Genomic DNA, 824,203 nt, shown 5'->3' on the forward strand with positions numbered 1-824,203 from the left:
AGTAAATTGAGTTATAACTCTATTTTTTTCCAAATTTTCAAAAAATTAAATATAATCCAACCAAGTTGATTTAATTGGTGTCTATAGTTCATTTTGCCCCGCTAGCTCATGAAATTTGTTTGGTACTATGAAAAATATGGACACATAGTTTTTTTTCTTTTTAATTTAACGTTGAAATAATGTAATTGTTGAAATAATGTAATTGATAACGTGAATTTAATATTAGCACGATCATATAATTAATTTAAATAATATTATCGATTCAAAATTCAAAATTTTAATTTACATTAAAGACTTTAATAAGTTTGGTTGGGGTTTTTTTCTTTTGTCTAATATGCTTTGATGGAAAGGATTGAAAAGGAGGAGAATGACATTTGAAGAAGACAACCAAGTTGAGAAAACGTGGCCTATTAATCAAACTTTTCTGCCCGATTGGGACGGAGACCGAAAAAAAATGTTATTATCGTATTTAATTTTCAATGGAAATGACTACTTTATCCTATAGATTCATATATTATTTTAATTTCGCGCTTTTGTAATTTTAAATTTACACATTGCGTAACGACACAACCATAATAAAAAACCAGGTCACCAAAAAGGTGAATCGAACAATGAACCACTTCCCGCAGCCCTGCGCCCATTGCATTAACCTCCAAAGACAACACAACAAAGCTCCCCGCTTCTCCTTGCCACCGGCTACAACAAGCTCACCTCAATGCCCTTGCCCGTTGCAACATCTCGAGCTGCATCACACGACAAAGTCATCTACTACGAGTGAGATAACAATTAATGTCCACTCCTCCTCCTCCCATTATTTGTATATATTGTTTTGAATGTTTGATATTTCACTAGCGATGTCCAATAATTTTAAAAGTGGATAGATATTTAATTAATTATGATAAACTGTATAATTAATAAAACATTTATAACTTATTTGATCAATAACAAATGTTAATTTAATTACTACACATATATTTAATCAAATTTAAACTTTCAAGAATAAATGTCTTATCCTTAACTATAAGTGTTAGAACACATTTAATTAAAAAAAAAACCACTACATATTATTATTAATTAATTGAATATTTAAATGAACACATTTATTTTTCTAAGGTTTTAAAAAATCAAATTGACGTGTGTTTTAGTCCATAAATTCAGCCCTTCGTTTATTTTCCTTTACTAATTTTAATATCAATTCAAAATTGTTTAAAATATTTAAAATAATTATTTAAACGTTACAAAAAATATATATATATTCTAAAGTTAACATACTTAACCGAATAATTAAGTGATCTATTAAATATTTATTAGAAAACATACGAATCAATATCAAAATCATTACAGTAATTAAGAATTATTATTCTTACTTATTTTTCGTACATTTTAAAATTTCTACCATTTTTAATATTATCCACCTAAGCTAATGATAGTATTAGGTGAAAAGAGGGGGAAAGTTGACCTAATTGATTACTAATAGAAGATTTTATTTAAAATAATTATCAAATTATCTTTATTTTAAATAAGCCATTTTTCTTTTACCTATATTTACATTATAATAACCAATTAAAAAAAAAGTCTCAATCGTCACCTACTTTTTTCCGTCGGATAATTTCAAATCATTTTTCCATATAATTTATATAATATAAATTTTAAAAATAGTTTAAAAAATAGTTAATTTTTTTACCATATATCAAACTAATTGTTGAAGTCTTTTATTTATAGAAGAAAATTGAATATATATATATATATATATATATATATATATATATATTAATTATTTAGTATTTTTAAAAAATAAGGAGTAAATAATTTATATTAATTGGTGATCATAAATGGCACTCTCAATTGCTAAACACTTACCTTAGATTATGGGTCAACTTTCCTTCTCAAGACATACTTAAATAATAATAATAAAAAAAAAATATTTTTTTTTTCTTGTAAATTTCACTATTCTCTGCCTTCTAGAAGCTATTTGTTCTACATTTCAATTTCATAGACTATTTTTTTAAAAATTAATAGTCTTATAAAACAAATTAATAATAATAATAATAATAATAATGGGTTATAAATACTATATTATTAAGTAAATGGGCATTTTCCCTCTTTAAATCCCAACAATTTATTAAATTGAAATTCCCAACTCCCCTGAATTATTTTTTTTAAATAAGTATTTTCTTTAATTAAATAATTAATGGGATAGAAAAAATTCCAACTCCTAACTTCAATAATTAAGAATTTGATTAAAAAAATAATATTTAAGGTTGGGTTGTAGGGATATAAATAATATTTAATGAAAAAGAGATTATTTTTTAAAAATTGATATTTAATTAATTAAGGTAGACTGAAAAATAACGTCGTAGGCTATAGATTATTAATATTATTAATATATTGAGAAATTTAATACATCTAAACCTATTTTTTCAATTTAATTATAATTATTGATATATTACGACTTATAATCCATCGAGACTTTTTTTTTTCTTTGAAAATTAATTACCAAATTTATTACGTAATTTTTGATGTGTTGTTTTAAGCAAAAGGAATAAATATATTTTTTTTAAAAATATTTTCTAAAATTACTGTGATTTTTAATAAAAATTTAGGCAGGATTTAAAAATTATAAAAGCGCACCAAATAATTATTTTATTAATGATTTATAATAGTTAATTAATTGCGGGTGAATATTTAAATTTCATCATTTTACCTGCCTGCTTTTTGATGTCCTTTTCTGTCTTCAGCAACCCGCCTTTATATAAATGTGAAGAAGTAGCCTGTTTAACTCCTTCAATGGCTGCCATGGAAGCAGAAGAGACGGAGGAAGAAGGAGGGCGTTATTTCTTGGAGAAACTATCTTCTGCTCCAACTATGCAAGAAGATGGCGGTTTGGATCTCTGTCTAAGCTTCAGCAGCTACTCTATCGACGGACCTGCAGAAACTGCTGCGAGAGTTACCATGGAGTTTGGAGGAATGGGCGGAGATGGCGATGGCGGTGAGGAGGATGAGTTTGAATTTGTTTTGTTTCATAAGGTGGAGGAAGAAATGGTTTTGGACTGTCCGATTAGTCCTGTTTTTCCTATCTTCAATCACGACCTATTGGAGAAGAGTGATGGAACTGAGGTTAATGAATTGAAAAATGGAAGTGGTTCGACTGTTAGGATTTCTCTGGAGAAGCTTATACTTGACGATCGCGAGCGTGAACGTGACCTTGATCGTGATCTTCCGTCGTCTTCGTCGTCTGAAGCCGATGAATTGGACGGAATTCCACCGGGAACGTACTGCGTTTGGACGCCTAAGCCAGTGCAAGCAGCAGAACGCGGAAAATGCAAGAAGAGCAAGTCCACTGGATCAGGATGGTCGTCTTCAAGACGGTGGAGGCTCCGGAATTTACTTCCACGAAGCAACAGCGAAGGAGGAAAGAATCTGTTCGTCTTCTTAACACCGTCTTCGAAATCAGAATCGACGAGGAAGAAAGAAGAGAAATCAGAGAAATTAGGCAAAGATACAAAGGGAAAGAAGAGCTGTTCAGAAGCCAACGCCGTCGCCAGAAAAACGAACATCAAAAGAGGCTCCGTCGAGAAGGAATCATCGGCGCACGAATTATTTTACGTGAGAAGCCGAATGTCGAAGGAAGGAGATAAGAGACGATCATTCCTTCCGTACCGGCAAGACCTCGTCGGGTTTTGGGCTAATCTCAATACCGTGAGCAAAGCTCTACCTCCATTCTAAGCCGCTCAACAGGTTCTACTAAATTGAATTATTTAGATTAATTATTTTGTCAATTTTCATAATCGTAATCCTTAAAATATATCAATGAATTTTGATCTTAAAAGTATTGTTTGCTTGTGTGTGTACATATATACATATAAATTAGATAGTCGACGTTTGATCTATAATCTAGCGATTTCTTAGTTCTTCCATTAAAACTCCTTAAACTAATGAAGGTAGCATAATTTTCAAAGAATTCAGTTCTTCTTCACCAAGTGCCATTTCTTGACATACTTCTAATGCAGAATTCTAATAAACATTATAGACACTAGGAAGCAATTGAATGATGGATAAGTTCACAAAAGTGATTGGTGTTATTAAATAACATTTCTAGAACATTTCTTTTAGTAAATTCCAATGGTAGTTGGTGGGTAAAGCATGAACTATGAAGTAAGAAATAAGCCGGACTCTCCTGAAATCGAATACAAGTTTGATAGTCGTGAATTGAATTGGAAAGTTTATCTAACGTGACTCCTACAATTATGTGATTGTTGAATTGAATTGGAAAGTTTATCTAACGTGACTCCTACAATTATGTGATTGTCTCTCTTTAATCATTGAACTTGAATTCAAAAACCTAGAACACGAATATCTTTTTTAGAAAAAAAGGAAAAATCCTATACTTGAGAGTAGAAAACTTGAGAGTAGAAAACTGAGGGTCTCCAAATAGTAATTGGAGGGATCGAGATGGATTGAGGTGGCAGGAAAATTATAATATTAGAAAGAAATAGGTGGGGGAGAGATTGGACTTTGGAGAAAGGTGGGTACAAGTGGGAGTGATTTGATGCCACAATCTCCTCCAACGCCACACCTAATATCTCTCCATATTGGCTTCAGGGTTAAGAAAGCCGACACAAATCCACAAACTTATGTACTATCCAACAATACTCCCCTTATCCCACTACTAATTTTTGGGGAGAGGATTTTATTTTCAATGAAAAGAAAAGCGATGTAAAATATTTAGGGGAAAGTATTATTAAGTGAGGAAGGATCAGAGTGGCAGACAGAATGGACTATTTACAAACAGCTTATTAATATTGATTAATGTAATGTACACAAATAAAAAAACAATCCCCAAACTATTCTTGGCTCAAGATTCATCAGGCTTAGGCTCCAGAATAACTGGAATTTTCTCCATGTGATCGCCACGTAGCACCTCCACTGTCACCTGAGCGTCAAACAAATTGTTACCCATTATCAGCCTCTATTCTCATTCATCAAACATCCATTAAAACACATCCCTTCCTTAACATCACCACAAAATTTGAACTACTACAATTTTTTTATACCAATTTCAGGGACTAAGATTGAATACTTAAACAGAGTGAGGATTAAAATAAAAAAATTGAAAGTTTAGGAACGAAAATAGGGTTTGAAAGCCTAATTGAAAGGTTTGTGGCTATGTAATGTGACTAAAAGCCACATGCTATGCTACTGTTCAGAATCATGAGGGAATGTATCTTATGGTAATGGCTTCATCACATGGGGTCTTGCTGGCTTTTTCAGAACCTACAGCTTAGAAAATTTTCCATTGGTTCAAGTGGATGGAACCATTTAATATTTCACATAATGATACATAATTGTGTATTATAATATTTAGTCAACCAAATATTGGCAACACATGTGATTGATGATGCAATATAGAAGGATATTTTAACTTTTAAGATACTATAGATAAAGAAACTTTCAAAACTTTGGGAAGTTTAATTAACACTTCTCAAAGTAATTCACTAACTCGTTCAAATGACATGTTTGGAGTGATTTTGAAATGGTCAAAATCACTCTAAAATATACTTTTAATTCTTCAAAATCAAGTTTAATAGCATGAAAATTGTATTTTAATGTGTAAAATCAATTACTGTATAGATTTTTGAATGTTTAAAGACGTGTGCGAGTGATTTGAACGACTTCCAAACATGCCCTAAACCTCTCTCTAGTTCTTTGAACAGAAAAACATGACTAGCTAGTCCCTTCAGTTATTGAAAGTTGGCACCATGTGTGCCCACAAAAATTTCTATTGTTTGCATGGACCCATCATATCCTATCAAACCAGCCTCTTCGTTCACTTTATTATGGATCCACTCAAGCATGAACCCAAGTTTTGAATTATTTCCTAATAGTCATAACCTTAACATAAAAGCAGCATGAGGCCTCCTTTAATCAAAAGTTAAAGAGTTCAAACAAGCAAAAGTAAAGAGATCAAATAGGAAAGTTCAGAGTACCTTGTCACCAACTTTACATTGGTCGAGAATTCTATACAAATCGCTTCCATTCATGACCTTTTTCCCATCCACTGATGTTATTATGTCTCCCAATATAAGTCTACCATAAGCATCCCGCTTCGTCGATCGCAGGCCCTGCATATAATGTGTATCAATCAAAACTCCTTGAACTGAAGTATTGAGGTTGGTGGTGTTTTGGTATAAGAATAGGAATGCAAATAGAAAAGGAGAGGAAATCAATACAGCTTTCCCAGCAGGACCATTTGCAGGTGCATCTAAGACGAGCACTCCGCTTACGCCCAACTGTTCGACCGACTGATCGGGAGCAAACTTGATTCCTAAAATTGGTCTTGTCACCTTCCCAAATCGTACCAGCTGATCAACAATGCCGCTTACCTAATTTGACAGAATGTTGATGAATAGTTGAGTTCTAAGTTCAAACCAAGGGAATTTCAACAGCTTGTAAAATAGTCATATGTTTACTAACTGTGTCAACTGGGATTGAAAATCCAACACCTGAGGATGCCCCAGATGGAGAATAAATTGCTGTATTTATTCCGATAAGGTTCCCCGAACTATCGAGAAGTGGCCCTCCACTGTTTCCAGGATTAATGGCAGCATCTGTCTGTATGACATCTTGAATAGGCCTACCAGTAGCAGCAGAACTAATTTCTCTGCGAAGGCCACTGTCACGGGCAAGATGGATGCTAAGTATAACAGTTTCAAAGCTTGGAAATACATTATTAGCATATCTCATGTAGGCCAAGCCCATTATGCAATTGAGCGACCATGAAGAGAACAAACTTAAGGATTCATAAGGTAAATGATAAAACCCGTGGATTTCATACCTGATTACCCCGGTCGTAAGAGTATGATCCAGTCCAAACTGCACAGACAATAATCATTATATTTTAGATATCAAACGGGGAACATACGAGATAATAAGCTACGATGAGACTGGATTCAGGACTAAATGAAAAAGGTGATGACCATGTGGAAACTAATCCAGAACTTCAAGACCTGGGATGCAAAAATCTATCTTTTAGTTCACTTTTAACTAATTTTGTAGATAAAACTATTGCATACTTTTAGTGCTCTTTTTGACTAATTTTGTTGATGAAACTATTACATGTAAGGACAGGGAAGGAGGGTTGTGAGATCTCACGTCGGTTGGGGAGGAGAACGAAACATTTTTTATAAGGGTGTGGAAAACTCTCCCTAGTAGACGCGTTTCAAAAAATCTTGAAGGAAAGCCCAAAGAGGATAATATCGGCTAGCGGTTGGCTTGGGCTGTTACAGGTATGGTGCAATTAACACACAGTAATATTTTCTATTTGGAATCATTTTGAAAGGGAATGTTCTTTTCAGAGAAAGCTTCATCCTTGATTATTCATTTTTGTTTAAAGAAATCAATAGCGTGAGCTTGGATATACAAGATGAATGGATATGTCAATGTGAGCATACACCCAAAGGAGAAGGCAGTGAATAGAAAAACTTACAGGGTTTCCAATAGCAAACACTTTCTGACCAACAAGCAAATCTGCTGAGATACCAACAGGTATAGGTCTTAGTTTGTCTTTAGGTGCATCGATACTCAAGACAGCAACATCCTTGTCTTGGTCAAAACCAACAACTTTTGCATCGAATGTAGTTTGGTCAGCTAGAGTCACTCTGTACATAACTAAAACCAGTTTAAACGTGAATAATATAGAGCCACCACTAAGTCTTAAGTTTAAATTCAAATCCAATTTTTAGCTCATTACAAGTACAAAAGAACTTGATGGTACTTTGTTTGTGCTTTCCTGAGGCAAAGGAGTTTTGGAAATGCTCTTTAGTTGACTTATGGCCTCATATTTGATATCCTATGAGTTTTCTTGAAATCAAATGTGGTAAGGTTAGACAGTTGTCTCGTGACTCATATGAATACTCGAGGTGAGTGAAAGCTGCTCTTTAGTTGACTTAGGGCCTCAGATATTACTGATAACACTCTAATATCGTCTTCCTGAGGTTATATAAGGAAAAACTTAGAGTTATCATCTCCATCTTCAAGCCACTAGATCCTGCAATAGTGTCAGTTTAAACCATCTAATGTCTTTTATTCGCTTTTGGATTATGATGTCAAAGGCTTACATATAGAGACACTTCTTACAATATACATATCAAAGACACCAATCTCACAATAAAATACCACCAACACAAAATCACATACCGAATGTGGCTGCACATTTCGGAACTATCTAGTATCTTTTACCAACAACTGTAAACCATATAAATTCCACATCACTTCCGCATGTTAGAAATGAACTGCAACGAAATCTAGTTCGATGGAGTGTTCATAACTAACCTGAGATCAGAAGCACCACGAATTACATGATAATTGGTGACAACATGACCATCCTTATCCCACACAAATCCAGAACCTGACCCCTGTGGCACCTCCAACACGTCTAAAGTAAAAGCATCCTGCCTAAACCCATATCAAAATTACGTTTCAAAGCCACAATCGTACCAAAATTAGAGTCCAAATAAACGACCCAAATTATAATCAGAACTCATCGTGTAATAACCTTGCAGCGAGATTTGTGATGTAAACTACAGACGGAGTATTCTCCTGAAAAAGACGAACTGTAGCGAGCTCATCCGTCTGCAATTTTCTGGGCGTGGTGACAACGAAAGCAACCGCGGGATCAACATCTGTAAGAAAGAGAGAAAAGGACAACAGCGCTGAAGTGGAGAAGATTAGCAGCGACTCCCAAATTGAAGCGAAGGGGTTGGAGGGAGGGGGAAGCTTTGTGTGAGTGGTAGCTGAAATTTGAGTGTGGTTCTTGTTGTGGGGAAGAAGAGAGGAGATGGGGTATCGAAGATGGGAACTGGGGTTGGTGAAATTGTGAAGAGAAATGGATTTAGAGAGAAAGAAGGAAGTGGGTGTTCTGTTTGGAGGGCGAGAAGGTGGAGAGAAATGGGAGAAAGTAGAAGCGAGGGAAAATGCAGCAGCCATTACTTTTCCGTTTGGACAGTTGCCGCAAATTGGATCGCTGAATCCAATTCAACCAGTTTTATGATAATATTAATTTTTTAAAAATAAATTTGGTGTACGCATTTTTTATATCCACTGTGGTGCCTGCAATTGTGAACAAGACAGGCATATATATATATAAATAAATCATAATCTCTTCTTCTTTAGTTGGGATTTGCTCCATTGCCTGAGTAGCATAAGCAAAAGGTAATATTCTAAATTGGGGTGAAGTGTGTACCCATGACAACAATCATTTGGAAGTTCCTCAGGGATCAATTCAAGTGTCATTTGGATGTTCCTTAGGGATCGATTCAAGGGTTCCTTAAACGTAGAAAGCCTTCGACTAGTAGGCAATTGTGTTTTTCACATAATTTATTCGACTAGTAGGCAATTGTGTTTTTCACATAATTTATTGTTACTCATGCGAACATGCTTACTTCTAATATCTCCAAGTGATGTCACTAAAAACCTTTCTTGATTGACAGAACATCAATCTCCTGACGCTTCAAATTGTATCTGTTTCTAATAGCTTGTTTGTCAAGCTGGATGAAAGATCCCGTTCCAGAATCAAACGAAAAGCATTTGGAAAAAATTTCAGAACTTTTTAGTTTAGAATAACACATTTAGGCTATCCTGATGGCCAGAACCTTATGAACTCGACAAAATGCGAAGACAAAGCACATACGAGGAAAAAACAGATAACTGGCCATCACCTGACTGTCTAAAAATATCATTTTAATTCCTGACAACTACTTCCCACTCTACGCCTCTCCTTGTCAGTGGAAGACGCCAGAAGAGGGAAAGAATTAACATTTTTTTGAATTCCTACACTAGAGTTAATTCTAATCCAAAATTACAAGGGAACCATCTTCTGTTCTTCAGGATAAGAAGCCACGTTTGCTTGTGTCAGGTAGAAACTTGACAGGGGAAAAAGTTCACAAAATCTTGTCCAAGGGTCTTAATTCATTCGGAATGCCATCAAAATTTCCAGCATTTATATCCGACTGCAGCATCGGTCTCTTCCCAATTTTCCAAATCAAGCCCTCAGCCAGGTGTTCCTTGCTTGGTGTAAGCATCACAAAGTTTGGATCAGCTCTTTGATAACTGAAAACAGTGAAGTGAATCTACAGTTACTACAAGAGCTTGAATGATATGCCCCGTTTCAGCGAACAATTCAAAACTCAGTGACCAAATTAGCAGAACCAACCCAATATTTCATATTTCTAAATAAGAAAGTTTAATACTATGATATACGAAAAGAGTGGATCATAGTATGGAGAAATGCTAATTATATGCGGAGAAGACAAAAGAGAAATAAGGCTTTCATACAACCTGGCCTCTCTAAGATTTTCAACACGGATGCCAAATCCATATGCAGTTTTTCCAACTACACGATCCCTGATAGCTGCATAACAGTCCAAGTAATCATTTAAAACTTACATGATAATTTATAATTATGATCCACTATGGCATATAAAGGTTCGAGAGAAAGATGCAATTAGGCAATTCATCATTGGTAAAGAACTTACCAAATCATCCATAACAAACAGGAAAAGACCCTCAAGAGTACACATGAAAGCAATAAAAAGTTCCAAATTTAAACACTTGAAGACTGACAGACTCAAAAATTTGAATTATTTCTGTTCCCGAGTTGAAGGTGTCTTAGTAAATAGGGGAAGTTGTGTTCTTTCTGTAGCTACCTAATGGAGCTGTTTATCTAGAGATGTTGTAACTACTCACCCAGCGTCCATTTTTAACAATTGAGCTGCTTTTCAGTTAGCTGTTTGGATGTCGGATGTCTCATGCTTCGTGGGATCTTTTCTTCCCTTGTTACCCTTTTAACCGTATCTAAAAGAATGCAAAATTTAGAGTCCATTTCCACGTGCATCCCAATCCTGGATCTAATTCGCAGTGTCCTTACTAGGAATCAACTCCAGAAAGTTGAAAGCCCCCAAATGTCCTCAAAATTGTGCAGTTCATGCATGGAGAAATCTAGGTATAACTAAAACTTGTTGATGATAATTTAGATGTCCAGAGTTTCAGTCAATTTTGGGATGGTTGTATCAGAGTGTACCAGAATTTTGGCGATAAAATTAAGGTAGCACATAGTTATATTACAATCTCATAAAAATAAAAAATAAAAAAAAAACAAAAATAAAAAAAAACAGTTATATTACAAATGCGTAGGATAGGCATTTATCAGTGTGTAAAGTAGCACATGAAACACCTCAATAGGATACTGCGTAAATGTACGGACTATATCCATAAAGATACCTGAGATGCTGAAAGTAAATGAAGGTTTCCACCATGACTTGAATGCCATAGCAAGTGAGGAGCTAAGAGGGCCCACCTTCCCCTGTTGAGGGCAAAATATAGTTGTAGGACTTGGTTTTTTCCATGATGCATTAAAAAAAAAAAAAGTACAGATGCTTGTTATACCTTCAGTAAGAAATTTTTATTCGCTTGCCATGATGCTGCTATTTGAAAAGTGGAATCGGGAATATTATTTTCTGGTTTCACGTCATCAACTCTAAAACAAGGTAGATTATAATTTTATAAGAACATTAGAAACTACCAATTGGTCGTGTTCTAACTTATTACTCAAGAATGTATACCTAGTCTGCAACTCAAAGCCAAAGTCAATGTAATTTGTGATTCCGACAATTTCATTTTCTTCAAGGGGGTTCTTCACCTAATTGATTAGAGCAGCTGAAATTTTGTAAGGGATACAAGTAGAAGGATGCATTCTCAAGCCAACAAATGCAAGGCAGATATAATATACATCAAATCTCAGGTATGTATGTATGTATGTATGTATGTATGTATGTATGTGTGTGTGTGTGTGTATGTTCTACAATCTGAGGATGGTATAAGTCTAGTTAAAGGAGAAGGAATTCAGAAATAAATGATATCATCGATATGTTGCTGGGCAACCCTTTCTTATTTGCTCTCACAGGTCTGTATTTGGGCTTTTAATGACTCTTGGTCTTGGCCCCACCTTTACCGTGAAATCTCTCATGGATGATCTTATGGTTGTCTGTGATCCTACTTCGTGTAACTTTATGAGGTGATTTGAAAAGACGTTAATCCTAAGAAGATTAAAATCTTTCTTTGGGAGCTTAGACTTGGAACTGTTAATACAGCGGATTGACTTCAAAAGCGTCTGCTTCATCTCCATCTTTCTCCGTCGTGGTGTATTGTGTTCTTCTGATTCTAAGCACCCTGGACACCTTTTTGCACATTGTTACTTTCCTTCAAAATTTAGGTCTATCCTTTGCCCACCAGCATTTATGATATTTTTGCCTCCGTTTCTGGTAGATATCCCTTCCAAGGTGTGAAGAAAACCTTATGGTTTGCTATCAACAGGGTTTTCCTCTGAACCCTTTGGGGCGAGAGTAATGAAAGAACTTATACCCTTTCTCTACCTTGATAGTTTTATGGATTTAATTATCTTTCATGCTTTGTATTGGTGTAAATGTAAACACCCTTTTAAACATCTTTAATTTTTAATTGGAGAGCTTTTTTGTAATACATCTCTAGGTGTTGGGAGCTCTTGCTTTGTTTCTCTTCTCACAAAAAAATAATTGAGGAGGAATTCCTAGGATCTTTCTCAAAGGATTAATAGAAAAAGGAAAAAATAAAATAAAAAAAGGGACCTGCTGACTTTTACCCTAGGGTGCTTGAGTGCAGCAAGGTCTCTGAAGGGAATAGTAGATGGCTGGAAATGCCAACAAAATATGTGACACCTTCAAATGTCTGGGCTTTAGCAGATGGCCGGGATCAGATGGTATCTCTACTGAATTCTGCAGAAAGGAGGAATATGGTCAAATTTTGACCACTAGAAGATGCTCCAGGAATTTTTTTGGGAGCAAAACTGTAAATTCTTGTGTTAACAAAAACTAAATCTGTAGATTGATATCTTGTGGTTTTGGTGTTTAAATTTTGTATAGTCTTTTATTTTGGGGGTGGAGCCTTGTTAGGCTTGTTGTAAGAGTTTGGAAACTTGTACCCTTTCAAATATCAATGAAAAGATTGCATTCCTCAACAAAAGACAGAAACTACGTCTGTCATCTCTAAGAAGTCTAGACGTACAGAGTCAGTGATTACCCCATAAGCTTGAAAAAAGTGTTTAAAGTATCTTTAATCAAATTTGATAACTAATATCAGGTGTGGGCACGTAGCGAAGAGGGTGGCCACTGGCCATTAATGCTATTCTATTTTATCTCCAAAATTTACTCTAGATTTAGGCATTAAGGACGCAGGAAGGAAAAAAACTTAATATGTAAGAATTGTCACGTGTTTCTGTACATGTTGACTTCTTAGATATTACCTCTTCCGATCAATATTGACCACTATTTAGTACCTAGAGTCTAAAGTTAGCTGTATTAAAGTTAAAAGCATTGGAACATGCCAACCTAAGCATTGCATAGCTCAACTAGCTAAAGCTTTATATTATTGACCAAAAGGTAAAATGTTCAAAAAAGCAAATCCCTACACCACACGTTAGTCACTCAAAAAAAATATATACATAAAAAAATTAAGAAAAAGCATTAAAAGTGATCATGGCCAACCAAATCCAGAGTTCAAAAGAATAAATATGGCTGATAATGTAGACATCTAGAAAACTTAGAGCATTCAATCATTGAAATTCTATAGTTCTAGTATATGTAGTTTCAATTTACTTTTGGTGATAAAGTTCAACGGTTACACAATTATTTAGAAGCTAAACCGTATGTTTAATGTTTTTGGACGCAGGAAGAAGTTTGGCCCTCTAAAACTTTCCAAGTAATTGACAAAGAGGCAACTGCTAATACTGCATCTGCACGTTGACTATATTTACAATAGCAAAGAAAAGTATGCATGAATGGGAGAAAAGACTCATACCCTCCGTTGAACCACCACATGTTGATAGAATGAAGCAATGAACTGCAAAATGAAATCAGTACGCAACTTCTCAGTAGCTGCATTAATGAATATATAACATTTCAAGAGCCATATATTATCCTGTTCGAAGAATAAATTATTATAAAAGACATAACTACAATGGTTATTTGGCAAGAGTCCACCACTATGAAGTCAAACATTAAGATAGACCCACATCTCTTACAAATGCTTGCTTTCTCACAAAGATCTACTATTTCATTCCAATAAAATTTCCCAGATAACCGCCCATCTTCCTTTTCAACTTGTGGCCGAAGAGTAACTGCTCCTAATTCACTTTTGCATGTAAGCTTGAGAACCCATGGTGCTTTCGGCACTAAAAACAGAACCCTCCAACAGAATAAACTACACTGACAGAGATGAAAACGAATGATTGAGTTTTTTCGTGAACAAAACATAAGCACACACCAATTCAAACTCATTGCCAGTTGAACAACATCCACCTACTGACCACATCATACATCAGCCAAAAAAACAAGCAGCCTAATCTTGGAGCCTTCTTTTCTAGATTGTGTTCAAAGGGTAATGGTTTAAAAACTGACAACTTAAAGAACTCATATCATAACAACGTGTCTTGCATTCTCTTACCACCACTATTGGTAATCTGCTTTCCTTGTATCTTTTCTAACAGAAACTACTTTCACTTCTTATTCCACCAGAGATCTTTTTTAGAAACGAAGAAACAAATGTAAAATCCGTCCTATTTGAAACTGCAAATTGTTTAATGAAAATTGGCTCTTGCAGAACATGTTAGAGCTCACTGACAATTGCACTCTTCCAACATTTTAACCAAGACGCTACACTCAGAACAGTACACAAGCATCGCCCTCCAGTAGCTATCCTTCCAACCCCACAATATTTCTTTTCTTTTTTTTGGGAATTAGAAATGATATATTAATTTTTTTTAAGGAAGCCTCTCGACTATATTTTCAGTTCCGCTTGAATCTTGATTACCTCTTGCACACCAGCAGTGTGGCAAAAAAAAAAAGAAAGAAAAAAAAAAAAAGGGTTCCATGGCAAAAAAAGTGAAGTAAAAAGTTTTGAATTGAAGTACTCGTTATTCTTAATCAAAATTTCAAATATTGTAGCACTGTGATCAACTCCATTTAGATTAATTTATCTTATAGGCTCACATGGGGTAAGATGTCTATTCTGTTATTTCAGATAAACCAAAATCAAAGATTCAGACTCATGCAAGTTCGATACATTACACTATTTTTTTCACCATTTTTTTCACCGAAACACCAACTTTGTGTTCATTCCCAAATTCAAAACATAAATATGGTAAATCTTATAAACCAAATAACAAACTCTTACAGTCAAAGGACAGTAGTACATGCAATCAATAATTTAATTTATGCATAAACAAACCTGTGAATTTTTTGCAAGTTCAAGACCAAAATTGAAAGACGGGCTCAAAGGGCTCCCCGAACCCACATCATAGCCAATGGCACAACTCCAATTCATTAAATTTTTGAATGACCCACCATCTTTATTCCCATCTAAAAGAAACGAAAACAACAAGATCAATTATTTAACAAGAACCAGTTCAACTATTAATATAGACTTTTTGACAAACATTCAAAAACAAAAACAAGCGTTTCAAGAAGCTTGACAAAGAAAGGATGTTGATACCAGAAATTTTCTTAATTGTATATACATAATCTTTCCGTTATAAAAATTGTGGGGGGGGGGGGGGGGGGGGGGGGGGGGGGGGGGTGGGTGTGGTAGTCGAACTAGAGGAAAATTAATTATACAAAGAAGAAAGGATATTGATATTATAGATAGGGGCGAACCAGAAATTTTCTTAACTATATATATGATCTTTCCGTTATAAAATTTGGGTGGGGGGGAGTGGAACTAGAGGAAAACTATAAAATCATAATTATTATTATACATTTAATTTAAGACAAACTAGGGGCCACCCTAGAACCCCTTTCAATTCTAAAAAGTTTTGAGGGGGACTAGAGGAAAACTTTAAAATCAAATTATTTTATACCAATAGTTTTTTTATTTAAGACAAACAAGTAGGGGCAATTGCCCCTTCCTTCCTTGGCCCACCTTGACAAACAGAGGAATTAACTCTTGTATTTTTAACACGTGAGGTATGTAATGAAGAATATCATTGGTTGTTCTTGAAGATTTAGATGCTAGGCTGCTTCATATAGTTCATATTTGTGATCCCCTTGGTTTATTATATATAGGTAGTGGTCATGAAGTCTCTTCTCCTATGCTCATACAACTACAATATTCATATTGAAATCTCAAAACTGTCAGCATTTCATGATGTTTCCCTAGTAGAAGCTCTACACGTGAAATGACTATCTCATGATTTTCTCTCAAAACATAAATAAAGCTAAAATATGAGGGTCTTGTGTTGTCAAGGCATACTCTTCAGGATATTGGATTCGAAAGAAACTTTTGAAGATATCTAGGGATTATGTTGGCTAGTGGGACAATATCATTTTTCTGGTTCTTCTCGTTGTACTCATTCTAGTTCTTTTTTTTTTTTTTTTTTTTTTTTTTTTGTACCTATGGTCCTTTTTTTTAATAAACCAATTGGCATAACAAATCTCAAATGTAGGGAATGGAAACTAACATTTGTAAATGGCCTAATGCTAAATATTACTTACATTGTGGCTCAAACTGCACTCCAGTAGTTAGCCTCCCCATCTTGCTGACCAGCCATGCACTTTTAGGTAGTTCATCTTTCGCTGCAAAGCATTATGATGACAATACAGAGGTCTCTGACTCATTACTAGAAATTTGGAAAGTTAAAAACAATGATATGCATGAAATTACACTCAATATAGTAGCTCAATACATATATGCACAACAGAGCATCCAGAAAAGAATAAAGGAAGTGAGGAAGGATTTACAAGAATTTCCTTTCCTTTTATGAGGAGAACATTTTGATCCATATTAAAAGATAAATGCATGAACACTTTTTATATAGAGGGAAACAATTTATTTTTCTACAAGAATACTGAGTACTAAGGACAAATAATACCATTTGCACAAATCAAGACTAAGAACGAGTTTCTCAGTACCATTGTAGTACATTTTCTCTCCTTCCCTAAGGTTAGCATTCTATTTCCTAATCCACTCATTGCGATCAACAGGAAGTAAAGAAAGAACAGAATGGCTGGAGTGCGATCCTCTCGGGAGTAATCAATAAATAATAACAGAGATTTACGACCCAAAGGAGGGAACTTGTTCCCACCCTATCAATGCAGCCAAAAACAAATTAAATTTCCACTTACAGCCTTATCGACTTGAGGAGGGTTATACTTTTTTTTGGATACTGAGGACAAGAACAGGTAATAGTTATAGGTGCATATATGTGAGATAACTGCATTTGTTATGGTTGGAATATGAGAGATAACTGACACATATATTATCGGACCATACACCCACACCAACACGCTTATCAGAAGGTAACTCATTATTTACAGGAGAAAGGCATAAGTGTGACTCCAACTGACAGATTCCTTGAGCCATATCTGAGCCCCATTAGACCAAAGTCCTCAGAACATAATCTGCAGATAGTGAACCATGTCAACATATGCCTCGAGGATGTCCACAAAATAACTATAGGACACATTAGTCCCAAAAAAGTTGTACGATGTCATGTGCGTGTATATATAGATATTATAGTGTTGCAAACCTTTTCTTCCGTATGACTGGGAAAATACCAAAAGCTCCAATGCCATATTTGGGGTAGTATGCACATGATCTCAATTGTAAAACCCTGGAGCCATAAGCCAGCATATATAAATCACCATAATGAACAGGGATGCATCAATGTAACCAAGAATAAAATTTGAACTGGAAGGGGTATCTCTTACGGATCAGAGTTCGATACATAGAGGTCCATAAATGTATGGGGATCATCAATGCCACTGTCCAACAAAAAATCTTGTTCTCAAGAAGAAATCAGCAAGAGTCTAATAGGCTTCTGTGGGAAGTATAGGCATCACAGAAGATTACCTTTGCCATCGAAACAGTGCATTCCCTATGATCTCCTCAGGTTTATGATCGAGTGGACCTGATACCTAAATAGGTTAAGCAGAAACCACGATCTTTTCACATCCAATCTACTCAAATAACGTACATCTTTTTCACGAAGGGATAGTAAATTACGGAATTATATATTGAGCTTTTGAAATTTGGCAATGATAACTAATTTGTGAATAATCGTATAGCTTCCAAGGGATACAGTTGCGACTAAATCCACGTGAGGGTCATCAATGGGCTTAAGCATGATCACTGTGCTAAAATGCCTTGCCTCATCGAAATATTCCTCGAAAAGACATTTTAAAGCAAGCTTCCCGAACAGCAGATTATATGATGACTCCAACATCCTGCATGTAAATAAAATACGGTTTTTCACAGCATCCCCACTCAAGAAAAACACAACAGTCCGACAAATCAACAATACTCCCAGGCGCTGAAATTGAAATTATTCAGTATTCACACAGACAACGCACAAACCATGGAAACCATTAAATGTTAAGTAAGACCTCAAAAAAAAAAAAAAAAATGTCCAACATGCAGAACTCAGCTTCCCAGTCACATAAGTTGAAAAATGGTTATCTGCAGTCTTACTCTCAAGAAACGCCGTGGCATTGCGCATAAATGGTACGAACAGAAGAGAAGGTTAGAAAAAACGTACCTGGTACGAGCAGCAAGCGGAGGATAATCGAAGAGCGGCGGAACGAGAACCATAGGAGGCGGAGGCTCCTTGTTCAACCAATTTCCCATTGCGACTAGGAGTAACTGTAGAATAGAGAGAATTGGAAAGAGGATCAAACCGAAGAGAAGGACGCAGAACGAGGGAAAAGAACAGTGAAGATGAAGACGAAGAAGATGAGAGAAGATGAAGAAGACGGTTAGGGAAAGCGGGAGTTGTGAAATGTAGCCCGCGCATCTCTCCCGATGTGGAAGAAAGTGTCAAGCTTTGTAGCCCAGCGGAATCCAACTACGTGTCGCTCACTGTCCAAAGGTTCGTAAATACATTTCTTCCGTGTCATAAAAACAAATAATAATAATAATAAATAAATAAAATAAATATGGTACGAGCAATCTTGAAAATAAGATGACTAAAAAGTGAATAAAAGTTACACTTTATACCAACAATGTGTACCTTTTTTCTCGGTAGTTCCATTATAGGAACTTCATGTTGGGCGATCTCTTAAGAATTGCATGTGAGTGAGGGCGATCTCTTAAGAATTGCAAGCCTACCGCTAGCATATATTGTATGCTTCATTCCGTTACGTACTGCCGTCAGTCTCACGGTTTTAAAACGCGACCACCCAAGCTTACCACAAGCGGATATTGTCCGTTTTGGCCTGTTACGTATCGCCGTCAGTCTCACGATTTCAAAACATGTCTGTTAAGGAGAAGTTTCCAAATCCTTATAAAAAAATGTTTTATTCATGTCTCAAAACTGACGTGGGATCTCACAATCCACCCCTTGGGGCCCAACGTCCTCGCTGACACATTGTCCAATGATGACTTTGATATCATTTGTAACAGTGTAAGCCACCGCGAATAGATATTATCTGTTTTGGTCTGTTACGTCTCGCCGTCAGTCTCACGATTTTAAATCGTGTATGGTAGGGCTAGATTTTCACATTCTTACGAAATATTTCGTTCTCATCTCCAACGGAGGTAAGATCTAACACGATAATTGAGTCACTTTCAACAAAAATGGTATTGAATAATGAATATGCGGCTGGTAGCTTTAAGTAGTTCCTCACCAATGGCATTCTTCATTTGTTTATTTATATACCCCCAAATACTTGGATTGCTATTAGCCTCCAAATTCCCTTCTCATCGCTGTGGCTTACAAGCCTCCATGTCATCTCTCTTTTGTTTTTTTGTTTGTATTTTCTTTCTTTTTGATTTTGCAGCGAGGAAATCCATCGTATAATTTGAAGGTCGATTTGAAAATTCGAGCTCTTTATTGATTCTGATGGTCACTTTATGGAATCAGTAATAAATAAGTGGAAAGGAAGACGACAAGGAGCAAAAAGTTGAAGAAGAATATGGCGTTATGGAATTTGGATGTCTGCATTTAAGATCGATGTGGCTGCATGGGTGTGGCGCATCGGGCAGATAGCGGGCAAGTTTTCTGCGCCTCTGCTTCTTTTTCCATTCATTTGTCAACTCCATTGCTCCATTCACATACTTATTTTCTTGCCATTAATACCTGCAATTTCTCTATTCACTAGATTTTTGGATTCTCTCTGTTCTTGTTTTTCGTTGCGCTTCCTAGATTGACTCATCAGCAACATCAGAACCCAGATTGAGATTTAACCCTTGGTTTTGGTTAATCTGTTTGAAGTCCGTGAAGGCAAGAGAAGAACGGCTATTTCAGCTGTTTCTGATCGTTTTACTGTTTGATTGAACGTCTTCTTGCGGGTTTTTGCAGGTAATTTTCACAATTTCATTTGTGTTGTACGATATTCTACTCTGTTTTATCCATTAGAACCAAAGTCGAGGTTTCCATGTCCACCAGATTCATCTCTGTTTTTTACCTACGTCTAGTTTTTCCCGTTTGGACGGTGGATGTTGATTTTCTGGCCTTTGGAATTTTTGCACTCTCTCTTTCGTCCTTTTTCCTTTTTGCTAGTTTGCCCATTTTGAGGGTTCGAGATTATGATTGCTTGAATTGGGTCAGTTTCCGTATGAACTTCAAAGTAGAACGCGATGTTGCACGCAATGAAGGAGAGTGGGCAAATGACCGGTTGCTTATCACCGTCAGTCTTACGGTTCTAAAACGCGTCTACTAGGGAGAGGTTTCCGCATCCTTCTAAGGAACATTTTGTTTCCCTCTTCAACCGACGTGGGATCTCACAATCCAATCCACCTCTTTACTGAAATTACTGATGTATGACTTTCTCTTACTCCTCTTGACTGCAGAGCTGCAATGGCGATTTGTATACCTATTGGGAGCTGCAAACTGTTCTGCAGGGCGGTAGATTTGAGGTTGCAAGGTTGTAAAAGAGCCCAATGGGACGCTAGTATAGCTTTCAAAAGTTGCTTGCAGGATGCGTTTTCACGGTACTGGACATAGATTCCGAACGTAGACGAATCTAACCATCAAAACAAATTTTAGTTTACTGCATTCCTGCTTGGATCAAAGTACTTGGATATTTCACATTTCTAGAGATGATCCTCCAAATATGACGGGATTAGAGAGTGACTTCTCTTTATACCCCACTAAACTTCGACATAACACTGAAGAACTTTATAAGACAATCTTCTAGTTTTTGTTTGATACTCTTATTTTTATCTTGTATCTGGTTATGTTTGTTGAATAAAATCATAAATTGTTGCATTTGTAGTGTTAGAAGATGCTCAAGCACATCAATGTCTACAAATTGAGAACCATTTTGATTCTGTACTACTATGAAATGAATTTTGAGATATGTATTCATTTTCCTGTCTTCTAAGCAAAGAAAATATGTGATCAGATAGAATTATTTGTATGTATGAATGAAGAATTTATGATTTTATATGGGTAGCCGTTTAGAAGTCTCTCCCTTCTACTGTTTAACACCACAGACTTCATTTTATTCTTTGCACAATTATCCAGGTCATATGGGTTAAGAAAGTTCTCACATGTACGAAGAAGCAAGACTTCCTCACCTACAATTAATAAGAAATGGAGAACTCCGACGACAGTCACTTCGGCGTGCTTGAGTGGCGGTTCAACAAAGTATTTTGACTTTATTGTTATTGGTAGCGGAGTTGCTGGCCTTCGTTATGCTCTTGAAGTTGCAAAACATGGATCTGTAGCTGTGATCACCAAGGCTGAACCTCATGAGAGCAATACAAATTATGCTCAAGGAGGTGTTAGTGCTGTTCTTTGTCCTTCAGATTCTGTTGAAAGTCATGTGCAGGATACCATCGTCGCCGGGGCTCATCTGTGTGATGAGGAGACAGTTAGAGTATGTTTTCCAGCTTGCATATCATACCTTCACACTTTTTTTGAAAGTTCATTACCTTTTTTCTTTCTTTCTTTCTTTCTTCTGAAATTGCCTGTTTTCCTTAGGTTGTATGTACAGAAGGGCCTGACAGAATCAAAGAGTTGATTGCTATGGGTGCTTCATTTGACCATGGGGAAGATGGTAATTTGCATCTAGCAAGGGAAGGGGGACACTCTCATCGTAGGATTGTTCATGCCGCAGATATGACTGGAAGGGAAATCGAGCGGGCTCTTTTGGAGGCCGTTGTCAGGGATCCAAATATTTTTGTGTTTGAGCACCATTTTGCAATTGACTTACTTACTTCCGAGGTTTGCCTTTCCCCGTTTCTTTCAACAAAACTTTTGTTACCTTGTTTCTTCCGAGTTCATTGTACTTTGAGAAATTTAGACATCAGGTGAGATCCTATATCGGTTAGAGAGAGGAATGAAACATTCCTTATAAGGATGTAGAAACCTCTCTCTAGTAGACGCGTTTTAAAACCTTGAGGGTAACTCCTGAAGAGAAAGCCCAAAGAAGACAATACCTGCAAGCGGTAAGCTTGGGTTTGGGCTTGACTGTTAGACAGAGTAATATCAAAAAGTATAAACAAATGCTTAAATGCAGCAGTGTGAAATGATGTTGCTAATATTGCAGGATGGTTCTGACATAGTTTGTGTTGGTGTTGATACTTTGAATGCTGAAACATTGGAGGTGATATCTCGGTTCATCCCCATATCTGAACGCAGTTTTGAGTCTTAAAACAATTCACGTATTCTGCCCTTTAATTTCTTTCCTCTCGTGTACTTCCAGGTTACACGGTTTATTTCCAAGGTAACTTTACTTGCCTCAGGTGGAGCTGGACACATGTATCCATCAACAACGAATCCCCTGGTACTTTTCATTTCCATTCTACAATCTTCTCAACGAAACTAATTCATGTGGGTTACTATCTGTTAGGAATACTGGCAGGATAGAAGTTAGGAATTTTATTAGAATCGTAGGGATACAATTGTAGTTAGCCCAGAAATTGGTCAAAGATAGAGGAGTGGAGGAGATAGTGTTGGCCAATTGATCGGTAGTAGGTTATTGTACTTCTTGTAACTTGTATATTTTATCTTTCAATACCATTTTATTTGTTTGGTTCCAATCAGAATCTTACATGCAACCGTATCTTGTTTGGTGGATATATTTATTCTAATGTTAGTCGACATCGTCTTAAAGGTTGCCACTGGAGATGGAATTGCCATGTCTCATCGAGCTCAAGCTGTAATTTCCAACATGGAGTGAGTAACCGTCTCAGTCATTGTGATTTGTCTTATGCCTATTCTTTTGATTGCTGCCGACTTCGGTTGTTAAATGTAACAGCCCAAGCCCACCACTAGCAGATATTGTCCTCTTTGAGCTTTCCATTTCGAGTTTCCCCTCAAGGTTTTAAAATGCGTCTGCTAAGGAGAGGTTTCCACACCCTTGTAAAGAATGCTTCGTTCTCCTCTCCAACTGATGTGGGATCTCACAATCCACCCCCCTTCTAGGCCCAGCGTTCTCGCTAGCACTCGTTCCCTTCTCCAATCGATGTGAGACCCCCAATCCACCCCTTTGGGGCCCAACGTCCTTGCTGCTAGCACACTGCTTCATGTCCACCTCCTTTGAGGCTTAGCCTCCTCGCTCGGTGTCTGGCTCTGATACCATTTGGAATAGTCCAAGGCCATAGATAGTAGATATTGTCCTTTTTGGGTTTTTTACTTTCGGGCTTCCCCTCAAAGTTTTAAAACGCGTCTACTAGAGAGAATTTTCCACACCCCTATAAAAAATGTTTCGTTCCCTTCCCTAACCGACGTAGGATCTCACACTAAATAAGAATACGAAATACATTATCTTACATTTCTAGTATTTCTTTGACTTTTGAAGATGCGGTCGTACCTTTGTTCTTGTGATGTTGGTTAATTTTTAGTAATGTTTCCTTTCCTGGAGTATATTTGGGTAATGATTTAGGATGATAGGAGTCATGGTTATTAATAGATTTTATTATCTAATGCAGATTTGTGCAGTTCCACCCAACTGCCTTAGCTGATGAAGGCCTTCCAGTTAGACTAGACAAGCCAAGAGAAAATGCTTTTCTTATAACCGAAGCGGTTCGGGGTGATGGAGGTATCCTGTACAATTTAGGTATGGAAAGGTTTATGCCATCGTACGACGAGAGAGCCGAGCTCGCCCCGAGAGATGTGGTGGCTAGAAGCATAGATGACCAGCTGAAAAAGCGAAATGAGAAGTATGTACTACTAGATATTAGTCACAAGCCCAGGGAAAACATTCTCTCCCATTTCCCCAACATTTCTGCTGAGTGCCTCAAGCATGGTCTGGACATTACATGCCAGCCAATTCCAGTGGTTCCGGCTGCTCATTACATTTGTGGGGGAGTTCGTGCGGGGCTTCAGGGGGAGACCAACGTGCGGGGTCTGTATGTTGCAGGTGAGGTTGCCTGCACGGGTTTACACGGAGCCAACCGTCTAGCTAGCAACTCATTGCTCGAAGCTCTAGTTTTTGCACGAAGAGCAGTTGAGCCCTCTGTTGATCATATGAATAGCTCGAGTTTTGATTCTCGTATCTTGAATAAATGGGCTCGACCTTTCGTGCCCGTGTCCCTCGGAAACGATTTCATGAGCAGAATCATATCGATGACTAACGACATAAGGAAACAGTTACAACTAATCATGTGGAAGTATGTAGGAATTGTTCGGTCGACCACGAGGCTCGAGACTGCAGAGCAGAAGATCAGCAAGCTAGAAGCAACATGGGAAGAGTACTTGTTTCATCAAGGATGGGAACCAACCATGGTGGCTCTGGAGGTTTGCGAAATGAGGAACCTGTTTTGCTGCGCGAAGCTGGTCGTAAGCAGCGCCATCACTCGGCAAGAGAGCCGTGGGCTTCATTACACCATAGATTTTCCTCATCTTGAGGAGAGTAAGAGGCTTCCTACCATCATATTTCCTTGTTCACCCATCAAGAGTACATGGAGCTCAAGACAGCTTCACTGGCAGCCTGTGTAGTAGTAAGTAATGTCTCTGCTTGTGTCAAATCTAGTGCTAGCCTAAATATTTGTATTTACAGGACTGAGTTATAATTCTTGTGTAGTCTCATTAGCCTTAGGCTAAGTGCAGCATTTAAGAGAAAGGTTGGCGTTGATGGTAGTTTTTATTTTCATTCGATGTTTCCATGTATAAGGTTGTTTAGTATTAGCTGACTTAAGTTTAGTTGTGAATGGAGGTGCCCATGAACATTTTAGTATCGGAGACATGGTAAATAGTTCTAAATAGTAATTGAACTGTCGTTAGTAATAGTTCAAGGTCACTGTTAATAGATATTGTTTTATTTGACCCATTACGTATTGTCGTCAATCTCACAATTTTAAAACTCATCTTTCATACCTTTATAAGAATGTGGCATGAGATCTCACAATTCTCTTAGGAGTCGTCCTCGCTGGTGCATCGCTTGATGTCTCGCTATAATATTATTTATAACAATTCAAGCATCCCGTTAGTATATATTGTCCGCTTTGGTCCGTTACGATTTTAAAATGGGTAAAAAGTTTGAATCCAGCGAGTGGAGCTTGCCACGGACGGACGAATGTCTTCTTGGGAAGCACAATTTCTCTGCCATGATTGAAGATGAGAATCCCTGTCTCACAAAAATCCATGGATCTCTTATACAACATAGAACGACGCTCAAATTTCAACAACGCTTTTGGCCCACCGACTTGTCGGATACGCTCAATTTCCAATTTCAGCCGCTTTCACTTCCCATTACCTAAATGCCTATGAAACCAATGAAAATTTTGAGCAGTGAAAAAGCTCAGACGGGTTGCTTTCGCTTTGCTCTGTTGCAAAACCATGGACCCACCGAAGCTCCGCCGTGTATTGGTGCTTCTCTTCCTGGGTTTAGTGGGATGGCCGATGACGTCGGTTGGCGCCGCCGCTGGTGGCGGTGGCGATTCGGCGAGTTGTCGGTTTCCGGCTGTGTACAACTTCGGTGACTCGAACTCAGACACAGGAGGAATATCAGCTGCATTCGATGCGATTCAATCACCCAATGGCATGACCTTCTTTGGACATCCTTCTGGGAGGGCCTGCGATGGCCGTCTCATTATAGACTTCATGGGTAAGTTACCAAATTTTCTCATATCTCTCTGTTTGTGAAGATTATGCACAAATCACTATCTGGGTCTGTAAATTATTGCTTGAGCTCTTAAGATTAGTGATGGTTTAATCTTTGTTTAGATTGTTCAGACTTGAGGCCTTCCAGTATAATTAAGAAGTAAAACCATGCGAGTTTAGCTATAAATTGCATTATTAAGAGATGAAGTTTCCATGAAAATGGCTTACAATACAATTAGTATATCTAAGTATCTAACAGAGTGAACTCATCAATCAGGATTTTCTATATTTGGAAGGCTTTTTTGGGCTTTGAGTTCTTCATTTTCAGCTCTATCAACTGATATATCTGATTCTTTTGCAGCCGAGAAGCTGAAAGTTCCTTACCTGAGTGCATATCTGGATTCAGTAGGAACAAGCTTTAGGTATGGAGCTAATTTCGCAACCGGTGGTTCGTCGATTCGTCCCGGTGGTTACGGCCCTTTTCATCTTGCTGTCCAAGTCTCACAGTTCATCCAGTTCAAATCCCGCACCACCTATCTATACAATAGACTCCACTCCCACAGTCAGTTTCTCATTCATTACTCTATTCACATTACACTTATCAGAACAGAACAAAGCTTCAGCTTCTTGTTGTGTGAATTTTCTCATGTTATGTCTTTAACAATGGCTATTATGTTGGCTACTTGGAGATAGACAGCACAGCTATACCAATGGAAAGCAGTATCGCGAGGCCCCGGGAGTTTTCGAAGGCGCTATATATGTTCGATATTGCACAGAACGATCTCTTCCATGGCTTCCAATACTCATCTGAAGAACAAGTTAGAGCTTCCATTCCAGACATGATAAACACGTTCTCTGAAGCTGTGCAAGTATGCAATCTAAATCACTCACTCAACAAAATATACATAAAACAGATCCCACGTTGGTTGGAGAGGGGAACGAAGCATTCCTTATAAGGGTGTGGAAACTTCTCTCTAAATACGCGTTTTAAAATCGTGAGGCTGACTGTGATACGTAACGAGCCAAAGCAGACAATATTTGCTAGGGGTGGCCTTAGATTGTTACAAATGGTATCAGAGCCCGACACTGGGCGGTGTACCAATGAGGATGATGGGCCCCTAAGGAGGGTGGATTATGAGATCCCACGTCGGTTGGAGAGGGGAACGAAATATTTCTTATAAGGGTGTGGAAACCTCTCCCTGACAGATGCGTTTTAAAACCGTGAGACTGACAACGATACGTAACGGACAAAAACGGGCAATATCGGCTAGCAGTTGCCTTGGACTGTTACAAATGGTATCAGAGCTAGACACCGGGCGGTGTGCCAGCGAGGACGCTGGCCCCCAAGGGGGGTAGATTCTGAGATCCCACATCGGTTGGAGAGAAGAACGAAACATTTCTTATAAGGGTGTGGGAACCTCTTCCTAATAGACGCGTTTTAAAACCGTGAGACTGACGGCGATACGTAACGGACCAAAGGGGACAATAGCTACTAGCGGTGGCCTTAGGCCAAAAACTTAAAATGAAAACTCTAACGTTCTTCTTGGTGTATGTTTCAGCAAATATACAAGGAGGGGGCAAGGTATTTCTGGGTGCATAACACAGGTCCAGTTGGATGTCTACCTTTTACTATCTTGAATAACCAGAGGCCAAGTAACATAGACAGCATTGGGTGTGTCAAGAGTGCAAATGAAGTCGCTCAAGAACTCAACCGGCAGCTCAAGAATCTGCTGCTAAAGCTGAGGAAAGAGCTTCCTCTAGCTAGAATCACTCACGTAGACATGTATTCAGCCAAATATCTTCTCATTAGCAAGGCGAAAACTCTAGGTTGTTCTTCTTTTCTCAAAATTTGATGGGAAGAAAGTGGTAGCCGACTAACTTCAGTGTTGAAACTGGTGCAGGTTATGTTGATCCAGTGAACTATTGCTGTGGGAGCTTCCATGGCTTACATCTCAACTGTGGGAAGAAAGAAGCTGTGAATGGAACAGTCTACGAGAACAACGCTTGCAAGGATCCATCAAGGCATGTTAGCTGGGATGGCATACACTACTCTGAGGCTGCAAACTTGTGGGTTGCTAACCACATTTTGAATGGCTCATTTTCAGACCCACCATTGCCGATCGACAAAGCTTGTCGATCGTTACCAATACGATGAATTGAACCATTATAAGTCGATGAAAATGTACTCGTAACATAGTACTTCAAAATAAATGAACTACAATGAGTGCATAAATATGGAAGGATCGGCTGATTATGAGCAGAATCAACGTTCTTTTAAATCCAAATTCTTGGTGGAAGAACTTAATAAAAAATTTGTGTTGGATCAAAAGATTTATCAGAAATGAGAATAAAGCCAACGGCATCAATTACAATGCGAGTCCGAATTTCAATGTTCTTCACCTTTCGCTTGTGTACTGTTCTTGTCCTAATTAGCCTCTGTAAATTCCACTTCCAATCATTTCATTTCCCATTACCGAAATAGCTATGAATCGGGTCTGATTACTTCCATCTCCTCAACGATTGAAGAACTAAGCAGTGAAAATCATGGGGTTACTGAAGCTCCGCCGTCTTCTGGTGGTTCTGATTCTGGGTTTGTTAATTGGCGTTACCACAGCAGGTGGTGGTTCGGGAAAATGTGGATTTCCCGCCGTATACAACTTTGGCGACTCAAATTCAGACACAGGCGGAATATCGGCGGCATTCAATGCGATTCAACCACCCAACGGCGAAACCTTCTTCCGACGCCCTTCTGGAAGGGCTTGCGATGGCCGTCTCATTGTAGACTTTATAGGTAAGTTCCCCATTCTCGTATCTCTTTGTTTCTGAAGATTATGAACAAATTGCTAGCTTGAGTTCTGCTGTTTAGGGTTTAGAAACGCAAAAGGGGGATAGATTTTGACCATGAAAATGGCTTACAATTTAGCAGTTTTTTTAGTGAATCAAGCAATGATCATGATTTTCTTTTGGATTTGGAAGCCTTTTTGGCCATTGAGTTCGTCATTTTCATCTCTATCAACTGATGCATGAATTTTGTACAGCTGAGAAGCTGAAATTGCCTTACCTGAGTGCATATCTGGACTCATTAGGAACAAATTTTAGGCATGGATCTAATTTTGCAACAGGAGGTTCATCGATTTGTCCTGGTGGTTACAGCCCTTTTCATCTTGGCATTCAAGTATCACAGTTCATACAATTCAAATCCCGCACCACTGATCTGTTCAATCGACTCCACTCCAACAGTCAGTTTCTGATTCTTTACTCTTTACAATATTACACACCTCACGACAGAACAGAGCTTCATTTCTTCGATGTATGAATGTTCTTGGGGGGCCGGTTAGGAACCATGAATCTCCACAATGGTATGATATTGTCCACTTTGAGCATAAGCTCTCATGACTTTGCTTTGGGCTTCCTCAAAAGGCCTCGTACCAGTGGAGATGTATTCCTTACTTATAAACCCATTGATCATTCCCTAAAGCCTATAGAGCCCTCGAACAACCTCCCCTTTATCGGGCTCGACTCCTTCTCTGGAGTCCTTGAACAAAGTACACCCTTTGTTCGACCATTTACTCACTTTTGACTACACCTTCGAGGCTAATAATTCTTTGTTCGACATTTGAGGATTCTATATTGACATGGCTAAGTTTATGGCACGACTCTGATACCATGTTAGGAACCACGACTCTCCACAATGATATGATATTGTCCACTTTGAGCATAAGCTCTCATGGTTTTGTTTTTAGCTTCCTCAAAATGTCTCGTACCAATGGAAATGTATTCCTTACTTATAAACCCATGATGTTTCCCTAAATTTGCTAACATGGGACTCCCTCCCAACAATCCTCAATAGTGTCATTAATAATAACGGTAACGTTAGATACTTTGTGACAGACAGGACATCGATACCAATCAACCGTATAGCGAGGCCCCAGGAGTTTTCGAAGGCGCTATATACGTTCGACATTGGGCAGAACGATCTTGCCTACGGTTATCAACACTCATCAGAAGAACAAGTTAGAGCCTCCATTCCAGATATACTCAACACATTCTCTGAAGCTGTGCAAGTAGGAAACCTAAACCATTCACTCAACAATGCATACACTTAAAACGCTTAAATGAAAGCTCTAATGTTCTTTCTGGTGTATTGTTTCAGCAATTGTACAAGGAAGGGGCAAGGTATTTCTGGGTGCATAACACAGGTCCAATTGGATGTCTGCCTTACTCTATATTGTATAACAAAAGCCCCGATAATCGAGATAGCAACGGATGCGTGGAGAGCCAGAATGAAGTCTCTCGAGAATTTAATCGACAGCTGAAGAGTCGGCTGCTAAAGCTGGGGAAAAAGCTTCCTCTAGCTAGAATTATACACATAGACATGTATTCAGCCAAGTATCTGCTCATTACCGAAGCGAAAACTCAAGGTCGTTTCTTTTTTCTCGTTAATTATTCGAGTATTGATTAGAACGTAGACGGGTGACTAACTTTAGTATTATAATTGGTGGTAGGTTTTGTTAAGAATCCAGTGAAGTTTTGCTGTGGGAGTTACTATGGCTATCACATTGATTGTGGAAAAAGAGAAGTTGTGAATGGAACAGTTTATGGAAATCCTTGCAAAGATCCATCAAGGCATATTAGCTGGGATGGCATACACTACTCTGAGGCTGCAAACTTGTGGATTGCTAACCACATATTGAATGGCTCATTTTCAGACCCACCATTGCCAATTGACAAAGCTTGTCGAGCTCCTAGTTACGCATGATAATCACGGTTAGTTTGAGTATTAATTGTTGATTCTTCTAGAGTAAATGTGTAACAGCCCAAGTCCACCGCTAGCAGATATTGTCCTCTTTGGGCTTCCCCTCAAGGTTTTTAAAACGTGTCTGCTAGGGAGATATTTTCATATCCTTATAAAGAATGCTTCGTTCCCCTCTCCAACCGATGTGGGATCTCACAATCCACTCTCCTTCTGAGCCCAGCGTCCTCGCTGGCACTCGTTCCCCTCTCCAGTCGATGTGGGATCTCTCAATCCACCCCTCTTTAGGGACCAGAGTCCTCACGGGCACTCGTTTCTCTCTCCAAATGCTTCAAATTCAATCGAACTTGTGATTTGAGAGTTAGAGATTCTAGAGAAAGGAAAGAGTGAAACATTCCTTGTTCATTCAAAAGGATCAAAAAGTAAACTCAAAGCCATTTCATTGGTTAGCATTGAATTGGAAAGCATTAAAACCTTGAACAGATCAGAATAATATCATCAAGTCTTCATTCACCTTTTCTTTCTGGTATCTTCAAAGAACCTTCTCTGGTCCACACTTTTTCAGTCCAAAGAATCTCCCATTGACTGACCCCCACCTTTTCCCAAAGTCAAAACACTTCCTCCCATTATTTGCTAGAATCACTTTTATTCTGTAAGCCATATATGAATAATATAATGCTTATGGTTTCCTCTGTACTACGCATCTGATAATGTTCATAGTGAACCATTTCAACAACTTATTTAGTACTAGTTTTGATACTTAATTGTTTACTTTGTAGGAATCGAACACTTCGAGCGAAATGGAAACATCAAATGTATGATTGAGAAATATACGAGTATTATAGATACTCCTCTGCCACAACATCTCAACACTACAAATTTTCACATTAGCATTTGATTCTGTCGAAAATCACGCATGCACCTTTGGAATTTGGTCCGGTTGTATTAGAGATGGCAGAAGTTTATGAACACTATTCGGGCTATGAACTCGAGAATTATTGGTGTCCCCTAGAGAAGTTGGGTAGATAAACCAAGCTATCCATGTGTTTGTACTTATTAAAAACACTTCTTTTTAGGTACTTAAAAAGGCCATTTCAAACCTACCATCAAGTTTTTCCAACTCGACTAAGAAGTGAGAGGTTCGAATTCTTCCACCCCGCTTGCCCTCGGCTCGGCTCGCACCATGTTTGTGGTTGGAAAAGAAAACTTGTAAGTTCACTCACAGCCATGTTTGTCGCCATTCCTAGCTGAGAACAATATAATCTTATCCAAAAGGGAATCAGATTGGGCCTTTTAAAATTCTTGGATGCCAATTCTTGCATTTGTGTTGAAGGGTTACTGCCTTTTTATCTGTATATAATTTTGGTATCCCAACTTGCTCTTTGGGTGCGTTGCTTTTTGGCCATTTCGGTCAATAACGTAGTTGATGCCTTCATATCCTCATCACAAAGTTCGATAGAATCATCTAAGTACAAACCCATAACTCCAAATTTCATGCACGTCCATCTCAAAATCTCTTAAAATAGTTATATAAATCACTAACCGAGACTCTTCGTCTTTTTTTCTCCGATTGATTCTAAGAAAACAATTTACGAACAAAATAGAATTAAAAGGAAGACGGCTTTGTAGTTTTCAAATATTCTTACGCATAAAGATATCTCAACCCGTGTCAAACGCTCAAGCCACATATCTTGAAAAATCACGACCACTCAACATTGGAATGGCAAAAGATCGAATCATCGATCTTTGAAATGGTAAGTGATGTCAAATGAAGTCGTCTTCTCCTCACTCTGTGCACATGATAATATTCAAATAGAATCGATACAATTTATGAGTTGACCTTAGCTAATTCGAAATATTCTGGTTCTTCTTTATGGAGGACCCAAACTTTTATTGTTCTAGGCACCCAAAGTTACATTATTAGAATATACCTAGTTGTTGAACCTAAAAAGCCTCAAAGAACCCTAAATTTCTCTCTATAAAACAGCTTTGTTTGCACCCACTTTCTGGCATCAAAGTAAGAGTTTTTGTTTGATCAGACGATGGATCATTCAGCTGAGACATCTAGGTTTGATCTCCTTCTCCCTGTCTTTGTGTATTTGTTTGTGGCATTGTTTCTAAGTTTTTGACACTAAAAATGGTTGTGAAACAGGCACAAGTGCGCTGCTTGCTTCAGGCAATTCAACAAGATTGAGCATTTGGTTGATCATATGAGGACCTCTTTCCACTCACCTCATGAACCCACTTGTGCCGTTTGCAAGAAACACTGTCGTTCTCTTGATTCTCTTAGAGAACATCTCATTGGTATGTCGTCGTTTCTACCGATAAAGTCGTAAGCTTTTTGAAGTTCAATAAAAGTTCGTATATAAGATCTATAGTGAGATCCTACGTCGGTTGGAGAGGGGAACGAAACATTTCTTGTAAGGGTGTGGAAACCTCTCTCTAGCAGACGCGTTTTAAAACTGTGAAACTGACAGCGCTATGTAACGGGCCAAAGCGGACAATATCTGTAAGCAGTAGGCTTGGGTTGTTACAAATAGTATCACTGGGCGGTGTGCCAGCGAAGACGTTAGGCCCCCAAGGGGGATGGATTATGAGATCCCACATTGGTTGGAGAGGGAAACGAAACATTCTTGGTAAGAGTGTGGAAACCTATCCCTAGAAAACGTGTTTTAAAATTGTGAGGCTGACGACGATACGTAATAGATCAAAGCGAACAATATCTCCTAATAGTGGGCTTGAGCTGTTATAAATGGTATCAGAGTTAGACACCGGGCAATGTGCCAGCAAGGAAGCTGGCACCCAGAGAGGGTGGATTGTGAGATCCCACCTCGGTTGGAGAGGGAAACGAAGCATTCATCGTAAGGGTGTGGAAACCTCTCCCTGGTAGATGCATTTTAAAATCATGAGGCTGACAACAATACATAACGGGTCAAAACAGACAATATCTATTAGCGGTAGACTTGAACTGTTATATCGATACGATCATGTTGTTATCAGGGCCGCTGCCGAAGCAAGAATGCAAAAACGTCTTCGACATGCGAGGATGCAAGTTTTGCTTGGCCATCCTTGACAGTTCATACTCACAAAGGGTCCACCAAGAAAGATGCCAATTCTCGTGTGTTAATTCTGTATGAACCCTCAACTATCAGCTAATTAAACAGCATGAAAGTTAGTTCTTTACCTTCAAAATCTTGAATCTTCCATTCTTTTTTGGCTGTTTTGATCAGGGGCTTCTTGCTCGTTTGGCCAACTTGGGAATTCGCGATGGTTCAACCGCCATCGACGGTGGAAGAACTCGAGGCTCCGGTCCCGTGGCGTTAGCTTGCAAATATGTAGGTGGCGGCGATGGGTCGCTGGATGTCTGCGCCAAGGTCTGCCTTATTGATGAGAGTGAAAATCTCGTCTTCTATAGCCATGTCAAGCCCATAATTCCCGTTACAAATTATAGGTAAGTTATTTTTCGTGGCGAATCCTTTAAAATTTAGAGACCAAATAAACCTAAAATTTTAGAATTGGAGTATAAATTTTTTATAATTTAACCGCTTTGATATGTAAAAATAAAATTAGGTATGAAACGACGGGCATTCGTCCCGAACACCTTCGAGATGCAATGCCATTGAAGCAAGTTCAAAAGAAAATTCAAGATATCCTCTACAATGGAGGTGAGAAAGCTAGGGTTCTTGTGGGTCACTGTGTGGAAGACGATCTCAAACGTATACAAATCGGATATCCATCCATCATGATAAGGTAAATTCTTCAAACAAAAATTAAATTTATCGTGACCCATCAACTCAAAATTTTAAATTTCTTATCGAGATTTGAAGTTCTAACCTTATATCAACTTTTTTACGAAACCCTTTTAAGATCTTGACGAAGATTGCTTGGTTTCATGCACTGATCCACAGGGACATAGCAAATTATCCGCCATTGATGAAGACAAGCAAGCTTTGCAATTCACTCAAGTATCTAGCTCAAGTGTATCTTGGGCAAGTACCCTTTTCAATTCAAATTTCATTAAAAAACGAACACGATTTTTAAAAAATAACACACGAAATGATTATCGAGCAACGTTTATGTAATGAACGAATAATTGGTATTTGTTATTGTAGATTTGAGATTCAAAATGGAGTACAAGATCCTTATGAAGAATGTGTGGGTGGCATGAGATTGTACAAGAGAATGAGATCACAAGTTCATAGGATAGAGCATCATCCAATGGCTTCTGACCCACAAAACAAAAACAACTTTGCAGCTTGGAGGGAAAGTGAGCTTGAGAGGATGAGCCCAGAACAGATGTTGGAGATTTCTAGGTCTGATTATTACTGTTGGTGCATGGATTTGAGGATTTGAGAGCTTCTTCAATGGTGGAATTGATTTGAGATAATATTTATTTGGTGATGGGGTTTGTTTTTTCTTTTAATCAATCGGTTTGTATGACAAAATCATCTTGTTTGAAATAAACTTCAATTTATTTTGTTGTGGTTGTTGTAATATGAAGCTAGAGATTTGTTCTAACTTCGGTTCGGCCCGTTTCGTGCAATCGACATAGGAGCCAACTCGGCGTTAGTGGGTTCGTGCCGCTCTAGAGCCTCCGGGTGAAAGAACACAAGGACGCACCACCCAATAAAGTGTGGATGGAGAAAGCCTTCAACCCTTCTTTCTAAATGGGTGCCCCGAGTACCTCATCTTGTCGTTTCGTTGTTGTTCATTCTTGTTAGGTTTGAGTGTTCGGCGTTTTCTTTTTTGCACTCGCTCACACTTCGGTCTATTTCTTGCATCAAAATCGTAGTTAGTGTTTTATTGTAGTTAGAAGTTTCAGCCCTATGTCAAGGTCATGGTCAACGAGGGCGTGACGATAACATTTCCTTTTGTCACTAATGGAACAATAACCAAATTATACCAACAAAAATATACACGAAAAAACTTCTAAATCTCTGTGGTAAGAGGTCCATAAATGTAATTGGTTAAAGAGGGCAACGAAGCATTTCTTGTAAAAGTGTGAAAATCTCTCTATAACAAACACGTTTAAACAAATAAAACGTATTAGTGGTAGGTTTGGACGGTTATACCCTTTTGTTTTAGTTGACTTTGGAAGATACCTGTCATTGGCAGTGGGCCGCCAAATGGGCAACACAGAATCAATTCCCTTTGAATTCAAACTTTGTTGTATTCTTAGTATCTTCAAAGACAAACCCTTTTTGTGTAAAAGAATAATATGTCCGACCAATTCAATTCTTTCCCACGTTTCTCAAACTCAAACCCCATCACTATCACTATTCTCCTACCATGAGTGTTCTTGAAGCCACCACTGTTTCTCTGGACCCAAACGCTTCTAAGAAGTCGGGATGTTCGAAAAAAATGAATTCCAATTCGTAATCAAGTTCGATATTCGGGAAAACTCGTGGAAAGAAATGATCGTCTACACGAGGTCTCACACAACTAACTCCCTCAATCTTATCATTTTTCTACATGTTTTTAGTGAAATGCTTATTCGAAATCCTATTCAGCTTGAGCTGTGAAATCTCACAACGGTTGGAGAGGGTAACAAAGTATTCTTCAAGGAATATTCGGAATTTAAAAAATACTCCTACTCTATTCGTTTGGGATAGAAAGAGTTATTAAAAAAATGTATAAAAAATATCTTTTGAAACTCAAATGTTTCATTAATATCCCTAAAGCTTTTTTTAAAAAACTTAAAATAAAAAATATTTTTAGTTTAAAAATTACTCATAAATCTTGGGATGATTTTCGTCTATGTTAGTTTTAGGTTATTAAACAAATTACAAACTACCAGCATATTTTTTAAAAATTTTAAAAAGTTTTAAAATTAAAAATTTTAAAAGGTGGAAGGGTATTAATAATTTTTTTTTAAATTCAAAGATATTTTAAAAATAAATTACTACTAGTTTCTTTCCAAAATTAACCTTTTTTTAATTCAAATTTTATGTTTCAAAATTTATATTGAAATAAGCCATTAATTAAAAAAAAAAAAAAAAAAAAAAAAAACAGTGAACAATTAACTTTTTCAATTTTTTTTATAAAATAAAAAAATAAAATAAAAACTAGACCAAGAACAGTAAAATCCAGGAAAATCTGGCTCTAATGATCCCAAATCAATAATTGAGAAGAATAAGTCAAACAATAATTAAGAAGAATAAGTCAATAAAACTTGATGTGATCTCATTACTCTTGGGATTGTTATTTTACTATCTATTCTCGACACTTTTGACTCTAACTATACCACTACCACTAATTTAGGACACTTTTGACTCTAACTATACCACTACCACTAATTTAGGACACTTTTGACTCTAACTATACCACTACCACTAATTTAGGACACTTTTGACTCTAACTATACCACTACCACTAATTTAGGACACTTTTGACTCTAACTATACCACTACCACTAATTTAGGACACTTTTGACTCTAACTATACCACTACCACTAATTTAGGACACTTTTGACTCTAACTATACCACTACCACTAATTTAGAATTCAAGTCGATGGTTCAATAGATATCATCTTAAACGTTGATAGTTCGAGGTCGAGGTTAGCCGGGTGCAATGAGGCAGTTCAACACAACATTAACAAAACGGTGCATACTAGATCAACACTTTCATTCTTACATAAAACTATGGTGTCCTGTTCTTTTGACCAAATGACAAAAAGATACTTATTTCCATCTTCAAAGCAGCAATTCCACAATAATGTACATTATATCTAAGCAGATGCAGTGGACAAACAAACAAACACAACAAGGATTCTCCAGAACATAACACACAAAGCTACTTATGTAAAAAACTTGCCTCTAAGGGATGGGATAAACCACAATTTTCCCAGTAGCTCGGGAGGTTTCGAGATATGCGAACGCCTCGAGAGTGTCGGAGAATGGGAACGGAGATTTGGGGTCGATGATTGGTTTCACCTTCCCACTTTCCAGGTAAGGATTTAGTTTCTCCAACATGACAGCATCTGATGTGAGAAGGAAGAATGCATCTGGGAAACCTGCAACGGGTGCGGCTATGCTCACAAGATGCCCGCCTTCTTTCATTGCCTTAATGGCTTTATCAGCCTGGCCTGCAGTTTTTGAATCAAAAGCTTCAGTTTTGAACATATTCCTATTGGCAATCAGGTGCAGAATATATGAAGAAAATGATAGATCGAGGACGTTACCGACTGCGTCGTAGACGACATCGAATTTGTCAGGAAGGTCTTCAAAGTTTTCCTTTGTGTAATCAATAGGTTGATCAGCTCCCAAGCTTCTCAATAAGTCCTGTTTTGATGTGCTTGCAGTAGCAGCTATTTTTGATGCACCAAACACATTCTTTGCAAGCTGCCTCATACAAAAAAACACAAAAAACCAAGATCACATTAGCCAATAATGAAGAAAAACAAAACTCAGTAGACAAATTTTATGAGTGTGAACAAGAAAAACTGATCCAAATTCCAAATAATGAATGTAGCAGAGCCAATCTTGACCTGTATAACATGGGCACCGACTCCGCCAGCACCTCCCAAAACAATAATCGATTTACCAGCGGATAACCCAGCTCGTTCAAGACCTTCATAGGCAGTTTCCATGGCAAGGGGAAGGCTAGCAGCCTCTAAGAAACTCAGATTCTTTGGTTTTAGAGCCAAAACTTTGTCTTCTGTGGCTGTGTATTCAGCCAAAGTGCCAACGTTTTTAGGCTTATCCAGTGCTTTATGGTTTATATCTCCATAAACTTCATCTCCTACCTTGAATTTTTTCACCTCACTTCCCACCTTCACCACCACACCCGCAACATCATAGCCAGGAATTGACTGTAAAAAGAAATCAATTAAAGAAACACAAAAGGGTTAGAAGTCAAACTTCCCCCAAATCTCATGAGATTATAAGCTATTACACAAACACAGTCTTCAAGATCAGCTTCAAGAAACGCCTATTCTAATCCACAGATAAGCAATGACAGAAAAAGAGCTTAACCCAGAACTGATGATTTCATTTCATCGATGCAAAATTAATAACAGACCCAGAAAAGTTCAGATCAAAACAACGCTACCCAAGTACAATTAAATGCAAGAGAGAGAGAGAGAGAGAGAGAGCTGACCGGAGGCAAGTAGTTCAAAGCTTTCAAAGCGCCATGAATTCTCTTGTAATCAATGGGGTTCAAAGATGCAGCAACAACCTTGACAAGCACCTGATTTTCGTTGATTTCAGGAACAGGGTAATTGGTATCCAGTTTAAGAACATCGGCAGTGTTGCCGAATTCATGGTACACCCAAGCCTTCATGTGGGTGGGAACAGAAAGTGCCGCCATGGATGAACAAGGAAGAACAGATCCCAAGTGAGAGCGTTTGAATATCCTTGTCTTGGCTTTCTTATTGATATTCAGAAATCCCGAAGATATGGATAGCTTCCCATTCGGGACCCTCACACCATTATATTACCCATAATTCTGTGCACAAATCAAGCAAAAGCTTTGTAAAGGTTGTCCAAATCGAGTTACACGTGTCACTGTTCAAGAAATATCTTCCCAATTATTGAATCTGATTTAATTATTAAAATATATTTCGGTCTCGGTCTTGTCCAAGAAATATAATTTATATATCTAATCATTTCGTAACTTCAGTGTTAACACAAAAACATATCATTTATATATATTGAGTTAACTTCATTATTAAGTTAACTCCTTCCATTTTCAATTTTAATTTTCATGTTTAAATCTTTAAACTATAACAATAATAATCTTTATATTTCTATTTTTATGTGAATTTCGTGATATCATTCATACCAACATTAATTTTCATGAATATTACTCGAAAGATTTTGAATAAATCTCGTTTTAGCTACTCGAATCAAGTTCCTTATCATGAATCAAGTAAACTTCCACATATCTAATTTACTGCACATTGTTGGAATAAATTTCTTGTATATGCTCACTAGCATTGGTTTGTTGCTATGATCATGGATAGTTTGAGAAATAATACCTAAGCAGATTTACAGAGGGTATAACCAGAGATTATACAGCTCAAGGCAAAAGCTACAAATGCAACAATGGACAATCCCACAGACGTGATAGCCATATCTGGGAACTTGTCCTTTCCCCAATTGGATTGCCAATCATCAACTCTGGTGGCTGCCGAAGAAGAAGCTGATAGAAGAAGATATGCTACTATCTGCAACAGAAGAAGACTATCATCAATTTCCTTAAGCTTATCAGCAAAGATGGCGAAGCTCAAACACTAATGAAATGTAGTAATAGGTTCAACTGCAGTTAAACGTCTGCATCATGGCTCAGTTCTATCCATAAAGTTCAGGGTTTGCATATGAGCTAAGCTAAGGAGCAATGATACGGTCCAATAACATTCACTTCCATACGGTGACTCAGTTCTATCCATAGAGTTCAGAGTTTGCCTATGATCTAATATTCACGGCCACCGTGCCTGCAAATTTTGCTCAATTCTATCCATGAAGTTCCAGGTTTGCTTATGAGCCAAGAAGCACAGACACGACCCAATAACATTCACTTCCATACGGTGACTCAGTCTTATCCATAAAGTTCAAGGTTTGCCTACGACCTAACATTCACTGTCATACAGTGTCTGCAAATTCATGGCTCAATTCTATCCATAAAGTTTAGGGTTCGCCTATAAGCTAAGAAGCACAAACACGACCCAATAACATTCATTTCCATATAGTGACTCAGTTCTATCCATACAGTTCAAGGTTTCTATCCAAATGACCTTCTAGATTGAAGAGAATCGAACTTCCTACGTTGCAAATGGGATTTTACACCTCTCTGCCAGCCAACTTCAGAGAATATGGTAAAAGGTTTTCCTTTTTTCTTTTTTTCTTTTTTCTTTTCAGAATTTTAGAATATAAGGTTTGTGGTAATGTTAACTATGCCCAGAAGTTAATTTTTTAGATTCTTTGCTGCAAAATAAAGCCAGTTTCCTAACAAACTTTAAGAATAAAAAGGAAAGATAGAGGAAAGATGCGAGGGAAAGGTGGCAATACCGAAGAAAAGGTAACAAAAAGGATGGCCAAAAAGCTAAAGCAAATAAAAAGGAAAGTAACTAAACCAGACCAATCATATAGTTCTAAGTTATTAATATGCGATTTAAGAGGATTTAAGGTAGTAGAATTAGCTAACTCTCCATGAGAAAAGGGTTGCAGATTCTTCAGTAAGGAAAGGTATGAAAAGGCTTCTTTATGAACGACAAAAATTGCAGTAAGAGAACCATCTATCTATTGACTATTGAGCATTCTGCATCACCTTTTTATCTTCTGTGGTGTGGGACATATAAGATCATAATCGGTAAACAATAATGTGATCTGGACTAAAGTGTTGGCCTAATCTTCGCCGTCCAATATGTGCTCAGTGTGATGGGATTAGGTTGGGTATTGATATTATCATAGATCAAAGAATTAACAGATTGAAGCTTAGGAACTCAATTCCAGACCAGAAACTTGCCTGATCAATGAAGAAATCGAAGTATTGCTTGAAGTAATTACGGATCATGTGCTTCCCAGTGGAGAGAAAATATACAAGATCATAAGATTGAAGTGCAGAGTAAACAAACCCAATAACATTCACTGCCATACAGTACCTGCAAATTTGATGAAATTCCCAATTGAATCGATTCCATAAGGAGTTTGATTGAATACTAACAGTAACAGAGGGACTGTGACTTGAGCAATAGAAAGAATCCAACGATGTCCAATTCAATTGAAATTAAAGGCAGCTGTATATGAAATTTCAATAGGAAGAAGTGATTTCATTCAACGAACCTGAATTCCTTGTAACGATAGAACGAATCCAAAGCCCAGCCCTGATTCTTGTCAGAAGCCATAACCGAAAACGATGCCAAACAGAAGACGAATCCGACGATTCTAAACCCTAGCAAGATCTTCTTCCTCAATTCCTCCCTCTTTATTTTCTTCATCGACAAATTCGCCATCAGCTTCCGTCCTCGCCCAACCGCACCGCCATCGCCATCATTAGGCTCAACATCGCTAGCACTTCCCTCTTCCACTTTCCGTACTCCCTGTATTTCAGCGTCCACCTTAGTCACCACAATCGGCTCCGTCGGCTGTGCGCGGTTCGCCGCCACAGGTCTCGGAGACGGAGGATAAGCCGACGGTGGCAAGTCCTCAAGCCGCGTAATAGAGAGAGCGTCGTCAATGGAGGAGTTGCCATGAGTTTGACAGGTGTGATCGGAAAAGTCCGAGGAGTTGGACGGAGAGTGGAGTGGCGGCGAGGGATCTTTGTTGTCGGAGAGGGAATGGGGAGGTGAAGATTGAGCAGAGAGAGGGGGATGGGATTCGTCATCGTTTTCGTTTTCGTTTTCGTTTACTTCTGATTGGCTATGGCGGTGGAGCTGTTGCTGCTCCATGGTTTCTGCCAGTTCTTCCTTTTTCACTTCCGCTTCAGAGTTCGATGCGGCCATGGAGGCTGTACTTCCAGACTCTGAAAATTGAAAGAATATTTCTAGACCCACAGCTTCAACCAATCTCTGTAGTTTTCTACTTGGAGCTTAGATACTTGGTTTTGTTCTTCTTGCTTTCCAATTTTTCCACTCAAAAACAATGTATTTACATATTGCCCCAAAATTTTAAAATATTTACATAAACATTACACAAAATTGCAAAAACAACCACCCTCCAATTCAAAAATGTTAATTTTAATTTTAAAACTTCAATTAATAATATTGCTTTTAAAAGTTTATGAATATTTTTAAAATGCGTTTATTAAAATTTTGAAAAGTTTAAAGGTATTAATAAAAAATTTAAAAGTACGAGAGTATTTTTGAAATATTTTTATACGTTTAGTATTCTTCTTGAAACAAACCTATTATCAGTTTCTATCCAAGACCAACTAATATTTTTAAATTTTTAAAAAATTTAAAATTTGAAAGTGGAGAAGTATTTTTATTTTTTTATTAATTTAACATTTTAAAAATTATATATTAGACGTTATATGAATCAAGTCTCTACCTAGTCTAAAGAGTCAACCTCGCCAATTTTTTAGTTGTCCTAAAATTAAAATTTTAATATCAAAATTTAAAGAATAATTTAATATTTAAAGAATATATTAGTTAGTGAATATTCGATATTTTAGTAGTATATAGTTTTTTTTTTTTTTTTTTTTTTTTTGTCAGTATTAGTTAGTATCTTGTATCATATTTAGAGGTTGTGGATATGAATGAAGATAACATTCGATCTCGATTCTATTTCCCATTCTTAAATCTGTATTATTTGGATGAATAATAATATTTTAATATTTATTTACAATTTTGTGGCAGTAATTTTGAGATTAAAACTGATAATTCCTCTAAATCATATTTCACACATCACATAATATATTTTTATACGATGTCATTAATTTCACCCAATTCGCAAGCATTCCCAATGTCTCACACTCCCAAATACTTTCCGTATATATAATTATTTTAAATATACAACCAATAAAAAACTGACATCTTTTCTACATATATTGGGCGGTTGGATGGAGAGAGAAGTTCAAATTTGGCTGATTCACTGTCGTCGTCGTGTCGGTCCACCGGATGGACAAGTGGCAGCTGATTATTGGTCCTCCAATGAAATGGATTGAAGCTGGACCACTCTGAGCCGCCACAATTGTTTCATGATGGATGAGCCCAAACACAATTGGGCCTTAATTTGAGCCGCCACAATTTGTTTTTAAACTCGCCTAAATATATTCTTTAACTCTTTTAAAAAAATACATATAAAATTTTAAAATTAACTTAATGAATTATTGTCAATATAAGAACAAAACTAAACTGTTTATCCACACTTCTTACATTATTTTAAAATTTTTAATTTTTTTTTAAAAACGAGTATTTCTTAAATAAAAAATTAATGCTTGTAGGAGTATTATTGAATATTTTTTAAACAAAAATGCAAATTAATTTTTTTTTTTATTAATTTAGCTTTTACAAATTAATATCTATTGATTTAAAATTTATTTATTTATTTATATTATGGAGGGCATTTTTGAAAATTTGTCCTCCAAGTCTCGAACGGTTTATTAAAATCAGATTTTATTTATTATAATATCAAATTATTTCCATTTTGAACCCTTTACGAGTGTTTTTGTTAAATCCCATCCAAAATATGGAATCCAACGAACAAGCATCCAAATCAATATATGCTTTTTTTTTTTAGCACTACCAAATTAAATATTTAACAAATATATAATATAATATTTATTATACTTTTACCCATTTTTATAATTTATTTTACTAGTGGGACAAAAATATGTATTTTATTTTAAAGATGACATCAAATATTAAATAATAAATCTACTCGATATATATGTATTATTATTACGACGATACGTGAATAAATCAAATAAATTTAATTTTAAAATTAATAAAATCAAATATTTTAAAAGACTAATGATATATTAAATTTATGTTTTAGCGTGATAAAACGTTTTAAAAAATAGGTTATTTTTTTCAGTGAATAATAATAATAATAATAATAATTTTGATTAAAGTAGTTTTTGAGATGTCCCAAACCAAAGGTTTGTAATAACTTTTGCCTCCTCTTAAGGGCCAAATTAGTTTTAAATGAGCTCAATATAGTTGGATGGTGACTCAACTATGCACTTTAACGTGGGCTCACTTCCATCGCTCATTTTTTTTGAGGTGATCGGTGGCTCGATCATAAGAATTCTTTATATTGGGTGACCTCCTATAAATTTCCCTAGGATACATATGAGTCAAGACAAACCATGCTGAAAGGACCGTGTTGCAATAGAATATCAGGGTCATCAGGTGGCAAGTGGATTCTAAACCATGATTCCCATCCTGAGTGTCACCATGAAATATGGTTCGAACGGTCCTTTCAACATGACTTGGATATAGCAATGGATGATAAGGGAATTGATTCTTGAATTAATGTATCATATGTATGTTCCTTTTCTAGCATGGTTTGACTAGAAAAAAAATATTCTTCAGGATAAATATAGATAGTCATGTGATGTTTGAAGAAAGCTTTGGTCGACCATCTGAAAGACCGACATAACATCGCACTAGTTTGTAGTGTTTAACCACCCATATATTCGAACCTTAAGTTAGTATTATGCTTTTATTGGTATTTTTCCGAACTATGTCTCAGAACTTTTCTTAGTTCGGGTAGACTTCGATAACGCTTGACATTCACGCAACATGCTTTGGACTATGATTTAGACACGTGAAGTTTAGTGATTGAGCCGCACAACGAACTTGAATTTGTTCGCTCATGTTGAATATTATACACAAATTTTATGTTTTTGATATTCTTAAAACGTAGGGTTGAAAAATAAAGTTGAGATAGCTTTCTAACTGAATTAATATCATACGAATAACCTAAACTGATTAAACGACCCATTGTATTTATATTTACATAAGTTTTTTCCCGAACACTCTGAACCGTACATAAGTTTTTTTTTTTAATTTTTTTTAATATATATATATAGCGTAAAGGCTAAGAATTGTATAAATATCCAACGGCCAGTTATAAAAAAGATGCCCTTCTACTCTTCTCTTTAAATCTCCACAACGAAAGTGACTCTGGAATATTTTTATTTTAATGGTGGGAGACAATTAAATGACTTTAATTTATTTATTTTTTATTTTTTGGGTTTAATTTCATCCATTAAAAATAAAGGCTAAAAATATTAATTTAATTTTCTAAAATTTACACCATATTTTTCCAATCATAACATTCCAAGCCATAATGTTTATTAATAATGGTAATTAATAAATTTTGAGTGACAAATAATTTTGTTTTAGTCTTAAAATTAATTTTAGCGTTACATTAAATATAATTTTATAATATTTTAAATTAAGTTTTTTTTTTAATAAATAAAAAAAAAAGTTTACGTGTTGGCATCGACAAGTTGGGAGCCAAATGGAGACATTTATCTGGTATAAAGAAAGCAAGTATGGAAGAAGTCGAGCATAAGATCTTTATTGCGACCGACTAAATAATACTAAAATGAATTTTCACGTTAAGTTTATATTAGTATTTAAGAACCGAGATAAGAATCAAAATGATATCAAAATTAATTTTACATTAAATAAATAAATAAAATTATGCGTTTATCCATATATATATATTAGGCCATTTTAAAATCCTGCGGCACAATTTGGATGGGCAAAAGACTAATTCTGATCAGACGGTTCAGATCTAATCTGAGCAGTACCGGGCCCCACCACAAACCATTCTAAAAATGTCGTATTTATTTATTTATACAATATTCCCGGTTACAGAAAAGCTCTAAGAGCACAAGTGGATGTCGCTAAATAACAAGGGTAGTATAGTCTTTTCGTATCTTCGAGACTATAAAATGCTTTCCACACCCCGCTATCAATTTTACCCGCTGATAACAACTAGGGTTGCATAGTGCAGCGTTGAATCCCGTCCGCCGGGGACTCTTATTTCCCGGTCGCCGGAGTTTCTGTTTCCGATCAAGCTTGTATTCTTTCTTCTTCTTTTTTTCTTTCTAATTCTCTGTTTCTATTTAGCGTTCATTCTGTTCTTCGCTTTTAATCAGGTTTGTTTTTGTGTTTTTTTCTCAGAGGTTTTCGAGACTGACGAAGCGCTGGGTAATAACAGAGCTGGTCGTGTGATGGGGTTTTGTATTTCTCCATTGGGAACACCGGCTAGGTTACTGTGGAGCACCAGCTTCTTCCGCCACAAGCTCATGATTTTCTAATTTTCAGCCCTATCGCTGAAAATACCAAATTCCATCTCATTCGTTTCTCGTTTTAATAAAAGATTTCCCTCGATTTCGTGTCTCTGTGCCAATCTGCCGCCGCCGTAAATCGCCGGTGATCCCCTGCTCACGTTTCCCGTTTCAAATTGAAGAGAATAATTGATGATGTCGGACGGATTGATCTTCAACCGATCTCCAGGTCACGCCAACATGCTGTTTTTCGGGAGTGGCGATTCCATTCTTCGAGGTTATTTCATTTTAGTTCAGTTATGAGTTTTTAATTTCAGGGATCTTTAACTATATACAATTCCTTTAAACTGTAATTCTGCAAATGTTAGGATCATGTTTCACGAAGGGGATGGAGGAAAATTCGAAGCGACCCTTTTTCAGCTCTCCGGATGACCTGTTCGATGATGACTACTACGATGACCAGCCGCCTGAGAAGAAGCGCCGGCTAACTCAAGAGCAGGTATTTAAGCAACTCAATTCCGAAAATATCATGCAATTATTCCATTTTTTTGTTTCTTTTTTACTTAATGGGTGGGGATGGAATTGTGGAATCTGAAGTCTGAACTGGATGCTTATACTTATGGCATATTCCTTTGATTCAATGTGCTGTTGCTTTAATGCGACTACCTTTGAATCAATGCTGATCTCCTTGTTTAGTTCAGTGGTGAAAAAAAAATTAAGCATTATTCTCGGATTCTGAAACTTCAATCTCTCTAGATAAATTACTCGAGGAAAATTCCCATGGGCAATCGTTTATGTGGCTAATATTTGGCCTGTTTAGAATTACTTTATAAGTGCTTACAAGCTTTTTTAAGTGCAAAAAAATTGTGTTCTTCGTTTATGTGTCTAACATAGAGCTTTTATGCTTAGAGTTTTTAGAGGGATTGAGAAAGACTCTTTCGATGTTAGGTCTCTTGTGAGATTTAATGTCTCTCTTTGGACGTCGGTGACGAGTTTCTTTTGTAATTACTCGCTTGATGTTATTTTGCTTGATTGGAGGCCCTTGCTTTAGGGGGCTCCCTTTTGTGGGATTGTTTTCTTTTTTGTACGTCCGTGTATTCTTTCGTTTTTCTTAATGCAAGTTGGTCTTTTATTAAAAAGATTGCAATAAACGTGTTTTGAGCGCTTAAAAAGTCATTTCAAACAGACCCATAATTGGTACAATCCATCAAGTTCATCTTGAGATTATGGTTTTCTTCTGGTCTGTTTTCTGTTTCTTTTATTGTACTTATTTTTAATCCTCCATTGTTCTCATTTCTTAGTAACAAATGAGACTGACCATGGCCAATGATTAGGTGCATCTGCTGGAGATTAGCTTTGAGGCAGAAAACAAACTGGAGCCAGAGCGCAAGACTGAGCTAGCAAAGAAGCTGGGTCTGCAGCCAAGGCAAGTGGCTGTGTGGTTTCAAAACCGCCGAGCTCGATGGAAGACAAAGCAGCTTGAAAGGGACTATGATCTTCTCAAATCTTCATATGATTCCTTTTGTTCTAGCTACGACTTTATGGCCAAGGAGAATGAAAGACTCAAAGCCGAGGTATTTATGCTCCAAATCTATTATTAATATTTTTCATAAACCTTTGATATGGTATGATAATCCTTATAGATGCTGAAAGCTCAACATTTTTTGATATTTGCTTGCTTGGCTGTGTTTGATCTTGACATATCTTCTGCACATAAATTTAAGTAGATTCTTTGTAATCCTTTAGGATGGTGGTCCATGGACTGTTTATCTTAGTTTCTTAAGACGACTTGGTAACTTCTAGTTAATATTACAAGTTTCATCATCACATCTGGTCTAACAACGTCTTTTAACCTCGTGGTCCTATTATCGAATTGGACTTTTTGGGCTCCTCATCGAGTTAGTCTAGCATAGGTTCTGAACCCAAATTTCTGGGGGTCAAGAGAAGATATGGATTCTTTTCCCAGATATGATGGTAATCTTTCATAGGAAAAGGAATGGTGAAATTAGTTAAAGAGGGACTTGGTATTGTTACTGAGCCAGGGGTCTTATGCATTCTCAATTACTGAACTCAGGTAGCTTCTTTAACTGAGAAACTTCAAGCTAAAGAAGTGGTTGAATCATCGTTTCAAGCTAAGAAATCCGAGCCAATTCTGGAAGATCAACTCCTTGTTTCTGTTGTGCAACACAATATGAAGATTGATGACCATCATAGTTGCAGGAGCAATGGAAGCGCTGTGCTAGATGAGGATGGTCCTCAACTCTTAGACAGTGGGGATTCATACCTCCTGAGCAGTGACTATGATGGCTGTGTTTTGCCAGTTTTTGGAGTGAACTCGGAGGAGGAGGATGTGAGTGATGACGGTCAGGGCTACTTCTCGGATGTTTATACAGCAGCCGATCAGCAGACTCACGAGGCAGAGCCATTGACCTGGTGGGACTGGTCGTTGTAAATGCACGTTCGAATCATTTCGAAATTTAGTAGGATGGAACTACAATATAATGTTTACTGTATGATACTGATGAATAAATCTAATGCGAACATTACTTAGTGTATGGATAAAATTTAGACCTTGTACCGTTACATGGTTCTTCTGCGTTTATATGAATTCCCTTGGAAAGTTGGCCACCTTTAGGACTGGCAAAGGTGTGAGAACCATTCTAATTTTGAAACAAAATTTGGTTTAAGGTTGTGGAAGGTATTAGTGTAACACTCCAAAAAGATGTTGTCCGCTTTGGCCCATTACATATTCTCGTCAGCCTGCCCGTCCATTAGAAGAGATTTCTACACCCTTATAAGAAATGTTTCATTCCCCTCTCCAACCGATATGGGATCTCACAATCCACCTTCCTTGGGGGGCCAGTGTCCTCGCTGGTACATCGTCCAGTGTCTGACTCTGATATCATTTGTAACAACCAGACCTACCGCTAGCAGATATTGACAGCTTTGGCTCGTTACATATCACCCTTAGCCTCACGGTATTTAAAACATGTCTTCTAGGGAGAGGTTTCCACACTTTTATAAAAAATGTTTCGTTCTCCTCTCCAACCGACATGAAATCTCACGATTATATCAGTCCAAGCTATTGTTGTTCATTGCAAACCATGACCATTAGGCCAACTCAGACCAGTGTCAGAGTTATGCTCAAAACCATTTGGTTCTATTCATTTGGATTCAAGTTCCTTAGTCTCCAACCACTCCATTATGAGATCATCTAACCCCATAATTATACATCACTCCAACCACAATCCTACACAACCAGCTCAACCTATGAAAAAAAATAAAAACTTTTTAACTTTTTTGACCTTAAACTAACCAACCCATCTCCTAACACGCTGATAATTATTCCCAAAACAAACACCAACTCCCCCCTTCGAGTTTCTTTATTGCTATGTACTTTCATCAATGGAAGAAGCTAAACAACAATGGAGCTTATCGTATCCCTGATACTGATACTTCTGGGAATTGCCATTTTGGTGTTGATTAACGTGTGGATAGTTGGGAGAGCGTTGAGGGGAGGGTTTGAAAATGAAACGACGACTGTGGGAAGAAGCAGCAACAATAACGGGGAAGCAACAGGCTGCATGCGCAGAGATGACTTGGAGAAGCTTCCTTGCTTTCAATATATGGCTATGGAGGAACCAATGGGCAGCCCTGTGGATTGTGCAGTTTGCTTGGGGAAGTTCCAGATGGGCGAGAAGTGCAGGCTGTTGCCTATTTGCAAGCACAGCTTCCACGCTCAATGCGTGGATGAGTGGCTTTTGCTGACTCCTGCTTGCCCCATTTGTCGAACAAGCACTCTCAACTCTCTAAAAGGAGTTGATGGAGATGAAAGATCATGAACGATAACATTTCAATCATTCAGTGAGTCGAAAATCGAACCCTTCTAATGATAGTATCTACAACACTACTTGAGTTAGGTTTCCGTTAGTATCTAATCAGCACTTTATATGACTTAGTATCAAAACTTAACTAATCGTTCTACAAAAACACATTTTATTCTTTTGACGAAACGAAAACGAGGAAGAACACGTGTTATGTCGTAGAATCTCGTAGAATTAGTAAGGCTTAAAAATGTTAGAACATGATTGATTGAATTCATTGTATTTGAACTGATGCGTCCCTGTTTAAGGTTATATAATTGCTGTTTGTTAATGACTCTAATTCTTTCTTTGTTGGTGAAGAACAAAGAGAACTGCTGGTTTGTTCCTCTCCCCACCTGACCAATGAAGCAGGGAAGGCATTAAATGAGGGCTGCCATAGAAAGATGACAAAAGGGCTAGCTAGAAGTCACTGCTGGCCATGGTGGCTGTCTGGCTGGCTGCCTGGCTGCCTGGCTGCCTTCCAACCTCGAACTCATCAGCTCATCAGGAATAAGTACTCCAAAGCCAAAGAGTTAAGACGGAGACACAGCCAAGAAATACTGAGTGGGCAAACAGTGAACAGTGGTTTTGGTAATGGATCTTGATGTGAGTTGTTGTGACAGAGTGCCACTTCCTTCAACTCTTCTTCATTTCATTTCCTTTTCAACTATATGCCATCTTTGGGGTATTTTTGCCAACATATTTGAATATATACTTAACGCCTATAGAATTATGAGATAATCTAATTAATCCCCGTTATTTATTTCACGTTTTTAAGGTACAAAATCTAACTAACATAATCTTGTCATTTTGGAGACACGATTATGGTGTATGAAAATGCGAGATCTCACATCAGTTGGAGAGGAAAATAGAACATTACTTATAAAAGTGTAGAAACATTTTTCTAGTAGATGCGTTTTAAAATTGTGAAACTGAGTGAACTTGAGTTGCCCCAAGGCCCCATGAGAGTGAATTGGTATGAAAAAACATTTTTTAAAAAGGTGTAGAAACTTCTCCGTACACGCATTACTTCGGCCTAATATTAACATAATTTAATATTAAAAGTGCTATTACTTAGCTCCATTATGTTGATTTTTTTTTTTTTATAATGCTCGCTACTGTTACATGAATCTGAATTAATGGATGTATGAATCATTACCAAAGATATAGAATTAGGTATAGGAAATAAAATATTCGAAAAAAATAAATATTTAATAATATATAAACAAAAAAAACCTCCAAAAAATTTATATCCTAGTTATTTATGGAAATAGAGATTTAACTATGATAATTTATGTTTTATTATGCGATTTAAAATAATATAAGTATAAAATTAAATAGTAATAATAAAAATTCAGTAAATAACTAGCACGCACGGTTGAAAAAAAGACGTGTGATGTGGGACCCTATTCCCACCTCTATAATTTATTAAACGTCACATGTGCTTCTCATAATTTTCCATGACACTCAAATAGTGTTTTGACACTTCACAATTGTTTTAATTGTACTCGAGAGCGTTCGAGTCGGGCAGCTCGACTTGACTAATATCACGAAACAACTGTTTGATTTCATAATCTTTCGATTGTTATTTTGTATCTATCTTAACAGGTAGTGACTATTTTTCTTTAATTCCATCATTTTCGGGTTATTCAACTTCTACTTTGCCTTCTTAATGTTGGATGATGGAAGTCCCACATCGACTAATTTAGGGAATGATCATGGGTTTATAAGTGAGGAATACTAACTCCATTGGTATGAGGCCTTTTGGGGAAGCCCAAAGCCCAAAGCAAAGCCATGAGAGCTTATGCTCAAAGTGGACAATATCATACCATTGTGGAGAGTCGTGTTCGTCTAACATGGTATCAGAGCCATGCCCTAAACTTAGTCGTGCTTGGTAAATCCTCAAATATCGAACAAAGAACTCCTAAAGAAAAGGAGTCAAGCCCCTCCTCGAAGGCAGTCAAAAATGACTAAGACTCCAAAGGAGTCGAGCCTCGATTAAGGGGAGGCGCACTTTGTTCGAGGGGAGGTGTTGGATGATGGAAGTCCCACATCGGCTAATAGTATAAGTGGACAATATCATACCATTGTGGAGTGTTCGTCTAACACTTAAAAATTTTAAAATTATTGAATTTTGCTGTTCGGTCTCCTTTTCTCTTAAATGGTCAACCAATTGATGTTGACTTTTTCCCGATATGTTTGAAAGAGACATAAACCTAATTATATTCATAATCACGTTTATTTTTTTTTTCTTTTCTTCCTGATAATAATTTTATTTGTTTTTGTTTGGATAATGTTTTAATAACTTCACATATCGATTAAAAACGACGAAATTCACTTTATTTTGAATTTCTTTTAATTTTGTAATAAAATAATAAAAACCTAAATAAAAGAAAGGATTATCCAATGTATTTCTATCCTAATTTTGAAAGAAACAAGAAGCTCAAAGGAAATAAAAAACAAAGAGACAAGAAACAAAGAACATGACACTGTTTTACAGCTGACAACGTGGTATTACACAAGCGAGCACGTTTTACTCGTAAAACCAGATAAACTTAAATAAAGTCTAAATATGAGATCCCATTGGTCGAAGAGAAGAACAAAATATTCTTTATAAGGGTGTAAAAACCTCTCCTTAACGTACCCGTTTTAAAAACGTGAGGCTGATGGCAATAGCCAGACACCGGCAAGCCAACGAAGACGTTGGACCTCTAAAAAGAGTAGATTTTGAGATCTAACGTTAGAACCACTCTTTATAAGGATATAAAAACGTAGATGTTGTTACCATAATGAGCGTATAGAACAAGCTCAAGAATTAATGAGAAAGAAAACCGCCGTTTATGTAAAGAAGCATTGCTTTCGAACTTTCATTGCAAAGATCATTCAGCTTTGCGTGCATTTTCTCTTGTAGTGTTCCTCCATGCAACTGAGCAAAAGGGTTCCTTTCCTTCAAGTTCGTTCGTTTTTTGTTCTGAATTAAGCTCAATGGATCCGAGCTTGTTCTGGGTTCATCCTGAAAAGGTAATTTTGTTTGTAATTTCAGCTGATGGGTCTCTAAAAATCTGATGTTTTTAGGTTTTTTTGTATGTTACAGAGAGATTCATGGAGGGCAATCTTGACTTTAGCTTATCAAAGCTTGGGGGTTGTTTATGGGGATTTGAGCACTTCTCCTCTGTATGTGTATAAAAGCGCTTTTGCAGAGAACATTCAGAACTCTGAGACGAATGAGGAGGTTTATGGGGTTCTTTGCTTTGTGTTTTGGACTTTGACACTCATTCCATTACTTAAATATGTGTTCATAGTTCTTAGAGCTGATGATAATGGCGAAGGGGGAACTTTTGCTCTGTATTCATTGCTCTGCCGCCATGCCCGGTTGAGCTCCCTTCCAAATCATCAACTAGCGGATGAGGAGCTTTCTGCATATACAACAGACAGCCCTGAAACTCAAACCACTGCTAATTTTAGTTTTAGTTCTTGTCTGAAATCGACTTTGGAGAAATGTAAAGTTTTGCAGAGAATGTTGCTTGTTCTTGCCTTGATTGGGACTTGCATGGTTATTGGAGATGGAGTACTCTCTCCAGCAATTTCAGGTGGCTGTTCTTATTGTTCTTTTTTGGGATTTAAGAATGTTTAAGGATGTTTAAGGATGTTTTGATAATCACTACTTGAGTTGCAGTCTTTTCAGCTGTGTCTGGTCTTGAGTTATCCATGGCTAAGGAACATCACCAATGTAAGTTTCTCTAAGGAACATCTCTTTACCTTATGATGTTATTCTCTCGTTCTAACAATATCTGCTAGCGGTGGGCTTGTGCTGTTACAAATAGTATCAGAGTTAGACATTGAGTGGTATGCTAGCGAGGACGCTCAGCCCAAAAAGGGGTGGATTGTGAGATCCCACGTCGATTGGAGAGGAGAACTAAACATTCTTTATAAGGGTGTGGAAACCTCTCCCTAGCATACGCGTTTTAAAACGTTGAGCGGAAGCTCAAGAGGGAAAGTTCAAAGAGGACAATATCTGCTAGTGGTGGGCTTGAGTTGTTACAAATGGTATCATAACCAGACACTGGGCGGTACGTCATCGAGAATGCTGAGCCCCAAAGAGGGCTGGATTGATAGATTCCACATCGAATGAAAAGGGGAACTAAGCATTTTTTATAAGGGTGTGGAAATCTCTCTCTAGCAGACATGCTTTAAAACCTTGAGAGGAAGCCTAAAAGGGAAAGCTCAAATAGGACAATATCTGCTAGCGGTGGGCTTAGGTTGTTATACTCGTGTTTTTGTAATAATTTTATATTTCTCTTGCAGATATTGAAGTCCCTCTAGCATGTGGCATATTAGTGTTCTTATTTGCATTGCAACATTACGGTACGCATCAGGTCGGGTTCCTGTTCGCTCCCGTTGTAATTGTATGGCTTCTATGCATCAGTGCCATTGGTTTGTACAATATCTTCTATTGGAATCCCCTGGTTTACAAAGCACTCTCCCCATACTACATGTTTAAGTTCTTGAAAAAAACTAGAAAGCAAGGCTGGATGGCGTTGGGCGGGATCCTCTTGTGTGTAACAGGTGCAACGACGTTAGATCCGACCGCAATCGATTCCTTCCATGTGTTTTCTTTGTCTCTGATATGCCCTTTTCTGGTTTTTAGGCTCAGAAGCTATGTTTGCTGATCTTGGCCACTTCTCACAGTTTTCTATCAAGGTACTAATCTGAAGCAAAACAATCCTCTAAAGTTTTTCGGGTCATAAGCACGACGTTTACCGAATGCAATCTGAATGTAAAAACAATGTTTAACATTAATGCTGCAGCTTGCTTTCACTCTCGTGGTTTATCCGTCCTTAGTTCTTGCGTATATGGGACAAGCTGCTTATCTTTCTCAGCATCATGATCTCGACAACGACCATCGGATTGGATTCTATGTTTCTGTTCCTGGTACGTTGGTTGTGATAATAACTTTCTCTTTTCGAGAGTCAATTTGTGAGATCCCACGTCGGTTGGAGAGGGGAACGAAACATTCTTTATAAGGATGTGGAAACCTCTCCCTAGCAGACCCGGGAAAGTCCAAAGAGGACAATATCTGCAAGTGAAGTAATGTAAAGTGCTGGCTATGTTATGTTGCAGAGAAGGTAAGATGGCCGGTTCTTGCAATAGCAATACTTGCAGCAGTGGTGGGTAGTCAAGCGATCATCACCGGCACGTTTTCGATCATCAAACAGTGTTCTGCATTGGGTTGTTTTCCGAGGGTAAAGATCATTCATACGTCTTCGAAAATACATGGCCAGATTTACATTCCCTTAATCAACTGGATACTAATGATATTATGTTTGGCTGTTACCATTGGGTTTAGAGACACGAAACGACTCGGCAATGCAGCAGGTATTTGTTGATCAGGCATTTGGTTTCTGCTTATACTTTTTATCCGTCTCTCGAACTTAACGACGCACGCTATCTATTTGTTTATCATACAGGGTTGGCGGTTATAACCGTGATGCTCGTCTCGACATGTCTAATGTCACTAGTCGTTGTATTATGTTGGCGTAAAAGCGTGTTTCTGGCCATGGCCTTCTTGTTCTTCTTTGGCTCCATAGAAGCTCTCTACTTCTCTGCATCTCTTATTAAGTTTCTTGAAGGAGCTTGGGTTGCTATTGCTCTTTCACTGACCTTCCTTGTGGTTATGTCTGTTTGGCACTATGGCACGGTCAAGAAATATGAGGCTGATGTTGAAAACAAAGTCCCTATAAATTGGCTCCTCAGAATAGGACCCAAGATCGGGATAGTTCGGGTCCGAGGGATCGGCCTTGTACATACCGAACTCGTTTCCGGGATCCCTGCCATTTTCTCACATTTTGTCACCAACCTTCCAGCCTTTCACCAAATTCTAGTCTTCCTATGCATCAAATCTGTCACAGTGCCTCATGTGAGGCCTGAGGAAAGATTTCTAGTTGGTCGAGTTGGGCCAAAGGAGCATCGAATTTACCGTTGCATCGCACGGTATGGCTACCGTGACATGCACAAGGACGACTTGGAGTTCGAGAGAGATCTTTCCTGCAGCATTGCAGAATTCATACGGTCGGAGGGAACAGAATGCAACAGTTTTAGACACGAAGACTTGGACGACGATGAAAGAATGACAGTGATTGGAACTTCATCAACTCAACTAGACGGTGTACAAATGTGTGAAAACGAAGCGTACTCTTCACCGATCGTGGGCACTTCGGAGATACCAAAGTCGGAGAAGATGAGGAAAAGAGTACGATTCGTTGTCCCCGAGAGTCCGAAAATGGATATCGACACGAGAGGAGAGTTGGAAGAGTTGATGGAGGCAAGGGAGGCAGGAATGGCATTCATAATGGGGCATTCATATGTGAAGGCAAAGAAGGGATCAGGGTGGATGAAGAAGGTTGTGATTAATTATGGATATGATTTGTTGAGGAAAAATTCAAGAGGGCCATCTTATGCTTTGAGCATTCCTTTTGCTTCTACTCTTGAGGTTGGAATGGTTTACTATGTTTAAACAATTTCCGGTGTATTCACTCATTTGTGCCCGTTTATCAACTAAAAGTCTACCGCTAGCAGATATTATCTTTTTTGGGAGTTTTTAAAACGTGGCTACTAGAGAGAGGTTTCAACACCCTTACAAGGAATGCTTCGTTGCACTCTCCAACCGATATAGGATCTCACAATTCACCGTCTTTGGGGCCAGTGTCCTCGCTGGCATCGCCTAGTGTCTGACTCTAATACCATCTATGACAGCTTAAACTCACCACTAGCAGCTATTGTTCGTTTTAACCCGTTATGTATTACCATCAGCCTCACGGTTTTAAAAGTCGTCTACTAGGGAGATGTTTTCACACTACAAAGAATGTTTCAAAGCGGAAAATATCTGCTATCGGTGGACTTGAGTTGTTACATCAACCGAGCGTAACTTTATATCACATATCCTATACAATTTGGATCAATTGGGTCGGGTTTTTCATTGGATGCCATGAAATAGATGTTGAATCTTCCTAAATTTGAAAACTTTGTGGCAATAAAGAGTGCATTAAAGCTTCAATGACTACTCAATTCAATCTTTGATGTTAACACAAACTTGGTTTTGAAGCTTTGGGACAAAAGCATAGGGAATGTGATTCCCCTCTTACCGCCATAGCCTCTCTTTATGCAGTTTTCTACCCTCTTTTTGTTTTGGCTAGAATGGTAAATGCATACCATTTCTTATTTGTTACAAATCATTAACATTTCCCATTAAAATGGCAAAACAAATTTGAACTTATAATAAATGAAGTTATTTGGATGAGTTTACACGAAAACCAGGGAATAAAATTGGTATCTTTGTCACTGCTATCGGAGCATCCCATAGCCCTGGTGGGTGGCCTCATTACACAGCCTCCAGCCCTCTTTCGGCATTGGTTTTGGCTTTACTTTACTTTTTCTTACTCTTTTGACAGCTCTCTCTCGTCTATTGCGTCTTCTAAAACTACTAAACCTTCTTTGTTTCTTTCACTGTCATTCCTTCTCAGAAAAGAGTACCACTTAGTTCATACGTAGAGGGGAAAAGCGATCAACTTTATTTTTGGGTCTGTACTTGAGTGGCTCCTCAAAATGCGTAGCTTCAATCCCTTAAGTTTTTGAGGGTTTTGCTCCTCAATTTTCCTCATTTCGGCAATGGCCAGGATTTGGGTCGGTTTTGCTCTCGTTTTTGTTCTTCTTTTTGGTGGGGTTTCTTCCGCTTCAGCTACGCCTCCTGCAAGTAAGTTATCAGATTACGATGATGATGATGAAGAACAGGATTAAGAATGAGAAGGACCCATGTTGTTAATCTTATGATTTTTGCATTTTCCCTGTTTTAAATGGTGTCTATGTGCTTCATTCACTCAGCTTACGGCATTTCCACTTTTTGAGCAGAAATTGTTCGTGGGGTTCTTTCTAATGTGGTTTCTTCTCTTGTGAAGAGGTTATGGTCGATGAAATCCAGCGCCAAAACTGGTTTGGATCTTTCTTTCCTGCCTTGCGTTCTTCCATTTTTGCTGTAATTTCTTAACTGGGTTTTCTGCTTGATCTTCTCAGCTGTTTCCAGCCGTTCGATGATGAAATTTGAGAGTGGATATACTGTTGAGACGGTGTTCGATGGCAGTAAGCTGGGAATTGATCCATATTCGGTTGAGGTATCGCCTACTGGGGAGCTTTTGATCTTAGATGCTGAAAACAGCAACATCTATAAGATCTCTATGCCATTGTCTCGATGTAAGCAACTTTATGGGTTTACATTACATTTTCATGCATTTTTCTTGATAGAGCAATGTACTTTTGTTAGTTCTATCTGTTCTTGCCATTTCTAAGCTGGGACTTCTCAGATGGTAGCAGTTTTGGGCCTTTATTTGTTTCATTGCTGTATTTCTGCACCAAATCTCTTGAACTTAATATGTACTTCTGTTGTGAAAATTTGTGTATCTAAAGATTGGAGCCATTTGCTAAGAGATGTGGCATTCAATATTCATTATCTGGATGAAATTTGTAGTTAGCAGGCCTAAGCTGGTTTCGGGATCGGCCGAAGGATACTCGGGACATGTCGATGGTCATCCAAGAGAGGCAAGAATGAACCATCCAAAAGGGTTTACTTTGGATGCAAGAGGAAATGTGTACATTGCTGATACTATGAATATGGCTATCAGAAAGATTAGTGACACAGGTATTTCGACAAATAGTTTAGAAATCCCCTTTACAGGTACCTGAAATTTGATATCGAATTCGATTTTTGTGGCTGGATCCTTTCCTTGTTATATTCTGCTCAAAATTCAGCACGTCTATGTTTCTTGAATATTAACGCTTAGAATGTCCAAGACTCTATGTGTGAGATAACACATCGGTTGGAGAGGGGAACAAAGCATTCCTTATAAGGGTGTGGAAACCTCTTCCTACTAGATGCGTTCTAAAACCGTGAGTCTGATGGCGATACGTAACGGGACAAAGCGGACAATATCTGCTAGCGGTGGGCTTGAGTTGTTACAAATGGTATCAGAGCTAGACGTCGGGCGGTGTGCCAGTGCAGACGCTGGGCCCTCAAGGGGGGGTGGAGTGTGAGATCCCTCATCGGTTGGAGAGGGGAACAAAGCATTCTTTATAAGGGTGTGGAAATCTCTCCCTACTAGACGCGTTTTAAAACTATGAGTCTGATGACGTACGTAATAGGACAAAGTGGACAATATCTGCTAACAGTGGAATAGTGGGCTTGGGCTATTACAAATGGTATCAAAGCTAGACACCGGGCGGTGTGCCAAGGAGGACATTGGGGCCCCCCAAGGAGAGTGGATTGTGAGATCCCACCTCGGTTGGAGAGGGGAACAACGCATTTCTTATAAGGGTGTGGATACCTCTCCCTAAAAGACGCGTTTTAAAACCGTGAGTCTGACGGCAACACGTAGCGAGACAAAACAAACAATATCTACTAGCAGTGAAGCCCACTGTTACACTAAGCACATGAAACTTCTAGCCGTAGTTATTATCTTTAAGGTAAAAGCTGTTGTTTATGTGAGCTAATCATTATTAACTGCAGGGGTTACAACTATTGCTGGTGGAAGATGGAACCAAGGGAATGGTCATATTGATGGTCCAAGTGAAGATGCAAAGTTCTCAAATGATTTTGATGTCGTTTATGTGGGAAGTAGCTGCTCTCTTTTGGTTATAGACAGAGGAAACAGTGCAATTCGAGAGATTGAACTCAACTACGATGATTGCAATACCCAATATGCTGATAGTCTCAACTTGGGTACAACGAAACCCTATCATTCCTGCCATTTTCAGTACTCATTCTTAGCTAATAGACCCTTCATCTCTTCCATTTGTTCTTATCTGCAGGGGTTGTATTGCTGGTTGCTGCCGGCTTATTTGGTTACCTGCTTGCGTTGCTCCAACGTAGAGTGCAAGCTATGTTTTCTTCTCCACAGAAGGTAGCTCTTTCACAAACTTCATATATTTTTCTTTGTTTCAAATGCATAATTATGTTGTTTGAATATCTCGATTGTAACGAGAATGTTTCGTTCTTCTCCCCAACCGATGTGGGATCTCACAATCCACTCCCTTCAGGGCCTAGCGTCCTTGTTGGCACTCGTTCCCATCTCCAATCGATGTGGGACCCCTAGCGTCAGGTCCTTGTTGGCACACCGCCTCTATCCAAAACTTATTCTTCTTTTTCTTTTTTGGGTGGTAGGATCAGGACATAAGAAGTCATCAAATGATGAAAGCTACACCAGTTGCCCCATACCAAAGACCTCCTTTGAAGTCAGTGAGGCCCTCCTTGATTCCAAATGAAGATGAACCAGAGAAACTGGAGGAAGGCTTCTTCGGTTCGCTTGGGAGGCTATTTGTCAACAGCGGTTCATCTGTGGCCGATATCTTTGGCGGATTGTTATCTGGGTTTCGAAGGAAGCCTCTCAATAACCAGATCCATCAGCAGTTTCAACCAGTTAACAGACATCCAAATGCTTGGCCCTTGCAAGAAAGTTTTATGATTCCAGATGAAGACGAGCCACCATCCATCGAAGCGAAAACTCCGACAATAAAAAAAACATATCCATTTATGACACAAGACCTCGATCGATCACACCAGTTCAAGCCAAACAGGAGCTACTTTAATGGGTGGGATAGTGAATTCCATCAACAGCAACAACAGCAGCAGCAGATACAGCATAATCATCAACAGCAGCATCTACAACATCATCACCAACAGCAGCAGCATATACAACAACAACAACATCATCATCATCAACAGCAGCAGCATAATTACAATCGACAATATTCAGCTGGCCCAACAACCTACTATGAGAAGAGTTGTGAGACAAGCGAAATTGTGTTCGGTGCAGTTCAAGAGCAAGATGGACGTCGTGAAGCAATGGTCATCAAGGCTGTTGATTATGGAGATCCGAGATATAACCATCACAACATTCGAGCTCGATACAACTATACTGGTAACCCCAACTCTTATTGACAAGAAATAGAACATATATCAATACTTTCAGTTAGTAAATTGGGGAATATGTGGGGGGTAGACTTAGAAGTCAGGATATGCTTTGTTTGTTTATGCCAATGTCCAAACCATGTTGTTATGGGGAGGAATGCTTAGTCTTGATAGAGTTCATGCATAATCATATATGTTGTATGCACATCCTCAGGTTGAAATCAAAGATACTTATGCTTGTTAATGCTGTGTGAATACTGTTATATTAACTAAATGAGATAGCTATCATTGATAGATTGAGATTCCACGTGAGTTTGAGAGGGGAACGAAACATGAGGATGGAAACCTCTCCCTATTAGACGCGTTTCAAAATCGTGAGGTTGATGGCGATACGTAATGGGCCAAAACGGACAATATCTGCTAGCGGTAGATTTGGGCTGATACAAATGGTGTCAAAGCCAATCACCGGGCGGTGTGCCAGCGAGGACGCTGGGCTGGGCCCCTAAGGAGGGTGGATTGTGAGATCCCACATCGGTTGGAGAGGAGAACGAAACATTTCTTATAAAAGTGTGGAAACTTCTTTTTAGTAGACGCGTTTTAAAACTATGAGACTGATGATGATATGTAACAGGTTAAAGCAGACAATATTTACCCGCAACGACGGTATAACAGCCTCATGATTTTCAGTGCTATTAATAATTAGAAGCAAGACATGTAAAAAAGGTTTGATGGAGGTTCCAATATGAAAGTGGAGAAGCAAAAAGGTATTAAAAATGATGCCTTTTAAAGCTTTATGAATAAAGTTATGCAAGCTATAGGGACTAGGCCCAAGGATATGTGATAATATTCAAAAGTTATATATAATTTCTTCAATTATACGAACAAAGACTTAAATTTTGTAGGCCAAACTTGAAAACGAAGCTCAAAGATGGTCTTGACAATGAAATATGCAATAATAATGCATACAAATGCTCATTGATTTGTGTACGGGTATTCTACGTTCTTATCTCGTTTCCTAAATTTTTTAAGAATTATTTAATTTAGATCTCATTTAATAACTATTATGATCCGACTTTTGTTTTAATTGTATGTATACAATCATATTAATACGAGCATGATTTCAAGCTAAATAAGTTAGAGACATACATTAGGCAAAACGGATTCAGGACAGAAAAGTAGGACTAGAATATAAATATTGAAAGTTTAAGGATCAAAATAGCGAACTTGAAAGTTAAAAAGGGGCGAAAATGAAATTTAAACCTATAATTTAGATTTTAAATTTAATAATTTTTTAGTCTTAAAATCTTTCTAACAAAATTTAAAAATTTTGGTTTTCTTTTTGATGTTTCAATTTTAAAAATTTAAAGAGTTAATTTTCTATTAATTACAAAATTTAAATTTATATCTAACAAACTATTAATTTAAAAATGCGTTATATAAGCAAAAATAAAAGTTTAAAGATATTTTTGTACTACATGTTATACACGAAATTCAAAGTTCGAGAATTTTTTTTTTTTTTTTTTAAATATAAGACAGTTCAGAGATTAAATTTATAATTTAATTAAAAATAAATGAAAAATCGAATATAATTGAGTGACACGACTCCTTAAACACCTATCTATGGAACCAAACATAATATTAAATTAGGTCCCAATTAAAATGACTTTATAAATACGTAAAAAAATAAATATTTTAAGTGCAAAAATGAAATTTTAAAGTATTGAAAATTATTCCAACTAGACCCTTACGACTAAATTTAAAATGTTAAAAGTAACGGAAGAAGAAGAAAAAAAAAGACGGCCGATTTGGATAAAGAACCGAACCAAGCAAAAACCAAACCGGCAAACAAAACCGAATTTAGGACCTGTCAGCCAGTCAGTCAGATCAGACGATGGAGAGAGGCAACATGGAAGTTCGCCATATCAGACGCCGTCGCCAGGTGAGGAATTTCCGGAGTAGGGACCTTCCAACGACATTGACCCAAACCTCTGTATTGTTATCGTTACTTAATCCAACCAATTCACATTCGCAACCCCGAGTCCGAGTCCGTGTCCGTGTCCCGCCAACACGATTCCTTTATCCTCTGTTTCTATGGTCCAAACACTTCTTCACTTCACCCCCAATCACTCTCCCCTTCTCTCTTCCTTACCCGCCTCCGGTCGCTCCCCTCAGTTTCTCCGGCGTATTACCGCCCGTCTGGCTATCGAGAGGAATGGATTGATGAAAAGACGACGACCCTTTTCCCATTTATCTCTGTTCATGGTAATATAATTTATAATTGTGTTTTATGAATATTACTCTGCTGCATTTGTAATTGTGCTCCCTGATGCTCAGTTCATTGAATTTTTGGGGCTTGTGGATGTGCATTTGAGCTACACTGAATCCATACGATATTAGAAAACTTGGGGGCCAATTAATAACCATGTTAGAAGGTATAGACACATTCAAGTTTAAAAAGAACGTGTTAATCCTTTCTGTCATATAAACTAAACATGTTTGTGGATTTGATTGATGCTTTTGAAGGTAATGACACATTGATGCACTCGCAGACGGCGTATGAAGAGGCATTGAGTGTACTATCGTCGTTGATTGTCAACCGAAGACGATGTGATAAATCTGGGGACCGATTTGAGTTGATGTTTGAGTATGTGAAGGTATTACTTGAGCTAAACTTGAGACTTTGTTATTGTCAATGTACTTGGGATGATGATCATTAAGTTGAGTCAATATGATAGATGCTTGATTTAGAGGAGCCCATGCGGCGAATGAAGGTCATTCATGTGGCTGGCACCAAAGGCAAGGTACCTTGTCCTCAAGTTTGCTTAGAAATGTTTCATTGAGATAGCTAGAAAATGATGTTTTTCTTTATGTTGGGACTTGCATAGGGATCAACGTGCACCTTTACTGAATCCATATTGCGTAGTTGTGGCTTCCATACTGGCCTTTTCACTTCTCCTCACCTTATTGATATCCGAGAAAGATTTCGTTTGGATGGGTAACTATCTTACACACTACATAGTTTTGTTGTTCTTAGGTGGTGAAGTTGGTCACTCAGGTAGCTTTTGAGTCTGAAAAAGCTTCAGTTGAGAGCTGCAACAACTGCATCACACTAGCTCATTATATGTCTGTACCAACTGCTCTTATATGCAAAGTTTAAGCTCTTTGATTATATGATTTTATTCATGTGAGATCCCACATCGGTTGGAGAGGGGAACGAAACATTCTTTATAAGGATGTGGAAACCTCTCTCTAGTAGATGCGTTTTAAAACCGTGAGGCTGACAACGATACGTAACGGGCCAAAATGAGCTATATTTGTTAGTGGTGAGCTTGAGCTGTTACAAATGGTATCAGAGTTAGGTTCTGGACAGTGTGCCAATGAGGACGGGCCCTCAAGGGGGGTGGATTGTGAGTTCTCACATCGAATGGAGAGGGGAACAAAGCATCCCTTATGAGGGTATGGAAACCTCTCCCTAGTAGCGCGTTTTAAAACCGTGAGGTTGTCGATGATACACAACAGGCCAAAACGAATAATATTTGCTAGTGGTGAGCTTGGACAGTTACAAATGGCATCGGAGCCAGGTTTTAGGCAGTGTGCCAACGAGGACATTGGGCTCTCAAGGAGGGTAGATTGTGAGATCACACATCGGTTGGAAAGGGGAACGAAGCATTTTTTATAAGGGTGTGGAAACCTCTCCTTAGTAGACGCATTTTAGAACCGTGAGGCTAATAGCGATACATAAGGGGCCAAAATGGACAATATTTGCTAGCGGTGGGCTTGACTATTACAAGTCATTAATACTAATACTTTCTCTAATTTTTTGTTGCAGCGTCAATATTAGTGAAGAGAAGTTTTTAACCTATTTCTGGTGGTGTTATAATAAGCTAAAGGTATTTTACTTGTCAATCTGATTTATTATCTTATAGTAAGTCCAACGCTATAAAACAAACTAGAGCTTCGGAATGGAGATCGAATCTTTGTAGCTACACAAGAGGGCCTTGGTGGATTCTTCCCTAGCCTTTTCTGATTCTATACAATTTGATTTTGTGCAGGAAAAAACTAGTAAGGACATACCAATGCCTCACTTGTTTCGCTTCCTTGCATTACTTGCATTCAAAATCTTTTCAGATGAGCAGGTGGATGTAGCTATCTTGGAAGTTGGTTTAGGTGGAACTTTTGATGCTACCAATGTGGTATGCTCATTCTCTTTTGCCTTAAACTAATCTGTTCTTCATCAAGGTGTAGCCATTTCATAGATTCTAATGGTTCAGGTCCAGGAACCCCTTGTGTGTGGTATAGCTTCTCTGGGTTATGACCACATGGAAATTCTTGGTTAGCCTTCTCTTAACCTTCACCATTACAAATGATTGTCATGAAGTTCTTATACATTGCTGCTTTCTTCTTCATGTCTAAATAGGAAATACTCTTGCTGAGATAGCTTCAGAGAAAGCTGGTATCTTTAAGGTTTGCATCAAACGATTTCATCAAAGAATAGGCGTCTAGGAATAATGAGTTGTGATATCCCACATTGGTTGGGGAGGAGAACGGAACACCCTTTATAAGGGTGTGGAAACCTTTCTCTATCCGACGCGTTTTAAAGCCTTGAGGGGAAGCCCGAAAGGGAAAGTCCAAAGAGGACAATATCTGCTAGCGGTGGCTTGAGCTTGAGTCGTTATATGAGTTTAATGTTTGTTGTTGTCCTTTCACTTTGGTGCAGCGTGGGGCGCCAGCTTTTACTGTGTTTCAACCTGATGAAGCCATGCATGTGCTTAGAGATAAGGCTTCTCAATTGGATGTATGTGCAAAGCTCTTCCATTTTCTACTTCATGACTATGCGTTGTTCACACTGCCTTATATTTGCACGTCCCAGGTACAACTTAAGGTCGTGCCATCGTTGGATCCGGAGCTTCTACACGGTCGTAAACTCGAGCTTGAAGGCGAGCATCAGTATCTAAATGCTGGTCTTGCTATTGCCTTGTCCTCCACTTGGCTACACAGGGCTGGCCATTCCAAACTGTCATATATGGAACAGAGTGTAAGTTCTATGCATGAGATTTGTCGTGTATGTAGTCGGTCTTCCTTAACGTTATGTCGTGTTTTCTGATTCTTTTTATCAGAGGTCGTTGCCTGAGAAGTTCATAGAAGGGCTTACCAGTGCCAGCTTTGATGGACGAGCACAGATTGTTGCTGATAGATATATTGGTATTGAATCCCCTGAAGGTCTCGTTTTTTATTTGGATGGAGCTCATAGCCCTGAGAGCATGGAGGTTTGTGCTAGATGGTTTTCTGCTGCAATAAGACATAACCAGCGAGGGATGTTAAATCGTCAGTCGGAGGATAAGAGTACATCTGACAAAGATGAAGCAAGGAAGACATCTGTGCAGGTAGATTTCAACTTTTGTTCCACTTCTTTAACAGCTAGTTTTAGCACTCCTTTTTAGTTCTACCGTTTAACTTAGTATTGTTGGATACTATAGGTGCTACTATTCAATTGTATGTCGGCACGAGATCCACAGCTGCTTCTCCCGCCTCTGATCAAAACGTGTGCAAATAATGGTATGTATTTGTGAAATCCCACATTGGTTGGAGAGGGGAATGAAACATTCCTTATAAGGGTGTGGATACCTCTCCCTAGCAAACGCGTTTTAAAATCTTGAGGGGGCGCAAAGAGGACAATATTTGTTAGCGGTGGGCTTGGGCTGTTACAAATGGTATCAGAGCCAGACACCAGGCGGTATGTCAACGAGGACGTTGACCCCCAAGGGAGTGGATTGTGAAATCCTACATCGGTTGGAGAGGGGAACAAAGCATTCCTTATAAGTGTGTAGAAACCTCTCCCTAGCACACACGTTTTAAAACCTTGAGGGGAAGCTCGAAATGGGAAAGCCCAAAGAGGATAATATTTGCTAGCGGTAGGCTTGGGTGGTTACAAATGGTATCAGAGCCAAACACCGGGCGGTATGTCAGTGAAGACACTAGCCCCCAAGGGAGGTGGATTGTGAGATCCCACATCGGTTGGAGAGGGAAACGAAGCATTCCTTATAAGGGTGTGCAGATGCATTTTGGGACTGTTACAAATTATTGTCCTTTTTGGCTTCCCCTCGAGGTTTAAAACGTGTATGTTAGGGAGAAATTTCCACATTTTTACAAGAAATGTTTTGTTCCCCTCTTCAATCGACGTGAGATCTTACATTATCTATCAAACGGTTGGAACTGAAAAGTCTGGTGCTCTTAAGGGGTTCATACATAGTAATTCTGCTTATTTAACTCAGGTGTCCACTTCAAGAAAGCACTCTTTGTTCCAAATACATCAGTCTTCAACAAGGTTGGAAGCCATAGCTTAGCAGAAGCAAATGGGCAAGTCGACCTATCTTGGCAGTTTCATGTTCGAAGGGTATGGCAAAACACGATACAACGAGACAAAGGTATTGTCGGTTTATGGTCATGTTTTTTTTTTTCATGTTGGAACCTTTCTTATATACTTTGACATATCAGGAAGTGATTCTAAAGCAGAAGTGGTTGGTAAGAGTTGTGAGAATAGCACAGTGTTTTCCTCTCTCCCAATGGCTATTAAGTGGCTCCGGGACAGTGTGTCGCAGCAGAACAGGTCCATTCGACTTCAGGTAATTGTTCCATTTGTTCTCGTTTGATATCGATTTCTAAGAGGTTGACATATTACGCTAGATCGAAAATGTCATACATGTTTAGAACGACTTCGTAAGTACTTAAAAACCGTTCCACAAACACTTGGAGAGTCATCCCAAACGGACCCTTCTCTAGCAATGAGGTTAGATGCATGATCGAGTAATAAGGAAGTTTACAAGGTTTCTAATTTTCAGGTGCTTGTAACTGGTTCATTGCATCTTGTGGGAGATGTGTTGAAATTGATCAAGTGAAGCATGGGACGGTGGTCTTGAACAATCATCTTCTCAGATTTGCAGCCACAGCACCATTCTTGTTTTATATGTTTGAATTCAAATCCCCAACTTTCAGAACTGAGAAAAGAAATATATTATTAATATTTTAAGTAAACTAGAAAATAAAGTAACATGAAGCAGCTCAATTTTTAATTATTGCTGCAGACCGAACACAATTATTCCATCTGTTGGTAGTTGGCACCTTAAAAACAGCTAATGCTATATATATATATATATTCATTTAAAATACAAATTAAATAAATTTATGTTTATTTAGATCTTATAAATTTTATATAACTCGAGCGGGTAAAGATTCTCCTTTTAAACAAGGAATGAGGAAGAGATTTCTTCCTGTTAGATAAATAGAGTCGAGGACGAGAATTATATTTAGATCCTTGTCTATTTAAATGGAGTCGAGGACGAGAGACTCATTAACTTTTTTTTTTTTTTTTTTTTGGGTACTAATTATTTTAATTTATTTATATCATTCAATTTTTAATTTTATATATTATTTATTAAGGTAATTAAAATAATTTTATCAAAGAATAATAATTTAATAACATGAGTGAATTAACAATATAATTGAAAAATAAAATGTATATATTAAAAAAAAAAATCTTAATTCCTATTTTTTAAAAGAATAATAAAAAGAAAAAATTTCTAAAGAACTGACAGAGGAGGCATCCTCTTCCGTGTGCATCTCTACTTCAACTTTCCAATTTCAACCCTTCCAAATTGATTCTCTTTTACAACATCCAAACTAAATATAAAGGGTAAAAATGTAATTTCAGCACCCCAAGGACAAGCTGGAAGGGTCACAAAAGAAAAGCTTCTTCCAATCAACACAAAACAAGCAACAGACAGAAAAACAGAAAGGGAAAGTGGGTCACAAGCTATGAACAAAAAGCAAGAGGACATGGTCCACTCCTTCCCACATCTTACACAGATGATAATGCTCTACACACACCACTTTTGGAGCCTTCTCCTCCTCCTCTGCTTTCAAAGATTTTAACACAAAAGTGTGTGTTCGTAGTAATATCGATAAATAGATTTGAGAACGAATCGTACCAAGAAACGTACGAAGAAACGGCTAGCAGAGTTCATATCAGGTCCTCCAACTTTCTTCTAACCATGTTCATTGATCTTCCTATTCTACTAATCCTATGATCTTATCGTCCGAGACTCGAAAAACAGTTTAGAAGAAAAGGGGTTGATGATTTCTGGTTCCCATGGTAGCAGGAAGGACACTGTTGGATTATGGATACTAACGCTTTTGTATAATAATCAATAGCTCACAAGTTAGCATCCGCAGAATTTCAGAGATAAGAATCTAAATAGATACAACAAACATTGGTAAGGATGACTTTCAGCTCAAAAATGAGGAAATAACAGTTTTGAGGCCATTTTTATGATGGCCCTTGTGTTTGTTTCAACCATGGCAAGTCTGTATTTAGAGAAGAATCCATACCTATCGGCTGCGACGGCTCGGTAGAGCTCGAGTACTTCCCCTTTTTAGACCAAAGCCAAATCTTCGAAACAGAGTAACTCTCGCCTTTAGCTACACTATTAAGCTTCTTTCCATCCAAGTCTGCTTGGACTGGAGAGATGCTGTTTGAATCCGTCACCTTGCAGGGCTGCTTATTATCACCCTCTCCTCGAGCTTTAGACAATGCGATTCTGAGGTCGGCGTCTATAACGACATATTGATACGATCCCATCGAGTAACATCTCCTAGCATCCAAATTACTACTGCTGGTCTCTCCAACTTCGGTTGTCTCTACAGCTTCTACAGCATTCATCCTCCTGAATTTTCCTAGTCTAACTGGGAAAACCCCCTTTTCATTCACTACCTCTTGAATTTCCATTGTTTTCTGACAATTAGGTAACCTGTAATCTGCATTACCACCACATTCATCTTCTTCTCCTAGATCGTCGAAATCATACATCGGATTTTCAATCGAATAACCGGGATTAAAGAGGGTTCCACGACAAAGAGGACATGTCGAATTTGACAAGAGCCAAGTGTCTATACAATTGACATGGAAGGCATGGCTGCACATAGGAAGTAATCTGAGTTGATCCTTCTCAGAAAACTCACACAAACAAACAGCACAATCAAATGGCTCCTTGAGACCCACAATTTCTTTATACTGAAAAACAGGAAGTGCATCTATAAAAGCTTGATCTAAACCAGAATCATGGAGATGGAAGAGCTGCTGAAGCTGTCTCTGAAGTGCATCAGAAGGAGAAAGTTGTGGGTTTCTGTTGGATTGAGAGGAGGGTGAGGTAGATGGGTGCTTTATAAGGAATCTAACAAGAAGATGGAGCAAACCAGAGATGAAAAACAAAACAGCCAAAATAACTATGATAAACAGAACTGCTGGACTTATCCTCGTACCAGACGAGGTTGTAGATGGCACTGCTGGTGGGTTTGGTTCCTTATTGTAAATTCCATCAAAAGGGGTTGAAGAAGAAGTCATTACTGGAGGAGGGTAGCTCAAAAACGCATCGTTTTGAAAGATTTGATGCCGAATCCGAGCCATATTCAAATGGGGTTTCTCCAGAAACCACTTTTGACATTCCAAAATCAAAATACTCACAGAGATCGAACAAACCCCCACAACTTCGATACACAGATATAGCAAAAGTAGAAGCAATAGCAGCCAGAAGTGTCACAAACTACAGAACCGCCCTCTTTAATCGATAATAAAATGACAAATCGGTGATGGGGAAAGAAAAGAAAACATAAAATATTCAAAACTCACCGCTTAAGCAGATTTAAAGAAAAAGAAAATCAAATAGAATGATGAACTAGTTCAGAGCAAGAAAGGAAACCCTAGAACAGAGAAGATGGGTTATAGGGGGATAGATACCTTTCTCTTTCGTCTCATTTGGAGAGAACGGGAGAAGCCCAGAAGAGTGACAGAGACAAGAGTTGAGGGGGAAGGGGAAGGGGAAGGGGAAAGGGAAAGGGAAAGGAAGCGGTGGAGTGAGAACACGCGCGGGGAGTGCGCGTGGGAGAGTAATAGGTCAACCATAAGAGACAAAGTGCGGGCTTGAATTAGATTTAGAGTTATACACTAAATCTTTTGTTTTATACTATAAATTTTTAAATTTTAAATATACTCTTTTAATTTTTTTTAAATTTTGTGTGTAATGATATCTGTTAAATTTAAAATTGATGATATCATTATTAAAAATAAAATTTAAATTTATATATAATAAATTAATTATTTTGTTAGAACGAAGATAAAAATAATTAATGAGAACAAAAAGTTTATTGGCATTTATTTGAAGCTATTTATGAGATAAAATTGTCAACTGCTTTGGTTCAAGACTTTACTTGAAGTTTGGGTAAGTAATTGGTTCTTTCAAGGTTGCAACATGTGAATGGATTTTTTTTTTTTTTTTTTTTAATAAATATAAAATAAAATTGAGATCAACACATTTTCCACTAAATTTCCTTTTTGATATTTAATTATTTAAGAAACTTTTAAAAGTGCACCATAAATCTATGGAATTTTAATTTTGTATATAAATAATTACTGAAATATTCGACTTTTAAATTATATAAAAAGAATTTTTATTAATTAGCTTCTTTTAAAATAAATATATATATAAAAAAAAAAAAAAAGAAGAAATTTGAATGTCATCCTCCACAAGCAATCATGTGCTTTATTTAGGCCATTAGGCACTTTTAAGGGATATTATGATTTTCCTTTTGTGATTGCCTAACTGAAAATAAGTGGGAGGGAAAGTAAATTAATAGTTTATTATTATTATTATTATTATTATTATTATTTTGCTTTCTTTGAATGTAATTAAAAAATGTCATCAAAAGTTAAAGCCAAAAGTTTTTACTTTTTATTCCTTTTTTATAAAAAAAAAAAAAATAATAATAATAAAAAAGAAACAAAAAGTTATATATATTTTTTAATCAAAATTTTCATATATTTTACTTAATAAAACTATAATAAATCATGGTGGAAAGGGTTCCTAAATTTTCTTAGTGGATTGAAGGGTAAAATTGGAAAATCATTTAAAATGAGAGGGTAAAACAGGCACATAATGTTTTCCCTCCTTTTGCACCTACTATAAATACTATAAATAAAATATATAATTTAACTAATTGAGTGATACTTGAATGGACAATTAATCGAACTAATTTAATTTGAGAGAATAGAAATGATGGAAGTGTCTTGTTCATCCTCCTTGATTGAGTCAATCATGGCAACAACCTGGTCCATGTTGGGCCTTGCATGGGGAGAACTCTCAACGCATTTAACAGCGACCACTAACAAGTTCACCATCCTCTCTTCGCTTGCTGCTTCAGCCAACAAGGAGCTGTCCAAAACTTCTGCAGTCCATTCTTCTCTAAGAACAGTTCTAACCCAATCTGCCAAACAAATCCCTTTTTCATCTCTCGTTAGCTTCCCTGTGAGCAGCTCAAGGAGGATGAGCCCAAATCCATGAACATCTGATCTGAAGGAGGTGCTTTCATGGAGCCCATATTCACTTATGCACGCCTCCATGTTCCAGTTCATGAGTATGTTTGATGATTTCAAGTTGCCATGAGCTATTTCTTCTTGTTCTAACCCCTTGTGCATTTGTGCTAATGCCTTCGCTATTCTGCCTGCTATTTCAAGCCTGCTGATCCAGGGGAATGAGTTCTTGTTGTGGCTTGATGATCCTGAGATTTCAAATGAGAAATATGAGCGCTTTTGGGCTTTGTAATTGATGGACTATGATACCCGGATGAGTTTTGTGAGATCACACGTCAGTTGAAGAGGAGAACAAAACATTGTTTATAAGGGTCTGGAAACCTCCCTCTAGCATACGCGTTTTGAAAACCTTAAAGAGAAGCCCAAAGAGGACAAATTCTGCTAGCAGTGGGCTTGGGCAGTTTCAAATAGTTTCAAAGGGCTTGGGCAGTTTCAAATAGTTTCAAAGCCAAACACCGGCAACGTGCCAGCGAGGAGGGTGGACACGAGGCGGTGTGCCAACAAGGACGCTGGCCCCAAAGAAGGGTGGATTGGAGGGTCCCACATCGATTGGAGAAGGGAACGAGTGCCAGCAAGGACGCTAGGCCTCGAAGAGGGGTAGATTGTGAGATTCCGCATTGGTTGGAAAGGAGAACGAAGTCATTCTTTATAAGGATGTGGAAACCTCTCCCTAACAGACGCGTTTTAAAAACTCGAAAGGAAAAGCTATATGCTAGAGGTGGGCTTAGATGGTTACCACCAAAAAATGAATAATGAGCATATTAAAAGGGTTAGAAATCTTACCATGAAGAAGGCTGAATAGGCTTCCATTAGGCTGAAATTCATACACCAAAAGCTTCTCATGATCAGAACTATAGAAGGCAAGTGGTGGAAGCAAATTAGGATGCTTCACTCTATCAATCTTACACATTCTTTTCATAAACTCATCACTTGAAATGCCCCAATCCTTAATCCTCTTCACAGCAAACACCATCCCATAATCAAACATAACCTTATAAAGACTCCCATGGTTCCCTCTCCCAATCAGCTCAGCAGGAGCCTTAAGCAAGTCCTCAAACTTCAACCCATTCACCACTGGATTTGTAAGCACTATCAGAGATGATGACAACCCTCCACTCTCACTTGAAAGCATTGAAAACTCTGCCTTGCTTGTTTTGTATTCACTTGACAAAGAAACAGTACTGAACTTGCTGCTAATTCCATCATCATCTACTGCTGCAACTCTGTTGCTTGAATCCTCTTTTCTTACCTTTTTCCTCCTTTTACATATCATGAAAACTGCTATAAATGTTAAGAAAACACCTATCATTATGTATCCTGAGAATATCAAAATATGGTCTTTGTTGTTGTGCTTTGATTCTTCACCTCCTGGTTTGACTTCTTCTAGCTTGAGTGAGTGACATTTTGTTGGCAATGGATCTCCACAAAGCAGTGGATTTCCCATGAAGCTGTCTGAAGCAAAGTAGCTACCGCCGTCGGTCGGAATCGGACCGGAGAAATTGTTGAAGGAAACATTAAATCTCTCAAAGTTGGAGAATTCAAACTGGGGTATCTCTCCAGAGAACTTATTGTTCTCAGCAAGGAACATGGTGAGGCCTGAGATCCTGGACAAATCTGGCAAGTTCCCAGATAAGTTATTGTCTGAAAGTTCGAGTCTTTTAAGGTTGACTAACTTGGATAAAGAACTTGGTAGATTTCCATGGAATTTATTTCCTCTTACATGAAACCGTGTCAGCTGCTTGCAATTATCAATATCAGCTGGGATTTCTCCGGAGATGTTGTTGTAATTGAGGCTTAGAACAGTGAGGGAATTCAGTAGAGGCTTTGAGTTGCAGAGGAAGCTTGTTTGAAGAGTTCCTGAAAGATTCAAGCCGTCAAGAAACAGTTTCTTTACAGAAACATTTCTTCCATCACAGACCAAACCAAGCCATCTGTTCTTGCAAGGATCAGAAGAAATGTTCCATCCAAGATGCTGGTTGTGTTGGCCATTTTGGGGACTGAGTTTTGCAAGAAACTGAATCAGTGAGCTCTTTACAGAATCATCGACAGCATCAGCATTGGTAAAGATGAACAGAAATGAACAAACAAGAAACGCCCAGATGGAAATTTGATTCATTTTTTCAATGTTTGTGGGAAATCAACCTGGAGAAGTTAACAGAAGAAGGGTTTTAAAGAATGGCTAATAAACAAGAGAGGATAAAAGGTAAAGGGTGTGCATAGCAATGAAGCCATTGTTGGAGTTCTTTAAGCTCCAATTGGCTAATGATTTGCAATAAAACAATGAAGAAAATGCCATTTTTCTCATTGATAGCATATGAAAATTTGGAAGCCGGCATCTCCAGAGAAGTTAGTTGTTGTATTGTTATATATATCAGTAAATGGAAACTTTCTGATATAATGTTAAATCAAACTCATCCATTTTGTTGACCATTTGAAGTGCTTCTGATATCAGTTCTTGATCAGTGGTTGATATCAATCCAATATTTTGATCCCATAAAGAACATCACAAGAACATACATGAAACAACCCTTACAAGAAAAATCAAGCATAGTGACCCGTTGGACTCATTCTTGAGGCTATCGATATGATACCTTCGCTACAAGTTAGGATGAAAGTTAATCATACCATTGTAAAAATATGGGAGGTTCATTATCCTAACACAATGAACTTCTCAGGTTGGACCATAAACAGTTTCGGGTCCTTACAACTTCTTGGGGAGGGCTAGTGTGAGATCCCCCATCGGTTAGAGAGGGGAACGAAATATTCCTTATTAGGGTGTGGAAACCTCTCCCTAGTAGATACGTTTTAAACAACCGTGAGACTGATGGCGATACGTAACGAGTCAAAGTGGACATATCTATTAGCAGTGGGCTTGGCCTGTTACAAATGGTATTAGAGTCAGACATCAGACGGTGTGCCAGAGAGGACCCTGGGTCTCCAAGGGGATGGATTGTGAGATCTTACGTCGGTTGTAGAGAGGAACGAAACATTCCTTATAAAGGTGTGGAAACCTCTTCCTAGTAGACGCGGATAATATGTGATAACGGTGAGCTTGGACTATGGCAGTTAGACTAAAAAATAAAGAAATTTCTTTTGGCTTTTACAGAGTCTTTGAAATACTAAGGCCTGCTGATAGAGGTGCCAATCAAAGTGACTCAGATATGATGTTTTTGCCTGGTAATTTGAGAAAGAACAAAGCATATGAGACAAAGAGAAAAGTCCCAAAACAATGGGAATTGTTCTTTTATAGATATTTGGGCTCCAATGAAAACGAGATTTACAAAAATAGGATGATCTACCTAGTTCATCAATGAAGTTAGCACCTAGAGCACCAATAACCACATAGTCCACTGAGTTAGAGAGTTCAACGGATTCGTGCTAGTTAGACGTCGACCATGAAATCCATCACTATATCGAGTGATTACAAGCATTCACATCTCAATTAAATGAAATTGTGCACGATTCTCGAGAGATGTAACAAAATTTGGTGTAACTGAGTATGAATGATGTGTTGGATCATGCCTTTGTCTTAAATCTAAAAGGGGGTGATACAATTAAGTTGTTTCTTATTTTATACCTTTCCTTTCCCTTCAAGCATCAACAATGAAGACAAAATCTCAAACATCAATCATTTTTAGCCATCCATAAATGATACGTTTCTTGGAAACAACTGATATCAATAACCGATACAAATCAATACAAATCCCTCTTTTTCCTTGTTCTTTGTTAGAATCAGATCAGATCAGATCAGAATGTTGCAGATGATGGAGGCTGCCATGCCCTTCACTGCCATGATAATGGTGGAGAGCACAGATGTGATCATATCAACACTAATCAAAGCAGCCATGGCCAAAGGGATGAACAACTTGGTCTTCCTTGTCTATTCCAACGCTCTCGCCACCTTCCTTCTCCTTCCCTTTCTCCTCTTTTCTTCCAGGTTCTTCTTCTTCTAATCAAACCCATTACAGTTTTACTTCTTTCTATGAAGAACTCTGATGATCAAATGAAAAACTTGTGCAGAAACAATCTGGGTGCACCTCTATCTTTCTCTATGATCCTTGCCTTCTTTCTCCTTGGGCTTAATGGGTAACAAAAAGTTAAATTCTTTCAATAATTTAACCTTTTTCTGGCTCAAAAAGTTGAATAATTTTGTTATGAACAGGAGTGTGGGTGAGTTATTGGCAAACACAGGGATAAACTACAGCTCCCCTGTTCTTTTATCAGCAATGGCAAATCTCATCCCCATTTTCACCTTTCTTCTTGCTGTTATTTTCAGGTGGTAAGATTTAGAGTTACTCAGTTTACACCTCTCCTTATATTCATCAAGATCTTGCTTAGAAATTTGGTATTGGGTTCAGAATGGAGAGGCTTGATTTGAAGAGAAGCAGTGGGAAAGCCAAGTGTTTGGGTACCATTATAGCTGTGTCAGGAGCTTTCTTAATAACTCTGTATAAAGGGCCTGTGTTGATCATGTCCTCCTCCTCTCAGTCGGTGGGACAAGAAGCTGTAGCACTGTCACAGAAGCCAAACTGGGTGTTTGGTGGCTTTCTCTTTCTAATGGTTTGTTTTCTATCATCAACTTGGAAGATTGCTAAGGTAATTCATTCTCCATCTTTGTTCAGGATTGTTGGGTGGGGGTTTAGAAAGCCCAAAATAAAGTCACAAGAGCTTATGTTCAAAGTGGACAATATCATACCACTGTGAAGAGTCGTGATTTCTAACATGGTATCAGAGTCATGCCTTAACTTAGTCATGTCAATAGAATCCTTAAATGTCGAACAAAGAAGTTATGAGTCTCAAAAGTGTAGTCAAAAGTGACTCAATGGTCGAACAAATAGTGTACTTTGTTCCTTCGAGGGCTCCAGAGAAGGAGTTAAGCCTTAATTAAAGAGAGATTGTTTGAGGGCTACATAGACCTCAGGGGAGGCTCTATGGTGTACTTTGTTCGAGGGGAGGATAGTTGAGAATTATTGGGAGGGAGTCTCAAATTAGCTAATTTAGTAGAAGATCATGAGTTTATAAGTGAGGAATAATATCTCCATTGGTATGAGATCTTTTGGGGAAGCTTAAAAAGTCATAAGAACTTATGCTCAAAGGGACAATATCACCGTGGAGAGTCATGATTTCTAACAATTTTCACAATAATGTAATATTGTCGACTATTATGTTTTGTTCTGGATTTTGCAGACATGGTTTGTTAGCGTATACCCAAACAAAAATATCACAAGCGTGTTCTTCTTCACATTCTTTGTGACGGTCCAAACGGCAGCCTTTGCTGTCATCATCGAAACAAACCCAACTGTGTGGCAAGTCCGACCCGACATTGAAATGGTCACCATCGTATTCTCCGTAAGAAAACGACACCGACATAGAAACCCATAAACTAAACGAATTAAGTTCATAGTTAGTGATATAGGTAATGAATTAGTTTGGGTTGGCAAATGGCAGGCCATATTTGGGGGTATGGTTCGTACTGGCGTCCACACATGGTGCTTGCAAAGGAAGGGCCCAGTCTTTGTTGCAATGTTCAAGCCCCTAGGCATGGTCATCGCCGTCGCCTTGGCCGTCAGCTTTCTTCGTGAGTCGCTTTGTCTTGGCAGGTAAGCTGGCCAACCCCTGCATAGTCTCGTGCTTATAAAGCATTGATAAGGGGTGATTTCCTATTGGCACTTGGCAGTGTGATCGGATCGGTGGTGATTGGGTGTGGGTTTTATAGTGTGATATGGGGGCAGATCAAACAACTAAAATTGGACCTGGACTTACCACCTCCTTCTACTTCTGAATCACCATCTGCCTCCCTTTTGCACCACTCCTCCTCTCTACAACATACCCAAGACAACAATTTTGGAACCTCTCTAGTAGGGCGGGTTTGAATAGTTAATGTCTGTGTTTCGATGTTCAATACTTGGGCATTGGATTCATCTACCTCAAAACATGCTAGTACTAGATCAAATCTCTTAAACACATGTTCAATGTCGTGACACCTATGTAAAGGAGGAGGACGTTATACATAAATGAACTAAATGAACTAGGGTCACATCTGAATGAAAACGATTTTGAGGATAGAATGACTAAAAAAAGCTTAAAAGAAATGAAAGTTACTATCTATACTAACAATGTGCACTTTCTTTCACTCTTGAGAATGAAAATAGAACATACCGAAAAGAATTGTATTAGTTTAGTGAGAATAATATTTAACTCTAGAGTAAGAATAATACTTAAACTAACACTATACCAATTTTCAAATATTCCAAAGTGATCGAGTCAAAAGGAGGAGGAAGTCTTTACCCAACTTCCAAATCTTTTCTTTCAAGAAAGGTTACAAGAATATCTTAAAAGAATACGAGGGCAGCCTTAGTTATACAACTAATGGTACTAAGATCACAAGATATTGAGTAGCACGAACACCTAGTTTCATCGTTGAGCTTAAAAGCAAAAGGAAAAAGGGAAAGTAAAAGGAAAAGGAGCTGAAATCAAGAAAATATAGAAGAGTAAGAGCCACGCCAAGAATCTATAGCCTATTTGAATCACCTAAGAACATAAAAAACTAACAGTTCAGGTCCTTGTTGATGCACAACAAACAAATAATATAAGCATTTATAAATATTTCTCAAGAAATTAAACAGGGGATAAAAAGTAATTATACGATCTTAATCATAGAGGTAGCTTCAAATATGCTATTGGTATTAATATAATGCAAGGACGTTGACATAGTGTTTAGTGGTGGAAATAATAATAATGATTTTATTTATTTATATATATATTATATTATATTATATTAAAATACCCCCACTCGGCCACTGCCTTCGGAAGTCACGACTCTGTTTTTCTGAAGAACAGAGGAACCGAGTTTGAGGTCTGAACGCAAAGTGATGGCGGGAAGTGGAACATACCTGATGGAAGCGGCTCTACCGTTTCCGGCGATGATCGCCATGGAGTGTATCAACGTCGGACTCAACACTCTTTTCAAAGCCGCCACCGCCTCCGGCATGAGCCACCACGTGTTCGTCGTCTATTCTTACTCCCTCGCCGCGCTTCTCCTCCTCCCTTCTCCCTTCATCTCTCGCAGATCCAGGCGTCTACCACCCCTGAGTTTCTCTGTACTTTCCAAGATCGCGGTTCTCGGACTCATCGGGTACGCGATTTCGGTGACCTAATCGAATTTGAAGAGTTCATGAACTGAAATTATCGTTCTGATTTTGTTTCGATTTTGGCAGTTCTTCTTCGCAGATTATGGGATACACGGGAATCAATTACAGTTCTCCGACGCTTGCTTCCGCTATCAGCAACCTTGTTCCTGCTTTCACTTTCATCCTCGCCGTCATTTTCAGGTTCTTCGTCGCCTTCCTCTGTTTCTCTTGAAGGGTCGTTATAATAAGCCAGGGGCCATTTTGTTTTAATTACTTAATAATAATAATTTTAAATAAAAAAAAAAAACACTTTAAAAACTATTTTTGGAGATTTTAGAATTTTTATAAAAAATGGATAATAAAAATAGTGTTTATGTTATTATTTCTAATAATTAAAGCAATTCCACTTTTTCAACAATTGGGCCCATTTTGTTTATATCCTAAAATAAAGTTTGTATTTTTAAATATTTTTAAATATTTTTAAAAGTGACAATTAAGTTAATTAATTAAAAAAAATTAGTTTGATAGTTGATTAAAGGGATGTAATTATAATAATGAGTTTATAATAATATGGAATTAGGATGGAGAAGGTGGTATTGAAAAGACATAGCAGTCAAGCCAAAGTGATGGGCACCATAATATCCATAGCAGGTGCCTTTGTGGTCACTCTTTACAAGGGTCCAAGGATTATACTCTCTTCAGCGCCCACGGCTCTTTCACTTCACCATCCATTACCCTCTTCGCATTCTAATTGGGTCATTGGCAGCCTTCTCTTGACTGCTGAATACATCTTGGTTCCCCTTTGGTACATTGTTCAGGTAACTCTTCATGTTCTAACGTAACTGGAACGGGTTCACCACTAGTAGATATTATCTGTTTTAGCTTGTTATGTATCGTTGTTAGTTTCACAGTTTTAAAATGTTTCTATTAGAGAGTGGTTTTTACACTCTTATAATAAATGTTTTGTTTTTGTCTCCAACCAATGCATAGTCTCACAATCCACCCCCTTTGAGGGCTCAGCGTCCTCGCTGACCTACCGACCAGTGTCTGGCTCTGAAACAATTTATAACAGCTCATTACTAGTCGATATTGTCCACTTTGGTCTGTTATGGATCACCGTCAGTCTCACAATTTTTAAACGCGTTTGTTAGAGAAAGGTTTTAACACCTCTATAAAGAATGTTTCGTTCTCTTCTCCAACTGACGTGGGATCTCAGAGTAACCATCGTAACCTTGAAACTGTTGAACATTTTGACAGACGAGAATTATGAAGGAATACCCAGACGAGGCAACAGTGATCTTCTTCTACAACTTAACAGTGGCCTTCATAGCTGCAATTGTTGGGGTGGTTTTAGAGACAGATCCAAGCGCTTGGATTTTGAAGCAGCATACAGCATTGGCCTCTGTTTTATGCTCTGTAAGAATCAAGAAAAAGGCACTTAATAATACTCCTATCATCTGTCTTATGACTTACAAAAGCTGTTTTTTCTTAGGGACTTTTTGGATCATGCTTGAATAATACAGTTCATACATGGGCACTCCGCTTGAAAGGGCCAGTGTTCGTAGCGATGTTTAAGCCGTTGTCGATCGTCGTCGCCATCGTAATGGGTGTTCTATTTCTCGGCGATTCACTATATCTTGGAAGGTATGATCACAAAGAGAAATTAACCATAAGTTTCTTGCATCAGTTCTAACAGTTGAACTAACTTGAAGAAATTTGAAATTTGGTGTGTTTACAGTGTTGTTGGAGCATCCATAATATCCATAGGGTTTTATACTGTGATGTGGGGAAAAGCAAAGGAAGAAAGGGGTGCTGGAGAAGAAAAAGAAGAAGGCCATACCCATAATCTTAATGGTAACAAGGAATCACATGAAGATCAGAGAGTACCTCTTCTAGGAAGCTACAACACACACAGACACAGTGCAGACAATGTATAAATATCCAACTTTTATTCACCTTCCAAGCTATGGCTATGGCTAAGCATGGGAGGAAACTGTACAATTTGTAGCATGCCGTGGGTTAGTAATGAATGAAATATGAGATTTGAAATTTTAGCTAAAGATAGTACAATCTTACCGCTCGTAGATATTGTCTGCTTTTGCCCATTACGTATATGGCTACAGCTTCACACTCTTATAAGGAATACTTTTTAGAAGATTGACAAGGATCGAGAAGCATAACCTATGCAAACCTATGCAAAGAAACGAATATTTTGTTAGTGATATGAAAAATTTGAAAACAAATAAAAGTATAATTCAAAATTGAAAAAATTACTTTTTTTAAGTGTGTAGATGATAGGCCTTAAATTTTAACTTTTTCAAGTGGGGAAGAACAATTCGGTCTACCAAAGGGGTTCCAAGTTCAACGGTGGTTGGGTGTGGGTATTTTAAGCGGGCTGGCCGATGCCCCCTTCTCTCTCCCTCTGTCTTCCTCGTTTCGATCCACTCGGAGGACACCTAATCTGGTTCCACGCCTCTTAGCAAGTGGCTGTGCAGCTCCGAGACTCTCTTGCACGGCCTTTCCTTTCATCCCTCTTTCTATTTCCCACTTTTTACTTCACTTCACCGCTTTAGGTGTCTGCGTTCTTCCCATTTCTTGATCTTCCTTTCATCGCCATTCTTGGGCTCTTCTCTTTCTTGAAATTCGTATTTTCCATTTCTGTTTTACCTCTTCCTCGCATTCTTTTTGTAGGTTTTTGGGCATCTGGGTTCATCGATTTCTTCTGGGTTTTCTGTATTCGTCTGTTTTTGTGTGTTCTATCTCTAGGGTTTTGAATTTTTCATTTCAGATTGTTCTAATCTTTTCTTGTTCCCCGCTTTTCGTTCTCTTGTAATTTGAAATTTGAAATTGGTTTCTGGGTTTTGTTTATTTCGCCCTGTTTTTCACTATTTTACTTCGAGGATTTTGAGTTCTAAGGCGATGTCACAAGGCTTTGCGATCGAGCTCTATTTCGATCCGGCGCTTGAAAATCAAGTTCTCAAGGCTTGGAATGTACTGGCTCGCCGTCAAATTAGTACCCAACTCATTGAAATTGAATCACGCCCTCACATTACCCTCTTCTCCAGCCCTTTTCTTGAACCCACAAAAGTTGAATCCATCGTTAAAAATTTCGCTTCTAAACAGGAACCCTTGCCACTGTCCTTATCGTCAATTGGTAGCCTTCCCAGTGACAACAACGTTCTATTTCTTGGTCCAGCACCTTCGATTTCACTCCTCCAGTTCCAGTCCCAATTGTGCGAAGCAATGAGGAAAGAAGGAATTGAAATCGGAGAGGAATATCGTCCTGGCTCTTGGATTCCCCATTGCGCTGTTGCTCAGGAGGTGCCCAGGGCTCGAATGGCTGAGGCATTTTGTGTTCTAAGGGATTTGAAGCTACCAGTTTCCGGGTACGCAATTGATATTGGGTTGGTGGAATTTTCCCCTGTTCGGGAGCTGTTCTCTTTTGTTCTTGGTAACACTGTCGAAGCTTGAAGCTTTGACGCCAATATTGTGCTTTAATCTGATAGCTCTTCCCTATGAACTTGTATAACCTTCAATTGATTCTAGCTGTTTTAGAGGTCCCATTTAAACGCTAGAGCATTTCAAATAAGGATGCATTTTGTATTTTGTGTTATGAATTTCATCTTTTCTTTATTATCTTCATATTGAAGTTGAATCTTACCTGCTAGTGCATAAACACAGTTGATTTGATGATTAGTGAGTGAGGGGGAAAGCCTTATAGGTTGGTTCAATTGCTGAGATTCTGAATTTGTTGATTCTTTGAGATGATTCCTGTTTTCATAGTTCATATTGTAGATAACCCTTTAGGCCTTTCTCGTATAGTTTCTTTTGGGTAAACACTTTTACTTGTAAGTTGCTGTAGACATCATGAACCTTTTTATAGGTTGAGTACTAAACTGAGCAGCAAAGTCCTATTAAGCCTTTCTGCTGTTCATGTGACTCAAAAGGTATCCGAATATTTCAATCACCCTTGGCTTGTATTGAATTACGCCATCTTTGTGTAATGGCCCAAGTCCACCGCTAGCGGATATTGTCCTTTCTGAGCTTTCCCTTTCGGGATTTCTCTCAAGATTTTTAAAACGCATCTGCTAGGGACCCTTATAAAGAATGTTTCGTTCTCCTCCCCAACCGATGTGGGATCTCACAATTGACGTTGGCTTGTTACACTTTGATTCACAGGATTTCTCCATGGCCTACATTCTTGAGTTTCTCTTTGGTTGATATTGTTCTTCCCTCTGTTCATTTAGGTCAAGTTTTAGTCTTGGTGAAAGCATATGCTTTAGCTACCCTCATGTTCAATCTGTCTTTGAGGTGGTTGGACTTGATTGTTCTAGGTACGACTTGGATTTATTCCTCTATCCATCTGTTTCCTGAATTCTTTATAAACATACCCGTGAAGGCGTTTTCGAGGGATTAATATCAAAAGGTATACATGATAATGAAAATGTAACTCATTTTTATCATGCTACCTTAAAGTCAAGCTTCCAGAGAGAGATCTTTCTCAAAGTGATGTGATGTAGTGAGTAGTCAATCAAATCCCAGCTCTTGTTTTGATGAAAGCAATTCTTTAGAAATCGTTTTATCTTGTAGAAATCTAAACTTTAGTTCATCCAGGTCCTTTTCGTTTAAGAACCTTCTGTCTTTCTTGATACCTGCCAATTTCAGGTTTTAGTTTCATACAATTTGGTGTGTTTTCTGCCATAATGTTTACAAAGTTCAATGAACTTGTTTCTACTTCAACAAACATTCATACATATAACAATGCTGCATTTTGAGATTCAATCTCAACCCAACACAGTAAAACATATTGAAATGACTTCAGCAACTTCATATCAGACACTCTCAAATACAGTAAGTCTCATCAATTCTACTCATGATGACACGCAAACTCCAAAGGCAGACAAAGAAGAAACAGTAAGAAATTAAATGTTGCAATACAGAATGACAGTCAGATCATCAGGGAACTCAAACCATCTCTTTGAGAACCAAAAAAGAAACAAGACCAAGAAACTTGAGGAGCATTGGGTGGGAACATATGGCCTCAGCTGAATTGGAGCTATCGCCATAGCTCTGAGCTTCTGCTTCTGTAGCCATGGCAACAAGCAAGCAAGCAACCCAAATTAGACCCATACCCAAACATTTCTGAAGACCCATTTTCCTTCTTTTTCTTCTTCTTTATTCTATTGCTCGGGCTGAGATTGTCTCTTGATGTTGGTGTGTGGTGATGGTCTAATGGTGGGAATTTATAGAGGGAAAAGAAGGATCATTTGCCTGACAACTTCCTTGGAAGTGTCAAAATATGAACGAACAGAGAATCGTTTGTTTCTTTTTCAGATGGATCTAAATTTTGGTGTATAGAACGGCATATAGGAGCCAAATGGAGGATGATTCGGCATCCTCCATAGCCTCATACTTTGCAGGCCAGGTGATAATAACAAGGAATTTACAGTCCACAGGTTCTTCTAGTTATATGCATAAAATTACTAAGTAAAAATATGCTTTAAAATGTTCATGCATCTCAAATATATCTCGACTAAACTAGCTAGAAAATAGTATTATTAATAAAAATATCATTAAAGATTCCACGAATGAAAGAGAGAGTTATGCGACCAAGATCTTGTGGACTTCAACAAAAGACATAAATACAAAGTGGTCAATGCAAGCAGAAGGATGTTTCAAATTGGCACATCAAAAAGCTCCACGAACAGGCACTACTTTTAGTAACTTGGAAAGATCGTATGACTTGAAGTTTTTCCCATAACACAAGCTCAAATCCAAGGGTGTCTTTCCATCCTGAAATGCATGATTATGTCATGTTTACTGTCCGAGAACAAGAACTAAGAAATAGTTTAAAATAAAAACGTTTTAATATTTAACCTTACGTAACATGTCGTGTAAGGTTTCGGTTTCAAATTTGCTAAGTTGGAAACTTTTGATGAATATGTTTCAAAACTTACCTTGTTTCTTCTGTTCCTATCTGCTCCATTGACCAACAAAATCTTAGTTATATCTCTATTTCTACCTTGGATAGCAATGTGCAATGGCGTCCATCCATCCTATACAAGTATTCAAGGGAGAGTTATTATAACTTTGTAGCAAGAAAACTAAACAAGATGCTTCATTTTTTGTAGTTTTCTGAAGGAAAAAGCTCACAGAATCTGCAACATTGACATCCACATTGTATTTTATTAGTAGCTTCACAATTTGTTTTGCACCAACTTGAACAGCATAATGAAGCGGGGTAGCACCATTCTATGAAGAAAAAAATTACTTAAGTCATGGTGTTTCTGAAAGCACAGTCCTAGGAAATTAATTGGATAAGCAGCATAACTAAATAAACTTCTTACTTTGTCTTTGATATGAGGACTTGCACCTTTTCTTAGAAGATGACCAATGACAGCGTCCTTTCTGCCAATAATTGCCTTATGGAGAGCAGAAAAACCATCCTGATTCACCACATAAAGCCTTGACTAATAAGTTCACGTAAAGAATCTATGTTTTCAAACAATAAAATGTAGAAATTGAATTATATCGATAATATTCACCTCGTCGACAGAGTCAATGTCAAATCCACTTTCAAGTAGTCTGTCCATTGGAATAATCTGACTTGATAGCGCAAAAGTGTGAAGTGGATTCCATTTCGGCTGAACATGAAAGGTTGAAGAACTTTTTTTTGTCAAGCAGATAGCTTTAAATAGAAGTGTGAAGAAAAATAAAACAAGAAAGTTGCTGCCTTTTCAAAAGATAGATAAGAGGGAAAAAGGTATTTGAATATTTTCAAGCATTACAGTCGACAGTTTATCCACATTCAGAGTTGCATTCTGCTGTAGTATCGCTCGTTCTTCGGGTTCCAAAAGTTGTTCAATCTCTGCAATAATTAACAGTCCTTTGATCTTTACGAGATTCTGAGAAAGGGCAAAATCTTAGATATGTATCATTAAAAGATCACAAATAAAGGATCATTGGGCACCCTGTTGAGAAGGGGAGGCGTCATTCTTAACATGATATTAAAGTCATGCGCTTAACTTAGTCATACTAAAAGGATCCTCATATGTCGAACAAAAAAGTTGCTAGCCTCGAAGGTGTAGTAAAAAAGTGACTCAAGTGTCGAACAAATGGTGTACTTTATTCAAGGGCTCCAGAGAAAAGAGTCAAATCTCGCTTAAGGAGAGACTGTTCGAGGCTACATAGGTCTCAAGGGAGGCTCTCGGGTGTACTTTGTTCGAAGGGAGGATTGTTGAAGATTTGTTGGGAGGGAGTCTCACATTGGCTAATTAAGGAGATATCATGGTTTTATAAGTAAGGAATACATTTCAATTGGTATGAGTCCTTTTGGGGAAACCAAAAGCAAAGCCATGAGAACTTATGCTCAAAGTGGACAATATCATACTATTGTGGGGGTTCGTGGTTCCTAACAACCCCCACCCATAATCGGAAATTAGCTAACAGCAGAGTGACACTGTCCAGTCCTAGAGAAGAGAGGTGAAAGCCAATTAAAGAACTGGTGCTACCATATACTTTTTATTCTAGAATCAAACTGCTTATGGTTGTGCCTTCACAAAACAATGTATATTTTCAGCAAGTAAAATGGGCATGAACAAGAACAAGCAACCCACAAATGTCTTTACAAGAGAAACAAAAACAACGTCTATACAAGATAAACAAAAGAAAAATGAACCATCTGGTGTTTTGAACTACTCCCTGGATGCTCAAATTGTTATACGATTATGGTATCTTTCATATATGCACTTTTGATTTTATTTGCTCTACGTCACGCTTCTATTTACTTTAAAGGAACCGTTCTGTTTACTAAATCACAGCAAGAGATAGCCTGACTCTCTCAGTATAGGCTCAAATCTTTCTTGCCGTGACCACAGGCCTCACATAAGATTTTAAATGGAAGTGAAAATCTTAAAGATCAAAATGTGACTCACTGAAACTTAAAAGATTGAAGTAGATTTGTTCTTAAGTATCAACTATCAATGACTAAAAATCTACTTTTTCCCTTTCATCATTCAACATATTTTCAATATTCTTAATGAAAAAATTGCAAGAGAGAAACATATATGCAATGGCCAGAAGAGAAACAGATCAAAAAGTTAAAAGGAGGCCAGTAAAAACCTTTCCGAAGATCCTCCTCATACTTGTTTGCAGCAGGCTGATCAGTAGTAGAGACGGCCTGAACATCTCCTTCACCTTCCCAATCACTTTCAAAATTCAAGTCATACTCATCCACTTCTTCTTCTTCATCATCTTCCTCGTCAAAATCACTGCCGCTTCCATCATCTGGATCTTCCCAAGTTTCTTGGCGTGACGGCAAATGAGACACTCTGTTAAACTCTGTGGCAAAAGTTCTCATACTTGACCACTTCATTGAAAGAGATAATTGGAGCCTTGTTCTTCTAGGACCAACTACCTCCAAGCAGCTGGTGGTGCAACCCAACAATGGACCAGAAGCAGTAGCAACAACATAAACGGGAGAAACTTCAGAGGGAACAAAAGTTGATAAAGCCCACGACATTATCTGTTTCTTTTATATGGTAGCAACTGAAATAACAAACATCGAGCACCAAACAACAACATGGGCAATTAAACAAAGCTCAAGAGGCTTTAGAAGCAATAAAGAGTTAACTTAGACATTTCAACAAACAACTTATCGGCATGAGTTACGAATCATGATTCAACCATTAACTTGGTAGATAATAATCATGGAAAAAGAAACACGTTCACATGTCTCAAGTAAGAGAGTAATGTTTGCAGACCCAGAACCACAATCGACAAAAACTACAAATTTTGTTATCTTAGTTCTTCTCAGATACAAACATACATACCCAGAAACCACCGAATTACGTAGAAATTGTAGAAAGGAAACGAACCTGAATCGGGGAGAGAGAGCAAAATTGAAATTGTTAGAAAATTCTCCAATTATAAAGAACAACTTTTGACGCCTATACAGAATAATCGAAAACCCAGAGACGAGGAAGCCGAAGTAGCATCTTCCCAATTGGATATTGATGCCTGAAAGAGCACTATACTACCGGTTTTCAATTTATCTTAAAACAAAATTATTGTATTAATTTAAACTTTGACTTTATATTTGTCTCCTAAATTAGGGGGAAAATTAACCGGTTAATAAAAATACTTATCAAATTTAAAAAATAACATTAAAAAATTTAAAGATAATTAATGAAACATGATAGACAGTTTTTCGTCTATATATTAATAGTAAAGTTTTTTCGTCTATATATTAATTGTAAGATTTTTTTAAACAAGATTATATTGATTTAGTTGTAATTTTCAAGATAAATTTTGATAAACACAATTTCATCCATGTTTAGACATAATCCACCCAGTAAATTGTGTTAGACGAACACGACTCTCCACAATGGTATGATATTGTCCACTTTAAGCATAAGCTCTCATGACTTTGCTTTGAGTTTCACAAAAGGCCTCAATACCAATGGAGTTAACATTCCTCACTTATAAACCCATGATCATTCTCTAAATTAGTCGATGTGGGACTTCCATGATCCAACAAACTGCACTAATTACAAATTAAAATGTTTGAAAATGAAAAACAATTTTCATTTTCCAAAAAAAAAAAAAAAAAAAGAAGAAAAAGAACAAGAACAGGTATTAAATAACTTAGAATTGCCATTATTTGGTGTTTTGAAGCCCATATACTAACAATACTATACGTATCATTGTACAAATTTACTGAACAAAAAACCTCTAAACCATTTATATATCTAATCCATTTCAAAAACACAAAACAAAAAAAAAAACTTACTTATCAAATCCACTCCCAACACATTTTCAGTTCATTTGCTCACCAATCAAGTCCAAACCCACCACCAGGAACGACAACCCTTGGAACAGCAAGAAGTAGAAGTGAACTCCATGAGCTGACAGCAAGCTTCTGGCTGCTGCAGTGAGCAGCAGAAAGGCAAGAGCCAGCTCTTTTCTGTACACCTTGTTTCTCTTCTTCTTTGAAGCCATTTGCTTCTCTTGTTGGTTCAATCTACTCAACAACTCCAGCCCTGACTCTGAATGTCTCCTTAGAATCTTATCCTCGTTCGATGTTTTCGACTCTCGTTCGGCTAATGCTAGGAAGTCGGATTCTGATGATCGTCCTGTTTTCTTTGTCACGACCCATTCGTATGAGCTTCCGAGCTGGAATAGCCCCGAAATCATGGCGTTGAACTTTGTCACTGACATGGTGTTCTCAAACAAGAGATATGGGATCAAGAAAGGGAAGGATTTTGGGGATGGGAGAATGTTTAGTAAGGACATGAACACTGGGATGTAGCAGATTACCCACAGAGGCAACTCTGCTTCTGGAATGAACATTGTTAATGGAAGAATTATGCAGAACAAAGTGAATGAGTAAAAGGGAAGTATGAGTTTTCTTAAGAGGAAGAACAGGAATATCAAGTTCGTCTTCTTCCATATTGATATCTGCACAAATCCAAGCAATGTGTTCAAACTTTAAGCTCAACGAGTGGATCATGTGGCGTAGTGTTTGATGAGAGTTTTACCTTTGAAGTAATGATGGAAGGAAGGCATAATCTGAAGAGCTGCATAGGACCAGAATGCCAACGGTGTTGCTGTTTCTTGTAAGCTTCATATGATTCAGGCAATTCACAAAGCACCTTGACATCATTGAGGAAGATGAATTTCCATCCCTCCAAGTGTGCTCGAACTGCGATATCCATGTCCTCCACCGTCGTGCGCTCGAGCCAGCCACCGGATTCCTCAAGCGCTTTCGCTCTCCAAACGCCTGCTGTTCCATTGAATCCAAAGAAGTTGAGAAAAACCCCATTAACTTGCTGCTCAACTTCAAAGTGGAAGCACAAGTTGATGTTTTGGAGTCTGGTAAGCAAGTTTTCTTCTTTGTTAACAAACGCCCAACGAGCTTGGACAAGCCCCACCTCAGGATTTCCCTGTCATGTTCATAAAAACGTAAGCTAAGCTAAGCTCGGGATTTCCGTGTCATGTTCATAAAAACATCATCAGTACCTTGAAATGAGGGATTGTTAGCTTAAGGAAATCTGGGTTGGGCTGGAAATCTGCATCTAAAATAGCTATGAACTCATAATCTTTAACATAATCACAAGCCATGGCGGACTGAAGATTCCCAGCTTTGTACCCAGTTCGGATCAATCTATGTCGATAAACAATATTAGCACCCTTTTCATTCCATGATAGAACTTCTTCTTTGATCAAACGCTGAAGATTTCCATCGTCTGAATCATCAAGAACTTGAATCAAAATCCGATTCCTCGGCCAGTCAAGCTCACAAGCAGCAGCAATCGATTGCGCATAGACCTATTAAACGGAGTTTACAAATCAGAAGATTCATTGAGGAATAAAATCAAACACCTTGTGTCATATGAAATCAGGGGAGTACTGATTCGTTACCTCTCTCTCATTACACATTGGGATTTGAACAAGAACCAAAGGAAAATTCGAAGTATCTTCCAAATCATAAGCGTTATCTTGAATCGTGGGTTTGATTTTCTTGTATTTGATCCAAAAGCAGCCGAAGCAGAGAACAAGGCGATCGAGAGATTGGATCAAGAACAGAACAATGCAGAATTTGGAAAGCATGAGAACCATTGGCGCAATGTAATCAACACGAAACGAAAGCCACGAGACGTAAAACCATTGAATAATCCCATGAACTTCGAGCTCCAATGGCTGAATCATTCGCAGATTCCACTTTTTGAAATGAGCAACAACTTCGACGATCAAACCCGTAACTGAAATCGCAAGAAACGCCTTAATGAATCTATATAACTTACGGCTTTTGGAATCCTCTTCGTTAATATCCGCATGAGCAATGCGTTTCTTAACAGAAGCAAACACCGCCTTCATAGTCATCGCCATCCACGAGAAGAAAAACAGAGCTCTATGGGCTTTGAGAAGAAGAACCCACGTGAGCTGCTTGGGACTCGCAGCCTTCTGCTTCTCCGGAAGCAACAAGGAATCAGAGCCATTGATTTCCACTAAAGGGAAGCTGTTATGCTTCTCAATTGTAACAACAACAGAGCTCGGAGCCATCTGGGTATCGATCAAAACGAAGAACAGAGGCGAAAAGGAACAAATTAACAAACACCCAGATGGAAATTTGTGGGGAAATTTCAGTAGGAAGAAGATAGTGCCATTAAAACAGAAGAAATAGATCTCAATTTGCTCAAACGAACTGCTAATTTAAAGGAAGAAGAAGAAGAAGAAGAAGGTATTTTTTAATTTATTTATTGGTTGAAGAAATAATTTGGAAAGACAGACAGATCCTTCCTTGTTTGCTCCATGGCACAGTGATTCAGTTGAGTAGGGCCATTACAGTGACAGTCAGGCGTACTGGAAAAAAAAAAAAAAAAAAAAAAAAAAGGGGCAACAATATTAGAACACTTTTTTGAATGAACAAGAAAGGGTTGGATCCTGAGCGCAGCAAGTATGAATATGATATCTAGTTTCTTAACTTTAATGGGAATCTGATATCATAAACTAAATATTTCATTGCTCATGTTTAGCTGTGTGATCATGTATTTATTAAGACAGCTATGTCAGTTTTAATAAGCATCTAAATCATACTCTCATGTGCTCTAATATTATTCTTTTTTTTTTAATTGAAAACAAAATAAAAAACCAAAGTGTTTCTGTCCTTGTTCTTATTTGATTGAATTAAGTCCGAGTAATCACTAACCTTTACAATGATATAATATTGTCCAATGTGGGATTTTCTCCCAACAATTCTCTCATCTAACAAATTATACTGATGCCCTCGAATAGCAGTCTCTCCTTAGTCGAGGCTCGACTCTTTCTATGGACCATCGATCTTTGGAGTCGTAATATCGTGTTCGAAACTACGAACTTCCACAACAGTATGATATTGTCCAGTTCAAGCATAAGCTCTAATAGCTTTACTTTTGATTTTTTTAAAACGTGTCTACGTGTCTTCTGTAAAATTCTATTTTAGTTTTGTTTAATTATACATATTCAAACATTTATTATTTTAGTGAAAAAGAAAATGCGTTAATTTTAGCTTTTTAAGTAAATATTTAATCAATGGTATTTTTCATTTTAAGTAAAGTTTTTATTAAAGGGTATAAATTTTCATGTTAGGTCTGAACTGTATTATTTGTAATTTTAAAAAATATTATTTGTCATGTTTGACCTTAAGAATGCACTAAAAAAAATTAAAATAACAAGATAATTTGAAATCTTTTAAATCTTACAAAATTATTTTTCAATTAAAAAATTCAATTTTAAATTTAAAAATTAGAACGATAAAAATAATAACTAAATACATTTAAAAGCTTACATTTGGTACATTTTAATATTATTAATTTTAAAAATACACGACTAAAACTAAGTTTTCAATCATTAAATATATTTTATGTGTCGCAATTTCTTACCAATAAAATCATATTTAAAGACTTTGATTTTTGCTATTTCTAGAGAATAAATAAAAAGTTGCACTAAATTGGTTTAAAAATAAAAATCAGTATTTTGGCTTAATAGAATTAATTATTAAAACGAATTTTCCTTTTCTTTTTTGTTTTAAAATAAAAATAATTTTTTGATTGGCGGTGGAGGAAGGCCAATATTGGTATTTTGTAGGGTAGATTTTAGATATTATTTTAAAATTAAGTGGGTCATCAAACCAATAATGTTTTCTATTTTATTTTATTTTATTTTTAGATGCATCTATTTTTATAGCGGTTACTATGTTTAAGTTATTAATTTATAGATTTGACTAATTAATTATATAATTAAATTTACACTATGTTAATTAAGCTTAGTCAGCATCTAAGTTCTCTCTGTCTTCTAAAGTGAGGTCAAATAATTACCTATATTTTATATATCATAAATCTGATAATTAATTTAATAATAGTTATTCTTTTTCTTTTTCTTTTTAATAAAAAATATATTATTGCAGACACATGATAATATCACCGCCATAATTACAAGATTAACCTCCTAATCAATTTGCATGCATAAGCATATGGTATTATCATGCATGCCATGTTTAATCAAATCAGATCAAATCAAACATATGGGCGTTTGTCTTGGAATCTTTAATTTGATCTGATCTAATCTATGTTTATATATGGATTTGATTTTAAATACGAAGATTATCGATCATTTATTTGATTCAAATTGATACATTCAAAGAATTATGATGATTGTCAAGGCAACGTGCAGCTTCAGCTGTGATTATAGTTTGATTAGACACAATAACACGTCTAAAAGTCTTGTAAGCTTACGTCTGGCGCTCGTTGGCTTGAACTAGGTCCCATGATTCAGATGGATAACATTAATCGCGAACCAGTGCCTCCATGTAACAATCATGTATATCGAACGTAAACGTTAGAGCATATATTTAAGAAATATGTGGCATGTGGGGGCGGGGAAATGGATAACGTTGGGAGGGAGTTGGTTGGGTGAGAGGAGAAAAGTGGGGAAGGTGGCTAGGTGGGCGTGCAACCCAGCAACCAAGCAAGGGGATTAAGCATGGCAATGGGAGAGGAGGATATAGATGGCATAAAGCGACTTCTCCTGTTGGGCACATACTCAGATGGCCTCCTTCCTTAATTACTCACCCCATGTGCTACTAACCTCCTTAATCCAATCCCAATCCAAATCCCAATTATTACTTGTGGTATATCTCGACATTCGTGCCGACTCATATTACTTCAAATATAGATTAGACTAGATGTGGACTCGGTAGACTGTAGACTTATAAGTAACGGCTCAAACTTAATGTTCGTAGATATTGTCCGCTTTTGCTCGTTACGTATCGTCATCAGTCTCACAGTTTTAAAATGCATATGCTAGAGAGAAGTTTCCCCTCTCCAACAAAAGTGGGATCTCACAATCTTCCCCTTAGAGGCCTAGTGTTCTCGATGGCACACCGCCTCGTGTCTAGCTCTGATACCACATGTAACATTTCGAGCTCACCGCTAATAGATGTTGTCCATTTTTGTCCGTTATGTATCGTTGTTTTTTAAAACGTGTCTACCATGAAAAGGGTATAGTTCTACCCTAACCAGTGTCTCGCACCATCTAATAACTGACTCTGATACCATGTGTAACTGCTTAAGCCCACCACTAGCAGATATTGTCTGTTTTAGCCCTTGCATATATCTGCTAAGGTGAGGTTTCATACTCCTCTAAGAAATGTTTCACTCCCCCAACCAATGTGAGATCTCCAGTTAACGAACTATATTGAGATGAGTTAAAATTTGAGTCGTTATAATGTGTCATCTTCAACTAGTTGGAGTAGGACTCGAAAGTGAAGTCAAATTGTCTTCCACGAGATCATACCAGAAAGTGAGGTCAAATTTGAAGCTTTAAATAGTGAACAATAAAAATGTGGGTGTTCTAGCAGCGGAAGACATTATATAAAATTTTATTTATTAGAGAGCAACAAAATTTCTACTATAGTTATGAAGTTACTAAATTATTCGAGAGGTTAGTTAGATCGGTTCCACTCTAATAAATAATTGCATTTGTCTAAAACTAGATATATTTCCATCCTATCACACATTTTTAATATCATCCAACCGACTCTTTTAATAACCCAAATTAAATATAAATCTAATCATATCTCGTCTGTTCCTCCTGAATCTTATCCGATTGTAGTAAAACACATAAAACAAGATAAATATCAGTGTACCAGGTCTGACAAGGTACATGATTGTGTTTGCTCCTAGTAGATTTAACCTCGAGTATAAAATATCGAATGTTTTTTTTTTATTAACCAAGTATTTTCGGGCGTGAACTGGAGTAAATTTTGGATCGATAACGAGCGGTTTTTTAAAATAAAAGAATTATTTATTAATAAAAATAAAATTTAGAGAGAGGTGGTGGGGATGAGGTAGAAACATAGGCATTTAAGAGGTGTGCCCTCTCACCAGAAGACCACACCCTACCCTTTCTCAATTATCCCTTCCCTCTTCCTTGGATCCACCACTTTCTCTCTCTCTCTCTACCCTATAAATTTATAAAATTTTTTACTTTTTTTTTTTTCTAATATCAAATGTCCAGCTGGCAACCGAGTAATATAATATTATGAATTAAATATTATTTGTCTAAATTTAAATCATAAAAATAAGGTAAATAACTCGATCATACATTGAAAATGATATTTAACGAAAGATTAAATTATTGACTTTTAAAATAATAATTGATATTTTATGCGTTTTATAAAAAAAAAAAATTGGGCCTGGATGGTCTATGGGCTTTTTTAGACCTATACAAAAAATATTAATATATAATATTTTTTCAACTAGATCAATTTAAGCATAGCTCTTCTGTATAATATTATGACACATAATCGGACAACACACGAAGATGGCCTTCGAAAAACGCTCTTTGTGTGCCTTTGCATTTTAATGTTCATGAAAGCTGCCCCTTTTGTCACAACCCCATATAAAAAGCCATGCAAGATCTTCAGTTTCACAATCCATTCATAGCCTAACCAAGAACACAAGAAGAGCTTCTAAATGGCCTTTTCCAAGTCCAAGTTTCTCACTGTCTTTCTGCTCTTCTGCACCCTTCTTCACCTTGGCTTTGCCAATGTGCAAGTTATCGACGACGCCGTTGCTCAGAGCGAGGTTGTAGGCCAACGTCTGCCTTATGCACAGGACTGCTGCAATTATGGTCACTCGGGGAGCTGCGTCGGTTCACCGAACTGCTGTGGGAATGGAGGCGACTATGGCAACTCTTCTCCTCATTGTGTCCAAAATGGATGTGGGTGTGTGGAGAATCCAAGCAACAACTGTTGTGCTGGCTCGGTTGGCCATCCTTCTCCTCCGTCGTGCCAATGGCAGGGACCGAGCCCGTGCTGTGGCTGTGTGAGAACCAATGTCAAGGTCGAGGAACAGAATGAATCGGACTCCGTTCGTCCCAGCAGTGAATCAATGACTCCAATGCATTAAGGAACTTAAAACATGAAGCTCTTCATGACCAACATTACCATCTTAGTCAATAATATCAAAACTACTTGTGGCTTACAAATATAAAGCTTCATGATCTGAATTCATCTTTTAATATCAATACACAACTTTCTTTTATGAACATGTTACATATATGCTAACTTCCCTAAGTTCATGTTCGATATGAGTATCTCTTTCCTACAAACCTCTAACCTCGTATATTCTCGACACTTGATTTCGGTCGAATGTTATACCGTTGCTGCGCTGAGTGTGCTATCTTTTAACTGGCATAGAAAAGCTTCTCATAAAGTTTTCAACCTCCAGCTTCGGATCAACCGGTGAAGAAAGAGACGCAGAGGGTTGCAGAAGCGACGTTCTAGCTCTGCTTGGCCATTCATTAACAACAGGGTCGGATTGTTCTTGTACAGAAGTTGGCTGTAGCTCGATTGTCGTATAGTCAGTAGTAGTTTCGTATGTATCATCAATAAGCCGACGGTCATCATCCTCGATTGACATAACCGTGCTTGTTTCGGTGTGAATCGTGGTGTCATCGGTGAACATGCCAAGCCTTCTTTTCCTTCTTGCTGCCTTGCCCCATCCATGGATTGTTTCCCTTATTCTTTGTGGAATTAATGCAGCTTTATAGTTTGTTCCCATCTAAGAAAAGAAAAGGTTAATCCGAGTACTCGGAATACGAAGAGAAACTAGCTCGACCGTCGTGTCCGAAACTGTTACCTGAGTTACCAGAGCATACAAGGGCAAGGTGCTGTAGCTGCAAAGGAACTGCCCGGCGAATCTACAGAAAAACCGAATATCATACGCAACGAAAATAGCTCTTTATGCAAGCACGTAACGAGTAATAACTTCAATTTATGCATACCCCAAGATGAGTCTTGCATAGACAAGCATATGGTTCCTAATAAAGCAAGAATTATATCCAAATTGCCACTGTAAAGTAAAAAGAAAAAAAGGATTAGTAACAAGTAGTTCTAGCAGAGTTTTCTCCATCGGTATTTCTTATTTCGTGATCTTGTTAGTTCCGTTTCATTTTTCCTATTATTTCGTTGTAAATTGCAACGCGCATGCTGTAACAGCCCAAGCCCATTACTAGCAGATATTGTCCGCTTTGGTCTGTTACGCCATCAACCTCGGAGTTTTAAAACGTGTTTGTTAGGGATGTTAGGGAGAGGTTTCCACACCCTTGTAAGGAACGTTTTGTTCCCCTCTCCAACCGATGTGAGATCTCATAATCCACCCCCTTAGAGACCTCACGTCCTCGCTGGCACACCACTCGATGACTGGCTCTGATACTATTTGTAACAGTCCAAGCCCACCGCTAGTAGATATTGACCGCATCGGCCCGTTACATATCGCCATCAGTCTCACAATTTTAAAACGTGTTTGCTAAGGAGAGGTTTCCACACCCTTATAAAGAATGTTTCGTTCCCTTCTCCAACCGATGTGGGATCTCAGACAGTCAGTGTTCGATATCCATAGAAATTAAGTTGGTCATAATTATGAAAAGAGGAAAGTACCCAGAACCAGAAGAACGACGCCAACTCAAACGCATTCTGCAAGGAAGGTTAAATAAAAACGCTTCACCAAATCCGATATAAACAAAAAGGTCGATTTCCGATCATTCTAATGTAAATAATCAATATAGACCTGGAAAAGGATAAAGTGGATCAAGGACAAGAGAAGTTCAGGCTTCTTAAACCAGAAAAGATCATCTCTTGGCTTTAGCTTCGGACCCGAAAAAGAACCGGTTATACCAGCACTTTCCAATGCCAACGTTGCAATGACATGTTGCAGCTTCGTGCCCACAAGAAGAACAAGCTAAAAACAAGGTATCAACACGTATCGGGTTCAAACAAGATCGAAAAAAGCTGGTATAGAAAAATGATCTATTTAAACAAGCTAAGAAGTTGTTCTTGATGATGAGAGATGATGAAATTATAGTACGAGGAGTGAGATATAAAGGAGAGAGCGCACTCACAGCAATTGGAATGGATGCTATCCAGAAGTACAGATTAGATCCTGCAGTAATGCAAAGAAAGGATTGATGAACACAATGATATATTTCATGCAATTGGATCAAACCACCACTTCTCCAACAGAGAGTTTTACCTTTTACATCAAACAGCATGAAAGCAACGACGAATCCCCACAACGGAGCGCTGCATTAAAGAGGAGGTATCAGCGTGCGCATCTCCTATGGGGTCTAATATGCATGCATACATAGTAAAGTCGGAGAGGTTTCCACACCCTTATAAGAAATGTTTCGTACCCCTCTCCAACTAATATGAGATCTCACAATCTACCCCCCTTGGGAACCCAACGCCCTCACAAGCACACTGCCCGATCCTGGCTCTGATACCATTTGTAACGACCCAAGCCCACCGCGAGCAGATATTGTCCTCTTTGGGCCGTTAGGTATCGCCATCGGCCTCATAGTTTTAAAAATGTGTCTACTAGGGAGAGGTTTCCTCTCCAACCAACGTGAGATCTCAAAATAGCACTGTAACAACCCAAGTCCACCCCTAGCAGATATTGTCCACTTTGGGCTTGTTCCCTCAAGGTTTTTAAGGAGAGGTTTCCACGCCCATGTTTCGTTCCCCTCTCCAACCGAGGTAGGATCTCACAAATTCCAATGTTTTTAAAAAGGGGTCCACAGTATGCCTCGTATTCGAATACCTCCGTGTTGCAGACTGAATGCAGATATCTAATATCCCATTCAAACGGTATCGAAATTGAAATTTGTGGTCATTTCACCTACCTCACACCTACTATCCTTTGGAATTCTTCTTCCATGGAGCGAATCATGTAGCTGTGGAAATCATACGTCAAAGGGAGGTGGTGATTCTGCAACAAATAAGATCCAATAAAAAAAAACATGTTTTATTATTTCGGGTCATAAGAATACAGATTAAGTCCCTTAAAAAAAAAACATACACTATCAGCTGTAGATGAGCCACCTTAAATATTGTAGCTACGTTGGATTTTACTACGATTTATATTCTCGCATGAACAATTCGAACACGAATTCATGCATTGAAATAATGAAAATTTGTAACTATTGCACATGTCCTCCAGACTCAAACTAGAGATTTAGCAAAAGATTCTCAACATATAACAGCTTGAGAGTAGGCAACTAATGATAAAAATGCTAGCAAACCATATCGACGAACCATGATGAAGCCCTTGCGGAGTGTGAGGTAGTCAGCATGAACTACAGAATTCCCGAATTGTCGGAAGAAACATGTCTACAATTCATAAATTCGATTAGTTCAAAGCAGAAGATATGTCGAGGCAGAAGTAAAACTTTGAAAGGGTAAGAGGAAAGACTGCAATTTATTAGGAATACAGGGACTAAATCAAAATGAAAGTAAAATATGTGGAAGTTGAAAGCATACCACCCAGATTAGAAAGCTGTTCCGTGTTATAGGATGGGAAGTGTGATATCGAACAAAGGTCGATTGCCTCCGCAGTGTCATTTCTCTCGTGATATCTATGGCGGTATAGAACTAATTGTTAGCGTGAGAAATTTGTTTCTAATAAAAAAAGAAATCGTCAGCTCACTTGGAACCTTAAAAGAAAGCAAACGTCCTTCATACTACATACTCGATACAACACGAACTCAAGATATAGGGGGAAATAGTTGTTTCATGAATGATTCCAAACTCTTGAACAGTATTGAATCAACGAAGATCGACATGAATATTGCACTAAACTTACTAAAATCTTCAGTATCATAAACAAAACGGTACTCGAGAGGACGATATAAGGCTTAGTTTCGTTCTAGTTGTATATCTAACGCCAAACAGAAGATGATTACAATAATGCTGTGTTTCTAATCCCACAATATAACCATAGAGCTTACCATTTAGTGAATCATGTCTGTCCATATGGGCTTCATCTTCCCAAGCTCTCCATCTGTGAATCTGATTTATCATATATCAAACTATTACAACTCGTAACATTTGTGATTATTTTGAAATTTCTCATCAAATACCAATGTTCTACGTCGAGATAAAGTACCTTTACGATTGCCAGTAACATTGTTAAGCAGCTATAAGATACATGAGTTACTGCCATTATAAAGATAAAGCGATGCAATTGCTCGAGACCCTCATACGAAACGAACGGCTCATAACCCTGCACAACGAATATTTGAAAACTTCAATCAGCATTAGCTTGGAAGAAGAAAGAGTTGTTATTTAAGTCATGTGAACTCTATGACATGCCTCTTTGCAGGTTTTCTCATTCCCATTAAGCATCCGCCTAAACAAATGGGGTAATACCGAAACGGTGTATAGTTTCCGTTCTTCGGATGAACTGTCTTCTTTTTGTTCATCAATCTCGGCTTTGGTACATGGAGTAAAAGGGGTATTATAGAACCTTGATGGGATGCAGATATTTGATATTAAGCTTGATGTAGCTGTTAAAAGGAGAGAAATAAATCCAAGAAGCATCAACTCTGAAACCAGAAAATCAAATGCCTATGAGTTGAGACATAAGAAGAATGGATAGCAAAGCTCTTAATTATAAGCTAAGCACGTCTTGAGTGATTGAGTGAATGGCATAGCCATTTACCTTCTTTCATTTTCTCCACTGCCTCTAACAATGGCTTTCGGTTAGTCTTCCTCAACCACTGAGATTACAAAAGGAACAATCATGAACAAGTATGCGAGTGATGGCTATGAAAGATTCATATGGGTCAGTTATGATAGAACCATTAGGTGAAATGCTTACAGTGCTTAGCCGGTGAATGGACCTCTCCACGAGTAAGGAGACTACAACGAAAATGGTTAGCACAGAAGCAACAGACCAAGTGGGCGTCAAGGCCAAAGATCGCATCTCCTCTTCATTATCAGCCATCTCCCACAAGTTTCTGAGATGAACTTTCAGGTATGTTCCTCAAAGCTCCGGTTATACGCCGACCAGGGCAGTCTAAAAGACCTCAAACAAGCTCATCAATGGTCGCTGATCAAGAAACAAGAAGAAAATTGCAGACTGCTTAGTTTCTGAGGATAGCAAAATCATCCAAAATATGAACAGAAAAGGCTTGAGGACTGTATGATGCTTACTTTATGGAAGAGTTTTCAGGTCCCAATAAGCCATGAAAGCGACAATTGAAGAAGGGTGTGTACGAGTTTATCTTCTCTGATTTTCCCCAATTGATTAAGTCAAAAGTTTTCTTTCCTTTTCTCCTTTTTTGGGTCTGCTCTTTCTGGCTCTAAGAGTAGCTTCCGCTCAAAAACCAGCTGCGATGAACTGAATATGACCAATTGGGGGTACCCAACAACGAAATTGATCCAAAAAACAGAGTCCCAAGAGAACACACCAGAAACGTTCAATAAAGCTTCAAGGATTATAGGTCGATGCTTTCTTCATAATCTCCCAACCAAATTGACAAAAAAGGGGCAAATGAACGATTATGTCCAACAAACCCCTATGAGTATATGAAAACCCAGCTCACATTTCCCGAGAAACAAACAAAATCTTTGCTAAGAAGACACCTCGTTCAAATGCTTTCAACTTCACAAGTCACAGAAACGGAACAAATACAAACCCAAATCAAAATGGGGAGGCTAGCTCCAGTGAATTTAGAACACAAAAGCTAAAACCACGAGATTTGAATGGGTTTAAACACTAAAAAAAAACCCCACATGCACGAACACGCGGTTCTTGGACTTGTGAAAACCGCTGCCTGTGCATTAACTACTCAAAGAAATAGCGAGAACTTCGAGAAGAAACAATACGGTAATGAAGGCAGAGGGCAAATTAGGAATGACCCAGAAGAAAGAAATGCATGGAATCGCAGTATTTACATTTGGCTGAAAATTTAAAATGGTGGGTCACAACCCAACTGCACAAAGCAATGATCTGAGAAGCCAAGTGGGAAAGCAAGCAAGCAAAGAAGGAAGGAAAGAAGCAAGCAATCTACTAATGAATCGCTGAATTTGACAACGTTGCTTTTGTTTTGATTGTACCCTCCGACCTCCGCTGATTGGGGAACATGCCAAAAGGCCAAACCCAGTCATCGTCCATTCTTCAACCATTCAACCATTCCATACGCTAATTTTGTTCCTTCTTAAATTTTACTCTAAAATGGTACTCCAATGGCAGCATTCTTCCGGTCTCCTTTTTCTTTTTCTTTTTCTTTTTTAAGCGAATAATTACAACAAAAAAAAAAAAAAAAAAAAAAAAAGGAAATTTATTTATTTTAAAGCAACATTATTTGAACTATTGGGGCTCTACAGCATTTTTTTGTTAATGATATAATAGAATATTGTACATTAAAATATTATAAGAACTTTTTGTAAAATATTTATTTATTGTATGATTATATTTTTCTAAAATATGGTAGGTGAGGTGTTATTTTCTTTTTTTTTTCTTTTTGTAATTAAGCTTTAAATTTAATATATTGTCTTTTTTAATGTTATTTTTGTTACTCCTTTTTTAAATATAATTAGCATAATTTAAATTAGAAGTTGAAAGAAATTTTGGTTTGACCAATTATTAAAAATAATGTATATCATTTATTGTATTTTATTTTCATATAAGTCATGCCCATTTTGTCCCTACGCTTGCTCTATTCCGTTTACATAATTATATAAAAATAGAAAATTATACTGAAATCTCAATTAGGTTTTGGAAATATTTGTTAGAATAATTTAGATTTATAATATTGTTTGACGGTGAAAAAAAAGACAAAACATTTTATTGACATGATCCATTCCTTGGACTCAGAAAATTCTTTTATTTTATTTTTTTTTTCTTTTTAATAAATAAACAAGGACTATAAATTAACAATATATTAATTGTAATAACAAAAAATACGTTTCTTTAAGAAATTTATTATAAATTTATTTGAAAAAGTTGTTATAATTCCTCTGTTTCCATTAATTTTCCTATTAAAAAATCAACCTACAAACTTAGAGAAATTTTTTACAACGAGAATTTTTTTTTTGGTAATTGTTTTTTTTGGTAATTGTGTGTTTTTACATCGAGAATTCTTTGTCATATCCTCATACATCTATTATTATAAATATTGGTTACACTGGTTTATCAAAAACATGGAAAGTAAGGCATGAAGATAATAATAAAAATAATAATTGCCAAAAAAGGAGATTATTAAAGAAAACCTAAAAACGTGTCATTTCCTAGCTTTTTCTTCTCACCCAATGCAATTTAATGTCCAAATATTTATGACATCTTTATTATCTTTTACACCAGTAGCACTCGTATTTTCAATTTTTGGTAATTCTTTTTTCAATTAAAATTTTAGACAAATATCCTATTTCTTATTACACCGTTTATATATTTATTTATTTATAAAAGTGAAAGTCAACTTTAAAGTTCACTCGGTTTCTTCTTTTTTACTGAGTTTTGAAATCATTTCTTCACAATAAAGAAAATTCAATTATGATTTGAACTTTATTCATAAGGTTTTATATAATTCACCATAATGGTTTTAAATTGATTATGCATGCCCAACAATACCCTACAATAAAATAAGAACAATGATCGTACTCAAATAAGAACAATTTTGAAGTAGGGTTTCTAAAATCATACCCAAAACAACAATGATGATCATCGCACAGGACGAGGTTTGTAGACGTTATAAACGACAAACAAAAACGTTACAAACCACACCCTAGAAATCATCAGTTCGAGCCTGTTATGTACTTCCCAGAAACAAAGGAACGTTCTCAACAGAAATCTGCATTCATTCAGACTATTGAAATTTTGATAATTTAGAACCCTCCCTCCTAGTCACACTATTATTTCCCAATAATTGTTGCACAATTTAATACAAAACTAATTCGGGGGCCAAGAAATCCCCCCCTTTCCTCTCTCTATTATAAGCCATCCAATTTTTATGTCCCATCTGCAAAAATGAAAGAGAATTTTGGCCAATGGTTTTCTATAGTTGAGAACATTTATGAGACATTTCATTCAATAAAGGGAACGTGGTTTGGCACTTCCTATCATCTCTAATGTGTTGCAAAATATAGAAATGGTATTAATGACCTAAACGAAAATCTGTTAAAAAAGAAATGTAGAGTAGGGATGTTCTTACAGTACAGGGGTAACTTTTTTCAGCTTGCCCAACAGATACGGTCCTTAAATAATATCTGCTAAGAGAGAAGTATTGGCAAAAAGATAACACAACAGTGAATATACACAAGTAGACAGAAAATATCACCACATGATCTCAGCCTGCAGTTGGACGCTCGTCCTCCTCTACCACATCATCATCCTGGCCTTCAGATGTCCTTCCCTCAGTGTCTGAAGGAGCCTGTAACTCGTCCTCAGAGACAAGAATCTGGTCGTCGCATGACTCGCCATTCAGTTCATTATCACTGAACAGATCCCTTTGAACAGGCACACTTCTTTGCTGCTGAGATGATATCACATTTGCAATGGCTTTGAAAGCGGCTGCAGCTTGATTGCTATCAACACCCGAGTCATCATCAACACTATAGTTGGGTTCTTCTTCAGACTTATCTTCTACTCGAGGTGGTGGAACAAAGAACGGAAGTTTACCCCTCTGCCAGTCGTGGAGGACCATCTTTGCTACAGTTGTCAAGTCAGGCTCGCCACCCTGGATAGACGCCACTTGAAGCAGTTAGTTTTTCATGAAAATGATAACAAAACAAGTTGAACAAAATAGATAAATAATAACAACCACTTCCAAAATAAACAACATACCCTTAGGAGCTTGCCTGACAATTTGCATAGCTGAACTAAAAAGTCATTGTCGTCCACCCTTAACATGAAACAACAAATTAAAATTGTTCTTCAGCACAAATTTAAAGATGATAAAATAACAGAACTACGCTAACAGTTGAAGCAAACTATTAGGAAATAGATGAATGAGTAAAGATGATAAAATAAAGAGATTTTCATGATAGGAGTTGCAGCATAAAGTTTTCTCTCAACCAAAATGATAATACAGTTCAAATCAATTTTATCCTCACAAAACTTGATGAATAAGAGTAAGAACCAAAATACCGGTTATCTTAAATTGACTAAAAAGGACAATTTGAAAATGAAAAAACCACCAGAAAAAATAAATCAAATGATAACGGCCGCAAACCCTTATGCAAGAAAAAGATTAAAATGTATGGTCACTCACCAATTTTTGATCTTGTATGCTCTTTCAAGGTGTTCCTTCTTCACCCGCTTCAACACTTCTCCAATATGTTCAGATGGATCCTCCAAATTAGTAACTCGTACCTAACACAAAGTCCAAAATACCATATTAACAATGAATAATTTTAAATGTCAACATATTGGCAAGTGTAATTGAAAACTCGAGTGGTTTCAAAAGAAACCAGATGGCAATGCAAACGAAAATGAGAAAAAACATACCACGCCCTTCAGCACAACATCTGTTTCAGTGTCACTGTTTTGATAAACGACTCCTGGGCAATCAATCAGAAAAATCCTCTTTGTGAGGGTAATATATTGCCACACTTTAGTTTCCCCTGGAATAGGTGCGACTTTGCAAACCTAATAAAAAGGGTGAATTTATTTTAAAAAAAGAACCACAAGAGATTGATTATAGTGCCACAAGAATCGAATGTAAGGGGCTCACAATAGTATCACTACAACAAGCAACAGAAGAATCAAATGTGAGACAATAAATATTTTTTCCTAATTATTTTCCAAGTATTTCCATTGACATGAAGAGGAAGTCCAAGCAAAAAGTCCAGATTCTGCCACCACCCAATATCCAATCTAATATTCACGTGCCTTCTATAGGTTATCCCATTATTTTTAGCTCAGTCAACAATTGGCTGCACTGCAAATTGAAATTCGGCTAAACAAACAAACTCGGTGTCGGACTTGTTACTAGCTCTACCCCCTTTCAAACAATTATTTCCAGAAGTTTTCCCTCCAACACTACTGATAGATTCAGTACGTCTCTAATTGGGCAAACATGCGAATCAATTTGGTGGTCTATCACTCCTGTTATTCACCATACAAAACCTATCAGAAGATATTACTCTACAAAGCAAGCCACATGACTCATAGTATTCCTAGAAGAAATGCTACACCTAACATAGATCCAATAAAAACAGATATGATCTGAATAAGAAAGGTTCTCATAAATTTCAGCACATGAATAAGAATAGGTGCGACTTTGCAAACCTAATAAAAAGGGTGAATTTATTTTAAAAAAAGAACCACAAGAGATTGATTATAGTGCCACAAGAATCGAATGTAAGGGGCTCACTTTAGTATCACTACAACAAGCAACAGAAGAATAAAATGTGAGACAATAAATATTTTTTCCTAATTATTTTCCAAGTATTTCCATTGACATGAAGAGGAAGTCCAAGCAAAAAGTCCAGATTCTGCCACCACCCAATATCCAATCTAATATTCACGTGCCTTCTATAGGTTATCCCATTATTTTTAGCTCAGTCAACAATTGGCTGCACTGCAAATTGAAATTCGGCTAAACAAACAAACTCGGTGTCGGACTTGTTACTAGCTCTACCCCCCTTCAAACAATTATTTCCAGAAGTTTTCCCTCCAACACTACTGATAGATTCAGTACGTCTCTAATTGGGCAAACATGCGAATCAATTTGGTGGTCTATCACTCGTGTTATTCACCATACAAAACCTATCAGAAGATATTACTCTACAAAGCAAGCCACATGACTCATAGTATTCCTAGAAGAAATGCTACACCTAACATAGATCCAATAAAAACAGATATGATCTGAATAAGAAAGGTTCTCATAAATTTCAGCACATGAAGAACTACACCATCCAGATTTTGCCATGATTTTCTGAAAGCTTTTTACCATATAGGCCCTTTTGAACGCAAAATAATTACTGCAGTTTTATTATGAATCCAATTCAGACATACCAAATGAATGAACAAAAAATTAAACAACAATTTTTTTCACATTTATACAAAACATTGTTGGTATCAAGGAAGAATGAAACCTTACATTCTTAGTCCGTAGTGTGTTAATTACAGATGACTTTCCAACATTGGGATATCCAACAAATCCCACGGAGATAGCTTGCTTGTCACTTTTTAAGCGCGCAAATTGTCTCAGTACGGACAGGAGAGAACCCTAACAGCAACAAAAAAGAGTCTTAGAAACAAAGTTAAAGATGATGTTTATCCTATATTGCCAAAGACAATATATCAAATGATTCCCTTGCGGAGTTTCCTCATCGACCAATATGATCCAATCATAAAAGATGTCATTGAGCAACTAGATGGGTCATAAGGATGACATACATTTTACTATAAACAACCAATTCAGGCTCTTAGCTAGAAATTAATTATTAAAAAGTACTATGGGGTCCCCGATTTAATAACAATACCTTTCCAAAGGATTTGTTGATGCTTGCATGAAATGCTAGAGTAGGATATTCTTTTGATAGAACTCTAAGCCATCCCTTTGTTGCCCAAGCAGGAATCAAATCGCACTGAGAATACCATTCATTAACATGTCTCAATCAGCCTTCTAGAAATTATCAAAAAAAAATTCAGTGCTCTTTCAAATCAAAGATGAGGTGAAACCTTATTTAACAAAAGAACCACGTGTTTATGTTTGCAGTGCTCTTTCAAATGTCTCTCTAAATGGTAACATCTTGTTCCTTGGGGATCTCTTGCATCTAGAACCTGGGAAAATGACAAATACTCAGATGATGGATATACAATAAATGATGGAGGCTTGCAATGAGTTGTGGGAAAACAAACCACAATTTTGAAATGGAAAACCATAAAAAATCCAAAACATAAAATGTAATAATGGCGGCTGTGCAAACTATTTGAAGAGAACTTTTTTCCTAAATAAAATAGAAATAAGGTAAATAACATTTGGGAAGATACTAGCTTTTACATTTCATAAACTAATGGGGAAAAATATGAATGAGAAAAGAAAATCACATGTGAATACTATCATCAACAAAGGAAGAGATTAATTACTACAACGAACCTGGACAACAACATCTGATGAGTCGATTACTTTGTAGAGCTCGCCCCATATACGTTTACTTTGACCCTTCTCAAACATAGTATGTCGAACAAGGTCTCTAAAACCATCTTCTTCGCTACCCTCATTTGTAGCATTCTCAGCATACTTTTCATCAAAGTCATCTACAGAATAAAGAATATGCAATATAATAAACAGCACTATTGACATAAGAAGTGACAACAGCAAAATTCCAATAAGAAAAGAAAAACATTGCTTGAGAACAGCATCTTCAGATATGTCTAGTCACATAAAAAGAATAGCATCCGTTTTCTTTTCTATTCTTTCACAAGGTGCCAGGTACACACGTTCAAAATAAACAAACACTTGAAAGGAATACCACAGTTATTGATACTTGTTTATCAAAATTCGCAAGAGACAGATTCAAATATTTCATACCATGAGACTTGTCAGCTTTCTTAAGTAGTGACTCATAGTCAGCAGCCAAAAGCTTTGGTCGCTTTCTCTTCCCCTTTGGCCCAAAGGCATCTTGAAATGGTTCTGTATCGAGAAGATGGACTCTGGATTGCTTCAGAGATAAAAGTACCACATTAGCATATAAACGTTTTGAAACTTTTGTCCCTAGTTTACTATAGAACCACAATGAATGATTATCTTAGCATATGCAAGCATGTCATAGAACATTCAAAGCTTCATTTATACAAATCGGTGAGCTCCAGATGGGAAAGTGAGAGATAGCAACGAAAAAACGCTCCGACGGAAAGTGGATAAGCTTTCTTCATCTAAATCTTGAGCAAAACAACATGCAAAACAGCAGCTAATAACATTGACAACAGAGTACATCGAAGCTCAATATATAAATCTTATTTAAAACAGAAAATTAATGTACAAACACATCAAATCAACGAATTATAAAAAACAGGTCTCTACCTTCTGATGATCATTCAAGAGGGAAAGGGGCAGTTTCTTTTCCTTCAAAATCACATTGTAGCTACTTGACATCCGTTTTTGGAGTTCTTCACGAAAAAATTCAAGCTCTTTCTGGTTTACAACTCGAGTATTACCTATCAATTCAAGTTAATATACATCATCAAAATCTTATCAACATACTGCACGATAGCATTAATAATACAAGTTCGTAAAATAATGAACAAGGACAGAAATGTAGGCACGGTACCAACTCGAAAAATGATTGAATGTGGCCATGGTAACAGCCCCTAACCCAACGAAAAAGAAATGACAAACGAAACGTACCAAACCAGCGGCGATCAGGTTGAATCCGTGTGTCCGGTAATTCCTTTGATTGAAGCTCATGCTTCAACACCTTCCCTTTCCGATCACGCTTTGGCCTTGTATTATACATCTTGAGACGTCGCACAGTGGCAGCGCTACGCGCATTCTTATTCCCATCACTTCTGTTGGCGTCCAGGGAATGTTTTGGTTTCCCAGACACACTTACCTTCCTTTCTGTCTTCTTCGTCATCTTTAATTATAAATACTTTACTACAGAATATCAGTGCATACTAATCAGTAAGAAGAACGATGAATTGGGATGGGGAGGCAAGTAAGTTCTCTTTCAGAAAATTTCCGTTCCAAATAAGTCGAATTACGCAGAATTTTAAAATAAAAAATTGTTTCTAATTTCACAGAGTTTTTTTTTTTTTTTTAGATGTACGCCTACACCAATTTATACAAAAGCCTCCCACTAAACTCCATTCAATCAAACACAAACTCAAGTTTAGTTAAATATTTTTTAACACGTATTTTTCTGTTCTTTTAAAACTTAGAGCTATAATTTAAACCTTTTAAAGTAGCTTTTCGATTCATTTTAATCGCCAATCAAGTTGCACGTAATATTTATGTTTACATTTAGATAGACTGATTTTAGAAACCAACGTAAACCAACGACAGAAGAAAAAGAAGTAAAAACCTGATCTGAAAAACGCGCGGCGGCAGCGCGATATCAACGGCGGCGTGGGAGAAGCGAATGTGAAAGGGAGCGGCGTCGATTCGGCGGGAGAAAGCGGATAGCGACGAGCGGTGGGGAGCGGCAGTGCAAGGAGCAGTGGCCGAAAAAGAAATATTAGTGAGGGGTGGCTGAAGAATAAATAGGGTTTGGGGCAGGGTGCAGCGGCTGAAGAATAATTAGGGTTTGAGGGGCTGAACAATAGTTAGGGTTTGGGGGTTGGCGGAAGAATTTTAAATTAATAAAAATAACAATAAATAGGGTTTGGGGGAGGCTGAAGATTTTTAAATTAATAAAAATGACTATCTCTATTTTTTTTTATTTTTTTTTTTAATTCCCATAATATCTTACATTTTTTTAAAAATATACTTAAATATTAAAAATAAAAATAATAAATAAAAAAAAAAAAAAAAAAACTTGACTATATTTTTTTTAACTCCAACAGTATTTTATCGTTACTATAACATTTTAAAAATACTCGTAAACTTTTCAAAGTAACATTAAAATGTTTGAAGATAATTTATAAGGTGCTTGTAGACGATTTTCATCTAGATATTGACAGTAAGATATTTTTAATTGAAAGGTATTAGTGAAACTTGTTAGAGTTTAAAAGTATTTTTGAAACAAAGTACTAGCGTTTCTATCTAAAACTTTAGATAAATATAAATGGTGAAACTTCGAATCGACTGGAGTTAAAACCTAGGGATTCGAAAAGGGGTTTGGAATAAGACGAGGATGGATATTTATGAAGCACGTGTGGCTCTACGGACAAGCAATGATTTAGATTTGTTGGATGATGGAAGTCCCACATCGACTAATTTAGGGAATGATCCTGGGTTTATAAGTGAGGAATACTAACTCCGTTGGTATGAGGCCTTTTGGGGAAGCCCAAAGCAAAGCCATGAGAGCTTATGCTCAAAGTGGACAATATCATACCATTGTGGAGAGTCGTGTTCGTCTAACATGGTATCAGAGCCATGCCCTAAACTTAGTCGTGCCAATAAATTGGTAAATCCTCAAATCCTCAAATATCGAACAAAGAACTCCTAAAGAAAAGGAGCCAAGCCCCTCCTCGAAGGCAGTCAAAAATGACTAAGACTCCAAAGGAGTCGAGCCTCGATTAAGGGGAGGCGCACTTTGTTCGAGGGGAGGTGTTGGATGATGGAAGTCCCACATCGACTAATTTAGGGAATGATCATGGGTTTATAAGTGAGGAATACTAACTCCATTGGGATGAGGCCTTTTGGGGAAGCCCAAAGCAAAGCCATGAGAGCTTATGCTCAAAGTGGACAATATCATACCATTGTGGAGAGTCGTGTTCGTCTAACTTGGTATCAGAGCCATGCCCTAAACTTAGTCGTGCCAATAGATTGGTAAATCCTCAAAGTTCGAACAAAGAACTCCTAAAGAGAAGGAGCCAAGCCCCTCCTCGAAGGCAGTCAAAAATGACTAAGACTCCAAAGGAGTCGAGCCTCGATTAAGGGGAGGCGCACTTTGTTCGAGGGGAGGTGTTGGATGATGGAAGTCCCACATCGACTAATTTAGGGAATGATCCTGGGTTTATAAGTGAGGAATACTAACTCCGTTGGTATGAGGCCTTTTGGGGAAGCCCAAAGCAAAGCCATGAGAGCTTATGCTCAAAGTGGACAATATCATACCATTGTGGAGAGTCGTGTTCGTCTAACAAGCTTCATATGAACCGACGCAACGGTTCAATGCTTTCAACTTGGGCAATACAAAAGATGGATCATATTTAGAGATATTCACAAGGCAAAGGAGGCAGAGAAGCCTTCTCCATCCACATCCCGTGGCCTATTTCATTTCTCGTCCCCGTAAATTTTTTACTTCCAAAGAATTTGCCAAATCTCATTCTCTACAGTGATTTTCTCCCATCTATTATTCCTTAAAAATAATTATTTATTTTAAAATTTTAATTTTCAATATAGCTTTTACTAAAAAAAAAATTGTAAAAAAATCGTAATAAATGAATATATTTCTTAGGCTTAAATTTGAATGTTACTAGATAGTTTAAATATTACCATTTGAGTCTAAAAAATAACTATTTTTAAAAAAAATATATATGGCATGCATTGAAAATATATATGTATTTTTTGAAGGGAGGTATGAAATTGGGCTGGATGAATATGAGTAATATAATTTCTTGTCCAAACAAGTTTCAGACCATGGCTATTATAAGCCTTTGAGATCCAAGAACAGAACAATGGCTATGGCGTCAGAGTGATAGCGATTAGATGCAGATGCGACCCCTGTGACATGATCATTGAAATCGAAGGGAAGAAACGAATTCCTCTGTTTTGAAGATTGTAATGAATTTCACACTACACAAATACACAAATTTCACCATACAAAATTTGAGGTTGCTTCTTTAGAAGCCTTTTTATTTTGGCATCTTCACCGGAAAAAGGAGGAAAAGAAACAGAGGATGAAGAGGAAGAAGTGGAAAAACAGAGTTTTAAATCAAATCAAATCAAATCAAATCAAAAGGGCTTCGTTCCATAATATTCACAACCCAAATCAAAAAAAGGAAAAAAAAAAAAAAAAAAGGTTTACAAATTCAAACGGTTTCTGTTCAGAACTCCGACGAGTTCGCGGTGGATCTGTCCATTCCGGCACCGATTCGACACCGAGTTCGGCTGCCGAAACAACCCGAGTCGAGCAGTTCCTCCCAATTCACATCCTCAGCTTCCTCATCTCTGGCTTTCATATACTCCATGATTCTCTTCACCTTTTCTTTTGATCTCTCACTTCCATTTTTCTCTACCGCCATGAAAACCTCCATTGCTCCGGCGGTTTTTGCCAGACCCTTAAACCTCAAACCGCCGTAACTCAGTCCGAACAGGACTGCCACACAACTCTCCCGAGTCGACTCAGTGTCCAGCTCGTTCTCCCTCAACATCCCCACCAAGCACTCCACTGCACCGGAGTCCAACAACGCCGCCCGGCCCTCAAAACAAGCAGCTAAATTACACAATATCAGTAAAATACGGCCGGCCATATGGCCGGATTTCACCATCCCGAGAAAGACCGGCACCGACCCAAGTTTCACAAGCTTCGAACGGTTGCTCTGAACGTGCGATAAGTGATAAAGAGCAAGAGCCGAGTCGTGCCGTGTTTGCTCTGAATCGGATACCAACAGCCGTATCAATGGCGGCAGAGCACCCAAAACGCCGATCGCGGTTTTGTTGTCGTCTTCGAGAGCTAAGCTGAAAATGGCGCCGGCGGCATGTTCTTGAACCTCCGGTGAACCCCCTTTCAGAACATCGATCAAATTGGGGAGAATCCCCGACCTTACAATCTTAACCTTGTTCAAATTCTCTAAAGACAGATTTACAAGAGCTGCAACTGAATTCACCTGAACGCCAGTGTACCTCGAGACGATGAGAGATCGCAGAGAAGAGAGAATCAGATTAGAACAGAGATGAACCCTAGAATCCTCTCGAGTTCTTGTGATTTTTCTCAGCGCAGTCACAGCCTCTTCAATCTCAATAACCTGAGAGCTTTTCAGCTTCGCGATGATCTCTTCTTCCTCGGGCAAGTTCAGATCACTGATTATCTCGATGTCAGAGGAAGAAGACGAAGAACAACAACTCGGCCTTGTCGCGAGAGGAAGAGGCAGAGTTGGAACGGCGGCGCCTACAGATTCATCGGAGCTCGAGTGGAAATGAGAGGTCCGACGAGTGACTTCGGTGGCGGCGTGGTTGAATCGAACCACGGGATTCTCCGCAATCGCTTGAATCAATTCCTCATCGCTTTTGGTGTGGGCCGCCATGAATTGACGAACGAGCTTTTCAGCGGATGAGAAATCGAGGGGTTTGGGGGATTCAGAAGAGGAATTCTTACACCAATTGAGAATAGTGGATTTGAGAGCCAGATTCGGGATAACAGAGGAGAAATCCGGGTTGGAACCATCTAACAGAGTCGGCTTCAACCCTAAATCTTTACAAACCTGAACACAGGCGGCTTCGAAAGTGTGACCAGAGGAGACAATTACAGGATCCGCCATTAAAGACCCAGAAATGGGACAGAGCAATTCTTTAGGTATTTCCTTCGATTGGGGAGGTTTCGAAGGAAATGGCGAAGAAGAAGACCGATTGAAGATCCGCCATTTCCGTCGAGGACTACTGGTTATCTCTGAAACTGCAACCGGTGGAGAGTTCTTCTCCAAAACCCAGTTGTGTTTGATGTGTCTATGGATCATGAACTTCATCAAACCCTCCTGAAATTCCATTTTTGGATTGTGAGATTCAGATTTCAATCTCTGAAAAAGGAAGAAACCCCTTTTAACAATACAAAGAAGGTAGTTTCTATGCTCGTCAATCAAAGGACTGAATGAAATGTTCCTGAAGCTCCATGATTTGTGCAGTGAAACGAAGTCCGTGGTGAAAATCCGGTGTCCAGTGGACCAAGTCCGCGGAGGTATGAACAGGAGAGAGAGAGAGAGAGAGAGAGAGAGAGAGAGAGAGAGAGAGAGAGAGAAGAGAGAGAATTTGGGGTTTCAGAATATGAGCAGAATCGAGAAAAGAGTAAAGGTAAGCAAATCCGTAAGTGAAGAAGAAAATGTGAGTGTTTTGGGATAAAATAGAATATGCTAATTGTTTTGATTATCTAAGTGTGTCCCAATCAACAATGGCAGTCCACTCCCCATTGGCTAATTGCTTCATCAGTCTGCCATGGAAGAACCTCGCATTTAAGACCGATTTTTGTTTATCGTTTTATGTTCACATCATTTTATGAATAATTTCAACCATATGATTTTCTCTTTTCTGCAATTATCTTTCAAAAATTTGATTTTTTTTTCTTTACTCAACCACTCTCTTCCTGGGACTAACATGGGTGATTAAAAACAGGTCAGTCTTTTTAGAAATGTATTGTTTTCATTTTATGCTTTGAAATGACAAATTTGCCCTCTTTCCAAACACCCTAGTAAAAAAGTGTGCAATTGTACATCGATTACAGACCGAGATTTGATTTAAATACTAAGTTTAAAAAGAATAATATCTACCAAGATGAGCTTGAAATATAAATTTGATTTAGATTTTCATTATAGTAAGAAATTGAAATTTTAATTTTGTACTCATCAAGTACCATATTTATCATTGACCTCTTTAATATATTTTTTCAAAATTCATAAATCTACTACCAATACCGCTCAAACGTATGATTCTATTGCAGTTAAAATTAAATTTTAATAGAACAAATGAAATTTCAAATATAATTTTACTAAACAATTACTAGATACAAAACTAAGTGTTTATGAACTAAATTTAGAAAAACCAAAAAATGAGAGAGTTGCTACAAAGGTACCAATCTTAAACCAAAACATTTTGTCAAATCAGAATTATTTTAATTTAAGATGTATATGAAGAAAATGACCAAAATGACTAGGCATTTAAAAGCAATATAATTTAGAAAAAGAAAACAAAAATGATTGGATGGAGAGAAAATCACACCCAACTCATAGCCAATGCATTTTTTTTTTCTTCGATTTTGTAGTCGAAATCACAATGTAAAAGAAAAAGAAAAGAATTTGGTAAACATATTATATATCTATATCTATATATATATTTGGAATTAAATCCGTGAAGCAAAGAGAAAATGTTTGTGGGGGGTTTAGTGATGACGTGGCAATTTAAAATCTTAAAAATTTATAAATGAGACTCTTTTGCATGGAAACAGATGTAAAGGCTTAATTAATGTTTTCTAATTCGCCAAACTTTAATGCACAAAAGTGGTGAAAAGCTTATTAATATTCTCCATTTCTCCTTCCTTTCTTTTCTTTTATTATCTTATTATTCAATTATTTCTTTACTGGTTTTTGATATCATAAATTATTATTATTCTTCTTATTATTATTATTTTGAAATTGTGGACTGAAACAGGCTAACACAACTTTAGCTAAATTATTGGATCCTTAATTGTTAAGAGACTGTGAGGCAAACAATTGGGTGTGAGTTGATATTAAATGTGAGGTCTACCCTCCACAATCTCTCCCTTTCTTTTCCAAAAGTGGTTTCGATTCCAACTCCACCCCTTTTTCTTCTTCTTCCTCTTCCTTTCTTTGGGGTTTCAACCAAGGGCAAATTAGTAATAATCATCGAAAGCCTTTTCTTTTCTTTTTCGCAATTAATTCCCTTTATAAGGTTGTTTTACCTAAACATAGGGATTAGGTCTTACTAACTTTCTTCCCTAACATGGTTTGTTTTTGTTTACAATATAATATTATAGGTCTAGTAGATCCTTAAACTTTCAATTTTGCATCTAATAATATAATGCATTTTCAATTTTCGTCCGAACATTCTACCTAGAAGCTTAGAAGCCTTTTCATCTCCTAGGAACAATCTAGGTAATGAAAATTAAATGGAAACAAAATCAAAACTCATAGAAAACTAAACTATCATATTAGTGATACAATCTTCCAATGATATTAAGAAAATGATTGAAAAGTAGGTGACAGTCGATTCAAACTGTAAAGAGGAGATGAAGAACATTGCCCACACTACTCTAAAACACTTCCCCCTTCCCTAACCCTAATTTAATTTTCCAGATCTCAATTATGCTTTCAACTTTACAAAAGACATTCTTTTGTGCTTTACAAAGTGGCAAATTACTTTTTCTTTGGCTGTTTGCTAAGTTAAGTACTACGCAATTACCTTTTTCTTATTTTTTTCATTTTCTATTATTATATGAACCTACATAATTATTCATGGAAGGCATTCAATTACAATTTTTGCATGCTTTTTAAATAAATAAATAATAATTAGCAAACTTGTTTGAATTTTATGGGTGTGTGTGCTAATAATAAAGCCCTCTAAGCTAACTGCTAACATACATACCCCAAAGCGATCACATCAACTAAAGTCAAATAGTCTCTCTCAAAAAACAAAAAAAGTCAAATACAGTCTTTTTCTTTCTTTTTGGAAAAAGATGATTTTAACTAATATCTAAAATGAATGAACAAATTCGTCTTGTAAAGAACCATAAAGTTAAAATAAAATTTCAAATCAAATCTTAAAACCAACATATATCTCCACTAAATCCGGCAACAAAACCGATCTTAAACATGAGAGGGCAATTAACCATAAATTCAACTTTCACTATGATGCAAGATTAAACTAATGGGTAAAGGTTAGTACCTTTTTAACTGTTAGCTTCTCGTTCTGCTGAAAGCCAAAGACAATAGTCCACACGCTTCTCTCTTGTCCCTAAGCAATAAATAATACAAAACAAATTTGGCTTTATTCACAATAAAGATTTTCATGGAAGGCATGGGTGGAAAGTGTAAAAGTAAACAATTTAAAAGAAATTGACAGACTTTCTCAGAGGTCTCTATCATTGATGTCGAGGAATCTGATTCTCTAATTCCATTAAGGTCCAACATTGCTTTTTTGGAGATTTTGAAAGAATAAATACAAATCAAGTTCACATTAAGAGAGAGTGGGAGAGAAGTAGACCTTCACCAGCTACCCACGTTGCTTTGTTTTAGAAACCTCCTCCTCTGCTTTCTCCAGATGAGAGTAGAAGCATCCACGAAAGATCACCAGAAGCGTACGCTAAAACTCGTTGATCTTCTTGATCTCCTCCTATTCAGATGTGGATAACGCATGGATAGTAGGCCATTGATGCTAACAAGCAAAGATATACGAAGTACCTTTTTGACTTGCCAGTCTGATGGTATGACAGACACAATTCCCTTCTTCCAAAATGCTAAAGTAGCATGTGTAGCATGTGTAGCATCAGGAGCTTAATGATGATCATCTTCGTAGCCTGTTCTGCTTCCTGGAATGTAAGAGAACGCACAAAACACATGAAGTCTAAGCTCAAGGTTCAAGATTATCGATGATAATCATGGAGTGATGAGGTTCAATGTAATATTTATCATCCATTTGTGCTCATGAAATTCTCATCTAATGAGATCTGACACACGTTTACCCTAATGAATTGGGTATCCGTCGACTCCATTCTCAATTAGTAAATGGTTCAAAGTTTTATCCATGTATGCTAAGCACAGCATTGGTAAGGCAGAGAGGTCTATGCACTATACACAATTGATTTCACTACTTAATTTATCCTCAAATTGTTTATACATACGCCTAAAACAACATCCGAAGAAGGGCTTCAACTTATAAACGGAATAAGTTATCGAGCATAACACCAAATTTAGTAATTCAGTTCAATACATCCGTACACATTTTGGAAGACAGACATTAGAGCAGCAAAACCCTATGATCGTGTCATTGAGAGTGGTGGCGGCGGCTGCTTAGAACGGGGCAACATGGCGAGAAGAATCTTTTTCCTTGGTCCCTGTTAATTAAGAATCACAGGCCAGGGCTCAACATAAGTCTACGATGGATACAACAAACTTTTTTTAATAAGAAACTACGTTTTCATGGAGAGAATGAAATAATAAACCAGGTGTACAAAAAAAAACTAGCCCAAAAAAAGGAGTCCGACCGAAATAAAGATAACGACTCTTATCTAAATGAAAAAAACCAAACTCATAATTGCAAAAGGCCTAGTGACCGATGCCAAGAGGGTTTAAACTTAGCCGCCTTGCAAAATTCTTCACCCAAAATGGATACAAAGTAGTTTGCATGATATTGAAGTTCCAAGTAAAATCATTCAATAGACTAGTTAGCAAAGTGGCAACTACTACGTATACAGTACTTTTTATCAAATGATTTGATATTGCATATAACACATGCCGTAAGATACATTCTTCTTTAGCAATACTAATAATTTGATGAATGATGAATGCCACAGGTGAAGAACATATATATAACTCATAACTCCTGTGTATGAATCTAGCGACATAGGTAAGACCCTACAAATTATCACACTTAAGAAGCTCGTGGAACATTCAAAATTCCAATCCAGGACATTTTGATTAAATCCTAAGGTCACTCACTCGCAAGCCTAAACCTTTGTCAACTTGAACTTGATGGTATGACACTGTTTTCTAAACTAGCATGGTTCATCAAAATTCTAATTAGGCAAGTACACCATACAGGAGTGAACGTAAGTTTGCAAGCCAAGAATGTATTTCAATCATAGTTGAACAATCGTAGAAGGCCAGGGAAACGGAACTACCATGGGTATCCCCAACTCTTTAAGATCCCTGTCTCCCATCTGTCTCAAAGCTGTCATATCAATCTGCAAGATATAATTTACAAAAAGAACCTAGGTTTATATACAAGATTTAAGAGTTTATAGGCAATCGTCATCACAACTCAAAAAAGCCCCAAGGAACTTCATATATAACATTCACATGAAGAAAAAAAAAACAAAAAAGAAGTCTAATGGTTGTATCCTAAAGAATTTACATCTTAAAATGGGTTTTAATTTTCAGGAAAGTACATACATTCACCACCCTTAAAAAATGCTGAAAAATAACGCACAAGCTGAGATAACTTACTTCTTCTGCCTGAAAATGAATGACATATTTCCCCAAACCAAGCGAATTCAACAAGCCAGCAACAGAAAGAGTACCCTCTCCCTATACAACAATCATTAACGAGACTTAGCAAGAAAAGGCTCAACTTGATGTCTACGATGAGCTAATTTATAAGATTGTAAAATTTAATAACTTGAATTGGCACACTAAATTAGACCGATAAACTGAACAGCCAAAAAGCATACCATTGCGGAACTTCTCTGCATGCTGCCACTTATTGCTGTGAGATCCTTAACTGCCTTGCCAGACACAGGGAGGGTGGCTTTCATTTTCGCAGGTGCAGAGTCTACAGACCTATAACTATCAGCAACGCTGTTCCTAAAAAACCATTCATCTCTAGAACGATCAGCTTCCCTCATAGATGAGATCCTCCTAAACTCATCATTGTATCTAGGAGGTGAAAGCCCCATGGAGCTCTTCAGGATCCCATCTGGGGATCTAACTCTCATCCTGTCAACATATGATACAGTACTTTTCCTTTGTGAATGTTCTAGGTATAGATCATCGGCACTTTTTCTGTAATGTGTTTGCCTTATAAGATTACTCCCTCTAAATTCATGCCTACGATGTATTACATCTCCACTAGTTGAGGGCAGATAATTTTTTGATAATTGATGGTGTATTCCCACCCTTGAGTGTTCTTCGCCAAGACCAATTTTCTTGGATTGATTTTTGCGCATAAGTTTCAAGCGCAGATCATTTTGACCAACTCTGTAGACTTTATTCGAATAAGAACTGAAGTAACCACGAGATCACAGAAAACCAATACATGTAAAAAAAAAAAAAAAAAAAAAAAACAATAATACAAGTAGAGAACAGGCTTGTACCGTTTTTTCTTTGGCCACTTGAACCCCAATCAAAACCATCTCCACGTTGCCTGCAAAGAGAATACCCAACAAAGGCATGCAAAATTCAGAATACATATTCTAAAAACTATCTCAAAATTACAGTAAAAATGACCACATTTATACAGAATGAAAAATCATTAAGTCCTCGTTCAAATTGAAGTACGCCCAGAAGTATAAGAAGAACCAACTCGATACTCGATAAGAGCACAGAGAACGAAGAAGTTTAACTCGAACAATACAGACAAGCCGGAGAAATGGGGGTGGGAAGAAAAGAAAAGAAAAAAAACGCCTGGATTTCAATGCTGCTAACAATCAATAAAGAAAGAGAGAAAAAGAAAACAAACCGCTTATTCGTGGATGAGAACAAATCCTCTGCATTATCTGCTGATCTCTCAATATATCGTTTTCTTCTTGGCACTGGTCCAGAATCAATATTCGATTGAGCGAAGTCAGAACCTCCTCTCTTTACCATCTGCAAATGATTCAATCATACCAAAAATAAAATAAAATAACAACGCAGCGTTCAACAATCGTCGATAACATCATTCTCGTAAAAATATCGAAATCGAAAAGTCTCAGCTCTTTTTAATTTCTTAAATAACGCAAACCAGACACTAAGAAACAAACTAAATGAACTCGTCAGTAGGTGCATATGCATTGGATTACCTGACCAGAGCGCCCGAGAGTGATGGTGACTTGGGGCCTCGACATCTCCAGGAACGAAACCTGTGAAACAATTGAAGCCTCGACCTATCTAGGTAACACAAAATGGAATGAAACCCTAGAGTTAATGAACAATAATAATCAAACTGTAAGGAATTGGGAAAGAAATAAAGAAGAAGATGACGTGAGAGGTATCGTACGGCCACCACTCTGGGCTGCCCGCCTGCAATCAGGTTACCTACACGAATACACCACCGATTAAAGGTATAAATTTAGTCAATTTTATGATTTAGTTAATTAAAACCTAAAACTGACTTTATTTTACATTTCTCTATATGCTTATTTTACATTTTTGTAAATTCCAAAATTAAAATAATAATAATAATAATAATAATAAAAGGATAGTTTTTTTATAATTGCTCGTTCATAAATTTCATTCCAACTTTTAATATTTAAATTCAAAATAATTATTGCATATATTTACATGGGTGACTAAAATCATTTAATTTTTTTTTTAATTTAACGCGTAAAATCTGAACATATAATATTTTTATAAAGAATATGACATCTGCCAAGAGATTTTTACTTCTTGTGTTCGATTTTAGACCTTCATCTACATTGCTATTGAACGTCTTATCCATATTATTGTTTTATATCATATTTAAAAACAGAACATTATAAAAGATTCTCGACCGAGTGTACCTACAGCCCCACAAATTGAATATTCATCATTTTAGAAAGTGGGAAAAAAGTATCTCTTTCCTAGTTGAGTCGAACAGAGTGTGCCACAGCCCTACAAAACTGAATATTCATCATTTTAGAAAGCGGGAAAAAGGATCTCTAGGAAGCCTGATCCCTCAAAACTGCAGGCTTTCTTTTTGCAAGTGCTTTTTATACCAAGTATTCTACAATCGTCACGACTTACACGTTACGAATACCATGAAAAACTGTAACAAAAGGGGGATTTAGTATCTAATAATTTGTCAGAAGCAGATATGGCAGAACCATTCATTGTCTCATCAGCATATAAGGTTACTGTTATTACATACATAACTATACTTGTATATTTCCACCCGTTCAAGTCAAACCCCAATATGAATTACTAATGAACACAACTAGTGGAAATTAAGGGTTACATGTTTGCGGTTGTTGCCCTGATATCTTCCAAGGAGATTGCCTGCAGACAAGAGGAGTGAAAAGAAATCCAGGGACAGCAGAAAATAATTATTGATAACAGTTACTGTGGATGATTACAAATCCAGCGACCGCAAAGCATGCTTAACATTCGAGTTTCAGCGCTAAAAGAATTTGTGATCTATGCCAACTTCACATTTAAATGCGTTCCAAGGAGTAGAACGAACTAGGTAAGGTCGAAAGGATGAAACTTAAAAAATATTTGAATTCTGTAATGGTGATAATGTCTAGTAATAAACCACGCACCGTTTGATAATTTAAATCATACTTTCAGTAAGCAGTCATTCCATTGAGATTGCTTCCAAACATTATAAAAGTAGCAGGGTCAACCTATCAGATCAAGATTAATTGATAAGAATTACCTGATCAGTGCCTGCAAAGTCGTTCTCTGGAGTCAGGAAAAGCATGCAGTGACACTCTTTCCTGCCAAGAAAAACTTTATTTTCAGACCTCATGCGTCTGATATGGAATAACATGAGTAACATGACCTATTGTTTACATTTCCTTGCTTCCTGAAACCATTTTAATAGCCAAGGGCCTTGAACGTCAGCTCGCTACCACATTATTCTTCTGTTATTCGTATTAACAGCTACTCTAGGAGGAATGTTTTTATACGGTGCTAATGATTTAATAACTATCTTTGTAGCTCCAGAATGTTTCAGTTTATGCTCCTACCTATTATCTGGATATACCAAGAAAGATGTACGGTCTAATGAGGCTACTACGAAATATTTACTCATGGGTGGAGCAAGTTCTTCTATTCTGGTAGGGAAGAATAGCATCTTTCCTTAATCATATATAATATAAAACCCACCTTAAAACCTCCTTGCTAAAGTGAACAGCTTGGTTATGTGTAACTATAGAGTACTAATTTAATTTACCAGATTACCATGGGAGATAATTCTAAGTCACTTCATGAAAGTAAACCCCTACTCTTCATATGGGAATCTAGGTCTTTGCTTTCAAGTTCAAGAACCTAGAACTGTAAATCTTGTCACCGATCATCTTTAAAAAAATAAAAATAAAAATTAATAAAATGTGTTTCCCTAGTCTCTCAAGCTAATTACAATCTGTATGCTGACGCTCTCATTTTCTTTTTGTGAGATCCCACATCGGTTAGGGAGCAAAACGAAACATTATTTATAAGAGTGTTGAAACCTCTACCTAACAGAGGTGTTTTAAAAACCTTGAGGGAAAGTCCAAAGAGGACAATATCTGCTAGCGGTGGGCTTGAGCCGTAACACTTCTTTTCCTTTCTCTTTTTATAAGAATAGGACTTATCAAGCTGAATAATCTTAATGAAGAACATTGAGTTGGTCAATAAATCAAGTAAGAACAAAGTTTTATGAGTATAATGCAGAGAGGTTTGTCCATGATTTTACGAATTCCATCTAGGAAAAAGGAAATTTTCCTATGCTATGCTTCAACTTTTTTGCACATCAGTCCTTAATTATAAATGCATATTATACCTCTCTCTCATTGGAACACATGGACAGTTCCAAAAACCTTGTGCAACTTCAGCAGGTTTGTCATCATAATGCCTGAAAAAAAATCATCAAGCTATTTGAATTTACATTAAAGATAGTATGAACTACCATTAGTTCTAGAAAAGAATACAGGATTTCTACAAAAAGCACGAGAAACACTAACCGGCAAGGACAAAGTGGTGCACCCAATGTATCTTTGTGATCTGCTAGTCCCTGTTTAGATCTAACATGAGCTTCTCTAACACTAATTACAAATCAACGACATTCAATCAATTAATACAAGGCAGGGCTAAAGAGATAACAAATAAAAGAAATTCACAATTCCAAGGTAACATCCAACAATTTCATCTCATGATGAGACAACTATTCAACCAAATTCATGAGCAATATCTCACGTGTACCCATGAACACAAGGAAAATTAATACAAAGATCCATCAAGACAAGCCAGTAATCAACTTGCCATAATCAAACTAAAATCTACCGCTACAAACTTTATCAGCAATATCAAGAAAGTAACAAATTTTAATCAAGTTAACGTCCATCTGAGAGAGCACAATCATATCGAAATTTCTTTCCTTCGACTGCTTCACCAAATAATAAATTTCTGTTCATTTTGAGAACAATCAACTAGAGAACATAACAACTCATTACGTGTAATCAATGAGATGTTTCTACAAACATCAGCAGATAAACGCATGACTACAAAAGTATGGCAGAAAAATGAAAATTCTGTAAATAAACAATTGGATATTGATAAACTGAGAAAAGAACCTTGATTACAACCGCAGTGACCCCCTTGTCCACACAGAAATACGTTCCTGATTTACGAGCATACTGCTCCGAGAATTTCCTCATTATTTCGACCGACTTCTCGGACGGTTCCGCTGAAATAACAAATAAGAAAGAAATTCCATCCGCATTATCTTACAGTGCTCGACAAGAACAAGAACAAAAACTTCCTAGTGGCCGACGCAGCAAGCACAAATTGGCTCTAGAATCTCGAGATTTGAACACATCACTTCCATACATCAAAAAAACAAGATTTACAATCAGTTCCAAAACCGGGTAAAGTTTACCTTGAGCTCGCACGACATGTCGATGACGGGAGTGGCCGAGGGGGGAACCGGAGAGTGGAACGGCGATATTGAACGAGGAAGCTTGTGGAATCATGAGGACAAAGCCGCGAAAAACGAGGAAGAGAAGAAATCTGTAGAATCGGAGGAAGAAGAAGAATCTCTGGATTTGTATATAGTTTTTTCTGTAAAATAATATTGGAACGGGTTGTAATGGAAATTGATTTACAGAGATGTAAAAGATCGATAGAAGTGAGTTTTCTGGGGGATGCCATTGCCAGGTTCCCTCCACTCATCGCAAATATCAGCAAGCGATCTCTAGGAACCACTCGGTTGGGATTTGAGATGATTCAAGGCCATGGGCCCAGCTCAGATTCATGACAAACCCATCCTTATCAACATCGGCCCACTTACAATTTATAATTATCATTTTCCATATTAACCTTTATTAATAGATTAATTACCACTATTATCTGTTATATATCGTCGTCGACCTCACAATTTTTAAAACGAGTCTATTAGGGAGAAGTTTTCACACTCTTGAAATGAATGCTTTGTTCTCCTATCTACTCGACGTGAGACCTGACAATCCACCCTATTGGGAGCTCGCATCCTCGCTCACACATTACTCGGTGTCTAGCTCTAATGGCCCAAGCCCACCACGAGTAGACATTGTTTGTTTTGGCTCGTTACGTATCGTTATCAGTCTCATGGTTGTTAAAACACGTCTATTAGGGAGAGGTTTTCACACCTTTAAAAAAAATGTTTCGTTCCCCTATCCACCTAATATAGGAACTCGCACAAAGTGTGTAGAATGAGTAATTAATTAAAGAAATAAATGTGTTAATATCATAACACATTTATCAAACTTGTTACAAATTTATTTATAAATAATACATGATTGAAGACCCATCAGCAACTCTGGAATGTGGACAAACAAATGAACGAAACTTTATTCTTCCCATAAACAATGATTCTGTATAAACTTTTTACAGTTCAAACCCAGGAAGCTGATATGAACGGGGAAGATCAGAGTGTACAACAAATTCATTTCATGGATGTGAGCTCATCCCTGAAGATGTAAGAATGAAAAGCATCAGCAGACTGAACAGAATTCTTCTGATTAAGGACTAAATTTACAGAAACTGAAGTCTATTTAACTGAGTTTAGGATTGACAATCCTGGTGTTTTGATATTGATACTCACAATTTGAAATGTAGATATTGATCGACTGTAAGAGGCTTCGGCCCACCGAACCAATCGATCAAGAATATGTTCTCAATTACTAATTTGTAGAACCGAAAGTCGTGATCCTTAGGCCACTCTGTGATGAACATAGACAAGAAAAATAAATGTAATGTTGATGAACATGGAAGGAAATTATGGCTTGAGTTTACTTACTCTTCATCTCTGCATGCTTTGAGAACAAGGACGTTTTAGCAAACTCGACTTCTTTGGAATTAGGATCCACCTGCCTCAGCTGTAGGCCAAACAGTGATTTAAGTTATTCAAGATGAACAGAAGATAAAGTTGGAGAATGTGAATGTGAAACCAACAATTTTACCTTCCCGATCAACGTAATCTTCGCGCAAGTCGGGTTTTCGGGATCTATCTTGCCACAAGTGCCAATAGGGTACTCACTTAGCGTAAATGAAGCCCTCTCATCTGAGATTGCATATCTTGCAGTTGGGTCAAGAGTAGTTAAGTAGAAATATGGCGTGCCTCGACCTTTGCCCGGTGGCCCATCACTAAACGAAACCACATTCCTGCAGGAGCAAATATTCGCTTAATCTTTGTATATTCTTCTTTCCTACTGCTAAATACCTTTCTTAAGTTTAGCCCCATTGTAATCAACAGATAAGTGCTTCGAATGAGTCGCACACAGATATCAGAGGTCAGTGATTAGTTCTGAATGCAGGAGGACGAGATAATCGGCGCGAAACAATAGAAAGACGTAGCACAACAAGGATGTTCAGAATTCTAGATGTAAAGCTGAAGACATGTAACAGGATGATTGTAGAAGATTGTTTGCTTCTTACTCATTAAAGCAACCAACAACTGATCTATGCAATTTTAAAATCACAAAGAAACATGACATGAAAATGAATCTACATCGTATTGGAGAGGTGCATGAAGTAAAATGAAATGAACTTAGGTTCAAAGTGAACAATATCCTATCGTTTCTTAGTTGAAAAATGGTTTTGAAACTATTCTCATCAAGGCTCTCAAAATACATGGGATTGAGCAAATTGAAACCTGTTTGGATTGACTTTTTAAGTGCATAAAACTGTTTTAATCAATCCAAACATGCCATTAATATCAGAACAAATTCATTTCAAACATGCCATTAATATCAGATCATATTAATTTTGCTTACATCCATAGCTCAGAAAGATGTAAAAGATTCATAAAATTCCTAGAAAGCAGCTAAAAATCGAGGACAGCTTAATAGAATATGAAATGAGTAAGAGATGGTTACCCAAAAGGCGCTCCCCCGAAATCACTTGAGATGGTGCTGCAGAAAATAAACAAAAACAGTGAAAATTTTGAGCAAATTTAGACACTCCACAAGATTTCAAGACATCGACTAATAGAAAAACAACAACAATCACTCAAAAGCTAACAAAACGCTAAATTCCTCATTAAATCCAAACGTCCCTTGCAAATTTACAGCCGAAAAAACAAAGGTTCAGTCAATCAACTCGAATCAATTCGATTAAACAACAAAGAATGAACTAAATTGAATCAGATGCAAATTATACCTCAAGATTCCCCATGAATTCTGAGAAACCAACCAACGGGCAGTGGCCGCAGCATCATCCGGGTGGGGTTTAGAACTTAGAAGCAACCGACCCCGCACAAAAACCTGCAATCCAGCAAAAGAAGATGCCAAATACACAAAAAACAGATAGTAAAACAGACGATTGAAGATGCCACCGGCCATCTTCGGCTAGAAACCACAAGAATTCGGATTAACCGAGTATAGATTAGGAGTGATGAAGATGATGATCAATAATCCGAATACCAAACTGAATTTATACTCGAAACCCACTTCAACTGCAGAACTGGAGGGCCATTCACGAGTAGAACGAGTGCAGAAAGCTTATGGACTAAGTTGGACGGTTTGAGGAGAGATCCTGACTTGTCGGGCCGGGTACCGGATTTCACCCGCCCCTAGATTTGCACTATTCCAGCTGGCGTTTCCTAAAAGTTTTTACTCATAAATATATTTCACTAATTCTTGATTAATATTTTTTTTATAATAAAAGTAAATTTCATATCTATTTTTTAAACAAAATAGGAAGGGCTTTTTAAAATTTAAATGTATATTTAAAATATAATTAAAATTTTAATTTAATAAATTACTACAGGTCACTCTCCATATATGTGTTTTTAGAGTTTTTATTTTAAGTTAAAAAAATATTATTAGAAATTTTTAGAAGTTTAATTTAGGAATATTTTTATTAAATTAGCCAATTCTTTTCCTTTTTTTATTTTTTCTTCTGTCCTGAATTTCTTTTTCTTCTATTTATTTATTATTCGTTTCTAATTTAATTTTCCTCTCTATTTTCTGCTCTTTTCTTTTCGTTTCCTCTCTCTTAATTTCCTTCATTTCCATCTCCTAATTTATTTATTTTTCTTTCTAACTTATTTAATTCCCATTCATTTTCTGAATTTGTTCAAATTTTCTCCAGACCTATTTTAATTATTTAATTAACCTATAGTAATTTAATATTAATTTACCAAATGGGGTAATTTGTATTAATTTACATCTACTCATTTACTTGATACAGTGGTTCAAATCTCCAAGCATTAGAGTATCCATTTAACCTCAAAAAGGAAAAAAATAAAATAACCGTCAACTTAATTACCTATCCAAATTAGGGTTTATGATATTACTTTAAAATGGCCCCAAACTCGAACCCTTCTTCACAAATCACCTCGGCTTCTATTTTCCAAGCATCTTGAAGGTTGGATGAAAATTCCACGTCGGCTAATTTAGGGAATGATCGTGAGTTTATAATCCAGCAATACTATCTCCATTGGAATGAAGTATTTTGTGGAAGCTCAAAGTAAATTCATAAGAGCTTATGCTCAAAGTGGACAATATCATACTATTGTAGAGAGTCGTGTTCATTTAACATTTTGAAGGAAGCTGCAACAACAAGAAAGGAACCCATGGGGTCAAGGTGTACCTTCAACGCTACGGTTACTTAAGCAAAGACGAACCCAATTCTCATACGGACGCAATCGACGAGGCCTTGGAGGAGTCATCCATTAAATCATATGAGAAATTCTTCAAGCTGAACGTGAGCGGGGTTCTGGACAAGGAGACGCTAGATCAAATGTGGAAGCCGCGCTGTGGTGTAACAAGTCATGGCCGGTTGAGAAGAGGCACCTGACGTACGGATTCATCCACAATTACCCACCAGAGCAGGTGGGTCGAGTGATGCGAGGCTTTGAGACATGGGAAGCCAACACCCATTTTACATTCTCCCGGTCAGCGAGGGTCCAAACGGCTGACATACTGTCTAGCTTGGAGAAAGAGGCGTGGGGAAGGGGTGTTCCTTTTTTACGTTGTGACCTGGAGTCGGTGGCGTTGCATGAGATAGGACATGCTCTTGGGCTTGCCCGCTCTAACATTTGCCGTCATGTGGCCTCACATGGACTTTGGAGTCCAAAAGACCCACTTGCATGATGATGATCTTAATGCTAATGCTATTCGTGCTGTATACGGCCCATAAAATTATAAGTCCCGATGGACCAACAAGACTCTCACAATGGTATGATATTGTCTACTTTGACCATAAGGTTTCGTATCAATAAATATAATATTATTTGATTATAAACCTATGATCATTTTCTAAATTAACAAATTTTTTTGTAATTTCTTACACAGGAATTCAGAAAATACCTGATCAAATGACATTTTCTTTTGATCCAATTTTTTTTTCTTCTCCTTATCATTCAGGAAAGACAAAAAAAATTCAGGGTAGCAAACATTCTCGATAATTTCTCTTAGATTCGAATCCATAGCTGATGATAGAACTATAATAAATATTTTATGTTTCATACTCACACGAACCCATATCCTTGCTTTTCGATCCATCTCTAATTCTAGTCTTCCTCCCCAATAAGATATTATGGTGCCGGTATAAACCGAAATTTCGTTATGGTCCAATTCTGACCGATAATAGATACCGAAGCTTTGCAATATTTGACTGATCACAATTTTGTATAGTCCATTTACTATAGAAGTTCTAAGAAATTCATTAAAAAAATGTTTCCAATAAAAATTGTTTGTTTTTGTATATCCCTACCCGTTTTCCTAATTAATCCTGCAGATATATATGTGGGACTTTCATCCACCAACAGCCCATCACTTCTATTTCTGAGCCACAAATAAAAATGGAAATGGAAGTGATTATGATATTAATGGTATATATATACATATACATATATTTATTTAATTTTAAGTCTTTAAATTAATATTTAATATATAAAATTCAAAAAAAATAAAAATAAAATATTTATTTGATACAAATTTTAATAATACATTGAATAAAATATATTATTTCCATTTTGGGAAGATTATTTTACACATTTAGTACGTAAAAAATTGCTATTATGGTGGACTTTCTTTTTCATTTTCCTCTTTTTTCTTTCCTAATATTGTCTTTTAAATCACATGTAAATTAAATTAATTATGTCCTAAAATCTTTCCAATTAAATTAAATTAATTAATTCTCCGAATAATAATTTACTTTTATTATAATTGATTTTTTTAAGATTCCAAAATATTTGTTTCTATAAAAAAAAAAAAAATAAATAAAAAAAAAATAGAGTTTCCAAATAGCACACCTCTGGCCTTAGCTTTAAAACGGCGGCCCCAAACTCCAAAACCATATGCACAAATGGGTTTCAAATTATGTGTCCAACTCTTCCTATTACTTGCCTTCATCGCGCCACACTTGGCCTCGGCCCGTAATCTTCAGGGTAGCCGCAAGGGCGACAACAGGAAAGGCATCCATGGCGTCAAGGCTTACCTTCAACGCTACGGCTACTACGTGACCCAAAACGAAACCAATTCTCAAACAAATGCATTCGACGAGGCCTTGGAGGAATCAATTAAATCATACCAGAAATTCTTCAGGCTTAACGTGAGCGGGGCTTTGGACAAGGAGACGCTGGATCAAATGGCGAAGCCTCGATGTGGGGTGTCGGATAATTTCACGACGGCGGGTGGGAAGCTGGGTGGTTCTTATTATGCTTTCTTTCCAGGACGCCGCATTTGGGCGCCTGAAAAGAGGCATTTAACGTACGGATTTATCCACGATTACCCATCCAAGTATGTGCCTCAAGTGATGCGGGCTTTTGCCACATGGGAAGCCAACACCCATTTTACATTCTCCCAAGCTGTGGGAGGCCAAACGGCTGACATAGTTTTAAGCTTCGAGAGAAGGGATCATGGAGATGGGCATCCGTTCGATGGACTTGGGGGAGCATTGGCCCATTGTTTTGGGCCTATTGATGGGAGAGTCCACTTTGACGCCCAGGAGATTTGGGATTGGGGTATTCGTATATTACAGAATGACTTGGAGTCCGTGGCATTGCATGAGATTGGGCATGCCCTTGGGCTTGGCCATACCGACGTTCAAGATGCCGTCATGTGGCCTACCATGAACTTTGGGTCCAGGAAGACTCGCTTGCATGATGATGATATTAATGGTATTCATGCTCTATATGGAAATTAAAATTAGAGGAATTTATTAATTGTATTGGTTTTTTATGCTATGTTTTTTTTTTTTAATTCTATTTCACTAATATAAAATCATATTACTTTTTATTTAATGTCACATATTCATATAAAATAATTTGAATTAAGTTACTTGTAAAAGACAATAGCTGCTCAAGAAGTAGTGGTGTATAATGCGTTAATGCCTGCAATGTCATCGGCATGCAAACCCTTGGTAGCTCCTTCCATGATGGTTGGCCACATTATTGCTCCTTCGACCGAGCTGTGTTGTAGGCCGAGAAGGTGTCCGATCTCATGTAATGCGACTGTCTCCATGTCGAATGAATCGGGCACGGCGCCGATGGCCCATGGCTCAACGGCGTCGAAATGTAATCGCCCGTCTGTTGGGGAAAAGGCGTGGGCTATGACCCCTCCAACGCCGTCGAATGCTTCTCCATCTCCATGGTCGCCACTTTCAAAGCTTATTTTGATGTCGGCTGTTTCGTAGCTAGAAGCTTGGGAGAAGGTGAAGTGTGTGTTTGCAGCCCATGTCGTAAAAGCTCGACCCACCGGAGCTATCGCCTCTGTTGGGGTTCCCGGGAGGAATCCTGTAAAAATATACTCCAACTCCTTAATATTGAAATTACCAAATATTAGGAATCACGATCCTCTATAATGGTATGATATTATCTATTTTGAGCATAAGCTCTGGTGACTTCATACTAATGAAGATGTATTCTTTATTTATAAAATCCACGATCAACGCCTTAATTAACCGCCATGAACGATCATATAATTTTAAAATTCATATAAATAGAAGATTCGTCATACCATAAGTGAGGTGAGATTTGGAAGCTGGCCATTTAGGGTTTCCATCAAAGAAAGCAAAGTGAGAAACACCATGGAAACGACCACTGATTTTCCTATGTCGATTCACCATTTTCTTACCCGAATTCATCCTCGTCTTGCCATGGAAAACATCGGCAACCCCACATCGAGATTTCGACATAAGAGCTAGCGTCGAGGCATCGAGAGTCCCAGTAGCCTCAAGATTGTAATTGAGCTGGTAAGTTCGAATGCCAGACTCTAAAAGCTCGTCGAACTCATCATCGTATGTTTTAGAATGATTTTGAACATGATTCAAGTAGCCGAAGCGGTGGAGATACCGCTTCATTTGGTGGAGTCCTTCCACCGTGTCGCCTTTCTTACATCCATTGAGGTTGTTCAGAAACAGCAAACCATGGGAATGGGCAGGGTATTGGTGAGAGGATGATATTAAAGGGAAGAGAGTAATGAGAAGAAAAAGAGAGGAAGGGAAGAAAGACAAGGATTGAACTGCCATGGCCGACGGAGATAAGCGCTGTGATTGGGTTGGATTGGATTGGGTTGGAAAAGAAGGGTGTGGGGTACTTAAAGAACAAAGAATTAGGAGAGGTGACATAGGTCAAAACAAAGGTAGAATTTGTGATGCGTTGCAGTCAAGCGATGGCTTAAGAATGGGAAGGTGTAATAGTAAATAAACGTTTCAATTTTAGATTGGAATGGAAAAATGGCCTACTTTCACTCATTTCTCTCCCATTACCTCTTTATATATAATATACCATTAAATTCGCGTTAAAAAAATAAAAAAATACACTTACGGGCCGTACACGTATCAAAATTACTCATAAACTTTCAAAAATAACATTATTATAAAGTTCAGATAAAGTGGGTTTTTGTCTATATTGATTGTAAAAACTTTTTAAAACTTTTTTAAAAAATAAAAAAATACACTTGCCTACGTTAACATGTTTCAAAATTACTCATAAACTTTCAAAAGTAACGTTAAAAAGTTTAGAGATAATTTTTGAAGTGGGTTTTTGTCTATTGATCGTAATAAATTTTTTTAAACTTTTTTTTATATAGATAAAGAAGGTTAACATTACATTTAAAATATCAAGAATAATTGTTAAATGTAAGGAAAATTTTAAAAATTATATATATTTATTTATTTAAGTTCGAAAGTTTAGAGGTATTTTTTAAAATTAAATTATAAATGATAAAAATTTGGTAAATTTTGGACGTCGATATTTTCTTATGACTTGAAAAAACAATATTTGAGACTCCAAGTACAACTTGTTTGAACCGTTAAAAAAACTGTATAAACTGAAATTATTTGTTAGGCCTTTCTGTTGAAACTAATAAATTTCAAAGCAGTCATTGTGGACTTGGTCAAACCTAACCGTTTTAATATTAAATAAATAATAATTCATTTTCTGACGCAACTGTCTACTCAGCCAGCTCATTCTTCCTAATTTGTTAGTATTAATATTCTTTTAAATACTTATAATTAATTTAAAATTGTATGTTTCATATAATACGTGTATTGAATTAATTTATTATATTGTTATATTAATTAGTTACCATAAAGTAATATTATTACATTAAACATGAATTAAAAATAATGATTAATAACTAACAATAGTTTGAAGTGAAAATTAAAAGCCTTGGTACTCAAGAAGTAGCAATGTATAAAGCCTTGATGCCTGCAATATCATCGGCATGCAAACCCTTGGTAGCTCCTCTCATGATGGTTGGCCACATAATAGCCCCTTCGACCGAGCTATGATGAAGGCCGAGAAGGTGTCCGATCTCATGCAACGCCACCGTCTCGACATCGTAGGAATTAGGAACCGCCCCATCGGTCCAACGCTCGACCGCGTCAAAATGTAACCGCCCATCTGTAGGGGCAAAAGCATGGGCTAACACTCCTCCAACATTGTCAAAGGGAGAGCCATCTCCATGGTCACCCCTTTCAAAGCTTATTTTGATGTCAGCAGTTTTGTAGCTAGATGCTCGGGAGAAGCTGAAGTGAGTGTTCGCAGCCCATGTCGTAAAAGCTCGACCCACCGGATCTATCGCCCCCGACGGAGTTCCAGGGAGGAATCCTAAATAAATCATGATATTAGTATAGAAGATGATGTAAAATATAACTCAACTTTATATGAAAACTAAATTTACCATAAGTGAGGTGAGACTTGGAATTAGGCCATTTAAGGTTTCCTTTGAAGAAAGTAAAATGAGAAACTTCATGGAAATGACCACTTTTTCTATGTTGATTCACCATATTATTGCCTGATTTCATCCCACTCTTGCCATCGATGATATCCGCAACCCCGCATCGAGGTTTCGACATTTGAGCCAATGTCGTGGCGTCGAGAGCTCCGGTGGCCTTGAGATTGTAGTTGATTTGGTAAGTTTTAATGGCTGACTCCAAGAGCTCATCAAACTCATCATCATTAGATTTAGAATGAACATGAACATGATCATGATCATGATCTTCCAAGTAGCCAAAACGTTGAAGGTATTTCTTCATTTGGCCAATTCCTTCCACTTTATCCCCTTTCTTGCATCCATCAAGGTTGTTCATAAACACCAATCCATGAGAAGATGATCTTAAAGGGAAGAGGGAAACTAGAAGAACAACAGAGAAGGTGAAGATAAACGACAGTCCTTCACATGCCATTGCTCTCACTTAATCCGATGAAGGTTCCCAAAGATCTATGGCCTTTTTATACTAAAATTGGGTTGATTCAAAGTATTCCCAGAAAATGGATGAGTAAAAAAAGGGCCCAAAATTCTTAGGCGTACTATAGAAGCAATGGGTTCTTAGATTTTAGTATTACATTTCGTTGAAGTTTCTCAAAGAAAGCTTCAAATCTTCTGACTTTACCCAATTTGATTAACATAATTTTCAACTTGTTTGACCGTTGAGATAAAAATAGAGATATTTTTATTAATTTACCAAATTACAGATTAAAGATAAGACTTAAAGACTGTGGTTAAACTAGAGCTACCAGCTATTCTACAGTGCCACCAATTTGATTGAAACTCATACATACACACACACTAGTGGGATGTACTCTGCAAATTAACCAAAGCATAATAAGCTCCCTTTTCCCCAATACCCATCAACGACGAGTGATTCCCAGTCTCCACTACCTTCCCTTTATCCAAAACCGCAATCATGTCGCAATTCTGTATGGTGCTCAGCCTGTGCGCCACCACCACGCTCGTCCTCCCCACCATCACTCTCTCCAGCGCCTCCTGCACCAATTTCTCCGACTGCCCATCAAGCGCACTTGTCGCCTCATCCAGCAGCAGCACCGTCGGATTCTTCAGTATCGCTCTCGCTATTGCTATCCTCTGTTTTTGCCCTCCCGACAGCTGCAATCCCCTGTCTCCACACAACGTCTCGTACCCATCCTTCAATCCCGAGATGAAATCGTGTGCGTTCGCTGCCTTCGCCGCTTCGATTATCTCCGATTCGTCCGCCGTTTCTGAATATCCGTACACGATGTTGTCCCTTATTGTTCCGGCGAACAGCGTCGGCTCTTGGCTCACTAATGCGATGCGTTTTCTTAGCGTTCGGAGATGATACGATTTTAAATCTCGACCGTCGAGTTGGATCGTTCCTTTAATCGGGTCGTAGAATCGCTCCACTAGCCCGATTATGGTGGATTTTCCCGACCCACTTTGCCCAACCAACGCCGTGGATTTACCTGCCTCGATTTTGATTGAAAACCCGCGGAATATCATCGCCTCCGGTCGAGCAGGGTAAGAGAAATCCACTTTCGTGAATTCGATTCGGCCGGTTAATTTATCCGGTTTGTATCCTTCTGGGTTGTCCGGTTCGATTTTGGTCATCCGGTCCAAAACGTCGAAAACCGAACTGACGACGCCGAACCCTTTGGCTAGATCTGACGTCATGCTGCCAGCGTCGGCGATGACACGGCCGATGCTGACCAAAACCATGAAGGTTTGGAAGACACCTTTAGCAGTGGTTAGGCCTTGGGATATTAACTTGCTGCCGTACCAAAAGTTCAAAGCCCATGTACAAATGGTGAGGCTTTGGGAGCAGCCGAGTCCAATTCCGGCATACCATGATTGCTTAATGCCTTGTTGGGTTGGGCCTTCTTGCTCCTTCTCGAGCATTTTAAGGATGCGGTCTTGTGAAGAGAAGGCCGTGACGGTTCGGAGGTTGGAGACAGCCTCAGCGGCGAGCTTACTGCACTGTTCTTGGGATTTGGTGGCGTTTTTGGACATCTTCCGTAGGAGTACTTGTCTTGTGTAGTAGCAGCTAATTACTGCTGGTTGGGCTGCGATTACTACAAGCGCCAGCCTCCATGAAATTATAAGCCCCAATGTGAATGCTACGACTACTGCTGAAATGGTTTGCATAATTAGAGCCATTCTATCGCCCACTAGGGATCGAACCTGCCCAAAAAGGAGCTCCTGGTCATACTTCAATACAAATTCATTCCAAATAAATGGGTTTTGTAGCCGGCCCAAGGCCAACCCTACCCGATTTGGACTTTCCCTCTATGCTTCCGCTCAAGGTTTTAAAATGCATGCATATACTAGGGAGAGGTTTGAAAGAAAAGAAAGTTTGGTTTCCCTCTCTAACCAATGTAAGAACTCAAAATCCATCTCACTTGGGAGCCCATGGGAGCCCATTGTCCTTGCTGGCACACGACTTTGTGTTTGGCTTTGATACCATTTATAATAGCTCAAGCTCACAACCGAGTAGAAATTGTCCTCTTCGGACTTTCCTTTATGTGCTTCCCCTAAAGTTTTTAACATACTTTTACTAGGGAGAGATTTCCACATCTTTACAAGAAATGTTTCGTTCCCCCTTTCTAACGAATGTGGGAACTAAATCATCAGCGAAGGATTCTACCCATCGCTTAGTGGGGCTTAGCCAACAACACGTGCATTTCGAGGCCAAAAAGCCCCTATAACTGGTTGGCAATCAAGCGATGGGCCCATGCATCGCTTCTAGCCTGAATTCTAACTTAAAGGCGTTCGGTCATAATCCAGCGCACGGTAGACAATCATGCGAATCAACGGTTCCTCTTATACTAAGCTGAATTACTATTGCAACACTATCGTGAATAGGGTGAAACAGGTTTTTACCATGTTGGCATCTTGAGAGAGTCGGGAGCAAATTGCCCCGCTAGAATTCTCGTCCTGATCGAACCAGCCAACTTCAAAAGTAAGGATCTTGGAGAACATCATCTCTCGAATTCTTTTGGTGAGATATTCTCCCATGTAAGCGAAGTTGTAATGTTCACAAACGTTGACGAGGAAAGTGAACATAGCCAACCCAACAAACCCAAGCGCATAAGTCCTCGTCTTGGCTTTAATCTCCTCGTGACTTGTTAAAAAATACACGGAAACCACCGATCCCATCAAGAACGCGTACACAGGCTGCACAGCGCCGAACAGCATCGCTGAAATGCACCCCATTATAGCTTGCTTCCATTCCGGCAGATTCAAAGCCAGAAGTCTCCTAAACGATGGCTTTGGGAGTTTTTGTTTATTCTCGATAACGGTAGTTTCGTGAACTGGGTTTGACCCGACCGAGTTTACAGAGCTGGAGGGGCTAAGGAAGGAGAGGCGGCGGCTGCCAAAGCTTCTGGTTTTGTCGAGGTGCGGTATGGAAGATGCGGAAGGTTCGTTGGGGGATTGGTTCTGCGCCGCGGTTTGTTGAAGGTGGACGAGGGAGGCGTAAATGCCGGTTTGGTTTTGGATGAGGTCACTGTGAGACCCTGTTTCCATGACTCTGCCGTTTTGGATAACGGCGATGAGGTCGGCGTTGCGGATGGTGGAGAGTCGGTGGGCAATGACGATGGTGGTGCGGCCTATGGCGGCTTTGTCGAGTGCCTCTTGGACGACACGCTCTGATTCCGAGTCCAAGGCGCTGGTGGCTTCGTCCAAGAGCAGGATTCGTGGATGCTTGATTATGGCTCGAGCTATGGCGATCCTCTGCTTTTGGCCTCCCGACATTTGTACTCCTCTTTCCCCCACCTGTATTTCAACTTCAAATTATTACACTATAATAGCAAACAATTTGACATTTGTAAGCAACTGAATTCCCAAACAAAATACACTATAAAACTTCCTTAAAATCCATGATTAAGTTATGATTAAGTTAAAAGGAGACTACTACTAATATTAATTTACCTGGGTATCATATCCTTCCGGAAACAGAGAAATAAAATTATGAGCATTAGAAGCTTTGGCAGCCTCCACGATCTCATCCATGGTGGCATCCTCCTTTCCAAACAGAATATTCTCTTTAATGGAAGTGGCAAAAAGAGCAGGCTCTTGACTAACCAGACCCATTTGGGACCTCAGCCATTTCAATTGCAGCTTCTCAATCCCCACTCCGTCCATCAGAATGCTCCCTCCCAATGGGTCGTAAAATCTCTGCAGCAGAGAGATGACGGTGGACTTGCCGGAGCCGCTGCCACCGACGAGGGCAACGGTGCGACCGGCGGGAATTGTGATGGTCAGATCCTTCAGAATTATGGTCTCCGGGCGAGACGGGTACGCGAATTGGACGTTGTTGAATTGGACCTCGCCGGAGACATTTTCGAGGATTTGACCTTCCATGTCGGCGGAGTCGATTTTAGGGACTCTGTTTATGATCTCCATGATTCGCTCCCCCGCCGCAATTGCCTCGGAAAAGTATTGAACGTTGGAAAAACTCGTACCAACTGCCCTGTCATTTCGTTAATTTCCCATGCAAATATTAGTTTGTAACAACAAATTGACGAGAGAGAGAGAGAAATTTAGGGTTGAGTTCTTACAATCCGCCGACGGCAATGGTAACTCCAACGGCATAAACAGTCCCACCTTGAGCGCCATGGTACATAACCATTCGACTTCCATACCAAGCCATGAATGCCCAAATTGCAAACGAAACCCCATTACTTCCGATAGCCAAACCTTTAGAAAGTCCCTGTTTTAGGCCCAACTTCACCGAAGTTTCCAACGCCGACGAATAATCCGATTTAATCTTATCTTCTCCAGCGTAGGCATACACAGTTCTAATCGAAGAAACCGCCTGCTCTGCTACCATTCCGGCCTTTTTATACCCTTCCATGCTTTCTCTCGCGAAACCCATCAAGGTTTTGCCGTAAAGAAGACCAGGGATCAATAACAAGAGCACGAAAGGTAATCCCACCAACGCCTGCTGCCATAACATTATAAACCCGACAATGTAGCTTCCAAGAAATGTGGCCATGTTCATCAAAAAGTTCGGGATCTGGATAGATTCCCGACAACCCATGTCAAATAAGATAAAATTTTAACTAAATTATAAAAAAGTAAAAAGAAAGGTTTAACCTTTTCGCTCAAAACGTCTTGAATCACTAAGGTATCACTGGAAACAGAGGCGATAACTTCGGAGGTGCCGGTGACATGCATATCGAAATACCCAACATCTTGCCGGAGAACTGCTTTAAGATATCTCGCTCTCATCCTCGCCGTCTGTCGCTCGCCGGTTCTCGTCCAGCAATACCCTTCTGAAAAAAGTGAAACAGAGCAAAAACGTAAGTATATTCAGAGAGCCTCTGAGTTGAAACAATTCAAAGAATTCAAAGAACTCCAAACCCACCGAGAAAGCTAACCACAAAAGCCCCACAAGCAACGTACAAGAGAATCGCTGCATTCTGTCGCCAATCAAAGAACAATTTGATCAAAATAAATTAAAAAAGTAACAGAGTTTTGTGAGAAATGAATTGAAAGAAGGGTACTCTGTAGATGGTGTGAAGAAAAAGATGCATGTTGTGGCTGGAAGCGGAAATTTTAGAGGTATTGCCGATGCTGTTCATGAGGCGGCTACCGACTAGCAAAACCACAGGTCTGGTGAAGCCGTCGCCCAAAGCTCCGATGAACCCCAAAGTCATGAGCAATATGTCGACGGCGTCGGCGTGCATGAAAATCCCCTTTATACCCCCACTCCTCTTCTTCTTACTATTGCTTCTCTCCAAATTTCCATTTTTCTCCCCCATTTTTTATTTTCTCGGAATCCAAACAGAATTAAAAACTTTGGAAGTAGTAGTGGTTACGTGTGTTCTACCCCGCAAGGACCTGTTTATATAGCTGACTTCCACCTGAACTAACTTAATAAATTTTCATTTTCATGCTTTTAAATAACTTAATATTTCAACTTCTTTAATTTAAAATAGTTTAATTTATATAATAATTTAATCTCCAAAATTTTATTTTATTACAAATGTATTATATCTCTAATTAATTTATCTACCTCCTTATGCTAAGAGATTTCATTAAATTCCTTTATTTAGATTATTAATAAAATTTTACAAATGAATTTTTTTTTTAGGTTTACGTTTAGGGTTTAAAATTTTAAGTATCAAAATCAGCTTAAGCATAAAACATAATAGTTCGTATATTAATAAATGAAAAAAAATCTTATAGTTTATGTAATTATTAGTGAATTTTTTATAATAATGTTTATGTGAAATATTATCATTATTTATGTAGTTATGTTTTGTAACAAGATTCAAAGTATTATGGATGGGCAAAAAGTTCAGATTTGATACTATTTTTAGTGTTAAAATATTGGTTTACATGTATTTATTTATTTATTTATTAAAAATTTAATGCTTAAAATCGTATTTTTTGTTTCAGAAAAGGATTACAATTTTAACCATTTGAATTCTATTATGGTAAGTTAATAAAGAGGGTGAATTCTATTATGGTAAGTAAATAAAAATGTGTACAGTATGAAGATTACTTACTGTAAATATTCAAATAATCCAACAATAAATTATTACGATAATCGATGATTCATTAAAGCATAAAATAAAGTATTTTGTTTTCTTTAACAGTGGATACCATGTATAATATATGTTTTTAAAAAATATATATTATTTTATTTTTAATTTTAGAGTTTCAAATTTATCTAATTATTATTGGATTATATTTGAATATAGCTCAATAGTTATAGTATTAGTTACGTTAATTGTTAATTATTGTTAATACTCCTACATTATTATATTTTAGAGGTTAAAAAAAAAAAAAAATTGAGAGGTTTATATTGGAATTAAGCAAATGATTTTTTTTTTTTTTTTAATTTACATTTTTAAAATTATTAAACTTAGAAATATTTATTTCTATGTTGACTTAACTTGGGATTTGGTGATCCTACGTGGACATGTCTGGGAGAATAACGTGGAAAGATTTTCAAAGGAATCTTTGACCCGGATAAAAAAACAATTATAATATTAAAATAATAGAATACCATAATTTTATTAGTGTGTAAATTAAAATAGGAGATAAGAACAGAGAAGATTGGTGATCGTTTCCGATTCTTTTTATTAATTGAGTTTGAATTTTGTGCTTAGGGTGGTGTTTTTTATTTTTTCTTACGTTTGATTTTTGGTTAAAATTAAGAGCATTGAATAGATTTGGTTGGGTAGTAATTTAATTAGGTATAATTTTTGTTTTTAATAAAAGTAAAATAATATTTTATAAAATATCTATTTTATTTATTTATTTATTTTCAAAATTTTGCAATTCAATATTAATATATATTTTTAAAAATTATCTTAATCAATTTTAAGAGTGGTTAGAGAATAAATAATTATAAAATAGACGGCTGTTCGAAATTCTACTTTTTTATTAATATATATAACAATTACGAGTGACGGTGATATGAATGGTATTTGTATATATACACGTACGTATAATTAAATGATTTACTGAAATATAGTGCTAAAATTCTCTCTAAATTATTATTATGAGTAATTATTTATCTCGATAAAAACATAATATTGTCTATTAAATCCCATGAGAATTAAATTTAATATCGACCAATGGGTATGTTTCATCTTATTTTAATTATTTAATATTTAGTATTAAATTTTTTATGCCATATTATTTAATATTTAACATCCGTCAACTTAATTATGCATGCCAAATTTAAAACGAACAACTCTTCTTCACAAACCAATCCTTCCAATTTCATGGCAATGATTTTCAATTTCATTGCACCCAGCACCTAATTTGGCCTCGGTTCGTCATCTTCACCGCCACAAATGTAAGACTCGAAAATTTAAAATCTAATTTTTTTTAGGTCGAATTTTTAAGATTTTGTTGAGAGTCTTACATACCAAATTTGGAGATGAGGCAGTAGATAAACATGCTTAGTAATAATAGTTACAGACCAAATTTGGAGATGAGGCAGTATAGAAACTTAGAGGAGAACATTCTTGACTCTTAAATCATACAAAACCGTCAAGAAACGAGGAAAAATTCAAAAGTAAAGTTCTTGGATCTAGATTCTAGGATTTCCTTCAAATGTGTGAGATATGGTAAGAGTTAGAATTTGAAATTTGAGAATGTTAATCTAGAGAGGATTTTGCTCACGTCCTACGAAGGAGGTTGTAGTTGATTGGGATTGGAAATAGGAGTTTCGACATTTGTCTGGAGGTAGGTATTTATGTTTCTTGCCATCTTTGGATTAAGATAATTATCTCTATGGTTACAAATAAATTACAAAAAAAAAAAAAAAAAAAAAAAACCTACTCATGGATGGATATACATATCGTGAAGTAATCGTATTAATCCGATTTACGTAGAAAGAAATATAGAAATGCAAAGAAAATGAAAAAAGTAATCGTATTCTAGAAATCACAGAGGAAGACAACGACCCGGACACGTGTCAGGCGGAGAAGAGAGCTGCGCATCGCCGGAGAAGAAGGGCCACATGTCAAGCATCCATTGGATGAGGTCGGCGGCCCGCGACCCGATGACCCGCACACAACTCGAACCACCGACCCGACTTATCATTGCCACGCGTCAGCATAAAAGAATTCGAATTTCCAGCGCGTCCTTCCAATTTCGAACGATCGACCTCGACCTCGGTTGACCGTTCAGCGGGCGCCACGTGGCAATACCTCAGCGTGCATCATCCCTCCCTCATGCGCGTGCAGTCGCGTGAGGTGCTGTTTCTGTCTTCCCGATTTTTCTCCCGGTTCTAACTCTAACCCTATTTTTATATGAAATAGGACTTAAATGGGGAAAATCAGTATTTGTGGACACGCTATTGGTGTAGAAACGCTAAACAAAGAACACGCGTCAATCATGTAAGTCACCACACAGAACTTTAAGAAGAAATACTCGTAGGAGTCGTATAGTTATGCATGCATGCTACTTTAAATACCTTAGGTGGTAGCTTTCCATGATTGAATGTAGATAACTTGTTTGCTAAGAGTATAGATGTATTATGTGAAGTATTTTGAGAATTATTTGAGTGTTGCAATTATGTTTTAAGCTTCCGCTTTATATGTATATGTTTAATTCATGTTGGAAGGAAGACGGGAACTTGTGAACTCTGCGCTTCGGGAGCTTGATGGATGTTATCGTCCCGCTGAGCATGTATGTTTACTGTGCATGAATTATCTATGATGATGCTAAATGATACTTGTGTGCTTCCATGACCCACATTTATGATAAAGTCTAGGGATTCGTGGTTAGAGGACTAGTCACTCAGTATAGACCTAACATGTCTCCTAGGAGCCCATGAAACTAACACGACATACGAATTAGAGTTATAAACTACCACGACATGTCTCCTAGGAGCCTATTTTATTCTTTTTGTGATAAAATAGAGAGATTATTATTAATTTATCCATCTAATAATTAAAAAAAAAAAAAAAGATAGAGGGGTATAAGAGTTATAAGACTGGTTAAACTAGAGCTACCAATTATGCTCCAGTGCCACCAATTTGATTGAAATTCATACACACACACACTAATGGGATGTACTCTGCAAATTAACCAAAGCATAATAAGCTCCCTTTTCCCCGATCCCCATCAGCGACGAGTGATTCCCAGTCTCCACTACCTTCCCTTTATCCAAAACCGCAATCATGTCGCAATTCTGTATGGTGCTCAGCCTGTGCGCCACCACCACGCTCGTCCTCCCCACCATCACTCTCTCCAGCGCCTCCTGCACCAATTTCTCCGACTGCCCATCAAGCGCACTTGTCGCCTCATCCAGCAGCAGCACCGTCGGATTCTTCAGTATCGCTCTCGCTATTGCTATCCTCTGTTTTTGCCCTCCCGACAGCTGCAATCCCCTGTCTCCGCACAACGTCTCGTACCCATCCTTCAATCCCGAGATGAAATCGTGTGCGTTCGCTGCCTTCGCTGCTTCGATTATCTCCGATTCGTCCGCCGTTTCTGAATATCCGTACACGATGTTGTCCCTTATTGTTCCGGCGAACAGCGTCGGCTCTTGGCTCACTAATGCGATGCGTTTTCTTAGCGTTCGGAGATGATACGATTTTAAATCTCGACCGTCGAGTTGGATCGTTCCTTTAATCGGGTCGTAGAATCGCTCCACCAGCCCGATTATGGTGGATTTTCCCGACCCACTTTGCCCAACCAACGCCGTGGATTTACCTGCCTCGATTTTGATTGAAAACCCACGGAATATCATCGCCTCCGGTCGAGAAGGGTAAAAGAAATCCACATTCATGAATTCGATTCGGCCGGTTAATTTATCCGGTTTGTATCCATCTGGGTTGTCCGGTTCGATTTTGGTCATCCGGTCCAAAACGTCGAAAACCGAACTGACGACGCCGGACCCTTTGGCAAGATCTGACGTCATGCTGCCAGCGTCGGCGATGACACGGCCGGTGCTGACCAAAATGAGGAAGGTTTGGAAGAGACCTTTAGCAGTGGTTTCGCCTTTGGATATTAACTTGCTTCCGTACCAAAAGTTCAAAGCCAATGAGCAAGTGGTGATGCATTGGCAGCAGCCGAGTCCAATTCCGGCATACCATGATTTCTTAATGCCTTGTTGGGTTGGGACTTCTTGCGCCTTCTCGAGCATTTTAAGGATGTGGTCTTGTGAAGAGAAAGCCGTGACGGTTCGGAGGTTGGAGACAGCCTCAGCGGCGAGCTTACTGCACTGTTCTTGGGATTTGGTGGCGTTTTTGGACATCCTCCGTAGGAGTACTTGTCTTGTGTACAAGCTGGTAATTGTCATTGGTTGGACAGAGATTATTACAAACGCCAGCTTCCATGAAAGTATAAACCCCAATGTGAATGCTATCACTACTGCTGAAATGGTTTGCATAATTAGACCAATTCTATCGCCCACTAGGGATCGAACCTGCCCAAAAAAGAGCTCCTGGTCATACTTCAAAACAAATTCATTAAATAAATGGGTTTTTGTAACCGCCCAAAACTATCCCTACTCAATATTATTCTCTTTCAATTTTCTCTCTCGTGTTTTTTTAGAAGGTTTTAAAAGGAATGCTTGGTTCCCCTCTCTAACCAGTGTGGAACTCACAATCCATCTCATTTGGGCGCCTAGTGTTCTGGTTGGCACACCATTTGATATTATCCTATTTGGGCTTTACCTTGTGGGCTTCCCCTAAAGGTTTAAAACGCGTTTACTAAGGAGAGGTTTCCACATCCTTACCAGAAATGGTCTGTTCCTCCTTTCCAACCAACGCGAGAACTAAGTTGTCGACAAAGGATTCTACCCATTGCTTAGTGGGAATTACGTTACAAGGCAGCCCATGAGATTCATCCGTCACAAGGACTTAGCCAACAACACATGCCTTTGGGGACCAAAAAGCCCCTATTGCTGGTTGGCAATCGAGCGATGGGCCCATGCATCGTTTCTTAACCCGAATTCTAACTTAGACGTTCAGTCATAATCTAGTAGCCAATTATGTGAATCTAAGGGTTCCACCCGTACTAGGTTGAATTACTATTGATGAGTAGAGTAACAGGGTTTTACCAGGTTGGCATCTTGAGAGAGTCGGGTGCAAATTGCGCCACTAGAATTCTCGTCCTGATCGAACCAGCCAACTTCAAAAGTAAGGATCTTGGAGAGCATCATCTCTCGAATTCTCTTGGTGAGATATTCTCCCATGTAAGCGAAGTTGTAATGTTCGCAAACGTTGACGAGGAAAGTGAATATAGACAACCCAAAAAACCCAAGCGCATAAGTCCTCGTCTTGGCTTTAATCTCCTCGTGACTTGTTAAAAAATACACGGAAATCATCGACCCCATCAAGAACGAGTGCACAGGCTGCACAGCGCCGAACAGCATCGCGGAAATGCACCCCATTACAGCTTGCTTCCATTCCGGCAAGTTCAAAGCCAGAAGTCTCCTGAACGATGGCTTTGGGAGATTTTGTTTTTTCTCGATAACGGTGGTTTCGTGAACTGGGGTTGACCCGACCGAGTTTGTAGAGCTGGAGGGGCTAAGGAAGGACAGGCGGCGGCTGCCGTTGCTTCTGATTCTGGCCAGGTGGGGTATGGAGGGTTCGTTGGGGGATTGTTGCTGCGCGGCGGTTTGTTGAAGGTGGACGAGGGAGGCGTAAATGCCGGTTTGGTTTTGGATGAGGTCACTGTGAGACCCTGTTTCCATGACTCTGCCGTTTTGGATAACGGCGATGAGGTCGGCGTTGCGGATGGTGGAGAGTCGGTGGGCAATGACGATGGTGGTGCGGCCTATGGCGGCTTTGTCGAGTGCCTCTTGGACGACACGCTCTGATTCCGAGTCCAAGGCGCTGGTGGCTTCGTCCAAGAGCAGGATTCGTGGATGCTTGATTATGGCTCGAGCTATGGCGATCCTCTGCTTTTGGCCTCCCGACATTTGTACTCCTCTTTCCCCCACCTGTATTTCAACTTCAAATTATTACTATAATAGCAAACAATTTGACATTTGTACACTTTTGACATACTTCCTCCTTAACAATCTACAACAGTCTAGGGAAATTCTGTAATAGCCTTTCAAGGCTAGATTCCTTTTCTATAATCCAGGCTAGATTCCTTTTCTATAATCCTCGAACAAAGTAAGCAATTTGTTCGACATTTGAATTACTTTCCCAATTTTTTTTTTTTCTTTTGTTAGACATCTAAAGGATTGAATTTAAAAGGTACTTAATTTACCTGGGTATCATATCCATCAGGGAACAGAGAAATAAAATTATGAGCGTTAGAAGCTTTAGCAGCCTCGATGATCTCATCCATGGTGGCATCCTCCTTTCCAAAAAGAATATTCTCTTTAATGGAAGTGGCAAAAAGGGCAGGCTCTTGACTAACCAGACCCATTTGGGACCTCAGCCATTTCAATTGCAGCCTCTCAATCCCCACTCCGTCCATCAGAATGCTCCCTCCCAATGGGTCGTAAAATCTCTGCAGCAGAGAGATGACGGTTGACTTGCCGGAGCCGCTGCTACCGACAAGGGCAACGGTGCGACCGGCGGGAATTGTGATGGTCAGATCCTTCAGAATCATGGTCTCCGGGCGAGACGGGTACGCGAATTGGACGTTGCTGAATTGGACCTCGCCGGAGACATTTTCGAGGATTTGACCTTCCATGTCGTCGGAGTCGATTTTAGGGACTCTGTCTATGATCTCCATGATTCGCTCCCCCGCCTCAATTGCCTCGGAAAAGTATTGAATGTTGGAAAAACTTTTACCAACTGATCTGTCATTTCGTTAATTTCCCAAGCAAACATTAGTTTTTAACAACAAATTGAAGAGAAATAGACAATTAGGAGATGGGTTGAGTTCTTACAATCCGCCGACGGCAATGGCAGCTCCAATGGCAAAAATAGTCCCACCTTGAGCACCATGGTACATAACCATTCGACTTCCATACCAAGCCATGAATGCCCAAATTGCAAACGAAACTCCATTACTTCCGATGGCCAAACCTTTAGAAAGTCCCTGTTTTAGGCCCAACTTCACCGAAGTTTCCAACGCCGACGAATAATCCGATTTAATCTTATCTTCTCCAGCGTAGGCATACACAGTTCTAATCGAAGAAACCGCCTGCTCTGCTACCGTTCCGGCCTTCTTATACCCCTCCATGATTTCTCTCGCGAAACCCATCGAGGTTCTGCCGTAAAGAAGACCGGGGACCAATAACAAGAGCGCGAAAGGTAATCCCACTAACGTCTGCTGCCATAACAGTATAAACCCGACAATGTAGTTTCCAAGAAAATTTGCCATGTTCATCAAAAAGTTCGGTATCTGATAGATTCCCGAGAACCCATGTCAAATAATATAAAATTTTGACTAAATTATAAAAAAAAGAAAAAGAAAGCTTTAACCTTTTCGCTCAAAACGTCTTGAATCACTAAGGTATCACTGGAAACAGAGGTGATAACTTCGGTGGTGCCAGTGACATGCATATCGAAATACCCAACATCTTGCCGGAGAACTGCTTTAAGATATCTCGCTCTCATCCTCGCCGTCTGTCGCTCGCCGGTTCTCGTCCAGCAATACCCTTCTGAAAAAAGTAAAACAGAGCAAAAACGTAAGTACATTTAGAGCCTCTGAGTTGAAACAATTGAAAGAATTCAAACAGTTCCAAACCCACCGAGAAAGCAAACCACAAAAGTCGCACAAGCAATGCACAACAGAATCACTGCTTTCTGTCGTCAATCAAAGAACAATTTCATCAAAATAAATTTAAAAAGTAACAGAGTTCTGTAAGAAATGAATTGAAAGAAGAGTACTCTCTCGATGCTGTGAATAAAAACTTGCATCTCGGGGCTGGAAGCGGAAATTTTAGAGGTATTGCCGATGCTGTTCATGAGGCGGCTATTGACGAGCAAAACCACAGGTCTGGTGAAGCCGTCGCCCAAAGCTCCGATGAACCCCAAAGTCATGAGCAATATGTCGACGGCGTCGGCGTGCATGAAAATCCCCTTTATACCCCCACTCCTCTTCTTCTTACTATTGCTTCTCTCCAAAATTCCACTTTTCTCCCCCATTTTTTTATTTTCTCGGAATCCAAACAGAACCATCGCCGGGAAAATTCCCACAACGGAGCAGTCGGAGAAGTTGTGGTGGTTACGTGTGTTCGACCCCGCAAGGACCTGTTTATATAGCTGACTTCCACCTGATGTAACTTTCTTAAATTTTCATTTCCATGCTCTTAAATAACTTAATATTTCAACTTCTTTAATTTTCTTACTTCAATTTAAAATTGTTTAATTTAATTTCCAAAATTTAATTTTATTACAAACGTATTATATCTCTAATTAATTTATCTACCCCTCTAGTTTTAGAGATTTCATTTACTCCCAAAATTTGTATTAATTTATGTTATTAATATAATTTTACAAACCATTTTTTCTTAAGTTTAGGGTAAATGAAATTTTCTTAATTTATAGTTCATGTAATTATTAGTTAATTTTTTACAATAATGTTTATGAGAAATATTATTATTTTTTTCTATGTATTTAGATTCAAAGTATTATGGATTGGCAAAAAGTTCAGATTTTATGTTACTATTTTTAGCGTTAAAATATTGCTTTATATGTATTTATTTATTTATTTAAAAAAATAATGCTTAAAAGCGTAAGCAATGACGATTATAAATTTATTTTTGTTTTAGAAAAGGATTAGTTCGAATTCTATTATGGTAAGCTTACAATAAAAATTCAAATAATCCAAAAATAAGTTATTACGATAATCGATGGGCACTTATTCTAGTGCATAAAATAAAACATTTTGTTTTCTTAATAATTCACTCCACTAAACTTACCATTTTAAAAATATACATATTATGATTTCCAACTTATCTAATTATTATTGAATTATATTTGAATATAGCTCAATAATTAAGATATTAATTATCGTGTAAAACTTGGATAATTGTTAAGTCATCACTACCACTTTTAAAAGAATATAAATTTTTATTAAAATTATTAGACTTAGAAATATTTATTTCATTTTAAGTAAATATGTTTATTTAACCTGCGAGTTCGTGACCCTGTATGGACATGTCTTAATCACGACAAAATTTATATATATATATTTGAAATAATAGAATACCAAGTAAATTAATACAAAATAGATTGCTATGGTACATAACCATAGAGACTCATTTATTGGGACATTCTCCAATATAATTGCACAACGCACCTAAACCCCCACCCCATTTTAAATATAAATATATTTATATAAATAAACATATTTTTTTAAGTATTAAAATTTGAGTTTTTGTTGAATATTATTAGATTTAATAGGATGTTATTTTTTTTTAATAAAAATTATTTAAAAAAAAGAATTATTTATTAACAAATTACTATATATAAAAAAATTATTACTGGCTATTTGAATTTCTAAAAAAATAAATTGAAAATGTAGCAGAGATGTAAATTGAAATAGGAGATAAGAACAGTAATGTTCTCCATACACTTGTAGAAATCTCTACCTCTGGATATTAATTGAGTTTGAATTTTGTAGTTAGGGTGATGTTTGGTATTTTCTTACGTTTGTTTCTTTTCTAATTTTTTTATTTTTTATTATTTATTTTTTATTTTTTCATTTTATTTTCCTTTTCATTTCTTTCTCTTTATTGCTATTTCTTTTTTTCTTTATTCCTTTTCTCAACTCCTTAAATTCTCTCTAAATTTATTTTAAAACATGACTTTTTTTAAAATTAAATTAATTATCTCCTAAAAACTTCCAAATTTAATATCCATTATAGAAATGAGGTTTATTTTAAATATTTAATTAACCTATAACAATTTAATATTAATTTACCAAATGATTGTAGTTTATACCGAGGTTGTAACAGATTCTAATTATTTTAGAAGTTAAAAAGTTATAATCATTTTAACATATTTATTCCTAAAATCAGGAAGAAAAAAAAAAAACCGTCAACTTAATTATGCATGCCAAATATAAGACAACTGGCTCAAACTCGAACCCTTCTTCACAAATCAATCCTTCTAATTCCATGGCTGTTGCCGCTACTTCGCCTTTATTGTGACACAATATCTCTCACTCAAAAGTGTGAATAGATCTGAAAATATTATTACCGAAGAAAACAATACAAAGTTAAAAGAATGATAAAATAGAATTGAGATCAGGTTCAATATATTCACAACGTTTAAATAGGATACAAACTAATATATTCACAACGTTTAAATAGGATACAAACTACCGACTAATATCTACACATAAGTAAAATATTAACTAACTATGAGAATAAAATAAAATATACTACTAATAATCAAATGAAAAATATTAACTTATTTATGGGTATATATATATTCTATAACTAATATATTATCTAAATATTAAAATATTTTGACTAATTCAAATTAGCAATATGTCAAGAATGAGAAATAGAATTAGGATTGAAAGTATGATCTTCATGTTTACCACGTTTAAATAGCATACAAACTATCAACTAATACCTAAAGATAGAAAAAAAAATATATATTACTAACTCAATCTTGTAAATAAATAAAATATACTCTCAATCAAATCTATACTAACAACTCCCTAAATATCTCAATATATTCTAACTGATACAATAAGTTTCACTAAATTCTGACGCACCTATAAATAAAATAAATTTCACTAGATTTCAAATATCTTGATTAATTCACATCTATAATTAATATATTTTTAAAATATGAAGTACCAAAATCTTGACTAATTCACATCTATCATTAATATATTTTAAAAATATGAACCAATATCTAACTAATTCAAACTAGCCGAGAGTTGCACAAATTTTAACACATATTTGACGGCCAGGCACCTGACAAGTTTGGGGCTCAAGTGATGCGAGCTTTTGCGACTTGGGAGGCCAGCACCAATTTCACGTTCTCGCAGTCTGCGAGGGTCCAAACGGCTGACATGCAATTAAGGTTTGAGAGAGGGGAGCATGGAGATGTGCATCCCTTGGATGGATACGGGGGAATGTTGGCGCATTGTTTTGGGCCAATTGATGGGAGAATCCACTTCGACGCGGATCAGGAGTGGGATTGGGGTGTTCGTATACTACAGAATGACTTGGAGTCTGTGGCTTTGCATGAGATTGGACATGCCCTTGGGCTTGGCCACACCGACGTTCAAGGTGCCGTCATGTGGCCTATTATCAACTTTGGATTCACAAAGACCCACCTGCATCACCATCATATTAATGGTATTCGTGCTACATACGGAGATTAAAGTTGCACACATTACCTTTTAACCCATATTTAATATTCAATATGTATCCTATTTCACTCTTTATTAAGACAAATATAGTATTTATCTTTATTTACTTTTTTTTTATTATTATTATATGTAATTATCTTGTATCAATTTATTACTTTTTCTTTTTATTTCTCGATCTCTCCATTTAACCTGCACATATCTATATATTTACCTTCATTAAGCTTTATTTTATTCCCACAATGACGTGTAGATCGTCTCATGTATTATATTTTATTCTCATCTTTAGAGTACTTCTCTGAGTCAAATCTAATTTGAGTTTACTTTTTATTTTTATTTTTTTTTATCAATGATTATTCTTCATTCACTTGGCTTAAAATTTAAATATGATTTATTTGATATTTTTTTTTCCATTTTCAAAATTTGTAATAATTCATGTCTACTCTTTTTTTTAGATAAGATGGGGATATTTTTATTAATTTATTCATCTAATAATAATAATAATAATAATAAAATATATATATATAAGAGGGGTATAAGAGTTATAAGACTGGTTAAACTAGAGTGACAAGTTATTCTCCAGTGCCACCAATTTGATTGAAACTTACATACACACACGCTAATGGGATGTACTCTGCAAATTAACCAAAGCATAATAAGCTCCCTTTTCCCCAATACCCATCAACGACGAGTGATTCCCAGTCTCCACTACCTTCCCTTTATCCAAAACCGCAATCATGTCGCAATTCTGTATGGTGCTCAGCCTGTGCGCCACCACCACGCTCGTCCTCCCCACCATCACTCTCTCCAGCGCCTCCTGCACCAATTTCTCCGACTGCCCATCAAGCGCACTTGTCGCCTCATCCAGCAGCAGCACCGTCGGATTCTTCAGTATCGCTCTCGCTATTGCTATCCTCTGTTTTTGCCCTCCCGACAGCTGCAATCCCCTGTCTCCGCACAACGTCTCGTACCCATCCTTCAATCCCGAGATGAAATCGTGTGCGTTCGCTGCCTTCGCTGCTTCGATTATCTCCGATTCGTCCGCCGTTTCTGAATATCCGTACACGATGTTGTCCCTTATTGTTCCGGCGAACAGCGTCGGCTCTTGGCTCACTAATGCGATGCGTTTTCTTAGCGTTCGGAGATGATACGATTTTAAATCTCGACCGTCGAGTTGGATCGTTCCTTTAATCGGGTCGTAGAATCGCTCCACCAGCCCGATTATTGTGGATTTTCCCGACCCACTTTGCCCAACCAACGCCGTGGATTTACCTGCCTCGATTTTGATTGAAAACCCACGGAATATCATCGTCTCCGGTCGAGCAGGGTAAGCAAAATCCACTCTCTTGAATTCGATTCGGCCGGTTAATTTATCCGGTTTGTATCCATCTGGGTTGTCCGGTTCGATTTTGGTTAACCGGTCCAAAACGTCGAAAACCGAACTGACGACGCCGGACCCTTTGGCAAGATCTGACGTCATGCTGCCAGCGTCGGCGATGACACGGCCGGTGCTGACCAAAACCAGGAAGGTTTGGAAGAGACCTTTAGCAGTGGTTTCGCCTTTGGATATTAACTTGCTTCCGTACCAATAGTTCAAAGCCCATACACAAATGGTGAGGCCTTGGGAGCAGCCGAGTCCAATTCCGGCATACCATGATTTCTTAATGCCTTGTTGGGTTGGGACTTCTTGCGCCTTCTCGAGCATTTTAAGGATGTGGTCTTGTGAAGAGAAGGCCGTGACGGTTCGGAGGTTGGATACAGCCTCAGCGGCGAGCTTGCTGCACTGTTCTTGGGATTTGATGGCCTCTTTGGACATCTTCCGTAGGAGTACTTGTCTTGTGTACAAGCAGCTAATTAATACTGGTTGGGCTGCGATTATTACAAACGCCAGCTTCCATGAAAGTACAAACCCCAATGTGAATGCTACGACTACTGCTGAAATGGTTTGCATAATTAGAGCCATTCTATCGCCCACTAGGGATCGAACCTGCCCAAAAAGAAGCTCCTGGTCATACATCAATACAAATTCATTCCAAATAAATGGGTTTTGTAATGGCCCAAGGCCACCCTACTTTGAACTTTCTATTGCGTGCTTCCCTTTCCCTCGTGTGTTTCCCCTCAAAGTTTTAAAACGTGTACACTAGAGAGGTTTCCACGTCCTTACAAGGAATGCTTGGTTTCTGTCTCCAACCAATGTGAGAACTCACAATCAATCCCACTGCGCCTAGGGTTCTCGCTAGCACACACCATGGTGTGTGGCTTTGATACCATTTATAATAGTTCAAGCCCACTATTAGTAGATAGTGTTCTCTTTGGACTTTCTTCGTGCTTTCCCCTAAAGGTTTTAAACATCATTTACTAGGGATAGGTTTCCACATCCTTACAAGGAATGTTTCGTTCCCCTTTCCAACAAATTTGGGAACTAAGTCGTCGCGAAGGATTCTACCCATCGCTCAGTGGGAATTATGTTACAAGGCGGCCCTTGAGACTCATCCTTCACAAGGGCTTAGCCAACAACACGTGCCTTTGAAGGCCAAAAAGTCCCTACTGCTGGTTGACAATCAAACGATGGGTCCATGCGTCGCTTCTTGCCCATATTATAATTTATAGGCGTTTAGTCATAATCGAGCGCACGATAGCCAATTATGCGAATCAACGGTTGCTCTCGTACTAAGTTGAATTACTATTGATTAGTAGAGTATCGGATTTTTACCATGTTGGCATCTTGAGCAAGTCGGGAGCAAATTGCACCACTAGAATTCTCGTCCTGATCGAACCAGCCAACTTCAAAAGTAAGGATCTTGGAGAGCATCATCTCTCGAATTCTCTTGGTGAGATATTCTCCCATGTAAGCGAAGTTGTAATGTTCGCAAAGGTTGACGAGGAAAGTGAACATAGCCAACCCAACAAACCCAAGCGCATAAGTCCTCGTCTTGGCTTTAATCTCCTCGTGACTTGTTAAAAAATACATAGAAACCATCGACCCCATCAAGAACGCGTGCACAGGCTGCACAGCGCCGAACAGCATCGCCGAAATGCATCCCATTAGAGCTTGCTTCCATTCCGGCAGGTTCAAAGCCAGAAGTCTCCTAAACGATGGCTTTGGGAGTTTTTGTTTATTCTCGATAACGGTGGTTGAGCCGACCGAGTTTACAGAGCTGGAGGCGCTGAGGAAGGAGAGGCGGCGGCTGCTGTTGCTTCTGATTCTGGCCAGGTGGGGTACGGAAGATGCGGAGGGTTCGTTGGGGGATTCTTGCTGCGCGGCGGTTTGTTGAAGGTGGACGAGGGAGGCGTAATGGCCGGTTTGGTTTTGGATGAGGTCATTGTGAGACCCTGTTTCCATGACTTCGCCGTTTTGGATAACGGCGATGAGGTCGGCGTTGCGGACGGTGGTGAGTCGATGGGCAATGATGATGGTGGTGCGGCCGATGGCGGCTTTGTCGAGTGCCTCTTGGACGACACGCTCTGATTCCGAGTCCAAGGCGCTGGTGGCTTCGTCCAAGAGCAGGATTCGTGGACGCTTGATTATGGCTCGAGCTATGGCGATCCTCTGCTTTTGTCCTCCTGACATTTGCACTCCTCTTTCCCCCACCTGTTTTTCAACTTCAAATTATTATTAAAATAGCAAATGATTTGACGTTCCAACACTTTTATCCTACTTCTCTGGAGTCCTTAAATAAAGGAATACTTCTTTGTTCGACATCTAAAATTTCTATTGACATGATTATGTTAAAAGCCCATAATTTACCTGTGTGTCATATCCTTCCGGAAACAGAGAAATAAAATTATGAGCGTTAGAAGCTTTAGCAGCCTCGATGATCTCATCCATGGTGGCATCCTCCTTTCCAAAAAGAATATTCTCTTTAATGGAAGTGGCAAAAAGGGCAGGCTCTTGACTAACCAGACCCATTTGGGACCTCAGCCATTTCAATTGCAGCCTCTCAATCCCCACTCCGTCCATCAGAATGCTCCCTCCCAATGGGTCGTAAAATCTCTGCAGCAGAGAGATGACGGTGGACTTGCCGGAGCCGCTGCCACCGACGAGGGCAACGGTGCGACCGGCGGGAATTGTGATGGTCAGATCCTTCAGAATTATGGTCTCCGGGCGAGACGGGTACGCGAATTGGACGTTGTTGAATTGGACCTCGCCGGAGACATTTTCGAGGATTTGACCTTCCATGTCGTCGGAGTCGATTTTGGGGACTCTGTTTATGATCTCCATGATTCGCTCCCCCGCCGCAATTGCCTCGGAAAAGTATCGAACGTTGGAAAAACTAGTACCAACTGCCCTGTCATTTCGATAATTTCCCAAGCAAATATTAGTTGTTAACAACAAATTGACGAGAGAGAGACAATTAGGAGAAGGGTTGAGTTCTTACAATCCGCCGATGGCAATGGAGGCTCCAATGGCAAATACAGTCCCACCTTGAGCACCATGGTACATAACCATTCGACTTCCATACCAAGCCATGAATGCCCAAATTGCAAACGAAACTCCATTACTTCCGATGGCCAAACCTTTAGAAAGTCCCTGTTTTAGACCCAACTTCACCGAAGTTTCCAACGCCGACGAGTAATCCGATTTAATCTTATCTTCTCCAGCGTAGGCATACACAGTTCTAATCGAAGAAACCGCCTGCTCTGCTACCATTCCGGCCTTTTTATACCCTTCCATGCTTTCTCTCGCGAAACCCATCATGGTTTTGCCGTAAAGAAGACCGGGGATCAATAACAAGAGCGCGAAAGGTAATCCCACCAACGCCTGCTGCCATAACAGTATAAACCCGACAATGTAGCTTCCAAGAAATGTGGCCATGTTCATCAAAAAGTTTGGGATCTGGATAGATTCCCGACAACCCATGTCAAATAATATAAAATTTTGACTAAATTATGAAAAAGGAAAAAGAAAGGTTTAACCTTTTCGCTCAAAACGTCTTGAATCACTAAGGTATCACTGGAAACAGAGGCGATAACTTCGGAGGTGCCGGTGACATGCATATCGAAATACCCAACATCTTGCCGGAGAACTGCTTTAAGATATCTCGCTCTCATCCTCGCCGTCTGTCGCTCGCCGGTTCTCGTCCAGCAATACCCTTCTGAAAAAAGTAAAACAGAGTAAAAACGTAAGTATATTTAGAGCCACTGAGTTGAAACAATTCAAAGAATTCAAAGAATTCCAAACCCACCGAGAAAGCTAACCACAAAAGCCCCACAAGCAATGTACAGCATAGCCAGTGCATTCTGTCGCCAATCAAAGAACAATTTGATCAAAATAAATTAAAAAAGTAACAGAGTTTTGTGAGAAATGAATTGAAAGAAGAGTACTTTCTCGATGCTGTGAAGAAAAACATGCATGTTGTGGCTGGAAGCGGACATTTTAGAGGTATTGCCGATGCTGTTCATAAGGCGGCTAGAGACGAACAGAACCACAGGGCTGGTGAAGCCGTCGCCCAAAGCTCCGATGAACCCCAATGTCATCAGCAGTATGTCGACGGGGTCGGCGTGTATGAAAATCCCCTTTATACCCCCACTCCCCTTCTTCTTACTATTACTTCTCTCCAAATTTCCATTTTTCTCCCCCATTTTTTATTTTCTCGGAATCCAAACAGAACCACCGCCGGGAAAATTCCCACAACGGAGCAGTCGGAGAAGTTGTGGTGGTTACGTGTGAAAGACCCCGCAATGACCTGTTTATATAGCTGACTTCCACCTTAGATAACTTTCTTAAATTATCATTTTCATGCTTTTAAATAATTCCCTTTTTTAACTTCGATATTAACTTAGAAACACTATTAATATTTCAACTTCTTTATTTTTTTAATTTATATAATAATTTAATTTCCAAAATTTAATTTTATTACAAATGTATTATATCTCTAATTACTTTACCTACCTGTCTGTAAGAGATTTCATTAATTCTAATAATATTTTAAAAACTAAATTATTTGAAACTAACCGTATTTTTATTTCGATTAAATTTAAATATTCGTATTCCCAAAATTTGTATTAATTTGTTTTATTAATATAATTTTACAAACGATTTTTTTTTTTTTTTTTTAAGTTTAGGTTTAGGGTTTAAAATTTAAGTATCAAATCAGCTTAAGCATTTTTACGTACTTTGGTACATTATTAATTCAATTATAATAGTTCATATATTAATAAATGAAAAAAAAAATGAAATTTTCTTAATTTATATTTTATATAATTATTAGTGAATTTTTTATAATAATGTTTTAAGAAATATCTATTACTGTTTTCTGTGTATTTAAGTTTTGTGACAAGATTCAGAGTATTATGGATTGGCAAAAGTTTGACATATTTGATATTATTTTTAACGTTAAAATGTTATATATATATATATATATTAAAATTTTAATGCTTAAAAGCGTCAGCAGTGACGATTGTAAATTTACTTTGAATTCTATTATGGTAAGTTAATAAAAACATACATAGATTACTTGCGATAAAAATTCAAATAATCTAAAAATAAATTATTACGATAAGTGATGAGACTTATATTTTCTTAATAACTCACTCCAATCAGGTTACCATATGTAATAAATGTCTTTAAAAAATATATATTACTTTATTTTCAATAGCTACGGTATTAGTTATCGTTTTAAAAAAATTTCATAATTGATAAATACTCTTACCTTATTATATTTTATTTTATTCACTCCATACATAAAAGAAAAAGAAAATATTAACTGTGTAACGTACTTTAGATAAAAATAGAGGTAAAAAGAAAGGAGTTGAGATATTTATATTGAAATTAAGTAAGTAATTCCATTTTCACTTTTTGTTATATTTATTAAAATTATTAGCGTTGAAATATTTATTTCATTTTAAGTAAATAAATATTTCATTTTAAGTAAATATGTTAATTTAACTTGCGAGTTCGTGACCCTGTATGGACATGTCTTTAACGAGTAGAATTTGGGGAATGAACATCGAAAATCCTTTCGAGTATAATTCCACTAACTTCTTAACACTCATCTTATATAAATAAACATATTTTTCTTTTTACGTGTTTAAGAATATGTTTGATATTAAAATTTGAATTTCTATAAAATCACATTTATTTAGCTTATTGAATATTATTAGATTTAGTTGGACATTACATATTTTTTTAATAAAAATTATTTTAAGAAATAGAATTATCTATTAAAAAAATTACTATATATGAAATATTGAATGATTATCTCAATTCTAAAAAAAAAAATTAAAAATTAAAAATTGAACTAAATTAAAATAGGAGACAGAAACAGAAGAATAGATGATTATCCTCTTCACACGTGTAGACATTTCTAAGTCTATATTAATTGAGTTTGAATTTTTGTGCTTGGGGTGATGTTGAAATGAATAAGGTTTTTTCTTACTTTTGTTTTTTTGTTTTTTTGTTTTTTTTTTTTAATTTTTGTTTTTACTAAAAGTAAAATATTATTCCATAAAATATCTACTTTCTTTATTTATTTCCAAAAATTCAGCAACTTGATATTAATATATATTTCAAAAAATAACCTTAAAAATAGTTAAAATTATTTTTAAGAGATATGATTACGAAATTAACACAAATAAATAAATATAAATATATATATATATATATATTCGAGTTTGTTCCATTTTAAGGAAATTCATAAACGGATTTGATTCTGGTACTTAAATAAGTTCATGAACGAAACCAACATTATACGAGTTTAAGTTGCGTGGATCAAATTGTAAGTTGAATATAGATAAAAATGGAAACAAATCTGAATTTTGTCATTTTTTTATGACTTTATTTGATACAATAACATTAATGTAAATTATAAAGTTTTTGAAGAAAATAAAAAATCACGAATGATATGTATGAATATAACTTTTTTGATGCAAATTTTATATTAAGTTCCAAGGTCTCATTTTCCTTCATTTTCTTCAACTCCTGGAACCCAACGGTGGATGAAGAGAGAAGGAGAACCCAACAGATTATGCATTTAATATTTTAGATAAGTCAATGCACTTATACCCTACACGTGTCTATTTTATTCAACCTCTTTTTTTATATCAAAAAGTAAAATACACAAAATCAACTTATCAAATTATTCCTCTTTTATTTCTTTATTTATTTATTTTATTGATCTCCTTCAGAAACTCCAACTTTAACTTTTATTTTTTTACATGGAAATATTATTTCAACTTTATCAACATTACATCACATCATCGATACACAACAAATATAAGGCAGGTTATAATATCTTCATTTCCGACTGCAAAATCTGGTATGTACAGATCATTAATATTTGGTTTATTTACATTTATTATTTGTCTGAGGATTATTTAGGCAACATTTGCTACTATCAAAAAAGCGTCTTTTTGCTCTTATTATTCGAAATGGCTTCACTTTTAAGACGTTAGAATTGCTGGAGTCCCATGTTATTTAGTTAAAGAGAATGTCATGGGTATACACGTGAGGGGCACTATCTTGACTGGTATAAGGGTCAAAAGAACTTATGCTCAAAATGGATAATATCATACTAGTGTGGAAGTTCGCTGTTCCTAAAGGTCTTAAATAGTTGACTACTGCTCCATTTTGATATGTAAAAAAATAAACTAGACCCCCTATTTTAGAAGGTGAATTAGATAAGGGAACAGTCTTACGTGAATCTAAAAAGCTGATCACCAATGGATTGGATAGTCAGTTTAGACCCTTCGTTAGAATTTCGTTTTAAAATGGTTAACGTATAACACTTTCGTATGTAGATTACTTCATTAACTATTCTCATTTTTGAAAAGCAAACAAATATATTGTAATTTTTATTTATATAATTGTGTTTACGTTTGAAAAATTGTAATATATGCTTATTGGGCCTATTATTTATGGATCTTCATTTCATTGGGCCTAAGGCCCACACCATGTTTAGAGCCCACGTTGGCTTCCAGAAGCGAGAAGTCTCTCCTAGTTCTGGCTTTCTTATATACACCAAAAAGAACCGGAAACGGCCAATTGGTATCTTGATGACGTGGCAAGATCTGGATGGAGGTAGTGCTGGTGGACGAGTCAGCACGGAATTCTTAAGACGCTAATATCACCGTACGCCGAAACGGCGGCTCATTGCAGTCGAACTCCGATCGCCGTTCTCTCATTTCTGATCTCTCTCTCTCTCTCTCTCTCTCTCTCTCTCTCTCTCTCTCTCTCAATAGAAGTAATTCTCAGCGATTTATACTTCAACGTTGTTTTCCCGTTTCCAGTCGACGAAACCTAGGGATTCAACTGCCGATACCTGACTTTTTCGTGTGAATTTAATTTCAATTCGTTTTTAGGCGGTTATTAGGGTTGCCTTCTTCGCTACTGCACTAAATGGAGGACCTGCCTCTACCGTCAATTTTCGAACAAGCGAGGAAGATTCATAATGCTGCGACAGAGTCTGCGTCGGATCAGGTACTCTTTTGTACCTTCGTGTTCTTTCTAATACGTATTTTTTTTTCTTCGATGACCTCTGGATTTTGAAGGTTTTTGTTTCGTCTTTCGTTTTGGGAAATTTAGGATGTTGTGAGGAAAGGTTGTGATGCATTACGTAAGTGTGAGGACATGATTGGGAAGCTGGGCTTGTTCTCAGCTAATGAGACTAAGGAGGATATCAGCACCGGAAATCTTAAATATATTCTGGTAAGTCTTGATTTGATTTGTTTTTATCGTTTCTTTAAGCTGTAGAACCTACTTTTTTGAGTTTCAAAAGTTTTCTTGGATTTAGAAATCAATTTTAGAAAGTAGATAACAAAACAAAGAAATCTATAGCTTAAAGTAGTGTTTATAAGTTTAATCTTCAAAGATCAAAAACAAAAAATTACATGCTTAGCAAATACGGCTGATAAGGCTTTAATACTCGATCAAAAGAGTAGTTAGAAAGTAAAGGGAACAGGAGATCAAGCATCTGCTTAGCCTTTTGGCACTCCATTTTTCTCAAGTGATTTAGATCCAAAAGTTACAGTGCCAATTATTCGTAGAAGCCCAAATAGAAACCAAAAGAGCAATGTAATACCAAGCCTTCCTGACATCTCTTATGTACTCCATCTTCTCAAGTTTCCCAAAGAACTCACAAAATGGAGTTTGACCGCAATTATTTGTGTTTCAGTCCATTAGCCACCTTTCGTTGAAAGTGATCGATCTATTAGTTACATGTGGAAGCCAAACGGTAGAGAGCAAGCACCACATAAATTCCTAATGATAAAACAATTTATAAACAAGAAGTCTAGAATCTTGCCAGCATGTTTTCAGATAGAATTTTCGAAGAAAGAATAAAGAAAGATATACAACTCTTTGCCAATATATTTTCTCCACTGGTTATAATTTCATTACGCATAGTGTTCAGATATGAAATGGTTTTCCAAATAATTTATTTTTTATTGCCTCAAAATTTCTATCAGTTTCAGTTATTATGATTTGTAATTGATATTTTTTTGAAGTAGATAGTTTTTATGGCCTTTTCTGCAGTCACCAGAAAATCCAAATATTCTACCTATCTCTGATAGTTGTTCCCTGTAGGTGCCATTTTATCTTGCTGAGTTGACAGAGAAGATTGTGCAAGAAGACAGGATACCGATCCTTAAAGCTTCTCAGGCAAAATTAAAGGTGAGTGTTGCTACAATTTTACCTCAGTAATAATGGAAGTTTATAGTTCAGGGCAAAATGAATTATGTGCAATTGAATAATGAAATTTAATCTATTATCTCAAGGCTTCACTGTTAACTTGTTGAAATTTGAATTGGCATTTCTCTAGGAGTTCATATCATTTTGTGAAACTATGGAACTGGTGCCAAAAGAGGAACTTGAAACAATTACTGAAGGAAATTCACTTGCAGATAAAAGGGCTCGTAAAGTAAGTATACTCGCATCGATGAATGAAATCCACTTGCAGATATAACGGGGTGATCAAGTTTTGATGTCATGACACAGATTTTAAATTATTCATTTCTTGCATAGTATTAGATGTAATTTGTGGATGCTATTGCAGTTTCATTCTTGCACTTATTTTTTAAATTTTGTTTCTAGATTGCACGGTTCAAACGTCAAAAGGCTGCTGAATCTAAGTTGCTTGAGATAAAGGAGCGAAAAGAGCGCCGTGGTCGTTCAAGCAAAGCATCTGCATTGTCTGCTCCTATAGAGGCAGGAGAGGAGGATATGCTGGACGATGATGGAGAGGAAGAGCGTGAGGTTAGTTGTCTAGATTATATTAGCAGTAATATCACATTTCCCTTTGTTTTCTGTCACATTACCTGTTTTAAGCCATGAGATATTTCAAATTTGGTTAAACAAACTAATGGAAGTTGTAACAAAGAGCAAGACGATGTGGCCTCTCATCTGTTGTTCAAGATAGTTCATGTTTTCCCTAAAAATAAGAAGACAAATGAAACAAGACAGATGGTGATGTGGTTCATTTACCTTCTCAACCTTTGCTGCATCCTGATCATATCTCTTGAAAAATCCTTTCTGTTCTGTTATTCCACTATGTAAAGAAAGAAATTTGTCAAACTCAGTGAAACTTCAACATGTCTGTTAGTGAAAGAGGGATTTATTGAATGATTAATGAGAAGATTGATGAGAAGATTGAATTATGAAGAGCAAGAATGCTCCATATTTATACCGAGATAACAAAAGATATTCAGAAAATCTACCTAAAAATCTGCAGAAAATCTGGTAACAAACGAGTAAACAAATCAAAATAAAATCTAATCAAATCAAAACTAAATCAAATAAAAAACTAGATCTAACTCCTAACGGAGATTTAATTAGATACTAACTGACAGCATTCTAAACAAATACGTGATCTTTAACACTCCTCCTTGTTTAGATGCTGTGAACTCCAAGCTTTTTTCTGAACACCCATCTTGCTCCAATTATTTTTCCTGTTTAGAGGTCGATCAACCAACTCTCAGATTTTGTTTTTCTCGATCACTGAAAGCTCCTCCTTGGACAGGTGCATCATCAACCAAAGCATCTTGTCGTTCATCTTTAGACTCTTCTAACATGCCAATAAAGATGCCAACTTCTGACTTTTTGTCAAGCTTATCACGCTTGACCTGTGGAATGTAAATGAAGCAAAGACACCCAAATACTCTAACGAACTTTAAAGAAGGTTTGTAACCATACCAAACTTCAAATGGTGTCAGGTTCTTTACAACTTTTGTTGAAATTCGATTTTGCAAGCACATAATAGTGCTTGCTGCTTTTTCCCAAAAACGTTTTGGAAGATCCTTCTCATGAAGCATGCATCTCGTCATCTCCATTATGAATCTATTCCTCCTGACACTGACGCCATTCTGTTGAGGAGTGTATGGTGTTGTCAATTGATGTTCAATTCCAGCCTCTTCACAAAACCTATTAAAAGTTTCTGAAGTGTACTCTTTGCCATTATCTGATCTTACAGTCTGAATCAAGCATGCACCTTCATTCTCAACTCTGGCTTTGAATTTCCAAAATACACCCGCAACTTCTGACTTTTGCTTCAGCAAGAATATCCAACACATTCTTGTTAGATCATTAATAAAAGCAATGTAATAAAGATTACCATTTAGTGATGGTGTTCGCTGAGGACCACAAAGATCAGTATGAACCAGTTGCAGCTTTTTCGAGCCTCTCCATGCCTGTTTAGGAAAGGGTTGCCTATGTTGCTTCCCAAAGTTACAAGCACGGTAAGGAGACATGTCATCATCAATGTCAATGAGTTCTTCTACCAGCTTCTTTGACTGTATCTGAAGCAAACCTCGATGATGAAAGTGCCCAAGTCTTTTGTGCCAAGTCCCAGTGGCACCAGCTCTGGATATAAAGGCCGTCGGATTTAGAGCAAAGCTTTTTCCTTTCATTTTGACATTGAACAAGTCTTTGCCACTAGCATCTTTGATCAAGCACCGCTTATTCTCAAACAACACTTTATAACCTTTATTAAGTAACTGACCAACGCTCAAGAGATTTTGATCAATTTTAGGCACAAATAAAACATCTGGAATAAATTTTGTACCTTCATAGCTTGTTATAGCTACTGTGCCTTTTCCCTTGACTTCCAAGTGTTCACCATTGTCGATCCTCACTCTCTTATCTTCGGTGTCTCTTAATTCCTCAAAAGACTCCTTGTCATAAGTCATGTGATTTGTGCACCCACTGTCAATCAACCAGGTCTCGCTTGATTCTTTGCTTGAGGAAGAAGTGACCATAAACAATTGATCTTCTTCTTCTTCTTCTTGATCAACGACCTGTGCCTCTACTTCTTTCACCAGATCTTTGGCTTTGCAGATCACAGCTTCATGTCCAAGTTGATTGCATTTGGAGCAGAAGGCGTCAGGTCTTCTCCAACACTTGTATGGTGGATGACCTTTCTTCTCACAATGGCGGCAAGGTGGATAGGATTTTTTGAAACCTCCTCCTTTTGTCTTTTGATAATTGGCAGATGAATCTCCATACGTCAATTGATTTTTGAATTTTTTGTTGTTTTTATACCTGCGGCTATCTTGATGCCTAACAAGTAAGGCACCTTCAATCACCCCTTCTTGTCTCATAGACCTCCTTTGCTCTTGCGCTTGTAAAGCATTCAAGAGCTCTATAAGAGAAATCTTTGACAAGTCTTTGGTGTTCTCCAGAGTAGTAATGGTGGCTTCAAACTTCTCTAGAAGAGTGACTAGCAGCTTTTCAACGATCCTGGAATCATTTAATACAGAACCAAGCAATCTCACCTTGTTGGCGATGCTGAGAAGTCTGTCAGAATACTCTTTTACCGACTCTGACTCCTTCATCTTCTGCAACTCGAAATCCCTGATCAAATTCAGGACTTTCATTCCACGAATCCTCTCATCTCCTTCATATTCAGCCTTGAGATAATCCCAGATTTCTTTTGCTGTTTTGAGGGACATTATTCGCATGAAGATCATTTCAGTACAGCGGCAAATAGGCAAGCTTTTGCCTTTGATTTCCTTGTCTTCTTTTCCTTCTGTAATTTGATTTGTGCTACAGTAGGATTTGCTGGAAGCAGAGGGACCTCGTAATCCTCTTCTATTGCTTCCCAAAGATCCAAGGCCTCCAAATAAGTCTCCATACGAACTGTCCACATTTGATAATTGTCTCCATCGAAGACTGGTGGTGCAACAGCTGAAAAACTTGATTCTCCCATTTTGATCTCACAGATCCCTTAAGAAGATAGCTCTGATACCAATTGTTAGTGAAAGAGGGATTTATTGAATGATTAATGAGAAGATTGAATTATGAAGAGCAAGAATGCTCCATATTTATACAGAGATAACAAAAGATATTCAGAAAATCTACCTAAAAATCTACAGAAAATCTGGTAACAAACGAGTAAACAAATCAAAATAAAATCTAATCAAATCAAAACTAAATCAAATAAAAAACTAGATCTAACTCCTAACGGAGATTTAATTAGATACTAACTGACAGCATTCTAAACAAATACGTGATCTTTAACAATGTCTTACGCATGAAATATTCTTCACCCAGAGAGTGGTGCAGTTAGACTTTGGGCAGTGTTTGATTGGGGGTTGATATAATTTTGTATGTTTTCGTCAGACTTTCACTATGTTGCATTCGCTTTGCTGCAGGCTTGGCTTACAACCATCACTCTGGCAATCTGCAAGGTCAGTGACGCAGAATTATTTAACATCTTCAGGTTGTTACCCTCTAGTATTGTACTCAAATTTACACGGAATGCTATATATTCAGGCTTTTGATCTGCTAGAGATGCTGAAGAAGGAAGAAGAGATGCTCTCTTCCATTAAGGAAAAACAAGAAAAGGTTTGAAGCCATACTCCAAACTTCGTGGATGCATGTTCAAGGGGTGTCATGCATTGTTCTGTGCATTCATTCTATCGTTAATTGGTGATATGATGTGTCAAATTAATGTATTCTCTTCATGTTTCTATGGACTTGGGAATTAGAGTGGAGGAAAAAAAAAAGTTTTTGTCATGGAAGTGTTTGGCTAACTAGTCAGGCAGTTCATTTTCAGAGCTGCATAAAATACGTAGTTGAATTAGAGGTCTAAGAGCATTTGTTCTTTGCTATATATGTCAGGATGGGGACAAAAACTTCTCTAGAGAGATTCTTGATGATCGTATGAAAAGAGCAGAAGCTTGGCATCGTGATGGTGTTGTGAGAGCTCGATATTCGAAACCAGCGCCACCAATCACTTGTGCGACTTTTGCTCAGGATGTACTAGAAGGGAGAGCAAATGTCTCTCAAGCACATGAACACAAACATCAGCCTCTCATATTTGGACCAGCTAGCCTTGTAAATGGACCCCTTACGAGTGAGCGGGAGAGGTTGGCTGCCCAGGTTTTCCAACCTGGCTTTAGGTATGTATTTGGGCTTGTTTGTTATACAGTCAGTCTGATTAGGTTTACTATACTCGTACTTTGTCTACTGTTTAAGGAGGAAAATGTTGAGGTCTTCTTTCCTGTTGTGTTATATTTTGAGGAATAATAATCTAAATAGCCTCTGAAATTAAAGTTTGAAGTGTTGGGTAGGAAAATGAACATTGTGCAGTTGTAGGATATTGCATAGATTCCTTAATTTATGAGTTGAACTTTCCCTGGAAGGTTGCCAACCATGAGCATCGAGGAGGCTGGGCTGAAAGAGATGGAAATGATGAACAAATGGCAAGAGAGAACTGCGAAGTTCATAGAAGAAGCAAACTCTTCATGGCATAAGGACGATAATCGAAAGCCTGGACCCAGTGAGGGTGATGAAGACGAAGATGATGATGCTGCTCAGGAAAAGGCAAGGGCATGGGACGACTGGAAAGACGAAAATCCTCGTGGTGCAGGCAATAAGAAGCTAACTCCCTGTGGGTAGGACGAGCTGTTAACAGACATTTCGCTAAAGTTTGATGAATCCGGGATCTGATTATACACGGACATGTATCGGATGCCTTGTTTGTGTGAGGTTGAAAGTACAGCTTGTGTAGTTTGAGTGTTTCTTACTGTAGGTTGGATGATAATAACTCTTGTACAATGCTACCATTCGATCATGTTCAAGCAATTTACTACCAGGCATTTGGAATCCTATTATTTTAGAATCTGCCAGCCCAGATTGTACTATAATACCTAACTATTTTAACAGTAAGTTTGGTAACTAACTTTTATTTTTCATTTTTGGTGAATATGTTTGATACCTTTAACAACTCCACGGTTGATCTGCAGAATCAGATAAGTTCTTCATTCATTGCAAGGCTTCTTCCCATCATAGCTCATTCCTAAAATGCCCCTGAACCTAATGTTAGAATGACCTTTCTGCCCTTGAAGTTAATGTGATAATGACATGTGAATAGGTGAACTCTTAATGAACTAGCTCCAACACGAATGGGAGATGTTTTATTTTTCAAGATCAGGACAAATTTGTAACTGATGTGTTTGCAAGCAAGCAAGCTTAGATGATATCTTCGTTGACTAAAACCTAATTTCATGTTCTAATTGAAGGTTTGATGGATGCCCAAAACAGAGATTATTCCCATTATGAGGATGAACTCAACTCCATTGAATTGGCAGTTTCTGAGAATCATACACAATGCATAGAAAAGAAACAAAAATCAAGAAACCCAGAAAGATTACCAGCAAAGCAAAGTAAAATATACGAAGTTGAAGCTTGCATGAATCATACATGGTGTTTACAAACCCTGTTTTCCAGATGGCCATTTCTGCCAATGAAGGATTGAAACCCCATCAATTTCAGCTTTCAATGCACCGAAATCCTCTGCAAACCCAAAGCCATATGGCGAACAAAACCAGACATACGAACAAATCGATGGACAAAACAACCCATACATGTTTCCGCCATATTTGCTTAACTTTCTGACGCTCAATCATATGGGAACCATTCTTCTGCTTCAGCAATGAACTATCTCTACTACACAAACCATTATTATGGTCATTCAGATCCGCAGAATCAACCATTGCATACTTCCCTGCTTCTTCATTAGCATCCCCAACTACCTTCTTCTTCTTCTTCTTCTTCATTAGGCTGCTGGGATTCGAGAACTTCGAAATCAGCGGTATCTGCTTTCTTTTACTTGAATCCAAGCTTGACCTCTGAGCCTCCTTCAATACGCTGCACGACGTGTTGTTGAGACTCAACCCAAGGAGATGCCGGAAAGTCGAATCGAACTGCGATTGAAAGCAGTAGGAAGTGAAGTTCTCGAAACCCTTGAACGATTCGGTTTCGAGGAACTCCTCGAAAACACACCTTAATCCGTTTAAGAAACCACAAATCTCCGATTTGTAAAGGTCTTCATGGAAGATTCCGAAATAAACGAAGGGACCTTCGATCAAAAACATGTACACTCTCTTTCTCACAGTATGGGAGAAGATGGAGTGGTGAGGAGGGGCTTTCTCGATGCATCTGAAAGCCAAGTCATCGAGATTCAACTCTCTCGTGAATTCAGCAAGGATTACAGTTCCACTCGCAATGCAGGCATATAACACGAGATCTGGATTCGAAACCATTCACGGATTCCGAAGACAAAACACTAGCTCGATTCCTAAAGAACGGACTTCAGATTCTCAAAGTTGAATCCGATCAAACAGAAATTCCAATGTAATGAGATCACAGAATCATTTCTGCAAAATCAATCCCACAGTAGATTTGACGGATTCACCAAAATCAGGTACTCCACATCAACTCTCTCTCGTTTTCGGCACACACATTTCTCAAATTCCTTGAACAGAATCCAAATAGTTTCATCCTAATCCTTCATCGTTCTCGCCAATTAAATTGCTGAAGAGAAATACAAGAATCTGTTAGAGAACGAAATTTCTCTCTCTAGGGTTTGGATTTTCTGTTGCAAGATGAAGAAGAAGTGGAGGAGACTCTGGTGTGGGAAACTAGTAGGAAACCAACAGAAAAACGATTGCCAGCGTGGCATTCGCGTTAATAAATTGCTGATATTACGTAAAAGCCCCTCAAATTCTGTGGCTTCACTTTTCAGCCATCATCCATCTCTCTTGAAAGAGATAGAGATGAATTTTTAACAATTAGGTTAAATTATTAAATGGATCTATATTTAATATTTGGTCCTGAATTTCCAATTTATCTTATTTTATTTTTTCATATAATAAGTGTGAGTAAAATAAAAAATTATATGTTACGTTACAATATTGTTACTAAGAAAGAAGATACAGCTCCGCTCATGTAACAACACAATTCCACCATTAGTCGATATTGTCTACTTTGGCCTATTGCGTATCGACGTCAACCTCAGAGTTTTAAAACGGGTTTCTTAGGGAGATGTTTCCATACCCTTGTAATGAATGATTTGTTCTCTCTCCCACCAATGTGGAATCCTAGAACTCGTTATCACCATTTTAGGAAGATGAAGAAGACAATAGAAAGAAGGATGGGGAGGTGCTAAATTTATACTATAATGTAAGAATTAATATAAAGTTATGAGTAAATATTTAAAAGTCTGATTTTGGGGTAATTGAGAGTGTTAATATCTTGGGTTATACAAAAATGATAACATTATGCTTCAAAGATTACATTTTTGAACCTCTTGAAACTCAACAAACAGTCCTCATCTTCACCCTCCCAAAATCTTGGATAAAAGAATTTGGGTTTGGCTATGGCTATTGAGGATTGTAGCTCAATGGGGTGCGTCTGTTTCCCCCTCTTCTTGCGTCTGAAATCAATTGCTTCTTGAACATCACAATGAAAGCTTCCACTCTCTCATTCAATTCCTCTTTCGACAACCCAATTTCCTCTTCTTCTTCTTCTTCTTCTTCTTCTTCTTCTTCTGGGAGTTCTTCTTCTTCTTCTTCTTTTTCCCTCTCTTGATGTTTGATCTCAAGCTTTTCTACCTTCTCAGCCTCCTTGCACTCTCTGTTTTCGATCTTTTTCTGCTTTATTTTAGCATTGGCCTCTTGGGTTTGGCTTTCGCTGTAACTTATAGGACTTGAAGGACTTGAAGTGAAGAAAATTGCTACGAGGATGAGATTTAAGAGAAGGAACACCCAGATCCGCCATTGTTCGACCAAGAACAGAACCACAGCTCTCTTCAAACAAGCTGCCATTAACAATGCTGTTCCTGCTGATAACAGAGCCGTGCCTATAGAATCCTTATCTTCAACCTCTGCTTGCTTTGATTCTCTGTAACTTTCTTCTGCCCTCCACATATTTGATGATGCAAAAATCAGCTGGGTTTGAAGTTTGAAGTTGAACTCTCAAATTTGTGCTCTGTTTATATGGAGGGAAAGGAATTGAGTTTATTTTGTTGGGTTGTGGGGGGTGGGCCAACATTGTAAGCAGGCTTTAATGATAATCAAAGGGACAAGGTGCAGCTGCTGGGGAAGACAAGAAGACACAGATGCTAAAGCCTGCAATTTCCACTGCCACTGCCACTGCCTTTTTCTTTCCTTTTTCTCTTTTAGTTTGTATGTGAATTATGATTGCTCCAACTTAGGAATAGGATTGAAGTGTTGTTGTTGTGGGGGGCGGTGGTAGAACTGTTCAATGTTCATGGTGGGCTGGGACCTGGCGTGCGCTAATTCCTTGTCTTTCTAGGATATCTAGTTCATATGTTTTAGAATCCTACTTTTTAGTAGGAATAGAATTGTCTCTTTTCGCTTAATAAGGAGATGACTTTGAAAGTATCGGAAAATGAGTGTTTTAGGATTGAGTCTAAAAATTAGTGTTCAATCTTTCGGTTGTGATTGTTAGTCGTAGGTGGGTGGTTGTGTGAAGCTTAGCCTTCTTTTGAGTTAGAGATATGTCGGTGAAGGATTCGAGCCTCCCACCTCTTGATCAAAGTATGTACCTACTTTTACTTGAAATGAACATATCTCATCAATAATTGACATGTACTACTTGAACTAGTTAAATAGGCTCATAAATTTTAACTTTCATTTGAATCTTAGCAGATTCCAACCTTAGCGGATTCCAAGAACTAATTTGAAGATTTATTACATAACTAAATTAAATTTAGACATTTAATAATAAGAACCAATAGTCTTGGAAAGTGGTAATCTTACCTGCAAAAGATCTCATTTCTCTCTTTTTGGGTACTAAAAAGTCTTTACCTTTCATCAGTGAGAAAAGCAATGGAACGTCAGTGCTAAGTTGATGATGATAGAACAACAATTCAAAAAAGTAGAAATATAAACTCAAATGCATGCTTTTCTTCAAAACATGTTGTGTTACATAGATCATCACAAAATGACCCTACTTGTTTCATTTCACACCATCACCACATTGAAGCTCATAATTCTTCTGATATCTTTTGTCATTCATTTTTGTTTCTATAAATTAAACTAAATATTAGATACCCATAAACTATGCGAAGAAGGCACAAGCAAAACTGCACAGAACAATCTTTCTCTCTCTCTCTCGCTAATGAATCTGAACACTAACCTGTGGATTCTTTTTGGAAAAGTAAATTCTGAAGAGCTCCCAGGAGACCGACGTGCTTGATGCCCAATCATATCCAGGTTCTGATGGTGTTGAAGAACGAAAAGATATCACCATTATTACTGCCATCTTTCTCTAGACAAAGACACAAGCTGCCGGAGAAAAAGTAAAAAGTTTAGAAATTTGGAACGAAGTACTTAGATTTTGGCCAACCAAATGATGAGAATATATGGACATAAATTCATCAAGTGCCTAAGCGACTGGATCGCGGAAATTCCAAGCGACATAACCAACATTAGTCTTACTATAATTATAGTGGAAAATTAAATACTCCTGTTCAAGTAGCTTCAAACCTTCACATTGAGGTTTTCTAGTTGAATGTTAAAAACTCAACTCTAGAGGGGTGTTTAGGGTAGGGGTGTGGAGTTCTTGGTTTGGCTTTTGTGTTTGAAACTGTTAGGAATTACGAACCTCCACAATGGTATGATATTGTCTACTTTGAGTGTAAGCTCTCATGGCTTTACTTTTGATTTCTCCAAAAAGCCTCATACCAATGTAGATGTATTTCTTATTTATAAACCCATGATCGTCCCCTTAATTAGCCAACGTGGGACTCCCTCCCTACAATCCTCAACGTGGGACTCCCTCCTACTTTGCACATTCTAAAATAAATCATAGGAACTCATAACCCCGTGAACCAATTGCCTCTTACGAACAGTTTGAAGTCAAGTGATTGCTTTTACTTTTCCTGGTCGAATTTCATAGGCGAACGAGAGAATGAGAATGATTGACCTTGCTTAGCCAAAAAGCTGACTTGGGCTATTGCCAGAAGTTAATATTGAACTCATTTAAGGAGTCAGGTTTCGGTTCCTATAAGAACATGAATAGGAGTTTTTACCATTTAAAACACCCAAATATTGCAGGCTTTACGGGTTCTGTTCCCCATTCTAGATAAAGTCTCAACACCTTATAATCAGTTCATCACACGTTTAAAATTGCAAGGGAGAATATGAAATCAACCTGACGAGCAACTTGAGACAGCTGTCGACTCTCCCTCATTGATTCTTTGTTCAAGTCAGACCTCTCAAACTCGGACTCAAATTTGAGTTTCTCACGCAACCACCTTTTTGCATTGCTCTTTCCAGGAGAAATATTTTCATCAGAAATGCCCATGGCTTCCCTCTTGCGTTTGCTTTGTCTAGTACATCTGATCATCATTTTCTTGTCTGTTGATGTGAGTCCGGTATCCAAGCAGTTTAATTTCTTCATCTTCCTCTGATGCTTAGTTGTGTTGGAATGATCTTCACCATATTTCCCACTATTATTAACTTGATTAATGGAAGTCCTACATGGAGACAGTACAACAGACATATCGCAAGGATTGATTGGCTGATCAGGCAAGTGACCATTTAAAATCCCTCTTTTCATGTTTCCTTTTGGTTGACCTCCATTAGAATTTCTACTTGCATCTTTGTAATTATCAATTTTATGCTCCTTCGGCAAACATGAATTTTGTGTCACATTCCCACTATCAGCCATCAGAGATGGTTGATACTCACTTTTATCAGAACTCACGTCACCCTCTTTCAAATGTGGACCAGACGTCCTTCTCAATGTATGGATCTTTACAGATCTCTTCAACACAGCATCATGTACATTCTTCCGTATATCTGTCTTTCCAGTTCTGGTCGAGAGGCCTCTTTCCTCCTTGTCCCTTCTTTTTACTAAAGGTTCGTTTTCCTCAAGGACTTGGCTATCTTTTACATCAATACCTAAAGATAAACTATAATCCAGGAAATTCCTTTCTAGTGCATGAATTCTCTGGGGGCATCTCTTCCTAGATGATCTATGCTCCTTAGTTCTCACTACCGTGGAGGTAGAGTCAGAATCATGAGAATGGACAATGTCCACTTGAGAAACAGAAGATTGTTCGATAGACTTTGGCACACTCTTGGACATTGCTTGGGCTATCTGTTCCATCTTTGTGTTCTTCAAATTAGAAGACACTGCTTGCAGTTGTGATGAGGACGGACTGGAAGAATCCGGCTCAAGGGTAGACTGACTGGAGAAAGTATTGTCTTTCTTCTCCTTCTCCAACTGGGATTGCACCTCTTTCAACTGTATTCTAAGATCTGTTATCACATCCTCTGCCTCGTGAAATTGTGCTTCAAGTTCTTCAACTTTTTTCCTGTGGCATAATGATGCTATTTCTATTTCATGCGTCTGCAAATGAGAATGGTATAACCATTTGGATGAAATAAGAAAGAACAGTTGGAAGTGGCTACTGCAATAATGATGCAACATTTAATACAGAATTTTGCAAAGTAAAAAATGATAACTGCACTTTTATGAATTTTGTTTAAGCTTTCAAGTAAACTCTCAAGTGTTTAGGTAACCACGTCCTTACACACAATCAAAGTGGAAAATAACCATTGTATGATACGAGCAAGAAATGAAGACGAAGAAAATGTCATTGCATAGTAGAATTTTACAGTACCATTACAATGTAGAAAAGCATAGGTGGATAACAAACCATCAGAAACACATAATGATACAGTAAGCCTATCCAGAAGAGACATTGAGACAATTTACACAATCATTGAAATTTGAAAACAAATAAGAAGGAAGAAGACAAAGTGAAAATAAAAATTTTTAAAAGAAAAACTACCTTAGAATCGATCATGTTCTTCAAGCGAAGGAGCATCCTGTGCGCCTCGTCCTTGACAGAACAAAGATCCTGCTGGAGACAAAGAGCTTTGCGCTCGGATACCATTACGCGAGCCGCTGCCTCCTTCACCGTGTTCAGAATTATGTCAGCGTAAGCCTTTTTGAGAGCCACCATTTTCTGAAAACACTCAAAGAGATTCAAATAACAAAAAAATCCAATGCTTTCCGACGCTTCAAAAACTCGAAAATCAGGAATCAGAAACAAACAAAAAGAAATCAAATCAGTAGAGAAGTAAAGTTGGGCGTCTGTTGAAGGAATGACGAAGGTAATCAGATGGAGAAAATGCGGAACAAAATAGTACCTGGTGTTCGTCCTCCATGGCTGAGTAAATAAAAACTTCGATCTCGGATGGAGCAGAAGCGGAACAGAAAGATCAACGGAACTCAACTCAAACCTTCAGCTTCGAACTCTAACCTCTTCTCATTCCATGAAATTTCCTTGAAAATCAAGTTTGAATTTGCTTAGATTTGGGTTTGTTCTTTAGCTGATGGGGATGGTAGCTTGGGGCGCAATTCGGCGGGGGAGCGGTTTCTGTTACGATGAAGGAGGGCAAGAAAACGACGATATTCAGAACAGTGGGTTGTTTGAAACGACTGCGTTTTGAGAAAGTTCCCACGTAAGCCATTCAGATCCTTGTTTTCAAAGGCGCGCAAGAACGAAGGAACTTCGAGTGTGGGACCCACGAGGAAAATAATTATTATTTATTATTTATTATTTTCACAGCGCGGTCTCAACTTTTCCAATTTCAAATTTTGAAACACGGTCGCACATTCCATTTTTTAACCTCGTTCAATTTCAACGTGCAAATAGCTTTATTTTTCCTGTTAATTAACTATTTATTATTATCCACGTCAATTATCGTTAAATTATGTTTAAATTATATATATTAAATCAAAATTTTAATTTTTTAAAAAAGGTATTCCATAACACGTAAATTTAAAATTATTTTAATTAAAATATTTTAATCAGTTGAGTTATATTTATTGATAAATTTGGTAGGAAGAATTATATAACTATTAGTGGAATTAAATTTAAATTTTTATTAATTTATGGCAAAGTCTTATTTAACGTATTTTAAGTTGATTCAAAAAAATTTATAATTATTGATAATTTACAATATATATATATTTTTAAAAAAGTAATTATAAATTCATTACGCGTTAAAAAGTTTAATCCACAAGAAACTATTTAAACGTTAGGATGGTTTTAAAAGTAAGTACGAAGAGGAAAAAAAATCCCTTGAAATCATGACTGAATTGACAAACTAAAAAATAAAAAATTTCGAAACTATTCTAAAATATAGAGAGAAGAAAAAATTAGAATAAAATAAAATTGAAAAATTGTGAGATTAGTGGTGATATAAGCGTGTAATAGAAGTAGAATTAATGGGTCAACAAATCCATGATTAAGCACACCTTTTTCTCCACCACAAGCACCATAGGACTTTGGATAAAGACCGAAAGAATGCGATCTTTACATTTTTTTTAAAACAATAATAAAAAATTAAAATTAAAATTAAAATTTTCTATTAATATTTCTAGGGTTTAGTGCCTACATTAAACAAAAATATAATAATTATAAATTTTAAAACATCAGAATTAAATTGATAGTAATAATTTAACTAGCCTTCAGGTCAATTAATAAAGATAATCTATATTATATTAATAAATTTATAACACGTATAAGACAAGTTATAATTAACCTGTCATTTATTTCATATAGAAACAATAATAATAAATTTAGTGAATACTAAAAAGCCTCTTCAATAATTAATTACATAAGACAAGCGAATATGATTTAAAGTTTTTTTTTTTTTTTTTTGAATCCAAAGATTTATCATAAAGAAGTATATAATTTAAATAGAAAAAAGGAAAAAGTGTGGATGGTATTTATTGTGAATAATTTATGGAAATAAAATAAAATAAAATAAAATAAAATAAAATAAAGAGAATAAATTCTAGTAGGGTAAAACAAGGGGCAAGAAGGCAAAAGGATGGTGGGTGGGCCCCGACAAGCATAGCCCACTGGTCAAAATTCCCCAAATTGACCCATCTTAGTCAAACCGCCTCTAATCACTTCCATTTATTTAATTACACTTTTTTCAATTCTAGTTATTTTCCGTTTTCCTAAATTATATTGACTTAATCAATATTATACATATAATTAAAATTTTAGGGGGGGGGGGGGGGGGGGGCAAAGTTGTCATTTAATTATTTTTTAAAAAAAGGTTTTAGTTTTTTCTGTTGAAAATTTGTATTTATCTCCTTAGTAGAAAAAATAGGCTATTTTTGTTGTAGATTGAAGTCAATGCCTAAAAGTCAAACCTTTTCATTTATTTAGACAACTCCAGCTCAACTTCAACCTCTTTTTACTCTCTTTGTTAAAATAACCTTCTTTTTTATATAAATTTACCTTTTAGTCCTCTCTCTTAAAAAGTAATTAATAAAAGAAACAAAAAGAAAGTTCCCCCGATTAAATTAATAGTCCTCTCGGTCGGGAAATTACAGGAAAAGGAGAAGGGTTTTAGAGAGATGGAAATGGGAGAGAACCCGGATAGGGGTAGTTTGGTAAAATGGATGGGATTTTAATCTTTAAATTATTGGAGTTTGGAAAATTGTCTGAAGGAAAAAAGGAAAAGGGGAACCGGAAGGATTCATGTGAGGAGGGAGGAAAGGCCAAAAGGAGACGCTGGTTCCGGCTTTGGGAGCCTCAACAATCATTTCGGGAGGGGGGGCTCTGGTTTTTGTTTTACGCCATGAAGATCTCCAAGTTCTTCTTCACATGGCTGTCGCTGGATCGTCTTCTTTTTCTTCTTCTACTTTGTGCTTCTCCATCTTTTTGTGTAGTTCTAGAAGACGACATAAGGTGCCTTCGAGGGGTTAAGAATGCGCTTGTTGATCCACTCGGAAGGCTTAGTTCTTGGGATTTCAAGAACACATCTGTTGGCTATCTCTGCAACAAATTTGTCGGTCTCTCCTGCTGGAACGACCGTGAGAATCGCATTCTGAGTCTCGAGCTTAGAGATATGAAGCTTTCCGGTTCGATTTCTGAGGACTTGCAGTACTGTGTGAGTCTGCAGAAAATGGATCTGTCCGGGAATAGCTTTTCCGGTGCGATCCCGCCGCATATTTGTAAGTGGCTTCCGTATTTGGTTAGCATAGATTTGTCGAACAATCAATTTACCGGCCCTATTCCGGCTGATCTCGCCGGGTGTTCTTATCTGAATTCGTTGATTTTGTCTGATAATGGGCTTTCTGGTACAATACCAGTTGAGCTCACGAGTTTGGGTAGGCTTAACAAGTTTTCCGTTGCGAACAATCATCTCACTGGTACGATTCCCTCCTTTTTTGATAAATTTGGGAAGGAGGATTTTGATGGGAACAGTGACTTATGTGGAGGGCCTGTTGGATCGAGTTGTGGCGGATTGAGCAAGAAGAATCTTGCGATCATTATAGCTGCTGGTGTGTTTGGTGCCGCGGCTTCTCTGTTGTTAGGTTTTGGGTTGTGGTGGTGGTATCAATCTAGAATGAACATGAAGAAGAGAAGGGGATATCGGGATGGAATTAGTGGGGATTGGGCTGATAGATTGAGAGCCTATAAGCTTGTTCAAGTTTCCTTGTTTCAAAAGCCTCTTGTGAAAGTTAAATTGGCTGATTTGATGGCTGCTACTAACAATTTCAATTCTGAAAATATTATAGTTTCTTCTAGAACTGGGACTACTTATAGAGCTGTTCTTCCAGATGGCTCTGTGCTTGCTATAAAGCGGCTCAATACCTGCAAGCTCGGTGAGAAGCTGTTTCGAATGGAGATGAACCGGTTAGGATTGATAAGGCACCCGAATTTGACACCCCTTTTGGGGTTCTGTGTTGTGGAAGAGGAAAAGCTTTTGGTTTATAAGTATATGTCTAATGGTACTTTGTCCTCTTTGTTACATGGAAATGGTGAGATATTGGATTGGCCAACTAGGTTTAGGATCGGTTTGGGTGCGGCTAGGGGTCTTGCTTGGCTTCATCATGGATGCCAACCTCCATTCATGCATCAAAACATATGTTCTAGTGTAATTCTTGTGGATGAAGACTATGATGCTAGAATCATTGATTTTGGATTAGCAAGGTTGATGTCTTCAGATTCTCACGACAGTAGTTTTGTAAATGGAGATTTAGGGGAGCTTGGTTACATCGCTCCCGAATATCCGAGCACCATGGTTGCTTCTCTGAAGGGGGATGTTTATGGATTTGGGGTTGTGCTTTTGGAGTTGGTCACTGGCCAAAAACCTCTAGAAGTCACTAAAGCAGAGGAAGGCTATAAGGGTAACTTGGTGGATTGGGTTAATCAGCTAAGTATTTCGGGTCGAATTAAGGATGTTATTGATAAAGATCTTTGTGGGAAAGGGAACGATGAGGAAATCTTACAATTTATGAAAATTACAATGAACTGCGTTGTTTCTCGCCCCAAGGATAGGTGGTCTATGTATCAAGTTTATCAGTCAATGAAAACCATGGCTAAAGACTACAGTTTCCCTGACCCAGATGTTGAATTCCCACTTTTATTCGGCAAGGGAGATGAACTCATGTAGTTCCAGAAAAATATCTATGGATTGAAAACATTATATAGAGAACTCGGGATTTCTACATCTTCTGGTGAGTTCTCAATGGCCCTTAATGCTAATCGTGTTGATTCCCGTCATAAGAACTTGTTTCGACATTTGTTTCGAATGGCTGTATGTACAATAAACCCGAGTTAATCTGTAGGTTCTTGAATTCTGAAGTAATTTGTCTATTATCCTTGCTTTCAATGGAGCACTGCCAATGTAGAGATTCCATGCTTTCGAGTAAAACATTTAAACTATACCACGATGGCTTGTATGTATGCTTCATAAGCTTCATTATTGTTTCTTGCATTGAAATATGTAGGATAAACTTGTTAGGATGTATATCATCTGTGTCAAGGATCCATTGAAACATCAAAACTTGAAGTCTTCATTCTTGTAAGACCTACACAAATGCTGCCCTTTTTTTCTCTCACCCGGTTCTAATGTCTACTTGTTTTGATATCGACAACTCTTGAACCGAACGGTGCTTTCATATTCAGTTGCTTCTGTATCAATTTGTTTATGTAGAAGTGAAGAATGTCTGATTCTCATTCTGTCAATTGTGTTGATGAGTTTGGCATTTGACTTTGAAACTTAAAAAATTCTGAATCTGTTGTGTATGATGATCATTATTATTAATCTCTTGCACATTAAATGGTTATTTTCAACCCTACGTGCACTCACAAATGTTCTTTCTTTCTTCCATTTTTGTTTAAAAAGCTGGTCAAAGTCAACGCCAGGCACTTCTGAGTGTCTTTTTCAAGCCACACTTTTGAATCCTGAAATTTCTTAGTTAAGAATTTATCTGAAATACATGTCGTCTTGCTGCTCTGTATTTATCTCTTTGTTAGGAGAATTTTCTTTGTTTGTTTCTAGAAATTGGATTCATCGGTCTCAATCCTAAGACAGCAACTGCTGGCGAAGGCTCTTAAAGAATAACTCCCTACCCTCTCCTTATCAGTATCAGTCGAGTCATTCATCTCGAGCTACTAAGTCAAGGCTAGCCACTCTAGCAATTGAATACCTTCTAGACCCGGTCTTCTTTTTAATACCGTGTTTGAGAAATTGACCAGAGAGCCCATGGGTGTGTCTAAAGAAGGTGAGAGATGAAATGGCTGTTGCAAGGAGAAAAAGGGAAAAACAAATGAAGCTCCAAAATTGAATATGTTTTGATTTACTTTAATTTAACATTTGTTTTGAGTATTACTTACTTTGACCAATTCTTCCTTTATTTGTTTCTTTCTCAAATATAAAAAATTATGTACTTTTTTCTGCTTGCTTATCAAAAAATTTATCGTAAAAATTAATTTTTTTTTTTTTTTTTTTTTTTATAGAAAAAGTATTTTCTTCCTCTTTGGTGGGATCTCATTCTTTTTTTTTTTTTTTTTTTTTTTTTTTTTTTTTTTTTTTTCCTTAGAAAATATTCTTCCTTTCTACTTTATTTCATGCCAATGGGGTCCCAAATTTCTCTCTCTTTTTTTTTTTTTTTTTATTTTTTTTATTATTATTATAATAATTATTCTTCTTTCTATATTTTCTTTAATCACTTAAAAGATCTCCATCTTTTCCATCCCATAAATACTACTTTGACCAGCTTCAACCAAAAAAATAAAGGATCCTAAATTAATTTGGCCAAAACATTAACGACATGACATAACACACAAAATGACAAAAGAAAGTAGACAACCGAACACAAATAAGGGATAAATGTAAAATTGTTCAACAACATATACATTAATTGAAAAAAATAGACAACCGAACACAAATAAGGGATAAATGCAAAATTGTTCAACAACATATACATTAATTGAAATGATATACAGTAACCTAGCGTAGAAACTAAACTCCAACTACCCTAAACCCTAAATCTTAAATTCTAAACCCTAAACCCTAAACATATATCCTAAACTTTAACATAGAGTAGAGACTTGAACGTTTAACATTTTAGTTAAAATTAGTTAACGACACGGAATCTTGATTTAAACATATAACTTCCCGAATATATGCATAATAGCTTAATCAATTAAATTATGACCAAAAAAAAAAAAAAAAAAAAAAAAAACATGAAGATGTGGATGAAGTTGTCTTGTTGAACCAACGGTGACAGAATCCCGTCGCGGAGAGGAGCGCCCAGAACCTTTCTCGGGGGCTGCCCTTTGTTTTTTTCCCCTCTTTACCTTTTTCTTTTTCTTTTTCTTTTTTCGAAAATTTGATTTGATTTTTTTTTTTTTTTTTTTTTTTTTTTTTTTTTTTTTTTTTTTTGCATGTATCGGATAGGCACGATCAATATTCACGAATCTGTCTGAATTTTACACTCTCCCAAGCTTTTGAGTACAATTATCAAAGGTACAATCTTTACTCATGCTTTTCCATGTATTATCCATGTCATTAATTACATTCCAAATTTATTAAAATTTTAAACCATACGTTAAAGAGAATGAACATTAATTTATTTATCGAATTCATAGCTAAGATTTAGTCAGAATTCCGAGATAATGGATGATCAATTTATCGATTACCAGAATCAATCATTTTCTACTTTTTTAAGAATGTGACAATGGGGAGAAAAAAACAAAGAAAGATATCAATGGAAAATTCAAGTTATGCATGAACGACAAGGAACATTATAAAATCTTCAAATTCCGAGGAAAGAAACAAACACTTTGCATCTGAGATCAAATAAATGATGACTAGCAACAGCTGAGAATTTTCTGGGAAAGTTATTCAAAATCTCTTTCTTTTCTACTCCCAAGAACCCACTAAGAACAGTTGCCATGTCAGTGCTTTCAGGGACAAAAGTCTCAATGCAGGATCTATCCTTGATGGAGAGCAAAGATGAACATTTACAGGTAAAAGAAAAAAAATAACTGTTCATTTCTGATCTTTTTCTGCAGCTGATCCATCTCCAGGATTTGTTTAGGCTCGAATTGGTGGCTGTTTAGAGTTCCCTACTCCCCTGAATTCACATTTTGAGCAATATAATTCATTAGCCAATGATGTCATAGAGAGAGAGATTATCATGTCTGCAATGGTATTGTAGTGAAAAGAAACAAATATTATGTAACCCATCTATAATCTCAAAGCTTACGAACTAAAGCAGTCAAGATCTTGCCCCAATACCTTTAATAGCTCATAAAAATAAGAGAAAGAGTGATAAAAAAAAAAAAAAAAAAAAAGAACTTTTGTTCTTTTTTATTTTGAAAGAAAAAGTGTCTATCATCAACTTCAACAGATCTCAATTGAAATAGTTTCCTGCATTTCTTTTACCAACTAAAATTGCTACAGCCAAATAAAGAAAGAAAGAAGGAAAAAAATGCCAGCAAACTGCGTAGAGGCAGAGCAATACACTACTTTCAAATGACCAAATTCTGTTCCGTGCTATACAATTTGCAGTACAGAAGGAAACAAATAACGACATTTGGAAGTGATAAAAGCAATGGAGTAACAGTTCATAAATTTACTAATAGAAATAAAACTCAGTCCATTTTCTTTCCTCTAATTGAAGTTGGGCAGTCAACTTCAAACGCGTTAATTTGCCTTTTCTTTAGGGACAATTCTATGGTCAAACTTCTGTCCTCAAGATGATACCAGAAATGCAACATTAACAGCTAGGTTTCGACTCGGACTTGTTCTAAAAAAGTCGAGGCATTTCTTTGTAGAATTGTACAGAAAATCGTAAAACCCACCAAATTTACGTAGATAAAAGATTAAAAGACAGGAAAGGGGACAAGAATGGTACAAGACAATACTTGCAAAGAGCAGAAGAAAAGGAAAATAAGCAAAACATATCTGTAGTTATAGTGAGTTAGATCAAGTAGAATTGTGTACCTGTTATGGATTGGATCAGGTCCATTTGGTACTCTTCTCTTGCTGACAGAATAAAAATCAGAATGCCAATGAAAGACATGCTTCCCTCTTCCAATCATCTTCCACTGCACGTCTGTCGCTCTTCTGGATGCTGGGCTAGCATTATCAATCACTCCAATAAAAGAAAACCAGATGACACCAAGAAAGAGAAAAGCTCCAAACAGAGACTTTAAGAACCTACAGTTACTCACCATCACACCTAAATCCTTTTCCTTATCTCACAGCCTCCAACCGACCAACAAGGTCATCATCCATTCAGAACAGAAACACAGAAATGACTAAAATCAGACATTTCAGGGTATGGAAGGGAAGAGGGATAGCTATGGACTAAGAAAGAGGAAAGAAGAGAGATGGAAAGCTAATTGGGTTGGCTGAGGTCTTGGCGGGTTGTAAGGCTGTTTTGTTTGTATTTATAGACTGTATCAGTAAAACTGTACTTTGTGTTCGCGTGGGAAGAGAGAGAAGGAATCTGATTTAAACGCGGAAAAGTAGCTGTTCATGTCACTTTATATTGTGGAATAATGTGTCCAACAGCTCCTCTTCCATTGCCTTAGCTTCTACATTTTCCTATAGCTACAAAAGGGGAAATGGGGGCCCTAATATCTCATAAACTCTGATGAGCACTTAACAGTTAACAATATGCTTGTAAAAAAACGAGGCATAGCCAAATCTTCACAACTAGACTATGAAGAAGCTATGGTGTTAATCCCAATTAGTCCAAAAAAGGCTGTATAATTATCAGAGAAATGATTGCTAACCTGAAGGAAATCGAGGCAGTCGATTTTGGATGTCTGGCACTTCATCAGCACCCACAAAAATGATGAAGATTTTAAATCATTCCCAGGAAACCATTGCTATCAGAGAACAATGTAATAGGAAGAATACAATTTGTTTACATGTGGTGCTGTCCAAAGCCTACTGTACACAATATGAACTAAGCTTGATGGATACAGTCCCTGGCTCAAAGCAATAATTAAGGCAAAATCAAAGCCGTTCGACTGAGAAGCTAGTATCAGCTAGGCACCAAAGTAAATTCATGCCCATAAGAACCATTTCCCTTGTAATTTCATGAGTCAAGCAGCTCCGCATGTCTGATTAAGGTTTCTGATTACTCTAAATTGACAATAAATCATGTGAGAACGGGGCCCTTGGTTAGGACTCTTCGCCACGTTCACGGATGAAGATTAGAGCTTTGCAATCCACAGAATCCATCAAAAGGGTCCTGGAAAAAATTCACTAGCATGTGGCAAACAGACAAGAAGAAAATATGATAAAAGAAATTACAGACAACTGTAATTGAATCCCAAAAAATGAAGAGCAAAACTAACAGCAAATGAAAACTCGAGGCCTATAAATGAATAGAGTCCTGGCATGTTCTCAAGTATCTTCTTTCTCTAGGCATGGCATATTGAGTGTTATATATGCATTCATGTACACATATTTCGAACCCATTAAGTTATGACAAGAACATTCACAGTTAGAATTCTGTCCAAAATAAGCAGGTTGAGAAGGATTTGTCGATCCCAACAGCTTCCTACATCAATTCCCAATGTCTTTCCTCTATCATATCATACGTGAAATATCAGGCATAGTTTATCCACCACCCCTTCTAATTCTTCGCCTTCATGAGGTTATACTTTTCCATGATGTCCGTTTCACTCAGCATGGCTTTTCTGTTAAACTGCAACCTGCAAGAGCCAAACAGATATGTCCTGCGCCTATTGACCAACAGTGGAGACTTGAAAATCAACCCCACGTGTAGGATTCCAATTTTCCTTGCTATGCGAAGGCAAATAAAACCTAAGAACTTTTGCAAAATCAAATTAGATATGATAAGATTCCTATTGGTTGAGTAAAACAGAAGTTTGGAATAGATAAAGTAGCACAAGAATGACAAGGGTAAACTTGGAGATCAACAAGTCCATAAAATTCATGATTCTGAATAGGTATACTGGCACTTAAATGCTGGAATCAACCAAAGAAGTCGATGGTAATAGATATTTAGGTTCCAATACAATCTTCTACATGTTATACTTTCGCTTACTGTGGTAAAATATACTTGGCAACTGCTCAAGGACACTCATCAATTTAGACCCCAAAAAAGCGGTACATTCTCTGCCTTCTTTTCTTTAAGCACATCATGAAGCTTGGATATAAATTCTAGAGCTGGACAATGCGCAGGTGGCTGTAGATTACACATATCGGGAACCCTGTACTTGCAAGAGGCCAATAGAATCAAGAAAAGTAGTACCAACATCTGGATACTTCAGTTCCTAGTTACCAACAAAATGGAACGAAGGAAATACTTTAATGCATGCAGCTCTTCTAAGTTTTTTGATGAAAAAGCATGCAGCTCTTCTAAGTTGCTTTCCGACCACTTTGAGTTTAGGCTGTTAGCAAGAACAATGTCACCGGCTGATCTCACTCGGCAGTTTTAGCAACTTCATAAAGTAAACTTATTTTTTTCTTTTTTCCTTCTCAGCCCACTTGGGTCCATAAATCGCCAAGACTGTCCGACCAAACCGTCGCTTAGTAATCTGCAATTAGATACAATTATATTTGTAACTCAAAAGGGAAAGTCATTAAGAGTAAAAACCTAAATAATTCTCATCAAATGCAGATCCCATGTCCAGACATCATAAAATACAGCGAAAGCAACAGCAGAAATTTATAAGATATCGTACCCTTGATCTGTTCTTGTATATATATTTTCAAGTGTCTTGTTGAGAAATTACCCTTGGCGTTGGTTACAGACTGTACTTGACCCCCAATCACAAACAATATAATCTCCCAGGATCCATACCCATAGTTTCTCACTTTCCCTCAGGCTAGAGATATTGTATATTTATGTGAACAAATTTCAGCTGAAATACAATTTTATCCTATTTAACGATTTTATTCATTCATAACATTAAGAATGTTAAATACCTGCACGATTAAATTACCTGAATAAGGCATCCACACGAATCCAGCATGTCGGTCTTCAATGGATATTCAACAACCTAAATCACAAAGATTTGTGAGAGAAAGGAAGGTAAACCATATGTAAATAAATATCTTAAATAGGAACAAGAAAATACAACTTACGATGAAGGTATCTTCTCCAACTAAGGCTGACTTCGATAGTTGCTCCATGACTACCCCATAATCAACTTGTATGTACGGTGGGGTAACACTAATGTAATCAAATGGTCTATCATTACCTAGACAAGACTAATGTAATCAATGATTGGGTAGTTTTGAAAACATAAATTATAGAAGCTTATACATTCAAATGAACTACCATAAGAAATTGGTTCCAGTACCATTTATTCTTCTAATAAAAAAAAAGGAGAAATTTTGTTTGATTTTACTGATTATTCCTACCAAGGTGAGACATGCATAGATCATTTTCATTTTCATCTTCACTAAACTTCCTTAATTTGATGGCAAAGTTAATGCAAGTTTAATGACACCACAACAGATAAATTTCTTTAAGTGCTGCACATTTTGAGAGCAGTACGTGGATGGTATCTCCTGCAATAGTGCATTCTAAGCCTCAATCACGGTTTTATTTGCATATTAGAGTGCTGTAAAGAAGACTATTCAGGTACAACTCTTATGTATATAGAAGCTGTCAACCATTTATTTTTGTATATAGATATTTGGAAATCAAATAAAACTGATCCCCTTCAAACTTTGAATTTAGTTCAATTGTCGAGATGAATATCCCCTCCCACCCTTCTCCCTCTCCGGGCGAGTTATTGTTGCCGTTTAATCAGACACACCGGATTTAAAGGAAAAAACACTAAAATTATTGCATGTTCAGCATTCTCATCAGATAAAACTACGAAGCAAGCGGGCTTTAACTAGAATACATATGTGTCGTATGACTGATGTATTGAATACTTCACTTTCCGACTTTAGACATACCAAAAACTTGCTAGGCACTTAAACAAGAGTAACAATTATGTTCTCAAATACAATTCTCCTTTACTCTCCCTTAATCTCCCTTTTAATATATTAAATATGTCACGAATTAAAATAATTTTAACATGAGAAACAAAAGAAGCATAAAAAATTCAAAAGTTCAGAAACTAAATTTATAATTTTAAAAGTTCAAGAACTAGATAAACACAAGTCTCAAAGTTTAAACACTATATATGTAATTTAACATATAAAATATCAATATATAGAATATACGTCTAATTCAATCATTATATCTAAATCAAAACAATTTAATCTTAGTTTACTAAGCACCCAATTTGTTTTATCATGTTTAAAATTGATATTTAACAAACATGAAATTATTTCATGTTACACTTGATTTTGTCTCCCAATTGCCGACAATATTTTAAAAGCTACAACAATCCCAAACTAACCCTTAGTTTGTTAGAAACAACGTACCCCCATGTCCATGTTTGTGTCCATATTTCTTAGGATGAAACAAACAAGGAGAAAGCTAAAGTTTAGATAGGATACCAATAAGCTGCTCAGCCCGTTCTATAAAGTTCTCAACTGGAATTGTGTGAATGACTGAATCATCAAAAAACCCAGTAGATTCCAGATTCGGCCTTAAAACGTCAGAGACAACCCATGGATCCATCTCAACAAAATGCACCTGGAAGTTGAAGGAGAAGAAAATATATGAAGGAGAAAAAAAGAGAGATGTAGAGAAATGAATATTATGACATTGATTGTTTTGTCTATCAAGCAAATCCCTATCTAAACATAGTTCGAAAGCTGGCTTTATCAGTTAGTTATTTCTAAAAGTTGTGGAGAATGTTATCCCGAAGTATATTCTCAATTTATCTGGTACCTCAGAACATCCACGGCTCATAGCTTCAATACCAACTGATCCGGTACCACTATACAAGTCTAACCAACGACCAGGCCTTAAAGATGCTGGACAGCCACCAGCAGCCTGCATTATCAAATTACATTAGATCTTTTCTATGTGTCGATGGCTAGCAGCAACTTGACCTAGAAATATACGAACTCTGAATCATTTGATAAGTTAGCAGAATGATCTGGTAACGTGAAAGAAACTAGTATTTAAAATACAACTCCAACCTGCAAGATATCAAAAGCTGCACCTTTCACAACTTCCATCATTGGTCGTACATCCAAGCCTATTGGTGAGAGTAGCTTCATTCTCCGAGCACTTCCTCCAAGCACCTGAGGTAGCCAACATATTGATTGAGTTGTGTTTGACAGAAGAACAAGGAATCTTATGTGTGTACTTTCCATACATCAGTGGTACACGTGCTGTGTAGGCATTGGAGGATCCATGGGGATCATCAACGTGATAAATTTTAGCAACGGACGTAATGATCTTTCAGACTAAAATTAGTATTTTAGTTTTCAATGTGACAAATTGACCTATTGAAAATGATTAACTTGGTGTAGATGTGACTGGAATAAATCCAAATGAAATTCCATCAACTTACAGATTTAAACTAATATTATAGTTTTCAATTTGTGTAAATTGATAGTTAAGAGGGAATGCCTTTAATCCAAATAGAGCATTTGTTCATATCCACCCTGGTACGAAAAGTTATAAAACCAAAAGACCTCAAATATCAAATTACAAAAGCATTTCTCTCCCCTTTCACATCATTTCGAAATTTTGAAGGAGAAATCTCTATGGAAGAAAGAGATATCCCCTCTGAAGGATGTCTTCCCCACTTTGGAAGATATAAAGTGAAAATTAGCGCCAAGTTAGGCCAGCGAATGATTGTCACTTCTAAGGGTAGACTGAGTTGAATTATCTCAGCACAAAGCACCAAACAAAATGGAAAAAGGAACACAACTCGTACCTTAAGTAACTTATGGGTCTTCCGTTGAAATTTAGGATCCTGGCCTGAAATCTGCTTGTCTTTTCCCGATTTTCGCATTTCTCGTGCTCGCTGTAAGGAAAATTAACGATTACAAAGAAGAAAATTAAGCGTTGCCAAATATGCAAACACTCATTTCCGAAGCCAATATAGTGCAATTGCACAATTCCAACAGCAAATAATAATACAATGTCAGTCACTCATCTCCAAAATATTCATGCTTGAAAAGAAATGAAAGAGATCAACCATCAGAGAGAGGGAGAACCAACATTAGCAGAAGGTTCAGACAAAAACTCGTCAGGATCAAGTCCATACTGCGCCAATAACTTCTTCCTCCGCTCACTAACGGAATTCTCAGATTCTGAAACCAACATACAATTGAAAGTTCAATTACAGCAAAATAAAGGATACAACAAAATCGTTTTTCCATTTCTACAACAATTCACAACAAGAACTCACTGTACGAGCAAACGATAGTAGAAGACGACGGATGAGTGCTCGGTCTAGAACAGATATTGACGAGTGGAATATTCAGCGAAAACAAGCTACAATCTCGGTCTAGAACAGAGATGTTAGAACGGGCACCTAATGAAGAAAGAACCGGGAACGAAGAAACCGCCATCAACGAAGCTCTGCGCTAAACTTCGGATAGCTCTATAAAAATTAAGAGGGAAAATATCCATCGAATCTTTCTAAAACAAATGGGCCTGGCCCAAAAACATGGGCTCGAAGTTTTGGACAGCCCAACAAGTTAAATCCGGGCCATTACCACTGGTCCAATTAAGAGGGAAAATATCCATCGAATCTTTCTAAGACAAATGGGCCTGGCCCAAAAACATGGGCTCGAAGTTTTGGACAGCCCAACATGTTAAATCCGGGCCATTACCACTGGTTCAATTAAGAGGGAAAATATCCATCGAATCTTTCTAAACGAATGGGCCTGGCCCAAAGACATGGGCTCGAAGTTTTGGACAGCCCAACATGTTAAATCCGGGCCATTACTACTGGTTCCTCGAGCGGGAAGAATCCAAAAGAGAGCCGCAAAACTAATCACAAAAATGTTTAGCAAAAATAGGTAAATCAAACGTGATTATGGTTATGATTATAATTAATTAATCCTTAAGTTCATTAGTAATTATGTCAACTAATTTTATTAGAAAAAAACAAGGCAGCATTCAAACTTTAATAGAAAAGGATTATAATTAGAAGTAGAGTATTAAATAAACAGTTAAAAAGAAAATGAAAAACCACGTGTTCAAACAAATCCCGGTGAGGATATGATGACACGTGGCGTAGATTTACTTTGGGTTTGAGCAAATGTGGACCGTCGGATGACAGGCCGTGTGGGACCCAAGGAAGAGTAACGCAACCGTGAATGTGACTACTAATAATTGTGAACGAGTAAAGCGCTGGATTGGATTGCGTGTGCGATTCGTCGACATCGCTGAGCTCCGCTTCTGATTACGAATCCACACTAAACTCTGAAACTCATACCACCTGCATTGCGATTCTCTCGAGTTTCTCTGTCCGATCTGTGGATCTCAGCTCAGCGACGGGGAGGAGGAACCCGCCGACCACCGGAAAATGGGACTCTGCGGCTCGAAGCCGAAGGGTTGCGTCCGAGGAAAACTGGTTCCGTCGGGGAAGAGGAATCGGAGGCGGAGAAGAAGAAGTATCAAGCGGCGAATTTCCTCTCTGAAGCTTGATTCGCTTTCTACACCTAGTCGCCCTCATTCTACTCCTACATGTGCAGGTTTTTACATGCACTTTCCCTTTTCTCTAATCTTTTTTTCTTTTCTTTTCTTTTTTTATTTTCTTTGTCTTTTCCTTTACTTTTCTGATCTTGGATTCTTTAAAAGGCCGGCGATCAGATTTGGTGCATGTTCTTCAGAAGTCTGCCACGTATTAGCTACATTATGTGATAACAATAATAATTTCTTTTTCGGGAAGTTAATTGATTCGCATTGTTTTTCCTTTTTTCATGTTATTTGATCTAGCTAGAGGAAGTGTCGATGCGGCGTGGTTTGATTCTACTTCAGTTCTTGATTCGGAATTCGATGACGAGTTTTATAGCGTTCGTGATGGTAGGTCTGCGTATTTTTCTTCATCAATATCAATTTGATGATTACTGAACCGTAAAGATACGATAGATATTTCTATCTTTTTGTGTGTGGAGGGAGAGGAGTTGAGGAGGGGATTCATTGTTATAACTAGCCGCTGTCATGCTGTACCAAATTATTCAGGAAATCACTAATGTGATTGTAAATAAATGCAGATGTGTTGTCTTTAAATGGCTCTGAGTTCGCATCAAGATTAAGTGTTTCATCTCCAAAGCATCGAAACAATAAGGAACATAATGAAACTACTGCGACAATTCTTGCTAAGAGATCTAGTGATTGCAGAAATGATTTGACCCCCATTTTTGTAGATGAAGTTTCCACAGAGGGTGAAAATGGTAAAGGAGGTGAGGGGGCTGATTGGAATAACTGCGGCCTTCTTCCAAATACTTGTTTGCCATATCTGGCTGCTGCTGGACCCTCACTTGAAAAAAGGAGACAAATCAACCAAGGAACTCCAAATCTAAGGAGAAAAGCATCTTCAAAACTTTCATTTAAGTTAAAGGAAGGACACAATGATCCGACGATATGTGAGTGCTTCCTCTAATTTCTCAATTTTTCTTGTGCATTCCCAAATGTTTAATTGTATAATCATCAATTGTGAAATTTGAAACTGGGTGAAGCTTGTTTAAAACACGTCTTAATTTTTTGGGCCAGTTTCACCGAGGGCACCTTTACAAAAACCAATTGCTGGCACTTCAGTTCCACACTGTCCAGTAGGGAAGAGAATGCCCAATTGTTGGTCACCTATTGACCCCAGTGTTTTTAAAGTCCGAGGGAAGAACTATTTTAGGTGAGCCCATTACGTTGGAACTATTTCCTTGTCTTTTCCTTTTCCTTTGTTTTTTTTCCCTTTTCGTTTTTGCATTGTATTTGGGTATTTGTTTACTTTCAATCATGCACTTGCTTGTGATTTAATTATTCTTCGTTCAGTAGCTATCTTTTGTTCTGTGCTCTCGTTTTTTCTCGTTTGCAACTCTATGTAATGTTTGTTACCTTCAATCATACTTATTCACACTATCTTGTAATTTTTAGTTTAATAGTTGTCAGCTTACCCATGAATCTAAATTCATAACCAAATCCACTATTTTTTTTTCTTTACAGAGATAAGAAGAAAGAGTTTGCTCAAAATTGTGCTGCCTATTATCCCATTGGAGCTGATGTCTTCTTCTCTCAGAGAAAGATTGATCATATTGCCCGTTTTGTGGAACTTCCGGCCATAAATCCAGCTGGAGATGTCCCTTCTATTCTTGTAGTAAATGTTCAGGTGTCTATATTTTTTATTCCTTATCCTCGTTTGGTGTTTTGGTCTAAAACCTCCTCCATGCTAGAGAGTATTTCATTAGAAATTTACCAAGTACCTGATAGTTATTAAGAATTATAAAGGTTCAGTCCGTCGCTATATCTCATATCATGTATATGTGTTGCTAGTTTCTGTTTGTTAAACTCCTTGGACATGATGAGATTATACTGAGTTATTGGATGTATTTCATTGGTTCTAGGTACCACTGTACTCTGCTACAATCTTTCAAGGAGAAAATGACGGTGAAGGAATGAGTGTGGTTATGTACTTTAAGCTATCCGAGAGTTATTCAAAGGAACTTCCAAATTCTTTCCAAGAACATTTTACAGTAAGTTATCTCAAACTGCATGCCTGCAGTTTTCTCTTTTACATACTATTTCCTGGATCTTGTCCTATATATCTTTTCAGAGAAAATTTTATGTATCCAATCTTCATGATCTTGTATTGGAAAAATATTTTTGAAGAAATTATGTGACGTATTGGTCTTTTTTCCTTAACAGAAATTAATTAATGATGAAGTCGAAAGGGTTAGAGGTTTCCCTATGGATAACATTGTACCATTCAGGGAAAGATTGAAAATTATGGGCCGAGTGGAAAATGTGGAGGATCTTCATTTGAGTGCAGCTGAGAAAAAGCTTATGAATGCGTATAATGAAAAACCTGTCCTCTCACGACCTCAACACGAGTTTTACTTGGTAAGTATTGCTCTTGTTTATGAAGATGTTTGGTACATGGTTGGTGCTGCAATGTATGACTTACTGCTACATTTTTTCCTTTCTACAGCAGGAAAAAGAAAAACTAGGTTTTGAGCTAAGGTGGGGGAGGGTTTGTTTTCATAGTTGGCGCTAGTGCCATAGACACCTTTTAGCTTTATTGGTTAGCGTCATTACTAAATCGAACAATGAACTCTCATGGCAATATAAGTATGTCGCATATAACCTGAACTGCCAATACCTTCTTAATGCTAGATTATTAGCTTTTAGATGGATAAGAAAACTAAGGTCTTCCGTGCTTATCTTTGAAGAAAAGTAAGTTTGAAAAGAAAAAATATAATCTAATCTTTTCTTGGGAAGGAAAGTGGATATGGTGGTGCTTATCTTCTGAATCTTACGTGCCAATCTAATCTTGAACTTTTGAAACTTTTTCCCCCTTATTTGCTCGTTTTCTTTGTTTCTTATTGCGCTGACTTTAGTGTTTGTGAAGCTAAAAGCACGCAGGAATGTTTCAAATTTTGTATGAATTGGCTGCGAAAGTTCTCTTTTCTAATAGAAAGATATGGATCTAAACAATAATAATATTACTTTTGGGTTTTGATTGGAATAACTAAAGTTTCTTTCGGACACCTCTCATTGGTCAGTCATGATAATTTAATAGGAATTCCGCACTAAATTCTAGTCTTTCTTTACGCCGGATCTCTCTCATCCTACTTTTTTTCTAGGAAAGGTTCCGTCTTCCAACAAACAATGACTGGTCCCCATGTCAGATACGTTCATAACTCTTTACAGAATCACATTCTTGTTTCAAATCCTGCAGGGGGAGAAATACTTGGAAATCGATTTGGACATCCACAGATTTAGCTACATCTCAAGAAAAGGTTTTGAAAGTCTTAACGATAGACTGAAGCTATGTATCTTGGATTTTGGCTTGACAATTCAGGTAACTTTCTGAAGAAAGGATATGATTTCTTATTAGCTGCCTAAAATATTTGTTAATGTTGTATTCTAATATTCAAACAGGGAAACAAGGCAGAAGACTTGCCGGAACACATGTTATGTTGCATTCGGCTAAACGAAATCGACTACTCCAATTATCAGTCATTAGGCATTTAAGTGCATCAACCCTTTGTTGGTTTTGGATATGAAAACTCAGAAATAACCGCATTGCCGTTGAGTAAATAGAAGATTAGCGGGGTTCGTAGTAGTGTGCAACCCATTTTGGCATATAATGTATAATACTCTGCTATTTGTTTTGTAGATCTTGTACAACTATTCTTTCGTTCCTGGTAATTCTTTAAGGATAGATAATTCTTCTCTATACGGATTGGATGAATACCATAAAATGAAAGGTCGAAGCACCATATTCCTTATTTCTAGTGGATCAACAGATTTGGAAGCTGTGGGCAAATGGGATGAATTCAAATTTGGTGAATAAATACTGCCCGACAGAATTCAAGTCAAAAGTTACAGCAATAGCAACTGAAATTCCGAGCAAGTTGCCAAAAACATAAATGCATTCTTTTTCTCGTTCTTTTGCTTTTTGACTGTGATCTGCAAAGTCTATCCTCAAACATCAAGTTTTGATCATGGATTTAGATTCTGTTTGTTCTTCAAAGTATCCAATGTGGAGATTAATTTGGGGCTTTTTAACAAAATAGTTTATCTAGCTTAGATATTATAAATTATTTTACAAACAGGTTAATGTAAAATTTTGTTATATCAGTTATCAGTGATCGTTTATACAATGACATTTTAGTGACATATTTTGTTGGGTTGTGGTTAATTAGTCTTGGCTTGTGGTGGGCACGTTATTGAAGTGCGCTGAATTTGGTAAGAATGGTAAGCAATGGTTGCATCAGCCAAAATGTTTTTTGGGTCTTTGTGTTTAATAGAGATCCATGTGTTAGTGTCGTTGAGTTGGACACGTACTATATATAATAGGTGAAGTATGAAGATTTGAACCTTTGACTTTAAAAATGTACATATCAGTTACTATAAATTTATGCTCAATTCTATAATTTTTTTATATGTTTATGTAAGCCAAAGTTAGCATTAAATTAAAAGAACTATGGTGCTAGATGAAGATATAATTTTCCAAATTATTAAAGTTGTTTAATCACTAATGTGTTTTAAAATTAGGATGTTTTATCTTAATTATTTAATAATTTTATCTTTCCTAGTCAAATATCAAAAACAAAATAAGATTTAAAAAAAAAAATTATTTAGTTTTCAAAATTTAACCATAAATTTATAATAGTAACAATTTCTTGAAGATTGACTTAGAAGCTGATTTTACTTTAAGATCTCTAATCCAATTTAACTAAAAGACTCTTAAGCCCTCGTGACCATGCCTTGAGGGTAACACAAGTCGATACAATACAATAATTTCTTTTGTCCAATTTAATCATAGTGTTTCAATTTTATGTCTAATAAAACTATAAATTTTTTGAAATGTTAAACGAAAGAATCCTTTCTAAAATCCTAAAAGGTTATTTCATTTAAGAAGCGAAAAATATATCATTTGTAAAGTTCCAATAGCATCAAGAGAAAATTTTCTCATCAGAGTCTGGATTACCAAATGAAACACTTGGCTAATTGCTACTACAAGGTTTAATCAAAGATATGTAATATCCACTTGTATCGTATACCCAGTTACTGCCCGATGTTATATACATAACCATCAGAGAATCAACACTCAGCTCTGCAAAACGGGTGAGAGAGAGAGAGAGAGAGAGAGAGAGACGTGGACATATTCCTATAGGTTAAGTTTAACACGCTTTGCAACTCTTCCTACAGTATCCTACTGCACCTTCTGAACCCACCATATAAGTAGGGTTCTTTTGGCACTCACCCCTTTTTGCCCATGAAGGGCAATTTTTGTTCTCATCCACACAGTCCTGACTACTTATCCGAGTTGCCTTATCGAAGGATCTCACATGAATCCACTTGGTTGCAGACCATTTCTCGCCCTCGATCACAGGGCAACTACCGTGCAAGCTTCTTTTATCTGTTGTTGCATCGAGATGGAGGCTGAAGAACAGCAATGCATCACCCTTCTGCGCTTTAACTACAATTGAACAGGCATGTTGTAGAACCATAAGTGGCGTACAATATCAATCCCAGAAGCTAAGATACAAGGACAACAAAAATAGAAGCAACGAAAAAGTCAAGAAACAACAATTTCTGCTAACATTTCAAACTAATCGGACGAGCAATTTTTTTAAAAAACCAGGCTATAATGACGAATCAATGATGCAGTCATAACAAAGGGTCAAATCAAGTTGGCTCCCCATAAGATACTTAGCCGGCCACGAGTACCCTTTCTCAAAGACCAGAAAGGAAGATCATGTTCAAGAAAGATACTTTCAGGAAAGGTCTACCAATGATAGATAGACCATCCATGGCCTTTTCTAAATTGAAAATGTAACATAATACACTAATTGCTCGTGATATATACTCATAAAAATGAGTCGATAACAAATATCTACCTGCATAACCCTTTCGAGCACAATCAGACCAGCTGTCATCCTTTTCTTGAGATTCAAACTGCAGAAGACAACGTTGTCACAGTTGGCTACAAAAAGAAAATATAATTCTGTTTTTCTCGAAAAACAAAGGCATATTGAAGTGGCAGAGCCACTGCCATACCGCTGAATTTGGAAAGATGGTTTCTCCACCCTTTTCAACATTGGATAGATACATCAAGACTGTGGCTATTCGGTGGCCACCTAGCTCCTGATTCACCTTGTCGTGAAAAAAATCAAAATGTGGTTCATACTTTTGGCCATTTTCGTAGTGAAGAATTTGAATGGACTCTCCATTTTCTGATTTTAACAACGGAGTTTCAAGAAAGAAAGGTAAGTGATTGTAATAGCTTTATATCTGAATGACAAAAAAGTACATCAATGACAAGGAGCATATAACAAATATACCTACTGGAAGGAATGTCCATGCAGAAATCCTGGCCTCAATGCCAGCAACAATTTCATCCTTCAAAGCACAAAATAAAGTATATACATTATAATTAAGCTTCAAGGCGATTTGCAAGCATGATCCATGATTAAAGTATGAAAGTATTGATATGTAAAACGAGTCTACCAATCAACAGTAACTTTCTTCAATAACTGTTGGAAACATCATTTTCAATATCATTGATCAATATTATCACTAATAGAATCAACTTAAACTTTACTTGTCATCCATGTTTCTTTAAACTTGGTGGTAAAATTAGTAATGGGTCGTAACTTACCAACTAGCGGTGCATAGGCATTAAAACAACCATTCTATATTTAAGAATATAACAATTTGGCATAGCTCTTCTGGTCATTTCACTAGGTGTATAGACTTGAAACCTCAATATATCTTCTACTTATGTTTTATTCACGAAGGAAACCATGTTCTATAAAGACAAACAGAAACCAGGTCCTCGAACACTAGATTGTCACCCTACTACTCTTCTAGATTGAGATTTGCAGGTTCTGTCCATGATCGCGCCCCACTAAATCATATTTGAGGAAAAGTGGGGGGAAATAATTATCAAGATTAAGCACCCATTTCAAAGAAAGAAAAATGTCATTAACTTCAACATCGAACACCAACAGTATGGATAGGAGAGAGAGCAGATGGATCCTTCCTCATGATATATAAACGAAGGATATTGCTGACAACGCGTTAATGAGCAGGGATGCAGATAATTCTCCTCAAAACAATACCCCCAACACAGGGCATAGGTCAAACTACATTTGGGCAAACAAATTGGGTCATTTATATTCAGACATATATCTCTGTCTTAAACAGATATTACTCACAGTCAAATTATTTATACAAGTTCACAGTTTTCCTAAGAATTTTTTTTTTTTCTTAGAATGTTCATCCATACCAAGATACTGGATAATACATTCGTAATTTCATATATTGACATCTACAGTTATCCTTCTCATCTAATTCTACAAGGATCTGCCGTGATACCTCGATCTTTTACATAAGATAACATAGGTATCAATCTTTTACATAAGATAACATAAAAATAAGTACAAAAAGTCAGACATTATAAGGATCCAGGCGCTGTAATTTGCAAAGAATACTATAAATCTAAAAAGTCCAACACAAAAAGGATGATTCAAATAAACTGACGCACCTGGGCCTTCCGGAGGAACATGCCAGAACTCGTTCGAACTTCACTACTTACACTCTTACCAGACTCATTATCTGCTACCATTGACTTCTCTAATTTATCCTTGGCCTATTCCCGAAAATAAGAAAATCAAACAAAACCATAGAATTACCACATTATTGAAAAATCTAAATTAAAACAAACATACCGTTCCATAAGTCACTTACCAGATCGATTAGATGATCACATTCCTGATCAGTTAAAAATCCCTTATACAAAAATGCCCTGTAGATTTGCACTTTTCATAAGAATATAAACAAACACATCGCCAATTGAGTATAATATTAAAAACTAAACGAAGGAAATTGAGGTTTGAAAGTGTCAAGAAGGATTTGCTTTCCTTCTGAGAAAGTAAATGAACATCGCATTCGATCGCATAAGAGAGGAAGACAGAATACCTGGGTTGCCAGGAGAGCTGAGTGACTCGTGTTGGATCGAAAATGAGCCGTGGCGAATCCCTCTTCAATTCAAGCACAGATCCACTTCTGAAATTCGAAAACATTGAATCCAAAACCATACGTCAGAAGATTCGTGAAATAAAAAATGAAGAGCGAGAAGAACACGAAAAGGATCGTACAATTTCTTGTGCGTTTCCGGCAAGCGAGCGAAGCCAGTAGAGACGGACAGAAAGAAGAGAGAAAATGCGAGGAACCGCCGGGAATCCATAATCGTTTCTCCGGAATCAAATGGGAGAAAGGAAGAAGAAAAGATTCAACTCGAGGGTTCTTCCGTGTACGAGAAGGGAAAGAAAAATAAAATAAATTAATTGGATTTGAATTTATTACGAAAATTCAACTGTGAAGACAACCAATGAGAGATGAGAACCAGTGGGCTGTTTCTCGGAAGCCGTTTCAAACTCCGTATTTTCTAACCAAAATTTTACCATATTCAAATATTTAATATTTTAACCTACCATCGTTCAAAAATACCCCTAATTTTTACCTTTTATTTTAAAAATATTTAAAACATTTCAAAAAAATTTAATTTTTAATAAAAAAAATAATCACTCTTTTATTTTTAATAAAAAAAATTAATTTATTTTTATGTTAATGGACGAAAAAATCTATCAACACCTTATTTTCAAACTTTATAATGTTATTTTTATAAATTGATAATAAGTATATTTTCTGAATAATCTTATAAAAATTCTATTAGGGAAAGTTTTGAACATTTAAAAATATTTTAAAATATTTTTGGAAGTGAAAAGTATTCTTTCCATTTTTTTACTTTATTTTAAATTAAATTAAAAAATTAATTGCAAAGATTTAATTATCAATCTTTTGGGATTCACAGTTATTACAAAAATAAAAGTCAGATATCTCATTTAATATTATTCAGAAAAATATTTTTATTTTTCATTTTTTTAATAAAAATATATATTTAGTATTTTCATATTGTGGTTTGCATTAATTTGGATATGAATTTTCTACTAAAAAATATATATATTTGAATATGAGTTTAGCATGTGTAATAAAAAGTTTATTAAAAATAATTCTAAAACATCCATATAATCAGCTGATATTATAATATTTATTTACTCTTTATTCTTATTTTACCGACGAAAGATTTTAACTAATCTTCTTTAGCATATTTACTCTGTTCCTCGTTTTTCTGTATTTGCTCTGTTTTCACTCTCTCTTCTTCTTCTTCTTCTTTCAGCCCTTCTAGAGCTTCCATCAGATTCTCCAGGCAATCTCTAGGGTCACCAGAAACGGCCTTCGGCATCAAATGCTCCGCCACATCCGCCGGAGTTATTCTTGTTTTGCCGATGAGTTTCTCAATATTCGGAAACAGCGGATGTGATTCAATTTTCAGGTAATTCTTTGCCAGTACTTTGAACGCTTCAAATCCGCAGAACGACATTTCTATATGCTTGTCCATTCTGCCTTTCCGAATAAGCGCTGGATCAAGCTTTTCGATGTAGTTTGTCGTGAAGACGATCAGTCTTTCTCCTCCACATGCCGACCAGAGTCCGTCTATGAAGTTCAATAGCCCCGAAAGCGTCACCTCGCTAGGGTTTTTATCGTTAAGTTCTTTCATGATCATTCTTTTCATTGGATCCTTGTCTATCTCTGTTCGTCCTCTGTCGTTTTTGTTCGTTCTCTGGCCTGTTAGATCGAGGGAACAATCAATGTCTTCGATTACTACCACGGCTTTGCTTGAAATTTCGGTTAGTAATCGCCTCAATTCGATGTTGTTTCTGACGGAAGTTAATTCCAGGTCGTAAATGTCGTACCCTAAGAGATTCGCCATCGCCGCTATCATCGTTGATTTTCCAGTTCCTGGTGGACCGTACAGGAGGTATCCCCTTTTCCAAGCCCTACCGATTTCTTTGTAAAATTCCTCCGCCTGGCTGAACGCGATTAGGTCATCCATTATCTCCTTCTTCTTTTCTGGCTTCATCGCCAATGTCCGGAACGTTGCTGGATGTTCGAATACAACGTGGCTCCATTGGGCGTCTTGGTTCGTGAAAAGTTTCCGTTGCCTGTTCTTGACCTTAATCGCCTTCCCCTCTTTGAGTACATGGTTCAAATACTGACCGATGATGAAATCTCTGTGCCTTCTATGGAAAGTGAGCATAAAAAACCTTTTATCCTCTGTCGCTGGGTGGAATGAAATCGTCTGGGACTTGGAAATATTTCTCCCTGAAGACCACCATAGCTTTACCCCTTCGTATTGTTCTGCAATTTCTTCGTGGTCGTCCATGGTGAGCACCAGAGACTGGTTGTTCTTCATGGAATCAGCCTTGAGGCGTTTGGCTTGCGACGAGGAGTTTCTGGAGAGGTAATTTTGAATGGCGATGTAGGCTTCACTGCGGGTGAAACCTTCGCCGGTGAACTCATTGAAGGTGATTTGAACGAAGGGATAAAAGAAACTGACAAATCTATGAGAATATTTCTCGAAACAGGCACGAAGCTCAACTGGGAAATACTGCTGAAATAATGCCCAGACGAACACCAAACTGCCAATTATCGATCCAACACGGGTAAATAGTTCTGCAAATGTCATTTTTTTTCGATTTCTTCTTCTTCTTCTTCTTCCTCCTCCTCCTCCTAGGAAGTATCTCTTGTTCAAGCTTATAGAAAAAAGGGTTTTGGGTTGGTTTGGTCTGGCGTGGCATTATCTTGAAATTCAAAGCTAAAATAATGTTTGAAAAATATTTGCTCAATTTTCAAAGTTTCAGATTAGGGATCGACTTTAATTGAGGTTTGGCGATTTCGAAGGAGGCAGACAAACGAATTGAATGGTTTTCTTGCGGTATAAGCAATTGTATTGCGTCTGCTCTGCTTTACTCTTTGAATCTCAATTCAATTTTTACATTTTAATCTTTATGCAATTTGTTTCTTTCCTGCCTCTAGTTAGGAACCACTACAGTAGTATATCCACTTTGAACATAAAATTTTAATGACTTTACTTTTAATTTATCTAAAACATACCAATGTAGACGTATTACTTATTTATAAACTCATTATTATTTCATTAATTAGTCAATACAAGAGACTATAGAGCTTCTTCTAAGCCTTATGTAACCCTCGAACAATCTACCCTTAATTGAGGCTCGACTCTTAGAGTCCTCAAACAAAGTATCCACACTTGAATCACTTTTTGTTTTCTTACGATGGTACAATTAGTCGACCCACTTAACAAATATTTTCTTTTCTTATGAAAGGTATCTTTTCCTAATGCAATTTCATAAAGTTTGGGGGTCTGTGTCTGTGACCGAGACGGATCCATGAGAGTGAAAGGGGACACGTGCCCCATTATTTTCATTTTGTCAAATGAAATACATAGTTGGTGGGAAATATTTAATGAACATCATTTATTCCATCTCCACCGGGTGCTTCCAAAACCGTCTGCGGTAATGGTAATTTGTTGCTGCACATCTTGTGAACCAGTTGTTCTAAATCCCTCCACGACGACCCATTCTCCGCCATGGCTTTCTTCGCCATCGCTGAAATCTCCATTGCTCTCTTCCTCACCTCCTTCCCCTTCTCTCCCTCCATTAACTCTCTCACCAATCTCTGTAAGCCCTTCCCTTTCACAAACCCCTTCACCAACCCTTCACACTCCACTGTCCTCATCCCCGCTCTCAACTCCTCCACCACCATCCTCGCGTTCATGGCTTGATCCGCCACTAACGGAAAAGCAAGAACCGGCACTCCACAGCTCAAACTCTCCACCACTGAGTTCCAACCACAGTGACTCAAAAACCCTTTAACGCTCTCATGGTTTAACACCTCCCATTGATCCACCCATTCCCTCACCACAATCCCCCTCTCTTTCACCCTCTCTTCAAACCCATCTCCTATTTCCTTATCTTTTCTTGCCCACAAAAAGCTAACTCCGGATTCCTCCAACCCAATCTCTATCTCCTTCGTTTGTTCACTCGAAATCTCCGCCTGTGAACCGAACGCCACGTACAACACCGGCTCTCCTCGCCTCAGTTTTACCTCCAACCATTCGAGCCACGTGCCGGTTTTGTCTGGTTGCTGCGCTTGCAGTTTTTGGGTGGAAGTCTGGGCCAAACAAAGCGGTCCAATATTCCAAATCATACCCATTTCCCTGTTTCTTATGTAATCGCAGAACACAGTCTCCAGCTCATAAAAGCTATTCACGATCAACCCGTAGCTATTTGTTGCTGCGTGGACTGACTTCGTTATCACTTGAAAGTGGAGGCTCGTCCGACGGTCTGCGTGCCAGAAAACTTCATCGAGGTCATCGAGGACAAATTTCATCCATGGAAAATCGGTGACGGTAATCAGCTCGTCAGAGGACTTAACTCCATCAAAGAGTTTGTTTTGATATATGGATCCTAAGATAGCGCGGTTGAAATTTGACATACCGCTGAAGTTGATTCGGGGAATGCCGAATTTGGAAGCAGACTCGACAGTCCACCAGAGGAACATGTCGGAGATTAAGAAAGTGACCGGTTCTGGGAGGGATTGGAGCTGTTTTTCGAATTCGGGTTGCATCAGCTCTGTGGCGGCCCAAAGGTCAGGGAAGAGGGAGATTGAAGGGAGGGTGTCGGTGGATTCCACTCCGGCGGGGAGGCCGGGGACATTGTGGGGAAAAGAGAGGTTGATGATGGAGATGGAATCGGTGTCGGAGTCTGAGAGGAACTGGGTGATGAAGGGACGGTTGGCGGCGGTGGTGAAGAGGGTGACGGAGAGGTGGGGGAAGCGGCGGCGGAGGAGGTAGATGAGGTGAAGAAGAGGAACGGTGTGGCCTTTTGCCATGAATGGAAAGAAGAGAACATTGCCGTTAGACGGGAAAACTGACTCCATTAGAAAGCTCTTGGATATGAAATGCTCATCACAGTTATAAAGATAAATGACAAATATTCAATTTTTTTAAAATTTATTTTTTCCGAAAAAAAGTGATTTTTGAAATAGGAAAATAGGAATAGAAAAAAAAAAAAAAACTATAAAATAAATGAAAATTCATTACTTCATTTAAAATGTTTAAAATGAAAGTTTGAATAATAATTTTATTAATTTGATAACAAGTTTGAATGCGCACAACACTATTCTCCACATTACTGCTCTACTAATTTGTGTAATACAATACATACATTATTCTTTAAAATAAAATACTAATAAAATGTTTATAGTTTTAATCAATCGACCACGAAATTGTAATTACAGTAAAAAAAATTATTTTTTTGGGAGGAAAGATAAACTTTATTTAAATATTTGAAACTCATATAATTAACAAATTTTTTAAAACATGGTACTCGAAAATAACACAATAAAACAAATTATAATTATAAACTGATTTTAATTGGATGGATTTTTTTTGAGCAGACACCAAATCTTTTCTTTAATTGAGATTGAATAAAAAATATATTCTCTTAATCTATTATAAATTATGAGGTGAAATTGGTATTAGCATTGATTTTTTTGTTTTCTATTTTTAAATATAGGTTTGTTCAGACCAGTTGTTTTTAAAATTAAAAGATTTTTGTGGTGTAAATAGAATAAAAACAAAAATACAACGACTTTAATAACGTCGGCTGCTCTGCTTCCATCACTACTACCTACCGTTTAAAATATGAATTTATATATATTTTAAAAATAAAAATTTAAAATAATAATCTTGAATGGTAGGCATATATATATATTTTAAAAATAAAAATTTAAAATAATAAATATATATATATATATATATATATATATATATATTTAAATAAAAATTTAAAATAGATGGTAGAGTAGCACGTGATCATATTGTCCCATTGTAAAGGACAATTAAAAAAAGAAGTGGATCGTATTGTCTTGCAATTAAAAAAACGCTTAAAATAATAATAATAATTAACTATTATTATTACAAATCAAATCAATTCATCAATCTCCTGTATTGTCTTTTGCGAATAATATAATACAATACAATCTAACATACAAAATAATAATATATTATTTTACCTCTATCATAATTTTTTTTACCAGATCAGGCCAAATATTATATTTATTTTACTTACTATATTTATTTTTAATTAAGGTCTTTGATAGAACTCTTAACAAAATCAGTTGAAATTTAAATTAAATTGAAAAAAATTAAATCATAGAAATCAAAATATTAATCAAGCAATTATATAACACTTAATACAAACAAAATAAAAAATTTCGGAAGATTTAAAATATGAAGTAACTTAATCCTATCTAAAATAAAAAAAAACAATTAATAAATTGTCTGACTATTATTAATTTTTTTATTTTAAAAACTCACATGCTTATCTTAATTATTAATAAATTGTTTGACTGTTATATAATACTTTTGTTTTAAAAAAATTGAATGCTTGTTTCAATTATTTTAATTCAATTCAACTAATGCTTATTAATTTAATTCAAATTAGATAAAAATAACGAGGAGTACCAAAAAAATATAGGAAACGATATCACCATCAATCACAATGCTATACCTTTCCTTCGTCCATCGAGACCAACGAGGGACAATATAACCTACTATCCATCTTTCGACTTGATCTTAGGACCTGATTCACCTTCCGTGGACGAACCTTGCGGAGGAACCCTTCGGTTTTCGAGACATTGGATTCTCACCAATGTTTACATTACTCAAGCCGACATTCTCGCTTCCGCTTCGTCCACCACTACTCGTGCGGGTGCTTCCCTCTAAGGCAGAACACACTCACCTTTCGTGGACAAACCTTGTAGAGGAACCCTTAGGTTTTTTGACATTGTATTCTCACCAATGTTTATGTCGATGCATTTTTACATCCCACATCTTCAATAGATTGCTTAACCCCGTTCATCCCATCCAAAAGTTAGTTGTGTACAAAGAATTTGCCACGCAATTAGTGATTTCCCTATCTAAATAAAAAATAAATAAAACCCCTAAAAACAAATAAATAATAAGCTAATATTATATAAATAAGAGGATCATTCCAATCCACTTCTTGTGATTCACTATCACCATAATCACACATTTCAAAACATTGACGTTAGTGGGTGGAAATTTGGTCTGTTGCAAACATAATGTTAGGTGCTATAATCACAACTTTTTGTTGACCATGGTCTCATTTACACCCTCCAAAAGCATATTTGCGCCGCCAATACCACGCCAACTACAGGGCCATGTTTGCGTCCGTCAAAGCCAGACCAACGCCATGCCAAAAATCATATTTGCGTCTGACAACGCCATACCAAAAATCATATTTGCTTCCGCCAACTCCATGACAGAAGGACCTTGTTTGAGTCAGCCAATTCCATGACAAAAGACCTTAACTCCATGACAAAAGACCTTTGTTTGAGTCCGCCACCGCCATAACACCATCTTCGCGCCCGCCAATGCCATAACACCATCTTCGCGCCCGCTAATGCCATAACACTGTAAGACCATATTTGCGCCCGCCCGCAGCGCCAGCGTCAGAATACCATATTCGCGCTCGCCCGCCCGTCGCGACAGCGTCAAAATACCATATTTGCGCCCGCCCGTCGCGACAGCGTCAAAATACCATATTTGCACTCCGCCCGCCGCGCCAGCGTCAAAATACCATATTTGCGCCCGCCCACCGCGCCAGCGTCAACAGACCATATTTGCACCCGCCCGCCACACCAACATCAACCAACATCAAAAGACCATATTTGTGCCCGCCGGAAGAGCAAATGTGAAAAGATCATCGTTATCTCGATAAATACCCCCACTGTTCACATTTCCAAATAATAAATCACTCCCATCTATTGCTTTATTTACAAGTAATCTCCAATGGTATTGTTGTAGCTGGTGTTGCTGCTGTTGTGTGTAAATCGGATAAACCAAGTCGTTGCTCCCGAAATTCCCTTCCGCTATCCCAATGCTTGACCCTCTTAACAATGTTTTTTTATTTATTTATGAAATGCATCTTTTTTAAACCTCAATCCAATGTCATAAAGTTTGCGGGTCTGTATCGGTGACCGAGACGGATCCATGATGGAGTGAAAGGGAACACGTGCCCTCTTATTTTCATTTAGTCAAATGAAGTGCATAGTTGGTGGGAAATATTTAATGAACATCATTTATTACATCTCCACTGGGTGCTGCCAAACCCGTCTGCGGTAATGGTAATTTGTTGCTGCACATCTTGTGAACCAGTTGTTCTAAATCCCTCCACGACGACCCATTCTCCCCCATGGCTTTCTTCGCCATCGCTGAAATCTCCATTGCTCTCTTCCTCACCTCCTTCCCCTTCTCTCCCTCCATTAACTCTCTCACCAATCTCTGTAAGCCCTTCCCTTTCACAAACCCCTTCACCAACCCTCCACACTCCACTGTCCTCATCCCCGCTCTCAACTCCTCCACCACCATCCTCGCGTTCAAAGCTTGATCCGCCACTAATGGAAAAGCAAGAACCGGCACTCCACAGCTCAAACTCTCCACCACTGAGTTCCAACCACAGTGGCTCAAAAACCCTTTAACGCTCTCATGGTTTAACACCTCCCATTGATCCACCCATTCCCTCACCACAATCCCCCTCTCCTTCACCCTCTCTTCAAACCCATCTCCTATTTCCTCATCTTTTCTCGCCCACAAAAAGCTCACTCCAGATTCCTCCAACCCAATCTCTATCTCCTTCATTTGTTCACTCGAAATCTCCGCCTGTGAACCGAACGCCACGTACAACACCGGCTCTCCTCGCCTCAGTTTTGCCTCCAACCATTCGAGCCACGTGCCGGTTTTGTTTGGTTGCTGAGTTCGAAGTTTTTGGGTGGAAGTCTGGGCCAAACAGAGCGGTCCAATATTCCAAGTCATTTCCATTCCCCTGTCACTTGAATAATTGCAGAACGTCGGCTCCAGCTCATAAAAGCTATTCACAATCAACCCGTAGCTATTTGTTGCTGCGTGGATTGACTTCATTATCAATTGAAAAGGGAGACATGTCCGACGGTCTGCGTGCCAGAAATCTTCATCGAAATCATCGCGGACAAATTTCACCCATGGAAAATCGGTGACGGTGATCATCTCGTCAGAGGACTTAATTCCATCGAAGAGTTTGTTTTGATTAATGGATGATACGATAGCGCGGCTGAAATTTGACATACCGCTGAAGTTGATTCGGGGAATGCCGAATTTGGAAGTGGACTCGACAGTCCACCAGAGGAACATGTCGGAGATTAAGAAATTGACCGGATGAGGTAGGGATTGGAGCTGTTTTTCGAATTCGGGTTGCATCAGCTCTGTGGCGGCCCAAAGGTCAGGTAAGAGGGAGGTTGAAGGGAGGGTGTCGGTGGATTCCACTCCGGCGGGGAGGCCGGGTACATTTTGGGGAAAAGAGAGGTTGATGATGGAGATGGAATCGGTGTCGGAGTCCAAGAGGAACTGGGAGATGAAGGGACGGTTGGCGGCGGTGGTGAAGATGGTGACGGAGAGGTGGGGGAAGCGGCGGCGGAGGAGGTGGATGAGGTGAAGAAGAGGAATGGTGTGGCCTTTTGCCATGAATGGAAAGAAGACAGCATGACCTGTAGATTGGGAAACTGACTCCATAATCAATTTTAGGCTTGCTATGAAATGCGATGCTTCAGCTCATATAGAGGATGAACACAAATAACAACCAATATAATAATTGAATTTCTCTTCTCTTTTCTCAAAAATCAATTTATAATACAGACACTAAATCTTTTTTTCTTCGTTTTTTTTGTTTTTTTTTTCTTCGTTTTTTTTGTTGTTATTTTCGATATTTTTTTTCGTTTCTTGTTGTTTTTTTTAATCTCTTTCGTTTTTTCTTTTTGTTGTTTTTTTCAATCTCTTTTTTATTTTTATTTTTTTTAAATATTAATTTATTTTACCTATGAAATATTAATTTATTTTACCAAACCAAGCCGAAATTAAGTTTGCTGTATTTATTTTTAATTAAGAACTTTTAAACATTAAAACACGTAAATTTAATTCAAATTGAAAATATTAAATCATAAAAAAATGATATTAATAAAAAAATTATATAACATTTTTTCACAACAAAATCAAAATTTTCATGAAGATTAAAATTAATTTAATCCTATTTACAATAAAAAAAATTAATAAATTTGACTATTATATATTATTTTTGTTTTAAAAAAAATGCAATGCTTATTTCAATTATTAAAGTAGTATAAGAGCCTTAAAAATGTCCCAAAAAAATACAGGTTGAGACCGTGAGACCAACACAAGCACACTGTGGTGCAGATGGCGAGAAGCCACGCTACAGAACAGCCATGTGATGCAGTTGGCGAGAAGCACGCTGCATCAGCCATGTGACGCAGTTGCCGAGAAGCCACGCTGCATCAGAGCCATGTGATGCAGTTGCCGAGAAGCCACGCTGCATCAGCCATGATGCAGTTGCCGAGAAGCCACGCTACTTCAGAACAGCCATTTGATGCAGTTGGCGAGAAGCCACGCTACATCAGAACAGCCATAACACTGCGGTGCACACACACACTGATTTTGTACTATCATATTGCTAGATCAATCGCATCCCAATGCTCCAAATTCAGTGACACTTTCCGTCCTCAAATCGAATACACTTTGTGTCCTTGAACCGATAATCATCTTTTGGTTAATCTAGTCTCTTCCATCCTTGGGACCAACAAGGGGTAGTATAGGAATATTCACCTGTTGTCTATCGACTACGCCTTTCGACTTGACCTTAGGCCCTGACTCACCCTCTGTAAACGAACCTTGCGGAAGAACTGTTAAGTTTTCGGGGCATTGGATTCTCACCAATGTTTACATTACTCAGCCGACATTCTCGCTTCCACTTCGTCCATTACTGCTCGCATGGGTGCTTCCCAAGGCAGAACGCTCCCCTAACAATGCATTTTTACATCCCACAGCTAACCCTTAGCCTCGTTCATCCACATTCAGAAATCAGTTGGCTAGAATCCAATGTTTACATTACTCAGCCGACATTCTCGCGGGTGCTTCCCAAGGCAGAACGCTCCCCGAACAATGCATTTTTACATCCCACAGCTAGCCCTTAGCATCGTTCATCCACCTTCAGAAATCAATTGGCTAGAATCGCCACACCATAATCACACATTTAAAACAGTGATGTTAATGAGGTGCAAATTTGGTCTGTTACAAACATGGATGTTGGGTGTCTGAGCTGATTTTAAACTTTATCTGATGCCATCTCATGATACCATATTGTCCCATTTACACCCGCCAACCCAAAAGAGCATATTTGCGCCGCCAATGCCGCGTCCGCCAATGGCACGCCAACACCATGCCCAATTCCGCGTCCGCCAATGGCACGCCAAAACCATGCCCAATGCCGCGTCCGCCAATGGCGCGCCAACACCATGCCCAATGCCGCGTCCGCCAATGGCGCGCCAACACCATGCCCAATGCCGCGCCAACTACATGCCAAAAGATCAATTTGCTTCCACCAACGCCATGCCAAAAGATCAATTTGCTTCAGCCAACTCCATGCCAAAAGACCTTGTTCGAGTCCGCCACGGCCATAACACCATAACGCCAGCGTCAAAATACCATATTCGCGCCCGCCCGCCCGCCACGCCAGCATCAAAAGACCATATTTGCACCCGCCCGCCACGCCAACATCAACCAACATCAAAAGACCATATTTGTGCCCGCCGGAAAAGCAATGTCAAAAGACAATATGGTATTAGAATTTCCTGGTTATGTTATTTTTTCGTTTCCATTTGTATACTCAACGGATCTTCTTCTTCTTCCAAGTCAATCACTCTCAAACATATTGATATTCCAGAATAGAAAGAAGTTAAAAAAGAGAAAAGAAAGAGAGGTCGAATCACCTGATGAGGCTAAACAGGAAACTGGTGCACCAGCCGACTCACGCCACATATTGACACTGTTCACCAAACAAAATTAAAAAAACAAAAAAAAAAAAAAAAATTCAGAATTTAAAATTCAAAGTTCTTTGTTTTGTTATAACATAGTCATTGATATTATTAATTAAATAATGGCATGTTTAAAACTATGCCACGATTTCTTCTATACAAATAAACTGGAGAGAACAAAAAAAAGCTCAAGGGATTGCTCAACTCATCCCTCCTCTTATTTTTGATCACTGCTAATAAGCCATAAAGAATATGAAAGAATGAACCAAATCTAAAATTCTCTTACTTCTACAATTGATTGGGTTTACGTGTCTCCATCATCTTATTTGATATGACTTGTTAAACTAAAGCAAGCTGCAGCGTTCTTGAGATCGCTCCTAGAAACATACTCAGCTGATGCTTCCGACACATCTTTGAACGTCGATTCCGCACTGCATGCAAAGCCCCAAAAATCCATCAATTTTCTTCATAATTTCTCTCTATAAATATTCAATTTCATTTCTTTTGCTCAATTTCTCTCCACCCATTTTATAATTCTTCCAATTCTTCCCGTTTGTTTTCTCAAACTTTTTTTAAGTTCAATATAAAATATATTACATACCTAGAATCGCATGCTTCTTTAGACTCAATATATGATTGCCGATCATCGGCTATTGTGTCAAATGGAATTTCGTCATAATCATGAGAAATTTCCATCTCTTGTTGCAAAGGGTAACCTTGAACTGTTGTCGGTATCAAATTAGATTGCATCAGCATCGAATCAACGTTACTAATATTAATCCCATAATTATCATTGTAATGTTGTTGAATTCTCAAGTCCTTCAACATCAATCCATTATTATCATCGTTATCTAGATAAATACCCCCACTGTTCACATTTCCAAATAATAAATCATTCCCATCTGTTGCTTGATTTACAAGTAATCCCGAATTGTATTGTTGTAGTTGTTGTTGCTGTTGTTGCGTGTAAATCGGATAAACCATGTCGTTGCTCCCGAAATTCCCTTCGGCCATCCCAATGTTGGGTGGAATGAATTGATCTTTAAACATAGCTAGTCTAGTTCTTACTTGTCGAAGTTCTTCAGCTACCTGTTGTATTTGATAATGGAGCTGCCATAACACGCCGCAACAACCATGAACTGGGAATCTAGCACGCATGTTCGACTCGTAGATAATTGATGTCATCGTCTCGTCTTTCTGCGACGCGTGGACTTGTCTAAGGATTTTCATTATGTTGCAGACGCCAAAGAGGCGATGGGCGTTTTGAAACATCTTTGGTTGATCAGCTGGGAAATATGGCGCTAAGGCACAGTCTTTGGAGCAGCGGCGACGTTGGTATTTGCATGCAGCGCAGGCTTGGCTTGTGCCGCCTTTAATTGTCATAATCAGAGCCCAAACGATGGAAATAGACACTAATATTGTGGTGGGCTGCGCGGGTAATTTTGAGCTCATGAGTGGATGAGGGGGGCGTGTGGTAATGGCCAATGGGACAGTGCGATTTAGCGAAGAAAATGTTCCAGATCCAAATGACTTAGTAAAAACAGCTTTGAAGTTTCTCCGATTCATAAGGATGGCTGAATCAGATCTATATATGGCCCTTCTCTCAATTGTGTTGCTCCTCCTTTATCGGTCTTGATTTGAATGGCTAATCAAGATATTGACCCAACTGAAATTATACTATTTTTCTCTTCTATCAAAAATATTATAGATCTACAAATCTCTCTCTCTCTCTCTATGATCTAAATCTAAAATGTCAATGCCTTCAATCTCCACGTCTAACTATACTATGAATATTTTTAAAATATATGGTTCCAATTTGAATATTTATCACATTTGTAATTAAATCTCTTTCACTAACAAACCATGGACGGTGGTCGAACCTTCGTGTGCGTGGTCGCGGATATCATGGTCATGGTCATACTTATTCAACTGTGCGACGTCATGATCTTGACACGCTTACCTTTGAGAGGAACTCAAGTTTTATATACATTTTTCGTCGAGTTTTGTGGCTTTGTCGGACTTTAGTGAGTCTTCGTCAAATGACCCGAAGCATTGATTCTCTAGTCCCCATGCCATGTTATTTGTGGATATCATACCGGATAGTGGGTGCAAAATCTAACCTCTGGCAAGTGGGCATGAATGTGATACCAACATCCCTGTGACGCCAGGTAGACATGATTTTGGTGAATTGGGTAGTCTCCCTTCCAGCCGCCTATAAGAGTGAGAGGGTTATTTTATATTAAAATAATATCAGTTAAACCCTGAAAACATTTTTTTTTTTTTTTTTAACTTCCTTATTAACTGAATCTCCTAACCTAATTTTTAATCCTTTACCCCTTGATGAAAGATTCTAGGAAAAATATAAATTATCGTGATTTGTATCCAAAAATAAGTTCGAAATTGAAAAAATTGGATCAGAAAATTACGAAACATAATTTTATTGGATCAATACTTCCAAATTCTAGGAAAAATATAAATTATCGTGATTTGTATCCAAAAATAAGTTCGAAATTGAAAAAATTGGATCACAAAATTACGAAACATAATTTTATTGGATCAATACTTCCAATTGAAGGAATAAAGGATCCATTGGATAAAGGTAGAATTTTTTTTAATCGTAACTAAATCTTCAATTTTTCCTTTGATAAAGAAGATTGAAGCAAAACAAAATAGCTATTAAACAGTGACTTTCGTTTACTCGACCTAAGGATTATATTAAATAGAAATAGGGAACCAAATAAATAACTGGAAAGATTGTTATAATCTTCTCTTGTATAGGGATCATCTATAAAGCCGGTCCTTTTGAATGCATTCAGACGGAAAGGCTGCATTCAGACGGAAAGGCTGACATAGATGTTATCTATAAAGCGCATTCAGACGGAAAGGCTGACATGGCTGACATATTCTTTTGAATGCATTCAGACGGAAAGGCTGACATACAGACGGAAAGGCTGACATAGATGTTATCTATAAAGCGCATTCAGACGGAAAGGCTGACATAGATGTTATCTATAAAGCGGGTCCTTTTTATACATAGTTTAACATGAACTAATGATTGGATTGAGTTCGTTACAATATTATACTAATCGATCCAAAAAAAACCTGATAAGAATAATAATAATAATTATTATTATTAAATAATAGTTAATCACACAAAATTATAAATTGTTTTAAAAATTAGGAACAAACTTGTATAACATAAATTTATTATTTATTATTTTTTAATTAAAAAATTTATTATTTTATTTTATTTTGACACATCAAATATTAAATATATTAAAAATTAAAACATATAACGGAAAATTTGAAGGATTAAAATGATACACATGTATTTAAATATTTTATGATATTTAAATATAATATAATATTTTTAATTTTAATATGTTATTTAAAAATTTGACAACCTCTCCAATTCAATCAAACATATATATTTAAAATATTAAAACATAATATTCTAACATATTGAAACATATTCAACAATTTAGTTTATCCAAATTTTAATTATGATAGAATATGTGTTTAGATATTCTATTATATTTAAATAAAAAATATTTTTAATATATTATTTTAAATCTGATAAATATTCCTATTATAAATAGGGTGTTAGAAAAAAGTATGTCATATTTTATAAGAAAAATAACATAAAGTTATTTTGTTTTATTTTTTATTTTATTCGATCTTCTAATTCTTTCCAGCACGATAAATGTGTTTTTAATATCTTCTGTCTTCTAATTTTATTCCAGGCACGATAAATATGTTTTTAATATCTATTGTCGAGTTATGAATACTTTTAATATCTGTTATGAACTATACTTAAATTAATTTTATTTGGGTATAATTTTATCAGTTTAATTCTATTATTTTGTTTTCAAGACACGATAGATTTGTGTTTTTAATATTTTCATTAACAGTTAGAACATTTTTAAATTAATAAACATAATTTTGTATAGGGTTAAAGAGTTTTTTTTTTTTAATCCAAATTTTCAAATTTACCATTCAATTCTATTATTTTATTTTCAAGACACGGTAGATTTGTGTTTTCAATATTTTCATTACCAGTCCGAACATTTTTAAATTAATAAACATAATTTTGTATAGGGTTAGTTTTTTTTTTAATCTAAATTTTCAAATTTACGATGAAAATATTTAAATGTGAACGTTTATTTTAGTATTATTTTGTTTGACACTCAGATTTATCAAACTATTATTATTAATTTGTATTAAGACTCATAAGTTTGTGTAATTTGGCGGTAAAATTTGAAGTTTTTTTTGTGTGTTGTCTCTAATATTAATATTTGTTGTGTCCTATACATTTGTATTATACTCATTTTATCCTTTTATACGAAGTGCTGTGATGTCAACCTAATTTCTATCTCGTTCTTCAGAATCGAAATCGAATCTTCCACCATTACAGATGAATTTAACGAAAGCTGTAACCTCCATAGTTGCAGTACAGAAGGTGATTTGTTTTTGTCATTATCAATTTATTGATGGCTTTCTCAGAAACGAAACAAATTTAGTCGGTGTTTTGTGATGGATAGTTGAATGAAGAACTATTGGTAGTAGTAGGAGGCGGAGCGGCAGGTGTTTATGGAGCTATTAGAGCTAAAACCCTCGCCCCCAATCTCAATGTCATGGTTATTGAGAAAGGGAGGCCCCTTTCCAAGGTTCTGTTCTTTCACCCATTCTCGACGTCACGCCGTTGTAGTTTTTTTTTTTTACCCATCCCTGTTTTTTCTTGTTAGGTCAAAATTTCTGGAGGAGGCCGATGCAATGTGACGAATGGGCATTTTACCGATGCAAAGGTGTAGGGTTATCATCAATTAGTTCTTACTTATCCTGGATTGATTATTAAGAACATGGAATGCATACTATCTGTTTGATAATTATACTTCTTTTAGAGTTTGGCAGAGCATTACCCTAGAGGCCATAAAGAATTTAGGGGTCCTTTTTTCAATGTTCATGGTCCAATGGATACAATGTCCTGGTTTTCCAATCATGGAGTTCAACTAAAGGTTGTGTTTCAAAGCTGTTCATCTCTTGTTTCCTTATTGGCATATGTAAATAATTTGTGTTTAAATTTGGAATAGGTTGAGGATGATGGAAGGGTTTTTCCTGTTAGCAATTCTTCTGCTTCCATAATTGATTGTTTGATGGCTGAAGCAAAACGCACTGGAGGTTTGTTAATTGACTGTTCTGTTCTTAGCATTCAGTATTTGGTGGTTCGTTCGACTAATTTCCGCTATCCTTTTCTGAAACTCTAGTGCAGCCATGTAGTTTATGCAAATGCTTTTATGCTGAGTTTTGAATTATTCGATCAGTTTCGTTGCAGACTGGAAAGGTCGTTACAAGTGCATCGATTAGTAGTGGCGGGAAGTTCGCTTTGAAGATTCAAAAGCTTATGAATTCTGTTGAACATGTTGAAGCAAACTATTTACTGATTGCTAGTGGGAGTAGTCGGCAGGTAGCAATTGCTGTCTGGTTTTTGTGCTTGAATGTGTTAGGATTGGCTTGATTCTTTAGCTGGTTACTTTTATCTAGGGCTTTAGTCTTGCTGCTCAGCTTGGACATTCACTTGTAGACCCAGTGCCAAGCCTATTTACTTTCAAGATTGAAGATCCTCAACTGGCAGAGTTGTCTGGGGTTAGTTCAAATTTCGCTCTCTCGTATAGTGATCAGTTTCGTTTCGTACCACTTGCCTTCAATTTATGGTTTTTAGTGCTTTCTTTTTATTACTTTGCATGTCTCCTCTTGTCAAAGGCAAAACACCTTAGAGACATTGTGAGATCCCACGTCGGTTGAGGAGGAGAACAAAACACCGTTTATAAGGGTGTGTAAACCTCTCTTTAACAGAGGCGTTTTAAAAACCTTGAGAGGAAGCCCGAAAAGGGAAGCCCAAAGAGGACAGTATTTGCTAGCGGTGGGCCTGGATCGTTATAGACGTGCTATAATTTATAGGGACTGTAGCTAGTGCCATCGAACCTCCCTATCTCATGTTGACGTACATGCTTTTTTTCCCTTAGCGTTTTTAGCTAGACATTTGTTGTCTACTTTACAAATGTATTCTTCAAAAGGCAAAAACAAAAAACCAAATGGTGTTATCAAACAAGGTCTTTATTTTCATGTTCACAACCACACTATAAGGCTTTGCTCTCAATTGACTTTCTTTATCCTTTATCCCTTGTCTAGAAAGGGTACTAGCTCGAAAATAGAAGCACTCAAACGTGATCCCAAAATCCTTCAATGGATCGGTCCCTTAAATATGTCGTACTCTTCCCGTCTAGACATTTATCAAAAGGATCTCTTCTTTGTTCTATGATAGTCTTCTATAGACATAGCTTGTCTAGTATTCTAATTTTTATAGATTCATTCCATTACGTCCCTCTCCAGGCACTCTAGCCGCCTACCTACTCGTGCTCATAGCATTAGTCTCACTCAATCTGTCTCTCTCTTCTTCTTCTCCCTCTGCTTCAGGCGTGGGCAGAGCTTTTTATGTCTACCCTATTCGGTCTAGGTGACACCGCATTTACTTAGTCATCGAAGAAATACTACTAGAATGTTAGTAACATCATCGTCTGCTCATATCTTAGTTACATGCCAATTTCAGGTTTCATTCCCTAAGGTCAGAGCAAAGCTTAAGTTAGAAAACATACAACGACATCTTCCACAATATACACAGGCAAGTTCTTTTGTCTCATTTCGAAAAGAGAAGAGGCAGGCACGTTCTTCTTCATGCGGTGTATTAACGCACGAAATGCATGATGCATAATATTTTTTTTCATATTTAGGTTGGGCCTATGCTTGTCACACATTGGGGACTTAGTGGACCAGTAATTCTTCGTTTATCTGCTTGGGGAGCTCGTGACCTATTCACTTCAGATTATAAAGGTTTCTTAAATTCCTTACTTGAAGGTTATAGTTTTATTTTTGTCAGCTAATATTGTTTTATGTAGGCCTGCTCATTGTGGATTTTGCTCCTGATTTGCATTTGGAAGATGTCAAAACAATTCTTAGCCGGCACAAATCTCAGTTTATGGTATTCTTGAATCATATACCGTTCATGCAAGTTCCTACTAATTTTTGGTTCTTCATCCAGACATCATTTTCTGCTCATTTTGATGACTCTCCTTTCTCTCATGTATTGTATTACTTGACAATTCCCCTGTACTCTCAACACATTTGCAGAAACAAAAAGTGCACAGTTCATGTCCTTCAGAGTTTGGCCTTGTGAAAAGGTTTTGGAAATATTTATTGGATCGAGAGGTTTCGATGCTATTTCCCATCATTAAACGATTACGCTATAGTTTTGTAGTAGTTCCCCTTTCCAATTAGTTTTTCGTTTTCTCATGACCAGGAAATAAATGATGAGATCTTGTGGGCTTCCATCTCAAACAAATCATTAGCCTCCATTTCTTCTCTGCTGAAGCAATGCATATTTAAGGTCTTGGGGAAGGTACATGTGTTAGCTTTTCCATGTTCTAAAATGGTATATAGCTCTTCCTTCACAGATTTTATAAGCTCTCTCTTCATGAAGGGTCAATTTAAGGATGAATTTGTCACTGCTGGAGGCGTTCAGCTGTCAGAGGTTCTCTTCTATTCCTCTCTCAAAAACAGAACACGAAAAGGAAACACGTCTAACTCACAACTGTTTTTATTCGTTTGTCTCTCCTATCTAGATCTCACTTAAAACAATGGAAAGCAAAATTCATTCTCGCCTATTCTTCGCCGGGGAGGTAATTATAATGATACCTTAGAGTTACCATAGCAGAGACTTCATTAAGATTCTAATGTGTTGTGTTATAGGTGCTAAACGTGGATGGCGTAACGGGTGGTTTCAACTTTCAGGTAAAATGAAATGTAGCGTTTAAGAGCTAAGAAGTGTGTAAGATTTATTTATAAAGTTCATCCTTGCCTGTGTGTTATACCATTGTTCTTCTTTTGCAGAATGCTTGGTCCGGTGGTTACATCGCTGGAACTAGCATTGGTAAACTTGCAAATGGTGAGTTTCTAGGGAGGGATATAAGCAATTTGGCTTAAGCACCCTTGCGTGTAAACTTGTTGAACATTCTGTGTGGAAATTCTCTGTACAAACTCATCCTTCGCTCCTGTTGAAAAAAAAATTTGATCTTTTCTCTCGTTAACATGAGCATAACTCATTGTTAATTGAAATGTTATTTTTCCTTTGAGGTTGGAAGTTTGATTCCTAGCACACCACATTTATTGTACTAAAAAAAGATTCGACCTTTGCTTTTCATATAATTGAACTCATAAACCCTGCTACAGAAAATTGATCTATAAAGGATAATATATTGGTTGGTTCCATAAGAAATACATCAAGCAGCTTTCATAGAAATGGCACTGGAACGCCATGCTTCTTGTTAACAATGGCCATTGCCATATAGCGGGTGCCCATTCCGATGGGTGCCTCTTCATCAGGCCCCTCCCAGAAGGGTGCTTCACCATCACCTACTAAACGCCAGTATCCACTCCTCAGCGACTCCGCCTGCTCATCTGTGCAATTTTCCAGCAGTGCCTCAACTCGAAAGTTAATGCCAAGCGAACCCAAGAACTGAGACTGAGTCATTGGACCGTACACGCTGACATCTCCTGAAAGAGATAATAACAATCTGATTCTAATCCTTCCTTCAGAAGACATGGTTGTCAAAAATGGAAAAACAGAAATTAAAAACAACAAAGCTATGATCTTTTTACATCCCAGAAATGGAGCAATAATCTTTTTTAGGGAAGAGCACTGTAATAATTGAAAGAATGAGAGTGCAGCAGTGTAACGGCCAAGCCCACCACTAGCAGATATTGTTCTCTATGAACTTTCCCTTCAAGGTTTTTAGAACATGCCTCCTCGGGAGAAGTTTCCACGCCCTTATAAAGAACATGCCTCCTCGGGAGAAGTTTCCACACCCTTATAAAGAATGTTTCGTTATCCTCTCCAACCGATGTGAGACCTCACAAGCTGAAGTTAATAATCATGTCAAATTCGATAAGTCTATTATGATATGCTAAAGACGTGCACCTGAAACTTCCTCGGCAGCATGGCGTATTGAAGGAAAATCAACATATGCACTAAGATCAGCTGAGCCAGGATTGTCGAGGATGTCAACAAACTTGTGTTTTCGAATTGCCTGAAAAAGTCCATAATAGGGCACCAAAACAATTCAAGTTTATAACGCACTACTGTTTACGAGCAGCCACCATGGGTGTTTGCTTAGCAGTATAAGTTCATGACGGACAATAGCAATATTCCAAACCTGCAGACTATCTGAAACAACACCATTGAGGCCATAATCAATAATGAGAGCGCCGCCTCCATCAGAACTTATTCTCTCGGCAATAGTTTGGGTCAACTCCATTGCTTTGGGGCAAATCTCAATCTGATTAAGATTAGCGATCTCTTCACTTGAAGACCATTTGCAGCGCTTCATCAAATAGAGAGCTGCAGGTGTTGGTTGGGGAGACAGAACAAATTTAAACCTATATGATACAGATAAAAATTGTCAAATAAATTAGATTAGATTTGCAAATAGACCAATCAAGAAGCAAAATTACTAATCCTTACGTTGAATCTTCTGCTAAATCTACCATTTTTTCACTCCAGCCACGAGAAGCTCTCTAGAAAGATTGAGATATCAAGTTCAATATTAAATAAAAAAATGTGCCTACTTCAATGAAAATGAACAATTTACTAGCTAGTTTCCCAATTTTCCCCTTATAACCATACAATGTACGTTCATACCAAAACTGGGATGAAGGAAACGAACCTGAAATTGGTGTACAGGCAGGGCATCATAAAACTCATGAGCAATAAGGATTGTTGGCACTGGAAACGAGATTAGTAAACAGAACAAGGAGAAAAAGAAATGAGTATACTAACAAGTAAAAGAGCAAAACATAAGTGAGATGATGATGATATAAAGAAGAGAAATTCATTGGGTAAGAACGATGATGATGCCATGACACGGGGACCTACATATCCAAGAAGGTCGATTCTAGATATATATCGAGATGGTAAGAACGATGATGATGGTAAGAAAGAAGAGAAATTCATTAAATATGGGAACAAGTAAAGAAGATAGATACACACATCCTGAGGGGACCCGCTCCAATGTGGGATGCCATGACACGGGGGTTCCAGTTAATGAGCTAACACTGCTTTTTTCAACACCATCAGCTTTATTATCTTCATCTCTACATTTCAAGGTCGAGTGCTGAAGCTTCTGTAATGCTGGACTACACTCTACGAAGTGTACGTGTAACGAATCGGTGAAGTTCTTAAGTTTGGAAGCACCCTGAATTGACAAAGGTGTTTTACTGATTAAGGGAAATTAAATACAGGTCCCTTGTTTACTCTTACAAATGCAATAGAAATCAATTCTAAGAAGTATGATACTTACACGTAGCAGATCAGCCATCAGAGTTCCTCTTCCTGGACCCAATTCTACCAAATTCACCTTCTCCGGTCGTCCCATTTGCTCCCAAAGACACATGGCCCAGACACCAACCATCTGACCTTGGCAAAAAGTATTGAGAAAACATTCGTATGCAACAGAAAAACCTCCAAGAACTGTATATATACATACATTTCATTGTGTTTGACTCTGCAAGATTCAGTAATGGAACCTAAAAGTACTGATGAATTACCTCGCCAAACATCTGGCTGACTTCAGGAGATGTTATAAAATCACCTTCTGCCCCAAAAACATCACGATTAATATAAAACCCAGCTTTAGGATTTGTCAAAACCTCTTCCATATACTCAGCAATTGTAATTGGTCCTCCACGAAACTGCCATATTAACAATAAAGAATTTATGGCATGCAATGAAAGTGATTCAAATAAACTAGAATTCAGTGAGGCAAACTAAAAGACCACATCTAGAATTCAGGTGGTCTTAAATCACACTAAAATGGGAAATCATAAAACGTTGAACAGACACTATGATTTCCCTTGAAATTCAGCATCGATCAGATTAAGACACTCATCTTTCCAGGATTTAGAAATTACTCAAAGAAAGGCACCTCATAGTTGGCATGAAATCGAAGACAGAATTCAGAATAATTTCATAAAATGGAACCACGCAGGAACTTACAGAGGCAATTTTACAAACACCTCACCTACATTCAAAGCAGAAGAGGCACACACGAAACAAATGAAAGAAAAAGAAGAAACCAAACCTTGATAATGCCTTTGAGATGCTTGACAAGCTCAGAGTCCGAAGAAGGCTCGTGAGAGTGCGCTGCCATTAACCCACCCAAAAGACGGTCTCATTCATCTCGACATGTAAAAGCAAAACGTAATCAAATGAGATTGATAGAGGAGGTACCAGGTGGGTTACACAATCCAGATCGATCAATGGAAATTGTGGAGGCGGAGGGTTCAGAAGAGAAGGGTCGATTGAGGACGCCCTCATCCTCCAGGTGCTGAACGATATTACTGTCCGGGATCTGTGACGAAGAAGAAGAAGAAAAAAAGGAACTTTGACGATAAAAAGCAGTCGCGGGAGCGAAAATGGGTGTGGTAGAATAGTGGGCACCGGCTGGAAGGCGGCGCGCAAGAGCTCGCGACAGCAGGCGTCTTAGCATTGTGTAGCGCAACAGAGCGAGGAGTGGGCACAGGGGCTGCCGCTGTTATTTACCAAGTCTCTAACCCGTCTCACTCGTGGATTTGACTTCCGTGAAGGGGGATTATGGTTTCAACTGTAAGTTAAGTCATATATGAATTTATATTTCAAACTGCAGCTGTATTAATTTTATACCTTACATAGGTAATATTCCCCTCTGAATTACTCTTACTGTACCTTCGAGACTCACAATTTTTTTGTTTGACACGTGAAGTTTATATTAAGATGATTAAGTTAAGAGAAAACATAGTTATTGATACTATACCATATTAGAAATAAAAACGATTTAGTACGATATTTTTCACTTTCAATATGGTGGGCTAAAGTCAGTTTTACGAGATCCCACATCGGTTAGAAAGGATAACAAAATATTTCTTATGAAAGTGTGAAAACCTCTCCCTATTAGACGAGTTAAAAAATTGTGAGACTGACGACGATACGTAGCGGGCTCAAACGGACAATATGTATTAGTGGACTTGGACGGTTATAAACATGTCCACTGTATTGATGTTACTATACTGTTTTTGGTTTTACCAGGGTCCCAGGCTAAATGCTGTTGGGGCCTACAGATTGGGAAAAGAGCACCTTGTTTGGATGCTTTTTAGTTGGGCGGCAAGTCAGGGTTGGAACGGTCATCCGACATGCGGTTATAGGCAACACACCTTAGACAACCATGACCGTGACAGACCGTGAGCCCCGCGTTCAACATGTCAACATTAATCGGGATTTGCTCCATTGGGTTTTTGCTGTTTGATATGCTAAAGAACCTGATGAAATTGTCTCAAGGTGATCTCTTTAGGAACATTGTTAGCTTTTCTTCATTAAATAACATTCCTAGTCTCTTATCTTTTTTAAAGTTGCATTATCATCCTTTCTTTTCCTTTAACGATAACGACAGCTTACCAATATTGAACTCTAAAAAGAGTAGCAGAAATCCAACAGTCATCAATGGTTATGCACTAAAATAGGACCCAACTCCAACCCCTTTTTTGGGTGCACCAATGTTGCTGGATTTGTTTATATTACTGACATCCAAATCCAAAGGTTTGATCTAAACAATAGGCCAATGATTTTGCCAAAAGCATATGAAAACAGAAAACTATAGCTTCATTTGAGTCTAACAATCGGTTTTGTTTGTGGATGACAGGAAGAAAATTACATATTTTGAGATCCCACATCAGTTGGAGGGTAGAATGAAACATTCTAAGTGTGTAAACCTTTCTTTAGTAGACGTGTTTTAAAATCGTGAGGCTGACGACAGTATGTAATGAGATAAAGCCGACAATTCTTGCTACCAGTGAACTTGAACTATCACAGAAACTCCTAGGATGATGGGAACCGATTGAGACCTGAAAATCAATCTCAGAGGCTTGTTCTTTTTGGTCGTGACACTGGGACCCACCAAGTAAAAGATGAACTGAGCTAAAAAAATCACAGCAGGCATTAGATGTGAATAATATACTCGACCATTGCAGAGATAGAACAAAAAATGGCGAAAAGAAGCACCCATATGAACAGAGCATCATTTATGACCAATTAAATAAAATAGTAAAAGGAGGAGATGATTGATGTGTTTTATTATTATATGATATGATATGATATGGTTTTAAAGGAAAAATAAAATACATTATCTGTATAATGAGCTACAAAGCTACGTAATAATTGCGTATAGAGCATGTGGACGGCATCAGATAATGCAGCAAAAAAACTATAGTGCTTCCTAGTATATCACTATGAAATAGGTGGCAGTTTCTGAGTGGCAAATTTGAGACTCCAATACTTCCCAAATCATTTGTCTCTTTAAATAAGTACTTGATTTGATGAGGAATATCCAATACTTACTGTAACAATGGCTCTTTCTCTCTCTCTCCTCTCTATCTCTCTCTCTTGCCCGACCAACTGCCACTCATTGTCACGACCTGCCCGACCTGCCCGTTATTGGGACGCTTTCCCTCTTTCAGAAGCGGCCTCCTTTTCATACCCATTTCTCTATCTTTCCCCATCTTTGGCTCTTTTGACTAAGTTCCTTTAGTGAGCTTGGGTTATTTTCCTTTTCCCCTTCTGTTCTTCAGCAATTTGTTATGTGATCTCGATCCTGTTTTCCCCTGTTTTTGCTATTTTTATGATTTGGGTATCGGTCCGTGTGATTAATCGGTTGAAGTTCATCGTTAATGAGCTGTTTTTTTCATGTGGGGTTTCCATGAAAGGTAAGATATCTGGGTTGTGAGGCATTGAAATCTGTTTTTAAGAGATTTGGGGATATGGGTTTGGCACCAAATGACTCCAAAGTCGAGACATGGATTGAGGGCAAGTCAAGAATAGCAACCGAGAAGAAGAAGAAGAAGGAGAACGAGCCGGAGGAGGAGACCGGATGTTGGGTTAAGTTGAAGTTCATAGGGAGTTGCATTCCTTCTAGATCAAAGGTTGATACTTCTCTGAGTGGATCAAAGGTCGATAGCTTCATCAGCGCCACCAGCACCCATTGCGGTACACTTCTTCTTCCGATTTTTGTTGGTTTGATTTAGCATAATTGAAAACTATCCTCATCTTTTTAGCTTGTCTTAGTTTGTACTATCATAAATTTGGAGCATAGGAAGCTAATAGTCATGTTCATCTGGTGGATTAGGTTGAGAATTTTGGGTATATTTTCCTCTTTTGGATTTTCATGGGTTTGTAACATTTTTCTTCATAATGAAGTGTGTTCTTCTAATGGTTTGCAATTAGCAGACAGTAAATCTAGAGTTGACGAGAAAAGGGATAGCCTGGTTACTACATTGGGGTTATCAGCAACAACTGATAATGCTGAAAGTAGTTCCTCCACGCCCAAGTTTAGTGCTGAGCTGAAGGTTGCTTCTAGGCTTCGTAAGTTCACTTTCAACGAGCTTAAGTTAGCCACAAGGAATTTTCGACCTGAGAGCCTTCTGGGCGAGGGAGGTTTTGGCTGTGTTTTCAAAGGATGGATTGAGGAGAATGGGACTGCTCCTGCTAAACCTGGAACAGGGCTTACTGTTGCAGTCAAGACTCTTAACCATGATGGTCTACAAGGTCACAAGGAGTGGATGGTATGAGCACTCTTCACCTCTCTCTTGGGATATCCTTCTCTTTTCTTTGTTAGAATTTACTCTTTTTTCTGCTTCAGGCTGAAGTTAACTTCCTTGGTGACCTCAACCATTCTAATCTTGTAAGATTGATTGGTTGCTGCATTGAAGATGATCAAAGGTTATTAGTTTATGAGTTCATGCCTCGTGGGAGTTTGGAGAACCACCTCTTCAGAAGTATGTGGCTTAACTTTTTAACCATTTTACTTCTCTCTAGTCTTTACACATATTGGTCACTGCTTTTCTTTTTTTGATACTAAATCTGGACATGGATGCAAGCAAATTGAAGTCATTATGGTTCAACTCTGGAATCATAGTTTTGCCATCTTAGATGAATTGGGATTGGCTGTGATACTGAAATATGAACTTTGGTGCCATGTTTGGTTCTCTAGGATCTCAAATCAATGATAAGTTAGCACAATCAGTTGGTGTTTAAAATAGTTTTATATTTGAACATAGGAAAGAAGCATGCCAAACAAATAAGGAAGGTTACTGCTAGGCAAGGCTTAGAACATCACTATTTGAAGAGATGGTTCACAATATAGTTTTGAAAATTTTTCAACTGTCCGTTCATAAAGTTCGGCTTCTGAGGTCTTTTTGTTGTACTCTTTCTCCATTGTTTCTCATTACGACTGTTTTTCAATTGCTACCAATTTACTGGTTTTCTGTAAGCTTCTTAGTCTATAATTTCGCCTTCAGTACTTTTCTTATTAACAGGGGAAAATGGCTTATTTACTGGAACGGTCCAAGCCCACCACTAGCAGATATTGTTCTCTTTGGACTTTCTCTTTCGGGATTCCTCGCAAAGTTTTTAAAATGCGTCTTTTAGGAAGAGGTTTCCACACCCTTATAATGAATGCTTCGTTCTCCTCCCCTATCGATGTGGGATCTCACAATCAACCCTCCCTTCAAGGCCCAGCGTCCTTGCTGACACTTGTTCCCTTCTCCAATCAATGTGGGACCCCCTTTGGGGCCAGCGTCCTTACTAGCACACCGCCTTGTGTCCACCCCCTTCGGGGCTCAGCTTCTCGTTGGCACATCATCTAGTGTCTGGCTCTAATACCAACTATAACGGCCTAAGCCCACTGTCAGCTGATATTGTTCTTTGGGTTTTCCCTCAAGGTTTTTAAAACGCGTCTTTTAAGGAGCGGTTTCCATACCCTTATAAAGAATGTTTCGTCCTCCTCCCCAATCGATGTGGGATCTCACAATCCTCCCCCCTTTGGGGCTCAGCGTCCCTTGCTAGTACACCGCCTCGTGTCCACCCCCCTTCGGGACTCAACCTCCTCGTTGGCACATCGTTTGGTGTCTGGCTCTAATACCAATTGTAGCGGTCCAAACCCACCGCTAGCAAATATTGTCTTCTGTGAGCTTTTCCTTTCAGGCTTCCCTTCAAGGTTTTTAAAACACGTCTTCTAGGAGAGGCTTCCTCAACCTTATAAAGAATGTTTCGTTCTTCTCCCCAATCAATGTGGGATCTTACATTTATTCCAAAAATTATTCCTCCATTTAGAACGATAGAGGGTTTAAACTCACTACAATTATTCTAAGTACCTGGTTAATGAGACAACGCAATATTGGGCATACAATTTGGAGTCTCATTTCATGTCTGGTAGCCATATTCTTGAGTTTTGCTCTGTTTGAGCTTATTGAAATTAAGGGTTATATATACATAGATATATATGCGTGCATACACCACCCATTTTTATGTGTTAAACCATATTGTTCTCAATGCATGAAGTGATTGCAGGAATGTTAATATTTGTATACTTCATAATTTATTTCAGTTGTTTAATATTCGATGGTAATTACCATATTTTGCACAGAAGGGCCCTTGCCACTTCCTTGGTCCATGAGAATGAAAATTGCGCTTGGTGCTGCTAAAGGCCTTGCCTTTCTTCATGAAGAAGCTGAAAGACCAGTGATATATCGTGATTTTAAAACGTCTAATATTCTATTAGATGCGGTATGTGTACCAAATTATGTGTTTGTTCTTATCTTGTTATCCTCAATCCCATGCCTTTCATATAAAAGGTTGAAAATGTTGTTTCAGGATTACAACGCTAAACTCTCAGATTTTGGACTTGCAAAAGATGGTCCTGAGGGTGATAAAACTCATGTTTCAACTCGGGTTATGGGAACATATGGTTATGCAGCTCCAGAATATGTGATGACTGGTAGGTTTGACTTCAACCAAGTATTGGAGATTACTCTTGTTGGCATATAAATTCTAATATTCTTGATTTCCATAGGCCATTTGACATCAAAAAGCGATGTCTATAGCTTTGGAGTTGTCTTGCTTGAAATGCTAACGGGTCGAAGATCGATGGATAAGCATAGACCGAATGGGGAGCACAACCTTGTTGAATGGGCTAGACCCCTGCTTGGAGACAAGAGGAAGTTCTACCGGCTGATAGATCCCCGCCTCGAATGTCACTTTTCGATCAAAGGTGCACAAAAAGCTGCAGAGCTTGCAGCTCACTGCCTTAGTAGAGATCCTAAAGCCAGACCTGTGATGAGTGAAGTTGTTGAAACTTTAAAACCTTTGCCAAACCTCAAGGACATGGCGAGTTCTTCCTATTACTTCCAAACCATGCAAGCTGACCGTGCCAGGGCCAACCCGAATGCTAAAGGTGTTGTCCGCACGCAGTCGATGTTTGTGGCAAGGAATGGGCAACACATTAGAAGCTTATCAAGTCCAAATGGTCCTCAGGCTTCTCCATATAATTATCCTCATCACTCACCAAAACCTGACAGGAAACAACCTTAATAACCAACTCGAGAAAGTTAGTACCTTGAATCTAACACTTCTTTGTTAAAGCATATTCAAAGTTAATTAGCACATAGGATGGTTCAGCCTCTTGTCTATACAGTTGCTTTAAGTCCATATTAGAGCCTTGAAAAGACTTTTTCCTTTTGTCCATTTATTCTTTCCTTTTCGTTTTTAGGATGAAGTGAAAGGAAGGTTGATTTGGACTGTGTTTTTATGCCATTGATTGAGATATGAAGTGGAGAAAGTAGTAGATAAAGAAAATGAGAATGATGGTAGATTTGAAGAAGATTATTGTTTGTTATGAAGCTAATCTGTAAATCCTATTCGTTTGCTGTAGCTATCATCAATCAATTGTGTGTTTGTGATGTCGACTCGAAGGTGAAGTTCGATGTCGATTTCATACGTTGCAGTATGCTTCATTACTATATTCATGCAAATGAATCATTTGTTTGAAGTTTAGAATGGTGTTTTTGTGCATAGGGTGTGATATCTGGGTTTATAAGTAACAGTTTTGAGTTCCTTCTTTTGTTTTGGTTTTCACAAGACACGGTTCATTATTACAGAGAATCTGTAGGTTGTTGACCTGAAGAAACATGAGTTCATAGACATTTAAAAGTTCTCTGCTTTCTAGTCATACTTTTTAATCACAACCATTCATCTCTTTGACGTAGGGGAACCACATTTATTCTAAATATCAAATGGGGTCACTCTCTTAATATCTGCCTATTTTAACAAAGTATTGGAAATCAACAGATATCTTGCAAAAAAATTTCTTAAATGCGAACTTTTGTTGATTATCGTACATAAAAAAGAAGAGGCTTACACGATCTTGAGGGAGCATGTAGAAGATCCCACATTTATCTATCGCCGATCAAGACCGGTGGAATATATCTTCTGGGTATCTGGCCAATTGAGAAAACTCTTGCTGCAATAAATGATGTTTCGAAGTGGTTATCATTTTGGTCATCATTAGATACAAATCTACGAAATATTTTTGAATCTCTCTTTTATAAACTCATGATATCAAAGCTTGAGTTAAAATTATGTTAATCATACTAAATGATTATTCACATGGGAGGAATGATGAAAGAAAGATATATTAATGATATTGAGTAATTACTTTGGTAGTAGGAATAGGGAGAGAATTAAATAAGGCTCCTAGATCGACTGGCGACTGATCAGACCCTTCCCAAACAAGTATTAAAAAAGGTTGAAGAAAAAGAAACACCCTTCAAGCTTTCACGACCCTCTACAGAAGCAATAGCCTATAACAACTCACGAGCAAAAGCCAACACACAAATACATGCACAAAATCAAAGGTTTAATAATGGCAACTAATCAGTAAATGTCACACGGCTCACATTAAAATCAAGATATCTCAATTTATCTGATATTGTATCAATCAGCTATGCATACAATACATACAAGGGAAATGACAAATAAATAATGATAAACCGCACCACCCAAAGAGATGTCTCTAACTTAGACTAATCTATTCTACTAACAATCTCCCGACCTTGGCATCTTGCGATATGACGAGATGATTGAGTATGAGTTGCCAGGACAGATCATTCGGAGTTGCAAACCAATATGATTAGGCAAAACTGTGACAGCAGAATTGGAGGTCCCTAAAACTACATGTAGTGTACTCCTCACTCACTGAAATATTATTTAATAAACTTCCATTTGAAAATTGTAAACTTATGTCATGATTATCATTAACAACAAAGTGGAAATGAAATCCAAACGTGATTCATATGGATAAAAAAGAACCGTACCTGTAATAAGTATGGTTCATAAATTTACTCTGATTTTTTCCACCTATGAAACCTTCAGAATTTCATGAATTGCTTCCTGAGGAATATCAACAGATCCAACACGTTCATACATTTTTTCCCTTCCTTTTGTTTCTCCAACAGCTTCCTCTTCCGAGTAACATCTCCACCATACACTTTGCAAGAACATTTTTCCTCGCGGCCGAGATCCTAAAATCAACATAAATAATTCAGTCTAACAATGAAAATTGAAGGCAATCAGTGAGTAACTATAATTCCGTGTCAGGGCGAAAGAGTTCGACTACAAGGTTTTGGGCCACTCAAATATTGAATATGTAATAAAAATCCGAGTAAAAACCTTCTAGAGAAAATAAGTAAATAAAATAAGAACATTACGTTTCTCTTGCAATAATCTTAGATCCAATCGCAGCTTGTATTGTAATCTCAAACATTTGCTGCCTGTCAATGAACTTCTTCAGTTTTTCCACCAATTCGCGTCCGACCCTTTGTGCCTTCAAATTACGAAAACTGGCTGCCCATTCAATAGGCTGTCTAGTTTCACCAAGTCTGCTTGTTGATACCTGGTAATCGCACCCATCATCAATACATCAATATATGGATGATGCAATCATATTACCTATCCTTGAAAAACTCATCATATCAGCACAGCCATCTAAGAAGGGCCTATAATACTAATAATCATAATTGTTCACAATCTACATATACATCAGGTTTTCCACAGAACTGAGAATACATATTAGCTAGAGACATTGACCATGATTCAATGTTGAATAAGAAAACAATATGAAAAAAATTAACCATCTTTCATTAAGAACATGCAGAAAAAGACTAAAGGAGATTCGATAGCTAAGGTTTATAAATGGAAATAGAGAAGGCAATAGACTTACTCTGAATCCTCGTAATCGAATGATGCATATCCTGATGTTATACTCTTTAATTCATTGTAAAAGTCAACAATAATTCCCTTAAAGGTACGCGATAATTCATAAATGCCTTTGACTGCAGGATAAAACTTGAAAGAATTAATATTTACATGATTGGCCATTAAAAGCCACAAAAAAAAAAAAAAAAAAAAAAAAAAAAAAAAGGACAAAAGAAAAAAAGAAAACAAGATATTATGTTCTTGGTAAAATACAAGAATTCATGAATATTAACAGATTGGCACTAACAAACAAGAGGCACTCGAGGGTTCTAACTTCTAAGCTTTAAGAGGGAAAAAAAAAAACTTGTCAATGGAGACGGAAAGGAACCACACCTGCGTAGAGGACTCAATTATTATGGGTTCACATACATGAAAAATTAAGCTAATATAAATCCATTTTCGTAGCAAGAGGAAACAATTCAGCCAGTGGGAGCCGTACCTAAAATCAAGCCCTAATGCTGTACTAGTCTCCTTAGTTACAGAGACGCTGGCATCATTACATGCAAGTCTCTCTATTGCATGGTTGAGTGCATCAAAATCTGACCCGTCAGCTGGATATAGACCAGAGAAAACCCTGTGCTTTACAGGCTTAAAACCTACAAGAAGGACAAATGTCACTAAGAGGTAGCAAACGAAACAGACAAGCCATTGCAGACACCAAAGTAGCAAACGAAAATGAAGGATTTACAGGGAAGGGGTTCAATAGCACTTTTACTCTGATGAAGTGTATCCCCAATTCTTGCCTCTTTGGTAGAACGCATTCCACTCACAACATAACCCACTTGACTGGTAAGAAGGATCCCTGTACTGGTAAGTTCGGGATGCATGATCCCAACATCCAAGACTTCAAAAGCATGACCAGTGCCTACAGAAGAAATCTTATCCCCCTTCCGCAGCACACCATCAACAACAGCAACATGGCATATCACTCCCTTGTATTCATCATAGTACAAATCTAATAAAAACATTCGCAAAGGTAAAGACCTCTTTCCAGGAGGTGGAGGTATGTGCTCTATAATGGCAGGAAGGACATGCTCAAGACCTTGCCCTGTTTTGGCAGATGTCGACATAGCATGTGCAGAACATTGATTTCAGTTGAGCTTTAACACGATCAGGATCAGCAGTTGGCTGGTCAATTTTGTTAATAACCGGTAAAATTGCTAAATTAGATTCAAAAGCAAGATAAAAATTAGCCACTGTTTGGGCTTGAACACCTTGGGCCGCATCCACGATCAAAAGAGGACCCTGACAAGCTGCTAAGGATCTCGACACTTCATAGCTGAAATCAACATGGCCAGGCGTTCGCTAGTGTTGTCACCAACAAGATTATACTTGTGATACATGGTTGCAGTCTGAGCTTTAACAGTAATTCCCCTCTCCCTCTCCACCTAAATAATTGGGCTTCATCAAGCTTTTTTTAAAAAAAATGAAAAACCATTAAGGAAATCAGTTTTATAGCATAAGATGACAGAATAACTAAAGAATGTAAATTTTCCACCTAAGAAAAGAAAAAAAGATCCCATGCAGAGTTAAACAACGACTTCAATAATAGAACAAGATCAACAGGAAAACCTTCAAGCAATGCATACCTAATTTCTCAACAGATTCAGCGGAATCATGAAGAAAATTAGCAAATAACGACTTTGGCAAACTTAGTTTTCCTAGTTAATTTGACAATAGACTTACACAAACACAATTTCTTCGACAAAAGTTGGCGACCATACGAAAGTGTAAGAAAGTAATCATACTCCAATAAAAGTCGCTAAGCATGGCCAACGAACCTGCAACTTATCGAGGTATAGAGGCCGACCATGGCCTCGCTTAATAGTACCAGGGAGCTCCAAAAGTCGATCAGCCAATGTATACTTGCCGTGATCCACATGAGCGATTATAGAAAAGTTTCTAATCCGATCGGGAGGGAACTGCGTTAAAACGATACCAACTTCTTCGACGTTTTGCCTGCCGAGAAGGAGAGCAAAATGCTTTGCTCAAAGCGAAACGATGAGGACAAAGCCTAGAATTTACAATACAGCCTCCAAGAAAAGAGGAAGTTCGCCATAAGTGGAAGCATTTAGGTTTTACGTTCTGAGACGTTCTTCTCAGAAACCCCATCTTCGGAGTTTTGCAACGGTCGAACCCAAAGGTCCAGAACCAGAAGCGAAATACCGCGAAGTCGTTACATGGACGATGATAAAGGTCGAGATCGATAGTGTTACCGCCAACGACGTCGTATAAGGGTAGAGGGATTTAGGGCTTGAGGAATTGTTTGAGAGGCCCAATAGCTTGGTCCGGTTAAAACCACAGCGGCCCATTGGGCCCAATTCTTAAGTTGACTAATATCCCTAATCATGTGCTCCCAAATTAGTAATGCAATGGATTAACACAATTAAAAATAAACAATAATGGTGCTTCAATTATAATTACATTCCATATACTTTCCTTGATATTGTTGTAACCCTAGCCACAAACAAAGTAATCTTATTATTGTTGTAACTCTAATCAAGATATGACTCATTTATAAACGTGATGGTTTATCACCTAACCAGTTAGTTGTAACAGTCCAAGTCCACCATTGGTCAATATTCTTCATTTTGGCTCATTATATATTGTTGTATAACTTCGTACTTTAATACCATTTGTGACAATCCAAACCCACTCCTAGTAGTGACAATCCAAACTCACTGCTAGTAGATATTGTTAGCTTTGATCTGTTATACATCACCATCAGCCTCATGGTTTTAAAACACGTCTGTTAGGGAGAGGTTTTTACATCCTTATAAAAAATGTTTCATTCCATTCTCCAACCAATATGGGATCTCACATTAGCTATGATTTATAGGAGTGGGTCGTCACTAGTTTAATGAGGACAAATTTAATAATTGTAGGAGCGAATTGGAGTAGATAAGAGAATCTTAAAAAATAAAAAGAAAAGCCTTCATAGCTCATCCCACATGCAGAGAGCTGGAAAGCCAGTGAATAACCCACACACACACATACACATGTTCTCTCTTTCACTATTTTTTCTTTTTTCATCAGATCCAGCCCACCAAAATATATGGAACAATAAAACAAAATAAAAGAGTATCATTTAATTTAATTATAATCCCAATCATTAATTAATCCCACATTCCTAATAATAATAATAATAATAATAATAATAATAATAATAATACAACTCAGGTAATTCATTAAAAATTTGAACTGTTTTATATGAGAAAAGAAAAGTGTGTAATGAAGGATTAATTAAAATGGGAATTTTGATCCGAACCCCATGGCCAAAACCCAGCTGCTGCTGCCGCTGCTGCACTTTGTTGTTGTTCTTCAATACCATTGAACATTTGAGAGAAGCTTTCTTCTTGAATCACTTGAGGATGGTCAACCGTTGACCTGGATGACCCGCGTTGAATCAGCTGCGTTATGGCACCCGATCGGAACGCCGCCGATGGGAATAGGTCTTTGATTCCTGGTTCACAACATGCTCTTCCACCTTCCCCGCCGTTTATTGCTGCTTGTGTCTTTGAGATGTCCAGGTTGATGTCACAACTGTTGTCGCTGCTCCAACACCGTTCGTTTTCTTTCTTTAGGTTCATGGTGGCCCCGCCGCCCGCCACCTCGCCCGAGTCCTTGGTTTTTAACGCTAATAACTGCCGAAAAACAAAATCATTCCATTAATTAACGAACGTAGAACTTTTAAACAAATTTATGATGGAATTTTTAATTTTTAATTTTTTAAATAAAAACAATATTTAAAAACTATGAAATTATCTTTATTGTTATTATTATTATTATTTTTTTTTTACCTCTGCATGGAGTTTGGTGTTTTGAGCTTGGAGGACATCATTGTCAGCCTTAAGAGATTCAAAGTGTTTCTTCAAGACCTCATAATCTCTTTCCAGCTGCTTGGTCTTCCATCTGGCTCTTCTGTTCTGGAACCAAATAGCAACCTGTCTAGGCTGCAACCCCAAGGCTTTGGCCAGTTGAATCTTTCTCTCAGGCTCAAGCTTATTCCCCAGCTCAAAGCTCTTCTCCAAAGCCTTCACTTGCTCTAAATTGAGGCGCTTCTTCTTCTCTCCCAATGCCAATCCATCGTCCGATAGCCCCTCGTCGCCGTTCACTTCCTCGCATCCATTTTCGATGCCTGAAAACGACATCGATCTCTTCATCATCACCGGGACGACCCCATCTGCAAAACCGAACCAAAAAAAAAAACAATCAAAACCCGGTCGTGTAATTTGTATGGGAGCGGAGGAAGAAGAAGGAAGAGGAGGAGAGAAACCGTGGAAGTAGAGGTGAGGAGGGCAGGAGGGGATGGCGTTGAAGGAAGCGGAGGGAAGGTATTCGTGGTGATCGGCGGAGCGGGATTGGAAGAGGAAGCTATGGGAATGGTGAGGGGAAGCCATGGGGATGGAAATGCATGCTAGATCTCAATATTGGGTTTGGATTTGGATTGAGATCAAGGAGAGAGAGATGAGAAGAAATAGAAGGAGGATGAGATGAAAGAAGAAGAAAAGGGAAAGGGGTGAGGGAGTGGTGGTGTGGCTCTCACTCTCATGGTGAGAAGATAGATTTTTTGCAGAGAGAGAGAGAAGGGTAATGGATGGAAGAGGCAGAGGAGTCTGAAAGACAGCGAATTTTAGGTCGAGAAAGAAGAGAGAAGGTGTGTGAATTTGCTGTATATTTTTGTCATGGAAGGGCTGAGCTCACCCATCCCATGATATGGATCTCTCTTTCTCTCTCTCACTTCCCTCTCACATGTATACCACGTTATAGCTTCAAAGATCACATTTTTATTCATCTTTTCATCAACCAATCATCTCCATCTTCACGATTTTCTAACGTCTCTACTTGAGAAAGATTTTCACACCCATGTAAGAAATTATCTGTTCCACTCTTCAATCGATATGGGATCTCACAACTCTTCCACTTTAAGGGTCAGCGTCTTTGTTATCTCACCGTCCGGTATCTGGATCTGATACCCTTTGTAACAGTTCAAGCCACCGTTAGCAGATATTGTTCGCTTTAGTCCGTTACGTATTGTTGTTAGTCTCACAATTTTAAAACATCTCTACTGGAGAAAGATTTTCACACCCTTATAAGAAATGTTCCATTCCACTCTTCAATCAATATGGGATCTCACAGCCCTTCCGCTTTAAGGCTCAGCGTCTTTGTTATCACACCGCCCAGTATCTGGCTCTGATATCCTTTGTAACAGTTCAAGTCACCGCTCCACTTTAGCTTGTTATGTATCGTTGTCAGCCTCACGATTTTAAAACGTCTCTACTGGAGAAAATTTTCACACCCTTATAAAAAATGTTACATTCCACTCTTCAATTGATATGGAATCTCACAACCCTTCTGCTTTAAGGGTTGGCGTCTTCGTTATCACATCGCTTGGTATCTAACTCTGATACCCTTTGTAACATTTCAAGCCACCGCTAGAAAATATTGTCCGCTTTAGCCCGTTACGTATCGTTGTTTGCCTCATAATTTTAAAATGCATATGGCTAATGACAAAACATACCGAGCTAAAGCATACAACATCTGCTAGTGGTGAGTTTATGCTGTTACAAATAGTATTAGAGTTAATCTCGCACCATCCAGCATAGGGCTAGACCCTCTCCACAGTAGATAAATCTTAAAATTGTGAGACTGATATCGATACGTAACGGGTCAAAGCAAACAATATCTACTAGAGGTGGGTTTAGACGGTTACATGTCTACTTTAAGTATAATCTCTCAAAACCTTAATCTTTGTTTTTCCAAAATGTTTCTTATCAATGTAAATAGTATCCCTTACTTATATACTCATAATTATTGTTCTCTAATTCGTCAATACGAGACTCAAACAAATTACACTCAAATATGATTAATATGGGTAATCCAAATATCATGACATGATTAAACAAAGTTAATTTCAATTCATAACTCATCGAGCTAAGTTTAATTAGTAACGATCGAAGACATTAGAATTAATCACTGAGCCATCCAAACTCATTGGCTATAAAATCAAATACACTAAGAAAAAGATTGAAATAGTGAGCTATGCCTTTTAGGCTTTATGTTTAAACAAAAGAATGGAAAGAATATCAACATGGGAAGGATTAAAAAAATAGTTGGTGGGCAGCAAAGGGTCCAGGAAGAAACACATAAAATAATCAACTTTTTTTTTAAATTTTAAAAACAGCCCTTCCGATCTGACAAACGGTAGACATATCTATCCAATTTGCACACACCTCGAAGAACAAAGTGAAAACCGCCCGCCCAAACATTAAAAACTAACAACAAAATCATCATCATCGTCATCAAAAGCTAAAAGGCAAAGCGTTCTTGGTTTCAGTCATGAGGGGCCATCCCATTACGCAATGCCCTTAGTGTGCGACGAGGAAACTAGGGCTGGGCTACCCCCTTTAACTCTCTATCCTCGGGATCTCCAAACTCCTTTATATTACATCTAATTTATTAATATTATCATTTCTATATGCTTTGCATGTCTCTACTAATCCTATGTTTACATATTTTATTTGGGAACTAAGCTTTAAAGTCTGTGTTATTCCCTAATGATGGAATCTCTAGCTACCATGATTTGTATTAAAAAAATGATCTTTCCGGGTTGAGTACGAATATTAGAATGAAAATAATTAAATATTATTGTTGTCAACCTCCTGATTTTAAAACACGTCTGTGTTAGGGAGAGGTTTCTATCTCCCATGAATGTGGGATGTCATACTAGATTTGGGTCGAGTTTTGGTGGAGTTGGGAGACAGTTGAAGTGGAGTGTTTGTGGGAAATGGAGAGGGATGGGTCCTAAGAAAATGGCTTGTAGTGAAGCTGCTCACATGTGGGTTTCAGCAAGTTTTAGGGGATGCAATTGCATGTCCCTATGGAGTGAAAGCTGTGGATTTCTTCTTCTTCCCATGTGCTTTTGCCCTTCTCTTCACTACAACGTGCTTCTTCTATTCTCTAACAGTTGGAATAGTTTTTTATTACGGGACCTCCCTCTCCCTCTTTGCTTTCTTCTACCAAATTCAATTCATTTATGTCACGAAAATCGATCGTGACATATTGACATTCTATTCGATATTCCGTTGATATTAATTTCTTTCTTTCATAGTATTCTCTAATCTTATTATTCGCGAACAAACTGACTCGTAACCTATACATATGGGATTTGGATAACTTTCGTTATCCCAAAATAGAGAAACTATGGTATAATTCTCTGATGTTATGATTTTCGTTGTCTCCGTCATGAATTATTGTGACAAGACATTATTTGGTGCGAAGAAAAACATTGGGTTGGCTAAGAGTGGCAATGGCAGAAGGCATATGAATTGATTCATATATATAAGCTTTGACTTTATGCTCCCTTTTTTGTATACTTTATATGATGATTCAAAAACTTTATGATTAATTTCTTAAAAGCTTTGATGATTGATATATCTCAAATACATGCATGAAGCCCTTTGACCACATTGCTATTAATTTTTTTTTTTTAAATCTGGGCCTTTCTTGGGCCAAGCCTAAGCTACTATTTGGGCTATACATATACATAGGTACCCATCCGGGCCCATGAACATGACTCGTTGACGCAGGAGATATCACGACTATTGAACTATGCTCGTATTGATATCAACATTATTTGTATGCTTCTATTTGTTGTGGGAAGATAATTTAAATTCAAAATTCTATTTTCAACCTTTATTTATTTATTTATTTATTTTTAAAATCATTTTGACAAGATGATCGGAAGAAGAACAAAACATTCGTGATAAAAGTGTGAAAACCTATCCCTAATAGACACATTTTAAAATCTTGAGGGGAAACTCGGGAGGGAAAATCCAAAGCGGACATATCTGCTAGTGGTGGCCTTGAGCTCTTTCAATTGGTATTAAAGGTAGTCACAGGACAATGCAAGACACTGGTCGGTGTAGAGCTAGACTTTCTCCATAGTAGATGCGTTTTAAAACTGTGAGGTTGACAACGATATGTAAGGACAAAAGCGGACAATATATGCTAGTGGTGGACTTGGGCTCTTACAAATGATAGAAGAGGGTCCAACCCTACTTCGACTAGTGTGATCAGAGCTAGTCGTCAGACCGTGCATCTTTGGGTTCTTACAAATGGTAAGAGAGGGTCCAGTCCTATTTCAATTAGTGCGACTAGTGTCTCACTCCTTCTAACAACTAGTTCTAATAGGGTCCAAACATACTTCAACTAGTGTGACCAGAGCACAGGGTCTTAATCTTATTCCGACCAGTGCAACCAGTGTCTCGAACCATCTAACAACTGGCTCACCTATTTCGACTAGTGTGACCGGGCCAATCGTGGGACAGTGCGTCGTTGGGCTCTTACAAATGGTGAGAGAGGGTCGAGCCCTAAACCTAAAAATCTACATAAAAAGAAAAAGATTTGATTTGTAGAAATTTGTTCTTCATTTGACTGAGTTCATAGTCAATTGCGGAAAAGGAAAAGAAAAAGAAAAAAAGGTCGGCCGCCCCGTGACGTTGAACGCCGATTCCGACCCATAGAGCGTCGCTCTCGGTCACTAAGGTCGGAGGTGGTTGAGGATTAAGGGCAATATGGAATAACAAAGTGGCCCCTAAATTTAAATAAAAGCCCTCCTTTCTTTGACTTTGAACCCCCTTTTCCCATTAACATTCCTCAATTCAAGCCTGTAATTTCAGCCCATTCCTTGACATTTCTCAAAACCCTCCAAAAAAATATCACTTCCTTTTCTCCCCATTTTGTCCTCTTCTTCCTTTTCATTCCCATTTCTCTCCCAAATTCCTCTGTTTTGGTGTCTCCTCCTTTCTCTAATGGGTTGTGCTACCTCTAAGCAGAAGCGATGCCCCCACTGCCGGAACTCAATGACTCAAAGAAGCAACTCTCTTCATGCCCACCAATCTCTACCGCCGCGGCAACCCGACAGCCACCACGTCGTTGCCTTTTCCTCTTCCACTCTCGGTTCTCTCAAGCTCGAAAACATTCACTTCGACAACAAAATCTACACCGCCGTTGATGTTGATGAGCCTCTCTACCCCCAAAACAACGCAATTAAGAATGAGGCTTCCATGGGGCTAATTGAGGCCAAAACTTGGTCCAATATGATCAATGACAAAATTCTCAAAATTGCCCCTAAAACTCCGATCATGACGCCGCCCGGCGAGCCGGAGACCATTAATGTTTGGGAAGTCATGGAAGGCCTCGATGACAATAGTCCCTTCCGTCCGACATGTCGACCTCGAAGCTTCTCCTTCGATGTCAGTTCAAATCCGATATGTGTTTCCTTAGAACAGGGGAATTCAAATTTGAAGGAAATTAACGATACCTTCACTTCCTATAAACCATTCTGGCTTCAAGAAACGGGTAATAATCCTTTTTCCGTTTGAAATTCATCTCAATTCAAAGTATAAATCTTTTATTGATAACGTTCGCTTCACAATCTGGATTCCTCTGTTTCATTGTTGGGTTTCAGATTTGGACCCTGATATGATATCTTCGTTTAGGAAATCCTTAGAGGAGCTTCCGCAGGAGGAGGAGGAGGAGGAGGAGGAGGACCCATTTCATCTCCGGCCACCGGAGGACGAATCATCGGGTAAACACAAAGTTGTGGTGTACTTCACGAGCCTGAGAGGGATTCGAAAGACATACGAGGACTGTTGTGACGTGAGGATGATCTTGAGATCCATGGGAACTCGAGTGGACGAACGGGACGTGTCGATGGATTCAGGGTTCAAACAGGAGCTAAAGGAGCTACTCGGGGAAGGGTTCAACGGCGGCAGATTGCCGAGAGTGTTCGTGGGAGAAACGTACATTGGTGGGGCAGAGGAAATTAGGAGGCTGCACGAAGATGGGGAGCTGGAGAAGGTACTGGAAGGGTGCGAGAAAGTGGAGGAAGGCGGCGGCGGGGTAGGCGGAGAGAGTGGCGTCAGTGGAGGCGGTGGTGGGTGTTGTGAGGGTTGTGGGGAAGTGAGGTTTGTGCCATGTGAGAGGTGTTCTGGAAGCTGCAAAATTTACTACGAAGAAGGTGAAGAGGAGGAAGAAGAAGAGGGCGGATTCCAGCGGTGTCCTGATTGTAACGAAAATGGGTTAATTCGTTGTCCCATTTGTTGTTCTTAGTGTAATTCAAACAAATTTTGTTCTTTTTGGTTGTTGTACAGTGAAGAACAGATTTGGTTTGTTGTCTTGGGGAGAGTTGAGATTGGATGTAAAAATTTTCAGCTAATACGAAGAAAAAAACACCATTATTTATGCTCAAAATGCTGTTTTAATTCTGCTTATAACTCTAATGGACTTTTCTTTCTTTTTCTTTTTTCTATTGTACCGATCACAAACATTATTCGATAAACTGTTTTTATACAGGAGTTAGTGAGGTCAACAATCAACGGTCAACGGTCAACGGTCAACGGTCAACGGTCAACGGTCAACTCACATATTGGAGAGGTTGAGGAAGCTGACAGGAGAAGCTGAAAATTCCTCCAATTTGGTTTCTTTTGGATTTGATTTATTGTTTGGACTCGAAGACCAATTCTTGTTCGATATCGTCGTAATTAGGTTGCCCGTTATGTATTGCTGTCAACATCAAAGTTTTAAAACGCGTATGTTAATGAGAGGTTTTCAGACACTTATAAGAAATGTTTAATTCTCGTCTCTCGATGTGGGATCACAAAATTTTTGTAATAGCCCAAGCTCACAACTAACAAATATATTGTTAGCTTTGGGCTTTCTCTTTCGGATTTTCACTGAAAACGAGTAGGCTAAGAAGAGATTTCCATACCCTTATAATGAATGTTTCGTTTCCCTCTCTAATCGATATGAGATCTCACAATTCAGTCTCCTTCGAAGCCCAGCATCCTCGCTAACATTCTCATTCGAATGTGGTATCGGTTCATTCATATCATTCATTTATTCAAGTGTCACAATGAATCCTTTAACACATTTCTCATAATATAAAAAATAGTTTGACGAGTTCTTTAAAACAAGAATAATTGCAAAAGAGAGTGCTCCTTATGAAATTCTTTATTTGTTGTAGAATTAGAGTAGAGAGTAGTAGTTTTATAATGTCATATCATCATAAACTAAAATAATAGTAAATGATTTGTTGAGTTGGCATAGACATAGACTTTGGTAATAGACTATATACTATATTGTTGAATCTAATGCAAGGCCAAATATAAGAGCTTATGGAGTTCCACAAAGTTTTTGACATATTTGATTTGAATTATATTCAATTTTTCTTCAACTACTTCCATATTATATAAATCTATGATGATATAGATGGTTTCAAAGCTTTTGATTTGTGCTTAATAAGAATATGAACTTTGGAGAGAAACGAAGAAAATCGAAAGAACGAAAAGAATGAGAGATTCCTAGAAGATTTGATCGAAAGGGTATCGGGCAAATTACGGGTAAATTACGGGGAAGAAGCAAGTCAATTTCACAAAAAAGATGAAAAATTTAAAGACATTCTCAAAGTTAATCCATAACCCAGATATTGAAATGGAAACCTAAAACAAACCCATTAGCCAAAACAATCAAAAGGAGATAAACAAAAGTTAAGAAGCTATTGGAAACTTCTCTTGGCGTACCTGTTTGAAGCTCGGAGAGAAGAAGAGGGGAGAGGGGGCCGCTGACATTCTTTTGTTTTTGGTATCAGTTTGGTTGGTGATGGTACTATACTCAACTTTTGGACAAACCACAAAGGAGCGGTGAGATACTCCGATCGAAGAAGTGTGGTTTTGGATTAAACCCTTTTTATCTTCTTCTTGATTGCACTCATGGATAGTTTGGATGCATCTAGTAACAACTTAAGTCCATCGCTAGTAGATATTGTTTGCATTAATCCATTACGTATCACTGTCAGTCTCACGATTTTAAAACGCGTATACTAAGAAAATGTTTAGGGTTTAAGATTTAGGGTGTTGGATATCACACGCACCCCATTTTCCTCTCATCATGAGCTAGCACAAAGCATTTATACACCCAACTAACCACAAGCATAACATTTATGCACCCAACTAACCACAAGCTTGTTTATCAATGTCGTTTCTCGCATACCCATTTCAAATCATCTCCTCCCTTAATTTACAGACCAAGAATCTCACCAGAAATTTTGAGACGTTCTAGACAGGTACAAGATTAGACCTTTGAAGTTCAACTATTACTTCGATTGACCTATATAGATCAACTAGATTGATGGCTAACCGACTTCGGTTGCCTCGACCCACGATCAACCCTTATAGGTTGGGTCGGGTCGACTCACACATTTATTGTAGCTAATCCAAATGGGTCTACCAAACAATCATTGTGGTTGACCCACAAAGGTGGGTCACAACCTTATCTTTAGGGTTTGACACATGAATTGGACGTAAGGCTATTCCTTGTTATTCGTTTCTCCTTTAGGATCAATAGGGTTTAGGGTGTGGGGGCGATGTTACTAAGTCTCCATTCTCATGTGTTGAGTTCATCAGACAATCATCCATCAAACAAGTAAAGATTATCAAAGTTGAAACTTAAAACCTTCAAGATCATTACAACTTTAATATGGTGATATTAATTAGAACCGACATTGATTTGTTAATTCTTGCAATAATTTATCGTTTTCCCTCAACAAAAAGTAGAAAGCGATATAAGAGAATGAAATAAAGGTAGAGAAGGAGAGGGGCCATCACTCTCATTCGTGTTTTTTTTTTTTTTTTTTCAAACTTACTATTAAGTTTTGAAAATGACTTCACCATTCAATCTATATGCAAATTTTCTTTCTTTTTTTACTACTAAAACTTTGATTAATTTACTAAAGTGGTTTAAAAAGTTCATGTGTTCTTTCTTCGTTAAAAGAACTATACATTTAATTGTGTTATGGACCACAAACAAAGTAAGAAACAAAATGGGGGGACATGCATTTAATGTCCCTATAATTTGCAATCAAATGGTTCAAATTCAGACACTTTCACTCAATTCATCATGTGACACGACTATTGATTTTTATTTAAAAATTTTATGTTGGACCAATACATGAATAAACTAAGACTACATTCAAATGAAAGGAACTTTGTCGTTAAGTTTAAAACAACATGTGCTCCACCATTAAGAGACATCTTATCCATTTGTGTTGTGCTCGGGTTATATCTAATATTTACTATTTTTTTAATAGAAAAGTTGTCGGTATGAAATTAAATAGGTAAATAATTAGTAACTTGAACTTTATAATATATATATATATATAGAAAAAGTATGTTGATGAACAACCAAGCACATGCCTCGGTCTGTTAATCTAATTGCAAGTGGAAATGGGTCATAGTTGATTACACTTAAAAATGGGTCTAAATATTATTAACAAATCAAATGCTATTATGTGTTTCTTTTCTGACCTCTAAAAAGGTATTTATATATATATTAAATCATATCTATAAAATTAAATTCAAGACTTTTTTTTTAATTAATCACGATGTTGATTAATTTACCTAACTAATAATACTGCTTTTCAAAAGTGGATTTGACACTTAAACAAAAATCTACAAAATTCTTTTACTTAATCTATAATCGTTTTGAATATTATTTACAAATATAATAAGTTTTTAAATTTTGATCCGTTTAATCTCTAAATTTTGAAAAATGTTGAAGCGGGTTGTTTAATTAATACCTTCCCGACTCGGAATAACGTACCTCATCTCCACTTTGATATCGAACAACATGCCTCTCGTTGCTAGTTTTCTTATTATCTCAAGCGTTTGAATTATTTGTTTATTTCTTGCATGCATGTTGCTTCAACTCGTTCGTCTTCCTCGGCCGAGAGACCAAAAGCTTCAACATCACGTTATTATCTTGAGACTGACATGTGATATACAAAGGGTCATAACGGACAATATTTGCTAGTGATGAGCTTGAGCTATTATAATAACGAACGCTCGAACTGGGACGTGACTTATTACTATATAAAGCATTCTTGAGTTGATAGGGTTTAATGCAAGAAAACGTACAACACTTGCTGCCAACAAAATCTGATGGCTTCCCTTTTCCTCTCTTATTTCACAAAACCTCGCACACCCTAAGATGCCTCAACTTCCAACTGCAAAACTCTGTTCTTTTGTCCCCTCTTTTATTGTCTCCTCATAAAAAGATACCTATACATATTTACCTCATTTCCTTGTTCCATCAATCAATCTCCTTGTTAAATTTCTTAATTTTCACGGGTCATGATTCGAACCCTTGAATTTTTGCTACTTACACTTTTCAAACTTTTTACCCGACATGTCATTTTTGACTTAATTTTATATTTCAAAATATATAGGACTCGTTTCATAACCGTTGGGTCACGTGAAATTTATTAATCTCGATAAGATTGGTAGGGGCAGTGATATGTAAAAAAGTGTATGAAATAGAGATTAAGAAAGCAAAATAGTGATTTGGTATATGGTTGGTCGGAGCAAGAAGTTTATTGTGGATGCCTAAGTGTTGAATTTGATGGGTCATTTTCAACGACCGACAGCAACAAGATTTTGCAAAAAAGTTGAGTCACTTTCCAAATCAAATTGAGTAATTTTAATTTGGAAGCGTTCCATGCATGCAATGAAATCATAACGAATGTAGCAGATATTGTCTTCTTTAGACTTTTTCCTCAGACAACACGTTTACTAGGAAGAGATTTCTTTTCGACCAACGTCAGTTGAGTTGATAGCCATGAAAAACGCTCCATCATGCATGAAATTCAACGGCCAAAGTGGAAGTTCTTTGCTCATATATAGAAACAAAAAGTGAACACAACCCTTATGAGAAAGCCCCTTTTTTTTGGTATTCCTTTCTTTGTTTTCTGTCCTTTAATCAATTATAATAGCAGATGTGATGTTAAAGCTAAGAACTTTTGAGTTAATTGGGGTGCCCCATGAGAAGCTTACTTAGCTTGCTAAATTAGTCAATGGTCCCTGCAAATGCTGCATTTTTATAACCTAATTAGATATTCATTTTTTGGGTGTATTTTTATAATTAACTTGTGTTATACATTTTGGTTACATCCCTATATATATATAATAATAATAATAAAGGGACGTCTCTCTTTTCATGGAAAAATACACCCATTTTTTGATCTAAGCGACCAAAAACCTAGAAAAGGGAATATAAAAAGACCCATATAAATAACATAGTAACATCAAATCTGATATAAATAATAATATATATATATATATATATATATATATATATATATATATCAATACCAAACCCGACACGGTTGTTCTTGTTCTTGTTCTTGTTCTATTGCATAATTAAGCTCCTGATGATGGCTGCCTCTGCGCTATCGGAATCTATGGTAGATAAGAGCTGAGAGAGTCTTTCACTTAGGTCATCCACCTCCCTATGCAAGTTTCTAATGTAATTGCAGGTTTCATGGAGGACTTTTGAAGCTGATACCTGAAGAAATTAATAAACCTAATAATTAGCTTAATTTCATGTATATAATAAAGTCAAATCTTAAATTTAACAAAAAAAAAAACAAACACTTGGTAATTAGCTACTAATGTTGGTGTTAAATTGTTTAATTGAAATTGAGTAGACCAGCACATTAAAGCTTGGATTTTTGGTTTTGAAAAGAAAAATGTGCCCCCTCCCTGAGAAGAAATTTTGAGTATGTACCTTGTCGGGGCGGCGGTGGCGAATCTCGGGGACGAGTTGACGAAGCTTGGAGAGGAGGTCGATGATTTGGTCATCGCTGATTCTTGAAGCGCCTGAGTGCCTTGATCTTCTGGTGGACATGTTGGTGAGTGAGGTTGAAGGTTATGTGGAGTTGAAGATGGAGAGGCAGTTGGAGTAGGAAAGGTGTTGGGTTTGAAGGAAGGGAAGGGAAGTGATAAGAGGGTTATAAAGAGAAAGGACCACAAAGGAAAACACTTTGGGTAGTTGTTTTTATGTTCCCAAGTTGGGGATTCAACTCAAGTGGGCTTCCTCAAATATGTTTGCTTTTTGTGTTAAAAGTGGGCCTTCCTTGTACATCTCTCCTTCCACAACTCCATGTGATTCCCATTACAAAACCAACACACCCATCCCTCGTTCGGTTGGAGAGGAAAACGAATCATTCTTTATAAATCTATGGGAACCTCTCTTTAGTAGACGCGTTTAAATCGTGAAGCTAACGACGATACATAACGATGGATGCATTTGGGCGGTTACAATATTGTCTTCCTGAACAAGATCTAGTTTTTACATCTTCGAGAAATCATTTGAGAGGAATAGAGAACAATGTGATGGACAAAGACATGTGCAATTAATAAATTAAAAGAGCTCAAGATCCAAGAGGACAACGTTGAAATAATGTACTAGCGTTGTTATAATGCTACCGAGAAAACAACTTGAGGATTTGTAAGCAGCGCTCCGATAAAATAGGGTAATGCTTATTAGTATCTCAATGCTTGGATGAAAAGGAGCCATCGTTTTTTAATTACTTTTTAACATAGGACGTTGAAACGGTGTCGTTTGTGTCGTAATACCTTTGCAACTCCTTTAAATTAAACTATTTTGGTGTAATTTGAGGAAGGAAAATACGTGGAAATAAAGTAGAATATTTTATGAAAAAGAAAATTAAATAATGAGATAACAACATAGGGATACTTTTTGTATTGATACGTGACATGTCCTTCTTAAATTAAATTTAATAGAGAATCTAATTAATGAGGCTTAATTAAATTAATTAAATGCATAAATAACTTTTTTTTTTATTTTTTTTTTAATTAACGTCATAGAGAGAGAGAATTGTTGATGAGTGAGACAGAGAGATAGATTTGCAGAAGATTGTGTGAAAGGGCAATGTCACATGCAAGTTCCCAAGAGCAAACGACATGCCACGTGGCAGGGCTTAGATTCTAGTACTGTTTTTTTTTTTTTTATTTATTTATTTTAAGGGAAAGCATCCTCACGTGCCTCTCACCCTCCCCTTCTAATCTCTCTATTATTACTTTGTTGGTATGACTAAAACCTATTTTTATAATTTTGCCAACAACCACCAACTTGTTCACTTGTAGGGGCACCCACATTTTTCCCTCCACATTTCAACCATAAAAACCCTATCCTATTATGGGAGGACGCTGGGTCCTAAAGAAGGTGGATTGTGAGATCCCACATCGATTAGAGATGAGAACGAAGTATTCTTTATAAAGGTGTGGAAATCTCTGGGACGAACCCAATTTTCGAAATAGTTTACATCGGTTGGAGTTTTTGTAGGCTTTATCGGGTCGGGTTGTGATGGAAGAGATTTATTGTGAACAGAGACGAGACATGAGTGATGCAATTGGAGACTTAAAGGGTTTTGAATTAAGGAGAGTAAAGGAAAAGCAAGCAAACCATGCATGTTGTGTGGGACCAAATGGATGACTTATTTCATAACGTGTAAACCCTATTTTTATGTTGATGGTTCAGTAATCTCCTTATGAAACTAAATGAAAAGTAATAATTATTTAGTTAACTTGAAAATGGGTCCTCGTGGGTAAGCCATGCATGCGAATATCCAAAAATAATGAGTACCCTTTGGTTTGAAGGAAATTTATGGTTCAACTTGGAGTTAATTACTGAGTTTTTAAATTAACCATAATTACTTTTACCTTTTTTTACCCTAATCCCAACCTCCCTTTAATTTTGGTAGTGGGAAGAGGCATGATCCCCGACAAATCAATCTCCAAATTGCATTAATTTCCCTACGCTTTTTGTATGATTAATCATAATATTAAATCCATAAAATTAGTTAGTTTTTGGTTATGGAAATTAATATAACGAACCTTTCCGACATGCAAATTAATGATGTCTCAGCATGCACCTCTTTTATTTATTTCCACTCATTTCTTTTAACTATGGATAACCTAAATTAGTTTATGTCTTTAATATACATTTCTCCTATTTTTTAAAATCTTCTCAAACACATAAAATCAACAATCCCATGTTGTTGTCTTTGACCGAATCTTATACATCTCCATACAAAATCTTTCCTTTTGTTTTTTAGTGGGATCTAACTATAATAGTTTAAGCTCATCGTGAGCAACATTGTTCGTTTTGACTCGTATGGTTGTCAACCACACGAATTTAAAATGCACGGTGAGGAAGAGATTTTTACAGTCTTATAAGGAATATTCTGTTCTCTTCTCCAATCGAGGTGGGATCTCACCCTTGTTTCATTCAAACATGAGAATATCGAGATACAATGTAAATGGGTGTGGTCAATTCGATCAATTCAAGGAGTGTGGGGTAGGAGTAAAAGAAGATGTATTGGGAAATGATTAAACAAAGAAGGAAAAGAAAGAAGAAAAAGGAGGAAATCTTTTATGTTTGGTTGTTTTTGAGTTGAAAAGGAGGAGGAAATGTAGTGTAAAAGAGGGTTTAGGGTTTGAAGAATAATGATCAAATCACCGACGTTTGATTAATGGGATGGCCAAAGGAGTTGAACCCAAACCAAACAATAATAATTGAGAATGGTAAGGCTTCTTCCTCATTAGTGTTACCATTTTCTTTCAAGCCCTGAAATTAAGGCGTGCTTATGCTTAAACTTTACCCAATAACTTATGTTCTAAGCTTTTTGTAAACATTCTTCATGTAGCCTCGGCCTCCTCAAGAATTTGATTACCCTCGACCTTAATCGTTTATATAGTCTTAAAAAGTTACTATCTTTTTTAGTTTCATCTTTCGAATTAATTGAAACTCGAACCAACTTAAGATTTTGTTTCAAAAAAGCAATCTTTCCTTTTTATTTCTCATAAGGAGCCTCAATCTTTTTCTGAGGATTCTCTTCTACATTAATGGGGACGAGACATTGACTCATAGTTCTATCCTCACAATTTTGCTTTTTATTAGTGTAACTATTTGAAGTCATCAACGAGTTGTTTCTTAGTAAACATTAACAAAATGAAAGCGGAGAAGATTGATCCAAACCCCACGAACCCTTATCAACAAAATAATTAGTAGACTCTCTCGACAGATTCTGAAATTTCTAAGAACCCTAACCAATGGGTCATAGTACACATTAACCTAATTCACAATCACATGATATAGGCAATCAATAAACATACAATTTAATTCCCAACACAAAAATCAATGAAAGCTCCTCATCTAACACAAAAGCTTTGACTTTTTGGTCATATGGGTTGGGCCCAAAATATATATATATATATATTTGAGGCTGCTTTTATTTGTGAGCAGGCTAGCCCCTGGATTTTGAATAGACAAGTCATTAGAAATGGGTCTATCATGAGAAGAACAAGCTAACCAACACTGTTTTTCATCATGTCTAAATCAAACCATAAATTGTTTCAAACATTAGAGATATATGAGAAGAACACAACAAAAGAAAAGAAAAAAAAGGAAACTTGTATTGTATGATTAATTTGTCGGTTTTGATATGAGAGTTTGTGTGGTTTTTATGTCATGATGAGATTGTACGGCCTCATTTACTGCTGTTTTGTGTTGGAGAAAAGGAGAGATTGATGGGTTTCTTCGATGCGACTGATCCTTGTCTTTCAATCTTTTTCTAACATCCTTTGATTAGGGTTTTAAAGGATGATTATGTACGTCTTAAAGTTTCAATCTTTTTTTTACTATTTTGATGCAAAAAAAAAAATGAACCTTCAGGGATGTCGAGAGCAGTTTTGATATCATATTAGGAATGAGAAACAGAGGTGGGATTGAAAGTTCAAGAACCTTGTATAACATGATTTTAGAGTCGAAGAAAAGGAAGAACAGAAGAAAACATGATTTTAGAGTCGAAGAAAAGGAAGAACAGAAGAAAAGTGACAACAATTTATCTACGATAACTATGGCAGAAGCTTTGGGTGTGCGATTTGTAAGCTCAAATTCAAAGAGGGGCAGTGCCATGGCGCTCCTCTTTAGCATCTGTCTTAGGTTTGTACCGTGCCATGGCGCTTCGTGGTGTTCCTCCCTCAGGTAATTGATTGTAGCCATTGTGGAAGGGGCATTTCTTTTCGTTTATTATGGATTTTAGGTGGGCTTCCAATACGACTCTGCAATTTAACAATAGTGATCTTTGCTATTGACTAAAAATAAGAGCTGAACTTGACTCTTGGGTCACAATTCACCACATCTGAGTCGTCCGACACTGTCTTTGGAAACCATGGCTTAGGACCCTATTCGGGCCTCTTCGAGCCTGCCTTTGATGCTCATGATGACTCGTTGTCTCTAATATTGATTATGCCTTAGAATAGCTTTCATACACACTCTTCTTGGTGTATTGGATGATGCACTGTCGTCTTCAGTCTTGTCTATCTTGAATGCACATGAGCGCCACAACCTACTCTATTCTTAGTACAATTGTGCCATTCTCCTCATTTAAACAAGTCATCGTCTTGGATGAACTTCTTGGTGTGACAGAACAGCATCGTGACATATTGCACATGATATTAAACTAGGATAAATTAAATGGAAGTCTAAATTATTCAGAAAAGGGCAATTAATGGGTGAGGTTTAGTTAATTTAATGCTTTTTATACAATAAATTTAGTGTTACATGGTAACTTAATCTTCTTTGATAGTTAATGGAGTGTTTTTCTTACGATTATTGAACTAAAAAATAGAAATTCAATTAAAAATATATATTAGAATTAAAATTAAAAAAAATACGTGAATAGATATTAAATTGCGTACTAATAATTAAAAAGACGAAGAAAATGAGACTCACATCATAATAAAAAACAAGAATAATTTTGATTGCGGAAGAGAAGTGAGATCGAAACAAAGATTATAACGTTAATTCAAACTTGACATCATGAATCATAAGAGTTTGATAGAAATTTGAGTGTGTTGTGGGACATTGTTTTTCAGTATATAAATGAATGTGGGACACATTTGTGTTGAAGTGATAAGTTTGATTCAATTCTGAGCTTTTTACCTTTAAAAATAAATAAAGGCAATCTGATTTAAGTACCAAAAAGTGGCTCAAAGGCATGCCCTGCACACCCACTGCCCTTCTTCTTTTAGCTTTTTGGTGCACTTGAATCTTGATGATGATGTCAACTGCTGCTGATCGGGCCCTTCCAACACTTTCCTCACCTTACGCTTTAAGTCTCTAATATAATACCCATCACTCGGTTTTTGCAATCATTCACCCCATCGCTTTAAGATGGGTCTCTTTGTCGTAACAGCTCAAATCTACCACTAACAAATATCGTTCTTTTGGGCTTCCTCTTAAGATACCTCACGATTTTAAAACGCGTATGCTAGGGAGAAGTTTTTACACTCTTATAAGAAATGCTTCGTATTCATAGACAGACACCATTAGGATAAAGGGGCTCATGCAATGCACCATAATTTGCAATAATAATAAGATAGTTGCCTTTTCCCATTGGAAATGGAGCAGTCAACATGATATGGATTGATATCTACAACTAGAAAAAGAAAAGGAAAAGGAAGGATGAAAAAGGGAGAAAGGGGAAAAATAAATAAACATTATCTAAAATGGGACCCCAAATTTGGTTTAACAACCAACAACCCCATGTTGCTCCATTGGAAAATTTTGAGTCTCATATGTGTTGGTGTTGCAGCTGCAACAGCCTTGAGTAAGCTCCCTCGGGTCGGCTTAGCAGCTCGCTATGGCTGCCTTGCTCAACAATGCGTCCATCTTGGACCACGCCGATGCTGTCGACGCCCCTGATTGTCGACAGGCGATGTGCCACGACTACTGTGGTTCGACCCCTCATGAGCCTTTCGAGAGCCTCTTGCAGCACACACTCGGACTCAGCGTCGAGGGCACTGGTGGCCTCGTCGAGGAGGAGGATTGTGGGATCCTTGAGAACTGCCCTGGCAATAGCAATGCGTTGTTTTTGGCCACCAGATAGCTGAACGCCCCTTTCCCCCACTGGTGTCTTGTAGCCATCAGGCAGTCCACTTACAAAGCCATGCACATTGGCTGCTCTTGCTGCCTCTATTACTTCTGCCTCTGTTGCTCCATCTTTTCCATATGCAATGTTGTCAAAAATGCTGGCTGCAAACAGGGCTGGCTCTTGCTGTACCAACCCAATTTTTAGCCTCAAGGATTGCAAGTTCAGACGTCGAATGTCCTTCCCGTCGATCATGACTTTCCCGGCGATCGGATCGTAGAATCTCTCAATCAACGCAATCACAGAACTCTTCCCTGATCCACTTGCTCCAACCAATGCCTGGCTCTTACCAGCCCTGATCCTAAGATTAAAATCCTTGAACACCATGACATCAGGTCGAGACGGGTATGCGAAATCGACATGTCGAAGCTCAATTTCCCCACGAAGCGTCTCAACAACCTCCGCCTCAGGATCATCGGGGTCGATCATTGTCGGGCGACCGAGAATCGAGAAAACAGAACCAATTGATTCACCACCCCTAATGATCTCAGGAGCAAGACTAACAGTCTCCGCCACAGAATTTGCAGTAACAACCAACACAACAAAGACTTTAATCACTTTGGAGAATGTCGATCCGCCATTGCTGACCAAATGAACACCATACCATAAAACCAGAGCTTCAGACGCATACAGAGCGAGCTGCGAGATGCCAAAAAGAACACCCGCCGTTTGGCTCCGGCGGAGGCTCTGGTTCTGTGGGACACGAAGCTCATTGCGAAACAGAGAAAGGATCTTGTCTTGAGCATTGAAGGCAGCCACTGTTCTGATATTGCTCACACCTTCCCCTGCAATCATACTTGTCTTCGCATGAGCCTTTGCAGTATCCCCAGCAAATCCTTTCAAAGAAAGTTGCTGCATAATCAATAGCAAACTTCAAATTAACTTTAGCCTAATTCTAATCAAGCTCTGTTCTCAAAGATCAATTTAAAACATTTATAGATTACTGTATTAGGAGCATGCGCAAATTTAGAGTACTGTTCAACACAAGACAAATGGTCAGAGGTCAGTACTATAGTTTGAAAACGAACCCCATTTTTTGGAACCCCCTCCCCGATAGATTGAATCGCTTCAAGAGATATTACCAAAAGACGACAATGTATAATGAAGCTGTCAGTTGCAGAACTCTGCACCAAAAAACTATCCTATACCCTTTTTTTCTCTCTCTTTTATGGAAAAATGTGAAGAGATCAGTTTAAAAGCTTTGCAATGTATAAATGAAGATCACGGGGAGTGAGAATTTGGGTGCAGTTTTTCACATGGGGTATCCGCCAAAAAACAGAGAAAACAGGGAGAGCTCGGATTTCAAGGAACAGAGAGATGGTCAAAACTTGAAGCTTTGAATCAGAAACAAAGAACTGATATAAATACTGTTAAGATGCAGAAGAATCGGTGTATTGTAGTAACGCTAATCAAAGAAAAAAAAGTATTAAAAAACAGAGGAACCAAGAAAAAGTTAGGCATTGGGCTCGAAGCAAAAGAATACAAAACCCAGTTGCCTTTCAACTTGGGTGAGCAATTTTTGAATCTTGTTGGAATTTCGAAGAGCTTTCCTCGCTTGTTTGTCTTTGTCAAATTTTTTAAAAAGCAATGAACTTTCGGAGTTATTTCTTTAATGTTTAACACTGCAATTTTTTCAGAAGTTAGTGCAGAGCAGGGCTGCAGGGAGGCACTGGGATGAACCACGTGCAGAGCACAGAGATGGTAGGAGTTAAATATTTCAGGTTCTTTGTCGCGTAACAGAGAAGAGGACTTGGGATGCAGTGAAGTTATATTCCAAGGGCTGTAAAAAGCAAAGTCCAGAGAATCTGACCCATTTTTTAATGTGGGTTATTTTTAATATGCATTTGAAGTAAAAATGTAAAAATTAATGGAGTTTTGGAAGGTGGGTTTTGGTTTTTTTTTTTTACCTGAGCCATGTTGGCAAGAACCAGCAGAGGGAAGGCTGCAAGGATGAGCAGAGAAACTCTCCATTCAACAATGAATGCAACTATGAACGAAGTGAAGAGTGAAGTCATGTTTTGCAGAATCACTGATATTCTTTCAGCAATGGCGGATTTAACATCAGCTGCATCAGTGGCCAGTCTTGCTGCTACTAAACTCGAGTTGTGTTCTTCCTCATCGAACCATCCCACTTCTTCCCTCAATATCGCTGTATAAAAAACAGAGGATTTCTTAGTTTTTTGAAGTGGTTTTTATAAAAACTTGTGAAGTTTGAAGACTATTATTGCTTAATTATTACCTGCGAGCATCATTCTTCTGACTCTGGTAGTGAGATTTTCACCCATGATTGTAAAGAAATAATGCTGAATTAGATATGCCACCACTGCGTAAACCCCAATTCCAATGTAGATGAATACGAATTCCTTGATTTTCCTTTCCATGGCGGATGAGTTTTTGTAATAGAAGACCTCGATCATGTTACTCATCACAATGGCAAATGTTGGACTGATGAAACCAGAGAGAATAGACCCAACAGCGCCCATTATCAAATACGGCCATTCGGGGCCGTTGAGTTTAAGAAGACGAATGAAATAGCCATCTGGGGCTGGATTTTTCCGGTCAGTTTCGGCGTTTGAGACCATTTCGATTCTCCCGTCGGCGCCGGTGCTATATGAATAGCTCAAATTCCTGAGGCTGCCGGAGCGGAGGCTTAATGATTTTGTCGATAACGAATGGCTCAGCCGTGATGATCGTGTTCGACGGGTCGATGGGTTTGAGAATTCTCTGTTTCGAACCATTTCTTGGAATCGAATTAACGAGGAATAAGCACCGGATTTGGCGATTAGTTCTTCGTGGGTTCCTGTTTCGACGACCTGCCCCTGTTGTATTACTGCAATTGAATCGACGTTTCTTATGGTTGATAATCGATGTGCGACTACAACCGTTGTTCTTCCGACCATTAAACGGTCTAAAGCTTCTTGAACAATGCTTTCAGAGCCTGCATCGAGGGCGCTGGTGGCTTCATCGAGGAGAAGGATTTTGGGGTTCTTCAACATTGCTCTGGCTATGGCAATCCTCTGTTTTTGGCCGCCGGAGAGTTGTAATCCTCTTTCGCCGACCTGGGTATTGATTCAAGAGTTGTTATGTTGTGGAAAAGAACAAACTTGTATTGAAATTGAATCCCATTAAGGGATTGTACTAACTTGGGTGTCGTAGCCATTGGGGAGCAATGTGATGAAGCTATGAGCGTTGGCTGCAGCCGCGGCGGCTTCCACCTCCGCCGTCGTGGCATCGGGTTTGCCATAGAGAATGTTTTCGTATATGGTGGTTGCAAACAGAGCCGGTTCCTGATTCACTAAACCGATTTGATCACGTAGCCATTTCAATTGCAGCGTCTTAATGTCCACATTGTCCAGCAGAACATGCCCTGTTTTTTTAGCGAAAACAGAGGAAATCAGGACAATTCACAAGCTAGCCATGTAGTGTATTAGTTATATGCAATGGTCGTTAAAAACCTTGATTGGGATCGTAGAATCTTTCAATGAGAGAGACGACGGTGCTTTTCCCAGAACCGCTGCCACCAACGACGGCCACAGTCTTCCCGGCAGGGAAGAAAATGGAGAAATCCCTGAAGATCATCACGTCCGGTCTGGATGGGTAGCTAAAGGTGACATCTTTGAACTCAATATTGCCTTTAACTTCATCCAAACACTTCCCATCAAATGGGTCTTGAATGATCGAAGGCCTCTGTTTGATAATCTCCATCAATTTATACCCTGCTGCTTTTCCTTTACTGAATGCGCCCAAATTGGAAAATGACTGCCCCAAACTCCTATAGTATTACACAAAAAACATTCAAAAAAACAAAAACATCGACCTTGATATATAGTTAAATCACAGTGTTCTTAATTTTGATAGCCTTACATGCCACCAACGATGGCGGAGAATATAGCAGTGAAGGCTTTGCCGCCGTCGCTCTGGCCGTTTCGGATGAAGACTCCAGCATACCAGAAGACAAGTGCCCAAGACATACAAGCAATGCCATAGGTACAACCTAAGCCCAACCCCTTGGCCATTCCAGCTTTATATCCAATTTTCAACGTGTTATGAATCGCATCTGAATAGGAATTCAGGGCTTTGCTTTCCCCAACATAAGAGTAAACAGTTCGAACTTGAGCAATCGCCTGTTACGAACACGTTTATGAAACATATGATGTTATGTTCTTGGAAGTTTACAATAAAAAGTAATAACAAACATCATGATGACATGTTTGCTAAGAAAGTATAGCCTTTTCTGGAGAACAAAACAGAGCACAAAACAGGGCAAAAACAGAGCAGAGAAGGAGAAATTGACCTGTTCGGCAATTATGCCAGCATTGGCATAGGATTCCCGACTCTTGGAAGTGAGTCCAGTAAGAGTATAAGCATATAAACCACCAGCAAAAGCGATTCCTGGAATTACTGCTATACTCAGAAGTGCTAGTCGCCATGCTGACACAAAACCCACCACCAAACCAGCCAAGAACGTCGAGAGATAGTGAATGAAGTTCCCCACCTAAACAAAATCAAACCCAATTCATAGAAGAAGAAGAAGAAGACGAGGAAAGATCTGATTCATGGTTTAGATTCACTGTGTTAATGGCGGTAAAACCCCATCTGGCTAACGTGCGCATATTGCTTTAATTGATGATATAGCAACTACCCAGATGGAGATTTTGCAGAATGAAGTAACTACCTACTATTAGATTTTTCTCACATTTGGAAAGAAAAGGAATAAAAAGTTACCTTCTCACTGATAGCATCTTGAACAAGAAGAGTGTCTGTTGAGATGCTGAAAACAACATCCCCTGTTCTGGCATCAGTGTCAAAGAATCCAACGTCTTGTTTCAAAACAGCCTCTAAATACTTCTTTCTCAACGTGCTCACTTGCCTCTCCCCTGTGTACATCCAACATGCGATCTCTGTACAAAAGTATCAACAAATACCATCAATTTGGGGGTTTTTGGATTCAGAAACAAAGATAAAACGAAGGATTTAGCTTACTTACCGGCGTAGGATGAGACACAGACAATGAGACCCAAGTAGACAAAATACAGAGCATACTGCAAAACAGAGTAAAAAACAGAGTGAAAAACAGAGTGAAAAACAGAGTGCAAAACAGAGGAAAACAGTCGGATCTGAGATCTAAAGAAGATGAGAATGGTTGAAGAGAGAAATTGGGTAAATATATATGTTACCTTAGAGACTTCGGCTGTCATCTTGTGAAAATCGGATTGGTTTTTGCCGAAGCCATTAACCATTTGGCCGAAGAGGAGGAAGAAAACGGGCATGGAAGAGCCATGGACAATGGCGCCGAAAGTGCCGAGGATCATAAGAAAGCAGTCGTATTTGTCTGCAAAAGAGAAGAGCTGGAAGAAAGGAAGGGTGTGTTCCTTTTTCTTTTCAGGTTCGGGTAATGCCTTGGGCTCTGCAACTGGTTCCGCCATTGGAGGCCAAGAAAAGCCCACCAGAAAGGGAGATGAGGAGGAGGAGAAGAAGAAGAAGAAGAAGAAGAAGAAGAGAAAAGGGGGTGCGATGAATGGGTTAAAAAGAAGCCATTGGCAATGAGAAGAGGAAGAAGAAGGAGAAAGGGATTTTAGGCATTGAAGAGAGAGATGAGATAAGGAAAGGCTTTTAGTGTTTGAAGGAAGTGTCAACGTCGTAGGACTGAGCTTCCTTGTTTCGCCGGAGCAAAAAGGAAGCAACACAGAGAGAGAGAGAGAGAAAGCAGTGGTCAAAGGTGGAGAAGACGAGATTTGAAGGAACAACTGCGTGGGGAGAATGGATTCTTATAGAGAGAGAGAGAGAGAGAGAGATTGGGACATTTTCAAAAGTGATTCCTTTAACTACATATTTATTCTCAAATTTTGCAATTTGATCCCTCTATTCCTTAACAATTATTTTAGATGCCACTTAAAACCCACCAATTTCCACTTAATAATAATAATAATATTATTATTATTAAAAAAAAGGTATAAATCAATTTATTTAAAATTTTCCTATAATTTATGATGGGGCTTAGCTGTTACATAAATAGATATAATATTTCTAATATTTCTGGTTTTTTTATTATTATTATTTTTATTATTATTACGTCGTAAGCATCCCAAAGGAAAAATAAAATTTAAAAAGTTTATTATTATTATTATTATTATTATTATTATTATTATTATTTTCATTTTAGTTAATTTCGGAGTCCGGAGACAGAAAGTGAAATAAGAATGAAAGGTTTGTCCAGGTGGCAGTTTGTGAATGGTTGTGAATGGAGATTAACAGTACACGACAGTGACGTGAGCTTAGCTACACTACCTTAAATTGCATTCAAGCCCTTATTCTTTGAGACTATTACACAACCAACCGCAAACATGTTTCTTTTTTCCCTTTCTCGTCCCCAAATCATTAATCTCTTGACTTTTTAACCACACTTTTTTTTTTTTTTTTTTTTTTTTTTAACTATTTTCTTTCGTTGTTGCTTTTTCACCTAAAAATTCTCTTTTTTATTTGTTTTCACCCTTTTATTCTAAAACTTCCAATATTATATATATATATATATATATATATATATATATATATATATATTTATTTATTTATTTATTTATTTATTTATTGTTAGATTAACACGACTCTCTCCAATGTATGATATTATACACTTTGAGCATAAGCTCTCATGGTTTTGTTTTGGACTTCCCCAAAAGACTTTCTACCCATGAGAATGATCATGAGTTTATACTTCAAAAAATACTATCTTCATTAGTACGAAGCTTTTTGGAAAGTTCAAAGTAAACCCACGAAGGCTTATGCTCAAAATGAACAATATCATAACATTTGGAGAGTCGTGTCTATTATTATAGACACGACTCTCCAAATATCATGATATTGTCCATTTTGAGCATAACTTTTCAAAAAGCTTCGTACTAATGGGACAATATTTCTTTGAGTATAAACTCGTGATCATTTCCTAAATTAGTCAATTTTAAAATAATTTAGAGAAAATTAACTGTGGGGTAATTTTAAAATTTAGAAAATTAATTTTATTTTTACGTTTTTCTTTTTGGACAGTGCGAATGGGGTCTACAGTCAGTAAAGGACCGAGCTTTGAATGGAAGCTGCTCAGTGTTACAGAACATATATATATATATATATACATATATATATATATATATATATAAAAGATGATTAGATTAATAAATAGAATATAACATAAAAATGTCCACTCCACATGCTATTAAATAAATACTGATTATGTGTGAGAAAGAAAGTTTGATATAATTACATAAAAATATAGTGTATGGGTTGATTTAAATAGAGTCACAGTTGGAATTGATTTAAATTACTTTATTTATTTTTGTTGTTATTTAAAGGTACAAAGAAATAAATGTAGAGTAATGGAACTCAAAATGTATATACAAATTAAATAAAAAAGAAAAATAAAATAATTGGGCCTACCCTTTATAGAGCCCAATTATACATATAGTTGGGCCGCTAGGCCCAATTCAATCTAAATCTAATATGAATTATGTACAATGTATATGAAACAATAGACTATACTAAATAAAGTCAATAAAAAAAAAAAAAAATTGTATTACAAAAATGACATTTGATTGGAAATGTTGTCTTAATAATTGCAAAACGTATGTCGTTTCATATTCATTTTCAAATAGAAAAGATGTTTTTCATGTATAATTATTTATTCTTGTAATATAGTGTAACAGTCTAAGCTTATCACTAACACATGTTATGTGGGATAGAGATTTTCTCTGATGAGTTTTCTATCAAAGTTTTAATATGTGTTCACTGAATAGAGGTTTCCACCCTTTTGAGATGAATGTTTCGTTTTCCTCTTCAATTGACGTGAGATTTTATGTAATGATGGGAGTCTACGAAAACAAATTGGTAAATGTGAATTAGAAAAAGAAAAGGAAAATGATTTGAGCATGCGAATTTGGAGGGTATACACATAATTAAAACTAAAATTTGATGAGTTTTTGTGGTTGGAAATCACATCTCATTAGGATTTTTATAATTATTCCAAGTGTTCATAATTAAGAAAAGGGTTTGTGTTTGGAAAAGGTGAGATGAAAGAGCATAAGAAGACCCCAAGTGTAGTTGGTACAGTTATTTTAGAACTCACAAAGACCAAAATGCTTTTGGATGGATTTAAAATGAGAAGAGGATGGATTAGACAGCTTTGTATTCACTTTTGGAGACATAAACATCTGTTTTGGTTAACTAATTTAAACAATTCTTCATCGCTTTCTCACCATTCCATGTGCTCTGCTTCTTCCATTTTGGATTATAATTCTTGCTTCCATCCATCCCATATGCTATGCCATTTCCTAAACTTCATGCACCTTTCCACCTCCAATCAAACCTTACATGTAAGTAATTAGTTCATCGACCAAAACAACTCGAGTCTCGTAGAGTCTACGTGAGTCGATATTGTACATTCGTGCTATTGGTTCGTATTATTGAATTATTGTTCTTGTATATGAAGTATAAAATTGAAGCCTTCCTAGCAATTGTGATAATGATGAAAGAAGTGAGCCACATGATGATGATGATGCCACATGTGGGTGCCAATAGCTGTAAAATTGGAGGGAGCTAGCAAGATGCTGAATGACCAGAATCTCAAAACCTGGATTCTGGCTTGGACCACAATCTTTGTAAATTACTTTTTTTTTTCCTCGTTTATTTATTTGGATACGATGTTGATAGTTAAATGATCTCAATCGCACGTTAAAAAGACCCGTGTTAGTTTATGGAAATAGTCTTTACTTTTAGAAGTTATATCGTAGTCGTCAAATAGCAACTCTAGATTCTAAATTTTAGTTCAATGCGGGTAAGACATTACTATATTATATCATAATTATAATAATATGATAGTTTAATAGTGGTTAACACAACTCGATCATTACTAAATGTACGAGCGTTTGTACAACTAATATATGATGATTAGATTGCTATGAAAACCAGGAAGCTAAAAATGATTAGGCATCCCCATTTGAGCTCATAAGAACTTGAATATCATATTCATGTAAGCTCATATTAAGTAGTGTTTAATATATGACATAAAAGTTTCCTGAAAATCATGGATAAAGCAAAAACACATAAACTAATTAAGTAAAAAAAAAAAAAAAAAAACATGTCCTACTAATCCTAATTATGCTCCCTTGTAGACAGTCAAATTAAATAATTGTTTTTTCTTTTCCCTTTTGTGCTTTAATCACCTTTTGTTACTAAAATATGCTCAGCTTTGCGGCCATATTATCATCGTAAATTTACAGCCCATGTTCAAACCCCTTTTTAATCATCTTTTTTATTTTATTTTATTAAATAAATAAATGGAAGTCTTATAAATGTTTGAAAAATGTGGGGAATGAAAATAAATGCAAATACGTAGGCTGTCTTCTATTGATGGTTAGGGCAGGCTTAAGAACAAGCATAAGGGCCCAAAGTTGTGGGAAAGATGAGGCCCATATGTCATTTGCAGACCAAAATTAATGGAGATTTTCTTGGGACTCTTGTCCCATCAAACAATGCATGTGGATCATTTCTCAATGGACTGTGGGCCCAATACTTCTGTGATCCATATAAATTTTTCGTTTTTTTTTTTTTTTTTTTTTTTTTTTGATTAAGTAAGATAAGGCCATAAGAAAATTTACAAGGTTGTTTGGTTGATGTTTCTTCTGTCGCAACCATTTTGAAAGCAATGTTGGTAGACTGTACTATAGAAATTAATGTAAATATGATTTAACATGTTTGTACTCAGTTTCAAACATCTAAAAAAAAAAAAATTAAAGTAGGTTGATTTTCTTAGTACCATTATCATGTGTTGGTAATTAATCCCAAATTATGCATGATTAATGAGTGTTTAATAAAGATTATGATTAATGAGTATTTAATAAAGATTGTGGTTAGAGGTTCGAATCTTCGTCGAATTTTAAAAAAAAAAAAAAAGACTATAAACAAAAATAATAATAAATTACCCCACTAAATGATGGGCTTAGTTGGGGCATATAATATTATTTATATGCCCCAATTATTATTTTAAAAAGTCATCAAGAAAAAATAAAATCTACATAAAAAAATGTGCAACCAATCACAGCTTACCATTATCTTAGGTCGGTGGCCACTAGAAGTAAGAACCCCTTCTTCTCTCTGATCTCTAATCCCATTTGGCACTTATTGACCACTAGGCCAACTCATGAAAATGATGGGGCTGCATATTAAATGATACGGGGAGGCCAAAATAGCCTAGAAGGTAAAATAGCACATTGATGTATAAATATGACAACCATGCATTAATAAGTATCCCAGATTGGAAAATTTGATATCCTAGGTTAACAGGAACAATGGGGGAAAAAGGAGGGTGCCTAAGGGGGTGTGTCTAACAGGAACAAGGGGGAAAAAAGGAGGGTACCTAACGGGGTGTGTCTAACAAGGGTTGTCCTTTACGGTTCACTCTTCGCCATCATCATCGTCTTCATCTCCATTTTCCTACACATTAATCATCCAAAGTTCGATGATTACTCTTGAATTTTTAGCTCGGCTACATGTACGGGGCAGTTAAAGTAACAATACAGTTGCAGAACACTAGACTTGGACCATGTACTATATTTCAAAAACTTATATGCATGTATATATATGAATCTTATAATCAATTGTGTGAGAATGAATGGGTTTTAGTTAACTGGATGAAGGCTCGGGAATGATTGTCTAAAAGATGTATGCCGGGTGATTCAAGAATAGGAAGAAAGCAGAAGGCAGAACCCAAAATATCATCCATATATTTGAGTGCAACGGTGAAAGTAAAATTTAATCTTGTTTACCTCCTCCTCATCTTCTCCATCAGACTCCTCTTCATCTTCATCAATATCCTGAAAAGAAATCAGAAGAACCCTCATTTTTCTTGCTTGAAGGATTGGCATTCCAGACTCCGAAGTGGGGGAAGGAAACAAAAAACAAAGAACAACCGCGGCAACTGAGCTTGATGGGGGAGGGGGTATCTCCACAAGCAGAACAATTGAAAAAAAAAAGGGGGGGGGGGGGGGGGGGGGGGGGGGGGGGCTCAAAGAATAGGTAAAGTGATAACAAAGGAGATGGAGATTACGTTGTTGAAATATTTCAAAGGATTGGGCCACAGGTCCTCTTTAATTATCTCAGCTACCTGCATTTTAAGTCAAGAAACCCAGCACGTAAGTACAGCCCAAAGCATTGAGTTCTTACAAGAAGAGAAACTGAAACGAGTTATTATATCTAGCTTTGTTCTCCACAAGGTTGGCACAACTGTAATATCTAACTGGAGCAGCAATTCAAATGACTAGAAAGGGAAGTGCACTAGTTAACACTTAACAAGAGGACATGCTGGGCATTTATATAATTACAGGGCAGAAAAATGTTCAAACTTACTTCATCATGAAGCTCCATGATATCTTTTTGTTCGGTTTCACCAAACCAACTGAAGAAGCTGCATACATCAAAATTGATGTGCAATATAGGGAGTAAATATGCTGAATTTATGTCAAAACAAGAAACCATAAAGGTGGAGAAAGGTATTACTAACTTAACTTTTCTATTTGACAAAGAAAAATCATTGAGAATGAAGTCATTGTAATAGGGTAATAGCATAATGGTAACACATCACATCAGCACGTAATGGAAAATCAGAAGTTTCTTCCTTAAATACCTTTTAATATGCTAATTAAACTTTATGTTGAATACACGGATTTAGAAATTTTAAATGATATATTCTACACTACAGTTGACAGAAAACTACTCATTTATTATGGCTTTAAATAATTTTCTTTTGGAGCATTGCACCAGATTTTTGGCTCACTTTTGACAAGTAATGGGAGAGAAGGCCGAAACATGTCATTGGAAGAATCTACTGAGACAAAGATGGGATGTCAAGAATGTAGAGAAGGTAGGATGGACAACTATTCAGATCTAGAATAAATCGTACATAGACCGTTGTTGGAGTCGGCGGCTCTCTTAGAGTCCACTTATCATAGAGATGAAGCTTAATAGAATCCCTTCTAACATAGAATTGATGAAAGATAGATTATTAAATAATATAGATATAATATGAATAATACAAATAAAAACATATAAAACAATATAGATATAGAGTGAACCAACTCTATATCTAGAAATTTCTAGGCAAATATTAAATAAAAAACATATAAAACAAATAAATGGCACACCACCCTTTTCTCATCTTTCTGCTTAGCCCTGCGGTTGAGTGGGAGAGATTACTTTTTTAACATAATCGTAACTGTGGCTTATTAACCTTAAAAGAAAATCTTTCCCCCGCCATCTAGGAAGGAAAAGCATTAATACATGGGCTAGCTCATTTTACATCAGTGTTAAACGTTAAATCAATTTCAATCAAGGAAAGTTTTCATCCATTAATTAACTCATTATGAACTTAAAATAAGAAAAAAGTTGGTTAAAATATTTTGAGCTTTAAGACTGCAATAATTTCAAGCACGCTTTCACTCGAGAAACCAAGGTCATTGTCAAACTTTGAGGTTCTATGACTTTGTTTAAGATGGATGGAATCAAATGAGGGGTAAGGAAGCACCTGTCTTCGGCCAAGGGTCGCTTCTTCCCTTTCTTCTCACTGTTAACTCCATTTGATGCACCCTTCAAAAATTATCATTACTCATTAATCTGAACCAACTAACCACATAAATTATTATTTAGATAGAAATAACTGTTACCAAGCCATCTTTCCACAGGATTGTTGTTCCAGTAATTTTGATTGCTCCATCTTCAAAGAACGTATATGTCTTCTCTAGCTTTCTATCTTCAAAATAAGGATTCTCGTTGAAATTCTGTAATTTTAAGCAGTTTAGTGACATCATTATCACATTCTGCAATTGAGGGAAGATATGAATGATGCAAATGGACGGACACAGTATAAGTCAAACAGGTTAGCTGAAACTTACAAATATGATGGAATACCCCATCTTTACATCCTTCTGATCCTCCACTTCAAGAGAATATAAATGCCTAAAGATCTGCGCCAAGAATAAGAGACCAACAATTAAGAGAGTATATACTTGTTTGCAGTTGATTAATACAGAATCAAAAGTCTCATTGAATTAGGACTTCAAAATAAACTGAAGTATAAGAAACTTGCTGAAATATCCATTTTTAGATGAAAGCAACTAACCTTCTGATCTTCTTCGGACAAAAGATCACAAAGTGCAGGATGACTCAAGAACTGCATTAATCAAGCATTGGACATGTGAATCAAAGGGGGAAAGAAAAGTACACTTCACAAAGATAATATGTAAAATGTCAATAAATAAACAGAGAACTAACGGCAGTTAACCAGAAGTCCGGAATAGTTTTGATAATCTCATTCCGTTTCACATAAACAGGCCGCCTTATCTCATTATATTTCTGTTCAACTTCCAAAACTTTGTCACCTGCTTCTTCATTAACCTGTTGGATCCAAAGGTTCAAGGCTAAGTACAAGTCTATCTATCAAATATTGAATGATATATAAGATATTGCATTATTGCCATATAGATCAGGCATTGGCAGAACATAGCCATGGTGCATGTCTTGTACATATTGCCTATCAGTTCGAGATTTATACTCTTTTTTATTCACCTAGAAGGAGAACAAGAAATCATATCCTTTGATCCAACACTGGACCGCTTATAATCTTGAATTGGAAAGAACTTCTATACAAGTTGGGAATCATATCGATCATTAATAGTTATAAACCCACATGGAAATATTCTACCTAAAAGATAAAAAAAACGGAAAAAAGAAAAATCTAGCTATATTATTACCTAATAAGTGAAATAAAAAAGTATGCACACTAAACAACCTGATTATTTTGCAAAAGATGAAAGCAGGCAAAGAATATAAAAATAGAAGGAGAAAGAAAAGTATCCAAATTAAATGTTTTTTGTAAAACTATACTTAGAGTTGGACATATATGTAACGTTTTGATATGAAGCAACACTTCAGTAAGGTAAATGGAAGAAAGAAAAAAAAAAACATCAACAAGAAACGTGATGGGTTAGCTGAAACCTACAACTGGATATTGCAAACATTATACGACTTAAAAAATAAAGATGTGACAGTTAATATTAGAATATCAAGAGTCATTTCAGTAGCGGCCAACTTGAATGGAATTTTTCCATCCAAGATTTTTTTTTTTTTTTTTGAGAGAGGAAACACACTTCTCGTTGATGTAATGAAAAGTTAAATGCACGTTATAATTGCCTAGCATGAACTTATAGAAAATACTCCCCCAATTAGATAATCTTATAAATTTAATTACAATAAGGTAAGTAAACATTGACATATTCTCTGATGCACATTATGACAATATTTTCTTTTTTTGATAAGACATTATGACCCTATTTGCATGGCTTACAACTTAATGTTTTTACATGCATCTTCTCAATTTTAAAAAGCGTGAAACAAAGAAGAAGAGAAAGAGATATGATTGAAGTTTGAGAGAATTGAATTCAACCTCATAAATGCATAACAAAACAAGAAAAAGAAAAGCATGACCATTATAAAAAAGTAGAATCTGAAACAAGGTATAATGCTTGCAAAATAGCATCTACTTGAGTCGTAAGATTGCGGCATTTAATGGCAATAAGATATACTGTCCTTGTCTCCATTTCAGATCGCATATACAATGTGAATGTGGTAATATAATTATGACTTGCCTTCAAAAAATCAAAAGCAACATTTAAGAAGTGATCGATTATGGAGTTATTCAGCCTGATTCTTTGCAATTTTTGCAGAGTCCAGTCCTCCCCAACTGAATACAAGGAATTGAGGAAAGGCAGTGATATATAGCTCAGAGCATAGAAGTCGGAAGTACATTCAAACGGTTGAGAGAAGGTTGAAATAAAGTGGTAGTATAGCATGATATTCGAACCAAGACAGATCTTACCTTGAAATCCTAATAATAAAACAATTATTTTCCATCCAAAAAAAATTAGTTGTCCATGTAATTAGCATCCTTGATTGAAGAAAAATATCTAATTTCAGGATAAAGAGTGTTAAGAAATCATTGAAACGGTTCAAGTCTATCATAACCCTACACTTTTAGCACGGAGAAGTTAGGGTAAAATTTGACCAAATTATTCAAACCAGGATTGCCGCAATGTAACACAAGTATAATTCAGAATCAAAAGCCAAGAAAATTAGCCCTAATCACAAGTTACGCCTTCCAGTCAAGCCCTGGTCTAATACTGTTTGAATAACCAACTTACGCTCATCACACTAAATATGTAAGAAACAAGACCAGTTAAAGAAGCAAGATAAATTTGAAGGTAATTGAGCTAACATATCCATCAATCAAAACGACGTTGAAGTTCAGCAAGGTAAGCTACACAATTAAACAGCAGAAAACGCTAATATAGAGTGATACCGGAAAAATGTATGCACAGACTAAAGCCTATTCAAGGAAGACAAAAGTGAAAAGGGAGGTGACCTTCTCGAGTTCGTCTTGAACCTCCTGTAACTTCTCGATATAATGGACGAGCTCGACGTCAACGTGGTCAGCTTCGTCGTCCTCGACTTTGTCGGCAGGCTTGGATTTTTTACCCTTTTCGGCGACCATTTTAGAGGCGGAAACCTAGTTTCGTGAGGGGTACACCCGAAGTTGAAGAGAAACGACGAAAGAAAGAAAAACAGAGAGAGAGTGAGAGAGAATATGTTGGTGGCCAAAGAAAAAAAAAAACCGAAATCGGCCAATGAAGTGATAGTTTCAGATTGAAGACTGTTGCTCTGTATTTATATGGAGGTACGAGGGACGACTCTCTTTAGTTTTCCCTCGTATATTCTCCTCATCCTTTTATTTTGTTTTCTTTAAGCTTAGTTTCTTTTTTTTATTTTTTATTTATTTATATTTTGAGATGACCTGTATTAGACGATGAAAGTCCCACGTCTGCTGATTTTGATCATGGGTTTGTAATCAAGGGGTTGGACGATAAAAGTCCCACATCTGCTAATTTTGATCATGAGTTTGTAATCATGGGGTTGGACGATGAAAGTCCCCCATCTGCTAATTTCATGGGTTTGTAATCAAGGAGTTGAACAATGAAAGTCTCATATCTGCTAATTTCATGGGTTTGTAATTGGACGATGAAAGTTTCATGGGTTTGTAAGGAAGGGGATGGAAAACCCAAAACAAAGCTATTTGAAAAAACCCAAAACAAAGCCATGAGTAAGTTTATAATCAAGGAATACTTCCTCCATTGGCATGAGAGCTTATGCTCAAGGTGGACAATATCATTATCGGAGAGTCGTGATTCCTAACCGATTGATTGCCAAAAAAATTTTTATTATTATTTTTAAAAAACTGTTATTTAATAACTAAAATCTCATGTCACATTATATTATTAATATCAATTACAAACGTTAAACATTATTAACTCTTCGTCAGAATCTAAAAAGTAGATTTAGATTGGATTGTAACTCTACTGTTGGGTTGGTCGAGTGGGTTAGGCCAACCCAAACAAAAAAAAAAAAAAAAAAAAAAAAAACTAATATAATTCAATTTTTATTTATAGTTTGAGTTGAATAGTTCGAGTGGATAAGATTACAGTCGGCCAGAAGCCCAATTACTAATACCCTTCAAGAGCGTAGTAGTTAAGCAAGCTTACAGAAGCACATACTGACTCTTCTCGACTTAGGATCCATTGTGGGCTCAACAAAAGCTAACATCTCTTCCTTACCATTAAGGCATCAAGTTCAAAACTTGAGGCCACCCCATCAGAACTCACCAAGTTTCATATGCAACTCAGCTGAAACAGTTCCATTATCTCCCAGAAACTCGACAATTTTCACCAAAACCTTTGATTTCAACACAAAAGATCACTAATTTCACCTTAATCTTCTTCTTCTCCATTTGATTCCAAGTAGAATGTCGAAATGCTTAGCTCGTGTTCTTCACCGCGACGTTCTGCTACCGACTTTCTTCTAATATCAAAGCCAGCTCCAAACTTTGCCCTCCTCTCTTTACCTTTACTCACTCTACCCAATTGGATCAGTTGATGTACAATCTTGACTACGGTTGAAGATGGGATTGCAAAACCAACACCAACTGATGTTCCTACAATCACGATAGTGTAGAGTCATTTTAAATCACATTCTGAATGTTGTCGTCGAAGAGCAGGACGAGGTAATGTGAAAATCACAACTACCCTGTCGTTACAGCAAGGACGTAAGACGGTGAATTGGCACTTGGCAGGAGAAAGATGGACGTTACCTGTTCGACTGAAAATAGCAGTATTGATACCGATTAAATTGCCTTTTGAATCAAGTAGAGGACCTCCACTGTCAAAGATACAGGAAAAGGATATCTCCTTGATGTTAACATCAAATATATATGGTGATAAAGACAAGAGTTCCCTGATGGTATTCATTTTAGGATGAATCTTAGTCTAACCTATTCCCGGGATTGATAGCTGCATCCGTTTCGATTCCACCTCCGATGGTGACACCAGTCTGACTAAAAACGTCGCGATTTAATCCACTAATGACTCCAACTGTGAGAGTATGATCAAAACCAAAAGGATTTCCAATTGCCAAGCAGTGTTGCCCCACTTTAAGAGAAGATGACTGCCCCACCTTGATTGGCCTCAAAAGCTCGTTCAAGGTATCCACCTGCAAGGTCACAGAGATTATCTCAGATATGATTAGAATCAGTGATGTTTTGTTTGTTCTCTGGAATAACAATGGTAATCATGCATGCTTGATCATCAAATTCTTGCAAGATGAAAAGCCTTACCTTTAAAACGGCAAGATCCTTCGTGCGATCTGCACCAACGAGCTTGCCTTCAAAATTCTTCTGTATCCTATGCAAAGATTTAGAAAATTGAGGAAACAGATAGATGTTGTTTATCACAGTAGTACATTGGTCTAACTTCAAGCGTCCTCACCCATCGGATGCTAGGATATTAACTTGTGCTACAACCTGCCCAGCGCTCGGATTTCTTGCAAGGGCACTAGCAATTACTGTGCATTAGGTGAATACAAGGCTTGGCATTAGAAATGTAAGATGATCCTCACTGAAGCTATTCAATGTACAGTTGTTTCTAGTCGAATATGGTGACCATTTTACTCGGGCGCTAAAAGCACTCACCGTGATAATTCGTTACTATATGTCCCTGATCATCCCAGACTACTCCAGACCCATTTCCTCCAGGAATCTGCAAATAGGCATGGTAATGAATACAAAATGATGATCTTACATGAAGGTTATCAAAATAGGAACACAATAAACAGCTTGGGATATGCAATTCGTAACGTGTCAAAGTGTATAAAACAACATGAACCACAGTTTTATAGATGATTACCTCAACCATTCCAGTTACATTGAGTTGAGGACGCAAAGTCGCATCGAAAAGGTTGACAACAGAGTATGTATTTTTCTCAAACGACTCGACAACTCTATCCTGTCAACCGCATATTTCTCGTTCATACACCATGATAAATAATAACAACGCAACGAAGATCCAAAACAAATCAATTAGGAAGAAAGCATAAATAAGTATGCATTGAAGAGAAAAACACCTCTGCAGGGAACAAGGCTCCAGAAGGTGAAAAAGTGGAGGTTACTTCATCTATGGTTATAGAAGGCTCGCCCAAAGCTTGAGCTGTAAATACACTACACAACTTGGTTATAGATAAGTGATTTCTCTCAAGTGTAAGAAGGTATCAACATGTAACGGTCCAAACCCATCACAAGCAGATATTGTCCTCTTTGGGCTATCCCTTTCGAGCTTCCCCTCAAGGTTTTTAAAATGCATCTGGTAGGGAGAGGTTTCCACGCCCTTATAGAGAATGTTTTGTTCTCCTCCCTAATCAATGTGGGATCTCACGTAATAGGTATAAAGCTATAAAAGCTACTTAGTGTAAATTAACAATTATGCTTCTTAGAACCCTCTGAGCAGAAATTTGCACATTTGAAGTTAACCACAACATTTTATTTTCGCGTGAAAAAATGATAAATGTTAGCGTCGATCATCCACGACAACACAACAGGTTGAGACTAGTGTAGAAGAACTTGTTGAGAATTGTTGGGAGTGAGTCCCACACATTGGCTAATTTAGGGAATGATCATGGGTTTATAAGTAAAGAATACATCTCCATTGGTATGAGGCCTTTCGGGGAAGCCCAAAGCAAAGCCATGAGAGCTTATGCTCAAAGTGGACAATATCATACCAGTGTGGATTGTCGTGATTCCTAACAGAACCAAATGCAAGTTTATTGTGCAGAGATCATAAAGTAGTCAAACCTAGAAGGATAAGGCCACAAACTCAGAAACAAACTAGCAAATAACCTCCGCCGAGTTGTGAAAAGAAATTTGCTGCTCATTATAGAACAAAGATCTCCAGACTCATCACCGGCACTCCTGAACCAACAACCAACAACAAAACTCAGAACTAAAACACCTAAATGCATATCAATGGGTACACGATGAACAAAGATTTTGGGCAGATGATGCAGTAGCACAGAGTAAAAAGGAGAGAAAAAACAACCTTAGGATGGAAATGGATTGGGAATTGCTGGGATTTGAAGGAGAGCACACAGACGACACACCATCAAAGCACAGTTCTCGTCTTCCCAAGAAATGGGTCGAACTCCAAACACGAGATTCTACCATCATTCGCAGTTGGGGAGCATTGTATGCCAGAACTTGCATTTCTAACAGATTAAAGAGCAAATGGGTATGGACTTTAGCGATAATAGATGCAGATGAAGGGGTTTTTTGAGATACACTGAGTATATTCTTTATATTTCTTCTTCGTCCATGGAAGCTATGGAACTGTGAAGCTTAGATGCTCCATAACCAACCACCAAAGCTCAACCAATTCTTCAAGAATGGTAGCTTGTTAGCACAAAAGCATCATCCAAATTTACTTCATTCCAAATCTGTACAAGCAATTGGGCAAATGTGTACTGGTTTTACTAAACAAACCCTGTTGCCATTTTGCTTCGAATCCACCATGCACTCCTTTCTCTTCATTATGTTTTGTTCACTCTCTCTCTCTCTCTCTCTCTCGATTTACCCCTAAAATCTCAACCGTCAATTTGAAACGTACATCGTCCGTTGGATCTAGGGCTTCAAAAGTTTAAAACTTTACACTATATAAACAACTCCCTCTCCTGGATTTCTGCCGCTACTGCCTCGATTTTTCTTATAGACGCGTAGACACCCGAAATCAAGGGTAATTGAAGATGGTTCAGCGACTTACTTACCGTAAGCGCCACAGCTACGCCACCAAATCCAATCAGCACCACGTTGTCAAGACTCCCGGTACCTTTTTTTTGTTCTGAATCAGTGTAATTCCTGCTCTTATGAGCCGTTTTTTCCCTTCAATTTCGTGACCATTTTGGGTGTTGTGCTGATGCGTTCTAGGTGGAAAGTTGATCTATCAAACCACCAAGAAGAGGGCCAGCGGTCCCAAATGTCCCGTTACCGGGAAGAGAATCCAAGGGGTATGTGATTTTATGCCTTTGATTCAAAGTTTTTCAGTTTTTGGGGTGTTTATAATTGCATTTGGGGATCGTCATTCTTCCTGAAGCTGACATTGCGTCGCCCTGATAGCTAACTCTCAGTCTCTAGAACATATAATTGTGGCAATCAATTGTCATAGCTGAAAGAAAATGTAATTGTATTGTATTTTAGTTGTAATGTTTTGTTTGAACAGATTCCGCACTTGAGGCCTGCTGAATACAAGAGGTCTAGACTGGCTAGGAACCGAAGAACTGTAAACCGGGCATATGGTGGAGTGTTGTCAGGAAGTGCTGTCAGAGAGAGGTATGTGCTTCATTGAATCAGCCCTGATGTTTTTGGTTTCCTTTGGGTTTTCTACCAAATTTAAGGAGTAATTCAACAATGGTTGCAGGATCATGCGGGCTTTTCTGGTAGAAGAGCAGAAGATTGTGAAAAAGGTATTGAAAATCCAAAAGGCAAAGGAAAAGTTAGCTGCCAAGAGTTCAAAATGAGTATTTTTGGCTTGAATTTGCGAATTTTAGTGTTGATAGTGATTAGATGTTTCTGGGTTCTTCCTTAAATGGGTCATTGTTGACAAATCAATCCCCCAAGTGTCCTGTTTTGTGATATCACCGTAACCTACTATGTCACAATTTCAGACCCTTTCTAGAGATTTTTGTATCATTACATTGCTGAATCTAATACCATCTTGCTTGCTCAATCTTATACCATCTTGATCGATGGATGAATGCGGATTTCAGGAAACAATGTTCTTGGGATGTTCTTCAGTATGAACTGGAAATTGACATGATATTAACAATCTTGAATTACTACAAGAAAGCCACTAATTAGTTTTTTATTTGTTGATATCATTAATTAGTGGCTTTCTTGTAGATGGTTTAGCCCAAAATTCTTCAAAATTGTTTCTTATTTTCACTAATATAAGAAATGGAAATTGACATGATATTAATAATAACTATATGAAGGACTCAAAATTATAATTTATTTTACTCAAAAAATTATTGTTAAGAATTATTTACATAATTAATTTTTACAATTTTCATGAAGAAAAAACAAATTTCTTTTATCATTTTTAGAATAAATTTAAATGGTAAAAGGATAAAATAATAATTTTCAAAATTTAGAGACATTTTGTCGAATTTAAATGGAATTATAATTTAAGATATAAAGATGTAAAAAAAAAAAAAGATGTTAAAATTTATTGAATGTACTTTAGATGCTTTATATTATTATACCTAGTCTTCTTCAAACAATCACCCCAAATAAAAAAACAAAAAGGTGAATGTCAAGAATGGGATTCGAACCCATGCCCTTTCGGACCAGTACCTGAAACTGGCGCCTTAGACCAACTCGGCCATCTTGACTTGTTGTAATGAAATTTCAAATAAAAGTATTTTAATGTTAAACTCAGATTAAGTTGTGTGAATTATTTTACTTAAAAACGATCGATATTTGCAGTATAAGTGATATGAACCAAAGACAACAAACATGGTAAATAAGATTAGTGAAGGTATCAAATTAGAGACCGACATGACGATATCGCAACATATAGCAATGCTCTGATTTCGGGAAATTTAGAGACAATGGTCCTACCTCTATTATATATTCCATGGTGAAAAAGGGTTAAGAAAAAGAAAAAAAAGTGCTTCAAACTTAAAAATTCTTATGCCACCGTCAATCAACACCCAATTTCCTGATTTGAAGTTGGCATTTGGTTTAGATCCCCACCTCTCCATAGCCTCATTACTCACTTGTTTTGTATTCAAATATCTTATCAAAGATTCTGTGGTTACCAAATGGGAGATCACCATTTGGCTTAAACACTCCCATATGTCCTTATCACCCGTAACTTTAACTTCATTTACTTGTATCAAATCTTATACTCCATTGTATGTTCATATGAATAAAGCAAAGTACCACACAAACGTCTTTGTTGCTATATTCGACAATTACATCATTAGGGTTTCGACAATAATTTTGATCAATATTAACGGGTCAAGAAGGATAGCAAGTTTTAAGTCCTTTGAAGCGAACGGTAACAAAGCCTCTACCGATGTAGAGGGGTTGATTATGTGAGAATCCATGTTGGTTGGAGAGGGAACGAAGCTCCTAGTAGACACGTTTTAAAAACTTGGAAGGAAAAGCGTATACTAAGTAGCATGATTGTAACAGCATAAAGAAAATGTCAGATGGTAGATTTGACCCTTTTCTTAATCATGAATATGCATGATATAACCTATTATTCTTTGGACCATCTCTTCACATATAGGGTGTTATTAGCTTCCCATCAACCAAAGTCACTTCACTAAAGATTAAAATCAAAATCTATGCTTATAACTTAAGTCATCTCCATCCATCTTCCAAAATCTATCATATATTTTAGAACAATAATGCAAAGTTTGAGCAAATTCAAAGCAAAAATGAAGTGATTGAAGTATTTGGATGTAGCAAACCTAACTAGCAACCCAATTCCATGCAAAACCCATATCAAATATCAAATATCTTGCAAGGGTGGTCACATATTTGCCTTTGGAATTGACATCTACCCTCTCATTGACATACAACGTATACCTAAGGTTGGTTCCTCCTAGGTACCTCCAAAACCTCTTAGCCTAACTTTGAGCACTTCACATGGCCCATTTGGCTAACCACTTAAATATCTATTTTTTGCTTTTACATACCATCGAACGATGATCGTTAACCATCGTTCGTTCGCTTAATTTTGATTAAATCACGCTAAACCGATAAGACGATGAGCTAAAAGCATCACCAAACAACAAAAAGATGGCAACTACTTCCCTTCAATAGTGGGTTTAATTAGCTTTAATCAACTTTTAAGTACATTGTTAAAGAAACTTTCCACTTTAACAACCAACATGATTGAATGTGTGGGCCTTAAGCATTGAATCCTTACTAATATTTGCATACAAATTGTATGTAAATCAAAATATAATCTCTTATGATTCAAGGGTTTTGGAAATTTCATCAAATTTGATGCCATAAAGATTTTAGGTATATTGCTTCCAAACTCCCAAAAGATTAATACACTCAAAATCACACATAATTCAAAAGAAATATGATGGAAAAACATTACACGAACACAACACAACACACATAATTTTGTTTATTCAGCACCCTCAAAACAAAAACATCTCGTCGTCCTCGTCCTCGTCCTCGTCGCAGTATGTGCAATCTCTTAAGTTTCGTTTGAGGGAGACGACGAGCAATCACTGACTACCTCCGTTCCAACTTGCCTTCTATGGAAACTCCGGTGACAACCGCAGGCAGCGCAAGTCAGTGCAGAAGTCGTACCTTCGTCGCCGCTTGCCATGAATTCTCGACACCCATCGACGGCGTAGCCTCCGACAGTCGCAGCGTGGTTCTTTTGGCACTCCCCATATCTAACACTCCTTACTGTGAAAGAGGAAGCCTCAGTGTCTCTCGAGGGTTCTTCTGATCTTCTGAGCACAACTTGACGCTTTCTCATTTTCTGAGTTTCTTTTTAGCTTGATCTTGTTTTACACCAAGAAAGCTCCAATTTTTGGTAATGGGTTTGAAGAAAAATGAATTGGGAGAGATCACAAATTGAGTTTGCTTAAATAGAGTGAAAAATAGACTTTATCACATGTCGTTTTCTCATCTCTTAATTATATATTATAGAGATTAAATCATAATCATTCTCTTATCTTTATTAATCATAACCATTAGTATAATGTGGAAAAAAAAAAAAAAAAAAAAACTACTCGATTTGGTCAAGAACAGCTGCTTTTAATCGCGAGGAGACATGTTTTTTCTTTCAAATCTTCTCTTTTTTTTAAAAAAAAAAAAATTATTAATTAACAAGAACTATGAACAGAGCCCAGATTTGTCTTTGGAAATAGGGTGATTTACAACTCACCAGAAGGCAAAAGGAAAAAGAAGCAATAATTCATAAGTAAATAAGGCAAAATTTAAAGATGTTATGAATAGTTTTTGTTTCCACGTAGCTGCTTGATTGGTTTAATATAGAATTGAACAGCTATGGGATAAGTTGGGTTTTGAACCTAATTTGTTTCCACCTAGCTCCATTCCATCTGATGTCCCACGTTGGTTGGAGAAGAGAACAATCTCTCCGTAGCAAACATGTTTTACGTAACGGGTTAAAGTAGACAATATCGATTAGTGATGGGCTTGGACTGCATTTCATTTACATAATCGTCTACTCTAATTATTTTAGGGAGCGAACGTACATGAAGTTTGTTGCTTGCCCAATGGCTATCGATATCAAATTTTGGGGTATATGGTTTAGTAAATGAATTGTTTTAGGCGTAAAAGAAATATGCATAGGAAGATGAGAAAGTGGTAAACCCCACCGACCAAACCAATTATCATGTCATGGCCCCTTGTGTTTCTTAAAGCTTATTAGCTGCTGATACACACATTACCAAGATGTGAAACCACTACAAAAATACCCCCAAAACGAAAATGTTTCCATCTACTCCTAGGCATCTACATTTTCCAAGATCACACGTGACATACAGTATATAACCTTTTGAGATGGGAATGAGAGTTATATATACCCGAGTCAAATAAATGAGAGATACATGAATAAATAGAGATCACATCCTAATGAGAGCAATTTTAAAAATATAATAGTCAATAAAGGCTTAAAAATAGAAAGTTACTATTAGACTCGTGTTGTTACGTGGAGTACAGAGGCCAGTACCGTGAAATTAGTTTGGGCCTGATGGGCTATGAGATAAGGGTATTGGGCCATTTTTTGCTATCTCGGTCAGGCCCAATTTGTTTCAAAGAAATATAGGAAAATAAAAAATAATATTATGATATTTTTATGATGCGGAAGGATAAAGTGTAAAGGGAGTGGTAAATAAGGCAGATGCCTGAAAATGCTAAAGACAGAGAAGTTAGGTCCACAACATTTATCCAATTTGTATGCTCCAAATAATAATAATAATAATAATAAATAAATAAATAAATATGTATATATATAATAAAAAATTAAATAAAAAAAAAGTGGGTAAAACATTAATTCCCAATTATTTCCAACACCCAACTTTTTAAATTCAAGTTTGACGAAGGAAGGAAATAAAAAAGGTAACTTTTTTTATTCATGGTAACTTAAAATTACATTTTTGGGATAATTATTCAAACGACGTCGCTTGGGGCCTATGGTTTTTGTATAAATCTACCCTTCAATAATTTTTTAAATCATTTTCAATTAAATTATTCAATAATGTTTCAATAATAATTCAATTCAATTCAACAATAAAATTAACACATTATATTTGAAAAATTATAGAGTATTATACAAAATTTAAAATTTAATCGATATTAGAATCCAATGAAAATAGAGTAACGAATTCACTAATTTTAATATGTATAAAAAATGATAATTATTAAGGAGTTGAGCTATTTTTTTCAATATAATAGTTGAAATTGACAACTTAAATTATTATTCATAGTTGGCATCTAATAAGTTGTAAGGTTCAAATTTTAAATCATAGATTAAGTGTCCATTTTGCTATAGTGTATGTTATGCGACAGAAAAGACAGCTAAACTAAGTGGCACACAGTATATTTACCTTATTAAGCAACACTTTTTATTACTGCTCACACAAGCTAATTTCAACCCACTCATTATTCATTATCATAAACTTTTAATTAACAATTAAGTTCATGGGTTATGCTGGTTTCGATATCTTTCCTTTAAAAGGATAGTCGAGTTTCGATATCTTTCATTATAATCACGATTAAATCTAGAAACATTATTCTAATCAGTTTCTTAAATTAATAAGAAGTACAACCAATGATTGAAAATATACGAACCCCATTTAATTAAATTATAATTGTGATTTAATTTCATATGGAATTTGGAAATGTGCAGAAAATCTAAGGTTGAGGCAAGATTCTACTTTCTGCTGCTTTCTCGGAGACAGAAGATAAGGGGATAATCTTTTGGTCTGTTTGATGAGACGTTAGATTCATGAAATTTCAACAAGAAATTAGATTAGATTAGAGATTAAGGGAAAGAAATGAAGGAATTAAATAAGTAATTAATAATGATTGATGATTAATGCTCTGTTTCTACTCGGGTGCTCACAATTCAACGCTAAATTCAGAGGAAATGAAGAAGAAAAAAAGGAGTAGAGCTATGTAGGTTGGATTTGAGTATCAGGGGATGATGCAATTTTATTATTAATTACTTGGGAGAGTAGGGAGTAGTAGAGATCAAGAAGAAGAAGATGACCCATTTGATCCAATATGCATATGGAAGCCGCCGTCTGGTTCGTCTTCATCGTCGTTGTTGTTGATATTGACGACGGCGGTGGTGGTGGTTGTGGTGGGTGTGGGGGTGGTGTCATTGGAATCAGTTTTTTTGCCCATGGTGTTCTTGTTGTTATGCATCCATACTTTAAGAACCCCTCTTTCAACTCCAATTTGATTGCAAAAATTTCGGACCAAATCCTCGTCTCGCTTTTGCATTTTCCATCCCACTTGTTCTGCAAAATGGAGCATTTTTTCCTTCTGTTCGTTGCTGAATTTCGTCCTGAATCGTTTCCGAGCGTTTAAATTTTTCGCGCGTCCGATTTCCGGTGGACGAGCCGACAACCCGGCGGAAAGCGCTAGTAACATATGCGGCGCTGATGGGTAGTACGACGACGAGATCGGCGGCGGAGATGCCGAATTCGGACTCCGCATCCCGGGCGGTGGTGGGTGATGACGATGGTGGGGTTGATACTCGATGACATGAGTGGTTGCTGTATTGATTGGTAAAGTAGAGATCGGATCCTCTGGGTCACGGCGGTGGAAATTCCGGTGGCAGCCGCATGCGGCGCAGTTGAGCGAAGTGGGATCAATGGAAGAGGCAGATGGGGAAGGCATAAATTCCCCACATCCGTCCAACGCGTGAGCTCCTAAACTGGCGGCGTGGTTTTTGAGACATTCTTTGTAAGAAACAACGAGGGTGGGTTGATGAGCGTGGTTGTGGCGCTTGAGAAGGCCGTTGGTGAAAGGCAGCGACTTGGCTGAAGAGGACGGCGGGAAGCGTGTCGGAGTGTCGGAGTCTGGGTCGGGAGATTTGGTGGTATTAGCCGTGGTTGTAGTAGTGATGGGAGGTAGGGCTAAATCCATGGCTCTTTGAAAAGCACAAACCTCTCTAAACATGGAGAATTAAAGAAGGAGAACTTCAAATAAAAAACAGACAACATTAAGGTTTCTGTAAAAATTAAGAAACAGAGTAAGAAAGAAGAAGAAGAAGAAGAAGAAGGGAATTAGCGAAAGAGTGTTGATAATAGGAATCGGAGTTTTTGTGGATGTGCTTTGTTAACCCACTTCTTCAATTTTAACCATGGTTATAATCTGTGGTTAAGTTGGGTGGACCCACTTGCATGTGTAATAAATATACCTCAATACAACTAGGAAGTAATGTTTTTTTTTTTTTTTTTTTTCCTTTACTTTGTCTGTGGTGGTTAAATTTTTTGTTAAATTTTAATTTAATTTTAGTTTTTGATATTGCCAGCCACTCTCTCTAGCTTGCGTAATGACGAAGTTGGTGTTAGAGTCCGTAGACACTTCCACATCTTTATAAGGAAAATTTTGTTCCTCTCTTCAATCGATATGGGATCTCACAATACGCCCCTCTTAGAGCTAGTAGACACTTCTATGCTCTTATAAGAAATATTTCGTTTCCCTCTTAATTCACCCCTCTTGAGGCCTTAGTGTCCAAAGTCAGTGCCCAACTCTGATAACAAACGGTAATAACCCACCTTTTGAGATTTCGAACTGCAAGTTGTTACCTACTGATGTGTAATATCAAGCCAACCACTAATAAATATTATATCTTTTGGTCTATTACGTTCGCCGTCAATCTCATAATTTTTAAAACGCATATGCTAGAGAGAAGTTTCCACACCCTTATAAAGAATACTTCGTTCCCCTCTCCATCTGTCCGCCACGGGGCGTAGTTAGGTTGAGCTATGAAAAACTCTAGAACTCTCTATCTAAATAGTTTACCGAACCTATCAACCTAAAGCTCTAATTACATATATAATTTGGTTGCTTTTCTTTTCCCATCTCAAATGAGATTTTAAAATTCACACGCATTCATTTCATTTCTCTAATGTCAATTTCATAAGATATGACAAAGATTTGATGTCGAGAAAAGATGGTTTCAAAACATGGTATAAAACTACGTATACTTCAATTTCGTCAAATATGTATATGATTCATGGAAAGGTTTTGGAACGGGTAGCCCTAATAAATGACCTTAGATGATTTGAATGTGTAGGGTACATAGATGTAACATCAATTTTGGTAGATTTTTTTTTGGAATTTGAGTGGGACCAATTTGGGAAAATGGTTTATGGGGACAAGTAATGGCACCAAAAACCCTTTCATTCCCATAATTCTAGGGCATGGGACCCCCTTTCATGTGGTCCTATCATCCTATCATAATAATTTAATTACTATACTTTTTTTTTTTAATTTCTATCAAAATAATTATAATCGAAATTAATAAATATTTGGGCCACAATTTTTTACCTGAAGTTAAAAAAAAGTGAATTTTAATATCATATTTATGACAAGGGGGTCAGTTATCGTACAGCTTCCGAGGTTTCCAGTTGCCGGTGGGCCCTCCCCTGCCCCTCCTTTTTTTTGTAACTTCAACATGGGCTTGATTATCCAGGCCCATTTAAGCCCATTTGCTCTTCTAATAATTGGCCCAATAACCATATGATGCTTCCGTTTGAAGCCCAACCCAAATTGATGGGAACATTAGGCAATCAATATTCACACGTAAGCCCTAATTTATGTATACTCACAAAAGAAGACGATAAAACCGTTGCTAATGAAAACAAAACGAATACCCATCTCGCCTCTTTTTTAGTTATGTGGGATTCTTCTTTTAACTCCCAATTTTTAGTTAATATTATTTAGCAGTGTTACTTGTCCACGTATCACAGTTTTAAAACATATCTGTTGGGGATAGATTTTCACAAATAATGTTTTGTTTACATCCATATCTCAAGTTATTTATTGAACTATGCTCACGTTGAAAATCATGATCAATTCATACAAGCAAACAATAATCTCAACTAGTTTACAAAATTTTCGTAAATTTAAACATTATTATGTCTAGATTTTAATAGCAAATAGATAAAGGGGACGAAATTATTATGGTATTTTCCGATATATATCTCAATAATTCTTACAATATTCGCATTTGTTATAATAAATTCTGAGACTTATCCATTTGACACGAACTATAAATAATAGAATACAACGTTTTCGAGATATTAACGCATCATACTAGAAGATAAGTTGATGGCAAACGAGAACACTTTCTTCCTTCTACTAACCATTTTGATTTTGAATGTTTTGAAAGGATATGCTTTGAATGGCATAGCTTTCGTGGAATCAAACGATAGTTTAAATGAGTTGGAAGAGATGAAAGCGGTTCCATTTGATTATTATCAACTCGTACTGCAATGGCAACCAGCAACGTGCAGCAATCTCACCTGTCTAAAACCATGGTCGTCGAGGTTCAGCATCAACGGCCTCTGGGCTGGCAGCTATTCTGGTAGCATTGGACGGTGCAATGGCAGCGAATTTCTCCAACAAAACGTATGAATTTATTCACTCTTGTGATTATTGTTAGGTATCACGACTCTCCACAATAGTATGGTATTTCTTACTTATAAACTAGCACTACAGAGCCCTTGAACAGCCTCCCCTTAATCGAGACTCACAACTTCTTTATTGACATGACTAAGTTAAGGGTATAGCTTTGATAGAATGTTATGAATTATAACTCTACACAATGGTATGATATTTCTTACTTATAAACTAGCACTATAAAGTCTCATAGAAGGCCTGTAAAGCCCTCGAACAGCCTCCCCTTAGTCGAGACTCACAATTTCTTTGTTCGACATTTGAAGATTCTATTGACATGATAAGTTAAAAGCATAGGTTTCATACCATGTTAGGAATCACGAACTCTTCACAATGATATGATGTTATCCATTTTGAACATAAGCTCTCATTTGTTTTGGACGATAGATTTCAAGCATAAGAAGAGAGCTAGACGAGGATTGGCCAAGCCTGGTGGTCATAGGCTCAAACCCAGCAGTATGGGGCGACGAGTGGGATTTACACGGAACCTGCTTGGAGACCCCGACCTTCCAAATCTCAGACTATTTCCGGTTAGCTCTGTACCTTTTCTGGAGGAGCGACGTGCTGCAGGCGCTTGAGAAATATGGGATGGAACCCGTGGATGGGCGGCGATATCTAGCACCGGACTTTGAATCTGTCCTCAACGTAAGCTTTGGGAAGCCTGCTCTGCTCTGCAGCCGCAACGTGAAGTATAATCTTCAGTATCAGCTGGCGGAAGTGGCTCTGTGCTTCGACAAGTGTCTTCGCCACATCAACTGCCCTTCCCAGTATTCTGCTGCCAATGGCTGTCCCCGAAATCAATTTATCCTCTGGGTAAAAAACTGATCTTTAATGCATCAGGATTAGCTAAGCAACTCTAATAAATGGAAAAAGGGATGTGTGTTGTGTTTACGTCTCTTAAATTAAGCTTTCTAAGTCCTCGGGTGATTCTCCAAATAGTTGATGTGAGATTCCATGTCGGTGGGAGAAAAGAACAAAGCATTTCTTATAATTTCTTATAAGGGTCTGACAATTGTACTCGATAAAAGCAGATAATATTTGTTAGTAGTGGGCTTGAGAGGTTACAAATGACATGTGCCAATGAAGATGTTGCCCCTTAAGAGATGAATTGTGAGATTCTGGTGAATTTTAAGATTCTACATCGATGGAGTAGATTGATGTGAGATTCCATGTTGCCCGGAGAAAAGAACAAAGCATTTCTGATGAGTTCTTATAAGGGTGTGAAAATCTCTCCCTAATAGACGTCATAATTATGAGACGGATGGTTATATGTAATGAACAAAAGCAGACCAAGGGTATCAGAGCCAGATACCGGATAGTGTGCCAACGAGAACATTAGACCCTCAAATAGTGGATTGTGAGATCCCACATCGATTGAAGAGGAAAACGAAACATTTCTTATAAGGATGTGAAAACCTCTCCATAGTAAACACGTTGTAAAACTGTGAAGATATGATAATAAGTAACGAGCCAAAACGGACAATATTTGCTTGAAGTTAACGGCTATACATAACGGGCTAAAAAAGACAATATACGTTCAAAGATATCTAGGCTTCGACCAGTAGAGATATAGAAGCAGTCGTGTTGTGATGGGTTGAAGGAATGTCGGTGAACTCGGAGAGAATAGTTCTAAATTCATCTCCGGTGATGGTTTCTTTCTCTAACAAAACATCCACCAATTTATCTATGGCCTCTCGATTGTTTCTAATGTGGGTTTTTGCAATTTCGTATGCCCTTTCTATTATATGTCGTATGGATGAATCTATGTCTTCTGCTAACTTCTCCGACATGGAGTTTCGAGCCAGCATTCTCATCACCACATCACTGCTCTGTGTTGCTGGATCTATCAATGCCCATGGCCCTATCTCTGACATCCCAAATACCGTCACCATCTGCATTCATTTCTACTTTACTAATCAACTCGATCTAGATGAACACAAAGGATAGAAGCATGATTACCTGTCTAGCGATTTGGGTGACCTGCAGCAGATCTCCGGCAGCACCGGTGGTGATCTCCGGCTCCCCAAAGATCACATCCTCCGCCGCTCTGCCACCAAGCCCACCAACAATTCGAGCAAATAATTCCTTCTTCGAAACCAGAGATGGGTCTTCTCCGGGCAAGAACCATGTCAGTCCTCTCGCTTGTCCTCTCGGAATCAGTGTCACTTTCTGCACTCGATCATGACCCTCCGTCAAGCTCCTGTTCGATTGCCAAACCCACATTTCAAAAATATATACAAAAAGGTTGAATCATCATAGTCTCTGTTTTCTGCAACTTACGCGCACACGGCGTGCCCAATTTCATGGTAAGCCACGACAATTTTGCTCTTCCCATCTGTCATTTTGGTTCCTTCCATGCCGGCAACAATTCTGTCGATGGAATCGTCGATTTCTCGCACTGTGATTTGTTCTTTGCCTCTTCTTCCTGCTAGAATTGCAGCTTCGTTCATTAGGTTAGCCAAATCGGCGCCGCTGAAGCCTGGCGTCCTCATTGCAATGATGCTGAGTAATATGTTGCTGTCCAGTTTCTTGTTTTTGCTGTGAACCTTCAGGATTTCTTCTCTCCCTCTCACGTCAGGTAATCCCACTGTAACCTTTATCCAAATCGTTAACACTATCAAGATCCATTATCCTATCAATTATAAACAAGAACAAGAACTTGAACAGAGGAATTAGCTTACTTGTCTATCGAACCTCCCTGGCCGGCGCAAAGCAGAGTCGAGAATTTCAGGGCGGTTGGTGGCGGCGATGACGATCACACCACTATTACCGGTAAAACCATCCATTTCAGTGAGCAATTGATTCAGTGTCTGCTCTCTTTCGTCGTTTCCTCCACCAATGCCTGTGCCTCTCTGTCTCCCAACAGCATCTATCTCATCAATGAAAACTAAGCACGGGGAATTGGCTTTTGCTTTGTTGAATAAATCTCTCACTCTTGAAGCCCCAACCCCAACGAACATCTCTATGAACTCAGAACCAGAGAGAGAGAAGAAAGGAACTCCAGCTTCCCCTGCAATGGCTTTAGCCAACAAGGTCTTCCCAGTTCCTGGCGGCCCAATTAAGAGAACCCCTTTTGGTATTCTTGCTCCAACAGCTGAAAACTTCTCGGGGATCTTCAAAAACTCCACAATTTCTTGGAAATCTTGCTTCGCTTCATCAATCCCAGCTACATCATCAAATGTCACTCCCGTGTTGGGTTCCATCTGGAATTTGGCCTTACTCCTTCCAAGTCCAAATGGCAAGTTGGGTCCTCCAGGAGAGTTTGAAGAAGATGATCGAAGCAGCAAGGAACCAAGCAACAACAATGGAAAGGCCAAATTTCCCAACAAGTCAAGAATTGCAAGCCCCCAATTGACCTGCATAGGATAAGCTGCAAAATCCACATTCTTAAGCTCCATCTTCCTTATCAACTCTTTTGGCAGCCCAGGCAGCTGAATCTTAACCCTCTGAATCTTGTCCAACACAGGATTATAAATCTCAGCTATGGCGACCGTACCGTTCTCAAGAATATCAACCTTCTTCACTCCACCTTCATCCAAATATTGCAAGAATCTTGAGTACGACAAACGACTGGAAGTGGATTCAATAGGACTCTCTGGCTCTGCTCTTGCCGAAACAGAGACATCGAGAAAACCGTCTGCTAGAAGAGTGAGACCAGTGGATGTCAATAGATTTCTCTTACTGATTTTAATGTCTAGAGGAATTATAGGACATGGGTCTTCTTTGTTAGCTGTTTTGGAGTGGTGGGTCTTCCTTGAATGGTCATGAAACTTGCAAACAGGAGAGAGAGATGGAAACAAACAGATAGCAGAAGACATATTTTCAAGAGAAGAACCAGCAATGGCTTAAACGCCCTGTTCTGTAATTGTGGAATGATTAGTTAAAAGGTGTTTAAATAGAGGAATTAGCAGTTTCCAGAACAATGAATTTGGGGTTTGAGAAGCAGCAGATTAAAAAGCTTGAATTTTCCATCTGATTCATGAAGGATCTGGAAATGGCTGCGTGAGTGTTGGTAGGTTGTGAAGAGACAAAGATGAACCCTCGAGAGTTTTGTTGTCAAATCTGTATGAGCCAGCGCCACACACGTGCTGCTATCATCGATCTCCTACTGTTCCTTGTTTTGTTTTCTTCTTTGTATCTCATTTTAGTCGTTATCGTTCAATCCTCTACATTTGACGATTCTCTTCAAACCAACACCATCTTGACTGTTGCTGCTGCTCCTGCTACTGCCCCTGCTCATCTCCAATTCCATTCTTGGAAAAGTGACAAAAATTTTAAGAACCCTACAGCTTACCTCACAATGCATGGAATTAGATGGCATTGAATTAACCCATTAAAGTCAGTCTTCAAATTCGTTGGAGATGGATACACTTACTAATCAACTTTAAGCATTCAATTCTCAATTAGTAAAAACTAAAGCTATTGATTCCTCAAATTATAGTATAAACCTACCCTTTGGAGTGTAATTCAATTGAAAAAAAGTGAGGTAGGGTCAAGGACAAGAAATATAATCTATTCTCGACCCTAAGGGAGAAAAATCTTTTTTCACTCTCTCATTCTCCATTTAGAAGGGAATTCTTCGGCGGATCTCGATAGGACTATCTGCCCATTAAATTGAACCAACTGTATATTAGGTCATTAAGTCCTCAGAGGTTGGTTTCCTTTGCACATAATAAGAGGTTTTGCCTCTAGATTTTTGAGTATCCAAGTGAAGTTTCATCCCAATTGTCCAACTCCAATGTTGATTCTCTTTCTCATCTTCCAGCTTCTTGGTAGAACCGTAACATGTCAAGACGACATTGCATCATATAACTCTTCACAGGTAATTATTGAGTATTGAAACTAAATTGTTTATACTTTCCATTCAGAGTTGATGAAATTGACATCCCCTTTTGTTTACCTATCCAGCCGGTCTCAGAAGGCAGTGGAAACTCTGACTTCTTTTACCTTGTTCAACAGGTAATCAAATTTTGTTTGTTCCCATTTGGTAATCTCACGATCTCTCTTCTAATTTCTGGCTATTTGATGGTAAGCATCAGTGGCAGATTTCTCTATGCAATTTGAAGCCTTGTAAAAAACCAGCAACACCCACTTTCAGCATTTATGGCTTCTGGCCTGCTTGTTCTTCTGGGATGCCCAATTGCAAAACTAGAACCACTTTTGACCCTTCAAAGGTACTTTTCTGTAGAGATATAGAGAGGGTTTGATTATTCATATGGATTATATGATGTATTGTTTTGTAAATGGGTTTTTACAGATGTCGGATCTGAAAAATGAGTTAGATAAAGAATGGCCATCTCTTGAGGAGGAGGAGAATGAGAAGATATGGAAGAAAGAATGGGAAAGGCATGGAATTTGTTCTGAACCATTGCTCACTCAGCATGCTTTCTTTGAAACTGCACTCAAGCTTAAGCAAACTTATGATCTCTTCAATATCCTAGCAAACAGAGGTGTGTGTTTCCAAACAAAAAAAGTAATGATACTAACTTGGAGAAGGCAATGCTGATGAATGGTTGTTTGTGATGCAGCGATATTTCCATTTGGAGAGGTGTATGGGTTAGAGAACATAAGTGATGCCATTAAAGCTGCGACGGGGCACACTCCACAAGTGGAATGCAAGTCATATAAACGCATCCCTCTGCTCTCCAACATCTTCCTTTGCTTCCAATACACTGCAACATCTTCCATTCATATTGTGGACTGCCCCCTCGTAACAAGATGCAAATTCCAAGCCGTCCTTTTCCCTTATGATATTTTTGGTCCATCTTACAACTTCAAATCTACTACTTTAAGCAATCCCCACTAGTTTTCTGTTTCCCCTATGAACTTTTTGGTGTTTACACTAACTTTTTGGTGTTTCCCCTATGAACTTTTTGGTGTTTACACTAACTTTTTGGTGTTTCCCCTATGAACTATTGAAATTACAAGCTCGTTTCTTCTATCTGGGTTTATGAATTTAGTTTGCTGCCAAATCACAAACTCATCCGTTTAAAAATGCTGTACCACAACAAAAAATAAAGATATAACCACATTATAGAACATACTACCTGTAAAAATCATTAGAGCTAAATCGGAGATGATCATGTGAATGACGCTTTCCTTTCTTGATCCAATCCTAAGACTGAACATGTCGAGAAAAGCCCAGCAAAACCTTTTGACAGACAACCTTCAATAGCACAAGGACCTTTGCAGCCTACTGCACCGTTAGGTCGAACCATATCTGTGTTCGCATCTGCAGTGCATGACGGTAAGTTTACCTCCAAGTTCACTGGCCTGCAACCCATGAATCTACTTTTCTTGACGCTCGTAACAGGAATTAATTCCATGGAGCCGGTTCTAGGGTCACTCAGAGACATAATGCCGTCCACTTGCATGTCCTCGGGTAATTTCCTCTTCAAACCAGGGAAAGACTTCAATCCTGACATAATCCAAACCAGTAAAACACGGCTTATATATCATTCTGCATGCCATGGAAGTCCAGTATGTAAAACAGTACTTTTTTTTTTTTTGACAGTTGAACGTAGTCTATACCAGGAAGAGAATCTTCAAAGACACCAGACTGTGATTCTGAGTCTCCACAAGTACAATATAACTTTGAAATTTTATTAGATCCTGACCGCCTGCATAACAAGTGTTAGTACAAGGCTTCAGTGATAAAAACGACAGTCTTAAAATGATATATAGGACAGAATTATTTAACCACATGCAACTTCAAACTCATCGCATGTGTAAGAATCTCCACATACGAACCTGTACATGTGCTCGACGAAGTCATCAATTAGGACAGGCCAAGCACCTGATTGAAGAACGCAACTGAGTAACTCCAGACATTACAGTAAAAAAAGAGAAATATTGTGCTTATTTAAAAGCATACCCAACATTCCAAAAGACTAAGGGGGTAGTCTTAAGGCTCTTTCTTCAAGAGAAGTGAGGCATAATCCTCAAGTTAATTAGAAATTTTTTAATGAATTCAGAAAATATAGAACTGTGCAATTATTAAACACGATGATAATACCAAGCCACAAAACCTCAAAACCCTTTTTAGGCGTTAAGCCTATAGTTGAGGTAACAAAATAATAATACCAAGCCACCATAACAACATGATGAGATCAATTAATATTCACATTCTCATGATATTTCAAGCATCCACAGAAGAACCAAAACAGAAGGTTAAACATGAAAGTGAAGCATTAAAATTTTCTTATATAAATAGACAACATACTTTTTCTTGTGATAGAATTCAATTATACTGAAAAAACTTCAACAGCTATAAGGAGGCGGATTGCTTGACGTACTCCCAAGTCTTAACATTTTTAATTCAAATAATATCCACGAAAATACTTCCATTAAGAATTATTTTTTAAAAAAAAAAGTACAAATACCTTCCGGGTCATACCCTTCCAGATTTTCATGTACACAACAGCTGAAAGCCAAGACTTGCAGCCAAGTATCCTCAGATATATTGTGTCGCTGATTGTTCTATGGAACTTAAATAGATCAGAACCCTGGAGATAAGTTGCACTACATCGCAATTCTATTTCATGGAACGAATTGAAGAATAAAACCACAAAAATAACTTAAATTCATAAACCGAGATAGAAGAAATCAGATAGATTAAAAGCTTAGGTATAAAAATTCCCAAATTTTCCCAATTTCATCTACTTCAAAAATTGAGACAAATGCATACATTTTTGTAAAACACATATGAACGTGTATCCAAACATGTCTGCAGAGGGCAATTACATAGGAAAGTTCATTCATGGGTATTTAGCATATACGTAAGTTTCATAATTGTTGGGCCCCATAAACCCAAGTCGATGAAAATAGTTTCAGGTAGAAATTCAGGTTTCCTGATTATTATCATTCTGCTTAAATAACCAAACGAAAGAGGAGGGGAAAAGGGTACCTCAACAAAAGAAAAATACCTCATTTGAACAAGATATTTCTGTAGGTTGTATCACTGTGTCCTTGAGTTCTAAAATAAAAAGAAAAGAAAGAGAAGGGGAAAAAGGATACCTCAACAAAGTCACACCATTGATTAAGTAACCGAAATCTCCCATCCAAAACTAATCTCCATGCTCTAACTGCCCTACTAACAGCTGTAATTCAAATAAAATAAAAAACTAAATAACTTGTCGGAATGTAAGAGAAACTTTGACTTACGTAGTGCACATTTCATGTTATCTATGTTGGGAAACCAAAACATATCTTTTATATCCAAGTCAAAAGAAGGAATCTTACTGATATTCTTTTGACCATTTTCACGGCTCACAAAAAAAACAAACTCGTAAAAGCGTGAAAATTCAGAGAAGTCTACCTACAAAATAAAATTGTCATATTCAAAGCACAAAGTAAAAATATTGCCACCAGCTAATAGCAAAAGCTTGCCAAATTGAAGGAAACCAGAGAATAGTATGAAACCAGGAAAACTGTTAGGAAGGAAGAGTTTACCATCAAGTTTGGATGTGACATCACCTTCGCTAGTTCATCAACAATTGAGTTCCTGCCAATGTAATAAATGCTTTTCAGATAACCGAGGTTAGTATAAGAAAAACTTTTGTACTGTAATCAACAGCTATTTCTTGTGATCAGCTTCAGAAGTACAAAAATGACTTAGGATGGCCTCCGTTATCAAGATGTAAATTTGGCACCTGTGTAGTTGTTTTTCTCCATGTAACATTTCTTTTTATTCAACTGCCAGAAAATACTAGACCCAGAACTAAAGAAATCAAACTAGCAAGCATCCATGTCTATTAAAAAATACCTTGGTTTGATAATTGAGTTGATAAATTATCTTAGTTCATACATCTGTCGGTTAAAATATGTTTGGAAAATATCTTCTTTGAAAGGACAAAAAATATTGATTTGTAACTCTGCGTATCCGAGAATACCATGGTCCATTTGACACAAAGTGCATCTGAAAAAACAACTCGAGGGCTATAGTACAGGTTTGAAGGGATATACCCCATCTGCAGCGATGATTTCACATAAAGGAAGAGTTCTGCAAGAGCCTGCTTTGAACTTTTAGCTATTTGTGATTCAACATGTCCAGAGTCTTCATTCCCATGATAAAGGCCATTTTGAGATCGAATATCTATAAACAAGTTTGTAAACAAGTTAAGACTCGCTTATATTGCTAATTTGAGTTCCTAACGTAATGCACATCAGACTAGAGTTCAATTAATTCATAGTCCAACCAATGAGGGGGGTTTCAAATATCAGAACCGTGATCTTTTTTCCATGACAACTAATAGGTAATACATTCAAACAAAAATAGGAAGCCAGTCACAAGAAACCCATGCACATGATAACCATTTATTCATATTACATTCATACGAACAAGTGATAAGCATATATAAGTAGCATGATTCTAAACGATCAAGAGCCAAAACATGATACTATTTTACTTCCTTTCAATAGAGTTTAGTGTTTCCACTCAGCTCCACCAACCCCACATTTTCTCGGCTCCTTTTATTCTGGTTTTCTGTCATCTAGAAAAGCGAAACTATTTATTTCTTAGTAAAGTATAACAACAATATTACTATTATCAATCTGGAATGATTAAGTAAAACTCAAACTTCTCCTCCTAAAGGGCTGCAATTCAGACTGAAATCATAAAACAATAATTACTAATTCCTTCTTTGGATCCCTTCTCGAAGTTTGCGCCATCCTTGTGCAAGGGCCACACATATCCTCTATACATTGTTCCAATTTTATCAAATGTTCACAAAGTGACAAAATAATGAGTAATTCTTGGATTATTCTTCCGACAACCTACGAGTAATAACAGTGCTCATTTGTTCTCTAAGGAATCGGACTAACCAGAACAGAAAATTGAAATTAACACTCATGCATCATACTCGCCAAGAGAATCACCATAAACTGAATCCTTTACATTCTTTATCATCCAAACTATTAATGCAGGTTCCAAAAAATAAAGGCACCTAGACTTCTTCGGACTAAATACGTCATAACATCTTAAGCATCCAAAATCAGTGAGCAAATAACCATCTTCTAAAAGATAAACAAAAACATCCAAATCTTTGACATACCTATATCTTCTAAGCTAACATACATCAGCAAGCAGACGCAGACAAAGATTTCTATTAAAGACACACACACACATACCGAAAATCCTCAAAATATTGAAGCAGATATCCATCCAAGGGCAGAAATATTAAGATTCTAAAGGCATAACGAAACAAATTGTGGATAGAAAAAGGCATCGGAGAAGATTCAAGAGAAATGAACTGAATCGAGAATTCTGAGGAGGAGCAGAAAGGTGTTACCACAGTATTGACGATAAATCTGGACGATATCGAAGCGATTCATATGCAAGAAATCCACAACGGAAGTCATGGAAGTTAGATTGTTGGGGAGCAAGGAGCAGAAGAAGAATCCTCCAGACCCCAACTCAACAACAGAGAAGGAAGCTCTCTCGATACTCTTTCTTCCCTCCTTCGCCTTCAGCTCTGGTTTTGGTTCTGTCTCGGCTTTTTACTGGCTTTTCTCCTTCTTTTTTCTTTTTTTTTTTTTTTTTCAATTTTTTAATCCTAAATTTCATAGTCAAATTTTAAATTCATTTTGTTCATTAACCAAAATCAATTTATAATTTATATATATAAAAAAAACTAAAATCAAATTTCTGGAAATTGAAAATAATTATCAACTCCAAATAATTCAATAAATAACAAGTGGACGAATGAATCCATCAATCAATTATCAACTAAAATGGAAAATAATTTTTTTTTTTAAAAAAAGGAAAATACAGTGTGTGTGTGTGTATATATATATTAATAAGCGTAGAGAATAAAGCGTAGACTTCCCGTGTTTGCCAACGGTGTCATAATGGGACCGACTTCAGAGCCGTCCGGTGGTGGCCCGTCAAGTCGGTCACCGTGCCTACGTACGCCCTGACCTGATCGTCATATCAGCAAACTATTATCTTCCAGAATCTTCTCATCTCTCTTCGCCATGGCCGCCTTCTTTCTTCTTTCATATATTACTCCCTTTCGTCTCTGACTCTGCTGTTTCTTCCCATCTTTCTAGTTTCTCTCATACCCACCATGTCCGATTCCGACTCTTCTTCCTCTCCTCCGCCGTCGCTGCCCCCGCCTCGCAGCCTCTCTATGCTTCTCCCCTTTCTGCTTGGCCTTGCCCGAACCACCCCTGGATCGCACCTCAACCAGATCGTCGTTCTCGATCATGCTGCCCGAACGGTCGTCGTTTTTGAAGGTCATGTTCTTGAGTCTTTTCTCCGCGACTTGTCGGAGAAATCCGGGCCGTTGCCTGCATCTAAGGCTTCGATCGATGCGATGCCGAGAGTCGGGATTACGGAATTGGGGATGGATTGTGCGATTTGCTTGGACGGATTTGAAGTCGGGGCGGAGGCGAGAGAGATGCCTTGCAAACATCTGTATCATTCGGATTGTATTGAGAAATGGTTGAGGGTTCGTGGAACGTGTCCGATTTGTCGGTTCACGATGCCGGTGGACGATCAGGAAGGGAAGAAGGACGATGATGAAGATATGGAAGGAGACGAAGGCCGAGTGGTTGTAGTGAATCTATGGGTTAACGACGGTGAACCAATGGATGTAGAATCGGTGGAATCGGGCTTGGGGCATGGATCGGGGGACTCCGATTCGGAATCTCACGATGAAATTACGGTCGAAGTTGACGCCTCATCAACGCAAGAACAAGATCCGAGTTCTGAAGATTCTTCGTCATTTTCATTTTCGTCCTTTTTCAACTAGTTTTTGATTCCATAGGTTTTTTTTCTGGAAGTGTCATTGTTTTATTATTTGCTGCACAACCTCGGCTTCAAATGTGCAAATCGGGACAGTGATGATTTTTTTTTTTTTTTGTTTCTTCTGGGATTTGGCAAGTTCTGAAGTTGTAAATAATGAATCAATTCATGAAAAGTTTGATTGGTACGAAAATCCCTCTTCTTCTCTGTTCTTTCAGATAAGCCAGGTTCAAATTTCAGGGCACCCATTGATATTAAAATTCTAGCAGTTATCTGGACCTTCCTATAGAGAAATTGTAGAAAAGTTGAAGAACACAATGTAAGTTTCGGACGAGTACGCCATGGATTCATTTCATTATAACCCCTTGAAAAAGAAAGGTAATCATGTCTATTGAATGGAAGAGACATTACCCGTTCCTACAAAAATAAACGAAAAAACAAAAGAAAGCGACAGAGATTTACCAGCATCACCATTAGTCTCCAAAAGTGCAACTCCCGTCTCTGAAACGATGGAATCTGCTAGCATCTCTGATCACAATTTCACGTTTGGTTATCTTAGCAATCAGCTTGATCGCAGAATCGCAGTCACCACAAACGCGATGGCTCTGCACAATCTGCAATGACGTTTGCTCTGAAGTACAATTAGAATACTCGTTCCACATCATGATGAACAGCCCAAACGCCTCTTCGTAATTTCCAGAGTCCACATACCTGGAAACTATGGTATTCCACAAAGCCGCATCCCTTTCGAGCATTTCATTGAACAGTCTACAGGCATCAACCATCATCCGGCACTTCACATGCATAAGTACAATCCTGTTCCTCATGTATTGATCGGGTTCAAATCCATTGTCAATCATGTAATTACACAACCTCCTCACCCCCTCTTACAGATTACAAGCCAAAAAAACGCATTAATTCGTGTCGAACGTGCTATTACCAACATCATAACCGTCCTCTAGCTCAAAAATATCAAAGATCTCAAGTGCATCTCGGTATCTCTTACATAAAACCAGGTTCTGTCCGGATCGACTTCCGAAGGTTTTAGGTTCGGGTTGTGGCCGTAGCCCTAGTTCAAACGAAAAGTGAATTACGTAATTTTCTTGTACTAGAAAGAAAAGATCTCTTCCTGAAAAGCTCGCAATCTAAGAAACGCAGGGAGAAGTACGATATGGAGCTACATTGAAGCCGATCATAAACATAGTTTTGATAGCGGGAGAGAGGAAGTTCCATGCTCATAAGTTGAAAGAGGTTCGTCGAATCTAGAATGGCGGAGGTTGGGGAAGTTACCTCGAGAGATTAGGAAGCTGACGAATCTCCTGAAATTGGATGAATTACAAAGACCGGAAGGAGAAAACGCGGTTGATTCAAAGGATGAAACTGCATTCTAAAGCGAGCACACCATCGAGTACTCCGCCCAGGGCCACTCTGCTGGTTGATACTTCAGCTTCTTCTCAACAGCGAACCCGGGCTTTTACGTCTTGCTTTTATAGCTAAAGATCATCTCATCACTCAGGCTAACTTGATAATTATCTATTGTTTCTCGAAAATAATTACTTTTAAAAGTTTCAATAACATTCATTTTGTAGTTGGATTCAATCATTACCCGATTAAACTCAAATGTCAAGGTGCACGTATAACTCTCGGGAGGGAAGTCAAGGAAGGAGTTCAGTTCAGTAACAAACTACTCGAAATGCAACGAACCAACTTTCTTTCGAAGATGCTACAAGAATGACCTATAATCCTGCATACAAATGTTTCGATCTCATTAAAATGCATTCTGGTGTTGTATCTGGGCATCAAATTTCTTCCCTTTTCGTCCGTTCTTCCCTATAAGACATGGAAGGGAGGATGCCTGATTCCCTTTCAGTTACACCAGCCCAGATTGCAGCAGTTCTAAAACCTAAGTTGGATGCACATCAGTCCAGAGTTTTCACAGAACATAGACCCATATGGAGTTTGCCAGCCATTTAATATGAGCTTTGATCGTAGAGAAGCAATATGCTGCAGTATCTTCGGTGCATCATCAAATCTACATTTATAAACAGCTTCTTGTGAACTAATATGTAGAAAGTGATGGGCAGAAAATCCAGATAGGAGGGTAATAGAGATGGAGGCATGGCATATTGATCAAAGCTTCTCTCAAGACGGGCATGAATGACCTGAGTTTCAGTTCTTAGAAAAGTGAAGAGAATAAGAGAATTTTAGTACATGAAACATGGATTCTACCGATCCACTGCTAGCAGATATTGTCCTCTTTGGGCTTTCCCTTTCGGGCTTCCCCTCAAGGCTCGTCTGCTTGGGAAAGGTTTCCACACCCTTACCAATGTGGGACATCACAACGTAGAAAGGAAAGCATATAGGTTCGAGATAAAAGACTCATCAGGACTTGCAAGCTCAGAAAGTAAAAGAAGAACACTACCTGCTCTTTACTATGATTAGGATGGTTGGTATCAGCAGCAGCAGCAGAAATGCTATATCTACAACTGTTAACATAGCTTGTCTTCACCCTTGTAACAATGACTACACCATACCTTTCAGAAAGCCTAATAAAGAAATACTATCAAACAAAGCCATGTCGTCTTAGGGATATCGAAACGAGACGAGCAGACACTGATGCAACAGACCACGAGTTATGAAACAAGCCAGGTACTAATATTTTGCAAGTTAACAATCAAAGTAATCCATCAAGGACTCTAAATCTAGAGGAGAGGCCTGATCTTCTTCCATTTGCAAGTTAACAATCACACATAGCCACACAATACTCGAATCGTCTGATAATACTACCGTGATCACCAACATGCATATGTTTCAACTAGAAGTGTAATTCATGAGTATGAACATAAAAAAAAAGACAAAACAAATGGATTGAAGAAGTAAATAGCAGCAGGACATATGGAAATAAGAGAGCACATCGAGATGATGCAACAAGGATTGTATATTCCCTACTTGAAAACTGTATATGTTCCTTACACCTGTCTGCCATGAGCTTATTTAGAGACATTGAACGTTCTTAATCTTTTTCCACAAGAATAAGAAAATTCTTCTCTGCATACTGAGTAAACCTGTAATGATATCCTATCTATAAGCTTTAAACAATATTGATTATTAATACTACTATTTCTTGATCTTCTTCAGCTGCTTCCTAGGCCCAGGAACTTCCAACCTACCAACAGAACAGCCACATCTTGCTCGAAATATGAGCACTGCCCTTCCATTAGGAGGTGCCATCTTCTTAAGTTCAGCTTCTAACTCGCGGTGATGATCACGGGGCAATTCAAAAAGCCCCTTCTTCAAGCCATTTTTAACCAATGGAGTAGAGTTCTTCACGAACTCCTCCGTCTCCAATTGGATGTCGAATTCAGCCGCCTTTCGAAGCCCCTTGCAATAGGGATTTCCACATTTCCTGCTCGTGCATATTAAAACAACCCAAGCAGCTAATAAAGCACAGAAAATCCCAAGTCCAATGGATCCATAAATCCAAGGAGCACGAGAGACTTCATCTCCCATTAAATACAGAATCGCACCGAAAATCTCGAGGGATTCAACAATAAGAAGCTTCATATAAGGGAATAACAAAAACCCACAAGCACCAACGACAGCAATCAAAATCACAATATCGATGACGGCCGATCGAGACCGATGACAAACGGGAAATTTCGAACAAGTCGATGAGGGAGTCATCTTCTTGTTCCTGGATTTGAAACTCGAATCGGCTAAATTCACTGAACTCGCCATAATGGTTGGTTGGTCAACGGACTTGCAGACCGAGATCGAGTATGGGAAATAGACCATCTCAAACCAAATTCCAATCAAACAGCGATTGAAACTACCCGATTCAATCAAACACAGATCATCTCCAGCAATCAATCAGACCCCGATATCAGATCGAACAACTCAGGGGGGAAATCCAAATCGAAAAGAGGGTATTACCAAAAAAAAAAAAAAAAAAAAACCCAGAAATTTGTCGGCGCCTAAACCAATCCAACTCCTCAATCGAATCGAAAGCGCGATTAAACCCAAAAAAACAAAGGAGCTAATGGGGGCAGAACAGATTAAAACCAAAGAAACGGAGGCACAAAATGAAGAAGCGAAGAGTGGAGAGAGCGTGATTTGGAGGTTCGAAGCCACATCTCTGAAGGAAAACGAACAAGAAAATGAAAAAGAAAGAAAAAAAAAGGTTGAAAATTTTGGGAAATGGCAATGGGGAAAGTCAGAGGATGAAGGAAAGCTTGCAAGGAGGGCTACTCCCTTCAGCTTATGGGCTTTGGATTTCTCCTTTCATGATGTGGGAATGATTTGGTGGGCCACTCCATGGGCCTTGGCCCACCTCTTTTTCCTTTACGTCCATAATTAATTAGTTAAATAATATTCTAATTTAAAGGATTATTATAATCTCACATATAATTAATTATTATCTAGATTCTTTTTTATCCATGATATTTTCAGATTCATTTCATGTTTTTATGAATTTCAGTGTTTTCCAAATTGATTCCAAAGTGTAATCCATGCACAAAAGACTTTCAGCTAATACACTGCAAAATGCCCCTCTAACAGTCTATTCCATTATTGATAATACGGATAATATCGATAATATCGTATCGTGATTTTATTTTTCAAGCGTTTTAAATCTTATCTCTTATGTTTACTTTTACAAAACAGGGATTTTTTTCATAAATATATAAAATATTGTGGGTGCAATGTACCTCCCCATGAATATATATGGTAATAGAAAAAAGTTGCATGGTACGTTATAATTGGACGTTATAAATAGGGTTTGATATGAAGTGTGAAGGACCAAGCAGTTTCATTGTGTTATCGAACTCAATCCATTTCAAGAAATGGGTAGCTCTACACCTATGTCAGTGCTCCTCCTTTCATGCTTTCTCCTACTCGTGCTGTCTCCTGGTACTCTTCTTTCTTGTTTTCTCACATTCTTCTCATATTTTCATGCCATCTTATTGACTTACTAACCTTTGTTGGACATGTTTGAAGCATATGGAGCAAAATCGATGGGAAAAGGCGTGAAAGATGCAGGCTTGTTCGGTTCACTAAAGGTAGATGAGTTGAGAGTTATGGTTGGATTTTGTGTGAAGTGTGTTTGATTATTATGTTATTTTTTGTAGGACGAGAAATCGAGAAAGATGGTTGATGTAACAGACTATCGACCCACCGGACCTAATATTCCTGGAGGACCTCACTACGCGAATGTAAACCATGCAATGAGCTTTACATTCAGCAAAGTTTTTGTTGGATTTTGTGTGAAGTGTGTTTGATTATTATGTTATTTTTTGTAGGTCGAGAAATCAAGAAAGATGGTTGACGTAAACGACTATCCACCAACAGGACCTAATATTCCTAGAGGACCTCACTACTCAAATGTAAACCATGCAATGAGCTTTACATTGAGCAGAGTTTTGGTTGGATTTTGTGTGAAGTGTGTTTGATTCTTATGTTATTTTTTGTAGGACGAGAAATTAAGAAAGATGGTTGACGTAAACGACTATCCACCAACAGGACCTAATATTCCTGGAGGACCTCACTACTCAAATGTAAACCATGCAATGAGCTTTACATTGAGCAGAGTTTTGGTTGGATTTTGTGTGAAGTGTGTTTGATTCTCATGTTATTTTTTGTAGGACGAGAAATCAAGAAAGATGGTTGACGTAAACGACTATCGACCAACAGGACCTAATATTCCTGGAGGACCTCACTACTCAAATGTAAACCATGCAATGAGCTTTACATTGAGCAGAGTTTTGGTTGGATTTTGTGTGAAGTGTGTTTGATTCTCATGTTATTTTTTGTAGGACGAGAAATCAAGAAAGATGGTTGACGTAAACGACTATCGACCAACAGGACCTAATATTCCTGGAGGACCTCACTACTCAAATGTAAACCATGCAATGAGCTTTACATTGAGCAGAGTTTTGGTTGGATTTTGTGTGAAGTGTGTTTGATTCTCATGTTATTTTTTGTAGGACGAGAAATCAAGAAAGATGGTTGACGTAAACGACTATCGACCAACAGGACCTAATATTCCTGGAGGACCTCACTACTCAAATGTAAACCATGCAATGAGCTTTACATTGAGCAGAGTTTTGGTTGGATTTTGTGTGAAGTGTGTTTGATTCTCATGTTATTTTTTGTAGGACGAGAAATCAAGAAAGATGGTTGACGTAAACGACTATCGACCAACAGGACCTAATATTCCTGGAGGACCTCACTACTCAAATGTAAACCATGCAATGAGCTTTACATTGAGCAGAGTTTTGGTTGGATTTTGTGTGAAGTGTGTTTGATTCTCATGTTATTTTTTGTAGGACGAGAAATCAAGAAAGATGGTTGACGTAAACGACTATCGACCAACAGGACCTAATATTCCTGGAGGACCTCACTACTCAAATGTAAACCATGCAATGAGCTTTACATTGAGCAGAGTTTTGGTTGGATTTTGTGTGAAGTGTGTTTGATTCTCATGTTATTTTTTGTAGGACGAGAAATCAAGAAAGATGGTTGACGTAAACGACTATCGACCAACAGGACCTAATATTCCTGGAGGACCTCACTACTCAAATGTAAACCATGCAATGAGCTTTACATTGAGCAGAGTTTTGGTTGGATTTTGTGTGAAGTGTGTTTGATTCTTGTGTTATTTTTTGTAGGACGAGAAATCAAGAAAGATGGTTGACGTAAACGACTATCGACCAACAGGACCTAATATTCCTGGAGGACCTCACTACTCAAATGTAAACCATGCAATGAGCTTTACATTGAGCAGAGTTTTGGTTGGATTTTGTGTGAAGTGTGTTTGATTCTTATGTTATTTTTTGTAGGACGAGAAATCAAGAAAGATGGTTGACGTAAACGACTATCGACCAACAGGACCTAATATTCCTGGAGGACCTCACTACTCAAATGTAAACCATGCAATGAGCTTTACAGTGAGCAGAGGTTTTGGTTGGATTTTGTGTGAAGTGTGTTTGATTCTTATGTTATTTTTTGTAGGACGAGAAATCAAGAAAGATGGTTGACGTAAACGACTATCGACCAACAGGACCTAATATTCCTGGAGGACCTCACTACTCAAATGTAAACCATGCAATGAGCTTTACAGTGAGCAGAGTTTTGGTTGGATTTTGTGTGAAGTGTGTTTGATTCTTGTGTTATTTTTTGTAGGACGAGAAATCAAGAAAGATGGTTGACGTAAACGACTATCCACCAACAGGACCTAATATTCCTGGAGGACCTCACTACTCAAATGTAAACCATGCAATGAGCTTTACAGTGAGCAGAGTTTTGGTTGGATTTTGTGTGAAGTGTGTTTGATTCTTGTGTTATTTTTTGTAGGACGAGAAATCAAGAAAGATGGTTGACGTAAACGACTATCCACCAACAGGACCTAATATTCCTGGAGGACCTCACTACTCAAATGTAAACCATGCAATGAGCTTTACAGTGAGCAGAGTTTTGGTTGGATTTTGTGTGAAGTGTGTTTGATTCTTATGTTATTTTTTGTAGGACGAGAAATCAAGAAAGATGGTTGACGTAAACGACTATCGACCAACAGGACCTAATATTCCTGGAGGACCTCACTACTCAAATGTAAACCATGCAATGAGCTTTACATTGAGCAGAGTTTTGGTTGGATTTTGTGTGAAGTGTGTTTGATTCTTATGTTATTTTTTGTAGGACGAGAAATCAAGAAAGATGGTTGACGTAAACGACTATCGACCAACAGGACCTAATATTCCTGGAGGACCTCACTACTCAAATGTAAACCATGCAATGAGCTTTACAGTGAGCAGAGTTTTGGTTGGATTTTGTGTGAAGTGTGTTTGATTCTTATGTTATTTTTTGTAGGACGAGAAATCAAGAAAGATGGTTGACGTAAACGACTATCGACCAACAGGACCTAATATTCCTGGAGGACCTCACTACTCAAATGTAAACCATGCAATGAGCTTTACATTGAGCAGAGTTTTGGTTGGATTTTGTGTGAAGTGTGTTTGATTCTTATGTTATTTTTTGTAGGACGAGAAATCAAGAAAGATGGTTGACGTAAACGACTATCGACCAACAGGACCTAATATTCCTGGAGGACCTCACTACTCAAATGTAAACCATGCAATGAGCTTTACATTGAGCAGAGTTTTGGTTGGATTTTGTGTGAAGTGTGTTTGATTCTTATGTTATTTTTTGTAGGACGAGAAATCAAGAAAGATGGTTGACGTAAACGACTATCGACCAACAGGACCTAATATTCCTGGAGGACCTCACTACTCAAATGTAAACCATGCAATGAGCTTTACATTGAGCAGAGTTTTGGTTGGATTTTGTGTGAAGTGTGTTTGATTCTTATGTTATTTTTTGTAGGACGAGAAATCAAGAAAGATGGTTGACGTAAACGACTATCCACCAACAGGACCTAATATTCCTGGAGGACCTCACTACTCAAATGTAAACCATGCAATGAGCTTTACATTGAGCAGAGTTTTGGTTGGATTTTGTGTGAAGTGTGTTTGATTCTTATGTTATTTTTTGTAGGACGAGAAATCAAGAAAGATGGTTGACGTAAACGACTATCGACCAACAGGACCTAATATTCCTGGAGGACCTCACTACTCAAATGTAAACCATGCAATGAGCTTTACATTGAGCAGAGTTTTGGTTGGATTTTGTGTGAAGTGTGTTTGATTCTTATGTTATTTTTTGTAGGACGAGAAATCAAGAAAGATGGTTGACGTAAACGACTATCCACCAACAGGACCTAATATTCCAGGAGGACCTCACTACTCAAATGTAAACCATGCAATGAGCTTTACATTGAGCAGAGTTTTGGTTGGATTTTGTGTGAAGTGTGTTTGATTCTTATGTTATTTTTTGTAGGACGAGAAATCAAGAAAGATGGTTGACGTAAACGACTATCGACCAACAGGACCTAATATTCCTGGAGGACCTCACTACTCATATGTAAACCATGCAATGAGCTTTACATTGAGCAGAGTTTTGGTTGGATTTTGTGTGAAGTGTGTTTGATTCTTATGTTATTTTTTGTAGGACGAGAAATCAAGAAAGATGGTTGACGTAAACGACTATCCACCAACAGGACCTAATATTCCAGGAGGACCTCACTACTCAAATGTAAACCATGCAATGAGCTTTACATTGAGCAGAGTTTTGGTTGGATTTTGTGTGAAGTGTGTTTGATTCTTATGTTATTTTTTGTAGGACGAGAAATCAAGAAAGATGGTTGACGTAAACGACTATCGACCAACAGGACCTAATATTCCTGGAGGACCTCACTACTCAAATGTAAACCATGCAATGAGCTTTACATTGAGCAGAGTTTTGGTTGGATTTTGTGTGAAGTGTGTTTGATTCTTATGTTATTTTTTGTAGGACGAGAAATCAAGAAAGATGGTTGACGTAAACGACTATCGACCAACAGGACCTAATATTCCTGGAGGACCTCACTACTCAAATGTAAACCATGCAATGAGCTTTACAGTGAGCAGAGTTTTGGTTGGATTTTGTGTGAAGTGTGTTTGATTCTTATGTTATTTTTTGTAGGACGAGAAATCAAGAAAGATGGTTGACGTAAACGACTATCGACCAACAGGACCTAATATTCCTGGAGGACCTCACTACTCAAATGTAAACCATGCAATGAGCTTTACATTGAGCAGAGTTTTGGTTGGATTTTGTGTGAAGTGTGTTTGATTCTCATGTTATTTTTTGTAGGACGAGAAATCAAGAAAGATGGTTGACGTAAACGACTATCGACCAACAGGACCTAATATTCCTGGAGGACCTCACTACTCAAATGTAAACCATGCAATGAGCTTTACAGTGAGCAGAGTTTTGGTTGGATTTTGTGTGAAGTGTGCTTGATTCTTATGTTATTTTTTGTAGGACGAGAAATTAAGAAAGATGGTTGACGTAAACGAATATCTACCATTTGGACCTAGTATTCCTGAAGGAGTTCACTACTCAAATGTAAACCATGTAATGAGCTTTACAGTGAGCAGAGTTTTGGTTGTTTTTTGTGTGAAGTGTGTTTGATTCTTATGTTATTTTGTGTAGGACGAGAAGTCAAGAAAGATGGTTGACGTAAACGACTATAGACCAACCGGGCCTAATATTCCTGGAGGACCTCACTCTATTAAAGTGTAATCCATGTAATAGCAGAACAACGCATTATAAGTGTTGTTCTATCTTTATGTTCAAGTATAATAATTCATGCACGCGCATGGACTTTAATTTTAATCCTTATTTAAGTACTCATTAAGCTTTTCAACTAGTTTTTAATTACTCTCCTCTATATACATTAGATTAGATTAGTATAATTAATTTATTATTTAATATAATTTCGCCGCGAATTTAGGTGCAATTAGAAGAAGATTATAATTAAAAATATTATAAAAAAATTAATTGGTTGACCACTTTGCCCAACGTAATTACCAAATCCCTCGTCCCATCACCAGAGGAGTTTGGTCTCTTCAACGTTTCAATGGACGGCAATACAAACCCATAATGGTTCGTTGGTCAACCAACTTGCAGACCGGGATCGAGTTTGGGAAATATATCATCTCAAACCAAATTCCAATCCAACCGCGGTTAAACTACCCGGTTCAATCAAACACAGATCATATTCTACTAGTCATATTAGACCATTTCTTTAGGGTTAAAATGGTTAGCTTAGATCATTAATTTAATCATGTCTATTTCTTTAATGGGTTGTCTTGTTTTTATAGTGCAATTAATTTCAGAGTTTTATTACCTCCATTATTAATTATTAATTAATTAATTAATTAATATTATAATTTAAAGGATTATTATAATGTTAAGACGTGATTTGATGTAATTAATAATTATTTATAACACATTCAGATTCATTTCATGTTTCCATGAATATACGTGTTTTCCGACCACATTCCAAGTGTAATCCATGCGGGGAGGACTTCAACTGATACAATGCAAAATGCCTCGACTTTCTCATTAACTCTACCAATTTATGTATACCTTATCCAAACCTTCTTCCAACATTCTAGTTCTTTAGATCACTATGAATATTTGAATTTCACTCTTTAAAAAAAATGCTATTTTCAATTTTAATATAAATAAGAGTTAATATAATGGATAATATCGTATTGTCGTGGAGATAGATTATGCGATTATAACCCATTCTCTCGACGCGTTATAACTGCTCATGAATATATGTGATAATACCAACAAACAAAGTTGCATGGTCGGACATTATAAATTGGGTATGATCTGCACTTGGAAGGCTCACAAAAATGGGTACCTCTAGAGCTCTGTCAATGCTTCTCCTTTCATGCTTTCTTGTTCTCTTGCTGTCTTCTGGTACTCTGTTTTCTCTCATTCTTCTCATGTTTTCATGTCATCTTATTCACTTACTAACCTTTGTTGGACATGTTTGAAGCAAAAGGCGAAGAAGTGATGGGAATAGGCGTCAAAGATGCAGGCTCGTTTGGTCCGATAAAGGTAAATGAGTTCAGAGTTTTGGTTGGATTTTGTGTCGAGTGTGTTTGATTGTTATGTTGTTTTTGTTTTGTGTAGGTTGGAAAGTCAAGAAAGTTGGTTGTTGACGTAAAGGACTATCCAAGTACTGGAGCTAATATTCCTGGAGGACCTCCCTTACACGCCACTTTTCCATGAACTCGAACTTGTCGTTTCGTGGAGGGATCCTACTTTCGCTGTTTATAACTACTATAACTCTCTTAAGCCCCTCTCTTTCCTTCTATGGAATGAGTTGAAATGTATGTTCTAAGTGTTGTTGTCTCTATGTGTCTAAATATAATAATAATCTATGCGTGTGCATGGACCTTAACTTAAGCTTTTCGACTCATACTATAATTAATTATTATTTAATATAAATTGGTCGCGAATTTAGTGGAAAGGAGACGAGAACGAAGAATATAATTAAAAATGTAATAAAAAGTGAATTGGTTAACCACTTTGTCCATCGTAATTACTAAATCCCGCGTTCTATCGCCAGAAGAGTTTGGTCTCTGCAACGTTTCAATGGAACAAAAGAAGAGAGCAAAGTCGACTTCTGTATCTCATCCTTAACATGGTATCAGAGCAAGAGAAGAGGAAGAACGGAAGTGAACGAGATTGGAATAGAGAACTTCGGATGAATTGAAATTAATATATCATCATTTTAAGCCCACATCTCAAAAATTTTAATTTTTAGTATCTATCACAATTGTACCTGATTCACCAAGAACATATTCATTATCAAGATGTTTGTGGCGAGCAATCAATATTCCGTCACCAACAAGTAGCCTCATAATCTCAATCTGGGTCTTGAATTGCTTAATCATTCTCCTAAACTGAGAATTGTGGTTGACAAACTGTTCTCGATCGTCCAACATCAAGACTACGTTATAAACATCTTCAAATTTCTCACCAAAGCTCAAAGGTGGCATGCTCAAGATGTTCGTATTTTTTTTCACATCTTTACACGATTCAGTGATGGAATAATTAGACAATGAGCAAGCTCTAAAGTTAAAAGATCTCTCTCCACTATCACTAACAACGATCTTTGGCACATGCCCCTATTAGAAGAACATGTCGACCTATTTTCACTTCCAACGGCTTCTACTTGATCGTAAACAAGATCTTCACAAACACAACATAAGACTATTAGCTAAAGTGATGAGATATCCTTGTTCGGGTTATCCTCTAAAGCTTCTTTAAAGGAATCAAGAACTCCATTGTATGCTCGTAATCAAGCAGCATGGCATATAACAACCAATTCAGTTAGCCGTTAATTTTTGAGTTTGTTATTTTTTTTCTTTCCTAAATTCATTAATTTGTAACGCTATGGGCTTCGGATTTCTCCTTTCATGATGTGGGAATGATTTGGTGGGACGCTCTATGCGCCTTGGCCCACCTCTTTTTTCTTTACCTCCATTATTAATTAATTAATTAATTAATATTCTAATTTAAAGGATTATTATAATCTTAAGACATGTAATAATTAATTATTATTCATGATATATGAAGCCTCGTACAGATATATTTAAAAGATATTTTGTAAAGATATGTTATTTATAAATATATTTAGAAGATATTTTGTAAGGATGAGACAAAAATACACAGTAGATATTTGGTAAAGATTTGACAGGAAGATATATTTGTTAGATTATATGAGCTAGATTTAGTAAATTAAAACCATATGTATACCAGTAGTGCTGTACTTTCTCACATTTTCTGTACATGCTTCAAGTCATCAACATAAAACTTTTAGTCAATATACTTTCTTTGTATTTTTTTTTTTCGTTCTTTGTGTTTGTGTTCATCTTGATCGAGTGTGTGTCATTGAGTGATCTTAACAATTGGTATCAAAGCTAACAACTGATATCAATTCTAACAATTTGATCGTTACGTGAATTTCTATGTTTTCCAAATTGATTCCAAGTGTAATCCATGCAGAGAAGACTTACCACTAATACACTACAAAATGCCCTTCTAACATTCTACTTCTTTAAATCACTATAATTCATATTCATTTATCTTATTTATAAAATAAATATAAAGAAGTTATATAATTTCTTTTATTTATACGTGTAAAACTTATATCGTACTATTGTTGGAATAGGTTATGTGATTTTATAGTGATTTTATTCTTCAAGCTTAGCCGACGCATGGTTTTAAATCTTATCTACTCCGTTTACTTTTACAAATTATATTTGGTAATTTTACACGGATTCTTTTACATAAATATATAAAATATTGTGGGTGCACTGTACCTCCCCATGAATATATATGGTAATAGAAAGAAAGTTGCATGGTATGTTACGAGAGGACGTTATAAATAGGGTTTGATATGAAGTGTGAAGGACCAAACAGTTCCATTGTGTTATTAAACTCAACACATTTGGATAATCCTCTCCACGAAATGAGTAGCTCTACACCTCTGTCAGTGCTCCTCCTTTCATGCTTTCTCCTACTCGTGCTGTCTCCGGGTAATCTTCTTCCTTGTTTTCTCACATTCTTCTCATATTTTCATGTCATCTTATTGACTTACTAACCTTTGTTGGACATGTTTGAAGCATATGGAGCAGAATCGATGGGAATAGGCGTGAAAGATGCAGGCTTGTTCGGTTCACTAAAGGTAGATGAATTCAGAGTTATGGTTGGATTTTGTGTGAAGTGTGTTTGATTATTATGTTATTTTTTGTAGGACGAGAAATCAAGAAAGATGGTTGACGTAAACGACTATCGACCAACAGGACCTAATATTCCTGGAGGACCTCACTACTCAAATGTAAACCATGCAATGAGCTTTACAGTGAGCAAAGGTTTTGGTTGGATTTTGTGTGAATGTGTTTGATTCTTATGTTATTTTTTGTAGGACGAGAAATCAAGAAATATGGTTGACGTAAACGACTATAGACCAACAGGACCTAATATTCCTGGAGGACCTCACTACGCGAATGTAAACCATGCAATGACCTTTACAGTGAGCAGAGTTTTGGTTGGATTTTGTGTGAAGTGTGTTTGATTATTATGTTATTTTTTGTAGGACGAGAAGTCAAGGAAGATGGTTGACGTAAACGACTATAGACCAACAGGACCTAATATTCCTGGAGGACCTCACTACGCGAATGTAAACCATGCAATGACCTTTACAGTGAGCAGAGTTTTGGTTGGATTTTGTGTGAAGTGTGTTTGATTCTTATGTTATTTTTTGTAGGACGAGAAATCAAGAAAGATGGTTGACGTAAACGACTATAGACCAACAGGACCTAATATTCCTGGAGGACCTCACTACGCGAATGTAAACCATGCAATGACCTTTACAGTGAGCAGAGTTTTGGTTGGATTTTGTGTGAAGTGTGTTTGATTCTTATGTTATTTTTTGTAGGACGAGAAATCAAGAAAGATGGTTGACGTAAACGACTATAGACCAACAGGACCTAATATTCCTGGAGGACCTCACTACGCGAATGTAAACCATGCAATGAGCTTTACAGTGAGCAGAGTTTTGGTTGGATTTTGTGTGAAGTGTGTTTGATTATTATGTTATTTTTTGTAGGACGAGAAGTCAAGGAAGATGGTTGATGTAAACGACTATAGACCAACAGGACCTAATATTCCTGGAGGACCTCACTACGCGAATGTAAACCATGCAATGAGCTTTACAGTGAGCAGAGTTTTGGTTGGATTTTGTGTGAAGTGTGTTTGATTCTTATGTTATTTTTTGTAGGACGAGAAATCAAGAAAGATGGTTGACGTAAACGACTATCCACCAACAGGACCTAATATTCCTGGAGGACCTCACTACTCAAATGTAAACCATGCAATGAGCTTTACAGTGAGCAGAGTTTTGGTTGGATTTTGTGTGAAGTGTGCTTGATTCTTATGTTATTTTTTGTAGGACGAGAAATTAAGAAAGATGGTTGACGTAAACGAATATCTACCATTTGGACCTAGTATTCCTGAAGGAGTTCACTACTCAAATGTAAACCATGTAATGAGCTTTACAGAACAGAGTTTTGGTTGGATTTTGTGTGAAGTGTGTTTGATTCTTATGTTATTTTGTGTAGGACGAGAAGTCAAGAAAGATGGTTGACGTAAACGACTATAGACCAACCGGACCTAATATTCCTGGAGGACCTCACTCTATTAAAGTGTAATCCATGTAATAGCAGAACAACGCATTATAAGTGTTGTTCTATCTTTATGTTCAAGTATAATAATTCATGCACGCGCATGGACTTTAATTTTAATCCTTATTTAAGTACTCATTAAGCTTTTCAACTAGTTTTTAATTACTCTCCTCTATATACATTACATTAGATTAGTATAATTAATTTATTATTTAATATAATTTCGCCGCGAATTTAGGTGCAATTAGAAGAAGATTATAATTAAAAATATTATAAAAAACTTAATTGGTTGACCACTTTGCCCAACGTAATTACCAAATCCCTCGTCCCATCACCATAGGAGTTTGGTCTCTGCAACGTTTCAATGGACGGCAATACAAACCCATAATGGTTCGTTGGTCAACCAACTTGCAGACCGGGATCGAGTTTGGGAAATAGATCATCTCAAACCAAATTCCAATCCAACCGCGGTTAAACTACCCGGTTCAATCAAACACAGATCATATTCTACCGGTCATATTAGACCATTTCTTTAGGGTTAAAATGGTTAGCTTAGACCATTAATTAAATCATGTCTATTTCTTTAACGGGTTGTCTTGTTTTTATAGTGCAATTAATTTCAGAGTTTTATTACCTCCATTATTAATTAATTAATTAATTAATATTATAATTTAAAGGATTATTATAATGTTAAGACGTGATTTGATGTAATTAATAATTATTTATAACACATTCAGATTCATTTCATGTTTCCATGAATATACGTGTTTTCCGACCACATTCCAAGTGTAATCCATGCGGGGAGGACTTCAACTGATACAATGCAAAATGCCTCGACTTTCTCATTAACTCTACCAATTTATGTATACCTTATCCAAACCTTCTTCCAACATTCTAGTTCTTTAGATCACTATGAATATTTGAATTTCACTCTTTAAAAAAAATGCTATTTTCAATTTTAATATAAATAAGAGTTAATATAATGGATAATATCGTATTGTCGTGGAGATAGATTATGCGATTATAACCCATTCTCTCGACGCGTTATAACTGCTCATGAATATATGTGATAATACCAACAAACAAAGTTGCATGGTCGGACATTATAAATTGGGTATGATCTGCACTTGGAAGGCTCACAAAAATGGGTACCTCTAGAGCTCTGTCAATGCTTCTCCTTTCATGCTTTCTTGTTCTCTTGCTGTCTTCTGGTACTCTGTTTTCTCTCATTCTTCTCATGTTTTCATGTCATCTTATTCACTTACTAACCTTTGTTGGACATGTTTGAAGCAAAAGGCGAAGAAGTGATGGGAATAGGCGTCAAAGATGCAGGCTCGTTTGGTCCGATAAAGGTAAATGAGTTCAGAGTTTTGGTTGGATTTTGTGTCGAGTGTGTTTGATTGTTATGTTGTTTTTGTTTTGTGTAGGTTGGAAAGTCAAGAAAGTTGGTTGTTGACGTAAAGGACTATCCAAGTACTGGAGCTAATATTCCTGGAGGACCTCCCTTACACGCCACTTTTCCATGAACTCGAACTTGTCGTTTCGTGGAGGGATCCTACTTTCGCTGTTTATAACTACTATAACTCTCTTAAGCCCCTCTCTTTCCTTCTATGGAATGAGTTGAAATGTATGTTCTAAGTGTTGTTGTCTCTATGTGTCTAAATATAATAATAATCTATGCGTGTGCATGGACCTTAACTTAAGCTTTTCGACTCATACTATAATTATTTATTATTTAATATAAATTGGTCGCGAATTTAGTGGAAAGAAGGAGACGAGGACGAAGAATATAATTAAAAATGTAATAAAGAGTGAATTGATTAACCACTTTGTCCAATGTAATTACTAAATCCCGCGTTCTATCGCCAGAAGAGTTTGGTCTCTGCAACGTTTCAATGGAACAAAAGAAGAGAGCAAAGTCGACTTCTGTATCTCATCCTTAACATGGTATCAGAGCAAGAGAAGAGGAAGAACGGAAGTGAACGAGATTGGAATAGAGAACTTCGGATGAATTGAAATTAATATATCATCATTTTAAGCCCACATCTCAAAAATTTTAATTTTTAGTATCTATCACAATTGTACCTGATTCACCAAGAACATATTCATTATCAAGATGTTTGTGGCGAGCAATCAATATTCCGTCACCAACAAGTAGCCTCATAATCTCAATCTGGGTCTTGAATTGCTTAATCATTCTCCTAAACTGAGAATTGTGGTTGACAAACTGTTCTCGATCGTCCAACATCAAGACTACGTTATAAACATCTTCAAATTTCTCACCAAAGCTCAAAGGTGGCATGCTCAAGATGTTCGTATTTTTTTTCACATCTTTACACGATTCAGTGATGGAATAATTAGACAATGAGCAAGCTCTAAAGTTAAAAGATCTCTCTCCACTATCACTAACAACGATCTTTGGCACATGCCCCTATTAGAAGAACAAGTCGACCTATTTTCACTTCCAACGGCTTCTACTTGATCGTAAACAAGATCTTCACAAACACAACATAAAACTATTAGCTAAAGTGATGAGATATCCTTGTTCGGGTTATCCTCTAAAGCTTCTTTAAAGGAATCAAGAACTCCATTGTATGCTCGTAATCAAGCAGCATGGCATATAACAACCAATTCAGTTAGCCGTTAATTTTTGAGTTTGTTATTTTTTTTCTTTGCTAAATTCATTAATTTGTAACGCTATGGGCTTCGGATTTCTCCTTTCATGATGTGGGAATGATTTGGTGGGACGCTCTATGGGCCTTGGCCCACCTCTTTTTTCTTTACCTCCATTATTAATTAATTAATTAATTAATATTCTAATTTAAAGGATTATTATAATCTTAAGACATGTGATAATTCATTATTATTCATGATATATGAAGCCTCGTACAGATATATTTAAAAGATATTTTGTAAAGATATGTTATTTATAAATATATTTAGAAGATATTTTGTAAGGATGAGACAAAAATACACAGTAGATATTTGGTAAAGATTTGACAAGTAAGATATATTTGTTAGATTATATGAGCTAGATTTAGTAAATTAAAACCATATGTATACCAGTAGTGCTGTACTTTCTCACATTTTCTGTACATGCTTCAAGTCATCAACATAAAACTTTTAGTCAATATACTTTCTTTGTATTTTTTTTTTTCGTTCTTTGTGTTTGTGTTCATCTTGATCGAGTGTGTGTCATTGAGTGATCTTAACAATTGGTATCAAAGCTAACAACTGATATCAATTCTAACAATTTGATCGTTACGTGAATTTCTATGTTTTCCAAATTGATTCCAAGTGTAATCCATGCAGAGAAGACTTACCACTAATACACTACAAAATGCCCTTCTAACATTCTACTTCTTTAAATCACTATAATTCATATTCATTTATCTTATTTATAAAATAAATATAAAGAAGTTATATAATTTCTTTTATTTATACGTGTAAAACTTATATCGTACTATTGTTGGAATAGGTTATGTGATTTTATTCTTCAAGCTTAGCCGACGCATGGTTTTAAATCTTATCTACTCCGTTTACTTTTACAAATTATATTTGGTAATTTTACACGGATTCTTTTACATAAATATATAAAATATTGTGGGTGCACTGTACCTCCCCATGAATATATATGGTAATAGAAAGAAAGTTGCATGGTATGTTACGAGAGGACGTTATAAATAGGGTTTGATATGAAGTGTGAAGGACCAAACAGTTCCATTGTGTTATTAAACTCAACACATTTGGATAATCCTCTCCACGAAATGAGTAGCTCTACACCTCTGTCAGTGCTCCTCCTTTCATGCTTTCTCCTACTCGTGCTGTCTCCGGGTAATCTTCTTCCTTGTTTTCTCACATTCTTCTCATATTTTCATGTCATCTTATTGACTTACTAACCTTTGTTGGACATGTTTGAAGCATATGGAGCAGAATCGATGGGAATAGGCGTGAAAGATGCAGGCTTGTTCGGTTCACTAAAGGTAGATGAATTCAGAGTTATGGTTGGATTTTGTGTGAAGTGTGTTTGATTATTATGTTATTTTTTGTAGGACGAGAAATCAAGAAAGATGGTTGACGTAAACGACTATCGACCAACAGGACCTAATATTCCTGGAGGACCTCACTACTCAAATGTAAACCATGCAATGAGCTTTACAGTGAGCAAAGGTTTTGGTTGGATTTTGTGTGAATGTGTTTGATTCTTATGTTATTTTTTGTAGGACGAGAAATCAAGAAATATGGTTGACGTAAACGACTATAGACCAACAGGACCTAATATTCCTGGAGGACCTCACTACGCGAATGTAAACCATGCAATGACCTTTACAGTGAGCAGAGTTTTGGTTGGATTTTGTGTGAAGTGTGTTTGATTATTATGTTATTTTTTGTAGGACGAGAAGTCAAGGAAGATGGTTGACGTAAACGACTATAGACCAACAGGACCTAATATTCCTGGAGGACCTCACTACGCGAATGTAAACCATGCAATGACCTTTACAGTGAGCAGAGTTTTGGTTGGATTTTGTGTGAAGTGTGTTTGATTCTTATGTTATTTTTTGTAGGACGAGAAATCAAGAAAGATGGTTGACGTAAACGACTATAGACCAACAGGACCTAATATTCCTGGAGGACCTCACTACGCGAATGTAAACCATGCAATGACCTTTACAGTGAGCAGAGTTTTGGTTGGATTTTGTGTGAAGTGTGTTTGATTCTTATGTTATTTTTTGTAGGACGAGAAATCAAGAAAGATGGTTGACGTAAACGACTATAGACCAACAGGACCTAATATTCCTGGAGGACCTCACTACGCGAATGTAAACCATGCAATGAGCTTTACAGTGAGCAGAGTTTTGGTTGGATTTTGTGTGAAGTGTGTTTGATTATTATGTTATTTTTTGTAGGACGAGAAGTCAAGGAAGATGGTTGATGTAAACGACTATAGACCAACAGGACCTAATATTCCTGGAGGACCTCACTACGCGAATGTAAACCATGCAATGAGCTTTACAGTGAGCAGAGTTTTGGTTGGATTTTGTGTGAAGTGTGTTTGATTCTTATGTTATTTTGTGTAGGACGAGAAGTCAAGAAAGATAGTTGACGTAAACGACTATAGACCAACCGGACCTAATATTCCTGGAGGACCTCACTTTATTAAAGTGTAATCCATGTAATAGCTGAACAACCCATTATAATTGTTGTTCCATCTTTATGTTCAAGTATAATAATTTATGCACGCATGGACTTTAATTTTAATCCTTATTTAAGTACTCATTAAGCGTTTCAACTAATTTTTAATTACTCTCCTCTGTATACATTACATTAGATTAGTATAATTAATTTATTATTTAATATAATTTCGCCGGGAATTTAAGTGCAATTAGAAGAAGATTATAATTAAAAATATTATAAAAAAATTAATTTGTTGACCACTTTGCCCAACGTAATTACCAAATCCCTTGTCCCATCACCAGCGGAGTTTGGTCTCTGCAACGTTTCAATGGACGGCAATACAAACCCATAATGGTTGGTTGGTCAACCGACTTGCAGACCGAGATCAAGTATGGGAAATAGACCATCTCAAACCAAATTCCAATCCAACCGCGGTTAAACTACCCGGTTCAATCAAACACAGATCATATTCTTTTTTTACTGAGTTGTTTTTGTTGGACGATGAAAGTCCCAGATAATTTAGAGAATGATCATGAGTTTATAATTAATAATAGTCTCTCTATTAAGAAGCCGAAAACAAAGTCATGATTGCTTATATTCAAAGTGGACAAAATCAAAGAACTAATGGGTGCAAAAAATGTATCGAGAAACAAATTAAACCCAAAGAACCGACACACAAAATCAAGAATCAAATAGAAGGGTGGGCTTTGAATGATTTGGTGGGTCACTCCATGGGCCTTGGCCCACCTCTCTCCATTATTAATTAATTAATTAATATTCTAATTTAAAGGATTATTATAATCTTAATTCATGTAATTAATTATTATTAATGATGTTTTCAGATTCATTTAATCGTTTCATAAATTTCTGTGTTTTTCAAATTGATTCCAAGTGTAATCCATGCAGAGAAGACTACAATTAATGCAGAGAAGACTACAATTAATACACTGCAAAATGCCTATCCAACATTCTAGTTGTTTGGATCACTAAAAATAACAAATATGTCATTTTAACTACCTTATATGGATAAATTTAAAATAAATTGAGTTTCTTATTATATAATCCATATTCATTTATATTCTTTATATTGAACAAAGTATCTAAAGTATTGATAATATCGAATTATCGTTGAAATAGGTTATGCGATTATCAATTATTAATTTTCAAGCGCCTAGCCAATGCATGTAATAGTTTACAGGGATTTTATTTTCATAAATATATAAAATATTGTGGGTGCAATGTACCTCCCCATGAATATATATGGTAATAGAAAACAAGTTGCACGGTACGTTATAATTGGACGTTATAAATAGGGTTTGATATGAAGTGTGAAGGACCAAGCAGTTTCATTGTGTTATCGAACTCAATCCATTTCAAGAAATGGGTAGCAATACACCTATGTCAGTGCTCCTCCTTTCATGCTTTCTCCTACTCGTGCTGTCTCCTGGTAATCTTCGTCCTTGTTTCCTCACATTCTTCTCGTATGTTCATGCCATCTTATTGACTTACTAACCTTTGTTGGACATGTTTGAAGCATATGGCGCAGAAGCGATGGGAATAGGCGTGAAAGATGCAAGCTTGTTTGGTTCACTAAAGGTAAATGAGTGCAGAGTTAAGGTTGGATTTCGTGTGAAGTGTGTTTGATTATATTATGTTTTTTTTTGTAGGAAGAGAAATCAAGAAAGATGGTTGACGTAACAGACTACCGACCACCGGGAGCTAACATTCCTGGAGGACCTCACTTCTCAAATGTAATCCATGCAATGAGCTTAACAGTGACCAGAGTTTTGGTTAGATTTTGTGTGAAGTGTGCTTGATTATTATGTTATTTTTTTTGTAGGATGAGAAATCAAGAAAGATGGTTGACGTAACAGACTACCGACCACCAGGAGCTAACATTCCTGGAGGACCTCACTTCTCAAATGTAATCCATGCAATGAGCTTAATAGTGAGCAGAGTGTTGGTTGGATTTTGTGTGAAGTGTGTTTAATTATTATGTTATTTTTTGTAGGACGAGAAATCAAGAAAGATGGTTGACGTAACAGACTACCGACCACCGGGAGCTAACATTCCTGGAGGACCTCACTTCGCAAATGTAATCCATGCAATGAGCTTAACAATGAGAAGAGTTTTTGTTGGATTTTGTGTGAAGTGTGCTTGATTATTATGTTATTTTTTGTAGGACGAGAAATCAAGTAAGATTGTTGACGTAAACGACTATCTACCAATGGGACCTAGTATTCCTGAAGGACTTCACTACTCAAATGTAAACCATGCAATGATCTTTACATTGAGGTGAGTTTTGGTTGGATTTTGTGTGAAGTGTGTTTGATTATTATGTTATTTTTTTGTAGGAAGAGAAATCAAGAAAGATGATTGACGTAGCAGACTACCGACCACCAGGAGCTAACATTCCTGGAGGACCTCACTTCGCAAATGTAATCCATGCAATGAGCTTAACAGTGACCAGAGTTTTGGTTAGATTTTGTGTAAAGTGTGCTTGATTATTATGTTATTTTTTTGTAGGACGAGAAATCAAAAAAGATGGTTGACGTAACAGACTACCGACCACCAGGAGCTAACATTCCTGGAGGACCTCACTTCGCAAATGTAATCCATGCAATGAGCTTAACAGTGACCAGAGTTTTGGTTAGATTTTGTGTAAAGTGTGCTTGATTATTATGTTATTTTTTTGTAGGACGAGAAATCAAGAAAGATGGTTGACGTAACAGACTATCGACCACCAGGAGCTAACATTCCAGGAGGACCTCACTTCTCAAATGTAATCCATGCAATGAGCTTAATAGTGAGCAGAGTGTTGGTTGGATTTTGTGTGAAGTGTGCTTGATTATTATGTTATTTTTTTGTAGGACGAGAAATCAAGAAAGATGGTTGACGTAGCAGACTACCGCCCACCCGGAGCTAACATTCCTGGAGGACCTCACTTCTCAAATGTAATCCATGCAATGAGCTTAATAGTGAGCAGAGTGTTGGTTGGATTTTGTGTGAAGTGTGTTTAATTATTATGTTATTTTTTGTAGGACGAGAAATCAAGAAAGATGGTTGACGTAGCAGACTACCGCCCACCCGGAGCTAACATTCCTGGAGGACCTCACTCTATTAAAGTGTAGTCCATGTAATATGGTGAACACAGTGTACTCTAAGTATAAGTACTGTAATGAGTTGAACACAGTGTACTCTAAGTATAAGAGTAGTGTATGTAATGAGTTGAACACTGTGTACTCTAAGTATAAGTGCTATGTAATGAGTTGAACACCGTGTACTCTAAGTTTAAGTGTAGTCCATCTAAGTTTAAGTGGAGTCCATGTAATGAGCTGGAACACAGTAAGTATTGTTCTCGTATAAATTATAAACCATGCACTAGCATGGACCTTGAACTTTAAAACTCTCTCCTTATTCAACTATTTATTAAGCTTTTGGACTTATAGTATAATTAATTTGTTATTTAATATAATTTGGCCGCCAATTTAGTGGAAAGAAGAAGAAGACAAAGAATATAATTAAAAATGTAATAAAAAAATGAATTGGTTGACCATTTTGTCCAACATAATTACCAAATCCACACACAATTTCCCAGAAAGGCCGCAATTATGAAACGAACCTTCCTGGTTGCAACGGCCTCACCATTGATTCAACATTTCTGTAATTAAATTTAACGTCTTTTTGACTTTATACCAAACCCCAATTCCTCTGTTTCCTTGATCGTTCAAACCATTACGCGCAAACAGGGCTTCAAATACCCCACGCATCCGATTGAACCCCTCATTCAATCACCGGAGGAGTTTGGTCTCTGCAACGTTTCGATGGACGGCAACACAATCCAAGCAAACCCCTCTTTCCGATTCCTTATAATGATCGACTGCTTTCGTTTTCAGAAACTGGGCTCTTGGCTCTACGCCTTCGCTACCGGAAAACGAAAGCAGTGGAGTTTACCGGCTTCTGAAACGGCTAAATCGGAACAGAGGAAAGAGGGCGGCGAGAGGGTTAGCAGAGAGGAAATGAAATGGGTGATGGGGGAATTGGGGCTTTCGTGGGAGGAAGAGACGGAGGAATCGCTTCCTGTTGTTGGGTCGATGGAAGATATGTGTAATATTTTCGATCAAACGGCGGCGAGTGCGGCGGAGGTGAAGGAAGCTTTCGATGTGTTTGATGTTAATAGCGATGGGTTCATCGACGGTGATGAGTTGCAGAGAGTGCTATGCGTTTTGGGGTTCAAAGAAGGAGAGGCGATTCAGAATTGCAGGAGGATGATTAACAAGTTTGATGAGGACAACGATGGCAGAATTGATTTTCAGGAATTTGTTAAATTAATGGAGTCTGCTGTTTATTAATTAATTTATTTATTTAATTTCTCATAGTGGTCGAAATTCAAGCCTTTTGCCCCTTCGTGTTCTTGTTTTCTGGGCGTAAATGGCTTTGAAATTTTGGCCCATCCTATTTATCTCTGTAATTTTTATATATATTCCAATTACTTTGTTCCTTATACCAACTCTTATAATAAGTGTCGGTGCTTCCAATTTTTCATAAATATATATATATACACGTTAGACGAACACCATTCTCCAACATGATTTGTCTTAAGCTCTCCTGACTTTACTTTGTTCTTCACCAAGAGGCAGCCAAAAAGCCTCCTACCAATGGAGAGAGTATTTTTTGTTTATAAAAACAAGATCATTCCTACAACAGGCCCTTCCCCAAAAGGCTTCTCCATTTAAATTAGCCAATGTGAGATTTTCATCATCCAACACCTCCTCTTAATTGAGGCTCAACTCTTCTGGAGTCTTTTGTTCGACATTTGAGGATTTACCAATCTATTGGCACGACTAAGTTTAGGGCATGACTCTGATACCATGTTAGGCGAACACGACTCTCCATGGTATGATATTGTCTACTTTGAGTATAAGTTTTAGTGACTTTACTTTATTATCATTTGTTTATAGTGGAACTTTCCTCCTCCAACAAAAAAAAGAAAAAAAAGAAATATATATATAGAAATGAAGTAAAGGAAGAACAGAGGAACAAAATATTATTATTCATTTTAATTATTTAATTATATATATATAGAGAGAAATATATATTGTTTTATATTATAATTCAGCAGCCAAACAAACAAACCCTTCAACCCCATCAACTGAACAGCTACAAAACCAAAAAGGGGAATCTTTTTAAATCATAAAACCCTTTTTGGAATTTGGGGGATTGGAATATTCTTGATTCTGTTTTAATTTATTATTTTTTTTTTTTATTTTTTTTTTTTTTCTCTCTCGCTCGCTCGCTTGGTAGATATCAGCATATGCATGTATACGTAAAAAGGTTGAATTAATAGCGGAACTGTGCGCCCACGTATGTCTGTCCGAAGGACCAGCCGGAGGGAGCCACGTTGTAGGACAGCACTTGTCGCCCGTCGCTGGCTGTCACCAGAAAGGAGAGACTCTGTCCGTTCAGATAAGAGTTGGACTGCCAATTTTGGCCCCAATTTCTCGACATGGGTTGCCATCGGGTCCTCGAGCCCTTAATCGCTACTGAATGTATATCTCCAGCACCCCCCACGTTGGTCACTAGTACCAAATTGAAATATGAATGGCCGTTGATTGTAAATCTTATCCCCCCACTTCTTCTGCACCTTACCCTGCAAAATTCACGTTTATAATTAAAATTTTGAAGTAATCTTTATGAGTTACACCACAGGAGTACCTGCGGTAAGCCACGGGGACAATTCCGGCACGATATTGGGCAATGTGTTGGAAGATAGGCTGAGACAGGTCGAAATGGTGGTTGGGAGGGTCGCACCAGCCGCCAGGAGGGCAGAAGTTAGTGGCAGTGACAACAATAGTGCCTGGAATACACCACTGTGGGTCGTTGACACAGCGCAGCTCAAAGCAAGCGCCACAGCTAAGGCCATTGTCAAATAGCGCCGTGCTTAGCGCTGCAGTGTTGGTTCCATACCCTTGGCTGTATAAATTTCCATACCCACAAGCCCCCCCTGTTACCACAACAACAACAAACAAACAACATTAGTAAACCATTGAATTCTTACTAATTGGCATCATTAATCATAAGCCAAAACAAACCCATTGTCCCAGATGCATCACTGCCACCATAGAAAGTGGCGTGCGCGTTGATCCAACCCCCATAATCGCCATTAACACACGACACCATCCAAGAAACACCCACTAAGAGGATTATGATCCCCAATGAAGCCATTCAGTGCCACAAATTTATTTTCAAAAACAGAGTCAGATGGAATTGGTTTGAGGAAATGAAGAAAACAAGAGGGACTTAAAAGGGTAATAAATAGAGGGCATGGACATGGACGTCATGGTCAAGTTAGTACACACCGTTTGTAACATTATATAGATCTAATGGACGTTATTGAGATTTCAAACGTCGAGACGACCACACCATAATTAACCAATTGAGTTATATTCAAGACCCGATTGAAAAAACGGAGTCCAGATGGGAAAGGTGGGGTTTGATTAGGGAAGGGTGAAAGAGAGATGAGTGATGGGGTAGAGGCACATGGACTATGTTCTACCATTTGACGTGCATTATTATTAAATGCCTCTTTCCCTTATTTATTACACGCCCATAGCTGTTTCCCCCCTTCTATTAACGCCTCTTTTTCGACATTTTATAGACACGTCTTTCTTAAGGCCCCATTTCCTTAACACAAATTCAAACCAATATTTATTAAACTCCAATCAACAGAATCAAAATCTTATTTTTTTCGATCTTCATCCTAAGAAATTATCAAAAATTAAAATCAGAAATCTAGTCATCTTGTTCCCAAAATCGTATCTATCGTAATTACCATAATACCCCTCTCGGACTAATTAAATTTTATGATTCATACTAGAAATATATGGACCATTTATGTTCCTAGTCGGTCGATGGATACTGAATTTTCCTCGGATCTAAAATAAAAAATAATTTTTAAAATTTAAAATTAGTTAAAATCTAAAAAAAACTAAGCAAGCTTGAATTTAAAAAGAATAATAATAAATTATTTATCTTGCAATTTAAGCATAAATTAAAGGCATTCTGTCCAGATGCCGGTGGATTAGGATATTAGGTGAAATGTAGTTTTATGTAGCATATAAAAAAATTAAATATATATATATATATATTATTTGTATAAATCGGATAATGACAATTCATATCATAAATATCCCAAATTGATCAACTTAATAGGGGAAATTGATGCAGATGTTTAATCCAAATCACTTTACCAAAATACCCTTTCAATTTATAAATAACCCCAAATGAAGGAAAAATAGTCATTACACAAAGTTGAGGTAAATAAATAAATTGAGCTTATTTATTGCACACACACACAGGAGGTTAGATATGTCATTTTAGTTTCTTTTTCGTAATATGTACTTTTTTTTTATATATATAAAAAAAAAGAATTTAAATAGAATTGTAAAAGAAATCCAAAAGCATTACTCAAACAGGTACTTTCTCTGTTCCCTTGTTTTTTGTTTTAATTAATGTTGTAATTATAAACAAGGTGTCGGTGCTCTTTTTTTTTTTTTTTTTTTTTTTTTTTTGTTTGTTATTATTATATAAAAATAAAATATAATTTCTACTATATTATTAAGTAGTTATATATTTTGTTGGTCACATGTCATCGCAAATTACAAAATTTAACTTTATAGTCCATCCTTTATAATAATATAAAATAGTATTAATATAATCGATTATTTCATCAAAATGCGACATTTTTTTTATTGTTTTTAAGCTATTTTTATATTTATTTTTTTAAAACCTGTAACTAATTTTAACCATTTTAATTATTAATTAGCAATTAAGTTAATAAAGCATTTGAAGTGGACTCACTATTTTTATATTCCTTAAATAAAATTTTGACTTTTAAACCATTACCAAAAAAAAAATGGTTTTTATATTTTAAATTTAATTCAGGAGTCAAATGTTTAATATAAAAACATAAAAATGAAAAAACTAGTATAATCTTAATAATGCTAAAAACAAAAAACAAAACAAAATAATAAAAAATTATATTTACAATAATAAATTTATATTTCATTTGTGATATGTATCGTACTGTGCTCGAACCCAAGTTGGGTGGGGGACTCACCCACTTGCATAACCAACCGTGACCAAATTTGAAAACCTACCCAATAGACTTCCATAAATTTTTAAAAAATTGTTTTCTTTTTATTTATTTATTGTTATTATTATTATTATTTTGTGGTAAGGCTGCAATAAAATCATAATTTTGGGGTGAAAATCAAATTTAAATATATTTGGAACATTTTTTTTTTTTTTTAAGAATTAATTTATAAATGATAAATTAATGTGAGTGGTTGAGAAACCATGAAGGTCCTCCCAATTTAATGGAACCATATAGCTGTTTGTTGGTACTCTTTTGTTTTATTATTTTTGGTATGTTTTCCAAACTGATCAAACACCTTTACAAAATTCAATTTAATTCTCCATATTGCCTTCATGAATTCATTTACAACAAATTATTAACTATATAATAAAACTTTAATTATTTGTTTTCATGTTTGAAATGTGACGAATGTTCGTCACCCGTCCCATTTTCAATTCTATAATAATCTTTTTCTAAATCATTTTTAAAAAAAATAAATTTAGATGAAAGCATTATAATTTTTTTTTTACATTCATTTAAATAGAAAAATAAAAATTCGTAAGATATGTTTATTAATTAATCTTTATGGCAATATTATCGTATATTGTAAATATTTAAAATCTTCGAATCCTCACCCACCATCATAAATAGATGGTTGTCACCTACCTCATTAAAAATTATGATGGGTTTACTCGGAATCAAATTGGCGTTTGAAAACCATGAACAACTCATTAATTAAAAGTATAATTTGTCTTTTGTTTTTAATTTTAATAACGCAGTAGTACAAATGTCCATTTGATTAGGTTGTAGTCCTACATGGACCCGCTCTAAATAGGGTGAACGGTGAAAATTTTTCATTTAAATGTGACAATAAAAATACAATGAACCTTTAAATGGTAAAATTAAAATAAATATATTAAAAATACAATATAAGATCCATATATATATATAATTATTCCTGATTAATGTTTTTATTTTAGTACATTAATTCATTAATTAGCCTTTAAAGGATGATTAGTACTTAAAAGATATCCAATGATGTTTATTAAAACTATAGATGTTATATGTCTCTTTGATTATTTATTTATTTATTTTTAAATCAAGATTGGACCATTCTATTAATTTTAATAATTGAAAACTGGATGCCAACTAGACTGTTTAAACAATCAAATTAATCAAAATATTATTGATTTACAACTTTTTAAGATATAAATTAATCAAAACTTTCATATAGTTCCATTTAATTATGTGTATATATATATATATATATATATATATATATATATATATATATATATATATATATATATATATATATATATGGTACAAAATTAATAAAAGTTCAAAGAAGAATAGCAATTAAATATATTTTTTATTAAAATTATTTAATGGTTAATTTATACTTTAATTAAAATTAGGGTTTTATATTCTTATTTTTATTAAAATACAGGTAGATTAGCTAAAATTAGTTGCGAAAGAAAATCAATTCCAAATATTTTCGTGGCAAAGTGCAATTTAGCGAAAGTAAAATCAAAACCCTAGACTCCGTCACAGAAAGCAAGTCCCGAGAATCAACGATCGTTCCTAAAACGCTCGATTGCGCGCAATCGGTCTTCGCCTCCCATTGCCCTCGTTTTTCTTCATTATCTGACAATTTTCAGGTTGATTCGTTATCTTTAGCTTGTAAATTTCATAATTTCTACGTCTTTCCTGTTCCGGATTTTGGATTCTGTTTTCGGTACCGATTGTTTCATTCGTTGTTGCTCAATTCTGCGATCCTTTTGCGTTATGGTTGTATTCATTGTCTCGCTGTAATTACGCGGCACTGATGGTGCGGACGAATCGAGATCTAAACTCGTTTTCTTATATCCTGTTGCAGTTGGTTAGTTTTACTTTTTCCTAAATTGTTTTCCTGCTTTTCGCTAATTAAACAAGAGAACTGCTCGGGAACAAAGTTTCTTATAGACGTCGAAAGAAGGCTAGAAATTGTCGTTCCTGCAGAAAGAAAACGAATTTCTGTCATGAAAGTGGCGACCTACAATCTTGCGTAATTCCTTGAATATATTGTTTCCTATTTCCTAGAGTTTTGTTACAACCAGCCGTCTTGTTGTGCAGTATGGGGTTAACATTTAATACCGGTTTATGATATAAACCTAGTATTAACTAATATATTTATGCTATAACTGGTTCTCTTTTCTTATTATTGGCCTGAAACTTGAGTTTTTTGAGATTTTTACTGAGCAAGCTGCTTCCTTAGATGTGTATTATTACTGATATTGGACCATTTTCTTGTGGTGTGTTTTACGCACATGTGATGTGTAGCATATATGTTCAAATTATGATTTAGCTGGGATATGTTATGGCTGTTTGTGTTCTCTGTTGTCTTTTAATTTCTGGTTTACTCATGACTTTAATACTTTTTATTTTCCCCTTCCGTTTTTTTATGTGTGTAGACAGATATAACCAGTTTTTAAGTTCATGGCTGGTCAGAGGAATAGTTACGGAAAACGTAATCGTTCTCAGTCCGATTATTCTGAAAATGGAGGGAACAAAAGAAGAAGTCACGGTGAGGACCGGGACCAGTTTATCATAGATCCAGAAGATACTGTTTACCGGTATTTGTGCCCTGTTAAAAAGATTGGAAGTGTTATTGGAAGGGGAGGTGAGATAGTGAAGCAGTTAAGGATAGATACTAAATCAAAGATTAGAATTGGAGAAACAGTGCCTGGATCTGATGAGCGTGTCATAACAATCTACAGCGCAAGCAATGAGGCTAATGCTTTGGAAGAAAGTAGTGACTATAGTTCTCCAGCTCAGCAGGCTTTGTTCAAAGTCCACCATAGAGTTGTGGCCGATGACCTAATGGGCGAGGAATCTGAAGTAGGAAGTCACCAGGTTACAGCTAGACTTCTTGTACCCTCTGATCAAATTGGTTGTATTATTGGGAAAGGTGGGCAGATTGTCCAGAATATTCGCACTGAGACTGGGGCCCTGATTCGCATTCTTAAGGATGATCATTTACCCCGTTGTGCTCTGAGTTCTGATGAACTTGTGCAGGTAAGTGGATGGCTTTCACTAAATTTTATTGTTTGCATTTCTGAGTTTTTTTAAGTTCATGTTTTTTTTTTCTGTTGTAGCATTTTAATTTAGTTGTGTTTCAGATATCTGGTGAACCCCCGATTGTGGAGAAAGCCTTATACCAGATTGCATCTCGACTGCATGAAAATCCTTCACGATCTCAGCATCTACTTGCTTCTGCCATACCTGGTGTATATCCTTCTGGTGGTTCGCTTGTGGCTTCTACACATGGTGCTCCAATTATGGGTTTAGCTCCTTTGGTCAGTCCATATGGAGGTTATAAAGGGGACAGTGGTAATTGGTCCAGGTCTTTATATTCAGCTCCAAGGGAAGAATTATCTTCAAAAGAATTTTCTCTTCGATTGATATGTCCAACCGAAAACATTGGAGGTGTCATTGGCAAAGGTGGAGCTGTAATCAATCAGATTAGACAGGAGACTAAGGCTGCCATAAAAGTTGATAGTTCAGCTACTGAAGAAGATGATTGTTTGATAAATATATCATCAAAGGAGGTCTAATCTAAGCTTTTATAACTTTGTCTATTGTTGGCTGTGGATCATACTTCTGACAGTTTTACTGTATACTGTTTCAGTTCTTTGAAGATTCATATTCTCCCACGCTGGAAGCTGCATTGCGCTTGCAACCAAGGTGCAGTGAGAAAGTAGAAAGAGATTCTGGAATTATTTCATTCACAACCCGTCTGCTTGTGCCTACCTCACGAATTGGTTGCCTAATTGGTAAAGGTGGAGCTATCATTACCGAGTTGAGAAGGCTCACCAAAGCTAATATTCGAATACTGTCAAAGGAAAACCTCCCCAAGGTTGCCTTGGAAGATGATGAAATGGTGCAGGTAGTGGCTGTTAATTGATTTATATTAATTTTCCTGTTATGATGAACTCTCCCTTGTATTCCGTATTGCTTGTGTTTGCGTTCGGTTAATTGTATTGTTTTTCTGATTAGATATCCGGGGATCTTGATGTTGCCAAGGAGGCTCTTGTTCATATAGTGACCAGGTTGAGAGCCAACCTTTTTGATAGAGAAGGTGCTCTCTCAGCTGTTCTGCCTGTTCTGCCGTATCTTCCTCTATCAGCTGATGGTTCAGAAAGTCTATATGATGGTAGAGAAGGCAAAAGACATGGGCGTGGGCATTCTTATTCTAGTAGTTATGGGGGTTTCACGGATTTGGCTGCTGGTGATGGTTATGGAAGTTACAGTGGCTCACAGGTACGTATATTAACCTTGACATGTCTAATTTTAGAGATGGTGAAAATGTATCCTTCTGCTTTTAGAAGGCTAATTTGCAGATAAGGTTTTGAAATTATTTCAGTTGTGCACCTTTAAGCGAAGATTTTTTTTCTTTTTTTCTTTTTTTTTTTTCTCGCCATGATCATTTACCTACAATTGATCCAAATTTAATGCCGAGATTTCTAATTTGCAACTGAAGCCAAGCTTTTCCTTTGTAGATTGGTGGTGGTGGTAGTGCTTATGGGGCCTATGGAAGCTTTTCCATGGGACGAAGTGGTAGTTCAGGGTAAATTATTCTTTTCTTCTTCATTTAGTGGTGTTAATCTTGAAAGGAAGAATGGTTGACTTTGCTCAGTCGATGCACTCATTTGTTATTTGGTCAAATTAGATGTACGTAGGTTTTGTTCCTGTATTCTTTTTTTTTTTTTTTTTTTCAGAAATCTTGTAAATCTTTCTAAATGAAATGAATTGGCTTGAAGTAGCTAATGTGTAGGTGGAGTAACTCCCCCTCCAAAAACAAAAAAAAGGGGTAGTAATCATGTGTTCACTTTTTCTTCAGGGTTTCTGGACATGGCAATGTTTCTCGGAGGAGAAACTATTCCTAGATTTTGGTGGTCATTATTTACAGGTATGCTATTTCGTCTCCCTTGGGGCAGGATTAAAGAGAGAAAATACGGAAGAAAAGATAACTTTTACCTGTTTAGAACATTCGCCAACACACCACTGACAATTGATAGTTTGATAAAAATAAGCTATCCGGTCTCCCTCTGCTCAAAATTCTGATACAGTTATTTTCCCCTTGCCTTTCCCTTCCCATTAAAACAGCTGAGATTTATGAAGCCTGAGGCCAGCCTACTGCCTTAACCTGAAGACCAGATGAACCAGTGTTTGACATATTCATGGCCCACCTTGATGCTACCTTTAGATGGACCATGCCTGAAGATCTTGTCGCTCTTAATTTTAACTCATCCACATACCAAGATGACCTTGCATAAGATCTTGAGCTCCTAATAACCTACTAGCCGAAATGCCTTGGTTTTTTGTTGTTTTTCCTTCTCAAAGATTGAACTATGAAACCGTGTTGACTTCCAGAGTTTTCGTTTTGTGTGGTTTACTGCTATAAGATTTGATTAGAACTCATGATGTGCACTCATTATCTCCTCAAAATTCTGTTTATTTTTTCCTTTTTACCCTCGAGTGCACCCTATTCTGCATCGTCTCCTAAATGTGCTGGGATTAAATGTCGCACTCTGCTCTCTTGCAACCCCAATGGACATTCATTTTTATGGCGCTAAAACATTCCTACTTTAGACTCTAATTTCTGAAAAAGAAAAAGGTTTGTTATCAAGCCTCAGGTTGGAACCTTTAGTGAGCTTAATAAGAAAAACCCTCAATGTTTCGGGTCTTGGCCTTGGGGTGGGTGCGGGTGCCTTCGGGTTTGTGAGAGTGGGTCATCGGAAATATTGAGTTATCAAAAAAGAATATGGTTTGAGCAGGTAAGAAAACAAAAGGAAAGGGGTCAGTTTGATTTCTTATTCTTTTTGCTATATTCATTAAACACTGAATCTGGAAATAATATGTGCTTAAATATGAATGCTGTTTTAGTTTATTAACCAGTAAGTGAAGAGGCAATATTAAGGCCAGCCAGCCAGTGGCCATTCTATACTTGACAGGGCAAGCTTGGTCCGCTATAGTTTGAAAATGCATTGGTTTGTTCATTGTTTATAGTGGTCAGGCAAGTTTTTGTAGAACTCATAATGCCTTGCAGGTTTTTTTGTTTCTTATATTATTTTGGATTTACAGTATTTTATCTTTAAAAGGATTTTTTTCTGTTAACATAGCTATGAGGTCAAGCCGAAACATCTGTGCCAGGTTACTGGTACTGTTGGTACCTCAAAAAAGTACACCCTTCCTCTGTGCAAGGATATAACATTTTCTGACCCTAGAGATGGCCTGTGCTCTGAGTCTCTGGTCCTTGCATGGAAACTTGGCAGCTGGAAGTAATATTATTAGCTGTTGCTGAATGCAACTGGAGTTTTATACTCTTTTTGACCTTGGAAGGTTTTAGAAAATGAATGTTTTAGGTAAACTGCTCGTACAGATTGTTAATGTTTGGAACGAAACCGAGTTCTTCGAGCTGTGAAGAGTTGTCTTCAAATCAAATGGTTGCTTCATTTTGGGGCCTCTTAACCTGTGGCCTGACCACAAACAATTCGAAGGTTAGTTTGGAGCTGATGGCAAGAATAGAGCAGGCTTGGACGAGAAGATTGAATTGATAGTTGAGGTAAATGGGGGAATGTTTGTATTTTTGTATTTAAATTTTATACAAACTCTCGTAATTCTATTCTTTAAATCCATTTTAATGTAGAAAATTGTGTGGCAGTTTCTGATGTGTATATGGCCGTGAAATCTATGTTTTTAAAAGCGAAGAAAATAAGTTAGCTCACCCTAGTTCAGTTGGACGTTATATTTTTATTTTCTGTATGGTTGCAGCCTAATAATGAATAAAATAAAAGCCTCTAGAATTCAGAACTTAATCTACCTGTATCAAAGCAAGTGCTCCTACTCCCACTTGGGCATTTCAAAAAGCCCTAGTTGGATAACTTAGTTGGGTTTGTTGGCTGTTTTTTACGTTCTTATAAACTTTGAACGGTGCTGGTCTTATTATATGCATTTTTTTTGAATTGTTCTGGTCTTATTATATGTTTTTCTTTGAATTGTTCGTTCATTTTATTGTAGTTTATTTTTCAATTTAATATTTGAAACCCAAACTTCATGATCTTCCCAACCCCAACAATGGTTTGAGGGAACCTTAATTTATAAGTGATTGGGAGAGAAGGAATTTTTTTTAAAAAAACAAATATTAATATGAACTTCAAATTATTACTGTGTTACTACGTGCTAATGAGACCTTATTCTATAGAATAGTTTACTTTAGATATAGAGTTGCATTATTATACACCTACAAACAAGTTTTATTCAAAGATATAATTCTTAGAAGTAAATTGATTATTTGCGATTTATTTGCGATTTATTTGCATTGATAATTGAGTTAAAAGTTTGTTTTATCTTGTAGTTGCATGAACAATTAATTTATGATAAAAAAAACTATAAATTAAACTAGCAAGAGGAGATGTCACTTATTCAATCCTCGATTTTATTATGTTTTCCGGTTCCTAATTGGTAAGTCCCAAAAATCAAACTTTAAAAAATTGCATAATAATAAAATAAAATAACAGATAAAAAGTTAAAAGGGCAGTTATGTTTAATTTAATTTCTATATATGTATATTAATAAGTTTGTTGCACTCGTTTCTTTAATTTAATTAAATATCTTTACGAATCTAATGTCATTTTTTTAACACAGTGTCCGTACACCAGGATTATAAAAAGTATTTTTTTGGAAGTGTGAGAATTAAATATTTCATTTTAAAATATTTTCATCAACATTTTTGAAAATTTTAATTTTATTTCTAATATATTTGAATCCATTAATCATGATATATTAAATTTTAAAAAAATAATTTAATGTAAAGACTAAAACAAATGTTTACAAAAATTTAGGGAGGATGTAATATTTAAAATATAAGCATTAAAATAGAATTGGTGTAAAAATTTCAAAGTTTTATTATATATATATTGATTCTGAACTCAATTATTGCTCATCGTCATTGTGCATGTGACCAAACTTCACAACTAAATGGCCGCACATGCTATATATATATATATATATATATATATATATATATATATATATTCCAATAATTTCATTAATATCGTTTTTCATTGTATATATAATTTGATGGACGTAATCGAATGAAAACAGTATGATTCTTGAGAAAAGATTAGTACAAAATATAACTTCTGTTTTTCGTGGCTCAATCATATGTTCAAAATTCACGGGATGAAATGTTAATAGGTCCTCCTATTATTTTTAAAAGTAAAATAAGAAAAAAAAAAGTCAACTTCTAATGAAAATCATTAAATACAAAATTACAACTTTATTTAATAAATTAAATAACAACTAACCCCATGACTTTGATGGCCTTAAATTCACCTCTTCACCTACTAATCAATCCCATAAAAAAAAAAACATAAAATAAAACATAAGATCGTGTTAAGTGTGATGATCATATCGTTTTGATCAATACCATTATTATCGTAAAGTTGATGATGTAGCTAATAACTCACTGAGTCACACTAATCTAATGAAAAAGTCAACACTATCGTATTTTAGATTAATATACTCAATTAATATCCTTAGCCTACCCACAATTATTATTATCAATCAATAGTTTTGGTCTTAATGGTTAGTATTAACATTGCTTGAACTTAATATCGATGGTAAATTTCTAAGCCCTCGACTTAGTTCTCACAAGCTCAACTATTGTTTTTTCCTTAGCGTGGTTGGCAACGAGTCGCCAAGTCGGGTTGTGACCGACTCGGGCATGTGGCTTGGGCATTAATATATGGGTTCATTACAATTTTAATAGGTTTATATCCTATTCTTTGTTGGGTAAAATTAAAGATAGAATCCATATGCTGACGCTGATGATGACGACAATTTACAATATTTATAAAAAATAAAAAAAAAAATGGAGGAAAGATGTGTTTGGCAGCAGGTATAAATAAAGGCATGTTTTTTGTTCAACCTCTGGATTCCAATAATATCCCCAAATTCATGTGTGTGTGTGTGTTCATATGAATTCAATAATGGACGAGCAGATAGAACTGCCGCCGGGTTTCCGATTCCATCCGACCGACGAGGAGCTCATCACCCACTACCTCTCCCCCAAGGTCCTCAACACCAACTTCACCGCCGTAGCCATCGGGGAGGCCGATTTGAACAAATCAGAGCCCTGGGACTTGCCTGGTATCTCATCACTTATACTCATCTCAATCCTAATTCACTCAACTTACAGTCTTTTATGTTATTAGGGAGAGCCAAAATGGGGGAAAAGGAGTGGTACTTCTTCTGCGTCAAGGACAGGAAGTACCCCACTGGGCTGCGGACGAACAGAGCTACGGATTCTGGGTATTGGAAGGCCACTGGCAAAGATAAAGAGATTTTCAGAGCAAAAAGAATTGTGGGTATGAAGAAAACTTTGGTTTTTTACACTGGAAGAGCCCCAAAAGGCCATAAATCTAATTGGGTTATGCACGAGTATCGTTTAGCACCAAAATTCCCCCTTTCTAAGGTTCTTTTCTTTCTCTCTGTTTCGCTCTGTTTCGCTCTGTTTCTCTCTGTTTTGCTCTGTTTCTCTCTGTTTTTATGAGTTTATTCCTTCACAGAACGAATGGGTTATCTGCCGAATCTTCAACAAAAGCTCCGGGGAGAAACCACCACAGAGCTCCACCGCTCTGCCGCCGCTAATGGAGTATTCCCATTCCCAAACGCCTTACTCCGCCGTGGAACGTCCACCACGCGTGACCTGCTTCTCCAATACATCCGACAGGGCTTACAATTTCAACCCTACACCGCCGGCGTTCCATTTCCCCAACCCTTCGCCGCCATCTGTTTGGATGCCCGGAAACAGCGTTGTGAGAATGTTGGTTGAGAATCAAACGGCAAGTGAGTTGATGAATCCAAAAGTGGAGATTACAGGTTTTGGGCGCGGAATTGGAACGATGGAGGAAGATCATCATAACCCATCATCGCCTTCTGGTGATCCAATTGACCTTGAAAGTCTCTGGAATTATTGATGTCTCCTTCTTGATCATTAAAATGATTGGGAGAATTTAAATTTGAGTTCATATACATTATGATATATGATCATAGCAAAAAACCTATTTTGTTTTGTTTTGAAGGGGTCTAATAGTCATGTGATTCCAAATATACTTGTATATCCAAATCTCAATAATCGAAAGAAATGTCGTAGATGACCTAAATTTAGATGTACTATGATGCAACAACGTCTTAATTTAATGCACCAACCTTTTGTTTCTGTTTCAGTATCGACCCCTCGAACAATCTCCCCTTAATTGAGGCTCGTCTTATTTTCTGGAGCTCTTGACCAAAGTACACCATTTATTCAACAGAATGACATATCTTTGATGTCATGTTAGTAACCACGGACCTCCTTAATAATATGATATAATCCACTTTAAGCATAAACTCTCGTGACATCATTTTATTTATGAATTTATGATGTTCTTAATTAGTTAACGTAAGTCTACTCCGAATTTATTAATTATGATAAAAATCTACCATAAAGGTAAGTGTAAGAATTTTTCTTACAAAGGGTACAATTTGTTTTTCACCCTAATAGGTAGATTTTGAAGTTGCTCGACTCTAGGTTTGATTTTTTTTTTTTTTTAAACTTTGACCTTTGAAGTAATTTTGACACGGTACCATACAACTAGAACGGAACTAAACTCGAATATGGAGATTCGTTCACGATATACATCTTTGATTATTTATTATTATAAACATCATTCGGTCATAAAACCATATTCATTTCAGTTTTGATTTTGATTCCCGAATTTTTCGTAAGCATCCTCTTTAATTGTTAAACTCCTACTTTCTTAAGCACAATACTTTTATAATAGCTTTGAGATACGACATTTGGACGATAAACAATGTTAGAATAACTTTTAAGTTGTTAGGTACGAAACGACTTTATAAATCTCACCAAAAGTTACATAAAGTTTAATAAAAATTAGAATTTTGAAAGTTGATTACAAACTAAAAAAAATAAAATTAAAGGATAAAAGGAAAAATATAAAAGTCAAAGAATCTACGTATTTAAATCTCTTAATAAATAATTCATTTCATATTTAACATATTAAAGTAATCCTTACAACTTGATCTTGATTAAGGTATCAAAATATTTTCGACAAAAAATAACGTATTTCTACTTGTTGGATGATGAAAGTCCCACATCGGCTAATTTAGGGAATGATCATGAGTTTATAATCAAGAAATACCATTTCCATTGTTACGAGACCTCTTGGAGAAGACTAAAGCAAATCCATGAGAGTTTTATGCTCAAAGTGAACAATATCATACCATTGTAGAGAATCGTGTTCATCTATCACTACTAAATATAAATTTGGATTTATTAATTAAAAAAAAAAAAGATTTTTGTAGGGATGGAGATGGATATCTTTCAATTACTTGCGTATGAGATTAATATTTTTCCTATGAGAGTTTTAAAATTTTAAAATTAGAATATAATTTATTAAAAATTAGAAAAATGGAAAAATCAAATAAATATCTGCCTCAGCCTAACGATTATTCCCCATTTTTGTCATCACTCAAAACAAACATTTGGTTGGTGATGCTACCATCTCACCACAATTTTTTTTTTCTATAATAATAATAATAATAATAAAAAAAAAAGAGAATGTATTCCTTCCCAAATTTTTATCACGTTAATTTAAATCCTAAAAATTAAATATTCGTTTGTACTTAGTCAAGGGCGCGGTCAAATTTTGTATAGTTTATTAGTCGAATTTTAGGTTACTTATTTGAATTTAAAGTTTAACTTGATAAAATAAAAAAAAAATACATAAATACTTAATTTTAAGAAATAAAAGTTGAAAGGTACCAAAATTTATACCAATTAAAGTAGGTATTGAGTTATTAAAAATATATGGAGGAAATGACCATAACCACCCTACGGAATGTTGTTAATTACCAATTAATCCCTACATAAATGTCCTCCACTATATATGTATATATATATTTGATAATTTAGGAGAAGGTATTTATCGTGTAGCCATTTTAAATAATTATTATCATTTAGCGTTTATTTGCCATTGACTTTATTATTTTTTTTTTCTACTTTTAAAAAAATTATTACGATTAATGATTTGATTATACCGAAAATAAATTAAATAAATAAGATTAAATAACCTATAAATCTATAAATGGTTAGGTCCTAAAATGTTTAGTTACGTTAAATTTATTAATTTGCCCAATTGAAATAAGTGGGAAAATCAAAAGAGTAATATTTTCGGAAAATAATATTAATTAATTAATAATCTTTTTTTTAATTATTCTGTTTCTATTATTTACTATTTTTTCACTCATACGTGTGAGAATGTAAATTAACAAAACTGTAAGGACTCTTTTGCAATTTTGGTAATTATAAAAAGTCATTATATTTTATAAGATTTGTTTTTAATAATTATTTGGGCTATTTGGTTGGGCCCGTTTAAATACTTTTATGGGCCGAAATTCTCAGATTTAATTTCATTTCGATTTTCAACTGTTTTGGTGCGCCATAGAGGGCAGCCCGTAGAACTCGTTGCGATCGGCTGGGCGGAAAAAGGGTAATCAAGAAACCCTATCCTTGAAGTAAAGTTGATTTTATCAAATTTTTAAGTTTTTTATTCTTTGCTAATTGATTTGGATTAAGATCGTAGATTCTGGTAATGTCTTACAATTGATATTTTCTGATTCGAAATTCGTGATATCATTGATGGAAGATCTTGAATTTGAAATTTGGAAGATGATTTTGGCTATTGTTGTATTACTTGGTAGATTACCGATGCTAGGGTTCCTCCGAGAATTACAGATGAGTTTGGTCAATCGATATCCTCTTTGTTGTTATAATCGTATCTTATTCACATGGACCAATGGTTGTACAGCACAATTGCTTATCTGCTTGTGCGATGAATCTCAAAACATTTATGCTGATGGCTTGAGTTCACTGTAGCTTAAATTAAGAAGTTTTGTGTGGATGTAAGAGATCAAACAGCCTGTCAAAAGCATTCAAGCTTTGACAATGACAATGTTGCAGAGTATATCAGCAACTAGGACAGAAATAAATGAAAGGATAGGCAAAGAAAATATCCAATACCCAAAATGTGCCTTTATGTACCAGAATATTCATCTATCTGTTACTCGCTTGTAAATCTCAATTTAAGTAACATTTAATGACTAACCTATCTCATATCTATGAATTCTTATTATCTGCGCTGGTTAACTTCTTACTAAGTTCAGCTATTTACATCAGCAGCCTTAAATGTTGATTTACACATCTAATGCTGGCGTTGATTTGTTTGGTTAGTTGTGTGGATGGAGAAGAGGAGGGAAGTAGCTGAACTCGAGGCAGCGACTTCAAATTCTAAAATTCTAAGCTGTTATACAACTCAGTATGCAAGGTCAGGGAAACCAGAGGTTGAGGATCTTACACCTTTATTTTCTTGTTTCTTTATTGTGCCTTTGATCTGTCTCTTTTATTTCTAAGAGAAATTGCATGTGTGGACTTGTATACTTTTTTTATAAATGTTATGGTATACATTTATTAGGGTATTTACTCTATGTTGGACCATATTCAAAGCTAAAGTTGGCAGTGATGAAATGGTAGTAAATTAGGTGTCCCCACGGTCTTGTCCACAATATGAATGCCGGATCTGTGAAGCTCTGCTTCTCACACCTCATAAACAAAGCATTTAAGCTAATCAAAAAGGACTTTTTTTTCCCTTTCTCTAATGGATCCCCACCCTCTTCTGTTGTCCCTAATCGTTCTTGATCCACCTTCACAAGCTCGGAGTCCATAATCCATAAATTACTTCCTGATTCAGAAGGCTATGAAAGTAACCTTTACCACACTATTGTAAGAAACTTATAGAAAGAAGCGTCCCAGGTCTCATTTTTCCATTGAAGTGCTTGCCGGATCTGGATTGCTGATGACGGTAGGTGGAACTATAGGGATACTTGGGGGATGTATTTCCCGAAACCCCTAAAGAACTAGAGCCCCTTTTTACCATTTTCTTAATGTGGAGAATATAGAATGGATGATTCAAGCTAAGTTCTGAAAGTAGAGCATAGTTGAGGCCACTATTAGATGAATAAGGATCCGTAAGTTGTATTGAATGTGTACTTATTTAGCTGCCAAACGTGGGGTTTGGACTCATTAGCAAGGTCAAGTTTTGAGGTGCATGCTTCTTCCATTACTCACTCATTTATTTTTGCAGTTACAATTTGAGAACAAGTAGGACACAAACAAGCTATGGCAGTGAAAGGATTATAAAGTTGGACATAAAATGACCATTGTACCCTCCTTTTCTTTTACTCATATTCATTTAATACTTGCAAGGGAAACAGAGTAAAACTCTGACTTTCTTGTCGCCTTAACCTATTGCCTTGTCTTGAGTTAATTAGTTGCAGCAACGTTAGGACACAATAAGGGTTATTATCTTTGAAGTGATTAATGTGAAGCAAAATCCTTGTTGAAGGATTATTTTATTAGGACTCTTGAAATTTCATTTTCTTTCTTGAAACGCTTCCAGTGCTTCATACAGTCAATTCTTTGTCTGCTGCGTTTTAAGTATATTATTAAATTCACGTCAATCATTAATGATTTGTATGTAATATGGAGATTATAATGGACAATGCAGTGTTTTGAAGGCTAAGAATTCTTCCATGAATGTCCAATTGTTAATGGAAGCTTGGAAAGGATGTCTCATGTCAATGGGTATCTGCAGTCGATACATTATCTAGTCACAATGGTCGGTATCTGTTATTTCAAACAATCATTAATAGCATCTCATCAAGTTAGCTTCAAATCTTTGCTTACTTACATGTTTCCAGCAAACAGGTATATCTCCCATGTCAAAGCCGAGTTGAAGCAAAGGGTGTTCTTCGAAGTTGAGCACATTTGGAAATAGGTCAGTTCATTGAAATTATTGCGTAATAATTGTTGTCAATAAACAGATTAGCCTTGTAGAATTTTGAATGAACTACTTTCCAAAAGGCGTCGTTAGCTGCATCACAAGTGTTGTAGAGGTTGAGTTTCATGTGTTAAAAGAAGCTGCTTGAATTATAGTTTTATGTAACTTTTACGTACAAATATAGTATAAAAATTGTTGAATACCGACTGTTAATATGATAATAATTTTTAATTATATAAAATGTTATAAAAATGAAGGATTTATCTGATTTTTTTTTCTTCAAAAAAACTATATTTATAGAAATCCCTCTCTTATGAAATCCCAATCAAATTTATTGTTTAATGAGCTTGCTAGCTAGTAGGGTGGGAAAATGAAGTCCACATTAATTGAGTCTTACTCAATAATTATTAAAAGAGCATATTATTGAATAGGATTCAATTATTATTGAAAATTATTAAATTTGAAGTCTTTGTGTTCGTAAGTATTTTTTTTTTTTAATAAATCTATTAACAATTTCTCTTAAAAAAATTAATAAATTATTGTTGATATAATATGGAACGAACTTATTTGCCTTCAACCTACTACGTCATTCAATATAAAGGCAGTATTTGATTAAAAGTTAGGTTAAGTATACAAAATCGAGATATTATTAAAAGAAGTTATGATGAGGGTAAAGGAATTACATGAAGATATAAACCTTAAAAATGTGATATACAAAATAGGAACAAAATTATAGATTTAGGCAGCTTTTTATGTTAATGAATAAATGTTGAGAGATTGATTAGGAAATAGAGAATGCATGGATGGCTCTTAATAACCACAAAAATAAAGAATTAAATTTTCTTTCTTATCTTTGTGTGCATTTAATTCTCTCCCCATTTATGCCACTCGCCATCTCTTCATTTACAAACCACACTCCTCTTTTCTCACTCTTTTATCTCTCTTCTTCAAACCCCTTCAATCTTAAAGCTCTCATCTCCATTTTTCTCCACTCAAAATAATCCCTTTGCCCACTGCCTTCACACAGACTGCTGCAAATGGGAAGGTCGCCTTGCTGTGACAAAGTGGGGTTGAAGAAAGGGCCATGGACACCTGAAGAAGACCAAAAGCTTTTGGATTATATTAAAGAACATGGCCATGGAAGCTGGCGTGCCTTGCCTTCTAAAGCTGGTCTAAATTTTGTTGTTTTTGTTTGGTTTTTCCTCACGGTTTCTTAACTTTTCTTGTGTAATGTGCTAATGATTTTGAAGGGTTTGGAATTTTGTGTTGGTGGATGTGATTGTAGGGCTCCAGAGATGTGGCAAGAGCTGTAGACTGCGATGGATTAATTATCTTCGACCTGACATTAAGAGAGGCAAGTTCAGTTTGCAAGAAGAACAGACCGTTATTCAACTCCATGCTCTTTTAGGGAACAGGTACTGTTTCTTTCGAGTTTCTCTCCTTGGGGCTTTGTAGTTCTCTTTTTGAACTGGAAAAGACAAAACCTTTTAGATTTTCCAGTTCCGTTCAACCGAAAAGCTTGAATTTTTTTGGATGAGGTGCACAGATTTTCATGGTGTGATTAACATTAGGAGTCTTCTGACACGTGAAATTTTCTCAACACAACACGACCAGCAAATTTCTGCACGAACACGAAATGGGGTCTGAAGATTTGTCTTCAAAACCCTCATTTTAGTAGTCAGACAGACAAAACAAAAAAGCTCTTGTCAAAGTGTTGGCAAGTTCTATGATGTTATTATTATCTAGTTTGTTTGTTTCTTGAAACCCTCGTTGTTGTTCCTTGTTTGTCTGGTTCTTAGGTGGTCGGCCATTGCCACTCACTTGCCCAAGAGAACTGATAATGAGATAAAAAATTATTGGAATACACATCTTAAGAAAAGATTGGCTAAAATGGGAATTGACCCAGTAACCCACAAGCCCAAGAATGACGCTTTGCTCACCGGTGATGGCCAGTCAAAAAGTGTAGCTAATTTAAGTCACATAGCTCAGTGGGAAAGTGCTCGGCTTGAAGCTGAGGCAAGGCTTGTGAGAGAATCAAGGCTACGTAGTAATGCACATTCTTCACTACAACAACTTGCAAATCCTCCTTGTTTTGCAGCTTCTTCATCTTCTACTTCCACCTCAGCTCCGCTTTTGAGCAAATCGGAGCCGCCCGCAATGGCTTCCCGATCGCTTGATGCGTTAAAGGCTTGGAACAATGGTGCGTGTTTTAAACTATCAATGAATCCAAAAGCTTAAGTTGATGGATTATGATATATTTAACCTTTTCTAAATATCGTCGCAGGGTGGTCTAGATCCACCGAAGGAAACGGTGGCATCCTGGGCCGTGGAACTGGTGGCGACCTTGAATCTCCTACCTCGACGTTGACTTTCTCGGAGAATGTACCGCCGATTATGGTGAGAGGCGGGGGCGGGGAGAATTCAGTAGCCATGATTGAGTTTGTGGGAAGCTCAAGCTCCTGTGATCAGGGTGGAATAATGAGGGAAAGAGAGTGGAAGGAAGAGGGAATTGGAAATCCAAGCGAATTACCAGAATACAAAGAGGGTTTTGAGAATTCAATGTCGTTTACATCTCATGAAATGACATTGTCGATTGAAGCAACATGGACAGCTGAATCATTGAGAACAAGTGATAATGGCATTGCTGAAGAAGGCTTCACTAATCTTCTTCTAAACAACACAGATGAAAGAAGTCAATCTGATGGAGGTGGAGATGAGTCCGAAAATGGAAGTGGGAGTGGAACAGATTATTATGAAGATAACAAGAATTACTGGAATAGCATTCTTAATTTGGTCAATTCTTCTCCCTCTGATTCTTCAATGTTCTAAAATAAGGGTTCCAATTTATGTGTGAGGCTCAACATCCAATTTAGCAGCGAGTTTCAATAGGGAAAAATGGTGGAATTGAAGGGACCAAACTCTTTGCAGATTCTAGTTGCTTCCATAAGTGTCAAACTCGTAAACCTGTAATAAATTGATTGAAAATGCTTCAGAGTTTCTCCAACTATGTCGGTCCTTCAACCGCCATACTTAAATGTGCTTCTGTACAATTGGGCTAAAGCTTGTTATATAAATCATCACAAGTAACCTTTTGTTTTTGTTTTAAATTTATTACATCCATCATCATCATTATTATTAAAAGTTACAAATTACATTTATTTCCACCTTATAATGAGACCTCACATGGCTCCTCTGCAACCAGCTGCACATATTAAATTCAGTAAATACAAGCATGGAAGCCTGTGGAACTAAATATTCAGAACTTGTATTATCTTCTGAGTAGAGGAACTTCGTTTATTTATCTTCCAAACAAAAAATCCATCCCCTGAATTGGGTTTCATTTGATTTCTCTATTGAATAACAAATGCTCAAAAATTAGAGCTTCTGAGGAACAATGTGGTTTGTTCTTATTCTAGAGCTGAAGTGACCTTTCCTGAACCAAAATAATGGTTTGAAGTCAGGCTGCATATAGCTTATTTACATAGAGGGCCACAAAATCAGACAATGAGCACCAAAGGTTCCCGTGTAAGAAGGGAAAGCACTTGCCTTTCATACAAGGATATATGCCATCGCATGTAGAGTTTATGCGAGAAGGAACTACAGCCACATGTTCATCTCTTCCTCAAACCATGCCTTAATACTGGAAACTTGTAACATCTGACCTCACCAGACAGCAACTTAATAGCAGCTCATCCTTTTCAACATGTCTCTTTCAGAGTGTTAAATCCAAGCAATATATTAATTGAGAAAAGATAATATATGGTAAGCCATAGATGGAAATTGAGAAAAAAATGGAAGAGAAGGTAAATGAAATATAGATAAACAACTTCCATCTATACACTAATTATAGAGACAATTTAAAGAGTTTTTTACAGTAAGGTACTAACTATTTTTTTTCATACACAAACAATAAAGGTACTTTTGAATTTTTTTGAAGTTTCAAAAGTATTTCTTAAACAAACAACAAATGATTTACATTCATGGCGTTGCAACTGGACAGTAGTCAGATCAATCTCTCCGTGTAAGCTTTTAAGTTTTGAAACTTAAATACTAGGTGCTCACATTTCCTCCCACCCAACTATTCTGCCCCCTAAACGAGGGGAACTTGGTTAAAGGCAGATGACATCTTGTCCCCAGGATGGCATTAATATCATTTAGAAAGTATGTCTTTACAGGCACCAGAAATATGTTATTGATTCAGCTGCAAAGCGGATGCCATATTTGATGTGTGCACGGTTATACAAGGCCCAGGATATTCAATAACATAGAGCCACGAGGCTCTCATGCAAAGTTATTGACAGACTTCTGTCGAAACAAATTTTACTAGAAGAGACAGAACATGATAAAACGCTACCGATTTCTTCAAAGACAAAATTTTTGTATATCCGGAAGAAATCAAATTTGTGGTAATTAATATCTATATGATAATTGGTGCATACAGTAAGAAAAGAAACTATGACCCACAAGAAGCATAAGCCATCTTAAGCAACACTTGACAGAAGACCCCTTGAGCTGCAATCCTAAAAACACTAATTATAAGCCGTCGAGCTACCAGATATCAAAACAACATGCAGAAATCTTAATCATTGGATGATATATTTAATGCCATTTGTGAATGTAAGGGCATTACAGGCAGCAAATACATTTAAAAGCTTAAGCTGCAAAGCGGATCCCTTGTATTGTAGCACATCGAAAATAGGCACCAAAAAGACAGTTATCATCAAGGAGCCTCAGTACCAGTGCTAAGAAGTTAAATGGCAACAAATATATCATTGTTCTTTCCAATGCATGCACGCAAAACAAATTTTCAGAAACTTTTTTTGGTGCAGAAATCCCCAAATTTCATCACAAAAGAGATCCTCTACCTAAAAGCAAACATTCATACATAAAATTCTATGCTTCACGATCTTAACACAGATCTATTTTTACAGAATCTGTAGAAAATGACTACGAGAGAAAAGAAATCCGATATCAACTCCAGCATATACCGAAAACAGGGGTTCAACACAACACAAAGGATTGTAAACCCAACAGGTTTCGCGGTTTAAATCAACCAACCAATTTTTTTATTAAAAAAAAAAAAACATGAAACAAATTCATATGGTTCATCCCTTTCCAAGCAAACAAAGAAAGGAAACGGAAATGACAGAATCAGAAAGCTCGAAACTTCCGACATTTACACTCGGCATGAAGATTGACTGTGCATACTAGAGATGCACGAAACATTGACGAAATTTAGGTATAGAATGAACCTTGTTTCTACTAAGCATGCATAAACCCCTCAGCCACTGGATCTCGAGCGATGCTGCTAGAACATTGGCACTGGCATTTAAATACAGCGGTCTGTGAAATTAGGGCATTGCAGGGGAACTTCCCGCTCAACCCTAATCAAAAGAAGATCAACCGCGCATAAATCGACGGTGGTGATGAAATGTTTAGTAAAGACGGCAATATAATTTTGTAATTTTAAAAATGGCAAATATCAAATTCATATTCACTAAAATCGCAAATTAATAATAGTATTTATTTAAATCTTTTGCAAATAATTTGCATTATTTTCATTTGATTGCATTTGAAATACTCTAAATAATTTTTTTTTCTTCTAAAAATCCAACAAAAATTAGAAAAATAGAAAAGACTAACCAATATTTTGCACGGTTTGGCGACTCTAATACCATTTGTAATAGTCCAAACTCATCAATGATATTATCCGTTTGGTTTGATAACTGACGGCTCTAATACCATTTGTAATAGTCCAAACTCATTATTGATATTATTCGTTTAGGCTCATTACATATTAGATAAGAACATGATACCATAAGATCCAATGACAAGTTGAATCATTAGATTAAGAACAAGAACATGAGAGCATAAGATCCAATGACAAAATACATTAATGGATTCTGACAAAGACGTTGGCACAACAAGCAATTTTATTCGATCTTCCATCTTTTTGTTCTCCATCCACTTTCGATTATTCCCGATTCCATCTTGCCCCACCGATTTCCCCTCTAATTCACTCTAAACCAGCGCTAATTCAATAACCCTTTCTCATTCCTCCTTAATTTTGCATTGCTCCCCATCTTCAACCCCGATCTTTCGAGCTTCCGGCTATGAAATTTGGGAAGGAATTCAAGACCCATCTGGAACAGACGCTCCCCGAGTGGAGGGACAAATTTCTCTGTTACAAACCCCTCAAGAAGCTTCTCAAACACTACCCCAATCTCCCCGCCGACCATTCGCCTAATTTTCTTCTTCCTCCTCTACAACACCCTGTTTCCTTTGACGATCCCACCGATACTACGCCCTTGGAATCCAATCGCGCCCGCTGTGAGACTGGAGCTGGTTCTTTGGCGGACCTTCAGGATTGGTTCGTTCGGATTCTCAATGACGAGCTTGAGAAGTTGAATGATTTTTACGTTGATAAAGAGGAAGAGTTTGTCATTCGGTTTCAGGTTCTTTTTTTGCTTTTGCTGCTCCTTTTTTGTTTTTGTTTGGGGGATTCTTCTTGGATTTCTGTGTTGGTTTTATGAATACATTTATGGAATCTGTGTATCTAATTTGGGTTTACTGTGCTATTACTTTTGTCGCGGGGCATTTGACCTTTTGAATAATCTTGAGTACTATGGAAGACGGTATTAAAAGCTGTGTCATATGACAATTTGATGAACATTAAGTTGGTACGTACTGACTGATGATTAAACAAGACACTGGAAGAGGCTGGAAGGGTTTTGTTTGATCTTCAATGAGAGGCAGGTTGAAATGTTGTATGTCATCAAGGTTTGTCATATGTCTCTGAGGCTGGATTGGTTTGGTGGTCATTAGTGTGGGTAGATCCCACTTAGTAAGATCCTACAAGATCCTTGACAAGCAATTGTTGCAGGGTGTGCTATGAGATGTTTCTCTCGAACGAACTACGCCTTAGAGCCTTTCCTGAGCCCTATGGAGCCCTCGAGCAGCCTACCTACAAAGTACATCCATATGAGATGTTTCTCTCGAACGAACTACGCCTTAGAGCCTCCCCTAAGCCCTATGGAGCCCTCGAGCAGCCTACCTACAAAGTACATTATTTGTTTGACACTTGAGTACAACAGTTACCAACTCCAAGCCCAAAAGGATGCACTCTGCTCATCATTTCTTCATTTATCATTCTGCCCAGGAAATTAAAGTGGAATGGTTAAGATTATCAAAAGAAAATATTTGGATAGATATTCATTTGCTGTAATGTGTGCAGGGAAGGATAGCATTCATCATTGTATTTGAATCTAAATTGTTGCTTTCAGAAACATCATAGTGGAACAATGTTGTTTCTGTTTTCTGATCAAATATTAATATTTGAAAACCATTTCCGGAAGAAAGATCCTACTGAGATTAGCAAACAAGTTATGTATCTAAGTTTGAAACTATGTTCTTTTGAAGCCAAAATGGTACAGAGTAGCTCTTGATTACATTTTTACTATGCTATATTTCGTGTCTAGATCAGAAAGGTTTCCAGCAGTTGTAGCTGTATAACGATACTCGAGTTCAATTGGCGCAGGAGCTGAAGCAAAGAATTGATCATGTCAAGGAAAAGAGCAGCAGGGGAGGTGTTTTCACATCAGAGAATGAATTCAGTGAAGAAATGATGAACATTCGCAAGGACTTCGTTGCCATTCATGGAGGAATGGTGCTTCTCAAAAACTATAGCTCCCTAAATTTTGCAGGTAAACCAATACATCAATCAATGTCTTTGGTTCATGTTATAGCTGTGGCACAAGCATTTTTACTGATTGTTTTCAAATTTGGCTTCAAAGGGCTAATAAAAATTCTCAAGAAGTATGATAAACGAACGGGTGAACTGTTGCGTCTGCCTTACATGCAACTTGTAGTGCGTCAACCTTTCTTTACAACAGAACTTCTCACAAGCCTGGTTCATCAATGTGAGGCAAATCTAGAGCTACTCTTCCCATTGGAAGAAGAAGTGGTTGAATCTACACCGGCCTTGCGAGTTGACCCGAACCCAATACTCGATAACTCGAGAATTGTTACTGCTAAGACGCCTTCAGATCTTGGGGAGGAAAGTGAGGATTTATATAGAAGCATTGTTGCTGCAATGACAGCCATTAGTGGCCTAAAGAAAGAAAGCTCCACCAATAATCCTTTGTCATTTTCGTCTCTCTTTAAGAGTCAGGATGATGAGAGTACTGGTGCTGTGACTGATGAGAACTCTCCTTCAAACTCTTTGGCTTCTTTGCCTAAAGGTGATGAAGATGATGACTAGTTTTGTTCTTCCCTCTCTGTGTAACTGAGTTTTCATCGCTTTTTCTTGTCAAGAAGTTCATCTTTCAACTCTGTACAGTCAAGTGTATAGAATTATGTACAATCTGGTAGCGGAATTAAGTTTTGTTCCATGAATGTGTGAAGAATTGACAAGCTATTTTGTCATCTGATGATGATATGAACTTGAATTATCAAATCAAATCGACCTGAGGTCAGTTCGCCTCTTGAAGTGCCTAGGTGAGCGTCTTCAATCAGGCGCCGCAACAATGCGCAGTGTCACAATTGCACCCCCTCGAGATGTTTACAAGCAATTGTGCGACACTCACTCTCAGCACCGAGTGAGTCAGCCAACTCGAAATTGCATCGCCTACTGCTTGGCGATGAATGCTCAAACTTCTGACCCCGTTTGAGAAGAAAGTTTTTAGAAAAAGGGAGTAGAGAGATTTTCGAAAGAGAGTTTGAATGCAAGATTGAAAGAAAGGTTGAAAATCAATGTTATAGGCTATAAACGAGAAAGACAACACAACAGCTTCGATAGCATACAACTCCTAGTAGGGAAAGGTTGAAAATCAATGTTATAGGCTAGAAGCGAGAAAGACAACACAACAGCTTCGATAGCATATAACTCCAAGTAGGGAAAGGTTGAAAATCAATGTTATAGGCTATAAGCGAGAAAGACAACACAACAGCTTCGATAGCATACAACTCCTAGTAGGGAAAGGTTGAAAATCAATGTTATAGGCTAGAAGCGAGAAAGACAACACAACAGCTTCGATAGCATATAACTCCTAGTAGGAAGAATTGACAAACTAGTCGCATCCCCCTATTTTGAGGTATTTTAGGTCTATCAAGCGTAACATGATTTTGTTAAAACGTTACACTTTGGAAATACAAAAAAGGAACTATACATCATGAAAGCGATAAAAGAAAGCAATAAGGGGATATAATGCAAGGGGTTTGGCATGTAACGAACATGCAGCCATAGACAACACATCTCGGACAAGCATGACCGTGTGACACGCAGCGCCCAACCTTCTTATACCCACCAAACTAACCCTATGCAAAAGGTCCACATAAATACATGCCATGCAGAGATTCCTTTTTTGGTATTATGGCATGTTCTTGACACTTTTCATTGGCTCCCTTTGTGTCACCTTGGGGTGGCTTTGAAAACACTGCTCCATTTGTATGGAAGAAATAGTATCTTTATACCTCTTTTTTTTTCTTCCTTTTTTACAGATTCTCATGCTAGACTAACCCTATTCCTCTCTCAATATTATGAGACAACAATTTAGTTCTACATTTGTACTAAAATACAAAGAAAACCAAGCCAAGCCATGTATAAGAATGAAAAAATGAGTCAAGACAGTATCTTTTTGATCTTCATAACCGGGTTCTCATCGCACCATCTCGTCGTAATCGAAAGGAAGTGGAACAGAATCGAATGCCCTGTATTTCCCCACATTGTTTAGGTGCTCATTTTCCAACCTGATCAGTAAAAAATCCAGAAGTCTTTTAATTATCACGAGTAATGCAGAAGCTAGTTGAACTTGATCATGGAGTTCTATAATCAGCCATTTTGTTGCACAAAACTTAGTTCTATAATGTTTAAATACCCCTTTCAAGAGAATATCCATTCCCTGCCTGAAATGATTCAAGGAACGAAGAACATACCTGAAGAAATTCCAGATTCCTCGTCGAATAATCTCCAACACGGCGACGATCGCAATTAAGGCTTGCCTATGGATGAATGGAGCTTCTCTAAAGCCTAATACGGATTGCATCCAAGCAAGTCGTAGCAAGATATTCAGTACCTGCAATCCAGATTCCAAACATAATTTTCAGCTAAGATGCATCATAGTTTCCTATTCCAAGCTGATTTTCAAAGAAGAACAGATCCAAAACAACCAGTAGTGTTCTTACAATTGCTGCAAAGTAAACACTTTTGTTGGATATCACTAGTTTGTCTCTCAACCATGGATTTTTCGAGTTTCGTCGTAGAAGACCCCAATCGCATACTATATCCCAGTACGTGCCTGAAATTGTTGCAATAACAGAACTAACAGCAGCCAAGGTTCTCCAAGTCATCCCCATATTCAAATCATTGCCAGTTCTCATAGCAACTGCAATGACCGTTGAGAAGTACTTCAGTCCATTAAACACATGCATCACATCTTTCTCTTCGATCAAGCGCCGGAGGCACTGCAAGCATTAAACAACCTTAGCCCTGATGATTTGATACCATGGGAACATGGGGAAAATATCTGTTAAACCAGTTGATTACCTGAAGAGTACGGATCCAATATGGAATAATTGCAACAACAAAGTAAAAGGCTTCAAAAACTTTGTTCTCTTTGCATGTATTCGATCTTCGTATAAAGTCGCCCCACCCGTAGTAACAGATATAGAATTCTAAACTTCTGAAGGCTTGCACCTGATGAGATATTGCAACTGTATTAGTCTTGATGTGTTAAGTTTACCAGGAGAATGAACATACAGAAATCTTAAAGAAGGTTAATGTGAAACCTGGCTGGTAAGCTGATCTGCCAAGAAAAAGTCTTCCAGTGTAACCTGAAACAAAATGAAGATTTGAATTCACTTTTTCGTTCAAAAGTAGAAATACATATTTGTGAAACTTCTCTTCCCATGAGTACCTTGTAGAACGGTGTACAGACCAGATGAAATGCACTACGAATTAGGAAGAAGCGGCTGGAACGGAATATGATATCAAAAGGACAAAATATTATAAGAAGAAGAACCTGCAAAATGAGTTCTGCTTAGATATGGCTTTTACTCTTACTACAATGGTAAGAGCCTATGCCCACCGCTAGAAAATATTGTCTTCTTTGAACTTTCCCTTAAGGTTTTAACATGCGTTTTCTAGGGAGAGGTTTTCACACACTTATAAGGAATGTTTTGTTCCCCTCTCCAATCGATGTGGGATCTCACAATCTGAGAGGTTTCCACACCCTTATAAGAAATGTTTCGTTCCCCTCTCCAACCGATGTGGGATCTCACAATCCACCCGCCTTGGGGTCCCAGCATCCTCGCTAGCACACCGCTCGGTGACTGGCTCTAATACCATTTGTAACAGCCCAAGTTCGTTGACACACTGCCTGGTAACTGGCTCTGATACTATTTGTAACAGTCCAAGCCCACCGCTAGTAGATATTGTCCTCTTTGGGCTTTCCCTCAAGGTTTTAAAACGCGTTTGCTAGGGAGAGGTTTCGACACCCTTATAAGGAATGTTTTGTTCCCCTCTCCAACCGACATGAGATCTCACAATAGCTAGAGCATGAAGAGAGAAATATTTGAGACAATGCATTACACAATGACCGATGGAGCTTACAGTGAGTAGAGCTAGAGGAATTGACTCGGTTATAGCTTCAAATCTTTTGGTTTTCAGGTCCACCTCCATGTCCAAATGTGAGAGAACACAAGCCAATGTGAGCACAGCAAGACCTGTACTAAGAAAAAAGACCTCCCGGTGACTCAACTCTGTCCCTTGCTTGAAGCCAAACATAAATGAGTAATTGACACGGTAACGCCTCCAAAAGTATATATTTCCAGAGTACATCATCAGGTGCAAGATGATGAATCCAAAAAGGCTGAAAAAGTAAGCATAAATATCAACATCAAAATGGTACTCAAAAAGTAAAATGCCTCAAAACATCAAAGTCGCTATCTAAAATTACCTATACAGAGGAAATATGTTATCCATGTACTGGCTGCGCCCTGTGCTCTCAAAGATATTTCTTAGGTGTATCACTACAATAATGGCCGCTACAAGTGCCATGGCACAGCCGAAGAAAACCCCTGCAGATATTTAAATCAAATTTGAGTGTATAAGACATTGCAAGAAAAACCCTTTTGCTCTAACAAGTGTTATTACCAGAGAAAAACGTAATTCCATGTTTTTCCCTTCTGATTTTTCTTCTCAGAATGTCCATCCCTTTTCTTCGGTTTCCATTTGCAAAGTGCTTAATGAAAACAGCCTCCACTCTTTCTATGAGCCTTGTGACCTGCAGCAGTACAGAAACATTTTGAAGAAGAAATACTTTCAGGTGAGAGTTGGCTAAATATACCACCATCAAATTTCAGGAATTGTAACAGACCTCCATAGTGCTGCCAAGAGGAGATTTATCCACCATTTCTAAGTAGACCTTCGACGCTCGACGTGACGTTATCTGTATTGACAAAACCCGTGATTCAGAATTACTTGAAGGAAAAAGATAATCCATTTCAAGTAAATAGACTGGAAGCTGTGGAGACCTTACCTTATCATACTTCTTCACGATCTTCGAAACAGCCAATATGTTTAAGAAGCTGTAGATACATTAGAAGTAAAGCTGTTAATATTTTGACAAATTCAACAATTGAAGAAACATAATCTTCACTATGATAATCAAGACACATGTATTGCTATTACCTGTAACCTTTTAGAACTTGAAGCTTTTGGTAGAATTCAATCAAGGCCCGAGTCATCACTTCTTCTGACTTCCTCAACTCCGTTTTCTTATATGATAACCCAGCTTTGGAACTCGCAACCATGTATTTCAAGGTTGATACTGGTGTTTCAGGAGCGATATTAATCCTTACATGGGGTAACAAGTCTAATGAAGCTGGCCTGTGTTCTTGAATGGTTTGAGTTGTTCCCCTACTCCCCTTCCTGCTGTAACTGTTGCCCTCTTTTGCTTCCATCTCCTCCTCTACCGTCTCAACTTCCTGAGTTATTTCGAAGCGCGACCGTCCTTCTAAAACACAATTTAGACAGTAAGAAACCAAATCAAATTCACAAAACCATTGCACTTATAACTAAAGATCTCTTTTCCAACTTACCTGTACTTCTTCCATTGATGGAATTCACAGTTGAGGAGGCTGCAGTTCCTGCTAGATCGACAGGTTCATCGACATCATTGGAAGCAACATCTGGTTTCTCCACCTTAATCCTTAGAGCAACCAAAATATCCATCTGTTTGCTCAATTCCTCAGCCTCCACCGTCAGCTCCCCCACTTTCTTCTTGTAAAACCTCACCACTTTATTGAACTCAGCATCAAGTTCCCTAAAGAATAGCACCTCATTTCCACCTCCTTGGTCAGATGACATAAAGAACATGCTCTGATAGCTCTCTTCAGAACCATTATGAACTATGTTTGTGATGATTGCATCATCCTGCTTCCTTGGAGAATTCCTCTGCGTTGTAAGCCCACTGAAAGCTCTATACAATGACATCTTTCTCTTTAGCTTTCCTGAGGCATCCGGAGCTTTTGGCTGCCTAGATATGCTTACTTCTTTCAAAATTGCTTTCAGATTATTGTAATCCAAGTACGCCTCTTGCCATTCCGGCACCATTTGGGACAAAAACTCCTTCCCGAACTTCATCTAAGAAGGGTGGCTTTACAGGATGAGTTGCCAATTGGTTATTCGAAATGCATTCCCATACATACATATATATATTCGGTGGGCATTTGACAATTATTTTAGACCTGTCATTCCATTTTTTTTCTTAGATCATCTTTAATAAATAAAGGGGTTTACCCTTTGACTTCGTCGGAATCATCAGCGCGCAGAAGCTTCAGTGGCTTTCGTTTTCAGCAAGAAATGGAGAATACTTTTCATGTTGGGTTCTTCTCTCCAGATTCGTTCATCCACTGAGTCTCGAACGCCGGCTGCAGAAGAGGAAAAACAGTGAAAAATGAGTAACTGGGATCGATTTGAGAGGAGGATGTCCCACATTATCACCATGGGAACAACTTGCTTCTCTCCGCGTAGAGATAAGGATCGCTTGACTAGTAGCATCAAGCAGTACAATATGCCGTTCAGCCGCGATTCGTCGATGGCGATGCTTTCCACAAACAATGTCCCTTCGGAAATTATTGCATGTACGTAATATCACGCGCCATAAATAATAATAATAATTAGGTCATTTCTTTTTACTTTTTTTTCTTTAGAATTTTGCTTTTAATTCCAAATTTTTAATCTCATTATGATATAATAAACAATACAATAATGTAAAATTTTCTTTATATTATATGTCATTATGAGCATATGTCATAGCTCATATAGATTAGGGTTTTGGACACTTTTTTTTTTTTTATTTTTAATTTCTCCAAATTTCACGTAAAAAACGACATTTGAATATCGTTATTTTTTTAGTTTAGTAATTACAAAAGTGAAAATTTTAATTATAGATTATTAGGATAATAATTAATATTTTATCTACTGAATTATCATAACATATAATAGTATTAAATTAAAATATCATTTTAGATAAATCAATATGATTATTCTTATATTTATAGAATTTTTTAAAATTTTTGATTAAAATAGAACTCGGAACAAAAGAAATTTTAAAAGTTAAAAAAAGTAGTAATGAATATAATATGAGATATTTTTTTCTCTCTTTTATAAAATTTGTATTTAATCAGACTGTTACGTTCGTTGTAATGTACTGTTTCTTAATTACGGTTCGAAAAATTTACGTGTTTTTTATAATCATGGTAAAATAATGTAAAATTATTGGCTAATTTTTAAAATAATTAGTGAATGGTTGGTTTGAGAAGCTAAACAAATAATGGGAGTATAGGTGGTGATGGGAAATGGCGTATTATTTATGGTGGTTAATTATGACGTCAATATACATTGCACTTAGGCCATTTTTACTTGGAGTTAATTTTGACTTCCACAAATCATCTCATATATAATGCATACATAATTAATAATCATAATATAACTCTCTCATGAACGACACGTAATCACCAATAATTTATATTCTATTTATTGTATTATAAAAAAAAATATTTTTTTTATAAATATGGACGTCAGCCACTGCACTGGGTAGAGATTTAACCATCTCATCTTTTAAATCTATAAACCAAGGTCGGGTGCATTATTTATTTTTAATTTTTTTCTGTTATTAATAGAGTTGATTTTGTTTACAACTTACGAGTATTTGGCAAGAGTTGGTTAAGTAAAAAGAAAAGTCGTAATGGAATTCGAGATATTAATGACCAAAGAAAATTAAAATATGCGACTCGGGAAAAAAAACGAGATACGGTTCGTTATCATTATTGAAAAATATAACTTGGACGGGCCAAAGTCATACAGCTGTATGTTTATGACTTTATATGGAGGACATTCAGCAAGAAAAAACAAACTCTTAAAAAAAAAATAAAAAAAAAATTAGCTTAATGAACTTTTATTTAGTTGAATTTTGTATGAAATGAATAATGTGACACCCGGGAAGAGAATTATAAAAGTCCAACCATATAATATGAATAATGTCACGTGCATGTCACCGTATCATGAATCTTGGAATATGGAGTATAATATATAAATTAACATGTTTATTTATTTATTTATGATTATTATTATTATTATAATGCATTAAATTATGTTTATTTATTATAAGATTATTTCTTTCACTGTAATCGTCTTACTCATAGCCGAGTTCTCATTTTGTTGTTGTTGTCGTCGAATTCGAAAGGTAATGGCACAGAGTTGAATGCTCTGAACTTCCCCACATTGTTCAGGTGTTCATTCTCCATCCTGATGAACACAAAATCAAGTTTCGTTAGTTGATTTCTTTTTCACTGACGTTGTTCATGCAGCTTTACAATCGGACAAACCTGAAGAAATTCCAGATTCCTCGTCGAATGATTTCCAGCACGGCGACAATGGCGATCAAGGCTTGTCTGTGGATAAATGGAGCTTCTCTGAAACCTAATACTGATTGCATCCAAGCGAGTCTCAGCAAGATATTCAGTCCCTGCAACCAAGATTCGGAAGATTGTCATTATCGGCTAAAACATGCCATGGAAAGCTAGGTTTTCAAGAATTTGCGGTATGTTCTTACAATTGCTACATAGTAAACATTTTTGTTGGATATCAATAGTTTGTCTCTCAACCATGGATTTTTCGAGTTTCGTTGGAGAAGTCCCCAATCTTGAACTATGTCCCAATATGTGCCTGAAATTGTTGCAATACCAGAACTAATTGCCGCTAGAATTCTCCAAATCATCCCCATATTCAAATCATGACCTGTTCTCATTGCAATTGCAACGATTGTTGAGAAGTATTTCAGTCCATTAAATACATGTTCTACATCTTTCTCTTCCACCAACCGTCGAAGGCACTGTAAGCATTCAACAGCTTTATCTCTGATGAGTTCATACAATATTGAGGAAGACATATGTAGTTTGCTGTGCAAAACACTAGCCAGATTACCTGAAGAGTACGAATCCAGTATGGAATAATTGCAACAACAAAGTAAAAAGCTTCGAAAATTCTGCTCTCGAAGCACTTATTTGATCTTCGTATGAAATCCCCCCACCCATAGTAGCAGACGTAGAATTGTAAACTTCTGAACGCTTGAACCTGATGTGAAATTGTATCTGGTTTAGCTTTGGTGTATGAACTTTGAACGATTTCAGTCATCTAGATGATAGACATCGAAGTTCTTCCGGAGAATAGAAGATATTGAAGTTTAAAGAGGCTTGATATCAAACCTGGCTAGTGAGCTGGTCTGCCAAGAAAAAGTCTTGGAGGCTAACCTGAAGACAATATATAGATTTAAGTTATGTGTTTGACAATAGATATACATTTTTGTAAACCTTCTCTTGCTCCAAGTACCTTGTATAAAGGAGCACAGACCAAATGAAATGCGCTTCGAACGAGGAAGAAGCGGCTGGGACGAAATAGGATGTCGAAAGGACAGAATATTAAGAAAAGAAGGGCCTGCAGAATGATTGAGTTCAGCCATGGATGATGAAGACAAATATTTGAGACATGAACTTCTTACAATGAGTAGAGCCAAAGGGACTGATTCAGTTATGGCCGCAAAGGTTCGGGTTCTGGGGTCTGCTTCCATGTCCAAATTGGAGAGGATGCAAGCCATTGTGATCACAGCAAGACCTGAACTAAGAAAAAAGACCTCCCAGTAACCCAACTCCGTCCCTTGCTTGAAGCCAAACATAAGGGTGTAGTTTACATGGTAACGCCTCCAAAAGTATAGATTTGCAGAGTATATCAGCATGTGCAAGACAATGAATCCAAAAAGGCTGAAAAAGGAAACATTGGTATCAACAATCGAGCAGCCATGTTCTTTGGAGCTTCAAAGTAAGTTTCTTGAATTACCTATAGAGAGGAAATATGTTATCCATGTACTGCCCACGCCCTTGACTCTTGAAGATGTTTCTTAGGTGTATGACTAGAATGATGGCCACTACAAGTGCAAGCGAGCAGCCAAAGAAAAAACCTGCAGATATCCAATTCATGTTTAAGAGCACAAGACATTAGCTTTGAAGTGTAAAATCTCATATCGGTTGGAGAGGGGAACGAAACATTTCTATTAGGGCGTGGAAATTTCTCCTTAACAGACGCGTTTTTAAAAACCGTGAAGTTGACGACAATACCTAACGGGCCAAAGTGGACGATATCTATCAGCGGTGGGCTTGGGCTGTTACAAATGGTATCGGAGTCAGGTAATGAGCGGTGTGCCAACGAGGACGCTGGCCCCCAAAGGGGTGGATTGTGAGACACATTGGTTGGAGAGAGGAACGAAGTATTTCTATAAGGGTGTGGAAACCTCTTCCTAACAGATGCGTTTTTAAAAATCGTGAGGTTGACAACGATACGTAATGGGCTAAAACGGACAATATCTATTAGCGGTGGGCTTGGGCTGTTACATAAAGCAACCAGTCTTCTTACCGGAGAAAAAGGTAATTCCTTGTCTTTCCCTTTTGATTTTTCTTTTCAAAATGTCCATCCCTCTTCTACGGTTTCCATCTGCAAAGTGCTTAATGAAAACAGCCTCCACCCTTTCTATGAGCCCTGTAACCTGTTGTTGTACAGAAACACTTTTAAAAAAGAAAGGACTTTAAACCACAATTCTGTCTCAGGAATCGTTGCAGACCTCAAGAATGCTGCCAAGAGGAGATTTTTCCACCATTTCGAGGTAGGCCTTCGACGCTTTACGTGATGTAATCTGCAAGGATAAAATCATAATTACTGAAGGAAAAAGATTATGTTCTTCAAATATAAACATTGGTGGCTGTTGAGACCTTATCATATTTCTTCATGATCTTCGAAACGGCCAGTTTATTCAACAAACTGCAGATTCATAAGGAACAACTCCATTTATAGTTCTGCAAATTCAACAGTGAAGTAACATATGTTCAGTATGATATCAATATTCATGCATTACCTGTAGCCTTTTAGAACTCGAAGCTTTTGGTAGAATTCAATGAAGGCACGCTTCATCAGTTCTTCTGCCTTCCTCAACTCTGTCTTGTTATAAGACAACTGAGATTTGGAACTCATGACCATACATTTTAATGTCGATATTGGCGTTTCGGGCTGGACATTAATCCGTACTTGGGACAACAACTCTAACTTGAGTTTTTGAATGGTAGGATGAGCTATTCCTCCACTGGCCTTCCTGCCGTTACTTTTTGCTTCTCTAGTTTCCATCTCAACTTCTTGGGTTACCTCCAAGCTTGACCGTTCTACAAATACGTTCATCTTTGTTACTGGTATTTATCGAACACAAAATCGAAAGTTCAAGAATCTATTCAACGATGACTTACTTGCAGTTCTGGGAAAAGTGGACTTAGCAGTAGAAGTAGAAGCTGAGGATGTACTACTACCTGTAAGACTGACACTCTCATTAAAATCTTCAAGAGCAATATCTGGCTTCTCTACCTTAATCCGCAGCGCAATCAAGATATCTATCTGCTTGCTCAACTCCTCAGCCTCCCCCATCAGCTCCGCCACTTCCTTCTTGTAAAACCCCACCACTTTATTAAACTCATCATCAAGTCTCCTGAAGAACTCCACCTGATGTTCATCGCTTTGCTCCGACGATGAAGCGAACAGCATGCTCTGGTAACACTCTTCAGACCCTGTATGAATTATGTTTGTATGTATAGCATCCTCCTGCATCTGTTGAGAGCGTCTCGGTCCTGCTAGCCCGCTGAAAGCTCTGTACAGAGAGACCCTTCTCTTCAAGTTGCGCGTTGCCCCATCGGATGCCTCTGGCTGTCTTGCCCGGCTGACTTCTTTCAACACTGTTTTCAGATGGATGTAATCCAGGTATGCCTCTTGCCATTCCGGCACCATTTGAGACATAAATTCCTTCCCAAACTTCATCTTTGCTCTCTGAAATTCTCTGCATTGATGCTTTTGGTTTTGTCAAGGTGGGAAGATTTGGATTTGACATGAGGATGTCCTACATGATTACTGCGCAAACATCTGGACCTGCACTGATTTGGCAGGGTCAACCACGACACTGCTGTTGTTTAAAGAAAAGTTTTTCATTAATTCCTTGCCTGTTCTTTGATCAAATAATATCAAAATTTGCTGTCCACCAAAAACTGGGAAGAGATCAAACTGAAAAATCAACCACAATGGGCCACTGCTTTAAATTCTCCACAACCGGATGATCAGGACTTCACTATTACATGGGAGAATTTTCTTACTTAAAAATCTTTTTAAGTAAGTTGCGTGTTTGAGAGTGATAGTATGAAAATTAAGTTCATAAGTGTGAAATTAAATATTAAAATTGTAGTAATTTTATTTTTTGTTTTTCTTATCTATAAATTCATGATTTTTTTTTTCTGCCTATAATCCCATCAACATAAATTTATTAAATAATATTAAAAAGTTAATGGCAAAAAAATTTAAACATGAATTAAAATTTTATAAATAATTAAATGTTTGAATTGCAATAGATAAATCTTAATTTTAAAAATTTTGTAACTTATTATAAACTTTTTAAACATTCTCAAATATTGTTTACTTAAAAGAAAACTTTTATACTTAATTAAATATAATAAGATATATAGTAATAATTTATTTAAAAATAATAATTTAATTCCTAAATTTTAATATATACATTTTTAATGAGGTTTAATTAAATAGGTAGATTAATGAACTACTACTTAGTTACTAAATATATGTTTTTTTATGGGTGTGATTGGGATGACGTGTCAGTTTACTCGCTAGAGACGGGTTTGAAAAGAAACTGAACACCGTGGTTCCTTAGCGTTCGCCATGGCCAAATCGCCAGCAGATCTTTGCGTTTCTCTTTGAATTTGATGTTCTCTTCAGATTACGTTCTATCCAGTCTGAACTTTATATTCCAATCACTTAACCTTGTTAGAGCTTACAGGCTACCCCCGCCGGAGATCAATCATGCCGAAATGGAGTTTCTTGGTTTCGGTTCTTTTGGGGCTGATGTCCACCGTTGCTGTTTCGATGCGGTTCGAGCTTCAATCGGGCGGCACCAAATGCATTTCGGATGACATTAAAACCAATGCCATGACGGTCGGCAAGTATTCGGTGATTAGTCCCAACGAAGATGTTCCTATCCCCGATTCTAGCAAACTCACTGTCAGGGTATTCGTTCTTCCTTTTCCGATTCAATGCTTAATTTCTGTTTCTGTTTACGCTTTTTTATGCATTGCCCTACGTTTATGTTTCATTCTCCCTGTATTATATGGAAACCTGGCTACTTTTATCCAGAAATTATATGGTGGGACTGTCTCATGATCATCTTTATTCTATTTTCTCGCATTTGTGTTTTCAAATCGGTATCTCTTTTCCGGAATTCTGTGTTTTTTGTTGATTATGGAATTTGTTTAGATGATTAATATGTGGTAATGGAGGTTCTTATTAGGTCAGTTCGCCTCATGGCAACACGTATCATAATGCGGATAATGTGGATTCTGGAAATTTCGCGTTCACTGCAGCCGAGTCTGGTGATTATACTGCTTGTTTTTGGGCTCCGGAACAAAAACCCCCAGGTTCAGTTACTGTTGAATTTGATTGGAGGTCCGGTGTTTCTTCTAAGGATTGGTCCAAGGTTGCTAAGAAAGGGCAGATTGAAGTACGTCCTGAAATTTCTCATTTTATTTCTGGCTTGCTCATTTTTTGGTGTTCTTCCTAATTATGCTTTCTGTATGCAAAGATTTGTGACCACATAATGAGCAAAACTTCGTCACAATGTCCTTAAAACAACTCATCCTGCATGATATTATGTCATTCCTTGAGTAATTTTGTTGGAATTTGATTGGATATACATTCAGTTGCGTATTTTGAGAACTTGCACTAGAATGAAAAGAATTGTATGACAGGTTTTGTCTCCTTTTGCTTCCTTACAATATTCTTACTTAAAACAATTATGTTTTCTGCAAAACTCTCCTTTTTCTTGTGAAGAACATACAATTATGGATCAAGCAAAAGGAGACCTACCAAAAGATAGTGTCAATGATATCATTTGCACAACCAAGTGAAGAACTTGTAACTTCTTTGGATATTCAATTTCTAGAGTTTGGCCAAAAAAATTGGGACTTTAGAAAGTGAGAGGAGATGAAGCGTGAAATGGAAAAAGAAAAAGAAAAAGAGAGATATAAAGAGAAGAAAATGCTGCAACCAAAACATTAGAGAAATAGAAGATCCAAATCCTTTGATTCTGAAGAGTAGCGCTAAGGACCACTCTTTTAGGAATCACGAATCTCCACAATGGTATAATATTATCCACTTTGAGCATAAGCTCTCATGGCTTTGCTTTTGATTTTTCCAAAATGCCTTATTCCAATGGAGATAGTATTTCTCACTTATAAACTCATGATCATTCTCCACTGCTGGACCATCATTTAAATACCTTTGAAGCTTCAATTGAAGGCGACCCTTCAAGCAAAAAATACCAAGAAGCCATAAAATAGTGTGAAGGAATCCAAAGGCCAGAACTTCTTATCTAGATGTAGATCTATTCACTTTGTAAATTGCATTTGCATCTCATTATTTCTGTCGGTATTTCTTAAATCACATTTCACGAACATTATTTATCATTGTGTTTTCTCGGTCATGATATGTTAAGAGGTCCATTTATGATGCGATTCTGTTTTGAACTCTACTTTAGTTGAATGTAGAGGATGTTCTATTGTTTTTGTTTGATAGAAGAATCTGTAAGGTGGTGGTCTGATGAAATAGTTCATCATCTCTTATGCTAGATAATGGAATACGAGTTGAAGAAGTTGTACGACACTGTAATCTCTATACATGATGAGATGTTTTATCTCCGTGAAAGGTACACTACAATGAATTTGAGTTCATATCTAAGTTTTCTTGAAGACATATCAGTTCATTGGCCTTATGATCTTCGTGGGCTCTGTATTTTGTAGATTCATCACATCCCCAAGTAGTTGATTATGTGATGATTGATTCTCTGTTATCGTTTGTGTTTATGTTTCTGGGTTTCTTGTGTTTATGTTTCTGGGTTTCAGAGAGGAGGAGATGCAGCAACTGAACAGATCAACAAACGCAAAAATGGCCACCTTTAGTATCCTATCACTTGGAGTTTGCTTGTCTGTCGCTGGTTTACAGTTATGGCATCTCAGGGCATTCTTTGAACGCAAGAAGTTGCTCTGATTCTTCTCCCTCCCATTTAATAAACTCTCTCTCCCTCTCTCTGTTTTCTGATATATATTTTCTTAATTTTCTTTTAGTCTATTTTTCTTTTAATTCTTTTAATTCTTTTTTGCTATACTGAGCTATTGTGAGTTATGAAGAACATGATTCTTTTTCAATAATGTGGTGTTATTTTCTCACTTTTTAATAGATGAATTTATCTTATGAATCATAATAAACAATGCATCAATAAATTTAGTTTGAAAATGTATGCGTTGACTAATTCAGCTACAGATTCTGAAAAATATTTTCCAGAACGTTTAAAGAAAATATAATTACAAGCTTTACAGCACAATGAGGAAGAACACGATGCCATGGATCCGATTCCTAATCTTATGTTTACATTTTTCGAGAAATAAAATTCCCTTTATTTATTTTTAATTTTTTTTTTTTTTTTTTTTTTTTTTTTTTTTTTTTTTTTTTGTTTAACCGAAGATTCCGTCTAGTTGGCCGCCTTGCCGCCTCAATCGAAAGAAATATAGATAAATCAGGTGTACCCATGAAATTTAATGGCTCCGATGCAAAATTGGAGGAGTTTGCTTGTCTTTCCACTTTATAAATACAATTGATTTGGTCTTCATTTTCATCCCGCTTCCCAACATCCAGAAGGCGCGAGCTTCGAGACTGCGTTTCATGGCGGCCCCGCCCAGGGTGCTCACGGTGGCGCAAGATGGCTGTGCGGATTTCCGTACGGTTCAGGAAGCCATAGACGCGGTTCCATTCAGCAATACTTGCCGGACTGTGATCCGTGTGTCTCCTGGGATCTACAGGCAGCCTCTCTATGTGCCTAAGACCAAGAATTTCATCACCTTCGCGGGTTTGAACCCTGAGACTACCGTTCTCACTTGGGACAATACCGCCACCAAAATCAGCCACCACCAAGTCGGTTTCTGATACGATTTTATCATTTGATTTCTGGGTTTGCGTTTAATTTGAAGAATGATGTTCATGTGTTTCTCAATCTCTGTCTCTGGCCAGGCTTCTCGTGTCATTGGAACTGGGACTTTTGGTTGCGGGAGTACCATTGTGGAAGGGGAGGATTTCATTGCTGAGAATATCACATTTGAGAACTCTTCCCCTCAGGTACCCTTTTACTTTTACGACCTCTTTGATCATCTTATCTTGGATTGACCTAAGAGTTAAAACCCCTTTTTAGTTCATAGTTTGAGGTTGATTTTGAAATTGTAGAATGAGGATCTGTGTTTTTCTGATGAACTTCCTTAGCGTTTTGAAGTTGCTATTGTTTGTTTAGATACGTTGTGGGTTGTTTGTTTTGGACAGGGTGCTGGGCAAGCCGTGGCTATCAGAGTTACAGCAGATCGTTGTGCCTTTTACAATTGCAGGTTTCTCGGCTGGCAGGTATTCACAATCCTCTAATTCAGTTCGTTAGTGGGCAGTAAGTTCTAGAGGTCAAACAATATTTCTGGAAAATCCCTACCGTTTTTTTTCCTTCACCCCTCCATAAATCTGAATGGAAAAGGCCTTTTCCTTTCAGAACTTGTGGGTTGTTTGCGTGGATATTCAAGACACCATAATTATGGAAGTGCTTCGGTAAGAGTTAACTCCCAAGCTACTAAAGAGTGTCATCTTTAGATCCCACATTGTTGGAGAGGGGAACGAAACATTCCTTATAGTGTGGAAACCTTTCTAACAAATGCGTTTAGAAAACCTTGAGAAAACCTGAAATAAAGCAAAATGTGCTAGCATTTGGTATCAAGGAGGCTGAGCCCGAGGGGGTGGACACGAGGCAGCATGACAGCAAGGACACTTGGAGGGGTGAATTGCCATCTAGAACACAAGGACACTCTTAGCAGCTATATATAGTGTCCAACATATAGGGAAGTTGGCTCAATTGGTGAATTGCCATCTAGGACACAAGGACACTCTTAGCAGCTATATATAGTGTCCAACATATAGGGAAGTTGGCTCAATTGCTAACAAGCTTTCTTTGCTTTTGCAATCTGTAATACTGTTAGGATCTACAGTTTGATGTTGTTGTCGACATCCAATGGCTCTATCCTTTGGCTAGTTCAATCAGCCAACGATCACAGTAAATGGTTTTTCTGCACTTCTACAGCCTGCTATTGTTTCTTCTTCTATCATATTTTTGGATAATTTGATGCAGGATACTCTGTACCTACATTATGGAAAACAGTACTTGAAGGATTGCTATATCGAAGGAAGTGTGGACTTCATATTTGGCAACAGCACTGCTCTGTTGGAGCGTTGCCATATCCACTGCAAGTCGCATGGCTTTATTACTGCACAGAGCAGGAAATCCTCTCAAGAGACCACAGGTTATGTATTCTTGAGGTGTGTGATCACGGGCAGTGCCGGGACTTCGTACGTTCATCTCGGACGACCATGGGGACCGTTTGCAAGGGTGGTCTTTGCTTACACATATATGGATGCATGTATCAAACCAGCAGGCTGGGACAACTGGGGAAAAACTGAAAACGAGAGAACTGCTTGTTTTTATGAGTACAAGTACGTCGTTGTGTTTCATCGACATTGATTATATGATGAATGGGAACATTACCAAATGTGTAGATTACCTGATAGGGGAATTGTGTTTTTCGGTACAGGTGTTTTGGGCCAGGGAGTTGCTCGATGAGAAGGGTGTGTTGGGCAAGAGAATTAGTAGATGAAGAAGCTGATGAGTTCATTCTGCATCAATTTATCGATCCCGACGTCGAGAGGCCTTGGCTATGCCGGAGGATGGCATTGAGGATACCCTTTTCTGCTTAAGAATGGCCGAGTGTTACAAAGGTTTGGAAGTAATCCACCAGTTGAAAAGTAGTGTCTAAATGTTGAACATTCATATCCTTCTTGTAGCCTCAGATTGTGAATTTTGGCCATGTATTGACCTCTTTTTCATATTACTGTCCTATCTTTATATATATTTTTTCAGACATTATATTTTAATCTCAGTGTTAAAAGGGTTTCACATCTGGTGTGTTTAGTTTTTCAATATTTAGCTTGAATTTTGAAAGTAGATTAAAAAAAAAAAGAAAAAAAAGGAAAAACCCACCTAAAAGGAGGAGTACAGGATGAACTAAGACCAAGACCGCATCTAAATGAGAACCGAGAATAAGATAGTTAAGAAAGGCTTAAGATAATTTAACGTTACTATCTATACCATAAGATAGTTAAGAAAGGCTTAAGATAATTTAAAGTTACTATCTATACCATAACTTCCTTTTCGGTGGTTCGATCATGGTTGAACCTACTTTATTTGATGCAATTCTAGGTTGGGTTACTTGATCATGGTTGAACCTACTTTATTTGAAGCAATTCTAGGTTGGGTTACTTTATTTGGAGCAATTCTGGGTTGAGTGGCGTACTTTATTTGAAGCAATTCTATGTTGGGGGGCGTGCTTTATTTGAAGCAATTCTATGTTAGGTATTTGAAGCAATTCTATATTAGGTATTTGAAGCAATTCTATGTTGGTTGGTGGCCTCCCATAAATTTTTCTAGAATGTATATGAGTGAGGAAACCATGCTAGATTTGGTGGCCTCCCATAAATTTTTCTAGAATGTATGCGAGTTGGTCTATGAAGATAATCTTCACTCTTAAGAAGCAATGATATAAATGGGTTCTTCACTCTTAAGAAGGAATGATATAATATAAATGAGTTGAATCGCAATGATATAAATGCAATGATATACAACTCAGATACAACTAACTCTAGTGGAGGCATAAGCTTAAATTTACCTTTTCAGATTGAAGGAAATATTCTTCCTTAGTAGTATTCTTTTTAGTAGTGAACAATATGTATATTTTTTTTTAGAGGAATTTATAGATAGAAATTAAAGGAAAAAGGAAAATGAAATCCATTTTTCTCTTCATGAAGGTTTGGTAGATGACACTCAACAATAAGATCCAACTAATAAGCCAAAAAGGTAGAAAACCATTTGAGCAAGTAAACAAATGATCAAGGATTCTCAATTTAAGCTCTCAAAGTAAACAAATTCGATACCCCATAGGACATTACACAGTGTATACAAAGCGTTGGGCAAACCTTACATCATTAATATTGTTTTTGAACACTTGCCAATCTTACAGAAGACTAAGATGCAGGCAACAAAGAATTAACCATAACATAATTCACGTGCAAACTCACAATAGACAAAGAAAAATACATAGAACATTAACTCATGTTCCAACAACACTCAAAGTTGACAAACCCAAATGAAGAGGGGGATGATAACCTTGCTATTTAGAAAGTTTGAAGTACAGTATCATGATGATGGCCAAGACAAGAACAACAATTATGGATGTAACAATCCATTTGTTCTTGTTCATCCTTCTTGACATGTTGGTTAATATTCTCTTACTCTTGCCAATATTGTCATCCACTCCGTGAAGCTGCAAAAGGTGGAATTTTCAAATAAAAACTACAGGCGTAGACACCTCCAAAAGCAATACAATTATAGAAGAAACATTTGACTAGAGAGATTGAAGGGTTTGATAGAGGCAGCCGTGAATAGCTGATTAATAATTATCAAAGCAACAGTATGACGGAACTATCACAATGCTCCTACGGCATTATTTACTCCTATATGATGACCCAGATAACATGAAAAGTAAAATCCCATACCGTATTGTGAGCATGTAAGAGAGACTGACGCTGTGAGTGCAAATCTTGGAGAATTGAAACTCCAAGTTCTTCTGTTTCTAGCATGGTTCTTCGACTTTCCTTAATTCTATCACTTGACTTACCTAGCCTCTCTGTTGTGGTCATTAATCTCGTTCTTTGGTCAGCCGATGCCTATAGGAAATGGCAACCAGGCATGAGTCATAGCTAATACACAATTACAAAGGATAAGAGACCATACTCCAGCACTTATAATAGACCTTCAATTCAAAAGATTTAGATGATTCTCTGGCAATGGCAGTGATGGAGAAAATAGGTTATTTCAAATCAAACTATATGGGACAACGACAATCCAAAACAATTAGAGAACCAGTGGATACAGACATACCGTCAGTGTATCAGCCATTCCTGATTCCAGCAACTCATCTCTGGTGGCTGCATTTAAGTTTCCAGATTCGATGCGTTTAACTTCACTTTTCAAATTGTTGAGGTCAGATTTGTACTCTCTTAATTTAGCTAGAAGGATAGCCTTAACATTAGGCGGCAAACTTCTGGCCTCAAGATCCATTTTCCGAATCTAGAAGTCATGAAGTATATAACATTAACATTGCATGATAAAATTTGAAGGCATTTTTCTCAACAATGACAAGTCAACTAGGTACCAGAGCTTCTGCTTCATCAATTCCAGACTTTACTTCAGAAACCCTTTGCTTCTTTTGCTCTACAGGTATGATATATTCATGTAGCAAAGCAAATACATCAGTCTAATTTTTCTCTAATACTAAACAAAATAACATAAAAAGAAGCTTCGATTTATAAGCACTGAATTATAATTCATGGTTGCTAAGAAAAGATTATGGAGAATCTAAAGCTAGATTCTTGGAATGAACCACTTCATCTCCTCACAGTAAGAGTACCCTTCATTGTAGTATCAAATAATCTACAAGGGGGGCTCCACACAATTAGCTCATCAATGACAGAGACAGAGATTTCTAAGCAGCTGTAACATAAAACAATCTTTGTCCAAGAAGATATTTACGCTTGATACGCACTTTTTTTCCCCCAAAAAGAAAGCACATGAAAGTTATCGCTTTTCCATAAGTTTTGGAAGGGCTGAACAGGGGGCCATCACAACAGGGAATGGATTTATAATATTACTTTTATGGTCTAGAATAGAACCAACCATATGTTTGATTTGTCCACAATAATCATATTGAAACTCATCTACTGAAAAATATTTTACGTGTAAAATTAGTTCGCATCCTACAATAGTCCTGAAATTCTCCTAAATCAATGATCATAAATTGAATGTAAATAATAGTCATCGCACAAAAAGATTTAAGAAAATTAGGTTAGATAGTGCTTATGGGATATCATACATACTATTATCAAAGAACCTTGAGAGATTTTGGGTTTCTTCCTACTCTGAATGAGAGATATGCAAATCGAAGATTAGCCATTAAACAAAAGATTCTTTACTTCCATTATAAAAATAACGATCATTAACGTGTAATGAAAATGCACCCTACGAAGTGGGCTCTTTTACATCTTCTTTCAGAACTTTTTCCCAATTCAAGAATGAACAAAGGAATCATAAAGAGTGAGGGATTATCATAGTAGTAGAGCTTACGATTGATCCAGATTTTAACAATTTGTACAAGTGCCTTTTCCTATCTAAGCCAATGAAAAGTAATTCGCTCATTAATTAAGAAGACCACATTAAAATTTCACCAAGTTTTGACCTCAAAATCGGTTATAATTCAACATCGCAATTACGCAAAGCAACAAACAAATATCTAACAGAAAATTTTCAGTTTAAGTTTCGGGTGGAACCTGAAAAAAGAACCACAAATGGAAACCAAAATTCACAAATCAGAAGGTGGAAATACCTCCATTTAGGGCACTAGCCGAAGTGCACTTTCTTGAAAGGTTCGCCGAGAGCTCGCAGTATTGGCGTTCATACCCTTCAAATACCTCACTCATCGTGCCCAAACCTTCAAAATCAAATCGGCCAAATCAGCGAATCAGCAATCACTCGCATAACAGATCGAAGCCAATCAAACAAGATTCCTCGTAACAATTTGGCAGAAAAAGATGAAACCGAGACTTCAATTTTATTATATGAAGAAAAGCATTCCGATCAACATGTACGGCCCCAAATTCTGGAAAAGACTCTGAGAATTAGAGATCAATCGATAGCTTACCCAATTTGATCAGAGATGGCGAAGCCCAAAGGAGAGAATCGTAGAACGAGAAAATCGGTGGCCAAGCGAAGAGGAATACCTGCGGACGCCCGCCACAAGGCACCAAGCTTTGGTGTTGACAAACGAAGGCTTGCTTCGATGGCCAACGGCGTCTCGAGTAATTAGGAGTTTAGCCACTCAAGTATATAATTGATTCATCTCTAATTTTATTATTTATTATTTATTATTATAATTAACCACCCTATAAATTGTTTCTATTTAATCCTTAAATTTTAATAGATTAAAAAACGTCCAAACTTTACAAATATATAATATATCTCCCAAACTTTTGCATTTGCATTCAATAAAATATTTTAAAATTATTAATCCTAATTTTACGTCTAATACATCCACAAGAACCGAGTAATTATAAAATAAAAAATTTAGGAGTACATTTTAAAGTGTCTGAGATTAAATAAGTATAAAGTTAATTTTGAAAAACTAGACTTATAATTTAACCTTATCATTATTGAATTTGATAAAAAGGTTATATATTTTTATCATACATTTTTATTATAACAGTCTCGATAGTCAAATGTCTACTAAAAAAAAGTTTCTACACTCTTTATAAGTAGAATTCTTGTTTGTATTTGGACACAACAATAATTACGGTTCCAGTCAAAGTTTTTGAGCATCCAATTAGTGAGTTAAATCTTGCATTAAACCAATGTTTATCGAAGTTAACGTGTACGCGAATGCTCGCTTCCTTACTTCAATCCGAGGATCCTCGATATGTTGATCCTCTATCAACTCGTGATATTCTTTCAGTATGTTCTTGGTTAAAGTGATATATATCTTCCAAGCAACAAAGTTAGGGCTATCGAGTTGAGTTTCTTTACACATTGCAGCTTTGTTGGGATCTTGGACGGTGGTCGGGTCCACTTCGAGAATGACTGTAATTATAGTCTATATATCATATAACCTAATTAACTAAGCAAAGATGACATCGCATTGGGAAGAAGGTAAGATAGAGATTCCATAAGCTGTGCAATAACAAGAAGCATTCACAAAAGCTGCAGCAGCTGCAACTAAAGATTCATGTAGTAGTCCTTTGTCATGAAACAATGTTTTCTTCTACACAATGTAATCCATACAACTTCAAATCCTACATAAAAACCTTGATCCACACAGTTAATCATGGATAAATCTCACTCGAAGTGTGTGCAAGAGCATTAAGTTTTTTACTTTAGCTACAGGACTTGTCAAGTAAATGAGCTAAAGCTACATCATTAATCGTTTTTCTAACCCTAAACAGCCTATGAAAGAGGAACAAGAGATGAATACATTACAAACTCAAGAGACGTGATTCTGTACAAACCATTTTCTTACTTTATATGATAGTTTTACGTTGAAAGAGAGATGAGACAAGCATACACCACCGCGATATGAACACCTAGTAATCGGGAATCGATGCGAAGCGATATCCATTAGCACCCCTCCATGCATAATATGCAATCCTAGTCTCATAAAAGCCTGCATCAACAAAGCAAAAGAGGCTTAGATTATCCAACTTCTGGGACAGGATGAGTCAACAGTAATTCTGCTGATGTCCTATTCAATAATAACAAAACTTTGATTTACACTCCGTTGTAGATTTCTTAATACATTCATTGTGTAAAGGAAAAGAAGAAAATAAGTAAGATTCAAAATTCTAAGAACATTAAGTTTGATAGCACAAAACTATGAACTAATACTCAACGTGAAAAGTGGTTCACATATGAGAAGTCTATTGGTACAAACTTGCTTTGTGGAGATTTAATAAACTTTCAAGCTTCCTATTAAAGAAACACTGACAATTTCTTGGTAAAATCTTCTCCCACCATTGACAGTGCCAATGGAAGTGTATTAATTCCTTTGGCAGGAATTGCCCTGTTTCTATTTTCACTCATTATTCTACATGATCATGACACCATTGGATTGCATCTTCTTATTTGACAGTTGAACAAACCAAACTATCGCTATCTACAGGTCAATGAAGAGGCATATACACCGAAGTCGTATCGAATAATTTTAGACACGAACGAAAGCCAAATGAGTACACACTTCGCATACAATGTAAATCAACGATGAAGAAATGTATTCAAGAAAATATGAAACAGAAAATTTGATGAATACCTGGGAGGAAGGTGAGAAACCCCAACGCTAAAAGACCATAAGCTTGTGATTTCTCTCCTGCCATATGACCAGTCAATACGAAGTACGAAAGAAAGAGAAGAAATGATCCAAGAAATAACAGGAATATAGCAAGAGCGATGGATTTCCACGGGATCTTGTCAAAAGCTTTTGGAGTATAGTAAAAGCGAGGGTCAAATTGATTTCCATCTAAATCGATATCGTTATCATCAGTAGAAAGGGAGCTGTAACGAACATTCCGTCTCGAAGCCATGACAGGAAATATCAAGAATGCAGTCTTCAAAATTCAACACAATGGAGCCACCTTTGAAATCAAGAATCAAATACATTAAGAAGATATCAAGAGGAGGATGAAAATTACACCTACATTATGGAGTGTTACTAAATTTTCTTTCTTAGAACTCATGTAAAACAACAGGATCATTAAAACCAACTATACTTCTACCATTTACTCAAGAACATAAATCAAACTAAAGTTTTTACTAAAACCTCAAGATGTCAACTCACCAAATAGAAAAAACACTACAAATCCAAGAAGTGAAAGAACTCTAAGCTTATACATATAAAATCAAACAACATGTCTTTTTACAAAGATTCAACCAAATGAAAGAATAAAACTAGCCACCGAAGTCTAAACAAAATAACAAAAAAAAAAACCCAACTGAATTACCTCCCCTAATCAAACTTAACTAATTTCTACTTGAAATAACCAGAAATTCAAATGAGAATCTTTCAACTCCATTAATGAGAAAGAGAAGAGATCTGAGTTGACAGATGGGCTACAATCTCCTTCTTTACCCCCTTGTTTTCTTTTATTTCTCTTCCAAGAGAAGAATAATGTTAACAACTTCAATCCTACGCAACTAATTTCAACGCAGCAAACAAAAAGAACATACATAAAAATTTAAAATCTAACAAACTTCCATATAATCAGCGATTGAAGCCATTAAAAGTGTCCATTGAATTCCACAATCCAGACAAAAAAATAGGAGAATCTACCTGGAACAAAAAATAGAATCAGACACAACAGAAGAAGATGATGCAGAATGGATCGTAAAATCTCAGAAACTCCGTCAAGTAGAAGATTCTTAAAATCTCACCGGAAGCTGAAGGTCCAGAAAGTCGTCGTCGTCGTCGCGTCCTTGATTCAATAGCGAAGGAGATGTGTTTGACAAAATAAAAATGAAATAAAATAAAATAAAAAACGGTGGAGATTGACTGCCTTCTGGATATTGGACTTCGAGTTGGGCCAGGCTTTCTAGAATCATTGGGCCAGGCCTTCTAGAATCATCGGGCCTTCAAAATTTGGTACATTTTTTTATTTTTATTTTTTATTTTAACTTTCTGCAAATATTAGGTTTCTATTCTTACAAACATTTTAAATATCACATTAATTTAGCTGTGAAATTGTAATTTTATTAAAATTTAAACGAAATTTGGGATCTTTTGTCCTATAAAATTTAAAATTAAATCAAACCAATTAATTTGGTTAAAATATGTTATTGGTATAAAAAAATTTAATTGCAATTAAATGGATAATCAAGCCATTATTGGAAAGACTGATTATTAGATTTAGTGCATCCATGAATAAAATATTAATTAAATTCTCTAAACCCTAGAAATTGATTAATTTAAAAATAAAATATTAATTAAATTCTCTAAACCCTAGAAATTGATTAATTTAAATACACCAATGGTTGTTTGCAAAGCGTTTCAATTTCCTAGGAAGTTTCATTGAATATGCTAAAACTATTTAATTATTATAATTATAATTTGGTGAAAGAATATAGTTTTATTTGCATCATCTCTTTCTTTTTTATATTCTCTCTGTTTGTTCAATGCATCTTTAATTTAAGCGAGGAAGCGCTCATAAATATCTCGAACGAAAACCCTAAGTCACGTAAGACAAAAAAAAGAAAAAAAAAATCATCAGACCGAACGATCTAACAAATCACATGGAGGGGCACAAGGTGGTATCATAGACACAAAACGTTACGCTCCTTGGAATGTGATAGATAACAACACACCAAGTTACTCACTGAACCTTTCCCCACACGCGATTGGTTGCACTAAAATGACAAAATTAATCAAGCTTCTCGTGTGTCGGCTAATTAAAAGGTTTGTCATGAGAGTATACACTCAAAGTAGACGATATTATGTCATTATAAATAATTATTTTATTTATTAATTTATTTAAAAGGAAATAAAAAAGAGAGGAGAGGAATACAGCTATATTGAAGTTGGATATTTGGCTTATTTTGATAATGAAGCATTACCGTATCTTTTATTTCACTCTATTTTTGTTTGTTTATTATTATTATTATTATATTTTTGGGTTTGTTGGGCCATTCCCCATATAATGTGTTTCATTTGAACCAATTTTAAATAATAATATACATTAAAATAAATAAACAAAAACTCAAAATAATAACAGATAAAAAATTATTAAAATAAAAAATTATTGAAGATTTTTTTTTCATTTATATTAGAAATAGTTTTGATTTAGAATATAAATTAATAAATATAAATACAAGACAGCCAACCATATTAAATACCATCCTATTTTTATTTATTTTTTAAAATACTCTAATTAAGACCTTAATCCCTGGTAGATATGATATCAAATAGTGACTTTAGAAAATTAATAATTGCATTAATAACTATTTATTATTAATTATTCAATAATTCGGTATAACAGCATGGTTATAATTAATTAAGAATTCAATTAAAAACCTACTTTTGTGCCAAACAAATCTATAATTAATATTTATTTTTTAAAAAATGTGAAAATTTTAAATTTAAATATTTAGAAATATGATAAATAATAAAAAATACAGGGCGCGAAGGACTGAAAAATTAATTCCATGGGAGACGAGTTGTGAAGCTGGAAGAGACGACAGCGAACCCTTCTTTCTCTGTCTGATTCTGTGCCTAAGAATTCAGAGACAAAAAAACGAACCTAAATTGGAGGAGAAAGAAAATGCGAAGACGAACAATTAGAAACTTCTCAATCCCTTTTATTATGCGTCTCACGTTCTATTGTATTTAACTCTTATCTCTCTCCGTTTCTTTCTTTTCCTTATTCGTTTCTTTCTCTGTTGACGATTCTGTTTCATAATTTCTAGGAAGAATCGTCATCTGGGTATTTTATTGCACCTCGATCCGGGTTCTTTTCGCATTCACCCACCAACCCTCTCCCTTCCTCTCTGTCTTTCTTTTTGTTTCTGGATAGCAGAGAAAGGGAGCTAAATCCACCGAGATCTCGCCGGCATCGAGGAATCGTTTTTGGAATTTTATCTCTCTGACCCTTTATCAGTTCTGGTTTGTTCCTGCATTTTCTTTATGTTTTGTTCAAATGCCCTTTGTTCGTCGAATGTTCTTGTTCATGTTTTTCATCGTTCTGTTTCGTTTAAGTGCTGAATCAATAGTTTTTTGGTTTTGTTGTTAATCGCTGTCATCATCGTCAGAAGCAGTAAAACACAATTGGGTTTTGTTTTCTTCTGTGGAATGACTCTGTTTTTTCTGACTTTTCTGTAGTTTTTACTCATGAAACATCATGCCCTTCAATTCTTTTAAGTGGACCCTCTGACCTTCTCTCTTAAAATTCCTTTTCTATTTCTTTGTTCTTTTGTTTTTGGGCTCTCTCTTTCGAGAAGGAAAGCAATGTGGAAACTTCAAAGTTCTCTGATTATTCAACTTTTCCACCCAGCTGCTAGAATTTGTATGCGTGTTCTTTTCTTTTTTCATGTACATTAGGAAATTTCTTCTTCTCAACCAGTTTATGCACATTTAATGATTTGAATCTGTCTTGCATCCTTGTGTTCTTTTGGAGATATAACTTCTGGGTTGTGAGCAACTCTTCACGTTCATGACAGAATCCAACATATGCAATAAAATTGTAGAGTCCATTGCAGTCAGAGACCTGAGTTATCTGATTGTTTATTTCCAGGTATTTTATGAGGTGAATTGAACTTGTTGCGATCCTTTTTCTGTATTGGAACCATTGCTCCTTTTGTTGCTTAGAAGGCTATCATGGGAGGCTGTGTATCAACACACTCAGAAAAGATCAGAAGTCGGAAGAATGTGCATCATCAGTTTAGAAAATATGGTAGAAAGATTACCAATACTATCCCCAAAGCTATCATAAAAAGAAAGAGCAATGCTGGAAATAGGGTCATTGATTATGCTGTCAGTGAGTTTGTTCATATGGATCTTGAGAGTGGTGCAACCACTACTTGTAGAAGATCAGAAGTTTCTAATTCAACATTCCACCTCACTCAGCTGCAATGGCTCCACAGCCAGTATGATGCAAGCGGTATGCCCCCTCCATTGTATTCTGTCGTTGAGGTCCCTGATAGGATCTCATTAATGCATCTAACAAGTGATTGATATTTGATCTATAGTTTCTTTTGAACTGTTGTTTGCTCTGTTCTTGAACTATCCAGCATTTTGATCTCTTGGATATAAAGAGCCAAGAAATTTAACTGTGCAGTATATCAATCAACAAATATTCTCTGTTTATGCTTCATTTTCTTGATCATATGGTCTAAAATGAAGCCCATGTTTGACTCGCTATTGTTTTGTCTAAAGTCAAATACAGACAATTTATCTCAAACACTTGAGGAACAATGTTAATAGAATTTTCAAATGTTGTGTTTCAGCAAGTGGCCAAGATGAAGCTTGGTTTGACTCTGTCAGTGTTCTGGAGTCCGACTCAGACGATGAATTCAGTAGTTTGCATGGAGGTAATACGAACTAGTGTATCAGAATCCTTTGGCTACTGAAAATATTTTACAACCACTCGAAGTCTTGTGTGTTTAAATGGGCTGGTTAGATCTTATTTTTAAGCAGACTCAGTTTTGAGTATTGATTGTTTGGTCTTTTGTTCTTTGCAGATGGTTTTCCATCTGTGGGAAACGCAATCGGGAACATCTCGAGTGGCCAAGTGGTTCAATACGAAAGATCGTCACGCTTTCTGGAAAATAAGTGCAAATATGAAGAATACCATGAAAGCTATCTGAAAATAGAGGGGGGAAAACCAGAAAGTATCAAGAACAAGGATGAATATGGATTTGGTCTGATGAGTAGCCAAGGTAATGAAATTTCCAGCAAGAAGAGTTCGATGTTAGATCATTCTTATGGCAGCTTGACGGGTCTAAAAGACGACTGGCATTGTTCCGTAGAGAAGAATCAAGAGACTATTATTAAGTCTGCCTTTCCACATATGATTCCTTCTATAAGTTTCAATGAGAAGATTCTGAATCCTCAGGCTTCTCAGGGACACAAAAAGCAGTCGGCCGTTTTCAGGCTTTCGTTTAAGAGACGCTCATGTGATGGAGAAGAAACCATAGAAAGATGTAAGTTTAAGAAATTACATATCAAATATTACATGATCAACATGCCCTACAGTTGAAGACCTCGTGCATACGTTTCTTCACACGAGGTTTGTAATTACAACGTGTCTAATTTTCGTTATGCAACAGGCCAATCAAAGAAGTATCTATACCATCCAAGAGCTGGACATATACCATGTTTTTCAGGAGAGAAACCACCCCCAGGAAGCTGGTCCGAAATTCCGCCCTCAACGTTCAAACTCCGTGGTGAAAGCTACTTCAAGTATGCAATTCTTTTTACTCGATATCAACCTCGACCATGCCTGGATTTTGTCTGTGCTTATTTATTTGTTATTTACATGTAGAGATAAGAAGAAATACCCTGCTCCAAACATCAGTCCTTATGTTCCAATTGGCGTTGATTTATATATGTGTTCCAAGAAAATCAATCACATTGCTCAACACCTGGATCTCCCTTTGGTAAAATCTGATGCAAAGGTGCCTCCACTACTCATATTAAACATTCAGGTAACGTTTCTGTGGGTTAGTTCTTGGTTCCATTCTTCTATTGCTTCTTTAGGCATTTAAAAGTCTTGTTTTGTTGCAGTTGCCTACTTATCCAGCTGCAATGTTCTTGGGTGATAGTGATGGGGAAGGAATGAGTCTTGTTTTGTATTTCAAAGTTTCTGAGAAGTTTGATGAGGAGATATCTCTTCATTATCAGGAAAGTATCAAGGTACTCACCAAATGCAATTTAGTATGCTTTGAGCTTTTCAATCTTCATAATCTTAGTGTGCTCCCCATTCAACATGGGTTTCCAATATATCTGTTAGTGAAATAGGGATTGATTGAATGATTGATGAGAAGATTGAATTATGAAGAGCAAGAATGCTCCATATTTATACAGAGAATACCAAAGATATTCAGAAAATCTACCTAAAAATCTGGAGAAAATCTGGTAACAAACCAGTAAACAAATCAAAATAAAATCTAATCAAATCAAAACTAAATCAAATAAAAAACTAGATCTAACTCCTAACTGAGATTTAATTAGATACTAACTGACAGCAATCTAAACAAATACATGATCTTTAACAATATCTTACAGCACAAATACATGATCTTTAACAATATCTTACAGCACAGATGTTCTTTGCTTATTCTACAGAAATTGGTTGATGATGAGATGGAAAAAACCAAAGGATTTACGAAAGATTCTACTGTTCCATTCAGGGAAAGGCTAAAGATTATGGCAGGGGTGGTTAATCCAGAGGATCTCCATTTGAGCTCCACTGAACGGAAGCTCGTTAGTGCTTATAACGAAAAACCTGTCCTTTCACGCCCTCAACATAATTTTTACAAGGTATATATTTAGAAACATTAGATCAAATGACCTTTGAATTTTCGGATTCCGTTTAAGAGTTAGAACAATGGATGAAGAAACCTTTAGTGTTCAAGTTTTGATCGTTCCATTCGTTTATTTGATAGAGGTCACATGTGTCGGTTTACTTGAGTGTTGTGAGATCCCAAACAAAGCATTCCTTATAAGAATGTGGAAACCTCTCCCTAGTGGATGTGTTTTAAAACCTTGAGGGGAAGCCCGAAAGGGAAAGCCCGAAGAGGACAATATCTGCTAGCGGTGGGGTTGGGCTGTTACAAATGGTATCAGAGCCAGACACCGGGCAGTGTGCCAGCAAGGACGCTGGATTGTGAGATCCCACATTGGTTGGAGAGAAGAATGAAGCATTCCTTATAAGGTGTGGAAACCTCTTCCTAGCATACGCGTTTTAAAACCTTTAGGGAAGCTTAGAAGGGAAAGTCAAAGAAGACAATATCTACTAGCGGTGGGCTTCTACAATTCATATTGCTGTTGGATTAGGATAAAAGAAAGGAAAGGGGAGAATGTAGTGCTTAACTTCCATATTTCTTATAGGTTACATAGAAGCATTTCTGACTTCAACCACTCTTCCACACTTGCAGGGCCAAGATTACTTCGAGATTGATCTAGACATTCATCGTTTCAGCTACATATCGAGAAAGGGACTTGAATCATTTCGAGAACGTTTAAAAAATGGAATACTTGATCTCGGTCTAACCATCCAGGTATATATTTGGCACCATTGCACTCTTTCTTCTTTCTGTTTTAGTTATCCTTTACCTTAGATACAAATATGCGGTTCATGTAAAAATGGGGCGCTTGGGTAAGTTTAGAAGCCATAAATGTTCATTTGGTGAGTCAAAGTGTTATTGTGAGATCCCACATCGGTTAGAGTGGAGAACGAAACATTTTTATAAGGGTGTGAAAACTTCTCCGTAGTAATGCGTTTTAAAATCGTGAGGTTGATGACAATACGTAATAGGTCAAAGTTGACAATATTTGCTAGCGGTAGACTTGGGTTGTTACAGATCTATGTTATCTCTGGAATCTTCTCTTCAAATCGAAAACAATTGCAGACTAGCAGTAGTATGTTCTTAAACGCTCTTCTTCTGTTAACAGGCACAAAAACCAGAAGAATTGCCAGAGAAAGTTCTGTGTTGTGTGAGGCTGAACAAGATTGATTTTATGGATCATGGACAGATACCCACATTAGTGACGACCCGTGAAGAAGACTGATACCGAGTGACCGACCCTATGGTACATTCCTCGATTTGGTACGACATGTCGTGACTCGAGCAGCTTAACGAAAGTAGCAGCCAGACAACGTGGTCCTACTATAATATAATCCAAAAAATCCTTCATTTTTTGTCCAACGAATCACTCTTCTTTCCAGCTCAGAGCTTCTACCTACCAACAAAGAAGCAAGCCTTCACTGGCAATGTCTCAATGCCCTGTTCCAAGCTTACAACCATTGGTTTGTATATGTTTATTTCGTCGTCATAGTAACAAAAGCCCACGAATCTGAGCGCCATGTTCATATGCGCATGGAGCTCAACTCGTTGAGGCATTAACAACCTTTCTCAAGTTCATGTGAATTTGTGCTTTTTTATCTTTTTTTTTTTTTTTTAATATAATTCAGATAAAAAGAATAAGAAAAATAATGGTAAAGTCCATCTACTATACATATTTGTGAATTTTTTTATTAACCTTCGTGTTTCGTGAGGATTGAATAGAGATTTTATGCATAAAATTCGAAGTTCAGATTTCGTACGAACATTAATTTTAATTAGATAATTTTTGTATCAATTTTTGGAGATGGAGGCAGATGATAAATATTATTTTGTAATTATGAATATAAAATATATTAAATATTTTAGATTTATATATTTACATAATTAATATTTATATTTGGATGTGTTCATGAATCAAGATTTTGTTATACCAATTTTGTATTTGAAAAATAAAATTAAGTAATTACGTATAAAATATTAAATAGCTTTCATAATTGTTTAATGTTTTTTTTTCATTAATATACAATTATATTTTAAATAATTTTAATTATTGATAATTAAAATAAGGATAATTAATTTAAAAATAGTTATGTATGATTAATTAATATTAATTAAGTTATATTTTTACTATTTATCTCCAATTACAATAATTCTACCTATTATATATTATAGAATAAATGTGGAATGAGTTTTAAAGTTTTTTTAAATATAAAAGAAAAATCGGGACGAGGACTAATAAGTAAATTAGAGAAAAGGTAAAGGGCAGAAATGGAATTTTGCGGATTAGGGTTTTTGGAGGTTGCCAATAAATGAAGAAGACGAAGATGGCTCAGAAGAAAGAAGCCCGAGGCCGAGCGCTTCCCTCTTGAGTTAGGGGTGGCGTGGTATTCCACAGGGAGAGGTTTTTGAAATTGTGGCGCACTCTCAGTGCGTTGGGCTTACATTATCACCTTCTGGTGGGGGCTTCCATGGCCGCTTTGCTGCCCTAGCTTTCGCAGTCAAAGCGAGGGGTTTCGCCCTACATTCAATTCATTTGCTTTGGATTTTTCTTTTCTTTTTCGAACTTCATTCTTACAGATTTCGCCCTACATTCAATTCATTCGCTTTCCTGATTCATCTGAGACGTAACTTGGATTTTTTTAGATATATGCATTTCCAAATTTGATTGCTTCTTTCTCTGTAAAATGTATATTTGTTTTTAATAGGCGGCGGAGAAGAATAAATTTGAATTGTTATTATATATGTATATGTTTTCGGGTTTCATTCAAAGGATACGAAGGATGCAGGGAAGTTAAAATCACGTTTTCGAAAATTGATCAATTGCATCCGCCGGTATTTTCATTGAACTTGTTTGAATATCTCAAATAAATGTATGTATACTTGTAGAAGCTTCTTCTTTCCTGCTTCCTCGCGCTTGTTTTTGGTGTCGGGTTGCAAAACACCAATCTGGGCTCCGTGTGGACGCAGCTTTTGGAACTGCTGCTGCTAAGAATGGTTTTTATGTACGTCTATCATCTGACTATTGCACCGGATAATGCACGAATCATTCATCTGGAAACAAGAACAGAAGCTTTTTCAATTGTTGATTGGTAAGACAGATGAAAATAATAGTTCTTTGTAGAGGGTTGGAATCAGTATTCCCCCTAATTACCTCTTTCGAACCTGGATTTTCGAGCCACTCGTCGGATGTGGCTTTCATTTATTTGCAGGACTTCATCTATTCTATGGGGTTGTGTTGACAGAGGTCCTGGGATTTCAACGTGTGATTTCGTATCATCGCTGTCCTGTTCATTTACCGGATTGGTTGTGGCGTTTGGTTGTTGTTCCGGATAGAGTTCATTGGACATATCCAAGATTAATGGGTATGCTTCGGATGCTTCAAAAGGCTCGGTGAAATCATATTTTCTCCTTTGCTGCTTTCGAATATCATTATCCTGCGCGCTTGAATTGGCTGGAATGTCCGCATGGCCAATCTGTTTTTTTGTTGATTCTAAGGTAAAATTTGCAAAAGATGGATCCAGAGCACTTATTTGGCTCTTAAGACCATCTGATATTGTAGACGTAGCTTCCTCTTTTCGCTTCTTTACCCAAGCAAAGCCACTAGATGATGAGACGGGTATTGGGGCTGTGAATGCGCTATCTCCTCTTTGAGGTGCAGTCGCGGCCTGGGAAGTCATTGATGTTGCATCATATAGTGGCTTCTGCGGCTCTCTCTGGAAAACGTCGCCTTGTTCATTGGAAATATTGGCAGAATTACTGCCATTGTTCCGTCGAGAAGGTTGACTGTTTTCTTCTGCTTCCTGGGAGGAAAAATCTCCACAAACGTTGGAAAGGGAGGGAGTAATGTAAGAATTTAAAGTAATGTGGGAAGGGAGGAATGGTAAGGAAGGAGAAACCTCTTTTATTGGTACTTTATGGCTGTTGAATTCTGGGACATTTCTTCGGACTTTTTTAGGCCTTTGTGTTGCCCCTGTTTCTTTTGCTTTTGCATTAGCTCGCATCCTGCAAGTTTCCATAGGTATAGTTCTTCAGAACATATTGAAGATACTGGATTTTGGAGTCAAGTTAGTGAGACAGAGTGAAAGCTTCACCTTAGCGCATCTTCACGATTTTTGGCATCCATTTCTTTGTTCGGAGGATACTTGGGCAATGTCGATGGATCGCAAGCGAATGGCTTCGTTTTGAAATACTGGAAAGGAAGACGAACATAAGTCATTGTTTTAAACTGTGACAGGACACTGATATTTGTATGGTTGAATGTGAATGCAGGGGCAAGAGGTTACCTCAGACATGAGAGCAGATGAGGCGGTACCCCGCTTAGGAGGGTCGATGGCGAGAAGAGTTTCCAATAGGCTCACTGCGGATGGTGCAAAATCTTTGCACTTTTCGTTAAGGGAACTTTCATATGGATGTTGGGGTCTAAACATAGCTGCATGAGGGAGCTTTGTTTTTTTCCAGAACTCTTCAGGTGGAGAGCCGCAAAGTTTGAATATTTTGTGCAATTGTTCAACCTGTTTTGTAGTAGAGTTCCATTCATGTCAGATCAACAACAAACACTGAGCAACATCCAAAAAGACCAAGCCATCCATTACCTCTGTTCTTCCTTTAAGAAGGGGTTTCCCCAGGTGCAATTCTGCAAAGACACATCCTATGCTCCAAAGGTCCACCGTTAATCCATAATCTGTCGAACCCATCAGAAGCTCGGGAGGTCGATACCATAATGTCACCACTCGACTTGTTAGTGATTGCTTGTTTCTAGAGGTAATGATATTTGCCAATCCAAAATCTGCCAACTTTAGAATTCCTTCATTGTTTACCAAAATATTGGATGCTTTAATGTCCCTATGCATTATACCCCGAAGGTGGCAATGCTCAATTGCAGATAGAAGCTGTCTCATGTAACACTTTACCTGAAAAGAAAAAGCCCCAAGGGAAGATGAAATGGGAACGTTATTTCTTTTCTTATTAGAGCAAATGCTATTGCTAGTGCAAGTAAATCAGTAGACCAAATACCAACCTGTGCCTCACTGAACTCGATATCGGGACAAGACACTAACCCTGCAAGATCATGTTCCATGTATTCGAATACAAGGTAAATGCTGCTAGACATTTTGGAAGTAATCAGGCCTTCTAATTGCATGATGTTTGGGTGATCAAGCCTGCGTAAAATCATGATTTCTCTTGCCATGAACCTAATGCTCTCCGGTTGAAAATTATCGAAACGAACCTTCTTCAACGCAACCATCCTTCCTGTCTCAACTTCTCGAGCTCGGAACACGCTGCTGTATGTACCTTGTCCAATCTAATTCAAAAACAAACTCTTGATCTTTTCTGGGTACTTTGGAGTGAATGCAAAGAAGAACATGTAGAACATACAAGAAGATGCATTAAACAGATCATTGCATCGTGGTCGGTTAAACCGAGACCTCCGAAACATAGGAAGAACAGAATTTGAATATTCGTATGCTCATTGTATAGACAGAATCATAAATGATGATGTATCATTTTGGTGTCCGCATCAATGGTAGGACTTTTGAGGCAAAATTATAAATGACCCTCTTTAGCATTTTTAAATCCATCGTCGTACGAAATCATGATAGATTTGTTTCAATTATAAATGAGACAAACAAAGAGGAGCGACAAAAATGAAGAATGCTAACCTTTTCCAACTTCTCGAAGGAATCAGCTCGGAGAGGCACCCATCCCTGAATGGCCTCGCCGGCGGCACTACTGAGCCAGGAGGGCCAGCCGGCGGCAACCTGCTCGGCTTCGACGTAGCGTTGAGATGGCCCTGATCTGAGAGTACCCTTCTCCCCTTGGGAACTCCCTTTCTTGGATTTTTTGAGGTCTCGACCTCGATCCTCCGGTTTCTCCTCCCCTTTCTTCTCATGTTCGAGCGTCGTCACGGAATGAGTTTTGGACGAACGATCCATGGTCGCAGCAGAGCCATTCTTGGTGGTGGCGGTGGCGGTTGTGGTGGGGCGGTGGTTGTGAATGGGAGACGCCGCCGCCTTAGCTACCTGCTTGGAGCTAATGCAACCCATGAACCTCCAAATCCCGACAGCATCGATCAGAGGAGCGACACAAAGGCGATCGACCCCGATCGGGAAATGGGCTGAGCAAGGGAGGGAGGGGAAGTGGACCCCTACAGCGAAGAGCTGAAAAGGGTCTGCATTATCTGGGGGCGGAAGAAAAGAAGAAGGGAAAATGGCTTGAACCCATAAGAATTGGAAGCCATTTTTGGGTTAAGTTGTTGGCACTCCAATGACCCTGTGTTCCTCCTCTGGGACTGCGTTATGTGCGGAAGAATTGACGAAATAGTCTGTGTTGTTTTTGTGGGAAACGGCCCGAAAGCAGTGGAAGAGAGAAAGAGAAACATTCGTGGCTCCTAACTGCCTGCTTCTTCCCCTTGTTTCCTTTCACAAAACCGTTTTGAATTCCGGGTTTTCTTTCTATTTTCTGTTGCTTTCCCTTTGCCTTAGCCTTATTTCACTCACTCCGCCATTACAGCTCTGCACTCTCTCTTTTCCTTTCTTCCTTCTCTCCTTCTACTTCTTTCACTCATTCTTTTAACCATCTTCTTCACTTTCTAATTCTTTTCTCATTGGATTTCACCTTTTTCCTAATCAAACCTGTAACTTGAGTGGTTATCATATCAACTCATGTCGGACAACCATCTCAATCATTGTTTCAACCAAATTAAACATACTTAGGATTGCATACACTACACAACCATTCATAACATCTCTACATGTATCCTTGTCTCCTCACATCATATTGGATCCAAAATTGTTTCGACCAAAAAAACAACTATGGTCTCTCAAGTCATTAAATTTTAAAACGTCCAAGTTGGTTCACAACAAGCAAACTCACGGTAAAATATCCAAAATAGAACTGTAACCGTCCAAGTCCATGCTAGCATATATTGTCCTCTTGGGCTTTCCCTTTTGAACTTCTTTTCAATATTTTTAAAACACGGATTCTAGAGAGAGGTTTACATGCTCTTCTAGAAGAAGGTTTGGTTGAATAACACTTTTTTTCCAAACCCAACTATTATGTGATGATGAAACATCATAAAGGTAGAAGCAAAATGCCAAAAAGGGTCCACTTCAAATCCAACCTTTTCATTGTTTTTCACAACCAAATGCAGAGAAGTACATAGCAACTTCCCAATGAAACTATATCCACAGCCCATCTTGAACCAAACAATATAAAGATTCTCAACTTTATACACACAACTACAATTTGTACAGTTCATATTTTGGTATAAACTGATGAACAACAACAAAACAATGAAATTTTACAGTACATAACAATGTCTAGTTTGAATTTTGCAAGTCACACTACACAGCAGGCTTCTAAAATTACAGAGAAGGTTACCCCACTTCCTGTACCTTGTCGGATGCTGTTTAGGCCCTTCAACTCAACTGCAGCGATGAAATGGCCTCAGGAAGCAGAGAGACACAAGTAATAACATTATTTGCGATCATAATATCAGTATGACTGACCTCCCTGCATCTCCTTTGGCATCAGGATTAGAGGAACATTAGGCAAATGGAGCTCTTTTGCCTCATACACATACACTTGAAATCAACTACTGACCTTCTGTTCCCATGGAAGGTATTGTTGTAGCACTTTACACGGTGATTTTCTCTTCTTTAAGCCGCAAAACGGCAGGTCTCTGCTCAGTACTTCCAAATTCCAACTCTTTGAGTAATGGATGTTTCTGAGCTACAACTTTATGTGGTTTGATCTGGTGCACGGTATTGTTGACTGTGTGGTGGCTGCTGTTTCTAGCTGCAGGAACATCATGGTTATGTTTCCCTTCGTATGTAGTTACGACAGCCTTCGAGTCCGTTGAAGACCTCTCGACATGCTTTCGAACGTTGCACCCAGCACTAGTGCATTTGTAGTAGCTCCTGTTCACAGGTTATAAGAAGTGATCAAAACCCCAAATCAAATGTCGATCCTAAATTCTATCTATCTTAGCAACAAAATCACTCAGGGAGAGTTAAAATCAACTGGAAAGTTCTTATCATTCCGTGGTATACTGCACTTTCGAGGACACAGGACTATATAAAATCCGAACATTTCCATTATCAACTGTTACGTTGAGCATTTCCGTTATCAAATTGACAACAAAGTATCTCTCCGACGTACAAACTCAGTGCATGTTACTGAAGTCAACTTGTAACAGTCCAAACCCACTGCTAGTAAATATTGTTCTCTTTGGGATTTCCCTTCAAGAGCTTCCCCTCAAGGTTTTTAAACGCGTATGTTAGGGAGATGTTTCCACACCCTTATAAGGAATGTTTCAAACCCCTCTCCAACCAATGTGGGATCTCACAATCCATTCTCCTCGGAGGTCCAGCGTCCTCGTTGGCACACCGTTCAGTGTCTGGTTCTGATACAGATATTGTCCTCTATGGGTTTTCCCTCAAGATTTTAAAACGCGTCTACTAGGGAGAGGTTTCCACACCCTTATAAGAAATGTTTCGTTCCTCTCTCCAATCGATATGAGATCTCACACAACTGCAGATCATACCAGTAGATTAAAAAAAGAGAAGTCATAGGAAAACGATGTCCCAGGGATCATCTTATGAGTTATGACCTTCAAGAACATCATGTACAAATCTTGAAAGTTAAGAAAGAAAAGAAAGCAAGCTTATCATAGGGAATGATAATGATTTCCAGGGTAACGATATGACAAGGCGTAAGCTTACGCTTGCAGATACCGCTGAGGTACTACGGATAATCCGAAAAAATACTAGGACAAACAGAATTTGAAGCAACTACCTCGGATTAGGATTTCCTTTAACCACTTTCTGCCCATACTTGCGCCACCTATAACCATCATCTAACAGGTCAACCTCACTTCTTGTTTGAACAATGATTTTTGGTTCTGTGAGTGTCTTATGAGACAAGGCAGCACCAGATGTCCCTGCTTCAATGTTCCTGCACTCATGAACAAAAGCCACAAAAGGCTCAGTTTTTCCTTGTTTTTTTATCCCAATAGCCAAAGCAAGATAGATACACAGTAAAATAATACACATACTGCCTCTTTGGATTTGGCTCATCTTCATCTCTGTCATCCGTTATCTCTGTATCGCCTTGTTCTTCACTGTCACTAGACCCTACTTGCACATTTTCACTCGACTTGTTCAAAATTCCCGCTTGATTTTGCAAACCACATTCGAGCTTCGTCAAAGAATTTGTACATCCAGTCGGTTCGCTATTATCTCGAGCGCGTTTGTTGGCTGGAGGACGTTCATGGTTGTGCTGGCCTTTGTAAATAATTTCAGTAATTTGTCCACCAGGTGAGCGTTCGATCTTCTTCTTTACAGGGCAATTCAAATGAGTGCATTTGTAATAGCTTCGTGGATATTCACTGCCCTTAACCAACTTCTGTCCATATTTACGCCAGTTATAGCCATCATCTGCAGGTTTATCAGACGCAGCATGTGGAGGAGGAGGTTGATATTTTCTATCAGGATGAGAGACTTCTGTTGATTCTGGAACGAGACTTTTCGTATCGGACGTGGAGGGTAATATTAACTGCAGAGATGCTTCATCAAGAGTAAACGATGGATCGCGTATCAACGGTTCGGTTGAAGCTGGTATTGAGGAATGTTGATATTCAGCTTGCTGCATATGCATATGAGAGTGCGCCAATGCCGCTTGAGCAGTCACCTGAGCCAATGCCTGCTGGTGCGACATCCCGAACGGACTCTACGAAGAATTTAATCAACAAATCAATTGGAAGTTTGATGAATACATAAACATAACCTTGAAAGAACAAATATTAAACAAACATAAACTTCAAGTTTCCATAGATAACGTTTGTTTTGTTCAAACTCTCAAATGCTATCCAAACATGTTCAACATCACCAAGTTTTGCTGCAAATTTAGGCAATTTCATTTATACAACCAGATTTCACCATCAAAATCATGAACAGATAAAAGAAAGTTCTCAACTCAAGACCTAAAAATCAACACAAAAAATTTCAACGCAGAAGAAAAGGAAATCTGAGAGCAGCAGAACACAAGAAGCCATCCATGAATCAAATGGGTAGTTCCAGTTTTACCTGGGGAGGATAAAACCCCGGCGAATTAAGCAACCCAGAAGGGCTAAGCCCCGGCGGGACCGAGAACAAAGGAGACCGAGCCACGACTAAATTCATCGGTTTCGATTGCTTCAACTCAAATTCCGATTCCGAATTGGGCGTGGACCCAGTTCCCAAAAACCCCATAGCTATCGGAGAGGCCATGGCTCCGGCGAGAAGCTGGGAGAAAGACGGCGAGTCAACGGCAGCGTCGGCGAAGAAACTGGAGACGAGAGTCATAGGGCCAGGGCTAAGCCCAGTGGGGCCGCCAGCAAAAAAGGCCTCCATGGAAGGACGTGGTGGCGGAGTGATAGTCGGGCGGGGTGGAGGTCTGGCAGAGTGGTCGTCCTTGTTCTTAGCCATTGATGAAGCTGTGCTTGTGTTCCTTTTTTGGTTCAGCTCCTCCTCAGTCTCTGAATTTCTCTGTTTCTTACAAAAGTGCTCCCAATTTGGGGATTTGAGGTTTGGGAACATTTGTTGCCATCTTTATCTCAAACCCCCACCCAGCTGACCTCTGTTTATTACTTAATTCTTACCTTCTTAAAATATTTTTACTCGTTGTACACCTACTTTGACTTTGTTGGGATCCATCACTTTACTTTTCTTCTTCCTCGACACCCACGATCCACCGCTAGCAGATATTGTCCCATTCTTTAGACTTTTCCTTTCGGGTTTTCCTTTAAAGCTTTAAAACATGTCTGCCCTCCTCTTTGGACTTTTCCTTTCGGGCTTTCCCTCAAGGCTTTAAAACACGTCTACTAGGGGACCCCCTTTGTGGCTCAGCGTCCTTACTTGCACACCGCCTCGTGTCTACCCCTTTTCGGGGACCCCCTTTGAGGCCCAGCGTCCTCGCTGCACTCATTCCTTTCTCGAAGAAATGTGGGACCACCACCAAATCCACCCCTTTGAGGCTCAGTGTCCTTACTAGCACACCGCCTCGTATCTACCCCAATAGCGAGAAGGCTGACATATCGTCTGGCGTCTGGCTCTGATACCATTTGTAACACTCCAGATCCACCGCTAACAAATATTATCCTCTTTGGGCTTTCTCTCTCGGGCTTTCCCTCAAGACTTTAAAACACGACTGCTGAGAGAAGGTTTCCGCACCCTATAAAAAGTGATTTGTTCTCCACCCCAACTAACATAGGACATCACATTTCTAGTGTATTTGAGCGTACACTATGAATTTGGATTACGACACATAGACATGTGAATTCACCTGCGGGACTACGTGTCGTGTACGTTAGCAAAGACATTTAAATTTAAATATAAAATGATAAAAAAAAAAAAAAAAAAAAAAAGTGGGTCCCAGTTTCCAAAAACAACCTGATGCTTCCGTACTCCAAAATGAAACCTTATTTGACTTTTCTTCTTCTTTTGCCCTAATCTTTCTCGCCTACAATTTTACCCTTTTAAATAGATGAAATTACAAAAATATTTCAATTTTTTTATTTAATATTCATCAATTATTAATAAATAATTACATGGTTAAGAAAAAATAACACGTGTACACTACGTGGGCTCAACTATGAGCCAAGCTGGCAATTTTTTACGTGACATAATGAATTGTCTAATAATAAAATTTAAGACATTCAAGAGAATAAAATCTATAACAATCTGTCCACGTGGAAATTTGTGAAATACTCTTAATTAATTAATATATTTATAAAATAATTTATGCATCTATAAACAAACAAACATTCATAGAATTATAAGAAAACTTCAAACTTCATCTATTATTAAGCTTTTTAAGCATTGAGTCTGAAGATTAACTGCAAATCAATCTAATCTTCTCAACAAGTATTGAACTTGAACTTCCTTTGTTAATGGCATGATCCATTCTCCATACAGTTCAGCAACCAAACTGGGTTCTATTTTGTAAACTGGAGCAGCATGTGTTTCCTCTATGTTTACAGGAACCTCTTGCCCGAATGTTTTCGCTTTCGTTTCGACTCTCCTTTTTACCGCCTCCTCGACGATCGGGAATGTCAGCATCTCCATTAGTTTCTCTTTGTCCTTCAAAACTCAGCACCGTAATTATGTAGAACGAGGCAAATTACACGCAAGAATCAAGCATTGGTGTATTGTAATAGAAGAAACATTACTTGCTTCCTTATTGCAGCTTCGTACGCATCGGGCGATTCTCGAAACTTTGCTTCTGCTACGAACTTTCCATAATGGATTCTCTTTGATAGAGCCTGTAATGATTGGAACATACGACATGGGAAACTTGGTCGTGTTAATGTAGATGGGATTGCTCATGATTGTCTAATGATCATAGAAAGTCAGTGTGCATGGTTGAGATAGTCATGGATGCAGACCTGCAAGCAAATGGTGTCACAAACAGCAGTAGATCCATAATTGCTATCATCTCCTTCCTTGACTAATCTTGGTATCAGATCCCTGAAGTACATGCTCCATACTTTGCTGTTTATATTAATGGAATCCGCCGGAGGATGTAGTACCTATTTTCCATCAAAATCGGTGACAAACTACGTTATTCGTTACACTATTCACTCATACACACAAGAAAGCACGACGGATCGATTGGTAGGACGAGATATTTGGCTTGGATAGATGATAGTTCATAGAAACATCATATACTTGAACCATCCACCTAGTTTTCTAGTTCCAAGAATGAAGTTCTAGTTGTCGTGAGATCCCAACGAAGCATTCTTTATAAGGGTGTGCAAAACCTCTCCCTAACATACGCGTTTTAAAAACCTTGAGGATAAGCTCAAAGAGAACAATATATGTTAGCGGTGGGCTTAGGCTGTTACAACTGTTTTAGCTCGAGGGATGTTGGAAATGATGTTCTAAACACATTTTTAAGGACTTGAGAAGTCATGGAGGTTAATACTCACCTGTGGATACTGAAGCGGAGGCAACAATGGAGCAGGTAGGTCGTTGGGGAAGAAAGGATGTTCATCAGGGCTCTTGTATCTTCCCACCTAATGAGCAAAAAATGTTTCCATAACACATAAAACATTAACCTTAACTCTTTTTGTTCATCCTTTTAGAATGTTGAAGTACCTGGGCATGCAGCTTTTCAGTTTCCATGACCAAGAACTCCACTAAAGAGCCACTGAAGCCATCCATGGAGAAAGCATTGGGGTCATAGGTATCTCCATTATAACAGTACTGAGCTCTCCCTAAAAGACTAAAGATAATGCTGTCCTCCTGAGAGATTAACGAGTGTCTTATTGCCTCTAGGGTCAAGTTCTCACTGATGTCCACCCTTGATTTTGGTGATGGTCTACGATATCATAAACAAACCCTCTAAATTTGCAGCTTATTCTACCAGAAACAGACAGAAACATGCTTGAATTCTAGCAACAAACACCATGTTTTCATATGCAATGAACACAACAGCAATTTGGAAAGGATCTAATCACAGAAACTGATCTACCTCTATAATCTACCATCAAACTCAAAAGTTCACTATGTAGAATCTAATGGAGTTGAAAGAAAGTGTATACAGAGGCGCATCAGTTGAAATGAAATAATTATAATCAAGAACATTGTAAAATCAGAGTTCACCCAGTAAAGCCATAAGGAAAGCAAATGAAAAGAGAGGTAAAACGAAGAAGAGTAAGATACCCAACAGACGCCACAGAGGCTTGAACAGAACGAAGGGCAGCTCCATGAGGCAAACTCAAATGGAGAGGCAAAACCCCACGATTCTTCCCACCATAGGAGGCAAAAACGCAGGTGGGTGTGGAGAGCTTGGAGAGACGAGCCGCAGAGGTTGCAGGGAAGGAAGTAAAAAGCAGCTTGGCCTCCATTTTAGAGGGAAACAGAAAATGAAAAGGGAATCTAGAGAGGGAGAGAAGGAAGAAGAAGGGGTTTATTAAGGGAGGGGAAATGGAAGTGGGAGGTGAGAAGGAAGGGCATGAAAAAGGTATGGAGGAATGCGGTTTGTTGATGGTGGTGCGGAGGGAGGAAGTGGGGTCAGTGGGTGATGCAGGATTCCATGGCCAAGCCAAGAGCCGCCATTGGTCAAGTAAGTCCTCCAATTTTGATGATCGTTTACCTTCACCAAACTCGCTGTACTGGTACCTACCACCACCACCGAGCTCTAATTTTCCAGGCCTGGGTTGTTGTTGGATTAGACTTGCACCCCATGAATTCAACTGTTTATTTATTTATTTTTTTATTTTTTTAAATCCACGTGGCCTCTATTATTCTCGAAATTAATTGGATTTAAAATTCATAAATAAATATAATGAAAATTTTTATTTATGAATAAAAATATAAATAAATGAAGAAATATATGATTTTGATTTTTAAAATATGTTTTTTTTTTTTAGTATTGAAATAAACCCATGTTTTATTAAATTTAAAAAATAAGAGACTGAAACTGTTATTACACAAGTTTTTATTAATGGCATAATGGGAAGAAAAAAAGAATTTTATTTTATTTATTTTATTTTATTTTTCTGAATTTAACGGTAATCTGTTAGAATTTATAATTAAGTTGCATCCAAAAATATATTTATTAAATATTATTAACAAACAACTAATTGGTGGTTGAAAATTTGTTTTTATTTAATATAATTGGATGGTATCGAGAAAATTTAAGCTACTCATTCAGAAAATGTGACTTATCCTATCAAATTAAAAGGAGTGACTTGGCTATCAAAAGGCCACGTCACTAAAGGTTTGGCCAATCCACAAGCCTTAAAATGAGTGACTTGGCATGCTGAGATATAGCCACGTGTCGTCATGTCATCCAATTGCACCATTAGCATAGAGGAATCTGGATCTGGTTGGGCCTGATGGGTACTGTGGGTAGGAGAAGGGCCCATTGAAAGATGCAATTAAAGCTTGTTATTGGGCTGTGGCTGCTTGTAGTCCATCTGTAATTGGGTTTGATGTGGGCCTCTGGGCCCTTTACTTCTCCATCATATTAAATGGGAGGGTGGGTAATATAAAAATTGGGAAAATAAAATTTTATAGATAATTTAGACTTATAATCGAGCCTTGAATCACTTTTGAAATAAAATGATTTATAGAACACGAGCATGAAACTGTGGATAAAACACCTCGACAAACATGATCGAAACATCTAACACGCAACCACAATCAATATGGTTTAGACAAGCATAACCGTGATACACTATGTTAGAAAAGTGAGATGTTTGGGCCGTGTGTGAGAACGGACATCTTTTGTCCTCTTGAAGGCTGATACGACTAGACGTCTCCATTTTGCTTTCTACCTTTTGTCCTCTTTAGGTTTTTCCTTTTCATTTTCCCCTCAAGATTTTAAAACACGTCTGTTAAGGAGAGATTTCCACACTCTTATAAGAACGTTTCGTTCTTCTCTCCAATCGAGTGGGATCTCACAATCCACCCCTTTAAGGCCCCGCGTCTTCGCTGACACACTGCTTGGTGTCTACCCTCTTTGAAGCTTAACGTTCTCACTGGCACACCGCTCGGTGTTACTCTAATATCATTTGCAACTGCAAAAGTATATAAAACCTTTCACCACAAACATCTGAGACAGCAGAAGGGTTCCAGAAAATGAATCTAAACAACAAATGAAGCTATTCATAATAGATCTGTTCTACAAACTGGCCTGTCTTCATAAATACCCCATCCTCCTCGTCCCCGTCCCCATCTTTGCTACCTCAAACGACTGTCGAAACAAGAACAAAACCTCCAGAATAAGCTTCTTCAACAGATTCCCAGCTTTTAAAAGGAAAATTTGCTATCTTTTATGCACTCAAATTCCCTTTATAGTATAGCACAAACACACTTGTTTTGTGTTGATGGGTCGCCACCTTTCTTATCTGCTCAGCCAAACAAAACAGTGCTGAATGGTTTCAAGTTCCATCTTTGTGAAGCAATCAAAGTGCAATATTCATTCTATAGAACAGATCATACCTTTCTCCAAACTTGGAGGTTGGATAACAACGTGCATGGTTGTAACACTACCAGGAATGTCATATAATTGGCTTCTGCAATCATTCACTGTTCTGTTATTCTCTAAGATTTTTCCTGCACTTATTAGCTTCACATCCTTTACTGTTCTTGGACCATTCTCCTTTTCTGCTCAAACAAATACAACATCAGCGTAGGATAGGAATTCAAGTAACAGAAAGGATGTTCAAACTTCACACACCTCTTGGCCATTGAGCAAGAATGCTTTCTTTCAAGGTTGCTATGCTTGTGGCAGCAGGGAAGGTTTTGGGACCGATATCAGACCCGTCGTTCAATCGAAACTTGATATCCAATTGATCTCCCACTCCACCCATATTGGCTCGCCTCTTCAATCAATCACGGAAAATTTGGATTCTGCAAAAACAGAGAAACCCAGAAAACGAAATTCAATCAAACAATCAATCAATCCGCTATGAACACTGATTTTAAGAGATGGGAATTTGCGGATCGCAAAATGAAATCGATTCAGAAAACACCCATAGAAATTGATTAACCTTGATTCAGAGATTGGAAGTGAAGAAAACCCCGATGCTATCTCGAAAACAAAGAAGATCAAAGAAGAACTCAGAGATGAGGCTCCTCCAGAGTTATCAAAGTCTTCTAAATCTGGGGTCAATGACTCCATTCTTAAAAGTTGATTTCTTGATGTGCCCATGATTAAAATGGATTACCCAATCGTAATATTTACGCCTAATTTAGACAGCTCCGAGGAAGTAGAAAAGGCCACAGTTTTTTATCATAGAAAAAATATACAGTACCCATTACCTACAACAATGCAAGAAATTGACTTTACTCTCCTAAATTAAACCCCTTTTCCCCACATAAACTCGCATCTCAGAAGGTCAAAACCACAAACTCAAATCATTCATGTCGGTAATCGAAGCATCACATCGAGTGATAGATGCGAGAAGAAGAGATTTTCAGAGATGAAAAGGGATGCAACCAGATATTCTCATTTCATACACAGTTCCAAGAACTGATAAACAAAAAGGTTCCTAAAATGCTGAATAAAATTATATATTTTTCAAACAACTTTGATCCTTAGTGCCACAATCGCACAACTTTGATCCTTATAAGACACTCACTCTCACTGGCAAGTAAACCAGCTAGTTCGAATTCGTGTAGCTGTTGGACAGAAGAGGTATGTCCTAGTCTCCAATCCTGCATTGAGAACGAGATATAGAGATTTTCGAAAGAGAGTAAAAATAGAGATTTTCGAAAGAGAGTAAAAAAGCAATGTTAAGGCTAGCAAGGTGCGACCACAGACAACAAGCAATTTAGATTTCTCCACTAGAACTTTGAACAGCCAATCAATTGCTCATTTAATGCAATTAATTGGCATTAATCAACGCATAGGTATTGAATTCATCATTTCAATTACAATAAGATAATGTTGAAGAAAAGAAGAATGGGAAGAGGGTCCAAACAAATCAATGTCAATGTGGGGTATGCCTCTTCAATTAGTTTTGTGGAGAGAAATTGATTTGAACTTTCTTTTGCTTACGACATAGATGATATTAATTACATTAAGACCGATAAAATCTAAACCAGAGTGACCAACCATCATATATTATCAATATAAAGCACAAATGTGGTACACTAAGAAGAAAAGTAAAAGATGAAGGTGACCAACCATATGGAAAAACACTCACCGAGGGATCTAACATCGTTTGTGCCTCGATACATAACAGTTATGTGGTGAGATGTGACGGCCCAAGCCCACCGCCAGCAGATATTGTCATCTTTGAACTTTTCCTTTCAGACTTTCCCTTGAGGTTTTTAAAACGTGTGGAGAGGTTTCCACACTCTTATAAAGAATGTTTTGCTCCCCTCTCCAACGGACATGGGATTTCATAATCCATTTGTAATGGCCCAAGTCTACCGCTAGCAGATATTGTCTTCTTTAGATTTTCCCTTTTGAGCTTCCACTCAAGGTTTTTAAAACGTGTCAGTTAGGGAGAGGTTTCCACACCCTTATAAAGAATGTTTTGTTCCCCTCTCCAACCGTGTGGGACCTCACATGAGGTGTTTGGTATTGTATGCATTTCCGCTATATCCCAAAATATACTGAACCTAGGTGATATCCCTGCATGAAGAACTAATAATACCAGATTTCTCAGCAACTAAGACCATATTCAGACCGGAAATCTGTTCTTCCGGGATTGCTGCAAAATGAATCTTTATTTTGTGGGATCTTTTCAATGACAACAATGAGCAAGAACGAACTGATTCCAGTTGTGTATAGCCCAAAATTGATGAATGATTCTCACCCAATAATCACACACTTACGACATGTTGAAGAAATTTCATAAACATTATGTTCTAATTCATAAAAATTGGTTGTAAATATCCAGGAAGGTGTTACAAACTCCAGAAGCATCAACTACAAGATCAAACCTTCTTCAAACAATGAGAACAAACCAGATGCCATACCCAATAGAGATTTCCAAATCCAAAAAGAAAACTAGCAGTTGGTTAAAAACTACATACTCATCCCAGAATTTTCACACACTTTCTGTTCTTCATAACCTCCGCTTCATTCTCCATCTTCAATGGCAAGGGAGCAGAGAATGCAACACCTCCATGGCCACTGGTCATCGTCCTTCGACGGTTTCTTTCTCCATCACTGACCTCTGGAGATCCATCATCTCCTCCATGTGCTTCTTCATTATCATCATCTTCCTCAGCTACCTCAGAAAACTCCTTAATCTCCACAAGCTCATCACTTGAATCCCTTTCTTCATCCAAAACACCATAATCTTCTTCATGTGGACTGTTGCTGCCTAAAACCCTACAGATATTTCCATTCTCAGCTAATCCAACACTTTTCTTCACTCTAACTCCAATATGTTGCCCTTTTGCAAGCTTCCCATTTCGAGTGTTATCTTTGATAATTGTTCTAGGGGACTCCTCCTCCTCCTTCCCCTCATCAACATCACCAACATGTTGCAACCTTTTAAGATTCAGTTCTTTCCCATCATTCTCAAAAATTCTCGAACGCTCACAAATCTTTTCAACTCTGCTCCATAATTCCTCAATAGTCTCTTTCTGATTCTCATAGCTTTTAAGCTTAGGATTAGAAACAATAGATTTATTGACATTTTGAACTAACCTCGCATTTCTCATTGCCTTAAGTGGAAGTCTGTTCCTCTTCACAGCAAAGGAATCAACCCGTTCCCAAAACTGAACCAAATCTCTGATAATGCACTTCTTGCTGTCTTTGACCATTGGATCACTACCCTGAGAAGAAGATCACGGAGAAGATCAATTAGAATCAATTATAATGAAAGTAGAAGAAATGAAATACATCCACCAAACTACAATTACCTGAATGGAGTCGAGATGGAGAAGCAAATCCATTATTTCGAGAGAAATGGTGTTACGATCGAAGTAGAATTCATTGGACAGCGACGATTGGAGAGATTCAAATCTAGACTTGATGATGGCGAGATCTTTGAGCTCTCTAAGTGCTCGCGATCTGCGGACAAGGAATGCTCGAAAATGTGTCTGGATTGTACTCGCGGCAACTTGCCGGAGAGATTGCAAAGAAACATGAGAACCAGAAACTCGATGGAGAGAGGATTCGAGGGCTTCGATGCGGGAGAGAAGAGAGGAGATGGTAGGATGGTGGACGACTTGGGGAAGTTCTTGCTCACGAAAGCGCTTCTGATTTTGGGGTTGAAATTGGTAATGCGATTGAAATTTCTGGGTACGATGACTTGGGTACTGAGAATAGTGCTGAAATTGGGCGGATTGAAGGATTTGAGAAGCAAGAGCTTGAAGAAGGGGGTCGGAGGGAGACGGCGGCAGCGGAGGAGAGTGATGGGGGCTTTGGAAGCAGGGAGTGGTGAAATCGCCGCCGCAGCAACAGGCGTGGGGAAGATGGGTTTGATGAGGATAGTGATGAGAAGCCATTAGAGGCTTGAAGTTAGAAGCTTGGTCAGCTAGGAAGAGATGGAGATTCTTCGAGGGCTTAAGGGGTTCCGATTTTGGCGAACTTTTTGCGCTTTTCCCCAACGAATACTATTTATACCCACGTGTAATGTTTTTCCCACTAAAAAAGAATTAGAGTACGAAATGGGTAAAATGTCCATTTTACCCTCGTGGACATGCCCCAAACACGAGAGGATTCTCGGTTTAGATAGAGAACGAGAGAGTAAGTCAGAAAATTTTCTATTATATAAATGATGATAGAGACGAGTTTATATTCTCGTCTCTGCCCCACTTAATATAAATATATCATGCACCTCGGTTTCATGATATCTACATTTAATTGTGCCCCGAAGACACGGTCGAAGCACGGCCAATGTGCTTCTTTCACGACATGCTCTGGTCCCAAGTGTCTTCCAGTGGTCTTCTAGCATTAGAAGAAGTCGTGTTAAGATTAAAATTATTAATAAAATTTTTGAAAGTATTAATAAAAAAAAATTGAAAATTCATTCGTATTTAATAAATAAAAAAAAGTATTTTCTATAATTTAGTTTTGTAATATTGATAAATTAATAAAAGGACAAATTTGTAATAACCTATCGTCTTTGGGCATCTTTTCTCGCTAGTAGGCATAATCACAACCGTTGCTTTAAGTGTAAGTTAAATCCATCAAAACAAGCTCCACTAGGGTTAATCCAACGGTCAGGGAACTTAATACATTTTCAAAATTTTAATCGGAAGGCCCACAAATACTAGCCGTTACGCAGTGCGCTTAGAGCTCAACGTTCCCATTTTCCGCCTTATTCTCGTATATATCCTTTCGATTCAATTCCCTTTCAGTTCTGAAGACGATCGAATCGACGCTCCTCCCCGCCCTTCCACCGGCGACAGATTTTTCCACCCATTTTTATCTGTTTTATAGTCTTAAGCAATGGGTTCGATCGGCAAGAACGGCGGAACAGTGACCCCTGTGAAAGATTCAACGGGACCTGGATCGAAGATGATTCAAGAAGTGTCGGGGAATTCTGAGAATACGAATCCGAATGTTAATGATTCGATTAGCTCAGTTCCAAAGCTCTGGAAATCTTCTCCTTCGATGAAATCTGCAAAGACAGCTCAGAAATCAGCCGCGAAAAACCCTAGCGCGGTTTTGAACTCACCGAAGTACAAGATCAGGGAGAGGAAGTTTGTGGTGGCGAAGAAGAATTCAAAGAACGAGAAATCTGGTAAATGTAAGACTGATTGCAAGTGTGAAGTTAATACTCGGAGTGATGCGAAGAAATGTCTGTGTTTGGCTTACGAGACTCTTAGGGCTTCTCAGGAGGAGTTTTTCAAGAATCAGAGCGGCGGTATTGGGGAGATCGATGAAACGGAGCAGTTGGATGGGTCGATTAGGGCTGAGATTGACCTAGAAGAAGAAATGGAGAGGAAATTGATGATTCAAGACCTTCAAAATGAAGACAGGACTGAAGCAGAGGCATTTGATGTTAGTGGAGAGAGTGAATCGCCTGAACAAGTGAGTAATTCGATGATCAAGAGGCGAAGGGAAAGGCTGCTGGAGACAGCTAGGAATAGTGTTCCAGAAACGGGATCTGGTAAGGTTAAGCATTTGGTTATGGCGTTTGAGAAGCTCAGAACTATACGTGTTTCGAAAGATTCGGATGAGCAATCAGAAAACCAAGAGAAGGCCATGGAAGAGAAGAACAAGGTGATTAAATGGGCATTGCCAGGATTACCTCCTCCAAAGGTTTCCGAAATGCAGGCCTCATCTTCTTCATTTTGCCCATCAGAACTGTTTTTTACATCAGAAAATCGTGCTTTGGATCCTGCAGCTTCAGTTTCATCTTCTTGGGACAGCTCTCGTGGAAGGTTGGTAGCTTAGTTACTTGTACCATCCCTTGTTTTCTTATGGGCTAACTCTAACTCTTGGTGGTTTCGTTCTTCGAACTTCAGTATTTCAAGCAGGACTTCCCATGGTGGTAGAAGAAGCAGAAGAAATGTAAGTGGAGATAAGTCTCAACTGTTGAGTTAAGTTATTGGTAATTGTAATGATGTTCTGGTTTACAGAGCACTGAATCGGATGGCACATTGGGCGGAAGTAGATGGAAGAAAAGGCAGCTGAAAGTCACTAGGCAAAAACCGTTTAAGCTCAGAACAGAGGTAAGAAAAATGGGAACAGAACGAAAATTTCAGCTTAATGGACAAATAAATTCATAACCTTTGCTTGTTTGTTTGTTTGTTTTGAATTTGTAGCAAAGAGGTAAGGAGAAGGGAGAAGAATTTCTGAAGAGGGTACAAGAAACAATGATGGAGCAAGAGAGACAGAGAATACCAATTGCTCAAGGTCTTCCCTGGACAACTGATGAGCCAGAGGTAAAGATCTCCCATTTCCTATTTCTTCCAGCTATTTTGTTTGTTGATGGAACAGCTCAAACCCACCGTTAGCCGATAGTGTACTAGCAAGGACGCTGACCCCTAAGAGAGGTGGATTTTGAGATCCCACGTCGATTGGAGAGTAACGAAACATTCCTTATAAGGGTGTGTAAACCTCTCTCTAGTAGAGGCGTTTTAAAACCGTGAAGCTGACGATGATACGAGCAAAAACGGACAATATCTGCTAGCAGTGGTCTTAAGCTGTTCCAGGAACTAAACTTCAGCTCGCTTAAACAAAAAAAAACGTTCATTTCCATTTGCAGTGCCTTGTAAAACCTCCTGTGAAGGAAAATACAAGACCAGTGGATCTGGTTCTCCACAGTGATGTAAGGGCGGTAGAGCGGGCCGAGTTTGATAATCAGGTGGTTTTTTCCTCCCATATTTTTCGAGCGAAAACAAATCCTACATTTAAACACTGTATGAGAAGTGTAGGGAAAAACCCAAAAATTAAAATCCATGTTCTGTTTTGGTTAATGAAGGTAGCAGAGAAGTTGAGTCTGATAGAGCAGTACAAGATGGATAGAGAGAAACAGCAGAAGGTAGAAAAGGATGACTGACTATTCATATATTTTGGTTTGTTTGCTTGTTTTTTCATCTAAGACAACAATGGTGGTGGTGTTTTTTTGATACCTAACAGATGGCGGAGGAGGAAGAACTGAGGAGGTTGAGAAAAGAATTGGTTCCAAAAGCACAACCAATGCCTTATTTTGATAGGCCCTTCATCCCTCGAAGGTCCGCAAAGCTTCCAACTATACCAAGGGAACCAAAGTTCCATATCCCACAGCAGAAGAAGAGCAAGTCCTGCTTGCCCTGGAATGATGTTGGTAGCCACCACTATACCACCTTTCAACCATGAAGAACAGAGTCTTGAAATAACTCAGTTCCAATTTTTTTGACATGGTAGTTACCCCTGGTCGCTGAATTGTTCTGTTCTATCTAGTGTTCTTCTCTACCTTAATTTTGTTGGCTTTCTTTCTAATGTATTCTTTGTCAAAGCTAATATATATATATATATATATATAATGACGAATGAGGCAACCAATTATAGTTGCTTGCTTTACACACAGATTATGCTCTTTCTCCTCCAGCATTATACCTGCTCAAAACAAAAATGTGGGGGCTTCATTATAGTTAGGAAGTATATGAAATAATTTGAGTTTAAGGATAGATTGTTCTTTCAAGTTAGCAATCACCTGGTTTGAGTTTATGGATAGATTGTTCTTTCAAGTTAGCAATCAAGTTAACCGATTGGAATGGTCCAAGCAATTGAAGTTCTGAAAATAGCACCAATTAAAAAGGTTTCGAAGGAAGTTGATATCATAGAACTTATGGTATTTAAGAACAATTAAGAGATTAAGTGGACAAACTATATGATTTAATATTTCAAAAATTACTACAAATGCACTGTCGCTAAGCATAATCCAGGCGACTGTTCGGAATATTGAAAAACATATCTCATCCTAAAACGCATAAATAAGGACACCAAGGAGATGAAAATGAACTTGAAACCATCCAAAACCCATGAAAACGCGAGTAAGCTTATCTTTCATCCGATTATCTTTCAACAGCTGACTCCAAAATTTTCACGGTCATATCTCTCATCAGCAAACACACAAATCTCTATTCATCAATCAAGGGGCAACAACTATCCGGCCAGCAACTTGGTCGAGATCCCGCCGCCCGCTTGATGTGATTTTCCTGCCACTGTAAGTTCAGAGAAAAACTATCAATCAACAATGACCCCATTATATGAAATCAGGGCACAAATCAAAGCATGGTTGAAAAAGAACTTGGAACATCAGATGTAAGGGCTGAACTCAAAGGAATTCTGAACTCACCCCTTGGGATCAACATCAACAATGTTCATTTCCTGCAACTGTTGTAAAATGTGACGGGCAATAGCACCACTGCTTTCGCAGAAGTGTGGAGGGCGACTTCCGTTCCTCTTGCTTCCACCATAAATCCGCTTAAAAGCCCCAACGCCAAGACCTCCCCTCAAATAGATTTTCCTAGCCATGGAGGCTGAATAAGTTTGATGAGACAATGAGACTAATAAACAGTATATAATACATGGAGAACAAGTCGAAGATAAGCGGAGACTGACCAGCTCTCACATAGTACCAATCTGGATCATAAGGTGCAAGCTCCTTGAATCTTGCAGTCTTAACTATATCCGTCCACGGGGGAAGTTCAACCTGCAGGGCAATGAATGAACGATAAGTTACTAAAACAGATCCTAGTCGATTTATTAACAAACGAGGAACATATAACGTCGAAAGGAATAGCAAACCAGGAACAGAACGCAAACTATTTATAGGATACGCACAAACAACAGCTAACAAAAACTAGGGGGGTTGCAGAATGATCTAAAACCTCACATTACGACATTGCTTAGACGAAGAACATATAGACAGAATCAATTAGATCCTAGAAGGACTCAAGAAGCCCAGAAAGAAAAGTAGAAAATACAAATAACACGAACAGACATATTTAAAGCGTTCGTGCTAACGCTACCAAATACTCGTAACAACGCAATCTTCATCAAAAGAATCCGAAAGCAACAACATATATAAATCATAAGCACATGAAGGTTTAAACGAATACAAAAAAGAAACAACCAAAACCCATAAACCTGCAAACAACCCCGCAGAAGTCGAAAATAGGCCTAATCACACATAAACAGTTTCACCCTCCGCGAAAGAGCTAAGGCCTCACTCCATAACCAAAATCGACATCCTAGAACACTCATTTCAATCCACATTACTTCCATAAGCCAGTAGGTCAACAAAAACAAAGTAGAAATAAAAAAATCAATACCTTCCCGGATCTCTTTAGATGAGCAGCATACGCTTTCACAAATTCATGAGGAGAGACGTCTTTCACAGTTTTTGCCGTCGCCATGCTTGGAGCAACTGCAGTTGATCGTGAGAAAGAGAAAGAGTAACCCTAGGGCTAGGGCTTCAGCACCATCTTATATTAGTTCATACTTCAATTGGGCTTGGCCTGTTACATTAGTTATGGCCCAAAAAGAACCATATACTAAACCGAGCCCACCAAAGACATCCCAATTGCTACTCAATCTCCCACTTCCCTCTAATTATATCGACATCGACGCCACTCACGTGTGTTTTGTAGCAGTCTAAACTCATTGTTAGTAGAGAGAAGAAGATAAATAGGTTCATCGTCAGCTTTAAAACACTTCTACTAGAAAGAGATTTACACACTCTCGCAGAGGGAATGATTCGTTCTCTCTCCAATCGTGGGATCTCATGGGATCTCAATTCATCATTTTGGGGGCCAACCTCTTCGTAGGCACACAACCCAATACTTGTTCCTAATATCATGGGATCTCACAATCCATCTTCTTGGAGGCCAACCTCCTCAGTGACATACAACCCAATACCTGTCCTTAATACCATAGGATCTCACAATCCATCTTCTTGGAGGCCAACCTCCTCACTGGCACACAACTCAATGTCTGTCTCAAATACCATTGGTAACGTCTCGAGTCTACAACTATATTGTCGGTTTACTCGGGACATGTGGGGAGCAAGTTGAGAGAAGAGGGGCATGGAAGGGAATGTGTAGGACATGGTGTGTACCAAATTCATGCTTCTGCAGTGTCCCTTCTTCTGTCACATGCTCAAAGGCTACCCTCCAAAATCCCATCTTTGCATGTGCCACCCCATGTGCCCTCCCCTCCCCTTTCTCCCCTTCTTTGCTAATGCTGCCTGCCACTGCCAAAGCCATGCCCCATATCACTTTCACATGCAACCTCCTTCCTCTTCCCAACCCATTACTACATATTCCCTCTTTTCTCTTTTCATTATTACACCCATGCCCTCTCTTTCCCCCCAACACTCAACACTCTCTCTTTTCAAAATTGACATTCAATTCAATGCCATTATGGTAATAAACCTGCCCTCCAGGGGCAAACTATTTTCCTACTGTTACTTAAACCACCCTTTCACTCTTCGTCTAATTGGCCACAAACAATGAGTCCCAAAACCAACACACTCACAAACCTCCGAACTAGAACCAAACGATCTTTACCTGACTCCCGCCGACGCTTCCACCGCCGTCACTACTCCGCCGTCCGAGCTCCTAATCCCCACGAAAATGGCGAAACGACGTCGTCTTCGCCCTTCTCCGACGACGACGACGACGACGTGTCGGCCAAGTTGGAGGCTCTTCAGAGCCTCATTCCGGCCCAATCCGCCGAGGCCCGCCAAACAGAGCAGCTCTTCCAGGAAACTGCTGATTACATTGTTCTATTGAAAACCCAGGTCGTCATTTTGCAGAAGCTGGTTGATTTTTTTGGATCCGCCGTCCTTTCATAGTGTTTTCTTTTTTTTTTTTCTTTTTTTTTTTAAATTATGAATGAAAATAAATCTAGAAGAAGAAAAATGAAGGGGAAAAAGAGGCCATGTTCTTCATGTTTTTCTTCCAAGGTTGAAATATTAGAATACTAGAGCAGCCATTTTCATTAATAAACAGCAGAAGCTTTGTAAAGAAATTAATATATATGTTCTTTGGTTCTTATGATTCTATGTTTCATACCCAGTTCTTACAATCTTCAATCATAAAACATTCAACACCATATTGATATCAATGGCAAATAATGAGAAACAGATTGGACAAGTGAAGAGTGACAAACCCATTTTGTTATGATTTCAACCAGTTGATGAAATTGTTCAAGTTCTTGTAAGATCCACCGCCTTTTTCTGCACTTTTCAACACTGTTTTCTTCAGTTTTTGGATTCTCTGTTTCAGTTCCTCGTCTCCGAGGAGCTTCTCCACTTTTTCTGTAATCTCTGTTCTTGTGATCACTCCATGTTCGTCTCTGTTCAATTTCAACCCCACCTTCCAGATATCACAAATGTAGCTCTCGTTTAGAAATTGATCGGCGAAGTACGGCCAACACAGGAACGGGACGCCATTGCTGAGGCTTTCGAGGGTTGAATTCCAGCCGCAGTGGCTGAGAAAGCAAGCGATTGAGGGATGACTAAGAACCCTTTGTTGTGGAGCCCAACCGACAATCTTTCCGCGAGATTTTACCCTCTCTTGGAATCCTAATGGGTAGACATTGTTAGGGTTTTGTTCGGTAATGTCTGGCCTCACCACCCATAGAAATGGCTTGCCGGTAACCTCAAGCCCAGAGGCTAATTCCTGGAATTGGGTGTTGTTTAGAACTGTGAAGCTTCCGAATGCGACGTAAATGACTGAACGTGGAGAGTGTTGGTCGAGCCATTTCAGGCAAGTTGAATCTTCCGGCCAGAAGTGTCCGACGGAATTCTCGAGTCGATTGCTTGCCAGAAGTGGGCCGATTGGGAGAATGCGAGGCGCTATGCTGAAGATTTCTGCCTCGAGCTCATAGACTGTGTTGCAGATAACCCAATCCGCCGCTTCTATTGCTTTGTTATTTCTTAAGCAAACTTGAAATATGATTTTCTCTGTCTCTTTGTCACCAACACATGCCCAAACCAAGCTTTCTGTTCTTGTTGTGGGTATTGATGATGCTAACATAATCTCCTCGCTCTTCAGCAATGTTCCTGTCGGAAAAATGAAACATGTTCATATTTGTGCCTGTCCAGTTCCATTTGTTTTGGTTGCTCATGTTAGCTCAAGGGCCACAAAGGGCATGGCTTTGATACCATGTTAGAGGAACACGACTCTCCACAATTGTATGATATTGTCCACTTTGAGTATAAGCTCTCATGGCTTTGCCCCCGAAATGCCTCATACAAATGGAGTTAGTATTCCTCACTTGTAAACCCATGATCATTCCCTAAATTAGCCAACGTGGGACTTCCATCCTCTGACAGTCAAAAGTGATAATTGTGTATTTTGTTCAAGGGCTCCATAGACCTTACGAGAGGTTCTATAGAGTACTTGTTACAATCGCACTTTTAATGGCAGCGGACTTACGATTGTGCGGCACTCACTTTCCAACGACAAGTGAGCTAAACCAATTCGTTCTTACGTCGCCTACGGCCAAGCGACGTATGCTCGAGCCTCTAGGCTCGGTTTTAAGAGAAGGTTTTAGAAAACGAGAGCAGAGAGAGATTTTTGAAAGAGAAGTTATATAAGCAAGCAAGAGAGAAATAACAACGGCTTACGGTATATAACCTTGGGTAGGGAGATACGAGAAGTGAGGAGAGTTTATAAGCAAAGAACACGATCTCGGTTGGTATGAAGAGTGGACAATATATCATTAGGAAGAGTCATGATTTCTTTTCTTACCATCCGAATCAATTAGTTTTTGTTCAATCAGCTTTGGGATTCTGAATTGCATAGCTAACAACGCAGCAGCGGCAGGCCAGAAGGCGACTCGCCGGACTCTCATCTTCTCAGCAACTTCCAAAGCCCACCCGAGATTCTCATCAGCAATAACACACGTAATTCCGCGACCCCCTAATCCCTCGATCGTGTTTATCAGCTGTTCCAGCTTCAAGGGCATGACTTGCATCATTGTGTTAGTTAATTTACCAAGATCATTTCGGTCCTCCCCAGGCTTCATGCCATCGGGGAGTGAAACCAGGTGGATATTGGCATCGCCTACACGTTCAGTTCCTGCTAGAGCGCCCATTACGCGATTGTGATTATACTCCGTGTTCAAGAACGTGATTTCGAACCCCTGTTTGGCCAAGCACAAAGAGAGCTCCAACATGGGGATTACATGGCCTTGCGCTGGATAAGGAATGGCCAAGATGTGGCGGCCGCTCCCCATTTTGCTTCTCTGTTACTTCTGAGCTTCATTCTACCACTCTATATATACACACACACCCGACATGGAATGGCTGTTCATGGAGGCGCCAATGCATCAGGCGACGGGCGGCATACAAGATTCTGGCTTTGGTTGTTCTTCTAATTTTGTTATCTTCGCCATCTCCTTCGTCTGGTAACGGCCAGATGTATTCAATTTGGACAATTTTCTTAATGGTTTATTCTTTTGTCTTACTTGATTGGACAATTTTCGTCTGTAACGCCGGTCCTTGATGAGCCTTATTGAAGCCTATAAAACCCTCGAACAGTCTCCTGATGCACAAGGTCTCGTACCTAGAGATATATTCTTTACTTATAAACTCATGATGCCCCACAACGAAAACGTGATTGGATTACTCCTGTACGATCGAAGCATACAGCCTCTCTCCCTTCCCTCCGCCATTTAAGCAGAGAGAGATCGTGAATAATGATAACAGAGAAACCCCAGAGCTTTGAAGAACAACAATAATGGCGGCGAAAAAGGGTGGACGAGTAGTCGTGATTCCGTATCCAGCACAAGGGCACGTTAACCCTCTGATGCACATTTCCAAAGGGTTGGCAAAGCAAGGCATCAAAATCACGATGATCAACACAGATTTCATTCACAGTAAGCTACTGGAAGCCATGGGCCAAAACATGGACCAAATCCTTGGCCCAAACATTGAGCTCTTGAGTGTCCCTGATGGGTTTCCTCTCCACGAAAACAGAGACAACATACACAAGCTGTTTGTGGATATAATGAACAATTTAAAGCCACGGTTTGAAAAATTGCTTGCCAAGATGAACACTGACCACGACGGTGGCCTCGCTTGTGCCATTGTCGATATGTCAATGGGTTGGATCCTCGAAATCGCTGTCAGTTTGGGCGTCAAAGGAGCCATTTTCACGCCTTTTAAAGCCGCTCACTCTGTTTTGAATTTCAGAATTAACGAACTTATTGAAAGTGGCATCATAACCCCAGAAGGGATTCCGGAAGAAGAAAAGGAAATCGAATTGGAATCACTGGGAACTCCCTCAATGATCCACACTCGTGACCTTCCTTGGCGGTGCGTTCCATTCAAGAACTCGCAAAAGATTTTGTTCGATCACTTAGTTAGAGTCCAGCGAGGGTGCCATTACGCGAAATGGTGCATTTTAATAGTGCCTCACGTATTGGAGCCACAAGTGGTTTCACTCAACCCCAAGCTTTTAACGCTCGGCCCACTCATTGCGACAGAGGCAGGGCAGTTATGGAAAGAAGACGACTCCTGCATCCGTTGGCTGGACCAGCAACCGGCAGGGTCGGTTGTGTACATGGCATTTGGGAGTAGCACCGACTTCAGTCAGGAACAGTTTGAGGAGATCGCGATGGGGATGGAGCTTACGGAGCGACCGTTCATGTGGGTGGTGCGGCAGGGAACAGAGCACCAACTTCCAGCGGGTTTTAAGGGGGGAAAAGGGAAAATAGTGAGTTGGGTGTCGCAGCAAAAGGTGCTAAACCACCCTTCTGTAGGGATATTTATGAGCCACTGTGGGTGGAACTCTGCAATCGAAGGGGTGAGTAGTGGGTTGCCGTTCCTTTGTTGGCCATACGTGGGAGACCATTTTCTGAACATGAAATACGTTACTGAGATTTGGAAGTATGAAAAAAAATGATTGTTGGAGTAAGAGCAATCTTCTGAGTTGCTGTTGGGCCCGCCAGGAAGCAGCCTGTTGTCCTTCCACCGAAGGAAGCGGGGGGTGACGCTGTTCTGTTAAACCAGCCTCACGCAGTGTCCCCCAGACTCCAGTGGCGGTGAACTCTGGGCCTTCGCCCAAAGCCCAAGGCCCAACTCCCAGCTTGGAATGGGCAGGCCAGCATATAATTCTTCTAGGCCCAAACTCAGCGAGCAGCCCCATTCTTCAACCATCTTATTGCCCCCGTTTGGGTCACAAGCCCACACTAACGAGCTCGGCGATTGTGAAGGATTCAAATGCTGCTTATAAACAAGGTGATTAATTCTAACTTTACCAATGTGGGATTAACAAGTGTGAGTGCTAATATATAATATATATATCATCCTTTCTAAGTAATTAGAGAAAATTATTAAAAAAAAAAAAAAAAAAACTTATATTATCGATAATGTAAAGATCGATAGATATAAATTATATTATTATATTTAAATCACAATAAAGATTAAACTTAGGGAACAAAATAACTAAAATTACCAAACTAGGCATCAGCAGGCTGGTTCCGAGAAAGGGACGCAGAGCTAGTGCTCTGTTCACTGAACATATCTTCACTCATGAGCGTCGACGCCGTGAAATCGGAGCCGCTCAGCACGGTGGCAAGGTGGCCTTTATACGACTCACTCCGGACAGGACCCACCATCGACCTGATTGGAGAAAATGGCCCCTCTGGATAGCTCAACTCGTCGTCGGCACGATCCTCATCTGCTTCCTCCTGCAACTGCAAGATGAACATTAACTTCTCCTCCACCATTGCCATCGTCGGCCGGTGCTTCGACTGATCGTTAATACAGGCCGCCGCCAGCTCCAAGTACTGCTTCAAACAATCCTGCGAAATCTTCCCCTTCAAATTTGGATCAATAATTTCATAAACACTCCCTTTCTCTAAGCATTTTTTAACCCATAGCGTAAGCTTGAACTTCTCTTCGCCGGCGAGGGGGTCCAGTGGCTTTCTCCCACAGAGCACTTCGAACAAGATGACCCCAAATGAGTACACGTCGGATTTTTCCGTTACCTTAAGACGGCGGTGATATTCCGGGTCCAAATACCCCCAAGTTCCTTTCACCGCCGTGATGACCGCCGTGTTGCTCTGCCCCAATTTCGACATCCCAAAATCAGAAACTCTTGCGACCCAATTTTCGTCTAGAAGGATATTTGTTGTCTTCACGTCACGGTGGATGATGGGTCGATCGACGCCGGTGTGTAGGTAGTTTAGACCACGCGCCGCCCCGTGGCAGATTAGGAGGCGCTTCTTCCATGGTAGAGGAGGATTTTGGGTGTCGTAGAGATGGTCTTTAAATGTTCCGTTTTGCATTAATTCATAAATTAGCAGCATTTCTTTGCCTTCCAAGCAGTATCCGATGAGGGGTACAAGGTTTGCGTGGCGGAGCTCTGATAACAATTCGATCTCCATCTTGAATTCTTGTGCGCCTTGTTGGGATTCTGGATTCAGCCGTTTTATTGCGACGGTGAGATCCTCTTCCTCCTCCAAAATTCCCTTGTAAACGGCACCAAATCCACCAATTCCGATCTCCCCCTCCGGATTAAAATTATCCGTCGCATCTAAAATCTCTTCTAACGTGAAAATCCGGCACCGTCGTTCAGGTAGTAAGATATCCTTGGTCGTTTTCTTCATCTTCTTCTTCTTCTTCCTAGATTTCTTCTTACTCTGTTTCCGTATGATCACGAATCCAACAAGGGAGAATAGGATGGCAAACCCCACGACGCCGCACACGACCGCGATGATCACCGTTGAATTTGACTTTTTGACTACTGGTTTAACTTCCGGCGGCGGAGGAGCCGGCCCCACTGGGTTAGGTACTGCAAGATTAGTGCCATTGCTCTGTTTGAACACTTCAATTGCATTCAAAATTGCATCGAAGCTCTCACTCGGTAATGGGCTTAAATCAACAAGGATATTTTTACGCCCATCCGACATTGGAACATTGTAGTCCTTGTGAATCGGAGAATTGACGGAATTTATATCGACGGCGTCGATTTTCCGGCCATTTATGAACACTGTGAAACGTCTCTGTTCTTCACGGAACAGATTATAGTGAATCTGGCAAAAATGGAGCCGCACCAGATAATTGAATCCGGCATCGACGGGCAAGTCCATAGACAAGTTGTTTAAGGAATTGAAAGTTTTGTTATTCCCCAAAATTAAAGCGGACTGATAAACAGAATCTGTGGCTGTGAAATTAGGAGTGGAAGTTGTATAGTTTATAGGAACAGAGTAATTTTCAATTTTGAAGACTAGAGAACTTACGTACGGATTATTCCCATTCCATGTTCGGTACATGCCGGAATCTTCACTCGGCGGGACCTTGTCGCCGCCGAGGTTTAACCGATGATAAAGTTCGAGGGCGATGTTGTTTCTGATTATCGGCGTGGGCCCCTGTTTCGCCGGAGAGTAGTAAAGGCTTTCCGGCATGGAGACAACTTCGATTCCGTTGACGAAGGCGTAAGAATTCGGAGATGGGGTGAAGGTGATATTCAATATCGGGGCTTCTCCGGCGACATGGATACAGAACTCTTTGGAGATGGTGTTTTGGTTTAAGGAATCGGCTACGAGGGCGGCGTTGAAGTCTTTGAGGAGAGTGAATTGGGGAATTTGAACGGTGAACAAGGCGTCTGATTCGGGGAATTCGCCGTAAGCATCTGGCAAGAAGTGGAGGCGGATGAATTTGGGGCCGGCGGTGACCGGAAAAGAGTAGGTGAAGGGGGAGAGAGAGAGGCGTGCGGTTTTGAAGAGGGGGTCGTTGACAGCGTTGGCAAAATTGGACCTGACGGTGGATTTGTCAACGGCGTTTGGTGGGTCGGAGGGGGAGAAATGGGTGGCGTCGTCGCCTGTCCAATTCCGACCGTCCCCTGCAATTCTGAAGGCGGCGATACCGCAGTCGACGGCGATATCATCCGTAGGGACATAGTAAGAGGTTTGAAAAGTGAAGGGAAGGAGGAGGAAGAAGAAGATTGGGAAGAGAAGAGTAAGGATTTTCATGGATGAATGAATGAATTTGGTTATGCAATGGAACATAAAAGATTATACTTTTTAAAAGGCTTGAAATGAAATACAATTTTAGTATAAGCTCTCGTTGGTGTGATTTCAACTTCCCAAAATGCCTCATTTCAATGAAGTGTGTATTCTTATATTATAAACTCATGATCATTCTTAAATTAACTAATACTTTCATCCAAAAATATGAATTACAAAATTGAATTAAAAAGAAAAAAAAAACAAATATAAAGTGTTTATATCTTTCTCTGAACTTTACATTTTTGTTGTGGAGAATTAAATAATTGTATAATTTAGCCCAAAATACATATGTTAAGGATACGCTGTTGGCTAAAGTCTGGGATTTAATAAATCAAAATCAAAAGATTGAATCGAACAGATAAATTAAGAGTATGTTAAAATGGGGTGTAAGGTGAATCTATCAACCTTATATTAAAAAAATAAACGTTAAAAATGATAAATGATTGAGGACATTGTTAAAAGAACCATTTTGTTCCTTTTTTATGCTTTTGAATCTCTGTCTTTTGGTTATTGCCATGACTTTGTATTTATCGGTCCTATCACTTTTTCATATTTAATATATTAATATATAAAGATGTCTGAATTTGAGACTTTTTGACATTAAAGTTAGCCTTAGTGGATCCAAAATAGTAATATATTATAAGAAAATATTATTGGGGTGATCAAATTATCTATTCATTCCACGTGACTAAAGTATTTGAGTCGATAAAAAAACAACACGTTGCATCGTTCTTCCTTTAACTTTTGTCACTGTCATAATAAATTATTTAATAAGGCTGATACAAAGTGCCCAACAGTTTTTCATTGTTGGATTTTGAGCAAGTATTTCGAATTATAATTTTTTTTACTGTATATCCAACGATAATAATGAGACGTCTATACTGTAGTAATTTCATTGAATAATGTATCTACTAATGTCAAATTTTGTGTATAATAGTTGGAAGCATTTTCAACCCTTTGTTTTAAATTAATAAATTATTGGACACGAAGTTAGTGAATCATTAAACACAATGAGTTAAAAGGATAGAGAAGAAGATGAGGCATTTCATTGTTCTTATTTGACACAAACAACAGCAACAACCAAAGCCATACACATACCCAACCATGGCTGATTAAAGCAAGAACTCAACAGAAGACAGAGAACACTTATAAACAACAACTTGAAACACAAACACAGAGAGCGAAAGAGGAAAGGGAGTTAGATGGCAGAGAAAACAGAACCATGATAACAATAATACTACATGGAACCAAAGGGTTCGACTCTAGCAGGCGCTGGCGCCGGCGTATGAGTTACAGTGTTTCTTATTAGTGGGGCTACCACTGCAGTCGCCCATGGGGTTTCCCCGGCCGTTACCACAAGATTTGACGAACGGGTTCTGGGTTTTGTCTGTGTGGACTTTCAGGCCATTAAAATTCAGAAACCGAGCTATCTCACGACGCACCAGCAATTCCACCTCCACCTCGCCGTACGTGGCGTTGGCCCTGCCCAGACTCGAAGCTCTGCTGCTGTTGCTGGAACAGAGGATGATTGTCACCATCAACGCCGCCACTGCTACTCCCCAAAACGAACTCCGACCACCCATTTTTGTCTCTCTCTTTCTCTTTCTCTGAATGTGGGATTATCAATGGTGGGAGGGCGGGATTTATAGTGTTAGTGGGAATTAAAGAAACTTGGAGATGGAGGCAGGGATTCTAATTTCTCTTTCTCTGCATTATTGTTACTATTTTATCCTTCCCTTTTCCTTTTGCTGCTTTAGTTTTTTTTTTTTTTATAATTTAAACTTTGTATTTATCCAAATTCATTTTAGAGTTCACTAGTCTCACCAATTTGCAAGCTTTTACTACATTCAAACATTCAAAGAATTAACAATCTATTTAGAATGATTTTAAGTATTTAAAACACTAGCTACAACAGGGAAACGTCTAATAATATATCCAACGATTCATATCAACAAGTCTTGCTTTTGTTTCACTTTTTCTTTTGTCTAAATTGTATCGTGGTAGTAAACAGTGATGTGGGTTCCCTTCTACCTTTCTTCATGCTCACTGTTTCCAAGCTTTTTTTTTTCTTTTTTTTCTTTTTTTCTGGAAATCTTGGAATAAATAGCTTTAATTGATTTATACAATAGAGAAGCTTGTTTGAATATTGCATGTCAATAAATGACTAAATCTTAGGTAATTGAGCAAGATGACAATTTTACCTCTCTGAAGGCTGAAATAATTCAACTCCTCTAAAATTATGCCTTTCCTGCAAGTTTAATACCCATAAAGAAAAACCATAAAATAGAAAAACATTAATCAATAAATAACAAAATTGAAACTTTTTTATGGGTTAAAAAGAGATTGAAACTTTATAAAAGTTAAAGTTGAAAAGCATCCTGCATATATATAGTGCTTTAAGTACAACTGAGTAACCTTATATATTACAGGAAACATAAAGAAAGTAGTTCAAAAACAATATAATTTTCTTTCTTTTCATATCTATAAATCTAATAAATTTGAAGGAATGGGTTTAACAACTCTAGTTTCAGTAGTTTCAAGAGAGAAAAACATAAAGGAAAAAAGATCTAACTCCAAAGACCCAGAAAATAATTATACTAGCAGAGAAGGAAGTCATAATTCAGATTGGTAGAGACGACATGTCGCACCAACTTTTAAAATTAAAGTTAAAGATGGGTACACATTACATTTTACTTTTGCTACTAACAAGATGTCAAGCGTTTTAGTGGGATGGCAAAAGGTGAAAGGTCAATACTAATACCAATATCCAAAAAGTAGAAGTTGAACAGAACATACTTTATATGTGGCCCCTTCAATTTTAAGCTCTCTGCATATTTCCATGGAGCAAACACTGATAATTGGATATTAACAAATCTAGTTAAGGTCGATTTTTAATTTGAATGATCAAACACAAATTCGTTAAATTTTAAGCCCTCTCTTCTTTCCTCTCTCACTACGCAACTATTCACACTTGACAAGGTGTGTAAAATCCAAACCGACAGAACCCATAGTTGATGATGGGTTTTCCGAGTTTTCATTTCACCTTCATACAGAAAGAACAAATTATTCATCAAAGAAGAGAACATGGTGAGCAATTCTCAAAATTCTCATCTATGAACAAAATCCTCTTCCACGCTAACCACTCAACACTGCACGCTGCCATGATTAATTGAAAGGAAAAGCATTTTACAATGCCACCAACGAATCCAACGGACAAAGATCATAACCGAGTTTCAAGCAATGATTATGCAAAAATTGTACAATGGTTAAGATTAAAGTTCGTTCTCTATCATTGTCAGTAGGGCATCGGGAGGACAGGCAAGACAAGTCTAGGAAATAATTCACCCTCCGTCCACAACATAAACCCTCCTAATATTCGGTTGGGCTTGAGGTGGGAATTCTCCACGGGAAAAGTTGCAGGCTCAAGGTGGGAATTTCCCCATTTTAGTTTTGAATTTTGGTCGTTGGGCTTTGTTTCTGGTTATATAGTATTAATTCCAAGGATCCGGAATTGGGGTACAATACAGGAAAAAGTTTTTCCCAAAACCGCCAGCTTAAGGCAGGTTCCATGAGAAATTTTCACCCCTTTTTGCTAAGTGTGGGACATTAGAAGTTTGATGGATATGTATAGAAGAGAAAGGAACCTGACCGATCAGCCATGTTCAAAACAGCAAGGCCAACAACCCTGACCGATCAGCCATGGCGAACAGATACATGTTTAATTATGTCTAAATTAAACGTGACATATACACATAAATATAGAAAAAGAACCACCATGCATAGTTGCTATTAACAAAAGATGCTAAACATAAAAACAAATTGAATCTGAGGGAGGTAAAATAAAATTTAAAAAAACACTACTCAAATAAATTAAGATCAGAGAGCCGATTGAATGGCCTAGGGGTATATAGACGATGGTATAAGCCATTAATTTAAACCAATTCGAATCTAGTTCCCCAAGTCAAAATTTGAACAAATTTAGAGGATTGAGTAAAACATGATACATCCTAGAATTTATGCAGAAAGGTAGATGGTTTAACTTACAGATGAACAAAAATCCAATCTTCAGCGAATTGCCAAACCTTGAACACCCTGTGATCCATCCTCAACTACTTTGTTTGCTCGAATGGTGCCAATGACATTCGCAATATTACCCTGTAAAAGCATCACCATAGTTTTGTTCAAGGCGGAAAACCAGAAGGAAAGGCAGATCACTAACTGCACCTTGTCAAGCCTTGTTAAAGGAAAAATTGGTGTCCATACTTACGACTAATTACTGGACTTTATAGTTGTCTACTCCCAAAAGAAAATGTGACACATGTAGAGGAACTTTAACGAAAGTTATCTTTAATATTATGAGAGACAAAAGAAATAACTTACCCTCCATGTGGCTAGCTTCATTCTAAGCGTTTCCCACTGATGCTGCCCAAATACACGGTCACTACAGCGGCTGCACGTGAACATCAAAAGAACAATTATATTGGTACAAAATAAGCTTATGCCTAACCAAAGAAGTGTGTTGCAGAGATGTGGATAGTGTGCAGCACACACCTCACAATCACAACTCCATTCATCTGGTCCATTTTGCAGTCAATCAATTTGGAAGTAATGGCCTTCACGACCCACAGTTCCACCTCATCATCATTGATCTGAAGCACAAATCATACCCAAATGATAAAATAAAACACAAAAGTAAACTTGTAAAAGGGAAGTTACTTTACCCTGAGTGTGTCCTTAATGAGAGCATACGGAATGCGGGCAGATTCATTTGAGCCAAGATCCACCAATGACAATAACCTCATTTTTGCAATACAGTCTTCATGGACGAGACCTTCACCAGTGCAAGAAATATATCCAATGAGTGTATTGAGTCAAAAAAACAAAGCTAAAATTAGGGATCATTAGAATTATAACTAGAGTGGAGAAGTTTACCATAGCTTTTCAATAAAGTAGAATTTGCAGCTTGAAATTCCAAGTAAGCATCCAATCTCTGAGTCAGAAAAATCTTCAGAAGCTGATAAACCAATGAATATTTGGGATCCTTCTCCAGTTGCCCTACAGCAGGCATGTCTAACAAATCACACTGCAAACACAAAGAATAGTTTTTAGACAACAAGTCAATAATATTGGTTAAAGATTAAATTTGAAACATAAATTAGGAATACAACAATGGTGAAAAAATTTCTCTTCTAATTTAATCAGTAGCCAAAAGAAATAAAAAAAAAAATAATATGAAGAGCAAAAATGCATTCCAAAAACTCACATGCAGTCCAATAAACACTTTTAAGAAAAATATTCAGTTTTTTCAACAAGAAACAATAACCAGAGTTTGTTAGACATGAGCATATATCCTGATCTAAATGGTCAAAAGTTTGAATCTCCACCTTTATCAAACTCAAAAAAAAAAAAAAAAAAAAAAAAAAAAAGAAGAAGAAGAAGAAGAAGTAACAAGTTGTTTGAGCCATGGTAAAATAGCTTTAAGAATATAATTGCCGCAGAAGACACAAAAATATAATTCCCGGATAAGAGACTAAAATACCTTAAATAAGTTGGGTGCCTTAATGAATTCAACAATTGCATGAGCAGCTTCCTCCTTTGCTTCATTCAAGTCATCTTCACCAGTGAAAGTGGCCAAATATTTGGTAAGAAACTTGAAATAATCGTTCGCAGAACTGAAACCAAAGAGAAGTTGACAATCACATATTAGTTTATTATAATGAGTAAGACTAAACAAAAAAAGGTAGGAGGTAACAGTAAGTGTAAGTAAAAATGTAAAAAAGATACTAAAGGACACTCGTTAAGTAACATAATTCATTCTGTGATACCTCTTACTTCCTTTCAAAACATCGGAGATGGCGAGGAAAAGTTCTCTCTGCTCTATGATTCCAATATTCCACTCTCTCAAGAAACTGTCTATCTTTTTTAATGAGGGAATTATATGTTCAGGGACCTTCCCCTTAAGAGATAAATCCAGGGCCTTCATGTATACATAGAACCGGCTATATGGATTCTCAAGCAGGTTGTACAGATTGAACAAGCTGTAATAGATGAAAACTTTTTAAAAAAAGAAGAGCCAAATCATATAACAAAATGCACAAATTTGGCATGCATTACATCTTTAAACGAAGTGCAGGTTTGTCATTTGGCTGTTGGCCAATCTTAGCAGATATAACCTTCGCTATTTCAAATGATTCGTCTGGGTTTCCAGACTTCGTGACAAGATTACAGATAATAGTGAATACACACTCGAGATCTGTACCAAGGGAAGAACCGTGTTAGTGTACATGGATGAAACATTTTCTCTCTCCTCGACTTTCTTTTCACAAAAATGAAAAAAAACTTGTCTCCATGCAGACATGTCTATTGCTCCACTTAAGAAGAATAATACCAATAAAAGAAGCAACCTCAACGACCTTCATTGTATCACAATCACAACCCTTGAAAACAAAAATACAGAGAAAATGGTTCGCCATCCCCTCCCCCCCCAAAACAAATTAATAAAAAGTCCTGGAGATTCATTCTTAGTTCTCAATTTCAAACTATATTTACCTTTTTCAGAAACTTTTGAAAATATCACGTCGGTAGAAGCCAGCATTAAAGATGCCAAATCCACCCATCTTCCCATAACCATACATTCTTGAGCTTCAACGCAGAGTCTATTAACTTGTGGCTCAGCAGCCTACAAATAAAGAAAAACGCCGATTAATAAGCCATAGTACTAACAAATAATCTGCAATATGATGATTCATTCAGTTAAAAAGCGGAGCGTATTTTAGTCGAAATCATAGACAAAAGAACAAATTCTAGTGCTTAAAAAACAAAAGGGAAGGGGAAAAAACATTTATTCTCGTTATGTACGACCTCAAATTAGGCAGAAAAAATAGATTATATAAGCAATATACATTTTCCTCAACTCTTTGCTTCTGCACAAATATAAAGGCACCTAAAATCTAATCGCAACCCGTGTTGATATAGCAAGATTATGTAAATAATGCTAACGGACAAATAAGCACTGTTTTCCGTACCTTACGGCGTATGTGGAAAACATTAGCCGTAGCATACGCCCCGCGAATTACCAGAACTACATGTACATGTCCTCCAATTTCCGACAGACTAAATCAAAAATCGCTACAACTTAATTTCCAATTTCCGACAGAATAAATCAACAACCGTAATTCTAGAGGTCTTTTTTTTTTCTTTTCTTTGCTTTTCTTTTCTTTTTCTTACAATAAGAAAAAAAAAACATTATAGACGATTGAGCAGTGAAAAAAAAGTTTCGATGAAGTTGTAAACCAAAACCTAGTGCAATCCACAAAATCGAGATGTGGACGGCGCTGCCAAAGCACCAAACTGATTTGAAAGATTAAAAGAATTAAAGATTAGGAACCTCGGGACCGGCGTCGGCCCAAGCAAGCTCAGAGGCAAAGCGGACGACGGTGAGCGCTGCATCTTCCTCGGAGGTTTCAACGACAGTCGCCATTGAAGAACCTCTCTAACAAATCCAAGATTCTATCTCCCCACCCGCGCTTTTGTTACAGTAGAGCAAGGCGCCAAGGGAAGCTGCAGAAAACCCTAGGCGCTTAAAGCTTGTGATTCTCACGTGCCACAGTCGCGTGAACTAAAAGCTATTCTCCTTATAAATTCCCTCTTCTTTTGTATTTCGGATATATATATTTTATTTATTTATTTATTTATTTATTTATTTACGTGGACAAATATTGAATAAATAAATAATAATTATGCTAATTTTGTTGTGAATTAATTTGATCCTACTTCTTGTTAATCACACGATCCTAATTGTTTTCTACACTATAATTTTTAGGGACATTTTATTTATCTATTTATTTTATCATTTGAACATAAATAAAGTCTTTATTAAAAAAAAAAATCAATTTCCACTCTGGCATCAATATTATTCACTTTTTTAATTAAAAAGCTTCTCTAATTTTGGTTTGACTAAAAATGTCTAACATTTCCGAAAGTAGACAAATAATTTAGTAAAATCAAGATCCCACATCGATTGGAGAGAGGAACATTTTTAAAATCGTGAAGCTGACAACAATACGTAACAGGCTATAACGGACAATATCTACTAGCGATTGACTCCAGCCGTTACAAATAGTATTAGACCTAGATTTTAGGTGGTGTGTCAGCGAGGACACCAGGTTCCAAAATTGTTGGATTGTGAGATCCCACGTTAGTTTGAGAGGAGAACGAAACATTCCTCACAAGGGTGTGGAATCTGAGAGAAAAACGAAACATTCTGAGAGAAAAACGAAACATTCCTTATAAAAGAGAGTGGGAACCTCTCTCTAGCAGACGCGTCTTAAAACAAACTATGAGGTTGACAGTAATAGGTAATGGGCAAAAGCAGACAATATCTACTAACGAACAACAATCCCCATGAATCCCTCAAAACACGTCTAACGATGATACATAATGGGCCAAAACGGACGAACAATCCCATGAATCCCCCAAACAGAGAAGTAGCACACAGACGACAAAGGAAACAGCATGTTTTAGGTTTGAATAAAGTACCAGAACCTTTTATTTTTGTTGATGTCTAATGAGCCAATACATTATTGATTCGTTCTGACCTTACAATGTGGCCTGATGGCTTCTGCCTCAAGTTATGCCATGACTGTGTTTTAATCTTTGAGATGTCTACCAATAGCTTGTTCAGAGCTTGAGGCTTTGAGAAGAAAGGGGAATGATCTGCCCCTTTTAGCCGAAACACCTGCTGTGGGGGGCTTTTGTTCATCATGCTTTCTTGTAATGTGATGGGAATGGCATTGTCTTCTGGAGTTTCGATGTAAAACCGTCCGATCGATCCATATTTCGACTCCGAAAGGCACAGCTTTTCCAGAATAGGCGCAAATGGAATCGGTCTCATTGATACAGATGCCAGAGCAACATCCTGGACCAAAAATACAAATGGCTATGAGAATTAGAACACAGAACTCCACAAACTGTGATATTAAAAGACACAATGAGAAGTTTATGAGTTACCTTGGCAGGACTTTTGTGGAAAAATATGTCCCGCAACAGTGATTTTTCGAAGTTGATAGCAGTCGGAGGATGATCGTTCCCATTTGCGTATGAAAACGTCTGAGCCTGCTGCATTAGATCGTCTGCACCAGCCTGCAGTAGGTGAACAAGACACCATTCACATACCTCAACTACAGGGTTTAAGGGAAAACACAATGTTCTTTCCAGAAATTGTCAGAGGTTCGTGATTCCTAACATGGTATCAGAGTCATGCTGTGATGTCCCACATTGGTTGGGGAGGAGAACAAACCACCATTTACAAGGGTGTGGAAACCTTCCCCTAACAGACGTGTTTTAAAGCCTTGAGGGAACCCCGAAAGGGAAAGCCCAAAGAGAACAATATCTGCTAGTGGTGGATCTGGGTATTTACAAATGGTATCAGAGCCAGACACTGGACGATGTGCTAGCCTTCTCGTTGTTCCCCGAAGGGGGGTAGACACGAGGTGGTGTGCCAGTAAGGACGTTGGCCCCAAAGGGGGGTGGATTTGGGGGCGGTCCCACATCGATTGGAGGAAAAAAAGAGTGCCAACGAGGACGCTGGGCCCCAAAGGAGGGTGGATTGTGATGTTCCATATTGGTTGGGGAGGAGAACAAACCACCATTTATAAGGGTGTGGAAACCTTCCCCTAGCAGACGCGTTTCAAAGCCTTTAAGGGAAGCCCGAAAGGGAAAGCCCGAAAGGGAAAGCCCAAAGAAGACAATATCGGTCGTTACACATGCCTTTAACTTAGTCATGTCAATAGAATCCTCAAATGTAGAACAAAGAAGTTGTGAGCCTCAAAGGTATAGTCAAAAGTGACTCACATGTCGAACAAAGAATGTACTTTGTTCGAGGGCTCTAAAAAAATTTTGAGGGCTCCATAAACCTCAAGGGAGGCTCTATAGTGTACTTTGTTCGTACATGTTCATTGTTATCACACCTTTTGGGGAAACCAAAAGCAAAGTCACGAGAGCCTATGCTCAAAGTGGACAATATTAGGTTCGTGGTTTCTAACAAGCTGGAGAACATCATTTCATACAACACAATTCAAATACATGTGCCATGCCTTCCAAAACGAGCAACTTCAGAATTTCAATCCAAATTAGCAAGGATACCTGGTGGGAGAACATGTCTAAAGTGCTCTGTCCATTACTCAACATTGCCGCAGCAATAAATATGGCTTTTGCAATCCTAAAAGGAAACAATTCCATTGCATAAGCAATACATGCACCGCCAAAATCATGTCCCACCAAGATAACCTGCACAAAGATGTTCCAAAATGTCAAGCTCAAAGCTGGATAAGGAGAGAATAAGTGAATGACTTCATAGTTACTCATTCACAGCCATTTCCAGCACCTTTTCTCCTTCAGCAAGCTTCTCAAGGAAATCGGTAAGAGGCTGCACGTATTGCGAAAGGCTCGCGATTCGATTCGGATCGAACGAATGAACTCCTGAACCAGTTAAATCTATTGCAGTAGCTTTGTAACCCCCTTCTTCTAAAAGTGCTATGGTTTTGTACCAACACCATGCACCAAAGCCACCACCATGGACAAGAACAAAATGATTTGTTTCTATATCCTCAAGTTTAACATTCTGCATGCTCAAAAACAAATGAAATCAACCAATTTTCTTCACCAAAGCCACCACCATGCACGTGATTGGTTAGCTGTAACAGCTAAGTCCACCACTAAGTCCACCACTAGCAGATATTGTCTTTTTTGGGTTTTTCCTTTTGGACTTCACCTCAAGGCTTTAAAATGCGTCTGCTAGGGAAAAGTTTCCACACCATTACAAAGGGTGTTTCGTTCTCCTCTCCAACCAATATGGGATATCACGATCCACCCCCATTCAGGGTCCAGCGTCCTCGCTAGCACATCGTCTCATGTCTACCCCTTTGGGGAACAGCCTCCTCACTGGCATATCGTTTGGTGTCTGACTCTAATACCATTTGTAACAGCCTAAGTCCACCGCTAGTAGATATTGTCTTTTTTGAGCTTTCCCTTTCGGGCTTCCCCTCAAAGCTTTAAAACATGTATGCTAGGGAAAGGTTTCCACACCATGACAAAGGGTGTTTCGTTCTCCACCCAACCAATATGTGATATCACATTAGCTGTTTCAAATTACTGTTGTTTTTCCTATCATCAACTCAAAAACCATAAGATCCATTTTGAAATTTGGAGGCTACATCAATTCATGAACTAAATATCCAGAGAAAAACACCAAAAAAAAAAGCACTAAAACTCTACCTGGGCAACAAGCTGGTGGGGTTGAAGCATGGGATCGGTAAGCGACCGAGCACGAGTACTCGAACTACGCGGCAAAGCGTTGCTATTCTTCGACCCTGATTTCGGGTACCGAAGCGAAGAGGTTCGATCAAAAGGGTCGCGCCCGTGGTGCTGTTGAAATAAAATCGCAGCGGCAAGAATTTGCTGTTGGGTCAGAGCAGCATCGGGTTTTTCTTTCCTCGAAGAACGACCTCGGGTCCATATTTTACTCGAATTGGCGGACGACGGCGGGTTGAGAGGGCGCTTGGTGGGCCTTTTCTTCGTCGGCTTGGGCGCGAGACTGCCACAGAAATTACCCATTAGCAGAGCATAAAGTGATCGAAGAGGGCGCAGTTCGAGGGCGGTCTGTTTTGGCGACAGAGAAGGGAATGAATGGATGAATGAATCTCAAAGGAAAGAAATTTATACTTTGTTCTTTGACTATGGAGCATTCAAAGCACACCGTATCGGCGGCCTCCAGCGATGACTGAGATCCAAGTCGGTGTCTTTTTCCAACAAATAGAATAAGCGTTATTAGTATTTACATAATTGTGGAATTATCTAATTTCATATTAATTTTATATTTTATAACAATTTTTAATCTTTTATTTTACCAAATTTAAAACAAAGACAACAAAAATGGTCGGATGGGGGAAGACTTTGAGTTTGGTTGGGATCCGTTACTTTAAATTGCACAGCTACTTTAGGTGAGCATTTAATTGGACTGCAAATTAGATTTTAAGGTTTCGTGACATTCATTAATTAAATACTCCCTATGCTTTAGGTTAAGATACACATTTATATCGATAAAGTCGTGACAAACCATATTTTTCTAATAGATATTGTAATCCACTCCCTTTGGGACCCAGCGTTCTTGGTGGCACACTACTTTGTGACTAACTCTGATACCACTGTAACAACTCAAGCCTACCACTAATAGATATTGTAATCTACTCCCCTTGGGACCCAGCGTTCTCACTGGCACACTACTTGGTGACTAACTCTTATACCACTGTAACAACTCAAGCCCACCGCTTAGTTGATATTGTAATCCACTCCCCTTGGGACCCAGTGTTCTCTCTGGCACACTACTTAGTGACTAACTATGATATCACTGTAATAACTCAAGCTCACCATTAGTAGATATTGTAATCCACTCCCCTTGGGACCCAGTGTTCTCTTTAGCACACTACTTGGTGACAGACTCTGATACCACTCTAACAACTCAAGCTGCTAATAGATATTGTCCGTTTTAATCTGTTACGTATTATCGTTAGTCTCGCGATCTTTAACATTTATAAGATATGTTTCATTTCGCTCTCCAATCAAACTTAGACAAGTAACAAGAGAATGGGTTTCACATTCAATGATGGCTTCAAATCTGCCTACCTTCCCCTTTATTGCCCTTTGACCTCTGACCGACATCCCCCTAACTGTTTACCTTTTTCTCCCTATTTATTATATTATTTAAAGCATTGACTTTTTTTTTTCCCCATTTATGTGTAAATTTAGGTCTCCTGATTTTCTTCTTCCCATATTTTTATATTTTGTTTTAAGTTTATTTTTATTTAAAGCTTCACCAATTAATAATTTGTAAAGAGAACAATTAATATATCAAAATGCAATGCGTTAATTTTTCAAAAATTACAATATTATCCTTAATTTTTTATAATAAATTTTTTAAAAATAAAAATAATATTACTTTTAATCCAATATTCTAATTATTATTGCATGGTAAGGATACTTTTAAAATGAAAAGTAAAATTAATATTGGGTTAAGGGTATGTTTGGAATAGTCTTCAATCGACCATTTCGTTCATACGGCCCATAAAAGAAGTAATGGGCCTATAAAAGCCCAAGTTTTGACATTTAAAAAAATAATAATAATTAATCACAAATTGATTTGATTATAGCAAACATTCATTTACTATAATTGATAATTGACTTAATTAATTCATAGTAATCATTAATTTAATGAATTACATAATTTTCCCAATATTGATTTAAATACTCTCTTTTTATTGGTAGTTGATGTAATAATGATAGCCAACTTTTTTTTAATCCTTTTTACAGTAATAGCTAACTGTGGTAATTAATGTTGACCGCTACCTTGATTTAACCTCACTCATTCATGTATATTTACCCCCTCAATAATCACAATTACCTCTTTTAACCTCTTTTTGTTTTTATTATTTATTCGTTTATTAAATTATAGTTAACGTCAATGTCAAAGTGAGCATAATTCATCTAACACAAAGTGTATATTCTCGATCGAAAACCAACTAATTGAACTAATTTTACACTGGTCGGTTATTTAAGTTTAATTGTTGAAATGGTACATGTAACGCTCCAGATCCACTGCTAGCAAATATTGTTCTTTTTGTGCTTTCCCTTTTGGGCTTCCCCTTAAGGCTTTAAAACTCGTTTGCTAGTGGAAGATTTCCATACCCTTATAAATGGTGGTTTGTTCTCCTCCCCAGCCAATGTGGAACATCACAATCCTCCCCCCTTCGGAGCCCAGCGTCCTTGCTGGCACTCTTTCCTTCCTCCAATCGATGTGGGACCGCCCCCAAATCCACCCCCTTTGGAGCCCAACGTTCTTACTGGCACACCGCCTCGTGTCTACCCCCTTTCGGGGATCAGACACGAACGATGTGCCAGCCTTCTCGCTGTTCCCCGAAGGTGGTAGACACGAGGCGTCGTGTCAGTAAGGACGCTAGGCCCCAAAGGGGGGTGGATTTGGGGGTGGTCTCACATTGATGAGAGGAAAGAAAGAGTGCCAGCGAGGACGCTGGGACCCGAAGGGGGGTGGATTGTGATGTCCCACATTGGTTGGGGAGGAGAACAGACCTCAATTTATAAGGGTGTGAAAACCTTTCCCTCGCGTTTTAAAACCTTAGGAGGAAACCCAGAAAGGGAAGCCGAAAAAAAGACAATATCTGCTAGCGGTGAATCTGGGTCATTACAGTACATGACTGATATCACATTCGAATGAAAGTGACAACATTACGTGTTAAAATGATCCATGTTAATTTAAGAGATAGTTTTCATTCCTATAAGTATGTCGTAAGAAACCAGATATTTGTATCAAAATTAAAAAAATTAGAAATGAATTTTTAAATCTCCAATTCCACTTGGTTACCTAATTGGAAGCAGAAAAAAGTTGGCAATATAATATTTAAAAACATAAAATAAAACAATGAAATTCATTAAAAGTTAATAAAATAATTAATTAAAGTCAAAGTTACATGAATTTGAGAGAGAGAAGAGCATGTGAGTGTGTAGATCCCAATGAACTGTCAATTTTTGAAGACTATGATTTAATTATTGACTTGTTTGAGTTTGTCAATCCTTTGCATAAAACTATTTGCAGACATACCCCCACATTTTTTATATTTTATTATTTTTTTCTTCCATTATTGACTTTGTGTTTAATATATTCAACCAAGTTATTATATTATATAGTTTTAAAACATATCATATGGTTAATATAAAGTTTTAATTAACACAATTTCATGCAAAAGTTTGGTTAATTATAATCATATCATTAATTATTAAATAATAAAGTTAGGAGTAAGTTTGAGATCCATAAAATCTTAAAAAAGCAACTCTCATCATGAAAGATGAGATAAGATGGAATCTGTTGACCTTACTGCACAATCTTGAATATCTTCGATTTAAATTTGTAATGAGAGACTATCCCTGGTGTGAGATCCATAATATCTTAGATTTAATGATTATTCTTTAGGCCATACGGTTTATACACACAACATGAACCCACTGAGCATGCTTGTTAACGTATGTGACACTCTAGTAGAGGAGGGGTACATGAATTGTAACCGTCCATGCCCACAGCTAGTAGATATTGTCCTTTTTTGGCTTCTCCTTAAGGTTGGTGGCGGTATGTAATGGATCAAATCGGATAATATATGCTAATGGTGACCTTGAGCTGTTACAAATGATATTAGAGCCAGACACGGGGCGGTGTGTTAGTCATTTCTTACATATTCATAGTAGACGCATTTTAAAACTGTGAAACGTACGACAATACGCAACGAGAAAAAACAGACAATATCTATTAGTGGTGGGGCTTTGACTATTACTAATGGTGTGATGGGTGTCTGGAAGATTCCATATTGATTGGAGAGGGGAACAAGACATTCCTTATAAGTGTGGGAAAATCTCTTCTTAGTAAACGCGTTTTAAAAACTATGAGGCTGATGACGATATGTAAGAGGCTAAAGTGGACAATATCTGCTAGCGGTGGGTCTGGACTGTTATATAAATAAATCGAAACCACGTCTGAATGAGAGCGATACTGTGGGTTTGGGTGACCCGGGCAGGTCACGTGGAAATGGAGTGTACAATGGGTAGAAAAATGATGGAGATGGGTGAGTTTGAATTTGTTAAGGGAATCAGTCACGTGATGTCTTCACTTTTCCCATGTGCCTTTGCATTCCCTTTTCCAAATTCGAAAAATTAATAATTTAATATAATTAAAATTAAAGTTAGAATATCAGCACTTTACATATTATTAAATTAAAAAAAAAAAAAAAAACTAATTTGTAATTTTTCTTCAAAACAAAAATATATTTGGAAATTATTTTTCTAATTAATTTCTCTTAATTAAAACAATAAAAACCCAAAAATTATAATTAAAGAAAATTAAAAAAAAAAGTAACAAGAAATAAAAGAATATTAATGGAATATATAAATTATAGAAAAAGTGGTGTTTTGGCTGAATGTCCTTTTCTTGTACTTCTCCCTTTCCCACTATTCCTCACAACTCACATGCTACAATTAATTAATTAATTAATTAATTAATAATATCTTCGTCATTTATATATATTTTTATTTTTCTATCTAGTAAAATGAAAAATTCTAATATCTATAAAAAAAATTAAAAAAAATATTAGTTAGCGATTAAATTATATTAAATTTAGCGTAATTATATGTAATAAAAGATTTAAAAAAATAGGTGACAAAATGATTTAAATTAGATAATGGTAAATGATGTCAAATAGGGTAAGAAATCCATAGGATCTTTTAACACTCTGCTTTTTACATACCATGGTTTTACCCGCCATTAATTCGCTTAGCTGTCCAGGATTTCAATAATTAAAATAAGAGTGTGAAAATGGGAAAATAATTATAAAAAAAATCTCTCTTTTCTGTTTATAAAAATTTTAAAATTTAAATTTAATCCACACCCTCACACCCTTTTAAGATCTATATTATAGACCTACCATTCAAATATATATATTAAAATTTATAAAAATGGACGATGAGTTGACTTTGACTTTATTAAAATATATTATAAATCAATACTTAAACATGCAAATTCGAGCGATCCGAAACATTTCTTATAAACGTGAAAAATATTTGTTTAATAGATGAGTTTTAAAAATGTGAGACGACGATAAATAATGAACTGAAGTAGATAATATCTAGTAACAGTGGGCTTTTACGAGATTTATTTGTGTTTTGGTTTGTTTGAAGAAGGAAGATTTTGTTTTATACGTAACGAAGTGAAGCAGACAAGGACTTGAACTCTAACGAGATTTGTTTGTGTTCGGGTTTATTTGAATAATGAGTTATATATATAATATATTTTTTTTTTTGGGAGTGGTTTTGTAAAGATAAAATCCCAGTTTCTTAAATTTTGTTCCACTTTTCTGACAGACACCACATGGTGACCCCTTGAGGTCCACCAGCCACCATTATCTTCTTCTCCACACCAAACTCTCTGAAACCAAAGAAAAAAGAGAAGAAGAAGAGGAAATGAAGTGATCTAGATCTGACCCACATCATCATCATCGTCGTCGTCGTCCATAACACCCTGTTTTCATATTTAGTATTCTCTTCCACTTTCTATCTTATACGTAATGGACTGTACAAAATGGGTGTCCCCAGAGAGCATCTTCTTTCTTTAACTGCTCTCTGACCATTCCCTGCTTTTGGTTTTTTCCTCTTCTTCTTCTTCTTCTTCTTCTTCTTCTTCTTCTTCTTCATTGCCCTGTTGCGTGTGTGTTTCCCGCATTCCCAAGATGAACAACACGTTAAACTCACTCCTCTTTTCCTCTTCTGTGTGCCCAAACCCCAAAATAAACCATATCTTATGACCTTTCTTCAATGTTTGGTGCCTTTCTTCTTTGCTAACTCAAACTATTTTGTTCTAAGATGTCTGCAGACCTCACCAATTCCTTATCACATGAGAATCAAAGCCTTCATAACCAGTTTGGCTGTATGAATGCCATTTTTCAGATGTTTGACCGCCGTTATTTCCTTGGTGGCCGGAGCATCGCCAGGCGCCTCCACAAGAAACTCCTACCACCGCCAGGTACTTGCTTGCTAACTCTTCTTCCACCATAATTCATTTCTTTTTTGTAATGAACACTGTCTTCTTTGGCAGGTCATAATGAAGGTATCCCAATGGAGCCAAGCAATGCCTCTCAGAGAACTCTGGTGAGAATTCTCTGTAAGCAAAAGGCAATTCAGTTCAGTTTTGAAAGACCATTTTTGTAAAGCGCATGTTTTGTTGAATTGTAGGGGAAAAACCAGAAGATGTCAAGAAAAGAGAAGCAAAGAGTCTCCACTGAGTCATCCAGAGCTTCATTTTCGTCTACAACTTCTTGTTCTTCCAGTTTTTCATCTCTTGATGCTAACAACAGAGCGGCTCACCTTGAAACAACATTGCTCAGCCATGTCGATTTTCCTGGAAACACGACTCGGGAGTTTCTGATGAACCCGCATGATTCTTCTGCTGCTGCTAAGCAATTGAGCTGCAAATCTTTCGAGTTCCGGGACATTGTCAAAGAGAATATGAACAGAGAAGCAGTCAGAACTGTGGCGGGAGAAGAAGCCGTTAGTCGTAAATTAAAACATGTGGACTCTCCGAGGCCGGTGAGATCAACTTCAGGATCAAACGAATCATTTCGTGCTCTAGTGCGATTTCGAGAAGCGCATCGATCTGCCAATGAAGAGGATGACATTCCCACACATCCAGCAACCAAGTTTAATCGAAGGCTGTCTTATGATGAAAGGGAGTCCTATGATGCATTGAAATCAACAATAAAAATCAGGGAACTACCGAGGCTATCACTGGACAGTAAAGAAAGCTGGGCTAGGCGGTCTGCTTCTGGAACGAGATCGAATGATCTAGTTAAAGATTTCGAAGAACGGGTGAGTTCGAAACAATCATCTACAGTCGTAGCAAAGTTAATGGGATTGGATGATCTCCCAGATTCATCTTCAACCACCAACAGTCCATCAAGATTGATCAATGCTCACCCAAACTATGAAAGAAGTTCTTTGTCCAGATCGTCGAGGAAGAACGATGAGAACACACAACAAAATCGGTTTTCTGGGTCGCCAAGGATTTGTCGTGGAGATTCCTATTCACCCAGCTTGAGAAACAATCCTTTGGATTTGAAACCCAATGCTTGTACTGAAAGTCATGAACTTGCTACAGATGTGCCAAACTCCTCTGTTTATGGAGAGATTGAGAAAAGATTGTCAACACTTGAATTCACCAAATCTGGAAAAGACCTCAGAGCTCTAAAACAGATACTTGAAGCTATGCAAAAATCTCGAGCAATATTGGAGAACAAGGAACAAGCATCAAACTGTGCATCACAAATAAGCAGTTCAGGAGCAGCAAGCCCAAGAAACTCGCTACTCGACAGCACGGCTTCTTCTGCGAGAGCCAAGGTTTCGAAATCTTTAAAGTCACAGAAATCCTCAATAATCATCATGAGACCAGCTAAACACTTGGAAAAACTCAGCAACTCCTCTCCCTCGGTGCCATTGAATCATGTTGCATTGTGCAGTGGGAAAATGCAATCTACCAATACAAGAATTTCGAAACCAACGAAATCGACAAAGGATCAACACGGCCTTCGTACAGAAGTCTCAACAGCCTCAGGAAACAGTCCAAGAGTTACAAGCTCAAGACTGCATAAAAAGTTTGGGGTAGAGAAAGAATCATGCCCCACCACTCCATCATCAGATCCAAGCAGGACCGAAAGGATTAACACCAGAAACGTTGGATCATGTTCCACAGAAATAAAACTCAGGCAAAAATCTCCCACTTCGAATCAGAAAAGTGCCAGGAAATCGAGCAAAAGTAGTACATGTCCTAGTGATACGAGTCGACGAGGAAGTGTTTACCCTCTGAAGCCTGAGACCAATAGAGTGGAATCAAACAGCGTCACAAAAGTCAAAGCAACATTAACAAGCTCTGAGCAACAAAGTCCCGTCTCTGTTCTTGATTCTACATTTTACCAAGACGATTCACCGTCTCCTATCAAGAAAATATCATATGCTTTTGAAGGTATGGATCTCGTTCTTCATTATGCAGTAATGACCAATAATAATTATGTTGCGTTCTGTTATATGACAAGAACACTTGAATTTTGATGGAATAGATGAAGAGACCATAAATTCTGAAGCAGAGTTGAGTCAGGAGGTACCAGTTCAATCACAGAAAAGCACAGAGGCTCTCAGCACTGAGATTAAGAACTTGAAGTCAGAGATCGACAACTTGAGGAAGCATTTTCGACAAGCGAACTTCAGTAACGTGGAGGAGGAGCTCTTGAATGATTGCCAGAATCACCACTGCCAAGAAATGAGTTCACAGCACAGATATATTTGGCAAATATTATCAGAATCAGGTCTCCTCGAAGAGCTTAAAAATGGCCTGTCTTCCATTCAGCTTCACTCACCAGGACACTTGATCAACCCCAACTTATTTCTTGCACTTGAGCAGTCCAAGGCAGTCAAATGGCTTTTTAATGGGAATTCCTGCATTAAACAGAATTCCATATCAGAAGCTCGCAATAAAGTTCAGAGGAAACTTGAGTTTGATACTGTCAACGAAATTCTTGTAGACAAACTAGTGGTTGAACGTTCTTTCAAGCATTGGCAATCAAAAAGTAATATTGCAGGAACAGAAGCAAGAGGCCAACAGATTTTGAAAGAACTATGCACACAGATTGAGCAGCTACAAGATAGCAACCAAAATGGCAGTCTCCATGACTGCGATGATGCTTTAAAAAACATGATTTGGAAGGATTTGATGCATCCATCACGCTACTGGAGAGATTACCAAGATGTTATTCCAGGCATAGTGTTGGATGTTGAGCGGCAGATCTTCAAAGATTTAATAACTGAGATTGTGATGAATGAAGCAAGCTTCTACGACGATCATTGCAGGGGATTTTCCGCAAACTAGGAGTTCCCATAATCTTAGATGAATAAATGGGCAATCTATCCCTCACTTCCCGCTTCAAAGTTTGCATCGTTAGTTACTTCTACAGGTTTAGGCTTATTTGACATTACCCTTCCAGAGTTTTTCTTTCTCTCTTGTACAACCCCAGCAACTCCTGCAGTGTGAATTTAGATCGTTGCTGGCATAAGAACTGTATTAGAAACAAATATTAATTGTATATGAAGGCAAAGGTACAAGTAGCATCCTTGTTTTCGAGTTCTGTTCAGGCACACAGTACAGATCACTAGGCCATCTAGGAACATCCAGGTCTTGGAAGTTAGAATAGAAAATGCAAAATGCAAAGGATAAGTGCTAAGTTCCAAACACTGCAGCCTGGCAGGAAATAATTGACACACACAAATTATCAAAATGATAGCAGAAACAAGAAACCAGAAAGCCATGTTGGCATGGCGTTTTAGTACATCATTAAACAGCAATTGATGTGAAACCAGCAAACCACTACTGTCATGGAATAGAAACATGGCTACAGTTATGTCTACATTAGCATGGTGGTCACAGGTCGCCAACACGTTCTAGAGTCCAAGATAAAGTAAAATGAAGATATAAATGGGAGAATCTTTCTATAATTTTTAGTAGGACCTTGGGTGGAAGAATTGAGATTTAATCAATAAAAGAAATTTTAAATTTTAAGCTCCACAGAGAAGTTTCTATAATCGTGCAATACATAACCTAAACCAAAACTTTCAGAAGTATGTTTGATTACTCCCATGAGCAAAGCAAAAGCCAAAGTGAGAAAGAAAACAGCCATTGACAGAGCTAAGACTTAAAGGTCAAGCTTCTAGTTCAAATTTCCAGGGCATACAAATTGTAAACGAGATAGTGATGGCATATATGCAAGGAAGAACAATATGAACAACAGATCCCTCTAACCAAAAAATTTCCTAGAACATCGCAATAACTATTAGAAGTGTTTTTCCCTGATGATTCTTTCACAATGCATATGATAAACCAACCTCCTTTTCTTTTGATCTCCCTCAACTTGAAACATCGTTGATTAGGATGATATTAACGTGAGGCTAGAGTTGTTCGCCCAACCTTGTCGTCGTACTTCCTTACTAACCATTTCCAAATGCCAAATTTATTAGAGAAAAAAGCGAAGTTGTTCATATAAAACATAAGCATACCTCAAAAGTTTAGGTAAACTGGAATCTCTCCTTCCACAAAATTGAATCTTTCATTCTATAAGCTAATACCAGACAATACAATGTTAGTGATTTTCACAACCAGGAGAAACTGCATCCAGTCTCCTAAAATCCGTGTACAAATTTCAATCGAGCAACCTAGTTACAACTGAGATAGCCCCTTGGAGTTCTCCATCAAGTCCTAAAGAATCTTCTCGACCTTTCTTTTCTTGTCATACTTCTCATCTTCTGCTACAAACCAGGACGAAGACATCTTCACACCATTGTTTGGAACCTTCAATTCTATCCTGCTACCGACAGGCTTCTTTCCAGTTCCAATCTTAAACTGCATAGTGGATCGTCTGTTCAGAGAGAACTTTTCATCAGAATCGTACAAATCGTTCTTTATTGATTCAATAGCAGGAGCAAAAGTCTCCAGCACTGAGACATGTGTATCCACAAGACAGTTCTCCATGATAGGAACAGGATGTTCTGTACTTGAATTGTTCAATATACTATCTGGAAGAACGAAAGAAGAAATTTCCTTTTCACCAAATGGCAGTGGGGTAGCAAAAAATGGGTTACTTTCTTGTGTTTGTTTGATCATAGCTGCATTTCTAGGGCCTTCTCTTTGGGATCCTTCCAATCCATGGCAAAACAACCACCTCTGCAGATTCCAGATGGATTGTTCTGCACTTCTACATGGTTTTTCTAGCTCAGTTTTAATCGTTTGAGGCTCCACTACTTCCTCCTTCACAGTGGAGGGCTCAATGTCTGCTTCAGGATCAGGGATTGCAGGCAACCAAGAAGGTATATGCTCTCCAGGAGGTTCTTCCCCAATTTGCAAAAAAGTAGGCCTCAACTTTCGCTCCTTGACAAATGGAAATTTGGGAACCGAGTATGCAAATGGGATTTCTTCAGCTCGAGCTACATACCGAGAAATCTCTTTAGCAGTGCCGGAACTCGCGAGACAATATTCAATATCCGAAGCACCTGCAAAGCCTTGGATAGACCCCAAATCTTCCAGTGCTTTCATTATATCCAATACATTACACTCTGTTCTGCCGGCGAAGTTAGCACAGAAGTTTGCGGCCCTTCCCATGTTATGAACATATCGAACTGCAACGTTGGCCAGCGTTTCGAGGGCAGACTGTTGAAAAGTTTGAAACCCCTCACTCTCACATATTTGGGATACAGCAATCCTAGCAAGCGCCCGTGGGAAGTCTTCACCTCCATCGCTCATATTCAAATATTCATATCAACTTATCTGCCGCAAAGATAACAACCAAAAGCACTCGTGAATGAATTCCCCGTTCGCACTTCGCTCATCGGCGGAAAGATCAAGAAAATGAGACGAAGAAATCGCACAAGTACTTCGCTGGCGCTCATAAATCAGACTTAAATGACAATCTATAGTAGAAAATCTTGCGCAGATGGATAGAGACAATACAAACTTCAGTAGAACAAAGCATCACACAACCATCAACAGAAACAATCCGAAGCTAAACAACTTCGCATCTGAGATAATGCCCTAATGCATCAGACGTTGAATTAAGAACAAAATTTGGGCTCAGAAAAACCAAAATGTGAAACAAACTATTAGAATGCTCAACTTATGTACCATTAATTGCAATGCTTGCCGTTCGCATTGGAGATCGTTGAAGAAGGAGTTGCGAAGGATTTAATCTGGAAAAATAATACGATCAAGTACCCAATTGAAAACGAAGGAAGCCCAAGATCGCAATTGGGTACTTGATCGTTCATAACCCAACCCAACCCATGCGGGTTGGGTCAAGTTAATTGAATTTTTCGGGTCATCCTACGGATTATCACGATCACAATTTCAAATTATTAATATTAAAATGTGGGATTAATTGGTGGATTATGGGGGTAATTATGTGAAGAATATGTGAGAGATGATATCGTGATTCACGTTGATAGCATATAATTTTTGTTCTATCATATACCAATCGACTTCCATTTCCACGTGAAACATGCAATCCTAATCCAGAAACTTTTTCAAATAATTCTCACCATATAAATCGCTCTAAAACCTCATCAATTCTCATCAGTTCCAGCTTCAAATCATGGCTCATATGGAGAATCTGAAGGCAAACCTGGTCAGAGTTCTGGAAGTCACCAAGGTGTCTCCGTCGCTGGCCTCACCTTCCTCCGCCGCCGATTCCTCTCTTCCTTTTACCTACCTTGATGCTCTGTTTTTAAAAATCCCTCCCACAGAGCGACTCTTCTTCTACTCTTTACCCGATCCCCCATTGTTGGACTCCAATTCCATCGTCACTCATCTCAAGCACTCCCTCTCTCTCACTCTCCAACATTTCCTCCCTCTCGCCGGAAATCTCGTTTGGCTGCCGGAATCTCCCAAACCCACCGTTCTTTACTCCCCTGGCGATGCTGTTTCCCTCACTGTCGCCGAGACTGATGCTGACTTCACCCACTTCTCTTGTACTGGAATCCGTAGAGTGGAAGAGTGCCGCCCCTTTGTCCCGGAATTGCCGGCGGCGGATGATTCTGTTCCGGTAATGGCTCTGCAGATCACTCTGTTCCAAAACAGGGGATTGTCCATCGGCATCTCCAATCACCACGCCTTCGTTGATGGCAAAAGCTCGATCATGTTCTTGAAATCGTGGGCTCACATTTTCAAGCACACCCAAAACAATCCCGAATCCCCCATTACTCTACCGCCAGAACTAACCCCATTTTTCGATCGGTCCATTATCAAAGACCCAAAAGGAATCGACCTGCTCTACATCAACTACTGGCTAAAAAAGACCAACCCCACCGACCCATCAATCAAAAGCCTTAAATATTTCCCAAATTTGGGAGTTTCACCAGAAATGGTGAGAGGTACATTCGAATTAACCCGCACAGACATTGAAAATCTCAGAAAATCAGCAACAAGGGAAGACGAATCACCGACCCGATTCTCATCGTTCGTTCTCGCATTCGCGTACATATCGATTTGTGCGGTAAAATCAGCGAGAATAGAACAGAAGAACAAGAGAGTGTACCTGGGGTTCTACGCCGATTGGCGGGCGCGGCTGGATCCGGTAGTGCCGACCAACTATTTCGGGAACTGCGGTGGAAGCCATGGAGTTTTTGCGGAAGCGGGGGAATTGGAAGATGATGAAAAGGGATTGGGGGTCGCATCGAAGAGGATTCATGAGACGATACAGAGGTTGGATGAGAATGTGACAAAGGGGGCGGAGGAAACTTTGTCGAAATGGGAGAAGGTGGAAGAGGAGATTAAGTTCGTCGGAGTGGTTGGGTCGCCGAGATTGGGGGTTTATGGGTTGGATTTCGGGTGGGGAAAACCAGAGAATGTGAAGATGGTTTCGATTGAGAGGACTGGTTCGATTTCGTTGGCGGATAGACGAACCGGAGATGGGATCGAATTCAGTTTGGTGCTTTCACAGCCTGAAATGCTCCGTTTTGCCTCCATTTTTTCCGATGGTCTTAGAACTCTTTAGCTTTCTTTGTACTTTCTCTTCCGAAGAAGAATAAAAACATTTCTTGTTTCATCTCATCGTGTTAGTTTGAATCTAAATGAAAATTTTGAATCAAGAATCAAGAGATTGTATGATTTAATGAGAAAAAAATAATCAACTGCTAATCCTTCTGATGTAACTCATTAAGGATTACAGTAATCAACTGTAGCTCATGTTGTTTGTCTTTTTTCCTTTCAATTGAAAGAACTAATTAGCTAGGAGCGTAAAACAAGTAGTACATTCAACTAGCAGAGATCCCATCACCGGCATCGACACCACGAGAAGCAGGAAAACCAGCCCGAACCCGAGTTTGTGGCCGGAGACGGTGCCGTGATTTCATGAGATGGAGATGGAGATTCATGCTCTGGCGATTCCTGCTTCATTGACTGCTGCCTCTTTGTTTGCAGCTTCGTCACTGGCTGTTGTTGTGGTGTTGCACCTGAGTCTGTTGAGACAGAGCTGGTTGTTTTTGGCGTTGCACCTTCACTTGCCAATCTGATAAAAAAAAAAAAAAAAACAAGGCAGAATTCATAGCCACAACAATTCAGATTCCAAGTTCAAAGTGAAAACATTTCTAAAACAGCCATTATATCTATGACTATGATTCAGGATTGCTTACAGTGGGAACTGAAACGAATGAGAGCTATTGATGCTGTCGTTTGACACACTCTGGCGACCTCGAAGCTCATCTGTAGGTGTCGTGGTGGGTTCTTTTTGATGAACTGATATGGCTGGAATTTGAGGTCCAGTTGATGTCACTGGTTCAGCCGAGACATTCACTGTGATTCCTGTTTTACTCTCAACTCTTGGTGGTTCAACAAGAGGGGGCAGGCTGGGTAGATTCAGGGATGAATTGGGGTTCAACATCAATTCTCCAGACTTGGTAAAAAAATTGAAGTTCTCCCTTGAAAAGCTGTTGTTTCCCACATGAATACTGAACAATGATTCATTCGAAGCAGTACTCCATTCCATAGGATTTGAAGGTTTGCCAGAGAAGATCGATATAGGTATTCGGTTTGGATCATGGTTTTCAAGCACCCCCGATAATCGAATCTGAGAAGAACTCTGGATTCTACCAGAACCCAGAGACAAATTCTCCGCTGTTTGCACAGCTCCCATAAACTCGAAAACATCTGGTTTTGGTTGAAGAGCTGAGTCTCGTGACTCCGAGGTAGATGAAGAATTGGAGTTGCTGCGATCAGGGATAACATCGGTTTCTTTATGGGCCATCTCTAATTGCTCCTTGGATTGCTTATTACTCTGTGCACAATCCATATCTGAGTTACCCAAAATCCTGCCAAGTATTTCTTATCCAAATGCTTCATAAACAGAGAAATGAACGAAAGATTCAGCAGAAACAAAGCTAAATCAATCACAACATCAACAATCTCCAGCTGACTCATCTTTAACCAAAAACTAAAAAATTTCCAGACACGATCTTAACAACAACATTCTAATACTACAATCATTTAGGGAGAAAGTGATTCTAAAACTAGCATTCATACTTCTAACACAAAAGATCAAATACTGAACAAATACAAAAAAAAAAAAAAAAAAAAAAAAAAACGAAACAGAAAAAGAAATCCTCGTTATTACCGAGCAAGCGATATAAGTATCATGCGAACTGCTTAAAGTACGATTCCGAACACAAATAACACGCAGAAAGATAATGATCGCGATGAACAATGAGACTCACGTAGAATCGCCGAGAACGTTTAGGATACGATCCTCAGCTACAAAGAAGAATCCATTTGCTTAAATCTGAAACGCTTCTTGTCCTGAATCAGCAATAAGAAGAAAAGACGAAATCCACAAATGGCAAGGAGTTGGGAGGAGGATAACAAGAAGTTGGAAGAAAATAACGAAGATGAACAACGGCGAGAAGTTGGAGAATAGGGAAAGAGATGGAAAAAAACCAGTAGGGTTTTGGGAATGGGTTTGGTGTGGAGAAAACGGCGAGAGGGAAAAAGGGAAGGCCGGGAGAAAATTTCGGAGTGATGAAGTTGCTTTAGGTTTTTTGGTGCAACGGAGCAACCGATTCCGGTAAGAGTGGCTGCCCGGCGCCCGTTCGAACAGATCCAGTTTGCTTCAAAGCTGGAATGAAACGACAGTGAGACATTGAGCTGGGGTGCGCCATCGCTGTTTGTTCGTTTCTCCATTTTTTTCGCGGGAATTTGGCCTGGTTAATTTATTTTATATATATAATCCATCACATTTATTTATTTATTTTTCTATTTTATAAATCCATTTCTTATGAATAAAATATTTATATTTAAACAAAAATCGGATTTTTTTTTTTCCTTTTTTTATATTTTAACAAAATAAACATGACCCTATCAACTCTCTGGAGACCATAGGTTATAAACTAGAGGCTATTTTGAGCTACACACAGACTACAGTAGTCAAACTAGGTATAGAAACGTTATCGAGACTAATCTCGTAGGTATTATATGGAAAGGTAGTGGTGATAAAACGTGTAAATTTGGCAACTAGGAATGCAGTTGAAAGTTGGGTCCGATTAAATTTGGTCTATATTCGACATTGAAAAAAAAACACGAGATTACTATCAGGTAACGATAAAACATGTAGGGCCTACGAGTTTGGTTTGAAATTCAAAATTTTAAAACCCACCCCCTATTTTTTCCTTATAAATCATACGTTTCAATTTCAAACCATACAAATCTATAAATTATTTATTTAGAGTAACAATTCAAACATAAAAATAATCCATATTTTGTTGGGTAAATTAATAGTAAAAACGGACGGCGGTAAAAATATCCAGCCTCATAAATGCAAACTCCCAACTGTCCTTTAAAATGCATTTACTCCTTCCCAAGCCAATTTTTTTACCACAACTAACCAGTATAAGATATAAAATTGAAAGTTTACGATGAAATTTAAATTATCGGTTAAATTTTAATGATTTAATGTATTTAATAGTGAAAAAAATGTATGGGCCATCAATCAAAGTTTATAGGTATATTACTTAGAAATTAAGAAATTACAAACAGCAGGGTTAAATTTGTAAATTCAGTGAAAGGAGAAGAAACGGAAGGGCAAAAAGGACATTAACGGTGAATACGCGCCGTGAAAGACGCGTGGAGATGCATGGCGGTAAAAAACTTGACTCGTCTTCCAGGTTTCGATCCCACGCCCAAAAGTGGCTCCATTCTCCAACTACCATTCTCTCTACTTTTTTTCATTATCATTTTATTATTATTTTTAAATAAAAATTGTATATTTAATATGAATTTCTTAAAAATCTCATATTTTAAATTTTAAATATTTAATATGAATTTCTTAAAAATCCCCTTATTAACGCTTTAACTAAATTTCAAAAATAAAATAATAATAATAATTTATTTCAATAGTCTAACCTTCCTTTTACACAAAATTTGGCTATTTTTTCTCCTTTTTCCCTATTTTTTATTTTTTCTATCATTCATTATTTTTATGTAATAATTAAAATTACAGCAACATATGAAGAGATTAATAATAAAAAAAAATAGTAGTTAGAAAGTGAATTATATTATCACGCATTAATTATCCGTATAGATTAAGACGTAAGTGTTTTGTATATATTCATATTTGTTTTTTTGAAAAATGTCTTTTAGTTAAAAATGAATATAATGACGTTTGAAATTATTAATTAAATTCCAACGTGTATATAGTACAAGGTGAGGATGGATGTAGCAACTCGATTAGTGAATTGATTTGACGAAATAATAGAAACTAAATTTTAATTATTATAATGTGACGGGTGATTAAATTTTTACATTTAAGTCTATGTGGGGGTAAATTGGGAATAAAAGTTTAATTTAATTTAAAAAATAAAAGACTCTTGACTGGGATGTAGAAATAAAAAAATGAACGGTTGAGATGTAATGGGGAAATTTGAAGAGAGCCTGACCTGGTTTTGGGAGTCCGAGGCTAAAAACGAACCAGAGCTTCGGGTGTCGAACCTAAAGCGGCATTTTTGCAACCGAGTTTGTTGAAAACATAATGTTAATTAGCATTATTTTAATGCCTAATTTACTGTTTTCATCGCTTTATCTTCGGCTTTGATGTCTGTAGAGACCAGTTTCTCACTCTTTCTGCAGCACTTGAGAAATGTTTAGAGAGAGAGAGAGTTTTCAGTGAGAGAAAGCTTGGAGGTACAGAGAGAGATAGGGAGAGATTAGAGAGAGAGAGTTAGGGACATTGGAAATTATTGTGGGTTTTGATTGTTGATGAAGAACTGCAATCTCAGCTCAAAGGAGAGGTAGAGAGGCAAGAAAGTTCTGGGCCTTCAATTGTGCCATTTGGATACTCTTCCAAGAACAGAATTCTCCAGCACCTAAGTTTTTGCGTAGTTATAATTCTGTTGCTCAGATCACACCTCCCAGCTCGCCACTGTGTTCCTTAGCTCGCTTTGCCTTGTGGGTTTTCGTTTATTTTCTTCTCCTAAATTAATCTAATTGTGAAGACTATACGGTTCCTCTCTGAAATTAGTTAACGAATTGTTATACTTTGTTGGCGGTTTTTGATTTTGTTCACTTATTGGGGGTTTATGATGTTCGTCACTGGAGATACGCGCCAATTTTAGGGTTCTTGCGCTAAATTTTCGGGTCTTGGTTTTGAAGCACTAGGATTTGGCTGCATAGTTTATTGTCCACGGGATTTCTCTGCAATTCATGATTTGTTTTTTCTGCAAGTGGTGTTAGCTTCGATTATTTTTTTTTTGTTATACCTGTGGAGTTTCGTGAATCATGTGTCACTGCGTGGTTGCTTGTCCCTTCTTATTTGGGATTTTCTGCGACTTCTAGATCACTAAGCGTGTTTATCTTCAAGTTTTCTTTTACCGAAGAAGAACGTGCATTCAAATGCGTTTACGACGCTGCTCAAATGGATACTGACCTTCTTTCAAATTCGGGTCAAGTTTCTTACTAGTGTGTTTACTTGATTTAATCTTATAGTGATTTTTCCTCTACTTGTTGGGCATTAGGACTGCGATGCATTTGGTGGCTGTAGCTTTAAGCATTCCTGTTCATGAAGTAGAAGACAGTTACAGGACTCCAGATAATAAAAATTAGATAAGCGCTGCCTTCAATTGCATGTCTTGAATGGCGATCTGTTTATGTTCATTTGAGATCATCATGTTAGAAAACTGCACGTGATCATCCAAGTTTCAATGCGAAAAAACTGTAACGTTACTCTGCAAGGTACCCCAAGGGTCTCTACCTTTCTCTTGATAGTTCTAACAGTATAAATCTTTCTTATCATTCTTGTCTTTACTCCTTCCCCACTCGATATATCGATGCTGGGTTCGTTTATCGTATTTGAAACAACCATGGCTGCTTTGACCGTATAAGGTTTTGATTTGCAGATTCTGTGGGAGGATACCCGAGAGAAAATTTGACTGTGTCATTAGGCAGAAACTTTGCACCACTGGCTTCAAGACCTGGTTTCTGCAGTGACACCTTGGAACGCCAACCATTGAATACGAATGGCTATATGTTTGGAGGGCAAAATTTCCAAACAGAGCACTCTCAGCAAGCATTCCTGGGTGAAACGACTGGCTATGATCCACATGTCTTGATGCTGAGAGGCTTGTCCGTCCTAAAATCACATCAAGAATATGCACCAGTAGACAGTCCAACCCTGACAACTAATTCTGAGAGGTCTGAAATAACTGAATCGTCAACTGACTTCAACTTTCTCGGAGGATCGCAGCAGCTTGTGAGGGGTCAGCAACAATTAGACACTTCTCAACTTCAATCGATGCAGCAGTCTACATATAATGACGTGCAGTTACTGCAGCAGCAAATGATGTTCAAGCAGATGCAAGATATTCATAGGCAGCAGCAGCAACTTCAGCAATTTGGTGATGCAAGGCAGCAGGGTTCTCAAAATCAGATCTCTGCTTTCCCTAGACAGTCTACGGGGGGTCAATATCCATCCTTTATTAATGGAACATCTCTCTCTGATTCATCAGAAATGTTCATGAACAGGACATATCTAGGTGCATCTTCTGCAGCGCAAGGAGTATACAACCAACTAATGTTTTCGCCCGAGAAAGGCCAATCTTTTCACTCAACAGTGTTGGTTCCACAGCAGCTTGATGAATCTAATAATAGATCTCCTAACTACAGTGGAGGAGGTAGCATGGGTCAATATTCTCATCTCCAGGGAATGGATCGTGATTCTTGCAGTTTGTTGACAAAGGCTAGTGGTCACTGCCAGAAGCCTACTTTGCAGCCTGTAGCTTTCAGTAGCTCCTCTATGGGTAATATAAATACTGTTTCTGCAGGCCAAACGGGCAGATTCAAACAAGGCTTTGAAGGGAAAAATTTATTTGACCAAATTCCAAATCAAGGTTTGGATGCCAGAATGAGATCAGATATCATCCAGCAGAAGAATTATTCACAAACAAATGGATCGTTTCCTGACTTTCAAGGAGAGCAAGATGGAACTGGTTGGCTTGGTACCACACAGCAAAAAGTCACCCAACTGGACGCATCTCAGTATTTTGTTCCCTTGGATCCGATTGAACAAAAAATTTTATATAATATGGATCAAAATATGTGGGACACTTCTTTGGGAAAATGTACAAATGTCAGCAATGGAAGTTTTGAAAATAACCCAGTACATTCAGATTATTCAAATGCACTTCCTTCTATTCATAGTGGGAGCTGGAGTGCTCTCATGCAGTCAGCTGTAGCCGAGGCTTCTAGTAGCGACACTGGGATACAGGAGGAATGGAGTGGATTGACTTTTCAGAATACAGAACTGTCAACTGAAAATCAGCATTCAAACATAGTGGATAGTAAAAAGGAGCAATCAGCTTGGTATGAAAACAGCATGCAAAGTGCATCTTCTTTAAGTTCAAGGCCATATGCAAACTTCAACGATTCTGGTATGAGTTCTAACTTTCCTGGGTTTCAGCAATCAGGCATCCAACCATCTTTTGAGCAAACAGAACATATTTGTCCAGAAGACTCCCATAAACTAAATCAAAATCCTTCTGAAAAAACTGGTGAATGGTTAGACACTACGAGTGCACAAAAGCGACTTGGTGACCAATCTCAACATGTTCAACCACACGAGCACTTAAACAAGAGCTTGGCAAGTCAGTTGTATGAGCAGCCTGGATATGACAGACCACATCAGCAGATAACAGCTTCTCATGATAATGTTAATCGACCACATGGGAAACCACAAGGTAGGATTAATCATTTGGTAGTGTGTGATTGAGATATAGTTGCATCGATTAAAACTATTGTCCATGCCATTATCTTGCAAAACTAGTCAATGAAGTCCCACACAATCGAAGGGATCATAATGATCTTAGGCACCTTGAAAATACGACGCTTGTTAACATCTCCATGAACAGCTAGGAAAATGACGTCATGAGAAAAAAGAATAAGCGATGATTCTAATGTTCTACAAAATTCTTTTGATAAAGCAGGTGACTCATTTATTGACAAGCTTCTGCTGAAAAGTAACTCCCGTGATCACTACATGTTGAAACAATTAAGCTCTCAAGGGCAGGGTCATTTTCAGCAGTCATTTCTTGATGTTTCTTCCGACACTGTGAACTTGGAGAAGGTGGTTTGTTATCCCAATCTATATTTCAATTATTGTATTGTGACCTTCCTAATGTTGCGTGTGATTATTTATCTTTACAGGGGCAGTTAACTGGTTTCCAGAGAAATTTAAATTCTTCAGATGGTACTCCTAGGGGCCATCTGGATGCATCTACCAACTTCGGCAAACCAACGGGCTCAAATGGCCAAACTCCATACAAACAAACAAGGTAGTTATGTTAAGAAAAGACAATGTCAACTCCACCTGGGAGGTTGAATCATTGAGCCAAAGCTTTTTATTTAACCTATATGTTGTTGGTCTCTTCATTATTGCTTGTCCAAGTGTTATCATACTTTCATTTTATTTTAAATATGTACTCATAACTTTATATCCATGAATTTTTGCAGTGAAAATGTGAATGGGCATCTTCAAAATGTCGACCATTCTAAGGAAAATAGTGCCATCCCCCATTATGGCTCTATTGGCTCTAGTCCCTTGTCTATGATGTCTCAGGCAGTGTTTCCAAATCCATCTGTTTCTCAAAATCACAATCAGTCCACATCTCAAGGATTTCCTATGAGATTGCTTCATCCATCTCAACAGCTATCATATTCAAATAAGATCTCTTCATCTCGAGGTCTACCTCAATTATCAAGCAATCCGGATACAAGTCCGGTTATTTCTGACTTAGCTCCCCCATCTCCTATTCAGTCTATGCCTCCAGATGAGTCATCACAAAATGTGCATTGGGATGAAAATTCGCATTGTTTGGGAGAGGCAGAAGCTGCTACTTCATTATTCCTGTCGCCCCATTTTGTAACAGATGAAAATCAAGGGCAATTCGTTTCTGGTGCACTTGCATCACGTTTGTCTTCACAGGCTTCATTGCCAAGTACTGCTTCTAGATATCCACAATATGGCCAATCTTCCTCTCATGATACATCTCGACACATCGACAGGAATATGAGTGGAAAACAGTATCCGGTTTTTGAGGCCCTGCCTCTCTCTCAGCCGTTATCTATGTCAAGAATAGACCAACAGGGTGGGTTGTTGGCAAGGCAGCAAAATGTTTGGTTAAATAACACAAGCCAGCAACATAATGCAACTTCATTGGCTCCACTGGGATTCAACGATCAATCTTCTAAAAAATGTGGACTCCAATTACTGGAATCTGACATGATTCCTACAAATTCACTGAATTATGACCATAAGGATGAGGTACCAGAGCAGAGGACTAAGTCGGATGTATATAATACTTTACTGGCTGATGGAGTGGCAAGGAAGATTACTAGTACAAATGCGTTTCCCTCTGGCTTATTATTACTGGCCCATCCACATCAGCAAGATCTAAATAGAGTACAAATGGAGGAAAAAAATTTAACCCCCTCTGAAAGAGATTTTCCATTTGATAACTTTTCTAAATTGCCTCATGTTGTTGGTCAACAATACTCGCTTCAAAAAGTTCAACCAATGAAGAATGTGGAGACTGAGCCAAAGGGAGTTCAAGATGCGCAACAGGTAAATATTATGTCAAAAGAGAATTTAACAAGAGAAGATGGGAAGCATGGACAAGGTTTTGCATACGAGATCAACTCATTGCCATCTGAAAATAGAAAAATGCTAAACCTGTTTGCAAGAGGAGGAAGAGAAGATTATAATGTGACATCTTTGTCTGAGAATCCACCAAAGGCATGTTCAAGGGGCTTTACTTCAGACGGCCAAAGTGAGGCTGTGAATGAGTTTAATAGAAAAAATATGGAAGGTAATGATGAAGAAAATTCTCAGATGAATCCACTTTCTGCGTCTTCCTGGTTTAAGTTCAGAAATGGGCAGATGCCTTCAATGTACAATGAGCTGCTTCCAAAGCAACCTGGTGGAAACTTCTCTCTCTCGAAGCCTTCGGAAAATTTTTGCAAACTGTCAACTCTGGATGGAACAGATTCTGCAGATGTTAATCGGAGTGGTGGAGTTTGGTCTGCTGCTGCTGCAACCACGGTGCCAACTGACATAACAGGCCCTTACAAATTGCCTTCTATTGTCACTGTTAAAACTGCGGACACGTTGAGACCTAAAAAACGTAAATTTGACTCATCTGAGTTTCAACCATGGCATCTAGAAGTCCAAGGTTCTCAAAGGATTGTGAATATCAGGTATTTAGCGATCAAGTAAAGGGGATATTTCTTTTAATCTTGACTTTTAGTTGAAATGATATTCTCTTTTTACAATCAACATTTATTTTATCTAAGACCATGTGTTCGTCTGGTTGTTGTTAATGTCTAGAATATGTTGCTTGCAGTGTGGCAGAACAAGACTGGGCAGAAACCACAAACCGGCTGACAGAAAAAGTATTCCCATGAAAACTAAAAGATCAAAAACTTTGTTTAAAATTTTAAATATGAAGTTGCTGACCTATTTTTTTCTCCTTTAAATTTCAGATGGTAAATGAAGTTGAGATGGTTGAAGATGGATATGTGATGCTTCGATCGAAGAGAAGGCTTATAACGACAACCCGGCTGTTACAGCAGTTAGTTTGTCCTGCACCATCATCCATTCTCTCAGCAGATGCCTCTTCCTTCCATGATAGCGTGATATACTTTATCTTAAGAGCGTCATTAGGGGATACGTGCAGCCTGATGTGTGGTCAAAGAAATGATTTTCATGTCTCAACACTTGATAACAGAAATGTGTATGTGTCCTTTCCATACTTGTTGCTACCAACTGTTTACATTTTGATTTTCCCTATTGTGAAAGTAGGAGTAGAACATCATGTCATTACTTTGCGTTTGTATAAATAACATTTTATCTGCTCTTATTTTTATTTAGAAGCAGAGTACAATCTTATTCCTTTTCACTTTATTTCTTTGGATTAATTAGCTCGAATGTGTAAATTACATGAAAGATTTAATTAGTTTTTGGGCAGCTTTTGTAAAAACTTTCTGTGGATAACTTTCAGTGTGTCTGAGGAACGTGAAACTGTAAAACGTACTGGCGATAAGCACATAGAGACTACTGTGGAAAGATTCTACGCCCGAGCCGGGAAACTGGAAAGTGACTTGCAAAGGTATGGACATACGGTTTTGTTTTCACAAAGCTTTTAGTCGTTTTTTACTTATACATCTAGATTCATTGTGATAATCATGCTCACTAATCGTGCTTAAAACCTTCTAATAATTGCTAGAAGAATAGAAATATGCAGTTTGCAACCTACAAAACATCATTTATAATCTTCTGAGTTATGGCACTTGCCGTGCAGATTGGACAGGACAGCCTCCATGGTGGACTTGATGGTTGAATGTCAAGAGTTGGAACGATTTTCTGTCATTAATCGTTTTGCAAGGTTTCACATTCGTCAAGTAGAACTCTCTGGAAATGCTTCTTCAAAATCATATCCCCAAAGATATGTCACTGCACACCCCCTTCCTAATCATCTTCCAGAGGGTGTACAATGCCTTTCACTGTAGTAATTAGTTAATTGGTCCCCCACAGCTAATTCCCTGGTCATCTACATACAAACCATATCCTGCCCCTACTTTTTGACTACAATCTCTGGCATTGACATGATGTGGTACTGTAGAAGAAAGAGGATACAAGAATAGGTTCATATCTTAGCAGCTCTGATAATTGAGGCCATTCGTTCTTTTGTCGAATCAAGGCCAAACCGTTGCTTATTTTGATGAAGTACATAGTGGTATCATGTATCATGTAAATTTTCATGAATATCTCAGGTGAACAAGTCGTTCCGAAGCGAACGATTCAGAGAGGATGATGTGTTGGGTATGGATATTGCATATCGTTTTAATACATAAATTAGAGAAACTAGCCTGCCAATTTATTGGTAAACTTATTAGTCATGCTTTGCAGTTTTTCTTCTATTGTGCCACTTTTTATAGGTTTATTATTTCAAAGAACTGGGGAAATCAGTATGGAAGTTTGCATCAAGAAGACCAAGCGAATAGAATAATCAAAAAGGTTAAAGTTATGGCTTTAAAAACTCCCTTCCTTTGTATTTTTCTGTTTATTTTCTTTCCTTTTCATTGGTCACGTGTAAGCTTGTGTCCACCTTCACCATCACTTGTTCATTTATTGGGAAACACAAACATTGACTGTTTCCCAAGTGCCAAAAGGGAACACATTTATGAAGGAATAAAGGACAAGAAGAAGATATTCTTCTTGCATTCCTAAATATATTATTATTGTCATTATTTGTAAAAGGTTCTTTTCTGTGGGAAAGATTCTGATTGGTTGGTTGACTGAAAGCAGCTAACTATGTCAATGTCAGTATCTGATTGAACTCATGATTTGGTGATGTGAGAGGAAAGCTGATATCATATCATTGTCAAAGACAGTCAGAAGGAATAACTCTGGATTGATGAAACAAATCCCAAACCATGTCCAATCCTAATCTTTTCTGTATGAATATTATAATAAATGTTCCTTCCAGGTGTGTGGGGGCTGTTTGTTTGTACGAGGAAGCTTACTCACCTTTGCCGACAAAGTTAGTGGATGTGTTTTCTTCAATTTATTTTCTTTCATGTCCAAGATTCCTTTGACACTAATTTTCCTCATTCTTTGAAGTTGGACCAGTTCTTCAAGTACACAAAGTGGCACAATGCCCTCTGCCACCAATTCATCTGACTTTGCTGCCTGTGATGCTGCTGCTGCCCTTCAGCCTTCCGAGACTGTTGGTACTAATGACCTTCGGATGCCCTGTTTTCACCTCTTAACATTTGATTTTCTTGAACAGTTTGACCTTTGCTTCAATATGGCATAGAACGCCCTGAAAATCAAAGGTAATTTGCTTCTTAAGTTCGCTAAAAAAAACACGGTTGATTCGTTTACGATTATATTTGACAAGCATCACAGTCAGAAAGTTATAAGTTAGAGGGCATTAGAAACATGTGTTTTGTCTAATGCATATTCACCAAAAATCACAGTTCACTTGTCAAAACATGTTTCTGTTGCCTTCCAATTTATGACATTCGAATAAAGATTTATTAAGGATTATTGGGAGAAACAATTTTTAGATGATGTCGAGTTGAGTTTGAACAAGGAAACACATCAACAAATTATTAAAGGATAAATTTAAATTTATTTACTTATAGAATTAAATTAAGTGAGTTTAATTATAACACGGAGAATTTGATTTTTTTTCAACATTATTAATCCGGATACAAGTAAATATTGTATTTTGATCGTCTCATATAACATAATATATATATTTACTAAGATGCGTTGGAACCGCAAAAAGAAGTTAAAAGTTCGTATTTTGTAGGAAGGCTTAAACACCCTCAAAATTTGATTGAAATTTAAACCATTGGATTATAATGCGTGGTATCATCTCGTCCCACATTGGTAAAGTTAGAATTAATCACCTTGTTTATAAGCAGCATTTGAATCCTTCACAATCGCCGAGCTCGTTAGTGTGGGCTTGTGACCCCAACGGGGGCAATAAGATGGTTGAAGAATGGGGGGCTGTCCGCTGAGTATGGTCCTAAGCAAGAATTAAATGCTGGCCTGCCCATTCCAAGTTGGGAGTTGGGCCTTGGGCTTCGGGCGAAGGCCCGGAGTTCACCGCCACTGGAGTTTGGGGGACACTGCGTGAGGCTGGTTTCACAGAACAGCGTCACCCCCCGCTTCCTTCGGTGGAAGGACAACAGGCTGCTTCCTGGCGGCCCAACAAAAACTCTGAAGACGGCTCTCACTTCAACAATCATTTTTTTTCATTTATAATAATTTGGTCATATTATTAAAGAAGGATTAAGTATTGGTTGCATGCAAAAGCAGGACAAAGTAATTTGAGATATCATAGAATGAAAGAAAAAGGAGTGAGATGCGAATTGAAAAGAGAAGATAGGCGGCGGCGGCGGCGGCGGCGGCAGAGCTAAGCAGCAACATCATCATCTTCTTGCTTCGCCCATCTAACAAGTCGATCGAAGTTGAGGGCAGAAGGAGCATCAGCCCCTTCCCAACACCTTCGTATTTCCTCCGCAAGAACTCTGCTTCGACCTTTCATCTCTTCATCTCCTCCCACTAACTCCACTTTCTTCTTGATTTCCCAACGACTTACAACCCCATTCAACTCCCTTTCAAACCCAATCCCCACCTTCCAGATCTCAGTAACGTATTTCATGTTCAGAAAATGGTCTCCCACGTACGGCCAACAAAGGAACGGCAACCCACTACTCACCCCTTCGATTACAGAGTTCCACCCACAGTGGCTCATAAATATCCCTACAGAAGGGTGATTTAGCACCTTTTGCTGCGACACCCAACTCACTATTTTCCCTTTCATCCCTTTAAAACCCGCTGGAAATTGGTTCTCTGTTCCCTGCCGCACCACCCACATGAACGGTCGCTCCGTAAGCTCCATCCCCATCGCGATCTCCTCAAACTGTTCCTGGTTGAAGTCGGTGCTGCTCCCAAATGCCATGTACACAACCGACCCTGCCGGTTGCTGGTCCAGCCAACGGATGCAGGAGTCGTCTTCTTTCCATAACTGCCCTGCCTCCGTCGCAATGAGTGGGCCGATTGTTAAAAGCTTGGGGTTTAGCGAAACGACTTGTGGCTCCAGTACGTGAGGCAGTATTAAAATGTACCATTTCGCGTAATGGCACCCTCGCTGGACTCTAACTAAGTGATCGAACAAAATCTTTTGCGAGTTCTTGAATGGAACGCACCGCCAAGGAAGGTCACTAGTGTGGATCATTGAGGGAGTTCCCAGTGATTCCAATTCGATTGTCTTTTCTTCTACCGGAATCCCTTCTGGGGTTATGATGCCACTTTCAATAAGTTGGTTAAGGCTGAGATTCAAAACAGAGTGAGCGGCTGTAAAAGGCGTGAAAATTGCTCCTTTCACGCCCAAACTGGCAGCGATTTCGAGGACCCAACCCATTGACATATCGACAATGGCACAAGCGAGGCCACCGTCGTGGTCAGTGTTCATCTTGGCAAGCAATTTTTCAAACTGTGGCTTTAAATTGTTCATTATATCCATAAACAGCTTGTGTATGTCGTCTCTGTTTTCGTGGAGAGGAAACCCATCAGAGAGACCCAAGAGCTCAATGTTTGGGCCAAGGATTTGGTCCTTGTTCTGGCCCATGGCTTCCAGTAGCTTACTGTGAATGAAATCTGTGTTGATCATCGTGATTTTGATGCCTTGCTTTGCCAACCCTTTGGAAATGTGCATTAAAGGGTTAACATGGCCTTGTGCTGGAAATGGAATCACGACTACTCGTCCACCCTCTCTCTCCGCCATTATTGTTGTTCTTCAAAGCTCTGTGTTAACATAATTCAAAATCTCTCTCAGCTTATATAGGAGAGCGAAGGGAGGGAAGCATGTTTGTGTGACCCTTTTTCATGGGATAATTTTCTTTTCACAATTTTATTTTTCAAACCATTTTTAATAAGAACTGAAACAAAACTAATTAAAAGTTTAACATAATAATAATAAAAAAATTAATTATTGAGATAGTGAAGTAAATCACGCTTTTGTTGTGAAGCGTTAACTAATCTTCACATTAATAACGTGCGCCCTACAACAACAACAGCAACAACAACAAAAAAAAAAAAAAACAAAAACAAAAAGAAAGACTTTTATAAAAATGATTAATGAAGAATAATATTTGTTAGTCAAAATACAAATGTGAGAATAGTAAGCTTACATTGTGTATTTGAGCAGAGTTTATTGTGATGAAATAATAATACAAAATATATGTCGAAAAAAATTAGGAGCTATGCCCCTCTGCAATTGAACCTGGCCTTATTGTGAGGGGTAAAAAATGTTTGAACACATCATGCTGCCGCCGCCGCCGCCGCCGCAGCCTCTAAAAATCTTTGATGAGCTCAACTCTGTTCATCATTTGCACACAAGCGCTCTAAATTTTGCAGAACAACATCCAATCAGAAAGATGATGAAGGGGGAAAGTATTCAGAAATACAACAGATAAGGATATGAAGTCCATACTTAAGTACTCGTAAGCCAATATCATGGAGGTTCCCCAGGCTGACATGCTGAAGAACCGAGGACCCAGCCCCCTGTAGAAACCTTTCCATCCATCCTCAGCGATTAAGCTTTCAACAATTTGTCTTGCTGTCTTCCCTTTATCGCCCATCACCTATGAACACCTCCATACCCCATCAAACTATAAAACTCCAATGCAGTACCAGCAATGACATACATTTTGTTTGGGAGTAAGTACCTGTAAGCGAGTCTTTATGGTGTCCAATGGTGTTGTAATGCAGGAAGCTGTTGCACCTGCAATTATTCCACCACCAGCTTGCACTGAAATAAGTTGGGTATGGCTTGGAGCAAAGCTCTCAGAAGCTGAGTTTTGGCCTAAGAACCTTCAATATTATAAATTTCAACGTCAGATCAGATAAATGTTGGACAATTCCTATTGCATATTGCATCTTTTTGCCACAATAGTTCAAAACACAGTAACCAACAAGAAAACTAGAACCAAGGTATATAATCAAGGACAATGTAAATGAACGCCCAAGCCCACCGCTAGATATTTTCTTTTTTGGACTTTCCCTTGTGGGCTTCCTCTCAAGGTTTTAAAACGCATCTACTAGGGGGAGGTTTCCACACCCTTATAAGGAATGCTTCCTTCCCCTCTCCAACCAACGTGGGATCTCACAATCCACCCCTCTTGGAGGCCCAACATCCTAACTGGCACATCGCCCGGTGCTTGACTCTGATACCATTGGTAACAGCCCAAATCCACCGCTAGCAAATATCTATTTGGACTTTCCCTCAAGGTTTTAAAACGCGTCTACTGAGAGAGGTTTCTACACCCTTATAAATAATGTTTCATTCCCCTCTCCAACCAATATGGGATCTCACAATTCACCTCCCTTGGGAGCCCATCATCTTTGCTGGTACAACGCCCGATATCTAGCTCTGATATCATTTGTAATAGCCCAAGCCCACCGTTAGCAAATATTGTCCTCTTTGGACTTTCCCTTATGAGTTCCCCTCAAAGTTTTAAAACGCATCTACTAGGGAAAGGTGTCCACATTATAAGGAATGTTTCGTTTCTCTCTCCAACCAATGTGAAATCTCACACTATTTGTGTGTAAATATTGTCCACTTTGGATTTTCCCGTCTGGGTTTCCCCTCAAAGTTTTAAAACACATCTACTAGGGAGAGGTTTCCACACCCTTATAAGAAACACAAATGAAGGAAAATTACCACGTCTCACCTCCAGATGATGCGTTGACTTGCACCATAACTTGCCCACCATACAGCACTAGATGGAGAGTAGGTTATAACAGATAACCCAAAACCTTTATACAATCCCCGGATGCCATCGGACTTTATCAGTTTACGAGCAACATCTAAGCCCCCATTATATCTTGCATTACCCGAGTATCCTTGAACCATTAGCTTTTGACTAATCTGAGTGGAATCAATATTTAAGCTTTTAAGTGAACAATAGATGAACAAAAACCAAGATTTAAAAAAAAAACTAAAACAAGCCTACGTACCACATCAATTGGAACAAAAACAGCTTGAGAGAAAAGTGATGCAGTCATGCCAGCTAACCCATTTGCTATAGCAGCCTGTGAGGGTTCAGAAAATTTAAATGGCTCAACCATTTTAAAGGCTCCCACTTTGGTCGTCTCCAAAGCGGTAAGAAAGATAATCCTTGCAGGAATTGCACCAGTGATTACTGTGCCAAACCCTCTGTAAAGACCAGGAACCCCATCATTCTTAAGTAAGCCTTTGACAACAGACACCGCGTTTTTCTCTGCAGAATCCTTTACAGCAACCTGCATCCTTGTTTTTACAACGGAAACAGGGTACAGTGCGACTGTAATCCCGGTAAAGAGACCAGCTCCGATGCCATAAAATTTTGCTTTATCAAGCCTGCAAGATGTAGCAGGATTGATAAACAAAGTATCATATAAGATATTGCAACTTTTTAGTCTCAACATGCTCAGATGCAAAACTTACAATTTTGCTAAATTGCTAATGTATAAATGCAACAAGTATCCAGCAGGTAAATTATAATGCACTGAATGTTGAGAAAGAAGGGCACAAATATTGCAAACTGAGATACATTTGAGATACATTTGTAACAGCCCAAACCCACCGCTAGCAGATATGGTTCTCTTTGAGCTGTTATAAATGGTATCAGAGTTAGATACTAGGGAATGTGCCAACGAGGAGATTGAGTTCCGAAGGGGGTGGACACGAGGCGGTGTGCTAGCAAGGACACTGGGCCCTGAAAGTGGTGAATTGGGGGGGTCCCACGTCGATTGAAGAAGGGAACGAGTGCCAGCGAGGACGCTGGCCCCAAAAGGGGGTGGATTGTGAGATCCCACATCGATTGGAGAGGAGAACGAAGCATCTTTATAAGGGTGTGGAATGCGTTTTAAAAACCTTGAGGGGACCCGAAAGGGAAAACCCAAAGAGGACAATATCTACAAGTAGTGGGCTGACTATTACACTAACAATCTCACTTTTCAAGAATAACAAGCCTGTGTATACTATACAAGCAAAGTACTTAAACGTTTCAAAAGCACGAGCACCACCAGAGACTAAAAAATAGCATCTAGTTGACTAGTTGTGACTACTGAGAGAACAGCCAAACCTGTTCATCATTTTCACAAACAGGTTAAAGCATCAAATTGCAATGAGTATCTCAAAGCCAGAATCATCCCAAATTTCAAGTTCTATCTTAAACCCCAGGTTAATTCAAGTTTGAGAAGACGTTTCAAATTTAATCCACAGATCATATCACGAGGTTTTTTTCCCCAAGCCCTACTATGGATCTCTTACTCACACACACACACACACACACACAATTACAAACTTTCACCTTCCCTCGATATTTCCTCTTATATATCATCAAGAACCAAAATAGAGCACTCAATAACTCTACGATCTACGGATGCATCAAAGTCATGCATAAGGAGAACAAACAACAAAGCCAGAATGGTCAATCAATACTGGAGCGAGTCAGCAACCTATATCATTCAACGCAATAGCTGAGAAAAGTTTCCAAATCGAAGTACAGAAATATATGCAAATACAGTAGATACATGGAATGGAACGAGAAGAAAGAAAAAGAAAGGCAGAGTAAAGGAAAGTGAAGATGAAAATACTTGTCCCAGTTAATCTCAGTTTGACCAAACGACTGAAATCGCGAACTATTCGCATCCATGGCCTCCCTTATCTGAATCAAACAAACAAGGAAGGCAAAGCAAATCAAGATACAGAACTCAGGAACGCATTGATGAATCTAAGAAGCCGATGAACCAAATGATATCGCCGAGAACGATGGGTGCCGTTCCGACGAGGCGAATCGTGTAGAGCAACAGCAAGAACAGCGAAAAACGATGTGAAAACGGAAGTGGGTAGGTGAGTTCTTCAGGTTTGGCAGTGAATTCCTTGGTTTTCTTTGAAATTGATTGCTTGGAGAGACAACAATTTGGTGGGAAAGGGGTGTTTTAGTTTTTGTTTCAGCTATTCGATATTTGTTGTGTTCCTCTTTGCTGGTCAAAGAGACAGCGCCCGCCCCCCGTTGGCGGTGACCAAAGGCGGCCTTTTGTATACAAATTTGGCCTTTGGTTACATTTGGGTGCTCCCCAATCACGCGGCGCATCGCCTTTCTCCTCACGTTCTTCCTTCATCTCGTATCTTGGTATATTCCTCCTCTTTTGTTCTACGAACTATTGGTGCAAGGAAACACCGAAAAACCCCGACCGAACCGCTGCCGGTTTGGCGGCTTCGGTTTGCAAATAAGAAAGACCGAATATTTATTCGGTTTTGGTTTTCGATATTTTGATTATTTCCGTCGAGCCCATTCAAGTTCAACTCGCACCAGCCCATTTACGAATCAGCGGGCCCATTAAAGTTCAACCAACAGCAGCCCATTTACAAATCAGCCGGCCCATTCAAGTACAATCCTCAGAAGCCCATTTACAAATCAGAGGGCCCATTCAAGTTCAACGAACACCAGCCCATTTAAAATTAGCGGGCCCATTCAAGTTCAACCCACAGCAGCCCATTTACAAATCAGCGGGCTAGCCCAACTGAAAATAGTGAGAAAGGCGGGGGTGCTTGTGTGGGGGTGTCAAGGGCGAGGATAAGGAATACAATTTTCATCAATGGCCCTGTTTAGCTAACCAAATAAAACCTCCCATGTTCATGCCCTCTAATGAAATACACCACCTAACAAAGGCGTTCATCGACCCCGAGCTGAAAGAATTCTGGTTACCGACCACGAACATGCCAAAGAACGCCAAAGACTAGCCTCGAGTCACAACCAGAGAGAATCATGAACACTCGATGACAAGGGAAAATCAGTGCTAGCATGTCACCACAATAACAAAGATCTCTTACCTGCTAACCGTTGTCTAACTTTCTAAGAATGTTTCGTTTTTCTCTCCAATCGATATAAGATTTCACAATCCATCTCATTTGGAGGCCTAATGTTGTCGTTGGACTGACTCTGATAGCTTTGTAATAACTCTCAACCCCACCACTAATAAATATCGTCTGCTTTGACTCTTTACGTATCGCCATCAATTTCACTAATTTAAAATGCGTCTACTATGGAGAGATTTTCACACCCTTATCAACAATGTTTCGTTCTCATCTCCAATGAATGTGGGATCTCGCTTGTACCAAACTCGTTCGTCTTCAAAAACAACTCTCAAATAAGATATTTCTTTTTTGAGCTTTGGATACTTTGAATGGAAAGCATTTGTGTGCATCAGAGAACATTCATTCATTGATGTGTGGGGTAAGGGCCTCTCAATAAATAATTTCAATTTTATATGTTTTTAGCTTTTGGAACATATCAAATTATAAATAATATATTATTCAAAATTTATAATTTTACTTCAAAATGTGTGGGCCAAAGCCCATTATTACATTAGTACTTACCAACCCAATACGATTAACAGTGGGCTTTTTGGGGATTATTTTACGAATTTTTTTATTTATAAACTATTAAAAAAATAAAAAATAAAAAAAAAACTCAAAAAAGAAAATTATTATTAATTTCAGCAATAATTAGTTACACAATAAATTATTGTTGTAATGTTTGCTTTGTGTGTCAAAAGTGGGCTACAATTACGTATGAAATTCATTATTTAAAATAAAAAGAAAAAGTTAAAAACAATTTATAAAAAAAAAAAAAAAAAAAATGTCCCTGAAAATCCTCTTTGTCTTGCATTGTTGCGGTAACAATGGGCACCAAATTGTCTGATCTGCTACCCCACAAATCAACCACTTCTATTTTATACTATTAAGTTTATTGCCCTACTTTCAATTATTTTCGCGCATTATTGCCCCACGAGTATTCGACCATACCTCATTTGATAACGTTACACCATTCAATTCGAGTTCGTGTTTACCCGAACCTAATACAAAGATCAAACGTTTTACCAAATCTAAATTAAAAATTATAATTAGAGTCATGCAGATGTCACACCCAAGTGGATAATTAATCAGTAATTAATAATTTAATACAAATTCCAAGACAGAGAAAAACAAACATTCAGTCAAAATAAGCCTCGGGTTTTCAACCTATAGATTTGTGAAATTAATTCTTTAGTATATTTTAAAAAAAATACACCCTTTCTCTCTCTAAATGCGTCGAATTAAAAACTATATATTAAAATTAAATATAAAGATTGGGACATCCAAAGTGAAGTTATTAGTGAGAAGCACATGTGAGAGTAGGTAGGTTTGAGGTATCCAACACATGCTACCAATCTTAAGAACTATAATATTAAACAAGAGAGAGAATTATATTAAAGTTATAATATAAGATCTGGAATATCATATAAACCTACTAATATATAGTTTCAGTAGTAACATGGTTCATGAAATTTTAATGGGCTCCATGTTATTGGGTGCTTCACACATTCTATGATCAAATAAAAATTTTATGTACATTTAAGATAAAATAAATTATTATTATGATTATTATTATTATTATTATGGTTGACTTAAATTAGAAGCGAATTTGTTTTCTTTCTAATTATCAAACATAACAAAGATTGCTTAATTAAACAAATTTATTAGTATAATTACATAAAACATAATGATTAAGAATTAAATTTAAAATTAATAAAAAAAAAATCATAATGATTTGTGATCGCATGCATGCATAAAGCAATTTTCCAGCACATTCACCCACAAAATTAAAAAAAAAAAAAAAAAAAAATTATATAATTTTATTTAAAAAAAAAATAAAAATAAAAATACAAAAAGTCAACCCCTCTTCATTTTCATTCACAAGAGCATACATAAAAGGAAGATATTCAAGTATAAGATTCATTGGAGGAAACAAGATTCTCCAATATCCATTAATTTAATTTTTTATTTTAAAAATATTTTTCGAAGGATTTCGACCCGAACAATCATGTTTGTCATTACCCTCTTTTATACGTAAAATCATCAAAATGACACATCCGACAACATCAATGAAAAAAGAAGAGATATTAGTAACACACTACATTATATAAACCCTGGACTCGAAAGAATTATTAGAAAAAACGACACGTACCCGTGACCTTCCACAATGGTATGATATTGTCTACTTTGAGCACAAGTTCTGATGGCTTTGTTTTGGGCTTCCTCAAAAGGACTTATACCAATGGAGCTAGTATTCCTCAGTTATAAACCCATGATCATTCCCTAAATGTAGTCGGACGTGGGACTTGGATGCAGATGATATATATATATATAGAAAGAGAAAGAGATATGATTGGAGGTGGTATGAGTAACATGCAGATGGGGAAAGGAGTTGTTGTTTGTATGAGAAAGAGAATAAGGGAGAGGAGGGCCAGAAGGGGAGGGGAAGAGGGGAAAAAGGCCAAGGTTTGATCCTAATTGAGGGGAAGCAAACACCAGATGATCACATGGGTTTTGGTACGCTCTTTACAACAATATATATATATACCTAATGTGGGTTTCCTCCTTTTTCTTTTTCTTTTAAATAAAACTCCAAACGACTATGGGAATGGGAATATAGAGAGAAAGCAAACAACAGCAAAGACAACCACTTGGGTTGGAGCCATCAACACAAGTATGCAAATGGGGGACCTTTCTCACATGGGGGTGGGAGGCTTCTTCACCCCTTGTGGAGCCAAACAAACCCCCCTTTCATAACTTTTTTTTTTTTTTTTTTTTTTTTTTTTCTAACGAAAGAATCTTTTTTTTTTTCATGCCCACGATTCCGGGTTTCAGTATATGATGTTCTCGACATTCGTCTCGCTTCTAAAACTGAATATCATAAGTTTCTGCACTCTTATAATGAATGTTTCGTTCCCCTCTCCAACTGATGATGGATCTCATAATCTTCTTTTCCTAACAAAAGAATCTTTTTTTTTTATGCCCACAATTCGGATTCAGTATCTAATGTTCTCGACATTTGTCTCACTTCTAAAAGTGAATATCATCCTAAAAGACCAACGTCGATGCTTTTAGCACACTTGAAAGTGTATCTTATTGACAAAGTAGATATTGTCCACTTTGGGCACAACAGAGGTTTCTACACTCTTATGATGAAAGTTTTGTTCTCATCTCCAACCGATGTTGGATCTCATAATCTTTTTTTTTTATGCTCACAATTCGGATTTAGTATCTGATATTCTCGACATTCGTCTCGCATCTAAAAGTGAAGATCATCCCAAAAGACCAACGTCAGTGCTTTCAGCACATTGAAAGTGTATCTTATTGACAAAGTAGATATTGTCCACTTTGGCATACCAAAGGTTTCTGCACTCTTATAATGAAAGTTTTGTTCCCCTCTCTAACCGATGATGGATCTCATAATCCACTCCTTAGGAAGCCAACGTCTTCGCTGACACATCGATCGTTGTCTGGCTCTGATACCATTTGTAACAGCTCAAACTCACACACCGGTAGATATTGTTCAGTTTAGACCGTCACGCCTTGTCATTAGCCTCATGGTTTTAAAACGCGTCTACTAAAAATAGGTTTTCACGCTCTTATAAGGAATTTTTCGTTCCTCTCTCCAACCAACGTGAGATCTCACACATACGTAGTAACTTTCAGTTATTTTAAGTCTTTGTCAGCCATTCTACTATAAGAATCACTCTCATTCATACGTAGCTTTGGTTCCACATAAATTAAAGATAAGTTAATTGTTTTATGAAATACAGTGAATATCCGTTCATTAGATTTAGATTTTTCGATTGAGAAATTAAGTTATATGGGTTTTAAATTTTATAGAATATAATGTATGGATAGGTGTCGGGACAATGAAATCTCAGCTATTATCGTCGTTTTGATAAGATATTTATTTTCATCATTGTTAAATTTAATGATCTTCCTAACTAACAAAGATCTTGTCTTTACTCGACATTTTTTTATCCGACATTATTTTATCGTACCTTAACATATATAACGCTCTCCCACTGAAAAAGAATATTTCAAAAATTGTCTTCCACTTATGTTTTTTTTCCATGCCATAATCTCTATGTCTATCTTCGTACAATTTTAACATTTTCTCACAAACTAAAATGTTCTTGAGCTTTTCTTTTCTTTTTTCCTCGTACTTGGTCTTAATTACATCGGTTGTTGTTGCAATCTAATAATAATAATAAATAAAAAATAAATAAAAAACCATGACGATCCAAAGATGGAAATAGATGACGTGGAATTCAGCAAACCAATCCTTAGTTGACACGTCATCTTAGTCCCATGATGTTGTGACAATTTCATTTTATTTTATTAATATTTTTTTGCTAAATAGATATGATTAGCTCTTTGAAATTATTAATACTAAAGAGTGATATTGATTAATAAAAACAAATTATTTTAAGAATTAATATATATATATATATATATATATATTATATTATATTATATTTGCAACTAAACAAATTAAATAATCATTTCTACTTTGAAACAAGTCCTAATAATGAACCTATCCCGCTTCAATTATGCATGGAAAATATGTATTTTTTTAATATATTTAATTCATTAAATAATATATTGAATTACTATATATATTTTATACCATTTATAGAGATATCTACAAAGTTCGATACCATAACAAAATATACTAATTTTGGCTCCCAAACTTTTAAAATGTCGATTTTAATCTTTAAATTTTTAAAATTGTTCGATTTTTATTCTTAAATTTTTAAAATGTTGATTTAAGTCGATAATTTTTTATAAATTAATAATTTTGGTGAAAAAAAATTGTTGGATGAGATATTATTAAATCATAACAATATGTTTTTTTTTTTCGAGAAAATAAATAAAAAAAGGAATTATTTGAAATTTAAAAAAAAAAAAAAAAAATATATATATATATATATATATATGGGAAGTGAAGAAGTGAGCATCGAAGGACAAGCACACGTGACCTTCATCTGCCACACTGCCACTGCCAAACAGAAACTACTTCCCTGCAAAACCCAAAACTATATAAAGGGTAAAATGGTCTTTTCCTTTTGTTTTTTCCTTTTTAATGCTTTATAAATAATTTTTGAAGACATATTTTTTTAAAAAAAGTTTAATCTTGATTAATACGAGTAGTTAATATAATGATGTGGGACCCATTAGATAATTAAATTATATTAAATCCTAATTGGGAGTTATAATGAAGTGCTATTAAAGTTGAACATAATAATAATAATAATAATAAATATTAAAGAACCGTACAATTGTTGTTGCCGCATTCTTAATGCTAAAGAGGTTTTAATGTCATAAATGCATGGCCTTGTGGCATGGTGTCCTAAACCAGGATGTTTCTATGTCTCAACCCCCTGATTTTAATATCACTTGTCCCGATTTTTATGTTTCATTCAATTTTATACACGTGAGCTCGGTTTCCCTCATTTTTTCCTTTTATTTACTAACATTCTATTGAATTCATGGGTTAACGGGGCGGTGACTTGGGCAAAGACATGAAATATAGATCTCGTCCCCGACCTCATTTATCCAGCTAGAAAACATATTCTCCACCGAAAATCTCCTCCAAACTATATTTTAATTTTGATTTTAATAGGAATAATTATACTTTGGGTTGATTTTAATTTTAGTAGTATTTTGGTATTGGGTATCAATTTTATTGTTAATTATTAATAAAAACAGGGGCACGTGGAGAGAGGGGGCACACGTGCACAATGATCAGTGTTTCACCCAACTGGCCTCTCTCAGTCTGATAAGATAAGGACCTCTGTTTCCTATAAACCTCTATTTATTTATTTATTTATTTTATTATTTTTTTTATCCTTCCTCTTTTTATTTTATTTTAATTTAATTTTTATTTCAATATAATACAAAAAAACAATTATGGGTCCAATTCCACAATCATATTTCTATTCCCCTTTTGATTTTTCAAAGCTTATTCTTACAATTTCATCAATTTTACTCGCATAATTCATTAAAATATTACCATATTTAAAAGATAAATTAAGTCGTTTAATTTCTTAAATAAATTAATTTAGAATAAGTATAGATGTGATGAATTAGATTCCAATTAGTAATTTAAAAAAAAAACATAATTATAACTAAGCTTCCGTTCAGTCGTCCTATCATTGAAACTCACGCATCCCAATAAAAAATTATGAAATTAATTTTCATATTTCAAAACTTTGACTTTAATTTTGTCGTTATTAATTATACTTTATTGACTTTAAGACCCCGATTTTATTCTTAAAAACAATTTTTTTATCGAACGTGTTAATTTAATCGATTTAGAGAATTAGTTTAGATAAATAATAATGTAAAAAAAAATTAAGTTTTTTTTTTATAAAAAAAACCACTTATAATAAATACAAATAAGAATTGGACAAGAAATAGTAGAATTACTGTTGTTATGTAATGTACTGTTATGGATAGAAGGGAGCTATAGCAAAATAGCAACATTTTAATTTTAATCATAATTATTGAGCAAATAATTAAATTTTGCAATCAATTTATTTTATAACCCAAATCCTCATCCAAACAAAATTAAAATTAATTTCACCATTTTTCCTTAGATACAATCTGTTGTGCGCCGAAAGCGGAATAAATGTACTCACAACACCAATGAACAGAATTACACAAAGAGACATCAAGATATTTACGTGGTTCGAAGAGAAAAAGTTCCCATACATCTACAAGTAGCAACCAATCACTAATAAACAAAGTGTTACAAGTGAATACCTCACTATCACACTACAAAGACTCTCACCAATATGTCACTCAAGAAATACAATGTGACACACAAAACTCGATAAGTTCAGTAACAGATTGTTAGAGCAAACAATGAGCTGTTTTATTAATTAAAAGCATGACATTATATAGCCTTTACAATCATGGTTAAACCTAGAAATATCAGCCGAACAGGACCTTATGACAATTTACAACGGTTTCATATAGAATTATTTTAAAATAATAACGGATGTATTTCTATTTATATTTATATTTATAAGTTGAATTATGTTTATAATGAAGATAAAAAAGATAAATATGAGTCCACACGTGTGCATGTGCATGTGCATGTGAGAGAGAGATGGAGTTCCCTTCAATTATTAAGAGAGAGAAATAAATAGTAACGGAAAAAGGGAGGAGGAGAGAGAAATAGAAACAGCAGAAAAGACAAAAAAGACCCCTCGTGCAACTGGTTCTTTCAAATTAATGTATATCACTACTTTTTTTTTTTTTTTTTATAATTTTCTTTTTCCATTTTCACCGTTTTTTTAAAATTATTATTAATTATTAATTATTAATTATTAATAAATCCACCCTCGCCACTCTCCAACCCGCATGTGTGCATCTGCCCACACATCTCTTTCCCTCTCCAATTAAACAAATTTAATTTCCTATTTTAAATATAAATATAAATATTTATATTTAAATTAATAGGTATTTTAAAAAGACTCGTAAACATTATACAAGTCGTATTCGAGACAACTTCTAGGAACATGTCCCTATCTCTTTCTAACCGTGTTGGTTTCTCTCTCTAAAGAAGGCGTGTGCATTCATCCATCTCCATCACCCTTCTTCTCCGTCTCTTATTATTATTATTTTTTTTCTTTTTCTTTTTAATAATTAATAATTATTTTTATTCCTAATCATATAATGTCGGCAAGGCATGATATTTCAAAAAAAAAAAAAAAAAAAAAAAAAAAAAACCAATTCAATCTACTTCTATTTTCTCTATTTACTATTTTAAAAATAAAAATAAAATAGTGACTAATAAACAAATTAATCGCATTTATTAAATACTTTTCCCAAATCTCTTTTGACATGTTGTTTTCATTTAATGAGTACATATTTATATCACATATTTGATTTTTTTTAATTTATAATTCATTTGATTAAATTTACGACTTTTCAAAATAATAATAATAATAATAATAATAAATCATACAACAATATTTATGATTAGAATTATCTATGTTTAGTCTTAATAAATGCCTCTCAATCCCTTTCAATATTTAAAAATTCTTTAGTCTAAAAGGATTAGATTTTTATTTTTAAAAATACAAAATCCAATATTTAATTTTTATATATTCTTAATTAAACAATATTTTAAAAATATTCATTAAATTTATTTAATAGAAAAAGAATCTCAAACGTGGCAATACCCTCCACGTCTACAAATTCAATATATATTAATAGTGGTGGGAAAAAGGGTAGAAAATTTACTTATTCGAGAGAAAATAAAATAAAATAAAATAAAATAAAATAAATAAAGGTGAGATTTTGATAATTATGTAAAATCCTTTTCAAAGGGATCGCAATGGATCCACCCTTTTCTTCAAGTCGCCATCCATTCCAAATTTTAGTGTCACCCCCAGACAACAAAGTCGCCTTCACCTTCAAAACAACAGAGTGAAAAACAGGGGGGGGGGGGGGAACTTCAACCGCATGACCGAAATTTTAACGTTGTATATGTATACTTACGCGAGTTTCACATAAATTTAAGAATAAATGACACGGGATAACAAACTCCTCCATTAAGCGTGTTAGATGAACACGACTGGATACCAATAGAGATAGTTATAAACCCATGATCATTATCTGAGAGGCTCGACTTCTTTGGAGTCTTAGTCATTTTTTATTCGAGGAGGGTTGACTCATTTTCTTTTGGAGTCCTTTGTTCGACATTTGAGGATTTACCAATCTATTGGCACGCCTAAGTTTTAGGGCATGACTCTGATACCATGTTAAATGAACACGACTCTCCACAATGGTATGATATTGTCCACTTTGAGCATAAACTCTCGTGGCTTTGCTTTGAGCTTCCCCCAAAAGGCCTCACACCATGATAAAAAACGCATGATGATTCCCTAAATTAGCCGATGTGGGACTTTCATCATCCAACAAAGCGTGTTTAGAATAAGTAGGTAACGTGGTTATGTTGTTGAAGAATGTTGGGGCAATTAGGTGTCGAATCTGGACATAAAATGTTAAGAAACGCTCTATTCTCAACTGAGAATACAGACGACATCATGAAACAATCTGAGTGTCGGTACCTGACATGGTAGCGGTTAAATTGAGTCCATAACAATCATCGCGCCTCCGACTAGAGATTCAAGAGAGTTGGAAACTAAAATAAATGTGTGATTTTGAAGGGGGTATAAGGTGTTGATTAGACTGATGAACATGATGTACACCAACTGTACGGAAGCCACCCCCACACCTTCTCAATACTATTTTGAATGGTGTGTATTACTACAATTAAAACCATGATTGCCACACCCCTTGCCCCTCCTCCCCTTCCATTCATTTCACTGTTTTTTTCTTCTTTTTTTAACTGTTCGTTTTCCGCTTCTTCTTCCCAAACTTTGTCGTTTTTGTCTAACGAAAGTGTCGGGTGTCTTCCGTGAAAGATCGTAAGAACAAGACAATTATTTCAACCTTCTTTGTAAGCTTCATTCCTCATGGCACGCAAAGTACACGTTTTTGTTATTAAACCAAATTATTAAATACACGTTTTCATTAAAAAAAAAATTATAAAAATAAAGGGTATTAATAATACATTTAAAACAAATATTATTAATAATTGTTAGTTGAACACGACTCTCAACAATAGTATGATATTGTCTACTTTGAGCATAAGCTCTCGTGGCTTTGTTTTAGGCTTCCCAAAAGACCTCGTACTACTGGAGAGAGTATTTATTGATTATAGACCCATGATCATTCTCCATACTCTAATAATAATAAATAAATAAATAAAAAGAAAGGGTGGATTTTTAATTCTCGAAGGAAGAGTGAGTTGAAAGGTAGATGCACTTTTGGGGAACCTTTTTGAGCATCATTGAGGCATCAAACTCGAGGCTTTGCCCTATGATTAATATTCAACATATATTTTTTAAATCTCATTTTCTTTCACAAATTAATTATTATTAAATAATTTTCTTTCATAGAAATTCCAACATTAAATAATATTTTCATAGAAATTCCAACATTTGATTGGTGCATATTTAACTCTACACCTATACCTAGGCCTATGTGAATTTGTATTTTAATACAAACGTAGCAGCCCTATTATTGAATTTAATAACCCCTCACCTAATAATTAAATATCATTATTATGACTAGATGTGTAAAGTATTCCCGTCTCTGTCTTCGTCTCTTATTTCAATCTTCATCCCTACAAAATTTCTCATTTATTTTTAATATTAACGGATTAAAAACTTTTAATATCACATGGTAAGGTAAGAATGTGTGTTTGTAGTGGATGATTTAATTTTTTTTTTTTTTTTTTTTTTTTGGGGTAAAATGGAGTGCTTTGCATGTGCTCTCCTTCTTCCACACATCCTTTCTTAAGTCTCTTTCTGTTGCCCTTTACTAAGCTTTTATGTTATATCAAAATCTAACCCCTTTTTCTTCTCTCATACCAATTGTATTCCACTTCTAATTCACGAGTCCATTTTGGGTCTACACGAATGTTGAGCTAAATCATTGTAGAGTAAAAATTGAGCTATCAACATTTAAGAGAATAATTACTGCTTCGTCTACTACATAAACCAACTACAGATTATGAAAGCTCTAGTTTTTGCTTTACTCCATCGAGTCATGGCTCCAAAGGGACCTGTCCCAAGGTGGGTGAATGGGGGAGAGATTTTTTTTCCATTCTCACTCGGTGAACATCTCTAGTTGTTTATCCGCTTATAATTGATAAAACTTTGATCAATTCAAGACCTTTCTTTAAGTTCAATAATTGAAAGATAAAAATTGAACCATTATATATAAAATTATATTTTATCCGAATTAACTTAACTATTAGCTTAATAGATCGAAATAAAATAACAAAGAATAAATAAATGAAGGGTTCTTTGAAATTAAAATCTTGGAGGTTCGTAGGGGCAGTGGAAAAAGAGTCGTTGATTAGAGTGCCAAGGTTATTTCTTCCATAGCCATTGAATTTTACAGTGTGCGGCCCTTAGCCTACCAGTTTCTTCTAAGATTGGTAGGGTCACCTCCCCTTATAGTATAGGGATCTCTCTTTCTCTCACTACACAACACACACGAACTACTAACTACTGCCCTCTCTTCTTTCTCTCTCCTCCCACACGCGGTGGTTCAGAGGTCTCTATATATATGATACTCACTTGGCTACCCATAAATCCAACCAAGCTCCATACTCTCTTTCTATCTCTCTCTTCTTTTCTTGGGAGCTTCAATGGCGTTGGCCATGGTCATTCTTGCTCTGTTCTTGCTCCTCTGTTTTTGTGCTGCTTTGCTGCGATGGAATGAAGTTCGATACAGCAAAAAAGGGTTGCCTCCTGGTACAATGGGCTGGCCTATTTTTGGGGAAACCACTGAGTTTCTCAAGCAAGGACCAAACTTTATGAAATCCCAAAGAGCTAGGTACTGATTTCTCTGTTTTCTGGCTTTGGATTTATGGGTTTTTGGGATTTTCTTTTAACATTGCTCTGTTTTTTGTTTTTGAAAAGGTATGGGAGCATTTTCAAGTCCCATATTTTGGGGTGTCCTACGATTGTTTGTATGGATCCAGAGGTTAATAGATATGTTTTGATGAATGAATCAAAAGGACTTGTCCCTGGTTACCCTCAGTCCATGCTTGACATCCTTGGCAAATGCAATATCGCCGCCGTCCATGGCAGCGCCCACAAACTCATGAGAGCTGCTCTGCTCTCCGTCGTTAGCCCCACCATGATTAAAGACCGACTTCTTCCTAAAGTTGATGAGTTTATGCGATCCCATTTGAGGAATTGGGATCGCCAAATCATTGACATCCAAGAAAAGACTAAAGAGGTGAACTATATGAACAGAATGCAAATTTGCTATTTTGTTCCAATGATGTTACTCCTCCTTCCTCTGTTTTCACTCATTTTTTTCCCCGTCTTCCTCTTCAGATGGCTCTCTGCTCATCTTTGAAGCAGATTGCTGGAATCGAGTCCGGTCCGCTATCGGAATCTTTCATCCCGGAGTTCTTCAAGCTCGTTCTCGGCACCCTCTCGCTCCCCATCGATTTTCCCGGCACAAACTACCGCCAAGGAATTCAGGTAAAGAGATGTTTTGTATTTGAATTCCAGTAATGTAATTTTCGGCAGTTTCTGGACAAGTGAGTAGTTTTGATGTGATTTTCAGGCGAGGAAGAGCATAATAAAGCTGTTGCAGAAGCTGATAGACGAGAGAAGAGCCTCAAAGACAGAAAAAGATGACATGCTTGGGTTTTTTATGAGCGAGGAGAACAAATATAAGCTGAAGGATGAAGAGATCATTGATCAGATCATCACAGTTTTGTACTCTGGCTATGAAACTGTTTCGACAACTTCAATGATGGCTGTCAAGTTTCTCCATGATCATCCCAAAGTTCTTCAGCAGCTCAGAGTGAGTATTATTAAAGGAAGAACCAAAACATGATTTACAACTTATCTGAGCTGGAAAAGTTTGAAAAGGCTGTTGGGTATGTTTTTCTTTTTCTTTTTCTAAGTTAGAGATTTGAAATCTGCAGGAAGAGCATTTGGCAATCAGAGAGAAGAAAAATCCTGAGGACCCCATTGATTGGGATGATTTTAAAGCTATGAAGTTCACTCGTGCGGTATGATTTTTATGTTTTTACTGTTGTCTTTTCACTTCTTTGAGGGTTTTTCTTCCTTCAAAAAAAGAAGAGAGAAAAAGATTCCAACTTTACACTGTTTTTTGCTTGTGAATTGTTTAGGTGATCTTTGAAACATCAAGGCTGGCCACAATTGTTAATGGGGTCTTGAGGAAAACTACAAAGGACATGGAATTAAATGGTGAGTTGCATGGGTGCTAAAAGTTCTTATAAACAACTTAAAAGGTTCCAACCTATGGTTGGGTTAGCTTGACCATAAAAGTTCCAACCTATGAACCGTCCGAATTTTCAACTAAAAATTCAACTGGACCCAAATCGAAAAAGAAAATGAACCCAACTTAACTTTTATGATTTGAGTTGAGTAGTCTCAGTAATTGAAGTGATCGAGTCACCCTTTTCATTTTGGGACACTTTCCTTCTCTCTTCACTGTGTTGTGGGTCAGTCTTAGATAAGGCTCATAAAGAATGACAGATCTTTTTCATCTCTTTATCACAGCAATGTGCTTACTTAGATCAAACCAAAATGTTCGGCTAAAAACTCTCAATCTTTAACCTTTTTTTTCTTACAGGCTTTCTCATTCCAAAAGGATGGAGGATCTATGTGTATACCAGAGAGATAAACTATGACTCTTTTCTCTATTCTGAACCATTGACCTTCAACCCTTGGAGATGGCTGGTGGGTCTTGTTCTCTCTCTCTCTCTCTCTCTCTCTCTCTCTCTCTCTCTCTCTCTCTCTCTACCCTTCTTAATCTCTCTTACCCACTATTGAAAAATGACAAATTTGCCCTTGTGTAACATTTTTGCAGGACAAAAACTTGGAGTCCCATAATTACTTCTTCATCTTTGGAGGTGGAACTAGACAATGTCCTGGCAAAGAACTGGGAATTGCTGAGATTTCTACTTTTCTACATTACTTTGTAACTAAATACAGGTAGCTTTCTTTTTCAGAAACATCAGCAAGAAAATAAAACAGTAGCTGAGATCTTAAGACTGAAACCCTTTTGTTCTGTTTTTGCAGGTGGGAAGAAGTTGGAGGAGATAAACTGTTGAAATTTCCAAGAGTGGAAGCTCCAAGTGGATTCCACATTAGGGTTTCATCTTACTGACTGAATTAAACCAATAATATTTATTATAAAAAAGAAGAAAAAAAAAAAAGTTCTTGTGAAGAACTCGATGTACAGTTGGAGATGATGATATGTATAGGCACTGTGAATGGTAGAGAGAGATATATGGAGGGAGGATGTACAATAACATTCTAACCCCTTGACCTTAGGGACAAAAGGAATGAAATTGAATTTTCATCAACTCTTTTTCCACTGCTAAACAAATCCAACCTACAGCCACTCACAGTCACTCACTATCATATCGAACTCTAACAAACTCAGGACGACTTCGAAGAACCAACTTAAGTATCGAAGGGTTTGTGGTATAAACTACACTATTGTCTAGCAACACCTTGTTGCTACCTTCAACTCCAACCGTGTTCATGTGTATATGATATCCGTACATAGTTGCTCAATAAAAAGAGGCTTCGTATTATGACTATGATTTATTGATAACATCCTCAAGTTCTAAACATTTAAACCAACATGGCTTTCTGAGATAAGTCTAACAAGATCAAGCTCCAAAAATTAGTCTCACACGGTTCAAATCATAGTTAGAAACCAAATTTACCTCTAAAAGGGCCCCAAATATGGTCAAAACAGAGCAATACCAACAAACATTTGTACGTCTCTCTGTCAAATAGATTAAGACAACCGAGTTCATCCCATCCTTATATTCCTTCCCGTTCCAAACTCGATCGATCCTAAAAGATTAGATGCTTGCAATTGTAAACTAAAGACCAAGCTCATTCTCTATGAAGTATTACCTTATGTATTTTCCATCTTCATGTTTAACCTTCCTCTATAACAGGTAGTAAAATAGTTGCATTTGAAAAACATGCTATGTTCAAATGTTCAATTCACTATGTTCGGTCCAAGCTCGATCGATCCTAAGGATGAAGGCATAAGTCTCAATGGAGTATCCAACACCAGAGATCAAATAAAATTTCAGCTATCGGATCTTATTCATCTCCCAATAAGCTTATAGATTATATTTAATTTGGTATCATAAAAACCAGGCTGCCCTCTATTCTATCTCTTTCTTTCTAAACTTCTCTTAAATCATGAAATAGCAATTAACGTTGTAAAAGTTCATAAAATCTATATTTTAGATTCAACTAGAAATTTTTTGGGACTTAGCTCACAGTTCGTATAACTCGTTCCTTTGTATAACCAGATATAAGTTGCACCAATCTGAATTTGCCAATCCTAAGCTCTAAAAACTAAGAGGTATTAAATCCATACAACACCTTAGTATTCCTATTGAACTTGACTTTATACGAAGACAGCTCAAAAATTAAAAATAAAAATAAAAAACCCTCCGTTCGAGAGGAAATAAGAACAACCACCACCAGCTTGCGTTCAGAAACATCTGCTGTTCATAGGGATGGAGAGGGAAAGACTTCTTGTGCATTCCCTGTAAATCTTGATCTCTCTCTCTCTCGACAGGAATCTAAACCTCCTAGAGATGAACAAAAATGATATATTTTGAAAGAAAGCCTTCCTCAATATTAAACAAAAAATCTGCTACTTCTACCTAAGAGTCCCCAAACGAGCATTTCTTGCGGAGGGTCAAAAAGTAGATACTGCATAACTCAGAAATAGAAAATTTAAGATAAGGAAACTTCTACCTTGGGACGTTGTGCTTTAGGCTCTTCGTAATCCGTATGGCTAAGAGCTCCATTTACTGCCTCTCATCCAATAGAGAGATGTGTTTACTAGTGATTTGACGACCAGCTCTCAGCTCAGAGCCCCAATGTCTTTCAGGGTTTGGAAGGAAGCGTGCAACTTTCCTTGCTTGTGCCCTGCTAAGGGATGCCACAGGCCATTCATTTTATGAGTTTGATGTGCAAGGTAATCTCTGATGGTAACCCAAAATTAATGTTTGACAGTGGTAAACAGAGTGCAAAAACAGTTCAACTTAATGAAACTTACTTCAAGAACCGGTTCCTTGGCAAGAATAATAATTCCTGGCTGATCTTCTGGTTGAGCTTGTACTGGATGGTTTTTACCTACATAACTGTTAAAGATCACGTATTTGTTTAGAATGCTGTCAGTTAGTATCTAATTAAATCTCCGTTATGAGTTAGATCTAGTTTTTTATTTGATTTAGTTTTGATTAGATTAGATTTTATTTTGATTTGTTTACTCGTTTGTTACCAGATTTTCTGCAGATTTTTAGGTAGATTTTCTGAATATCTTTTGTTATCTCTGTATAAATATGGAGCATTCTTGCTCTTCATAATTCAATCTTCTCATTAATCATTCAATAAATCCCTCTTTCACTAACAATTGGTATCAGAGCTATCTTCTTAAGGGATCTGTGAGATCAAAATGGGAGAATCAAGTTTTTCAGCTGTTGCACCACCAGTCTTTGATGGAGACAATTATCAAATGTGGGCAGTTCGTATGGAGACTTATTTGGAGGCTTTGGATCTTTGGGAAGCAATAGAAGAGGATTACGAGGTCACTTTGCTTCCAGCAAATCCTACTGTAGCACAAATCAAATTACAGAAGGAAAAGAAGACAAGGAAATCAAAGGCAAAAGCTTGCCTATTTGCCGCTGTATCTGAAATGATCTTCATGCGAATAATGTCCCTCAAAACAGCAAAAGAAATCTGGGATTATCTCAAGGCTGAATATGAAGGAGATGAGAGGATTCGTGGAATGAAAGTCCTGAATTTGATCAGGGATTTCAAGTTGCAGAAGATGAAGAAGTCAGAGTCGGTAAAAGAGTATTCTGACAGACTTCTCAGCATCGCCAACAAGGTGAGATTGCTTGGTTCTGTATTAAATGATTCCAGGATCGTTGAAAAGCTGCTAGTCACTCTTCCAGAGAAGTTTGAAGCCACCATTACTACTCTGGAGAACACCAAAGACTTGTCAAAGATTTCTCTTATAGAGCTCTTGAATGCTTTACAAGCGCAAGAGCAAAGGAGGTCTATGAGACAAGAAGGGGTGATTGAAGGTGCCTTACTTGTTAAGCATCAAGATAGCCGCAGGTATAAAAACAACAAAAATTTCAAAAATCAATTGACGTATGGAGATTCATCTGCCAATTATCAAAAGACAAAAGGAGCAGGTTTCAAAAAATCCTATCCACCTTGCCGCCATTGTGAGAAGAAAGGTCATCCACCATACAAGTGTTGGAGAAGACCTGACGCCTTCTGCTCTAAATGCAATCAACTTGGACATGAAGCTGTGATCTGCAAAGCCAAAGATCTGGTGAAAGAAGTAGATGCACAGGTAGTTGATCAAGAAGAAGAAGAAGAAGAAGATCAATTGTGTATGGTCACTTCTTCCTCAAGCAAAGAATCAAGCGAGAGCTGGTTGATTGACAGTGGGTGCACAAATCACATGACATATGACAAGGAGTCTTTTGAGGAATTAAGAGACACCGAAGAAGATAAGAGAGTGAGGATTGGCAATGGTGAACACTTGGAAGTCAAGGGTAAAGGCACAGTAGCTATAACAAGTTATGAAGGTACAAAATTTATTCCAGATGTTTTATTTGTGCCTAAAATTGATCAAAATATCTTAAGTGTTGGTCAGTTACTTGATAAAGGCTATAAAGTGTTGTTTGAGAATAAGCAGTGCTTGATCAAAGATGCTAGTGGCAAAGACTTGTTCAATGTCAAAATGGAAGGAAAAAGCTTTGCTCTAAATCCGACGGCCTTTATATCCAGAGTTAGTGCCACTGAGATTTGGCACAAAAGACTTAGACACTTTCATCATCGAGGTTTGGTTCAGATGCAGTCAAAGAAGTTGGTAGAAGAACTCACTGACATTGATGATGACATGCCTCCTTACCGTGCTTGTATTTTTAGGAAGCAACATAGGCAACCCTTTCCTAAACAGGCATGGAGAGTCTCGAAAAAACTGCAGCTGGTTCATATTGATCTTTGTGGTCCTCAGCGAACACCATCATTAAATGGTAATCTTTATTACATTGCTTTTATTAATGATCTAACGAGAATGTGTTGGATATTCTTGCTGAAGCAAAAATCAGAAGTTGCGGGTGTATTTTGGAAATTCAAAGCCAAAGTTAAGAATGAAAGTGCATGCTTGATTCAGACTATAAGATCAGATAATAGCAAGGAGTACACTTTAGAAACTTTTAGTAGGTTTTGGGAAGAGGCTGAAATTGAACATCAATTGACAGCACCATACACTCCTCAACAGAATGACGTCAGTGTCAGGAGGAATAGATTCATAATGGAGATGACGAGATGCATGCTTCATGAGAAGGATCTTCCAAAACGTTTTTGGGGAAAAGCAGCAAGCACTATTATGTGCTTGCAAAATCGAATTTCAACAAAAGTTGTAAAGAACCTGACACCATTTGAAGTTTGGTATGGTTACAAACCTTCTTTAAAGTTCGTTAGAGTATTTGGGTGTCTTTGCTTCATTTACATTCCACAGGTCAAGCGTGATAAGCTTGACAAAAAGTCAGAAGTTGGCATCTTTATTGGCATGTTAGAAGAGTCTAAAGATGAACGACAAGATGCTTTGGTTGATGATGCACCTGTCCAAGGAGGAGCTTTCAGTGATCGAGAAAAACAAAATCTGAGAGTTGGTTGATCGACCTCTAAACAGGAAAAATAATTGGACCAAGATGGGTGTTCAGAAAAAAGCTTGGAGTTCACAGCATCTAAACAAGGAGGAGTGTTAAAGATCACGTATTTGTTTAGAATGCTGTCAGTTAGTATCTAATTAAATCTCCGTTACGAGTTAGATCTAGTTTTTTATTTGATTTAGTTTTGATTAGATTAGATTTTATTTTGATTTGTTTACTCGTTTGTTACCAGATTTTCTGCAGATTTTTAAGTAGATTTTCTGAATATCTTTTGTTATCTCTGTATAAATATGGAGCATTCTTGCTCTTCATAATTCAATCTTCTCATTAATCATTCAATAAATCCCTCTTTCACTAACAATAACAAAGATCGAAGAAACCATCTGGTGACAAATAAGACTAAGGATTAAGCTGCTCTACAGTTCCACATCTGGTGACAATGCTATACTAATTTCCTTTTTGTCTGAAACCATGAATATGAAAATACTTCAACAATTTCGGGAGTGGGAACTGAACTGTTTCTGGTTCTCCTCCAAATAATTTTTACGTTTCGAACCCATTTCAACAAAAAGAACCCCAAGAAGAAGGGAAAAGAAGCCTAATGTTGAGTTTTAAATGTAGAACAAACTAGTTTCTAGACATCTCAAAAGAACAACAATTAGGTATCAGAAACATTTTATTGACAGAAACATAGAGCAGGATTAAGGCCAATCAGACGCCATAGCTGCCGTATGTTCACGGCCACAAGCTATTGCATCCATAATGTCCATCTCTAATCCCTAAAGCTTTCGAAAATTTCCACCAAATGAAGCGTACAGACAGATATTGAAAACGAAGACGACTTGCAGAATAATATAAGCAATCCCTCGCTTCATAGGGGGTAATGATTAAGTGACCAGTGGATTGACCAAAAAAGAAAAACCCAGATTCAGAAGTACTCATTGCAGTGAAAAGGTCGAACCAATTCCGATGATCTAGGACAAAGTTGTGGTCAGCCGTATGATTCAATTCAGACTGTGAAAAATGAAAAGGCGAGGTAAAAATTTAAAGACAAGGAGGGAGAGAGGAGAGTACCTGAGGAAAAGGATCAGCCAAGAAGGTTGAAATGAAAAGGAAGTTTGAAGAAAATGAATTTATATGCTTCCAAGAAAACGAGCGCCGTTTTCCGATGTCCCGCGAAACTTGGAGATGGGTCAAGGTTAGTTTTGGGCCAGGCTTACCTCTGCCCTTCCTTCGAGAGGATAGTTTTGTAATTTTGTGGAATAAATAGGGTATAAATAGAGGCCGAGGCGAAAATAGGGGTACGGCAGACTAATTTTTCATTGATTTCCAGAAGCTTTTGTACCTCTGAAGCTTCCAGGCAGAGCTCTCGAATCAACCCTTCCTCAATTTTCATTTCTATCCGTTGCATGAAAGGTGAGACGAATTAGGTCATAAAAACAGCTTCAATTTGATAATTTCTTGTTAAAGTTCATCTGTAGTCTTTCTAATCTGTCTGGAATTCATCATTTCCTGCTTGATTCCGCCCCCCTTTCAAGCAAAAGCGAGTATTTCTCCTTTCTACTATGACTTCTGCAGCGAACGTGGGAAAAACCGCAAGAAAACTCATTAATTTTCGATTCCATTTCGTTTATGGAACCGGCTCTTTTTGAGCAATTTCTCTTTTTTCGTGTCTATGGGTTTTTAGATCTGTGTTTGCTTTTAGAATTGACTTTGAAGGAATCCGAAAATTTTCTGTTCCTTGCTATTTGGTGATGCTCGATCGAGAAGTTTGGCAATAGAATATGGTCTCCGCTCGATCTAGTACTTCAATTTTTTATGATGAGATTTGGACGTCGGAGGAGCAAAATGAAAACAAAATTCTATCTTTAACATATGTTTCTTCGTCCGATTATGCTACTTATGTTTAACGCGGCCAAATATACGGCCCTTCATGACCAATAAACACATTACTTATTGTTTGATCGTTTAACTGCCATAACCTCTTGTTTCATCATCCGTTTCCCCATACTTCCATGACCTGAAATTTTAGATTGAAGTTGACTTGGCGGTTGCTCCTTGCTTGTAGGTTTTCTATAGTCATGAATTGGATACAGAGGAAGGTCTACCTTTACAATGTCACTTTTGGGCTGTACATGTTGGATTGGTGGGAGCGTATCCTCTTCAGTATGCTCTCTGTTCTACCCCACCTTTTCCTAACTAATGGATCCGTGATCTGTTTTATCACTTGCAAGCATGCATAGTTCCCATTTCTTTATGATTTGGATTGAAGTTGTGCTACCAGTACTAGTGTCCAGGCAAATCATTATTGATATTTACTGTTTCTTTTGTTGCGTTAAGGTTTAATCTTATTTTCTATTGTTAAAGTTAGATCCTGCTGTTTGGATTTGATTGTCAAATGGTTATATGCTATCTAATCTTAATTATACTTGTTATGTGTGCCTGTGTCTTATGTTTACTGGATTTATGATTTTGTCTGATCAGGAGTTGAATTTCATTGGTTCGGATATTGTTGTGAGATTGAATCTTGTTCGCGCAAATCGTACTTCTTGTTCTTACTGTTAACCTCTTGAATTCTCCACATATTATTGTAGATACGTTGGTGGTTGTGCTGATGTGGTTCATGTTTTACAATGGATCACGATACGTAAATGATTTGTACAAGAGGTATTGTGTTTACCTTTGCTCTACCTTTTCATCTTCAAAATCAGAAAATAAAGTATTTATGACAATTGATTGCACATGTTGTAATAGACGTTTGATAAACCAACAACCAAAAAAAATACAGTAGTACCACTTTCACATGACCTAAGTTCGGTAAACAGCAATTTCATATTTGTTCTTGCAGATTTAACAATAAAAATATTTTTGTAGACTATAATTTATAAGAATGGAACATACAAGGGGGGAATCTTATTCTGAAGGAGTGAAAAGCACATGGTTTATAGAAGTAGAACATATAGGGGGATAATCTAATTCCAAAGGAACGAAACGAACACTGCAACTCAAACTCAAAGTATTCGAGGGATGAGGATAGTTAGAGAACCCTTTGGAGGAGAAAGCTCCAAGAGGAGAACGCCAAATCAATGTTGCCCCAAATCTTTATAGGATCTCCTATTCATTTGTAACAAAGTTCTGGCGAAATAGCCTTATTGTTTCTGAAGATTTATGTTTTGCCAATCCAACACAAGTAAAAGAATATCTTAAAACAAAATATGCCCTATCTTATTGAGAAGAATATTTGAGTTTTTGGATATATTCACAAGTGTTTCTCGAGAATGGCTTTTAGAACAGATGGAAAATTATTTGGATGCTTGGTTCTATACTCTGCAATTTTCATGCAATCAAAGTTTAAATTGAAAGTATGTTTCGGAATATGACGAAAGTGATTTAAGCCATTTTAAAATCACTCTCAAACATTTATCACGTTATGGTTATGTATTAATTTTGTCAGTTTTTCTTCTTTATCTCATCACAAGCCAGCTGTTGTAATTGATTACTGTTCTACCTTATTATCCAATCCCATACCGTTAAACCTTTTCTTTCTTTATCATGTATCTTCCTTCCATCATCTGCATCCCAGGCATCTGTGGCAAGGCAAGGTGTAGGAGACAAATGCAATGGATGCAGAGACCATTGTGCCCAGTGGGGGGAGAGGTTCAGGGCTGTCATCGTTAATTTGAATGGAACATTGCATTGTTATGTAACCTGTTTGTATTAACTTGCTCGAAATCTGGTTCGGAACTGATTTCCACATTTGAATGAATTGCTCTAAGTTCGACAGTGTAATTGATGTTATATTTGGTGAATCAGGATCTGGTCAGAATTAAGAAAATACACTTCTTTTCTTGTCTTCGTTAGATTTGCCGCTATGACTTCTGAATTATGTCTGGTTCAATCGAATGTTAATCAGAATTAGAAGAACAGATACCACAATTGATCATCTTTCTGAATAAGAAACTTTCGAGTGGAAACCAATCTAATAGTGTATTATAGTATTAAATTCTGAATTTTGATGGCAATTTGATTGCACTGATGAGCGATGACCAAATAAGAAAGTAAGCCCCAAAACCCAACATCATAATTAGTTTCAAATTTCATGTTATGTTACTGTCCATCCAACTTTACATACAACCATAGTCATAATCTTTCATAGTATTATTCCTCACTCCAGATTATAAAAAGAACTTAATCTTAGCTCATTTCATTTTTGTTTCTTTGAGAAGAAGAGATGGTTGAAAGGTGAGAGCCTATTTCACTTCCAAGAAAAGAAAGGAAACAGATGGATACACCAAACATGGAATGGAAAGGTTTCAGTCATTCACAACACCTATTGTTCTTCCCCTATAGGATGATATTTTGGTGAAACATCAATTCAACTGTATAACTTAGAAATAATCTTTGAAAATGAGGATACAACCTTTGTTATACTTTGATTCATAATATTCACCATCATAGAAAAATCTTATCCTGCAATATTCACAAATGACCATGTTGCTGTTGGTTATGCCCAAGATGTTGCTGCCTTCGTCCGCACATCATCCGCACATCAAGTCGTTTCATCGAACGCCATAACCTAAGTAAGACATTAAAATAGTGGTATGAAATAAAAGTAAATGAAACCCATCCAAACATCTCTAATGTTTACAAATCACATAATCTAATCTCTAATGTTAATCAAGCTCATCAGTAGAATCAAAATTCAGCCTAAAAACGAATACCGTCTCTGCAGAATTCGACCATGTTAAACTCCTTAGGAACCTACGTTTAATTTTGTTTTATAAACAGATCAAGCTAACAATAGCTTCGCATCCTATTTAAACTTTGTCCACATTTTAAGCATCAGTTCAGATTCTGTTGAGAATCATATATACAGAAAAAACCATATGTACACTGTATCTGAAACATTTTTAAAAAGACAAGCTGTATTTAAACTAAACCTGTTTGTGGTACTCAACATTCCACCAGTTTTCTAACTGTCAAATATCATAGCCAAGCGATGGTCATAGGTTTCATACACAACATGAATCAGGCGGACATCCTTTTTCCAGAGGATTGCATAAAAATTTACAGAGGATTATTCACTCTACACCGAAAGGTTTTATCACAGGCACAGGTTGAGCTCCTTTTTCCTTTTCAGTAAAATTACCAGCTGTACCGTGCAATCTTAATCGCTTAATACTGGTCCTATCTACTTAAGTAACAAACTTAAAGGCTAATTCCACCTCTAATGTGATTTAGGATCACTAGAGTACCAATAATTGGGAATGATTTTATACTACGCAAGATAATCTGCTATTCTATAGGTAGAAGAGCATCTAAGAATCGCATTTCATCTGAAGGCCATTTTCCAAAGCTTCACCAGTGAAGGAGCTGGGGAAGGAACATTAGTTATTATTGTGGACTCCAAACATCAATCTGATTTACTTGTTAATAGGAACACTTGTGAAAACACATAAATTTGAGAACATAAACAGATCCAAACATCAATTTGAGTCAGACACTCGAACACAATGAATAGGGTCGCTTTCAAATAGTGATTGAACAAGTTTACATGATCCGATGGATAAAAGGAACCATACCTTGCCACAAACTGGACAGTTATCACTTCTCTCCATCCACTCATAGATACATCCAAGGTGAAAATGATGAGAGCATTTCGTCACTATCTTGGGATTCTCGGAAGTATATTCTGCAAAATTTTGGCACGTTAAAAAATGTGTGGATCAGTAACTTGTTTGTCACCCAGAAGCTCAACAAACAAGAATATTGAGGGCCAAAACCATAGATTATTATAAGCAAGAAAATAAGATCCATGATAAAATGAAGCTCAATAAATAAATCAACCTTCAAGACACGTTGGACAGACATCCTCATCTTCAGAGGATGTATAAGTATACCCAACTCCAGTGGTAGATTTAGTTGATGGGAACTTTAGAGATGACTTGCCAAGAATTTCTTTAGATTCCTCAAGACAAGCAGATCCATTCCATTTGCCAGATGAGCCCAAAGAATCTGAATCTGTATCCACATCGCCTCTTAAAGGTTCCGACTCCTCTTGTAAATGGCTTGACCCCTTCTCTCGCCTAGAAATTAATCCATCCCGCTGCAAGCGGATATATCTGGGGTCAGCATCATAAGGCAATGGCCTTGGAGGTGAGCGGTACATTTCAGATAAACAGTTATCTGTTGATGCTGTAGAACTCATAGGTGTTGCCCCTTGAATTGATGAAGAGACAGAATGCACTTCTCCTCTTCGAAAAACCAATGTGTACTACAGGAATTAAGAGGGAAAATAGAGTCATACAATTATCTTGAGAATAGTGTTACAAACTACAGCTAAACACTTGTGAAACTCGAAACAAATTACAAGTGCTTTTCCATAAAGCGGGTTGTGGGTTATATATATACCCACGCTAGTGCAAATTATAAATCAAAGGCAATAATTTCGGTAGGAAATATGGAAAGACACAAATGAAAACAAACAACACAATGATATGACATACAAGGAAGTAGCATCAATATTTGTAGGTTCCGATTTTCATCGTCGATTTTTCAGGAAAAAAAGAAAATTTGTCAACTCTAGACGCTAATACTATACAAATATCAAATCCTCGTAAAACAAAACCAATAATTGAAATTTTTTCTGCAACTTTGTGATGAAAAAATATGAAGAAGTACAGTAATCAAAATTTATTTTGTTTCAAACTTCCAAAACTTTCTTCAAATTTCCACCAACATTAACATTAAAAAGAATCATTGTCATATATATTCATAAATAGTTACATTTTCATACTTGAGAGTGACATCGCAAAATAACCTGATATACATTACAATAAAAATGGGGCTTACTGCATTTAAGAAGCTCTGAATGAAGCAACTAAGGCAGGTGCAATTCCTATATAGTGAACTATTCGGATTGACATAGTCTTCGAAATCCTCCACGCTGAAACAGCAGCAGACAGCACCCATTGTGCCAACTCCTACCAATCTTCCAACCGGCAGATTCCCAAGTCGACAGATAAACCAATTTAGCTATTCACTTGCTTTCAAATGGAGGTCTCGGGCAATGATTATGCAGGAAAACGGAGACGAGAGTACATAAGCTCGCAGAAGTAGAATTGCCTCCACGAACCAGTACCCTCCCTCTTGAAGTTGAATAAACACTGGATTATTTAAACTGTGATTTTCCTCTGTAAAATTAGTATCCCCTGTTCAGTAATGTTAATGAGATGAGTATCCAAAGGGATTGTCCAAAAAGCAACTGTGTGCAGAAATGCCAATGTGATCACCTAGAAAGAAAGTTAACCGACAATTCCTTCTAAGATCATGTATTAAACCAACAATTAGCAATATTTCAGGGAATATGGATCTGTCGGCAGCAGTCCAAAACCACGATAATCACAACAATGAAAGAAAAAAAGTGTTGAAATAACCAAAAATAAATAAAAGTGTTGATCAAATGCAATACTCTTCGGTCAAAGTTACCCACCCATCCTTAGACCATATCCTTTTCTGGGTCACCTCTGAAAACACGGATTCTTTCCTTCGATGATGAGGAGACGAGATGCCATAACAACATCAATAGCAAACCAAGCTGATCGTCGTCATCCAGGACATACATAACTCATCCAATATACCCATTGATGAATAAGAGGTACAGGACAAGAAAAAAGATATTCAAATTATGCGACAGTCCCATAAGAAAAAACTCGAGAATTAGACGATCGGGCCACACGAATACACATAAATCATGAAAAGAATCAGAAACCCAATACAGAACAATCAAAATATGGGGCGATCATCAAAAGGGATCCCCGGGGACACGGAGAATAGTTGGAAAAAGAGAAGTACCTTGAGAGATCAGTAAAGTGGGGGGAGAAGAGAAGACCGAAAGAGAATACGATCTTCGGTGGTGGGTGGAGGACAGAGAAACCTGGAAATTGGGAGCAATGATAATATGCGGAAATTATATACACGCGTTTTTTCGGAAAAATCACGGACACAGATATTGGAATTTCAAGCTAATTCGAGATTGCGCATTTGAAGGGCGTTGAATTGGAACATAGAAGGCGATGGAATGAAAGCTACAAATCCCGCGAAATTAAAGCCGCCCTCTTCCCTCTATATCTTCATGTTTCTCTTCCCTTCTCCCTCGCTCACTGCCGGTGCCCCTTTGCTGGTAGCTGGATAACATGCTCCATATCTTCACTCCCTTCTAAGAGGACTTTTTAATTTTTAAAAAATAATAATTAATACATAAAAACAAATGTATTAATTATTAACGAGCGTCCTATGTAACATTGTCGCAAAACTCACCCTAATTGAGTTAATCTGTGTCTCGTATAGCAGTGTTAGTACACGAGTTGGTTTTGGTGCACATGAGTGGTTTCTTACATGCATCTTTTCCTTACTCGTGTGTCACGTGTTCATTAACTTTCATCTCGGTTCATCCATAAACCACATTCTGTTGGGAGAGTTTCCTATTTGATACCAACTCTTACGACTCAACTGTTCGCACCTATTTGATATCAGCTCCATAGCCACACAACTCTGTAACGCCCTCGTTGTTAGCTAAGTATATAAAATTACTCAATAAACAGCTCGTTTGTAGGCTCTCGAGCAGACATTAAACTTCAATAACCTAAATTTTATTTTTTAGGTCACCGACCATAAAAATACCGAGATCAAGACTTAGCCAACTCCTTTGAACTTATCAATAAGAGTCTTAATTCTAGTTCAATCAACCCGTACTAGCTCATAATAGGGTTTTCATTCCCTCGTCGTATACGATCAAAACATGTATGTCCACTAATAGCCATCTATCACTCATCTACTCAGTCGTCAATCCCAATATTTAATTTCATTCGATTATCTCCGAATTTTGAAAAATTGCATTTTAGTCCTTCAAATATTTGGAAATTGATATTATTTTTTAAAGTTACATTATAAAACAAAAATAATATTATCGTAATTTGGTAAAAAAAAAAAGGGGAAAAATAAAAGCAGAGCATTTATTCTGAATGTACACTTTATTATATTTTTGTGTTCAATAAATTTTTAAAAAATAAAAACTGAATAACAACTAAATTCTAATTTTATTTAATTAACTATTTTTATGTTAATAATTGAGAGTAATTGAAAAAGCTATTTATAAAATTAATAATAAAGAAATTTTATTCTCACAAAACCCCTCTGGGATATTACTATTTATAATTAAAACACATAAATTCGTTTCTTCTTTCTCCTCTGTTCTTCCTTCTTTCTTCTTCTTCTTCTTCTCCAAGTTTTCAGTTCTGATCGTCCTGGCCTTTGGGCGCCACTGCTCATGGCGGAGCAGAGTCTCGTCAAGCTCATAGACACTATATTCTTTGACGATTCCAGCAGCAGTGCCAATACCAAGAAGCCTTTTTCTTCCTCCGATCTCCTCCAGCTTCTTCGCTCCGATGATTCTTCGTTCAAACTCGGCCTTCGTCAATTCTATTCGATTCTCAAGGCTGGCCTTCGGGACCTTGGTGACGGGAAGCTTGCTTTTCAGTCGTGGAATGATTCTCAGATCCAAGCTGTTTGTTCAATTGCTCATGCAATTGCTTCTGCTTCTCGAGCCCTGACCGGTACGCTTTGCTTCACTCCCGAGCTTTTTTCGATTGAGAAATGTGTTTTTCTGTATCTGTTTTCTTGTAGACGCGTTTTTTTTTCTTTTTTCTTTTCATTTTTTAAAATTTGGATTACTCGTGCAATTTTATTAAACGTAATGTCTTGAATATCTCGATCCTTTTAGGATTGGAAACTCATTTGAATAGAATTTAAGTGCTTCTAACTCAACCATTTCTTTTTTTTGTAAAAATACTAAAATTATGAATGCGTAAATTGTGTAAGCAATTTGCTGCTATTTGAGTTTCAAATTTTTTAAAAATAAATTGCGGCTTTGTTTCTTGACTCTCGGACTTTATCTTCTTGAATATTTCTTTATTTTCGCGGGAAATGGATTTCGGTTGGTGATATGGTATTCAATTGATGCATGTTGTCTTTGATGCATTTGCCTCGACAGTGGATCAAGCTGAAGCTATAGTTGTTGCGGTTATTAAAAAGTCACTCGAGTTGGTTTTCTGTTACTTGGAGAAATCAGAGTTTAAGTGCGATGACTTCAGTATTCAGGTTTGTTGCTTCTTGGTAGTGTCTAAATTATGTGGGAGGGATGGGTTCATCATTGCTTTCTTTTACTCACCTCACATGAGTTCTGTAGGATACCCGTCTCCCTCTATGGAAGTACATCTCGAGCCATGATTTGTTTGTGCTTTAATGTATTCTCAAGTGGAATTTGCTTCTTATTTTTGGCCTTCTGTATTCGTTATTTACTTTATATCAGTTAATTCATCTTCTTTTATTGCACTTCTTGTGTGTCAAATTTTCTTTTCATGTCCTATTGGCTGAGTATTTGTTATGTATTCTCATGTTCCCCTGAATGTTATGTTTATTACTCTTGTTGAAACTTGATATTTATTATATTATTAAGACTAAATTATAAAATTTGTTTTTGTTATTGTGTCTACTTAGTCTTGGACTTCAAATAGTACATACCGAGATTTAAATCATGCTTATTCCGAGTCCCTATCAGTAATACTAGTTGACGAAGTGTTTGTGTCACTCCGTTAGATAAATTTTGGAGAAGGTGGTCTGATTTGACATGTGGTTGGACTATTACAAAAGAATGGTTATATACAAGAATTGGTCGTTGGGTTAGACGATTCGGTTTGATGGGTTAAAATTAAGACCAAGTGCAATCGCATCAAACTCACTGCCTGTTTACTACCTCGTGAAAATTTTATCTTGTTGGATTGTCACGTTAGCATTTGTCAGCTGGTGTTGACAACAAGGACTAAAAAGGACAAAGTTTAGGGATAGAATTAAAGCTTTTGAAGTTTCAGATATTTTCTTATTTTGAAATGCGTTTGTATTACATAGGCACAGTGTTCAAAGTACAATAGCGAAATTTACTATTCATAATTACCACCACTTTTTTTCTTCTTCTTAACATGCAAACGCACTAACCTCATTGGCATGAGAAACTTAAAAAGCAAGTTATTACTTACGAAATTATGTAAAAATTCCTTTTTGCTGATAAGGTAGAAAGTAACGTTTTTATCATACAATTCCTAATTGTCTTAATAAAACTTTCTGTTTTTCGTAGAATATGCTATATATTATCTCATTCAGCTGGCCTTTCTAGGGGGTATGGAAGGAAAAAACCATCTGTACGTGGATTGAAAACAGAAGCTGTTATTTATTTATTATTTTTTGCTTGTAGTTTATAATTCCAAGGATTTCTAAGCAATGTGGACGTTGGAGTTTATTTTGAGTAGAAGCATTTGAACGGTGGAAGTTGATACAAATGGTTTGATTTAATTAATTGAAGTGTTAAAAGTTGCTTTATTTAGCTATAAAGTGTTATATTTTTAACACTAAAACCATCCATGAATATAGAATTATATCATTATAAAATTACAGAAGTTAAAAAACAAATTTTACAAAAGAATGAGAGAAAGAGGGGAATATGAAAATAAAGAGAGCGAGACGATATAGATATAAAGAAAGGGAAAAAAATGAGAGGAGAAAATATTATGTAATAGAGAAAAATGCTGGAAAAAGTATTTTAATAGCTATTTTTTGAGGTTTAGATATGTGCTAATCTTACTTTAAAAAAGTTGGTTGATGTACCTTGGCAATGAGCTTGTGCCTTGAATACAGAAAGATGGTGTCAAGTTTGAGATGATGTAGTAATAGTTAAACATTATTGTTTCTTTTATTTTATTTTTCTAGTAACAATTTTGTTTCTATCACAATCAACATTTTGTTGATATTTTCATGACATTGTGCACAAGTATTAACCCTCATTTTGATATTAACCATCTTGATTTATGGAAGTTTACTTCATATTCATTCTTGTGCATTAATTTTAAGATTTATATTACCAGCAAGCAAATTTCTTATTTTGAGTGTTTGTTTTTTATGTTTCCATTCTTTTTCTATTTCAACTTTCATGTATATACATTGTTTTTGTATCATATAAACTACCCTTTGGCATCTTCTGCAGAATAATATGTTACTGATTATGGAGACAATTTTGGTTGATGGGATGGATAAAGTATCTGACTGTGCACAGCTTTGCACCAAGAAAGATCTTATAGAGTTGTTGAAATTTACTGGTGCAGACTGTGATGTTTCTATAGAGTTCGATAATCACATTGAATGTGGATTTGCAGGTATCTGTTAAATTTAAATGACTTAATTTGAACATGCCTTATGCATTAATATTAGTTTTTCCTCAAAGTTTGTTTTTCTTGTATTGTTTTAGAAGGAGTCTGTTGCTCCAGAGAAGAAAAGCAGGTAGGAAGGCTTTTAATGACAATAGCTGCTGAATGCGTGCAAGCTGATCAGCTGACCACTGAATCTGGATTCAGTGAGCCGACATTCCTTGAAGACACAAACAAGTTGATTCTCTTTTGCCAACATTGGGCAATCACGCATTTGACATGCATCCAACGTTTGATTTTGATCTGTAAAGAACTGGTAATACTCCCAGATGTGCTTGATGAGAAGACAGGAAGTTTTCGGAAGAGACTTTCATGTAGTTTGAGGATATTAAAGCTTCTTACGGAACTCTCAAAGAAATTTCCGTGTATTGAATATGATGCTAAACTGATGCAGGCATTTGCACTGTTTGCCAACTCATTGCCTTGCTTGTTTGGACTATGTTTTGAGTTTGCAAATAGTCATGCTATAGTCGATGGTAGTTTTGAGAACACCATTTTGTTACTCCTGGAAGAATATTTGGAGCTAGTGAAGGTTGTATTTCGCAACAGCTATGTTTGTGTGAACATCCAAACATGTATAGTGGCTTCCATATTGGATAATCTGAGTTCCTCTGTTTGGCGGCATGATGCATCTATTGCAAACCTGAAGCCTCCCCTGGTTTACTTTCCTCGGAGTGTTATGGTCATAATTAAACTCATACAAGATCTTAAGGGGCATAAATATCACGCTTTCAGTTTTAACGATCTTGAAATGCATCACACGAGCACTCTTGCTGATTTATCAGTGGAAATACCTAAATGCCATGCTCGTTTGGAGATTGTTCCTTTGCAAAAGAATTATACAGTAGAAGAAATTTTGAGAATGATATTCCCTCCGTCAAAACAATGGATGGATGATTTGATGCATCTCCTCTTCTTTCTTTATTCTGAAGGAGTGAGATTAAGACCAAAAATAGAGCGATCGTTATCCAGTTGCATGAAGAGCAGTAGCACGGTTGAACAAGAAACTTCTGTTTGTCATGAAGATGAAGCACTGTTTGGGGACCTCTTCTCTGAGAGTGGCCGCTCTGTTGGATCTGTAGATGGATATGATTTACATCATCTTGCTGTCAATTCTACCTCTAGCTTTTGCAATCTGCTTCTCCAAGCTGCTAAAGAACTACTGAGCTTTATCAAGCAATGCATCTTTTCTCCTGAATGGAGTGCATCTGTTTTTGATGATGGTTGCAATAAACTTGATCAGAATCATATTGATATATTGATTTCCTTACTTAACTGTGAGGGATTCTGTTCTGATGACCGATCTTCTGCTAGTTGTGTACCTGCACATGATGAGAAGAAATCTGGCCACATCCATGAAATTTGTTACAGGTTGTTGCATGGTCTTCTCACACGTCATGTATTGCCAGATTATCTTGAAGAGTACCTTGTGAAGAAAATTTTGAATGCTGAAAATGGAAACGTTGTTTACAATGATCAGACCCTAAGCTTACTGGCGAACACCCTTTTCTGTAGAACTGGTGCTGCTGGGACACAATTGAGGACCCAAATATACAGGCAATTTGTGGAATTTATCGCTGAGAAGGCCAAAACTATTTCCTTAAGTAATTCTAGCCTCCAGGAATTTATTGGGACTCTTCCCTCTGTCTTTCATATTGAAATTCTTCTTGTGGCATTTCACTTATCTTCTGAAGAAGAAAAAAGAGAAATTTCGAGCTTAATTTTTTCTTCCATTAGGACGATTGATGCTCCGTCCACATTTTCTAACAGTACAGAATTGTCAATGTGGGGTTTATTAGTTTCAAGGTTGATTATAGTACTTCGCTACGTTATTTTTCACCCTCATACATGTTCCTCTTCGTTGCTTTTTGATTTTCGATCTAAGTTGAGGGATGCTCCTGCATTTTCCTCTAGTTTGCCTTACACAGTGAATGATCATTTATCATCTTGGGGAGCAAATGTTGCTAAGAATATAATTGGTTCATCCATGGAATCGGAGCCCTTCTTTAATGGTTTGATCAACCAGTTGATTGATATTTCTTCATTTCCTGCTTCACTACGGCAGCATGATTTGACAATCGAATGTCCGTGGTTCAATCCCGGTGAGATCTTTTCTACATTCTCATGGATTTTGGGGTTCTGGAATGGTAAACAAGCTGTTACGGTTGAAGACCTGATCATTGAAAGATATATTTTTGTTCTCTGTTGGGATTTTCCTTATGGGAATGCTTTGTCACATGGAGGCTCGTTATGGAGCGACCCAGAGACTCTGGACATTTCTAATACCACATGCTTCTTCTACTTCAGTTATTTACTTCTAGATCATAGTGATATTATTGGCGAGAGCATGAAGTTTCCTCAAGTTGTGATTGGTTTGCTTCGGCGTTTGCATGGTGGGAGTATCTTGGAGGACTTCAAAGCTTTGGGCTGGAATTTTTTAAGAAACGGAGCATGGCTATCTCTGATTCTTTCCTTCCTCAGCGTTGGGATATTGAGATACTGCAGTAAGAATATGATTCCTACAGTGGGTTCTTTCTTGACAGATATTGCTGTTACAGATATTGAGCAGGCCAATTTAGCTGGAAGTTTAATTTCCTCGGTGATTACCGATAACCAAGTTTCAATTTTAATCAGGGAGTTGTCATCTGTATTGAGCATGTATTTACAAGTTTATCAGAAAGCTTTTGTTGCCACTCTTAGTAGTACTAATGATCATGCTTCTGAGTTTTCCCCTCTCTTGCTCTTTAAACATTCTGAATTTGATAGATGTGTCCAGAACAAGGCCCTTGAGAACTATGGGACAACATCTTGCGTATTGGAGTCTGTTTTTAAGCTCATGTCTAGGTTGGACGAAATAGTTGACAAAAGAGCCCTTGGGTTCTTATCAAGGGCCTCTTGGGAATCGATGTTTCACGGTTTTCCCTCTCATTTGGAAACTTCCGGTGGAATTCTACTTTCTTGTGTCCTTAGCATAGGAAGGATTATTTCTGTTTTAGCTGGGCTGCTGGGGATAGTAGATGTTAAACGTAATATAATTTTGGAGACTGAGGTGACTCATGGGATTCTTGATGCAGTAATGACTATAAAATTTGACAAAACCTTTGAAAAAGTTCATGGGCTATGTGAAGGTATATATCAGAGTTTGAGTGTGGAATTGGAAGGATGTGCTTATGGGGTTCTGTTTCTGTTGAAACAGCTTGAGGGGTACTTAAGACACATTAATATGAGTGGGGCAAGTGATAGCACTATTCATGAATGGGTAATTGTTAAGGCTACAGATATCATTGACAACCTCCGTAAAGATGTTTCAAAGTCTTCCGTTTTCCAATTTTATTTTGGTGCTGAAGTTGTACCAGAGCAGGTTAGGGAGTTTTATGGATCTCAACAGGGTAATTTGTTGGTTCTTCTGGACTCCTTAGACAACTGTTGCTCTGAATTAGTTAACTTGAAGGTTCTTGGTTTCTTTGTGGAACTCTTATCTGGAGAGCCATGCCCCAAACTTAAACTGGAAATACAAAATAAATTCCTTAGTATGGATTTGCATGGCCTGTCGAAATGGTTGGAGAAGAGGATTTTGGGTTCAGTGGCCAAGGATTCAAGCGGAGTCAATGTGAAAGGATCTTCTATTTCTCTTAGAGAATCATCCATGAATTTTGTATTTTGTCTCATATCATCACCCTCAGAACCTCTGGCACTTCAACTGCAGAGTCACATCTTTGAGGCTGCACTTGTATCCCTTGACCTGGCATTTTTGCGATTTGATATCAGTGTTGCTAATTCCTATTTCCATTTTGTTGTTCAGCTATTGAGAGGGGAGAAATCAATGAAACTACTTTTGGAGAGGATTCTCATATTGATGGAAAAATTGGCTAGCGATGAGCGCCTGCTTCCAGGGCTGAAGTACCTCTTTAGTTTTCTTGAAATGATCTTGATTGAGAGTGGATCTGGTAAGAATGTTTTTGAGAGACCCTCCGGCAAACCTCTATCAAGGTATGCACCTGAAATTGGACCTCTTTCTTCCAAGTCAGTGGGGCCTAGGAAGAATTCGGAGACATTGGTTCTTTCTTCCAATCAAGAAGACGGGCCTGCATCTTTTGAATGTGATGCAACTTCTGGTGAGGAAGATGAGGATGATGGAACTTCCGATGGTGAGGTAGCTAGTCTAGACAAGGATGAGGATGAGGACACAAACAGTGAAAGGGCACTTGCTTCAAAAGTCTGCACATTTACTTCCAGTGGCAGCAATTTCATGGAACAACACTGGTACTTTTGTTATACCTGTGATCTTACCGTCTCGAAGGGATGTTGTTCTGTGTGTGCAAAAGTCTGTCATCGTGGTCATCGTGTTGTCTATTCCCGGTCTAGTCGCTTCTTTTGTGACTGTGGTGCTGGGGGTGTTAGGGGCAGCAGTTGCCAATGTTTAAAGCCTCGCAAGTTTACTGGACATGGCAGTACCCCTGTACGTGGTGCCAGTAACTTTCAGTGCTTCCTGCCTTTCTGTGAGGAGGGAGATCAACTTCCTGAAAGTGAATCTGATCTGGAAGATGATGTGGTTCCAGACACAGATAAGTGCCTCAAACCCGCTGTTCCTAGGGAGCTTCTTGATGGAGTTTCTGTTTTACTTGAGAAACTGGATGTTGAAGGAAGGATGCTTGAGCTTTGCTCGTGTTTATTGCCTTCTATTACTAACCAAAGGGACCCAGACCTTTCAAAGGACAAGAAAATTATTCTGGGTAAAGACAAGGTGCTTTCATATGGGCTTGATCTCTTGCAATTGAAAAAGGCATATAAAGGGGGGTCCTTGGATCTTAAGATTAAGGCAGAATATGCAAATGCGAAGGAGCTCAAATCACATCTAGCCAGTGGATCTCTTGTGAAATCTTTACTCAGTGTCAGCATCAGAGGTCGTCTTGCTGTTGGTGAAGGTGATAAAGTGTCTATTTTTGACGTTAGGCAGTTAATAGAACAGGCCACAGTTGCACCCATGACGGCAGACAAGACTAATGTTAAGCCACTTTCTAAAAACGTTGTTCGTTTTGAAATTGTACACCTTGCTTTTAATCCCACAACAGAGAACTATCTTGCTGTGGCAGGCTTTGAAGATTTCCAAGTCTTGACTTTGAACCACCGTGGTGAAGTCGTCGACCGTCTTGCCATTGAACTAGCTCTGCAAGGTGCTCATATTAAACGAATGGAATGGGTTCCAGGGTCTCAAGTCCAACTAATGGTGGTTACAAATAAGTTTGTGAAAATATATGATCTTTCCCTGGATAATATTAGTCCAATGCACTACTTCACGTTGCCAGATGACATGGTAGTTGATGCTACACTGTTCACAGCTTCACAGGGAAGGATGTTTCTTATTGTTCTTTCAGAAAATGGAAGAATATTCAGATTTGAGCTGTCAGTGCTGGGAAATGTTGGAGCTACACTCTTGAAGGAGACCATTCACATTCAGGGCAGAGAAATGAGTGCAAAGGGATTGTCACTGTACTTTTCTTCATGTTACAAATTATTATTTGTTGCATATGCCGATGGCACCACATTGGTTGGTCAGTTAAGCCCTGATGCAACAAAATTATCTGAGATATCAGTTATATACGAAGAGGATCAAGACAGAAAACTCCGGCCTGCTGGATTATACCGTTGGAAGGAGTTATTTGCTGGCAGTGGGTTATTTGTTTGCTTTTCAAGTGTCAAATCAAATTCTGCTTTGGCTATATCTATGGGGGCTCATGAGATTTATGCGCAAAACTTGAGACATGCAGGAGGTTCTTCTTTTCCATTAGTTGGCATAACTGCATATAAGCCTTTGTCAAAAGATAAAATACATTGTCTTCTACTACATGATGATGGCAGCCTTCAAATATACACGCACACCACAGTTGGAGTGGATGCTAGTGCAAACGCTACTGCAGAAAAAATCAAGAAGTTGGGTTCTGGCATTCTCAATAACAAGGTTTATGCCAGTGCAAATCCAGAATTCCCGCTTGATTTTTTTGAGAAGACTGTTTGCATCACCGCAGATGTGAGATTGGGAGGAGATGCTATTCGAAATGGTGATTCTGAAGGAGCCAAACAAAGTTTGGCATCCGAGGATGGTTTCCTCGAGAGTCCCAGCTCTTCAGATTTCAAGGTATTGTTTCCTTGCACACAAGTGTGCATTTCAATGCCTACTTGGTTATTTTAAATCTAAATCAACGAAACATAGAACAGGATTATGCGTTTTTGCTGTTGCTATGATTTCTTATTTTATCTTTTTATAACCATTTGGGATGAAATTTCTTTCAGATGAGATAATTACTTTCCTAGAAACACGAACAGTACTTTCCTAGAAGCACCTCCTTTTTCACTGTCATATGGCTTCTCGGATTTGAGCATCTATCTTCTTGGAGTTTGGATAGTTACCTTTCCCCAGAACACAAATAGCTCACTTTTCTTTCTCCTGGGAGGTTACCTCATCTGTTTGAAATGCAAGCTAAAGTCCATTGGCTCAACTTTATTTGAGCTTTCCTTTGAAATTTGGATTTATGAAAGGTTTTTTCTTGACGAAAATCTCTATTGTTTCAGATTAAATGACTTCTATTTCTGTTTCTTGGTTTAGCTCCATTCTATATTATTTATATTTCAACTTCTCTGGGTTGGTTCTTAGATGTTCCGGATTTTAATCAGTCTGTCCTAGGAACCTTAATGATCAAGAAGCAGAACCTTAATTCTTCAAACTTGTCATTGGCTGCATTACAGATACCAACACATCCTAAAAAATTTACAACGGATTCATGATGCAGATGAGCAATATGGCAAAGAAAGAAACAGTGTTGGTTCCTGGTGGCTTGATTGTTAAGAGCTCAGGGATTAACTGAGAGATGAAATACCCTAACCAATTGCAAACAAATGAGATGGCCCTTTAATTGATAACCTACGCAAAGTAGATGTCCAGGGCTATACACTGCCCTCTTTTACCCTACTTATGATAGTTTTTCCTTTGCTCCTTGGTCCCTTTTAGCAACGCCAACTAGGATTTATGTGGATAGAATAAAAGTGAAACGTAGAGAGGTAGGATGGACTAGATGGATTGCAAATTTGCAGCATATAGCATCCATTGGTCCCTTTTATGTGTAAAGTAGTTGCTAAATAGACAGTACTTGTAATCTTTGGTATTTTTGCTTGGGACCATTGCGAAGTATCAGTATGAAATTGAGGTCCTGAAATGCTTGGTAATGTTATAAAATTCACCACAGGTTAAAATTGACAGTTAACTGATTAGTTATTAATAATAATATTTATTGTATAGTTTTGTCATCTATAATTAGGTGCATTTCTGGGTTGGCTAGGCTGGATTGAAGGGGTTTCTTAAATCAACCAGAGTTTTTGGGTTAAGTCGGTTGACTATTTAACCACCTCAAATAACCTTTGTTTGTACCTCAACACAATCCAACCTACATCAAGTTGGATAATCTTCACAATAACATGTCAGCTTATTAGTTTTGCTTACAATAATTAAAAACTACTAAACAGTACTTTGAAAGCTAGTTTCACCCTGATTGTTGGAAGTCTAGGAAGCATTGATATTTCAATTTGAATTTTACGTTTGGGAGGCTTGAACTCTACTGATAGATTGCAAAGAAAGTCTCTTACTGTGGTTTAGTCCATTGGTCTATGAAATACGTTTATAGAAATGTTTTAATTCTTTTTCTGAACCATACATAATTTCCTCATGTGAGAACATGTCAAGTTCACGAGAAATTGGTTTGTATTTTTAGCTTCATAATAACACAACAGGATGGATTTTTGTAAATTAATAATTCTCTCTGATTGAATCCCTCTCTAACCATAAACTGTTCTTTCCCTACTCAGATCACTGTCTCTAATTCCAACCCCGATATTGTTATGGTTGGATTCCGCATCCATGTTGGTAATATGTCCGCTAACCACATACCTTCAGAGATATCTATATTCCAGAGAGTCATAAAATTAGACGAGGGCATGCGATCATGGTATGATATACCATTTACTGTTGCTGAGTCTCTCCTTGCTGATGAAGAATTTACTATAACTGTTGGGCCAGCATTCAATGGTACTGCACTTCCTAGGATAGACTCTCTTGAAGTGTATGGTCGAGCAAAAGATGAATTTGGTTGGAAAGAAAAATTGGATGCTATTCTGGACATGGAGGCACGTGCACTTGGTTCCAATTCCTTGGTTGCCAAATCTGGAAAAAAGAGGCGATCCATTCAATGTGCTCCTATTCAACAGCAGGTGTTAGCAGATGGTCTGAAGGTCTTGTCTAGTTATTATTTGCTTCGTAGATCACAAGTATGCCCAAAACTTGATGATGTGAATCAGGAGCTGGATAAACTGAAGTGCAAGCAATTATTAGAAACAATATATGAAAGTGATCGGGAGCCCTTGTTGCAGTCTGCTGCTTGTCGTGTCCTGCAAGCTATCTTCCCAAAAAAAGAGATATACTACCAAGTAATAGTTTAAATGGAAATTTTACTTGTATTGAGATAAATTATTTTGAACTTAAAATTTTTCCCCTCATAATCAGGTGAAGGACACCATGCGTCTGACTGGTGTGGTGAAATCAGCATCACTGCTTTCCTCTAGGCTTGGAGTTGGAGATGCTGCAGCAGGATGGATTATTGAAGAATTTACATCACAAATGCATGCAGTTTCTAAGATTGCCCTGCATCGTAGATCTAATTTGGCTTGTTTTCTGGAAAGAAACGGTATTTATACTTTATTTTTTGGCTCAAATTTTTTGATAATCTAAACTCTATCGTGAAAATTTGAGGTCTAGGAACTTTTTTTTTAACATTTCATGTCAATGGTCAGCCAAAGTGGGCTGTGAAGTGAGATGGATTACAGTCTAGATTATTATTATCTACTTCAAATCAAACTAAAACAAAACCCTTGGATGGGAGTGATTTTGTTCACTTTATTATAGGTCTCCTTGCTTTGTTTTTCTTATGAAAGACAATTTCATTGGTGTATGTAACTTGTAAAATGGACGAATAATTCATGATGATTACAAAAGGTTTTCCCAATTAGAAGAAATGGAAGCGTAGCCATATAAAGCAAAGACATTTGACAATTTACAAGAAATTGAATAATAAATACAAAGATTTGAACACTTCAAAGGTTTTCCCTTTGTCCAAAAAAAAAAAAAAAAAAAAAAAAAAGAAAAAACCTTTGATTTCTCTCTTTCCAGATAACCCAAAATAAAGCCTTCTTGGTGTATACTCTTTGGTCACTTTGCTTTGTGATAAATCAGTCAAGAAACTCTACTATTCTTATTGTTGTGTAAGAGCATATAATACCATGGCAGTTATCGATATCATTTTCTGTATTATCCTCTGATTTTTGCCTACTTATCCATCTTATGGTGAATCTATAGTTTCAATATATAAACTGGCATTATTTTTTGAATGTTCAAATGTGTCTAGATTCTATTGGAATGGTCTTTATTTTGTTATCACACATTTTAGTTTGTCTTGCCTGTTGGGTTGAGCTGATGGATGCCAGTTTAGCCTCAAATTTATATCCAAGAAAGGGGTTAACTGATCAGTTGTATCATGATGCTGCAATTCTTTGCTCCATACTGCCAACCATGTTCAACCAGCATCATGTCTTTTCCCGGACTTTAAATTATTGTCCTTCTTCAAACATGGTGGCTCCACTGCATTTTCCTTTGAAAATATTGTAAAGTAGATGGATAATTTATGTGCGTTGTTAAATTGTTCTGTCGGCCCTCGATTAGAGAAGCAAGTAGAAAGTTTGTCGTGTATATTTTTTATGGTCGCCTTATAATTAGAATTACTAATGTAGGTTCTCAAGTGGTGGATGGACTCATGCAAATCCTATGGGGAATTTTGGACTTGGAGCAGCCCAACACTCAGACTTTGAACAACATTGTTATTTCCTCTGTTGAACTTATTTATTGTTATGCTGAGTGCCTGGCATTGCATGGTCCAGACACTGGCAGACACTCTATTGCACCTGCTGTTGTGCTATTTAAGAAACTTCTGTTTTCCTCTAGTGAGGCTGTTCAGACTTCAAGCAGGTTTTGTTTCTTCAATTTTTTTCTTATTCTGAAATTTTATTCCAAGGTATTTACTTAAGATTCTATCCTTCCCTTTTCTTTTCAGCCTGGCTATATCTTCAAGATTGCTACAGGTCCCATTTCCAAAGCAAACAATGTTAGCTACTGATGATGGTGCTGATATTCCATTGTCTGCGCCTATATCCACTGAAACAACTGGTACCCATCCACAGGTCATGATTGAAGAAGATTCTATCACTTCTTCTGTTCAATATTGTTGTGATGGTTGCTCTACAGTTCCTATACTGAGGCAACGATGGCATTGTACAATTTGCCCTGATTTTGATTTATGCGAATCATGTTATGAGGTACTTGATGCAGACAGGCTTCCTTCACCACATTCTAGAGATCATCCTATGACTGCCATCCCAATTGAAGTGGAATCGTTAGGAGATGGAAATGAATATCACTTTTCCACAGAAGATATCAATGATTCAAGCTTAACATCATTAAGATCAGATATTAGCGTGAAGAATCCGGTGTCATCAATTCATGTTTTGGGGCCAGCTGATTCTGGGGATTTTTCTGCCTCAATGACTGATCCAGTTTCAATATCAGCTTCTAAACAAACTGTTAATTCCTTGCTTCTCTCTGAGCTCCTCGAACAGTTAAAAGGATGGATGGAGACAACATCAGGTGTTCAGGCTGTTCCTATTATGCAGCTTTTCTACAGGTTATCCTCCACTATGGGCGGACCTTTTATGAACAGCTTGAAATCTGAAAACTTGGACTTGGAAAGACTAATTAAATGGTTTTTGGATGAGATTAATCTCAACAAACCCTTTGAAGCAAAAACCCGTACTTCTTTTGGGGAAGTTGCAATCCTTGTTTTCATGTTCTTCACCCTGATGCTAAGAAACTGGCACCAGCCTGGTAGTGATGGTCCAGGTGCCAAGCCTAGTACTACTGCAGATACGCATGACAAGAGTTCAACCCAGGTTGCACCATCTACTTCAGTGACTGCACAATCTTCAGTGGATGATCAAGGAAAAAATGACTTTACTTCACAACTACTTCGTGCTTGTGGTTCTATTAGGCAACAATCTTTTGTTAATTATCTTATGGATGTGCTGCAGCAGCTAGTTCATGTCTTCAAGTCATCCTCTATTGATTATGACAGTGGACATGGTTTTACTAATGGTTCTGGATGTGGAGCTCTGCTAACAGTTCGTAAGGATCTCCCTGCTGGAAATTTTTCTCCATTCTTTTCAGATTCTTATGCGAAAGCACACCGGACAGATCTTTTTGTAGACTATCACAGGCTCTTGTTAGAAAATGCTTTTCGTCTTGTTTATACGTTGGTTCGACCAGAAAAATATGACAAGACATTGGAGAAGGAGAAGGCTTTTAAGATTTATAGCAGCAAGGATTTGAAGTTGGATGTCTATCAAGATGTTCTTTGCAGTTATATTAACAACCCCAATACTAGCTTTGTTAGAAGATATGCGAGAAGGCTTTTCCTCCACATTTGCGGCAGCAAAAGTCACTATTACAGTATTCGAGACTCTTGGCAGTTTTCAACTGAAGAAAAGAAACTTTTCAAATACATAAACAAGGTTGGTGGTTTTCAAATTCCAATGTCATATGAGAGAAGCGTAAAGATAGTGAAATGCCTAACAACCATGGCTGAAGTAGCTGCTGCAAGGCCTCGAAATTGGCAGAAATACTGTTTACGACATGGAGATGTACTGCCATTTTTGCTGAATGGTGTTTTCTATTTTGGAGAAGAGTCTGTTATTCAGACTCTCAAACTTTTGAATCTCGCCTTTTATACTGGAAAGGATATTGGCCATTCTGTACAAAAATCTGAAGCAGGAGATACTGGGACAAGTACAAATAAATCAGGTACACAAACGGTGGATTCAAGAAAGAAAAGAAAAGGTGAAGATGGAAATGATTCTGCGTTGGAGAAATCCTATTTGGATATGGAGGCCATGGTGAATATCTTTGTCGAAAAGGATAACAATGTCTTGAGCCATTTCATTGATTGCTTTCTTCTTGAATGGAATTCAAGCTCTATCCGGGCAGAGGCCAAAGGTGTTGTTTGTGGTGTTTGGCATCATGGAAAGCAGACATTTAAAGAAACTCTATTGATGGCTCTCTTGCAAAAGGTTAAAACTCTTCCTATGTATGGTCTGAACATTGCTGAATATACAGAACTGGTCACATGGTTGCTGGGAAAAGTTCCTGATGTTGTTTCTAAGCAACAGAGTTCTGAACTTCTGGACAAATGCTTGACCTCTGATGTAATTCGATCAATTTATCAAACACTTCACTCTCAAAATGAGCTGTTAGCTAATCATCCAAATTCACGCATGTACAATACTTTAAGTGGTTTAGTTGAGTTTGATGGTTACTATCTAGAGAGTGAACCTTGTGCCGCTTGCAGTTCTCCTGAGGTGCCTTACAGCAGGATGAAACTTGAGAGTCTTAAATCTGAAACAAAATTTACTGACAACCGCATCATTGTCAAATGTACAGGGAGTTACACAATTCAAACTGTTATAATGAATGTGCACGATGCTCGGAAGTCCAAATCTGTGAAAGTTTTGAACCTGTACTACAATAATCGACCTGTGGCCGACTTATCGGAGTTGAAAAATAATTGGTCTTTGTGGAAACGTGCTAAAAGTTGCCATCTTGCTTTCAATCAGACTGAACTAAAAGTAGAGTTCCCCATTCCAATCACTGCATGTAATTTCATGATTGAGCTGGATTCTTTCTATGAAAATCTACAGGCTTTATCCCTTGAACCTTTGCAATGCCCTAGATGCAGTCGTCCAGTCACTGATAGGCATGGAATATGCAGCAATTGCCATGAAAATGCGTATCAATGTAGGCAATGCCGGAACATAAATTATGAGAATCTTGACTCATTTTTATGCAACGAGTGTGGATACAGCAAGTATGGAAGATTTGAATTTAATTTTATGGCAAAACCAAGTTTTACATTTGATAATATGGAGAACGACGAAGATATGAAGAGAGGTCTTGCTGCAATAGAATCTGAATCAGAAAATGCTCACAGGAGATATCAGCAGCTCTTAGGCTACAAGAAACCCCTGCTAAAAATTGTTTCAAGCATTGGTGAGAATGAAATGGACTCGCAACAGAAGGATTCTGTTCAGCAAATGATGGTCTCACTTCCAGGACCATCATGCAAGATTAACCGTAAAATTGCTCTCCTTGGGGTTTTATATGGTGAAAAATGCAAAGCAGCCTTTGATTCTGTCAGTAAAAGTGTCCAGACACTTCAAGGTCTTCGTCGGGCTTTAATGACGTATTTGCACCAGAAACATACTGATGATGGGTTTCCAGCTTCAAGATTTGTGATTTCTAGATCTCCTAATAACTGCTATGGTTGTGCGACTACATTTGTCACTCAATGTCTTGAGATATTGCAGGTGTTATCAAAGCATCGGAGTTCAAAGAAGCAACTTGTTAACCTGGGTATACTATCTGAGCTGTTTGAGAATAATATTCATCAAGGGCCCAAAACTGCTCGAATACAAGCTAGGGCTGTTCTTTGTTCTTTCTCTGAGAGTGATGTAAATGCAGTGAGTGGGCTGAACGACCTAATCCAAAAGAAAGTCATGTACTGCCTTGAACACCATCGTTCTATGGACATTGCATTGGCAACTCGGGAGGAGTTATCACTGCTCTCTGAAGTCTGTTCTTTGGCTGATGAATTCTGGGAAGCTAGATTGCGAGTTGTTTTCCAGCTGTTATTTTCATCCATTAAGTCAGGTGCCAAACATCCAGCAATTGCTGAGCACATCATTCTTCCATGTCTGAGGATCATATCTCAAGCCTGTACGCCTCCTAAATCTGATACTGTAGACAAGGAGCAAAGGATGGCAAAATTGACATCTGTTTCACAAAATAAGGATGAAAATTCTAAAAAGATATCTGGATCTTCTAGTGGACCTGTTAGCGGGAGTAAGTCTGCTTCTGAATCACTTGAACATAATTGGGATTCTTCTCATAGGACTCAGGATATTCAATTGCTGAGTTATGCAGAGTGGGAAAAGGGAGCATCATATCTTGACTTTGTTAGAAGGCAGTACAAAGTGTCTCAGGTGTTCAAAGGTACAGTTCAAAGACATCGGACACAAAAAGGCGATTATTTGTGCCTGAAGTATGCTCTTAAGTGGAAGCGGTTTGTATGTAGAAATGCTAAAAGTGACCTGTCAGCTTTTGAGCTAGGGTCATGGGTTACAGAACTTGTGCTATGTGCCTGTTCCCAGTCTATAAGATCAGAGATGTGTATGCTGATTAGTTTGCTTTGTGCTCAAAGTTCATCAAGACAATTTCGACTTTTGGATTTACTGGTGTCTCTGTTGCCAGCAACTCTTTCTGCTGGCGAGAGTGTTGCAGAATACTTTGAATTACTTTTCAAGATGGTAGATTCAGAAGACGCACGCTTGTTTTTGACTGTAAGAGGTTGCTTACGTACAATTTGCCAATTAATTTCCCAAGAAGTAAGCAATGTTGAGTCTCTGGAGAGAAGCCTTCACATTGATATTTCCCAGGGATTTATTCTTCACAAGCTCATAGAGCTCCTTGGGAAATTTCTAGAGATCCCTAACATTAGATCAAGGTAACTTCTTTCCTTAAGCATCTTCTTTTTAGACTACTTCTGTTTAAGCTTATATAATTTGATCTTATGCTAGATTCATGCGGGATAATCTACTCTCTGAAGTTCTTGAGGCTCTCATCGTGATTCGTGGTTTGGTAGTACAGAAGACAAAATTGATTAGCGATTGTAATCAGCTTTTGAAAGATCTCTTGGATAGCCTTCTGCTGGAAAGCAATGAGAACAAGAGGCAATTTATTCGAGCCTGCATTTGTGGCTTGCAAATCCATGGAGCAGAAAGGAAAGGGCGGACTTGTTTGGTATGATTAATCTTGAAAACTAGCCAACCAATTAAGGCGCACTCCCTCATAGACTTTTGCTCCCTAGTAAATTTTTAATCTTACGGGAGTAAAATAAAAATATTAGTATCTTCTATGATTTATGCCATATATACTCTAGTAAAATATCCAGATATCACTTTCTAGAAATATGCCCTTACGCTTTTTAATTCATCTATTTTTCTGTTTGAAGTAGTACGTAGATTGGCAGCTTACTTTGAAATATTATGTGCAGTTTATTCTAGAGCAGCTCTGCAATTTGATCTCTCCCTCAAAACCAGAGCCAGTGTACCTCTTGGTTCTAAACAAGGCACACACGCAAGAAGAATTTATCAGGGGATCCATGACAAAGAATCCTTACTCCAGTGCTGAGATTGGTCCATTAATGCGTGATATCAAAAATAAAATTTGTCACCAATTGGATTTACTTGGTTTTCTTGAAGATGATTACGGCATGGAGTTGCTGGTTGCTGGAAATATAATTGCTCTTGATTTGAGTATAGCACTAGTCTATGAGCAAGTGTGGAAGAAGTCTAACCAGTCTTCAAGTGCCATATCTAATACTGCATTAATTTCTGCCACCGCTGCAAGAGACTCTTCTCCTATGACAGTGACTTACCGGCTTCAGGTTTGTTTAAATAATCCATGTCCAGTCTTTGTCGGATGATGTTTACCACCCCATGTTTCTTATCTCCTTGCGATGGGATCCTTATATTTGAGTTTCATGTTGAAGAGTTCAATAAATATTGGTTAGAGAAATTTGTCGGTGAGTTCCCTAGTAATACCTCTAATTTTCTTGGGGGTGGATATTATATCCAGGGGCTAGATGGTGAAGCAACGGAACCTATGATTAAGGAATTGGAGGAGGACAGAGAGGAATCGCAAGATCCAGAGTTGGAATTTGCAATAGCAGGTGCAGTTCGTGAGTGTGGAGGACTGGAAATTTTGTTGGGCATGATCCAGGTGTGTGCAGCAGACCTTTAATCATCTCTTTATTTTGTCTTCATACCTTCTTTATTGAGTCTTCTAGTTTTATCACAAAATGGTGGAGCGATGATTGTTTTAAAAATATATTTACTGTAGTTCTGTATTTTCACATTCTATTTTAGTCCGTAAATCACATATAATATAATATTTCAGTTTTCTTAATTTTTCATAAAACATCTAGTAAAAACCTGGTCCAACCCTTCTTTTCTTTTTTTTTAGAAAAAGAGTTATTTACTTGGTGAGTATATGCGAACAAGTATTTGAAGGTAGATATAGTCGGTGCAAGTTTCCAGGTAGATCAAGATTTTGGTCAAACTTTTGCCATAAAATTAACTACAAGGGATCAAATTAGTCTTTTGCTTGGAATATTAAAATAAAATTCTTGAAAGTTCAATAGCTGAAATAAAATAATACACCGAGTACTAAAATGGAACAAGTGTCGAAAAGTACCTAATTAGTTTTTAAATGTACGATTTCCTGGTAAGCGTTCTTACTGATTTAGTACTTCTATTTCAACCCATTGAACCTAAACTTACTGATTAAATTTTAGTTTATACCTTAATATTCTTTTTTCTTTGCTTTTCCCCTCCCAATTCTTGTATTTCACTCTTTCATGACTGCCATGACATAAACCGGCATTTTTGTAGTTTCATTTGAAATTATCTTGGTTCTCTATACATGCACTTTTAGTTTACCAACCACATAGGCCTTGCATAGTAAGTGGTTACAAAAAGTTCTCAGTTCGTCGTGAAGTTTTCTTTTTTTTTTTTTTTTGGTATAAATTATCTCCCTTCTAGTTGGAATGTCTTTCTGTAATTTCCTTTGGAAGTATAGTATTTGAAAACTTCTACAGAAAAAAACATGTTTTTTCAAGGAAGTTTAAGAATATGATTTTGATAATTAAATTTACTGCAATTCACCCGGCTTAAGCTTTTGGGCTCAATGGTGATTGAACATGGTACTAAGCAAGAGGTCTTGTGTTTAAACAGGAATATCATTCCAGTTAATATTAATAACCACTTGCTGGCCTTGTATTAGTTTCTATGTCCAGTGAGGGAAAATGTTAAGAATTATAAATTAATAATACTAGCTCTTGGGTTCAGTTACAACTAATGTCAAATTTAAGATACTTCAGTACTCACTTTGCTTGTGGGCTTGAAAATTTGCACCAAGCCCCACGAGTGGGTTTCAATATTATTTGGGTGAGAAATGTTATATTTCAATGTTCACTGGTAATTAAAATGTGCTGCTAATTAGCATATTAGTTGTGCAAGCAAAATTATTTGTTTCATTTCTCTCAAGAAAAAAAATGAAAAAATCAGTTTCAAATTCCATTTACTAGATTCTACGCTGCAATGTAGTGGTATATTCGAAGTCGACTTCCTTGCTTCGTTCATTTGTATGTCTACTTCTATATTCAGTTGTATGGATTTCCATTCAATAAGTTTCCAGACTTGGGATAATTAGAGTTAAGCTGTCACTCCCTTTTTGATTTAAAGTCGATCAACCATTTTTCATGGTCTGACCGTAACTTATTTGAACCAGCGCATATGGGATAATTTCAAGTCAAACCAAGAGCAGTTGGTTGCAGTTCTTAATCTTCTTATGCATTGTTGCAAAATAAGAGAGAACAGGCGTGCTTTATTAAGGCTTGGAGCTCTCGGATTACTTCTAGAAACAGCAAGACGTGCCTTTTCTGTGGATGCCATGGAGTCAGCTGAAGGCATTCTTTTGATTGTGGAGAGTCTAACAATTGAAGCGAATGAAAGTGAAAGTATTAGCATTGGACAAAGTGCTCTTACCATCACCAGTGAACAAACTGGTACTGGCGAACAGGCCAAAAAAATTGTTCTCATGTTCCTGGAGAGATTATCTCATCCTTTTGGTTATAAGAAATCAAACAAACAGCAGAGGAACACTGAAATGGTTGCTAGAATCTTGCCTTACTTGACCTATGGTGAACCTGCTGCTATGGATGCACTCATCCAACATTTCACTCCATACTTGAATGATTGGGATGAATTTGATCGATTGCAAAAACAGCACGAGGACAATCCAGAGGATAAGAGTATCTCTGAGCAAGCTGCCAAGCAGAGATTTACTGTGGAAAATTTCGTTAGAGTCTCAGAGTCACTGAAGACAAGTTCCTGTGGGGAGAGGCTGAAGGATATTATTTTGGAAAAGGGCATTACTGGCCTTGCAGTTAAGCATCTGAGAGATAGTTTTGCTGTTGCAGGACAGGCCAGCTTCAGATCTAGTATGGAATGGGCATTTTCCTTGAAACGTCCTTCCATTCCACTTATATTGTCTATGCTAAGGGGTTTGTCAATGGGGCATTTGGCTACACAGAGGTGTATTGATGAAGGGAGGATCTTACCTGTGCTTCATGCTCTGGAAAGAGTTCCGGGAGAAAATGAGATAGGGGCAAGGGCTGAAAACTTGTTAGATACTCTCTCTAAAAAGGAGGGAAATGGAGATGGATTCTTGGAGGATAAAGTGCGAATGTTAAGGCATGCCACAAAGGATGAAATGAGGCGGCTTGCTTTGAAGAACAGAGAACATATGCTACAGGTGCTGTCTCATTGTACTCCATGATTTAAGAACTGTTGATCTAATATTTTCTAATGCGTTTGCTTATAATTGTATTTTTATACAGTATTTGTTTAACTTATTATTTTGTTCTCCTAGAGATTTTTATCATTTATTCAAATCAATTTGAAAATGAATTTCCTTCTGGCACTAGAATTTGAATTAGAGCTCCGTTTCTTTTTGCAGTAGAATTTTCAACTGTCATAGGGTGCAAATTTCTTGAACACATTCCTCGTCATAAACATGTCTTGAAGATAGAAAATATGGAATGGGAACATTTTTGTGAGTGGGAAGTCTATGCAACATAAAATTTGCTGGCTTTGCATTGTTTGAAAGTGTGGTTCGATAGGATTGATGTACAATAAGAATAACTATTAAGGTTTTCCGATTTCATGATTTTGTTCTTTGTTTCTGTACTTTTGCCATTTTCTTGTTTTGCTTACTTTAGATAGCATATATATTATTTTTTGCATGTTCCCTATGAATTTTTCATATATATATCTATGTATATATTTCGTGGTTTCTGATTTTAAAACTATCAGTGAAGACAATTCATTTTTGGGGATGATGCAGGTACTTGGAATGGAACTGGTGGCTTCAGATGGTGGTGAACGAATCGTTGTCTCTAGACCAGCTCTTGAAGGTTTGGAAGATGTAAAGGAAGAGGAAGATGGGTTGGCATGCATGGTGTGCAGAGAGGGCTATAGCTTGAGGCCTACTGACCTGCTGGGCGTCTATTCATACAGCAAGAGGGTTAACCTGGGCGTTGGGATTTCAGGAAGTAGTCGTGGGGAGTGTGTTTATACGACCGTGAGTTACTTCAATATTATCCATTATCAGTGCCATCAAGAGGCCAAAAGGACAGATGCTGGTTTGAAAATCCCAAAGAAAGAATGGGAAGGAGCAACACTCAGGAACAACGAATCCCTCTGCAATTCCTTGTTCCCTGTGAGAGGTCCGTCTGTCCCGTCAGCACAGTATATGCGTTATGTTGACCAGCATTGGGATAACCTAAATGCTCTTGGTCGTGCTGATGGAAACCGACTTCGGCTCTTGACTTATGATATTGTTCTGGTATGGTTCTTGCCTGTTGTCAGTTGTGAATTGTTTTTTAATTCACTTGGAAACTTTTCCTTTCCTGAATTAGCTTCTCCCTTATTATGATTTACGTTTTCTGTTTTTATTTTTTTGTTCTGTAGATGTTGGCTCGATTTGCCACTGGAGCCTCATTCAGTGCTGAAAGCAGGGGTGGTGGCAGAGAAAGCAATTCCAAGTTCCTTCCTTTTATGCTTCAAATGGCTCGTCACCTACTGGATCAAGGGAGCCCATCTCAACGTATTACAATGGCTAAATCTGTTTCAATCTATTTGTCCTCGTCCATTGGAGACTTGCGACCATTCTCTCCAGGATCACAACCTTCAGCTGCTACTGAGGAAACTGTTCAGTTTATGATGGTGAACTCGCTTCTTTCGGAGTCTTATGAATCATGGTTGCTGCATCGCCGTGCATTCCTACAGCGTGGGATATTCCATGCGTACATGCAGCATACTCATAGCAGGTCAACCAATCGCTCATCAGCCAGTTCAACATCTAAAATGGAATCAGGAAGTAATAGCCCAAACACGGAGGCAGAAGAAGCCAATGATTTATTGGCTACCATTAAGCCAATGCTAGTCTACACTGGCCTGATTCAGCAACTGCAACATTTCTTCAAAGTAAAAAAATCGCCAAATATTGCGTCCTGCCCAAAAGAAGGAACATCTACATCTACATCTACATCTACATCTGCCACTGCTACGGGTGAGGAAAGCGAGACCCAAAACCTGGAAGGTTGGGAGGTGGTGATGAAAGAGCGACTTAACAACGTAAAAGGAATGGTGGGGTTCTCGAAAGAGTTGCTAACATGGCTAGAGGAAATGAACTCTGCTACTGATCTGCAGGAGGCATTTGACGTAATTGGAGTTTTGGCTGATGTATTATCCGACGGAATTAGCCGCTGCGAGGACTTTGTACATGCTGCAATCAATACCGGAAAAGGCTGATTATTCCGACCGACCAGGGGGGTGGGGATGCCTCTGGAGCTGAGCTTTTTTGTTACATGACGACAGTGAATACCACGGGATGTATGGTGTTGTTCAGATCTTTGTGCCATTATTGGACTTTTCTTTTCAAATATGGATCTTCATATACACTCAGCTCCCTGGGTAATCAAATATATATTTCTCTTCTTACCCCCCATATTTCTGGTGTTTTACTGTGCCCAAATTTTTATTCTTTTAGGCAGTCATGATTATCGATTCTTATTTCCAGCCTCGTTTCAATAATTTGAAGGGGGAAGGGGCCTGCGTGATCGTGATGGATTGTTCTTTTAAAATTTTGAACGAAAATTAAGATCGATATTTGTATGACTTGGGTAATTCTAATTTATCCAAGATCCTCTCGTATTTCGAGTATTCTAATATATCAATGTGTTCTAAAAGATACTAGAAGATTAAAATAACAAAGAATGCTTCCCCATTGCCATATAATGTTTGATATAACAAAGAACTGTGTCGCCCACCTAAGTTATTAAGCGAAGATCAACAATGATTTCTTTTTCTTTCAGATTGGGGAAATGGCGAAGAAGATTAGGAAAAGCCAAAAAGAAAGGCATCTAAAAGCATTTGATTCACGCTAGGCTAGCAATCCTACTCAATTCCACCTGTTGTTCCTCAATTCTGCTCACAGCTCTTGAAAGATCCATGCTAGCAAGAGACATGTTATTAGCTTTCCCGAGTCGTCTCTGCTTTATCTTCAATATCGCCTGCGAAACTTCGCTAATTAAAGGGCGTTTTCTTGGTGCTTTATGCAAGCATCTACGACCAATATGAGCTAGCTTCCTTGCTTCTTCAAGATTGCATTCTCCAGCTAGTTGGTTATCAATTATTTCATCAATCCCATCGGGGCTCATTCCAGCCTAAGAATCAAGAATGTACTTGGAACTCATGAAATGCATACATTTCAAGGTGAACATTTGTGTACGTGGAGGAAATACTCACGAGATTAATGTAGTCCACTAAATTTTGTTGTGGACGGATGGCTGTGATTAGTTCGAAAACGATTATGCCGAAGCTATAGATGTCGCTCTTCATCGTAAATTTGTTTGTAGCCATGTATGCCGGGTCTATGTAGCCATATGTACCTTTCAGACCAGAATTCCGGCCATCAAAAACTTCTTCCTTTGACAGCCCAAAATCAGCAACCTATAACATGTGCATGAAAATGATGAATGACAAATAGCGACAGATTCAAGACCAAAGTTATTCTTTAGTTTAGATACTACATTGATCTCTAAGTTTTCCATCTCGTCCTATGCTATAGCCTCCCTCAGCCTTTTGCTCACTTCATCTTTGGAGGCTTTTTCAGTACAGGACTGTTCAAGAATTCATTTCCAAGTGGTGCAACTAACAGCTACAGATATGCAGACATACTTGAGGCTCCTAGACTACCAAAGAAGATCATGTATAGAAGTGATTCTTATTCAGCAGTTTCCCCATTTTTGCAGGTGTTGTACACATGTGTGTTCCTCCACGGAGGGAGAGAAATTTAGCGCCTTTTTTTATAAATCATTGGGCAGTGATAGGGATTTGAACCTCTAAAATTTTGGTTGATGATATATGTCTTTTCCTTTTGAACTATGCTCAGGTTGAGAAAGAGATAGTCGATAGTCGACATCCCACAAAATATTGCATTACTTGAGTGGGATATCAAACCATAAAGAATGCTCTCTAGAAGCTTACCTTAGCTCTCATCGTATGATCCAACAATATATTGGCAGACTTCAAATCACGATGTATGACAGGAGGAATAGCCTGTTCCAGAAAATATAAATGAATAATCCTACAGCACTTGCACCATTGAAACAGGAAAAATGAGAAACTTAGAATACCCCTTCGTGAAGGTACTCGACTCCATGAGAGATATCAAGAGCGATCTGAATCCTCTCATCCCAACTCAACACACGATTTTCTGAATCTGATACGTGTATCACATGAAAATCAAGTAGAAAAAAGTAAATTGGTTTACACTTCAATTGCAAACTATTCTAAACAATTTTCCAGTTCGTTCTATAAATGCAAACAAATTTTCCACATTCACAAGAGGACTTGCAGAAGATTGTACTTTCAGAGAATCCGCAAACACAATAATCATAAAAAGATGTCTTGAACTTACTGTAAAGAAGGTTGTCCAAACTTCCATTACTCATGAACTCATAAATTAGCATGTGGCTTCCTTTATCAATGCAGTACCCCATCAAATTCACCAGATTACGATGATGCAATCTTCCTAGTAAACTTACCTGCAGCAAACCAAACAACGGATATTAGTATAAAGTGTTCCCTGATATCTAAATAAAAGTCAATACAAAGCGTTCACGCGGGTAATTTCATGGCATAACTGGTGAACAAAAATAAAAGGCAACTGAAATAGTAAGGAGAGGAAATTATGAAGTAGAAATGGTTAACTTCATCGTCAATTTCTCCTCCATTTTCAGAGAAATGATCCTAAAAAAGGTTTCCTTTACACAAGTATAGCAATATCCTAGAAATATCTGGGTCCTTAATATCCAGTCTCCAAACCAATTTACGTGCACCTCGAGTAATCTCACAAGACAAGACAGATAGGGAACTTTTTTCCTGAGCCGCACTAGCCCGGTGATCTTGAAAAGAAAGGAACTAGTCTACACTGGCAACCACACCCTCCGAATAGTCCTATTCTTTCCTCCACGTCGATAAGGGGCTAAAAGATCTTCGGTGTCACCTTGAGGTAAGCCCACCAAAGCGGGATTGGGATTCAATCGTTTAGTCTTTCGAAATTCGTGGTTTGAGAACTTGATAAAACCATCTAACTCTAAAATATTTAGGTTTAGGAGTTCGTTCTCCTATGGTTTTTACAAAATAGTGTCCTTTGAGGGGGAAAAAGTTATAAATAAGATATATTAGCAGACGTAATCCATCCTACACTGAAACATCGGATTGGTAAGGAAAGAATACAGAATAACACCCTCACCTCCGTCTGAAACTCTTTTTCACCCTGTTTGGAATCTGAAGCAAGCACCTTAACAGCTAGAACTGCTCCATTGGGCATCTTTGCTTTGTATACTGGACCATATGACCCTTGTCCCAAAAGAGTAGTGAAGTTCTCAGTCGCCTTCTGAATATCCCTGAAAAGTATGGGCAAAAGACCAAGTACGGGAAACAGATAATTGAGCATAAAACAACGTCCATATTACAAAAAAAGAATATTGTGCTTACTTGTAAGGGTACTTCAGAACACCGGATGCAGAAGCAACTATGTCTTTGTGGTTATGATTCCTCCAAGGGGACCAAGAATCCTTATGGAGCTTTTCAGATCCCGGAAAAGCAATAGAACCAGAAAGAGATGCACTAAATTCAGTACTTGAGTCCAATCCATTTGTTCGAATCTGAATAGTTCCTAGACTACGCTCATTCGTACTTCGCCGAAGATACACATTCTTTCTGTACCATCTTATGACATAAAATACCAGGATAGCAATCAAAATACCAAGTGCCAAACCAACAGAGATGCCAATGATAATTAGATCAGCTCGTTGACCCATTCTTTAATCTCTTAATATATTCAATCATAGAAAACATCTTGCACAATGATTGCTAAAGGTTTAGCTGATCAGCAACCTGCAAAATGTGTATGTAAAAGGCCAATGACAAATAGAACATCCAAGTCCAATATTCAAGAATGATGATAAAATTCACAGACAATAAACATGAGTACACTATATCATGAACATGAAAGGACCAAAATCATTACTCTGCTTCGTAAATCCGTATAAAATCAATCATCTCATTTCATATTCGTAGGCTATGTAAATCGTAGAATCTCTCGTTTCATCAAATGTCGACTACTTTACTGGAAGAAATTTCAGAGAAGGATGAACATTTGGGGGTGAATTCAGAGAGTATCACAAGAGATCACTTAGCGAAGGAGTTTTACTCATCAATTTATTCGCGCACTGTTTGATTGAACATGAGGAAGCATCTAAACCAAGAACCGTGAATCAAATAGCACTGCTGTGCACACTTCCAGTGAAGTTGATCGATCACCGATCATAGTAACCAGGCAAAAGTCTACAAATTACGTTAAAGCCAAATTCTCATTAACCAGAACTTACAGAACACCAGAATAGGTGCGAATACGAGCGAACTTGATGAAATCAAGCGAAAGCCACGAAAGACAGGAACTCCTCTGGCCTAGCCGGTTGAAGAACAGCGATGGACGACGAATTTGGTTGTTGTGATGGTCGTTTTCCAGTTTGGGTCAATACTAAATATGACCAAAGAAGACCCAGTCTAGAGAATGTAACTGCAAGCGATCCAAGTTGCAAAAAGAAAACGGAGGCGAATGGGACATTACAGAATTCGTTCTTGGTGGGAAGGCATATATATATATATATATATATATACATATATACATATATATGTGTGTGTATATATATTCACAACCGGTTCAAATCTTCAGCTCTACGTTTTGTTGAAAAAAAATTGTTTAAATCTCAGAGCTCCCACTAATATTGTGATTAGTCGAGTTAAAAGAAAATTTAAGAACAATTGAAAATTTTCCAAAATCTGTTCATCGCTCACATTTGTGTTTCTTGACTAAATTTATTGTTAATAACTTCCTTTTAACTCTTTCTTTTCTAATTAATTTAAGACTCTAAAAAAATGTTCTTTGAGCATTTAACAGGCTACAGAAATCTTTGGTCCAAACCAAATAGGCTTGAAAAATTGAATGTTTTCAATTCTAACAAAAAGAAAAAAAATTAATGTTTTTAATGTTGGTGTGAGAGCTACGATGAAATATGTTTTAACTTTGAACACGAACCCTAATTGACTTGAGCATTGAAATATGATTAGTAATGGCAATCCTCGTGGCAAATTGATGTTTTTGTATGCATTGTTCATCTCTGTTCAGTTATCTAAACGAATAAATTGAGAAAGAGGGAGAGGAAGTTGCTTGGTTTGAACACTATAGTCTTTCAAGCTCGATTGGGGCTTTTCATTCCCCCTTCCATCTCGAGATCATTTACAGGGGATTGACTAGATCAAGACTATGACAAAGGATCCCAGGACAAATAGAAATTGAATCCACTGAGTAAAGATTGAGAGTAGGCTGTTTAAGACGATTCTACATTCCTCTCTTTTTTTCTCCGGTTTGATCTTTTGATTGGGGTGGGATGACTATGTTTTTTTTTTTTAATATCAATTTATATTTCTATAGTAATATTAACTAAAACGTTAGCTAATAATTGTATCGATTTAATACCCACACATGCCAAAATGCCAAAAGGTGTAGTTGCCTTGGTATGGTAATTTATACATAAAAGGTAGGCATTGTAGTGCTGGAGGAAGCGACAAGAGGCAGGCAGGGTCAAAGGCGAGTGGTTCGAAGGGCATTTTGTTCTTAAATACAAAACAAAGATTCTTCCCTTGGCATTCTTGTTTTTCTTATTCTAATTTTTCAAATGCAATTTGGTATGACTATCTCGTCAATGAATGTCAATGAATGCCGATAGATATTGTCCTATTTGGGTTTTCCTTTTAAAGTTTTTAAAACGTGTCCGTTGGAGAAAGGTTTCCACACCCTTATAAAGAATGTTTCGTTACGTGGGATCTCACACCAACTCTACCAGTTCTCGTGGTATCATCTTTACCATCGAAAATTTCCTCCTGTTGCTAATTAGAGACCACCTGCACAATAGATCCAGAAGCAGAAGGGAAACAGGGTTTGTTTTTTAAGCCATTCATGAAATGAAAAGCATACCCCCTGGGACATAACAGTAACTACGTTGAAGAAAAAAGAAAGAAAAAAAAGCTCAAGATTTCAGACTTTTTAAGCCAACGAACACAAAATTTAAGAACATAGCAAGGAGAAAATATCTGGTTTAGTATAAGAATTCCAGTTGAACTTGAAGAAATAGTCCTTTATCATGTCCTGAATAGATGATTCTTTTTACATTAGAGAAAAGCTCTGAAGACTATATATATATATATATGCAATTATCAAAACAATAGTTTCAGTGTTTAACTCCAACTATAGAAGTTAGCCTGAAAGATCAGATTGTTCAGAATCTCGTGAGGCACCACGGTCGAGATTTGAGCAGCTAGTAACCGAGAAAAAAACCCGGCGCTGCAAGTTTTGGCCAATGGCATTGACATTCTTGATCGTCGTAATCGAGCTTTGAAGTCAGCAGCTCACAATAATATATCAGATTGAACTTGGAGAGCAACGGAGCTGATCGCCATCGAGATAACTGGGACTGAACCTGAACCAACAAATCAGAAAATACAAACTTGCTTCCTTTCTTCCCAAATGCCACCCACATAATTTCCTTGAATGCAGGTTATCACATAAATTAAATCCATGTACGGAAGTCTTGGTGAAATTATACTTACTAATGCTATATCTTGGAAACAAAATTGGTTTACTAGGCTTACGACCGCGTAGTTAGTCCAGCAAAACAGCAGAAGAAACGAATGCCCGAATAATCCAATATTGACAAAACGATATACATGGATGTGTACATGTAGAAGTCGAACTAAAAATTGTGCCTCAAATAAGAATGGGTGTAACAAAGACAGAAGCATCAAATCTTGGTTCATAAAAGCAGACCTGGCTGTTACATGACTGCAGAGCGCAACCCGCAATCCAAGACCATACTTTTTTATCCACGTCGTATAGAAGACTCTTCCCTTGGTTCCAAGATGTGAAGCAGATCAGATTATCCTGTCCGAAACATTCAAATCTCTCCGCTGATAACCTCAACAAAACTCGAAAATATTTAGGTGGCATTCTACTAATCTCAACCCACATAATTTTTGCATGATCCAGTTCCCAAATTCTCATGCTTTGAAGAGTGCTATAAAGTCCAATCCTACCAACAAGGAATAGACGCTTCTGTGTACCAGCAACCAAATACCCGTCCAATAATGAACGAGGGAACCTGGCTGGAATGTGTTCCCAATAGCCCGTGTCCAGCCGATACATCATTAGACCGAGTGGAGAAAGTGCTTCCAAGTATAACTTGGAATCACAATATGCCATCTTCGAGGAGCAGAGATTTACTGCAGGCATTGTCTGGTGAAGCAACCAACGGTTCAGCCTCGAGTCATAAACTTCAGTAGGTAAGGACTTATCACCATAAATATCACTAGTCGCTACAACTTTAAATGATCGGTGAGTCCGATCAACAACCAAAATCAGCTGCCTCTGCTGATTATGATGCATATTTGGCAATGTCCTCCACTTTTGTGTGAGCGGATTGCATACCAGAGTTTTGAAAGTTAGCCCATCAAGCCCAGAAAAGCAAACAAGTCCACCAGATGAACCAACCAACCAGAATGCCCAAGGAGGCAAAAATGTGAATGGAATCTTATACCATGTTTTTAACGGTAAGCTGAAGACTGAGCATTGGGGAGTTTGAGAATTCTTCCAAAATGTAAGAAGACAAGGCCCATGTGAAGACACTTGTGCGTGAAATTTAAGAAAACTACTATCTTGAAGTATCGAATTCCACCTTTTACATACAGAACGAAACCTAAAGATTAAAAATGGAGGAACCCTAGCTAAGATCTCATTCAACAAATCTTCAGGCAGCATTGCCCATATACTATCTTCCATTTGAACATCTGGATGAGCTGCTTTACCGAAGGTTGTGACTGTTTCCTCATCTAAACCACGTGGTTTGGTCTTTATAACCTTCTGCCTCGAAGGACTAGTGTTCCTCGATCCTGCTCTACCCAATGGACTAGTATTCCTCCCACCACCTCTTAGAGGCGATCCTTGATCGGCAACCCTATTATCTTCACGAACAACCTCACTTCCCATAGATTGAGAATTAACAACTCCACGCCCAGATTGAGAATCCCCAAGACCATCCATGGCGATGGCCAATAAAACTCACTTATCAACCACGAAATGCAGAACCCTAATGAATGCAGCACACTCCAAAAGATCAAAAAAAATTCAGGCTAAACAGCACATTTCAACTTCGGATATCAAAATCCACCTCCCAAACACACTACAAAAGGGCACACAACAATAAACCAGAACAAACATACGACTTCAAATTAAGCAGAAGTACAAAATAAAATCGAGCCGAACTTCATTCTATCAGATCCTCAGGAGAGAGAATCAGTCACTGATCCAAATGAAATACGAAAATGTATGAGTCCAAATGGAACCTGAAAACGCCGATCAGAAACTTTGTCGGCAGAGATGAGCCTTCAATCAGGCACCGCCATGAACAAGAACCTTCCTCAGAGATCGAAGATTAGAAATTCACCATCGAAATTAGGAGGAGGACCCCTAATGTTAATAGAATCCAGTTCCTTATTTTCGGGCGATTTTCTTCCTTCCTGTTGCTCTCAAGAACTCGCCCGCTCCTTATTTGATTTTCTCCGCGACCATTTCGCTGAATGAATTTTCAAAAACAATAAAGTAAAATACATTTACATAATTTTCATTTTATTCTAATTCTCAACTCAAAATATTAAATTTTTAGGTCTAAATTTCAATTTCTCAAATTTTTTCATTCAATTCTATCATAAATATTAATTTTAATAGCGACAAAACAAAAAAAAAAAAAAAGATCATTAGTTTAATTATAATTAATTTATTCTTTTAATTAATTAATATATAATGTTAAAAGTGAAAATTAATACAAATTTAAGGGCAAAATTATAAAATCCTGAATGAAAAAACAAAACTAAAAAATTAAATAGCAAAAGTGTAATATTTAAAAATTTAGAAGTCTCACCCAATCATAAAGCGCCACGTCAAATACTTTGATTTATTATTTGATAGACTTGTTCTAAGATAATATACTACGTTTGTTTAACATGCGTTTATATATATATATATATAACTCATTATTAAAGCACTATTTAATAATCATTTAATTTTTAATTTTTTTAAACCAAGATCATGATACTAATTTATAAAATAAGCCAACTAACAAGAATTTATTGAAATTCAAAACAAAATTAAATATCGAGATATTTATTCTAATTTATGGCTTTTATTATTTTAAATAATACAAATATATTAAATAATATATTATTTTCAAATTTTTAATGTTATTTTTTGAATTTTGAAATCTGGAACAATGAAAATATATGTATATATTTATATTTTTTTTATTTTTAAATTTAAAAATGCAAATGAAATTTACCAAAAGTCAAAAGATATTTTTAAATAATTTTGAAAGTTCAACTGCATTTTTTAAAATAAATTATTAACGATTTGACCACTTTTCCTTTTATTCAAACCCTTGTTTGCTCTCATTTTCACACTTGTCAAGTGGGTCCGCTATTTATGTAATTTTAAAATATAATATTTCATTTTTTTGCCTTACTCTATAATTTTAATTAAATTTGTTATTTTGTGCATTAAACGCAATATATATATTTATTTATTTATTTATTTGTAAACTTTGAATAATATAAAGTTTAAAATAAATATATTGAAAATATATGTATAAAAATGAGCTAAAGTTAAAGTATACGGACCAAAATAGTATTTTAAAAATATTTTTATCGAATTATTGAATAAAAAAATCGGAACAATTTATTTTTATTTTAAAAAAATTGAAGACCCCAAGCTACATCAATTAAATGTGGTTTTATTAGCTTTTTTTCCAATCAATTGTCATACTTTTTAGGGCAATTGAATTACTTCAATTATGGGATGTAGGTTTACCACACCCTGAACCTATTTCTTCAATAAATAAATAAATAAATAAAATCCAAATTAAAATAGGTTTTTTTTAAGGTGAATTGTGTTTAATATGATTTTTTAATTTTTAAATTTTTAAATCCTTTGTGACACATTATTTAAGTTAATATCGAATATATAAATAAATTTTAAAAATTATTAATTTCAAGAATGTATAAAACAAGATTTAATTTAACAAAAAATATATATTTATTATTATTTTGGAACAACGAACAAGACATGAAAAATCGTAAAAAAAATGGTAGGAGGCGAGCTTATCTAGGATAAGACAGCCATTTGCCAGCCTCTATCCTACCATCCAAACACAACCAAACACGTGTCCTTCTCCAGTTGTTAATTTATTTTATAAACTATATAAATTAATTTAATTGACACATAATTCATTTTTTTTAATTAAAAAATATATTTTTAATCAATTCAATTTTTAAAAAAATTCGATCTCCAAACAATTTATCAATCTATAGATTTAATTAAATTATTATAATATTAGACTTTTAAAAAAAGAAAAATTAGGAGAAATAAAAGAATAAAAAAAAAAAACAAAAAAGGCTGTGCTGTGACGCAGTAAAAATAACGGCCCAATCTCTGTGTTCCGCTCATTCATTTGCAACCCCCAACGGACACGTGTCCCTCAGTGAATGATACTGTACTTTTTCTTTCTCACACATCACTGTTACCGTGCAATCTCCTTCGACTTCTCTCCCGATAATTCCCGCACGTGCTTTCGCTTCCCGCTCCCCGCCGGAAAAAGCCTCCATTTTCCATTTTTTTTTCATTTACCTTCCCCGTTCCGTCCTCCTCAAATTCCCAATTTTCCAACCCTAAAACCAGATTTTTTTTTTCTTCAACGTTCTTTACATTTCCGGCACCGATCCACTGCTTAAACAATCGGAATCCCCCTTCTCTGTTCGTTGTTTTGATGTTTTTGTCGTGACGGGGATTTGGGATTGTGGCGGGGTATTGGATGTGTTGTGTGTTTGTATGATCTGAGCGTTATTTTCTTTTTCTGTATTGGGTTCTCTGATTTTTGCGTGGAGATGGGGGCGGTGACATCGTCCATGGCGGCGAAGTTCGCGTTCTTTCCGCCGAATCCGCCATCGTATAAAGTGGAAGAGGTGGAGGACGGCACCGGGAAGCTGGTGATGACGGAGGTAGCGGCAAGGGGAAACTTCGACGTTTTGAAGCTCAGTACCAAGAGAGGGAACCAGGTCGTGGCCCTGTATGTAAAGAATGTATCAGCTACTTTAACGTTGCTTTATTCCCATGGAAACGCTGCGGATTTGGGGCAGATGTACGACTTGTTTGTGGAGCTTAGTTCTCATCTTCGAGTCAACTTGATAGGGTTTGTGAACCTCTGGTTTAAATCATTTGTATTTAACTGATGTGAATCTGGATTTTTACAAAGCTGCTTTTGTCATGTTCTACATAATTTCTTTTTACCTTTTAGGTACGACTATTCGGGATATGGCCAATCTACTGGAAAGGTAAGAAATCTTATTTTTCTATTGCCAGATCCTGTAAGTAACTTTTCGAGAGGATGAAAATCTCTGTAATCTCGGGATCTATGCCATTGTTTTTAGCTTTGTCTGCTCTATTATAGGACGAAAATTAACTGGCAAATTATGTTAAGAATACTATGATCTGTTTCTTTTCATGCTCTGCTTAAAAGGAAGAAATGATCCGTGTTTTCTCTGTTTATCTTTTAGTAGTTATTTTCTGACAGAAACTTGGAAGTCTGGGCTTTATTGTTTAACGGATTTGGCTAACTTTTCATGGCATTGTCCCTTTATCCAGCCAAGTGAGCAGAATACTTATGCAGACATTGAAGCTGTGTATAGATGCCTAGTGGAGAAATATGGGGCAAAGGAGGAAGATGTCATCTTGTATGGGCAATCAGTTGGGAGTGGACCTACATTAGATTTGGCTACTCGTTTACCTAACTTGAGGGCCATTGTTCTTCACAGTCCGATCTTGTCAGGCGTTCGAGTCATGTATCCCGTGAAGCGAACGTTCTGGTTCGACATTTATAAGGTTTACATTCATTGATTTCTAATTTTACATTTTGTTAGCTTGTGTTATGGAACTGGATTTGATGATCGTTCTTCCATTTTCTATGTTGCAGAATATTGACAAAATACCATTGGTCAGTTGTCCAGTTCTTGTTATTCATGTGAGTATCCTTTCGAACATCTGGTGATTACTAAGATCTTGAATGCTAAAAAATGTGGATAGTAAGAAAGTAAGCCTCCAAACATTAATCGATTCATTGATGGATTGCCATAAAATTACATTCTCAAATGCTTTAGAAAAGGCTATAAGTTTTGGTTCTTATCTAATCTTAGGGGTGTAGTTATCTCTTGCAATCAACCTGACTGGTTAAGACATTATTTTCTCAACCAAAAGTATAGACATCTGAATCCTTACCCCATGTACTGTCATTCTCAAAATTATGTCATGCAACATTGTCTTTTGCTCTTTTGGCGGACTTTTCCCAACTCTCTGAAACATTTAAAGGCAAAATAAAAAACAGACAAAATCCCCCATCGGGACCCCAAACAATTTATTACCTTCCATTTGTTTATGTTATTCCTAGGCCATGCATGTGAGATCCCCCATTGGGAGAGGGGAATGAAGCATTTCTTATAAAGGTGTGGAAACCTCTCCGACGCGTTTTAAAACTTTGAGGGGATGCTGGAAGGGAAAGTCCAAAGAGGATAATATCTACTAGCGGTGGGTTTGGGCTGTTACAATACATTTAGCCTTTAGACCCACGGTGGAAACTAGGACTCATTAGAAGCCTAGGGACAACTTGGGAAGCCCTTTTTCTATTCGTAGTGTCAAAGTTATATTCCTGTTGATTTGATTTAGAACCTATAAGACAATCTTGAATGAAAATACTTGGGAGTTTAAGAAATGCCTTCTGGTTCGGGCATCCAAATTCTTGTATACCTTCCATTTCAAGACATAATGTTGTGGTTGATTGCGGTAATTTGCTGCATCTTACTGCTCTCTTAATGCATTATCGCTTCAGTAATATAAAATACTTCATTTTCATGTATGAATCATGTCATGCTGCAGTTTAGAATGAAAAGAAAAGAGACATTTCTTAAATTCTCATTGTGGACTTGATGTGGATGCAAACTGCTGCTGCTGTTCATATTCATTCCTTTGAAGTATATGCATGCCTGATCTATGAAAACAAATTGAGCCTTGAGTAACTGGTTGAATTTGTGTAGCATGATTGATTTTTGGAAGCTACTCACTTACAAATGGAAATGGTAACATGTATGTTCTCGTGTCATGGTAGGGAACTGATGATGACGTTGTCGACTGGTCCCATGGAAAGCAACTTTGGGATCTTTGTAAAGAAAAGTACGAGCCTTTATGGATTAAAGGAGGGAACCACTGTGACTTAGAGCTATACCCACAGTACATAAGACATCTCAAGAAGTTCGTGTCTGCCATCGAGAAATCACATCCTAGGAGTGCACCTGGACAAGCCACGAACCAGCTCGACGTTCCCAGAAACAGCACTGACGTTAGAGAAAAATCTAGACCCAGCACAGATCAAAGAGAGAAAACAACCATAACGAGTGCTGATCAAACAGAAAAGCCGAGGACTAGCATGGACTGTGGTAATGGAGACAGGTCTAAAAAGATGTTAGACCAGCCAGAGAAAGCGAGGAACAGTATTGACCGGTCTGCCAACCGATCTTCTCATAGCTGAAACACATGCTGTCATTATGCTATCCTTTCTTTTCCCCAAACTTCTTCCTTAATATCATGTTTTCATAAGTTTTTTGATAATTTTGAGCATTGCACTCTCTTGCAGGTTTGGGGACATGGTGAGATCGGTTGGATTATGCAATATCGATTGTTTCAAACCTACGGCAACACATGTATAGCGGAGTGGTTACTCGAGTCGAGGCTTAATTCGTCGTGAGCAATAACTTTTTATTGGTTCGATTAGTTGAAACCGTCGAAAAATGGTTGGTTTACCATTGAAAGTAAAGGTAGGAAATTGATTCAACTCAACAAGGGAGTAGTATAAATTGCTCACAAACAACTAATAAATCTAACCCCTCTTCCACTTCTAAGTTCGTTTGCTTTTGGTGTGTGTGTGTGTCTCTCTGTTACATCTCCACTCTTACAGAAATGATCTTCCATCAGAGAAGCTTGTCATCCAAAAATGGTGTATTTTTTCTCTCTTCTGGGAAAATGAACAAGTTTGGAATGTTCTTACTCTTTATATGGGAATGTAATATCTAATTTGAACACTGAGAAATATTGTACTATTAGTGTTACATTCCATATTTTGAATATCATTCATTTTAGTAATTATATTTAAATGATCAAAATTTAGTTTTTATAATTTTAAATATCCAAATTCAATCTTAAAATTATTTTCTAGGGTTATTTATGGCGAATGTATTAATCATTCATCTTTAAATTTTTTTTGTGAGCGTAAGAACATTTATTTTTTATTGCCTCCCAATGATTATTATCATTATTGGTTCAATATTGACAATGATGAACTGATGAAGTTTGGAGATACTAAAAAAAAAAGGAAAAAATAAAACCCTATTATCAGAAGATTGTGATCTTTTAACATTGCGTTAACCTAAAAATATCTATGAAAACAATTTTTAAGAACTGTTCCATAGAAGTGTTGCCAAATATCCCAATAAATATATCCACTTTTTTGGCAAATAGAAAGTTATCTTAGCTTGAAATTGTGTAGGGAGGTTATTTGAAGAATGAAATATTTTGCAAGATCATGGTTTTGGAAGGGGTTATGGCGGTTACTTCTCTGGCCTTCCCTATGAATTCTTATTGCTTCTCCAAAATTTCCTGTTTATCGAATTCTTCTAATCGAATCGCCTCCTCCCTTCCACCCATTTATGTTCATACCTTTCTAATGGAACTATTTCGTGTAGTTTAATGTCCTTTTGCTAGTGTTCTTTCAATCTTACCGGCAAGTTTGAAAATTTCCTTCTGTTGCAACAGCCCACAAAATTTCACCAAAACCCTCCGATGATATCCACGTCTATGTGGAAAACCATTGCCAAGCAAGCTATTTCTAAGAATCGGCAGTTTCATCTTGATTGGCATTGCCTTTCCCGCTCCCATGGCGTTATGGGTCGTCTCAATGAATCTATAATTCGCGAGAAGTTAATATCTGATAAATTTGTTCTTAGTTCACTTCCGAAGTTCGGGATTTCGGAACTGGGTATTGGTCGGAGTGAAGTTCTGTCCCAGGAAGATTATGGAAGCCGATTCTTTTTTGGGTCTATGGGAGTTCGTATTGGGTTAAATGGGTCGTTCCCAAAAGGCTATTCTAGTGTTGCTGAGGCGGTTTCGTCAACAGATGTGGACGAAGATTCATCTATTGACGAAGAAATCCAGGAGTTATTGCAAGAGATGAGAAAAGAAGAGAAGAGGCAGGTTCAGCGTAGGAGAAGGAGGCTGAAAAGGGTGAAGGGAATGGGAGAACAGAAGTATCAAATGCTGAAGAGGCGGCAGGTGGCTATAGAGACTGAGGCGTGGAAACAGGCAGTTAAGGAGTACAAGGAGCTATTGATGGACATGTGTGAGCAGAAGCTAGCACCTAATTTGCCTTACATGAAGTCCTTGTTCCTTGGCTGGTTCGAGCCTTTGCGTGATGCTATAAGTAAAGAGCAAGAATTGATCCGCATAGGGAAGAACAGGGCTGCATATGCTCCTTATTTTGATCAACTATCTGCTGATATGATGTCGGTAGTCACGATGCATAAGTTGATAGGGCTGTTGATGATGGGACATGAGCACGGTAATGCCAGGGTTGTGCAGGCTGCTTGTGCAATTGGAGATGCTATTGAACAGGAGGTACGTCGATTTTGTAAATGTAGACCCTCTGTTAGGTCTCTAGAGAGTTTAATACACTTCCTAGTTTGTTTGTTAAGATCATTGCAAGTAACTCAAAGGTTTATATAATTTAGAAAATAATTGAACTTAACTAAGCAGGGGACCTTCACCATTTAATTGAATGAGTTAGACGAAAAGGTGATCGTTCCTGTGTCGTTCAGTATTCGTTTCCATGCTAAAATGATGTCCACATAGGTGCCTAAGCCCCTGGTGGTGTATCTGTACCAAAAAAGGGGGAAAAAAAAAAACGTTTCAGGATCTCGATCACCTCTTATCTTTTCGTTATTATTTGATCTTTTAGAAGCACATATTCCGCCGGGGGGATGATTGGGGCGTGGTTTTCATCTTTTTGTATCATGGCTTAAGCTACATTCATTGAGGCAGTCTTTTTTGGGATGTGTTTCTTGCCTAGGCGCAATATGAGAATTTTGACCGTCGACTTTGATTCTTGACATGACTTTTGTTCTGCATGAATTGTATGTTTGTAACCATAATGTTGCTTAATCATGTCAGGTTAGAATTCACAGATTCTTGGAGAAAATGAAAAAGAAAAAGCACGACAAAGATAAGGAGAACAATGACAAACCTGATTCTCAGCTGAAGGAACAAGAGTGGTTAAGGAAAAAAGTCACCAACTTGATTAAAAAGCAAAAGCTTCCGGCTGTAAGACATATAGTGAAGGGAACCGATGATTCAAAACCATGGGGCCCGGACGCCAAAGCAAAGGTCTGGATCATCTTTTCTATATACACTAGAAAAATAATGATTGCATGTTCCTCATTTGCAAACTTGCTAAAATACTTGGTGTTTATAGGTTGGGAGCCGTCTTATTGAGTTGTTGACACAAACAGCGTACATACAACCTCCTGTCGATCAGTTGGCTGATGGTCCACCTGATATTCGTCCTGCATTTCGTCACTCATTTAGAATTGTGATGAAAGAAGCAAAGTAAGTCATTTATTTATCATCATCAATTAGTCAGTCTGTAAAAGTTCCCCTGGTTTCTTCTCTTTGTACTTTTTGATCTTCCGATATACAAAATTGTCTCTTATAACATGTTTTGTTTGCTTGAACTCATCAGCAAAAACTCTAGCAGGAGATATGGTGTCATTGAATGTGACCCTTTAGTCGTCAAAGGCTTAGAAAGGACTGTAAGTAAACGCTATCCACTTTGTTATTCGAAATTTTGCTCGTGTCCTGTTCTTCTGCATTTCACTGTTTTGTAGTTTTCTATACTTGTTTGGTAGAAATAGTTTAGTTTCATGATGTGATTGCATTTGGAAAGAATTAGTTAGTTTGGCTCAGTTAGTGATCTTTGGAATTTTCTTGCATTATGAACATGTCATGGAATTTCTTGCTGCATCTTTCCTTGCTATATGTTGTATGATTGATGAGTTGTCTTTCTCAAACAGGCAAGACACATGGTGATTCCCTATATGCCAATGTTGGTGCCCCCAGTCAACTGGACTGGGTAGGTTATTTCAATTTGCGTTTCTCTGCAATCTGTCTTTCATGTTACTTTCTCGTTACGATCAATTTCCTATTAGAATTAATACTCTCGAGCAGAAGTCCGTTAGTACTCTTGAATGAACGTCCCACATCTAGGCATCTTGATCGAGCTATTTTAACTGGGTGGGGTTGCAAAAGTAATAGGAGAAAATGGATTTATGAAGCCTAGGTATGTGTAATATATATTTGGATTGTGCATAAGTGATAAGTTACAAAAATTGGATTATGGCTATATGTCCATACTTCATGTGCTGTATAACTATAATTGGATTATGGCTATATGTCCATACTTTTTGTATTATTATTTTTGAAGGATTGGTATTTTTCCGACCAATAAATAAGACGGGTTTTCGGGGCACGAACTACTGTTTATGCTTTGCCAATATCTCTAGATTCGGTTCTCTCTGGCAAATTTTGACGATGAGTTTTTTGACCTGCATTGTGCCTCCTTTTGGAAACCGGTAGTTTCCTTTTCAGTATTAGTTTGTTTTTCTCCTGTCACAGCTATGACAAAGGAGGACACATCTTCTTACCATCGTTTATCATGCGTACTCGTGGAGCCAACCAACAACGCGAAGCTGTTAAGAGGACCCCAAAGCAACAATTAACTCCTGTTTTTGAGGTTTGAGATATTTAAAGATTATAATTTCACTTTTATATGTTCACCACTATTTGAATAACTTAGCTAGAAGCAAGCATGTTGAATCTTTATATTCTGTGTAAACTTAGGCATGTTAGTGCTTTTCCATACTCCCAGGCCTTGGACACTCTTGGAAATACCAAATGGAGAATAAACAAAAAGATACTCAGTATAGTGGATAGAATATGGACCAGTGGAGGGCGCCTCGCTGATCTAGTGGATCGGGATGATGTGAGTGGTTCGATGTCAATCATTTTTCTTTCAACAACTATTTGATGCAAATATTAGTTTTTTCTTCCCATTCCAGGTTCCATTGCCAGAAAAACCTGATTCTGAAGATGAAACGCTGCTGAGAAAGTGGAAATGGAAAGTCAAATCTGTGAAGAAAGAAAATATGGAGAGGCATTCACAACGTTGTGACATAGAGCTTAAACTTGCTGTATGCTCTCACTTGTTGCATCAATGATATCACATTTGAAATATAAATTCATTGTATTTCTGTATCCACGTCTTTTAATTTCTTTTTGATGGTTGAACAGGTAGCACGCAAAATGAAGGACGAGGAAGGTTTTTACTATCCACATAACATAGACTTTCGAGGCCGTGCATATCCTATGCATCCATACTTGAATCATCTTGGTTCAGATCTTTGCCGAGGCATATTGGAGTTCGCAGAAGGTCGCCCGCTCAGGAAGTCTGGCCTACGTTGGCTTAAGATTCACTTGGCAAATCTATTTGCTGGGGGTGTTGATAAATTATCTCATGATGATCGAATGACCTTTATTGACAATCACGTAGAAGATATATTTGACTCTGCTGATAGACCACTTGAAGGAAGACGCTGGTGGCTGAATGCGGAGGATCCATTTCAGTTTTTAGCTGGATGCATGAATCTTACTGAAGCTTTGAGAAGCTCTTCTCCAGAAACAGTTATTTCACATATTCCAATACACCAGGTATTCACATATTGGCACCTATCATTTCTTTCTCTTTTCATGCTTTAACAAAGAGGGAAAAAATTCCCCCTCCACCGGAGAGCTTGTATTATAGCTACAATTGGTGTTATTGTGAAAACATTTATAGTTAGGAAAAAAAAGCTGGAGTGAATAGGCTAATAGGAGCTCAATAAGTGTACCTTTCCCGCTTCCCCATCCAATCTCTACAACTTTCTTTAAAAGTTTGGCTGTTTCTTCAAGAACTGGCATTTTGTTCTGCGTCAATGTAACAGTCCAAGCCCACCGCTAGTAGATATTGTCCTCTTTGGACTTTTCCTTCTGGGCTTCCTCTTAAGGTTTTAAAATGCGTCCACTAGGGATAAGTTTCCACACCCTTATAATGAATGTTTTGTTCCCCTCTCCAATCGATGTGGGATCTCACAATCCACCCCCCTTGGCATATTGTTCGATGTCTGGCTCTTATACTATTTGTAACAATCCAAGCCCACCGCTAGCAGATATTGTCCTCTCTGGGCTTTCCCTTCCGGAGTTCTCCTCAAAGTTTTAGAACGCGTCCACTAGGGAGAGGTTTCCACATCCTTATAAGGGATGCTTCATTCCCCTTTCCAACTGATGTGGGATCTCACAACAATTATATTGAGTTCATTAGAGACTTTGAAGGAAACATTTGTTGGTCTACCTATACTTGAATTCCGCCTTTGTGTGTGAATGGCCAGCATCTGATACGCTTTAACCATTAGAGATATTCTTTGCCCTTTTCTACCCACTGAACCTGTTCGTGGGTACTGTTATTCTGGTTTTTTTTTTTTTTTTTTTTTTTTTTTTTTTTTTTTTTTTTTTTTTTTTAAATAGGAAACAGAGAATTTCATTGATATAAATGAAACTACAAAATGAAGGTCCTATCCAATGAATTACAAAACATTTGCAATGGGCTACAAGGAAGCTAAAGCCATAATTACAAAGGGGGAACCGATATATTCGTCTTTCTTTTGTCACTACAGTTAATTCATTGACATAATCTTTGTGATGTACTTGAATTGATTTTCTTGATCTCCCTTACATGCATAACTTTTTTGAAGTTCAAGGAACCGAGCTTCCTGTTTCTCTTATTTCTCCAGTGCTCCTTACTCTTTCTTTTTAATTTGTGATTCTCTCTAGGATGGTTCTTGCAATGGGTTACAACACTACGCCGCTCTTGGACGAGACAAGGTAGTTAATATTTTAGCATCCATTTATTTCATAACGTGTCGGCAATTAATATTTCTTCTTAAGACGACATCTCATTAGGGAAAACGAACGTGAAATTTGACCCCCCTTTTTGGTTTCATAACGTGTAGGCAATACATCAATCTACCCTGTACTTTGTTTAGATCCTTTATTCTTTCCCTGCTAAGCTAAATTTGTTAAAATTTCCAATGTTTTATGATTTATTTATCTATTTATTTTTGCGAGCGCTAAAGAACCAATTCCATTTTATTGTATTTAGTTTAACTTTCCCCTGACTTCATAAGTTGATTTATCAAACCTACTTCTTTTATCCTTGGTTTCTTTGTACTTTTCACTTCCACCAGTGGCTTCGGATCTTGTCTTATTGAAAGTTTTTGGTTCAGTTAGGAGCAGCTGCTGTCAATCTGGCCGTGAGAGAGAAGCCTGCAGATGTGTACTCTGGAATAGCTGCTAGGTATGCTACAAAAACTTGGAGATAAATTTTTTTCATGCAAACAGCATACGATTTTATTTCTCATAGTTGCATTGAAAATTTCAGTAGGGATGCAAATAATCTTGATTCTCGTTGGACCCTTAATATAATAAGGGAGGGCCCAGTTTCATTAGTAAAATTTAATCTCTTTCCGACCCAATACTTGATAAATTATATGAAATAAAATTGTTCTTTGTTATCGAGAGCCTACTTTTTAAAGGATGCTGATTTATTCTCATTGTTCTTGGCTGTCTTCCTATGAATTACTTATCCTTAAATCTTTCCGTTGGTTGCCTCACATGGTGAGCTTGCGTGATTTGGTATCTGAGTTTTCTACTTTGGAGGATTTACAAGGTGAAAGTTATAAGAATCCCTGTCCATTGAGGAGATGGCTTTGAGATTTTGGGTAATTTGGGCTCGAGTAACTTCAGATTATGTCAGAGTTTTGAGGCATCAATTCAATATTGCTAGTAATTTATGATGATATTAACATTGTCGAGGCTGTAGCTGAAGCCAATGGGCTTCCATGTTTGCATCATATGCTTTTATAGTAATACCTTACATCATGAATATCCTATTTTCAGTCTCTAATTGTAATAGTCCAAGCCCACCGCTAGCAGATATTGTCCTTTTGGGCTTTCCCTTCTAAGCTTCTCCTCAAAGTTTTAAAACACGTCCACTAGGAAAGGTTTCAACACCCTTATAAGGAATGCTTTGTTCCTCTCTCCAACCCACGTGGGATCTCGCAATCCATCCTCTTGGGGGCCAACGTCCTCGCTAGTACACCGTCCAGTGTTTGGCTCTAATACCATTTATAACAACCCAAGTCCACCGCTAGTAGATATTGTCCTCTTTGGGCTTTCCTTTCCAGGTTTTCCCTTACAGACTTTCCCTCAAGGTTTTAAAATGCGTCCACTAGGGAGAGGTTTCCACACTCTTATAAGGAATGCCTCGTTTCCCTCTCCAACCAACGTGAGATCTCACACTAATCTCCAATATTGGGAATCAGCTTAAAATAAAATTCTGAGAGGACAGATGGATTTGCATGTCCTGATATCCTTTTATTCCCCTTACTAGTGGATCAAGGAAGGGATTTAACTAATAACACCATAGATTTTTTTGGGGAAGTCTACACCACAGAAGTTATATATATAATAAATATATTTATTGTTGCAGGGTTCTAGAAATCGTGCGAAAAGATGCACAAAGAGATCCAGAAACTTTTCCAGATGCATTGCGTGCAAAAACATTAATAGATCAGGTTTTCTACCTACTTGGGAACTCTGAACTTCAATCATGGGAAAATATAAGTTTCTGATGCAATCACCATCACTTGATTGCTTTCTGATCCTTATTGCTAAAACTCTTATAGGTGGACAGAAAATTGGTGAAGCAAACAGTGATGACATCGGTTTATGGCGTCACCTATATTGGCGCTCGTGAGCAGATCAAAAGGAGGCTGAAGGAGCGTGCTGCCATATCTGATGATACAGAGCTTTTTGGCTGTGCTTGCTATGCTGCCAAGGTATCTTCGTTTTGGGAGCCTTCTATGAATTAAATGCTTGAATGATTTAAATAGTTCAGTAACATTATGTGTGTGAGCAGACCACGTTAACGGCACTAGGGGAAATGTTCGAAGCAGCCCGTGGGATCATGAGTTGGCTAGGAGACTGTGCAAAAGTTAGTCCTCTTCTCGGCTTCTTTTTTTCTTTTAAGGGGTAAAAAAAGAAAACGCTGTCAGCTCCCCCTTAGCTATGTATTGGAAATAACATGAAGTTTGTATTCAAATAGATCATTGCCTCTGAAAATCAACCTGTGCGATGGACTACACCTCTTGGACTACCTGTTGTGCAACCGTATCGTAAGTTGGGAAAGCATATTGTGAGTGTTGAAGATTTTACATAATCAGTAAAAGTGACCAATTCTCTTATGGTAATATAGAAGACATATTCTGACGCATTAATTAAGCTATCACTGGTTTCAGGTCAAAACTTCTCTCCAAGTTTTGACACTACAACAAGAAACAGACAAGGTTACATTATAATTTTACTTGGAGTTTCTCATTATTATCAATGGAAGTTTATTGAGGGATTTTCTTTGGACGTTGCAGGTCTTGGTAAAGAGGCAGCGGACAGCTTTCCCACCAAATTTTGTGCACTCCCTTGATGGTTCTCATATGATGATGACTGCTGTTGCTTGCAAAAAGGCAGGTTTGAATTTTGCAGGTTTGTCCTCCGGATTCTTTTCTCTGTTATCTAGTCTTTTTCAAACTCTACTGGTGCTAAGTGCTGTATTCTCATGTTTCTATCAGGGGTTCATGATTCGTACTGGACACACGCTTGCGACGTGGATGAAATGAACAGAATACTTAGAGAGAAGTTCGTCGAACTTTACGAGACTCCAATACTCGAAAATGTACGGCTTTCCTACCTCCTTGTGATTTGTTATACTTGTTGACGTTGTTGTTCATCTGACTTATTGTTTTCTTATAGTTATTGGAGGGCTTTCAGCAATCTTTTCCTGCGTTGGACTTTCCTCCTCTACCCGAACGGGGAGAGTTAGATCTAAAGGAAGTTCTGGAGTCGCCTTACTTCTTTAACTAAGTTATTTCGGGTGCATTTCTCTTCGTTTTCTGCTCTCTAAATGCGTTCAGCTGGGCATTGCCTGCACAAGTACTCCTACTGTTAGTATCAAGAGTAATGGAGGATGATGCTGAGAGTCCCTGGTGCAGACTGGCCACTGTATTGTATATAAACATTAGGTTGTCATCTTCTAATAAACATTAGGTTGTCATCTCTTAGAAGACACTGCTCCGGTCGAGTTCTAAAGAGTTCACGACTCGAATATGCCGAAGAAAATGGTCAGACAAACAAGACTCTTTGGACACAGCAAAGCAATAGTCACTATGTACTTGACCAGATCTGCAAGAACTTCCCATCTGCTTCTGTTCATCGAAGACGGTTGAAGTCGAACGGACCATATTTTCCAGAAAGGAAAGCCTGATACGATCAAGATTGCCACAGTAACAAAGGATTGCTTGTATATGTCCCCCTTATCCTATTATGTGGAAGTGATGAAAAAGGTTGAACATTGCCATTTTCTTGATTCATCACAAGTTCTGCAGCTCTGCTACAGGCTTGCAACTGTCTCTATGGGACTTAACTCATTTCAGTCTCTGCAGCTGTAATTCTTATAAATTGTTGCAGTCTGCTGCTTTCATGTATATGTAAATGTTTGTGCATTCTGCCCTCTGAATCTGCTGATTATCTTGTCGGAATTCCGAGTTCTATATCAACTAAAAAATGACGTGATACATCAATTTGATATGATATGATAGCACGATAATTATAAACGGGCACTAATGCCAGTGTTACATGAGAATTTAGTTCAAACTTTTCATCCCTGTAATTCTCCTTCCATCTTTGATGAATTTACGTCTTCCATGCAAATTCATTAAAAAAATGATGGTTTATTATAAGCTCTAGTTGAAAAACATCATTGAAATCTATGTAGTTGGAATATTGCTGTTTTGTTCTCTGATGGTCTCAGTTCACAGCTGCTTGAGACTGATTTAACGAAAAAACATTACACGAAGATGCGCAAAAATGGTGTCCAAGTCGATGGAGAAACACGAGAAATGATGCTTCAGAACTTGCAAAAGAATCCTACTAGATTGAAGAACAGGTGGGGCAGAGGTTGAGGAAAGACCGAAGTATATATTGTAAATACTTAATATTAGCTCAAACTCATCGTTGTAGTTAATTGAATTAGTCGACTTATATTTCATGTTTACTTCTGTTTATAGTTATCACATATTATATTGCTTAGCAAAGATAAAAATATCGTCCAACCGATATCTCTAATATCTTCTATAAACAATTATAAAATACAAAAAAAAAAAAAAAAAAAAAAAAACACGTTATCTATTAATCTCAATATGAAGATATAAATAATAAAACATTGATTTAAATTATTTTATCAATTTTTACTCTAAACTTTTAATTGTATTCTATCAAGTTTTTTTTTTTTTTTTTGAAGTTTCATTTTGAACATAATAAATGGAATAATAATATTATATATATATATATAATTATTATTATTAACTAAGACATGAGAAATTAAATTCTTACTAGAAAAATAAGAGTCATAAGATTAATAAATATATAAATTGGGTTTATATATATATATATATAATTTAGAGTTATATATTTTTGTGTAATGGGTTTTGAAGTAGCGGTTGTTGAATCGGAAAAACCCGAACGTGATCCGCGACTTTTGTTGTCTGTATGAACAAAAATATTTTCTTTCCTTCTTTTTTTTATTTTTTTATTTTTTTAGAAACAAGAAATAGCCTTAATCCACCCTGTTATTCCACCTTTCTTGATTCTGGTAGGCGTCAATTTCAATTCCCAATCGAAATGAATTTCTGCGGAAAATGAAGCAATTTCGTCTCCAATTCTTGCACAGTTTCCGCCAGATCCTGTATGCTCTCCATAACAAAGCTCCATTGATTCTTCTTCAACCAGCTCCTTCCTCCTACCATAGTCAATCTCTCTCTCTCTCTTCGTTTTCATGTGAATTGCCTGGTTGCTAGGGATTTCTACTCCGATCTTTCTGCTTTAGCTGGTTTACTTCTGGGGTTTTGCCTATGGTAATCGAGCGTGCTCAAGCAGCGATCTCCTTGGTGTCAGTTGTCAAGAGGGGTTTTTGCTTAGAAGCTTGAGCTGTTGGAGGAAGATCAGACTCTGCGAGTCACTGCGATTGGAGATTCATCGGAGCTTCACTAAAGGGGGTTGTGAAGTTAATGCTAGCTAAGTGATTATGGTGAGCATGGTCAAAGACGGGAAAGCAGGAAGTGCTGCTAAGCTAATAGTTGATGCTTTGCTTCAGCGGTTCCTCCCCCTCGCGCGACGTCGAATCGAAACCGCACAAGCTCAGGTTTAGTTTTGCTTTTGTTTTCTCTTCCCCCTCCTATTGCTTCCTCTCTAGAAAATGTCATGTGCAGCTTTGCTAGTCGCCCACCCCAAAAAAGAAGAAGAAAGAATTACAATAGTCGCTTTGTTGGAAATTTGAGGACCAGAGGATGTGTGCTTATTTTTTCCACAAGTCTTGACTTTGATTAGTATTACAATTTGAGGTTTTCTTGATATTGGGTGCAATTATAACATCCTCCTAGATGAATCAAGGATGTATACCCCCTGTATTTTCTGGTACTTCGATATATTCTTTTCTGTTTTTCTGGGTACCAGTTGTCCAGTACTTAAGGATTTCTTGTGTTTGCTCGACCTGGTGAGCAAAATTTACCGTTCTCCTATGCACTCTGATGGCTGCATATCGCGAAATCCAATTTTCACGTCCATTTTTGTTGTCTAGTACGATTTTGTAAACTATCCTCCACGCTGTTTACTTGACTGTCTCCAACTTGCAGGATGGACAATATCTTCGACCATCGGACCCTGCCTACGAGCAAGTGCTGGATTCCTTGGCTATGGTTGCGAGACACACGCCTGTGCCTCTTTTAGAGGCTCTTCTTCGATGGAGAGAAAGGTGCCTCAGCTTTCCTATTCTCCTTTATTTGAACTTGTTGTTCTCACAAGGACAACTTTCTGTGTGCGCCTTCTTTGTTCGTGGTAGTTCACAGGGTTTATTCCATATACTGACTTGCTTTTCACTGTCGATTGGAGATAGCTTGGGACAGAATCTTTATCTTTTATTATTTATTGTCTAATATTTTCTTAGTTTCCATTCACTTGACAAACTTCTTATTTTAGACATTTTTTAAAATCCAATACAGGTATCTTGACGTAATTGTGCTGCATGGACGTGTGTGTTGATTATTTTTTATTTGTTAAGATTGGAAATAAAGCCTCACTAATTTATAGAAAGTACAGTATTACCGAAGAATTTAACTAAAATAAGAGGGTAAACATCCTCTATGTCAAGTCAACTGGGATTCCAAGTAAGTTTCTAACAGCGGTATAGTTAAATAGATTTGCAATGTGATTATTTAAAAGAGTTCATTGGCAAAGATGTTGGTAAGCAGCGTGTAGAAGACCAAAACTGTATTTTGGCCAGTGCTTTGTAGTGATTACTGTGATACTGTGTGGGCTCAAGAGTTTTAACGTAGAGAAACAGCAAGGAGAAATTTATTTTAAGGATTGAGTGCGAAAAGAGGCTTTGGAGAAAATAGGAGATGGATGTGGAGATGCATTTCGAGTTTTTTTTTTTTTTTTCTTTTTCTTTCTATTGTCGTGTTCATTGGTGATAAGTCACGAGGAAAGATCCTTCATTCGAGAGTTTTAGATAGGGTGCCTCACTCTTTTATACTTTTGTCTCTTTGTGCTTATAGCTTAGTTCCTAAGTAGGTGATGCATCATCAGACTCGCATAACTTTAGAAGGATGAAAAAATGTTGTGGCCTATGGGCCTATTGGCCGCGATCCTTATGTAATGAAGTGGAAGGGGGATTAGGGAAACATATTTGTTGAGGTGGCCATTTTTTGATGCTGTCATCTAGAGTATATTTTAATATACTCTTTCTTTTCCAATGGGGAACCATTTTGTTGTGAAGAAAAACCAAATCCGCATCAAGCTGATCGATTCAAGGTGAAGAGTTAGAGATTGATGGAGCAAACTATGTTGACTGAGAGGGAGGGAACATTTAGTGTTTCTAGATTGAAGCAAGAGATCAGGGGAGAGTATGTGTGTAAGAAGAGTTCATTGAGGTAAAAGTATTATGATGAGGATGCAGAAGTATTAGGCAATTGGAATCTTGACCCTGCAGTGTGTAGCCTATGCCTGAGGAATGAAGAAAGCTCAAATCACCTCTTCGTCCATTGTTCTTACACTGCAAGGGGATGAAGTTTTCTTTGGAAGGAATTTGGCTTATCCAGTTGTCTTCCATCCTCGATTGTGGCGTGAATTCAGGAGGCTATGAATGGGTGGAGTTTAAAAGAAAAAACAAAGATCTTAGGGAGATGTGCCTCTAGAATCTTTTTATGGGAAACTTGGAAGGAAAGACAATTTTTTCGAGAATCTACTTCTTTTAAACTTTTTTTTTTCTTGTAACTATGCTCAGCTCACTTCTTCTTTCTGGTGTGTAAGACACAAGAAATTCTTGTAACTATAGCCTAGGTTTTATGCTCCAAGATTGGTAGGCTATGCTTCACTATCTTTCGGAAATGGGATGTCTCATCCCCTGCCCCTAGGCTATTTTTGATCTTAGTAGTACATTCCTTCCATTTCCTAATATATATATTGATGAGGGAGTTTAATTGGAGTGTGCATGTTCACATGGAGTTTAATTGGAGTGTGCATGTTCACATGGAGCTAATGCGTAGAGTTTTTGTTCACAAGCAATTTAAGATTTTTTTTTTTGTGCGCTAAGATACTGCAGTCAAAGAAATCTTCTTATTCCCAAGACAAAGAAAGAAAGAAAGAGAGGAAAAAAAAAAAGGAAGAAAAAAACATTTTTTTTTTTTTTTTTTTTTGATAGTTTGATTACATTTTCTCTTTTTCTCTTATTGCAGCGAATCACCGAAGGGTGCAAATGACGCATCTACTTTCCAAAGAAAGGTTTGAAAGCTATATGATTGCAATGTGAATGGATAGTGTATCTAATAGTTCAAGTTATTGTGGTTTGCCATTAATTATTGACGATTCTTGTCAATTGGTATTTTTATCAGCTTAATTGGTTCAAAATTTTAATGAATTGATGTCGTATTGAGCAAATGGAGCCAAATAATTGTTATCTTCTTTAGTTTCATTAGTTTACAGTTTCTTACACTCTTTCTCAATGGGAATATTTTTTCCCTACGTATTTCCTTGGCTTATTTTCTTGTTACATTTGGATCCTTCACTTCTTTACACGATAAAAAAAGAACTCTCTAATTTTTGTTATTATTTTTTGCTTGGCTTGGGGATGGACCATCTAATCATTCCTTCTCATCTTTTTGTAACCTTTTTTGCACCTTGCCCAGGGATGGGCTTGTAGGGAATTTTTTATTTTCTTTTCTTTTAAAAAAATAATGGAAGGACGTTCTCCTGTTAATTTTTTCCTCTCTTGTGCATGCTTTTAAATTTAGAGTATATTATTTTTATTGGTAGGTAAAGTTTCCAAAGAGGAATTCCAGGCTGTTTTTTTTTTCTTTTTCTAGATATGGTTGCTTTAAAATCCCTTGTTCAGAGAAGTTTGCTTTATTAACTTGAAGTTATAATGATATTCTTGCTTGGGGCTTAGCTTGCAGTTGAGTGCATATTTTGCTCAGCATGTATTCGCTTTGTGGAGTGCTGCCCTCAGGAAGGGCTTACAGGTTCACACAGTGTTCTGTTGAATTTGTATTTGTTTATTTTTTTTCTACTTCTGTTGCTAATTGGTAGTGGTTTATCATTGTAGAGAAGCTTTGGTCTGGGCTTGAAAACTTCGTTTTTGATTGGCTAATTAATGCTGACCGGTAAGGTTGCTTTGGCATAGTTAATGTACAGTGCAGTTTTATTTATTTATTATTATTATATATTTTTTTTTTGTGGGAATTTAGTAATTACTTGACTGACTTCAAACTTTCCCTTTCCTTATTGTTATTTTTTTTTTCATATTTGAAGTGGCAAGTCTTTTTTTTTAAAAAAAAAAATTTGATTTATCATTTTGTTTGAATTGTGGTTGCTTTATTTTGAGTATTGTGTCGATACTGAGGATAGGAGTTCGGTAACTTGTAACGTTTCAAGTATCGATGAAAAGTTTGTGTTTCATTTTTTTTTTTTTTTTTTTTTTAAAGTCTGATGATTGTATTGAAATTCAGCTTGCACGTTGTTATTATTTTTTTTTAATCTTTTTTACAAGTGACTTATAAGTATTGTTATTAGAATTATTGCCGTTTTTTATGTAGGCATGACCATTGTCATTATTAGACAATGACTTTGATGTCCAGATATAGGCAGATTGTCTAGGGAGAATTGCTTGGTGCTTATATACCTTTTGTTTTCGTGACTGAAAGCAAACAAAATTTTAGGTTCGATTAAATGTCATTGCAGGGTTGTTAGCCAGGTTGAATATCCGTCGTTAGTTGATTTGCGGGGGCTTCTTTTGGATCTTGTTGCACAACTTTTAGGTGCTCTGTCTCGCATCAGGTAAACAATTGTGTTTTAACATTTGAAAATTGTTTGAATTGGATTTTTTGCTTGTTATATTTTAAAAGTAATTATCAGGTTTACATAAGCTTTTGTTTATCAAGCATGCATGTCATTTGATGCTTGCTTTATTTTGACATTTTAGTATTAGTATGAACGAGTTCTGCTTTGCACTTCTCTCTCCATGAACTTATGTATATAGTCATGTTACTTTAATTAAAAAGGGTTAAAAACATTTATAATCTGTTGTGTTATTATTTGCAGGTTTAGTTCTGTGACTGAACGCTTCTTCATGGAACTCAATACGCGTAGGATTGACACCAGTGTTGCTCGAAGTGAAACTCTTAGTATCATCAATGGGATGCGCTACCTTAAGCTTGGGGTATGTATATAGCTTTTACTTATGCAAAGTCATATAAAGATAATAGCATAATGTCAACTCCATTTCTTAGGTTAAGACAGAGGGTGGACTGAATGCATCTGCCTCCTTTGTGGCTAAAGCCAACCCTCTCAATCGTGCTCCACATAAGCGTAAAAGCGAGCTTCACCATGCACTCTGCAACATGCTTTCAAACATCCTTGCTCCACTGGCAGATGGCGGCAAAGGCCAATGGCCTCCTTCTGGTGTTGAACGTGCACTTACCTTATGGTATGAAGCTGTTGGACGAATTCGAGCACAGCTGATGCATTGGATGGACAAACAGAGCAAACACATTACTGTAAGTGGGATCTGTTTTGCACCCTCCCTGTAAGAAATTCAATATTTTATTTTATATATTAAATCTATAAATCTGGGTTGGAGTTTTTCGATTTTTCTGTTTTGGCTCTTTGGCATGAATTCTTTTTTTTTTTTCTCTTTTTTTTTGTTGAAGAACTGGCCAGCCTTAATTACATTCTAACTTAAACTATACAGAAGATATACTCTTTGGAGATAAATATATGCTAAGGTAAAGATATTTCTAACAGTTATCAGATACTGTAAAAAATTGGCGGATAAAAAAATATTTTCCAAAATTGATGAGATTGTTGTCTCTGGGAATAGCTGAGCAATACTTGGGTTGGCTAGATATCTTTGACGTCATTTTTTTTTTTTTTTGGATTTTCATATTAACTTTTTTCTTCATATCCAACATCATGTCTGCTTTTCCTCTTGTGCTTTACATCATTGTTTTTTGTGTTCTAGGTTGGTTATCCACTGGTCACTCTTCTACTCTGTCTTGGTGACCCTCAAATATTTCACAACAACTTAAGTCCCCACATGGAACAACTCTACAAGCTTCTTAGAGTAAGTTCCATTTACGTTTGAGCTAAGGAGCTGAATGATGACTACAATTAATTCTAATAAGATCCTCTAGTCTTTTTCAATGTTCAATGTGGGAAGTTTCTTCAAGTGGAGACTGAATATGGCATCCTGTTTCCATCACTCAAATTTATGAAACTCTAGTTCAATTGTGCAGGACAAGAATCATCGATTTATGGCCTTGGACTGTCTTCATCGGGTTTTGAGGTTTTACTTGAGTGTTCATGCAGCTAATCAGGCACCAAATCGTATATGGGACTACTTAGACAGTGTGACATCTCAACTCCTTACAGTTCTAAAGAAGGGATTGCTTACTCAAGATGTTCAACACGATAAACTAGTTGAATTTTGCGTGACTATTGCAGAGCACAATCTTGATTTTGCCATGAACCACTTGTTGTTGGAATTATTAAAACAAGATAGTTCTGGTGAGGCAAAAGTTATTGGTCTTCGTGCTCTCCTTGCCATTGTTACGTCTCCTTCAGGCCAGCACATTGGTTTGGAGATATTTAGAGGTAACCAACAAGTTAAGAGCCTCTGAATTTGTCTAAACGTATAATATTGTTTAACCTAATCAACTTTGTTGTATTAGCAGGTCATGATATTGGCCACTATATTCCCAAGGTGAAGGCAGCAATTGAATCGATTTTAAGGTCTTGTCATAGAACCTACAGTCAGGCTCTTCTAACTTCTTCAAGGACCAACATTGGTAAATTGTTTTCTAATGCTTTACATGCTGTAGCTTTATGGAAGATAGTAGAATGAGAAAAGGATGAAGCGTAGAATCTAGTATTATTATTATTAGTAGTAGTACTAGTTGTATTATTATAAATTTTTTAAGGCTTCAGTATGGTTATGCTTCAGGTCTTTGAGTAACTGACTAAATAAAGCATGAGTAAAATTGATATTTTTATTTGGTGAAATACGATTTTATTAACTCTATCAGTATGTAAGGAATCTTCCACCTTGACACAAAAACCTAACAAAAAATAAACCAAACTTTATTTTTTTATGTCAAATTTTTCTTAGAGCCAAGTTCAAACTATTAGAAAATTGTGTTATCATGTTCATATAACACATTGAAGAGAATATATGGCAAAAGACACCTGTTTTTTAAGTATATGAACTGAATGAATATTATTTTTGATAGTCATGAGTGTTCGAACCAACTTGCACACACCTTGATTTTTCCCATAAGACAACCGCCTGACCCTGTAATTTTGGATATGGAGTATTATTAAATCTTAAAGAGGTGACCACCATGATCTGCAACCATTCCTTCTGAACCCTTAATTATTTACATGGCTCTTGTTGACTAACCACTAGGCTAACCCTAAGTGGTTTCAAAATTTTAATATATTATATTCATATAAAACATACAAATGACATAAAATACAATAGATACATTATCATATGCTGTCAGAAATCAGAATAAAAGGAGGCAGTCCTCCTTCCTCCTTTTGATTTGAGTTCAAACCCTTTCTTTTGGTATAAGTTACTGGAAATTTAATTTCTCCTCGGTGGAAATTTTCTTACAAAAAAGGAGAAAAAAGTTGACTGGAAAGGGGGAAAAAAAAAGAACCCTATTGGTATGAAGAAGTTAGATTGGGTTATGAAGGCATTGAAGATTAAGGACCTCAGTGAGGTGCATACCTAGGAGGGCCTGCTTTACTTGATAATATACTCTAGATGTAAAGGTGTACATGGTGCCTGCATGTATGGCAAAATGAACTCCTTGATGCCAAATTATGTTGTCGGAACCGCCATATAAGAGTGAAATATAAAATATCATCATGAAATGACTTTGAATCAACTGCAGGAAGTAGTCATAGTTTTGATAAATCTATAAACGTAAATTTCTTTGTACTTATCTTAAAAACTTACATGATTTTGGTTGAAGTAAGCGAACAACCACACACTATAAAACTGTTCTCCTTCCGGAAGTCAACAACCTCCAATTAGCAAATCATGTGAATTTGTATTAGTTTTAATTGTTTCTCGCTACTGACAGAAATAGTCTGGGTCTCCTTTTTTGGTGTTGTTTGCCTGTTTTAGTTGTTGTTTGTAAACTTATCACTTGATCTTCTCTTTCCTATATTCAAATATCTAGCTTTCATTTTTATTGGAAAAAGTAAAATGAATTGCTCTGTTCCCAGATTCTGTAACAAAGGAGAAGTCCCAAGGATATTTATTCCGTTCAGTCCTGAAGTGTATACCATATTTGATCGAAGAAGTTGGAAGAAGTGATAAAATAACTGAGATAATACCTCAACATGGAATTAGTATTGATCCTGGTGTTCGTGAAGAAGCAGTTCAGGTACTGAACAGGATAGTTAGATATCTTCCTCATCGTCGCTTTGCAGTGATGCGAGGGATGGCAAACTTCATCCTACGGCTTCCTGATGAATTCCCACTTCTTATACAAACATCACTGGGGCGCTTATTGGAACTTATGCGCTTTTGGAGAGCTTGTTTGATTGAGGATCGTTTGGAAAATGATGTGCATGATGAAAAGCGTACAGTTCAAAGAGCTGATGGATTCAAGAAGCCATCATTTCACCAGTCGGGTGAAGTAGCTGAATTTCGTGCTTCAGAGATAGATGCAGTTGGTTTGATCTTCCTTAGTTCTGTGGATAGTCAAATTAGGCATACCGCATTGGAGTTATTACGCTGTGTGCGTGCCTTGCGGAACGACATTCAAGACCTTGCAATACTTGACCAACCAGATTATACTCTTAAATATGAAGCTGAGCCAATATTTATTATAGATGTCCTAGAGGAGCATGGGGTATTTTTCTTTTAATGTTATTTTCCCTTCTCTGCTGTTCCTTTTCAGTGACTCATCGAACTGCATTGATTTGATGATAAGTCAAACTTGATTTTTGGAAACTACAGGATGACATCGTTCAAAATTGTTACTGGGATTCGGGGCGTCCGTTTGATTTGAAACGAGAATCTGATACAATCCCTCCAGATGTTACTCTTCAGTCCATTATATTTGAAAGCCCCGATAAGAACAGGTGGGCACGTTCTCTCAGTGAGTTGGTTAAGTATGCTTCTGAGCTGTGCCCAAGTTCTGTTCAGGAAGCAAGGTAATTAATGCTCTCCCAAAATTGCTTTCTTGACAATTATACATTTTTTTTTAATGATTCACTATTCTGGGTTACTTTTTGGCTTGATCTTTTACGAGTTCTTGTTCAATATGGAGCCCTCTAATGTCTCTCTGAGATTTAATAGTCAACGTTGAAGTTTCTACTCTAGAATGTGTTTTGTAAACAAAATTTTGGCTGGCAGGGTTGAGGTTTTGCAACGTCTTGCTCATGTCACACCAGTTGATTTAGGTGGAAAGGCTCATCCATCCCAAGATTCAGACAACAAATTGGATCAGTGGCTAATGTATGCCATGTTCTTATGTTCATGCCCGCCAGGTCCCAGAGAAAGTCCTGCCTCGGGAAAAGCCAAAGATCTTTATCACCTTATTTTCCCTTCAATAAAATCTGGATCAGAAGCACATGTGGTGAGCACATTTTCTAGACAAATTTTCTGCCTCAACTTTCCTTCTTTCTTTCCCTTTTTTGGGCCTCTCTTATGGTTGTAAATTGTTAAAGTGTTTTAGTAAGTTATCTGCTTTTAAACCTAACTGCATTAAGTTTATCTACATATACTAAAGTTTGTCAGTTATCCTAATCAGCATGCAGCCACCATGGCTCTTGGCCACTCGCATTTTGAAGCTTGTGAATTAATGTTCAGTGAGCTTGCATCTTTTATTGATGAGGTTTCCCTGGAGACAGAGGGAAAGCCAAAGTGGAAGGTATTATCCATGATTTAATCAAAGGGCATTATCTTTTATTAAATGATATTTGTGAAGTCGTGTCGTTTTGTATTTTGAGATTCAAGAGGCATTTGGTTTTTTGTGGATTTTCTTAATTAGAATAAATAATACTTACAGAGCCAAAATTTTATACTTACAAGAATAACCACTGATTGCTTGAGTTGGAAAAGAATCAAAACACTGGTATTGCAGCATTAACCAAGAAAAGATGAAGTAGTACTTTTCTTTAATGTTTCATTATGTCACAACGAAAATAAGTAATTGAGAACAAGATTGAAACGTTAAAATGCGCAACCACTTTGGTACCTCTGTCATTTATCAATTATTTTCCTGGTCACTGTTAGTTGTCCGTTGTGACTTTTTATCCTATTTTAAAGTTTATTTTCCCCTGAATGAAACTACTTTTATTTTTAAAGCTGAATGAGTAGTTGAATATGTCATACATGCATGGTTTTGCACTCATAGACGTGAAGTCCCTTTGAGGAAGGGCAAGTAAGTTTGTTGCATCTATTGTAAAAACCAAAGTAATGTCGAGAAGATGTACATTTATTTTTCCCCATAGAGTACTAGGTGCTTTCTGTTAAAGTTTCTTCTTATGATGACTAACTGACTTCCATACTTACAGAGCCAAAAGCCACGCCGTGAGGAGCTTCGTACTCACATTTCAAATATTTATCGTACTGTTGCGGAGAAAATCTGGCCGGGCATGCTGGCCCGTAAATCAGTTTTCCGTCGGCATTATCTCAAGTTCATTGATGACACAACCAAACAAATCTTGACAGCACCTATGGAGAGCTTCCAGGAAATGCAACCTCTTCGTTATTCACTTGCTTCTGTTCTGAGATCTCTGGCCCCAGAATTTGTGGAGTCAAGGTCAGAGAAGTTTGACCTTAGAACTAGAAAGCGACTATTTGATCTTCTACTCTCCTGGTCTGATGATACAGGCGGAACATGGGGCCAGGATGGTGTTAGCGATTATAGACGTGAGGTAGAACGTTACAAATCTTCTCAACATGCTCGGTCAAAAGATTCTGTTGACAAGATATTATTTGATAAAGAACTTAGTGAACAAATTGAAGCAATCCAGTGGGCTTCCATGACTGCTATGGCTTCACTCTTGTATGGGCCCTGCTTTGATGATAATGCTAGGAAAATGAGTGGCAGGGTCATTTCTTGGATAAATAGTCTTTTTATTGAACCTGCACCCAGGGCTCCCTTTGGTTACTCACCAGCTGATCCTAGAACTCCATCTTACTCTAAATCTGTCGAAGGCAGTCGAGGCACTGCTGGTCGTGATAGGCAAAGAGGGGGTCACAGCCGTGTCTCTTTAGCAAAATTGGCTTTGAAGAATCTCCTGCTTACAAATTTGGACCTGTTTCCCGCATGCATTGATCAGGTAAATATATTCTTTTATACCATCTATGATGCATTTGTGTCTTGTTATAATTTACAACAGAGTTCTCTTTTGAAGATTATAAATTGAAAAGAGATTTTTGGATAGGATGCGTCTATATCCATACAATTTGTGAAGATTTTTGTGGTCTCAAAAGGAAAATTTGCATGTACAAAGGCTAAGGCTAAAAATCGAAGAATGCTTGAAGTATAAGGGTTTTGATTGTTGAATTATAATGGTGAAGCAAGAATCATATGGTTGAGCGAGGGTTGATTAATACTTGATTTATTAGAATACTTTTATTACAACGAATAACTGATGGACTGTGTTGGTTTGTGTCAGCATCCTTAAAGTTGGTATCATTTTTATTTTTAAATACAGCTTTTGATTGACTACAAAGTTGGGCATTGGGTTATTTAATCATTGCAATCGCCACATTGTCTTATTACAATGCAAGACAGCTTTAATTTTTCAAAATGGAAAGAACAATTACCATTTTTTTGTAAGAGTAGATATGATGTATGAGGACTGAATTTGTACAAAGTTGAGGAACAAAGAGTGCAGCTACCTTCCTAAATATCTTGTTCCATCCATCCATCATTTTACAAGCTAATCACTTTGTGTGGTATGCTTGACCTCTGTGATTTGCTCGTGTTGATCACCTCTTATGTACACTTTTGGTTGGAATTATTATTTTTGTATGATTTTGTATTTTTGTTTACGAGAGACCAAGTTTCTATCCAGTGAGGCTAATTGGCTACTTTTCTATTTCAGTGCTACTACTCCGATGCTGCCATAGCTGATGGTTACTTCAGTGTGCTGGCAGAAGTGTATATGCGGCAAGAGATACCAAAATGTGAAATCCAAAGACTCTTAAGCTTAATTCTGTACAAGGTGGTGGACCCTAGTAGACAAATCCGTGATGATGCCCTTCAGATGCTTGAAACTCTTTCTGTCCGCGAATGGGCTGAAGATGGCACTGAGGGGTCGGGGAGCTATCGAGCAGCCGTCGTTGGAAATCTTCCCGATTCATACCAACAATTTCAGTACAAGCTTTCTTGTAAACTTGCGAAAGATCACCCTGAATTGAGTCAACTCCTTTGTGAGGAGATAATGCAAAGGCAACTTGATGCAGTTGACATCATAGCTCAACATCAGGTTCTCACGTGCATGGCTCCGTGGATTGAGAACCTTAATTTCTGGAAACTCAAAGACTCGGGCTGGAGTGATAGACTTCTTAAAAGCCTTTACTATGTCACATGGCGGCATGGGGATCAGTTCCCAGATGAAATTGAAAAGCTCTGGAGCACAATTGCTAGCAAACCAAGGAACATAAGTCCTGTTCTGGATTTCTTGATCACAAAGGGAATTGAAGATTGTGATTCTAATGCATCTGCGGAAATAAGTGGTGCTTTTGCCACATATTTCTCAGTTGCAAAGCGGGTGAGTTTGTACTTAGCACGAATATGCCCTCAGCGTACTATTGATCACCTTGTCTACCAATTGGCCCAGCGCATGCTAGAGGACAGCATCGAGCCAGTTGGTCTAGGTTCCAAGGGAGATTTCGGTGGAAATTTTGTATTGGAATTCTCTCAGGGGCCTCCAGTGGCCCAAGTTACTTCTGTTGTGGACAGCCAACCACACATGTCACCACTACTTGTTCGTGGATCCCTTGATGGTCCGCTCAGGAATGCTAGTGGGAGCTTAAGCTGGAGAACAGCTGGAGTAACTGGCCGAAGTGTCTCTGGCCCTCTAAGTCCAATGCCTCCTGAGTTGAACATTGTTCCAGTAAATGCAGGTCGATCAGGCCAGCTACTTCCAGCTTTAGTGAATATGTCTGGTCCTTTGATGGGTGTTAGAAGTTCTACTGGAACTATCCGCAGTCGGCATGTCTCCAGGGACAGTGGTGACTATCTCATTGATACGCCAAATTCTGGTGAAGATGGGCTTCATTCTGGGGTTGCTGCACATGGGGTCAGTGCTAAAGAACTACAGTCTGCACTACAGGGTCATCAGCAGCATTCTCTTACACATGCTGACATAGCATTGATCCTTCTCGCTGAAATTGCATATGAGAATGATGAAGATTTCCGTGAGCACTTGCCTCTGCTTTTTCACGTCACTTTTGTCTCAATGGATAGTTCAGAAGACATTGTTCTAGAACACTGCCAGCAATTGCTTGTTAATCTATTATATTCACTTGCTGGCCGACACTTGGAACTTTATGAAGTTGAAAACAATGATGGAGAGAACAAGCAACAGGTTGTGAGCCTGATCAAGTATGTTCAGTCAAAGCGCGGAAGCATGATGTGGGAGAATGAAGACCCGTCTGTTGTGAGAACAGAGCTTCCTAGTGCGGCACTTCTCTCTGCACTGGTTCAGAGCATGGTAGATGCTATCTTCTTCCAAGGTGATTTGCGTGAGACTTGGGGATCAGAGGCACTGAAATGGGCTATGGAATGTACATCGCGACACCTTGCTTGTCGCTCACACCAGATATACCGTGCACTGCGGCCAAGTGTTACAAGCGATACTTGTGTGTCTCTCCTTCGTTGTCTGCATAGATGTCTTGGAAATCCGGTACCCCCTGTGTTAGGGTTCATTATGGAAATTCTGTTGACCTTGCAGGTAATGGTTGAGAACATGGAGCCTGAAAAGGTGATACTCTATCCTCAACTCTTCTGGGGATGTGTGGCTATGATGCACACAGATTTTGTCCATGTATACTGCCAGGTTCTTGAGCTCTTCTCCCGTGTGATTGATCGTTTATCTTTCTGGGATAGAACAACTGAAAATGTACTCCTTTCAAGCATGCCTCGGGATGAACTTGATACTAACAACGACATTGGAGACTTCCAACGGATTGAATCTAGAATGGGCTATGAGCTGCCTCCATCTACTGGGAATCTTCCAACATTTGAAGGGGTGCAGCCTCTTGTTCTTAAAGGGCTGATGTCAACTGTTAGTCATGGTGTCTCAATAGAGGTTCTTTCACGGATTACGGTGCACTCATGTGATTCCATATTTGGGGATGCGGAAACGAGACTTCTGATGCACATCACAGGCTTACTCCCATGGCTCTGCCTGCAGCTCAGTAAGGATCCACTGACAGGGCCAGCTTCACCACTCCAGCAACAGCATCAAAAAGCATGCTCAGTTGCATCTAATATTCATATCTGGTGCCGAGCAAAATCATTGGACGAATTAGCTACTGTTTTTATGGCATACTCTCGAGGTGAGATCAAAAGTATCGAAATTCTTCTTGCTTGTGTCTCCCCTCTGCTTTGCAACGAGTGGTTTCCAAAGCACTCTGCATTGGCTTTTGGTCACTTACTACGTCTGCTGGAGAAAGGACCAGTCGAATACCAGCGCGTAATACTCCTAATGCTGAAGGCATTGCTCCAGCATACTCCTGTAGATGCTTCTCAAAGTCCACATATGTACGCAATAGTCTCACAGTTGGTGGAGAGTACGTTGTGCTGGGAGGCATTGAGTGTATTAGAAGCACTTTTACAGAGTTGTAGTTCAATGACAGGTCCACACCCACATGAACTAGGGTCCTTTGAAAATGGACATGGTGGAGTTGAGGATAAGATGCTTGCTCCTCAGACATCGTTCAAGGCTCGCAGTGGGCCCTTACAATATGGCATTGTATCATCAACTTCTGGACCGGGTTCCATCCTCGCGCCAGGGGTTTCGAATGAATCAGGACCCTCACCGAGAGAGGTGGCTCTGCAAAACACACGACTTATTCTTGGGCGGGTTCTTGATAGCTGTATACTGGGAAAGAGGAGAGACTACAGAAGGTTGGTTCCTTTCGTCACAAGTATTGGGAATCCTTAACTCCACGTCTCTGTAAGTAACTTCTTTTATGTAGAGGCAATGTATATACACGTCAAGAAGTAGTTTTGTAGCTAGTCTTGAATTATGTTGTGTAGTTCTAGCCATCAGAGATCCTTTCCATTTACAAGTCCCTATTTAATCTTTGTAAATGTAAATATATTTCCTTGCGAACAATGTTAATTTGTTTCCTATTTCCGTTCCCCTAAATTTTTGTTCCTCGGAGATAAATTCAACCTCTTTGATCATGGAAGCTGTGAGATGTAGTGGCACTCCAGGACATAATGTGCACAGCTCGAGTCCTATATGTTATTTGATATCAATCTTTTTAAACTATCTTTTATTCTACGGAAGATTTCAATTTAAGTAGGGGAGGGGTATATACATTATTCTTGGACACAACACTAACAAATGCATCCTCCGTAATGTTACGTTCATGAGTTGAAATGAACTAAACTCGAGACTCGATGCATGATACTGTTCTAGTCACCATTAATTTTTCTGTATGATTTCACGGGATTTGGTCAATTGTTTTGATTGAAGGATATCGCTCTGAAGTAGAAATCTATGGTATCGAAGAATTTTCAGCCATTATTTATTTTATGGAATAAGTTAATCAACTTTGGCATCTTATGGAACACTCACGATAATATTGTTCCTCCATTGATCAAGAATTTTGGTTTCTAGGAAGTAACATGATCATCTAATAAGAAATCCATGGTAAAAGTCGCAAAATCTCGAACTTATTCAGATTTTCTTAGATTAAAAAAACTTCAAAAACTAAAAAGAGAAAAACTACTTCACACTGCATTTGAACTCGATGGCCTCAAATTAAACAATAAAGAATTAACATTGAAGTTTATATCAACTATTTTGCTTTGGGTTAATGCACAATAGTACGCAAGGTTACCATCAAGAGTTTGTAAGAAGCCCAGCTAGTTCATCCTATCATTTGTTGGGAGCTCATAACTCCACTGTGCATGTGGGATTGTTTGTGCCAATACTTCAAGAGTCTTCTTTCCACCTAAAGAAAAAAAATACTTCTGATGTCCTAGTTAACAATCCAATCCAATGCCCATCATTCTCAACACTGACACTAAGAAAAGCCATAGGATTTGACCCCCCGATGCCCATTTTCTTCAATCCCTTCAACCTGTATGGTGTCTGTATCAGGCGCATACCCAGCCCTTCTCATATCACAAATCAGCACATCAAGCAGCTCGTAGATCTGTTTGCATTTTGGATGTGCTTTCTCACAAACAAGAAATGTATGTACTTCATCCTTAACCTCAATCCAGCTGCAACCTGGCTCCTTTTTCAAATTGTGATATCTCATTGTTTGTCTCATCTTTGAAACTTGTTGCCACATGCCTGCATCAGCATAGATATTTGATAGAAGGGTGTAAGCAGCCGAGTCATCTGGCTCCAATTGCAAAAGTGAACCAGCTGCCTTCTCTGCAACTTCTACATTCCCCTGGATTTTGCAGATGCTAAGCAGAGTTCTCCATATAATTGCATCTGCTTCAAATGGCATGTCCTGTATGAGCTTTAATGCCTCCTCTACTTGGCCTGATCTCCCTAGAATATCCACCATACACGAGTAGTGCTCGAGTTGGGGGTCTAAGCCATAGATACTTGCCATTTTGTGAAAATAACATTGGCCCTTCTCAGCATTTCCCACATGTGAACAAGCTCGAAGAACCGAAACAAAAGTTGCGTGGTTTGGTTTCATATTCTCAAGGAGCATATGTTCAAAAATCTCGAGGGCCTCTTCCCCTAGACCGTGGTAAGCACATCCACAGATCATGGCATTCCATGTGACAGAATCCCTCTTGGGAGCTTTCTGAAACATAAGTAGAGAATCGTGCATATTTCCACATTTTGAGTACATGTCAACAAGAGTGCTTGTAATATACACATCTGATTGCAATTCCAGCTTGATAATTTGTGCATGGATTTGCTTTCCCAGTCCAACAGTAGCCAAGTTAGCACAAGCGTCCAGAACGGTTGCATAAGTAAAATTGTCAGGTTCTACACCCATTTCCAACATATGAGAGAAAAATCTTTGTGAATCTTCACTTTTCTTTTGCAGTGAAAATCCTGAAATGATTGCATTCCATGAGACCATTGTTTGTTCTTCCAGCCGGTAATGGATCTTTTCTGCCTCTTCCATCATTCCACATTTGCAGTACATATCAACGAGGGCACTTCCTACAAACATGTCCAGACCCATTCCAGATTTGATAATTCTTCCATGAACCTCCATGCCAGTGTTGAAAGCTTGCTGACCTGCACAAGCTTTTAAAACACTACCATATGTGAACTCATCAGGCTCCATCTTTGTGCGTAGCATTGTAGCAAAATGTGAGAGCGTTTCCCGATCGCTTTCATTCTGTTCACAAGCTGTAATGATAGCATTCCAAGACACCGCATCCCTTATTTCCATTTCATCAAACATGCAAGAAGCTTCAACTAAGGCTCCACATTTGCCATACATATCCAGGATGGCATTTGCAACACAGATATTTGATGAAAAATTAGACTTAATGGCTAATCCATGTAGCTGAACCCCCTCAGAGAGCACTTTGATCACTGCAGCTGCACTCAATGCACCAGAAAGAGATATTTCATCGAAACTGAAACCGGTTTTCTGCAACTGAAGAAATAGCTTTAAAGCTTGAAACCCTTGCTGATTTCGAGCATACCCGATTATCATGGCATTGTAAGATTGCAAGTTATGGTCTGGTAACAAGCTAAACAGCTTGTGGGCATCAGACATGTTGTCACACTTAGCATACATATCCATAGTAGCAGTTCCTACAACAACATCAGATCCAAAGTCAGCCTTCAATGCATGGCAATGCAACTGCGTACCTAATCTAGAGGCAGATAGTCCTGCACAAGACCTGAAGACACTAGCATAAGTAGATTGACTCACCCCAATTCCCCTTCTCTGCATCTCTTTGAATAGTTTAAGGCCCCTAATCAACTGATCATTTTGAACACAGCCTGCAATTGCAGCACTCCATGAAATCCAATTCTTATCTGGCAATTCAGAGAAAACACTAAGTGAATCCTCTAGTTTGTTACACTTGGCATACATATCTACTAGAGCACTTCCTGTCACAACATCATAATCAAAACCCATTTGGACTGCAATACCATGAATCTGAATTCCCAGAACGTAATTTTCCAACATGGAGCAAACTTTTAAAGAAACCGCCAGGGTAGTTTGGTCTAACAAAACTCCCATTTCTCTCATTTTCAAAAAGACAGCAATTGACTTATGTATGTCACCATTTTGTAAGTACCCAGAAATCAAAGAATTCCATGAAACCACATCACCATGATGAGGCATGGAATCAAACAACGCCTGCGCAACTTCCATCATTCCACCCCCTGCGCAGCCAAAAATCATGGTGTTCCAAGACACAATGTCCCTCTGCGGCATTTTCTCAAACACCTTAAATGCATACTCCAAAGCGCAACATTTAACATACAATTGAATTAAACAATTAGTTACAAAGACAGTGGGCTCAAACCCAGAAAGAATCATGTGAGCATGAGCTTCTTTTCCCGGTTTCAGAGCTCTCCGGTTCGAGCACTCCTGAAAAATATGAGAGAAAGTCTTCCTGGTGGGTGGGATTGCTTGGGTCGCAGAGAAAGTTGAAGCTGCACATAATTGCAGAAACTTGCTCGATGTTTCCAACGGGAGATATAAAGTTCTTACAGACCAAAAGCGAGAAAGAAAAGCCATCAACAATGGTACTCATGCTTTGGCGGGTCTTGGACGTTTGAACTTAGGCTTCACTTGCCTCTGCCATGGAGTTGTGCCCGCACATTTGCAAGCTGCACTACTTAATAAACAAATAGAAACCTTATATAATATCTTTAAATTATATATATATATATATATAGTATTTTTTTTAATTTTTTAAAATGTTAAAATGTATTAATTAAAAGTAACCTTTTTTAAAAAAATTAAGATATTAATGCAATTTTGAAGGTATTTTTAAAACAAATTATTAATAAAAAAATCTTATTTTCTTTTTTTTTTTTTTTTTCCTTAAAAAATAATAATTAAATAAATTTCTGAATTCTAGTTTATTGAGAATGGAGAAGGGGTATAAAAGGGTGACTTGGTCAAAATCCGCGAACGTCATTTCCCCCAAAATTTCTATGGATTTTCTCTCCATTCCTAAACTTAATCTTCAACCTAACGTGGCTCTTCCTGATCAAACCCACTCCGATTCTCCTTCTCCGGTACCGTCTGTCCCATCCCTCCGCCGCGACGATCTCCCCAACACCATGGATTTCAACCCCTTTGCCGCTATCTCCTCCATCGTCACATCTGCCGACGATTCCTTCCCTTTCGACACCGATTGGTTTTCCGACGCGGATTCCGAGTCCGAGCGTGATGTTAGTTGCTTCGTGACTGATCTTTTTGAGAATCGTCGCTTCACCGATCATTTGCACGCTTTCAGCGATTACGATCGAGGTCTGGATTCTGGGCCAGACCCATTTACGCATTCTGCTAACGACTTGGGCATTTCGGGATTTGAAGATACCGGTGAGATTGAATCTCACTATATTGAGGAGCTGTGGTCGGCTTTCGCTATGGAATCTGATAGCCGGGTTTCGGAGGTGGATGTGAGCATGCCAGTTGCGGATTCGACTACTAGTGGCCTTCGGGTTGTTGATGTGGATTCGGACTCGGAGTCTGATAACGGGATGATTGGTGCTCTGCAACTCGTCACAGGGGATGATGGCGAGAATGATGCTAATTGGGTTGAAAATCCGAATCCTCTCTCGGATAGCTTCAGCTTTTGTTTTCAGGGCCAGAGGATTCCGTACGAGGATTTTGAATGGGAGGAGGTCGAGGAACGGGTGGACGAAAGGGATAATTTGAGCGTAGTGGTAGATGGAGCTGAGGAATTGTCTCTTGCATCGGGTTTTTCCAACGAAGAAGAATCAGGTGAAGAAGCGGGTCGATGGGAAATCCTATTGGTAATGAACGATATCGTAAGGAATACGAACTGGGAACGGGATAACGATGCTGAGGCGTACATAGCGGACCAGGATGATTACATGTATGCAGGAGAATACGATACCCTTTTTGGACAATTCGTTGAAAATGAGAATGCTTTGAAGGGTAGTCCTCCAGCAGCTAAGAGTTCTGTGGAGAACCTTCCTCTGGTTGAGTTAAAAACAGAGAATCTGCTGGCAGAGGAACTCGTTGCCTGTGCCGTTTGTAAGGATAAATTTTCAATGGAGGAAAAGGTGAGGAAGCTCCCCTGTGCTCACTATTACCATGATGATTGCATTCTGCCGTGGCTGAATATTCGAAACACATGTCCTGTTTGTCGATATGAGCTGCCAACCGATGATCCAGATTATGAGCGCAGGAAGAGTCGGAGGGCGGGTGGTGGCCTGCAAACGGATTTGCGGGTCAGGTACAATTTTGAACTGATAGCTTAAGATTAGTCCAATCTGTGAAATGCAACCTGTGAATAGCGTCACTTTTAGATGAAGAAAGTTGCTTACGATTTTGCATTTGTAAAGGTTTTGTGGTAAGATTTCTTTTAAAAGTTCTCCTCCTGGAACAACTAGCATTGCTGTTGATACGCTCAAATTGTCTTCACAGGTATCCATTGTTATTCAAATGCTTGGTAAGTTTTAGTCGCTAATAGTAGGGGGAAACTATACTATCTTACCTTGTTGAATTCAATTTAGGAATTATAAAGTTTGAGACAAAGCATACTAAGTGCTGAGCTTTGAAACTGTTTACTTGTGAAGTATTAAATTTGTATATTTATATGCTTAGAGTATCCGTTGGTAGACTTGTTAAAATTGGAAACTCCTGGCGTAAACTTTTGTGTGGCGCAATTGCTTGATTTTGGGTCAAAATAATTCTTGTAAGTTTGCTTAATAGGCGTGGGAAGGATGATGCTTCTGTCATCGTGTTCTGGTTATTAGTACTTACTCATCCGGTTATTGGACATAGAAATCTTAGTGGATATGCTTTGGCCTTTCGATTGTGTTTGGGAGTGTTTTCTCTCCTAGTATATTAAAAGTGCTTTGTCAAATAAAATCATTTTCACTGTGCTTGGCAACGTGTGAAAATTTTGTTTATGGATGAAGAAACGTTTAGTGGACACTTCTAATCATTCATGATATTGGTTCAGAATCGGGATTCTATTAAATGAAATCTTCGTTTTTGAGAAAAGAAGTATCTTGAGAAATGGCATCCCGCTTATTGATTATTGAAGTGTTGTGGTGTGAATCATACTTTTTTTTTTCTTTGGAATTATTTTGGGTTTTTTGTTTAAAGATTTTTAGAAAAGCATTTCTTTTATCAAACAATCTTTCGAAGTCACAGACTTCTGAATTCTGGTGTTAGCTATTGTTACATTTACTCGTGTGTTATCTTATTCTTCCCTTCTTTAAAATCTCTCAGAAATTGTCTTATGAAATATTATTCTGGTGTTTTTTAGTTTCTATGAGTTGAATCTCGGATAACTTGAGCAGTAGATACAATGATCGTCGTTTACTTTTATGCCTTATCATAATATCCATTGATTAATTGATTTAGCTACTAAAAAAAGCCTGCATTTCCTTCATGGTCTATATGATGTTTGCTGCTTCCTGAACACGATATAGACTATGACATTAACCCAATGAGTTGTGTGCCTGTATTTCTTTCATGGTCTGTATGCTGTTTGCTGCTGCTAGAATGCAATATAGACTATGACATTAAACCGAGGGTGTGTTGTGCCTGCATTTCTTTCATGGTCTATCTGATGTTTTCTGCTACTAGGACGCGATATAGACTATGACAATAAATCAATCGAGGGTGTGTTGTGCCTGCATTTCTTTCATGGTCTATCTGATGTCTTCTGCTACTAGAACGCGATATAGACTATGACATTAAACCGAGGTTGAGTTGTGCCTGCATTTCGTTCATGGTCTATATGATGTTTGCTGCTGCCAGAACACGATAAAGACTGACATTTAAGGATGAGCTGTAACAACTTCCATGATTTATCCTCATGTTCTGGATCAGAATTATTCTCTCTTACTCACTTGTGATTTGTGAATCTGTGATTGGTACTCTTGTTATTATCGTTGAGAACCATATTTGTTACCATATTCTTCTTATCCAGGTTCCCCTTCCACCCAAGTTTTGATTGAATGATTCATTCGGTTGAGTGAAACTCTTTCTCCTGAATTGGAAATTGGATTTGAAATTATTGAAGTGTTTACTACGCCTCTGCAATTTCGCCCTTTATGATAAAGGTTGGTTTGAAGTATTCTTTCCAGGCTTAAGATGCTGAACATATGTAATATTTGTAGCTGTGTTGGTTATGGAGTTGTTTGCTATAGTTTTTTTTTTTTTTTTTTTTTTCCTCTGTTTTTTGCTTTTTATAATAATTTTTTGTTTTAAACGTATAAAAAGTTGTCATGAGATGATTAATCATGAGAGGTACATAGAGAGGTCTTAACTATGCCTAAGAAACTTAATTGAATATAGATATATTACATTAACAAAGTTTGATGATTATGGACAAATTTTTCAAAATGTTTTAGTATTACTTGTCTCAACATTGAAGAATCTTTCTTTTATCTTTTTATCTCTCAACTTCTCAGGATGGACATGGCAACTATGGAAAAGCTATGCTCGTGTTGGCATATGTAAACGTATGAATGTGCACACACTTTGAGAAGGAAATGTGAAACTATTACATGCACATGCTTGAAGAGGATAGTCCAACTCTAGAATTCACTTTGCATTCGTAGGTAAAATTTCAAGTAGATTTAACTAGTTAGCTTTATCTTTTGCTATCTCTTTATAGCTTCATGCCTATGATTCTTGTCTCATTATGCATCTCTTCATAGCTTCTTGCCTATAATTCTTGTCTCACTGGAGGAGAGTGCAAGGGCTGTGTAATGATCACCAATAAAGACTTTCACACTTTTACTAGAGAGTAGAAATATTTCGTGATTGTATTGACACGATCAAACTTGAATTAGGTTTGGCACTATTGAATGTGTATTAGTGGGAAACTAAAAAGCATGAAACGGACTTTAAGAGATTCAATATATGTTTTAACGCACGAAAGAGAGCATCTACTAAAGCAACTTTGATGTTAAATCCCAAAGACTTGAAAGAAACGTTTCCAAGTTAAGCTAGACCATAATTAATATCAAGTGTAATACCCTGTAGTTCGAATTGCATTACGTCATTTATGGGTCGGTAATCTCAAGGACTAAAATGGAGTATTATTGAAATCTCATGTCCAAGAGAGTTATACCTTCTAAAAGATTGCTTATTAGCATGGGCAAGGAAGAGAAGAAGAAGAAAAAAGTAGGGCAATATGATGAGTGGTAGCTATCTTGTCAAAAGGTTGCCTAATGTTATTGTGGTTATCCTCAAATTATGATAGTGGATTAGGATTTTAATCCAAAGTTTGGTGAGCAAAAAAGAAGCTAAGTGATTGTCTTAATCCAAATTAAAAATGCACTACCACTCCCTTAACTGCACTTAGCATCATAATCTAAAGCATATACATTCATTGCACGTTTAAGTATGGAAAATCACACAAAGTTCAAGATGTTACCCAATGAGTTAATCTATCCGTGTGTATAATTGAAGCAAGAAAACGATAGGCATAAAAAAGTAACATAATGGTTCAATCTCATGAAACATCAATTATTCGAAGGAAGGAAATGGAGACCTCAAATGTGCTTAAAGTTTGATTTGTCTTTCATTTTAACTAGGGTTTGGGTAGAGCCAACCCTGCCCAAAGAACTATTAAGGACGAGTCCTTCCATTGCTAATAACCATCGAAAGGCTATAGTTATACACAAGAGTCACCTAGAAGTACAATATGTGATGTATGTAAAGTAAAGGAGAAGAAGAAAACTTATCTTCGAAGAGCCGATGATTTCTTTCTTTCTAAAGATTTCACATCTTTGAAAATCTTTTCCCTTCTACTAAAAGGTCAGCCATCGAGTATTTTCGAGAACCAACCGTCCACCCTTTTTGAAAAGTACGTAGACTCCTCGAACGCTATTAATATGAAGGAACATCCTTTTACCACAAAGAATAATGAATGAAAATGTGCTCAAATATTTCTTTCATTAATGAGAAATAACAATGTATAATTATTAAATGACATGAAAATATAACTATGATAGATTGAAATCATTAGTGTTTGAGGATAAAAAAATGGAAAGAAAAAAAAAACTTAAATTTGTAGCGGAAAGAAACACAAGACAACATTTTTATTATAGTCACACGAAACGAAAGTATTTCAAAACTTTTGTAACACAACTATTACAACGTCATAAATAATTACAACGAAAGAGAAAATGTTTAGGGATACATTCAAATCTTTATCCACCAATAATTTTCTCATATTCTTTTTCGAAGTAGACATGAAAAAGGAAATAAAATGATGGCGCAAAAGAAATGGTATATAAAAGAGAAAAAAGAAGAGAAACTTGGGCATTTGAATGATGAACACTATTGGATGAACATGAAGGAACAGAAAGAAAGCCAAGAAAACAAGCATCTAAAATAGGACAAACACTATAAAGATGTTTTGGGCATTTTCCTCTCTCTCTGCCCAAAAAAATCACCAAATTATAGAACCCAAAAAAGCTCCAATAATGTACATTTTGGAGCTCTATCCAATACTTTATAGGACACCCACCACAAGAATTTGAATCGAAAGAGAGAAAGGGAAAGAACATCACCAAATACCATTCAACAAAAACATATATTGAGGTTGCTTTAATGGGGTTCATTGAAAAGCTACCCATTCATTCATTCATTCATTTATTTATTCGTTTATTTTTGCAATCTCTCTATAAAATTCTTTCTTTTTTAACAAAAGGAAAACCTGAATTGACAAGATGAGCAATAGGAGGGGTAGGATGCAGGGGATGGTGGCACTAACCCATGCGCACTTTGACCCACAACTTGTCATCTATCATCCCCTGTCTCTCTTTATTTTTCTTTTTGGCTTTTTTCTTCTTTTTCTTCCTTTGCTTACTCCATCATCCTTCCTAACACAATTGTCTTTCCCCATCAAATTATTTTCACTTTTGTATATAATGGATCAGTCCAAGTACTTTTTAAAAAAACATGTATTATTCTATACGATATTCATTCTTTTAAGTTTTAAGCTATAGAGGAAAGAAAAGGAAAGGAAGATCGGTCAAGTTTCCGCCTATGTAATTTGATGTTTGCTTTTGGTGAAATAGAAATCTCCTAATTCGGTTGATCATTTCGGTATGGGATTTTAGGTATCATACCGTATTATACGTTTAGGGTATTTGGTTCCTTGTATAACTCTTAAGTTAAGCAGTTGAGCATATGTTTGATATGTTGAGTTACTCACTTGTTCAAGCTACTAGTTTGGTAATTTGGTATGTGTCTTCACAATTATAAGTTCCTAAAGAATCCACAAACTTTTACTTCTATAACCTATTCCTTTTTACACTACAAATCCATAATTTAAGCCAAACATCATGGCAAACAAAACATCATGGCAAGTTTGAGAAGTGCTTCTAATGGACGAAAACAATTTTCGTTTTGCAAAGTCATCTGAAGCACACCCTCGATCAAAGTATGATATTGAATAGCAATAGTAGTTGTTCATTATGAATTATTCTCTCCTTTACGTACCAAAATTTGTGAGTTCATTCAAAAGGGCAAAGGAAACAATAATATTGTTTAGCAACAATCTACAACCCCTTAATATTAGAGGAAAAATGGAGCCTAAGGAACATTGTCTGGAAGGGGCCCTCTTGTTTCATATTGGCTGGAAGTTTGTTCGCGATCATCACGGGATATATAACATATGATGTACACTACAAGTACAATTGCAAAGACTGAACCAACTGTGAAGTTTCTGATACTATTGGACAGGAAACATGCTGAAATCTGTACCTTTCCCACATATCTACTAACAGCTTCCCACCCAAATCTCAGACACACTCACAGCTGAGTGAGGGAGAGAAAAAAAGACAAAGAAAGGGAAATGGTCAAAATGTTTCTAATGACAATGTTGACTAAGCAGTCCACTCAATCAGACAAGAGCCTCAAGTGTGGGGAAGCAGTATTTTTTGTTTTTCAAGTTCTCTTTTCTTCGGTAAAGATTATGGTATTACATGAATCAGAGAAAAGCTCTTTATTGAATGGAAGACTAACTTTCAAAGCAAGTATACAATTGCTTGCAAGTGTGGCTGTTCCCTCCACCAATCAGACAAGATTTTCCACTCTGAAAGTAACTTTTTACCTTACTGACTGAGTGTGGTTAGGACCTCAGCTACACTCTATGTCTTTTAGCAGCTAGTAAAATGTGATCCCCAGTTCCACCAACAAGCTAAGATTTGACCAGATTTTAAAAATAACATGCTTGATTGAAGCAATTTTACACGGTTGGCCATTAATTTTTTAGCAGCTCAACATCGTGCAACTCTAGCATCTAGTATCACTTTCCCGGACGACAGAAACTTGACAGTGATTGAAACAACAAGACTAAGAAATAATGAACTAAGGTTAAAGTTTCGGGTGTTGACAACTTTCGTACGACGATGTTTCAATTGACTAGGTCTCTTATGATGTAGGATGACGTTGAAGTTTTCTACTGAGTCTAGATCTCTATCGACTTTGAAAGTTCATATATCATGTAAATTTTTCGACATACTTAGAGAAGATATTGCAATGTCTACTACTTTCATTCAATCAGATTATATACCTAAACCAAAGATCTTAATTACAGAAAAGTGCCTTTCTTTCACCTCAACTTTAAAATTTTAATCTCTTCGTTGTGCTAAACAAATATACATCGGGACTTGGTAAGAAAGCCAAATCTGAAAAAAGATGAACCACCAATAAAAGATTTGAGTACTCTGCATCTCTCAGCAGTGTTTTTAAATCTAGTCTATTTCCAGTGACGCAATAAATAAGCCTCGAGTTATCTATCTTTATAAAACTTAATTCATAACTTTACATGAATATAATATAATATGATAGTTAGTGCCTTGAAAATTGAAGTTTTTTTTTCAGCTACTTCTGCCTTTCTAGTGATGTCCTCCCTCCTTTTCCTTCTCCTTTTCTATCTTTTTGTGGGAAGGTGGGAGAAGGTTGAGTATGCATTTAAAATTGTGGCCATTATCTTTAATTATTGCTCTGAAATTTAAAGGATAAGATGTAAATGATTGGATCGAATTGCACTAAATATAACCAAAATGAACCTAAAGGGTGAAAAAGCATCTGGGAAGAGACTGCATCAGGGCCAATTTACAATCCTATAGTCTTATCCCAAACCTCAAGAATAGATGGAGAAAAGGTTAAGATGGTAGAATGATACTAAGAGAATTGGTATGCCTCAGACCTTTAAGATTCAGACACCAAGAAGAAAGAGACGTAACTATAACCTCCACTTAGTGCTATGATTGGTTCAATATCATCTATGAGACTAAGGGGTCAAGTTTTTTATTTTTATTTTGTTGTTAGTTTAGAGAGGATTGGAGCCGTGTATTTTAAAATGAGATTGAAGTCATTAACCTATTAATAGCTTCATTAGACATCTACCCTATTGATAGTTGATGAATAGGAATGCAAAAGAGGGCTTTGCTTGCCTTGTCCGTCTTTCTTTTGCTTACATCACTAGATTGATTTGTTTAGTAGAGTTATTTTTTCTTCTTCTTGTTAATATTATTGTCATTTTTTAAATTTTAGATTGACTTCTCCACATCCTTTGATGTACCGTTCTTCTTTTTCTAACCATTCTATCATAACAATAATTATACTTCCCACAATATGTATGCTCTCTCTGATGTAAGCAAGATATGATGTGAAAACTATTATCACAGAGATAATCAATTCTCATGTATATATATATATGAATCATGCATATATCACAAACACATACTGTTCGACATCAAGTAGCCATAACGAGCAGGAAGATACACAACAGTTATAGTAGAGTACCTGAATGATCTCATGACATGAAAGCAAAGAAGCCGTGCCATAATAGGACATAGACAAGATCTGCATGATATTCAAGTGATTCAAGCTCTGACAAACTTTCTCAAAATCATCCACGTTCTTGAGAGTGGGCCAATGAAACCTTTTACATGCTATAAAGCATCTTCACCACCAAACTTCCCATTCTCCCAAAACAATATCTTCTCCCCTTCAAAGACCCAGAAAGCTTTCAATAAGGCCTAAAAGATGCAGCCTGGTGAAGTCACAAGTCTCCAATATCTCATCCCCTCCAATTTATCTCCATATGCTACTCACTTTCCCATGGCTCAGAACAACTTATCTACAATGCAACTTAATGAACTCTCCAATCCTCTATATAACTTCCAAGGTTCTTCTCAGTTCCAAGATTTTAATCGACATCCATGCTTGAGTAGCAATTCAACTTCTGATGAAGCAGATGAGCAACAGCAAAGCCTCATTGACGAGAGGAAGCAGAGAAGGATGGTATCCAATAGAGAGTCGGCACGCCGGTCACGTATGCGCAAACAGAAGCATTTGGACGAGCTTTGGTCTCAAGTGGTTTGGCTTCGGAATGAGAACCATCAGCTTATAGATAAGTTGAACCAAGTTTCAGACTGCCATGACAAGGTTGTTCAAGAAAATGCTCAACTCAAAGAGCAGACTTCTGAACTCCGTCAAATGATCACAGAACTACAGGTCAATAATCCTTACCCCAAATTCAGAGAACTTGAAGAAATCCCCCCCAACACACCATCCGAGAGCTGAGTCTGCACCAAGATAAGCCAGGGTGAGGAGGAAATTTTTTCCAGTCCCTGTCTCCATATATGGTTCTTCTGTCTTCAGTCTTTTCCTCCGGTCAGTCTGTAACATCATGCACGTAAAGAAGAACTGCAATAACTACTATTTGAGCATTTTCGTTGATTAATGCTTAATTGTGATTTTAACTTTTGGCATACAAAGCCAGCTTAGATCTTCTGAGTTAGCTCCATATGGAAACACAGTGAAGGATCCATCGTAATTTTATTTCAAATATAGTTCTAAAAACTAATGACAACAGGACAACAAATTATGGGCAATGGTTCCTTGTCTCACCCCAACTTGGCATTCTCTTCGAGTGGTGTGGATGGTGAGAAGAGTGTTTAATGATATTAAGAGGCTTTGGGAGGATTATCAGGATAGTTTCATTCATTTGGCTTCCTCTTGAAACAGATTTTCTAAAGATTTTTGCAACTATCTTATTTCTTTGTTTAGCTGATTGCGCATTGTTTCTGTAGCTTCTCAGACGGGATTTTTTTCAGCTGTTCCTTACTTTTGTACATTTTATTTTACCAATGAAGTTGCTTACAAATTTGACGTGTTTAAGAAAAACCAGTACAGGAAAAATTTTCTTAACAGTAGCTACGCTGATTAAGTTTCATATTGTGCAGTGAAGATAGTAGCAATCCTGATGTTGAGTGTACTGAACAAGGAAAGCAATGAGCAAAATGATTGGATTATTTATATGTGATGGAGAAATAAGTGGTGGTGGATGGTCTTGGCTATTACAGATTACCCTTAAAAATTAAAACGAACAAAAAAATATCCAATCAAATTTTGAGCACTGCTAACAGCTTTTTGAGAGGTTTCGCGTTTGTGAATAGACCAGAGTAACATGATTGTGTATAGTTTTCTGTTGACCAATGACTACCACTCTTTTCCTTTTTAATTGTGTTTCATAACACAGACACTTTTCACCTTTTGTTTCTTTAACACATTCTTGAGCATCTTTTGCTAATTTCAAAATACAAACCAATGCTGAATTCTGGTAGTGTACAACTACTAATCCTCTAAATTCAGATGTTATAGAACCACGCCGATCCGATAACAGCACACAAAATACAAGGACAACCAGCCAAATCTAGTTGTGTTCCAAAGATTTGAGCACAAGAAGATTGAGGAGATAAGTCCATTGCCTTCACAATTGATGAACTGTGCAGAAGGTTTTTTCGTAATCTTCTGCACAGTTCATCAATCACTAACTAAAGTGGGAGTATTTGGATCAACCCCAGGAGGAGACCTAAGTCTTCAGGGGTAAATCATGAAGAGAAAGAACTCGTAAAGCTAACAGTCATTCCATTAATCGATTGGAGACAATCGATATGGTATAGGCAACGAAGCTCTTGGTTATCCTAACTTTAAAACCCAACGTAATAACAAGAACCTTGAGAGGTACAACAGGCGTGTCTTTGCCCTCCTTTGGAGACTATGGTTTGAAAGAAATGCTAGAATTTTTCTTGGTCAAGAGATTAACATGGTTATTTTTTGGGACTTGGCCACTCTTTTTGCTTCTACTTGGTCCTCCACAATTATATTTTGTAATCATAGCTTAACTCATATTTACACCACTTGGGCTTGGGCTTCCTCTACTTAATGTCTAATGTCCTCTTGTATCATTAGTCTCAGCCAGGTTTCATCATGCGCTTTCTAATATGTAGACGATGGAGGAGTCAACCCTTTTGTCTCTTTTGAGTGTTTGTCTTGTGACTGCTGGGTTGTAGTTCTTGGAGAAAGAATGATTCGTTCCTCCCTATTTCCGGTTCGATCCACATTGTACCGGAGTTAATGGGCAAATTCCGGCCATCAGTCCAAATCTTAGAACTCTAATACCAATTTTGTGCAAACCAGATGCTGAAGTTCTAATCAAAATGGTCAAAAGTTCTCCACGGAATTTATTGAAACTGGGTGGAATAGATAACCCCACAGCACACACAATAACCCCAACAGAAAACATATGAACATCCGCAGAGTGCCAACACTCAATTCACGGTAAAGCCAGGCATAGAAGACTGATGAAATCTCATAGTCAAGTGATGAAATCTTGAGAGGTAATTTCTAGTGCCCATATTCAGATACATTATAGAAAACCCAAAAGGAATTTACTCCCTTTTCACTGTTCCATTTGAAAGCTTGGGGTAATTTGAGCATCGTTTTCTGGATTTCTTTTCGAAAAGTTTCTAGTAGTAAATTCCCAAGCAAGAACCCAGCAAGCAAATCTAGCATACATACCAACTGTGATAAGTCCTCATCTCAGACTCGAGATCGCAAAATCAAAAATCTGGAAGAACAAGATTACAAAATCCAGCAAAGACCCAACATCGGAACAAGCTTCCTTTCAAGAAAACTTCCCAGAAAAACCACAAACATGAAGATGATCTAAATGCATTTCCAAGACACATTAATTTAATTGTTCCTCCATAGAGGTGACTAGAGAGGAAAATTCATACCTGAAAATGCGCAGATGAGAAATGGGGAGTGGATGAAAAGGGATTTTTGGTGAAGTTTGCTTTTCATCTCCTCCATCCAGAGAGGGAAATCACCCAACTTTTGTTGACCCCTCAGAACAAATTGTGTTTTCTTAATTACTTTTCGCACTAAAAGTACGTAAAATGTCCTGATTTTTGGTCGCAACTCCATTAGCTTAGATCTAATATTGATTTAAATGTATGAGCATTATCCCATGATTAGATACGTCCCCTAATTTAGCGAATGATATTTATAAACAAATAATGCTTTCTCCATTGCTACTGAAGGTTATAAACAAAATATACTCTCCTCTCAGTTGGTACACAGTTGGTACAAGGCCTTTTGGGAAGCCCAAAGCAAATACATAAGAGTTTATGTTCAAAGTGGACAATATCATACCATTGTGGAGAGTCGTGTTCGTTTAATATCCATCGCTTTATTCCACCTTAAAGACAATATCATACCATTATGGAGAGTCGTGTTCGTCTAATATCCATCACCTTATTTCACCTTTCTTTAGGTAAAAAATGTGCCCTCAATTTTAATTTATTAATAAAATATTTTAAAAAATCTTTAACGTATATTTATTCTTAAAATATCTCGATCCTTTTTGGCATTTTTGTTCATTTTAATTTTTTTTAATAATGCATGTCAAATATTGTTAAAACGTGTACAAATAAATAGCTTAGAGATCAAATGCGTCTATCAACCAAATGATTAAACCGTTTTTACGGTAATAATTAATAATTGACAAAAAAAAAAAAAAAAGTAAAGAATAAATCATTGAAATCATAAAAATTTATAAATGAATTTGAAAGTAATTAAGTTGAATAATATTTTCTCTAAATTTATGAGCAAAGTGAGGACCAAACAAAAGTAAAGGCTAAATTGTTGAAAGCATAAAAGTTTATAAATGAATTTATAGCTAAGTCGACGAGATAATTATAATAATACCTTCCTTTAAATTTAAGAAATAAAAAATATAAAAGTTTTTTTTTTTCTTAATTTTTGAGTTTTTGGTCAATAATTACGTTCAAAATTTTAATAGAATAAAATATAAATTATTTGTATTCAAATTGGAACCTGAAAGTTTTAAATTATTAGATAAATTCAATGTATTAATACATACTTTTTTTTTTTATATACCAAATAAACAAAATAATTATTAAAGTCAAGTTTGGTAATATTTACTTTTGTTTCTTTGGTTTGTTTCAATTTAAAGAAAATGGAAGGCGTTTGGAATTTTTTTAAATTATTATTATTATTATTATTATATATATATATATATTTTTTTTTTGTATTGGAAAAATAAAACTATGAATATATTTGGTAATAATAATTTTTTTTTTTGGTTTGTTTCTTAAAATTTTTAATTTTAAAATATAAAATCTCATATGAAAATAAGTTTTTAAAATAAAATTTTAAAAAGTAATTATATAATAGAGGAAAATCAAATATTCTTTATAAAAAATATGGAAAGTAATTCCCAATTTTTAAATTTTGAAGAGAAAACTAAAAAAAAAAATAATAATATTTTTTTATATTAAAAAAAAATAATATTTTTTTATATTAAAAAAAATGAGAAACCAATAAGAAGAGTGTGATGTGCCACCGAAGGAGAACAAGCATCATTTATAAAGGGTGTGAAAACCTTCATAGTATACTGATTTTAAAGCCTCGAGGGGAAGCTGAAAGGGAAAGCCAAAGAGAACAATATCTGCTATCGGTGGGCCTGGATTGTTACAAATGGTATCAGAGCTAGGTTCCAGACGATGTGCTAGCTTTCTTGCTCCGAAGGAGGGTAGACACAAAATGATGTGTCAGTAAGGACGTTGGTCCTAAAAGGAGTGAATTTGGGGGCGGTCCCACATCGATGATTGGAGGAAGGAAGAGTGCCAGCGAGAACACTAGTCTCGAAAGGGATAGATTGTGATGTCTGAAAGAGCCAAAAGAGACAATATTTACTGGCAAGTGAGAGTTTAAAATAACTTTATAAAGGTTATATGACGATGGTATGACGATATTCTCACCAACTGCCTATGCCCACCTACCAATGTCTCTGCTCTGGAGTCTGGAGAATGCTGCCTTATAAATTATCCTATTCGTGTTCGTCTTGGATGCCTCAGTTTTCTCATTTATTTCTTGTTTCTTCGTTGCGGAGCCGCCAATTTCGACCTGCAATTCGAAGGTCTATATAGCGAGTTTTCGACTAGCACCCATTTCAATCGATCGCAAGATCTTACGTTCTTGGGGTTTGCTTCTTTCTCGATCCGTTCCTTAGGCTGCGGATATTTTCAGGTTTGATTTCTTCTGGATCTTCATTGAATTGTCATCTTCATTGTGCCCTTTATGTGTTTGCTGAGATCTCCCTTCCCCCCCGCGCGTTTAATGGCGCTTAATTCGTTATGCAACTCTTCACCTCTGATTTTCCTTTTCTGATTTTGAGTATTCAAGTAGAACATTGCGGGTTTCAGGTTTGAATCCCTTCCCACATTTTCTAGCTTTATATGTGTTCTTACTCTTGGTTTTTTTGTTTGATTTAAACAAGGATTTAGAAGTTATAGATTATGATGATTTTTATGTTGCTGATATGGTTCACTGCTTTAAGAAGATTCTAGATCTTGCTTTACTCTTGTGATTCATGGCCATTGTTTTTATAATTATAGAAGCTTCTCTTGTTGGTCTGTGATGCTGTGGTCGTTTTATTTGGTTTTTTTTATCTCAGTGGAAGTTGTACATGTTGTAAACTGTTTGGGTTTTATGGTGAAAGCATGAATGTAGGGTCCTGAAACAAAATGGAGGCTGTTGAGTCTCTTTATTGGCATCTTAGAGACCCAAGTGCAAACATTTAAGGCAACCTTTCTCTGCCAGAGATTCTTATTTTGCACTCTTCTCCTCTCTTTTGTTATTGTTACAAAGATGAAGAAATACCAGGGGAGTTTGTATTTTAACTAAATCAATTTGGAAAGAAGTACTATTTAATGTTCCTTCCCTATATTCCCGCATTTTTTCCCTCTCTTCTTCAATACTCTTTTACCCCACTTTTTCCATTTCCCAAACTCTAAAACTACCCCCTTTCAGTCAAGGTATATAGGCTACAACAAGAAGAAAAGAGAAGAATGGAACCACCAAGGAACCTTAGGACTGAATGTTTTATCAATGTTGTGTGAGATCCCTTATCGGTTGAAGAGGGGAACGAAACCTTCTTTGTAAGGGTGTGAAAATGTCTCCCTAGCATACCCATTTTAAGAACCTTGAGGGGAAGCCCGAAAGGGAAAGCACCTTTGACGATTCTCTTTCTTTTTTACCATGTTTTCTGAAGGTAGCTGAAATTCTCCTTTTTTCCAAAAGTCGATGAAAAAGTGGACGGATATTGATCGTTCTTAGCTTGGCGCGCTTGCTTCCCTCTAAAGAAGCCCAACTGTAACGTTTTTCAATCTTAGGTGAATCACTAAATTCTTTCTATACCACCCTCTCTCGAAGCAGTGGCGGTGTGCTAGCGAAGATGCTAAGACCCAAAGGGGGGGGTGGACATCGGACGGTGTGCCAGCGAGGACGCTGAGCCCCGAAGGGGGGTGGACATCAGACGGTGTGCCAGCAAGAACGCTGAACCCCGAAGAGGAGGGTGGACATCGGACGGTGTGCCAGCAAAGACGCTTGGCTCCGAAGGGGAGGGTGGACACCTGACGGTGTGCCAGCAAGGATGCTTGGCCCCGAAGGGGGGTGGACACCGAATGGTATGCTAGAGAGGACGCTTGGCCCTGAAGAGGGGTGGATTGTAAGATCCCACATCGGTTGGAGAGGGGAACAATACATTCTTTATAAGGCTGTAGAAATCTCTCCCTAACAGATGCTTTTTAAAAACCTTGAGGGGAAGCTCGAAATGGAAAGCCCAAAGAAGACAATATCTCCTAGCGGTGAACTTGAATTGTTACAAGTAGTTGAGTGTAAGTTAATACATTTAGGTTTAACTAAAAGAGAGACGCGTTAAGAATTTAGGTTGTAATTTTGAGAAAGCAGGTGGGAGGGATATTTTTTAAACAAAGCACAAAGTTCAAGTATATTTCTATAATTGGAATCAATTTAATTGTGTAACCAAATACTGTAAGTTATATGTAATGGGATATCAACACTTCTAACCGTTCCAAAAAATTTATATCAAACTCATACATTGTGTGAGTTCTAAGAATTTGGAGGGTTGTAATTTTAAGTGAATGCATCTTTAAACGGACTATTAGCTCTTCTTCGATGGGCCACTTTCAGGGAATTGACACTTTGCATGTTAGTAGTTCTAACGAGGGGTTTTTCTTTGACACGCGCAGCAATAGTGGTTGTTTTTCCTTGATACTTTTACTTGGAGTTTACAATAAGTTATTTTCTTTGGATCTTAGCGAACTATATATCTGTTTTTATCGGAGTCCTAATTATAAATCTTGAATGTGCGGTAGGTAAAACATGGCTGCTCCTGCAAAACCTACAAGGATTGGCCTTGCTGGTCTAGCTGTGATGGGTCAAAACCTGGCCCTCAACATTGCAGAAAAGGGCTTCCCTATTTCTGTGTATAACCGAACGACCTCCAAAGTAGATGAAACAGTTGAACGAGCTAAGGTAGAAGGAGACCTTCCTCTCTATGGCTTCCATGATCCTGAATCTTTCGTTCAATCAATTCAAAAACCCCGTGTCATAATCATGCTTGTTAAGGCCGGGGCACCAGTTGACCAAACCATTAAAACCCTCTCTGCTTACTTGGAGAAAGGTGACTGTATAATTGATGGTGGTAATGAATGGTATGAGAACACTGAGAGAAGAGAGAAAGCCATGGCTGAATTAGGTCTGCTCTACCTTGGAATGGGAGTTTCAGGGGGTGAAGAAGGTGCTAGGAATGGTCCTTCTTTGATGCCCGGAGGATCATTTGAGGCCTTCAAGAACATCGAGGACATTCTTGTTAAGGTTGCAGCCCAAGTTCCCGATAGCGGTCCCTGTGTGACTTACATCGGCAAAGGTGGATCGGGTAACTTTGTCAAGATGATCCACAATGGAATAGAATATGGTGATATGCAGCTGATTGCAGAGGCATATGATGTTTTGAGATCTGTGGGGAAGTTGTCAAATGAGGAACTTCACCAGGTTTTCTCGGAATGGAACAAAGGCGAGCTTCTAAGTTTCTTGATTGAAATCACTGCAGACATTTTCAGTATCAAGGATGACAAAGCCGATGGCTACTTAGTTGACAAGGTTTTGGACAAGACTGGTATGAAGGGTACCGGTAAGTGGACTGTTCAGCAAGCTGCTGACCTCTCAGTTGCAGCCCCTACCATTGCTTCTTCTCTTGATGCAAGGTTCCTAAGTGGTTTGAAAGAAGAGAGGGTAGAAGCAGCAAAAGTCTTCGGATCAGGTCTTAGCGACGTCTTGGTGCCTCAAGAGGTCGATAAAGCAAAGTTGATCGACGACGTGAGACAAGCTCTTTATGCGTCCAAAATATGCAGCTATGCACAGGGCATGAATCTGATCCGTGCCAAGAGTAACGAGAAGGGATGGGATTTGAAGTTGGGGGAACTTGCCCGAATTTGGAAGGGAGGTTGTATCATTCGAGCTGTATTTCTTGATCGAATCAAGAGGGCCTACGACCGTAATCCTGATCTAGCTAACCTCCTTGTGGATCCAGAGTTCGCAAAGGAAATCGTCGAACGACAGTCAGCTTGGCGAAGAGTTGTATGTCTGGCCATCAACTCGGGTATCAGCACCCCAGGAATGTCTTCCAGTCTCGCCTACTTCGACAGCTACCGGAGGGAGAGACTGCCAGCAAACTTGGTCCAAGCTCAAAGAGACTATTTTGGTGCCCATACTTACGAAAGAACCGATGTCGAAGGATCTTTCCACACCGAATGGTTTAAGATCGCTAAACAACTTAAGAACTGAATGCATTCGTTGCCTAATCCCGAGAGTAAGAACACCTTTTATTTACAATAATCTTACCTCCGAACCATTTTAATCATATCTCATTTCATATGCATTTTGGTGTGAACTTGGTTACATAAACTGTGTTGTTTGAGTTTCAAGTTTGAATATGTTGTCTGATCAGGTTATGCTTTGAAAGATTTTCCATTTGATTTGCAATGAAAGCTGAATGGAGGATAAGAAAGAGAAACCCATCATTTTCCTAACAAAAGGAAACACTTTCTTTTTCTTTGTGGAGATCAACAAACATTCACATTTTTTTTTTTTTTTTTTTTTGCCTATTCCCTTCACCTTTTCAAAACTTTCGACGTGTTCGGGCCTAACTCGAACAGCCATCAAATTTACTGAAAAAGATGTCCAAACCAATCAACGAAGCTGAAATCATTTAAAAGTTGAAGAACTATTAAAAAAGAAAGATCGATACTATATAATTGGATATACTCGATAAAAAAGCGATACCCAAATCCGATAGCTTAATTATATTAATTATACAAGCTCATAAAGTAAGTCAACTTTGGAATTAACAAGTTTTGATCCTCCCATTTACATATTATAGGCCCCATAAATGGGTGTTTCCCTAATTTATTAAGGAGTTCATTGAGAATCGAAGGGAAGTGATGAGACAAGGGAAGCCCACATGTTGGTGTGGCAAATTTAAATGGCGGCTACTGTGTCGTCTGCCGCCGCAGACACTGCAGCCTCCATTGTGATTCTTACTTTTTTGTGTTCTTATTACGCGGAAAACAGAGCAAAAATGGAATTTTCTTCCCTCATTTTGGTTAAAAAATATTTTATTTGAAAAATATTCTTTAAATTTTATAAGTATTTTTTTTAAAAAAAAATATATTTGATTTTTAAATTTTTATTAGGAATGTTTTTGAACTTTGGAAAAAAATTAAGGAATATTTTGAAGATTTGAAAAGTATTTAAGGATATTAACTAATTTTTTAAAAATTTGATATTTTAAATACTATCCTTACCAAAAGTTATATACTGTGAGCGATTGTTGTTCCTTTCTTGCGATTGTTGTTCCTTTCTTGCTTGCATATATAACGTCTCTTTTAAAATCTCTTCTTCGAAAATCTGTCTTTGCTATCGTTTTCTAAAACCTTCTTCTTAAACTGAGGTAAGAAGCTCGAGTATACGTCGCTTGGCCGTAGGTGACATAAGAACGAATTGACTTAGCTCAATTGTCGTTGGAAAGTGAGTGTCGCACAATAGCAAGTCTGCTGCCATCAAGAGTGCGATAGTGACAAGTGGTAGAAAATGGAAGAAGAGTATTTTTTAATTTAATCTAAGGTATTGTTAAAAAAAAATTATGAAGTTAAATTTGAAAGAGAATATAGAAAAAAGAATATAAAATTTGATTCCTTTTCTAACTTGTTTCAATTTGTATGGAAAAATTCTGTCAATGCCACCTGGATTTTGCTAACCTGTATTTAATTTAATTTAATTTGTAACAGTCCATAACTCGTTTTCATCGATTTACACGTTCCCGCTGCTAACAAAATTAGAAGAAGAAGAAGAAGAAGGAGATTGAAGAAAATCCAGAGATCGATTTCAGAACTGCTGGTTCGATCGAGAAAAAGTAGAAGAATCGGAAGGCGTAGCGGTGGCGAGGAACGACGGCGTGTTATTTCCGGCCATTATGACGACGATTTGAGGTTGCAGATCGGCGGCCGTTTTTGCAGGAGTATCGATCTTCGTCTTCTGGTCTTCTTCTTCGGAAAACGATGAAGAAGGTGAAGATGAAGAGCGTTTCCGGCAGGAACAAGTGAGTAAAATCAATGCGGTGAGGATGAGAAGTAGAGTTAGGCCTATTCCGCCGAAGAGATATGGTATCGGAGTGTTCCAGAGGTGGTGATGGCCGGTTTCCATGGCGGCGGGGGCGGCAGCGGCGGCTAATGACCTCATTCCTCTCCCTTTCTCTGTTTTTTTTTTTTTCTTGGGAGTGGGGGAATGAGAACGGAGTTTCGATGATTCATGTATTTTATAGGGGAAAAGAAATTCCATTTAATTTTTATTAAAAGTAAAAAATAACTATTTTAATTAATCTACTATAATTTTCAATTATTTATTTAGTGGGTTTTCATTTTTTTTCTAACTAAGAATATTTGAAATTTTATTTTTTTAGTTTTTAAATTTTTATTATTTTAAAATATTTTAATTCGATACCTTGTCACCTTCGCACGGCAGCAGACTTGCGATTGTGCGACACCCACTTCCCAGCAAGAAGTGAGTTAAGCCAATTCAGTCTTGCGTCGTCTACGACCAAGCAACATATGCTCGAGCCTCTGGCCCCAATCAAAGAAGAAAGTTTTAGAAAACGGGGGCTTATGCCGCTTACGGCCAAACAACGTATGCTTGAGACTCTAGCCCCAGTTCAAGAAGAAAGTTTTAGAAAACGGGAGCAAACATATGCTTGAGCCTCTGACCCTAGTTCAAGAATAAAGTTTTAGGAAACGGGGTAATGAGATTTCGAAAGAGAGTTTTGAAATCAAGATATGAAAGATCGAAATTTGTGTTATATATGATGCGAGAAAAAAAGGCAACAACAACGGCTTATAACTATCGGGTAAGGCGTAGCCCTGACATTTTCCTACGACTAATTCTCTCTTTAAAATATGAACTACCACATTGATGTAGATAATGACTTTCAATTCTTTTAAGTTTTTCATTTACTCGCTATGTCAGATTTATATAAATAATAAAATATATTAGATAATTATTGAAAAACATAGAATTGGTACAATTTAAAAAAAAAAAAATTGAAAATTTATTAAAATTTAAAAGACCATAATTCAAACATGGCTTCCACACCAACCCATTTCTCCCTACGTCTTTAAAAAAAAAAAAATATATATATATATATATATAATGGCTGTTTGTTTTATTGACTATGGTGGCAACTTCCAATAAATGCAACAACTTTGGGGCCAAAATTGCTTTGTAGTTGATGGGCTTTTGTGAGGAACAGATCAGCATTGGGCTTAAATGAATTTGGGCCAAAAGCCCAAAGCCCAGTTCCTTCACCTGGAGGGATGAGCTGACCAAAATATATCAGCTTTTGCACATCAGTAGTATGAATTGTACCAACACTTTATCATAATAAAAATGTTTCAACTCTTTATCATAACTAAGAATTCTATCCGAAACACCCATAAACCGACAATCCGTTTGATAACGTTCTTGTTTTTTTGTTTTCTGTTTTTGAAAATTATGCTCGTTTAGTAGTCGTTTTTGAAACCGTAGCCAAATTTTTTTCAAATGAGAGTTCGAAAAAACTGTCTTTGAAATTTGGCTAAGCTTTCAAAAACGCTCGAAAGTGAGAAAAACTAAACAAAGAGAGCATAGCTTAATTTTTCGAAACAGAAAACTCAAACAAAATCGTTATCAAACGGATCTGTACAATTAGAGAACGAGAGAATAACAAAACCGTTGTGGAGCTTCAACGCTCTAATATGATACAACAAACTTTCAAAAGCTTAATCTATGAAAATTTTCTCATAATACTAAACTCTTCAAGAACTGATAAAGAAAGAAGAAGGGATTTTCACCTTGGACCAGAGAGCTCCATGGCTTGGACCAACAAGGATGAGTCATCTGTGAGATCAGAGTATCTGTCAGATGAAGAGAAATCATGAGGTTTGCACTTTGTTGAGTCAACTCTCTGAGAAGCTTCCCATCTGACATCAAGCCCTTCTCCTTCAAGCATTCTGACAACTTCTGACATCTTTGGTCTGTGTCCTGGTTGGTATTGTGTACACAACAGAGCCACTTGAACCATCTCCTCTAGCTCAACTCTGTCATAGTTGGCTTTCAGATCCTTGTCCACTAGCACTTCCAGTTTCTTCTCCTGGTGAATCTTCTTCACCTGTAATTTTAAACTCAATGTCATTCATTTTCATCTTCTAATGCTCAAACCATGCCTTCCCATTTCAATCGACACGTATTCGTAACTTCCTTTGGTTTATCGATGTCGAAAGCTCGAGAGGAACACAATAACAATGGCATATTTTGTTGTGTTCTCCTCCCTCTTGAATGAAAACTTTGAGAAGCTATAAAAGTTCTTAAGAATAATCAAAGGATAACAAAGATGAGATATGTGTATTGTTTTTATATGGTGATGCATACCCATTCAAGAATGCCTCCTTTCTGATTAGCTGCTTTGCCAAACTCAAGGGCTTTCTGCCCTGTGATCAGTTCAAGGAGTAGAATTCCGAATCCGAAAACGTCTGTTTTCTCGGATGACTGCCCAGTGGAGAGATACTCAGGAGCTATATGACCCACGGTGCCTCTCACAGCAGTTGTGACATGTGAATCTTGGTGGTCGAGAAGCTTTGCCAACCCGAAATCTCCAACGACAGCCTCGCAGTAGTCATCGAGCAATATGTTTGCAGCCTTAACGTCTCTATGTATGATCTTTGGGTCACATTGTTCATGGAGGTATAACAATCCCCTTGAAGCTCCTATAGCAATTCTCTTCCTTGTTCCCCAGTCTAATACCGGTTTTCCTGCGAAAGAAACCGATAATTTTCTCGTGTTTCAGCGTCGGACATTGGATATTTATAGCCTGCATATGGTCAGTTATCAAATGTATAGATGGATATTCATTGATGCTCTTAAAATGGCCACCTTTGAGACGTGATGCAACGCTTCCATTAGACATATACGGGTAAACAAGAATCCTTTCGGTTGGTGTGTTGCAAAACCCGTACAGTCGGAGGAGATGACGGTGCACGGCTAGGCTGATCATCTCGACTTCAGTCTGAAACTGGATATCACCTCTACTTGCATTGCCATCTTTGAGCCTTTTAACAGCTACAACCGTTCCATCTGAAAGAATTCCTTTGTAAACATTTCCAAAACCTCCCTTTCCTAGTATGTTCTTGCCGCTGAAGTTGTTTGTTGCTATCTGAAGTTGTCTAAATTGGAACCTTCTCAGATTTCCAAGCGAAATTTCCTCATGTTGTCCGTCTGCAATTGCAGTAAGATGCATAGGACATATATTAGAATGATAATACAATCAATACTGAAGCTTAACGTTTGGCCTTATCGTTCAGTTCAGATGTTGGGATTAGCGTGAATTTAACAGTAATCATGAGAAGAAAAACTGGTACGATGCTCCAAACAATTTACCTTTTACATCGAAAAACGTCGGGCGATTGCTTCGTCTTCGCCACCATATGAACAGTCCAAATATAAGAACAATCAGACATAGGCAAGCTAGGCTCAAGCCAAATGTAAGGGCCATTTTATGACTTTTCAATCTCACAGCAGGTAAACCAGCTAAAGAAGCAAAGAGAACAGAATTCTTACAAACAATAACTACTGAATTGGAAAGGCTCTGAAGAATTCATCAATGGCAATGTATTTACATGAACCTTACTTTGTGTACTGTTCAAGTTCATGGACATGGGCATTAGAGTTGAACCGTGGCAACCGACCTCGGACCCAGTTGCACAGATCAGAGGATTTCCAACAATGCTGCAATATCAGAAATATTATGCGAGTGAGATTTCACACAGAAAACACAGACACATACAGAGGAAAGAGAGAGATATATACTTGAACGTTTTGCTGGGAAATCTGGGGAGAGGGCCACTGATATTGTTATAAGACACATCACTGCGTTACAAACAAATTCAGAATAAGAAACTAAATTCAAGAGCAAGCTTTCGTCAAGATGGATGAATTTGAAAAGATATGAACTTACAGAAACACGAGCTGTGTCATGTTAGCTACAGACATTGGAATTACTCCAGAAAGACTGTTGTTGTTAAGCCTCCTAAAATCATTGAAGAACAGACCAAATTAAACAAAAATATTTGAGGGAAAGCAAGCAAAAGGTAGAATAGGAAGATGCTTACAAGTACTGTAGGCTTCTCAAATGGCCTAAAGAAGAAGGAATTTTCCCTGTGAAGAAATTGCTTGATAGATCAAGTGTTTGGAGCTTTGCGAGCCTCTCAAGCTCTGGGGGGATTGGGCCTGTAATATTGTTGTTCTGCAACAGCCTATTGAGCAAATGCAAACCAATTTGGTTACTTATTTTTCTCCATTTTCAAGGGGGAGAAAGAGGAAAAGAAAGGCCTTGTCATTTTAACTTACACAATTTGAAGGTTAGTCAAATTCCCAATGCTTGAAGAAAGAGTCCCAGACAGGTTCTGACTTGGAGTCCCTCTGCATTACGTACAAAACCCACCAAAAGAAAGAAAAAATGAATCAGAACTTCAATGGTGGATTGCCTCCATTTTCCCAACTCTTCATCTACAAATTTTGAGTTCAAATTCTTAAAGAAGAAGGTGGAGAAGAGGATTAACAGGCCAATGACAAGGCTGTCAGGGGAGCAAGTAACCATAGTCCAACTACATGGGTCAACAGAGTCTCCATCCCAATTCTCAAGCACGCCATGTGGATCTTGAAGTGAAGCTTTTATACCCATCAGAGCTTGAACTGAAATGAAACAGTGAAAAAATGAAACCATTTCCCCCATGAAAATTCTGCATTTCCCATCTTAAAATGGCCTAAACAGACACACCCATCTTGCAGAAAGAAAAAGAATTTTGTTCTCTTTTTCTCTTAATTACCTTCATAGTTAACACCTTTGGGAGATAGCAAGCCATTTATTGCAGAAGCCCAAAACAATAAAGAAGCCACAAGACAAGATGCAGTAGCCTCAGTTCTCTTCATTCCCAGTAAATGCTCATGTACCAAAAACCAGACACAAGCCAAGCAGAAGGCTGGAACTATTGCAAATGGAGGCTGGGCTAAGCTGGTTGAAGAACAACAACAACAAGGAAAGAGGGGTCTGGCTGTTTAATAAGGAAATCTTCGAATCACAACCAATTTTTGTGGTTTTTATGCCAGAAATCCCCCATCAACCAAAAATGGAGGTGGAGGGGCAGTGTGCTTTTGGTGGCAGTGAGCAGAGGCACTAACAAAGCATGCTTGTCGTTTGAGACAGTAAATTTTGAAGAATATAATATGGAGAGCCTTAAAAAGCATCAAACAAAACAAACCAAATCCACGTAAGTTCAAGATTAAAATAAACAAAAAGAGAACAGAGATTGGGCATTATTTTACCTTTAATCTTGTCCTATGCTTTTAAAATGGTGCCATGTGAATCGAAAATTCCCTTAACATAATATATTCATCTTGTAAAACAAGTACAAACTAAAGCATATTGAAAACGGTGAATCAAAACCATTCAAAAGCTCCTTTTTTTTTTTTCAAAAACTGCAAGCTGGAAGAAGAAATCTAAGCTCTTGATAAATCCTCCAAAACCACATTCTTTTCCTTTCCTAGAGACGACCCAGTTAAAATTACACGATTTTGATTCATGGGTCAGTGCAACCAAATGTAAATTCACCCAATATCATGTAAAAAGCTCATTTTTCCCAAGCTGATGAAGAATGAACCACTCTGAGAGATTAAAAAAGGGGATAACCCAATAAAAATTAGTCAGTAAAACCCATATGAAAATTCATTCACCCAATTTCATATCATTCAACAGTCCAGAATGAACAAATCAAGGCATTGAAAGTCAGAAAGTTAGAGAATGTGAGAATCTCAAGGAGACTATGGAGCTCGAAGGTGATGATAATGGAGTTGGCTATTCCATTCATCTTTTCGTGAATCTGGTTTTGCTTTTTTTTCTTCTGTCTTTAAAATTCTGGATTCGTTCATTTCAAAATTCTGTCTCAGTTTTGAAATGTTGGGAAGGGAAGTGGGGATTTACAGATGCTGGCTGGCTTTGTATCAGAAAAGAAGCATTGTCGGAGACAGTCATTCCACCAAAACCGTTCAAAAAGAAAAGTGCTTTTGGAAAAGCAAAAGCTGACATTTTTTTTTCTCTCTCTTTCTATTTGAATTTGTTTTGTGTCTGTAAATAATGAGTTTATTTTGTTTGGTGATGAGATCCTCCGTCGCAGGGCCTGCGCGTGCAAAGAGAAGAAGCTCAAATTACAGGTTTCTTCCGACCTCCACCTCGCTTCATCATCATCCTCATCATCATTGTCTTTTCACATCTTTCTGTCCCACTAATCTTTCCCAAGTTTCTTTTTTTCTTCTTCAGTTAAAGATAGACAAGATTTAGCATTATCTAAAATTTTGAGACGTTATAAGTAATTGACAAAAGCAGAGAATATCTACTAGTATTACAAATAGAATAAGATCTAAACATCGGTTAGTGTGTTAACGAGGGTATTGGGTTTCTAAGAGAATAGATTTTGAGATCTCACATCGGGAAGAGAACAAAACATTCAATAATTTTGCACCAACATATCTCGGGAGAGCTATATTTTGTGGATGATACTTTAAAGATCTAATATTTAAATTAAAAAAAATGATAATAAAAAACAAAGTTTATTTACTATATAAATTATATAGGAAATGTATATAAAAAATGATTAATTTTCCCAAAATTTGATGAGGGAAGGTAACCACAGTGAAATAAAACTTTTACAGTAGTAAATTTTCTTAAACTCATGATGGTTCTAAAAAATTGTGAAAAATGAAAAATAAAATAAAATAAAATAAAAAGTAGAATGGACCAAGCATAACAAAAGAACACAAAACTTTAATAAAAGAATGACAAAAGTGAGCAAAGAGATTAAATTCCCAAAAATTGTAACAACGCCTACACCTTTATTGTCTTATTCTTCACCAAAGCTATATATATATATATATATATATATATATACAAATTTTTTACAATTCCAATTATACCCATATACTTTTAAAAAAAAATCAAATATCCTTACCCTTAATTTTAGATGAAAATCGTTAATATTTTGTTTCAAAAATACTCCATCCAATATAAAAAAAAAATAATAATAAAAGAAGGGATATATAAGGGAACAAGGTGTCCCATTTTCTCTATTAGAGACTCACCAAATTTTAATTGCATTTTTCACGGGTTAATTTGGTCCATTCACTTTTCTATTTAAAAATAAAATAAAAATAAAAAAGTTTAATCAATCAAGACACCCTTTGTTGGGATAATTTGCCTCCCAAAAACATTACAATTTTCAAACCAAATTTTGGATATGGTTTTGGGATGCTCTTTTTAGAAATTATTTGAAATTATTTTGGATTTCATACCTTTGGATTTCCTAGAATTTTGAAATATTCAAGCATAAATTTGAATTTCAAAGGATCACACAAAGTTAATTATGAATATTATCTTGTGAATAAGTAAGAGTTTTTAAAATAATAATAAAAAAAATGAATAATTCGACTACTTAACTTGACCTAACCCAAAAATAGAGAGTTAGGTTGTCAAGTAAATCCCATTTGGTTTATTCGGGTAGCCAATCCGACAAACCTTAAATTTCAGGTTAGTCCAAAAAAATTTCTAAATAGGCATTTATTATATATACATATATATGATAGCTCAAAATGGAAACTCTGTTACAAAAACAGATCTGTTTACTTCCTCAAATTATAGTTGTATTAATGATCCACATAATTGTAATTAAAAAATGTAATCAATAATGTTCAAAGGTGAGACAAATTGTAGGACTTTTTATTTTATTATTTAAAAAAAAAGTATATATATATATTAAAAAAAAAAAACTTTTAAACCTCCTAATCTGTCCCCTAAAGTGTAAAAATTTTGGCTTGGACAATATCAAATCATACACCATCTTAATTTCTTCATTAATCAAATTTCTAATCCAATATTAAGCAAAAAGAAGTAATCAGCAGAGATCAAAACTAAGATAATGGTAGGGAAATCCAACCTTTTTTCTTTTTGTCGAGACAGCATAATAATCCTCCCAATGAAAACTTGAAGGCCTGATGAAATGGCTAAAGATATTGCAAACTTGGTCCCCCAACAGCACCACCTCCATTGCTGGTTTCTGCAATAAATGTAGTGAGAAATGGATAAGCAGCAAGTGGGGGAAGCAATGGCTACTAATCATACAAAAATGATGACAAGTTTGTCACACTGTCTGTAAGAACCTAAGTTGTCTTTTGTTTGCTGCCTACATTCTGATCAACATCACAGCCATTGAAGATGACAATCCAAAGGCTCCAACACAAATGAAGACACTTTCTTTCTTCTTCTTTTTTTTTTTTTTTTTTTTTTTCTCTCCTCTTCTATTTTCCAACCTGGTAATGAACGCACAGCAAAGTGATACAAACCCTCTTGGCTCGTTTAGTCTCACTCATATCGTTTTGCTCATGGACATGTCCTAATCAACCTGTGTGGCAAAGTTTGTCTTAGCTTGCCAAAAGAATTATTATTAGATTCAACATGGGGAGAAAAAACCAAGTATCAGCAATCAGAACTATGATATCAAACGAAAAGAATGATACATGACTAATCTTGCACTGTCTTTCTACTTTTAATTTGAAAACCCAATAACGAACCCATAACGCATCAATAGATAAGTAGAAAATGACCGCATTAGTGAAATAAAATATCTATAACAGTCAATCCAAACATAACTTAGTGAAATAAAATATCTATTACAGTCAATCCAAACATAACTTAGTAGATAAGGTACCCATTACCATTTCAAATATTGATGGCTAAATCTCCCACCTACCATTTATATTTAATCCCATGGTACAAGAAAACCTGCATGAAAGTATATAACTAAGACAAATATTTGAGCAATTATCAAATTTGCAAGAGTTTTGAACTTTTAAGACTTCGAACACATTCTGGAGACTAACAACATGTATAGCTTTTAAGAAAGCTAGATTGTTTGTCAAAAGTGACTGCTAATAAGACTAGGTAGCTTTATGTTAGCTAAACAAATTGATGGGGCATTTGATGTTTCATGCTATGCGTTATAATGCGTATAATCAACATCTTCTTTTACCACCTTTGCTGCTATGACAAGCTAGAATCCATTGCTTTGCTTTAGACCAAAGATAGGCATTTGTATCACTTTTCAAATATATTAAAGAAAGAAAACTCAAGGCAGCATAAACATGATTGGCATTGGTTACATTAATACACAGATCCACCAAATTTTCATAACTAATAGAAGGAAAGAACATCATTATGAAAAATTGATAAGCTCAACACGATTAAGCACATTATGAGTCAGGTAGGCGAGGTGGGGGTATTAAGAAAGACAAGATGTAGTGCTAACAAATGGTTTGAATGTAACCAAATCAGTTGTCTTCCATAAAACACTAAGAATGAACAACTCAAACCAAGTTCATTATGGGTGAGAACACACGCTACCTTTTTCACTCGTTTAGCAATGAGAACCTTTAACACCAGGAGTGAGAAAGTTTCTGCATGAACAAAAATGGTTACAATAAAGTAAACAAGGCAGAATGCTTGCAGAAATGTGCAGCTTAGTCTAGAGTCAAAGCTTAGTCTTAAAGCTTTACCATACAATAAGCCTCTTATACAGTACCACCTATAGAATTTTTGATGTTCTTGGCCCCCAAGAAGCTTTAAGAGCAACATCTTGGAGATGACGGCCTGAACTTTCAGCTTTTCTGGAAGTTTCCTATTTTCTACATAAAACTCAAATAGGAACATGTACTAGGGGTCAAGAATCAATCACTTCATCGACGTTTTTCCCACTATAATTTTGCAACAAATCCTCTCTGCATCTCATGAAGAGATGTTGAAAAAATGTTACTAAAATAAGTTTTAAAAGTTAATTGGTTTAAAAGAATACTAAAAAGCTGGTTTTGCCTACAAAGTAACTCATACTCAATTTAGAACATTTAGTAATTTGATAACGATTTATTAACTACATAAAAACACAACTTTAAAGGAGGCTACAAATGAGAGACCCTACATTACATAAATAAGACAGGAAGTTGTATAAAACTGGAGCTTCCTTGATCACAGGAAACTTGTTTCCTTGACTTTTATTCACCACAAAGAAGTTAATCGAATCAAGCTCCAATGGGTCAACAAATTTTGAGAAACAGATGAAATATTTGAAACAAAACCTTTTAATTGATCAAATAACACATGAAACCTCATAAACTACATCGTAGGGAGACATTATGCGATTCTAAGAAGCCAGATTTGGGGACGCAGCAGCTTCTACAGGCTTCATGGAATAAAAAAGATTCAAAACATCAGCATGGTTACGAATGTCACTGGGGCATTTTGAAAGAAAGTCTTGAGCATCTCCGTGCCTTCCAGCTTGGAAAAACGCTTCAAACAAATGGAGAAACACTGACGTAGAAGGAAATCTCTTTGATGTCATTGCCTTTAGGAAACCAATGGCATCATCAGCAGTTCCAGACTTCGATACGTAAGAGATAAATGGTTCAATAAATGGTGGGAATTCATGATTTCTCATCATCCCCAACAATTTCAAAGCTTCTTTGAATTCCCCTCGTTGCAGTAGCTTGTTGATCAATGCTTTGTATGTAGAATGCCATGGCTTTAGCTGCTTTCCATCAACAAGATCAGAGAGAAGATGGCTAGCATCAGTTTCACGTCTCCTTTGACAGTAAGCATTTACTATTAAATCCAAAGCATATCCAGCAGAAGAGACGTCTCCTTTTTCAACCATTTTGTGGATGCAATCAGAGGCCATAGCAAGATCTCCAGCAGCACAAAGCCCTTCAATCAGAGATGCCCAAGTCTTGTTGTCTGGATTACATCCAGAAGCTTCTAAGCCGTTCATGAAATCATTAGCTTCATCACTTTTTCCAGTCCTACTGAGTCGATATGCTACCTTTCTCTTCAAACTACCACTAAATTCATATCCATACTCTTTCATTACATTTAAAACCTCAGTGTACTCTCCAATCCTACCAACAGTAGACAGAGACTTGAGAACTGCAGAAACCATTGAATCTGTCAACACATTACCTGTCTCTGTAAATACCTTCAATGTCCTTGAGAATAGATCTAGATCTAAGTGCTTACTAACTGCTATTTTCTTTAACAGAAAAGTAAGACAATCCACCGAAGGCTTATTACCTCCTGCCATTGCAAACACATACAAATTTACAGCTTCCTCAATCATTCTTCTTTTACAAAATCGTCCCAACACCTTGGCAAATGTCTCTACCTCCATTTCGTAACCATGGCTCCTCATTTCATCGACTACTTTCCAGAATCTATCTATAGAATCTTCCCTTCCTAACACCCTGGCCATGGCATTATAAGTTTGCTCATCATGCTTAAACATCCCACTCTCACCAATCCATCGGAAAAATATAAATGCTTTTGCCGGATCTGTGCAAAGGTTCTCCAATATCATCTTAACCATATCACTTGAAAACGAAACATTCATATCACGCAGTTGCTGCTCAACATCATCTCCCCACACATTGTTCCTGACAAGTTTGCAGACAATTGAACCAATCTTCTCCGGAGACTTGTCAGTGGATCCCGATGCAAACACGTCTCTCAACTTCTCAGCTTCACTCTCCAATCCATCCTTCTCGAACTTCTCCAATACCTTATCCCGTACAGTTTTAGATATCCCATAGCCCTTTTTCTTCATATCGCAGTTTAAATCCCAAAACTCCTTAACATGGTCATTAACACCTAGGATTCCCAGCATCAAGTTATACGACTTGGAGCTAAGTTTCTCGCCATAATCCCCCGAAACCCAATTGAAAAACCTGATAGCACTATCAGGGTTCGATTCGAGCTTCCCCAAAACCTCCAACACCAAATCATGACTAATAACAATACCATTCGACTCTAAATCTTTCCTAATTTCATCCACATCCCGAGATTTAGAGAAAATATCAAACACAACAGCGTGATCAGACTCCTTCTGTTCAATCACCGATTCGGAGGAGAACGTTCGAGGAATGCCGTACCTAGATTTCACGATACTCGTGAATTGAGAATCGGAGATGGGCGGCGACGCCGTGCCGTGAACGGGATGCTTAGGAAGTAGTGAAGATAGAAAGCGAAGTGATTGCAGATTGGGATCGGAATGTACCTGAAAATGTGAGGCGTTGGATGAAATCCGAAGCTGAGAGCGAAAATGAGCTCGCAAACGTAGCAGTCGCCATGAATATCTCATATTGCGGCTTTAGGGCACAGAATCGGAAGCAAGGGCGAAGCTAAGTGAGACGCAGAGAGACACTGGTAGAAGTAGGGTTTTAGAGAAGATATGTTTTAAGTCTTAAAAATAAATAAATAAATAAATAATGGTTGACACGAAAATCGAATTTATCGGAATAAAAAATCAAAACCTTTTTTTTAATTATAAATTATAAAGATAATAATTTTTAATTTGATCTTTAATTTGTTGATTAGTTATGAAAGATAATTTCTTAGTCCTTAAATTTTAAAAATTACATTTTTACAATTTTATTTTAGATATTTTTTTTTTATTATTTAGTTAAATTTTAAATATTAATATACCTCATTACTCATTCAATTAGTCAATTAAATTTTAATTTCTTTAAAATACTTTTACCTTATAAAATTATTGATATTATAAAATATCATTTGGTATTTTTTTTAATTGATTTTTTATATTAACTAAAAATCACAATATTGAAATTATATAAAAAAATATTATTTAAAAATCAAGCACCCTTTAATTCTTTTATATTAATCTTTTCTATACATATATTCTATTAATATTCTTTTAAATTATTTTAATTTCCAAATTAAAAGTTTAAAAAATTATAGAAGGCACATTTGTGATTATTTATCTTATTTATCTTAATATATTGTTAAAATCATTTATATAATCAATTTTTACGCGACTATCAAATTATATATAATCAATTTTATAAAATTTATTATTGTTATATAATTCTAAAATATTATATTTATTTTGTTGTAATTTTCTCTATTTCTAATCACTTTTTAAAACAATTATTTTAATTATTATACAAAGCCTTTAAATTAACCAAATAATCGTTTATTATTAGAAAAGCTGTAGAAAAGAGCATTAAACAAAATTAATGAAAAAATATGAATGATAGATGATATCATTTGTTCACGGCATCCTTAACAGCATCTGCAGCTCCTTGTGCCTTAGCCTTCATTTGTTGGCCCGTCTCTAGTACCGACTCTTTAGCTATTTGGGCTGCATCGCTTGCCTTGTCAATCATATTCCATAATCACAATTGCTTCGATGTATTATCAAATAACTAAAAACGAAATAAAATGTGATTCAAACCAAGACGTCAGTGAAAAACCTGAGTTTGACCCTTTGCCTCTCCGGCACTTGAGTTCGACCCTTTGCCTCTCTGGCACCTGAGTTTGACCCTTTGCCTCTCCGGCACGGTAGCTCATGAGTTATATGCCATTTCAATTCTTTATTGATAGAGATTCAAAAACACCCAAAGAAAAAAAAAATGAGAATTTGAAAATCACATGTTGGTTGATTTATACGGTGGGTTAGGTTAAATTAGTTTGTGACACGTGTAATACGATAATTGAATCATAGCTCCACGTGTCTAATTTTCATTGGAGTTGTTCATATATGAGGCCCATTTGACCAGGAGAAGGCAAGAAGTGTTCAGTTGATGCAATGATAAATTAGTTTTTTTTTTTTTTTACCGCTGTTTTTTTTTTTGGGGAATGAGTCAGAATGGCATTATGGTAATAGTTTATGTTATTGGGGATATTTCTGTCATTCTGTGTGTTTTTGGTCGACAAAGAATATTTTAACTCAAATAAAATAAAGGGACTTTATTTATTATCCATTTTTATTTATTTTTCGTTAATTTTAAAGTTTAGTCAATTTATTTTTAAAATTTTAAGTTTTGAAGGCAAATTTTAAAAACCAATTTTGAAAACGGGTTTTAAATTTTATTTTTATTAATAAAGATTGTTCTCATGGAAAAAAAAAACGGTTATAAATAAATTATGAGAAAACTAATATAAATAATTAAATAGTATCTAATTTGTTAGAATTTGAAAAGAAAATATTAAATAAATATTAAAACATTAAATTAAATTAAAATATATTATACAATAATTAAAAATTTATAAATTCAACATAAATTGATAATATATAAATCTACTAAATTTGTAATAACATTCTTTAATAAAAAAATCTTAATAAATACTAATTTCCAAGTTTAAATTACAGTTTTAACCTTCTGTAGAATAGTGAATAAAAAATTTATAATGTTAGTAAATAAATTATTTAACAGAAGTATTTTTTTTAATAATAATTACAAACTATACTTGCATTTTTTTGCAATATAAATTAAAATTAATATTGGTTATTTTAAATAATATTTCCCTAAAAACCAATAAATAAATGAAATTTTACTAAAATTTAAATGTCTCTCTTTTATAATTTTTTAATTTGGATTAATATATAAAGTATCCAATAAATTAAAAGAAAAAAAAATCAAAGAATCAAAAAATTAAAATCTCATTAATATAATTAAATATTACGAGGGAGAACTAATACATCAAAAGAACAAGCTTGGTTAGCTTCGTTGAAGGCCAAAGAGATGAGACCCTAAAGAACACGAGAGGGAAAAAGTTGTGTGTATTATTAGAGGAAATGAAAAGGGTTCATTTGTTGAGGCCGGTGGTGTCCTTGATAGCCTCGACAGCTCCCTGAGCCTTGGCCATCATTTGTTGGCCTGCTTCTTGCACCGTCTCTTTGGTTGATTGAGCTGTATCGCTTGCCTTCTCTATGAGGTTGCTCGTTTTTTCTTTGGCTTGGCCCTTGGCTTCTCCCGCTTGAAAGCTCATCTTTTGAGACTCCATATTGTTTATTCACTAAGGATGAATTCTTGACTTGTTATAAAAAGTCGTGTTTGGGGTTGTTATATAGCAAGTTCTTATTAGCCTAATCTAGAGATAGAGAGAATTTTAAGGCTGTTTAGTGCCTAACTTTAGGGTTGTTTTTCAAATAAAAGTATGTAATAATTTGGTAATGACATTAAAAAAAATTAACCAAAAACAAAATGCAAATAGCTTCATTTGGTAATAAAAGCATCCTTGACAGCATTGGTTGTGATGTCCCGTATTAGTTGGGGAAGAGAACAGGGTGTGGAAACTTTCCCCAATAGACGTGCTTTAAAGTCTTGAGGGGGAAATCTGAAAGGAAAAGTCCAAAGAGACAATATCTGCTAGCGGTGGGCCTGAGTTATTGCAGTTAGTATTACTATTGGACCATGTGCCAGCCTTCTCGCTGTTCCTGAAAGGGGTTGACACGAGGTGGTATGCCGGACGCTGGCCCCAAAGGGGAGTGAATTTGGGAGAAGGAAAGAGTGCCAGCGAGGACACTGGGCTCGAAGGGAGTGGATTGTGATGTCCCACATTGCTTAGTTGGGGAGGAGAACAAACCACCGTTGATAAGGGTGTGGAAACCTTCCCCTAATAGACGATTTTAAAGCTTTGAGGAAAAGCCCAAGGAAACAATATATGCTAGCAGTGAACTTGGGTCGTTACAGCTTTAGCCATGTTTTGTTGTCATGTTTCTTACACTGATTCCTTGGTTGATTAAGCTGCATTACTTGCCTTGTCTAACATATTCTTCCGCATGGTAGTTCATCTTTTTCGAGCTGTTCATATTTTTCAATAAAAATGGTAAAAAAAAAAAAAAAAACTCGTAGTGTAATGTCACGTGGCAGTTTGTGATTTGTTTGGAAATGACACGTCATAAAGGATTATATATTGGGGCCCATTGACTCGGTTTTATTTTTGAAAAATATTCAAAATTCACCTCTTTCTTTAAGAGACTTTTATTTCAATAATGACTGTTATTCATAATACAATTAAACTGTAAAATTAATATTTAAATCAATGTAGATGATAATTTACCATAGTTATTCAAAACTTTAAAAAGTTTTTTTCTCAAAATTAACAATGACATGGGTTAAACTATAAGGGTTCAATTAGTTATTTTTTTTTTTTTTACTATTGGTATATGAACATGGCCGATTATCCCGTTACATATTGTCGTTAGCAAGCCTCACGGTACGTATTTCCACACCCTTATAAGAAATGTTTCTTTGTTTCTCAACGTGGAATCTCACAATCCATTTTGTCCATCGTACCATATATTGTCCGTTTTGGCCCGCTACATATCGCCGTCAGCCTCAGTTTTAAAACGTGTCTGTTATGAGAGGTTTTCACAAACGTACAAAGAATACTCGATTTTTCTCTCTAACCGACGTTGGATCTCAGAATTGTTATAGCTCGTTTCCTTCGATCTATTTATTAAATTTTTATTTATTAATTAATTTTTTTTTTCTGGAATACTCTCTCAATATCTAAAATTTATTTTTTCGTTGAAATATTAAATTTTAATTTTTTTTTAAAAAAAATTAAAAATTAAAATTGAAAACGTTGATTTTCCCCTTCATTCATTTTACAATTTTTGCCGCAACGTTGCAAAATCGTTTGCGCCTTCTGAGCCACATACGCCAAACCCATGTTCATCTTCTTAATCTAAAACCTAAAATCTCTGCAACTTCCTCCATGCCATGACAATCTTAATCATCCAAACCCTTCAAATTCCACTCCCTTTCAACATTTCTCAGATACCCTTTTCATCTTTCTTCCCTCTTGTTCAATTCGCCTCCCATTTTAGTTAGCTCAATAACCCAGGTCGGATTTCCATGGCGGGTCTCTCGATTGTTTGTAATAATGGCTACTCTCTGCCTCCAGGAAGCTTCGGAGCTCATATCAACAGCAACAAGCATCTATGGAGGTATAGAAACTTCTCTTGTAGCTCTGTTACTCTTCCTCCCATGGCTTTGCCTTCTACATACTTAGATCTTCGATGCCAGTTGCTCTGTAATTGTCAATTTAGGGTAATAAGCAATGGGCAATGGCGATTTTCTTGTAACAGTAAACTTGAGCATATGATGAATGATAAAATGCCTCCTCTGGGTAGTAGTAAAAGGAACAACAATTTGAGAAGAAAATTTGGTTTAAGATTACGCCCGAGGTTGAGATTGTTATCCAAAAGATTAAGAACAGTTTCTGTTCGATCAGCTATGAACAATGTAAGAACATTTATTAGGAAGAATGTTAGGAAGGTGAGCCTTTCTGCTTCAGCTTGTATTGTTTTGGGGCTGTGCTATTTGTTTCTGAAAGTAACTGCAGTCCCACCTTCTAAGAATGTTCCATATTCAGATTTCATTACCAGCCTTCAGAATGGAACTGTCACCAAAGTTTTACTCGAGGAGGGGTCGCGTCGTATCTATTTTAATCGAAGTTTTACGGAGTCGATCGAAGGTTTAGATAGTAAACCATTAGTAGTAGATAGTTCTAATGGAAGTGATAAGGGAATGAATGATGATTCCAGAGCTGTGCAAGCCCCAAAGTCGAATTTATTGACAAAATTTTCTAGGAGAAGCAAAGTTGCGATTCCGGAGTGGAAATTTTCGACGAGGAAAGTAGACCATGATGAGAAGTTTTTGCTTGGTTTGATGAGAGAAAAGGGAACTACTTATAGTTCAGCACCTCAATCGGTTCTGATGTCGATGAGAACTACGTTGATAACGATCATATCTCTATGGATTCCTTTAATTCCTCTCATGTGGCTTCTTTATCGTCAACTCTCTGCATCGAATACAACTGCGAGAAAGCGCCAACCTAACAGTCCCATGGTTGGATTCGAAGACGTGGAAGGCGTTGATGGTGCTAAAGTCGAGCTCATGGAGGTAAGCTATTTAAAAATTCGATGGTACTAGATGTTATATGATCTTGTTCCAGTTCTTGAATTTTGACTTGTTTTCCATCGAAGTTCGTAATGAATCCTACTGACTGCAAGATGATTTCGACATTAATCAATGATGAGAGGTTGTTTCGTTATAATAGAAAGTTTAGGAACTAAAATAGAAATCGAGGTAAATGTTTAGATCGTTTCTTTGTCTCTGTTGACAAAATTAATGATCATAGGTAGTATCATGTCTTCAAGGAGCTATTAGCTACCAAAAACTAGGAGCAAAGCTTCCAAAAGGTGTCCTGTTAGTAGGTCCTCCTGGAACGGGGAAAACGCTCCTTGCACGAGCGGTGGCTGGAGAAGCAGGGGTTCCGTTTTTCAGTGTATCAGCCAGTGAATTTGTTGAAATGTTTGTGGGAAGAGGAGCAGCACGTATCCGAGACCTTTTTAGTGTAGCAAGAAAATGTGCACCATCAATCGTGTTCATCGATGAACTTGATGCGGTTGGAGGGAAACGAGGTAGAAGTTTCAACGACGAACGTGACCAAACATTAAACCAGGTAATCTCGATTAGAACGTACTTACCTCTACTCTTTTCTGTATAATGTCTGTATGATCCAACTCTCCTCCTTTCTAATTACCATAGTTGTTGACCGAAATGGATGGATTTGAGTCGGACACAAAAGTGATCGTTATAGCAGCGACTAACAGACCCGAAGCATTGGATCCCGCCCTTTGTAGGCCAGGTAGATTCTCAAGAAAAGTTCTCGTAGGACAGCCCGATGAAGAAGGAAGGAGAAAAATCTTGGCAGTACACTTACGAGACGTCCCGCTCGAGGAAAACCCGAACTTAATCTGCAGTCTAGTTGCATCACTCACACCTGGTTACGTGGGTGCTGATCTTGCAAACATCGTGAACGAAGCAGCACTTCTCGCTGCTCGTAGAGGTCAGTCGTTTTACTAACTTAACTCCATTTTTCGACTCGCACCATCACCCTTGTAAGGAATTATCCGTTCTTTCTTTTCTTTTTCGCAGGTGGCGAAACGCTATCGAGGGAAGATTTTATGGAAGCTATCGAAAGATCGAAATTTGGGATCAACAACAAGAAACTGAGATCTAATACAATAAACACCGAACTTGAAAGATTGTTTCCATGGATGACTGCTCTAATGGGAAGAAATGACACAAAAATGGATGGATCCCAAGGGCCATTGGGCTATCAAACTTTGAGTTGATTGACAATATTGATATCATTTGCCTTGTACATAACTTTCTTGATTCATAGCGTTTCGGGTTTAGGCTGAATCGATCGGGAACATCCCTGTCCCTCGCAGACATGCTACGTCTCGAATAGAAATTCCATTACTTGATAATTTTTTATTTTTTTTCACTATGTTTAGAATTCGAAGTTTCAACCATATGGCTAGTTTGCATGTGCTCATAAAAAAAAAAAAAAAAAAAAAAAAAAAAAAAAAAAAGAAAATACCTAATCGGGATAGCTTTATTCATTAAAATTTACGATAGAGTCCGATGCTCGAGTGAACTCGAATGGATGGATGTTTGGGATGTCTTGATTAGATAATCAACACATGGTATCTAAGTAAGCCAAGATGACCAATGTGTCCTAAGACATGAGACGACATCAACATGCACTAGTCATGTTGTTGGGAACGAATATGACAATGAATGCAACATTGTTGTGTTGCAACAATTGAACATCCATACACAAACAATGCGTGTGGCCGAACAAGCTTGAATTCCGCAAACGATGTTTGGTTGGGAAAGTCAAATCTCGCCGACGGTCCAACGAACCCAAAAAGTCGAACAAAAGAATTTAAATCTATATTCCATTTTATTGACCCTGGATGGATTTAGTCGTCATATGTTCGAATTTTCTCCCTAAAATTGATTATCAAATGTGAAGTTAAAAAATAAAATAATATAATAAAAAAGAAAAAAAGAGAGAAGAAGTAGAAACAATTTGACTTGTTTAAGCCGTTGACAAATTCATTAACAGGTCTACCGTTTGAATCTTAACTAATTAACTAAAAAAAACATGAAGAAAGAAAAAACACGATTTAAACAATTAAAACAATTAAGACAGTTAACTAATTTTAATCCGACAATTAGAAACTAATTACCCACAAAACACGGTTAATGACATGACGACGGAATCCAAAAGGATTCCTTAACTAATTTCGTGGGAAAAACAGAAGTCCAGGAGAATTGTTTTGATTCGTTTCTATCCAAGTTTTTATTTAATTTCCGTAAATATGACGTCAGCAACCCCTCTAATCCACAACTGTATCTAATTAATTTATCCACGTCAGATAATGGAATATTAGCGTGTGTACCTACGTGCAGTGCTGATCCTAACCATCTGTCCACCTGTCAAACTGTTCTTCTATTTAACGCACAGGTCAGCAGCAAAATTCATAGAATCAGAAACGAAGAGAAAAAAAAAAAAAAAATTGAAAATTTTGATGGCCAGAAGTATCCTTTCAACCCAATCAAAGATCCCCAAGAACGTATTTTTTTACGCTTTCAATCGGTTGTTGAACACCGCCGCATCCTCCTCCGCCGCTGCCTTCACTTCCGCCGCTTCTACGCCGCCGCCGCCGCTCAATCTCGCTGTCTCTCCGGCGGCACCCACCGTCGATTTTTCTGACACAAAGGCCTTGTTTGGGTCGTTATCAACGTTGGAGGTCCTACACGCCGCCGCCAGCCTCCATGTCGCCGCTGTCGGCCCTGTCGTAGACGTCGGACTGTGGGTTATGAACTCTAAATTGATGGATGTTGAGTTGGCTCGTGATGTAATTTTTGGTACCGTTAGACATAGTTTTTACCGACATTTTTGCGCCGGCGAGGACGACACGGCTGTCGGGAAAACCGTTCGCCGGTTGCATAATGTCGGGCTGAGAAGCATGCTCGATTACGCTATTGAATACGCCAACGATGAGGAGTCCTGTGATCGGAATCTTCATGGGTTTCTCCGAACCATTGAGGCCACTAGAGCCCTCCCACCTGGCTCTGTAAGTTCTTTCTTATGAACTTTTTTTTCTTACAATATAATATATAATATTGTCTACTTTGAATAAATGTTCTTAACCTTGTTTTAGGCCTCTTCACAACGTTGTCCATATAGGTTCATAACATTGTTTTGGGTCTCTTCAAAATGTTGTCCACTTTGAATATACCGTTCATGACACTGTTTTGGGCCTCTTTAAAATGTCCACTTTGAGTATATGTTCATAGACTTTGTTTTGGGCCAAAATGTGTGAGACCACTTATAAACCCAGGTTCATTCCTAAATTAGTCCACGTGGGTCTATCTCCCAACAATCCTCCGAGCTGTCTCCCTGATGTCTATGTAGCCCTCGAACAACTTTTCCTTAATCGAGGCTCAATTCTTGTCTCTAGAACTCGGGAACAAAGTACCCCTTTTATTGACACGAGTCACTTTTGCCTACACTTTCAAGGCTAGCAATTTCTTTGTTCTTAAGGGCATGACTCTAACACCATGACTCTCCACACTAGTATGATATTGTCTATTTTGAGTATAAGCTTCATGGCTTTGATTTGGAATTTTTCGAAAGGGTCTCGTACCGATAGAGATGTATTTCTTACTTATAAACACATGATCATTCTCTAAATTAACGTTCGGTTTGTTTCGTGCGATTGATAGGCAAGCTTTGTGGTGGCTAAAGTGAGCGCAATTTGCCCATTGAGATTGCTAGAGAGAGTGAGTGACTTGTTAAGATGGCAACAAAAGGACCCATGTTTGAATCTTCCATGGAAGCTCAAAACATTCCCAATTTTCTCTGAATCAAGCCCTCTTTACCACACTCTTCAACAGCCCAATCCCTTAACAAGCGAAGAACAAAAAAGCCTCCAAATAAGCCATCAAAGGCTAATGAAAATCTGCCAAAGTTGCGTGGATGCCAACGTTCCTTTAGCCATCGACGCCGAGCACACCAGAATTCAACCCGCCATCGATTACTTCACATACTCCGCCGCCATCATCCACAACAAAGACCATAACCCAATTGTGTATGGAACCCTCCAAGCCTATCTAAAAGACGCAAAGGATCGGCTTTTGTTAGTCACCAAAGAGGCCAACAAAATGAGAGTTCCTCTTGGGATTAAACTCGTGAGAGGTGCTTATATGTCTAGTGAATCCAAGCTCGCTTCTTCTCTTGGATTTGAATCTCCCATTCACAATAGCATTCATGACACACATGCATGCTATAATAGTTGCGCGTCGTTCTTGCTTGACAACATCGCCGCAGGCTCGAGCGGAGCTATTCTCGCTACCCACAACGTCGAATCAGGTACCCAGAATCGTATCTCATTTAATAACGTAGGTACTTAGAATCATTTCTCGTTTCATAACATGGGTATCCAAAATTGTGTCTCGTTTAACAACATGGGAACCTAAAATCGTGTCTCATTGAGAGTACCCAAAATCGTATCTCATTTAATAACATAAATACCTAAAATCATGTCTTGTTTCATAACATGGGTATCCAGAATCGTGTCTCGTTTAATAATATGGGAACCCAAAATCGTGTCTTGTTGAATAACATGAGTACCCAAAATCGTGTCTCATGTAGTAACGTGGGTACCCAGAATCGTGTTTCTATTTAATAACATGGGTGCTCGTTTTAATGAGTACCCAAAATCATGTCTCGTTTAATGAGTACCCAGAATCGTGTTTCTGTTTAATAACATGGGTATCAAGAATCGTGTCTCGTTTAATAACATGGGTATCCAGAATCGAGCTCTGGGTACCCAGACTCGTGTCTCGTTTAATAACATGGGTACCCAGAATCATGTTTCGTGTAATAATCATGTTAGAACGTGTTCATAATCTAGATCTCCTTTGATAACTATTTTATACCCACAATGTCGAATCAGGTACCCAGAACTGTATCTGATATAATACCCACATTAGAACGTTTTTCATAATATGGGGGTCTCGTTTGATAACCATTTTGCAGGAAGATTAGCGGCGAAGAAAGCATACGAGATAGGGATCGAGAAGTTGAAGGAGAAGCTCGAGTTTGCTCAATTGTATGGAATGTCGGAAGCGTTGTCTTATGGGTTAAGAAACGCAGGGTTTCAAGTAAGCAAATACATGCCATTTGGAGCAGTGGATATGGTAATGCCATACCTTTTAAGAAGGGCAGAGGAGAATAGAGGTCTCTTATCGGCCTCAAATTTGGACAGACAGCTTATGAGGTATAGAAATATAAATATTTTGTAGGGAGGGACTTGATAGCAAATTTGACATCTTTTTTAATTTCTTGATATTTGCAGAAAGGAGCTCCGGAGGAGGATGAAAGAGTACTTGAGGGGTGAAAGAAGGGCCTTTTAGCAAATTCTCCATTCTACAAAATTTTTGCCATTTAGCTACTTTGTTTATTTCTTTATTTTCTTTATTTATGTACATATGTATTTATTTACTTAATAAATAAATAAATATTTACTTAAAATATAAAATAACAATATGTATTTTATTAATATTTTATATTTTTAATAGAAAAATAGAATTTATCTATTAATTTTTTTTAAAATAAATATATTTAAATATATATATATATATATATATATATATCATATTTAATAAGTTAATCCAGCGGGATAATGATTAAAATGAAAATTAATTTATTAATTTGCTTAAAGTCGTTTTAAAAAATAAAAAACAATTATCAAATCATAATTTAATTTCTTTTTTCAGAGAAAGTAATTTAAAACCCTAGTTATTAAATATATATATATATATATATATAGATATATTTTTTTTTTTTTAAAGAAAAAAATAATAAAAAATAGTAGTTATCGTGATCAACTCGGCATCGTGGGGTCTCTGTTTGACTTGGAGTCATCGAGTAGCAGATCATGCTTCCCTTTTCTTTGTTTTTCGCGGAAAAGGGTTGAAGATCTGTTTCGAAAATGGTCGCTTCATTAATTTCTTCAGGCATCAATGGCGGAGGTACTTAAGTTCTCCTCTTTTTCTTTCCTGTATTTGTGTTTGGAACTTCGGCTCTTATGAAATTAACCTAGAATCCCTTTCATTTTACTTCTTGTGGATATTGATTATGCTTTGTTTGGAGATTTTGTGTATGTGTTTGTGATGTTGAGTTTTGACCGAGGTTGTTGTATGAGTTTTTGCCTTCGAATTCGTCTGTTTTTGTTACCATTTTAGAGATGAAATTGCTGGAACTTTGCTAGATCTTTTATTTGGAAGATCCCAGGATTTGTCACTGTTGAATTGGAGTTTGTCTGGTTTGTTGCTTGAGATGCTGGCACTTTTTGGAAGAGAGTGAGTGAGAAGCTGTATCGGTCTGGGTTTTTTTGCTTGAAATGGTGATGTTTTTTGGAAGCTTTTTGTTGGTTTTGTGTGATTATTGCTGGATTTCACTTTTCCTTTTATTTTCCTGTTGGAATCACTGCATTTTCCTGTTTTTGGTCTCGAGATCCCACATCGGTAAAATCTTGAGTGGTAGCCCTGGAAGGGAAAGTCCAAAAAGGACAATATCCACTAGCGGTGGGCTTGAATTGTTACAAATAGTATAAGAACCAGTCACCGGACGGTATGTCAGTGAGGACGTTGGCTCCTCCCAAAGGGCTGGATTGTGAGATTCCACATTGGTTGGAGAGGGGAACGAAACATGTGTGGAAACTTCTTGCTACGAGACGCGTTTAAATCCTTGAGGGGAAGCCCTTGAAGTGAAAGACCAGAGAATATAATATCTGCTAGCGGTGGGCTTGGATGGTTATATTAAGCTTCTCAGCCCTTCCCGCTTTCCTCTCATCTTTGATAATTTAAACCTTTTCAGGATGTCTTTCACTTGAGAGAATTCCAAGACATTTGAGGTTTTCAAATGGTTATAGAACAAAAGCAGCATCAAATCCTAATTTGAAGGCAGTCGAGGTCCCGCGTCAATGGTACAATCTCGTTGCAGACCTTCCTGTAAAACCTCCTCCTCCATTGCATCCCAAGACTTTTGAACCAATCAAACCTGAAGATTTGTCGCCTCTCTTTCCTGATGAATTGATTAAGCAAGAAGCCAGTGCTGAGCGGTACATAGACATCCCCGACGAAGTTGTCGATATCTACGGGCTTTGGCGTCCAACTCCTCTGATTAGAGCTAAGAGGTTAGAGAAGCTTCTGGGCACACCAGCTAGAATTTACTACAAGTATGAAGGAGTTAGCCCTGCTGGGTCACATAAACCCAACTCGGCTGTTCCACAAGTTTGGTATAATGTACAGGAAGGTGTCAAGAATGTCGTTACAGAAACCGGGGCTGGGCAATGGGGATGTAGTTTGGCCTTTGCTTGTAGCTTGTTCGGTATCGGCTGCGAGGTAAGAAGCCATTGTTGTGATCAATATGTAGCATAAACTCGAAGTGATTTATGAAACAGTTGAATTAAGATGCTAGAAAAATGGTTCAAAACTCATCTTCTTGGTTGCTTCTGTAATATATCACATGAAGTTTATCTTGTTTCCTTAACTAGGTGTGGCAAGTGCGTGCGTCGTATGATCAAAAACCGTATCGTCGAATGATGATGGAAACTTGGGGAGCAAAAGTACACCCATCTCCGTCCAACGTTACGGGTTCAGGTAGAAAATTTCTTCAAGTTGACCCATCAAGCCCTGGAAGTTTGGGAATTGCCATTTCAGAAGCTGTGGAGGTTGCAGCTCTCAATGCTGATACCAAGTACTGTTTGGGAAGCGTCCTCAACCATGTTTTGCTTCACCAAACCGTCATCGGCGAAGAGTGTCTAAAACAAATGGAAGCCTTAGGTGAGACCCCAGATGTCATCATAGGATGCACTGGCGGAGGATCGAATTTTGCAGGTCTTAGCTTCCCGTTCCTCCGTGAGAAACTTGCTGGAAAAATAAGCCCCGTTATTCGAGCAGTTGAACCTGCAGCTTGTCCTTCATTAACGAAAGGCGTTTACGCTTATGATTATGGCGATACAGCCGGGATGACGCCATTGATGAAGATGCACACACTTGGTCACAACTTCATTCCCGACCCCATTCACGCTGGTAATGTATAATATGCTATCGAAACTAATACGACTCATTGAACTCTTTGTCTCTTGTCTTGATCATCATCTTGGCTTACTCATTTTTGGTAGGTGGATTGCGGTATCATGGTATGGCTCCATTGATATCACATGTCTATAATGTTGGTCTTCTGGAAGCTGTATCACTTCCCCAGACAGAATGCTTTCAAGGTACCCGAATTTTATCCGAAAGTTAATCGATAGGCGCTCGGGAAAGTAAACCAGTTACTGAAAATTTGGCTCTGCATAAGTGACCAACAATGCAACAACTGAGTTTCTGTTTGTTTGCAGGTGCTATACAATTTGCTCGATCGGAAGGACTAATACCAGCACCGGAGCCAACACACGCCATAGCGGAAACAATTCGAGAGGCTCTTCGATGTCGAGAAACCGGAGAATCAAAAGTTATTCTCACAGCCATGTGCGGGCACGGTCACTTCGACTTGGCAGCTTATGAGAAGTATCTACAAGGAGGGATGACAGATCTTTCTTTTGCAGAGGAGAAGATAAAGGAATCACTAACCACCATTCCTCAGCTGGGTTGAAGTCGTCTCTAGTTTCTTCTTTCATAGAGATTACAAAGAAATCTTTCATATATTAAGTTGCAAATTTTGTTAATGTTTTTTTGTTTATGATTTCTAGAAATAAGATCGGTCGTGTTTGTCGCAGGAAAAATGTTATCAGAATTTGATATAAATAAAATATTTTTAATAATTTTATAACATTAATTAATTACGCGAGAGAGGTCTGTCTTTCACGGACTTGTTAATATTCACATAAAAACTTTCGAACTAATATGAGTATAATTCAATCGTAATTAATATTTAATTAAAAATAAGAATAAAATTTTATTAGTTATTTTTGTGTCGGTAGGTATAACTAAATTTGATAAAAAAAAAAAAAAAAAAAAAAAAAAAAAGCTTTAAAATTTATTTAAAATATAAAAATTAAGTGTAGTTTGAAAATAAATAAAATAAGATATTTTTAATCTTAATTGATAAAAATAAAGATTATAGGGAAAAAATAAAAAGAAAAATTCCCAAAATTTTAAAATTGGGGCTCTCATTGCGAGTCCCCGGTCTTCTTCTTCTTCTTGCTGAACAGTGGAGTGGGGATTGGCGAAGAAATTCCTCCGGTAGGCCATTTTCCCGTTTGTTTAATTCTCCGATTTCATCCTTCGCCGACGAGTTTCAGGTGCCGACAAATTGTTGCAGGTAAAGAAACCTATCAAAAACGTCATGTTTATCTTCGTTATAATTTCTCGAAAACCCTAAAGTTTTCTTTTGGCTACAACGCCCATGTTCCCCTGCATCAATTTTCTAGTTTTTTCCGGCACTATTTGATGGAATATGTGATTTCTTTCGTTGGCGAAATCAAGAGGTGTTTTTTCTTCATTTACAGCGTGCCAAATTTTGGGTTTGGACGTATTCTTGCTGCACATTAAGATTTAGGTTACGAAGTGATTGTTGTTTGTGTTGCATTTGGCATCGTTGTGGCATGATTTGTATACAAGCTTTTTGCTACTTGGTTAGCACCGGTTCTTTGATTTTAGTTGGTTGTTAGTCAATTAAAGTAATGGAGTTGTGGTAAGGTTTTCCTTTGATTTACGCAGGTGACTTCTGGCTATTGAAAATGGGTAGTAAAGGTCGTATTCCGCCTCCACATGCAAGGCGTCCTCTTCCAGGTTCTGGTGTCCTGCATCCAGAAGCATTTGGTCATGGGCTACGTCCTCCGCACGGTACTTTTCCTCCCTTTGACATGATGCCTCCTCCAGAAGTAATGGAACAGAAGCTAGCTGGGCAACATGTTGAGATGCAGAAACTCGTCACCGAGAATCAGAGGCTTGCTGCTACCCATGGAACATTGAGGCAAGAGCTTGCTGCTGCGCAGCATGAGCTTCAAATTCTTCATGCTCAAATAGGAGCTGTGAAATCTGAAAGAGAGCAGCAAGCAAGGAATCTTTCTGATAAGATTGCAAAGATGGAATCAGAACTACAAGCTGCTGAGCCAATCAAGTTAGAGTTGCAGCAAGCAAAATCAGATGCTCAGAACTTGATTGTAGCAAGGCAGGAGCTTATTACGAGAGTGCAACATTTGACCCAAGACCTCCAGAGGGCCCATGGAGACGTGCAGCAGGTTCCAGTTTTGATGTCAGAACTCGAGAGTTTGAGGCAGGAATATCAGCATTGTAGGTGCGTAATCTGTATAGCATTTAACTTTAGAGGGACTTTTTAGGATTTCACATAACTATGTATGTTAGTTCATGTGTAGGATCTCCTGTGAATTCAATTCAGTTTCTTTGCAGTTTTAACTAGGCCTCTAGCTTGTGGTAATAGAGGCTGCCCTAGCTCGACTTGTTTCGTTTACTATTTCTTAAAGGCTTATGTATTCTGTTTATAAATGTTAAGCCAAGGTGTCTAGTGAGTAATGTTCCTAAGTTTACTGTAGTTCATTACTATGAAACAAAGTTCCTTATACGACCCACACACGCACACAATAAAATAAAAAGAAAAATAAAGCCCTACTAGAACCTGTTTTTCCTTCATTTTTTTGAAGTTTACTGCATTGTCTATCCTTTACTGGACCAGAGTTTGATCATAATGTGCTTCAGGGGTTATGTTTCTTGCTTGTAAAATGCCATGACTAGCTATTGACCTTGCAGGGCGACCTATGACTATGAGAAAAAATTATACAATGATCATCTTGAGTCACTTCAGGTGATGGAAAAGAATTATATCACTATGGCTAGGGAACTGGAGAAGCTTAGGGCAGAGTTGACGAATACTGCTAGTCTAGAAAGAAGACATGGTACTCTTGCTTGCCTCTATTTCACTTTCTGTTGGATTATCTTATCCTTCTCGAATTTTTCTTTATCGACCACTGATATCTGACGACTGCACATAGGTGGGCCTTATGGTACTACCCAAAACAACGAGATAGAAGCTTCTGGTAATCCAGCTGGACAAAATACTTATGAAGACGGCTATGGTGTTGCCCAGGTTAGTCACATATTCTACTTTCTAGTTTTCATGAGTTGATATGTTTGAATTTGTAGTACTCTCTTTTTGTATGTTTCTTACTATTTTGATTTAAAAGGAGAAACACCTTTTGATGGGCTATGAGGTCTCTTTCCTATCCATGTTTTATCTAGGCTTTCCTTTGAGTCATGATCGGAGTCTCCGTGGTTTTGGGATCCATTTGTTGAGATGATTCAGAAATGTTCATCTTTCTGGTGGGAAGCTTTCTTCTCTAGGAGGAGTAGACTTGTTTTAATCCAACCTATACTTTCTTCTCCCTTTTAATTTTTTTTCTAGTAAGAAACCAAGTTTTCATTGAGAAAAACTCTTAGGATAACAAAAAGGCCTATCAAAATACAGCTCAACAAAAAGAGCCACAAAGCTAACCATACAAAAAGGGTCTCCAATCACATCTATACTTTTCCCTTTTTCCCTCGCTTGCTTCATTCCTCTTCCATTTCACGAAAGGCCGGATTCTTCTGCTGGCTAGTTGCCCATGGAAGTGTAAACACACCTTCAACCGTATCTAAGACTCCTCTTCTATAGTTTTGGGTCCTATGCTTTGTTCGAACATGTCATATGACACGAACTGCAAGATTTGGATCACATTTTATGAAGACACGACTTTACCGTGAAGATTTAGGTTAGCTTTTGGTACTTGGTTTTAGTTTGTCATCAAACAGGACTGTTCATCCACGACTACGTTATTTTATAATTCTTCTTTTGTTTTTATTCTTAACCATTGGAGCATCCTTGGTCATTTTGGCCCTGTTTCATTTGGGCTTGTGTTTCTGCACATCGTTTTTATTTCCCTTTCAAGCTATGTTTTTTTGTAAAAAAATTTATCTCTATGTATGAGTATGTTAGTTTGACATTTCAATGGTTAATATCCCTAGGAAGGATGACGAGAGGCATAGTGCTTTTTTTAGTTTCTAAAATTTTTAAAGTGTCTAATAGGTCTTTAAACTCTCCGTTTTATTTTTTCTAATTATTTGTTGTTGAAAACGTGCAATAGGGACGTGGCCTGCTGCCTGCTACTGCAGGTGGTGCATCCAGTGCAGGTGCGACTGCATACACAGGACCTCAAACTGGTTCTACTGCAACCCGACCCAACTACGATGCAGCAAGAGGTACCCAACGAGGATCTGGTTACGAAGGAGCAAGAGGATCCATTTACGATTCACAGAGACCTGGTTACGATGGACAAAGAGGACCAGGTTACAATGTGCCTGGGCTACCTACTTATGATGCACCTAGGGGAGGAGCTGGCTATGATGCTCAATCCAGAGGTGTGGGGGGACATGCTGCGCCTGGAAACACCGCTCCGTATGGGTCTTCAACACCGCCTGTTCGTGGTGGCGGAGGAAACCCCGGCCGGAGATGAGCCAAAGGTACCATTTGAGAGATAATCTTATGTAGTATTTTCTCATCAGCCTTAGTTGTCATCATCTGTTGTGCCATTCCCTCAAATTTGCAACGCCTTTTTTTTTTTCATTGCTACTCCAATCTGTCAACAATGATGGTAAGTTTATTATCAAATGCAGTTACTTGACAAACTTGGAATGAAATCATTGGAGAACCTTACTGAAATCAACGTCAAAATCATATCTGGTTTAGTGATTTATCATTTTCAGCTGTCTAATCAATGAAACTTCACGTGATGAACTAAGAAAATCAACTAAATTTCAATTTCTAATCACTCTCCCTTCTGTTTATTGAATTTTATTAGTGGGATATGATATGTTATGTTGGATGGTTTACTTTATGAAACTTCCATAAATATTATCCTAAAAGAAAGTATAACTTGATCGATACGATGAACGGATGAAAGTTATCTACAATGAAAGAAGAGACATTATTGAACCAAAAAGTTAAATAAAACCAACCCAATCAATGATATATATATATATATATAATATAGCAACCTAGCTGTCATGACAACAAAAAAAAGAGCATTATTTGTGAAGGAAAATCCAAATGAAATTGGGTTTGAATCAATCTATCATTCATGGAGCCTCTCTCCCTTGCCATTGTCTGAACTTTTCAAGGCTTTATTCTTTACATTTCACCTTTTTTTTAGCTCAGTCAATGCCTCTCGCTATTCATCAGGGAATGGTTAAGAAACTTGGCTCATGAGTTTGCCTATTATAAAGCAAAAGAACAGCCAAGGAAATGCCCAACCCTTTAGATCACCCTTTATTCATAACCCACTTTTCTAAAAGCCATAACCTTCACCAACTTTAATTGGATAGACAAAGGAATGATACAAGTCAGATCCTGCTTCATCGAAAGAAGTGAGATTTTCGAGGTCACAACACATACTACTTAGACACATCTCGGATCGACGAATCAAATGCCATAATGATTCCGTTCCTAGTAGTATCAATTATACAAGTCAGATCCTGATCCTCTTCTCCATCGAAAGAAGTGAGAATGCCGAGGATACAACACATACTACTCGTTTAGACACATCTTAGGATCCATAATCTCGAGACTATGTTCCTCTCTCGATTTTATAATCATTGCTCTCTCTCTCTCATATCACTATAAAACTTCCCCCATCTTTGTTTCTCTTCAACTTTTCCACCATTTCTGAGGCTTTTCTCCATGAATCTCCATGGAAATGAGGTTCCCTTGGGGAAAAACTACACCCTTAACAAAACATTAGCCATAGTGTTCACTCTTGTGATACTCACAGTGATTCCCCTGTTATACAATCTTGTAGATTACTACTCTGTTTTCCTCCTCACCAGCTCTCCCAAATCCCCATCTGATTCATATTCAAGCATTGAAGAGGGTGAAGAGCTTCAGCCATTGCCAATCCAAGAAGAGGAATGTGACCTTTTCACAGGCGAATGGATACCCAATCCCAATGCTCCCTATTACACAAGCTCCTCTTGTTGGGCCATTCATGAGCACCAAAATTGCATGAAATATGGACGCCCTGATGGCGGCTTCATGCAATGGCGATGGAAGCCTGATGACTGTGACCTTCCCATTTTCAATCCTTCCCAGTTTCTTGAGCTTATGAGAGGTAAATCTTTGGCTTTTGTTGGTGACTCTGTTGGAAGAAACCAAATGCAGTCTTTGATATGCCTTATTTCCCGGGTACGATCAACTTTAAACTTTTTAAATTCATATTTATGTGTGACTTAATTAGTCATATTAACTCGTAGTCCCATGAGTTTGAAAAGTAACCCAGAAGTAAAAAACGTTAATTATTCCGAGATGATGTTTTGATATATGATTAAACAACGAGTTTGAATTATTTTTATATTATGTTTGAAAAGAAAAAAGAAAGTTAGGGGAATGTTTTGAAGAGTTGTAAGAAGGGAAGAAGGTAAGTAGGGTAGAGTGGAGGCATGCATGTGAACCATCTATGTCCCTTCCATCTCTCTCTCTCTTTGTCATCCATTTAGATAGATGGCACCGGGATTATATATTCTGCCCCTCCAGTTAGATAGATAGGTAAGTCAGGATAAGATTATATTTTCAGACTAAATCTTTGTTAGCCCTTCTAGTATAGTTTGGTCATGGAATTATATTTTCGGCTTAAATCTTTGTTAGCCTTCCCCATAAATAAATGGGTTCAAATGGGTTCACGGGACAAGATTATACTTTTTGCCTAAGTTTTTGTTAACCCTCCCACTTAAATAATGGGTCCGAATGGTTCAGAGACAATATTATATTCTTTGGCTAATGTTAGCCCCATTTATTTACATTTTTAATAAATATTTTTATTGAAAAGTGAATTTAACTTATTTACAGTTTTTAATAAATAACTTGTTTACTGTTTTAATGAATATTTTATTGAAAAGTGAGCTTTAACCTAACTATTTCTTTTTAGAAAAATAATAAAAAAATTATCACAAAATCATCTCGAAAAATAAACTGCCTTGTTTTTTTTCCCTTCTCCTCGAGAGGATTCAAACTTCGGACCTTTTACTTAAGACTCTCACTTTTTATTTATTTGGTTCCTTTTTTTTTTTTTTTTATTTTATTTCTTCAATCTCATAAATTTTCAAATATTCTAAAAAAACTATTTTCATTACATATAATTTCTATTGAAATAATTTAACAAAAAAAATCACACTTTCATATTATTTCATTAAATAAAAATAATAAAAGATATATGTATCTCATTTTAGTTAAATAAATATAGATTTGTTTTGACATTTATGGCAGCATCTGGCATAAGAATAATATTTAAAAATAAAAATAAATAAATTTCTTTGCAGCAAATAAAATCTGAATTTAAATTAAAATATTATATATATTTTTCTGACAATTTTGGCGACAATGTCAGAATATAAATGAAATATTACAAACATTTGACCAACAAACTTTTTTTGTGCCTTTATATTATTTGTTTTTTTAAATTAAAAAAAAGACTTTTATTAAAGGGACTGATGAATTAGATCCAAAATATAATTAAAAATAAACTAATTATAATTATTAGCTATTGTGAGTAGGGATCATGATTTTTCATTATAATATTGCTTTTTTTTTTTTTTTTTAATGGAAGGAGAAAAATGTAATTATGAAATTAAAATAACTAATATTGAGTTATTTAAATATTAATTTTTTTTTTCATTTTTTTCGAGTTGTCTATAAAAATTATGATAATTTTTTAATAATTAAAAAATATTTTTGTTTGATTAATTGTGGAGACACTGGATTGAGGAAGATGGTGTTTCTCAGGTGGAATATCCGATTGATGTGTCGTACACGGCGGACGATAATTTCAAGAGATGGAGTTACGAACGCTACAACTTCACCATGGCCATTTTCTGGACCCCTCATCTCACCAGAGCCGCCATCGGGGACACCGACGGCCCCACCAAAACTGGTCTCTTCAATCTCTACTTGGATGAGTACGACGTAGAATGGACCACTAAGATCGACGAATTCGACTACATCATCATCTCCGGTGGCCACTGGTTCTTCCGTCCTATGGTTTACTACGAAAACCACCGCATCGTCGGCTGCCATTACTGTCTCCTCCCGAACGTAACCGATCTCGGAATGTATTATGGTTATCGAAGGGCCTTCCGAACCGCCTTTAAGGCTATAAACAGCTTGAAGAATTTCAAAGGGATGACGATTTTAAGGACGTTCGCGCCGTCGCATTTCGAGAATGGACTGTGGAATCAGGGCGGGAATTGCTTGAGGACGAAGCCGTTTCGAAGTAACGAGACGCAATTGGAGGGATCTGATCTGGAGTTCTACATGATTCAGATGGAGGAATTCAAGACCGCGGAAAGGGAAGGACGAAAAAGAGGGCTGAAATTTAGGGTTCTTGATACGACTCAAGCTATGCTTCTGAGGCCGGATGGGCATCCTAGCAGGTACGGTCATTCTACTACTGAAAATGTAACTTTGTATAATGATTGTGTGCATTGGTGCTTGCCTGGCCCCATTGATGCTTGGAGTGATTTCTTGCTTGAGATGTTGAAGATGGAAGGGATTAGATCATTCAGGGATAGGCTAGAGTTTGGTTAGATGGGGAAAGAGGCAGTTCTTATTCATTTTTCAATCTTTTTCCTGAAGGTGTTTTTTTACTTCTGAATTCATGTTGTTGTTGTTTTGTGATTTGTATAATTGTATCATTGTTCATTTATAAGTTGTATGTATGTAATTAGCATTGTGAAAGGAGTATTAAGAACATAATTTCATTGAGCAACTTAAGTTATTTGCCTTTGCTTTCTGTAGAGATAATATTATGCAAGTTGCCATCATCAGATTTTATACGTGTAGATCTTTACATCTAATGGACTTAATACTCGTTCCAAATCATTCATATACCTTTCAATTACTTTCATGATCTCTTCCCTGAGAGATGAGAGATATGAGGAGAGTTCCATGTTTTTTTAGCATTATATTTGTGAGATCTCACATTGGTTGGAGAGGGGAACTATTTATAAGGCTATAGAAACCTCTCTCTAACAGTGGTCTAAAATCGTGAGGCTAACGGCAATATGTGACGTGGCTTGGCTTGAGTTGTTACATATGGTATTAGAGCCACACTGGGCGGTGAGCTAGCGAGGCCGCTGGGCCACCAAGGAGGGTGGATTGTGAGATCCCACATTGGTTGGGGAGGGGAACGAAACATTATTTATAAGGGTATGAAACCTCTCCCTAACAGACATGTTTTAAAACCGTGAGGCTGATGACGATACGTAATGGGCCAAAGCGGACAATATCAATTAGTGGTGGGCTTGAGCTATTATAAATGGTATTGGAGTCAGACACCGGGCAGTGTGCCAACGAGGACTTTGACCCCCAAGGAGGGTGGATTGTGAGATCTCACATTGGTTGGAGAGAGGAACTTTGACCCCCAAGGAGGGTGGATTGTGAGATCTCACATTGGTTGGAGAGAGGAACGATAATGGTGTGGAAACCTCTCTCTAATAAACGCGATTAAAAATCGTGAGGCTGACGACGACGGGTCAAAGTGGACAATATCTACTAGCGGTGGACTTGGACTGTTACAAATAGTATCAGAGCCAGACACCAGATGGTGGAGGACGTTGGCTCTGCTAATCCGTTGTACGAGTTTTTTGTACAGAGGGTTCAAATCCCTCTCTTTCCGTTTCTGTCAATTACTTGGGTATTTTTTTCATAGGTTAGGAAAGATGGGGAATAGATAAAATTTTTAGAACATTTCAAAACCAAGCAAGGAAAAAAAATAATTTTTTTTATTTTTCACGTCCCGAATTACGTCCCGGGTCATTAGATAGGAATCCGAAAATGAAAAGATAAACAAAGACTATTTATTTGATCAATAGATAGATAAACTGAAAAAATCATAACTATAATATACAATAAAATACTCGGAAAAGACCACATACGTCGAAAGTTTTTGGTTGCGGTCGGAAAAAGTAAAAGTCCCACTCTTATTAAGATAGGAATTGGAAGTGAGATAACGGGCCAAACCGGACAATATCTACTAGCAGTGGATTTGAGCTCTTACAATATAGGCTCTACTCCACACCGTGTCGCCAAGAACAAAAGAAGGATCACAACTCCTTGCATGTAAAATCTAAAATCCAATGGCTATATTTTTTAATCCAAGAAGATTCTATTCTTTCACAAACGTTGTTAATTCAGAGTCTACCTTGGTTCATTGACCTTCATTAGCCATTATTTGAGTCATTATTCCAGTAAATCTCAGTGTAAAGAAAATCAATATCCCATTACAAAGAAGCAATGATTAAACAGACAAACCTTCATTGCTACGCCAAGTTTTTATCACTCTGCTCCCAACATAATCATCAACAGCCTCTATCACTTGTAGACCACACAACAAGCCGATGATTCATCTCCTATGCTATGAGGTGTCTCAATATTGAAATTATTTCTATGATTGCTTCAAGTATTTAGCTTAAGTATGAAACTTTACTTGAAATGGTTAATTGACCTTCACTAACCATTATATATATTCAGACCTATGCTATGAGAGAGTTATATCATATATGAGTGAAGACATTTGGTATCTCAACATGAAGCTTCATACTTTTGAGGCTCCAAGTGGAAACAAATCAGTGCTGTGGAATTTCCACAAAGGGATTCTGCTTGCTCTGACACTGATTCTTCTTACCATCATTCCTCCTTTGTCTACAAACAAGAACTTGCCTTCATCACTGCCAAATATCTGGAAAAACACCACCAGCTTGAAGACAGTGGAGTTAGAGAAGCAATGTGACTTGTTTCGTGGCAGTTGGGTACCGAAATCCGAGCAGCCATACTACACGAACGACACTTGTGACATGATGTTTGAATATCAAAACTGTTTGAAGTTTGGAAGAACAGACAGAGAATTCTTGAAGTGGAGGTGGAAGCCAGATGAATGTGAGCTTCCTCTGTTTGATTCTGCTCAGTTCTTGGAAATTGTTAAAGGGAAATCGCTTGCTTTCGTTGGAGACTCGGTCGCTCGAAATCATATGCAGTCGCTGTTGTGTCTCCTCTCCAATGTAAGCTCATTCTCCAAACACTTTAAAACTTTCCCTTTTATTAATTGTCTGTTGCATATGCTGCAGGGATCTCATCCAGAAGATGTTTCTCTTAAATACAACCTAACATATGATTTCAAAAGGTGGTTCTTTGCTGATTACAATTTCACAGTGGCAAGATTCTGGTCACCATTTTTGGTCAAAAGCAAGGATGCAGACCAGAATGGTTTCTCCTCCAACAGCCTCATGAATCTATACTTGGATGAGGCAGATCAATCCTGGACTTCCGCCATTGAATCTTTCGACTACGTCGTCTTCTCAGCAGGACAGTGGTTCTTTCGCCCTCAAGTATACTACGAAAATGGTCGAATCATAGGATGTTTCAATTGCCAGAAAAGTAATGTCACACAGCTTATGAACTACTATGGCTATGGGAAAGTCTTCCAAACTGCCTTTAGGACGATTATGAGCCTCAAAGGCTACAAAGGGATGACATTAATGAGGACGTTTTCTCCCTCGCACTTCGAAAATGGCGAATGGAACAAAGGAGGGGACTGTGCAAGGACAAGGCCATTTACAAAGGAAGAGACGAAGCGGGAAAGTTATGTGTTTGAGTTGCATAAGGCTCAGGTGGAAGAATTTAAAGCAGCAGAAAAGGAGGGGATGAAGAGAGGCTTGCAATTCAGGCTGTTGGACACAACAGAAGCCATGCTGATGAGACCAGATGGGCATCCAAACCATTATTCTCCTCCTAGGAAAGAGAATGTAGCTGACTGTGTGCACTGGTGCTTGCCAGGCCCCATTGACACATGGAATGAGTTCTTACTCTCTATACTGAAAACAGTAAGGAAAGATGCACACTGAGAACGTATTAGATGAGTTCTGTTAAAAATTACTGTTTTTTACATATGATCCATACTGTAATATCAATGCATTTGTTTCTATGAATTACTCCAGATTCTTTGTTGGGTGGCCATTAAGAACTAGAAAGTTGGGATAGTTTGTGGTTCATTCTTTAATCAGTGGGATCAAGACTAATCCAAATTAGATCACTGGCAAGAACAAATTAAGAAAAAGAACCTTTTAACTAAACAGGTTTAAATAAATAAAAGCATCTTCTGTGTAGATTGTGTTGCAAAAAATAGGTTCATTTTGTTGTACACTCAACATGTTCATTCTCTTAGATTCAAGGAATCACAGATGATCTCTTTTGTAGGTAAAGCAATGGAGGATCCCATGATCCCTTCCTTTTCTTGACAGGAAACACCTATGGGCTGTTCATAGCTTGCAATCATCGGATTCTTTCATGTTTGAAACTATAAAAAGTGAGTATATACCTTGTATATCTCAATCACAATCATACTAAAAGTTTCAATCTTTCTGCAGATTCCATGTTTAAGAAGATTGAAAGAGAACTCAGGCGGGCTATCAAAGGGAAACGCGGTTCTCCTCCGCCGCGCCTTCCACCACCACCACCAACTTCTCCTCCTCCTCCACCTCCACCACCACCAGAGCCCCCCCAGTCACCGCCGCCAGAGCCTTCTCAAAAACCATCAGAACCCACTCCATTCCTATTTCCTTCAACTCACTCCACAGTCCTCCCTGATCCTTCACTTTTCTTTTCCCCTGAACTCCTCTCAGCTCCTCTCCCTACAAACAGTTTCTTCCAGAACTTTACACTCAATAATGGCGACCAACCTGAGTTCATCCATCCTTATTTGATCAAATCCTCTCTCTCCTCCATTTCTGTTTCCTACCCATCAATCTCCTCCAACTCTGCTTCAATATGCCAAGTTTTCACCCCTGATCTCACCATCTCTCCCTCTGATAAAATAGACCCACTTCCCCAGAAATCTCATGTAATCTCCTCATTCAATGATTTGAATGTCACTTTGGATATTCCTTCCTCCAACCTCCGTTTCTATCTCGTCCGGGGAAGCCCCTTTCTGACTTTCACAGTTTCCAAAGGGGTCGCCTTTTCAATCTCCACCATTCATGAAGTCATCTCCTTTTCCTTTAACAATGCACTCACCAAATACACAATAAAATTGAAAAACAATCAGACATGGATTATTTACTCCTCGCTTCCCATCAATTTGACGCATAGTCTTTCTGTGATTACTTCTGGGGGATATGCAGGAATCATTAGAATTGCAGCATTGCCAAATAATGACCCGGAATGTGAACCGATACTTGACCGGTTTAGTTCGTGTTACCCTGTCTCAGGCGAGGTACGATTTACAAAGCCATTTTGTTTGGAATACAAATGGGAGACGAAAGGGTGGGGGGATTTGCTCATGCTTGCACACCCTCTGCATCTTCGTCTCCTAGCAGGTACTGATAATGATGTAGTCATTTTAGATAAGATCAAGTATAGAAGTATAGATGGTGAGCTGGTTGGTGTGGTGGGAAGTTCATGGGCTTTGAAACCAGAACCTATTTTAGTAAGCTGGCATTCAATGAAGGGTGTAGAGGAAGAATCCTTTACTGATATCATTTCTGCACTTGATAAAGATATTGAGTCTCTAAATTCAACAACTATGACAACAAAATCTCCTTATTCATATGGGAAATTGATAGCAAGAGCAGCAAGGTTGGCAGTGATTGCTGAAGAAGTGAGATATCTTCAAGTACTTCCAGACATACGAAAGTTTCTAATGGGCGCAATTGAGCCTTGGTTAAATGGGACACTGGAGGGGAATGGCTTTGTATATGATGAAAAGTGGGGTGGAATTATCAGCAAAGAAGGGTCCTTTCATTCTGGTGCAGACTTCGGATTTGGAATATATAACAATCACCACCATACTCTAGGCTACTTTTTCTATGCCATTGCTGTGCTAGTGAAAATCGACCCCGCTTGGGGGAGAAAGTACAGCCCTCAAGTTTATGCTCTCATGGCAGACATCATGAACTTGAGCAAGCGATCCAATTCAAAGTTCCCAAGGCTGAGATGTTTTGATGCGTATAAATTGCACTCTTGGGGTACAGGATTGGCTGAGTTCATGGATGGCCGGAGTCAAGAGAGCATCAGTGAAGCAGTAAATGCTTACTATTCTGCAGCTTTGGTGGGGCTAGCCTATGGAGACGCCGACCTTGTATCCATTGGCGCTACGCTGGCAGCGCTGGAGATTAAAGCAGGCCAAATGTGGTGGCAAGTAAGGGAAGGACAAGCTTTGTACGAGGAAGAATTTGTTAAGGAAAACAGGTTGGTGGGAGTGTTGTGGTCTAACAAGAGAGACAGTGGCCTATGGTTTGGTCCTGGTGAATGGAAAGAGTGCAGGCTTGGAATTCAGGTGCTGCCGATGTTGCCCATCACTGAGCTGCTGCTATCAGATGTTGGGTTTGTGAGAGAGGCTGTGAACTGGGCGTTGCCTTCTCTGGGAAGAGAAGGAGTTGGGGAAGGATGGAAAGGCTTTGTTTATGGCATGGAAAGCGTTTATGATAAAGCTGGTGCCTTGCAGAAGATTAGGAACTTGAAAGCTTTTGATGATGGAAACTCACTTACCAACCTGCTATGGTGGGTTCATAGTAGACCCAAAGAAGGAGAAGCTAATATCAGCTGCACCAAAGTGCAGCTACTTTAGCACCAAATTTCTCTTATTCAGATCAATGTCAAGTTGTATAAATAAAAAAATAAAAAAAATCAAGCTCCGAATGATTTGGCTTGTTACGTATCGCCATGATTTTTAAAACGCGTCTAGTAAGTCGAGGTTTCGAGGTTTTCACACTCTTATAAGAGATAAAGAGGAGCCTAGTGTCACGGTCATGCTCGTTCAAGGCGTGTTGCCCATGGCTGTATGTCCATGACAAGCCCAACCCTTTATGTCTTCTCATACTCATATTCTAGTGTTTTACTTTTGTATTTCTAGAAAGCATGATATTTCTGAAATATCATGTTTAGGCCTGTCAGACATGAAATGACTCAAAATGTATATATACTGTGAGCCGTTGTTATTTCTCTCTTGCTTGCTTAGATAACGTCTCTTTCAAAAATCTCTCTATGCCCTCGTTTTCTAAAACCTTCTCTTAAAACCAAGGCCAAAGGCTCGAGTATACGTCGCTTGGTCGTAGGCGATGCAAGAACGAATTGGCTTAGCTCACTTCTCACTGGCACACCAAATACAAAACACATCAATCAATGTGGGATCTCATAATCCACTCTCATTGGTGGCCCAACGTCCTCGCTGGCACACCAACCGATATGGGATCTCACAATCCACTCTTCTTGGGGGCCAGTGTCCTCGCTGGCAAATGCTATTAGCCCCATGGTTTTTAAATCGCTTAAATGTTTCCACACCCTTATAAAGAATACTTCGATCCTCTCCATTTGTTGTGGGATCTCACAATCCACTCTCCTTGGGGGCCAACACACTTGCTGGCAATGTTGTTAGCCTCATAATTTTTAAAACGCGCTTATTAAGGAGATGTCTCACCCCAATCATTATTGACATTTTATAATTAGTCCTCGACTTCTTTCTTTTCGTTCTTTTCTTATACAAGAATATTTCTTTTGCACTTTTTATTTTTTTAATAATTTAAATTAAATCCAAAAAATGAGTAGATAATAGAATAATATTTTTTCAAATCTAAAATTTTACTTTTTAAGGGGAAATGTCAAAATTGTAAAATTGAATCAAATAATTGATTCCAGTTCATTTCAAATTCATCTTTTATTTTCATTGAATATTGAAATAAAATAATTATGGTCAACAGTAATTATTAATATTTAAATAAATTTTAGACAGATTTAGTGCCCATATTTTATTCCTTTTGACTAATTCAAGTGAAACTGATTTTCTTTTTTAGAAATCATATTTATTTATTTTATTTTTTCATTAAACACTGTCTTATTTATTTATTTATTTATTTTCATTTTACATTACAAATATTTATTAAATTATTTGTCAAACTCTACCCAACTTTTTTTTTTTGAAATAACCGCCAAACAAATATATTAGTCGAATAATTTTATTTAAAATTAAAAAAAAAGAAGTAATTCCAAAACAATCGTCATTACTTTATTTTATTTTCTTGAAATTTGTATATAAAGAAATTGAAATTTACTTCACAGTTAAGTTATTAATTATTTTTAAATTCTAAATATGTATGACTATGAACATAATTTATAAAAAAAAAATATTTTTTCAAAATTATTAAATTTAGTTTTTATAAAATTTATATTTATATTTAACAGATTAATTAATTTTTAAAATATAAAAAAACATATAAACACTTTTAAAAGTTGAGTTTGAAGAATTAAACGAGGAATTTAACTCAACTTTGGCTTAGAACATTTTCCGGAAGAACAGATAACAGAGATCAAGAACAATAATTGACGATTGCTTTTTTTTTCTTTTTTTTTTTTTTTTTTTTTTGTTGTTGTTGTTGTTGTTTTGTGATAAAGATGGAAGAGAAAAAAGTATTGAGTATAAGATGAAAAGTAGATGGAAATAAATGGTAAGTGATGATGCTACTGCAAACAGAGATTTTGATTTGGTTTGATAGCAACGCTTAATCCGTTCATTGGCCTCCCCCTCTGCATGTGCGAGCTGAAGATTGGCTCCAGCAAGTCGCCCCCGCGTTTTCTGAAACCGCCCGCTCTATGATCCACTGAAGAACCAAATATTTTTGCGGTAACTGAGTGGACTTTACAGATTCCATTTTCGAACTTCGAAACTTGGTCGCCGGAGGGAGATTTCGTCGCTTCAGCGACAGGTACGAGCTCTGTTTTTTCAGTTTCTGACTATTTACTGATGTGTGGTTGCTGCATTTTGTGGAATTCGACATTGGTGTTCTTTTAGTTCAGATTTGAGGATTGTTGTTTTCATGGTTTTTTGTTGGAGTTTGTTTGAAGTTCTTCGTTTAGGGTATACTGATTCAGTGTTTTTGCTGTGGATTCTGTCAATTTGAAGCGATTTGGATGAGATTGGTGATATGGATTTGGATTACATTGTGAGGTTTATGTTTAAAATGATTTTCGAATCGGGAATGGAAGTGTAGTGTACTGGATTTTGTGCTTGTTTAAGGACCTGTGAATTGGACTATGGCTTCACCTTCTCCTTCTCCGGCGGAGTCTGCCACATCTTCCTCATCTCCTACATCTTCTGAGCCTAATCAGTCTGGTGAACCTCCTTCATCATCTTCTAGTTCTTCAGCTCCGCCTCCTCAGTCACCACCACCAGCAGTTTCTGATGCTCCTCCTCCTTCTCCTCCATTGATAGCATCACCACCTGCACCACCAATATCCCCTCCTTCACCCCTTGCTGGTTCACCGTCTTCGCCTCCGCAATCTTCGCCCTCACCGCCGCCACCTTCAGCATCAACCTCCCCACCACCACATTCAGCATCCTCCTCTGCACCACCACCTTCAACATCAACCTCTGCACCACCGCCTTCAACATCAACCTCTGCACCACCGCCTTCAACATCAACCTCTGCACCTCCGCCTTCAACATCGACCTCTCCACCACCGCCTTCAAGATCAACCTCTCCACCACCACGTTCATCAACATCACCACCACCTTCCTCTGCATCACCTCCTCCCCCAAAACAATCCGTTTCCTATCCTCCTCCTCCCGAAGCTTCACCTCCCCCTTCTGATTTATCACCTCCGCCACCACCACCACCAGCAGGTGGTTCTCCCCCTCCTCTATCCAATCCTAGACCTCCACCTTCTACTCCCCCTCCCCCTCCCCCTGATATTATTTCACCTTCTCCTCCTCCATCAGCTAATGTCCCAACGCCACCTTCATCAACAGGAGAATCACCGAAAGTATCTCCTCCATCCCACAAGGCATCTCCTCCTCCTCCTGATCATAGCTCCCCTCCACCAAGATCTACAGTACCATCGCCCCCTCCTTCTTCAGTCCCTTCATCATCTGCTCCTCCTCCAGTTAGTGATCTTGGTTCTCCAACCAATTCATCAGGGGGAAGTCCTGTTACCCCTTCAACTTCTGTTACACCAGAACGGCCAATTCCAATAATCAATGGTACCAGTGTTGCAACAAATACCCCAACCACTGGTAAAAGGGGTTTCAGCACTGGAACATTTGTGGCAGTTGGCAGCGTGGTTGGTGTTCTAGTGCTGAGTCTTGTTATCATGGCAATTTGGTTTGTTCAGAAACGGAAGAGAAGAAAGAAGAATATCCCTTACACCGTGCCTTCTCCTTTTTCCTCCCAAAACTCAGGTACTGCATTTGAACTCTGAATCTTAATATCGTTCTGTTGTACTGGCCTGGGCTACATGGCACCACAGCATCAATTCCCTTGAAGAATTATTTGGAGAGTTGCCATAACATTATGAATACTGATGAATGTTCATATATCTCCAGATGCCTTTTTCCTAAGAGCCCATTCTTTAGCTAATGTGGTTGGAACCGATAGCGATTTCAAGTATGCTTCATCAGAAGGAGGTGGAGTAGGTAATTCAAGATCGTTTGCTTATGAAGAGTTACACCAGGCCACAAGTGGGTTTTCATTGAATAGTCTTTTGGGGGAAGGTGGATTTGGTTGTGTGTACAGAGGCACCCTTGCAGATGGACGAGATGTAGCCGTTAAACAACTTAAAGTGGGTGGTGGACAGGGAGAACGAGAGTTCAGAGCTGAAGTTGAAATTATTAGCCGAGTACACCATCGACATTTGGTTTCCCTGGTTGGTTACTGTATCTCTGACCATCAAAGATTGCTTGTCTATGACTATGTTCCAAACAATACCCTTCATTATCATCTGCACGGTAAGATATACTTTATGAATGCTGTTGAAATGTCTTGAGAATTCTTACATCTTGCTTTTTTGTCTCTTAATGGCTAATGTCATGCCCACTGTGGTGCTTTCTCAATGTTTTTTTTCTACATAGTTTGCTGCATAATACCCTTGTAAAGAAAAACAACAACAATACTGATGGAAAATTTTAATTTTAGGTGAAAACAGGACAGTTTTGGCTTGGGCTTCACGTGTTCGAATTGCTTCTGGTGCAGCCCGTGGAATCGCTTACCTACATGAAGATTGTAAGTTTCTCCCTTTGGACATTGTCAGTAAAGTATATTCGTAACAAGCCCAAGCCCACTGCTAACAAATATTGTCCTTCGGGCTTTCCCTTTTAGACTTCCCTCAAGATTTTTAAAACGGGTATGCTAAGGAAAGGTTTCCACACCCTTATAAAAAATGCTTCGTTTCCCTCTCCAATCGACGTGGGAACTCACAATCCACTCCCCTTTGGGGCCCAGTGTTTGGCTTTGATACCATTTGTAACAGCCCAAGCCCACCGCTAGCAAATATTGTCCTCTTGGGCTTTTCCTCTCGAGCTTCCCCTCAAGGTTTTTAAAATGCATCTACTAGGGAGAAGTTTCCACACCTTTGTAAAGAATGTTTCGTTCCCCTCTCCAATCGATGTGAACTAGTCCTGTAGTTGCATCATTCTCATCAACATATCTTGTTATGGTGCTTCCATTCGAAAGAAATCTAGTTAGATTTTAGTAACCGTAGGTCTTCTCTCCAAGCATTTGATTTCTTCTTTGACTTCTCTAAATATTTTTCAACTATTCCTCTCAGTATTATGGTGATTCTTACCAGGTCATCCACGCATTATTCACAGGGATATTAAATCGTCTAACATTCTGCTTGATATCAACTTCGAAGCTCAGGTAATTTGCTAGAATTCCTTTGAGATGCTGTGACAATTGTTGCCACCAAAACTATAGTTTGTGAATTATGCTTAGAAAAAACCAAAGCATTTTCCATTATAAACATAGAGATTACAATGAACAAGCAAAAAGACTGCCTGCCCCATCAATCACAGGCCTTCACAATTTTTTTTTTCATATCATCAGACATTCTGATGGAATGGCCATGTCATTTTCTCTTGGGCTGGAAAGGATTTTATTTAGTGTTAGCAATCTGATTTGATTGAACTTCTTGAGGACTAACATAAGCTCGTGATAGGTGTAGTCTGATGTTTCCCCAACTGTTTGCACTTTTAGTTCTTCGTCGTTTGCTTCTGATATCGTGTGCTCTACCGCTAACAGGTCGCAGATTTCGGGCTTGCTAAATTGGCATTGGATTCACTGACTCATGTAACGACTCGTGTTATGGGAACCTTTGGGTATGTCACTAAGAGTACTCATGTTTCATTTTCTTAGGAGCAAGTTGCTATACTTATGCACTCTCTTTTCTTGATAGCCGTGCTTTAAGTACTAAAGTGCTGGCTTACTCTTGCTTATTTTTTCTTTAAAACTTTCAAACAACAACGCTTAATCTGTTCAGATACATGGCGCCAGAGTACGCAACAAGTGGGAAATTGACTGATAAATCTGATGTTTTCTCTTTTGGGGTTGTACTTTTGGAGTTAATTACTGGTCGCAAGTCTGTAGATTCTTCTCAGCCTCTAGGAGATGAGAGCTTAGTTGAATGGGTAAGTCGTCTGTATCTTATCTTCTTTCTTGCTATATAAATAGGCAACTTGTAAGACTGAAGCTTAGAGTGTAACAACTCAAGCTCAACGTTAGCCGATGTTGTCTCTTTTAGGTTTTCCCTTCTGGGATTCCTTTCAATGTTTTAAAACACATTAGTTACGGAGAGGTTTCCACTCCCTTATAAAAAATGCTTCGTTCTCCTCTCCAATCAATATGGGATCTCACCTCTATTTTTGCTTCTTTAAAAGAATAAAAAAGAAACAAAGCAATAATGAAGAAAGCTGAAATGGGTATTCGATCTTCGGAGTGTTGAATTATCGAACTCTCTCAAGACCTTCCTTATAGAGGTGTGGAAACCTCTCCCTAATAGACGCATTTTAAAACCGTGAGACTGACGGCGATGTGTAACAGAGACCTGTGTTGTTACAATATATCTTTTTAATCTTTTCTTTTGGCTTGATAATGCATAATATGCCTCAATATACCATGAGAAAGGAATTAGTAACTCCGGTTGGGGTAAGGTAACTCGTACTATTACGAGTTTTTGGAAGAATCAAACTAAGTACGTGAGTTGAAATTTATTTGTGCATTAAACTCCATGGAAACTGCAGGCTCGACCGCTGCTGGCACAAGCTATTGAGGATGAGAACTTTGAAGAATTGGTGGATCCAAGGCTAGACAACAATTATGTCGACAGAGAAATGTTCCGAATGATCGAAGCAGCCGCTGCCTGCGTTCGTCATTCAGCCGTAAAGAGGCCAAGAATGAGTCAGGTTAGTATCATCTTCAAATCATTCATAAAAGTTCCAACTTAGAGGGAAAAGAAAACTAAGATAAAGATGAACTGTTTTGGCATCAGGTGGTGAGAGCTCTAGACTCTTTAGATGAAATGTCAGATCTTTCAAATGGGGTGAAACCTGGACAGAGTGAAGTGTTTGATTCAGCTGAACATTCTGCTCAGATTAGAATGTTTCAGAGAATGGCTTTTGGCAGTCAAGATTACAGTTATGGTTACTCCGATCGAGATCGGAGTCGAAGTTATAGTCGAAGTCAGAGTAGCTGGAGTAGAGAATCGAGAGATCAAAGTCCATCGGTGCCTAATAATCGATCCCGGCACGTCTGATATGTGTGTATGAAGCTCGTTTTACATGTGTTGCAGATTTTGGAGCTGGAATCAGGTCCTACCGTTCAATTCTTTGTAAATCTCTGCTCATTTTTTCCCATCTTAGTTTTCTTTTGTTCTTGAAAGCTTGTTCTCCATTTCATTATATTTTCAATTTTGAGGAGTAACTACAGATGGATGAACTATTCTTTGTACAATCATTACAATTATTCTCAGTGGTAAGTATATGAATTTTGAAGAATGATTCTTTCTTGGCATCATGTCTGATTTTTGGGATGAATTTACTTCCCCATATCTTGTTTAGTTTCAAGGGCCGAGAGATTTGAGTTTAAGATTTCGTATTGTTTTTTATCCGGGATGAGAAATAGAATATGAGGTCCATGTCGGTTGGAGAGGGAAACGAAACATTACTTGTAAGGGTGTTGAAATTCTTCCAAACGCGTTTTAAAACCTTGAGGAAAAATTCAGGAGGGAAAACAAAAAAAAAAAAAAAAAACAATATCACTAGCAGTGTGCCAAGGAGGAAGCTGGCCCCAATGGAGATGGATGGTGAGATCACATATAGGTTGAAGAGGGAGCGAATCATTTCTTATAAGAAAAAATTGTGAAAATGAGAGTTAGGTACTAGGTGGTGGGCCAATGAAGGCGTTGGGCTCCCAATCGGGTGGATGGTGAGATCCCACATACTAATTTTCGAACAAGTTGTTAGGCTAATTTTCGAACAAGTTGTTAGGCTAAGGTGTTAAATAAAACTATAACTTTAAAGGCTAAAAATATTGCAATTTTGTAAAAATAAAAATTGGGTTTTTTTTTTTTTTTTTTTTTTTTTTTTTTTTTAAACTCGAATGCAAACAAATATGAGAAAATGTGATTTTTTTTTAGTTTTATTTATTTATATATATATATTTTTTTTGGTCAACAAGACAATGTTTTAACTAAATATAATTGACGACCAAAGAAAAAGGAAAAAATTATGAAATATTTCAATTAATTTAAAACGACACCGTTTCTTCAGCAATGGGAAAGAGAATCTATGCTCCCTAGTGGAAAGTAAATCGGCACCTAATTTCTCTCTACTTTCTCGCCGAGAGAAATCTTGTTTCCAGAAGCACAGGATCACCTGGTAGTGAAGGAGACAGCTTAGAACGAAGAACGAAGAATGGCAGAAGAACGAGAGGATCCACAGAGGCTGAAGAGAGCAGCGGCGGCAGCATACGATTACGAGAACGATCCCAAATGGGCTGATTACTGGTCCAACATTCTGATCCCTCCTCACATGGCTTCTCGCCCCGACGTTGTTGACCATTACAAGCGCAAGTTCTACCAGCGTTACATCGTGGGTTCTCTCCCTTTTGATTGTTTTCGAATTGGGTATCGTTGTATTCTTCAATTTTGACTCCGTACTCGGTAATTGTTAAGCTATTTGGCGTTGAGTTCTGGATTTCGAGATGTGGCTTAAATTTTTGTTGTTTGTCGCTAGTTTCTGCTTTGTGGAATGTTACTGTTAGTGCAACTTTTATCGGGAATTTTCTCTTTTAAAGTTAGAGATTTCTTGTGGATTTATGGGTTCTTGGAGTTGAGAGAGGATGTTCAAGTTCAATTACAAGTCAATTAGCTAAAAATTTAGACTGGTTTTGTATAAGCTGAGAAATGGGGTATTTGTTTAACTGTCCTCTTTTATAGAATTTGTGCTGTTTGGTGGCTGCTGAGAATTCAAATGTCTTCTTGGATGTGTTTTAAATTCTTGCCTTATGCTTCTTTTCCTTGCTTGTCGAAACAGGATCCCGATCTTGTGGTAGAGGCCATGTCTTCAAGTAGTTCAACTCAGTCATCCAGACCTTCAGCAACATCTTCAGCAGCACCCCCTCCTACTAATGACCGAAGTCGACCACGAAGTTCAGGTAAAAGTTCTGTTTAGATTAGATCTAGATATATTTTAATGTTCGTTGTGAAGTTACCTGATTGCATTTCCATAATGCATTCCTCATAATGCAGGGTCAACGACTAGGACTTCAGGTACGTCTGCAAGTGCAGGTGCTAATCCAAGTCCGTTGCGCTGGGATCGACAAACGATCCAGTTTTCTGTCAATGCATGGGTAGGTTTAGTTTAGTTCATGCTTACTTACATTACATGATCTTGCATTGTGTGGTATATCCTCAGAATATTTGAGGGCTACACACACGAAGTTACAAATTTCTTCATCACAATGTTATTTATGTATTTTCATTTTTTTCTTAAATCTGAGTTGCTGGTTTTATGAAAGCTTATATGAACTTTCAATCCATCATTTCCGAAAGATGAATGTAACTCTCGTAAGTTTTGTAGAAAAAAGTTGGCACATACCGCCATATCCTATTTGTATATGAAACGCTTTTCCTTCTCTCTTTGTGGAGCTATCCCCATCATTACCAAAACTGACTTCTGTTTGCGTCTGCCTGTGCACGCTTGCTATGCACTTGAATCCCTCTAGATAGGAAGGGTACGATGTGCATTATTTCGTCTACTTAATGAGTTATTATTTGACATTGCCCTGATCTTTCTCCAAGATTTACTTCCGGGTTTTCTCTAGTAATTTAAGTTTTGATGTCTTTTTTTACCTCGATCGAGATTTTCAACTGTCCCGCTTTTGGGTAAACTGCAAACAAAAGACTTTCTATTGGACTTTGTGATATCCTGGAGGATTAATTTACATATGGAAAGTTCATCCATAGTAGATTTCAGTCATCAAATTGTAGAGGTTATATGTGACCATTGTCCATGAGCTACTTTTCCTTCGGGGAAACTTTAAGCCTCCAATAAAAATCTTTATTGAAAAGTCATGAACATTATTTCAAATTCGAGCATGAATGTCATATACGAAGGTATGTTCATAAAAATATATTGGTTTTCTATAGTATTGGCTCGTGGTTATGGATCTTTCTGAACTGCTTCCATTTTTTTTACTATATTTATCATTTTGGGCTCCATCCTTAAAAGTTGTTCTCTTTTCTTCTGCAGGTGCTTATTGTAGCTGTGCTTGCAATTTTCCCCCTAACACCCAAAAATCTTTCGCAGAGGGCATATAGGCTATCTTTTATGGGCATAACTTGTTCTTCTTTATATTCTTTGTACTCGTTATACGGAGTAAGTCCTCTGTACTAATTTAACAAGCCTCATTTCCATTCCATGAAATCGATTGAATTCTTCCTATCTGAAGAAAAGAAAATGCTCGGGTTATTGTCCTCGAGAATACGAAGAAAAAAAAAAACAGCTCCTTTGTGTCCATCTAGTTTATCTGTTGTCTTTCTATCTTGAATTATTAATTTTTTAATGTTTGCAGAAGCCCAGGGCGTGGAATTTGCAAGCGTTGCAAACCTATTTCCAGTCCATAATTGCAACAAAAGATTTCATTTACTTCATTTACTGTGTCACCTTTTTGACTTCAAATATTTGTCTTAAATGTAAGCATAGCTTCGCTATTCAAGTTTTATTTATGTATTGATCTTCTTATGATATCACTGTATGACTTCATTCATGTAATTATTTTCATCTTTCGCACTTGTGCGGTAACATTTTTTTTGGTTAATGCAGTTGCTTTAATTCCTATCCTGTGTCGGGCTCTTGAACACGTTGCAAAGTTTCTTAGGCGTAATTTTGCACGTTCGTCCTTATACAGGTAGCCTGTTCTCAATTTTTCAGTTCAGTTTATTTATTCCACTTTGATTCTGATTCACCCTAAAAAAACCTGCTTACAGTCAACACCTAAGAAAGCACAAATACGGATATGAGACACGGATATGACACATACACGACAACATGTCATTTTTTAAAATCTTTAACATGAACACGACAAGGAAATGTTTGATTCATGTCTAGTAAATGGTGAACCTATTTTGATTTTGTACAACTAGTGTCTACCACATATATTGCACTAACAAGTGTTTGATAGAGTGTCTAAGTGGTCAACATGTGTCATGCACAAGCACGCTGGCCGAACGAAAGTGTCCAAGCTTCTTAGATGAGGACTGCATTTGTTCTTCATTTTATATTTTCCATCTTTGCTTTTATGGAGAGGAAGGTGCCCACATTTTCTTCCTTATGCCTAGAGAAGGATATACTAAGAAATTAAGTGGCATACGTACAGGAAAGAGATAATAGATCTGATTAAAGCTCCTTTAATTACAAATGTGGAAGCTGAATAGTATTAATAGGAGACACATAATTCGTTCTCGAGGGAATTAATGAGTTGTCAAAATAGATGAATGTGTATTGACTCTTACTTTTCTTGTGTGCTTAAAATCTTGTTGTCGACTACTTTTATCGCTCGAGTTCATAGCAACAACGTATCAGGTTCTCCCTGTGCAAGTATCTTATGCTTTTATGCGGTTTCTAATTTGATGCAGGAAATATTTGGAAGAGCCTTGCGTATGGGTGGAGTCAAATTCAACTACTCTCAGCATCCTATCTTCGCAGGCTGAGATTGGACTTGGCTTCCTCCTAATCATCTCCTTGCTTTCGTCAGTTTTTAGTTCCTTTTGGCTCTTCTCAACTTCTTCTACATCCTTTTTAATGCTCATTTCCCTTCATTGATCTCTTCAAACTTATGTTTTGCAGGTGGCAACGCAACTTCTTACATGCATTCATGTACTGGCAGGTGTGTCTCTTGCTTTTGTAGTAATCATTAACATAATAGCATATTCTTTGTTCTGTGAGATCCCACATCGGTCGGAGAGGGGAACGAAACATTCTTTATAAGGGTGTGGAAACCTCTCCCTAGCATATGCGTTTTAAAACTTTGAGGGGAAGCCCGGAAGGGAAAACCCAAAGAGGACAATATCTGCTAGCGGTGAGCTTGGAATTGACTTGAATTTGTAACGAACAATTTGGTATGTTGATGATCTCATTTGATGTTATAAACTCATGAATAGGCTGGTGACGATCTTTCAGGGTGCTTCTCTTGAAACTTTTTATTCTGTGTTCATGTTAAAAAATAGAGTTGGTGAATCACTTTTTTTGTTCTTGCAAAACAGCTGCTAAAGCTCATGTATCACGCTCCTGTCACTTCTGGGTATCATCGTAGCGCCTGGTCGAATATCGGGAGGTTTGTTTCTCCATTGATCAACCGCTATGCCCCGTTCCTCAATACTCCTCTTTCAATGGCGCAACGATGGTGGTTCAGGTAGAAAGCTAATAGAGGAAGAAGATGCAACTCTGATGTACCAAAATTTTTAGACTAATCATAGTAGTGACTCCATAAGTTGGATGAGATTCTCACTTACAAAAACTGTGGATCAAGTTTGGCGTCCAAATGCAACTTATATACTTATCATTGATATACATTATACACATCTTAGGAGATTGCTATGCTTGAAATGTGGGTTAAATTTTGTCATACTGCCTAAAGGTTTCTCATGGTGGTGGCTATATGCATTCTGTTCATGGTGGAGCCAAGGTTCTTCATTATTTCTTTCATTTTGTAGACTTCATATCCGACACTTTAGTATCTAACGAGGTTCGGAAAATGGGTCACGTGACTCGACGATTGCTACACGGGCTTCGATACATGGGTTTAGGTGAGTTTTTGTTGAATAATTTGAGATATGCTAGACCTTTTAAACTCGTTACATAGGACTGGAGGAAGTATATTGATATCAATAGATATTATATTGCATTATATATCTCGGTCGTGGAGGTACTCAAATTGGATTAATGATCGATTTCTAGGTATTATCGTAGACCTAATTGATCTAAACAAAAGTTTATGATTTAAAAAAAATATATAATTTTTTATGCAAAAAAAAAAATGGTGAAAGATGTGAATGAGCAATTAAATTTTTATAATTAAAGGTGAATGAGTTAAGGTTGTAATTAAAAGAATATAAATAAATAAATAAAAAGAAGAATCTGAATCGTACGGCAAGCACGCATCCATCTGCCGCGCTGCGCCGCCCGGAGCATTTGACCATCCTTCACTTGCTCGTCGTCTTTGGAGTGGCTGATATTTTCTCAATTCCGGCTCCGACAGATCTCTCTTCCAGTCGCTTCGCTTTCTTCGGCTTTTTTGTTTTTCCCATTTCTGTGTCCGAATTTTACTGACCTGCTCAGGTACCTTCTCCACGACCCTAAATTTCTCATTTTCCCCTCATAGCATAAGCTTCTTCTCATTCTTTATTTGGTTGATTACAACTAGTCGGAACTCAACTAGAATGTGTTCGAATTAGGAAATTTTCAAGCATCCGTTTGCCGTTAAGTTTTCAGCTTCCATTTTCATCGCTTGGATCCGACTGTAGATTAGCTCTTTGATGTTGTTGATATAATGATTTGAAGCTTGAGCAATAATTTGTGATATAGAAACTTGGGAAAAGCTGCTGACTGCAGGAAATTAAAGAAGAGGTTCAAATCCCCACCCCACATTTGTTGGACTAGAAAAGAACTAATTTCAACTTGATGATGCTGTTTCGACTTAGATATGTGTTTTTCTACATAATCAGAATTTTGAGACGCCATTTTCTTGGACTACGTTCTAACCCTACACTGTTACGTAATGAAGACACCTGTAGATGGTCAATATTCTAACCTGGGGCTCTAGGGGAATTGAAACTGGATCTTTGATATGCTCCATGATTTTTATATTGAAGGCTTGAGGGTTTTCTGAAAGTCTTCGATTCTGAAACTATCATAAGTCAGATAGTTATATTATCAATTACTTCTTGGATTCTTTACAGTTTTATTTACTTATATAATTAATTTGTTTATAATTACTTAACTTCCCAGTCTACTTTTACCTGAAGTGTTCTTAATGTTGTATGGATTAACATGTGTCATTGCCACTTTTTATTGATCGGTGATTCCTACCTGGTATTCTGTTTATTCCTGCAGATTAATTTACAGCTACTGAGTGGACTTTTTGCTACCGAATTGTCCGTTATATTTCCATTTTATGGGAACCGAGGATTTCATTGCATTGCCAGCTTCTGGTGATTTTGGAAATGAAAATGAGAGTAACGAATCTCTTAGTTTTAATGAAACAAGAGAAGCTTCTTCTCAATCAAGCGTTTTGGAGTGCAAGGACAATCCTGCAAGCATAGAGAAGGTTGAGCTTGCAGATGATGTGCAGTTGGAAGATATGCGTTGCATACCCCAATCTGGCCTTAATGATGAAACACAATGTTCTGAATCAGATATGGAAATTGAGGATTTGAATAACCTCCCAGATTTAAGTAAGACTAGAAGTAGAAGTGAGAATCATAAAATACGGAGTGAAGCCGAATACCTGCCAGTCAACTCTGTAGATGAGAATATACTACCAAGCAGAGAGCCCTTGCAGCAGAATGAGCTTCATTTAAGATCCGAAGATGTTTCTCATGCCGAAAGTAAAAAAAATCAGAAGGATTTGGTTGACAATTCATCCTTCTCGAAAACTAGTGGTCTATTGACTCTAGCCACTGGAGTTTCCATTGAGAATGGTTCGGCCCCATCCCATCATCATGGAGGCCCCAGAAAGATTCACAAGAGTGATGGTAGTTGGACTTTTCTTCCCGAATCCATCTCCTTTTATGATTTACTTTCAAAAACTAATCTATCGGTTTTTTTACCATTTTTAAAGGTGTATCCCCTTTTAATTGTGATAAAGTTAAGTTATATATAATTTACAATGTTCTAATTGTGATACTTAAAAATATTTTTCTACTTATTCAGCAATATTAGGTGTCAAAAAACCAAGGATGGCCATGGATGAGCAACAACCTTCAGTGCACATCGTGTATACTTCTTTAACAAGGTTGGTTGTGTAACTGCTTCTGCAAAAATGAGCCTATTTGTTCAATTTAATAAAAATTATATTTTATTGTATTTGAGGAACAGGCATCATTGCCAAAAAGTGTAAAACATGGTGATTTTGTTTGAATTACGGTTTTTAAGGGATTAGAGTGCTAACAGTGGTACTGGATAGAGAACTTGCATCATTTGAATTTGATACAACCGAATGACTAATTATTGGTGAGATGAAGCAATTTTCTGAAATTGATTTGTCTTGAAGCCTATATAAATTTTAAAATGTCAATGAAAGTCGTTCTCTTATTTTTAAATTGTCATCCAATTAAAAATGTTTCTTCCTTTCCTTAAAAACGACCATTTTTTTAAACCATATCTGTACTGATCCTATTGGAAACTGATTCTCTTATTAGAAAAAATTAAAATTTAATGTTGGTCGAACAACTTATAGAGAACTATGTTCAACAACTGAATTTGTAAGTACCTAACTAGATTCATTTTCTTATTGTCAGAGATAGTAAACAAAAGCTGGATGAATTATTAAAGCAGTGGTCTGAGTGGAATGCTCAACGAGGTTCTCCATCACAAGTAAACCCCATTCATCAGTGCTGCTTGGTTTGCAGCTATCTTCTCTGGCTTATTGTTTAATTTGTTGGTTTACACAATCTGGTGGAATTTAGAATCAACTCTTTTTCTTCTGATTTTGTCGAATAGTTAAACTGAGGTGTACTCATCTGTAGGCAAGTGTTTTTCTGTTAATGGTTTTTCTTCACAAATGATTTTTTCTAAATTTAAAGTTCACTATCTTGAGTGATTTTTTGGACAATGTTTGTTTTTGTCAAGTTTCTTGAAATGAGGTTATTTTATTATCTTTGATTTTGAATGAAGAAGCGAGCGAGCCACCAGTGATTGTCTAGTGTTTAAAGGGGTAAGTTATAGATTAATGAGGTGGTTATCCTCTAGTTGTTCCTATAAAATAATGAAATCCCTGTGTGGTGTGCCCGAGGCTTGCCTCGAGGCAAGACTCTTGCTTTTAGCCTTGAGACTTACACCTCCTTTGAACCACAAGAGACTTGCACCCTTGTAAAAGTGCAATGAGGCTTATAAGTTTATGCCTCAGGTTATGATCAGAAGAATAATATTAATTTATCTTGTTCTTCAAAAATATAAAAGTTTGAGTGACAATATGAACTATTACTACTTTTTTGGTATTGAGACTTTAAATGTATTGAAGTCAAAAATTTATATTATAAGCCAACCCTATAAATGATTATAGTAGTGAGGTTAAAGTATCCTTTTAAAATTTTGGTTTAAGTGGCAATTGACGGATTTGTTCATTGGATGAGTTTTTTGTCTGTGTTTCTGTGTGTTCGTTGTGGTGGAGGGGTGGAGAAAGCTAATTGAACTTTTCTGTTTCTCTGTTCAGGGTGATAAAGAATCTGAAAACCTAGAATCTGGAGAAGAGACCTTCTTTCCTGCTCTACGTGTCGGCACAAAGAAGACTTCAGCAGTGGTGACTTTCTATCTCTTTGTTCATTAACGTTTATATTTGAGCTTTTTGACCTATGTTTATCTCGATCTGAATGGTGTTTCTACTTTTGGGTTTAGTTAGCAGCAGTTTTCTACTTATATCTTTTATGCTGAATCTTAAGTTAAGAGGAAATGTTCTAATTTGGACTTCCCTTTTTCATTCTTTTTCTTTATCCCCTGTGTGGGAAAAGATAAACTAGAAGTTCTTCTAGGAGCTTAACTCTTGAAACTTTCTTGTTTTGTGTTTGTATGACCACAGACCATCATATTTGAAAATTTGAATTGCTGGTAGCAATTAAAGCAGGTGTATGGATAACTAGGCTACACATAAAGTTAATGCCAATAACAACATGGGGACGTTTTGATTCGCAATATGAGAACATGTTGATAAACTTTCTTTTTGTTTACTTTATTATCCTTTATTCAGTTTGATGCTGGAGACAAACTAAACCTATTTTCCTTTTATGGTTCGTTCTACGTATGTTATTTTGTGGTAAAGAATTTGTGAATTATTCATTAGCTTTTCCTTCCTCTCTTGTTTTTTTAGCTACTTCCTGAATTTTTCTTCTTAATCATTGGTTTAACTGCAGACTTTCTGGATTGACAACCAAACAAGTGAACAGCAGCAAAATTTTGTTCCTATAGATGATAATTCGGTGCCGCTATACGATCGGGGATTCACTTTGGGACTGACTTCAGCCAATGATTCGAGTAATGCGGAAGGGTAAATTCTCTTTATTCACCACTGTTGATGGTTAAAGTTAACAGCAGGGGACAAGCAAATCTAAAGAATGAGGCAGCTTTATATTAAAATAAAATCTAGTCCTTGATTTCCTTGTTTTTCATGGCAATGGAAATGAAAGGATTCTTCATAATAGTTTTATCTTTTTAGTTTTGCAGAGTACATGAATACTAATATGGGCTTATACTTGGTTTTGTGTCTTTCCATTAGTGCTCTTTTAATCGTTACCCTTTTACTACTACACTTTGAACTTGTTTTTTTTTATTTTTTTTATTCTTCTCTTTCTTTATTTTCTATGGAAAACTTTCTAGAGGCCAGAAGATAATTGATGATGCTAGCCGTTGTTTCAATTGTGGTTCTTACAACCATTCCTTAAAGGATTGTCGAAAGCCTCGAGATAATGCTGCTGTTAATAATGCTCGCAATATGTATAAAAAACATAATAGCTCTGGCTCCCGGAATTCAACTCGATATTATCAGAGTTCACGTGGCGGGAAGTATGATGATTTGAGGCCAGGAGCTCTTGATGCTGAAACACGGCAACTGTTAGGTCTCAAGGTATTATAACTATCTTGTTTTTAAGAATTATTTCCTTCATGGCTTGTCATGGAGTTACTCGGGCTGTATTCTTCTGATGTGGGTTGACACCTTTCTGAGCTTCTATTCTCTTTTGCCTTGCTGATAGTTTGTCCTTTTGAATCTTAAGGGTTTCCTCCTGATGATGGAAAACTAGGAATTTCGAATTCGAGGGCTTAGGTTATCTCTGGATCGGTTTGGCTCTTGACTGTCATCTGCCATAATAAACAGTCATTTTAGATCAAATAAAACCAAAATTTAGAAATTGATGAAGAATGGCACATGGTTTGAAAATCATATGCATAATTCAGTAGTGATTTTACTAATAGGAAATTCTGATTTTTGAGTTGGAATCAATATGTGGCTATGTTTTTTGATATTCCTTTCACTATTCAGGAGCTTGATCCACCCCCTTGGCTTAACAGAATGCGAGAGCTGGGCTACCCACCTGGATATTTAGGTAATTACATTACGTTATCTGTGCTGCTTTCTCTTCAATCTAGTCATTTTAATGTTTTTATCAATGAGAGGTAGCTCTTCCGTTGACAAAAAGAACATGTTTCAAAATCACTCTCATGCAGTAAAAACTTGTTTGTGTTTTAAGCTAAATATAATTTCCCACTAGAATGATTACTAGGATAAAAAAAAAAAAAAAAAAAAAAAAAAAAATTAACCATTCTAAAATAACAAACAAGAAATTAATAAATCTATTATGATCAGCAATGTTCCGTTCACTATTTAATGGCAGTAAAAACTTGTGATCTTTCAGATCCGGAAGATGAGGATCAGCCATCAGGGATTACAATATATGCTGATGAGAAAGGTGACGAACAGGAAGATGGGGAAATTACTGAGCCAGAATACCGTAAACCAGGAAAGAAAATGAGCGTTGAATTTCCTGGAATCAATGCTCCAATCCCAGAAAGTGCAGATGAAAGACTTTGGTCTGCTGAACCTTTGAGTTCGGATCTCCCTAGAAAGCGGTCAAGCCAGCGCTTGAACCATCACATAGAACATGATGGGAGGGGAAATGATCACCATCAACAACGTTGGTCCCGGGACTACAGAGATTACAGGCCTCCCGGTGTTGACTCGGTAAAAAGTCCTACCATCTTCACTCCAAGGTATGGCGGTCACGAATCTAGTTATGGCTCCCGTAGTCCAAGAGATAATTTTTCAACATCAAGGAGCCAAAATTTGGGGAGGCTCCACTCGGATAGAGGTAGAAAAAGCCCACGGCTTGACGATGATTACTCGAGATATGGCTCTTACAGTTCCTCCCCGTTTTCGCCACCTAGAAGACGCTGATATTTGGGAATCGACAGATTCTGTAGAAACAAACATTCTGAAAGAATTGTGGGTGTGAAGTAGACTTGACGTTTTTATTTCAAAGCTGGTGAAGAATATTTAACCTTGCAGGCAGTTGACAGAGGAAGTTTCTGAAACAAACGAGAGATAGAACGTGTATAAAAGAATCATAGTTTGGTGAAACTGAGACATTAGTTGATGAATTTGCACCTTCTGTTGTATATGGGTTATTCACTTAGAGAGATAACTGAATATCGAGAATACTAAATCGAGATGACAGGATTCGACAGGAACATTCTTTTGAATGATTCTCAGGTTGGACCGAAAATATGATTTTAGGTGAGGGAAAGACTAGCATTGTTTGTTTCATTCGAAAAAAACCGTATAATCCGAAGAACGAGTTGTAGTATCATTTATCTTATTGTGTTATTACCAGGATGGATCTTCAATTGTCAGCAAGTAATACTCAAAAGAATCGTCCTCGATTCGACTCGAAGTACAGTTCAGTTTTGCCCCTTCTGTTCATAATGCAATCATTTTCAAACAAGATGAACAGAAACAACTGTAGTAGAAAGCAAGAGGAGAGCAAAATCTTAATAGATCATCCCACAAAAACCGTCTACCAAACACATTTATTGTAGAACAAGGGTGAGAAAGGGAATCAAATCAATAAGGTTAAAACAATCATTCAAGAACTAACATAGAGGCAAACATTTTGATACAAACAAATTTCGGGGGCATAGCCGAGAATCCACGGGTCAGCGGCTACCGTAACGTCAAATAACTAGCGCTAAGGATAGAGAGTGTCAATATATAAAATGGCTGGAGTATCCTGAATCCTAAAAGAAGAAAAAAAAGAGGGGGAAGGAAGTAGAAAGCAAATCCCCCTGCCCTCACAAATTCGTAGTTCTAACTACATTTGAATTCTTGTTACACATCCTAAACCTTCTCTCCCTACCATCATCAAATCAATCCTACACAAGTTGACCCACTTACCCATCTTCAACAGTCAACATTATTATAAGAAGGGCAGGTCAAATGGTCACGTTGTGAAAAAGGTCCACAGCTTCTTCCCTATGGAAGCTTCACCTGGATGTTCCGACTCTTCTTCATCATCATCATCATCTTCATCACAAGATTCACTTTTGTATTTCCCGCGATCGCCGTACTTGCCTGCAATTTCCGGTGACCCGTTCACTTCTTCACTCAGAGATACCATATCAGTTGAATTTTTCGACGTACCAGCAATAGTGACATCTTGATTATCTCCAACAGTACCACACTGCACAATAAAAGACCATGACATTAACTAACGATCCCCAGAGTTGAATCAGCATTCACATTGCTGCATCATTGAGTGTCGAGGGAAAGGCCAAAACCAAACCGAAGTTGAGACAAATTAAAACGATCGAAATGAAAGAACGACATAACCTATCTCCTATACAGATTGGTTTTTCTAGGGAAAAGAACTCGATAAGAAATAAGCTTCAGTATTGCAAATGGAGTGCACATTTTAAGATTAAAGAAGAATATGCAAGACTAATATGAACGAAAAAAGATAAAAGACGAGCTCATATACTGAAATTAGACGAACATTGAAAGAAATAGAGGTTCAAAATCATGATGCTCAACAAGAAACTAGGATTGAACCATACCCTTACAAGGTAAGTGCTTCCAGCATTGTCGCTGGCAACCCCCATTGATGGTGTAGGACGAGCTTTTGAATAGTGAACGTCTTCCTCTGTACGATTAACAGGGGCATCTTCTTCATTTCCTTTACAAATGTTAGATGGGTCTTTAGAAGCACCTACACTGAATAAATTAAGTAGCAAAAAACCCAAATCAGATGAAAGACAAATTATAACTTGTCTTAAAACGGCATCACAAAATTAAAATGTAGAGTAAAGAGCAATAACTTCAAAGGGTCATGCACATATACATAGCAGGTTGGGTTGGGGCTATGGGAAAGTGGGTGCCACCGTAACCACGCATATGCACTATAACACGAATTAGGGGCATGGGTAGGGTGACATGGTGTAATAATCTAGCCTATCAGTTTTTTTTTTTTTTTTCCCTAGTTCTCCCTACATAGATAACAAAGGAACAATCAGAATCTTACGCTTTAGTTCGCCGGAGATTGTATCGTTTTTCGGGAGCTCGCACAGCGGGGACAGCCCTCTGTCGCCTTTTCCGTGGTTGACCTTCAACAACACTGCCAGAGCGTACCTCACTGTCATCATTATCATTCTCACCCATGATTTGAGATGAATTAGCATGTGTTCTCTTCCGCAAATTCCTTCGTGTGCCTTTGCCAGCAAGACTAGATTCATCCCGACTCTCATTATTCAGCTGACTAGAATCCTCAGCATTTCCATTTGGATACTCAACCGTTTGCTGAAGTTCCCCAATTATAGCCTTAGATTCTTCAACAACCGCCTTAACAGATCGAGTTCTACTGATTTTAGGCTTTTCTCTCCTGGGACGTAGTTTTCGCTGATTTACTACCCTTGTGGCAGAAGGTTGGGAATCAACTGCAACTTCTGGTGCCTTACTATTAACGTTACTTTGATCATCAGTTGAAAGATTCAGGCTTGGTTCAACCTCCCTGCCACTAACATCAGACTGAACTCTCTTGTCGTCAAGAGAATCACTTGCAATTGCAAGAGATAACTCTGCCTCCTCTTCACTTGCAGATACTCTCTTGGAAGGTTCGGCCGGAACATCATGTTCGTCTGATATTGGTGCCTCGTCATCATCCTGTTTCTCAAATGCTGGAGATGCAATCTTTTTACCTGGAGAGAACTTAAAAATCTTAGACGTGCACTTACGAAGCCAAGAAATGGTTCCACTAGAAGTATGAGGTGTTGGACCAGCTGCGCCTGGAGTCAGTTCACCATTTCGCACATCAGAAATACCCAGAGTTCCACCTGGAGACACATGCAGTCCTTGAATTTCCATATATCTATCAGGAAGTCCGGGCAGATTAAGAACATCAGCATTTTCAATACCACCCAAAGATTGTAAATCTGAAAGCACAAACTCAGATGCAGTTTCCCCACAGTTCTTGCAGGTCATGAGTTTGTCAACATATGAAATAAAGCGATCTCTCTCCTCCACAAGCCGTTCTCGCTGGTTTTTCAACTTATTGCTAAGTTCGAGAAGCTCTTCAATGTCCTTACGTATCTCAATTCTCTGCTTTTCCAAATGTTCTTTATTAGCTTCAGCTTCCTGTTTTTCTTTATCAGTTTTGAGTCTCTCGAGTTTCAGTTCCTCCATGTCTCTTCTAGCTACATCTCTTAAAAATTTAATATTCTCCAACTCTCTCTCCTTCTCTTCCTTAAACAATTTCTCTTTCTCACGGAATTCTCTTTCCATTTCTTCGACCCGATTCTGCATGGAAGATTCTAGTTCTCTTTTTTGTAGTTCAAAATCATGCAACATTTGGCTTCTATCACTTTGAGCTTTTTCAGCAATGGCGGATTTCTCATGCTCCATACTAGCTGCAAAGGATTCTCGGGCTAACTTTAGATCTTCCTGCTCCCTAAGGATATAAGCTTCAGTTTCTGATCGCTCATTTCTCAACCTTTCCTCCTCAGAGAAGATCCTTTTTTCAAATTCTTCCTTTTGCTGCAAAAGAGTCTTCTGCTCTTTCTCAACCTGAGCTCTTTTCTCATCCAGCTCTTCCCATTCTCTCTCAAAAGTTTCTTTCTGCTGCTTCAAATCCTCTGCTTCCTTCAGCAGTAGTTCTTTCTGTTCCCTGTACTTCTCTATCTCTTGTTTCAATTCAGACTGCAAACGGAGGAAATCAGACTTCTCTGTCTCACTCACTTTAAGACTTTCCTTCTCTTCATGTAATTTCAACAGTTGTGCTTCATTCTCCGCTCTAATCTTCTCCACTTCAGCCATTAAACTGATCAGATCCTCTTTATCAGTGAGCAATTGTTTCTTCTCTGCCTCAAGCTTCTTCTCCTCAGTTTTCATTGACTTCTCTCTTTCTTTCAAAGCCTTGAGCTTTGTATCATAGTCTGCCTCTTTCTCCTTGAACTTCTCTGTTCTCTTTTCGAGTGCCTGCTCTCTTTTAGCAACCTTTTCCTCCATGTGCTTGATTTCAGCTTCCTTTTTCTCCACTTCAGACACTTTGTTTTTCAATTCTTCATCTAAAGATTTTCTCTTTTGATCAATTTCCAGCTCAAACTCAACTTTCTTTGCATCTAAAATGGCATTGTGTTCATCAAGAAGTTTTTGAATCTCAACCTGTTCACATTGCAGTGGTTAAAAATACAATTAGACTATTTCAAATGTTACCAGGTACTGTATTTCTCTTCTTTGGAAATAAAATTTGACGATGAAATCCCTGAGAAGAGTAAAAGAGGCTACTTTCCCTTAACATATACCAGGGTTCAGTTGATATCAACCAAAATCAAACTAATCCGATGAGCATTAAAACCAGTTCGGTCGAACTTAGCAACTACCAATCTTTCATAGGAGATAAAAATATATATTATAACTCAAACAAAATCAAACCAGTTTGATCGTAAAAGAGATGCATTCAGAAGCTGCCATAAAAAACTATACGATTCTCACGTAGATTCCATACAGCAAGTGGAGTGACAAAACTTACCTTTTCACGAGCACTAAGCTTTTCTTCTAACACAAGTAACTCCTTCTCTTTAATCTCCAAAGTAACTTTCAATGCATCGGATTCCTGCATCCAGAAGAAACAGTAATATTAAAACCTGTAAATATAATTCACTGCGTATCTGTTGGTTGCTTGAAGAAAGGTACTAGCCTGCTCTTTCAAAGCTATGTTAGCTAGCCTACTACTTATATCTTCTTCTTTCCTTTTCAGAGCTAAATTAGCAGACTCAATTTTCTTCTGAGTCTCTTCAAGATCTCTCTCTTTCTGTTTCACCATCCTATCATTCTCATTAGCCCTCTCCTCTCGCTGATTAAGAATTGTTTGACCCTTGGCAAGCCTCTCTTCTGCATCTTGCTGCTTTCTTTCCCATTCCCGTAAATCATCGCGCTGTTTAGACAATGTAGCCTCGAGAGCTTCTCGTCTAACAAAAGTCAAAATTGAAAACATCATTTTAAACTTGTGTACTTTTGGTTCTAGAGAAAAATTACAAGAATGCGATAAGATTTAAGACAATTATCTGAGAATAGTGCATACTCTGCATTGAAGGATAGACGATCCCTCCTAAGTGCACCTTCCCGAGCCTCCAGATCTTGCAGCTTCCTTTCCACCTCTGAGTTCTTCCGGCTCACCTCAGCAAGTTTTGCATCAGCCGCACGAAGTTTTGCCTCCACCTCCAAAGATTTTTCTTCGATGCTAGTTACTAAAGCATTGGCTTCAGATAGCTTTGAGTCACCTGTGAACTTAATTTCAGCATTTTCTGCACGCATCTCACGTAAAGCCTTCTCCAGCTGCATGGCAATATTTCACATAACAGCAATTCAATCATTAAGTAACCCCGAAAAGACCTCTGAAGAGAGGAGTGCATATGCAGGTGGACAGGCTCATTTAATGGGAATACATTTACCTATACAAATTATACACTAGATAAGGGAAAATGAGTTCAAACAATTCAAGCCCTCATCCTCAAGACCCCGCTTTCCCTAAATAGAAAGAAAAGGAGAGAACTTGAAATATAGTCCCGCTAATGCAAATGGTCATATGTAGAACAGTAAATATACATTTCATTAAATTGTATGGAACATCCCCCTTCCCATGATCATCTCTATCCAAATAATTTCCTTCCCTCCCTTCTTCAAAAATCACTCATCGAAACATCAGTCAATACGATCCCATCAGGTAATCTTAAATACTTTTTTCTCGAAAAAAATGAGCTTACGTGGAAATAGGAAAAAACATAAAACGTTAAAAACAGAGTCAATACGATCCCATCAGGTAATCTTAAAAGCCATCATTCCAGCAGGCAGAAACCAAGGTATTTCATTCAAGTACCCAAAAGGACTCAAGCCAGTACAATGTCCCAACTGGAACTTACACTACAAAAATAACCAAATTTGCAGTTAGGCTATTACCTAATACACAAATCTCCAAAGTCATACATCTTTACAAAGTTCCATTAACAAGATGCAAATAGAAAACATGCCAAAAGGTAGGAGGTTATAATAAGACCGATAACGAGAGAGGAATGTCAAAGCGAATTGACACCATAGGGATGCAAATGATATGTTAATAAACAAGATACGGAAAGCTAGGGCCTTACATCAAGAACGCACTCCTTCTCAACCCCCAATGCCTTTTTTAAACTTTCCTCTTGCTTTTCAGCATCAGATATTGCAATCATATGGGCCATTTGTTCTCTTTTGATAGTGTCGTTTGCTTCAGCCAATGCTTGTTTAAGCTCTTCATATTTTAAAGCCCAATCCTTTTTCTCAATCAAGAGAAGACCCATGTTGTACTGGTACTCAAAAAGCTGTTTAAGACGACGAAATTGGAAGAGAGTTAATAACTATAATTAGTTCACCTGACGCGTGGGTATTATGTAAAAATATACTGCTCCCAAACACCTGGCGAAACAAGAATAAAGCTGAACTGGAAAAAATTAAGATGCTTATAAATAAGAAACACCAGATCGGTAACTCCACGTTGCACCAAAAATTAAAAGAAGAAACCATTAGCTCATAATAGTACATAGACCAACTTAGTTACATATCCTATTCTAGGGCCCGCAACTCCATTATCCACATAATGTAACTATACTAGTGGTTTGCAATTCATGGCACAAGGCGAGCAAGAAACCATAAGAACAAACTACTTCAACTCTGAACGACATTGCGAAACAGATGCTCCTAAGTTATCTAAATTAACGAAAATAATCCACTTAAAGAAGCAAGTACATGAATAATCAACAAGATCGTGAACAAAATCAACTGACCTCGTTTTCAAGTCTCGAGATCTTCTCAGCAAACCCTTCTTGGTCCAAGGCGGCCGCCTCAGCCGACCCCACAAACATGTCTCTCCCATTTTCAACTACAGTACCTGAAAGAGGCGTCGCAGTTTCACCAAAAGCAACGGTCTTCCCCTTGATCCCATCACCCCTGCGGCTCAAGTTAGGAGTAACAGAGTTAGGATTCGAGGCAGAACCGGCTCCACCCTTCTGGGCCCCGGTCTTGGGCGTGAGGGGCCAACCAGACCAAGCCTTCTGCGGCGTAAACATCACGAAACTCTCAACAGCACCAACTTCGGAACTAAACCCAATTCCAGGGATCGTGAATTCAACTTCATAAGCGTGCGAAACCCAAAATTCAACGGAGGGTGGGCACAAAAACCCTCACAACTCCCCAAGACTCGAACTACTAACCCCTCAACCCAAAGATACAAAGAAACACACGAGGAGATTCAAACAAGATACGTAACGAATAATCCGTTAGCCCAAACCCACCGCAAGCGAAGCCCCCGAATTCCGTCGAAAACACACAAAAAAAAAAAAAGAAGGAAGTTCCAAAATCAAACAAACTAAACTTGAAATCAAACCCTCAACCTTCCGCGTATTCCAGTTCTATTAAGAACGCCCTAGGCCGGACGTGAACGGAATTCCCAAATTCAGGCGAAATGAAGATTTGAAATCCGACAACGTCTCACAAATCGAACCGATCCCCCCCCCCCTCTCTCTAATCTTTCTATCTATCTATCTCCAGCCTGCCTTTGTGCGCTTTTGTGCGGACCACTTGTTTATTTCTACGGGCCCCGACCGCAAACTCCACCCCCCAAATTACCATCTTACCCTTCTCTACTTTTTAAATTTAAAATTCATTTTCCAAATATGTATTCGATAATTATCATAATTTTTTTATTTTTTTTTTTAAAAAATGACCCTTTTACGTGAAAAATTAAGAAGGAAAATACTCTCTTATAATTTTCTATTTATTTTATAAACCTCACTCTATTTTTAAATATTTATTTTATGAGGAAAAAAAAAAGTTAATAGACGCAGCAGCCAACCTCATTGACCAGGAAAACTCCACGCCGCCAGGGGTATTTTAGGAATTTCACAGACCAAAAAACCCACATCAGAGACGCCGCTGCCTTTTCCAGTTCGGAGCGTGCGAGATTCAGTGCATTGTACGCGCTGACGAAAGTACCCTCGGAGGAAAAAATGGCCGTTGGGTGAGAAAGGGGTAGTAAATAGAAGGAAAAGGGAGGGGTAAAAATGAGAAATGGGAGAAAGTACACGTGGCAAATGAAAAAAAAAAAAAAAGTTAAAAAAGGAAGGGGAATTCCACGGTGTACTGGTAGAGGAGGGGTTTGAAAAAGGTTTGAAGGAAGGTGGGAAGGAAGATAAGAATTAAGAACAATTACATATTATTAAATATATTTTTTCTCCAATTATTTATTTAAATATATTTTTGTCCCATGTGATTCCCTTTCTTTTTCATGTTCCCAGCCATCATTTTCCATCTCCCTTTAATATATATATATATTTATTTATTTATTTTAATTTAATTTAGTTATGAGTTGGACGTGAATGTGCTGAGTCAACTTTATTATTTTAATTTATGTTTTTTCTTATTTTTAATATTATTTTAATTTTTCGGGTATATTATATCTAATTAAGTTAGTAAATTTTTAAAAAAATTTAATTAAATCAACAATTTTATTAAGTGGTTGTTCTATTTATATGGTTGACTTTATCTTGTTTGACCGGTAAATAAATGTTTTTAGTAATAATATCATATTTAGATTAATTTAGAAAATGAATATCCATAAATCGAGTCTTGAAATATGACGTAATCAAGAAGTAGTCTTCTCATACACAAAAAAAAAAATTCCTTTCAAAAGATGCTTTGCCCAAACTTGATTTACCTTCATACACAAGAATAGAATCCAAATTTAAAAAGTATTTAGTTAAAAATTAATGAATAAATAATAATTGAATGCTAATTATTATTATTATTTGCAATATAAGTACGAGAATTTAAATGTAGTATTAAAATTTATTGATTTATAATAGATTTGGTGAAGGGTGGCAATAAATATTTTCAACGTCTACACCCATTAATTCCAAAAGGTTAATTAATATTTTCCGTATCTAACACATTAATTCGAAAAGGTTAATTAATGATTATGTTTAGGACCATTCTAGCCTATAAATTTGTCATCTTTGCCATCTGGAACGTAGAATTATAATCCAATAGGTGAACAACTAAAATTAATTGAAAATATGAACCGTTCAACTAATAAAGACATTATGAAATACACATCGATTGGAGAGGAGAAAAGTGTAGCGAGGATGCTGGCCTTGAAGGGAGTGGATTGGAGAGGAGACGAAACAATTTTACAAGGGTGTGAAAACCTCTTCCTAATAAACGCATTTTAAAAATTTGGAGGAGAAGCTCGAAAGGAAAAATCTAAAGAGGACAATATCGGCTAGCGGTAGGCTTGGGTTGTAACATACATATAAACCCAACAAAACCGAGGTTTTTAAACATACTTTACAAATCCGCTCTGCTCGACTCGGTCCATTTAGGCACCATACTAACTAAGAAAGGGTCATTAATGTTTAGTCAACAGTCAACAATATTGAAACTTCATGTTGTGGTGAACATCCAAAGCTTCTTGGCTATTGAAACTTCACCTGGATGATTTGACTCTTCTTCATCTTCATCTCCAACTTCCTCACAAGATTCACTTTTGTATTGGCCACCGTCCACGTCCTTGCCTGCATTCACTTCCTCACTCAGAGATACCATATCAGTTGAGTTTTTGGACGTGCCAGCAATAACATCATCTTGACTATCTCCAACTCTCCCATGCTGCACAATGAATGACCAGGACATTAAATTATCAATTACCAGAGTTCAATCAGCATAAACATTGATTCATAATGAGGCATGCCACAGTTGGCAGCTGATAGATACAACATGAATGTAGGATGGAATGTCAAAACCAACCGAAGTCGAGACAAAATGAAATAACGACATGTATCGAATGGTTTTTTCTAGGGAAAAAGGCGATATGAAATGAGTTTCTGTAGTGCAAAGATAGAAGTCAAGATCATATACAGAGTCTAGACAAACATTAAAGGAAATACAGGTTCGAAATCGTGATGCTCAACTAGATACTAGGATTAAACCGTACCCTTATGAGATGAGTGCTTCCAGCACTGTTGCTAGTGACCCCCATTGATGATGTAGGACGAACTTTTGAATGGTGAACGTCTTCCGCTGTACAATTAACAGGAGCATCTTCTTCCTTTTCTTTATTAACGGTAGAAGGGTCCTTAGAAGCACTGAAAAAAATCAAATCAGATAAGATAAGTTAATAACTTGTATGAAAATACATATCAAAACTAAAATGTATAGAGGGCATGGGTAGGGCATTCGTGGTGTAACGACCTACGCCTTTCAGTTATTTTTTCCCAGTTTTTCCAACCTAAATAACAAAGGAACAATCAGAATCTCACGCTTTAGTTCGCCGGAGATTGTATCGTTTTTCGGGAGCTCGCACAGCTGGGGCAGCCTTCTGTCGCCTTTTTCGTGGTTGAACTTCCACGACACTGCCAGAGCGTACCTCACTGTCATCATGATCATTCTCATCCATGATTTGAGATGAATTAGCGCGTGTCCTCTTCCGCGAATTCCCTTGTGTGCCTTTGCTAGCAAGGCTAGATTCATCTCGACTCTCATTCAGCTGACTAGAATCCTCAGCATATCCATTTGGATACTCAACCTGTTGAATTTGCTGACGTTCCCCAACTATAGCCTTAGCATCTTCAACAACTGCCTTAACCGACCGAGTTCTACCAACTTTAGGCTTTTCTCTCCTGGGACGTAGTTTTCGCTGATTTGCTACCCTTACGTCAGAAGGTTGGGAATCGACTGCAACTTCTGGTGCCTTACAAATAATGTTACTTTGATCATCAGTTGAATTCCGGCTTGGTTCAACTTCCCTGCCACTAACATCAGACTGAGCTCTCTTGTAATCAAGAGAATCACTTGCAATTGCAATTGATAACTCTGCCTCATCATGTTCATCTTTCTTTGGTGCCTCATCATCCAGTTTCTCAGCTGGAGATGCAATCTTTTTACATGGAGAGAACTTAAAAATCTTAGACGTGCACTTACGAAGCCAAGAAATGGTTCCACCAGAAACACGAGATTTTGGATCAGCTACGCCCGGAGTCAGTTCCTCGTTTCGCACATCAGAAATACCCAGAGCTCCACCAGGAAACGCCTGGAGTCCTTGAATTTCCATGTATCTATCAGGCAGTCCAGGCAGTCCAGGCAGTCCAGGCAGATTAAGAACATCAGCATTTTCAATACTATTCAAATATCGAAAATCTGAAAGCATAAATGCAGATGCTGTTTCCCCACAGTTCTTGCAGGTCTTGCGTTCGTCAACATATGACAAAAAACGATCTCGCTCCACAATAAGTCGTTCTCGCTGGTCTTTCAACTTATTGCTAAGTTCGAGAAGCTCTTCAATGTCCTTACGTATTTCAATTCTCTGCCTTCCCAAATGTTCTTTATTAGCTATAGCTTCCTGCTTTTCTTTCTCAGTTTTAAGTCTCTCGAGTTTCAGCTCGTCCATTCCTCTTCTCGCAACATCTCTTAAGAACTTAATATTCTCCAACTCTCTCTCCTTCTCTTCTATAAACCGCTTCTCTTTCTCACGGAATTCTCTTTCCATTTCTTCCACTCGATTCTGCATGGCAGATTCGAGTTCTCTTTTTCGTAGTTCAAAATCATGCATCATTCGACTTTTCTCACTTTGAGCTTTTTCAGCAACGGCGGATTTCTCATGCTCCATACTAGCTGCAAAGGATTCTCGGGCTAACTTTAGATCTTCCTGCTCCCTATGGATATAAGCTTCAGTTTCTGATCGCTCATTTCTCAACCTTTCCTCCTCAGAGAAGATCCTTTTTTCAAATTCTTCCTTTTGCTCCAAAAGGGTCTTCCTCTCTTGCTCAGCCAAAGCTCTTTTCTCATCCAGCTCTTCCCATTCTCTTTCAAAATTTTCTTTCTGCTGCTTCAAATCCTCTGATTTCTTCAGCAGTAGTTCCTTCTGTTGCCTATACTTCTCAACCTCTTGTTTCAATTCTGACTGCAAAAGGAGAAACTCAGACCTTTCTGTCTCGCTCACTTCAAGAATTTCCCTCTCTTCATGTAATTTCGACAGTCGTGCATCATTTTCGGATCTAATCTTCTCCATTGCCGCCTTTAAACTGATCAGATCCTCTTTATCAGTGAGCAATTGTTTCTTCTCCACCTCAAGCTTCTCCGCCTCCGATTTCGTAGACTTTTCTCTTTCTTTCAAAGCTTTGAGCTTTGTATCATAGTCTGCCTCTTTCTCCTTGAACTTCTCCGTTCTCTTTTCAAGTGCCTGCTCTTGTTTCCCAACCTTTTCCTCCATGTGCTTGATTTCAGCTTCCTTTTTCTCCACTTCAGACACTTTGTTTTTCAATTCTTCATCAAATGATTTTCTCTTTCGATCAATTTCCAGCTTAAACTCGACTTTCTTTGCATCTAAAATGACAATGTGTTCATCAAGAAGTTTTTGAATTTCAACCTGTTCACATTGCAGTGGTTAAAAATAAAATTAGACAATTCAAATGTTACCAGGTACTATATTTCCCTGAGAAGAGTAAAAGAGGCTACTTTCCCTAACATATACCAGGGTTCAGTTGATATCAACCAAAATCAAACTAATCCGATGAGCATTAAAACCAATTCGGTCGAACCTAGCAACTACCAATCTTTCATAGGAGATAAAAATATATATTATAACTCAAACAAAATCGAACCAGTTTGATCGTAAATGAGATGCATTCAGAAGCTGCCATAAAAAACTATACGGTTCTCACGTAGATTCCATACAGCAAGTGGAGTGACAAAACTTACCTTTTCACGAGCACTAAGCTTTTCTTCTAACACGAGTAACTCCTTCTCTTTAATCTCCAAAGTAACTTTCAATGCATCGGATTCCTGCATCCAGAAGAAACAGTAATATTAAAACCTGTAAATATAATTCACTGCATATCTGTTGCTTTGCTTGAAGAAAGGTACTAGCCTGCTCTTTCAAAGCTATGTTTGCTAGTCTACTACTTATATCTTCTTCCTTCCTTTTCAGAGCTAAATTAGCAGACTCGATTTTCTTCCGAGCCTCTTCAAGATCTCTCTCTTTCTGCTTCACCATCCCGTCGTTCCCATTTGCCCTCTCCTCTCGCTGATTAAGAATTGTTTGACCCTTGGCAAGCCTCTCTTCTGCATCTTGCTGCTTTCTTTCCCATTCCCGCAAATCATCGTGTTGTTTAGACAACGTAGCCTCATGAGCTTCCTGTCTAACAAAAGCCAATGTTGAAAAGACCATTTTAAAATTATATTTTTTTGGTTCTCGAGAAAATTACAAGTTTATCAGAAAGGAGTGCGTACTCTGCATTGAAGGATAGACGATCCCTTCTAAGTGCACCTTCCCGAGCCTCCAGATCTTGCAGCTTCCTTTCCACCTCTGAATTCTTCCCGCTCACCTCAGCAAGTTTTGCATCCGCAGCACGCAGTTTCGCCACCACTTCCAAAGATTTTTCTTCAATGCTAGTTACTAAAGCATTAGCTTCAGCTAGCTTTGAGTCACCTGTAAACTTAAGTTCAGCGTTTTCTGCACGCATCTCATGTAAAGCCTTCTCCAGCTGAATGACAACATTTCACATACCAGCAGTTTAATCAATAAGTAACCCAGGAAAGAGGACCTCAGAACAGAGAAGTGCATAAGCAGATGGACAGGCACATTCAATGGGAATACATATACCTAGAAAAATTATGAACTAAATAAGGGAAAATGAGTTCAACTAATTCAAGCCCTCGACCTCAAGACGGTCATCTACCCCAATAATTTAACATTCTCCTTTCTTCAAAAACAACTTCCAGAATCATTTTCAATCAATCTGGAAAGTAGCATAGAGGAACAAGATAAAGGAAAGAAAAGCAAAGCGAATTTGTTAAAAATCACGACTCTCCACAATGGTATGATATTGTTGTCCACTTTGAGCATAAGCTCTCATGCCTTTGCTTTGGGCTTCTCCAAAAGGCCTCGTACCAATGGAGATGTATTCCTTACTTATAATCCCACGTTCATTCCCTAAATTAGCCAATGTGGGACTCCCTCCCAACAATCCTCAACAAAATCGACAGGATACACAAGATATGTTAGTAAACAAGATATAAAAAGCTATAGCCATACGTCAAGAACGCACTCCTTCTCAACGCCCATTGCGATCTTTAAATTTTCCTCTTGCTTCTCAGCATCAGATATTGCAATCACATGGGCCATTTGTTCTCTTTTAAGAGTGTCATTTGCTTCAGCCAACGCTTGTTTAAGCTCATCATATTTGTAAGTCCAATCCCTTTTCTCAATCAAGAGAAGCCCCATGTTGTATTGGTACTCAAAAAGCTGTTCAAAGCGAAGAAATTAGAAGAGAGTGTGAGCCACCTTCTCCAAACTCATCTAAATTGACAAAAAATAATCCACTAATAGAACCAAGAACATGAATATTCCACAAAATCGTGCACAAAATCAACTAATAACCTCGTTTTCAAGTCTGTATATCTTCTCAGCCAACCCTTCTTGATCCAAGGCGGCCGCCTCAGAGCCCGACCCCTTGATCCCATCACCCCTGCGGCTCAAATTAGGAGTAACAGAGTTGGGATTCGAGGCAGAATCGGCTCCAAACCAAGCCTTCTGCGGCGTAAACATCACGATACTCTCAACAATTCCACGGATCGAGAGTTCAACTTCATAAGCATGCGAAACCCAAATTTCGGTGGGTGAACACAAAAACCCACACAGCTTCCAAGACTCGAACTACAAAGAATACTAAATCCTTAACCAAAACAATGAACATACACGGGGATTTAAACAAATTAAGCAACGAATATTCAGTCGGCCCTCACCCGACCCAGTCGAAGCCGCCGGAATTCCGTCGAAAACACAAAACAGAAGGAACTTCCAAAATCAAACCGCTAACCATTCGTGTATTCCAGTAGTATCATGAGCGCCAAAGGCCGAACGTGAACAGAATTCCGAAAGTCGAGCAAAACGGAGATTTGAAATCCAACGTCTCACAAAACGAACCGATCCCCTCTCTAATGTTTCTCCATCTCCAGCCTCCTTTGGCGCGCTATTGCGCGAACCACTTGTTAATTTCTACGGCCCCGCCGCAACTCCACGCTCAAATTACCATATTACCCTTCATACCCGATAAATTTTTAAACTCATTAAATAACGTTCAATTTTTCAATAATTCTAAACAAAATTAATGGGTTAAAATAGTAATGAAATTTAAAATTAATTTATTACTTAAAAATAAAAAATAAAGACAGTCCAAATCTATTTTATAACGAAAGAGGAAAATATTTTTTTCATTAAAAAAAAAAAAAAGAAAAATATCAAATTTTCTACTATTAAATTAATCGAATATAAAATGTGACGGAGATAGAAGATATTTTTACCTAACAGAAAATAATTATATTAACTTATATTATTTTATTTTATAAAATATAATAAATAGAAAAATATATGCAAAAAAATGTTTGTATGGGGCAAAAGCTTCAAAAACACTCGAGGCCGGGTGGGGGCAGTTTAGGAATTTCTCAGACGAAAAAAACTGTATCCGAGATGCCACTGCCTTTTTCAGTTCGGAGCGTGCGAGTTCCAGTGCATCGTGACGCTGACGAAAGTACCCCTGGAGGATAAAATGACCGTTGGGTGAGGAAGGAGTTGTAAATAGAAAGAAAATGGAGGGGTAAAATGGAAAATGAAAGAAAATGCACGTGTCAAGTGAAAAAGTGGGGGAAAAAATGGGAATGCCACGGTGTACTTCGTTGGAAAAGATGAGTTGGCGGATAAGAGTTACGAACAATTATATATTAAATATTTTATTTTAAAAAAAGTTATTTTGTCTCAAAAAAAATATTCTAAAGACCTTAATAATATTTTTTAATTTTTTTAAAAAATTTAAAAATATACTTACTACTGTACATCAATTTTTAATAGTGTTTCAAAATTAATTTTTAATTTTTTTAAAAATTTGCATTTATCCTTATTTTTTTTAATTTAAAAAATTCCCTCAAATTAATAATTAAAATGACAGCTGTACGTAATCAACATTTTTAATTAGTTCTATATATTATAAAATTTTTCAAGGACATTCGTCCAGTAATGTCAGAGTTATCCAATAATCAAATTCCAACCACGCAGAATAAATTATTGGACCAGTCCAGTCGTGACACGTGTCCCGCCAGCTTGGATAAAAAATTATCATTGGAAATATAGCCTTGTAATTATAAATATCCAAATTTAATTAATTTTTATCAAACTTAATAAAATAATAATATATTTTTATTTAAAAATTCTAATAACTAATTTTTGTTTACAAAAAATTAGGAATAAACTAATTTAAAAACTTTATAGAAATTATGAAAATTAAATGTTAATATTTTAACCAATCAAATATTTCCAATTATTGTAAGAATCCTCGTTTTTTTGCCGTTGGAATATACTATTTTTCTATTTTTTAAAATTTGTACAATTTTAGAAGTTTTTCCAAAATAAAATAGGTCAATTAATATGGTATAATTCATATTATAATTAATATGGAAATTTTGACACTAATTTCATAATAAAGTGAGAAATATATATATATATATATATATATATATATATATATATATATATATAGTTTTGCTATAATTTTTTTTTTTAATTTAATAGTTAGTCGGATTTGAGTTTTATAAGATATCAATTGTCATTTAAAATATTAATTTATTTAATTATTCCTTATTGGCTATCATAAATTTTATTTTATGATTGACCGGATAAAACGGACACAAACTTATATTAGGTAGAAAATAAAATAATTATTACGAAAATTATTGGACTTGTAACATTTTAATATGGTATTAAAGTATATCAAGATATATAATGCTATTATATATTAGTGGTAGTTATAAATAAATTAATTAAATCACAAAATATATTATGGGGAACTTTAAAATACTTGACATTGGTTAAATTAAATATTAAACATAAAATTGAGAAAAATAATAAATAAAATAAAACCATTTAAAAATTTGGACTAATATTAGAAAATGTTAATGGGCTTTTTTAAAGGGAGAATGGGCTTAGACAAATGAAGCCCACGTTTAGTTTTTGTTCTAGAATGTTCTAATTTTCCTAATTTTTATTTTTAATTTTGTATATAATAGATTTTTAAAATTTCAATTTTATTTTAAATAGAATAATGTATCATATATTTTTTAAAATTTAATGAAATTACAATTTTTAAGATATATTAGTTTATAATAAAAAAAATTTTGTAATTTAATGGTATAAAATTAATTAATTAATAGAATGACTCACTAAAAAAATTTGTTTAAAAATAAAAAATAAAAATCATTTTATTGAAAATATTTAAGAAAAAACGCTTAAAGTAGAATATAGATTATATTTATAATTTAACGTTTCAACTTTTCTATATTCTAATTTGATTTTAAAAAAATAAATCCAAATTTCGTGATTCCAAAGCAAAGCTTAGTCAAGGAAAAACCCTCTCCCTAACCTTGAAATATTCTTTACTAAAATTAAGCTTAAATTTAAATTCCTTCCCTCCCATGGCGATGAAGGAGATCCACGCCTGAAACTCCATTTGATCAGCTGAAATTTACCTCGAAGTTGGCCACGATTTCCACCGGTGAAGATCCTAGTATTCATATTCTTTCATCTACTGTCTCTTCTGCTGAAGAATCAATGGCGGTTCCCGCTGTTCAGTTCCCGATTTTCATGGCTGTCAGAGTGCTCGGGATGGTTGTGGCAGCTCTTGTGTTCGTTTGGACCTTGCATTTCCGTGGAGGTTTGGCACTTAGCTCAGACAACAAGGATCTCATCTTCAATGTAATTCGCTACTTCATCTTTATTCAGAAATGATTTTTCTTATCCTTTTACCGTTTTTTTTTTTAAAAATTGATTCGCATGTTTGATAGGCTTGAGTTCGTTGATTTTGTTTGTTTGAAATTAATTGGGCGCATCTGTTTTCTCACCAATAGAGATGTATGGAATAAAATTAGGTGACGATATCAAGATATCGCCAATTGTGTGTATAGTGTCACAATCGCACTTTTGCGGCAACGAGACTGCGATTGTGCTGCACTTGTTCTAATCTAGCGAACAAGTCAGTGTGTGAAATTCAAATTTTGTAGATAATATCGGCGTATACTCGAGTCTCGGATCACGTTTGAGAGAAATATTTTAGAAAACGTGAGCAAGAAAATACGTTAGAAACAATTGTAAAGAAAATAATGTTATAAGCTAAAGGAGAGTAGGCAACAATGATGACTTTGATAACATATAACCTAGAACACCGTGACATATACCAACTACCAAGAACGGTGCTTACCTCTAGTTCAGCCTGAAAAGGCTGTTTAATTAATCTCATTGATGATGCACGCATAGAGGAATTGAATCTATACTTTCTAGAGTTAGGATAATTGGTGACAAATTTCGGGATGAATATTGAGTAGCTGATAATGTCTGGTGCTGTAAAAGAAGTCATATGGATGTAGAAATGTTGTCGTGTCAGCTAGCTGTGCTCTGAATTTTTCGTCAGCTCAATAAGATGAGAGCTAATGCAGCATAGAATTCTTTCTTTACCTGCTCTGAATAAATCCTATATGCTTTACATAATTGAAACATTACCTTTTAATTCTTATTTTTCCTTTTCCTTTCCCGTTTGTTTGGTGAAGTTGCTCTTGTTTTGCAGGTTCATCCTGTTCTTATGGTGATTGGACTTATTCTTCTAAATGGTGAAGGTAAATATCTTCTTTCTTTGGATTGAAATCATGGTCTGACGCATTAGTTTACATAATTTTTCGTTCTTCCTGGACAGTGATTTTAATGCAATGTTCTATACTGGCAATTTGAATACATATGTAGATTATGTGAAATTATAATACTGCTTTGTTATAGATTATGAAATTACATCCCAACTAAAGGTATGTTCTTGAGATTTGTATTCTGAAATCATTCGCGAACTCGAGTTCGAGTTATTTTCGTAGCACGCCGGTGCTCTCAATGGTTTTGTTCACCCAGCTTAGATATATTGATGCAGCCATGTTAGCATACAAGACAGTTTCAGGAACCAAGAACTTCAGGAAACTAGTTCATCTTGCACTCCAGTTTGTTGCATTGTTTTTAAGCCTGATTGGCATATGGGCTGCCTTGAAGTTCCACAATGACAAGGGAATCGAAAACTTTTACAGTCTACATTCATGGTTGGGCTTAGTTTCTGTCTTTTTGTTTGGCATCCAGGTTCGTAAACCGTAATATCCGCTGCTATGTTTTATCTTTTTGTTGAGCTACGTGATTCTAATTAATTAGGGTGGCTCCATTTGGACAGTGGGGTGCAGGATTTGTGACCTTTTGGTACCCCGGTGGCTCCAGAAACAGCAGAGCTACTCTGTTGCCATGGCATGTTTTCTTTGGCGTTTACATATATGGCCTTTGCATTGCTACAACTGTTACTGGATTGTTGGAAAAAGCTACCTTCCTTCAAACCAGTAAGGTAATATTACGCTATTCTAATGAAGCTTTGCTGATAAATTCATTGGGTATCTTCGTTGTTGTATTGGGTGGCCTTGTAATTCTTGCGGTTATCGCTCGGTCGAACGACAAAGGTGACGTTTACAGAGGGCCAGCAGAGTAGGATGAAAACGTTATATGCTGGTTCATAGTTGAAATGGAACAAGTAATTGCACTGTGTATGGACTTCTCATCAAAATGAAACTAGCATTTATTTGTAATTGAGTAAAATGATTCATTCTTTAACATAGAGATCGCATTGGAGATGAATCGGTCAAATGAATCGGTCAAAATCACTCCGAAACATGTTTTTAATCATTGAGAATCAACGTTAAATTGATTTTGAATGATTAAAAACATAGTTTGGAGTGATCGAAGTGATCTTTTAACTATTTCGTAATCACTTTCTAACATACCTATGGTATCTCATGCAATTGTAAAAAATCATAAAAATCCAAATAATCACAATCACAAATCCCCAAAATCACAACACTATCAAGAACTGAAGCCAAAGGTATCTATTTATAAGAAATCAGATAAAAAGTTGGGATAACAAACAGATGATATTGGCTATGAAACTCATAGTTTGGCTCACAGGAAGCAAAGATGGTGCTGACCAACAAACAAACAGAGGTCAACAAAATTACGGGCAGACTGAGGCCAACAATGAAATTGAGATGAGATTATATGAAACTTGGGCAAACTGGTCCCTTGGACAGGCCAAGGCGGACTTCCATTCCATGGTGCATGTCCAATGGCCTCAAAGATTCAGATTCCCTTGGGTCTGCAAATCACGTTCACATAAACAAGGTGTATAGATCAAAACTGGCAGAGACTATTATCTAAAATGGGTATTTTGAGCAACAGATGACTGCACAATTGAGATTCATTATGTTAAGTCAACGTGAAAAAGAAGGGCGAAAAAATGGCCATAGCAATTCATCCTCCTTATGTCGGATGTCCCAGTCATGTTTGTCCAGGACGGTTTGTCCATGGCTGCATGTCCATTCCAAACCCCTTTTGCATGCTTTCATCTTAGATAGAATTTTACTCTTTCATGTTGTGTCAACATGAGGGTGTATGACCGGTCACCAAAATCATGTTCACACTCAGGGCTAAAAATGCCCCAAAATATACAATAGAGGGATATGACTAATCATGCTATCAAAGTCGTGCCTAATCGCTTTTAGCTTATAACATTGTTTTCTTTCAAATTGTTTTCAACGTATTTCCTCACTCACGTTTTCCAAACATTTCTCTTAAACGAGACCTGAGGCTCTAGTATACGCTGTCATAGTCTACGAAGTCATAATTTCTCACGGCTGACTTGTTTGCCGAGTTAGAACAAGTGTCGTACAATCGTTGTCCCGTAGCCGCAAGAGTGCGTTGTGACACCCCCGCAGAATCACACAGCACATACATACCCGACTATGGATTTCGACCCTTACACATTACATCACTCGGTCCCTCCCCTTTCCTCAACCATGTAGACACTTGGGTGACTTAATAATAGTCCTAAAAAAACTCATTACGCTCAAAAGAAATATTTAAGGCAATGAAAAAGCTCTACCTAATGATGAAAATGTATAATAGAGAACAGAATCAGATGAGTTATATGGATTTATTTTACCATTTAGATAATCTTCAAAGCCAAAGTCATCCAAGCTTCCAGTAAGAGCCTCCAAACCCAACATTGAAGATGGAATAGGTCCTGGAGGCCTTTGAAATCTGCAATAGTTTTAACTTAAAATAAACAAGTGCTCCAACTTAGAACACACCAAGAGAGATACAGCATCAATACAAGAAGAGTGGCCTTACCGAGAAAGAATTTGCCTCTCAAAATCCATCTTCAATGGAAAAGCAGATCCATATGTATTCACCAGAATTTTCCTTTTCATCTCTTCTTCTGTTCTTCTCGTCTATATCAAGAAAAAAATAGGAACATGATCAAGCTTGTTTTTTCATCCCAAGTATTCAAAGGAATGTATCGTGGTTCATCCACCTCAAGGTTTTAAAACGTGTCTACTAAGGAGAGGTTTCCACACCCTTATAAATAATGCTTCGTTTCCCTCTCCAACTGATGTGGCATCTCACAATCCACCCCTTTCGAGACCCAGCAAAGAATGTATCGTGATTCATCCACCTCAAGGTTTTAAAACGTGTCTACTAAGGAGAGGTTTCCACACCCTTATAAATAATGCTTCGTTTCCCTCTCCAACTGATGTGGCATCTCACAATCCACCCCTTTCGAGACCCAGCAAAGAATGTATCGTGATTCATCCACCTCAAGGTTTTAAAACGTGTCTACTAAGGAGAGGTTTCCACACCCTTATAAATAATGCTTCGTTTCCCTCTCCAACTGATGTGGCATCTCACAATCCACCCCTTTCGAGACCCAGCAAAGAATGTATCGTGATTCATCCACCTCAAGGTTTTAAAACGTGTCTACTAAGGAGAGGTTTCCACACCCTTATAAATAATGCTTCGTTTCCCTCTCCAACTGATGTGGCATCTCACAATCCACCCCTTTCGAGACCCAGCAAAGAATGTATCGTGATTCATCCACCTCAAGGTTTTAAAACGTGTCTACTAAGGAGAGGTTTCCACACCCTTATAAATAATGCTTCGTTTCCCTCTCCAACTGATGTGGCATCTCACAATCCACCCCTTTCGAGACCCAGCGTCCTCATTGGCACTTGTTCCCTTCTCCAAGACCTCTCAATTCATAGTGTCTAGCTCTAATCCCATTTGTAACAATCCAAGGCCACTGCTAGTAGATATTGTCCTCTTTGGCTTGTTACGTATCGCTGTTGGCCTCACAGTTTTGAAACTCGTCTACTAGGGAGAGGTTTCCACACCCTTACAAAGAATGTTTCGTTCCCTTCTCCAACCGATGTGGGATCTCACAATCCACTCCTTTCAGGACCCAGCGTCCTTGGCACTTGTTCCCTTCTCCAAGACTTCTCAATTCACAGTGTCCAGCTCTAATCCCATTAGTAACAATCTAAGGCCACCGCTAGCAGATATTGTCCTCTTTAGCTCGTTAGTATCGCTGTTGGCCTCACAATTTTGAAACGCGTCTACTTAGGGAGAGGTTTCCACACCCTTATAAAGAAGGTTTGGTTCCCCTCTCCAACCGGAGTGGAATCTCATAGTTTTTTTCTATACAGAGGCCAAATGGGACACTAGATAAGTCACTCTGAAATGAAATTCTCAGCACCATTTTACAACAATTGATAAAACCAGACCCCAAGAATTTCAAAATAAGGGAGTACAATGAGAAATTTGAACAATAAACAGGAAGTAAAACACGAAGCTACAAGTTTCTAATCCGAGTAACTTAAACAAACAAGTGGTTCATCAGCTCCATTGAACCCAGATTATCTTGTCCAATGGCAATTACTAAACAGCCGAAGCCATATAGAAACCAAGTAAGACAACTTAGATTGAAAAAACTGAGAGAGAAGGAAGAGGGGAAATTACAGTTTCATAGATGGATTCAACAGGATGAGATCCAACGAGATCGCTCTTCACGCCTTGGAGCCCAAATCGAAGGGCATCATTCTGGATCCCTCCGATTTCATGGGGAATGGCCTTCGAAGACTCCATTTTCGTTTTCCCTTCGCTCAAGAAAACTTCTTAAACTTGTTCTGCAAGTCGCGCGAGCTTGCCGTGCCTCTGCCTACAGAAGATTGGTAAAGTATCGGTATTTATACAAAACGCCGTGACTTGGAAGAAAATTTTGAATATTGACAAAATAATCATAATTTATTTTGAATTCTTTTCAATTTTATTTTCGGTAGAAAATTACGAATTAAAAAAAAAGAAAAAAAAAAAAAAAAAAAAAAGCGGGGAATAATACCGCACAAGTTCCGTTCCTGGCGGTGGCCATTTGATTGGGAGAGCCAAGTTATTGATTCATTTTGCAGAAGTCTCGGCGACTAGCTATCACATTCTCGGCTAGAGCCGCTGATTCTATGATTCTACTCAGCCGTCTTCCGATCAGCCTCGCCGGACAAAGCAAAAGCCACCGATGACGAAGTCTCGCTTGCGAAAGTATGTTTCTGACTCTATATGGCTATGGATTCCTGTGAGTATTGACTAGGTAGCACTTGGATTGGAATTTGTGAATTCTTGTAAATATGTTGTAAATATATTTCTCTTGTGAGTGCTTGTGTTGATAATCCCATTCGGAACAGAATTGTAATTTGAATATTTAGGAGAGAAATATGCGGCCCAAGACTGCGGGAAGCGATTCGACTTGGGCCAGGGATCACTGCAGAAGTCGGTGAGCTTAATGCATTACATAATTTATCATTACATTGTTAACTGAGAATTTCACTGAAACTCTTGCAGGGAAGGGAGAGAATGCTCTGTATGAAGTCCGGCTTATTTCTAACACTAATCCCGGTGCTTCACCATGATAAAGGATATGGTATAATCAAATTCTGCTACATATTGTGGTTTCATTTAGTATACAAAATGTGTGTAGCCATAGAAAATGTGTTCTTATGTTCTTTTGCATTCTATATATTCTCTCGAGGGTCAAGTCTACATGCAACTTCCATTACATATATCCTATCGTGTAACAACTCAAGTCCACCGCTAGTAAATATTGTATGTTTTGACCCGTTATGTACTGCTCTCAACCTCACAGGTTTAAAATGTGTTTACTAGAGAGAGTTTTACACACCCTTATAAGGAATGTTTCATTTTTCTATCCAAGCAATGTAAGATCTCATATATTGTCATTTGTGGCATTGATAAGATTCTTTTCATCATGCTGTGAATAAACAGGTTTTGCATGTTTTTATTTCGAATACGTATGTGTATGTGTATGTGTATGTGTGTATATATAGATAATTGAAAATGTTGTTTCACGTATGATTATAATATTAGAATTGGATTTTGAATTGATAGCAGCTTCATTTGTTAGTAACTACCTGAAAGGTAATGAAATTAGTAGTCCGAGTTATTAAAAGCTTTGTTTGTCTGAAGGTCTACTACAAAGGCATGCACGTGAAGTGAGAAGGTAAAGCTGCTCCCAACTTTCACCATCCCAATAAACGAGAAATGATATCAACACTAAAGCAGAGAACCCCAAAACTAAAAGCCTTAACCTTTCTACGCAGGCAGGCAGGCAGGCCTGAGGTCCTTCTTCATGATTGCTCTTAATTTCTTAGCGCAAACACAAACCCCCTCCCTAACACCTGCAAAAATATGCCTGAAAATGAAACACAAAGCGAATCTCCTTTCCTTTTCCCATTTCCTCAGTAACTTTTCAGCACCCTTTCAAATGAGGTAAAAAGTTGTTCTTTCTTGTTTTGTGTTTATCCCTCTGTCTTGTTCTCATCCATGACAGGCACCCACCTTGCCTCCACGTTTGCTCCTTTGTACTGTTTCTATCTCCCTTTTCTCCTTTTGGCATCTCCTTTTCTTTGCTTGCTTTACTTCTCACCTGCACTCATATTACACTCATCACTGTTCTGTATGAATATCTGAACACAATGGGATATCTCTTTTATTTGCTACTTTAGGCATTGTCATCTGTAAACATTTCCTCATGGGCGTTTGTAGAAAATGCCTCGAACTTTACTTTAACAACTGGGGTTTAAGATGCAATATCTCTGTGTTGGAATAAAAAATTATGCCTTAAATGAGAAGATTAGCCAAACAATGTTAAGGGCAGTAGTTGAATCACAGTTCAATTATACCAGTGAGACAAAATCTACGTGGGAGGGAGTCCCACATTGACTAATTTAGGGGATGATCATGGGTTTATACGTATGATATTTTTTGGAAAAGCCCAAAGTAAAGCCACTAGAGCTTATGCTCAAAATGGACAATATCATATCATTGTGGAAGAGAGTCATGATTCCTAACAACTTCTCGTGCTCAACGATAACCTTTTTTCGTTCTACTTCTTTTGTTTCTTTTCACTTCTAGTGTTTCCCTTGAATCCCGGCCTTTTCACCTGTGGACTTATTTTGAGATTATACCAACAGATATTGAGGTACAAGCATGTGGATGTTTTATGAATGACAGATGCAATGATTCTGAGACATTTTTTGTTACGTTATTTTAGGCATTTGACCATATCCTTCAAATGCATAACCATTTTTTCCAGAAAGAGAGAAAAAAAGCAGAATTTTCAACATAAAGCAGCAGAAACTGTGAGAGCCCATTTTGAATTTTGCAGGAAAGAATCTCAATGGGCTCCACAATAAAGCAAGAGCGTGGGGAAGGTTGGGTAAGTGGGATTGTTAAGTGAATGGTACAAGAGTTTTCGGTAGATGGTATTGAGGATGGTTGGGAGAGAGTCCCATATTGGCTAATTTAAGGAATGATCATGAGTTTATAACTAAGGAATACATCTCCATTGGTACGAGGCCTTTTGGGAAACCAAAAGCAAAGCCACGAGAGCTTATACTTAAAGTGAACAATATCATAATATTGTGGAGAGTCGTGATTAATACCGTTGGGAAGTTTGGAAGTAAGTTCTGTGAAATTGGCTTTGCTCCTGATACTGATATATTCTTGTTCAGAGCCCTACAGGAATATGTGAAGAGCGTGGTCCCAATTTTAATCTTACACTTCTCCATCTTGTTAGAACATCGATCTGAATCAGTCAAGCCTAATCTTGACGACCCTTTTTGTAGAAATGCACAATCAACGAGGAAGAGAATGAGCTTAAAATTTCTCCCTAGATTTCTTAATTAGTTGGATTTGTTTGAATCTTCCCTCTACTTAATCATGATTATCATTTGAAAGATCAAAGAATGTACGTACCACTTTCTCTGATTTCTTTCTGGGAATGGAATAAGAATTAGATGAACCAGTTTCTTCTTTCCCACAATCCTTTAACGACCTCTCTTTAATGGGAGGCGTGGAAGCAGGGCTAGGACTTGTTGAGCTTCTATCAGGCGGTGTGCTTTGAGTTCCCACATCCTTAGTCATCCCTTCCACTTTCTTTTCTACATCTTAAACAATGAACTTGAGAAACCTTTCAGAGCACATTACGAGAAAAAAGGAACATAAAAGGCAAGAAAATGGTACCTGGAATTTGTGTAAAAGTAATTGGCCTTTCCTGGAGTTGTGTGGAATTTGTGGAATAAACTAAAGGAGCAGACATGGTGATTCTGGTTCTTGAATTTCTGAATGACCTTGCGCTTAGTGACTTAGTAGATAAACACTCCATTGGAACCTCCCCTGAGAGAGGATTGCAAATATATTTCTCTGCTTCATACCACTTTGAGTTCAAAGCAAGCCCTTCTGGCGGTGACAAGCTTTCCCAACTATTATAATTCGACCTGGATTGTAATGCTGCACAAAAACCCTTTTCTATCACAATCTCAAAACAAAGACAGGCAACTCCTTTTCAAACATGTCTTACCTTTGAGAGCAGTAGTGAATGAGTAGGTTGATGGGTCAATTTCATCTGCAAAGAAGAAATCAAGAAACAAAAGATGAGATGATATGAGAGTCAAAACTGATATGAACCACAAAACAGAGAGAGTACCTCTCATGGAGTAGTAGCCTGGGGAAGAAGCAGTGCTGGAGGTGGTTATGTTTGATCTGAAGGATCTCCCATCTTCTTCCCTAAAGCTTCTTAGATATGACCCTGAAAACCTTCTGGAATTTGTGTTCTCACACTTCATCCTTGCCCTTACTGCCCACTCTCTCAAATTTAAGTCATCTGGTTCTTCTCTTCTCTGTGAACCATAATGGAACTGCTCCATTCTAAGGCTTTCAAGAAATGAGCCAACTAGCTTACTAATATCACTCTTCTCTGTGCTTTATAAGGCTAAATATTTTCTTATGTTTGTTTTATGTACACATTCTAATTGTTATTCCATGTCTAAAAAGGCTGAAGAATCATCTCTGTCACAGCCAGAATTACTAAGTTCTTTATTTGCAAGACAAAACAAGTCCATTTCAACAATTTACAGTCTCGATTATTGGTCTTTATTGTTAGCATTCTGTTTCAAACAATGGGTTTTGCACTAAGTTGTTGTATAGCTTAAAGTGTTTCCCATGCATTGTCACTTTGTTAATGGGGTTTTCCTTCCTCCATAGTTTTAGTTTTAAATTTTGATGCTTATGTTACTTTATGTCATGTCATGATCAATGCTCGTCCCAATTTTGTTGTTCATATGATTATGTTCTTGATTTTGAAAATTTTGCCTTTTCCGGTTTAGTGCAGATGTGTCTAGAAAACAAGACGAGTGGAATGGGTCAATGGGGATGCGGTGAAGGATTCTTAAAGAAAATTGCTCATTGTTCATGTATCTTTTCAGGTAACTTTATTTCTCTACGAGCTATAAATATTCTTATAAATTGTCTAATAAGTTCTTAAACTTTTTATTTAGTATTTAATATTTTTTTTTGATAGATCTATTAGAAGATATGTGTCCATGACATTGGAGGAGATGGAGTGGTAGTGTAGAAGGTAGGGGTAGAGAGGTCCCGCTTCAGTGTTTATCTCATCATTATCTTTCTCCATTTTCGTTTCTTGTGCATGCCTACGTTGGTTTCATCAAAATCACAGTTTCTTTTTTTTCTCTCTTTTTTTTATTTTCCAATATTCTAAATAATATTTATAAAATAATGATCTAATATGGTCTTGTCTTGAATTAAAAATTAATTTCATGAAATAATTGTAAATATTTATTTATTCATCCACTATGCTGCCATTTTCCTCCTAGTCCTTTTCTCTATTTAAAAATATAATAACAAGTAAATAAATAAATAAATAAATAAATAAAATAATGCTGTATCATCCATCATGGGCTTGACGTGCATTGGATAAGTTTTAGGGGAGAGTCAAATCTCAAATAATAATTACTTGAGGGGCTAAAGTGTAATATTCTCCTAACGAGTCACACTTTTAGTTGCAACAAACTATTTTGATCATAATTAGCCAACAAAGTTAAGAATATTTAATATTAAATTATAGTTTATCATATATATATATATATATATATATCATATTTGATATTTTATTATAGATAAATATCTAGATATTTATTTTATTATCCTATCCTATGTATCTTTACCTATATTGTTCTTTTCATTTATTACTATTTTTATATTTCACAGTATTGTTCTTTCATGATTAATAAATAGAGAACTTTCACACAAACATTTTCAAAATATGAAACTCAATAAAATTAAACCAAAGGGCTTTATTAGACTCTAAATAAAAGGGCAATTATAAATTACAACCTCTATATTGAACACTCTCGGAGAGTCTACAACATAACAAAGCACACCCTTGTGCTCCAACAAAGTCGATGGGAAGGGTATAATTTCTTGATTTTGAAAACCACGAGAGCATTAAAACACGAGTGTATGATTATCAACGAGCATAATTCAACAGGTTAAGAGGTCCGAGGATCTCTGATCCTATATGCCGTGGAACTATTAAAAAAAAAAAAAAAAAGATTGGTTTACAAAATAGACAAAGGAAACCACCACCCAAGCTGACCGGGTTCGATTCAGTAACCCAACCCTAGTCGGTGAAACCAGAGATGGTGGCATGAGGGTGGCAAGCCTTGGCATTTGCGGTGGGCTCAGCAGCTGGGCTGGGCTCGGTGGGCTTTACAACAAGTTCGGCCGGCAAGTCCCCAATGTCCCTCAAGTAGAAGGTATAGAAGAGTTTGAAAGGGAATACGATCTGCTGCAGCTTAACCTGACCCCTCACACCTTCGAAAATCCCTGACCCACCAGTCACAGCCAGGTACGTGTCCTCATAGGTGAGGTAAGGCCCCTGCACCGCTATGTGACCGTAATCCCCAAAGTAAAAGCTGTAGATGGCCTCGTAATGGTCACCTTTCATCTCCGGTTTGTTTTGCACCAATATGCATAGCCCTGCCGTTATCCCTACCCGTTTTTGTAGGTCTCCGGTGTATAGCTGTAATTTATTAAAAAAAAATCGTGGGGGAAAATAATTAATAAACTATTATGAACGTGCTTCTTTCTACTTTTTCTTGCTTGACCATCGGGAATCTTCCACGAAGAACTAGGACATTAATTCAGAGACTAAGCAGAGAAATCCTCGCTTTTCGATGGCGCTAAGTGAGATTGATATTCACTAAGAAAAATCTTCCGACGAAATAAAAATACTAGCTCTCATATGAATCTAAGCATTCTGTTCAGATTTTCTTATCGGAAAATTACGATTCCCTAAAGACTAGACTACATATAGAAAATACTCTAGAACGAAAATTGATTCAGTGAATTCAAAATCAAAGCATAGAAAACAAGATAAACAGATCATAAAGCTCACTTACTTTGTTCGTAAAGGGAACCAGATCGCCAAGCGCATTCGTATTCTTCTGGCTTAACTTAAGATATGCAGGACTTTGACGATCTCTCTCGTTGATTTCATAAACATATAGTTCCTGAACTTTACCTACGGAAACCAAAGAAACGATCAAAATCCACACAAATCCTCCAAAACAAATGTCGATTCATTGAAAAAAAAAACCTAAAAACTCACTCGGATTAGGAGAATCAGAGGCACTGCCCTGACTACGGCAAGAGAACGATCTTCCAGATGTGGAGAAACTCAGATTCTTCTTCGGAGCGGAGAAGAGCTTGGAGCTCTGAGTGAACAATTGACCAGGAAGCTTGACGGAAACAGGCCGATTAACAGAGGAATTAGTCGGACTCGCGCAGGATAATCGCACGGAGTTGGAAACTGCTCGCAAAGTTGCCATGGACGACGATTTCGATCCCTGATTTTGGAGTTTGGATGGAGAGAAAGTGGAAGAAAAAGTGTTCTGAGAGAGAAGAAAACGAAGGGATTGGGATTCCTAAATAGAGAGAATATTTTTCGGTGTTTTTAATTAATAATTTAAATCAATAATTTTTGGGGTATTCTAGCGTCTGATCGCCGTCGGGGACGTGGACGGCGCGCATGTGGAAATGGTGGAGACGGCGGCCAACAAGAGTCAACCCGACGACGACTGCACGTGGCAGCTCGCAATTGGAAGCCGTGGTAAATTAGTCTTCCAGTTCTATGGAAGGTTCGGTGTGAACGCCTGGACCCGATTATCACGTGTGAAAACATCAGGTCGGTGGGCCAGAATTTCCATTCACTTGTCGGTGAGAATATCAAAATTATAGAATTTAAATTTTAAAGAGTTTTTAGAAAAGAAGAACGGTCGGCACATTTTAAAACATTTAACGGATAAATTATCTCTAAAATAAATAAATAAATAATAAACAACACTTTCTTTATTTTCTAAAATTTTAGTATTTATTTATATTTTTTAACCTTTAATTATAGTAATTTTAATGGTAAAAATGGCCACTTAATTATGAGATTATTTTATACACTAAATCATTAGAAATTAAAATATCAAAATATTTTTTAAAAAACCCAAAAAAATATTTGAACGATGATAAACATGTGCATTAAAAAAAAAAATGATGAACATGTGCATTAGAAAACGGTTATTGATTCTTTTAATGACATATTTAAAAACAAAAATATGGTGCACTAACTATACATAACTCGATAAGATATTTTATTTATTTATTTATCTTTGCTATGTGAAAAAGTCGTTTTATTACGTGGATTAAAATAATTCAAATATTTAACCTTTTGATCTATAGTTAAATGTCACCGTATTAATTACTTTATACAATCAATTGTGGTGGGAAAGGCATAGAATAATTATTGCTTCACTTTTATAAATTAAAAGGGTTCAGATATGATTGCTGAGGTAGGTGAGACAACAACATCATTATTAGTAAATTATTTAATCTTCATAGGAAATTACGTTTTTATCCTTTAATTTTGTTTCTCTCTATTTTGAAAATGGTCTAATTTAATTTAGTTTATAAAAATTTAATTTATTTTTAATTCAATTTTTGTAATTTAGTCCAACTTTATTAATTATATTCCGTTTTTTAAATAATAAAATGGTAGGGTTGGAGTTTAATTTAAGTGAGGACTAAATTGTAATTTTTTAAAATTATTTGGACAAAATTGGAAGTATGTCTAAATTTTAGGGGCTATGAAAATAAAAATTGTAATTTAATTTAAAATATTATAGGGAGTAAAGTAAATTGAAAGTGAAGTCCAATAAGGCCCATAAAAGCTCAATGCTCGATGTGTGGGGCTTAGCCCGAGAGGCCTATGGAGTATGGCTTTGAGTTGTCAGCTCGCCTGCTAGGCGGCACCACCGTTTGATTTTTGTTTTTTTATAGGTTCGTTCATAACACTAACGGGTCAAAGCGGATAATATTTGCTAATGGTGGGTATCAGCTGTTACAAATGGTATCAAAACCAGACACCGAACGGTGTGTCAATGAAGATGTTAGACTCTTAAAGGAGAACGGAACATTCTTATAAGAGGATGTAAATCTCTCCCTAATATACATGTTTTAAAACTGTGAGTCGGACGGCGATAAATTTGAATTGTTACCATTGTTAATTTAAAATATATATTTTTACTTATGATAAAATTATATTAAAAAAAATTTACCCCGTGACAAAATTAACCAACAAAATTGTTTTTTTATTTAATAAATTATTGAATTTATAAAAATATTTATAGATTAAAATTTTAAATCTTAATATTATGACCTACAGGTATTTAATTTATAAAAGTTAATACTTTTTAGACATTTAATAATCAATAAGAATGGAATTTGTGAAATAATAATAATAATAAATAATAATATTAATTTTGTTAATCATCCACCCTTGTGGGTTGCCACGTCTAGATTCATCCACTAGACAAGGAATGTGCTCGCGTCCTTAAAATATCCAAACAAACCCCGACAAAATCATACTTAAAAGCAAATTTTTTATTTATTATTTTTTAATTATAAAATTATCCCCGGTTGGAATTATCTTTTATAATGATAATTGATATTTTATCTATTAAATTTTGCTCGAGTAATTATAATTATACGTAATTACTTATTGTTTAATAGGTTAAATTGAAGGTTTTGATTATTAAACTTTTAAATTAACATATAATGGATCTATAAAAATTTTAAAAATATCTAATAAATTTTTACACGTTCTAATTTTGTATCTAATAAATGAGCTTTTAAGTGATGAACTCTTACTTGCCACTTTGAGTTTCATTCTATTTCGTCCCGTACTTTCAAAAAATCTGAAATTTTAATGAATTTATGGTGCATATTGTAATTTTGTAAAAGTTAAAAGGGCGTTTTATGTAAGAATTCGAACAATTGCAACCCCACAACACAAAAGGAAAAAACCTGCAGCTTTGTCAATTATTTCGTCTTTTAATTTTCGTTCGTCATATCCAGCCAAGTTTCATTAAAAGTAGTCTAAGGTCTAGCAATTAATTATTATGTCCGACAATTATACATGGTTGGAGGAGAAAACAAAACATTTTTATAAGCATGTGGAAACTTCTCCTTAACAGACCCGCTTTAAAACGTAAGACTACACTGGGTCGTGTGCCAGTAAGGTCAAAATGGGAAAACTTGCCCACATTCTCTCTCTAACCTTTGAGTTGATCGTCCTTTGTTGGGGGGCCTAGATGAGAGAGAAAGGGAATATGATTTGTGAGTGAAGCATTTCCACACCCAAATCTATTCCCCCACTAATTCAACCTCTACATTCCCCCACTAACTTTAAATCAATCTAACACAAATACCAAAATTTGAAAATCAAACCCTAAACCCTTTTAACCCGTTGACCGTTGAAGATAGTTCTCGATCTTGACTAACAAGAATTATTGAAGAGAATTTACAATAAAGTGGCTTCTCGGTGGAGAATAGAGATGTCCACAGGACGAGATTAACCAAGATCTAGAACTATCTTCAATTTACGAGGACCGTAAATTGGCTTCTGGGTCAAGAATAGAGATGTCCACCAGATGGTAAAGTGGCCCGTTACTTATCATCATCAGCCTCGTCTGTTAGGAAAAGAGTTCCAAAGAATGTTTCGTTGTTCTCTCTAACTGATGTGAGATCTCACAAAAATAGTTCTGGATCTTGGGTAAGAAGAATTATTGTGGATAATTTAGAGATGCCCACGGGACGGGTAAAGAGGGATAATTTCTACCGATATCGAAAGCAATCTCCATCCGTTGTGAACGAGATTTTTGTTATGTCCACAAATAAAGCTAAGTTCTTGAAAAGGAATAAAATGAATTCTCCTTAGTGAATAGGAATATATACTTAAAAAGATCCTTCTAAGATAGGGAAAGCCCCATCTTTTTTGGCCTTCTTGGATTGTATTGTATTGGATGTGTAATAATGTATGGAAGCTATCATTTGTGTTGTAAAAATATAGCAGTTTGTAAGTTGTCTTCTCCCCAAAGTGTCGGGTCTGTCACTTCCGAACTACCTACCGCCCTTTTTAAGAAATGGTTTGTTTCCCTCTCCAACTGATGTGGGATCTCACAATCCATCCCTGGAGCGCCCAGCGTCCTCGCTGACGCACCACTCGGTGGATGGCTATGATATCATATGTAACAACTCAAACCCACAACTAACGGATACTGTCTTCTTTGGGTTTTCCCTTCTGGGTTTTCCCTCAAGTTTTAAAATTTGTCGGCTAGGGAGTGGTTTCCACACCCATATAAAGAATACTTCGTTTCCCTCGCCATGTGAGATCTCACATGCCAATATGAACATAGCTCAACGGGTTAAAACATATATTTAATTGGAAGATGAGCTAGGGTTTTTGAAAAATTGTGAGAGTGTCAGGAGTTGCAGATGCATAAGAAAGTAAATAAACACGTAAACGGTTGCAAAAGGAGGCAAACGTTGTACAACTCCATCGAGTTGAGTGGCAAAATCGAAAGAGTAGGGTTATTGAACCCACGGCTCAGATAATGAGCGAGTCGGTAAAATAGCTCAGCTCTACCCAACTCAACCCAACTCGTAACCCTAATTTATGACATCGAGTTGGTCCTGATAAAAGTATTGAACTATGAATCTGAAAGAGATTCGCAGAAATCCTAAGCCCTAGAAGACAGCTGAGAGGAGGCCCCCATTCTATCTCTGGACTAAAGAGGGTTTTTTTCCCCTTTTTTAAACAGTTTTGTTTTCCCTTTTATGCCTTGGTACCCTGCTCCCACATTTAATGGCAAAAACCCTCAAATCATTCTTCTCTCGGGCCTATGGTTAGTATATATTGTTCACCTCGACTCATTACATCAACCTTACGGTTTTAAAACGTGTCTGCTAGAGAGAGAGGTTTCCACACCCTTATAAAAGAATGTTTCGTTCTCCTCTCTAACCAATGTGAGATCTCACAATCCACTCCCCTTAGGCCAGTGTCCTCACTCCGCACACCACCCAGTGATTGGCTCTGATACCATTTTTAACTGGCACAAACCCACCGCTACTAGATATTATCTTTTTTTAGCTTTTTCTCAAGGTTTTAAAATGCGTCGGCTAAGGTGTGGTTTCCACACTCTTATAAGGAATATTTTGTTCCCCTCTCCAACTGATGTGGGATCTCATAATCCACTCTCCTCAAGGCCCAGCGTCCTCACTAGCACACCACTCAGTGACTGGCTCTGATACCATTTTTAACCGCCCAAACCCACCCCGACCACATATTGTTCTCTTTGAGCTTTTTCTCAAGGTTTTATGAAGTGGTTTCCATGCCCTTATAAGAAATGTTTCGTTCTCCTCTCCAACCAATATGAGATTTCACAATCCACTCCCCTTGGGGGCCAGCGCCCTTGCTAGCACACCGTCTAGTGACTGACTCTGATACCATTTTGAACGGCTCAAACCCATAGTTAGTAGATATTATCCACGGATGGTTTGTTCCCCTCTCCGAACACTAAAACAAACCATAAAAAAAGGTGACTTCTTTTGGTGCATTCTTTTCATAAGAGGGAAAGCAAAAAAAAAAAAAAAAAAAAAAAAAAAAAAAAAAAAAAAAAAAAACCCTAATTTGACATGAAAAGAGAGAAGGTGGGTCTTTTGAAGTCCACTAGTAGTGATATTGGTTCCATGAGTACATGAAAATATGCCATTTCTTCATCAAGCTTTTAAAGTGAAAGCAGCTGCTCAGTTGGTTTAATTACACACAACCTTCACATTACAAACCTAAAGACCCTAAACTTACCCCAAAACCACACAAAAAAACATGTTTTCTTCCACCAACAATCTCCGCCTCTTCCCTCTACAACACTACTTCCCTTCATCCCCCTCCCCTTACCACCACCTCCTGCCGCCTCCTCCCCCTCCTCCGCTGCCGCCGCACCACCCCGAGCTGAACCCCACCAACATCGTCTTCATCGGCCCTCAAGATCCACCGTCGCTGCACGGATCGGGAGGTCCATTTCTACAAGAAGAAGAAGAAGAAGAAGAAGAAGAAGAAGAAGAAGAAGCAAGGATGTCCCAAAATGGTGGGAAGTGTTTTTCTTCTTGTGGGTTAATTACAAAAAAAGGCAGTGTGAAGAAAGATCGGCATAGCAAGATTTACACAGCTCAGGGTTTGAGAGACAGGCGAGTGAGATTGTCCATTGACATTTCTAGAAAGTTCTTTGATCTTCAAGACATGTTGGGGTTTGACAAAGCTAGCAAAACCCTAGATTGGCTCCTTACAAAGTCAAAAAAAGCCATTAAAGAGTTGACAAACAACAAAAATTTGTATAATTTTGACTCTGAATCTGAGGCTAACCAAATAATGTTGCCCAAATCCTCAAACAAAACCCTTCCATTTCATGATGTTTTGGCCAAACAATCTAGGGCAAAAGCAAGAGCAAGAGCTAGGGAAAGAACTAAGGAGAAAATCATGAGCAAGAATCGCCAATTCCGATCCCCGCCACCGCCACCGCCACCGCCACCGCCTCCGCCACCCTCCTCCTCTTCTTCTTCCATACCCGTCTTCCCAAAAGGCGGTACCGACCGTTGGCGGCGGAGCCAACTTGGATCAAGAAAACAACATCATAGGGATCATGTGGAAGCCTTCTCCTATGATCACATCTTCAAAAGGAGAGTGTTATTACAACAATTGCAACAATTTCTATTTTCCACCTCCAAATTGGGACATCAATATTGACTCTTTTGCCAAACCACAATCTGGGTTTTGTTCAATTGCCAACATGGATTCTCTCCCAGGTTTTATTATTATTATTATTATTATTTTTTTTTAATTATTAGGAATCAATTTTGAAGAACATGGATTAATGTTCTTGAGCTGAAATGTTTGCAGAATTTCAAGTTTGTGCAAAGCCATGGGATGCCTGCAGCAACAATCAACACCTTGATCATTAACAGTTTCATATCCCACTTTATATATGTAAGATCTAATCATTATTTGAATCGTTCGATTTCACTTCGTTCTTTCTCTCTCGAGTAAAATGCCCTCATTCAACAAGATCCGTTCATATCAAACCAAGATGAATTGGATTGATCTAACCTTTCGCTTTACAAACTTCAAAAGATTTGATTAAGGATAGTTTATGTGATATTCTATAATTAAGGTCTTTTCTGGGTCAAACGATAATCTTGTTTAGTTGATAGGAACGCGTTTAATTTTCTAATTTAAATTAAGCAACCTCTTATGATATTTTTGCTTTGATATTACATTTTGATCTTGGATTAGCATGATTATAATAGAGTATTAGGAATCTAATTATGTGATCATTAAAAGGCTTGAATATTGGAACATTTCTGTTCTTTTTAAGGTTTTGAGGATCTTACAATTGAAGACAAAGGTTTTGGTCTCTGGTTTGGTTCTATTTCTAGTTTCGAAAAATATGAACGAAATTTTTAGGTCAAAAAACGAGAAACGAGAAACAAAAAACGAGAAACGGGCATCAACTTTGCAAAACCCTAAATACATTGAAATAAAGTTCTTGTTCTTTTTACTTCTCCTTTGATGAATCTTTATGAAGTTGATTTGGTTTTGAATTGTTTATGATATGCCTATGCAGCCAACATGAGTGTTTTGAAATCAGCTTGGAGCAGTGACAGAAAACATGGATGGTTGTGCTGTTTGGTTCCTAGGAAAATGCAAGGAGTTCATTATATGAACTATGAATATGTAAGCATTGGGAGATTGAATTATTTTGTGACACTTGCATTTTTTCTCATTTTGATGTAATTAATGAACCAAAAGAGATTGTATTGGAACAAAATTATTTGAATCCTAATATTTTTCGACTCATCTAACGTTCGATGTCTGTGATATGAGCATGATTCAACTAGTTTCTGAAAAATAAATTCTGGGTCGGTTTGAAATGACTTTCTAAACGCTAAAAAAGAGTGTTTAACCATTTAGAAAGTCTTCAAAACCGGCTCTTAGCTAGTATCAAACTCCATCAGAAACTACTGAACGAGATTTCTACGGTGGAAGACTGACAATTATAAAATTATAGTTCCACTGTGTATCGAAAGATTTAGAAGGGACAACCATAGTATGACAACCAAAAATTTAGGTGAGCGGACTTAAATATCATGTGCCATTGCTCAAGCTCGTAGGAAATACGAGGTGTTCTTGCTTCCTATTATAGAACATGTGACAATTTGATGCCAAATATGTTGGATTTTTTTCTAGTACAACATAGATCATATTGACGAATCCAAGGTAGCATACGTACTATATGGGTCCTATGGTTGTATCTAGTACAACCTTGTATTTTTCTCTTTTTATTTTATAATAATTATTATTTATTTCCCTTCAATTTCCAAAGGAATCCTTAATTAGGGTTTCCCTTAATTAAATCAATAATTAAACATAACTTATATAATTTAGTTCTTAATTTTGGATTAATTAATTAGTTGTCTTCTTTTATTATTATTATTTTTCTTTTTGGGAAAATAAATTTATTTTCTCACTTAATATATATTTTAATTATATTCCAGAGCTTTAATATCTAGACCTCTTTTCCAACAGCCCATTTATAATTTATGTCCAATCCATTAATGGCTAGCCTATATTATTTAAATTTTTTAAAAAAATCCTAATATTTAAAAATAATACCCTTTGATTTAAAATAATATATTTCAGATTTATTTTTTATTTTTTATTTCCTATAAAAAGAAATTAATTGAAAGTAATGATTTCCTAGTTTTAATAACAGAGATAATTTCTTTAATTAGAAAATTATTAGACAATAATTACATGATTATATTATAGTTTTACCCTTTTTGGTTTTTTTACTTTTTACCATCCAAAAAAACTTGTATATATATATATATATATATATATATATATATATATATATAAACAGGAAATTGAAGCAGTGAATGTATGGAAAAGGAAGAATGAGGGTAAAAAATATCGGAAAAATAGAAAATACTGTTACCTTGCGGTGAAAAACAGGAGTGGCTGAAGCTTTAGCTGAGAGATTGAGCTGTACCCAAAGAAAAAAAAAAGGGTTTTTTTTTATTTTTCATGAAATAGTTCATAAAGCCATGCATGCATGTTCTTCAAGGGTAAATAATAAAAAAGAGAGCAGTTTTTTTACTGTATGTTGGGAGGTAAAAAAAAAAAAAAATGGAAGAAATTACAGCTTATCATCATCATCATCACCTTCAGCAGCAGAACTCAGAGAGGGAGAGAAATGGCAATCATCTTTGAGTTGTTTGTTTGAGGTTAAATTTAGAGGTGTGAAGAGAGAATGGAAGAAACAGTGGCACTGACACCAATTTGTACAAAATATAGGGACTAAAAAGTAAAGAAATCTTTCAAATATTGGACCCTAAACACTTTAATTTTATGGCCAGAGACAGGACATGTGCATATAGCTCTATATACAATATAATACCCACATAAAAATCTTCCCTTTTTCTCCCTTTTTCTCTGTTTTAATGTCCATTTAATTCGTTAGCTAAACGAAAATAGAGAGAATTTCTCATGTTATTTTAACAGCTCAAGGTCACGACTAGCAAATAGTCGGCTTGGACTAGCAGTCTCACAGGGAGAAGTTCCCACACTATTGTAAATAACGTTTCGTTTCGTTTCGTTCCCCTCTGCCACCAACTTGATATCTCACAATTATATATTAAAATTTTTTAAAAAATGAAATTTTTATGGAGTACTCGATCCCCATAAATTTAAGGCAGGGACCATATCAATCTCTGTAAAAATAAATAGAAAATTTTACAGAAATGAGAATGAAATAAGAGACGGAGTGTGATGTTCCATACTGGTTGGGGAGGAGAACAAACCACTCTTTATAAGAGTGTGGAAACCTTCTTCGAGCAAAAGGGTTTTAAAGCCTTGAGGGGAAATCCAAATAGGATAATATCTGTTAGCGGTGAGTCTGGGCCGTTACAAATGGTATCAGAGCTAAACACTGGACGATGTGTTAGCCTTCTCGTTGTTCCACGAAGGGGGGTAGACATGAGGCGGTGTGCCAGTAAAGACGCTAGGCCCTAAAGGGGGTGGATTTGGTGGGAGTCCCAGATCTCTTGGAGAAAGGAACGAGTGCCAACGAGGACGCTGGCCCCCGAATAAGGTGGATTGTGATGTCCCACATTGGTTGGGGAGGGGAACAAACCACAGGGTGTGGAAACCTTCTTTGGCAGACGCGTTTTAAAGCGGATGTTGGGCCTCGAAGGGGGAGGAGAACAAACCAGGGTGTGGAAACCTTTTCTAGCAGACGTGTTTTAAAACATTGAGGGGAAGTCCAAAGAGGACAATATCGGCTAGCAGAGAGTCTGGGCCAAAGAGAACCATATCTGCTAGCGGTGGGTTTAGGCCATTACACGGAGACGTGAAAAGCTTCTCTAATTTCGAACGAGGAAAACAATTTTTAAAGCTGTGGAGTAGAGTTAGAGTTTAGGTGGGAGAGTAGGATTGCTGTTCTTCTTCATCCTTTTTCTTCACTCTTTTTACTGTTCTTCTGCTCAAGTTTGCCACTGGCCCCTCTCAAAATCTTCATTAGGCCCTCCCTCTACCTTCTTTTACATGTACAATTTTACAACTTTTTACCCTTTAAGGTAATTTTCAATCATGCTCGTGAATTTAAATTTTACAAATATAACACTACATAACCAAATATTTATATTTAGTCGTTATTATATAACATTATTGACTAAATGATCAGCGTGCAGCGTGCATCTTTACAGATATGTCATCCCATATTATCTTATAATTAAATTTTAAATTTGTTTAAAAAATTTAAACCTCCAATTTTTTAATCAATATTATATGCCTTAAATAATTAAACGAGACTGGTTTTCATATTTCAAATAAAAAATAATAATTTATTTTTGTCATTTGGTCCATCAAGTGAATCAATGGTACGATCCTAATATCTAAAACAACGGTAGCGCAGCCCCCAACAGAGGGCCTCCCTCATTTTGTTCTTATTATTATTATTTTCTTAATATTTTTATTTTTATATTTTTAAATATTTTAATTTTAATCATTCAATTTCACATAAAAAAAATATTTTAAACTTTTAATTACTAATTAATTTTTGTATTAATTTTCACACTCGCTTCTGGCCTGAATCTCCTATCCAACCGAAATACGTTGTGTCATGTCGCTCCTGTGAGATCCTATATTGGTTGTAGAAAGAAACAAAACATTTTTTATAAAAGTGTGAAAACCACTTCTTAACATACGCGTTTTAAAATCATGAGGCTAACGATGATACAAAATAAGCTAAAACAGACAATATCTACTAGCAGTAAGCTTGAGTTATTACATCGCTATTGTATAGAAACTATAGAAACATTGGATATTTTGGTTGGTGTCATTTTTATTCCAAATAATTTTAATAAATCACTTTTAAAAAATTTTAAAAAAATATTATCCTAAATTTTTTTTAACAAATCTCCTAATATATATATATATATATATATATATATATATATATATATTTTATTTGTTTATTTATTTATTTATTTATATTGATCTAATAAAAAAAAAAAGATTATTTGAATAATTTATTTGCTATATTTGGCTCCATTTTTCGCAAAATATACATATATTTTCCTCACAGTAATGGGCCTTCTTTGAGTAACGTCTGAGTTGAAAACGAAGAACCGCCCTCTCTGGTTTTGCCGTCACGTCTTGCCGCCGGATCTCGCCCCTAACCCTCTCTGTGTTTGTGGTGCGTCCTCTCTCAGGCCGTTCTCTATTTGAAATCTCATCAAGCTGATTATTAATACATGCATTTTTATAATTCCAGATGTTGATAGAATTTGGTATTCATCTCCGATCTCGAAGATTACGAATCTGTTCTTCTTTGAAAGTTGAAAATTTTTGTTTTTCTGTTCTTTTTTCTAATCAGTGTGTTGGTGTTTAGGCATTTAGTTAGGGCTCAAATGCCCCTCTCTGTTCCCTAATGTTGCTGATTATTATGATTAATGGAAAGTTGATTTGCGCTTCATTTAAATCTGAAATCTATCTGTCATTTACCTCGAAAAGATTCAAGATTAACCTCGAACAAGTTGGATGGAGCTTTTGCAATTTGAATTGAAGATTTTATGTTCCTAGGCTCGCAAAGTGTATTACTAACCTTTAAACTTTGTTTGATTGATGGGGAACGTTAATAGAATTGTGACCTATATGAGTGTTTTCATGGGGAATGGGAAACGTTAATGACTTTCATTACGAAAACAATTTCTATATGTTATAGACTAAATCCTTCAAAAGTAAATTGAAGAATCTTTAGTGCCATACCTTATTCAGAGTCTTCTTTCATAAGGTTATCAATTTTATATATCGTTAGTTGTTGACTCTGAATTTTCGGTTCTTTTACTATACTTCTGATGCCAGGCTATGTGGTAGGAAGTTTGCTGTGTGGAATGGAGATTTGATTTATTAGTCTAGTTTCGCGACGGGATTTTTTGTAATATCAATTTTGTAGTTTGATCTTGCTCTAATCATTTCCAGATTTTGTAGGTAGTCCAAAACTCCAACTTCAGGCATGTCTGGAGAGGAGGAAGAAAATGCTGCAGAGCTTAAAATTGGGGATGGTACCGATCTTTCTATGAATCTGTGATACTCTTTTAGTATTCAATGAGATTTTAAGTCTCTCAGTTGTCTTTCAACGGTGTGTTTCATTCGTATATTTGAAATTTTGAATCTGAAGTGCAATTCATGTATTTAATCTTTTATTTTGCTTCAAAACTGAGAAACTTGATTTATTACGTTGTTCCCCATGCCTTATTATACGTACCCTTCACATTCTTTGAACCTTCTAATAGCCAATGTGGAGATTGTTCTTTTGTTTTTAACAGTGCATATGGCTTGGACTGAAAATGTGGAGTTAATGTAAACCCACTGATTAATCCTGAAGTAGTTTCATGGGTAGAGTAGCATTGTAAAGAAATTGCTTTTTGTTTTTTGGTAAGAAACAGGGCGTTCATTGAGCAAAAGTAAGTAATATATGAGCACTTACAAAAAAAAGAAAAGGGCTTCAAAAGGAGTCATCAATTGTAAGCAAAGAAATCAAGAGCTCTTATATGATTCTAAGGTTTCTGAAATTTAAGATGAAGATATGTGATCTATGCAAAATCTTAAATTTAATCTGTAATCGTTTTGTCATAAAGATAACTATTATAAGCTTTTCCATGATAATGTAAGGTGCTTTAGAATAGCCAAATCTTTGGTTTATATGGATAAGTAACTATTCGAAATTTAAGCTCTTGCCATCGAAATCGTTTTAGGGAATACTCTCAAGTTTTTCATTCCCTTGCATTTATTTTGCTCTTTGTTATAAGGTGCATAAAAAGAAAATATAGAACGTGATAATTTTCATCTACCTCTGTTGGCTGCCTGCAGAGTTCTTAAAAGCAAAGTGTTTAATGAATTGTGAAGTTTCTTTGATCCTTGAACACAAGTATGAGCAGCTTCAACAAATGTCTGAGGATCCAACCAATCAAGTTTCTCAGTGAGTGTTATGTTCATTCTTTATTGTTTCATAAGTTAATTTAGAGTTTCTCTTCGTTGCTGGAATAGCTGAAATATATTGCTAAATTATGATATTCATTCTCACTTTCCATACAATACGAGGGATTTTAAATTCTGGTCTTCTTCTGCAGAGTGTTTGAAAAGTCTCTGCAATATGTGAAACGGTTCAGCCGCTATAAGAACCCCGATGCTGTTAGACAAGTCCGAGAGTATCCTTTAAACTGTACATGTTAATATCTTACATTTTGTGGGATGGTGGGAAGGATGGGTTGTGCATATCCACGATATGCTATAACTTACCCCATTTTGAACTAGGACTTTACAACTGCAATTCTCTTGCTAGACCAAGAACTCTCTGGTTAGCTGTTATTTAGGAAATAATGAATAAATTAGCTAAAGTTCATTATATCTCAGCAGCTATACTATATTATAGGTTTCCTAGGTATCCATCTGAAACGATCCACTACTTTGATATTTTATTCATGACTTTTATCACGTAAGTTACAAACGAAAGTTTGGGTTCATCATTTAAAATCGCATCGTAGAGGTTAAATCTTAACTACTACCATATAGAATTCTAAGCAGGTATCAGTTGGCTGAGTTTGAGGTATGTGTACTGAATCACATGGTTTAATCAACTTGCTGATTGTTATTCTATGGGAAGGCTTATCTCATCGCTCTTGAAATTTGCAGCTCTGTGTTCTTGGCAACCTTTGCCCTGAAACTGTGGAGGAAGCTATTTCCATGGTTCCATCTTTGAAGGTATCTCTTGACACCCTTTTTAGGCCCTCATTAAATGGTTGTTTATTTTTTGGTAATTTGCTAATCATAAACAGGTACTAACTTTTAGAAAGTTTACTGTTGGGTTTATCTTTCAACAACGTACATGCATCGGATTTTAAATGATCTCTAAAAGTTTTAAAACTGAAGATGTAATTTTTTAAAATTTGGGAAAGATTTCAAAGGTATTTCCAAAAAGTGAAAAAAAATTGCTTATAGATGGATCAGAGTCGCTTATAAATGCTTTTGTTGCAGACTAAAGGAAGGGCACATGACGATGAAGCAATCGAGAAGATGTTGAATGATCTTTCATTAATCAAAAAGTTCGAGTAGTTAATCCATTCCTTGGCATTTCTCACCTAAGGCACTAGAGAATTGTACCCTTCTAATCAGAGTCTAATAATAAGTTTTTAGGCATTTACCTAAACGTCCAATTTTATTGCTTATAGATCGCTAATACTCTGTTCGATGACTATGCTATTAGATACTTCTTAAAGTTAAGGTCGATGACTATGCTATTAGACACTTCTTAAAGTTAAGATACCCAACAAACATAACCAAAACTACATGGATTAAACTTCTTTTCATCTTCCATCGAATTGAAGAAGATAACAAAAACCAAAGAAGTTAAATAAAGTGGTACGGACATCAGAAAGTATCAAGATTTCCTATCAAACCCTCAGTTCTTCATAATTAAACTGTTTTTTTAGTACATAGATTTGGTGCATGGAAGCTTACTACACAGACTGGATAAAACCAGAACTAGTCGATGTCGTCTCGTCTCATAATTATTATCCTAAGAAAGAAGATGATCATCTTAAGAATCTAACAACAGTTAATTATTTTGCTTAATCGTCAGGTTTCCATTGTACCAGAGCTAATGTATGGCGGCCGCCGCAGGCAACAAGTTTGGCAGTCCAACGACCATTCTCAGCCCCACGAGGAGGGGGAATGTCAATGGGAACTTCCTCTGGTTGCCCAGTTGTTACCTTCCTTCCATATCCAAGCCGCCCATGGTCACCTCGCCCGAACTGCCATACACATAAACAAGAATTTTGAATGAAAATTAGGACCTCCAACGGGTGTGGCGATGATCTAGAGTCTCAGCTTTCGTTCCAAATCATCACCACACCATGAAATAAGCTGAAAGTTGATGAATCAAGAAAACGTCCAAACTTAAATAATAAGACAGTAATATAATGATTCTTCATGAAACACATTAGAAAAACAAAAATCCAGAGCCGGTTTCATCATAGGATGATGTCTCAAACAAGGTTGTTGATCAAGACTAACCGAAAACATGCGGCCGTCACTTGTTACTGCAACTGAGTGTGTGCCTCCACATGATACCTGTGCCAACGAATGAGATAGCGGCATATTCAAAGGATTTCTACTTCTGTCAAATAATAACTGCAGCTCAAACTCTTATTCCTAATTCTCAGCATGGTCCTGAGATTAAATTCCAAAATAGAAACATAGCATTCAACTGCTATCTCAAATACTCCCTTTTTAATTAATAAGAAACTATTTGTTCCATGGGTTTATCTAAGATACCGTTATCCTTTTCGAACCAGAACTATATCAGCTTACCGATGAAGGATTACCTTATAGATGGTTGAAGACTCGAATGTATGAAATCAAACGGAAATGTTTGTTTTCCCATTCATGCATCAAACTAAATATCCTGTCATTACAACACTATACCCATACTTCCACTACAACTGTTGTAACAGTCCAAGCCCATTGCTAGCAGATATTGTCCTCTTTGGATTTTCTCTTACGGGCTTCCCCTTAAAGTTCTAAAACGCGTATGCTAGGGAGAGGTTTCCACACCTTTGTAAGGAATGTTTCATTTCCCTCTCCAATCGATGTGGGATCTCACAATCCACCCCCTTTGGGGGCCCAACATCCAATGTCTGGCTCTGATACCATTTGTAACAGCCCAAACCCACCACTGATAGATATTGTCTTCTTTGAGTTTTCCCTTTCGGACTTTCCTTCAAGGTTTTAAAATGTGTCTGCTAGGGAGAGGTTTCCACACCCTTATAAGGAATGTTTCGTTCCCCTCTCCAACCGATGTGGGGATCTCACAATCCACCCTCCTAGGGGCCCAGCGTCCTTGCTGGCACACCTGCCCGTCGTAACAGCCCAAACCCACTGCTAGTAGATATTGTCCTCTTTGGGCTTTCCCTTTCAGGCTTCCCCTCAAGGTTTTAAAACGTGTCTGTTAGGGAGAGATTTTCACATCCTTATGAAGAATGTTTCGTTCTGTAGGATCTCACAATTTCCTTACGAAATCTAAATCCATCCAGCCTTAAAGACACTTCTCAGCTTTAGGCAGAAGTGGTGGGCCACAAGTATAAAAGTGGCACGAGCCGTACCTGAACAATGTTCTCGCCAGACAGAAGTTGAACCTTCTGGGGAACCATTTTGCTGCTCTTGTCATTATCTCCAAACCCAAGTCTCCCATGTTCTCCTCGTCCCCATCCATAAACCTGCAACAGCAGTAAGCTACTCATACATAGACAATGGAGGATGCATCATTCAATCTTAGACCGACTCCATAATTCACAAGTGAACTTGATCAGAAGCTTGTAAACCATGCTTATTGAAGACATAAGCACTGCTACTTTAACTATGAACTAAAACTTTTGCGTCTTCTCAAATCTCAAGAAAAAAACACAACCAAGACAAGGACACATTATGTCATGTTTGTAGTTTGTCCTAGAATCAATGACAAGCCAAAAATGAATAAAGTTTCATTGCTTTATTAATGGAGAGAGAGAGAGAGAGAGAGAGAGAACCCACCTCTCCGCTATCTGTCAAAGCAGTTGAATGCCATCCTCCAGCTGCAATGTCAACCTTTGGATTAAGATGTGGTAAAATAATTAGCAAGGGAGCCATATCAGCTGCTGTCATTTTCATGGCTAACCATAGAAAATATGTTTTTTGAGACAACAACAAAAAAAAAAAAAAAAAAAAGGAACATAGAACACAAACCAAAGTAAGACCAGAAAGGCCTTGGACAGGAATTGGCTGTGATCTTGGTTGTGTGTCACCAGTTCCAAGCTGTCCATATTCATTATTACCCCATGCCCATAAAGTCCCATCTTCTTGGAGAGCTAAATTATGAAATGCCCCGACTGCAATAAGCCTCACCATATCGAGACCTTGAACTCGTACAGGAACAGAAATTTGCTTTCTGCAAACAACACTCTCAATATATTACCATCACTGCATGCAATGAAAAGAGACCAAAGTAATAGAAAATGGAAGTGTTCAGTGAAATCAAAATTAGAAATTATGAGACCGTACATATCTCCAGGTGGCCATGGTTGGCCCCATGTCCATAGATGTCCTTCACGTGTAAGTACCATAGAGTGTGTACCTCCTGCAGCAACCTACGACAGACAAAAAAAGAATATGTTTCTCAACCAACTTGAGACAAGCATGAAACAATGTTCCATCAGAGCCCTAGGAGATTAAAAAGGGTCATGCCAGAATCAAACCAAATCTTTAAGTGACGTTGTAACAACCTAAGCCCACCGCGAGTAGATATTGCTCTCTTTAGGCATTCCCTTCCGGGCTTCCTCTCAAGGTTTTTAAAATGCATCTGTTAGGGAGAGGTTCCCATACCCTTATAAGGAATACTTCGTTCCCCTCTCCAACCGACGTGGGATCTCACAGACATTTGGTTAGAATGTGCATTCAAGATAAGACTAAAAAGATCACGTTGCAAATAGCTATCACACTTAAGAATCGTTTCATTTGATAAATTATCGAACATGGGAAAAAATGTTTTCTTGATTATGAACCAAGGTTCATTAGGTAGCCAGTCTTCACTTAACTCGGCCCAAGCAATACCCACATAATCCAAAATAAACGCTTACAAAAACATTACCTGACGAACTATTAGCTTCGGAGCACATCGTTGAGGAATTGCTATATCTCTTCTCGGACGTCTACCCGTATCATCCTTCTTCTCAGGCTCTTCGCCACATTGACCATATTCATTACCACCTGCACCATACAAACTTTACATGCTTACTTGCCTAACTTGATCAAATATGAGGCGCCAGGAAAACTTTCCCCAAACAAGTTCCTCAACGGCTGCAAATAACCATCCTCTCAGTTGTTACTCATATTATCATGCACAAATGAAGATAGAACAGAGTTCAGGCAATGTTAAAACCCAATACAAAGGCGTAATATTTGTTCTCTCTCCCAATTGAGGCTTAAATCCTGCCTCCTCAAGATAAAAAAAAGCTTTGATGCCTCTTTGACGTTCTTAAGACATTGATAAGTAGCACTGTAAAGGAAGTTAAGTACCCCAGGCATAAGCTCGGCCTTGATCATCCACAGCCAGACAGTGCCATCCACCAATAGCCGCCTAAGAACAGGACCCATCATCAGAAACCTTCTCTAGAACGCTAATCAAGTGGTGCACAGAAGCTTTTCAGCACGAAAATTAAGAACAACATGTAGATAGATTGGTTACCTGTACAATCTTAACATTAGCAAGAGCTTTCACCTGGCTCGGAACGTTCTCAGCTTTGGTTTCTGCTGGGTGCCCTAGGGTTCCTCTCTGATTCCAACCCCATGTAAACAGCTACAAATCCCCCACAAATTTAAACCAAAAGTACGAAATACAAGAAGTGAATTAGACCAGAAGCTTAAACAGAGCGATTCGAATCAATTGTAACTGACCTTGCCGTCTTCGCAGATGGCGAGCGAATTTCGGCTACCAGCAACAACGGAACAGACATTCTGAGACTCGAGAGCTTTAATAGCGCAAACCCATTCCCGTTCTTCGTTGTTCCCCAATCCCAATTGCCCATCTTCTCCCGAACCCCTGCCAATTCGTTTACAACTTGATCAATCGATTCAGTTGCTATCAATCGTCGACAGCTAAAGCACAAAATTAGAAACAACCGTGATTACTGACCAAGCAACAATGGCAGTGTTAGCAGCCATTGAAAAGCAAGGTACAAAGCTCGAGTAATGGCGTCCCAAATTAGCAATTTCAGCTAATAACTATTAACAAATCCGAGCATAACAGTGCTTCACCTAATAAAGAAATGCAAATAAAATAAAGATGAAAACTTTTGCTTAAAAAAAAAGATAAGGATGAAATGGAAAAGCTAAATAAACTTTGTATTTATCAAAAAAAAAAAAAAAAAAATTAATAATAAATATCTTAAATTTTAAAAAGTTTTAATAAAATTCTCGAAAAAGTCTAAAAAAATATTTTTAATCTAAAAAATAACTTTTTTTATAAATAAAAAAAAAAATCTTAAATTTTAAATGTTTTTAATAAAATTCTAAACTCTGGAAAAAGTCTAAAAAATATATTTTTAATTTAAAAAATAACTTTTTTGGATGAAACTTTTTAAAAAATGATTTAAAAAATATTTAAAAAATACCTTTAAATTTTTAAAAGATCATTAATACTCTTAAATTTGTGTCACGTTATTCTAAATTCATATTTATATGAAATTATAAACTTTAATTTTATGTGTATTTAAATAAATTAAAATATGGAGTACTTTTAGTTTAGCTCAATTATTAAAAGCCAATTCAAGTAATTTCAACAAAAATGGAATGTGAATAAAAAATTTAAGATTTAGGGTTTGGATTAAATGGAGAAAAGAAGTTAAAATTGGGGAGTGGAATTGATACCGCCGGAGTTGGCTTCGAACCTCCTGCTTTCAACGAAACCAAGGGCATTTGACGGCTAATTCCTGTTCTCCTACTGTTCTCTGAAATGGGTTACATTCAGGAAGCTCGAGAGAATCATGTGAAGAAGAAAGTGGAGGAAGGTATTATCAAATGCTCTTATCGTCTTCTGCATCATCCTTAATCTGCTTTTGATTGTTGACGGAAATGATGGGTCAATTTAATTTTTGAGTCTAGAGAACTTATCGAAATCTGGTGTTGGTTATTTCTCCATTTCCAGCTTTGCGCAGCAAAATGAAGCAGAAGGCGATGAAGGAATGCGACCATTACGCTTCGAAATATGCTGAATGCGCCTATGGCCGAACGTTATCCGTCGTTTTCAAGTGTCGCAATCAAGCTAAAGAATTGAACAATTGCCTTCACCAATAGTGAGTCTCTGATTGTTTTGTTTGGTTTCTCTTCTGTAGATCATAATGTGCTTTATCGTTGTTCCTCGTGCATCAATCGTCATATTTAGTTGAATTGATAAGATACACTGTTGCCCTTTTAATTGAGGGTTTCAGTGATAGTAGCTTTAGATGTTGGGTGTGATTTGTGGAAAATCAAGCATGGATTGAGTTTGAGTTTAGAGACATGTTAGTGACACATGAAAGTAAGTCGAGAGCTGGAGTCATATGGCCAAACATGTGACTATGCGTGTGACTATGGGGCTTCCCCTCAAAGTTTTTAAAACGCGTCTATTAGGGAGAAGTTTTCACACTCTTATAAAGAATGTTTCGTTCCCCTCTCCAACCAATGTGGGAGCTCACAACTTACCACTTTTCATGTTTATAGATGTGAAAAAGGATTTGCCTTAGAATGCATTCTGAGCGGGGGTGGGCATATTCATCATCTCCATGCTTTGAGTCACCTTGGAGCGTATTATGGCACGGGAGTCACCATTAAGTGACGTTTAACACACGAACATTAAAACAAATCTTAGCCTACCAGAGAAACAAGATTCATCTTGGGTGTTAAGACTTATAGAGTGAGCCACGCTATGGTGCAATGCAATGGCCTTTTCCTTGTTCAGGTTGTTAGTCATCTCTGCCGTATGGTTGTTGAACTATATGTAGTTTTGTTGCTAGAAGGTTAGTTGGCCTGTTATTTCTCTCGGACTTCTATTTAATGAACCCTGTAATGCCTTCGTAAACACTCAATATTGTCGATTCTGATCAAGAATCGCGTTAGTTCTTGAGTAGGGCAAGATGAAAACCCTAAGCCCAAGCCGGGTATCGGTGCATAGAGTAAAAGAGAGTGCATGAACATACAACGTGCATGATCAAGAGTTTGTTGGGAGAATGAGCTTTTAGGCTAAGCCACCTATGGGCAAAGAGGATGCTTATTGAGTAGCTTGAGTGAATGCAACCAAGCGGACTCGGCATCAGAAGGAAGAACCCAGCATTGACTTTAATGTGAGAGGATCTTGAATAGAGTATTGAGGCAGGTGTGACGGCAGGTAATGAGTCAGAGTAGTATCTAGGACTACACGATTTAAGGTGGTCTGATCAATATTGGCGATTTGATTAGAGGATTCATACCCTATTATAAAAAATGCTGATTGTTAGTGAGAAGAAAAACGAGAGCCTCCGCTCTCTCCACAATATTCTTAAGGACCTCTCTTGTCAGATGGCTATCGGCCCTATTTATCAATAAATGATATAGGTTTGGAATAAATAAACTCTTTCTCTCGAAGAAGATTGTAATAAGATTCAAATAGGAAGAGGGGAGAAGGCTAAGTAAGCTATGCCCCCTTAACTCTCTCTCTATAGAAAAAAAGTCCGCAAGCGAGGGAGAAAGGAATGTTGCTCACTCTAGAAATACGAGCGTTGAACCTGCGAACAATATCATTCTTCTACGCAAAGTCTCCTTCAATCAAAAATGTCAATGCTGAAAGGTAATCCTGGATCATTTTAGCTGCAAGAGAAGCTAATAGGAATGGAAGAAAATTTTTCATTTTGAAACTCGTCTTGCCATGGAGATTAACGGGGGAGGGGGTGAATGTATATAAACACAAGTTTTGACAAAATCAACATCATTGATTTTCTTAGAACTATTTGCTGTTTTATATAGGAGCTTCATTCTCTTGTAAATTCTCTTCGTTCCTTCCTAATGACAAATATTATTAGCCAAAACGTTAGTAAATTTAAAGAACGATGCATAGTTTGTCTAAGAATAACTAAATATATCTGTTCTCGTTTTGTTTTCCAGCACCAACGACACCGTGTTGGAAGAGATGAAGCGGGAATATGCACTTCAACACGATGGGAAGCCGTGAGGAAAAGTATAACATCATTCAATGAGAAAACTGAAGAGTACTGTTATGGGTCAATCTCAGGTGCACTTTCAGACGATACTATGTTGAATTTGTCACTAGAAGCATTGATATTAGTAAGAACTTAACGAAAGTTGAGGCTTTATGGATTTTGTGATCTGGATAAGCAAAGGAATTCTATTTTATTTGGATAAGAATGATCTTTCATCTCTCCTTCACAGTGTAAATTTCAAAGCTATTCTTCTTTGTCAAAAATCTTTACCAGGAATGAGTTCCATCTGCCATTTAGGCTCCTCGTTGATAGATTGAAGGGAGCCATTATCTGATTTATGGATTCCATCCTTCTTGCCTTGCTTGGAGTGTAAAAAAAAGATGAGCAATAAATCATGAAGTTCAAGATTTTATTATTGTTTTAATCTCCAAATTTTTTATTATTTAACCTTATGTTTTTTTTATTGTAAATTTTTTCATTCTCAATTTCCACAAATCACTACACTAACATATTTCGTGAAACATGTTCTCTAATGTGAATTAAAAAGCTTAAGAGAGAGAATTCTCTGGTTGAATATGTAACACAAAGATGGTTCCAATCTCAGGTAAATGTAGAAAAGAATATATCTGGAGAGACATAAGGGAAAAGCTGTGAACTCAACAATAATAAGCATAATTCGAAGATATTGCATAAAACTCCCTTGTACTTAAATCAAACCATCAATTGAACCGAAAACAGACCGTTGCCTAATTTAATAAACACCTCCAAAAAAAAATATAGGGAAGGGGTTTCTCTACTTTTTTTTGTATTTTTCATTGAGAAAAAAGGATAAAGAAAGTTCTACAGTGATGGGAGCAAATGCTTCCCAAGAGATCAAAACAGTATAACTTATACAAGAAAGTAGCACAAAACTCACTCTAGCAGATCATCAAAACCGGCTAAAAATTACATGTTAACGCTTCCTAAGTAGGTTTCCGCATATTGCGGCCAGCACGAATTACCTCGTCCACCAATAGCAACTGTGATGCAATTACAGGCCTGCAAAAAGTTATGAGTAACCAAATCAGTACCCCAACTTTATGATGATTTAATATAGAAGACTAGAAAGTTATAAATTTGACTACTTCTATAAGACATTTGTTAAAGATCAAGAGCATGACAAGAACTTCGGCAAAGAAAGGCTATATGAGGATGTAAAAAGGGGCGACAATCGAGCCATGTACCCAGAATTGATAATTTGGCGTTTCACTGAGTAGTTGTCAAAGATACCCTCCATTTGGGGGTCAATCGGTTCTCCTGTATGCTGGTTTAGCCCTACAATAGTGCCCCGGTCATGTGCCCCCTGATTTCAAATGGGAAGAATGAGTTCAGCATACTTGTAACTGCCTCTCATAAAAGAGGGAAACGGTGGAATTATATGAAAGCGCAGTAGGAGTTTAAAGGACTTCACCTTGAGAGCAATGAGCACATCCTGTGTGTCGAGACCAGAGTTTTCAGCAAGTGTCTTGGGAACCACAAGAAGGGCATCAGCAAAAGCTTCAACGCCAAGTTGAGCACGCTGTAATAAAGGTTGAGAAGGTCAAAATAAGATTGGGTACATGAAAAGTATGCAAAAGGATACTGAAGAATACTTCTAAGGAGACTTACTCCTTGAACTGTTTTCTTCACTTCATTTATCAGATATTGTCTTGCAGCAACTTCAAAGGATCCGGCACCCTGAAAATTCCACCAGTCATTTCTTAAGACCAAGAAAATCTCGAGTAATAAGGATGGTCTACGAGACGCCATTTCCTGGCTATAAGCATCCAAACTTGTCTCCTCTCTTTCATTCATAGGGTCAAGAAGCAAAACAAATTCCAATGCAATATATCATAATTGAAGCTGCAAGACTATAACTGTTGATAACCTAATAACAAATAGGGAGGAAGAGAAGAAAATAAAATTTTAATATTTTTTTACTTTGTTTAAGAAATAATGTGAATATCCGAATGTAGGAATAAGAATGCCAAATGCTCAATATGAGTTCTTCCATCCAGACGCGAAGTTACAGAGAGCAATAGACCAATTGTACACTGTAGATATAATTTATTTGCTCCCTTAACTTGCATTCAGGATGCTTGCTGCTTTCGTGATCATTGTCTTGATATTTTAATTCTACTTGATACAAGGAGTTTCATTAATTCATCTACACGTCTGACAGTAGCCGGAAAATATAAGAAGCTTACCATGACAACGGATTCATCTTCAATGGTGTTTTTAACTGCTCTAAGACCATCACGGACAGCATCCTTAATTTGAGCAATAGTATGGTCATTAGGTCCTGCACCATCACGGATTCCAATGAGAAAAAAGGAAATATAATTGATTAACAAGATTGAACATGAATGAAGATTGAGGTTGCAATGAAGTACCCTTGATCAAGATTGTACAAGAATGAGGATTTTTCACATTTTCCACAAATGTATATTTATCTTCCCCAAGCACATGTTCATAGACCAGTCCAGCCCATCCAAGGCAATCAGGAGTAAGATTTTCAACAGAATTTATAGCCTCTCCTCCACAGGCCAAAACCAACCTTTCCATATTTCTCCTCTTCGCTCTACGAAGGGCAATTATCTACAGGGGCTCCATAACAAGTATGAAACAAATGAATATAGATTGACAAATAAATGGCAATTGACCAAGGTTTCATTCTCCCTTGCTCAAATCATACAAATCATAATGGTTATTAACCATACTGACATTTGTAATACATCAAATAAAATAACATATATTACATAGAAAAAAAGAACTTCTAAGAAATGAGAAGTGTATTAGAAAAGAACGTGGCAATATGTTATTCTTAGCAACTTAGTATTGACACAGGAAAGATAAGGATACATTTATAAAAATATGACTCATAAAAACATTCAAATATCATTGGATTGGAGCCCATTTTTGTAGGTGTGTTTTGGGTCTCCCTTTAGCTAGGTTCATAATTATTTTTTGTATGCCCTCGTATATTCTTACACTTCTCTCCATAAAAACTTTGTTTCTTACCGAACAAAAACCAGACATTCAATTCTGTATGTACATCTCAATCATTTCAAATAAAATGAAAAAGAATTCAGTAATGTTTAAATATATTATGAGATGGAGGACTAAAAACATTGTATTTATGCTAAGTTGAAGAAGTTGAGAACATGCTTCTAATGATACTATCTCACATTAACAGTTTTGAAGAAAATCCAAAATCGCAGGAATTTTTTCCAAATATTTGGATGTCGCTTGAGAAACAGATTTCAAAATCAAATTTGTAAGAATCCATTATCTGCTAAAAAACAACATAATTATAATTCAAACCATATTGCTTCTAGATACATCTTTTGATACTCATTGGACTCTTGTTAAGCTTTAAAAGTAAGGAAAACATAATAGAATTGTGGTTACTCGGCTACACACTAATGGATTTGATCAGAATGATGGGCAAAGATTTTTTTACAAAACATTTTCATTAGTTATGATAACGGAATTGGCTTTAAAGTTTTGTCAGTCTTACAAGGTTGCTAAAATAAGTCTTTTCATGATGAGGCTTAAGCATCACTTGTAAACGGAATGTCATGATCAAGGGAAGAAAGGAAAAAAAAAAATGAGTATGATAACTTCAAGAAATACGGCCTTACCCCTTCCCTTGCGAGCATATCCAAAGATGGGGGATCAATTCCTTTTTGGTTTATGACAACAAAGTTCTTGTCATTACCCGCACAAACCTGCATATGATTTAGAATATAAGACAACAATTAAGAAATGCAGATATTAATAACTAACATGCATGACCCTAACACCCTTGCCTTGTTTTTCAATTCAATGATTTTCTGAACTCTTTCATCAACCTGACGCCTTTCAGCAGCAACCATTGCTTCCCTCTGTTCCGCATTAGAGTAGAAAAATCCAGCATTTATTTCACTGAGAGGAAAGCCATCAATTTTTAAATGTTCACAATATATTATAATGATATATGGCTACAAATGAATATGATCCACATTTTATATTCAGGATAACTAGACTAATTCAACCCATTAATGCCATATTACATCAAACTGGGGTAGCAATATACATGCATGCATTGATTCTGCATTTAGGAAAGCAGGAACAACACAAAACCAAGATAGAACAATACAAGAAACATAATTATCCATCCATGTTGATACTAAATCAAAGAAAGGCTCATCAATACCTTTTGTCATATTCCAGAGACACATTGCTGGTTAAAATAAAACAATTCTCTGCTCTCCGTTTCATATCAGGATGTCTAGAACCATGATCAAGAACAAGGCCTTCAACCTAGTGATTGATGATTCAAGACATCAAAAATGATAAAGTATTTATAAAAAATTTAACGAAATAAGAAAAAAACAAGTCTAAGAATGTACAAGAAAACTATTAGGATAAGACGAGAAATCTACCTACTCTGCAAGAAAATGAGATAAGGAAGAAAATAGAGGAGAAAAAAACTCTTGAATTAACTAGAATAAAACAGAATAATTGCAGAAATCTTCAGCCAAAAAACTACCAACTACAAGCATTAAGAAAATTAAGGCAAAATCAATCTCTACTTTTCCATTAAAATAAATTGATACATGGAAAAGAAATCTTGATAACAAAACACACTTTCGATGAGGCAAAATGAAAGATAAAAGCATCCAAAAAAAAACTAAGGCCACAAAATATACCTGAAAAAGAAAAATATAAATGCTCTTTCATTTGTCAAGTATAGACAAGGCTACTTCTTCAAAATTACAAATGCTCTTATCACAGAAAAAAAAAAAAAAAACGGAAGAAGAAGAAGAAAATGCAATTTCGTTAGAGAAAGAGAGACATGCTAAAGAATGTAGAAAGAAAACCGGGATGAAAATATGTGCGCAGACCTATTTTCTATATTAGAAACAATTTCATATATTACGAAATTATTCTTTAAAAGAAAACCCCCACTCAGAATACCAAAATGGAAAAAAAAAACATTGAATGACTAATGAACAGAACTACGAAGAACATTTTCAGAAACGGAACGTTGTTTGCATGACAATAGAGCACTCTGCAACATATTGACCAGTAAACAACAAAGCAACTAAACAGTGGAAGTAAAGATAAACATAAAATTACACGACTATTCATTTTCCATGACAGGCTGAATATAGTTTAGCTTTTGTTAAATGTAAAGTAACTTTCAACGTATCACAGGTAGCACTAACAGCAACAAGCTAGAAAGCAAGGTTTACATTATTTCCTTACCTTTTAGTGTTCAATCTAATCGTGTTCATAAAACCAAACCTCTCAGTAGAATTTTGGAAAGAATAGAGATGTAATTAAGATCCTAAACTTGTTCATTGCTAAGATGAAGTTCTCTAACTAACAAATTCTGTAATTACTCCCTTTTTCTGTTAATGCCAATTGGAGATCACTTCTGTTATCTCTTTGGTTATTGGATTGCAAAGATATTTTATCATCCGGCATCGTTTTGGGTTCTTTAATCAAATATTTCTCATTCAAAAGTTGTCATAGAATCTTAAAACATACCAAGCGAGTGTCAACGTCGAACTTATGACGCATGTGCATGATTTCCACCATAAACAAATCAATGGCTTCTTCTGGTTTACGAATGCAGAGCACCTGCAATAACTCAAACACAAACCATTAGCCAAAAAAGGTACAAGCAAACGTCTATTGTAGTATGTTGATCACAATGTAAATAAGATTTAGAACTTTCAATCTGAACTCAGAGCATATATATTTGTGATCGCTAATATATTAGTACTCACCGCATTAACAACTATATCAGTCAGCTGATCTGCCAATGATTCATACAGCTGTACAAGAGATTGACCCATTGGAAAGATATTAGACAGCTAAAATTTCAACACAAATTTACTCAGCGAGAAAAAAAAGTCCGTCAAATAACCTTTGTTCTTAGTGTTGTTCTTGCTACCATTTTCAGAATTTCTTTGTCTGGCTCGTCGCCAACAACAATAGGAGTCTTAAATTTTTCAAGAAATTGAAGAGTTGCTCTTTTGGCAATCTCAAAACCATCAACCAGGACACGTGGATGCATGCCTGGATCATGAATAAACCCCATTAGGAAAGAAAAAGAACCAACAGTACACACCCGTGAGAGAATATCAACCAATCCTGTGCCAAATAGTTCTCTAAGATGCTAAGAAGCCTAATTCCCGATATTAAAAGGTTTCTGCTTCAAATAACGTGATAAAGAGACATGTCATACAATCTTAAGATGGCGAATTTTCATCAATAATTTCAAGATGACAAATCCATTTTAAATATGTGGCAGACTTTCAGCTATTTATGCTATACACACTTATCCAACGACAATGTATTTCTAGCTAAACTTTTCACCACATTGAGGCCTGCATTAAGGTTGACTACTATAATTTCGTCATTCACACAACTGTTTCAGAAGTATCAGGACATATTCCCACGGAGCACTGTGACATTCTACGACACATAGTTGCAAAGAACGGTACGACTAAGATCAGAGTACCAACCTTCATCAATATAACGTTCGGACTGTTTCATAAGCTCGCCTATAAAAATCACGGTAGAAGTAGTGCCATCTCCACTAGTGTCGTCTTGTGCAACAGCGGTTCGTGCTATCATGATTGCTGTGGGATTTTGAATTTGCTGCAACCATATAAAACAAGTATGGACAGCACATTTAATCCTCCTTCTGAAATAAATGTCTTGTAGATGAATGGTTGTGAAGATTTTCCAATATTTCTTTTTCAACGGGCTTACGACGTAATTAAAATGATATAAGGGGCATGTTAGAAAGTGAGCATCCATATCGACAAACCAGCAATTTAGGCGTTATTTCTCATTTATGCAGACCCCGATGGAGAAAAATCAATAATAACATGTCCGGTTCGGTACATGCGCGGAAAAACAGTAGAGATAGGAGATCTAAGATAAGTAAAGGGTTTAGGGCAGAGAACCGACCATTTCTTTAAGCAAAGTGTTGCCATCTTTGGTAAGCTTGATATCTCCGGCACCACCCACAAGCCTGGTCAGGTAGATGCGAACATAAATATGAGAAAGGAAAGCATGAAAGCAGATTTCAAAAGCGAAAATGACGAAGATCGAAAATAACGTCATACATTTTGATAGTTCCTTTAGGACCGAGATTGCTCTTGAGGACGTCTTGAAGGCCCTTCGCGGCGTTGATATTCATATGCAGAGCGGCGGATTTGTTGAGAACCTCTGCATTTGGGTTGAGTACTCTAAGCGACATCTTTCTGTTGCTTGCGTGACGAGCTCAGTGAAGGAGGAGAAGCAGAGAACAACAGAGTGAGGTGGAAATGGTTTAGGACGGAAACTAATAAACTACGGCAAGCAACCGCGGGGCGAAAGGGTTTTAGGGCACTCCGTAGCCGAGTAATGATTGGGTATATAAATCCAAATTTCTTTAGATCCAACTTTCAAGGCTATTCTTCAAAATAGTAAGTTTGAAGGCTATTTTTCATTAACCATCAATTATTTTTACTTCGTATGTATCTTTAAATTGTTTTATTTTTAATGTTTAAAATTATATTGCCTCTTATATTTTTTAAGTTTCTAATTAGTTAATTACGCTAGAGTCACCCGAGATAACTCGTGGCCCGATAATAATCCTGCCCAACGAGCCCCAAAGCCAAAAAAGGCGTATAAAGGGTTTTGCCATGCTCAATTTGGTGAGTCGACAGTGTACCGTCCTAACACGTGTAAAAAATATATAAATAAAATGATCAATTTTTCTGATCGAGTATGCTACCTACGACATATTCATACCACACACCTTCAATCTAATACTAATTTGAGCATCAAAATGCGTTAGACATAGTACCACGCTCGAACAAGTGATTTGACACGTCGGTACGACTTTGTTATATTCTATAGAACATAAATCAACTAAATTTACTTAGAGGTAGTTCATAGCATTGATTCTTTCGAGTTTGAATTTATAAGTAGACGCGCTTATTTTGCTCGATCATGATAAACATGTAAAAAAAATGTCGCAATTGTCCTCATACTCACACAAAACTAAAATTTTAAGAAGTTATCGAATGCCGAGAGTTAATTAATTAGATAAAAAATTAAATAAATATAAATTTATTAGACAATTTTCAATATTAAAGGACTTATTAATACGAATATACTCAGCTAAAATTGTCACGTGAAATTTAAATTTGTATATTTAATTTAATTTGACGACGACTAAATTTGTAATTTAACTGAGGAATTGTAATGGGTAAAAAGAAAGTAACGCACGGGGTTAAATGCGAGAGCTTGAAATTTAGGTATAAGTAGTCATTATTTGACGAAATTAGCCTTGAAGAGTTTTGAAAGGGTTAGATTATTAGGGTTCCAATTTATTAGAGAAGGGAGGGAATAGAGTTAATAATCCAAAAGCAGGACATTTTAACGAATTTGGTGAGTATGAACCCGAATTACCTAAAAAAAAAAAAAAAAAAAAAAAGTAAAAAGAGAAATAAGGAAAAGACAGAGGGCGATCTCCGAACGATCCAGCTTCAAATGGTATGGACATGATTCAGACTGGACTTTGATTCACCGGTTTCAATCGATATAGAACTGCAACTCTGCACACTGGAGCAGCTCACTTCTTCCCGATTTTGAGCTCACATTCTACAATGGTGAAGACCTACGTGAGGGAGAATGTGCCGCTCTCTCGTTTTGGTGTCTTGGTAGCTCAGCTCGAATCCATAGTCGCCTCCGCTGCTCAACAGCCTCCGGAGCCCCTTCTCTGCTTCGACCTTCTTTCCGATCTCATTTCCGCCATTGATGAAGAGCCCAAGGTTCACTCTATTTATTTTGCTGCTTTTCATTTTGAGTTCGTTATCATCCATCTCGTTGTCTTTCGAATATATTTTATTGGTTTTGAGCTGCCAACTTTTATGTCAATAAGAGAAGACATTGAATTCTGCGATATTATGTGGATCTCAATACATTTGACATCAGAAATGGAATTATTATGCGCATTCAGTTTCATTGTAACATGCTTCTGCTTTTTTCATTATTCATTCGGTCTTGCCACGGGTTGAAATCTCTGTCTTCATTGGCTATGGGGCTATGAAGTTCTAATTTCCCTCCGTGTCTATGGGGCTATGAAGTTCTAGTTTCCCTCCGCGTCTATGGGGCTATGAAGTTCTAGTTTCCCTCCGTGTCTATGGGGCTATGGGGCTGTGAAATCTCTGCCCACGGGTTGAAAGGTTTGGGAAGCTTTTGGGAGGTATAATTTGAGTAACAACGGTGGTAGATGAAGATAAGGTTGTCACCAGTTGGCGGTCATCGTCACCGGACTTGCTTGAGCTTGACACCATTAAAAGAGATGAGAAAGAGCTTATAGCACCGTACTATGTATGACTGGTAAGAACAAAGGAGACAATCACACAAAATGAGAGCAATGCTCACCTTCATAGATATTTAAAGAAGAAAATACAGCCACGTGTTTTGCTTACAATGGATAGCAAGTAACAGAAAAGGAATGGTTAATGTATAAAAGATGCAATGAAGAAAATGAGAGAAAAAACATGGTAAATAATATCCCAACAAGCAGCTTTTGCTTTCAATTAAAGTTCCAAAGAGTGTAAGTTTGGTGGATAATTAAGCGGTAAAATTAACTTAAGCGCACTGAACTACCTCTTTGAAACAGACCGAATAAATTCCTCCAATAGCACCGATTCAATTAAGTTTAGTTCTTCATTTCCAATCTAATGATACAAGAAGATCCACTGAAAATGAGTTTTTCCATAGTTAACATAACAGTGCTTTCGTATTTATACTATCTTCCTTACTGGAAAGGACACTGTTCAAACAATTTTAATGTCTCTGTCTAGTCATATGCTAACATAACAGTATCTTCTTTAACTAGAAATGACACTATTCAATTTTTTTTCATGTCTCTGTCAAGTCATATGCTAGCATTTCAAAATTAAATGCTGTCTGGAGTTTTTTAGTTTATTCATTTTCTGGCAATGCTAACATTTCAATATTAAATTAAATTTATTAAATGTTTAAAATGAACATTGCAAATTTCAGGAATCTATACTGTTGTGGCAAAGAAAATGCGAGGAAGCACTCTATTCTCTGCTCATTCTTGGTGCCAGACGACCGGTGCGTCATCTCGCGTCAGTAGTAATGGCAAGAATTATATCCAAGGGAGATACAATTTCAGTATATTCACGAGTTAGTAGTCTTCAAGGGTTTCTGTCTGATGGGAAAAGGAATGAGCCTCATAAGATCGCTGGTTTGTTACGGAAGCTTGAACTTGATTAATCTTGGATAATCGCAGTTAGGAGTGTGTTTCACATGCACATGCTGAGTGTGTATGCTTTATATTGAAATGTGTTCATAATATAAAAGGAGAAACTTTCCCCTTAATTACATATTCTTCGTTAAAAAAATGTTATGAAGTACCTGTATTTCTTGCTTTTTGAAAGGGTGAATGTCCTACAATCTGTGTTTTCTGTTGAGAGTAGTTTGATGCTATATTTTTTTTTTCCAGTTGAAGCCATATAAAATTTTAACTTTTTGGTGAAAGCTTTGTTTTGTTTTGTTTGTTTGTTTTTTTTAATAAAATGTTTATTTTAAAGGAAAAAAATGCGGATTGACCTAACCATCTTCAGACTACCTTATTTTATTGGCATCCATCTCTGCTGAAGAGAACAAATTGATATAATTAGACATTCTTTGAAATTTTGTTCTGTTAATCTCGTATTTCCTTTTATTTTGGTATTTATTTATTCTCAGAAAGATATATTTGCTTGAATTCTCATTTCTTATAAAAATTTGTATTTTAGAGTACTCATAATAGCAAATTTCTTCATGGATTTGGGCCTTCCTTTATTCTTGTGCTTGAAAGCTTTCCATGGGAATACCACTGGGTTTTTTAAGCTGTACCAGATTTATGCTTCACATCTTTAGAAATTTGTAACTTTTTCTTTTACTAACATGTCATCTTTATTATATCTGACCTTTATAGGCATTGCCCAGTGCTTGGGAGAATTATATCAGCACTTTGGGAGAAAAATCACTTCTGGTTTGCTTGAGACGACTATTATTGCTGCAAAGCTTATCAGATTTAATGAGGTTCCCATTAAATCCCATTGTCACCTTTCTTTAACATGATATTTTTCTAGTACATTCTTACAAACTTGCGCTTATCAGTATGGCGAGCCTGTTTTGTGAACTTTTATTTTTTTTTTTTTTTGGGGGGGGGGGGGGGGGGGGGTAGGGGGATGTGTGAGTACTTGTTTCGAGTAATTTTTTCCCCACATAAAATCATTGATTTCTTTTGAGTTGAAGCTGTTAGGTGATGTATTTTTGTTTGGCACATGCTTAAACACCGTAGCCTTCCAAGGAACTTCTCTTGGGATTACATTGGTCTGGACACACCATAATATTAATAATGTTTCTGTCTTCCTTCATTAAGCAATTAAGGAGTAATAATTGAGGGTTTCCTCAATTTTGGGGTTGTTCCTTCATTTAGACAGAAAACCGTCCTAGTGTGTCCAGACCAATGTACAAAAAGAAGTTCCATGCAAGGCTACGGTGTTTAAGGAGTAGCAATTGGGGGTTTCCTCAATTTTGGGGTTCTTCCTTTAATTAGTTATAACACTGACAACCGTTCTATTTGTATCTATTGTTTTCAACTGCCATTTTAAATTTTTGTTTAGGTTGAATTGGAAGGCACAAAGGAGCCTGTTTTTAGTAGTTTTTGGAATAAATTTGTTCACTTTCATTGACTATCGAATTATAGTCCTAGTATCACACTCTTTCTTTGTTTATTTTGGACTATGTGAGTTGTGAGGCTATCTTTTTGTTCGTTTCAAATGAAAGCTAAAAATTGTTTGGTTTTATTTGAAGTATCTCTCGTCTTATTTATATTTAATTATTTATTGTTTAAGGATTATTTGTCTTCCAAATATTAGGATTTTGTGAGACAAGAAGCTCTGCGCTTGCTTCAGAGTGCTTTAAAAGGATCGGGGGGTTCTGCAGCTGCTTCAGCATATACTGAAGCATTTCGTCTGATTACTCGTGTGGGCATTGGTGATAAATCATTCATTGTTAGAATAGCAGCTGCAAGATGTCTAAAGGCATTTGCCAACATTGGAGGACCTGGGTTAGGGGTTGGAGAACTTGATAATTCAGCCTCCTTTTGTGTAAAGGTAGCCATTTTATTCTTGTCGTGATATGTTTGTTTGTTTGTTTGTTTTCTTTTTTTGGGTTTTTACTGATTACCACAACAGCAATATCGTTGTTTCTGAAACAATAGAGGAACTCCATGGCTGTGTTATATATGTCTAGATACAAGTAGTCCTCATTTTTTAGTGATTTTAGTTTCCGATAATATTCAAGAAGATCAAATTCCTATAATTATCAGATAAAATTGTTCTGGATGCTCGTTAGCAGCAGCAAGCTGGTACACATCATCCAATATTTTTGTATATGCCTGGCTGGATGTGCAGAGCTATAGATAGTTCTCCTGGGGAATCTATTGGGTAGGTGGCTTAAAGGGAAATCTGGGATTATTGGAAGAATGCTATAAGAGCTGTACTTTACATAATTTGGATAGAAAGCAACAATAGAATTTTGAAAGCGACTAGTAAAGAGTTTTATTATTCTTGGAATGTTGTATGGCACACCGCATCTTCTTGGGCAATACTCTGGAAAACTTTTTCTTTGTTGTCCGTTAGTGTTGAGGTCCTCTCATAAAGTCCCCTTTTTGTTACTTTCGGGAGGTTGTATGGCAGACTGCCTCTTCTTGGGCTAAACTCTACAGAAGTTTTTCTTTATTTTACATTAGTATTGAGGTCCTTTCATAGACTCCCCCTTTTGAGGTTTGAGGAGGTGACCTCTTATCTCCTTGCTGTTTCTGTGCGTTCCTCCCTTTTGATAGAAGGATATGCCAAATTTCTTTTATATAAGAAATTATACATTATGATATGCTGAATGTCTTATTGATAGAGTGATATGCTGTCTTTTATGAAAACAATTATTATATACAAATTCTATTAATAGAATGTTCCTTCAAGACATTAACTAGTTTTATAATCTATTGTTATTTTTCTCTTGTTTGCATATGTACTTCGGGCTTCTATGATGTTTTGGTTCTCATACTTTTATATGTAACTAAGTCACTATACTTGAAAGAAAAATAATAGATGAAGAGATAGAAAATTGTTCCAATGCTCCCAAAGGCTAACCAATAAATCATTATACTACTAAAAAATGTAACAATTATGTCTAAGTTAAAATTTTCGTTAAAGAATTGGTCGTGGGCTTCAGTCTTGTAGGGGAATTTTGTAATTACCAATTAAGTTTTATTCTTCTAGATTGGAGTCTTTTTTGCGATTGGACTCCTTTTGTTCTATTTTCTTAATGTAAGGAATTTTGTAATTATCAGCTAAGTTTTGTTCTTCTGGATTGGAGTCTATTTTTGCATAGGGTTTATTTACCGTTGAACTCCTTTTGCCTTTTTTTTTCCTCATAATTTTTTTTATAATGTCCTTGTATATTCTTTCATTTTTCTAATGAAATCTTGGTCACTCGTTAAAAAAAATTGTATTTATGAAATAAGACCAAGTGAATGAGGAATGAAGTTGACGAACCTCTTATGATCTGAAATTGAAAGTGGTTCAGTATCTACCCGTTTGTATACTTCAATTACTAAAAGATTTTAAATATCAGGAACCTTTTGAAATGTACGGACTAAGTTGTCATAGAAAAAGTATAACGACCAAAATGTTGCCAACTAAAAATGTGTTTTAATCATTAATTTAATTTTAGTTGGGCAGGTTTACTTATCAGTGCTTGCATTGGCTACCTCTTTATAATATCATTGCATGATGGGTTTTTAGTATCTTAAGTTGGGTGGAGAAGTAGAAGTAGAGGAATCTAAAGGGTGTTAAGGAACCCAGAATAACATCTAATAATGCATTTATTCTTTTGATAACAGAAAATCTTAAATGGGTTGGGGACCCTTTCCTTTTCTTGAAGCTAAATATAAAGCATCCTTTTGGTTTTTGTTTTCTTCTTTATTTTGTAACTGCTCTTAATTTTTTTCTTCCAAATTTACTTTTTTTAATATTTAATATAATTTTGGAAATTAGTTAGTCACGTTAAATGGGACTTGTTTACTCTTTCCCCTAAATTGGTTTTTTTTTTTTGGTATTTTAATATAATATTGGGAATTAGTTAGTTCAAATGGGGCGCACTTACTCCTTTATTGTAACTTTTCAATCATCAATGAAAAGTTCTGTGTCCTTCACAATATATACTGCCTGTATATTTCTATCTTCTACATCTACAATGTTCTAGTTATCTTTCCAAATGGTTTGGCTGAATCAAACAGGCCTTTGAGGATCCAATTTCATCCGTCCGGGATGCATTTGCCGAAGCTCTGGGTTTGTTACTGGCTCTTGGAATGAATCCTGAAGCTCAGGTATATAAGTTATTTGTTATGTAATAATCCTTGCTGTTTCTGACCAATTTATCTCGTATGTATATAAGTGTTATTGTCTTTAAAGTTAATAGTTCATGTCCTACTAGGTCCAACCAAGGGGAAAAGGTCCCTTCCCTCCAGCAAAGAAGCTAGAAGGCGGTTTACATCGGCATCTATCTTTGCCATTTAGTAAAGGTATACCTATACTTTCTACTGCGTGGGCTTACGCAAGAACTAACTACCTATATCGGCCTTTCCAAGCCGCAGCCCACACATACTCTTACTCATTCATCTCTCCCCCTTTTACTCCTTTTCTTCTTCAAAGATTAGCAATCGTGGGCCTATCCTACACCTCTCCACTGTTTTTTTCCTTTTTTTTTATATTTTCAATTTTTTATTTTTATTTTTGTGGAAAACTATGATTCCTTTGAAGGAATTACAAAAGAAATTACAAAAGAATGCAACTCCTGTTTCAAAGGAATTACAAAAGTACTTCCATTGATTGGTCAAGAGGAATAAGATTATAGCTGTGAAAGCAAGGAGAGAATGTACACCAAGAGAGAGCCATGTAAGGCAAGTGCTAAAAAAAGCAATCAAAATCAGTAGCTTACGACTTTATCCTCGAAGATGTGATGATTTATTTCCTACCAAATGACCATAGAAAGGCTCTGATAAATTTCTTTTCAGTTTCCCGTAAAAAAGCATAGAAAGGTCGGATAAAATTTAACCAAATAACTTCCCTTTGTTTTAAAAAAGGATGATCAATGAAAACCAATTCCAGCAGTGTTATAGGATCTCCTGGTAGGGCAGTGGACCAATTGAAAGCCGATAGGACGTCCTTCCAAAAAGCTCCAGGAAAAGGACAGAATATAAAAAGGTGCAGTAGGGTCTCTCCATTCTTCACCAATTTGGCGATGTAGAAAGCCATGAGCCCTCCTCTGCAAAATATCAGTAGGGGCACCCATGACTAGGCTCCCAGATGAAATTTTTTATCTTCTTTGGGAAGGACCCCTTCCACAGCTGCAAGTATTTCTTCTCTTAACGGTTGCTGTTTGTTTCTTATTAATTTTCTCTATTCAGCAAATAAAGATATTGAACTCTCAAATTTTTGAAAAATGTTTATTTTAATTTCATTGCCTGTTTTGCATAACGAATCACATTGCAGCAAATGGACCACGGTTGAAGGAAATTCGTGTTAGCCTTACATTATCTTGGGTGTTCTTTTTGCAGGTTTGTGCTCACTATTATCTGCTGTAGTAGATTTTCCTTCATTTGTCCTCTTTCCTTAGGTTCGAGATAGCTTTTGAATGTTTTTGGGGTTTGGAAGACTAATTCATAAGAATTGAATTCTTAGATGTTTGAAAGCTTTATGTTAATTCTTATTCAAGTTTAATCAATTCTTAATTTAACTTTTCATTCATGTTTTCTTTTCTCGTGGCTTTTGATCTAGTATAATTTGTTGCTCTTCTTATGATGTGTCACCATGAATCTAAATTTCATTTCAGTGTTGGTTTTAGTTGAATTTGTTTGCTGGCTTATTTAGCACTGATAATTTTGATAATGTTGGTTTTACTTTCACTTCTCTGTATCATTTTGCCTTACAGATTTGGTGCACTTGTTAATTATACTTACATATATTTTATGGATTTATTCACACCATATAAAATGTCTTGTAGGCCATTCGTCTCAGATATCTGCATCCAGATACTGGACTCCAAGACTATGCACTGCAGGTTATGGACATACTTCGGGCTGATACTTCCGTGGATGCCCATTCACTGGTAATTGCTGAAGTTTAGTTTATGTACTATCCATAATTACTTTTAGGCTTAGGCTACATCGTATGCCCAGGTGGAAGTTGTCAATCCCCCAATTTTTCTTTCTTCGGTAATGGACATCAACAATTTATCAGAGGAGTCAATGTCCTGCTCTAACAAGGACACAAAAATTTAGGGGCAGTTCTACCATCGGAAAACTAAAATGTATGAGGAGTTTAGGAACACTGAAGAAAATTGAACTTCACTCGTCTCAATTAATTGTTCAATGTAACATTTGATAGATAAGCATGAAATCTAACCTTTTCCTATAATGTACCAGCTCACTCCCCAAGGATTTAATTTTTTTTTGAATTTGAATGAGATAAGAATTTAAGAGAACAGTTAACAAAAAAAAAAAAAAAAAAAAAAAAAAAAATCCTATATAAAATAAATAACAGCTAATGAATACATATGAAACCTTAATATCGTACCTTGTGATCTTGATAGTTGTTTTAAAAAAAAAAGTTTAAATAGAGAACCACATAGAATAGGTATATAGTACTACTTTTGCTGCTGTATTAGAGTTAGGCACTAGCCCTCTGAGTTGATTGACTGACTTCTTTTATTTTTCTGTTTGCTGTAGGCTTGTGTGCTCTATATTCTTAGGGTTGGCATTACTGATCAAATGACAGAACCCACCCAAAGGAGCTTCTTGGTTTTTCTTGGAAAGCAGGTTGACAAAATTTATTTGAATAGTGGTTATGGTGCTATCAATACAGAGTAGATTAATGTTCTCGTCTAAATCAAGTAGTCTATTGGTGTGTGTGCTTCTTATTATATTTATAATGGGTCAGTTTTCTGGAAATTTGACAGCTGCAATCTGAAGATGCTAGCCCTTCAATGAAGATTGCTTGTTTGCGTACTTTGTCTTATACTCTGAAAACTTTGGGAGAGGTAAGGCACGACTGTATTTTTGAAGGATTACTTTTTCTATGTAAGAAAAGTTGCTATAACTTTTATGAAATCGTTGCTTACTGATAACCGGTGTAAATTTTATAATCATTCCAACGACTTTATTCATATGCTATTTGTGCTAGTTAGAGGAGAAGATTTTTGTTGTTCTTCTTTGTAGGGCTTTGCTCTCTTCTCCCCTTTTCAATTTCATATTATTTATGAAATCATTTCTTATAAAGAGAACAGGGGTTTGAGCCTCATCACAGGTTTACCAGTGTTAACTAATTAGGGCAGTCTTTCTTCCATGTAGTTTGATCTCTTAATCAACAATTAGATTACATTTCTGCTTGTAGCATGCACTTATCCATGGCTTTTGTGCAGTACGAATAAGGTTTTTACTTGTGCCCAACGAGAAGTTGGTCAGACTTCACTAAAATAAAAATAAAAAAAGAAAAAAGAAAAGAAATAGAAGTTGGTCATACAGTGCTAGATTATTTATATGCAGGTCCCATCTGAGTTTAAGGAAGTACTTGACAGCTCAGTTGTTGCTGCGGTTTCTCATTCCTCACAACTTGTAAGTTCTAAATATTGTTTGAAGTTCCAGTCTGAACATTCTGTTTTTATGCTTACCCGTTTTAACTTATTTATTTTCTTAGTGATCATGGAAGGATTCAACCTTCATGCTCCACCTATTTTTCTCTCCCTTCACGATTTCCCTAAAACTTGTATGATATTGGATTAGTTTAGATAACTCCTGCTCAGTAAGCTACGATGGTTTGCATCATTTGACAGAATTTTTTACCTCTGATTACACCTTATTGAGCTGATTCTTTGAATTTCTGCCCACCATGCAAGATAGCTTTACCCTTAGATTACGACTGCAAAGTTCACCGGGTTGAGCAACCAACAATAGAAGCAATCTATGACGTTGTTCTATTAGGTGATATAATAGATGGAACAACTTGCTTTGGGTGGAAGATGGCTCCTATCTGGTGTAGCCTAAGTAACAAAAGGAGAACTCTCTCCAGGAATCAAGCACAATCTTTATTATGAATCAAAATATTCATGAATACATGAGAGAGATTCTTTTATAGAGAATTAATAAGAAAACTAAGTATTAAAAATACAAAAGATACTAAACGGGATTAACCAAAGAATTACCCAATATTAATATGAATTTACTACTAATCCTACTGCATCATACTTAATCCCTCCCAAAAAAACCGACCTTGAGTTTTAAGAAGAAAAGGAATATAGGAGGAAAAAATCCAATGACCTGAATCGAAATGGCCTTTGATCAAAGTGGGTGAAGTCGGTCTCGTTATTCCAATGATGCTTCTTTCAATGATTTGAAAAAAACTCCTAATGAACATGTTTGCCCGCTCAAGTCTTGCACTTCAACTTCATGAAACAATTGAGCCAATGAAAGATATGAGAAATTCAGAATATTACCCCAATGCAATTTTCTCTTTGATGGCTGCGATTTGTTTTTATGCCCTCTGAAAAAGAAAACTAATCAATAAAAACACAAAAGATACTAAAATGGATTAGCTAAGGAAACCCAAAATTAATATCTCAGAGCATTAGTCTCTTTTCATTTATTTAATGAAAAACAGTATGTTTTTATCATAGCATTATACTGTTTTCCTGTTAAAAACAGTATGTTTACCATTAATTCTACTACATCACCATCAATAATAACAATGTTTTAAAAGGCACTCCTAAACGCGCGCCTAGGCAGCTGGCATGGGTCTCAAGGCGAGGCGCACAAAGGAATGCGCGCCTTCTTTGAAGCTCTAAGGCCCAAAGCTTTCGGCTGTAGTTTTTTTTTTCATTACTTTTAGAAAATAATAATTATTATTTTTCTTCTTTATTAATTAAAAAAATAAAACCCTAAATGCAAAAATCCTTGTTTTTATGGTTTATTTATTTATTTTTCATATTCCCACTTCAGTTATGCTCTCTATTCTATTTTCTAATCAAAGAAAATTAGTAAACAAGGTAGTAGTATATTAATTGCACACTTTTGGTTTCGTTCTCTAGTTCACTCCTTTTGAGAGCTTGTGTCCCTTGAGCATTTGTCTTTTCGAGAATTCTACATTGAAAAAATGAAGAGACTTCATAATCTATATTAGATATATGCTCCACTCGTTGTCAATTGGTTTTGAGATGAGACTCATGTCTATCTAGTATTGTATTAGAGCAGGAGGTCCTATTTTTGAAATAATATAATGTCATTTCCTTCTCCATTAATATTGAGTTTCATTTATTGGCCTTTTGAAAAATATTCAAGTCCACAAGTGAGGGAGAGTGCTGAAGTATTGATATTATTAAATTTACCGTAATCTATAAGCTTAAACTTTTGGATTCGTTAGTGATTTAACAAGTCTTTATTCAATGAAAAGTTTCATTTATGGTTTTGAAAAAATTGCATACTTTTGGTTCTTAAGTACACATTTGGTTCAGGTACGCATAGAAGCTGCTCTATCATTGCGCACATTGACAGAGGTTGATCCTAACTGTGTTGGTGGGTTATTTTCTTATGGAGTGACCATGCTAACAGCTCTAAGAGAGAATGTTTCGTATGAAAAGGTGCTACTACCTCCATTTATACTACTTCCTAATTGGTACTGCTAACTATTCAATTCTTCACTCACCACAACTTCAATTGTAATAATTTTCTGGTTTCTTTGCATCCGTAATTTATAGATTTACTCTCCGTTTTTCCCTCTCGATTTTCTGTGTGCCTTTATTCAAAACTTGCTGTGTAGTGTATTGGGAGGCAAGGAAGCTGTTTGAATTCGATCAATGACCTATTTGCTACCTAACTTAATCTTATATTTAATTGATTCATAACAATTTATGAGGAAAAATATATTATGCATCTTTAGTCTTTGGAAGTTGCTAATTTTGATTGGGTGCTGATTGGCATAATCATGCTTGTCTTTGCCCCTGATAGCCTCTAGCCCTCATACTTCCATTCTATGTATTTCCTTGGCATGTTATTTTACTCACGCTAACCTCTGAATCGGCTTTTGAGCTCTTTCTTGATAATGTCGGTCCGTTATTCTGTTTCAAATCGAGTATGGGTGAAGGTTATTTGTGGAAATTCATCCTCTCATCTGCACGAATTAGAATTCCAGTGCTGTTTTTGGGAGTGTTTGCAATTTTCTTGCCTCTACTTCGTTGTATCTTTTCTTGGCCATCTTTCTTAAGTTGTAATTGCCCATTCTAGCAAAGTTTTGACAAATTCTTCAAATTTCTTATTGTTTCTTGAAAAGAGATTGCTCTCGAAGTTGCTCTCTTGCAAATAAATCTGGACTGTTGAGCAACGAGCACAGTCAGGAAGCTCCCTTTTGCGATCTGCATCAAAGAGAGTTTCTTTTTCCTATATCGGCAGCTACCAACGTTGGCACAAACAGTTGTTCGGTTTCCAAATTGGTGTAGCCTAAAGGACTAAATGAGAGACTTCTCTAAGAAACCAATTTTTATTCTTTATTATAATCAAAGTGCAGCTCTATTTATGGATATTTAGCAAAAACTAAGTATTAAAAATACTAAAAAACTGGAAAGATTATACCAAGAATTAACCGATGACTATGGTTATTCCGTCCTCATTGAATTAGTGGCCGAGAGCAAGAGCCAGAGGACCAAAGTGTAAGCAAGTCTAGACCATGCTGCATCAGTTTCCAAAACCTTTTCTCCAACCACATTTTCTAAAACTATTTTTCCTGAAATGTAGTTGGAGGTTGCAAAATAGACCCATTATGGTACTGGAACTCTGAGAGCGAATTGGTTGACTTGCTTGGGAGTGAGAGCAAGTGTCGTACAATTGTTTTTAGGCCCGTGAAGTGCGATTGTGACACTGATGACAAAGCATTTAAAGAACATTCATTGATTTCTAATGTTGGTTCTCATTTTTATAGTAGAATGTTTTCTCCTACTTGAATTGTTCTCTTAATGTTGCATTTTTTGGGGGGTTAAATGATGCGGTGTACCTTTTAATGATGTTTCTCTTTTACAACATTCTCTGACATTTGCTAACCGATATATTCCTGAAACACATTATAATTCTCAACGGATTCATTGTTGAAAAGTACTAAGCATGTGCTTTACTAGTTATGGTTTTGATTGTTGATTGGTTTTACGTCTAACTACAGAATTACAATTTGCAATTGGAGCTCGATTCCTTGCATGGTCAAGCTGCTGTATTGGCAGCTTTAGTGTCTGTATCTCCCAAACTACCTCTCGGTTATCCATCCAGGTAACTTTCCTTTTGCATTCATTCAAAGTCGGTTGTAGATGTTTCTTTAACTCTTAATCAAATTTTGACTTCTCATTTCTTATCCAAAAAAAAAAAAAAATAAATAAATAAAAAAGGAATAAAAATAAACAAATAAAAGAAAGGAAAAAGAAAATGCAGACATCCTGCCTTTTCTGCCTATTATAGAGTTCAATACTCGCTTGTTCTACCTTGAGACTCAGTTGTTTGCCACATGTTTGTATATGAGTGAAAATGCATCTCTCTCGATCAATTTCTGGTGTTATAAGCGGTCTCAGTTTGTACAAAATTTCTTGCTTGAGCACAAAACATTTCTTTATATATGGAGTTGTTGTCCTAGCATATCTCTTGACGTTTCTGTCAACATTTCTTCAAATTTGAGCTTTTGAAATTTCTGTTAACCTTAATAGCGTTTTGTTTGGCACTTCTTACACAAACGAGGTAATATCATTCTCAATTCCTTTTCTCATGACCAGATTTCCTAGATCAGTGCTTGAAGTATCAAAGAAAATGCTGACAGATCCCTCCCGCAATCCTGGTGCTTCCACTGTCGAGAACGAAGCTGGATGGTTACTTTTATCATCATTATTAGCTTGTATGCCTAAGGAGGTAGACAGTGACTGCCAGGTTTTGTTTTTTACTAATTTCTGCTACAAACGTGTAAGTTGCGTTTTTTGGTGCATAAAGGAACTTGAAGACCAGGTTTTTGATATTCTTTCCTTGTGGGCTGCGTTTTTTACTGGAAACATGGAACATGAAATCAAGCAAACTGAAGATTTGACTTCAAAGATATGGTAAGCCAATTTGGAAATTTTGTTTGGAAAGGACCAACGTTTCTTGAATTGTGATGATGAATATTACTGATCAGTTGTGACATCTCTATTATTTGTTCGCCAGGATTTTTTATATCTGCTTTAGGATGATGTCTTCTCATGTTGTGTGTATTTTCCTATTACAATGGAAACCGTGTATTGTTTGCCTAAAGACATTTTAAATTACAAATCCATCATTTCATTATGTTTTGATGATAATTTTTAAGCCAGTTGATATTTCACATTGCACACACATCACTAAAGTATTTCCTGATGTTGGTTTCTAAGTTTGTTATATTACATGTCCATGGCAGAGTAAATATATTGATACAATAATGAAGTTGGTAGTTAATGGTTTCCTTGTGTCCGTTATACCTAAATTCCTTGCATTGTTTTTATAAGGTCATGGGCATCTGGGTTGCGATAGTTGCACTTGCAATTAAGCTTTCATATATATATATTTTTTTATCTTAACATAGGAGTCACTGAATGTATTTTATGTGGGAGAATCCTGATTATTGTTAGCTAAGGTTGAAAGTGCGATGATATCGCAATTGTTAAAAAGGAAAGTTGAACAAATCAAATGTTACCTTCCGAAGAGAATTTCTAGATTTAATGCCTGATGTTAGAATTTCTTTTCTTTTTCTTCCCCACAATATTGGATCTGTAATTTCAGATCTATGTAGTATACGTTTGGATGCTTACAAAAAAAAAAAAAAAAAAAAAAAAAGAATCCAAGAAAAACAAAAGAAATCTGCAATCCTTAATACTTGACGAGCTGGAGACGTGGAAGTTTTAACATTAAGAAGTTTGAGCATAACTTACTGATATTTAGAAGGCTCTAGCCTTAAAGGTGATGTAAAAAGGACACTTTTGATTGATATTTTTGTGAAACTCAAATATTAAAGTATTCTTCCCCACTAACTGTTTACAAAGAAGTACCCCAGTTAGAATCATTTACAATAGGAACTAGATAAGAAACATGTTAGACCTTGTAAAAGTAATGTGCCAATTTCATTGATTAAGGAAAAAATTACAAATTCATGGCTTTTAAAAGAGGCTCTCGATTGTAAATTAAGCAACCGGCTTCCCTCCCTCTCACTGGCTTCTGCCTTAATACCGACTGTATTACCAAAGGTCACCTCATACATTGGCCCACCCTCTCAGCATAAGTCCCTTGCACAAGCAACTCTGACACATAAAAAACTCACGCTTGACATAACCATACCAAACTATTGCTTGGTGTCTGGGTTTTCCTGTCCTTTTGACGGAGAGGCATTTAATGTTGGGAGTCAACTTATCAGTGCATCTCAATGATTACATACTACGATGATATATAGAGGCTGCTTCTTGAAAATCAATTCAATAAAACTAAAAGGGGCTTTCAGATTAGTAGGGGCAAGCTGTAAACTTTTTAAATACTTTTTGTTTTGCAAAGTAAGTATTGAGGACAAGTGGATCTATTAAAAGAAGACAGAATGATAACCATTTATGAAAAATAGGGAAACATTCAGAAATTCCTTTTACGAGAAAACAAATAATTTTAGTGTTAAATTTTCTTCCAAATTTTTGTTTCACTTTGTCTTATGATGTGATTTGATCCTTCTTTGTATTCTCTTCTTTTCCACTCTTTTTGGAGTTTATATCTTATGAGCATTAGTCTCTAGGAAAAATTTCTTCTCTTGCTCAAAAAAAAAAAAAAAAAAAAAAAACTGTTCACTAAAATATTACTATTCCTTTGCTTTCAACTGTACCAGAACATTTAGCCACGATCATTTCCCATTATTTTAATTTTAATTTTTTTACATGGAAAAAGCTATTCATTGATTGAGGAAAAGGAAGATACCATTTTCCTTTTACATTCTTAAGTGATACAGTGATACTCCTCATACTAGTGTACTTTATTTAGAATAAGACATTTGAATAATTTATTATTTATGGGTAGTTTGTTGAAAGAATAATCTAGTTATATCTACTTACATAGTTTTCTTAATTTTTTTTGCAGTGTTTGGTCTACTGCCATTGATGCGCTTACAGCATTTATTAGATGCTTCATTTCTCCAAATGTCCAAAGTGCTGGGGTTTTTCTTCAACCAGTGATTGTTTACTTGAGCAGGTTGGTTTCTTTAGTTTTAGTTAATTTAAATTATTTTAATATGGATTCCCATATATTTTCTTCAATTTCATGCACAGGCGTGTTTTAGCTTTTTATCTAAATATTCTTGCAATTGAATGGAAAGCAGAGTTCTATCCCATATTTCATTATTAGCGATCAAGGATCTAGCCAGTTCGAGACCTGCGTTAAACATCTTGATCATAAGGACGTTAATTGCTTACCAGTCTCTTCCTGATCCCATGGTGTATAAAAATGACCACTCTCAGATTATTCAGCTATGCACAACTCCTTTTAGGTAACTAGCACCTTCAGTTGATGGTGGTGTTATCATTTCCTCTTTAGTTTAAATTTTTCCTTCAGTATTATTGATGTGACAGTTTGCTCCTGCTTGTCCGGTTAAATTGAAAGGGATGCATCTGGATGTGAAGAAAGCTCGTGCTTGAGGTTACTACTTGACAGACGAGATGCATGGTTGGGTCCATGGATTCCTGGAAGGTGATATAGATTAATTTCTGCTGATTCTGATAATCTGTTTTTCTCCGAACCATGTAACTTGGAGTTTTTGAGTTTTAGGTTCCCTCTATATTTTCTTACAAGTTTGATTAGGTTGAATTATTTCATACAGTGGTGGACTTGCCTTTTTGAATGATTTTCCCTTCTAGTTCTGCCTTCAAAAGGACAAAAAAAAGGAAAAAGAAAGATAAAAGCTAGGAATTAGTTTAAGGGCTGTCCTTAAAAGAGAGTTCTCCCTTTTATTGTTGACGTAGGGATTCGTTCGAGGATGAGCTTCGTGCTTTTCAAGGGGGAAAAGATGGGCTTGTGCCGACGATATGGGAAGATGAAATTTCAAATTTTGCTCAGGTACTCATCTTTTTCCACCTCAATTTTTTTAAGAAACAAGATTCAAATGTTCAAAGTTTATCAACTCTAAAAGTGTAATAAAATAAAAATCTGAAAGCATAGATGGTATAAAAGCAACTCAAATCATACAAATAACCCTGAAAGGATCATAATTATTTTCCTTCCGCTTGTTTCTATTTTATTTTAGTCTAGGTCATTTTTTCTCTACGATACCTTTACAATTTGTAAAGGAATTTATCCTCAATATTGGAATCCTTATTTACAACTTTCCCCCACCTTTTCAGCTTCAATTTCAAGTTTCTATTCATGATTGTAATATTCTTTTTTCTATTGCCACAATGGAGAAGTCTCACTGCTAAGCAGTATCTTGCTTTGTATTTTAAATGATGAACTCCTGTTTATAGCTTCTTTGTGATGCTAATTCAATAGAAGAACGAATGAATCCTACATTTGATTATTTCCCAAGAACATGAATGCCAATCGGGTTAGAGACTTTCAGCCAATAAACCTTGTCTCATCTTTTTACAAAATTACAGTCAAGGTATTAGCGGAAAGGCTTAAAAAGGTGCTCCTTATTTTACTTGATGAAAGTCAAAATGACATTTATTGAAGCAGATTTTAGATCAATCTTGATCACTGCTGAGACTGGGAAATTTCAGTTATCAGATACTTCTATCATGGATGTTGGAAAATTTCTGTGGGGTTTCTTCTTCTTTAGATTTTGTTTCTTGATTTCCCCTTCATTATTCTGCATTTCGGGCCTTCGTTTTTCCTCTCTGAAAATTTATTTTGAACATGAAGCCAGAGACAATAAACAAAATATTGGTGAACCAGATGCTTCTGTGCTTTGGGGTTATCTTTGCTTGTCAGGTTTGAATTGTCATGACTCAATTTGGATTTTTAAATATGTTCCAAATTATGGCGTTTCCTTATGTAATTAACATGATTGTATAACTAAAACCAGGACAGCAGTGGAATGCTGTCCCTACTTGGAGTCATGGAGCAGTGTCTGAAAACCGGAAAGAAACAGCCATGGTATTCTGCTAGTGTCACTAACATATGTGTGGGGCTGCTTGCAGGTTTCAAGGTAATGATTATGTTCTCATATTTGTTGGTGTAGCTTTTTGAGACGTTGAGATTTACAAATGAACCAATAAATTTTGTTAGGCGCTTCTGTCTTTGCGTGTGCCATCTGTAAGCCTTGAGATTTTAAGTTCTGCCCAGGGTATTTTTCAGGTAAACTTTTTTTGTTTGTTTATGTTGTATTCCTTCGATGTTTTAGGATTCTTTTACTTTGTCTCTTTCTTAAAGATTTTGATTTGAACAGAGTATTATAGCTGCTGGAGACATTTGTGCATCACAACGTAGAGCTGCTGCCGAAGGTCTTGGGTTATTGGCCCGTCTTGGGAATGACATTTTCACTGCAAGAATGGTATACTCCTTTTCAATTCACACACGAACTTCTCTATGTATTAAGGATTATGCCACAAAGGTGGCATTCTTTTATTTTTCGAATTTACCCTGGTCATCTATTTTCATTAGATCTGCTCTTTATCAGTCTTACATGTTATATAAACAGATCAGGTCGCTACTTGGTGACCTAACTGGAATGGCAGACTCTGCTTATGCCGGATCAATTGCTTTGGCACTCGGCTGCATACATAGAAGGTTGGTAGTTAAAAGATCCTCTGAACTCCCCCAAAATTATTCTTTTTAGCCTTTATTGGCTTTGAGAATTGTATACTGTATTAAATCAACAGTTTCAATTTGAGCATACTGATTGTGTTCCATCTATTTGATTTATTTATTGTTCTAATTTCTAGTTTTTGATAGGAACAAATTTTTGAAACATAATGAACAGGGAGATTAAGTTGTTTCTTATTAAAAAAATGAATAGGAAGTACCCCTTTTATTTAATGTTCTAATTTCTAGTGTTGTTGGCTGATAAGACTTGTCTTTGTGAATTGCGTCACATCGTCTCGAAGGTTTGCCCAATAGTACCCCTTTTAAGAAGGGCGTAGGTTCTCTGTCACCTATGTGACTTGCACAGAGTGTCGTGGCATTCCTTCAGTAGAAATCTCCCAAGGTTCCCTGTATAGGGAACATACAATCGATTTCCTTTGGTAAGAAGTAGGTTATCCTCGACTCAAAACTGGCGGGTTTTCCCTCCTTGGCCAACTGCATGATGGCCTGGGTGGCCAAGTCTTGGCCAGGTCTTTGATACTCTCTCGTATCATTCCACTCAACTTGCTTGCCTATATATAAGCTAGCATACATAGGAAGAATTAACGACTAGTCACATCCCCCCATATTACATCCTTGATGTGACTAGTCGTCAATTGTAATTATCCTCTTTCTTTAATCTTCTTGAAACGGAAGCCATTTTGTCAGTACCTTTCTTGGTCTACCGCATGTTTCTTATAAAAAAAATACACCAGACTTACTGAGTTACCAAGGGAAATGAATAAGCAAGTTATCTAAGTTATTTTCCAAGGTTAATACGCAACACACACCATCAGGTAGATACGATAGTGTTCTCTTGCTTTGGCTTTTGTGAGGAATGATCCGACTTGATCAAGTTTCTACAGATAAGACTTAAAGAAGTTGATCATCTTTTTCCCTGTTCAAAATTATTTTATCAACGTTCTCTTATGGTCTCATGTGGTCTGCAAGTGCTTATGTACTTCTATGTCTAAAAATTCCTCACCTATGCGTTTTCCTTTACTTTCAGTGCAGGAGGGATGGCTCTGTCAACATTAGTTACAGCAACGGTGAATTCAATATCTATGCTAGCTCGGAGTTCAGTTACCAGTTTGCAGACATGGGCTTTGCATGGACTTCTTTTGACTATTGAAGCTGCTGGCTTGTCCTATGTATCCCAAGTTCAGGTGTTCGACTTATGGTTTGAGCATTCTTAAAACTTGAATCTTCGTTTCTAACCTGATCTCTGTTACATTTTATCTTTGTACTGCCGTTTCCCCTCTTTGTTAGATCCCTCGTAATTTTTGAATTTTTGTTGGGCTCTATTTTTTACTTTTTTTTTTTCATTGGTTGTTGTCTCAAATTCACTGTCTATATTTTTTAACTTGCCTTTACGAAAGTTTTGCTTACATTAGAAAGGGAAAAGAGCAGTAAGTCTTTTCCAATAAAAAGATCCAAGTATTTGAACTTGAGATCCTAGCGTGAAGATTAGGAAAACGAGGAACATCCTGATAAAGAAAAACTGTATCAAAGATGAACACAAAAGACATGGGAAATAAAATTTTAAGCCACACAAGATCGTCGTCCTCCAGACGGTTCTGAAAGTTACTTGAATTAGTTTGTTTCCAAATATACCAAATGATTGGAAAAATAGAAAAACTAAAGGGAACCTTCTTTGTTGGATTTGCCCAAACTGTTTGACCTAATTGATTCTGAAAATGGAAAATAGCTCATCTCATAAGTCATAAGCGACTGAACATTGAAATTAGTGGTAATCACCATTCATACCATCTTTACCTCCCAAAACTGAAAACTGCAGTCTGCAGACATAATGTGAATTTGGGGGTGTGTAATCCATACCCCCATCCATACTTGCACTATCACTTGCCAATTAAAAGCACAATTATAGAGACTAACAAAGTTATGAAAATTGTGGTGGGATAGATTCTTTCTTGCAGAATAGAGAATTCGCTTACTATCTGGTATTTAAATTTCTACAAACCTAAGATGTTGAAGATTAATCATTGGACTCTTAGAAAAGAGATGAAATAGAAGCATCATGAGAAGTACTTAAACAAAATGTTTCCAAACCAAATATCCGTCTAAAATCTAATAGGATCAAGCCAGCCAATAGACAAGCAATCATAATTTCACAATTTAGTTTACCTGTGGAGATTAATTTTCAAGGACTCCTACGAGACTTTCCAGAACCAATGTTGATCGCCTGTATTAGTTTGAACCCAGTTCTTGTTTTAAATATAGTTTTATACTGTTGGAAGTCTTCTTGGAATACATCAAATTGTCAATAGCTTGCCCACTGCTGCAAAGAGTTCACTACTCGTGGTTTATGAAGGAGCTAATTTTGTTGTCTTGTTTAAAATGGTTTATATAAGTAGTCCCACAAGAGATATTATTGTTTTTTTTTTCGTATGTTGATGGGAGAGAGCTTTGAGGATTTACACATCTTTGAATCCATGTGTAATAAACAGGTTCTGGTGGACTTCGATCACATCTTGTGGAGGAGGAATCTATAGACTTCTATCTTGTTTTTAGCCCCTAGTTAGGTTTTTGTATGAATTACGTTCTTCTGAATTTTCATTTTGAAATTTTTTTGGGTGGGGGGAATTCCCTTGCTGGAATTTTTTCGTCATCCTTTCATTGTTTGGTTAGGGATGAGTAGGTGGTCTTTTTGAAGCTTTTTTATTACATGTATACATTTATATTACTTGAAATGTTTTTGGCTTTATTTTCTGAGGCCATTTCTTCTATTCTTCTGTTCTTATTTCTTTGAGGGCCCTTCTGTTTGGTGTAGATGGGTACCAATTGAAATAATTTGAAAAATAAAGTTCAGAAATCAGAGTGAATGGTTTCTTGTTTCCCAGTGAGTAGGATAAAACTAAAATGATAATGGAAGTTGGATGAAAATTGATGAAAGCTGGATTCTCATGTGGAAAAACTTTAGCTGTATATTTACAGAATGCTGCAGATTTTGTGGCTCACTGGCCGTTAAAAACAGCAGCTGGAAAGTTAAATAGGTAGTCAAATTGTTTGGTCGTTTTCTATAACCACCTTGATCACTCTAGCGTAATGGCTACCATAGTTATGGAACCAGTTGGGAATTATGAGCAATTTCAGTAACTAACTAATTGACAATATTATTTTTTGTTGTTAGATCCTTCTCATCCTCAGGTTGATTATACGATACTAGATTTGTGATATTGTTTATCCAAAGAAATACTAAATTCTGATATTGAATTCTCGGTGGAGAATCCTCTCATTTAGTGCTATAATTCTTGGACATTGAACTATTAATTTTATTGATACAGCTTGCAATTGTTTCCATTTTCTTTTTCCCTGCATTATGCTTAATTATCTGAATGACTTTTTGTTACTTTCTTCCTGACAAAATTTATTTTTATCTGTTTTAGGCGACTCTTAGCCTTGCACTGGATATCCTTCTATCAGAGGAGAATGGATTAATTGACCTTCAGCAAGGAGTCGGTCGCTTAATAAATGCTGTTGTTGCTGTTCTTGGTCCTGAACTGGCCCCAGGAAGCATTTTCTTTTCACGTTGCAAGGTATTACTTGTCTTTCAACTTTCTTGACCAAGCTTAGGTTGATACATGTTATTTAATTGGAAGCTGGAATATTTATTGGCGTAAGGCTCAAACTAAGAAAAGAAGGGAGAAAAGTTAATCCCTCACCGAAGAGGATCAAGATACATTCATATAGCATAAAAAGAAAAGGCAGCATGCAAAACAAAGCTGGACTCAGCTCTCCTCTGTGCAGTTTCTTGTCCTTCATTCTTGTCTTTGAAAATCATACTCAAAGGCAGCTCAAAGTAGTTGTTGGACATAGCTTAGCTGAGGATAAAAAAAGGAACAAACCACCTCTAAAACAAAATTATGGAAGTAGATGTCATTGAAGTTCCTACTTTTCGATAAGAAAAAAAATAAAAGAATACACGACGAGCATACAAAAAGAGAAACCCACATAAAAGAACCAAACTACAAGAAAGAGTTCTAGTAAAGAGAAATAAGACCTTGCGAATTATTACAAAGGAGCCTAGAAACAGAGCCCAAAGAGAGACAAATAATCTAATTAAGACCAAATATCGCTATAAATTTTATTTTTGGGACAAGAAATTTTCATTAATATAATAAAACGAGACTAATGCGTAAAATTATTTGTCTATAGTGGGTGGATGCAACGTGCCAGAAAATTTTAAAAATTACTTGACTATGGATGCAACGTCAGAATCTATTTTTCATATTTTTCCACAGAATGACATTTATTTATTTATAAGCTTTCTATCTGGACGAATAAACTTTTCTCTATAATGGGTGTTACTTTCAGTCTGTTGTTGCAGAGATAAGCTCCTGGCAAGAAGCATCAATCATGCTTGAGTAAGTTGATTTTCCCATTCCCACCCCCCCCAATACACACATACACACACACATCCTTGGAGAAGAAAGTTTGATGCGTGATCAATATGTTGCTCAAATTACTGGCCTTTTAGTTCTATAGCTATGTCAATTCTTCGCCTATTTGGTATAATCCACTAGTACCTAATATTTGCTACTCTCGCGTGGAGAACATCTGAGCATGAACATATCTGACCATCGTCCTCTTTCTGAAATTCAAAATGCTTAAGTTCAATTAACTTTGGCCAAAATCAAATAGTTGTTTTCTTTTTCACGTTTGTCTTTTTGTTGTCAATGATAGTCTGTCACATGCTATTGCTGCAGGAGTGTCCGATTTACACAACAACTTGCTTTGTTTGCTCCACAAGCCGTTTCTGTGCGCACCCACTTGCAAGTTCTTCTCCCAACATTAGTCTCTAAACAGGTTTTGACCCTCTGGATTATGAAATGAACTTCCGAATTTCTTGTCTAGGATTCCTACTCCCTACTCCCTAGTCTTCTCTCTCTCTCATTCGCACTATTTTTCTTTTGAGAATGCAGCCAACATTGCGACATCTTGCTATAGCTACTCTACGGCATCTTATTGAAAAGGATCCAGTATGTTTTCTTTTCCTAATTACTTTACCTATTTTTCTTTTCTTTGCCCCATTTTTATGGCTGGTTTGAATCCTTCATGAAATGTTGTTCTTAGGTTCCAATCATCGAGGAGCAAATAGAGGAGAGCTTATTTCATATGTTGGATGAAGAAACTGATTCAGAGTAAGCCATGAATGAATTTCTTCATGTTGACTAAACTTTGAGGGCCAATTTTTTATGGTTTTGTTCTAAGTAGGATTTCTTGTTTTCCCTCTGAAGTTTAGCTATGATACATCTGCTTCTGCTGTTTGAACAGGCAGGTTACATGTACAAGGCATGTGCAGAAAAAATGACTTAAATCTATTAAAAGAACATCAAACTGAAAAGAAACTCTGCTTCTCTGTGCAATTTGTTCTCTAGTAGTTAGCTGTTTTGTTATATGTTTTTTATGCGATTGTTGATTTAGTTTTTCTTTTATTATTTAAATTTCCTCCTTATTTTATTTTGGTTCAAATACTGTTTTGGATTCTGTACTTTTGGCTTTGTTTCATTTTGGTTTCAATACTCTTAATATTTGTTCATTTTGATTTCAATACGTTTAAACTATTTGTCTTGGTCTTTGAATTTTTTTAAAATGTTACCATTTTGGTCCCTATTTACAAATTCAAACACAAATTTATTCACAATAGAAGTCATTTAATACAAATTTATGGTTACATTTTGAGGAAGTTAGAGAATGAAATGTAACTTTTTAAAATTGTGGGGGCAAACAAATATTTTGAAAGTACTTGGTTGAAAGCAAGAGACCAAAATGGACATATTGAATGTACAAGGACCAAAATGAACTAAGCCAAAAATATAGGGACCAAAATAATATTTAAACCTTTTATTTTCTTATGGAAACACAATCCTTGATATAGTTGGACATCTTACATCTTGGTGAAATTATTTTCTTATGGAACACAATCCTTGAAATGGTTGGACATCTTACATCTTGGTGAAAAATGATTTAGATGTATGATTTCTTTTGTTCTGAAAAAGAAACGGGGACTTCCAAACAGGCATAAGGAGCACCGAAAAGTCATGCAGACAAGGTGTTCCCTTGCTATGGAGGGGGAGGGATCCAACAAAACACCTTCAATCTAAGTTGATTATAGAAGTTGTGCATTAGCAAAAATCTTTGTATAAGGCCCTCCAATATGAGGCTGTAAGCTGAATAAAATCATTAAAAAAAAAAACCCATAAAAATCCCTGAAATTCGCATTATTTCTTTCATCTCATATATACTGCAACAGAGCTGTAGAAGTATTTGTTGGAAAAGGATTTCTGAATGCTGAGTTCTCCAAGAAACTACCTTGATAGAAACAAAAAAGGCTTCTTCCAAGAAACTTTTGAAATTTGAACCAACGCCTTGAGGAGAGAGATCCATTATCTTTAAAAGGAGCTATTTTCAGACTGGTAGAGAAAACTATCATTGAACTACAAAATACATGATAAGAATAGATGCCAATAACTTGATGAGAGGGTCATTAATGCCCATAAATCTCCAATGGAAACAACATTAACAGGCTCTATCCTCAGAGATGTAAGAAGCAAAAGAAAAATCAAGTGCCACAAAATCTTATCTGTTATTAATCTTCCCACATCAAAAATCCCTGCAAAAATAACATCATTAATATAGATAACTATATAAAATATTTTCATATAAAATATGAATTTGGAAAAATAGATATCAAATGTTACGGGCATCTTTGATTCCTTACCATTGTTTTGTGACTTTTGCAGCATTGCAAATATGGTGCGGACCACAATCATGCGCTTACTGTATGCATCATGCCCTTCGTGCCCTTCTCACTGGATAGCAATATGTCGAAATATTGTAAGTTCTTTTACTTGCTCAAATTCACGTGATGTTATTTTTTTCATCATTTTCAATTCGTAAACATTGAAGTAATTGACTTATTTACTTCCTCGTGTGAGGGCCATTGTTCAAATAATCGGTTCCCCTCGTTCCGTTGTACTGTTAATCTTTTCACAGTAATGAGATAAAAGATTACACTGTTTCTTCAAGTTAAGGTCAATTTGGCATGCTTTTGGATCTTGGTCATGATAAATAAACTATGCTCCTTGGCATTTGAAGTCAACTTAAATCAATGTAATTTTTCAACAATTCACTATATATGATTCACTTGATTTAACTGCTGAATTGATCAGGTGCTCGCTACATCAACAAGAATAAATATTGAGTATAATTCCAACTCAGAAAAAGATTCTTCAAATGCTCTAGATGGTGACATAAAGTCGGACGTTGGAGATGATGATGAGAATATGGTTTCTAGCCACAAGAGAGTTCCAATACCAGGACATACTTTAGAGGCTTCCAATACTATTACTCAAAGGGATAAACACCTTAGATATCGAACCAGAGTTTTTGCTGCCGAGTATGTGTCTTTACTTTTTCTCCCATCTTCAGTTACAATTTTTTGATGCATGCAGCGTAGTCAACCATATTGATATTTTATTCGTATGATCCTTTCAAAAGAGAAATTTTTGTTTATGTCTTATTGCCTAGTGGTATGTTCCTTAAAAGTGACACCGGAAGGATCAAGGTCATTTTTCCTTCACTGTTTAATTTTGTGTATTCCGTAGAGTTTTTAGTTTCAGCAATCCACTATTTTTGTATTAGAGATATTCTTGGAAGACATACTTGTCCCTCCACCCTCTTTCAGAGAAAAAAAAAAAAAAGTTTCAATGGCCGGTGGGATGTTTGCTAATTTTTTGATGTATTTGTTTGTAGAAGTGTCAGTTTTTTGTTGCAGAATTTTTGAATGGCAGAGTTAATTAATATTTCTTTGAAATAATTTTCATTTTCGATCACTGATTAGTTAATTCTGAAATAATGGAGATGCCTACAGAGAAGCTGCATGCATAACCAGACAGACATCCAGCATAACTGGGAACCTTCGTACTGTTCTTGAATCAAATAATCCCTTGATTTTGTAAAGTTTTCTTTCAGTCTTTCCCAAAGATGGTCTTTGTTCTTTGAGCCATATGGTCTGGAGGCCCCTCCACCTTCAATTGATCCTTACTTCCTAAGCTCTTGTTGAGGAGCCAATGCCTTTTTCAGGTCTCCTGAGCCAAGTTTGTTGTTCTGCTTTCGTTCTCCTTCCACTAAAAGGAAGATCTATTTCAATATGGTACAGAATCCAGGACTTCTTTTTATGATGTTAAGCCTAAAAAATAGTTTTCATTTTCTGAGGGGTTCTACTGGAAACTTCTTGATTTCTTTGTTTCTACTTCGTTTTTACTGGCTGCAGTTTCCTTTTGATAGCCTCATTTGTGGTCTTTCTGCTTTTGGTTCTTGGGTTGTCAGTTTGGTGGCTTTTCCTCGGAGGTTCCTTCGTGTTGGCTATGGTGCCTTGCTCCTTGTGGCTGTGGCTATCCTTGTGGAGTTTTCTTCTTTCATTGTTTGGGGATCTTTGTTTGCCGTGTCCTTTTGTTCTTGGAGAGCCTGTTTTGCGCTGTTTTTTTTTTTTTTTTTTTTGGCTGGGTGTTTTTCTTTTCTCTCCCAGTGGGAGTTTATTTCATTGATCTTATTATATCTTTTTATCAATCATTGAAAATTGTTAAATCTTTTCATTCTGGTTCAAAAGAAATCAAAGGATTTTCCATATCAGGCTTCTCCCTTCGATAAATTGCTTTGCTTTGGCTCATCTCAGGGATTTTTCATGTTCTTTTTCTTAGTCTTTTGTTGATTTCTCCTTCAATCAGAATGCCTTCAACTTTTCATTGTAATTCTCTTTATTTACTGTTTTGATTTTACTCCCTTGTGGAATTTATATCTTTTGAGCATTAATCTCTTTTCATTATATCAATGAAAGGTGTCGTTTCTGGTTAAAAAAGAAAATATTGATGCACTTGGTTCCCTTAGAACATGTTCAAATCTTTTTCAAACTTCCGACTCCTTTGATGATAGTATTCTTTATTTTTCTATAAAATAACTTATAAAGGCCAAAAATGTGATCCAATGTAAACTTCTTGCTCCACTTATCTTTTCATAATAAGATGAAATCTCCACTTACAATTTAAAGATTAAAATGATTTGTAAAACAAGGAATGCATTGAAAAATAAGTTGGTATGAATGGAGCACACATTCTTAGCCTTTCACTTTTTCAAATGTCACTCGTTACTTTTGTTGCCTTATAGTCATAAGAATGGAGAGAAGCTTAATCAAACTTGGATCTTGTTGAAAATATGACACACTTGGGGAATTAGTGACTTTACGCAAGGAGAATGGATATCTTCAGAATAAAAAAGAAGTGAAAGGAGAATTTATTTGTTTTGATGTATGTGTATATGCTTTTTCACCTATACAACTAGAGATGCTTCATCAATTCTGTTAGAAATTTGAATTTCTTTTCACTGAGAATAATTACATCACTTGCTTGTGTGGGGGCTCTGGAAATAACGAATCAGAAGGATTTTTTAAGATAAATCCATTACTTTTTTGTGATTTTTTTTACCTTGTACAAGTTACGCCCTTGATCTGGAATCTTAGACAGGATTTTTTTTCTTTTTTCTTTTTTCTTTTCCCTCTCTCTCTCTCTCTTCTTCTTCTTCTTCTTCTTCTTCTTCTTCTTCTTCTTCTTCTTCTTTTTTTGGGTATTATAGCCTAGCTCAGATCCTCCAAATTTTGGAGTCTGTGTCATTATAGGTTTAGTTTGGGAGGGAGGCTCCTCGCCCCTCTGCCCCTAGGTTGTGCCTTTTGTGATTAATACATCTCAGGTTCTTTTAAAAAAAAGGTGAATAATTACATCACTTGCCACTGGGCATTTCTTCAGTCAGTGATCCATGATAAAACTGTAATTATTGGTTACTACAAATTGTTAATTTTCTTTTTATCAAATTAAAACCAAAATGCTGTTGTTTTACAGGTGTCTCAGTCATCTACCTGGCGCAGTTGGAAAGAATGCAGCTCATTTTGATCTTTATTTAGCAATGAATCAATTGCCTAATGGACCTAGCTCTGGTGATTGGCTAGTCCTTCATGTGCAAGAGCTTATTTCACTTGCTTATCAGGTGCTACATATGAGGTTACATATATATGGTTATGTTAATTAGAATTTATGTCTTAAGTAGATCTCATAGTCAAATTTCTTGGTTATAGATTAGCACAATTCAATTTGAAAGTATGAAGCCAATTGGTGTTGGACTCCTAAGTTTGATTATTGATAAGGTACGCTTACAACTTTGCGTGTCAAATGTACTCTATTTATCTCTCTTTTCTTTTTGTATCACTTGCTTATCAGGTGCTAAACTGATCATTTGGATTTTCCCCCCTGATTTATGTTTTATTATTTGTTTGTGGAAACCTATTAGGGTTTTCTACTAGCCTTGGTCCTAAAAAAGAATATTTAGTCCCCTATAAGTTTTTTTTTTATTTTTTCTCTTCGAAATGAAATGAAGCCACATGCATATGCGCACACATGTATTTCTTGGGTCAATAAGTATATTAATTCCTTGTGAGTTCTTGTTTTGAGAGTGTTGTATATCTTGTGTTTTGTCAATACAGTTTGAACACATAGCTGATCCCGAGCTTCCGGATCACCTTCTATTGGAGCAATATCAGGTGCTTCTCTTTCTGTTTTGGTTTTTATTTTTCTCTCCATACACGTGCGTGCACGCACACTTGTATTTGGACTATTTCAGCATTAGCATTTGATGCTGTCTATCAATGTCATAGCCCATTAATGAATGATATTTCTTGATGTGGTTTGTTATTCATTGATCATCTGAAGTTCTGTTTCCCATTTGAATTATAGGCCCAATTAGTATCTGCAGTTCGCTCTGCCTTAGATACATCTTCTGGCCCTATTCTTTTGGAGGCCGGACTGCTGCTGGCCACTAAGGTTAGAACATTTACATCTTCATTTTCTTTGAAATTTACTTTCTGTCAAGCTAACGGGCTTTCATACATGTGTAGATCCTAACGAGTGGAATAATTGATGGTGATCAAATTGCTGTTAAGCGCATTTTTTCATTGATATCACGGCTATTGAATGACTTCAAGGAACTTTATTATCCTTCTTTTGCTGAATGGGTCTCATGCAAGGTATATTCAATTGTTCTTTTGCTTTCTTTCCCCCTGAACTTTGCTGCAACTTCTTTCTTATTTAATATTGGAAATAATACTTTTGGTCTCTATAGTTTCAATAAAGTTATGCTTTTAGTCCCTAAACTTTAGTTTGTAGTGATTGAGTTCTTCATATACTATATTCAAACCAAAATAAACATTTCTTTTATTTAGTTCTTATCATGAAAAATGTTGTTAAAATTGAATGATATTTTTGCATACTAGATCAGTAAATTAATTAGAGACTATATGTGCTTATAAACTGAATTGACTAAATTGTTACATATTAAAAAATACATCTTATTTTGATGAGATTTTTCACACTAGGATTAAATTTTTACATATAAGTTTAGAGAGTAAGTGATTACAATTTTGAACGGACAACAAGTATAATTTTATATAAAGTTTGGGGACTAAATTGTTACGGTAGTTGAAGTATAGGACCAAAACTATTTTTTAACCTATAATATTTCTTACTAAGAATTTGAACTATGAAATATAGATTAAGGTTAGACTTCTGGCTGCACATGCCTCTCTCAAATGTTACACATATGCACTTTTGAGGAGACACCAGAGTGAAGTTTCAAACGAGTATCTAGCCCTGTTACCATGGTTTTCAAAGAGTTCCAATATTTTGGGAAAGCACTGGATCGGGGTTCTAATGGATTACGCCCATACCGGCTTATTCATGCATCCCAAGAAAAAAGTGAGCAGTATAATATAAATTAGTTTACCATTTGCTGATATTAATTTTTGTTTCTTTTCTCCCATCTCACCTTTTGCACAAATTTCTTGCAGTGGAATCCATTTCTCGATGGAATTCAATCACCTCTGGTTATATCGAAGTTACAGATTTCATTAGAGGAATCTTGGCCAGTTATTTTGCAGGCAATTGCACTGGACGCAATTCCAGTGAACCTTGATGAGATTGCAAATTCATCTCTTAATAATGCATTAGAAAACAACTTTTTATCTGGATATAGCATGGTTGAACTGGAATCTAAAGAATATCGATTTTTATGGAGCTTTGCTCTTTTTTCTCTGTTTCGTGGACGTCATCCTCTTGGGGAACAGAAAATAACATCACCTTCTACTGCAGCAAGTGTTGTTGAAGACTCTCCAGAGGAAACTACTAATTCTATAGAACTAAAACTCTATGAAATTGTACTGCCCGTTCTCCAGTCTTTATCAACAGTAAAATTCTGTACGGCTGGATTTCTTACAGTCGATATCTGCATAGAGCTTCTTCAGGTGCATTCTATACTGGTTCCTTTTATCCTAAAAGAATAATGATCCAAAATTTTTCAAGATAGAAATATCTTTTAATTTGTGAGGCTTGTTTGTGAATGTCTAGCTACGGTTTCATTTGATACTAAATTTTAGTCTACTGAATATCAATTTTCTTATGTCCCATCTACTTCATAGATGTACATTATAATTTTCTTGTTCATGAGAATATTTGGAATCATGGAATAACTCCATGCCCTTAGGAAGTGGTGATCAGGTTTGGCATGCTTTAAATCACCACTATGTTTCATGCCGATTAGGATTATGAATGTCTGATCATTGCTCTTCTGAGTCAGAAACGCCAATTTTGTACTTGCAAATTCTCCGAATTCTAAGCTGATAACATTTAAGGCATCTGTTTGTCTCTGCTGTGTTGTGAATGTTAGCTATACTGATTCTCTTATTCTTTTTAGATGCTTTGATTATTGGGCATGGAGTAGCATTTATTGTGCTCTCGGCTGTGAAAATTTGAATTGCAGTTCTTTATTTTATTTGAACAATGATGAACAAGGATTTCATCTCGGGGTGCTTGCTAGATGATGCTGCTTCTATAATTAGTATCGATCATTATGATTATGCATTGATTTTCTTGTCCTGTGCTGTTGATTTACGACATGTAGATTTTCATTCTCTTACTACGATTCTTTTATGATTATGAATTAATGTTTTATTAATTTATACTGATTGTCTCATGTAGGTTTTCTCATATTACACGTTCTTGGATATCTCTTGGAATTCTCTTGCAGTGTCTGTACTGTCCCAGGTAAAGATCATTATGCTTTTCCAAGTATGCCAATTTTGAATATGGAAATATATTGATTCTTATAAGAACTGTACGCCTTAGCAACACGGACTGATGGTGAAAATTAAGACTATGCACTAATACTTGGTAGGAAATTGTTTTAGGGCATATCTGACTCAAAAACAAATTTTCAATTTTTTAAGATATTTAATGGATGATATATGAATTTGATAACACCAACTTCAAATATTATGAAAATTGTGGTTGACTGACATTCTAAGAAGCTAAAAGATTTGGTAAAACAACCTACATTATAATCTTTTAACAAAAAAAAAAAAAAAAAAAAAATTGTGCCCAAAATAAAACCAATTGATTTTATAACTTTAAATTTAATGTTAAGAACTTTTAGGTACCAAAAGTTCAAAATCATTTGAATGAAATTTTTTTGGGTTTTTTTCCTAGTTTTAACAAATGAATGCCTGTCCAGCCTGAGCTGTTGTTGTCTGTATGTGCATTGTGCTCACTATTTCCATTTCCCTGGTCAATTTTTCTTGCAGATCTATCAAATTATTTTTTGAAATACTGTTAAAGAACAATTTGAGTCCATAATTTATAGATCACATTTATGAATTGTAAACGTTGTTTAGATGTTCTTGACTTTTCTTTCTCATGAAAGTGCTGAGTGAATTAGGGTTAGTAATGCCAATTTCAAGGTTGATACTTCTTAAGCCAAAAACGCATGCATCTTGTCTCTTCAGAATATGTGTACAATTCATGCCAATTCTTTTGTGGCTTTCTTCAATCAGATTGTTCAGAACTGCCCTGAAAGTTTTCTTCAAAAGGAAGACTTTGCTTACCTGGCATTGGAATTATGTCTGGCTTTCCTTTTTCGAATGTATCAGAGGTGATATGAAATAGTACAATATAATGCTTATTAAAATTTAAATAGAATTTGTGTGCTGCCGAACTGATGATATGTTTCATCCTCTTGTTGTCCATTATGAATTCTAGACAGCTAGATCATCCACATTGGGAGGATTTGATATCATCATTATTTCTTACCGTAAAGGTACTCATGGAGCGTTTTGAATTTAAGGTGGGTAAGCCGATGATTTATGTCTACTCTATTCATTGAATATTACATTTCTCTGATGAAGTTTCTATTCAATTTATATATTCGGAAAGATAATTTATTTTAGGAATATATTGAATTGGGATATCAGATTCTTTAGGATATTTACATTATATCAGTTATTTTGTTTGAATAGCTTTTTTTTTTTTTTTTTTTTGGCATGCAGAAACAAATACTATCTTTGCTGCTGGCCTTTTACTCCATTGGACTGAAATACTTCAGGAACACGTCGACTGAATTCTGCTTATCTAAAGTAAATGACTTTATTAGGTCCTTTGGCCGTATATTAGAGAAACTTATCCAAGGTAAGCTTTTGGAAGTTATAACTCATTGTAAAGGTTGTCAAAGAACTTTTATATCCAAATCAGTTACAAATGAGTTGCGTCCTTTTCCCTTTATGTTGTAATTTTGTAATTATCGTTAGAAATTAATTTTGTTTGTTGTAGAAACGTCCCATACTACAATTCTCTTAGTAAAACTTTAAATTGGACAAATATTATAGAATCTCATATAAGCCACCAGTTGTACGTGCAATGCATTTATTAGTGAAAAAGTGTTAAGGGAGGAGGGGCTTAGATTGTTAGATTGGGCGGGTTCACTCTTTTAACTTAACGATGTGATGTATGTGAGAAAGGCATGAAAGTCAGAGTGTCTTTGGCATGTCTTTTAAAGTTCTTGGGGTTGACTAAAAGTGCTTGTTAAGAACTGATAGTGTTTAGCTAAATTTTAAAGAGCAGTAAAATGTTCTTTTAAGTTTAATCAATCGAAAGCACTATTGAAAATTTTCAATGGTTTGAGAAATAATAAAAACAGATAAAATCCCTTAATTTTCCTTCCCAATGTGTTTTCATTTAAAAATATTTTTTCAACATGTCCCAAACTCGCTATTAATATATGATGAATATGAGTATCAGAGAGATAGTTGACGTTGGAAGAGTGGAAAACTCTCTGGTCTTTACCTAGGTTTTTACCCTGCTTGTTGAAAAATAAAGATAGGTTCAATAACTCTCTGACTTAGTGGTGATTTTCTCTCTTACTTTGAAGGGACAGGCTTCCTTTAGGTATATATATTCTTATCTGTGTTTTGATAAGAAAATGAGCTTTCATCAAGAGAAATGAAAGATTTTTCTCATTTAGGACTTCCTTTAGGTATTATTTTCTTTTCTTATATTATATTACATTCTTATCGTTTGCATGCACTCGGGGGTATTTTCAGCGAATACCTGATTGAATTGACAATTATCTACCTCTTTTCGTCTCGCGCCTAATGTCTTCTTGTTAAAAACGTTTTTAGGATTAAACTTTGTTTTTAGCTTAAGGCTCTTAATTTGAATGGGAGAATTTTTTATGAAGTGGTTGCTTAAAATTTAAAAATATTCATATTGCAGATAGAATCAAGCTCGGCGAGGAGAGTCTTCATTCTAAAATGCTTCTTGGAACCTGTATGAGTTTGGTTGTGGATTTGTGCAACAATTGTGTTGAGGGCATTCATTTGGTTAAGAACAAAAGCTCCAAGCTCCAGAGACTACTGCAAGTAAAGCTTGCTTTTTCTCTAGAGCAAATTATTTCACTGGGAAAGCCGGTTTATCTTGCTGCGTGTCTTGAAGAGGATAAAGAGATTGAGAGAGTATGTTTTTCTGTTTTCAAATATGGAACTGAATGCATCAGAAACGTGCTTCATGATTCAAATTCGCAGGTAAATATTATACAAAGTGAATTTCTGCAACAGTTGACAAAATTACAATGGAAGAAAATTGGGTGATGGAAGCTTCTTTTCCTCAGGTTCAGGCAATTGGGTTGCAAGTACTAAAAGGCATGACCCAGAAATACACAAGTAACGAAGAAAAAGCTTTCCTTCTGTTCTTTGTTGGGGAACTCATTGGAGACATTTTGGCGACCATCGATATGGTTCTGAAGGTACTTTATTTTGTACTTCACATTTTTTAGAGGGTAATTTAGCAACTGTAAGTTAACCTCTAATTTATTTGCCCTCTAAAATCATATTTAAATAAAATGTTGAATTTCTATTATATTTTTGTATTTTTATGTATTAGGTGTATATTTATCAGTTATAATATTTTGTTTCCTTATTGGTACATGGTTTTTCTTCTAGAAGACCTTGTATTTGATTCATAATATATAGTCGAAATACATTAATTTTATTTTCTAGTATCTTCTTATCTTTCATAACTGACTTGATGAACTGATGCGAGCTCTTTCGTTCTCATATTTAGCAGAAACCAATAACTAAAGAGTCGATAGCGATCGCGATTGAGTGCTTGAGATTCTTAGTGCTTCTACAAACACTGTCCAATGTCAGTGAATGCCAGAAAACGTTTATGAATCTGCTTTTAGAAGCCGTAGTCATGATTTTCTCTGCCTCTGCAAGCTCTAATGCTAAGGTAAGCAAACTGAATCAACCAAGTCTGAAAGCTCTAGCTTAAAGAATCTACCCTCTCTGATGCATTAAAGTTACTTATTGATAGGAACTCGATGAATTGAGAAGCACAGCAATAAAGCTTGTTTCTCATCTTGCTCAGATACCTTCCTCTGCTGTTATTTTCAAGGATGTTATACTGTCAATGCCAGTGATGCATCGGCAACAACTACAGGTAACTTGTATCTTTTTTGTATGGACGCCTTTATCTTTTTTTGGCATATATAGTGAGTGATAGCGCAAACGAAGTATGTTTGCATCTAAATTTTGACATGAAAACAACAATGCTACTAGCAATTCCTCCGAGTCACTTTGGCTGATGCTCATCCTGAAGAAGATCCTGATTCTCTCTCGTATACAACAAATGGTTGAATTAACATCAACCATCATGGAGTTGGTCTAGTGGTCAAATTGGGGTTAGGAGAATAAATGATTTAGAGAAGGAATGAGTTCAAATGATACTGGTCACCTAATTAGGATTTAATATCTTACCTCACCAATTTTCTTGAGAACCAAATGTAGTAGTAGGGATTAATATGTTGCGGGTTTTCTTGGGAACCAAATGTAGTAAGACGAGGTTGTTGTCGTGTGATATTAGTCGATGTGTGTAGGGATGAAGAAAAACAGGTTTAGATGCCATCTCATCTCAAGTTTTATTATTATCAAAATATGTATTCTAAGATTAACAGAATATGCACTGTCAGCCTTTTCGGAAAGGTTAGTCTATGATCAGTAAAATTATTCTGGTTCCCCTTTCAAGTACGGTATCCACAAATTGCATTTATGAACAAGGTGCATATATTCTTATGCTTCCAAAGAATTGAACTTGATATATGTGCTTAAAAGTATTTTAAAGAAAAGTTTCACCATATTTAAATATTTAATGTGAAACAGATTTCAGGCGGTTGGCATTTTTTGTGGCAATACTCATTTGACTAACAAAAAATAATTATCTGGTCTCAGGGGGTTATCCGTGCTTCGGTCACACAAGATCAAAACCCAACTCAGAAGAATCTCTCAACACCAATTCTGCAGATAAGAGCACCAGCGATTGAGGTGAATAGAGAGAAAGTTTCCCCACCACAAACGGCTGAGGCCAGCACTGAAAGCAATCCTGTAACTGTCATTGAACAGGATGAGGATGAGGATGAGGATGACGATGACTGGGATACCTTCCAGTCTTTTCCTGCTTCCACACGAGAAGTAATAACCGATAATGTCACAGAATCTCGTGAAGCTGAGGACTCAGTTCTTGAAAGTAGTAGTCCTAGCGTTAGCATGGAAGACCCTACTTCCCTTCCGATTGAACATGGAGAAACCAGTGAAGAAGTATCAATGTCTATATCTTCAACAGGTCAGAGATCTTCAGACGGAGATCTAATTGGCGAGAGGAGCGGAATGCAAGGAGTCGGTGATCAAGAAAGTGGAAATGTTGATATTGCTCTCAATGAGGAACATGCCACAGAAAAAGAAGCTTTGCCAGGACAAAAACGAAGCCAAATCACTGAACCAGTATCATCTCAACTTCAACTAGCTGAAGTTATTGAAGATTCTGCTATAGTCAATTCCTTGGAGGATCATAAACCAGTCAACGAAAGCCCAGAAAACCAAACCGAGCTGATGCCTTCAGATCGTGAAATACTCGACAACAATGCAGATAATGATCATGTCGGAGAATATGAAGAAGGTAAGGAAAAGGATACTGTGGTCAAAACGTGGAGTGTTGACGATGAACAGAGAAATGACAGTTTATGATCACCAATATAGAATCATTGTTATAGTTGAGCCAGTTTTCAGGCTTACAATAGAATTGAAGATACTGCCATCATGTTTGTAGGTTAAATGTTTGGTGGTTTTTTCCCCTTTAATAGTTTTATTACATGAGAGATGAGTTCTTATAGAAAGGGGTACTTATATGGACTCTCTCGTAAGTTCCATCCTAAGATCGTTTCATGTGTTGGGTTCGACTGGTTGAGATATTTGAGTCGAGTTTACGTAGGTTACTTGTGCCATTCATTTATAATTTTGTAAAAAGGGACGCGAAAACAATGGTGTACTTCGAGAATTTATTTACATTTTTTCATGCATTGAGCTTAAAAAAAAACAGTTCATTATGATTAAGAACGAAATTATAAAGACTTAAACCCGCTCATTATGTAAATATTGTTGAATTAAATATGGTTATATCACAATTCTCATAATATAATAAATTTAAATTGCATAGTAACTTCAAAAATAAGATTTTGTTTTTAAAATTTAGCTTAGGATTCAAAAATATCTTCGGGACTGAAAATTTTGGTCAATAGAATCCTCAAATGTCATTCCAAAAGAAAGAGGAGTCAAACTCCTCGAACGCAAAGTAAAAAATGACTAAAACTCTAAAAGAAAAGATCGAGCCTCGAAGCTTATACATCGTTTGAAAGCAGCTTCAAAAATCGCTTCAAGGATCCCTGGCTACAATCTCAGGAACATCATAAATAGTATCTGCCAAGTCGAATACTCTCTCTATGTGAGACATTTTAGGGAAGCGAGCTTATCTCAAAGGGAGGAAAAACGGCATAATTATTTGAATAATTAAAAAAAAAATTCAATTAAACAAACCCAAAAGAGAGCACAGAGATGCCATTGGGATCCATTGGCCTGCAAGATTGAATAATAATTAAGGGGTTTAAAAATATGAGAATTTTCTCGAATTAAAACAATTCAAATCTTCTGACAAATGTAATGTTCCTCACCAAATTTTAAAATATGTTAAATAGTTAAAACACAAAATAAAAAAAATAAATTAGAGAATTATAATATTAAAATTTTCAAAATATATTTTAAAAAAAACGGTTGGAAAGTGGGGCCCACAAGAAAACTGCACACGAGATGTGATGCCAATTTATATATGCATGTGTTTCCTTCTTTTCTTTCTCATTCTCTCTTCTCCACTTCCTCCTCTCTCTCTCTCTCTCTCTCTCTCTCTCTCTCTCTCTCTCTCTCTCTCTCTCTCTCTCTCTCTCTCTCTCTCCGCCTCTCTCTCTGCCTCTCTCTCTCTCTGCCACCAATTGAAGTGTTGTAATTAACCAACCAGCCGGTCTGTGGCGGCGATGGCCATCATGTTGGCCCTGGTTCTTACAACACTCGCATTTGCAGCGACGTCGTTTTGCATCTTCTCTTTATTATACCACACCCTCTCCTGCTACTGGCTCACTCCCAGGCGCATCATGAGGAAGATGGCGAAGCAAGGCGTGCGTGGCCCCAAGCCCCGCCCTCTCCTCGGCAACATCCTCGACGTCGCCGCCCTCCTCTCCAAGTCCACCTCCTCCGACATGCCCTCCATCTCCCACGACCTCGTCCCCCGCCTCCTCCCCCACTACCTCGCCTGGTCCGCCCAATTCGGTACGCTCCTTTATTACCCCATTCATTCTCTTCTATCATTTTCACACCATAAACTCCATTAATTTTTAATTTTCCTCAGGTAAGAGATTCATCTTCTGGAATGGAATTGAACCCAGAATGTGTCTCACAGAAACCCATTTGATCAAAGAGCTGCTGTCCAAATACAGCTCTGTCTCCGGCAAGTCCTGGCTCCAACAACAGGGCTCTAAGCACTTCATTGGCCGTGGTCTCTTAATGGCCAACGGCCCCAATTGGTTCCATCAACGCCATATCGTCGCCCCCGCTTTCGTCGGTGACCGCCTCAAGGTCCCTTCATTCACATACATACATACATATATACATATATATATATATATATATATATATATATGTTTGAATTTTAGTGATTTCTTTTGTTTTTTGGGTCGAACAGAGTTACGCAGGGTACATGGTAGAGTGTACCAGAGAGATGCTTCAATCATTAGAAAATGAGGTTAAATCGGGACGATCCGAATTCGAAATCGGCGAGTATATGACCAGACTCACCGCCGATATAATTTCCCGAACCGAGTTTGAAACCAGCTACGAAAAGGGTAAACAAATCTTCCATTTACTCACCGTTTTACAACATCTCTGTGCTCAGGCCAGCCGCCACCTCTGCCTTCCCGGTAGCCGGTAACCTCTCTCTCTCTCTCTCTGTTTCTCTCTGTTTCTCTCTGTTCTCTCTGTTTCTCTCTGTTTCTATCTCACTCTGTTCTCTCTCTGTTTCTCTCTGTTTCTGTCTCTCTCTGTTTCTCTCTGTTTCTGTCTCTCTCTGTTCTCTCTCTCCTGAATAATCCATTCTCTCTCCACTTTTTTTGAATAAAAATATTTAGTGGGTTTTAACAAGAGATTAAATTAAAGCCCATGAAATTAAAATTTGATTAAAACTAATAATTACAGGTTTTTTCCAAGCAAGTATAACAGAGAGATAAAGGCATTGAAGGGGAAAGTGGAGGGGTTATTAATGGAGATAATACAGAGCAGAAAGGACGGCGTGGAGATTGGGCGAAGCAGTTCATACGGAAACGATTTATTGGGAATGTTACTAAACGAAATGCAGAAGAAAAAAAATGGGAACGGTTTAAGTTTAAATTTACAGATCATAATGGACGAATGCAAGACGTTCTTCTTCGCCGGCCATGAAACCACCGCTCTTCTCCTCACATGGACCATAATGCTATTAGCCACCAACCCATCATGGCAGGACAGGGTTCGAGCCGAGCTCAACGCCGTTTGCAACTCCCAAACTCCATCTCTCCACCATCTCTCCAAGCTTCCTCTGGTACTTCTGAAACTTCCCCTGTTTAAGAGCTCTCAAAATTTCAATCTTTTTGGGTATAAATAATGAATGTTTGGAGTTTTTTCCAGTTGGGTATGGTGATTAATGAGTCGTTAAGGCTGTACCCGCCGGCGAGCATTCTTCCCCGGATGGCGTTTGAGGATATAAAGCTGGGAGATTTGGAGATCCCGAAAGGGCTGTCGGTGTGGATTCCGGTGGTGGCGATTCACCACAGCGAGGAGATTTGGGGGAAGGATGCCAATGAGTTTAACCCGGAGAGATTTGGGAGCTCCAAGGCGTTTACTTGTGGTGGGTTCATCCCGTTCGCTTCTGGGCCTCGCAATTGCGTCGGCCAAGCCTTTGCTCTGATGGAGACTAAGATCATATTGGCTATGCTCATCTCTAAGTTTAGGTTTACGATATCACCAAGCTATCGGCATGCACCCGTTGTCGTCCTCACTGTTAAGCCTAAATATGGTGTCCAAATTTGCTTGACTCCTTTGACTTGATCAATTTTGTTCTCTCTCTCTCTCTCTTTCTGTTTTTGCTAGAGTGAAAAGAAAGAAAGAGTTGTAATGTTGTATTTTGAGCAATAAATAACAAAAATATGGCTTCTTACACTCTTTCCCAAAACGGGTCGTGCTCAAAATTAAAATTTTAATTACGACACCCGAGTGAAGGAAGTGTATATGAATGAATCGAGACTATATTTGAATGAGAGTGATTCTGATGATAAAATGACTAAGAAATGGTTACCAGAATTGAAAATCATTACCTATATCAACAAGAGTGTGAGAATCTTTTCGTAATAGACGCGTTTTAAACTGTGAAGTTGACCGGTATACGTAATGGGTCAAAATGGACAAATATCTAATAGTGGTGGGTTTTGGCTGTAACAGACTCAATCATAGGAACTCTATGATTAAATTTGTTTTGGTTGTAAAAAAAAAAAAAAAAAAAAAAAAAAAAAAAAACTTGAGAAGTTTTCTAAAATGCATGAGTGAAGACAAAACATGTTGAAAGACTCGTCTTGATTTGTGAAGATAGTTTTTACTCAAAAGCAAGACCATGTAACCATGACCATGTCGGAAGAGATGGAAATTTCGGAGTCCTGATTTAAATGGGTGGTTACATTGTTCATCTATTAAATTAATTTTAAAAATATTAAAAGACTGATTTATTTGGCTTCAATATTTTTTTTTTTTTTTTCTAATTATAATTAAATGTCTAATTTTATATGTGATAAAAATTGAAAAGGAAGGCCAACTATTATTTGAGACCCTTTTCCTATAAACAATAATATTTGTAGACCATATCCAAAAAAGGAAAAATCTTGAGATATTGTCCATTTCAATATTAATAAATATGGAAATAAAAATTAAAAAAAAAAAAAAAAAGTTGATTTTTATATATTGGATTAATTTAATTAGTAAATAATACAATATATGAGCTGTTGTTTAGTGGAAAATAATTTAATATTAAATATTTATAGAGATTTTAAAAAAATATATATTCTTTAAAATAAATAATAATGAAAATCAAAAGATTAGTGGGGATAAGCAGCTTTTGGTTGGAAAATTTTGAAAATTTATACATGCAAATTATATATATATACTAGTTCTAAAATCATTATGCTTTTAGAAGTCTCACAATTATAATTATAAAATATAGTTTTAAAAGAGAAAATGGTATTTAAAATAAAAATATCTAGTTTGCAATTTTAAGTTATACAAACTCTACTTTCAAATTTAATATAAGATAGGTTAGATCTCATCGTTTTATAAGACTTATTGAGCTCCATGAGTAGTTACATCAACTTGTCTTCTTCGCGTTAATCAATATGTATTTGACGTTGATTACAGGTAAATGGTGTGCGGTATACTTCCAATTCATCCCAGAGTGCTTTGAGCTTGGTGAAATATACTGACAGTGTCATGGTTCCTGTGACATCATTGCTATCAACTTTTGTATCTAAAAAATTGCTGGAGCATTCTTTTGTGAGAATTGTTCGTGAAGATCAACCCACACTTGATCAGATGTCTTAGAGTGAATAATACCCTCAGCGATATCTGCTTCAATTGAATGAGTTAACTAAGATATTATCATACTGTTGCACTGATACCAGAGTTCAAATTCGGTAGAATTTGCATCTTGAGACGGTTCTTCAATTGTACAATGAAACCAATTTTCTTTTTGGCAATAAGAGCATGCATAATTGATTTACTCCCGGATTGGTATTTTGTTCCATTTAATTTGATTGGAACAAATGAATATCCTGTCAGAGTAATAAATATAATAAGGATATGTTAATTAACATCGAAATTTTAAAGTTGGATTTGGCTGATTCCACGAGAATATCAAACTCTGATATCATGTTAAGAATGAAAAATAGAAACAGAATTAGAATCGAAGGTGTGTACTATGTATTCTCATTGATATTCATAATCTTTAAAAATATGATACAAGCTAGCAATTAATACCGAAAAAATATAAATTAATTAAATATTAAAAATAAAATAAAATATATTATAAACTAAATATTAAAATATAATATATAAGATATATTCCATGAATAATATATTCTCCACGAGATGATATATAATATCTATAATATATATATTTGTCCACGTGGAAATCGAAGTTCCACCGTGGAAGAGCGGATAATGATTGGAATTGTACACGGTTAATTAAATAATAAATCTTTTTTTTTTTTTTTTTGGTTTAAAATAAAACTTGCACGAGCGGATTTGAGTGGGGATTGAAAGAAGTGCTCCAAGTAGGGTTTCCTTCTTAAATAACTAACTTCAAGATTTTTATTATTATATTTATTATAATTAATAATAACAACTAGATGCTTAGTGCTTTGACTCCTTTTAACTCACATGGGTTCTCCCTGTTTCCCCCCCTTTTTTTATTCTTTTTAATATCACCCATTATATTTTTTTATATAAATTTATATAGTTCGAGATCACGCGCCTTTTTAGTAGCACCTTTAGTCTTTTGATTAGTGTTCGGGTCTCAAAAAATCAAAAGGGTCGCCCCGCCACAGTCACAAACTCAAACTACTAACATTTATTTAAAATTATAATTAATTAATTTATGTCAAAATGGACAATATCATATTATTTTCTCATAAATATTTAATAAAATAGGCGAGGAAAATCATGATGAGATAAAGAAATAATGAAAATAAATAAATAAATATGCGCCACCATATATACGAAGACCTTTTCCCCTTCCACCACTTCCAGAATTTTTAATTAATTTTTAATATTTTCTTTCACATAATTAAACAAAATAATGAAGAGAAGTAATAGATATTATAATTTATTATAAGTGCTTTAGCTTCACGCCTACATAATATTATTTTCCTATTTAAATCTGCTAAAAAGATGTTAATATCTGACCGTTCAGTGTTTTTCAAGTGGCTGTATCCATCATTACTTATTTAAATAAATAATTATTATTAAAAAAATATATATTTAAAAAAATCCCAGACCCATATCTAAATTCAATATTATTTTTTTATTTGTATAAAATAATTTAAGATTCTCTCAATAATCATTAGATTGAGAAATTAAAATTTTAATAAAAAGTTTTCCTTAAATTAATTATATATATTTTGTAAAATTAAATAAGGTAGAACTTAAGTAGGTTTGATTTTCTATTATTCATGTCATACTAATCTAGTTCATTAATATAAAATTAAAGTAGATAACTATGCTTAATTAATGTCAAATCACGTTAATTTATAGTTTTTAATTGATGTTTAATTTAATAAATTTAAATCTTCGAAGCTACTTAGTAAATCTTGTTTATTTAAAATTAGGTTTCAAATAAATAAAAAATTATGATATAATATTTTAATGAAAATGATACAAAATTAGGTAAAATATTATTTTTTAAGCGTATTTAATATAATTTCAATGACTTTATCATTAAATAATAATTATATAACAAAAGCATATAGTAAAAATTCATGGCTTTAAATTAATTTAATAAGATTTGTATGAATTTTTAATGATACCCTTTGACAATTCACTAAAAAAATGAGGGTTGAAAATAATGGGAGTGTATCTTTAAATCATTAATTAAATAAATTAATCTATGGTTTGTACTCATTACAAGAAATAATTAATCAGTTAAAACCATAAGTTAGCTAGGACATTATATTTATTTAATTTATAAAATTTTAAAAAATTATAATTTAATTTTTTTTTTTTTATTTAGTATAATAATTAAATTAATGGATTGCTGACTTAGCATGTCCCATTAGTCTATCAAGTTGTCTGCCACATCATATCACATAAATATTTTCAAAACAGTATTTTTTGAAAGAGAGTAAACGAACAAACATATCATAATTGTTAGAGCTTTTCTTCCCGAGCTTCAGTGAACGTTAGATTTTTGTCATGGAAAAGTGATTGATATCAAAGAGAGTGTCGGTGTAGTCGATGAAATAGTTGAGTCGTGGAGATTCCGTGGTAGCACCGAGAAAGAAAGAAAAGAATTGTGGAGTCCAAGTGTTGTTCAACTTGAAGTTTTGGGGAGAGGAAGATTAAGTAGAGAAACTGAGCTTTCAAAGCACCCCATTAGGATGTCAATGGAATCAACAAGATATGGTCTTTGGCTCCATATTTATGAATATTAGATAAGATTTTTGAGAAAGAGATGGTCAATAATAGATTCTTGATGTTGATCAAACACATATACAAACCCAAACATTGTCTCCATCGAAACCCAAGTCCTTTTCACCGATCGTGCTATCACATCAATTCATACTAGATATTAATATAGGAGCAACATCGAAAATGACAAGGAGAATCGAAACGACAATTTTAATAAAGGGTAAGTAATAGTTTGATTAATTAAGCTATGTTCGTGTCAAATAGAAATGATAAATAAAAAAGATACTGAAACTGAAACTTTACAGTATTTCTCTACCTATTTAATGTTCTATAGGGAAGAGAGTAGGTGGGACACGAGAGACTCAGCTCATGCATCGTGTTACCAACACGAGACATGGGAGCCTCAGCTCGTGCATTGGTTTATTGAACTTTTTATAATAATCTTAATTAATGTGGTTTATTACTTCGAGTATTTTTTGTCTTCATTTTTTCATTTTCTTTATTTCCTATTTACATATTAATTATGGAAGTTGGAAATATTAATTTTAAAAAGGTAACAAGAAAATAAATTAATTAAATTAAAAAAAAAATTAATGTAGCATCATGGTGGAAAGCGAAATGTGATGCGGCAACAATGTGAAATAATATGAATATTATTCCACTGACTTTTTATAATTATTCAACACATTTCTAACTTTAAAAAATAAATAAATAACTTTTTATATTTTTTTCCAATTATTTTAATTTTGACATTTGAGTTGAAATTTTTGTCAACTTTATATTTAAAAAAAAAATAAAAAATCAATTGCTTTTTTACATATGAAATTCTCAATTTTTATTTAATATATTCATGAATATTAAAAAAAAATTAAATTTGTAATTTTTAAAGAGTAAATTTATAAAATAACCCAATATATATATATATAAGAATCTAAATATGTGTAGCACATGGTAATACTTATGACCTTGTAAAATGTCAATGCATAATAATATAAGAAGGGCAGTTTTGTAAATATGAATTTACATTGTTATATTGAATTGTAAAAGCGTTGACTTACAGCAGGTTGACTTGACTTTAAAATAGAAGTTTTATCCATTGAAATATGGGGGGGGGGGGGGGGGGGGGGGGGGGAAAGGAAATGAAAAGAACTGTGGAAGATTTGAATAGATTTTGGGTTGAAAAATATTTGATGATATAATGTGAGATGGAGATGGAGATTGTGAAGGAGACAACCAAAGCTTTTCAAAAAGATGTTTGTAGAGCCACAACCACAAATAACCAAGTGGGTGAACCACTTCATTCAAAGTTTCTCGATGCCCAATTTTACATTTCATGTAAAGTCTATTGTGACATAAGTGTCACATCCAATATATGCACCTCGCTTTATATTTAGGATGATCTTTATCTTTATCGACAATATGATCGTGTTACCTACTTGTCTTTGAGTGCTTCATCCTCGTGTGCATTCTTTTAGAGTTTAGAGTTTAGGGTTTACGAGCCAACGCTCTTTGTTTGGGACTCGAACTAAGATTTTGGATTCCCCTAGCATCCCCTGTGACAAGACCATATTGCTGCTTATAAAGTGTTTCTAACATTGACTGCTCTCACATACCAAGACAATCATTCCCGTGGCATCCCCTATCTTTAGAGTTTATATGATTGAATCACTAAAAATCGAACCATTATATCTTCTCATTTCGATATATGTAATGACCCAGGCCCATTGTTTGTAGATATTATCTTATTTGAGCTTTTTCTTTCAACACCCTTATAAAGGGTGTTTCGTTCTACTCTCCAAACCGATGTGGGATCTCACAATATATTTATTCATTAATATATCACTAATTTACTTAGATGTCGCACCATTCTAAAAAACCTTATAATTACTTAATTAAAAAGATGTCTTGAGAACAATGATTTTTTCAAAAAATAAAATAAAAAAATAAATAAATAATATAACCATTCAAATTATGAAAGAAAGACCCTTCAATAGCTTGTGGCTGGTTCTTGAACTCATACCCTTAAGCTTTCTTTCACCCAAACCAAGTGAGATTTATGGAGCCATAAACGGGAAGCAATGAATGATGTCTAGTTTCAAAGTGTCCGCCTGTTTCAATTCAATTTTTACTAATACATTACTTCAACAGCTTCCTGACGCTGTAAGCCCATAACATAATTTCCAAACTCTTCTCCATGGCATTTTCTTTCCCTTTCTTTCCCCACCAAATCATACACGAAAGAATGTCGATAAGTCGGTGACCAAAACCGTTACTTGCAGCGTTCGTCCATCCATGAGATGATGTCATCTAATACCTGGACTATAATTTCATCTGGCTCACCCTCTAAAAGAGAATGCCATGCCTCTTCGTAAAGTATTAACTTCCTATCTGTACTGCTTGATTTCTCGTACAACGCCTTGCTTACCGATGGGTCGGTTACAGTATCAGCCTCCCCATGCAGGATCAATATTGGCAGGGAAACCTAGAAGACATCTCAATAAACTGATTTAGTTCTTGAAATTGTGTTTTATGTACTTGAAACAACTGGAATGAATTTGCAATAAAAGTCACAGTGTATCTTTAAAGGAATTAGACTCTTCAATGAAAATTAGAAACTGTATTGCATTCTGTGATAGAACGGTCTTTTTCCAACAAGAAACTAAGCATTTCAATGATGTATCAGACGTACAAACACGGAGTCAACAATAAGGCTCTCTAACTGGTCAACAAAGAGAATAGGAGCAGTTGAGAAAGACTTGACGAGACGTAAAACAAGGACATCTGTGAAAGTTGATCACATGATTACTCTTACTTACCGCAAATATATATCCTTCGATCAAAGGAAGAGAGAGAGATAAGATATGGTTGAAGATAAACTCTCTCAAGTACTACAAGGATATATGCTATGATATTTTGCATTGTGTAGTTTGGAGAGGCTTTTATGAGGTGTTTGGCTTTTGCTTGGCCAGACCAAGGGAGAGGAATCCAAGAGTTTCTAACAAGCTAGGTTGTGTGCTATTTTACGAGGTCGGTGAGGCTTGAGAATGCTTGAGAAGACTTTGAGCGATGTGTGGTCCCTTGTACCTCTTGTTTGTCTAACATTCAAAATTATGTTAAATATGTGATTTCAGATCAGATTCATTCCACCACATTAAGTGAATCATGTTTTGGATCATCTGGTCTTTGCCTATGCCTGGTTCCAAGTATTTGACTAAGTTTTCTTTTATCCTCAAGAAATATTTGAAAGAGGTGGGAGTTGGGATATGAGAGTTTTTCTTATCAAGCTGATAGCATGGAAAAATGTTTTGGAGGCCTCGAATGGTCAATAATTTGGTTTCAACAATTTGAGTTTTGGGAACAAAAGAGTTGTGGGGTCATCAGACATGGTTTATGATTTATTCAGATAACCTATGAATGGAGAAAGAAGAGTAAAGAAAGGCTTTGTATAAGAACGAATTATGGAACTAACAAGGTTTATAGACAACCTTACTTGAACAGGATGTAATCAATAGATTAAACTTCCTTGCTCCTTCAAAAGGAGTTGTGGAGTCCATGTTATTCTCCGCACTATTATTCTCCACATTATGGAATGTAAAAATTTTCTAAGAAGGTTAAATTCTGTGTGACAAGGTATTACAGATTGGATTTAGAATGCAGTCTTCCATCTTTTTGGAGGCTACAATGGTGCATTCTCAATAGGAAGGCATTTGAAGACTAGGACCATTTGTGTAACGACCCAGATCCACCGCTAGCAGATATTGTCCTCTTTGAGCTTTCCCTTTCGGGCTTCCCCTCAAGGCTTTAAAACGCGTCTGTAGGGGAAGGTTTCTACACCCTTATAAAGGGTGATTTGTTCTCCTCCCCAACCAATGTGGGACATCACAATTTGCTCTGGAGTTTCTAGTTTACTCGATCAATTAGGAACGGCTTGGAGTCTGTTTGGCCCTAGGGGGGAGGGGTGGAGTCTTATGGAGGGTTGGTTTTTTGTTGTTTTCATGGGAATCTGAACTAGGAAAAATAACGGAATCTTTAGAGGTGGAGTGTTCTACATGGCTACATTTACCCCTGCTTAGGACGTCTATATCTAAATATTTTTCTAATTGTTCATTTGTTCTTATTCTCTTAGATTGGAACCCTTTTCTTGTTTGCAGGCAGTAGACCAGCTTGCAGCTTGCAAGACACTGAACATACTGAACAACTTTAATCATATCGCATGCCTGAGGCTTAAACATAGTAATTAGACTCATATATATATAATCCTTACGTTAATCTACACCTATATAAGCTTTGCTAATGCATTACTTGCCTGATAAAAAGGAAACATGTGCGGTGAAGAGCAGTGGAGCAAAATATTAGGAAAAGAAATATATATCATAATTGAAAGGTTGTGAATATAGCATACTTCTCTCAATCTGCGTTCTAGTTCTTGCGTAGTTCTCAACATCTCTACTGCAGTCTGCAAGCGAGGTTTATGTTTGTATGCAATGACATTATATGTTGTCTGCATCCACAGAAATGCAAAAAATAAATAAACATATTTGCTAACATATAGATTAAATACTTCACTTAAAAATAGGATGAATAAATCTATGTGAACTTCTAGCGCAACACCACCTCCCAAAAAAAAAAAAAAAAAAGGGAACAAAGGCATGCATTTGTTATTTGTAATACCACCATTTTGTTCAAATAAACATTCTGCTCAAGGGGCAAACCATTTCTCTATACTTCAAGTCTCTAAAAGCTGCCTCAGCCAAATCTTTCTGTGGAACCAACTTGTACTTTGGAAGGAATTTAGACGCTCCGATCAATACTTGTGAAACTCCCCATGGTGGGATCATATCATCTGAAATCTAGAAAGAAATTTTGAGTTGATTGGAGCCCCCACAGACAATGCAAGTGTTCTAGAATAATCTTTTTCAGAAAGATACCTTGCACATTGGCGCAACAAGAACTGCACCACCCCATGAACGAGGTTGTTTTAGGTGTATCTTGAGAGCCACAGCTCCCCCCAAAGACTGCCCAAAGAGAAAGCTGGGGAGAGCACTAAACGCCGGGTTCTCTGCCCTTGGAATCAAGTAAATAAATTTCTAATAAAGGGTTGTCATTGAAAAACTTTGTTATTTGTTTGAATGATTTCTGTTGAGACACAAGTAAAACAAATATTTTACAGAATGTATTTTCTACAAAACAAATCTATTCTAAAAGTAACAATAAAGAAATCTTGGACGATATGTAAGATCCTTTCTATTCTACGAGGCAACATAGGCATAAGTTGCCAAGGTAAACAAAAGACCAGACAATATTAAAATGAAGGTTTCAACAAGAAATCAAGTTGGATCTTAGTACTCGTACAAACCACAAAAATTCCAGATAACACAGAACACAGAAACAATACAAGAATTTTATTGCAAGCAATGCTAATCGCTGTCCAAAGGGCTATTCTATGTTTTCATCCTATTCATGCTTGGACACCGCCAAACCAGAAGAAGGGCTACCCAGAACTACACACACAAAAGAGCCCCCAATATCTTTAGATGCAAGAATTATACAGGACATCAAACACATGCGACTTATCATATCATATCTGATACCTTCCAGAGAGGTATATAATATAACTACGTGCATGTCAGAATTTTGCTGCTCTAAATTCTTACAGTCGAAATCTACATCATCCCTCCAAATAATGGTCGGATGCCCTGAGGCAGCAGGAGATAAAGTATAATATTAACTTTAAGGATCAAGCAAAATATCATTCCTCAAGATCCATTTCAAGGAAAATTGTCCAGCTTCCTCACTACTACAATCATTTTCAGATTAGTTAACAACAAAATTTGGCAAGTTAACTCACCTTTCACTTTGGAATAATGTTCAATGACGTCATCTACAATTCTGTCGAAGTTTGGTATAAAGCCATGGAGACCTTCTGAAAGACCAAAACCTGGATAATCCATAGCAAAGACGCTATATCCTAACAATGCGAACTTTCTTGCGATTCCTGAAATACAGTACCACAAAACAAAAGTCAGTTCCTATTATAGTATACAAAATGACATACTAGGTCATTTATACTACTCGATAGGAGCCACGTGCCTTCAAAGAAAAATGTGCAGGTGTCTCCATAGCCATGACAATAACACACCATTGCTTTAGGACGGACAGTCACTGGAATCCAGCTTTTTGAGAATATACTCAGTCCTCTGGAGTTGACTTCATATGACTGTACAAAAACGATTGATTGTCTTAGCTTGAAAACGAGATTGCATAGACTTCCAAGAAGCACAAATGGGCTGATATGAACCAAGGCATCAATCATGCAATATAAACTTCAAGGAAGATGTAAAGAAAATGGAGATTTGAAAAATGTAAAGAGCATTCGTGCTTTTCCGTTAGCCAAGAGCAAAGTTCCTTTGTAATTCTATATAGTTTAGATTGCATGTTCAGAATCATTCAAGCTTGTAGAGTGATTCAAATCTCAAACAAGTGTTCTTGTCTTGAGATATTTGATCAACAAGGTAATGTGAATCTTACTTTTCCTTAAGGTGATTCAGCATTACGACTTTTATTGACAAATGATCCGATAACAAAACAGCTTTAAAAAGGACTCATTATATGGCAATCGACTACTTTTCCATGCCAAATGACTCAGCAATACAACTACATATTTATACATCCGGAAAAATACTCCAAACGGCACAACGATTAAGGTTTTTAAAAAGATTAGACATATACGAAGGAGTGTGATTCGTTTGATAATTCCTACCTCTATCTATGAGGTGTTTGGATTTTTTAAAACTTTATAAACATGTAAAAGAGTAAAACTATCCCACTCGAACGAAAATGTGTTCAAATAACAGTGAAGGTGAACAAGTTCATTATTATGAGTAATTTCTACAAAGGATCAAGTTCTAAACATATTAAAAACAAAAGATATTCAATTCTAGTTATTACCTCTTCAATCTTCAATCCATTGCTTGGTGTCTGAAAAGAAAAACGAAAGAAGTAATTGAAATCCCATAGAAAATATACTCTAAAAACAAAAACAAAAAAATAAATAAAAATAAAGGCATAACGAATTATCCAAGATCGACCAACGCCTTAATAACAACACGAACATGAACCTAAGAAAGAAACAGTAAACCAGAATACCTTGAACAGAATGTGATCAATGCTGAGTTGAATTCCTTTGAACGCCGCCCGCGCTCGGCGTCTGGCGGACACGTCGTCCATGTTAGCATCAAGCAATTTCTGCAACTCATCATCGATACCATGCAATTTCTTTTTAGGCGCGATTATCGCCTTCCAGGAGCTCATGTTTTCCTCTCGAACCTCCCTTACCGATAAATTCTACACCATTGCAGAAAATGACCGGTCAAAATCCGCAATACATTACAGAAAAGAAAAAGCATCAAACTCCTCAAATGCTGTTGAAATTTACGTGAGCGAGCGTTGGCTATCTTAGGTAGGTTGTGTATGGCGAGAAAAGTAGTGGAAAAAGGATGGTAACGGCATCGAAAAAGATCTGAGCATCTGAATGCCATGTGGAGTTGACATGATTAGCTTTCGGGAATTGTTTAACCATAATCAAAGAGAAAGTCAGAGCTGATGCTTTACCCATTGGATGTTGATGTACTCTCTACTACGCTCTATTTCCTAATTTTATTTCATCGACTCTCCTCTCAGCCATGAGTTTTAATCCCAATGTCTTCATTCTCCACTGTCACCTTCTAGTTTACTCCATTATTATTATTATTATTATTATTTAAAAAATTAAATAAACTTATTAATTAAAATGATTTTATAATCTTTTTTTGGTATATGAAAATATTTAATATCCGCAATTTGTGAGATCTAATCATAGCTTACTTATTATACCATCGATCAAGAATCAAATGTTTGAATCTCTCACTTGAACGTTGCATTTATATTTTACACTGCAATTTCTATTCAAGTCTTCAAAAAGGATTTGTAACAACCCAAGCCTACCGCTAGCAGATATTGTCTACCTTGATCCATTATGTATCACTATTAGTCTCGTTATTTCAAAACATGTCTGTGGTTTACACACCTTGTAAAGAATGTTTTGTTCCCCTTTCCAACTAATGTGGAATCTCACAGTCCACCTCTTTCGGAGTTCAGCGTTCTTGTTACCACACCGCTTGGTGTATGACTCTCGTGCCATTTTTAACAGCCCTAAGGCTAGACCATCTATTACAAATGGTATCAAAGTCAAATTTGGATGGTGCGAGATACTGGTCGGAGTAGGGCCAGACTCTCTCCATAGTAAACGTGTTTTAAAACCTTGAATGAAAGTGCAGAGCCTAAAGAGGACAATATATGCTTGCATTTTTTTGTTTTGTCCGAAGTCCAAACTAACTGAAAATAACAACTTTCTGAACAAAAGGATTCAACCATTTCAACACAAAAGTAAGAACAGGAGAATCAACCAAATGAAGAAGCAATTCTCATGGATTAAATGATCAAAACTCCCAAGTTCTAAACAAATCAAACAACAATATGGAGGCCTGCGAAGCCGTTTGAATTACTGTTCCTGTGAATCGGCAAAAGTTCGGTATAAGAACTTCTGAACAATTGATACAAACTCATCTACTTTTTCTTCATGAGGTAGGTGACCACAATGCTTGATCACCTCCAAGTGAGATCCTGGTATGGCTTGAGAAAGTTTCACAGCATTCCAAGAAGGCACAAGTCGGTCGCTATCACCGGTGATAATAAGAACTGAAACCGGTAACCAAACCAGCAGCTTGATTAGTATTTAAAAATGCATAGACTGGTACAGGTTATTAAGCTCATGAATGCAACAAGTTTCTGACTGTTGAAGTGATTTGGAAAAGGAACACGGAAACTATTCTAATAACTTATGAATACTTAGAGAATAATATTTGCTAGCAGTGGGCTTGGGCTACTACAAATGATATCAGAGCCAGACAACAGGTGGTATGCCAGTGAGGACGTTGGGCCACAAGGGAGGTGGATTGTAAGATTTCACAACGGTTGGAGAGGAGAACAAAACATTCCTTAATAAGGGTGTGGAAACCTCTACTAGTAAACACGTTTAAAAACCTTGAGGGAAGACCCAAAAGAGAAAGCGCAAAGACAGTATCTGCTAGCAGTAGCCCATCTTGAGGGAAAGCCTAAAAAGAAAAGTCTAAAGATAAAGAGGACAATACTTGCGAGCGATGCACTTGGGCTATTACACAAACTCATTACATAATTTTTTTGACATTATATGATATCCATGAAAATTTTAAACCCTCCACTTCAAACATCTATAATTAATATTGCATAGATAGTTATTCAGTTTTAAGATGATGGATCTTTCGTTCTTCTATAAGCGTGTGTTTTGATGGGAATTTTATACCGTCAAATTAATTTAAATCACGGATTTCTACGATGAAGATATAAGACATTATAATATATATCATGGACCCGAATAGATGAAAAACAAGTTCAGGCAGCGTACTGTTGGGAGAATAAAGAGTTCATACTATTATTTCAACTTACCAGGACAGGAAATTTCATGAAGTCTCTCTGAAATTGGTGGGGAAGCCCTATCTGTAAGCATTGCTGCAACAAATTCCACAAGTGCCTTATCCCAGTTTTTTGTCCTCAATGGCTGCAATTTTACCATGAGACAAGCCTTCTCAAATTAAAAACGAAAAATGAACGCCCATTTGATAACAATTTAGTTTTTGGTTTTTTTACGATTTCTCTACCAAAGTTTTCATCCTTCGAAAACATTTGAATTCATAGTCGATCCCAAAAGCCAAAAACAGGTTTTTAAAAACTTTTTTTTCTTTCTAGATTTCAATGTTTGGTTAGATTTTGAAAACATTTCAAAAGAGTGAATGACAAAACAAAGAATCAAATAATTATCGAACGAGGTCAAGTCTACCTTTGTATAGCCATGTAGAATATGTTCATTTACTCGAGCCGAATCGTACCAAGCATTCTTGATAGCAACAATACCAGCTTTATCTATAATCATCCGTACCTGGACACACCAGAATGTTTATAATACCCATATGCTCAAATGCTAATAAAGAAAAGGAATTGAACAAGAACCTTTGGCAAATAACAAAATGAAACACTTTACCAACGTCAGAACCAAGGTTGAACGAAGAAGAGCTAACAGAAGTTTTATGTACAAGAAGTCGAGGATTTCTAGAATTCTTTTCACCATCTGCATTATTGACTGCACAATGAACTTGGCCACATCTGACAGAATCTTGAACAGTTGAACTACTGGATTCCCAACAACATTTGAATCAGAGACGTTCTCTTGGACCGGGTTGTCCCGGGGGAATCTAACTCCTAAAGGAGCCAGAATTGCTGGGGCAACAAGGATTAAAGCAGCAACCCTTTGAGGATCTTGGAAGTATGAATTTACTGCTACAAGCGAGCCTGCTGAATGCCTGATGATAACAGTTTCTATTATTGCTTGCAAAGATCACAACATTCAGAAGGATATGACAGTTCATGATTCATGAAATAGGTTAGAAATCTTCATTCCTGCTTGGTTTCATCAAGAAATTTTGTAACTGATATCAAATATGACTTTTATCTTCTCTTCACTGTTGCTCTGGTTCTTTTTTCAAATGACTATTTAGTTTAAGTGGAAAACAAGAAATTTAGGCTAATTTTACACATGATGTCCATGAAAGTATGAACCAAGGTGAAAACACTTAATTGGAAACATCTCACATCACTTATCACTTATCTTCAACAAGATGAAAGTTTAAGTGGGTAGGCATCAAGTATACCATCAAATCCTGTAACGACCCAGGCCTACCGCTAGCAGATATTGTCCTCTTTGGGTTTTCCCTTTCGGGCTTCCCCTCAAGGTTTTTAAAACGCGTATGCTAGGGAAAGGTTTCCACACTCTTATAAAGGGTGTTTCGTTCTCCTCCCCAACCAATGTGAGATATCACAAATCCACTATCGAGTGTCATTAGAACTATGATGAAATGGAGCATTGGAAGAATAGATAAACAAAATTCATGAGTTCCCACCAGAGACAATCCACAGAAGTAAAGACAGAAATATGCATACCCAATCAAGATTGCCTTTTCAGCTCCTAAGAATCCGATGAAATACAGAGTAGCAAGGACTGAAAACGCCATGCTGTATGGATTTAGAGGTTTTGTGTCGTTCGTACCAGCAGAAGAATGCCCCAAATAATCTTCCCTTGACGTCAATCCAAAAGCTGGTCGATCAAACGCCAGTACTTTGGAACCAGTAATATCAGCTAAAGGCTTCATCACCCAATTCCATGAGAAAACAGAAGCTCCAAAGCCATGCAAGAGAATCATAGGAAGACCAATCTTGTTAGTTCGATGAGGAGTCGAAGTTGTTGGCAGAGCTGGACTTGGATCAGGGGTTAGGGTGGGGGTTCGAGTTTGATATAAGGAGTCCCCTTGTAATTCCGGATCATAAACCTTGTAATGTACTTCCAAACCATTAAACTTACAGAAGCAACTATCAGGATCAGCCAAAGTTGTGGGCATCAACAATTCTTCTTGATCTACACCAGCTATTTTCCTTCTCTGTTTAGCTTTGGAATCATACACTTGCTCTGTAGATCCAAAGAAATCACCCATTGAACATCTGTGCGCGCATCATTAGCAAAATCCAAGGTAGAAAATTGGGGAACAAATTGAAAATTGTTGGCAAATGATTAGAACAAATTTTTAGAAAAACAAGGTCATGTGTTCAATTTTCTACGTTAGTCTGTGAAATTCCCCAGAAAATGTCGTAAAAGTTCGGTTTCTTCAGTAGTAAACCCCATAATTCTACAGAACTATGCAAACATGGTGATTCGCCAACAATGCAGAAAGCATACAGAGAGTATTCAGCATCGGAACCACCGACGGAAAGCATAGTTACAGACGTCGAAGTCCAGAAGAAATGAGGAAGGCAAGTAAATTACCAGAGTATTCAGCATCGGAACCACCGACGGAGGAAGAAGAAGAAGCAGCAGCGGAAACAGAAAGAGGAACGCGAGCGATTGAGGAGCTACCTCGCGTAAAACTGTTGTTCCTCTGAATCCTTGAACCGCCATTGATGTCTGCACGGAAATGCAAGCAGAACAGAGCAGGGGAAAGGGAAGGAGAAAGCACGTGCCCGAACATCAAGAGCAAATGACTCGACCCGATCCAGCCGAAATAATCGAGAGACGTGCCGTATAAAGCGTAATCGTCTAATGGCGCATTTTATCTCTCTTAAGACGACAGCATTAAAATCTTGGTCCTCCACATATAGGTACTAGCTTAGGGTTTGAGAATTAAATTGAGCTTACAAAATGGAAGCACTGGTCTGTAGGAAGCTCGGAGATCCAACAACATCGGTGCCCAGCGATGATAATTCTCCGGTGGTGCTGAGTAAAAATCATCCGATTCCGACGTTGGATTCTCCGACGTCAGTCAGAGTTCAGATTACAGCTACAAGTTTGAATTACGCCAATTACCTTCAGATTCTAGGGAAATACCAAGAGAAGCCTCCTCTTCCTTTCATCCCTGGTTCTGATTACTCTGGAATCGTCGTTGCTGTTGGCTCCAAAGTTTCCAAGTTCCGAGTCGGAGATCGCGTTTGCTCCTTCGTTGGCGTCGGTTCTTTTGCTCAATTCGTCGTTGACGATGAGTCACGACTGTATGTTCTTTCTCGCCATTGACCTCCTTTTCTTACGTCTGTTGCTACAGTCATGAATTTGCGCTGAAGCATATCTCTTCTCTGTTTGACCTTTTTTCATAAACAAACTGAAGATTCCGAGTACCTGATGGATGCGATCTGGTGGCCGCTAGCGCACTTCCGGTTGTGTTCGGGACCTCGCATGTTGCCCTTGTACACAGGGCCAAGCTGGCTCCTGGACAGGTATTTTTCTTCTCTCTGGTTCAGATGTGTAAATTTGTTGGCGTCTTCCATGGATTCATCTCTAAGCACAAAAAGCTGAACAAAAGTAGCATTTGTACATTAGATTTTGCATAGCAATCTAAACAAAAACAAATGAATCAAATAAGAAATTGGAGAAAACGATCTTATTCGTAATGGTGTCCTCAAATTCTTGTAAAAAGGCAAAATATTCTTAGTACCTGAACAAATTTCTTTGCACCATTTTTCTGCGTCTCTAGCAAACATTTTGAGAATTAAGGTATTTCTGAAACATCCTTTTTAGATTGAACCACGAATGCTACTTTTTCAATCAATCAAGTCCTCAAGTCCTCGGGATGCAATCGACCATGAAATTTTGAACGTATACTTTGATCTCCGGTCTCCTTTTTGTGTTGTCACAAGAGTAGATATCTCTCTTTTGAACTTCATTATTAGTCGTTGTTCACATTAGAGGTACAAATTTCTCTTTTGGCTCAAGTTCAATAGCCACAGGCCAGCATTTGTTCTCAGATTGTTGTGTTCTCAAATATCTAGACTTGTGGATGGAGTATCATCTTTAAACATTGGTAACGCAATAGTTCATGATTATAAAATGAAAATTTATAGGTACTGTTGGTTCTTGGGGCAGCTGGAGGCGTCGGCCTAGCTGCTGTTCAAATCGGTAAGGTCTGCGGTGCAGTTGTTATTGCAGTTGCTAGGTAAACAAGTATTTCATAAATCAACCATCAACTCTGTCCAAAATTTCTTCTGTTATTTCCTGGTCCCCTTTCACCTACTCAAACAAGGTTATGATACAGCATATAATGAGATCTGTTCCTTGCATTGTCTTTCAGGGGAGCTAAAAAGGTAGAGTATCTCCGGTCCTTGGGCGTCGACCATGTAGTAGACTTAAATCATCAAAACGTCATTGAAAACGTGAAGGCCTTCCTCAAGGAAAGAAAACTTAAAGGGGTTGATGTTCTGTATGATCCAGTTGGAGGAAAGCTGACAAAAGATTCAATGAAACTTCTAAATTGGAGCGCAAACATTCTCGTGATCGGGTTTGCGAGCGGGGAGGTCCCTGTTATTCCCGCAAATATAGCCCTTGTTAAGGTAACCTCTTTGTGTTTTCCTTCTATCACCATTTACTTTCCCATGTTCAATCTTTTTATTACAATATGAATAGAACTGGACGGTGCATGGACTTTATTGGGGCAGCTATAGTATACATAGACCCCAAGTTCTTGAAGAATCTATGAACGAGCTATTATCCTGGTTATCGAGCGGATTGATCCGAGTTCACATTTCTCATATTTATAGCCCACTAGAGGTGAGTAACCTTTGAGCTTACTTCAATTTGCCACTGCATTAGATTCTAATGGTTTTTTTCACTAAAGGAGTGTTTCATTCTTTGGAGGATTCACTATTTCTCCTCTCTCACACACATTATGTTGATGATTGTAATGGTGCATCTGAAGTTAGTTTGAGTACCGTAGAATCTACTTTTAAGCCTATGGAAACGAGCTACTGGTTCATAAATTGTGAAATCTCACGTTGGTTGGAGAGGGAAACAAAGCATTCTTTATAAAGGTGTGGAAACCTCTACCTAGCATATGCGTTTTAAAAACCCTGAAGGGAACCCGAAAGGGAAAGCCTAAACTTTATAAGGCTGTTTTTGTTGGAGCTAAGATCTTTGAGTCTTAGCTCACCCGTAGTTGAGTCTAGGCATTATTTATCTTTTTAAAGATTGGAGGTTGAAATCTTCTCACTATGTGTCGTTCGAGAGTCGAAAAAGTGTACTTAGCTGACATGTAACGCACTATCTTTCGTGTTCAGTGTCGGATTATTGTCATGGTAAAACGAATTGACATACTCATCTGATTCTTTTCACAGGCCAACCTTGCCTTTTATGCCATCAAGAACAGAGAAGCTGTTGGGAAAGTAGTGTTGGTATTTGAAGACAAGACCATGAAATCGAAGCTGTAAGGGATTCAACGTGGATATGAGGAGGAAATGGTAACCATAATGTACTGAAACTCAAGCTTTCCTTTTCATTACTTGTAGACTTCGAAAATTGTAAACTCAAGCTTCCGTTTTCCAAAGAAATAAGGCTTTGAAACGTAGAAGAAGAAGCCCATTGTGTATTTGATTTTTTTAAAAACACATCTATTTGATACTCAATTCCAAGGGGCTGTGAGTTTCTCCTTCTTTATAATATTTTAGAATACAACAAATAAGAAAAAATTGATTAAATGAGATCTTTAAAGAAATTAGTACATTCCAGAGAGTTTTCTCGACTAAAATGCGTATCTATCATTACTCATAATACAGAGAAACAAATGATTCGACACTATTTGGAGCTTCCCGTGCTTGCTTGTCTCGGTTTTTAATGTGTACAGGTTCGTGTTGAGCATTTTAGGCTAAATATGACAGTTATTTCATATTGCATAACGTTAGCATACATGACGTTGACAATGGATGGATTGAGAAAATTTTTGAACTAATTCAAAATTTTGGGTTGGTGGGTAATCCGTGCAACTTTAATAGATTGAATTGTCAGATAGTTTTCAAATATTAAATATTTTTAGGTGGTATTCGATACAAATGTTAAATATTATTAATTTTTATAATAAACTTAAAAATAAGGTAGGGTTGGATTGAGTTGTATCCTTAATTTCGGGTCTGGTTGACCAAATAAAAAAAATGTCGGGTCTGGTTGACCAAATAAAAAAAAAGTCAACTCGTGAGCCAATCCAAAATTAAAAATTCAACCAACCCGAATGAAAAAATTTCAATTATATGAACCCCCTTCTTTTAAGTTTAGGTACATTTTTGCTATATACACCAATTTTTCCATCAGTAAATTTTATTTTATTATTTGTGGGTTGGGCTTTTTACAGGGAATGCTTCTGGGCCTTTCCAAAATGACGGTTTGGCCCTCCGTATTCTTTTCATATATAATATAAATTAGGTTTTTTTAAGAGGGACGTGCGGACGAGGTCAAGTTTGAGTAGAGTAGGACGAGATAACGCGCGCCCGCCATGGGGAGAAGTACGTAGATCCTTTCGTTTCTTCATCTAATACCTTCTTCCATGTTTCTCTCTTGACTTGTATTTCGCAATTTTTGTGCTTTCCTCAACTTAAAATGTAGATACAAATTATTCGTCGTTTTTCTGGATGCAATCTCATAATAACAGTTAGATTTTGAGAAAAGTTATGGTCTATCAGCGACGAGCGTCATTTTATAGTCGACAGCACATTATACTGCTGGAAATGGAAACATTTCCTCTAGTTCCGATTGGAAGATGTTGTGATTTAATCCTTTATGTAGTTTATCAAGATTTTTACGATGTTTTTTAGCAGAAGGGCAATATGGTGCTGATTTTGCAATCGGCATTCAATCACGCATGTCAAATTAATGAATTATCGTGTAGTGTTAGCATCTAATGTAAGGCAGACTTTAAAAGTAGTTAAACCTCGCGCCCTTACTAATTTTCAAGTTAGACAATAAATGCACGGATTGGGGTTTTCTATATACATGTAGGACTACTATTATTGTTTTTCTTTATTCGCTTTTCAGTTGCGACTGCTTATTATTTAATAGGGTGCATTTTCTCGCTTGTCAGAGTATGTAAAATAAATTTGTGCGGACATCCTCCCGATACCCATGTATGAATGGTCACAGTCCTGAATGATTTTTGTGTCAACTCATTGATTATAGTTTGATCTTGATAATTCTGTGCCGGCTCTACTTCACCTACAAGGTTGTTGCATGTTATTCATTACCTTGCATTCTTTATTATAGGACCTGCTAGGTGTTACCGGCAAATTAAAAATAAGCCTTATCCAAAATCCAGATTCTGTCGTGGTGTCCCGGATCCTAAGATCAGAATTTATGATGTTGGAATGAAAAAGAAGGGTGTGGATGAATTTCCGTTTTGTGTTCACCTAGTAAGTTGGGAGAAAGAAAACGTGTCAAGTGAGGCTTTAGAGGCTGCTAGGATTGCCTGCAACAAGTATATGTCTAAGTTTGCTGGGAAGGATGCTTTCCACTTGAGGGTCAGGGTGCACCCCTTCCATGTTCTGCGAATTAATAAGATGCTCTCATGTGCTGGGGCTGATAGGCTCCAGACTGGTATGAGAGGTGCGTTTGGCAAACCACAGGGAACCTGTGCAAGAGTTGCCATTGGTCAGGTTCTTCTTTCAGTTCGCTGCAAGGATAGCAACAGCCAACATGCACAGGAGGCTCTCCGTCGGGCTAAGTTCAAATTCCCTGGTCGTCAGAAGATCATTGTCAGCAGGAAGTGGTATGCCTCTCCTATTGTTTAGTGCTTTTGTGGCTTGTGGAGTTATGGTTAAAACGTTACCAATACGATTCTTATTGATTGAATGACATTTTTCGAATTTCCTTTTTCAGGGGATTCACTAAATTCAGTCGGGCTGATTATCTTGCTTACAAGGCTGGGAACAAAATTCTTCCAGATGGTGTTAACGCCAAGGTAAGCTATATTGCATTCTGCCAAATGCTTGCTTTCCAGTTGTATAAATTGTTCGAACGTCTTGGATTTTTTCCATTTGTAAGCACAAGAATAGATTTCGGTTTAGCTATGATTACAAGACGTTACATTTATTTTTCTTTCTTTAATGTGAATTTAGATTCATTAAAAAAGCATCTGTCGAGCATCGATATTCCTTGCATGCATGCTATAAAAGTTATTTGGTTGGGACGTGAGTTGTGGGATCATGTTCCCCGGAGCATGGGACAATGATTTTTGGTTCTTCGTCACTGAGAAAGTCTGATTACATACATCCTTCTGTAACTACAGTATTCCTTTCCTCATATTTTGGTTCTTCATCACTGATTAAGCACAATTACAGCCTTTTTTTTCTTCCCTTATATCTCAGTGGAAGAGCTTCTTGCAACTCTCCTTGATAGGACCCATCTTCTGTGATCATTTAATATCATCACATAATGTTCTATGTTTCCTATCAGAAAGAACAAAAAAATGAAGCACGGTTTCATAGTCAATGTTTATTTCGTTCGTTTATATTGATTTTATTACTTCCTATTTGTTGCTGATCGAAGCGCAACTGGTCTTTTCAGCTTCTTGGATGTCATGGACATTTAGCAAACCGTCAACCAGGAAGAGCTTTTCTACCTGAAACTGCCTAAGATCAGCTAGTTGTTTCAATTTGTCATTGCTATTCTTTTACGATTTTGACACTTGAACAAGTATTTACTCTCATATCTTGTTTGTATTATTCTGGCAGTTTTATTGGTTAAGAATGTTGGAAATACCAAGGGTCGGGTTTTAAGTCTAAAGTATCGAAGATGGTTCCAAACAAGTTCATTTCACTCCAGAGATAGAATTTTAGTTCCAAGTATCAATACATGTAGAGCGTCAAGATAGTTCCACTACCATTTAATGCAAAATCTAGAATGCTTTATCTTTTTGCAATTTGATACGTTTTTTTTTTTTTCTTATAAAGTAAATTGAGTTACAAAATGAAATCTAATTTTACTAACTATATAAACTTTTTAATGGGCCTAAAAATAACTTTTGGATTAGCAATTAGATGACTATGATAAATTAGAAAAAGTAAGTAAGAATTACTTGGAACGCATGCCAAACCGTTACTAAGGATGGTCATAGTAATGTGGGAATTTACATTTTTATGCACTTCCTGTCCGCCTATTTGATAATTGATGAACCGAACCAAGTGGCTACGGTTGGTCCTCTTCAAAACCGGCCCGGTTTGACTGATTCTGCGAGGGAACCTTTTCTTTTTCTTCTATTCGCTGCGATCGTCTTCCCCTCTGTGTTGTATCCAGTTTTTGCTTGGACCGTACTCAAGAACTTCACTGCAAGCTCTCCTGCAACGTTCGCAATCTCTCCCAGGTCTTCATGCTTTCCAAATTCTCTAAACCCTCTAAAAGGGTTCTTGAGGGTCTTCTCGACCTCAGGATCAGACTCCATTTCAGTCATCATCCGGTCAGCTCCTCCAATGGCCGCCCTCTTCTTCGAGATCCAATCATCAGAAATTCCTTCTCATCTTCCTCCTTCCAATCGAAATTCTCTTCAAATCCTGGTCTGTCCCAAATCCTCTATACTCCCAAGGTCACTGCCGGGAATTCTTCTGTTGCTACTAAATTGAATGCCTATCGTTCTGCTTCTAGGTTTAGATTCTTCTCTGTTAAGACTCCAGGTTTTGGGGGTCAAATCAATGGTAACTTTGCTAAGAAGGTCCTCGATAAGCCCGCTGCGGCTGTTCGTTCCGCATTTTCGCGGTACCGCGAAGCCATAGGGTTGCAAATTGAGGCTTTCTTCAGGAGAAACTATCTAGTTCTACTCGGGTTTGGAGCAGCTTTAGTTTGTGCATTGCTCTGGAGGATTATGTTCGGTGTTGCGAACACCTTTGTTGGCCTCTCTGAAGGCATGGCCAAGTATGGATTTCTCGCTTTATCTTCAGCAATCGTTGCTTTTGCTGTGAGTTTTCTCTTTAATCTCTTCGCTCCGTGTTACCTTCATTTTCTAAGAACATGATTTTTGATCCCTTTGCTTGCGCTGCTAATGATTGAGTTAAGATTAAGATCACAAACTATCCTTTTGCTTACGCAGAGATTTTTTTTTTTCCCTATATAAATCTAGAATCCATTTGTTCTTGGGTTGAGACCTAGATTTATTGTTTATCTTGACCTTTTCTCCTCACTCCAGTTTGTGAAAATTGAATGTTACAGCTATTTTTCTGTATGAAGAATTATATGATTCTTTGTGGATTATCAATGTTGAATGTTATCTACCCTTTTTCATTTCAAGGGCCTCTATATGCGTTCTAGATTCACAATTAATCCTGATAGAGTTTATAGAATGGCCATGAGAAAGCTCAATACATCAGCAGGAATTCTTGAGGTTATGGGTGCCCCTCTTACAGGATCAGACTTGAGAGCTTATGTTATGTCAGGAGGAGGGTTAACTCTGAAGAACTTCACGCCAAATCATAGGAGCAAGCGGTGCTTTCTTATCTTTCCCATTAGAGGCTCTGAAAGGAAGGGTCTAGTCAGTGTTGAAGTCAAAAAGAAGAAGGGCCAGGTTTGCTTTTATGCTCGCCACTTGTTTTATACTTTAAATATCATGAAGTTGTTACATCTTTTGAACCTTGAAGAATCATTTTGGTATTCTTTCTTGACGTGAAACTATATATGAATTCATTGAATTTCTGGATGATCATTATATATTTCTGAGTTTTTTCTTGTGGAGAAATATCTATTTTGGCTTCTCTCATTATTGTTACCTTGTTGTGAATGCCTGTTAATTCATGATATGCATCAAGAGGTTATAAGAATGCACATTACAAGAACATACCCGTTTGTTGTAATTTGATTTCTCAATAGATCTTTGATAGGCAGCTGAAGTGGATACGTGAGTTAGTTGACAGAGATTAGCTGCTGACATTGGTAAGTTTGAGTGTTGAAATGTGGTGTAAAAGGTTTGTTGACCATGAATTAAAAGTTATGACGGATATGGTGAGAAAATTATGCAAATATAGGGCTAGAGTTGTGCGAAAGAGAGTCGTCTCAACACACCTGCACAGAACGGCTTGCTCCTACTATATTTAAGTTGACAAGTAACTTGTACTATATTAGATTTTAGGTATATGGTTATGTGAGATCCCACGTCGTTGGAGAGGGAAATGAAACATTCCTTATATGGATGTGAAAACCTCTCCTTAATAGACGCGTTCTTAAACCGTGAGGCTAACGGTGATACGTAGTAGACTAAAGCAGACAATATATACTAGCGGTGGGCTTGAGCTCTTACAAATAGTATCAGAGTCAGCTAGCGAGGACGCTAGACCCCCAAGAGGGGTAGATTATGAGATCTCACATCAGTTGAAGAGGGGAACGAAACATTTCTTATATGGGTGTGGAAAATTTTTCCCTAATAGACGCGTTTTAAAACCATGAGGTTGATGGTGATACGTACCAGGCTAAATTAGACAATATCTACTAGCAGTCGGTTTGAGCTCTTACAGGTTATTATGGCTTGAACCTATTTTCTCTGGCTTGAACCTATTTTCTCAATCTCATTTGCTAATTATGTTGGCTTTTACCGATCCTTATGTCAACCCATGATAGTTGATATGCGACCATTTCTGAAGAGTGGTACAGGTTCTCACCATAAAGAGATCCATTTGTGCAAGATGTGGACCCATGATTTAGAGTCGCAAACAAGTGTAGAATATCAGGGGAGATCTGTATCAATCACAGATTTTCCTTTCTTCAAACAATAGACCATTATTAATTTTCAAGAAATCAAGTTATATTTATTAGTTGTGAAGTTTATAATGAAGAACAGTTCTCCTGATCTTAATGCATGATATTGTCTTTATTTACAGTATGATATGAAGCTACTGGCAGTTGACATTCCCATGGCATCAGGACCCGACCAGCGGTTATACCTGATCGGAAACGAAGAAGAATACAAAATAGGTGGAGGGTTGATTTCTGAGCTAAGGGACCCTGTTGTAAAAGCCATGGCTGCTACCAAGGAATTTGATGATCTTGACCAAAGAGAGGAAAAGGAGGATGCAGAGAGAGAACTTCAAGAGGCAGAGAAAAAGCACAAAGAAGAGATCGAAAAACTCGAGAAAGAACGATAAGCTTTTCTTGTTCTTTCGATCTTCGTTGTCTTCGTATCAATTCTTTGGAGCTGTTTCGAGTTTCCAGCCTCATCTTAGAACAATCTAACTTGGTGTTATTAACCCCAAATCTGTATCTTCTTGGAAATTTTCAAGGTTCGCTGTGCAAGATTTCGTTGAATTCTGAGTTTTCAGAAGGATCGTAGCCGGAAGTCAGTTGAATAAAGCTTGCACAACATACTTTCTTGCCTCTGATTTTAACTAATTTTTATAATTTAATATTTAATTTAGTTATGACCAACCTATTATCATATATAAAATTAAAAAAAAAAAAAATTAAATTAGACGTTTAATTTATAATTTAAGGTTTAATTAGATATAACCGTCCTATTAGCATATATAATTTGTTGTCATGTTTAGGAATTAAATATTTAATGTTTAATTTAGTTATAGGCAAACTATTTAGCATGTGTAAAATTATTAATTTAGTTATAATCACCCAATTAGCATTAAATAACTTATTTAAAATATATTAAGGGGGCAAAAAGGATGAAGCAATTTTCTCCCGCCAGTTCTTAGTATAAATAGGTTTAGCATTGCCTGAATCCACAAATCTCTTTTTCGCATGTTCGCTCTCTAACAGATTTGAACCTAAAAAAAAATTGGAGGAGTCTCTAATTTTTTATTTAGTGGATCGATAGAAGCTGTATTCATCCGATCGTTACAGATGGAGGTTGATCTGTATTCTGATCCCTCGCCGCAAAAATTGGCTTGTTCTTCTCGATAATTTTCCCTCTGCTCTCACATTCTTTGTTCTCCTTCAACCAATGCATTTCAGCCTTAATTAGAAGTTTTTTTCTCGAAATTTTCGTTTTCGTCTTTGTCCTCTTCCTTCTCTAGGCGCTGCTTCTCCTGAAATCTCAGGATCGGCTTCAATGATGAGTTGTACAAGATGCTGAATCAACGCTATCCCAAGGTAATGATGATCTGTCCATGTTTTTGCACTTCTTTTGGTTCTGGTAGTCGAGATTCGTTGTATGGAGAGAATAGGGAGGTCCGTTGATTCGATTAAATCTAAAATTCGTAAATATGATAATTCCTTTGCGCTCATTGATAATGATCCATGCGTATTGTTTTTCTTATATGTTTTTGCTCTCTCTGATTCCGTATCCTTGGTTGAATATCTGCATCTCATATTTGCTTCTGAGGTGCTATGAAATCTCTGCTTTGATGCTATGCGGCCATTGCCGTGATGGATTCCCCAGTTTTCTCTGTAAATTTCGAAGAGAGACCGTTTTGTTAATACTTGAGAGCTGTTTTGGAAACGGTTCTTTTTCGTATTTATTTCCAAAGTTAGTTTTAGGATTGTGATTTGAAAATTTTATAGGAACTAATGCATTGACATCGAGATCTCTGTCCGTGATTTTGGAAGATAACTTTATTTTATTTTTGTAAAACCGATCATTTCTGGAAACACACTTTACGAAAAGAAGAAAAGCAATTTTGAGAAATAGTTAACGAACATGATTGTTTCGTTCTTTTTCCTTCAAACAAGAGGAATGTTAGACTAACAGTTTCGGGATGATCCATTGGTTTCAGTTTCTCACCACCATTTCATTAATAGATAAAAAAGAAGGTAGTTTTTATCTTTCAAGTCTATTAGAACAAAAATAGTTAACAGGCATAAAACCTGTACCATCAACCTAAAATGTTTGAATCTCTTACCTTACATATTATTGAATTATATATATATATATATATACATATTCTTTGTTCCTTATCTTTGTTTCCATGAATAAAAAAAGAGAGTTAATTCGAAATTGTTTCTTGTGAAGTTCAGGTTTTAGAATTAGGTCTGAGATACGAGAAACAAAAAAAAAATGTCAATTCTCCTATGAAAGGTTAGCTCAATTGGTTACCTCCTAAAGAAGGAAGAAAATCCATCGACTTTGTTGAACTGAAAAAAAAAAAATGTAACTATTATAATGACAACAACGGATGCATCAACTGCTAGGACATCTTCCTCCCTTCACCTTCCTTTCACGTCTTAAGGCCACGGTCCAAAAAATTATTGGTTTGAGTTGACTTCATTCTCTAGTTTAAAATCGGTGAGCAAAGAGAATGGGAACATGACTTTTGCTATTTGATGTTTCCATGTTTAGGATTTCATGATCTTGCATTAGATACCAATATAGTTTTGTTTCTTGCTCGTGCTTCGTAAAGGCATACTTTGTTTGAGTTTGAAGGTATGTTACCTTTCTTGCGAGGTTAGTTTATAAATGACTAGTTCGTTGGATTTTAGTGCAAAAATAGATATCTTATGAATGGGAATCTACCTATGCCCTCCTTGTCTCATCTTAAGAATGTTTATCATATAGGGCTAGAACAAAAATGACAATTGCACAAAGCAAAAGGAAAAAGAAGTTCAAAATAGAGTATCGTGAAAACTTGAGCAAAGTGTAAGGCTTTTTTCTTCAAGTTTCCAGTGCAACTGATTGCAGTTTCCATTGGAAAATGAATTAAGATCTAATCTTACATGTATTCTCGACTGATACATATCATGCAACTTAACAGGTGTCCTGTTTGGAAACGACCTTAATTTTTTCAGACAGAGATTCGATTTTGCATTTTCAATGGGAAGCTGCTGGACTAAGGTAGGCCTCGCTGGCAATTTATCTTTTATATTATGTTTTCAAGGTCTTGATTTCTCGTATAGTGTTCTCTGCTTTATTTTGTTTGCTAGCCTCGCAGTTTCTGGCATGCCTTTTGTACATTTTATTTTTATTCATCAAGTTCATGGTCATCATGGGTCCACATAACCAAGTGGAGGTTTGAAAATAGCACTTCGCTTCTGTAAATTCTTACTTGTTCAGAATCATACGAGTCCACTGAATTTTCAGAGGATCAAATTTTCTCTCTTTCAAATATCATAATATCTGAACTCTCTCTTTCACATAGATCTTTTAAATAAATCTACTTTAAAGAGATTTATCCTGAAGATTTTATTCGAAGTTCCACTGCTCCATGTCTGCTAATGGTCAGTATTGACTTATTCCACTTTCCCTCATTTACATGATCAATGTTAGAACCTTAGATGATAGTGTTACAGTGGTAGTATCCAAGTTCTCGTCCTTAAGACCCATCCTCTGAAAAATTATTGGACATGAACATGATCGTATTCTAATTATTAGATGTATGATTAAACCATACTTTTTAAGTTCTGTGTCATATCTCCAACGGGATAATGGTAAATGATTCTGTTTCAACCTAATCAATTATTTTTTCATCTACTGAGTTACATCCACACTTGACATTTTGCAGCTTTTCAATAGCGATCAGAAAGACAATGCCGTCAAGGAGCAAGTTGATAGCAAAAACGTACACCTCATTACGTCGATTGAGAAGTGGGAGGCGAAGCTTTCGGAAGCAACTAAAGATGGCAAAATTGTAAGTTTCTCCCTCACTTGTTCGTGGTGAAGAAAAATATACAGAGTGTTTTATGTTTAAACTATGCAACAGGTTGTTGCAAATTTCAGTGCACCATGGTGTAGACCTTGTAAATCCATGACACCAGCATTTTGTGAGCTTGCTGATAAATATACTTCCATGGTATTTTTGGCCATTGACGTCGATGAGCTAGCTGTGAGTAAATCCATCTTTTGGTTACCCTTCGTTTATTTATATAACTGCGAATATGAATCTAGCTAGCTCTCCACTGACGGAGTGTTCTTATCCATGACCTCACACTTTCATTTTTACAGTTTGTATGGTTTTTGTTTCTTATTTCTTCACTCTCATTTTCTGTTTTTCGTTCGTTTGTTTGTTTCTTGTTTTTGGAAAAAGAAACATAAGAATTATTTCTTGATTTTTGTTTTTTTAATTGTATACAGTTGTGTTTGGTAACTATTTTTTTATTTTATCCTCTAAAATTTCAAAACTATCATCTTATATTTGATTTTTGATGTAGTAAGTATTTTTTTTTAATAAGAAATGATAAATTAGTGTGTTTAAAAACTATAAACAAGAAATATGATACTAGATACTATAAACAAAAAACTAATTTTGGGAATTTTCTTCTGTTTTTCTTTTTCTCTTTTTCTAGTTAAACTAGAGAGATTTTGATTGGTGGACGACATATATTTTAATTTATTGAGTTGTGAAAAGAAAAAAAAAAAGAATTGAAAACATTACCAAAAAAAAGTGTCCTAAATCCTAATTTAAATTGATAATGGTATAGTTTATTGTATAGTATGGTGAGTTTTAGAAGTTTGTTAGACTGAGGTCGGGTGAGGTGGGGTTTTTTAATTTTAATTTTATTTATTTTGCAGGAGCTCAGTAAATCGTGGGACATCAAAGCCACTCCAACATTCGTGTTCTTTAAAGATGGTCGCCAAGTAGATAAATTAATAGGAGCTGACAAGTCAGATCTGCAACAGAAGATAGCTGCCATGGACGAGGCTTGATACTTTTTCTTCCTCATTTACTGATACATAATAGAACACCGAAAGCACAATACAAATTCCCATAACAAAACAACAAGGAAAACAAAAACAAAAAAAAAAAAAGTGCATTAGGGAGGAATTCTTTTGTGCTTTCTTACCCAATTTCAGTGAGAAATTCGTTCCATGCTCAGAGGATAAGTCATCATTCTTTATGGTTCCTTGCTTGCAAGAGAACACGATGTACTGCTGTCAAATGCACAATTTGAAACAATTACGAAGCACTATATAATTGTAGTTTTATTGTTGAATCACAAGAATTTTCAGATGTTCTTATTTTAGCATAAGAGAGAGAAAGAGTGTGAAAATGAAAAATGCCCTCTCCCTCCCCTTGTTTAGTTACATGCCGCCGTTGAGGAGGCGGCAGCAGCTGCAGCAGCTTTTACGAGCAAGCCAAAGAGCAGAGAGGGGTTGGAGAAAAAGGGGCTGTGATCAGTATCCATTTCATATACGATTTCGGGTAGCCATTCCCTTATCATCGCCTCTTGTTGCTCTGGTTTTATTACTCGATCGTACGTTGTTCTTATATACACTCGTTTCACCCTATCCAGCTCGCCGTTCTCCTCCCTAAACCGAGCGGTCCTTAATGCGAGGATTGGCCCTGGCCTCAATAGCATGGAGGCCAGTGTCGAATCCTGAGAATCATTGATAACATCAAAACACCGGGTATCACGATGGAGGTTAGATACAATTGCTTCTTAATTCATGGTATGTTTGTTTGGGATGGCATGTTCAAAATCAAATCAATTTTGGCAGCGTAAGATCAAATATTAAATAGATTTTGACTGGTCAAAGGATTTTAAATGTTTTAGAACACTTTCAGGCATGTTTTTAGGATCAAATGCAATTATATTAAAAATCTCAAGGCAGGAAAGGATCTCGTGGTTGGATTGGGGATGATTCCAAAACTAAGAAACTATTTTACTTTATTATTATTTTTATTTTTGTGGGTTTCGGTACCTCGTGGGGACTCATGTGATAGATGATCTTTCGCTGGAGTTCCCTTTTGACGACAGCAGTGGTGGGAGGCTGTTGGGGTCCTTGTCCAAATCCTACGTCGTAAGCATCCCCAAACTCGGATAAATCTGGCACTCCCTGCACATTTGACCAAAACAAAAACAAAAGGTAATAATCATAACGGAAATGGTTAACTCGTTAATAATGACCTAATCATCTTAATCTCATATTATATAATATAAGAAAAGAAAAAGTAAGTAGAGACCGGCCCAACATATTATGTAGGACACGGGAAAATTTTACTCCCCTACTGCTTAGGGCGCGTGGCCCAATCTAGAATTGCAGCGGTTTTTATCCAAAAAAAAATAGTATCCCACCCTATCCCCTTCCTTTTCATTAGAGGGTAGCCTCCAATCCTTCCTTATCACTCTCCCCTAAACACCTCAAGTTCAATCAATCGTATAGATCGGGAAATCCGGTGTATATATATTGCAACTTTTAGCTACAAAAGATCTTCAATTGTTTCGCTCCTTCCTTCTTCATTAGGCCTCCTCCAAGGGTTTTCCTATGCCTTGGGAGTGTTTTCGGTACCAAAACTATTCCAAGGGGGTTGGTAGCAAATGAAAGGAAAGAGATAGGTGTGGGAAGAGACTAGAGAGAGAGAGAGAGAGAGAGAGAGGGAAGGACTAGAGAGGTTAAGCTCAATGAGTAGGGAGAGAGGGACATTGACAGGGAAAGGAATCAAGGGTGGGGGCACTATTTCTCTGAATATAGAAAAAATAAAGAACTTGAATAAATAAGACATGTCAATTTTGGATTGGGGTAAATGGGCAGCAGCAGCAGGAATTCCTGTGTCCTATGTCCAATCAGAATCAGAAGGGAAAATAGAATGGCATTGCATTGTATTGTATTTTCCTTGATCATTAAAGAAATTAGGCTTATAAATGAAAAATATGAGTGCACACGTGAGAACTGTGAACTGGTGAAACCTGTCGGCTCCTCTTGAGTCTTGAGCACACTATTACCTTCCCGACTTTGAGAACTCCAACTGGCCTTAACCTAATTTTGACTTTCTTTCGTACAAAACCACGGAAAATATTCCAAACACTGTTGCAGCATACAGAACATACTTTAATTACATCCTCATTTAATATTCTTCTAATGGAATGTTTGTAATCTTGGATTACATTGATATAAGCTATATTTAAAAATTAAATCTACCTATAAGCTATAATTAAAAATTAAATCTACCTATAAGCTATAATTAAAAATTAAATCTACCTATAAGCTATAATTAACTACACTTACATAATTCTTTCTTTAAACAGAGTACATTGACTTTTTTTTTTTTTTTACGACCAAAAAGATTTTCATTAATTCTTTATAATATTCAACTTTATTAAAATTATTAGCAGACAATTTTATAATTTTTACAATCCTACCTTGCCACCTCATCTAAAAAAACACAACCTAGACAGGAACAAAGATTTAATTTTCAGAAATATATGAAACTATTTTTCAAAAGTTGAAAACTAAATGGTCAGATTTTTAAGCTAAGAAACTCAATAAAATTTTAATTCTAAACTCGGAAGTATTAAATTTAGAAATCAGAATTTAACTCTTAACTAGAGTTTGTATTTTACTGTGGCTGTAGCACAGAAAATTTACACCACCAAAAAAAAAAATTCACCACATAAAGGGGGACATGTTCTTGGCTGCCTATGCGGTTCCACCGTACCGATCTACTTCAGGATAAAAATCACATCCAAGCAAGCTCAACTTTAAATTATTAATTATGTAATCTTTTTTTTTTCCCCCTTTTCAACTCACAATTTAGGTACTATCGTTTTGCTTATGAATTACTAATCACTGGCTAAATATAAACTATGAATGCTAATTTTTAAATGAATTGTAATAATCTACAAGAAATTAGACCTAAATTATGGATTAACTTAAACGTAGCTTCTTTATTAATGCATCATTTTCTTATTTAAAAGGTTGAAAAAGAGTTTCTACTGACGTGGTGTATTTTTTTCTTTTTAAGAAAAACCTCCAAATTCATGTAACCTCCAATAAATAAAATGAAGTAACCGACACAATGAAAACTCACCTGAAATAAATTTTGCTACCAGAATTATTCAATATAATGGAATCGTTACTCAGACTATTATGAGTCAGAGTGAGAGGATGCCAATAGTCCTACAGTTAGAGGCGAAATGAAATGCTCAATTCAGCAACCAGCTGGCTGGTGGCTGTCCTTAATTCATTTTCCTAATTAGAAGACAAAACGGTTAGACTTAATTGATTGATGACTTTGAATAAATTGGCACTTAGCAGCCGGTGTTTTTCCTGCCTCATGCGATTTGCGATGAGAGAAAGAGCCTTCGATTCCACTAATGGCCAAAACTATTCACACGATTCACTATCATATGACCACCACCGGCCGGCGACGAGTTTCACAAGAACCTCGCCGTTCGGCCGGCCAACTCGTAAAAAGGAACGCTGCACTAATACGCCTAGTTTTACTTCGATTAGGATTTGTAAACACACACACAAATTAAGCATGAGTTTATAAGAATTAAAAGTAGTGAGAAGAAGAATTTGTTTACGTTTTTGATATCTTGATCAGTCTGGAAACCAAATCTCAGCATCGTCGCCGCCACATACACCGCCAAACGGATTTTCTTTGCGAATTTGAGCGTTGCTTGAGTAACACTTAATCCTCCGGCGCTATGTCCAACCAGAATGATCTGTAAAAATTTTCGACGATCTCTGAATCAATCAACTCCACTCGATCGTAGTCGATTGAGGAACAGAGACTTTCCGGCAAAGAAATAAATTAGAAACGACAAATAGACATTACCTGTTCGTTTTCCGGTAGACTGGAGACGAAATCGAGCAGAGGCTTATTGTAATCGTCGAATTTGACGACGGAATTCGGATCGGATAAATCAATTCCAGCGCCTTTGAGATCAATACAGGTGACTTTGAAGCCAGAATTCTCCATTAAGCACCTGATTTTGTACCAGCACCATCCTCCTCCACTTATTCCATGAACGAGCACGAAGTGCGGCGGTTTCTGCACTGCAACAGAGCCCACTGCACTTGGCGCCAGGTTTTCTTTCTCTCCCATGGCGCTCTTCAAATATTTACGAATTGGAAATCATGATTACAAATGTGTGTGCGGGTATATATATATAGAGATGTGCAGTTGAACTAGTCCTTGAAATCATTATATTGTTTTTTTTTTGTTTCGGACCTTTCAGGATTTAATTATTTATATTTTATTGTTACTTTCAGTTCCACAAACGTTGAAAAAACTAGAGATTATAGACAAACGGCCTGTGATGCAGTTTGATCATCATCATACACATCATGAAGCCATTGGACGGTTGAGATTTAATCCCAGCGATGACGGCCACCAAACAGTCTCGCTCATATTTAGCCTTCTGTGTGTGCGGCTGTAGGGAATCACATTCTAGAATTTGTTAGCAAAAATAATATAATACAATGGAAGTTACCCTTTTTTCCTCCTCCACTGGATTTAATTTAGTATTTATATTTTTAATAAAATTTAAATTTGACTTTTTTTAAAAAATCAAATTAGGTTAAATAATTACCATAATTCATAAAAATAAAAAAATTAATGTGTAAATGTATTTATATATTTATAAATGGAATGTTAATATAGATTAATTTTAAAAAAAATTATAAATTAATAACTATTTTCTTAATAAAAATCAACAAAGAATAATATATTATTATTATTATTATTATTATTATTATTATTATTATTATTATTATTATTATTTTATCATTGAAAAAAGTGATGTAAAAAAATAACTCACCTTTATAGATAACCCTATCTGAGATCCACGTCCACTACCTGATATTAATTACAACGTTATTTATGTAAATTAATGTGAAATAGTTAATTATATAAATGATTTAATGATGTATATTTATATTAAATTAACTATAACATGTTAGACTCTAACCAACATATGATATTGTTCACTTTGAGCATAAACTCTCCTGGTTTTGCTTTGGGCTTCCTCAAAATGCCTCATACCAACGGAGAGTGTATTCTTCGATTATAAACCCATGACCATTCCCTAAATTAACCGATGACATGGTTAAGTTTAGGGCATAGCTCTGATACTATGTTAGACGAACACGACTCTCCACAATGGTATGATATTGTCTGAACATAAGCTCTCATGCCTTTGTTTTGGGCTTCCTCAAAATGCCTCATACCAATGGAGAGTGTATATTTCGATCATAAACTCATGACCCTTTCCTAAATTAATGGATGTGGGACACTTTCATCCAACATAACAATCTTCTTAATCTTACACGTCACATAAATGGTCTAATTTTAATATTATATTTACATTATTTTTAAGAATAATTTAAAATTTCAATTTTATACAATTTATTTATGAAATTAGATAATATGGACATATGGGGATGGGAGACACGTCAGCAAAATAGTAGAAAAAAAAGGCAAATATTTGTTGGGAAAAAAACAAAACAAACAGAATATATTAAATGCAAAATTTATTTGGATATGTTATTATTGGAATCCCCTGTTTTGAGGCGTTTTCGTTTTCTTTTGTTTGTTTATGCCCACTTTGCAGCCTCCGACAATATCCTCATTCATTTTCTTTTGTTGTATTTAAAAATAAGAATTTTGGATTATAATACAAAATAAATACTTTTTTTCAATATTAATTTATATTATCATTTAATTGCCCACCTAATCTTTTTATTTTATTTTAATTAACTACCATTAATACAATTGGCTAAGATTAATGTTTATCTACAACCTGGATTGCACTCATCTTTTACCATCTAATTCAATTATATCAAAATTAAAAAGTTTGTTATATAATTAAATTAAATTTTGTATTTTTTTTTGTTTTAAAAAATTAATAATATAGTACTTTTCCTAATATTCCAATCAATAATTTCAGAATAAAATTAATTAAGAATTTTAAAAAGTGAATAAGTTAAAAGTTAAAGAGAAAGGGTGGGAGTGAAGAAATCTATGCCACCATTTTTAATGTAATAAACGTTTTTTTTTTTAAGAAATAAACAAAATTAAAATTAAAAGATTTTTAAGAAGTCAAACGCCGGCTATTTGAACAACTTTGATGACGTGTTAAGGAATGCCGGCAATGTTTAAATACTTCATTAATAAAAATTGGGAGAATATAAAATATAATTTTTGAAAATATTCATTAAAATTCATTTGAAAATATAATATTTTTTTTTAATATTTCACTGTCTTGTTTTGATTAAAATTCATTTTTAATATGAAAAATTACTTTAAAATATGAAAATTCAAGCACTAATTTTTTTTATTTACTCCAAAATAATATTTATTTTGATCTTTAATTGATTGTAATTGTGATTAATTATAATTATAATTATAATGTATTTTGTTTGAAGGTTGAAATTCCGTCCATACCCTCCTGTCTAGGTTAAAATTGGAAGGGTAGTATTATTCCTTGTCTTGTTGACATGAATATGAGGTGCAAATTGTATGAGCAATAAATATAAACAAACTTTTTCCTTTTGAAAAAAAAAAAAAAACAAAAAAAATGTTTATAAAATAATTTAAAATGTGAAAGTCAGAAGAAAGTAGGATCACACACGCAAGATAAAATAATAATAATAATAATTAAAAGAGTGCATTAATTGAAGAAAAATTAATTCGTAAATGTTAAGCTATAGTTCAGGTGATTGTTGGATTAAATTACGTATTTAATTTTTAAATTTTGAAGTCAAATATATTTGGATTTAAAATTTTCAAAATTATAAATTTAATTTGAACTTAATTTTTATTGCATAATTTCATTAAATATATAAAATTTTGAAGGTTATAATTTTTTTTTTCTAATTATTCAATAAAATCCAAAAAATAGTCGATAATTATTCAAATTTGTAATTTAACTAATTTTAATCCACTTTAAAAAAAATTTATTGGAGTATATAAAAATATAAATTATGAAGAAATGTTAAAAAGAATAAAGTGAAGGCAGAGATAAAAGGAGGGAAAATAATTGGAGTATTATTAATATTGTAATGTATTTAAGCAGCTTTGCCTTTTTTTCCCAATAGCTACTCACTTGAGCTTTTAAAAGTCATAGCAACTGTGAGCTAAGCCCTTCTGCAACCTCAAAGGAAAACCATGCTTTGTCCCAACTTTTCAACAGATTCTTTCCCCCTTTTTCCCTAATTATTAAAATATTATACAATGTCTATATATATATATATATATATATATATATATATATATATATATAGGTTTATGTGTATATCTATAGGTTTTTAAGTCTCGAAAAAATTGAAATCTTTCTTATTAGAGAATCATAATCGATAAGACGTTTGGTGATAGAAATATGAACCCTTAATCATTCAAAGGAATCCTTAACGTGCAAGTACCCTAAATCTTCTCGTTACACCCAGATATTGAGAATTTATTTCGTGTACGGAATGATGAATATTTGTGAGACCCCACATTGGTTGGAGGGGGAATAAAGCATTTCTTATAAGGGTGTGTTTAAAATTATGAAGCTGACGACGATTTGTAATGGGCCAAAATAGACAATATCTACTAACAGTGGACTTGCACTGTTACAAATGGTACCAGAGTCAGATGATATGTCAGTGAGGACACTGGGTCCCGAAGGGGGTGAAATGTGAGATCCCACGTTAGTTGGAGGGGAAACAAAACATTTCTTAGAAGGATGTGAAAGCCTCTCTCTAATAGATGCGTTTTAAAATCGTGAGGCTGATGACGATTTGTAACGAGTCAAAACGGACAAATATGTGCTAGATATTTTTGGTACTTGAATTATTGGGAACGGGTCATCATGCATCCCTTTAAACCCTATCTCGAGTTATAGTTCAACTTCAAAAGTAATATTAATGAGGTAAGAGTTAGGCATTGAAGCTTGTAGAGAAAGCAAACTATAAATAATACAAGCAAGTATGACTGTAAAGTGTCAAATTGAAGCAAAAGTGCCTTAGTGATGAATGACACAAAATGGGTATGATAATTTCTTAGGTGCGTGGCTATCTTAGGGTATCCCCCACATCACTCTTCCTCTATTGGCCTCCTTGGTTCAAGTCTATATATGGTTTTAACTCTTAACATTCCTGCTTTTTTATTCTTATGCCTGTCTTCAATTTACATCGCTGTAAAAAAGTGACAAAAAAAAAAAGGGGGGGGGGGGGGGGGGGTTAAAAGTAAAAACGTACGTTACACAATTCACTACAATAATATCTGTTGAGAGAGCCTGACATAAAAGATCGAATGGTTAGCATCAATTTTATCTCTTAAACGCGAACCAAAATTGATCTTGAGAATGTTTGCATAATCCACCCACCTGAATAGTGTGAAAATTGATCTTGAGAATGTTTGCATAATCCACCCATTTGAATATTTATAATCAAATAAATTACAAAAATGGAGAAAGAGTAATAAATGGTTTCCAGTAACCACGGGTAACAATCAAATATTTAGATATTTATCTTGTAATAAAATATTAATTATGATATTTATGGTAAGCTATAATTTAGTATTTGTTAGCGAATTTTAAATTAATTATTATTATTTTTTTGTTTTAAAAGAAGGGTGAAGTAAATTGGCCCATTTGAGGAAAAGAAATAGAGGGAGAGGTGGGAAGGCCACGTTTGGTTGTCTCCATGAGTGGGTAGCATTCTACACATGGCATTGCTTAAGCATTTTTCCCCACTTCTTCTTGTAACCTTCAAAAATTCTGCCATTCTTACAAATATATTCTATCCTTCTTTTCCTTCCACTCTACTTTTTCTTTCTTTTATCTATCATATATCTTCCTCCATGTGGGTATCTATTCAATTCTAAACATCAACCCTTCCATCTCCCATCAAACTATAACAATAAAGTTTCCTTTTGTGAAAAGAATTCCGCTTTCCGTCTTACCGATAAGCTTTTTACTCGTAAATTAACTTAATTATTGAACTGACGGGTGGCTTTAAAAGTAAGTGTTAATAAGTTGAGTCAGTGTTCAATAGATTGATGGGTTAAGTTTGACTTCAATCTATCAACTCGGTTGATGCATGTTTATTTCAAGTTACTAGCTTGTTGATTTCACGACACTTTGATACCACTTGTCACAATCGCACTCTTGATGGCAGCGGACTTGCGATTGTGCGGTACTCACTTTCCAACAACAAGTGAGTCAAGCCAATTCGTTCTTATGTCGCCTACGGTCAAACGACGTATGATTGAGTTTCTGGCCTCAGTTTAATATAAAGTTTTAGAAAACGAGAGTAGAGAGAGATTTTGAAAGAGAGGTTATATAAGCAAGCAAAAGAGTAACAACAACGGCTCACAGTATAACCTTGGGCAGTAAATCTATAATTGAAATTTTATATTTTTTTATATAAAGGTTTGTCTAGTATTATTATGACATGGGGAGTTATTGTCATTTTCTTGTCTAGAGGCCATTAGGAGAAACTTTGTAAGAGAGATTTTGTAGTGTGAGACACTGAGAGATACGCTTGCAAACACTTTGATTACAGTGATTGCCTCTCACCGGCAGATCCCGAACCATTAAAACAAAATTGTTTATGGGGATGACGGAAGGCATAAGGATTATCAAAAAGATTTGTAAAATAGAGGAAATTTGAATATTGAAAATGGGTTGGCGCGAAGAACAAAGAGGACGGTCCAATCCATATCAGAAGAGTGGACCCGGTTCGGTAAATAATTGAGAGAAACGTCAACTTAGTGGCCCATATCCCCCTTTTTTCAAAACTTTCCCCATTTTCCCGCCTACTTTTATTAATGTTTATCTATTTTAATATTTATTATACATTTTCTATAAAATAAAAATTATTTTTTAATTTTTTGTTCAATAAATTTTCAAATTATTATTATTTTTATTTTAAAAAATTCATCTCTGTGCTAATATTAAATATTTAAATGAGACAAATTCAGAAACTAAATTGAATTATTTTTTTTTATCTACATTTATTGAACTAATACTAACAATAAGGTTAAAAAAGTAATTTTCGTCCTTAAATTTGTAAATTTATTCGATATAATAAGTTAAATTTGTAATTTGAGTTAATAAATAGATTAACAAAGAGGCGGTAAGATGAGAAAAAGGGAGATTTTGAAAAATGGAATCTTAGTTGTTCTTGTTATTTCCACCGTTTTGATTATTAAGTGTCATTTAGTCCCCTGTCCCTACGCTCTCTGTTACTGTAATCTGTTCTTGCTCTTTCAAAAAATTTCTCATTGTCCTCTACGTTTCTTCGCTCTCGATCTGCCCCCACTTTCCCGCAATCAATCACACTTGCTTTTCAACTTTCCGACTTACGATTGAATTCCAGATCTCTTTGTTCTCTTCATCAATTTCGACGTTCATCAGGTACTGCCTCCTCTGCTTTACTTTTTCTAATTTGTTTCAAGGATTGGTTCGTCTTGTGTGTTGTGTTTGGATTTGGTGTTGTTTTGGAGTAGATGTTTTGGTGATTGCTTTAACCTGCGAAGACTTCTTTTGGTTTGGATGATCTTGATGAAATTCATTTCAGATGTGTAGTTTTGTTGATGGATTCTGCATATTTGATTGTACTTCTAAATTTATGGCTGTATTTGCTTAATTGTTATTATATCCATGAAGGAATTGTTCAAGGCTCTTCTCCGAACTCTGTGTTGAATGAATTTTCCTGATTGAAGGTTTTCCTGCAGATTCTTCGATCGTGCTTGTGTTCGTATGGAAAATCCGGAATTGAAGAATCTGAAACCATTTTGGCCTGAGGCTGACATTCAGAACAGATCTAAATGGCTATCAGTTAGTCTTGAAGGTAAGCAGTATTTATGATCGAATTTTCTGGTTCCTTGTCCAAGCCTAACGCAATAAGCCTTCGTTCTTTAGTGGTAGGAAATGTTATCAGCTCAAATCGGTTTCTACTTGTGCAGAACCTTCTTCTATTACTTTTCTCGTTGTCACTAAGATTGATTTGTGTTCTAAGTAATGTCACGCATAATTTTGGAAATAATGAAAATAATCAGAGAGCTTTTCTCTCGCAGAAATGAATCGGAGTGTCGAGCAGATGCTGAAGACGATCAAAGATAATTGTGATAATTTCCCGAAAAGCGCTGATATGGATTCACAAGTCGAGGAATTCTCCCGCTTGTATCAATCGTTGCTTGAAAATCTGTTGTCGCCGGAGCTACAACCGCAGGTACCTTTCTATTCTGATTGTGGATCGCCTCAATGTACTCCGGAATTAAGTTCGGACCAAAAACAGGGTTTCAATTTGTCCTGCAATAGAGGCTTGGACATCTCTTTAGATTCTGGTGGTGGTAGCTCCAGTCTTTCTCTGAAGGATGGAACTGGATCTTCTTCTTCTTCATCGGACTCTGAGTCAGAATCTTTCAGCTCATCTGTTGACAATAACTATGTGGTTTCACGGGCTGAAAGAGATGGCCAAGGGCGAAGGAAAAAATTTCTTGGTCTAGAAACTGAGCTTTCAAACATCAAAGGGGCCTTTTGGGTGGGTGAGGAAGATAAGTTAAATTATGATGAGTTGCACGAAAAAATCGCCAGGATTGAGGAAGAACTAAAGGTTTCAAATGCAAAGCTTCAATCATCTGAAAATGAGGTAGCTAGATTAAAGAGTGAGCTTGAGAGGAATGAAACAGCAATGTCGCTATCAGAAGGATTGCAGGCCCAGCTTGAGTCGGCTGAAAAAGACAAGCAAGAAATGGGGGCTGACCTTCAAGTGGAAATAAGACGAGTTGTAGAATTGGAACAACAAATAGAACAATTGGCAACTCGGGTTTTACAATCTGATTCCAAAATTGAGATATTGATTGAAGAGTTAGAAATGAGCAGAGAAATACTCAAAAGCTCAGATGACAAGATCGCAAGGCTCACGCATGAACTCGAGATTACAAAATCTGACCACCGTTTACAGATCAAGGAATTAGAATCTGCTTTTCAAGTGTCACAGGAGCTATTTAATGCTGAGAAAGAACAGATGCAGGCTGATGTTCTCAGACAATTTGAAGCTGATAAAACTGAAATGAGAGCTCTCCACAACTCTCATTCGACAATTTTGCAAGGAGAAATTAGTCAGTTGAAGGAGAAACTTCTTGTAAAAAGCCAAAGTTTGTCAGATTTGAATAGCAACCACGACGAACTAAAATTAAAATATAATATGCTAATGGCTGAGAAAGATGAGGCGACTGCCATGGTTCACACACTTGTAGCAGATAAAGAATCCAGAGAATCTCATGTCCATGAATTGGAGAGCCACCTGCAACATCTACAAGAAGAGAAGGAGGGCTTGATCGCAGGATCTGAAAGCCAGAACAAACAAATCGATGATTTGAAATTGAGACTCTCGGAGATGCAGGAAGAAGTGAATAGGCAAATGAATATGATAGAGGATGGGGCTGAGAGGAAAAGGGAGGCCATAAGGCAGCTCTGTTTCTCTTTGGAGCACTACAGGAGCGGCTATAATGAGCTTCGTGAAGCATTCATTGGGCACAAACCGCGCCAGGTACTCTCTGCATAGGGGTCTGTTGCCAGTAAAATCTTTAAACTTATTACCATGTCAGTTTTTTCTGTTGTGCACTTTTACGAGTTTATGAGCAATATTATTCAGTTGATTTTTGAACATGGTCTAAGAATTGAATATTATGGTAAAATATTTAGCCCAGTTGTAGGGATGATGAATATTTGACGGCTTTGGTTTAAATCAAATGAGTACATTAAATTACAAACCACGCACAAAATTTCCCTTGAGATATACAGGCAGATAAAATTTGATGTGAAAACTGCTACGTCTTAGTCAAATTAAGCTCTTGTTGTGGGGTGAAGAAGCCAACTTTTGGTGAGCCATTGAGGGGCTTCTCGAATTGCACAAATACAGATTCCTCTGTGATGATCCAGTTCCCTTCATCTGACTTCTCTGAAGATTTTGAACAACTCTAACAAATAGAATAGACAACATGAAGGCGAATGTAGTTAAATAATGATAACAAAATCAGAAAGTCATGTGGTTAAACATAATTGTACAATAACAAACGTGGTACACAACTAGAACGACGAATTAGTAATGATAGATTACGAAAAATAACATGCGAAAGAATAATCTAAACCATCCCCGCAAAAATAACATGCAAAGGTGAGAGTTAAAACCATCGACCTTTGAGGTGGTAATTTGTATTTTATCAATACAGTTAGGCTCGAATTGGTAGGAACAAATCATCAGTTATTGGAGATATTGGTCAAATATAACTAATAGCGAGCAAGTTTTCTCTTTTAAGTATAGTGAGGTGTTGTGTGTGAATGAGGATAAATTGTAACAGCCCAAGCCAACGGCTAGTAGATATTGTTCTCTTTAGACTTTCCCTTCTAGGCTTCTCCAACGCATCTAATAAGGAGAGGTTTCTACGCCCTTATAAGGAATGTTCCCCTCTCCAACCAATGTGAGATCTCACAATTCACCCCTGTTAGCACACCACCCGATGTTTATCTCTGATACTATTTCTTAACAACCCAAGCCATCGTTAGCAGAGGAAAAGTCTAGAAGACAATATCTGCTGGGCTTGAACGGTTACATAAATGCATCACCAAAACAAGAAATTATTTTCTTTATGAAAAAAAAAATAGTATAAAAACAGGCTAAGATATGTGGGTCTAATTGCAATGACCTTCTAAGGGCTTAAAAAACACTTTTTTTCTCACATATAATAAGCCATTCCAAACAAGTCCTTCATCCACCTACTTTACTTTACTTTAGACTAAAAAAAGGAACAGAGAACTCACTTCAGAACATGTATGTACCAAAAGCGTCATCCAGTTCCAAGTCTCCAGCAACTGTTTTTGACTTTCATCAGCTGCTTCCTGCAGAAAATATAGCAGTGGGGGCATTAGCTGCATTTCAAACTGCCTCGATCCACCACATGCCTTGCACTTCCCAGCTTCTCCGTCCTCAGCTCTAGCCAAAATCGGCTTCCCACCATACGAGTATCTGAAAATACCGACAGGACAAAAGTTAAAAGAAAACGGTTTTATAAATATATCGATAGGTTGCGATCAACCTAATAATGTTAATAAATTAATGAGCTAAACTGTACACCAAAACTTGTACTCACAATCCATGGAAAACATAAGTCTAAATAATAAGATGATAAGCAAACAATAGATTACGGGAATATAATACCTGAAACATTGTTCTGGAGATGCATCCAATTTTTTCTTGAACTTGAGGTAAGTTCTATCAGCAGTAAGAGCCTGGTCATATTCATAACCTTCTTCTGACCACTTTTCTTCTTGTATTGAATCCTCCGCATCACTTTGATTCTCCTTTATAGAGAGTGATGCATAATTGTTACAGATAGAAATATCCTTCGAAGATGGTTTGTCTTCCATATAGATATAAAAGCATGGTACCACTGCAAACAGACAGATTTGGTACAACATTAAAAGTGTTTCAAAATCCACAAATGAACCAAATAAATCGCCTATTAGGGAAAGGTTTCCACACCCTTATAAGGAATGCTTCATTCCCCTCTCCAATCGATGTGAGATCTCACAATCCAACCCCCTTGGCGGTTAGTGTCCTCACTGGCACAATGTTCAGTGTCTAACTCTGATACCACTTGTAACAACCCAAGCCCACCGCTAGAAGATATTGTCCAGTTCGGACTTCCCCTCAAGGTTATTATTCCTAGCTCAGTAACTTCCTTGGCCTGATAAGGGATCTCTTATCCCTTCCTAGTATCTCCTTAAAATCGCTAATGTCTGACATTTCTTGGTTTCTATAAAAAAGAATTGGATAATCCAATTACACTATACTATCCTTGGTCACGTTTATGCTCTGCAACAAAACCAGTTCTAAAACCAACGAAAAGAAACTAAGCGACGAAGTTTGTAGAGAGTTTTCTTAGTGTCCAGACACCATACCTGGTGTTTTCACATCAACCACTCTTGCTGAGCTCAAATGCGAACTATTTGAGACAGTCTTCGAATGCGATTTACTAGGAGTTCGCTTGGCATGAGAAGGTTCAGTTGCAACCTCTGAAAATGCCCTTTCTAGCTCCTCTAAATCCACTTCTTCATCGTTTTCGTCATCCAGTTGCTCCCACCAGTTGGTCTTTGGAGCTGAAGTTGATGTTGTCAAAGGGCCAATTTCTTGAGAAACTTTCGAGAACTCCTGGTCGGGTACCTTTTGAACACGAAGAACTCGCCAACTGCACACCCCAAAAGAGGAAAGCCAAAAGGCATATTAGAGCTATAATAACTTATACTCCATCAGCCAAATAGATTAGGGGAAAATTAACACTGACCCAAGTGAACTGCTCCCACATTCTGGAGTTAGACAACCAAAAACAAGGAGGAGACGCTCATCTATCCTTGTTCTTTCTATGGAAACTGGAGCATAAATCTTCAAGGAAGCACAACTACCATAACTATAACTACTTATATATATATATATATATATATAAGGGGAAAATATAAGTTACAAAATTTAAAAACATGAGATAAAATCACCTGTAAAACAAGGCATAATTTATTTCCACACTGAGAACAGTCTAGCAGAGTGGGATTGACATTTTGAAAAGGTAAGTCCTGTTGAAGCAATCATCAAATTTACCATTAAAAATATATATATACATCCATACTTAAGAATATCATGTACACCAGCAACTTACAGGAAGCCCCCCAACTTTTGTAGTATAATGATCAGAGGCCTCAAGATTATCATCAGCCCAAGGTCCTGGAAAACCTAGAATCACTTCACCCATCGCTTACCTCTGCTAAACAATTAACAAAAAAACTCTTTGCTTCTTGATTTTCTTCTTCGAAGGTGAACAGAATAACCAACGTAAACCAAAAAAAGAAACAGAAGAAAAAATCAAAACCTCGGGTATCTAAAAGATGAGATGCGGCAGTGCTATCTCACCAACGGCGCGGGTTAGGGGGCTGAGCCACTATGTTTCTGAGAAAGAAAACGAAGATAAATAATTCTGATTGGTCGGAGAGGCGAGAGAATGTGAGAGGGAGGGAGCGGCGGCGATTTCGTCGGAAGGATGAGACTGCGGCAGCAAAAATTGCAGCGACACGGCGTGCCGCGGAGCAGTGTGCAGCGGCTGGTAACAGAAGGGATGGAAATAATTTTAAAAAGAAATTAATTTAAGTTTAAATTTATTTTCAGATTCCATTTAATTTTTAACACAAAATTATTTAAATAAAATCGTTTTTCCTCGAAAATAGTATTAAACTTAACCCAAAAAATCACCTAATTTTTAAATAAATAGAGTAAAAAAAAAAAAAAAAAAAAATAGAGATGAAAAATGTATTGTATTTTTAGTTAGAAAGAATATTTGTAAATATTATTTTTATTCTTTTTATATTATTAATTTATTTAAATTTAAAGTCAACATTACAACAGCTATGTAAATTTAATGTTTAATGTTTAATTTGATGAATTTAGAAGTAAAATTTAAAAATTCAAAATTATTAATTAAAATTATTTTATATCGATTTAATAGTCAATTTATTCCATTAATTTGGGTCCAAGGTTTCCATTTATTTATTATTATTATTATTGAAGTAACAATAATTTAATTTTATCTCATGGCAAAATTTGTGGCTAAGCCACCAAGAATTCCAAACAATCGGTATCATTATTAAATAGCAACCGGTTTTCCCCTCACAAGCTTATCAACAATTTTGGAAAACAACTAGGAGGTGGAGTGGTCCCCACGATGACGTCACCCATGTACAATCCCGAAAACACTTCATTTTGTAATATAATAATATTTTTTTAAGTCTACGAGGCAAATTTACTAATATCTTAGGCACGTGGCAGGAATCGATTGGATTCCCTGGGTCCAGTCAACCACGATATTTTTTCCCATTTTTTCCGTCTGAAAAGGAAAACGGCTCCGTCCTTTGACTTCAATCCCTCCCATAGAGCTTCTTCTTGTTCTTCTTTTGCTGCGGGATGGGCACTGTTTGTCTCTTTCTCGGAGGGAATGATGAACTCAGGGCCTCGACTTATCTCTCCTTGAGGAACTGCGAGGATTTTGGAAATTTCGTTTTGGTTCGTCTTGTTTTTATGCTTTGCGTATAAGAAGAGAGTTTCATGCAAAATTTATCGTGCGCTCTGTTGTCCACAGGTTCTTATCTCTCTCTCTCTCTCTCTCTCTGCGAAATCTTCCGTTAACTATATTGTTTTGTGTTGGTCTCATCTAGTGTACACATTCCTGTTTGATTTTCCTCGATCTGGTCAATGTTCTTGGAGCGTGTTCTGTTTTTCAATTTCGGAATTGTTTGGATGGCGTGTTGTTTTCTGGTTTTATTTGCTCTTTTATGCTCATTTCTTTCTGAATTTTGTGGATTCTCTTCTGCCCAGCCTATGTGTTGGAAGTGAATTCGTCGTTGTTTTAGTTGTTCTTGTCTCAATGCTGTTTAATTCGAGAAGTAGGGATAATCTGATGGTTTATGAAATTAGTGCTTATGTTGTGTTAAGATTGAATTGGTTATTGAAGGTTTGACTTCTCTTTATGATTTCTGATAGATTGAAACTATCCTAAATTATCAAATATGAAATTGAACTTTTAGATTTGGTATGCGAAATGGTTTGGTGGTGATTTAAAACTTTTGTGTTCCTTTATATTTAAGCAAATGTTTAAATGCTTATGTGACTGCAGATTTATGGAAAGTCTTCATTTATTGCTGAGGTGTGGGCATTAGGTGTTTGGAGTGACCAGTGTTTTGAGCATTATGGCCACTGGATTGACTGCTAAAATTCGATTGGTGAAGTGTCCTAGATGTCATCGGCTTCTTCCGGAGTTGCCTGATATTCCTGTTTACAAATGTGGTGGATGTGATGCAATTCTCGTAGGTAAATACTCCTCCGCATATCTAACAGCTTAGGTAGCTTTAAGGGGAACTAACTAAAGCCACTGACCTTTCATTTCCATTGTGCAAATATGTTTCGGATTTTGATGCTTGAAGTTCGAAAGTTTTAGGATAAGGGGGAAAACGACTTTGATATAGGGCATTTTGTATGAACACGTCTCGAGTTCTTATATCTTTTCTATCTTCTACATTTTTGTGAGATCCCACATCGGATGGAGAGGAGAACGAAGCATTTCTTATAAGTGTGTGGAAACCTCTTCCTAGTAGAAGCTTTTTAAAAATCTTGAGGGAAAACCCGAAAGGGAAAGCCCAAAGAGGACAATATCGGCTAGCGGTGGACTTGAGCTATTACAAATGGTATCAGAGTCAGACACCGGGGGGTGTGCTAGCAAGGACGTTGGGCAAGTTCGAAAGGAAAAGTTTAAAGAGGACAATATCTGCTAGCAGTGGGCTTGGGGCTGTTACAATTTTACCTCCATGTGATAACTGTTGTTCTTTTTTGAATCTATTATCGATTTACATTGATCCTACTTGCAGCTAAAAGTCGAAGAGAGAGTTCTCACGACACGGAATTGGGCTCACAAAACAGGGATTCTGCCCAGAGGCGTGAAGTTGACCCCCTTTCTGTGGAGAGGCAGCCTAGCATTTCAAACCACGAAGCAATTATTCCACCCCATGACGAGTCTACTTCTGGCTTAAACAATGGTAGAGATGCAAATGAATCTGGAGAAAGGAGTAACGAGGAGCTTGTTCATTCATCTTTGAGCGTGCAAAGGAATGCTAGAAATGATGATGGATCTCATCATGAGAATGACGAACTCTCTGATGGAGATCTCTTGAAAGCAGAGGTAGCTAGCATTTCTTCATCGAGTCATGAAGCTATTATTTCATCTTCTGGTGAGTATGTCGTAGATCCTGATGTTGAGGAGGTCCAAGATGAATCTGGAGATAGTTGCCTCGAGCAACTTGTTCATAGGAAGTTGGATGAACGCCAAAGCTATGCTGGAAACAACAATGAATCTCGTGCTGGTAATGGTGAGCTCCCATGCAGAGATGCTCCAGAACCAGAGGAATATAGCATTTCAAGTCATGAAGCAACTATCCCATTCTCGAGTGCGAAGGATTGGAAGGAATCTGCAGGTGTTAGTCAAGAGCAGCTGGCTCATATTAAGTCAAGTGAATGCCTAAAGAATGCTAGAAGCAATGGTGAATCTCAGGCTTGCCACGACGAGCAGCTGAGCTGCTCAAATCAATCCTATTCTAGAACTGAATTTGCTTCTCATGGGAATGATGAACTCTCAGGACCAGATCCTACAAAAGCAATAGAAACTAGCACTTCAAGTCATGAAGTAATAACCGTCCCATTCTCAGGCGAGTCTGTTTCGGATCCAAATGATGACAAAGATCAAAAGGAAGAAGAAGAAAACCACAGCGAGCAACTTGTTCAGGTATCTTTGAATGAAGGTGTTAATCGTGAAAATGACAAGCTCTCAAGTGGAGACCCTTCAGAAGATGAAAGGCTTGATGAGATCTTACTGTCAGGAGAAGGAAGTCCAGAAGCTGATGATAGGAAGGAGATTCATTCTAATTTAGAAACCTCAGGTATTTCGATTGCTGTAGCTACGAGTTCGATTATTTATCCCGATACAAAAGTAGGAACAAGTATTTCATCTAAGAATCTTTCTCCTCTTTCTGAACGAGCAGAGGCACCTGAGGAAACTATTAGCCATGATTTTGATCATCACATTCCTGTAGAAAATTTTGGATGTATGGAAGTGAATCAATGCTCTGAACCTAGTGGTGCCCTTCCTGGTATGGTCAAATCTTTAACAACCAAAAGTTACTTAGCATATGATGGAATGGATGATCGGTTCTTGGACTGTCATCGACGTTCATTACAGAACACTCATGAAGCTGTGAACTTTCTTTCCACTGTAGAAGGTCCAAGAAGGCAAGAGTCGTTGATGAAAAATAACGCAGTGGTGAGAGATTCTGACATTCCAATTGAAGCAGGGAGTTCCCAGGAAATTTTGCCTCACGAAAAGCATTACGACGTAGCATACCTTGAAAGGAATCAAAACGATATGCTGCAACATAGAAGACATGGTATTTCAATGCAAAGTAGAAGCAGGTTAAGACGAGAGAAATACCAAAGTAAGTCGTTGTTGCTCAGGAGCAACCTCGAAGGTGACCGTGAAAATGGCAGTACTTCGAATTCCACGATCAACGAGCCCCATGATTCAAGAATGCATTCATCAGAAAATTTTGTAGACCCTGATGAGGAAAAGGTTAGATTGTTGAGAATGGTTTATGAACTGCAGGATCGGCTAGAGAAAAGCTGCAATCTAAATACGAACACCGGTGGACGGGTATCCACGGGATCCATGCAGAAGGATACATGGGCGCCAATGTACAACAATCAGCAGATTTCTCAGGAGGAAAGCTGGCATGAATCAGAACATCCTTATTACTTCCGAAGAAGTGGACCTCAAACTAATTATCCCGGACAACATTCTTTGTCACGGATGACTTCTGCTGCAAAGGCTGTCAGTGGTCCTCAAAATAATTGCTTCAGCATGGAACAGTTCCCTGACAACATCCCTCCCTCGATGCAGCGGCGTTCATCTGAAGTCTGGCATAATCGAGGGGCCCGTATGGCACATATCGATCACGACTATTATAGTCAATACAACTCATGTGCATCTAGTCCCCAACATTTTCATTGCTCGCAGTTGCCTGCAAGGGGCATTCAAATGCAGTCTGATCAGTTGAGTCATGGAAATCTTGAGATGAGTTATTCGAGAGAGAAAAGACATTTGGCCAAGCATCATCTACGGCCTATGGCTGGAGGCGCCCCTTTTATAACTTGTTACCACTGCTTGAAGTTACTGCAGATTCCTGCAGAATTTCTCTTGGTGAAAAGGCAATGCAATCGGCTCAAGTGCGGTCATTGCTCGAAGGTTCTCGAGTTTTCTCTTCGAAACCGAACGCATATTGTTCCATATATACAGAATGTTGCAGAACCCCCACCATATGAGGCTGAGGAACGCAATGACTATGCAGACAGATGTGATGCAACATTAAAAGTGTATCAAGAAGAGACCGATAAGCTGTCGTCCAAGTCAGTTCCCCCGCTTCATCGGCTCATGGGGTATTCTTCTCCAAGCCAGGTCTTTAGAGGTTTAGATGCATCAAGAAGAAGCATGCAGAGGGAATACTAAGGTAGAGTTTGGTTGACAGATAAAATGAGAATGAAAGTATGAAAGGAATGGAATGGTAACTAGGTATTAGAGCTGAGGAACTGATGAAGCTGAAACGATCGGGATCTGCTAACGTTACAATGCATCACGAGCTCGACAATGTTCTCCGCTCTCTCCCACGTAGAATAATGTATGTAAAAATCCATTACTGATGTGAACTGAAGAGGGGTGTCAATATGTTCGTTAATAATAGAGACAGGAATCAGTTATGTAAAGGCTATGTATATTACATTCTTGTTCATATGTAGAAGGGAAAAGACAATTGTATTTCACTAATTGGAGCGATTTTAATTATTTCATGTTTTAATTTAATTAAATTACGGTTTTAATTATTTCATTTTAATTAATATATATATGTTTTTTTTAATAATAATTTCTTACTTCTTAGTTCTTTAAAAATTTAAATTAGGAAGGTAAGTTTTATATGAAAATTACTTTTCAAATTAAATATTCAAACTTTTTACGTTATTCATATATTATGGGGTTTATATGAAAAAAAAAAATCATAGTTTTTATTTATTTTATAAGAAACTAATATTGCGAAAAAAAACTACATATTATTTGAAACATTTTTAGAAAATAAGAAATTAATATCAGAATGGTTACTAAACATTTTTGTTGCAATATAATAATATCATAATTATAATCAATATTATGAAAATGCTAAATATAAATATTAAAAAAAAAAAAAAAAAAAAAAAAAAAAAAAAGCACTGAACCCTAAAAATAAGATTTAAAGAACCGGGTAGGGTCATTTTTGTAGTTATGTCGTGGAGGCCGAACCAAACCGACTCTGCGTCACTGTGGCGATCGCTTAAATGATAGATTGGTCGAAATCGAGTCGCTTACCCAAAACGACGTATCGAACAGTGAATCGTAGTTTAATTCATTGGTTTCCTGCGTCTCTTGTAACCCTGCAGTGTAGGCTTAATGTATTTTATCTGTAATTTTACATGAATATCCTCTCTCAACCGGAAGAATTGGGCATGTTCATCATGGTCGCCCGCTAATAATCAAACTCTTATCTTCCAGGTCCAGTTTTTCCTTTCCAACACTTTGTTCTAAATTTTTCTTGGTTTTATAGTTGTCGGACTTCATTTTCTGGTGATATCTTCTTCAATTGTATGGCTGTTTCCCAGGTTCAGGTTTTGTTTTATGTTCTTTTCTGACATCCTAGTCTAAATTTGTAGTATTTCTTGTTCCGGTGAAGTTCTGGTGAAGTTCTCTTGAATTCTATGATTCGGGTTTGGTGGCTGTTTATGGTGCAGATGCAACGCTTCTTTCTCTATATATGTCTGCATATTTTTGTTATGTATTTACGAATATACGTTTGCATATTTGATTTCAGTTTTCCAACTATATAGGATTTTGTATGTGTAACTTATTGGTTCCAAAATTACATATTGAAACCTTTAGTCCTCTCTATTTTTGTTAAAATAGTTATAGAATGGGTAGAAGGAAGCAAAAGCAACCTCATCGCTCTGGTGGAATAAGATTTGAAGATCCCGTGAATCCCAAGACACAGGTTGATATTAATGGGATTGTGGAAACTGTAGAATCATCAGACATCAAACTTGATGAGGTTAATGAGCCATTTTTTGTGGAAGTTGATCGAACTGGATGGCATTCCAATGAGCACCATGATATTTCTGAAGTTGTTCTAATGGATATAAGGTTAGAACACCCTTTTGTTGGTATACGATCGGAAGAAATTTTTTGTGAGAGCTCGAGATACTCGTTAAGGTTTCGTTTGTGCAATGACAATGGATTTCTCCTTGATCGTATTAAGTTTGGTCATTGGCCGATTTTATCTTCAAATGAAATATCGTTGGAACTAATTGAGAGACGCGTAGAGGAAGATATGAACGGTTGCTTGGTGGTGTTATCAGGTAGTTTTGATGGACCTGATGAGGCCATATCTGGCCTTGTTCATCTTGCAAATTTGAAGTTTGTGACATTGAGGCCAGTTATGGGTGTTTCCTTTTCCCAAAATATGGGATCTCTCCGGTTGAGGGTGGAAATATTATCGAGTGCTTTTGATGCCTGTGGGTCAATATTAGATAGTGGTCGGCAGCTGTGGAAAAAGAGTATGATGAATACCATTGCTTGGTTGCGTCCTGAAGTAGTATCATCAGAGGTCAAGTATGGAGTTGTTGAATCAACTAATATGGACGCTCATTTGCATCGTGAGACAGGGGATGATGCATCCAGCTGCAGGAAACATGTAAATTTTGATTCTGTTGCCTTTTATGATGCCATTAAGCCATCAAAGTGAGTATAATTAGTGCTCATGTACTTGTGTGTTCTGTTTCTACTTTATAGAACGTTTACATTCCCCCCCCCCCCCCCCCCCCCCTAGTTTGGCACTACTGATGACATAAGTTCATTGTAGAGATGATCCCATGCTTGATGAAGACATACCCAATTTGCTTCCAAAACTAAGACCTTATCAGCGTCGTGCAGCCTACTGGATGGTACAACGGGAGAAAGGATTTTCGAGAAATTTTGGTGTGGGAGAAAACGTGCAGCTTATTTCTCCCCTGTGTATGCCCCTGGAATGTCTTGATACTCGTTCGAGAATGTTCTACAATCCTTTCAGGTATCAACTTCTTTACTTTTGAGCATGGCTTTGTGAAGTGAATAAAGTTGAAAAATATGTGCTTGTCTATGTAGTTAGGAACACCTACTTCTCCTCTTGTATTCTTACTTAAGTTTATCTCCAGTGGAGATCTTACTTGGAATGCAGAGCAAACTTTACCGCATGTTTACGGGGGCATTCTAGCTGGTAAATGCCACTAATTAGAAATCATTACATTTTCCAAAACTAGGCATTTCAGCACTTAACACTGATGCAATTAGCTATTCTTATGGTCTTTATTTTGTCTGAATGATTCGATGTTTGCAGATGAAATGGGTCTGGGAAAAACTATTGAACTACTGGCTTGCATACTTTCTCATCCGATGTCAGTGTTCGAAGATGGAAAAGGTTTTGATGATGAAATGCAACAACTTGTTGGAGATCAGAGAACCAAATTTAAAAGATTAAAGAGGGAGCGTGTTGAGTGCGTGTGTGGAGCTGTTAGTGAAAATCACAGATACGAAGGGTTGTGGGTACAATGTGATATTTGTGACGCATGGCAACATGCTGACTGCGTTGGTTATTCACCTAAAGGAAGAATTCTCGAACCCGTTGACACTAAGGATGGGAACTGTAGAAAGGACAAGAGAAATAAAAGGAATACAGTAAATGTAACTGTTAGAGATGAGGAACATGTTTGTATGCCATGCTTAGAGCTGATGCAGGCTACTGATTCCCCAATGACTACAGGTGCAACTCTAATTGTCTGTCCAGCTCCCATATTATTCCAGTGGCATGCCGAGATTTTACGGTATACTCTCATTTGACCGTATTTTTATTTATCTCATTTATGAGAGTGCCTTTGCATTTGATTTTTTGTACACCTGCAAGTATACCACCTCTATTAACTTAGAAATGTTGTGGCTATCATGTTCGATTAGTGATAATATACCTTTTTCTTCCAATAAGAAACACTGGATTTCTTAATAAATTATGGCTGCACCTGTTTTTGTTTCATATGCACGCATAATTCTTCGATCGGATGTCTTTGTAAAAATATTATCCATTTTGACATTAGTTCACTTGATAGTTCTTCATTTCCACTGGTAGTGCAAGCTGACTTTCAATTGTTATTTATCATCCCAGTCATACTCATCCAGGTTCAATAAAACTACTTGTATACGAGGGAGTGAGAGATACTTCTCTTTCAAACACATTGCCTGTGCAGATCAACGATATCATCAATTCTGATATAGTCTTAACATCATATGATGTGCTCAAAGAGGACCTATCCCATGATTATGATAGGCATGAAGGCGATCGACGCTTCATGAGATTCCAGAAGAGGTCTGTTCTTGCGTTGCTGAGGAATGTTCCTTATATTTTTGTAATTGCTTCTTTCTTACTTCATAATTAGTCCGTGAAGGATTTTTGGTCAAGGTGTACCATGTTCTTTAACCAATTGCTTCTAGAGATGCTATCTTTTTATATCCTCGACATATGAATCTTTATGCCCTTAATATCTGTGTTTAAATGCTTGCTAACAATTTGACTGTGTATTGGTATGCTTGTGTTTCTACTTTCAAGTTATCTTGAGTTTTTAACCTGATCGGTCATTTTTTCGAAATAGCATTTTTTTTAATTCTTTTGGCAACCCGTTTTCGTACCTCTTAAATATGACCACGGTGCAACCTTTATTATGCTATTCGATTTATTTTCATTCGTGGAGATTAGGGGAAATTTCTTAAGGAAATATTGACGTGTTCTCTGTAATGCAGTTCTCATTTGAAATTGCGAAATTGACTATGCATGTGGACTGTTTATTTAGGTACCCTGTTGTCCCGACTCCTCTCACCAGGATCTTTTGGTGGAGGATTTGTTTGGATGAGGGACAAATGGTCGAGAGCAATGCTACTGCTGCTACTGAAATGGCTTCACGGCTTTATGCTAGTTACCGCTGGTGCATTACGGGGACTCCCATACAAAGGAAACTTGAAGATTTATATGGATTACTGCGATTTGTGAAAGCAAGTCCATTTAATGTTCACAGATGGTGGGTTGAAGTTATAAGAGATCCGTATGAGGTACGTGGCATTCATTGATTTGTTCAATCGTATTAGGGAGAAAGAGTAAAGAAAGAGAGACAAAATGCCACACAAAACCTTTGTTACCACAACTCATTCTTAGTTTTTTTGTATGTTCACATTTATTACTTTTTCTTTAGGTACTCTTTTGGGATTGCTTCCTAGCTATTTTTTACGCACGTTATTGTTCATTTTTGACATATCGGGTTTCTTTATCTTTCACCGACGACTTTTGCAGAGAAGGGACCCTGGCGCTATGGAATTCACACACAAATTCTTTAAGCAAATAATGTGGCGTTCTTTAAAAGTACATGTTACAGATGAATTGCAGCTACCTCCTCAGGAGGAGCAAGTCACTTGGCTGACGTTTTCACCAATTGAAGAGAACTTCTACCAGAGGCAGCATGAAACTTGTGTGAGTTATGCCCGTGAAGTTATTCAAGGTTTGAAAGATGATTTTGTCAAAAGGAAAGTCCCAGGTTGTTAGTGGTTGATTATGACTTCATTCAAGAATCATATTTCTTTGTTCATCACTATGATCCACATCATAAGGGAAGAGGTGGTTATTATGACTTAACATTATTGTACTGCTAACTTTTTTCAGGATTTGTCTCTTCTGATGTTCCATCTGATATTCTTATCACCCATGCCGATGCTGGAAAGCTGCTGAACACACTTTTGAAACTTCGCCAAGCTTGCTGTCACCCGCAAGTAGGAAGTTCGGGACTTCGCTCATTGCAACAATCCCCAATGACAATGGAGGAAATCTTGATGGTATTCCTCAAGTGAAGATACGAGTTTTCACGAAATCTGGTGTAAAACTTTACTCTTAAGTGGTTTCATTTCTCAGGTCCTTGTTAGTAAGACCAAGATAGAAGGAGAGGAAGCTCTGAGGAGGACAGTTGTTGCTTTAAATGCACTTGCTGGAATAGCTATAATCGAGAAGAAATTTTCTGAAGCCCTCTCACTGTATAAAGAAGCTCTGGAATTGGCAGAGGAAAACAATGAAGATTTTCGCGTAGATCCTTTGTTGAGCATTCACATCCATCACAATCTTGCTGAGATACTACCATTAGCCATGGACCAGATACAATCTCCTTTAAAATATCAATTTTATCCAAGAACTTGTGAAGTGAAGGCCTCCAGGATGGATGATTTTGAAAAGTCCGATAATCATATCATAAAGAAACAAAAAGTCAACGGGACCCTGTATGCTCCTTGTAGTGATACCGAGAAGATCATCGACAGTCCTCTTGAGCTGACAGGACAAGATGAGAACGCCAAAAAGGAGGAGAATTACGAGCCTCATCGGTCAAGTAGTTACTTCGATGATAATTATCTAAGAGAAGCATGCGAGGCTATGAGGCAGAAATATCTAGCTGTCTTTTCCTCAAAGCTATCTATTGCCCAGCAAGAGTTCACGAAGTCCTACGTGCAGGTATGTTTCCATGTCCTGCTAACTTACTCTAGGCTGTTACAATGTGTATCATCATTCATGATATAGTTTTGTGTAATATCTTTTTACAGTAAAAATTGATGGTATGCTACCATTATGGTCTACTATTGAGTTGCTTATTGATCCTTTTATTCTTTGAACACTAAAAATGTAGTTTATTTCTTTCCAATGGATAGAATTGATGTATGTTTTATTAGCAGCTACCTTAGTTTGTCCAGCCATTTAGTGATGATATATCTCTAATTTCCATGCCTTATTTTTTCAATACAAAATGAAGGTCTGTAATGAACTCAAGAGCAGGGAAAATCTTAACGAAGTTTGGTGGTTACAAGCAGTTCACCATGCTGAACAGAACAAGGACTTCTCGCACGAGTTGATAAGAAAGATTGAAGAGGCTGTATCTGGAAACCTTAACAATTCGAAATCTAGAGTGGGATCTCGGTAAACGATTACAAACTCTATGCATTCTGTCATGAATACAAATTAATTTTTATGGTATGTATATTGCATGAATACTAATGAATCTTTTAGCTTGATAACAGTTTCCGCAGCATTGATGCTTTGAAGTATCATGTTCAGACTGGTTTGGACCTTTTGGAAGCTTCAAGGAAGTTGGTGCTTGGTCGACTTTTGGAAATTGATCAGACCATGGAAAATCCAAAAGATGAAGATATTGAACGTGTTCGATACTGTCAAAATTGTCAGGCCGACAGTAATGGACCACCTTGTGTTCTTTGTGAACTAGACGAACTATTTCAGGTTCTTCTTCCTGATTAGACCAATTTCCTTGATGCTTGCTCTTTGACTTGCATTATGAATATAAGCTCTCTTCTCTTTGTAGGAATATGAGGCAAGACTTTTCCGGCTCAATACAGTACAGGGAGGAATGGTTACTTCTGTTGAAGAGGCAGTTGAAGCTCAGAAGAAGAAGTCTGCACTTAATCGTTTTTATTGGAGTCTATTGCAACAAAATAAAAACTTAAGTTCATCTAGAGATGGATATGAAGAATCTAACAAAAGAGATGCTGGAGAAAGAGTTGTGGTTTGTTTTTCTTCTTTCCTTACTTTTGTCTTAGAAGTGCCTCAGATTGGTCACATCTGCCTTATGATATGATAATTTAAAGTATCTCGTGATGGAAATCGTGAGCGGTTTGATTTCTTGGCACTTTTTCTTTTTAATATGGCTTATGATATGCAAGAAACCTTATTCAGACTTTGTTGTTCTGATTTTTAGGTGTCTAAGCATCCTTCTGAATTGGAGGTTGTTCTTGGTGTTATCAAGAACTTCTGTAAGACACAGCTAGGAAAAGAAAGTATAGCAGCAGCCAACAAACAGCTACACCTTCTGGAGGTATATATTTTGTGAGAAAAATGCCCTTTTAATGTCCTATGTCGATTCCTATATGCTCAATATAGGCGTAAATCATTTCAAAATTTAAGGATAATTCATGTTCTTGGATTTTTCGTGCATTGATATGAAAACCTACTGGATTTTTAACCTTGGCTTGATTGCTCAATTTGTCTAGTACATGCGAAAGGAGTATGGACATGCAAGGTCCTTAGCCATTGCTCAAGCTCAAGTTTTGAATGCTCATGACGAAATTAAGATGGCAACCACGAGATTATGCGTAAGGGGCAATGATGATGACGACTCAGCTTATGCTATTAGTGAGCATGAGCTTCCTGCAGCTAGTGTCCAATATTCTAGCGATAAGTTCGTGTCCTTGGCTATGTTATCGCGTGTCAAAGGGAAACTTCGTTATTTGAAGGTTAAAACGTTTACCGATTTGTTTACTGCATTGAAAGTTTCATATTTAGAATCGTTATGAGTACACCGTGCTTAGGCCTCTGATCCAGTCTTTTTTTTTTTTCTTGTTTTATTATCTTTCCATTCGTATTCTACATCGTTGTTACTCATAATTTCTATTGTTTCCAGGGTTTGGTGCAATCTAAGCAAAACATACCATTAGGTAGTTCTAGTAATCCAGCATCAACTCAAGTACCGGATATCACATCTACATCAGTGGAACAAAAAAGTGAGAACACATTGAAAGCTGATGAAGAATCATGCCCTGTTTGCCAAGAAGCACTAAGCAATCAAAAGATGGTGTTTCAATGTGGACACATGACATGCTGCAAATGTTAGTATTGATTTTTACATCAGTGCTTGTCTTTTGAGTATCCAGCACTAAATAAAGCACCATGCATACCTAAAAACCCCCTTTTCTGAATGCTTAGTACATTATATATTGTAACTTGTAATGGCATTTGTTTCCCACAGGTTTGTTTGCAATGACTGAAAAGAAATTGCGTGATAGTACAATTCAAACCAAATGGGTGATGTGCCCAACCTGTCGCCAACACACAGATTTTGGGAATATCGCTTACGCGGATGATAGTAAAAATGAAACACTCGATCCTTCAACTTTGCACAAAACTTCCAGGGAGGATGAAAGGTCCATTAGAGTTCAGGGTTCCTATGGAACGAAGGTCTGCAGTCCTACTTAACGCTTCTTAATTCAATTTACTTCCATTCACAGTTTACCTGATGCCTAATCTGGTGCATAAACAATATTGGGGCAATTGTGTGAGATCCCACATCGGTTGGGAAGTGGAAACCTATCTCTAGCAGACGCATTTTAAAAACCTTGAGGGGAAGCCCGAAAGGGTAAGCCCAAAGAGGACAATATCTGCTAGCGCTGAGCTTGGGCTGTTACAAATTGTGTCCTTGTTTTGTTTATTGTCTTGCTTGCATGTTTCCCTTTAGATGTTCCCATCCTTATTCGGTTGAATTTGTGTCTTGTGTTTACTCGTTCACAGATGTCTCTCCATTTTTATGCTGTCACTTTTCGAGTTAAGGTCCTTCAAACAAAAAAAAACAAAAAAAAGATAGAAAAAACTTCATCATATTAGTCTTTGTATCATTTGTCCAATTGTTTTTCTGTTATAAATAATACTTGCTATCTACAACCTTCTGTAGATTGAAGCAGTTGTAAGGCGAATCTTGTGGATCAAGTATACAGATTCCGAGGCCAAAGTTCTCGTTTTCTCTAGTTGGAACGATGTTCTTGATGTTTTACAATATGCCTTTGCTGCCAACAACATTACCTTTGTCAGGATGAAAGGAGGCAGGTGAGATGATATCAGATGCAGTATGAAAATTTTGAATAGATCAAATTCAATTGTGTACCGTACCTTTTCTTTCCAAATTTCCACTCCCTTTGCATCATCTGCAGCGGGTTTTTTCTGGGGGCGGGGTGGGTTGTGGAGCTCCATAGCAGGTTAGTTTACTTTCAAAGCGGGTTAGTCCCCGAAAATGCTTGTTCCTCCGACGTTGGGACTGATAATTCACCTTGTGACTCATTCCTTCGGTCGAGCGTTCTTCAGATGTCGATCATTCTATTACAAGCCGCTCTGTCAATGTCTAATTTTTCAACGTTATGCTGTAATATTGACGATTGGATTTTGCAAATGCAGGAAATCTCATACAGCCATTAGTGAATTTAGAGGACAGAAGATCGAGACAAAAGAAAATCACAAGAAACAGCCATTGGCAGAGGTTCCAGAATTAAGATCTGCTCAGGTTTTATTGCTCTTGATTCAGCATGGAGCTAATGGCCTGAACCTTTTAGAAGCTCAACATGTTATCCTTGTGGAGCCACTGCTCAATCCAGCTGCAGAAGCGCAAGCAATTAGCAGGGTACACCGAATTGGACAGCAAAACAAGACGTTTGTTCACCGCTTCATAGTATGTACACCTCCCTCTTTTTACAGTCCAATAGAGTTTTCACCAAAGCACACAGTTCAAATGGCAGACATATAATTAAGTTTTGGGTTCTCTTTTTGGGGTCATTATAGGTTAAAGACACAGTGGAAGAGAGCATACACAGGCTTAACCGAAGCAGAGAGAGTTCTTCCTTCATCACTGGAAATACAAAGAACCAAGATCAGCCCGTTTTTACGCTTAAAGAAGTCGAGTCTCTGTTTGCATCAAGACCATCACCATTGAGGGAAAGTGATGAGAAGGAAAGTGAAACGCTAAGGCATTTGGCTCCTTCCATGGCTGCTACTATTGCAGCTGAGAGGAGACTCAAAGAGCATACAACGTAGGATGTTTTTTATTAATGGATTCTAAATTATGTTCCTTCTTTCCCTCTCATCAAACATGGGAAGTCGCTAGAATGCCTTTCATTTGTAAACTATTAGGATCGTGTACATATTGGAAAACAGTTCAATGAAGACTAGAAACCGATTGATTCTCAGTAAATTAGCAATACCAAAGGAAATAACAAATAAAACAAGTTAATACAATGGATTTCTCAGTAAATTAGCACTTGGAAATCCTACAGTAGAGAACCCTCTACGTAAATGTAACGACGTGGAGCGGGATTACAGACTGTAGCAACCAGTGTCGAGACAAAACAACTCTAGCTGCTCGGTAAATTGTTCCAAACAATAACATTTTCGTCAGCTGAAGAGACTCAACAGAACTTCCAATGGTTATTGCAGTTTACACAAGTTACAAAGGTGGTCATAGGTTCATCAGCACTCCGCGTCTGCAATTGGTAGTAGGTTGTTTTTCGCTGACCGCATCGACCACACTTGAATTGATCGGTAGTAGCTTTTGGAGCTCCTGCACGCTCACAATCGAATAAGGCTTTCTGTTCAATCTCTTCATTTTCACGTTTTCTCTGGTCGCTTGCCATATCAGCTGTGCTCATATTGATCAGCCTATCTGGCTTTACAAGTCCGAGAAGAACTTTTCTTCGAAAGTCTGGGTTCTTCGGATCCTTGAGGTTAAACATTATAGATCTGTACTTGGTCTTCTGTGAGCCAGTAGAACCTCCCCAATTTTCAAACATCACAGATTCTACCGAAACAGCAACCCGAATCGGATCACTTGCATTTACTTCATCCATAACATCTTCATCAGCCTCACTAGGAACTTTGGAGAAAGCCTCAAAGAGAAGTTCTCTTATTTTGTCTCTAGCAGCATCTTTTGATTTAATCATGGAAGTAAGCTTTGGAGGTGCATCAGTGCCACTTGATGATGGTTTCTTTTCTATTGAGATTCTCTTCTCCTCTTTAACGATCCTTTCAACCTTGACCACTGAATCAGTTTTCTCAACCTTAACAGAGTTTTTCTCCGAGATGTCGCTTTCCGATCTGGAAAATTTTGCAGAGCTTGTGACACCATTTCCATTGAATTGCTCGACCCGGGAAACTCTCTCAACCTTCATGGAAGATGATTTTCTAAACTTCTCCACCTTAACAGACTCTGCACTGGGAGAACCAATTTTAGGCGACTCTTTACAGTCGATGTTCCCATTTTTCTTATTCTTGTTAGTCTCCTTGATTACTATTTCCTTCCATATCTCAATCAGGTCAGAAGCATAGTTCTGTATTTTCTTCTTGGGGTGCTTAGTGAGGTGCCGAAGGCGCTTCCCGACCTAAAGAAGACAAGATACAGGAGCTATCAACGCCGGCAAAGTGACCTCAATTTCACAGGAAAAGGTCATAGCAAGACATAAATTATCTCCCCAAAACTTAAAAGGGTCACAAGTTATAGATGGCTTCGTTATATGGATGTGAACAACTCAAAAAACACAGATGAAATAGAGTGAACTCGCCTCGTCATGAAACCAATTCGTGAACGAGCAAACAATGAATTTAGGCTTAATTTATGATAGAAACCATGAATGATTTATGAACAAGTCGGCTGTTTACATTTTCACTATCCATCTACCATCAACAAAAGAAACGAATTTGGAGTCAAATGAGAAGAAAACCTGAGTGGAAACAAGGATTTGATAAGTAACAGGAAATTTCTTGAGCTGACGTAGGGCATCTAGGCAGCGACTTTCTTCGGCTCCCCCATCATCATTCGATGGTGCTGCAGCGGCGTCTGCGGCCTTTTTCGCCGCTTCAAATAACTCCACCAGCTCATTCTCCATCGAATCGCAGCCAACTTGGGATTTTTTATATTATCTATCCAACACATTCGAAGAAAAGAATAATCAGGTCCCAACAACAAGAAGAAAACGGAAAGGTACAAACATATACGCATACAAAATCGGGTATTGCAACCAAACTCGCATTTGACCTCGTTTGTCAATGAACAAGCAAAAGAATAGCACGAATTAAAAGACATTCAACTGCCGATGGCAAAGAATCGATATCGAATGAGTATCATCACTTACAGAGAACTGAATCGCCAGCAGAAAACCGCTCGCAATCCCACAGTAAATCAAAGAAAACCAAAACAGAAAAGGGGAAACTCAACCACAATCGGCTACAGGAAAAACCCCCTTTTCAGCAGAGAGACGGCGGAGACAGCAGAGAAATAAAAATTAACCCTCGAGGAAGAAGTAGATGAGCTAGATCCGACGGCCAGAGCCGAAAAACGTGGCGTACAGGATAATGGTAAGATCTACCCATTTATCCATAGACTGCGAGAGAAGAGGATGGGGTTTTTGGCAACGACGTCGTTTTTCGGATCATCTCTCGCCATTTTATCGCATCAAGATCATCGAACTTATTACATTTTTAACCTTTACAAATATGCCCTTTTTCTTTTATATATGCTTAAAAAATTATGTGGAGAAACGTATTAAAGAATTCAGCATCGATAAATTTAAAAGTAAAAAAAAATCAGCATCTAGTTTAGCTTAGCCAATCATGACAATACTCTAGCAAATAATTAAACTTAATTATTACTTGATTCACCTATTCTATATGTTTAAACAAATTTGAATTTATTTCTGTTTTCTAAAAAATAAATACATCTCTCAAAAACGAGTCTCTACTCAGCAAAAATGGAATTTAAATTCTTAATTGTTCAACGAAATTCTTTTCCTAAAAAAATGTGGAAATTTTATTAAATTTTTAAAATTGTTTTTATAAAGTAGACAGAAGCTGTGGTCTCTAAGGCATGGGAAAAGGAAAAGGTCCTAGAAAATAGAAGTAAATAGGGATAAGAAAAAACATCAACCACACTTGAAAACGATAAAATTCCAACTCAGTTTAATGAAAAACAAAGTCTATTACAAAACATGTTATTCCAATGAACTCTGCAGTTTACCCATTTGCGGCAATCAACTGATACTTATTAACAAAAAGCTGGGTCGAGTCAAATAACAATTTATGCCTCTTGTGGCTTGTCGAAGAACGTTTTCTTGATCCAGTCGAATGGCTGCACAGGGTTTTTTCAAAAGAGAAAAGGGAATGGTTAGATTCAAAACATATTAATGGTACCAAGAAAGAGGAATGATTGTATACACTTAATTCTCTACAGATAGATATATAATGGTACTGAAATCTCCAGCATAACACAAAAAAGAAAAAACCCTTTTTATCAACAAAGAAAATAGCACGGTACAGAATCAATTGAAACCAACTGTTTGAACGAGAATGAATATTTCAAAACTCAAAACAATTTAGTTTGGTTGCAGCCTCTTGAGACAATTAGGAACAATGTACAGAATTATGTCTTTTTCTAGCACACAGCATAGCATTTCCAATTGAAATTGACATTCATTGTTAAAACTTAAATCCAATTGTATGGGCCCTATCAGCTTTGGCATGAGCCCTCCAATTTTGGGGATTCCTAGAGGAAAGTAGAAAGTGGATAAAACATATGATTGGTTGATAGAAGGAAGATCAAATTTGAGTTTGATAATAGCAGAAATGCAGTGTGGTCTTTACCCTACGGAGAGGCTTATAAAGCTTCCTATGCTAGAAAGAAACATTGTAAAATTGTGAGAGAAGGTGATTCGATAAAAAAAATGAAATAGAAAGAACATGTTTTGAGCGTGCCAATACTTAGATGCAAAATGAGTGCCAGATCCAAGGAGTGATTGATAGTCTTGATGGCAGTCAGGATTAGGATTTTGAACGGCAGAATCACTGGAAATTTGCACCAGTTACTGGAAAGTTCACTACTGGATTAAACCAAAGGTAGAAGCCAATTACAGTGATGAAACTATGGGACGAGGGAAGGACTGTAGAAACAGCAGGGGGGGTAGAGGATCAAGACTATTCCACAGGTAGGATCTTCAGCCTCCGTGAGCAGCTAAAAGCGCCATAACATTTTAGTTAATTGAACTTGGGACTGGATTCGGAAGTATACCACACTTTCAATGTGGAACCAGAGAGTGTGATCATGGGGATGGCAAGACGTCAAGCCACAGCAAGACGTCAAGCCACAGATAATGACCTACTACAAATTTTTAGAAACACGAGAGATTCAAGGCCTAATATGGAGTTTTATATAGAGAGATACGACGTTACTTGAACAGGATCTATATTGAGACATTCAATGTAAAGCAACTACATCCAAATGTTGTCATTCTAGGAAAGGGCATGTCTTTGGCGGCATGGTTACTTCATTCTGATCCCATCGGAGAATGTTTTGAACTTGGAAGAGAAAATAAATCTCCTAATCTTTTGTTTTCAATTTGCTTCATACTAGAGAGAAAAATAAGAAATGATTACCGAACACATAGATATACACACAAATATGCTTTTCGAAAACACGGTGTGAAGAAACCCTGAGAGGCTTGATAATTCAAAAAGAGTTCCGACAGGGCCAGTATAATCTTGTGCTCGATCAATGACGAAAGAGAAGAAAAAGTAAAAGAAAACAAATATAAATAAATAAATAGCTCTCTCAGATCCTCACGATACGTATTGCCCATAGACACCATAGATCATAGGAATACATTTCTTCCAGATCTCAACTGCAAATGGCCAGCTGAAAATGATATCTAATCCCGTAACCAAAATTAACGCTGGTGGCAAAATAAGTCAAAGATGAATTGTGAACATAGAAATCACAAATACGCTACGGTAAATCGTCCAAGACTAGAAATAGAAATCGTTAACGGAATCAAGAATCAACTTTCAAGAAGATCGATGCATCCTTTATTCTAACATAGAAAGTCAAAAGATTCACTACATAAATCTCCGAAAACCAGAAATAATAGTACAGATCAATGAATTTAGGAAAGGAGAAAACCTGAACGACCCACAGAGCAGTTGTTGCAGCGGCGACACCCCAGCCGGCGGCGGCTTGGATGTCCGTGGATTGGAAACGGCGTCCCGGGCTCAAGAACTTGAACAAAGTCGATTCACCTGCCATTTTTTCTCTCTGAATTCCTCTTCCAATTCTAATGGTAAACCTAATACAAAAACCATGAAGTTTTTATAAGAAGAATTCGGTTCTAGCCACCATATCAATCGGGAATCAATTTTCGACCGTCTGATTCTTCTGATGAGGTGGACGTCACCTTTTCCAAATCAGAATGCTCCACGTGTCATCGTGATTGATTGACAATATTCTTCTCCATTCTATTCTTTTTTCCTACATTGTAAGAGGGCAAAATAGTCATTTAACTTTTCAATAAATACGAACAGATCTACGATGAAACCTGGGATAATTAAGGTCGGTTGAATATATGGGCCTATAGCGGATCGCAACCCGAGCCCCAAATCCTAATCTCGGCCCATTTATCGTGCTTGAATATATGGGCCTATATTGGATCGCAACCCGAGCCCCATATCCTAATCTCGGCCCATTTATCTTGAGCGGCCCAACTATTTGAACCTCCAGGCTCGACATGGAAATACTACTTTTTGTAGCCATTTTCTTGGAACAGTTAAAGGTATACAAAATGACAACCAAAAAAAAAAAAAAAAAATCAATAATTTAATAAAATGATGTATTTTTAAATATTTTAGAACTTTGTACACATGCAACAATATGGTATTGACCTAATCGTTAACGAGTTAAAAGACAAAAAAAATTGGATGCATGTGTAGGAACCCATCGTACGTAGGAACATAAAAATTCTATATGAACTTTTATATTTAAAATACGTGAAGTTGACTATTATCAATATAGCTCCGTCCATAAAAATATAATTTATATTTTGAAATGATTGAATTTATTTTGTGCATAAATACAACAAATAAATTAATAATTCAAATATATACATAGCCTAATAAATATTTGTTCTTGATAATAATATTTTTATTAACAGGATTATATATTTTTGGATATTTTTTATTAATAAAAAATGTAATATATTTTATTATATTAAATTTAGATAGCAGTGGGATATTATTGCTGGCACGTTTTTTAACACGCCAATGGTAAGAAAAGTAAAAGCCAACCGTGAATTGGTTTGTCGTCTTCTTGTCCGGAGTTTTGCGGCCTCGTGAGAATATATAAGATTTTTAAATTATTTAAAAATTAAATTTTCTCTGTATTTACAAGAAATTTGATTTATTTAAAATATAAACATTTCTCACCACTTATTCGATTATGGGTATACCCATAGATTATCCAACTCGACCCGACCCGGCCCACTTACACATCACATTCTCCACATTCTGTTTCTGTTAGTCCTTGGAATTGGCATCCCCTTATCGGGGAACGCTGAACGGCGTACCAGGCTGTCGGCGTCAATTGCACGCCGTTTCCTCACGCCGTTCGAGTGCCCTTGGGCCCCACCACTTTAAATATTTCGCCTACTTTTTTTTTTTTCCCTTTTTTATGATTTAACTGCTCTGTTAACTTTGACTTTTCTTTATTATTAAAGTACGAGAATTTCGTTGGCATTTTTTTTTTTCTCTTCTTTTTATTGATATTATATGATTTAAAAATGATCAAATTTGAATATTTTAAGAAAATTACACGTGTCACATTTTTGAATTTTTAGACAAAAAAAAAAAATGGCGGTAGTTTACAGTAGAGGAAAAAATAAAAAGAAAAAGGGGAAATGTTACCTTTTTTGCTCTTAAAGCATGCACTACATGTCGTTGGTCCCTCTGACACTGTCATCCGAGCGACCCAGTCGAGTTACGACATGTCGGTTACCAACCCAAGCGAGGATGAGAGAGAAGGCAGATAAGGAAAAAATGATGAGATCCAACTTCCATGAATGATTACATATGAGGGTTTAGATTAATATTGTACTAAAAGCTTTAGCTGACGTCATAAATACATAAATATTTTCATTGTATACCAATATACGAAATAATTGAAAGAAAGGGTAAGTTTAATAATTTTTTTTTTAGAATTGGAATAATAAATGCATTCTATAATGATTAATTAGAAGGAAATTAAAGATGGTTTAAATAAGAGGAAGCAAAAGGGAGAGAATGGAGGAGGCAGTAGGGTTTGGATAGGGGTGAGGTCCCCTCTGAGACTGACTGCCCTCTCCCCTGCCCTCCCTCTTTTAAGGGAAGCATTTAATTCAAAAGCTGCTCAAAGGACTCACCCACCTACAATTTTCCCCTTTTCTTTTCATTTTCTCATTTATTTTACCAACAAATTTCTATTTGGGCAAAACAACAAACTCAATATAATTTAAATGGATGTTTTGAAATAAGAAATTTGGGGCAATGGCCCCAAAGCTCGCTTAGGTTAGGGCTTTGAGAGGGAGGTGAGACCTTCACCTTCGGCTCTGGGTCTCACATATCTCAGTCATAGAAGATCTAGGTTAACTCAATTCAACCTCTTTAGACCTGGTTCAGAAGGGAAACATAAATTCTAGGTCAACACTCGTATAAATAAGTTTGTTACGTTCTTTTTTTTTTAATAGATCTTCGATAGACATTTAGACGGTATGTTAGGTCCAAAGACTACAAACCCTAAAGAAGAAATCCCTTCATATAAACTCAATAACTTTCTACAAAATCCCATCTTCACCGCCACTCTACTTTCTCCTTCCACTTTGCTTTTATTGCACTTATTTTCTAAATACCATTTCTACCCCTCCCACCGCCCACTATTCCCACCAACCTGCTTTTATGGCTACTTTCTTTCTTTTCCTTTGCTTTATTTTCATATCACCGAACTACACACACACACACCCAACTCCTTTTCCCTTCTCTACCTTTCGCCTCCAAATTCGTCAATTTTACTTAAATTGCCACTGCTCCTTAATTATTATTAACTTCAAAATTAAATCATATCCGAAAGCAGACGAGATCATAATAGGACATGGATTTTATTTATTAAAAAAAAAAGAGTTAACTATTTAATTAAACCAATCAAGGTTGAATTAAATACTAATGTAATTATCATTAGACAATTCGGGAATTAATTGTTGTTAGTTTCTCGTTAATCTTTCCTTCTTAATTAGAATTTTGTGAGATGACAAGTCAGGTGGTAAAACGGTAATTATGTGAACAAAAAAAGAAGGGTGTTTGCGTAGTTCGTCGATAATTGGCATTCCAAGTTCAGCTAATGAAGATGTGCCACGTGTACCACCATGTCAAAAGCCATTTTGGCTGAAAAAGACTACGTGTTTGCCACATCGGAGGCCTTACCACTCTGGCAGAACCACGTGTCCATAATCTGTATTGATTGAGACCTCGTCTCCCCCTCAGCGCCCCACTTCGCTTTTTTCCGTTGATAAAGAATAAAACTTCCATTTATTTTTCCCTTTCAGAAATGGATTACAGAGCGAACTAGAGAGAGAAAAGAGGAGAGAGAAAGAAAGTGTTAGTGAAGGAAATGTTTAGATGCTATATACTCTGGTTCGAGCTGAAGCAACTTATTTGAAGCTCTGAGTTAAAGGGCTTCTTTCTTCTTCGTTAACCAACTAGGGGGGTCTTTATATTTCTTCGTTCCTTTCTTTGCTTCTGTTCATGTGATTCTTCTTGCTAACTCTAAATCTAGCCGTTCGAACCAAATTTGTCGTTTCCTTTTTACATTTTTTCTTTGTGGGGCGGAAATTTTTGAGGTCTTGTAGCTGGGGATACTACTGATTTTTGGGTGCTCGGTAAGGTTTTGAGTTTTTGCCATGGCTCTGGGGTTTATTTGAAAGTAGCGCATAGTGGTGGCATTTTTGAAGATGAGAAGGCTACTGGGGCTGTTCGTCTTGTTCGTTGTGGCTCCGGTGTGGGTGAGATCTCTGAACCCACCTCTGAACGACGACGTTTTGGGGCTGATTGTGTTCAAGGCTGACATTGAAGACCCTAAAGGGAGACTCGCGTCGTGGAATGAAGATGACGATAACCCCTGTAATTGGGTTGGTGTAAAATGCAACCCCAGATCCAATAGAGTTGTTGAGCTCGATCTTGATGGCTTCTCTCTCAATGGAAGGCTTGGCCGTGGTCTTCTTCAGCTGCAGTTTCTTCGTAAACTATCTCTTTCCAACAACAATCTTACTGGAAATTTGAGTCCCAATAATGCTCGCTTTGAAAATCTGCGAGTGGTGGATTTAAGCGGCAACAGTTTTCATGGGATGATTCCGGACGATTTCTTCCGGCAATGTGGGTCGTTGAGAGTAATCTCTTTGGCTAAGAACAAACTTTCAGGGAAAATCCCCGAAAGTTTGGGCTCTTGCGTCAGTCTTGCTGCTGTTAATTTATCTTATAATCAGCTTTCTGGCTCATTACCTTCTGGGATTTGGTCCTTGACTGGGCTTCGGTCCTTGGATTTATCTGGTAATGTTTTGGAAGGTGAAATTCCACTGGAGGTGAAGAGTATGAATAATTTGCGAGCTATTAATTTGGGGAAGAATCGGTTTTCCGGACAGATCCCAGATGGGATTGGGAGTTGTTTGCTCTTGAGGTCTGTTGATCTCAGTGAGAATTCTTTCTCCGGCGACATTCCGGCGACAATGCAGCGGCTTAGTTTATGCAGTACTCTTAACTTAAGAAGAAACCTATTTGAAGGGAAGGTTCCTGAATGGATTGGTGAAATGGAAGGCCTTGAAATCTTGGATCTTTCAGGGAATAGATTTTCTGGTCCGGTTCCAAGTTCATTCAGGAATCTTCAAAATCTGAAGGTTTTGAATCTTTCTGAGAATGGTTTAATTGGCAGCTTGGCAGGGTCCGTACTTCCTTCTCAAAACCTTTCAGCCATGGATCTTGGCCACAGCTCTCTCACTGGTGTGCTTCCGGCCTGGATTCTGAAGCTGGGTTCTCAAAATGTATTGCCTTCAGATGTCAAAAAAAGCTCTCTTTCTACACCTGTGGGAAAAGCTCTTGTTAATCTTCAAGTGTTGGATTTGTCTCACAATGCACTTTCTGGTGAAATTTCACCTGAGATTGGGATATTAAGTAACTTGCAGGTGTTGAACCTGTGTAAGAACTCATTTGCTGGGGCTATTCCAGAGAGTGTTGGAGGCATGAAGGGCTTGGTTTTTCTTGACTTGAGTGAGAACCAGTTGAATGGAAGCATTCCCGAAACGCTCGGCGGAGACGAATCATTGAAAGAATTGAGACTGGAGAAGAACTTGCTGGAGGGTGAAGTTCCAAATTCGATTGGGAACTGTTCTTCACTTGTAACTTTGTAAGTGGTCTTTGCTCTGATGTTTCATTTGATTGTCAAGAGGTACAATGTGAGAGAGTCTTGCTCTTATATATGGGTTAAATTTTGCAGGGACATATCGGAAAACAGGTTAAGTGGCTCCATACCAGCAGCATTGTCTCAACTGACCAATCTTCAAGTTGTGGACTTATCAGCAAACAATCTCAGTGGTGCACTGCCAAAACAGTTAGCCAATCTTCCCAACCTTCTTTTATTCAACATTTCTCACAACAATCTGCAAGGAGAACTGCCGGCAGGTGGCTTTTTCAATACAATTTCCCCTTCCTCTGTGGCTGGAAATCCTTCTCTTTGTGGTTCTATTGTCAAAAAGTCTTGCCCTGGTGTCCTTCCAAAGCCTATTGTTCTAAACCCCAACTCATCTTCTGACTCTGGTTCTCCTTCATTACCTTCAACTCTTGGTCACAAAAGAATCATTCTCAGCATCTCTGCACTCATTGCCATTGGTGCAGCTGCTGTTATCCTTGTCGGTGTAGTTGCGATCACCGTCCTTAACTTCCATGTTCGGTCATCTGCAAATCGTCCAGAAGCAGCCATCACGTTTTCTGGGGGAGATGACTTCAGCAACTCTCCAACTACAGATGCCAATTCTGGCAAGCTGGTCATGTTCTCGGGAGATCCTGACTTCAGTACCGGTGCACATGCCCTCCTTAACAAGGATTGTGAGCTTGGCCGCGGAGGATTTGGAGCGGTTTACCAGACTGTTCTTCGTGATGGGCACCCGGTTGCAATAAAAAAGCTCACAGTTTCAAGTCTTGTCAAATCTCAAGAAGAGTTTGAAAGGGAGGTTAAGAAATTGGGGAAGGTTAGGCACCAAAATCTTGTGGCTCTAGAAGGTTATTACTGGACTCCATCTCTGCAGCTCCTCATATATGAATTTGTTTCTGGAGGGAGTTTGTATAAACAGCTTCATGAAGGATTGGGTGGAAACATCCTTTCATGGAATGAAAGATTTAACATAATCCTCAAAACCGCGAAAAGCTTGGCTCATTTGCACCAAATGAACATCATCCACTACAATATAAAATCAAGCAATGTTCTGATTGATGGTTCAGGGGAGCCTAAAGTTGGAGATTTTGGCCTAGCAAGGTTGTTGCCAATGCTTGATCGGTACGTGTTGAGCAGTAAGATACAGAGTGCACTTGGCTATATGGCACCCGAATTTGCCTGCAAAACAGTTAAGATAACAGAGAAATGTGATGTGTATGGATTTGGAGTTCTGGTTCTTGAGGTGGTAACGGGGAAGAGACCTGTAGAGTACATGGAAGATGATGTGGTGGTACTCTGCGACATGGTTCGGCGAGCGCTGGAAGGTGGGGTGGAGGAATGCATTGATGGGAGGCTCCAGAGAAATTTCCCATCTGAGGAGGCCATACCAGTAGTGAAACTAGGATTGATATGCACCTCACAGGTGCCATCAAACCGACCTGATATGACAGAGGTTGTTAATATATTAGAGCTTATCAGATGTCCATCAGAAGGCCAAGAAGAATTGGGATAAATCCAGTTTGGTTTCTTATTATAAATCTCAAGGGGATTCAACACAGGTCATTCGGCGAAGAAGAATCCGGTCTGTTCGGTCGATCTTAAGGTAGATGAAAAACATTAAAAAAAAAAATGTTTGAGAGTTTTCTGTTTCTTTTTCTTTTGTTCTAGCTCTGTTAATTCCTGTTGTATTTAGTAGTTTTCTTCTGTATGTTTTGAGTTTTCCGGATTCCTCTTCACCGGCTTCCAATTCGGGTCCCTAATCGAAAATCTTAACTGTTCACTTATCTTTCATATCATCTATCCATTTCAAGATCTTGATAGGAGAAGCATCAGCTTGTACAATCTCCTTCGAAAGTTGTTAGATTGGTATAAACTCAGACATAATCTACATTTTGTTAGTTTTTTCCCTTTTAGAACAAGAAACAACTAATCTACATTTACATTTGGTTAGTACTTTTAGAGGGAGGAGAATATCTTGAAGATCAAACATCACATCTTTCTGCAACATTCTGCCTTTCCTGGAACGACTTTAACAGAAAAATGCAGAGAGATAACAGGCAATAAGAATATATAAACTGTGCTATGAGAACTTTTAGAAGATGCTGTCTTGCCTCAGCTCTTTACTTAACACATGAGATTGAATTCAATTCTCATTGTAATATAAACCCATATTCAAATTTTATCAACTGAGATCAGAAGTTGAACCAAATTTCAAATCTAGGGTGAATTATTTGTTCTGTTTTCTTGTATAATTATTTTAAACCAAGATCATAAGAACGGGGTGAAGCTTTTGTTTTGGTTTTTTTCATGAAGATCATGTGAGAGAGAGAAGAATAAGTAAAAGCAGGATGTAAAAAGGTCAAAAAGTGAAATGAGAGTGTAGGAAATGTCATAATTCTCAGCACCCACTTGGGACCAAAAGGGGTGTGAGTACTGAATGGAATAACCCAAAGTGCTCAGAAACCACAGTTTCTTGTAAACAGAGAAACCCTATTGCCACTGAAAAAGTTTCCCTATACAACACCACACATGAGAATCAAGATCTCTCTCCCATTATTCATGTTCTTCCTCGAGTATCTTTTTTGAAATCTTTTGGGTTTTTTTATTTATTTATTTATAATAAAGTTCTTCCATTATGTCATTGTGTCTGCCCCATAATCTCAGAATTTGAAGTTTAATAATGCTACTAATGCTTTTCTGTGTTATCAATGTATGGTTTTGGGGGGGAAAGGCTGCCATTATCTTTAAAATTCTTCCTTGTTTTTACTTTTTGATGTCCCAATTCCAAAGCAAGACTCATTCCACTTTGGAGCAACCAATAAGGGGAAAGTATTTTAACAATTATCTTCCAATGCAATAATAATAATAATAATAAACTATAAGAAGGAATAATAAATAATGATGATATCATAGAAGGAAGGGATTAAATTGTTTCTTAATTTAATTTGAAGCATACATAAGACTGATGATGGCCATGTGCAGAGGCTGCACCATCAATGAGCTGTCCAAAAAAGTGAACTAAGACATGCAACTAAATAATTAAGTATTATGGGTCAAGCAAAACTTCACATTTTCATGCATTAACTAAGATGGCCTTTGGCACATGCTCTTATCATTTCTTTTTCAAGCTGAATTACCTTTATATCCCTTTTTTGATGACATCAAATTTGATGGAGTTCTTAATTAAATGTGTAATAAATTCATAAACTTTTAATCAATTTTGTATCTAATCGTCCTAATCAAAAACTACCTTTAAAAGAAACAAGGATTTTGATTAAGAAGAATTCTTCATATGGTAGCTATTTCTGAGATGTCCAAGAATGTTTGTATCACCGAGGAGTTGGATTGGGGAGCCAATATGAGCATAGCTTAACTAACATAAAACATATATTTATCGATAAATATATCAGATACTTGAATTCTCCGCCTACTAGAAGGGTAAAGAGTTTATGAGATATTTGAATATTTGAATTCTCCCCCACTAAAGAAAAGAGTTGCATTGGAGAGAATATTTGAGGGATTGAGTATAACTTGATTGCTGAACAAACATGGAGCGGATGATGAGGAAGTGGGGAACAAAAAGAACTGCGCACTTCAAAACCTTTTCTCTTTAGGTTTGCACTTTATTGAGGGGCCAAATGATACCCTCTTGATCTATGTAAGCACGCTAGCACTTAAGATTACAAAGCAAATAGTCTTATCATTGCAATGCTCTTTCTTAAAAACCTACATTATTGCTCTTTCCAAATTCCAATTTCCATCTCTACTAACAGGAAAACTGAGATCTATTCTGATAACCATACATTTTCTCTCTTGTAATTGAACAATAAAAAATTGGCTCACAGCTTTTTATCACATAGAATTTTCTTCTTTTCACTATCCTGTTGCTAAAAAATTTCTATTTTCACCAAGTTTACTGACCTTTCAACATTGAGGAGCACGTAGATTTTTTAGCTGTTTATTGCCTCAATCGTCCCAATCATTTCCCCATCCATTTCTCTCGGAAGTTCTTGAGTTAATACCATTTGATCCATTTTCCTTCATGTCAGAACTGGATTTATTTGCAGGCTTTGACTCGTCCCAGTCGTCGTCCCAGCCTTGATCCCAACCTTCTGCTGCTTCCAAATCGTTGGTTGGAGAAGAGTCATGCTCTGCCAATTCAAGCTCCTGATATGGGATTCCATTGGCATGGCGTTCCTTGGTTCTCATTTTGCAGCATGCCCAGACACCTCCAATGATCAAAATAATTGAAAATAGTAGGTAGGATCCGGATATGAGGTTTAAATGGGTTACATAGGAAGAGGTCTGCTTAACAATGCTGCCGTTTTTTGTTGGTGATCCTACGTGAATTACACACTTCCCATTTCCAGCATCTAATATAATCGTTGAAGTTTCTGGAATGTCTGAAACATTAACCTGAAATAGAATATGGAGCATAAATGAATCTCTAGTTACACCCTCTAGGGTTCGAGAAACCAAGATTTACAGAAACCATTGTGTTGCCTTGGGTAGCAAATTCCTGACTGTTATCCTAACTAAAAGAGAAGTTAACTATTCTCGTGAACATCCAACAAAGGTTAACGAGTACCTTTTTAGCATGATGCTCAGGAACTTGTACCTCCTTGTATTTAGCATCGGAAACTATAACATTCACTTTCAGAGAAGTCTCTCCATCATTTTGGATCAGAAGATATTGTTCCACCATCGCTGTGAGAAAACAATCTTTTAGCAATACTGGCTTCGGAAGGCTAACATAAACTAAAGTTACACTGAATTTTAACTCCCCGAGGGGGGAAATTGTTTGAAACAGTCATCTCATCAACGTTTGAAAGACAGGTATGGCATGGAGGTGATGTTAAAAAGGGCTAAAGGGGGGGAAAGCACCAGTTAATGAAAACACGAACCTTGGTATAAAAGAACATTAGTATTAGTGTCAGGAGGTTTTCTGAGTATGGAGAAACAAGATTACGAAAACAATCAGTTTGAAGTAAAAGTATTAAGTGGTATAAGATAAAAGGACCAAACTAGCACATTAAGACTACTAGTACTTCTTTTAGGATACAAAGCTAGCAACTACTTGTTTCTGCCTCCAACACTTCATGGTCATGGTGTATTTTTTCCTTCACGCTTGACCTCTCACTTCCCAGCCGTTCAGCTTATTAGAACGCACGAAAGACATCACCTAAATTAAGTAATTTTGTGAGACTGCACATCATCTCACAAAATTACTCACATCCCCATTTGCAGCTAGATCAGAAAAATCTTGTTGAAAATGAAGGTCACTAATGAACTGCTCCTGAGCAAAGTTCTTGGCAAGCATGGTTGGTTAATTTGATTGAAAAACTCCCAAATATGTGGAAATTGTCATTATCAAGCTGCTTACAAGACTTCCAAATGATTAAAAAATCATCATCGTGACTCATGAGCATACAGTAGTTTTCAAACAAATCAAGAGCAATGCCTTCTCCTTTCAAAGTTAGCAATAAGATTATTTCCCGCATTTTCAAGTTATTGGCTCCAGATTGATGTTCGATCACAAATCTAATATATCCAAGAAAGCCTGTCCCTAGACCTTGGAATTTTGGAATCTTGGAATCTTTGGTGAAAAACATTGGACAAATGGGATTTAAATTACTTTTTGCATTAAATAACTTTCCCTTTCGTTGAATGCCTAACCTAGACCATACAACAGTTGATTGTAGGTGCTCTTGTCTGTTGCTCAGCTGCCCACATACAAATACCAGAAACCATCCTCTTGCAGTGAAAAGGTTGGCACTTGACCAAGTTCTAGCTAGGCCAAATAGATGGGTCAAAAACCCATGTCAAAACCAACAACCAACCAAAACTGAAAAACTAACAGAATTTCAGTTTGATTAGGTACCAATAAGGTTAGTTATAGTCGAATTTTAAAATAGAAAAGTCAAGTCAATTTCAGTTAGTTGGATTTTGGTCTGTTTAATTGGAATTACAACTTAGCTTTTAAAATTTTTATGCCATTATGGTTAGTTCAGCATTGCTTTTCATTGAAAAAAAAAAAAAAAAAAACCTGAGGAATTGAACGAGTAAGACCCTTAAGGCAAACCCATCAGCAACACCCTTAAGGCCTGTAACGATATTTATATTCAAACTCTAGCAGTTGCCTAAGTGCATACTTGCTAGGACCAATTCTTAAGAGAGGTGGCTTGGAAGCACTAAACCTGGCACCAAATCCATGAGATTTTTCATGTCTTGCAATTACGGCAGTCCATTTGGTATTTCTATAATGACATTCCAATATTTCCTTTCAACCAAGGTTTCCTTTTATCCTGCCAACCTCCAATACAATCTTTAAGGTTTGAAGTTTTTAACCACTATTCTAAGCTGATATTCGTTCCAAATTTCAGAAATCCTTGGCAGGAAACTATGCTTCACAACATAGCTATGATATTGGTAAATAAGGCCCTGCCCGCTAACTATCTATCCGTTCTGGATTTCCATTCTTACCCCTCCTGTCGTAGGCATATAGTGACACGGAAAAGGACATTCCATGGGTTTTTGTAGGGGAAAGTGGTCAGCGGTGTGGAACTTTGGGGAAAATTGTCGCCTGGGAGGAGAGGAACCAACTCTCTCGAATAGTAGGAGTTATCTTTGTCTTTTCAACTTAATATTTCTGTTTTGTTGTAATTTCGGTGTTGAGAAAGTTGAACTCTTGCAGGAATTCCTCAATAGAACAGTGTTCTTGTCTATTGCTGCTTGAGTGTGTTTTATTGATACTTGAAGGTTCGAAGGGGGAACCCAACACACCCCAACCAATGAACTCGCTAATAATCCCCTTTACCCTATGAACACTTTGCACGACACAAGCATTGACAGCCTAATAGAATAAGGCAAATATTCGTATCACGGACAATTCAATCACTTAGGCCTTTAAAAGCTTTCCTAACTGACAATGGGACGATAGAGTTCCCTCTCAGGAAAATTTCCCCACCACTTTTGATCCTAATAACCACGTACAAATCAATAACAATTAGGTAATGAAAAATTGTTGGTTCACAATATATGATCATAAGCAACTTGTTGGGACTGTGAATCAGCAAGGTTGTTACAGGTATTGAGCTGATAGAACTCTTCAATGTATTTGAGTACATTACAGACATCCTGCTACTATCACGATAGTAACTATTTATGTTTCCCTCATAAACTTAAGCTAATTGGAAAATAACCCCTCACATCCCCTAGCTTCTAGTTCTAACCAAAGCTGACTTCATTGGCAGGGTTACTAAAAATAACATCGTTACAAGTAAGAGGCGCTATTATCAGCAAAATAACAACTACATATTAAGTTCGCAAGAGAAAGATTTAAAAAAAAAAAAAAAAGGGATATATAGCAAGAGAAATTCGCAAACAAAAAATCCCACTTCAGTAACCAATACGCATAGAACATCATGGGAAGTGTGTTCGTTCTATATTAAAAAGAGGTGCAATCCTCTCAAATCACAGGCTTAATTTATTTGCAGAGAAAAGCAACTCATGATAGAAGCTAAAAAGGAAGAAAAACGCAATTACCTTGTTCTGCGAACTGAAGGCATGCAGTCATTTTCTTAAGGTCGTGGCAAGTCTTGTTCCTGTCGCACTTCTCTAAGGTAAAGCCATCAGTTGAACTGGGAAATGGAGGAATTGCAGGAGTTGGAGAACTTATCGGGACGCCCCCAATCAATTTGCCATTGATAACAGAGCTAGGACCAGGAGCTGGAGCTATACGCTAAAAAAAAACGAAAAGGAGAAATATAAGTTTCAAAGTACAATCCAAAAGATGCATTAAAATCAATAGATGGAAAGAGGAGATCCAGAATCCAATTCAAACAGACCTCGGGAGAATCCTTCAAAAGCGAGAAGCGGAGATGAAGATTCCAAATACGGTCAGTGAGAGAAGCATCGGATCCAGGAGAGACGAGAATGAGAACAAAGAACACGATTACGAGCACCAAATCACGATTCATCGCGGCGAAAGATCTGCCGCCTTTCTACGACGGGCGAATCAAGCAGAACCGCGATAAACTCGAGATGGCGGAAACACGCCACATTGTTGAAGATTTTGAATTCAACGAGGAAAGTACGTGGAAGGAGAAGTCGTCGATGGAAAAGTCAAATCAACGAAATATGGTAACGCGGGTACAGTCTCTTTCCTTCTTCCTCGTTACGTCCGGAGAGACGGCGTGGTCCGGTGAGGCTCCGTTTTAAAATTATTTATCAACAAATAAATTAATTAGTAAACAATATTCCTTCCTCCATGGACATTTGCAATCGAAAAAAAAAAAAAAAAGTCAATCATCAAAATTAAAAAAATAATAATAATAAAATAAAATTACATAGAAATTCAAGAATTAAAAATGTAAAACTTGCGAATAAAATTATTGAAAATTCAATAAATAAATTATTGAATTTGAAAATCCAACAGAATATAATTTATTAGATATTGTCTACTTTGAGTGTAAGCCTCCAAACGGCCTCAAATCAATGGGGAGGGTATTCTTTAATTATAAACTCATGAACATTTCTAATTAGAGATGGGACTTTCATCCTCCAACATAATTATCTGAAAACATTATAATTTATCAAACATCTATTTAAGACCTTCAACTAAAAAAATATATTTAAAACTTGATTAAAATATTTATTTAATTAAAAAATTAAGATGGTGAAGGCCCAAATTAATGACTTTTATATTGGGTTGACCAAATTAATTAACTATTATGAATAAATAAAATAATTAATTGAATCTAAACAGAACTATACACAATAATTCAATTTTATTATCAAAAAAACATATATATTTTTTTTTAGATTATTTACTAAATACATTTAAAATTACAACTCAATATTTAGTTTGCTATTTGAACTTATTACAAACGAAAAGCCAGCTTGGATGAGAAAATAAATAAGGTTGGAAATAACTAATTAGATATTAAAATTAGAGTAATTAACAATAAAAACTAGAAATAACTAATTCTCTCTCTCTCTCTCTCTCTCTCTCCCCTGCTTCCGTCTCCCATGAGAGAGAAGAAAATCTGGGGATTGCTTTTTCGATCGAAAGGGAGTAAGGAAATAAAAATTGTATGAACCATTATTACTTCACAAGTGTGTGTTATTACGTATTGAATTGAATTGGAATTATGAGTGTAGCAACCGCATCTGCTTCATCTCTTACTGATTCTGCACCAACCAACAATTCTGAAGCTGCGATTTGGTCGTCTCTCTGAAATTCTTAACCCTAACCAGACAGAAATGCGTGCACCACATCCCTAGCCCCGCCGCTCTACTCGTCTTCAACAGGTAACAAGCCGGCGCACCACGTTCAACGCCTCTACCTTGTATTACAATCCCCCACGCTTTCGACTCGCCGTCCTCGTAATCCTCGTCTTCAAGCTCTTCAACGAACATGATGCCTTCCGGCGTCGGCGCCGATCCGCTTTTCCATTGCTTCTCTAAGATCGGCCAACGATCTTCCTCCACCGCCTTCTCCGTTTCGAATCTCGCCGCTTCGCCGTCCTCATCCGTCGTGTAAACTCGTAGAAACAGAGGCGCTTCTCGAAGATTTTTTACAATGTTAACTACCGATTCCTTCATCCATTCATCGAACTTATCGCGAGAAATCACCTCGTTGCTGTCTGTTCTCTCCTTCACATGGCGAATCACCGGCTGCAAACTCTTCATCGTAGAAACGGAACTGCTCGATTTCCTCAATCCTCCGGTGGAAACCGCCAAAGAACGAGGGCATGCTTTCTGATCACATCCGTCGTGAACATTCACATAACGACGGTCTAATACACCGCAATTTCCTCCACATCGAATTCCTAAAGAAGCCATTTGATATCTGGAACTCTGCAGCGGATTGGCAAAAACAAGAAATGAGCAATTGGCCGATGGGGAAGACGATGGCCTTCCCTTCTTGGAATTGCTTTTCGATTGAAAACGATTGTGGTTGAAGCAGACGGCGTGGTGGAGGCAACGAGACTGGATAAATCGAAGGGATTAAATTCAGTTCCGAAAAGGATCAAACCAATCGCGCAACTCGAAAACGAAACTAGAAATTTGTTGGCATTTAAATGGTCAAGTTTGGTTTGCTTTTTTTGTTCTGATTTTGATCAGAGAGAAGTCCCGGTAGTCTTAAACTCGTCGGCTTCGGGTCTTCTTCCACCACTCGGAATTCCGACTTTGTTATGCTTCTCTGTGATACGCATCATTTTATTTCCGTGCAACCGCCTTCATTTCTCATTTCAAATGACGATCTTACCCTCACGTTGTCTTGGTGTCGAATGGGATTGGTGGAGTTCTGGTGATTACGGTGGAGTTTGATGTAGGGAATTCATGGCGTGTTCAGTGAGGAAACTGCCACGAGGTCCAGCAAAAAAGAACGTGGACTTGGGGGGGTTTCCACGAGTTTTACACGCGAAAATAAGGTGAATTAAAAGGAATTTAAAAGGGTAACACGCTGAGACTTTTGATCTTGGCCGTTGATTCATTAGCGATGAGTGGGTCCTACGTGGATGGGGATGAGTTGCTGACATGGCGCGTGGTGGCATGAGGAATATGCATGCAGTTCAAAAGCGCCCACGCTTCTTGGCCTCTGCCTTCGGTGAATTCTGACCAATCAAATCTGTTTTGAATCCACGTCGGCATATCCATGCTGACTCATCAGCAGTGATGGAGCTTGCACAGAAATAAATATATCAATTTACGCTTTTAATTTTAAATTTAAAAAAAATATCCGAATTTTAATCCATCTAAAAATTTATTGTTTCAATTATCAATAATTAATAACACTTATTTAATATTATCAAATTAATCTAATATTAAAATTAGTTCTTGAATTGGCAAAAAAAAAATTGAAACTTATTTAAGGCCTTTTCAACGTGTGGGCTTTATGGAGTCTATGGGCCTGAGTGTGGACATATTTGAGTTGAGGATTATATATATTAACAATTATTATCCATTTTATTGTTCCTTTAATTTTGTAATTTGCTTTTGTCCTTTGGTTTAGGGTTTAGAGAAGGGTATGGTTGGAAATGGGTTTCTCAAATAAATCCCATTTATGTTGTGTGGGCCCCGTGATGCCATTTTCTTTTTCCAATTTTTGTATTAATGGTTGTTAAATTTGAGCTTATGAAAGACTCATTTCTACTAACCAAACTACATTAAATTCAATTAACTATACAACCCTATTCTACTTTAATTATGTTTATTTGATAAGGATGTGTCAATCTAACTATATATATATAATAAATGTTTAGATTTATATCAACTTGAGCATAATTCAATTAGTTAACACATCATATACTCGCTATTAAAATGTTTGTAAGATCTCATAATTGGATAAGAGAACAAAAATATTTATTGTAAAGGTATGGAAACCTTTCTCTGACATAGACATTTTAAAATCGTGAGGTGACGGCCAAACATTATGGCCCAAAGCGGATAATATTTGTCAGAGATGGCATTGGACTGTTATAAATGGTATTAAAACTCGACATTGGACACTGTGTCAGCGAAGACATTGAACCTCTAAGGGAAGTAAATTGTGAGATCTCACATCAATTAGAGAGGATAATGAAACATTCGAATATGTAAATCTCTCCTACCAAAAACGTTTTAAAAACTTGAGAGGAACCGAGAGAAAATTAAAAATAAAAGTCTCAATATGACAATATTTACGAACGGAGTTATAAGGTTAGAAAATTTAAACAATAATGAAATGGCATGTTCCTACGGTTCACTATTTATTTATTTTATTATTATTATTTTGTCTAAAGGAATCCACATTGCCCTTTTTCTCAATCCATGGTCAAATTTTCTTTAAAATAATTTTTAAAAATATTATAAAATAACAAAAAAAAAAAAACGATTGAATATATTCATATACACACTTTAATTTATATAACCACACATTGAACTTTATGAATTAAAATAATACCTTATTTTATATCGAAGTAGATTGTCGAATAATTATTTAATTGTTAGATTTTGTTGCTCTCCTTAAATTGGATCCGATATTTATTTTGACAATACTATTTGAAGTATTGAGCAAATATGTCAATTTCTCGGTCTCTTAAAACATTAAATTCAATTATATAAAAGTCATTAAAATATAATGATTATATTAGAACATAGCAAGTAATTTAGAACGACATATTGAATGAGTTTGAATAATCTAATTTTCTCAAAATTTGGAAATTATATTTATTGTTCACAAGGCAACCATTAATTATATTGATTATTGTATAATCCAGATTATTACCCAAAAGAAGAGGCTAAAAACTGCAAACAATTAAAGAATTTATGTGCAAATGGAAATGGCAGCCCTTGAAATCAGCTGATTTGATCTATGGGTATCGAGATCTCACCTTGGCCGCTAGCTGATGAATTTCCGGCGGGTCGGTTGCCGGCGTCGGCTTCCGTTGATTCAGAAGCTGACTGTTGTTCGAACAGCGATTGACGACACGTCGGACACGACGAGTGGGAAGCCAACCAGGTATCGATACATCGGACGTGAAATCCGTGGTTACATTTTGGAAGCACTTTAATTTTCTCTCCGGCGATGAAATCTCCCAGGCAGATAGGGCAATCCGTTTCTCGAATCCCTAGACCCGACTCCGACCCGTATACGGTGACCGGAAGTTTGCGTAATGCGCTTTTCTTCAGCCCTGTTGCGGCGAGGCGCGAGGCTGTGCCGCCGCCTGTCTCGAAGGAGAATCGCCGGCTGCAGCGAAGGGCACAGCGAACGATTGAGTTCAATCCTAGAGCGCAAATCAGTGCGCAGAGTAACGCGGCAAGGATTATCACCATGTTCGTGTCGAAATTGGCTTCGTTTGTATACGAATTTCGCGTTCTGCTTCCATTCGACGGCGCCTCCGTCGTATTGGCGTCGAGGAGGAGGCGGTGGGGACGGGGACGGTGGTGATCGGACACCATCGCCATAGGAGCAGCTAACAACTTCAAAACAACTTCAAAACAACTTCAAAACAACTTCAAAACAACTTCAAAACAACAGCAGGACTGATGCTGCCAAAGGTAATTCTCTTTAGATCTTCAACCTGTTTGATGAAATTCCGCAGTGAAACTTGATAATTCAAAACCCCTTAGTTCTTTGATGAGCGAATCAAACAACAAGAGAGACTGAAAATAGAAAGTTCATATCACTCATGTGCCAATCAAACCCTTGTGTTCTCTGTTCCTGATCTGCCTTCAACTAGAAAGGACGATGAACAATGATCCTTTAAGAGCTAAATCAATCAATTCTTAGTATTCCAACGAAGTTTCAAAGCATCTTACAAGTCAGTGACCACTCAAAAAACCAATACACAAGAACATGCCAAACAATAGTATCCATGGCTGCAAAAAGCTCTACTTCCCATGGCAGACCTTCTCAAAGGAACAAATCAGGATAAAACACCAAAAGAACTGAAAAAAACGCCCAAACAGCCCCACTGTAAGAAACTAAGAACTCCCAGATAGAATTTTGCAGTGGCCAAAGAAGAGAGGAAGAGAAGAAAATCATAGAAAGGAGGTGGGGGTATTTGAATAGAAGCAAAGGAGAGAGAGTTGAGTAGAATTGGGATATGGACAAGAAAATTAACAGCAAAAAAAAAGGGTTTATTGTAGTGATACATAAAGGTAAAGGGGGTGAGATGGGGTAGGCAATAATTAGAAGAAAATGGAGGTTTCATTATTAATTGAGTAGAACAGAGACAAAAAACTGGGCTGTAATGGGTACCCGATCCTCGATTGATCAAAAGATTAGACAGTATAAATAAATGCTGATTCTTAGCACAAAATCTTTCTCTTACTCTTCCTTTTTATTGTCATCTTTTTGCTTTCAAACTTCAAAAAGTTGAAGTAAGCTGTCACTTTGGCTTGGAGCAGTGGCAAATGTTCCACCCAAACTCTCTGTCTGGGTAACATTTGATGTCCTACTAGGTTGTTTCTTTCTCTGGATCATATGGTTTTTACTTTAAGATTACATTTGCCTTTCCTTTCCTTCCTTTCCCTTCTCTTACGAGACCCATATCAATTGAGCAGGAGAACGAATCTTTCCTTGTAAGAGTGTGAAAATCTCTTTTTAATATATGTGTTTTAAAACCGTGAGGCTAACGACGATACGTAAGGACCAAAACGGATAATATTTGCTAGCGGTGGGTTTGGATTGCTACAAATGGTATTAGAGCTAGTTAATGTACAGTGCGAGACACTGATCAGAATAGGGTATGACCCTCTTCATAGTATACGCGTTTTAATACGTGAGGCTGACAACAATACGTAACGGACCAAAACGAACGATACTTGTTAACAGTGAGCTTGAATTGTCACATTCCTCTCGCATCCACATCTAACTTTGTATGGAAATAACATGTTTATGTGAGGAGAAAATGAAAAAGGCAAATTTGATAAGTATTTATGGGAAGGAGTATTTTATTGATAAGGACTAATGTGAGAAAGGGAAGACATTTAGGAATCAAAGGGCAATTGATGAACGGCTGTGGGGCATTGTCGATGAAACGAAGCCAAAGAGGCACATGGGAGGTCACGTGGCTGAGGGAAGCTTTGTCCATGGCTCACTCAATATTCACTCGGATTTCCCACCCACTTAAAGGTAAATAAATCTCTAATTTAGTTTGACTAACTCCTCTAAACTTCTTCATCATTATGATTTTTTTTTTTTTTTTTTTTTTTTTTTTTTTTTTTTTTGCCCATTTGGAGTAATTTGATTGGCTTTCAATGAAATCGATCATGGTAAATAGATATATCGTCATTCATACAATTTAGGATCTAGAGTAGAAGAATTGTGATATACAAGTTATTTGTGGATGTTGCAATATTTTGATAATTTGATGAGTGGGGATTAGGAACGTGTTGGAGTATTATTTTTTTAGTAGCCCGATGCAACACAACGTATGAAATTTTCTTTGCAGTCTCAATTTCACTCATGATTTCGGGTGTGCATGCCTACTTCATAATTGAATGTCAATCTTTCATAGTGTGTCCGATGAGACCAGAGTTGAACCTAATTGTTAAGCTCGATGGTTGTGTATGTACCCCACTGGGTAGAACAAGGGATCGTAGTTAAACATACAAAGGAAAGAGATAGTTGTCTTCGGGTAGAGAGTCAACCCAGCTAACACGCTAACTATAACATTTAACCACCGACATTCAAACATTCAAACATAAACAATGCGGTCATATTTTGTAACAGGAAGAAAAAAAGTCAATCATCCTCATCTTTAAACACAATTGAGAGAAAGAATATGTTGAATAAGTCTACCTTACTTTAAATCTATTTTGTGTTAGTTTATACTTATCCAAAGATTTGATTTTTGGTCAAAAACTCTATCATTCTATAAATTTTATGTATCACATCCATAAACAAATTGTCAGAGTTTGAATTGAATTCTATTAATGGTGTGAACGTTCCTTCTACTTTAATTTTAATCAAAACATAGGAATAGTAAGTAACTCTTCCAAAAAAAATATTAGGTACTACATTTAAGGATGTCACATTCTATCGCACTGTCTAACCAATCTCTTTCAAATAAAACATTAAGCAAAAGAGTTAAGTAAAGTTAAAGGTTCGAGTGATATTTTGTGTTGTCCATTTTTTTATAGATAAACGTTAAAATATATATATATGGAAAGTGAAAGATACAAGTGGATGAGGTTGTAAAAAAGATAAAGTGAAAGAATAAAGCGACAAAGAAGTGAATTTTATGTATTTCTTACATCAAAATTATGATAAATTTAGACCGAATAATTTAATTACCAAACAAAATACAAAAGGGACCATTTTTAAAGGTTCCAGAAATCAATTGGAAGTAAAGGCATCTAAAATTGATGATTTATTTATTTATTTATTTATTTATTTATTTATTTATTTATTTATTTATAATTAGTTGGAATTGGAGTGGGTCCCTACAACCAACCTCTTGCCTGCGGAAGTGGGAAACTATAAACGACAATAGTTTCAATGTCATCATTTCTAATAGATGTTATCTTTACAAAATAATTTCTATAAATATTATTTGTTTTCTTTTCTATTTTAAAAGTACTTTATTTCTTAAAGGCAGTGTTGAATATATATATATATATATATATATATATTATGTTTTTACTATAATTATTTCTTTGTTTGGTAAGACATTAAAATTTGGTTTTATTTGAATAATGATGGTGGTTAGCTTTTGTAATAAAATTTGTTATTATTTAAATTCGTTTAAATGTAGATTTATTGTGCATAAATTATTTAAAATAAAAATAACAAAAAAGGCTGTCGTTTTCTTTATTTTCATATAAAAACAAAATTTAAAATGAACTTCCAACAAAGAAAGGGGTTAAATGGTAATTTCAATCTTGGTCCCCTTGATGGGCTCTATATAGAATGGGCTTTTCTACTTCTATATTGGGCTACATCATCTAGGCCCAAGTTTACTGGTGAAATGTAATGGGCTTTATACCCAAAACTGAGTTTGTGAACCGAAAGTATAGATTCTTTTAGTTGCAGCTATAGGCCCAAGGTATCATTTTGGTCAAATTACCCATGCTTAGTCAGTAAAATTTTCAACTATTTACGGTTAATTTTCTTGCTAATACGTTGCTGTAATTAATTTTAATCGACTTTCGTTAAAAATTATGTATATATATATAACAGTCCAAGATCCAACATCGGTTGGAGAGGGCAACAAATCATTTCCTATAAGAGTGCATAAATCACTCTCTAGTAAACGCGTTATAAAATTATGAGGTTGACTGTGGTACGTAACGGGTCAAAACGGACAATATTTGTTAATGGTGGGCTTTGACTATTACAAATGGTATTAGAGCTAGACACCGAGTTGTGTGCCATAAACGACACTAGGCCTCCGAGAGGGTGGAATGTGAGGTCTCACAAATTCCTTGTAAGGGTGTAGAAACCAATCGTAAGATTAACGACGATACGTAGCGAGCTAAAATCGACAATATCTATTCGTGGTGACCGAAGATTATTTAAAGGGTTGAAGTTTAAGAAAAGGAAGCAAAAATGGATTGGAAAATGAGACGTAGAGGGGGTAAGGGATGGTCCTAGAAAGGGTGAAGACCTAAGTGGCACAGAAATAAATGCACATGGGGTTGTAGGGCCGCATGCCCTTTTCCATGGCCCTCCCAAGATTGCCGTTGTCCCTCAACTGGGAGGAGTTGGTTAGTTTTGGTAGGCTGAGACAGCGTCCCTTCCCCGCTGACCGCTGTCTCTGTGAACCAAATCTCACTCGCCCAACTTGTTCCCAAATGGGTCACGTCCCTTTGCTAAGGCCACTTTCAAATCCCCTTTTCTTGTTGGATAAACATTGCCCCTTTCCCTCCCCACATGCCCTTCCTGTGGATCTCCTTTCTCTTCCTACTTCCATCACTATATTATTATTATCATCGTCGTTATTATTATTATTAAAGCTATTTTTTAAATATATGTTACCTACACGAATCTTCCTTATTATTTTAAAATCTAACCGAAAGGGATTTCTCTTTGTAATAATTTTTATTGCCTAACTTTAACATATTTAAAGCTAAATTTGATTTATTAAAGTGCATTATTTAAGGAAAAGACTTACCATAAGAGTTTTTTACCATCAAAGTCAAACATGTTTCATTTCACTTAAAACGGTAAAAACCAACAGACAGTTCGAAAAAGTTGGTCTCTCTTTGTCACATATGTTGTCTTCGTGTCTCCCCCCACATTCTTATTGCCATATATATATATATATATATATATATATATATATGTTATGATGATTTCTTCACCTACTCATGCACAAAGAGACACACTTTATGGAAGATTTTGTTTCTCGCCACCGATCTATTCATGTTCTTCCCACGTGTATTTTCATATTTTTACAAAATCAACTTTACGTAACTCTCCATGCCTAAGATTTGAAACAGAATTCATAATTTGAATCCGTCACTTAATGATCCCGACATCCTCCTTCATCTCCTGCGACATGATTACGTTACCTACTCCTCGCTTTTTAAAAGTGAAGACTATCCTTATAGACCAACACGAATCTTCCCAGTATGCTTTGTACTCACTCATGTGCATTTCAAAAAAATTCTTAAGAGACTACCTAACATAAAATTGATTCAAGTAAAACACATTTAATCATGAAATTCCTATGATGAGTCACAAAAAATGGAGGTTCACCTTGTTGGTATAGATAGTAACTTTCACCTCCTATCCTAGTGTCGCTCTCTTTCGAAAGTTCACCTTTTTGCTCGTTCATGCGATAGTTTTGGTTCTAATATACGAAGAGAGGTGTATCCATAAAATAATATGACTGAAAATGTTTCAAGACACATCGAACATATGGATTGACTACAACTTATAAACTTGAAATGAGCGTTTATCGACAAGTTTTATATAACGTCACATAAAAAAATCATTATAATATTACTTCCTCTTTAACTAACATTAACTTAAAGAATTCATCAACACGGTATTTTTAGTCTCTTTTACGACATAACAAATGATTTGAAAACAGACTCTCATTCGTTAGATATAAGTGATCATCAAGATTTTGTGATTGGCGTCGAGCTTATTCCTTCTAATTCAACGGGCATTCTCAATATTAAACCAATAGATAATTAAATTAAAAGAAGAGAGTGAGGCAAAAATAGAACAAAAAAAAATAAATAAATAAAAGAAGAAAAAAGGGAAAAATGACGTGGCAGGGGAAAACCTAGGAAAAAAGGGTTAGTGTTGATGTTGGTGGGGATTTAAAATTTATGTCACAACAAAAGTCGGTGTCCGACAATATATATATTTTGATTTGTCTTTGAAATATGGGCGCTAATATCGCCCCTTCCATGTGCCTCCCTAACATGGTAGACCCCTTTATTCATATACCCCTTTCAATTCATTTTTTTTAATTATTATTATTATTATTATTTTGATTTGAAAGCTCTTAAAATAAATTCCATAAATCAACTTCAACTATTAAAATTAATGAAATCATAAACTTATTTTTTTATAATCAAATGCATAAATATATAAATTTAGATTTTCGAGATCTAAAACCTGACAAATTTATGAAAATCATAAACTCAATTATTTAATTTAAAAAAAAAAGTCAAAATAAAAAAAATGTAAATATTTACGAGTTCACTCACGGGAAATAGCATCAAACTCATTGATCCTAGCAGGTCATCATTCCCACGGTACCCAACTAATATTTTTTAGATTAACATCGAGGTGTGGGATTCGAACCTTAGAGTTTTTGGTCGATGATATATACTTTATGTTACTAACACAAGCTTCGAGCTGGTTGGGTGCTAATGTAAATGACCTTAATAGAGCCATCAACCTAATCAAACCCTCTATTTTAAAGTCGGAGTTAGTCTGAAT

The 824,203-nt window shown here is 37.1% G+C and overlaps 148 protein-coding genes, 9 long non-coding RNA genes, 4 other non-coding genes and 6 pseudogenes across 297 annotated transcripts; 80 read left to right on the plus strand and 87 right to left on the minus strand.

Annotated features, from left to right (window-relative positions):
• The first annotated feature begins 2,769 nt into the window (after positions 1-2,769).
• On the plus strand, positions 2,770-3,832 carry LOC111808437 (uncharacterized). The gene has a single exon (XM_023694402.2). The coding sequence runs from the start codon at positions 2,788-2,790 to the stop codon at positions 3,724-3,726; it is 939 nt and encodes a 312-aa protein (XP_023550170.2). The 5' UTR covers positions 2,770-2,787; the 3' UTR covers positions 3,727-3,832.
• Positions 3,833-4,715: 883 nt separating this feature from the next.
• On the minus strand, positions 4,716-9,012 carry LOC111808436 (protease Do-like 1, chloroplastic). Its single transcript, XM_023694401.2, has 8 exons — positions 8,555-9,012; positions 8,332-8,454; positions 7,487-7,658; positions 6,836-6,873; positions 6,475-6,673; positions 6,231-6,383; positions 5,988-6,122; positions 4,716-4,933 (listed from the first exon to the last, which is right to left on the minus strand). Exons 1-8 carry the CDS (start codon positions 8,983-8,985, stop codon positions 4,856-4,858), a joined length of 1,329 nt encoding a protein of 442 aa, XP_023550169.1. The 5' UTR covers positions 8,986-9,012; the 3' UTR covers positions 4,716-4,855.
• On the plus strand, positions 6,680-9,170 carry LOC147789769 (uncharacterized). Its single transcript, XR_015411441.1, has 2 exons — positions 6,680-7,286; positions 7,394-9,170. It is a non-coding gene; the product is annotated as an uncharacterized LOC147789769 (long non-coding RNA).
• Positions 9,171-9,584: 414 nt separating this feature from the next.
• On the minus strand, positions 9,585-18,935 carry LOC111809318 (beta-galactosidase). Of its 3 annotated transcripts, XM_087116692.1 has the most exons (15): positions 18,620-18,935; positions 18,164-18,308; positions 17,935-17,999; positions 17,793-17,846; positions 17,612-17,695; positions 17,398-17,483; positions 16,578-16,658; positions 15,316-15,446; positions 13,888-13,929; positions 12,750-12,806; positions 11,619-11,695; positions 11,443-11,533; positions 11,278-11,359; positions 10,336-10,408; positions 9,585-10,107 (listed from the first exon to the last, which is right to left on the minus strand). In XM_087116692.1, the coding sequence occupies exons 1-15, from the start codon at positions 18,706-18,708 to the stop codon at positions 9,939-9,941; spliced, it is 1,326 nt and encodes a 441-aa protein (XP_086972818.1). In that variant the 5' UTR covers positions 18,709-18,935; the 3' UTR covers positions 9,585-9,938. The 3 variants fall into 3 exon arrangements, with proteins under 3 accessions (XP_086972818.1, XP_086972819.1, XP_086972820.1); XM_087116693.1 differs by lacking the exon at positions 12,750-12,806 and having other exon boundaries at positions 18,620-18,934; XM_087116694.1 differs by lacking the exon at positions 18,620-18,935 and having other exon boundaries at positions 17,793-17,862; positions 18,164-18,301.
• An 813-nt stretch (positions 18,936-19,748) lies between these two features.
• Positions 19,749-25,298, plus strand: LOC111808187 (L-aspartate oxidase 2-a, chloroplastic). 2 transcript variants are annotated; one of them, XM_023694026.2, is made up of 8 exons: positions 19,749-20,380; positions 20,872-21,012; positions 21,548-21,902; positions 22,007-22,249; positions 22,575-22,631; positions 22,731-22,811; positions 23,142-23,203; positions 23,959-25,298. In XM_023694026.2, exons 2-8 carry the CDS (start codon positions 20,879-20,881, stop codon positions 24,965-24,967), a joined length of 1,941 nt encoding a protein of 646 aa, XP_023549794.2. In that variant the 5' UTR covers positions 19,749-20,380; positions 20,872-20,878; the 3' UTR covers positions 24,968-25,298. The 2 variants fall into 2 exon arrangements, with proteins under 2 accessions (XP_023549794.2, XP_086972931.1); XM_087116805.1 differs by lacking the exon at positions 19,749-20,380 and adding an exon at positions 20,426-20,794.
• Positions 25,299-25,596: 298 nt separating this feature from the next.
• On the plus strand, positions 25,597-28,400 carry LOC111809135 (GDSL esterase/lipase At3g27950-like). The gene is made up of 5 exons (XM_023695494.2): positions 25,597-26,075; positions 26,433-26,633; positions 26,765-26,940; positions 27,631-27,898; positions 27,973-28,400. Exons 1-5 carry the CDS (start codon positions 25,808-25,810, stop codon positions 28,224-28,226), a joined length of 1,167 nt encoding a protein of 388 aa, XP_023551262.2. The 5' UTR covers positions 25,597-25,807; the 3' UTR covers positions 28,227-28,400.
• Positions 28,401-28,461: 61 nt separating this feature from the next.
• LOC111809136 (GDSL esterase/lipase At3g27950) lies at positions 28,462-31,944 on the plus strand. 2 transcript variants are annotated; one of them, XM_023695495.2, is made up of 6 exons: positions 28,466-28,862; positions 29,110-29,310; positions 29,963-30,135; positions 30,225-30,492; positions 30,577-30,838; positions 31,604-31,944. In XM_023695495.2, the coding sequence occupies exons 1-5, from the start codon at positions 28,616-28,618 to the stop codon at positions 30,828-30,830; spliced, it is 1,143 nt and encodes a 380-aa protein (XP_023551263.2). In that variant the 5' UTR covers positions 28,466-28,615; the 3' UTR covers positions 30,831-30,838; positions 31,604-31,944. The 2 variants fall into 2 exon arrangements, with proteins under 2 accessions (XP_023551266.2, XP_023551263.2); XM_023695498.2 differs by lacking the exon at positions 29,110-29,310 and having other exon boundaries at positions 28,462-28,862.
• Positions 31,945-32,785: 841 nt separating this feature from the next.
• Positions 32,786-35,301, plus strand: LOC111809267 (RNA exonuclease 4). Its single transcript, XM_023695700.2, has 7 exons — positions 32,786-32,892; positions 32,977-33,128; positions 33,825-33,955; positions 34,055-34,275; positions 34,395-34,574; positions 34,733-34,813; positions 34,937-35,301. Exons 1-7 carry the CDS (start codon positions 32,867-32,869, stop codon positions 35,175-35,177), a joined length of 1,032 nt encoding a protein of 343 aa, XP_023551468.2. The 5' UTR covers positions 32,786-32,866; the 3' UTR covers positions 35,178-35,301.
• Positions 35,302-37,417: 2,116 nt separating this feature from the next.
• Positions 37,418-39,139, minus strand: LOC111808811 (2-methylene-furan-3-one reductase-like). Its single transcript, XM_023695004.2, has 4 exons — positions 38,924-39,139; positions 38,313-38,636; positions 38,007-38,166; positions 37,418-37,910 (listed from the first exon to the last, which is right to left on the minus strand). Exons 1-4 carry the CDS (start codon positions 39,131-39,133, stop codon positions 37,642-37,644), a joined length of 963 nt encoding a protein of 320 aa, XP_023550772.2. The 5' UTR covers positions 39,134-39,139; the 3' UTR covers positions 37,418-37,641.
• LOC111808810 (CASP-like protein 4A2) lies at positions 39,131-42,392 on the minus strand. Of its 3 annotated transcripts, none has more exons than XM_023695003.2 (4): positions 41,608-42,392; positions 41,291-41,426; positions 39,804-39,992; positions 39,131-39,271 (listed from the first exon to the last, which is right to left on the minus strand). In XM_023695003.2, exons 1-3 carry the CDS (start codon positions 42,264-42,266, stop codon positions 39,804-39,806), a joined length of 984 nt encoding a protein of 327 aa, XP_023550771.2. In that variant the 5' UTR covers positions 42,267-42,392; the 3' UTR covers positions 39,131-39,271. The 3 variants fall into 3 exon arrangements, with proteins under 3 accessions (XP_023550771.2, XP_086973119.1, XP_023550770.2); XM_087116993.1 differs by lacking the exon at positions 39,131-39,271 and adding an exon at positions 39,315-39,330; XM_023695002.2 differs by lacking the exon at positions 39,131-39,271 and having other exon boundaries at positions 39,687-39,992; positions 41,608-42,391.
• A 3,763-nt stretch (positions 42,393-46,155) lies between these two features.
• LOC111809218 (homeobox-leucine zipper protein HAT5) lies at positions 46,156-49,143 on the plus strand. 2 transcript variants are annotated; one of them, XM_023695614.2, is made up of 5 exons: positions 46,156-46,303; positions 46,407-46,790; positions 46,882-47,012; positions 47,848-48,087; positions 48,588-49,143. In XM_023695614.2, the coding sequence occupies exons 2-5, from the start codon at positions 46,706-46,708 to the stop codon at positions 48,963-48,965; spliced, it is 834 nt and encodes a 277-aa protein (XP_023551382.2). In that variant the 5' UTR covers positions 46,156-46,303; positions 46,407-46,705; the 3' UTR covers positions 48,966-49,143. The 2 variants fall into 2 exon arrangements, with proteins under 2 accessions (XP_023551382.2, XP_086973228.1); XM_087117102.1 differs by having other exon boundaries at positions 46,193-46,299.
• A 795-nt stretch (positions 49,144-49,938) lies between these two features.
• On the plus strand, positions 49,939-50,355 carry LOC111809319 (RING-H2 finger protein ATL48). The gene has a single exon (XM_023695760.2). It carries the CDS (start codon positions 49,939-49,941, stop codon positions 50,353-50,355), a length of 417 nt encoding a protein of 138 aa, XP_023551528.2.
• Positions 50,356-53,161: 2,806 nt separating this feature from the next.
• LOC111809042 (potassium transporter 6) lies at positions 53,162-57,605 on the plus strand. Of its 2 annotated transcripts, none has more exons than XM_087116870.1 (8): positions 53,162-53,397; positions 53,452-53,966; positions 54,053-54,106; positions 54,682-54,942; positions 55,025-55,077; positions 55,185-55,308; positions 55,498-55,752; positions 55,845-57,605. In XM_087116870.1, the coding sequence occupies exons 2-8, from the start codon at positions 53,462-53,464 to the stop codon at positions 56,888-56,890; spliced, it is 2,298 nt and encodes a 765-aa protein (XP_086972996.1). In that variant the 5' UTR covers positions 53,162-53,397; positions 53,452-53,461; the 3' UTR covers positions 56,891-57,605. The 2 variants fall into 2 exon arrangements, with proteins under 2 accessions (XP_086972996.1, XP_023551133.2); XM_023695365.2 differs by having other exon boundaries at positions 53,471-53,966.
• A 275-nt stretch (positions 57,606-57,880) lies between these two features.
• LOC111809138 (uncharacterized) lies at positions 57,881-61,574 on the plus strand. 2 transcript variants are annotated; one of them, XM_087116871.1, is made up of 7 exons: positions 57,881-58,126; positions 58,282-58,362; positions 58,444-58,620; positions 58,895-59,065; positions 59,930-60,142; positions 60,232-60,323; positions 60,590-61,574. In XM_087116871.1, the coding sequence occupies exons 1-7, from the start codon at positions 58,042-58,044 to the stop codon at positions 61,358-61,360; spliced, it is 1,590 nt and encodes a 529-aa protein (XP_086972997.1). In that variant the 5' UTR covers positions 57,881-58,041; the 3' UTR covers positions 61,361-61,574. The 2 variants fall into 2 exon arrangements, with proteins under 2 accessions (XP_086972997.1, XP_023551268.2); XM_023695500.2 differs by having other exon boundaries at positions 57,884-58,126; positions 60,584-61,574.
• A 1,668-nt stretch (positions 61,575-63,242) lies between these two features.
• Positions 63,243-68,404, plus strand: LOC111808853 (folylpolyglutamate synthase). 4 transcript variants are annotated; one of them, XM_023695057.2, is made up of 16 exons: positions 63,243-63,592; positions 63,665-63,762; positions 63,854-63,984; positions 64,066-64,131; positions 64,216-64,325; positions 65,160-65,220; positions 65,383-65,523; positions 65,602-65,662; positions 65,748-65,794; positions 66,048-66,125; positions 66,201-66,365; positions 66,448-66,714; positions 66,808-66,886; positions 67,603-67,755; positions 67,826-67,953; positions 68,170-68,404. In XM_023695057.2, the coding sequence occupies exons 2-16, from the start codon at positions 63,753-63,755 to the stop codon at positions 68,224-68,226; spliced, it is 1,554 nt and encodes a 517-aa protein (XP_023550825.2). In that variant the 5' UTR covers positions 63,243-63,592; positions 63,665-63,752; the 3' UTR covers positions 68,227-68,404. The 4 variants fall into 4 exon arrangements, with proteins under 4 accessions (XP_023550825.2, XP_023550827.2, XP_086973081.1 ...); XM_023695059.2 differs by lacking the exon at positions 64,216-64,325 and adding an exon at positions 64,365-64,453 and having other exon boundaries at positions 63,247-63,592; XM_087116955.1 differs by lacking the exons at positions 63,243-63,592; positions 63,665-63,762 and having other exon boundaries at positions 64,066-64,126.
• On the minus strand, positions 68,023-71,296 carry LOC111808854 (uncharacterized). The gene is made up of 2 exons (XR_015411553.1): positions 71,121-71,296; positions 68,023-68,325 (listed from the first exon to the last, which is right to left on the minus strand). It is a non-coding gene; the product is annotated as an uncharacterized LOC111808854 (transcript).
• On the minus strand, positions 69,503-71,164 carry LOC147789770 (RING-H2 finger protein ATL46 pseudogene; annotated as a pseudogene).
• Positions 71,297-72,260: 964 nt separating the features above from the next.
• LOC111808627 (putative inactive receptor kinase At2g26730) lies at positions 72,261-79,782 on the minus strand. Its single transcript, XM_023694737.2, has 3 exons — positions 79,643-79,782; positions 73,533-74,891; positions 72,261-72,937 (listed from the first exon to the last, which is right to left on the minus strand). Exons 2-3 carry the CDS (start codon positions 74,863-74,865, stop codon positions 72,414-72,416), a joined length of 1,857 nt encoding a protein of 618 aa, XP_023550505.2. The 5' UTR covers positions 74,866-74,891; positions 79,643-79,782; the 3' UTR covers positions 72,261-72,413.
• Positions 76,401-81,933, plus strand: LOC111809320 (WAT1-related protein At3g28050). Of its 3 annotated transcripts, none has more exons than XM_087116844.1 (7): positions 76,401-76,686; positions 76,770-76,835; positions 76,912-77,025; positions 77,108-77,345; positions 77,937-78,098; positions 78,198-78,349; positions 79,590-79,727. In XM_087116844.1, the coding sequence occupies exons 1-7, from the start codon at positions 76,502-76,504 to the stop codon at positions 79,609-79,611; spliced, it is 939 nt and encodes a 312-aa protein (XP_086972970.1). In that variant the 5' UTR covers positions 76,401-76,501; the 3' UTR covers positions 79,612-79,727. The 3 variants fall into 3 exon arrangements, with proteins under 3 accessions (XP_086972970.1, XP_023550507.2, XP_023550506.2); XM_023694739.2 differs by lacking the exons at positions 76,401-76,686; positions 76,770-76,835; positions 76,912-77,025; positions 77,937-78,098; positions 78,198-78,349 and adding exons at positions 79,967-80,080; positions 80,460-80,697; positions 81,137-81,295; positions 81,372-81,523; positions 81,618-81,933 and having other exon boundaries at positions 77,206-77,345; positions 79,590-79,884; XM_023694738.2 differs by lacking the exons at positions 76,401-76,686; positions 76,770-76,835; positions 76,912-77,025; positions 77,108-77,345; positions 77,937-78,098 and adding exons at positions 79,967-80,080; positions 80,460-80,697; positions 81,137-81,295; positions 81,372-81,523; positions 81,618-81,933 and having other exon boundaries at positions 78,208-78,349; positions 79,590-79,884.
• Positions 81,934-82,205: 272 nt separating this feature from the next.
• Positions 82,206-83,521, plus strand: LOC111809459 (uncharacterized). Its single transcript, XM_023695924.2, has one exon. It carries the CDS (start codon positions 82,799-82,801, stop codon positions 83,348-83,350), a length of 552 nt encoding a protein of 183 aa, XP_023551692.1. The 5' UTR covers positions 82,206-82,798; the 3' UTR covers positions 83,351-83,521.
• Positions 83,522-85,404: 1,883 nt separating this feature from the next.
• Positions 85,405-88,929, minus strand: EMB506 (Ankyrin repeat family protein). Of its 2 annotated transcripts, none has more exons than XM_023693825.2 (8): positions 88,756-88,929; positions 88,001-88,305; positions 86,668-86,747; positions 86,425-86,523; positions 86,227-86,325; positions 86,033-86,131; positions 85,837-85,935; positions 85,405-85,672 (listed from the first exon to the last, which is right to left on the minus strand). In XM_023693825.2, the coding sequence occupies exons 2-8, from the start codon at positions 88,251-88,253 to the stop codon at positions 85,568-85,570; spliced, it is 834 nt and encodes a 277-aa protein (XP_023549593.1). In that variant the 5' UTR covers positions 88,254-88,305; positions 88,756-88,929; the 3' UTR covers positions 85,405-85,567. The 2 variants fall into 2 exon arrangements, with proteins under 2 accessions (XP_023549593.1, XP_023549592.1); XM_023693824.2 differs by having other exon boundaries at positions 88,001-88,426.
• Positions 88,930-89,513: 584 nt separating this feature from the next.
• Positions 89,514-92,254, minus strand: LOC111808332 (xyloglucan glycosyltransferase 4). The gene is made up of 4 exons (XM_023694253.2): positions 91,301-92,254; positions 90,899-91,207; positions 90,418-90,822; positions 89,514-90,337 (listed from the first exon to the last, which is right to left on the minus strand). The coding sequence occupies exons 1-4, from the start codon at positions 91,940-91,942 to the stop codon at positions 89,696-89,698; spliced, it is 1,998 nt and encodes a 665-aa protein (XP_023550021.2). The 5' UTR covers positions 91,943-92,254; the 3' UTR covers positions 89,514-89,695.
• A 4,599-nt stretch (positions 92,255-96,853) lies between these two features.
• LOC111809041 (MLO-like protein 11) lies at positions 96,854-102,933 on the minus strand. 2 transcript variants are annotated; one of them, XM_023695364.2, is made up of 16 exons: positions 101,913-102,933; positions 101,578-101,808; positions 101,419-101,476; positions 101,070-101,263; positions 100,864-100,980; positions 100,706-100,766; positions 100,239-100,333; positions 100,014-100,088; positions 99,602-99,687; positions 98,953-99,002; positions 98,822-98,862; positions 98,491-98,661; positions 98,361-98,396; positions 97,706-97,773; positions 97,561-97,621; positions 96,854-97,482 (listed from the first exon to the last, which is right to left on the minus strand). In XM_023695364.2, exons 2-16 carry the CDS (start codon positions 101,701-101,703, stop codon positions 97,099-97,101), a joined length of 1,623 nt encoding a protein of 540 aa, XP_023551132.1. In that variant the 5' UTR covers positions 101,704-101,808; positions 101,913-102,933; the 3' UTR covers positions 96,854-97,098. The 2 variants fall into 2 exon arrangements, with proteins under 2 accessions (XP_023551132.1, XP_023551131.1); XM_023695363.2 differs by having other exon boundaries at positions 101,070-101,302; positions 101,913-102,932.
• Positions 102,934-104,831: 1,898 nt separating this feature from the next.
• Positions 104,832-110,953, minus strand: ATNUG2 (GTP-binding family protein). Of its 2 annotated transcripts, none has more exons than XM_087129622.1 (12): positions 110,733-110,953; positions 110,057-110,300; positions 109,733-109,866; positions 109,241-109,370; positions 108,806-108,966; positions 108,388-108,489; positions 108,189-108,293; positions 107,804-107,932; positions 106,207-106,347; positions 105,971-106,071; positions 105,544-105,601; positions 104,832-105,436 (listed from the first exon to the last, which is right to left on the minus strand). In XM_087129622.1, the coding sequence occupies exons 2-12, from the start codon at positions 110,283-110,285 to the stop codon at positions 105,047-105,049; spliced, it is 1,680 nt and encodes a 559-aa protein (XP_086985748.1). In that variant the 5' UTR covers positions 110,286-110,300; positions 110,733-110,953; the 3' UTR covers positions 104,832-105,046. The 2 variants fall into 2 exon arrangements, with proteins under 2 accessions (XP_086985748.1, XP_086985746.1); XM_087129620.1 differs by having other exon boundaries at positions 110,057-110,305; positions 110,733-110,952.
• Positions 110,954-113,226: 2,273 nt separating this feature from the next.
• LOC111808505 (RING/U-box superfamily protein with ARM repeat domain-containing protein) lies at positions 113,227-118,676 on the minus strand. Of its 2 annotated transcripts, XM_023694522.2 has the most exons (4): positions 118,438-118,676; positions 118,241-118,369; positions 117,923-117,991; positions 113,227-115,005 (listed from the first exon to the last, which is right to left on the minus strand). In XM_023694522.2, exon 4 carries the CDS (start codon positions 114,994-114,996, stop codon positions 113,359-113,361), a length of 1,638 nt encoding a protein of 545 aa, XP_023550290.2. In that variant the 5' UTR covers positions 114,997-115,005; positions 117,923-117,991; positions 118,241-118,369; positions 118,438-118,676; the 3' UTR covers positions 113,227-113,358. The 2 variants fall into 2 exon arrangements, with proteins under 2 accessions (XP_023550290.2, XP_023550289.2); XM_023694521.2 differs by lacking the exons at positions 117,923-117,991; positions 118,241-118,369; positions 118,438-118,676 and having other exon boundaries at positions 113,227-115,538.
• A 149-nt stretch (positions 118,677-118,825) lies between these two features.
• Positions 118,826-122,015, minus strand: LOC111808506 (uncharacterized). 3 transcript variants are annotated; one of them, XM_023694525.2, is made up of 8 exons: positions 121,952-122,015; positions 121,755-121,842; positions 121,433-121,560; positions 121,068-121,117; positions 120,426-120,958; positions 120,202-120,282; positions 119,877-119,939; positions 118,826-119,090 (listed from the first exon to the last, which is right to left on the minus strand). In XM_023694525.2, the coding sequence occupies exons 2-8, from the start codon at positions 121,797-121,799 to the stop codon at positions 119,010-119,012; spliced, it is 981 nt and encodes a 326-aa protein (XP_023550293.2). In that variant the 5' UTR covers positions 121,800-121,842; positions 121,952-122,015; the 3' UTR covers positions 118,826-119,009. The 3 variants fall into 3 exon arrangements, with proteins under 3 accessions (XP_023550293.2, XP_023550292.2, XP_023550291.2); XM_023694524.2 differs by having other exon boundaries at positions 121,936-121,967; XM_023694523.2 differs by lacking the exon at positions 121,952-122,015 and having other exon boundaries at positions 121,755-121,914.
• A 715-nt stretch (positions 122,016-122,730) lies between these two features.
• LOC111808805 (ferredoxin-thioredoxin reductase catalytic chain, chloroplastic) lies at positions 122,731-125,817 on the minus strand. Its single transcript, XM_023694995.2, has 6 exons — positions 125,510-125,817; positions 125,205-125,317; positions 124,596-124,645; positions 124,415-124,486; positions 123,308-123,368; positions 122,731-122,928 (listed from the first exon to the last, which is right to left on the minus strand). Exons 1-6 carry the CDS (start codon positions 125,601-125,603, stop codon positions 122,884-122,886), a joined length of 435 nt encoding a protein of 144 aa, XP_023550763.1. The 5' UTR covers positions 125,604-125,817; the 3' UTR covers positions 122,731-122,883.
• A 495-nt stretch (positions 125,818-126,312) lies between these two features.
• On the minus strand, positions 126,313-128,627 carry LOC111808807 (Pyridoxamine 5'-phosphate oxidase family protein). 2 transcript variants are annotated; one of them, XM_023694996.2, is made up of 6 exons: positions 128,269-128,624; positions 127,986-128,021; positions 127,071-127,272; positions 126,908-126,986; positions 126,713-126,830; positions 126,313-126,578 (listed from the first exon to the last, which is right to left on the minus strand). In XM_023694996.2, exons 1-6 carry the CDS (start codon positions 128,448-128,450, stop codon positions 126,554-126,556), a joined length of 642 nt encoding a protein of 213 aa, XP_023550764.1. In that variant the 5' UTR covers positions 128,451-128,624; the 3' UTR covers positions 126,313-126,553. The 2 variants fall into 2 exon arrangements, with proteins under 2 accessions (XP_023550764.1, XP_086973120.1); XM_087116994.1 differs by lacking the exon at positions 126,313-126,578 and having other exon boundaries at positions 126,608-126,830; positions 128,269-128,627.
• Positions 128,628-131,324: 2,697 nt separating this feature from the next.
• Positions 131,325-132,400, plus strand: LOC111809321 (metalloendoproteinase 5-MMP pseudogene; annotated as a pseudogene).
• An 11-nt stretch (positions 132,401-132,411) lies between these two features.
• Positions 132,412-133,615, minus strand: LOC111809288 (metalloendoproteinase 2-MMP-like). Its single transcript, XM_023695732.2, has 2 exons — positions 133,074-133,615; positions 132,412-132,850 (listed from the first exon to the last, which is right to left on the minus strand). Exons 1-2 carry the CDS (start codon positions 133,582-133,584, stop codon positions 132,417-132,419), a joined length of 945 nt encoding a protein of 314 aa, XP_023551500.2. The 5' UTR covers positions 133,585-133,615; the 3' UTR covers positions 132,412-132,416.
• A 1,103-nt stretch (positions 133,616-134,718) lies between these two features.
• On the minus strand, positions 134,719-135,750 carry LOC111809322 (metalloendoproteinase 2-MMP-like). Its single transcript, XM_023695763.2, has 2 exons — positions 135,243-135,750; positions 134,719-135,169 (listed from the first exon to the last, which is right to left on the minus strand). Exons 1-2 carry the CDS (start codon positions 135,745-135,747, stop codon positions 134,736-134,738), a joined length of 939 nt encoding a protein of 312 aa, XP_023551531.2. The 5' UTR covers positions 135,748-135,750; the 3' UTR covers positions 134,719-134,735.
• A 241-nt stretch (positions 135,751-135,991) lies between these two features.
• Positions 135,992-141,120, minus strand: LOC111808302 (ABC transporter B family member 15-like). The gene is made up of 7 exons (XM_023694205.2): positions 140,825-141,120; positions 140,686-140,740; positions 140,415-140,593; positions 139,877-140,334; positions 139,248-139,788; positions 138,198-139,091; positions 135,992-137,498 (listed from the first exon to the last, which is right to left on the minus strand). Exons 1-7 carry the CDS (start codon positions 141,080-141,082, stop codon positions 136,131-136,133), a joined length of 3,753 nt encoding a protein of 1,250 aa, XP_023549973.2. The 5' UTR covers positions 141,083-141,120; the 3' UTR covers positions 135,992-136,130.
• A 3,611-nt stretch (positions 141,121-144,731) lies between these two features.
• LOC111809324 (ABC transporter B family member 15-like) lies at positions 144,732-150,056 on the minus strand. Its single transcript, XM_087129548.1, has 7 exons — positions 149,591-150,056; positions 149,452-149,506; positions 149,183-149,361; positions 148,645-149,102; positions 148,014-148,554; positions 146,854-147,738; positions 144,732-146,217 (listed from the first exon to the last, which is right to left on the minus strand). The coding sequence occupies exons 1-7, from the start codon at positions 149,879-149,881 to the stop codon at positions 144,850-144,852; spliced, it is 3,777 nt and encodes a 1,258-aa protein (XP_086985674.1). The 5' UTR covers positions 149,882-150,056; the 3' UTR covers positions 144,732-144,849.
• A 2,604-nt stretch (positions 150,057-152,660) lies between these two features.
• LOC111809325 (metalloendoproteinase 1-like) lies at positions 152,661-153,050 on the plus strand. The gene has a single exon (XM_023695766.2). The coding sequence runs from the start codon at positions 152,661-152,663 to the stop codon at positions 153,048-153,050; it is 390 nt and encodes a 129-aa protein (XP_023551534.2).
• A 514-nt stretch (positions 153,051-153,564) lies between these two features.
• Positions 153,565-158,685, minus strand: LOC111808303 (ABC transporter B family member 15-like). The gene is made up of 7 exons (XM_087129587.1): positions 158,361-158,685; positions 158,222-158,276; positions 157,953-158,131; positions 157,415-157,872; positions 156,784-157,324; positions 155,749-156,627; positions 153,565-155,022 (listed from the first exon to the last, which is right to left on the minus strand). The coding sequence occupies exons 1-7, from the start codon at positions 158,616-158,618 to the stop codon at positions 153,655-153,657; spliced, it is 3,738 nt and encodes a 1,245-aa protein (XP_086985713.1). The 5' UTR covers positions 158,619-158,685; the 3' UTR covers positions 153,565-153,654.
• A 3,485-nt stretch (positions 158,686-162,170) lies between these two features.
• On the plus strand, positions 162,171-169,163 carry LOC111808304 (PP2A regulatory subunit TAP46). 2 transcript variants are annotated; one of them, XM_023694209.2, is made up of 10 exons: positions 162,175-162,217; positions 162,336-162,453; positions 162,559-162,681; positions 163,558-163,644; positions 163,793-163,891; positions 164,065-164,226; positions 167,619-167,654; positions 167,740-167,811; positions 168,088-168,368; positions 168,612-169,163. In XM_023694209.2, the coding sequence occupies exons 2-10, from the start codon at positions 162,373-162,375 to the stop codon at positions 168,865-168,867; spliced, it is 1,197 nt and encodes a 398-aa protein (XP_023549977.2). In that variant the 5' UTR covers positions 162,175-162,217; positions 162,336-162,372; the 3' UTR covers positions 168,868-169,163. The 2 variants fall into 2 exon arrangements, with proteins under 2 accessions (XP_023549976.2, XP_023549977.2); XM_023694208.2 differs by having other exon boundaries at positions 162,171-162,453.
• Positions 169,164-169,616: 453 nt separating this feature from the next.
• On the minus strand, positions 169,617-171,278 carry LOC111808289 (phytolongin Phyl2.2). The gene has a single exon (XM_023694183.2). It carries the CDS (start codon positions 170,511-170,513, stop codon positions 169,740-169,742), a length of 774 nt encoding a protein of 257 aa, XP_023549951.2. The 5' UTR covers positions 170,514-171,278; the 3' UTR covers positions 169,617-169,739.
• A 141-nt stretch (positions 171,279-171,419) lies between these two features.
• On the minus strand, positions 171,420-173,539 carry LOC147789771 (Putative membrane lipoprotein). Its single transcript, XM_087116725.1, has 2 exons — positions 173,413-173,539; positions 171,420-172,239 (listed from the first exon to the last, which is right to left on the minus strand). The coding sequence occupies exon 2, from the start codon at positions 172,176-172,178 to the stop codon at positions 171,633-171,635; it is 546 nt and encodes a 181-aa protein (XP_086972851.1). The 5' UTR covers positions 172,179-172,239; positions 173,413-173,539; the 3' UTR covers positions 171,420-171,632.
• On the minus strand, positions 173,413-176,726 carry LOC111808279 (uncharacterized). Its single transcript, XM_023694171.2, has 4 exons — positions 176,439-176,726; positions 176,078-176,254; positions 174,430-175,632; positions 173,413-173,561 (listed from the first exon to the last, which is right to left on the minus strand). The coding sequence occupies exons 1-4, from the start codon at positions 176,454-176,456 to the stop codon at positions 173,529-173,531; spliced, it is 1,431 nt and encodes a 476-aa protein (XP_023549939.2). The 5' UTR covers positions 176,457-176,726; the 3' UTR covers positions 173,413-173,528.
• Positions 176,727-178,743: 2,017 nt separating this feature from the next.
• On the plus strand, positions 178,744-181,006 carry LOC111808273 (inactive LRR receptor-like serine/threonine-protein kinase BIR2). The gene has a single exon (XM_023694157.2). It carries the CDS (start codon positions 178,893-178,895, stop codon positions 180,711-180,713), a length of 1,821 nt encoding a protein of 606 aa, XP_023549925.1. The 5' UTR covers positions 178,744-178,892; the 3' UTR covers positions 180,714-181,006.
• A 5,397-nt stretch (positions 181,007-186,403) lies between these two features.
• On the minus strand, positions 186,404-191,061 carry LOC111808272 (methyltransferase). Its single transcript, XM_023694153.2, has 9 exons — positions 190,871-191,061; positions 190,681-190,772; positions 190,394-190,483; positions 189,648-189,752; positions 189,394-189,498; positions 189,057-189,195; positions 187,683-187,798; positions 187,541-187,597; positions 186,404-187,132 (listed from the first exon to the last, which is right to left on the minus strand). The coding sequence occupies exons 1-9, from the start codon at positions 191,031-191,033 to the stop codon at positions 187,052-187,054; spliced, it is 948 nt and encodes a 315-aa protein (XP_023549921.2). The 5' UTR covers positions 191,034-191,061; the 3' UTR covers positions 186,404-187,051.
• A 757-nt stretch (positions 191,062-191,818) lies between these two features.
• On the plus strand, positions 191,819-195,865 carry LOC111808277 (protein ENHANCED DISEASE RESISTANCE 2). 5 transcript variants are annotated; one of them, XM_023694165.2, is made up of 9 exons: positions 191,822-192,164; positions 192,409-192,495; positions 192,687-193,058; positions 193,186-193,321; positions 193,633-193,795; positions 194,031-194,159; positions 194,332-194,526; positions 195,365-195,487; positions 195,568-195,865. In XM_023694165.2, exons 1-9 carry the CDS (start codon positions 191,996-191,998, stop codon positions 195,658-195,660), a joined length of 1,467 nt encoding a protein of 488 aa, XP_023549933.2. In that variant the 5' UTR covers positions 191,822-191,995; the 3' UTR covers positions 195,661-195,865. The 5 variants fall into 5 exon arrangements, with proteins under 5 accessions (XP_023549935.2, XP_086985771.1, XP_086985770.1 ...); XM_023694166.2 differs by having other exon boundaries at positions 192,840-193,058; XM_023694167.2 differs by lacking the exon at positions 195,568-195,865 and having other exon boundaries at positions 191,819-192,164; positions 195,270-195,409.
• A 1,217-nt stretch (positions 195,866-197,082) lies between these two features.
• LOC111808283 (putative prolyl 4-hydroxylase 7) lies at positions 197,083-200,484 on the minus strand. The gene is made up of 8 exons (XM_023694176.2): positions 200,298-200,484; positions 200,119-200,205; positions 199,888-199,945; positions 199,685-199,789; positions 198,480-198,537; positions 198,196-198,371; positions 198,036-198,093; positions 197,083-197,614 (listed from the first exon to the last, which is right to left on the minus strand). The coding sequence occupies exons 1-8, from the start codon at positions 200,384-200,386 to the stop codon at positions 197,316-197,318; spliced, it is 930 nt and encodes a 309-aa protein (XP_023549944.2). The 5' UTR covers positions 200,387-200,484; the 3' UTR covers positions 197,083-197,315.
• A 700-nt stretch (positions 200,485-201,184) lies between these two features.
• On the minus strand, positions 201,185-202,772 carry LOC147789772 (AAA-ATPase ASD, mitochondrial-like). The gene has a single exon (XM_087129647.1). The coding sequence runs from the start codon at positions 202,727-202,729 to the stop codon at positions 201,293-201,295; it is 1,437 nt and encodes a 478-aa protein (XP_086985773.1). The 5' UTR covers positions 202,730-202,772; the 3' UTR covers positions 201,185-201,292.
• Positions 202,773-203,454: 682 nt separating this feature from the next.
• LOC111808278 (UDP-glycosyltransferase 90A1 pseudogene) lies at positions 203,455-205,027 on the minus strand (annotated as a pseudogene).
• A 3,118-nt stretch (positions 205,028-208,145) lies between these two features.
• Positions 208,146-209,835, minus strand: LOC111808276 (UDP-glycosyltransferase 90A1-like). The gene has a single exon (XM_023694163.2). It carries the CDS (start codon positions 209,696-209,698, stop codon positions 208,220-208,222), a length of 1,479 nt encoding a protein of 492 aa, XP_023549931.2. The 5' UTR covers positions 209,699-209,835; the 3' UTR covers positions 208,146-208,219.
• Positions 209,836-210,289: 454 nt separating this feature from the next.
• On the minus strand, positions 210,290-213,566 carry LOC111808284 (LOB domain-containing protein 27-like). Its single transcript, XM_023694178.2, has 3 exons — positions 212,612-213,566; positions 212,297-212,441; positions 210,290-212,021 (listed from the first exon to the last, which is right to left on the minus strand). The coding sequence occupies exons 1-2, from the start codon at positions 213,460-213,462 to the stop codon at positions 212,333-212,335; spliced, it is 960 nt and encodes a 319-aa protein (XP_023549946.2). The 5' UTR covers positions 213,463-213,566; the 3' UTR covers positions 210,290-212,021; positions 212,297-212,332.
• A 2,778-nt stretch (positions 213,567-216,344) lies between these two features.
• LOC111808280 (FAD/NAD(P)-binding oxidoreductase family protein) lies at positions 216,345-220,196 on the plus strand. Its single transcript, XM_087117053.1, has 16 exons — positions 216,345-216,469; positions 216,552-216,677; positions 216,756-216,815; positions 216,912-217,025; positions 217,101-217,188; positions 217,332-217,474; positions 217,552-217,653; positions 218,618-218,689; positions 218,799-218,898; positions 218,964-219,046; positions 219,196-219,273; positions 219,365-219,463; positions 219,545-219,595; positions 219,687-219,743; positions 219,814-219,855; positions 219,955-220,196. Exons 1-16 carry the CDS (start codon positions 216,425-216,427, stop codon positions 220,045-220,047), a joined length of 1,353 nt encoding a protein of 450 aa, XP_086973179.1. The 5' UTR covers positions 216,345-216,424; the 3' UTR covers positions 220,048-220,196.
• LOC111808274 (NADH dehydrogenase ubiquinone complex I, assembly factor-like protein (DUF185)) lies at positions 220,164-223,663 on the minus strand. Its single transcript, XM_023694158.2, has 10 exons — positions 223,349-223,663; positions 223,200-223,261; positions 222,667-222,810; positions 222,420-222,530; positions 222,110-222,314; positions 221,787-221,845; positions 221,585-221,637; positions 221,277-221,499; positions 221,042-221,150; positions 220,164-220,617 (listed from the first exon to the last, which is right to left on the minus strand). Exons 1-10 carry the CDS (start codon positions 223,605-223,607, stop codon positions 220,355-220,357), a joined length of 1,488 nt encoding a protein of 495 aa, XP_023549926.2. The 5' UTR covers positions 223,608-223,663; the 3' UTR covers positions 220,164-220,354.
• Positions 223,664-225,492: 1,829 nt separating this feature from the next.
• Positions 225,493-230,324, plus strand: LOC111808275 (serine/threonine-protein kinase PBL36). 4 transcript variants are annotated; one of them, XM_087129585.1, is made up of 6 exons: positions 225,493-226,132; positions 226,373-226,707; positions 226,785-226,920; positions 228,573-228,920; positions 228,996-229,529; positions 230,188-230,324. In XM_087129585.1, the coding sequence occupies exons 1-5, from the start codon at positions 225,907-225,909 to the stop codon at positions 229,511-229,513; spliced, it is 1,563 nt and encodes a 520-aa protein (XP_086985711.1). In that variant the 5' UTR covers positions 225,493-225,906; the 3' UTR covers positions 229,514-229,529; positions 230,188-230,324. The 4 variants fall into 4 exon arrangements, with proteins under 4 accessions (XP_086985711.1, XP_086985710.1, XP_023549927.2 ...); XM_087129584.1 differs by lacking the exon at positions 230,188-230,324 and adding an exon at positions 229,692-229,881; XM_023694159.2 differs by lacking the exon at positions 230,188-230,324 and having other exon boundaries at positions 225,497-226,132; positions 228,570-228,709; positions 228,797-228,920; positions 228,996-229,881.
• Positions 230,325-230,451: 127 nt separating this feature from the next.
• LOC111808282 (translation factor GUF1 homolog, mitochondrial-like) lies at positions 230,452-234,416 on the minus strand (annotated as a pseudogene). Its single transcript, XR_015423322.1, has 6 exons — positions 234,016-234,416; positions 232,923-233,622; positions 232,517-232,830; positions 232,200-232,311; positions 231,688-231,872; positions 230,452-231,501 (listed from the first exon to the last, which is right to left on the minus strand). The product of XR_015423322.1 is annotated as a translation factor GUF1 homolog, mitochondrial-like (transcript).
• A 973-nt stretch (positions 234,417-235,389) lies between these two features.
• LOC111809274 (homeobox-leucine zipper protein HAT7) lies at positions 235,390-236,921 on the minus strand. The gene is made up of 3 exons (XM_023695715.2): positions 236,511-236,921; positions 236,035-236,417; positions 235,390-235,878 (listed from the first exon to the last, which is right to left on the minus strand). The coding sequence occupies exons 1-3, from the start codon at positions 236,632-236,634 to the stop codon at positions 235,474-235,476; spliced, it is 912 nt and encodes a 303-aa protein (XP_023551483.2). The 5' UTR covers positions 236,635-236,921; the 3' UTR covers positions 235,390-235,473.
• Positions 236,922-240,834: 3,913 nt separating this feature from the next.
• Positions 240,835-242,491, plus strand: LOC111809099 (uncharacterized protein At3g28850-like). The gene is made up of 2 exons (XM_023695446.2): positions 240,835-241,597; positions 241,707-242,491. Exons 1-2 carry the CDS (start codon positions 241,048-241,050, stop codon positions 242,348-242,350), a joined length of 1,194 nt encoding a protein of 397 aa, XP_023551214.2. The 5' UTR covers positions 240,835-241,047; the 3' UTR covers positions 242,351-242,491.
• Positions 242,492-247,400: 4,909 nt separating this feature from the next.
• Positions 247,401-248,103, minus strand: LOC111809213 (transcription factor PRE6). The gene is made up of 2 exons (XM_023695607.2): positions 247,859-248,103; positions 247,401-247,636 (listed from the first exon to the last, which is right to left on the minus strand). The coding sequence occupies exons 1-2, from the start codon at positions 247,976-247,978 to the stop codon at positions 247,481-247,483; spliced, it is 276 nt and encodes a 91-aa protein (XP_023551375.1). The 5' UTR covers positions 247,979-248,103; the 3' UTR covers positions 247,401-247,480.
• A 5,385-nt stretch (positions 248,104-253,488) lies between these two features.
• On the minus strand, positions 253,489-259,847 carry LOC111808789 (ABC transporter B family member 19). The gene is made up of 10 exons (XM_023694965.2): positions 259,268-259,847; positions 259,078-259,132; positions 258,816-258,991; positions 258,385-258,585; positions 257,955-258,214; positions 257,546-257,862; positions 257,234-257,457; positions 256,330-257,149; positions 255,998-256,239; positions 253,489-254,942 (listed from the first exon to the last, which is right to left on the minus strand). Exons 1-10 carry the CDS (start codon positions 259,514-259,516, stop codon positions 253,734-253,736), a joined length of 3,753 nt encoding a protein of 1,250 aa, XP_023550733.2. The 5' UTR covers positions 259,517-259,847; the 3' UTR covers positions 253,489-253,733.
• A 4,477-nt stretch (positions 259,848-264,324) lies between these two features.
• Positions 264,325-269,815, minus strand: LOC111808684 (NAP1-related protein 2). The gene is made up of 10 exons (XM_023694821.2): positions 269,545-269,815; positions 267,399-267,521; positions 267,247-267,297; positions 267,020-267,091; positions 266,792-266,905; positions 266,653-266,714; positions 265,479-265,536; positions 265,180-265,236; positions 264,899-264,946; positions 264,325-264,566 (listed from the first exon to the last, which is right to left on the minus strand). Exons 1-10 carry the CDS (start codon positions 269,671-269,673, stop codon positions 264,528-264,530), a joined length of 753 nt encoding a protein of 250 aa, XP_023550589.2. The 5' UTR covers positions 269,674-269,815; the 3' UTR covers positions 264,325-264,527.
• A 784-nt stretch (positions 269,816-270,599) lies between these two features.
• On the minus strand, positions 270,600-274,090 carry LOC111808683 (protease Do-like 8, chloroplastic). The gene is made up of 10 exons (XM_023694819.2): positions 273,599-274,090; positions 273,355-273,471; positions 272,631-272,724; positions 272,414-272,512; positions 272,200-272,266; positions 271,997-272,072; positions 271,846-271,912; positions 271,504-271,721; positions 271,324-271,391; positions 270,600-271,167 (listed from the first exon to the last, which is right to left on the minus strand). Exons 1-10 carry the CDS (start codon positions 273,760-273,762, stop codon positions 270,944-270,946), a joined length of 1,194 nt encoding a protein of 397 aa, XP_023550587.2. The 5' UTR covers positions 273,763-274,090; the 3' UTR covers positions 270,600-270,943.
• Positions 274,091-274,219: 129 nt separating this feature from the next.
• Positions 274,220-275,278, plus strand: LOC111808685 (large ribosomal subunit protein eL34). Its single transcript, XM_023694822.2, has 4 exons — positions 274,220-274,377; positions 274,480-274,559; positions 274,772-274,881; positions 274,970-275,278. Exons 1-4 carry the CDS (start codon positions 274,299-274,301, stop codon positions 275,067-275,069), a joined length of 369 nt encoding a protein of 122 aa, XP_023550590.2. The 5' UTR covers positions 274,220-274,298; the 3' UTR covers positions 275,070-275,278.
• Positions 275,279-275,861: 583 nt separating this feature from the next.
• Positions 275,862-275,942, minus strand: TRNAL-CAG (transfer RNA leucine (anticodon CAG)). Its single transcript has one exon. It is a non-coding gene; the product is annotated as a tRNA-Leu (tRNA).
• A 1,626-nt stretch (positions 275,943-277,568) lies between these two features.
• Positions 277,569-278,166, minus strand: LOC111808953 (mini zinc finger protein 2-like). The gene has a single exon (XM_023695206.2). The coding sequence runs from the start codon at positions 278,063-278,065 to the stop codon at positions 277,775-277,777; it is 291 nt and encodes a 96-aa protein (XP_023550974.2). The 5' UTR covers positions 278,066-278,166; the 3' UTR covers positions 277,569-277,774.
• A 2,453-nt stretch (positions 278,167-280,619) lies between these two features.
• LOC111808958 (zinc-finger homeodomain protein 8) lies at positions 280,620-281,872 on the minus strand. Its single transcript, XM_023695217.2, has one exon. The coding sequence runs from the start codon at positions 281,740-281,742 to the stop codon at positions 280,807-280,809; it is 936 nt and encodes a 311-aa protein (XP_023550985.1). The 5' UTR covers positions 281,743-281,872; the 3' UTR covers positions 280,620-280,806.
• Positions 281,873-283,858: 1,986 nt separating this feature from the next.
• Positions 283,859-285,141, plus strand: LOC111809119 (uncharacterized). Its single transcript, XM_023695471.2, has 2 exons — positions 283,859-284,202; positions 284,638-285,141. Exons 1-2 carry the CDS (start codon positions 283,903-283,905, stop codon positions 285,073-285,075), a joined length of 738 nt encoding a protein of 245 aa, XP_023551239.2. The 5' UTR covers positions 283,859-283,902; the 3' UTR covers positions 285,076-285,141.
• A 515-nt stretch (positions 285,142-285,656) lies between these two features.
• Positions 285,657-288,503, minus strand: FTSH6 (FTSH protease 6). The gene is made up of 4 exons (XM_023694352.2): positions 286,932-288,503; positions 286,531-286,844; positions 286,210-286,450; positions 285,657-286,142 (listed from the first exon to the last, which is right to left on the minus strand). The coding sequence occupies exons 1-4, from the start codon at positions 288,066-288,068 to the stop codon at positions 285,798-285,800; spliced, it is 2,037 nt and encodes a 678-aa protein (XP_023550120.2). The 5' UTR covers positions 288,069-288,503; the 3' UTR covers positions 285,657-285,797.
• On the plus strand, positions 288,245-290,205 carry LOC111808412 (ribonuclease 1-like). Its single transcript, XM_023694356.2, has 6 exons — positions 288,245-288,252; positions 288,901-289,072; positions 289,159-289,209; positions 289,290-289,424; positions 289,508-289,700; positions 289,779-290,205. Exons 1-6 carry the CDS (start codon positions 288,245-288,247, stop codon positions 290,054-290,056), a joined length of 837 nt encoding a protein of 278 aa, XP_023550124.2. The 3' UTR covers positions 290,057-290,205.
• LOC111808411 (defective in cullin neddylation protein AAR3-like) lies at positions 289,087-294,795 on the minus strand. 3 transcript variants are annotated; one of them, XM_087117066.1, is made up of 10 exons: positions 294,540-294,795; positions 293,215-293,344; positions 292,702-292,753; positions 292,492-292,567; positions 292,267-292,349; positions 291,633-291,729; positions 291,001-291,046; positions 290,782-290,870; positions 290,298-290,668; positions 289,087-289,432 (listed from the first exon to the last, which is right to left on the minus strand). In XM_087117066.1, exons 1-9 carry the CDS (start codon positions 294,607-294,609, stop codon positions 290,331-290,333), a joined length of 981 nt encoding a protein of 326 aa, XP_086973192.1. In that variant the 5' UTR covers positions 294,610-294,795; the 3' UTR covers positions 289,087-289,432; positions 290,298-290,330. The 3 variants fall into 3 exon arrangements, with proteins under 3 accessions (XP_086973192.1, XP_023550122.2, XP_023550121.2); XM_023694354.2 differs by lacking the exon at positions 289,087-289,432 and adding an exon at positions 290,183-290,214; XM_023694353.2 differs by lacking the exon at positions 289,087-289,432 and having other exon boundaries at positions 290,183-290,668; positions 294,540-294,794.
• Positions 294,796-295,027: 232 nt separating this feature from the next.
• Positions 295,028-296,189, plus strand: LOC111809326 (E3 ubiquitin-protein ligase MPSR1). Its single transcript, XM_023695768.2, has one exon. The coding sequence runs from the start codon at positions 295,317-295,319 to the stop codon at positions 296,001-296,003; it is 687 nt and encodes a 228-aa protein (XP_023551536.1). The 5' UTR covers positions 295,028-295,316; the 3' UTR covers positions 296,004-296,189.
• Positions 296,190-298,916: 2,727 nt separating this feature from the next.
• LOC111809460 (uncharacterized) lies at positions 298,917-300,188 on the minus strand. The gene has a single exon (XM_023695925.2). The coding sequence runs from the start codon at positions 299,789-299,791 to the stop codon at positions 299,114-299,116; it is 678 nt and encodes a 225-aa protein (XP_023551693.2). The 5' UTR covers positions 299,792-300,188; the 3' UTR covers positions 298,917-299,113.
• Positions 300,189-304,385: 4,197 nt separating this feature from the next.
• On the plus strand, positions 304,386-306,296 carry LOC147789773 (uncharacterized). Of its 2 annotated transcripts, none has more exons than XR_015411592.1 (3): positions 304,386-304,456; positions 305,912-306,004; positions 306,083-306,296. It is a non-coding gene; the product is annotated as an uncharacterized LOC147789773 (long non-coding RNA). The 2 variants fall into 2 exon arrangements; XR_015411593.1 differs by lacking the exon at positions 304,386-304,456 and adding an exon at positions 305,745-305,824.
• A 914-nt stretch (positions 306,297-307,210) lies between these two features.
• On the plus strand, positions 307,211-307,855 carry LOC147789774 (uncharacterized). The gene is made up of 3 exons (XR_015411594.1): positions 307,211-307,363; positions 307,443-307,504; positions 307,580-307,855. It is a non-coding gene; the product is annotated as an uncharacterized LOC147789774 (long non-coding RNA).
• A 2,027-nt stretch (positions 307,856-309,882) lies between these two features.
• LOC147789775 (uncharacterized) lies at positions 309,883-311,791 on the plus strand. 4 transcript variants are annotated; one of them, XM_087117060.1, is made up of 5 exons: positions 309,883-309,993; positions 310,081-310,142; positions 310,212-310,295; positions 311,409-311,501; positions 311,578-311,791. In XM_087117060.1, the coding sequence occupies exons 1-5, from the start codon at positions 309,927-309,929 to the stop codon at positions 311,665-311,667; spliced, it is 396 nt and encodes a 131-aa protein (XP_086973186.1). In that variant the 5' UTR covers positions 309,883-309,926; the 3' UTR covers positions 311,668-311,791. The 4 variants fall into 4 exon arrangements, with proteins under 4 accessions (XP_086973186.1, XP_086973187.1, XP_086973185.1 ...); XM_087117061.1 differs by having other exon boundaries at positions 311,409-311,492; XM_087117059.1 differs by lacking the exons at positions 311,409-311,501; positions 311,578-311,791 and adding exons at positions 310,383-310,466; positions 310,554-310,721.
• Positions 311,792-312,698: 907 nt separating this feature from the next.
• LOC147789776 (uncharacterized) lies at positions 312,699-313,343 on the plus strand. The gene is made up of 3 exons (XR_015411596.1): positions 312,699-312,851; positions 312,931-312,992; positions 313,068-313,343. It is a non-coding gene; the product is annotated as an uncharacterized LOC147789776 (long non-coding RNA).
• Positions 313,344-315,363: 2,020 nt separating this feature from the next.
• On the plus strand, positions 315,364-316,202 carry LOC147789777 (uncharacterized). 2 transcript variants are annotated; one of them, XM_087117063.1, is made up of 5 exons: positions 315,364-315,474; positions 315,562-315,623; positions 315,693-315,776; positions 315,864-315,947; positions 316,035-316,202. In XM_087117063.1, exons 1-5 carry the CDS (start codon positions 315,408-315,410, stop codon positions 316,182-316,184), a joined length of 447 nt encoding a protein of 148 aa, XP_086973189.1. In that variant the 5' UTR covers positions 315,364-315,407; the 3' UTR covers positions 316,185-316,202. The 2 variants fall into 2 exon arrangements, with proteins under 2 accessions (XP_086973189.1, XP_086973190.1); XM_087117064.1 differs by lacking the exon at positions 315,864-315,947.
• Positions 316,203-316,382: 180 nt separating this feature from the next.
• Positions 316,383-316,899, plus strand: LOC147789778 (uncharacterized). Its single transcript, XR_015423306.1, has 3 exons — positions 316,383-316,460; positions 316,548-316,631; positions 316,719-316,899. It is a non-coding gene; the product is annotated as an uncharacterized LOC147789778 (long non-coding RNA).
• Positions 316,900-318,164: 1,265 nt separating this feature from the next.
• LOC111808231 (uncharacterized) lies at positions 318,165-320,119 on the plus strand. Of its 4 annotated transcripts, XM_087116685.1 has the most exons (11): positions 318,165-318,262; positions 318,350-318,411; positions 318,483-318,566; positions 318,656-318,739; positions 318,827-318,910; positions 318,998-319,081; positions 319,170-319,253; positions 319,342-319,425; positions 319,514-319,597; positions 319,686-319,769; positions 319,857-320,119. In XM_087116685.1, exons 1-11 carry the CDS (start codon positions 318,196-318,198, stop codon positions 319,944-319,946), a joined length of 891 nt encoding a protein of 296 aa, XP_086972811.1. In that variant the 5' UTR covers positions 318,165-318,195; the 3' UTR covers positions 319,947-320,119. The 4 variants fall into 4 exon arrangements, with proteins under 4 accessions (XP_086972811.1, XP_086972813.1, XP_086972812.1 ...); XM_087116687.1 differs by lacking the exon at positions 318,998-319,081; XM_087116686.1 differs by lacking the exon at positions 318,656-318,739.
• A 379-nt stretch (positions 320,120-320,498) lies between these two features.
• Positions 320,499-321,319, plus strand: LOC147789779 (putative calcium-binding protein CML45; the record flags this gene model as incomplete). Its single annotated transcript, XM_087129576.1, has 1 exon — positions 320,499-321,319. A coding segment is annotated over one exon (669 nt), but the record flags the coding sequence as incomplete, so codon positions are not given.
• A 517-nt stretch (positions 321,320-321,836) lies between these two features.
• Positions 321,837-323,151, minus strand: LOC111808079 (expansin-A10). Its single transcript, XM_023693873.2, has 3 exons — positions 322,908-323,151; positions 322,531-322,819; positions 321,837-322,465 (listed from the first exon to the last, which is right to left on the minus strand). Exons 1-3 carry the CDS (start codon positions 323,038-323,040, stop codon positions 322,156-322,158), a joined length of 732 nt encoding a protein of 243 aa, XP_023549641.1. The 5' UTR covers positions 323,041-323,151; the 3' UTR covers positions 321,837-322,155.
• A 3,271-nt stretch (positions 323,152-326,422) lies between these two features.
• On the plus strand, positions 326,423-331,671 carry LOC111808476 (RNA-binding KH domain-containing protein RCF3). Of its 3 annotated transcripts, none has more exons than XM_087116851.1 (8): positions 326,423-326,613; positions 327,410-328,009; positions 328,114-328,542; positions 328,623-328,880; positions 328,991-329,254; positions 329,494-329,561; positions 329,835-329,903; positions 330,101-331,671. In XM_087116851.1, the coding sequence occupies exons 2-7, from the start codon at positions 327,431-327,433 to the stop codon at positions 329,878-329,880; spliced, it is 1,644 nt and encodes a 547-aa protein (XP_086972977.1). In that variant the 5' UTR covers positions 326,423-326,613; positions 327,410-327,430; the 3' UTR covers positions 329,881-329,903; positions 330,101-331,671. The 3 variants fall into 3 exon arrangements, with proteins under 3 accessions (XP_086972977.1, XP_023550244.2, XP_086972978.1); XM_023694476.2 differs by having other exon boundaries at positions 326,424-326,613; positions 327,406-328,009; XM_087116852.1 differs by lacking the exon at positions 326,423-326,613 and adding an exon at positions 326,677-326,834 and having other exon boundaries at positions 327,406-328,009.
• A 2,254-nt stretch (positions 331,672-333,925) lies between these two features.
• On the plus strand, positions 333,926-335,226 carry LOC111809052 (NAC domain-containing protein 100). The gene is made up of 3 exons (XM_023695379.2): positions 333,926-334,147; positions 334,213-334,472; positions 334,567-335,226. The coding sequence occupies exons 1-3, from the start codon at positions 333,976-333,978 to the stop codon at positions 334,975-334,977; spliced, it is 843 nt and encodes a 280-aa protein (XP_023551147.2). The 5' UTR covers positions 333,926-333,975; the 3' UTR covers positions 334,978-335,226.
• Positions 335,227-337,480: 2,254 nt separating this feature from the next.
• On the plus strand, positions 337,481-342,995 carry LOC111808600 (transcription factor MYB16). Of its 6 annotated transcripts, none has more exons than XM_023694684.2 (8): positions 337,481-337,551; positions 338,292-338,401; positions 339,625-339,735; positions 339,818-339,894; positions 340,925-341,067; positions 341,183-341,312; positions 341,697-342,097; positions 342,182-342,995. In XM_023694684.2, exons 5-8 carry the CDS (start codon positions 340,935-340,937, stop codon positions 342,724-342,726), a joined length of 1,209 nt encoding a protein of 402 aa, XP_023550452.2. In that variant the 5' UTR covers positions 337,481-337,551; positions 338,292-338,401; positions 339,625-339,735; positions 339,818-339,894; positions 340,925-340,934; the 3' UTR covers positions 342,727-342,995. The 6 variants fall into 6 exon arrangements, with proteins under 6 accessions (XP_023550452.2, XP_023550453.2, XP_023550455.2 ...); XM_023694685.2 differs by having other exon boundaries at positions 339,825-339,894; XM_023694687.2 differs by having other exon boundaries at positions 338,292-338,385.
• A 232-nt stretch (positions 342,996-343,227) lies between these two features.
• On the minus strand, positions 343,228-345,324 carry LOC147789780 (uncharacterized). Its single transcript, XR_015423329.1, has 2 exons — positions 343,444-345,324; positions 343,228-343,330 (listed from the first exon to the last, which is right to left on the minus strand). It is a non-coding gene; the product is annotated as an uncharacterized LOC147789780 (long non-coding RNA).
• A 423-nt stretch (positions 345,325-345,747) lies between these two features.
• LOC111808061 (SPX domain-containing protein 4) lies at positions 345,748-348,291 on the plus strand. Its single transcript, XM_023693846.2, has 3 exons — positions 345,748-346,352; positions 347,435-347,600; positions 347,691-348,291. The coding sequence occupies exons 1-3, from the start codon at positions 346,011-346,013 to the stop codon at positions 348,155-348,157; spliced, it is 975 nt and encodes a 324-aa protein (XP_023549614.2). The 5' UTR covers positions 345,748-346,010; the 3' UTR covers positions 348,158-348,291.
• A 395-nt stretch (positions 348,292-348,686) lies between these two features.
• On the minus strand, positions 348,687-354,000 carry LOC111808060 (phosphate transporter PHO1 homolog 9). 4 transcript variants are annotated; one of them, XM_087129613.1, is made up of 14 exons: positions 353,696-353,999; positions 352,996-353,539; positions 352,586-352,910; positions 352,434-352,482; positions 352,272-352,343; positions 352,049-352,178; positions 351,852-351,972; positions 351,506-351,764; positions 350,811-350,915; positions 350,683-350,727; positions 350,441-350,590; positions 350,080-350,358; positions 349,831-349,970; positions 348,687-349,644 (listed from the first exon to the last, which is right to left on the minus strand). In XM_087129613.1, the coding sequence occupies exons 2-14, from the start codon at positions 353,537-353,539 to the stop codon at positions 349,554-349,556; spliced, it is 2,310 nt and encodes a 769-aa protein (XP_086985739.1). In that variant the 5' UTR covers positions 353,696-353,999; the 3' UTR covers positions 348,687-349,553. The 4 variants fall into 4 exon arrangements, with proteins under 4 accessions (XP_086985739.1, XP_086985740.1, XP_023549613.2 ...); XM_087129614.1 differs by having other exon boundaries at positions 352,996-353,552; XM_023693845.2 differs by having other exon boundaries at positions 352,586-352,907; positions 352,996-354,000.
• Positions 354,001-355,195: 1,195 nt separating this feature from the next.
• Positions 355,196-359,363, minus strand: LOC111808062 (phosphate transporter PHO1 homolog 9). The gene is made up of 13 exons (XM_023693847.2): positions 358,744-359,363; positions 358,362-358,662; positions 358,219-358,267; positions 358,071-358,142; positions 357,866-357,995; positions 357,293-357,413; positions 356,958-357,216; positions 356,789-356,893; positions 356,665-356,709; positions 356,384-356,533; positions 356,013-356,291; positions 355,786-355,925; positions 355,196-355,705 (listed from the first exon to the last, which is right to left on the minus strand). Exons 1-13 carry the CDS (start codon positions 359,303-359,305, stop codon positions 355,597-355,599), a joined length of 2,322 nt encoding a protein of 773 aa, XP_023549615.2. The 5' UTR covers positions 359,306-359,363; the 3' UTR covers positions 355,196-355,596.
• LOC111808063 (uncharacterized) lies at positions 355,548-359,491 on the plus strand. 2 transcript variants are annotated; one of them, XR_015423327.1, is made up of 7 exons: positions 355,548-355,643; positions 355,768-357,274; positions 357,358-357,876; positions 358,057-358,112; positions 358,570-359,041; positions 359,126-359,248; positions 359,353-359,491. It is a non-coding gene; the product is annotated as an uncharacterized LOC111808063 (long non-coding RNA). The 2 variants fall into 2 exon arrangements; XR_015423328.1 differs by having other exon boundaries at positions 355,592-355,689.
• A 638-nt stretch (positions 359,492-360,129) lies between these two features.
• Positions 360,130-362,774, plus strand: LOC111808981 (transmembrane emp24 domain-containing protein p24delta7). The gene is made up of 4 exons (XM_023695255.2): positions 360,130-360,553; positions 360,834-361,043; positions 362,170-362,246; positions 362,443-362,774. Exons 1-4 carry the CDS (start codon positions 360,350-360,352, stop codon positions 362,585-362,587), a joined length of 636 nt encoding a protein of 211 aa, XP_023551023.1. The 5' UTR covers positions 360,130-360,349; the 3' UTR covers positions 362,588-362,774.
• Positions 362,775-363,082: 308 nt separating this feature from the next.
• Positions 363,083-365,575, plus strand: PME31 (pectin methylesterase 31). The gene is made up of 5 exons (XM_023695453.2): positions 363,083-363,508; positions 363,605-363,709; positions 363,908-363,985; positions 364,752-365,113; positions 365,212-365,575. Exons 1-5 carry the CDS (start codon positions 363,260-363,262, stop codon positions 365,372-365,374), a joined length of 957 nt encoding a protein of 318 aa, XP_023551221.2. The 5' UTR covers positions 363,083-363,259; the 3' UTR covers positions 365,375-365,575.
• Positions 365,576-366,551: 976 nt separating this feature from the next.
• VTI13 (vesicle transport V-snare 13) lies at positions 366,552-369,590 on the minus strand. Its single transcript, XM_023695493.2, has 6 exons — positions 369,430-369,590; positions 369,115-369,219; positions 367,888-367,946; positions 367,614-367,802; positions 367,229-367,399; positions 366,552-366,996 (listed from the first exon to the last, which is right to left on the minus strand). The coding sequence occupies exons 2-6, from the start codon at positions 369,206-369,208 to the stop codon at positions 366,844-366,846; spliced, it is 666 nt and encodes a 221-aa protein (XP_023551261.2). The 5' UTR covers positions 369,209-369,219; positions 369,430-369,590; the 3' UTR covers positions 366,552-366,843.
• An 881-nt stretch (positions 369,591-370,471) lies between these two features.
• Positions 370,472-372,806, minus strand: LOC111808018 (uncharacterized). 2 transcript variants are annotated; one of them, XM_023693777.2, is made up of 3 exons: positions 372,702-372,806; positions 371,584-371,905; positions 370,472-370,941 (listed from the first exon to the last, which is right to left on the minus strand). In XM_023693777.2, exons 2-3 carry the CDS (start codon positions 371,852-371,854, stop codon positions 370,862-370,864), a joined length of 351 nt encoding a protein of 116 aa, XP_023549545.2. In that variant the 5' UTR covers positions 371,855-371,905; positions 372,702-372,806; the 3' UTR covers positions 370,472-370,861. The 2 variants fall into 2 exon arrangements, with proteins under 2 accessions (XP_023549545.2, XP_023549544.2); XM_023693776.2 differs by having other exon boundaries at positions 372,601-372,789.
• A 1,637-nt stretch (positions 372,807-374,443) lies between these two features.
• Positions 374,444-379,935, plus strand: LOC111809071 (uncharacterized). Of its 4 annotated transcripts, XM_023695405.2 has the most exons (11): positions 374,444-374,642; positions 374,727-374,922; positions 375,551-375,916; positions 376,263-376,346; positions 376,497-376,958; positions 377,085-377,217; positions 377,300-377,462; positions 377,542-377,670; positions 378,103-378,297; positions 378,915-379,037; positions 379,432-379,935. In XM_023695405.2, the coding sequence occupies exons 3-11, from the start codon at positions 375,634-375,636 to the stop codon at positions 379,546-379,548; spliced, it is 1,689 nt and encodes a 562-aa protein (XP_023551173.2). In that variant the 5' UTR covers positions 374,444-374,642; positions 374,727-374,922; positions 375,551-375,633; the 3' UTR covers positions 379,549-379,935. The 4 variants fall into 4 exon arrangements, with proteins under 4 accessions (XP_023551173.2, XP_023551172.2, XP_023551181.2 ...); XM_023695404.2 differs by having other exon boundaries at positions 374,444-374,922; XM_023695413.2 differs by having other exon boundaries at positions 374,444-374,922; positions 376,266-376,346.
• Positions 379,936-381,125: 1,190 nt separating this feature from the next.
• LOC111809072 (cyclin-dependent kinase C-2 C-like) lies at positions 381,126-384,499 on the minus strand. 2 transcript variants are annotated; one of them, XM_087117109.1, is made up of 7 exons: positions 383,984-384,499; positions 383,341-383,625; positions 382,916-383,233; positions 382,607-382,834; positions 382,415-382,512; positions 382,220-382,325; positions 381,126-382,123 (listed from the first exon to the last, which is right to left on the minus strand). In XM_087117109.1, the coding sequence occupies exons 1-7, from the start codon at positions 384,365-384,367 to the stop codon at positions 381,467-381,469; spliced, it is 2,076 nt and encodes a 691-aa protein (XP_086973235.1). In that variant the 5' UTR covers positions 384,368-384,499; the 3' UTR covers positions 381,126-381,466. The 2 variants fall into 2 exon arrangements, with proteins under 2 accessions (XP_086973235.1, XP_023551182.2); XM_023695414.2 differs by having other exon boundaries at positions 381,126-381,374; positions 381,475-382,325; positions 383,984-384,498.
• A 927-nt stretch (positions 384,500-385,426) lies between these two features.
• LOC111809073 (putative WRKY transcription factor 3) lies at positions 385,427-388,936 on the minus strand. Its single transcript, XM_023695415.2, has 4 exons — positions 388,409-388,936; positions 387,379-388,052; positions 387,120-387,278; positions 385,427-386,242 (listed from the first exon to the last, which is right to left on the minus strand). Exons 1-4 carry the CDS (start codon positions 388,898-388,900, stop codon positions 385,960-385,962), a joined length of 1,608 nt encoding a protein of 535 aa, XP_023551183.2. The 5' UTR covers positions 388,901-388,936; the 3' UTR covers positions 385,427-385,959.
• A 1,199-nt stretch (positions 388,937-390,135) lies between these two features.
• LOC111809074 (chorismate mutase 1, chloroplastic) lies at positions 390,136-392,511 on the minus strand. The gene is made up of 6 exons (XM_023695417.2): positions 392,027-392,511; positions 391,460-391,682; positions 391,291-391,377; positions 390,748-390,891; positions 390,532-390,624; positions 390,136-390,442 (listed from the first exon to the last, which is right to left on the minus strand). The coding sequence occupies exons 1-6, from the start codon at positions 392,209-392,211 to the stop codon at positions 390,206-390,208; spliced, it is 969 nt and encodes a 322-aa protein (XP_023551185.2). The 5' UTR covers positions 392,212-392,511; the 3' UTR covers positions 390,136-390,205.
• Positions 392,512-393,112: 601 nt separating this feature from the next.
• LOC111809075 (membrane-anchored ubiquitin-fold protein 2) lies at positions 393,113-396,525 on the minus strand. Of its 3 annotated transcripts, none has more exons than XM_087116855.1 (4): positions 396,022-396,525; positions 394,551-394,723; positions 394,313-394,477; positions 393,113-394,241 (listed from the first exon to the last, which is right to left on the minus strand). In XM_087116855.1, exons 2-4 carry the CDS (start codon positions 394,681-394,683, stop codon positions 394,144-394,146), a joined length of 396 nt encoding a protein of 131 aa, XP_086972981.1. In that variant the 5' UTR covers positions 394,684-394,723; positions 396,022-396,525; the 3' UTR covers positions 393,113-394,143. The 3 variants fall into 3 exon arrangements, with proteins under 3 accessions (XP_086972981.1, XP_086972980.1, XP_023551186.2); XM_087116854.1 differs by lacking the exon at positions 396,022-396,525 and adding an exon at positions 394,864-395,991 and having other exon boundaries at positions 393,125-394,241; XM_023695418.2 differs by lacking the exon at positions 396,022-396,525 and adding an exon at positions 394,864-395,441 and having other exon boundaries at positions 393,372-394,218.
• Positions 396,526-396,664: 139 nt separating this feature from the next.
• LOC111809076 (BAG family molecular chaperone regulator 8, chloroplastic) lies at positions 396,665-398,385 on the minus strand. Its single transcript, XM_023695419.2, has 2 exons — positions 397,697-398,385; positions 396,665-397,609 (listed from the first exon to the last, which is right to left on the minus strand). The coding sequence occupies exons 1-2, from the start codon at positions 398,282-398,284 to the stop codon at positions 396,860-396,862; spliced, it is 1,338 nt and encodes a 445-aa protein (XP_023551187.2). The 5' UTR covers positions 398,285-398,385; the 3' UTR covers positions 396,665-396,859.
• Positions 398,386-399,105: 720 nt separating this feature from the next.
• Positions 399,106-401,753, plus strand: LOC111808069 (microtubule-destabilizing protein 60). Its single transcript, XM_023693855.2, has 7 exons — positions 399,106-400,168; positions 400,253-400,298; positions 400,367-400,459; positions 400,553-400,672; positions 400,996-401,094; positions 401,212-401,271; positions 401,370-401,753. Exons 1-7 carry the CDS (start codon positions 399,231-399,233, stop codon positions 401,586-401,588), a joined length of 1,575 nt encoding a protein of 524 aa, XP_023549623.2. The 5' UTR covers positions 399,106-399,230; the 3' UTR covers positions 401,589-401,753.
• Positions 401,754-402,090: 337 nt separating this feature from the next.
• On the minus strand, positions 402,091-403,705 carry LOC111808074 (small ribosomal subunit protein eS19x). The gene is made up of 4 exons (XM_087116853.1): positions 403,550-403,705; positions 402,837-402,927; positions 402,571-402,754; positions 402,091-402,436 (listed from the first exon to the last, which is right to left on the minus strand). Exons 1-4 carry the CDS (start codon positions 403,631-403,633, stop codon positions 402,364-402,366), a joined length of 432 nt encoding a protein of 143 aa, XP_086972979.1. The 5' UTR covers positions 403,634-403,705; the 3' UTR covers positions 402,091-402,363.
• Positions 403,706-405,074: 1,369 nt separating this feature from the next.
• LOC111808070 (UDP-glycosyltransferase 83A1-like) lies at positions 405,075-407,464 on the minus strand. Its single transcript, XM_023693856.2, has 2 exons — positions 406,976-407,464; positions 405,075-406,284 (listed from the first exon to the last, which is right to left on the minus strand). Exons 1-2 carry the CDS (start codon positions 407,460-407,462, stop codon positions 405,398-405,400), a joined length of 1,374 nt encoding a protein of 457 aa, XP_023549624.2. The 5' UTR covers positions 407,463-407,464; the 3' UTR covers positions 405,075-405,397.
• A 492-nt stretch (positions 407,465-407,956) lies between these two features.
• Positions 407,957-409,496, plus strand: LOC111809327 (UDP-glycosyltransferase 83A1 pseudogene; annotated as a pseudogene).
• Positions 409,125-409,432, minus strand: LOC147789781 (signal recognition particle RNA). The gene has a single exon (XR_015411605.1).
• A 115-nt stretch (positions 409,497-409,611) lies between the features above and the next one.
• LOC111808068 (receptor-like protein kinase FERONIA) lies at positions 409,612-412,275 on the minus strand. The gene has a single exon (XM_023693854.2). The coding sequence runs from the start codon at positions 412,239-412,241 to the stop codon at positions 409,689-409,691; it is 2,553 nt and encodes an 850-aa protein (XP_023549622.2). The 5' UTR covers positions 412,242-412,275; the 3' UTR covers positions 409,612-409,688.
• A 990-nt stretch (positions 412,276-413,265) lies between these two features.
• Positions 413,266-419,850, minus strand: LOC111808072 (uncharacterized). Of its 4 annotated transcripts, none has more exons than XM_087116984.1 (11): positions 419,629-419,850; positions 418,791-418,920; positions 418,356-418,494; positions 418,067-418,279; positions 417,781-417,913; positions 417,174-417,324; positions 416,963-417,072; positions 416,793-416,890; positions 416,622-416,691; positions 416,286-416,396; positions 413,266-414,489 (listed from the first exon to the last, which is right to left on the minus strand). In XM_087116984.1, the coding sequence occupies exons 1-10, from the start codon at positions 419,719-419,721 to the stop codon at positions 416,307-416,309; spliced, it is 1,227 nt and encodes a 408-aa protein (XP_086973110.1). In that variant the 5' UTR covers positions 419,722-419,850; the 3' UTR covers positions 413,266-414,489; positions 416,286-416,306. The 4 variants fall into 4 exon arrangements, with proteins under 4 accessions (XP_086973110.1, XP_023549625.2, XP_086973111.1 ...); XM_023693857.2 differs by lacking the exon at positions 413,266-414,489 and adding an exon at positions 415,139-415,284; XM_087116985.1 differs by lacking the exon at positions 413,266-414,489 and adding an exon at positions 415,290-415,397.
• A 711-nt stretch (positions 419,851-420,561) lies between these two features.
• On the minus strand, positions 420,562-424,008 carry LOC111808073 (putative methylesterase 11, chloroplastic). Of its 2 annotated transcripts, XM_023693861.2 has the most exons (5): positions 423,516-424,008; positions 422,626-422,862; positions 422,385-422,528; positions 421,251-421,382; positions 420,563-421,158 (listed from the first exon to the last, which is right to left on the minus strand). In XM_023693861.2, exons 1-5 carry the CDS (start codon positions 423,852-423,854, stop codon positions 420,805-420,807), a joined length of 1,206 nt encoding a protein of 401 aa, XP_023549629.2. In that variant the 5' UTR covers positions 423,855-424,008; the 3' UTR covers positions 420,563-420,804. The 2 variants fall into 2 exon arrangements, with proteins under 2 accessions (XP_086985765.1, XP_023549629.2); XM_087129639.1 differs by lacking the exon at positions 422,626-422,862 and having other exon boundaries at positions 420,562-421,158; positions 423,516-424,004.
• Positions 424,009-429,150: 5,142 nt separating this feature from the next.
• Positions 429,151-433,001, plus strand: LOC111808477 (protein LONGIFOLIA 2). The gene is made up of 4 exons (XM_023694478.2): positions 429,151-429,873; positions 429,946-429,998; positions 430,083-431,865; positions 431,960-433,001. Exons 1-4 carry the CDS (start codon positions 429,714-429,716, stop codon positions 432,763-432,765), a joined length of 2,802 nt encoding a protein of 933 aa, XP_023550246.2. The 5' UTR covers positions 429,151-429,713; the 3' UTR covers positions 432,766-433,001.
• Positions 433,002-433,977: 976 nt separating this feature from the next.
• Positions 433,978-435,633, minus strand: LOC111808480 (transcription initiation factor TFIID subunit 8-like). Its single transcript, XM_087116806.1, has one exon. The coding sequence runs from the start codon at positions 435,184-435,186 to the stop codon at positions 434,146-434,148; it is 1,041 nt and encodes a 346-aa protein (XP_086972932.1). The 5' UTR covers positions 435,187-435,633; the 3' UTR covers positions 433,978-434,145.
• Positions 435,634-435,968: 335 nt separating this feature from the next.
• LOC111808478 (malonyl-CoA:anthocyanidin 5-O-glucoside-6''-O-malonyltransferase) lies at positions 435,969-437,482 on the plus strand. The gene has a single exon (XM_023694479.2). The coding sequence runs from the start codon at positions 436,031-436,033 to the stop codon at positions 437,429-437,431; it is 1,401 nt and encodes a 466-aa protein (XP_023550247.2). The 5' UTR covers positions 435,969-436,030; the 3' UTR covers positions 437,432-437,482.
• Positions 437,483-437,536: 54 nt separating this feature from the next.
• LOC111808481 (uncharacterized) lies at positions 437,537-439,607 on the minus strand. Of its 3 annotated transcripts, none has more exons than XM_023694483.2 (3): positions 439,146-439,607; positions 438,069-438,709; positions 437,537-437,944 (listed from the first exon to the last, which is right to left on the minus strand). In XM_023694483.2, the coding sequence occupies exons 2-3, from the start codon at positions 438,677-438,679 to the stop codon at positions 437,710-437,712; spliced, it is 846 nt and encodes a 281-aa protein (XP_023550251.2). In that variant the 5' UTR covers positions 438,680-438,709; positions 439,146-439,607; the 3' UTR covers positions 437,537-437,709. The 3 variants fall into 3 exon arrangements, with proteins under 3 accessions (XP_023550251.2, XP_023550249.2, XP_023550248.2); XM_023694481.2 differs by having other exon boundaries at positions 438,069-438,743; XM_023694480.2 differs by having other exon boundaries at positions 438,069-438,768.
• A 1,894-nt stretch (positions 439,608-441,501) lies between these two features.
• Positions 441,502-450,733, plus strand: LOC111808146 (uncharacterized). 8 transcript variants are annotated; one of them, XM_087116706.1, is made up of 13 exons: positions 441,502-441,867; positions 442,434-442,650; positions 442,815-444,650; positions 444,894-445,036; positions 445,117-445,244; positions 445,423-447,165; positions 447,312-447,360; positions 447,451-447,701; positions 447,969-448,076; positions 448,269-448,789; positions 448,906-448,984; positions 449,276-449,510; positions 449,591-450,733. In XM_087116706.1, exons 2-10 carry the CDS (start codon positions 442,620-442,622, stop codon positions 448,474-448,476), a joined length of 4,497 nt encoding a protein of 1,498 aa, XP_086972832.1. In that variant the 5' UTR covers positions 441,502-441,867; positions 442,434-442,619; the 3' UTR covers positions 448,477-448,789; positions 448,906-448,984; positions 449,276-449,510; positions 449,591-450,733. The 8 variants fall into 8 exon arrangements, with proteins under 8 accessions (XP_086972832.1, XP_086972831.1, XP_086972833.1 ...); XM_087116705.1 differs by having other exon boundaries at positions 449,295-449,510; XM_087116707.1 differs by having other exon boundaries at positions 449,457-449,510.
• LOC147789782 (signal recognition particle RNA) lies at positions 450,423-450,733 on the plus strand. The gene has a single exon (XR_015411607.1).
• Positions 450,734-450,756: 23 nt separating this feature from the next.
• LOC111808147 (UDP-glycosyltransferase 83A1) lies at positions 450,757-452,534 on the minus strand. The gene has a single exon (XM_023693962.2). It carries the CDS (start codon positions 452,268-452,270, stop codon positions 450,897-450,899), a length of 1,374 nt encoding a protein of 457 aa, XP_023549730.2. The 5' UTR covers positions 452,271-452,534; the 3' UTR covers positions 450,757-450,896.
• Positions 452,535-452,589: 55 nt separating this feature from the next.
• LOC111808078 (uncharacterized) lies at positions 452,590-456,659 on the minus strand. 2 transcript variants are annotated; one of them, XM_023693872.2, is made up of 6 exons: positions 456,128-456,657; positions 454,505-454,886; positions 454,219-454,415; positions 453,214-453,358; positions 452,979-453,129; positions 452,590-452,889 (listed from the first exon to the last, which is right to left on the minus strand). In XM_023693872.2, exons 1-6 carry the CDS (start codon positions 456,184-456,186, stop codon positions 452,858-452,860), a joined length of 966 nt encoding a protein of 321 aa, XP_023549640.1. In that variant the 5' UTR covers positions 456,187-456,657; the 3' UTR covers positions 452,590-452,857. The 2 variants fall into 2 exon arrangements, with proteins under 2 accessions (XP_023549640.1, XP_086972838.1); XM_087116712.1 differs by lacking the exon at positions 452,590-452,889 and having other exon boundaries at positions 452,979-453,139; positions 456,128-456,659.
• Positions 456,660-468,602: 11,943 nt separating this feature from the next.
• On the plus strand, positions 468,603-471,342 carry LOC111808466 (cytochrome P450 85A). Its single transcript, XM_023694457.2, has 9 exons — positions 468,603-468,821; positions 468,908-469,229; positions 469,331-469,480; positions 469,566-469,808; positions 469,933-470,019; positions 470,140-470,218; positions 470,607-470,713; positions 470,844-470,968; positions 471,056-471,342. Exons 1-9 carry the CDS (start codon positions 468,634-468,636, stop codon positions 471,141-471,143), a joined length of 1,389 nt encoding a protein of 462 aa, XP_023550225.2. The 5' UTR covers positions 468,603-468,633; the 3' UTR covers positions 471,144-471,342.
• LOC111808469 (uncharacterized) lies at positions 471,172-476,884 on the minus strand. 2 transcript variants are annotated; one of them, XR_002817082.2, is made up of 4 exons: positions 476,791-476,884; positions 473,076-473,152; positions 472,772-472,945; positions 471,172-472,602 (listed from the first exon to the last, which is right to left on the minus strand). It is a non-coding gene; the product is annotated as an uncharacterized LOC111808469 (long non-coding RNA). The 2 variants fall into 2 exon arrangements; XR_002817081.2 differs by having other exon boundaries at positions 472,772-472,948.
• Positions 476,885-476,985: 101 nt separating this feature from the next.
• LOC111808468 (uncharacterized) lies at positions 476,986-479,571 on the plus strand. Its single transcript, XM_023694465.2, has 4 exons — positions 476,986-477,132; positions 477,785-477,882; positions 478,311-478,383; positions 479,300-479,571. Exons 2-4 carry the CDS (start codon positions 477,798-477,800, stop codon positions 479,322-479,324), a joined length of 183 nt encoding a protein of 60 aa, XP_023550233.2. The 5' UTR covers positions 476,986-477,132; positions 477,785-477,797; the 3' UTR covers positions 479,325-479,571.
• A 377-nt stretch (positions 479,572-479,948) lies between these two features.
• On the minus strand, positions 479,949-483,932 carry LOC111808467 (E3 ubiquitin-protein ligase At3g02290). 6 transcript variants are annotated; one of them, XM_023694464.2, is made up of 5 exons: positions 483,571-483,932; positions 482,569-482,909; positions 481,564-481,990; positions 481,299-481,408; positions 479,949-480,292 (listed from the first exon to the last, which is right to left on the minus strand). In XM_023694464.2, exons 2-5 carry the CDS (start codon positions 482,686-482,688, stop codon positions 480,266-480,268), a joined length of 684 nt encoding a protein of 227 aa, XP_023550232.2. In that variant the 5' UTR covers positions 482,689-482,909; positions 483,571-483,932; the 3' UTR covers positions 479,949-480,265. The 6 variants fall into 6 exon arrangements, with proteins under 6 accessions (XP_023550232.2, XP_023550226.2, XP_023550230.2 ...); XM_023694458.2 differs by having other exon boundaries at positions 482,569-482,927; XM_023694462.2 differs by having other exon boundaries at positions 482,569-483,008.
• Positions 483,933-484,944: 1,012 nt separating this feature from the next.
• Positions 484,945-508,863, plus strand: LOC111808552 (auxin transport protein BIG). Of its 2 annotated transcripts, none has more exons than XM_023694619.2 (14): positions 484,945-485,330; positions 485,768-485,874; positions 487,811-487,979; positions 488,072-494,166; positions 495,888-496,505; positions 496,582-496,762; positions 497,862-498,096; positions 498,182-502,735; positions 502,809-503,031; positions 503,285-503,677; positions 503,869-504,012; positions 505,582-506,607; positions 507,199-507,699; positions 507,825-508,863. In XM_023694619.2, the coding sequence occupies exons 1-14, from the start codon at positions 485,045-485,047 to the stop codon at positions 508,665-508,667; spliced, it is 15,375 nt and encodes a 5,124-aa protein (XP_023550387.2). In that variant the 5' UTR covers positions 484,945-485,044; the 3' UTR covers positions 508,668-508,863. The 2 variants fall into 2 exon arrangements, with proteins under 2 accessions (XP_023550387.2, XP_023550388.2); XM_023694620.2 differs by having other exon boundaries at positions 488,075-494,166.
• A 253-nt stretch (positions 508,864-509,116) lies between these two features.
• LOC111808553 (calcium/calmodulin-regulated receptor-like kinase 2) lies at positions 509,117-513,083 on the minus strand. Of its 3 annotated transcripts, none has more exons than XM_023694621.2 (8): positions 512,816-513,083; positions 511,920-512,321; positions 511,675-511,828; positions 510,838-510,964; positions 510,554-510,639; positions 510,405-510,476; positions 509,664-509,867; positions 509,117-509,581 (listed from the first exon to the last, which is right to left on the minus strand). In XM_023694621.2, exons 2-8 carry the CDS (start codon positions 512,243-512,245, stop codon positions 509,294-509,296), a joined length of 1,257 nt encoding a protein of 418 aa, XP_023550389.2. In that variant the 5' UTR covers positions 512,246-512,321; positions 512,816-513,083; the 3' UTR covers positions 509,117-509,293. The 3 variants fall into 3 exon arrangements, with proteins under 3 accessions (XP_023550389.2, XP_023550391.2, XP_023550390.2); XM_023694623.2 differs by having other exon boundaries at positions 512,638-513,083; XM_023694622.2 differs by having other exon boundaries at positions 512,455-513,083.
• A 1,485-nt stretch (positions 513,084-514,568) lies between these two features.
• Positions 514,569-517,135, minus strand: LOC111808028 (F-box/kelch-repeat protein At5g15710). The gene has a single exon (XM_023693801.2). The coding sequence runs from the start codon at positions 516,580-516,582 to the stop codon at positions 515,254-515,256; it is 1,329 nt and encodes a 442-aa protein (XP_023549569.2). The 5' UTR covers positions 516,583-517,135; the 3' UTR covers positions 514,569-515,253.
• Positions 517,136-519,100: 1,965 nt separating this feature from the next.
• LOC111809210 (uncharacterized) lies at positions 519,101-522,713 on the plus strand. Of its 2 annotated transcripts, none has more exons than XM_023695602.2 (6): positions 519,101-519,778; positions 519,884-519,920; positions 520,231-520,467; positions 520,559-520,606; positions 521,744-522,173; positions 522,269-522,713. In XM_023695602.2, exons 1-5 carry the CDS (start codon positions 519,474-519,476, stop codon positions 522,161-522,163), a joined length of 1,047 nt encoding a protein of 348 aa, XP_023551370.2. In that variant the 5' UTR covers positions 519,101-519,473; the 3' UTR covers positions 522,164-522,173; positions 522,269-522,713. The 2 variants fall into 2 exon arrangements, with proteins under 2 accessions (XP_023551370.2, XP_023551369.2); XM_023695601.2 differs by having other exon boundaries at positions 521,744-522,135.
• A 425-nt stretch (positions 522,714-523,138) lies between these two features.
• Positions 523,139-531,905, plus strand: LOC111809070 (DNA-directed RNA polymerase 2B, chloroplastic/mitochondrial). The gene is made up of 19 exons (XM_023695403.2): positions 523,139-524,301; positions 524,854-525,066; positions 525,155-525,288; positions 525,422-525,491; positions 525,753-525,811; positions 526,354-526,471; positions 526,607-526,720; positions 526,797-526,928; positions 527,029-527,445; positions 528,604-528,654; positions 529,056-529,126; positions 530,321-530,405; positions 530,517-530,669; positions 530,750-530,824; positions 530,936-531,025; positions 531,129-531,176; positions 531,255-531,369; positions 531,456-531,559; positions 531,637-531,905. Exons 1-19 carry the CDS (start codon positions 523,471-523,473, stop codon positions 531,745-531,747), a joined length of 2,991 nt encoding a protein of 996 aa, XP_023551171.2. The 5' UTR covers positions 523,139-523,470; the 3' UTR covers positions 531,748-531,905.
• A 1,535-nt stretch (positions 531,906-533,440) lies between these two features.
• LOC111808010 (uncharacterized) lies at positions 533,441-548,828 on the plus strand. Of its 3 annotated transcripts, XM_023693763.2 has the most exons (17): positions 533,441-534,082; positions 534,573-534,691; positions 536,673-536,718; positions 537,383-537,455; positions 537,539-537,596; positions 538,174-538,269; positions 538,534-538,651; positions 538,722-538,988; positions 539,453-539,554; positions 539,727-540,084; positions 540,165-540,278; positions 541,726-542,357; positions 542,465-542,661; positions 542,864-543,086; positions 543,261-543,380; positions 544,027-544,797; positions 545,569-548,828. In XM_023693763.2, the coding sequence occupies exons 1-17, from the start codon at positions 533,966-533,968 to the stop codon at positions 548,635-548,637; spliced, it is 6,480 nt and encodes a 2,159-aa protein (XP_023549531.2). In that variant the 5' UTR covers positions 533,441-533,965; the 3' UTR covers positions 548,638-548,828. The 3 variants fall into 3 exon arrangements, with proteins under 3 accessions (XP_023549531.2, XP_086973237.1, XP_023549532.2); XM_087117111.1 differs by lacking the exon at positions 533,441-534,082 and having other exon boundaries at positions 534,650-534,691; positions 537,390-537,455; XM_023693764.2 differs by lacking the exons at positions 533,441-534,082; positions 534,573-534,691; positions 536,673-536,718; ... (3 more) ...; positions 538,534-538,651; positions 538,722-538,988 and having other exon boundaries at positions 539,714-540,084.
• A 612-nt stretch (positions 548,829-549,440) lies between these two features.
• LOC111808288 (Pentatricopeptide repeat (PPR) superfamily protein) lies at positions 549,441-552,490 on the minus strand. Its single transcript, XM_023694182.2, has one exon. The coding sequence runs from the start codon at positions 552,389-552,391 to the stop codon at positions 549,731-549,733; it is 2,661 nt and encodes an 886-aa protein (XP_023549950.2). The 5' UTR covers positions 552,392-552,490; the 3' UTR covers positions 549,441-549,730.
• Positions 552,491-552,780: 290 nt separating this feature from the next.
• On the plus strand, positions 552,781-556,732 carry LOC111808019 (uncharacterized). 4 transcript variants are annotated; one of them, XM_023693780.2, is made up of 2 exons: positions 552,781-554,087; positions 556,282-556,732. In XM_023693780.2, exons 1-2 carry the CDS (start codon positions 552,814-552,816, stop codon positions 556,328-556,330), a joined length of 1,323 nt encoding a protein of 440 aa, XP_023549548.2. In that variant the 5' UTR covers positions 552,781-552,813; the 3' UTR covers positions 556,331-556,732. The 4 variants fall into 4 exon arrangements, with proteins under 4 accessions (XP_023549548.2, XP_023549551.2, XP_023549549.2 ...); XM_023693783.2 differs by lacking the exon at positions 556,282-556,732 and adding an exon at positions 555,452-555,889; XM_023693781.2 differs by lacking the exon at positions 556,282-556,732 and adding an exon at positions 555,798-555,889.
• A 524-nt stretch (positions 556,733-557,256) lies between these two features.
• On the minus strand, positions 557,257-565,120 carry LOC111808022 (uncharacterized). The gene is made up of 2 exons (XR_002817015.2): positions 564,922-565,120; positions 557,257-557,725 (listed from the first exon to the last, which is right to left on the minus strand). It is a non-coding gene; the product is annotated as an uncharacterized LOC111808022 (long non-coding RNA).
• On the plus strand, positions 561,701-562,688 carry LOC111808021 (basic leucine zipper 43-like). Its single transcript, XM_023693785.2, has one exon. The coding sequence runs from the start codon at positions 561,884-561,886 to the stop codon at positions 562,421-562,423; it is 540 nt and encodes a 179-aa protein (XP_023549553.2). The 5' UTR covers positions 561,701-561,883; the 3' UTR covers positions 562,424-562,688.
• A 1,866-nt stretch (positions 565,121-566,986) lies between the features above and the next one.
• LOC111808792 (6-phosphogluconate dehydrogenase family protein) lies at positions 566,987-571,036 on the plus strand. The gene is made up of 2 exons (XM_023694976.2): positions 566,987-567,238; positions 569,389-571,036. The coding sequence occupies exon 2, from the start codon at positions 569,396-569,398 to the stop codon at positions 570,857-570,859; it is 1,464 nt and encodes a 487-aa protein (XP_023550744.1). The 5' UTR covers positions 566,987-567,238; positions 569,389-569,395; the 3' UTR covers positions 570,860-571,036.
• Positions 571,037-573,976: 2,940 nt separating this feature from the next.
• Positions 573,977-581,285, minus strand: LOC111808464 (protein CLAVATA3 INSENSITIVE RECEPTOR KINASE 5). Of its 3 annotated transcripts, XM_087117113.1 has the most exons (13): positions 580,865-581,285; positions 580,642-580,761; positions 577,486-577,670; positions 577,219-577,351; positions 577,007-577,078; positions 576,769-576,912; positions 576,615-576,686; positions 576,467-576,526; positions 576,288-576,385; positions 576,038-576,187; positions 575,534-575,875; positions 575,033-575,412; positions 573,977-574,772 (listed from the first exon to the last, which is right to left on the minus strand). In XM_087117113.1, the coding sequence occupies exons 2-13, from the start codon at positions 580,665-580,667 to the stop codon at positions 574,452-574,454; spliced, it is 1,983 nt and encodes a 660-aa protein (XP_086973239.1). In that variant the 5' UTR covers positions 580,668-580,761; positions 580,865-581,285; the 3' UTR covers positions 573,977-574,451. The 3 variants fall into 3 exon arrangements, with proteins under 3 accessions (XP_086973239.1, XP_086973238.1, XP_086973240.1); XM_087117112.1 differs by lacking the exon at positions 580,865-581,285 and having other exon boundaries at positions 576,038-576,072; positions 576,218-576,385; XM_087117114.1 differs by lacking the exons at positions 580,642-580,761; positions 580,865-581,285 and adding an exon at positions 577,982-578,956 and having other exon boundaries at positions 577,486-577,891.
• A 1,412-nt stretch (positions 581,286-582,697) lies between these two features.
• Positions 582,698-584,974, minus strand: LOC111808465 (pentatricopeptide repeat-containing protein At3g02490, mitochondrial). The gene has a single exon (XM_023694456.2). The coding sequence runs from the start codon at positions 584,881-584,883 to the stop codon at positions 582,898-582,900; it is 1,986 nt and encodes a 661-aa protein (XP_023550224.2). The 5' UTR covers positions 584,884-584,974; the 3' UTR covers positions 582,698-582,897.
• A 765-nt stretch (positions 584,975-585,739) lies between these two features.
• Positions 585,740-587,549, minus strand: LOC111809389 (stress-induced protein KIN2-like; annotated as a pseudogene).
• A 1,611-nt stretch (positions 587,550-589,160) lies between these two features.
• Positions 589,161-591,834, plus strand: LOC111809196 (cell division protein ftsH). The gene is made up of 4 exons (XM_023695581.2): positions 589,161-590,458; positions 590,697-591,020; positions 591,107-591,407; positions 591,497-591,834. The coding sequence occupies exons 1-4, from the start codon at positions 589,409-589,411 to the stop codon at positions 591,694-591,696; spliced, it is 1,875 nt and encodes a 624-aa protein (XP_023551349.2). The 5' UTR covers positions 589,161-589,408; the 3' UTR covers positions 591,697-591,834.
• A 1,085-nt stretch (positions 591,835-592,919) lies between these two features.
• On the plus strand, positions 592,920-595,861 carry LOC111809051 (proline dehydrogenase 2, mitochondrial). The gene is made up of 4 exons (XM_023695378.2): positions 592,920-593,493; positions 594,146-594,791; positions 595,461-595,701; positions 595,780-595,861. Exons 1-4 carry the CDS (start codon positions 592,945-592,947, stop codon positions 595,835-595,837), a joined length of 1,494 nt encoding a protein of 497 aa, XP_023551146.2. The 5' UTR covers positions 592,920-592,944; the 3' UTR covers positions 595,838-595,861.
• Positions 595,862-596,296: 435 nt separating this feature from the next.
• TSBTYPE2 (tryptophan synthase beta type 2) lies at positions 596,297-599,261 on the plus strand. Its single transcript, XM_023695421.2, has 5 exons — positions 596,297-596,455; positions 597,303-597,829; positions 597,982-598,519; positions 598,612-598,710; positions 598,831-599,261. Exons 1-5 carry the CDS (start codon positions 596,416-596,418, stop codon positions 599,082-599,084), a joined length of 1,458 nt encoding a protein of 485 aa, XP_023551189.2. The 5' UTR covers positions 596,297-596,415; the 3' UTR covers positions 599,085-599,261.
• A 398-nt stretch (positions 599,262-599,659) lies between these two features.
• Positions 599,660-603,183, plus strand: LOC111808956 (protein FLX-like 2). Of its 2 annotated transcripts, XM_087129528.1 has the most exons (6): positions 599,660-599,678; positions 599,719-599,753; positions 600,152-600,731; positions 601,202-601,347; positions 601,444-601,538; positions 602,572-603,183. In XM_087129528.1, exons 3-6 carry the CDS (start codon positions 600,172-600,174, stop codon positions 602,938-602,940), a joined length of 1,170 nt encoding a protein of 389 aa, XP_086985654.1. In that variant the 5' UTR covers positions 599,660-599,678; positions 599,719-599,753; positions 600,152-600,171; the 3' UTR covers positions 602,941-603,183. The 2 variants fall into 2 exon arrangements, with proteins under 2 accessions (XP_086985654.1, XP_023550984.1); XM_023695216.2 differs by lacking the exons at positions 599,660-599,678; positions 599,719-599,753 and adding an exon at positions 599,909-600,066.
• Positions 603,184-603,833: 650 nt separating this feature from the next.
• On the plus strand, positions 603,834-610,459 carry LOC111808696 (protein trichome birefringence-like 19). 3 transcript variants are annotated; one of them, XM_023694838.2, is made up of 3 exons: positions 603,836-604,664; positions 606,258-606,904; positions 609,003-609,151. In XM_023694838.2, exons 1-3 carry the CDS (start codon positions 604,164-604,166, stop codon positions 609,013-609,015), a joined length of 1,161 nt encoding a protein of 386 aa, XP_023550606.1. In that variant the 5' UTR covers positions 603,836-604,163; the 3' UTR covers positions 609,016-609,151. The 3 variants fall into 3 exon arrangements, with proteins under 3 accessions (XP_023550605.1, XP_023550606.1, XP_023550604.2); XM_023694836.2 differs by lacking the exon at positions 603,836-604,664 and adding an exon at positions 609,596-610,459 and having other exon boundaries at positions 606,747-606,904; positions 609,003-609,529; XM_023694837.2 differs by lacking the exon at positions 609,003-609,151 and having other exon boundaries at positions 603,834-604,664; positions 606,258-607,244.
• Positions 610,216-613,466, plus strand: LOC111808695 (glucan endo-1,3-beta-D-glucosidase). The gene is made up of 3 exons (XM_023694834.2): positions 610,216-610,351; positions 610,725-610,833; positions 610,895-613,466. Exons 2-3 carry the CDS (start codon positions 610,815-610,817, stop codon positions 613,090-613,092), a joined length of 2,217 nt encoding a protein of 738 aa, XP_023550602.2. The 5' UTR covers positions 610,216-610,351; positions 610,725-610,814; the 3' UTR covers positions 613,093-613,466.
• A 1,423-nt stretch (positions 613,467-614,889) lies between these two features.
• On the plus strand, positions 614,890-620,379 carry LOC111809265 (proline-rich receptor-like protein kinase PERK8). The gene is made up of 9 exons (XM_023695698.2): positions 614,890-615,223; positions 615,421-616,695; positions 616,840-617,241; positions 617,429-617,515; positions 618,081-618,151; positions 618,533-618,609; positions 618,771-618,918; positions 619,531-619,692; positions 619,779-620,379. The coding sequence occupies exons 2-9, from the start codon at positions 615,552-615,554 to the stop codon at positions 620,040-620,042; spliced, it is 2,355 nt and encodes a 784-aa protein (XP_023551466.2). The 5' UTR covers positions 614,890-615,223; positions 615,421-615,551; the 3' UTR covers positions 620,043-620,379.
• Positions 620,380-621,074: 695 nt separating this feature from the next.
• Positions 621,075-625,414, plus strand: LOC111809461 (dihydroflavonol 4-reductase/flavanone protein). Its single transcript, XM_023695926.2, has 9 exons — positions 621,075-621,378; positions 621,823-621,943; positions 622,038-622,138; positions 623,041-623,166; positions 623,363-623,483; positions 623,614-623,698; positions 624,426-624,539; positions 624,637-624,676; positions 625,053-625,414. The coding sequence occupies exons 1-9, from the start codon at positions 621,202-621,204 to the stop codon at positions 625,203-625,205; spliced, it is 1,038 nt and encodes a 345-aa protein (XP_023551694.2). The 5' UTR covers positions 621,075-621,201; the 3' UTR covers positions 625,206-625,414.
• Positions 625,415-625,913: 499 nt separating this feature from the next.
• Positions 625,914-632,393, plus strand: LOC111808824 (uncharacterized). 2 transcript variants are annotated; one of them, XM_087116699.1, is made up of 9 exons: positions 625,914-626,127; positions 626,902-627,542; positions 627,721-627,802; positions 628,308-628,410; positions 629,222-629,308; positions 629,916-630,049; positions 630,379-630,625; positions 631,040-631,103; positions 631,413-632,393. In XM_087116699.1, exons 2-9 carry the CDS (start codon positions 626,963-626,965, stop codon positions 631,949-631,951), a joined length of 1,836 nt encoding a protein of 611 aa, XP_086972825.1. In that variant the 5' UTR covers positions 625,914-626,127; positions 626,902-626,962; the 3' UTR covers positions 631,952-632,393. The 2 variants fall into 2 exon arrangements, with proteins under 2 accessions (XP_086972825.1, XP_023550792.2); XM_023695024.2 differs by having other exon boundaries at positions 625,915-626,127; positions 628,308-628,383.
• Positions 632,394-632,621: 228 nt separating this feature from the next.
• On the minus strand, positions 632,622-639,634 carry LOC111809328 (protein CROWDED NUCLEI 1). Of its 2 annotated transcripts, none has more exons than XM_087116698.1 (8): positions 638,860-639,634; positions 638,188-638,397; positions 637,125-637,378; positions 636,741-637,011; positions 636,573-636,656; positions 634,071-636,205; positions 633,613-633,763; positions 632,622-633,233 (listed from the first exon to the last, which is right to left on the minus strand). In XM_087116698.1, the coding sequence occupies exons 1-8, from the start codon at positions 639,139-639,141 to the stop codon at positions 632,994-632,996; spliced, it is 3,627 nt and encodes a 1,208-aa protein (XP_086972824.1). In that variant the 5' UTR covers positions 639,142-639,634; the 3' UTR covers positions 632,622-632,993. The 2 variants fall into 2 exon arrangements, with proteins under 2 accessions (XP_086972824.1, XP_086972823.1); XM_087116697.1 differs by having other exon boundaries at positions 633,607-633,763; positions 638,860-639,633.
• A 1,486-nt stretch (positions 639,635-641,120) lies between these two features.
• LOC147789783 (protein CROWDED NUCLEI 1-like) lies at positions 641,121-647,068 on the minus strand. Of its 3 annotated transcripts, XM_087129485.1 has the most exons (9): positions 646,871-647,068; positions 646,506-646,781; positions 646,161-646,370; positions 645,356-645,609; positions 644,994-645,264; positions 644,825-644,908; positions 642,388-644,492; positions 642,063-642,213; positions 641,121-641,737 (listed from the first exon to the last, which is right to left on the minus strand). In XM_087129485.1, exons 2-9 carry the CDS (start codon positions 646,671-646,673, stop codon positions 641,513-641,515), a joined length of 3,468 nt encoding a protein of 1,155 aa, XP_086985611.1. In that variant the 5' UTR covers positions 646,674-646,781; positions 646,871-647,068; the 3' UTR covers positions 641,121-641,512. The 3 variants fall into 3 exon arrangements, with proteins under 3 accessions (XP_086985611.1, XP_086985610.1, XP_086985612.1); XM_087129484.1 differs by having other exon boundaries at positions 646,506-647,068; XM_087129486.1 differs by lacking the exons at positions 646,506-646,781; positions 646,871-647,068 and having other exon boundaries at positions 646,174-646,314.
• Positions 647,069-649,506: 2,438 nt separating this feature from the next.
• LOC111808595 (transmembrane ascorbate ferrireductase 2) lies at positions 649,507-651,772 on the plus strand. The gene is made up of 4 exons (XM_023694679.2): positions 649,507-649,868; positions 650,734-650,782; positions 651,082-651,281; positions 651,370-651,772. The coding sequence occupies exons 1-4, from the start codon at positions 649,725-649,727 to the stop codon at positions 651,673-651,675; spliced, it is 699 nt and encodes a 232-aa protein (XP_023550447.2). The 5' UTR covers positions 649,507-649,724; the 3' UTR covers positions 651,676-651,772.
• Positions 651,773-652,054: 282 nt separating this feature from the next.
• Positions 652,055-655,549, minus strand: LOC111808596 (cyclin-B1-2). The gene is made up of 5 exons (XM_023694680.2): positions 655,414-655,549; positions 655,035-655,233; positions 653,370-653,470; positions 653,182-653,279; positions 652,055-652,335 (listed from the first exon to the last, which is right to left on the minus strand). Exons 2-5 carry the CDS (start codon positions 655,158-655,160, stop codon positions 652,235-652,237), a joined length of 426 nt encoding a protein of 141 aa, XP_023550448.1. The 5' UTR covers positions 655,161-655,233; positions 655,414-655,549; the 3' UTR covers positions 652,055-652,234.
• LOC111808598 (uncharacterized) lies at positions 655,467-660,449 on the plus strand. Of its 14 annotated transcripts, none has more exons than XR_015411526.1 (6): positions 655,467-655,607; positions 655,751-655,839; positions 655,908-655,986; positions 656,550-656,583; positions 656,684-656,852; positions 659,755-659,910. XR_015411526.1 is itself a non-coding variant. In XM_087116876.1 (5 exons), the coding sequence occupies exons 1-5, from the start codon at positions 655,585-655,587 to the stop codon at positions 659,967-659,969; spliced, it is 291 nt and encodes a 96-aa protein (XP_086973002.1). In that variant the 5' UTR covers positions 655,469-655,584; the 3' UTR covers positions 659,970-660,449. The 14 variants fall into 14 exon arrangements, 2 of the variants coding, with proteins under 2 accessions (XP_086973002.1, XP_086973001.1); XR_015411522.1 differs by having other exon boundaries at positions 655,469-655,607; positions 655,772-655,835; positions 659,750-659,910; XR_015411521.1 differs by having other exon boundaries at positions 655,469-655,607; positions 655,772-655,835.
• Positions 656,766-659,756, minus strand: LOC111808597 (uncharacterized). Its single transcript, XM_087116874.1, has 5 exons — positions 659,071-659,756; positions 658,945-658,989; positions 658,608-658,874; positions 658,341-658,525; positions 656,766-657,009 (listed from the first exon to the last, which is right to left on the minus strand). The coding sequence occupies exons 1-5, from the start codon at positions 659,288-659,290 to the stop codon at positions 656,833-656,835; spliced, it is 894 nt and encodes a 297-aa protein (XP_086973000.1). The 5' UTR covers positions 659,291-659,756; the 3' UTR covers positions 656,766-656,832.
• A 267-nt stretch (positions 660,450-660,716) lies between the features above and the next one.
• Positions 660,717-662,371, minus strand: LOC111808599 (allene oxide cyclase, chloroplastic). Its single transcript, XM_023694683.2, has 3 exons — positions 662,053-662,371; positions 661,844-661,965; positions 660,717-661,464 (listed from the first exon to the last, which is right to left on the minus strand). The coding sequence occupies exons 1-3, from the start codon at positions 662,270-662,272 to the stop codon at positions 661,063-661,065; spliced, it is 744 nt and encodes a 247-aa protein (XP_023550451.1). The 5' UTR covers positions 662,273-662,371; the 3' UTR covers positions 660,717-661,062.
• A 5,074-nt stretch (positions 662,372-667,445) lies between these two features.
• Positions 667,446-670,152, plus strand: LOC147789784 (uncharacterized). The gene is made up of 3 exons (XM_087117108.1): positions 667,446-668,633; positions 668,728-668,814; positions 669,452-670,152. Exon 1 carries the CDS (start codon positions 667,657-667,659, stop codon positions 668,572-668,574), a length of 918 nt encoding a protein of 305 aa, XP_086973234.1. The 5' UTR covers positions 667,446-667,656; the 3' UTR covers positions 668,575-668,633; positions 668,728-668,814; positions 669,452-670,152.
• Positions 670,153-673,433: 3,281 nt separating this feature from the next.
• On the plus strand, positions 673,434-676,666 carry LOC111808205 (DNA-directed RNA polymerase II subunit 4-like). Of its 2 annotated transcripts, none has more exons than XM_023694048.2 (7): positions 673,434-673,585; positions 674,380-674,453; positions 675,262-675,370; positions 675,522-675,599; positions 675,964-675,997; positions 676,084-676,152; positions 676,426-676,666. In XM_023694048.2, the coding sequence occupies exons 2-7, from the start codon at positions 674,405-674,407 to the stop codon at positions 676,501-676,503; spliced, it is 417 nt and encodes a 138-aa protein (XP_023549816.1). In that variant the 5' UTR covers positions 673,434-673,585; positions 674,380-674,404; the 3' UTR covers positions 676,504-676,666. The 2 variants fall into 2 exon arrangements, with proteins under 2 accessions (XP_023549816.1, XP_023549818.1); XM_023694050.2 differs by having other exon boundaries at positions 673,458-673,585; positions 674,371-674,453.
• A 168-nt stretch (positions 676,667-676,834) lies between these two features.
• On the minus strand, positions 676,835-681,272 carry LOC111809204 (ultraviolet-B receptor UVR8). Its single transcript, XM_023695591.2, has 11 exons — positions 681,116-681,272; positions 680,878-681,022; positions 680,669-680,779; positions 680,500-680,560; positions 680,072-680,190; positions 679,486-679,571; positions 679,171-679,372; positions 678,979-679,032; positions 678,552-678,665; positions 677,464-677,520; positions 676,835-677,201 (listed from the first exon to the last, which is right to left on the minus strand). The coding sequence occupies exons 1-11, from the start codon at positions 681,142-681,144 to the stop codon at positions 677,019-677,021; spliced, it is 1,161 nt and encodes a 386-aa protein (XP_023551359.2). The 5' UTR covers positions 681,145-681,272; the 3' UTR covers positions 676,835-677,018.
• A 525-nt stretch (positions 681,273-681,797) lies between these two features.
• On the plus strand, positions 681,798-684,373 carry LOC111808135 (Cytochrome c oxidase biogenesis protein Cmc1-like protein). Its single transcript, XM_023693948.2, has 3 exons — positions 681,798-681,989; positions 682,127-682,274; positions 684,097-684,373. Exons 1-3 carry the CDS (start codon positions 681,935-681,937, stop codon positions 684,161-684,163), a joined length of 270 nt encoding a protein of 89 aa, XP_023549716.2. The 5' UTR covers positions 681,798-681,934; the 3' UTR covers positions 684,164-684,373.
• A 556-nt stretch (positions 684,374-684,929) lies between these two features.
• Positions 684,930-691,566, minus strand: LOC111808959 (T-complex protein 1 subunit zeta 1). The gene is made up of 15 exons (XM_023695218.2): positions 691,301-691,566; positions 691,143-691,206; positions 690,692-690,827; positions 690,091-690,242; positions 689,951-689,998; positions 689,709-689,801; positions 688,369-688,475; positions 687,983-688,097; positions 687,815-687,901; positions 686,564-686,768; positions 686,378-686,472; positions 685,800-685,868; positions 685,603-685,710; positions 685,376-685,494; positions 684,930-685,190 (listed from the first exon to the last, which is right to left on the minus strand). Exons 1-15 carry the CDS (start codon positions 691,432-691,434, stop codon positions 685,115-685,117), a joined length of 1,608 nt encoding a protein of 535 aa, XP_023550986.1. The 5' UTR covers positions 691,435-691,566; the 3' UTR covers positions 684,930-685,114.
• Positions 691,567-692,641: 1,075 nt separating this feature from the next.
• Positions 692,642-729,941, plus strand: SWEETIE (HEAT repeat-containing protein). 3 transcript variants are annotated; one of them, XM_023695220.2, is made up of 48 exons: positions 692,642-692,995; positions 694,239-694,446; positions 695,182-695,288; positions 696,131-696,367; positions 698,554-698,643; positions 698,751-698,838; positions 699,809-699,873; positions 700,320-700,424; positions 701,044-701,133; positions 701,274-701,354; positions 701,860-701,928; positions 703,821-703,946; positions 705,515-705,618; positions 706,113-706,245; positions 706,324-706,430; positions 708,454-708,564; positions 708,692-708,859; positions 708,973-709,059; positions 709,332-709,425; positions 710,227-710,295; positions 710,390-710,512; positions 710,593-710,661; positions 710,753-710,857; positions 711,005-711,093; positions 712,157-712,313; positions 714,555-714,704; positions 715,483-715,532; positions 715,875-715,974; positions 716,091-716,147; positions 716,242-716,309; positions 717,912-718,005; positions 718,341-718,567; positions 721,062-721,206; positions 721,295-721,363; positions 721,700-721,756; positions 721,950-722,036; positions 722,111-722,239; positions 722,763-722,966; positions 723,059-723,511; positions 724,245-724,310; positions 725,096-725,193; positions 725,301-725,385; positions 725,588-725,726; positions 726,810-727,117; positions 727,204-727,338; positions 727,656-727,823; positions 727,908-728,033; positions 728,822-729,941. In XM_023695220.2, exons 1-48 carry the CDS (start codon positions 692,831-692,833, stop codon positions 729,611-729,613), a joined length of 6,654 nt encoding a protein of 2,217 aa, XP_023550988.2. In that variant the 5' UTR covers positions 692,642-692,830; the 3' UTR covers positions 729,614-729,941. The 3 variants fall into 3 exon arrangements, with proteins under 3 accessions (XP_023550988.2, XP_023550989.2, XP_086973289.1); XM_023695221.2 differs by having other exon boundaries at positions 692,643-692,995; positions 727,659-727,823; XM_087117163.1 differs by lacking the exons at positions 692,642-692,995; positions 694,239-694,446; positions 695,182-695,288; ... (1 more) ...; positions 698,554-698,643; positions 698,751-698,838 and adding an exon at positions 699,470-699,669.
• Positions 729,942-730,799: 858 nt separating this feature from the next.
• On the plus strand, positions 730,800-733,156 carry LOC111809062 (cytokinin hydroxylase). The gene is made up of 5 exons (XM_023695391.2): positions 730,800-731,242; positions 731,322-731,548; positions 731,655-731,896; positions 732,164-732,545; positions 732,632-733,156. Exons 1-5 carry the CDS (start codon positions 730,951-730,953, stop codon positions 733,049-733,051), a joined length of 1,563 nt encoding a protein of 520 aa, XP_023551159.2. The 5' UTR covers positions 730,800-730,950; the 3' UTR covers positions 733,052-733,156.
• Positions 733,157-739,051: 5,895 nt separating this feature from the next.
• On the minus strand, positions 739,052-744,842 carry LOC111808254 (caffeoylshikimate esterase-like). 3 transcript variants are annotated; one of them, XM_087129489.1, is made up of 10 exons: positions 744,782-744,799; positions 744,606-744,697; positions 744,317-744,514; positions 744,119-744,148; positions 743,261-743,387; positions 743,019-743,165; positions 742,099-742,229; positions 741,883-742,020; positions 741,573-741,671; positions 739,052-739,652 (listed from the first exon to the last, which is right to left on the minus strand). In XM_087129489.1, the coding sequence occupies exons 3-10, from the start codon at positions 744,479-744,481 to the stop codon at positions 739,440-739,442; spliced, it is 1,050 nt and encodes a 349-aa protein (XP_086985615.1). In that variant the 5' UTR covers positions 744,482-744,514; positions 744,606-744,697; positions 744,782-744,799; the 3' UTR covers positions 739,052-739,439. The 3 variants fall into 3 exon arrangements, with proteins under 3 accessions (XP_086985615.1, XP_086985614.1, XP_086985613.1); XM_087129488.1 differs by having other exon boundaries at positions 744,606-744,842; XM_087129487.1 differs by lacking the exons at positions 744,606-744,697; positions 744,782-744,799 and having other exon boundaries at positions 739,053-739,652; positions 744,317-744,479.
• A 776-nt stretch (positions 744,843-745,618) lies between these two features.
• Positions 745,619-749,460, minus strand: LOC111808787 (alpha/beta-Hydrolases superfamily protein). 2 transcript variants are annotated; one of them, XM_023694962.2, is made up of 6 exons: positions 749,118-749,460; positions 748,241-748,763; positions 747,285-747,603; positions 747,084-747,182; positions 746,693-746,804; positions 745,619-745,906 (listed from the first exon to the last, which is right to left on the minus strand). In XM_023694962.2, the coding sequence occupies exons 1-6, from the start codon at positions 749,317-749,319 to the stop codon at positions 745,710-745,712; spliced, it is 1,452 nt and encodes a 483-aa protein (XP_023550730.2). In that variant the 5' UTR covers positions 749,320-749,460; the 3' UTR covers positions 745,619-745,709. The 2 variants fall into 2 exon arrangements, with proteins under 2 accessions (XP_023550730.2, XP_023550731.2); XM_023694963.2 differs by having other exon boundaries at positions 748,241-748,795; positions 749,118-749,259.
• A 29-nt stretch (positions 749,461-749,489) lies between these two features.
• On the plus strand, positions 749,490-752,242 carry LOC111808788 (GroES-like zinc-binding alcohol dehydrogenase family protein). Its single transcript, XM_023694964.2, has 6 exons — positions 749,490-749,836; positions 749,950-750,058; positions 750,683-750,774; positions 750,910-751,168; positions 751,242-751,385; positions 751,949-752,242. Exons 1-6 carry the CDS (start codon positions 749,490-749,492, stop codon positions 752,039-752,041), a joined length of 1,044 nt encoding a protein of 347 aa, XP_023550732.2. The 3' UTR covers positions 752,042-752,242.
• Positions 752,243-752,950: 708 nt separating this feature from the next.
• On the plus strand, positions 752,951-755,514 carry LOC111807998 (large ribosomal subunit protein uL16). Of its 2 annotated transcripts, XM_023693750.2 has the most exons (5): positions 752,951-753,106; positions 753,861-754,362; positions 754,473-754,554; positions 755,160-755,237; positions 755,327-755,514. In XM_023693750.2, the coding sequence occupies exons 1-4, from the start codon at positions 753,097-753,099 to the stop codon at positions 755,226-755,228; spliced, it is 663 nt and encodes a 220-aa protein (XP_023549518.2). In that variant the 5' UTR covers positions 752,951-753,096; the 3' UTR covers positions 755,229-755,237; positions 755,327-755,514. The 2 variants fall into 2 exon arrangements, with proteins under 2 accessions (XP_023549518.2, XP_023549517.2); XM_023693749.2 differs by having other exon boundaries at positions 755,160-755,514.
• A 327-nt stretch (positions 755,515-755,841) lies between these two features.
• Positions 755,842-758,947, plus strand: LOC111809375 (uncharacterized). Its single transcript, XM_023695826.2, has 3 exons — positions 755,842-756,543; positions 756,874-757,146; positions 758,453-758,947. Exons 1-3 carry the CDS (start codon positions 755,962-755,964, stop codon positions 758,714-758,716), a joined length of 1,119 nt encoding a protein of 372 aa, XP_023551594.2. The 5' UTR covers positions 755,842-755,961; the 3' UTR covers positions 758,717-758,947.
• Positions 758,948-759,389: 442 nt separating this feature from the next.
• LOC111809025 (thioredoxin H-type-like) lies at positions 759,390-763,445 on the plus strand. Of its 3 annotated transcripts, XM_023695338.2 has the most exons (6): positions 759,390-759,671; positions 761,074-761,154; positions 761,270-761,349; positions 762,017-762,142; positions 762,215-762,337; positions 763,024-763,445. In XM_023695338.2, exons 3-6 carry the CDS (start codon positions 761,329-761,331, stop codon positions 763,156-763,158), a joined length of 405 nt encoding a protein of 134 aa, XP_023551106.1. In that variant the 5' UTR covers positions 759,390-759,671; positions 761,074-761,154; positions 761,270-761,328; the 3' UTR covers positions 763,159-763,445. The 3 variants fall into 3 exon arrangements, with proteins under 3 accessions (XP_023551106.1, XP_023551107.1, XP_086973134.1); XM_023695339.2 differs by lacking the exon at positions 761,074-761,154; XM_087117008.1 differs by lacking the exons at positions 759,390-759,671; positions 761,074-761,154; positions 761,270-761,349 and adding an exon at positions 761,817-761,942.
• MES17 (methyl esterase 17) lies at positions 763,409-767,344 on the minus strand. Its single transcript, XM_023695337.2, has 4 exons — positions 767,015-767,344; positions 766,761-766,901; positions 764,155-764,289; positions 763,409-763,829 (listed from the first exon to the last, which is right to left on the minus strand). Exons 1-4 carry the CDS (start codon positions 767,282-767,284, stop codon positions 763,530-763,532), a joined length of 846 nt encoding a protein of 281 aa, XP_023551105.1. The 5' UTR covers positions 767,285-767,344; the 3' UTR covers positions 763,409-763,529.
• A 5,968-nt stretch (positions 767,345-773,312) lies between these two features.
• Positions 773,313-775,900, plus strand: LOC111809145 (protein NETWORKED 4A). 2 transcript variants are annotated; one of them, XM_023695508.2, is made up of 3 exons: positions 773,313-773,582; positions 773,891-774,018; positions 774,245-775,900. In XM_023695508.2, exons 2-3 carry the CDS (start codon positions 773,928-773,930, stop codon positions 775,735-775,737), a joined length of 1,584 nt encoding a protein of 527 aa, XP_023551276.2. In that variant the 5' UTR covers positions 773,313-773,582; positions 773,891-773,927; the 3' UTR covers positions 775,738-775,900. The 2 variants fall into 2 exon arrangements, with proteins under 2 accessions (XP_023551276.2, XP_023551275.2); XM_023695507.2 differs by having other exon boundaries at positions 773,314-773,582; positions 773,903-774,018.
• LOC111809146 (programmed cell death 2 C-terminal domain-containing protein) lies at positions 775,847-779,334 on the minus strand. 4 transcript variants are annotated; one of them, XM_023695510.2, is made up of 8 exons: positions 779,093-779,334; positions 778,883-778,984; positions 778,722-778,799; positions 778,517-778,614; positions 778,134-778,420; positions 777,391-777,622; positions 776,994-777,198; positions 775,847-776,152 (listed from the first exon to the last, which is right to left on the minus strand). In XM_023695510.2, exons 2-8 carry the CDS (start codon positions 778,973-778,975, stop codon positions 776,003-776,005), a joined length of 1,143 nt encoding a protein of 380 aa, XP_023551278.2. In that variant the 5' UTR covers positions 778,976-778,984; positions 779,093-779,334; the 3' UTR covers positions 775,847-776,002. The 4 variants fall into 4 exon arrangements, with proteins under 4 accessions (XP_023551278.2, XP_023551279.2, XP_086973256.1 ...); XM_023695511.2 differs by having other exon boundaries at positions 778,883-778,987; XM_087117130.1 differs by lacking the exon at positions 778,722-778,799.
• A 783-nt stretch (positions 779,335-780,117) lies between these two features.
• On the plus strand, positions 780,118-784,629 carry LOC111808026 (uncharacterized). Of its 6 annotated transcripts, none has more exons than XM_087117092.1 (5): positions 780,118-780,352; positions 780,887-781,080; positions 781,635-782,699; positions 782,802-782,909; positions 783,036-784,629. In XM_087117092.1, the coding sequence occupies exons 2-5, from the start codon at positions 780,960-780,962 to the stop codon at positions 784,316-784,318; spliced, it is 2,577 nt and encodes an 858-aa protein (XP_086973218.1). In that variant the 5' UTR covers positions 780,118-780,352; positions 780,887-780,959; the 3' UTR covers positions 784,319-784,629. The 6 variants fall into 6 exon arrangements, with proteins under 6 accessions (XP_086973218.1, XP_023549563.2, XP_023549561.2 ...); XM_023693795.2 differs by having other exon boundaries at positions 783,039-784,629; XM_023693793.2 differs by having other exon boundaries at positions 781,635-782,909.
• Positions 784,630-785,136: 507 nt separating this feature from the next.
• On the plus strand, positions 785,137-794,742 carry LOC111809230 (RING-finger, DEAD-like helicase, PHD and SNF2 domain-containing protein). Of its 10 annotated transcripts, none has more exons than XM_023695634.2 (20): positions 785,137-785,389; positions 785,798-786,628; positions 786,750-786,956; positions 787,081-787,142; positions 787,263-787,746; positions 788,082-788,282; positions 788,764-789,019; positions 789,258-789,498; positions 789,624-789,793; positions 789,870-790,457; positions 790,753-790,916; positions 791,018-791,234; positions 791,317-791,517; positions 791,710-791,826; positions 792,002-792,244; positions 792,412-792,616; positions 792,757-792,965; positions 793,456-793,607; positions 793,953-794,223; positions 794,334-794,742. In XM_023695634.2, the coding sequence occupies exons 2-20, from the start codon at positions 785,805-785,807 to the stop codon at positions 794,583-794,585; spliced, it is 5,064 nt and encodes a 1,687-aa protein (XP_023551402.2). In that variant the 5' UTR covers positions 785,137-785,389; positions 785,798-785,804; the 3' UTR covers positions 794,586-794,742. The 10 variants fall into 10 exon arrangements, with proteins under 10 accessions (XP_023551402.2, XP_023551404.2, XP_023551405.2 ...); XM_023695636.2 differs by having other exon boundaries at positions 785,798-786,581; positions 786,811-786,956; XM_023695637.2 differs by lacking the exon at positions 787,081-787,142 and having other exon boundaries at positions 786,811-786,956.
• LOC111809231 (transcription elongation factor TFIIS) lies at positions 794,711-797,137 on the minus strand. The gene is made up of 3 exons (XM_023695645.2): positions 796,676-797,137; positions 796,265-796,463; positions 794,711-795,925 (listed from the first exon to the last, which is right to left on the minus strand). The coding sequence occupies exons 2-3, from the start codon at positions 796,427-796,429 to the stop codon at positions 794,957-794,959; spliced, it is 1,134 nt and encodes a 377-aa protein (XP_023551413.2). The 5' UTR covers positions 796,430-796,463; positions 796,676-797,137; the 3' UTR covers positions 794,711-794,956.
• A 5,865-nt stretch (positions 797,138-803,002) lies between these two features.
• LOC111808797 (putative LRR receptor-like serine/threonine-protein kinase IRK) lies at positions 803,003-806,598 on the plus strand. The gene is made up of 2 exons (XM_023694981.2): positions 803,003-804,783; positions 804,874-806,598. Exons 1-2 carry the CDS (start codon positions 803,339-803,341, stop codon positions 806,318-806,320), a joined length of 2,892 nt encoding a protein of 963 aa, XP_023550749.2. The 5' UTR covers positions 803,003-803,338; the 3' UTR covers positions 806,321-806,598.
• Positions 806,599-808,393: 1,795 nt separating this feature from the next.
• LOC111808188 (uncharacterized) lies at positions 808,394-813,046 on the minus strand. Its single transcript, XM_023694027.2, has 4 exons — positions 812,655-813,046; positions 812,353-812,548; positions 809,396-809,514; positions 808,394-809,223 (listed from the first exon to the last, which is right to left on the minus strand). Exons 1-4 carry the CDS (start codon positions 812,784-812,786, stop codon positions 808,774-808,776), a joined length of 897 nt encoding a protein of 298 aa, XP_023549795.2. The 5' UTR covers positions 812,787-813,046; the 3' UTR covers positions 808,394-808,773.
• A 667-nt stretch (positions 813,047-813,713) lies between these two features.
• LOC111808023 (uncharacterized) lies at positions 813,714-815,077 on the minus strand. Its single transcript, XM_023693786.2, has one exon. It carries the CDS (start codon positions 814,651-814,653, stop codon positions 813,991-813,993), a length of 663 nt encoding a protein of 220 aa, XP_023549554.2. The 5' UTR covers positions 814,654-815,077; the 3' UTR covers positions 813,714-813,990.
• A 1,932-nt stretch (positions 815,078-817,009) lies between these two features.
• LOC111808839 (RING-H2 finger protein ATL74) lies at positions 817,010-818,477 on the minus strand. The gene has a single exon (XM_087129593.1). The coding sequence runs from the start codon at positions 817,759-817,761 to the stop codon at positions 817,153-817,155; it is 609 nt and encodes a 202-aa protein (XP_086985719.1). The 5' UTR covers positions 817,762-818,477; the 3' UTR covers positions 817,010-817,152.
• Positions 818,478-824,203: the final 5,726 nt, after the last annotated feature.

This window comes from Cucurbita pepo, chromosome 13, assembly GCF_057944985.1.
Source record: "Cucurbita pepo subsp. pepo isolate OVF chromosome 13, ASM5794498v1, whole genome shotgun sequence".
Classification (NCBI taxonomy): domain Eukaryota; kingdom Viridiplantae; phylum Streptophyta; class Magnoliopsida; order Cucurbitales; family Cucurbitaceae; genus Cucurbita; species Cucurbita pepo.

Coding starts and splice junctions, on each gene's coding strand:
- LOC111808437 (XM_023694402.2), top strand. CDS start 2,788: ATGGCTGCCATGGAAGCAGAAGAGACGGAGGAAGAAGGAGGGCGTTAT.
- LOC111808436 (XM_023694401.2), bottom strand. CDS start 8,985: ATGGCTGCTGCATTTTCCCTCGCTTCTACTTTCTCCCATTTCTCTCCA. Junction 8,455..8,554: donor ATCACAAATCTCGCTGCAAG/GTTATTACACGA, acceptor ATATGGGTTTAG/GCAGGATGCTTTTACTTTAG. Junction 6,123..6,230: donor ATGGTCCTGCTGGGAAAGCT/GTATTGATTTCC, acceptor CATTATATGCAG/GGCCTGCGATCGACGAAGCG.
- LOC111809318 (XM_087116692.1), bottom strand. CDS start 18,708: ATGGGAAATTGGTTGAACAAGGAGCCTCCGCCTCCTATGGTTCTCGTT. Junction 11,696..12,749: donor TAAAGCCCAGACATTTGAAG/GTGTCACATATT, acceptor CTAATCAATTAG/GTGAAGAACCCCCTTGAAGA. Junction 11,360..11,442: donor ATAAAAATTTCTTACTGAAG/GTATAACAAGCA, acceptor TGCCCTCAACAG/GGGAAGGTGGGCCCTCTTAG.
- LOC111808187 (XM_023694026.2), top strand. CDS start 20,879: ATGGCGATTTGTATACCTATTGGGAGCTGCAAACTGTTCTGCAGGGCG. Junction 21,013..21,547: donor TTGCAGGATGCGTTTTCACG/GTACTGGACATA, acceptor ACAATTATCCAG/GTCATATGGGTTAAGAAAGT. Junction 22,632..22,730: donor TGAATGCTGAAACATTGGAG/GTGATATCTCGG, acceptor GTGTACTTCCAG/GTTACACGGTTTATTTCCAA.
- LOC111809135 (XM_023695494.2), top strand. CDS start 25,808: ATGGACCCACCGAAGCTCCGCCGTGTATTGGTGCTTCTCTTCCTGGGT. Junction 26,634..26,764: donor CAATAGACTCCACTCCCACA/GTCAGTTTCTCA, acceptor ACTTGGAGATAG/ACAGCACAGCTATACCAATG. Junction 27,899..27,972: donor TAGCAAGGCGAAAACTCTAG/GTTGTTCTTCTT, acceptor AAACTGGTGCAG/GTTATGTTGATCCAGTGAAC.
- LOC111809136 (XM_023695495.2), top strand. CDS start 28,616: ATGGGGTTACTGAAGCTCCGCCGTCTTCTGGTGGTTCTGATTCTGGGT. Junction 28,863..29,109: donor TCTCATTGTAGACTTTATAG/GTAAGTTCCCCA, acceptor AATTTTGTACAG/CTGAGAAGCTGAAATTGCCT. Junction 30,136..30,224: donor CATTCTCTGAAGCTGTGCAA/GTAGGAAACCTA, acceptor GTATTGTTTCAG/CAATTGTACAAGGAAGGGGC.
- LOC111809267 (XM_023695700.2), top strand. CDS start 32,867: ATGGATCATTCAGCTGAGACATCTAG. Junction 32,893..32,976: donor CATTCAGCTGAGACATCTAG/GTTTGATCTCCT, acceptor GTTGTGAAACAG/GCACAAGTGCGCTGCTTGCT. Junction 33,129..33,824: donor TCTTAGAGAACATCTCATTG/GTATGTCGTCGT, acceptor TGTTGTTATCAG/GGCCGCTGCCGAAGCAAGAA.
- LOC111808811 (XM_023695004.2), bottom strand. CDS start 39,133: ATGGCGGCACTTTCTGTTCCCACCCACATGAAGGCTTGGGTGTACCAT. Junction 38,637..38,923: donor CTTTGAACTACTTGCCTCCG/GTCAGCTCTCTC, acceptor TTCTTTTTACAG/TCAATTCCTGGCTATGATGT. Junction 38,167..38,312: donor TCGGTGCCCATGTTATACAG/GTCAAGATTGGC, acceptor TGTATGAGGCAG/CTTGCAAAGAATGTGTTTGG.
- LOC111808810 (XM_023695003.2), bottom strand. CDS start 42,266: ATGGCCGCATCGAACTCTGAAGCGGAAGTGAAAAAGGAAGAACTGGCA. Junction 41,427..41,607: donor TATCGTTACAAGGAATTCAG/GTTCGTTGAATG, acceptor TCAAATTTGCAG/GTACTGTATGGCAGTGAATG. Junction 39,993..41,290: donor TCGATTTCTTCATTGATCAG/GCAAGTTTCTGG, acceptor CTTCTGTTGCAG/ATAGTAGCATATCTTCTTCT.
- LOC111809218 (XM_023695614.2), top strand. CDS start 46,706: ATGATGTCGGACGGATTGATCTTCAACCGATCTCCAGGTCACGCCAAC. Junction 46,791..46,881: donor TGGCGATTCCATTCTTCGAG/GTTATTTCATTT, acceptor TGCAAATGTTAG/GATCATGTTTCACGAAGGGG. Junction 47,013..47,847: donor GCCGGCTAACTCAAGAGCAG/GTATTTAAGCAA, acceptor GCCAATGATTAG/GTGCATCTGCTGGAGATTAG.
- LOC111809319 (XM_023695760.2), top strand. CDS start 49,939: ATGGAGCTTATCGTATCCCTGATACTGATACTTCTGGGAATTGCCATT.
- LOC111809042 (XM_023695365.2), top strand. CDS start 53,362: ATGGATCCGAGCTTGTTCTGGGTTCATCCTGAAAAG. Junction 54,107..54,681: donor GGCTAAGGAACATCACCAAT/GTAAGTTTCTCT, acceptor TTTCTCTTGCAG/ATATTGAAGTCCCTCTAGCA. Junction 55,309..55,497: donor ATTCTATGTTTCTGTTCCTG/GTACGTTGGTTG, acceptor GTTATGTTGCAG/AGAAGGTAAGATGGCCGGTT.
- LOC111809138 (XM_023695500.2), top strand. CDS start 58,042: ATGGCCAGGATTTGGGTCGGTTTTGCTCTCGTTTTTGTTCTTCTTTTT. Junction 58,363..58,443: donor GAAATCCAGCGCCAAAACTG/GTTTGGATCTTT, acceptor TGATCTTCTCAG/CTGTTTCCAGCCGTTCGATG. Junction 58,621..58,894: donor CTCTATGCCATTGTCTCGAT/GTAAGCAACTTT, acceptor TGAAATTTGTAG/TTAGCAGGCCTAAGCTGGTT.
- LOC111808853 (XM_023695057.2), top strand. Junction 64,132..64,215: donor TGGCTGGCACCAAAGGCAAG/GTACCTTGTCCT, acceptor GGACTTGCATAG/GGATCAACGTGCACCTTTAC. Junction 65,221..65,382: donor GGTGTTATAATAAGCTAAAG/GTATTTTACTTG, acceptor GATTTTGTGCAG/GAAAAAACTAGTAAGGACAT.
- LOC111808627 (XM_023694737.2), bottom strand. CDS start 74,865: ATGAATCAAATTTCCATCTGGGCGTTTCTTGTTTGTTCATTTCTGTTC. Junction 72,938..73,532: donor CCTATTCAGCCTTCTTCATG/GTAAGATTTCTA, acceptor TTGAAATCTCAG/GATCATCAAGCCACAACAAG.
- LOC111809320 (XM_023694739.2), top strand. CDS start 79,622: ATGGCGGGAAGTGGAACATACCTGATGGAAGCGGCTCTACCGTTTCCG. Junction 81,296..81,371: donor TGGCCTCTGTTTTATGCTCT/GTAAGAATCAAG, acceptor GTTTTTTCTTAG/GGACTTTTTGGATCATGCTT. Junction 81,524..81,617: donor GATTCACTATATCTTGGAAG/GTATGATCACAA, acceptor GTGTGTTTACAG/TGTTGTTGGAGCATCCATAA.
- LOC111809459 (XM_023695924.2), top strand. CDS start 82,799: ATGTCACAAGGCTTTGCGATCGAGCTCTATTTCGATCCGGCGCTTGAA.
- EMB506 (XM_023693824.2), bottom strand. CDS start 88,400: ATGTCGTGGGCTTTATCAACTTTTGTTCCCTCTGAAGTTTCTCCCGTT. Junction 86,524..86,667: donor ATGTGGATAAACTGTCGACT/GTAATGCTTGAA, acceptor TTTCATGTTCAG/CCGAAATGGAATCCACTTCA. Junction 85,673..85,836: donor ATAGGAACAGAAGAAACAAG/GTAAGTTTTGAA, acceptor CATGCATTTCAG/GATGGAAAGACACCCTTGGA.
- LOC111808332 (XM_023694253.2), bottom strand. CDS start 91,942: ATGGCTCCGAGCTCTGTTGTTGTTACAATTGAGAAGCATAACAGCTTC. Junction 90,823..90,898: donor TAACAATCCCTCATTTCAAG/GTACTGATGATG, acceptor TGAACATGACAG/GGAAATCCTGAGGTGGGGCT. Junction 90,338..90,417: donor CTTCCATCATTACTTCAAAG/GTAAAACTCTCA, acceptor GGATTTGTGCAG/ATATCAATATGGAAGAAGAC.
- LOC111809041 (XM_023695363.2), bottom strand. CDS start 101,703: ATGGCTGATAATGAAGAGGAGATGCGATCTTTGGCCTTGACGCCCACT. Junction 97,622..97,705: donor TATGCAAGACTCATCTTGGG/GTATGCATAAAT, acceptor GTTTTTCTGTAG/ATTCGCCGGGCAGTTCCTTT. Junction 97,483..97,560: donor TGTATGCTCTGGTAACTCAG/GTAACAGTTTCG, acceptor TTCTTTTCTTAG/ATGGGAACAAACTATAAAGC.
- ATNUG2 (XM_087129622.1), bottom strand. CDS start 110,285: ATGACGAAGAAGACAGAAAGGAAGGTAAGTGTGTCTGGGAAACCAAAA. Junction 108,967..109,240: donor GAAAGCTGACAAGTCTCATG/GTATGAAATATT, acceptor TTTATTCTGTAG/ATGACTTTGATGAAAAGTAT. Junction 107,933..108,188: donor TCAACAAATCCTTTGGAAAG/GTATTGTTATTA, acceptor TGTTGCTGTTAG/GGTTCTCTCCTGTCCGTACT.
- LOC111808505 (XM_023694521.2), bottom strand. CDS start 115,017: ATGGAATTTCAGGAGGGTTTGATGAAGTTCATGATCCATAGACACATC.
- LOC111808506 (XM_023694525.2), bottom strand. CDS start 121,799: ATGTCGAGGCCCCAAGTCACCATCACTCTCGGGCGCTCTGGTCAG. Junction 120,959..121,067: donor AAGTGGCCAAAGAAAAAACG/GTACAAGCCTGT, acceptor ATTCGAATAAAG/TCTACAGAGTTGGTCAAAAT. Junction 120,283..120,425: donor TGCAGAGAAGTTCCGCAATG/GTATGCTTTTTG, acceptor ATTGTTGTATAG/GGAGAGGGTACTCTTTCTGT.
- LOC111808805 (XM_023694995.2), bottom strand. CDS start 125,603: ATGATTCCACAAGCTTCCTCGTTCAATATCGCCGTTCCACTCTCCGGT. Junction 124,487..124,595: donor GCACCACTTTGTCCTTGCCG/GTTAGTGTTTCT, acceptor ATTTTTTTTCAG/GCATTATGATGACAAACCTG. Junction 122,929..123,307: donor ACTTTGCAGGCACTGATCAG/GTAATTCTTATC, acceptor TCTTGTCTGCAG/GCAATCTCCTTGGAAGATAT.
- LOC111808807 (XM_023694996.2), bottom strand. CDS start 128,450: ATGGCCGGTGGCATCTTCAATCGTCTGTTTTACTATCTGTTTTTTGTG. Junction 126,987..127,070: donor AGATTACGTTGATCGGGAAG/GTAAAATTGTTG, acceptor TTTGGCCTACAG/CTGAGGCAGGTGGATCCTAA. Junction 126,579..126,712: donor CAATATCTACATTTCAAATT/GTGAGTATCAAT, acceptor TTACATCTTCAG/GGATGAGCTCACATCCATGA.
- LOC111809288 (XM_023695732.2), bottom strand. CDS start 133,584: ATGGCAGTTCAATCCTTGTCTTTCTTCCCTTCCTCTCTTTTTCTTCTC. Junction 132,851..133,073: donor CAAATCTCACCTCACTTATG/GTATGACGAATC, acceptor ATATTTTTACAG/GATTCCTCCCGGGAACCCCA.
- LOC111809322 (XM_023695763.2), bottom strand. CDS start 135,747: ATGGCATGTGAAGGACTGTCGTTTATCTTCACCTTCTCTGTTGTTCTT. Junction 135,170..135,242: donor CAAGTCTCACCTCACTTATG/GTAAATTTAGTT, acceptor TGATTTATTTAG/GATTCCTCCCTGGAACTCCG.
- LOC111808302 (XM_023694205.2), bottom strand. CDS start 141,082: ATGGGGGAGAAAAATGGAAATTTGGAGAGAAGCAATAGTAAGAAGAAG. Junction 140,335..140,414: donor AAGACGTTTTGAGCGAAAAG/GTTAAACCTTTC, acceptor GAATCTATCCAG/ATCCCGAACTTTTTGATGAA. Junction 139,789..139,876: donor ACCATTGCCGTCGGCGGATT/GTAAGAACTCAA, acceptor ACGAAATGACAG/GGCAGTTGGTACGAGTTTTT.
- LOC111809324 (XM_087129548.1), bottom strand. CDS start 149,881: ATGGTTCTGTTTGGATTCCGAGAAAATAAAAAAATGGGGGAGAAAAGT. Junction 149,362..149,451: donor TTTTGTGGTTTGCTTTCTCG/GTGGGTTTGGAA, acceptor TACTTTTTTCAG/AAGGGTATTGCTGGACGAGA. Junction 146,218..146,853: donor TCTCTCAAGATGCCAACCTG/GTAAAACCCTGT, acceptor TTTTTTGGGCAG/GTTCGATCCCTAGTGGGCGA.
- LOC111809325 (XM_023695766.2), top strand. CDS start 152,661: ATGCGAGCTTTTGCGACTTGGGAGGCCAGCACCAATTTCACGTTCTCG.
- LOC111808303 (XM_087129587.1), bottom strand. CDS start 158,618: ATGGGGGAGAAAAATGGAAATTTGGAGAGAAGTAATAGTAAGAAGAAG. Junction 158,277..158,360: donor TTCTTCACAGCATCGAGAAA/GTACTCTTCTTT, acceptor GATTGGCGACAG/AATGCACTGGCTATGCTGTA. Junction 157,325..157,414: donor TCCATTGCCATCGGCGGATT/GTAAGAACTCAA, acceptor TCGAAATGACAG/GGCAGTTGGTACTAGTTTTT.
- LOC111808304 (XM_023694208.2), top strand. CDS start 162,373: ATGGAGGACCTGCCTCTACCGTCAATTTTCGAACAAGCGAGGAAGATT. Junction 163,892..164,064: donor CAGATAAAAGGGCTCGTAAA/GTAAGTATACTC, acceptor TTTTGTTTCTAG/ATTGCACGGTTCAAACGTCA. Junction 167,812..168,087: donor TTAAGGAAAAACAAGAAAAG/GTTTGAAGCCAT, acceptor TATATATGTCAG/GATGGGGACAAAAACTTCTC.
- LOC111808289 (XM_023694183.2), bottom strand. CDS start 170,513: ATGGTTTCGAATCCAGATCTCGTGTTATATGCCTGCATTGCGAGTGGA.
- LOC147789771 (XM_087116725.1), bottom strand. CDS start 172,178: ATGTGGAGGGCAGAAGAAAGTTACAGAGAATCAAAGCAAGCAGAGGTT.
- LOC111808279 (XM_023694171.2), bottom strand. Junction 175,633..176,077: donor AGAACATGATCGATTCTAAG/GTAGTTTTTCTT, acceptor TCTCATTTGCAG/ACGCATGAAATAGAAATAGC. Junction 173,562..174,429: donor TGTCTCAAGTTGCTCGTCAG/GTTGATTTCATA, acceptor TTTCTCCGGCAG/CTTGTGTCTTTGTCTAGAGA.
- LOC111808273 (XM_023694157.2), top strand. CDS start 178,893: ATGAAGATCTCCAAGTTCTTCTTCACATGGCTGTCGCTGGATCGTCTT.
- LOC111808272 (XM_023694153.2), bottom strand. CDS start 191,033: ATGGCGGTTTCTTCGTTCCCGGTTCTTTCTTCATTAGGTGCCCGTTCT. Junction 190,484..190,680: donor TGTCTGAACCTTCTGCTAAT/GTTGGTTCTCCC, acceptor TTTTCCTTACAG/CGAGCACGAGAAATGCGAAA. Junction 189,196..189,393: donor TGAGCCGTGGATGTTCTGAG/GTACCAGATAAA, acceptor TTCAACTTCCAG/GTGCATTTTGTTGAGATGGA.
- LOC111808277 (XM_023694165.2), top strand. CDS start 191,996: ATGGGACTCTGCGGCTCGAAGCCGAAGGGTTGCGTCCGAGGAAAACTG. Junction 193,059..193,185: donor ACACAATGATCCGACGATAT/GTGAGTGCTTCC, acceptor TTTTTGGGCCAG/TTTCACCGAGGGCACCTTTA. Junction 193,322..193,632: donor CGAGGGAAGAACTATTTTAG/GTGAGCCCATTA, acceptor TTTTCTTTACAG/AGATAAGAAGAAAGAGTTTG.
- LOC111808283 (XM_023694176.2), bottom strand. CDS start 200,386: ATGGATTCCCGGCGGTTCCTCGCATTTTCTCTCTTCTTTCTGTCCGTC. Junction 199,790..199,887: donor GTGATCATCTAATCGATCTG/GTAAGTGACTTA, acceptor TTTCGGGAATAG/GCCAAGGATAAATTAGAGAA. Junction 197,615..198,035: donor TGCTCGAAAGGGTTATGCAG/GTAGATATTTGT, acceptor GTTCAATTGTAG/TTAAAGCGCAGAAGGGTGAT.
- LOC147789772 (XM_087129647.1), bottom strand. CDS start 202,729: ATGACATTTGCAGAACTATTTACCCGTGTTGGATCGATAATTGGCAGT.
- LOC111808276 (XM_023694163.2), bottom strand. CDS start 209,698: ATGGAGTCAGTTTCCCAATCTACAGGTCATGCTGTCTTCTTTCCATTC.
- LOC111808284 (XM_023694178.2), bottom strand. CDS start 213,462: ATGAGCTCAAAATTACCCGCGCAGCCCACCACAATATTAGTGTCTATT. Junction 212,442..212,611: donor AAAGAAGCATGCGATTCTAG/GTATGTAATATA, acceptor CTTTGCATGCAG/TGCGGAATCGACGTTCAAAG.
- LOC111808280 (XM_087117053.1), top strand. CDS start 216,425: ATGAATTTAACGAAAGCTGTAACCTCCATAGTTGCAGTACAGAAG. Junction 219,744..219,813: donor GCCTATTCTTCGCCGGGGAG/GTAATTATAATG, acceptor GTTGTGTTATAG/GTGCTAAACGTGGATGGCGT. Junction 219,856..219,954: donor CGGGTGGTTTCAACTTTCAG/GTAAAATGAAAT, acceptor CTTCTTTTGCAG/AATGCTTGGTCCGGTGGTTA.
- LOC111808274 (XM_023694158.2), bottom strand. CDS start 223,607: ATGCTAAGACGCCTGCTGTCGCGAGCTCTTGCGCGCCGCCTTCCAGCC. Junction 223,262..223,348: donor TGGATTGTGTAACCCACCTG/GTACCTCCTCTA, acceptor GGTTAATGGCAG/CGCACTCTCACGAGCCTTCT. Junction 221,500..221,584: donor GATTTAGCAGAAGATTCAAC/GTAAGGATTAGT, acceptor TGTATCATATAG/GTTTAAATTTGTTCTGTCTC.
- LOC111808275 (XM_087129585.1), top strand. CDS start 225,907: ATGGGTTTGGCACCAAATGACTCCAAAGTCGAGACATGGATTGAGGGC. Junction 226,133..226,372: donor CGCCACCAGCACCCATTGCG/GTACACTTCTTC, acceptor TGCAATTAGCAG/ACAGTAAATCTAGAGTTGAC. Junction 228,921..228,995: donor TCCAGAATATGTGATGACTG/GTAGGTTTGACT, acceptor TGATTTCCATAG/GCCATTTGACATCAAAAAGC.
- LOC111809274 (XM_023695715.2), bottom strand. CDS start 236,634: ATGGCTTCCCCTCACCATTCCCATAGCTTCCTCTTCCAATCCCGCTCC. Junction 236,418..236,510: donor TCCTCACCTCTACTTCCACG/GTTTCTCTCCTC, acceptor TCGGTTTTGCAG/ATGGGGTCGTCCCGGTGATG. Junction 235,879..236,034: donor ACACCAAACTCCATGCAGAG/GTAAAAAAAAAA, acceptor GTTTTTCGGCAG/TTATTAGCGTTAAAAACCAA.
- LOC111809099 (XM_023695446.2), top strand. CDS start 241,048: ATGGGTTGTGCTACCTCTAAGCAGAAGCGATGCCCCCACTGCCGGAAC. Junction 241,598..241,706: donor ATTCTGGCTTCAAGAAACGG/GTAATAATCCTT, acceptor GTTGGGTTTCAG/ATTTGGACCCTGATATGATA.
- LOC111809213 (XM_023695607.2), bottom strand. CDS start 247,978: ATGTCCACCAGAAGATCAAGGCACTCAGGCGCTTCAAGAATCAGCGAT. Junction 247,637..247,858: donor GCCACCGCCGCCCCGACAAG/GTACATACTCAA, acceptor TAATTTCTTCAG/GTATCAGCTTCAAAAGTCCT.
- LOC111808789 (XM_023694965.2), bottom strand. CDS start 259,516: ATGGCGGAACCAGTTGCAGAGCCCAAGGCATTACCCGAACCTGAAAAG. Junction 259,133..259,267: donor TGACAGCCGAAGTCTCTAAG/GTAACATATATA, acceptor TCTGTTTTGCAG/TATGCTCTGTATTTTGTCTA. Junction 256,240..256,329: donor CAGAAGAATGATGCTCGCAG/GTAATAATTAAG, acceptor TTTTTTATACAG/CGATATTGAGGGAAGAAGTG.
- LOC111808684 (XM_023694821.2), bottom strand. CDS start 269,673: ATGGTCGCCGAAAAGGGTAAAAAATCCAAGCCTGCCGACAAAGTCGAG. Junction 267,522..269,544: donor TTCAAGACGAACTCGAGAAG/GTCACCTCCCTT, acceptor TGGATCCAACAG/GTTAATGAAGAAGCAGGTGA. Junction 267,298..267,398: donor CGGACTTCTGGTTAACTGCC/GTTAGTTCTCTG, acceptor TGATTAATGCAG/TTCTTGAGTCATCCTGCACT.
- LOC111808683 (XM_023694819.2), bottom strand. CDS start 273,762: ATGCAAGTTCTGGCATACAATGCTCCCCAACTGCGAATGATGGTAGAA. Junction 272,267..272,413: donor ATGTAACTGGAATGGTTGAG/GTAATCATCTAT, acceptor GCCTATTTGCAG/ATTCCTGGAGGAAATGGGTC. Junction 271,913..271,996: donor AATATCCTAGCATCCGATGG/GTGAGGACGCTT, acceptor ATCTTTGCATAG/GATACAGAAGAATTTTGAAG.
- LOC111808685 (XM_023694822.2), top strand. CDS start 274,299: ATGGTTCAGCGACTTACTTACCGTAAGCGCCACAGCTACGCCACCAAA. Junction 274,378..274,479: donor CCACGTTGTCAAGACTCCCG/GTACCTTTTTTT, acceptor GATGCGTTCTAG/GTGGAAAGTTGATCTATCAA. Junction 274,560..274,771: donor CCGGGAAGAGAATCCAAGGG/GTATGTGATTTT, acceptor TTGTTTGAACAG/ATTCCGCACTTGAGGCCTGC.
- LOC111808953 (XM_023695206.2), bottom strand. CDS start 278,065: ATGAGAAAGCGTCAAGTTGTGCTCAGAAGATCAGAAGAACCCTCGAGA.
- LOC111808958 (XM_023695217.2), bottom strand. CDS start 281,742: ATGTTTAGAGAGGTTTGTGCTTTTCAAAGAGCCATGGATTTAGCCCTA.
- LOC111809119 (XM_023695471.2), top strand. CDS start 283,903: ATGGCAAACGAGAACACTTTCTTCCTTCTACTAACCATTTTGATTTTG. Junction 284,203..284,637: donor GCGAATTTCTCCAACAAAAC/GTATGAATTTAT, acceptor TTTGGACGATAG/ATTTCAAGCATAAGAAGAGA.
- FTSH6 (XM_023694352.2), bottom strand. CDS start 288,068: ATGTCTTCTGCTATCTGTTTGTTTCCATCTCTCTCTCCTGTTTGCAAG. Junction 286,845..286,931: donor CAGGGAGGTTCGATAGACAA/GTAAGCTAATTC, acceptor ATTTGGATAAAG/GTTACAGTGGGATTACCTGA. Junction 286,143..286,209: donor TCACCCAAATCGCTAGACAG/GTAATCATGCTT, acceptor AAATGAATGCAG/ATGGTGACGGTATTTGGGAT.
- LOC111808412 (XM_023694356.2), top strand. Junction 289,425..289,507: donor CCACTTTTGACCCTTCAAAG/GTACTTTTCTGT, acceptor GGGTTTTTACAG/ATGTCGGATCTGAAAAATGA. Junction 289,701..289,778: donor CAATATCCTAGCAAACAGAG/GTGTGTGTTTCC, acceptor TTTGTGATGCAG/CGATATTTCCATTTGGAGAG.
- LOC111808411 (XM_087117066.1), bottom strand. CDS start 294,609: ATGACTTCCGTTGTGGATTTCTTGCATATGAATCGCTTCGATATCGTC. Junction 292,350..292,491: donor AAATGGTCAAAAGAATATCA/GTAAGATTCCTT, acceptor TTTGAATTACAG/CTGTTAGTAGGGCAGTTAGA. Junction 291,047..291,632: donor GGAAGGGTATGACCCGGAAG/GTATTTGTACTT, acceptor TTCTTCAATCAG/GTGCTTGGCCTGTCCTAATT.
- LOC111809326 (XM_023695768.2), top strand. CDS start 295,317: ATGTCCGATTCCGACTCTTCTTCCTCTCCTCCGCCGTCGCTGCCCCCG.
- LOC111809460 (XM_023695925.2), bottom strand. CDS start 299,791: ATGGTCTATTTCCCATACTCGATCTCGGTCTGCAAGTCCGTTGACCAA.
- LOC147789775 (XM_087117059.1), top strand. CDS start 309,927: ATGAGTAGCTCTACACCTCTGTCAGTGCTCCTCCTTTCATGCTTTCTC. Junction 310,296..310,382: donor GAGGACCTCACTACTCAAAT/GTAAACCATGCA, acceptor TATTTTTTGTAG/GACGAGAAATCAAGAAATAT. Junction 310,467..310,553: donor GAGGACCTCACTACGCGAAT/GTAAACCATGCA, acceptor TATTTTTTGTAG/GACGAGAAGTCAAGGAAGAT.
- LOC147789777 (XM_087117063.1), top strand. CDS start 315,408: ATGAGTAGCTCTACACCTCTGTCAGTGCTCCTCCTTTCATGCTTTCTC. Junction 315,624..315,692: donor GCTTGTTCGGTTCACTAAAG/GTAGATGAATTC, acceptor TATTTTTTGTAG/GACGAGAAATCAAGAAAGAT. Junction 315,777..315,863: donor GAGGACCTCACTACTCAAAT/GTAAACCATGCA, acceptor TATTTTTTGTAG/GACGAGAAATCAAGAAATAT.
- LOC111808231 (XM_087116685.1), top strand. CDS start 318,196: ATGGGTAGCAATACACCTATGTCAGTGCTCCTCCTTTCATGCTTTCTC. Junction 318,412..318,482: donor GCTTGTTTGGTTCACTAAAG/GTAAATGAGTGC, acceptor TTTTTTTTGTAG/GAAGAGAAATCAAGAAAGAT. Junction 319,082..319,169: donor AAGGACTTCACTACTCAAAT/GTAAACCATGCA, acceptor ATTTTTTTGTAG/GAAGAGAAATCAAGAAAGAT.
- LOC111808079 (XM_023693873.2), bottom strand. CDS start 323,040: ATGGCTTCATTGGGGATCATAATCCTCTTAGTGGGTGTTTCTTGGATG. Junction 322,820..322,907: donor TGATGCATCTGGGACAATGG/GTTTGTTTTGGC, acceptor TTGTGGTAACAG/GGGGGGCTTGTGGGTATGGA. Junction 322,466..322,530: donor GTCCCCGTGGCTTACCGCAG/GTACTCCTGTGG, acceptor TGAATTTTGCAG/GGTAAGGTGCAGAAGAAGTG.
- LOC111808476 (XM_087116851.1), top strand. CDS start 327,431: ATGGCTGGTCAGAGGAATAGTTACGGAAAACGTAATCGTTCTCAGTCC. Junction 328,543..328,622: donor TAAATATATCATCAAAGGAG/GTCTAATCTAAG, acceptor ATACTGTTTCAG/TTCTTTGAAGATTCATATTC. Junction 329,255..329,493: donor GAAGTTACAGTGGCTCACAG/GTACGTATATTA, acceptor TTTCCTTTGTAG/ATTGGTGGTGGTGGTAGTGC.
- LOC111809052 (XM_023695379.2), top strand. CDS start 333,976: ATGAATTCAATAATGGACGAGCAGATAGAACTGCCGCCGGGTTTCCGA. Junction 334,148..334,212: donor AGAGCCCTGGGACTTGCCTG/GTATCTCATCAC, acceptor TTATGTTATTAG/GGAGAGCCAAAATGGGGGAA. Junction 334,473..334,566: donor CAAAATTCCCCCTTTCTAAG/GTTCTTTTCTTT, acceptor ATTCCTTCACAG/AACGAATGGGTTATCTGCCG.
- LOC111808600 (XM_023694684.2), top strand. CDS start 340,935: ATGGGAAGGTCGCCTTGCTGTGACAAAGTGGGGTTGAAGAAAGGGCCA. Junction 341,068..341,182: donor TGCCTTGCCTTCTAAAGCTG/GTCTAAATTTTG, acceptor ATGTGATTGTAG/GGCTCCAGAGATGTGGCAAG. Junction 342,098..342,181: donor GTTAAAGGCTTGGAACAATG/GTGCGTGTTTTA, acceptor ATATCGTCGCAG/GGTGGTCTAGATCCACCGAA.
- LOC111808061 (XM_023693846.2), top strand. CDS start 346,011: ATGAAATTTGGGAAGGAATTCAAGACCCATCTGGAACAGACGCTCCCC. Junction 346,353..347,434: donor AGTTTGTCATTCGGTTTCAG/GTTCTTTTTTTG, acceptor CAATTGGCGCAG/GAGCTGAAGCAAAGAATTGA. Junction 347,601..347,690: donor TAGCTCCCTAAATTTTGCAG/GTAAACCAATAC, acceptor TTGGCTTCAAAG/GGCTAATAAAAATTCTCAAG.
- LOC111808060 (XM_087129613.1), bottom strand. CDS start 353,539: ATGAAGTTCGGGAAGGAGTTTTTGTCCCAAATGGTGCCGGAATGGCAA. Junction 351,973..352,048: donor TGGAATTACGTTTTTCTCTG/GTAATAACACTT, acceptor AAATATCTGCAG/GGGTTTTCTTCGGCTGTGCC. Junction 349,971..350,079: donor GTGTTTACTTTGCAGCAATT/GTAAGAACACTA, acceptor TCTGGATTGCAG/GTACTGAATATCTTGCTACG.
- LOC111808062 (XM_023693847.2), bottom strand. CDS start 359,305: ATGAAGTTTGGGAAGGAATTTATGTCTCAAATGGTGCCGGAATGGCAA. Junction 357,996..358,070: donor CTCTTGGCAGCATTCTTGAG/GTCTGCAACGAT, acceptor GTACAACAACAG/GTTACAGGGCTCATAGAAAG. Junction 356,534..356,664: donor CAGACCAGCTCACTAGCCAG/GTTTGATATCAA, acceptor ATTTCACATCAG/GTTCAAGCGTTCAGAAGTTT.
- LOC111808981 (XM_023695255.2), top strand. CDS start 360,350: ATGCCGAAATGGAGTTTCTTGGTTTCGGTTCTTTTGGGGCTGATGTCC. Junction 360,554..360,833: donor CTAGCAAACTCACTGTCAGG/GTATTCGTTCTT, acceptor GGTTCTTATTAG/GTCAGTTCGCCTCATGGCAA. Junction 361,044..362,169: donor CTAAGAAAGGGCAGATTGAA/GTACGTCCTGAA, acceptor CTCTTATGCTAG/ATAATGGAATACGAGTTGAA.
- PME31 (XM_023695453.2), top strand. CDS start 363,260: ATGGCGGCCCCGCCCAGGGTGCTCACGGTGGCGCAAGATGGCTGTGCG. Junction 363,710..363,907: donor TTGAGAACTCTTCCCCTCAG/GTACCCTTTTAC, acceptor TGTTTTGGACAG/GGTGCTGGGCAAGCCGTGGC. Junction 365,114..365,211: donor GCTTGTTTTTATGAGTACAA/GTACGTCGTTGT, acceptor TTTTCGGTACAG/GTGTTTTGGGCCAGGGAGTT.
- VTI13 (XM_023695493.2), bottom strand. CDS start 369,208: ATGAGTGAGGTATTTGAAGGGTATGAACGCCAATACTGCGAGCTCTCG. Junction 367,803..367,887: donor TTGATGAAGCAGAAGCTCTG/GTACCTAGTTGA, acceptor CATGACTTCTAG/ATTCGGAAAATGGATCTTGA. Junction 366,997..367,228: donor TCTTACATGCTCACAATACG/GTATGGGATTTT, acceptor CACCTTTTGCAG/CTTCACGGAGTGGATGACAA.
- LOC111808018 (XM_023693777.2), bottom strand. CDS start 371,854: ATGGCTTCGAGACGGAATGTTCGTTACAGCTCCCTTTCTACTGATGAT. Junction 370,942..371,583: donor GTTTCTCACCTTCCTCCCAG/GTATTCATCAAA, acceptor TTGTTGATGCAG/GCTTTTATGAGACTAGGATT.
- LOC111809071 (XM_023695404.2), top strand. CDS start 375,634: ATGGGAGGCTGTGTATCAACACACTCAGAAAAGATCAGAAGTCGGAAG. Junction 375,917..376,262: donor CAGCCAGTATGATGCAAGCG/GTATGCCCCCTC, acceptor GTTGTGTTTCAG/CAAGTGGCCAAGATGAAGCT. Junction 379,038..379,431: donor ATCTCGGTCTAACCATCCAG/GTATATATTTGG, acceptor TTCTGTTAACAG/GCACAAAAACCAGAAGAATT.
- LOC111809072 (XM_023695414.2), bottom strand. CDS start 384,367: ATGGGTTGCATTAGCTCCAAGCAGGTAGCTAAGGCGGCGGCGTCTCCC. Junction 382,835..382,915: donor TTCTTAAAGGAAGAACAGAG/GTAATGGATGGC, acceptor ACTACAAAACAG/GTTGAACAATTGCACAAAAT. Junction 382,326..382,414: donor AATCGTGAAGATGCGCTAAG/GTGAAGCTTTCA, acceptor GGAAACTTGCAG/GATGCGAGCTAATGCAAAAG.
- LOC111809073 (XM_023695415.2), bottom strand. CDS start 388,900: ATGTTCCCAAACCTCAAATCCCCAAATTGGGAGCACTTTTGTAAGAAA. Junction 388,053..388,408: donor CGGGGTTTTATCCTCCCCAG/GTAAAACTGGAA, acceptor AATTCTTCGTAG/AGTCCGTTCGGGATGTCGCA. Junction 387,279..387,378: donor GAGCCAAATCCAAAGAGGCA/GTATGTGTATTA, acceptor TCATGAGTGCAG/GAACATTGAAGCAGGGACAT.
- LOC111809074 (XM_023695417.2), bottom strand. CDS start 392,211: ATGGAGGCCAAGCTGCTTTTTACTTCCTTCCCTGCAACCTCTGCGGCT. Junction 390,625..390,747: donor GTGACACCATTTGCTTGCAG/GTCTGCATCCAT, acceptor CAATCATTACAG/GCTCTATCAAAGAGAATCCA. Junction 390,443..390,531: donor AAGCTGCAATAAGGAAGCAA/GTAATGTTTCTT, acceptor TGAGTTTTGAAG/GACAAAGAGAAACTAATGGA.
- LOC111809075 (XM_087116855.1), bottom strand. CDS start 394,683: ATGGGTGGAGTGGGAGATCAATTGGATATCAAGTTTCGATTGAACGAC. Junction 394,478..394,550: donor TCTTGCTCAATGGCCAAGAG/GTGTGTGAAGTT, acceptor TTGTTTGAGCAG/AAAAGGAGAATGGTCCAAGA. Junction 394,242..394,312: donor ACCTCCAAGTTTGGAGAAAG/GTATGATCTGTT, acceptor GAAACCATTCAG/CACTGTTTTGTTTGGCTGAG.
- LOC111809076 (XM_023695419.2), bottom strand. CDS start 398,284: ATGGCTTCTCATCACTATCCTCATCAAACCCATCTTCCCCACGCCTGT. Junction 397,610..397,696: donor TCCATCTCGACTCCATTCAG/GTAATTGTAGTT, acceptor TCTTCTTCTCAG/GGTAGTGATCCAATGGTCAA.
- LOC111808069 (XM_023693855.2), top strand. CDS start 399,231: ATGGGTTCGATCGGCAAGAACGGCGGAACAGTGACCCCTGTGAAAGAT. Junction 400,169..400,252: donor TGGGACAGCTCTCGTGGAAG/GTTGGTAGCTTA, acceptor TTCGAACTTCAG/TATTTCAAGCAGGACTTCCC. Junction 400,299..400,366: donor GTAGAAGAAGCAGAAGAAAT/GTAAGTGGAGAT, acceptor TCTGGTTTACAG/AGCACTGAATCGGATGGCAC.
- LOC111808074 (XM_087116853.1), bottom strand. CDS start 403,633: ATGGCGACGGCAAAAACTGTGAAAGACGTCTCTCCTCATGAATTTGTG. Junction 402,928..403,549: donor ATCTAAAGAGATCCGGGAAG/GTATTGATTTTT, acceptor ATTGCCCTGCAG/GTTGAACTTCCCCCGTGGAC. Junction 402,437..402,570: donor GTTGATGTTGATCCCAAGGG/GTGAGTTCAGAA, acceptor CTGAACTTACAG/TGGCAGGAAAATCACATCAA.
- LOC111808070 (XM_023693856.2), bottom strand. CDS start 407,462: ATGGGGAGCGGCCGCCACATCTTGGCCATTCCTTATCCAGCGCAAGGC. Junction 406,285..406,975: donor AAAACTAATTGATTCGGATG/GTAAGAAAAGAA, acceptor TTTTTCCGACAG/GAACATTGCTGAAGAGCGAG.
- LOC111808068 (XM_023693854.2), bottom strand. CDS start 412,241: ATGTTCCATTGCATAACCAAATTCATTCATTCATCCATGAAAATCCTT.
- LOC111808072 (XM_087116984.1), bottom strand. CDS start 419,721: ATGGCGACTGTCGTTGAAACCTCCGAGGAAGATGCAGCGCTCACCGTC. Junction 417,914..418,066: donor GTTTTGAAAGGAAGTAAGAG/GTATCACAGAAT, acceptor CTTTGGTTTCAG/TTCTGCGAACGATTATTTCA. Junction 416,891..416,962: donor TCATTAAGGACACACTCAGG/GTAAAGTAACTT, acceptor TTTGTGCTTCAG/ATCAATGATGATGAGGTGGA.
- LOC111808073 (XM_023693861.2), bottom strand. CDS start 423,854: ATGGGTAATTTCTGTGGCAGTCTCGCGCCCAAGCCGACGAAGAAAAGG. Junction 422,529..422,625: donor AGCTTGCTGAAGGAGAAAAG/GTGCTGGAAATG, acceptor ATCTTTGTGCAG/GTTATCTTGGTGGGACATGA. Junction 421,383..422,384: donor TAGACATGTTCTCCCACCAG/GTATCCTTGCTA, acceptor CACCTACTGCAG/GCTGGTGCAGACGATCTAAT.
- LOC111808477 (XM_023694478.2), top strand. CDS start 429,714: ATGTCTGCAGACCTCACCAATTCCTTATCACATGAGAATCAAAGCCTT. Junction 429,874..429,945: donor GAAACTCCTACCACCGCCAG/GTACTTGCTTGC, acceptor CTTCTTTGGCAG/GTCATAATGAAGGTATCCCA. Junction 429,999..430,082: donor ATGCCTCTCAGAGAACTCTG/GTGAGAATTCTC, acceptor GTTGAATTGTAG/GGGAAAAACCAGAAGATGTC.
- LOC111808480 (XM_087116806.1), bottom strand. CDS start 435,186: ATGAGCGATGGAGGTGAAGACTTCCCACGGGCGCTTGCTAGGATTGCT.
- LOC111808478 (XM_023694479.2), top strand. CDS start 436,031: ATGGCTCATATGGAGAATCTGAAGGCAAACCTGGTCAGAGTTCTGGAA.
- LOC111808481 (XM_023694481.2), bottom strand. CDS start 438,724: ATGGATTGTGCACAGAGTAATAAGCAATCCAAGGAGCAATTAGAGATG. Junction 437,945..438,068: donor CATTCGTTTCAGTTCCCACT/GTAAGCAATCCT, acceptor TTTTTTTATCAG/ATTGGCAAGTGAAGGTGCAA.
- LOC111808146 (XM_087116704.1), top strand. CDS start 442,620: ATGCGAAAAAACTGTAACGTTACTCTGCAAG. Junction 447,166..447,311: donor CAAAGGATTGTGAATATCAG/GTATTTAGCGAT, acceptor TGTTGCTTGCAG/TGTGGCAGAACAAGACTGGG. Junction 448,077..448,268: donor CTGGAAAGTGACTTGCAAAG/GTATGGACATAC, acceptor CTTGCCGTGCAG/ATTGGACAGGACAGCCTCCA.
- LOC111808147 (XM_023693962.2), bottom strand. CDS start 452,270: ATGGCGGAGAGAGAGGGTGGACGAGTAGTCGTGATTCCATTTCCAGCA.
- LOC111808078 (XM_023693872.2), bottom strand. CDS start 456,186: ATGGATGCGAATAGTTCGCGATTTCAGTCGTTTGGTCAAACTGAGATT. Junction 454,416..454,504: donor TTTTTGTTCCAATTGATGTG/GTACGTAGGCTT, acceptor GATTCCACTCAG/ATTAGTCAAAAGCTAATGGT. Junction 453,130..453,213: donor CCATAAAGACTCGCTTACAG/GTACTTACTCCC, acceptor AGGTGTTCATAG/GTGATGGGCGATAAAGGGAA.
- LOC111808466 (XM_023694457.2), top strand. CDS start 468,634: ATGGCGTTGGCCATGGTCATTCTTGCTCTGTTCTTGCTCCTCTGTTTT. Junction 470,219..470,606: donor AAAGGACATGGAATTAAATG/GTGAGTTGCATG, acceptor TTTTTCTTACAG/GCTTTCTCATTCCAAAAGGA. Junction 470,714..470,843: donor TCAACCCTTGGAGATGGCTG/GTGGGTCTTGTT, acceptor ACATTTTTGCAG/GACAAAAACTTGGAGTCCCA.
- LOC111808468 (XM_023694465.2), top strand. CDS start 477,798: ATGAATTGGATACAGAGGAAGGTCTACCTTTACAATGTCACTTTTGGG. Junction 477,883..478,310: donor GTGGGAGCGTATCCTCTTCA/GTATGCTCTCTG, acceptor ATATTATTGTAG/ATACGTTGGTGGTTGTGCTG. Junction 478,384..479,299: donor GTAAATGATTTGTACAAGAG/GTATTGTGTTTA, acceptor TCTGCATCCCAG/GCATCTGTGGCAAGGCAAGG.
- LOC111808467 (XM_023694464.2), bottom strand. CDS start 482,688: ATGGGTGCTGTCTGCTGCTGTTTCAGCGTGGAGGATTTCGAAGACTAT. Junction 481,409..481,563: donor CTGTCCAACGTGTCTTGAAG/GTTGATTTATTT, acceptor AAAATTTTGCAG/AATATACTTCCGAGAATCCC. Junction 480,293..481,298: donor ACTGTCCAGTTTGTGGCAAG/GTATGGTTCCTT, acceptor TGTCTTACTTAG/GTTATGGCGTTCGATGAAAC.
- LOC111808552 (XM_023694619.2), top strand. CDS start 485,045: ATGGCGGAGCAGAGTCTCGTCAAGCTCATAGACACTATATTCTTTGAC. Junction 496,506..496,581: donor AAAAAGAGATATACTACCAA/GTAATAGTTTAA, acceptor CCTCATAATCAG/GTGAAGGACACCATGCGTCT. Junction 496,763..497,861: donor TTGTTTTCTGGAAAGAAACG/GTATTTATACTT, acceptor TTACTAATGTAG/GTTCTCAAGTGGTGGATGGA.
- LOC111808553 (XM_023694621.2), bottom strand. CDS start 512,245: ATGGGTCAACGAGCTGATCTAATTATCATTGGCATCTCTGTTGGTTTG. Junction 510,965..511,674: donor AAAAAGAGTTTCAGACGGAG/GTGAGGGTGTTA, acceptor GGTTTGCTGCAG/GTAAGTTTACTAGGAAGATT. Junction 510,477..510,553: donor TCGAGTACCTTCACGAAGGG/GTATTCTAAGTT, acceptor TTTCTGGAACAG/GCTATTCCTCCTGTCATACA.
- LOC111808028 (XM_023693801.2), bottom strand. CDS start 516,582: ATGGATGGTCTTGGGGATTCTCAATCTGGGCGTGGAGTTGTTAATTCT.
- LOC111809210 (XM_023695601.2), top strand. CDS start 519,474: ATGGGGGCGGTGACATCGTCCATGGCGGCGAAGTTCGCGTTCTTTCCG. Junction 519,921..520,230: donor ATGGCCAATCTACTGGAAAG/GTAAGAAATCTT, acceptor CCCTTTATCCAG/CCAAGTGAGCAGAATACTTA. Junction 520,607..521,743: donor GTCCAGTTCTTGTTATTCAT/GTGAGTATCCTT, acceptor GTGTCATGGTAG/GGAACTGATGATGACGTTGT.
- LOC111809070 (XM_023695403.2), top strand. CDS start 523,471: ATGATATCCACGTCTATGTGGAAAACCATTGCCAAGCAAGCTATTTCT. Junction 524,302..524,853: donor GAGATGCTATTGAACAGGAG/GTACGTCGATTT, acceptor TAATCATGTCAG/GTTAGAATTCACAGATTCTT. Junction 530,406..530,516: donor CAAAAACATTAATAGATCAG/GTTTTCTACCTA, acceptor AAACTCTTATAG/GTGGACAGAAAATTGGTGAA.
- LOC111808010 (XM_023693763.2), top strand. CDS start 533,966: ATGGTGAGCATGGTCAAAGACGGGAAAGCAGGAAGTGCTGCTAAGCTA. Junction 542,358..542,464: donor ATGTCCTAGAGGAGCATGGG/GTATTTTTCTTT, acceptor TGGAAACTACAG/GATGACATCGTTCAAAATTG. Junction 542,662..542,863: donor AGTTCTGTTCAGGAAGCAAG/GTAATTAATGCT, acceptor TTTGGCTGGCAG/GGTTGAGGTTTTGCAACGTC.
- LOC111808288 (XM_023694182.2), bottom strand. CDS start 552,391: ATGGCTTTTCTTTCTCGCTTTTGGTCTGTAAGAACTTTATATCTCCCG.
- LOC111808019 (XM_023693780.2), top strand. CDS start 552,814: ATGGATTTTCTCTCCATTCCTAAACTTAATCTTCAACCTAACGTGGCT. Junction 554,088..556,281: donor CAAACGGATTTGCGGGTCAG/GTACAATTTTGA, acceptor TCAACTTCTCAG/GATGGACATGGCAACTATGG.
- LOC111808021 (XM_023693785.2), top strand. CDS start 561,884: ATGCAGCCTGGTGAAGTCACAAGTCTCCAATATCTCATCCCCTCCAAT.
- LOC111808792 (XM_023694976.2), top strand. CDS start 569,396: ATGGCTGCTCCTGCAAAACCTACAAGGATTGGCCTTGCTGGTCTAGCT.
- LOC111808464 (XM_087117113.1), bottom strand. CDS start 580,667: ATGCTGTCTCGACAAAAAGAAAAAAG. Junction 577,352..577,485: donor CAAAGGTGTTAACTATGAAG/GTAATTAAGAGA, acceptor GTTTCATTTCAG/TTCAAGCTCTGATGGGTATA. Junction 577,079..577,218: donor GACAGCCTTGTCATTGGCCT/GTTAATCCTCTT, acceptor TACGTAATGCAG/AGGGACTCCAAGTCAGAACC.
- LOC111808465 (XM_023694456.2), bottom strand. CDS start 584,883: ATGAGATATTCATGGCGACTGCTACGTTTGCGAGCTCATTTTCGCTCT.
- LOC111809196 (XM_023695581.2), top strand. CDS start 589,409: ATGGCGGGTCTCTCGATTGTTTGTAATAATGGCTACTCTCTGCCTCCA. Junction 590,459..590,696: donor CTAAAGTCGAGCTCATGGAG/GTAAGCTATTTA, acceptor TAATGATCATAG/GTAGTATCATGTCTTCAAGG. Junction 591,408..591,496: donor ACTTCTCGCTGCTCGTAGAG/GTCAGTCGTTTT, acceptor TCTTTTTCGCAG/GTGGCGAAACGCTATCGAGG.
- LOC111809051 (XM_023695378.2), top strand. CDS start 592,945: ATGGCCAGAAGTATCCTTTCAACCCAATCAAAGATCCCCAAGAACGTA. Junction 593,494..594,145: donor GAGCCCTCCCACCTGGCTCT/GTAAGTTCTTTC, acceptor TGCGATTGATAG/GCAAGCTTTGTGGTGGCTAA. Junction 594,792..595,460: donor TACCCACAACGTCGAATCAG/GTACCCAGAATC, acceptor ACCATTTTGCAG/GAAGATTAGCGGCGAAGAAA.
- TSBTYPE2 (XM_023695421.2), top strand. CDS start 596,416: ATGGTCGCTTCATTAATTTCTTCAGGCATCAATGGCGGAG. Junction 598,520..598,611: donor TCCCGACCCCATTCACGCTG/GTAATGTATAAT, acceptor CATTTTTGGTAG/GTGGATTGCGGTATCATGGT. Junction 598,711..598,830: donor CCAGACAGAATGCTTTCAAG/GTACCCGAATTT, acceptor GTTTGTTTGCAG/GTGCTATACAATTTGCTCGA.
- LOC111808956 (XM_087129528.1), top strand. CDS start 600,172: ATGGGTAGTAAAGGTCGTATTCCGCCTCCACATGCAAGGCGTCCTCTT. Junction 600,732..601,201: donor CAGGAATATCAGCATTGTAG/GTGCGTAATCTG, acceptor TTGACCTTGCAG/GGCGACCTATGACTATGAGA. Junction 601,348..601,443: donor TAGTCTAGAAAGAAGACATG/GTACTCTTGCTT, acceptor GACTGCACATAG/GTGGGCCTTATGGTACTACC.
- LOC111808696 (XM_023694836.2), top strand. Junction 609,530..609,595: donor TGTTGTGTCTCCTCTCCAAT/GTAAGCTCATTC, acceptor CATATGCTGCAG/GGATCTCATCCAGAAGATGT.
- LOC111809265 (XM_023695698.2), top strand. CDS start 615,552: ATGGCTTCACCTTCTCCTTCTCCGGCGGAGTCTGCCACATCTTCCTCA. Junction 617,242..617,428: donor CCTTCATTATCATCTGCACG/GTAAGATATACT, acceptor TTTTAATTTTAG/GTGAAAACAGGACAGTTTTG. Junction 618,610..618,770: donor CGTGTTATGGGAACCTTTGG/GTATGTCACTAA, acceptor TAATCTGTTCAG/ATACATGGCGCCAGAGTACG.
- LOC111809461 (XM_023695926.2), top strand. CDS start 621,202: ATGGCAGAAGAACGAGAGGATCCACAGAGGCTGAAGAGAGCAGCGGCG. Junction 621,944..622,037: donor AAGTCGACCACGAAGTTCAG/GTAAAAGTTCTG, acceptor CTCATAATGCAG/GGTCAACGACTAGGACTTCA. Junction 624,540..624,636: donor CTAATCATCTCCTTGCTTTC/GTCAGTTTTTAG, acceptor TATGTTTTGCAG/GTGGCAACGCAACTTCTTAC.
- LOC111808824 (XM_087116699.1), top strand. CDS start 626,963: ATGGGAACCGAGGATTTCATTGCATTGCCAGCTTCTGGTGATTTTGGA. Junction 628,411..629,221: donor CCATTCATCAGTGCTGCTTG/GTTTGCAGCTAT, acceptor TTCTCTGTTCAG/GGTGATAAAGAATCTGAAAA. Junction 629,309..629,915: donor CAAAGAAGACTTCAGCAGTG/GTGACTTTCTAT, acceptor GTTTAACTGCAG/ACTTTCTGGATTGACAACCA.
- LOC111809328 (XM_087116697.1), bottom strand. CDS start 639,141: ATGTTTACGCCGCAGAAGGCTTGGTCTGGTTGGCCCCTCACGCCCAAG. Junction 637,379..638,187: donor AGAAGGAGTGCGTTCTTGAT/GTAAGGCCCTAG, acceptor ATTGCCATGCAG/CTGGAGAAGGCTTTACGTGA. Junction 636,657..636,740: donor ACATAGCTTTGAAAGAGCAG/GCTAGTACCTTT, acceptor TTCTGGATGCAG/GAATCCGATGCATTGAAAGT.
- LOC147789783 (XM_087129485.1), bottom strand. CDS start 646,673: ATGTTTACGCCGCAGAAGGCTTGGTTTGGAGCCGATTCTGCCTCGAAT. Junction 645,610..646,160: donor AGAAGGAGTGCGTTCTTGAC/GTATGGCTATAG, acceptor GTTGTCATTCAG/CTGGAGAAGGCTTTACATGA. Junction 641,738..642,062: donor GAAGCACTCATCTCATAAGG/GTACGGTTTAAT, acceptor TTCATTGTGCAG/CATGGGAGAGTTGGAGATAG.
- LOC111808595 (XM_023694679.2), top strand. CDS start 649,725: ATGGCGGTTCCCGCTGTTCAGTTCCCGATTTTCATGGCTGTCAGAGTG. Junction 650,783..651,081: donor TATTCTTCTAAATGGTGAAG/GTAAATATCTTC, acceptor ATATTGATGCAG/CCATGTTAGCATACAAGACA. Junction 651,282..651,369: donor TCTTTTTGTTTGGCATCCAG/GTTCGTAAACCG, acceptor CCATTTGGACAG/TGGGGTGCAGGATTTGTGAC.
- LOC111808596 (XM_023694680.2), bottom strand. CDS start 655,160: ATGGAGTCTTCGAAGGCCATTCCCCATGAAATCGGAGGGATCCAGAAT. Junction 653,471..655,034: donor TTGAATCCATCTATGAAACT/GTAATTTCCCCT, acceptor TTCTTGATATAG/ACGAGAAGAACAGAAGAAGA. Junction 652,336..653,181: donor CTTTGAAGATTATCTAAATG/GTAAAATAAATC, acceptor CGTGATTTGCAG/ACCCAAGGGAATCTGAATCT.
- LOC111808598 (XM_087116875.1), top strand. CDS start 655,585: ATGACGAAGTCTCGCTTGCGAAA. Junction 655,608..655,771: donor ACGAAGTCTCGCTTGCGAAA/GTATGTTTCTGA, acceptor TTGAATATTTAG/GAGAGAAATATGCGGCCCAA. Junction 655,836..655,907: donor GGCCAGGGATCACTGCAGAA/GTCGGTGAGCTT, acceptor AAACTCTTGCAG/GGAAGGGAGAGAATGCTCTG.
- LOC111808597 (XM_087116874.1), bottom strand. CDS start 659,290: ATGGAGCAGTTCCATTATGGTTCACAGAGAAGAGAAGAACCAGATGAC. Junction 658,875..658,944: donor ATTCACTACTGCTCTCAAAG/GTAAGACATGTT, acceptor GTTTTTGTGCAG/CATTACAATCCAGGTCGAAT. Junction 657,010..658,340: donor GAAAGAAATCAGAGAAAGTG/GTACGTACATTC, acceptor ATATGAGTGCAG/GTGAGAAGTAAAGCAAGCAA.
- LOC111808599 (XM_023694683.2), bottom strand. CDS start 662,272: ATGGCAACTTTGCGAGCAGTTTCCAACTCCGTGCGATTATCCTGCGCG. Junction 661,966..662,052: donor CTCTGATTCTCCTAATCCGA/GTGAGTTTTTAG, acceptor TGGTTTCCGTAG/GTAAAGTTCAGGAACTATAT. Junction 661,465..661,843: donor TGGTTCCCTTTACGAACAAA/GTAAGTGAGCTT, acceptor AATAAATTACAG/CTATACACCGGAGACCTACA.
- LOC147789784 (XM_087117108.1), top strand. CDS start 667,657: ATGTTTTCTTCCACCAACAATCTCCGCCTCTTCCCTCTACAACACTAC.
- LOC111808205 (XM_023694048.2), top strand. CDS start 674,405: ATGTCTGGAGAGGAGGAAGAAAATGCTGCAGAGCTTAAAATTGGGGAT. Junction 674,454..675,261: donor AGAGCTTAAAATTGGGGATG/GTACCGATCTTT, acceptor GGCTGCCTGCAG/AGTTCTTAAAAGCAAAGTGT. Junction 675,371..675,521: donor CCAACCAATCAAGTTTCTCA/GTGAGTGTTATG, acceptor CTTCTTCTGCAG/AGTGTTTGAAAAGTCTCTGC.
- LOC111809204 (XM_023695591.2), bottom strand. CDS start 681,144: ATGGCTGCTAACACTGCCATTGTTGCTTG. Junction 680,561..680,668: donor CTAATGTTAAGATTGTACAG/GTAACCAATCTA, acceptor TCCTGTTCTTAG/GCGGCTATTGGTGGATGGCA. Junction 679,033..679,170: donor GCCTTTCTGGTCTTACTTTG/GTTTGTGTTCTA, acceptor CTTAATCCAAAG/GTTGACATTGCAGCTGGAGG.
- LOC111808135 (XM_023693948.2), top strand. CDS start 681,935: ATGGGTTACATTCAGGAAGCTCGAGAGAATCATGTGAAGAAGAAAGTG. Junction 681,990..682,126: donor GAAGAAGAAAGTGGAGGAAG/GTATTATCAAAT, acceptor CTCCATTTCCAG/CTTTGCGCAGCAAAATGAAG. Junction 682,275..684,096: donor AACAATTGCCTTCACCAATA/GTGAGTCTCTGA, acceptor TTTGTTTTCCAG/CACCAACGACACCGTGTTGG.
- LOC111808959 (XM_023695218.2), bottom strand. CDS start 691,434: ATGTCGCTTAGAGTACTCAACCCAAATGCAGAGGTTCTCAACAAATCC. Junction 689,802..689,950: donor CTGATATAGTTGTTAATGCG/GTGAGTACTAAT, acceptor GAGTTATTGCAG/GTGCTCTGCATTCGTAAACC. Junction 688,476..689,708: donor TCGACGTTGACACTCGCTTG/GTATGTTTTAAG, acceptor ATCAATCACTAG/GTTGAAGGCCTTGTTCTTGA.
- SWEETIE (XM_023695220.2), top strand. CDS start 692,831: ATGGTGAAGACCTACGTGAGGGAGAATGTGCCGCTCTCTCGTTTTGGT. Junction 695,289..696,130: donor AGCTTATCAGATTTAATGAG/GTTCCCATTAAA, acceptor TCCAAATATTAG/GATTTTGTGAGACAAGAAGC. Junction 710,513..710,592: donor GGCTGCTTGCAGGTTTCAAG/GTAATGATTATG, acceptor AAATTTTGTTAG/GCGCTTCTGTCTTTGCGTGT.
- LOC111809062 (XM_023695391.2), top strand. CDS start 730,951: ATGGCCATCATGTTGGCCCTGGTTCTTACAACACTCGCATTTGCAGCG. Junction 731,549..731,654: donor TCGTCGGTGACCGCCTCAAG/GTCCCTTCATTC, acceptor TGGGTCGAACAG/AGTTACGCAGGGTACATGGT. Junction 732,546..732,631: donor ATCTCTCCAAGCTTCCTCTG/GTACTTCTGAAA, acceptor AGTTTTTTCCAG/TTGGGTATGGTGATTAATGA.
- LOC111808254 (XM_087129488.1), bottom strand. CDS start 744,481: ATGAGCTCCTGGAAGGCGATAATCGCGCCTAAAAAGAAATTGCATGGT. Junction 743,166..743,260: donor CTGCACATTTTTCTTTGAAG/GCACGTGGCTCC, acceptor ACTGTATTTCAG/GAATCGCAAGAAAGTTCGCA. Junction 742,230..743,018: donor ACATTATTCCAAAGTGAAAG/GTGAGTTAACTT, acceptor TTCCAAGGGCAG/AGAACCCGGCGTTTAGTGCT.
- LOC111808787 (XM_023694962.2), bottom strand. CDS start 749,319: ATGTTCGGGCACGTGCTTTCTCCTTCCCTTTCCCCTGCTCTGTTCTGC. Junction 747,604..748,240: donor GAAAAGGCAATCTTGATTGG/GTATGCATATTT, acceptor TGTTATCATCAG/GCATTCAGCAGGCTCGCTTG. Junction 746,805..747,083: donor TTCTACATGGCTATACAAAG/GTAGACTTGACC, acceptor GTAAAATTGCAG/CCATTGAGGACAAAAAACTG.
- LOC111808788 (XM_023694964.2), top strand. CDS start 749,490: ATGGAAGCACTGGTCTGTAGGAAGCTCGGAGATCCAACAACATCGGTG. Junction 749,837..749,949: donor GTTGACGATGAGTCACGACT/GTATGTTCTTTC, acceptor AACAAACTGAAG/ATTCCGAGTACCTGATGGAT. Junction 750,059..750,682: donor CCAAGCTGGCTCCTGGACAG/GTATTTTTCTTC, acceptor GAAAATTTATAG/GTACTGTTGGTTCTTGGGGC.
- LOC111807998 (XM_023693749.2), top strand. Junction 754,363..754,472: donor ATCATTGTCAGCAGGAAGTG/GTATGCCTCTCC, acceptor TTCCTTTTTCAG/GGGATTCACTAAATTCAGTC. Junction 754,555..755,159: donor CAGATGGTGTTAACGCCAAG/GTAAGCTATATT, acceptor TGGTCTTTTCAG/CTTCTTGGATGTCATGGACA.
- LOC111809375 (XM_023695826.2), top strand. CDS start 755,962: ATGCTTTCCAAATTCTCTAAACCCTCTAAAAGGGTTCTTGAGGGTCTT. Junction 756,544..756,873: donor CAGCAATCGTTGCTTTTGCT/GTGAGTTTTCTC, acceptor TTTCATTTCAAG/GGCCTCTATATGCGTTCTAG. Junction 757,147..758,452: donor TCAAAAAGAAGAAGGGCCAG/GTTTGCTTTTAT, acceptor CTTTATTTACAG/TATGATATGAAGCTACTGGC.
- LOC111809025 (XM_023695338.2), top strand. CDS start 761,329: ATGGGAAGCTGCTGGACTAAG. Junction 761,350..762,016: donor TGGGAAGCTGCTGGACTAAG/GTAGGCCTCGCT, acceptor GACATTTTGCAG/CTTTTCAATAGCGATCAGAA. Junction 762,338..763,023: donor TTGACGTCGATGAGCTAGCT/GTGAGTAAATCC, acceptor TTTATTTTGCAG/GAGCTCAGTAAATCGTGGGA.
- MES17 (XM_023695337.2), bottom strand. CDS start 767,284: ATGGGAGAGAAAGAAAACCTGGCGCCAAGTGCAGTGGGCTCTGTTGCA. Junction 764,290..766,760: donor CTGATCAAGATATCAAAAAC/GTAAACAAATTC, acceptor TCAAATGTGCAG/GGAGTGCCAGATTTATCCGA. Junction 763,830..764,154: donor ATCACATGAGTCCCCACGAG/GTACCGAAACCC, acceptor AATGATTCTCAG/GATTCGACACTGGCCTCCAT.
- LOC111809145 (XM_023695508.2), top strand. CDS start 773,928: ATGGAAAATCCGGAATTGAAGAATCTGAAACCATTTTGGCCTGAGGCT. Junction 774,019..774,244: donor GCTATCAGTTAGTCTTGAAG/GTAAGCAGTATT, acceptor TTTCTCTCGCAG/AAATGAATCGGAGTGTCGAG.
- LOC111809146 (XM_023695510.2), bottom strand. CDS start 778,975: ATGGGTGAAGTGATTCTAGGTTTTCCAGGACCTTGGGCTGATGATAAT. Junction 778,800..778,882: donor CAAAAGTTGGGGGGCTTCCT/GTAAGTTGCTGG, acceptor TTGCTTCAACAG/GACTTACCTTTTCAAAATGT. Junction 777,199..777,390: donor TCTCCAGAACAATGTTTCAG/GTATTATATTCC, acceptor CGGTATTTTCAG/ATACTCGTATGGTGGGAAGC.
- LOC111808026 (XM_023693790.2), top strand. CDS start 780,960: ATGGCCACTGGATTGACTGCTAAAATTCGATTGGTGAAGTGTCCTAGA. Junction 781,081..781,634: donor ATGTGATGCAATTCTCGTAG/GTAAATACTCCT, acceptor TCCTACTTGCAG/CTAAAAGTCGAAGAGAGAGT.
- LOC111809230 (XM_023695634.2), top strand. CDS start 785,805: ATGGGTAGAAGGAAGCAAAAGCAACCTCATCGCTCTGGTGGAATAAGA. Junction 789,794..789,869: donor CAATGGAGGAAATCTTGATG/GTATTCCTCAAG, acceptor TTCATTTCTCAG/GTCCTTGTTAGTAAGACCAA. Junction 794,224..794,333: donor CGTTTGTTCACCGCTTCATA/GTATGTACACCT, acceptor GGGTCATTATAG/GTTAAAGACACAGTGGAAGA.
- LOC111809231 (XM_023695645.2), bottom strand. CDS start 796,429: ATGGAGAATGAGCTGGTGGAGTTATTTGAAGCGGCGAAAAAGGCCGCA. Junction 795,926..796,264: donor AAATCCTTGTTTCCACTCAG/GTTTTCTTCTCA, acceptor TGTCTTCTTTAG/GTCGGGAAGCGCCTTCGGCA.
- LOC111808797 (XM_023694981.2), top strand. CDS start 803,339: ATGAGAAGGCTACTGGGGCTGTTCGTCTTGTTCGTTGTGGCTCCGGTG. Junction 804,784..804,873: donor TGTTCTTCACTTGTAACTTT/GTAAGTGGTCTT, acceptor TAAATTTTGCAG/GGACATATCGGAAAACAGGT.
- LOC111808188 (XM_023694027.2), bottom strand. CDS start 812,786: ATGAATCGTGATTTGGTGCTCGTAATCGTGTTCTTTGTTCTCATTCTC. Junction 812,549..812,654: donor TTTTGAAGGATTCTCCCGAG/GTCTGTTTGAAT, acceptor GTTTTTTTTTAG/CGTATAGCTCCAGCTCCTGG. Junction 809,515..812,352: donor CCTTCAGTTCGCAGAACAAG/GTAATTGCGTTT, acceptor GTTTTCTCACAG/CGATGGTGGAACAATATCTT.
- LOC111808023 (XM_023693786.2), bottom strand. CDS start 814,653: ATGGCTTCTTTAGGAATTCGATGTGGAGGAAATTGCGGTGTATTAGAC.
- LOC111808839 (XM_087129593.1), bottom strand. CDS start 817,761: ATGGCGATGGTGTCCGATCACCACCGTCCCCGTCCCCACCGCCTCCTC.